The 1153433-nt window shown below is 46.5% G+C and overlaps 11 protein-coding genes across 11 annotated transcripts; 6 read left to right on the forward strand and 5 right to left on the reverse strand.

Moving 5' to 3' along the window:
- The first annotated feature begins 52659 nt into the window (after positions 1 to 52659).
- Positions 52660 to 53448, forward strand: LOC143774710 (uncharacterized protein F54H12.2-like). Its single transcript, XM_077262474.1, has one exon. The coding sequence runs from the start codon at positions 52660 to 52662 to the stop codon at positions 53446 to 53448; it is 789 nt and encodes a 262-aa protein (XP_077118589.1).
- Positions 53449 to 54187: 739 nt separating this feature from the next.
- Positions 54188 to 61032, reverse strand: LOC143774711 (uncharacterized). The gene is made up of 4 exons (XM_077262475.1): positions 60868 to 61032; positions 57201 to 57283; positions 56635 to 56691; positions 54188 to 54214 (listed from the first exon to the last, which is right to left on the reverse strand). The coding sequence occupies exons 1-4, from the start codon at positions 61013 to 61015 to the stop codon at positions 54188 to 54190; spliced, it is 315 nt and encodes a 104-aa protein (XP_077118590.1). The 5' UTR covers positions 61016 to 61032.
- Positions 61033 to 215575: 154543 nt separating this feature from the next.
- LOC143774712 (uncharacterized) lies at positions 215576 to 905529 on the forward strand. The gene is made up of 15 exons (XM_077262476.1): positions 215576 to 215663; positions 215854 to 216153; positions 217322 to 217597; positions 338761 to 339060; positions 435947 to 436246; positions 450245 to 450544; positions 470365 to 470667; positions 694782 to 694864; positions 698584 to 698642; positions 709958 to 710184; positions 725831 to 726099; positions 794960 to 795088; positions 876031 to 876160; positions 876239 to 876289; positions 904746 to 905529. The coding sequence occupies exons 1-15, from the start codon at positions 215576 to 215578 to the stop codon at positions 905042 to 905044; spliced, it is 3114 nt and encodes a 1037-aa protein (XP_077118591.1). The 3' UTR covers positions 905045 to 905529.
- A 10435-nt stretch (positions 905530 to 915964) lies between these two features.
- LOC143774713 (olfactory receptor 11L1-like) lies at positions 915965 to 916897 on the reverse strand. The gene has a single exon (XM_077262478.1). It carries the CDS (start codon positions 916895 to 916897, stop codon positions 915965 to 915967), a length of 933 nt encoding a protein of 310 aa, XP_077118593.1.
- A 12125-nt stretch (positions 916898 to 929022) lies between these two features.
- On the reverse strand, positions 929023 to 932434 carry LOC143774714 (olfactory receptor 1500-like). Its single transcript, XM_077262479.1, has 2 exons — positions 932399 to 932434; positions 929023 to 929949 (listed from the first exon to the last, which is right to left on the reverse strand). The coding sequence occupies exons 1-2, from the start codon at positions 932432 to 932434 to the stop codon at positions 929023 to 929025; spliced, it is 963 nt and encodes a 320-aa protein (XP_077118594.1).
- A 59269-nt stretch (positions 932435 to 991703) lies between these two features.
- Positions 991704 to 992627, forward strand: LOC143774715 (olfactory receptor 11L1-like). Its single transcript, XM_077262480.1, has one exon. It carries the CDS (start codon positions 991704 to 991706, stop codon positions 992625 to 992627), a length of 924 nt encoding a protein of 307 aa, XP_077118595.1.
- A 14985-nt stretch (positions 992628 to 1007612) lies between these two features.
- On the reverse strand, positions 1007613 to 1008930 carry LOC143774716 (olfactory receptor 2A12-like). The gene is made up of 2 exons (XM_077262481.1): positions 1008775 to 1008930; positions 1007613 to 1008572 (listed from the first exon to the last, which is right to left on the reverse strand). The coding sequence occupies exons 1-2, from the start codon at positions 1008928 to 1008930 to the stop codon at positions 1007613 to 1007615; spliced, it is 1116 nt and encodes a 371-aa protein (XP_077118596.1).
- Positions 1008931 to 1040514: 31584 nt separating this feature from the next.
- Positions 1040515 to 1041644, reverse strand: LOC143774717 (olfactory receptor 1500-like). The gene is made up of 2 exons (XM_077262482.1): positions 1041615 to 1041644; positions 1040515 to 1041465 (listed from the first exon to the last, which is right to left on the reverse strand). The coding sequence occupies exons 1-2, from the start codon at positions 1041642 to 1041644 to the stop codon at positions 1040515 to 1040517; spliced, it is 981 nt and encodes a 326-aa protein (XP_077118597.1).
- Positions 1041645 to 1089492: 47848 nt separating this feature from the next.
- On the forward strand, positions 1089493 to 1090428 carry LOC143774718 (olfactory receptor 5G29-like). Its single transcript, XM_077262483.1, has one exon. The coding sequence runs from the start codon at positions 1089493 to 1089495 to the stop codon at positions 1090426 to 1090428; it is 936 nt and encodes a 311-aa protein (XP_077118598.1).
- A 34539-nt stretch (positions 1090429 to 1124967) lies between these two features.
- On the forward strand, positions 1124968 to 1125924 carry LOC143774719 (olfactory receptor 10AG1-like). The gene has a single exon (XM_077262484.1). It carries the CDS (start codon positions 1124968 to 1124970, stop codon positions 1125922 to 1125924), a length of 957 nt encoding a protein of 318 aa, XP_077118599.1.
- A 17611-nt stretch (positions 1125925 to 1143535) lies between these two features.
- On the forward strand, positions 1143536 to 1146865 carry LOC143774720 (olfactory receptor 10C1-like). Its single transcript, XM_077262485.1, has 2 exons — positions 1143536 to 1143583; positions 1145945 to 1146865. The coding sequence occupies exons 1-2, from the start codon at positions 1143536 to 1143538 to the stop codon at positions 1146863 to 1146865; spliced, it is 969 nt and encodes a 322-aa protein (XP_077118600.1).
- The last annotated feature ends 6568 nt before the right edge of the window (positions 1146866 to 1153433 follow it).

A 1153433-nucleotide genomic window follows, 5' to 3' on the forward strand; every position in this document is an offset into this window, starting at 1 on the left:
GTCTTGTGGGAGAATTCTCTGTGTGTAAAGGGTTCTAAGTGTGTTTTTGGGGTTCAAAAGATTTCCTTTTTGGGGTACATTTTTTCCCCTTCTTCTGTTGAGATGGACCCTGTCAAGGTTCGGGCTATTTGTGACTGGACGCAGCCTACTTCTCTAAAGGGTCTTCAGAAGTTCTTGGGCTTTGCTAATTTTTATCGTCGATTTATAACTGGTTTTTCTGGTGTTGCTAAGCCTCTTACGGATTTGACTAAGAAGGGTGCTGATGTTGCCAATTGGTCCTCTGCCGCTGTGGAGGCCTTTCGGGAACTTAAGCGCCGCTTTTCGTCTGCCCCTGTGTTGCGCCAGCCCGATGTCTCTCTCCCCTTTCAGGTTGAGGTCGATGCTTCCGAGATCGGAGCGGTGGCGGTTTTGTCGCAGAAAAGTTCCGATTGCTCAGTGATGAGACCTTGTGCGTTCTTTTCTCGAAAATTTTCTGCCGCCGAAAGAAATTATGATGTCGGTAATCGGGAGCTTTTGGCCATGAAGTGGGCATTTGAGGAGTGGCGTCATTGGCTTGAGGGTGCTAGACATCAGGTGGTGGTTTTGACTGATCACAAGAATCTGATTTATCTTGAGTCTGCCAGGCACCTGAATCCTAGACAGGCGCGCTGGTTGTTGTTTTTCTCTCGGTTTAATTTTGTGGTCTCATATCTACCAGGTTCTAAGAATGTGAAGGCGGATGCCCTTTCTAGGAGTTTTGAGCCTGATTCCCCTGGTGATTCGGAACCTACAGGTATCCTTAAGGATGGGGTGATATTATCCGCTATTTCCCCAGATCTGCGACGTGCTTTGCAAGAGTTTCAGGCGGATAGACCTGATCGCTGTCCACCTGGTAGACTGTTTGTTCCTGATGATTGGACCAGTAGAGTCATCTCGGAGGTTCATTCTTCTACGCTGGCGGGTCATCCTGGAATTTTTGGTACCAGGGATTTGGTGGCTAGATCCTTCTGGTGGCCATCTCTGTCTCGAGATGTGCGTGTTTTTGTGCAGTCTTGTGATGTGTGTGCTCGGGCCAAGCCTTGTTGTTCTAGGGCTAGCGGGTTGTTGTTGCCCTTGCCTATTCCGAAGAGGCCTTGGACGCACATCTCGATGGACTTTATTTCTGATCTTTCTGTCTCTCAGAGGATGTCTGTTATCTGGGTGGTGTGTGACCGTTTTTCTAAGATGGTTCATTTGGTGCCATTGCCGAAGTTGCCTTCCTCGTCTGAGTTGGTTCCTTTGTTTTTTCAAAATGTGGTTCGCTTGCATGGTATTCCTGAAAGTATCGTTTCTGATAGGGGTACCCAGTTCGTTTCTAGATTTTGGCGGGCATTCTATGCCAGGTTGGGCATTGATTTGTCTTTTTCGTCTGCCTTCCATCCTCAGACTAATGGCCAGACGGAGCGAACTAATCACACTTTGGAGACGTATTTGAGGTGTTTTGTGTCTGCGGATCAGGACGATTGGGTTGCCTTTCTGCCGTTGGCGGAGTTTGCTCTTAATAATCGGGCTAGTTCTGCCACTTTGGTTTCCCCTTTCTTTTGCAATTCGGGGTTTCATCCCCGTTTTTCTTCTGGTCAGGTGGAGTCTTCGGATTGTCCTGGAGTAGATGCTGTGGTGGATCGGTTGTATCGGATTTGGGAACAAGTGGTGGACAATTTGAATTTGTCCCAGGAGAGGACTCAGCGGTTTGCTAACCGCCAGAGTCGGGTTGGTCCTCGCCTTCGTGTTGGGGACTTGGTGTGGTTGTCTTCCCGTTTTGTCCCAATGAGGGTTTCTTCTCCTAAATTTAAGCCTCGGTTCATCGGTCCCTATAGGATTTTGGAGATTATTAACCCTGTTTCCTTTCGTTTGGACCTTCCGGCATCTTTCGCTATCCATAATGTGTTCCATCGGTCGTTGTTGCGGAGATACGAGGTGCCGGTGGTTCCTTCTGCTGAGCCTCCTGCTCCTGTGCTGGTTGAGGGTGAATTGGAGTATGTTATAGAGAAGATCTTGGACTCCCGTATTTCCAGGCGGAGACTCCAGTATCTGGTTAAATGGAAGGGCTATGGTCAGGAAGATAATTCTTGGGTAACTGCCTCTGATGTTCATGCCTCGGATTTGGTTCGTGCCTTTCATAGGGCTCATCCAGGTCGCCCTGGCGGTTCTTGTGAGGGTTCGGTGCCCCCTCCTTAAGGGGGGGTACTGTTGTGATCCGCTTTTTGGGCTCCCCTGGTGGTGGCTGGTAGTACTGGAGACTTGTGTGTGCTTTTCTGCCTCAGCTCACCTGCTTCCATCAGTTTTGGGAGTTCCCTATTTAGCCTTGCTCTCCAGTCACTTCCTTGCCGGTCATCATTGTAACCTGAGTCATTCAGTTGCATGTTCCTGCTACTAGTCTGCTGATCAGCTAAGTGGACTCTTGTCCTTTTGTTTTGTATTTTTTTGTCCAGTTTACAGTTTTGTCATTTTCTGTTACTGGAAGCTCTTGTGGACTGAAATTGCCACTCCTGTGTGATGAGTTGACACAGGAGTCTTAAAGTAATTTCAGGATGGGTTTTTGAAAGGGTTTTTCAGCTGACCGTGAAGTCCTCTTTTGTATCCTTCCTCTATCTAGTAAGTGGACCTCGCTTTGCTAAATCTACCTTCATACTGTGTATGTCTTTTCCTCTGAACTTACCGTTAATATATGTGGGGGCTACTATCATCTTTGGGGAATTTCACTAGAGGTAAGCCAGGTCTGTTCCTTCCTCTTCCAGGCGTAGTTAGTTCTCCGGCTGGCGCATGGCATCTAGGCAGCCGTAGGAATGCTTCCTGGCTACTGTTAGTTGTGTGGTAGATTTAGGTCACGGTCAGCTTGAGTTTCCATCACCCGAGAGCTAGTCTGTTATTTTTGTGTTTCTGATGTTCCCATGCCATTGGGGAATTATGACAACTAAGGGACTGTGCTATACATAATAAGTGAGTACACTATATACTAAGGGATGGTGCTATACATAATAAGGCTATGTCCCTGTATCTGTGTGCAGTGTGGTGTGCTGCCCGTTTTTATGGATGCATTGAGAATGTCTTATTCTGGTCCTCAAAATCAGATCCCAACAGAACATTCTCTGACCCTCACGGACCTTATTCTCAGATCCGTGATTTTCATGTATTTGTGAATGGACCTATAAAACTCTATAAGTCCGTGTGCCATATGATAAAAAACCTGGAAGCTCACGGACATTTCACACAAATGTGAGAATGTAGAATAAGGGTACCGTCACACAGTGCCATTTTCATCGCTATGACGGCACGATTCGTGACGTTCTAGCGATATCGTTACGATATCGTTGTGTCTGACACGCTAATGCGATCAGGGACCCCGCTGAGAATCGTACGTCGTAGCAGATCGTTTGGAACTTTCTTTCGTCGCTTGCTCACCCGCTGACATCGCTTGATCGTTGTGTGTGACACCGATCCAGCGATGTGTTCGCTTGTAACCAGGGTAAACATCGGGTAACTAAGCGCAGGGCCGCGCTTAGTAACCCGATGTTTACCCTGGTTACCAGCGTAAACGTAAAAAAAACAAACAGTACATGCTTACATTCCGGTGTCTGTCCTCCGGCGTCTCAGCTTCTCTGCACTGTGAGCGCCTGCCGGCCGGAAAGCGAGCACAGCGGTGACGTCACCGCTCTGCTTTCCGGCTCTGGTGCTTACACAGTGCAGAGAAGCAGAACGCCGGGGGACAGACACCGGAATGTAAGTATGTACTGTTTGTTTTTTTTACGTTTATGCTGGTAACCAGGGTAAACATCGGGTTACTAAGCGCGGCCCTGCGCTTAGTAACCAGATGTTTACCCTGGTTACCCGGGGACTTCGGCATCGCTCCAGCGCCGTGATTGCAAAGTGTGACCGCAGTCTACGACGCTGGAGCGATAATCATACGTCGCTGCGATGTCACGGATCGTGCCGTCATAGCGATGAAAATGGCACTGTGTGACGGTACCCTAAGGGATTTTACAGATAACATTATCATTCCCCATCACACAGTGCAGACACAGAATAATATCTACATCCAGGCAGCGCTGACATCTCGTCTGATTAGAGCCGCTTCCTCCTGTTTGTTCTCCATCTGGTCAGACCTTCATGTCGACATCTCCCAGCCACAACTCGTCCTGTAACGATAATCAATGCAGCCCTGAAAATATCAAGGTCACATACATTGTATACATACATGTGTCTCCCCCCAAATACAGATATGTAACCATCATCAATATACTATTATCCACCCACCAATATAAATATACAGTGATCATCAGCACTGTGCCCCTATTCCTATAATCTCTGACTCCCAATAATATAAATTATTCAATCTGTGATTCTCCCCTATTAACTGTTCGGCTATGTGCACATGGAATATATGGAAGGTTTTACAGTACAAGAAACATGAACGAGATCCCTGAAGTCTCGTGCACACGCTGCTTATTTTTTCCTTGCAGATTTGCAGCAGATTAAAATCTGCATAATGTAAATTCTTGCAGCGTTTTTGACCCGTACTAATAGGGAAAATTAAATAACAAAAGCATGGCAAAAAATAAATATATATTACACAACTTTCTTCCTGCCAACACATTAGGATATACAGCAGAATTTTCTCCTGCAAATCCTGAACGTGTGCACATAGCCTTAGTCCCTGTCCTGTGTCCCCATTATTCATTATAAGTACTTGATAGCATCTTCTCCCACCCCCATAATTATTATGATGCTATCAGCTACAGAGCATCCGCCATCTCCCAATTCATTACAAGTCCCTGACAGCGTCGTCTCCCACCTTTCAGTTCATTATAAAGGGTACGATGCACCTTATCACCTCCTCTCCCCAATAAATGTTAAGCCTCTGATAGCATCTGTTGTGAATTAGACTTTTTGGCTCCCTCTTGTGGTTACTAGTGATATGACTCTGGGATTTTCTTCCCTCAATTTACACCCACCTGGGTCGTTAGTCCAGGGGTGTTGCTATATAAACCTTCTGGATCCTTAGTCCAGTGCCTGGCATCGTTGTAATCAGATCCTTTCTGTTTGCTCCTATCTGTTGGTCCTGGTTCGTGCAAAATTAAGCTAAGTCCTGCTTCTTTGTTTTTTGGGTTATTTGCTTGCTCTCATTTTTGTCCAGCTTGTACTAAATGTGATTCCTGACCTTGCTGGAAGCTCTAGGGGGCTGGTGTTCTCCCCCCGGGGCGTTAGATGGTTCGGGGGTTCTTGAATTTCCAGCGTGGATATTTTTGATATGGTTTTTGCTGACCATATAAGTTATCTTACTATATTCTGCTATTAGCTAGTGGGCCTCTCTTTGCTAAATACCTAGCTCATTCTTACGTTTGTCTTTTCCTCTTACCTCACCGTTATTATTTGTTGGGGGCTTGTATCCAACTTTTGGGGTCTTTTCTCTGGAGGCAAGAAAGGTCTTTCTTTTCCCTTCTAGGGCTAGTTAGTTCTCCGGCTGGCGCGAGACGTCTAGAATCAACGTAGGCACGTTCCCCGGCTGCTGTTATTTGTGGTGCTAGGATTAGATATATGGTCAGCCCAGTTACCACTGCCCTATGAGCTGGTTTTTGTGTTTGCAGACTTAGTAAATATTCCTGAAACCCTCTGCCATTGGGGTCATAACAGTATGCCAGGCCAACATTGAATGTTTAATGCATTGCAGAAGTGGGATAATAAGAAATGAAATTCTGAGGTTTTTTTTTTCCTCTCTTTCTCCCCTTTACCTTTGAGTGGCTGGTGCTTGCTGCAGACATGAATGTCCAGACCTTGATTACAAGTGTAAACCAGCTTGCTACTCGTGTGCAGAGCATACAAGATTTTGTTACCAGTAGCCCTATGTCTGAACCTAAAATACCTATTCCTGAACTGTTTTCTGGAGACCGATTTAGGTTTAGGAATTTCAAGAATAATTGTAAATTGTTTCTTTCTCTGAGACCCCGTTCATCTGGAGATTCTGCTCAGCAAGTTAAAATTGTTATTTCTTTTTTACGGGGCGACCCTCAGGATTGGGCTTTCTCGCTAGCGCCAGGAGATCCGGCATTGGCAAATATTGATGCATTTTTTCTGGCGCTCGGATTGCTTTACGAGGAACCCAATCTTGAAGTTCAGGCAGAAAAAGCTTTGCTGGCTAATTCTCAGGGCCAGGATGAAGCTGAAGTGTATTACCAATAATTTCGGAAGTGGTCCGTGCTTACTCGGTGGAATGAGTGTGCTCTGGCCGCAAATTTCAGAAATGGCCTTTCTGAAGCCATTAAGAATGTGATGGTGGGTTTCCCCATTCCTACAAGTCTGAATGATTCCATGGCGCTGGCTATTCAAATTGACCGGCGTTTGCGGGAGCGTAAAACCGCTAATCCTCTGGTGGTGCTGTCTGAACAAACACCTGATTTAATGCAATGTGATAGAATTCAGACTAGAAATGAGCGGAAAAATCATAGACGTCAGAATGGGTTGTGTTTTTACTGTGGTGATTCTACACATGTTATATCAGCATGCTCTAAACGCCTAACAAGGGTTGTTAGTCCTGTCGCCATTGGTAATTTGCAACCTAAATTTATTTTGTCTGTGACTTTAATTTGCTCATTGTCTTCTTACCCTGTTATGGCGTTTGTGGATTCAGGTGCTGCCCTGAGTCTTATGGATCTGTCATTTGCCAAGCGCTGTGGTTTTGTTCTTGAACCGTTGGTAAATCCTATTCCTCTTAGAGGTATTGATGCTACGCCATTGGCGGAAAATAAACCGCAGTTCTGGACGCAGGTGACCATGTGCATGACTCCTGAACATCGGGAGGTGATTCGTTTTCTTGTTCTACATAAAATGCATGATTTGGTCGTTTTGGGTCTGCCATGGTTACAGACCCACAATCCAGTCTTGGATTGGAAGGCAATGTCTGTGTCAAGTTGGGGCTGTCAGGGAATTCATGCTGATTCCCCGCCGGTGTCTATTGCTTCCTCTACTCCTTCGGAAGTTCCTGAGTATTTGTCTGATTATCAGGATGTATTCAGCGAGTCCAGATCCAGTGCTCTGCCTCCTCATAGGGACTGTGACTGCGCCATAGATTTGATTCCAGGTAGTAAATTTCCTAAGGGAAGATTATTTAATCTGTCTGTACCTGAGCATGCCGCAATGCGTTCGTATATCAAGGAGTCTCTGGAGAAGGGGCATATCCGTCCATCCTCTTCCCCTCTTGGTGCGGGATTCTTTTTTGTGGCCAAGAAGGACGGATCTTTGAGACCTTGTATTGACTATCGGCTTCTGAATAAAATCACTGTTAAATTTCAGTATCCTTTGCCTCTGTTGTCGGACTTGTTTGCCCGGATTAAAGGTGCCAAGTGGTTCACCAAGATAGATCTTCGTGGTGCGTACAACCTTGTGCGCATTAAGCAAGGAGATGAATGGAAGACTGCATTTAATACGCCCGAAGGTCATTTTGAGTACTTGGTGATGCCTTTTGGGCTCTCTAATGCTCCCTCAGTGTTTCAGTCCTTTATGCATGATATTTTCCGGAAGTATCTGGATAAATTTATGATTGTTTATCTGGATGATATTCTGGTTTTCTCTGAGGATTGGGACTCACATGTGGAGCAGGTCAGGATGGTGTTTCAGGTTTTGCGTGAGAATGCTTTGTTTGTTAAGGGCTCAAAGTGTCTCTTTGGAGTACAGAAGGTTCCCTTTTTGGGGTTTATTTTTTCCCCTTCTGCTGTGGAGATGGACCCAGTCAAGGTCCGAGCTATTCATGAGTGGACTCAACCCACGTCAGTTAAGAGTCTTCAGAAGTTCTTGGGTTTTGCTAACTTCTACCGTCGTTTTATCGCTAATTTTTCTAGCGTTGTTAAACCTTTGACGGATATGACCAAGAAGGGTTCTGATGTGGCTAACTGGGCTCCTGCAGCCGTGGAGGCGTTCCAAGAGTTGAAACGCCGGTTTACTTCGGCGCCTGTTTTGTGCCAGCCTGATGTCTCACTTCCCTTTCAGGTCGAAGTGGATGCGTCTGAGATTGGGGCAGGGGCCGTTTTGTCACAGAGAGGCCCTGGTTGCTCGGTAATGAGACCATGTGCTTTCTTCTCTAGGAAGTTTTCGCCTGCTGAGCGGAATTATGATGTTGGCAATCGGGAGTTGCTGGCCATGAAGTGGGCATTTGAGGAGTGGCGTCATTGGCTCGAGGGTGCTAAGCATCGTGTGGTGGTCTTGACTGATCACAAAAATCTGATGTATCTCGAGTCTGCTAAACGCCTGAATCCTAGACAGGCCCGTTGGTCATTGTTTTTCTCCCGTTTTGACTTTGTGGTCTCGTATTTACCAGGTTCAAAGAATGTGAAGGCTGATGCTCTTTCAAGGAGCTTTGTGCCTGACTCTCCTGGAGTCGCAGAACCGGTTGGTATTCTTAAAGAGGGAGTTATCTTGTCAGCCATTTCTCCTGATTTGCGACGCGTGTTGCAGAGATTTCAGGCTGGTAGACCTGACTCTTGTCCACCTGACAGACTGTTTGTTCCTGATAAGTGGACCAGCAGAGTCATTTCCGAGGTTCATTCCTCGGTGTTGGCAGGTCATCCGGGAATTTTTGGCACCAGAGATCTGGTGGCTAGGTCCTTTTGGTGGCCTTCCTTGTCACGGGATGTGCGGTCATTTGTGCAGTCCTGTGGGACTTGTGCTCGAGCTAAGCCTTGCTGTTCTCATGCCAGCGGGTTGCTCTTGCCCTTGCCTGTCCCGAAGAGGCCTTGGACACACATTTCCATGGATTTAATTTCTGATCTCCTGGTGTCTCAGGGTATGTCTGTCATCTGGGTGGTATGTGATCGCTTTTCGAAAATGGTCCATTTGGTGCCTTTGCCTAAGCTGCCTTCCTCTTCTGATCTAGTTCCTGTGTTCTTTCAGAATGTGGTTCGTTTACACGGCATTCCTGAGAATATTGTGTCTGACAGAGGATCCCAGTTTGTTTCCAGGTTCTGGCGATCCTTTTGTGCTAGGATGGGCATTGATTTGTCGTTCTCGTCTGCCTTTCATCCTCAGACTAATGGACAAACGGAGCGAACTAATCAGACTCTGGAGGCTTATTTGAGGTGTTTTGTTTCGGCAGATCAGGATGATTGGGTGACCTTCTTGCCGTTGGCTGAGTTTGTCCTTAATAATCGGGCTAGTTCCGCTACTTTGGTTTCGCCATTTTTCTGCAACTCTGGTTTCCATCCTCGTTTTTCCTCGGGACATGTGGAGCCTTCTGACTGTCCTGGGGTGGATTCTGTGGTGGATAGGTTGCAGCAGATCTGGAATCATGTGGTGGACAACTTAAAATTGTCACAGGAGAAGGCTCAGCGTTTTGCCAACCGCCGCCGCGGTGTGGGTCCCCGACTTCGTGTTGGGGATTTAGTGTGGCTGTCTTCGCGATTTGTTCCTATGAAGGTCTCCTCTCCTAAATTTAAGCCTCGCTTCATCGGTCCTTACAAGATATTGGAAATCCTTAATCCAGTGTCCTTTCGCTTGGATCTTCCGGTGTCGTTTGCCATTCACAACGTGTTCCATAGGTCTTTGTTGCGACGCTACGTTGTGCCTGTGGTTCCTTCTGCTGAGCCTCCTGCTCCGGTGTTGGTTGAGGGCGAGTTGGAGTACGTGGTGGAGAAGACCTTGGATTCTCGTCTCTCCAGACGGAGGCTTCAGTATCTGGTCAAGTGGAAGGGCTACGGTCAGGAGGATAATTCCTGGGTGGTTGCCTCTGATGTGCATGCGGCCGATTTAGTTCGTGCCTTTCATGCTGCTCATCCTGATCGCCCTGGTGGTCTTGGTGAGGGTTCGGGGGGGGGGGTACTGTTGTGAATTAGACTTTTTGGCTCCCTCTTGTGGTTACTAGTGATATGACTCTGGGATTTTCTTCCCTCAGTTTACACCCACCTGGGTCGTTAGTCCAGGGGTGTTGCTATATAAACCTTCTGGATCCTTAGTCCAGTGCCTGACATCGTTGTAATCAGATCCTTTCTGTTTGCTCCTATCTGTTGGTCCTGGTTCGTGCAAAATTAAGCTAAGTCCTGCTTCTTTGTTTTTTGGGTTATTTGCTTGCTCTCATTTTTGTCCAGCTTGTACTAAATGTGATTCCTGACCTTGCTGGAAGCTCTAGGGGGCTGGTGTTCTCCCCCCGGGGCGTTAGACGGTTCGGGGGTTCTTGAATTTCCAGCGTGGATATTTTTGATACGGTTTTTGCTGACCATATAAGTTATCTTACTATATTCTGCTATTAGCTAGTGGGCCTCTCTTTGCTAAATACCTAGCTCATTCTTACGTTTGTCTTTTCCTCTTACCTCACCGTTATTATTTGTTGGGGGCTTGTATCCAACTTTTGGGGTCTTTTCTCTGGAGGCAAGAAAGGTCTTTCTTTTCCCTTCTAGGGCTAGTTAGTTCTCCGGCTGGCGCGAGACGTCTAGAATCAACGTAGGCACGTTCCCTGGCTGCTGTTATTTGTGGTGCTAGGATTAGATATATGGTCAGCCCAGTTACCACTGCCCTATGAGCTGGTTTTTGTGTTTGCAGACTTAGTAAATATTCCTGAGACCCTCTGCCATTGGGGTCATAACAAGCATCACAATGAATTGTAAGAAGGGGGAGGACGTTATCAGGAGCTTATGACCCTCCTCCACCACCCAATTAATTTTACATCCATATCTAACGTCTTTCTTCACCTTCTCCTGTCCATAAGCCCATTATAAGTCCCCCATCCAGCCATTCCAATTCTCCACATCTTTCATTTTCCACCTTCCCCTCTCATCTTTATCCTCTCCATCAATGCTTTCTCCACCACAGTCATCATTGCCCTTTCCACCACCTCATTATTGCTCTCTCCATCAATGCCTTCTCCACCCTATCATTGCCCTCTCCACCACCTCCATCATTGCCCTCTCCATCAACTCTATCATTACCCTCTCTGTTGTGAATTCCGTTCTTGGGCTCCATCCTGTGGTCATGAATGGTATTTTTGGGAGTTCTGCTCTTGGGCTCCCTCTGGTGGTTTCGAGTGGAACTTAGCAGCTGCTTTCACTAATCGGTGCCCTGGCCTTGTTATTTAACTGGGCTTTAGGCTGTAGTTGATGCCAGCTGTCAATGTTTTTTCCTGTGGATTCAGTCCTTTCCTGGAAGCTCTTTGTTGGCCAGTCCATTTCAGCTTAAGATAAGTTCTGCTAGTTTTTGGCTGTTTCCCTGTTTATGACCTTCTGTTCAGTTTAAGTTATGTCTCTTTTGTCCAGCTTGTCATTATGAAATATTCCGGCTAGTTGGAAGCTTTGGGGTCGCAGATTTGCTCCTCCACACCGTGAGTCGGTGTGGAGGTTATTTTTGTAAACTCTGCGTGGACATTCAGTTTTTTATACTGACCGCACAGTAGCCTTTTCTATCTCTGTCTATTTAGATAGTATTGGCCTCCTTTGCTAAATCTAGTTTCATTTCTGAGTTTGTCAATTCCCTCTCCACTCACCGTCAATATTTGTGGGGGCTATCTTTCCTTTGGGGGTTTCTCTGAGGTGAGATAGTTTTCCGTTTCCATCTTCAGGGGTAGCTAGTTCTTAGGCTGTGAAGAGGCGTCTAGGCAAAGATAGGAACGCTCCACTGCTATTTCTAGTGTTGGTGTTAGGAGTAGGGATTGCGGTCAGTAAAGCTACCACCTCCTCAGAGCTAGTACATTATTTGTTTTACCCACCAGGTCATTTCAGTGCTGCTCCGTAATCACTAGGTCATAACAGTGATTACTGTCGGTGGAGCTGCCACCTCCTCTGAGCTTGTCCATGATTGGTTTTACCCACCAGGTCATCTCAGTACTGCTCCGTAACCACCAGGTCATAACAGTACAGGTGGCCCACAATGTGTTAAATGCATCTCAAAAGAGGGAAGAGAAAGTTCTGAGTCATTTTTTTTTTTTTCTCGTTGCCTGTTTCATCTTTTTTTTCCCTTGATTTTTGGATGGTGCAGGAGCTTGGTGCTGATATGGAGGTTCAGGGTCTGTCTGCGCGTGTTGATCATCTCGCTGCAAGGGTACAGAGTATCCAAGACTATGTTGTTCAAACTCCTGTTTCTGAGCCTAGAATTCCTATCCCTGATTTGTTTTCTGGGGATAGATCTAAGTTTTTGAACTTTAAAAATAATTGCAGATTGTTTTTTGCTCTGAGACCCCGTTCCTCTGGTGACCCCATTCAGCAGGTGAAGATTGTTATTTCTCTGCTGCGTGGCGACCCGCAGGACTGGGCATTCTCCCTTGAGCCAGGGAATCCTGTATTGCTCAATGTAGATTCATTTTTTCAAGCACTTTGACTGCTTTATGACAAACCCAATTCTGTGGATCAGGCAGAAAAAATTTTGCTGGCTCTGTGTCAGGATCAGGAAGCAGCAGAAATATATTGTCAGAAATTTAGAAAGTGGTCTGTGCTTACGAAATGGAATGAGGATGCCCTGGCAGCTATTTTCAGAAAGGGTCTTTCTGAAGCCCTTAAAGATGTTAGGGTGGGGTTTCCCACACCTGCTGGTTTGAACGAATCAATGTCTCTGGCCATTCAGATTGATCGGCGCCTACGTGAACGTAAGGTGGTGCACCATATGGCAGTGTCCTCTGGGCAGAGTTCTGAGCCTATGCAATGTGATAGGATTTTGATGAGAGCAGAACGGCAGGAGTTCAGATGTCAGAATGGGCTGTGTTTTTACTGTGGTGACTAGTGTTGAGCATTCCGATACCGCAAGTATCGGGTATCGGCCGATACTTAGCGGTATCGGAATTCCGATACCGAGATCCGATACTTGCCGCGTATCGGATACCGGAATCGGAAGTTCCCAGATTCAAACTGCACAAATTCAGCCAATGAGAATGATTCCAAGTGTGGGCACATCCTGTTCAGCATGGAGGGCATAAAACTACTAGCATGGCTGTGATTGGCTGCTGAAATGATGTCATGATGCAGTTTAAAAGTCGCTGGCGCCATTTTGCGCTGACTCTGCTGTGAATTCAGTTAGTGACAGGACGCTGTTTGCTAACTGAGGGCCAGTTTAGAGATAGCGATTTGCTTCTTTGTGCTTTTCAAAGGCTAATTTAGCAACCGCTGTGTTCACCTACTATTCACCTTGCTTTTGCCTTGTAGCGCTGTTTTCACAGCGATCTGCAAGGTCTGTGTGTGTGTGTGTGTGAGTGCAGCCCACTCTCTAGTCTGAGTGCAGCCATAGGCCATCCATAGCTGGTTGTATTCAGTTCAGGGAGGGTGGTTCATTGCCTCATACTGTTTGTTTTTTTTTTTTGTTTTTTTTTCAAGTAGTGTAGTCTGCTGCTCATTTTTTCAAAAAATTCCTATTAGTGTCTTTCCACCCGTCTCCAGCTAACTTGTGGAAAAACACTACATAGGATAAAGTAGAGGAGGGTTTTTGGGCCTTGCAGCACCGTTTACGGCTGTCTGCACGGTCTCCGTGTGACTGCAGCTCGCCCTGTAGTCTGTGAGCAGCCATAGCCTGGTTGTCTCCAGCTCAGGGTTCTTCACTGCGTCATACCGTAAAATCAATTTTCCTTTTGTTTTAAGTAGTGCAGGCTGCTGCACATTTTTTCAAAAAATTCCTATTAGTGTCTTTCCACCCGTCTCCAGCTAACTTGTGGAAAAACACTACATAGGATAACGTAGAGGAGGGTTTTTGGGCCTTGCAGCGCCGTTTACGGCTGTCTGCACGGTCTCCGTGTGACTGCAGCTCCCTCTGTTGTCAGTTCAGTCCCCAAAAAATAAATAATAAAGTTCACCAAACACACCAGTGACATCACTTAACATTTGTGTAGGCCACATTAGCTCATATTAAAGTCTAGTCCACATTTTAGAAAATTAGTGTTTCTTATACCTGTTAGGAGTTGTTCAGGAATAAGCACACAAAGCCGTTAGTACTTTTCTGCTTATCTTTATCAGTCAACCAAGATGAAGAAGGCAGTGAGTAAGGCACATGGGCGTGGGCGCGGAGCAGGGAGAGGACGTGGGGATTCTGTGCCTGCTGCGGGCACCGGTGACTCATCAGCACCCACTTTCACCAGGGAACAGTCCTTCATGCGCAGCTTTGTGTCAGAGCGCCGTACACCGCTGCTGCGTGAAGAACAAATTGAAGCCGTTGTCGGATGGATGGCAGCTAATGCATCAACTTCAATTAGTGCCACATCCTCTCAGACACAGATCACTGGAGAGAAGCCATCTGTCTCTTCACCACCTGCCAAATTGCCCAGGCAGACAGAGAGCACAGGACCGGAGCCGTCTCTACTTCTGTTCTCTGAATCTCTTGGCTTGGAAACAGGGGGCCAGCCAAGCAGCATTGGAGAAATGGAAGAAGAGGCAGGGTGCAGTGATGCCCAACAGCTTTTTCTCTCTTCCTCTGAAGAGGCGGGTGGGCCAGTGCTTCCGGTCACCACATCGCAGGCCGCATCCGCTGATGATGACACTCAGGTGCCACTTTCTGGTGCGTGCTCTGCTGCTGAGACTACCCAGGAGGAGCAGTTGGGGGCAGAGGGTGGTGTAGATGATGAGGTCCTTGACCCATCTTGGCGTGAGGGACAGGAAGGTGGTGGGAGCAGCTCTGAGGAAGAGATTCCCCGTACGGCCCAAAGAGGGAGAGGGAGGGGGAAGACTGCGGATCCTGCAGCCTCCGCTTTGGCACCCGTTAGGAGCATGTATCTTCCAAAAGCCAAAAAGGGCGCTCCCAAGACTTGCAGTGCCTGGTCCTTTTTTGACACAGTTGCAGATGACATTTGCTATGTCAAATGCAAGGTGTGTCATCACAAAGTAAAAAGAGGTCGAAATGTCAGCAACCTCAATACCTCCAACATGTGGAAACATGTGCGCAACAGGCACGCGGTGGAGTTAGAAAAACACACTGAAGAGCTAGGCCAAACAACAGCGGCAGCTACCACCTCTTCAGCTCGTGTTGCCTCTTCCTCCAGCTCACACGCAGCTGGTTCGGCTTCCTCCCAGGATCCCCGTGGAAGAACCTCTGGCCCTGTTGTCCAGAGACCCGCTGTAATTCCACCCGCAGCACCACTTTCCCAGTCATCCACACACTCCCAGCCCAGTCTACAGCCATCGGTAGTACAGGCATGGGAGAAAAGGCGGCCTTTCTCGTCAAACCACCCACGAGCACAGGCTCTGACTGCAGGCATTGTCAAACTTCTGTCACTGGAAATGCTGTCATTCAGGCTGGTGGAGACTGACAGCTTCCGTGACTTGATGTCATTGGCAGTCCCACAGTACAATGTGCCCAGCCGCTTTTACTTCAGCAGGCAAGCCGTCCCTGCCCTGCACAAGCATGTGGAGGGACACATAAAACACGCGCTACTGAATGCCGTCAGTAGCAAGGTCCACCTCACCACCGATGCGTGGACCAGTCAACATGGACAGGGGCGATACCTTTCCCTCACTGCCCATTGGGTTAATGTCGTTGAGCCGGGTACAGATCGTGCGAGTGGCGCAGGACATGTCCTGCCCACTCCAAGGATTGCAGGAATCCATTCTGTACGCATTGACTCCTCCTCTTACACGAGTTCCTCAGAATCATCGCTGCAGGAGCCGTCACAGTCCACCTCCACATGGACCCGTGATGAACGTTTACCTGTTACGACCGACATGAGCACAGCCGTGGCCAAACGTCAACAGGCCGTCTTGAAATTAATTTCTTTGGGGAATCGAAGCCACACAGCGCAGGAGCTCTGGAATGCCATCAAGCAGGAGAGCGATGTGTGGTTTGTGCCAGCGAATCTCCAGCCAGGCATGGTAGTGTGTGATAATGGCCGAAATCTGGTGGCAGCTCTGGGCCTCGGCAACCTCACTCACATCCCATGTCTGGCACATGTGCTCAATTTGGTCGTGCAAAGTTTTTTGAGGGACTATCCGGATCTTGATGCACTGCTGCACAAGGTCCGCCTAGAGTGTGCTCACTTGCGGCGTTCCAGCACGGCAAAAGCACACATTGCGGCTCTGCAGCGCTGACACCACCTGCCGGAACATCGCATCATATGTGACCTACCTACCAGGTGGAATTCCACGTTACATATGTTGGAGTGGTTGTGTGAGCAGCAGCAAGCTGTAATGGAGTACCAGCTGCATCACGCGCAAAGAAGTCGCACTCCGCGCCGTTCAGACTTCACAACCACAGAGTGGGCCACTATGAATGACGTCTGCCAGGTTTTGCGTCCCTTCGAGTATTCCACGCGGATGGCGAGTGCAGATGATGCACTAGTCAGCATGACTGTCCCCTTATCTGCCTGCTTGAAAAATCACTGCAAGCGCCAAGGGATGATGTTGTGGAAGAGGTGGAGGATGAGGATTCACCATTTCCATCATCTTCTGGACAGTCAGCGCCACGTGGTTCCTCACAAACGCGTAGGCAGGGGACAGTTTGTGAGGAGGATGAGGAGGAGTCAATGGAGGAGGAAGACATCCGTCCAGAGGAGGGAGTTACACAATTGTCCAGTACTCAGTGTGTACAGCGAGGGTGGGGTGATGACGAGCGGGCAGAGATCACGCCTCCAGCAGGGGACAGCGTTTCTTGGGCAGTTGGCAGTCTGCAGCACATGGTGGATTACATGCTGCAGTGCCTGAGAAACGACCGCCGCATCGCCCACATTCTCAACATGTCTGAATATTAGGTGTTCACCCTCCTCGATCCTCGCTACCGGGACAACGTAGAAAGCCTCATCACACCGTTGAACCGGGAGCGAAAAATGCGGGAGTACCAAGACACACTGGTGAATTCCATCATCTTCTCCATTCCAAGTGAGAGAAGTGCTGCTAGTGCATTACAAAGCAGCTCAGTGCGTCCAGGCAGTGGTGGAGGCTCTGCACAAAGAGGGAGCAGAAGCAGTGCCTCTGCCCAAGGCAAGAGCAGTATGGCCCAACTGTGGCACAGTTTTCTGTACCCGCCACAAAAGTCAACACCATCACAGACGGCTCCAGTCAGCAGGAGGCAACGGTTCCGTCAGATGGTGACAGACTACATGTCTTGCCCTCTTGCTGTACTCCCAGACGGCTCTTCACCTTTCAAGTTTTGGGTCTCAAAGCTGGATACATGGCCAGAGCTAAGCCAGTATGCATTGGAGGTGGTGGCTTGCCCTGTGGCTAGTGTATCGGAACGCGTCTTTAGTGCTGCAGGTGGTGTACTAACTGACCGTCGCATGCGACTATCCTCCGATAACGTTGACCGGCTTACTTTCCTGAAAATGAACAAGGCCTGGATCTCGCAGGAATTTGCCACTCCTCTTCCTGATTAAATAATTAGGTGACTGTTTACGTTATCCAGGTCTCCTGTTGTGTTCATCTTTCTACCACCTGAACTTAAATTCCTGGGCTCCAACACCGCCAGTTGAGGCTCAGAAGTGCCGTCTGCACAGTCAAAACATACGACCCAGTGTTATTGGGTTTCAGTAACGTCAGCTGATCCCCAGCTGTGTAGCTGGCAATGTGTCCTGCGACCGCCACGCTGACACAACAACTGAAATGTAAGGGAACCTCTCCCCCCCCCAAGGCGTTTGTTACTGAAAGAGCCACCTTGTGCAGCAGTAATGCTGCACAAGGAAAAGGTAGCTATTTTTGTTTAGCTCCTTGCACACGCAGAACTTAACACTTATAAAATGTGTCCACTGATACCGTAAAACCGTCCCGGAGGTGGGACTTTCCTTCGTAATATGACGCAGCACAGCTGTCATTCCTACCCCCTTGGCGCCGTGCCCCGGCTCCTCAGCGTTGTTTAAATCTGTCCTGGAGCCTGCGCTGTTATGTTATCCCTTGGCCAGGCACACTTAGCGCTGCCCATCTTCTGACATCAATTGGTGTCAGGCTGACTGCGCCTGTGCGTATGCGCTGGCCGAGATCCCGCCTCGCATTGTCTTCTGATTTCATCCCACTGGGGGCCTGAGATCCATGGACATGCGCAGTGCATATCTGAACCTCCGCCTCTCACTCATCTCCCTACGCCTTCTTCAGACTGTGCGCCGTCAGCTGATCCCTAATAGCATGCCACGGCCGTGACGCCGCACAGACTGAAGAAGCCGTAGGGAGGGGAGTGAGAGGCGAGGATATGCACTGCGCATGGCCACGGATCCCAGGCCCGCGGTGGGATTACATTAGACGACACTGCGAGGCGGGATCTCGTCCAGCGCGGCCGCACAGGCGCAGCCAGCCTGACACCAAATTATGTCAGAAGATGGGCAGCGCTAAGTGTGCCTGGCCAAGGGATAACATAACAGCGCAGGCTCCGTGACAGATTCAAACAACGCTGAGGAGCCGGGGCACGGCGCCAAGGGTGTAGGAATGACAGCTGTGCTGCGTCATATTACGAAGGAAAGTCCCACCTCCGGGACGGTCTCACGGTTTCAGGGGACACATTTTATAAGTGTTTAGTTCTGTGTTTGCAAGGAGCATAATAAAAAGAGCCACCTTTTCCTTTTGCATCTTTTGTGCTGCACAAGCTGGCTCTTTCAGCTACAAACGCCTTGGGGGGGGGGTTAAAGGTTCCCTTTCGACTTTCTCCAATCAGGCTTCGGCCTACATTGTGTTCCTCTGCTTCTCCTGCTGTCCCTGGGCTACAACACCGCTAGTTGTTGCCTGGTAGTGCTGTACGCACAGTTCCAACAGTCCCTCCTCTGTTATTGGGGTTCAGTAACGTCAGCTGTTCCCCAGCTGTGTGTGTGGCAATCCCTCCTATCTCCTCCACCTCCTCCTCCTGTCCCTGGGCTCCAACACCGCTAGTTGCTGTCCAGAAGTGCTGTACGCACAGTCAACAGTCCCTCCTCTGTTATTGGGGTTCAGTAACGTCAGCTGTTCCCCTGCTGTGTGTGTGGCAATCCCTCCTATCTCCTCCACCTCTTCCTCCTCCTCCTGTCCCTGGGCTCCAACACCGCTAGTTGCTGTTCAGAAGTGCTGTACGCACAGTCAACAGTCACTCCTCTGTTATTGGGGTTCAGTAACGTCAGCTGTTCCCCTGCTGTGTGTGTGGCAATCCCTCCTATCTCCCCCACCTCCTCCTCCTCCTCCTGTCCCTGGGCTCCAACACCGCTAGTTGTTGCCTGGTAGTGCTGTACGCACAGTCCCAACAGTCCCTCCTCTGTTATTGGGGTTCAGTAACGTCAGCTGTTCCCCAGCTGTGTGTGTGGCAATCCCTCCTATCTCCCCCACCTCCTCCTCCTCCTCCTGTCCCTGGGCTCCAACACCGCTAGTTGCTGTCCAGAAGTGCTGTATGCACAGTCCCAACAGTCCCTCCTCTGTTATTGGGGTTCAGTAACGTCAGCTGTTCCCCAGCTGTGTGTGTGGCAATCCCTCCTATCTCCTCCACCACCTCCTCCTCCTCCTCCTGTCCCTGGGCTCCAACACCGCTAGTTGTTGCCTGGTAGTGCTGTACGCACAGTCCCAACAGTCCCTTCTCTGTTATTGGGGTTCAGTAACGTCAGCTGTTCCCCAGCTGTGTGTGTGGCAATCCCTCCTATCTCCTCCACCTCCTCCTCCTCCTCCTCCTGTCCCTGGGCTCCAACACCGCTAGTTGCTGTCCAGAAGTGCTGTATGCACAGTCCCTCCTCTGTTATTGGGGTTCAGTAACGTCAGCTGTTCCCATGCTGTGTGTGTGGCAATCCCTCCTATCTCCTCCACCTCCTCCTCCTCCTCCTGTCCCTGGGCTCCAACACCGCTAGTTGCTGTCCAGAAGTGCTGTACACACAGTCAACAGTCACTCCTCTGTTATTGGGGTTCAGTAATGTCAGCTGTTCCCCAGCTGTGTGTGTGGCAATCCCTCCTATCTCCTCCACCACCTCCTCCTCCTCCTCCTGTCTCTGGGCTCCAACACCGCTAGTTGTTGCCTGGTAGTGCTGTACGCACAGTCCCAACAGTCCCTCCTCTGTTATTGGGGTTCAGTAACGTCAGCTGTTCCCCAGCTGTGTGTGTGGCAATCCCTCCTATCTCCTCCACCTCCTCCTCCTCCTCCTGTCCCTGTGCTCCAACACCGCTAGTTGCTGTCCAGAAGTGCTGTACGCACAGAGCCAAACACCTCGCCAATGTGTTAGTGGGGTTCAGCACTGCCAGCTGTTCCCCTGCTGTGTATACGGCAACGTGTACTGTGACCGCCACGCAGGCACAACAAGTTAAATTTAAGGGAACCTGTCTTCCCCCCCCAGGCGTTTGTTACTGAAGGAGCCACCTTGTGCAGCAGTAATGATGCAAAGGGAAAAAGTGCCTCTTTTCATGGTGCTCCTTGCACATGCTGAACCTAACACTTATGAAATGTGTCCCCTCCTACCGTGATACCGTCCGGTAGGTGGAACTTTCCTTTGTGATGTGACGCAGCACAGCCGTCATTCTTACTCCCTTGGCGCCGTGCGCCGCCTCCTCAGCGTTGTTTGAATCAGTCCCGGAGCCTGCGCTGTTAGGTTAGCCCTTGGCCATGCACACATTTTGCGCTGCCCGTCTTCTGACATCATTTCGTGTCAGGCTGGCTGAGCCTGTGCGGCTGCGCTGGACGAGATTCCGCCTCGTAGTGTCTTCTGATTTAATCCCACTGGGGGCCTGAGATCCATGGACATGTGCAGTGCATATCTGAACCTCCACCTCTCACTCATCTCCCTACGGCTTCTTCAGACTGTGCGGTGTCAGCTGATCCCTAATAGCATGCCACGGCCGTGACACCGCACAGTCTGAAGAAGCCGTAGGGAGGGGAGTGAGAGGTGAGGATATGCACTGCGCATGGCCATGGATCCCAGGCCCGTGGTGGGATTACATTAGACGACACTGCGAGGCGGGATCTCGGCCAGTGCAGCCGCACAGGCGCAGCCAGTCTGACACCAAATGATGTCAGAAGACGGGCAGCGCAAAATGTGTGCATGGCCAAGGGCTAACCTAACAGCGCAGGCTCCGGGACTGATTCAAACAACGCTGAGGAGGCGGCGCACGGCGCCAAGGGGGTAAGAATGACGGCTGTGCTGCGTCACATCACAAAGGAAAGTTCTACCAACCGGACGGTATCACGGTAGGAGGAGACACTTTTCATAAGTGTTAGGTTCAGCATGTGCAAGGACCATAATTAAAAGTGCTAAGTTTACCTTTTCCAGCATTAGTGCTGTACACGATGGCTCTTTCAGTTACAAATGCCTGGGGGGGGGGTTAAAGGTTCCCTTTCACCTTGCTCCAGTGCAGGCTTCGGCCTACACTCTGCTCCCTCTCCTCCTCCTGCTGACCCTGGGCTCTAACACCGCCAGTTGGGGCCCAGATGTGCTAGCTGCACAGAGAAAAACACCAGCCAAAGTGTCAGTGGGGTTCAGCAACGCCAGCTGTTCCCCTGCTGTGCAGCCGGCAACGTGTCCTGCAACAGCCATGCAGGCACAACAGACCCAAAGCTGCCGCCAGTGCAGGCTTCGGCCTACACTCTGCTCCCTCTCCTCCTCCTGCTGACCCTGGGCTCTAACACCGCCAGTTGGGGCCCAGATGTGCTAGCTGCACAGAGAAAAACACCAGCCAATGTGTCAGTGGGGTTCAGCACCGCCAGCTGTTCCCCTGCTGTGCAGCCAGCAATGTGTCCTGCAACAGCCACGCAGACACAAGAACTGAAATTGAAGGAAACCTGTCCCCACTCCCCCAGGTGTTTCTACGTTTTACAGCCACCTTGTATGACAGTAATGCTGCATGTGTGCAAGGTGGCTCAGAAACTTATTCTCCTTGCCAATGTTGAACTGAACACGTCTAAAATGAGTCCTCTGCGACCATTAAAACGTCCCTCAGGTGTGATTTTCCTTTGTATTGACACGCAACAAGCTCCTTGGTAGCGCTGCCCGTCTTCTGGCATCATTGTTTGGCTGCCTGCACCTCTGCGGCCGCCTTGCCCCACACAACGCCCCTCGGTGTCTTATTTATTTGGACTGCGAGGGTGTGATTGATGGGCATGAACGGTGCATTTCTTCGCCTGTCCCTCATCTCCTTCCACCTTCTTCGGACTGTGCGTCTTCATGGCCGTGGCATGCGATAAGGGATCAGCTGACGCCGCATAGTCTGAAGCGGGTGTAAGAACCCAAGCGAGAGGCAAACATATGTACTGCGCCAGGCCATGAATCCCAGCCCCGCAGTGTTTTAACAATGTTAAGACACTGCGGGGCTCGGATTCATGGTCATCGCAAACCGCAACGGCCGACATTACATGATGTCAGAGGATGGGCAGCGCTAACAGCGCAAGGCCAAGGGATAACACGACAGCGCAGACTCCTGTGCAACAAATAACGATGCTCAGGAGGCCGCGCCAAGCACCAAGGTGGCATTTTTGCCAGCTGTACTGCGTCTCTTTACGAAGGGAACTCACGCCTCAAAATCAGCTTGACTGTGTAAGGGCCTAAATGTTATACGTGTTCCTTTCAGCGTGGGCAAGGAGAAAAATTAAAAGAGCAACCTTTGACTTGTGCAGCACTACTGCTGCATAAGCTGTGGCTCTTCTAGTTTGGAACACCTGAGGGGGGGTTTAAGGTTACCTTCGAAATTGGTTCAATTAGGCTTCGGCCTACACTCCGCTCCCTCTCCTCCTCCTACTGACCCTGGGCTCTAACACCGCCAGTTGGGGCCCAGATGTGCTAGCTGCACAGAGAAAAACACCAGCCAAAGTGTCAGTGGGGTTCAGCAACGCCAGCTGTTCCCCTGCTGTGCAGCCGGCAACGTGTCCTGCAACAGCCACGCACGCACAACAGACCCAAAGCTGCCGCCAGTGCAGGCTTCGGCCTACACTCTGCTCCCTCTCCTCCTCCTGCTGACCCTGGGCTCTAACACCGCCAGTTGGGGCCCAGATGTGCTAGCTGCACCGAGAAAAACACCAGCCAATGTGTCAGTGGGGTTCAGCACCGCCAGCTGTTCCCCTGCTGTGTAGCCGGCAACGTGTCCTGCAACAGCCACGCAGACATAAGAACTGAAATTGAAGGGAACCTGTCCCCCCTCCCCCAGGCGTTTGTATGTTTTCCAGCCACCTTGTACAGCAGTAATGCTGCATGTGTGCAAGGTGGCTCATAAACTTATTCTCCTCGCACATGTGGAACTGAAAACACGTCTAAAATGTGTCCTCTGTGTGACCATTTAACCGTCCCAGAGGTGTGACTTTCTTTTGTAATGACACGCAACGACCCCCTTGGTAGCACAGCCCTTCTTCTGACATCATTGTTTGGCTGGCTGCGCCTCTGCGGCCGCCCTGCCCGACACAACGCCCCTCGGTGTCTTATTTATTTTGACTGCGAGGGTGTGATTGACGGGCATGAGCAGTGCATATCTTCGCCAGGCTGTCACTCATCTCCTTCCGCCTTCTTCAGACTGTGCGGCTTCATGGCCGTGGCATGCGATAAGGGATCAGCTGACGCCGCACAGTCTGTAGCAGGTGTAAGGACACGAGCGAGAGGCGAACATATGTACTGCGCCAGGCCATGAATCCCAGCCCCGCAGTGTGAAACACTGTAAAGACACTGCGGGGCTGGGATTCATGGGCATCGCGAACCGCACCAGCCGACATGAAATGATGTCAGAAGACGGGCAGCGCATGGCCAAGGGATAACGCAACAATGCAGACTCCTGTACATCAAAATGCGATGCTCAGGAGGCCGCACCAAGCACCAAGGTGGTATTTTTGCCAGCTGTGCTGCGTCTCATTACGAAGGGAACTCCCGCCTCCAAGACAGATTGACTGTATAAGGGCCAAAATGTTGTACGTGTTTCATTCAGCTTGTGCAAGGAACAAAATTAAAAGAGCAACCTTTGACTTGTGCAGCACTACTGCTGCATAAGGCGTGGCTCTTCTAGTTTGTAACACCTGAGGGGGGGTTAAAGGTTACCTTTAAAATTGGTTCAATTAGGCTTTGGCCTACACTCTGCTCCCCCTGCAGAGCCTGGGCTCCAACACCGCCAGTTGGTGCCCCGAAGTGCTGGCTGCACAGAGAAAAACACCTCGCCAATGTGTCAGTGGGGTTCAGCGCCGCCAGCTGTTCCCCTGCTGTGTAGCCGGCAACGTGTCCTGCAACAGCCACGCAGACACAAAGCTGCCGCCAGTGCAGGCTTCGGCCTACACTCTGCTCCCTCTCCTCCTGCTGACCCTGGGCTCTAACACCGCCAGTTGGTGCCCGGTACTGCTAGCTGCATAGAGAAAAACACCAGCCAATGTGTCAGTGGGGTTCAGCACCGCCAGCTGTTCCCCTGCTGTGTAGCCGGCATCGTGTCCTGCAAAAGCCACGCAGACACAAGAACTGAAATTGAAGGGATCCTGTCGCCCCACCCCCAGGTGTTTGTATGTTTTACTGCCACCTTGTACAGCAGTAATGCTGCATGTGTGCAAGGTGGCTCATAAACTTATTCTCCTTGCACACGTGGAACAGAACACGTCTACAATGTGTCCCCTGAGACCATAAAAATGTCCCTGAGGTGTGACTTTCCTTTGTAATGACACGCAACGACCCCCTTGGTAGCACAGCCCTTCTTCTGACATCATTGTTTGGCTGGCTGCGCCTCTGCGGCCGCCCTGCCCGACACAACGCCCCTCGGTGTCTTATTTATTTTGACTGCGAGGGTGTGATTGACGGGCATGAGCAGTGCATATCTTCGCCAGGCTGTCACTCATCTCCTTCCGCCTTCTTCAGACTGTGTGGCTTCATGGCCGTGGCATGCGATAAGGGATCAGCTGACGCCGCACAGTCTGTAGCAGGTGTAAGGACACGAGCGAGAGGCGAATATATGTACTGCGCCAGGCCATGAATCCCAGCCCCGCAGTGTGAAACACTGTAAAGACACTGCGGGGCTGGGATTCATGGGCATCGCGAACCGCACCAGCCGACATGAAATGATGTCAGAAGACGGGCAGCGCATGGCCAAGGGATAACGCAACAACGCAGACTCCTGTACATCAAAATGCGATGCTCAGGAGGCCGCACCAAGCACCAAGGTGGTATTTTTGCCAGCTGTGCTGCGTCTCATTACGAACATTACGAAGGGAACTCCCGCCTCCAAGACAGATTGACTGTATAAGGGCCAAAATGTTGTACGTGTTTCATTCAGCTTGTGCAAGGAACAAAATTAAAAGAGCAACCTTTGACTTGTGCAGCACTACTGCTGCATAAGGCGTGGCTCTTCTAGTTTGTAACACCTGAGGGGGGGTTAAAGGTTACCTTTAAAATTGGTTCAATTAGGCTTCGGCCTACACTCTGCTCCCCCTGCAGAGCCTGGGCTCCAACACCGCCAGTTGGTGCCCCGAAGTGCTGGCTGCACAGAGAAAAACACCTCGCCAATGTGTCAGTGGGGTTCAGCAACGCCAGCTGTTCCCCTGCTGTGTAGCCGGCAACGTGTCCTGCAACAGCCACGCAGACACAAAGCTGCCGCCAGTGCAGGCTTCGGCCTACACTCTGCTCCCTCTCCTCCTGCTGACCCTGGGCTCTAACACCGCCAGTTGGTGCACGGTACTGCTAGCTGCACAGAGAAAAACACCAGCCAATGTGTCAGTGGGGTTCAGCACCGCCAGCTGTTCCCCTGCTGTGTAGCCGGCATCGTGTCCTGCAAAAGCCACGCAGACACAAGAACTGAAATTGAAGGGATCCTGTCGCCCCACCCCCAGGTGTTTGTATGTTTTACTGCCACCTTGTACAGCAGTAATGCTGCATGTGTGCAAGGTGGCTCATAAACTTATTCTCCTTGCACACGTGGAACGGAACACGTCTACAATGTGTCCCCTGAGACCATTAAAACGTCCCTGAGGTGTGACTTTCCTTTGTAATGACACGCAACGACCCCCTTGGTAGCACAGCCCTTCTTCTGACATTGTTTGGCTGGCTGCGCCTCTGCGGCCGCCCTGGCCGACACAACGCCCCTCGGTGTCTTATTAATTTTGACTGCGAGGGTGTGATTGACGGGCATGAGCAGTGCATATCTTCGCCAGGCTGTCACTCATCTCTTTCTGCCTTCTTCAGACTGTGCGGCTTCATGGCCATGGCATGCGATAAGGGATCAGCTGACGCCGCACAGTCTGTAGCAGGTGTAAGGACACGAGCGAGAGGCGAACATATGTACTGCGCCAGGCCATGAATCCCAGCCCCGCAGTGTGAAACACTGTAAAGACACTGCGGGGCTGGGATTCATGGGCATCGCGAACCGCACCAGCCGACATGAAATGATGTCAGAAGACGGGCAGCGCATGGCCAAGGGATAACGCAACAACGCAGACTCCTGTACATCAAAATGCGATGCTCAGGAGGCCGCACCAAGCACCAAGGTGGTATTTTTGCCAGCTGTGCTGCGTCTCATTACGAAGGGAACTCCCGCCTCCAAGACAGATTGACTGTATAAGGGCCAAAATGTTGTACGTGTTTCATTCAGCTTGTGCAAGGAACAAAATTAAAAGAGCAACCTTTGACTTGTGCAGCACTACTGCTGCATAAGGCGTGGAACTTCTAGTTTGTAACACCTGAGGGGGGGTTAAAGGTTACCTTTAAAATTGGTTCAATTAGGCTTCGGCCTACACTCTGCTCCCCCTGCAGAGCCTGGGCTCCAACACCGCCAGTTGGTGCCCCGAAGTGCTGGCTGCACAGAGAAAAACACCTTGCCAATGTGTCAGTGGGGTTCAGCACCGCCAGCTGTTCCCCTGCTGTGTAGCCGGCAACGTGTCCTGCAACAGCCACGCAGACACAAAGCTGCCGCCAGTGCAGGCTTCGGCCTACACTCTGCTCCCTCTCCTCCTGCTGACCCTGGGCTCTAACACCGCCAGTTGGTGCCCGGTACTGCTAGCTGCATATAGAAAAACACCAGCCAATGTGTCAGTGGGGTTCAGCACCGCCAGCTGTTCCCCTGCTGTGTAGCCGGCATCGTGTCCTGCAAAAGCCACGCAGACACAAGAACTGAAATTGAAGGGATCCTGTCGCCCCACCCCCAGGTGTTTGTATGTTTTACTGCCACCTTGTACAGCAGTAATGCTGTATGTGTGCAAGGTGGCTCATAAACTTATTCTCCTTGCACACGTGGAACAGAACACGTCTACAATGTGTCCCCTGAGACCATAAAAATGTCCCTGAGGTGTGACTTTCCTTTGTAATGACACGCAACGACCCCCTTGGTAGCACAGCCCTTCTTCTGACATCATTGTTTGGCTGGCTGCGCCTCTGCGGCCGCCCTGCCCGACACAACGCCCCTCGGTGTCTTATTTATTTTGACTGCGAGGGTGTGATTGACGGGCATGAGCAGTGCATATCTTCGCCAGGCTGTCACTCATCTCCTTCCGCCTTCTTCAGACTGTGTGGCTTCATGGCCGTGGCATGCGATAAGGGATCAGCTGACGCCGCACAGTCTGTAGCAGGTGTAAGGACACGAGCGAGAGGCGAATATATGTACTGCGCCAGGCCATGAATCCCAGCCCCGCAGTGTGAAACACTGTAAAGACACTGCGGGGCTGGGATTCATGGGCATCGCGAACCGCACCAGCCGACATGAAATGATGTCAGAAGACGGGCAGCGCATGGCCAAGGGATAACGCAACAACGCAGACTCCTGTACATCAAAATGCGATGCTCAGGAGGCCGCACCAAGCACCAAGGTGGTATTTTTGCCAGCTGTGCTGCGTCTCATTACGAAGGGAACTCCCGCCTCCAAGACAGATTGACTGTATAAGGGCCAAAATGTTGTACGTGTTTCATTCAGCTTGTGAAAGGAACAAAATTAAAAGAGCAACCTTTGACTTGTGCAGCACTACTGCTGCATAAGGCGTGGCTCTTCTAGTTTGTAACACCTGAGGGGGGGTTAAAGGTTACCTTTAAAATTGGTTCAATTAGGCTTCGGCCTACACTCTGCTCCCCCTGCAGAGCCTGGGCTCCAACACCGCCAGTTGGTGCCCCGAATTGCTGGCTGCACAGAGAAAAACACCTCGCCAATGTTTCAGTGGGGTTCAGCACCACCAGCTGTTCCCCTGCTGTGTAGCCGGCAACGTGTCCTGCAACAGCCACGAAGACACAAAGCTGCCACCAGTGCAGGCTTCGGCCTACACTCTGCTCCCTCTCCTCCTGCTGACCCTGGGCTCTAACACCACCAGTTGGTGCCCCGAAGTGCTAGCTGCACAGAGAAAAACGCCAGCCAATGTGTCAGTGGGGTTCAGCACCGCCAGCTGTTCCCCTGCTGTGTAGCCGGCATCGTGTCCTGCAAAAGCCACGCAGACACAAGAACTGAAATTGAAGGGATCCTGTCGCCCCACCCCCAGGTGTTTGTATGTTTTACTGCCACCTTGTACAGCAGTAATGCTGCATGTGTGCAAGGTGGCTCATAAACTTATTCTCCTTGCACACGTGGAACAGAACATGTCTACAGTGTGTCCCCTGAGACCATTAAAACGTCCCTGAGGTGTGACTTTCCTTTGTAATGACACACAACGACCCCCTTGGTAGCACAGCCCTTCTTCTGACATTGTTTGGCTGGCTGCGCCTCTGCGGCCGCCCTGCCCGACACAACGCCCCTCGGTGTCTTATTTATTTTGACTGCGAGGGTGTGATTGACGGGCATGAGCAGTGCATATCTTCGCCAGGCTGTCACTCATCTCCTTCCGCCTTCTTCAGACTGTGCGGCTTCATGGCCGTGGCATGCGATAAGGGATCAGCTGACGCCGCACAGTCTGTAGCAGGTGTAAGGACACGAGCGAGAGGCGAACATATGTACTGCGCCAGGCCATGAATCCCAGCCCCGCAGTGTGAAACACTGTAAAGACACTGCGGGGCTGGGATTCATGGGCATCGCGAACCGCACCAGCCGACATGAAATGATGTCAGAAGACGGGCAGCGCATGGCCAAGGGATAACGCAACAACGCAGACTCCTGTACATCAAAATGCGATGCTCAGGAGGTCGCACCAAGCACCAAGGTGGTATTTTTGCCAGCTGTGCTGCATCTCATTACGAACATTACGAAGGGAACTCCCGCCTCCAAGACAGATTGACTGTATAAGGGCCAAAATGTTGTCCGTGTTTCATTCAGCTTGTGCAAGGAACAAAATTAAAAGAGCAACCTTTGACTTGTGCAGCACTACTGCTGCATAAGGCGTGGCTCTTCTAGTTTGTAACACCTGAGGGGGGGTTAAAGGTTACCTTTAAAATTGGTTCAATTAGGCTTCGGCCTACACTCTGCTCCCCCTGCAGAGCCTGGGCTCCAACACCGCCAGTTGGTGCCCCGAAGTGCTGGCTGCACAGAGAAAAACACCTCGCCAATGTGTCAGTGGGGTTCAGCACCGCCAGCTGTTCCCCTGCTGTGTAGCCGGCAACGTGTCCTGCAACAGCCACGCAGACACAAAGCTGCCGCCAGTGCAGGCTTCGGCCTACACTCTGCTCCCTCTCCTCCTGCTGACCCTGGGCTCTAACACCACCAGTTGGTGCCCGCTACTGCTAGCTGCACAGAGAAAAACACCAGCCAATGTGTCAGTGGGGTTCAGCACCGCCAGCTGTTCCCCTGCTGTGTAGCCGGCATCGTGTCCTGCAAAAGCCACGCAGACACTAGAACTGAAATTGAAGGGATCCTGTCGCCCCACCCCCAGGTGTTTGTATGTTTTACTGCCACCTTGTACAGCAGTAATGCTGCATGTGTGCAAGGTGGCTCATAAACTTATTCTCCTTGCACACGTGGAACAGAACACGTCTACAATGTGTCCCCTGAGACCATTAAAACGTCCCTGAGGTGTGACTTTCCTTTGTAATGACACGCAACGACCCCCTTGGTAGCACAGCCCTTCTTCTGACATCATTGTTTGGCTGGCTGCGCCTCTGCGGCCGCCCTGCCCGACACAACGCCCCTCGGTGTCTTATTTATTTTGACTGCGAGGGTGTGATTGACGGGCATGAGCAATGCATATCTTCGCCAGGCTGTCACTCATCTCCTTCCGCCTTCTTCAGACTGTGTGGCTTCATGGCCGTGGCATGCGATAAGGGATCAGCTGACGCCGCACAGTCTGTAGCAGGTGTAAGGACACGAGCGAGAGGCGAACATATGTACTGCGCCAGGCCATGAATCCCAGCCCCGCAGTGTGAAACACTGTAAAGACACTGCGGGGCTGGGATTCATGGGCATCGCGAACCGCACCAGCCGACATGAAATGATGTCAGAAGACGGGCAGCGCATGGCCAAGGGATAACGCAACAACGCAGACTCCTGTACATCAAAATGCGATGCTCAGGAGGCCGCACCAAGCACCAAGGTGGTATTTTTGCCAGCTGTGCTGCGTCTCATTACGAAGGGAACTCCCGCCTCCAAGACAGATTGACTGTATAAGGGCCAAAATGTTGTACGTGTTTCATTCAGCTTGTGCAAGGAACAAAATTAAAAGAGCAACCTTTGACTTGTGCAGCACTACTGCTGCATAAGGCGTGGCTCTTCTAGTTTGTAACACCTGAGGGGGGGTTAAAGGTTACCTTTAAAATTGGTTCAATTAGGCTTCGGCCTACACTCTGCTCCCCCTGCAGAGCCTGGGCTCCAACACCGCCAGTTGGTGCCCTGAAGTGCTGGCTGCACAGAGAAAAACACCTCGCCAATGTTTCAGTGGGGTTCAGCACCGCCAGCTGTTCCCCTGCTGTGTAGCCGGCAACGTGTCCTGCAACAGCCACGCAGACACAAAGCTGCCACCAGTGCAGGCTTTGGCCTACACTCTGCTCCCTCTCTTCCTGCTGACCCTGGGCTCTAACACCGCCAGTTGGTGCCCGGTACTGCTAGCTGCACAGAGAAAAACACCAGCCAATGTGTCAGTGGGGTTCAGCACCGCCAGCTGTTCCCCTGCTGTGTAGCCGGCATCGTGTCCTGCAAAAGCCACGCAGACACAAGAACTGAAATTGAAGGGATCCTGTCGCCCCACCCCCAGGTGTTTGTATGTTTTACTGCCACCTTGTACAGCAGTAATGCTGCATGTGTGCAAGGTGGCTCATAAACTTATTCTCCTTGCACACGTGGAACAGAACACGTCTACAATGTGTCCCCTGAGACCATTAAAACGTCCCTGAGGTGTGACTTTCCTTTGTAATGACACGCAACGACCCCCTTGGTAGCACAGCCCTTCTTCTGACATCATTGTTTGGCTGGCTGCGCCTCTGCGGCCGCCCTGCCCGACACAACGCCCCTCGGTGTCTTATTTATTTTGACTGCGAGGGTGTGATTGACGGGCATGAGCAGTGCATATCTTCGCCAGGCTGTCACTCATCTCCTTCCGCCTTCTTCAGACTGTGCGGCTTCATGGCCGTGGCATGCGATAAGGGATCAGCTGACGCCGCACAGTCTGTAGCAGGTGTAAGGACACGAGCGAGAGGCGAACATATGTACTGCACCAGGCCACGAATCCCAGCCCCGCAGTGTGAAACACTGTAAAGACACTGCGGGGCTGGGATTCATGGGCATCGCGAACCGCACCAGCCGACATGAAATGATGTCAGAAGACGGGCAGCGCATGGCCAAGGGATAACGCAACAATGCAGACTCCTGTACATCAAAATGCGATGCTCAGGAGGCCGCACCAAGCACCAAGGTGGTATTTTTGCCAGCTGTGCTGCGTCTCATTACGAAGGGAACTCCCGCCTCCAAGACAGATTGACTGTATAAGGGCCAAAATGTTGTACGTGTTTCATTCAGCTTGTGCAAGGAACAAAATTAAAAGAGCAACCTTTGACTTGTGCAGCACTACTGCTGCATAAGGCGTGGCTCTTCTAGTTTGTAACACCTGAGGGGGGGTTAAAGGTTACCTTTAACATTGGTTCAATTAGGCTTCGGCCTACACTCTGCTCCCCCTGCAGAGCCTGGGCTCCAACACCGCCAGTTGGTGCCCCGAAGTGCTGGCTGCACAGAGAAAAACACCTCGCCAATGTGTCAGTGGGGTTCAGCACCGCCAGCTGTTCCCCTGCTGTGTAGCCGGCAACGTGTCCTGCAACAGCCACGCAGACACAAAGCTGCCGCCAGTGCAGGCTTCGGCATACACTCTGCTTCCTCTCCTCCTGCTGACCCTGGGCTCTAACACCGCCAGTTGGTGCCCGGTACTGCTAGCTGCACAGAGAAAAACACCAGCCAATGTGTCAGTGGGGTTCAGCACCGCCAGCTGTTCCCCTGCTGTGTAGCCGGCATCGTGTCCTGCAAAAGCCACGCAGACACAAGAACTGAAATTGAAGGGATCCTGTCGCCCCACCCCCAGGTGTTTGTATGTTTACTGCCACCTTGTACAGCAGTAATGCTGCATGTGTGCAAGGTGGCTCATAAACTTATTCTCCTTGCACACGTGGAACAGAACACGTCTACAATGTGTCCCCTGAGACCATTAAAACGTCCCTGAGGTGTGACTTTCCTTTGTAATGACACGCAACGACCCCCTTGGTAGCACAGCCCTTCTTCTGACATCATTGTTTGGCTGGCTGCGCCTCTGCGGCCACCCTGCCCGACACAACGCCCCTCGGTGTCTTATTTATTTTTACTGCGAGGGTGTGATTGACGGGCATGAGCAGTGCATATCTTTGCCAGGCTGTCACTCATCTCCTTCCGCCTTCTTCAGACTGTGCGGCTTCATGGCCGTGGCATGCGATAAGGGATCAGCTGACGCCGCACAGTCTGTAGCAGGTGTAAGGACACGAGCGAGAGGCGAACATATGTACTGCGCCAGGCCATGAATCCCAGCCCCGCAGTGTGAAACACTGTAAAGACACTGCGGGGCTGGGATTCATGGGCATCGCGAACCGCACCAGCCGACATGAAATGATGTCAGAAGACGGGCAGCGCATGGCCAAGGGATAACGCAACAACGCAGACTCCTGTACATCAAAATGCGATGCTCAGGAGGCCGCACCAAGCACCAAGGTGGTATTTTTGCCAGCTGTGCTGCGTCTCATTACGAAGGGAACTCCCGCCTCCAAGACAGATTGACTGTATAAGGGCCAAAATGTTGTACGTGTTTCATTCAGCTTGTGCAAGGAACAAAATTAAAAGAGCAACCTTTGACTTGTACAGCACTACTGCTGCATAAGGCGTGGCTCTTCTAGTTTGTAACACCTGAGGGGGGGTTAAAGGTTACCTTTAAAATTGGTTCAATTAGGCTTCGGCCTACACTCTGCTCCCCCTGCAGAGCCTGGGCTCCAACACCGCCAGTTGGTGCCCCGAAGTGCTGGCTGCACAGAGAAAAACACCTCGCCAATGTGTTAGTGGGGTTCAGCACCGCCAGCTGTTCCCCTGCTGTGTAGCCGGCAACGTGTCCTGCAACAGCCACGCAGACACAAAGCTGCCGCCAGTGCAGGCTTCGGCCTACACTCTGCTCCCTCTCCTCCTGCTGACCCTGGGCTCTAACACCGCCAGTTGGTGCCCGGTACTGCTAGCTGCACAGAGAAAAACACCAGCCAATGTGTCAGTGGGGTTCAGCACCGCCAGCTGTTCCCCTGCTGTGTAGCCGGCATCGTGTCCTGCAAAAGCCACGCAGACACAAGAACTGAAATTGAAGGGATCCTGTCGCCCCACCCCCAGGTGTTTGTATGTTTTACTGCCACCTTGTACAGCAGTAATGCTGCATGTGTGCAAGGTGGCTCATAAACTTATTCTCCTTGCACACGTGGAACAGAACACGTCTACAATGTGTCCCCTGAGACCATTAAAATGTCCCTGAGGTGTGACTTTCCTTTGTAATGACACTCAACGACCCCCTTGGTAGCACAGCCCTTCTTCTGACATAATTGTTTGGCTGGCTGCGCCTCTGCGGCCGCCCTGCCCGACACAACACCCCTTGGTGTCTTATTTATTTTGACTGCGAGGGTGTGATTGACAGGCATGAGCAGTGCATATCTTCGCCAGGCTGTCACTCATCTCCTTCCGCCTTCTTCAGACTGTGCGGCTTCATGGCCGTGGCATGCGATAAGGGATCAGCTGACGCCGCACAGTCTGTAGCAGGTGTAAGGACACGAGCGAGAGGCGAACATATGTACTGCGCCAGGCCATGAATCCCAGCCCCGCAGTGTGAAACACTGTAAAGACACTGCGGGGCTGGGATTCATGGGCATCGCAAACCGCACCAGCCGACATGAAATGATGTCAGAAGACGGGCAGCGCATGGCCAAGGGATAACGCAACAACGCAGACTCCTGTACATCAAAATGCGATGCTCAGGAGGCCGCACCAAGCACCAAGGTGGTATTTTTGCCAGCTGTGCTGCGTCTCATTACGAAGGGAACTCCCGCCTCCAAGACAGATTGACTGTATAAGGGCCAAAATGTTGTACATGTTTCATTCAGCTTGTGCAAGGAACAAAATTAAAAGAGCAACCTTTGACTTGTGCAGCACTACTGCTGCATAAGGCGTGGCTCTTCTAGTTTGTAACACCTGAGGGGGGGTTAAAGGTTACCTTTAAAATTGGTTCAATTAGGCTTCGGCCTACACTCTGCTCCCCCTGCAGAGCCTGGGCTCTAACACCGCCAGTTGGTGCCCCGAAGTGCTGGCTGCACAGAGAAAAACACCCGTCAATGTGTCAGTGGGGTTCAGCACCGCCAGCTGTTCCCCTGCTGTGTAGCCGGCAATGTGTCCTGCAACAGCCACGCAGACACAAAGCTGCCGCCAGTGCAGGCTTCGGCCTACACTCTGCTCCCCCTGCTGACCCTTTGCTCCAACACCGCCAGTTGGGGCTCTAGGAAGATAAGCTTGAATAGGTCCCCATCCTGGTTCCAGCACCGTCAGCTGGTTCCGGGCAGAGCCTTTGGCTTAGGTGCCTCCTTCTGGGTATCCGAGTTCCACCAATGTCAGGTGGTCCTTGGTAGTGCTTTCAGGCACGGGTACCTCCTGCTTAGTAACCGGGTTCCAGTAACGTCAGCTGGTCCTCGGTAGTTCCATTGGCTCTTGGACCTTCGGCTACCCATCCGGGTTCCACTACCGTCAGCTGGTTCTCGGCAGTGTCTTTTGCTCTTGTACCTTCTGCTCCCCATCCTGGTTCCAGTACCGTCAGCTGGTTCCGGGCAGAGCCTTTGGCTTAGGTGCCTCCTTCTGGGTATCCGAGTTCCACCAACGTCAGGTGGTCCTTGGTAGTGCTTTCAGGCACGGGTACCTCCTGCTTAGTAACCGGGTTCCAGTAACGTCAGCTGGTCCTCGGTAGTTCCATTGGCTCTTGGACCTTCGGGTAGCCATCCGAGTTCCAGTTCCATCAGCTGTTTCTCTGCATTTTCTCAGCCTTCTTGTACCTTCTGCTACATTTCCAAGTTCAAGACCCTAAAGACGACGACCCGGAAGACCACCCCTAAGATGACGACGACACCAGAGAAGACGACCACTGAGATGACGACGACCCTGGAGACGATGACCCTGAAGACCACCCCGATGACGACGACCCCGGAGACGACGACCATGGAGACGACGACCCTGGAGACGACGACGACATGAGAGACCGAGAAGCAGAAGAACAAGAGGCTGCAGAACAAACAGCAGAAGAACATTAAGCATAACACTAAATATCAGAGCAAAAGATATTATCTAAATTATAAGCAGAAGAAGACTAAGCAGTGTATGGGGGTGAGTCCGTTCCTCCTCGTGGTGCCCCTGGATAAAGCCTGATGCTGCAGGCCAAACTGAACGCGGACAAATGTAACTCTTTTGTGACAGGCAGAACGGAAGGTGTAATCTTCAAACTTTTATAGATAACAACTACGGGAATGCCTGTCACAAATAAGAATATGATGAAGAAGTTGAATATGAAGAAGATAATAGTTAAATAAAAAGAATATGAACAATGTAAAAAAAAAAAAATATAGGTAGAAGAAGAAGAAGATGAATAAGGTGACGATAGTTGATGTCAAAGAAGCTGATGATGAGGATAATGAAGAAGAAAGTGTGGGAGAAGTAAAAAAGAAGGTGAAGGGCATGGAAGTAGTGAAACATAAATATCTGACAAAATAAAAAAACTAACATAGTCAAAATCTTTCTAACGCCGAACGTCATAAAAAAAAAAAAAAATCCTGCTATTCTACTTGTTTGGGCTAAACCTCTGTGCCTTTAATGTCTCCGCCACCTCCCCCAATACATCCTACATTATTCTTAGTTGTTTTCCTTCATGTAGAATTAACCTACAAGGAAAGAAAGGGTTTATTTTAATTCCGATATTTTCGTCCCATTGACTTGCATTGGGATCGGGTATCGGTATCGGATTAGATCCGATACTTTGACGGTATCGGCCGATACTTTCCGATACCGATACTTTCCGATATCGGAAGGTATCGCTCAACACTAGTGGTGACGCTACTCATGCTATCTCTGACTGCCCGAAGCGAACTAAGAGGGTTGCTTGGTCGGTTACCATCAGTACTGTACAGCCTAAATTTCTCTTGTCTATTACCCTGATTTGCTCATTGTCGTCCTTTTCTTTAATGGCATTTGTGGATTCTGGCGCTGCCCTGAACTTAATGGACCTAGAATTTGCCAGGCGCTGTGGTTTTTCCTTGGAGCCTTTGCAGAGCCCTATTCCCTTGAGGGGGATTGATGCTATGCCATTGGCCAAGAATAAACCTCAGTACTGGACACAGTTAGCCATGAACATGGCTCCAGCACATCAGGAAAATATTCGCTTTTTGGTGTTGCATAATTTGCATGATGTGGTTGTGCTGGGGTTTCCATGGTTACAGGTACATAATCCAGTGCTGGATTGGAAATCTATGTCTGTGACTAGTTGGAGTTGTCAGGGGATACATAGTGACATTCCTCTGATGTCAATTTCCTTGTCCCCTTCTTCTGAAGTTCCTGACTTTTTGTCGGATTTCCAGGATATATTTGAGGAGCCTAAATCCAGTCCTCTGCCTCCTCATAGGGACTGTGATTGCGCTATTAATTTGATTCCTTGCTGTAAGTTCCCTAAGGGTCGACTTTTCAATCTGTCTGTGCCAGAGCATGCCGCTATGCGGAGTTATGTAAAGGAGTCCTTGGAGAAGGGGCATATTCGCCCGTCTTCGTCACCGTTGGGAGCGGGGTTCTTTTTTGTTGCCAAGAAGGATGGCTCCTTGAGGCCCTGTATAGATTATCGCCTTCTCAATAAGATCACGGTCAAATTCCAGTACCCTTTGCCTTTGCTCTCTGATTTGTTTGCTCGGATTAAAGGGGCTAGCTGGTTTACCAAGATTGACATTCTAGGGGCGTATAATCTTGTCCGCATCAAACAGGGTGATGAATGGAAAACAGCATTTAATACGCCCGAAGGCCATTTTGAATATCTTGTGATGCCTTTCAGGCTCTCTAATGCTCCATGTGTTTCAGTCCTTTATGCATGATATTTTCCGGGAGTATCTGGATAAACTCATGATTGTATATTTGGATGATATTTTGATTTTTTCCGATGATTGGGAGTCTCGTGAAGCAGGTCAGGATGGTATTTCAGATTCTTCGTGCTAATACACTGTTTGTGAAGGGGTCTAAGTGCCTTTTTGGAGTTCAGAAGGTTTCTTTTCTGGGGTTCATTTTTTCTCCCTCGGCTATTGAAATGGACCCTGTTAAGGTCCAGGCTATTTATGATTGGACACAACCCACATCTGTGAAGAGCCTTCAGAAATTTTTGGGCTTTGCTAATTTTTATCGCCACTTCATTGCTAATTTTTCTACTGTGGTTAAACCTCTGACCGATTTGACCAAGAAGGGTGCTGATGTGGTGAATTGGTCCTCTGCGGCTGTGGAGGCCTTTCAGGAGCTTAAGCGTCGTTTTACTTCTGCCCCTGTGTTGCGTCAGCCAGATGTTTCTCTCCCTTTTCAGGTTGAGGTTGACGCTTCTGAGATTGGGGCAGGAGCTGTTCTGTCTCAGAGAAGTTCTGATGGCTCGGTGTTGAAACCGTGTGCTTTCTTCTCCAGAAAGTTTTCGCCTGCTGAGCGTAATTATGATGTCGGCAATCGGGAGTTGTTGGCCATGGAGTGGGCATTTGAGGAGTGGCGACATTGGCTTGAGGGAGCCAAGCATCGTGTTGTGGTCTTGACCGATCATAAGAATCTGATTTACCTTGAGTCTGCCAAGCGGTTGAATCCTAGACAGGCTCGGTGGTCTTTGTTTTTCTCCCGTTTTGATTTTGTGGTCTCGTATCTTCCGGATCTAAAAATGTGAAGGCTGATGCCCTGTCTAGGAGTTTTTTGCCTGATTCTCCGGGAGTCCGTGAGCCGGCTGGTATTCTCAAGGAAGGGTTATGGCCAGGAGGATAACTCTTGGGTTTTTGCCTCCGATGTCCATGCTGCCGATTTGGTATGTGCTTTTCATTTGGCTCGTCCCGATCGGCCTGGGGGCTCTGGTGAGGGTTCGGTGACCCCTCCTCAAGGGGGGGGTACTGTTGTGAATTCCGTTCTTGGGCTCCATCCTGTGGTCATGAATGGTATTTTTGGGAGTTCTGCTCTTGGGCTCCCTCTGGTGGTTTTGAGTGGAACTTAGCAGCTGCTTTCACTAATCGGTGCCCTGGCCTTGTTATTTAACTGGGCTTTAGGCTGTAGTTGATGCCAGCTGTCAATGTTTTTTCCTGTGGATTCAGTCCTTTCCTGGAAGCTCTCTGTTGGCCAGTCCATTTCAGCTTAAGATAAGTTATGCTAGTTTTTGGCTGTTTCCCTGTTTATGACCTTCTGTTCAGTTTAAGTCATGTCTCTTTTGTCCAGCTTGTCATTATGAAATATTCCGGCTAGTTGGAAGCTCTGGGGTCGCAGATTTGCTCCTCCACACCGTGAGTCGGTGTGGAGGTTATTTTTGTAAACTCTGCGTGGACATTCAGTTTTTTATACTGACCGCACAGTAGCCTTTTCTATCTCTGTCTATTTAGATAGTATTGGCCTCCTTTGCTAAATCTAGTTTCACTTCTGAGTTTGTCATTTCCCTCTCCACTCACCGTCAATATATGTGGGGGCTATCTTTCCTATGGGGGTTTCTCTGAGGCGAGATAGTTTTCTGTTTCCATCTTCAGGGGTAGCTAGTTCTTAGGCTGTGAAGAGGCGTCTAGGCAGAGATGGGAACGCTCCACGGCTATTTCTAGTGTTGGTGTTAGGAGTAGGGATTGCGGTCAGTAAAGCTACCACCTCCTCAGAGCTAGTACATTATTTGTTTTACCCACCAGGTCATTTCAGTGCTGCTCCGTAATCACTAGGTCATAACAGTGATTACTGTCGGTGGAGCTGCCACCTCCTCTGAGCTTGTCCATGATTGGTTTTACCCACCAGGTCATCTCAGTACTGCTCCGTAACCACCAGGTGATAACACCTCTCCATCACGTCCTTCATTGTTCTGCCCCTCCACCCCATCATTGTCCTCATCATCACCTCTATCATTGCTTTCTCCCCCACCACTCCCATCATTGGCCTTTCCCACCATCATCATCGTCCTTTCCACCATCACCATTGCCTTCTCACCCACCATCCACATCATTGCCATTTCCAGCACCTATACAAACACAGCAACACTCGCCTCTCCCCACACACACACCACTCACCTCTCCACACATTCACCGCATCTGCATATTCCCCCTCAGCCGCAAGTCACAGCATCTTCGTCACGGCAGCTTTTTTATGAAACAGCCGCATGCAGTATGAAGACGTCATCCAGCCACGCTGCTGTGTTAAATAGGAAACGTGGGCAGGAAGCAAAAGAAGGATCCCTGCAGCTCTGCTCTGCTGCCATTTTCTCCTGTAGCAGCGGAGTTGCAGGGATCACTCCCTGCCCATGGCACATGAGGGCAATCTGACCAGGGGCCCCTCGGGGCTGCATAAACAGGCCAGATTGTCATCAATGTTAGCTGCCCTGCAGGGGTCCCCCTCCACTTCCTGGCTCCCGTGCAGCTACATATGCGGTATGTCTGTTCCTAGGCTCCATCATACATCTGAATTAATGACAATGATTAATAATTATCATATGTCAAGTCTACAAGTTATTCAATCTAAAGTTCTTTATTACCTCCTAGACATAAGCAATGCAGGAGGTAGACTTCAGAAACTACATTAGCTTCGACATTGGATTTTATGTTGTAGATAGAACCAATGATCTCATATATTGTAAGCAGATTGTGCAGGATCTCTGTGTAGTTACTCCCGGAATCTACCTCATATTCCAGAGTCACCGGTTGTTTGACATGGAAATGAATTCCAGACTTATTACAGAGCAACAGTCCGGGATAGTTCATTGACAGACTGAAAAACAGAACAACTGTTCAAAGCTATTTATTAATTAGGTTTATTTTTTTCTTTTTACTTTAAGCCCTGCTGTAACAACTCTGCTGGCATCACGGCATGGCTTCACATCTCTCACACTATCTTACCCACTGCTCCAGGCCATGATGTGGTTTCTGTTTTATGCCAGCTCCATGTTCTGTGTCTCTGCTCTCTGCATGCTTCATGGCTTTGTGTATAGGGGGGCGGCGCCTGAACTCTCTGGTTCTTATAGCAATCAGCTGCATCTGTCTAATCTGTTCCTGACAAATTACCAAGAGGCCTCCAGTATATAGTGCAGCTCCACCCAGTGTTCTGGGCCTGTGCAATGTGTTTGCTCAGTTAGCGTTTTGCTGCTGAGTTTGCCAGGCCTTGCTCTATGTTACTCCCTCGCTGGAAGCTCTACTCTGTATTTTTGCCTTGGTCTTGTTGTCCGCCCTCCAGGAGGCAGAATATCCTGGTCCCTGTGTCTTTGTCCTTGTGTCTTGTTCCATTGCCTTGTCTGTACTTAGTCTTATCTCCGTCTCCTTGTCTGTGGCTTCCTTCCCTGCTGTGTCTTTCCTTGTGTTCTCAGTCTGCTTATACTCTGCACTCTTGCAGCTCTGCCTGCTCTATACCTTTGTGGCTTTTTCCTCTGATCTGCACTCCTGCGGTTCTGCTCCGTTCATCTCTGCTCCACTCCCGTTGCAGTGAGAATCTCTTTCTGCAGCTCCTCTCCGCATTCCTTGCGGTTCTGCTTCGTTCATCTCTGCTCTGCTCCTGTTGCTGTAAGAATCTCTTTCTGCAGCTCCTCTCCGCATTCCTTGCGGTTCTACTCCATTCATCTCTGCTCTGCTCCCGTTGCTGTAAGAATCTCTTTCTGCAGCTCCTCTCCGCATTCCTTGCGGTTCTGCTCCGTTCATCTCTGCTCCGCTCCCGTTGCTGTAAGAACCTCTTGCTGCAGCTCTTCTCCACATTCCTTGTGGTTCTGCTCTGCTTTGCTTTGCTATCTCTTGCTGCTCTACCGCTCCTATCCGCAGCCTTGCGGTTCTCTTCCAGTGTGAACAGGTCCCAACCTGTTCCTTCCATATTTCATATCTGTTCCTGCACCTCCTGTGTGAACAGGTCCCTACCTGTTCCTCCATACTACATTTCCGTACCTGCACCTCTAGTGTGAACAGGTCCCTACCTGTTCCTTCATAAACCACATCAACCAGTCCTGTGTTCTCTGCCGTGCCTTCCTATCCTGTGTTCCTGCCAGTCCAGCCATTCCTGCCGTGCCTTCCAGTCCTGTGTTCCTGTCGTCCTAGCCAGTCCTGTGTTTCCTGCCAGTCCTGTGTTCCTGCCAGCCCTGTGTTCTCTGCCGTGTCTCTGCCAGCCCTGGTCTCAGCCGTGCCAGCCTACTCGTCTGTGTCTCAGCTGTGCTCTTCTGCCAGTCCTGCCTGATGCCCGCACCAATCCTGGTGTTCCTGTCTCCCAAGTGGGATCAGCAGCCACAGCCAGACACCGCCCTGGAGTAGCACCTGGCAGCTGCCTGCTGCACAAGCCTGACCTCACCATCAGGGGCTCCAGTGAAAACCCAGGCAGCTGTCATAGTCACGCCCCTTCCAGGGTAGTCTGGTTTGTGGCACAGTGGGGCCACATACCCCCGCGTGCTCACGCCCACCAGTCAGGGCGTGAGCGTGACAGTTTGCACAGGCCATGGTCCCCGCTGAGTCCATTGTGCCTTCGCTCTCGGAACAAGATGAACTCTCTTCTTGCCAGTATTGGCCTCCGAGGGAAATGTTTACCCAGTCTGAAAGCCAGTCCTTCACTGCTCCATCCCCAATTGTCATCTCCAATGAGCTGTTGGATGAACTTCAAGCCTGCGCTCCTAATGACGAATCCATTCCAGCAGATCCTCCATGCTACTATGGAGATCCAAAGCAATGTCGTGTGTTCCTGGAGCGGTGCTTGCGTTATTTCAAGTGGCATGCTCCCCAATTCCCAACTGACTGGTTGAAAGTAGGTTTCTTAATGGCCTACCTAAGAGGAGAAGCTTTGATGTGGTGCGACCCCCTTTGGAAAGCAGGGGACCCCATCATCTCGAATCTGCCGGCCTTCCTGGTGGCTTTCTGTAAAGCCTTCGATGAGCCAAGTACTGCATCTCCTGAAAAGTCTTCCCCTCCAAGCTCACAGAGATGGTCCAGACAAAAGAAACCTGTAGGTAAACCGTCGCTTCTGTCCATGACCGTCCAAGACTCACTTGTTCCACAACCTGCCAAAGCGGCCACCCGATCAAGATCCAAGAGGTCTAATAAGAGGAGGCTGGCAAATCTGCAGCCTGAATCTGGTGCTGAGATTGAAATACGGTATCCCTGTGGTTGTAAAGAACATTCAGACGGTCTTTGCCCTGTGAAGCCTGTACTCCAAAACCCTGGGCCAGTAGGAGAGGCTGCCCCTGGCGAGAGTACTTCCTCTCCATCTAAGCTAATGACTGTTTCTCTGCCTTCTGGGAGCTTTGGTGTGTTTAAGCCACTTATCATACGGAGTCGGTGTATGGTCTCCGCTCTTCAGCTCCAGAACCCGGTGTGGGCAATGCCTGATATTGGCCGAGCCCTGCTAAAGAGCAGTCTAGTCCTGCAAGGACAACTACAGCTCCAAGTTGGAGCCTTATACACGAAGAAGTTTGTCTTCCACATGCTGTCTGTTATGCCCATGGGTCATTCTGAGCCAAGGACTCTACCACCCGCTCTGGTCAAGAGTTCCAGTAAAGTGCTTCGTTTGAACTTACCCAGTCTTGAGAAGTGTCTGGTTCCCATGCGTCAAAGACACTCAGCAGTGACATCTTCTTCAGCTGGTCTGCTAGTCGAGGAGTCAAGGTGTGCTGACGTCACCGAAGATGGGGAAACGGTGAGGATGTCTCCACACATCTCCAGCGACTATACCAGTAAACAGTTAGTCGTCGAGTCAAGGTGTGCTAATGTCACCGAAGATGGGAAAGCGGTGACGATCTCTCCTCACATCTCCTACCACTCTACTTGTAATCCGTTCCTGGGAACGTCCCCGCCGTTTGGATGATTTCTTCTGGATAACGGGCAGAGGATGGTTCCTATGTTTATACCTTCAGTGTCCTTGTGGCCGGCTGGTGAAGACTTCAAAATAGAAGTTTGTTCACCTCAATTTTTCTCTGACCCGGTCGAGCTGATGCTCTCCACACTCATTTTTAATGACTTTTCCTGTGTTCAGTACTCTAGAACATCTCTGCTACCTGAAAGTTTGTCTCTGGATATCGGGCAGGAGGTGTATCCTGTGAGTATTCCTTCGGCTTCCATGTGGCCGGCTGGTGAAGATAACAAGTCGGTAGCTTCCAAGTCCCTGCTTCTTGTCTACCCTGAGGAAATGGTCCAGTCCATTGAGAAAGCTAACCCCATTGGGCACAATGAGACTTTGCTATCCAAGATTTCTGATGAAGCTAACCCTGCAGAGCACAAAGAGACTTTGTTTTCTGAGATTCCTGGTGGCCCGCCTGCCTTATTCTACTCTGAAGATGTCATGTTGGCCAGGACTATGTGTGCTCCTATCCTTCTTCTACAAGTTATTCTGGCGGGCTTGAAGAAGAGGGGCCGTAAAGGGGGGGTACTGTAACAACTCTGCTGGCATCACGGCATGGCCTCACATCTCTCACACTATCTTACCCACTGCTCCAGGCCATGATGTGGTTTCTGTTTTATGCCAGCTCCATGTTCTGTGTCTCTGCTCTCTGCATGCTTCATGGCTTTGTGTATAGGGGGGCGGCGCCTGAACTCTCTGGTTCTTATAGCAATCAGCTGCATCTGTCTAATCTGTTCCTGACCAATTACCAACAGGCCTCCAGTATATAGTGCAGCTCCACCCAGTGTTCTGGGCCTGTGCAATGTGTTTGCTCAGTTAGCGTTTTGCTGCTGAGTTTGCCAGGCCTTGCTCTATGTTACTCCCTCGCTGGAGGCTCTACTCTGTATTTTTGCCTTGGTCTTGTTGTCCGCCCTCCAGGAGGCAGAATATCCTGGTCCCTGTGTCTTTGTCCTTGTCTCTTGTTCCATTGCCTTGTCTGTACTTAGTCTTATCTCCGACTCCTTGTCTGTGGCTTCCTTCCCTGCTGTGTCTTTCCTTGTGTTCTCAGTCTGCTTATGCTCTGCACTCTTGCAGCTCTGCCTGCTCTATACCTTTGTGGCTTTTTCCTCTGATCCGCACTCCTGTGGTTCTGCTCTGTTCATCTCTGCTCCGCTCCCGTTGCAGTGAGAATCTCTTTCTGCAGCTCCTCTCCGCATTCCTTGTGGTTCTGCTCCGTTCATCTCTGCTCTGCTCCTGTTGCTGTAAGAATCTCTTTCTGCAGCTCCTCTCCTCATTCCTTGCGGTTCTACTCCATTCATCTCTGCTCCCGTTGCTGTAAGAATCTCTTTCTGCAGCTCCTCTCCGCTTTCCTTGCGGTTCTGCTCCGTTCATCTCTGCTCCGCACCGGCTGCTGTAAGAATCTCTTGCTGCAGCTCTTCTCCACATTCCTTGTGGTTCTGCTCTGCTTTGCTTTGCTATCTCTTGCTGCTCTACCGCTCCTATCCGCAGCCTTGTGGTTCTCTTCCAGTGTGAACAGGTCCCAACCTGTTCCTTCCATATTTCATATCTGTTCCTGCACCTCCTGTGTGAATAGGTCCCTACCTGTTCCTCCATACTACATTTCCGTACCTGCACCTCTAGTGTGAACAGGTCCCTACCTGTTCCTTCATAAACCACATCAACCAGTCCTGTGTTCTCTGCCGTGCCTTCCTATCCTGTGTTCCTGCCAGTCCAGCCGTTCCTGCCGTGCCTTCCAGTCCTGTGTTCCTGTCGTCTTAGCCAGTCCTGTGTTTCCTGCCAGTCCTGTGTTCCTGCCAGCCCTATGCTCTCTGCCGTGTCTCTGCCAGCCCTGGTCTCAGCCATGCCAGCCTACTCATCTGTGTCTCAGCTGTGCTCTTCTGCCAGTCCTGCCTGATGCCCGCACCAATCCTGGTGTTCCTGTCTCCCAAGTGGGATCAGCAGCCACAGCCAGACACCACCCTGGAGTAGCACCTGGCAGCTGCCTGCTGCACAAGCCTGACCTCACCATCAGGGGCTCCAGTGAAAACCCAGGCAGCTGTCATAGTCACGCCCCTTCCAGGGTAGTCTGATTTGTGGCACAGTGGGGCCACATACCCCCGCGTGCTCACGCCCACCAGTCAGGGCGTGAGCGTGACACCTGCTTCTTCTATCTTCTGCAGCTGAGTTGCAGGCTCAGGGTTTAGTGGGTTTTGCTGGTGAAGCTACTTCCTTAAATAGAGTAGTGCCACTTGTAAAATAAAAGCACCATATCATCCTAATCCATACTGGTTTCCATACAGTGATGTCATCACCTGGTGTTCCAGGGTTTGAATGAGATTATTTTGCTACATAAGCCCTGCATCCAATCAGTGACTACTAATGGTTTCTGATCGCTCACTTCTTCTGGTGTTTAACCCCTTAGTGACAGAGCCAATTTGGTACTTAATGACCGAGCCAATTTTTACAATTCTGACCAGTGTCACTTTAAGAGGTTATAACTCTGGAACGCTTTATCGGATCCCGCTGATTCTGAGATTGTTTTTTCGTGACATATTGTACTTCAAGATAGTGGTAACATTCCTTCGATATTAATTGCGATTATTTATGAAAAAAATGGAAATATGGCGAAAATTTTTAAAATTTTGCAATTTTCAAACTTTGTATTTTTATGCCCTTAAGTCAGAGAACTATGTCACAAAAAATAGTTCATAAATAACGTTTCCCACGTCTACTTTACATCAGCACAATTTTGGAAACAATTTTTTTTTTGTTTGGGAGTTATAAGGGTTAAAAGTTGACCAGCAATTTCTCATTTTTACAACACCATGTTTTTTTTAGGGACCACATCACCTTTGAAGTCATTTTGAGGGGTCTATATGATAGAAAATAACCAAGTGTGACACCATTCTAAAAACTGCACCCCTCAAGCTGCTCAAAACCACATTCAAGAAGTTTATTAACCCTTTACGTACTTCACAGGAACTGAAACAATGTGGAAGAAAAAAATGAACATTTAACTTTTTTTTGCAAACATTTTACTTCAGAACCATTTTTTTTAATTTTCACAAGTGTAAAAACAGAAATTTAACCATAAATTTTGTTGTGCAATTTTTCCTGAGTACGCCGATACCCCATATGTGGAGGTAAACCACTGTTTGGGCGCACCGCAGAGCTTGGAATTGAAGGAGCACCGTTTGACTGTTTCAATGCAGAATTGGCTGGAATTGAGATTGGACGCCATGTCGCGTTTGGAGAGCCCCTAATGTGCCTAAACAGTGGAAACCCCCCACAAGTGACACCATTTTGGAAACTAGACCCCTTAAGGAACTTATCTAGATGTGTGGTGAGCACTTTGAACCCCCAAGTGCTTCACAGAAGTTTATAACGTAGAGCCGTGAAAATAAAAAATCGCATTTGTTTTCACAAAAATGATTTTTTCGCCCACAAATTCTTATTTTCACAAGGGTAACAGGAGAAATTAGACCACAAAAGTTGTTGTGCAATTTCTCCTGAGTACGTCGATACCCCATATGTGGAGGTAAACCACTGTTTGGGCGCACCGCAGAGCTTGGAAGTGAAGGAGCACCGTTTGACTTTTTCAATGCAGAATTGGCTGGAATTGAGATCGGATGCCATGTTGCGTTTGGAGAGCCCCTGATGTGCCTAAACAGTGGAAACCCCCCACAAGTGATACCATTTTGGAAACTAGACCCCTTAAGGAACTTATCTAGATGTGTGGTGAGCACTTTGAACCCCCAAGTGCTTCACAGAAGTTTACAACGTAGAGCCGTGAAAATAAAAAATCACATTTTTTCTACAAAAATGATATTTTTGCCCCAAAATTTTTATTTTCACAAGGGTAACAGGAGAAATTAGACCACAAAAGTTGTTGTGCAATTTCTCCTGAGTACGTCGATACCCCATGTGTGGGGTTAAACCACTGTTTGGGCGCACCGCAGAGCTTGGAAGAGAAGGAGTGTCGTTTTACTTTTTCAATGTAGAATTGGCTGGAATTGAGATCGGACGCCATGTCACGTTTGGAGAGCCGCTGATGTGCCTAAACAGTGGAGTTCCCCCACAAATGACACCATTTTGGAAACTAGACCCCTTAAGGAACTTATCTAGATGTGTGGTGAGCACTTTAAACCCCCAGGTGCTTCACAGAAGTTTATAACGTAGAGCCGTGAAAATAAAAAAATCGCATTTTTTCTACAAAAATGATCTTTTTGCCTCCAAATTTTTATTTTACCAAGGGTAACAGGAGAAAATGGACCCCAGAGGTTGTTGTACAATTTGTCTTGAGTACGCCGACACCCCATATATGGGGGTAAACCACTGTTTGGGCGCATGGCTGAGCTCGGAAGCATAGGAGCGCCATTTGACTTTTCAATGCAAAATTGACTGGAATTGAGATCGGACGCCATGTCGCGTTTGGAGAGCCCCTGATGTGCCTAAACAGTAGAAACCCCCCAAAAGTGACCCCATTTTGGAAACTAGACCCCCCATGGAATTTATCTAGATGTGTAGTGAGAACTTTGAATGCCCAAGTGCATCACAGAAGTTTATAATGCAGTCGTGAAAATAAAAAATATATTTTTTTTAACAATAAAGATTTTTTAGCCCCCAAGTTTTTATTTTCACAAGGGTAACAAGAGAAATTGAACCCCAAAAGTTGTTTTCCAATTTGTCCTGAGTATGCTGGTACCCCATATGTGGGGGTAAACCACTGTTTGGGCGCACGGCAGAGCTCGGAAGGGAAGGAGCGCCATTTTGGAATGCAGACTTTGATAGAATTGTCTGCGGGCGTTATGCTGCGTTTGCAGAGCCACTGATGTACCTAAACAGTAGAAACCCCCCAAAAGTAACCCCATTTTGAAAACTAGACCCCCCAAGGAACTTATCTAGATATGTGGTGAGAACTTTGAATGCCCAAGTGCTTCACAGAAGTTTATAATGCAGAGTAGTGAAAATAAAAAATATTTTTTTTTCCCACAAAAAAGATTTTTTAGCCCCAAAATTTTTATTTTCACAAGGGTAACAAGAGAAATTGGACCCCAAAAGTTGTTGTCCAATTTGTCCTGAGTATGCTGGTACCCCATATGTGGGGGTAAACCACTGTTTTGGCACACGGCAGAGCTCGGAAGAGAAGGAGCGCCATTTTGGAATTCAGACTTTGATAGAATTGTCTGTGGGTGTTATGTTGTGTTTGCAGAGCCCCTGATGTACCTAAACAGTAGAAACCCCCAAAAAGTGACCAAATTTTGGAAACTAGACCCCCTAAGGAACTTATCTAGATATGTGGTGAGAACTTTGAATGCTCAAGTGCTTCACAGAAGTTTATAATGCAGAGTAGCGAAAATAAAAAAATATTTTTTTTTCCCACAAAAAAGATTTTTAGCCCCCAAGTTTTTATTTTCACAAGGTTAACAGGAGAAATTGGACCCCAAAAGTTGTTGTCCAATTTATCCCGAGTACGCTGATGCCCCATATGTGGGGGTAAACCACTGTTTGGGCGCACGGCAGAGCTCAGAAGGGAGGGAGCACCATTTGACTTTTTTAGCGCAAAATTGGCTGTCGTGTTTGGAGACCCCCTGATGTACCTAAACAGTGGAAACCCCAAAATTATAACTCCAACCCTAACTCCAACACACCCCTAACCCTAATCTCAACCCGATCCATAATCCTAATCACAACCCTAATGATAATCACAACCCTAACCCCAAAACAGCCCTAATCTCAACCCTAACCATAACCCTAATCAAAACCCTAAATCCAACACACCCCTAACCCTAATCCCAACTCTAACCCTAACTTTAGCCCCAACCCTAACCCTAACTTTAGCCCCAACCCTAACCATAACTTTAGCCCCGTCGTCACAAAAAGAGTTCAATGTAACCTTTTTTTTGTACGTCGCGTCCGCCATTTCCGCGCATGCGTGGCCGTAACTCTGCCCCCTCCTCCCCAGGACATAGACTGGGCAGCGGATGCATTAAAAAACTGCATCCGCTGCCCACGTTGTGCACAATTTTCACAACGTGCGTCGGTACGTCGGGCCGACGCATTGCGACCGCCCCGTACCGACGCAAGTGTGAAAGAAGCCTAAGGCTACTTTCACACTTGCATCGTACTCGGCCCATCGCAGTGTGTCAGGCCGACATACCGACGCTAGCGTTGTAAGCGCCGCACAACGGGTGCAGCGGATGCTGTTTTTTCAAGGCATCCGCTGCCCCATTGTTAGGTGCGGGGAGGCGGGGGTGGAGTTCCGGCCGTGCATGTGCGGTCGGAAATGGCAGACACGTCGCACAAAAAAGTTACATGTAGCTTTTTTTGTGCCGACGGTCCGCCAAAGCACGACGCATCCGTCGCACGACGGATGCGACGTGTGGCAATCCGTCGCAATGCGTCGCTAATGCAAGCCAATGGAGAAAAAACGCATCCTGCAAGCACTTTTGCAGGATGCGTTTTTTCTCCAACGACGCATTGCGACGGAAGCCAAAAAACGCTAGTGTGAAAGTAGCCTAACCCTAGCTCTAACCCTAGCTCTAACCTTAACCCTAAATTTAGCCCTAACCCTAACCCTAACCCTAGCCCTAACTCTAGCCCTAACCCTAGCCCTAACCCTAAATTTAGCCCCAACCCTAACCCTAACCCTAACCCTAACCCTAACCCTAGCCCTAGCCCTAACCCTAACTCTAACCCTAACCCTAACCCTAATTATAGCCCCAACTCGTCTCTCCTGCCGGCCAGCAGATGGCAGCAGATGGCGGGCGCACTGCGCATGCGCCCGCCATAAGGAAAAAGCCGGCCGGCAGGAGGAGACAGAAGAGGACCCAGGGACACCAGGTGAGTATGTTAGCGTCCCCGAATCCCCCTATTTCTCTGTCCTCTGATGTGCGATCACATCAGAGGACAGAGAATTACAGATCGCTTTTTTTTTTTTTTTTTTTTGCGGTCGCCGGTTAACTGTTAATTACCGGCGATCGCAAAACAGGGGTCGGTGAAAACTGACCCCGATCATGTTCTTTGGGGTCTCGGCTACCCCCGGCAGCCGAGACCCCAAAGAACTTTCGGGTGCCGGGCGGCGGGCACACTGCGCGTGCGCCCGCCATTTTTTCCCGAAAAAAGATGGCGGCGCCCATCGGGAGCCACGAGGAGCACCGGGGGAGGTAGGTAAGTATCGGGGGGCTATTGGGGGCCATCGGGGACCACATTTCTCTGTCCTCCGATGTGCGATCACATCGGAGGACAGAGAAATTAAACGGCAAATTGCGTTTTTTTTTTTTTGTTGCGACAGCCGGTAAACGGTTAATTACCGGCGATCGCAACTCGGGGGTCGGTAAAAACCCCCCGAATCATGTTCTCTGGGGTCTCGGCTACCCTCGGCAACCGAGACCCCAGAGAAAATCCGACTCTGGGGGGCGCTATTCACTTTTTCCACAGCGCCGTTAATTAACGGCGCTGTGGTTTAAGTACCCTTAGCGGCCGCCGTTAAAAGGCGTATCGGCGGTCGTTAAGGGGTTAAAGTTCACACTTTGTATTTAAGCTTAAGCAAATGGAAGTGGAGAGAGCCTAATAGCTGACACTGACTGGCTGCAGGGTTTACGTGGTATAATCATGCAACTCGAGCCCCGAGAGATCTGATACCAACAACTCTGGAATATGGTGACTATAGAATATTTTTTATCTTACTAGAAAGGAGTACTTTTTTTTAAATAGAAATTGTCTGGGCAGTGGGAAACCTCTTTAATCCCTCGACCAAAACTGTGCCACTAACTATACACCTGTCTCCAATCTTCCCTTCATCTCTAAACTATTCGAATGCCCGGTCCACTCCCGTCTTATCCGCTATCTCTAAGATAACTTTTCTCGACCCTCTTCAATCTGGTTTCCGCTCTTTAGACTCTACTGAAACTGCCCTCACTAAAGTTTCTAATGATCTACTAACAGCTGAAACTAATGGTCACTATTCTGTCATGGGGAGCCTAGGTAGGCAGGAGCTAAAAACCCAGGCCCCTGCAATTTCCCTTAGACTAGGGAAACCCTGACTGACCCTCTCCCAGAGTTTACACTGATGGTGTGCATATCTGGGCCTCCACCCTCGCCCTGTCTCCTGTTTCAACCCTAGGCTGAAACCACCACCCACCACCCAGTGAAGAGACCACACACCAATACCCACAGTAAGCACAGACAAGGATAACGGAAAATATGCACCATGCCGCAGTCACACAGGAATACACTATAAGTGCGCAGGGCAAAACAAATACAAATATAGGAAGGAGAAAATAAGACAAAGGGAAATACACCACCAGATACGATACTCCTTCTCCTAGACCACCACTCCAGACTGAGATAACCAAGCACAAGACAGAAGCTATAATCGGCGACGCCCAAAGCCCAGCAAAACTATTTAAAGGCAGTGGGCGTGACTCAGCCTTCAACCCGAGTACCAGCCAGATTAACCCCGGATAATCTGGATCAAATCTAACCGGCGCCACTGAGCATATAGTGGACGAATGAGGAATTACTGCTGACTGTCGGACGCCCTAGTGTGAACAGCGTCCGACATGACAGTACTCCGCCTTCTATGAGGGACCTCAGGGCCCACACGACTTATAGTACCCGGCTTGTCCGGATTGCGGCGGTGAAACATACTGACCAGCTGGTCCGCATGTATGTCCGAAGCTGATACCCAAGAACTCTCCTCCGGCCCATAACCATGCCAGTGTACCAAGTACTGTAATGTGCGGCGCAACACACGAGAGTCAACCACCTTGGAGACTTCAAACTCTAAATTGCCATCCACCAAGACTGGAGGAGGCATCGGCACCGTGTCCACAGAACCCCCACCTTTTTTAATAACGATCTGTGGAACACGTTGTGAATCTTATATACCGAAGGGAGCTCCAATCGGTAAGCTACCAGGTTAACAATGGCGGCGACCCTAAATGGACCAATAAACCTAGGACCTAATTTAAGGGATGGTATTTTAAGTCTTATCTTTTTTGTGGACAACCACACCCAGTCACCCACACTCAGGTCCAGACCTGGCACACGTCTACTGTCAGCTACATGTTTGTACCTTGCACCCACGCACAACAAGCGCTGTTTCACTTTCCTCCAGACGGATGACAGTTGTGCTCCTAACATGTCCTCCTTCGGAACGCCGGAAGAGCCCCCCTGACCAGGAGGTTCAGCAGCGGTCAGAATCGGATAAGACAAAGTCAGAAAGCAGATGCGAGTCCAAATACAAGCCAAGTCAGGTTCACACGCAGAACTATAGCTGAAACTGCCAGCAGGATTCATGGGAACTAAATAGCAAACCTGAACCCAGAATGAGGCAGAGCAAAGTTAACCCTTGACATGATCCACCTGGAAAAAGGGCAGACAGGATTAAACTCTGGAACGAATCATGACAGTACTCTTCTCTCAAGGGGGGCCACCGGACCCGCAGGATAACTAGCGTGAAATGCCTGTGGAACTCGTGGGACCGATCTTCGGTGACATTTTTTATCAACCGAAACTCATTTTGAACGGCCTAGATCTTAAGATCAAGTTATCAAGAAATAAGGATGCATTTTGCCTTATGACCGCCGAGCAGGAACAGTTTAAGGTTCAGATCGTAAACGCGGCCCTCTATGTAAAAAGAGTACAAGTCTCTCCCGCCGTCAGGATCGGTCACAGCCAAGCTCTTCTAGCAAGCCCCGCTAAATACGCTCTAGACAGAGCCTGTTTGAAAGTCTATAGCATCCCCGGAGGAACGAGAAATAGTAATCACGAAAATCTTTTTCTGGGACAGATACCAAAAACTGTGATTCTATGCTTTGTGGACAATGAGGCCTTCAGCGGAAGTTATCAGAGAAACCCGCTTTGTTTTCACCACTATCGGATCAATCACGCGGCTCTGTATTTGGATGGACAACAGATTCCCGCCAAGCCGTTTCACCCTCATTTTGATGCTGAACATGCTGTGAGGGAATATATGGTGCTCGTTCACATCTCCGGAAAACAAAAAGCAGACGTCGGATTAAGTGTAGACCGTGACGATTTTATGAGCGGCTACACTTTCTTCGCGTTCGATTTGTCGCCAGATCAGGAACCGAGCGCTCACTTTTCGCTCATTAAAACGGGCAACCAACGGGCCGAAATTCATTTTGCGGATGCCACACCCCACACAGTGAATATGATCGTTTATGCGGTCAACACGGCCGTACTGGAGATTAGCCATCGTCGAGAAGTCCTATACGACTTTAATTAAACTTTTGTGTCTCCACCGCGGCCTTCGTCTATAATGAATACCGTGCAACTGACAGGCCTTTTGCGATGAAATTCCGTTACTTGAAGTATGTTTGCGGCGTATTTCCCTGCGACCTCTTACCGCGCCGCATTATCCGGCGTAGACCTAGCGCCTATATCGTCAACACAGATTCTTCGGAAGAACCCGGTACGCATTGGCTACTTATTATTTTATGCAGGAACAAATCCTTATTTTTTGACAGTTACGGGTTACAACCTGATGCCGCCGTATTTCCGAAGACTATTATACAATTTTTAAGAAGAAACACATTGTCGTATTGTTATCAGAACCGCCAGCTGCAAGACTCTATTTCAAGTTTTTGCGGTCAATTTTGTATTTACGTGTTGTATCACGTCGCTGCGGGAATGACTTTGAAGAGAGTACTGAAAAAGTTTACAAATGATTTAAAACGTAATGATCGTCTAGTTGCCTCTTTTGTACAAAATCTTTCTAACTCTTTTACGATTTTACATATGCCATTATGCTGCTATAATCAGGCTTGCAAACCTCCCTGCACAACATGATCTTGCTCTGTTTCTGTTATATTACTAAAGTGTTTTTATACCGTTATTTCATTTTTTGTAATGCGTACTATACATTGCTTAGATCTAATTATTTCTCGTTCAATAAGTCATTCAGACTATTTTGGTATGTCTGTTAATACGACACACTGGTGTCAACAGTTTGTTGAAAATCTTGTTTAGCCGCGTCCTCTAGCTAAAAATGCCTGAAGATAAAGAAAGATGTGCTTGCTAGCTAAAACTGGTTGAGCGAAACTGGAACTATAATACAAATCCCCTTCTTCATTTCTTTAAATATTAGCTTTGAAATGACTGTATTGTAACCTATAGGCGTGTTTGTATATCGCTGTATTTTTTAGATCTATTTACGCCTTTTTCATTTCATGATTTGTGTATACCTCTACGTGAAGCTACAATAAATGTATTTTATTTTTAAGCGCTGTTTTTATTACGTCATTATTATGAACCTTGGAATCCTGAGACTTCCTTCTCACACAAAACACGTCTTGACAAGTTTTCCTACACACCCTGGAGGGCTATGAACTCTACAGCCGGCTGTCATTAACCCTTGGACTGGATTCTCACACAAAACATGTCAAGACATGTTTTTTCATACACACTGGAGAGGTTTAGACAGGAGGTGGGGCGGACTCGGTCTCTCCACCTATCAATGAATGCCACATAAGCCCACAAGATGGGCGGCGAATGGGCGGACATGGGGGACGTAACAGAGGCTGAACAGGGTGGCTTCCAGGGCGGGGACGGAACTGACGTAACAGGTATTGACACACTCAGGGCGGCTTCTGGGGCGGGCACGGAACTGACGTCACACATAGTGACACACAGAGGGGCGGAGAGTAGGCGGTAAATGGGGAGGAGAGGGGTTATGACCGGAAGTGGGGTGGGGTTAGTGCTAGAAGTTATCAAAAAGGGGCGGGACACCTGTCAAAAACCGGAAGTCGGCATTTTGACGAGAGGGGGTGCTCTTAATACTACTCACAGGGTGCTGGTGGCAAATTTTCCAATCTTGGTGTTCTGTGGGTGGCAAATGCCAAGCATCCTGCACAGTGTTGGGCTGTGAGCACAACCCCCATCTGTGGATGAAGAACCATCATACCATCCTCATGGGGTCGGTTTCTAACCATTTGTGCAGACACATGCACATTTGTGGCCTGCTGGAGGTCATTTTGCAGGGCTCTGGCAGTGCTCCTCTTGTTCCACACTGCACAATGGTGGAGGTAGCGGTCCTGCTGCTGGGTTGTTGCCCTCCTACGGCCCCCTCCACATCTCCTGGTGTACTGGCCTGTCTCCTGTTAGCGTCTCCAGCCTCTGGACACTACACCGACAGACACAGCAAACCTTCTTGCCACAGCTCGCATTGATGTGCCATCCTGGATGAGCTGCACTACCTGAGCCATTTGTGTGGGTTGCAGAGTCCGTCTCATTCTACCACAAGTGTGAAAGCACAACCAACATTCAAAAGTGACCAAAACATCAGCCAGAAAGCATTGGTGCTGAGATGTGGTCTGTGGTCCCCACCTGCAGAACCACTCCTTTATTGAGGTTGTCTTGTTAATTGCCAATAATTTCCATCTGTTGTTGTTGTTAGGGTTGGCGGAATGCACCGAATATATTTATTAGATGGGATTGGTGCGTTCACAACCCGGGATCCACCATGCAGGAAAGAACCTGCTGCTAAGTAAATGGCGGCACTATATGGCGGTATGAACCAGCTCTGTTAGCTTCACAGAGTGGCCGAGAAAGCAAAGCTCTGTGCCCTGTTAGACTTTCACAGAGGCACAGGCTAACTACCCAAATGAGAGCAGTCAGTGGTCAGGCATGCACACAACACTCCTCGCCGGAGGTGCCAGCATTCTAGGGGCTTATTTCAACCGGGTCCCTGAACACATTCAAACACATGACCACACTGGCGCAAAGCACATAACTTAGGAAGATACTAGCGCATGGCCGTGCAGCCATGCGAGCCTTAAATAGCTGCAGCACTTACAGGGCCTTCCTAGAAGGACCAATGAGAGACTGCCACAGAGCCTGCACACCTACAGGACCTTCCTAGAAGGACCAATAGATTTGGCTGCAGTACCTGAGAATGAGACCCTTGATCTCCACTGAGAGATCTTACCCTGGGCATGCTCAGTGTGTGCAAAGCAGGACTTAGTCCCAGAAAAGCCTGCTCACCGCAGATCAGTGCAGGGTACAACAGCAGAGCCTGGAGAGGCAGCAATAACCCTTTGCACAGTATCAGATTCAGTGAGACGCTGGAACCAACATCTCCGCTGAGCAGGCTCCACTGCGGCTGATGCAGAATGGGAGACCGCAGCAGACACGGATCGATATTCCCCCTGTGCAGCACAGGAAACTCGTCACCTAACAGTTGTCTATTCTTTTTGCACAACAGTATGTGAAATTGATTGTCAATCAGTGTTGCTTCCTAAGTGGACAGTTTCATCTCACAGAACTTTGATTTACTTGGAGTTATATTCTGTTGTTTAAGTATTCCCTTTATTTTTTTGAGCAGAGTATATAAGAATGAAAAGAGAGGTGAGAATACTCTGAAAGAGTAGAAACTTCGTTTAATATGTTCACATAGTAACTGATATCTACTTACCGGTATGTGCCGCCAGTTATGATGGGGGGTAATCACTTCTACTGGATCCTGGTTTAGCTGATAAAATAATATAATATGTTCTAAATATTTAGTAAATGACACAATAACTAATTAGAACATGTTATATAATAAATATCAATAGAACCTTCATCAACAACGAAACGGCAACATAAATTCTAAAGATAATTGTAAGGTTTATGTTTTTACCACTGAAGAATGCAGAGAAAGACATTTTGTGATGTCAGGACTCCAATCAATATTTGTCTTATCAGTAGAGTTGGTGTGAATCAATTCGCACAACCAGTCCTTCATCACAGTAATCTGAGTACATTGGATAGGAGCCATGAAGGTAGGTCCTTATGTGAATGACATTCATGGCACTTCTACAGAACAGCTGGTTTGGTGTGATGTCACATGGGCATCACTTGGCAAATATAATACCTCGTTAATCAAAAAAAAGAGCCACGGCTGCCATCAGGTAAGAGGCAGTTCTCAGGACTCCTGTGCAGTGGCCACAGATTACTGACATGGGCAATGGACAACCATCATGCGTATAACATTGATACCTTATTGCACAGTTTACAGACAATGTCGTCTTCTGTCATCTCAGTATTACTTATCGGTGACATTCCAGATCCTTGACTTCTTTCTGTAAATAATGAAAAACATAGTCAGTCATTTTAAGAGAATGAGGGCTATTTTACAGACATGAGCAAATCAATCAGTTGTGAATCCAGCAAATTTTAACAATATGAGATTTGGTTCATTAGGGTCACATTGCAGTAGATTGATCACATGACCTTGGGCATGTCTGGGTGAGCATTCAAAAAATGATTTACATCTATCACATCACATACTATAGCACAGATAATCAAGAAGTACTATCATAGCCTGCATAAAATCCGAGGCAGGGAATACAGCAGCCATTTTGTGCTTCATTTTCGCCTTTGATTAGGTGAGTGCAATTATATAAGCATGCAATTTACACCTAGTTTCTACTGCACTTAGATCATACGCGGCGTCGTTCCCTTTTGTTGCCCCCTATCCTCAGAGTTGTTTGGATTCATTGTTGCTTTGTAATTCTTGTATATTTTTTGTCATCTGAATAGCCAATGAGCTCTCAGCATTTAGAGGACACTGCTAAATTAGATGCTACATAGAGATTATTAATATTATTTATTATTATAGCGCCATTCATTCCATAGTGCTTTCCATTTGAGGAGGGGTATACATAATAAAAGACAAGTGCAATAATTTTAATCAATACAAGTCATGACTGGTACATAAGGAGAGAGATGAGCAAATTTATTTCAGCAGAACTTAACTTTCTTGAAATTTTACAAATTGCATTCTCCAGAATATGCGTGTTTTCCAATTGTCTCTAAGGCTATGTGCACACATTGCAGATTTGACTGTGGAATTTTCTGTGCAGATTCTGCATTTCTTGGCAGAAAACGCAGGTCAGAATCTGCACCTTTTTTTGGTCTGTGCAGACGTTGCAGATTTCTTCCTTTTTTTACCCTTGCAGATTTCTATTATGGAATGGGTGCAGAAACGCAGCAGATCTGCACAAAGAATTGACATGCCCCTTCTTTGAGTAAAAAGATGTCCGACAGCACTCACTTACTGGGGTGCCCGTTCAAAGTCCAGGGAACCTTCCAGGACAAACAAGTAGCTTCAAACAAAGGGATCACAGCGCTCCATCCAGATGTAATAATTTCAAAAAGGTAGGTTTATTATGCCATCAAAGCAACATTTCGACCTAACAGGTCTTTATCAAGCATAAAAAAGATAAAAAGGGCCGGCCTTAAATAGTGTGGATCCCACGCAGGGCACCAATCACCATCCGGCCGCCACCCACAGAATATACATAATATATCAGTGTACAAAACAGACATCAAACATCTATACATTAAAAATCAACTAGCGTCGATACATATACTAACAATCAAGTGCAAAAATACTTCACAATTTACAAAAAAACAACAAATGTACACAAACCACTGTGCAATCCACTTCGTGCATTTCGGGTTGTCATGGAGATATTCACCAATCCGCATAGAGCACAGAACCGGGCCAATTGAATATCACCCGGCTCACCGCCAAAATATATCCAGAGCCTATCAGCGGTCCCAGAACAATTGGTCCCATCGATGTCTCCAATTAAAATGGTCGTAACTACCTCCCAGTGAGCACCACTGACTTACATCATCATCCGGCGTCCTGACCTGGTCATCAAACAGCGACGATGAGATTGCGCAGGCGCACCGCAAACCGGAAGCGTCCACACCATCAGAACGAGATGTGGACCAACCAGCGATACCGTCCACCCACTCCAAACCCACCGCATCATGTGACACAGGTCAGAACCGGTCACCAAGGCAACATACAAACATCTCCACAACTCCGGCAGATTCTACAGGAAGGAAAATCCCTCGTAAATTGGAAGAATCCAATCTCATACACCCGAATCCTATACTACACAATATATAAAAACAATCATTACTTTATAAAGAATACATATAAATGTGCACTATTAAGCAACAGTCGGGGGGCATAAGGAGGGGAACCAAAGGGAGATTACAAAACAATATATGGATACTCAATCCTAAATATCATTCCCAGGTATCCCATTCCTCCTGACGACCGACTGTAGCCATCCCATCTAAAAAAAGAAAAAAAGAAGAAAAAATCAATACATATACTAAACAGATGTCAAATTTAAAAACAAATACCAATGAATGACCCCATATCATATACTATCCTAGTTAGAAAACACAGGTATGTAAATTGAAATCAATATTTAGGCCCTTTGGTTGTAAAGACACCAATGTATAAATCCATCGCAGTTCCTTCTTTTTTTAAATTTGTAATCTGTCACCACCCCTCCTGAGAGCCGGGACACTGTCTATCACCCTGAACCTAAGTTGGTTCACTGAATGTCTGTTTTCAATAAAGTAATAAAGTTTTTAATGTATAGATGTTTGATGTCTGTTTTGTACACTGATATATTATGTATATTCTGTGGGTGGCGGCCGGATGGTGATTGGTGCCCTGCGTGGTATCCACACTATTTAAGGCCGGCCCTTTTTATCTTTTTTATGCTTGATAAAGACCTGTTAGGTCGAAATGTTGCTTTGATGGCATAATAAAGCTACCTTTTTGAAATTATTACATCTGGATGGAGCGCTGTGATCCCTTTGTTTGATGCCCCTTCTTTGAATCTGCTGTGTTTTCTGTGTGGAGTTTTCCGCACCATTAGCACAGCATTTTTTATTCCCATTGATTTACATTGTACTGTAAATCACTTGCGGATCTGCAGCGTTTCTGCGCAGAAAAAAAACTGCAGATCTGCAGGAAATCTGCAACATGTGCACATACCCTTATAAGTCATCTTTGGTTTGGAGAATATAGTTAGAGTGCCAGAGGCTTGAGGCCTTATTCCATTTTGCACATACTGTAGTATCCATATTCCTTCAGAGGGAGTTTCAGAATCTACAGATGAGGGATCTCATTAACTTACTAAAAATTAACTTTTGATCAAATATTTAAGAGAATGATAACAGGAAAAAAGTTGAGCACAGAACAGACAAACATTTATTCACACTATAAAAATCTCTGTGTAGATAAGGTGCTCACTGCTATTAGTATTTTCAGCCGCTTGCAAAGATTACTGTATATACTCGAATATAAGCCGAGAATTTCATCCCATTTTTTTAGGCTGAAATTGCCCCTCTCGGCTTATAATCGAGTCATACCTGCATACTGCGTGGCTTGCCTTTCGGGTCCTGAGGTGGAGGTCCTGGCGTGCGGTGGGTAGGAAGGTGGGCTGGTAGCAGCCGCAGCACAGCAGGGATGCAGAGGAGCTGCACAGAGCCAGGGAACTCCCCGGCCGGTGGCGTTCCTGGATACGAGCAAGCAAGGGAAAAGATAGCCTGCGGGGATGCCTGGCGTGTGACATCACAGAGGCTACGGAGCGGCACTGGGACCTAAAAGGTTACCGACGCATTTTGAAGGAGCTGCATCCTTCTTCATCAGGTACCCTGGTCCCTGACGTGAATGGTGAGTGCCCCATGCAAGAAATTTCGGTATTGCAGTATTTTTTGCAAACCGATTAAAAAAAATAAAATCATAATTAAGGCTGAAATTTTTGACTTTCAAAAGATTCAACATCTTTACTGGAGACAGAGAAATAAAGGTGCAGCAATAGAAACATGTTACATTTACACTTACTGTGAGGTTCTGAAACTTTTATGTCTTTGATGACTCTGGGATTGTGCTTATACAAAGTTTGATTAACCTTCTCCTCGCCATCATCATCCGAGTCTCTGATTCCACCAAACAGAAGTTTTACCACATCCCTCGTATCTGACATTCTCATGATATTATCACGTTTCTCTTCTCCCAGCACACCATTTTGGCACAAATTGATTACAAGTGAATTTACAATCATTGTTCTTTCAATCAGATCTGGTTAGTGTTTGTCTATAAAGAGAGCGCCAGCTGTGGAGACAAGAAACGTAAGAAGATCAGCAGTGTGATATTATGCTTGAAGCCGCAGTAGTGCAGGTTATATTAGTGATGTCAGGGGAAAAGTATGATCAGTCTTTGCAGTAATATGAGTAAGTAATTACAATAATGTCAATACAGATTATAAAATATATCACCAGGAAATCTCTGCACTTGAGGAGCTTTCTGAACTACTTAGCGCATACCTCTTGTAACTTTTCAGAATAGTTTATCTGACTGTACATAAGAAATAACAATAATTATGGCTATTAGTTTAACAAAGAGCCAGGGGCGTATTCTGAGGGGGCACGTGGGGCATTTTCCCCTGCTTCATTTGGTAGGGTGAGCGCCGTATAATGCAATGGTCAGAGGAGTCTCCCAGGCAGCTGCATGATGCCACCCCCTGTAAAGGGAGTTAGCCATTTTCTAAGTCATCTGTTGCAATGACCGTCGACTCTGAAAAGGTACAGCGTGCCAGCTCCCAGTGATCAATAGTACCCACTGTTTTCAGGTGTGAATAAAATTGAAACCCTGAATGCCGGCACTTTCGGATCAGTGCAAAGTCAGCAGCATGATAATGACATGTAATAACACTGCTGACATTACTCCATGGCGCTGCGTAGGTGGCAGAAGTTTGGTGTGGTAGATGCTCCTATGCAGATGAAGACAGAAAATGTACTGTTGATAGAGGAGGTGAGGGGAGGTGAAGGGAGGAGGAATTATGGACACAGTATGGGCAGAGAAGGTGAGGGTAATGTACAGTATGTGAACACAATATGGAGCGTGAGGGGGGAATGGATATGGACACAGTATGGGAAGCAAGGGAGGAATGGATGTAGACACAGTATGGGGAGCGAGGGGGCAGAGTGTATGTGGATATACTATGGGATGCAAGGGGAGATAAGTTTGTAGACACAGCACGTGAAGGGAGTGGGGGAACTTTGAGAATACAGTATGGGAAGCGAAGAGGAAGGAAGGCTGCCAACACAGAATAGGGAGCAAGGGGAATATTTGAGGACATAGTATGAGTAGCGAGGGGGAGGAATTTGAGGACACGGTATGAGGATTGAGGGGGAAGGAAATTTGAGATTTGATAGCACAGTAAGGGAAGTGAGGGGTTTGGATTTATGTGGATAAAGAATGAATGGAGGGGAAAAATGTGATGACACAGCATGGAGAGCAAGGGAGTGGAATGGATGCAGACATAATGGGGAGCAAGGGGTAAAATTTATGGGGAAACAGCATGAGGAGCGAGGGGAGGATGGGTGCACAAACAGTATGGGGAACATGGACTGGATGAATGCGGACACAGTATGGGGAGTGAGGGAGTACGGGTGCAGACACAGTTTGTTTAGCGGAGGGATCTGTGAGCAGACAGTATGGAGAGCAAGGGGTAAATATAAGAGGAGACTATATGTAAGCATGAATTGTGTGAGGAGACAATATCAGGGAAGGGGAGAAATTTGTGAGGAAATTTGTGAGGAAATCACATGAAGAGCCAGTATTGGGGAGAAGAATGAGAGTGGACACAGAATCGATATTGAGTAATGTGGGGGAATTATAGAGATGGGGAAAGTGTGAGGGGAAAGGAGGGGACAGCATGTGCGGAGAAATTATTTATGCAGGAGATCAGTGTAGGGCAGAAATGTCTATGTATGAGCATTATAATAACACTAATATTTTGAAGTTATTTTGTGGGAAAGTGCTGCAGAAGATAGGAGAAGATGAATGTTGCAGAGATGAGCCGTAACTGAAAATCTGAATAAGATAAAGAAATCTAGATGAAGAAAAGAAAGGCAAAAAGAGAAATAGGTCTCCAACGACAAAAAGCATAACTTAAGAGGTTAAAGTAAAAAACTTAGCTTTTAATTAGTCCATTAAAATCGTACAGCCAGTGTAGGTAACAGTACAGATAGTCCACACAGATGAAACCGACGCGTTTCAGCAACAAGCCTTAATCATGGCTAAGGTCTGCAGTCACTCTAAACCAATATCAAATAAAATATTTATAAAGGGAGCCTGATACATTTATGTGACACACAACAGTTTTTGAGTAAACAGCTCTTGCAGATCCATAGGTTTCCAGACCATATTGGAATAATAGCATCACTAAAATAGAGAAAGCTGCCAAACTTGCAATACCACATCTAGACACAAATGCATAAACAGGATGCAGCAGGTCCCCCAAGATAACAGTAGTGGCAGCACATGTGCAAAATACTGAAATCAACCACTTATTTACCCATCAAACATCTGTCAGTAATATTGTCTAGTGTTTTAATTGCTCACAGGTCTGCATAGGATGTCATTCACACCATTATGTGAGATCCATCTGTATTCGCAGGGTCAGACTGGGGTGTCTGGGGCCGACCAGGGGAATGGACTCTAGGAGCCCACCCTACAGCTATATGCAAATATCTGTAAGTCATGTTATTCCCATTATAGTGGAGCATCGACTGTAAAACACAGAGGGTTCCTGCACATCTACTGTACGCCACCATAAATGGGATGTACAATTACAGTACTTTACATTAAAGGTTCTATGATAAAACAAGTAATCACCGATTAATGGGCTCCACAGGATAGGTGGTCGCTTAGGTCTGACCATTAGAAACTGCACCGATCGGAAGAATGAGGAAGTTTTATCCCTGACAGGACACTTATCCCCATTTTAAAATGCAGCAGCAGTTCAGATGTCTGACTGTTATGACCCCAGTGGACAGGGTCTCAGAGGAACGTGTAAGTCTGCGAGATTCAAAAATCCAGCTCATAGGGCTGTGGTAACTGGGTTGACCAAATAGCTACTCCTAACGCCAACACTAGAAGTAGCTGGGGATCATGCCTACGGTGATCGCTAGATGACTCGCGCCAGCCGGAGAATCTAACTACCCCTAGGAGAAGAAAACAAAGACCTCTCTTGCCTCCAGAGAAAGGGACCCCAAAGCAAGATACAAGCCCCCCACAAATAATAACGGTGAGGTAAGAGGAAATGACAAACACAGAAATGAACCAGGTTCAGCAAAGAGAGGCCAGCTTACTAATAGCAGAATATAGCAAGATAACTTATCTGGTCAACAAAAACCCTATAAAAATCCACGCTGGAGATTCAAGAACCCCCGAACCGTCTAACGGTCCGGGGGGAGAACACCAGCCCCCTAGAGCTTCCAGCAAAGGTCAGGATACAGATTGGAACAAGCTGGACAAAAATACCAAACTAAACTAAAGCAAAAAGCAAGGAAACAGACTTAGCTTGAAATACAGGAACCAGGATCATAGGACAAGAGCACAACAGATTAGCTCTGATTTCCACGATGCCAGGCATTGAACTGAAGGTCCAGGGAGCTTATATAGCAACGCCCCTGAACTAACGGCCCAGGTGAGGATATAGGAAAAGACAGAAGCTCCAGAGTCAAATCACTAATGACCACTAGAGGGAGCAAAAAGCAAAATCACAACAGTACCCCCCCCTTAGTGAGGGGTCACCGAACCCTCACCACGACCACCAGGGCGATCAGGACGAGCGGCGTGAAAGGCACGAACTAAATCGGCCGCATGAACATCAGAGGCGACCACCCAGGAATTATCTTCCTGACCATAGCCCTTCCACTTGACCAGGTACTGAAGCTTCCGCCTGGAGAGACGAGAATCCAAGATCTTCTCCACCACGTACTCCAACTCGCCCTCAACCAACACCGGAGCAGGAGGCTCAGCAGAAGGAACCACAGGCACAACGTACCGCCGCAACAAGGACCTATGAAACACGTTGTGGATAGCAAACGACACAGGAAGATCCAGGCGAAAGGATACAGGATTAAGGATTTCCAATATCTTGTAAGGACCAATAAAACGAGGTTTAAATTTGGGAGAGGAAACCTTCATAGGAACAAAGCGGGAAGAAAGCCACACCAAATCCCCAACACGTAGTCGGGGACCCACACCGCGGCGGCGGTTGGCAAAGCGCTGAGCCCTCTCCTGTGACAACTTCAAGTTGTCCACCACAAGATTCCAGATCTGCTGCAACCTATCCACCACAGAATCCACCCCAGGGCAGTCAGAAGGTTCCACATGACCCGAAGAAAAACGAGGGTGGAAACCAGAGTTGCAGAAAAACGGCGAAACCAAGGTGGCGGAACTAGCCCGATTATTAAGGGCAAACTCAGCCAACGGCAAGAAGGTCACCCAATCGTCCTGATCAGCAGAGACAAAACACCTCAAATAAGCCTCCAAAGTCTGATTAGTTCGCTCCGTCTGTCCATTAGTCTGAGGATGGAAAGCAGACGAAAACGACAAGTCAATGCCCATCCTACTACAAAAGGATCGCCAGAATCTGGAAACGAACTGGGATCCTCTGTCTGACACAATATTCTCAGGGATGCCGTGCAAACGAACCACGTTCTGGAAAAACACAGGAACCAGATCGGAAGAGGAAGGCAGCTTAGGCAAAGGAACCAAATGGACCATCTTGGAGAAGCGATCACATATCACCCAGATAACAGACATGCCTTGAGACACCGGAAGATCAGAAATGAAATCCATGGAGATATGTGTCCAAGGTCTCTTAGGGACAGGCAAGGGCAAGAGCAACCCGCTGGCACGAGAACAGCAAGGCTTAGCTCGAGCACAAGTCCCACAGGACTGTACAAATGACCGCACATCCCTAGACAAGGAAGGCCACCAAAAGGATCTGGCCACCAGATCTCTGGTGCCAAAAATTCCTGGGTGACCTGCCAACACCGAGGAATGAACCTCGGAAATGACTCTGCTGGTCCACTTATCAGGCACAAACAGTCTGTCAGGTGGACAAGAATCAGGCCTATCAGCCTGAAATCTCTGCAACACACGTCGCAGATCTGGAGAAATAGCTGACAAGATAATACCATCCTTAAGAATACCAACAGGTTCAGCGACTCCAGGAGCATCAGGCACAAAGCTCCTAGACAGAGCATCGGCCTTCACATTCTTAGAACCTGGTAAATACGAGACCACAAAGTCAAAACGGGAGAAAAACAATGACCAGCGGGCCTGTCTAGGATTCAGGCGTTTAGCAGACTCGAGATACATCAGATTTTTGTGATCAGTCAAGACCACCACACGATGCTTAGCACCCTCGAGCCAATGACGCCACTCCTCAAATGCCCATTTCATGGCCAACAACTCCCGATTGCCCACATCATAATTTCGCTCCGCAGGCGAAAACTTCCTAGAGAAAAAGGCGCAAGGTCTCATAACAGAGCAACCAGGGCCTCTCTGCGACAAAACGGCCCCTGCTCCAATCTCTGAAGCATCCACCTCAACCTGAAAGGGAAGCGAGACATCAGGCTGGCACAAAACAGGCGCCAAAGTAAACCGACGTTTCAACTCCAGGAAAGCCTCCACGGCAGCAGGAGCCCAATTAACCACATCGGAGCCCTTCTTGGTCATATCCATCAAAGGTTTCACAATGCTAGAAAAGTTAGCGATAAAACGACGGTAGAAGTTAGCGAAACCCAAGAACTTCTGAAGACTCTTAACTGACGAGGGCTGAGTCCAATCAAGAATAGCTCGGACCTTGACTGGGTCCATCTCCACAGCAGAAGGGGAAAAAATGAACCCCAAAAAGGGAACCTTCTGTACACCAAAAAGACACTTTGAGCCCTTGACAAACAAAGAATTTTCACGCAAAATTTTAAAGACCATCCTGACCTGCTCCACATGCGAGTCCCAATTATCAGAAAAAAACCGAATATCATCCAGATAAACGATCAAAAATTTATCCAGATAGTTCCGGAAAATGTCATGCATAAAGGACTGAAAAACTGAAGGGGCATTAGAGAGCCCAAAAGGCATCACCAAGTACTCAAAATGACCTTCGGGCGTATTGAATGCGGTTTTCCATTCATCCCCTTGCTTAATGCGCACAAGGTTGTACGCACCACGAAGGTCTATCTTGGTAAACCACTTGGCACCTTTAATCCGGGCAAACAAGTCAGACAACAGTGGCAAAGGATACTGAAATTTGACAGTGATCTTATTTAAAAGCCGATAGTCAATACAAGGCCTCAAAGATCCGTCCTTTTTAGCCACAAAAAAGAATCCCGCACCAAGAGGGGAAGAAGACGGACGGATGTGTCCTTTCTCCAGAGACTCCTTGATATATGAACGCATAGCGGTATGTTCAGGTATCGACAGATTAAACAGTCTTCCCTTAGGAAATTTACTGCCTGGAATCAAATCTATTGCACAGTCACATTCCCTATGAGGAGGCAATGCACTGGACCTGGACTCGCTAAAGACATCCTGATAATCAGACAAATACTCCGGAACTTCCGAAGGCGTAGAAGAAGCAATAGACACAGGCAGGGAATCCTCATGAATACCACGACAGCCCCAACTAGACACTGACATAGCCTTCCAGTCAAGGACTGGATTATGGGTCTGTAACCATGGCAGCCCCAAAACAACCAAATCATGCATTTTATGTAGAACGAGAAAACGTATCACCTCGCGGTGTTCAGGAGTCATGCACATGGTAACCTGTGTCCAATACTGCGGTTTATTTTCTGCTAATGGCGTAGCATCAATACCCCTAAGAGGGATAGGATTTTCTAATGGTTCAAGAATAAAACCACAGCGCTTAGCAAATGAGAGATCCATAAGACTCAGGGCAGCACCTGAATCTACAAACGCCATGACAGGATAAGATGACAGTGAGCAAATCAAAGTTACAGACAGAATAAACTTAGGATGCAAATTACCAACGGTGACAGGACTAACAACCTTAGATATACGTTTAGAGCATGCTGAGATAACATGTGTAGAATCACCACAGTAGTAGCACAAGCCATTCCGGCGTCTATGAATTTTCCTCTCATTTCTAGTCAGGATTCTATCACATTGCATCAAATCAGGTGTCCGTTCAGACAACACCATGAGGGAATTTGCGGTTTTTCTATCACATTGCATCACATCAGGTGTCTGTTCAGACAACAACATGAGGGAATTTGCGGTTTTGCGCTCCCGCAACCGCCGGTCAATTTGAATAGCCAGGGACATGGTATCATTCAGACCTGTGGGAATGGGAAAACCCACCATAACATTCTTAATGGCCTCAGAAAGGCCATTTCTAAAATTAGCGGCCAGTGCACACTCGTTCCAATGTGTCAGCACGGACCATTTCCGAAATTTTTGGCAATACACCTCAGCCTCGTCCTGGCCCTGAGACATAGCCAGCAAGGCTTTCTCTGCCTGAATCTCAAGATTGGGTTCCTCATAAAGTAAACTGAGCGCCAGAAAAAACGCATCAATATCAGCCAATGCCGGATCTCCTGGCGCCAACGAAAAAGCCCAATCCTGAGGGTCACCCCGTAAGAATGAAATAACAATTTTTACTTGTTGAGCAGAGTCTCCAGACGAACAAGGTTTCAGGGACAAAAACAATTTACAATTATTCCTGAAATTCCTAAACTTAAATCGGTCTCCTGAAAACAGTTCAGGAATCGGAATCTTGGGTTCAGACCTAGGATTTCTGGTAACATAATCTTGTATACCCTGCACACGAGCGGCAAGCTGGTCCACACTTGTAATCAAGGTCTGGACATTCATGTCTGCAGCAAGCTTAAGCCACTCTGAGGTAAAGGGGAAAAGAAAAAAAAAAATGAGAGAGGGAAAAAAAAAACTCAAAATTTTCTTTCTTATAATCCCACTTCTGCAATGCATTAAACATTTAATACTGGCCTGGCATACTGTTATGACCCCAGTGGACAGGGTCTCAGAGGAACGTGTAAGTCTGCGAGATTCAAAAATCCAGCTCATAGGGCTGTGGTAACTGGGTTGACCAAATAGCTACTCCTAACGCCAACACTAGAAGTAGCCGGGGATCATGCCTACGGTGATCGCTAGATGACTCGCGCCAGCCGGAGAATCTAACTACCCATAGGAGAAGAAAACAAAGACCTCTCTTGCCTCCAGAGAAAGGGACCCCAAAGCAAGATACAAGCCCCCCACAAATAATAACGGTGAGGTAAGAGGAAATGACAAACACAGAAATGAACCAGGTTCAGCAAAGAGAGGCCAGCTTACTAATAGCAGAATATAGCAAGATAACTTATCTGGTCAACAAAAACCCTATAAAAATCCACGCTGGAGATTCAAGAACCCCTGAACCGTCTAACGGTCCGGGGGGAGAACACCAGCCCCCTAGAGCTTCCAGCAAAGGTCAGGATACAGATTGGAACAAGCTGGACAAAAATACCAAACTAAACTAAAGCAAAAAGCAAGGAAACAGACTTAGCTTGAAATACAGGAACCAGGATCATAGGACAAGAGCACAACAGATTAGCTCTGATTTCCACGATGCCAGGCATTGAACTGAAGGTCCAGGGAGCTTATATAGCAACGCCCCTGAACTAACGGCCCAGGTGAGGATATAGGAAAAGACAGAAGCTCCAGAGTCAAATCACTAATGACTAGGGTTGAGCGAAACGGGTCGATCATTTTCAAAAGTCGCCGACTTTTGGCTAAGTCGGCGTCTCATGAAACCCGATCCGACCCCTGTGCTTGTCGGCCATGCGGTACGCGACTTTCGCGCCAAAGTCGCGTTTCAATGACGCGAAAAGCGCCATTTCTCAGCCAATGAAGGTGAACGCAGAGTGTGGGCAGCGTGATGACATAGATCCTGGTCCCCACCATCTTAGAGAAGGGCATTGCAGTGATTGGCTTGCTGTCTGCGGCGTCACAGGGGCTATAAAGGGGCGTTCCCGCCGACCGCCATCTTACTGCTGCTGATCTGAGCTTAGGGACAGGTTGCTGCCGCTTCGTCAGAAGCAGGGAGAGCGTTAGGCAGGGTCCACTAACCACCAAACCGCTTGTGCTGCAGCGATTTCCACTGTCCAACACCACCTTCGGTGTGCAGGGACTGTGGAAGCTATTTTTTTTTTTTTTTCCCCTCAGCGCTGTAGCTCATTGGGCAGCCCTAGAAGGCTCCGTGATAGCTGTATTGCTGTGTGTACGCCACTGTGGAAACCAACTGCTTTTTTCAAAGCACATATCCTCTTGTTCCTTCCTTTCTGCACAGCTATCTTTTTTGTTTGTCCACACTTTTTATTTAATTTGTGCATCAGTCCACTCCTATTGCTGCCTGCCATACCTGGCTTACATTACTGCAGGGAGATAGTAATTGTAGGACAGTTTTTTTTTTTTTTTTGTTTTTTTTTGTGGGAGATTAAGATTGGCATTTCTGCTACAGTGCCATCCCTGTGTGTGCCATCTCTCACTGAGTGGGCCATAGAAAGCCTATTTATTTTTTCCGTGATTTGTGTTCTAAAATCTACCTCAACACAAAAACACTACATCAATCAGTGGGAGAAAAATATTGGCCTCAGTCAGGGCTTGTGTGCCACTGCTGTGTGTGCTATCTCTCATTCAGTGGGCTATAGCAAGCCTATTTTTTTTTTTTTTTTTTTTAATATTATTTGGTTTCTAAAGTCTCCCTGAAAAAAAAAAAAAAAACCTAAAAAAACAGTGGGAGAGTAATATTGCCCTTTCAGCTTGTGTGCCAGTCTTGACTCCTGGGTGTGCCACCTCTCTCCCTCTCATTCAGTGGGCCATAGAAAGCCTATTTATTTTTTTTTAAAAATATTATTGGGTTTCTAAAGTCTCCCTTAAAAAACAAAAAATACATAAAAAAACAGTGGGAGAGTAATATTGCCCTTTCAGCTTGTGTGCCAGTCTTGACTCCTGGGTGTGCCACCTCTCTCCCTTTCATTCAGTGGGCCATAGAAAGCCTATTTATTTTTTCCGTGATTTGTGTTCTAAATTCTACCTCAACACAAAAACACTACATTAATCAGTGGGAGAAAAATATTGGCCTCAGTCAGGGCTTGTGTGCCACTGCTGTGTGTGCTATCTCTCATTCAGTGGGCTATAGCAAGCCTATTTTTTTTTTTTTTTTTAATATTATTTGGTTTCTAAAGTCTCCCTGAAAAAAAAAAAAAAACCTAAAAAAACAGTGGGAGAGTAATATTGCCCTTTCAGCTTGTGTGCCAGTCTTGACTCCTGGGTGTGCCACCTCTCTCCCTTTCATTCAGTGGGCCATAGAAAGCCTATTTATTTTTTTTTTTAAAATATTATTGGGTTTCTAAAGTCTCCCTTAAAAAACAAAAAATACATAAAAAAACAGTGGGAGAGTAATATTGCCCTTTCAGCTTGTGTGCCAGTCTTGACTCCTGGGTGTGCCACCTCTCTCCCTCTCATTCAGTGGGCCATAGAAAGCCTATTTATTTTTTAAAAAAATATTATTGGGTTTCTAAAGTCTCCCTTAAAAAACAAAAAATACATAAAAAAACAGTGGGAGAGTAATATTGCCCTTTCAGCTTGTGTGCCAGTCTTGACTCCTGGGTGTGCCACCTCTCTCCCTCTCATTCAGTGGGCCATAGAAAGCCTATTTATTTTTTTTTTTAAATATTATTGGGTTTCTAAAGTCTCCCTTAAAAAACAAAAAATACATAAAAAAACAGTGGGAGAGTAATATTGCCCTTTCAGCTTGTGTGCCAGTCTTGACTCCTGGGTGTGCCACCTCTCTCCCTCTCATTCAGTGGGCCATAGAAAGCCTATTTATTTTTTCCGTGATTTGTGTTCTAAATTCTACCTCAACACAAAAACACTACATCAATCAGTGGGAGAAAAATATTGGCCTCAGTCAGGGCTTGTGTGCCACTGCTGTGTGTGCTATCTCTCATTCAGTGGGCTATAGCAAGCCTATATATTTTTTTTTTTTTTAATATTATTTGGTTTCTAAAGTCTCCCTGAAAAAAAAAAAAAAAACCTAAAAAAACAGTGGGAGAGTAATATTGCCCTTTCAGCTTGTGTGCCAGTCTTGACTCCTGGGTGTGCCACCTCTCTCCCTCTCATTCAGTGGGCCATAGAAAGCCTATTTATTTATTTTTTAAATATTATTGGGTTTCTAAAGTCTCCCTTAAAAAACAAAAAATACATAAAAAACAGTGGGAGAGTAATATTGCCCTTTCAGCTTGTGTGCCAGTCTTGACTCCTGGGTGTGCCACCTCTCTCCCTCTCATTCAGTGGGCCATAGAAAGCCTATTTATTTTTTTAAAAAAATATTATTGGGTTTCTAAAGTCTCCCTTAAAAAACAAAAAATACATAAAAAAAACAGTGGGAGAGTAATATTGCCCTTTCAGCTTGTGTGCCAGTCTTGACTCCTGGGTGTGCCACCTCTCTCCCTCTCATTCAGTGGGCCATAGAAAGCCTATTTATTTTTTCCGTGATTTGTGTTCTAAATTCTACCTCAACACAAAAACACTACATCAATCAGTGGGAGAAAAATATTGGCCTCAGTCAGGGCTTGTGTGCCACTGCTGTGTGTGCTATCTCTCATTCAGTGGGCTATAGCAAGCCTATTTTTTTTTTTTTTTTTTTTAATATTATTTGGTTTCTAAAGTCTCCCTGAAAAAAAAAAAAAAAACTAAAAAAACAGTGGGAGAGTAATATTGCCCTTTCAGCTTGTGTGCCAGTCTTGACTCCTGGGTGTGCCACCTCTCTCCCTCTCATTCAGTGGGCCATAGAAAGCCTATTTATTTTTTTTTTAAATATTATTGGGTTTCTAAAGTCTCCCTTAAAAAACAAAAAATACATAAAAAAACAGTGGGAGAGTAATATTGCCCTTTCAGCTTGTGTGCCAGTCTTGACTCCTGGGTGTGCCACCTCTCTCCCTCTCATTCAGTGGGCCATAGAAAGCCTATTTATTTATTTTTTTAAATATTATTGGGTTTCTAAAGTCTCCCTTAAAAAACAAAAAATACATAAAAAAACAGTGGGAGAGTAATATTGCCCTTTCAGCTTGTGTGCCAGTCTTGACTCCTGGGTGTGCCACCTCTCTCCCTCTCATTCAGTGGGCCATAGAAAGCCTATTTATTTTTTCCGTGATTTGTGTTCTAAATTCTACCTCAACACAAAAACACTACATCAATCAGTGGGAGAAAAATATTGGCCTCAGTCAGGGCTTGTGTGCCACTGCTGTGTGTGCTATCTCTCATTCAGTGGGCTATAGCAAGCCTATTTTTTTTTTTTTTTTTTTAATATTATTTGGTTTCTAAAGTCTCCCTGAAAAAAAAAAAAAACCTAAAAAAACAGTGGGAGAGTAATATTGCCCTTTCAGCTTGTGTGCCAGTCTTGACTCCTGGGTGTGCCACCTCTCTCCCTTTCATTCAGTGGGCCATAGAAAGCCTATTTATTTATTTTTTTTAATATTATTGGGTTTCTAAAGTCTCCCTTAAAAAACAAAAAATACATAAAAAAACAGTGGGAGAGTAATATTGCCCTTTCAGCTTGTGTGCCAGTCTTGACTCCTGGGTGTGCCACCTCTCTCCCTCTCATTCAGTGGGCCATAGAAAGCCTATTTATTTTTTTTTTTTAAATATTATTGGGTTTCTAAAGTCTCCCTTAAAAAACAAAAAATACATAAAAAAACAGTGGGAGAGTAATATTGCCCTTTCAGCTTGTGTGCCAGTCTTGACTCCTGGGTGTGCCACCTCTCTCTCTCATTCAGTGGGCCATAGAAAGGCTATTTTTTTGGGGGTTTTTTTAATATTATTTGGTTTCTAAAGTCTCCCTGAAAAAAAAAAAAAAAACATACAAAAAACAGTGGGAGAGTAATATTGCCCTTTCAGCTTGTGTGCCAGTCTTGACTCCTGGGTGTGCCACCTCTCTCCCTTTCATTCAGTGGGCCATAGAAAGCCTATTTATTTTTTTTTTTTAAATATTATTGGGTTTCTAAAGTCTCCCTTAAAAAACAAAAAATACATAAAAAAACAGTGGGAGAGTAATATTGCCCTTTCAGCTTGTGTGCCAGTCTTGACTCCTGGGTGTGCCACCTCTCTCTCTCATTCAGTGGGCAATAGAAAGGCTATTTTTTTTTTGGTTTTTTTAATATTATTTGGTTTCTAAAGTCTCCCTGAAAAAAAAAAAAAAAAACATACAAAAAACAGTGGGAGAGTAATATTGCCCTTTCAGCTTGTGTGCCAGTCTTGACTCCTGGGTGTGCCACCTCTCTCCCTTTCATTCAGTGGGCCATAGAAAGCCTATTTATTTATTTTTTTAAATATTATTGGGTTTCTAAAGTCTCCCTGAAAAAAAAAAAAACATAAAAAAACAGTGGGAGAGTAATATTGCCCTTTCAGCTTGTGTGCCAGTCTTGACTCCTGGGTGTGCCACCTCTCTCTCTCTAATTGTGGGCCATAGAAAGCCTTTTTTTTTTTTTTTTTTTTTAATATTATTTGGTTTCTAAAGTCTCCCTGAAAAAAAAAAAAACATAAATTAGGTGGGAGATTAATATTGACATTAGTGCTTGAGTGACAGTCCTGCGTGTGTGTCATCTCTGTGATTTTGTGCCACAGAAAACAGAGTGTGTAACATTGTGCCTGATTTTCCTTGTGGTCTCACCAACCTGTTAAGGGATATTGAAATCATACTGAAGTTATAGCTCACCGTGTAAGTTGTTTGACAGCAACAAATAAAGTTACTTTGGTTAAGATTTTAAAACAATGAGGAAGTCTGGTGCAAGAGGTCGTCGTGGGCGTTCATTGTCAGCTGGTAATGATGGTAGTGGTAGTGGAGCATCAGGTGGTCGTGGGGATAAAAATATTCCACCTAAGTCTGGAGCTGTGGAGCCAGTTTCGTCGTCAGGCTACACAAGGCCTCGAACGCTCTCTTTTCTGGGAGTAGGAAAACCGCTTTTAAAGGCGGAGCAGCAACAGCAAGTTTTGGCTTACATTGCAGACTCAGCCTCTAGCTCTTTTGCCTCCTCTTCCGAAACTGGTAAATGTAAAAGCAGCGCGTCGCTTGTGGATGTTCACGGTCAGGGACAAGTCGCTTCCTTGTCCTCCTCAGCAAAAACTACAACAAGAGAGAAGGATGCAGCAGGCGACACAACGGGTCACTCCATGGAGCTCTTTACACATACCGTCCCTGGCTTAGAAAGTGAAACATTTAACAGGCCATGCCCATTACAAGTATATTCTGACATGGAGTGCACTGATGCACAGCCACAGCCAGAGTACTATGCTGCTCCTTTGACTCAGACCACCACATTGCCCTCTCAGGGTACAGATCCACAATCAGACCCTGATGAGACTATGTTGCCCCGCCACGAACGCTATACCACCGACCGACACAGTGACACAGACGAAGTTGCACACGAGCTCGAAGAGGAGGTAATAGATGACCCAGTTATTGACCCCGATTGGCAGCCATTGGGGGAACAGGGTGCAGGCGGCAGTAGTTCAGAAGCGGAGGTGGAGGAGGGGCCGCAGCAGGCATCAACATCGCAACAGGTTCCATCTGCCGGGCCCGTATCTGGCCCAAAACGCGTGTCAAAGCCAAAACCTGTTGGAGCACAGCGTTGCCATCCGGTTAAAGCTCAGTCTGCAATCCCTGAAAAGGGATCCGAGTCTAGGAAGAGTGCAGTCTGGCATTTTTTTAAACAACATCCAACTGATCAGCGCAAAGTCATCTGTCAAAAATGTTCAACTAGCTTAAGCAGAGGTCAGAATCTGAAAAGTCTAAATACTAGTTGCATGCATAGACACTTAACCACCATGCATTTTCAAGCCTGGACTAACTACCAAACGTCCCTCAAGGTTGTAGCACCCTCGGCCAATGAAGCTAGTCAGCAACGCAACATCCCTTCCGTCACTGTAAGGCCACCATTTTCCGCACCACCGGCAGTATCTGTGCAGGTTTCTTTGCCAGCCAAAAGCAGTCAGGGTCAGGGAATCACCAGTTTTGTAGGAGGAAATATTGCATCTAGGGCACCGGCGGAAACAATACCGTCTCCAACCGTCTCTCAGTCTGCCATGTACACCGGCACACCCGAAAGTTCCACGATCTCCAGCTCTCCAGTCCAGCTCACCCTACATGAGACTCTGGTTAGAAAAAGGAAGTACTTATCCTCGCATCCGCGTACACAGGGTTTTAACGCCCACATAGCTAGACTAATCTCGTTAGAGATGATGCCCTACCGGTTAGTTGAAAGCGAAGCTTTCAAAGCCCTGATGGAGTACGCTGAACCACGATACGAGCTACCCAGTCGACACTTTTTTTCCAGAAAAGCCATCCCAGCCCTGCACCAGCATGTTAAACAGCGCATCGTCCATGCACTCAGGCAATCTGTGAGTACAAAGGTGCACCTGACTACAGATGCATGGACCAGTAGGCATGGCCAGGGACGTTATGTGTCCATCACGGCACACTGGGTGAATGTGGTGGATGCAGGGTCCACAGGCGACATCAATTTAGGGACAGTTGTGCCTAGCCCACGGTCTAGGAAACAGTTGGCTGTAGGCGTTCGCACCCCCTCCTCCTCCTCCTCCTCGTCCTCCTGCAGAAGCTACAGCTCTTCCACAGAACGCAGTCTGCCAACCACTCCATCGGCAGATGACACTGTTGCACACCAGTTGTCCCATTATGGGCCAGCTACTGCCAAGCGTCAGCAGGCTGTATTGGCTATGAAGTGCTTGGGCGACAACAGACACACCGCGGAAGTTCTGTCCGAGTTCTTGCAACAAGAAACACAGTCGTGGCTGGGCACAGTAGATCTTGAGGCAGGCAAGGTAGTGAGTGATAACGGAAGGAATTTCATGGCTGCCATCTCCCTTTCCCAACTGAAACACATTCCTTGCCTGGCTCACACCTTAAACCTGGTGGTGCAGTGCTTATTGAAAACTTATCCTGGGTTCTCCGACCTGCTCCTCAAAGTGCGTGCACTTTGCTCACATATCCGACGTTCGCCTGTACACGCCAGCCGTATGCAGACCTATCAGCGGTCTTTGAACCTTCCCCAGCATCGCCTAATCATAGACGTTGCAACAAGGTGGAACTCAACACTGCACATGCTTCAGAGACTGTGCGAACAGAGGCGTGCTGTTATTTATTTGTGGGAGGATACACGGGCAGGCAGTAGGATGGCAGACATGGAGTTGTCAGGTGTGCAGTGGTCTAAGATACAAGACATGTGTCAAGTCCTTCAGTGTTTTGAGGAATGCACACGGCTGGTTAGTGCAGACAACGCCGTAATAAGCATGAGCATCCCCCTAATGCGTCTGCTGATGCAAAGTTTGACGCACATAAAGGAGCAGGCGTCTGCACCAGAGGAAGAGGAAAGCCTTGATGACAGTCAGCCATTGTCTGGTCAGGGCAGTGTACAGGACGAGGTAGCGGGCGAAGAGGAGGTGGAGGACGAGGAGGATGATGGGGATGAGTATATTTTTAATGCCGAACCTTTCCCGGGGGCACAGGAAATTGGTTGCGTGTCACGGCCGGGTTCTGGTTTTTTGAGGGACACAAGTGACGTAGATTTGCCTGCAACTGCCCCTCAACCAATCACAACCGGAGATTTGACAACTGGAACTTTGGCCCACATGGCGGATTATGCCTTACGTATCCTAAAAAGGGACACACGCATTACGAAAATGATGAACGATGACGATTACTGGTTGGCCTGCCTCCTTGATCCACGCTATAAAGGCAAATTGCAAAATATTATGCCACATGAGAACTTGGAACTAATATTAGCAACCAAACAATCAACTCTTGTTGACCGTTTGCTTCAGGCATTCCCAGCACACAGCGCACGTGATCGTTCTCACACGAGCTCCAGGGGGCAGCAGACTAGGAGTGTTAGGGGTGCACACATCAGAAGTGGCGTTGGACAGAGGGGTTTTCTGACCAGGTTGTGGAGTGATTTTGCTATGACCGCAGACAGGACAGGTACTGCTGCATCAATTGAAAGTGACAGGAGACAACATTTGTCCAGTATGGTTACTAACTATTTTTCTTCCCTTATCGATGTTCTCCCTCAACCGTCATTCCCATTTGATTACTGGGCCTCCAAATTAGACACCTGGCCAGAATTGGCAGAATATGCATTGCAGGAGCTTGCTTGCCCGGCAGCAAGTGTCCTATCAGAAAGAGTATTCAGTGCTGCAGGTTCAATATTAACCGAAAAAAGGACTCGTCTGGCTACCCAAAATGTTGACGATCTAACATTCATTAAAATGAACCACAACTGGATTTCGAAATCTTTTGCCCCACCTTGCCCGGCCGACACCTAGCTTTCCTATGAAAAGCTCTTGCCTGTGAATTACTTTTCTAATGTCTAATTTGCTGCAGCTGATTGTACAGCATACGACATGTTTACACCTCCCTAAATGGCAAAACTCCCCACACGGGGCCGTGGTATCGCGACTTGGCGCAAGCACCCGTGAGACTGCTGTTTGTCTGAAGAGGTGGGTGTGCTCGCTTTTGGTTGACGGCATTGCTACTGGGTCCCTCATAGTACAATGTAGTGTCTCTGGCGGTGGTGGTGCGCACCCAACGTCAGACACACCGTTGTAACATGAGGGGCCCTGGGGCGGTCCCGCCGGCCTCAAGAGAGTTCCCCCCTACCCCAGCTCAAAATGTGCTCTACCACGTCCAAAATTATGTCGCACAGCTCCACCAATCTTTAGTCTATTCGCTGACATCATTCAATGTCTGGCACTGACAATACAAATTTGTAGACATCTATGATGCAACTTAAAGTAGTCTGTGTCTGTGTCCTATATTGGCACCATTAAATAGTTACTGCCAAATTACTATGTCAGAAACTCAGTAGATGAGCCCACCCCTGTACCTAAGTATGCCACCTTTTTTTTTGTTTTGGTTGTTTTGCGAGACATTAACATCTATTTATATTTTGGGAGTACTGGGACAGACACTCCTTGCACTACTCCTCCACTCACCACCAAGCTGCCTGTGTATCCATGTAACCGCTGTAAAGCTGCCATGAGCCTATTGTTTGTTATTTTAGGCCTTTGATAGCCTGTCTGCGGTCCCTACTTTAAATACTCCTCCACTGACCACCAAGCTGCCTGTGTATCCATGTAACCGATGTAAAGCTGCCATGAGCCTATTGTTTGTTATTTTAGGCCTTTGATAGCCTGTCTGCGGTCCCTACTTTAAATACTCCTCCACTCACCACCACCAAGCTGCCTGCCCGTGTATCCATGTAACCGCTGTAAAACTGCCATAAGCCTATTGTTTGTTATTTTAGGCCTTTGATAGCCTGTCTGCGGTCCCTACTTTAAATACTCCTCCACTGACCACCAAGCTGCCTGCCCGTGTATCCATGTAACCGCTGTAAAACTGCCATGAGCCTATTGTTTGTTATTTTAGGCCTTTGATAGCCTGTCTGCGGCCCCTACTTGCAATACTCCTCCACTGACCACAATGCTGCCTGGAGTGCCTGCCTGTGTATCCATGTAACCGATGTAAAACTGCCATGACTGCCTACTGTTTGTTATTTTAGGCCTTTGGTAGCCTGTCTGCAGCCCCTACTTGCAATACTCCTCCACTGACCAGACCACTGCTGCCCGTGTACCCCTGGAACCAATTATAAAGTGCCTACAGCCAGCCCATTTTCTTATGTTAGGCCTTTGAAGCCTGTCTGCGGTCCCTACTTTAAATACTCCTCCACTGACCACCAAGCTGCCTGCCCGTGTATCCATGTAACCGCTGTAAAACTGCCATGAGCCTATTGTTTGTTATTTTAGGCCTTTGAAGCCTGTCTGCGGTCCCTCCTTCCACTAGTCCTCCACTGACCAGACCACTGCTGCCCGTGTACCCCTGGAACCAATTATAAAGTGCCTACAGCCAGCCCATTTTCTTATGTTAGGCCTTTGAAGCCTGTCTGCGGTCCCTACTTTAAATACTCCTCCACTCACCACCACCAAGCTGCCTGCCCGTGTATCCATGTAACCGCTGTAAAACTGCCATGAGCCTATTGTTTGTTATGTTAGGCCTTTGATAGCCTGTCTGCGGTCCCTACTTTAAATACTCCTCCACTCACCACCAAGCTGCCTGCCCGTGTATCCATGTAACCGCTGTAAAACTGCCATAAGCCTATTGTTTGTTATTTTAGGCCTTTGAAGCCTGTCTGCGGTCCCTCCTTCCACTAGTCCTCCACTGACCAGACCACTGCTGCCCGTGTACCCCTGGAACCAATTATAAAGTGCCTACAGCCAGCCCATTTTCTTATGTTAGGCCTTTGAAGCCTGTCTGCGGTCCCTACTTTAAATACTCCTCCACTCACCACCACCAAGCTGCCTGCCCGTGTATCCATGTAACCGCTGTAAAACTGCCATAAGCCTATTGTTTGTTATTTTAGGCCTTTGAAGCCTGTCTGCGGTCCCTCCTTCCACTAGTCCTCCACTGACCAGACCACTGCTGCCCGTGTACCCCTGGAACCAATTATAAAGTGCCTACAGCCAGCCCATTTTCTTATGTTAGGCCTTTGAAGCCTGTCTGCGGTCCCTACTTTAAATACTCCTCCACTCACCACCACCAAGCTGCCTGCCCGTGTATCCATGTAACCGCTGTAAAACTGCCATGAGCCTATTGTTTGTTATGTTAGGCCTTTGATAGCCTGTCTGCGGTCCCTACTTTAAATACTCCTCCACTCACCACCACCAAGCTGCCTGCCCGTGTATCCATGTAACCGCTGTAAAACTGCCATAAGCCTATTGTTTGTTATTTTAGGCCTTTGATAGCCTGTCTGCGGTCCCTACTTTAAATACTCCTCCACTGACCACCAAGCTGCCTACCCGTGTATCCATGTAACCGCTGTAAAACTGCCATGAGCCTATTGTTTGTTATGTTAGGCCTTTGATAGCCTGTCTGCGGTCCCTACTTTAAATACTCCTCCACTCACCACCACCAAGCTGCCTGCCCGTGTATCCATGTAACCGCTGTAAAACTGCCATAAGCCTATTGTTTGTTATTTTAGGCCTTTGAAGCCTGTCTGCGGTCCCTCCTTCCACTAGTCCTCCACTGGCCAGACCACTGCTGCCCGTGTACCCCTGGAACCAATTATAAAGTGCCTACAGCCAGCCCATTTTTTTATGTTAGGCCTTTGAAGCCTGTCTGCGGTCCCTCCTTCCACTAGTCCTCCACTGACCAGACCACTGCTGCCCGTGTACCCCTGGAACCAATTATAAAGTGCCTACAGCCAGCCCATTTTCTTATGTTAGGCCTTTGAAGCCTGTCTGCGGTCCCTACTTTAAATACTCCTCCACTCACCACCACCAAGCTGCCTGCCCGTGTATCCATGTAACCGCTGTAAAACTGCCATGAGCCTATTGTTTGTTATTTTAGGCCTTTGATAGCCTGTCTGCGGCCCCTACTTGCAATACTCCTCCACTGACCACAATGCTGCCTGGAGTGCCTGCCTGTGTATCCATGTAACCGATGTAAAACTGCCATGACTGCCTACTGTTTGTTATTTTAGGCCTTTGATAGCCTGTCTGCAGCCCCTACTTGCAATACTCCTCCACTGACCACACCAATGCTGCCCATGTACCCCTGGAACCTATTTAAAAGTTCATAGAGCCTAGTTATATATTTTATTTACTATTAATAAGGCCATGATGGACTACGCTGTACCACGCTACAAGCTAACCAGTCGACACTTCTTTTGCGAGAAAAGCCATCCCAACCCTCCACCAGCATGTAGAAGACCGCATTGTCCATGCACTCTGGCAATCTGTGAGTACAAAGGTGCACCTGACAACAGACGCATGGACATGTAGGCATGGCCACGGAAGATTACGTGTCCATTACGGCGCAATGGGTTAATGTGGTGGATGCATGGTCCACAGGGGACAGCCTACTAAGTCTGTCTGCAGTCCCTAATTCAAATTGTCCTCCACTGTCTAAATCGGAGCTTCCACCTTCTGGCTTTCGGCCTATAGTATCAGAAATTAAACTGCATTTGGCCTTCAACTTTGGTTAGGGCCTACTAACGGCTTCTGCCCCTCCCTGGTGTTGCCCTCAACTAAATAAAGCTGAGCTTCAACCTTCTGCTCCAAATTACCATTTTGAAAAATGCAATAGGCTTTTCCGGCCTACTAAAGGTGTCTGTCTGTGTGCCCCTGCCTGGTGTTGTCCTCAACTAAATAAAGCTGAGCTTCAACCTTCCGGCTCTCATTAAGTGGTTTTAAAAAAAAAATGGTGGTTAGGGCCTACTAACGGCTTCTGCCCCTCCCTGGTGTTGCCCTCAACTAAATAAAGCTGAGCTTCAACCTTCTGCTCCAAATTACCATTTTGAAAAATGCAATAGGCTTTTCCGGCCTACTAAAGGTGTCTGTCTGTGTGCCCCTGCCTGGTGTTGTCCTCAACTAAATAAAGCTGAGCTTCAACCTTCCGGCTCTCATTAAGTGGTTTTAAAAAAAAAATGGTGGTTAGGGCCTACTAACGGCTTCTGCCCCTCCCTGGTGTTGCCCTCAACTAAATAAAGCTGAGCTTCAACCTTCTGCTCCAAATTACCATTTTGAAAAATGCAATAGGCTTTTCCGGCCTACTAAAGGTGTCTGTCTGTGTGCCCCTGCCTGGTGTTGCCCTCAACTAAATAAAGCTGAGCTTCAACCTTCTGCTCCAAATTACCATTTTGAAAAATGCAATAGGCTTTTCCGGCCTACTAAAGGTGTCTGTCTGTGTGCCCCTGCCTGGTGTTGTCCTCAACTAAATAAAGCTGAGCTTCAACCTTCCGGCTCTCATTAAGTGGTTTTAAAAAAAAAATGGTGGTTAGGGCCTACTAACGGCTTCTGCCCCTCCCTGGTGTTGTCCTCAACTAAATAAAGCTGAGCTTCAACCTTCCGGCTCTCATTAAGTGGTTTAAAAAAAAAAAATGGTGGTTAGGGCCTACTAACGGCTTCTGCCCCTCCCTGGTGTTGTCCTCAACTAAATAAAGCTGAGCTTCAACCTTCCGGCTCTCATTAAGTGGTTTTTAAAAAACAAATGGTGGTTAGGGCCTACTAACGGCTTCTGCCCCTCCCTGGTGTTGTCCTCAACTAAATAAAGCTGAGCTTCAACCTTCCGGCTCTCATTAAGTGGTTTTAAAAAAAAAAAATGGTGGTTAGGGCCTACTAACGGCTTCTGCCCCTCCCTGGTGTTGCCCTCAACTAAATAAAGCTGAGCTTCAACCTTCTGCTCCAAATTACCATTTTGAAAAATGCAATAGGCTTTTCCGGCCTACTAAAGGTGTCTGTCTGTGTGCCCCTGCCTGGTGTTGTCCTCAACTAAATAAAGCTGAGCTTCAACCTTCTGCTCCAAATTACCATTTTGAAAAATGCAATAGGCTTTTCCGGCCTACTAAAGGTGTCTGTCTGTGTGCCCCTGCCTGGTGTTGCCCTCAACTAAATAAAGCTGAGCTTCAACCTTCTGCTCCAAATTACCATTTTGAAAAATGCAATAGGCTTTTCCGGCCTACTAAAGGTGTCTGTCTGTGTGCCCCTGCCTGGTGTTGCCCTCAACTAAATAAAGCTGAGCTTCAACCTTCTGCTCCAAATTACCATTTTGAAAAATGCAATAGGCTTTTCCGGCCTACTAAAGGTGTCTGTCTGTGTGCCCCTGCCTGGTGTTGTCCTCAACTAAATAAAGCTGAGCTTCAACCTTCCGGCTCTCATTAAGTGGTTTTAAAAAAAAAATGGTGGTTAGGGCCTACTAACGGCTTCTGCCCCTCCCTGGTGTTGCCCTCAACTAAATAAAGCTGAGCTTCAACCTTCTGCTCCAAATTACCATTTTGAAAAATGCAATAGGCTTTTCCGGCCTACTAAAGGTGTCTGTCTGTGTGCCCCTGCCTGGTGTTGCCCTCAACTAAATAAAGCTGAGCTTCAACCTTCTGCTCCAAATTACCATTTTGAAAAATGCAATAGGCTTTTCCGGCCTACTAAAGGTGTCTGTCTGTGTGCCCCTGCCTGGTGTTGTCCTCAACTAAATAAAGCTGAGCTTCAACCTTCCGGCTCTCATTAAGTGGTTTTAAAAAAAAAATGGTGGTTAGGGCCTACTAACGGCTTCTGCCCCTCCCTGGTGTTGTCCTCAACTAAATAAAGCTGAGCTTCAACCTTCCGGCTCTCATTAAGTGGTTTTAAAAAAAAAAATGGTGGTTAGGGCCTACTAACGGCTTCTGCCCCTCCCTGGTGTTGTCCTCAACTAAATAAAGCTGAGCTTCAACCTTCCGGCTCTCATTAAGTGGTTTTTTAAAAAAAAATGGTGGTTAGGGCCTACTAACGGCTTCTGCCCCTCCCTGGTGTTGTCCTCAACTAAATAAAGCTGAGCTTCAACCTTCCGGCTCTCATTAAGTGGTTTTAAAAAAAAAAAATGGTGGTTAGGGCCTACTAACGGCTTCTGCCCCTCCCTGGTGTTGCCCTCAACTAAATAAAGCTGAGCTTCAACCTTCTGCTCCAAATTACCATTTTGAAAAATGCAATAGGCTTTTCCGGCCTACTAAAGGTGTCTGTCTGTGTGCCCCTGCCTGGTGTTGTCCTCAACTAAATAAAGCTGAGCTTCAACCTTCTGCTCCAAATTACCATTTTGAAAAATGCAATAGGCTTTTCCGGCCTACTAAAGGTGTCTGTCTGTGTGCCCCTGCCTGGTGTTGCCCTCAACTAAATAAAGCTGAGCTTCAACCTTCTGCTCCAAATTACCATTTTGAAAAATGCAATAGGCTTTTCCGGCCTACTAAAGGTGTCTGTCTGTGTGCCCCTGCCTGGTGTTGCCCTCAACTAAATAAAGCTGAGCTTCAACCTTCTGCTCCAAATTACCATTTTGAAAAATGCAATAGGCTTTTCCGGCCTACTAAAGGTGTCTGTCTGTGTGCCCCTGCCTGGTGTTGTCCTCAACTAAATAAAGCTGAGCTTCAACCTTCCGGCTCTCATTAAGTGGTTTTAAAAAAAAAAAATGGTGGTTAGGGCCTACTAACGGCTTCTGCCCCTCCCTGGTGTTGCCCTCAACTAAATAAAGCTGAGCTTCAACCTTCTGCTCCAAATTACCATTTTGAAAAATGCAATAGGCTTTTCTGGCCTACTAAAGGTGTCTGTCTGTGTGCCCCTGCCTGGTGTTGCCCTCAACTAAATAAAGCTGAGCTTCAACCTTCTGCTCCAAATTACCATTTTGAAAAATGCAATAGGCTTTTCTGGCCTACTAAAGGTGTCTGTCTGTGTGCCCCTGCCTGGTGTTGTCCTCAACTAAATAAAGCTGAGCTTCAACCTTCCGGCTCTCATTAAGTGGTTTTAAAAAAAAAAATGGTGGTTAGGGCCTACTAACGGCTTCTGCCCCTCCCTGGTGTTGCCCTCAACTAAATAAAGCTGAGCTTCAACCTTCTGCTCCAAATTACCATTTTAAAAAATGCAATAGGCTTTTCCGGCCTACTAAAGGTGTCTGCCCCTCCCTGGTGTTGTCTTCAACTGAACAAAGCTGAGCTTCCACATTCTGGCTTTCGCCCTATACTATCAGATATTAAACTGCATTTGGCCTACTAGTGTGGTTAGGCCCTTGAAACAGTGTCTGCTGCTCTTGGGTTTGCTACTCCACTGAACAAAGCAATGCCGCCTGTTTAGTCCTGTTACCAATTTTGAACTGCATGTAGCCTACTTTATTCTTTGGCCCTATATCTGTTTCCTCCTCATCCTGCCCATTGCCCAGCCACTGCTAAATGAGTCTGCTGGTACATTGACCTAGACCACTACATTCCCCTTGTACTCTACACAGCCAGAATCTGTCCCTGATGAAAGTAAGGTTCCCCTTCCCGCATGTTATACCACCTTACACAGGGACAAAGAGGAAGGTGCAGATGAAAGTGCAGGTTCCTTCATCAGGTGGGGGGGCATACTCGTTGGCGACGTCACTGGCACAGGGCCCCTCAGAGTACGCAAAAGTGTCGCTGCTGGTGGGAGGCGCCCCCGCCATGCAAACACACCGCCGTACTTTGAGGGGCCCTGTGCCAGTGGCAATGCGAACGAGTGGGCCCCCCCCTGCTTGCTCAGGATCACAGCACTTGCAACTTTTAAATACTTACCTTTCCCTGCAACACCGCCGTGACGTAGTCCGCATTTCCTGGGCCCACGAAAAACTTGAGCCAGCCCTACTCCCCCCACAACTTTCCCCCAATTCCCTATGCCCAACTATTATTATACAGTTAATTAAGATTGGCAAGCTTCAGAAACAAGAATGGATGTTTTTGGCATTAAAATGGGCACTGTAGGTGTTTTCCTGGCCTCCACTCACTGCCGACTATGCTTCCCCATTGACTTGCATTGGGTTTCGTGTTTCGGTCGATCCCCGACTTTTAGCGATAATCGGCCGACTGCACTCGACTCGACTCTGGACAAAATCGGGTTTCCCAAAACCCTACTCGATCTTAAAAAAATGAAAGTCGCTCAACCCTACTAATGACCACTAGAGGGAGCAAAAAGCAAAATCACAACATCTGACTGCAACTCCATTCGTTCTCTTTCAGGGCTTCCAGGAAAAACCAACAGCAGCTAGTGAGGGAATGAATGGATCAGTGGCCAAGTCAGATATACACTCGAATCACCAGAAAAATCAATTACTGTGCAAATGACACAAAGTTTCTCCTGTACCATACGCAAAACAGCACAGAAATAAACATCAAAACTTGTGAAACAAGGTAATTTGGAGTGATAAGACCAAAATGTAACTTTTGGCCACAACCATAAACGTTACATTTGGAGAGAGGTTAACAAGGCCTATGATGAAAGGAACACCATTCCTACTGTAAAGCATGGAGGTGGATCGCTGATGTTTTGATGCTACAGAAGCACAGGAAACTTGGTCAAAGTTGAAGGAAAGATTAATGCAGCATGTTATCAACAAATACTGAAGGCAAATTTGCACTCATCAATCCAGAACCTGCATATGGGACGCATTTTGACGTTCCAACATGACAATGATCCAAAACACAAGGTCAAGTCGACCTGTCATTTGCTACAGCAGAACAAAGTGAGGGTTCTGGAGTGGCCATATCAGTCTCTTGATCTCAATATCATTGAGCCACTCTGGGGAGATCTCAAGCGCAGTTCATGCTAGACAGCCCAGGAATTTCCAGGAACTGGAGGCTTTTTTCCAAGAAGAGAGGGCAACTTTACCATCTGAGAAAATAAAGAACCTCATTCACAACTACCACAAAAGACTTCAAGCTGTCATTGATGTTAGAGGAGGCAATACACAGAAATAGGGTATATGAACTTTTCATCAGGGCACTTTGGAAGTTTTGGGTTGTCATTATGATTTAAAGAGAGAAAACACAGTAATTTGGCTTCACCCAACCACTAACCATGAGTGGAGAAAAAGTTTTATCATTCATATTCTCTGAAAAAAGGCCAAGAAAGCAAAAATTCTGCCAGGGTATGTAAACTTATGATCACAACTGTATATGCTGCAAGTATGAAAATCTCACCCACACATCACTTTATAAAGGGAAATTCAACATAATACCTCTGTAAGCTTACGCCACACACTGCTGGCATATGCACCACCCCAGAAGGTGTACGGAATGCCTGGGTGCAAAATCTGTGTCAGAGGGTGAAACCACTGGCCCTGCCCCTGTGTTATGTTCTTCCGAATCTGCTGTCCAGGAAGCAGGCGCTGATGCGTCTTGCTCACAACCTGCAGTTGAAGATACAGCAAGAACATTCAGCAACCACGTCCATTTTTTGGTGGTCCTAGTGCAGCATTCAGTTGTTCCTTGTCAGCATTTATGTCTCTTCCCAAATTGCTAGTTAGATAGGGCATATTTGTCAGCACTTTACATTGTCCAATGCTGGAAAATGACCATTCCTGGCTTTTCCAGGCTCCTAAATGAGACTTGTTTCTCTTTAGTAAACTTCTTGCTTCCCTTAAATTTTATAGATTTTGGTAAAAAAGAAACAGTGGTGGGGTGTTGGTCAGTTTCTGTACATTTTAAGCATGTCTAAGGGTATGTTTCCACGTTCAGGAAACGCTGCGTGTTTGACACTGCGCAGAGCCGCAGCGTCAAACACGCAGCGTCCAGATGTTACAGTGCAGCGCCCCAGAGTCCTGGTCGCTGCAGTAATGTCGCTCTGATGGTGCTAAAGGAGTTCACTTTACTAGGTATCACAAGTCACACACTACACTTCATACTCCAGTCCACCAGGGGGAGCCTTGCTTCTATCTATTAGGGCACTCCTCACACATGGGTAAAACTGGTGGGTTGGATAGGAAGTTAGTCAGAAGCTGCCTGGGTTTGACCCAGAGAGGACCTGTCAGGCAGACAGGGAGAAGGGAGGAACATCAGAGCTGCAGACAGAGGGTCCCTGTCAGGGTTGGGATCCTGACAGAGGCCAAGCACGAGAGAGCATGTTACGGAGCTGCGCCGGCACCCATTGCGGCAGCGTCCTAAGAAAGGACAAGAAAGGAATAGTATTGTGGAGAGTGAGAAAAAAAGTCACAGCATAAGGAGATAACACCGGGAGGAGTTTTGCCTCAAGATCGGCAGCCTCCTTCTGAGGCGCGTAGCCGGTGGCCGGAACACAGAGGGAGCAATAGGCTATACGCATTACTTCAGAGACCGGCAGGACAGTCGATTTCAAGTTGGCTGCCCGACCTTAATACCTAAGAAGACACGGAGGCAAATTGTTGGAGAGGGGCGTCTCTAGGGTCCCTATAAATAAGCTCCAGGCCTACCCCGTCATACGGGTTGTCCTATCCATACCATCTGGGGGACAGAGAGAGAGATAACATCAGAAACATCCACAAAAGTTGTGAGGACTATCCCATGGTGCTCAGCAGGGAGGTACTAAAACACACAGGTGCTAGTTGGAAGCCTACTGATTTCCACCTGGATAAGGGAACTCTGGATGTTCCTTTGGACCGGCCAGATTCCACCTGACCTGTGACTAGTGCTCTGGACTGTGGATGCCGAAACCTTCAGTAAAAGGTAAAGATACTGCAACCTTGTGTCCTCGTTATTTATTGCGCCTTACACTGCCCACCATCACCACTTATCCATCTGGGAAGCCCTGGGGACATACTTCACCTGTGTTAAGATATGCCATCTAGCTGCCATTCCATCACCATAGCGGACCTCTAAGCAGCGTCGGTCAACCTGACCGAATACCACAGGTGGCGTCACGAACACCGTACAAACAACTACACCTTTAATTGGGCACCCCTCATAGGGCCACGGGCCGGGTAGGGCCACTGTGACAACCCCCTAACTGAGAAGGACCTGCTACTAAGTACCCCATTGCCCTGACGTGGGGGCGATTCAACGTTGGCGTCACAAACAGGATCTACTTAAGCCTGAAAATCGGGTCATGTGTGCCTAGGAACTGTGATTTGCTAAAAGACTGTGTATTGCCATTTGCCGCCAAAATTCCCGCCAAAACCGCCGCCATTACAGCGCCATGAGGAGTGCAGGGGAAGAAGAAGGGCGTGTCATGGGAGGAGACTACCAAAGTGGCGACAGAAGTGATGACTGCCCCTCCGACTACTTCTGCGAGATGACGACATGCCCAGGAGTGAGGGAAGACAGCCCCCTGATTTGCAGCAGCGGGAAGCAGGGGGAGAAGGAGCTCCACCCCCAGAAAATGGAGGAGCAGCGTGCGTGTGCAATCGTAGACCTAGGAGCGGAGATGGCGACCAGCGGGTACCTGAACGATGACGAAGTGACCCAGAGCCATCCCAGCCGGCCAGGGACGATCCCGGACTTGTCGCTGCTGGAGGAGTTGGACCCCTGGGATCCACTGGTGGATGCGCTGAATCCCCAGCTCCCGACTGCGGAGCTGACCACAACGAAGAAATGGAAGTCGGAGCTGTGCAAGAAAATTGCCTTGGAAGAACAGCGGTCCGAGCCGCCGACGACTCCAATGTCCTCGTCAGCGGAGCGGATCGACACCGGTGGAATCACATCGGACGCAGGTATGGAAAGCGCCCCTGCCCCACCGACCGCTCCTGCTCCAGTGGCCGATCCCCGCCCCGCTTGTGACCAACCACCTGCTGCCGAGCTAGTAGTGACCGCTCTCGGCACAATGGAAGGGATACTGCCCCCGTTGCCGACCTCCCTGGGTGAACCATTGGATGTGAGCTCTGAGGGGGTGATCTTCATGTGGGATGCCCCAAGAACCAAATTAGACGGATCCAAACAGGAGGGGGACTTATATTGCAGTGCTCACCTGGGAGCAGTATAAACAATGTCTAATTTCACATTGGAAACACAAAAAGGAAACAGAACGAAATGACCCACCGAAAGTACAAAAGCCCAAGACAGAACGCGGTAGTAAAAACTTGGTGAGACAAGGAACCATGTTGGCCTTTCACCCAAAAAGGGGTTGGGGCTTTATACAGGAGCCGGGACTACCAACTGAAGTCTTTGTTGCCAGCCATGACGTGGAGGTCCAATTCCGCGACGGTTATCGGAACCGAATCTTACGCAGAGGAGACCAGGTGACCTACACCCATCATCGGAGTGAACAAGGTTCTGCGCTCAGAACGTTAAGCGTTGTGAGCCTACAGTAGCGCCACCTGCTGTCCTGACTAAGACTAAATCTGAACTGACAAATGCTAAAGCTGCCACCCCTGTGTGCATCATTTCTACCACTGAGCCTATCACTAAAACTGATATTCGAATACAGACTCCTCAGAACTACCAACCCTTATCCTGGGAGACTTCAACATTCCCATTAACAGCCCCACTTCCACATCTGCATCCCAGCTTCTATCACTAACCACTTCCCTAGGCCTCTCACAGCTCTCAACCTCTGAAACACACAAAGACGGTAACACCCTGGACCTGGTCTTTGCCCGGCTCTGTTCAATCCATACCTAGATAACTCACCACTTCCCCTCTCTGACCACAACATTCTCTCCTTCACACTAACAACTCCTCGCCCACCCCAGCACCCTCCTACCTACCACACATTAAGAAATCTACATGCCATTAACCCTCATACACTTTCAGACTCCTTACACTCATCACTGTCCCCAATCTCCTCTTTTTCCTGTCCTGATCTGGCTGTACATTACTACAATGACACTCTTAGAAGCACCCTAGACCAAGTAGCTCCCCTCACCCTCAAAACCTCCAAACCCAGAGTGAAACAGCCCTGGCTCACTCTCCACATTCGATCCCATCACAGAAGAAGAAGTCTCCAAGCTCCTCTCCTCTTCTCGTCCGACTACATGCACCACCGACCCCATTCCCTCACACCTCCTCCAGTCTCTCTCTCCAGACGTCACAACTCACCTAACTACAATTTTTAATCTCTACCTCTCCTCTGGCATTTTCCCCTCCTCCTTCAAACACTCTATCATTACTCCATTACTAAAAAAACCCACCCTTGACCCATCATGCGCAAACAACTACAGACCGGTCTCCAATCTCCCCTTCATCTCAAAACTCCTGGAGCGCCTAGTCTACTCCCGCCTTACCCGTTACCTCTCAACTCATTCCCTCCTAGACCCTTCACAGTCCGGGTTCCGCCCCCTACATTCAAAAGAAACCGCACTGTTATGATCCGGTGACTTTGGAGCCGCATGAACTTTCTCTGGAGTAGGTGGAAACTGTACTGACCACAAAGCCTGAACTAACACCGCAACTAGAAGTAGCCGTGGGGAGTGCCTAGCAAACCCTAGACACCTAGACACTGCCGGAGGACTAAATACCCCTATAGATGGAAATAGGTGTACTACCTTGCCTCAGAGCAGAACCCCAAAGGCTAGGCAGCCCCCCACGAATATTGACTGTGAGTAGGAGAGGAAAGACACAAGTAGGTAGAAAACAGGATTCAGCAAAAGAGGCCACTCTAGCTAAATAGGGAAAGATAGGACAGAATACTAAGCGGTCAGTATTAAAACCCTTCCAAAAATATCCACAGCAGATAATACAAAAAGTTCCACAATCTAACCAAAGACATGGAATGTATATCTGCCAATCCAGAGAATCCAACAAGACTGAGAAAATACTGACACAATCTAAGCTGGACAAAAAAAACACTGAATAGCACAGAATTATTAAGCACACAGCATGTGTGCCACAGAAACAAAACCAGACACTTATCTTTGCTGATTTGGCAGAAGGCAGAAGGAACCAAACCAGGACCAAAACCTCCCAACAACCATGGACAACTGGCAAGGACTAATGAATCCTGCACGCCTAAATACCCCAGTCAGAACTGCAATCAGCAGATACACCTGACCAGGACTGCAACTCAGGGACAAATGCATTACCACCTACAACCACCGGAGGAAGCCCAGAAGCAGAATTCACAACAGTAACCCCCCCTTGAGGAGGGGTCACCGAACCCTCACCAGAGCCCCCAGGCCGATCAGGACGAGCCAGATGAAAAGCATGAACCAAATCAGCAGCATGGACATCAGAGGCAAAAACCCAAGAATTATCCTCCTGGCCATAACCCTTCCATTTGACAAGATACTGAAGCCTCCGCCTCGAAAAACGAGAATCCAAAATCTTCTCAACCACATACTCCAACTCCCCATCAACCAACACAGGGGCCGGAGGATCAACAGAGGGAACAACGGGTACCACATATTTCCGCAATAAAGATCTATGGAAGACATTATGGATAGCAAAAGAGGCCGGAAGCGCCAATCGAAAAGACACCGGATTAATAATCCCAGAAATCCTATAAGGACCAATAAACCGCGGCTTAAACTTAGGAGAAGAAACCTTCATAGGAACATGACGGGAAGACAACCAGACCAGATCCCCAACCTGAAGCCAGGAACCAACACACCGACGGCGGTTAGCAAAACATTGAGCCTCCTCCTGAGACAACACCAAATTGTCCACCACATGAGCCCAAATCTGCTGCAACCTGTCAACCACTGAATCCACACCAGGACAGTCAGAAGGCTCAACCTGCCCAGAAGAAAAACGAGGATGAAAACCAAAATTACATAAAAAAGGCGAAACCAAAGTAGCCGAACTAGCCCGATTATTAAGGGCAAACTCGGCCAATGGCAAAAGCAACCCACTTGCATGGGAACAACAAGGCTTGGCCCGCGCACAAGTCCCACAGGACTGCACAAAAGTACGCACATCATGTGATAAAGAAGGCCACCAAAAGGACCTACCAACCAAGTCTCTGGTACCAAAAATACCAGGATGACCAGCCAACACAGAACAGTGAACCTGAGAAATCACTCTACTAGTCCATCTGTCAGGAACAAACAGTTTCCCCACTGGACAACGATCAGGTCTGTCAGCCTGAAATTCCTGAAGAACCCATCGTAAATCAGGGGAAATAGCAGAAAGAACCACCCATTCTTTCAGAATGCCGACCGGTTCAAGGACCTCAAGAGAATCAGGCAAAAAACTCCTAGAAAGGGCATCAGCCTTAATATTCTTGGAACCCGGAAGATACGAGACCACAAAATCAAAACGGGAAAAAAACAAGGACCATCGAGCCTGTCTAGGATTCAGCCGCTTGGCAGACTCGAGGTAAATCAAATTCTTATGATCGGTCAAGACCACAATATGGTGCTTAGCTCCCTCAAGCCAATGTCACCACTCCTCAAATGCCCACTTCATAGCCAACAACTCCCGATTGCCGACATCATAATTGCGTTCAGCAGGCGAAAATTTACGGGAAAAGAATGCACACGGTTTCGTCAAGGAACCAACATGATCCCTCTGGGACAAAACGGTCCCTGCACCAATCTCAGAAGCGTCAATCTCAACCTGAAACGGAAGGGAAACATCCGGTTGGCGCAACACCGGAGCAGAAGTAAATCGACGTTTAAGCTCCTGAAAGGCAGAAACAACCGCAGAGGACCAATTCGCCACATCAGCGCCTTTTTTCGTCAAATCGGTCAAGGGTTTAACCACGCTGGAAAAGTTAGCAATGAAATGGCGATAAAAATTTGCAAAACCCAAAAATTTCTGAAGGCTCTTTACGGACGTGGGTTGAATCCAATCATGAATGGCCTGAACCTTAACCGGATCCATCTCAATAGATGAAGGAGAAAAAATAAAACCCAAAAAGAAACCTTCTGCAACCCAAAGAGACACTTAGACCCCTTCACAAACAAAGCATTGTCACGAAGGATCTGAAATACCATGCTGACCTGTTCCACATGAGACTCCCAATCATCAGAAAAAATCAAAATATCATCCAAATATACAATCAAGAATTTATCAATAAAAGTCCGGAAAATATCATGCATGAAAGATTGAAAAACAGATGGAGCATTAGTGAGCCCGAACGGCATCACAAGGTATTCAAAATGGCCTTCGGGCGTATTGAACGCAGTTTTCCATTCATCACCCTGCTTAATACGAACAAGATTATACGCCCCCCGAAGGTCAATCTTCGTAACCAACTAGCCCCCTTACTCCTAGCAAACAAATCGGAAAGCAAAGGTAAAGGGTAATGAAACTTGACTGTGATCTTATTCAAGAGGCGATAATCAATACAGGGTCTCATGGAGCCATCCTTCTTAGCAAAAAAAAAAAATCTTGCTCCCATCGGTGAAGAAGATGGCCGAATATGCCCTTTCTCCAAAGACTCCTTAACATAACTCCGCATAGCGGTATGTTCAGGCACAGACAGGTTGAAGAGTCGGCCCTTAGGAAACTTACAGCCTGGAATCAAATCAATAGCACAATCACAGTCCCTGTGCGGTGGAAGAGAACTGGACTTGGGCTCATCGAATACATCCTGAAAATCAGACAAAAACTCTGGAATTTCGGAAGAGGAAGAAGAGGAGATGGTCATTAAAGGAACATCATTATGAACCCCCTGACAACCCCAACTAGTCACAGACATAGACTTCCAATCCAACACAGGATTATGTACCTGCAACCACGGAAAACCCAACACGATAGCATCATGTAAATTATGCAATACCAGAAATCGACAATCTCCCTGATGGGCTGGCGCCATGCGCATGGTCACCTGTGTCCAAAACTGGGGCTTATTTTTAGCCAAAGGTGTAGCATCAATGCCCCTTAAAGGAATAAGGTTCTGCAAGGGCTGCAAGGGGAAACCACAACGCCTGGCAAACTCAAGGTCCATTAAGTTCAAAGCGGCACCTGAATCCACAAACGCCAAGACAGAAAATGATGACAATGAGCAGATCAGGGACACCGATAACAGAAATTTAGGTTGTACAGTACTGATGGTAAATGAACTAGCGATCCTCTTTGTCCGACAGACTGAAATGACATGAGAAGCGTCACCACAATAATAACACAACCTATTCTGATGTCTGAGTCCTTGTCGTTCTGTCCTAGACAGAATCCTATTACACTGCATTGGCTCAGGACTCTGCTCTGAGGACAACGTCACAGCGTGCACAGTTCTGTGCTCCCGCAAGCGCCGATCAATCTGAATGGCCAAAGACATAGAATCACTCAGACCGATGGGTGTGGGAAACTCCACCATAACATCTTTAACAGATTCAGAAAGACCCTTTCTGAAAATTGCAGCCAAAGCATCATCATTCCATTTAGTCAACACAGACCATTTTCTAAATTTCTGACAATACAATTCTGCCGCCTCTTGACCCTGAGATAGGGCCAACAAGGTCTTCTCCGCTTGATCCACAGAATTAGGTTCATCATATAATAGTCCTAAAGCCTGAAAAAAGGAATCTACATTAAGCAAAGCCGGATTCCCAGATTCCAGGGAAAATGCCCAATCCTGTGGATCACCACGCAGCAGAGAAATGACGATTTTAACCTGCTGAATAGAATCCCCAGAGGATAGAGGTCTCAAAGCAAAAAGCAGTTTACAGTTGTTTTTAAAACTCAAAAATTTGGACCTGTCACCAAAAAACAAATCAGGAGTAGGAATCTTCGGCTATAAAACAGGAGTCTGAACAATTTAATCAGAAATTCCCTGTACCCTAGCAGCAAGCTGGTCTACACGAGAAGCTAATTCCTGAACATCCATGCTAACACAAGACTCCTTAGCCACCCAGAGAAAAAGAGGGAAGAAAAGGCAAAGCAAACTGCAGAAAAAAAAATGACTCAACACCTTTCTTCCCTTCTTCTGAGATGCATTTAACTCATAGTGGGCCAGTTGTACTGTTATGATCCAGTGACTTTGGAGCCGCATGAACTTTCTCTGGAGTAGGTGGAAACTGTACTGACCGCAAAACCTGAACTAACACAGCAACTAGAAGTAGCCGTGGGGTGTGCCTAACAAACCCTAGACACCTCGACACAGCCGGAGGACTAAATACCCCTATAGATAGAAATAGTAATACTACCTTGCCTCAGAGCAGAACCCCAAAGGGTAGGCAGCCCCCCACGAATATTGACTGTGAGTAGGAGAGGAAAGACACACCTGGGGGAAGAAAACAGGATTCAGCAAAAGAGGTCACTCTAGCTAAATAGGGAAAGATAGGACAGAATACTAAGCGGTCAGTATTAAAACCCTTCCAAAAATATCCACAGCAGATAATACAAAAAGTTCCACAATCTAACTAAAGACATGGAATGTATATCTGCAACTCCTGAGACTCCAACAAGACTGAGAAAATACTGACACAATCTAAGGCTACGTTCACATTTGTGTTGTGCGCCGCAGCGTCTGCGCCGCAACGCACAACGCAAACAAAAATGCAGCAAAACGCATGCACAACGCTGCGTTTTGCGCCGCATGCGTCCTTTTTTTGATTGATTTTGGACGCAGCAAAAATTCAACTTGCTGCGTCCTCTGCGCCCGGACGCATGCGCCACAGGGACGCATGCAGCGCAAAATGCAAGTGCGACGCATGTCCATGCGCCCCCATGTTAAATATAGGGGCGCATGACGCATGCGGCGACGCTGCGGCGCCCGACGCTGTGGCGCAGACCGCAAATGTGAACGTAGACTTTGCTGGACAAAAAACACTGAATAGCACAGAATTATTAAGCACACAGCATGTGTGCCACAGAAACAAAACCAGACACTTATCTTTGCTGATTTGGCAGAAGGCAGAAGGAACCAAACCAGGACCAAAACCTCCCAACAACCATGGACAACTGGCAAGGACTAATGAATCCTGCACGCCTAAATACCCCAGTCAGAACTGCAATCAGCAGATACACCTGACCAGGACTGCAACTCAGGGACAACTGCATTACCACCTACAACCACTGGAGGGTGCCCAAAAGCAGAATTCACAACACTGCACTCATCAAGGTGACCAATGACCTTCTGACAGCAAAATGTAACAGTGACCACTCTCTGCCCATTCTCCTCGATCTTTCTGCAGCTTTCGACACTGTTGACCACCCTCTCCTACTCTCTAGGCTCCAGTCACTAGGCATTAAGGACACTGCTGTTATGACCTGGTGGTTAAGAGGCCACACTGATATGACCTGGTGGCTAAAATGCAACATGGGACGAGCTCTTAGAAGGTGGTATCTCTACTGACCGCAGTCCCTAATCCTAACAACAACACTAGTAATAGCCGTGGGATGTTCCTGACGCTCCCTAGGCACCTCTTCACAGCCTAAGAACTAACTACCCCTAAAAAAGGAAATAGAAAGCTATCTTGCCTCAGAGAAAACCCCAAAAGGAAAGACAGCCCCCCACAAATATTGACTGTGAGTGAAGAGGGAAATGACGTACACAGAAATGAAATCAGATTTCAGCAAAGGAGGCCAATACTAAACTTGATAGACAGAGAGAAAAGGATACTATGCGGTCAGTATTAAAAACTACAAAATCCACGCAGAGTTTACAAAAATGAACTCCACACCGACTCACGGTGTGGAGGGGCAAATCTGCTTTCCCAGAGCTTCCAGCTAGCCTGAATATGACATAGTGACAAGCTGGACAAAAACAGACATATTTGCAGAGCAATAGAGTCCAAGCAAATGGACAAACAAAAACTAGCAAAAACTTATCTTTTGCTGACAAGGACAGGCCATATGAGAAATCCAAGGAGAGAACCAAATCCAACCAAGAACATTGACAGCTGGCATGAACTAAAGCCCAGAGCAGGTTTAAATAACAAACCCAGGCAAGGCGATTAGTGAAGGCAGCTGCCACAGCTACCTAAAGGAGCAGCAGTTCCACTCGAAACCACCAGAGGGAGCCCAAGGGCAGAACTCACAAAACTACCATTAGCAACCACAGGAGGGAGCTCCAGAACGGAATTCACAACACACTGCTCTCTCCTGGTTCTCTTCCTATCTTTCTGAACGCTCCTTCAGAGTTCTGTTCTCCAGCTCCACTTCATCTCCTCTTCCTCTCACTGTCGGGGTACCTCAGGGCTCAGTCCTTGGCCCCCTTCTCTTCTCCCTCTACACGGCCCCAATTGGACAGACCATCAGCAGATTTGGCTTTCAGTACCATCTTTATGCTGATGACACACAACTATACACGTCAGCCCCTGACCTTACCCCCGCTGTACTACAGAACGCCACTGACTGTCTGTCTGCAGTCTCTAACATCATGTCCGCTCTCTGTCTGAAACTCAACCTCTCCAAAACTGAACTTCTTCTGCTCCCACCTTCTACTAGCCTCCCTAAATCTGACATTTCCCTCTCCATGGGTGGAACCATAATAACGCCTAGGCAGCAGGCACGCTGTCTGGGTGTTATGTTTGACTCCGATCTCTCCTTCACCTCCCACGTACAATCTCTTGCCCGCTCGTGCCGCTTACACCTAAAGAACATCTATAGAAACCGCCCTTTTCTCACCATGGAGACAACAAAAACTCTCACTGTCGCCCTATTCCACTCACGTATGGACTACTGCAACTCTCTATTAATTGGCCTCCCACTCACGCGACTTTCCCCTCTCCAGTCTATCCTTAATGCAGCAGCCAGGGTCGTCCATCTGGCTAATCGTTACTCGGATGTGTCCGCTCTTCGCCAGTCATTACACTGGCTGCCCATTCATTACAGGATACAATTCAAAGTACTTGTTCTCACCCACAAAGCTCTCCACAGTGCGGCACCCCCTTACATCTCCTCCCTCATTTCTGTCTATCGGCCTAGCCGACCGCTGCGCTCTGCAAATGACTTTCGACTAACCTCTGCACTAATCCGTTCCTCCCACTCCCGACTCCAGGACTTCTCCCGTGCTGAGCCAATCCTCTGGAATGCTCTACCCCAAGATATTAGGACCATCCACAACTTGCATAGTTTTAGGCGCTCGCTCCAAACTCATTTGTTCAGAGCGGCCTATCACGTTCCCTAATCAGTCATTTTATGTTTGTGTGTGTGTAGCCCATTCACTATCTCCATCTTCCCCCCACCCCCTGAAGATGGCTGGACCATCATTGTAAATACATCATTGTAAATACACACCTGTACTTTGTATCTCCCCACCTCATTGTAGATTGAAAGCTCTCACGAACAGGGTCGTCTTATTTTGTCTTATTTTGCTTTATTACTGTATTGTTAACATTGTTACCTATGACTGTTGTCTTTCAAACTGTTAAACTGTAAAGTGCTGCGGAATATGTTGGTGCTATATAAATAAAGATTATTATTATTATTATTATTATTATTGTTACTGGTTTTACATAAGAGGCATTTACAGAGACTGCCTCTTAACAGAAACTGCTGTTAATTATGCTGTGAAAATAACTGTTTTGCCTTACAGACCTGAAGAAAAACCCATTGGTGTCGCAGAATTCTGGGTCAGGATTACACGTCTTGTAGCTCACCCAAGACCAACATTCAGGGGTTCGTAACGGGTCCCTCATTCCCTATCACGTCATGTTGCCTGTAAGTAAACTTGCATATTGCTGATATGATAATTTTGCACTACCTCAAAAAAAAATAAAAAAGACTTGAGATTTCCTCTTAAAGGGAATGCTCATTTGTTGCACTTCGCCTAAAAGTGATAATGTTGTCTTAAGTCGTTAGCTAGGAATAATGTTTTACATAGTGATAGTATGTAGCTAGAAAGCTAGTGATAAGAAATGTTTGATAAATGTTGAGAGTAGAATGTTAAATGATGTACTTTAAATAAAATTGAGGACAAAAAGAAGTTGGAAGAAAGATACAGTCTAGCCTGTAGTGGAGGTGAAACCTGTTCTGAATTTCAATAAAGTGAACCTGAAGGGGTTAGTGGGTCCTCTAGAGAGCCATAGATAGAAGGTTAATAGACTTTGCACTTCGAGAAAGAAAAATGTTAAATTATTGTTATAGCACTTAGTAGATAGGATACCTGTATGGGTAATTGGTTAATAACTGTTTTCAATTGCCTTTGCACAATGTAAATATGTTCTTGTTTTGCAACGTTCAAGTGTCCTCACCTCCCATAAAGGAAAGCACTGTTAAATTAACTTGTTCATAGCATTTCAACATTTTGTATGTTTTTTAATAACCTGTAATTGTTGTTTTCTTTTCCCAGTCCCGGAGTACTGGATTTAAAGGGGGGGGGGAGTGCAGCGCCCCAGAGTCCTGGTTATCACAAGTCACACACTACACTTCACACTCCAGTCCACCAGGGGGAGCCTTGCTTCTATCTATTAGGGCACACCTCACACACGGGTAAAACTGGTGGGTTGGATAGGAAGTTAATCAGAAGCTGCCTGGGTTTGACCCAGAGAGGACCTGTCAGGAAGACAGGGGGAGGGAGGAACATCTGAGCTGCAGACAGAGGGTCCCTGTCAGGGGTGGGATCCTGAGAGAGGCCAAGCACGAGAGAGCATGTTTCGGAGCTGCACCTGCACCCATTGCGGCAGCGTCCTAAGAAAGGACAAGAAAGGAATTGTATTGTGGAGAGTGAGAAACGAAGTCACAGCATAAGGAGATAACACCGGGAGAAGTTCTGCCTCAAGATCGGCAGCCTCCTTCTGAGGTGCATAGCCAGTGGCCGGAACACTGAGGGAGTAATAGGGTTTATGCATTACTTCAGAGACTGGCAGGACAGTCGATTCCAAGTTGGCTGCCCGACCTTAATATCTAAGAAGACACGGAGGCAAATTGTGGGAGAGGGGTGTCTCTAGGGTCCCTATAAATAAGCTCCAGGCCTACCCCATCATACGGGTTGTCCTATCCATACCATCTGGGGGACAGAGAGAGAGAAACATCCACGAAAGTTGTGAGGACTATCCCGTGGTGCTCAGCAGGGAGGTACTACAACACACAGGCGCTAGTAGGAAGGCTACTGATTTCCACCTGGATAAGGGAACTCTGGATGTGCCTTCTGACCGGCCGGATTCCACCTGCCCTGTGACTAGTGCTCTAGACTGCAACCTTGTGTCCTCATTATGCATTGCACCTTACACCGACCACCATCACCACTTATCCATCTGGGAAGCCCTGGGGACCTACTTCACCTGTGGGAAGGTATACCATCTAGCTGCCATTCCATCACCCCAGCGGACCCCTAAGCAGCGTCGGTCATCCTGACCGAATACCACAGGTGGCATCACGAACACAGTACAAACAACTACACCTTTAATTGGGCGCCCCTCATAGGGCCACGGGCCGGGTCGGGCCACCATGACATCATCCGAACTGAGAAGGACCCGGTACCAAGTACCCCATTGCCCTGACGTGGGGGCGATTCAACAGCATAGTGGAGGGGATTTTATGAAATCCTGTCTCCACTATGCGTGGTAACACTCACCCGGCGGTCCTGCGATTCCTGACATGCAGCGCCTCTTTTAAGATCGCAGCATGTCCGTTTACCTTGCGGCAACGTTGCACCACTGCAAGGTAAAACACAGGGCCCTATGTGTGGGGTGCGATGATGCCGGATGTGTGCAATGAACACATCCGGCATCATCGTGTCACAGAAGGGCGGGGCTTAGGAAGGAGAGGGTCTGCCGCTCTGTCCAAACCGCCGGCCATCCTGAGGGTGGACACGTACCCTTAGAGACTGGGTTAATCTGCTCCACAGAACTATTCAGGCCACAGCCTTACACATATTGGAACATGGTCATTGCCAAGCTAAGGCCTTTATCTGAGCTCTGTAGCACTGCCTGTCTCCTGAGTAATACACTCTACAGATCTCAGCTCTCTAGGACATATCATGTAATTACTCCCTTGTAGCTCAAAACCATGCAAAAGATACATTCTTCCTGGTTGGGTAGTTTCCAGAATAATTGCGTAGGCTTGTGCAGATTGGTCAATGGCACTCCTGTCTCTTTCCCTTGAGGAGGCTGCTTCCAAGTAAAATGAGGCTTGTACATATTCCTGACATGGGTTTCAGGCCTGACAGACTGACCAAAATAAAGGCTCTCGCTTGCATACACTGTATTATTATTATTTATTTGTATAGTACCATTAATTTCATGGTGCTGTAAATGAGAAGGGGTTACATACAATGATGTCGATATTGTTTACAGTAAACAAATTACGATGACAGACTGGTACAGAGGGGAGAGGACCCTGTCCTTGCAGACTTACATTCTACGGGATAATGGGGAAGAGCCAGAAGGTCGGGGGTGAAGCAGCTCTGGCGGTGGTGAGGCATCAGAATGGTTATTGCAGGCTGTAAGCTTTCCTGAAAAGATGATTTTTCAGGTTCCGTCTGAAGAATACGAGGATGGTGGATAATCGGACATGTTGAGGCACAGAATTCCAGAGGATGGGGGATATTCAGGAGAAATCTTGGAGGTGGTTGTGTGAGGAACAAATAAGTGTGGAGTGGAGTAGGATCGAAGATTATGTGAGGGAAGATATTGGGAGATTAGTTCAGAGATATAGGGAGGGGACAGGTTGAGGATGGCTTTGTAGGTCAGTGTTAGTAGTTTGAACTGGATTTGTTGGGGAACTGGGAACTAGTGGAGGGATTTGCAGAGGGGAGAAACAGGGGAGTAATGAGGAGAGAGGAGGATTAGTCTGGCAGCAGAGTTGAGAACAGACTGGAGTGGTGCAAGAGAGGTAGCGGGGAAGCCACAGAGGAGGGTGTTGCAGTAATCGAGGTGGGCGATGATGAGGGCATGCACAAGAGTTTTAGTAGATTGAGGGCTGTGGAAGGGATGGATTCTGGCAATATTTTTGAGTTGGAGGTGACAGGAGGTGGCAAGCGTTTGGACGTGCGGTTTGAAGGACAGGGCAGAGTCGAGAGTTACCCCGAGGCAGAGGATTTCAGGTGCGGGAGAGAGCGTGATGTCGTTTACCATAATAGATAGGTCGGGTAGGAGAGATACATGAGATAGAGTAAAGTTGATGAGTTTGGGTTTTGTCTACATTGAGTTTTAGGAAGCGAGAGGTAAAGAAGGAGGATATGGCTGATAGACACTGCGGGATTCTGGACAGCAGAGAGGTGACATCTGGGCCAAAGATGTAGATCTGAGTGTCATCTGCATACAAGTTGTACTGGAAGCCATGGGACTTTATGAGATTTCCTAGGCCAAGGGTATAGATGGAAAAAGGTAGGAGCCTCAGAACAGAGCCTTGAGGGACTCCAACAGAGAGGGGGCGGGATGAGGAGGTAGTGTAGGAGTGAGAAACGCTAAATGTGTGGTTGGAAAGGTATGAGGCAATCAAGGACAGGGCAAGGTCTTTGATGCCAAGGAAAGAAAGAATATGTAGCAGTAGGCAGTGGTTGACTGTGTCAAAGGCAGAGGACAGGTCGAGAAGGTGGAGGATGGAGAACTGTCTGTTAGCTTTGGATGTAAGTCATTATTAAATTTGGTCAGGGCAGTTTCCGTGGAGTGGTGGGGGCAGAAGCCAGATTGGAGGCTATCAAGGGGAGAATTAGATAAGAGGAGGGAGGAAAGTTGAGTATGGACATGCTGCTAAAGGAGTTTGGAAGCAAATGGGAGCAATGATATGGGGTGATAGCTGAGCATAGCAGTTGGTTAGGTTTAGAATTAATTTCTGTATTTAGAATTTAATTCTAATGCTTTTGGTGTCTGGTAGAATCCAATTTACAGACATTGATCATACAGCTCCCCAACTCCTGTATTATATTCACCTTACAGCGGCTTCACCACCATGACAGTGACTCTATTGGGGTCCGGTGGCCAAAATGAACTGTGGAACTCACAAAAAAACTCAGCTTTCACGGCACCTGGAGGCCCTCTGAAAGTGTGAAGCGAGGGCTGCATAATGACATGGCGGTAGACATGGTGGTGGTGGTGGTGGGCGAAGTCCATGTGCATGTTTAATCTGGCATTGTGAAGGGAGGAGGAATATGTTTTCCACTATCTTGCTAACAATTTGGAATCAGAGAGGGTCCTCCCAAATGTAGAAATGAGAGCTCTCACAAATGTTAAAGGAAAAGCTTAAGCCAAAACGCTCCATGTGAACAGATGCTAAAGGGGAGGTATATATATATATATATATATATATATATATATATATATATATATATATACTGTATATATATATATATATATTTTATTTATTTATTTTTTTTTGTGTGTGTGTTATATACATGTAATTAAGAAGGAAAAAAATGTTTCTTAGCATTTTTCCCTTTAAAAAAAATAGGTTTGGTTTGGTAGGTCTTCTTATAAATCCGTTAAACCAGTGCAAAGTCTGAAAATATTATTCCCAGATACCATATGTGAGTCAGAAAGGCATGCAGGCATCTTCTCCATGCTGTTCCCATTTAGTTTTAGCTCTTTCCCATCAATTTCATCCTTTTTCTCAGGCCTCCAGACCTGTTTGCTGGGTTCAGCAGAAAATTATTCGGCTTTCCCATTGACTTTCATTGGATTCGTTATTCGGTACCGATATGATACCAGATATGAGAAATTATTTGTACTGATTTTTCCGAATCCAAATATTTCACTATGCCATTAATGAACACGATTCAAAGAGATGAGTGTGAAGATCTATGTCACAATATTTCATACAGCAATATCCTCCAAAAATGATCATTTACTTCTGCGCTGTTCCTTGTGTTAGTTTGTATTTAATGAGAGATTATAAAATGCTGACACACAGAAATTCTGAACATTTCAGTGTAAAAAGAGCAAACATACCCCAGGTTACAATCTGCATGATTCTCTATTATCTACCATATCCCGCAATAGAAATGCACCATGTCTTGGTACAGAATGCAGGTGACAGATTAGGCAGCACTGGAGAAAGCAAAACGTATCCGTTTAATAAAAAAAATAGAGTCTCTGGTATATTTGTACAGAGCACAGGTTAATGAGCACATTTATATACCGATGTGCAAAATAGAATGGGATTCTCTCAATAAATTTAAATTAATTCAAATATATTGGATCTTTAGTAATATTCTAAGTGCACCTGCTCCTTTAAGAAAAACACCTCAGCTCAGATATCTGGATTCAGAAACGCCCAGTACACACGGCTTCATGTGCTCTGATCACAAGAGGAAGTAATACCAATTCGGAAGAGAAGGAATGTGAAAGCCGTGGTCGCTGTAAGGGAGAGTTAGAGAATCTGATTGATTCGGTGGATGGTCTTTTCCCACAAGTTTTGGTGGAGGGTCTTTTCCTACAAGTTTTGGTGGAGGGTCTTCTCCTAGAAGTTTTGGTGTAGGGTCTTTTCCTAGAAGTTTCAGTGGAGGGTCTTTTCCCACAAGTGTCCGTGGAGGATCTTTTCCCACAAGTTTCATTGGAGGGTCTTTTCACCCAAGTTTTGGTGGATGGTCTTATCCTAGAAGTTTTCAGTGGAGGGTCTTTTCCCACAAGTGTCCGTGGAGGGTCTTTTCCCACAAGTTTCAGTGGAGGGTCTTTTCACACAAGTTTTGGTGGATGGTCTTTTCCTAGAAGTTTTCAGTGGAGGGTCTTTTCCCACAAGTGTCCGTGGAGGGTCTTTTCACCCAAGTTTCGGTGGAAGGTCTTTTCCCACAAGTTTATCATTTCTCAAGTTTCTAATCGTTATAATAAGTTTAGCATTCTTTATGTGACATCATTTACCTTCACTTTCTTTTTTACTCTGCATAAATAAGATGGAGTAACAGGATCTCCTACCAGGAGAACGAGGAGGCACCTTTTTTTACACATTATAAAGGTAAGATCATAGAATTTATTTAACATTCACACTCCACAGAAATTTATGAGTACTGTGATCAAAGGTCACTGAAGCCATTAAACCTGGGATCTTATAAAGAAGGAGGAATCAAGAGTTTTTTTGTATAAAAATATATATATCCTTTATTACATATAATATTAACAATTATTTATCAGTATCATAATATTAAAGACAATGTGTCAGTATGAAAAAAGAGATTGATCCAATATAGGTGATAGCGCAAGCGCAACCACCAGCAGAGACTAAGCAGTTTATAAGGGGTTCAGAATGAATACTAACTGCCAAATAAGTGTCCACTCACACATATAAGACAATGCCGTTCTGTGTGAGTATAGGTGTGTCACAAATCTACATACAACAGTCTTTTATCACGCAAGCCATGTGGCAGCGCTGATGATTAAGCGGCACACCTAACATAAATAAAAGAACCACATATAAAAAGATAAAGCATAAAGCAGTAAACTGGTTAATTACCCATGTTGTAAGGACGTCAGCTCTGCGGGTGATCGCTCTCCCCGACGCGCGTTTCGCGAGACCGAATCTCGCTTCCTCAAGGGGGCGTGATCTTATGGGGGTGAGCGTCATCATTAAATATCACCCTGATCCGGTCACATGGGAAAAGACCGGCCAATAACATGACGCATCTGATCGTAAGTATTAGAGCCGTTCTCGGACTCACCGCTGCCAATCAACGCTCCCCATGCACCTGCCGGTAAGCAGCGGCTAGCGCTAAGACGCATACCCCCGGCAGGCAACCGGAGAAACTCGAGAGACAGCATAGAGGCAGACAACGGAAAAGTCATGCAAAAATAGAGGACAATCCTCTCATATTAACATTATCTCCATATATATATATAAATTATTAAAAATAAACAAGTCGGAGAGTATAAACGGCGGCATATTAATTAAAGTGCATAGTGAGTATAAGACAACCACTTGTATGAAACTATTAAACATCAAAATATTGAATAAGATATAACAAAGTGCAATAAAAGTGCAAAGTGATATTAACGGCAACAATTATTTTGCCAAAGATTATATTATATGAATTTTTTAAAAAAAATATATTATACAATAAAATGTGGAATAATAAGAATCCGGTATACAGTGAACCACCATTTAAACTGTATGAACATACATATACAATTATTAAAAGAGACAATAAATGTGAGTTGAAACAAGAACATAATCTTCTTCATAACCGATAATTAATGGATGTGATGAATAACAGCCATAAATACTCAGCGAACCTAGTAAATCTAAAAAATAGAAAGAAAGGAAACAATGAATAAAAACACATAAAAACAAGAACAAGAATTTGTAAATTTATTGATTATTATTTAAAGCCTTTAGTTGAGTCGCTTCCCTCCTATGCCAGAGACACCTCCGATGTTCTCACTAGAATCAATGGCATACAACTGGAGGAGGACATGTTTCTAGTCACTGCGGATATAGAAACACTTTATACGTGTATCTGCCATGATGACGGCATGGAGGCGGTCCGGTTCTTTCTGGGGACTAGCAACTGGGATGGCCATACATGTGAACTCATTCTTGAACTATTGGATTTTATTTTAACAAAAAATTTTTTTGTGTTCAAGGATATTTTTTATTTGCAGAAACGCGGCACTGCCATGGGCGCGGCCTGTGCGCCATCTTTCGCCGGCCTCTTCCTGGGTTACTGGGAAAGGGGAGTGTTCGGCGAGGATGGCGTCCGGGACGCGGACCATGTGCAGTGCTGGTTACGTTATATTGATGATTTATTTATTATTTGGCAGGGTACGGAAATTTGTTTACAGAAGTTCATGCAGCAATTGAATTGTAACGATCTGAATATTAAGCTGACATATTCTTTTAGTAGGAAGTCAGTTGAATTTTTGGATAAACATGTAAACACATTACCCGCTCTTCAGATTTCCACTCAGTAGACGGGAAGCGATTTAATATTAAACAACATATAACCTGTAATACCACACAGGTCATTTACTATGCGACCTGCACATGCCCCAAAATTTACGTGGGTTTAACCTCCAGACGTTTGGGTACTCGTGTTCGGGAACATGTCCGAGATATTTCAGCTGCAAAAACAGAGAAGGACATTACCCTTTTGAAAACACTACCCCGACATTTTCGTCAATTCCATAACTGCAACTCAAGTCATCTCGCAGTTCGAGGTATAGAGCATGTGCAGTGCGGTATTAGAGGTGGGAACATCAAAGGTCTGTTAGCGCAAAAGGAATGCAGATGGATTTTCACCTTAGGTACAATGGTACCTGACGGATTAAATGAAACTAATGGTTATTCATCATTTTTATAATTATAAAAATTGACCTGCCTCTCTGTTGCGATACCCTCTCCAAATATACCATCCTCCTTATGTGTTGGTTTTTATGGTGGTGTTCTTGTTTTTATGTGTTTTTATTCATTGTTTCCTTTCTTTCTATTTTTTAGATTTACTAGGTTCGCTGAGTATTTATGGCTGTTATTCATCACATCCATTAATTATCGGTTATGAAGAAGATTATGTTCTTGTTTCAACTCACATTTATTGTCTCTTTTAATAATTGTATATGTATGTTCATACAGTTTAAATGGTGGTTCACTGTATACCGGATTCTTATTATTCCACATTTTATTGTATAATATATTTTTTTTAAAAAATTCATATAATATAATCTTTGGCAAAATAATTGTTGCCGTTAATATCACTTTGCACTTTTATTGCACTTTGTTATATCTTATTCAATATTTTGATGTTTAATAGTTTCATACAAGTGGTTGTCTTATACTCACTATGCACTTTAATTAATATGCCGCCGTTTATACTCTCCGACTTGTTTATTTTTAATAATTTATATATATATATGGAGATAATGTTAATATGAGAGGATTGTCCTCTATTTTTGCATGACTTTTCCGTTGTCTGCCTCTATGCTGTCTCTCGAGTTTCTCCGGTTGCCTGCCGGGGGTATGCGTCTTAGCGCTAGCCGCTGCTTACCGGCAGGTGCATGGGGAGCGTTGATTGGCAGCGGTGAGTCCGAGAACGGCTCTAATACTTACGATCAGATGCGTCATGTTATTGGCCGGTCTTTTCCCATGTGACCGGATCAGGGTGATATTTAATGATGACGCTCACCCCCATAAGATCACGCCCCCTTGAGGAAGCGAGATTCGGTCTCGCGAAACGCGCGTCGGGGAGAGCGATCACCCGCAGAGCTGACGTCCTTACAACATGGGTAATTAACCAGTTTACTGCTTTATGCTTTATCTTTTTATATGTGGTTCTTTTATTTATGTTAGGTGTGCCGCTTAATCATCAGCGCTGCCACATGGCTTGCGTGATAAAAGACTGTTGTATGTAGATTTGTGACACACCTATACTCACACAGAACGGCATTGTCTTATATGTGTGAATGGACACTTATTTGGCAGTTAGTATTCATTCTGAACCCCTTATAAATTGTCAAGTCTCTGCTGGTGGTTGCGCTTGCGCTATCACCTATATTGGATCAATCTCTTTTTTCATACTGACACATTGTCTTTAATATTATGATACTGATAAATAATTGTTAATATTATATGTAATAAAGGATATATATATATTTATACAAAAAAACTCTTGATTCCTCCTTCTTTATATGATTAATTTTGAGTTTTGTATTCTCATATTTAACTTTATATTGCTGGTTTCTCTATATAAACCTGGGATCTGTTGAAAAGAAATTCTGCACAAGAACAAATTGGAGATGCTGCAGCCATAGGAGGATTTCTAAGCAAATTAGTCGCCCGCCAGGGCCGTGGGGTACCCGGTCCCTGGTACGGTGTTCACAGGGGCATGTCACATTGGCGACTCGATCCGTGGCCCTGGGCGCTCATGTAAAAGGGGAATTGAATAAAGTTTATGTTTGTGATGCCACCTGTGGTATTCGGTCAGTGGGGACCGAAGCTGCTTTAAGGGGTCCTCTAGGGTGATGTTATGGCAGCTAGATGGTATAACTTCCCAGAGGTGAAGTATATCCCCAGGGCTCCCGGGGTGTAGATGGAAGATGGTGAATGGTGCAGTAAAGAACGAGGACACAGGTTTGTGGTCTCTTTACCTGGTTTACTGAAGACTTCTGGCAGCCACAGTCCAGGGTACCAGATCACAGGGCAGGCAGGGCCCGGCCAGCTTGGAAGTGAATCCAGAGTCCCCTCTTCCAGGTGGAGTTAAAAGCCTTCCTCTAGCGCGGTGGTGTTGTAGTCCTTTACTGCCTATGGCTTCAGATAAGGTCCTCACAGTTCTTCTCTCTGTCCCCCATATAGAATAGGGCAATACTTGTATGACAGATAACTCAAACCTTTTTACAGAGACTCTATCATGCCCCGGGATCTATGTGTTACTGTGCCTTCAGGTGTGTGGTAGACAGGTAACTTGTAACTCAGCTGTCCTGCCGGTCTCTGCTATGTGTCTTAAAGTTCCACAAAACCCTCGGTGTTCCGGCTACCGGTGATTTGCGCTTCAGGGGGAGATAGTTCATTCGCAGCTGGTCTCCCTTGATGTCACTCTTCTGTGCTTCGCTCTCTTGCACGCTCACTGAACGGTGTTCCTCCCTTCTATATGTCTCTTTCTCCAGGGGCTGTAGTACCTCGGACTACAGGACCCCTTCAGACCTTCTGACCCTCCATGTCAGTCTGCTCTCTTCTCTGTCTGTAACTTTCTGAACCCTTTCCCTCCAGATCAGAATGTATTTATAGGAGAGTTCACCATAAACTAGGCTTAGAGCTCCCCCTTCTGGCCTGGAGTGTGAACATGTTGTATGCATTGTGATTACCTGATAAAAGATATCCTTCATCGCTTCCAAAAGTAACATCACTCTACCGTGAGGAAAGCAATGTCACTGTGACAACCAGGACCCAGGGGCGTCACACAAACTGCTCATAGAAGCATCAGCATAATGTGGCTTGGTGTTTTGCTGAAAAATGGCTCCTTGGACACCTTGGAGAAATGGCTGCACCTATGGTTCTACCACCAAATCAATCTAACACCGAGGAGTTAGTTCACCTGGAATCAGAGGCATAGCTATGGTTTTGGTTCAGGGGGGCAAGACTTCTCAGTGGGCCCCTAACCAGGTAACCTTGATTACAACTGGGTGACGTGCTCTAATAGAGGAGAACCTCAACAGATGACTGCGCTGCTACTGAAAATAATCTCTATATAAAGACCATCATTGATATTACTGCTATATTGTCAGTGGTAGACACGAGTCTTGCAGAACATATAAGAGATCACAGCACAGTTACAGATAATGACTTACTGCCTACGTCCTTTCTGATGACGATTGTACATTTTTCACGTCTTTTCCATCTGACCCAGACCGACATGACAACTTCTTCCAACCAGGACTCGTCTGCAGAGAATACAACAGACACATTTCACTTCTCATATTTCAGCCCCATCACCATCTATCTCCACCCTGCACAAACTCCTCTTCCTGCTGATACCCCAAATACTGAGCCGCTGCTGCCGTATGTGTCCCTATTACTGCACCTGATACCCCAATACTGAGCCGCTGCTGCCGTATGTGTCCCTATTACTGCACCTGCTGTGTGGTTCTCTGTGCCTTCTAAATTCTAAAGCACTCTTCTATAATGTAGTAATGCTGGGCGCAAGTGCCTTACAAAACTCTGCCCACATTGTGCCCCTAGAAAGTAATAATGCCCTGTGTGCCCCATTTCACAGTCACAGTAACCTGAGTTCCCCTATAACAATAAGTGCCCACTTTACATTTAATAATGTCCCGAATCCCCCCTGTACACAATATGATGCTCTCTTATACACTGTATAATGCCCCCTCGCTGTATAGTACCACCCAAACAGTACACTGACCCCTTAGTAGCCCCCAAACTGTTTGATGGCTCCAACATTGTAATCTCCACACTGTATGATGGCCCCTTCACTGTAATCCACACACTGTACGATGGCCCCACTAGATAGCCTCCATATAGTTTAATGCACCAGATCGTCCTAAATAAAGTATAATGCATCCCCATAGGCAGACTCTTTATTGTATAATGCACCCCCATAGGCAGACTTTATAGCACAAGGCAGCACCCATAGCCAGACTCTATAGCATAAGGCAGCCTCCATAGGCAGACCCTCTAGTATAAGGCATCACCCATAGACAGACCCTGTAGTATAAGGCAGCACCCCATAGGCAGATTCTGTAGTGTAAGGCAGCACCCCAATAGGCAATCCTTGTAGTATAAGGCAGCACCACATAGGCAAACCCTGTAGTGTAAGGCAGCACCACATAGGCAGACCCTGTAGTATAAGACAGCACCCATAGGCAGACCCTGTAGTATAAGGCAGACTCCATAAAAAAAGTAAATAAATACTCACCTCAATTTCTCCTGGTTCCTGCAGTGCTCCGAGCTCCCGCTTATCTCCTGACAGAAGGCGCCGGGCAGTGACGTCATCGCACTCACTGTCAGTGTAGGCATTGGTTATGTCAGATGCTGACAGGGGGATGATAGGAGAAGGAGCATAGCGCTCCCTCCATCATCAATGCAGTCAGCTGTATGGGATAAATGCCGAAACAGCTGATCTTGCGATGACGGACGGGGGGCCCACTGCTGGCACTGGGACCCCCACCTGCTCAGGTGCCCCATAGCAGCAGAGCAGGGAGATCGATTTTCTCTGCTCTGTGCACACCAATACAGTTACAGTAGCGTAGCTCTGGGTGGGCCCCCTCTGAGCACTGGGCCTGGGGTGATGGCCCCCTCTGCCGCCCTGGTAGCTGCGCTACTGCCTAGATTGAAGACTAAAGAGGTCTAAGTATCATATACTATGCCACCCAAGGCAATATTTCTGGGTGTAGGAACAATGTGATGTTCCTTTGTGAAGACCTTGTCATGACATTATTCAACTGGTCTCCAGATCAATATCTGGCTATCATTTTCCTACAGACAAAAGAAGGACTCCCCTCCATTCCAGCTTCCTTTGCCGTCTTGCTTTGCACCATGTCACCCTTTGAGAGCAGTGGCGAATGGTTAATGAAACACCTGTAACTTTAGATCTGGTGTACTTACAATTTATCCTTACTCCACCTGGACAATCCTACAGATATAAAAGCACACACGACTATCTAGCCTCCACATAGCAGCAGGACACAACTAATCTTAGAGATTTTATTTACTTGAGCAAATAAAATTATAACAATCTCAAATCAAGTAAGATATTTTTAAATACACGGTTACAGATTACATTTTAATTATCCCCCTTCCTGCTGTAATTCCATTTTTTTTCATCATTTGCACATCATTAACTTGTCTATCCAGCCTGTGATTTCCATAATGCTATCGCTTTTCCTTCTTGGTTTGCAAGCGCAATGTTGAGGGGTGAAGTTTGTCTTTTGTAATACTAGAACTGCTCACATCTAGGCCTCCTGTCATAGGTAGGCACTGAGAGTATTTCCCATATCCCATTGTTTGCACAGAAAAGCATAATCTGCTGTATTTGAATGTGCAATAAAACTTATACTGATACATATAATCCACAGGATGTCTTGATGATAGCATAGACTGTACTACCTTTTGGTCTCTAATGGTTGAATTGTGGCCTATAAGTACATTAAGCATATGCAGTGGGAGTTTTAATGACTCATGTACAAAATATATAACGTGCTTAAATAGGTTATATACTACTTTTACATTGACAACTAGTGTTGAGCGATACCGTCCGATACTTGAAAGTATCGGTATCGGAAAGTATCGGCCGATACCGGCAAAGTATCGGATCTAATCCGATACCGATACCTGATACCAATACAAGTCAATGGGACTCAAGTATCGGACGGTATTCCTGATGGTTCCCAGGGTCTGAAGGAGAGGAAACTCTCCTTCAGGCCCTGGGATCCATATTAATGTGTAAAAGAAAGAATTAAAATAAAAAATATTGCTATACTCACCTCTCCGACGCAGCCTGGACCTCACCGAGGGAACCGGCAGCGTTCTTTGCTTAAAATGCGCGCGTTTACTTCCTTCTGTGACGTCACGGCTTCTGATTGGTCGCGTGCCGCCCATGTGGCCGCGACGCGACCAATCACAGCAAGCCGTGACGTAATTTTCAGGTCCTGAATGCCTAATTCTAGGCATTCAGGATTTTAAAATTACATTCCGGCTTGTGATTGGTCGCGTCGCGGTCACATGGGCGACGCGACCAATCACAAGCCGTGACGTCACGGGAGGCAGGAAACGCGCGCATTTTAAAATTACGTCACGGCTTGTGATTGGTTGCGTGCCGCCCATGTGACCGTGACGCGACCAATCACAGCAAGCCGTGACGTAAATTTCAGGTCCTGAATGCAGAATTAGGCATTCAGGACCTGAAATTACGTCACGGCTTGCTGTGATTGGTCGCGTCACGGTAAGGAAGTAAACGCGCGCATTTTAAGTTTTAATTCTTTCTTTTACACATTAATGTTGTTTCGATACCGATACCCGATACCACAAAAGTATCGGATCTCGGTATCGGAATTCCGATACCCGCAAGTATCGGCCGATACCCGATACTTGCGGTATCGGAATGCTCAACACTATTGACAACCTATCTTGAGGATAGGATATCAATGTCTGATCAGCCCGGGTCCAACACCTGGGACCCTCGTCAATTGTCTGTTATCGGTGTCTGCGGATGCCAGACGGAAGTACTCACTTTTGAAGCTGCTCCATTTTTGATAGTGGCCACTGCAGGGTACTACACATCCACCTCCTACTGATTTGAATAGGAGGTGGATCTGCAATACCAAGCCCCCACCACTACAAGAAGATAGAGTAGCTCGGAAAATGAATATATCCAGCTGGTGATTGTTGCCGACACCGATAACAGGTGATTGGCAAAGTTCCCAGGGGTCAGTCCTCGGTCAATCAGACATCGATGACCTATATATCATCAATGTAAAAATAGTGGACAATCTTTTTAAGATACATAGTAGCAACTAAATGCATTTCCTTTTTTCTTGTTCTTTTCATATTTTATTAATAGTTAATTAGAGCTGTGCACACCAAAACAGTAAAAGTTCAGCGTCCATACCAACTGTTCGAGCACAGACACTGCACTGAACACGGACTACACCAGGAAGTCCTTGTTACTGTTCAGGTTCAGCCCCCTGAACACCGGGTGTTGGTTGCGCTGTCATGTGCATGACTGTGTGGCAAACGCCACTTCTGAACGGCAGTCAGATCATCACCTCCGGTCAGACAGCTGCGGTTCCCATGCTGTCAAATGACAACATGAGCCTGCAGCTATATTGGAGGTATAACGTTTACCTCTGGTCACTGGTGTCAGCTGATAGGAGTAATGTTCCCATCAGCTGCCACCTACTGTTGATAATAACAGTGAGAGCAGGAGTTGATGGGAGTATTCATCAGCCGGCTCCTGCGCTGTAAAGAAATAATTAACAAAAAAAATGGCATGGGTTCCCCTGTGTTTTTGATAACCAACCAGGCAAAACTCACAGCTGGGTGTTGCAACCCTCAGCTGTCAGCATTAGCAAGGATAGACGGGTCCCCACGCCATATTTTTTAATTATTTAAATTAATAATTTTTTAAAAAGCATGGATTTTCCCCCATTTTTTACAACTAGCCTTGCTAAAGCTGACAGCTGAGGGCTGGTATTCTCAGGCTGTTAAAGGGCCATGGATATTGCAGCCCCCAGCTTAAAAATAGCAGCCCACAGCCATCCAGAAAAGGTACATCTAATTGATGTGCAAATTCTGGCATTTTGCATGGCTCTTCCCACTTGCCCTGTGGAGGTGGCAAGTAGCGTTCATATTTGTGGGGTTGATGTCACCTTTGTATTGTCAGGTGACATTGAGCCCATGGATTTCTAATGGAGAGAAGTCAATAAGACACCTATCTGTTACTAATCCGATAGTTGTATGGTAAATAAAGACATAGTCAGAATTAAGTCTTTTTTTAAATAAAACAAAACTTATTACTTTTTATTTAAAGATAACACAGTTACCCTCACTAAATGCCTAATTCCTCTGAAGCCCTAGTCTCCTGTAATTAAACAAAAATAAAAAAAAAACCAATATCCTTCACCTGTCCATTGTCCTATCCCATGCTTTAATTCATGTCCGGGGGATAAAAAGTTTTTCTCCTGAATGGAGTCAAGATGCAACCGTCCAGGCTGAGAACCACTGAGGCTGTGTTCCCAGCTGGGCTTAACTGCGGTGACCTCTGTGAGATCCCCTCTAGCACTGTGAAAAAGTCTCACGGTGCAGAGGCGAGTTCACCGCAATTCAAATTCACCGCTGTAAAATCCTCCCCATGAACTGCGGTGAACTCCCCTCTGCATCATTAAAATTTCTCACGGTGCTAGTTGTGATCTCATCAAGGTCATCGCAGTTCAGATCAGCTGGGACCACATCCTCAGTGACCGGCATTAACCTCGATGATGTCACAGCTAGTCACTCAGGCTGCGCTCGAAGCAGCTCATTCCCCAGTGGTTCACAACCTGGACAGTCACATCTTGGCAATGTCCAGGTTGAAAACTGTTTATCCCTCAGACATGGTTTACGTCATGAGACAGAATGATGGACAGGTGAGGGATATTGTTTTTCATTACAGGAGACAAGGGCTTCAATGGAATTAGGCCTTAGGTGAGTATAACTGTGTTTGTTATTTTTAAATAAAAAAGTAAAAGTGTGTTTTGTTTTATTTAAAATAAAAGACTTTATTCTTGCTGTGTCTTTATTTACCATACAACTAGGGTTGAGCGACCTTTAGTTTTTTAGGGTCGAGTCGGGTTTTGTGAAACCCGACTGTCTCAAAAGTCGAGTCGAGTGAAATCGGCCGACCACAGTGAAAAGTCGGGTTTCGGCCGAAACACGAAACCCAGTGAAGATATATATATTTTTTTATTCTCTCTCTCTCTCTCACTCTCTCTCTCCCCTCCATCCCAGAACAGAAAACTTCGATTTGCACATTCCAAATCGCTACTGCGCACAAGCGATCACATGACGATAGGCGTTCACTCCCCTAATGCCTATGTCATCACTCTGCCCACGCTCATTCATTGGCTAAAAAAATGGCGCTAATCGCGTCATACAAAACGCGACTTTGGCGCCAAGATCGCGTACCGCATGGCCGACCCCACACGCCAAAAGTCGGCGACTTATGAAAATGAACGACCCGTTTCGCTCAACCCTACATACAACTATAGGATTAGCAATGGATAGATGTCTAATAGACGCCTCTCCATTACTAAGCCATGGGCTTGATGTCACCTGACAATACAAAGGTGACATCAACCTTACACACATGAACCCCACTTGCCACCGCTATCAGGCAAGTTGGAGAGCCATGCAAAGGGCCAGAATTCACACATCTAATAGATGCACCTTTTCTGGGCAGCTGTGAGCAGCTATTTTGAGGCTGGGGGGCCAATATCAATGGCCCCTTACCAGCTTGAGAATACCAGCCCCCAGCTGTCTGCTTTAGCAAGCCTGGTTGTCAAAAATGTGGGGACCCCATGCCGTTTTTTATTTAATTATTTATTTAGATAATTTGAAAAACACATGGGGACCCTAATATTCTTGATTACAAGACTTGTTGAAGCTGACAGCTGAGAGTTGCAGTTTTAGCTTGCTGGCTATCAAAAATATGGGGGAACCCATGTTGCATTTTTTTTTTATTATTTATTTACACACAGGAGTCAGTTGATGAAAACTCCCATCAGCTGCCTCCTGCTCTCACTGTTATTAGCAGCAGCAGGTGTCAGCTGATGAGCGCAGTAGTCCCATCAGCTGACACCAGTGAACGGAGGTAAACTTTATATCTCCACTCACAGCTGCATGCTCACGCTGTCTTTGAAAGCGGGGGAAAAGCATCTGTCTGATCGGTTGTGATGACTCTATCGCCGATCAGAAGCAGATTTTGCTGTGCTGTCATGCACATGAAAGCGTGGCAAACACCTGATGTTTGGGCTCCCCATTCAATTGAATGGGTTTTGGGATCAGGTTTGGGTTTAGGTACTGTTCTGGAACCCGAAACCAAACTTTTTGTAACTGTTTGGCCGGGCCCGCCTGACCCTAACATCCAGGTGTCCGCCCATCTCTATAGTTAATAACATGTTTTTGATTAGGCATGAAAATCATTCATTATTAGTATTGCACTCTATTTTAGTCCACACCTATTGTATAGAATAAAATCATACATATATAACTTATTATTAACCAGGCCTGGCCAAATTGTGTTTCTGCTCTCCTCTTCTTTTCTTGACATAGTTGTGGTGACATTTAATGATGATAGGTCTTGTAGAAATTGAAACAGATAAAATGAGTAATGTACAGAATTTTGACGTGAATAAAGATGTGAACGGTTATAAACACTAGTAATCCAGACTGAGTTCCATAGATAACAATTCCGTTTCCAGAGGTACATCTCACAATTACCACACAGATGATGAAGCTACACTATAACTCAACGTACAACTCTTTAACAGGCATTGAAACTAGGTAAATGCCAAGCCAGAAAAAACACAATGGAAAGCTTGTTTTGGGGTGTGTACCCATCATCAGTGCATAGCAAAGAAAGGATGGCTGTGTGTGATGCAGGTTTTCTTTCAATATAGATTATTTTGTTATGAGCAGTTATGCGGGCAGGATTTTGCATCTTATTTACAAAATAAATTAGATACAGATAATGCTACCTCCTGGCTTCTATCTGTAGACACTGATAGTACCTGTCACAATTCCTCCTCTAAGCATGTCATGGGCGCAATGAGTGATGGCTCAGTAATCCAATCAGACTCATTGCGTTTTAAGCTTTTAGTGTTTGGCTATATAGCTCAGTCATCCAGGCTGATGTAGAGGTGTGCTGAGCTATATACAGTGGGGCAAAAAAGTATTTAGTCAGTCAGCAATAGTGCAAGTTCCACCACTTAAAAAGATGAGAGGCATCTGTAATTTACATCATAGGTAGACCTCAACTATGGGAGACAAACTGAGAAATAAAAATCCAGAAAATCACATTGTCTGTTTTTTTACCATTTTATTTGAATATTATGGTGGAAAATAAGTATTTGGTCAGAAACAAAATTTCATCTCAATACTTTGTAATATATCCTTTGTTGGCAATGACAGAGGTCAAACGTTTTCTGTAAGTCTTCACAAGGTTGCCACACACTGTTGTTGGTATGTTGGCCCATTCCTCCATGCAGATCTCCTCTAGAGCAGTGCTGTTTTTGGCTTTTCGCTTGGCAACACGGACTTTCAACTCCCTCCAAAGGTTTTCTATAGGGTTGAGATCTGGAGACTGGCTAGACCACTCCAGGACCTTGAAATGCTTCTTACGAAGCCACTCCTTCGTTGCCCTGGCGGTGTGCTTTGGATGATTGTCATGTTGAAAGACCCAGCCACGTTTCATCTTCAATGCCCTTGCTGATGGAAGGAGGTTTGCACTCAAAATCTCACGATACATGGCCCCATTCATTCTTTCATGTACCCGGATCAGTCGTCCTGGCCCCTTTGCAGAGAAACAGCCCCAAAGCATGATGTTTCCACCACCATGCTTTACAGTAGGTATGGTGTTTGATGGATGCAACTCAGTATTCTTTTTCCTCCAAACACGACAAGTTGTGTTTCTACCAAACAGTTCCAGTTTGGTTTCATCAGACCATAGGACATTCTCCCAAAACTCCTCTGGATCATCCAAATGCTCTCTAGCAAACTTCAGACGGGCCCGGACATGTACTGGCTTAAGCAGTGGGACACGTCTGGCACTGCAGGATCTGAGTCCATGGTGGCGTAGTGTGTTACTTATGGTAGGCCTTGTTACATTGGTCCCAGCTCTCTGCAGTTCATTCACTAGGTCCCCCCGCGTGGTTCTGGGATTTTTGCTCACCGTTCTTGTGATCATTCTGACCCCACGGGGTGGGATTTTGCGTGGAGCCCCAGATCGAGGGAGATTATCAGTGGTCTTGAATGTCTTCCATTTTCTAATTATTGCTCCCACTGTTGATTTCTTCACTCCAAGCTGGTTGGCTATTGCAGATTCAGTCTTCCCAGCCTGGTGCAGGGCTACAATTTTGTTTCTGGTGTCCTTTGACAGCTCTTTGGTCTTCACCATAGTGGAGTTTGGAGTCAGACTGTTTGAGGGTGTGCACAGGTGTCTTTTTATACTGATAACAAGTTTAAACAGGTGCCATTACTACAGGTAATGAGGGGAGGAAAGAGGAGACTCTTAAAGAAGAAGTTACAGGTCTGGGAGAGCCAGAAATCTTCATTGTTTGTTTCTGACCAAATACTTATTTTCCACCAGAATATGCAAATAAAATGATAAAAAAACAGACAATGTGATTTTCTGGATTTTTTTTTCTCAGTTTGTCTCCCATAGTTGAGGTCTACCTATGATGTAAATTACAGACGCCTCTCATCTTTTTAAGTGGTGGAACTTGCACTATTGCTGAATGACTAAATACTTTTTTGCCCCACTGTATATTTTGACTGGTGACTCGGCCATCCAATCCAACACTGGTAGGTGCTGGGCTTCTTGAAGATGCTCCCAGTTTCTACACAATTACCAGCTGTACAGCTGAGCTGTCAGCCCCAGATCTCTACCAATCAAAAATTCCGCTTGCTGGTGCTGATTGCATGGTAATTCTGTGCTCTGTTTCTTGATCTATTGCTGTCTGACTTTGGACTTCGTTCTGACCAACTTTTCTCAGCGCCATTGCTGTGATCCGTTAATCTCCTGGTATTTCTGGTATTCTGACTTTGGACTGTGACCTGACCCTGTGTTTTTCTTTTCCCTTTTGTTCACTAGGTGCTCTCTTGGCATCTGACCCTGGAACATTTGAGTACCCTGTCTCACGGCTGTATGCATGGCCTCCGTTAGTCCCCCACACTTTATGCATGACCCCCAGTGTTCCAGTAGTTCCTCACACTTTATGCATGCCCCAGTAGCCCCCATTGAAAGTATGTATTGCCCCTAGTTAACCTCCCACACTGTATGAAACTCCCCAGTAGTCTCCCCACATTGTATGCAGGGCCATCAGTAGCCTCCTCCACACTGTATGCATGGCCTCAAGTTGACCCCAAACATTGTATGCAAAGCCCCCAGTAGACCCCCACTCTGTATGAATGTAAATATGCATGGCCGCTGGTATTCTACAGCCCACCACACTGCATGCCTGCCAAACATTATTCCATACTGTATGCATGGACCCTAGTAGACCCCCACACACTGTATGCATGGCCCTCAGCATTCCAGTAGCCCACCTATACTGTATACATGGCCCCTAGTAGACCCCCACACACAGTATGCATGGTTACAAGTATTCTAGTTACCCCACACACTGTATGCTTGTCCTACAATATTACAGCAGCACCCTACACTGCATGCATGTCCCCCAGTAGCACCCCTACTAGATCTATAAGATTGTTATGTAGTATAAGCATCTAGTGCTATTCATTATGTAATAAGCTTAATAAATATAGAATTATAATTTATATTAAATGAACATTTGTTTTCTTAGAGCTCAACTCTGTGACATCACGATGACGCTGACATTACAGGAGGTCCTGGTTAGAGCTCTGAAGAAGCTGGAGGATTCACGTTTCCAGAGATTCATAGAAAAACTCAATGTCTTGAAAGTAAAAGATAACTATATAAAGATCCCAAAAAATGAGGTGATGGGAAAAGATCCAGAACAACTTGCTGGTCTGATAAATAAGTACTACAAATATGCCTATGGTGCCGAGGTGACCCTGGCTGTCCTATCGAAAATACATGAGCAGAGCGTCCGGGAAAGTCTCCAGCTTGATCTGATGGAAGGTAAGAATTGATAATCCACATCTGACTTTTGTGTTATAATTAGAGTTATCACAATATAGTAATCACAATACAGATACAGCATTAGAAGTTAGAGAGAAGAATGTGGAATTTTAAGAAAAATTAATCTTAATGCATTTCAGAAAGAACAGAAACCATAATCAATGACAATAGATGTACAGGTCCTTCTCAAAAAATTAGCATATAGTGTTAAATTTCATTATTTACCATAATGTAATGATTACAATTAAACTTTCATATATTATAGATTCATTAGCCACCAACTGAAATTTGTCAGGTCTTTTATTGTTTTAATACTGATGATTTTGGCCTACAACTCCTGATAACCCAAAAAACCTGTCTCAATAAATTAGCATATCAAGAAAAGGTTCTCTAAACGACCTATTACCCTAATCTTCTGAATCAACTAATTAACTCTAAACACATGCAAAAGATACCTGAGGCTTTTAAAAACTCCCTGCCTGGTTCATTACTCAAAACCCCCATCATGGGTAAGACTAGCGACCTGACAGATGTCAAGAAGGCCATCATTGACACCCTCAAGCAAGAGGGTAAGACCCAGAAAGAAATTTCTCAACAAATAGGCTGTTCCCAGAGTGCTGTATCAAGGCACCTCAATGGTAAGTCTGTTGGAAGGCAAAAATGTGGCAGAAAACGCTGTACAACGAGAAGAGGTGACCGGACCCTGAGGAAGATTGTGGAGAAGGACCGATTCCAGACCTTGGGGAACCTGAGGAAGCAGTGGACTGAGTCTGGTGTGGAAACATCCAGAGCCACCGTGCACAGGCGTGTGCAGGAAATGGGCTACAGGTGCCGCATTCCCCAGGTAAAGCCACTTTTGAACCATAAACAGCGGCAGAAGCGCCTGACCTGGGCTACAGAGAAGCAGCACTGGAAATTTTGCATGTCATTCGGAAATCAAGGTGCCAGAGTCTGGAGGAAGACTGGGGAGAAGGAAATGCCAAAATGCCTGAAGTCCAGTGTCAAGTATCCACAGTCAGTGATGGTGTGGGGTGCCATGTCAGCTGCTGGTGTTGGTCCACTGTGTTTCATCAAGGGCAGGGTCAATGCAGCTAGCTATCAGGAGATTTTGGAGCACTTTATGCTTCCATCGGCTGAAATGCTTTATGGAGATGAAGATTTCATTTTTCAGCACGACCTGGCACCTGCTCACAGTGCCAAAACCACTGGTAAATGGTTTACTGACCATGGTATTACTGTGCTCAATTGGCCTGCCAACTCTCCTGACCTGAACCCCATAGAGAATCTGTGGGATATTGTGAAGAGAAAGTTGAGAGACGCAAGACCCAACACTCTGGATGAGCTTAAGGCCGCTATTGAAGCATCCTGGGCCTCCATAACATCTCAGCAGTGTCACAGGCTGATTGCCTCCATGCCACGCCGCATTGAAGCAGTCATTTCTGCCAAAGGATTCCCGACCAAGTATTGAGTGCATAACTGAACATTATTATTTGATGCTTTTTTTGTTTGTTATTAAAAAACACTTTTATTTGATTGGTCGGGTGAAATATGCTAATTTATTGAGACAGGTTTTTTGGGTTATCAGGAGTTGTATGCCAAAATCATCAGTATTAAAACAATAAAAGACCTGACAAATTTCAGTTGGTGGATAATGAATCTATAATATATGAAAGTTTAATTGTAATCATTACATTATGGTAAATAATGAAATTTAACACTATATGCTAATTTTTTGAGAAGGACTTGTAGATGGCAGCACAGGTGCAGTAAAAATTACCCAACCGCCATTGATAAATGAGGCTTCTATGAAAAAAATGTGTTTAGTTTGCAAGAAACAGATTAGACAACATCTCAGCTAACATAAGAAGTGATTTCTCCAAATTCAGCACAAAATTCCACTTTTAACCGCTACTGCATCTATAGTACTTAGTAGTGATAAGCGGTTGTGTTTGTTATTGCTCGTTACTCGCTCGAGCATCAGTGTGCTCAAAATGCTCATTACTCGGTGAGTATTTTTTTAATGATCGTGGGCAAGCTTGAGTCCCCGCCCTGCATGTCTGGCGCTTGTTAGACAATTAACATGTGAGATTGCATGACAGTCACAGTCATGCCGTAGCCAGGTTAATAGTGGCATTACTGTGATTGGCTGGCCACATATCATCATCAGGTCTATAAAAGACCTGTGACGCCATTCTTAGCACATTGTACAATGGAAAAAGACAGTGCAGGGAGAGATATTGCGCTGCTGAGCTAGAGACAAAGTTTTGACTGCACATAGGCCAGGATTAGACACCATTTTTATTTCTTTCAACTGCAACAACAGCCCTTCTTAGGGCCAATGATAACCAACATTAATACTGCTGTTAACAGCACTTAGGCAGAGATTGGGCTGAAAGGATCGTGTAGGACAGGATAGGGTGAATTTTATGCCGAAAATTATATTTATTTAAAACTTGGCTTTCAATAAGGCCGGTTTCACATTTGCGGTTGTGTCCGCAGTGTTTCTTCCGCAAATATCCACATGCGTTGTGTTTTCCTATATTTAACATTAGGGACGCATGTGTCTGCGATCGGTTGCGCTTTGCCGCATTTGACGGCGCATGCGTCATTTAATCTTCTGCGGTTTGGCACGGTAAACGCAACATGTAGTAATTTTAGAGGCGTCAATTTGCCGCCTAGAAACGTATGCGGTTGTTAGCGCAAGGAATTCGGCAAAAAACGCATTACTATCTATGGGAACGCATGCGTACACATGTCTTTGCGTACGCATGCATTTGATATGCTTGCGTACTTCGGACTGCGCATGCCCATTAAAGACACACCCTCCTGGAAATATCAAACGCATGCGCATAAAAAGCGCAAACGCATGTAAAAAACTTATGCAAACGCTGCTTTTTTTTTTACCATCATGCATAAGCAGATGCGTATAAAAACCGCTGTGTTTAAAGACGATTGCATGCATTTTTGCATGTGTTTGCGGTTGCGGATGATACGCTGCGGACTTAACCGCAAATGTGAAAGTAGCCTAAGCCACATAAAATGTTCCTTACAGAACTAGTAGGCAATATAGTATAGTTCAAGAAAAGAGGTCCCTGACCTACGCGTTTCAGCGGAATGTCTTAATCATGGTCTGTTTGCTGTCTGAAAAAAGAACATTTTAAATGAATAAGATCAAATGGTAGGTGAGACCACTCTGTTACCTAATATCCTGTGAAGCAAAAAATGCCAAATTAGAAAACGGAGATATAAATGTTTATTGTACATATAACACACATTATAAAATCAGGTTCAGGGAAGTGGACTTGATGATAATGGTGAATGCAGAGGCCGAGGAAATGGAAAAGGTCAAACTGTGCCTGCTGCTGGAGCCCAACAATCACACACATCATGTTGACCTGGCTTCCTGTCCCACTTTGTAGGGGGGCGCGGAACTCACATCTTGAAACCAGGCCGGTGTGAAATGGTTGCTGGATGGATAGAAGATAATGCTTCCAGTCAGTTTGCCAGCACCACCCTCTCTTCCACATGGTCCAGTCTCAGTAGCCGTGTGACTCTGGACCATATAATCCTTACCCTGATTCTCCATCCTCCCACCATGCCGAGTGCCTGGAGACAACTGATCCCACACTTGGACACTCTAAAGAGATGTTCATTATTGATGAGTGATCACTAGTGTTGAGCATTCCGATACTGCAAATATCGGGTATCGGCCGATATTCGCTGTATCGGAATTCCTATACCGAGTTGCGATATTTTTGCGATATCGGAAATCGGAATCGGAAGTTCCTATAGTGAAATTATGCAGTATAATGAAGTGTGGGTAGTGCGTGGGCGGAGACTGCGTGTGTGCGTGTGCGGGCGGTGTCTGTGCGTGAACGTGGGGCTCTCTGTGTGTGTGCCGGGGCTCTGTGCAGTGTGCGGGGTGTCTCTGTGCTGCGTGTCTCTGTGCGGTGTGCGGGGTCTCTTGTGCGGCATGTCTGTGCGGCGTGTCTCTGTGCAGCGTGCGGGATCTCTGTGTGGGGTGTCTCTGTGCGGCATGCGGGGTCTCTGTGTGGCATGCGGGGTGTCTGTGCGGCGTGCGGGGGTCTCAGTGCGGGCATCGTCGGATGGGACTACAAGTCCCATCGGACAATGGCTGTTATACTGACAGTGATTGACACATTAGCCAATGATGGGACAGTAGTAGTCCCATCATCCGGCTAATGTGTTGAATGATGAAAAAAATAAAATACTCCATAAATACATACTACATGCATACATACTACATACATACTACATACAGTACATACATACTACAGACAGACATACTACATACATACTACATACATACTACATACATACATACATACTACATACATGCTACATACACACTGAATACATACTATATACATACTACATACATACACACTACATACATGCTACATATATACTACATACATGCTGCATACATGCTACATACATGCTACATACATGCTACATACATTCTACATACATCCTACATACATGCTGCATACATGCTACATACATACATACTACATACATACTACATACATCCATACATACTATATACATGCTACATACATACATACTACATACATACTGCATACATACTACATACATCCATACATACTATATACATGCTACATACATCATACATACATACTACATACATACATACATACTTACTACATACATACTACATACAGTACATTCATACATTACATACATGACATACATATAGACATACAGTACATTAAACATAGATTACATACTCACCATTACTTGTCATTTTGATCCCCAAAGCCAGTGTCATCTGTAAAAAAGATGAAAAAAACAAACAACCAATATACTCCCTGTCCGCAGAAATCCACGAGTGTCCCACGACGATCTCCTATGGAGAACGGCAGCAACAGCTGTTGCAACCGCTCTCCAGGGGCCACAGAAACACAATGATGGGAGGAAGGTATTCCTCTGCCGTTGTAAAAAAAAAGTCTCTAGTCTCACTTTATGGCATTGCTGTATGAGAAATTTTCCCAGGCAGCAATTGCCATAAAGTGAGACTTTGAACTCAGGTATCCTCTCAGTGATGCACTGCAGGAGCCATTGTCTCCTGTCAGTGTGTCACTGAGGGTCCTATAGAGCAGTGACATCACCCGATGTGTGCGTGTATTAACCCTTTCTTACTATTGGATTAATAATGGATAGGCGTCTTATTGATGCCTCTCCTTTATTAACCCGGCTTAATGTCACCTTACAATAGCAAGGTGACATTAACCCCTTATTACCCCATATCCCATTGCTACACGGGAGTGGGAAGAGAGAGGCTAAGTGCCGGAATTGGCGCATCTTACAGATGCGCCATTTCTGGGGTGGCTGCGGACTGGTATTTGTAGCCGGGGAAGGGGGCAATATCCATGGCCCCTCTCTAGGCTATGAATATCAGCCCGAAGCTGTCTGCATAGCCTTTCTGGCTATAAAATATAGGGGGACCCCTCATCATTTTTTTTGGGGTCCCTCTATTTTAATAGCCAGTAAGGCTACGCAGACAGCTGCGGACTGATATTCATAGCAGGCTACAAATATTGGCCCCCGGCTGTCGGCTTTCCCCCTCTGGCGCAGAAAATTGCGCGGGAGCCCACGCCGTTTTTTTTTTCCGTTTAATGTACTATATGTCTATATGTACAGTATGTCATGTATGAATGAACTGTATGCAATATGTATGTATGTATGTATGTATGTATGCAGTATGTATGTATGGAGTATGTATGAAGTATTTTTTTTTCTTTTCATTCAACAAATTAGCTGGATGATGAGACTACTACTGTCCCATCATTGGCTAATGTGTCAATCACTGTCAGTGTAGCAGGCATTGTCCGATGGGACTTGTAGTCCCATCCGACGATGCCCGCACTGAGACCCCCGTATGCCGCACAGAGACACGCCACACAGAGACCCCGCACACCGCACAGAGACACCCCGCATTCTGCACAGACACCCCGCACAGAGACCCCGCACGCCACACAGAGACACCCCGCATGCCGCAGAGACACCCCACATGCTGCAGTGACACCCCACACGGAGACCCTGCATGCCGCAGAGACACCTGCATGCCGCAGAGACACCCCGCACGCCACAAAGAGACCCCGCACGCCACAGAGACCCCGCACGCCACAGAGACCCCGCACGCCACACAGAGACGCTGCACAGACACCCCGCACACCACACAGAGACCCCACACGCCACACAGAGACACCCCGCACAGAGACCCCGCACAGAGACCCCGCACGCCGCACAGACACCCCGCACGCTGCAGAGACCCCCGCACGCTGCACAGAGACACCCGCATGCCGCACAGAGACACCCAGCATGCTGCACAGACACCCCGCACGCCGCACAGAGACACCCCGCATGCCGCACAGAGACACCCCGCACGCCACACAGACCCCAGAGAGCCCCGGTAGGCAGGTACACATCCCTGGCAGGCCCGCACAGACCCCGCCCGCACACATAGACACTCACAGTGTCCGCCCACGCACCGCCCACGCACCGCCAACACTCTTCCCCCCTCCAACACAGCATATAGAAGGACAGAAAGGGCTTATTTACGTTCCAATATTTGTGTCCCATTCACTTGCATTGGTATCGGGAATCGGTATTGGTGATATCCGATATTTTTTGGATATCGGCCGATCCAATCCGATACCGATACTATTGAATATCGGAAGGTATCGCTCAACACTAGCGATCACTAAAATGCTTGGGTGCTTATTACTCGAGTTGAGCAAATCGTAATGCTAGGGTGCTCGACCCAAGTAGTGAGTACAATGGAAGTTAATGGAAAAATCTAGCTTTTTTCTGGTGCCCCCTCCCTCCTGGAGGTCTGGAGGCATCTAAAAATTGCTCATCAAATTGATGGAAGCTGACTGAAATGGCATGGGAAAAGCATGGGGAAGATCCCTGGAAGCATCTCTGAATCACAAGTCACTGCTGGGAACAATGGTATTAGGCCACTTACAGGGGCTAACAATAAAAATACAAAACTGAAGATAAAATGGATTTTACTGGGAAAATATAAAGAAGCATTCTTTCCAGGATAATAACTTATATATAAGGTAAAATAATTAAGAGAACAAAAAATGTTCCCCCACACCTTGGGCTATGTTCACACGTAGGGTTGAGTGAAACGGATTGGACAAATTCAAAAATCGCCGACTTTTGGCAAAGTCGGGTTTCATTAAAACCGACCCGATCCTGGTGTGGGATCGGCCATGCGGTCGGTGATCTTCACGCCAAAGTCGCGTTTTGCATGATGCGTTCAGCGCTATTTCTCAGCCAATGAAGGAGGACGCAGAGTGTGGGCAGCGTGATGACATAGGTCTCGGTCCCCACCATCTTAGAGAAGGGCATTGCAGTGATTGGCTTGCTGTCTGCGGCGTCACAGGGACTATAAAGGGGCGTGCACGCCGACCGCCATCTTACTTCTGCCGATCTGAGCATAGGGAGAGGTTGCTGCAGCTTCGTCAGAAGAAGGGATATAGTTAGGGAGGAAAGATTAACCCCCAAACCGCTTGTGCTGTAGCGATTTCCACTGTCTAACACCACCTTTTTTTTGCAGGGACAGTGGAGGCTAGATTTCAGTGCATCAGCTCTGTAGCTTATTAGGCTGCCTTATAAGGCTCCCTGATAGCTGCATTGCTGTGTGTACGCCGCTGTGCAAACCAACTGCTTTTTTAAAAGCAAAAATCCTGTTGCTCCTTTCTGCCCAGTTCTATTGTTTATTTGTCCATTGTTTATTTGGTTATTTGGTTATTGGTGGCTGCCATACTTGTCCTGAGATCATTGTAGGGGGATTGAAATTGTAGTACAGTCCTTTTTATATATATATATATATATATATATATATATATATATATATATATATATATCTTCCAGCCACGTTCTGCCACTTACATTGTATAGTGTAATACACAGGGCCTGTTTTTTGCTCCAGTCTCCCCCCTAAAAAAACATTAAGCTACTTACTGGTAGCGGCATTTTTTGGAGGCCCATGACAGCATTACGAGAGAGGGGATCCGCCCTTCAGGAACAGGAAACCTACAAATACAAAAGGGTGGCACCTCTCCCATGCATCAGTTGTATTTCAGAGCCTGAGAGGACTACCGCGGTTAGTGGCACACAAAAACACATTATATACAGTTTATATACAAAAATATCCTATTGCACTAGATACCGCATGTGAGATCTTTATATTCCATTATATACATTATAGGAAGTGCAACCCCCACGTGAAAAGGGAGGGAACTAAGGGTGCTGTCATGGGCCTCCGAAAATGCCGCTACCAGTAAGTAGCTTAATGCTTTATTCGGACTCCCATGACAGCATTATGAGAGATTTACAGAGATGTAAGCTACCTTAGGGAGGGACTATAGCTTGTAGCACCCTTAACCCGAAGGTGAGATCAGAGGAGGACTCCAAGTCCAACCGATAGTGCTTAAAGAAAGTGGAAGGGGATGACCACGTGGCTGCCTTACATATCTGGTCGATTTACACTCCAGATCTTTCTGCCCAGGAGGTAGCCATTGCCAGGGTGGAATGCGCCTTCAGATTCTGGGGAGTCGGACCCCCACCTGCAGTATAAGCCAGAGAGATAGCCTCCCTAATCCACTTTGCTAGTGTGTACTTCGATACTCTAAGCCCTTTTCTAGGACCTTGGAAGGACAAAAATAATGCATTATCTCTCTTCCAAGCATCAGTGACTGAGATATATTCTAACAGGCATCTCCTAACATCTAATGCATGGAGTAGCTCTTCCTTAGAATTAGAAGGATTAGGAAGAAATGATGGTAAAACTATCTCCTGTGATCTGTGAAAATGTGATGCCACTTTTGGCAAATAGGCCGGGTCCGGTTTGAGGATTACCCTATCCTGTAGAAACTCTGTATAAGGGGAAAGCCTGGAAAGCGCCTGTATGTCCCCAACCCTATGAGCAGATGTTATTGCTACCAAAAATGCTGTTTTAAGGGATAAAATCTTAACTGAGGCTAATGTAAGGGCTCAAATTGTTCCTTAGTCAAGGCTGAAAGGACTAGGTTGAGATCCCAAGGTACCGACCTATTCTTGTGTATGGGTCTAGCTCTACTAGATGCTTTAATAAACCTTGATACCCAATAGTTATTAGCAATGTTACAAGAAAACAGGGCCCCTAGGGCTGAGACTTGTACTTTTAGCGTACTTGTGGATAGATTTAGCTCCAAACCCTTCTGCAGAAATTCTAAGATCTGGTTTATGGGTATACCCTCTTCAATATTAAATTCTGAAGAGGCCAGGAACTTCCTCCAGGTTTTAGAGTAGATTCTTGTTGTTATTTGTTTTCTACTCTTCATAAGGGTATCAATTAAATTTGGGGAGAAACCTCTGTTCTTTAACAATGACCTCTCAAACTCATGCCGTTAAATGGAGTCCCTTCACTTGTGAATGGCTGATCGGACCCTGGTAGAGCAAATCCGGAATGTCCGGAAGTACCCAAGGGTCTTCCACCGACATAGTCCTGAGCCAGGCGAACCAGGCCCTTCTGGGCCAGAATGGGGCAATCAGTATGACTCTTGCCCGATCCTCCTTTATCTTTCTGACCACTAGGGGTAACAGGCCCAGCGGGGGGAACGCATAAGCCAATTGAAAATCCCATTTGATCAGGAAGGCATCCACTGCCAGAGGATTCTCCCTGGGATTTAGGAAACAAAATGTTCTTGTTTTTCTGATGTCCTTGGTGGCAAATAAGTCCACCTCTGGATGACCCCATTTGCGGACAATGTGGTTGAAGACGTGTCTGTTTAGAGACCATTCCCCTTGTCTTAAGGTGTTGCAGCTTAGAAAGTCTGCCTTTACATTTTCTTTTCCTCTTATATGCAGCGCAGTTAAAGATAGTAAATGGTTTTCTGCTGTCTGGAGTAGGCTATCCGCCACTTTCATCAGTGATTCGGAATGTGTTCCACCGTGGTGATTTACGTATGCGACCGCCACCTGGTTGTCCAAGAGGATCTTGACATGGTGACCTTGTAGATATGCGAGCAGTTTCTTAACTGAAAGTTCAATCACCATTAACTCTCTCTGATTGGTAGAGGCTGATGTTTGGGGGTCCCATAGACCCTGAACTGCAATGTCACTCATGTGTGCCCCCACCCCGAGGGGCTAGCGTCTGTTGTTACTACACGAGTCACATGTGTCACCCAGGGAACTCCTGCTGATAATTTGTCTTTATATAGCCACCATCTAAGAGATATAAGAGTTACTGGACTCAAAATCACCTGACCCTGCAAGGACCCTTGTAAGGCTCTATCGTTAACCAGTACCTCAGACTGTAAAGGTTTGGTGTGGAATTGGGCCCAACTGACAGCGGGAATACATGAAGTTAGAGATCCTAACAGTGACATAGCTTGTCTAAGGGTCATGAAGGGTCTATCAATCGCCTTTGACACCTGTTGTTGAATATGCAATAATTTATCAGGTGGAAGACAGCATTGTTGGGTCTCTGAATTTAACAACAGCCCTAGGAATCTCTGAATTTTTAGGGGCTGTAATCGGGATTTTTCATAATTTATAATCCAACCCAGGCGTTCTAGTCTGGTCGTAGCCGTCTTTACCTGTGAAAGGCAATGGTCTGCTGAATTCCCTACTATAAGGAAATCATCTAGATAAGGAATAACGAGGATATTGGACTCTCGTAAGTGCACCATGACCTCAGCAACTATTTTTGTAAACACCCTAGGTGCTGCTGATAGGCCGAAGGGAAGAGCTCTGAACTGAAAATGGCGAACTATTCCTCCCATAGACACTGCTACTCTTAGGAACCTCTGGAAGTCTTCATGGATAGGTACATGATAGTATGCATCCTTTAAATCTACAACTACCATGAAGCAGTGTTTGAACAACATCTTTATTGTTGAACTGATCGATTCCATTTTAAAGGTTTTATTAACCAGAAACTCATTAAGGGACTTAAGATTTATAATAGTTTTAAACGATTTATCTGGTTTTTGAATCAGAAATAGAGGAGAGTAGAACCCTCTTCCTCTCTCTGATTCTGGAATTTCAATCAGAACTTTTTTAAGGCATAAATTTATGACCTCCGCTTCCAAAGCTGTCTGTTCAAGGGGGGAAGAATGCAAAGTGGTTAACTTAACCCTAGAATGCATATTGGGGGCCTTTTAGGCCCCATGCTTACATTTTTGCTATTGTGAAAGATAGAGGCTTGTGCACTACTATTGATGGTGCCTAGGTAGGTTCCCACACCATGTGACACTTCAAAGAAAAGAACCTGGCACTCAACTTAATGCTCGTGAATATTTAATTGTAGTAGCCTAAAAACATTTCGGTCCTTTACCGGACCTTCATCAGTTACGGACTAGTAATAGAATGGTTGATTAATGTGACAACAGTGTCATGCAGGGCACAGCTTGATCTGTGTCTGGTGCTGCGCAGATAGTGTATAGGCACAATATGTGGACTTAAAACTCTGACATGTACTGTGCTGAAGTACTGACGCGGAGTCCTCTGCATTAGACTTACAGTGACATTAGACATTACACTTGCAGTGTGACACACAAGCAAAGAGTGGACAACCCTGATTCTGTTCATTGTTTTTTCTTTTAGTTTGCTTGTCATGATATGGTATGAAATATATAAGTTTAGTTTCTCTGCCAGCACACATAGGGTGGGTGCTGACCCCCCCCCCCTTCACTGTGTTTTAGCTTGTCTTGTCAATGAGTGTAGAGATTTTATGGCCTTTAGCTCTGAGAGCCGAGGTATTTATGACCGGTTTCCTGCAGTGTTAACTCTTCTCCAGCTATAACTGGATTAGAAACTTCCAGAATCCATGATAGTCCTTTGTTTTGTTTTTGTAAGATATTAGGCAAACCATTTAAGTTAAGAACACGAGAATATATATTCTTAATCCTCCTCGGTGGATCTATGCACCACTCTAAACACGGGCTTCTAACTCCATCTGGTAAAGAAGTAGGGATTTCTCTGCAATCCTGTATCACAGATAGGACATATTTGATCTCATTAGAATGCCCACGTTAATCCGAGATGAATGCTGGGTTTGTTATGACTATGACATGTTTTGCAGCAGACTTATAGAAAGTAGACAAATTTAAGGTTGAAGTACTCAGACTGAAAAGAGAGGAGGGTCTGGATAAGCCAGCCTTTCTGTGATGTCACTAGCTGCAGTTTTTTAAGTTTCTGGCAGGCTCTCAGCACTCTCTTCTTGTCTATCTGCTGGAGCCTATGTGAGCCTGACGTGAAGAGCTGTTCCTACCCATGCATTGGGACAGATGGAAACTCCACTAGCCTGGTTGCCTGCAATGCTTTGAACACATGTAAGTGTTATTCTCATGTAATCCTTGTTTTCTTTTATATAATTACCTTGTACATATTTGCAATTGTCTCTTTTGTAACATCCTTGTTAAATAACTTTTTATAAACACTGCCTAAAAATCATTTATGGAGTATAATATTTAATATACTAGATTCGTTCTCCCTGTTCTAAAACGTACCCTGTCTCTTGAAGCGAATTACGCTACTGTTTTGGGTTAGCTTCGGACCCATTTAATCGAAGCTGGTGGCAGCTTACTGTGTGCACTGTGCCTGTTGGAGGCATTGTAGCGTCGGCGACATTGATAATTATTGTTCCTGCCTGAGCGGGAGTAGTTAAACTGCCTCGCTGTAGCGTGCCCAATAGCCAGTACATAGTAGGCAGCCTTTCTGGCGACTAATTACCTAGGTGCAGTACCTAATCTGACCTGAGAGTAAGGGGTGCGCCAGAGAGCTGCAAGGTTTAATTGGAACTGTAAGCGGGATATTCATAGATCCCTGCAGTTCCTGGTATATTGAAGAGCAGTGGGATACCTAAAATAAGCCCCTGCTGTAAACTAAGAGGTCAATAGCCTTGTGTGTGGTTTTTCATCACATTGTAGCAGTGGAGGGATAACTAAGATAAGCCCCCTGCACATGTGATAGCCGTCTGTTGGCCTAAAGTCACCCCGATCCGTGACGTAGGGGTGACAGTCACGGTGTGGATCCCTGACATATTGGTGGAAGCGGTCAGGGGTTCGTGACAAATTGATGGCAAGGTGGTGGGATATTAGAGCATTAGTGATTTGGTTTGAGCAATCATTCCTCTCACTAAAAACTTGCAGAAAGTTCTTGCAAGGACTCTGCGCAAATAAGTTTGGAGAATGAACTCAGTGTTTATTAGACTTGAGACAATTGTGTGTACTGGTAATTATCCCCTCCCTTTCTCTTCGTTTTTCTATCCTATCTTTTATTTGGCAACCATGGCTGTGATAGGAGAAGCCTGGTACACCCAGCAGAAGAGGGACGCTCTTGCTGGGATATGCATGTACCATGGCCTGAACCCCCAGGGCAAGACCAAGACTCAAATGGTCGCTGAACTGGTGCAATGGGAAGACTCTCTAGACCACTCTCAGAGCCCGGAAGCCGCAGAAGCCAGCACCAGCGAACATGGTGCTGCAGCAGAGATCCAACCACTGAATGCCGGCCCGATTAGCAACCAGGGCGGATTGGACCCCCACCTGCTGGCGGTCTTGGAGCTACTCCCCGCCGATGACCATGATGGATGTCGGCAGCTGATCCAGCAATACCAGGAGCGAGCCGAGCGAGAGGCCCAGGCCCAGCGAGCCGAGCGCCAAGCCCAGCGAGAACATGAACTGGAGATGCTCCGGCGGGGGGGATGCCTTCCACCGCCCAGAGCCGTGAGCCCAGCAGCACTCAGATACCGAAGCCCCGACCCGACTACTTTCCTGTTATGGAAAAGGATGGGGACTTGGACACTTTTCTGCGGGCATTTGAGAAAGCCTGCAGACAGTACCAGTTGCCTGCACAAGAATGGGCCCGATACCTGACGCCAGGGCTGAGAGGCAAAGCTCTGGAGGCGTTTGCTGCCCTCCCTCAAGAACAAGATGGTGACTATGAGGCCATCAAGCAGGCTCTGATATCCAAGTACCAGCTTACACCCGAGGTGTACTGTAGAAAGTTCCGGACCCTCCAACGTGGCCCACACGACAGTTACAGTGATGTGGTGCATGGACTGGGGACCCACTTTGACCAGTGGACCCAAGGACTGTCAGTGACCACCTTTGCACAGCTGCGAGACCTGATGATCAAAGACCAGTTCTTCCATCTTTGCCCAGCTGAGGTGCGACAGTTCGTGATGGACAGAGAACCCAAAGACGTGACGAAAGCAGCGCAGATTGCCGATGCCTATGAGGCCAACCATAGATCGGAAGTGAGGAAGCCAGTCACCACCAGCTGGAGAGGGGGTAAGCCTGCAACCAATGCCAATACCCCTGCCAGCCAACACACCAGAGGTCCTGTCTCCGTGGCCAACAGCACCAGACCTACCACCGAACCTCGCCAGTGTTACCACTGCAGGCGGCCTGGTCATATCAGTCCCAACTGTCCAGACAAGCAGAAGAACCCCTCATCCAAGGCCCCAGGGCCTAATGCCGCAGTTCTTTTGGTGGGTGGTATGGCTGGGAGGGTGTGTGACAACATACAGCACATCACTATGGGAGGCCATGTTGCTACAGGCCTCAAGGACACCGGGGCTGAACGAACCCTCATCCGACCCGAACTGGCGGCCCCTGAAGAAATCATTCCGGGGAAATCCCTAACTGTCACTGGGATTGGGGGCATCAGCTGTCCCTTGCCAATGGCCCGGGTTTATAGTGATTGGGGTGCCAGAAGCGGGGTGAAGGAAGTGGGGCTGTCTGATAATTTGCCCACTGATGTTTTGTTGGGGACTGATTTGGGGAGGATGGTTGCATACTACGTCCCTGACACTCCTCCCCCACTTGCTAATGAGGGTAACGTTAACCCTGATGATGATGGGAAATTGCATGTGTTACCTGACCATGCTTTATCTTGTAATGATGCATCTGATTGATGGTGAAAATGTTGTACCTGTGCCAACTGAAGCTGATAACCATTTTTCTGCAAAGGTTAATGTGTCCATAGGTACAAGAGTGCTCAGCCACGTCACTCTGCGGAGTGAGACGGCTGAGGAACCCTTAGCAGGGGCAAGTGTCGGTGCTACAGGAAATGGGGAGCTGCATGGGAACTGTGAGACAGGTGACGCCATGAAATTGACCAGTGCCACCGAGGAAGGTAACTGGCCCATAAGCAGCAATGCTCCTGAAGTGTTGGGGGTGGATGGGGAGGTAGAGCCCATAACAGTGTCGGCTGATGGGTCTGTAGAAAACCCCGGGGAGACAGACTACGTAGCTGCTGTCACCTGCAGTCAGAGTGGCCGGAACGCAGATAACTGTTTGCCTTACGGACCCTCCTCAGTCATCATTGTGACTGAACCAGAGGTGGACCCAGAGCAGGTCCCAGATGGCTCCCGTGGGGAAGGGACCTTGACATTGCTTCTGGCTTCCCCTAGCCAGGAGTTTCAGGCCGCTCTGCACACAGATGCGAGTCTAGAGATTTTTAGACAACTCGCTGGGACGCGCTTCTCCGAGACTGATAAGGAGAAGGTGTTCTGGGAACAAGGAAGGTTGTACCGGGAGACAGTACCCGGAGAATCACAAAAGGAGTGGTTGAGGGAAAGACAGCTGGTCATCCCGCAGCAATTCCGGGGTAAGTTGTTGCGGATTGCCCATGAGATCCTGCTAGCTGGACACTTGGGGATCAGCAAAACTAAGGCCCGGCTGTCTCAACACTTCTATTGGCCTAAGATGGGGACAGATGTGTCAAACTACTGCCGCTCCTGTGTCACCTGTCAAAGAGTGGGGAAGGCGGGGCCTGCTCTTAAGGCTCCCCTGATCCCTTTGCCAATGATAGAGGAGCCTTTCCAGAGGATCACGGTGGACATTGTGGGCCCGCTGGCCGTCCCCAGCAGCTCTGGAAAGCAATACATCCTTACTGTGGTAGACTACGCTACCCGGTACCCAGAGGCAGTAGCTCTGTCATCAACTAGGGCAGATAAGGTGGCGGATGCCCTGTTGGCCATCTTTTCATGTGTAGGGTTTCCCAGGGAAATGCTTACTGATCAAGGGACCCAATTTATGTCTCACCTAATGGAGGCTCTCTGTAAGAGAATGCAGGTGAAGCACCTGGTATCAAGTGCATATCACCCACAGACCAATGGCTTGTGTGAATGCTTCAATGGTACCCTCAAACAGATGCTACGCATGCTGGTTGAGACACAAGGGCGCGACTGGGAGCGGTACCTCCCACACCTGCTATTCGATTACCGAGAGGTTCCGCAGGCCTCGACGGGGTTCTCCCCCTTCGAGCTCCTGTACGGCAGGCGAGTCCGGGGACCCCTTGGGTTGGTAAGAGAATCCTGGGAAGAGGAGCCGAACCCTTCTGAAGTGTCCATAGTGGAGTATGTCATGCGCTTCCATGACAAGATGCAGACCTTGACGCAGTTGGTGCATGACAACATGACGCAGGGTCAGGCTGATCAGAAGCACTGGTACGACCAGAACGCCCGGGAGCGGACCTACCACGTGGGTCAAAAGGTGTGGGTGCTGGTCCCTGTACCAATGGAAAAGCTACAGGCAGCCTGGGAGGGCCCGTACGTCATCCACCAACAGCTCAACCCGGTCACCTACGTGGTCACGCTGGACCACGTTCTGGGTAGGCGAAAGGCCTTTCACGTCAACATGATGAAGGCTCATCACGAACGTGAACCTTTCGTCCTACCGGTCTGCAGCTTGCCTGAAGACGGGGAGGAAGACACCCTCCTGGACATGCTGGCCCAAGCCAAGGCCGGAGGGTCCATTGAGGACGTGGAGGTAAGCGCGCCTCGCTAGATGAACCACAGCGGTTGCAGTTGCAAACCACACTGGAACCCTTCCGGGTCGTGTTCTCCAACCGGCCTGGAAGGACTGAATTAGCCGTCCATGAGGTGGACACCAGGAATCACGCCCCACTACGGCAAACACCCTATCGAATCTCTGACCAGGTGCAGCAGATTATGCACCAGGAGATCGATGAGATGTTAAGCTGGGGGTGATTTGACGGTCAAAGAGCGCGTGGGACTCCCCTGTAGTTCTCGTGCCAAAGAAGGACTGGACCACCCGGTTCTGTGTGGACTACAGGGGGCTCAACGCCATTACAGCCGCTGACATGCACCCAATGCCGCGCATCGAGGAGCTGCTTGAGAAGTTAGATGGCACAAAATACCTGACAATAATGGATCTGAGTCGAGGATACTGGCAGATTCCCCTGAGCCCCGAGGCGCAGGAGAAGTCCGCATTCATCACACCCTTTGGACTGTACGAGTCCACGGTCATGCCCTCCGGCATGAAGAATGCCCCTGCCACTTTCCAGTGGATGGTCAACCTCCTGCTTCAGGGACTGGAGAAGTACACCATGGCGTATTTGGATGACATTGCCATCTTCAGTCCCTCCTTGGAGGAACACCTGCAGCATCTCGAGGAGGTGCTCAGGCGAATTCACCGAGCAGGACTGACTATCAAGCCGGGAAAGTGCCAGATGGGCATGAGGGAGGTTCACTACCTGGGGCACCGGGTAGGAGGAAACACCCTAAAGCCAGAGCCTGAGAAAGTGGGCGCGATCGTGAACTAGCCCACTCCCAGGACCAAGAAACAGGTGATGTCCTCCCTGGACACTGCAGGGTACTCTAGGCGCTTCATACAGCACTATAGTAGCCTGGCAAAACCTTTGATGGACCTCACCAGGAAGAAGCTACCCCACATCATCAACTGGACAGATGGCTGTGAGAGGGCCTTCCAGGCGTTGAAATCTGCACTGTGCAACGCCCCTGTGTTGAAAGCAGTCGACAGCAGTCGACCGTTCTTGGTACAGACTGATGCCAGCGAGTTTGGCCTTGGTGCTGTGCTCAGCCAGGTTGACTCTGAGGACCAAGAGCACCCCGTGTTGTACCTGAGCCGGAAACTTTTGCCGAGGGAAGTGGCCTACTCCACCATCGAGACAGAGTGCCTGGCCATAGTCTGGGCGCTGCAGCGCTTGCAGCCCTACTTGTACGGTCGCACCTTCATTGTGGTGACTGACCACGACCCTCTGCGCTGGCTAAGCACCATGTGTGGAACCAACGGCAGGTTTCTACGCTGGAGCCTTGCTTGTCAGCAATTTGACTTCACCATTGAACACAAAGCGGGCAGGGAGCATGGGAATGCAGATGGACTGTCCCGCCAGGGTGAACCTACTGAGGTGCGCATGGAGGCATACCATGGGGTTCTACCTCCCTAGCGCACGCCAAAAGGGGGAGGGGTCACGATATGGTATGAAATATATAAGTTTAGTTTCTCTGCCAGCACACATAGGGTGGGCGCTGACCCCCCATTCACTGTGTTTTAGCTTGTCTTGTCAATGAGTGTAGAGATTTTATGGCCTCTAGCTCTGAGAGCCGAGGTATTTACGACCGGTTTCCTGCAGTGTAAACTCTTCTCCAGCTATAACTGGATTAGAAGCTTCCAGAATCCATGATAGTCCTTTGTTTTGTTTTTGTAAGATATTAGGCAAACTATTTAAGTTAAGAACATGAGAAAATATATTATTAATCCCCCTTGGTGGATCTATCCGCTACTCTAAACACGGGCTTCTAACTCCATCTGGTAAAGAAGTAGGGATTTCTCTGCAATCCTGTATCACAGATAGGACATATTTGATCTCATTAGAATGCCCACGTTAATCCAAGATGAATGCTGGGTTTGTTATGACTATGACATGTTTTGCAGCAGACTTATAGAAAGTAGACAAATTTAAGGTTGAAGTACTCAGACTGAAAGGAGAGGAGGGTCTGGATAAGCCAGCCTTTCTGTGATGTTACTAGCTGCAGTTTTTTTAAGTTTCTGGCAGGCTCTCAGCACTCTCTTCTTGTTTATCTGCTGGAGCCTATGTGAGCCTGACGTGAAGAGCTGTTCCTACCCATGCATTGGGACAGATGGAAACTCCACTAGCCTGGTTGCCTGAAATGCTTTGAACACATGTAAGTGTTATTCTCATGTAATCCTTGTTTTCTTTTATATAATTACCTTGTACATATTTGCAATTGTCTCTTTTGTAACATCCTTGTTAAATAACTTTTTATATAAACACTGCCTAAAAATCATTTATGGAGTATAATATTTAATATACTAGATTCGTTCTCCCTGTTCTAAAACGTACCCTGTCTCTTGAAGGGAATTACGCTACTGTTTTGGGTTAGCTTCGGACCCGTTTAATCGAAGCTGGTGGTAGCTTACTGTGTGCACTGTGCCTGTTGGAGGCGTTGTAGCGACGGTGACATTGATAATTATGGTTCCTGCCTGAGCGGGAGTAGTTAAATTGCCTCGCTGTAGCGTGCCCAATAGCCAGTACATAGCAGGCAGCCTTTCTGGCAACTAATTACCCTAGGTGCAGTACCTAATCTGACCTGAGAGTAAGGGGTGCGCCAGAGAGCTGCAAGGTTTAATTGGAACTGTAAGCGGGATATTCATAGATCCCTGCAGTTCCTGGTATATTGAAGAGCAGTGGGATACCTAAAATAAGCCCCTGCTGTAAACTAAGAGGTCAATAGCCTTGTGTGTGGTTTTTCATCACATTGTAGCAGTGGAGGGATAACTAAGATAAGCCCCCCTGCACATGTGATAGCCATCTGTTGGCCAAAAGTCACCCCGATCCGTGACGTAGGGGTGACGGTCACGGTGTGGATCCCTGACATATTGGTGGAAGCGGTCAGGGGTTCGTGACATTGCTAACATCTAGTCAGCATTGGCACACTCTTCCTCCAAGTGTCTGACTGACCAAGAGATTGAAGCGATTATGTTTCAAAGCGATGATGAAAGTGAACTATCTTTGTCTGATGAAGAATATCTGCCACCAGCTAATCAAACATCCTCATCCAGTGATTCTTCTGATGATGAAGAAGTGAATCTAGTGGATCCTCAAGAAGTGATAAGCAGAACATCCAAAACGAATGTTTTTTTTGGACAGTAATCCTACATTAGTTCCTACATTAGTTGGACGTACTCCAACACACAATATTGTGAGATAGGCTCAAGGAGCTGTGGGAAGTCCCAGTTACTTTACCCCTAAAGATGTATTCTGTACTTATTTTTCTGACAATATTGCAGAAGAGGTCCTATTATGTTCAAACCTAGAAGGAAGACGTATCGCTTCTGCAAAAAATAAGTCCTGGAAAAATATTTCAAAAGAGGAACTTTATGCATATATTGGACTTTTACTGCTGACAGGGAGTCAAAAAACGTATGATGTCCCAATACGAGAATTATTTCTGGACCCACTTTCTGATCCACACTATAAGGCGACAATGTCAGTGGGCAGATATGAGGAAATTAGAAGAATCATTCACTTTGATGATAAGCGAACTCATGCAGCAAATTAGCCCCTATCAGTTATATCTGGAACATATTTATCAAAAATTGCACAAAACTTTACAATCCTAGTACTAATGTTACTGTAGATGAGCAACTTGTACCGTTCAGAGGACGCTGCAAGTTAATACAATACATGCCCAGCAAGCCAGCCAAGTACGGAATAAAAATCTTCTGGATGTGTGATTCTGCAAATTATTATGGCATAAAGGGCGTAATCTACTGTGGCAAAGAGGTTGGTGCACCAGTACAGAAGGATCTGGGGTCTGAAATAGTCAAAACTCTTGCTGTTCCAATATTCAAATCAGGTAGAAACATTACTATGGATAATTATTTCACCAATGTTGAACTAGGCAATTTTCTGCTTGCAAAAGCTATTACACTTGTTGGTACTATAAAGCAAAACAGACGAGAAATTCCAGAAGCACTGAAACACAATCGTCAGCGAGCACTTTATGAGAGTGTCTTTGGGTTCAATTACAAAGCGACTCTGGTATCTTACAAGGCGAAGAAGGAGAAATCTGTAATTTTACTCAGTACCATGCATCACGATTGCAGTGTTGACAGCAATGACAAAAAATTGAAACCAGAAATCATCCTGCATTACAATACAACACAAGGAGGTGTAGATAAAATGGATGAGATGGTGGGAGAATATTCATGTAAGAGGCAAACAAAACGATGGCCTGTAGTACTATTTTCAAATATGCTTGATGTAGCAGCCCTAAATTCATTCATTATTTATACAGAAACTCATGCGGAATTTCATGCACAGAGGAAGGACAGGAGACGCATATTCTTGAAGGACCTTTGTCATGAACTTGTAATGCCTCACATGATAGAGCGAAGCGACTTGAAATGCTTGCCAAAGCAAACTAAAGAAGCAATGAAACGGTGTGGTGTACAGTTTCAGATTATTCCAGAGCCAGGAGAAAGAAAACAAAAGCGTTGTTTCATGTGTCCAAGAAACATAGAGAGGAAAACTGAGCGATATTGTTCCACTTGTAAGGAAACTGTTTGCACAGAACACTCTTCTGAAAAAATAACATGTCAGAATTGTTTGGAAGACTAATATAATAGAAAAGAAAGTTAGAATAAAAATGTAGCTGCAGCTAGTTTGCAATAGATTTCTATGCGTTTTTGTGTGTTTTCATGTCTTTGTGTGAAATTTGGGAATTTTTTGGTGTTTTCTGTGAAAAATTAAAATTTTGTCCACTATTCATATTTTATTGAGCAATTTTGAAATAAACTTGTGAAAGTTATTTAAGTTTGTTTTTCTACATTATGTGCATGGGGGCCCAAAAGGCCCCCAATACGTTAATATGTATATTTTTAACGTCATGCGTTCTAGGGTTAAACTTATCTCGAGGCCAGGGATCAAACTCAAGTCTAAGACCATCCGATATTATGCCTCGGACCCAGTCACTATTCGGGATGTCAGACTATGCTGAAGAGAAGGCTGCCAATCTCCCCTCCACAGTGATTGCTAGTCATTGGTCCGGTTTCTTACGTTCTTTTGAGGAACGGCGAAACATGTAGCCCGTACCTCTCCTGCGTCTATCCTCACATCTAAAATTATCTCTAGAGTGTGAGGATACGAGTTTTCTTCCACGACCAAATCTCCTTTTGTTGAAAGGACGACGGTAGGATGCTGATGACAAATTAGGGAACTTTTTCTTGTCATCCCCTGCTTTCTCTAGCAACTCATCCAAGGTTGGCCCGAAGAGATATTCCCCTTTGCAGAGTTTTGATCTTGATTGAATGTCTCCTGACCAACACTTCAACCATAAGGCTCTACGAGCCGCGTTGGAGAGTCCTGCCGCTTTGGCCGCCATTCTAACTGAATCAACTGAAGCGTCTGACAGGAAGGCAGCAGCATTTTGAATTACTGGTAGTGCATTTAGAATTGTATCTCTGGAAGTGCCCTCTTTAAGCTGGGACTCCAACTGATCTAGCCAGACCATTAAGTATCTGGCTGTACACGTTGTGGCTACTGCCGGTCTCAAAGATCCAGCCGCCATCTCCCAGGTACCTTTAAGGAAGGTGTCTGCCTTCCTATCAAGAGGATCCTTAAGGGTCCCCATGTCCTCAAATGGTAGTGAGGCTTTCTTTGATGCTTTCGCCACTGCAGCATCTAATTTAGGGGCTTTGTCCCAGGTATCAACAGCTGGATCATCAAAGGGGTACCTGCGCTTCAATGCTGGTGGTAAAGAGCCTTTCTTTTCAGGTTTCTTCCACTCTCGGAGAATTAAATCCTGAATTTTTTTGTTCACCGGAAAAGATCTGCATTTTCTATGATCTAACATGCTGAACATCATCTCCTGCCTGGAAGGTTGCGATTTAGGCTCTTCTATGCCCATTGTACCACTGACCGATTTTACTAATTTGTCAACCCTGTCCAGAGATAGGCAAAATCGGCTAGAGTCTTCTTCTGATGAAGAGGAAGAGGGAATAGAGCCATAGGAGCCCTCTTCTCTTTCTTCTTCCGAAGAATCAGAGTTCAAGGGGGCTTTATGCTTCGAACCTCCCACCTGGGATAGGGACCGCAGAGATTCCACTTCCATACGGATCATCTCCTTTAAGTTAGCCGCACTCACAGATTCTTCCACTACCTAGGGGAGGACAATAAAGGTGATAACCTCTATCTGACCTAATGTCACTCAACCCCTACCACTCCTGTAGACCTCACCGTTTACTGTATACAGGGGGCGCATAATTTTTTGGGACAAGAATCTGGTAAAGGGACTCCACAGAGGGCAAACTCCTTATGTTTCGTCTTGCCTGTACTTTTCTTCCCCTAAAATGACAAAGTATAAGGGGCTCGCGTCACTGAGTGAACATTCACGTAGATCACTTACCAGTGCACGCCAAAAGAAAAGGTACCGGAATATGAGGGGGTTCTTTCCCAGTCGATGCTCTTGATCCCTACCTGGATGAGCTCTTACGACTGGACTGGTCACTCCTGACTAGGGTTGAGCGACTTTCATTTTTTTAAGATCGAGTCGGGTTTTGGGAAACCCGATTTTGTCCAGAGTCGAGTCGAGTGCAGTCGGCCGATTGTCGCTAAAAGTCGGGGATCGTCCAAAACACGAAACCCAATGCAAGTCAATGGGGAAGCATAGTCGGCAGTGAGTGGAGGCCAGGAAAACACCTACAGTGCCCATTTTAATGCCAAAAACATCCATTCTTGTTTCTGAAGCTTGTCAATCTTAATTAACTTTATAATAATAGTTGGGCATTGGAACTTGGGGGTCATTTGGCAAAAGTTGTTGGGGGTAGGGCTGGTTCAAGGTTTTAATGGGCCCAGGAAACGTGGACTACGTCACGGCAGTGGAGCAGGGAGAGGTAAGTATTTCAACGTTGCAAGTGCTGTGATCCTGAGCAAGCAGGGGGGGCCCACTCGTTCGCATTGGCACTGGCACAGGGCCCCTCAAAGTATGGCGGTGTGTTTGCATGGCGGGGGCGCCTCCCACCAGCAGCAACACTTTTGCGTACTCTGAGGGGCCCTGTGCCAGTGACGTCGCCAACGAGTATGCCCCCCCCCCCACCTGATGAAGGAACCTGCACTTTCATCTGCACCTTCCTCTTTGTCCCTGTGTAAGGTGGTATAACATGCGGGAAGGGGAACCTTACTTTCAGCAGGGTCAGATTCTGGCTGTGTAGAGTGCAAGGGGAATGTAGTGGTCTAGGTCAATGTACCAGCAGACTCATCTAGCAGTGGCTGGGCAATGGGCAGGATGAGGAGGAAACAGATATAGGGCCAAAGAATAAATTAGGCTAAATGCAGTTCAAAATTTGTAACAGGACTAAACAGGCGGCATTGCTTTGTTCAGTGGAGTAGCAAACCCAAGAGCAGCAAACACTTTTTCAAGGGCCCAACCACACCAGTAGGCCAAATGCAGTTTAATATCTGATACTATAGGCCAAAAGCCAGAAGGTAGAAGCTCAGCTGTATTCAGTTGAGGACAAACACCAGGCAGGGGCAGACACCGTTAGTAGGCCCTAAACACCATTTTTTTTTTAAATAAACAGCACTTAATGAGAGCCAGAAGGTTGAAGCTCAGCTGTATTCAGTTGAGGACAAACACCAGGGAGCAGCAAACAGAGGTATTAGGCCCCATCCAGCAATTTAAAAAAAAAAAAAAAGCTTAATAAGAACCAGAAGGTAGAAGCTCAGCTTTATTCAGTTGAGGACAACACCAGGGAGGGGCAGACACCGTTAGTAGGCCCTAACCACCAATTTTTAAAAACACAGCACTTAATCAGAGCCAGAAGGTAGAAGCTCAGCTGTATTCAGTTGAGGACAACACCAGGGAGGGGCAGACACCGTTAGTAGGCCGGAACCACCAATTTGTTTAAAAACAGCAGTTAATCAGAGCCAGAAGGTAGAAGCTCAGCTTTATTCAGTTGAGGACAACACCAGGGAGGGGCAGACACCGTTAGTAGGCGGAACCACCAATTTGTTTAAAAACAGCAGTTAATCAGAGCCAGAAGGTAGAAGCTCAGCTTTATTCAGTTGAGGACAACACCAGGCAGGGGCAGACACCGTTAGTAGGCCGGAACCACCAATTTGTTTAAAAACAGCAGTTAATCAGAGCCAGAAGGTAGAAGCTCAGCTTTATTCAGTTGAGGACAACACCAGGCAGGGGCAGACACCGTTAGTAGGCCGGAACCACCAATTTGTTTAAAAACAGCAGTTAATCAGAGCCAGAAGGTAGAAGCTCAGCTTTATTCAGTTGAGGACAACACCAGGCAGGGGCAGACACCGTTAGTAGGCCGGAACCACCAATTTGTTTAAAAACAGCAGTTAATCAGAGCCAGAAGGTAGAAGCTCAGCTTTATTCAGTTGAGGACAACACCAGGGAGGGGCAGACAACGTTAGTAGGCGGAACCACCAATTTGTTTAAAAACAGCAGTTAATCAGAGCCAGAAGGTAGAAGCTCAGCTTTATTCAGTTGAGGACAACACCAGGCAGGGGCAGACACCGTTAGTAGGCCAGAACCACCAATTTGTTTAAAAACAGCAGTTAATCAGAGCCAGAAGGTAGAAGCTCAGCTTTATTCAGTTGAGGACAACACCAGGCAGGGGCAGACACCGTTAGTAGGCCCTAAACGCCATTTTTTAAAAACACAGCACTTAATGAGAGCCAGAAGGTAGAAGCTCAGCTGTATTCAGTTGAGGACAAACACCAGGGAGCAGCAAACAGAGGTATTAGGCCCCATCCAGCAATTTAAAAAAAAAAAAAAAAAAAAAAAAAAAGCTTAATAAGAACCAGAAGGTAGAAGCTGAGCTTTATTCAGTTGAGGACAACACCAGGGAGGGGCAGACACCGTTAGTAGGCCCTAACCACCAATTTTTAAAAACACAGCACTTAATCAGAGCCAGAAGGTAGAAGCTCAGCTTTATTCAGTTGAGGACAACACCAGGGAGGGGCAGACACCGTTAGTAGGCCGGAACCACCAATTTGTTTAAAAACAGCAGTTAATCAGAGCCAGAAGGTAGAAGCTCAGCTTTATTCAGTTGAGGACAACACCAGGCAGGGGCAGACACCGTTAGTAGGCCGGAACCACCAATTTGTTTAAAAACAGCAGTTAATCAGAGCCAGAAGGTAGAAGCTCAGCTTTATTCAGTTGAGGACAACACCAGGCAGGGGCAGACACCGTTAGTAGGCCCTAAACCACCAATTTGTTTAAAAACAGCAGTTAATCAGAGCCAGAAGGTAGAAGCTCAGCTTTATTCAGTTGAGGACAACACCAGGGAGGGGCAGACACCGTTAGTAGGCCGGAACCACCAATTTGTTTAAAAACAGCAGTTAATCAGAGCCAGAAGGTAGAAGCTCAGCTTTATTCAGTTGAGGACAACACCAGGCAGGGGCAGACACCGTTAGTAGGCCCTAAACCACCAATTTGTTTAAAAACAGCAGTTAATCAGAGCCAGACGGTAGAAGCTCAGCTTTATTCAGTTGAGGACAACACCAGGGAGGGGCAGACACCGTTAGTAGGCCGGAACCACAAATTTGTTTAAAAACAGCAGTTAATCAGAGCCAGAAGGTAGAAGCTCAGCTTTATTCAGTTGAGGACAACACCAGGCAGGGGCAGACACCGTTAGTAGGCCGGAACCACCAATTTGTTTAAAAACAGCAGTTAATCAGAGCCAGAAGGTAGAAGCTCAGCTTTATTCAGTTGAGGACAACACCAGGGAGGGGCAGACACCGTTAGTAGGCCGGAACCACCAATTTGTTTAAAAACAGCAGTTAATCAGAGCCAGAAGGTAGAAGCTCAGCTTTATTCAATTGAGGACAACACCAGGCAGGGGCAGACACCGTTAGTAGGCCGGAACCATCAATTTGTTTAAAAACAGCAGTTAATCAGAGCCAGAAGGTAGAAACTCAGCTTTATTCAGTTGAGGACAACACCAGGCAGGGGCAGACACCGTTAGTAGGCCCTAAACACCATTTTTTAAAAACACAGCACTTAATGAGAGCCAGAAGGTAGAAGCTCAGCTGTATTCAGTTGAGGACAAACACCAGGAAGCAGCAAACAGAGGTATTAGGCCCCATCCAGCAATTAAAAAAAAAATAAAACTTAATAAGAACCAGAAGGTAGAAGCTCAGCTTTATTCAGTTGAGGACAACACCAGGCAGGGGCAGACACCGTTAGTAGGCCAGAACCACCAATTTGTTTAAAAACAGCAGTTAATCAGAGCCTGAAGGTAGAAGCTCAGCTTTATTCAGTTGAGGACAACACCAGGGAGGGGCAGACACCGTTAGTAGGCCGGAACCACAAATTTGTTTGAAAACAGCAGTTAATCAGAGCCAGAAGGTAGAAGCTCAGCTTTATTCAGTTGAGGACAACTTGAATTAGGGACTGCAGACAGACTTAGCAGGCTGTCCCCTGTGTGGACCATGCATCCAATACATTAACCCATTGAGCCACAAAGGACACGTAACCTTCCGTGGCCATGCCTACAGGTCCATGTGTCTGTTGTCAGGTGTACCTTTGGACTCACAGATTGACAGAATGCAAGGACAATGCGGTCTTTAACATGCTGGTGGAGGGGTGGGATGGCTTTTCTCGCAAAAGAATTGTCAACTGGGTAGCTCATAGCGTGGTACATCGTAGTCCATCCTGGCTTTATTAATATTAAATAAAATAAAAAATAGGCTCTATGCACTTTATAATTGGTTCCAGGGGTACACGGGCAGCAGTGGTCTGGTCAGTGGAGGCCTAGTGGAAGGAGGGACCGCAGACAGGCTTCGAAGGCCTAACACAATAAAATGGGCTGGCTGGAGGCACTTTATAATTGGTTCCAGGGGTACACGGGCAGCAGTGGTCTGGTCAGTGGAGGCCTAGTGGAAGGAGGGACCGCAGACAGGCTTCAAAGGCCTAACACAATAAAATGGGCTGGCTGGAGGCACTTTATAATTGGTTCCAGGGTTACACGGGCAGCAGTGGTCTGGTCAGTGGGGCCTAGTGGAAGGAGGGACCGCAGACAGGCTTCGAAGGCCTAACACAATAAAATGGGCTGGCTGGAGGCACTTTATAATTGGTTCCAGGGGTACACGGGCAGCAGTGGTCTGGTCAGTGGAGTCCTAGTGGAAGGAGGGACCTCAGACAGGCTTCGAAGGCCTAACACAATAAAATGGGCTGGCTGGAGGCACTTTATAATTGGTTCCAGGGGTACACGGGCAGCAGTGGTCTGGTCAGTGGAGGCCTAGTGGAAGGAGGGACCGCAGACAGGCTTCGAAGGCCTAACACAATAAAATGGGCTGGCTGGAGGCACTTTATAATTGGTTCCAGGGGTACACGGGCAGCAGTGGTCTGGTCAGTGGAGTCCTAGTGGAAGGAGGGACCGCAGACAGGCTTCGAAGGCCTAACACAATAAAATGGGCTGGCTGGAGGCACTTTATAATTGGTTCCAGGGGTACACGGGCAGCAGTGGTCTGGTCAGTGGAGGCCTAGTGGAAGGAGGGACCGCAGACAGGCTTCGAAGGCCTAACACAATAAAATGGGCTGGCTGTAGGCACTTTATAATTGGTTCCAGGGGTACACGGGCAGCAGTGGTCTGGTCAGTGGAGGCCTAGTGGAAGGAGGGACCGCAGACAGGCTTCGAAGGCCTAACACAATAAAATGGGCTGGCTGGAGGCACTTTATAATTGGTTCCAGGGGTACACGGGCAGCAGTGGTCTGGTCAGTGGAGGCCTAGTGGAAGGAGGGACCGCAGACAGGCTTTGAAGGCCTAACACAATAAAATGGGCTGGCTGGAGGCACTTTATAATTGGTTCCAGGGGTACACGGGCAGCAGTGGTCTGGTCAGTGGAGGCCTAGTGGAAGGAGGGACCGCAGACAGGCTTCAAAGGCCTAACACAATAAAATGGGCTGGCTGGAGGCACTTTATAATTGGTTCCAGGGGTACACGGGCAGCAGTGGTCTGGTCAGTGGAGGCCTAGTGGAAGGAGGGACCGCAGACAGGCTTCGAAGGCCTAACACAATAAAATGGGCTGGCTGGAGGCACTTTATAATTGGTTCCAGGGGTACACGGGCAGCAGTGGTCTGGTCAGTGGAGGCCTAGTGGAAGGAGGGACCGCAGACAGGCTTCGAAGGCCTAACACAATAAAATGGGCTGGCTGGAGGCACTTTATAATTGGTTCCAGGGGTACACGGGCAGCAGTGGTCTGGTCAGTGGAGGCCTAGCGGAAGGAGGGACCGCAGACAGGCTTCGAAGGCCTAACAAAATAAAATGGGCTGGCTGGAGGCACTTTATAATTGGTTCCAGGGGTACACGGGCAGCAGTGGTCTGGTCAGTGGAGTCCTAGTGGAAGGAGGGACCGCAGACAGGCTTTGAAGGCCTAACACAATAAAATGGGCTGGCTGGAGGCACTTTATAATTGGTTCCAGGGGTACACGGGCAGCAGTGGTCTGGTCAGTGGAGGCCTAGTGGAAGGAGGGACCGCAGACAGGCTTCGAAGGCCTAACACAATAAAATGGGCTGGCTGGAGGCACTTTATAATTGGTTCCAGGGGTACACGGGCAGCAGTGGTCTGGTCAGTGGAGTCCTAGTGGAAGGAGGGACCGCAGACAGGCTTCGAAGGTCTAACACAATAAAATGGGCTGGCTGGAGGCACTTTATAATTGGTTCCAGGGGTACACGGGCAGCAGTGGTCTGGTCAGTGGAGGCCTAGTGGAAGGAGGGACCGCAGACAGGCTTCGAAGGCCTAACACAATAAAATGGGCTGGCTGGAGGCACTTTATAATTGGTTCCAGGGGTACACGGGCAGCAGTGGTCTGGTCAACGGAGGCCGATTGTAATGAGTGTCTGCCAGTTAGTAGTCAAAAACAACAATTAAATGTGAATGTCTCGCATTAAAACAAAACAAAAACACTAAAGGGTGCAATCATTAGGTTCAGGGGTGGGATCCTCTGCGTTGTTTCAGACCTACTAATTTAGCGCAAAGTGTTTAATGTGGTAAATAGAGGACACTGCCCCTGACTATGTTAAGCACCATCATACATGTCAACACAATGGTATTGTCAGTGGCAGGTATGGAAGGATGTCAGCGCATAGACTAAACATTGGTGGAAGTGTGAGAGATAACTGTGGAAGTGGTAGAGCAATGTTTGACCTGGGGGTGGGTGAACTCACTTGTAGCCGGCGGTACAGGCCCAGGGCCCCTCATGTTACAACAGTGTGTCTGACGTTGGGTGCGCACCACCACCGCCAGAGACACTTTATTGTACTATGAGGGACCCAGTAGCAATGCCGTCGACCAAAAGCGAGCACACCCACCTCTTCAGACAAACAGCAGTCTCACGGGTGCTTGCGCCAAGTCGCGATACCACGGCCCCGTGTGGGGAGTTTGGCCATTTAGGGAGGTGTAAACATGTCGTATGCTGGACAATCAGCTGCAGAAAATCAGACATTAGAAAAGTAATTCACAGTAGTCCACAGGCAAGAGCTTTTCATAGGAAAGCTAGGTGTCGGCCGGGCAAGGTGGGGCAAAAGATTTCGAAATCCAGTTGTGGTTCATTTTAATGAATGTTAGATCATCAACATTTTGGGTAGCCAGACGAGTCCTTTTTTCGGTTAATATTGAACCTGCAGCACTGAATACTCTTTCTGATAGGACACTTGCTGCCGGGCAAGCAAGCTCCTGCAATGCATATTCTGCCAATTCTGGCCAGGTGTCTAATTTTGATGCCCAGTAATCAAATGGGAATGACGGTTGAGGGATAACATCGATAAGGGATGAAAAATAATTAGTAACCATACTGGACAAATGTTGTCGCCTGTCACTTTCAATTGATGCAGCAGTACCTGTCCTGTCTGCGGTCATAGCAAAATCACTCCACAACCTGGTCAGAAAACCCCTCTGTCCAATGCCACTTCTGATGTGTGCACCCCTAACACTCCTAGTCTGCTGCCCCCTGGAGCTCGTGTGAGAACGATCACGTGCGCTGTGTGCTGGGAATGCCTGAAGCAAACGGTCAACAAGAGTTGATTGTTTGGTTGCTAATATTAGTTCCAAGTTCTCATGTGGCATAATATTTTGCAATTTGCCTTTATAGCGTGGATCAAGGAGGCAGGCCAACCAGTAATCGTCATCGTTCATCATTTTCGTAATGCGTGTGTCCCTTTTTAGGATACGTAAGGCATAATCCGCCATGTGGGCCAAAGTTCCAGTTGTCAAATCTCCGGTTGTGATTGGTTGAGGGGCAGTTTCAGGCAAATCTACGTCACTTGTGTCCCTCAAAAAACCAGAACCCGGCCTTGCCACGCAACCAATTTCCAGTGCCCCCGGGAAAGCTTCTGCATTAAAAATATACTCATCCCCATCATCCTCCTCGTCCTCCACCTCCTCTTCGCCCGCTACCTCGTCCTGTACACTGCCCTGACCAGACAATGGCTGACTGTCATCAAGGCTTTCCTCTTCCTCTGGTGCAGACGCCTGATTCTTTATGTGCGTCAAACTTTGCATCAGCAGACGCATTAGGGGGATGCTCATGCTTATTATGGCGTTGTCTGCACTAACCAGCCGTGTGCATTCCTCAAAACACTGAAGGACTTGACACATGTCTTGTATCTTCGACCACTGCACACCTGACAACTCCATGTCTGCCATCCTACTGCCTGCCCGTGTATGTGTATCCTCCCACAAAAACATAACAGCCCACCTCTGTTGGCACAGTCTCTGAAGCATGTGCAGTGTTGAGTTCCACCTTGTTGCAACGTCTATGATTAGGCGATGCTGGGGAAGGTTCAAAGACTGCTGATAGGTCTGCATACGGCTGGAGTGTACAGGCAAACGTCGGATATGTGAGCAAAGTCCACGCACTTTGAGGAGCAGGTCGGAGAAACCAAGATAAGTTTTCAATAAGCACTGCACCACCAGGTTTAAGGTGTGAGCCAGGCAAGGAATGTGTTTCAGTTGGGAAAGGTAGATGGCAGCCATGAAATTCCTTCCGTTATCACTCACTACCTTGCCTGCCTCAAGATCTACTGTGCCCAGCCACGACTGCGTTTCTTGTTGCAAGAACTCGGACAGAACTTCCGCGGTGTGTCTGTTGTCGCCCAAACACTTCATAGCCAATACAGCCTGCTGACGCTTGCCAGTAGCTGGCCCATAATGGGACAACTGGTGTGCAACAGTGTCATCTGCCGATGGAGTGGTTGGCCGACTGCGGTCTGTGGAAGAGCTGTAGCTTCTGCAGGAGGACGAGGAGGAGGAGGGGGTGCGAACGCCTACAGCCAACTGTTTCCTAGACCGTGGGCTAGGCACAACTGTCCCGAAATTGATGTCCCCTGTGGACCCTGCATCCACCACATTCACCCAGTGTGCCGTGATGGACACATAACGTCCCTGGCCATGCCTACTGGTCCATGCATCTGTAGTCAGGTGCACCTTTGTACTCACAGATTGCCTGAGTGCATGGACGATGCGCTGTTTAACATGCTGGTGCAGGGCTGGGATGGCTTTTCTGGAAAAAAAGTGTCGACTGGGTAGCTCGTATCGTGGTTCAGCGTACTCCATCAGGGCTTTGAAAGCTTTGCTTTCAACTAACCGGTAGGGCATAATCTCTAACGAGATTAGTCTAGCTATGTGGGCGTTAAAACCCTGTGTACGCGGATGCGAGGATAAGTACTTCCTTTTTCTAACCAGAGTCTCATGTAGGGTGAGCTGGACTGGAGAGCTGGAGATCGTGGAACTTTCGGGTGTGCCGGTGGACATGGCAGACTGAGAGACGGTTGGAGATGGTATTGTTTCCGCCGGTGCCCTAGATGCAATATTTCCTCCTACAAAACTGGTGATTCCCTGACCCTGACTGCTTTTGGCTGGCAAAGAAACCTGCACAGATACTGCCGGTGGTGCGGAAAATGGTGGCCTTACAGTGACGGAAGGGATGTTGCGTTGCTGACTAGCTTCATTGGCCGAGGGTGCTACAACCTTAAGGGACGTTTGGTAGTTAGTCCAGGCTTGAAAATGCATGGTGGTTAAGTGTCTATGCATGCAACTAGTATTTAGACTTTTCAGATTCTGACCTCTGCTTAAGCTAGTTGAACATTTTTGACAGATGACTTTGCGCTGATCAATTGGATGTTGTTTAAAAAAATGCCAGACTGCACTCTTCCTAGCATCGGATCCCTTTTCAGGGATTGCAGACTGAGCTTTAACCGGATGGCCACGCTGTCCTCCAACAGGTTTTGGCTTTGACACGCGTTTTGGGCCAGATACGGGCCCGGTAGATGGAACCTGTTGCGATGTTGATGCCTGCTGCGGCCCCTCCTCCACCTCCGCTTCTGAACTACTGCCGCCTGCACCCTGTTCCCCCAATGGCTGCCAATCGGGGTCAACAACTGGGTCATCTATTACCTCCTCTTCGAGCTTGTGTGCAACTTCGTCTGTGTCACTGTGTCGGTCGGTGGTATAGCGTTCGTGGCGGGGCAACATAGTCTCATCAGGGTCTGATTGTGGATCAGTACCCTGAGAGGGCAATGTGGTGGTCTGAGTCAAAGGAGCAGCATAGTACTCTGGCTGTGGCTGTGCATCAGTGCACTCCATGTCAGAATCTACTTGTAATGGGCATGGCCTGTTAAGTGTTTCACTTTCTAAGCCTGGGACGGTATGTGTAAAGAGCTCCATGGAGTGACCCGTTGTGTCGCCTGCTGCATCCTTCTCTCTTGTTGTAGTTTTTGCTGAAGAGGACAAGGAAGCAACTTGTCCCTGAACATCCACAAGCGACGCGCTGCTTTTACATTTACCAGTTTCAGAAGAGGAGGCAAAAGAGCTAGAGGCTGAGTCTGCAATGTAAGCCAAAACTTGCTGTTGCTGCTCCGCCTTTAAAAGCGGTTTTCCTACTCCCAGAAAAGAGAGCGTTCGAGGCCTTGTGTAGCCAGACGACGAAACTGGCTCCACAGCTCCAGACTTAGGTGGAATATTTTTATCCCCACGACCACCTGATGCTCCACTACCACTACCATCATTACCAGCTGACAATGAACGCCCACGGCCACGATGACCTCTTGCACCAGACTTCCTCATTGTTTTAAAAACTTAACCAAAGTAACTTTATTTGTTGCTGTCAAACAACTTACACGGTGAGCTATAACTTCAGTATGATTTCAATATCCCTTAACAGGTTGGTGAGACCACAAGGAAAATCAGGCACAATGTTACACACTCTGTTTTCTGTGGCACCAAATCACAGAGATGCCACACACGCAGGACTGTCACTCAAGCACAAATGTCAATATTAATCTCCCACTGTTTTTTTTTTCTTTTCTTTTTCAGGGAGACTTTAGAAACAAAATAATAAAAAATAAATAGGCTTTCTATGGCCCACTGAGTGAGAGATGGCACACACAGGAGTCAGGAGTGGCACATAAGCCCTGACTGAGGCCAATATTTTTCTCCCACTGATTGATGTAGTGATTTTTTTTCAGGTAGATTTTAGAACCCAAATCAAGCAAAAAAATTAATAGGCTTTCTATGGCCCACTGAGTGAGAGATGGCACACACAGGGATGGCACTCTAGCAGAAATGACAATCTTAATCTCCCACAAAAAAAAAACAAAAAAAACAGGGACTGGCCTACAATTACTATCTCCCTGCAGTAATCTCAGCCAGGTATGGCAGGCAGCAATAAGGAGTGGACTGATGCACAAATTAAATAAAAAGTGTGGACAAACAAAAAAGATAGCTGTGCAGAAAGGAAGGAACAAGAGGATATGTGCTTTGAAAAAAGCAGTTGGTTTGCACAGTGGCGTACACACAGCAATACAGCTATCACGGAGCCTTCTAGGGCAGCCCAATGAGCTACAGCGCTGAGAGAAAAAAAAAATGTAGCTTCCACTGTCCCTGCACACCGAAGGTGGTGTTGGACAGTGGAAATCGCTACAGCACAAGCGGTTTGGTGGTTAATGGACCCTGCCTAATGCTCTCTCTGCTTCTAATGAAGCGGCAGCAACCTCTCCCTAAGCTCAGATCAGCAGCAGTGAGATGGCGGTCGGCGGGAACGCCCCTTTATAGCCCCTGTGACGCCGCAGACAGCAAGCCAATCACTGCAATGCCCTTCTCTAAGATGGTGGGGACCAGGACCTATGTCATCACGCTGCCCACACTCTGCGTTCACCTTCATTGGCTGAGAAATGGCGCTTTTCGTGTCATTGAAACGCGACTTTGGCGCGAAAGTCGCGTACCGCATGGCCGATGCAACGCTGGGATCGGCTCGGTTTCATGAGACGCCGACTTTGCCAAAAGTCGGCGACTTTTGAAAATGAACGACCCGTTTCGCTCAACCCTACTCCTGACATGTTCCTTCTCCTTGGGCTTCTGTCGCACTTCATCCAGCAGCTGAGGCTGCTGATCACCATCACTCTCCATGATGAAATGTGGCCAAAGCAGGATGGAGACAGAAAATCCTCCGGACTCTGCTCCCTGCTGCAACACGCCACCGACGTGCAGCCCAGCCAGGACCACCGTGGCATCTCCAGGGACTCTGCAACGGCCGAGGAAGGAGAACCCCCGCTACCTGATTCGGCCGGCCTGGGTCCTTTAGGATTTATCCATAGGAATCTGTCCCTCCAGGAACAGGAAACCAACTGATGCATGGGTGAGGTGCCGCCCTTTTGTATCTGTAGGTTTCCTGTTCCTGAAGGGTGGAACCCCTCTCTCGTAGTGCTGTCATGGGAGTCCGAATAAAATGGAGATTTAAATTTCCAACAAGTTCATATATGTCAGTTCTGTTTGTCGTATGTCTTCCAGCCACGTTCTGCCACTTACATTGTATAGTGTAAGGCTATGTGCACACATAGCGGTTTTTACCTCGGAACCGCAGCGTTTCTGCAGCTGCGGGTCCGCAGCAGTTTCCATTGCGTTTACAGTTACATGTAAACTCTATGGAAACCGCAATCCGCTGTGCACATGCTGCGTGAAAAACCGCGCAGAAACGCAGCGGTTTACATTCTGCAGCATGTCACCTCTTTAGTGCAGAATCGCTGTGATTCTGCACACATAGGAATGCATTGATCCACTTACTTCCCACATGGGGCTGTGCCCACGATGCGGGAAGTAAGCGGATAATGTGCAGATGGTACCTGGGGTGGAGGAGAGGAGACTCTCCTTCAGGCCCTGGGAACCATATTTGTGTAAAAAAAAAGAATTAAAATAAAAAATAATGATATGCTCACCTCTCAGGGCTGCACGCTGCCGTCCGGTCACAGGGTTGCTGTGCGAGCAGGGCCTGCGATGATGTCCCGGTCACATGACCGTGACATCACGAAGGTCCTTCTCGCACAGCATCTTTGGAACTGGAGCGCCGCGTGCGGCACCGAGGAGATCGGGACGTCAGAGGGTGAGTATAACCATTTTTTTAAATTATTTTTAACATTACTATTGATGCTGCATATTGCTGCATATGCAGCATCAATAGTAGGAGTTAACCCGCAGCGGAAACTGCAAAACAAACCACGATAAATCTGCAGGGATTACCGCAGCGGTTTTGCCCTGCAGATTTATCAAATCCGCTGAGGGAGAACACGCAGAGGACCCTGCAAAGTGTGCACATAGCCTAATACACAGGGCCTGTTTTTTGCTCAAGTCTCCCCCCCAAAAAAAGAGAGATTTAAACTGCCAACAAGTTCATATATGTCAGTTCTGTTCGTCGTATATCTTCCAGCCACGTTCTGCCACTTACATTGTATAGTGTAATACACAGGATCTGTTTTTTGCTCCAGTCTCCCCCCCAAAAAGGGTGATGTAAATTGCCAACAAGTTTATATACACCTTCTACCTTGTTTTACAGTACCATATAACGATTGTTAGTTTGGTTACATTTTCCCAAAAATGAGGAAGTCTGGTGGAAGAGTCCTTGGGCGGTCGTTGCCAGCTGGTATTGATGGTGGTGGTGGTGGTGGAGCATCTGGTGGTAGTGGGAAAAGCAAAATAGCACCTAAGGCTCGAGTTGTTGAGCCAGCTACACAAGGCCTCGAAGGCTCCCTTATCTGGGAGTTGGAAAACCGATATTAAAGCCAGAGCAGCAGGAAAAAGTTTTGGTTTTACTTGCTGACTCAGCCTCTAGCTCTTTCGCCTCCTCTTCCGAAAGTTCCAAATATAAAAGCAGCGAGTCATCAGTGGATGTTCCCGGTCAGGAACAAGTCGCTTCCTTGTGTCCTTCACCCAAAGCAAAAGTGAAGGATGCGGCAGGCGACACTACAGTTTACTCCATGGAGCTCTTTACACATATCGTGCCAGGGTTAGAAAGGGAAACAGTTAACAGCCCATTACAAGATGAATCGGACATGGAGTGCACAGATGCACAGCCACAGCTAGATTATTATGCTGTTCCATTGTCTCAGATCACTACGTTGCCCTCTCAGTGTACTGAGCCAGAATGTGACCCTGATGAGACTATGGTGCCCCGTTCTGAACGTTATAGCACCTTACACGGTGACACAGAGGAAGATGCACATGACATTGAAGAGGAGGTGATAGATGACCCAGTTGTTGACCCAGATTGGCAGCCATTGGGGGAACAGGGTGCCGCTGGCAGTAGCTCTGAAGCGGAGGAGGATGATCCGCAGCAGGCATCTACATCGCAACAACTTTCATCTGGCAGGCCCGAATCTGGCCAAAAACGTTTGACAAAACCAAAAACACTTTTAGGACAGAGTGGCCATCTGGTTAAAGTAGCACAGCGTGCAGTGTTATGGTTCTCAATGGCAAGAGAACATAGCCCAGCAAACATGAGTACTAGCTCTTGGAAGGATGGAAACTAAACTGACCATGAACTAAACCTGCCGCACAACTAACAGTAGCCGGGTAGCGTTGCCTACGTTTTTATCCCTAGACGCCCAGCGCCGGCCGGAGGACTAACTAATCCTGGCAGAGGAAAATATAGTCCTGGCTCACCTCTAGAGAAATTTCCCCGATAGGCAGACAGAGGCCCCCACATATATTGGCGGTGATTTTAGATGAAATGACAAACGTAGTATGAAAATAGGTTTAGCAAAATTGAGGTCCGCTTACTAGATAGCAGGAAGACAGAAAGGGCACTTTCATGGTCAGCTGAAAACCCTATCAAAATACCATCCTGAAATTACTTTAGGACTCTAGTATTAACTCATAACATCAGAGTGGCAATTTCAGATCACAAGAGCTTTCCAGACACAGAAACGAAACTACAGCTGTGAACTGGAACAAAATGCAAAAACAAACGAGGACTAAAGTCCAACTTAGCTGGGAGTTGTCTAGAAGCAGGAACATGCACAGAAAGGCTTCTGATTACAATGTTGACCGGCATGGAAGTGACAGAGGAGCAAGGTTAAATAGCGACTCCCACATCCTGATGGAAACAGGTGAACAGAGGGGATGATGCACACCAGTTCAATTCCACCAGTGGCCACCGGGGGAGCCCAAAATCCAATTTCACAACAGTACCCCCCCCTCAAGGAGGGGGCACCGAACCCTCACCAGAACCACCAGGGCGATCAGGATGAGCCCTATGAAAGGCACGGACCAGATCGGAGGCATGAACATCAGAGGCAGTCACCCAAGAATTATCCTCCTGACCGTATCCCTTCCATTTGACCAGATACTGGAGTTTCCGTCTGGAAACACGGGAGTCCAAGATTTTTTCCACAACGTACTCCAACTCGCCCTCAACCAACACCGGAGCAGGAGGCTCAACGGAAGGCACAACCGGTACCTCATACCTGCGCAACAATGACCGATGAAAAACATTATGAATAGAAAAAGATGCAGGGAGGTCCAAACGGAAGGACACAGGGTTAAGAATCTCCAATATCTTGTACGGGCCGATGAACCGAGGCTTAAACTTAGGAGAAGAAACCCTCATAGGGACAAAACGAGAAGACAACCACACCAAGTCCCCAACACAAAGCCGAGGACCAACCCGACGCCGGCGGTTGGCAAAAAGCTGAGTCTTCTCCTGGGACAACTTCAAATTGTCCACTACCTGCCCCCAAATCTGATGCAACCTCTCCACCACAGCATCCACTCCAGGACAATCCGAAGATTCCACCTGACCAGAAGAAAATCGAGGATGAAACCCCGAATTACAGAAAAAAGGAGACACCAAGGTGGCAGAGCTGGCCCGATTATTGAGGGCAAACTCCGCCAAAGGCAAAAAAGCAACCCAATCATCCTGATCTGCAGACACAAAACACCTCAAATATGTCTCCAAGGTCTGATTCATCCGCTCGGTCTGGCCATTTGTCTGAGGATGGAAAGCAGACGAGAAAGACAAATCTATGCCCATCCTAGCACAGAATGCTCGCCAAAATCTAGACACGAATTGGGTTCCTCTGTCAGAAACGATATTCTCCGGAATACCATGCAAACGGACCACATTTTGAAAAAACAGAGGAACCAACTCGGAAGAAGAAGGCAACTTAGGCAGGGGAACCAAATGGACCATCTTAGAGAAACGGTCACACACCACCCAGATGACAGACATCTTCTGAGAAACAGGAAGATCCGAAATAAAATCCATCGAGATGTGCGTCCAGGGCCTCTTCGGGATAGGCAAGGGCAACAACAATCCACTATCCCGAGAACAACAAGGCTTGGCCCGAGCACAAACGTCACAAGACTGCACAAAGCCTCGCACATCTCGAGACAGGGAAGGCCACCAGAAGGACCTTGCCACCAAATCCCTGGTACCAAAGATTCCAGGATGACCTGTCAATGCAGAAGAATGAACCTCAGAAATGACTTTACTGGTCCAATCATCAGGAACAAACAGTCTACCAGGTGGGCAACGATCAGGTCTATCCGCCTGAAACTCCTGCAAGGCCCGCCGCAGGTCTGGAGAAACGGCAGACAATATCACTCCATCCTTAAGGATACCTGTAGGTTCAGAGTTACCAGGGGAGTCAGGCTCAAAACTCCTAGAAAGGGCATACGCCTTAACATTCTTAGAACCCGGCAGGTAGGACACCACAAAATTAAACCGAGAGAAAAACAACGACCAGCGCGCCTGTCTAGGATTCAGGCGTCTGGCGGACTCAAGATAAATTAGATTTTTGTGGTCAGTCAATACCACCACCTGATGTCTAGCCCCCTCAAGCCAATGACGCCACTCCTCAAAAGCCCACTTCATGGCCAAAAGCTCCCGATTCCCAACATCATAATTCCGCTCGGCGGGCGAAAATTTACGCGAGAAAAAGGCACAAGGTCTCATCACGGAACAATCGGAGCTTCTCTGCGACAAAACTGCCCCAGCTCCGATTTCAGAAGCGTCGACCTCAACCTGAAAAGGAAGAGCAACATCAGGCTGACGCAACACAGGGGCGGAAGAAAAGCGGCGCTTAAGCTCCCGAAAGGCCTCCACAGCAGCAGGGGACCAATCAGCAACATCAGCACCCTTCTTAGTCAAATCAGTCAATGGTTTAACAACATCAGAAAAACCAGCAATAAATCGACGATAAAAGTTAGCAAAGCCCAAAAATTTCTGAAGACTCTTAAGAGAAGAGGGTTGCGTCCAATCACAAACAGCCTGAACCTTGACAGGATCCATCTCGATGGAAGAGGGGGAAAAAATATATCCCAAAAAGGAAATCTTTTGAACCCCAAAAACGCACTTAGAACCCTTCACACACAAGGAATTAGACCGCAAAACCTGAAAAACCCTCCTGACCTGCTGGACATGAGAGTCCCAGTCATCCGAAAAAATCAAAATATCATCCAGATACACAATCATAAATTTATCCAAATAATCACGGAAAATGTCATGCATAAAGGACTGAAAGACTGAAGGGGCATTTGAAAGACCAAAAGGCATCACCAAATACTCAAAGTGGCCCTCGGGCGTATTAAATGCGGTCTTCCACTCATCCCCCTGCTTAATTCGCACCAAATTATACGCCCCACGGAGATCTATCTTAGAGAACCACTTGGACCCCTTTATGCGAGCAAACAAATCAGTCAGCAGTGGCAACGGATATTGATATTTAACCGTGATTTTATTCAAAAGCCGATAATCAATACACGGTCTCAAAGAGCCATCTTTCTTAGCCACAAAGAAAAAACCGGCTCCTAAGGGAGATGACGAAGGACGAATATGTCCCTTTTCCAGGGACTCCTTTATATATTCTCGCATAGCAGCATGTTCAGGCACAGACAGATTAAATAAACGACCCTTAGGGTATTTACTACCCGGAATCAAATCTATGGCACAATCGCACTCCCGGTGCGGAGGTAATGAACCAAGCTTAGGTTCTTCAAAAACGTCACGATATTCAGTCAAGAATTCAGGAATCTCAGAGGGAATAGATGATGAAATGGAAACCACAGGTACGTCCCCATGCGTCCCCTTACATCCCCAGCTTAACACAGACATAGCTTTCCAGTCAAGGACTGGGTTATGAGATTGCAGCCATGGCAATCCAAGCACCAACACATCATGTAGGTTATACAGCACAAGAAAGCGAATAATCTCCTGATGATCCGGATTAATCCGCATAGTTACTTGTGTCCAGTATTGTGGTTTATTACTAGCCAATGGGGTGGAGTCAATCCCCTTCAGGGGTATAGGAGTTTCAAGAGGCTCCAAATCATACCCACAGCGTTTGGCAAAGGACCAATCCATAAGACTCAAAGCGGCGCCAGAGTCGACATAGGCATCCGCGGTAATAGATGATAAAGAACAAATCAGGGTCACAGATAGAATAAACTTAGACTGTAAAGTGCCAATTGAAACAGACTTATCAAGCTTCTTAGTACGCTTAGAGCATGCTGATATAACATGAGTTGAATCACCGCAATAGAAGCACAACCCATTTTTTCGTCTTAAATTCTGCCGTTCACTTCTGGACAGAATTCTATCACATTGCATATTCTCTGGCGTCTTCTCAGTAGAAACCGCCAAATAGTGCACAGGTTTGCGCTCCCGCAGACGCCTATCGATCTGGATAGCCATTGTCATGGACTCATTCAGACCCGCAGGCACAGGGAACCCCACCATAACATCCTTAATGGCATCAGAGAGACCCTCTCTGAAATTCGCCGCCAGGGCGCACTCATTCCACTGAGTAAGCACAGCCCATTTACGGAATTTCTGGCAGTATATTTCAGCTTCGTCTTGCCCCTGAGATAGGGACATCAAGGCCTTTTCCGCCTGAAGCTCTAACTGAGGTTCCTCATAAAGCAACCCCAAGGCCAGAAAAAACGCATCCACATTGAGCAACGCAGGATCCCCTGGAGCCAATGCAAAAGCCCAATCCTGAGGGTCGCCCCGGAGCAAGGAAATCACAATCCTGACCTGCTGAGCAGGATCTCCAGCAGAGCGAGATTTCAGGGACAAAAACAACTTGCAATTATTTTTGAAATTTTGAAAGCAAGATCTATTCCCCGAGAAAAATTCAGGCAAAGGAATTCTAGGTTCAGATATAGGAACATGAACAACAAAATCTTGTAAATTTTGAACTTTCGTGGTGAGATTATTCAAACCTGCAGCTACACTCTGAATATCCATTTTAAACAGGTGAACACAGAGCCATTCCAGGATTAGAAGGAGAGAGAGAGAGAGAAAGGCTGCAATATAGGCAGACTTGCAAGAGATTCAATTACAAGCACACTCAGAACTGAAGGGAAGGGAAAAAAAAAAAAAAAAAATCTTCAGCAGACTTCTCTTTTCTCTCCTTTCTCTGTCAATTAATTTAACCCTTTGCGGCCGGTCAAACTGTTATGGTTCTCAATGGCAAGAGAACATAGCCCAGCAAACATGAGTACTAGCTCTTGGAAGGATGGAAACTAAACTGACCATGAACTAAACCTGCCGCACAACTAACAGTAGCCGGGTAGCGTTGCCTACGTTTTTATCCCTAGACGCCCAGCGCCGGCCGGAGGACTAACTAATCCTGGCAGAGGAAAATATAGTCCTGGCTCACCTCTAGAGAAATTTCCCCGATAGGCAGACAGAGGCCCCCACATATATTGGCGGTGATTTTAGATGAAATGACAAACGTAGTATGAAAATAGGTTTAGCAAAATTGAGGTCCGCTTACTAGATAGCAGGAAGACAGAAAGGGCACTTTCATGGTCAGCTGAAAACCCTATCAAAATACCATCCTGAAATTACTTTAGGACTCTAGTATTAACTCATAACATCAGAGTGGCAATTTCAGATCACAAGAGCTTTCCAGACTCAGAAACGAAACTACAGCTGTGAACTGGAACAAAATGCAAAAACAAACGAGGACTAAAGTCCAACTTAGCTGGGAGTTGTCTAGAAGCAGGAACATGCACAGAAAGGCTTCTGATTACAATGTTGACCGGCATGGAAGTGACAGAGGAGCAAGGTTAAATAGCGACTCCCACATCCTGATGGAAACAGGTGAACAGAGGGGATGATGCACACCAGTTCAATTCCACCAGTGGCCACCGGGGGAGCCCAAAATCCAATTTCACAACAGTGCAGTGCCTGAAAAGGTATTCGATAGTAGGAAGAGTGCAGTGTGGCAATTTTTTAACCAAGATCCGAATGATCAGTGCAAAGTTATCTGTAAGAAATGCTCAAAGACCTTTAGCAGAGGGAAGAATGGCCAAAATTTAATTACAACGTGCATGCGTAGACATTTAACCAGCATGCATTTGCAAGCCTGGACTAACTACCAAACATCCCGTAACGGTGCACCCGCTCAGAATGAAGCTAGTTAGCAACGCTACATTGCTTCTCTCACTGTAAGCCCACCAGTTAGGACACCACCAGTAGCAAATATGGAGGTATCGTAGAAAGGCTAAAGCAGCCAGGGAATAACAAGGTTATTGGTAGGAAACACTGTATGTAGGCCAACATCAAGAATACCATCACCAACCCTCTCTCAATCCATGTCCACCACCGCCACCACCGCTAGTTCCACCATATGCAGCTCTCCAGTCCAGCTCACCCTACAAGAGACTCTCATTAGGAAAAGGAAGTACTCATCCTCTCATCCGCGTACACAGGGTTTGAACGCCCACATTGCTATACTAATCTCGTTAGAGATGATGCCCTACCGGTTGGTTGAAAGCAAAGCTTTCAAAGCCATGATGGCCTACACAGTACCATGCTATGAACTACCCAGTCGACACTTCTTTGCAAGAGAAGCCATCCCAGCCCTCCACGAGCATGTCAAAGACCGCATTGTCCATGCACTCAAGCAATCAGTCAGTAGAAAGGTGCACCTCACAACAGATGCATGGACCAGTAGGCACAGCCAGAGACATTACGTGTCCATCATGGCACACTGGATTAATGTGGTGGATGCAGGGTCCACAGGGGACAGCCATAGTGGGACAGTTCTGCCTAGCCCATGGTCTAGGAAACAGTTGGCAGTAGGCGTTCGACACCCCTCCTCCTCCAGAAGCGAAAGCTCGTCCACAGAGCGCAGTCAACCTACCACTCCATCTGCAGCTGCCAGTGTTGCACACAAGGTGTCACATTCTGAAACAGCTAGTGGTAAGGATCAGCAGGCAAATTAAGTGTTTGGGCGACAACAGACACACCGCGGAAGCACTGGCCGAGTACTTGCAGCAAGAAACTCAGTCATGGCTGGGCAGTGTACATCTTGAGGCAGGCAAGGTAGTCAGTGATAACAGAAGGAATTTTATGGCTGCCATAGCCCTTTCTGTTGTGAATTCCGTTCTTGAACTCCCTCCTGTGGTCATGAATGATACTTCGGCGAGTTCTGTCCATGGACTCCCTCTGGTGGCTGTGAGTGGAACTGCTGGTTCTGAGGTTGCTTCCTCAGCTGCCCTCGTTTGTGGCTGGGTTGGCTTCTCTATTTAACTCCACTCAGATCGTTACTCCATGCCAGCTGTCAATGTATTAGCACTGGTTCAGATCTCTCTCAGATCTTTCTGATGACCTGTCTACTCCAGTAGAAGCTAAGTCCCTGCTAGTTCATTTGTTGTTCATTGTGTACTGAATATATTTCTTAGTACTTGCTAAGTTCTAGTCCAGCTTGCTAACATGATAATGCCTTGCTAGCTGGAAGCTCTGGGTTGCAGAGTGGCACCTCCGAACCGTGAGTCGGTGCGGGGGTCTTTTTGCACACTGTGCGTGGCTTTTTGTAGTTTTTTGTGCTGACCGCATAGATCCCTTTCCTATCCTCAGTCTATCTAGTAAATCTGGCCTCCTTTGCTGAAACCTGTTTCATCCCTGTGTTTGTGACTTTCCTCTTAACTCACAGTTAATATATGTGGGGGGCTGCCTTTACCTTTGGGGAATTTTCTCTGAGGCAAGGTAAGGCTTATTTTCCTATCTTTAGGGGTAGTTAGCTCTTAGGCTGTGAAGAGGCGTCTAGGGAGAGTTAGGTACGCTCCACAGCTATTTCTAGTGTGTGTGTTATAGGATTAGGATTTGCGGTCAGCAGAGTTCCCACTTCCCAGAGCTCGTCCTGTCTTCTAGTTTAACCATCAGGTCATTCCAGGTGCACCTAACCACCAGATCCATAACAGTACAGCTGGCCAGCAAAGTGTTAATGCATCTCAATAGAGGGATAAGAGAAGTTCTGAGACCATTTTTTTTTCTCTGCAGTGTGTTTTGTCTTTCTTTTCCCCTTAACCTCTGGGTGGTTCAGGACTCAGGTGTAGATATGGACATTCAAGATCTGTCCTCATGTGTTGATCACCTCACTGCGAGGGTACAAAGCATTCAAGATTATGTAGTTCAGAATCCTATGTTAGAGCCTAGAATTCCAATTCTTGATTTGTTTTTTGGAGATAGATCTACATTTCTGAATTTCCAAAGTAATTGTATACTGTTTCTTGCTTTGAAACCCCACTCCTCTGGTGACCCCATTCAGCAAGTAAAAATCATTATTTCTTTGTTACGTGGCGACCCACAAGACTGGGCATTCTCCCTTGCGCCAGGAGATCCTGCATTGCTTAATGTAGATGCGTTTTTTCTGGAGCTTGGATTGCTTTATGACAATCTAACTCTGTGGATCAGGCAGAGAAAATCTTATAGCTTTGTGTCAAGGTCAGGATGAAGCCGAGGTATATTGCCAGAAGTTTAGAAAGTGGTCTGTGCTTACTCAATGGAATGAGTGTGCCCTTGCAGCAATTTTCAGAACAGGTCTTTCTGAAGCCCTTAAGGATGTTATGGTGGGGTTTCCCACGCCTGCTGGTCTGAATGAGTCAATGTCCTTGGCCATTCAGATCGATCGGCGCTTGCGTGAACGCAAGGTTGTGCGCCATTTGGCGGTGTCCTCTGAGCAGAGGCCTGAGCCTATGCAATGTGATAGGACTTTGACCAGAGCTGAACGGCAAGAACAAAGATGTCAGAATTGGCTGTGTTTTTACTGTGGTGACCCCACTCATGCTATCTCTGATTGTCCTAAGCGCACTAAGCGGTTCGCTAGGTCCGTCACCATTGGTACTGTACAGCCTAAATTTCTTTTGTCCATTACTCTGATTTGCTCTTTGTCGTCCTACTCTGTTATGGCATTTGTGGACTCAGGCGCTGCCCTGAATTTGATGGACTTAGAGTTTGCCAGGCGCTGTGGTTTTTTCTTGGAGACCTTGCAGTATCCTATTCCATTAAGGGGAATTGATGCTACGCCTTTGGCCAAGAATAAGCCTCAGTACTGGACTCAGTTGACCATGTGCATGGCTCCTGCACATCAGGAAGATGTTCGCTTTTTGGTGTTGCATAATTTGCATGATGTGGTCGTGTTGGGTTTGCCATGGCTACAGGTCCATAATCCAGTATTGGATTGGAAATCAATGTCTGTGTCCAGTTGGGGTTGTCAAGGGGTACATGGTGACGTTCCGTTGTTGTCAATTTCTCCTTCTACTCCTTCTGAAGTCCCTGAGTTTTTGTCGGTTTACCGAGATGTATTCGGTGAGCCCAAATCCAGTGCCCTACCTCCTCATAGGGATTGTGATTGTGCTATTAATTTGATTCCTGGTAGTAAATTTCCTAAGGGACGACTTTTCAATTTATCTGTGCCGGAACACGCCGCTATGCGGAGTTATATAAATGAGTCCTTGGAGAAAGGGCATATTCACCCGTCGTCGTCACCGTTGGGAGCAGGGTTCTTTTTTGTGGCCAAGAAGGATGGTTCTCTGAGACCTTGTATAGATTACCGTCTTCTCAATAAAATCACGGTCAAATTTCAGTACCCTTTGCCTCTACTGTCTGATTTGTTTGCTCGGATTAAGGGGGCTAGTTGGTTCACCAACATAGATCTTCGAGGGGCGTATAATCTGGTGCGTATTAAACAGGGCGATGAATGGAAAACAGCATTTAATACGCCCGAGGGCCATTTTGAGTACCTGTTGATGCCATTCGGGCTTTCTAATGCTCCATCTGTGTTTCAGTCCTTTATGCATGACATCTTCCGAAAGTATTTGGATAGATTCATTATTGTATATTTGGATGATATTTTGGTCTTTTCGGATGATTGGGAGTCTCATGTGAAGCAGGTCAGAATGGTGTTCCAGGTTCTTCGTGCTAATTCTTTGTTTGTGAAGGGGTCTAAATGTCTCTTCGGAGTTCAGAAGGTTTCCTTTTTGGGTTTCATTTTTTCCCCTTCTACTATCGAGTTGGATCCTGTTAAAGTTCAGGCCATTTATGATTGGACTCAGCCTACATCTGTGAAGAGCCTTCAGAAATTATTGTGCTTTGCTAATTTTTACCGTCGCTTCATCGCTAATTCTTCTAGTGTTGTTAAACCGTTGACTGATTTGACCAAGAAAGGTGCTGATGTGGTGAATTGGTCCTCTGCAGCCGTTGAGGCTTTTCGGGAGTTGAAACGTCGTTTCTCTTCGGCCCCTGTGTTGTGTCAGCAGATGTTTCGCTCCCTTTTCAGGTCGAGGTTGATGCTTCTGAGATTGGAGCAGGGGCTGTTTTGTCTCAAAGATCTTCTGATGGCTCTGTGATGAAGCCATGTGCTTTCTTTTCTAGAAAGTTTTCGCCTGCTGAGCGTAATTATGATGTTGGCAATCGGGAGTTGTTGGCTATGAAGTGGGCGTTCGAGGAGTGGCGACATTGGCTTGAGGGAGACAAGCATCGCGTAGTGGTCTTAACGGATCACAAAAATCTGACTTATCTCGAGTCTGCTAAACGGTTGAATCCTAGACAGGCTCGATGGTCGCTGTTTTTCTCCCGTTTCAATTTTGTGGTTTCATACCTTCCAGGTTCTAAGAATGTGAAGGCCGATGCCCTTTCAAGGAGTTTTGTGCCTGATTCCCCGGGAGTTCCTGAGCCGGCTGGTATTCTCCAAGAGGGGGTAATTCTGTCTGCCATCTCACCTGATTTGCGGCGGGCGCTGCAGGAGTTTCAGGCTGATAGACCTGACCGTTGTCCAGCAGAAAAACTGTTTGTCCCTGATAGATGGACTAGTATAGTTATCTCTGAGGTTCATTGTTCGGTGTTGGCTGGTCATCCTGGGATTTTTGGTACCAGAAATTTGGTGGCTAGGTCCTTTTGTTGGCCTTCCTTGTCACGGGATGTGTCTTTTGTGCTGTCTTGTGGGACTTGTGCTCGGGCCAAGCCCTGCTGTTCTCGTTCCAGTGGGTTACTTTTGCCCTTGCCAGTCCCGAAAAGGCCTTGGACGCATGTTTCCATGGATTTTATTTCAGATCTCCCTGTCTCTCAAAGGATGTCGGTCATCTGGGTGGTTTGTGATCGTTTCTCTAAGATGGTCCATTTGGTACCCTTGCCTAAATTACCTTCCTCCTCTGATTTGGTTCCACTATTTTTCCAGCATGTGGTTCATTTGCATGGCATTCCGGAGAACATCATGTCGGACAGAGGTTCCCAGTTTGTATCAAGGTTTTGGCGGTCCTTTTGTGCTAAGATGGGCATTGATTTGTATTTCTCTTCGGCTTTCCATCCTCAGACAAATGGCCAAACCGAACGAACTAATCAGACTTTGGAGACCTATCTGAGATGCTTTGTTTCTGCTGATCAGGATGATTGGGTGACCTTCTTGCCATTGGCTGAGTTCGCCCTTAATAATCGGGCCAGTTCGGCTACCTTGGTTTCGCCTTTTTTTTGTAATTCTGGTTTTCATCCTCGTTTTTCTTCAGGGCAGGTTGAGCCTTCGGACTGTCCTGGTCCTGGTGTGGATTCTGTGGTGGACAGGTTGCAGCAAATTTGGACTCATGTAGTGGACAATTTGACATTGTCCCAGGAGAAGGCTCAACGTTTCGCCAACCGCCGTCGCTGTGTTGGTCCCCGACTTCGTGTTGGGGATTTGGTTTGGTTGTCGTCTCGTCATGTCTAGTGTTGAGCATTCCGATACCGCAAGTATCGGGTATCGGCCGATACTTGCGGGTATCGGACTTCCGATACCGAGATCCGATACTTTTGTGGTATCGGGTATCGGTATCGAAACAACATTAATGTGTAAAATAAAGAATTAAAATAAAAAATATTGCTATACTCACCTCTCCGACGCAGCCTGGACCTCACCGAGGGAACCGGCAGCGTTCTTTGCTTAAAATGCGCGCGTTTACTTCCTTCCGTGACGTCACGGCTTGTGATTGGTCGCGTGCCGCCCATGTGGCCGCGACGCAACCAATCACAGCAAGCCGTGACGTAATTTTCAGGTCCTCAATGCCTAATTCTAGGCATTCAGGATTTTAAAATTACGTTCCGGCTTGTGATTGGTCGCGTCGCGGTCACATGGGCGACGCGACCAATCACAAGCCGTGACGTCAGGGGAGGCAGGAAATGCGCGCATTTTAAAATTACGTCACGGCTTGTGATTGGTTGCGTGCCGCCCATGTGACCGCGACGCGACCAATCACAGCAAGCCATGACGTAATTTCAGGTCCTGAATGCCTGAACGGAACGTAATTTTAAAATCCTGAATGCCTAGAATTAGGCATTGAGGACCTGAAATTATGTCACGGCTTGCTGTGATTGGTCGCGTCGCGGCCACATGGGCGGCACGCGACCAATCACAAGCCGTGACGTCACGGAAGGAAGTAAACGAGCGCATTTTAAGCAAAGAACGCTGCCGGTTCCCTCGGTGAGGTCCAGGCTGCGTCGGAGAGGTGAGTATAGCAATATTTTTTATTTTAATTCTTTATTTTACACATTAATATGGATCCCAGGGCCTGAAGGAGAGTTTCCTCTCCTTCAGACCCTGGGAACCATCAGGGATACCGTCCGATACTTGAGTCACATTGACTTGTATTGGTATCGGGTATCGGTATCGGATTAGATCCGATACTTTGCCGGTATCGGCCGATACTTTCCGATACTGATACTTTCAAGTATCGGACGGTATCGCTCAACACTAGTCATGTCCCTATGAAGGTTTCTCCTCCTAAGTTTAAGCCTCGTTTCATTGGTCCTTATAAGATTTCTGAAATTCTCAATCCTGTGTCGTTTCGTTTGGCCCTTCCAGCTTCTTTTGCCATCCATAATGTGTTCCATAGGTCGTTGTTGCAGAGATATGTGGTGCCTATGGTTCCCTCCGTTGACCCTCCTGCTCCGGTGTTGGTTGAGGGGGAGTTGGAGTATGTGGTGGAGAAGATTTTGGATTCTCGTATTTCGAGACGGAAACTTCAGTACCTGGTCAAATGGAAGGGCTATGGTCAGGAGGATAATTCCTGGGTTTTTGCCTCCGATGTCCATGCGGCTGAGTTGGTTCGTGCCTTTCATTTGGCTCGTCCTGATCGGCCTGGGGGCTCTGGTGAGGGTTCGGTGACCCCTCCTCAAGGGGGGGGGTACTGTTGTGAATTCCGTTCTTGAACTCCCTCCTGTGGTCATGAATGATACTTCGGTGAGTTCTGTCAATGGACTCCCTCTGGTGGCTGTGAGTGGAACTGCTGGTTCTGAGGTTGCTTCCTCAGCTGCCCTCGTTTGCGGCTGGGTTGGCTTCTCTATTTAACTCCACTCAGATCATTACTCCATGCCAGCTGTCCATGTATTAGCACTGGTTCAGATCTCTCTCAGATCTTTCTGATGACCTGTCTACTCAAGCAGAAGCTAAGTCCCTGCTAGTTCATTTGTTGTTCATTGTGTACTGAATATATTTCTTAGTACTTGCTAAGTTCTAGTCCAGCTTGTTAACATGATATTGCCTTGCTAGCTGGAAGCTCTGGGTTGCAGAGTGGCACCTCCGTACCGTGAGTCGGTGCAGGGGTCTTTTTGCACACTCTGCGTGGCTTTTTGTAGTTTTTTGTGCTGACTGCATAGATCCCTTTCCTATCCTCAGTCTATCTAGTAAGTCTGGCCTCCTTTGCTGAAACCTGTTTCATCCCTGTGTTTGTGACTTTCCTCTTAACTCACAGTTAATATATGTGGGGGGATGCCTTTACCTTTGGGGAATTTTCTCTGAGGCAAGGTAAGGCTTATTTTCCTATCTTTAGGGGTAGTTAGCTCTTAGGCTGTGAAGAGGCGTCTAGGGAGAGTTAGGTACGCTCCACAGCTATTTCTAGTGTGTGTGTTATAGGATTAGGATTTGCGGTCAGCAGAGTTCCCACTTCCCAGAGCTCGTCCTGTCTTCTAGTTTAACAATCAGCTCATTCCAGGTGCACCTAACCACCAGGTCCATAACACCTTTCAGAAGTGAAACACTTACCTTGCCTGGCTCACACCTTGAACCTGGTGGTGCAGTGCTTCCTGAAAAGTTATCCGGGGTTACCAACACTGCTCCTGAAGGTGCGAAGACTTTGCTTGCACATCCGCCGGTCACCCTTACACACCATTCGTATGCAGAACCATCAGCGATCGCTGAAGCTTCCCCAGCACCGCCTAATAATCGATGTTGCAACAAGGTGGAACTCCACACTGCACATGCTTCAGAGGCTGTGCAAACAGAGGCGTGCTGTAATGTATTTGTGGGAGGATACATAATAATGGGCAGGCAGTTGGATGGCAGACATGAAGTTGTCAGGTGTGCAGTGGTCGAAGCTACAAGACCTCTGTCAAGTCCTTCAGTGTTTTGAGGAATACACATGGCTGGTAAGTGCAGAAGACGCCATCATAAGCATGAGCATCCCACTAATGTGTCTGCTGATGCAAAGTTTGACGCACATTAAGGAGCAGGCGCCTGCAGTCTTGGAGGACGGAAGCCTTGATGACAGTCAGCCATTGTCTGCTCTGGGAACTCTCCTGGACGAGGTGGCAGATGAAGAGGAGGAGGAGGAGGAGAGATGATGAAGATGAATATTTATGGGAGGAGGATGCTTCTGAGGGGGCAATAGAAACTGTTGGCGTTGCAAGGTCAGGTACAGGGATTTTGCGGGAGACAAGTGATGTTGATTTGCAAGAAAATGCTCTTCAACCCAGCACTAGCAGTGAATTGACACCTGGAACACTGGCCCACATGGCTGATTTTGCCTTGCATATCCTAAAAAGGGACCCACGCATTATAAAAATGATGACCGATGATGATTACTGGTTGGCCTGCCTCCTGGATCCACGATATAAAGGGAAATTACAAAATGTCATGCCACATGAGAACCTTGAGCAAATATTGGCTACCAAACAAGCAACTCTTGTAGACTGTTTGGTTCAGGCATTCCCAGCACACAGCAGCAGTGATGGTTCTCACACGAGCTGTAGGAGGCAACATGGCAGAGGTGTTAGAGGTGCACAAATCAGAAGTGGCATTGGACAGAGGGGTTTTATGACCAGGTTGTGGAGTGATTTTGCAATGACCGCTGACACGACAGGTACTGCTGCATCGATTCAAAGTGACAGGAGACAGCATTTGTCCAGTATGGTTACAAACTATTTTTCCTCCCTTATCGATGTTCTCCCTTACATGTCATTCCCCTTTGATTACTGGGCATCTAAAATAGACACCTGGCCTGAATTGGCAGAATATGCATTACAGGAGCTCGCTTGCCCTGCTGCTAGTGTGCTATCATAAAGACTCTTCAGTGCTGCTGGTTCAATACTGACCGAAAAAAGGACTCGTCTGGCTACCCAAAATGTTGATGATCTAACCTTCATTAAAATGAACCAATCATCATTTTCAAATTATTTTGCCCCACCTTCCTGTTGTGAATTTACCTTTTGGCTCCCTCTAGTGGCTACTAGTGTTTTTACTCTGGGTATGTCTATCATCCCTTGTATGCTCACCTGGGTCGTTAGGTCAGGGGTGTTGCTATATTAGCTCCCTGGACCTTCAGTTCAATGCCTGGCAACGTTGATATCAGAGCTAATCTGTAGTGCTCTTGTCTACTGATCCTGGTTCCTGCTTGATTAAGCTAAGTCTGCTTTCTTGCTTTTTGCTATTGTTTTTGTTTGCATTTTTGTCCAGCTTGTACATAATCTGTATCCTATCCTTGCTGGAAGCTCTAGGGAGGCTGGAGTTCTCCCCCCGGGCCGTTAGACGGTTCGGGGGTTCTTGAATCTCCAGTGTGGATTTTTGTAGGGTTTTTGTTGACCATATAAGTTATCTTACTACATTCTGCTATTAGTGAGTGGGCCTCTCTTTGCTAAACCTAGTTCATCTCTGTGTTTGTCATTTCCTCTTACCTCACCGTTATTATTTGTGGGGGGCTTGTATCCAACTTTTGGGGTCTATTCTCTGGAGGCAAGAGAGGTCTTTGTTTTCCTCTTCTAGGGGTAGTTAGTCCTCCGGCTGGCATGTTCCCCGGCTACTTCTAGTGTTGGCGTTAGGAGTAGATATATGGTCAACCCAGTTACCACTGCCCTATGAGCTGGATTTTTGTACTTCGCAGACTTGCTGATATCTCTAAGACCCTCGCCATTGGGGTCATAACAGTTTGCCAGGACTGTATTAAATGTTAAATGCATTGCAGAAGCGGGATTATAAGAAAGAAAGTTCTGAGTTTTTTTTTTTTTCTCTCTCTCATTTTTTTTTTATTTTCCCCTTTACCTCTGAGTGGCTTGTGATTGCTGCAGACATGAATGTCCAGACCTTGATTACAAGTGTGGACCAGCTTGCTGCTCGTGTGCAGGGCATACAAGATTATGTTACCAGAAATCCTATGTCAGAACCTAAGATACCGATTCCTGAACTGTTTTCCGGAGACCGATTTAAGTTTAGAAATTTCAGGAATAATTGTAAATTGTTTTTGTCCCTGAGACCCTGTTCCTCTGGAGACTCCGCTCAGCAAGTGAAAATTGTTATTTCTTTTTTACGGGGCGACCCTCAGGATTGGGCTTTCTCGCTGGCGCCAGGAGATCCGGCATTGGCTGATATTGATGCGTTTTTTCTGGCGCTCGGTTTGCTTTATGAGGAACCCAATCTTGAGATTCAGGCAGAAAAAGCCTTGCTGGCTATGTCTCAGGGCCAGGACGAGGCTGAAGTGTATTGCCAAAAATTTCGGAAATGGTCCGTGCTGACCCAGTGGAACGAGTGTGCATTGGCTGCAAATTTTAGAAATGGTCTTTCTGAAGCCATTAAGAATGTGATGGTGGGTTTTCCCATTCCCACAGGTCTGAATGATTCTATGGCCCTGGCTATTCAAATCGACCGGCGGTTGCGGGAGCGCAAAACCGCAAATTCCCTCATGGTGTTGTCTGAACAGGCACCTGAATTAATGCAATGTGATAGAATCCTGACTAGAAATGAGCGGAAAATTCATAGACGCCAGAATGGCTTGTGTTACTACTGTGGTGATTCTACACATGTTATCTCAGCATGCTCTAAACGTCTTACTAAGGTTGTTAGTCCGGTCGTCATTGGTAATTTGCAACCTAAATTTATTCTATCTGTAACTTTGATTTGCTCACTGTCATCATATCCTGTCATGGCGTTTGTGGACTCAGGTGCGGCCCTGAGCCTTATGGATCTGTCATTTGCCAAGCGCTGCGGATTTGTTCTTGAGCCATTGGAAAATCCTATCCCTCTTAGGGGTATTGATTCTACGCCATTGGCAAAAAATAAACCGCAGTTTTGGACACAGGTTACCATGTGCATGACTCCCGAACATCGGGAGGTAATACGTTTTCTTGTTCTGCATAAAATGCATGATTTGGTTGTTTTGGGTTTGCCATGGTTACAGACCCATAATCCAGTCTTGGACTGGAAGGCTATGTCAGTGTCAAGTTGGGGCTGCCATGGAATTCATGGAGATTCCCTGCCCTTGTCTATTGCTTCTTCTACGCCTTCAGAAGTTCCGGCGTATTTGTCTGATTATCAGGATGTCTTCAGCGAGTCTATGTCCAGTGCACTGCCTCCTCATAGGGAATGTGACTGTGCAATAGATTTGATCCCTGGCAGTAAGTTTCCTAAGGGGAGACTGTTTAATCTGTCGGTACCTGAACATACCGCGATGCGTTCATATATCAAGGAGTCTCTGGAGAAGGGGCATATCCGTCCTTCTTCTTCCCCTCTTGGTGCGGGATTCTTTTTTGTGGCCAAAAAGGACGGATCTTTGAGGCCTTGTATTGACTATCAGCTTTTAAATAAGATCACTGTCAAATTTCAGTATCCTTTGCCGTTGTTGTCAGATTTGTTTGCCCGGATTGAAGGTGCCAAGTGGTTCACCAAGATAGACCTTCGTGGTGCGTACAACCTTGTGCGCATTAGGCAGGGCGATGAATGGAAAACCGCATTCAATACGCCCGAAGGTCATTTTGAGTACTTGGTGATGCCATTTGGGCTCTCTAATGCGCCTTCAGTTTTTCAGTCCTTCATGCATGACATTTTCCGGAAGTATCTGGATAAATTTTTGATTGTTTATCTGGATGATATTCTGTTTTTTTCTGATGATTGGGACTCGCATGTGGAGCAGGTCAGGATGGTTTTTGAGATTTTGCGTGAAAATTCTTTATTTGTAAAAGGCTCAAAGTGTCTCTTTGGTGTACAGAAGGTTCCCTTTTTGGGGTTCATTTTTTCCCCTTCTGCTGTGGAGATGGATCCAGTCAAGGTCCGAGCTATTCATGATTGGACTCAACCCTCATCAGTTAAGAGTCTTCAGAAGTTCTTGGGTTTTGCTAACTTCTACCATCGTTTTATCGCAAATTTCTCTAGCGTTGTTAAATCGCTGACGGATATGACCAAGAAAGGCTCTGATGTAGCTAACTGGGCTCCTGCTGCCGTGGAGGCTTTCCAGGAGTTGAAACGCCGGTTTACTTCGGCGCCTGTTTTGTGCCAGCCTGATGTCTCACTTCCCTTTCAGGTTGAGGTGGATGCTTCGGAGATTGGGGCAGGGGCCGTTTTGTCGCAGAGAGGCCCTGGTTGCTCTACTATGAAACCTTGTGCCTTTTTCTCTAGGAAGTTTTCGCCGGCAGAGCGAAATTATGATGTGGGCAATCGGGAGTTATTGGCCATGAAGTGGGCATTTGAGGAGTGGCGTCATTGGCTCGAGGGTGCTAAGCATCGGGTGGTGGTCTTGACTGATCACAAAAATTTGATGTATCTCGAGTCTGCTAAACGCCTGAATCCTAGACAGGCCCGCTGGTCATTGTTTTTCTCCCGTTTTGACTTTGTGGTCTCGTATTTACCAGGTTCTAAGAATGTGAAGGCCGATGCTCTGTCTAGAAGCTTTGTGCCTGATGCTCCTGGAGTCGCTGAACCTGAGGGTATTCTTAAGGAAGGAGTTATCTTGTCAGCGATTTCTCCAGATCTGCGACGTGTGTTGCAGAGATTTCAGGCTGGTAGGCCTGACTCTTGTCCACCTGACAGATTGTTTGTGCCTGCTAAATGGACCAGCAGAGTCATTTCCGAGGTTCATTCCTCAGTGTTGGCAGGGCACCCGGGAATTTTTGGCACCAGAGATCTGGTGGCCAGGTCCTTTTGGTGGCCTTCCTTGTCAAGGGATGTGCGGTCATTTGTGCAGTCCTGCGGTACTTGTGCTCGAGCTAAGCCTTGCTGTTCTCGTGCCAGCGGGTTGCTCTTGCCCTTGCCTGTCCCGAAGAGACCTTGGACACACATCTCTATGGATTTCATTTCGGATCTCCCGGTGTCTAAAGGCATGTCTGTCATCTGGGTGATATGTGATCGTTTCTCCAAGATGGTCCATCTGGTTCCTTTGCCTAAGCTGCCTTCCTCTGCTGATCTGGTTCCTGTGTTCTTCCAGAACGTGGTTCGTTTGCACGGCATTCCTGAGAATATTGTGTCGGACAGAGGATCCCAGTTTGTTTCCAGGTTCTGGCGATCCTTTTGTGGTAGGATGGGCATTGATTTGTCGTTTTCGTCCGCTTTTCATCCACAGACTAACGGACAAACGGAACGCACTAATCAGACTCTGGAGGCGTATTTGAGGTGTTTTGTCTCTTCTGATCAGGATGATTGGGTGACCTTCTTGCCGTTGGCTGAATTTGCCCTTAATAATCGGGCTAGTTCTGCCACCTTGGTTTCGCCATTTTTCTGCAACTCCGGTTTCCATCCTCGTTTTTCCTCGGGACATGTGGAGCCTTCTGACTGTCCTGGAGTGGATTCTGTGGTGGATAGGTTGCAGCGGATCTGGAATCATGTGGTGGACAACTTGAAGTTGTCACAGGAGAAGGCTCAGCGTTTTGCCAATCGCCGCTGCGGTGTGGGTCCCCGACTTCGTGTTGGGGATTTGGTATGGCTGTCTTCTCGATTTGTTCCTATGAAGGTCTCCTCTCCCAAATTTAAGCCTCGATTCATTGGTCCTTACAGGATATTGGAGATCCTTAATCCTGTATCCTTTCGCCTGGATCTTCCGGTGTCGTTTGCCATTCACAACGTATTTCATAGGTCCTTGTTGCGGCGGTACGTTGTGCCTGTGATTCCTTCTGCTGAGCCTCCTGCTCCGGTGTTGGTTGAGGGCGAGTTGGAGTACGTGGTGGAGAAGATCTTAGATTCTCGTCTCTCCAGGCGGAGGCTTCAGTACCTGGTCAAGTGGAAGGGCTATGGTCAGGAGGATAATTCCTGGGTGGTCGCCTCTGATGTGCATGCGGCCGATTTAGTTCGCGCCTTTCACGCCGCTCATCCTGATCGCCCTGGTGGTCTTGGTGAGGGTTCGGTGACCCCTCACTAAGGGGGGGGTACTGTTGTGAATTTACCTTTTGGCTCCCTCTAGTGGCTACTAGTGTTTTTACTCTGGGTATGTCTATCATCCCTTGTATGCTCACCTGGGTCGTTAGGTCAGGGGTGTTGCTATATTAGCTCCCTGGACCTTCAGTTCAATGCCTGGCAACGTTGATATCAGAGCTAATCTGTAGTGCTCTTGTCTACTGATCCTGGTTCCTGCTTGATTAAGCTAAGTCTGCTTTCTTGCTTTTTGCTATTGTTTTTGTTTGCATTTTTGTCCAGCTTGTACATAATCTGTATCCTATCCTTGCTGGAAGCTCTAGGGAGGCTGGAGTTCTCCCCCCGGGCCGTTAGACGGTTCGGGGGTTCTTGAATCTCCAGTGTGGATTTTTGTAGGGTTTTTGTTGACCATATAAGTTATCTTACTACATTCTGCTATTAGTGAGTGGGCCTCTCTTTGCTAAACCTAGTTCATCTCTGTGTTTGTCATTTCCTCTTACCTCTCCGTTATTATTTGTGGGGGGCTTGTATCCAACTTTTGGGGTCTATTCTCTGGAGGCAAGAGAGGTCTTTGTTTTCCTCTTCTAGGGGTAGTTAGTCCTCCGGCTGGCGCGAGACATCTAGCGACCAACGTAGGCATGTTCCCGGGCTACTTCTAGTGTTGGCGTTAGGAGTAGATATATGGTCAACCCAGTTACCACTGCCCTATGAGCTGGATTTTTGTACTTCGCAGACTTGCTGATATCTCTGAGACCCTCGCCATTGGGGTCATAACACCTTCCCGTGCTGACACATAGCTTGCCTGAAAAATGTCTTGCTTTTGTCCTCCTGTTACTGACTGCTCCAATTCCTCCATTTGCAGCTGCTGAATGTCCACCATAGGCCATTTTTATACCTCCCTAAATGGGCTGACTCCCCCCACAGGGCCATCGTCACCACCTAGCGCAAGCACCCGTGCGAGTGCCGTTTGCCTGGACAGGTGGGTGTGCCCACTCTTGGGCGACGGCACTAGCACAGGGTCCCTCATAGTACAATGAAGTGTCTCTGACGGTGGTGGTGCACCCCTGTTCCAGTACCGCCACCCACGAGAGTGTTTCCCCCCCCCAGCTCGAACAGTGCTCTACCACTTGCAAAAACTTTCCTCTCCTGGCTCCACCACTGTGTAGTCTGTGCTGTTAAATCCTTCATTGGCAAATACAAATTTGTTGAAATGATAGATGATAGTAAAAATATACAGGGGCCCTGGCCTCCATTTAGACCAGTTAATATTTTGCGCCAACTACCACTGTCTGCTACTCAGCAGAGGAGCCCACCGCTGTACCTAGCTATGCCACCTGTTTATTTATGAAAAAAATTTTGGCAGACATTTACCTCACTTTATTACTTTGGCCTACTAACTGTGTCAGCCTCTCCTCACAGTTGTCCTCCACTGAACAAAGCTATGCCGCCTGTGTATCCCTGTAACCAATTTTAAACTGCATTGAGCCTACTTTTTTGTTTTAGGCCTACTAAGTCTGTCTGCGCCACTCATAACAATCGTCCTCCGCTGAACATTGCTATGCGGCCTGTGTACCCCTGTAACCAATTTTAAACTGCATTGAGCCTACTTTTTTATTTTAGGCCTACTAAGTCTGTCTGCGCCACTCATTACAATTGTCCTCCGCTGAACAAACCTATGCCGCCAGTTTAATCCTGTTTCCATTTTTGAACTGCTTGGAGCCAACATTTTTAATGTAGGCCTACAAACTGTGTCTGCGCCACTCATTTCAGCTGTCCTCCGCTGCACAAAGCTATGCCGCCAGTTTACTCCTGTTACCAATTTTGAACTGCATTTAGCCTACTTACTTTTTGGGGCCTACTAACTGTGTCAGCCTCCCATTACAGTTGTCCTCCACTGCACAAAGCTATGCCGCCTGTTTACTCCTGTTTCGAATATTAAACTGCATTTAGCCTACTTGTTTGGTTGGGCCTACTAACGTTGTCTGCTGCTCCTTGCTTTTCTCCTCCACTGAACAAAGCTGAGCTTCAATTTTCAGCCTATATCTAATATTAAACTGCATTTGGCCTACTTGTTTGGTTGGGCCTACTAAAGGTGTCTGCCGCACCTTGCTTTTCTCCTCCACTTAACAAAGCTGAGCTTCAATTTTCAGCCTTTATCAAATATTAAACTGCATTTAACCTACTTGTTTGGTTGGGCCTACTAATGGTGTCTGCCGCTGCTTGTTGTTCTCCTCCACTGAACAAAGCTGAGGTTCAATTTTCAGCCTATATCAAATATTAAACTGCATTTGGCCTACTTGTTTGGTTGGGCCTACTAAAGGTGTCACCCGCTCCTTGCTTTTCTCCTCCACTGAACAAAGCTAAGCTTCAATTTTCAGCCTATATCAAATGTTAAACTGCATTTGGCCAACTTGTTTGGTTGGGCCTACTAACGGTGTCTGCCGCTCCTTGCTTTTCTCCTGCACTGAACAAAGCTGAGCCTCAATTTTCATCCTGTTTCGGATATTAAACTGAATTTGGCCTACTTGTTTGGTTGGGCCTACTAACAATGTCTGCCGCTGCTTGTTGTTCTCCTCCACTGAACAAAGCAGTGCCACCTGTTTACTCCTGTTACCAATTTTGAACTGCATTTGGCCCACTTTATTACTTGGGCCTACTAACTGTGTCTGCCACTCAATACAGTTGTCCTCCACTGAACAAAGCAATGCCACCTGTTTAGTCCTGTTACCACATTTGAACTGCATTTAGCCTACTTTATTGTTTGGGCCTTCTGTTTCCTTCTCATCCTGCCCATTGCCCAGCCACTGCTAGATGAGTCTGCTGGTACATTGACCCAGACCACTACATTCCCCTTGCACTTTGCACAGCCAGAATCTGAACCTGCTGAAAGTCAGGTTCCCCTTCCCGCATACTATACCACCTTACACGGGGACAAAGAGGAAGGTGCAGATGAAAGTGCAGGTTCCTTCATCAGGTGGGGGGGCATACTCCTTGGCGAAGTGACTGACACAGGGCCCCTCATAGTATGCAAAAGTGTCTCTGCCGGTGGGAGGTGCCCCACCGTCAAACACACCGCCGTACTTTGAGGGGCCCTGTGCCAGTGCCAATCCCAACGAGTGGGCCCCCCCTGCTTGCTCAGGATCACAGCACTTGCAAAGTTTAAATACTTACCTCTCCCTGTTCCGTGACGTATTCCGCATTTCCTGGGCCAACGAAAATCTTGAGCCAGCCCTACCCCCCCACAACTTTAGCCAAATGACCCCCAATTTTCAATGACTAACTATTATTATAAGGTAAATTAAGACTGACAAGCTTAAGTAACAAGAATTGATGTTTTGGGCATTAAAATGGGCACTGTAGGTGTTTTCCTGTCCTCCACTCACTGCCTACTTTGATTCCCCATTGACTTGCATTGGGTTTCGTGTTTCAGTCGGCCCCCGACTTTTCGAAATAATCGGCCGATTTCACCTGACCCGACTTTTGAAAAAGTCGGTTTCACAAAACCCGACTCGATCATAAAAAAGTAAATGTCGCTCAACTCTGTTCACACGTAGTGTTTTTGCACATTTACATTGCCTTCAATTCTGAAAAAAATCACCAGGAAATGTAATTTTAACATTTTACTACCTTATCTGGTTATATGGTGTATGAGACATGATGAGACATATCATGCTTAACCCCTTCAAGACCTTGCCCTTTTATATTTTTGCATTTTCGCTTTTCACTCCCCTCATTCCCAGAGCCATAACTTTTTTATTTTTCCATAAATACGGCCATGTGAGGGCTTATTTTTTGTGGGACAAGTTGTACTTTTGAATGACACCATTGGTTTTACCATGTCGTGTACTAGAAAACGGGAACAAATTCCTGTTCATGGACACCAAACATGTCTAGGCTATGATTTGTCTAAGTGGTAAAAAAAAAATCCAAACTTTGGTAAAAAAAAATGCGCAATTTTCCGATACCAATAGCGTTTCCATTTTTCGTGATCTCGGGTCGGTTGAGGGCTTATTTTTTGCATGCCGAGCTGTCCTTTTTAATGATACAGTTTTCGTGCAGATATGTTTTTTTGATCGCTCATTATTGCATTTAATGCAATGTCGCGGCGACCAAAAAAACCTAATTCCGGCGTTTCAAATTTATTTCTCGCTACGCTGTTTAGCAATCAGGTTAATCCTTTCTTTATTGATAGATCAGGCGATTCTGAATGCGGCGATACCAAATGTGTATATTTGATTTTTTTATTGTTTTATTTTGAATGGGGCGAAAGGGGGGGGGATTAAAACTTTTATATTTTTTTATTTTTTTCATATTTTTTTCAACTTTTTTTTTACTTTTTCTATGCTTCAATAGCCTCCATGGTCATGCTCAGATCACTCTTATGTAGTAGAATTGCTGCATTGCTATGAGCACCGACCACAGGGTGACGCTCACAGCAATCCAGCATCACCAACCATAGAGGCCTCTGGTTGTCATGCTGACACATTGCTGACCCCCGATCATGTGACGGGGTCAGTGATGCGCTCATTTCCGGCCCTATGGCCGGAAGCGCGGGTTAAATGGTGCTGTCAGTGTTTGACAGCGGCACTTAACTAGTTAATAGCTGCAGGTGGATCGCGATTCCACCTGCCGCTATTGCTGGCACATATCAGCTGTACAAAGCAGCTGACATGTCCCGGCTTTGATGCAGGCTCACCACCGGAGCCCTGCATCAAAGCGCGGTATCTGAACTCAGACGTACTATCCCATCCGAGGTCAGAAAGGGGTAAATGTGGGGTCCTCAATGACACAGAGAGACACAATTTGCCCAGGTTTCCCCAAACTGCATTTATGACACATTTACATTACTTTCCTTCATATCTGGTTCCTTTGAAAAAACAAAGACAGAATAACTCATGACTTCATGGTTTTATATTCACAGTGGATATCACAGGACAAGGACTTGGAACAGGAATATTTACAGGTAAGAGGATGAGAGTGAATAATAAATGACACTATACTATTATTGAAGGAAACTGGGGAATGAGAGAGCACAACAGGGTCTTATCTGATATAACATGGTTTTGAGAAAAGTGAAATCACTCACCTGGTGAGGCTGCACAAAAGTGAAATATAAAACACGTGGCTATCTGCTGCTGCTGGACACGGCCACAGATGGACCAACTTGAAATGGAGACAGGATGGAGGTGTCACTCAAAGCGCTGCTGATGAAAGATCCAAGAACGAAAAATACTTGAAAAGATTTATTATGCAGGTTTTAAGAGTCAACGTGTTTCAAGGTCACGCAGTGTTACGGTTAGCGGAATGCACCAAATAAATAGAGATGTTTTTATTGATATTGGTGCGTTCGCAGCCCGGGGTCCACCGTGCAGGAGTACCTGCTGCTAGCAACGGCGGTACGATATGGTGGTATGGACTAACTCAGTTACTTCACCGAGTAGTCGTGAAAGAAAAGCACTGTGCCCTGTTAGGCTTCACAGAGGCACAGGCTAACTGCCCACACAGAGAGCAGTCAGTGGTCACGCATGCACACCAAACTCCTCGCCGGAGGTGCCAGCATTCTAGGGGCTTATTTCAGCCAGGTCCCTGAACACATTCAAACACAAACTCCTCGCCGGAGGTGCCAGCATTCTAGGGGCTTATTTCAGCCGGGTCCCTGAACACATACTCTTGTGACCACTGTTGTGAATTCTGTTCTTGGGCTCCCTCCGGTGGTTATAAGTGGTAGCGCTGCTGTCTGTCCTTCACAGCAGTTATCAGGTGTGTCCACTCTGGACTGGGCTATTTAGTCTGGCCTCACCCTTCAGTCAGTGCCAGTTGTCCATTGTATTCTGGAGGCTTCACATCCCTTCATGGTTTCTCCTGCTTCCTGGTCTTTTCACCAAGATAAGTTCTGCTTGTTTTGCAGCCCACATGTTGTGGGCCTCACTGCTCAGTGCATTTGTTGTTTTTTCTTGTCCAGCTTAATCTGTGTAAGGATTTATGCAGTCAAGCTGGAATCTCTGGAGAGGCAGATATACCCTCCATATCATTAGTTAGATGTGGAGTCTTTTGTATTTTCTGTGGTGCATATTTGCTAGTATTTTAATACTGACCGCATAGTTCTCTGTCCTATCTTTCCTATTTAGCTAGAAGTGGCCTCTTTTGCTAAATCCTGTTTTCAGCCTGTGTATGTTTTTTCCTCTCCTCTCACAGTCAATATTTGTGGGGGGCTGCCTATCCTTTGGGAATTTGCTCTGAGGCGAGATAGTTTTCCCTTTTCTATCTATAGGGTTAATTAGTCCTCCGGCTGTGTCGAGGTGTCTAGGATCAGTAGGTACCTCCCACGGCTACTTCTAGTTGCGGTGTTAAGTTCAGGGTCCGCGGTCAGTATAGATACCACCTTCTCCAGAGTACGTCCAATGCTACTCCTGGGCCACCAGATCATAACAGACCACACTGGCGCAAAGCACTTAACAAAGAACAATACTAGCGCATGGCAGTGCGGTTATGCGAACCTTAAATAGCTGCAGCATGTACAGGACCTACCTAGAAGGACCAATGAGAAGCTACACCAGAGCATGAGCACCTACAGGACCTTCCTGAAGGAGCCAATGACCTTAGCTGCAGTATCAGATCATGTGACCCTCGATCTCCACTGAGAGATCTTACTCTGGGCATGCTCAGAACGAGCAAAGCAGGACTTAGACCGAGAAATGTCTGCTCGCCGCTGCCCAGCACCAACTTCAATGGCAGAAGCAGGAAAGGCAGCAGTAACTCTTAGCACAGAGTCAGACTGAGCGAGACGCTGGGACCGACGTCTCCGCTGAGCAGGCTCCACTGTGGCAGGAGAAGAATGGGAGACCGCAGCGGAGATGGACCGAGATTCACCCTGTGCAGAGGAGGGAACTTGACCCCTAACATTACCACCCCCCCCCTTGGGTCTCGCTACGTTCGAAGGCAGCAATGAGCTGCGGAGCCCGAATGCGCTCAGCAGGCTCTCAGGCCTGTAATCCTTCCAGTCCACCAAATAAAATTTGTTGCCACGAACCACCTTGTACCCCAAAATAGCGTTCACCTTGTAATCGTCTGAAGACGAACCCGATGTCCCGGCAGATGACTCAGAAAACCGGAACATGTATACGGGCTTAAGGAGGGACACATGAAAGGTGTCGGTGATACCTAGGCGTGGAGGAAGAGCTAGACGGTAGACCACAGGATTACCTGTTCGAGGACCTTGAAGGGACCCATGTAGTGAGGAGCAAACTTAGTGGACTCAACATGCAGCCTGATGTTACAGGCAGAGAGCCACACTAAATCGCCGGGAGCAAAGGTCGGAGCGGGGCGCCGATGTGCATCGGCGGAAGACCTCATTCTCTTCTTGGAGGCCAGAATGGCATCCTGAGTGCGGTCCCAAATGTCCCGTGCCCCCACAGCCCAGTCTGCCACCCTGGATTCGGCGGAAGACATGGGCATGGGCACAGGTACCCATGGATGCTGACCATAATTAAGGAGGAATGGCCTCTGTCCAGTGGAGTCGGCTACAGCATTGTTCAGTGCAAACTCTGCCCACGATAGCAAGGATGCTCAGTCATCCTGCCTGGCTGAGACAAAATGTCGCAGATATGTGACCAAGGCTGGTTGGCCCTCTCTACCAACCCATTCATCTCGGGATGATAAGCAGAAGAGAGATTTAACTCAATACTGAGAAGATGACAAAGCTCTCTCCAGAACCGAGACGCAACCTGGGGACCCCGGTCACTGACAATTTTGTCTGGCATACCATGTAGGCGGAAGATGTGTTTAATAAACAACTCTGCCAAGGCCCGTGCAGAAGGTAGCTGTGGAAGCGGGACCAAGTGCACCATTTTAGAAAAATGATCGGTGATAACCCAAATGACGGTACAGCCACGAGACTTAGGCAAACCCACCACAAAGTCCATCCCGACCATCTCCCAGGGCCTATCTGCCACCGACAGAGGATATAATAACCCAGCTGGCCGTTGTCGAGGAGACTTATTTTTGGCGCAGGAGACACATGCCCGAACATAGTCTGCGACATCACGAGCCATATGCGGCCACCAGTATGTCCTCGCCAGTAACTCAGATGTCCTTTTGGAACCAAAATGTCCACCCACCATGGATGAGTGTGCCCAAGAGAGAACCTCCGGTCGCAAACCGGATGGTACAAAAGTCTTGCCCAGAGGCACGGACTCTAGTGAAACCGGGGCCACAGTTCTCAGGCTCTCGGTGGGGACAATAAGCCGAGGCTCCTCTTCCTCCTCCACAGATGACACAACGGAGTGAGAGAGAGCATCGGCACAAATGTTCTTCTCCCCAGAAAGGAAATGGAAGGTGAAATTAAACCGGGAGAAGAACAAGAACCATCTGACCTGGCGAGAATTTAACCGCTGGGCTGTCTGCAGGTACACCAATTTTTTGTAATCTGTGTAGACTTGGAAGGGAAAACGAGCTCCCTCCAAGAGATGTCTCCACTCCGAGAACGCCAACTTCATGGCTAGCAACTCCCTGTCCCCGATGGAATAATTCCTCTCTGCTGGTGAGGTCTTAAAAAAGAAGCAAGGATGCTTCCGACCTTGAGCATCCTTTTGGAAGAGGACTGCTCCAGCACCAACAGATGACGCATCCACCTCCATGATAAATGGCCTATCTACATCGGGGCGATGTAGGATGGGAGCGCTAGCGAAGTGTGACTTTATGGAGTTAAAGGCCTTGGAGACCTCCACAGACCACAATTTGGGATTTGCTCCCTTCTTGTTGAGGGCAAGCAAGGGAGCTACCAAAGTCGAGAAGTGCGGAATAAACTGACGATAATAATTTATGAACCCCACAAAGCGCTGCACCGCTTTAAGAGAATGGGGTTCCTGCCAGTCCATCACAGCCTGTAGTTTGGCAGGATCCATGGTCAAACCCTGGGAGGAGATGATATAGCCCAGGAAAGGTAAGGACTCCTGCTCAAACACACACTTCTCCAACTTGGCATAGAGGAAGTTTGCCCGTAGGAGGTCGAAGACTTTGCAAACATCTCTCTGGTGGGAGTCAATATCTGGAGAGTAGATGAGAATATCATCCAGATAGACTACGACCGAGGTGGTGAGAATATCCCGGAAGATGTCATTCACAAAGTCTTGGAAAATGGCTGGGGCATTACAGAGCCCGAAGGGCATCACCAGATATTCATAGTGCCCATCCCTGGTGTTAAAAGCCGTCTTCCATTCGTCCCCCTCACGGATGCGAATCAGGTTGTAAGCAACCCACAGATCTAGTTTAGTAAACACCCTTGCTCCCCAAAGCCTATCGAATAGCTCAGATATCAAGGGCAAAGGGTACTTATTCTTAATGGTGATGGCGTTAAGACCCCTGTAGTCTATGCATGGATGCAGTTCCCCATTCTTCTTCTGCACGAAGAAGAACCCAGCCCCAGCAGGTGACACTGACTTCCTGATAAACCCTCTTGCCAGATTCTCTTGAATTTACTGAGACATTGCCTCCGTCCCCAGGAGAGATGATGGATAAACTCGACCCCGAGGAGGCTCAGCACCAGGCAAGAGATCAATAGGACAGTCATAGGGACTTTGGGGCGGAAGGGTCTCCGCCGCCTTTTTGGAGAACACGTCCGCATAAGGCCGATACTGCTTGGGGAGAGAGGATAGATCTGCGGGTACCTCTGTAGTAGCAACCTGAACGCACTCCCTCTGACACCTACCCCCACAAGATTCACCCCATCCCAAAATTCTGCCTGAGGACCACTCGATATGAGGAGAGCGGTATCGTAACCAAGGTATCCCCAACAGGACCTCATCAATTCCCTCAGGAATTATGAGCAGAGATATAATCTCCTGATGGGATGGCGACATGGACAGAGTAAAAGGGATGGTCTGGTGTGTTATCTGTGAGGGCAGTGTCGACCCATTCACCACTCGTACCGTCACTGGTTGAGCAAGCATAACCAGGGGTATTGCGTGACGTTGGGCAAAGGCAGAAGACATAAAATTGCCCTCTGCCCCTGAATCCATGCAGAGCTCTACCGAGTGGGAGGATGAGCCAATAATAATTGTCCCCTTAAAGGACAATTTGGAGGCAAACATCGCTGTGTCTAGTGTACCTCCACCTACTACCACTAGACGCTGACGTTTCCTCGACCGCTGAGAACATATGGTGGCAAGATGTCCTGACTGCTGGCAAACATGACAAACCTGGAGTGCACGAGCAGTCGGGGTCTTAGAACCCTCTCGTGACACTTCCATGGCCTCATGTGACTCAGGTACCATGACCGGAGATTCTAGAGGTTTGGCGAAGGTGGGAGCCAGCCAAAACCTCTGCCTACACTGGGCTCGCTCTAACCTCCGCTCGTTAAAACGGAGGTCAATTCGAGTAGAGACCGATATTAACTCCTCCAGTGTGGCAGGAATCACCCTAGTGGCCAGAGCGTCCTTAACGTGATCAGCCAGGCCCCTCCAAAATGGCTGACCATGGACTCACCCTGAGTTAATGCCAGCAGTTGGAGCGCCGTGTCATGGGTGACTTGAGGTCCTAAAAAGACCTGTTTCAGAGTGCTCAGGAACCGCGGAGCACTCTGCACCACATGATCGCCATGCTCCCACAGCAGCGTAGCCCACTCCAACGCCCTGTCCGACAAGAGAGACAGAATAAATCCCACCTTAGCCCGCTCAGTAGGGAAACGTGCAGCAAGGAGCTCGAGATGAATAGAGCACTGACTCACAAAACCCCTACAAGATTTGCTGTCTCCAGAAAATTTTTCTGGCAGCGGGAGGCGAGATAATGTCGGAACAGGGGTGGCAGTGGACAAGGTAGCTGCAGCCACGCTAGCAGCCTGTACAGCAACTGTGGTAACATCCACAGCTGGGGTTGAGCTCTCGAGAGCCGCCAACCGAACCTGTTAGTTCACCGTGTAGTCGTGAAAGAAAAGCACTGTGCCCTGTTAGGCTTCACAGAGGCACAGGCTAACTGCCCACACAGAGAGCAGTCAGTGGTCACGCTTGCACACAAAACTCCTCGCCGGAGGTGCCAGCATTCTAGGGGCTTATTTCAGCCGGGTCCCTGAACACAAACTCTCGTGACCACACTGGCGCAAAGCACTTAACAAAGAACAATACTAGCGCATGGCCGTGCGGTCATGCGAACCTTAAATAGCTGCAGCACGTACAGGACCTTCCTAGAAGGACCAATGGGAAGCTACACCAGAGCGTGAGCACCTACAGGACCTTCCTGAAGGAGCCAATGACCTTAGCTGCAGTATCAGATCATGTGACCCTCGATCTCCACTGAGAGATCTTACTCTGAGCATGCTCAGAACAAGCAAAGCATGACTTAGACCCAGAAGTGTCTGCTGGCTGCTGTTCAGCACCGACTTCAATGGCAGAAGCAGGAAAGGCAGCAGTAACTCTTAGCACAGAGTCAGACAGAGCGAGACGCTGGGACCGTCTCCGCTGAGCAGGCTCCACTGCAGCAGGAGAAGAATGGGAGACCGCAGAGGAGATGGACCGAGATTCCCCCTGTGCAGAGGAGGGAACTCGACCCCTAACATGCAGGACCTCTTCATCAGGACAAAAATCTAGGTGACACCTCCATCCCATCTCCTCTATACCATGATTATTACATGTACCGGAGCAGAGCCTCCATTTATAATGTACGATCTATAACAATTTATGATTAATACATTTTTTTTCTCCAACCTTTCAAACAATATTTCATCAGAATTATTTATTAGAATCATTGGTACTATTGAAAAATCAGGTTGTACGTACAATGATCAGTATTGCAAAAATGACACGCGTCCCGATTCCTCCCCTCAGCATGTCATGGGCCGTGAATGACAGCTCAGTCATACAATCAGGTGCAGGGGAGTGCTGAGCTGTCAGTTTGTTGTTACACAGCTTAGCTCAGTCGTCCAATCAGAGAGTGGGAGGCGCTCCCTGCTTCTGATTATTTGCCTTACTACTTAGCTGAGCTCTCAGCCCCAGATCTCTGCTCATCGTAGCATTCACTCAGTGATGATGTTTGCCTGATATTCTATGCTCTGTTCATTGATCTATTGCTGCCTGACTTTGGTCCTAATTCTGACCATCCATTCATTCATCCCCTTTGCTCTGATTGGCTATTTTCCTGGTATTCTGACTTCGGACTGCAACCTGACTTTGCCTTTGTCTTTTCCCTTTTGCTTATTATGTGCCCTTTTGGTTTGTTACCCCAGCACATTTGACTTCCTTGTATCACGGTTTGTCGGTGATCGGTGAATAGCATTACAGCATGATTCTCCTCACTCATGACTACATACACCATGATATGGTGTGGGAATGACACGATTTCATCTATTTCTACTCACTCAGTCTCATACTGTCTTTACTCTATGGGTAAAAATGAAAGGAGTATTCCCATGTCCAAGATTCTATCCGAACATGTAGTAGATGCAAAAATAATAATGGTAGTACCTAACAGATCATTTTATAACACTCTGCATTGTTGGGCTTTTTATATTTTTATATTTTAACCCCTTTCCCTTAAGCCAGTTTGCTTCTTGTGACCAAACCCCTTTTTTTTTTTAATCTGACCAGTGTCACTTTACATGGTAACATCTCTATAGTGCTTCAACATATCCCAATGACACTGAGATATTTTTTGTGACGCATTGTACTTTGTTAGTGTTATATTTAGATCCACATGTTGTGTATTTTTATGAATATATCTGAAAATATTATGATCATTTACATAAAGAATACATTTTAAAATGTAAATTATATTATCATGAAACCAGATAGCCATACCAAACAATCTAATTAATAAATATAATTTCCCATATGTGCACTTTACCTTTGTATAATTTTTCAAACATCTATTTGTTTTGTTAGAATGTTAAATTTAAAAATTTAGCAGCATTTTTTTATTTTTTTTTCAATTCAATTTACTATTTTTTTAATTACTTATAGACCCTAATATAAAAAAAAATGAACATATACCTTGTAATAAGTAAATAAGTAAATGGTAATAGTACAGCTAAATAACATAGGGGACTTAGTTAACTCTATTGTCTCCCACAGAGACAATGTGTATCCAGTCAGGAAAGTCCTATCTATAGAATTAAAACCTTACCTTGTGTCAGTCGACCTCAATATAGATGGTGGCAGTGAAGGACACAGGTCCAAGTGAAGAGGAAAGCAGCAACACTTCCGTTTTGTGACGAAGAAACCTTAGTCCTTTATTTCCAATATAAATTCATGGACAAGGTTAACAGGGCAGGGACAGTGCAAGTAAAAAGAACGACGGCCGTTTTCCATTAACCACGCTTCCACGGGTCCAGAGGAAGCGTGGTTAACACAAAACGGCCATCATCCTTTTTACTTGCACTGTCCCTGCCCTGTTTACCTTGTTCATGAATTTATATTGGAAATAAAGGACTAAGGTTTCTTCGTCACAAAACAGAAGTGTTGCTGCTTTCCTTTTCGTTTGGATTTATCTACATGTTTCTTCTTGGCAAGCACCCTCCACCAAGTGACTTTACTCCCATAATGTGCCAATGATTCAGAGTGTATCCCTCTATACCAGTAAGTAACTCATTAGATTTATCTCAGTGCCATTCATTTTTACTTCTAAGTGAAGGACACAGGCCCGACTGTTCACACACCTGCCTATGCAAAGCTAAGTTAACAAAGTGACCAAACTCACTTTTTTAACTGTGCAGTTGTGTCTGTGGGAGTACTGTGCATAAAACATATATTTTTAAGTGTGCACTAGCAATGAAGGAACTTGCTTGGTGATAATCGGATATCACTCGCATATGTGGGTGTTCGGATGTGCTCGGCACTCGACGAGCATTGGCTGGTGATTGGATTTGAAGGATTTGAAGCTCAAATCCCTGACTCGCATGCTTGGCTTCTGTGACACAGCCAATAAACATACAGAGATTGCCTGACAGTCACCGTCATGACTCAGCTATCTTAGCAGTGGCATTACTATGATTTGCTGGCCTGTTACCTCATCAGAGGCTATAAAAGGACTGGGGCAGCCATGCTCACCTTACTGGCACCTTGGTACAGCTCAAATACAGCTGTGATTGGAAGGAGAGAGCAGTTATCCAGGCCTGTGTGCCCAGTATAATGAATCAGAGGCCTGTAGTGTTGCTACAGAACCATCATAATCACAGCCATTCTAAGGGCTAATCTTGTGCTTTGTTGTTTATATCAAATACTTTCTGCATTTAGCCTACAGAATATTGAAGTTGCAGGGAGGTTGGAAGAATAAAGTCTCTAGGCAGGGCATAGGGCTTTGCAGTTTTTTGCTAAATATATAGCTGCTGCATGTGACTACCCTATTTTTTGCTTTATAAGACTCTCCGGATTATAAGACACACCCCAAATTTTAAAGAGAAAAAGAGGAATAAACTATTTTTAAATAAAATGGTGATGCTTCTTATAATCCATGTGTCTTATTGCTTACCGGGTTGGTGGCTGCGGTGAAGCGGGGGTCCCCGGGACGCTGGTGAAGGAGGCAAGAGTGGATCGTTGCTGCAGGCTGGGATGAGTGGGTGTTCCAAAGTGTGGCACGCCGCTGCGGGTGTCCCAGTGGCGGTGCTGTGCTGTGTGTTGTGAATTAGACTTTTTGGCTCCCTCTTGTGGTCACTAGTGATATGACTCTGGGATTGTCTTTCCTCAGTTTGGCACCCACCTGGGTCGTTAGTCCAGGGGTGTTGCTATATTAACTTCCTGGATTCTTAGTCCAGTGCCTGGCATCGTTGTAATCAGATCCTTTCTGTTTGCTCCTGTCTGCTGGTCCTGGTTCTTGCAAAATTAAGCTAAGTCCTGCTTCTTTGTTTTTTGGTTATTTGCTTTGCACTTATTTTTTGTCCAGCTTGTACTAAATGTGATTTCTGACCTTGCTGGAAGCTCTAGGGGGCTGGTGTTCTCCCCCCGGGCCGTTAGACAGTTCGGGGGTTCTTGAATATCCAGCGTGGATATTTTGATAGGGTTTTTGCTGACCATATAAGTCATCTTACTATATTCTGCTATTAGCTAGTGGGCCTCTCTTTGCTAAATACCTAGCTCATTCTTACGTTTGTCTTTTCCTCTTACCTCACCGTTATTATTTGTTGGGGGCTTGTATCCAACTTTTGGGGTCTTTTCTCTGGAGGCAAGAAAGGTCTTTCTTTTCCCTTCTAGGGTTAGTTAGTTCTCCGGCTGGCGTGAGACGTCTAGAACCAACGTAGGCACGTTCCCCGGCTACTGCTATTTGTGGTGCTAGGATTAGATATATGGTCAGCCCAGTTACCACTGCCCTATGAGCTGGTTATTTGTGTTTGCAGACTTGGTATTTATTTCTGAGACCCTCTGCCATTGGGGTCATAACAGCTGTGTCCCAGTTGTGGTACTGCTCTGTGTTTACTGTCCATGGTGGCAGTGCTGTGCTGTGCTGTGTCCCCGGTGCTGCGCTGTGTCCCTGGTGCTGCGGGGGACTCTGCCAACATTTTGTGAAAGGCCTGAGTCCCCAACAAGGTCTTCTATGGTTTCCTGACTCCTGTGTTGCGGTGGACTCTGGGAAAATGCCTCTCAGGAGATGAGATCTCAGCACTGAGATCTCGATCTGGGCATGCGCCGCCTCCCAGCGGCCATTTTCCCGGAGTCCACCACCGCACAGGAGTCAGGAAACCATGGAAGAACTTGAGGGGGCTCTGGCCTTTCACAAAATTTCAGTAGAGCCCCCCAGCACCGGGGACACAGTGCAGCACCACCACTGGGAAGCAGCGCAGCACCGCTACCAGGACACAGTGCAGCACCGCCGCAGGGACACCCGCTGTGGCACTCTGATAAGGTATATCCGCATTATAAGATGCACCTCCATTTTCCCCCAAAATTTTTGGCGAAAAAAGTGCTTCTTATAATCTGAAAAATACGGTACATTTATTTTTGGGGGTGGAAAAAATTTACTATGTTGTCATCCATACAGTAATTTGCTTAGTGTTACATTATGGTGGTATATAAAATGCCAAAAAAACCTTAAAAGCAATTTTTTTCTGGATTTAATTACTCATCCATACAGTAATGTGGTTAGTGTTTCATTACAGTTGTAAATAAAACTCAAAAAAAAGTTCAACTTTTTTTGTGAATTAAATTAGTCATCCATACAGTAACATGGTTACTGTTAAACTATGGTGGTATATAAAACTAAAAAAATTCTAAACATTTTTTTAGATTAAATTACACATCCATACAGTCGTACATGCTTTGGGTTGCACTAAGGTTGTATGTAAAACTTAAAAAAAAACTGAAAATTTTTTTGGGATTCAATTAGTTATAAATACAATAATGTAGTTAGAAGAAATGAGCGAGCGCTAAAATGTTTGGATGTTTGTTACTTGAACTAACTATTCTTAATGCTCGGTTACTCCTTTTGAGTAACAAGTATAATGAGAGTCAATGGGAAATCCGAGCATTTTTCAGACAGAACCTACAAAGATGTCTGGGGGAAGGGAGAATGTTGAAATAGATGGAAAAAGTGCTGAATGGAAGGAGAACAGAATGGGAAATGCCCTTGGAAGCATGTCTGACTCTCAGATCGCTGCTGAGAACAATGGTGTCACACTTTTACTCAGCTTTAAGTACTGATTATAAAACATTCAAAATCCATGAGATATTGGAGTTTACAGGAAAAAAATTGCAAGAAACATTCTTTCCTGTATAATGAGTTGTACACTGGGCAAAATTTAAGCAGGATTAAAAAAAGAAAAGAAAAATTGAAATGTGTATTTACAAATTGGAAATTTTACTGTAATTTATGAAGGAAGCAAGAGCTGCTAAAACTCTGCTGGAAGAAGGATCACTGATACATTTTGTATTAGACATAAAGGAGGGTCTCATACACATTCTGTTCAAATTGTCAGGTAGTGGTACTCCTAGACTTATAAAGGACCCCAAATACTCACTTTTTCATGAAGTTCTGGTTGCTGTTTGGGTTTGACTGCACAAACACTGTGTATTTCATGCAGATAATAGTGTGAGGAACACTGGTAGCTCTGATCAGCTGTAAGATTATTATTGCCATTCTGAGCATTGCGGTTCCCACGCTGTCAGATAACAGCGTGAACTGCAGCTGTGACTGGAGGTAAAAAATTTACCTCCTGTCACAGGCGTTGGCTGATGGCACTACTACTCCCATCAGCGTATGCCTGCTGCCATTAATATCAGCGAGAGCAGGTGCCACTGATGGCAGTATTCACCAGCGGCACCTTCACTTTAAATAAATAAAACAAAAAATAAAGTGGTTTCTCCATTAAGTTTGATAACCAGACAGGCAAAATTGACCCTCACCGGTTTTTAGTTATTTAAATTAATAATTTAAAAAATGTCATGGGTTCCCTCCATGTTTAACAACCAGGCAAGCTAAGGCTGACAGCTGGGGACTGGTATTCTCAGGCTTGTAGGAGGCCAAAATTGTTGGTTCCCCCCAGCCTAAAACAGCAGCTTGCTGCTGTCCCAGAAAAGGGATGGTAGCAAGTGGTATAATATTTGTGAGGTTGATGTCACCTTTATTTTGTCAGGTGACATCAAGCCCAAGGGTTTGCAATGGAGAGGCATCTATAAGGCGCCCACCTAACTTATCCCATAGTCAAATTGGAAATAAACATACATAAAAAAGTCCTTTATTACAAATAAACACACACAGTTTTACTTTTTAATTTAAAAACTACTACTGTGACCTCAATGAGATCAACGCTCACACCATGACAAACAGTGTCACAGTGCAGCACCAAGCTCAGTAAGTTCACCACGGTTGACCCTGTAAACTCACTGAGGTGACCTCACTGTGCTCAGCCCTGCACCGTGACACTTTTTCTCACAGTGCGAGCTGTGATCTCACTGAGCTCAGCACAATTCATTGGTCCGAATGTAAATGCAGCCTCAGTGACCTGTGGTAACCTAGATGATATCACCGCTAGTCACTGATACTGCGCTCGCACTGACTCATTCTCTTGTGATTTTCATCCTGGATGGTTGAATCTTGACAGTCTCCAGGTTGAAAACCATTTGTCGCAGATATGGATTACAGAGTGGAACATCTTCACTTTAGACAGGTGAGGGATATGGTTATTTTTTATTTTTGTTTATTTATAGCAGACCAGTGCCTTAGTTGAGTATTATTGTTATTTATTATTTTCTTTTTTTTTAGGAGACCAGAGCTTCAATGTAATGGGCGTAAGGTGAAGATAACTGTGTTTGTTATTTTTAACCCCTTAACCCTCAGAGCTTTTTTCGTTTTCGTTTTTCGCTCCCCTTCTTTCCAGAGCCATAACTTTTTTATTTTTCCGTCAATGTGGCCATGAGGGCTTATTTTTTGCTGGTCGAGTTGTACTTTTTGAGTGATACCATTGTATTTACCATGTCGTGTAATAGAAAACGGGAAAAAAAAATTCCAAGTGCGATGAAATTGCAAAAAATAAGTGCAATCCCACACTAGTTTTTTGCTTGGCTTCTTTGCTAGGTCCACTAAATGCTAAAACTGACCTCCCATTTTGATTCTCCAGGTAATTATGAGTTCATAGACACCAAACATTTCTAAGTGCTTTTTTATCTAAGTGGTAAAAAAAATCCAAACTTTGCTTAAAAAAAAAAAATGCCATTTTCCGATGCCCGTAGTGTCTCCATTTTTCGTGATCTGGGGTTGGGTGAGGGCTTATTTTTTGTGTGCCGAGCTGACGTTTTTAACGATATTACATTTGTGCAGATACATTTTTTTGATCGCCCGTTATTGCATTTTAATGCAATGCCGCGGCGACCAAAAAAAGTAATTTTGGCGTTTTGATTTTTTTTCTCGCTACGCCGTTTAGCAATCAGGTTAATCCTTTTTTTATTGATAGATCAGGTGATTCTGAATGCGGCGATACCAAATATGTGTAGATTTGATTTTGTAATTGTTTTTTTTATTGGGGCGAAAGGGGGTTGTTATGGCCATGCACTGCTGACTCCAGATCATGTGACGGGGTCAGCGGTGCGAGCTCTTCCGGCCACGCTGCTGGTGGCGCTTGTTAAATGCCGCTGTCAGACTTGATAGCGGCATTTAACTAGTTAATGGGCACTGGCGGATCGAGATTCCGCTCGCTCCCATTGTGGTCACATGTCAGCTGTTGATAACAGCTGACATGTCGCAGCTTTGAGGTGGTCTCACCGCCGGAGCCCACCTCAAAGTGGGGGTTCTACAAGCTGACGTACTATCCCGTCAGCTGGCAGAAAGGGGTTAAATAAAATTGAAAACTGTGAGTTATGTTTATTTCTAGCAAAGGACTTTATTCTGGTTGCTTTTTATTTACAATTTCTCTGTGGGGTTTATAATGGTGGCATCTTATAGATGCCGCGCCATTATTAACCCCTGGGCTTGATGTCACCTGACAACACAAAATGACATCAACGTCACAAATATTACCCATTTCCTTCCACCACAGGGCAAGTGGGAAGAGCCAAGCAAAGTGCCAGGGTAGGCACATCTAATGGACGCGTCTTTTCTGGGGTGGCTGCAGGCTGCTATCTTTAGGCTGGGGGCAATATCCAAGGCTCCTTCCCAGCCTGATAATTCCAGCCCCCAGCTGTCTGCTTTAACTTGGCTGGTTGTTAAAAAGGAAGGGAACTCCATGCAGTTTTTTTTTTATTATTTATTTAAATAGTTTAAACAATGGCATGGGATCTCTCTTTTCTTGATAACCAGCCAATATAACACTGACAGCTGAAGGATGCATCCCGCAGCTGTCAGTTTTGCCTTGCTGGTTATCAAAAATAAAGGGGAACCAAATAATTTTTTTCAAATTGTATTTATATAAAGCGCAGGCGCCAGATGATGAATACTCCTATCAGACCAACCTGCTCTCACTGTTACCAGGGAAAGCAGGCACAGCAGTAATTACATCAGCCAATGCCTATGACCAAAGGTAAACTTTTATCCTCTGGTTAGAGCGCTTTCATCTGACAATAAGAAACAACAAAACAGAGTAAAACAGTCCCACAAAACATAATTGTGCTGAGAAAAAGTTAGTAATTTATTAATACATAATAACCGCAACGCTCTGACCGGTGGTAGCAATCTTACCATCGATCATAGGCAGTGTTTACTGTCATGCACTACTTCAATGTTTGGTTTGGATTACGATCACCGAATTTGCAATATTCACCAATGTATTCAAAGAATATTCCTGAACCTAGCCGAGCGCCATTCAAGTCAGGGGAGACAAAAACAAACGCATACACAACACCTTCAAATGGGCCCAAAAGCTGCCAAAACACATTAAATTAGGGACAGACACCAGGATATTGGTCTCAATCCATCCACAGTTCAAATTGTAGCATGGCACAGCAGCAATCAGCCATGCATGAGGTTTCGGGGTCTGGGCCAACATTTACAGCTTTGAATTGACTTCAAATTCAGACCAGGTGGGTGAGGGATCAGTGGAGGTCTGCTGTGCTGGGAGCACTGATACCACATGCAACAGCTCAACTTTTTATCATGATCAGCCACACTCAGCTGGCACAAATATCAATGTCATAGACTACTATTGTCAGAAAAATCTAAGGATAGTAACATGGGTCGTTGACTCAAGGGAAGTGGAGGACTGATGGTCTCAGAAGTCTACTGCTACATGCAACATGCATTAAGTAGACCCAACTAGAAGACACCAACAAAGTGGTATCAATTTCACTACAGTAAAAATAGTATAATAGGGACCGACACCTCTTACACTACAGCCAACCCAGCAGATATAGACTGGTACAGGCAAGGTGGTGGAACCACTGTGTCATGTCCCTCGGAAAGGCTGGAGAGCCGTTACTAGGTAGCCTACCAAATCTCAACTTGGATAAGTGGCTACAGGTGAATACTGCAACCCAAGGAGGGACAAGGAGGTGGCACCAGGTGCTACTCGAGGGCTGACCTAGAGAGGGTGGCAGCTGACCCCCTACAGCAGGTAGGCTGCTACAGTCCATTGGAGGGTGGAAGAATGTAGGCAGGCACTGTAGAGCCAATGGAACCGCGGGTGCACATGGGACCCGTTGAGGAACAGAAAAGCACTGGTAGGTGTGAGCTGGACTAGGTGTTCAACAGATGGGCACTGACAGGTGCGATCTGGAGCAGCGGATGGACAGAAGAGCACATACAGGTAGGAGCAGACAGGTACAGGGTAGACCAACAGACAGGCGGACCTGGAGAACCTGACAACTAGCAAGCATTCAAGACAAAAAAAACAACCTAGCTCAGGCACCTCCATATTAGAGGAGGAGCCATAAATAGAAGGTGTCGTCCAGCTATAGGCTGTGAAGACCTTAGGTTAAAGCGGGTGGTCCATTTAAGAGGGAGGGAGTGCATGCCCTAAAGCATTGTGCCCAGGCCTACAACTGAACCTTGGTGGACACTGAGACATAGGGAGCGAGATGAGGAGGTGGTGTGTGAGTGAAAGACACTAAATGTCCTGTCTGTTAGGTAGCAGGAGATCCAACAAAGGGTCAAGTCTGTAATGGCAACAGATCAGAAAGTCTGTAGTAAGAGGGAATGGTCCACTGTGTCAAAGACAGATGCCAGATCCAGGAGAAGAAGGAGGACAAACTAGCATCACTTTGATTTGGCGGTTAGTAGGTCATTGGTTACTTGGGCATTTTGAATGGAATGATGTGGTGTAATCAGTTAAAGAGGGAGCAAGAGGATAGGCGGCAGGACAGTTCAAAATGGACGTGTTGTTCTAGTATTTTGGAGGCATAGGTGAGAAATGATATGGGGCAATATCTAGACCCAGAGCAAGGGTCAAGGGAGGGCTTTTTGAGGATGGGTGTGATCGAGGTATGTTTCAATCAGGAGGGGAAGGCACCAGTTGTTAGAGATAGGTTGAAGAGGTGGGTTAGGCTTGGGATGAAAACTGTGATAAGAGTTGGAATGAGGTGAGATGTTATTAAGTCAAGTTCACAAGTGGTGAGGCAAAGTCTTCAGCCGAGATGAAATGAGAGGGAGCTGGTGAACAGAGGAGAGAATTGATAATTTTGATTAGCTGTTTAGGGTTGTGAGACTGGTGTGATATGAGGGATGAGAAGAAGGTTTGTTTTGCTGCAGTGAGCAATTGCACAGCATTTTTACAACTTCTGTTACTGTACGGGCTACTCCAATCCCTTTCTTTGGCAGCCACACAGCGGTACACTTTGTAGATGAGGGCCAAATAGAACATGTGCTCCAGTAGATGGCAAGCGCAGCATCACATGGCTTCTGCTTCTCTTCATCCACCTTAGCATCACACACACTTACAATCTTCACAGGTGGCACCCCAATTACCCTTATTTTCCCCCACATCACAAATCTCCAACCGTCCAACTGACTGTTGGGAACCACAGATGGCTCAGTATGCAGATCTGTTCACACATTCTATGTCAAGGGCATAGGAAATATACTCCAAAGATTCCCAGAGTCAAGAGGAGGAAATCATCTGCACCGATGTCCAAATATATTTTTCAGTTTAATCCAGGTTCGGATGAAGTGGGGTCCGAGCAAAGTAGAAACCCTTGTCAACAGTTAACCCCTTCATGACAGGAGGTATTTTCGGTTTTGCGTTTTCATTTTTTGCTCCCCTTCTTCCCGTAGATATAACTTTTATTTTTCTGTCAGTATGGCCATGTAGGGACCGCAGGTAAAGAAGGATGCAGGGACAAATAGGAGCCAGAAAGCAAATAGCGTTTTTAACTTTCTTTTTAACTTCCAACCAAAAAGATGACAAACGTTTTTCCACGCAGGGAACTTATATACAAGAACACAATCTCGCAGTAAATCCTAATTACTATATGACCGCCCTGAACTATACCCGTAGAACGCGGCAGCGCCTCACTAGTGACTCCCTACTAAGATAAAGTCAACAACGGTCACTTATCAGTGCTGGTTCAGCGATGTAGTCCTGACGGTGAGGCTCCGACAACGCCGTAGTCCTGATGGCGGAGGAAGGAGGTGTCTTCTGGCGACGGGCCCAGGCGTAGAGTCGAGTCCAGAATGTCTTTTGCGGTGCTGCGTTCCCTCCTGCAGGCAGACGTTGATCCGAGGTAACAGCCTCCCAGTCCAGAGAAGAGTCTTTTTGAGGAGGATTAGGAGAATAATCAGTATCAGTCACAGCTGAGACGAAACCATGCGAGTCCGTAGCACTCTCTGGCAAGGTGCTCTCAGGGAGCGCGGTAATACTGTCCCTGAGCTGGTCAGCACTACCCCTCTGCCTGGGGGGTCGCTGACGACGAATGCGCCTCTTTTTGGGAGCTCTGGTAGTTGCCCGCAGTGTCTGTTGCATGTTTTCCCCCTGCTTCCAGCAAGTCTCACTGCGGCCTGCACACTCACAACAACTGCGCTGCAGTTTCCTCTCCTCAGAGATTTCCCGCGCTTCTCTGCCTCTGCTTTCGCGCGTTTTTCTTTTTATCCTCTCCTCTCCCTGCGTCACTCTTCCTCCTGTCACATGAGCCTGGCTTCCCATGCACCCCTCAAATCCGTCCCCCGGAACCCCGACTCCCGGCAACAATGGTTCCACCCGTCTGCACAGCTCACCAGGTCCCTGTCCCCTACATTCCCCCACCCTGTATGCTCGCCAGTCCCTGGGCGAGGCCTTCGCACTGACAGGTCGCCCACCTGACGGATTGTTCCACACTTGGGTCTGTCTGGTGTGTAAGTCAGGACTGTAGCGAGTTGGGGGTCTACCGGCAGTAGAACGTTCAGAACGTCGTGGCTCGGGTCCTTGTATAGGGGGTGTTGGGGAAATGTCGTCAGCGGAAGAGTGACTGGTCAGGGGTAGTGTAGTAGTCGAGATAGGGGGAGTATTTTGACGCCGTTCTTCTTCTTCATCATCTTCTTCATCCCACCAATGGTTGTTGGGGGATTCAGTCGTAGGTGGCTCTTCCCTGATTGCGGATTCCGGGGTTTCCGAGTCAACAGAGCGACACAACCGGAGCATGTTGCGATGAAGAATGCGAGTACCTGTACTTCCGAGGGCCTCAGACTGCACTTCATATACAGGTCCATGCGGGTCTATACGGCGAAGCACCCGATAGGGTGTTTTTTCCCAACGATGGTCTAACTTGTTTTGCGGTCTTTGCTCTCGAACGAGTACTCGATCACCTGGCCGGAACTCTGGGGGTTTTGCTGTAGGGGTGCTCCGATGCTCCACTTCCCGAATTCGAGTGTGTACCAGTCGGTGTAAGGTCTGCAGCCGATGCCGATGATCACGCACCCACGAAGCCATCCCTGTTCGGGGGCCTTCTTCCTCCGAAGACAGTTCCAGATCTGTCATGCCTTTTCCTGGGCGCCCAAAGACCACTTCATACGGGGTGCGTCCTGTGACTTGATGAACTCTATTGTTGTAGACCCACACTAGGTCCGACACATACTCCGGCCAGCGGGCCTTCTGATCTTGTTCTAGCGCACGCAGCATTTGAAGCAAAGTCCGGTTAAACCGCTCACAAGCCCCATTTCCCTGGGGATGATACGGTGTGGTGCGTGACTTATCAATGCCATAGAGGCGATGCAGCTCTTCCATGACTTTGCCCAAGAAACAGGCGCCTTGATCCGAATGTATTCGCCTCGGACAGCCGTAAACTTGAATAAAGTTCTTACAGATAGCGCTCGCCGCCGACTCAGCTGTCTGATCACGGGTAGGGGTGACTACCGCGAATTTTGAAAAATGATCTACCATAACGAGGCAGTGTTCGTAGCCTTGATGCGCTGCTCCAATGGTAATGTAGTCTATCATTAATACTTCAAAAGGGGCAGACGTCGTGATGCTCTGCACAGGCGCCCTTTCCTCCGGTGACTTGGTTAGCTGTTATGGTTCTCAATGGCAAGAGAACATAGCCCAGTAAACATGAGTACTAGCTCTTGGAAGGATGGAAACTAAACTGACCATGAACTAAACCTGCCGCACAACTAACAGTAGCCGGGTAGCGTTGCCTACGTTTTTATCCCTAGACGCCCAGCGCCGGCCGGAGGACTAACTAATCCTGGCAGAGGAAAATATAGTCCTGGCTCACCTCTAGAGAAATTTCCCCGATAGGCTGACAGAGGCCCCTACATATATTGGCGGTGATTTTAGATGAAATGACAAACGTAGTATGAAAATAGGTTTAGCAAAATTGAGGTCCGCTTACTAGATAGCAGGAAGACAGAAAGGGCACTTTCATGGTCAGCTGAAAACCCTATCAAAATACCATCCTGAAATTACTTTAAGACTCTAGTATTAACTCATAACATCAGAGTGGCAATTTCAGATCACAAGAGCTTTCCAGACACAGAAACGAAACTACAGCTGTGAACTGGAACAAAATGCAAAAACAAACGAGGACAAGAGTCCAACTTAGCTGGGAGTTGTCTAGTAGCAGGAACATGCACAGAAAGGCTTCTGATTACAATGTTGACCGGCATGGAAGTGACAGAGGAGCAAGGTTAAATAGCGACTCCCACATCCTGATGGAAACAGGTGAACAGAGGGGATGATGCACACCAGTTCAATTCCACCAGTGGCCACCGGGGGAGCCCAAAATCCAATTTCACAACAGTACCCCCCCCTCAAGGAGGGGGCACCGAACCCTCACCAGAACCACCAGGGCGATCAGGATGAGCCCTATGAAAGGCACGGACCAGATCGGAGGCATGAACATCAGAGGCAGTCACCCAAGAATTATCCTCCTGACCGTATCCCTTCCATTTGACCAGATACTGGAGTTTCCGTCTGGAAACACGGGAGTCCAAGATTTTTTCCACAACGTACTCCAACTCGCCCTCAACCAACACCGGAGCAGGAGGCTCAACGGAAGGCCCAACCGGTACCTCATACCTGCGCAACAATGACCGATGAAAAACATTATGAATAGAAGAAGATGCAGGGAGGTCCAAACGGAAGGACACAGGGTTAAGAATCTCCAATATCTTGTACGGGCCGATGAACCGAGGCTTAAACTTAGGAGAAGAAACCCTCATAGGGACAAAACGAGAAGACAACCACACCAAGTCCCCAACACAAAGCCGAGGACCAACCCGACGCCGGCGGTTGGCAAAAAGCTGAGTCTTCTCCTGGGACAACTTCAAATTGTCCACTACCTGCCCCCAAATCTGATGCAACCTCTCCACCACAGCATCCACTCCAGGACAATCCGAAGATTCCACCTGACCAGAAGAAAATCGAGGATGAAACCCCGAATTACAGAAAAAAGGAGACACCAAGGTGGCAGAGCTGGCCCGATTATTGAGGGCAAACTCCGCTAAAGGCAAAAAAGCAACCCAATCATCCTGATCTGCAGACACAAAACACCTCAAATATGTCTCCAAGGTCTGATTCGTCCGCTCGGTCTGGCCATTTGTCTGAGGATGGAAAGCAGACGAGAAAGACAAATCTATGCCCATCCTAGCACAGAATGCTCGCCAAAATCTAGACACGAATTGGGTTCCTCTGTCAGAAACGATATTCTCCGGAATACCATGCAAATGGACCACATTTTGAAAAAACAGAGGAACCAACTCGGAAGAAGAAGGCAACTTAGGCAGGGGAACCAAATGGACCATCTTAGAGAAACGGTCACACACCACCCAGATGACAGACATCTTCTGAGAAACAGGAAGATCCGAAATAAAATCCATCGAGATGTGCGTCCAGGGCCTCTTCGGGATAGGCAAGGGCAACAACAATCCACTAGCCCGAGAACAACAAGGCTTGGCCCGAGCACAAGCGTCACAAGACTGCACAAAGCCTCGCACATCTCGAGACAGGGAAGGCCACCAGAAGGACCTTGCCACCAAATCCCTGGTACCAAAGATTCCAGGATGACCTGTCAACGCAGAAGAATGAACCTCAGAAATGACTTTACTGGTCCAATCATCAGGAACAAACAGTCTACCAGGTGGGCAACGATCAGGTCTATCCGCCTGAAACTCCTGCAAGGCCCGCCGCAGGTCTGGAGAAACGGCAGACAATATCACTCCATCCTTAAGGATACCTGTAGGTTCAGAGTTACCAGGGGAGTCAGGCTCAAAACTCCTAGAAAGGGCATCCGCCTTAACATTCTTAGAACCCGGCAGGTAGGACACCACAAAATTAAACCGAGAGAAAAACAACGACCAGCGCGCCTGTCTAGGATTCAGGCGTCTGGCGGACTCAAGATAAATTAGATTTTTGTGGTCAGTCAATACCACCACCTGATGTCTAGCCCCCTCAAGCCAATGATGCCACTCCTCAAAAGCCCACTTCATGGCCAAAAGCTCCCGATTCCCAACATCATAAGTCCGCTCGGCGGGCGAAAATTTACGCGAGAAAAAGGCACAAGGTCTCATCACGGAACAATCGGAACTTCTCTGCGACAAAACTGCCCCAGCTCCGATTTCAGAAGCGTCGACCTCAACCTGAAAAGGAAGAGCAACATCAGGCTGACGCAACACAGGGGCGGAAGAAAAGCGGCGCTTAAGCTCCCGAAAGGCCTCCACAGCAGCAGGGGACCAATCAGCAACATCAGCACCCTTCTTAGTCAAATCAGTCAATGGTTTAACAACATCAGAAAAACCAGCAATAAATCGACGATAAAAGTTAGCAAAGCCCAAAAATTTCTGAAGACTCTTAAGAGAAGAGGGTTGCGTCCAATCACAAATAGCCTGAACCTTGACAGGATCCATCTCGATGGAAGAGGGGGAAAAAATATATCCCAAAAGGAAATCTTTTGAACCCCAAAAACGCACTTAGAACCCTTCACACACAAGGAATTAGACCGCAAAACCTGAAAAACCCTCCTGACCTGCTGGACATGAGAGTCCCAGTCATCCGAAAAAATCAAAATATCATCCAGATACACAATCATAAATTTATCCAAATAATCACGGAAAATGTCATGCATAAAGGACTGAAAGACTGAAGGGGCATTTGAAAGACCAAAAGGCATCACCAAATACTCAAAGTGGCCCTCGGGCGTATTAAATGCGGTCTTCCACTCATCCCCCTGCTTAATTCGCACCAAATTATACGCCCCACGGAGATCTATCTTAGAGAACCACTTGGCCCCCTTTATGCGAGCAAACAAATCAGTCAGCAGTGGCAACGGATATTGATATTTAACCGTGATTTTATTCAAAAGCCGATAATCAATACACGGTCTCAAAGAGCCATCTTTCTTAGCCACAAAGAAAAAACCGGCTCCTAAGGGAGATGACGAAGGACGAATATGTCCCTTTTCCAGGGACTCCTTTATATATTCTCGCATAGCAGCATGTTCAGGCACAGACAGATTAAATAAACGACCCTTAGGGTATTTACTACCCGGAATCAAATCTATGGCACAATCGCACTCCCGGTGCGGAGGTAATGAACCAAGCTTAGGTTCTTCAAAAACGTCACGATATTCAGTCAAGAATTCAGGAATCTCAGAGGAAATAGATGATGAAATGGAAACCACAGGTACGTCCCCATGCGTCCCCTTACATCCCCAGCTTAACACAGACATAGCTTTCCAGTCAAGGACTGGGTTATGAGATTGCAGCCATGGCAATCCAAGCACCAACACATCATGTAGGTTATACAGCACAAGAAAGCGAATAATCTCCTGATGATCCGGATTAATCCGCATAGTTACTTGTGTCCAGTATTGTGGTTTATTACTAGCCAATAGGGTGGAGTCAATCCCCTTCAGGGGTATAGGAGTTTCAAGAGGCTCCAAATCATACCCACAGCGTTTGGCAAAGGACCAATCCATAAGACTCAAAGCGGCGCCAGAGTCGACATAGGCATCCGCGGTAATAGATGATAAAGAACAAATCAGGGTCACAGATAGAATAAACTTAGACTGTAAAGTGCCAATTGAAACAGACTTATCAAGCTTCTTAGTACGCTTAGAGCATGCTGATATAACATGAGTTGAATCACCGCAATAGAAGCACAACCCATTTTTTCGTCTTAAATTCTGCCGTTCACTTCTGGACAGAATTCTATCACATTGCATATTCTCTGGCGTCTTCTCAGTAGACACCGCCAAATGGTGCACAGGTTTGCGCTCCCGCAGACGCCTATCGATCTGGATAGCCATTGTCATGGACTCATTCAGACCCGCAGGCACAGGGAACCCCACCATAACATCCTTAATGGCATCAGAGAGACCCTCTCTGAAATTCGCCGCCAGGGCGCACTCATTCCACTGAGTAAGCACAGCCCATTTACGGAATTTCTGGCAGTATATTTCAGCTTCGTCTTGCCCCTGAGATAGGGACATCAAGGCCTTTTCCGCCTGAAGCTCTAACTGAGGTTCCTCATAAAGCAACCCCAAGGCCAGAAAAAACGCATCCACATTGAGCAACGCAGGATCCCCAGGAGCCAATGCAAAAGCCCAATCCTGAGGGTCGCCCCGGAGCAAGGAAATCACAATCCTGACCTGCTGAGCAGGATCTCCAGCAGAGCGAGATTTCAGGGACAAAAACAACTTGCAATTATTTTTGAAATTTTGAAAGCAAGATCTATTCCCCGAGAAAAATTCAGGCAAAGGAATTCTAGGTTCAGATATAGGAACATGAACAACAAAATCTTGTAAATTTTGAACTTTCGTGGTGAGATTATTCAAACCTGCAGCTAAACTCTGAATATCCATTTTAAACAGGTGAACACAGAGCCATTCCAGGATTAGAAGGAGAGAGAGAGAGAGAAAGGCTGCAATATAGGCAGACTTGCAAGAGATTCAATTACAAGCACACTCAGAACTGAAGGGAAGGGAAAAAAAAAAAAAAAATCTTCAGCAGACTTCTCTTTTCTCTCCTTTCTCTGTCAATTAATTTAACCCTTTGGGGCCGGTCAAACTGTTATGGTTCTCAATGGCAAGAGAACATAGCCCAGCAAACATGAGTACTAGCTCTTGGAAGGATGGAAACTAAACTGACCATGAACTAAACCTGCCGCACAACTAACAGTAGCCGGGTAGCGTTGCCTACGTTTTTATCCCTAGACGCCCAGCGCCGGCCGGAGGACTAACTAATCCTGGCAGAGGAAAATATAGTCCTGGCTCACCTCTAGAGAAATTTCCCCGATAGGCTGACAGAGGCCCCCACATATATTGGCGGTGATTTTAGATGAAATGACAAACGTAGTATGAAAATAGGTTTAGCAAAATTGAGGTCCGCTTACTAGATAGCAGGAAGACAGAAAGGGCACTTTCATGGTCAGCTGAAAACCCTATCAAAATACCATCCTGAAATTACTTTAAGACTCTAGTATTAACTCATAACATCAGAGTGGCAATTTCAGATCACAAGAGCTTTCCAGACACATAAACGAAACTACAGCTGTGAACTGGAACAAAATGCAAAAACAAACGAGGACAAGAGTCCAACTTAGCTGGGAGTTGTCTAGTAGCAGGAACATGCACAGAAAGGCTTCTGATTACAATGTTGACCGGCATGGAAGTGACAGAGGAGCAAGGTTAAATAGCGACTCCCACATCCTGATGGAAACAGGTGAACAGAGGGGATGATGCACACCAGTTCAATTCCACCAGTGGCCACCGGGGGAGCCCAAAATCCAATTTCACAACAGTTAGCTCACATTGTCGACATTGTCTACAGGCAGTTTGTACTTCCGCAAGCAGCCGAGGATGATAGAACCGAGTTTGCAGCCACTTAAACGTCCTCTTCACTCCGAAGTGTGCCCCGGACTCATGAGCTTCTTTAGCAACTGCGGCCACCACGGGCCCTGGTAAGACCATCTGCCAGGTCGGCTCGGAATCTGCCTGAGCCATGGTTAAGTGGCATAAGAGCCCGTCCTGAAGAGTTAGGCGCTCCCACTGCCGCAGAAGAAGGTTCAGGTCTGACGGGAGAGTTTGTCCAGGGCTTCTCACGGGCAATAGACCATTCGTTATCCACTGTCGCAATGGAGCTAGTTCCTGGTCTTCCTGTTGCAGCCGTATCCATTCGTCCCGACTCTGAACCAACAGTCCTGTGGGCAAAGGGGACGTAAAGGTGGGCTCAACCTGCACTTGCACTCCTTCCAGAGGGATGCGAGCTCGGATGGGCAGGGATATAACAGTCTGTCCTGGGGGAAACGTCACTTCTGCTGTCGGGGAGGTGATTACTTTCCCTAGTATGTCTCCCTCCTGAAAGGTCTCTTGCACACGGACTTCCCTCACGAACTGTCTGAACACGGAGCCTTGAGGTGTACTGGTCCCCCACTGATTGAGTGTCTCTTGTGTGGTCTCCCCTAACAGCAAACTGCCAAAGTCCTTCAATACATTCATCCCCAAAGTCACGATATGTTGTGGGCTGGGATCCCCCCGCGTCAACACAACCCCCCGGCGGCCCAGGTCTTTCCCACATAAAGATATTTGCATCCAGGTGACCCCTTCCACTGGGATGGGCAGCTGATTGGCGGCCTGCAACCGGATTACGGGGCCCCATTGGGGTCTGACTGACACAGGGAAGTGTTTTCTAAAATAGGCCTCGGGCATCGTCGTGACTTGAGATCCGGTGTCCACCAGACAACGTACAGCCCGCCCTTCAAACTCTGCCCAAACCAGGGGGCAGCTGGCAACCAAATTTTCGGGACTTTCACCACCCATCCGCGGGGATTCTGACTCCGAGCGTCGTCCCCTTAGCTCGGAGTCCTCTAGTTTAACGGCCGCCGTGACGAGGCCCTCCCTCTCCGGGGGCACTCCCGTGCGAAATGTCCTGCCTCCCCGCAACCATAGCAAGCACCGGGGACCGGATAATATCCTGAACGAGCGCCACGAGCTGGACTCCCAGACCCTTGCCCTCGGGGTAGCTCCCTTGGGCTTCGCGCATTTTTTTAACTTCGGCCAGTTCCTCTCGGATTTGTTTGAGCTCCTGCCGCATCTCCTGAACCCACGACGGCTCACCCCCTCCTGGTGCAGCGGTCTGGATAACCCGAGCCTCTCCTGTCAGGACCGTCACCCCCCTCTCTTGCTCCCGGGTGCGGGCCTCATTGCCTATGTCGGAGAAAGTCAGGCGCGGGTCGACCCGCACTCGTTCACGTAGAGCCTGTTTGGTCAACTCATCCCGCAGTCCCGTCACCAGTTGGTCGCGCAGGGTCACGTCAACATGTCCCATCCCCATACCATCTTTCCGCACGATTGCAATGTTTAGCTCTTGCAGAGCATTCATGTACTGAGTGACAGTCTCGCCCTCTTTTTGTCGCCGTCCAAACAACCGGGCCCGCAGCTCTCCCACGTCGGTGGGATCCCCGTGCGTCCCCTCTAACACATGTAACACCCCGGTAAAAGTATTCCGCTCTGTGGGGGGTCTCAACATCACTGAATCCCGAGCCTCTCCGTCTAAGGCCATAATGGCCACCTCTGCTTCCAGGGCTGGGGTCATAGGATGCATTCTCAACAGCCCCCTCATCCTTTCAGTCCAGCTCCACAACAACATGTTGCTCCCATTAAACTTGGGCAAATTGTTTAACATGGCCCCCAATGAGAGAGAAGCTCTAGGCCTAGCCCCATCCTCCGTATCTTCTGGCTCCTTCTTTGGATCCTGCATCCTGCCGACTACGCCAAATGTAGGGACCGCAGGTAAAGAAGGATGCAGGGACAAATAGGAGCCAGAAAGCAAATAGCGTTTTTAACTTTCTTTTTAACTTCCAACCAAAAAGATGACAAACGTTTTTCCACGCAGGGAACTTATATACAAGAACACAATCTCGCAGTAAATCCTAATTACTATATGACCGCCCTGAACTATACCCGTAGAACGCGGCAGCGCCTCACTAGTGACTCCCTACTAAGATAAAGTCAACAACGGTCACTTATCAGTGCTGGTTCAGCGATGTAGTCCTGACGGTGAGGCTCCGACAACGCCGTAGTCCTGATGGCGGAGGAAGGAGGTGTCTTCTGGCGACGGGCCCAGGCGTAGAGTCGAGTCCAGAATGTCTTTTGCGGTGCTGCGTTCCCTCCTGCAGGCAGACGTTGATCCGAGGTAACAGCCTCCCAGTCTAGAGAAGAGTCTTTTTGAGGAGGATTAGGAGAATAATCAGTATCAGTCACAGCTGAGACGAAACCATGCGAGTCCGTAGCACTCTCTGGCAAGGTGCTCTCAGGGAGCGCGGTAATACTGTCCCTGAGCTGGTCAGCACTACCCCTCTGCCTGGGGGGTCGCTGACGACGAATGCGCCTCTTTTTGGGAGCTCTGGTAGTTGCCCGCAGTGTCTGTTGCACGTTTTCCCCCTGCTTCCAGCAAGTCTCACTGCGGCCTGCACACTCACAACAACTGCGCTGCAGTTTCCTCTCCTCAGAGATTTCCCGCGCTTCTCTGCCTCTGCTTTCGCGCGTTTTTCTTTTTATCCTCTCCTCTCCCTGCGTCACTCTTCCTCCTGTCACATGAGCCTGGCTTCCCATGCACCCCTCAAATCCGTCCCCCGGAACCCCGACTCCCGGCAACAATGGTTCCACCCGTCTGCACAGCTCACCAGGTCCCTGTCCCCTACAGCCATGTGAGGGCTTATGTTTTACAGGATGAGTTGTACTTTTGAATAACACCATTGGTTTTAACATATTGTGTACTGGAAAACAGGAAAAAAATCCAAGTTAGGTGAAATTGCACAAAAAGTGCATTCCCACAATGGATTTTTATTTCTCATTGTTACTAGGTTCACTAAATGCAAAAACTGAAATTGCCATTATGATTCTCCAGGTCATTACAAGTTCATAGACACCAAACATGTCTATGTTCCTTTTTATCCAAACGGTGAAAAAAAATTCCAAACTTTGTTGAATAAAATTGCGCCATTTTCTGATACCTGTAGCGTCTCCATTTTTTGTGATCTCGGGTTGGTTGAGGGCTTTTTTTTTGCTCACCGAGCTGACATTTTTAATTATGAAAAAGATGCCCCAATAATTAAACACGGAGGACCGTGATTTAGACAAATATGAAAGAACAAAGGTCCTCCAGACAAGAGTCATAAAATGACATAATCTTTAATTAAATTTACAATAAAAAAGACTTCATAAATTTTTTTGTTGTTGGAGATGGAGACAAACCATGCAGAAATGGTAAAAGCAAAACTCTGGACAAATAATAAGCATTTATGTCTGCAGAGAATATATATCACCTAAAACATATTATAAAATAATATATATATATATATATATATATATATATATATATATATATATATATATATATATATATATATATATATATATACTAGATGGTGGCCTGATTCTAAATCATTGGGTATTCTAGACTATGCATGTCCACATAGTATATTGCCCAGCCACGTAGTATATTGCCCAGCCATGTAGTATATTGCCCAGCGACGTAGTTTATTGCCCGGCGACGTAGTATATTGCCCAGCCACGTAGTATATTGCCCAGCCACGTAGTATATTGCCCAGCCACGTAGTATATTGCCCAGCCACGTAGTAAATTGCCCAGCAACGTAGTATATTTCCCAGCCACATAGTATATAGCCCAGCCACATAGTATATTGCCCAGCCACGTAGTATATAGCCCAGTCACGTAGTATATTGCCCAGCCACGTAGTATATTGCCCAGCCACGTAGTATATTGCTCAGCCACGTAGTATATTGCCCAGCGACGTAGTATATTGACCAGCCACATAGTATATTGCCCAGTAACGTAGTATATTGCCCAGCCACGTATTATATTGCCCAGACACGTAGTATATTGCCCAGCAATGTAGTATATTGCCCAGCCACGTATTATATTGCCCAGCCACGTATTATATTGCCCAGCCACGTAGTACATTGCCCAGCCACGTAGTATATTGCCCAGCCATGTAGTATATTGCTCAGCCATGTAGTATATTGCCCAGCGACGTAGTATATTGCCCAGCCACGTATTATATAGCCCAGCCACGTAGTATATAGCCCAGCCACGTATTATATTGCTCAGCCACGTAGTATATTGCCCAGCCATGTAGTATATTGCCCAGCCATGTAGTATATTGCCCAGCGACGTAGTATATTGCCCAGCCACGTAGTATTATAGCCCAGCCATGTAGTATATAGCCCAGCCACATAGTATATTGCCCAGTCACGTAGTATACAGCACAGAGCCACGTAGTATATTGCACAGCCCATGTAGTATATTGCCCAGCTACGTAGTATATTGCCCAGCCACGTATGTCACAGGTTAAAAAATAAAAAATAAACATATACTCACCTTCCGATCTGAGGGCCCCTTGTAGTTCTAATATACTCACCATACTTCCGGTCCCAGGGTTTGATGACGTCGTGGTCACATGACTGTGACGTCATGGCAGGTCCTTCTGCCATACGATCCTTGGTACCGGACCCTGCCGCTTGCACAGAGCGGTTACCGGAGGGTGTCGAGAAGCGGGAAAGGCGGCAGAAGGTGAGTATATAATGATTTTTTATTTTTTAAATTATTTTTAACATTAGATCCTTTTACTATTGACGCTGCATAGGCTGCGTCAATAGTAAAAACTTGGTCACACAGGGTTAATAGCGGAGTGAGTTACCCACGGCATAACGCGGTCCATTACCGCTGGCATTAACCCTGGGTGAGTGGCGATGACTGCGGGAGTATGGAGCGGCTGCCCGGCACTGACTGCAGGGGAGTAGGGAGGGACTAATTGGACTCTGCCCATCGCTGATTGGTCGCGGCAGCCATGACAATCAGCTGGCAAGACCAATCAGCGAATGAATAAATGGGACAGACAGACAGACAGACAGAAGGATAGAAGTACCCCTTAGACAATTATATAGTAGATATATATGTTCCTTTAAAATGAGTATACAGAGATCATTGCCAAAATAACACCAATTAGTAAATAATGTGCAAAGGTCAAAAATAATTGTGCTATGCAAAGTGATTTAAGACACAAAAAGATAAATTAATAATGTTAGACATCTCCAGACACTGTTGGAATTTGTCCCTGATTAACTCCTTGTAAGCATAATAGAACACAAGTGTGGTTAGAGAAGACAAGTAACAAATCACAGAGGAAACCAGGAACAAATAGTGCACACCATAGCTTCAAGACAACATAGTCTGCCTATATAATGTAAACCGGTGAACGCTAGGGGCAGTCATACCTGAAATTCAGAAATAGTCCAGCACGTTTCGCATGCACCCCTTCTGAGGAAGATCATTATCTAAATGTCATTGTGCAGGCCTTCCCCTGAAACCAGCATCAATGATGAGGCTTCACACTGGGATTCTCAAATGAAGGATCATCAAAAAGGAAGTATGGTAAAAGAGAATAGGTGTTAGATAGTAAAGTTAAGGAAGGAGATGGAGTTTTTAATTCAAATTTATTAGAAAGCATTTTAGATTCCGGCACAAAATAGATAGAGATTGAGAATGAAATGTACTTTGCCTTTGGACCACCCTTTAATGTTCTGTCTTTCAATATTTTTTTTCTTATCACACTATAGACAGAGTTAACTTTATAGAACGGCACCAAGCAGATCTTATTACAAAGATACAATATGTAGATCCAGTTGTACGTGATCTCCATGACCAAAATCTACTGACTGCGCATCAGTTCTTAGAAGTAATAATGATGAAAACATTCAAGGAGAGGAATACAAAGCTGTTTGATATTGTCAGTCACTGGGAGGACACTGGAAAGTTTATGGTTTATAGACTGCTCCGGAAACACAGTGAAAAACTCATCAAATACTTAGAAATGAAGGACTGGATAAGGACAAATGCTCATCTACCATTTATCAAGAGTAAGTTTTGCCATCTGATTTACCGATGTAATGTCTTTATTCTTAAGCTCATAACTTTTTCTTGGCCCATAATCTATATGCGCAAACTGTTAAAGGTCCATTTAGGCATCCAGGCTTGTCTGGACATATTCCCAGTTCATTATGATTAAACAAGTAGTTGTCTCAATGTCAAGGTTACAACAAACAGACAGAAGCATATATATTATTAAAGGTATGAGTAGGATCACCCCTTGTAAAACCATCTATATGGACATGTAGGTCATAGGAAGCTGAATAAAATGATACCTTGATATCTGCGATCTGATGTCTTATTCCAGAAAAACCCACATATTTCTTGGCATGTAAATGAGCTATTAACTTATTTTAAATGAAAAGGGGTGTTACCAAAGTGAGACATGCAGTTCAGGAGAGCAGACCTGCATCACCAGTGTGACGGACTCAGTGCTACAGGACCCTTGCAGACTCTGCCCACTCCGGACTGCTTCTTCACCTTTTCTACTCTCCATTAGAAGTGTGGTTTTTACAAAGACCAGCCTTGGTCGAAACGTTGACCGTAACTGAAAGTATCCGTCATTTTCTCTGCACACAAATAAGCATTTGGTGATGCCTGTACTAATAATAAAAAATACAACTTTCACGTAAAAACCTGCAAGTCTTGAGTGTGCGGCTGTTTTTTCTATAGACACAGGAGAGCAGACCGTCAGTTGCTGCATTTCTAGGTTAGGCTTTATAGAAATTCCTTTTTTTCTACCATATGCTGCAATATTGTTGTAGTGCGGTCAGTAGTGCACGTGATCAAACCATCCCAATCAAGTCACCTAGAAAGGCTAAACAATGGCTAAAAAGTAAATTAAAAACAAGTTTTTATTACTTTAAAACCTTATTGATAATTGAATCCCACTCTTTAAAAAATTACAATAAATAAATAAAAAAACAACATAATATGAAAACAAATAACTAATGTCCATGCTCTTAATGCAAAAAGAAAAAGAGAGAAAACACCAGAATCGTCATTTTTATTTTGGTCACTCCACTTCCAAAAATAAGAAAAAAGTAATTTTGCTTTGTTATTTTATGGGCATAAAAATAAGAAAAATAATTTAGTGAAATGAAAATAAAATGTAATGATATTTTGTCTTTTTCTCATAATTCTAACCTCACTCAACAGTCAGGATTAACTTTATAAATCGTCACCGGACAGATCTTGTTAGATGGACAAAGGATATTGATTCAGTGTTACGTGATCTTTTTGACCCAAATCTTCTGGATGTTGGTCAGAACCATAATGTGAAAGCCAAGACGACATCAGAGGAGAAGATGGAAGAACTGTGTGATATTATCAGTCACTGGGACGATGCTGGGAAATATGTGGCTTATACCGTTCTCGTAAAATACAATGAGAAAATAAAATCCTTCGAAGTGAAGGACTGGATTGACTTCACAGGTAAGTCTCAACCACTATCTGACATTCCACAGCTGATTTATTTTAGATAGAAGATGATTTGATACATTACAGTAGATTTTCATACACTGTCTAATCATTAGACAGTAACATCTCAGATTAGACAGTCTGAAGCTGAGGCAGATTTACTACAGTTTTTCATGCAGTTTTATACATTTGGTGAATCGTTAGGCTGTATAGTCCGGCTTTACAGCACCTATTATTTGGATTATATTATATTAACATTAACGGTAGGTTTTGTGACATTTTAAACCACCTCAATTTGGAAAAGCTACATTTTCACCCCTAAGCCATTCTTGTCAAGTGAAGAGCATGAAATGCCTAAGACACATAAAAATCATGGCACAAGTAATTTAGGACATTATTTTTTGTTAAAATTCCATAAGATATGTAGCACATTTAGAGGGGTTTTATGTGAGCAAAGTACATATTGATTAATAGATATTGGAATAATGCTAAGTTACACAAATGTGTTAAAAAAAAAGTTCTAGTGTCACATGAAAGCTTTTTTCATAAAATTCAATTGACAAAAATCCTCTGTGCAACATATCTGTAACTTGCTGATGCATTGTAATGTTGTGAGCTTGATGTAAAAAAAAATGGTCAATTGCAGATAAGTGACACACAGGTCGCTTGTGACCTGCAATGAAGTCTATGACAAGTGAGTTGCGTGTGCAATTTGCAGCCAGCAAAAGAAAATCCTACATGTTTGGAAACATTTGAGAACTGTTACACAGTCCGACGAAGTCGCAAGTTGCAATAAGACACCATAGGACAAGATTGAGCAATTAATTTTCCAAGAGGCCACATGAGAAACCTCGACTGTTATGCTGGGCCGCACCAATAGGATGAAATTAATTTTGCTCAATATTATTATTAACTAGTGTTGAGCGATACCTTCCGATATGCAAAGGTATCGATATCGGATTGGATCGGCCGATATCCAAAAAGTATCGGATATCGCCGATACCGATACCCAATACCAATGCATATCAATGGGACACAAAATATCGGAATGGTTCCCAGGGTCTGAAGGAGAGGAAACTCTCCTTCAGGCCCTGGGATCCATATTCATGTATAAAATAAAGAATAAAAATAAAAAATATGGATATACTCACCCCTATGACGGCCCCGTCTCTCACCGGTCCAAGCGTCTGCCTCCGTTTCTAAGAATGCAGAGTGAAGGACCTTCGATGACGTCACGGCTTGTGATTGGTCGCGTGACCGCTCATGTGACCGCTCACGTGACCAATCACAAGCTGCGACGTCATCGAAGGTCATTCACTCCCTGCATTCTTAGGAACGGAGTCACCGCTAAGCGCCAGGGTCCGCCGAAGGGGTGAGTATATCAATATTTTTTATTTTTATTATTTATTTTTTACATGAATATGGATCCCAGGCCCTGAAGGAGAGTCTCCTCTACTCCAGACCCTGGGAACCATACGCACCGCACACTTCCGATTCCGATTTCCGATATCGCAAAAATATCGGAACTCGGTATCGGAATTCTGATACAGCAAATATCGGCCGATACCCGATACTTGCAGTATCGGAATGCTCAACACTATTATTAACATATTAATTATAATTATTTTAAATTAATATTAATTGTATCACTTAATATTGAGCAAAATTAAGTACGCTGACATCACTCTATATATGGTATGAGCCCCCACATAGCCCCCCATCTGCTGTATGAGCACACACAGCTCCCTACATACTGTAAGAGACTTCACATAGCCCCCTGTATACAGTATGAACCCCACATAGCTATTTATATACAGTAAGAGCCCCACATAGCCTTCTAGATACAGTATGATCCCCACATAGCTATTTATATACAGAAAGAGCCCCACAAAGCCTTCTATATACAGTATGAACCTCACATAGCTATTTATATACAGTATGAGCCCCACATAGCCCCCTGTATACAGTATGAACCCCACATAGCTATTTATATACAGTATGAACCCCACATAGCTATTTACGTATATACAGTAAGAGCCCCACAAAGCCTTCTATATACAGTATGATCCCCACATAGCTACCTATATAGCATGAGCACCAAGTAGTCTTCTATATACAGTATGAGCTCACTTTCCTGTTTCCCTGGTGCTCTCCTCCAGTCTCTGATGTGCTGACTAGTGATGAGCAAGCATGCATCTCACTGCCCGAGATACTCAGAGCTTGCCGAGTATTTCCGAGTTTGCTTGGCGGGAGTTTGGGTCCCATCCCTGCAAGTTTGGTGCTCTTTAGAGAGCCAATGAACATGCAGGGATTGTCTGCCACACACTGTAATGCCGCAGCCATGTTGGTTGTGGCATTACAGTGATTGGCAGGCTGCACAGCGTCATCAGGTCTATATCAGACCTGGAGCACCATGCTGGTCACAGTCTATTCCGGAAGAAGACAGTGTAGGGAGAGTTGCTGCTGAGCTAAGGAGAGATTTGTTTGGTTCTTACTTAGTGTGGGTATACCATATAATTTACACATATCCATCTCAACTAACAGTCCTTCTGAGGACTAATAAAGCTGCAGTTATGTCAGTGCTAGACAGTCAGGCTTTTACAGATATTTTTAGACATAGCCCCAGGTATCAGGGGCCAAGAATAATTTTTTTAGAGGCCAGATATTATAAACTGTGGTTTGTCCGTCACACGGATCAGAGATAAACAGTGTGCTCAAAATTCTGCCATTTCTGCCCTCCCTTTAAATTTTGTTGCGTGTGTTGGTGCAGTTATTTACACCAATTTACTGGTAAAAATAGTTACTTACATGCCAGCTATTGAAAACTGTAGGTTTGTTCATCACATGGATCACATATAACTGCGTTCAAAACTCTGTCATTTCTGTCCTCCATTCAAATTTTGTTGCAGTGTGTTAGTAAAGTTATTGACACCAGTGTGCTGGTAAAAATAGTTACCTACAGGCCAGCTATGGAAAACAGAGGTTTGTCCGTTACACGGATCAAATATAACTGCTGTCAGGAACTCTGATTCTCTGTTCACCTGTGGTGTTTATTGCCCTTTATCAAGATGGTGTCTGCTGCCTTCCTTCTGCTCATGTGATCTGCCTTCCCTGTCTTTATAACCCTAGTTTGCCTTCCATTCCATGCTTGTGTATTCTGTTTGAATCCCTGGCTCTGTGCTGCAAGAGACTACTCCTCTCCAAAAGATGTGGTTCAGCCCTTCCAGCAAACATCCCCAGTTTTCAGTAGCAAGCTGTGTGTGTGTTCCTCTGCATCTGCATCTGTCTCCACCTGCCTGCTTTGGACGCATAAGCTTGGCCTGCTTCAGCTAATATAGTTGGTGTGCAGTGGCAGTATTTGTAACTGTTCTGGACTTTCTAAGAGACTCACTTCCCTGCAGCATTGTTTTCAGGACTTTTATTCAGAGACTGCCAGCCAGGTTGTGAACTGTCTTCTGAACAGCTTCCCCTAGTGTGTGCCTCACCCAAGAGACTTTGCCTGCAGCAGTGCTGCATATGAACTACTTGACTATCACCCTGTGTGCTGTGTTTTCTTGAACTGTTGCTCACTTGCTGCACCTGCGTTAAGTTGTGTAAATACAGACTTGCTACTGTACTCCTATACAGTTTACTCATAGGCTCAAGTCAAGAGGTTCCTGAGTGTTCCAATATAATTGTTACAACTGTGTCAAAATTCTGACATTTCTGCCCTCCATTTAATTTTTGTTGCAGTGTGTTAGCGAAGCTATTGACATTGACTCTGGTAAAAATAGTTACCTACAGGCCAGCTATTGAAAACTGTGGTTTGTCCATCACACGGATCACATATAACTGCACTCAAAATTCTGCCATTTCTGCCCTCCATTCATTTTTTGTTGCAGTGTGTTAGCGAAGTCATTGATACCTGTTTTCTGGTAAAAAATAGTTATCTACAGGCCAGCTATTGGAAACTGTGGTTTGTCTGTCACAAGGATCACATATAACTGCACTCAAAATTCTGCCATTTCTGCCCTCCATTCATTTTTTGTTGCAGTGTGTTAGCGAAGTCATTGATACCTGTTTTCTGGTAAAAAATAGTTATCTACAGGCCAGCTATTGGAAACTGTGGTTTGTCTGTCACAAGGATCACATATAACTGCACTCAAAATTCTGCCATTTCTGCCCTCCATTCATTTTTTGTTGCAGTGTGTTAATGAAGTTATTGACACCAGTTTGCTGTTAAAAATAGTTATCTACAGGCCAGCTATTTAAAGCCGTGGTTTGTCTGTCACATGGATCACATATAAGTTCGCTGCAAATTCAGCCACTTGTAGTGAAAGTGGAAAATATTGTCCTCCATTTAAAATGGGCAAGGTGCGTGGCAAGGAATGGAGAACTGGACATGATGGCGCACACAGAGGCTGTGTTGTGGGCAAACTGAAACTGTGCCACAAATAAAACCCACATCTTCTTGCCTGACCTTTCTGTCCTAATTACTAGGTGACCGCAACACACCACTATTAAAACCAGAGCATTAACAAAAGATTGTTGGTTGGGTAGCGGATAATGCTTCGTCACTTTTACACAACCACCCTGTCTTCTACATGCTAAAGTCTCAGTAGACGTTAGTCTGTACTGCATATTCCTCACTAGTGTTGAGCGATACCTTCCGATATTTGAAAGTATCGGTATCGGATTGGATCGGCCGATATCCCAAAAATATCGGATATCGCCGATACCGATACCCTATACCAATACAAGTCAATGGGACACAAATATCCGAAGTGATCCTGGATGGTTCCCAGGGTCTGAAGGAGAGGAAACTCTCCTTCAGGCCCTGGGATCCATATTCATGTAAAAAATAAAGAGTAAAAATAAAAAATATGGATATACTCACCCTCGGATGAGGTCCTGGCGGTCACCACTGCAAGCGTCTGCCTCCGTTCCTAAGAATGCAGAGTGAAGGACGTTCGATGACGTCGCGGCTTGTGATTGGTCGCGTGACCGCTCATGTGACCGCTCACGCGACCAATCACAAGCCGCGACGTCATCGCAGGTCCTACACTCACTGCATTCTTAGGAACGGAGGCTGCCGGTTGCACCGGTGAGGTCCACGGTCCGTCGGAGGGGTGAGTATATCCATATTTTTTATTTTTATTCTTTATTTTTTACATGAATATGGATCACAGGGCCTGAAGGAGAGTCTCCTGTTGTGAATTCCGTTCTCGGGCTCCCTCCTGTGGTCATGAGTGGTACTGTGTGAGTTTGTTCTTGGGCTCCCTCTGGTGGCCTTTAGCGATATGGCTGGTCTTGGCTGGGCTCAGCTGTTTCATCTCCTGCTAGGCTGGGCCTATTTAACTCACCTGGACCTTTACTTGTCGCTTGCTGTCGGTGTATTCAGTCCTGATCCTGTGCTCTTCTGAATATTCCTTGTGACCAGTCTCCTGCTATGAGAAGCTAAGTTTGCTTGTTCAGTTTCTCATTATTTCCTTGAAAACGTTTCTCATTATATAATGAGTTCAGCCCAGCTTGCTTTTATGTGATTTTTAGCTTGCTGGTTAGTTCTGGGGTGCAGAGTGCGCCCCTCACATCGTGAGTCGGTGTGGGGGTTCCTGTATTCTCTGCGTGCTTTACTTTTGATAGTTTTTGTACTGACCGCACAGACACCTATCTATTTTCTGCCTATCTAGTATTAGCGGGCCTCATTTGCTAAATCTGTTTCATCACTACGTTTGGTTTTCCCCTTGACTCACCGTTATTATTTGTGGGGGGCTATCTAAAACTTTGGGGTACATTTCACTGAGGTAAGTGAGGTCTTTGCTTTCTTTCTAGGGGTAGTCAGTTTCTCAGGCTGTGACGAGACGTCTAGGTTTTCAGGTAACGTTCCACAGCTGCCTTTAGTGTGTTTGGATAGGATCAGGATTGCGGTCAGTATAGCTTCCACATCCCCAGAACTTGTCCTATATACTCAGGGTATATTTGTCAGGTCAGTTTGAGATCCTACCACCAGGATCATAACAGTACAGCAGGCCCGAAAGTGTTAATGCAGCTAAAGAGGGAGAAGAGAAATCTTAAGGTCTTTTTTTCTTTTTCTCTGCACTCTGTTTTGCCTCTCACCTCCCCTTAATCTCTGAGTGGTTCTGTATGCAGCTACTAATATGGACTTTCAGAGTCTGTCTTCTAGTGTGGATCATCTCACTGCAAGGGTACAGGGCATTCAGGATTATGTAGTCCGCAGTCCTATGTCAGAGCCTAAAATACCTATTCCTGAGCTGTTTTCCGGAGATAGATCTAGGTTTTTGAACTTTAAGAATAATTGTAAGTTATTTCTTTCTCTGAGACCTCGCTCATCTGGCGACTCTGTTCAGCAAGTCAAAATTGTTATTTCTTTGTTGCGGGGTGACCCTCAAGATTGGGCATTCTCTTTGGCGCCAGGAGATCCGGCACTACTAAATGTTGATGCGTTTTTTCTGGCGCTTGGAGTGCTTTATGAGGAACCAAATCTGGTAGACCAAGCAGAGAAGGTTTTGCTGGCTCTCTCTCAGGGTCGGGATGAAGCAAAGGTTTATTGTCAGAAGTTTAGGAAGTGGTCAGTGCTCACTCAGTGGAATGAGTGCGCCCTGGCGGCGATTTTCAGAAAGGGTCTTTCTGAAGCCCTTAAAGATGTTATGGTGGGGTTCCCCACGCTGGCGAGTCTGAATGAGTCAATGTCTTTGGCCATTCAGATTGATCTGCGTTTGCGGGAGCGCAAACCTGTGCACCCTCTGGTGGTATTTTCTGAGCAGAAACCTGAGCCTATGCAATGTGACAGGATTCTGACCAGAGTTGAACGGCAAAACCACAGACGTCAGAATGGGTTGTGCTTTTACTGTGGTGATTCTGCTCATGTTATCTCAGCATGCTCTAAGCGCACAAAAAGGGTTGCCAAGTTTGTCACCATTGGTACTGTACAACCTAAATTCATTTTGTCTGTTACTTTGATTTGCTCTCTGTCATCCTACCCAGTTATGGCTTTTGTGGATTCAGGTGCTGCCCTGAATTTGATGGATTTGTCATTTGCCAGGCGCTGTGGTTTTATCTTGGAGCCTTTACAATTCCCTATTCCGCTAAAGGGAATTGATGCTACACCATTGGCCAAGAATAAACCTCAGTACTGGACTCAATTGACCATGTGCATGGCTCCTGTACATCAGGAGGTAATTCGCTTTCTGGTGCTACATAATTTGCATGATGTTGTCGTGTTGGGTCTGCCATGGCTGCAGGCTCATAATCCAGTCCTGGATTGGAAAGCAATGTCTGTGTCAAGTTGGGGGTGCCAGGGGATTCATGGCGATGCTCCTTTGGTGTCAATTGCTTCTTCTACTCCTTCTGAAGTCCCTGAATTTTTGTCGGACTACCAGGATGTATTTGATGAGCCCAAATCCAGTGCCCTACCTCCTCATAGGGATTGTGATTGTGCCATAAATCTGATTCCTGGTAGTAAGTTCCCTAAGGGACGACTTTTTAATTTGTCTGTCCCAGAACATACCGCTATGCGGAGTTATATAAAGGAGTCCTTGGAGAAGGGACATATTCGCCCGTCCTCGTCCCCTTTGGGTGCGGGGTTCTTTTTTGTGGCCAAGAAGGATGGTTCTCTGAGACCCTGTATAGATTATCGCCTTCTAAATAACATCACGGTCAAATTTCAGTATCCCTTGCCACTGTTGTCCGATCTGTTTGCCCGGATTAGGGGGGCCAGTTGGTTCACCAAGATAGATCTTCGTGGAGCGTATAATCTTGTGCGCATAAAGCAGGGCGATGAATGGAAAACAGCATTTAATACGCCCGAAGGCCATTTTGAGTACTTGGTGATGGCTTTTGGGCTTTCTAATGCCCCCTCTGTGTTTCAGTCCTTCATGCACGATATCTTCCGAGAGTACCTGGATAGATTTATGATTGTGTACCTGGATGATATTTTGGTCTTTTCTGATGATTGGGAGTCTTGTTATGGTTTCCAATGGCAAGGAAACATCGGAAGCATAGAATAAACGGACAAGCTCTCGGGTGATGGAAACTAGAGCTGACCGCGATGCTAAACCTACACACCACACTAGAAGTAGCCAGGGGGCATTCCTGCGTTGTCTCTAGATGCCGCGCGCCAGCCGGAGAACTAACTACCCCTGGAGAAGAAAACACAGTCCTGGCTTGCCTCCAGAGAATGTCCCCACAGGAGATAGCAGCCCCCCACATATAATAACGGTGAGAGCAGATGAAAAGACACACGTAGTATGAAAGCAGATTTAGCACAGAGAGGCCCGCTAACTAAATAGCAGAAAGATACAACAGAGGACTTCGCGGTCAGCTGCAAAAACCTTCAAAACACCATCCTGAAATTACCTTAACTCATGTGACAACTCATGCCACTGGAGTGGTAGTTTCAGCCCAACAAGAGCTTCCAGCTGCAGAGATTCACATAAGTGCAAACTGGACAAAACATACAAAAATAGACTTAAGGACTAAAGTGTCCAACTTAGCTGAGCAGAAAACTGGGAGCAGGAACATGCAACAGAATCACTCTGGATACATTGATGGCCAGCATTAGAATGACTGAGGGGCAAGGTTAAATAGGATACTCCCACATCCTGATAGGAACAGGTGAACTGAGAAGGCAAAGCTTGCAGGACACCAGTACCACAAGAGACCACCGGGGGAGCCCACGAACCGAATCACAACAGTACCCCCCCCTTAAGGAGGGGGCACCGAACCCTCACAAGAACCACCAGGGCGATCTGGATGAGCCCTATGAAAGGCACGGACCAAATCAGAAGCATGAACATCAGAAGCTGTAACCCAAGAATTATCCTCTTGACCGTAGCCCTTCCATTTCACCAGATATTGAAGTCTCCGTCTGGAAACACGGGAGTCCAAGATTTTCTCCACCACGTACTCCAATTCACCCTCAACCAGCACAGGAGCAGGAGGCTCAACAGAAGGCACAAGTGGTACCTCATACCTCCGCAATAATGACCGATGGAAGACATTATGGATAGCAAAGGATGCTGGGAGGTCCAAACGAAAAGACACAGGGTTAAGAATTTCCAAAATCTTATAAGGACCGATGAACCGAGGCTTAAACTTAGGAGAAGAGACCCTCATAGGGACAAAACGGGAGGACAACCACACCAAGTCCCCAACACGAAGACGAGGACCAACACGACGATGGCGATTAGCAAAACGTTGAGTCTTCTCCTGGGACAACTCCAAATTGCCACCACCTGCCCCCAAATACGATGCAACCTATCCACCATGGTATCCACTCCAGGACAATCCGAAGACTCCACCTGACCAGATGAAAAACGAGGATGGAACCCTGAATTGCAAAAGAAAGGGGAGACCAAAGTGGCAGAACTGGCCCGATTATTAAGGGCAAACTCAGCCAACGGCAAAAAGGAGACCCAGTCATCCTGATCAGCAGACACGAAACACCTCAAATAAGTCTCCAAGGTCTGATTAGTACGTTCCGTCTGGCCATTTGTCTGGGGATGAAATGCAGACGAAAAAGACAAATCAATGCCCATCCTGGCACAAAACGCCCGCCAAAATCTGGACACAAACTGGGATCCCCTGTCGGAAACGATATTCTCCGGAATACCATGCAGCCGAACCACATTCTGAAAAAACAGGGGCACCAACTCAGATGAGGAAGGCAGCTTGGGCAAGGGCACCAAATGAACCATCTTAGAAAAGCGGTCACACACCACCCAAATGACGGACATCTTCTGAGAAACAGGGAGATCAGAAATAAAATCCATAGAGATGTGTGTCCAAGGCCTCTTAGGAACAGGCAAGGGCAACAACAGACCACTAGCCCGAGAACAGCAAGGCTTGGCCCGAGCACAAACATCGCAAGACTGCACAAAAGTACGCACGTCCCGAGACAGGGAAGGCCACCAGAAGGACCTAGCCACCAAATCTCTGGTACCAAAAATTCCCGGATGACCTGCCAACGCAGAAGAATGAACCTCCGAGATGACTCTATTGGTCCACTCATCCGGCACAAACAATCTACCAGGCGGACAACGATCAGGCCGATCCGCCTGAAACTCTTGTAAAGCACGTCGCAGGTCTGGGAAGACAGCAGACAATATCACCCCATCCTTAAGTATACCCGTAGGTTTAGAATCACCAGGGGAATCAGGTTCAAAACTTCTAGAAAGGGCATCTGCCTTCACATTCTTAGTACCTGGCAGATACGAAACCACAAAATTAAACCGGGAGAAAAACAACGACCAGCGCGCCTGTCTAGGATTCAGACGTCTGGCCGACTCAAGATAAATCAAATTTTTGTGATCAGTCAAGACCACCACCTGATGTTTAGCACCCTCAAGCCAATGACGCCACTCCTCGAATGCCCACTTCATCGCCAAAAGCTCCCGATTACCGACGTCATAATTTCGCTCGGCGGGCGAAAATTTTCGAGAAAAGAACGCACAAGGTCTAATCACTGAACAATCTGAACTTTTCTGCGACAAAACCGCCCCGCTCCGATCTCGGAAGCATCAACTTCCACCTGAAAAGGAAGAGAAACATCAGGCTGGCACAACACCGGAGCAGAAGAAAAACGGCGCTTAAGCTCCCGAAAGGCCTCCACAGCAGCAGGAGACCAATCTGCAACATCAGCACCCTTTTTAGTCAAATCAGTCAAAGGCCTGACAACGCTAGAAAAACCAGTTATGAATCGACGATAAAAGTTAGCAAAGCCCAAAAATTTCTGAAGGCCCTTAAGAGAAGTCGGTTGCGTCCAGTCACAAATAGCCCAAACCTTCACAGGATCCATCTCAATAGAAGAGGGGGAAAAAATGTACCCCAAAAAAGAAATCTTCTGAACCCCAAAAACACACTTTGAACCTTTAACAAACAAAGAATTGGTCCGCAAAACCTGAAAAACCCTCCTAACTTGTTGAACATGAGATTCCCAGTCATCCGAAAAAATCAAGATATCGTCCAAATACACAATCATAAATTTATCCAGATATTCACGGAAAATATTGTGCATAAAAGACTGAAAGACCGAAGGGGCATTTGACAGACCAAAAGGCATCACCAAATACTCAAAATGGCCCTCGGGCGTATTAAATGCGGTTTTCCACTCATCCCCCTGCTTAATTCGCACCAAATTATACGCACCGCGAAGATCAATCTTAGAGAACCACTTCGCCCCCTCAATGCGAGCAAATAAATCTGTCAGCAATGGCAAAGGATATTGATACTTGACTGTGATCTTATTCAAGAGTCTATAATCAATACAAGGTCTCAAAGAACCATCGCTTTTAGCTACGAAAAAGAACCCCGCTCCAAGAGGAGACGAAGAAGGACGAATATGTCCCTTTTCCAAGGACTCCCTAATATACTCTCGCATGGCAGCATGTTCAGGTACAGACAGATTGAATAGACGACCCTTAGGAAATTTACTGCCAGGGATCAAATCTATGGCGCAATCGCAATCTCTGTGAGGAGGAAGAGAATTAAGAGTAGATTCCTCAAAAACCTCACGATAATCAGACAAAAACTCAGGAATTTCAGAGGGAATAGATGAAGCAATGGAGACCAAAGATGTGTCCCCATGATTTCCCTGACATCCCCAGCTTAGTACAGACATTGTTTTCCAGTCAAGGACTGAGTTATGAGTTTGCAACCATGGCAATCCCAGCACCAACACATCATGTAGATTATACAGTACAAGGAAGCGAATCACCTCTTGATGGTCTGGAGTCATACGCATAGTCACTTGTGTCCAGTATTGTGGCTTATTACTAGCCAATGGTGTAGAATCAATACCCTTTAAAGGTATAGGAACTTCCAGAGGCTCTAGATCAAACCCACAGCGCCTGGCAAAGGACCAATCCATAAGACTCAAAGCGGCACCAGAATCCACATACGCATCCGCAACAATAGAAGATAACGAACAAATTAGAGTTACAGACAAAATAAACTTGGACTGCAAAGTGCCAATAGCAGAGGATTTATCAACTTTCTTTGTTCGTTTAGAACATGCTGATATAACATGAGTAGAATTTCCACAATAGAAGCACAAATGATTTTTGCGCCTGTAAATCTGTCGTTCGCTTCTGGACAGAAAGCTATCACATTGCATACTCTGTGGTGCCTCTTCAGAAGACACCGCCAACTGGTGCACAGGTTTGCATTCCCGTAAACGCCGATCAATCTGAATTGCCATTGTCATGGACTCATTCAGACCAGTAGGCGCAGGAAACCCCACCATGACGTCTTTTACAGCATCAGAGAGACCTTCTCTGAAAATTGCCGCCAGAGCGCACTCATTCCACTGAGTAAGCACAGACCATTTTCGAAATTTTTGGCAATATATTTCGGCTTCATCTTGCCCCTGAGAGAGGGCTATTAGGGCTTTCTCAGCCTGAATCTCCAAATTTGGTTCCTCATAAAGCAACCCCAAAGCCAGAAAAAACGCATCCACATTGAGCAACGCAGGATCCCCTGGTGCCAATGAAAATGCCCAATTTTGGGGGTCACCCCGCAGTAAAGAAATAACAATTTTTACTTGCTGGGCAGGATCTCCAGCAGAATGAGATCTCAGCGAAAGAAACAATTTACAATTGTATTTAAAATTTAGAAAACAAGATCGATCTCCAGAAAAAAACTCCGGTATAGGAATTTTAGGTTCAGACCGAGGAGCATGTAACAAAAAATCTTGTATATTCTGAACTTTAGAGGCAAGATTATACAAATTGGTAGCCAGACTCTGGGGATCCATATTTCAACAGATAAAGTCTGAGCCATTCAGGGGTTAAGAGGAGAGGAAAACAGGAGACTGCAATTAGAGCTGGAGTGCAACTTCAGAGGAAAGAAAAAAAAAAAAAAAAGGTTTCACACAGTTCCTTTTCTCTCCTGCTTCAGCCTATAGATTAAACATTTTTGGCTGGCCATACTGTTATGGTTTCCAATGGCAAGGAAACATCGGAAGCATAGAATAAACGGACAAGCTCTCGGGTGATGGAAACTAGAGCTGACCGCGATGCTAAACCTACACACCACACTAGAAGTAGCCAGGGGGCATTCCTGCGTTGTCTCTAGATGCCGGGCGCCAGCCGGAGAACTAACTACCCCTGGAGAAGAAAACACAGTCCTGGCTTGCCTCCAGAGAATGTCCCCACAGGAGATAGCAGCCCCCCACATATAATAACGGTGAGAGCAGATGAAAAGACACACATAGTATGAAAGCAGATTTAGCACAGAGAGGCCCGCTAACTAAATAGCAGAAAGATACAACAGAGGACTTCGCGGTCAGCTGCAAAACCCTTCAAAACACCATCCTGAAATTACCTTAACTCATGTGACAACTCATGCCACTGGAGTGGTAATTTCAGCCCAACAAGAGCTTCCAGCTGCAGAGATTCACATAAGTGCAAACTGGACAAAACATACAAAAATAGACTTAAGGACTAAAGTGTCCAACTTAGCTGAGCAGAAAACTGGGAGCAGGAACATGCAACAGAATCACTCTGGATACATTGATGGCCAGCATTAGAATGACTGAGGGGCAAGGTTAAATAGGATACTCCCACATCCTGATAGGAACAGGTGAACTGAGAAAGCAAAGCTTGCAGGACACCAGTACCACAAGAGACCACCGGGGGAGCCCACGAACCGAATCACAACAGAGTCTCATATGAAGCAGGTCAGGATGGTATTTCAGGTCCTGCGTGCCAATGCCTTGTTTGTGAAGGGCTCTAAATATCTCTTCGGAGTCCAGAAGGTTTCCTTTTTGGGCTTTATTTTTTCTCCTTCTACTATCGAGATGGATCCAGTCAAGGTTCAGGCTATTCATGACTGGACTCAACCTACATCTGTGAAGAGTCTTCAGAAGTTCTTGGGTTTTGCTAATTTTTACCGTCGCTTCATCACTAATTTTTCTAGTGTGGTGAAGCCTTTGACGGATTTGACCAAGAAGGGCTCTGATGTGACGAATTGGTCTCCTGCGGCCGTGGAGGCCTTTCAGGAGTTGAAATGTCGGTTTTCTTCGGCTCCTGTCTTGCGCCAGCCCGATGTCTCTCTTCCCTTTCAGGTCGAGGTTGATGCTTCAGAGATTGGAGCAGGGGCTGTTTTGTCGCAGAGAAGCTCTGATGGCTCTGTGATGAGACCATGTGCTTTTTTTTCAAGAAAGTTTTCGCCTGCCGAGCGGAATTATGATGTTGGTAATCGAGAGTTGTTGGCAATGAAGTGGGCATTTGAGGAGTGGCGACATTGGCTTGAGGGAGCCAAGCATCGTGTGGTGGTCTTGACGGATCAGAAGAATTTGACTTATCTCGAGTCTGCCAAACGGTTGAATCCGAGACAGGCTTGATGGTCGCTGTTTTTCTCTCATTTCAATTTCGTGGTTTCATATCTTCCGGGTTCGAAAAACGTGAAGGCTGATGCCCTTTCTAGGAGTTTTGTACCTGACTCGCCAGAAGTTTCTGAGCCGACTGGTGTTCTCAAAGAGGGGGTGATTTTGTCTGCTATCTCTCCTGATCTGCGACGGGTGTTGCAGGAGTTTCAGGCCAATAGACCTGACCATTGTCCACCGGAGAGACTGTTTGTCCCAGACAGATGGACCAGTAGAGTTATTTCCGAGGTTCATTCTTCGGTGTTGGCGGGTCATCCTGGGATTTTTGGTTCCAGGGATTTGGTGGCGAGATCCTTTTGGTGGCCTTCCTTGTAGCGGGATGTGCGTTCCTTTGTGCAGTCCTGTGGGATTTGTGCTCGGGCCAAGCCTTCGTGTTCTCGTGCCAGTGGATTGCTTTTGCCTTTGCCTGTCCCGAAGAGGCCTTGGACGCATATTTCCATGGATTTTATTTCGGATCTTCCTGTCTCTCAGAAGATGTCTGTCATCTGGGTGGTTTGTGATCGTTTTTCCAAAATGGTCCATTTGGTACCCTTGCCTAAGTTGCCTTCCTCCTCCGATTTGGTGCCATTGTTTTTTCAGAACGTGGTTCGTTTACATGGTATTCCGGAGAACATTGTGTCCGACAGAGGATCCCAGTTTGTGTCCAGATTTGGCGATCCTTTTGTGCTAAGATGGGCATTGAATTGTCTTTTTCGTCAGCCTTCCATCCTCAGATGAATGGTCAAACCGAACGAACTAATCAGACCTTGGAAACTTATTTGAGATGTTTTGTTTCTGCTGACCAGGATGATTGGGTGACCTTTTTGCCATTGGCTGAGTTCGCCTTCAATAATCGGGCTAGTTCTGCTACTTTGGTTTCACCTTTCTTTTGCAATTCTGGTTTTCATCCTCGTTTCTCCTCGGGTCCGGTTGAGTCTTCTGACTGTCCTGGGGTGGATTCTGTGGTGGATAGGTTGCAGCAGATTTGGAACCATGTGGTGGACAATTTGACTTTGTCCCAAGAGAAGGCTCAGCACTTTGCTAACCGCCGTCGCTGTGTGGGTCCCCAACTTCATGTGGGGGATTTGGTATGGTTGTCTTCTCGTTATGTCCTGATGAAGGTTTCCTCTCCTAAGTTCAAGCCTCGTTTCATCGGTCCTTATAAGATTTTGGAAATCCTCAACCCTGTGTCTTTTCGTTTGGACCTCCCAACATCGTTTGCCATTCATAATGTGTTCCATAGGTCATTGTTGCGGAGATATGTGTTGCCTGTGGTCCCTTCTGTTGATCCTCCTGCTCCGGTCTTGGTCAAGGGGGAGTTGGAGTATGTGGTGGAGAAGATCTTAAATTCTCGTATTTTGAGACGGAGGCTTCAGTACTTAGTGAAATGGTTATGGTCAGGAGGATAATTCCTGGGTTGTCGCCTCCGATGTCCATGCGGCCGATTTGGTTTGTGCCTTTCATTTGGCTCGTCCTGATCGGCCTGGGAGCTCTGTTGAGGGTTCGGTGACCCCTCCTCAAGGGGGGGGGTACTGTTGTGAATTCCGTTCTCGGGCTCCCTCCTGTGGTCATGAGTGGTACTGTGTGAGTTTGTTCTTGGGCTCCCTCTGATGGCCTTTAGCGATATGGCTGGTCTTGGCTGGGCTCAGTTGTTTCATCTCCTGCTAGGCTGGGCCTATTTAACTCACCTGGACCTTTACTTGTCGCCTGCTGTCGGTGTATTCAGTCCTGATCCTGTGCTCTCCTGAATATTCCTTGTGACCAGTCTCCTGCTATGAGAAGCTAAGTTTGCTTGTTCAGTTTCTCATTATTTCCTTGAAAACGTTTCTCATTATATAATGAGTTCAGCCCAGCTTGCTTTTATGTGATTTTTAGCTTGCTGGTTAGTTCTGGGGTGCAGAATGCGCCCCTCACATCGTGAGTCGGTGTGGGGGTTCCTGTATTCTCTGCGTGCTTTACTTTTGATAGTTTTTGTACTGACCGCACAGACACCTATCTATTTTCTGCCTATCTAGTATTAGCGGGCCTCATTTGCTAAATCTGTTTCATCTCTACGTTTGTGTTTTCCCCTTGACTCACCGTTATTATTTGTGGGGGGCTATCTAAAACTTTGGGGTACATTTCTCTGAGACAAGTGAGGTCTTTGCTTTCTTTCTAGGGGTAGTCAGTTTCTCAGGCTGTGAAGAGACGTCTAGGTTTTCAGGTAACGTTCCACAGCTGCCTTTAGTGTGTTTGGATAGGATCAGGATTGCGGTCAGTATAGCTTCCACATCCCCAGAACTTGTCCTATATACTCAGGGTATATTTGTCAGGTCAGTTTGAGATCCTACCACCAGGATCATAACAGTCTCCTCTCCTCCAGACCCTGGGAACCATACGCACCGCACACGCCTGGGAACTTTTAGGAACTTCCGATTCCGATTTCCGATATCACAAAAATATCGGAACTCGATATCGGAATTCTGATACAGCGAATATCGGCTGATACCCGATATTTGCAGTATCGGAATGCTCAACACTATTCCTCACCCTTATCCTCCTTACTCCAATCATGCCGAGTGTCCACAGACAACTGATCCCATGCTTGGACATTCCGAAGAGCTGTTCACTTTTCCATTTATAGATTCGGGCCTCTCACCCGGTCCACTTGAAGCAGTGTAAGAGGATATTGCATCTAGTGCTGCCTAAATATTTGAGCAGCCACGGTCACATGAAGGCGATGGTGGTAAAGTGTCACAAGAGGTGGACGGTGATGAGGCACAATTGCCAGAAAGCCAGGAGGAGATGGACCAGGGTGGTGAATGATGTAATACCTGACCCAAGCTGGCAGGTGGATATGCAGAGTGAGGACAGCAGCACACAGGGAGAGGGTGGCTTAGCACCCAACAGGCATGAAGAAGCAGTGAGGTGGGAGCAGACAGTGTGTCATGGAGTTACCGCGACAGAGCAGTTCCAGAAGACCACGGCGTCTGATGGCTTCTGCTTCATCGCTGAGAAGAAGCACTTCTCCTGTGTATTAATGGTGTGTTGTTTTCTTTCAGCAGGACAGGGGTTAACAAGCTATGTTGAAATTCCTGCTTTCAGCTGTGCTCGGTTAGCCACGCCTCTCCTGTTGTGATTCGGTTCGTGGGCTCCCCCGGTGGTCTCTTGTGGTACTGGTGTCCTGTAAGCTTTGCCTTCAGTTCACCTGTTCCTATCAGGATGTGGGAGTATCCTATTTAACCTTGCTCCTCAGTCATTCTAATGCTGGCCATCAATGTATCCAGAGTGATTCTGTTGCATGTTCCTGCTCCCAGTGTTCTGCTCAGCTAAGTTGGACACTTTAGTCCTTAAGTCTATTTTTGTATGTTTTGTCCAGTTTGCACTTATGTGAATCTCTGCAGCTGGAAGCTCTTGTTGGGCTGAAATTACCACTCCAGTGGCATGAGTTGTCACATGAGTTAAGGTAATTTCAGGATGGTGTTTTGAAGGGTTTTGCAGCTGACCGCGAAGTCCTCTGTTGTATATTTCTGCTATTTAGTTAGCGGGCCTCTCTGTGCCAAATCTGCTTTCATACTACGTGTGTCTTTTCATCTGCTCTCACCGTTATTATATGTGGGGGGCTGCTATCTCCTGTGGGGACATTCTCTGGAGGCAAGCCAGGACTGTGTTTTCTTCTACCAGGGGTAGTTAGTTCTCCGGCTGGCGCCCGGCATCTAGAGACAACGCAGGAATGCCCCCTGGCTACTTCTAGTGTGGTGTGTAGGTTTAGCATCGTGGTCAGCTCTAGTTTCCATCACCCGAGAGCTTGTCCGTTTATTCTATGCTTCTGATGTTTCCTTGCCATTGGAAACCATAACAGTATGGCCAGTTCAAAATGTTTAATCTATAGGCTGAAGCAGGAGAGAAAAGGAACTGTGTGAAACCTTTTTTTTTTTTTTTTTTCCTTCCTCTGAAGTTGCACTCCAGCTGTAATTGCAGTCTCCTGTTTTCCTCTCCTCTTAACCCCTGAATGGCTCAGACTTTATCTGTTGAAATATGGATCCCCAGAGTCTGGCTACCAATTTGAATAATCTTGCCTCTAAAGTTCAGAATATACAAGATTTTTTGTTACATGCTCCTCGGTCTGAACCTAAAATTCCTATACCGGAGTTTTTTTCTGGAGATCGATCTTGTTTTCTAAATTTTAAATACAATTGTAAATTGTTTCTTTCGCTGAGATCTCATTCTGCTGGAGATCCTGCCCAGCAAGTAAAAATTGTTATTTCTTTACTGCGGGGTGACCCCCAAAATTGGGCATTTTCATTGGCACCAGGGGATCCTGCGTTGCTCAATGTGGATGCGTTTTTTCTGGCTTTGGGGTTGCTTTATGAGGAACCAAATTTGGAGATTCAGGCTGAGAAAGCCCTAATAGCCCTCTCTCAGGGGCAAGATGAAGCCGAAATATATTGCCAAAAATTTCGAAAATGGTCTGTGCTTACTCAGTGGAATGAGTGCGCTCTGGCGGCAATTTTCAGAGAAGGTCTCTCTGATGCTGTAAAAGACGTCATGGTGGGGTTTCCTGCGCCTACTGGTCTGAATGAGTCCATGACAATGGCAATTCAGATTGATCGGCGTTTACGGGAACGCAAACCTGTGCACCAGTTGGCGGTGTCTTCTGAAGAGGCACCACAGAGTATGCAATGTGATAGCTTTCTGTCCAGAAGCGAACGACAGATTTACAGGCGTAAAAATCATTTGTGCTTCTATTGTGGAAATTCTACTCATGTTATATCAGCATGTTCTAAACGAACAAAGAAAGTTGATAAATCCTCTGCTATTGGCACTTTGCAGTCCAAGTTTATTTTGTCTGTAACTCTAATTTGTTCGTTATCTTCTATTGTTGCGGATGCGTATGTGGATTCTGGCGCCGCTTTGAGTCTTATGGATTGGTCCTTTGCCAGGCGCTGTGGGTTTGATCTAGAGCCTCTGGAAGTTCCTATACCTTTAAAGGGTATTGATTCTACACCATTGGCTAGTAATAAACCACAATACTGGACACAAGTGACTATGCGTATGACTCCAGACCATCAAGAGGTGATTCGCTTCCTTGTACTGTATAATCTACATGATGTGTTGGTGCTGGGATTGCCATGGTTGCAAACTCATAACCCAGTCCTTGACTGGAAAACAATGTCTGTACTAAGCTGGGGATGTCAGGGAAATCATGGGGACACACCTTTGGTCTCCATTGCTTCATCTATTCCCTCTGAAATTCCTGAGTTTTTGTCTGATTATCGTGAGGTTTTTGAGGAATCTACTCTTAATTCTCTTCCTCCTCACAGAGATTGCGATTGCGCCATAGATTTGATCCCTGGCAGTAAATTTCCTAAGGGTCGTCTATTCAATCTGTCTGTACCTGAACATGCTGCCATGCGAGAGTATATTAGGGAGTCCTTGGAAAAGGGACATATTCGTCCTTCTTCGTCTCCTCTTGGAGCGGGGTTCTTTTTCGTAGCTAAAAGTGATGGTTCTTTGAGACCTTGTATTGATTATAGACTCTTGAATAAGATCACAGTCAAGTATCAATATCCTTTGCCATTGCTGACAGATTTATTTGCTCGCATTGAGGGGGCGAAGTGGTTCTCTAAGATTGATCTTCGCAGTGCGTATAATTTGGTGCGAATTAAGCAGGGGGATGAGTGGAAAACCGCATTTAATACGCCCGAGGGCCATTTTGAGTATTTGGTGATGCCTTTTGGTCTGTCAAATGCCCCTTCGGTCTTTCAGTCTTTTATGCACAATATTTTCCGTGAATATCTGGATACATTTATGATTGTGTATTTGGACGATATCTTGATTTTTTCGGATGACTGGGAATCTCATGTTCAACAAGTTAGGAGGGTTTTTCAGGTTTTGCGGACCAATTCTCTGTTTGTTAAAGGTTCAAAGTGTGTTTTTGGGGTTCAGAAGATTTCTTTTTTGGGGTACATTTTTTCCCCCTCTTCTATTGAGATGGATCCTGTGAAGGTTCGGGCTATTTGTGACTGGACGCAACCGACTTCTCTTAAGGGCCTTCAGAAATTTTTGGGCTTTGCTAACTTTTATCGTCGATTCATAACTGGTTTTTCTAGCGTTGTCAGGCCTTTGACTGATTTGACTAAAAAGGGTGCTGATGTTGCAGATTGGTCTCCTGCTGCTGTGGAGGCCTTTCGGGAGCTTAAGCGCCGTTTTTCTTCTGCTCCGGTGTTGTGCCAGCCTGATGTTTCTCTTCCTTTTCAGGTGGAAGTTGATGCTTCCGAGATCGGAGCGGGGGCGGTTTTGTCGCAGAAAAGTTCAGATTGTTCAGTGATGAGACCTTGTGTGTTCTTTTCTCGAAAATTTTCGCCCGCCGAGCGAAATTATGACGTCGGTAATCGGGAGCTTTTGGCGATGAAGTGGGCATTCGTGGAGTGGCGTCATTGGCTTGAGGGTGCTAAACATCAGGTGGTGGTCTTGACTGATCACAAAAATTTGATTTATCATGAGTCGGCCAGACGTCTGAATCCTAGACAGGCGCGCTGGTCGTTGTTTTTCTCCCGGTTTAATTTTGTGGTTTCGTATCTGCCAGGTACTAAGAATGTGAAGGCGGATGCCCTTTCTAGGAGTTTTGAACCTGATTCCCCTGGTGATTCTAAACCTACGGGTTTACTTAAGGATGGGGTGATATTGTCTGCTGTCTTCCCAGACCTGCGACGTGCTTTACAAGAGTTTCAGGCGGATCGGCCTGATCGTTGTCCGCCTGGTAGATTGTTTGTGCCGGATGAGTGGACCAATAGAGTCATCTCGGAGGTTCATTCTTCCGCATTGGCAGGTCATCCGGGAATTTTTGGTACCAGAGATTTGGTGGCTAGGTCCTTCTGGTGGCCTTCCCTGTCTCGGGACGTGCGTACTTTTGTGCAGTCTTGCGATGTTTGTGCTCGGGCCAAGCCTTGTTGTTCTCGGGCTAGTGGGTTGTTGTTGCCCTTGCCTGTTCCTAAGAGGCCTTGGACACACATCTCTATGGATTTTATTTCTGATCTCCCTGTTTCTCAGAAGATGTCCGTCATTTGGGTGGTGTGTGACCACTTTTCTAAGATGGTTCATTTGGTGCCCTTGCCCAAGCTGCCTTCCTCATCTGAGTTGGTGCCCCTGTTTTTTCAGAATGTGGTTCGGCTGCATGGTATTCCGGAGAATATCGTTTCCGACAGGGGATCCCAGTTTGTGTCCAGATTTTGGCGGGCGTTTTGTGCCAGGATGGGCATTGATTTGTCTTTTTCATCTGCATTTCATCCCCAGACAAATGGCCAGACGGAACGTACTAATCAGACCTTGGAGACTTATTTGAGGTGTTTCGTGTCTGCTGATCAGGATGACTGGGTCTCCTTTTTGCCGTTGGCTGAGTTTGCCCTTAATAATCGGGCCAGTTCTGCCACTTTGGTCTCCCCTTTCTTTTGCAATTCAGGGTTCCATCCTCGTTTTTCATCTGGTCAGGTGGAGTCTTCGGATTGTCCTGGAGTGGATACCATGGTGGATAGGTTGCATCGTATTTGGGGGCAGGTGGTGGACAATTTGGAGTTGTCCCAGGAGAAGACTCAACGTTTTGCTAATCGCCATCGTCGTGTTGGTCCTCGTCTTCGTGTTGGGGACTTGGTGTGGTTGTCCTCCCGTTTTGTCCCTATGAGGGTCTCTTCTCCTAAGTTTAAGCCTCGGTTCATCGGTCCTTATAAGATTTTGGAAATTCTTAACCCTGTGTCTTTTCGTTTGGACCTCCCAGCATCCTTTGCTATCCATAATGTCTTCCATCGGTCATTATTGCGGAGGTATGAGGTACCACTTGTGCCTTCTGTTGAGCCTCCTGCTCCTGTGCTGGTTGAGGGTGAATTGGAGTACGTGGTGGAGAAAATCTTGGACTCCCGTGTTTCCAGACGGAGACTTCAATATCTGGTGAAATGGAAGGGCTACGGTCAAGAGGATAATTCTTGGGTTACAGCTTCTGATGTTCATGCTTCTGATTTGGTCCGTGCCTTTCATAGGGCTCATCCAGATCGCCCTGGTGGTTCTTGTGAGGGTTCGGTGCCCCCTCCTTAAGGGGGGGGTACTGTTGTGATTCGGTTCGTGGGCTCCCCCGGTGGTCTCTTGTGGTACTGGTGTCCTGTAAGCTTTGCCTTCAGTTCACCTGTTCCTATCAGGATGTGGGAGTATCCTATTTAACCTTGCTCCTCAGTAATTCTAATGCTGGCCATCAATGTATCCAGAGTGATTCTGTTGCATGTTCCTGCTCCCAGTGTTCTGCTCAGCTAAGTTGGACACTTTAGTCCTTAAGTCTATTTTTGTATGTTTTGTCCAGTTTGCACTTATGTGAATCTCTGCAGCTTTAAGCTCTTGTTGGGCTGAAATTACCACTCCAGTGGCATGAGTTGTCACATGAGTTAAGGTACATTCAGGATGGTGTTTTGAAGGGTTTTGCAGCTCACTGCGAAGTCCTCTGTTGTATCTTTCTGCTATTTAGTTAGCGGGCCTCTCTGTGCTAAATCTGCTTTCATACTACGTGTGTCTTTTCATCTGCTCTCACCGTTATTATATGTGGGGGGCTGCTATCTCCTGTGGGGACATTCTCTGGAGGCAAGCCAGGACTGTGTTTTCTTCTACCAGGGGTAGTTAGTTCTCCGGCTGGCGTGCGGCATCTAGAGTCAACGCAGGAATGCCCCCTGGCTACTTCTAGTGTGGTGTGTAGGTTTAGCATCGTGGTCAGCTCTAGTTTCCATCACCCGAGAGCTTGTCCGTTTATTCTATGCTTCTGATGTTTCCTTGCCATTGGAAACCATAACACTCTCCCCTATAAAAGCTAGGCCTTCTGATCAGACCTCTGTCTGAGATAGCACTTGCTTGATTGACCTGGAGCAGTGAGGAGCTGGTGTTTGGAGAGCTGGAGGAATTCATTGTGCGACAGTTGTATGGTTTGTAAGCTTGGAATATTCCTCATCCTTACCTGCCTTATTTATTCTCACCCGTCCTTCACACCCTGGTGGATACCACTGTTATTTGTGAGAGCATATTTTGTGTGAGTGGAGTTTCTTTTTACCCCTGTCTTCGTTCCCCTGTTTGTCGGGTTGGTGTACTGTTGTACATGGTAGCGCCTCTCTTCCCCGGGTGGGGAGGGGGACAGACACAGGGTGGCAGTCAGGAGACAGGGCAAGGGTGGAGGCCCAGGCATCCTCACCATCTGAGGTATCCCGGGGAATAGGGCGAGTTAGGGCGCCCCCTAGAGCTAGGGCCAGGAAAGGTGCCCCTGGTCCCAGTTTACTCGCCAGTCCAATTGTGACATTATCTCAGACCCGAAAGCATTTACTGATCTGTTATGGATCCCATTACAGTGCTGACAGGGCAGTTGCAGCAGCTTAGTCTGGAGGTGGCGGATTTACGCACGGTGGTTTCACAGCACTCTGTTACGTCTGGTGTGGGGATCTCACTTTCCAAACAAACCATTGTGGAGCCCAAGGTTGCGCTGCCAGACAGGTTCTCCGGAGGGCAGGACAAGTTTGTTGTGTGCCGGGAGGCCTGCAAACTTTATTTCCGGCTGCATCCGGTATCCTCTGGTATGGAGGAGCAACGGGTGGGGATTGTAATCTCGCTCCTACAGGGGGACCCGCAAGCATGGGCATTTCTTCTTTCATCTGACTCACAGTCACTTCAGTCAGTAGAAGGCTTCTTCCAGGCTTTGGGCTTAGGGGTTTGCCTAGGTGTAGCGTGCCATTCGGCCACACATGGAGAATATCATTTATCCAGGTAATATGTATTTATAAGTTTCCGCTCTGTAATTTGTGTGCAGTGTAATAGGTATTTTCAGGAATGCAGCAGTCACAAGGTGTCTTATTATGCAAATTGCCTCTTCTGAGAAAAAGAGGACTTAACTCTATAGTGCCACCTGTTGGAAGTAGCGATCCTACAAGTCACAATCAACCCTTTAACGAGTCGTTCAATATGACTTAGGATAAAAGCCAAATCAGTATCTCAATTCGCAGACACGGTGTTTCGGGCTGTTGGCCCTCGTCAGTGCGAAGCATGAGAACTGATTTGGCTAGGTGAGAGGCTCTGGACTGGGGTCTAAGGGGTAGCGTTTCTCCTTATGGAGAGTGACATACCAGCTGGCTTGTCAAGGTAAGGAGGCTTATTGTATGATTTAAACACAGCTGTGAGTGCTGCTGTGACAGCGTTGTCTATCATGCTATAAGCTTGTTTAGTAAAACTGCTTATTTAAGGATATCTATTGTTAGGAACGTGTCTGTCATAGGGTGACTCAGTGTAAGATTTACATACAGTTACTAATGCTGCTACTATAGCGTTACTTACCATGTTCACAAGCTTGTTTTGTAACACTGTTTATCTAGTTATATTCATTGTTAGGAGCGCGGTTACCACAGGGTGACTCATTGTGTGGTTTGGATATAGCTATTGATGCTGCTATTATAGCGCTATTTACCATGCTACAAGCTTGTTCAGTAACACTGCTTATTTAGCGATACCTTTGTTGGGAATACGGCTGTCACAGGGTGACTCATTGTATGATTTACACTGTGTTCCAAATGATTCTGCACAAAGAGTTTAGGAGTGATAAGGTTAGAATTTTTTTGTTTGTCATTTAAACTCATTGATGGTGATGTGTGTCAGGGCTCTTTATATCACTGAAAGCAATTGCAGATACCTGTGCAAATTAGTTTGGCAGGTGTGTCCAAATAAAGGCAAGACTACTTAAGTTCCACATTATTAAGCAGCCTACATTTTTTGCCAAAATGGGAAAGAAAAAGCATGTGTCGGCTGCTGAGAAGCAACAAATTGTAGAATATTTAGGTCAAGGCATGACTACAATCAACATTACCAAGACACTTCATCATGATCACCGCACAATCAAGGAGTATGTAGCTGATTTCTAGCACACACGTGTGCGTGCTGACATGGAAAAAATGAGGACTCTTTCTAACAGGCAATTGCGTAAGGTTAAAAGAGCAGCTGCAAAAATGCCTTGTCATAGCAGCAGACAAGTTTTTGAAGCTGTTGGTGCCTCCAACTTCCTCAGAACAACTAGATGCAGGGTCCTTCAGAGGTTTGCAGCTGTGCGTTAGCCATCCTGCCGACCACCTCTATCCACTGCACACAAGCAGAAACGGCTCCAGTGGGCCAAACGATACATGAAGACTGACTTCCAAACTGTTTTGTTCACCGATGAGTGCCGTGCAATGCTCGATGGTCCAAATGGATGGAGTGGAGGATGGCTGGCTGATGGACACCCCATGAAAACACGGCTAAGGCGCCAACAAGGAGGAGGTGGAGTAATGTTTTGGGCTGGAATTATGGGGAGAGAGATTGTCGGTAGGGTTGAGCGAAACGGGTCGGCCATTTTCAGAAGTCACCGACTTTTGGCAAAGTCAGGTTTCATGAAACCCGACCCGACCCCTGTGTGGGGTTGGCCATGAGGTCGGCGATCTTCTGAATCTGGTATCGGAATTCCGATACCGAGTTCCGATATGTTTGCGATATCGGAAATCGGTATCGGAATCCACATTTAAGTGTAAAATAAAGAATTAAAATAAAAAATATTGATATACTCACCTCTCAGGAGGCCCCTGGACATCGCTGCTGGTAACCGGCAGCCTTCTTCGCTTAAAATGGGCGCGTTCAGGGCCTTCCATGACGTCACCGCTTGTGATTGGTCGCGGCCGCCCATGTGACCACCACGCGACCAATCACAAGCCGTGATGTAATTCTCAGGTCCTAAATTCCTAGAATTAGGAATTTAGGACCTGAGAATTACGTCACGGCTTGTGATTGGTCGCGTGGCGGTCACATGGGCGGCCCCGACCAATCAGAAGCCGTGACGTCATGGAAGGCCCTGAACGCGCTCATTTTAAGCAAAGAAGGCTGCCGGTTACCAGCGGTAAGGTCCAGGCTGCGTCGGAGAGGTGAGTATATCAATATTTTTTATTTTAATTCTTTATTTTATACATTAATATGGATCCCAGGGCCTGAAGGAGAGTTTCCTCTCCTTCAGACCCTGGGAACCATAGTATCCCATTGCACTGCATTGGGTTTTGTGTTTCGGCCGACCCCGACCCCGACTTTTTTATAGGATCGGCCGATTTCACTCGACCCGACTTTTGAGAAAGTCGGGTTTCGTGAAACCCGACCCGATCCTATAAAAATAAAAGTCACTCAACCCTAATTGACGGCCCCTTTATGATCCCTGAAGGGGTAAAGATGAACTCCATAATCTATGTGGAGTTTCTAAAACAACACTTCCTGCCATGGTTCAAGAGGACGAACCGTGCTTTCCGCAGCAAGATCATTTTCATGCATGATAATGCACCATCTCATGCTGCAAAAAACACATCTGCATCTCTGGCTGCTATGGGCATAAAAGAGGACAAACTTATGGTGTGGCCACCATCTTCCCCTGACCTCAACCCCATTGAGAACCTCTGGAGCATCCTCAAAAGGAGTGTCTATGATGGCGGGAGGCGGTTCACATCTAAGCAACAGCTCTGGGAGGGTATTCTGTCCACATGCAAAACAATTGAAGCAGAAACCATCCAAAAACTGACAAATTCTATGGACGAGAGAGTTCAGAAGCTTCTTTCCAACAAGGGGTCCTATGTGCTAATGTAACATCACCTAGAATAACGTTTTCACTTGAAAACTGTTTGATTTCATTTTGTAATAAGCTGATAATGCTTATAACTTCACAATTGACCATTTTTTTGTCCAAAATAAAAAAAAAGGTTGAAAACTCTGCTGTGCATAATAATTTGGAACATGCATTTTGAGTGTTTATTTTTTTTTTAAATATACTGTTTTCATAGGCAGTTTGCTCCAAAACATTGCAATTATACTAGAATAGTAGATGACTGGAAAATAACAATGACTGCAATTCAGATAGGTAATTTACAGAAAATAGGAGGAAATATTATTTGCATAATAATTTGGAACACAGTGTAGACTTAGTTACTAGTGTTGCCATTTAATAGCGTTACTTACCGTGTTACAAGCGTGTTTTAGTAACATTGTTCATTTAGCTATATTTATTGTCAGGAATGCGGCTGCCACAGGGTAACTTATTGTATGATTTAGATGCAGCTATTAATGCTGCTGTTATAGCGCTACTTATAATGTTACAAGCTTGTTTAGTAACACTGCTTATTTAAGGATATTTATGACATCTTATAGTTGGATACTGTGATTTATTATCAGCCCGCCAACCTACATATAATATATTGATATCTTAAGGTATTTCCACAGGCAGTATATATTAACAAGTACTTTAGTCGTTTTTTAAAAAACCCTTTACATCGGATAATCTGAATTGTTAATTGGGTTGTAGTCACATTGTGATTTATTGTATCATTTCACACTTCTATCAATACGGCTGTTGTGGCGCTAAACACTGTTAATCCAGCATGATTTATGGTGCTCCTTTATCTGTAGGTTGGGCTAGTTTGGTTTATCATGTAGCCATTTGGAACTGCATATTTTGATGCTGGCTTTTTGCTTGTACATGGTTTTTGGATATTAGTATTGATAAATCTAGCTTCCACTTTCATGTATTACACTAGCACTTTAACAATTATAGATAATCTTTTTTTTATTTATTTACAAGAATTGGAAACTTTTACAATTTAATTTTCCCTGGATTTATGTATTCCTTACGCTTCCTTACGCTTACCTATTAATACAGTATTTTAGCGGTTTTGAGGCACTATTTTAATTGTATGTTTTGTCTCTTAGCATATATGTTAATAAAATTGTAACCTTTAAAAAAAAAACTACAACACTCTTTGATTCAATGCGGTATAATAACATGATCATTGGTCAGTATGTGTATGATTATCTCAGACCCGAAAGCATTTTCTGATCTGTTATGGATCCCATTACAGTGCTGACAGGGCAGTTGCAGTAGCTTAGTCTGGAGGTGGCGGATTTACGCACGGTGGTTTCACAGCACTCTGTTACGTCTGGTGTGGGGATCTCACTTTCCAAACAAACCAATGTGGAGCCCAAGGTTGCGCTGCCAGACAGGTTCTCCGGAGGGTGGGACAAGTTTGTTGTGTTCTGGGAGGCCTGCAAACTTTATTTCCGGCTGCGTCCGGTATCCTCTGGTACGGAGGAGCAACGGGTGGGGATTGTAATCTCGCTTCTACAGGGGGACCCGCAAGCATGGGCATTTTCTCTTTCATCTGACTCACAGTCACTTCAGTCAGTAGAGGGCTTCTTCCAGGTTTTGGGCTTAGTGTATGATGACCGTGATCATGTCTCCTTGGCTGAGTCGTCTCTGCGCCAACAGCAAGGAGACCGTCTAGCGGAGGAATACTGCTCCAAGTTCCGGCGGTGGGCCACTGACACTAGGTGGAATGACCCGGCCCTCCGTAGTCAGTTCTGTGAGGGTCTCTCCATAAGAGTAAGGTATGCTTTAGCTCTCTATGTGACTTTGGATTCCCTTGAGGCAGCCATGTCTCTGGTGATCCGGGTTACCAGAGGCATAGGGAGACACCTCTGAGGGCAGGAGGTCCAAGTTTGAGCGTGACCAGTACTGATTCTACTGTGGAACCCATGCAAGTGGGTGCAGCGTTCCAACCTAGCAAACTTGCATTTATTCGGCGTAAGGGGGAGTGTGCTTTTGTTGTGGCAAGAAAGGTCATTTTGTGGGCACATGTCCTACCCGTCACTTGTTTAAACAACCGCCGGAAAACTAGAGAGCCCGGGTTGCGGGGAGGTAGGCAACTCGGGTGTACTCATAACCTCTGTGGGAAAGACTCATTTTTTCCTTCCAGCTATTGTATATGTGGGTGAAAATAAGGTTGACGTGTCCGCCTTCTTGAACAGTGGGGCGGGGTTTAATTTGGTAGACGCAGAGTTCGTCCGGGACCAAGGCCTTGTCTCACAAACCTTGTCCAGACCTATACCCATAATAGCTATCGATTTCGGTCCTTTAAGACAGGGGCACTATAACGGGCTGAACTAGAAACTAGAGTGGACCCTCTGGACCGTGGGGAGACCTACCCCTGGGCGAGCGGACCTAGTGAGGAACCGACCCCTATACAGGGACCGTAAGGAGCAGGCCCAGAGGTCACTTACCCACGGTGACAGTACCAAGAGGGACGGCTCCAAGAACAAAGAGAAGAGAGAGTGCTGGTGCTGAAGAAGAGATACTGGCTGGAGACTCGGGTAGTCAGAGGACTGTCAGGAACCCTGGAAAGCCAGAAAGGAGGAATGCTGGGGGAAAAACAAAAGGTAACAGTTAGAAACTGGAACAGGTAATAACCAAGAACAGGAAAGGAACCTGAAGGGACAAACATGGACGGAGAAAACGTAGCGAAGACACAATCTGAGAGAGTACTAGGTACTAAGACGGGAAGGGCCAGACACCATAGCAAGGCTATAAACAATCAGGCACAAGGAAGCAGGAGAGCCTGCCTCTTATAGTAGAGTCAGGGATGGGATTGGTTACCGGGAGGACTGACCTTGGTGATCCCCGGAATAGGAAACACGGAAGATGCGCCTGTGCCCTCTGGGGAACCCAGAGCGCCTGCGGAGACTCAGCATACCTCCTGGAGGGCAAGAGACCGGAAGTGCCAAAGAAGCAATGACATGGCTGGACCCGGAAGTAGATCGCCGGGAACGCGCTGCAGCAGAAGGACCAGCGCTCTCAGGCTCAGAGACGAAGCGGCTGGAGCGCGCAACGCAGGAAGCAGACTCCCGGACAGAGGGGAGAGAGCGGAGATGACCGGACACAGCAGCGGTGGAGCGGCAACGCGGAGCAGCGGTGGCGGTAACAGTACCCCCCTCCTTACAACTCCCCCTTCGTAAAGTGGCAAAAAATTTATTAAGAATGCGAGGAGCATCAATGTTCTCCAGAGGCTCCCAAGACCTCTCCTCAGGACCAAAACCCTTCCAATCAACCAAGAAAAATTGTTTCCACGAACTTTCTTAACAGCCAGAATATCCCTCACCTCAAAGACGTTGTCAGCTCTGATTGGTTGGGAAGGAGTACTAGACAAGGGATGAAAGCGGTTAAAGACAGCAGGTTTAAGAAGAGAGACATGAAAGGTATTGGGTATATGGAGCGAGGCAGGCAATCTCAGCTTGTAAGTGACATTGTTAACTCGACGCAGAATCTTGAAAGCACCTATGAAACGTGGACCAAGTTTGTAGGATGGAATCTTGAGTCTGATGAATCTCGAAGAAAGCCATACTTTATCACCAGGTGAGAAAGGAGGAGGATCCAAATGCTTTTTGTCAGCTTGCCTTTTCATTCTTAAAGACGCTTTGTCAAGCGTCTCTTTGACTTCGCCCCAGATCGAGGAAAACTTAGAAGCTAAAGAGTTGGCTGCTGGAACTCCAGAGGCAGGAGAGACTGGTAGGGGCAAACCAGGATGCTGTCCAAATACAACGAAGAAAGGAGTTCACGCAGAGGCTTCACTGGAGTGGTTATTTTAGGCAAACTCCGCCCAAGGGAGCAAATTGATCCAGTCATTATTATGAGCATTAGAGAAGTGTCGCAGATAAGCGGCTAAAGTCTGGTTAGTTCGTTCCGCTTGACTGTTGGTTTGAGGGTGATATGCGGAAGTAAAGTCCAGAGACACCCTTAGAAGTTTGCACAGAGCTCTCCAAAAGCGGGAAGTAAATTGTACACCTCTGTCTGACACGATGTGCAGAGGAAAGCCATGGAGTCTGAAGATGTTCTGGATGAAAATGTTGGCCAACTCATGAGCTGAGGGTAATCCGGGCAGTGAAATAAAGTGAGCCATCTTAGAAAAATGGTTCACCACAACTAGGATGACTGTACATCTGGAAGAGCTGGGTAAGTCGGTAATGAAATCCATGGTGATATGTTGCCAAGGCGCAGACGGATTTGGAAGAGGAAGCAGATTTCCAAACGGTAGTTGTCTAGGTACTTTGTTTCGGGCACAAGAGGGGTAAGATGCAAGATGCAATGAATTCTTTAACATCTTGACATAACGTAGGCTACCAGTAGTACCGAGAGATGAGAAGGAAAGTCTTCTTGGACCCTGCATGACCAGCCAATTTGGAAGAATGACCCCAAGACAACACCTTCCTAGTATCGCGGTCCGAGACAAGGGTCTTACCTGGTGGTGGACGGATCATTTGTAAGGGAGCGACGGTTATAACTTTAGAAGGATCAATGATGTATGCAGGCTCCTCCACGGTAGCCGGCGACTGAAAAGACCTAGACAGAGCGTCAGCTTTAATGTTCTTATTGCCTGGCCAAAAGCGTAGCTCAAATTCAAAACGGGCAAAAAATAGAGACCATCTGGCTTGTCGTGGTTTTAATCTTTGCGCAGTTTGCAGGTATGCCAGATTCTTATGATCGGAGAAGATTACAAAAGGATGAACAGATCCCTCTAGCAGATACCTCCACTCCTCCAAAGCCAATTTGATGGCCAGCAATTCTCAATCACCAATGGTATAGTTCCGTTCTGAAGTCGAAAAGGCTTTAGAGAAGAAGCCGCAGGGAGCCATTCAAACTTCAGGAGTCTTTTGCAAGAGCACAGCTCCGGCACCCGTTGAAGAGGCGTCTACTTCCAGAAAGAAGGGTTTGTTCACCTCAGGGTGATGCAAAACAGGAGCGGTGGAAAAAGACTTTTTAAGCAAGACAAAGGACTCCTCAGCCTCCGGAGTCCATACCTTGGAGCAGGAACTTTTACGGGTGAGAGAAGAAAGAGGATGAATTACGGAAAAGAAATGCGGAATGAATTGCCTGTAGTAATTGGCAAATCCGATAAACCGTTGGATGGCTTTCACTCCGCAGGGTCGCGGCCAGTTAACTATGGCATTCACCTTCTCGGGATCCATCTTAAGACCAGAATCCAAGATGATGTATCCAAGGAATGGCAAGGAGGTTTGTTCGAACACACATTTCTCATACTTGGCATACAGGTGGTTATCCCTCAGACGTTGCAAGACTTTGCGAACACTCCTTCGATGCGATGGGAGATCTGGAGAAAAAACAAGGATGTCATCCAAATAAACCAAAACACTCGAGTAGAGAAGATCTCAGAAAACATCATTGACGAGCTCTTGGAAAACCGTGGGAGCATTGCAGAGGCCGAAGGGCATAACTAAATACTCGTAATGTCCATCCCGGGTGTTAAAGGCGGTCTTCCACTCATCGCCGGAACGAATCTGGACTAAATTGTAAGCGCCTCGCAAGTCAAGCTTAGTGAAAATACGAGCACCTCGAAGACGATCGAAGAGCTCCGGAATAAGAGGCAGAGGATACCTATTCTTGACTGTGATGTTGTTCAATTCTTGATAATCAATACAGGGTCTTAAAGATCCGTCCTTCTTTTTCACAAAGGAAAACCCTGCTCCAGCAGGAGAGGAAGACTTTCGGATGAATCCTTTAGCCAGATTCTCTTGTATATACTCAGACATGGCCTTGGTCTCTGCAGCCGAGAGCGGATAGATTCTTCCTCTAGGTGGAGAACAACCGGGGAGGAGATCAACCGGACAATCGTAGGAACGATGTGGAGGAAGATTTTCAGCCTCCTTCTTGTCGAAGACGTCTGCATACGACTAGTAAGGAGAAGGCAAACCAACAGGAACACCAGCAGATTGAGGAGAAACCACTGGACATACAGACCGTAGACAACGATCATGACAAGAAGGACCCCACCGAAGCACGTCTCCAGAACGCCAATTAAGAGTAGGCTCATGAACTCGAAGCCAAGGAAGACCGAACAAAAAGGCGTGAGAGAGATTAGGCAAAACATAAAAAGTGATTTTCTCATGATGAAGAGCCCCGATTTGTGTTGTGAATTCTGCTCTTGTGCTCCCTCCGGTGGTTGTAAGTGGTAGCGCTGCTGTCTCTGAATCACAGCATTTATCAGGTGTGTTCACTTTTTGCAATTGTGACTGGGCTATTTAGTCTTGCTTCACCCTTTAGTCAGTGCCAGTTGCCCATTGTTCCTGGAGGATTCACATCTCTGCCTGGTCTCTCCTGCTTTGCAGTTCTTTTCATCAAAGATAAGTTCTGGCCTTGATTTTTTGCTGTCCACATGCTGTGGCCTTATTGTTCAGTTCTTTTCCATGTTTTTTGTCTTGTCCAGCTTGGTCTGTATAAGGATTTGTTTAGCCAAGCTGGTATCTTTGGAGATGCAGATGTACACTCCATATCTTTAGTTAGCTGTGGAGTTTTAGTATTTTCTGTGGTGGATATTTTCTAGTGTTTTAATACTGACCGCATAGTACTCTGTCCTATCCTTTCTATTTAGCTAGAAGTGGCCTCCTTTGCTAAATTCTGATTTCAGTCTGTGCATGTTTTTTCCCTCTCCTCTCACAGTCAATATTTGTGGGGGGCTGCCTATCCTTTGGGAATTTTCTCTGAGGCAAGATAGTTTTCCCTTTTCTATCTCTAAGGGTAATTAGTCCTCCGGCTGTGTCGAGATGTCCAGGGAGTGCTAGGTACATTCCACGGCTACTTCTAGTTGCGGTGTTAAGTTCAGGGTCTGCGGTCAGTACAGGTACCACCTTCTCCAGAGTACGTATCATGCTGCTCTTAGGCCACCAGATCATAACAGATTTGTAATTCCACCTCTTCAGTAACAAAAGAAATTGCTTCTTGTAAAGGTCTTCCATCCACCGATGCAATAAGGCGAGGAGAGTCCAAAAAGAAAACTGGAATGCGATGCCTCCGAGCCGCCTCAAGACTGATAAAAGTGCCTGCCGCGCCCAAATCCACATACGCAACTTCGGAAGAACGACCCTGGTTGGAAACAAGAAGGACCGAAAGAGTCAAAGGTTGAGAGGAAACACAGTCACCTAGGGAGGCCTCTCTTACCTGTCCTAGGTGGAGAAGTTTTCCGGTCTGCCTGGGCAACTGCGAAGCAAGTGGGCGGCACTACCACAATAAAAGCAGAGACCCTGGGTACGCCTCTCTTTACGGCGCTGCTCTGCCATTTTTACTCGATCCACTTGCATGGGTTCAGGTGTAGGAGAGGTAGAAGAAGCAGAAATGGCGACACGAGGACTGCTGGACAGACGGAAAGTAGCTGTAGAAGGATTAGGTCTCTTCTCCCGAGCGGACTCGCGGGAACACTCTTGAAAGTGGAGGTCTATCCAAGTAGCGAGGGAAATAAGATCCTCCAGAGTAGTTGTAGTGTCGCGTCCAGCAAGCTCGTCCTTAATCCGACTAGACAAACCCCGCCAGAAAGCGCCCACAAGAGCCTCATTGTTCCACCCAAGCTCCGAAGCCGAAGTACGGAAACGGATGGCATATTGTCCAACAGAAGAGGATCCCTGACGTAAATTAAAGAGAGACTCAGCTGTAGAAGATAAACGACCAGGCTCATCAAAAACCTTACAAAAGGTTTCAAGAAAGTCCTGTAAGTGGCAGACTACGGGATCATCACGCTCCCACAAGGGATTAACCCAAGCTAAAGCCTCCCCCTCCAAGTGAGACACAATAAACGCCACTCTAGCTCGATCCGAGGGATACTGCTGGGGTAGAATCTCGAAATGAAGATGGCATTGATTTAGAAACCCTCTGCAGAGCTTGGGATCGCCGGCGTACCTGGGAGGTTTACCCAAACGAGGAGGAGGATGAGGGGCGGGCAAAGAACTAGAGTCAAGAGAGGATGTTTGCGCAGAAGCAGCAGGAGCGGACTGTAAGTTAAATAGGCGATCATCAATAGATGCCATATAACTCAGCATGTGAGTCTGAGTATCTCGCTGCTGGGTAAGCTCCTGTTGGAGACTAGCCAGTTGGGCGGCATTCACAGGGTTGGCAGTTTGTAGAGAGGTTAAGCGTGATTCCTTAGTCTTCATAAAGGCAATTATGCGCTGCTGGTTATCACGCAAATGGGCCAACTCCTTCCGGGCCGAAAAAGGGGTACCTGCGGGGTCCATGGCCTGATTCTACTATAACGGGCTGAACTAGAAACTAGAGTGTACCCTCTGGACCATGGGGAGACCTACCCCTGGGCGAGCGGACCTAGTGAGGAACCGACCCCTCTACAGGGACCGTAAGGAGCAGGCCCAGAGGTCACTTACCCACGGTGACAGTACCAAGAGGGACGGCTCCAAGAAGAAAGAGAAGAGAGAGTGCTGGTGCTGAAGAAGAGATACTGGCGGGAGACTCCGGTAGTCAGAGGACTGTCAGGAACCCTGGAAAGCTGGAACGGAGGAATGCTGGGGAAAAAACAAAAGGTAACAGTTAGAAACTGGAACAGGGAATAACCAAGAACAGGAAAGGAACCTGAAGGGACAAACATGGATGGAGAAAACGTAGCGAAGACAGAATCTGAGAGAGTACTAGGTACTAAGACGGGAAGGGCCAGACGCCATAGCAAGGCTATAAACAATCAGACACCAGGAAGCAGGAGAGCCTGCCTCTTATAGTAGAGGCAGGGATGGGATTGGTTACCGGGAGGACTGACCTTGGTGATCCCCGGAATAGGAAACAGGGAAGATGCGTCTGCACCCTTAGGGGAACCCAGAGTGCCTGCGCAGACTCAGCATACCTCCTGGAGTGCAAGAGACCGGAAGTGCCGAAGAAGCATTGACGTGCCCGAACCCGGAAGTAGATTGCCGGGAACACGCTTGTTGTGAATTCTGCTTTTGGGTTCCCTCCGGTGGTGGTAGGTGGTAATGCAGTTGTCCTTGAGTTGCAGTCCTGGTCAGGTGTTTCTGCTGATTGCAGTTCTGACTGGGGTATTTAGGTGTGCAGGATCCATTAGTCCTTGCCAGTTGTCAATTGTTGTTGGGAGGTGTTGGACCTCTGCCTGGTTCCTCCTGCCTTTCTGCCAAATCAGCAAAGATAAGTGTCTGCTTTTTTTCTGTGGCACACATGCTGTGTGCTTCATGATTCAGTGCTATTCTTTTGTGTTTTCATGTCCAGCTTAGATTGTGTCAGTATTTTCTCAGTCTTGTTGGATTCTCTGGGGTTGCAGATATTCATTCCACGTCTTTAGTTAGATTGTGGAAATTTTTTGTATTATCTGCTGTGGATATTTTTTGAATGGTTTTAATACTGACCGCCTAGTATTCTGTCCTATCCTTTCCAATTTAGCTAGAGTGGCCTCTTTTGCTAAATCTTGTTTTCTGCCTGCATGTGTCTTTGCTTCTCCTCCTCACAGTCAGTATTCGTGGGGGCTGCTTATCCTTTGGGGTTCTGCTCTGAGGCAAGGTAGTATTCCTATTTCCATCTATAGGGGTATTTAGTCCTCTGGCTGTGTCGAGGTGTCTAGGGTTTGTTAGGCACACCTCATGGCTACTTCTAGTTGCGGTGTTAGTTCAGGATCTGCGGTCAGTATAGTTTCTGTTGTGAATTCCGTTCTCGGACTCCCTCCTGTGGTCATGAATGGTACTTTGGTTAGTTCTGCTCTTGGGCTCCCTCTGGTGGCTTCGAGCGGAACTGCTGATCACTAGGTTGGCTTTATCAGCTGCTCTCGCTATGTTGCTATGCTGCTTCCCTATTTAACTCCACTCAGATCGTTACCTGATGCCAGCTGTCAATGTATCAGAATTGGTTCAGATCTCTCTTGGACTTCTCTGAGGACCTGTCTACTCCAGCAGAAGCTAAGTCCCTGCTAGTTCATTTGTTGTTACTGCTGCCTGAATATATTTCTTAGCACTGCTAAATTCTAGTCCAGTTTGCTATCATGATGTTTCCTTGCTAGCTGGAAGCTCTGGGGTGCAGTGTTGCACCTCCACACCGTGAGTCGGTGCGGGGGTCTTTTTGCATACTCTGCGTGGTTTTGTAGTTTTTTTATGCTGACCGCATAGTATTCTTTTCTATCCTCTGACTATTTAGTAAGTCTGGCCTCCTATGCTAAAACCTGTTTCATTCCTGTGTTTGTGACTTTCCTCTTAACTCACAGTCAATATATGTGGGGGGCTGCCTTTACCTTTGGGGAATTTCTCTGAGGCAAGGTTAGGCTTCTATTTCCATCTTTAGGGGTAGTTAGCTCTTAAGCTGTGAAGAGGCGTCTAGGGAGAGTTAGGTACGCTCCACGGCTATTTCTAGTGTGTGCGATAGGAGTAGAGTTTGCGGTCAGCAGAGTTCCCACTTCCCCAGAGCTAGTTCCGTTTTTTGAGTTTACTCATCAGGTCATTCCAGGTGCTCCTAACCACCAGGTCCATAACACCGTGCCCTCCATAACAGTACAGCTGGCCCATAAAGTGTTACTGCATCTCAAAAGAGGGATAAGAGAAGTTCTGAACCCATTTTTTTTTCTTTGCAGTGTGTTTTCTCTCTCTTTTCCCCTTAACCCCTGGGTGGTTCAGGACACAGGTGTAGATATGGATATTCAAGGTCTGTCCTCTTGTGTGGATCATCTCACTGCAAGGGTACAAAGCATTCAAGATTATGTAGTTCAGAATCCGATGTTAGAGCCTAGAATTCCAATTCCTGAGTTGTTTTCTGGGGATAGATCTAAGTTTCTGAATTTCAAAAATAATTGTAAACTGTTTCTTGCTTTGAAACCCCGCTCCTCTGGTGACCCCATTCAGCAAATAAAAATTATTATTTCTTTGTTGCGTGGTGACCCTCAAGACTGGGCATTCTCCCTTGCGCCAGGAGATCCTGCATTGCTTAATGTAGATGAGTTTTTTTCTGGCGCTTGGATTGCTTTATGACGAACCGAATTCAGTGGATCAGGCAGAGAAAATTTTGCTAGCTTTGTGTCAGGGTCAGGATGAAGCGGAGATATATTGTCAGAAGTTTAGAAAATGGTCTGTGCTTATTCAATGGAATGAGTGTGCCCTGGCAGCAATTTTTAGAAAGGGTCTTTCTGAAGCCCTTAAGGATGATATGGTGGGATTCCCCACGCCTGCTGGTCTGAATGAGTCAATGTCCTTGGCCATCCAATTTGATCGGCGTTTGCGTGAGCGCAAAATTGTGCACAGTTTGGCGGTGTCCTCTGAGCGGAGGCCTCAGCTTATGCAATGTGACAGAACTTTGACCAGAACTGAACGGCAAGAACACAGACGTCAGAATAGGCTGTGTTTTTACTGTGGTGACCCCACTCATGCTGTCTCTGATTGTCCTAAGCGCACTAAGCGGTTCGCTAAGTCTGTCACCATTGGTACTGTACAGCCTAAATTTCTTTTGTCTGTTACTTTGATTTGCTCTTTGTCATCCTACTCGGTTATGGCATTTGTGGATTCAGGAGCTGCCTTGAATTTGATGGACATGGAGTTTGCCAGGCGCTGGGGTTTTTCTTGGAGCCTTTGCAGTATCCTATTCCATTAAGGGGAATTGATTCCACGCCGTTGGCCAATAATAAACCTCAGTACTGGACTCAGTTGACCATGTGCATGGCTCCTGCACATCGGGAAGATGTTCGCTTTTTGGTGCTGCATAATTTGCATGATGTGGTCGTGTTGGGTTTGCCATGGCTGCAGGTTCATAATCCAGTATTGGATTGGAAATCAATGTCTGTTTCTAGTTGGGGTTGTCAAGAGGTACATGGCGATGTTCCATTGGTGTCAATTTCTGCTTCCACTCCTTCTGAAGTCCCTGAGTTTCTGTTGGATTACCAGGATGTATTTGATGAGCCCAAATCCAGTGTCCTACCCCCTCATAGGGATTGTGATTGTGCTATTAATTTGATTCATGTTAGTAAGTTTCCTAAGGGCTGACTTTTCAATTTATCCGTGCCAGAGAACGCCGCTATGCGGACTTATGTGAAGGAGTCCTTGGAGAAAGGGCATATTCGCCCATCTTCATCACCGTTGGGAGCAGGGTTCTTTTTTGTGGCCAAGAAGGATGGTTCTCTGAGACCCTGTATAGATTACTGCCTTCTCAATAAAATCACGGTCAAATTTCAGTACCCTTTGCCTCTGCTGTCTGATTTGTTTGCCCGGATTAAGGGGGCTAGTTGGTTTACCAAGATAGATCTTCGAGGGGCGTATAACCTTGTGCGTATTAAACAGGGCGATGAATGGAAAACAGCATTTAATACGCCCGAGGGCCATTTTGAGTACCTGGTAATGCCATTCGGGCTTTCAAATGCTTCATCTGTGTTTCAGTCCTTTATGCATGACATCTTCCGAAAGTATCTGGATAGATTCATGATTGTATATTTGAATGATATTTTGGTCTTTTCGGATGATTGGGAGTCTCATGTGAAACAGGTCAGAATGGTATTCCAGGTCCTTCGTGCTAATTCCTTGTTTGTGAAGGGGTCTAAATGTCTCTTCGGAGTTCAGAAGGTTTCCTTTTTGGGCTTCATTTTTTCCCCTTCTACTATCGAGATGGATCCTGTTAAAGTTCAGGCCATTTATGATTGGACTCAACCTACATCTGTGAAGAGCCTCCAGAAATTCCTGGGCTTTGCTAATTTTTACTGTCGCTTTATCGCAAATTTTTCTAGTGTGGTTAAACCTTTGACTGATTTGACATAGAAAGGTGCTGATGTGGTGAATTGGTCCTCTGTGGCCGTTGAGGCTTTTCAGGAGCTGAAACGTCATTTTTCTTCGGCCCCTGTGTTGTGTCAGCCAGATGTTTCGCTCCTTTTTCAGGTCGAGGTTGATGCTTCTGAGATTGGAGCAGGGGCTGTTTTGTCTCAAAGAAGTTCTGATGGCTCTGTGATGAAGCCATGTGCCTCTTTTCTAGAAAGTTTTCACCTGCTGAGCGTAATTATGATGTTGGCAATCGGTAGCTGCTGGCTATGAAGTGGGCATTCGAGGAGTGGCGACATTGGCTTGAGGGAGCCAAGCACCTCGTGGTGGTCTTGACGGATCACAAAAATCTGACTTATCTCGAGTCTGCCAAGCGGTTGAATCCTAGACAAGCTCGATGGTCGCTGTTTTCCCGTTTCGATTTTGTGGTCTCATACCTTCCAGGTTCTAAGAATGTGAAGGCGGATACTCTTTCTAGGAGTTTTGTGCCTGATTCTCCGGGAGTCCCTGAACCGGCTGGTATTCTCAAAGAGGGGGTAATTCTGTCTGCCATCTCCCCTGATTTGCGGCGGGCGCTGCAGGAGTTTCAGGCTCATAGACCTGATCGTTGTCCAGCAGAGAAATTGTTCGTCCCTGATAGATGGACTAGCAGAGTTATTTCTGAGGTTCATTGCTCAGTGTTGGCTGGTCATCCAGGGATTTTTGGTACCAGAGATTTGGTTGGTAGGTCCTTTTGGTGGCCTTCCTTGTCACGGGATGTGCATTCTTTTGTGCAGTCCTGTGGGACTTGTGCTCGGGCTAAGCCCTGCTGTTCTCGTGCCAGTGGGTTGCTTTTGCCCTTGCCAGTCCCGAAAAGGCCTTGGACGCATGTTTCAATGGATTTTATTTCAGATCTTCCTATCTCTCAAAGGATGTCTGTCATCTGGGTGGTTTGTGATCGCTTTTCTAAGATGGTCCATTTGGTACCCTTGCCTAAATTACCTTCTTCCTCTGATTTGGTGCCATTATTTTTTCAACATGTGGTTCGTTTGCATGGCATTCCGGAGAACATTATGTAGGACAGAGGTTCCCAGTTTGTCTCTAGGTTTTGGCGGTCCTTTTGTGCTAAGATGGGCATTGATTTGTCTTTTTCTTCGGCTTTCCATCCTCAAACAAATGGCCAAACCGAACGAACCAACCAGACTTTGGAAACCTATCTGAGATGCTTTGTTTCTGCTGATCAGGATGATTGGGTGACCTTCTTGCCATTGGCTGAGTTCGCCCTTAATAATCGGGCTAGTTCGGCTACTTTGGTTTCGCCTTTTTTTTGCAATTCTGATTTTCATCCTCGTTTTTCTTCGGGGCAGGTTGAGCCTTCTGACTGTTCTGGTGTGGATTCTGTGGTGGACAGGTTGAAGCAAATTTGGACTCACGTAGTGGACAATCTGACATTGTCCCAGGAGAAGGCTCAACGTTTCGCTAACCGCCGTCGTTGTGTTGGTCCCCGACTTCGTGTTGGGGATTTGGTTTGGTTGTCTTCTCGTTATGTTCCTATGAAGTTTTCTTCTCCTAAGTTTAAGCCTCGTTTCATTGGTCCTTATAAGATTTCTGAAATTCTCAACCCTGTGTCATTTCGTTTGGTCCTTCCAGCTTCTTTTGCCATCCATAATGTGTTCCATAGGTCGTTGTTGCGGAGGTATGTGGCGCCTATGGTTCCCTCCGTTGATCCTCCTGCTCCGGTGTTTGTTGAGGGGGAGTTGGAGTATGTGGTGGAAAAGATTTTGGATTCTCGTATTTCGAGACGGAAGCTTCAGTACCTGGTTAAGTGGAAGGGCTATGGTCAGGAGGATAATTCCTGGGTTGTTGCCTCCGATGTCCATGCTGCCGATTTAGTTCGTGACTTTCATTTGGCTCGTCCTGATCGGCCTGGGGGCCCTGGTGAGGGTTCGGGGACCCCTCCTCAAGGGGGGGTACTGTTGTGAATTCCGTTCTCGGACTCCCTCCTGTGGTCATGAATGGTACTTTGGTTAGTTCTGCTCTTGGGCTCCCTCTGGTGGCTTCGAGCGGAACTGCTGATCACTAGGTTGGCTTTATCAGCTGCTCTTGTTATGTTGCTATGCTGCTTCCCTATTTAACTCCACTCAGATCGTTACCTGATGCCAGCTGTCAATGTATCAGAATTGGTTCAGCTCTCTCTTGGACTTCTCTGAGGACCTGTCTACTCCAGCAGAAGCTAAGTCCCTGCTAGTTCATTTGTTGTTACTGCTGCCTGAATATATTTCTTAGCACTTCTAAATTCTTGTCCAGTTTGCTATCATGATGTTTCCTTGCTAGCTGGAAGCTCTGGGGTGCAGTGTTGCACCTCCACACCGTGAGTCGGTGCGGGGGTCTTTTTGCATACTCTGCGTGGTTTTGTAGTTTTTTTTATGCTGACCGCATAGTATTCTTTTCTATCCTCTGACTATTTAGTAAGTCTGGCCTCCTTTGCTAAAACCTGTTTCATTCCTGTGTTTGTGACTTTCCTCTTAACTCACAGTCAATATATGTGGGGGGCTGCCTTTACCTTTGGGGAATTTCTCTGAGGCAAGGTTAGGCTTCTACTTCTATCTTTAGGGGTAGTTAGCTCTTAGGCTGTGAAGAGGCGTCTAGGGAGAGTTAGGTACGCTCCATGGCTATTTCTAGTGTGTGTGATAGGAGTAGTGTTTGCGGTCAGCAGAGTTCCCACTTTCCCAGAGCTTGTTCCGATTTCTAGTTTACTCATCAGGTCATTCCGGGTGCTCCTAACCACCAGGTCCATAACAGTACAGCTGGCAATCAAAGTGTTAATGCATCTCAAAAGAGGGATAAGAGAAGTTCTGAACCCATTTTTTTTTCTTTGCAGTGTGTTTTGTCTCTCTTTTCCCCTTAATCTCTGGGTGGTTCAGGACTCAGGTGTAGATATGGATATTCAAGGTCTGTCCTCTTGTGTGGATCATCTCACTGCAAGAGTACAAAGCATTCAAGATTATGTAGTTCAGAGTCCGATGTTAGAGCCTAGAATTCCAATTCCTGATTTGTTTTCTGGGGATAGATCAAAGTTTCTGAATTTCAAAAATAATTGTAAACTGTTTCTTGCTTTGAAGCCCCGCTCCTCTGGTGACCCCATTCAGCAAGTAAAAATTATTATTTCTTTGTTGCGTGGCGACCCTCAAGACTGGGCATTCTCCCTTGCACCAGGAGATCCTGCATTGCTTAATGTAGATGCGTTTTTTCTGGCGCTTGGATTGCTTTATGACGAACCGAATTCAGTGGATCAGGCAGAGAAAATCTTGCTAGCTTTGTGTCAGGGTCAGGATGAAGCGGAGATATATTGTCAGAAGTTTAGAAAATGGTCTGTGCTTACTCAATGGAATGAGTGTGCCCTGGCAGCAATTTTTAGAAAGGGTCTTTCTGAAGCCCTTAAGGATGTTATGGTGGGATTCCCCACGCCTGCTGGTCTGAATGAATCAATGTCCTTGGCCATCCAAACTGATCGGCGTTTGCGTGAGCGCAAAATTGTGCACCATTTGGCGGTGCCCTCTGAGCAGAGGCCTGAGCTTATGCAATGTGATAGAACTTTGACCAGAACTGAACGGCAAGAACACAGACGTCAGAATAGGCTGTGTTTTTACTGTGGTGACCCCACTCATGCTATCTCTGATTGTCCTAAGCGCACTAAGCGGTTCGCTAGGTCTGTCACCATTGGTACTGTACAGCCTAAATTTCTTTTGTCTGTTACTTTGATTTGCTCTTTGTCATCCTACTCGGTTATGGCATTTGTGGATTCAGGCGCTGCCCTGAATTTGATGGACTTGGAGTTTGCCAGGCGCTGTGGTTTTTTCTTGGAGCCTTTGCATTATCCTATTCCATTAAGGGGAATTGATGCCACGCCGTTGGCCAAGAATAAACCTCAGTACTGGACTCAGTTGACCATGTGCATGGCTCCTGCACATCAGGAAGATATTCGCTTTTTGGTGTTGCATAATTTGCATGATGTGGTCGTGTTGGGTTTGCCTTGGCTACAGGTTCATAATCCAGTATTGGATTGGAAATCAATGTCTGTGTCTAGTTGGGGTTGTCAAGGGGTACATGGCGATGTTCCGTTGGTGTCAATTTCTGCTTCCACTCCATCTGAAGTCCCTGAGTTTCTGTCGGATTACCAGGATGTATTTGATGAGCCCAAATCCAGTGTCCTACCCCCTCATAGGTATTGTGATTGTGCTATAAATTTGATTCCTGGTAGTAAGTTTCCTAAGGGCCGACTTTTCAATTTATCTGTGCCAGAGCACGCCGCTATGCGGAATTATATAAAGGAGTCCTTGGAGAAAGGGCATATTCGCCCGTCTTCATCACTGTTGGGAGCAGGGTTCTTTTTTGTGGCCAAGAAGGATGGTTCTCTGAGACCCTGTATAGATTACCGCCTTCTCAATAAGATCACGGTCAAATTTCAGTACCCTTTGCCTCTGCTGTCTGATTTGTTTGCTCGGATTAAGGTGGCTAGTTGGTTCACCAAGATAGATCTTCAAGGGGCGTATTACCTTGTGCGTATTAAACAGGGTGATGAATGGAAAACAGCATTTAATACGCCCGTGGGCCATTTTGAGTACCTGGTAATGCCATTCGGGCTTTCAAATGCTCCATCTGTGTTTCAGTCCTTTATGCATGACATCTTCCGAAAGTATCTGGATAGATTCATGATTGTATATTTGGATGATATTTTGGTCTTTTCGGATGATTGGGAGTCTCATGTGAAACAGGTCAGAATGGTATTCCAGGTACTTCGTGCTAATTCCTTGTTTGTGAAGGGGTCTAAATGTCTCTTCGGAGTTCAGAAGGTTTCCTTTTTGGGCTTCATTTTTTCCCCTTCTACTATCGAGATGGACCCTGTTAAAGTTCAGGCCATCTATGATTGGACTCAACCTACATCTGTAAAGAGCCTCCAGAAAATCCTGGGCTTTGCTAATTTTTACCGTCGCTTCATCGCTAATTTTTCTAGTGTGGTTAAACCTTTGACTGATTTTACAAAGAAAGGTGCTGATGTGGTGAATTGGTCCTCTGCGGCCGTTGAAGCATTTCAGGAGCTGAAACGTCATTTTTCTTCGGCCCCTGTGTTGCGTCAGCCAGATGTTTTGCTCCCTTTTCAGGTCGAGGTTGATGCTTCTGAGATTGGAGCAGGGGCTGTTTTGTCTCAAAGACGTTCTGATGGCTCTGTGATGAAGCCATGTGCCTTCTTTTCTAGAAAGTTTTCGCCTGCTGAGCGTAATTATGATGTTGGCAATCGGGAGCTGCTAGCTTTGAAGTGGGCATTCGAGGAGTGGCGACATTGGCTTGAGGGAGCCAAGCACCGGGTGGTGGTCTTGACGGATCACAAAAATCTGACTTATCTCGAGTCTGCCAAGCGGTTGAATCCTAGACAGGCTCGATGGTCGCTGTTTTTCTCCCGTTTCGATTTTGTGGTCTCATACCTTCCAGGTTCTAAGAATGTGAAGGCGGATGCCCTTTCTAGGAGTTTTGTGCCTGATTCTCTGGGAGTCCCTGAGCCGGCTGGTATTCTCAAAGAGGGGGTAATTCTGTCTGCCATCTCCCCTGATTTGCGGCGGGTGCTGCAGGAGTTTCAGGCTGATAGACCTGACCGTTGTCCAGCGGAGAAACTATTTGTCCCTGATAGATGGACTAGCAGAGTTATTCCTGAGGTTCATTGCTCAGTGTTGGCTGGTCATCCTGGGATTTTTGGGACCAGAGATTTGGTGGCTAGGTCCTTTTGGTGGCCTTCCTTGTCTCGGGATGTGCATTCTTTTGTGCAGTCCTGTGGGACTTGTGCTCGGGCTAAGCCCTGCTGTTCTCGTGCCAGTGGGTTGCTTTTGCCCTTGCCAGTCCCGAAAAGGCCTTGGATGCATGTTTCCATGGATTTTATTTCAGATCTTCCTGTCTCTCAAAGGATGTCTGTCATCTGGGTGGTTTGTGATCGCTTTTCTAAGATGGTCCATTTGGTACCCTTGCCTAAATTACCTTCCTCCTCTGATTTGGTGCCATTATTTTTTCAACATGTGGTTCGTTTGCATGGCATTCCGGAGAACATTGTGTCGGACAGAGGTTCCCAGTTTGTCTCTAGGTTTTGGCGGTCCTTTTGTGCTAAGATGGGCATTGATTTGTCTTTTTCTTCGGCTTTCCATCCTCAAACAAATGGCCAAACCGAACGAACCAACCAGACTTTGGAAACCTATCTGAGATGCTTTGTTTCTGCTGATCAGGATGATTGGGTGACCTTCTTGCCATTGGCTGAGTTCGCCCCTTAATAATCGGGCTAGTTCGGCTACTTTGGTTTCACCTTTTTTTTGCAATTCTGGTTTTCATCCTCATTTTTCTTCTGGGCAGGTTGAGCCTTCTGACTGTCCTGGTGTGGATTCTGTGGTGGACAGGTTGCAGCAGATTTGAACTCACGTGGTGGACAATCTGACGTTGTCCCAGGAGAAGGCTCAACGTTTCGCTAACCGCCGTCGTTGTGTTGGTCCCCGACTTCGTGTTGGGGATTTGGTTTGGTTGTCTTCTCGTTATGTTCCTATGAAGGTTTCTTCTCCTAAGTTTAAGCCTCGTTTCATTGGTCCTTATAAGATTTCTGAAATTCTCAACCCTGTGTCATTTCGTTTGGTCCTTCCAGCTTCTTTTGCCATCCATAATGTGTTCCATAGGTCGTTGTTGCGGAGGTACGTGGCGCCTATGGTTCCCTCCGTTGATCCTCCTGCCCCGGTGTTGGTTGAGGGGGAGTTGGAGTATGTGGTGGAAAAAATTTTGGATTCTCGTATTTTGAGACGGAAGCTTCAGTACCTGGTTAAGTGGAAGGGCTATGGTCAGGAGGATAATTCCTGGGTTGTTGCCTCCGATGTCCACGCTGCTGATTTGGTTCATGCCTTTCATTTGGCTTGTCCTGATCGGCCTGGGGGCCCTGATGAGGGTTCGGTGACCCCTCCTCAAGGGGGGGTACTGTTGTGAATTCCGTTCTCGGACTCCCTCCTGTGGTCATGAATGGTACTTTGGTTAGTTCTGCTCTTGGACTCCCTCTGGTGGCTTTGAGCGGAACTGCTGGTCACTGAGGTTGGGTTTGTCAGCTGCTCTCGTTATTGCTATGCTGGCTTCCCTATTTAACTCCACTCAGATCGTTACTTCATGCCAGCTGTCGTTTCAGTATTGGTTCAGATCTCTCTTGGACTTCTCTGAGGACCTGTCTGCTCCAGCAGAAGCTAAGTCTTTGCTAGTTCATTTTTTGTTACTGCTTCCTGAATATATTTCTTAGTACTGCTATTTCTAGTCCAGCTTGCTTTCATGATATTCCCTTGCTAGCTGGAAGCTCTGGGGTGCAGAGTGGCACCTCCACACCGTGAGTCGGTGTGGGGAGTCTTTTTGCTTACTCTGCGTGGCTTTTTGTAGTCTTTTTGTGCTGACCGCATAGTTCCCTTTTCTATCCTCTGACTAAATTAGTGAAGTCTGGCCTCCATTGCTAAAACCTGTTTCATTCCTGTGTTTGTGACTTTCCTCTTAACTAACAGTCAATATATGTGGGGGGCTGCCTTTACCTTTGGGGAATTTCTCTGAGGCAAGGTTAGGCTTCTACTTCTATCTTTAGGGGTAGTTAGCTCTTAGGCTGTGAAGAGGCGTCTAGGGAGAGTTAGGTACGCTCCATGGCTATTTCTAGTGTGTGTGATAGGAGTAGTGTTTGCGGTCAGCAGAGTTCCCACTTTCCCAGAGCTTGTTCCGATTTCTAGTTTACTCATCAGGTCATTCCGGGTGCTCCTAACCACCAGGTCCATAACATTTAGCCCTCTTTATTATTTGGGCCTATATCTGTGTTTCATCCTCATCCTGCCCATTGCCCAGCCAGTGCTAGATGAGTCTTGAGGTACATTGATCCAGACCACTACATTCCCCTTGCATGCTACACAGCAACAATCTGACTCTGCTGAAAGTCAGGTTCCCCTTCCTGCATACTATACCACCTTACATAGGGTCAAAGAGGAAGGTGCAGATGAAAGTGCAGGTTCCTTCATCAGGTGGGGGGCATACTCGTTGGCGACGTCACAGGCACAAGGCCCCTCAGAGTATGCAAAAGTGTCCCTGCTGGTGGGAGGCGCCCCCGCCTTGCAAACACACCGCCGTACTTTGAGGGGCCCTGTGCCAGTGCCAATGCGATCGAGTGGGCCCCCCCTGCTTGCTCATAGTTAGTAAGGCCGAAAAAAGACATTTGTCCATCCAGTTCAGCCTATATTCCATCATAATAAATCCCCAGATCTACGTCCTTCTACAGAACCTAATAATTGTATGATACAATATTGTTCTGCTCCAGGAAGACATCCAGGCCTCTCTTGAACCCCTCAACTGAGTTCGCCATCACCACCTCCTCAGGCAAGCAATTCCAGATTCTCACTGCCCTAACAGTAAAGAATCCTCTTCTATTTTGGTGGAAAAACCTTCTCTCCTCCAGACGCAAAGAATGCCCCCTTGTGCCCGTCACCTTCCTTGGTATAAACAGATCCTCAGCGATCACAGCACTTGCAAACTTGAAATACTTACCTCTCACTGCTCCACCGCCATGACGTAGTCCACGTTTCCTGGGCCTACTAAAAACTTGAACCAGCCCTACCCCCCACAACTATAGCCAAATGACCCCCAATTTCCAATGCCTAATGTTATGACCCCAGTGGACAGGGTCTCAGAGGAACGTGTAAGTCTGCGAGATTCAAAAATCCAGCTCATAGGGCTGTGGTAACTGGGTTGACCAAATAGCTACTCCTAACGCCAACACTAGAAGTAGCCGGGGATCATGCCTACGGTGATCGCTAGATGACTCGCGCCAGCCGGAGAATCTAACTACCCCTAGGAGAAGAAAACAAAGACCTCTCTTGCCTCCAGAGAAAGGGACCCCAAAGCAAGATACAAGCCCCCCACAAATAATAACGGTGAGGTAAGAGGAAATGACAAACACAGAAATGAACCAGGTTCAGCAAAGAGAGGCCAGCTTACTAATAGCAGAATATAGCAAGATAACTTATCTGGTCAACAAAAACCCTATAAAAATCCACGCTGGAGATTCAAGAACCCCCGAACCGTCTAACGGTCCGGGGGGAGAACACCAGCCCCCTAGAGCTTCCAGCAAAGGTCAGGATACAGATTGGAACAAGCTGGACAAAAATACCAAACAAAACAAAAGCAAAAAGCAAGGAAGCAGACTTAGCTTGAAATACCGGAACCAGGATCATAGGACAAGAGCACAACAGATTAGCTCTGATTTCAACGATGCCAGGCATTGAACTGAAGGTCCAGGGAGCTTATATAGCAACGCCCCTGAACTAACGGCCCAGGTGAGGATATAGGAAAAGACAGAAGCTCCAGAGTCAAATCACTAATGACCACTAGAGGGAGCAAAAAGCAAAATCACAACAGTACCCCCCCCTTAGTGAGGGGTCACCGAACCCTCACCACGACCACCAGGGCGATCAGGACGAGCGGCGTGAAAGGCACGAACTAAATCGGCCGTATGAACATCAGAGGCGACCACCCAGGAATTATCTTCCTGACCATAGCCCTTCCACTTGACCAGGTACTGAAGCCTCCGCCTGGAGAGACGAGAATCCAAGATCTTCTCCACCACGTACTCCAACTCGCCCTCAACCAACACCGGAGCAGGAGGCTCAGCAGAAGGAACCACAGGCACAACGTACCGCCGCAACAAGGACCTATGAAACACGTTGTGGATAGCAAACGACACAGGAAGATCCAGGCGAAAGGATACAGGATTAAGGATTTCCAATATCTTGTAAGGACCAATAAAACGAGGTTTAAATTTGGGAGAGGAAACCTTCATAGGAACAAAGCGGGAAGAAAGCCACACCAAATCCCCAACACGTAGTCGGGGACCCACACCGCGGCGGCGGTTGGCAAAGCGCTGAGCCCTCTCCTGTGACAACTTCAAGTTGTCCACCACAAGATTCCAGATCCGCTGCAACCTATCCACCACAGAATCCACCCCAGGGCAGTCAGAAGGTTCCACATGACCCGAAGAAAAACGAGGGTGGAAACCAGAGTTGCAGAAAAACGGCGAAACCAAGGTGGCGGAACTAGCCCGATTATTAAGGGCAAACTCAGCCAACGGCAAGAAGGTCACCCAATCGTCCTGATCAGCAGAGACAAAACACCTCAAATAATCCTCCAAAGTGTGATTAGTTCGCTCCGTCTGTCCATTAGTCTGAGGATGGAAAGCAGACGAAAACGACAAGTCAATGCCCATCCTACTACAAAAGGATTGCCAGAATCTGGAAACGAACTGGGATCCTCTGTCTGACACAATATTCTCAGGGATGCCGTGCAAACGAACCACGTTCTGGAAAAACACAGGAACCAGATCGGAAGAGGAAGGCAGCTTAGGCAAAGGAACCAAATGGACCATCTTGGAGAAGCGATCACATATCACCCAGATAACAGACATGCATTGAGACACCGGAAGATCAGAAATGAAATCCATGGAGATATGTGTCCAAGGTCTCTTAGGGACAGGCAAGGGCAAGAGCAACCCGCTGGCACGAGAACAGCAAGGCTTAGCTCGAGCACAAGTCCCACAGGACTGTACAAATGACCGCACATCCCTAGACAAGGAAGGCCACCAAAAGGATCTGGCCACCAGATCTCTGGTGCCAAAAATTCCTGGGTGACCTGCCAACACAGAGGAATGAACCTCGGAAATGACTCTGCTGGTCCACTTATCAGGCACAAACAGTCTGTCAGGTGGACAAGAATCAGGCCTATCAGCCTGAAATCTCTGCAACACACGTCGCAGATCTGGAGAAATAGCTGACAAGATAATACCATCCTTAAGAATACCAACAGGTTCAGCGACTCCAGGAGCATCAGGCACAAAGCTCCTGGAAAGAGCATCGGCCTTCACATTTTTTGAACCTGGTAAATACGAGACAACAAAGTCAAAACGGGAGAAAAACAATGACCAGCGGGCCTGTCTAGGATTCAGGCGTTTAGCAGACTCGAGATACATCAGATTTTTGTGATCAGTCAAGACCACCACACGATGCTTAGCACCCTCGAGCCAATGACGCCACTCCTCAAATGCCCATTTCATGGCCAACAACTCCCGATTGCCCACATCATAATTTCGCTCCGCAGGCGAAAACTTCCTAGAGAAAAAGGCGCAAGGTCTCATAACAGAGCAACCAGGGCCTCTCTGCGACAAAACGGCCCCTGCTCCAATCTCTGAAGCATCCACCTCAACCTGAAAGGGAAGCGAGACATCAGGCTGGCACAAAACAGGCGCCGAAGTAAACCGACGTTTCAACTCCTGGAAAGCCTCCACGGCAGCAAGAGCCCAATTAACCACATCGGAGCCCTTCTTGGTCATATCCGTCAAAGGTTTCACAATGCTAGAAAAGTTAGCGATAAAACGACGGTAGAAGTTAGCGAAACCCAAGAACTTCTGAAGACTCTTAACTGACGAGGGCTGAGTCCAATCAAGAATAGCTCGGACCTTGACTGGGTCCATCTCCACAGCAGAAGGGGAAAAAATGAACCCCAAAAAGGGAACCTTCTGTACACCAAAAAGACACTTTGAGCCCTTGACAAACAAAGAATTTTCACGCAAAATTTTAAAGACCATCCTGACCTGCTCCACATGCGAGTCCCAATTATCAGAAAAAACCAGAATATCATCCAGATAAACGATCAAAAATTTATCCAGATAGTTCCGGAAAATGTCATGCATAAAGGACTGAAAAACTGAAGGGGCATTAGAGAGCCCAAAAGGCATCACCAAGTACTCAAAATGACCTTCGGGCGTATTGAATGCGGTTTTCCATTCATCCCCTTGCTTAATGCGCACAAGGTTGTACGCACCACGAAGGTCTATCTTGGTAAACCACTTGGCACCTTTAATCCGGGCAAACAAGTCAGACAACAGCGGCAAAGGATACTGAAATTTGACAGTGATCTTATTTAAAAGCCGATAGTCAATACAAGGCCTCAAAGATCCGTCCTTTTTAGCCACAAAAAAGAATCCCGCACCAAGAGGGGAAGAAGACGGACGGATGTGTCCTTTCTCCAGAGACTCCTTGATATATGAACGCATAGCGGTATGTTCAGGTACCGACAGATTAAACAGTCTTCCCTTAGGAAACTTACTGCCTGGAATCAAATCTATTGCACAGTCACATTCCCTATGAGGAGGCAATGCACTGGACCTGGACTCGCTAAAGACATCCTGATAATCAGACAAATACTCCGGAACTTCCGAAGGCGTAGAAGAAGCAATAGACACAGGCAGGGAATCCTCATGAATACCACGACAGCCCCAACTAGACACTGACATAGCCTTCCAGTCAAGGACTGGATTATGGGTCTGTAACCATGGCAGCCCCAAAACAACCAAATCATGCATTTTATGTAGAACGAGAAAACGTATCACCTCGCGGTGTTCAGGAGTCATGCACATGGTAACCTGTGTCCAATACTGCGGTTTATTTTCTGCTAATGGCGTAGCATCAATACCCCTAAGAGGGATAGGATTTTCTAATGGTTCAAGAATAAAACCACAGCGCTTAGCAAATGAGAGATCCATAAGACTCAGGGCAGCACCTGAATCTACAAACGCCATGACAGGATAAGATGACAGTGAGCAAATCAAAGTTACAGACAGAATAAACTTAGGATGCAAATTACCAACGGTGACAGGACTAACAACCTTAGATATACGTTTAGAGCATGCTGAGATAACATGTGTAGAATCACCACAGTAGTAGCACAAGCCATTCCGGCGTCTATGAATTTTCCTCTCATTTCTAGTCAGGATTCTATCACATTGCATCAAATCAGGTGTCCGTTCAGACAACACCATGAGGGAATTTGCGGTTTTTCTATCACATTGCATCACATCAGGTGTCTGTTCAGACAACAACATGAGGGAATTTGCGGTTTTGCGCTCCCGCAACCGCCGGTCAATTTGAATAGCCAGGGACATGGTATCATTCAGACCTGTGGGAATGGGAAAACCCACCATAACATTCTTAATGGCCTCAGAAAGGCCATTTCTAAAATTAGCGGCCAGTGCACACTCGTTCCAATGTGTCAGCACGGACCATTTCCGAAATTTTTGGCAATACACCTCAGCCTCGTCCTGGCCCTGAGACATAGCCAGCAAGGCTTTCTCTGCCTGAATCTCAAGATTGGGTTCCTCATAAAGTAAACCGAGCGCCAGAAAAAACGCATCAATATCAGCCATTGCCGGATCTCCTGGCGCCAACGAAAAAGCCCAATCTTGAGGGTCACCCCGTAAGAATGAAATAACAATTTTTACTTGTTGAGCAGAGTCTCCAGACGAACAAGGTTTCAGGGACAAAAACAATTTACAATTATTCCTGAAATTCCTAAACTTAAATCGGTCTCCTGAAAACAGTTCAGGAATCGGAATCTTGGGTTCAGACCTAGGATTTCTGGTAACATAATCTTGTATACCCTGCACACGAGCGGCAAGCTGGTCCACACTTGTAATCAAGGTCTGGACATTCATGTCTGCAGCAAGCTTAAGCCACTCTGAGGTAAAGGGGAAAAGAAAAAAAAAAATGAGAGAGGGAAAAAAAAACTCAAAATTTTCTTTCTTATAATCCCACTTCTGCAATGCATTAAACATTTAATACTGGCCTGGCATACTGTTATGACCCCAGTGGACAGGGTCTCAGAGGAACGTGTAAGTCTGCGAGATTCAAAAATCCAGCTCATAGGGCTGTGGTAACTGGGTTGACCAAATAGCTACTCCTAACGCCAACACTAGAAGTAGCCGGGGATCATGCCTACGGTGATCGCTAGATGACTCGTGCCAGCCGGAGAATCTAACTACCCCTAGGAGAAGAAAACAAAGACCTCTCTTGCCTCCAGAGAAAGGGACCCCAAAGCAAGATACAAGCCCCCCACAAATAATAACGGTGAGGTAAGAGGAAATGACAAACACAGAAATGAACCAGGTTCAGCAAAGAGAGGCCAGCTTACTAATAGCAGAATATAGCAAGATAACTTATCTGGTCAACAAAAACCCTATAAAAATCCACGCTGGAGATTCAAGAACCCCCGAACCGTCTAACGGTCCGGGGGGAGAACACCAGCCCCCTAGAGCTTCCAGCAAAGGTCAGGATACAGATTGGAACAAGCTGGACAAAAATACCAAACAAAACAAAAGCAAAAAGCAAGGAAGCAGACTTAGCTTGAAATACCGGAACCAGGATCATAGGACAAGAGCACAACAGATTAGCTCTGATTTCAACGATGCCAGGCATTGAACTGAAGGTCCAGGGAGCTTATATAGCAACGCCCCTGAACTAACGGCCCAGGTGAGGATATAGGAAAAGACAGAAGCTCCAGAGTCAAATCACTAATGACCACTAGAGGGAGCAAAAAGCAAAATCACAACAGCCTAACTATTATTATAAAGTTAATTAAGATTGACAAGCCTCAGTAACAAGAATGGATGTTTTTGCCATTAAAATGGGCACTGTAGGTGTTTTCCTGGCCCCCACTCACTGCCAACTATGCTTCCCCATTGACTTGCATTGGGTTTCGTGTTTCGGTCGATCCCCGACTTTTCGCGATAATCGGTCGATTGCACTCGACTCGACTTTTGAGATAGTCGGGTTTCACAAAACCCGATTCGACCCACAAAAAGTAAAAGTCGCTCAACCCTAGTGAAAAGTGCAACATCGGTAAACCAGGGGTAGAGTCCTGAGGAGATCATTTGCATATTCCCAGTGCCTTTGGGGATAAGTGAAGAGTAGTGTTGAGCGATACCTTACGATATTCGGAAATATTGGTATCGGATTACATCGGCCGATATCCGAAAAATATCGGATATCGCCGATACCGATACCCGATACCAATGCAAGTCAAAGGGACAAAAATATCGGAGTTAAAGTAAACCCTTTCTTTCCTTGTAGGTTAATTCTACATGAAGGAAAACAGCTAAGAATAATGTAGGATGTATTGGGGGAGGTGGAGGAGACATTAAAGGCATAAAGGTTTAGCCCAATCAAATGGAATAGCAGGAATTAATTTTTTTTTTAGACGTTCGGAGTTACAAAGATATTGACTATGTTAAGATTTTTTTATATTTTGTCAGATATTTATGTTTCACTACTTCCATGCTCTTCACCTTGTTTTTTACTTCTCCCACACTTTCTTCTTCTTCATCCTCAGCAGCAGCATCTTTTTCATCAACTTCTTCTTCACCTCATTCATCTTCTTCTTCACCTTTTTCCTATTAATCTTTTTTTATATTCTTCATATTCTTCTTATTCAACTATTCTTCTTCATATTCTTCTTCTTCATCATATTCTTATTTGTGGCAGGCATTCCTGTAGTTGTTAACTATAAAAGTTTGAAGATTACACCTTCTGTTCTGCCTGTCACAAAATATTTACAACAGGATTTGTCCACGTTCAGTTTGGCCTGCACCAGCAGGTTTTTTCCAGGGGCACCACGAGGAGGAACGGACTTACCCCCATACACTGCTTAGTCTTCTTCTGCTTATAATTTAGATAATATGTTTTGCTCTGAGTTGGTGGATCTATAACTGGCTTAGTGATCGGACCCAAAGAGTGGTTGTAAATGGCTGCACATCCAGTTGGAAGAATGTCTCAAGTGGGGTACCACAGGGCTCTGTCCTGGGCCCTGTATTGTTCAATATCTTTATCAATGATTTTGATGAAGGAATTTAGGGTACACTGATTACATTTGCTGATGACACAAAGCTAGGAGGGGTAGCTAATGCTAGAGAAGAGAGAGAGGATTCAAACATATATAAATAAACTGGAGCAGAGGGCAGCAACTAACAGAATGTTTTTTACCAAGGAAAAATGCAAAGTACTACATCTGGGCAATGAAAATGAAAAAAGCATACTGTATACAGAATGGGAGGAATAGGGCTAAGCAACGGCACATGTGAAAAAGACTTGGGTATACTAATAGATCATAAACTGAACATGAGTCAACAGTGTAATGTAGCAGCAAAAAAGGCAAATTCAATTCTGGGATGTATTAACAGAAGCATACAGTCTTGATCACGCAAAATCATTATTGCCCTCTACTCCTCTTTGTTCTGACCTCACCTGGAATACTGTGTCCAGTTTTGGGAACCACATTTTAAAAAAGACATCAACAAACTGGAGCAAGTTCAGAGAAGAGCGACCAGAATGGTGACCGGTCTGCAAACCATGTCCTATGAGGAACGTGTACAGAATTTAGGAATGTTTAGCTTGCAAAAAAGAAAACTGAGAGGAGACTTAATAGATGTCTACAAATATCTCAAGGGCTGTGACATTGTAGAAGGATCAGCTTTATTCTCATTTGCACAAGGAAAGACTAGAAGCAATGGGATGATTCTGAATGGGAGAAGACACAGATTAGATATTAGAAAAAACTTTTTGACATTGAGGGTGATCAATGAGTGGAACAAGCTGCCATGAGAAGTGGTGAGTTCTCCTTCAATCTAAGTCTTCAAACAGAGGCTGGACAGACATCTGTCTGGGATGATTTAGTGAATCCTGCTTTAAGCAGGGGTTGGACCAGATGACCCAGGAGGTCCATTCCAACTCTACCATTCTATGATTCTATGATTCTATGTTTGTGAGAAGCTGAATTATAGAAAGCAGATTAGTGTTGGAGGAAAACCAAACAATCTGATGGATGCTTGTGAAAAACTAAGTTTAAAGAGGAGTGCATGAGGAGGGGGACAAGGCGGGTCATCTCCTTTGTAGAATACTGGCGGCACAGAGAGACTCCACACATATAGTTGTTTTGAAGGGAAAGGATGGGTCGGAGCATACTGTTTGCGGGGCAATTTTGGAGGTGATGACGGAGTATTATTCAGATCTTTCTAAATCGCAGGTGCAATATACGATGGAGGAGGTGGATGGTTTTCTGGCAGGGGTTCATCTTCCTAGACTTTGCACAGTTGATCAGGGAATTCTTGAAGAGTTTAATTTATAGGAGCATGAAGCCCCACTGGCCTCTATGCCTAATGGTAAAGCCCCAGGGGTGGATGGTATTCCAGGGGAGGTGTAAATAAAATGTAAAGACTAGGTATTGCTTCCTTCTTTGTTGGAGGTGTATGCTGCTGGTCTGGTGGAGGGTGAGTTGTCGTGGTCCATGCCTGAGGCAATAATTGAAGTGTTGCCAAAACAGGGTAAGGATTCGACGTATCCGGCTTCTTATCGCCCAATGTCATTATATTAACCATAGATATCAAAATCTTGGCCAAAATGTTGGCTAATCATCTGAACAAGGTGATAACGACATCAATAAACCGGGAATAGTCCGGTTTTATGCCCAAAAGTTCTACAGCATGTAATCTTAGACGATTGTTTCTCAATGTGCAGTTAAAGTCAGACAATATGGGTCAGAGGGTTGTGGTGTCTTTAGAAGCCGCTAAGGCTTTTGATAGTCTGGAATGGCGGTATTTATGAAGGCTATGGGTTTTGGCGAGAGATTTATAATTTGGGTGCAATTGTTATATTCCTCTCCAACAGCTGGGATACGGGTAAATGGGCTCTTGTTGGGGGATTTTCCTTTTTATTGGGGAACACGGCAGGGGTGCCCCTTGTCTCCTCTCTTGTTTGCAATTGCTGTTGAGCCCTTGGCGGCAGCTTTACGGAGGTATAGAGACATAAAGGCATTTAGATACGGAATCTATGAAGAAAAGATTGCCCTGTACGCGCACGACGTGTCACTGTTCTTGGAAGATGCGCAGTAGTCTTTGGGGGCTATTATGAACAGAGGAGTATGAGGGGGTTCACTACCATGATGTACAGGGGTCTGATGGACACCTTTTTATTGAAACATCCATTAAGGCTAAATGAAAAAGGGTTGGCGGACATGGGTCCTTTGTCGGAGTTATACCTGGTGTATAGGGTCTACAGGACCATGGCATGGATGAGGAAGGCATGAGTGAGAGGTGACTCAAAATGCCCAAGGTGCGTTAAGGATGCTGCAGATTTGATACATATGATGTGGTCGTGCGCTCGCCTCCAACCCTTTTGGTGAAGGAGCTTAACTTGATTCAAGTGGTGACAGGGATAAACGTGGTGCGTAACACACTGACTTGCCTTCTGGGTTGTATGGATGATATTGCTACGGATGAATTTGTAAGGTTGATTATTGCAAGATTGTTGTATGCTGCGAGAAAGCTTATTGCGATTTACTGGTTGGCTGAAAAACTGCCAGGGAAAAAGGAATTTCTTAATAAAATTAAATTTATTTTCCTTATGGAAAGGAATATCTACATCAAGAGAGGTCAGAATACAAAATTTGAAAATGTGTGGGGCGGATGGATGGATTGCCCAGGTGTGGTGTTTGCTGAGTTATTGCAGAGTAGAATGGGGGCCGTTTAGTTGCTTTGGGAGGGACTTTAATGTACTGTTGTACAATTTTCAAGAGGTGATGTTGTCAGTTGGTTGTATTGCATAATGGGTAAGGGACTGGGGTGACGGAGAGTTGCTTATGGGGTAAGGGTCCCATTTTCGTAAAATGAAAATGTATTAATCAGTTTTGTATTAGTCGTACTTGTCCGGAAAATGTGTCAGACTGTGTTACTGCATGTCAGATGCTTTAATACAAAATTATTTGATTTAAAAAAAGAGGAGTGCACCGTCCGTAACTATAAACACACACGTGGCACAAGCTTCTTCATTTTCAGCCACACATTTTACCAATAATATCCAAATGTCACAGTTGAAAATTATTTGTTCTAGTGTAACGAACACTGTTAAAGGAATGGCAATAAGTGTAGATAACCACGACCCTGGGAAACACCAGATTTCCTCTTCACAAGATATGGACAAGGATGGTATTGATGACGACTTCGATATTAATTTACCACATACAAACCAAGAAGATGAAGATCACAGCTGCAAAAAATGTGCAAAAAAAGGCTGTGAGTGTCTGGAAAATCATTTTCTATTGGGCAAACTTTCCCTCTTACTAAAGTGGTACTGAACGATGCATGCACAGCTCCCATGTCTATTTAGCGTGAGATGGTTGAAAGATGATGTATTCTGTTTTATCCATGTCCACTGTTTGAAAGCGAGCAGAAAAGAAGGATAAAATAGCAGCAAGACGTGTGATTTTGGTCAGTAAGAACGTAATGTCAGGTACAAATAGGTAGATCTGCATGTCATTGGCGTACTGATGATATTGCAAACCGTGCCATTACATCAGCTGTCCCAGGCCGAAGGTGTAGATGGAGAAGAGTAGGGGTCCTAGGAGGTGAGGAGGTGGTGTGGGAGAGGGAGACACTGAATGTCCCTGTAACACCCAGGTTGTTTTTTAAAGACTCTGCCAATAACCCCCAGAAGGCCATTTGCACCAATGGCCAGGCACACATCAGCAGGGGTAGCAAAACTCCCATCCTAACCACCACAAGCATGATCAGGCACATGGCAGCAAAGCACCCGACTTTGATGGTTGAACACAAGGCTCCATGAAGAGTGTCTACTGGTGATACCACTGTTTCTTCCAATGTTGTGCATGCAAGCAAATCCCCTGTCCATGGTGCATGCAAAGATGCCTCATGCCCTGCATCTGCAGTTGCACACAAATTCAACTAGGACCATCAACAAGCACATCCACATCCTTGTCCCAGCACAGTGTTCAGTTGTCCATACCCCATTATTTGATACACAATTGGAAATAAGCAGCCAATGCCACAGTATTAAATTCACACATTTCTAGTCTGCTTGCTCTTGAAATGTTGCATTTTATGCCTGTGTGAGACCTAATCTTTCAGCAACCTGATGGTCGTTACCATCACAAGGTACTCATTACCCAGTGCCACAATTTTTCCTGTCTGCCATCATGACATTCGACAAGCAAGCACATATCCCACAACATTACCCGTGCCCTCTTCAATGCTGTTACAGGGAAAGTGAACCTAAACATGGACACTTGGACATGTGGTCAGGGATGGTACATGTCACTGACGGCACACTGGGTTAGCGTAGAGGAAGCCATGAACCAGTCGTACATTGAGAGACCATGCTGCATATGTATGGAGACAGGTTGTGGAAGGCTTTGTCTGTCATAGTTAGGGTTTTGAACTGTAGCCTCTGGGCAATTTGAAAGCAGTGAAGGGCCTGGCAGAGAGGAGAGGCTGGGGAATAAGAGGGACAGTTGGTTTACTCGGGAATTAGACTTTATGATAGATTGGAGTGGTGCAAGAGTGCAAGAGGGGAGGCCAGAGAGTAGAAGGTTGCAATAGTGTAGGCGGGAGATCATGAGGGCATGCACAAACATTTTTACAGTTTCTTGGAATGTACGGATCCTGGAAATGTTTTGAGTTGTAGTGGCCAATGGCTTGGATATGTATCTTGAAAGAGAGGGCAGAGTCGAGGATCACCCTGAAGCCCCGAACATGTGGGACTATTTGTACCAGTGTGCCGTCCCGGCATTAGACAGGCATGTGTCCCACAACATTACCCATTCCCTCCACAATGCTGTTATTGGGAAAGTCCACCTATCCACAGACACGTGGGGAAGTGCTTGAGGTCAGGGACGGTACATCTCATTAGCTGCACACTGGGTTAACATAGTGGAAGCCAGGACACAGTCTGACCTTGGGATGGTGCACCTCCTCCCAACCCTGAGTATTGCTGGCCCTACATCAATCTGGGTTGCCACCACAGTCAACAGCTCCTGCACCTCCTTTGCATCCTCTTCAGCCTCCATCTCCGAAAGTAACACATCAGCCACAAACTGGAAGCACTGCAGCACTGCCTCAGGCAATCAGCAACAGGCTGTGCTGAAGCTAATATGATTAGGTGACAAACAGAACAATGATGAAGAGTTGTGGGCAGCTGTGAAAGAGCAGGCAGATCTGTGGCTGACACCACTGAACCTACAGCCATGCATGGTCATGTGTGACAATGGCTGGAACCTGGTGGCTGCCCTGTGTAGAGGCAAGCTCACACACGTGCCATGACTGGCCCATGTGATTAACCTCATTGTTCAACGTTTCCTGAAAAGAGACACAGAGGTGCCAGATCTGCTAGGAAAAGTACGAGGCTCTGCTGCGTACCCATTTTAGAAAGTCAGCTACAGCTTCACCTGCCCTTGCCAAGATTCTGCCACGCTTGCAGCTTTTAGCTCACCAACTGGTGTGTGATGTCCTACCCATGCATTGGAACTCTACACTGCATATTTTGGAAAGGATTTGTGAGCAGAAGAGGGCAGTTGTTGACTTCCAACATCAACAAGGCCATTGGTATTCAGTTCTGACTTCACACATAAGATCTCAGTAGTGGACATGGATGTCAGACATAAGTACTATCCTCCAAAACTTTGAGTAATTCACCAAGATGGTGAGCGGCAATGACGCCATAATTAACATCTCCATTCTGCTTCTCTGTGATCTAATATAAATATTTATACTTATTTAAATAGCGTCAACATATTTACAGTTCGAAACACAACAGTCCTAAGTAAAAATGATAACAATAATTAAATAGAAATAAAACAACCCTGCTCGTGACAGCTTACAATCTACACTAAGTAACAACGAGAACAATAATTAACCCCCCCAAAAAAATCCTGTTCGTGACAACTTGCTATCTACAATGAGGTGGGGGAGATAAAAACTACAGGGGAATGTATTTACAAGGATTTATTTACAATGATATCACTGAGGTCTGTCAAAAGTCATGGAGGCCTGAGGACAAGGAGGAGGAGGAGAGCATGGTCAGTTGTCCTTTTGGTGATGACACGGAAGTATCGACTGTTAGCAGTCTTGCACGCATGCCTGAGTTTATGTTCCCCTGCCTTTCCCGTCACCCTCGCATTCTCAAAATTTTGGGTGACAGGGAATACTGATTGGTGACACTTCCAGACCCACGCTACAAGGCAAACTTTATTTCTCTGATTCCAGAGGCAGACAGGTGCAGTACAATGTTGGAAAACCATAGGGCCTTTCTTGCTGAATTATTAAAACAATTCCCATCTAAAAATGCTTGTAGAAGAGGTCACAGTTCATTGGCCAAGGAAGTAGCACAGGTGAGACACACAACTCCAATCCAGCAGAGGCAGTGGAACACTGACAAAGTTCGGGGAGAGTTTTCTCACACCCTCCTATCGCCCTGGCCCTGAGGCGTGGAGGACTCTCACAAGGAGTGCTTTGTTTTGGAAAATGCTGAGGGAGTACCTTACTGACCGTACCAACGTCCTCTGTCATTCCTCTGTGCCCTTTAATTATTGTTTTGCAAAGCTGAACACTGAACATGAACTGTCTCTCTACTGCGAACGTGCGCTGTACTCACAGTCATGGAGCGCACGGTGCCTCGCTTTCTGGTGGTCACTGTGAACATGGCTCCTCGCTTACTGGCAGTAACACTTTTATTGGCGGGAGCACACACCTTCGTAATTCAGAGACAGAGTACAACACCGCAAAGGCATTCACACTCTGCTCCTCAGACTTCCTATGTGCGCAGTGACTGCCTCTAGGCAGAAGATGATGATGGTGGTAGTTGGAGTTGGAGAATTTAATACAGTCGTGAAGCAGCCATAACAACTTGAAAGAGAAGTATTTTTAATGAGATACAACACTGTTTGATATGTGATCTGCATTTGTTAATTTTTTAAACTAAAATAGTGCACCAAACTAGGGTAACAGACAGCAAATACAGCTGAATGTTGGCCTGAATTTCCACATTTTGTAGGCCACAAATACATCAGAAGTCTGTGATAACGCACTGGCAAATATGTGTCTTTTTTATTTTGGAAGCTAAATAGTGTTGTGTAGAATTAGAGCATCAGACATAAAAAAAAGGGGTACATCTGCTTACAATGAGCAAACTTGCAGCACACACATATATGAAGGCTGTCACGGAAATACCACACTAGCAAATATGTGGCCTTTTTTTTGTTTGATATGCAAAATAGTGCTGTATAGCATTTGAGTGTGAGACAGCCAAAAAATAAGTACACCGGCCTACAATGACTAAACTTGGAGCATGCAGATATATGAAGGCTGTCACGGAAATACCACACTGGCAAATATGTGGCCTTTTTGTAATCTTGGAAGCTAAATAGTGCTGTATAGAATTAGAGTCTCAGACAGCAAAAAAAGAGGTCCACGAGCCTTCAGTGCCCAAAGTTGGAGTTGAGGCCTTTTTCGGTGAATTTAAAACACACAAAAAAAATGTGGCACAATGCTAGCACAAACAACTATGATACGTACGCCTGGCAAACTATGATTTTTCAGCAGGCCTCAGTCTGACAGAACAGACTAGACTGTATATATTTTATGGGGGGAGAATTTTGGGAAAAAAAATCCAACTAGGTATATAGTAAAGAAGCAGCAGCAGCATACAGTTATGCAGCTTTGGGAGGGATGCAGTGGGAGCAATGAACGCACATTCACTTTCTGCAGGCCTTGCACTGATGTGGATATGATGTGCCCTGCCTACCTAGCGCTGCAATATCGGGACCCACGAATTATCCATAAAAAGGACTGTTGGTTTCTCGGGAGTTGTGGATGTGAGAGTTGCAGGCCTACAATCACAAAATCACAATTCAAACCCTATTTCGGCACCAGCACTCCCTACTTTCACTGAAACAGGAACAGAATGCGGTTAGCACGGCGGCGCCAGGTCTCTTATACTCGGGATGATGGCGTACAGCCAAGCCAATCACTGCACGACCACAACAAAGATGGCTGCGGCGATTCATGGCCTGGCAGACAATTCCTGCAGCGTGATTGGGTCTCTAAAGTCCACAAAAACTGCTGGGTGGAGACTCCAGTTCCCGCCAAATAATACTGGAAATGCTCGCTGCTCGGCGAGCATGCCGAGCAAAGCAATACTCGGGCGCGTACCGAAGAGTGGCAAACATGTTTGATCATCATTAGAGCCAGTTTCTTTGTAATGCTTGATGGTTTTTGCAACTGCACTTGGGGACACTTTCGAAGTTTTCATAATTTTTCGGACTGACTGACCTTCATTTCTTAAAGTAATGATGGACACTCATTTTTCTTTACTTAGCTGCTCTTTTCTTGCCATAATACAAATTCTAACAGTCTATTCAGTAGGACTATCAGCTGTGTATTCACCAGTAGTGTTGAGCATTCCGATACCGCAAGTATCGGGTATTGTCCGATATTTGCTGTATCGGAATTCCGATACCGAGATCCGATACTTTTGTGATATCGGAAATCGGTATCGGGATCGATATTAATGTGTAAAATAAAGAATAAAAATAAAAAATATCGATATACTCACCTCTCTGACGCAGCTGGACCTTACCGATGTAACCGGCAGCTTCCGTTCCTAAGAATGAGCGCTTGAAAGACCTTAGATGACGTTGCGGCCTGTGATTGGTTGCGTGGCGGTCACGTGACCGCTCACGTGACCAATCACAGGCCGCAACGTCATCTAAGGTCTTTCAAGCGCTCATTCTTAGGAACGGAAGCTGCCGGTTACATCAGTAAGGTCCAGGCTGCGTCGGAGAGGTGAGTATATCAATATTTTTTATTTTTATTCTTTATTTTACACATTAATATGGATCCCAGGGCCTGAAGGAGAGTTTCCTCTCCTTCAGACCCTGGGAACGATACAGGATACCTTCCGATACTTGGTGTCCCATTGACTTGTATTGGTATCGGGTATCGGTATCGGCGATATCCGATATTTTTCGGGTATCGGCCGATACTATCCGATACCGATACTTTCAAGTATCGGACGGTATTGCTCAACACTATTCACCAGACTTTTGCACAACACAACTGATGGTCCCAACCCCATTTATAAGTCGAGAAATCACTCTTATTAAACTGACAGGGCACACCTGTGAAGTGAACACCATTTCCGGAGACTACCTCTTGAAGCTCATCAAGAAAATGCCAAGAGTGTGCAAAGCAGTCATCAAAGCAAAAGGTGGCTACTTTGAAGAGCTTAGAATATAAGACATATTTTCAGCTGTTTCCCACTTTTTTGTTAAGTATATAATTCCACATATGTTAATTCAGAGTTTTGATGCCTTCAGTGTGAAAGTACAATTTCCATAGTCATGAAAATACAGAAAAATCTTTGAATGAGAAGGTGTGTCCAAACTTTTGGTCTGTACTGTACGTTGCATTATTTTGTCTGCTAGCTTTGGTCTACTCAGTATTTAGTGGTTTAAAAAAATTTAAAAAATATGTAAATAAAAAAATTATACAATCGGTTATCTCCGTCAGACGCCTGGTATATCTGTGGTGTCAAAGTCCTCGCTTTGCAGGCATACGTTGTATTTTTTTTTCTGCTAGCCTTGGTCTACTCATTATTTTGTGGTTAAAAATATAGATTTTTAAAAAGACAACATATTTTTTGAAGTCAACATATTTAAACTGTCTGTTATCTCCACCTGACACCTGGTCTATCTGTGGTCTCCAAATACTTGCTTTTCAGGCATACTGATTCCATATAAGTTTTCTCCAAATTAATACATTTGAATTGAACTTTTCAAATATTTCAGTAGTCCATTTAAAATGGGCAAGGGGCAAGGGACGGGGAAATGGATGTGATGCTGATGGTGCATGCAGAGGACAAGGCCATGGCCAAGCTGAAATTGGACCACAACAAAGACCCGCATCTTCTCGCTCAACCTTCCTGAACCAGTTTCTAGGGGACTGCAGTACACCACTATTGAAGCCAGAGCAGTGTGAAATTGTTGTTGGCTGGATAGCAGATAATGCTTCCAGTCACTTAGCCACATCACGTCTTCCACAAGGTCAAGTCTGAGCAGCTGTAAGTGTGGACCGCATATTACTCACCCTGATCCTCCTTCCTCCCACCATGCCGAGTGCCCTGAGACAACTCATCCCACAATTGGACACTCCAAAGAGCTGTTCAGTTTTCCCTTTAAAGATTACAGACTCTGGGCCGGGCAACTTGAAGTGGGGCCAGATGAGATTATTATTACTATTATTATTATTTATTGTTATAGCGCCATTTATTCCATGGCACTTTACATGTAAGGAGGGGTTTGATATAACTGTGTATTAAAATAATTTTTTGCACAAAGCACAAGGCACTTTCTATAAGCACTTGCTAGTTTGTTATACATATTATTATTTCTTCAAGATTATTAGTCTAATCATGGTTTGTTACCTATAAAATTGAGGACACTTAATTTTCATACATTATTGATTCTCATATTTGCTGTGTCAGGCTATATGTGCGCACATGATTTGGTAACTTTGAAGTCATTTAGTTGTTATCTTGCTCATTGGCATATTTATAGCACCTTATGTATATATACATGCAGCCCTTTGTTTGCACTATGCACTAGGCACTTTTAGTTGCCTCTTTCAGTATTTACTGCACTTATGGTGCATTGGTATTGTCATCACTATTTTGCGGCTGATTATTTATCCATGTATAAGTGCGTACATTAGCTTTATCATTTTTTTCTTTTGACATATTTTTTTTCATACCTGAAATATATATACTTTTTTGTTATTTTCCATGGGTCTCGTCTCTTGTGTGTTCTTCTTTTTGTGTGGCTCTAGTAGCTTGTTTTGGTATTTTACTTGGTATTTTACATGATTTTAAAATTATATTTAATAAAATTAATTATGTTTTAATATTTGCCTGTATCGTCTTTTCTACACTTTATTGAAGTGGTAGTGTGTATTCAGCAATGTAAGGAGGGGTATACATAATAAAAGCAAGTTCAATAACCTTAAACAATACAAGTCATAACTGGTACAGGAGGAGAGAGGACCCTGCCCGCGAAGGCTCAGTCACAATCTAAAAGATGAGATTGCATGTAGCGATGCCCAAAGATTTGAGCAGCCACGGTCACACAAATGTGATGGTGGGAAAGTACCAAACCATCCAAGAAAAAGATATAGGCCATAAAGAGGGGATGACCACAAAAGCATGGATATATCAGTGCCTTGCGAAACTATACGGCCACCTGGAAATTTTCAACCTTTTCCCACATATCATGCTTCAAACATAAAGATACCAAATGTAAATTTTTGGTGAAGAATCAACAACAAGTGGAACATAATTGTGAAGTTGAACGAAATTTATTGGTTACTTTAAATTTTTGTGGAAATTCAAAAACTGAAAAGTGTGGCGTGCAGTATTATTCGGCCCCTTTATCTTAACACATTGTTGTGCCACCTTTTGCTGTAATTACAGCTGCAAGTTGCTTGGGGTATGTCTCTATCAGTTTTGTACATCGAGAGACTGAAATTCTTGCCCATTCTTCCTTGGCAAACAGCTCGAGCTCAGTGAGGTTTGATGGAGATCATTTTCAGCTTTTCAGCTCTTTCCACAGATTCTCGATTGGATTGAGGTCTGTACTTTCACTTGGCCATCCAAACACCTGTATACGTTTATCTATGAACCATTCCATTGTAAATTTTGCTTTATATTTGGGATCATTGTCTTGTTGGAAGACAAATCTCTGTCCCAGTCTCAGGTCTTTTGCATACTCCAACAGGTTTTCTTCAAGAATGCTCCTGTATTTGGCTCCATCAATCTTCCCATCAATTTTAACCATCTTCCCTGTCCCTGCTGAAGAAAAGCAGGCCCAAACCGTGATGCTGCCACCACCATGTTTGACAGTGGGGAGGGTGTGTTCAGGGTGATGAGCTGTGTTGCCTTTACGCCAAACATATCGTTTGGCATTGTTGCCAAAATGTTTGATTTTGGATTCATCTGACCAGAGCACCTTCTTCCACATGTTTGGTGTCTCCCAGGTGGCTTGTTGCAAACTTTAAACAACACTTTTTATTTATATCTTTGAGAAATGGCTTTCTTCTTGCCACTCTTCTTTAAAGGCCAGATTTGTGCAGTGTATGACTGATTGTTGTCCTATGGACAGACTGTCCCACCTCAGCTGTAGATCTCTGCAGTTCATGGAAATCATTTTGTATCCAAATCTGGCTTTAAACTTCTCCACAACAGTATCACGGACCTGCCTGTTGTGTTCCTTGGTCTTCATGATGCTCTCTGTGCTTCAAACAGAACACTGAGACTATCACAGAGCAGGTGCATTTATACAGAGACTTGATTACACACAGGTGGATTATATTTATCATCATTAGGCATTTAAGACAACACTGGACCATTCAGAGATCCACAATGATCTTCTGGAGTGAGTTTGCTGCACTGAAAGTAAAGGGGCCAAATAATATTGCATTTGTGATGTAAAAATCTTGCTTTTCAGGCATTCATTCCATATTTTGTGTCTGCTACCATTGGTCTATACAGTATTTTGTGGTTCAAAAAATGTTAAAACAAAAAAACAGGCCACATATTAAAACAGTCTGTTATCTCCGTCCAGTGCCCGTTCTATATGTGGTCTAAAAATAGTTGTTTTTCATGCATACATTCCAACTTTTGTTCTGTCTAATACCCTAGGTCGATTTACAATAGACAATCCATCCAACATGTTATTGAATAAAAATGTTGTTTTTCTCGCAACCCTGTTCAGCTGTGTACAAACTATGTCAAATTGGTAGCTAGACCACATTGGTTCTTGTCACAGTGTCATGTTGACTACAGTCCACAAATGTTATGTAGATCCCTTATCTCACCTCTGCCAGCATTATTAATTAATAGAAAAAGCATGTCGTATTGATGGAGCTGCTGTTTTCTTGCCGAAGAAACTCAATAAGACCTATGAGGTGGTTAGCTGCACACTGAGTGGAGAAATAGTAAAGATGACAATTACTTTCACATTTGAGTTACAACACACTTCATCAACTTGCTTTTTTTTTTAAACCAATAGTTTTTATTGAAATTTCCAAAGAATAACATAAGCAAACAGTCGACAAACAGAAAAAGAAAAGGGGTCAGATTAAACATGGGGAAGAAATAAGGGAAAATGGGGGTGAGGGGGAGGGGAAGAATAGGCAGCAATACAACATGTCCAGTGTAAGATTCAAAGTGTACAGACAGCAATCCCTGCAAAGGAGAGAGGAGTGCTAGACAGAAAAAAATTTCAGTGGGAACAGGGCGGGAAATCCACAGTGTTATACTTTGAGAAGATCCATAGGTCCCACCAATGCAAAGTTGTAGTTTTCTGTTTAAAATCATGCGCAAGCATGAGTTCATATGCACAGTGAAGATTTAAACGAGATATAGCCTCAGAAAGAGTGGGGAGGGCTGAAGACCTCCAGTGCGCAGCTATTGTCTGAGGAGCAGCTATGAGAGTATTAGTTATGATGGGTCTCAGAATTAGGGGGAAGAAGTCCAAGTCCAGGCCCAATAATGCTAGAGGGGCTGTTAGGTCCAGGGGTAGGCCTGTCAGGGAGGACAAAAGGGACTCAACCTCGAGCCAAAACCGGCTCACACCAGGGCAGATCCACCACATATGTATTTCCGATCCTAGCTCAGGGCATCCCTTCCAGCAGAGGGTGAAGAACCAGGGCATCCAAATCCAGCAATGTGCATCAGATTTAAATACCAGTTGAACATAAGCTTTTTCGATTGCTCAAGATGGTTAATACACCATGTAAAGTATGCAGCATGTCCCGAGGCCGTTTGCCACTGTTCTAGGGAAGCAGAGAAGGCAAGCCTGGATTCCCATCTGAGCATGTATGGGAGTTTAACTGGATCGTAGGGCGAGGAGGGATTTATATATGATAGATACCCCATGACAGGTGTGTCCGGGCTACTTGAAAAGAGTTTGTAACGGGAGACTGATCTCTGCAATATCATATTCTGGGAAGACTACTGTACGGAGAAAGTGCCGGAGACGAAAATAAGAAAATAGGGACGAGGGGGGAAGAGAAAGTTTAGCTGCTAAGGTGTTATAGGGTAGGAGCAGACCCTGATCCAGGAGTTCACTAAGCGAGGAAGTGACTCCGTCCCCCCATGCCGCAAAGGAAATCTCCCCCATAAGAGTTTCAACAGCTTGCAAAGAAATATGAGGATAAAGGAAAGGGAAATGTGACTTGCTGAGCCTATGCCAAACCGAAAGAAGACCCTGCATAGTGCGAAGAGTGGTGGGCGGGGAAGAGTAGCGAAGAAGATTCATCTCCAGAAGAAGCCTGGTCGATCCACAAGGAGCATGACAAGTCTCGATTTGAAGCCAGAACGAGGGAGGGGACTCCACCCACCTAATTCTTGCTATGTCTAAGAGAATTGCCGAGTAATATGCTGCGATGTCAGGCACTCCGAGGCCACCCTCATTGTATGGGAGGGTCAGTGTGGACATGGCGACCTGATGTGGCTTATTGCTCCAAATGAATCGGCCCAGAACCGACTGGAAAAGATTTAAATACTTTTTGGGAAATGGGAGGGGTATGCAGCGCATAACATGATAGACGATAGGTAGAGTAGTCCGCACAGATCGACTGAATAGTTGAGAGCAAGGAGTCACAGTTAATTCTAAGTATATTTTTTAGAGAGGCAATGTGGATCCCTAAGTAGCGGAAGCCGTCTGGAGCCTAAATGAAGGGGAATTGAGTGCAAAGCATTTGTTGAGAGGAGGCGGGCAGGTTGATTTGGAAAATCGAGGACTCAGTGAGGTTGAGCTTATAGAAAGAGACATTAGAAAAGTCAGAGGACAGAGACAACATCTGGAATCGAGACGGAAGGGTTTGTGCAAGTAAGAAGGACGTCATCAGCATAGAGACTAATTCTATGGTCCACAGAGCCCACCGTGATGCCTGATATATCGGGGTGAGAGCGGATAACAGCCACTAGCGGTTCCATAGCGAGGGCACAAATGAGAGGGGAGAGGGGGCAGCCCGTTGTTTATTGGAAAAGTGGAGGAGGAAAAACCTCCTGCTTTAACAAAGGCACAAGGGGAGGAGTATAAGGCTATACTATATAAGTATAATGATTTGCTAATGCCAAATTGCCATTTTAAAATGCGCGCGTGTCCAGCCTCCCGTGACGTCACGGCTTGTGATTGGTCGCGTCGCCCATGTGGCCGCGACGCGACCAATCACAAGCCAGAACGTAATTTTAAAATCCTGAAGGACCTGAAATTACGTCACGGCTTGCTGTGATTGGTCGCGTCGCGGCCACATGGGCGGCACGCGACCAATCACAAGCCGGGACTTCACGTAAGGAAGTAAACGCGTGAATTTTAAGCAAACAACGCTGCCGGTTCCCTCGGTGAGGTCCAGGCTGCGTCGGAGAGGTGAGTATAGCTATATTTTTTATTTTAATTCTTTCTTTTACACATTAATATGGATCCCAGGGCCTGAAGGAGAGTTTCCTCTCCTTCAGACCCTGGGAACCATCAGGGATACCGTCCGATACTTGAGTCCCATTGACTTGTATTGGTATCGGGTATCGGTATCGGATTGGATCCGATACTTTGCCGGTATCGGCCGATACTTTCCGATACCGATACTTTCAAGTATCGGACGGTATCGCTCAACACTAGTTCCGAGTTTTCAGCAGGTCAGAGAGAATTGTAGGGTCTGGGGAGGTTTTACAGGAACATTCAAGCATTTTAATTCTGGTCAGCAGGGAATGCAGGGTCGCATTGTACTGTTTTTTGGTATGCGCTGCCAATGACCCCTAATTACAGCTTTGTGCGCGAACCATAACATATCTGGAGCAATGTCATCAACATTGTTAAAGTGAAAGAAGTCTTTCAAATGGGCAGTAAGGGTGTCATGATTAGTCGGTGATGTCAGGAGTAGTGTTGAGCGATACCTTCTGATATTCAAAAGTATCGGTATCTGATTGGATCGGCCGATATCCAAAAAATATCGGATATCGCCGATACGATACCCTATACCAATACAAGTGAATGGGACACAAGTATCGGAATGTGAATCAGCCCTTTCTGTCCTTCTATATGGGCTTCTGGAGGGGGAAGAGTGTGGGCGGTGCGTGGACGGTGCGTGGGCGGACACTGAGTGTCTGTGTGTGCGGGCGGGGTCTGTGCGGGCCTGCCAGGGATCTCATTCTATGCGGCGCTGTATCCAGGCTGCCCAGGCTCGATGCGGCGTGCCAGGGCTTGATGCGGTGTGGGGGGTGTCTCTGCGGCATGCTGGGGGGTCTCTGTGGCATGGGGGGGTCTCTTCGGCATGGGGGGTCTCTGTGGCGTGGGGGAGGGTCTCTGCGGCGTGCTGGGGGGTCTCTGTGGTGTGGGGGGGTCTCTGCAGCATGGGGGGGTCTCTGCGGCGTGGGGGGGTCTCTGCGGCATGGGGGGGTCTCTGCGGCATGCGAGGGTCTCAGTGTGGGCATCGTCCGATGGGACTACAAGTCCCATCGGGCAATGCCTGCTACACTGACAGTGATTGACACATTAGCCAATGATGGGACAGTAGTAGTCCCATTATCCGGCTAATGTGTTGAATGAAAAAAAAAAATGTATGAGACATTTTCCCATGCAGCAATTGCCATAAAGTGACACTTTGAACTCAGGCAACCTCAGTGATGCACTGCAGGAGCCATTGTCTCCTGTCAGTGTGTCACTGAGGGTCCTATAGAGCAGTGACATCACCCGATGTCACTGTTCTATAGGGAGATCGTCGTGGGACACTCGTTATTAATTGGACTACGGCGGAAAGGTAGTATACGGTTTATTATTTTATGTTTTTTGCAGGTGCTGAAGTATGGTAAGTATGGTGAAATGAAGAATATTAAAATACTTTTTCCTAATGTGTGTGTGTTTTATTAGCCCTTTTCTTACTATTGGATTAATAACGGATAGGCGTCTTCTTGACGCCTCTCCGTTATTAACCTGGCTTAATGTCACCTTACGATAGCAAGGTGACATTAACCCCTTATTACCCCACATCCCACCGCTACACGGGAGTGGGAAGAGAGGGGCTAAGTGCCGGAATTGGAGCATTTTACAGATGCGCCATTTCCGGGGTGGATGCGGACTGGTATTTGTAGCCGGGGGGGGGGCAATATCCATGGCCCCTCTCTAGGCTATGAATATCAACGCATCCGCTGCCCATTCTGAAGTGCGGGGAGGAGGGGGTGGAGTTTCTGCTGCGCATGCGCGGTAGAAAATGGCGGACGTGACAGACAAAAAAACGTTCACTTGAACGTTTTTTTTTGCCGACGGTCTGCCAAAGCACGACAGATCTGTTGCAGGACGGACGCGACGTGTGGCCATTCGTCGCAATCCGTCGCTTATACAAGTCTATTGGAAAAAAAACGCATCCTGCGAGCACATTTGCAGGATCCGTTTTTTTCCGCCAGATCTGTTTTTTTCCACCGGATCCGTTTTTTTCCACCAGATCTGTTTTTTTCCCGCCGTATCCGTTTTTTCCTGCCAGATCCGTTTTTTTCAGCCAGATCCGTTTTTTTCTCATAGAGTTGTATTAGCGCCGGATTGCACCTGATGGCCACAAGTTTCATCCGTTTTTTGCAGGATCCGTCAAAAAAGCTGTTTCCGCCGGATGGAAAACACATAGGAACGGGTTTTGTCTGGTTTTTTCATGCATGTTTCCATTCAAATCATGCACATTTTCTGTTTATTTATTTTCCAAAAACCTCATCAAAACCTGCATCAAAACTGCACCAAAAACTGCATCAAAAACCGCACCAAAAACCTGCATCAAAAAAGCACCAAAAACTGCATCAAAAACAGCATCAAAAACCGCACAAAAAAGCTACATCAAAAACAGCACCAAACACTGCATCAAAAACCGCACCACAAACCTGCACCAAAAAACTGCATCAAAAACCGCACCAAGAACCTGCACCAAGAACCGCACCAAAAACTGCATCAAAACTGCTCCAAAAACTGCATCGAAAACCGCACCAAAAACCTGCATCAAAAAAGCACCAAAAACTGCATCAAAAACAGCATCAAAAACCGCACCAAAAAAGCTACATCAAAAACAGCACCAAAAACTGCATCAAAAACCGCACCACAAACCTGCACCAAAAACTGCATCAAAAACCGCACCAAAAACCTGCACCAAAAACTGCACCAAAAACGGCATCAAAACTGCACCAAAAACTGCATCGAAAACCGCATCAAAAACCGCACCAAAAACCTGCATCAAAAAAGTACCAAAAACTGCATCAAAAACAGCATCAAAAACCGCACCACAAACCTGCACCAAAAACTGCATCAAAAACCGCACCAAAAACCTGCACCAAAAACCGCACCAAAAACCTGCACCAAAAACTGCATCAAAAACAGCATCAAAAACCGCACCAAAAAGCTACATCAAAAACAGCACCAAAAACTGCACCACAAACCTGCACCAAAAACTGCCTCAAAAACCGCACCAAAGACCTGCACCAAAAACTGCACCAAAAACTGCATCGAAAACTGCATAAAAAACCGCACCAAAAACTGCATCAAAACCTGCATAAAAAACTGGTGCAGTTTTGATGCAGTTTTTGATGCGGTTTTTGATGCAGTTCTTGATGCAAGTTTTTGGTGCAGGTTTTTGGCGCAGTTATTGGTTCAGGTTTTTTATGCCGTTTTTGGTGCAGTTCTTGGTGCAGGTTTTTGGGGCAGTTTTTGGTGCAGGTTTTTGGTGCGGTTTTTGATGCAGTTTTTGGTGCTGTTTTTGATGTAGCTTTTTGATGCAGTTTTAGATGCAGTTTTTGGTGCAGTTTTTGGTGCAGGTTTTTGGCGCAGTTTTGATGCAGTTTTTGGTGCTGTTTTTGATGTAGCTTTTTGATGCGGTTTTTGATGCTGTTTTTGAGGCTATGTTCACACGCTGCGGTTTTCGCTGCAGATCCGCAGCGGATTTGCAGCTGCGAATCCGCAGACGTTTTCCATGCAGGGTACAGTACAATGTTACCCTATGGAAAACGAAATCCGCTGTGCCCACTATCCTTTTTTCGGCTTGAAAATCAGCGCGGATTTTCAGCGGAAAAAAAGAAGTAGCATGTCAATTCTTTCTGCGGATTCCGCAGCGGGTTTCCACCAGCACCAATAGGAAAATGCATCTGGAATGCAGTGGAATCTGCAGTAGAAAAAGGACTGAAAACCGCAGTGAAAACCACCGCAGGTTTTGCACTGCGGTTTTCACAAATCAGGACCTGAAAAATCCGCAGCGAAAAAAGGATCGTGTGAACAAGCCCTGATGCAGTTTTTGGTGCTTTTTGCTGCAGGTTTTTGGTGCGGTTTTTGATGCAGTTTTTGGTGCAGATTTTTGGTGCGGTTTTTGATGCAGTTTTTGGTGCTGTTTTTGATGTAGCATTTTGATGCGGTTTTTGATGCCGTTTTTGGTGCAGTTTTGGGTGCAGGTTTTTGGTGCAGTTTTTGATGCAGTTTTTGGTGCAGTTTTTGGTGCAGTTTTTGGTGCAGGTTTTTGGTGCGGTTTTTGATGCAGTTTTTGGTGCTCTTTTTGATGTAGCTTTTTGATGCGGTTTTTGATGCCGTTTTTGGTGCAGTTTTTGGTGAAGGTTTTTGGTGCAGTTTTTGATGCAGTTTTTGGTGCAGATTTGGTGCAGGTTTTTGGTGCGGTTTTTGATGCAGTTTTTGGTGCTGTTTTTGATGTAGCTTTTTGATGCGGTTTTTGATGCCGTTTTTGGTGCAGTTTTTGGTGCAGGTTTTTGGTGCAGTTTTTGATGCAGTTTTTGGTGCAGTTTTTTGGTGCGGTTTTTTTTGTTTTAAAAAGGTTTTATTGAAATTTCAACTTCAACATTCATAAAACGAAATTGCAATGTGAATGTGCTCCCTCGCAGAGGAGTCTATAACTAAGAAATATAAGAACACATATTTCTTATAGATACAAGGTGTTATGGCCCCAATGGCAGAGGGTCTCAGGAATAATTGCTAAGTCTGCAAACACAGAAAACCAGCTCATAGGGCAGTGGTAACTGGGCTGACCATATATCTAATCCTAGCACCACAAATACCAGCAGCCGGGGAACATTCCTACGTTGATCCTAGACGTCTCGCGCCAGCCGGAGAACTACCTAACCCTAGAAGGGAAAAGAAAGACCTTTCTTGCCTCCAGAGAAAATACCCCAAAAGTTGGATAGAAGCCCCCAACAAATAATAACGGTGAGGTAAGAGGAAAAGACAAACATAAGAATGAGCTAGGTATTTAGCAAAGAGAGGCCCACTAGCTAATAGCAGAATATAGAAAGATAACTTATATGGTCAGCAAAAATCCTATCAAAAATATCCACACTGGAAATTCAAGAACCCCCGAACCGTCTAACGGCCCGGGGGGAGAACACCAGCCCCCTAGAGCTTCCAGCAAGGACAGGAATCACATTTAGTACAAGCTGGACAAAAATGAGAGCAAGCAAATAACCCAAAAAACAAAGAAGCAGGACTTAGCTTAATTTAGCACGAACCAGGACCAGCAGATAGGAGCAAACAGAATGTGTCTGATTACAACGATACCAGGCACTGGACTAAGGTTCCAGGAGGTTTATATAGCAACACCCCTGAACTAACAACCCAGCTGGGTGCAAACTGAGGGAATAAAATCCCAGAGTCATATCACTAGTAACCACAAGAGGGAGCCAAAAAGTCTAATTCACAACAGTACCCCCCCCCTTAAGGAGGGGTCACCGAACCCTCACCAAGACCACCAGGGCGATCAGGATGAGCAGCGTGAAAGGCACAAACTAAATCGACCGCATGCACATCAGAGGCAACCACCCAGGAATTATCCTCCTGACCATAGCCTTTCCACTTGACCAAATACCGAAGTCTCCGTCTGGAGAGACGAGAATCCAAGATCTTCTCCACCATGTACTCCAACTCGCCCTCAACCAACACCGGAGCAGGAGGCTCAGCAGAAGGAACCACAGGCACAACGTAGCGTCGTAACAAAGACCTATGGAACACGTTGTGAATGGCAAACGAAACCGGAAGATCCAAGCGAAAGGACACTGGATTAAGGATTTCCAATATCTTGTAAGGACCGATGAAGCGAGGCTTAAATTTAGGAGAGGAGACCTTCATAGGAACAAATCGAGAAGACAGCCACACCAAATCCCCAACACAAAGTCGGGGACCCACACCGCGGCGGCGGTTGGCAAAACGCTGAGCCTTCTCCTGTGACAATTTTAAGTTGTCCACCACATGATTCCAGATCAGCTGCAACCTATCCACCACAGAATCCACCCCAGGGCAGTCAGAAGGCTCCACATGTCCCGAGGAAAAATGAGGATGGAAACCAGAGTTGCAGAAAAATGGCGAAACCAAAGTAGCGTAACTAGCCCGATTATTAAGGGCAAACTCAGCTAACGGCAAGAAGGTCACCCAATCATCCTGATCTGCCGAAACAAAACACCTCAAGTAAGCCTCCAGAGTCTGATTAGTTCGTTCAGTTTGTCCATTAGTCTGAGGATGAAAGGCAGACAAGAACGACAAATCAATGCCCATCCTAGCACAAAAGGATCGCCAGAACCTGGAAACAAACTGGGATCCTCTGTCAGACACAATATTCTCAGGAATGCCGTGTAAACGAACCACATTCTGAAGGAACACAGGAACCAGATCGGAAGAGGAAGGCAGCTTAGGCAAAGGCACAAAATGGACCATTTTTGAAAAGCGATCACATACCACCCAGATGACAGACATACCCTGAGACACCGGGAGATCAGAAATGAAATCCATGGAAATATGTGTCCAAGGCCTCTTCGGGACAGGCAAGGGCAAGAGCAACCCGCTGGCACGAGAACAGCAAGGCTTAGCTCGAGCACAAGTCCCACAGGACTGCACAAATGACCGTACATCCCGTGACAAGGAAGGCCACCAAAATGACCTAGCCACCAGATCTCTGGTGCCAAAAATTCCCGGATGACCTGCCAACACCGAGGAATGAACCTCGGAAATGACTCTGCTGGTCCACTTATCAGGAACAAACAGTCTGTCAGGTGGACAAGAGTCAGGTCTACCAGCCTGAAATCTCTGCAACACACGTCGCAAATCAGGAGAAATGGCTGACAAGATAACTCCCTCTTTAAGAATACCAACAGGTTCTGTGACTCCAGGAGAGTCAGGCACAAAGCTCCTTGAAAGAGCATCAGCTTTCACATTCTTTGAACCTGGTAAATACGAGACCACAAAGTCAAAACGGGAGAAAAACAATGACCAGCGGGCCTGTCTAGGATTCAGGCGTTTAGCAGACTCGAGATACATCAAATTTTTGTGATCAGTCAAGACCACCACACGATGCTTAGCACCCTCGAGCCAATGATGCCACTCCTCAAATGCCCACTTCATGGCCAGTAATGTTAATGGTTCTCAATGGCAAGAGAACATAGCCCAGCAAACATAAGAACTAGCTCTTGGAAGGATGGAAACTAAACTGACCATGAACTAAACCTGCCGCACAACTAACAGTAGCCGGGTAGCGTAGCCTGCGTTTTATCCCTAGACGCCCAGCGCCGGCCGGAGGACTAACTAATCCTGGCAGAGGAAAATATAGTCCTGGCTCACCTCTAGAGAAAATTCCCCGAAAGGCAGACAGAGGCCCCCACAAATATTGGCGGTGATTTTAGATGAAATGACAAACGTAGTATGAAAATAGGTTTAGCAAAATTGAGGTCCGCTTACTAGATAGCAGGAAGATAGAAAGGGCACTTTCATGGTCAGCTAAAAACACTATCAAAACACCATCCTGAAATTACTTTAAGACTCTAGTATTAACTCATAACATCAGAGTGGCAATTTCAGATCACAAGAGCTTTCCAGACACAGAAACGAAACTACAGCTGTGAACTGGAACAAAATGCAAAAACAAACAAGGACTAAAGTCCAACTTAGCTGGGAGTTGTCTAGCAGCAGGAACATGCACAGAAAGGCTTCTGATTACAATGTTGACCGGCATGGAAGTGACAGAGGAGCAAGGCTAAATAGCGACTCCCACATCCTGATGGAAACAGGTGAACAGAGAGGATGATGCACACCAGTTCAATTCCACCAGTGGCCACCGGGGGAGCCCAAAATCCAATTTCACAACAGTACCCCCCCCTCAAGGAGGGGGCACCGAACCCTCACCAGAACCACCAGGGCAATCAGGATGAGCCCTATGAAAGGCACGGACCAAATCGGAGGCATGAACATCAGAGGCAGTCACCCAAGAATTATCCTCCTGACCGTATCCCTTCCATTTGACCAGATACTGGAGTTTCCGTCTGGAAACACGGGAGTCCAAGATTTTTTCCACAACGTACTCCAACTCGCCCTCAACCAACACCGGAGCAGGAGGCTCAACGGAAGGCACAACCGGTACCTCATACCTGCGCAATAATGACCGATGAAAAACATTATGAATAGAAAAAGATGCAGGGAGGTCCAAACGGAAGGACACAGGGTTAAGAATCTCCAATATCTTGTACGGGCCGATGAACCGAGGCTTAAACTTGGGAGAAGAAACCCTCATAGGGACAAAACGAGAAGACAACCACACCAAGTCCCCAACACAAAGCCGAGGACCAACCCGACGCCGGCGGTTGGCAAAAAGCTGAGTCTTCTCCTGGGACAACTTCAAATTGTCCACTACCTGCCCCCAAATCTGATGCAACCTCTCCACCACAGCATCCACTCCAGGACAATCCGAAGATTCCACCTGACCAGAAGAAAATCGAGGATGAAACCCCGAATTACAGGAAAAGGGAGACACCAAGGTGGCAGAGCTGGCCCGATTATTGAGGGCAAACTCCGCTAAAGGCAAAAAAGCAACCCAATCATCCTGATCTGCAGACACAAAACACCTCAAATATGTCTCCAAGGTCTGATTCGTCCGCTCGGTCTGGCCATTAGTCTGAGGATGGAAAGCAGACGAGAAAGACAAATCTATGCCCATCCTAGCACAGAATGCTCGCCAAAATCTAGACACGAATTGGGTACCTCTGTCAGAAACGATATTCTCCGGAATACCATGCAAACGGACCACATTTTGAAAAAACAGAGGAACCAACTCGGAAGAAGAAGGCAACTTAGGCAGGGGAACCAAATGGACCATCTTAGAGAAACGATCACACACCACCCAGATGACAGACATCTTCTGAGAAACAGGAAGATCCGAAATAAAATCCATCGAGATGTGCGTCCAGGGCCTCTTCGGGATAGGCAAGGGCAACAACAATCCACTAGCCCGAGAACAACAAGGCTTGGCCCGAGCACAAACGTCACAAGACTGCACGAAGCCTCGCACATCTCGAGACAGGGAAGGCCACCAGAAGGACCTTGCCACCAAATCCCTGGTACCAAAGATTCCAGGATGACCTGCCAACGCAGAAGAATGAACCTCAGAAATGACTTTACTGGTCCAATCATCAGGAACAAACAGTCTACCAGGTGGGCAACGATCAGGTCTATCCGCCTGAAACTCCTGCAAGGCCCGCCGCAGGTCTGGAGAAACGGCAGACAATATCACTCCATCCTTAAGGATACCTGTAGGTTCAGAATTACCAGGGGAGTCAGGCTCAAAACTCCTAGAAAGGGCATCCGCCTTAACATTCTTAGAACCCGGCAGGTAGGACACCACAAAATTAAACCGAGAGAAAAACAACGACCAGCGCGCCTGTCTAGGATTCAGGCGTCTGGCGGACTCAAGATAAATTAGATTTTTGTGGTCAGTCAATACCACCACCTGATGTCTAGCCCCCTCAAGCCAATGACGCCACTCCTCAAAAGCCCACTTCATGGCCAAAAGCTCCCGATTCCCAACATCATAATTCCGCTCGGCGGGCGAAAATTTACGTGAGAAAAAAGCACAAGGTCTCATCACGGAGCAATCGGAACTTCTCTGCGACAAAACCGCCCCAGCTCCGATTTCAGAAGCGTCGACCTCAACCTGAAAAGGAAGAGCAACATCAGGCTGACGCAGCACAGGGGCGGAAGAAAAGCGGCGCTTAAGCTCCCGAAAGGCCTCCACAGCAGCAGGGGACCAATCAGCAACATCAGCACCCTTCTTAGTCAAATCAGTCAATGGTTTAACAACATCAGAAAAACCAGCAATAAATCGACGATAAAAGTTAGCAAAGCCCAAAAATTTCTGAAGACTCTTAAGAGAAGAGGGTTGCGTCCAATCACAAATAGCCTGAACCTTGACAGGATCCATCTCGATGGAAGAGGGGGAAAAAATATATCCCAAAAAGGAAATCTTTTGAACCCCAAAAACGCACTTAGAACCCTTCACACACAAGGAATTAGACCGCAAAACCTGAAAAACCCTCCTGACCTGCTGGACATGAGAGTCCCAGTCATCCGAAAAAATCAAAATATCATCCAGATACACAATCATAAATTTATCCAAATAATCACGGAAAATGTCATGCATAAAGGACTGAAAGACTGAAGGGGCATTTGAAAGACCAAAAGGCATCACCAAATACTCAAAGTGGCCCTCGGGCGTATTAAATGCGGTTTTCCACTCATCCCCCTGCTTAATTCGCACCAAATTATACGCCCCACGGAGATCTATCTTAGAGAACCACTTGGCCCCCTTTATGCGAGCAAACAAATCAGTCAGCAGTGGCCACGGATATTGATATTTAACCGTGATCTTATTCAAAAGCCGATAATCAATGCACGGCCTCAAAGAGCCATCTTTCTTAGCCACAAAGAAAAAACCGGCTCCTAAGGGAGATGACGAAGGACGAATATGTCCCTTTTCCAAGGACTCCTTTATATATTCTCGCATAGCAGCATGTTCAGGCACAGACAGATTAAATAAACGACCCTTAGGGTATTTACTACCCGGAATCAAATCTATGGCACAATCGCACTCCCGGTGCGGAGGTAATGAACCAAGCTTAGGTTCTTCAAAAACGTCACGATATTCAGTCAAGAATTCAGGAATCTCAGAGGGAATAGATGATGAAATGGAAACCACAGGTACGTCCCCATGCGTCCCCTTACATCCCCAGCTTAACACAGACATAGCTTTCCAGTCAAGGACTGGGTTATGAGATTGCAGCCATGGCAATCCAAGCACCAACACATCATGTAGGTTATACAGCACAAGAAAGCGAATAATCTCCTGGTGATCCGGATTAATCCGCATAGTTACTTGTGTCCAGTATTGTGGTTTATTGCTAGCCAATGGGGTGGAGTCAATCCCCTTCAGGGGTATAGGAGTTTCAAGAGGCTCCAAATCATACCCACAGCGTTTGGCAAAGGACCAATCCATAAGACTCAAAGCGGCGCCAGAGTCGACATAGGCATCCGCGGTAATAGATGATAAAGAACAAATCAGGGTCACAGATAGAATAAACTTAGACTGTAAAGTGCCAATTGAAACAGACTTATCAAGCTTCTTAGTACGCTTAGAGCATGCTGATATAACATGAGTTGAATCACCGCAATAGAAGCACAACCCATTTTTTTGTCTAAATTTCTGCCGTTCACTTCTGGACAGAATTCTATCACATTGCATATTCTCTGGCGTCTTCTCAGTAGACACCGCCAAATGGTGCACAGGTTTGTGCTCCCGCAGACGCCTATCGATCTGGATAGCCATTGTCATGGACTCATTCAGACCCGCAGGCACAGGGAACCCCACCATAACATCCTTAATGGCATCAGAGAGACCCTCTCTGAAATTCGCCACCAGGGCGCACTCATTCCACTGAGTAAGCACAGCCCATTTACGGAATTTCTGGCAGTATATTTCAGCTTCGTCTTGCCCCTGAGATAGGGACATCAAGGCCTTTTCCGCCTGAAGTTCTAACTGAGGTTCCTCATAAAGCAACCCCAAGGCCAGAAAAAACGCATCCACATTGAGCAACGCAGGATCCCCTGGAGCCAATGCAAAAGCCCAATCCTGAGGGTCGCCCCGGAGCAAGGAAATCACAATCCTGACCTGCTGAGCAGGATCTCCAGCAGAGCGAGATTTCAGGGACAAAAACAACTTGCAATTATTTTTGAAATTTTGAAAGCAAGATCTATTCCCCGAGAAAAATTCAGGCAAAGGAATTCTAGGTTCAGATATAGGAACATGAACAACAAAATCTTGTAAATTTTGAACTTTCGTGGTAAGATTATTCAAACCTGCAGCTAAACTCTGAATATCCATTTTAAACAGGTGAACACAGAGCCATTCCAGGATTAGAAGGAGAGAGAGAGAGAAAGGCTGCAATATAGGCAGACTTGCAAGATTCAATTACAAGCACACTCAGAACTGAAGGAAAAAAAAAAAAAAATCTTCAGCAGACTTCTCTTTTCTCTCCTTTCTCTGTCAATTAATTTAACCCTTTGTGGCCGGTCAAACTGTTATGGTTCTCAATGGCAAGAGAACATAGCCCAGCAAACATAAGAACTAGCTCTTGGAAGGATGGAAACTAAACTGACCATGAACTAAACCTGCCGCACAACTAACAGTAGCCGGGTAGCGTAGCCTGCGTTTTATCCCTAGACGCCCAGCGCCGGCCGGAGGACTAACTAATCCTGGCAGAGGAAAATATAGTCCTGGCTCACCTCTAGAGAAAATTCCCCGAAAGGCAGACAGAGGCCCCCACAAATATTGGCGGTGATTTTAGATGAAATGACAAACGTAGTATGAAAATAGGTTTAGCAAAATTGAGGTCCGCTTACTAGATAGCAGGAAGATAGAAAGGGCACTTTCATGGTCAGCTAAAAACACTATCAAAACACCATCCTGAAATTACTTTAAGACTCTAGTATTAACTCATAACATCAGAGTGGCAATTTCAGATCACAAGAGCTTTCCAGACACAGAAACGAAACTACAGCTGTGAACTGGAACAAAATGCAAAAACAAACAAGGACTAAAGTCCAACTTAGCTGGGAGTTGTCTAGCAGCAGGAACATGCACAGAAAGGCTTCTGATTACAATGTTGACCGGCATGGAAGTGACAGAGGAGCAAGGCTAAATAGCGACTCCCACATCCTGATGGAAACAGGTGAACAGAGAGGATGATGCACACCAGTTCAATTCCACCAGTGGCCACCGGGGGAGCCCAAAATCCAATTTCACAACACAGTAACTCCCGATTGCCAACATCATAATTCCTAGAGAAGAAAGCACATGGTCTCATTACCGAGCAACCAGGGCCTCTCTGTGACAAAACGGCCCCTGCCCCAATCTCCGAAGCATCCACCTCGACCTGAAAGGGAAGTGAGACATCAGGCTGGCACAAAACAGGCGCCGAAGTAAACCGGCGCTTCAACTCCTGGAACGCCTCCACGGCTGCAGGAGCCCAGTTAGCAACATCAGAACCTTTCTTGGTCATATCTGTCAAAGGTTTAACAACGCTAGAAAAATTAGCGATAAAACGACGGTAGAAGTTAGCAAAACCCAAGAACTTCTGAAGACTCTTAACTGACGTGGGTTGAGTCCACTCATGAATAGCTCGGACCTTGACTGGGTCCATCTCCACAGCAGAAGGGGAAAAAATAAACCCCAAAAAGGGAACCTTCTGTACTCCAAAGAGACACTTTGAGCCTTTAACAAACAAGGCATTCTCACGCAAAACCTGAAACACCATCCTGACCTGCTCCACATGTGAGTCCCAATCTTCAGAGAAAACCAGAATATCATCCAGATAAACAATCATAAATTTATCCAGATACTTCCGGAAAATATCATGCATAAAGGACTGAAACACTGAGGGAGCATTAGAAAGCCCAAAAGGCATCACCAAGTACTCAAAATGACCTTCGGGTGTATTAAATGCAGTCTTCCATTCATCACCTTGCTTAATGCGCACAAGGTTGTACGCACCACGAAGATCTATCTTGGTGAACCACTTGGCACCTTTAATCCGGGCAAACAAGTCCGACAACAGAGGCAAAGGATACTGAAATTTTACAGTGATTTTATTCAGAAGCCGATAGTCAATACAAGGTCTCAAAGATCCGTCCTTCTTGGCCACAAAAAAGAATCCCGCACCAAGAGGGGAAGAGGATGGACGGATATGCCCCTTCTCCAGAGACTCCTTGATATACGAACGCATTGCGGCATGCTCAGGTACAGACAGATTAAATAATCTTCCCTTAGGAAATTTACTACCTGGAATCAAATCTATGGCGCAGTCACAGTCCCTATGAGGAGGCAGAGCACTGGATCTGGACTCGCTGAATACATCCTGATAATCAGACAAATACTCAGGAACTTCCGAAGGAGTAGAGGAAGCAATAGACACCGGCGGGGAATCAGCATGAATACCCTGACAGCCCCAACTTGACACAGACATTGCCTTCCAATCCAAGACTGGATTGTGGGTCTGTAACCATGGCAGACCCAACACGACCAAATCATGCATTTTATGCAGAACAAGAAAACTAATCACCTCCCGATGTTCAGGAGTCATGCACATGGTCACCTGCGTCCAAAACTGCGGTTTATTTTCCGCCAATGGCGTAGCATCAATACCTCTAAGAGGAATAGGATTTACTAATGGTTCAAGAACAAAACCACAGCGCTTGGCAAATGACAGATCCATAAGACTCAGGGCAGCACCTGAATCCACAAACGCCATAACAGGGTAAGAAGACAAAGAGCAAATTAAAGTCACAGACAAAATAAATTTAGGTTGCAAATTACCAATGGCGACAGGACTAACAACCCTTGTTAGGCGTTTAGAGCATGCTGATATAACATGTGTAGAATCACCACAGTAAAAACACAACCCATTCTGACGTCTATGATTTTTCCGTTCATTTCTAGTCTGAATTCTATCACATTGCATTAAATCAGGTGTTTGTTCAGACAACACCACCAGAGGATTAGCGGTTTTGCGCTCCCGCAAACGTTGGTCAATTTGAATAGCAAGCGCCATAGAATCATTCAGACTTGTAGGAATGGGGAAACCCACCATCACATTCTTAATGGCTTCAGAAAGGCCATTTCTGAAATTTGCGGCCAGAGCACACTCATTCCACTGAGTAAGCAAGGACCATTTCCGAAATTTTTGGCAATACACTTCAGCTTCATCCTGACCCTGAGAAATAGCCAGCAAGGCTTTTTCTGCCTGAATTTCAAGTCTGGGTTCCTCGTAAAGCAATCCGAGCGCCAGAAAAAACGCATCAATATTTGCCAATGCCGGATCTCCTGGTGCTAGCGAGAAAGCCCAATCCTGAGGGTCGCCCCGCATAAAAGAAATAACAATTTTAACTTGCTGAGCTGAATCTCCAGATGAACGGGGTCTCAGAGAAAGAAACAATTTACAATTATTCTTGAAATTCCTAAACCTAAATCGGTCTCCAGAAAACAATTCCGGAATAGGTATTTTAGGTTCAGACATAGGACTACTGGTAACAAAATCTTGTATGCCCTGCACACGAGCTACCAGTTGGTCTACACTTGTAATCAAGGTCTGGACATTCATGTCTGCAGCAAGCACAAGCCACTCAAAGGTAAAGGGGAGGAAGAGAGGAAAGAAAAAAAAAAAAAAAACCTCAGAATTTCCTTTCTTATTATCCCACTTCTGCAATGCATTAAACATTCAATGTTGGCCTGGCATACTGTTATGACCCCAATGGCAGAGGGTCTCAGGAATAATTGCTAAGTCTGCAAACACAGAAAACCAGCTCATAGGGCAGTGGTAACTGGGATGACCATATATCTAATCCTAGCACCACAAATACCAGCAGCCGGGGAACGTTCCTACGTTGATCCTAGACGTCTCGCGCCAGCCGGAGAACTACCTTACCCTAGAAGGGAAAAGAAAGACCTTTCTTGCCTCCAGAGAAAATACCCCAAAAGTTGGATAGAAGCCCCCAACAAATAATAACGGTGAGGTAAGAGGAAAAGACAAACATAAGAATGAGCTAGGTATTTAGCAAAGAGAGGCCCACTAGCTAATAGCAGAATATAGAAAGATAACTTATATGGTCAGCAAAAATCCTATCAAAAATATCCACACTGGAAATTCAAGAACCCCCGAACCGTCTAACGGCCCGGGGGGAGAACACCAGCCCCCTAGAGCTTCCAGCAAGGACAGGAATCACATTTAGTACAAGCTGGACAAAAATGAGAGCAAGCAAATAACCCAAAAAACAAAGAAGCAGGACTTAGCTTAATTTAGCACGAACCAGGACCAGCAGATAGGAGCAAACAGAATGTGTCTGATTACAACGATACCAGGCACTGGACTAAGGTTCCAGGAGGTTTATATAGCAACACCCCTGAACTAAGGACCCAGCTGGGTGCAAACTGAGGGAAGAAAATCCCAGAGTCATATCACTAGTAACCACAAGAGGGAGCCAAAAAGTCTAATTCACAACAACAAGGGTGGACAATACAAAGACAAAATAAGGGAAAACATGAAGGAGAAGGGAAACTTCATTTACTTTTTAATTTATAACAAGCATTATCCCCACGAAAATGAATCGCTATGGGGACAAACGAAGAGTCTCACTCAAGTGTAGGTTAGGTTGCAGATCCATCCAAGGGCCCCATATCTTAAAGAACTGATCCCACATATCATTTCTAGTGGCCTCGATGCGTTCATAGAGCATAATGTTATTCATCCTTTCCTTAACCATTCGTAACGACAACATGGAGGACCGCCATTTCAAGGCAATGTGGATTTTAGTAGCCATAAAGAGAAAAGAAACCAACTTGAATAGGTTTTTAGGAAGAGCTAGGTGTCCCACCCCAAGGAGAAAAACAGAGGCGTCCAGATTGGTTTTTTTCCCCGCCAGTTGATCGACTAGGAGGTTTATCTTTTGCCATAAGTTGGACACCACTGGGCATGTCCACCATATATGTTTCATGTCCCCGGGCAAGTTACATCCCCGAAAGCATAAATTTGAGACATTCGGGAACATGCTATGGAGTTTAGTTGACACTAGATAAGTCCTATGAAGGACCTTGATCGAGGTTTCCACTAATGATGACTGGTGACTGCCCTTAGTTAGCGTGTCGCAGCACCACCTCCAATTCTCCAAAGTCAGCTCGACACCCAACTCCTCCTCCCACCGTCTCATGAAACCCAATTTCTTCGTATCATGGGGTGGGTTTATAATAGAATAAAGCAAAGATATTGTCCCTCTTCCCATTGGGTCAGAAAGGCATTTTTGTTCATAGCTGGAGACAGGAACGGGGCGTTTACCATGGGTTAGGCTACCTGCAAAGTGCAAAATCTGATATATGTGCATTATTTCTCTAATCGGGGATTCAAACTTCCTCACAAATTCTGCTCTGTCCATCAGGACACCGAAGGGGTCACATAAGTGTTTTATTGTGGTAATCCCTCTCAATATCCACCAAGTGAACAAACGTGAGTCCAGACCAGGAGTGAACATCGGGTTACCTAATATAGAGGTTAATGGGGAGGGATCTGATTGCAGTGAATATTTGAATCTAACTCTTCTCCACAAATTGAAAGAGTGAGCAGTATAAGGTGCTGTTATAAATAGTTGTTTGGGGATTTTTCCCGTAGACCACATTAGGCCTGGCAATGAGAGCAGCTTAATAAGATGTGACTCTAGATGAACCCACCTTGGTTTGTTATTTTGGGCGCAGATACTTGTTAGTTGTGCTATTTGTGCCGCTTTATAATATAGGGATAGATTTGGGAGCGAAACTCCACCATGTCTTCTATGGAAGAACATTAATTTTTGGGGGATTCTAGCCCTTTTATTCAGCCATATAAATTTAGAGATCGTGGCGTGAAGGCCTGAAAACGTTTTAGCTGGAATCGGTATTGGGAGAGATCTAAAAAGGTACAAAAACCGCTGAAGGGTCACCATTTTTATTGTATGGATTCTACCCAGCCAAGATAGGTTCAGCGAAGCCCACCTGGATAAGTCAGTGTGGAGATTCTGGATAAGTGGCGTGTAGTTCCATTTGCAGAGGTTAGCTCTGTTTGTTGTAATATTTATTCCCAAGTAGGTTAAATAATTGTCCCTCTTTGTGAATTTAAATTGGGAGGTGATATTATCCTGCATAGTTTTGCTAGTATTGATAAAGAGAGCTTCCGATTTATCTATATTAATTTTCAGCCCTGAAATGTCTTCAAATATATTGAGCAGGGAGAGGAGATTGGGAATTGTTGTATGGGGATTGGTAATAGTCAAAAGGAGGTCGTCTGCAAACAAGCTAACCTTGTATTGTTCGCCTAAGTTAGTTAATCCAGTAATGTTCTGATTTGTTCTAATGGCTTCTGCCAAAGGTTCCATGGCCAGAGCAAATAACGCCGGGGAGAGTGGGCATCCCTGTCTGGTACCACGCTGAATAGATATGGGAGAAGGGTTCAACGTTGGGAGCTTCAGATATGCTGTGGGAAAGTCATAGAGTAATTTAGTACATTCTATAAACTCCCGGGTGAAACCAAATTTAGATAGGACATGAAAGAGATAGTTCCAGGAGAGTGAGTCGAATGCCTTCTCAATGTCTAAAGGTACCGGCACACAGTGGCATTTTCATCGCTACGACGGCACGATTCGTGACGTTCTAGCGATATAGTTACGATCTCGCAGTGTCTGACACGCTACTGCGATCAGGGACCCCGCTGAGAATCGTACGTCGCAGCAGATCGTTTGAAACTTTCTTTCGTCGTCAAGTGTCCCGCTGTGGCGGCATGATTGCATCGTGTGACACAGGTTGTATATGATGTGCGCACAGTAACCAACGGCTTCTACATCGCAAATACGTCATGAAATTATTGCTCCAGCGCCGTGTATTGCAATGTGTGACCGCAGTCTACGACGCTGGAGCGATAATCATACGACGCTGCAACGTCACATATCGTGCCGTCGTAACGACCAAAGTGCCACTGTGAGACGGTACCCTTAGGCTAGTATTAAAAGTTGTTCCTTGCGGGAGTTTGCAGTGTGGATAAGGTTAATATTGCTTCTCATATTGTCCGGGGCCTGCCTAGACGGAATGAACCCCACCTGGTCCTTGTGAATAAGAGAGGGCAATATGCGATTTATTCTACTTGTGATAATTGCAGTGAATATTTTTAAATCCACATTTAGTAAGGAAATAGGCCTAAAGTTCTTGGTCAGTAAATGGTCTTTTTTTGGCTTGGGTAGAATTGTAACATGGGAAACCAGAAACTCTGGGGGCATTTTTGAGCCATGAAGGAGGGCATCTCCAAATTTTTTGATATGGGGCGATAGAATTTCAGCAAATTTTTGGTAATAAATGGCCGTGAGTCCGTCAGGGCCAGGGGCCTTCCCCTTTTTCAACGCTTTAATAACTGATTGGATCTCTTCTATAGATATTTTGGAGTGAAGTTGTTTAGCTATTGCATCTGTGATTTTAGGTAGGTGGAGGTTTTGTAGAAATTGTTGAATCGGGTGAGGAGATAAGGGTTTGGGCTGAGTATATAAGTTTTGGTAATATTCGTGGAATGTACTATATATATTATCTGGGTGGGATGAAATCCTCCCCGAACAATCTTTTATTGAAAAAATCGTGTTGATCATTTCCCTAGAACGTAACTTGCAGGCTAGTAGTTTGCTCGGCTTGTTAGCGAATTTGTAAAATTTGGCTCGCGTCCAAGTCAAGGCCTTCTCAGTCCTAGTGGTGAGGATGGCATCTAATTGAGTTTTAGTCTCCTGAATTTGTTTGGAAAGGTAGAAAGAGGTGGACATCTGGTTGGCTTGTTCTAATTTTGCTAATTTGTTTTCTAATCTAGTTTGAAGTTCGGTTCTCGTTTTTTTCCTTTGAGCAGCCAACTTAATTATTGAGCCCGTTATAAATTTCTTGTGTGCCATCCAAATGATTCCGGGGGATACATCACCAGAAGTGTTAAATTTAAAATATTCTATTAATTCGTCCTTAATTGTATTTGTGATCACAGGATCAGTAAGTAGTGATTCGTTAAGTCTCCATCTATATAAGCTAGAGATGGACACAGTGGGAGTGGGAGAAAAGTGGGGGGGAATGTAAGGGGAGGAGAAAAGGGGGGGAGAGGGGGAGAGTGGAAGGGAGGAGTATAAAAAGGGTGAGGGAGTAAAGGGGTAAAGGGAGGGGGGAAGGGAGGAATGTAAGTGAGCTCCTTGGGAGGTATTAAAATCCTCCAACTCTATCCGGACAACTTGAGCCATTCCTTCCTAGATGAAATTCCATTCTCGTAGGTATTAAGCGCAGAGGTAAACATTGATTAATACAGTTAAGTGAGACCGCCGCATTGTTCAATATCTTTTAAGTGACATTCGCACGTTGGCTTCTTGTTACTCTTGGGACCTCTTTCCACTCCCTACTTGGTCTGGGTTTCCTCTGAGGCAGAGGTTGTGGATCGTCTGGTATCTTGAAGCCCAATTGCTCAATCACATGTCTTCTCTCCTCAAATGATCGACACGTAAATTGCTTGTTATCATGGGAGAAAGACAGAGCGAATGGGAAGCCCCATCTATATCTTATTTTGGCAGCTTGCAATGTTGTGGTGAGTGGTCTGAACTCCCTGCACCTGTTCAGAGTGGCAGGAGCTATGTCAGCATATAGATGGACTGAGTTTGGAACGCCTGGAAGATTTGGGGAGTCCCGTGCTGCTGTTAAAATGAGGTCTCTGGTCTCTTCATAGTGTAATTTCAGGACTACATCCCTTGGAGTATTATCAGACCTTGGCTTGCCCAGTGCTCTGTGTATCCTAGTGATGTGTAGCGTGGTCGGGTCTGCCTGTGGGAGAAGGGCAGAGAACAGGCCAGATGCAGTCTCTTTCAGTGACACTATTGATTCAGGGAGACCCCTTATATGGAGATTGCTTCTCCTTGATCGATTTTCATAGTCCTCACACTTAATTTCTAGCTCATGAATGCGCTCCATTTGTTGTCTTATTTGTTCCTGATCTTCCTCAAGCGCATCAGCCACCGTATCCATTTTGTCCTCTAATGAGGAGGTGTGCTGTAGTATCTCCTGCATTTGTGCCGTAACTGATTTCATGGCAAGAGTCAGTTCCTGCCTGAATGTCTCCTGGAGGGTTTTTATCAGAATAGCTGTGGGCACCACAGTGTCCTCCTGTGCCAGCCCCTCCTCGTCGTCCCCTGCAGTGTCCTGCCGCACGGCGAGGGTATTAGTGATATCTGGGGCTGGAGCCGCGGCCGCCATTTTGGAGCTGCCAGAATTGGACAGCAGATCTGCTATCGAGCGGCTTACCCGATGAGTGGAGCCTCCTTTCTTCGGCATGGTAGCGTGCCGGTGCCCGGGATAGGGAGAGGAGCTCTGATGTCCTTTTTGTATTAGTCGGCGTGCTAATAGGGGTAGTTATGGACCTAACGGGGAGCGAAGCTCATTGCCGCCAAACCGCCGTCATCAAGCTTTGCGCATGTGCCCCAAAATATACTGATTGTAATGTTAGTGTTCAGGTTAGGTACTAGGTGTCTCTGTGAGATTATCTTGCAAAGCAAATTCTAGATTACTCAGTATGCGAATAGAGGCAGCAAGAAAAAATACAATTAGGCCCAACAGAAACACCAGTTGGAAGGCAATGTCTCCTTACTATCAGTAAAAGGGTATTAGGTGGTTAGATAAATGGGTATGGGGCAGCAGGAGATGAAATGTATTTATGGGCTTCAAATGTAAAGCGATCCCGACATAGGATGCAGCTCCCTGTATTTATGCTCACTGGTGGTATTGTCCACACCTCCCACAGGTAGCGTATCCAGCTCCGTAGGTGGTAAGCGGGTGGGTATGGGGCAGCAGGAGACGGTGCGCAGCTATAAGCTTCAGATGGGGAATGATCCCGGCAAGACACAGTTCCCCCCTCAAACGTGCAGGGATTCTCCTCACACCATGCGGTGACTTCAAGATGGCGCCGGGACTGGTGGGAATTCCCCAGCTCCTCACACTGTCATCAGGGAAGTATCCGGGGTAGTCGCCGGGCCGCCAGGGGAGCAGGGCGCCGCCACAGAGGATGAGTCCGCTCAGCAATGCCGCCGACCGGAACGTCTCCCAGCTATAGGCACCGCTGTATGGCAGAGGACGGGTCTCAGTAGCGTCAGTCCAGCACACCGGAGAACACCGCCAGGAGCGCCAGGTCAGAGGGGGCACCGCCGTAGGTAAGCGGCAAGCCGCATAAGCGGCAATCCAAGACAGGAGAGGGGGTTCTGGGATGAGAGGAGTACGTACCTCCCTGTGTCCGCTGCAGTCCGGCTTAAGCCCCGCTCGTGGAGCTGTTAAAGATGGCGGCGCCGCTGCCCCTGCTTTCTCCCTCTCCTCTTTGAATCTGGGTCCCGTGCCGGGGTGGGATCACCGACTTCCCGCAGACCGCTCCAGGGCCAGACAGAGCTTCTTATCTGTCACGGGGGTTATTTTCACACTGTGTAGCTTTTTGTTCTTCATGGGAAATCAGGAGCTGAGCAGGAGCTCCATAGAGATGCGACCGCTCTCCTTCACAGCCAGGCCACGCTCCCCTTTGGTGCGGTTTTTGATGCAGTTTTTGGTGCTGTTTTTGATGTAGCTTTTTGATGCGGTTTTTGATGCTGTTTTTGATGCAGTTTTTGGTGCTTTTTTTGCTGCAGGTTTTTGGTGCGGTTTTTGATGCAGTTTTTGGTGCAGGTTTTTGGTGCGGTTTTTGATGCAGTTTTTGGTGCTGTTTTTGATGTAGCTTTTTGATGCAGTTTTAGATGCTGTTTTTGCTGCAGTTTTTGGTGCTTTTTTGCTGCAGGTTTTTGGTGCGGTTTTTCATGCAGTTTTTGGTGCGGTTTTCATGCAGGTTTTGGTGCAGTTTTGATGCAGGTTTTGATGTGGTTTTTGGGAAATAAATAAATGGAAAATGTGCATGATTTGAATGGAAACATGCATGAAAAAAACAGACAAAAACCGTTCCTATGTGTTTTCCGTCCGGCGGAAACAGCTTTTTTGACGGATCCTGCAAAAAACGGATGAAACGTGTGGCCATCAGGCGCAATCAGGTGCTAATACAACTCTATGAGAAAAAAATTGATCTGGCGGAAAAAAATGGATCCGGCAGAAAAAAACGGATCCAGCGGAAAAAAACGGATCTGGTGGAAAAAAACGGATCCGGTGGAAAAAAACAGATATGGCGGAAAAAAAACGGATCCAACAGAAAAAAACAGATCTGGCGGAAAAAAACGGATCCTGCAAATGTGCTCGCAGGATGCGTTTTTTTTCCCATAGACTTGTATTAGCGACGGATCGCGACGAATGGCCACACGTCGCGTCCGTCGTGCAACGGATCCGTCGAGTTTTGGTGGACCGTCGGCACTAAAAAACGTTCAAGTGAACGTTTTTTTGTCCGTTGCATCTGCCATTTTCTACCGCGCATGCGCAGCAGAAACTCTGCCCCCTCCTCCCCGCACTTCAGAATGGGCACCAGATCCGTTGAAAAACTGCATCCGCTGCCCACGTCATGTACAAATTTCACAACATGCGTCGGTACATCGGCCTGACGCATAGCGAAGGGTGAAAAAGGCCTTTATGAGCGTTGAATTAAAAAAAAAAAACGGAAAAAAACGGCGTGGGCTCCCACGCAATTTTCTGCGCCAGAGGGGGAAAGCCGATGGCCGGGGGCCAATATTTGTAGCCTGCTATGAATATCAGCCCACAGCTGTCTGCGTAGCCTTTACTGGCTATTAAAATAGGGGGACCCCCCAAAAAATGACGTGGGGTCCCCCTATATTTTATAGCCAGAAAGGCTACGCATACAGCTGCGGGCTGATATTCATAGCCTAGAGAGGGGCCATGGATATTGCCCCCCCGGCTACAAATACCAGTCCGCAGCCGCCCCGGAAATGGCGCATCTGTAAAATGCGCCAATTCCGGCACTTAGCCCCTCTCTTCCCACTCCCGTGTAGTGGTGGGATATGGGGTAATAAGGGGTTAATGTCACCTTGCTATTGTAAGGTGACATTAAGCCAGGTTAATAACGGAGAGGCGTCAATAAGACGCCTATCCGTTATTAATCTAATAGTAAGAAAAGGGTTAATAAAACACACACACAATAGGAAAAAGTATTTTAATATTCTTCATTTCACCATACTTACCATACTTCAGCGCCTGCAAAAAATGTAAAATAATAAACCGCATACTACCTGTCCGCCGTAGTCCAATTAATAACGAGTGTCCCACGACGATCTCCCCTATAGAACAGTGACATCGAGTGATGTCACTGCTCTATAGGACCCTCAGTGACACACTGACAGGAGACAATGGCTCCTGCAGTGCATCACTGAGGTTACTTGAGTTCAAAGTGTCACTTTATGGCAATTGCTGCATGGGAAAATGTCTCATACAGCAATGTCATAAAGTGAGACTAGGGAATTTTTTTTACAGCGGCGGAGGAATACAGTGGCGGAAGGATACATCTACCTCCCGTCATTGTGTTCCTGGAGCCCCTGGAGAGCAGTCGCATTATCTGATGCTGCTGCTCTCCATGGGAGATCGTTGTGGGACACTCGTGGATTTCTGCGGACAGGGAGTATATTGGTTGTTTGTTTTTTTCACATTTTTTACAGATGACACTGGCTTCGGGGAACAAAGTGACAAGTAATGGTGAGTATGTAATCTATGTTTAATGTTCCGTATGTCTATATGTATGTATTGTATGTATGTATATATGTATGCAGTATGTATGCATGTAGTATGTAGCATGCATGTAGCATGTATGTAGTATGTAGCATGTATGTAGCATGTAGTATGTATGTAGCATGTATGTATGTAGTATGTATGTAGCATGTAGTTTGCATGTAGCATGTATGTATGGATGTATGTATGCAGTATGTATGTAGCATGTATGTATGTAGTATGTAGCATGTGTATAGCATGTATGTATGTAGTATGTAGCATGTATGTATGTAGCATGTAGTATGTATGTAGCATGTATATATGTAGTATGTAGCATGTATGTAGTATGTATGTATATAGCATGTATGTATGTAGTATGTATGTGGTATGTATGTATGTGGTATGTATGTATGTAGCATGTATGTATGTAGCATGTATGTAGCATCTATGTATGTATATAGTATGTATGAAGCGCATATGTAGTACGTATGTAGCATGTATGTGTGTATGTAGAATGTATGTATGTAGTATGTAGCATGTATGTATGTATGTAGAATGTATGTATGTAGTATGTAGCATGTATGTATGTATGTATGTAGAATGTATGTTTGTAGTATGTAGCATGTATGTAGCATGTATGTATGCAGCATGTATGTTTGTAGCATGTATGTAGCATGTATGTATGTATGTAGCATGTATGTAGCATGTATGTATGTATGTAGCATGTATGTAGCATGTATGTAGCATGTATATATGTAGCATGTATGGAGTATGTATGTAGCATGTATGTATGTATGTAGCATGTATGTATGTATGTAGCATGTATGTATGTATGTGGCATGTGTGGAGTATGTATGTAGCATGTATGTATGTATGGAGTATGAATGTAGCATGTATGTATGTGTGTTTGGAGTATGTATGTAGCATGTATGTATGCATGTATGTAGCATGTATGGAGTATGTATGTAGCATGTATGTATGTATAGAGTATGTATGTAGCATGTATGTAGCATGTATGTATGTATGTAGCATGTATGTATGTATGTAGCATGTATGGAGTATGTATGTATGTAGCATGTATGTATGTATGGAATATGTATGCAGCATGTATGTATGTATGTAGCATGTATGTATGTATTTATGTATGTATGTAGCATGTATGGAGTATTGTTTTTTTTTACGTTCAACACATTAGCCTGATGATGGGACTACTACTGTCCCATCATTGGCTAATGTGTCAATCACTGTCAGTGTAGCAGGCATCGTCCGATGGGACTTGTAGTCCCATCGGACGATGCCTGCACAGACACAAAGACCCCCGGCAGTCCGCACAGACCCCCCGGCAGGTCGTACAGACCCCGGAGAGGCCGCACAGACCCCCCGGCAGATCGTACAGACCCCGGAGAGGCCGCACAGACCCCCCGGCAGGTCATACAGACCCCGGAGAGGCCGCACAGACCCCCTGGCAGGTCGTACACACCCCGGAGAGGCCGCACAGACCCCCCAGCAGGTCGTACAGACCCCGGAGAGGCCGCACAGACCCCCCAGCAGGCCGTACAGACCCCGGAGAGGCCGCACAGACCCCCGGCAGGCATGCACACTCGCACAGACCCCGCCCGCACAGAGACACGCAGTCTCTGCCCACGCACCGCCCACTTTCCATTATAGTGATTTTTGCACTGTGGGGACTTCCGATTCCGATTTCCGATATCGCAGAAATATCGGAACTCGGTATCGGAATTCCGATACCGCAAGTATCGGCCGATACCCGATACTTGCGGTATCGGAATGCTCAACACTAGTCAGGAGGTGTTCATTCATTTTCCAGGAAGTCCGGGGGGAGTGGGGAGTGGAATCAGAAAGTATTAGAGTGATAGGGGCATGGTCTGACAAGGAGATGGAGTCAATAGTCGCAGTCATACAAAGAGGTAGGAGGGAGTCGTTGACTAAAAAGTAATCTATACGGCTAAATGATTTATGTCTCGGGGAAAAAAAGGTGTAATCACGTTCATTGCTGTGGAGGTACCGCCAAATGTCGTGGAAGTAAAAGGAGGAAGTGATAGGGGCGAGGTCAGATCTAAATTTCAAGGGATTCGAACAGTCGAGAGATTTATTTAGGGGGGCATTAAGGTCACCCGCAATCAGTTTTTGACCCACCATAGAGGGGGTGAGGTCTACCAAAAGAGATTTAAGAAATGCAGGTTGTTTTGCGTTGGGGGCGTAGATCGCTAAGAGGGAGTACAATACATCATTTAGATGACAAATTAGAAGCAGGTTTCTCCCCTCGGGGTCAGAGGAGACTTTGATCAGGTTAAATGACAGGCTGGCACCAATAAATATAGCTACTCCAGATTTTTTATCCTGAGCGTTGGAGAAGAAACGCTGAGGATAGAAGCGGGAGGTTACTCTATGATTATCAGCCTCCAGTAGATGAGTTTCCTGCAGGAAAACAATATTGGCACGAGCCTTTTTTAGTTGCCTATATAGGAGTGAGCGCTTCTGAGGCGCATTTAGGCCGTTCACATTCAGAGCTAGGATGGAGATAGTCATGGTAACAGTCGAGAAAGATTATGAGTAGTGTTGAGCGATACCGTCCGATACTTGAAAGTATCGGTATCGGAAAGTATCGGCCGATACCGGCAAAGTATCGGATCCAATCCGATACCGATACCCGATACCAATACAAGTCAATGGGACTCAAGTATCGGACGGTATTCCTGATGGTTCCCAGGGTCTGAAGGAGAGGAAACTCTCCTTCAGGCCCTGGGATCCATATAAATGTGTAAAAGAAAGAATTAAAATAAAAAATATCGCTATACTCACCCTCCGACGCAGCCTGGACCTCAGCGAGGGAACCGGCAGCGTTGTTTGTTTAAAATTCGCGCTTTTACTTGGTTATGTGACGTCCCGGCTTGTGATTGGTCAGGGCGGCCATGTTGCCGGGACGCGGACCAATCACAGCAAGCCGTGACGAAATTACGTCACGGCTTGCTGTGATTGGTCCGCGTCCTGGCAACATGGCCGCCATTAACCAATCACAAGCCGGGACGTCACGGGAGGCTGGACACGCGCCCATTTTAAAATGGGCGCGTGTCCAGCCTCCCGTGACGTCCCGGCTTGTGATTGGTTGCGCCGCGGTCAACCAATCACAAGCCGGGAGGCTGGACACGCGCGCATTTTAAAATTTTAAAATGGGCGCGTGTCCAGCCTCCCGTGACGTCCCGGCTTGTGATTGGTTGCGCCGCGGTCAACCAATCACAAGCCGGGAGGCTGGACACGCGCGCATTTTAAAATTTTAAAATGGGCGCGTGTCCAGCCTCCCGTGACGTCCCGGCTTGTGATTGGTTGCGCCGCGGTCAACCAATCACAAGCCGGGAGGCTGGACACGCGCGCATTTTAAAATTTTAAAATGGGCGCGTGTCCAGCCTCCCGGCTTGTGATTGGTTGACCGCGGCGCAACCAATCACAAGCCGGGACGTCACGGGAGGCTGGACACGCGCCCATTTTAAAATGCGCGCGTGTCCAGCCTCCCGTGACGTCACGGCTTGTGATTGGTTAATGGCGGCCATGTTGCCGGGACGCGGACCAATCACAAAGCCGGGACGTAATTTTAAAATCCTTAAGGACCTGAAATTACGTCACGGCTTGCTGTGATTGGTTGCGTCTCCCATGTGACTGCGACGCAACCAATCACAACGCCGGAACGTAATTTTAAAATCCTGAAGGACCTGAAATTACGTCACGGCTTGCTGTGATTGGTTGCGTCCCGGTCACATGGGCGGCACGCAACCAATCACAAGCCGGGACTCACGTAAAGGAAAGAAAAGCGCGAATTTTAAACAAAGAACGCTGCCGCTTCCCTCGGTAAGGTGCAGGCTGCGTCGGAGAGGTGAGTATAGCAATATTTTTTATTTTAATTCTCTCTTTTACACATTTTTACATTAATGTTGTTTCGATACCGATACCCGATATCACAAAAATATCGGATCTCGGTATCGGAATTCCGATACAGCAAGTATCGGCCGATACCCGATATTTGCAGTATCGGAATGCTCAACACTAATTATGAGTCTTATACACCAGGAAAGAAAATTCGAGGAGCATGGGCTTCACAAAGGGGGGGGGGGAGGGGGGAAAAAGGGGAAACATACAACCAGAACATTTAATTTCAACAGTCTGTATAACTCTAAGGACGCAAGTGCATTGCATAAAAAAAACAAAGAAAAAATTGAAGAATCAAAAATAGCAAAAAAAAGAAACACGGATCCCCAGCGTCTCATACGGGGGTGAGCCTAGGTGTTCATCAACTCGCAAACAGCAAGCAAGCAACAAAAATAGAAAAAAAAAGAAAAAACAAAAGGTCCAGAGTGAAAAAAAATCGCTTGGTGGGGCAACACTCCCAGGTGCATTTGTTAGAGGGGTTAGGGGGAAGGGGAGAGAAGGTTAAAAGAGAGGAATAAGGAAAAAAGAAGGAAAAAAGGGAAAAGAGTCAATAATTCAACCTGGGAGGAGCAAAAAATGAGACCAGGAAGACGGTCCCCTGGGCACATTATCCATAAAAAAGAAGACCAACTCAGCCAATAGTGAATCAGGCAACTCTCCATTCTGGATCGATCCTCCTTCCTCGAAGTCCCTGCCTGTCGGGGTTATCCTGTCCGGGCCTCTGTGGTGATGCTGAAATGGACGGCGGAAGAAAGTTCCAACGTTTCAGAAGCTGCTCCGCTTGAGCTGGAGTAAGACAGACGTGGGAGATGTCATCTCTTCGAACAATAAGGCGAGTGGGATGCCCCCAACGATAGGATACTTCCCTCTCTCGTAGCAGCATCGTATAGGGCTTGAACGCACGACGCAGGGCCAAGGTGCCCGGGGACAAGTCCGGATTCACCTCGAGCCCCGCAAAACGCTCAGAGAGAGAAGGGGCCGCTCTTAGTGCTCTCAGGAAGTCTTCCTTAGCCTCAAAAAAATGTACCCTCACGAGTACGTCCCGCGGTAAGTCCGAGCGGACACTAGGGGGCTTCGGAACCCTGTGTATGCGATCTATTTTAAGATCTCTAGGCTCTAAGCCTGGAAGTACTTCCAGCATGAAATCTTGAAGAAATGCTCTCAGCTCTGCAGGAGGGATCGACTCCGGGATGCCTCTGTGGCGGACGTTGTTCCGTCTGTGTCTATCTTCCAGATCGCAGTTCTTTGTCTGTACCACCCTGATCATCTGCTGGAGTTGTTCGTGTTCATCCAGGAGAGTGTTGTGGGACTGGATGAGTTCTGTCAATTTGGTCTCAAGGTGGTCTGTGCGATTGCCCAAGTCCGCAACTTCCCCTTTAAGTTCATCCACTATTGTCTTCATATCATCCTGGATAGAGGCTCTGAGCTCCGATAAGAGTCCCTTCGAAAGGGCGAGGGTGACCGGGGAATCCGAAGAGAGGGCTTCTGAGAGGGCTTCCTGTGTTTGCATATCTCGGCAGGAAGCACGGGCAGCGCGAGGAGAAGGAGGCGCCATATTGGAGAGCGGCGCGGCCTCTGGGCGGCCAGGGGGAAAGTAATCGGAAATCGGAAATTGGGAAGCGAAGGGTGCAGGTTTTTTACCTTTCCCATCGGCAGGGGGTCTTCATATGTACTTCTGTAGGAAATTTCAGTAGTCTAAGGCTGGCTGGAAGGTATTAAAAGCCGCTTTAGTGCCCCGGGGACCAGGAGCTCCTGGATCAAGCAGCCTCCACCATGAGCAGTCAGGCCACGCCCACCAACTTGCTTTAACTTTTACAACATTGTATTCAGAAGTTTTGAAGAAGAATATGAATATATTGCGAAGCAAATAGGTCTGAATAATTATCACCCAAATGATATTACAAAAGTCAGAACATACACAACCAATCTGTGGGGAAATTATTTAATTACCACCGAAATTTTGAAGTATAAGACTAGTGTTATCTTCTGGATTGATATGAGCCACAACGTCCTTTAAAGTGAAACCATTTACGATATAATATACAATTTGCTATTTAAAATTATAACACGCATTCTATGATGCTTGCATTAAAGAACTGATTGGCCAGATATGTACGAACTCAGGATGACCGGGCTAAGGGTACCTGTGCTGCCCCAGGTCCAGAACTGTCAAGGCTGTGTCCCCTGTTTCCCAGGGGAAGGAATAGGGGAATGGAAAGGCACCATTACCCAGGAAGAGGGGGAATGTTTAGACAGGGAACCTGGCTGGAACTGAGGGAAAAACAGACAAAGCAATAGTGAGAACCCAGCTATCAGCATGTGAGCAGCAAAAGGGGCAGTACACTATGCACCCGAAGTGCCGCTGCTGCAATGAACTGCAGTTGATAGACCCTTGACCTAGGGCCAGAGGGCCAGCTTAAAAGAAAGCATGCACAACAGATTTTTGGTGTGGACAAGCAGCGCATAGGAGGCTGAGCAGCGTGCTTTACCCTTAGAGCACTGGCTCTACAAAGGACTGTTCACGTTTGCTCATGCAAACTGCCAGTGAGAGAGGCACCATGTGCCCAGTGACCGCCATAGAGCGAGGTTCCGTGAATTCCATGACCGTGAGTACAGTCCATGTGCACAGTAGAGAGAGCCAGTTCATGCCATGTGCTCAGCTTCGCTAACCAGTAATTATAAGGCACAGAGGAATGACAGATGCCATTGATAAGGTCAACAAGGTACTCCCTCAGCATCTTCAAAAATGTTGCACTCCTTGGGAGAGTCCGCCGCAGTTCAGGGCAATAGGAGGGTCTGATAAAACTCTCCCAGAACTTTGCCAGTGTTCCACTGCCTCTGCTGGATTGGAGTTGTGTCTCTCTCATCTGTACTCCTTGCTTAGGCAACAAACTATGTCTGTGACCTCTGCTGCTAGCGCTTCCAGATGGGAATTTTTTAATAATTCTGCAAGAAACACCCTCTGGTCCTTCAACATTTTAGTACACCTGTCTGCCTGTGGAAAAAGAGATATAAAGTTCTCCTTGTAGCGTGGGTCTAGAAGTGTCACCAATCAGTATTGCCTGTCACCCACAATTTTGAGAACCCAAGAACCCAATGTCTGACATCCATGTCCACTACTGAGATCTTATGTGCGAAGCCCGAACTGAATACCAATGGCCATGTTGATGCTTGCAGTCACCAACTGCCCTCTTCTGCTCACAAATCCTTTCCAACATCTGCAGTGTAGAGTTCCAATGCGTGGGGACAGCACACACCAGACTATGAGAAAGAAGCTGCAAATGCTGCTGAAGCACAGCAAGGGCGGATGAAGCTCTAAAATGACTTTATAAAATGGGTACGCAGGACGTTGTACTTTCCCTAGCAGATAATGCACCTCCGTGTCGCTTTTCCTAAACCATTGAACAATTAAGTTTAGCACATAGGCCAGGCATGGCATGTGTGTGTGAGCATGCCTCGCCTCAGTGCAGCCACCAGGTTCCGGCCATTGTCACACACGACCATGCCTGGCTGTAGGTTCAGCAGTGTCAGCGACATATCTGACTGCTCTTTCACAGCTGTCCACAACTATTCAGCATTGTGCGGTTTGCCATCTAAGCATATTAGCTTCAGCACAGCCTGTTGCCGCTTGGATGAGGCAGTGTTGCAGTGCTTCCAGGTTGTGACTGAGGTGCTACTATCAGAGATGGAGGCTGAAGAGAAGGAGGAGGAGGAGGTGTAGACTGTGGGGGCAACCCAGATTGGCATAGAGCACACTGTATTCGGGGTTGGGAGGATGTGCACCATCACAAGGTTGAACTGGTTCCCGGCTTACACTTTGTTAACCCAGTGTGCTGTCAGAAAGATCTAACATTGCTGCCCAAAAGAACTTGTCCACGAGTGTGTGGTTAGGTAGCTTTTCCCAGTAACATCATTGTGGAGGGCACTGGTAATGTTGAGGGACATGTGCCTGTGTAATGCCGGGAAGGCACACCGGGACAAATAATTTCTTTTGCGGTTTACAGGGGGCTAATGTAATGAATATTCTGATTGATCACCTGAGTTTTAATCTAAGCATCTGTTGTTTTAGTGATCTCTGTTGTATAAAATGTTAATATGTGGGTCCATTTTCATGCCATGACTAAGACTTGATGGTCGAAACGCGTCTGCGATGATCACCTGGGACCCCCGCTTCTTTTTTGCAAATGTTTGCATTTTAAAATGTTTTCAATAAATTGATTTTTTAGAAGATCCATGCTGGAAATTATTTTTCCTCTGTCAGAAAGATGTAACATCCCTGCCCACAAGAACTTGTCCACGTGTGTGTGGTTAGGTAGCTTTTCCCAGTAACAGCATTGTGGAGGGCACGGTTTTATGGACCTGGTGGTTAGGAGCACCCGGAATGACCTGATGAGTAAACTAGAAATCGGAACAAGCTCTGGGAAAGTGGGAACTCTGCTGACCACAAACACTACTCCTATCACACACACTAGAAATAGCCGTGGAGCATACCTAACTCTCCCTAGACGCCTCTTCACAGCCTAAGAGCTAACTACCCCTAAAGATAGAAATAGAAGCCTAACCTTGCCTCAGAGAAATTCCCCAAAGGTAAAGGCAGCCCCCCACATATATTGACTGTGAGTTAAGAGGAAAGTCACAAACACAGGAATGAAACAGGTTTTAGCAAAGGAGGCCAGACTTCACTAATTTAGTCAGAGGATAGAAAAGGGACTTATGCGGTCAGCACAAAAGACTACAAAAAACCACGCAGAGTAAGCAAAAAGACTCCCCACACCGACTCACGGTGTGGAGGTGCCACTCGGCACCCCAGAGCTTCCAGCTAGCAAGAGAATATCATGATAGCAAGCTGGACTAGAAATAGCAGTACTAAGAAATATATTCAGGAAGCAGTAACAAAAAATGAGCTAGCAAAGACTTAGCTTCTGCTGGAGTAGACAGGTCCTCAGAGAAGTCCAAGAGAGATCTGAACCAATACTGAACCATTGACAGCTGGCATGAAGTAACGATCTGAGTGGAGTTAAATAGGGAAGCCAGCATAGCAATAAACGAGAGCAGCTGACAAAGCCAACCTCAGTGACCAGCAGTTCCGCTCAAAGCCACCAGAGGGAGTCCAAGAGCAGAACTAACCAAAGTACCATTCACGACCACAGGAGGGAGTCCGAGAACAGAATTCACAACAGTACCCCCCCCTTGAGGAGGGGTCACCGAACCCTCACCAGGGCCCCCAGGCTGATCAGGATGAGCCAAATGAAAGGCACAAACTAAATCGGCAGCGTGGACATCGGAGGCAACAACCCAGGAATTATCCTCCTGACCATAGCCCTTCCACTTAACCAGGTACTGAAGCTTCCGTCTCGAAATACGAGAATCCAAAATTTTTTCCACCACATACTCCAACTCCCCCTCAACCAACACCGGGGCAGGAGGATCAACGGAGGGAACCATAGGCGCCACGTACCTCCGCAACAACGACCTATGGAACACATTATGGATGGCAAAAGAATCTGGAAGGACCAAACAAAATGACACAGGGTTGAGAATTTCAGAAATCTTATAAGGACCAATGAAACGAGGCTTAAACTTAGGAGAAGAAACCTTCATAGGAACGTAACGAGAAGACAACCAAACCAAATCCCCAACACGATGTCGGGGACCAACACAACGACGGCGGTTAGCGAAACGTTGAGCCTTCTCCTGGGACAACGTCAGATTGTCCACTACGTGAGTCCAAATTTGCTGCAACCTGTCCACCACAGAATCCACACCAGGACAGTCAGAAGGCTCAACCTGCCCCGAAGAAAAACGAGGATGAAAACCAGAATTGCAAAAAAAAGGCGAAACCAAAGTAGCCGAACTAGCCCGATTATTAAGGGCAAACTCAGCCAATGGCAAGAAGGTCACCCAATCATCCTGATCAGCAGAAACAAAGCATCTCAGATAGGTTTCCAAAGTCTGGTTGGTTCGTTTGGTTTGGCAATTGTTTGAGGATGGAAAGCCGAAGAAAAAGACAAATCAATGCCCATCTTAGCACAAAAGGACCGCCAAAACCTAGAGACAAACTGGGAACCTCTGTCCGACACAATGTTCTCCAGAATGCCATGCAAACGAACCACATGTTGAAAAAATAATGGCACCAAATCAGAGGAGGAAGGTAATTTAGGCAAGGGTACCAAATGGACCATCTTAGAAAAGCGATCACAAACCACCCAGATGACAGACATCCTCTGAGAGACAGGAAGATCTGAAATAAAATCCATGGAAACATGTGTCCAAGGCCTTTTTGGGACTGGCAAGGGCAAAAGCAACCCACTGGCACGAGAACAGCAGGGCTTAGCCCGAGCACAAGTCCCACAGGACTGCACAAAAGAACGCACATCCCGAGACAAGGAAGGCCACCAAAAGGACCTAGCCACCAAATCTCTGGTCCCAAAAATCCCAGGATGACCAGCCAACACTGAGCAATGAACCTCAGAAATAACTCTGCTAGTCCATCTATCAGGGACAAATAGTTTCTCCGCTGGACAACGGTCAGGTCTATCAGCCTGAAACTCCTGCAGCACCCGCCGCAAATCAGGGGAGATGGCAGACAGAATTACCCCCTCTTTGAAAATACCAGCTGGCTCAGGGACTCCCGGAGAATCAGGCACAAAACTCCTAGAAAGGGCATCCGCCTTCACATTCTTAGAACCTGGAAGGTATGAGACCACAAAATCGAAACGGGAGAAAAACAGCGACCATTGAGCCTGTCTAGGATTCAACCGCTTGGCAGACTCGAGATAAGTCAGATTTTTGTGATCCGTCAAGACCACCACCCGGTGCTTGGCACCCTCAAGCCAATGTCGCCACTCCTCGAATGCCCACTTCATAGCTAGCAGCTCCCGATTGCCAACATCATAATTACGCTCAGCAGGCGAAAACTTTCTAGAAAAGAAGGCACATGGCTTCATCACAGAGCCATCAGAACTTCTTTGAGACAAAACAGCCCCTGCTCCAATCTCAGAAGCATCAACCTCGACCTGAAAAGGGAGCGAAACATCTGGCTGACGCAACACAGGAGCCGAAGAAAAATGACGTTTCAGCTCCTGAAAAGCCTCAATGGCCGCAGAGGACCAATTCACCACATCAGCACCTTTCTTTGTCAAATCAGTCAAAGGTTTAACCACACTAGAAAAATTAGCGATGAAGCGACGGTAAAAATTAGCAAAGCCCAGGAATTTCTGGAGGCTCTTCACAGATGTAGGTTGAGTCCAATCATAAATGGCCTGAACTTTAACAGGGTCCATCTCGATAGTAGAAGGGGAAAAAATAAAGCCCAAAAAGGAAACCTTCTGAACTCCGAAGAGACATTTAGACCCGTTCACAAGCAAGGAATTAGCACGAAGGACCTGGAATACCATTCTGACCAGTTTCACAGGAGACTCCCAATCATCCGAAAATACCAAAATATCATCCAAATATACAATCATGAATCTATCCAGATACTTTTGGAAGATGTCATGCATAAAGGACTGAAACACAGATGGAGCATTTGAAAGCCCGAATGGCATTACCAGGTACTCAAAATGGCCCTCGGGCGTATTAAATGCTGTTTTCCATTTATCGCCCTGTTTAATACGCACAAGGTTATACGCCCCTCGAACATCTATCTTGGTGAACCAACTAGCCCCCTTAATCCGAGCAAACAAATCAGACAGCAGAGGCAAAGGGTACTGAAATTTGACCGTGATCTTATTGAGAAGGCGGTAATCTATACAGGGTCTCAGAGAACCATCCTTCTTGGCCACAAAAAAGAACCCTGCTCCCAACGGTGATGAAGACGGGCAAATATGCCCTTTTTCCAAGGAATCCTTTATATAACTCCGCATAGCGGCGTGCTCTGGCACAGATAAATTGAAAACTCGGCCCTTAGGAAACTTACTACCAGGAATCAAATTTATAGCACAATCACAATCCCTATGAGGGGGTAGGACACTGGATTTGGGCTCATCAAATACATCCTGGTAATCCGACAGAAACTCAGGGACTACAGAAGGAGTGGAAGCAGAAATTGACACCAACGGAACATCGCCATGTACCCCTTGAAAACCCCAACTAGACACAGACATTGATTTCCAATCCAATACTGGATTATGAACCTGTAGCTAAGGCAAACCCAACACGACCACATCATGCAAATTATGCAACACCAAAAAGCGAATATCTTCCTGATGTGCAGGAGCCATGCACATGGTCAACTGAGTCCAGTACTGAGGTTTATTCTTGGCCAACGGCGTGGCATCAATTCCCCTTAATGGAATAGGATACTGCAAAGGCTCCAAGAAAAAACCACAGCGCCTGGCAAACTCCAAGTCCATCAAATTCAGGGCAGCGCCTGAATCCACAAATGCCATAACCGAGTAGGATGACAAAGAGCAAATCAGAGTAACAGACAAAAGAAATTTAGGCTGTACAGTACCAATGGTGACAGACCTAGCGAACCGCTTAGTGCGCTTAGGACAATCAGAGATAGCATGAGTGGGGTCACCACCACAGTAAAAACACAGCCTATTCTGACGTCTGTGTTCTTGCCGTTCAGTTCTGGTCAAAGTTCTATCACATTGCATAAGCTCAGGCCTCTGCTCAGAGGACACCGCCAAATGGTGCACAATTTTGCGCTCACGCAAACGCCGATCAATTTGGATGGCCAAAGACATTGATTCATTCAGACCAGCAGGCGTGGGGAATCCCACCATAACATCCTTAAGGGCTTCAGAAAGACCCTTTCTAAAAATTACTGCCAGGGCACACTCATTCCATTGAGTAAGCACAGACCATTTTCTAAACTTCTGACAATATATCTCCGCTTCATCCTGACCCTGACACAAAGCTAGCAAGATTTTCTCTGCCTGATCCACTGAATTCGGTTCGTCATAAAGCAATCCAAGCGCCAGAAAAAACGCATCTACATTAAGCAATGCAGGATCTCCTGGCGCAAGGGAGAATTCCCAGTCTTGAGTGTCGCCACGCAACAAAGAAATAATAATTTTTACTTGCTGAATGGGGTCACCAGAGGAGCGGGGTTTCAAAGCAAGAAACAGTTTACAATTATTTTTGAAATTCAGAAACTTAGATCTATCCCCAGAAAACAAATCAGGAATTGGAATTCTAGGCTCTAGTATCGGATTCTGAACTACATAATCTTGAATGCTTTGTACTCTTGCAGTGAGATGATCCACACAAGAGGACAGACCTTGAATATCCATATCTACACCTGAGTCCTGAACCACCCAGAGATTAAGGGGAAAAGAGAGACAAAACACACTGCAAAGAAAAAAAAATGGGTTCAGAACATCTCTTATCCCTCTTTTGAGATGCATTAACACTTTGAAGGCCAGCTGTACTGTTACTGTTATGGACCTGGTGGTTAGGAGCACCCGGAATGACCTGATGAGTAAACTAGAAATCGGAACAAGCTCTGGGAAAGTGGGAACTCTGCTGACCGCAAACACTACTCCTATCACACACACTAGAAATAGCCGTGGAGCATACCTAACTCTCCCTAGACGCCTCTTCACAGCCTAAGAGCTAACTACCCCTAAAGATAGAAATAGAAGCCTAACCTTGCCTCAGAGAAATTCCCCAAAGGTAAAGGCAGCCCCCCACATATATTGACTGTGAGTTAAGAGGAAAGCCACAAACACAGGAATGAAACAGGTTTTAGCAAAGTAGGCCAGACTTCACTAATTTAGTCAGAGGATAGAAAAGGGACTTATGCGGTCAGCACAAAAGACTACAAAAAACCACGCAGAGTAAGCAAAAAGACTCCCCACACCGACTCACGGTGTGGAGGTGCCACTCTGCACCCCAGAGCTTCCAGCTAGCAAGGGAATATCATGATAGCAAGCTGGACTAGAAATAGCAGTACTAAGAAATATATTCAGGAAGCAGTAACAAAAAATGAGCTAGCAAAGACTTAGCTTCTGCTGGAGTAGACAGGTCCTCAGAGAAGTCCAAGAGAGATCTGAACCAATACTGAACCATTGACAGCTGGCATGAAGTAACGATCTGAGTGGAGTTAAATAGGGAAGCCAGCATAGCAATAAACGAGAGCAGCTGACAAAGCCAACCTTAGTGACCAGCAGTTCCGCTCAAAGCCACCAGAGGGAGTCCAAGAGCAGAACTAACCAAAGTACCATTCACGACCACAGGAGGGAGTCCGAGAACGGAATTCACAACAGCACGGGTAATGTTGTGTGCCTGTGTAATGCTTGGAAGGCACATTGGGACAAATAATCCCGCATGTTTGGGGCCTCGGGATGATCCTCGACTATGCCCTCCCTTTTAAGCTACATTTTCAAGCACTTGCCTCCTTTTGCTCTCTACAACTCAAAAACATTTCTCGGATCCGTACATTCCAAGAAATTCAAAAACAGTTGAGCACGCATCATCTCCTGCCTCAACTAGTGCAACCTTCTACTCTCTAGCCTCCCCTGTAGCACTCTTGCACCACTCTAATCTATCCTAATCTCTGCTGCCTGAGTAATCCAACTGTCCCTCCTTTATTCCCAAGCCTTTCCTCTATACCAGGCCCTTCACTTCCTTCCTATTCCAGTTCAAAACCCTAACTGTGACATATAAATCCTTCCACAACCTGTCTCCTCAATAAATCTGTGACATGGTCTCCCAATGTCAGACTGGATCATGGCTTCCTCTACACTAACCCATATGGGATATGGACAACTGAACGCTGTGCTGGGACAAGGTTGTGGTGGTGCTTGATGATGGTGGTAGTTGAGTTTTTGTGCAACTACAGATGCAAGGCAGCAGGCATCTTTGCATTCACCATGGACAGGTGATTGGCTTGCATGCACATAAGTGGAAGAAGCAGTGGTATCACCCGCAAACTCTGTCCATGGGGCCTGGTGTTCGGCCAACAAAGTCGGGTGCTTTGCTGCCATGTTTGCTGGTGGTACTTAGGCTGGTCTTTTGCTTCTCCCTCTGATGCAGAAATGGCCGGTGGTGCAAATGGCCTTTTTATGGTTATCAAAAGAGTCTTTAAAAAACAGCTAGACTGTTATGGGCACATTCAGTGTCTTCATCTTACACACTACCTCCTCACCTCGAACCCTGTCTTTCGATGTTTCCCAAGGCTCAGTTCTAGGACCCCTACTCTTTTCCATCTACACCTTCGGCCTTGGACAGCTCATGTAATGGCATGGGTTGCAATATCATCAGTACGCCGATGACACGCGTATCTACCTATCTGTACCTGACGTCACCTCCTTACTGACTTAAATCACACGTCTTCACGCTATTTCATCCTTCTTGTCTGCTTGCTTTCAAAGAGTGGACATGGACAAAATGGAATACATCATCTTTCAACCATCTCCCTCTAAATAGACGTGAGAGCTGTGGATGCATCATTCAGTACCACTTTAGTAAGAGGGAAAGTTTGCCAAAGAGAAAATGATTTTCCAGATATTCACGGCCTTTTTTGCACATTTTTTGCAGCTGTGATCTTCATCTTCTTTGTGTGGATGTGGTAAATTTCAAAGTCGTCATCAATACCGTCATCATCCATATCTTGTAAAGAGGAAATCTGGTGTTTCCCAGGGTTGTGGTTATCTACGTTTAGTGGCATTCCTTTAACAGTATTCGATACACTAGAACAAATAATTTTTGACTGTGACATATAGAAATTTTTGGTAATATGTATGGGTGAAGCTGAAGAAGCTTGTGCCATGGGTGTGTTTATAGTTACAGACGGTGCACTGCTCTTTAAACTTAGTATTCCACAAACATCCATCAGTTTGTTTGGTTTTACTCTAAAACTGATCTGCTTTCTCTAATGCAGCATCGCACGAACATGTTGCACTTTGCCCTTTAGACAGACAAGTGCATCTTTGGCACCTTATTTTTAACGGGCATTTTTTAGGCCGAGTCTCACACATGCATCTGTTACACCAATCTTCTGACGGGCATGAAACACATTCTGGTAATTGGTGGTGGGGTGGCTAAATGACTAATCATTGTAGGCTGTGTCCTGGATCTCATATCTCCCCTAGCCCCCGCTGTTATTAATCATGGACGTTCCCATTCCTGTCAGCACCATGGCCCTTTTCCTGATCACTTTATCCAATGATTTGTCCTCCCTATTTTTACTAAAAACCTGCACCTTCCCAATAGCAACTGTGTAGGAAACCACTTTACAGTTTTGCAAGGTGTTTATGATGCCCGTAAACAATAATAAAAAAAAGTACCCCCCATGGAGAAATGTTTGTCAGCCCATGCACTTAGTGTATGGGCATTTCAAGTCTAAGAGACCAGCTCTTTTAAATTGTGACTATTTTATATTGAGGCCTTCCTCCACGTCTCATCATCCACCGCCACTATAACACCAGGGTGAACGAGTTCTATGCTGCTACAGCCAGTTAATTTTTTGACAAGGGTGTCTATGATCCCCATAAAAAATGTTTAAAAAATGTACCCCCCAAGGGGAAATGTTTGTCAGACCTTACACTTAGCATATGGGCATTACGAGTCTTGGAGACCTGCTCCTTTGCAATAGGATCGCTTTTTTTAATGAGGCCCTCCTCCATGTTTCTTCCAAGGGGGATTGCGGTGCATGCAAATTTGGATCAAGGTGGCCCTTGCATTCAATGCATAAGGAAACTGTATGGCAGGACCAACTGAAGAATGTGAAGTGGGTTTTCATGTGCCTTCCAGTACCTGGGTTCAAAGGCTTATTGGGGTGCATATGACTTGATAGCAGGGCAGGACTTGCATTCAATGCAACATTTTTTCAGGAGGCCCACATGTACCTCTTGTGAAAGGGGTATTGGGGTGCATTGTAATTCTTGTCAGCCTAGCCACTCACTGCATAGGCAATAACAGCATAGGAGACCCACTGTTTAATAATGGCCCTTTAAGAATATTAATGCCACCTGATGCCCCTCTAAAAATAGGCTCTGTGAATTTAAGAGTCCCTCCTTCATAAATGAAACAAGATGGGTCTGCTTATGTGTCACACACCACATGGCCAGCTAGGGGTGTTATATGTTGCAATGACATTTCCCAGTGAATGCATTTGTATTGGTTGAAAGCAATGTTAAAGTTGAAAAATGCATCAAAAATGCTGCGTGTGAACATAGCAAGAGTGGTGGTGGAACATTTTGGTCTGGGGTTAATTATTTTGCCTTATATACAAGTCACCAGCCTAGAAAGGATGTATCTTAACATATTTCCCAGCAAAATCCATTTTGGTTTCATTTGTATGTTTTTTGGTGCACCTGTAAAAATGGCTTGAAACTCTGACAACATTGCTTACAGCTGTGACCTTGGAGTCAGAAATACTTCGAGGGGTGATCCCCATGATATTCCCTGTGTCATTTGAGCAGTGTTTCCATCATTTTCAGACGTTTTTAGACCTTAAGAGGACTCCTGGGGGGAATCGCGGTAAAAATACTCGGGTCTCCCATAGACTTACATTGGGCTCATTGCTCGGGTCGAGTACACGAGTATTCCAATTTGCTCGACCCGAGCAACGAGCACCCGAGCATTTTAGTGCTCGCTCATCACTAATGTTGAGTAAATGCACTCAATACTTGGTCAAGGCTCCTTTTGCATCAATTACTGCATCAATATGGCGTGGCATGGAGGTGATCAGCCTGTGGCACTGCTCAGGTGTTACGGAAGCTCAGGTTGCTTTGATAGCAGCCTTCAGCTCGTCTCCATTGTTGGGTCTCCATCTTCCTCTTGACAATACCCCACAGATTCTCTATGGGGTTAAGGTCAGGGGAGTTTGCTGGCCAATCAAGCACAGTGATACTGTTGTTTTTAAGCCAGGTATTTGTACTTTTGGCAGTGTGGACAATTATTTAGTGTATTTACTGAACATTCATTTCAGTAGGCCAACATTTCGGATTTTAAAATCATTTTTCAAGTTGTTGTTTTAAAGTATTCTAATTTATTGAGATAATAACATTTGAGTTTTCTTTGGGTGTAAGCCATAATCATCAACATTAACTGAAATAAACACTTGAAATAGATCACTCTGTGTGTAATGACTCTATATAATATATGAGTTTCATGTTTTCTATTAAAGAACTGAAATTAACTTTTTAATCATATTCTAATTTTATGAGAAACACCTGTAGGTAGAAAAAATTGTCCGGATTTTTAATACATTTGTATCTCTCCATCTTAGGGCTCATACCCATCACTGTGAAATAAATTGGTTCTATGTTGTTCCTGACACATCAGATGAGTGGCATGCAAGTGTCCTGCGAGTGTCATGAGAGTACAATGCAATTTATATCACCTAACATCCAAATGACATCCCAATGACATGCAATTTTAACATACACTTTTTCATAGAGTAATTCTCTATGTCATTCTAAACAAAGTTTTAAAGCAGAAATTCTTCCACACATATATTTTAGATAGATGGATAGAAATAGATAGAAATACACTGCTCAAAAAATAAAGTGAACACTTAAACAACAGAATATAACTCCAAGTAAATCAAACTTCTGTAAAATCAAACTGTCCACTTAGGAAGCACCACTGACAATCAATTTCACATGATATTGTGCAAATGGAATAGACAACAGATGGATATTATTGGCAATTATCAAGACACCCTCAATAAAGTTGTGGTTCTGCAGGTGGGGACCACAGACCACATCTCAGTACCAATGCTTTCTGGCTGATGTTTTGGTCACTTTTGAATGTTGGTTGTGCTTTCACACTCATGGTAGCATGAGACGGACTCTACAACCCACACAAGTGGCTCAGGTAGTGCAGCTCATCCAAGATGGCACATGAATTTGAGCTGTGGCAAGAAGGTTTGCTGTGTCTGTCAGCATAGTGTCCAGAGGCTGGAGGCAATACCAGGAGACAGGCTAGTACACCAGAAGACATGGAGGGGGCCATTGGAGGGCAACAACCCAGCAGCAGGACTGCTACCTCCGCCTTTGTGTAAGGAGGAACAGGAGCACTGCCAGAGCCCTGCAAAATGACCTCCGGCAGGCCACAAATGTGTATGTATCTGCACAAATGGTTAGAAACCGAATCCATGAGGATGGTCTGAGTGTCCGATGTCCACAGATGGGGGTTGTGCTCACAGCCCAAAACTGTGCAGGATGCTTGGCATTTGCCACAGAACACCAGGATTTGCAAATTCACCACTGGCGCCCTGTGCTCTTCACAGATGAAAGCAGGATCACACTGAGCACATGTGACAGATGTGACAGACTGTGGAGATGCCATGGAGAGCGATCTGCTGCCTGCAACGTCCTTCAGCATGACTGGTTTGGAGGGCCGCACAGCCCTCTATGTGCTCGCCAGAGGTAGCCTGACTGCCATTAGGTACCGAGATGAGATCCTTAGACCCCTTGTGAGATCATATGCTGGTGCGGTTGGCCCTGGGTTCCTGCTAATGAAGGACAATGCCAGACCTCATGTGGCTGGAGTGTGTCAGCAGTTCCTGCAAGATGAAGGCATTGAAGCTATGGACTGGCCCGCCAGTTTCCCAGACCTGAATCTGATTGAACACATCTGGGACATCATGTCTCGTTCAATCCACCAATGTCACGTAGCTCCACAGGCTGTTCAGGAGTTTGCAGATGCTTTAGTCCAGGTCTTGGAGGAGATCCCTCAGGAGACTATCTGTCGCCCCATCAGGAGCATGCCCAGGCTTTGTAGGGAGGTCATACAGGCACGTGGAGGCCACACACACTGCATTGAGGCATTTCCACTTAAGTTAGATCAGCCTGCAATTTGAGCTTCCACTTTGATTTTGAGCATCATTCCAACTCCAGACCTCACTTTTAGGTTTTACTGTTCTCTATGCATTCCACTATATAATGAATAACTATTTACAACTGGACTATTTCATTCAGTGATATCTAGGATGTGGGATTTTAGTGTTCCCTTTATTTTTTTGAGCAATGTATATAGAGAGATAATAGAAATAGAGAGATAGATATAGATTGATAGCGAGATAATAGATAAATAGATAGACAGAGAGATAGACATAGATAGATAATAGAAAGAGATAGATAGATAGATATAGACAAATAGAGAGATAATAGAACAATTCAGATAAATAATAGATAAAAATATGTGAGTGATTTATGCCTTTGCCAATTCAAAGCTGACATCAACCCCAATACTATAACACCACACTTGGAAAAGTGTGGAAAGAGTGAGGGTAAGTGCCAGAATTGGCATATCGTAGAAATGCTACTTTTCTTGGGCGGCTGAGAGCTGATGTTCTTAGTCTGGGAGGGGACAATATTCATAGCCCTTTCCTAGTCTATTAATATCAGCCCACAGCTGTCTGCCTAGCCTTTACTGTTTAAATATAGGGGGGACCTCACATCATTTCTTGGGGTATCCCCCATATTAATAAATGAGAGAGGCTAAGTATACAGCTGTGAGCTGACATTAATTGCCTGGGAAGTTCCATGGTCATTACCCCCTTCCCAGGCTGTAAATATCTGCCCCAGCTGTCAGCTTTGCTTTTGCTGGTTAATAAAAATTTGTGGGATCCCATGCCATTTTTTTCAGAAATGTATTTATTTATTCAGTAATAAAATCCATGTACAGTATAATGCACAACAATGCACTAATTACTTATGTGATACATCAAAAAAAGGAAATACCTGCCTAGTTTAATTGTCAAAGCTTCAAATCAATATAACCATCAAAAAACGAACCTAGAAGCTGTTTAGCCATAAAATAACCAAATTTTATTAAGACATACAAAAATGACATCAATGAAAAAAGTTAAAAATTGGGGGTGGAAACTATACAAAAAAACACCCAAAGAGGCAATATAGTATGGTAATATTAAATATACAAAAGGTTCATAAACAAGTGTCTAATTCAAGTATATGTGTGCCCCAGGCATGTTAATAATAGAGCTTTCCAAGGAGAAAAAATATGGACTCCAGAAAAAAATTGTAAAACTATATAGTTTGTATAAAGGCTACAATAGATGCAAAAAATCAGAATTTACAAAAGGAATATAATCCTTAGAAAAAACAGAATAAAAATAATTTAAAGTGCATGCAGTGATCTAAATGATATCTATATAGTATAGCAGCCTGTGTAGAGAAGGAAAGTAATCCTTAATATATAAAGAGCTGGTCTCATACCAAAAATGAAACTGATTAGTTCAAAATGCATACAGTAACCTGGTATAGTAGCCTACAATAAGGTTAATTCATATGGAGAGCAAAAAACAGAATGACATGTATAAAGAGAAAACAGCCTGGGATATTACCTCAAGGTGGTCGCAACAGCCCGACGCGCATTTCGCGTATAGCTTCGTCTAAGGGAAAGTGCGTGTTAGATGTATGTTGCCAATTGCTTAAATAGCCGGTGTTTAATGGGAATTGGTGGCAGTTTGATGACGGCGCTTCCGTCGGCGATCCCGCATGATGTCACTGCTGATCGGCGTCATCTATACAATGGCAAATGGTTCGAAATGAGAGAGGCCTTAAGGAAATATTGGCCTATTTTGACGACTGATCGTACCCTCATTAAGCATCTACCGCAGTATCCATCTATCACCTTCCATCGATCGCCTAACTTAAAAGATCAGCTTGTCCGTAGCTACTATCGGGGTCCACAAATAGAAAAGAGTTTTTCCTCCGGAGGCCCGAAATGGGGTTTCTACCCTTGTGGAGTATGTATCGCTTGTCCTAATATGCTATGTGCAACTGAGTTCAAATCCAGTGACGGTAAGAACACATTCACCATCACGCAGCATATCACTTGCAATACAATAGGGGTAGTATATGTAGCAGCCTGCACTTGCCCTAAATTATATGTGGGACTTACATCTAGGCCACTTAAAGTCAGGGCAAGGGAGCACTATCGGGACATTTTAAATGCATCTAGTGTAGATGATCCTACACTTTTGAAACCTATACCGAGACACTTTAGGAAATATCATAATTGTGATGCTACGCTCCTATCTGTCACTGGTATTGACAAGGTACATATCGATACGTGGGGAGGGAACTGGAGGAAAAGATTGGCACAGCTGGAAGCCCAGTGGATTTATAAGGTTGGTTCTGTTCAACCTTCAGGTTTAAATGAAGTCCTTAGTTTTGCCCCCTTTTTGTAACTTTTTTCTGCATGTTTTTTGATATATATTTTAAGTATGTTTTTATTGCTATTATTGTTGTTTTTAATTGGTTTTTTATTCTCTTTAGCTATCTTTATACAGTAAGTCTCTGACGATACCAAGAAGTTTCGGTTTTATGGCAGTCTATTGCATCCATCTCTGCATTATCGGTGGTGCCATGAACATCTCTATTGACTTTGAACTACTTCCATTCCCATGGGAAGCAGCAACATAAGAAAACAAGTTTTATGTTACGTCGTCATTTCATGTTTTTTATATATGTATTTCTAATACCTTAACGGTGATATTTATTGTTATATATACAGTTAGGTCCATATATATTTGGACAGAGACGACATTTTTCTAATTTTGGTTATAGACATTACCACAATGAATTTAAGCAAAACAATTCAGATGCAGTTGAAGTTCAGACTTTCAGCTTTCATTTGAGGGAATCCACATTAAAATTGGATGAAGGGTTTAGGAGTGTCAGCTCTTTAACAAGTGCCACCCTGTTTTTAAAGGGACCAAAAGTAATTGGACAATTGACTCCAAGGCTATTTCATGGACAGGTGTGGGCAGTCCCTTCGTTATGTCATTCTAAATTAAGGAGATAAATGGCCTGGAGTTGATTTGAGGTGTGGTGCTGCATTTGGAAGGTTTTGCTGTGAAGTAAACATGTGGTCAAAGGAGCTCTCCATGCAAGTGAAACAAGCCATCCTTAAGCTGTGAAAACAGTCTCCATGGTGAAGAGAAACCCCTTCACAACAGCCAACCAAGTGAACAACACTCTCCAGGAGGTCGGCGTATCAATATCCGAATCTACCATAAAGAGAAGACTGCATGAAAGTAAATACAGAAGGTTCACTGCACGGTGCAAGCCACTCATAAGTGTCAAGAATAAAAAGGCTAGACTGGACTTTGCTAAAAAAAACATCTAAAAAAGCCAGCACATTTCTGGAAGAACATTCTTTGGACAGATGAAACCAAGATCAACCTCTACCAGAATGATGGAAAGAGAAAAGTATGGCGAAGGCGTGGTACAGCTCATGATCCAAAGCATACCACATCATCTGTAAAACATGGCGGAGGCAGTGTGATGGCTTGGGCATGCATGGCTGCCAGTGGCACTGGGTCACTAGTGTTTATTGATGATGTGACACAGGACAGAAGCAGCCGAATGAATTCTGAGGTATTCAGAGCCATACTGTGTGCTCCGATCCAGCCAAATGCAGCCAAACTGATTGGTCGTCGTTTCATACTACAGATGGACAACGACTCAAAACATGAAGCCAAAGCAACCCAGGAGTCTATTAAAGCAAAGAAGTGGAATATTCTTGAATGGCCAAGTCAGTCACCTGATCTCAGCCCAATTGAGCAGCATTTCACTTGTTAAAGACTAAACTTCAGACAGAAAGGCCACAAACAAACAGCAACTGAAAACCACCGCAGTGAAGGCCTGGCAGAACATCAAAAAGGAGGAAACACAGCATCTGATGATGTCCATGAGTTCAAGACTTCAGGCAGTCATTGCCAACAAAGGGGTTTCAACCAAGTACTAGAAATGAACATTTTCTTTAAAATTATTAAATCTGTCCAATTACTTTTGGTCCCTTTAAAAACAGGGAGGCACATGTTAAGGAGTTGAAACTCCTAAACCCTTCATCCAATTTTAATGTGGATACCCTCAAATGAAAGCTGAAAGTCTGAACTTCAACTGCATCGGAATTGTTTTGTTTAAAATTCATTGTGGTAATGTCTATAACCAAAATTAGAAAAATGTTGTCTGTGTCCAAATATATATGGACCTAACTGTACATACTATGTATGGTCACTTTTAATCACTCATTATTTTTATAGCAAGTTTACACTTATCCTTTTATTAGAGTTGACCTTTCACTACGTTTTTTTGTATACTGCATGTTTTTTAAGTATTTTTTACATTTTAGCACTTTCTTTTGAATTGCATATAATTGTGGTGGAGCGTCTTGTGTGCGTTCCACAAGCTTTCTACACTCACGTTGTTGGATTAATAACTGCACAGCGGTTTATGTGAACACTCGAGACTCACTGCCAGTTCATTTCTGATTTTTATTTATTGGCACTATATTTTTTATTTGTTTCTTAAACGCAAGCACATAAGTATAGGGACGGCCGTATATATATATTTTTTTATTTTTTCTTTCTCTATATTGAGTATCTTTTTTCGGCACTTACCAGCGCAGTGTGCTTGCGTGGGCTTCCTGCTTTGGCGTTTCTGTGGAGACGCGTCTCTGCTGGCGCCTGGTCCGCCCCCCCCGCTCTGATGCGTCGGGCGGGGGGAGTGGTCAGGCGTCACATGACTCCGATCAGCAGTGACGTCATGCGGGATCGCCGACGGAAGCGCCGTCATCAAACTGCCACCAATTCCCATTAAACACCGGCTATTTAAGCAATTGGCAACATACATCTAACACGCACTTTCCCTTAGACGAAGCTATATGCGAAATGCGCGTCGGGCTGTTGCGACCACCTTGAGGTAATATCCCAGGCTGTTTTCTCTTTATACATGTCATTCTGTTTTTTGCTCTCCATATGAATTAACCTTATTGTAGGCTACTATACCAGGTTACTGTATGCATTTTGAACTAATCAGTTTCATTTTTGGTATGAGACCAGCTCTTTATATATTAAGGATTACTTTCCTTCTCTACACAGGCTGCTATACTATATAGATATCATTTAGATCACTGCATGCACTTTAAATTATTTTTATTCTGTTTATCTAAGGATTATATTCCTTTTGTAAATTCTTACAAAATACAATTTTTTTCTGGAGTCCATATTTTTTCTCCTTGGAAAGCTCTATTATTAACATGCCTGGGGCACACATATACTTGAATTAGACACTTGTTTATGAACCTTTTGTATATTTAATATTACCATACTATATTGCCTCTCTCGGTGTTTTTTTGCATAGTTTCCACCCCCAATTTTTAACTTTTTTCATTGATGTCATTTTTGTATGTCTTAATAAAATGTGGTTATTTTATGGCTAAACAGCTTCTAGGTTCGTTTTTTGATGGTAATTACTTATGTGACAGGCATCTTTATATATATCAATTATCTGTGTATATATGTATTCTACCTATTCTATTCTGTCGGGTCACACTGTGATTTTACTGTTCGCGATTGATGAAATGTCGGATTTTCAAGGAGACGGGTGTGTAAAAATTGGATGGCATTAGCATGGCTCTTATGCCATGCAATATTTTTTTTTCTCGCTCCCATTGACTTGAAACTCAGTGAGTTTCATCCAAGATACGAGGACAACTGCAACATGCTGTGATTTTTTTTATCAGGCCGAGCTGAGAAAAATATTGCAGATGAGCAGAGACACATAGAAAAACATTGGTTAGAGTGTAGCCGGATTTTTTTTTTGCAGTTTGCACTCGTCCATTTTCTTGCTGTAAGAGTATGAGCCCATAAGGTTCCAAACTTATAGCACTATCACTAATATCACTTTATTGAACTCTGTCAAGCTTGCATTAGACCTGTTTGAGCGGAGAGGTCTGGGCATGTCTGTTGGAATATTTTCAATATATAATGCATTAATATTATTAGTGAATAGGCTTTGCATGTACAGTATAACTTAAAATCTAGACATGTCAGACAAATTCAGAGTTTATATTTGGGATCAGTATGTGTTTTTCTCTCAGTAGAAAAATTGTTGCATGGTGCAATTAACTAAAAAAAAACTATTTTTTTAAATAAATGGTCTAAAATAATATATTTTCATAAGTACAAAATGTATAACTAAAATTTATATAATAATAAAGTACAATTCTTTAAATAATTTGGGAATGAAAAGCATTCTAGAGTCAATATTACACGTCAGGTTTATAATGCTGCCTATTGTCCCAAATAGGCAGCATTATAAAGGGGCGAAATCCATGTCATCATCTGAAACACAGACAAATACTTTACTATGATAGTAAGCAGAAAAAATAGAGAAATCCAGATGTAACTATTTTTGTCTTTGTCTTCATTCTTCCTTCACACTGCAGGCATTCTAAACTTTATAGACCTTCACCAGTCAGATCTTATTAGATGGATAAGACATGTAGATCCAGTTCTCCATGATCTCTACGACCAACATCTACTTACTGAGGAACAGTACAATGGTGTGAAGGCGAAGACAACATCCAAGGACAAGATGAAAGAACTGTGTGATATTATCAGTCACTGGGAAGATACAGAAAAGTATAAAGCTTATGTGATTCTCAGAGAACACAATGAAGACATTATTAAAAACTTGGAAATGAAGGACAGGACAAGTAGTGAGGACCACACATTGTACTTTAAGGGTAAGTCTTGGCTACTATCCAAAACTCTGTGTTGATGCAGTTTAGGTGTAAGGATGAAGAAGATAATTCTGCAGTGTATGTATAGATGACGTATTAAAGGGAATCTATTACTAGGCTTTGATATCCCTTCTGAGAGGGTTTATTATGCAGAGACCAGGACTCCAGTGATTTTTCACTTTCTGTAGTTAACTGTTTGCTCTACTCCTGAAAACTGATGTGAAAAACTTACTGCTACTAATAAGCTAATTGCTTCTTCAGAGAAAAACAGGACTTAAACTCTATAGCGCCACCTGTTGGAAGTAGCGATCCTACAAGTCACAATCAACCCTTTAACGAGTCGTGCAATATGACTTAGGATAAAAGCCAAATCAGTATCTCAATTCGTAGACACGGTGTTTCGGGCTGTTGGCCCTCGTCAGTGCGAAGCATGAGAACTAATTTGGCTAGGTGAGAAGCTCTGGACATACCAGCTCTGGCTTGTCAACGTAAGGAGGCTTATTCGCCGTGCAATGCTCCTCTGGGAAATTTAATATGCAAACTGAATTGAGATACTTATTTGGCTTTTATCCTAAGTCATATTGTCAGGGACAGACTAGGTGAGTGAGAGCTAATGACCCGGGCCCCTGCAGTTTCCCTCAGACTAGGGAAATCCTGACTGACCCTCTACCTGGAGTTTACACTGAAGGTGTGCATGTCCAGGCCTCGAACCTCACCCTGTCTCCTGAGCTCAGCCCTAGGCTGAAACCTCCGCCCACCACCCAGTGAAGATGTTATTCCCCAATACCCACAGTTAGCACAGACAAGGATAAAGGAAAATATACACCACGCCGCAGTCACTCAGGAATACACTATAAATGTGCAGGGCAAAATAAATACAAATATAGGAAGGAGTAAATAAGACAAAGGAAAATACACCACCAGCAACGAATCTCCAACCACCAGCTCTCCACTCCAGACCGAGATAACAACGCACAAGACAGAAGCTATAATCGGCGATGCCCAAAGATCAGGAGAACTATTTAAAGGCAGTGGGCATGGCCCAGCTTCCAATCCAAGGATTAGGTAAATTAACCCGGGAACAGATAGATAAAATCTAGCAGACGCCAAAGAGCAAATACTGGTCAAAAGCGGAATTACCGCTGTCTGTCGGACGACCTGGTCTGAACAGCTTCCGACATGACAGTACCCCGCCTTCTACGAGGGACCCCAGGGCCCTCACGGCTAATAGGACCCGGCTTGTCCGGATGAAGGCGGTGAAACAACCTGACCAGCCGGTCAGCATGAACGTCCGAGGCTGGTACCCAGGACCTCTCCTCAGGCCCATAACCACGCCAATGTACCAAGTACTGTAAAGTGCGACACACTACATGAGAGTCAACCACCTTGGAGACTTCAAACTCCAAATTACCATCCACCAAGACTGGGGGTGGCATAGGCGCCGCATCCACAGAACCCACCACCTTCTTTAGAAGAGACCTGTGGAACATGTTGTGTATCTTATACACCATAGGGAGCTCCAATCGGTACGCTACTGGGTTAATGACGGTGGTGACCCTAAATGGACCAATAAACCGTGGACCCAATTTAAGGGATGGTATTTTGAGTCTTATGTTTTTTGTGGATAACCACACCCAGTCATCCACACTCAGGTCCGGACCTGGCACACGCCTACTGTCAGTCACATGTTTGTACCTAGCACCCACACTCAACAGGCACTGTTTAACTCTCCTCCAGACTGATGACAATTGTGTTCCTAACTGGTCCTCCTCCGGAACGCCGGAAGAGCCCCTCTGAATCAAGGTACAAAATAGAGGATGTAGCCCGTAAACACAAAAAAATGGAGACTCCCCAGACGACTCCTGGCGGTGATTATTGATGGCAAACTCAGCCAAAAGAAGAAAGGTAGACCACTCCTCCTGGTTATCAGAGACAAAGCAGCGTAAGTACTGTTCCAAATTTTGGTTCATACGCTCAGTCTGACCATTTGACTGAGGATGAAACGCCGAAGAATGAGATAACTTGATTCCCAGCAATGAGCAAAACGCTCTCCAAAATTTTGCCACAAACTGAGACCCCCTATCAGACATGATGTCAGACGGAACCCCATGAAGTCTGACCACCTCCTGCACAAATACTTGGGCCAGAGTCTTAGCGTTAGACAATGCAGGCAAAGACACAAAGTGCAACATTTTAGAAAACCGATCAACAATCACCAAGATGACCGTGTTTCCAGCTGATGAGGGCAAATCAGTGATGAAATCCATGGAGATTTCCGTCCATGGCTTACTAGGTACCTCAAGAGGAAATAGTGTGCCAACAGGACGGGAGCGAGGCATCTTAGCCCTAGCGCACGTGGTACAAGCTGACACGTATGAGACCACGTGCTGTCGGATCTTGGGCCACCAAAACCGACGTGACACCAACTCCAAGGTACCTCTAACCCCTGGGTGACCAGTCAGGACAGCATCATGATGCTCTGCCAAAACCTTTAGGCGGAGATGAAGCGGTACAAAAGATTTGTTGACGAGAAGCTCAGATGGTACCTCCTCCTGAGCCTCGGCAATCTCAGCCTCAACCTCGGTAGTGAGAGCCGAAACCACAACACACTTTTGGAGGATGGGTACTGGATCTTCCCGAGGTTCCCCCCTGGAAAACACCTGGACAGAGCATCCGTCTTAGTGTTTTTAGACCCCGGTCTGTAAGTGACCACAAAATTGAACCGCGTGAAAAACAATGCCCAGCGAGCCTGCCTGGGGGACAGACGCTTGGCAGACTCCAAATACAGCAGATTCTTATGATCGGTAATAACAGTTACCTGATGTACCGACCCCTCCAAGAAGTGTCGCCATTCCTCAAAGGCCAACTTAATTGCCAACAACTCCCTGTTGCCGATATCGTAGTTACGTTCGGCGGACGACAGTTTCTTGGAGAAATAGGCGCACGGACGTAAACCACTCAAAGATGAGCCTTGAGATAGTACCGCCCCCACACCTACCTCAGATGCATCGACTTCCACAACAAAGGGTTTAGATACGTCTGGCTGCACAAGAATGGGGGCTGAAACAAAACTGTTCTTAAGAAATTCAAATGCGCGCACCGCACCCTCAGGCCAAACGGAGAAATTGGTACCCTTTTTAGTCATGTCAGTTAGCGGTTTAGCAATGATGGAAAAATCCTTGATAAATTTCCTATAGTAGTTAGAAAACCAAAGGAACCGCTGAAGTGCTTTCAGGTTATCAGGACGTTCCCAATGCAGCACCACTTGCACCTTAGCGGCGTCCATTTTAAACCCAGAAGCAGACACAATATAACCCAAGAAAAGCAACTCTTGAACAGAAAATACACATTTTTCAAGTTTAGCATACAGCTTATTCTCTCTGAGAAGCTGTAACACCTGCCTGACATGATCTAAATGAGTATCACGGTTGCAAGAATATATGAGAATGTCATCTAGGTACACGATAATGAATTTCCCCAAAACATGCGAGAACACATCATTGATGAAATGTTGGAACACTGTAGGTGCGTTAGTCAACCCAAACGGCATCACCAAATTTTCAAAATGACCCTCAGGGGTATTAAAAGCCATCTTCCACTCATCACCTTGATGGACTCTTATGAGGTTGTACGCCCCCCTGAGGTCAAGCTTGGTAAACCACTTAGCACCTGCCACCTGGTTGAACAAGTCTGCTATCAGAGGCATAGGGTATGGATCACGAACCGTAATCTGGTTCAACTCCCTGAAATCCAAACACGGGCGTAATCCGCCATCTTTCTTCTTCACGAAGAGGAACCCTGCTGCCACCGGCGAGGATGACGGGCTGATGTGCCCTTTGCTCAAGCTTTCAGCAATGTAATCTTTTAACGCTTGTCTCTCCGGACCGGAGATGTTAAACATCCTTGCTTTAGGCAATTTGGCCCGTGGTTTAAACCTGATAGAACAGTTATAAGGACGATGCGGCGGCAACTCTGAACAACCCTTCTCAGAGAACACATCCACAAAATCCTGAAGTGACTCCGGAATGCTTGAAGGCAATTCTCCTGGCAGAACTCGCTCCACCGAATTATGTCCTGAGTTTTCCAGTCAATTACCGGGTTGTGCATAGACAACCAAGGAAAACCCAAAACCACCTGAGCAGGAAGATTCCTGAGCACCTTACATGTAACCCACTCTGAATGTAGAACTCCAATGTGGAGTTTCACCTCAGCCACAAATTCAGTAATCTCCACCTGAGAGAGAGGAGCAGCATTGATGGTGACCACGCAGATAGGATGAGACAGTTTTTCAATCCTAAAACCTGCTGTGCACGCAAACTCCTCATCAATGAGATTTGTGGCTGAACCACTATCCACAAAAACAGTAATTGGCAGCTCACTGCCAGCAACAAAAACCTTAGTAGGGAGCATGCACTGAGAAACCACCATGGAGGATATACATAAGCTCAGACTGGTCTCCTCCACACCCTCTGAGCTTAGAAGTTTTCTGCCGTTGCGTTTTTCTTAGACAGCAGAGGACAGATGTTAATAAAATGACCCATTTTACTACAGTAAAAACAGGCTCCCTGCTTCCTGAGCTCAGGGACTGGACACTTCACATGTGACATCCCTGCGATTTGCATAGGCTCCGTGGGCTCACCTGCAGCAACCTCACGTGAACCTAAAACCTCTCCCATAGGCGATGTCACATGCTCCCCCTGACGCAAACGGTGATCAATGTGGACAACCAGACTCATGGCGGAATCTAGAGAAGCAGGAGTCTCGTACATCAGAAGGGCTTTTTTAACCCTTCCAGAAATCCCATGTATAAACTGACTCCGCAATGCTGGATCATTCCATTGTGTATCGATCACCCAGCAATGAAATTCAGAACAGTAATCCTCTGCAACTCGCTCCCCCTGGCGAATAGAGCGTATCTTATATTCTGCTAGAGCCATTTTGTCAGATTCATCGTAGATTTTCCCAAGACAGGAAAAAAAACTCTCCACAGAGTCAAATGCAGCAGAATCAGATGGCAAAGAAAACGCCCATGCTTGGGGATCCCCACTCAACAATGACAACACCAGGCCCACACGCTGATCCTCATTACCTGAAGATATCGGGCGCATACGGAAATATAGTTTGCAAGCTTCACGAAAAGAAACAAATTTACTGCTTTCCCCAGCAAATTTTTTAGGCAAAGGCTCAGCAACTCTTCCTGTTGCTCCAGCTTGCACATTAGACACTGCTAGTCCCTGTTGCTGTACTGCCCCCCTCAACTCCGTGACATGTAGGGACAGCGCCTCCAACTGGCGGGATATGGAAGTCATGGGATCCATGACAAAACACAAAAAAAAGAAACCCCTTTTTTTGTGTGTTGTTGGGCCGATTATAATGTCAGCGAGAGACTAGGTGAGCGAGAGCTAATGACCCGGGCCCCTGCAGTTTCCCTCAGTCTAGGGAAATCCTGACTGACCCTCTACCTGGAGTTTACACTGAAGGTGTGCATGTCCAGGCCTCGAACCTCACCCTGTCTCCTGAGCTCAGCCCTAGGCTGAAACCTCCGCCCACCACCCAGTGAAGATGTTGTTCCCCAATACCCACAGTTAGCACAGACAAGGATAAAGGAAAATATACACCACGCCACAGTCACTCAGGAATACACTATAAATGTGCAGGGCAAAATAAATACAAATATAGGAAGGAGTAAATAAGACAATGGAAAATACACCACCAGCAACGAATCTCCAACCACCAGCTCTCCACTCCAGACCGAGATAACAACGTACAAGACAGAAGCTATAATCGGCGATGCCCAAAGATCAGGAGAACTATTTAAAGGCAGTGGGCATGGCCCAGCTTCCAATCCAAGGATTAGGTAAATTAACCCCGGAACAGCTAGATAAAATCTAGCAGACGCCAAAGAGCAAATAGTGGTCAAAAGCGGAATTACCGCTGTCTGTCGGACGACCTGGTCTGAACAGCGTCCGACATGACACATATTGCACGACTCATTAAAGGGTTGATTGTGACTTGTAGGATCGCTACTTCCAATAGATGGCGCTATTGATTTTAAGTCCTCCTTTTCTCAGAAGAGGCAATTTGAATATTTAATTCCCCAGAGGAGCATTGCACGACGAATAAGCCTCCTTACCTTGCCAAGCCAGAGCTGGTATGTCACTCTCTACAAGGAGAAACCTTAGACCCCAGTCCAGAGCCTCTCACCTAGCCAAATCAGTTCTCATGCTTCGCACTGACGAGGGCCAACAGCCCGAAACACCGTATCTGCGAATTTAGATACTGATTTGGCTTTTATCCTAAGTCATATTGCACGACTTTTTAAAGGGTTGATTGTGACTTGTAGGATTGTTACTTCCAACAGGTGGCGCTATAGAGTTTAAGTCCTGTTTTCTCTGAAGAGGCAATTTTCATATTAAATTTCCCAGTGGAGCATTGCACAGCGAATAAGCCTCCTTACCTTGACAAGCCAGCTGGTATGTCACTCTCGATAAGGAGAAACGTTACCCCTTAGACCCCCTGCTACTAATAATGTTTTAATAATAGGTAAAGCTTACTATGAGGAGTAGAGGTCTCATATGAGCAGACAGAAATACTATAATTTGGGATGGAAATTGGTATAAATTATGGTGCAAATAAGACTGACATTCTTATTCACAAACAGGAGGATATGAGACAAATATATTCATACACAAGAAGCATCGGGCTCTAGCTAGCTTCATATTACAATTAGCATATGATGGTTTCTATACTGTACATTCTTCATACATTTTCACCAGTTATCAATTTGCTTCATTTTATAACTTGTACCAATGTACAGTCACATTTTATGACACACCACCTAGTGATGAGCGAACGTGCTCGCCACTACTCGGAAGTCGCCTGAGTATCACTACGTTCGGTGTACTTGGCGAGCAGCGAGCATTTCCGGGATTATTCGGCGGGAGCTCAGGTCTCCTCCCTGCAATTCTGGCGCTCTTTAGAGACCCAATGAGGGATTGTCTGCAATGCACTGTAATGCTGCAGCCATCTTTTTTGTGGTATTACAGTGATTGGATGGCCGCACAGCGTCATCAGGTCTATAAGAGACCAGGCGCTGCCCTGCTCACCGCTAGTGTAGGGAGAGCTGCTGCTGAGATAGGGCCAGAATCATCCTTTTAATAGTGTGGGTTTGCTAGTGTTCAGTCCACAAATCCGGATAAACCAAGAGTCCTTTTTAGGGCTGATTCGGGGGTCCAGATATTGCAGCGCTAGGTAGGCAGGGCACAGCATATCCACATCAGTACAAGGCCGTCAGACACTGTATGTGAGTATATAGACCTCACTGCATACCTCAAAAAGCTCCATTAATGTCTGCTGCTGCTTATTTAATATATACCTAGCTGCAGTTAACTGTGTCAATTTTTTTTTTTTTTTTGCATCTTATACCTGCTCATTTTATTCTAAAGCAATCCATAGCCCCTTTTTTCTACATTTATTTGCTTGGTCACACTGCAGACTACAGCCAAGTCATTGCAATAGAAGAGAGTGCAAATCTAAGAATTTAAAATAATTTTTTTTGTCCCAGGCATCAGATGTGAGTGCGCCAAAAAATCTATCCTTTTTTTTTGGTGCTATATTATTTTTTGGAGTGTCTTACAACATTTTTGGACACCATTTTGCTGCCCCAAAAATCTGTAGCTGGCCCAAAAATATTTAGTTCTTGTATTTATCATAGTGAGTTGTACGCCACATGCATCGCATATGATTGCGCTAAATATTTTAAAATTTTAGTACTCCATTTTGTTTTAGTGTCATAGCCAACTTGTTTGGTGTGCCCAAAAAAATCAAGGCCACATTTTGATAAGTCTGTTATCTAAGGCTGATGCCTGGTGTAGCTGTGATGTAAAAATCTTCGCTTTGCAGGCATACGTTTCATAGTTCATAGCAGACAGCTAGCCTTTTCTACTCAGTATTTACTGTTTTCAAAAATTACCAAAAAACATTTAAAAAAATGTATATAGTCTGAAATCTCTGCCAGACGCCTGGTGTATCTGTGCTGTAACAATCTTGGCTTTGCAGGCATACGTTGCATAGTTCTGGATGCTAGCCTTGTTCTACTCAGTATTTAGTGTTTAAAAAAAAAAAAAAAAAACATTTTAAAAAATTTAGACAGTCTGTTATCTCCGTCAGAGGCCTGGTGTATCTCTGGTGGAAAAATCTTGGCTCCACAGGCATACGTTGCATTGTTCTGCCTGCTAGCCTTGGTCTACTCATTCTTTTTTGTTTAAAAAATATTTAAAAAAATATATATATTTTAACTGTCTGTTATCTCTGACAGATGCTAGGTGTATCTATGGTCTCCAAATACTTGCTTTTCAGGCATACTGATCACATATAATTTTTCTCCAAATAAAACCATTTGTATGGAGCTTTTCAAAGATTTCAGTAACTTAGTTATGTAACATAGTTTTTAAGGTTGAAGGAAGACTTTAAGTCCATCTAGTTCTACCCATAGCCTAACCTAACATGCCCTAACATGTCGATCCAGAGGAAGGCAAAAAAACACATGTGGCAAAGAGTAAGCTCCACATTGGGGAAAAAATTCCTTCCTGACTCCACATACGGCAATCAGAATAGTTCCCTGGATCAACGCCCTATCAAGGAATCTAGTGTATATACCCTGTAACATTATACTTTTCAAGAAAGGCATCCAGTCCCCTCTTAAATTTTAGTAATGAATCATTCATTACAACATCATACGGCAGAGAGTTCCATAGTCTCACTGCTTTTACAGTAAAGAATACGTGTCTGTCATTATGCTTAAACTTTCTTTCCTCCAAACGTAAAGGATGCCACCTTGTCTCTGTCTCAGGTCTATGATTAAAAAGATCATCAGTAGTGTTGAGCGATACCGTCCGATACTTGAAAGTATCGGTATCGGATAGTATCGGCCGATACCCGAAAAGTATCGGATCTCGCCGATACCGATACCCGATACCAATACAAGTCAATGGGACTCAAGTATCGGAAGGTATCCCTTATGGTTCCCAGGGTCTGAAGGAGAGGAAACTCTCCTTCAGGCCCTGGGATCCATATTAATGTGTAAAATAAAGAATTAAAATAAAAAATATTGATATACTCACCTGTCCGGAGGCCCCTGCACCTTACCGCTGTTAACCGGCAGCTTCCGTTGCTTAAAATGAGCGCATTCAGGGCCTTCCATGACGTCACGACTTCTGATTGGTTGCGTGCCGCTCATGTGACCGCCACGCGACCAATCACAAGCAGTGACGTTATTCTCAGGTCCTAAATTCCGAATTCTAGGAATTTAGGACCTGAGAATGACGTCACGGCTTGTGATTGGTTGCGTGGCGGTCACATGAGCGGCACGTGACCAATCAGAAGCCGTGACGTCATGGAAGGTGCTGAACGCGCTCATTTAAGCAAAGCTGGCTGCCGGTTACTACCAGGGCGCGTCAGAGGGTGAGTATATCCCTATTTTTTATTTTAATTCTTTATTTTTTACATGGATATGGATCCCAGGGCCTGAAGGAGAGTTTCCTCTCCTTCAGACCCTGGGAACCATACACTGGGAACTTCCGATTCCGATTCCCGATACCACAAAAGTATCGGATCTCGGTATCGGAATTCCGATACCGCAAGTATCGGCCGATACCCGATACTTGCGGTATCTGAATGCTCAACACTAATCATCAGTCCATTTAAAATGGGCAAGGCAAGGTGCAAGGTACGAGGGAAGTGGATGTGATGCTGATGGTGCATGCAGAGGATGAGGCCCTGACCAAGCTGAAAGTGAGCCACAACAAGACCTGGCAGGAGGACATGCAGAGCGAGAACAGCAGCACAGAAGGGAAGGAGGCATATAATACCAACAGGCAGGAATAAGCAGTGTGGTGGCCACAGACAGAAGGCTTGCATCCGTTCCCCATAACACCAACATGACGGAAGTTGCCATTCCAACTGGTAGATCTTAACAAGTCTAGCTATTTTTTAAAGACTCTGCTGATAACCTCTAACAGGCCATTTGCAGCACCTGCCAGGCCCGCATCAGCAGGGGTAGCAAAACTACCAGCCTGACCACCACCAGTATGATTAGGCACATGGCAGTAAAGCACCTGACTTTGTGGGCCGAACCCCAGGCTCCCAGAAAACTGTCTGCAGGTGACACCACTGCTTCTTCCACTCTTTTGTGTAGAATCCAATCCCCAATTCACCATGCATGTGAAGATGCCTCAGGCCCTGCACCTGTTGTTGCCCACAGTCAAGCAGCACCATCATCAAGCCCATCCATGTCCCTGTCCCAGCCCTGTCTTTAGTTGTCTATACCCCAGTCATTGGAGCACAAGCGGAAATACCCAGCCAATGCCCCACAGGCCAAATTCTAATATTTCTTGTCTGCTTGTGCTCAAAATGTTGCCTTTTAGGCTCTTTGAGATGGAAGCTTTCCGCAACCTGATGGTGGCGGCCTTCCCAAGGTACTTGGTCCCCAGTCACTACTATTTCTCCTGGTGTGTTGTACCGTCATTACACCAGCGTGTGTCCCACAACACTACCCGGCCCTCAACAATGCTGTTACTGGGAAAGTCCACAAAACCATGAACACGTGGACAAGTGCTTGTGGGCAGGGATGGTACATCTCACTTATAGCGCACTGGGTTAACATAGTGGAAGCCAGGACCCAGTCGGAACTCGGGATGTTTGTCAGCCTATGCACGTCATGCATGGGCATTACAAGTCTAGGAGACACACTCATTTACATTGGGCCTAGTTTTTAATGAGGTCTTCTTCTATGTCTCCTTATTTGCCGCCACTAGATCACCCAGGTTAACGTGTTCTTTGCTGCTACAGGTAGCAGTTAAAAGGCAACATTTTGAGGTCAAACAGACGAAAAATGTGAGAATTTAGTACTGTGACCAGTGGCGCATTGGCTGCGTATTTCCGCTTGTGTTCCAATGACTGAGGTATAGACAACTGAAGGCTGCTCTGGGACAAGGACGTGGACAGGCTTGATGATGGTGCTGGTTGACTGTGGGCAACAACAGGTGCAGGGCACAATGCATCTTCACATGCACCGTGGACTTGGGATTGGCTTCTGCGCAAAAGCAGTAGAAGAAGCAGTGGTGTCAACTGCTAACAGTGTTCCTGGAGCCTGGCATTCAGCCCACAAAGGTGGGTGCTTTGCTGCCATGTGCCTGATCATGCTGGTGGTGGTCAGGCTTGTACTTTTGCTACCCCTTATGATGCGGCATGGCAGGTGCTGCAAATGGCCTATTTGGGGTTATCAGCAGAGTCTTTAAAAAATAACCAGGCTCAGGATGATCTAACAATTGGAATGGCAACTTCTGTCATGTTGGTGTAACGCGGAACGGATGCATGCCTTCTATCTGCAGCCACCACATTGCTTCTTCCTGCCTGCTGTCGTCGCTCTGTATGTCCTCCTGCCAGGTTGGGTCACGTATTATGTATTCACACGTAGTTGCTCTATATTTATGCAAAAATAAATCCCTTCTAAACCAAGGGTATAAGTACCACCAAACCAAACTTCCACATATAGTGGGACCTATGCAATAGTGATCTCCACTATGGTACTAATATGAAGAATAAATTTTATTGAACATAATGTTAAAAACACAGTGGAATAAAATTACTACATGTAAGAAGGTACAAAATCCAATAATAGGGACTATACTGCCATAGGAGATTGCAGGATGACTCAGGTTAGATACAGCGTATATGCAATAACAAATGCCTATGCTTTAATATGGGAGTCCATGGATGAAAAGCTGCCTAAATCACCTGGACCGAGCTAAGTAATGAGATATCCTAAATCAGACCCCTCAAAATACATGGCATATATAAAAGATAGTGAAAGGATGTTACCTTGCTGTTTGTCTACTGCAATGTCCCCGGCGTCCCTCTGCCCCGACGCGCGTTTCGCGTTAGCTTCTTCTGGAGGCGTGTCAGGGCAGGGGGTTTAGCCAGTTTAAATGTAAAAGACCCTGCTGTTCATTGGTCAATTTCTAATTATAAATATATATCAGCCGCGGAGATATAGGGCGGTGTTATGCTGCGCGTGCGCATACAGCGCCGTTCTCTATCTAAAATGTATGTCTTCCCTGTAGTTCCTGTACGGTGTCATGTGGGAAGTCTCCGCCCCCTGTATGGAATGCGGATACAGAAGAAGGATATGCCGTACAGGCTGGATATATACCTCCTATTGTGCGTAAACTGGAAATGTCTAACGGAGGTGTGTATCAATTGCTGCACGGAAACCGGATATGTGTGTCGATGGCCTTCCAACAGATACATAATGCGAGATCTAAACACTCCAGTGTTTGAATGGCGCATGAGCAGATCTGCTAATACCGGCATGCAATGAGGAGTCGGGTCGCGGTCATGGGGTCTGGAGGGCAGGGTTGTCCATATGTCCGACCCTACTGCCCCGTCCCCCTGTAACCACTAGCCGCCCTCCCCTCCGGCCTGCAATCTAGTCATGCGCTCACATAGGAGTGTGAATAAGGTGAAAGGGGAAAAATACCAAGAGATGTAGAATGTGATATATTAGCGTAAATATAAGAATAGGCTATCTCTATAACGTGTTCTAGTCAATGTGAATAATAGATGGAATAAGCATAATCCGTTATGAATAATGACAATAATAATATAAAATGACCAAATAAATAAGAATATAGGTGCTTTTGTGCTATATGTTAAAGTGTTATGTGCATAAATTTGATTGTTATAATCTAAAGTGCTCTTGTCTATATTATCAATATTTAAAATATGGGTCACGTATTATGTCATCCACTACCTCATTTTCCACATCCACACTCTGCTCCTCTTCCTGACAACTGTGTCTCCTCATCGTCCACCTCTTGTGACACTTTCCCATCATTGCCTTCATGTGACTGTGGATGCTTAAATCTTTGGGTATCGCTACATGCGATCTCATCTTGCACCATTTCAAGTTGACTGGCCAAGAGTCTGGAATCTTTAAAGGGAAAAGTGAGCAGCTCTTTGGAGTGTCCAATTGTGGAATCAGTTGTCTCAGGGCACTCAGCATGGTGGGAGGAAGGAGGATCAGGGTGAATAATATGCGGTCGACACTCATGGCTACTCAGACTTGATCATGTGGAAGACGTGATGGTGTTGGTGGCAAAGTGACTGGAAGCAGTATTCGCTATCCAACCAACAACCGTTTCACACTGCTCTGGCTTCAATAGTGGTGTGCTGTGGTCCCCTATAAACTGGGACAGGAAGGTCGAGCGAGAAGATGTGGGTCTTTGTTGTTGCCCACTTTCAGCTTGGCCACGACCTCGTCCTCTGCATGCACCATCAGCATCACGTCCACTTCCCCGCCCATTGCCCCTTGTCTTGCCCATTTTAAATGGACTACTGAAATATTTTAAACATTCAAAACAAATGGATTAAATTTGAGAAAACTTATATGTGATCAGTATGCCAGAAAAGCAAGTATTTGGAGACCTCATATAGCCCGCGCGTCTGACTCAGATAACAGACTGTTTCAATATGTGGCCTGTTTTGTTTGTTTTTTTAACCACAAAATACTGTATAGACCTAGGCTAGCAGACAAGAAAATTTAATGTATGCCTTCACAGCTAGGATTTTGACACCACAGATACACCAGGCATCTGAAAAATATAACAGATTGTTTCAATATGATACGGATTTTCACGCTCTTGTATTGAAATGACCAGGATGTAGACTGCAGTGTGACCAAGCAAATAAATGTAGAAAAAAGGGGGCTATGGATTGCTTTCTAATAAAATTAGTAGGTATAAGGTGCAAAAAAAAAAAAGCCATGGATACCTGCAGTTATGTGTATATATAAAATACGCAGCAGCAGACAGTAATGCAGCTTTTTGAGGTATTCGGTGAGATCTATATACTCACATGCAGTGCCTGCAGGCCTTGCACTGATGTGGATATGCTGTGCCCTGCCTACCTAGCTCTGAAATCTATGTAACCCGAATTAGCCCTAAAATAGGCTGCTGGTTTATCAGGATTTGTGGCTTCAACACTAGTAGACCCACACTAACTAATAAAAGGACGATTCTGACCCTATCTCAGCAGAAGCTCTCCCTACACTAGCTTGGTCAAGACCAGAATGCAGCGAGCAGGGCGGCGCCAGGTCTCTTATAGACCTGATGACACTGTGCGGCCAGCCAATCACTGTAATACCACAACAAAGATGGCTGCTGCATTGCAGTGCATGGCAGACAATTCCTGCATGCTGATGGGTTCTCTAAAAAGCACCAAAATTAAAAGGAGGAGTTGCGAGCTCCTGCCGAATAATCTCGGAAATACTCGGTGCTCGTCGAGAACACCTAGCATAGAGAAAGGATAGGGATTTCCAGCACATCCATCCAGTGTAAGTAAAATATCCAAAATTTATTAGAACATTTTCAAAAAAGATTAAAAGAAGAGAGAGAGAGGCCCTCTCTGCCTGACGCGTTTCTGGCGCACCACGGCGCCCTTAGTCATAGGAACTGATATCATATAGATGAACAGGTTTATATGTAACAGGGAACCAATCACAGACATGGCAATCAATTACATTGAGGAAAGCTGCAGCTAAACACACATAACAAAAGTTTGTTTCCCCTTATCGCAAACATATTGAAATTACATGGATATATACTTTAAATTGCCGCAAAGTCTATCTGTCAGTTCAATATATATAAAAATGATCATTCCTGTAATTCATACCATGTGGATGTTTAGTGTCTAAAGTCAGAATCCAAAAAGCTTCCCGCAGTGCCAATTGTTTTTTCCAATCCCCACCTCTAGGTGACCGACTAACCCTTTCAATGCCAAAGAATGAAAAATCTGATAGGTCTCCATTATGTGCAGAAATGAAGTGTTTCGTAGCCCCAGAATAACCTAAATTATTATTATTTATGTTTGCTATGTGTTCTGAAATTCTTTTTTTGATTTTCCTTGTAGTGCAGCCTATATAGCATATGTTGCAAGCCTTACATTTTATGCAGTATACAACGTGGTCTGAATCACAGTTAATAAATGATTTTATATTATAAGTAACATTGTGACTCGAGGAAAAAGTAGTTCTTTTGTTATCTGCAAACTGACAGACATTACATCTATTACCAGAACATTTGAAAAATCCTTTTATTGATAACCATGATGTGGGAGTTTTTTTCTGGCGCACCATACTGGGAGATAGAATATTTCCCAGTGTGCAACCTCTCCTGGCCACTACTCTGCATCCATTTTGAAGAATTGTGCACAAAGATTTGTTCTGATTGACTACAGGAAGATATTTGAGAATAATCTGTCTGATTCTATTATACTGACTGCTATAAGCAGTAGAAAAGGTAATCTGCGTTTCAGAAGCCGCACTTGCATTTTCATTTTCAGAATATAGTAAATCAGCACGTGAAATTTTAGAAACATGTTTAAATGCATGTCTTATGTTAGATTGTTTATATCCCCTATCAAGTAAACTATTAAAAATGACACGACTCTCCTTATGGAAATTTTCCTCACAGGAGCAAATTCTTCTCGCTCTCGTGAGCTCGCCCCTAGGAATGGCACGAATGGTGTGACAAGGGTGTGCGCTTGAAGACATCAGGATCTTATTACCAGAATTGTCTTTTCTGTAGAGAGAAGTATTAACCCTATATGTTATGTTGCTGCCTGTGAGGAGCACATCCAAAAATGAAACCTCATCCGATGGAATGCTGCCAGTGAAACGCAGGTTACACTTGTTATTATTCAAATAGAGCATAAAATCAGAAAATTAGTCACATCCCCTTGCCAAATTAGCAAAATATCATCCACAAATCTCCCATACCAATTGAGGTATGGGAGAAATGGATTATCATCTGTAAATATATAGATTTCTTCCCACTATGCCATAAATAAGACGGCTAAAGATGGAGAGAATTTAGACCCCATAGGAGCACCCATGGTCTGAATAAAGTACTCATTCTGAAACATAAAAAAATTATGCTTAAGTAAATAATGTAGTGATGCAAGAATGAACCATTTCAATGAGTCTGAATAACCACTGTACTTGTTTAGATGGTGTTCAATCGCTGTCATGGCCAGAGAATGGGGAATGCATGAATATAAATTTGTGACATCACAAGTTACAAAAGAATAATTGTGACACCATTGAAAAGTATCAAAAACCTTTAGAACTGTTGAGGTATCTTTGAGATACCCTGGAATTCTTGGAATTAAAGGCTGGAGATACTCGTCAATCAGATGACTGAGGTTTTCATTAAGGGAACCCATCCCAGAAATTATAGGTCGTAAAGGTGGAGGGAAAATATTTTTATGCGTTTTTGGAAGCCCATGGAAAATGGGAGTAATTGAGTGCTCTAGCAATAGCCATTTATAAATCTTATTGCTAATAACCCCCAATCTCTGTGCTTAATTGAGTATCTCAGTCATGTCATATTTGAAAGATAACGTGGGGTCAGATCTTAGAGAAGTGTATGTACTAGTATCCTGTATAATAGACATAACCAACTTACAATGCAAAGCAGTATCTATGACAACTATACAGCCCCCTTTGTCCGACTGGCGGACTGTCAAATTATGATTACGTTGTAAGTCTTTAACAGCCTGAGATTGCTCTCTACTCAAATTACTTCGATGGTTGACACTCCGAGTTTCAGCATGTAATTTTTTCAAATCTTGTTCGACCAAAGTCTGAAAGAGGTCTAGGGCAGGAACCCTTGATTGGAGGGGATAATATGCCGGATTTGATGAAAGCACCTGCACATCCTCATCCGACATATTATCCCCTCCAATCAAGGGTTCCTGCCCTAGACCTCTTTCAGACTTTGGTCGAACAAGATTTGAAAAAATTACATGCTGAAACTCGGAGTGTCAACCATCAAAGTAATTTGAGTAGAGAGCAATCTCAGGCTGTTAAAGACTTACAACGTAATCATAATTTGACAGTCCGCCAGTCGGACAAAGGGGGCTGTATAGTTGTCATAGATACTGCTTTGCATTGTAAGTTGGTTATGTCTATTATACAGGATACTAGTACATATACTTCTCTAAGATCTGACCCCACGTTATCTTTCAAATATGACATGACTGAGATACTCAATAAAGCACAGAGATTGGGGGTTATTAGCAATAAGATTTATAAATGGCTATTGCTAGAGCACTCAATTACTCCCATTTTCCATGGGCTTCCAAAAACGCATAAAAATATTTTCCCTCCACCTTTACAACCTATAATTTCTGGGATGGGTTCCCTTAATGAAAACCTCAGTCATCTGATTGACGAGTATCTCCAGCCTTTAATTCCAAGAATTCCAGGGTATCTCAAAGATACCTCAACAGTTCTAAAGGTTTTTGATACTTTTCAATGGTGTCACAATTATTCTTTTGTAACTTGTGATGTCACAAATTTATATTCATGCATTCCCCATTCTCTGGCCATGACAGCGATTGAACACCATCTAAACAAGTACAGTGGTTATTCAGACTCATTGAAATGGTTCATTCTTGCATCACTACATTATTTACTTAAGCATAATTTTTTTATGTTTCAGAATGAGTACTTTATTCAGACCATGGGTGCTCCTATGGGGTCTAAATTCTCTCCATCTTTAGCCATTTTATTTATGGCATAGTGGGAAGAAATCTATATATTCACAGATGATAATCCATTCCTCCCATACCATAATTGGTATGGGAAATTTGTGGATGATATTTTGCTAATTTGGCAAGGGGATGTGACTAATTTTCTGATTTTATGCTCTATTTGAATAATAACAAGTGTAACCTGCGTTTCACTGGCAGCATTCCATCGGATGAGGTTTCATTTTTGGATGTGCTCCTCACAGGCAGCAACTAGGGTTGAGCGACTTTCATTTTTTTAAGATCGAGTAGGGTTTTGGGAAACCCGATTTTGTCCAGAGTCGAGTCGAGTGCAGTCGGCCGATTATCGCTAAAAGTCGGGGATCGACCGAAACACGAAACCCAATGCAAGTCAATGGGGAAGCATAGTCGGCAGTGAGTGGAGGCCAGGAAAACACCTACAGTGCCCATTTTAATGCCAAAAACATCCATTCTTGTTTCTGAAGCTTGCCAATCTTAATTAACTGTATAATAATAGTTGGGCATAGGGAATTGGGGGAAAGTTGTGGGGGGAGTAGGGCTGGCTCAAGTTTTTCGTGGGCCCAGGAAATGCGGACTACGTCACGGCGGTGTTGCAGGGAAAGGTAAGTATTTAAAAGTTGCAAGTGCTGTGATCCTGAGCAAGCAGGGGGGGGCCCACTCGTTCGCATTGCCACTGGCACAGGGCCCCTCAAAGTACGGCGGTGTGTTTGCATGGCGGGGGCGCCTCCCACCAGCAGCGACACTTTTGCGTACTCTGAGGGGCCCTGTGCCAGTGACGTCGCCAACGAGTATGCCCCCCCACCTGATGAAGGAACCTGCACTTTCATCTGCACCTTCCTCTTTGTCCCTGTGTAAGGTGGTATAACATGCGGGAAGGGGAACCTTACTTTCAGCAGGGACAGATTCTGGCTGTGTAGAGTGCAAGGGGAATGTAGTGGTCTAGGTCAATGTACCAGCAGACTCATTTAGCAGTGGCTGGGCAATGGGCAGGATGAGGAGGAAACAGATATAGGGCCAAAGAATAAAGTAGGCTACATGCAGTTCAAAATTGGTAACAGGACTAAACAGGCGGCATTGCTTTGTTCAGTGGAGTAGCAAACCCAAGAGCAGCAGACACTGTTTCAAGGGCCTAACCACACTAGTAGGCCAAATGCAGTTTAATATCTGATAGTATAGGGCGAAAGCCAGAATGTGGAAGCTCAGCTTTGTTCAGTTGAGGACAACACCAGGGAGGGGCAGACACCTTTAGTAGGCCGGAAAAGCCTATTGCATTTTTTAAAATGGTAATTTGGAGCAGAAGGTTGAAGCTCAGCTTTATTTAGTTGAGGGCAACACCAGGCAGGGGCACACAGACAGACACCTTTAGTAGGCCGGAAAAGCCTATTGCATTTTTTAAAATGGTAATTTGGAGCAGAAGGTTGAAGCTCAGCTTTATTTAGTTGAGGACAACACCAGGCAGGGGCACACAGACAGACACCTTTAGTAGGCCGGAAAAACCTATTGCATTTTTTAAAATGGTAATTTGGAGCAGAAGGTTGAAGCTCAGCTTTATTTAGTTGAGGACAACACCAGGGAGGGGCAGAAGCCGTTAGTAGGCCCTAACCACCATTTTTTTTTTTAAACCACTTAATGAGAGCCGGAAGGTTGAAGCTCAGCTTTATTTAGTTGAGGACAACACCAGGCAGGGGCACACAGACAGACACCTTTAGTAGGCCGGAAAAGCCTATTGTTTTTTTTATAAAATGGTAATTTGGAGCAGAAGGTTGAAGCTCAGCTTTATTTAGTTGAGGACAACACCAGGGAGGGGCAGAAGCCGTTAGTAGGCCCAAACCACCATTTTTTTTTTTTAAAACCACTTAATGAGAGCCGGAAGGTTGAAGCTCAGCTTTATTTAGTTGAGGACAACACCAGGCAGGGGCACATAGACAGACACCTTTAGTAGGCCGGAAAAGCCTATTGCATTTTTCAAAATGGTAATTTGGAGCAGAAGGTTGAAGCTCAGCTTTATTTAGTTGAGGACAACACCAGGGAGGGGCAGAAGCCGTTAGTAGGCCCTAACCACCATTTTTTTTTTTTAAACCACTTAATGAGAGCCGGAAGGTTGAAGCTCAGCTTTATTTAGTTGAGGACAACACCAGGCAGGGGCACACAGACAGACACCTTTAGTAGGCCGGAAAAGCCTATTGTTTTTTTTATAAAATGGTAATTTGGAGCAGAAGGTTGAAGCTCAGCTTTATTTAGTTGAGGACAACACCAGGGAGGGGCAGAAGCCGTTAGTAGGCCCAAACCACCATTTTTTTTTTTTTAAAACCACTTAATGAGAGCCGGAAGGTTGAAGCTCAGCTTTATTTAGTTGAGGACAACACCAGGCAGGGGCACATAGACAGACACCTTTAGTAGGCCGGAAATGCCTATTGCATTTTTCAAAATGGTAATTTGGAGCAGAAGGTTGAAGCTCAGCTTTATTTAGTTGAGGACAACACCAGGCAGGGGCACACAGACAGACACCTTTAGTAGGCCGGAAAAGCCTATTGCATTTTTCAAAATGGTAATTTGGAGCAGAAGGTTGAAGCTCAGCTTTATTTAGTTGAGGGCAACACCAGGCAGGGGCAGAAGCCGTTAGTAGGCCCTAACCACCATTTTTTTTTTTTAAAACCACTTAATGAGAGCCGGAAGGTTGAAGCTCAGCTTTATTTAGTTGAGGGCAACACCAGGCAGGGGCAGAAGCCGTTAGTAGGCCCTAACCAAAGTTGAAGGCCAAATGCAGTTTAATTTCTGATACTATAGGCCGAAAGCCAGAAGGTGGAAGCTCCGATTTAGACAGTGGAGGACAATTTGAATTAGGGACTGCAGACAGACTTAGTAGGCTGTCCCCTGTGGACCATGCATCCACCACATTAACCCATTGCGCCGTAATGGACACGTAATCTTCCGTGGCCATGCCTACAGGTCCATGCGTCTGTTGTCAGGTGCACCTTTGTACTCACAGATTGCCAGAGTGCATGGACAATGCGGTCTTCTACATGCTGGTGGAGGGTTGGAATGGCTTTTCTCGCAAAAGAAGTGTCGACTGGTTAGCTTGTAGCGTGGTACAGCGTAGTCCATCATGGCCTTATTAATAGTAAATAAAATATATAACTAGGCTCTATGAACTTTTAAATAGGTTCCAGGGGTACACGGGCAGCATTGGTGTGGTCAGTGGAGGAGTATTGCAAGTAGGGGCTGCAGACAGGCTATCAAAGGCCTAAAATAACAAACAGTAGGCAGTCATGGCAGTTTTACATCGGTTACATGGATACACAGGCAGGCACTCCAGGCAGCATTGTGGTCAGTGGAGGAGTATTGCAAGTAGGGGCCGCAGACAGGCTATCAAAGGCCTAAAATAACAAACAATAGGCTCATTGCAGTTTTACAGCGGTTACATGGATAGACGGGCAGGCAGCTTGGTGGTGAGTGGAGGAGTATTTAAAGTAGGGACCGCAGACAGGCTATCAAAGGCCTAACATAACAAACAATAGGCTCATGGCAGTTTTACAGCGGTTACATGGATACACGGGCAGGCAGCTTGGTGGTCAGTGGAGGAGTATTTAAAGTAGGGACCGCAGACAGGCTTCAAAGGCCTAACATAAGAAAATGGGCTGGCTGTAGGCACTTTATAATTGGTTCCAGGGGTACACGGGCAGCAGTGGTCTGGTCAGTGGAGGACTAGTGGAAGGAGGGACCGCAGACAGGCTTCAAAGGCCTAAAATAACAAACAATAGGCTCATGGCAGTTTTACAGCGGTTACATGGATACACGGGCAGGCAGCTTGGTGGTCAGTGGAGGAGTATATAAAGTAGGGACCGCAGACAGGCTATCAAAGGCCTAAAATAACAAACAATAGGCTTATGGCAGTTTTACAGCGGTTACATGGATACACGGGCAGGCAGCTTGGTGGTCAGTGGAGGAGTATTTAAAGTAGGGACCGCAGACAGGCTTCAAAGGCCTAACATAAGAAAATGGGCTGGCTGTAGGCACTTTATAATTGGTTCCAGGGGTACACGGGCAGCAGTGGTCTGGCCAGTGGAGGACTAGTGGAAGGAGGGACCGCAGACAGGCTTCAAAGGCCTAACATAAAAAAATGGGCTGGCTGTAGGCACTTTATAATTGGTTCCAGGGGTACACGGGCAGCAGTGGTCTGGTCAGTGGAGGACTAGTGGAAGGAGGGACCGCAGACAGGCTTCAAAGGCCTAAAATAACAAACAATAGGCTCATGGCAGTTTTACAGCGGTTACATGGATAGACGGGCAGGCAGCTTGGTGGTGAGTGGAGGAGTATTTAAAGTAGGGACCGCAGACAGGCTATCAAAGGCCTAACATAACAAACAATAGGCTCATGGCAGTTTTACAGCGGTTACATGGATACACGGGCAGGCAGCTTGGTGGTCAGTGGAGGAGTATTTAAAGTAGGGACCGCAGACAGGCTTCAAAGGCCTAACATAAGAAAATGGGCTGGCTGTAGGCACTTTATAATTGGTTCCAGGGGTACACGGGCAGCAGTGGTCTGGCCAGTGGAGGACTAGTGGAAGGAGGGACCGCAGACAGGCTTCAAAGGCCTAACATAAAAAAATGGGCTGGCTGTAGGCACTTTATAATTGGTTCCAGGGGTACACGGGCAGCAGTGGTCTGGTCAGTGGAGGACTAGTGGAAGGAGGGACCGCAGACAGGCTTCAAAGGCCTAAAATAACAAACAATAGGCTCATGGCAGTTTTACAGCGGTTACATGGATAGACGGGCAGGCAGCTTGGTGGTGAGTGGAGGAGTATTTAAAGTAGGGACCGCAGACAGGCTATCAAAGGCCTAACATAACAAACAATAGGCTCATGGCAGTTTTACAGCGGTTACATGGATACACGGGCAGGCAGCTTGGTGGTCAGTGGAGGAGTATTTAAAGTAGGGACCGCAGACAGGCTTCAAAGGCCTAACATAAGAAAATGGGCTGGCTGTAGGCACTTTATAATTGGTTCCAGGGGTACACGGGCAGCAGTGGTCTGGTCAGTGGAGGACTAGTGGAAGGAGGGACCGCAGACAGGCTTCAAAGGCCTAAAATAACAAACAATAGGCTCATGGCAGTTTTACAGCGGTTACATGGATACACGGGCAGGCAGCTTGGTGGTCAGTGGAGGAGTATTTAAAGTAGGGACCGCAGACAGGCTTCAAAGGCCTAACATAAGAAAATGGGCTGGCTGTAGGCACTTTATAATTGGTTCCAGGGGTACACGGGCAGCAGTGGTCTGGCCAGTGGAGGACTAGTGGAAGGATGGACCGCAGACAGGCTTCAAAGGCCTAAAATAACAAACAATAGGCTCATGGCAGTTTTACAGCGGTTACATGGATACACGGGCAGGCAGCTTGGTGGTCAGTGGAGGAGTATTTAAAGTAGGGACCGCAGACAGGCTATCAAAGGCCTAACATAACAAACAATAGGCTCATGGCAGTTTTACAGCGGTTACATGGATACACGGGCAGGCAGCTTGGTGGTCAGTGGAGGAGTATTTAAAGTAGGGACCGCAGACAGGCTATCAAAGGCCTAAAATAACAAACAATAGGCTTATGGCAGTTTTACAGCGGTTACATGGATACACGGGCAGGCAGCTTGGTGGTCAGTGGAGGAGTATTTAAAGTAGGGACCGCAGACAGGCTTCAAAGGCCTAACATAAGAAAATGGGCTGGCTGTAGGCACTTTATAATTGGTTCCAGGGGTACACGGGCAGCAGTGGTCTGGCCAGTGGAGGACTAGTGGAAGGAGGGACCGCAGACAGGCTTCAAAGGCCTAAAATAACAAACAATAGGCTCATGGCAGTTTTACAGCGGTTACATGGATAGACGGGCAGGCAGCTTGGTGGTCAGTGGAGGAGTATTTAAAGTAGGGACCGCAGACAGGCTTCAAAGGCCTAACATAAGAAAATGGGCTGGCTGTAGGCACTTTATAATTGGTTCCAGGGGTACACGGGCAGCAGTGGTCTGGTCAGTGGAGGACTAGTGGAAGGAGGGACCGCAGACAGGCTTCAAAGGCCTAAAATAACAAACAATAGGCTCATGGCAGTTTTACAGCGGTTACATGGATACACGGGCAGGCAGCTTGGTGGTCAGTGGAGGAGTATTTAAAGTAGGGACCGCAGACAGGCTTCAAAGGCCTAACATAAGAAAATGGGCTGGCTGTAGGCACTTTATAATTGGTTCCAGGGGTACACGGGCAGCAGTGGTCTGGCCAGTGGAGGACTAGTGGAAGGAGGGACCGCAGACAGGCTTCAAAGGCCTAAAATAACAAACAATAGGCTCATGGCAGTTTTACAGCGGTTACATGGATACACGGGCAGGCAGCTTGGTGGTCAGTGGAGGAGTATTTAAAGTAGGGACCGCAGACAGGCTATCAAAGGCCTAACATAACAAACAATAGGCTCATGGCAGTTTTACAGCGGTTACATGGATACACGGGCAGGCAGCTTGGTGGTCAGTGGAGGAGTATTTAAAGTAGGGACCGCAGACAGGCTATCAAAGGCCTAAAATAACAAACAATAGGCTTATGGCAGTTTTACAGCGGTTACATGGATACACGGGCAGGCAGCTTGGTGGTGAGTGGAGGAGTATTTAAAGTAGGGACCGCAGACAGGCTATCAAAGGCCTAAAATAACAAACAATAGGCTCATGGCAGCTTTACAGCGGTTACATGGATACACAGGCAGCTTGGTGGTGAGTGGAGGATTAGTGCAAGGAGTGTCTGTCCCAGTACTCCCAAAATATAAATAGATGTTAATGTCTCGCAAAACAACCAAAACAAAAAAAAAGGTGGCATACTTAGGTACAGGGGTGGGCTCATCTACTGAGTTTCTGACATAGTAATTTGGCAGTAACTATTTAATGGTGCCAATATAGGACACAGACACAGACTACTTTAAGTTGCATCATAGATGTCTACAAATTTGTATTGTCAGTGCCAGACATTGAATGATGTCAGCGAATAGACTAAAGATTGGTGGAGCTGTGCGACATAATTTTGGACGTGGTAGAGCACATTTTGAGCTGGGGTAGGGGGGAACTCTCTTGAGGCCGGCGGGACCGCCCCAGGGCCCCTCATGTTACAACGGTGTGTCTGACGTTGGGTGCGCACCACCACCGCCAGAGACACTACATTGTACTATGAGGGACCCAGTAGCAATGCCGTCAACCAAAAGCGAGCACACTCACCTCTTCAGACAAACAGCAGTCTCACGGGTGCTTGCGCCAAGTCGCGATACCACGGCCCCGTGTGGGGAGTTTTGCCATTTAGGGAGGTGTAAACATGTCGTATGCTGTACAATCAGCTGCAGCAAATTAGACATTAGAAAAGTAATTCACAGGCAAGAGCTTTTCATAGGAAAGCTAGGTGTCGGCCGGGCAAGGTGGGGCAAAAGATTTCGAAATCCAGTTGTGGTTCATTTTAATGAATGTTAGATCGTCAACATTTTGGGTAGCCAGACGAGTCCTTTTTTCGGTTAATATTGAACCTGCAGCACTGAATACTCTTTCTGATAGGACACTTGCTGCCGGGCAAGCAAGCTCCTGCAATGCATATTCTGCCAATTCTGGCCAGGTGTCTAATTTGGAGGCCCAGTAATCAAATGGGAATGACGGTTGAGGGAGAACATCGATAAGGGATGAAAAATAGTTAGTAACCATACTGGACAAATGTTGTCTCCTGTCACTTTCAATTGATGCAGCAGTACCTGTCCTGTCTGTGGTCATAGCAAAATCACTCCACAACCTGGTCAGAAAACCCCTCTGTCCAACGCCACTTCTGATGTGTGCACCCCTAACACTCCTAGTCTGCTGCCCCCTGGAGCTCGTGTGAGAACGATCACGTGCGCTGTGTGCTGGGAATGCCTGAAGCAAACGGTCAACAAGAGTTGATTGTTTGGTTGCTAATATTAGTTCCAAGTTCTCATGTGGCATAATATTTTGCAATTTGCCTTTATAGCGTGGATCAAGGAGGCAGGCCAACCAGTAATCGTCATCGTTCATCATTTTCGTAATGCGTGTGTCCCTTTTTAGGATACGTAAGGCATAATCCGCCATGTGGGCCAAAGTTCCAGTTGTCAAATCTCCGGTTGTGATTGCTTGAGGGGCAGTTGCAGGCAAATCTACGTCACTTGTGTCCCTCAAAAAACCAGAACCCGGCCGTGACACGCAACCAATTTCCTGTGCCCCCGGGAAAGGTTCGGCATTAAAAATATACTCATCCCCATCATCCTCCTCGTCCTCCACCTCCTCTTCGCCCGCTACCTCGTCCTGTACACTGCCCTGACCAGACAATGGCTGACTGTCATCAAGGCTTTCCTCTTCCTCTGGTGCAGACGCCTGCTCCTTTATGTGCGTCAAACTTTGCATCAGCAGACGCATTAGGGGGATGCTCATGCTTATTACGGCGTTGTCTGCACTAACCAGCCGTGTGCATTCCTCAAAACACTGAAGGACTTGACACATGTCTTGTATCTTAGACCACTGCACACCTGACAACTCCATGTCTGCCATCCTACTGCCTGCCCGTGTATCCTCCCACAAATAAATAACAGCACGCCTCTGTTCGCACAGTCTCTGAAGCATGTGCAGTGTTGAGTTCCACCTTGTTGCAACGTCTATGATTAGGCGATGCTGGGGAAGGTTCAAAGACCGCTGATAGGTCTGCATACGGCTGGCGTGTACAGGCGAACGTCGGATATGTGAGCAAAGTGCACGCACTTTGAGGAGCAGGTCGGAGAACCCAGGATAAGTTTTCAATAAGCACTGCACCACCAGGTTTAAGGTGTGAGCCAGGCAAGGAATGTGTTTCAGTTGGGAAAGGGAGATGGCAGCCATGAAATTCCTTCCGTTATCACTCACTACCTTGCCTGCCTCAAGATCTACTGTGCCCAGCCACGACTGTGTTTCTTGTTGCAAGAACTCGGACAGAACTTCCGCGGTGTGTCTGTTGTCGCCCAAGCACTTCATAGCCAATACAGCCTGCTGACGCTTGGCAGTAGCTGGCCCATAATGGGACAACTGGTGTGCAACAGTGTCATCTGCCGATGGAGTGGTTGGCAGACTGCGTTCTGTGGAAGAGCTGTAGCTTCTGCAGGAGGACGAGGAGGAGGAGGGGGTGCGAACGCCTACAGCCAACTGTTTCCTAGACCGTGGGCTAGGCACAACTGTCCCTAAATTGATGTCGCCTGTGGACCCTGCATCCACCACATTCACCCAGTGTGCCGTGATGGACACATAACGTCCCTGGCCATGCCTACTGGTCCATGCATCTGTAGTCAGGTGCACCTTTGTACTCACAGATTGCCTGAGTGCATGGACGATGCGCTGTTTAACATGCTGGTGCAGGGCTGGGATGGCTTTTCTGGAAAAAAAGTGTCGACTGGGTAGCTCGTATCGTGGTTCAGCGTACTCCATCAGGGCTTTGAAAGCTTCGCTTTCAACTAACCGGTAGGGCATCATCTCTAACGAGATTAGTCTAGCTATGTGGGCGTTAAAACACTGTGTACGCGGATGCGAGGATAAGTACTTCCTTTTTCTAACCAGAGTCTCATGTAGGGTGAGCTGGACTGGAGAGCTGGAGATCGTGGAACTTTCGGGTGTGCCGGTGTACATGGCAGACTGAGAGACGGTTGGAGACGGTATTGTTTCCGCCGGTGCCCTAGATGCAATATTTCCTCCTACAAAACTGGTGATTCCCTGACCCTGACTGCTTTTGGCTGGCAAAGAAACCTGCACAGATACTGCCGGTGGTGCGGAAAATGGTGGCCTTACAGTGACGGAAGGGATGTTGCGTTGCTGACTAGCTTCATTGGCCGAGGGTGCTACAACCTTGAGGGACGTTTGGTAGTTAGTCCAGGCTTGAAAATGCATGGTGGTTAAGTGTCTATGCATGCAACTAGTATTTAGACTTTTCAGATTCTGACCTCTGCTTAAGCTAGTTGAACATTTTTGACAGATGACTTTGCGCTGATCAGTTGGATGTTGTTTAAAAAAATGCCAGACTGCACTCTTCCTAGACTCGGATCCCTTTTCAGGGATTGCAGACTGAGCTTTAACCGGATGGCAACGCTGTGCTCCAACAGGTTTTGGCTTTGACACGCGTTTTGGGCCAGATACGGGCCCGGCAGATGGAACCTGTTGCGATGTTGATGCCTGCTGCGGCCCCTCCTCCACCTCCGCTTCTGAACTACTGCCGCCTGCACCCTGTTCCCCCAATGGCTGCCAATCGGGGTCAATAACTGGGTCATCTATTACCTCCTCTTCGAGCTCGTGTGCAACTTCGTCTGTGTCACTGTGTCGGTCGGTGGTATAGCGTTCGTGGCGGGGCAACATAGTCTCATCAGGGTCTGATTGTGGATCTGTACCCTGAGAGGGCAATGTGGTGGTCTGAGTCAAAGGAGCAGCATAGTACTCTGGCTGTGGCTGTGCATCAGTGCACTCCATGTCAGAATATACTTGTAATGGGCATGGCCTGTTAAATGTTTCACTTTCTAAGCCAGGGACGGTATGTGTAAAGAGCTCCATGGAGTGACCCGTTGTGTCGCCTGCTGCATCCTTCTCTCTTGTTGTAGTTTTTGCTGAGGAGGACAAGGAAGCGACTTGTCCCTGACCGTGAACATCCACAAGCGACGCGCTGCTTTTACATTTACCAGTTTCGGAAGAGGAGGCAAAAGAGCTAGAGGCTGAGTCTGCAATGTAAGCCAAAACTTGCTGTTGCTGCTCCGCCTTTAAAAGCGGTTTTCCTACTCCCAGAAAAGAGAGCGTTCGAGGCCTTGTGTAGCCTGACGACGAAACTGGCTCCACAGCTCCAGACTTAGGTGGAATATTTTTATCCCCACGACCACCTGATGCTCCACTACCACTACCATCATTACCAGCTGACAATGAACGCCCACGACGACCTCTTGCACCAGACTTCCTCATTGTTTTAAAATCTTAACCAAAGTAACTTTATTTGTTGCTGTCAAACAACTTACACGGTGAGCTATAACTTCAGTATGATTTCAATATCCCTTAACAGGTTGGTGAGACCACAAGGAAAATCAGGCACAATGTTACACACTCTGTTTTCTGTGGCACAAAATCACAGAGATGACACACACGCAGGACTGTCACTCAAGCACTAATGTCAATATTAATCTCCCACCTAATTTATTTTTTTTTTTTCTCAGGGAGACTTTAGAAACCAAATAATATTAAAAAAAAAAAAAAAAAAAAGGCTTTCTATGGCCCACTGAATGAGAGAGAGAGGTGGCACACCCAGGAGTCAAGCCTGGCACACAAGCTGAAAGGGCAATATTACTCTCCCACTGTTTTTTTATGTTTTTTTGTTTTTTTAAGGGAGACTTTAGAAACCCAATAATATTTAAAAAAAATAAATAAATAGGCTTTCTATGGCCCACTGAATGAGAGGGAGAGAGGTGGCACACCCAGGAGTCAAGACTGGCACACAAGCTGAAAGGGCAATATTACTCTCCCACTGTTTTTTTAGGTTTTTTTTTTTTTTTCAGGGAGACTTTAGAAACCAAATAATATTAAAAAAAAAAAAAAAAAAAATAGGCTTTCTATAGCCCACTGAATGAGAGATAGCACACACAGCAGTGGCACACAAGCCCTGACTGAGGCCAATATTTTTCTCCCACTGATTGATGTAGTGTTTTTGTGTTGAGGTAGATTTTAGAACACAAATCAAGGAAAAAAAAAAAAAATGCTTTCTATGGCCCACTGAATGAGAGAGAGAGGTGGCACACCCAGGAGTCAAGACTGGCACACAAGCTGAAAGGGCAATATTACTCTCCCACTGTTTTTTTATGTTTTTTTTTTTTTTTAAGGGAGACTTTAGAAACCCAATAATATTTAAAAAAAAAAATAAATAGGCTTTCTATGGCCCACTGAATGAGAGGGAGAGAGGTGGCACACCCAGGAGTCAAGACTGGCACACAAGCTGAAAGGGCAATATTACTCTCCCACTGTTTTTTTATGTATTTTTTGTTTTTTAAGGGAGACTTTAGAAACCCAATAATATTTTAAAAAAAAAATAAATAGGCTTTCTATGGCCCACTGAATGAAATGGAGAGAGGTGGCACACCCAGGAGTCAAGACTGGCACACAAGCTGAAAGGGCAATATTACTCTCCCACTGTTTTTTGTATGTTTTTTTTTTTTTCAGGGAGACTTTAGAAACCAAATAATATTAAAAAAACAAAAAAAAAAATAGCCTTTCTATGGCCCACTGAATGAGAGAGAGAGGTGGCACACCCAGGAGTCAAGACTGGCACACAAGCTGAAAGGGCAATATTACTCTCCCACTGTTTTTTTATGTATTTTTTGTTTTTTTAAGGGAGACTTTAGAAACCCAATAATATTTAAAAAAAAAAATAAATAGGCTTTCTATGGCCCACTGAATGAGAGGGAGAGAGGTGGCACACCCAGGAGTCAAGCCTGGCACACAAGCTGAAAGGGCAATATTACTCTCCCACTGTTTTTTTATGTATTTTTTGTTTTTTAAGGGAGACTTTAGAAACCCAATAATATTTAAAAAAATAAATAAATAGGCTTTCTATGGCCCACTGAATGAGAGGGAGAGAGGTGGCACACCCAGGAGTCAAGACTGGCACACAAGCTGAAAGGGCAATATTACTCTCCCACTGTTTTTTTATGTATTTTTTGTTTTTTAAGGGAGACTTTAGAAACCCAATAATATTTAAAAAAAAAAATAAATAGGCTTTCTATGGCCCACTGAATGAAAGGGAGAGAGGTGGCACACCCAGGAGTCAAGACTGGCACACAAGCTGAAAGGGCAATATTACTTTCCCACTGTTTTTTGTATGTGTTGTTTTTTTTTTTTCAGGGAGACTTTAGAAACCAAATAATATTAAAAAAACCAAAAAAAAAAATAGCCTTTCTATGGCCCACTGAATGAGAGAGAGAGGTGGCACACCCAGGAGTCAAGCCTGGCACACAAGCTGAAAGGGCAATATTACTCTCCCACTGTTTTTTTATGTATTTTTTGTTTTTTAAGGGAGACTTTAGAAACCCAATAATATTTAAAAAAAAAAAAAAAAAAAAAGGCTTTCTATGGCCCACTGAATGAAAGGGAGAGAGGTGGCACACCCAGGAGTCAAGACTGGCACACAAGCTGAAAGGGCAATATTACTCTCCCACTGTTTTTTGTATGTTTTTTTTTTTTTTTCAGGGAGACTTTAGAAACCAAATAATATTAAAAAAACAAAAAAAAAAATAGCCTTTCTATGGCCCACTGAATGAGAGAGAGAGGTGGCACACCCAGGAGTCAAGACTGGCACACAAGCTGAAAGGGCAATATTACTCTCCCACTGTTTTTTTATGTATTTTTTGTTTTTTAAGGGAGACTTTAGAAACCCAATAATATTTAAAAAAAAAAATAAATAGGCTTTCTATGGCCCACTGAATGAAAGGGAGAGAGGTGGCACACCCAGGAGTCAAGACTGGCACACAAGCTGAAAGGGCAATATTACTCTCCCACTGTTTTTTGTATGTTTTTTTTTTTTTCAGGGAGACTTTAGAAACCAAATAATATTAAAAAAACAAAAAAAAAAATAGCCTTTCTATGGCCCACTGAATGAGAGAGAGAGGTGGCACACCCAGGAGTCAAGACTGGCACACAAGCTGAAAGGGCAATATTACTCTCCCACTGTTTTTTTATGTATTTTTTGTTTTTTAAGGGAGACTTTAGAAACCCAATAATATTTAAAAAAAAAAAATAAATAGGCTTTCTATGGCCCACTGAATGAGAGGGAGAGAGGTGGCACACCCAGGAGTCAAGACTGGCACACAAGCTGAAAGGGCAATATTACTCTCCCACTGTTTTTTTATGTATTTTTTGTTTTTTAAGGGAGACTTTAGAAACCCAATAATATTTAAAAAAAAAAATAAATAGGCTTTCTATGGCCCACTGAATGAAAGGGAGAGAGGTGGCACACCCAGGAGTCAAGACTGGCACACAAGCTGAAAGGGCAATATTACTCTCCCACTGTTTTTTTATGTATTTTTTGTTTTTTAAGGGAGACTTTAGAAACCCAATAATATTTTAAAAAAAAATAAATAGGCTTTCTATGGCCCACTGAATGAAAGGGAGAGAGGTGGCACACCCAGGAGTCAAGACTGGCACACAAGCTGAAAGGGCAATATTACTCTCCCACTGTTTTTTGTATGTTTTTTTTTTTTTTCAGGGAGACTTTAGAAACCAAATAATATTAAAAAAACAAAAAAAAAAATAGCCTTTCTATGGCCCACTGAATGAGAGAGAGAGGTGGCACACCCAGGAGTCAAGACTGGCACACAAGCTGAAAGGGCAATATTACTCTCCCACTGTTTTTTTATGTATTTTTTGTTTTTTAAGGGAGACTTTAGAAACCCAATAATATTTTAAAAAAAAAATAAATAGGCTTTCTATGGCCCACTGAATGAAAGGGAGAGAGGTGGCACACCCAGGAGTCAAGACTGGCACACAAGCTGAAAGGGCAATATTACTCTCCCACTGTTTTTTGTATGTTTTTTTTTTTTTTCAGGGAGACTTTAGAAACCAAATAATATTAAAAAAACAAAAAAAAAAATAGCCTTTCTATGGCCCACTGAATGAGAGAGAGAGGTGGCACACCCAGGAGTCAAGACTGGCACACAAGCTGAAAGGGCAATATTACTCTCCCACTGTTTTTTTATGTATTTTTTGTTTTTTAAGGGAGACTTTAGAAACCCAATAATATTTAAAAAAAAAAATAAATAGGCTTTCTATGGCCCACTGAATGAGAGGGAGAGAGGTGGCACACCCAGGAGTCAAGACTGGCACACAAGCTGAAAGGGCAATATTACTCTCCCACTGTTTTTTTATGTATTTTTTGTTTTTTAAGGGAGACTTTAGAAACCCAATAATATTAAAAAAAAAAAATAAATAGGCTTTCTATGGCCCACTGAATGAGAGGGAGAGAGGTGGCACACCCAGGAGTCAAGCCTGGCACACAAGCTGAAAGGGCAATATTACTCTCCCACTGTTTTTTTATGTATTTTTTGTTTTTTAAGGGAGACTTTAGAAACCCAATAATATTTAAAAAAATAAATAAATAGGCTTTCTATGGCCCACTGAATGAGAGGGAGAGAGGTGGCACACCCAGGAGTCAAGACTGGCACACAAGCTGAAAGGGCAATATTACTCTCCCACTGTTTTTTTAGGTTTTTTTTTTTTTTTCAGGGAGACTTTAGAAACCAAATAATATTTAAAAAAAAAAAAAAAAATAGGCTTGCTATAGCCCACTGAATGAGAGATAGCACACACAGCAGTGAAACACAAGCCCTGACTGAGGCCAATATTTTTCTCCCACTGATTGATGTAGTGTTTTTGTGTTGAGGTAGAATTTAGAACACAAATCACGGAAAAAATAAATAGGCTTTCTATGGCCCACTCAGTGAGAGATGGCACACACAGGGATGGCACTGTAGCAGAAATGCCAATCTTAATCTCCCACAAAAAAAAAAAAAAAAAAAAAACAGGGACTGTCCTACAATTACTATCTCCCTGCAGTAATCTCAGCCAGGTATGGCAGGCAGCAATAGGAGTGGACTGATGCACAAATTAAATAAAAAGTGTGGACAAACAAAAAAGATAGCTGTGCAGAAAGGAAGGAACAAGAGGATATGTGCTTTGAAAAAAGCAGTTGGTTTCCACAGTGGCGTACACACAGCAATACAGCTATCACGGAGCCTTCTAGGGCAGCCCAATGAGCTACAGCGCTGAGGGAAAAAAAAAAAAATAGCTTCCACTGTTCCTGCACACCGAAGGTGGTGTTGGACAGTGGAAATCGCTGCAGCACAAGCGGTTTGGTGGTTAGTGGACCCTGCCTAACGCTCTCCCTGCTTCTGACGAAGCGGCAGCAACCTGTCCCTAAGCTCAGATCAGCAGCAGTAAGATGGCGGTCGGCGGGAACGCCCCTTTATAGCCCCTGTGACGCCGCAGACAGCAAGCCAATCACTGCAATGCCCTTCTCTAAGATGGTGGGGACCAGGATCTATGTCATCACGCTGCCCACACTCTGCGTTCACCTTCATTGGCTGAGAAATGGCGCTTTTCGCGTCATTGAAACGCGACTTTGGCGCAAAAGTCGCGTACCGCATGGCCGACAAGCACAGGGGTCGGATCGGGTTTCATGAGACGCCGACTTAGCCAAAAGTCGGCGACTTTTGAAAATGATCGACCCGTTTCGCTCAACCCTAGCAGCAACATAACATATAGGGTTAATACTTCTCTCTACAGAAAAGACAATTCTGGTAATAAGATCCTGATGTCTTCAAGCGCACACCCTTGTCACACCATTCGTGCCATTCCTAGGGGCGAGCTCACGAGAGCGAGAAGAATTTGCTCCTGTGAGGAAAATTTCCATAAGGAGAGTCGTGTCATTTTTAATAGATTACTTGATAGGGGATATAAACAGTCTAACATAAGACATGCATTTAAACATGTTTCTAAAATTTCACGTGCTGATTTACTATATTCTGAAAATGAAAATGCAAGTGCGGCTTCTGAAACGCAGATTACCTTTTCTACTGCTTATAGCAAGCAGTCAGTATAATAGAATCAGACAGATTATTCTCAAATATCTTCCTGTAGTCAATCAGAACAAATCTTTGTGCACAATTCTTCAAAATGGATGCAGAGTAGTGGCCAGGAGAGGTTGCACACTGGGAAATATTCTATCTCCCAGTATGGTGCGCCAGAAAAAAACTCCCACATCATGGTTATCAATAAAAGGATTTTTCAAATGTTCTGGTAATAGATGTAATGTCTGTCAGTTTGCAGATAACAAAAGAACTACTTTTTCCTCGAGTCACAATGTTACTTATAATATAAAATCATTTATTTACTGTGATTCAGACCACGTTGTATACTGCATAAAATGTAAGGCTTGCAACATATGCTATATAGGCTACACTGCAAGGAAAATCAAAAAAAGAATTTCAGAACACATAGCGAATAGTGTTGAGTGATACTGTCCGATACTTGAAAGTATCGGTATCGGATATTATCGGCCGATACCCGAAAAGTATCAGATATCGCCGATACCGATACCCGATACCAATACAAGTCAATTTGACGCCAAGTATCGGAAGGTATCCTGATGGTTCCCAGGGTCTGAAGGAGAGGAAAGACCTTAGATGACGTCACAGCTTGTGATTGGTCGCGTTGCGGTCACGTGACCGCTCCGCGACGAATCACAGGTTGCAACGTCATCTAAGGACTTTCAAGCGCTCATTCTTATGAACGGAGGCTGGCGGTTACAACCAGAGCACGTCAGAGGGTGAGTATATCAATATTTTTTATTTTTATTCTTTATTTTACACATTAATATCGATCCCGATACCGATTCCCGATACCACAAAAGTATCGGATCTCGGTATCGGAATTCCGATACAGCAAATATCGGCCGATACCCGATACTTGCGGTATCGGAATGCTCAACACTAATAGCGAACATAAATAATAATAATTTAGGTTATTCTGGGGCTACAAAACACTTAATTTCTGCACATAATGGAGACCTATCAGATTTTTCATTCTTTGGCATTGAAAGGGTTAGTCGGTCACCTAGAGGTGGGGATTGGAAAAAACAATTGGCACTGCGGGAAGCTTTTTGGATTCTGACTTTAGACACTAAACATCCACATGGTATGAATTACAGGAATGATCATTTTTATATATATTGAACTGACAGATAGACTTTGCGGCAATTTAAAGTATATATCCATGCAATTTCAATATGTTTGGGATAAGGGGAAACAAACTTTTGTTTTGTGTGTTTAGCTGCAGCTTTCCTCAATGTAATTGATTGCCATGTCTGTGATTGGTTCCCTGTTACATATAAACCTGTTCATCTATATGATATCAGTTCCTATGACTAAGGGTGCCGTGGTGCGCCATAAACGTGTCAGGCAGAGAGGGCCTCTCTCTCTCTTCTTTTAATCTTTTTTTAAAATGTTCTAATAAATTTTGGATATTTTTCTTACACTGGATGGATGTGCTGGATATCCCTTTCCTTTCTCTCTACTTCAGCTGAAATCACCAGCAGGTACGGCACCCACCAGCTACATTTATTTGCAACAGCTTACAGATGCATGTCTCGGCGTGTCAAGCTCCAACCCTTCCCTCTCCCCCTCCTTCCTCTCTCGAACACCTAGCATAGTGATACTTGGGTGAGTACCGAGTAGTGGCAAGCACCTTGGCTCATCACTAGTTAGGACTTTATAAGGGTTAAAAGCTGACCAGCAATTTCTCATTTTTCCGACAAAATTTACGAAACCATTTTGTTAGTGACCACCTCACATTTGAAGTGAGATTGGGGAGTTAATATAATAGAAAATTTCCTAAAAGTGACACCATTCTAAAAACTGCATGCCTCAAGGTGCACAAAACCACATTCAATAAGTTTATTAACCCTTCAGATGCTTCACAAGAACTAAAGCAATATGGAAGTAAAAATGAACATTTTACGTTTTCAACAAAAAAATTTACTTTGGAATCCAATTTTTTTATTTTCACAAGGGTATCAGGAGAAAATGGACCCTAACCCTACTCCCAACCGTAATCTCAACTGTAACCACAACCCTAGCTCAACCCTAACTTTAGCCCCAACCCTAACCCTAACCTCAAGTTTAACCCTAGCCCAACCTCAACCCTAGCCTGACCCTAACTCTAGCTTTAGCTCAACCCTAACCCTAGCTTTAGCCCAACTCACTTTATCAACACAAACTCACTTTAGCCAAACTCTAACCCTAATTGGAAAATGGAAATAAATATATATATTTTTATTTCATTATTTTTACCTAACTAAGATGGTGATCTAAATGAACCAGTAGGGAAAATGTCTTATTGTTGCCGGGTCCCGGCTTACAGATCTCGGTGGGGGCACTGGGCATGTGCCTGCCATTTTGTTCCTGGAAGAAGATGCTGACAGCCTGGGTAACTTCATGGGGGTTTGCAGGGACATCGGAGGTACCATGGGGGAATCGGAGGATCCCATTTCTCTTTCCTGTGATGTGCGATCACATCAGAGGAGAGAAAGAAATTAAATGGGAAATGGGAATTTTTTTGGTGGTAGGTAGTGTTGAGCGATACCTTCCGATATTTGAAAGTATTGGTATCGGATGGTATCGGCCGATATCCGAAAAATATCGGATATCGCCGATACCGATACCCGATACCAATACAAGTCAATGGGACACAAGTATCGGAAGGTATCCTGGATGGTTCCCAGGGTCTGAAGGAGAGGAAACTTTCCTTCAGGCCCTGGGATCCATATTAATGTGTAAAATAAAGAATACAAATAAAAAATAGGGATATACTCACCCTCTGACGCGCCCTGGTAGTAACCGCTGTAACCGGCAGCCTCCGTTCCTAAGAATGAGCGAGTGAAAGACCTGCGATGACGTCGCGGCTTGTGATTGGTCACGTGACCGCTCAAGTGACCGCTCACGCTACCAATCACAAGCCGCGACGTCATCGCAGGTCCTAAACTCCTCATTCTTAGGAACGGAGGCTCCCGGTTACACCGCTAAGTCCAGGGTCCGCCGGAGGGGTGAGTATATCCATATTTTTTATTTTAATTCTTTATTTTTTACATGAATATGGATCCCAGGGCCTGAAGGAGAGTCTCCTCTCCTCCAGACCCTGGGAACCATACACTGGGAACTTCCGATTCCGATTTCCGATATCACAAAAATATCGGAACTCGGTATCGGAATTCCGATACCTCAAGTATCGGCCGATACCCGATACTTGCGGTATCGGAATGCTCAACACTAGTGGTAGGCTATTGTGACGCTGGGGCTGATAAAAACCAACCCAAATATTATTCTCTGGGGTCTCGGCTACCAAAGAAGAAATTCTCTAGGGAACGCTATACACTTATTTCTCAGCGCCACTAAAAAGCGGCGCTGAGGCATAAGTACTCTTAACTGCCACCGTTAAAAGGCATATTGGTGGTCGTTACAGTGTTACCATTTTTTACATTTTTATTGCATAAATCAATATTACACGTTAAAATAAAAAAACTTTGTAATAGATCTTATCAGATGAATCTGCATTTTTCTCCACCTGAGCTGAACATTATTTCTCAAAATTCTCAAATCATGTGTGAAATTTACATTCAGTGAACACAGATCTTCCCATTACTGAGATAACAGATAATAGTTGGTGTTCATAAATTTCTATGGAGAACGATACCTATCATAACTGGAGAACTTGTGGAGCTACCGAAAGGGCCTAGGGGTACTCGGTACCAGGTCTGGTCATCACTAAAGTGGTGGTCACGGTGGCAACGACCCGGTCCGTGACCCTGGGAGTCCAAATTAAAGGGATGATTTTTAAAGGGGTTATTGAAATAAGAATATTTGTGATGTCACCTGTGGTATTCGGTCAGGGGTGACCAACGCTGCTTAAAGGGGTCCTCTGGGTACTAATGGCACTGCAGCAAGGATGGTATGGATTCCCACAGCTGAAGCTGGGTCCCCAGGGCTCCCGATGTGTTTGGCAATGCTAGTATGGTGGCAGAAATAATCAGAGCACTCAAGGTTGCAGTCTCTTTACCTGTTTTACTGGTGGTTTATGGCCACAGTCCAGGGTACCAGCAACAGGTGACGATGGAGTCCAGGCAGCCTGGAAACGAGTTGGATTCCCTTTGTCAGGTCAGATTGGGAGCCTTCCTGTTGTGAATTAGACTTTTTGGCTCCCTCTTGTGGTTACTAGTGATATGACCCTGGGATTTTCTTCCCTCAGTTTGCACCCACCTGGGTCGTTAGTCCAGGGGTGTTGCTATATAAACTCCCTGGATCCTTAGTCCAGTGCCTGGCATCGTTGTAATCAGATCCCTTCTGTTTGCTCCTATCTGCTGGTCCTGGTTCGTGCAAAATTAAGCTAAGTCTTGCTTCTTTGTTTTTTGGGGTTATTTGCTTGCTCTCATTTTTGTCCAGCTTGTACTAAATGTGATTCCTGACCTTGCTGGAAGCTCTAGGGGGCTGGTGTTCTCCCCCCGGGCCGTTAGACGGTTCGGGGGTTCTTGAATTTCCAGCGTGGATATTTTTGATAGGGTTTTTGCTGACCATATAAGTTATCTTACTATATTCTGCTATTAGCTAGTGGGCCTCTCTTTGCTAAATACCTAGCTCATTCTTACGTTTGTCTTTTCCTCTTACCTCACCGTTATTATTTGTTGGGGGCTTGTATCCTACTTTTGGGGTCTTTTCTCTGGAGGCAAGAAAGGTCTTTCTTTTCCCTTCTAGGGTTAGTTAGTTCTCCGGCTGGCGCGAGACGTCTAGAATCAACGTAGGCACGTTCCCCGGCTGCTGTTATTTGTGGTGCTAGGATTAGATATATGGTCAGCCCAGTTACCACTGCCCTATGAGCTGGGTTTTGTGTTTGCAGACTTAGTAATTATTTCTGAGACCCTCTGCCATTGGGGTCATAACAGTATGCCAGGCCAACATTGAATGTTTAATGCATTGCAGAAGTGGGATAACAAGAAAGGAAATTCTGAGTTTTTTTTTTTTTTTTTCCTCTCTTTCTCCCCTTTACCTTTGAGTGGCTTGTGCTTGCTGCAGACATGAATGTCCAGACCTTGATTACAAGTGTAGACCAGCTGGCTGCTCGTGTGCAGGGCATACAAGATTTTGTTACCAGTAGTCCTATGTCTGAACCTAAAATACCTATTCCTGAACTGTTTTCTGGAGACCGATTTAGGTTTAGGAATTTCAAGAATAATTGTAAATTGTTTCTTTCTCTGAGACCCCGTTCATCTGGAGATTCAGCTCAGCAAGTTAAAATTGTTATTTCTTTTTTACGGGGCGACCCTCAGGATTGGGCTTTCTCGCTAGCGCCAGGAGATCCGGCATTGGCAAATATTGATGCGTTTTTTCTGGTGCTCGGATTGCTTTACGAGGAACCCAATCTTGAAGTTCAGGCAGAAAAAGCCTTGCTGGCTATTTCTCAGGGCCAGGATGAAGCTGAAGTGTATTGCCAAAAATTTCGGAAATGGTCCGTGCTTACTCAGTGGAATGAGTGTGCTCTGGCCGCAAATTTCAGAAATGGCCTTTCTGAAGCCATTAAGAATGTGATGGTGGGTTTCCCCATTCCTACAAGTCTGAATGATTCCATGGCGCTGGCTATTCAAATTGACCGGCGTTTGCGGGAGCGCAAAACCGCTAATCCTCTGGTGGTGTTGTCTGAACAAACACCTGATTTAATGCAATGTGATAGAATTCAGACTAGAAATGAGCGAAAAAATCATAGACGTCAGAATGGATTGTGTTTTTACTGTGGTGATTCTACACATGTTATATCAGCATGCTCTAAACGCCTAACAAGGGTTGTTAGTCCTGTCGCCATTGGTAATTTGCAACCTAAATTTATTTTGTCTGTGACTTTAATTTGCTCATTGTCTTCTTACCCTGTTATGGCGTTTGTGGATTCAGGTGCTGCCCTGAGTCTTATGGATCTGTCATTTGCCAAGCGCTGTGGTTTTGTTCTTGAACCGTTGGTAAATCCTATTCCTCTTAGAGGTATTGATGCTACGCCATTGGCGGAAAATAAACCGCAGTTTTGGACGCAGGTAACCATGTGCATGACTCCTGAACATCGGGAGGTGATTTGTTTTCTTGTTCTGCATAAAATGCATGATTTGGTCGTTTTGGGTCTGCCATGGTTACAGACCCACAATCCAGTCTTGGATTGGAAGGCAATGTCTGTGTCAAGTTGGGGCTGTCAGGGAATTCATGCTGATTCCCCGCCGGTGTCTATTGCTTCCTCTACTCCTTCGGAATTTCCTGAATATTTGTCTGATTATCAGGATGTATTCAGCGAGTCCAGATCCAGTGCTTTGCCTCCTCATAGGGACTGTGACTGCGCTATAGATTTGATTCCAGGTAGTAAATTTCCTAAGGGAAGATTATTTAATCTGTCTGTACCTGAGCATGCCGCAATGCGTTCGTATATCAAGGAGTCTCTGGAGAAGGGGCATATCTGTCCATCCTCTTCCCCTCTTGGTGCGGGATTCTTTTTTGTGGCCAAGAAGGACGGATCTTTGAGACCTTGTATTGACTATCGGCTTCTGAATAAAACCACTGTTAAATTTCAGTATCATTTGCCTCTGTTGTCGGACTTGTTTGCCCGGATTAAAGGTGCCAAGTGGTTCACCAAGATAGATCTTCGTGGTGCGTACAACCTTGTGCGCATTAAGCAAGGAGATGAATGGAAGACTGCATTTAATACGCCCGAAGGTCATTTTGAGTACTTGGTGATGCCTTTTGGGCTCTCTAATGCTCCCTCAGTGTTTCAGTCCTTTATGCATGATATTTTCCGGAAGTATCTGGATAAATTTATGATTGTTTATCTGGATGATATTCTGGTTTTCTCTGAAGATTGGGACTCACATGTGGAGCAGGTCAGGATGGTGTTTCAGGTTTTGCGTGAGAATGCTTTGTTTGTTAAGGGCTCAAAGTGTCTCTTTGGAGTACAGAAGGTTCCCTTTTTGGGGTTTATTTTTTCCCCTTCTGCTGTGGAGATGGACCCAGTCAAGGTCCGAGCTATTCATGAGTGGACTCAACCCACGTCAGTTAAGAGTCTTCAGAAGTTCTTGGGTTTTGCTAACTTCTACCGTCGTTTTATCGCTAATTTTTCTAGCGTTGTTAAACCTTTGACGGATATGACCAAGAAAGGTTCTGATGTTGCTAACTGGGCTCCTGCAGCCGTGGAGGCGTTCCAGGAGTTGAAACGCCGGTTTACTTCGGCGCCTGTTTTGTGCCAGCCTGATGTCTCACTTCCCTTTCAGGTCGAAGTGGATGCTTCTGAGATTGGGGCAGGGGCCGTTTTGTCACAGAGAGGCCCTGGTTGTTCGGTAATGAGACCATGTGCTTTCTTCTCTAGGAAGTTTTCGCCTGCTGAGCGGAATTATGATGTTGGCAATCAGGAGTTGCTGGCCATGAAGTGGGCATTTGAGGAGTGGCGTCATTGGCTCGAGGGTGCTAAGCATCGTGTGGTGGTCTTGACTGATCACAAAAATTTGATGTATCTCGAGTCTGCTAAACGTCTGAATCCTAGACAGGCCCGCTGGTCATTGTTTTTCTCCCGTTTTGACTTTGTGGTCTCGTATTTACCAGGTTCAAAGAATGTGAAGGCTGATGCTCTTTCAAGGAGCTTTGTGCCTGACTCTCCTGGAGTCGCAGAACCAGTTGGTATTCTTAAAGAGGGAGTTATCTTGTCAGCCATTTCTCCTGATTTGCGACGCGTGTTGCAGAGATTTCAGGCTGGTAGACCTGACTCTTGTCCACCTGACAGACTGTTTGTTCCTGATAAGTGGACCAGCAGAGTCATTTCCGAGGTTCATTCCTCGGTGTTGGCAGGTCATCCGGGAATTTTTGGCACCAGAGATCTGGTGGCTAGGTCCTTTTGGTGGCCTTCCTTGTCACGGGATGTGCGGTCATTTGTGCAGTCCTGTGGGACTTGTGCTCGAGCTAAGACTTGCTGTTCTCGTGCCAGCGGGTTGCTCTTGCCCTTGCCTGTCCCGAAGAGGCCTTGGACACACATTTCCATGGATTTCATTTCTGATCTCCCGGTGTCTCAGGGTATGTCTGTCATTTGGGTGGTATGTGATCGCTTTTCGAAAATGGTCCATTTGGTGCCTTTGCCTAAGCTGCCTTCCTCTTCCGATCTGGTTCCTGTGTTCTTTCAGAATGTGGTTCGTTTGCACGGCATTCCTGAGAATATTGTGTCTGACAGAGGATCCCAGTTTGTTTCCAGGTTCTGGCGATCCTTTTGTGCTAGGATGGGCATTGATTTGTCGTTTTCGTCTGCCTTTCATCCTCAGACTAATGGACAAACGGAGCGAACTAATCAGACTCTGGAGGCTTATTTGAGGTGTTTTGTTTCGGCAGGTCAGGATGATTGGGTGACCTTCTTGCCGTTGGCTGAGTTTGCCCTTAATAATCGGGCTAGTTCCGCTACTTTGGTTTCACCATTTTTCTGCAACTCTGGTTTCCATCCTCGTTTTTCCTCGGGACATGTGGAGCCTTCTGACTGTCCTGGGGTGGATTCTGTGGTGGATAGGTTGCAGCAGATCTGGAATCATGTGGTGGACAACTTAAAATTGTCACAGGAGAAGGCTCAGCGTTTTGCCAACCGCCGCCGCGGTGTGGGTCCCCGACTTCGTGTTGGGGATTTGGTGTGGCTGTCTTCTTGATTTGTTCCTATGAAGGTCTCCTCTCCTAAATTTAAGCCTCGCTTCATCGGTCCTTACAAGATATTGGAAATCCTTAATCCAGTGTCCTTTCGCTTGGATCTTCCGGTGTCGTTTGCCATTCACAACGTGTTCCATAGGTCTTTGTTGCGACGCTACGTTGTGCCTGTGGTTCCTTCTGCTGAGCCTCCTGCTCCGGTGTTGGTTGAGGGCGAGTTGGAGTACGTGGTGGAGAAGATCTTGGATTCTCGTCTCTCCAGACGGAGGCTTCAGTATCTGGTCAAGTGGAAGGGCTATGGTCAGGAGGATAATTCCTGGGTGGTTGCCTCTGATGTGCATGCGGCCGATTTAGTTCGTGCCTTTCACGCTGCTCATCCTGATCGCCCTGGTGGTCTTGGTGAGGGTTCGGTGACCCCTCCTTAAGGGGGGGTACTGTTGTGAATTAGACTTTTTGGCTCCCTCTTGTGGTTACTAGTGATATGACCCTGGGATTTTCTTCCCTCAGTTTGCACCCACCTGGGTCGTTAGTCCAGGGGTGTTGCTATATAAACTCCCTGGATCCTTAGTCCAGTGCCTGGCATCGTTGTAATCAGATCCCTTCTGTTTGCTCCTATCTGCTGGTCCTGGTTCGTGCAAAATTAAGCTAAGTCTTGCTTCTTTGTTTTTTGGGGTTATTTGCTTGCTCTCATTTTTGTCCAGCTTGTACTAAATGTGATTCCTGACCTTGCTGGAAGCTCTAGGGGGCTGGTGTTCTCCCCCCGGGCCGTTAGACGGTTCGGGGGTTCTTGAATTTCCAGCGTGGATATTTTTGATAGGGTTTTTGCTGACCATATAAGTTATCTTACTATATTCTGCTATTAGCTAGTGGGCCTCTCTTTGCTAAATACCTAGCTCATTCTTACGTTTGTCTTTTCCTCTTACCTCACCGTTATTATTTGTTGGGGGCTTGTATCCTACTTTTGGGGTCTTTTCTCTGGAGGCAAGAAAGGTCTTTCTTTTCCCTTCTAGGGTTAGTTAGTTCTCCGGCTGGCGCGAGACGTCTAGAATCAACGTAGGCACGTTCCCCGGCTGCTGTTATTTGTGGTGCTAGGATTAGATATATGGTCAGCCCAGTTACCACTGCCCTATGAGCTGGGTTTTGTGTTTGCAGACTTAGTAATTATTTCTGAGACCCTCTGCCATTGGGGTCATAACACCTTCCACTACGTGCTGTATAATAGTCTCTTGTTGCCTATGGCTCCTTCCAAGGTCCTCTCTCACTCTCTGTCCTTAGACCGTTTCTGCATGGTAGGCATCACCAGCCATTTTATAGGGGTCTCTATCCATGGTGAATCCACACTCTGTATGTTGCTGTACCTCAGGGTGTAGATAGTGGCAAGCTACTTTCAATCTCCTGCCCTCCGGTTTCTGCTGTGGGGCATAAAGTCCCACACAGCCTCAGACTCCCGGTGTCCGGTATCTGCGCTTCAGCATGGAGGAAGCCCAGTCACAGCTCCCCTCCAGCTCCTCACTTCTCCTCTGCTCCTTCCTCCTTCACTGACTCACACAATCTAACTCCTCCTCCAAGCCAGAATATATATCTAGGGAAGCTCCCCTGAAACTGGATCTAGAGTTCCCCCTTCTGGCTTGGAGTCAGAACATGTTGCGTGTACAGGTTACCTGTCAAAGGGATCCTCCTGGTTTCTAGGCATGACATCACCCTCCCCGAGAGGAAGGCAGTACCACTGTGGTACCCAAACTCCTGGGGTGCCACATTTCCCCCCTTTAAATCCAGTGCTCCCGGACTGGGAAAAGGAAACGTAAACAATACAGGTCAGAAATGTGCAGTTGTTTTTTGAAAATGCATTACAACAGGTATATAAACTTTTTCTTCCCTTTACTGGAGGCACTTTGGCTTTAACATTGCAAACATAAATTACATAAGTTCAACATTGAAATACCAGGGTGTCCTTGTGCACCAACTGTAATGATGTGGGGGACTCGTTCTAAACCCCCAACATAGGTCTTGGGCGGGCTGCAAGGCACAACATCCAGACCCTCTTCGGCCAAGTCAAATGGTTTTTCTTCAGGTCTTAGATACAAACAGGATTCTTCTCACGCTGCCAGGATATGGTAAAACCAATAAAGTGCACCTTAGGAGGTGCCAGCTATTTACAAGGGAAGTTTTTAGGTAATTCACTGTCCATTAGCCTATTGTTCATTTACGATTTTTAATATACATAAGCAAACATTTTTAAACAGGTAACACCTGTTATTGACATTTTTACATTTTTAGTCCCTGTAACGGGCTGGGATCTGACCTCTAGTACTATGGTTAGATCTTCACAGCACAGGCACTGAGGGTGATCTAACTAGATTCACTAGCCTTGCTATCACTAGTGTTATGTGTAGTGTTAAGCGATACCTTCCGATATTGGAAAGTATAGGTATCGGATTGGATCGGCCGATATTCAAAAAATATCAGATATCGCCGATACCGATACCCGATACCAATGCAAGTCAATGGGACCAAAATATCGGAATTAAAATAAACCCTTTCTTTCCTTGTAGGTTCATTCTACATGAAGGAAAACAACTAAGAATAATGTAGGATGTATTGGGGGAGGTGGCGGAGACATTAAAGGCATAGAGGTTTAGCCCAATCAAATAGAATAGCAGGAATTTTATTTTATTTTTTTAAGACGTTCGGAGTTACAAAGATATTGACTATGTTAAGATTTTTTTTTATTTTGTCAGATATTGATGTTTCACTACTTCCATGCCCTTCACCTTCTTTTTTACTTCTCCGACACTTTTCTTCTTCATCATCCTCAGCAGCAGCATCTTTGACATCAACTTCTTCTTCACCTTATTCATCTTCTTCATCTTCTACCTATTATTTTTTTTTAATTCTTCATATTCTTTTTATTAAACTATTATTCTTCTTCATATTCTACTTCTTCATCATATTCTTATTTGTGACAGGCATTCCTGTAGTTGTTATCTATAACAGTTTGAAGATTACAGTCATGGCCAAACGTTTTGAGAATGACACCAAAATTATATTTTCACATGATCTGCTGCCCTCTGGTTTTTATTAGTGTTTGTCTGATATCACATACAGAAATATAATTGCAATCATATTATGAGTACCAATAGGTTATATTGACAGTTAGAATGAGTTAATGCAGCAAGTCAATATTTGCAGTGTTGACCCTTCTTCTTCAAGACCTCTGCAATTCTCCCTGGCATGCTCTCAATCAACTTCTGGACCAAGTCCTGACTGATAGCAGTCCATTCTTGCATAATCAATGCTTGCATTTTGCCAGAATTTGTTGGTTTTTGTTTGTCCACCCGTCTCTTGATGATTAACCACAAGTTCTCAATGGGATTAAGATCTGGGGAGTTTCCAGGCCATGGACCCAAAATCTCTATGTTTTGTTCCATGAGCCATTTAGTTATCACCTTTGCTTTATGTCAAGGTGCTCCATCATGCTGGAAAAGGCATTGTTGGGCGCCAAACTTCTCTTGGACGGTTGGGAGAAGTTGCTCTTGGAGGACATTCTGGTACCATTCTTTATTCATGGCTGTGTTTTTAGACTGTGAGTGAGCCGATTCCCTTGGCTGAGAAGCAACCCCACACATGAATGGTTTCAGGATGCTTTACAGTTGGCATGAGACAAGACTGGTGGTAGCGCTCACCTCTTCACAGGTTTGGGACCTGTAGAAGCACATTGGTGCGAAACAGCTGTCGTCCTATTAACCACACGTTTCTCCCTGTCTGTAACTGCCATATGTCCGAATAAAAGAAACTAATTCACGGGACTGGTGAGTGCACATCATTTTTCTCTTCAACATTGGATTATTGTCTGTTGTGTCTGCGTGGCGTTTGCAGGACACGTTGCTGGCTACACAGCAGGGGAACAGGAGCGTTGCTGAACCCCACTGACACAGTGGCGGGTGTTTTTCTCTGTGCAGCCAGCACTTCTGAGCACCAACTGGTGGTGTTAGAGCCCAGGGAATCAAGGAGGAGCAGAGTGTAGGCCAAAGCCTGCACTGGAGGCAGTTTAATATCTGTTGTGTCTGCGTGGTGCTTGCAGGACACGTTGCCGGCTACATAGCAGGGGAACAGCTGGCGTTGCTGAACCCCACTGACACAGTGGCTGGTGTTTTTCTCTGTGCAGCCAGCACTTCCGGGCACCAACTGGCAGTGTTAGAGCCCAGGGTCAGCAGGAGGAGCAGAGGAGCAGAGTGTAGGCCGAAGCCTGCACTGGAGGCAGCTTAGTGTCTGTTGTGTCTGCGTGGCGTTTGCAGGACATGTTGCCGGCTACACAGCAGGGGAACAGCTGGCGTTGCTGAACCCCACGGACACGGTGGCGGGTGTTTTTCTCTGTGCAGCCAGCACTTCCGGGCACCAACTGGCGGTGTTAGAGGCCAGGGTCAGCAGGTGGAGCAGAGGAGACAGAGTGTAGGCCGAAGCCTGCACTGGAGGCAGCTTAGTGTCTGTTGTGTCTGCGTGGCGTTTGCAGGACACATTGCCGGCACCACAGCAGGGGATCAGCTGGCGTTGCTGAACCCCACTGACACAGTGGCAGGTGTTTTCCCTGTGCAGCCAGCACTTCCGAGCACCAACTGGTGGTGTTAGAGCCCAGGGAATCAAGGAGGAGCAGAGGAGACAGAGTGTAGGCCGAAGCCTGCACTGGAGGCAGCTTAGTGTCTGTTGTGTCTGCGTGGCGTTTGCAGGACACGTTGCTGGCTACACAGCAGGGGAACAGCTGGCGTTGCTGAACCCCACTGACACAGTGGCGGGTGTTTTTCTCTGTGCAGCCAGCACTTCTGGGCACCAACTGACGTTGTTAGAGCCCAGGGTCAGCAGGAGGAGCAGAGGAGCAGAGTGTAGGCCGAAGCCTGCACTGGAGGCAGCTTAGTGTCTGTTGTGTCTGCGTGGCGTTTGCAGGACACGTTGCAGGCTACACAGCAAGGGAACAGCTGGCATTGCTGAAACCCACTGACATGGTGGCGGGTGTTTTTCTCTGTGCAGCCAGCACTTCTGGGCACCAACTGACGTTGTTAGAGCCCAGGGTCAGCAGGAGGAGCAGAGGAGCAGAGTGTAGGCCGAAGCCTGCACTGGAGGCAGCTTAGTGTCTGTTGTGTCTGCGTGGCGTTTGCAGGACACGTTGCAGGCTACACAGCAAGGGAACAGCTGGCATTGCTGAAACCCACTGACATGGTGGCGGGTGTTTTTCTTTGTGCAGCCAGCACTTCCGGGCACCAACTGGCGGTGTTAGAGCCCAGGGTCAGCAGGAGTATCACAGAAGCAGAGTGTAGGCCGAAGCCTGCACTGGAGGCAGTTTAATATCTGTTGTGTCTGCGTGGCGTTTGCAGGACACGTTGCCAGCTACACAGCAGGGGAACAGCTGGCGTTGCTGAACCCCACTGACACAGTGGCAGGTGTTTTTCTCTGTGCAGATAGCACTTCCAGGCACCAACTGGCGGTGTTAGAGCCCAGGGTCAGCAGGAGGATCAGAGGAGCAGAGTGTAGGCCGAAGCCTGTACTGGAGGCAGTTTAATATCTGTTGTGTCTGCATGGCGTTTGCAGGACACGTTGCCGGCTACACAGCAGGGGAACAACTGGCGTTACTGAACCCCACGGACACAGTGGCGGGTGTTTTTCTCTGTGCAGCCAGCACTTCTGAGCACCAACTGGCGGTGTTAGAGCCCAGGGTCAGCAGGAGGATCAGAGGAGCAGAGTGTAGGCCGAAGCCTGCACTGGAGGCAGTTTAATATCTGTTGTGTCTGTGTAGCCATTGCAGGACACGTTGCCGGCTACACAGCAGGGGAACAGCTGGCGTTACTGAACATCACTGACACAGTGGCGGGTGTTTTTCTCTGTGCAGCCAGCACTTCTGGGCACCAACTGGCGGTGTTAGAGCCCAGGGTCAGCAGGGGGAGCAGAGTGTAGGCCGAAGCCTAATTGGAAAAAATTGAAAGGGAACCTTTAAAACCCCCAGGCATTGGTAACTGGAAGAGCCACCTTGTGCAGCAGTAATGCTGCACAAGGAAAAGGTGGCTCTTTTAATTATGTTCCTTGCACATGCTGAATGAAATACTTCTAAAATTTTGCCCCTCATACCGTGAAACCGTCTCGGAGGTGGGACTTTCCTTCTTAGGCTAGTTTCACATTTGCGGTTAAATCCGCAGCGTTTAAAACGCATCTGCATGTGGTGTAAAAACGCATATAAACACGTACAAACGCGGCGTTTATTTGATGCATGCGTTAACGCATGCGGTTAAAAAAATGCCGCGTTTGTACGCGTTTACATGTGTTTTTTCCTGCGTTTGCGTTTTTGGTGCGCATGATGAGAAATTTCACAAGAGAAAAATCTAGATAACCAGACAACGCCAATGGGACTACAGAGGGCGTGTATTATGGAATCTCTACATATAGACCCTAGGGCTACTGAAATTTTAACAGTTTACTACTGTATCCTGTGTCATGATGGATCTTCGCATGGAGAGCTTTTATTTCAACCTGGATTTCAGCTTCAAACTGTTTCTTGCCTGTGCTTTTGCTTGGGAGCAAGACAGAAATCGCGAAAGATGGAGAAGGAGACAACGTAGGCATTGTTGGAGGCACCCCATTATCGAACCACATGAGAGCCGTGGAGCCTACCACACGCTCTATGCTGAGCTTAATGCCAACCCGGAGAAATTCCTGGAATACACACGAATGTCACAAGACTCGTTCCGGGATTTGCTTTCTCGTGTCCAAGGAGCCATACAGCGACAGGACACCCAGCTCCGTAGATCGATTCCACCCGAGGAACGTCTGCTGGTTACATTAAGGTACGTTCAAAATCGAAACCAATGACAGTCCAAATTTAGTGTTTTCAGACATGTATTTTTGGGGTATTTTCCTTTCTTTCTTTAGCGTAACCACACCATAAAAAGAATAGATTGTAATGTTTCTTGTGTTTGTTTTTCTTCCAGATTTCTGGCCACCGGAGAGAGTTTATCATCCCTCCACTTCCAATACCGGCTTGGAATATCCACTCTGTCCGGAATAGTTGTGGACACCTGTCGGGCTTTGTGGAATGTACTCCGGGATGAGTTTATACCTCTACCCATCTTGGACATGTGGCTAGAAATTGCGGAGAAATTCTGGAGTGTGTGTGATTTCCCCAACTGTTTAGGAGCGGTGGATGGAAAGCACATTCGCATTATCAAACCAGCCAGAACAGGATCGGAGTACTTAAATTACAAAAAATATTTTTCTGTTGTGCTCATGGCAATTGCCGATGCGAACTGTCGCTTCATCGCCGTGGACATTGGAGCTTTTGGACGTGGCAACGATTCCCAGACTTTCAAGAACTCGGATATGGGCCGCCGTGTGTATGGCAACAATTTCAATTTTCCCCCACCACAACCTCTCCCCAACACTCAAGGACCAACAATGCCATTTGTTATGGTTCGGGATGAGGCCTTTCAAATGTGTGAAAACCTACTGAAGCCCTATTCCAGTTGGGACTTGAACCACACTAGAAGGATCTTTAACTACAGACTGACCAGGGCCCGAAGAACTGTAGAGTGTACCTTTGGCATTCTGGTCGCTAAATGGCGCATTCTTGCATCAACCATAAATCTAAAAGTGGAAACAGTCGACGAGGTGGTCAAAGCCTGTGTGGTTCTGCATAATTATATAATTGTTAAGGAGCAACCCAACATTGAACTGGATGAACCAGTTGCACACCCACTGCCCGATTTCCAGCATCACCCGCTGCGCTCAACTGCAGCAGTTGGTCACATGCGGGACCAATTTGTGGCCTTTTTATGATTCAGATATTGGACGTGTGTCATGGCAGGACAATGTTGTGTAAATGTCCAGTTGTAATTCGATCTGTACCGGTTATTTTCTACAATGATAATAATATTTCTCATTAATAAACTTTATAATATTTCTCATTAATAAACTTTAGTTTTGGTTGAGTTGACCGTGTCTCATATCTTTTTCCTCTCCAAACCAAGCCTGTACTAAACTTTCAATATTTGATCTGTATTTAATATCATTTTTTGTAATCCCAAACCAGGAGTGAGTGATAAAAGCCGAGGTGCTAGTTATTATGTTATTATCATAATTTAACTCTAATTGTTTCACTCCTTGTTTTGGCTTAGAAATACTGATATAAAACACTGGCCACATACTTCTAGTGTTATGGCAGCCATGTTGCTTTATTGGTAAGTTTGTTGACGTCATTGCGTCCTGATTCTGTTCTGCTGCATCCATTGGAGACAAACTGAAGAGACACATGGGCTTGACACATGAGAGGGTTGAGACGCACTGGAAGGGTGAGACAAACCTGACATTACAGACACATTGGGAGGTGAAGGGGAGGAATGCTAAGAGTCCTTTTTTTGTGTGTTTTCTTTTTGGTTTGCCTGGTTGTGGGAGGTCTTGGTGGGCTCATATGGCGTGGCATGGTGGTGGGTGACCTGTCAGGGTCCGGCTGCACTGTGCCAGAGTCCATAGTGCTCGTAGATCGTGCAGCCATGCCAGAGTCCATAGGGCTCATAGAGCGTGCAGCCATGCCAGAGTCCATAGTGCTCGTAGAGCATGCAGCCATGCCAGAGTCCATAGTGCTCGTAGAGCGTGCAGCCATGCCAGAGTCCATAGTGCTCGTAGAGCGTGCAGCAGGGGAGCAGCTGGCGTTATTGAACCCCAATAACACGGCAGCAAGTGTTGACTGTGCAGACAGCACTTCTGGGCAGCAACTGGTGGTGTTGGAGCCCAGGGACAGCAGGAGGAGCAGGCTGGAGGTATTGCCGCAACACAGCAGGGGAGCAGCTGGCGTTACTGAACCCCAATAACAGAGGAGCAACTGTTGACTGTGCAGACAGCACTTCCGGGCAGCAACTGGCGGTGTTGAAGCCCAGGGACAGCAGGAGGAGCAGGCTGGAGGTATTGCCGCAACACAGCAGGGGAGCAGCTGGCGTTACTGAACCCCAATAACTGAGGAGCAACTGTTGACTGTGCAGACAGCACTTCCGGGCAGCAACTGGCGATTTTGAAGCCCAGGGACAGCAGGAGGAGCAGGCTGGAGGTATTGCAGCAACACAGCAGGGGAGCAGCTGGCGTTACTGAACCCCAATAACAGAGGAGCAACTATTGACTGTGCAGACAGAACTTATGGGCAGCAACTGGCGGTGTTGAAGCCCAGGGACAGCAGGAGGAGCAGGCTGGAGGTATTGCCGCAACACAGCAGGGGAGCAGCTGGCGTTACTGAACCCCAATGACAGAGGAGCTACCGTTGACTGTGCAGACAGCACTTCCAGGCAGCAACTGGCGGTGTTGGAGCCCAGGGACAGCAGGAGGAGCAGGCTGGAGGTATTGCCACAACACAGCAGGGGAGCAGCTGGCGTTACTGAACCCCAATAACACGGCAGCAAGTGTTGACTGTGCAGACAACACTTCCGGGCAGCAACTGGCGGTGTTGGAGCCCAGGGACAGCAGGAGAAGCAGGCTGGAGGTATTGCCGCAACACAGCAGGGGAGCATCTGGCGTAACTGAACCTCAATAACAGAGGAGCGACTGTTGACTGTGCAGACAGCACTTCCGGGCAGCAACTGGCAGTGTTGGAGCCCAGGGACAGCAGGAGGAGCAGGTTGGAGGTATTGCCGCAACACAGCAGGGGAGCAGCTGGCGTTACTGAACCCCAATAACAGAGGAGCGACTGTTGACTGTGCAGACAGCACTTCTGGGCAGCAACTGGCAGTGTTAAAGCCCAGGGACAGCAGGAGGAGCAGGCTGGAGGTATTGCTGCAACACAGCAGGGGAGCAGCTGGCGTTACTGAACCCCAATAACAGAGGAGCGACTGTTGACTGTGCAGACAGCACTTCCGGGCAGCAACTGGCGGTGTTGAAGCCAAGGGAAAGCAGGAGGAGCAGCGTGTAGGCTGAGGCCTAATTGGAGCAAGTTAAAAGGTAACCTTTAATCCCCCAGGCGTTTGTAGCTGAAAGAGCCACCTTGTGCAGCACCAATGATGCAAAAGGAAAATGTGGCTCTTTTAGTTATGCTCCTTGCAAACGCAGAACTAAACACTTACAAAATGTTTCCCCATATCCTGTGAAACCATCCCAGAGGTGGGACTTTCCTTCGAAATGTGATGCAGCACAGCCTTCATCCCTACCCCCTTGGCGCCGTGCGCCGCCTCCTTAGCGTTGTTTGAATCTGTCCCGGAGCCTGCGATGTTATGTTAAACCTTGGCCATGCGCAGTTAGCGCTGCCCGTCTTCTGACATCATTTGGTGTCAGGCTGGCTGCGCCTGTGCGGCCGCGCTGCCCGAGATCCCACCTCGCAGTGTCGTCTAATGTAATCACACTGCGGGCCTGGGATCCATGGGCATGCGCAGTGCATATCTTCGCCTCTCACTCACCTCCTTTCGGCTTCTTCACAGGGTGCGGCATCATGACCGTGGCATGCTCTTAGGGATCAGCTGACGGCGCACCATCTGAAGAAGGCGGAGGGAGATGAGTGAGAGCCTGAGGTTAAGATAAGCACTGCACATGCCCATGGATCCCAGGCCCGCAGTATGGGTAAATCAGAAGAGACTGCGAGGCGGGATCACGGGCAGCGCGGCCGCACAGGCCCAGTCAGCCTGACACCAAATGATGTCAGAAAACGGGCAGCGCAAACAGCGCATGGCCAAGGTTGAACATAACAGTGCAGGCTAAGGGACAGATTCAAACAACGCTAAGGAGGCGGCGCACGGCGCCAAGGGGGTAGGAATAACGGCTGTGCTGCGTCACATTACGAAGGAAAGTCCCACCTCCGGGACGGTTTCATGGTATGAGGGGACACATTTTATAAGTGTTAAGTTCTGCGTGTGCTAGGAGCTAAACTAAAAGAGCTACCTTTTCCTTGTGCAGCATTACTACTGCACAAGGTGGCTCTTTCAGTAACAAACGCCTGGTGGGGGGGACAGGTTCCCTTAAATTAGAGTTGTTTTGTCAGCGTGGCGGTCGCTAGACACATTGCCGGCTACACAGCTGGGGATCAGCTGATGTTACTGAAACCCAATAACACTGGGTCATGTGTTTTTACTGTGCAGCCTGCACTTCTTAGCATCAACTGGCGGTGTTGGAGCCCAGGGATTACAGTTCAGGTGGTAGAAACATGAACGCAACAGGAGACCTGGATACTGTATCCAACCAATTATTATTTAATCTGGAAGAGGAGTGGCAAATTCCTGTGAGATCCAGGCCTTGTTCATTTTCAGAAAAGTAAGCCGGTCAACGTTATCGGAGGATAGTCGCATGCGACGGTCTGTTAGTACACCACCTGCGGCACTAAAGACGCGTTCCGATAATACACTAGCAGCAGGGAAAGCCAGCACCTCCAATGCATACTGGCTTAGCTCTGGCCATGTATCCAGCTTAGAGACCCAAAATTTGAAGGGGGAAGAGCCGTCTGGGAGTACAGTAAGTGGGCAAGACATGTAGTCTGTCACCATCTGCCTGAAACGTTGCCTCCTGCTGACAGGAGCCATCTGTGATGGTGTAGACATGTGTGGCGGGCACACAAAACTGTGCCACAGTTGGGCCATACTGGTCTTGCCTTGTGCTGAGGCACTGCTTCTGCTCCCTCTTTGTGCAGAGCTTCCTCCACTGCCTCGACGCACTGAGCTGCTTTGTAAAGCACTAGCAGCACTGCTCTCAGTTAGACTGGAGAAGATGATGGAATTCACCAGTCTGTCTTGGTACTCCCGCATTTTACGCTCCCGGTTCATCGGTATTATGAGGCTTTGTAAGTTGTCCAGGGAGCGAGGATCTAGGAGGGTGTACACCCAATAATCAGCCGTGTTGAGAATGTGCGCGATGCGGCGGTCATTTGTCAGGCACTGCAGCATGTAATCAGCCATGTGCTGCAGACTGCCAACTGGCCAAGAAACGCTGTCCCCTGCTTGAGGCGTGATCTCTGCCTGCTCTGCATCACCCCACCCTCACTCTACACACTGACTATTGGAGAATTGTGTAACTCCCTCCTCTGGACTGATGTCTTCCTCCCCCATTGACTCCTCCTCATCCTCCTCACAAAGTGTCCCCTGCCTAGGCCTTTGTGAGGAACCATGTAGCGCAGACTGTCCAGAAGCTGATGGAATTGGTGACTCCTCATCCTCCACCTCTTCCACAACATCATCCCTTAGTGCTTGCAGTGCTTGTTGAAGCAGGCAGATAAGGGGGACAGTCATGCTGACTAGTGCATCATCTGCACCCGCCATGCGCATGGAATCATCGAAGGAACGCAAAACCTGGCAGACGTCCTTCATAGTGGCCCACTCAGTGGTTGTGAAGTCTGAACGGCACGGAGTGCGACTTTGTTGCGCCTCATGCAGCTGGTACTCCATTTCTGCTGGCTGCTGCTTACACAACCGCTCCACCATATGTAATGTGGAATTCCACCTGGTGGGTAGGTCACATATGATGCGATGTTCCGGAAGGCGGAATCGGCGCTGCAGAGCTGCAATGCGTGATCTTGCCATGCTGGAACGCCGCAAGTGAGCACACTCTAGGCGGACCTTGTGCAGCAGTGCATCAAGATCCAGATAGTCCCTCAAAAAACTCTGCACGACCAAGTTGAGCACATGTGCCAGACATGGGATGCGAGTGAGGTTGCCTAGGGCCAGAGCTGCCACCAGATTTCGGCCATTGTCACACACTACCATGCCTGGCTGGAGATTCGCTGGCAAAAACCACACGTCCCTCTCCTGCTTGATGGCATTCCAGAGCTCCTGCGCTGTGTGGCTTCGATTCCCCAAAGAAATTAATTTCAAGACGGCCTGTTGACGTTTGGCCACAGCTGTGCTCATGTCGGTCGTAACAGGTAAACTGTTGTGAATTCTGCTCTTGGGCTCCCTCCGGTGGTTATAAGTGGTAGCGCTGCTGTCTTTGGATCGCAGCATTCATCAGGTTTGTCCACTTTTTGCAATTCTGACTGGGCTATTTAGTCTTGCTTTACCCTTTAGTCAGTGCCAGTTGTCCATTGTTTCCTGGAGGATTCACTTCCCTGCCTGGTCTCTCTTGCTTTGCTGTTCATTTCATCAAAGATTTTTTTTTCTGTAGTCTGTTGTGCTTTTTTTTCCTCTTTGCCTCTGGGTGGCTCAGGAGTTTGGCGCTGGCATGGATGTTCAGGGATTGGCTTCTCGTGTGGATCAACTTGCTACTAGAGTACAGGGTATTTCCGATTATATCGTTCAGACTCCGGTCTTAGAGCCTAGAATTCCAACTCCTGATTTGTTTTTTGGGGACAGGTCCAAATTTTTGAGCTTTAAAAATAACTGTAAACTGTTTTTTGCTCTGAAACCCCGTTCCTCTGGTGATCCCATCCAGCAGGTTAAAATAGTCATTTCTCTGCTGCGCGGTGACCCTCAGGATTGAGCGTTCTCCCTGGAAGCTGGTAATCCTGCTTTGCTTAATGTAGACACATTTTTTCAAGCACTAGGGTTATTGTATGATGAACCTAATTCAGTGGATCATGCTGAGAAGACCTTGTTGGCCCTGTCTCAGGGTCAAGAAGCGGCAGAATTGTATTGCCAGAAATTTAGAAAATGGTCTGTGCTGACTAAATGGAATGAGGATTCCTTGGCTGCAATTTTCAGAAAGGGTCTTTCGAATCCGTTAAAGATGTTATGGTGGGGTTCCATGTCTCTGGCTATTCAGATTGATCGACGCTTGCGCAAGCGCAGAGTTGTGCACACTGTGGCGTTGTCTTCCGAGCGGAGTCCTGAGCCCATGCAGTGTGATAGGATTGTGTCTAGAGCTGAACGACAAGGATTCAGACGTCAGAATAGGTTGTGTTTTTACTGCGGCGATTCTGCTCATGTTATTTCTGATTGCCCTAAGTGTACTAAGAGAATCACTAGTTCTGTTACCATCAGTACTGTACAACCTAAATTTCTGTTATCTGTGACCCTGATCTGCTCGTTATCGTCATTTTCTGTCATGGCATTTGTGGATTCAGGCGCCGCATTAAACTTAATGGACTTAGAATTTGCCAGATGTTGTGGGTTCCCCTTGCAGCCTTTGCAGAGTCCTATTCCTTTGAGGGGCATTGATGCTACACCGCTGGCAAAAAATAAACCTCAGTTTTGGACACAGCTGACCATGTGTATGGCGCCAGCTCATCAGGAAAATTGTCATTTTCTGGTGTTACATAATTTGCATGATGCTATTGTGCTGGGTTTCCCATGGTTACAGGTGCATAATCCGGTATTAGATTGGAAATCTTTGTCTGTGACTAGTTGGGGTTGTCAGGGGGTTCATGGTGACGTTCCTTTGATGTCAATTTCCTCCTCCCCCTCTTCTGAAATTCCTGAGTTTTTGTCCACGTTTAGTTTTTGTCAGATTTCCAGGATGTATTTGATGAGCCCAAGTCCAGTTCCCTTCCACCGCATAGGGACCGTGATTGTGCTATCGGCTTGATTCCAGGTTGTAAGTTCCCTAAGGGCCGACTTTTTAACCTGTCTGTGCCTGAACATGCCGCCATGCGGAGTTATGTTAAGGAGTCTTTGGAGAAGGGGCATATTCGGCCATCTTCTTCACCATTGGGAGCAGGTTTTTTTTTTGTTGCCAAGAAGGATGGCTCTTTGAGACCCTGTATTGATTATCGCCTCTTGAATAAGATTACGGTCAAATTCCAATACCCTGTGCCTTTGCTTTCTGATTTGTTTGCTAGGATTAAGGGGGCTAGTTGGTTTACTAAGATTGACCTTCGAGGGGCATATAATCTTGTTCGTATTAAGCAGGGTGACGAATGGACAACTGGCACTGACTTAAGGGTAAAGCAAGACTAAATAGCCCAGTCAGAATTGCAATAAGTGGACACACCTGATGAATGCTGCGATCCAAAGACAGCAGCGCTACCTTTAATAACCACCGGAGGGAGCCCAAGAGCAGAATTCACAACAGTACCCCCCCTTGAGGAGGGGTCACCGAACCCTCACCAGAGCCCCCAGGCCGATCAGGACGAGCCAAATGAAAGGCACAAACCAAATCGTCAGCATGAACATCGGACACAACAACCCAAGAATTATCCTCCTGGCCATAACCCTTCCATTTGACAAGATACTGAAGCTTCCGCCTCGAAAAACGAGAATCCAAAATCTTCTCAACCACATACTCCAACTCCCCCTCAACCAACACCGGGGCAGGAGGATCAACAGAGGGAACAACAGGCACCACATATTTCCGCAACAAAGATCTATGAAAAACATTATGTATGGAAAAAGAGGCCGGAAGTGCCAAACCGAGCGAACTAATCAGACTTTGGAAACTTATTTGAGATGCTTTGTGTCTGCTGATCAGGATGATTGGGTGGCTTTCTTGCCATTGGCTGAGTTTGCCCTTAATAACCGAGCTAGTTCTGCTACCTTGGTTTCACCCTTCTTTTGTAATTCTGGTTTTCATCCTCATTTTTCTTCAGGGCAGGTTGAGCCTTCTGATTGTCCTGGGGTGGACTCTGTGGTTGACAGGTTGCAGCAGATTTGGGCTCATGTTGTGGACAATTTGGTATTGTCTCAGGAGGAGGCTCAGCGCTTTGCTAACCATCGTCGGTGTGTTGGTTCCCGGCTTCGGGTCGGGGATTTGGTCTGGTTGTCTTCCCGTCATGTTCCTATGAATATTTCTTCCCCTAAGTTCAAGCCTCGGTTTATTGGTCCTTATAGGATTTCTGAGATCATCAATCCGGTGTTTTTTCATTTGGCACTTCCAGCCTCTTTTTCCATACATAATGTTTTTCACAGATCTTTGCTGCGGAAATATGTGGTGCCTGTTGTTCCCTCTGCTGATCCTCCTGCCCCGGTGTTGGTTGAGGGGGAGTTGGAGTATGTGGTTGAGAAGATTTTGGATTCTCGTTTTTCGAGGTGGAAGCTTCAGTATCTTGTCAAATGGAAGGGTTATGGCCAGGAGGATAATTCTTGGGTTGTTGCGTCCGATGTTCATGCTGACGATTTGGTTCGTGCCTTTCATTAGGCTCGTCCTGATCGGCCTGGGGGCTCTGGTGAGGGTTCGGTGACCCCTCCTCAAGGGGGGGTACTGTTGTGAATTCTGCTCTTGGGCTCCCTCCGGTGGTTATAAGTGGTAGCGCTGCTGTCTTTGGATTGCAGCATTCATCAGGTGTGTCCACTTATTGCAATTCTGACTGGGCTATTTAGTCTTGCTTTACCCTTTAGTCAGTGCCAGTTGTCCATTGTTTCCTGGAGGATTCACTTCCCTGCCTGGTCTCTCTTGCTTTGCTGTTCATTTCATCAAAGATAAGTTCTGGCTTTGTTTTTTGCTGTCCACATGCTGTGGGCCTGATCGTTCAGTGATTTTCCATGTTTTGTCTTGTCCAGCTTGGTCTGTATAAGGATGTGCTCAGCCAAGCTGGTATCTCTGGAGATGCAGATATAACCGTCATGTCTTTAGTTGGATGTGGAGATTTTTGTATTTTCTGTGGTGGATATTTTCTAGTGTTTTAATACTGACCGCATAGTACTCTGTCCTATCCTTTCTATTTAGCTAGAGTGGCCTCCTTTGCTAAATCCTGTTTTCAGTCTGCATATGTTATTTCCCTCTCCTCTCACAGTCAATATTTGTGGGGGGCTGTCTATCCTTTGGGGATTTTCTCTGAGGCAAGATAGTTTTCCCTTTTCTATCTTTAGGAATAATTAATCCCCCGGCTGTGTCGAGATGTCTAGGGAGTGTTAGGTACATTCCACGGCTACTTCTAGTTGTGGTGTTAAGTTCAGGGTCTGCGGTCAGTACAGGTACCACCTTCTCCAGAGTACATCTCATGCTGCTCCTAGGCCATCAGATCATAACAGTAAACGTTCACGGGTCCATGTGGAGGTGGACTGTGACGGCTCTTGCAGCGATGATTCTGAGGAACTTGTGTATGAGGAGGAGTCAATGCGAACAGACTGGATTCCTGCAATCCTTGGAGTTGGCAGAACATGTCCTGCACCACTCGCACGATCTGTACCCGGCTCAACAAATTAACCCAATGGGCAGTGAGGGAAAGGTATCGCCCCTGTCCATGGTGACTGGTCCACGCATCTGTGGTGAGGTTGACCTTGCTACTGACAGCGTTCAGTAGCGCATGTTTTATGTGTCCCTCCACATGCTTGTGCAGGGCAGGGACGGCTTGCCTGCTGAAATAAAAGCGGCTGGACACATTGTATTGTGGGACTGCCAATGCCATCAAGTTACGGAAGCTGTCAGTCTCCACCAGCCTGAATGACAGCATTTCAAGGGACAGTAGTTTTGCAATGCCAGCATTCAGAGCCTGTGCTCGGGGATGGTTTGCCAAGTATGGCCTCCTTTTCTCCCATGACTGTGCTACCGATGGCTGTAGACTTGGCTGGGAGTGTGAGGATGACTGGGAACGTGGTGCTGTGGGTGGAATTACTGTGGGTCTCTGGACAACAGTGCCAGAGGTTCTTCTATGGCGATCCTGTGAGGAAGCCGAACCAGCTGTGTGTGAGCTGGAGGAAGAGGCAACAACATGAGCTGAAGAGGTGGTAGGTGCCGCAGTTGGTTGGCCTAGGTCTTCAGTGTCTTTTTGTAACTCCACCACGTGCTTGGTCCGCACATGTTTCCACATATTTGTGATATTGAGGTTGCTGACATTTTTCCCTCTTTTGACTTTCTGATGACACACCTTGCATTTGACAAAGCAAATGTCATCTGCAACTGTGTCAAAAAAGGACCAGGCACTGCAAGTCTTGGGAGCGCCCGTTTTGGCTTTTGGAAGAGGCATGCTCCTTACGGGTGCCGAAGTGGAGGCTACAGGAACCGCAGTCTTCCCCCTCCCTCTCCCTCTTTGGCCCGTTTGGGGAATCTCTTCCTCAGAGCTGCTCCCACCACCTTCCTGTACCTCAAGCCACGATGGGTCAAGGACCTCATCATCTACACTACCCTCTGCCACCAACTGCTCCTCCTGGGTAGTCTCGGCAGCACAGTATGCACCTGAAAGTGGCACCTGAGTCTCATCATCAGATGCATACAGAGATTCAGAGAACAGAAGTAGAGATGGCTCCAGTCCTGGGCTTTCTGACTGCCTGGGCAATTTGGCAGGTGGTGAAAAGACAGATGGGTGCTCTCCAGTGCTCTGTGCCTGAGAGGATGTGGCACTAATTGAAGTCGATGCGTTAGCTGCCATCCATCCGACAACGGCTTCAATTTGTTCTTCACGCAGCAGCGGTGTACAGTGATCTCCTACAAAGCTGCGCATGAAGGACTGTTCCCTGCTGAAACTGGGTGATGATGAGTCACCGGTGCCCGCAGCAGGCATAGAATCCCCACGTCCTCTCCCTGCTCCGCGCCCATGCCCACGCCCACGTGCCTTACTCCCTGCCTTCTTCATCTTGGTTGACTGATAAAGATAAGCAGAAAAGTACTAAGGGCTTAGTGTGCTTATTCCTGAACAGCTCCTAACAGGTATAAGAAACACTAATTTTCTAAAGTGTGGACTAGACTTTAATATGAGCTAATGTGGCCTACACAACTGTAAAGTGGTGTGTTTGGTGAACTTTATTATTTATTTTTTTGGGCGGGGGCAGAAATGACTACAGAGCGATGTGCACTCACACAGAGACCGTGCAGACAGCCGTAATCAGTGCTGCAAGGCCAAAAATACCTCCTCTATGTAATCCTATGTAGTGTTTTTCCACAATTTAGCTGGATACGGGTGGAAAGCCACTAATAGGAAATATTTGAAAAAAAGTGCAGCAGCCTGCACTAATAGCAAAAAAGGACAATGGATAGAACGGTATGAGGCAGTGACGCACCCTAAGCTAAATACAACCGGCTGTGGCTGCACACCGACTACAGAGCGATGTGCACTCACACACATAGAGACCTTGCAGACAGCTGTGAACAGCGCTGCAAGGCAAAAGCAAGGTTCTCACACAGCGCTTGATAAATTAGCCTGGGTAAAGCACAATGAAGCAAATCGCTATCTCTAAGGGTACTTTCACATTTGCGTTTCCCTGATCTGCAGACGGCTGCGGACTTCCTCTGTGAAGCCCCGCCCTCGGCTGCACCTCCGCCGCTAGCTCCGCCTTCTTCTGCATGCCACCCGCATGCGGCCTGCGTACCTATCTTTAACATTAGGTACGCAGGTCGTGCAGCTGTATGCGGAGGCTGCCGCATGCGTCGTTTTGACGCAAATGTGAAAGTACCCTAAACTGACCTTCAGTCAGAACACAGCGTCCTGTCCCTAACTGAATTCACAGCAGAGTTAGCCCTAAATGGCGACAGCGACTTTTATAGTGCATCATGACATCATTTCAGCAGCCAATCACAGCCATGCCAGTACTTCCATGCGCACCATGCAGAACAGGATGTGCCCACACTTCTAATCAGTCCTCATTGGCTGAATTCGGGCAGTTTGAATAATGGGAACTTCCGATTCCGGTATCAAATATACGGAAAATATTGGAACTCTGTATCGGAATTCCGATACCGCAAATATCGGCCGATACCCGATACTTGTGGTATCAGAATGCTCAACACTAGTTATGCGCTCTCTTATAGCTATGCTACTGGGGATTCTATGTAGCACAGGTGTACGTGATCTCATAAGAGTACTTCCGCTCGCTGTGGGCATGACGGATTCTCCGATAGCAGCGGTGGATTCTATTGGTCCACTGCTGGTGTGATGTCTGCTGCTTGGACCTGCTGGTGTAGAGTCTCCTCTGCTTCAGGATGGTTTTGAGTCACATCTCTTTCTGGTATTTCCAACTGGGGAAAAGTCAAAACAGGCACCATTATGGCTTGATTTACTTGAGTCCATGACTGGGGAAAGTCTCCAAGGATGGTATGGATTCTCTTTTCCTCCTCTTCTGGGGATTGTGGGTTATCTTGGCCATTCTTTCTGACTCTCAGTTGGTCAGGACATACCTTAAGATGATCTCTAGATACTGCACGCCTGGTTTCTCCTCTATCTTTGCTTATGAGACACACCTTGGTGTTATCAAAGTTTGACTGTAAGATGGTGTATGGTTCTGCTTCCCACTGATCAAGTTTGTGCATTCTTCTTTTGCGCTTTAGAACTTGTTCACCTGGTGACAATGGAATTACATGGGCCTGTTGATTATAGTTTCTCTCTTTCCTCTGTCTTGCCTGGGACAAACTTCATTCCACGCATTCTTGTACTTGGTGGTATTTCTGCTGCCACTCCGTATCTCAATCTGTATCTGGTGATGTTGTTTCTGGTGTTAGGACTCCCATATCAAGGTCAACAGGTAATTTGCTAGGTCTTCCTCTCATTAGGTAGGCTGGAGTGCAGTTGGTGCAATTCACCGGGATATGGTTGTACAGATCTACCATGTCCAGCAACTTTTCTGGCCATAAGTTTCTCTTTTCCAAAGGCAAGGTTTCAACAGGCCAATTACCACCTGAATCATCTTCTCACACATACCATTGGTCTGTGGAACGTACGGCGTTGTTCTGATCTTCTATCATCTGTACAGGTTACAGAATCCTTTGAACACTTCCGCCTTGGTCAGTGAGTACCTTTTCAAGGTAACCATGTGGTTGACAAAAGTGTTGTTGGAATGCCTTGGCTGCCATCTTTGCTGTCTGGTCTTTGACAGGCACGACTACCGGGAATCTGGAGTAATGGTCCACTATGGTCAAGGCATAGACATATCCTGACCGGCTTGGAGTTAGCTTCACATGATCCAAAGCTACCAGTTCAAGTGGCTCTTTGGTGACTATGGGCTGTAGGAGTGCCCTCTAGCTGTCACGGTCCTTTCTGCGCAGGTTGCATGGGCCACATTCTCGGCACCACTTTTCAATGGCTCTTCTCATGCCAATCCAGAAGAACCTCCCGCGAAGTAGGACCTACAACTTCTTCCATCTGAAGTGTCCTGCTTCATCGTGGTACACTTCCAAGACCATTGGCACATCTTGTCTTGGGACGAACTACCACCTGCCAGACCAGCTCATGAGTGCGTGGGTCAATATTCCTCCGACACAGCTTACCGTCACAGATAAACAATTTTCCTTTCTCCTTCCACAACTGTTGAGTCTCCTATGGAGCAGGCTTGTGTCAGCAGCTCTTTTACCAGATGGACTGCTGGTTTGCTATCCTCTGTCTCTGCCCATCTATGGTGGGGCAATGGGTTCAGCATGGCTTCTTGCCTGTCATTGCACTTGTTCGTCACATAATGTGAGTACTGGGTCATCTTCGGGCGATGGAAGGCTGGTAACTCAATCTCTTCAAGTGCTTCCGGATCTTCTCCCACTCCTGGTAAATGGGGCATCCTGGACAGTGCATCTGTATTTGCGTTCTTGGGCCTGCATGGTACTTGATTGCAAATTCATAGTTGGACAACTGAGCCATCCATCGCTGATCCAATGCACTTAGTTTTGCCATTTCCAGGTGTGCCAGCGGATTGTTGTCTGTGAAAACCATGAATTTTACTGAAGCCAGGTAGTGCTTGAACCGCTCTGTTACTGCCCAGACTATGGTGAGGAAATCCAGCTTGAAGGAACGATAATTGTCGGGGTTCCTTTCAGTGGGATGAAGCTTACTGCTGGCATAGGCAATTACTCTTTCTCTGCCTTTCTGTACCTGGGACAGCACTGCTCCCAATCACACATTGCTGGCGTCTGTGTAGAGTACAAACAGTTGGTCATAATCAGGGTAGGCCAGTTCTTCATCTCCCGTGAGAGCCAACTTCAACCGAGTGAAGGATCCTTCCAGCTTGTCTTTCCACTCAAACGGAGGACTCTTGTTCTTGGCCTTTTTGGATTGACTCGCTAACAAGTCTTGCAGTGGTGCAGCTATCTTAGTGAAGCCCTTAATGAACCTTTGTTAGAAGCCAACCAACCCGAGGAACTGCCATACTTCATGAATGCTGTCCAGACTTAGCATTGTCAGACTTCAATAATACACTGAAGAATGCCCCAGATGAAGCAGCATCTTCTACACACAGAACAACCTGACACAGACAACGGCAGCCCTGGCACACTATGCAAACACGCTTTCTCTCTTAGCAGATGACTTCATCCACTATAAGTTCATGCTCAAAACCAATAACTCTGCCCTTTATCTGGCCAAACAATCCTACTTCACCACCCTCATCACCTCACTATCCAACAACCCAAAATGACTTTTTGAAACCTTGAACTCCCTCCTGAAACCTTAAGTACAGGCCCCCATCACAAACCTCAGCGATGAGGATCTGGCCACTTATTTCTTAGAAAAAATAAACCACAACCATCAGGATATCTCAGGCCAATCTCCTCAGTGCCTGGATCCCCTTCCCTGCCACACCTCAAGCTCACTAGACATCTTTGAGCCTGTTTCAGAAGAAGAAGTTTCCAAGCTCCTCGTTTCTGCTCGGCCTACAACCTGCAACAGTGACCCAATTCCTTCATATCTCCTGCAGTCTCTCACCAGTGGTCACCACTCACCTGACTAAAATATTTAACCTCTCTCTTTCTATGGTATCTTTCCCTCCTCATTTAAACAAGCCATCATAACCCCTTTACTTAAAAAGCCATCCCTGGACCAGAACTGCACTGCTAACTACAGATTTGCCTCTAACATTTCCTTCATCTCTAAACTCCTGGAACACTTGGTCCACTCCCGTCTAATGCGCTATCTCTTGGATAACTCTCTTCTTGACCCCTTACAATCTGGTTTCCGCTCTTTACACTCCACTGAAACTGCCCTCACTAAAGTCTCTAATAATCTATTAACAGCTAAATCCAAAGGTCATTGCTCTCTGCTGATTCTCCTGGATCTCTCTGCTGCATTTGACACTGTGGATCACCAGCTTCTCCTCCTATGCTCCGCTCCATAGTCCTCAAGGACACAGCCCTCTCCTGTTCTCCTCCTTCCTCTCTGACCGCTCCTTCACTGTATCTTTTGCCAGCTCCTCTTCCTCTCCTCATCCCCTTACTATCGGGGTTCCGCAGGGCTCAGTCCTAGGCCCCCTCCTCTTCTCTCTATACACTGCCCCTATTGGACAAACAATCAGCAGATTTGGCTTCCAGTATCATCTCTATGCTGATGACACCCAATTATACACTTCTTCCCCTGACATCACCCCTACCCTAATTCAAAATACCAAGGATTGTCTGTCTGTTGTCTCTAACATCATGTCCTCCCTTTATCTGAAACTAAATCTCTGCGAAACAGAACTTCTTGTGTTTCTCCCTTCTACTAACCTCACTCTATCCAGCATCAAAATTACCCTGGAGGGTTCTACCATAACTCCCAAGCAGCATGCCCGCTGTCTTGAGGTCATATTCAACACCGAACTTTCCTTTACTCCCTATATCTGATCACTCACTCGCTCTTACATAGTTACATAGTTATTAAGGTTGAAGGAAGACTTTAAGTCCATCTAGTTCAACCCATAGCCTAACATGCCCTAACATGTTGATCCAGGGGAAGGCAAAAAAAACCCATGTGGTAAGAGTAAGCTCCACCATGGGGAAAAAAATTCCTTCCCGACCCCACATACAGCAATCAGACTAGTTCCCTGGATCAACGCCTTATCAAGGAATCTAATATATATACCCTGTAACATTATACTTTTCCAGAAAGGCATCCAGTCCCCTCTTAAATTTAAGTAATGACTCACTCATTAGAACATCATACGGCAGAGAGTTCCATAGTCTCACTGCTCTTACAGTAAAGAATCCGCGTCTGTTATTATGCTTAAACCTTTTTTCCTCCAGACGTAGAGGAAGCCCCCTTGTCCCTGTCTCAGGTCTATGATTAAAAAGATCATCAGAAAGGTCTTTGTACTGTCCCCTCATATATTTATACATTAACATAAGATCACCCCTTAGCCTTCGTTTTTCCAAACTAAATAGCCCCAATTGTAATAACCTATCTTGGTATTGCAGACCCCCCAGTCTTCTAATAACCTTGGTCGCTCTTCTCTGCACCCGCTCCAGTTCAGCTATTTCTTTCTTATACACCGGAGACCAGAACTGTGCACAGTATTCTAAGTGTGGTCGAACTAGTGACTTGTATAGAGGTAAAATTATGTTCTCCTCATGAGCATCTATGCCTCTTTTAATGCATCCCATTATTTTATTTGCCTTTGTAGCAGCTGCCTGACACTGGCCACTGAATATGAGTTTGTCATCCTCCCATACACCCAGGTCTTTTTCTTTGACGGTTTGCCCAGAGTTTTAGAATTAAGCACATAGTTATACATCTTATTACTTCTACCCAAGTGCATGACCCTACATTTATCCCCATTAAAGCTCATTTGCCATTTATCAGCCCAAGCTTCTAGTTTACATAAATCATCCTGTAATATAAAATTGTCCTCCTCTGTATTGATTCACACAGGTATTTGTTAAAGGCCTTCCAAATACCTCCTCACTGAATCAATAGTCACTAGTGTTGAGCATTCCGATACCGCAAGTATCGGGTATCGGCCGATACTTGCGGTATCGGAATTCCTATACCGGGATTCCGATACTTGCCGCGTATCGGATACCGGAATCGGAAGTTCCAAGATTCAAAATGCAGAAATTCAGCCAATGAGAATGATTCCAAGTGTGGGCACATCCTGTTTAGCATGGAGGGCATGAAACTACTGGCAAGGCTGTGATTGGCTGCTGAAATGATGTCATGATGCAGTTTAAAAGTCGCTGGCGCCATTTTGCGATCACTCTGCTGTGAATTCAGTTAGTGACAGGACGCTGTTTGCTGACTGAGGGACAGTTTAGAGATAGCGATTTGCTTCTTTGTGCTTTCCAAAGGCTAATTTAGCAACCGCTGTGTTCACCTACTATTCACCTTGCTTTTGCCTTGTAGCACTGTTTTCACAGCGATCTGCAAGGTCTGTGTGTGTGTGTGTGTGTGAGTGCAGCCCACTCTCTAGTCTGAGTGCAGCCACATAGGCCATCCATAGCTTGTTGTATTCAGTTCAGGGAGGGTGGTTCATTGCCTCATACTGTTCTTTTTTTTTTTTTTTCAAGTAGTGTAGTCTGCTGCTAATTTATTCAAAAAAATCCTATTAGTGTCTTTCCACCCGTCTCCAGCTAATTTGTGGAAAAACACTACATAGGATAACGTAGAGGAGGGTTTTTGGGCCTTGCAGCGCCGTTTACGGCTGTCTGCACGGTCTCCGTGTGACTGCAGCTCGCCCTGTAGTCTGTGAGCAGCCATAGCCTGGTTGTCTCCAGCTCAGGGTTGTTCACTGCGTCATACCGCCAAATCAATTTTCATTTTGTTTTAAGTAGTGCAGGCTGCTGCACATTTTTTCCAAAAATTCCTATTAGTGTCTTTCCACCCGTCTCCAGCTAATTTGTGGAAAAACACTACATAGGATAACGTAGAGGAGGGTTTTTGGGCCTTGCAGCGCCGTTTACGGCTGTCTGCACGGTCTCCGTGTGACTGCAGCTCGCCCTGTAGTCTGTGAGCAGCCATAGCCTGGTTGTCTCCAGCTCAGGGTTGTTCACTGCGTCATACCGCCAAATCAATTTTCATTTTGTTTTAAGTAGTGCAGGCTGCTGCACATTTTTTCCAAAAATTCCTATTAGTGTCTTTCCACCCGTCTCCAGCTAATTTGTGGAAAAACACTACATAGGATAACGTAGAGGAGGGTTTTTGGGCCTTGCAGCGCCGTTTACGGCTGTCTGCACGGTCTCCGTGTGACTGCAGCTCGCCCTGTAGTCTGTGAGCAGCCATAGCCTGGTTGTCTCCAGCTCAGGGTTGTTCACTGCGTCATACCGCCAAATCAATTTTCATTTTGTTTTAAGTAGTGCAGGCTGCTGCACATTTTTTCCAAAAATTCCTATTAGTGTCTTTCCACCCGTCTCCAGCTAATTTGTGGAAAAACACTACATAGGATAACGTAGAGGAGGGTTTTTGGGCCTTGCAGCGCCGTTTATGTCTGTCTGCACGGTCTCCGTGTGACTGCAGCTCTATCCGTTGTCAGTTCAGCCCCCAAAAAATAAATAAATAATAAAGTTCACCAAACACACCAGTTACACCACTTTACATTTGTGTAGGCCACATTAGCTCATATTAAAGTCTAGTCCACACTTTAGAAAATTAGTGTTTCTTATACCTGTTAGGAGGAGTTGCTCAGGAATAAGCACACAAAGCCGTTAGTACTTTTCTGCTTATCTTTATCAGTCAACCAAGATGAAGAAGGCAGTGAGTAAGGCACGTGGGCGTGGGCGTGGGCGCGGAGCAGGGAGGGGACGTGGGGATTCTGTGCCTGCTGCGGGCACCGGTGACTCATCAGCACCCACTTTCACCAGGCAACAGTCATTCATGCGCAGCTTTGTGTCAGAGCGCCGTACACCGCTGCTGCGTGAAGACCAAATTGAAGCCGTTGTCGGATGGATGGCAGCTAATGCATCAACTTCAATTAGTGCCACATCCTCTCAGACACAGAGCACTGGAGAGCAGCCATCTGTCTCTTCACCACCTGCCAAATTGCCCAGGCAGACAGAGAGCCCAGGACAGGAGCCGTCTCTACTTCTGTTCTCTGAATCTCTTGGCTTGGAAACAGGGGGCCAGCCAAGCAGCATTGGAGAAATGGAAGAAGAGGCAGGGTGCAGTGATGCCCAACAGCTTTTTCTCTCTTCCTCTGAAGAGGCGGGTGGGCCAGTGGCTCCGGTCACCACATCGCAGGCCGCATCAGCTGATGATGACACTCAGGTGCCACTTACTGGTGCGTGCTCTGCTGCTGAGACTACCCAGGAGGAGCAGTTGGGGGCAGAGGGTAGTGTAGATGATGAGGTCCTTGACCCATCTTGGCATGAGGGACAGGAAGGTGGTGGGAGCAGCTCTGAGGAAGAGATTCCCCGTACGGCCCAAAGAGGGAGAGGGAGGGGGAAGACTGCGGATCCTGCAGCCTCCGCTTTGGCACCCGTTAGGAGCATGTCTCTTCCAAAAGCCAAAAAGGGCGCTCCCAAGACTTGCAGTGCCTGGTCCTTTTTTGACACAGTTGCAGATGACATTTGCTATGCCAGATGCAAGGTGTGTCATCAAAAAGTCAAAAGAGGTCGAAATGTCAGCAACCTCAATACCTCCAACATGTGGAAACATGTGCGCAACAGGCACCCGGCGGAGTTAGAAAAACACACTGAAGAGCTAGGCCAACCAACAGCGGCAGCTACCACCTCTTTAGCTCGTGTTGCCTCTTCCTCTAGCTCACACGCAGCTGGTTCGGCTTCCTCCCAGGATCGCCGTGGAAAAACCTCTGGCCCTGTTGTCCAGAGACCCGCTGTAATTCCACCCGCAGCACCACTTTCCCAGTCATCCACACACTCCCAGCCCAGTCTACAGCCATCGGTAGTACAGGCATGGGAGAAAAGGCGGCCTTTCTCGTCAAACCACCCACGAGCACAGGCTCTGACTGCAGGCATTGCCAAACTTCTGTCACTGGAAATGCTGTCATTCAGGCTGGTGGAGACTGACAGCTTCCGTGACTTGATGTCATTGGCAGTCCCACAGTACAATGTGCCTAGCCGCTTTTACTTCAGCAGGCAAGCCGTCCCTGCCCTGCACAAGCATGTGGAGGGACACATAAAACACGCGCTACTGAACGCCGTCAGTAGCAAGGTCCACCTCACCACCGATGCGTGGACCAGTCAACATGGACAGGGGCGATACCTTTCCCTCACTGCCCATTGGGTTAATGTCGTTGAGCCGGGTACAGACCGTGCGAGTGGCGCAGGACGTGTCCTGCCCACTCCAAGGATTGCAGGAATCCATTCTGTACGCATTGACTCCTCCTCTTACACCAGTTCCTCAGAATCATCGCTGCAGGAGCCGTCACAGTCCACCTCCACATGGACCCGTGATGAACGTGTACCTGTTACGACCGACATGAGCACAGCCGTGGCCAAACGTCAACAGGCCGTCTTAAAAATAATTTTTTTGGGGAATCGTAGCCACACAGCGCAGGAGCTCTGGAATGCCATCAAGCAGGAGAGCGATGTGTGGTTTGTGCCAGCGAATCTCCAGCCAGGCATGGTAGTGTGTGATAATGGCCGAAATCTGGTGGCAGCTCTGGGCCTCGGCAACCTCACTCACATCCCATGTCTGGCACATGAGCTCAATTTGGTCGTGCAGAGCTTTTTGAGGGACTATCCGGATCTTGATGCACTGCTGCACAAGGTCCGCCTAGAGTGTGCTCACTTGCGGCGTTCCAGCACGGCAAAAGCGCGCATTGCGGCTCTGCAGCGCCGACACCGCCTGCCGGAACATCGCATCATATGTGACCTACCTACCAGGTGGAATTCCACGTTACATATGTTGGAGCGGTTGTGTGAGCAGCAGCAAGCTGTAATGGAGTACCAGCTGCTTCAGGCGCAAAGAAGTCGCACTCAGCGCCGTACAGACTTCACAACCACAGAGTGGGCCACTATGAATGACGTCTGCCAGGTTTTGCGTCCCTTTGATTATTCCACGCGGATGGCGAGTGCAGATGATGCACTAGTCAGCATGACTGTCCCCCTTATCTGCCTGCTTGAAAAATCACTGCAAGCGCTAAGGGATGATGTTGTGGAAGAGGTGGAGGATGAGGATTCACCATTTCCATCATCTTCTGGACAGTCAGCGCCACGTGGTTCCTCACAAACGCGTAGGCAGGGGACAGTTTGTGAGGAGGATGAGGAGGAGTCAATGGAGGAGGAAGACATCCGTCCAGAGGAGGGAGTTACCGAATTGTCCAGTACTCAGTGTGTACAGCGAGGGTGGGGTGATGACGAGCGGGCAGATATCACGCCTCCAGCAGGGGACAGCGTTTCTTGGGCAGTTGGCAGTCTGCAGCACATGGTGGATTACATGCTGCAGTGCCTGAGAAACGACCGCCGCATCGCCCACATTCTCAACATGTCTGATTATTGGGTGTTCACCCTCCTCGATCCTCGCTACCGGGACAACGTAGAAAGCCTCATCACACCGTTGAACCGGGAGCGAAAAATGCGGGAGTACCAAGACACACTGGTCAATTCCATCATCTTCTCCATTCCAACTGAGAGAAGTGCTGCTAGTGCATTCCAAAGCAGCTCAATGCGTCCAGGCAGTGGTGGAGGCTCTGCACAAAGAGGGAGCAGAAGCAGTGCCTCTGCCCAAGGCAAGACCAGTATGGCCCAACTGTGGTACAGTTTTCTGTGCCCGCCACAAAAGTCTACACCATCACAGACGGCTCCAGTCAGCAGGAGGCAACGGTTCCGTCAGATGGTGACAGACTACATGTCTTGCCCTCTTGCTGTACTCCCAGACGGCTCTTCCCCTTTCAAGTTTTGGGTCTCAAAGCTGGATACATGGCCAGAGCTAAGCCAGTATGCATTGGAGGTGCTGTCTTGCCCTGCGGCCAGTGTATTATCGGAACGTGTCTTTAGTGCTGCAGGTGGTGTACTAACTGACCGTCGCATGCGACTATCCTCCGATAACGTTGACCGGCTTACTTTCCTGAAAATGAACAAGGCCTGGATCTCGCAGGAATTTGCCACTCCTCCTCCTGTTTAAATAATTAGGTCACTGTATACGTTATCCAGGTCTCCTGTTGTGTTCATCTTTCTACCACCTGAACTTAAATTCCTGGGCTCCAACACCGCCAGTTGAGGCTCAGAAGTGCCGTCTGCACAGTCAAAACATACGACCCAGTGTTATTGGGTTTCAGTAACGTCAGCTGATCCCCAGCTGTGTAGCCGGCAATGTGTCATGCGACCGCCACGCTAACACAACAACTGAAATGTAAGGGAATCTGTCCCCCCCCCCCAAGGCGTTTGTTACTGAAAGAGCCTCCTTGTGTAGCAGTAATGCTGCACAAGGAAAAGGTAGCTATTTAGGTTTAGCTCCTTGCACACGCAGAACTTAACACTTATAAAATGTGTCCACTGATACCGTAAAACCGTCCTGGAGGTGGGACTTTCCTTCGTAATATGACGCAGCACAGCCGTCATTCCTCCCCCCCCGGCGCCGCGCCCCGGCTCCTCAGCGTTGTTTGATTCCGTCCCGGAGCCTGCGCTGTTATGTTATCCCGTGGCCAGGCACACTTAGCGCTGCCCGTCTTCTGGCATCATTTGGTGTCAGGATGGCTGCGCCTGTGCGGCCGCGCTGGCCGAGAGCCCGCCTCGCAGTGTCTTCTGATTTAATCCCACTGGGGGCCTGGGATCCATGGACATGCGCAGTGCATATCTGAACCTCCACCTCTCACTCATCTCCCTATGGCTTCTTCAGACTGTTCGGTGTCAGCTGGTCCCTAATAGCATGCCACGGCCGTGACACCGCACAGTCTTAAGAAGCCGTAGGGAGGGGAGTGAGAGGCGAGGATATGCACTGTGCATGGCCATGGATCCCAGGCCCCCAGTGGGATAAAATCAGAAGACACTGCGAGGCCGGCTCTCGGCCAGCGCGGCCGCACAGGCGCAGCCAGCCTGACACCAAATGATGTCAGAAGATGGGCAGCGCTAAGTGTGCCTGGCCAAGGGATAACATAACAGCGCAGGCTCCGGGACGGAATCAAACTACGCTGAGGAGCCGGGGCGCGGTGCCCGGGGGGGGAGGAATGACGGCTGTGCTGCGTCATATTACGAAGGAAAGTCCCACCTCCGGGACGGTTTCACGGTTTCAGGGGACACATTTTATAAGTGTTTAGTTCTGTGTTTGCAAGGAGCATGATGAAAAGAGCCACCTTTTCCTTTTGCATCTTTTGTGCTGCACAAGCTGGCTCTTTCAGCTACAAACGCCTTGGGGGGGGGTTAAAGGTTCCCTTTCGACTTTCTCAGGCTTCGGCCTACATTGTGTTCCTCTGCTTTTCCACCTGTCCCTGGGCTCCAACACCGCTAGTTGCCGTCCAGAAGTGCTGTCCGCACAGTCAACAGTCCCTCCTCTGTTATTGGGGTTCAGTAACGTCAGCTGTTCCCCTGCTGTGTGTGTGGCAATCCCTCCTACCTCCTCCACCTCCACCTGTCCCTGGGCTCCAACACCGCCAGTTGCCGTCCAGAAGTGCTGTACGCACAGTCAACAGTCCCTCCTCTGTTATTGGGGTTCAGTAACGTCAGCTGTTCCCCTGCTGTGTGTGTGGCAATCCCTCCTACCTCCTCCACCTCCTCCTCCTCCACCTGTCCCTGGGCTCCAACACCGCCAGTTGCCGTCCAGAAGTGCTGTACGCACAGTCCCAACAGTCCCTCCTCTGTTATTGGGGTTCAGTAACGTCAGCTGTTCCCCTGCTGTGTGTGTGGCAATCCCTCCTACCTCCTCCTACCTCCTCCTCCTCCACCTGTCCCTGGGCTCCAACACCGCCAGTTGCCGTCCAGAAGTGCTGTACGCACAGTCACCAGTCCCTCCTCTGTTATTGGGGTTCAGTAACGTCAGCTGTTCCCCTGCTGTGTGTGTGGCAATCCCTCCTACCTCCTCCTACCTCCTCCTCCTCCACCTGTCCCTGGGCTCCAACACCGCCAGTTGCCGTCCAGAAGTGCTGTACGCACAGTCCCAACAGTCCCTCCTCTGTTATTGGGGTTCAGTAACGTCAGCTGTTCCCCTGCTGTGTGTGTGGCAATCCCTCCTACCTCCTCCACCTCCACCTGTCCCTGGGCTCCAACACCGCCAGTTGCCGTCCAGAAGTGCTGTACGCACAGTCAACAGTCCCTCCTCTGTTATTGGGGTTCAGTAACGTCTGCTGTTCCCCTGCTGTGTGTGTGGCAATCCCTCCTACCTCCTCCACCTCCTCCTCCTCCACCTGTCCCTGGGCTCCAACACCGCCAGTTGCCGTCCAGAAGTGCTGTACGCACAGTCCCAACAGTCCCTCCTCTGTTATTGGGGTTCAGTAACGTCAGCTGTTCCCCTGCTGTGTGTGTGGCAATCCCTCCTACCTCCTCCACCTCCTCCTCCTCCACCTGTCCCTGGGCTCCAACACCGCCAGTTGCCGTCCAGAAGTGCTGTACGCACAGTCCCAACAGTCCCTCCTCTGTTATTGGGGTTCAGTAATGTCAGCTGTTCCCCTGCTGTGTGTGTGGCAATCCCTCCTACCTCCTCCTACCTCCTCCTCCTCCACCTGTCCCTGGGCTCCAACACCGCCAGTTGCCGTCCAGAAGTGCTGTACGCACAGTCAACAGTCCCTCCTCTGTTATTGGGGTTCAGTAACGTCAGCTGTTCCCCTGCTGTGTGTGTGGCAATCCCTCCTACCTCCTCCACCTCCTCCTCCTCCACCTGTCCCTGGGCTCCAACACCGCCAGTTGCCGTCCAGAAGTGCTGTACGCACAGTCCCAACAGTCCCTCCTCTGTTATTGGGGTTCAGTAACGTCAGCTGTTCCCCTGCTGTGTGTGTGGCAATCCCTCCTACCTCCTCCTACCTCCTCCTCCTCCACCTGTCCCTGGGCTCCAACACCGCCAGTTGCCGTCCAGAAGTGCTGTACGCACAGTCCCAACAGTCCCTCCTCTGTTATTGGGGTTCAGTAACGTCAGCTGTTCCCCTGCTGTGTGTGTGGCAATCCCTCCTACCTCCTCCACCTCCTCCTCCTCCACCTGTCCCTGGGCTCCAACACCGCCAGTTGCCGTCCACAAGTGCTGTACGCACAGTCCCAACAGTCCCTCCTCTGTTATTGGGGTTCAGTAACGTCAGCTGTTCCCCTGCTGTGTGTGTGGCAATCCCTCCTACCTCCTCCACCTCCTCCTCCTCCACCTGTCCCTGGGCTCCAACACCGCCAGGTGCCGTCCAGAAGTGCTGTACGCACAGTCCCAACAGTCCCTCCTCTGTTATTGGGGTTCAGTAACGTCAGCTGTTCCCCTGCTGTGTGTGTGGCAATCCCTCCTACCTCCTCCTACCTCCTCCTCCTCCACCTGTCCCTGGGCTCCAACACCGCCAGTTGCCGTCCAGAAGTGCTGTACGCACAGTCCCAACAGTCCCTCCTCTGTTATTGGGGTTCAGTAACGTCAGCTGTTCCCCTGCTGTGTGTGTGGCAATCCCTCCTACCTCCTCCACCTCCTCCTCCTCCACCTGTCCCTGGGCTCCAACACCGCCAGTTGCCGTCCAGAAGTGCTGTACGCACAGTCCCAACAGTCCCTCCTCTGTTATTGGGGTTCAGTAACGTCAGCTGTTCCCCTGCTGTGTGTGTGGCAATCCCTCCTACCTCCTCCACCTCCTCCTCCTCCACCTGTCCCTGGGCTCCAACACCGCCAGTTGCCGTCCAGAAGTGCTGTACGCACAGTCCCAACAGTCCCTCCTCTGTTATTGGGGTTCAGTAACGTCAGCTGTTCCCCTGCTGTGTGTGTGGCAATCCCTCCTACCTCCTCCTACCTCCTCCTCCTCCACCTGTCCCTGGGCTCCAACACCGCCAGTTGCCGTCCAGAAGTGCTGTACGCACAGTCAACAGTCCCTCCTCTGTTATTGGAGTTCAGTAACGTCAGCTGTTCCCCTGCTGTGTGTGTGGCAATCCCTCCTACCTCCTCCTACCTCCTCCTCCTCCACCTGTCCCTGGGCTCCAACACCGCCAGTTGCCGTCCAGAAGTGCTGTACGCACAGTCCCAACAGTCCCTCCTCTGTTATTGGGGTTCAGTAACGTCTGCTGTTCCCCTGCTGTGTGTGTGGCAATCCCTCCTACCTCCTCCACCTCCTCCTCCTCCACCTGTCCCTGGGCTCCAACACCGCCAGTTGCCGTCCAGAAGTGCTGTACGCACAGTCCCAACAGTCCCTCCTCTGTTATTGGGGTTCAGTAACGTCAGCTGTTCCCCTGCTGTGTGTGTGGCAATCCCTCCTACCTCCTCCACCTCCTCCTCCTCCACCTGTCCCTGGGCTCCAACACCGCCAGTTGCCGTCCAGAAGTGCTGTACGCACAGTCCCAACAGTCCCTCCTCTGTTATTGGGGTTCAGTAACGTCAGCTGTTCCCCTGCTGTGTGTGTGGCAATCCCTCCTACCTCCTCCACCTCCTCCTCCTCCACCTGTCCCTGGGCTCCAACACCGCCAGTTGCCGTCCAGAAGTGCTGTACGCACAGTCCCAACAGTCCCTCCTCTGTTATTGGGGTTCAGTAACGTCAGCTGTTCCCCTGCTGTGTGTGTGGCAATCCCTCCTACCTCCTCCTACCTCCTCCTCCTCCACCTGTCCCTGGGCTCCAACACCGCCAGTTGCCGTCCAGAAGTGCTGTACGCACAGTCCCAACAGTCCCTCCTCTGTTATTGGGGTTCAGTAACGTCAGCTGTTCCCCTGCTGTGTGTGTGGCAATCCCTCCTACCTCCTCCACCTCCTCCTCCTCCACCTGTCCCTGGGCTCCAACACCGCCAGTTGCCGTCCAGAAGTGCTGTACGCACAGAGCCAAACACCTCGCCAATGTGTTAGTGGGGTTCAGCACCGCCAGCTGTTCCCCTGCTGTGCAGCCGGCAACGTGTACTGCGACCGCCACGCAGGCACAACAAGTTAAATTTAAGGGAACCTGCCCCCCCCCCAGGCGTTTGTTACTGAAGGAGCCACCTTGTGCAGCAGTAATGATGCAAAGGGAAAAAGTGCCTCTTTTCGTGGTGCTCCTTGCACATGCTGATCCAAACACTTATGAAAAGTGCCCCCTCCTACCGTGATACCGTACAGTTGGTGGAACTTTCCTTTGTGATGTGACGCAGCACAGCCGTCATTCTTACCCCCTTGGAGCCGTGCGCCGCCTCCTCAGCGTTGTTTGAATCAGTCCCGGAGCCTGCGCTGTTAGGTTAGCCCTTGGCCATGCACACATTTTGCGCTGCCCGTCTTCTGACATCATTTGGTGTCAGGCTGGCTGCGCCTGTGCGGCCGCGCTGGCCGAGAGCCCGCCTCGTACTGTCTTCTGATTTAATCCCACTGGGGGCCTGAGATCCATGGACATGCGCAGTGCATATCTGAACCTCCACCTCTCACTCATCTCCCTATGGCTTCTTCAGACTGTTCGGTGTCAGCTGGTCCCTAATAGCATGCCACGGCCGTGAGACCGCACAGTCAGAAGAAGCCGTAGGGAGATGAGTGAGAGGTGGAGGTTCAGATATGCACTGCGCATGTCCATGGATCTCAGGCCCCCAGTGGGATTAAATCAGAAGACAGTACGAGGCGGGCTCTCGGCCAGCGCGGCCGCACAGGCGCAGCCAGCCTGACACCAAATGATGTCAGAAGACGGGCAGCGCAAAATGTGTGCATGGCCAAGGGCTAACCTAACAGCGCAGGCTCCGGGACTGATTCAAACAACGCTGAGGAGGCGGCGCACGGCGTCAAGGGGGTAAGAATGACGGCTGTGCTGCGTCACATCACAAAGGAAAGTTCCACCTACCGGACGGTATCACGGTAGGAGGGGACACTTTTTATAAGTGTTAGGTTCAGCATGTGTAAGGACCATAATTAAAAGAGCTAAGTTTACCTTTTCCAGCATTAGTGCTGTACACGATGGCTCTTTCAGCTACAAACGCCTGGGGGGGGGGGTTAAAGTTTCCCTTTCAACTTGCTCCAGTGCAGGCTTCGGCCTACACTCTGCTCCCTCTCCTCCTCCTGCTGACCCCGGGCTCTAACACTGCCAGTTGGGGCCCGGTACTGCTAGCTGCACAGAGAAAAACACCAGCCAATGTGTCAGTGGGGTCCAGCACCGCCAGCTGTTCCCCTGCTGTGTAGCCGGCAACGTGTCCTGCGACCGCCACGCAGGCACAACAGACCCAAAGCTGCCGCCAGTGCAGGCTTCGGCCTACACTCCCCTCCCCCTTGCTCCTCCTCCTGCTCCTCCTCCTGCTGACCCCGGGCTCTAACACCGCCAGTTGGGGCCCGGTACTGCTAGCTGCACAGAGGAAAACACCAGCCAATGTGTCAGTGGGGTTCAGCACCGCCAGCTGTTCCCCTGCTGTGCAGCCGGCATCGTGTCCTGCAAAAGCCACGCAGACACAAGAACTGAAATTGAAGGGAACCTGTCCCCCCTCCCCCAGGCGTTTGTACGTTTTTAAGGCCACCTTATACAGCGGTAATGCTGCATGTGTGCAAGGTGGCTCATAAACGTATTCTCCTCGCACATGTGGAACTGAAAACACGTCTAAAATGTGTCCTCTGTGTGACCATTTAACCGTCCCGGTGGTGTGACTTTCCTTTGTAATGACACGCTGCAACCCCCTTGGTAGCGCTGCCCGTCTTCTGGCATCATTGTTTGGCTGCCTGCGCCTCTGCGGCCGCCCTGACCCACACAACGCCCCTCGGTGTCTTATTTATTGGGACTGCGAGGGTGTGATTGATGGGCATGAGCAGTGCATATCTTCGCCTGTTGTCACTCATCTCCTTCCGCCTTCTTCAGACTGTGCGGCTTCATGGCCGTGGCATGCGATAAGGGATCAGCTGACGCCGCACAGTCTGAAGCGGGTGTAAGGACCCGAGTGTGAGAGGCGAACATATGTGCTGCGCCAGGCCATGAATCCCAGACCCGCAGTGTTTTAACAATGTTAAGACACTGCGGGGCTGGGATTCATGGTCATCGCGAACCGCACCGGCCGACATTACATGATGTCAGAAGATGGGCAGCGCTAACAGCGCTAGGCCAGGGGATAACACGACAGCGCAGACTCCTGTACAGCAAATAACAACGCTCAGGAGGCTGCACCCAGCACCAAGGTGGGATTCTTGACATCTGTGCTGCGTCTCATTACGAAGGGAACTCGCGCCTCCAACACAGTTTGACTGTATAAAGGGCTAAATGTTATACGTGTTTCATTCGGCGTGTGCAAGGAGAAAAATTAAAAGAGCAACCTTTAACTTGTGCGGCACTACTGCTGCATAAGCTGTGGCTCTTCTAGTTTGTAACCCCTGAGGGGGGGTTAAAGGTTACCTTTGAAATCGGTTCAATTAGGCTTCGGCCTACACTCTGCTCCACCGGCAGAGCCCGGGCTCCAACAACGCTAGTTGCTGTCCGGAAGTGCTGGCTGCACAGAGCCAAACACCTCGCCAATGTGTCAGTGGGGTCCAGCACCGCCAGCTGTTCCCCTGCTGTGTAGCCGGCAACGTGTCCTGCGACCGCCACGCAGGCACAACAGACCCAAAGCTGCCGCCAGTGCAGGCTTCGGCCTACACTCCCCTCCCCCTTGCTCCTCCTCCTGCTCCTCCTCCTGCTGACCCCGGGCTCTAACACCGCCAGTTGGGGCCCGGTACTGCTAGCTGCACAGAGGAAAACACCAGCCAATGTGTCAGTGGGGTTCAGCACCGCCAGCTGTTCCCCTGCTGTGCAGCCGGCATCGTGTCCTGCAAAAGCCACGCAGACACAAGAACTGAAATTGAAGGGAACCTGTCCCCCCTCCCCCAGGCGTTTGTACGTTTTTAAGGCCACCTTGTACAGCGGTAATGCTGCATGTGTGCAAGGTGGCTCATAAACGTATTCTCCTCGCACATGTGGAACTGAAAACACGTCTAAAATGTGTCCTCTGTGTGACCATTTAACCGTCCCGGTGGTGTGACTTTCCTTTGTAATGACACGCTGCAACCCCCTTGGTAGCGCTGCCCGTCTTCTGGCATCATTGTTTGGCTGCCTGCGCCTCTGCGGCCGCCCTGACCCACACAACGCCCCTCGGTGTCTTATTTATTGGGACTGCGAGGGTGTGATTGATGGGCATGAGCAGTGCATATCTTCGCCTGTTGTCACTCATCTCCTTCCGCCTTCTTCAGACTGTGCGGCTTCATGGCCGTGGCATGCGATAAGGGATCAGCTGACGCCGCACAGTCTGAAGCGGGTGTAAGGACCCGAGTGTGAGAGGCGAACATATGTGCTGCGCCAGGCCATGAATCCCAGACCCGCAGTGTTTTAACAATGTTAAGACACTGCGGGGCTGGGATTCATGGTCATCGCGAACCGCACCGGCCGACATTACATGATGTCAGAAGATGGGCAGCGCTAACAGCGCTAGGCCAGGGGATAACACGACAGCGCAGACTCCTGTACAGCAAATAACAACGCTCAGGAGGCTGCACCCAGCACCAAGGTGGGATTCTTGACATCTGTGCTGCGTCTCATTACGAAGGGAACTCGCGCCTCCAACACAGTTTGACTGTATAAAGGGCTAAATGTTATACGTGTTTCATTCGGCGTGTGCAAGGAGAAAAATTAAAAGAGCAACCTTTGACTTGTGCGGCACTACTGCTGCATAAGCTGTGGCTCTTCTAGTTTGTAACCCCTGAGGGGTGGTTAAAGGTTACCTTTGAAATCGGTTCAATTAGGCTTCGGCCTACACTCTGCTCCACCGGCAGAGCCCGGGCTCCAACAACGCTAGTTGCTGTCCGGAAGTGCTGGCTGCACAGAGCCAAACACCTCGCCAATGTGTCAGTGGGGTTCAGCACCGCCAGCTGTTCCCCTGCTGTGCAGCCGGCAACGTGTCCTGCGACCGCCACGCAGGCACAACAGACCCAAAGCTGCCGCCAGTGCAGGCTTCGGCCTACACTCTGCTCCCTCTCCTCCTCCTGCTGACCCCGGGCTCTAACACCGCCAGTTGGGGCCCGGTACTGCTAGCTGCACAGAGAAAAACACCAGCCAATGTGTCAGTGGGGTCCAGCACCGCCAGCTGTTCCCCTGCTGTGTAGCCGGCAACGTGTCCCGCGACCGCCACGCAGGCACAACAGACCCAAAGCTGCCGCCAGTGCAGGCTTCGGCCTACACTCCCCTCCCCCTTGCTCCTCCTCCTGCTGACCCCGGGCTCTAACACCGCCAGTTGGGGCCCGGTACTGCTAGCTGCACAGAGAAAAACACCAGCCAATGTGTCAGTGGGGTTCAGCACCGCCAGCTGTTCCCCTGCTGTGCAGCCGGCATCGTGTCCTGCAAAAGCCACGCAGACACAAGAACTGAAATTGAAGGGAACCTGTCCCCCCTCCCCCAGGCGTTTGTACGTTTTTAAGGCCACCTTGTACAGCGGTAATGCTGCATGTGTGCAAGGTGGCTCATAAACGTATTCTCCTCGCACATGTGGAACTGAAAACACGTCTAAAATGTGTCCTCTGTGTGACCATTTAACCGTCCCGGTGGTGTGACTTTCCTTTGTAATGACACGCTGCAACCCCCTTGGTAGCGCTGCCCGTCTTCTGGCATCATTGTTTGGCTGCCTGCGCCTCTGCGGCCGCCCTGACCCACACAACGCCCCTCGGTGTCTTATTTCTTGGGACTGCGAGGGTGTGATTGATGGGCATGAGCGGTGCATATCTTCGCCTGTTGTCACTCATCTCCTTCCGCCTTCTTCAGACTGTGCGGCTTCATGGCCGCGGCATGCGATAAGGGATCAGCTGACGCCGCACAGTCTGAAGTGGGTGTAAGGACCCGAGTGCGAGAGGCGAACATATGTGCTGCGCCAGGCCATGAATCCCAGACCCGCAGTGTTTTAACAATGTTAAGACACTGCGGGGCTGGGATTCATGGTCATCGCGAACCGCACCGGCCGACATTAAATGAGGTCAGAAGATGGGCAGCGCTAACAGCGCTAGGCCGGGGGATAACACGACAGCGCAGACTCCTGTACAGCAAATAACAACGCTCAGGAGGCTGCACCCAGCACCAAGGTGGGATTCTTGACATCTGTGCTGCGTCTCATTACAAAGGGAACTCGCGCCTCCAACACAGTTTGACTGTATAAAGGGCTAAATGTTATACGTGTTTCATTCGGCGTGTGCAAGGAGCAAAATTAAAAGAGCAACCTTTGACTTGTGCGGCACTACTGCTGCATAAGCTGTGGCTCTTCTAGTTTGTAACCCCTGAGGGGGGGTTAAAGGTTACCTTTGAAATCGGTTGAATTAGGCTTCGGCCTACACTCTGCTCCACCGGCAGAGCCCGGGCTCCAACAACGCTAGTTTCTGTCTGGAAGTGCTGGCTGCACAGAGCCAAACACCTCGCCAATGTGTCAGTGGGGTTCAGCACCGCCAGCTGTTCCCCTGCTGTGTAGCCGGCAACGTGTCCTGCGACCGCCACGCAGGCACAACAGACCCAAAGCTGCCGCCAGTGCAGGCTTCGGCCTACACTCCTCTCCCCCTTGTTCCTCCTCCTGCTCCTCCTCCTGCTGACCCCGGGCTCTAACACCGCCAGTTGGGGCCCGGTACTGCTAGCTGCACCGAGAAAAACACCAGCCAATGTGTCAGTGGGGTTCAGCACCGCCAGCTGTTCCCCTGCTGTGCAGCCGGCATCGTGTCCTGCAAAAGCCACGCAGACACTTGCTCTTGTACCTTCTGCTCCCCATCCTGGTTCCAGTACCGTCAGCTGGTTCTGGGCAGAGCCTTTGGCTTAGGTGCCTCCCTCTGGGTATCCGAGTTCCACCAACGTCAGGTGGTCCTTGGTAGTGCTTTCAGGCACGGGTACCTCCTGCTTAGTAACCGGGTTCCAGTAACGTCAGCTGGTCCTCGGTAGTTCCATTGGCTCTTGGACCTTCGGCTACCCATCCGGGTTCCAGCACCGTCAGCTGGTTCTCGGCAGTGTCTTTTGCTCTTGTACCTTCTGCTCCCCATCCTGGTTCCAGTACCGTCAGCTGGTTCCGGGCAGAGCCTTTGGCTTAGGTGCCTCCCTCTGGGTATCCGAGTTCCACCAACGTCAGGTGGTCCTTGGTAGTGCTTTCAGGCACGGGTACCTCCTGCTTAGTAACCGGGTTCCAGTAACGTCAGCTGGTCCTCGGTAGTTCCATTGGCTCTTGGACCTTCGGGTAGCCATCCGAGTTCCAGTTCCATCAGCTGGTTCTCGGCATTTTCTCAGCCTTCTTGTACCTTCTGCTACATTTCCAAGTTCAAGAGACTAAACACGATGACCCGGAAGACCATCCCTAAGATGACGACGACACCAGAGACGACAACCACCGTGATGACGACGACCCTGGAGACGATGACCCTGAAGACCACCCCGATGACGACGACCCAGGAGACGACGACCCTGGAGACGACGACAACCTGGAAGACCGAGAAGCAGAAGAACAAGAGGCTGCAGAACAAAGAGCAGAAGAACATTAAGCATAACACTAAATATCAGAGCAAAAAATATTATCTAAATTATAAGCAGAAGAAGACTAAGCAGTGTATGGGGGTGAGTCCGTTCCTCCTCGTGGTGCCCCTGGATAAAGCCTGATGCTGCAGGCCAAACTGAACGCGGACAAATGTAACTCTTTTGTGACAGGCAGAACGGAAGGTGTAATCTTCAAACTTTTATAGATAACAACTACGGGAATGCCTGTCACAAATAAGAATATGATGAAGAAGTAGAAAATGATGAAGATAATAGTAAAATAAAAAGAATATGAACAATGTAACCAAAAAAAATAATAGGTAGAAGATGAAGAAGAAGATGAATAAGGTGAAGAAGTTGATGTCAAAGAAGCTGATGATGAGGATAATGAAGAAGAAAGTGTGGGAGAAGTAAAAAAGAAGGTGAAGGGCGTGGAAGTAGTGAAACATCAATATCTGACAAAATAAAAAAAAAATTAACATAGTCAAAATCTTTCTAACGCCGAACGTCATAAAAAAACCCAAAATCCTGCTATTCTATTACATTGGGCTAAACCTCTGTGCCTTTAATGTCTCCGCCACGTCCCCCAATACATCCTACATTATTCTTAGTTGTTTTCCTTCATGTAGAATGAACCTACAAGTTTATAAAGGGTTTATTTTAATTCCGATATTTTCGTCCCATTGACTTGCATTGGGATCGGGTATCGGTATCGGATTAGATCCGATATTTTGACGGTATCGGCCGATACTTTCCTATACCGATACTTTCTGATATCGGAAAGTATCGCTCAACACTACTAGTCACACTTACCGCCATCCACACTTACGCTCAGGTCACACTCAGCTCGCTCACACTCGCTATGCTGAAGGTTTATAGATTTTTTTTTTCTCTATTTCCCTTCAACAACAAGCCACCTTGCTGTTCAAATGCACTTCCAAAAAGATCACATACAACAGCATCACTGTTGTCGCCTGCATCTTAAAAACATCTCCAGAATCCAACCTTTTCTCACCATTGAAACTGCTAAGACTCTTACTGTCGCTCTTATTCATTCTCGTCTGGGCTGCTGCAACTCCCTTCTGATTGGTCTCCCTCTTACCAAACTTTCTCCTCGCCAATCCATCTTGAATGCAGCAGCCAGAGTCATATTTCTGTCCAGCCACTTCACCGATGCCTCCATCTTGTGCCAGTCATTACACTGTCTACCCATTCGCTACAGGGTCCAGTATAAACTCATCTCTCTCACCCTCAAAGCTCTCCACAGTTCTGCACCGCCTTATATCTCCTCTCTCATCTCTGTCTATCACCCTACATGTGCCCCCCGTTCTACAAATGACCTAAGACTAACATCCTCCGTAATTCGAAACTCGCACCTCCGTCTCCAAGATTTCTCTCGTGCTGCGCCAGCTCTCTGGAATGCACTTCCCAAGATGATCAGACTGATACCTAGCCCTGACCTATTCAAGCGCGATTTGAAAACTCATCTCTTCAAACAAGCCTACCACATCAACTACTCAGTAAACTAACTTTGCCCTGTTCCCTCCTTCGAAATATTATTCTGAATCTGCACCCTACTATTCATCTGTCTACACACCCTCCATACACATGATAACAGCACTTGATACTTGACTATTGCACTTAAACACACGGGCTGATGACCGGATCATGCAGCTTTATATGAAAATCCCTATTTATTATAATTGCCAGACCTGAAATAACAAGCACTTTTCACCTATTGTGTCCCCCCTCCATTTCCTTGTAGATTGTAAGCTTGCGAGCAGGGACCTCACCCCTAATGTCACTGTTAAAATGGTCTTAATTTGTACTGAAATTATTGTCTGTACATGTCATAGCTTAATTGTAAAGTGCTGCGGAATATGTTGGCGCTATATCAATAAAAATTATTATTATTAATGTTGCTGGGTTTTTGCCTGTCACTGATCACTGTGACTTTGCCTGGGTCTGGTGTCACACCTTTGGTGCTTACTCATGGCCCAGGTACTGTATTTTGGGATTTAACAGGTGGCACTTGGACGGCTTCACTTCGAGGCCATAATTGGACAAGGCTTCAAACACATCGGCCAGGTGCTTCAAATGGTTTTCATAAGTGTTGGAGAAGACAATGACATCATTCAGATACAACAAAATGGTTTCAAAGTTCTTGTGTCTGAGGCTCCACTCCATCATCCTCTGGAACGTCCCTGGTGTGGTGCAAAGTCCGATCGGCATGTAGTTGAATTCGGAAAGGCCTATCGGTGTCGTGAAGGCGGTCTTCTCTTTATCATGCCTCTGCCATGGGAACCTGCCAATACCCACTAGTGAGATCTAAGGTGGAGAAATAGCAGATTTTAAAGCAGCTAATGAATCTTCAATTCTGAGTAACAGGTAGGCATCCTTGTATGTAATGTGGTTTTTATGCCTGTAGTCAACACACATCCTCATTGTACCATCCTTCTTTCTAGTGAGGACTAACAGAGCTGCCCAGGGGCTACAACTGTCTCTGTTTACCCCAGCCTCCTTCATCTCTCATAACATACCCTTGGCACATTGATAGTGTGCTGGAGGTACAGGCCGGTACCTCTCTTTAATGGGCGGATGATCTCCAGTGGGGATATGATGCTGAACCCCTTTTACCTTCCCGAAATCTATTGGGTGCTGCTGAATACCAGCTTGTACTTATGGACCACCCGATAAGCCTCACATTTGTGGTGTGAAGGGGTATAGTCAGTGCCCACATGTAACTTCTGGCACTAATCTTCCAACTGTCCTGCAGAGCCATTGTCCTCCGCCTGGTTGGACGGGACCAAGGGTTCTGTTGCTTGTATTGCATTATCATTAACAGTGATCAGTTTAGCAAGTGTGGCATATCTGGGTAAGGGGACCTCTTTCTCTCCACAGGTAAGGACACGTACTGGTACCCTCCCCTTGTGGAAATCAACCACCCCTCTGGCTGTCAGGATGGTGGGACTACTATTTGAATACACAGGTTCTAACAGGGCCTGGTAGTCTTTACCACTTATGCCTATTGCTGCCCGACACCAAATTAACATTTCACTCCTTGGGGGGTATTGCAATGGGGATCAGATCACTCACTGTGATGCTGCCAACTTCTCCACCAAACAGCCAAACAGTTCTACCTGTTGACTCTGCATCAGGGCTCTGATCTCTTTTTACAGGACACGCCGCTCACTGGAACAAGCAGTTTCGGCCACCTGCCTGCTGTAACAAGACAATAACCTTGGCAAGACAGTTTTCTATTAGATTAGTACCTGAGGTCATCATTGGGTTACATTCTCACCGGTCAATATCTACAATCACCAGGCCTTGGGTTTTCATTTCTACCCGTCCCACCTTAGTGGTCACCTCCTTGTACCCCACCTGTGGCAAAGGCTGACTATTACTTGCTACTATTGTCAGGTCATTATCTGGGTCACAGGTAATATCAGAGTCAGCCCATGGGGAGGATCGGGCATCCTCCAAAGTACTTGGCTCCCCTGCTTTGTTGGCCTCCTTGTCATCTTACTCCTAGGAGTTGGCCCTCTGCCCCAGGGGTCACTCGTTTAAATTGTAGAACCTTGCAATGTGTCCAGCCTGGTTGCAGCGGTGACAAATGGGTCGTCCGTCTTGATGATAGCGGTCATTGTCTCTTCATCTGATTGGTGGGATCCTCTTCTGTCTTCGCCAGGGGACATCATCTGGACTGGGAGCCAGCTGGATTTTCTCCTTTGTGGATTCCTGAAGGGACTGCATGGTTCTGGCTAGTGCAGCTATGCTTTTAGTCCGTTCCTGAACCTGGAGATGCAACCCTGCAGAGGGGTTGTCATCCAGGGTCTGCACGTTGGCCTCAATGGGGGCCTGATGAAAGGATGCCACCTCCAGGTGGTACATAATCACTGGACGCTTAGGTGGTGCTGTGCGGCTAGGATGTGGTTCATGTAACACCCAGAGGGCCCTGACTTTGAAGTGTATAACGTCAAGGTCTGGGTTTTGCAAGGCCAGGATGCGCAACTGTGTCCTGTGGATACCGGACAGGAGTCCCTCTATAAACTGCTCCTTTAATAATTTGTCCTGCTTACTGGCCCATAGTGCCTCCTGGAGATTAAGGGCATAGTCCTGTATGCTTTCCTGTGCACTTTGTTTGCACCCAGAAAACCTCATCTTGATTTTGGCAGCTTTGCGGGTGTCAAAAGAGGTTTTCAGTTGGCTAATATCTGCTCCACAGTTCCGTTTTTAATATCCAGCCAGGATTTTATGCTTTGTGCTGCTCCAATTAATTGACCAGTTAGAATGTTGACCTTTTGATGTTCCATTAGGGAATATACTTCAAATAGGCTTCAGAGCCTCTCTTTAAAGTCACTCAGCGTGTGGGACTCCCCTGAATATTGTGGCAGCCAGGCCACTCCTGGTGAATAGGGCATGGATAGCGGCATTATGGAAGCTGTAGCTGCTTCGGGGTCTGGCCGGTTAACAGGGGCTGTGGCTACCGTGGGGCCTTGTGGTATCATGAGGCCTGCGGCTGTGACTGCTTCGGGGCCTGCTGGCATCGCGGGGGCTGTGGCTGCACCCGCTGCTGGATCTCCTCCCCGGTCAGACATATCCCTTTCCCTGTGCTAACCTCAAACAGGCCTGACATCTCCTCCCGGTTTTCCATCCAGGGCTTCCGGCTACTTCACTGGCGAACCTCTCTGCATGGAGCATTGCTTCCTTTTTGTGCTCTTTTTCCAGGCTCCACCCACGAAGGTATGCCTCATTCTTCCCCTCGCGATCCATGCAGCGCGGCAATGTCCGCTTCTACACAATTTAGTGCAGTCTATGGCACACAGTACCTGGCGATGCAAGGGCACAAATCATGTTCGTGAAGTCAAGTTGATGTGCCCGACAGGGCCTAGGGGTACTCTGTACCGAGTCCAGTCATCACTAAATGGGTGGTCACGGTGGCAGCAACCCAGTCCATGGCCCTGAGAGTCCAAATTAAAGGGATGGTCTTTAAAGGGGTTATTGAAATTAGAATATTTGTGACGCCACCTGTGGTATTCAGTCAGGGGTGACTGATGTTGCTTAAAGGGGTCCTCTGGGGAGTAATGACACTGCAGCATGGATGGTATGGCTTCCCACAGGTGAAACTGGGACTACACGTCTCGCAGTGAGTTTGGAAAAGATAGTGTTGTGTCAGAAATAATCAGAGGACACAAGGTTGCAGTCTCTTTACCTGTTTTACTGGTGGTTTACTGCCACAGTCCAGGGTAACAGCAACAGGTGACGGTGGAGTCCAGGCAGCCTGGAAACGAGTTGGATTCCCCTTGTCAGGTCAGATTGGGAGCCTTCCACTACGTGCTGTATAATAGTCCCTCTCTGCCTATTGCTTCTTTCAAGGTCCTCTCTCACTCTCTGTCCTGAGACCATTCCTGCATGGTAGGCAACGCAAGCTGTTTTATAGGGTCTCTATCCAAGGTGACTCCAGGCTCTGTATGTTCCTGTACTTCAGGGTATAGATGTGAAAAAGTTACTTTCAATCTCCTGCCCTTCGATTTCTGCTGTGGGGCATAAAGTTCCACAAAGCCTCAGACTCCCAGTGTCCGGTATCTGCGCTTCAGCGTGGAGGGAGCCCAGTCGCAGCTCCCCTCCAGCTCCTCACTTCTCCTCTGCTCCTTCACTGTCTCAAACAATCTAACTCCTCCTCCAAGTCATAATATATATCTAGGGAAGCTTCCCTGAAGCCAGGTCAAGAGCTTCCCCTTCTGGCCTGGAGTCAGAATATGTTGCATGTACAGGTTACCAGTCAAAGGGATCCTCCTCGTTTCCAGGCATGGCATCACCCTCCCAGAGAGGCAGTACCACTGCGGTACCTGAACTCCTGGGGTGCAACAATTGCATCAGAATTGTCTGTGTCTTCCGCTTGTTCCTACCTATCTCCTCTCTACAGAAGCATCATAACACCAACTTTCATCTCTTATATCTCTAATTATTTATGTGACTGGCATCTTTATTTCTATCTATTCTCTGTGTTTATATGTATTCTTTTTATTTTATACTAGCTGAAGAGCCCGGCGTTGCCTGGGCATAGTAAATATCCGTGGTTAGTTATAGCACCTCACTTCTCTTATTTTCCCATCACGCCTCTCATTTTCCCCATCACATCTTTCATTTTCCCCCTCACATCTCTCATTTTCTCCCTCACACCTCTCATTCCCCCCTAACACTTGTCATTTCGACCTCACATCTGTCATTTTCCGATCACTCCACTATTTTCCCTCACTCCTCTAATTTTGCACTCACACCTTTTCATTTTCACCTCACACCTCTCATTTTCACCTCAGTATATACATGTTTGTCATCTCCCTTATATACAGTATACACCTGTATGTCATCTCCTGTATATAGTATATACCTGTATGTCATCTCCCCTGTATATAGTATATACCTGCTGTGTGTCAGGTCCCCTGTATATAGTATATACCTGTATGTCATCTCCTATATATAGTATATACCTGTATGTAATCTCCTCCTGTATATAGTATATACCTGTGTGTCATCTCACCTATATATAGTATATACCTGTGTGTCATCTCCTCCTGTATATAGTATATACCTGTATGTCATCTCCTGCTGTATGTAGTATGTACCTGTATGTCATCTCCTCCTCTATATAGTATATACCTGTGTGTCATCTCTCCTGTATACAGTATATATCTGTGTGTCATCTCCTCCTGTATATAGTATATACCTGTGTGTCATCTCCCCTGTAAATAGTATATACTGTACCTGTGTGTCATCTCCTCCTGTATATAGTATATATCTGTATGTCATCTCCTCCTGTATTAGACCTCGTTCACACGTTATTTGGTCAGTATTTTTACCTCAGTATTTGTAAGCTAAATTGGCAGCCTGATAAATCCCCAGCCAACAGTAAGCCCACTCCCTGGCAGTCTATATTAGCTCACACATACACATAACAGACAGGTCATGTGACTGACAGCTGCCGGATTCCTATATGGTACATTTGTTGCTCTTGTAGTTTTTCTGCTTATTAATCAGATTTTTATTTTTGAAGGATAATACCAGACTTGTGTGTGTTTTAGGGCGAGTTTCGTGTGTCAAGTTGTGTGTGTTGAGTTGCGTGTGGCGACATGCATGTAGCGACTTTTGTGAGATGAGTTTTGTGTGGTGACATGCGTGTAGCAACTTTTTGTGTGTCGAGTTGCATGTGACAGGTTAGTGTAGCAAGTTGTGTGCAGCAAGTTTTGCGCATGGAGAGTTTTGCGCGTGGCAAGTTTTATGTGTGGTGCCTTTTGAGTATGTGCAAGTTTTGTGTGAGGCAACTTTTGCATGTGTTGCAACTTTTGTGCATGTGGCATTTTTTCCGCGTGTGCAAGTTTTGCGTGTGGCGAGTTTTCCATGAGGTGAGTTTTGCACGTGTGGCGAGTTTTGCATGTGGAGAGTTTTGCGCATGGCGAGTTTTGAGCGGCGACTTTTGTGTTTCGACTTTTATGTGGCGAGGTTGGTGTATGTGTGGTGAAATGTGCGCTGAGGGTGGTATATGTGTTCGAGCACGTGGTAGTGTGTGGCGCATTTTGTGTGTGTGTTCATATCCCCGTGGTGGTGTGGTGATTATCCCATGTCGAGGCCCCACCTTAGCAACTGTACAGTATATACTCTTTGGCGCCATCGCTCTCATTCTTTAAGTCCCCCTTGTTCACATCTGGCAGCTGTTAATTTGCCTCCAACACTTTTCCTTTCATTTTTTCCCCATTATGTAGATAGGGGCAAAATTGTTTGGTGAATTGGAAAGCGCGGGGTTAAAATTTCACCTCACAACATAGCTTTGACGCTCTCGGGTCCAGACGTGTGACTGTGCAAAATTTTGTGCCTGTAGCTGCGACGCCTCCAACACTTTTCCTTTCACTTTTTCCCCATTATGTAGATAGGGGCAAAATTGTTTGGTCAATTGGAAAGTGCGGGGTTAAAATTTCACCTCACAACATAGCCTATGACGCTCTCGGGGTCCAGACGTGTGACTGTGCAAAATTTTGTGGCTGTAGCTGCGACGGTTCAGATGCCAATCCCGGACATACACACACACACACACACACACACACATACACACATTCACACATTCAGCTTTATATATTAGATTGTCGGGTCACATTGTGATTTTACTGTACGTGATTGATGAAATGTTGGGTTTTCAAGGAGACGGTGTTAGGTGTCGAGTTTCCGCTGCTGCACAGGGGGAATCTCGAACCATGCCCACTGCTGTTTCCCATTCTCCTCCAGCCGCAGTGGAGCCTGCTCAGCGGAGATGTCGGTCCTAGCATCTGGCTCAACCTGATACTGTGCAAATGGTTACTGCTGCCTTTCCAGGCTTTGCCTCTGTAGCCAGCACTGATCAGCAGCGAGCAGGTCTTTCTGGGACTAAGTCCTGTTTTTCCCATATTGAGCATACCCATGGAGGACCTTTCATTGGAGGTCGGGGGTATCACGCTCAGGTCCTGTAGCAGCTCCTATTGGTCCACTAGGAAGGTCCTGAAGAGCTGCAACTATAAAAGGTTCGCATGGCCGCACTGCCATGCGCTAGTATCAATTGTGTTTGGCTTATGCCAGTGGATACTCTACCACTCAGTATATATGTGGTGTGAGGCTGTTTAGCTTTGGGGCTGTACATTCAGGCAGGCAGCTAGCATCAGTGGGGGCAATTAGCCTTGGCTTAGCATCTGGTTCCTTCATGTGTGCGGTTAGCACAGAAGAGCTCAAGAGCAAGCACAACCCTTAGTTAGGATAATAGTTTCAGTGTACAGTGCGACTCTGTGAGGCAACAGAGCTCACTTCCATTTCACACGGGGTGAAGTTTAACCCACGTGTGAGCTCAGTGCCCATCCACCATTACTTTGCAGCAGGTTTCTCTGCACGGTGGACCTCGGGTTGCGAACGCACCTTGTGTCTATCTCTCTATTAGGCCGGGGTCACACTAGACCGTAATACGGACGAGTGCTATGCGATAAAAAATCGCATAGCACTCGGCCCAATGTTAATCTATGGTTCAGCTCCCATCATCCGATATTTTCTCCACCGTATTTCGGATCCGAGGGAACTCGCAGCAGGCTGCGATTGTCAGCGTATCTCGGCCGAGACTTGCCAATGAAAGTCTATGGGTGCGAGAAAAAATCGGATTACACACGGACCATGCGTGTGCATTGCGAGAAATACGCAGCGCTGCTCTATAGAAAAGCCTGTAATTCAATTGCCGGCTTTGCATTTCTCCTGCACAAACCCGACAGGATATGAGACATGGTTTACATACAGTAAACCATCTCATATCCCCCTTTTTTTTGCATATTCCACACTACTAATGTTAGTAGTGTGTATGTGCAAAATTTCAGCACTGTAGCTGCTAAAATAAAGGGTTAAATGGCGGAAAAAATTGGCGTGGGCTCCCGCGCAATTTTCTCCGCCAGAATGGTAAAGCCAGTGACTGAGGGCAGATATTAATAGCCAGGAGAGGGTCCATGGTTATTGGCCCCCCCGTGGCTAAAAACATCTGCCCCCAGCCACCCCAGAAAAGGCACATCTGGAAGATGCGCCTATTCTGGCACTTGGCCACTCTCTTCCCACTCCCTGTAGCGGTGGGCTATGGGGTAATGAAGGGTTAATGCCACCTTGCTATTGGAAGGTGACATTAAGCCAGATTAATAATGGAGAGGCGTCAATTATGACACCTATCCATTATTAATCCAATTGTTGGAAAGGGTTAAAAAACAGACACACACATGATTTAAAAGTATTTTAATGCAATAAACACAGCGGTTGTTTTAATAATTTATTGCTCTCTCATTCCATTTTCAGACCCTCGCTTGGCAAAACAATAAACACACAAGATACATACCCTCTCTGATGAACTGTCACGTCCCACGAAGTAATCCATCTGAAGGGGTTAACTAATATTACAGGCAGAGCTGCGATAATCCACTCGCTCGTGCCTGTAATCCCCGGGTGCTGAAAGGAAAGCAGTGATCTATACTTACATTCAGTCGCGGTGATGCGCCCCTGCTGGATGTTCTCATGAACTGCAGCCTGGGAACTTTTTCCCACGCTCCAGGTCATATGAGGACATCCACCAGGGGGCGCATCACCGCGACTGAATGTAAGTATAGATCACTGCTTTCCTTTCAGCACCCGGGGATTACAGGCACGAGCGAGTGGATTATCGCAGCTCTGCCTGTAATATTAGTTAACCCCTTCAGATGGATTACTTCGTGGGACGTGACAGTTCATCAGAGAGGGTATGTATCTTGTGTGTTTATTGTTTTGCCAAGCGAGGGTCTGAAAATGGAATGAGAGAGCAATAAATTATTAAAACAACCGCTGTGTTTATTGCATTAAAATACTTTTAAATCATGTGTGTGTCTGTTTTTTAACCCTTTCCAACAATTGGATTAATAATGGATAGGTGTCATAATTGACGCCTCTCCATTATTAATCTGGCTTAATGTCACCTTCCAATAGCAAGGTGGCATTAACCCTTCATTACCCCATAGCCCACCGCTACAGGGAGTGGGAAGAGAGTGGCCAAGTGCCAGAATAGGCGCATCTTCCAGATGTGCCTTTTCTGGGGTGGCTGGGGGCAGATGTTTTTAGCCACGGGGGGGCCAATAACCATGGACCCTCTCCTGGCTATTAATATCTGCCCTCAGTCACTGGCTTTACCATTCTGGCGGAGAAAATTGCGCGGGAGCCCACGCCAATTTTTTCCGCCATTTAACCCTTTATTTTAGCAGCTACAGTGCTGAAATTTTGCACATACACACTACTAACATTAGTAGTGTGGAATATGCAAAAAAAAGGGGATATGAGATGGTTTACTGTATGAAAACCATGTCTCATATCCTGTCGGGTTTGTGCAGGAGAAATGCAATGCAGGCAATTGAATTACCGGCTTTTCACAGATATCGCGCTGAATAAAATATAAATACAGAATATATATATATGTGTCTCAATGACATATATATATATATATATATATATATATATATATATATATATATATATATATATATATATATACTGTATATATGTTTTCCCAAACATTTGAGCACATAAATCCATTAGATGTCGGTTTTGCAAGCTTGCGAGTAAATCTCGGCATACGGATGCCATACGGATGTCACACGGATGTCACACGGATCATTTGATGCGAGGAAATCGCATCCTCGCACTGCACACGGATCACTGTTTTTGAAACATTTGTGCGATTCTCGGCCGTGAAAAACGGACCGTTTTTTTATACGTTAAGTGTGTCCCCGGCCTTACTCTGTGCATTCCGCTAGCCCTCCCCGACGGGTGTGTAAAAATCAAACGGCATTAGCATGGTCCGTACGCCGTACAATTTTTTTTTGACTTGACATTGACTTGAATTGGTGAGTTTTGTCTGAGATAAGAGGACAATTGCAACATGCTGTGATGTTTTTTCTCAGTCCGAGCTGAGAAAAATATTGCAGATTGAGGAGAGACACGTAGAATAACATTGGTCAGAGTGTAATTCGATTTTTTTTGCAGATTGCATTTGTCCATTTTCTTGCTGTAAGAGTATGAGACAATAAGGTTCAAAGCTGATAGCACTATCACTGATATCCCTTTATTGAACTCTGTCAAGCTTGCATTAGTCCTGTTTGAGCGGAGAGGTCTGGGCATGTCTGTTGGAATATTTTCAAAATATAATGCACTAATATTATTAGTGAATAGGCTTTGCATGTACAGTATAACTTAAAATCTAGATGTGTCAGGCAAATTCAGAGTTTATATTTGGAATCGACGAGTTCAATTTAGTATAAATCACTGTAAAAATAGATATAGAAAATACACCGGCGCTCCAGAGGAGGTTTCGGCGAAGAGATAAGAAGGGAGCTGCTGGTGCCTAGACGGCTACTGTGCCAAGCCTGTCGTATATATGGAAAGAACGAAATATATCAGAAATTAGGTCACCGCGCTACCCTGCATCTAAATAATGGGCTAAATCATACTGAAGCAATGAATAGTCATACAGAGAGAATAGAATAAGCACTTACGGTGAAGTTGTAATGCCGGTGCTAAGTCGATAGGAGCGTTGTGGCGTGGTGGAGTGCTGGATAAAGTGAGGCAGCTGCTCCTCCGTATATCATAAAATGAAAGTCCGATCGGCGGCGTGAAGTGGCAGGGCTGCGGGGAGCGTCCTCCCCTGTTGGCGCCTTAGCCACCACGCGCGCCGGAAAATAGAACAAGCGGCGTCCCAGGCAGGAGCGCCGCTAAGCTGCAGCGGGGAGTAGGGGGGCGTGGTCTGGGTGACATCACACGGGGCTGCGAGAAATGAGCAGAAGACGGATGCCTAGCAGGGCCTCTTTTGCCCTGCTAGGCATCCGTCTTCTGCCTATTTTCCGGCGCGCGTGGTGGCTAAGGCGCCAACAGGGGAGGACGCTCCCCGCAGCCCTGCCACTTCACGCCGCCGATCGGACTTTCATTTTATGATATACGGAGGAGCAGCTGCCTCACTTTATCCAGCACTCCACCACGCCACATTGCTCCTATCGACTTAGCACCGGCATTACAACTTCACAGTAAGTGCTTATTCTATTCTCTCTGTATGACTATTCATTGCTTCAGTATGATTTAGCCCATTATTTAGATGCAGGGTAGCGCGGTGACCTAATTTCTGATATATTTAGTATAAATCACGTTTTTATCTCAGTCGAAAAATTGTTGCGTGGTGCAATTAACTAAAAAAACTGTATTTTTAAAAAAAATTGTCTAAAATAATATATTTTTATAGATACAAAATGTATTAACTGAAATTTATATAATAATAAAGTACAAATCTTTGAATAATTTGGGAATGAAAAACATTCTAGAGTCAATACTACATATTAGGTTTGAACAAATTGGGCTTTGTACTGTAGTCCCAAATAGGCAGCATTATAAAGGGGCGACATACATGTCATCGCCTAGAACACAGACAAATACTTTACTATGATAGTAAGCAGAAAAAATAGAGAAATCCAGATGTAACTATTTTTGTCTTTGTCTTCATTCTTCCTTCACACTGCAGGCATTCTAAACTTTATAGACCTTCACCAGTCAGATCTTATTAGATTAATAAGACCTGTAGATCCAGTTCTCCATGATCTCTACGACCAACATCTACTGACTGAGGAACAGTACAATGGTGTGAAGGCGAAGACAACATCCAAGGACAAGATGAAAGAACTGTGTGATATTATCAGTCACTGGGAAGATACCGAAAAGTATAAAGCTTATGTGATTCTCAGAGAACACAATGAAGATATTATTCAATATTTGGAAATGAACGACTGGACAAGTAGTGAGGACCACACATTGTACTTTACGGGTAAGTCTTGGCTACTATCCAAAACTCTATGTTGATGCAGTTTAGGTGTAAGGATGAAGAAGATAATTCTGCAGTGTATGTATAGATGCCGTATAAAAGGGAATCTATTACTAGGCTTTGCCTAGTATGTATTCACAGACAGGAGGATATGAGACAAATATATTCATACATTAGAGCCATCGGGCTCTAGCTAGCTTCATATTACAATTAGCATATGATGGTTTTTATACATTCTTCATACATTTTCACCAGTTATCAATTTACTTCATTTTATAATTTGTACCAATGTACAGTCACATTTTATGACACGCCACATATTCCATCAATATGTGCTGCTGTTCTGTTTGGTGACATCTCCTTTTCTGATTTGGATGGGAAAAAATATCTAAATTACATACTAAATGTGGCAAACGCATTTAACCTCTTAGTGACCGAGCCAATATGGTCCTTAGGCTACTTTCACTCTAGCGTCGTGCACTGCAATTACATGTAACTTTTTTTGTGCCGACGATCCGACGCAACACGACGCAACCGTTGCACGACGGTTGTGACCTGTGGCAATGCCTCGCACTGCGTCGCTAATAAAAGTCTATGGAGAAAAAACGCATCCTGCAAGCAATTTTGCAGGATGCGTTTTTTCTGCAAAATGACGCATAGCGATGTGCAGAGCACGACGCTAGTGTGAAAGAGGCCTTAATGACCAGGCCAATTTCTACAATTCTGACCACTGTCACTTTATGTGGCTATAGCTTTATAACGCTTCAACATATCCCACTGATTCTAAGACTGTTTTTCCAAGAAATATTGTACTTCTTGTTCATGGTAAAATTTCTTCAATATAACTTGTGTTTATTTATGAAAAATTATGGTAATTTTTCAAAAATTTTGAAAATGTTGCAATTTTCAAACTTTTAATTTTTGTGCCCTTAAATCAGAGAGTGGTGTCACACAATATAGTTAAAAATAATAACATTTACCACATGTCTACTTTACATCAGCACAATTTTGAAAGCATATTTTTTTGTTAGGACTTTATAAGGGTTAAAAGATGACCAGCAATTTCTAATTTTTCCCCAAAAAATTACAAAACCATTTTTTTAGGGACCACCTCACATTTGAAGTGAGATTGGGGAGTCTATATAACAGCAAATACCCCAAAAGTGACACCATTCTAAAAGCTGCACCCCTCAAGGTGCGTAAAACCACATTCAATAAGTTTATCAACCCTTCAGATGCTTCACAAGAACTAAAGCAATGTGGAAGGAAAAAATGAACATTTTACTTTTTCAGCAAAAATTTACTTTTAAATATTTTTTTATTTTTACAATGGTATCAGGAGAAAATGGACCACAAAATTTGTTGTCCAATTTCTCCTGAGTACGCCGATACTCCATATGTGGTGGAAAGCCACTGTTTGGGCACATGGCAGAGCTCAGAAGAGAGGGAGCACCGTTTGACATTTGAACTCAAAATTAGCTGGAATCAATGGTGGCACCATGTCACGATTGGAGACCCCCTGATGTACCTAATCAGTGGAACCCCAAATTCTAACTCCAACCCTAACTCCAAATCACCTCTAACCCTAATCCTAACCCTAACCGTAATCTCAACCATAACCACAACCCTATCTCAACCCTAACTGTAGCCCCATCCCTAACCCTAGCCTCAAACCTAATCCTAGCCCGACCCTAACTCTAGCTTTAGACCAACCCTAACCCTAACTTTAGCCCAATTTACTTGATCCCAACTCACTTTAGCCGAACTCTAACCCTAATGGGAAAATGGAAATAAATATATATTTTTTATTTCATTATTTTTACCTAATTAAGATGGTGATCAAAATGAACCACTAGGAAAAATTTCTATTGTTGCCGTGTGTCGGCTGACAGATCTCGGGATCTTTTGGGAAGAAGACGCCGACAGCCTGGGTGACTTCACAGGGGGTTGCAGGGACACTGGAGGTACCAGGGGGAATCGGAGGACCCCTTTTTTCTTTTCTGTGAAGTGCGATCACATCAGAAGAGAGAGAAATTAAATGGGAAATGGGACTTTTTTTGTGGTCACCATTATTCTATTAATAACGGCTATTGTAACACTGAGGCAGGAAAAAAACGACCCATATCATGATATCTGGGGTCTCAGCTACCTTCTGTAGCCGATACCCTAAAGAAAGTCTCTGGGAACGCTATACAATTATTTATCAGCGCCATTAAAAAGCGGCGCTAAAGGCATTAGTACCCTTAACTCACACCGTTAAAAGGCATATTGGCGGTTGTTAAAGGGTCAAAGTGTAACCATTGTTTATATTTTTATTGCATAATTCAATATTACACGTTAAAATAAGAAACTTTGTAATAGATTTTATCAGAAGAATCTGCTTTTTTCTCCTCCTGAGCTGACCATTATTTCTCAAATCATGTGTGAAATTTGCATTCAGTGAACACAGATCTTCCCATTACTGAGATATGAGATGATAGTTGGTGTTCATAAATTGCTATTGAGAACGATACCTGTCATAACAGGAGAACTTGCATCAGAATTGTCTGTGTCTGCTGCTTGTTCCTCCCTCTCTCCTCTCCACAGAAGCATATGAACACCAACTTTCACCTCTTATCTCAGTAATGTGAATATCTGTCTTCACTGAATATAGATTTTACCCATGAATTGAGAGTCACAATGATGTTCCAGAGATTTGATGTTTACACCATGAAAATGATGATAATTAAAAAAAAAAGACCCATAGTTGACGACCAGCATCCCCATCGATAAAATGGTATCGTGTCAGCTGCCACCAGTACTCTCTTGCAGAACTGAACGTCTTCTAAAAGTGGCCACTGCAGGGTACTACACAGCCACCTCCCATTGATTTGAATAGGAGGGGAATGTACATTACCCTGTCTCAGCCATTACAAGAAGAAGGAGCAGCTAGGCAAGTGAATTCCTCGGTCCCTTGGCCGCTGCCACCGACTCTACTAACAGCAGTTCGGCATGGGTGCAAGGTGTCGGACCCCGGCTCATCAGACATTGAAGACCTATCCTGAGGATGATTCATCAATGTAAAAGTAGTAGACAATCTCTTTCATATGTTTCACTGCATGGTGTATAATTCTGAAGCAGCAGCAGCATTTTGTTACACCAAATGTATTACCTCCTTCCTTATTGACAGATGATGATTTGTTTTTTGGCAAATATTCCTTTAATTCACCCTTTTTCAATAAACTGGGTGATATTATGTTTTTAAGAGTTATTCCCCTACAAAATGTGATGAGTGGTTCTGTTGGAACTAAAACTTTCAGGATCGGACATTTTTTCAGGAGATACTGATATTTCCTGTCTAAGGGGTAACGTTTCTCCTTATGGAGAGTGACATACCATCTCTGGCTTGTCAAGGTAAGGAGGCTTATTCGCCGTACAATGCTCCTCTGGGAATTTAAATATGCAAATTGCCTCTTCTGAGAAAAAGAGGACTTTACTCTATAGCGCCACCTATTGGAAGTAGCGATCCTACAAGTCACAATCAACCCTTTAACGAGTCGTGCAATATGACTTAGGATAAAAGCCAAATCAGTATCTCAATTCGCACGAATTGCGAATTGAGATACTGATTTGGCTTTTATCCTAAGTCATATTGCACGACTCGTTAAAGGGTTGATTGTGACTTGTAGGATCGCTACTTCCAATAGGTGGCGCTATAGAGTAAAGTCCTCTTTTTCTCAGAAGAGGCAATTTGCATATTAATATTTCCTGAGAATTCCCTAGATTGATAAGTTCTCGTTATTATAGGAGGTAATGAAATTATATTTCCAGCAAACTGTGTTGCTTGTCTACTTATTGGCAATTTTTTTGCCACCACCAAGGCATTCAGTTAGCATTAATTCTAGATACTTCTCAAAAGCTGTTTTTATAATTTCATGTGGGTACCTTTTTTCTATAAACCTTGTCTTTAATCATTTGGATAAAGTCACATAATCCTTAGTTAATGTACAATTCCTCCTAATGAGGCGGAATTGACTCCAAGCTATATTTTCTCTCTATTTTGAAAAATATGAGCTGTAAAAATCTAAATAACAGTTGCCATCTAAAGGCTTGTAATTGGTTTTCCTCATCAATTCCTTTACATGGAATAACTCCAAATCTAAAGAATAATTTTATCTTTAGCAATGTCCGCAGTAAAAGTTATTCACCAATCATTACCATTCAGTTCATTAACAAATGCAAAGGCTTCAGATTCAGTGCTGCACCATATGAAGAACAAGTCATCGATACAACGCCGGTGATATCTGATATACGTGCGATAGATGCCAGATTTAATCAGCGATAAGGACTCGAATCTCCCACTAAAGGGATTTGAAAAACTTGGGTCAACCCTATGATCACATTGTAGTCCAAAACCGCTGTAAATCCTGTTATTCTGGACAGAAAATGTATTATATTTCAATATCAACCTAAGGCCATTCAGAAGAAAGGATCTCTGTTCTGGCTTAATGTTTGGTTCTGTTGATTAATAATACTCCACAGCTCTGAGACCCAATTCATGTGTCCGCATTTGGCGATATGAGGTGGACTGTGCTTCACAGAGGAAGAAAGGAGGAAGTAAGCTGCCATCCACAGCCCTCCTCAACGCAAGTGTGAAACCACCCTTAAATAAATTGGTCCTATGTTGTTCCTGAAACGTCAGTGGCATGCAAGTGTCCTGCGAGAGTCATGAGAGTACAAAGCGATTTATATCACCTAACATCCAAATGACATCCCAATGACATGCAATTTTAACATTCGCTTTTACATAGAGTAATTCTCTGTCATTTTATCCATAGTTTTCAACGGAAAAATTATTCAACACATGTATTTTAGTTAGATGGATGGATAGAAATAAATAGAAATATATAGGGATATAATAAAAATACAGAGATAGCTATAGATTGATAGTGAGATAATAGAGAAATAGATATAGAGAGATAGATATAGATAGCTATAGAAAGCGTGAAGTAGTTTTAGATAGAGATAATAGAAAAAGACATAAATAATAGATAGAAATATGTGAGTGATTTATGCATTTGCCAATGCAAAGTTGACATCAACCCCAATACTATCACCCCACTTGCCACCACACCAGGGCAAGTGGAAAGAGTGAGGGTAAGTGCCAGAATTGGAACATCTTGAAAATGCTCCTTTTCATGGGCAGCTGAGAGCTGATGCTCTTAGTCAAGGAGGGGCCAATATCCGTGGCCATTTATTAGTCTTTTAATATCAGCCAGCAGCTTTCTGCCTAGCCTTTGCTGGTTAATAAATATAGGGGTACTCCACATCATTTCTTTGGGGGGGGTCCCCATTTTAATAACCGGGAAAGGCTAAGTATACCGCTGTGAGCTGATATTAATAGCCTGGGAAGTTCCAAGGGTATTACCCCCTTTCCATGCTATAAATAGCTGCCCCAGGTGTCAGCTTTACATCTGCTGGCAAATAAAATTTTGTAGGATCCCATGCCATTTTTTCAGAAATGTATTTATTCAGTAATAAAATCCATGTAGAGTAAGGTGCCCTAATTCTATATGTGACTGACATATTTATATCTACCTATTCTATTGTGTATATATGTATTCTATCTATTGTATTCTGTTGGGTCACACTGGGATTTTACACGATTGATGAAATATCGGGTTTTTAAGGAGTCAGGTATGTAAAAATCAGATGACATTAGCATGGTTCATATGCCGTGCAATTTTTTTCTCTCGCACCAATTGACTTACATTGGTGAGTTTCATCTGAGAAAAAAGGAAAATCGCAACGTGCTGTGATTTTTTTTTCCTCAGTCTGAGAAATATACTGCAGATGAGTAAGGACTCATAAAATAACATTGGTCAGAATGTAATCCAATTTATTTATATCAACCAATATGTCCAAAAATTAGGGGGGCACTTCTACACACGATATCACAAAAATCCCATCTTGTATAATACTCATTATAATACTCAGTAAATTTTACTCACCTTGTAAAATTTAATTGGTTTTACTGTTTTTTATGTATTACTAAATAAAAGTTATTTTTTAACCTTATTACATTTGGGATCTCTTTATATTCCCATGAGTTTTATACAAGATGGCATTTTTGTGGAATCTGATTTATTTGCAGTTTGCACTCGTCCATTTTCTTGCTGTAAGAGTATGAGACAATAAGGTTCAAAGCTGATAGCACTATCACTGATATCACTTTATTGAACTCTGTCAAGCCTGCATTAGTCCTGTTTGAGCGGAGAGGTCCAGGCATGTCTGTTGGAATATTTTCAATACATAATGGATAAATATTATTAGTGAATTGGCTTTGCATGTACAATATAACTTAAAATCTAGACATGTCAGACAAATTCAGAGTTTATATTTGGAATCGGCGAGTTCAATTTAGCATAAATCACGTGTTTTTCTCTCAGTAGAAAAATTGTTGCATGGTGCAATTAACTAAAAAAACCTGCAATTTTTTAAAAAAATGTCTAAAATAATATATTTTCATAAATAAAAAAAATGTACAGTATTAACTGAAATTTATATAATAATAAAGTACTTTGAATAATTTGGGAATGAAAAGCTGTCATGTCGGACGCTATTCACACTAGGGCATCTGACAGACAGCTTTAATTCCACATTCGTCCACTATACGCTCAGTGGCGCCGGCTAGATTTTATCTAGGTTGTCCGGGGTTAATCTAGCTGGTACTCGGCTTGGAGGCTGGGTCACACCCACTGCCTTTAAATTGTTCTGCTGGACTTTGGGCGTCGCCGATTATAGCTTGTGTCTTGTGCCTGGTGATTTCGGTCTGGAGTGGTGGTCTAGGAGAAGAAATACCATATCTGGTGGTGTATTATCCTTTGTCATATTTCTCCTTCCTATATTTGTATTTGTTTTGCCCTGTGCACGTTATAGGGTTTTCCTGTGTGTCTGCGGCGTGGTGCGTTTTTAGTTTTCCCTGTCTGTGCTTTCTGTGGGGGTTGGTGTGTGGTCTAATCACTGGGAGGCAGGTGGAGGTTTCAGCATAGGGCTGAAACAGGAGTCAGGGTCAGGCCTGGAGGCCCAGACAAGCACACCATCAGTGTAAATTTTGGGAGAGGGACAGACAGGGTTTTCCCTAGCCTGAGGGATATCGCAGGGGCCCGGGTAACCAGCTTTAGTCTACCCAGTACCCCCGTGACATTATGATCGGCCCCAAAATTTTGTATTCCATGGATCCCATGACTCCCATAACCCGCCAGTTGGAGGCGCTGTGCTTACAGGTCACTAAGTTGAAAGGGGCGGTTCAACAACAGTGTCTAGTAGTATCTAATGTGCAAGCTGAAACTACAGGTAGGAGTTGCAGAGCCAAAGATCCCTTTACCTGAGAGGTTTGCTGGGGAACGCAGTAAATTTGTTGTTTTTCGCGAAGCTTGCAAATTATATTTTCGTATGCACCCGATTTCCTCAGGTAATGAGGCTCAGCGTGTGGGCCTGGTATTGTCATTACTGAACGGAGACCCCCAAGCTTGGGCATTTTCTTTACCATCTGATTCAGCTGCATTTAACTCAGTGGAGAGTTTTTTTCTGCTCTTGGGCTCATTTATGATGATCCTGACAGAATGACTCTAGCAGAATCTAAAATTCGCGCTCTCCGCCAATGGGAGCAAATGGCGGAGGATTACTGTTCTGAATTTTGCCGCTGGGCGGTGGACACGCAATGGAATTACCCGGCACTGCGGAGTTAGTTTGTTCATGGGGTTTCGAGAAGGGTTAAACAAGCCCTCCTGATGTATGAGACTCCTGCTTCTCTAGAGTCTGCTATGAGTCTTGTTGTCCGCATTGATCGCCGTTTGCGTCAGGGGGTGCAAGAGACGCCACCTATGGGGGAGGGCATAGGTGCACGTGAAATTGCTGCAGGTGAGCCCACGGAGCCTATGCAAATCGCAGGGGTGTCACATCATCAAGCCCCCTCGCTCAGGAAGCAGGGAGCCTGTTTTTGCTGTGGTAAAAAGGGGCATTATGTAAATGCTTGTCTTCTGTTATCTAAGAAAAGCGCAACGGCAGAAAACTACTAAGCTCAGAGGGTGTGGAAGAGGCTAATCTGAGCTTATGCATATCTTCCATTGTGGTCTCTCAATGTATGCTTTCTGCCAGAGTTATGGTCACTGGCAGAGAGCTGCCAATCACTGATGAGGAGTTTGCGTGCACGGCCGGGTTCAAGGTCGAAAAACTGCCTCATCTTATCCGGGTGGTCACCATCAATGCTGCTCCTCTCCCACAGGGGGAGATTACTGAGTTTGTGGCTGAGGTGAAATTCCACATTGGGGTCCTACATTTCGAGCAGGTTACATGTAGGGTACTCAGTAATCTTTCTGCACAAATGGTTTTGGGTTTTCCATGGTTATCTATGCACAACCCGGTGATTGACTGGAAAACTCTGGACATAATCCAGTGGAGCGGTTTCTGCCAGGAGAATTTCCTGGCCACATGTGTGTCCGCTGTGACTCCTAGCATTCCTGAGTCACTGCTGGATTTTGCGGATGTGTTCTCAGAGAATGGTTGCTCAGAATTGCAACCACATCGCCCCTATGACTGTACTATTAGGTTTAAACCAGGGGCCAAATTGCCAAAAGTAAGGATGTTTAACATCTCTGGTCCTGAGAGGCAAGCTTTAAAAGACTACATTGCTGAGAGTTTGAGCAAAGGGCACATCAGGCCTTTGTCCTCGCCTGTGGCAGCGGGGTTCTTCTTTGTTAAGAAGAAAGATGGCGGACTACGCCCGTGTCTGGATTTCAGGGAGTTAAACCAGATTACGGTTCGTGATCCATACCCTATGCCACTGATACCTGATTTGTTCAACCAGGTGGCATGTGCTAAGTGGTTCTCCAAGCTTGACCTCAGGGGGCATACAACCTCATAAGAGTTCATCAAGGTGATGAGTGGAAGACGGCTTTTAATACTCCTGAGGGTCATTTTGAAAATTTGGTGATGCCATTTGGGTTGACAAACGCACCTGCAGTATTTCAACATTTCATAAATGATGTGTTCTCGCATGTCCTGGGGAAATTCCTTGTTGTGTACCTAGATGACATTCTCATTTATTCATGCGACCGTGATACTCATTTAGAGCATGTTAGGGAGGTGTTACAGCTACTCAGAGACAAAAAGCTCTATGCAAAACTTGAGAAATGTGTATTTTTGGTTCAGGAGTTGCCTTTCTTGGGTTATATAGTGTCCGCTTCAGGGTTTAAAATGGACGCCGCTAAGGTGCAAGCGGTGCTGCATTGGGAACTTCCTGATAACCTAAAAGCGCTTCAGCAGTTCCTTGGGTTTTCTAACTATTATAGAAAGTTTATCAAAGATTTTTCTACCATTGCTAAACCGCTTACTGACATGACGAAAAAGGGTACCAATTTCTCCACCTGGCCTGAGGCTGCTGTGTGTGCATTCGAATTTCTGAAGAACAGTTTTGCTTCTGCCCCCATTCTGGTGCAACCGGACGTATAGAAACCATTTACCATGGAAGTCGATGCATCTGAGGTTGGGGTGGGAGCGGTGCTGTCACAAGGCTCATCCTTGGGCGAGTTGCATCCATGCGCCTACTTTTCCAAGAAGCTGTCGCCCGCCGAACGTAACTATGATATCGGCAACAGGGAATTGTTGGCTATCAAGTTGGCTTTTGAGGAATGGCGACACTTCTTGGAGGGGTCGGTCCACCAGGTTACAGTTATCACCGACCATAAAAATATGCTTTATTTAGAGTCAGCCAAGAGTCTGTCCCCCAGGCAGGCTCGCTGGGCATTGTTTTTCACGCTGTTCAACTTTTTTGTTACTTACCGACCGAGGTCTAAGAACACTAAGGCGGATGCTTTATCCAAGTGTTTTCTGGGGGGAGAACCTCGGGAAGATCTGGTACCCATCCTCCAAAAGGGTGTAGTCATCTTGGCTCTCACGACCGAGGTTGAGTCTGAGATTGCCGAGGCTCAGGTGAAAGTACCACCAGAGCTTCCCATTAACAAATTGTTTGTACCGCTCCATCTTCGCCTAAAGGTGTTGGGTGAGCATCATGATTCTGTCCTGGCTGGCCATCCAGGGGTTAGGGATACCTTGGAGTTGGTGTCGCGTCGGTTTTGGTGGCCCAAAATCCGACAGGACGTGGTCTTGTACGTGTCAGCATGTACCACGTGTGCTAGGGCTAAGATGCCCCGCTCCCGTCCGGCTGGCACATTACATCCTCTAGGGGTACCCAGTAGGCCATGGACGGAGATCTCCATGGATTTTATTACAGACCTGCCCTCCTCAGCTGGGAACACGGTCATCTTGGTGGTTGTTGATCAGTTCTCAAACGCACTTTGTGTCCTTGCCTTCATTGCCTAACGCAAGGACTCCGGCTCAGGTATTTGTTCAGGAGGTGTTCAGACTTCACGGGGTTCCATCTGACATCGTGTCTGATAGGGGTACTCATTTTGTGGCAAAATTTTGGAAAGCATTTTGCTCACGGCTGGGGATCAAGTTGTTGCATTCTTCAGCGTTTCATCCTCAGTCAAATGGTCAGACCGAGCGTATGAACCAGAATTTGGAGCAGTATTTACGCTGCTTTGTATCTGACAATCAGGAGGAGTGTTTGAAGTTCCTTCCTTTGGCGGAGTTTGCTATAGATAATCACCACCAGGAATCGTCTGGGGAGTCCCCATTCTTTTGTGTTTATGGGCATCATCCTCAATTTTGTACTCTGCGTCAGGGGGGCTCTGATGGCGTCCTGGAGAAGGACCAGCTAGGAGCACAACTGTCATCTGTCTGGAGGAGAGTGAAACAGCGCTTGCTGAGTGTGGGTGCTAGGTACAAACGTGTGGCTGACAGTAGACGGGTGCCAGGTCCGGACCTGAGTGTGGGTGACTGGGTGTGTTTGTCCACAAAAACATAAAACTCAAAATACCATCCCTGAAATTAGGTCTAAGGTTTATTGGTCCATTTAGGGTTGCCGCCATCATTAACCCGGTAGCCTACCGATTGGAGCTTCCTACGGTTTATAAGATACACAAGGTGTTCCACAGACCGTTATTAGAAAAGGTGGTGGGTTCCATGGACGCAAGGCCAACGCCTTCTCCAGTCTTGGTGGATGGCAATTTGGAATTTGAAGTCTCCAAAGTGGTTGACTCGAGTAGTGCGCCGCACATTACAGTACCTGGTACACTGGCGTGGTTATGGGCCGGAGGAGACGTCTTTGGTACTAGCCTCGTACATTCATGCGGACCGGCTGGTCAGTATATTTCACCGCCGCCATGCGGACAAGCCGGGTCCTATAAGTCGTGAGGGCCCTGGGGTCCCTTGTAGAAGGCGAGGTACTGTCATGTAGGACGCTATTCACTCAAGGGCATCCGACAGACAGCAGTAATTCCGCATTCGTCCACTATACACTCACTGGCGCCGGCTAGGTTTTATCTAGGTTGTCCGGGATTAATCTAGCTGGTACTCGGGTTGGAGGCTGGGTCACACCCACTGCCTTTAAATAGTTCTGCTGGACTTTGGGCGTCTGTTGTGAATTCCGTTCTCGGGCTCCCTCCTGTGGCCGTGAATGGTACTTTGGTGAGTTCTGTCCTTGGACACCCTCTGGTGGCTTTGAGTGGAACTGCTGATCTTTGAGGTTGGCTTTCTCAGCTGCCCTCGTTTATTGCTTCTGCTCGCTTCCCTATTTAACTCTGCCCAGGTCATTAGTCCATGCCAGCTGTCAATGTCTCAGTACTGGTTCAGATCTCTCTTGGAATTCTCAGATGACCTGACTACTCCAGCAGAAGCTAAGTCCTTGCTAATCATTTGCTGTTCATTGGTTTTTTGAATATATTTTTCAGTACATGTTATGTTTCAGTCCAGCCTGCTATTATGATATTTCCTTGCTAGCTGGAAGCTCTGGGGGTGCAGAGCTGCACCTCCACACCGTGAGTCGGTGTGGAGGTCTTTTTGCACACTCTGCGTGGTTTTTGTAGTTTTTTATACTGACCGCATAGTTCCCTTTCCTATCCTCTGTCTTTCTAGAGAAGATTCAGCCTCCTTTGCTAAAATCTGTTTCATTCATGTGTTTGTCACTTCCCTCTCAACTCACAGTTAATATTTGTGAGGGGCTACCTTTACTTTGGGGAATTTCTCTGAGGCAAGGTAGGCTATTATTTCTATCTTTAGGGGTAGTTAGCTCTTAGGCTGTGAAGAGGCGTCTAGGGAGAGTTAGATATGCTCCACGGCTATTTCTAGTGTGTGTCATAGGATTAGGGATTGCGGTCAGTAGAGTTACCACTCCCTCAGAGCTTGTCCCAGGTTTTCTGTTTTAACCATCAGGTCACTTCAGGTGCTCCTAACCACCAGGTCATAACAGTACAGCTGGCCATATACATGGCTCCCGCACATCAGGAAAATATCCGCTTTTTGGTGTTGCATAATTTGCATGATGTTGTCGTGTTGGGTTTGCCATGGTTACAGGTTCATAATCCAGTACTGGATTGGAAATCAATGTCTGTCTAGTTGGAGTTGTCAAGGGATACATGGTGATGTTCCCTTGATGTCAATTTCTTCTTCCACTCCTTCTGAAGTCCCTGAGTTTTTGTCGGATTACCAGGATGTATTTGATGAGCCCAAGTCCAGTGCCCTACCTCCTCATAGGGACTGTGATTGCGCTATTAATTTGATTCCTGGTAGTAAGTTCCCTAAGGGCCGACTGTTCAATTTATCTGTGCCAGAAGATGCCGCTATGTGGAGTTATGTAAGAGTCTTCAGAAGTTCCTGGGCTTTGCTAATTTTTACCATCGCTTCATCGCTAATTTTTCTAGTGTGGTTAAGCCTTTGACTGATTTGACAAAGAAAGGCGCTGATGTGGTGAATTGGTCCCCTGCGGCCATTGAGGCCTTTCAGGAGCTTAAACGTCGTTTCACTTCGGCCCCTGTGTTGCATCAGCCAGATGTTTTGCTCCCTTTTCAGGTCGAGGTTGATGCTTCTGAGATTGGGGCAGGGGCTGTTTTGTCTCAGAGAAGTTCTGATGGCTCCTTGATGAAGCCGTGTGCTTTCTTTTCTAGAAAGTTTTCGCCTGCCGAGCGTAATTAAACGTCGTTTTACTTCGGCCCCTGTGTTGCGTCAGCCAGATGTTTTAATATTTGTGGGGGGCTACCTTTACTTTGGGGAATTTCTCTGAGGCAAGGTAGGCTATTATTTCTATCTTTAGGGGTAGTTAGCTCTTAGGCTGTGAAGAGGCGTCTAGGGAGAGTTAGGTACGCTCCACGGCTATTTCTAGTGTGTGTGATAGGATTAGGGATTGCGGTCAGTAGAGTTACCACTCCCTCAGAGCTTGTCCCAGGTTTTCTGTTTTAACCATCAGGTCACTTTGGGTGCTCCTAACCACCAGGTCATAACCGGCATCGCCGATTATAACTTGTGTCTTGTGCCTGGTGATTTCGGTCTGGAGTGGTGGTCTAGGAGAAGAAATACCGTATCTGGTGGTATATTATCCTTTGTCATATTTCTCCTTCCTATATTTGTATTTGTTTTGCCCTGTGCACGTTATAGGGTTTTCCTGTGTGTCTGCGGCGTGGTGCGTTTTTAGTTTTCCCTGTCTGTGCTTTCTGTGGGGGGTGGTGTGTGGTCTAATCACTGGGTGGCGGGTGGAGGTTTCAGCATAGGGCTGAAACAGGAGTCAGGGTCAGGCCTGGTGGCCCAGACAAGCACACCATCAGTGTAAATTCTGGGAGAGGGACAGACAGGGTTTTCCCTAGCCTGAGGGATATCGCAGGGGCCCAGATAACCAGCTTCAGTCTATCCAGTACCCCCGTGACAAAAGAATTCTAGAGTCAATATTACATGTCAGGTTTGAACAAATTGGGCCTCGTGCTGTAATCCCAAATAGGCAGCAATATAAAGGGGCGAAATCCATGTCATCACCTAAAACACAGATGAAGACTTTACTATGATAGTAAAATAGAGAAATCCAGATGTAACTATTTTTGTCTTTCTCTTGATTTTTCCTTCACACTGCAGGCATTCTAAACTTTATAGACCTTCACCAGTCAGATCTTATTAGATGGATAAGATTTGTAGATCCAGTTCTCCATGATCTCTACGACCAATATCTACTGACTGAGCAACAGTACAATAGTGTGAAGGAGAAGACAACATCCAAGGGAAAGTTGAAAGAACTGTGTGATATTATCAGTCACTGGGAAGATACAGAAAAGTATAAAGCTTATGTGATTTTCAGAGAACACAATGAAGACATTATTCAATACTTGGAAATGAAGGACAGGACAAGTAGTGAGGATCATACATTGTACTTGAAGGGTAAGTCTTCACTACTATCCAAAACTCCATGTTGATGCAGTTTAGGTGTAAGGATGAAGAAGGTAATTCTGCAGTCTATGTATAGATGATGTATTAAAGGGAATCTATTACTAGGCTTTGCCATCCCTTCTGAGAGCCTTATTATGCAGGGGCAGCAGAGACCAGGACTCCAGCGATTTATAACTTTCTGTAGTTAACTGTTTGCTCTACTCCTGAAAACTCATGTGAAAACTTACTGCTCCTAATAATGTTTTAATAATGGGAATAGGTAAAGCAGAGGTGTAGCTAGGGTTTTGGTTTAGGGGGGGGGGGGGGCAAAGCTTCTGAGTGGGCCCCTAACCAGGTGACCTTGTTTACAACTGAGTGACACACCCTAATAGTTGCGGAGAATCTCAGCAGATGACTGCGCTGTTACTGAAGATAATCTCTATATAAAGACCATCATGGATATTACCGCCATATGGTCAGTGGTAGATACCAGCCCTACAGAACATATAACAGATCACAGCACAGTTACATATAATCTCTTACCGTTGATGTTCTTTCTGATGGATTTGTCACTTTTCCCATCTTTTCCATCAGGCCCAGACCGACCTGACAACTTCTTCCAGCAATGACTGCAGAGAATATAACAAAGACATATTTCATTTCTCATATTCCAGCCATCACCATCTATTCCCAACCTGCACAAACTCCTCATCCTACTGATACCCCAATAGCTGAGCCGCTGCTGCCGTATGTGTCCCTATTACTGAGCCTGATGCCCCAATACTGAGCCGCTGCTGCCGTATATGTCCCTATTACTGCCCCTGATGCCCCAATACTGAGCCGCTGCTGCCATATGTGTCCCTATTACTGCACCTGATACCCCAACACTGAGCCGCTGCTGCCGTATGTGTCCCTATTAATGCACCTGATACCCCAATACTGAGCCACTGCTGCCATATGTGTCCCTATTACTGACCCTGATACCCCAATACTGAGCCACTGCTGCCGTATGTGTCCCTATTACTGACCCTGATACCCCAATAGCTGAGCCGCTGCTGCCGTATGTGTCCCTATTACTGCCCCTGATGCCCCAATACTGAGCCGCTGCTGCCATATGTGTCCCTATTACTGCACCTGATACCCCAACACTGAGCCGCTGCTGCCGTATGTGTCCCTATTAATGCACCTGATACCCCAATACTGAGCCACTGCTGCCATATGTGTCCCTATTACTGACCCTGATACCCCAATACTGAGCCACTGCTGCCGTATGTGTCCCTATTACTGACCCTGATACCCCAATACTGAGCCGCTGCTGCCGTATGTGTCCCTATTACTGCCCATGATACCCCAATACTGAGCCGCTGCTGCCGTATGTGTCCCTATTACTGACCCTGATACCTCAATACTGAGCCGCTGCTGCCGTATGTGTCCCTATTACTGCCCTTGATACCCCAATACTGAGCCGCTGCTGCCGTATGTGTCCCTATTACTGCCCCTGATACCCCAATGCTGAGCCGCTGCTGCCTTATGTGTCCCTATTACTGCACCTAAATCCTGATACTGAGCCGCTGCTGCCATATGTGTCCCTATTACTGCACCTGATACCCCAATACTGAGCCACTGCTGCTGTATGTGTCCCTATTACTGCCCCTGATGCCCCAATTCTGAGCTGCTGCTGCCGTATGTGTCCCTATTACTGCCCCTGATACCCCAATACTGAACCACTGCAGCTGTATGTGTCCCTATTACTGCCCCTGATACCCCAATACTGAGCCGCTGCTGACTTTATGTGTCCCTATTACTGCACCTGATACCCTGATTCTGAGCCACTGCTGCCATATGTGTCCCTAATACTGCATCTGATACCCCAATACTGAGCAGCTGCTGCTGCCGTATGTGACCCTATTACTGCACCTGTTGTGTGGTTCTCTGTGCCTTTTAAATTCTAAAGCACCCCTCTATAATATAGTAATGCCGGGTGCAAGTGCTCTAGAAAACAGTGCCCACATTTTGACCCTAGAAAGTAATAATGCCCTGTGTGCCCATTTGACAGTCACAGTAACCTGAATTCCCCTATAACAATAAGAGCCCACTGAACATTGAATAATGTCCCGAATCTCCCCTGTACAGCTCGATATAATGCTCTCTTATACACAGTATAATGCCCCCACTGCATCTACCCACACAGTATAATGGCCCCTTAGTAGCCCCCAAACTGTTTGATAGCTCCAACACTGTAAGATGACTCCCTCACTGTAATCTCCACACTGTACGTTGGCCCCCTAGACAGCTTCCATATAGTATAATGCACCAGATAGTCCTCAATATACTATAATGCACTCCCCATATGCCTCCATATAGTATAATGCATCCCATAGGCAGATTCTATAGCATAAGGCTGCTCCCATAGGCAAACTCTATAGCATAAGGCAGCCCCCATAGGCAGACCCTGCAGTATAAGGCAGCCCCCATAGGCAAAGCCTGCAGTATAAGGCAGCCCCCATAGGCAGACCCTACAGTATAAGGCAGCACCCCATAGGAAGACCCTGTAGTAAAAGACAGCACCCCATAGGCTGTCCCTGTGGTATAAGGCAGACCCCCATAGGCAGACCCTGCAGTATAAGACAGCACCCCATATGCAGACTCTGTAGTATAAGGCAGCACACACCCCCTTCCCCAGGCAGACTCTGTAGTATAAGGCAGCACACAAACCCTTAACCAGGCAGGCTCTGTAGTATAAGGCAGTCCCCCTTCCCCAGTCATCCTATGTAGTATAAAGCAGCCCCCCACAGGCAGACTCTGTAGTATAAGGCAGCACACCCCTCCTCCCCACAGGCAGACTCTGTAGTATAAGTCAGCAGATCTCCATCCCCACAGGCAGACTTTGTAGTATAAGGCAGCTCCCCCTTCCCCAGGCAGACTCTGAGGTATAAGGCAGCCCTCCACAGGAAGACCCTGCAGTAAAAGGCAGCACATCCCCCCTCCACACAGGCAGACTCTGTAGTATAAGGCAGCACCCCCTCCCCAGAGACAGACTCTGTACAGTAGTAAAAGGCAGCACCCCCCTTCCCCAGGCAGACTCTGTAGTATAAGGCAGCCCCCCTCCCAACAGGCAGACTCTGTATTATAAGGCAGCCCTCCCCTCCACACAGGCAGACTCTGTAGTATAAGGCAGCACACCCCCCTCAGCACAGGCAGACTCTGCAGTATAAAACAGCCCCCCCTCCCGACAGGCAGACTCTGTAGTATAAGGCAGCCCCCCACAAGCAGACTCTAGTATAAGTCAGCACACACCCCCTCCCCACAGACAGACTCTGTAGTATAAGGCAGCACCCCCCTCCCCACAGGCAGACTCTGTAGTGTAAGGCAGCCTCCCTCCCCACAGGCATACTCTGTAGTATAAGGCAGCAACCCCTACCACAGGCAGACTCTGTACAATAAGGCGGCCCCCCTCCCCACAGGCAGACTCTAGTATACAACAGCCCCCCCTCCCGACAGGCAGACTCTGTAGTATAAGGCAGCAACCCCCCTCCTCAGAGGCAGACTCTGTATTATAAGGCAGCACCCACCCTCGCAGACAGACTCTGTAGTATAAGGCAGAACCCGATTCCCAGGCAGACTCTGTAGTATAAGGTAGCCCCCACTCTTCACAGGCAAACTCTGCAGTATAAGACACCCCCCTTCCACAGGCAGACTCTGTAGTATAAGGCAGCCCTCCCCTCCACACAGACAGACTCTGTAGCATAAGGCATCACACACCCTCCCCACAGGCTGACTCTGCAATATAGGGCAGCACCCCTTCCCCAGGCAGACTCTGTAGTATAAGGCAGCACCCCACAGGCAGACTCTGTAGTATAAGTCAGCCCCCTCCCCACAGGCATACCCTGTAGTATAAGGCAGCACCCCCTCCCCACAGGCAGACTCTGTAGAATAAGGCAGCCCCCCTCCCCACAGGCAAAGTCTAGTATAAAACAGCCCCCCTCCCCACAGGCAGACTCTGTAGTATAAGGCAGCCCCCTTCACCCCACAGGCAGACTCTGTAGTATAAGGCAGCCCCCTCACAGGCAGTCACTGCAGCATAAGCCAGCCCCCTCCTCCCCACAGGCAGACTGCAGTATAAAGCAGCCCACCACAGGCAGACTCTGCAGTATAATGCACCCCCCTTCCCCAGGCAGACTCTGTAGTGTAAGGCAGTCCCTGCTCCCCACAGGCAGACTCTGTAGTATAAAGCAGCACCCCCCTACCCACAGGCAGACTCTGTAGAATAAGGCAGCCCCCCTCCCCACAGGCAGACACTAGTATAAAACAGGCGCCCTGTTGTGAATTCCGCTCTTGGGCTCCCTCCGGTGGTTGTAAGTGGCACTTTTGTGAGTTCTGCTCTTGAGCTCCCTCCGGTGGTTTTAAGTGGTATGGCTGCTTTTTGGATTTAGTAGTCAGCAGCTGCTTCCACTGGTTGTCTTTCTGGTTCGGCTATTTAGCCTGGTTCTATCCTTCAGCCAGTGCCAGTTGTCAATGGTTCCTGGTTGGATTCACATCTCTGCTTGGATTTCCCTGATATTCTGACCAGTTCAGCAAAGATAAGTCCTTGCTTTGTTCTTTTGCAGTCCACTTGTTGTGGACTTTATCGTTCTGCACTTTCTATGTTTTAAGCTGGAAGCTCTGGGAAGCAGATTTACCCTCCACACCTTTAGTCAGGTGTGGAGATTTTTGTAAACTCTGTAGTGGATTTTTCTAGTTTTTAATACTGACCGCACAGTATTCTGTCCTGTTCTATCTAGTTAGACTGGCCTCCTTTGCTACATCTTGGTTTCATTCTGCGTATGTCATTCCCCTCTCCACTCACATTCAATATTTGTGGGGGGCTGTCTATGCTTTGGGAATTTTCTCTGAGGCAAGATAGCTTTCCTGTTTCTATCTTTAGGGGTAGTTAGTCCTCCGGCTGTGACGAGGTGTCTAGGGAGTGACAGGAACATCCCACGGCTACTTCTAGTGTTGTGTTAAGCTCAGGAACTGCGGTCAGTACAGGTACCACCTCCTCCAGAGCACGTCCCATGTTGCTCATAAACCACCAGTTCATAACAGTACAACTGGCCACAAATGAATTAAATGCATCTCAAAAGAAGGAAAAAGAAGTTCTGAGCCATTTTTTTTTCTGCAGTCTGTTTTGTCTTTTTTTTCCTCTTAATCTCTGGGTGGTTCAGGATTTTGGCGCTGGCATGGATGTTCAGGGTTTGTTTTCTCGTGTGGATCAACTTGCTGCAAGAGTACAGAGTATCCAAGATTATGTTGTCCAGACTCCGGCTTTAGAGCCTAGAATTCCAACTCCTGATTTGTTTTTTGGGGACAGATCCAAGTTTTTGAACTTTAAAAATAACTGCAAATTGTTTTTTGCCTTGAAACCCCGTTCCTCTGGTGATTCCATTCAGCAGGTTAAAATTGTCATCTCTCTGCTGCGTGGTGACCCTCAGGACTGGGCATTCTCCCTTGAATCAGGGGATCCGGCATTGCTTAATGTAGACGCATTTTTTCAAGTGCTCGGATTATTGTATAGAGGAACCTAATTCTGTGGATCATGCAGAAAATACCTTGTTGGCCCTGTGTCAGGGTCAGGAAGCGGCAGAAGTATACTGCCAGAAATTTAGAAAATGGTCTGTGCTCACTAAATGGAATGAGGAGGCTCTGGCAGGAATTTTTAGAAAGGGTCTTTCTGAAGCCCTTAAAGATGTTATGGTGGGGTTCCCCACGCCTGCTGGTTTGAGCGAATCTATGTCTCTAGCCATTCAGATTGATCGGCGCCTGCGCGAGCGCAAAGTTGTGCACCATATGGCAGTAACCTCTGAGCAGAGTCCTGAGCCTGTGCAATGTGATAGGATTTTGACTAGAGCAGAACGGCAGGGATTCAGACGCCAGAATAGGCTGTGTTTTTACTGTGGTGCTTCTGCTCATGTTATTTCTGATTGCCCTAAGCGTACTAATAGGGTCGCTAGGTCTGTTACCATCAGTACTGTACAGCCTAAATTTCTCTTATCTGTGACCATGATTTGCTCATTATCGTCCTTTTCTGTCATGGCATTTGTGGATTCAGGTGCTGCCCTGAACTTAATGGACTTGGAATTCGCCAGGCACTGTGGTTTTTTCTTGCAGCCCTTGCAGAGCCCTATTCCTTTGAGGGGCATTGATGCTACGCCGTTGGCCAAGGATAAACCTCAGTATTGGACTCAGCTGACCATGTGCATGGCTCCAGCACATCAGGAAGATTGCCATTTTCTGGTGTTGCATAATTTGCATGATGTTGTTGTACTGGGTTTTCCATGGTTACAGGGACATAATCCGGTGCTGGATTGGAAATCTATGTCTGTGACTAGTTGGGGTTGTCAAGGGGTACATAGTGACGTTCCTTTGATGTCAATTTCCTCTTCCCCCTCTTCTGAAGTTCCTGAGTTTTTGTTGGATTTCCAGGATGTATTTGATGAGCCCAAGTCCAGTTCCCTTCCTCCACATAGGGACTGTGATTGTGCTATTAACTTGATTCCTGGCTGTAAGTTCCCTAAGGGCCGACTTTTCAATCTGTCTGTGCCAGAGCATGCCGCCATGCGGAGTTATGTTAAGGAGTCTTTGGAGAAGGGGCATATTCGTCCGTCTTCGTCACCATTGGGAGCGGGATTCTTTTTTGTTGCCAAGAAGGATGGCTCCTTGAGACCCTGTATTGATTATCGCCTTCTTAATAAGATCACGGTCAAATTCCAATACCCTTTACCTTTGCTTTCTGATTTGTTTGCTCGGATTAAGGGGGCTAGTTGGTTTACTAAGATTGACCTTCGAGGGGCATATAATCTTGTTCGTATTAAACAGGGTGACGAATGGAAAACTGCATTTAATACGCCCGAAGGCCATTTTGAATACCTTGTGATGCCTTTCGGGCTCTCTAATGCTCCTTCTGTATTTCAGTCCTTCATGCATGATATTTTCCGCAATTATCTTGATAAATTCATGATTGTGTATTTGGATGACATTTTGATTTTTTTCCGATGATTGGGAGTCTCATGTGAAGCAGGTCAGGATGGTATTCCAGATCCTTCGTGATAATGCTTTATTTGTGAAGGGGTCTAAGTGCCTATTTGGAGTTCAGAAGGTCTCTTTTTTGGGTTTTATTTTTTCTCCCTCGTCTATTGAAATGGATCCTGTTAAGGTCCAAGCCATTCATGACTGGATTCAACCCTCATCTGTGAAGAGTCTTCAGAAATTTTTTGGCTTTGCTAATTTTTATCGCCGTTTCATTGCCAACTTTTCCAGTGTGGTTAAGCCCCTGACCGATTTGACGAAGAAAGGCGCTGATGTGACGAATTGGTCCTCTGCGGCTGTTGAGGCCTTTCAGGAGCTTAATAAACGCCGATTTGCTTCTGCCCCTGTGTTGCGTCAGCCGGATGTTTCTCTTCCTTTTCAGGTTGAGGTTGACGCTTCTGAGATTGGGGCAGGGGCCATTTTGTCTCAGAGGAGTTCTGATGGTTCTTTGATGAAACCGTGTGCCTTTTTTTTTTTTAAAGTTTTCGCCTGCGGAGCGCAATTATGATGTCGGCAATCGGGAGTTGTTGGCTATGATGTGGGCATTTGAGGATTGGCGACATTGACTTGAGGGAGCCAAGCACCGCGTTGTGGTCTTGACCGATCATAAGAATCTGATTTACCTCGAGTCGGCCAAGCGGCTGAACCCTAGACAGGCTCGATGGTCCCTGTTTTTCTCCCGTTTTGATTTTGTGGTCTCGTATCTTCCGGGATCTAAGAATGTTAAGGCTGATGCCCTCTCTAGGAGTTTTTTGCCTGATTCTCCTGCAGTCCTTGAGCCGGTTGGCATTCTTAAGGAAGGGGTGATTCTTTCTGCCATCTCCCCTGATTTACGGCGGGTGCTTCAGGAATTTCAGGCTGATAAACCTGACCGCTGTCCAGTGGGGAAGCTATTTGTTCCTGATAGATGGACAAGTAAGGTAATTTCTGAGGTTCATTGTTCGGTGTTGGCTGGTCATCCTGGGATTTTTGGTACCAGAGATTTGGTTGCTAGGTCCTTTTGGTGGCCTTCCTTGTCGCGGGATGTGCGTTCTTTTGTGCAGTCCTGTGGGACTTGTGCACGGGCCAAGCCTTGCTGTTCCCACGCTAGTGGGTTGCTTTTGCCTTTGCCGGTCCCTGGGAGGCCCTGTATGCATATTTCCATGGATTTTATTTCGGATCTTCCTGTTTCCCAGAAGATGTCTGTTATCTGGGTGGTTTGTGACCAGTTCTCTAAAACGGTCCATTTGGTACCTTTGCCTAAATTGCCTTCCTCCTCTGATTTGGTTCCATTGTTTTTTCAGCATGTGGTCCGTTTGCATGGCATTTCGGAGAATATTGTGTCTGACAGAGGTTCCCAGTTTGTTTCTAGGTTTTGGCGGGCCTTTTGTGCTAGGATGGGCATTGATTTGTCTTTTTCTTCGGCGTTTCATCCTCAGAAAAATGGCCAAACTGAGCGAACTAATCAGACCTTAGAAACCTATTTGAGATGCTTTGTGTCTGCTGACCAGGATGATTGGGTGGCTTTCTTGCCATTGGCCGAGTTTGCCCTTAATAATCGGGCTAGTTCGGCTAATTTGGTTTCGCCTTTCTTTTGTAATTTTGGTTTTCATCCTCGTTTTTCTTCGGGGCAGGTTGAGCCTTCTGATTGTCCTGGTGTGGATTCTGTGATGGACAGGTTACAGCAGATTTGGACTCATGTGGTAAACAATTTGATGTTGTCTCAGGAAAAGGCTCAACGTTTTGCTAACCGCCGTCGGTGTGTTGGTCCCCGGCTTCGGGTGGGGGATTTAGTCTGGTTATCTTCTCGTCATGTTCCTATGAAGGTTTCTTCCCCTAAGTTTAAACTTCGGTTTATTGGTCCTTATAAGATTTCTGTCCGGTATCTTTTCGTTTGGCCCTTCCAGACCCTTTTGCCATCCATAATGTTTTCCAGAGATCTTTGTTGCGGAGATATGTGGTGCCCGTTGTTCCCTCTGTTGATCCTCCTGCCCCGGTGTTGGTTGATGGGGAGTTGGAATATGTGGTGGAGAAAATTTTGGATGCTCGTTTTTCGAGGCGGAGGCTTCAGTATCTTGTCAAGTGGAAGGGTTATGGCCAGGAGGATAATTCTTGGGTTGTTGCCTCCGATGTCCATGCCGCCGATTTGGTTCGTGCTTTTCACTTGGCTCGTCCTGATCGGCCTGGGGGCTCTGGTGAGGGTTCGGTGACCCCTCCTCAAGGGGGGGGTACTGTTGTGAATTCCGCTCTTGGGCTCCCTCCGGTGGTTGTAAGTGGCACTTTTGTGAGTTCTGCTCTTGGGCTCCCTCCGGTGGTTTTAAGTGGTACGGCTGCTCCTTGCATTTAGTAGTCAGCAGCTGCTTCCACTGATTGTCTTTCTGGTTCGGCTATTTAGCCTGGTTCTATCCTTCAGCCAGTGCCAGTTGTCAATGGTTCCTGGTTGGATTCACATCTCTGCTTGGATTTCCCTGATATTCTGACCAGTTCAGCAAAGATAAGTCCTTGCTTTGTTCTTTTGCAGTCCACTTGTTGTGGACTTTATCGTTCTGCACTTTCTATGTTTTTTCTAGTCCAGTTTGTCAGTATGGATTTATTCAGTTAAGCTGGAAGCTCTGGGAAGCAGATTTACCCTCAGCACCTTTAGTCAGGTGTGGAGATTTTTGTAAACTCTGTGGTGGATTTTTCTGGTTTTTAATACTGACCGCACAGTATTCTGTCCTGTTCTATCTATCTAGTTAGACTGGCCTCCTTTGCTACATCTTGGTTTCATTCTGCGTATGTCATTCCCCTCTCCACTCACATTCAATATTTGTGGGGGCTGTCTATGCTTTGGGAATTTTCTCTGAGGCAAGATAGCTTTCCTGTTTCTATCTTTAGGGGTAGTTAGTCCTCCGGCTGTGACGAGGTGTCTAGGGAGTGACAGGAACATCCCACAGCTACTTCTAGTGTTGTGTTAAGCTCGGGAACTGCGGTCAGTACAGGTACCACCTCCTCCAGAGCACGTCCCATGTTGCTCCTAAACCACCAGTTCATAACAGCGCCCCTCCCCACAGGCAGACTCTGTATTATAAGGCAACACCCCTCCTCCCCACATGCAGGTTCTGTATTATAAAGCAGCCCCCTCCTCCCCACAGGCATACTCTTTAGTATAATGCAGCAACCCCTACCCACAGGCAGACTCTATAGAATAAGGCAGCCCCCTCCCCACAAGCAGACTCTAGTATAAAACAGCCCCCTACTCCCGACAGGCAGACTCTGTAGTATAAGTCAGCACCCCCCTCCTCACAGGCAGACTCTGTAGAATAAGGCAGCCCCCAACAGGCAGCCACTGTAGTGTAAGGCAGCCCCCTCCTCCCCACAGGCAGATTCTGTAGAATAAGGCAGCCCCCCACAGGCAGACACTGTAGTATAAGGCAGCCCCCCTCCCCACATACAAACTCTGTAGTATAAGGCAGCCCCCCTCCCCACAGGCAGACTGAGCAGTATAAGGCATCCCCCTTCCCCAGGCCGACTCTGTAGTGTAAGGCAGTCCCTGCTCCTCACAGGCAGACTCTGTAGTATAAGGCAGCCCCCCTCCCCACAGGCATACTCTGTAGAATAAAGCAGCACCCGCCTACCCACGGGCAGACTCTGCAGAATAAGGCACCCCCCTCCCCACAAGCAGACTCTAGTATAAAACAGCCCCCCCTTCCCCACAGGCAGATTCTGTAGTATAAGGCAGCATCCCTCCTCCCCACAGGCAGATTCTGTAGTATAAGGCTGCCCCCTCCTCCCCACAGGCAGACTATGTACTATAGGGCAGCCCCTCCACAGGCAGACTCTATAGTATAAGGCAGCCATCCTCCCCACAGACAAACTCTGCAGTATAAGACACCCCCTCCCCACAGGCAGACTCTGCAGTATAAGGCACCCCAATTCCTCAGGCAGACTCTGTAGTATAAGGCAGTCCCCTTCCTCACAGGCAGACTCTGCAGTATAAGGCAGCCCTCCTCTCCACACAGGCAGACTCTGTAGTATAAGGCAGCACACACCCCTCCCTAATAGGCAGACTCTGTAGTATAAGGCAGACTTCCCCTCCCCACAGGCATACTCTGTAGTATAAGGCAGCACCCTCCCTACCCACAGGCAGACTCTGTAGAATAAGGCAGCTTCCCCACTCCACAGGCAGACTCTAGTATAAGGCAGCCCCCATCCCCACAGGCAGACTCTGCAGTATAAGGCACCCCAATTCCTCAGGCAGACTCTGTAGTATAAGGCAGTCCCCTTCCTCACAGGCAGACTCTGCAGTATAAGGCAGCCCTCCTCTCCACACAGGCAGACTCTGTAGTATAAGGCAGCACACACCCCTCCATAATAGGCAGACTCTGTAGTATAAGGCAGACTTCCCCTCCCCACAGGCATACTCTGTAGTATAAGGCAGCACCCTCCCTACCCACAGGCAGACTCTGTAGAATAAGGCAGCTTCCCCACCCCACAGGCAGACTCTATTATTAGACAGCACCCCCTCCTCACAGGCAGACTCTGCAGTATAAGGCAGCCCTCCCCTCCCCACAGGCATGCTCTGTAGTATAAGACAGCATCCCCTACACACAGGAAGATTCTGTAGTATAAGGCAGCCCCCTCCTCCCCACAAGCAGACTCTCCACTATAGGGCAGCCCCTCCACAGGCAGACTCTGTAGTATAAGGCAGCCCCCCTCCCCACAGACAAACTGCAGTATAAGGCAACCCCCTCCCCACAGGCAGACTCTGCAGTATAAGGCACCCCCTTCCTCTGGCAGACTCTGTAGTGTAACACAGTCCCCCTCCTCACAGGCAGACTGCAGTATAAGGCAGCCCTCCTCTCCACACAGGCAGATTCTGTAGTATAAGGCAGCACAACCCCCTCCCCACAGGCATACTCTGTAGTATAAGGAAGCACCCCCTCCACACAGGCAGACTCTGTAGTATAAGGCAGCCTTCCCCTCCCCACAGACATACTCTGTAGTATAAGGCAGCACCCTCCCTACCCACAGGCAGACTCTGTAGAATAAGGCAGCCCCCCACCCCACAGGCAGACTCTAGTATAAGGCAGCCCCCATCCCCGCAGGCAGACTCTGTATTATTAGGCAACCCCCTCCTCCCCACAGGCAGACTCTGTAGTATAAGGCAGCACCCATCATCCCAACAGGCAGACTCCATAGTATAAGGCCGCCCCCTTCTCCCCACAGGCAGATTTTGTAGTATAAGGCAGCCCCCCCACAGGCAGACACTGTAGTGTATGGCAGCCTTCTCCTCCCCACAGGCAGACTCTGCAGTATAAGGCACCCCCCTTCCCCAGGCAGACTCTGTAGTGTAAGGCAGTCCCTGCTCCCCACAAGCAGACTCTGTAGTATATGGCAGCCACCCTCCCCACAGGCATTCTCTGTAATATAAAGCAGCACCCCCTACCCACGGGCAGACTCTGTATAATAAGGCAGCCCCCTCCCCACAGGCAGACTCTAGTATAAAACAGCCCCCCTCCCCACAGGCAGACTCTGTAGTGTAAGGCAGCACCCCACCTCCCCACAGGCAGATTCTGTAGTATAAGGCAGCCCCCTCCTCCCCACTGGGAGACTCTGTACTATAGGGAAGCCCCTCCACAGGCAGACTCTGTAGTATAAGGCAGCCTCCCTCCCCACAGACAAACTCTGCAGTATAAGGCAGCCCCCTCCCCACAGGCAGACTCTGCAGTATAAGGCACCCCCCTTCCCCAGGCAGACTCTGTAGTATAAGGCAGCCCCCCTACCCACAGACAGACTCTGTAGTATAAGGCAGCACCCCCCTCCCCACAGGCACACTCTGTAGTATAACGCAGCACCCCCATAAAGAAAACAAAACAATACTCACCTCTCTTCCTCCTTGTTCCTGCTCTGCTCCCTGCTCCAGCTGACCTCTGGACCACGGGCGACGGGAAGTGATGTTATTGCGCCTCCTGTCAGTGTCTGCGTCGGTGACGTCAGCCTCTGACAGGGGATGATGGGAGAAGGAGCCTAGTGCTCCTTCTCCCATCAATGTGGTCAGCTGAATCAGCTAGAAGCCGATACAGCTGACCCTGCTATGACAGGCGGGGGGCCACTGCTGGAACCGGGCCCACCCTTCCTGCTCAGGGGCCCCATAGCAGCTGGAGGCAGAGCAGGAAGATAGGGCCACCTCCCATTTGAAGTGAATTTGGGGGGTCAATATAATGCAAAAGTGAACCATTCTAAAAACTGCACCCCTCAAAGTGTGCAAAACCACATTCAATAAGTTAATTAACCCTTCAGGTGCTTCACAAGATCTAAAGTAATGTGGAAGGAAATAGTGAGCAAAAAAGTTACTTTGGAACCAATTTTTTTTATTTTTCACAAGGGTATCAGGAGAAATTGGACCACAAAGTTTGTTGTGCAATTTCTCCTGAGTACGATGGTACCTGGTGTGTGGGGAAAGCCACTGTTTGGGTGCATGGCAGGGCTCAGAAGGGTGGGAGCAGCATTTGACTTTTGAACTCAAAATTAGCTGGAATCAATGGTGGCACCATGTAGAGATTGGAGACACCCTGATGTACTTAAACAGTGGAAACTACAATTCTAACTCCAACCCTAACTCCAACACACCCCTAACAATAATATCACACAACCCTAACTCCAACAAACCCCTAACCCTAATACCAACCCTAACCACAGCCCTAATGTCATGATCAGCTGCAGCCGCAGATGCGGCCCAGCCCGTAGACACCCCCAAGCTGACCAATCTCAGAAGGCGTGGGGCGCATGTTCCCCGTGAATGAAATTCGGACCCTTTAAACTGCAGAGGGGGACCCGGGCCGACCCCAATTAGGGGAGGGCAGAGCCCGGCGTTCTGTGGCAGCTCAGCATGTGGACAAGGAAAGAGACACGTAGGACTTAATTACACTGCACAACTTCAGGTATAGAGAAAGTAAAGTTTACTAAAGTAAAGTCACACAGTACATAAACAAAACATTACGATCTCAGGCTCCCGATTCCACACCTCCAGAAGGGTACCACCCAGTGGACCCCAAGGCACCAACGGATCACCAAGGCACACACAGGGAGGACATCAGGACCCAGGAATACTGGATAGACATCTGGGACACTGGGGTGGCAGCCCAGGTCATCAGCTGGGACACTGGCGTGGCAGGCCAGGTCATCAGTTACATCATGACATCGAACACAGGAAGGACATCAGGACATCAGGGAACACGAGGTCATCAGGACACAGGCAGGACATCAGGGTACAGACAGGACATCAGGACATCTGGACCCAGGGTCACGGGCAGACATCAGACAGGAGTCGTTCGGTTCCGGACATCCAACATGACCTACAGGCACCACCAGACATCAGGCTCCAAGCTCGAGGCAGCGGTCATCAGGTTCCAGACTGTGGTCGTCAGGCTCCGGGCATCGGACCAAGGAAGGAACTCAAGCGTGATGGTGCAAGCACCGCCGTACTCGACGTGAGCCAGATGGGGTTAACACCGCATGGTAGTCAGAGCACAGAGTAGTAGATGCTCAGCAGAAACACCGGTTTCAAGAGACTCAAAGTCACTGGGAGTGAGGCTCCAAATGCAGAGGGATTCCAGGAACATAATCACAGCAGACACAGTTCAGACAGGTTCAGGTACAGGACAGGTACAGGATCAAGGATTCGGGTCTGGATATACCGCCTCCAGGACAGGTGCCAGAAAAGGACAAAACAGGTATCAAGGCAAGGACTTTGGTACCAAAACATAGACAGGAGAGGTGCAGGAACACAAACACACATAGCAAAGTTCAGGAGCTTTGTGAGTAGCTCAGGCCCCGTCCATAGGGCAGGGGAACTTTATATAGGAGCTGCCTCTCAGCAATTGGCTGGGGACAGCATTTCAAGTACACACCCTAACCCTGATAAAAGCAGGGGAGGTGTGGCCGCGCACTGCCTAAGCACACACAGGAACCATTACAGCACAATCAATGCAGGAACTGAGGCTCAGGGCACCAGGCTGTGACTGCAAACACTGACACACGTGGAAAGTCATGCACCAGCTGCATGCAACCCGCGGACAGCATCCACAGCAGCAACCAGGGACCGCACATGATTAAGGTCATGCAATAGAAAAGAACTAACCACCCATGTACGGCTGCGCAGCAGAGCAGGGAATTGAGAAGGCTCCATCCAGGTAACAGCCAACAATATCCCAGCTCAAATTAGGGGGAAAAGAGTAAAGTGTAAAAGCAAACATATGCATTGTCATGCCGAAAACAAGATACAGACAGAACGGCATGACACCTAACCTCAACACACAACTAACCCTAGTCCCAACCCTAAGCATAACCCTAATCTCAAACCTAATCCTAACATACCCCTAACCCTAATCCCAACCCTAAACATAATCTCAACCATAACCACAACCCTAGCCCAACCCTAACTTTAGCCCCAACCCTAACCCTAGCCTCAAATCTAACCCTAGCCCGACCCTAACTCTTGCTTTTGCCTAACCCTAACTTTTGCAGAAGTCACTTTAGCTTAACTATAACTCTAATGGGAAAATGGAAATAATTTTTTTTTATGTCATTATTTTTACCTAACTAAGGGGGTGATCTAAATGAACCAATAGGAAAAATGTCCTATTGTTGCAGGGTGCCGGGTGACAGATCTTGGTGGGGGCATTGTGCATGTGCCCTCTATTTTGTTCATAGAAGAAGACAAAAAACTGACTAAAATCATGTTCTCTGGGGTCTCAGCTACCCTCTGGGGAATGCTATACACTTGTTTCTCAGCGCCATTAAGCAACGCTGAGGCATGAGTATCCTTAACTGCCATCTTTAAAAGCCATATTGGTGTTAGTTAAAAGGTTACACGTTAAAATAAGAAACTTTATAATAGATCTTAGTTTTCTCGTGAAATATTGTACTTCTTGATAGTGGTAAAATTTCTTTGATATAACTAGGGTTTATTTATGAAAAAAAGGAAATTTGGCAAAAATGTAGAAAATTTTGCAATTTTCAAACTTTTAGTTTTTGTGCCCTTAAATCAGAGAGTGGTGTCACACAAAACAGTTAATAAAAAACAATTCCCATATGTCTACTTTACGTCAGCACAATTTTTGAAGCATATTTTTTTTGTTAGGACGTTATAAGGGTTAAAAGTTGACAAGCAATTTCTAATTTTTCCAACAAAATTTACAAAACCATTTTTTTAAGGACCACCTCACATTTGAAGTGAGATTAGGGGGTTAATATAACACAAAATACCCAAAAGTGACACCATTCTAAGAACTGCACCCCTCGGGGTGCGCAAAACCACATTCAATACGTTTATTAACCCTTCAGGTGCCTCATAAGAACTAAAGCAATGTGAAAGGAAAAAAATGAACATTTAACTTTTTCAACAAAAAATTTACTTTGGAACCAATTTTTTTTATTTTCACAAGGGTATCAGGAAAAAAATCGACCACAAAATTTGTTTTCCAACTTCTCCTGAGTACGCCGATACCTGGTTTGTGAGGGAAAACCACTGTTTGGCACTTGGCAGGGCTCAGAATAGAAGGAGCATCGTTTGACTTTTGAACTCAAAATTAGCTGGAATCAATAGTCGCACCATGTCGCAATTGGAGACCCCTTGATGCATCTAAACAGTGGAACCCAAAATTCCATCTCCAACCCTAACTCGAACACACCTCTAACCCTAATTCCAACCCTAACCACAACCCTAACCCCAACACACCCCTAACCCTAATCCCAACCCTAACAATTATCTCAACCTTAACCACAACCCTAGCCCAACCATAACTTTAGCCCAACCCTAAATTTAGCCCCAACTCTAACCCTAACCTCAAACCTTACCCTAGCCCAACCTTAACCCTATCCTGACCTTATCTCTAGCTTTAGCCCAACCCTAACTCTAACTTTAGCCCAAATCACTTGATCCCAGCTCTCTTTAGCCCAACTCTAACCCTAATGGGAAAATGGAAAAAAAAAAAAAGATATTTTTTATTTCATTATTTTTACCTAACTAAGGGAATGATCAAAATGAACCAATAGGAAAAAGTTCCTATTTTTGCCGGGTGCGGGCTGACAGATCTCGGCGGGGGCACTGCACATGCGCCTGCCATTTTGTTCCCAGAAGAAGACACCAGTAGCCGGGGTTACTTCACGGGGGGTTGCAAGGACACCGAAGGTACCAGGCAGAATCGGAGGACTCCATTTCTCTTTCCTGTGAAGTGCAATCACATCAGAGGAGAGAAAAATTAAATGGGAAATCGGACTTTTTTTTTAGGTCACCATTATTCTGTTAATAACTGCTATTGTAACACTGGGGCAGGTAAAACCCGACCCAAATCATGTTATCTGGAGTCTCCGCTACCTTCAGTAGCCGATACCCCAAAAGAAAGTCTCTGGGGAACGCTATACAATTATTTCTCAGTGCCAGTAAAAAGAGGCGCTGAGGCATTAGTACCCCTAACTCCCATCATTAAAAAACATATTGGCGGTCGTTAAAGTGTCAAAGTGTAACCATTGTTTATATTTTTATTGCATAATTCAATATTACACGTTAAAATAAGAAACTTTGTAAAAGATCTTATCAGAAGAATCTGCTTTTTTCTCCTCCTGAGCTGACCATTATTTCTCAAATTTCTCAAATCATGTGTGAAATTTGCATTCAGTGAACACAGATCTTCCCATTACTGAGATAGGAGATGATACTTGGTGTTCATAAATTGCTATGGAGAACGATACCTGTCATAACAGGAGAACTTGCATCAGAATTTTCTGCGTCTGCCGCTTGTTCCTCCCTCTCTCCTCTCCACAGAGGAATATGAACACCAACTTTCATCTCTTATCTCAGTAATGTGAATATTAGTGTTGAGCATTCCGATACCGCAAGTATCGGGTATCGGCTGATATTTGCTGTATCGGAATTCCGATACCGAGATCCGATACTTTTGTGATATTGGGAATCAGTATCGGGATCCATATTAATGTGTAAAATAAAGAATAAAAATAAAAAATATTGATATACTCACCCTCTGACGCGCCCTGGTTGTAACCGCCAGCTTCCGTTCCTAAGAATGAGCGCTTGAAAGTCCTTAGATGACGTCGCGGCCTGTGATTGGTCGTGTGAGCGGTCATGTGACCGCTCCGCGACCAATCACAGGACCCGACGTCATCTAAGGACTTTCAAGCGCTTGAAAGACCTTAGATTACGTCACGGCTTGTGATTGGTCGCGTTGCGGTCACGTGACCGCTCTGTGACCAATCACAGGCCGCGACGTCATCTAAGGACTTTCAAGCGCTCATTCTTATGAACGGAGGCTGGCGGTTACAACCAGGGCGCGTCAGAGGGTGAGTATATCAATATTTTTTATTTTTATTCTTTATTTTACACATTAATATGGATCCCAGGGCCTGAAGGGGAGTTTCCTCTACTTCAGACCCTGGGAACCATCAGGATACCTTCCGATACTTGGTGTCTCATTGACTTGTATTGGTATCGGGTATCAGTATCGGCGATATCCGATTCTTTTCGGGTATCGGCCGATACTATCCGATACCGATACTTTCAAGTATCGGACGGTATCGCTCAACACTAGTGAATATCTGTCTTCACTGAATATAGATTTTACCCATGAATTGAGAGTCACAACGATGTTCCAGAGATTTGATGCTTACACCATAAAAATGATGATAATTTAAAAAAAAGACCTATAGTTGACGACCAGCATCCCCACCGATTTTTTTGCCACCACCAAGGCATTCAGTTTGCGTTAATTCTAGATCCTTCTCAAAAGATGTTTTTATAATTTCTTCGGGGTACCTTTTTTCTATAAACCTTGTCTTTAATCATTTGGATAAAGTCACATGATCCTTAATTAATGTACAATTCCTCCTAATGAGGCGGAATTGACTCCAAGCTATATTTTCTCTCTATTTTGAAAAATATGAGCTGTAAAAATCTAAATAACAGTTGCCATCTAAAGGCTTGTAATTGGTTTTCCTCATCAATTCCTTTACATGGAATAACTCCAAATCTAAAGAATAATTTTATCTTTAGCAATGTCCGCAGTAAAAGTTATTCCCCAATCATTACCATTCAGTTAATTAACAAATGCAAAGGCTTCAGATTCAGTGCTGCACCATATGAAGAACAAGTCATCGATACAACGCCGGTGATATCTGAAATACGTGCGATAGATGCCAGACTTAATCAGCGACAGGGAGAAGAAAGGATCTCTGTTCTGGCTTATAATGTTTGGTCCTGTTGATTAATAATACTCCACAGCTCTGAAATCCAATTCATGGTCTACAGTATATTTGGGTATAGAGCAGCAACATCTATTGTAATAAAGAAAAAGCTGTCCTCCCATATAATATTTATAGTCTAATCCATTAATTGGGTAGAATCTCTAAGATGGGATGGAAGATTTAAAACAAAATCTTGTAAAAGAGATCAACATAGTGTGACAGTGAACCAATCGATCTGATATAATGGGACCTCCTGTTTTTTTCTATTTTTGTGAACTTTTGGCAGATGATAAAAAAATAGCTAAATTTGGGGAATTGAGGGTAAAATATTATTCCAAGAAGAGAAAGAATATTTCTCTTATAATCTATATTAAAAAGTTGCTTATTTTCATGTGTCTATTGATTTATGAAATCAAAATTAAAATGACAGATCCTTGTTAAGTTGTTTGGCACAAATCTGAATGACAAGTGCTTTATGAAAAAATATAGAAACATCCACAGTTATGTAATGATGTGTATCATTCTTCTAATTCTTCCTTACACTACAGACAAGGCAAACTTTATAGACCATCACAGATCAGTTCTTATTCAGAGGATCACAGATATAAATCCAATTCTATGTAATTTTCGGAACCAAGAACTTCTGACTCAAGAACAGTACAATGATGTGAAGGAAAAGACAACACCCAGGGAGAAGATGCGACAACTGTGTGATATCATCAGTCACTGGGAGGATACTGGAAAGTTTTTGGCTTATATTGTTTTAAAAAAATACAATGAAGAAATTATCCAAGACTTGGAAAAGTTGGACTGGTCGGGGTCAACTGTAGATCACTCAGTACTATTCATTGGTAAGTCTAGACCCTCTTTTACACACATTTGATGCTTTAATTTATTTTAGTCAAATAAAGGAGTGGAGTGGTTCAATCCACAGAGGATTCATTTCAAGTTGAATTTCCTCAAATTTGCAGGCCCCTGCAAATTCGAACACTTCACAAATTGAGCATTGGCCCAAAAAATGTAATGACTGCTGCAGAGTCACAGAGCTAGCTAATTACATCACTCATGGACACCATGTTTAATGACCCATAACACCTCATATGGCCTAGCGTAACCTGACTGGTGATATGGAGGGACTATCACAGCCAATATAAAAGATGGGCACAAGAAGCACAATATTATTATGAGCACGCTGGTGTTGCATTCACATATGTGGCCATCATGTGAACCCTGCCTTGCATTTGAGGTTATACAAGCACTCCCATAAAGGTTTTTATCCTCTCAATATATTGCAGTCACCATATTATATAGCACTGTGTACTTAAAATTGCTCATTTTATTTTACAATTGCTCATATTATTATTACTTATGTAACTATTCCCGTTTGGCCCATACAAAAAAATATCCTCAAAATCATGATCCTCACAGCATCTGTTCACACACCCTCTATGAACTTAATAGCCCTCTGTGTCTGTGCCATACACATACTGGCTGGTCACAGGTTAATGCAGTGTCATGTGCATACAGTATTTAATATGTTAAAAAATTATTAATATTTGCCTTTCTCTCTAGTTAACTATTTTTTTCATTAGATCTATGACATCACGTGATATCTCTGCCACTTCCACTGTTCTATGTGTACCCCAATGTAGACGAAGATGCCTCCCACTCTGCACCTGTTGCATACTTTCAACCACCATCAACAATCACGTCCACGTCCTTGCCCTAGTAGAGCATTTAGTTTTCCCTACTCAAGCTCTTGGAACGCAAGCATAAATATGCAGCCACCCACCCACAGGCCTCAATACTAAACGGACACATTTCCAGACTTCATGCCCTGAAAATGTTGCCAATTAGGCTTGTGGAGATGGAAGCTTTCCAAAACCCCATGGCGGTGGCCATTCCTTAGTATTCAGTACCCGGCCGCCATTATTTCTCCCAGTGTGCTGTCCCTGCCTTACACAATCACGTGTCCGATAACATCAGCCGTGCCCTGAACAACACTGTTACTAGGAACGACTTAACCATGGACACATGGACAAGTGATTGTGGCTTAGGATGCTATATTTCCATGAATGCACACTGGGTGAACATTGTGGAAGCCAGGACCCAGTCGAAGCCTGGGATGAAACACGTACTACCGACACCAAGGATTGCGGAACCAGGTTCAATCAGGGTTTCCCCCACCTTCTACAGCAGTTCCTGCACCTGCTCCTCCTCAACCCTTCATCTCAGAAATGTCAACATCAGTCACAAGCTAGAAGCATTGCAGCAATGCATCGGCCAAGCGGCAACAAGCTCTGCAAAATGCTAATCTGCTTAGTTTACAAACCACACACTGCCGCAGAGTTATGGAAAGGTTTAATAGAAAATACTGATTTGTGGAGCTTGTCCCTAAACCTGCAACCAGACATGATCATGTGTGACAATGGCTGTAATGTGGTGGCAGCTCTGAAGTTTGGCAACCTCGCACATGTACCATGCCTGGCCCAAGTGCTCAACTTAGTGGTTAAGAGTAGTGATGAGCAAACGTGCCCGCCACTACTTGGTACTCACCCGAGTATCACTATGCTCGATGTACTCGGCGAGCACCTAGTATTTCCGGCATTATTTGGCGGGAGCTTGGGTCTCCACCCTGCATTTCTGATGCTCTTTAGAGCGCCAATGACAGTGCAGGGATTATCAGTAGTGTTGAGCATTCCGATACTGCAAGTATCGGGTATCGGCCGATACTTGCTGTATCGGAATTTCCGATACCGAGATCCGATACTTTTGTGGTATCGGGTATCGGGTATCGCAACAACATTAATGTAATAATGTGTAAAAAAGAGAATTAAAATAAAAAATATCGCTATACTCACCTGTCCGACGCAGCCGGGACCTCAGCGAGGGAACCGGCAGCGTTGTTTGTTTAAATTTCGCGCTTTTACTTGGTTACGTGAAGTCCCGGCTTGTGATTGGTCAGGGCGGCCATGTTGCCGGGACGTGGACCAATCACAGCAAGCCGTGACGAAATTACGTCACGGCTTGCTGTGATTGGTCCGCGTCCCGGCAACATGGCCGCCATTAACCAATCACAAGCCGTGACGTCACGGGAGGCTGGACATGCGCGTATTTTGAAAAGCGCGCGTGTCCAGCCTCCAGTGACGTCCCGGCAACATGGCCGCCATTAACCAATCACAAGCCGGGACGTCACGGGAGGCTGGACATGCGCGTATTTTGAAAAGCGCGCGTGTCCAGCCTCCAGTGACGTCCCGGCAACATGGCCGCCATTAACCAATCACAAGCCGGGACGTCACGGGAGGCTGGACATGCGCGTATTTTGAAAAGCGCGCGTGTCCAGCCTCCAGTGACGTCCCGGCAACATGGCCGCCATTAACCAATCACAAGCCGGGACGTCACGGGAGGCTGGACATGCGCGTATTTTGAAAAGCGCGCGTGTCCAGCCTCCAGTGACGTCCCGGCAACATGGCCGCCATTAACCAATCACAAGCCGGGACGTCACTGGAGGCTGGACACGCGCGCTTTTCAAAATACGCGCATGTCCAGCCTCCCGTGACGTCACGGCTTGTGATTGGTTAATGGCGGCCATGTTGCCGGGACGCGGACCAATCACAGCAAGCCGTGACGTAATTTCGTCACGGCTTGCTGTGATTGGTCCGCGTCCCGGCAACATGGCCGCCCTGACCAATCACAAGCCGGGACTTCACGTAACCAAGTAAAAGCGCGAATTTTAAACAAACAACGTTGCCGGTTCCCTCGCTGAGGTCCCGGCTGCGTCGGACAGGTGAGTATAGCGATATTTTTTATTTTAATTCTTTATTTTACACATTAATATGGTTCCCAGGGCCTGAAGGAGAGTTTCCTCTCCTTCAGACCCTGGGAACCATCAGGAATACCGTCCGATACTTGAGTCCCATTGACTTGTATTGGTATCGGGTATCGGTATCGGATTGGATCCGATACTTTGCCGGAATCGGCCGATACTTTCCGATACCGATACTTTCAAGTATCGGACGGTATCGCTCAACACTAATTATCAGCCATGCACTGTAATGCCGAAGCCATCTTTGTTGTGGTATTACAGTGATTGGCTGGGCCATACAGTGTCATCAGATCTATAAGACACCTGGCGCTACTCTGCTCACCGCATTCTGCTCTGGACTTAGCGAATGTAGGGAGAGCTGGTGCTGAGATAGGGTCAGAATTGTGCTTTTAATAGTTAGTGTAGGTCTGAAACTGTTCAGTCCACAACTCCTGAGAAACCAACAGTTTTTTTTAGGGCTAATTCGGGGGTCCTGAGATTGCAGCGCTAGGTAGGCGGGGAGTCTATGTGCACATATCCACATCAGGCCTGCAGCCACTGTATGTGAGTACATAGACCTCACTGCATACCTCCAAAAGCTCCATTACTGTCTGCTGCTGCTTATTTAATATATATCTAGCTGCAGTTTTATGTGGCTTTTTTTGTTTTTTCTTCACCTGATACCTACTCCTTTTATTCTAAAGCAATCTATAGCCCCTTTATTTTACTCCAGACAGGTTATTGAAATATAAGAACTTGCAAATCTACCATTTTTTTGTCCAGACACCAGATGTGAGTGTGCCCAAAAACTTTTTTTTGTGTGTTTGTCAAAGCCAACTTGTTGACACAATTTAGTTGTGCCCCCAAAAATCAAGGACACATTTAGATCAATCTGTTATCTGAGGCAGACGGCTGGTGTATCGGTGGTGGAAAAATAGTAGTTTCACAGGTAAACGTATCATAGTTCTGCGTGCTAGCCTTTTTTTTCTTTTTATTCAAAAGTTCACGCAAAAAAAAGCTATTTTGTATAGTCTGTTATGTCAGGCTGAGGCCTGGTGTATCTGTATTTGAAAAATTGTATTTTCACAGGCATACATAGCATAGTTCTGTGTGCTAGCCTTGTTCTACTCTTTTTTGTTTTTTTTTCTAAATTCACCAAAAAAAAAAAAAAATTGAATACAGTCTGTTATGTTAGGCTGAGGCCTGGTGTATCTATGGTGGAAAAATGATAGTTTCGCAGACACACATGGCATATTTCTGTGTGCTAGCATTGTTCTACTCTTTCTTATTTTATTTGACTTTTTTAAATTCACCAAAAACCAAAAACATATTTAATACAGTCTGTTATGTCAGGATGAGGCCTGGTGTGTCTGTGTTTGAAAAATTGTATTTCTGCAGGCATAGGTATCATAGTTCTGTGTGCTAGCCTTGTCCTTTTTTTTTTAAATTCACCAAAAAGCAAAAAAAAAATGTAATACAGTCTGTTATGTCAGGCCTCATGCATGAAAAATCGTAGCTTTGCAGCCGTACTGATCAGATATAATTTAGCTCCAATTAAATACCTTTGTGTTGAACTTTTGAAATAGTGCAGTATTCCATTTAAAATGGGCAAGGCAAGGGATGGGGAAGTGGTCGTGATGCTGATGGTGCATGCAGATGACAAGGACGTTGCCAAGCTGAAGGTGGGCCACAACAAAGACCCACATCTTCTCGCTTGACCTTCCTGTCCCAGTTTCTAGGGGACCGCAGCACACCACTATTGAAGCTAGAGCAGTGTGAAATGGTTGTTGGTTGGATAGCGGATAATGCTTCCAGTCATGTAGCCACCACCACCACCATGTCTTCCACATGGTCAAGTCTAAGTAGCCGTGAGTGTGAACCGGATATTCCTCACCCTGATCCTCATTCCTCCCACCATGACGAGTGCACTGAGAAAACTGATCCCACACTTGGACACTCCAAAGAGCTGTTCACTTTTCCCTTTCAAGATTTCTGACTCTCGATGGTCAACTTGAAGTGGGGCCAGATGAGATCGCATGTAGTGATGCCCAAAGCTTTGAACAGTCACGGTCACAAGAAGGCGATGGTGGGAAAGTGTCACAAGAGATGGACGATGATGAGACACAAATGCCGGAAAGTCAGGAGGAGGAGTGGTGTGCGGATGTGGAAGACGAGGTGGTGGATGACTTAGTGACTGACCCAACCTTACAGGAGGACATGCAGAGCGATGACAGCAGCACACATGGTGAAGGACGCATATCAACCCAACAGGCAGGAAGAAGAAGTGTAGTGGCCACAGACAGAAGGCGTGCATCCATTCCCCGTAACACCAACATGAGGGAAGTTGCCATTCCAATCTAACCTAGTCTGGCTATTTTGTAAAGACTGTTCCAATATCCCCAAATAGGCCATTTGCAGCATCTGCCATGCCCGCATCAGCAGGGGTAGCAAAACTACCAGCCTGTCCACCACCAGCATGATCAGGCACATGGCAGCAAAGCACCCAACTTTGTGGGCCGAACCCCAGGCTCTAGGAATACTATCTGCAGGTGACACCATTGCTTCTTCCACTGTTTTGCGTAGAAGCCAATCCCAGTCCACCGTGCATGTGAAGATGCCTCTAGGTCTGCACCTGTTCCTGCCAACAGTCAAGAAGCACCATCATAAAGCCCGTCCATGTCCTTGTCCCAGCCCAGCCTTCAGTTGTCTATACCCCAGTCATTGGAAAGCAAGCGGAAATACCCAGCCAGCACCCCACAGGCCACAGTACTAAATTATAACATTTCTCTTCTGCTAGAAATGTTGTGTTTGGCTCATTAAGATAGAAGCTATCCACAACCTGATGGCGGAAGCTATACCAAGGTAATCAGTCCCCATTTTCCACTATTTCTCCTGGTGTGCCATAGCGGCATTACACCTGCATGTGTCCCACAACATTACGAGTACCCTCAGCAATGCTGTTACTAGGAAAGTCCACATCACCATGGACACATGGGCAAACACTTGTGGCCTGGGATGGTACATCTCACTGACGGCACACTGGGTTAACATAGTGGAAGCTGGGATCCAGTCGGACCTTGGGATGGAACACATCCTCCCCATTCCGAGGTTTGCAGGCCCTACGTCAATCAGGGTTGCCCCCACAGTGTACAGCTCCTGCAGCTTTTCCTCCTCCTCCTCTTCAGCCTCCATCTCTGAAATCAACACATCAGTCAGAAGCTGGAAGCACTGCAGTACTGCCTCAGCCAAGCTGCAACAGGCTGTACTGAAGCTAATCTGCATAGGTGAAAAACAGCACAATGCAGAAGAGTTGTGGACAGCGCTGAAAGAGCAGTCAGATATTTGGATGACACTGCTGAACCTACAGCCAGGCACGGTCGTGTTTGACAATTGGTGGAACCTGGTGGCGGCTCTGAGGCAAGGTGAGCTCAAATATGTACTTGCCACGCCCATGTTCTTAACGTCGTGGTTCAACTTTTTCTGAAAAGCTACCCGGAGCTGCCGGTTTTGCTAGTGAATGTACACCATCTTTCTGCCCATTTTAGAAAGTAAGCTACAGCTTCAGCCACCCTTGCAGTGTTTCAGCAGTGTTTGCAGCTTCTGGCTCATCAACTGGTGTGTGATGTCCCCAAGTGTTGGAACTCTACACTGCATATGTTGGAAAGGATTTGTGAGCAGAAGAAGGCAGTTGTTGACTACCAACATCAACAAGGCCGTCAATATTCAGTTTAGACGCCACACATAAGACCTCAGGAGTGGACATGGATGTCAGACATATGTACCATCCTACAAAACTTTGAGGACTGCACCAAGATGGTGAGTGGCGATGACGCCAAAATTAGCGTCACCATCCCACTTCTCAGTATTCTGAAAACCTCTCTGCTCACAATTAATGAGGATGCATTGCAGGCAGAGCATGAGGACATGGATCAAGGGACCATAAAGGGGGATTACACTCAGCCCAGCCTCATGTCTTCCCCACATGGATTGGTAGATAATGAGGAGTAGGAGGAGGAAGAACAGGAGCTGCTTTCATGCACTATAGACTGTACTACAAGCATGGCTGTCATACCATCTGTTAAGTGGGGATAGCCTGAGGAAAGGGAGGAGGAGGAGGATGAGGAGGACAGCATGGTCAGTCATCCTGTTGATGAGGACACAGAAGTCTTGCATGTTAGCAGTCTGGCACGCATGGCTGACTTTATGTTGCACTGCATTTCACATGACCCTCGCATTATCAAAATTTTGGGTGACACCCATTACTGGTTAGTGACACTTCTAGACCCACATGACAAGTAGAACTTTCAATCTCTTCTGCCAGAGGCAGATAGGTGTGTTAGAATGTTGCAGTACTAGCAGAATTACTTTGAAAATTCCCATGTGAGAATGCTGGCAGCAGATGTCAGAGTTTGTTGTACAAATAAGGAGTCCAAGCGAGAGAGACAGAAGTACGATCCAGCTCAGGCAGGGGTACAATGGCAAAGTTCTGGGACAGTTTTATCAGACCCTCCCATGGTGCAGCACAGAGGCAAGGGTGCTGTCACAAGAAGTGCAATGTTTGGGAAGATGCTGAGGGAGTACCTTGCAGATCATACAAATGTCCTCCGTGATTCCTCTGTGCCTTTTAATTATCGGGTATCCAAGCTGGACACATGGCATGAACTGGCTCTCAACGCCTTGGAGGTCTTGGCCTGCCCTGCTGCTAGCGTTCTGTCTGAGGCCGGTTTCACATTTGTGCTTGTGTCCTCAGTGTTTCTTCCCCAAATATCCGCATGCATTGTGTATTCCTATATTTAACATTAGGGACGCATGCGTCTGTGATCGGTTTCTTTTTGCCGCGTTTGATGACGCATGCGTCGTTTCGTCGTCTGCTGTTTGGGGCGGAAATGCTACGTAGTAGCTATGTAGTAATTTTTATAGGCTTCAATTTGCCGCCTACAAATATATAAGGTCGAGTGCGTAAGGAATGCGACAAAAAAACACATTGCTGTCTATGTGAACACATGCGTTCACAAGCACATGAATTTGCTTGTGTTCGTGAATGCATGCGTTGCACCAGAGAAAAGCATTTCTAGACACTGATAAGCCACCCCCCACATACAAGGTGATAAAGGGAGGGAGTGGACATTTGCAGGTCACTACTCAGCAGACAGCCACGCAGAGCAGACAGACCACAGCACCTTAGAGCAAACAAGCCTCTGAACAGTATGAGTATATACTAGACAATGCCTTTATTTTCTATTTTCTGTCTCTACATGTCCTAATTTCTGCCATTTCTTTCTTTCTGCATGCATGAGAATGTGACAGGTCACCCAACATGACCATGCCACGACATATGAGCCCACCGAGACTTCCCAGAACCCGGCAATCCCAGAAAGGAAAAAAAAAAGCAGACTCTTAGTATTCCTCCCACAAGTTTCATTGCCCCTTCTCCTGCCACCTCTGCGTCGTCCACAGTTAGCCAGACCTCACAGCTTCACACCATCTGTTTACATCTACCCCAAGCAGGCGCAGTAAATACAAATTTTGTTTATTACAAAATAAATAATATTGTGTTTTGCCCCCAATTATGTGTGGTTTACTTGTGTATTTCGCCACTGTCAACACACACCGTGCGCCGAACACTTAATTTTTTGGCCACATCATAGCTACAGTAGTTAGCAAATAAAAGACTGTAACTGGGTGTGTCTTTAGTATAGAATTATGAGGTGGGCCACAAAATTAATACTTGTATTATCTCCATAATCTGTTCCTTCTGCTTAGTCTGTGACTAGTGTTGCAGAGTGAAGAGAAAATGGCGAAAATAAAATGCAGAACTATACTCAACAGGTCAGGCGTCCACAAACTCTTTGTATAACCTCCATTTTATCTTCTGTGTACGTAATCTATTCCACACAAAGTGAAGGGATGATGGCGGTCATACACGGCATATCTATGCTCACCTGTACATGTATCAGAAATAGTGAATTCATGAGGCTGTTATACGTGCATCATGAATTCATTATTTCTGACACCTGACTTGATGAGTATAGATCTGTTTTGTATGACAGTCATAGTCTCTTCAGTCTGTGTCCAATGGATACTGCAGAACAGAATCCGGACGCAATGATGAACCTTTAAAACAACATGGCTGCCCTCACATTAACATTATGTGGTCAGTATTTTATATCAGTATGTGTAAGTCAAAACAAGGATTGGAACAATTAGAGGGAAATTATAATAATCACATATCTAGCAACTCAGCTATTATCACCCACTCCTGGTTTTAGATTACAAATACCGATATGAAATACAGACCAAATTCTGCTAGTTTTAGGACAGCCTTGGTTTGTAGAGGACATAGGAGACACGGTCAAGACACCAAAAAATAAAGTTTATTAATGAGAAATATTAGTAACATTTTAGAAAATAACTGGTACAGATAAAATCCCAACAGGACATTTACACAACATTGTCCTGCCATGACACACGCCCAATATCCAAATCAAAAAAGGCAGAAAATTGGTCCCGCATGTGGCCAACTTCAGCTGTTGACCGCAGTGGGTGATGTTGGTAATCAGGCAGTGTGTGTGCAACTGGTTCATCCAGTTCAATGTTGGGCCACTCCTTAGCCATTATGTAATTGTGCAGAACCACACAGGCTTTGACCACCTCGTCGACTGTCTCCATTTTTAGATTAATGGCTGATGCAAGAATGTGCCATTTTGAGACTAGAATCCCAAAGGTACACTCTACTGTTCTTCGTGCCCTGGACAGTCTGTAGTTAAAAATCCTTTTAGTGTGGTTCAAGTCCCGACTGCAATATGGCTTCAGTAGGTTTTCACACATCTGAAAGGCCTCATCACCAACCATATCAAATGGCATTGGTGGACCTTGAGTGTTGGGGAGCAGTCGTGGATGTGGAAAGTTAAAATTTTTGCCATACACATGGTGGCCCATATCAGAGTTCATAAAAGTCTGGGAATCATTGCCACGGCTAAAAGCTCCAATGTCCACGGCGATGAAGCGACAATCCGCATCAGCTATTGCCATGAGCACAACAGAAAAATATTTTTTATAATTGAAGTACTCGGATCCTGTTCTAGCTAGTTTGATAATGCGGATGTGCTTTCCATCCACCACTCCCAAACAGTTAGGGAAATCACACACACTCCAGAATTTTTCCGCAATTTCAATCCACATGTCCAAGGTGGGTAGGGGTATAAACTCATCCCAGATTACATTCCACAAAGCCCGGCAGGTGTCCGCAACTATTCCGGACAGGGTGGATATTCCAAGCTGGTATTGGAAGTGGAGGGATGATAATCTCTCTCCGGTTGCCAGAAATGTGGAAGAAAAAAAAAAATCTTACAATCTATTCTATTTATGGTGTTGTTATGCTAAAGACAGAAAGAAAAATACCAAAAAAATACATGTCAGAACACCCAAAATTTGCACTGCCATTGGTTTAGATTTGTTACGTACCTTAATGTAACCAGCACACGTTCCTCTGGTGGAATCGCTCTATGGAGGTGAGTGTCCTGTCTCCGTATGGCTCCTTGGACACGAGCAAGCAAATCCCGGAACAAGTTTTGCAACATCCTTGTATATTCTGGGAATTTGTCAGGGTTTGCATTAAGCTCACCATACAGCGTGTGATAGGCTCCACGGCTCTCAAGTAGTTCAATAATGGGGTTCTCCAAAAACGCCTATGCTGTCTCCTTCTCAATCTTTCGCGATTTCTGTCTTGTTACCAAGCAAATGCACAGGCAAGAAACAGCTTGATGCTTAAATCCAGGTTGAAATAAAAGCTCTCCATGCGAAGATCCATCATGACACAGGATACAGGAGAAAAATCTGAAGATTTCAGCTGTTCAAGGCTCTATATAAAGATATCCCATAATACACGCCCTCTGTAGTCCCATTGGCAGTGTCTGGTTATCTATATTTTTCTCCTGGAAATTTTTTCACCATGCGCACCAAAAACGCAAACACAGGAAAAAACGCATTGAGAAGCGTGCAAACGCAGAGTTTTTTTAACCGCATGCGTTCCCACATGCGTCTAAAAAACGCCTCGTTTGGACGTGTTTCAATGCGTTTTTTCCTGCACTTGCAGATGCGGATTAAACGCTTCGAATTCTAATGCAAATGTGAAACTAGCCTGAGCGAGTATTTAGTGCTGCTGGTAGAATTATAACAGATAAACGCATCCACCTGTCAACAGATAATGCTGACAGGCTGACTCTTATAAGAATGAACAAGGGCTGGATTGGGCAAGACTTCTGTACATCACCAAGTGAAAACAGCGAAACATAGCCTCTAAGGCCGGCATCACACTGGCGTGTTTTACGGACGTATGAGAAGCGCAGAAAATACGGATTGCATACGGTACCATGATTCTCTATGGCCCTACTTCTATCTGCCGTATTTTACTGATACGTATTATACGGTCTTGTACGTCCATAGAAAATCACATCATGCTGCATTTGTCAGCATATTACGCAAAAAAATCTGCCAATGAAAGTCTATGGGGGCGAGAAAATTACGGATTACACACGGACCATGCGTGTGATTTGCGAGAAATATGCAGCGGTGTTCTATAGAAAAGCCGGCAATTCAGTGTGGTGTACAGTAAAATCACACTGACAGAATAGAATAGAACAGGTAGAATAAATGTTTACACATAGAATAGGTATATATCAGTGAGACACATATACACTCACCGGCCACTTTATTAGGTACACCATGCTAGTAACGGGTTGGACCCCCTTTTGCCTTCAGAACTGCCTCAATTCTTCGTGGCATAGATTCAACAAGGTGCTGGAAGCATTCCTCAGAGATTTTGGTCCATATTGACATGATGGCATCACACAGTTGCCGCAGATTTGTCGGCTGCACATCCCAAAGATGCTCCATACAAGGCAGGATGGATCCATGCTTTCATGTTGTTTACGCCAAATTCTGACCCTACCATCCGAATGTCGCAGCAGAAATCGAGACTCATCAGACCAAGCAACGTTTTTCCAATCTTCTACTGTCCAATTTCGATGAGCTTGTACAAATTGTAGCCTCAGTTTCCTGTTCTTAGCTGAAAGGAGTGGTACCCGGTGTGGTCTTCTGCTGCTGTAGCCCATCTGCCTCAAAGTTCGACGCACTGTGCGTTCAGAGATGCTCTTAGGCCTACCTTGGTTGTAACGGGTGGCGATTTGAGTCACTGTTGCCTTTCTATCAGCTCGAACCAGTCTGCCCATTCTCCTCTGACCTCTGGCATCAACAAGGCATTTCCGCCCACAGAACTGCCGCTCACTGGATTTTTTTTCTTTTTCGGACCATTCTCAGTAAACCCTAGAGATGGTTGTGTGTGAAAATTCCAGTAGATCAGCAGTTTCTGAAATACTCAGACCAGCCCTTCTGGCACCAACAACCATGCCACGTTCAAAGGCACTCAAATCACCTTTCTTCCCCATACTGATGCTCGGTTTGAACTGCAGGAGATTGTCTTGACCATGTCTACATGCCTAAATGCACTGAGTTGCCGCCATGTGATTGGCTGATTAGAAATTAAGTGTTAACAAGAAGTTGGACAGGTGTACCTAATAAAGTGGCCAGTGAGTGTATATATATATTGTAGCGTGGCGAAAGGGTGTCTAATCGATGGGAGATATGTGTCACATACATGGCTTGCCGCTGTGATGTAAACATAGCTATCTATACGTGTTGCAGGACCTGTGGTGATGTCATAAAATTGAAGCTCAGCTTTGTTCAGTGGAGGAGAAAAGCAAGGAGCGGCAGACACCGTTACTAGGGCCCAACCAAACTAGTAGGCCAAATGCAGTTTAATATCTGATATCGGATGAAAACTGAGGCTCTGCTTTGTTGAGTGGAGGACAACTGTAATGGGAGGCAGACACAGTTAGTAGGCATAACTAAGAAAGTAGGCAAAATGCAGTTCACAATTGGTAAGAGGAGTACACAGGCGGCCTTGTTGGGTTCAGCGGTGGAGGACAACTGTTGTGAGAGTCTGACACAGTTACTAGGACAAAATAAATAAGTTGGCTAAATGCTGTTCTAGATTGGTAAGAGGAGTACACAGGCGGCATAGCTTGGTTCAGGGAAGGAGGAGGACAACTGTAATAAGTGGCTCAGACAGACTGAGAAGTCCTAAAATAAAACAGTTGGCTGAATGCAGTTCCAAATTGGTAACAGGAGAACACAGGCGGCATAGCTGGGTTCAGCGGAGGACTACTGTAATAAGTGGCTCAGACAGACAGACAGAGGCCTAACATAAAAAAGGTGTCTAAATGCAGTTCAAAACTGTTAGCAGGACTAACCAGGCGGCATAGCTTTTTTCAGGGGGGACAGTTGTAATGTGTGGCGCCGACAGACAGACAGACAGAGGGCTAACCTAAAAAAAGGTGTCTAAATGTAGTTCTAAACTGCTAGCAGGACTAACCTGGCGGCCTAGCTTGTTTCAGCGTGGGAGGACAACTGTTATGAGAGGCTGACACAGTTACTGGGCACAAATAAGTAAGTAGGCTACATGCAGTTCACAATTGGTAACAGGAGTACAGAGGTTGCATAGCTTTGTTCAGCGGAGGTCAACTGTTAGAAGTGGCTGACACAGTTAGTAGGCCAAAATACTAAAGTGGGCTAAATGTCAGCCAAAGAATTGGGCATAAATAAACTGGTGGCATAGCGAGGTACAGGGGTGGGCTCCTCTGCAGAGTTGCAGACAGGGGTAGTTGGCGCAAAGTATTAAGGGGTCTAAATGGAGGCCAGGGCCCCTGTATATTTTTACTATCATCTATCATTGCAACAAATTTGTTATGGCAGTGCCATTTAAGGATTTAACAGCACAGACTACACAGTGTTGGGGCAGGGAGAGTTAAGTTTTGCAAGTTGTAGAGCACAGTTCAAGATGGGTGGATCACTCTCTCGTGGGAGGCGGTACAAGCCCAGGGCCCCTCATATTACGACGGTGTGTCTGACGTTGTTTGTGCACCACCACCGTCAGAGACACTTCATTGTACTATGAGGGACCCCGTGCCAGTGTCGTGGCCCAAGAGTGGGCACACCAACCTGTCCAGGCAAACGGCAATCGCACGGGTGCTTGCGCCACATTGTGACCACGGCCCTGTGGGGGGAGTCAGCCCATTTAGGGAGGAATACAAATGGCCTATAGTGGACATTCGGCACCTGCAAATGGTGGAATTGTAGCAGTCAGTAAGGGAAGGCCAAAAACAAGAAATTTTTCTGGCAAGCTACGTGTCAGCAGGGGAAGGTGGAGCAAAATAATTTGAAATCCATGATTGGTTCATTTTAATGAAGGTTAGATCATCAACATTTCGGGGAGCCAGATGTGTCCTTTTTTCGGTCAGTATTGAACCAGCAGCACTGAAGACTCTTTCTGAGAGCACACTAGCAGCTGGGCAAGTGAGCTCCTGTAATGCATATTCTGCCAATTTGGGCCAGGTGTCTAGTTTAGATGCTTTCGCTTCTGGAGGAGGAGGAGGTGCAAACGCCTACAGCCAACTGTTTCCTAGAATGTGGGCTAGGCAGAACTGTGCCACTATGGCTGTCCCCTGTGGACCCTGCATCCACCACATTAACCCAGTGTGCCGTGATGGACACGTAATGTCCCTGGCCATGCCTACTGGTCCATGCATCAGTTGTGAGGTGCGCCTTTCTACTGACCGATTGCCTCAGTGCAAGGACAATGCGTTCTTTGACATGTTGGTGGAGTGCTGGGATGGCTTTTCTTGCAAAGAAGTGTCGACTGGGTAGGTCATCGTGTGGTACTGCGTAGGCCATCAGGGCTTTGAAAGCTTTGCTTTCAACCAACCGGTAGGGCATCATCTCTAACGAGATTAGTCGAGCAATGTAGCCGTTCAAACCCTGTGTGCGCGGATGAGAGGAAGAGTACTTTCTTTTCCTATCAAGAGTCTCTTGTAGGCTGAGCTGGACTGGAGAGCTGCATATGGTGGAACTAGCGGGGGTGGTGGTGGACATGGCAGATTGAGAGAGGCTTGGTGATGGTATTCTTGATGTGGGCCTACCTACAGTGTTTCCAACCAAGAACCTTGTGATTCCCTGACTGCTTTGGCCTTGCGACGATACCTCCACATTTGTTACTGGTGGTGTCATAACCGGTGGGCTTCCAATGAGGGAAGCAATGTTGTGTTGCTGACTAACTTCAATATGAGCAGGTGCATCAACGGTACGGGAAGTTTGGTAGTTAGTCCATGCTACCAAGTGCCTGCTGGTTAGATGTTTATGCATGCACGTTGTATTTAAACTTTGTAGACTCTTCCCTCTGCTAAAGGTCTTGGAGCATTTCTTACATATAATTTTGGACTGATCATTCGGATCATAGTTAAAAAATTGCCACACTGCACTCATCCTACTATGGAATACCTTTTTAGGCTTTGCACGCCGTGCTACTGTCACCAGATTGCAATGCTGTCCTACACCTGTTGTGGTTATTGACACAAGTTTTGGGCCTGATGCGGGCCTGCCAGATGAAAGCTGTTGCGATGTTGATGCCTGCTGCGGCTCACCCTCCTCCGCTTCAGAGCTACTGCCAGTGGCACCCTGTTCCCCCAATGGCTGCCAATCGGGGTCAACAACTGGGTCATCTATCACCTCCTCTTCAATGCCCTGTGCACCGTCCTCTGTGACACCGTGTAAGGTGCTATAGCGTTCGGGACAGGGCACCATAGTCTCATCAGGGTCAGATTCTGGCTCAGTACACTGCGAGGGCAATGTTGTGATCTGAGTCAATGGAACAGCATAATAATCTGGCTGTGGCTGTGCATCTGTGCATTCCATGTCCGATTCATCTTGTAATGGGCTGTGAACTATTTCCCTTTCTAACCCTGGCACGGTATGTGTAAAGAGCTCCATGGAGTAAACTGTAGTGTCGCCTGTCGCATCCTTTACTTTTGCTTTGGGTGAAGGACACAAGGAATCGACTTGTTCCTTACCGTGAGCATCCACTGACGACTTGCTGCTTTTAAATTTGGAACTTTCGGAAGAGGAGGCAAAAGAGCTAGAGGCTGAGTCAGCAAGGAAAGCCAAAACTTTTCCTGCTGATCCGGCTTTAAAAGCGGTTTTCCTACTCCCAGAAAAGGGAACCTTTGAGGCCTTGTGTAGCCAGACGACGCTGGCTCAACAACTTGAGCCTTAGGTGCTATTTTGCTTTTCCCACTACCACCAGATGCTCCACCACCACCACCATCATTACCAGCTGGCAATGACCGCCCACGGCCACGACCTCTTCCACCAGACTTCCTCATTCTTGGGAAAATGTAACCAAACTAACAACCATTATATGGTACTGTAAAACAAGGTAGAAGGTGTATGTAAACTTGTTGTGAATTTAAATCTCCCTTTCTATATGTGTGTGGGACTGCTGCAAAATTCAGGCCCACTGTATTACACTACACAGTATAAGTGGCAGAAAGTGGCTGGCAGATATGCCACTAACAGGACTGATGCAGATGCACTTAGTGGCAATATAAATCTCCCTTTTTATGTGTGGGAGAATGCAGAAAAAATTAGGCCCACTGTATTACACTACACAGTATAAGTGGCAGAAAGTGGCTGGCAGATATTATATATATATATATATATATATATATATATATATATATATATATATATATTTATATATATATATATATATATTGTAAGGTTTCTCTTACTGAGAGTGTTGGGGGACACTCGCTTGACCGCGATATTTAAGCACACAGCACGGGTTTATAAAAGAAAGCAGTCCATACGGTTTATTAAGCCACATAAACCGGGTTAAGCACAGTTCATTACATAGAATACAACAGGCACCAACAGTCTCTTTGGTACCTGACGGGAGCTCCTGCTCCACCTTGCCGACTCTTCCAACAGCCTTTGGGTAAGCTGCCTAACAGGGATCACCAACTCGCCTGGTCAATACACAGTAGTCAGTCCCGATCTCACTGAAGGACTCCAGCTTCCCCACACTCTGTTAACATGCTTCTGGTTAAGCTGCCTAACGGGGATCCCCAACCTGCCTGTCCGGCACACAGTAGTCAGTCCGGACCTCACCGAAGGACTGCAGCTTCCCCACACAGGAACAGTCTCTGGCTCCGCAGATCCTGGTCCTCATCTCGTTACCACAGGTCCTGGACCCCGTCCTCCACCTGTCAGCTTAGGTCCTGGACCCCGTCCTCCACCTTTCAGCTTAGGTCCTGGACCCCGTCCTCCACCTGTCACAACAGGTCCTGGACCCCGTCCTCCACCTGTCAGCTTAGGTCCTGGACCCCGTCCTCCACCTTTCAGCTTAGGTCCTGGACCCCGTCCTCCACCTATCAGCTTAGGTCCTGGACCCCGTCCTCCACCTGTTACCTCAGGTTACCAGGATCACGCCGGTGGCCTAGTCCGGGTATTCTTCAGGACGTCCTTCCGCAGCCGGGCACGTCCAATACCCAGGCCACCCGAAGCCAAGTCTCACGGTCTTAGGTGCTCTCCGGACCCTAGTCATTCCTAGGCCAATCCAGCACCATTCGGGACCCTAGTCATTCCTAGGACAGTCCCGCACCGTTCCCAGGTGCTTGCAGGACCCTAGTCATTCCTAGGACAGTCCAGCACCTTCATCGGTCAGGTCCATACACAGGTTCCACACAGGAACCACACAGGACCTACCGGACACGCCTCCCATGTGACCCACATCCTGGTCACATTATATACCTGAAACCACACCCCTGGATGTGTGTGTGGATGTGTGGCTAGTCTGACCCTCCCGTCTCTCATGACTAGCCTAGTAAGTCACCCAAACTTAACTATACACATTACCGAAACTCTTGAGGGACTACAGGTCCCAGCATAAACACAATACATCAGACTTACTACGCAGACTCCCTCTGCGACACATATCGGCCATTCACAACACTGCCGATTACAGGTTCACCACGAATATCACCACAACAGATACGCCTCCATGCATATCCCGCAGAGCACACAGAGCGCCCCCTAACTGCCACAGGGGTCACTACACCACCACATATTTCACAATATATATATATATATATATATATATATATATATATATATATATATATATATATATACAGTTAGGTCCATATATATTTGGACAGAGACAACATTTTTCTTATTTTGGTTATAGACATTACCACAATGAATTTTAAACAAAACAATTCAGATGCAGTTGAAGTTCAGACTTTCAGCTTTCATTTAAGGCTATCCACATTAAAATTGGATGAAGGGTTTAGAAGTTTCAGCTTCTTAACATGTGCCACCCTGTTTTTAAAGGGACCAAAAGTAATTGGACGGATTCAATAATTTTAAATAAAATGTTTATTTTTAGTGCTTGGTTGAAAACCCTTTGTTGGCAATGACTGCCTGAAGTCTTGAACTCATGGACATCACCAGACGCTGTGTTTCCTCCTTTTTGATGCTCTCCAGGCCTTCACTGCAGTGGTTTTCAGTTGCTGTTTGTTTGTGGGCCTTTCTGTCTGAAGTTTAGTCTTTAACAAGTGAAATGCATGCTCAATTGGGTTGAGATCAGGTGACTGACTTGGCCATTCAAGAATATTCCACTTCTTTGCTTTAATAAACTCCTGGGTTGCTTTGGCTTTATGTTTTGGGTCATTGTCCATCTGTAGTATGAAACGATGACCAATCAGTTTGGCTGCATTTGGCTGGATCTGAGCACACAGTATGGCGGCTCTGAAGACCTCAGAATTCATTCCTGTGTCACATCATCAATAAACACTTGTGACCCAGTGCCACTGGCAGCCATGCATGCCCAAGCCATCACACTGCCTCCGCCGTGTTTTACAGATGATGTGATATGCTTTGGATCATGAGCTGTACCACGCCTTCGCCATACTTTTCTCTTTCCATCATTCTGGTAGAGGTTGATCTTGGTTTCATCTGTCCAAAAAATGTTCTTCCAGAACTGTGCTGGCTTTTTTAGATGTTTTCAGCCTTTTTATTCTTGATGCTTATGAGTGGCTTGCACCGTGCAGTGAACCCTCTGTATTTACTTTCATGCAGTCTTCCCTTTATGGTAGATTTGGATATTGATACGCCGACCTCCTGGAGAGTGTTGGTCACTTGGTTGGCTGTTGTGAAGGGGTTTCTCTTCACCATGGAGATTATTCTGCCATCATCCACCACTGTTGTCTTCCGTGGGTGCCCAGGTCTTTTTGCATTGATGAGTTCACCAGTGCTTTCTTTCTTTCTCAGGATGCACCAAACTGTAGATTTTGCCACTCCTAATATTGTAGCAATTTCTCGGATGGGTTTTTTCTGTTTTCGCAGCTTAAGGATGGCTTGTTTCATCTGCATGGAGAGCTCCTTTGACCGCATGTTTACTTCACAGCAAAACCTTCCAAATGCAAGCACCACACTTCAAATCAACTCCAGACCTTTTATCTGCTTAATTGAGAATGACATAACGAAGGGATTACCCACACCTGTCCATGAAATAGCCTTGGAGTCAATTGTCCAATTACTTTTGGTCCCTTTAAAAACAGGGTGGCACATGTTAAGGAGCTGAAACTCCTAAACCCTTCATCCAATTTTAATGTGGATACCCTCAAATGAAAGCTGAAAGTCTGATGAATTGTTTTGTTTAAAATTCATTGTGGTAATGTCTATAGCCAAAATAAGAAAAATGTTTTCTCTGTCCAAATATATATGGACCTAACTGTATATAAGGGACTGTACTACAATAACAATCTCCCTACAATGATCTCAGGAAAAGTATGGCAGCCAGCAATAAAAAGGACTGCTGCACATAAAAGTGTGGACAAATAAACAAGATAACTGTGCAGAAAGGAAAGAGCAACAGGATTTTTGCTGTTAAAAAAGCAGTTGGTTTGCACAGCGGCGTACAAACAGCAATGCAGCTATCAGGGAGCCTTATAAGCTACAGAGCTGATGCACAGAAATCTAGCCTCCACTGTCCCTGCAAAGAAAAGGTGGTGTTGGACAGTGAAAATCGCTACAGCACAAGCGGTTTGGGGGTTAATCTTTCCTCTCTAACAATATCCCTGCTTCTGACGAAGCTGCAGCAACCTCTCCCTATACTCAGATCGGCAGCAGTAAGATGGCGGGCGGCATGCACGCCCCTTTTATAGCCCCTGTGACGCCGCAGAAAGCAAGCCAATCACTGCCATGCCCTTCTCTAAGATGGTGGGGACCGAGACCTATGTCATCACGGTACCCACACTCTGCGTGCACCTTCATTGGCTGAGAAATGGTGCTTAAAGCGTCATACGAAACGCAACTTTGGCGCGAAGATCGCCGACCTCATGGCCGATCCCACAGTGGGATCGGGTCGGGTTTCACGAAACCCGACTTTGCCAAAAGTTGGCAACTTTTGAAATTGACCGATCCGTTTCGCTCAACCCTATTCCTGACTCCTAGTTCAGAGCCTTAATCTTTTTTTTCTGAGATTCATGCCATTTTTCCAGGTGCCACAACAAACACATGAAAACGAAACCAAAACGTTTTTTGCTGGGAAATATGTTGAGGTCCATCCTTTCCTTTGCAGGTGAATGACTTGCCTGTAAGGCCAAATATTTAACCCCAGACAGAAAATTTCCTCCCCCACTTAGGCTTAGTTCAGACGCTGCGTTTCTGAAGTGTTTTTCAACTTTAACATTGTTGTCAACCACTACAAATGCATTCACTGGGAAATGTCATTGTAACATTTAACACCCCTAGCTGGCCATGTGATGTGTGACACACAAGCAGACCCATCTTGTTTTATTTATGAAAGAGGGACTCTTAAAATCACAAAGCCTATTTTTACTGGTGCATCAGGTGGCATTAATCTTCTTAAAGGGAACCTGTCACCTGAATTTGGTGGGACCAGTTTTGGGTCATATGGGCGGGGTTTTCGGGTGTTTGATTCACCCTTTCCTTACCGGCTGGCTGCATGCTGGCCGCAATATTGGATTGAAGTTCATTCTCTGTCCTCCGGAGTACACGCCAGCGCAAGGCAATATTGACAAGGGCAAGGGCTTGACAAAGGTCTTCGGACCGAAACGTTGCCGCAGAAGGCAGAATAAATATGTGAGCTGCTTTTCACTATTCGGTGTGGCGCTGTCCTTTTCTTCAGTCTGGATTTACAACCTGCAACAGTGACCGCATTCCTTCAAATCTCCTGCAGTCTCTCTCACCAGTGGTCACCACTCACCGGACTAAAATATTTAACCTCTCTCTTTCTTCAGGTATCTTTCCCTCCTCATTTAAATGTGCAATCGTAACACCTTTACTTAAAAAGCCATCCCTGGACCAGAACTGCACTGCTAACTACAGACCTGTCTCTAACCTTTCCTTCCTTTTTAAACTCCTGGAAAGCTTGGTTCACTCCCGTCTAATTTGCCATTTCTCAGATAACTCTCTTCTCGATCCCTTACAATCTGGTTTCCGCTCTTTACACTCCACTGAAACTGCCCTCACTAAAGTCTCTAATGATCTAATAACAGCTAAGTCCAAAGGTCATTGCACCCTGCTGATTCTCCTGGATCTCTCCACAGCATTCGACACTGTGGATCATCAGCTCCTCCTCCCTATGCTCCACTCTATAGGCCTCAAGGACACGGCCCTCTCCTGGTTCTACTCCTACCTCTCTGACCGCTCCTTCACTGTATCTTTTGCCGGCTCCTCTTCCTCTCCTCGTCCCCTTACTATCGGGGTTCCGCAGGGCTCAGTCCTAGGCCCCCTCCTCTTTTCTCTATACACTGCCCCTATTGGAAAAACAATCAGCAGATTTGGGTTCCAGTACCATCTCTATGCTGTCAACACCCAATTATACACTTCTTCCCCTGACATCACCCCTACACTAATTCAAAATACCAAGGATTGTCTGTCTGCTGTCTCTAACATCATGTCCTCTGTTATGACCCCAATGGCGAGGGTCTCAGAGGAACGTGGAAGTCTGCAGAATACAAAAATCCAGCTCATAGGGTAGTGGTAACTGGGTTGACCATATATCTACTCCTAACGCCAACACTAGAAGTAGCCGGGGATCATTCCTACGTTGATTCTAGATGACACGCGCCAGCCGGAGAATCTAGCTACCCCTAGTAGAGGAAAACAAAGACCTTTCTTGCCTCCAGAGAAGGGGACCCCAAAGCTGGATAGAAGCCCCCCACAAATAATGACGGTGAGGTAAGAGGAAATGACAAACACAGAAATGAACCAGGTTTAGCACAGAGAGGCCCGCTTACTGATAGCAGAATAAAGAAAGGTAACTTATATGGTCAACAAAAACCCTATCAAAATCCACACTGGAAATTCAAGAACCCCCGAACCGTCTAACGGTCCGGGGGGAGAACACCAGCCCCCCTAGAGCTTCCAGCAAAGGTCAGGATATAGATTTGGAACAAGCTGGACAAAAATACAAAACCAAAACAAATAGCAAAAAGCAAAAGGCAGACTTAGCTGATATAACTGGAACCAGGATCAGTAGACAAGAGCACAGCAGACTAGCTCTGATAACTACGTTGCCAGGCATAGAACTGAAGGTCCAGGGAGCTTATATAGCAACACCCCTAACTAACGACCCAGGTGCGGATAAAAGGAATGACAGAAAAACCAGAGTCAAAAAACTAGTAACCACTAGAGGGAGCAAAAAGCAAATTCACAACAGTACCCCCCCCTTAGTGAGGGGTCACTGAACCCTCACCACGACCACCAGGGCGATCAGGATGAGCGGCATGAAAGGCACGAACTAAATCGGCCGCATGAACATCAGAGGCGACCACCCAGGAATTATCCTCCTGACCATAGCCCTTCCACTTGACCAGGTACTGAAGCCTCCGCCTGGAGAGGCGAGAATCCAAGATCTTCTCCACCACGTACTCCAACTCGCCCTCAACCAACACCGGAGCAGGAGGCTCAGCAGAAGGAACTACAGGCACAATGTACCGCCGCAACAAGGACCTATGAAATACATTGTGAATAGCAAACGACACAGGAAGATCCAGACGAAAAGATACAGGATTAAGGATTTCCAATATCTTGTAAGGCCCAATAAAACGAGGTTTAAATTTGGGAGAGGAGACCTTCATAGGAACAAAGCGGGAAGAAAGCCATACCAAATCCCCAACGCGTAGTCGGGGACCCACACCGCGGCGGCGGTTGGCAAAGCGCTGAGCCTTCTCCTGTGACAACTTCAAGTTGTCCACCACATGATTCCAGATCTGCTGCAACCTATCCACCACAGAATCCACCCCAGGACAGTCAGAAGGCTCCACATGACCCGAAGAAAAGCGAGGATGGAAACCAGAGTTGCAGAAAAAAGGCGAAACCAAGGTGGCGGAACTAGCCCGATTATTAAGGGCAAACTCAGCCAACGGCAAGAATGTCACCCAATCGTCCTGATCAGCAGAGACAAAACACCTCAAATAAGCCTCCAAAGTCTGATTGGTTCGCTCCGTCTGTCCATTAGTCTGAGGATGGAAAGCAGACGAAAACGACAAATCAATGCCCATCCTACTACAAAAGGATCGCCAGAACCTGGAAACGAACTGGGATCCTCTGTCTGACACAATATTCTCAGGGATGCCGTGCAAACGAACCACGTTCTGGAAAAACACAGGAACCAGATCGGAAGAGGAAGGCAGCTTAGGCAAAGGAACCAAATGGACCATCTTGGAGAAGCGATCACATATCACCCAGATAACGGACATGCCCTGAGATAGCGGAAGATCAGAAATGAAATCCATGGAGATATGTGTCCAAGGTCTCTTCGGGACAGGCAAGGGCAAGAGCAAACCGCTGGCACGAGAACAGCAAGGCTTAGCTCGAGCACAAGTCCCACAGGACTGCACAAATGACCGCACATCCCTTGACAAGGAAGGCCACCAAAAGGACCTGGCCACCAGATCTCTGGTGCCAAAAATTCCCGGGTGACCTGCCAACACCGAGGAATGAACCTCGGAAATGACTCTGATGGTCCACTTATCCGGGACAAACAGTCTGTCAGGTGGACAAGACTCAGGCCTATCAGCCTGAAATCTCTGCAACACACGTCGCAGATCCGGAGAAATAGCTGACAAGATAACTCCATCTTTAAGAATACCAACAGGATCAGCGACTCCAGGAGCATCAGGCACAAAGCTCCTAGAAAGAGCATCGGCCTTCACATTCTTTGAACCTGGTAAATACGAGACAACAAAATCAAAGCGGGAGAAAAACAATGACCAGCGGGCCTGTCTCGGATTAAGGCGTTTAGCAGACTCGAGATACATCAGATTTTTGTGATCAGTCAAGACCACCACACGATGCTTAGCACCCTCGAGCCAATGACGCCACTCCTCAAATGCCCATTTCATGGCCAACAACTCCCGATTGCCCACATCATAATTTCGCTCGGCAGGCGAAAACTTCCTAGAGAAAAAGGCACAAGGCTTCATAACAGAGCAACCAGGGCCTCTCTGCGACAAAACGGCCCCTGCCCCAATCTCCGAAGCATCCACCTCAACCTGAAAGGGAAGTGAGACGTCAGGCTGGCACAAAACAGGCGCCGAAGTAAACCGGCGTTTCAACTCCTGGAAAGCCTCCACGGCAGCAGGAGCCCAGTTAGCTACATCGGAGCCCTTCTTGGTCATATCCGTCAAAGGTTTCACAATGCTAGAAAAGTTAGCGATAAAACGACGGTAGAAGTTAGCGAAGCCCAAGAACTTCTGAAGACTCTTAACTGACGAGGGCTGAGTCCAATCAAGAATAGCTCGGACCTTGACTGGGTCCATCTCCACAGCAGAAGGGGAAAAAAATGAATCCCAAAAAGGGAACCTTCTGTACACCAAAGAGACACTTTGAGCCCTTGACAAACAAAGAATTTTCACGCAAAATTTTAAAGACCAACCTGACCTGCTCCACATGCGAATCCCAATTATCAGAAAAAACCAAAATATCATCCAGATAAACAATCAAAAATTTATCCAGATACTTCCGGAAAATGTCATGCATAAAGGACTGAAAAACTGAAGGCGCATTGGAGAGCCCAAAAGGCATCACCAAGTACTCAAAATGACCTTCGGGCATATTGAATGCGGTTTTCCATTCATCACCCTGCTTAATGCGCACAAGGTTGTACGCACCACGAAGGTCTATCTTGGTGAACCACTTGGCACCCTTAATCCGGGCAAACAAGTCAGACAACAGCGGTAAAGGATACTGAAATTTGACAGTGATCTTATTTAAAAGCCGATAATCAATACAAGGTCTCAAAGATCCGTCCTTTTTTGCCACAAAAAAGAATCCCGCACCAAGAGGGGAAGAAGACGGACGAATATGTCCTTTCTCCAGAGACTCCTTGATATATGAACGCATAGCGGTATGTTCAGGTACCGACAGATTAAACAGTCTTCCGTTAGGAAATTTACTGCCTGGGATCAAATCTATAGCACAGTCACAGTCCCTATGAGGAGGCAGTGCACTGGACTCAGACTCACTGAAGACATCCTGATAATCAGACAAATACTCCGGAACTTCCGAAGGCGTAGAAGAAGCAATAGACACAGGCAGGGAATCCCCATGAATACCACGACAGCCCCAACTTGAGACTGACATAGCCTTCCAGTCCAGGACTGGATTATGGGTCTGTAACCATGGCAGCCCTAAAACAACCAAATCATGCATTTTATGTAAAACCAGGAAACGTATCACCTCGCGGTGTTCAGGAGTCATGCACATGGTAACCTGTGTCCAATACTGCGGTTTATTAGCTGCCAATGGTGTAGCATCAATACCCCTAAGAGGGATAGGATTTTCTAATGGTTCAAGAATAAAACCACAGCGCTTAGCAAATGAGAGATCCATGAGACTCAGGGCAGCACCTGAATCTACAAACGCCATGACAGGATAAGATGACAGTGAGCAAATCAAAGTTACAGACAGAATAAACTTAGGATGCAAATTACCAACGGTGACAGGACTAACAACCTTAGATATACGTTTAGAGCATGCTGAGATAACATGTGTAGAATCACCACAGTAGTAGCACAAGCCATTCTGGCGTCTATGAATTTTCCGCTCATTTCTAGTCAGGATTCTATCACATTGCATTAAATCAGGTGTCTGTTCAGACAACACCATGAGGGAATTTGCGGTTTTTCTATCACATTGCACCGAATTAGGTGTCTGTTCAGACAACACCATGAGGGAATTTGCGGTTTTGCGCTCCCGCAACCGCCGGTCAATTTGAATAGCCAGTGCCATAGTATCATTCAGACCTGTGGGAATGGGAAAACCCACCATAACATTCTTAATGGCTTCAGAAAGGCCCCCCTAGAGCTTCCAGCAAAGGTCAGGATATAGATTTGGAACAAGCTGGACAAAAATACAAAACCAAAACAAATAGCAAAAAGCAAAAGGCAGACTTAGCTGATATAACTGGAACCAGGATCAGTAGACAAGAGCACAGCAGACTAGCTCTGATAACTACGTTGCCAGGCATAGAACTGAAGGTCCAGGGAGCTTATATAGCAACACCCCTAACTAACGACCCAGGTGCGGATAAAAGGAATGACAGAAAAACCAGAGTCAAAAAACTAGTAACCACTAGAGGGAGCAAAAAGCAAATTCACAACAGTCCTCCCTCTATCTGAAACTAAATCTCTCCAAAATGGCACTTCTTGTGTTTCTCCCTTCTACTAACCTCACTCTACCCAACATCGAAATTACCCTGGAGGGTTCAACCATAACTCCCAAGCAGCATGCCCGCTGTCTTGGGGTCATATTAAACACAGAACTTTCCTTTATTCCTTATATCCAATCACTCACTCGCTCTTGTCACCTGCATCTTAAAAATATCTCCAGAATCTGACTTTTTCTCACCTTTGAAACTGCTAAGACTCTTACTGTCGCTCTTATTCATTCTCATCTGGACTACTGCAACTCTCTTCTGATCGGTCTCCCTCTTACCAAGCTTTCTCCTCTCCAATTCATCTTGAATGTGGCAGCCAGGGTCATATTTCTGTCCAGCTGCTTCACCGATGCCTCCACCTTGTGTGTCATGGTTCCCAATGGCAGGGACTCAGGCAAAAACGGACTAGCTCTAGGAATGATGGAATCTCAGATGACCGCGACGCTGAACCTAACACGCAACTAATAGTAGCCAGGGGGTGTGCCTACGATTATCCCTAGACACCTCGCACCAGCCGGAGATCTAGCTACTCCTAGTAGAGGAATACACAGACCTGGCTTGCCTCCAGGGAAACCCCAAAAGTGATAGTAGCCCCCCACATATAATAACGGTTAGGTAAGAGGAAAACACGTACGCAGTATGAATATAGATTCAGCAAAGAGAGGCCCTCTGACTAGATAGCAGAAAATACAAAAGAGGACTTCGCGGTCACCTCAAAACCCTAAACAGCCATCCTGAAATTACTTTAACTCCGTTATCAACTCATGACACCGGAGTAGTAATTTCAGATCACTAGAGCTTCCAGCAGCAAGAGAAATATAAATGCATGCTGGACAAACAAACAAAAAAAATTCCAAAGATTCAACTTAGCTGAATTGCAGACTTGGAGCAGGTAGCAAGCAACAGAGGTGCTCTGGTAACATTGATTGCCGGCACTAGAATGACTGAGAAGCCAGACTAAATAGGAAACTCCCAGTTTCCTGATGGGAACAGGTGCAAGACAAAAGTCAGCCAGTACCACCAGTGACCACCAGAGGGAGCCCAAAAACAGAATTCACAACACTTGTGCCAGTCATTACACTGGCTACCCATTCGCTACAGGGTCCAGTATAAACTCATCTCTCTCGCCCACAAAGCTCTACACAGTTCTGAACCGCCTTATATCTCCTCTCTCATCTCTGTCTATTGCCCTACACTTGCCCTCCGTTCTTCAAATGACCTAAGACTAACATCCCCCATAATCCTAAACTCACACCTCTGTTTCCAAGACTTATCTCGTGCTGCGCCAGCTATGTGGAATGTACGTCCCTGAAATAACAAGCACTTTTCACCTATTGTGTCCCCCCATTTCCTTGTAGATTGTAAGCTTGCCAGCAGGGACCTCACCCCTAATGTCACTGTTTAAATTGTCTTAACTTGTATTGAATTTATTGTCTGAACATGTCCCCGCTTAATTGTAAAGTGCTGCAGAATATGTTGGCGCTATATAAATAAAAATTATTTTTATTATTGGCAGTAAGGCCAGCCCTGCTGCATAGTCATATGCACCCCATTTGGCCTTGTAACCCACGTACTGGATGGGCCCATAAAAATCCACTTCACAATATGCCTTTTGTACTCCGTACTCCTTTGTATTACACATGGGTGGGCAGCAAAGCCAGCCCTGCTGCATAGTCAGTCATATGCACCCCATTAGGCCTTGGAACCCACATACTAGATGGGCCCATGAAAACACACTTCACAATATGCATTTTTTACTCCCGTACTCCTTTGTTTTACACATGGGCAGCAAGCCCTGCTGCATAGTCAAATGCACCCCATTAGGCCTTGGAACCCACATACTGGATGGGTCCATGAAAATCCACTCGTATTTTTTAATTGTATGATGGTTCCCTCTTGAAAATTAATTACAGGAGAATTTGGCAATTTTCTTTGACATGTTTTTAACACTAAGGTTCAGATACGGCTTTAAAAAAGGCTAATACTTGCAATACAATGCAATTTTATTGCAAACTACAAAATTCAAGGAATAATATGATTGAATAGTGTGAGTGCATACACTTTTGTATATGTTAACATGCACAGGTTAATAAGTACATATAAGGATTAAATAAATATAGTGCTTGCGTTTATATGAAGATCAACTACATACAGTAAACTTAGATCATCACCATGAGGATTTTAAACATCAACCGTCTGGGATATCAGAGAAGCAACACCAATACAGAGAACCCCTGGGAGATTACCTACACTGCATGGGTATCCCCAATTATGCAGATATCAGCACACTGTACATGTACAGGTACCCCAGTTTTGGCATCTGTCTTAGTCATGTTTCTCTGGTTTTATATAATGATTTACACTATGTAGTAGCTCTAGTTTCACCCAGACTTTCAAGTAGCCACTTTTCACAGTTGGATGAAACTGAGATATCATGGATTCATCACCCGAGGGACCATAAACCCCTAGACAATAAAAGCCACAAGGATTTAGATCTACCCACCACCGGCATAGTTGCAGTAATCCTTAATGTTTTACAATGACTCACAGCAAACATATAGAGGCTTAGAACTGTTTGTGATGTGAATAAACAAACATTTATCAAGATTGTGTCACTATAAGCATGGTCTGTCACATGTGTAAATGTGTTACAAGAAATGCAGATATGTGATTGTCTGAATGCATTCGGTATACAGTATTTCAATCTTGGTTACAAATTGCCATTTGTATATTTGCCATTTGTACATTTGAGGCAGCCAAAGTTATGACTCTCAAGGAGAGAAGCTAATATGGTCGACAAAGAAATATTTGGAATGAACTACTGAGCCAAAGATACAGCATTGCTTTATCAAATTTATATGAAGTGTATTGTGTCCAATGTGAGCAACCAGGCAACACAAAAAGGAAATTTTTAAGGTATCTCTTTAAGGTGCACAAATGTTATGAAGGTTTTGCCAACAAGGATGTGGTTTCACCAATGTGGGGTACCTTTTTAGAAATATACTAGTGCCATCGCAGGCCCTTTGCCCAAAATTCACCGGCCCATAACAGTTTTAAGCATGTTCACCTTGGTGATCTAGTGGCAGTTAAACAAGAGACATTGCAGGAGAGAGAGTTAAGAATTAGGCCAAGTGTAGTGCTGTGTGTCTCTGATACTTGTAATGCAGTGCATGATCTGCCAAATAATTCCCCAATGGGAGTACCTTTTTAAAAATAGACTAATGCCATCGCAGGCCCCTTGGCCACACTTCACCGGCCAATAACAGTACAAAGCACGTTCACCCTGGTGATCTACTGTCAGGTACAGGACAGAATGCAGGAGTCCGAGTTAAGAAGTAGGCCTAATGTAATGTCATGCCCAATTAACCAATGTGTTGTCCTTTTTTTAAAAAAGAGTGCCATCACAGCCCCCTTGGCCAAAACTCACCGTACAGAGCACGTTCACCCTGGTGATCTACTGGCAGGTACAGGACAGATTGCAGGAGACTGAGTTAATAAGTAGGCCCAAAGTAATATCGTGCCCAATTCCCCAATGTGGATCCTTTTTTTAAGAAATAAAAAAGTGCCATCACTGCCCCCTTGGCCAAAATGCACTGTACAGAGCACGTTCACCCTGGTGATATAGTGGTTCTGGATGATGAGGATGAGGATAATGAGGAGGATAAGAACAAACAGACCAAATCTGGAAGCGTATTGACAGTTGACAAGCGGATGTGCTTATCTGTTATAATTCCACCAGCGGCACTAAAAACCCGCTCTGACAGAATGCTAGCAGCAGGGCAGGCCAGGACCTCCAAGGCGTAGAGAGCCAGTTTATGCCACATGTCCAGCTTGGATACCCAATAATTAAAAGGCACAGAGGAATCATGGAGGATGTTTGTACGATCTGCAAGGTACTCGTTCACCATCTTCCCAAACATTGCACTTCTTGTGACAGCACCCCTTGCCTCTGGGCCACCACAATGGGAGGGTCTGAGAAAACTGTCCCAGAACTTGGCCATTATTCCCCTGCCTGAGCTGGATTGCACTTCTGTCTCTCTCGCTTAGACTCCTTGGTTGTACAACAAACTCTGACGTCTGCTGCCAGTGTTCTCACTTGCAAAATTTCTAAGTACCGTATATACTCGAGTATAAGCCGAGATTTTCAGCCCACTTTTTTGGGCTGAAAGTCCCCCTCTCGGCTTATACTCGAGTCATACCCAGGAGTCGGCAGGGGAGGGGGAGCGGGGGCTGTCTAAAAATACTCACCTAGTCCAGGTGCGGTCCCTGCAGGTCCCTGGCTTCCCCGGCGCCGGCAGCACCAGCTTCAGCTTCTTCCTGTACTGAGCGGTCACATGGTACCGCTCATTATGGCAATGAATATGTGGCTCCACCTCCCATAGAGGTGGAGCCGCATATTCATTACTGTAATCAGCGGTAACGGTGACCGCTCAGTACAGGATGAAGCTGCGGCGTCGCCTTGGGTAAGCAGGGACTGCACCGCGCCAGGACCAGGTGAGTATATGGGAGGGGAGCGCAGCACGATAGTCACCTTTCCTCGTTCCGGGCGCCGCTCTGTCTTCAGCAGTGACGCTCAGGTCAGAGGGCGCGATGACGTGGTTAGTGCGCGCCCTCTGCTGAACGTCGGTGCTGAACATGGAGTGGTGCCGGAACGTGGTGCGGGTGACTATTGAAAGTGCCGGGGGCCTGACCGACGGAGAGGCGAGTATGTGATTTTTTTTTTTTTATCGCAGCAAATGGGGCAAGTGTCTGTATGGAGCATCTATGGGGCCATAACATTTGTGCAGCACTATATGGGGCCATAAAGTTTGTGCAGCATTATATGGGGCCATAAAATTTGTGCTGCACTATATGGGGCCATAACATTTGTGCAGCACTATATGGGGCCATAACATTTGTGCAGCATTATATGGGGCCATAAAGTTTGTGCAGCATTATATGGGGCCATAACATTTGTGCAGCACTATATGGGGCCATAACATTTGTGCAGCACTATATGGGGCCATAACATTTGTGCAGCACTATATGGGGCCATAAAGTTTGGGCAGCACTATATGGGAGCCATAACATTTGTGCAGCACTATATGGGGCCATAACATTTGTGCAGCACTATATGGGGCCACAATGTTTGTGCAGCACTATATGGGGCCATAAAGTTTGTGCAGCATTATATGGGGCCATAAAATTTGTGCTGCACTATATGGGGCCATAACATTTGTGCAGCACTATATGGGGCCATAACATTTGTGCAGCATTATATGGGGCCATAAAGTTTGTGCAGCATTATATGGGGCCATAACATTTGTGCAGCACTATATGGGGCCATAACATTTGTGCAGCACTATATGGGGCCATAACATTTGTGCAGCACTATATGGGGCCATAAAGTTTGGGCAGCACTATATGGGAGCCATAACATTTGTGCAGCACTATATGGGGCCATAACATTTGTGCAGCACTATATGGGGCCACAATGTTTGTGCAGCACTATATGGGGCCATAAAGTTTGTGCAGCATTATATGGGGCCATAAAATTTGTGCTGCACTATATGGGGCCATAACATTTGTGCAGCACTATATGGGGCCATAACATTTGTGCAGCACTATATGGGGCCATAACATTTGTGCAGCATTATATGGGGCCATAAAGTTTGTGCAGCATTATATGGGACCATAACATTTGTGCAGCACTATATGGGGCCATAACATTTGTGCAGCACTATATGGGGCCATAAAGTTTGGGCAGCACTATATGGGAGCCATAACATTTGTGCAGCACTATATGGGGCCATAACATTTGTGCAGCACTATATGGGGCCACAATGTTTGTGCAGCACTATATAGGGCCATAAAGTTTGTGCAGCACTATATGGGGCCATAACATTTGTGCAGCACTATATGGTGCCATAACGTTTGTGCAGCACTATATGGGGCCATAACGTTTGTGCAGCACTATATGGGGCCATAACATTTGTGCAGCACTATATGGGGCAAGTGTCTGTATGGGGCCATAATTAACGTTTGTAGGGCACTACGGTATATGGGGTAAGTGTCTGTATGGAGCATCTTATAGGGCCATAATAAAGGTTTGTGCAGCACTATATCGGGCAAATATCTTTATGGAGCATCTTATGGGGCCATAATCAGCATTTGTGCAGCATTATATTGGGCAAATGTGTCTATGGAGCATCTTATGGGGCCTTTATTAACCTTTATGCAGGATTATATGGGGCATATTCTAATATGGAACATCTTATGGGGCATCATAAACTGCATGGAGCATTATATGGGGCTCCTGATTCAATATGGATATTCAAAAACACTTAACCTACCGATGTCTCAATTAATTTTACTTTTATTGGTATCTATTTTTACTTTTGACATTTACTGGTAGCTGCTGCATTTTCCACCCTAGGCTTATACTCGAGTCATTAAGTTTTCCCAGTTTTTTCTGGCAAAATTAGGGGGGTCGGCTTATACTCGGGTCGGCTTATACTCGAGTATATATGGTAATTCTGCTAAAAGGGTCCTCTGGTACTGCAACATTTTAGTAAACCTCTCTGCCTCAGACAGAAGATATTAAAAGTTCTCCTTGTAGCATGGATCTAGAAGTGTCACGAACCAGTAATGAGTGTCACCCAAAATTTTGATAATGCGAGGGTCACGTGAAATGCAGCGCAACATAAAGTCAGCCATGCGTGCCAGACTGCTAACAGGCAAGACTTCCGTGTCCTCATCAAAAGGACGACTGACATGCTGTCCTCGTCATCCTCCTCCTCTCTGTCCTCAGGCCATCCCCGCTGAACAGCAGCTGATACAGATGTGTTTGTAGAACCATCTGTAGCGCATGAACGTAGCTCCTGTTCTTCCTCCTCCTCCTCCTCATTGCCTACCAATCCACATTGAGAAGACATGAGGCTCGGCCGAGTGTAATCCCCCTGTATGTTTCCTTGCTCCATGTCCTCGTGCTCTGCCTGCAATGCATCCCGATTAATTGTGAGCAGAGAGGTTTCAGAATGCTGAGAGGCGGGATGGTGATGCTAATTATGGCGTCATCGCCACTCACCATCTTGGTGCTGTCCTCAAAGTTTTGGAGAATGTTACATATGATTGACATCCATGTCCACTCCTGAGGTCTTATGTGTGGAGTCTGACATGAATTTCGATGGCCTTGTTGATGTTGGTAGTCAACAACTGCCCTATTCTGCTCACAAATCCTTTCCAACATATGCAGCGTAGAGTTCCTGCGCGTGGGGACATCACACAACAGTCGGTGAGCTGGAAGCTGAAAACGCTGCTGAAGCACGGCAACAGCGGCTGAAGCTGTAGCTGACTTTCTAAAATGAGCTGACAGACGGAGTACTTTCACAAGTAGATCCGGCAGCTCCGGGTAGCTTTTCAGAAAATGTTGAACCATGAGGTTAAGCTCATGGGCCAAGCAAGGAACGGCCATTGTCACACACGACCATGCCTGGCTGTAGGTTCAGCGGTGTCATCCAAACATCTGACTGCTCTTTCAGAGCTGTCCACAACTCGTCTGCATTGTTCTGTTTGTCACTTATGCAGATTAGCTTCAGCACAGCCTGTTGCCACTTGGCTGAGGCAGTGCTGCAGTGCTTCCAGCATCTGACTGATGTGTTGATTTCAGAGACGGAGGATGAAGAGGAGGAGGAGGAGGTGCAGGAGCTGTAGACTGTGGATGCAACCCTGATTGATGTAGGGCCAGCAGTCCTCGGCGTGGGGAGGATGTGTTCCATCCCATGGTCCCACTGGGTCCCAGCTTCCACTATGTTAACCCAGTGTGCCATAAGTGAGATGTACCATCCCTGCCTACAAGCACTTGTCCACTTGTCCGTGGTTAGGTAGACTTTCCCTGTAACAGCATTGTTGAGGGCAACGGTAATGTTGTGAAAAACATTCTGGTGTAATGCCGGTACGGCACACCGGGAGGAATAGTGGTGACTGTGGACCGAGTACCTTGGGACTGCCACTGCCATCAGGTTGCGGAAAGCTTCCGTCTCAATGTGCCTAAAAGGCAGCATTTCTAGCGCAAGCAGAATAGAAATATTAGAATTTAGGTGCTGGGATTGTCTGCCAGGCCATGAAACGCTGCAGCCATCTTTGTTGTGGTCCTGCAGTGATTGGCTTGGCCGCACAGCATCATCCTGAGTATAAGAGACCTTGCGCCGCCCTGCTCTCTGCATTCTGGTCCTGTGTCAGCGAGAGTAGGGAGAGCTGCTGCCGAGATAGTCAGAATTGTGGTTTTAGAGTTAGTGTAGGTCTGAAGCTCTTATATCCACAACTCCTCAGAAACAAACAGTCCTTTTTAGGGCTAATTCATGGGTCCCAATATTGCAGCGCTAGGCAGGCAGGGCACAGCATATCCACATTAGTGCAAGGCCTGCAGGCACTGTATGTGCATCCATTGCTCCCACTGCATCCCTCTCAAAGCTGCATAACTGTCTGCTGCTGCAGCTTCTTTACTATATACCTACAGTAGTTGGATTTTTTTTTTCCAAAAATTCACTCCCCTCAAAAAAACTATACATTCTGTTCTGTCAGACTGAGGCCTGTTGAAAAATTATAGTTTGTCAGGCATACGTAGCATAGTTGTGTGTGCTAGCCTTGTGCCCCTTTTTTTTTGGTGTTTGCAATTCAACAAAAAATACCTCATATCTGCGTGCTCCAAGTTCGGTCATTGGAGGCCGGTGTCCTTGTTTTTGGGCTGTCTGATAGTCAAATCCTATACAGCACTATTTCACCTAAAAAAAAATTGAAAGGCCACAAATTTGCCAGTGTGGTATTTCTGTAATAGCCGTCATATATCTCATCTCCAAGTTTTGGAATTGTAGGCCGGTGTACTTATTTTGTGGCTGTGTGATACTCAAAATCTATACAGCGCTCTCCATCCTAAAAAAAAATTGAAATGCCACAGATTTGAGATTTGCCAGTGTGGTATTACTTTAACAGCCATCATATATCTCTGTGCTCCAAGTTAGGTCATTGGAGGCGGGTCTACTTATTTTGCGGCTGCGTGATACTCAACTTCTATACAGCGATATTCTGCCTAAAAAAAAAAATTGAAAGGCCACAGATTTGCCAGTGTGGTATGTTAGGGCTGGCGGAACGCACCAAGAATATACATATATATTGAGTAGTAGGTGAGTTCGCAACCCGGGTCCACCGTGCAGGTGAGAAACCTGTTGCTAGTAAAAGACAGTACTATATGGTGGTTTAAGGGAACTCTGTTACTTCACAGATTCGCTTGAGAATAGAGAACACTGTGCCCTGTTAAACTCAAAGAGGAACAGCTACCTAATAAAGCCAACAGTGGTCATGCAGTCAGCATAGCACACGCAAAACTCCTCACCAGAGGTGCCGATATTCTAGGGGCTATGGGCATAGGCACAGGAACCCACGGATGCTGGCCGTAATTAAGGAGGAATGGAGTCTGACCGGTGGAGTCGGCTACGTCGTTGTGAAGAGTCAACTCCACCCACGGTAGCAAGGATGCCCAGTCATCCTGCTTGGCAGAAACAAAATGTCGTAGATATAGGTCCAGAGTCTGGTTGGCCCTCTCTACCAACCCATTCGTCTTGGGATGATATGCTGAGGAGAGATTCAACTCAATGCTGAGTAGACGACAAAGCTCTCTCCAGAATCGAGATGCAAACTGGGTCCCCGGTCACTGACAATTTTGTCCTCAATACAGTGAAGGCGAAAGATATGTTTGATAAACAACGCTGCCAGAGCCCATTAAGAAGGTTGCGGTAGAAGAGGCACCAGGTGCACCATTTTGGAAAAATGGTCGGTGATCACCCAAATAATGGTGCAGCTATGAGACTTGGTTAAGCCCACCCCAAAATCCATCTCAACTATCTCCCAGGGCCTGTGCGCCACTGGCAGGGGGTGAAGCAACCCAGCTGGCCATTGACGAGGAGACTTGTTGTTGGCGCCGGAGAAACAGGCCCAAACATAGTCTGCGACGTCACGGGCCATATGCGGCCACCAGTATATCCTAGCCAGTAGCTCAGATGTCCATTTGGACCCAAAATGCCCCCTACCCTGGACTAGTGAGCCCAATAGAACTTCCGGACGCAGACTGGATGGTACAAAAGTCTTGCCCGGAGGTACAGACTCTAGCAAAACCGGGGCCACAGTTCTCAGGCTCTCGGAAGGGACAATAAGCCGAGGCTCCTCTTCCACCTCAGATGAGACAACAGAGCGAGAGAGAGCGTCAGCACGAATGGTCTTCTCCCTGGAAAGAAAATGGAGGGTGAAATGGAACCAGGAAAAGTACACGGACCATATGGCCTGGCGAGAATTTAACCGCTGGGCTGTCTGTAAATAGACCAAATTCTTGTGGTCTGTGAATACTTGGAAGGGAAAGCGAGCCCCCTCCAAAAGATATCTCCACTCTGAGAAGGCCAACTTCATTGCGAGCAACTCCCTGTCCCCGATGGAATAATTCCTCTCCGCTGGTTTGAATGTCTTGGAAAAGAAGAAGCAAGGATGCTTCTGACCTTGAGCATCCATTTGGAAAAGGACTGCTCCAGCACCAACGGATGAGGCATGCACCTCCATAATAAATGGCTTATCTACATCAGGGCAATGTAGGATGGGACCGCTAGCAAAATGAGATTTAATAGAAGTGAAGGCCTTGGAGACCTCCTCAGACCACAATTTGGGATTTGCTCCCTTCTTGGTGAGGGCTACCAAGGGAGCTACCAAAGTTGAGAAATTGGGAATGAACTGGCGATAATAATTAATGCACCCCATAAAGCGCTGCAACGCTTTAAGAGAATGGGGTTCTTGCCAGTCCATCACAGCCTGTAGTTTGGCAGGATCCATAGCCAACCCCAAGGCGGAGATGATATAGCCCAGGAAAGGTAAGGACTTCTGCTCAAACACACATTTCTCCAACTTTGCATAGAGGGAATTTGCCTGTAAAAGGTCGCATACTCTGCAAACATCTCTCCGATGGGAGTCAATATCTGGAGAGAAGATGAGAATATCATCCAGATAGACTACGACCAAAGGGCATCACTAGATATTCATAGTGCCCATCCCTGGTGTTAAAAGCCATCTTCCAGTCGTTCCCCTCACGGATGCGAATCGGGTTGTAAGCACCCCACAGATCTAGTTTAGAAAATACTGTAGCTCCCCGGAGACTATCAAAGAGCTCAGATATCAGGGGCAGGGGATACTTATTCTTAACGGTGATGGCATTAAAACCCCTGTAGTCTATGCATGGACGGAGTTCCTTGTTCTTCTTCTGCATAAAGAAAAACCCAGCCCCTGCAGGTGACACTGACTTCCTAATGAATTCTCTTGCCAGATTTTCCTTAATGTACTGTGACATTGCTTCTGTCTCCAGGAGAAAGAATGGATAGGCTCCAAAAAATGAAAAAAGGGGCGCACTAGTCGTTGGTATAAAAATAACAATTGAGGGGTGCACTACCTAGTCCAAATATAACAATATAATTCCACATAAGCTACAACCCAGCTTTAGGTCAACCAAAAATCTAAATGAATACCAAGGAAATAACCTACAATTTCTAATCCAGATAACACAGATAAAATACAATATTTATTAGTATACCTCTAAAACCATGAAACAGCCACAAACAATTGTACACAAGAAACATATAACCGTGCACTCTGCGATACCCCTGTATCAAATTGTCCTATAATGATTTCTACCTGTCAGTGGAGGTTGGCACCCTAGACATAAATACGAGACTGGCGCCCCCACTCCTCGTCGGCTTGCCCTATGGTTCCTCAGATGCACCCTAATTAAGTGTTTCAGACAAGCCTGCAGTTGTACATGACAGGAAATTATATAGGACAAAAGAAACCTTGATAAGAAGGCAGAATAAAGGGTGCTGTACACGGACACAGACAATAGTGCAAAACAAAAAAGTGCTTGTGAGAAAACCTACTACAACTACATGTGAATGCATGGCTTGACAGCAAAAGGTAAAAGATACTTATCAGTTGATGTGAAGTAACACGCCTCTAAATTCATGCATTCGCATGTAGTTGCTGTCTAATTATTAGTAGCAATAGCTGGTATAGGCCTATGCGGCCAAAGTATAATATCTTTCCAAGGCATTACTCTGAGGAATCTTTTATGAATTGACATCTAATTATCAGTAGGGTCAATTTAGGGACAGCCGCCGCCGAGTGGGGGCACCATATCCGCTGACAAGTAGGGTGCCAACCCCCACAGGTTAGTCAGGTACTCATCCATAGTGGACAGCATTAGTTGTGTCACATTTAGTTTTTCTCACAAGCACTTTTTTGTTTTGCACTATTGTCTGTGTCCGTGTACAGCACCCTTTATTCTGCCTTCTTATCAAGGTTTCTTTTGTCCTATATAATTTCCTGTCATGTACAACTGCAGGCTTGTCTGAAACACTTAATTAGGGTGCATCTGAGGAACCATAGGGCAAGCAATTACATGCTTTGGATGACTCCTTTGTCTGAAGCGGTCCGTTAAGTCACGGGCTCGTAATAACAAGTCCTTGTCAAGAGTGCAATTGCGCCTTATGTGCAAAAATTGCCCTGTAGGGACACCCACCTTAGTATGCCAAGGGTGGAAACTATTGAACTCAAGAAGTGCATTTGTCGCAGTGGGTTTGCGGAAGAGATCAGTAGCCAATCGATTCCCCCTCTCAAAGATCCTCAAGTCCAGAAAGGTAATGGTTCTGTTGGAGATAGAGTGGGTTAGAAAGATGTTGTGGGGGTTAGAATTGAGCCCATCAATGAACCCAATACAGTCTTCTTTTATGCCTAACCATACGAAAAATATGTCATCTATATATCGATGTCAATTACGGACCTGATTTTTAAAGGTCATGGATGGGTACACAAATTTCTCCTCTCCCCCAGCACAGGTGCAGGGGGAGAAAATGGCTAGAAGGTTGGAGGAGTGTTTAAATTAGGGATTGGGGGGGAGGGTATTCATTTTATAGGAGGGGAAGATAGTGCAGATAGAGACCTGGGCACAAATAAGGAAGTTGGGGGTGGCGGAGGCATGGGGGGTGGGGTTAGAACAGTTAGTAATTTAAGAAAGAATAGAGGTACAGAGGGGAACATCAAGTGCATGTATACTAATGCCAGAAGCCTCGCCAACAAAATGGATGAATTAGAATTAATGTTGTTGGAGCATAATTATGACATGGTGGGGATATCTGAAACATGGCTGGATGAGAGCCATGACTGGGCTGTTAACTTGCAGGGCTATAGCCTTTTCAGAAATGACTGTACAGATAAGCGAGGGGGAGGGGTGTGTCTATATGTAAAATCGTCCTTAAAACCCATCCTGCGTGATAATATAGGTGAATTTAATGAAAATATAGAGTCCCTGTGGGTGGAGATAAGGGGAGGGGGGAAAAATAATAAATGACTGATAGGGGTTTGTTATAAATCTCCAAAAATAATGGAAGCAATGGAGAATATCCTCGTAAAGCAAATAGATGAAGCTGCGACTCAAGGAGAAGTCATTATTATGGGGGACTTCAACTACCCTGAAATAGATTGGGGAACAGAAACCTGCAGTTCCAGTAAAGGTAATCGGTTTTTGACAACTATGAGAGACAATTACTTTTCACAACTGGTTCAGGACCCAACAAGAAGGGGGGCACTGCTAGACCTAATATTAACCAACAGGCCAGACCGCATATCAAATATAAGGGTTGGGGGTCACTTGGGGAATAGTGATCACAAAATAATAAGTTTTCATGTCTCCTTTAATAAGATGTGTAGTAGAGGGGTGACAAGGACACTAAACTTCAGGAGGGTAAATTTCCAACGGATGAGAGATGATCTTGGTGCAATTAACTGGGATGATATCCTGAGACATAAAAGTAAACAAAGAAAATGGGAGACGTTTATTAGCATCCTGGATAGGACCTGTGCACAGTATATACCGTATGGGAATAAACATACTAGAAATAGGAGGAAACCAATATGGCTAAATAGAGCTGTAAGGGGCGCAATAAGTGACAAAAAGAAAGCATTTAGAGAATTAAAGGAAGTAGGTAGTGAGGAGGCATTAAATAAATACAGAAAATTAAATAAATTCTGTAAAAAGCAAATCAAGGCAGCAAAGATTGAGACAGAGAGACTCATTGCTAGAGAGAGCAAAAATAACCCCAAAATATTCTTTAACTACATAAATAGTAAGAAACTAAAAAATGAGAGTGTTGGCCCCCTTAAAAATAGTCTGGGGGAAATGGTGGATGAGGATGAGGAAAAAGCCAATATGCTAAATGACTTTTTTTCATCAGTATTTACAAAAGAAAATCCCATGGCAGCCAATATGACTAGTGATAAAAATTCCCAATTAAATGTTACCTGCTTAACCCAGCAGGAAGTACGGCGGCGTCTAAAAATCACAAAAATTGACAAATCTCCTTGCCCGGATGGGATCCACCCCCGAGTACTGCAGGAATTAAGTACAGTCATTGATAGACCATTATTTTTAATCTTTAAAGAGTCCATAATAACAGGGTCTGTACCACAGGACTGGTGTATAGCAAATGTGGTGCCAATATTCAAAAAGGGGACAAAAACTGAACTCAAAAATTATAGGCCAGTAAGCTTAACCTCTACTGTGGGTAAATTCCTGGAGGGCATTCTAAGGGATGCTATACTGGAGTTTCTGAGGAGGAATAACCTCATGACCCAGTATCAGCACGGGTTTACTAGGGACTGTTCATGTCAGACAAATTTGATCAGCTTCTATGAAGAGGTAAGTTCCGGACTGGACCAAGGGAACCCAGTAGATGTAGTGTATATGGACTTTTCAAAAGCTTTTGATACGGTGCCACACAAAAGGTTGATACATAAAATGAGAATATTGGGGATAGGGGAAAATATGTGCAAGTGGGTTGAGAGCTGGCTCAGGGATAGGAAACAAAAGGTGGTTATTAATGGAGCACACTTGGACTGGGCCACAGTTAGCAGTGGGGTACCACAGGGGTCAGTATTGGGCCCTCTTCTTTTTAACATATTTATTAATGACCTTGTAGGGGGCATACAGAGCAGAATTTCAATATTTGCAGATGACACTAAACTCTGCAGGGTAATCAATACAGGGGAGGACAATTTTATATTACAGGATGATTTATGTAAACTAGAAGCTTGGGCTGATAAATGGCAAATGAGCTTTAATGGGGATAAATGTAAGGTCATGCACTTGAGTAGAAGTAATAAGATGTATTACTATGTGCTTAATTCTAAAACTATGGGCAAAACCGTCAATGAAAAAGACCTGGGTGTATGGGTGGATGACAAACTCATATTCAGTGGCCAGTGTCAGGCAGCTGCTACTAAGGCAAATAAAATAATGGGATGCATTAAAAGAGGCATAGATGCTCATGAGGAGAACATAATTTTACCTCTATACAAGTCACTAGTGCGACCACACTTAGAATACTGTGCACAGTTCTGGTCTCCGGTGTATAAGAAAGACATAGCTGAACTAGAGCGGGTGCAGAGAAGAGCGACCAAGGTTATTAGAGGACTGGGGGGTCTGCAATACCAAGATAGGTTATTACAATTGGGCTATTTAGTTTGGAAAAACGAAGACTAAGGGGTGATCTTATGTTAATGTATAAATATATGAGGGGACAGTACAAAGACCTTTCTGATGATCTTTCTAATCATAGACCGGTGACAGGGACAAGGGGGCATCCTTTACGTCTGGAGGAAAGAAGGTTTAAGCATAATAACAGACGCAGATTCTTTACTGTAAGAGCAGTGAGACTATGGAACTCTCTGCCGTATGATGTTGTAATGAGTGATTCATTACTTAAATTTAAGAGGGGACTGGATACCTTTCTTGAAAAGTATAATGTTACAGGGTATATATATTAGATTCCTCGATAAGGCGTTGATCCAGGGAACTAGTCTGATTGCCGTATGTGGGGTCGGGAAGGAATTTTTTTCCCCATGGTGGAGCTTATTCTTACCACATGGGGGTTTTTTTGCCTTCCCCTGGATCAACATGTTAGGGCATGTTAGGCTATGGGTTGAACTAGATGGACTTAAAGTCTTCCTTCAACCTTAATACCTATGTAACTATGTAACCCAAAAAGATGTTTGCATAGGTTGGTGCACATTTAGCCCCCATTGCCACTCCTGCCATTTGTAAAAAGTAAGTCTTGTCAAACAGGAAGAAGTTGTGATGAAGTACAAACCCCAATATGTCCAAAAGAAAAGAATCATGCCCCCGGTCAGTATGTGTATTTTTATCCATAAAGAAGGTTACCGCATCAATGCCATCCCTGTGGTCAATGTTGGAGTACAAAGACTCCACATCGCAAGTCACTAGGTGGAACTCTGTTGGCAATTCAATCTGCCCACAGATCTCGATAAAGTGGGCTGAGTCCCTCACAAAAGAGGGCAAAGCAGTGGCTAATGGCTGAAAGAAGAAGTCCAGGTACTCACTCGCTTTCTCACAGATGCTGCCAATACTGGAGACAATCGGTCTGCCGGGTGCTCTCTTTTCATCCTTATGAATCTTCGGCAACATGTAAAATGTTGCTGTGACTGGATGCTCCACCCATAGATATTTCTTTTCTCGAGGAGAGATGATACCAAATCGCTGGGCTCTGTAAAGTAATGACTCAAATTTAGTCGAGAAAACCTCCATCGGATCTGATGGTAATTTTTGGTAGCATCTTTTGTTTGTGAGCTGTCTGTTTGCCTCAGCTACGTATGCCTTCACAGACCATAAAACCACATTGCCCCCTTTATCTGCTTCCTTTATAATGAATTCTTTATTATTTTGTAAGTCTAGGAGAGCCCGTCTTTCCGTCCGATTAAGATTGGAAAACATACCTACCTGGGTCGGCATGGCCAGAATGTCTCATTTGACCAATTCAAAAAATATCCTGATGGCAGGTACCAACGGAAAGGAAGGTGTTTTCAGGGATCTATTCCTATTGGGGAATCTCCTCCTGTTAAGCCCGGATTCATTCTCCTCCAATAGCTCAAGTAGATCCTGGAATGTTTGTCTTTCATTCAAGGGCATTGATTGTAGGAGATCGGGTTTCTTATTGATGACCTGGAATGTGAGGCTCCTACAAAAAAGATAGAGGTCCTTGACCAGGGTAAATTTGTCCACTGCATGTGTGGGGACAAAAGTTAAACCTTTCTGAAGAACAGAAAGTTCTGCAGTAGTTAATATATGTTCTGAAAGATTAATTACCTGCAGGGTAGATGTGGGGGGTCCGGAGGCTTGTTCCCTGTGGAGGGAAGTGTTATTTTGACTCACTTCCGTCTGGTCGGGTACCTGTGATGATAGGGCAAGTTGCGGCCCTTGTACCGTCCCGTCAGCTTTCTTGTGGCTCCTCCGTCCCCTACCACGTCTGGTCTGTGGTCTATCTCGCTTCCGGTGGAAGATAAAAAATCGCTTGAACTTTCCTCCCTGCGAGAGGGTATGGTGGATGTGGTGGCTATCAATGGGGAATCCCTCCTGTTCAGTGTAGTATGGCGTGGATTACCCCTATGAGTCCATTTATACACTGTATGTTGTTCATAATCAGTCTTATCCCTCAAGAATTTCTTACGTTTCCTACATATCACCTACATATTTGTCCAAAGTGTCCTTGAGTTTGGTCCTAAAGGCATTAGCCTGTGCTACGTCAGACGCTCCCAATTAAGTCTCCAACTCTTTAATTAAAGTCTTAGTGGAAGCAAGTAGATCCCTATCATGCTCCAAAAGTAAATTTATCAATATATTAGAACACCGTGTAAGTCCCTGTTCACAAATCTGCTTAAATGATGCTGAGGGTTCCCAGGCTGGGAATATTGGTACTCGGAGGCCGCGAGGTATAAAGCCTGATTTTAAATACTCCTCCAAACTCCTCATACTCCACCAGAGTCTGATCCCAGTCTTATGGGCCCTCATCAAATCAGAACAAAGTGTGGAAAAACCCGAGTCCAATGCAATTGCAGCGGACACAGCTGTTTCAAAGACATTAGATGGTTTAGCTAACTAGGCTGCCTCCCTGGCCTCCCATTCCATGATCCAACACACCAGTATGTTATATTATCAATCCAACCACGCTATGATATGCGTGTACAACCCCTAAAGAATGCCTCGGGACACGAGGCAAGCTACTTGAAACCAAAAAATGAAAAAAGGGGCTCACTAGTCGTTGGTATAAAAATAACAATTGCGGGGTGCACTGTTGTGAATTCCGTTCTCGGACTCCCTCCTGTGGTCATGAATGCTACTTTGGTTAGTTCTGCTCTTGGACTCCCTCTGGTGGCTTTGAGCGGAACTGCTGGTCACTGAGGTTGGCTTTGTCAGCTGCTCTCGTTTACTGCTATGTTGGCTTCCCTATTTAACTCCACTCAGATCGTTACTTCATGCCAGCTGTCAATGTTTCAGTATTGGTTCAGATCTCTCTTGGACTTCTCTGAGGACCTGTCTACTCCAGCAGAAGCTAAGTCTTTGCTAGTTCATTTGTTGTTACTGCTTCCTGAATATATTTCTTAGTACTGCCAATTTCTAGTCCAGCTTGCTTTCATGATATTCCCTTGCTAGCTGGAAGCTCTGGGGTGCAGAGTGGCACCTCCACACCGTGACTCGGTGTGGGGAGTCTTTTTGCTTACTCTGCATGGTTTTTTGTAGTCTTTTGTGCTGACCGCATAGTTCCCTTTTCTATCCTCTGACTATTTAGTGAAGTCTGGCCTCCTCTGCTAAAACCTGTTTCATTCCTGTGTTTGTGACTTTCCTCTTAACTCACAGTCAATATATGTGGGGGGCAGCCTTTACCTTTGGGGAATTTCTCTGAGGCAAGGTTAGGCTTCTATTTCTATCTTTAGGGGTAGTTAGCTCTTAGGCTGTGAAGAGGCGTCTAGGGAGAGTTAGGTACGCTCCACGGCTATTTCTAGTGTGTGTGTGATAGGAGTAGAGTTTGCGGTCAGCAGAGTTCCCACTTTCCCAGAGCTTGTTCCGATTACTAGTTTACTCATCAGGTCATTCCGGGTGCTCCTAACCACCAGGTCCATAACAGTACAGCTGGCCAACAAAGTGTTAATGCATCTCAAAAGAGGGATAAGAGAAGTTCTGAACCCATTTTTTGTTCTTTGCAGTGTGTTTTGTCTCTCTTTTCCCCTTAATCTCTGGGTGGTTCAGGACTCAGGTGTAGATATGGATATTCAAGGTCTGTCCTCTTGTGTGGATCATCTCACTGCAAGAGTACAAAGCATTCAAGATTATGTAGTTCAGAATCCGATGTTAGAGCCTAGAATTCCAATTCCTGATTTGTTTTCTGGGGATAGATCTAAGTTTCTGAATTTCAAAATAATTGTAAATAGTTTCTTGCTTTGAAACCCCGCTCCTCTGGTGACCCCATTCAGCAAGTAAAAATTATTATTTCTTTGTTGGTGGCGACCCTCAAGACTGGGCGTTCTCCCTTGCGCCAGGAGATCCTGCATTGCTTAATGTAGATGCATTTTTTCTGGCGCTTGGATTGCTATATGACGAACCGAATTCAGTGGATCAGGCAGAGAAATTCTTGCTAGCTTTGTGTCAGGGTCAGGATGAAGTGGAAATATATTGTCAGAAGTTTAGAAAATGGTCTGTGCTTACTCAATGGAATGAGTGCACTCTGGCAGCAATTTTTAGAAAGGGTCTTTCTGAAGCCCTTAAGGATGTTATGGTGGGATACCCCACGCCTGCTGGTCTGAATGAATCAATGTCCTTGGCCATCCAAATTGATCGGCGTTTGCGTGAGCGCAAAATTGTGCACCATTTGGCGGTGTCCTCTGAGCAGAGGCCTGAGCTTATGCAATGTGATAGAATTTTGACCAGAATGGCAAGAACACAGACGTCAGAATAGGCTGTGTTTTTACTGTGGTGACCCCACTCTTGCTATCTCTGATTGTCCTAAGCGCACTAAGCGGTTCACTAGGTCTGTCACCATTGGTACTGTACAGCCTAAATTTCTTTTGTCTGTTACTCTGATTTGCTCTTTGTCATCCTACTCGGTTATGGCATTTGTGGATTCAGGCGCTGCCCTGAATTTGATGGACTTGGAGTTTGCCAGGCGCTGTGGGTTTTTCTTGGAGCCCTTGCAGTATCCTATTCCTTTAAGGGGAATTGATGCCATGCCGTTGGCCAAGAATAAACCTCAATTCTGGACTCAGTTGACCATGTGCATGGCTCCTGCACAGCAGGAAGATATTCGCTTTTTGGTGTTGCATAATTTGCATGATGTGGTCGTGTTGGGTTTGCCTTGGCTACAGGTTCATAATCCAGTATTGGATTGGAAATCAATGTCTGTGTCTAGTTGGGGTTGTCAAGGGGTACATGGCGATGTTCCGTTGGTGTCAATTTCTGCTTCCACTCCTTCTGAAGTCCCTGAGTTTCTGTTGGATTACCAGGATGTATTTGATGAGCCCAAATCCAGTGTCCTACCCCCTCATAGGGATTGTGATTGTGCTATAAATTTGATTCCTGGTAGTAAGTTTCCTAAGGGCCGACTTTTCAATTTATCTGTGCCAGAGCACGCCGCTATGCAGAGTTATATAAAGGAGTCCTTGGAGAAAGGGCATATTCGCCCGTCTTCATCACCGTTGGGAGCAGGGTTCTTTTTTGTGGCCAAGAAGGATGGTTCTCTGAGACCCTGTATAGATTACCGCCTTCTCAATAAGATCACGGTCAAATTTCAGTACCCTTTGCCTCTGCTGTCTGATTTGTTTGCTCGGATTAAGGGGGCTAGTTGGTTCACCAAGATAGATCTTCGAGGGGCGTATAACCTTGTGCGTATTAAACAGTGCGATGAATGGAAAACAGCATTTAATACGCCCGAGGGCCATTTTGAGTACCTGGTAATGCCATTCGGGCTTTCAAATGCTCCATCTGTGTTTCAGTCCTTTATGCATGACATCTTCCGAAAGTATCTGGATAGATTCATGATTGTATATTTGGATGATATTTTGGTCTTTTCGGATGATTGGGAGTCTCATGTGAAACAGGTCAGAATGGTATTCCAGGTCCTTCGTGCTAATTCCTTGTTTGTGAAGGGGTCTAAATGTCTCTTCGGAGTTCCGAAGGTTGCCTTTTTGGGCTTCATTTTTTCCCCTTCTACTATCGAGATGGATCCTGTTAAAGTTCAGGCCATTTATGATTGGACTCAACCTACATCTGTGAAGATCCTCCAGAAATTCCTGGGCTTTGCTAATTTTTACCGTCGCTTCATCGCTAATTTTTCTAGTGTGGTTAAACCTTTGACTGATTTGACAAAGAAAGGTGCTGATGTGGTGAATTGGTCCTCTGCGGTCGTTGAGGCTTTTCAGGAGCTGAAACATTGTTTTTCTTCGGCCCCTGTGTTGTGTCAGCCAGATGTTTCGCTCCCTTTTCAGGTCGAGGTTGATGCTTCTGAGATTGGAGCAGGGGCTGTTTTGTCTCAAAGAAGTTCTGATGGCTCTGTGATGAAGCCATGTGCCTTCTTTTCTAGAAAATTTTCACCTACTGAGCGTAATTATGATGTTGGCAATCGGGAGCTGCTAGCTATGAAGTGGGCATTCGAGGAGTGGCGACATTGGCTTGAGGGAGCCAAGCACCGCATGGTGGACTTGACGGATCACAAAAATCTGACTTATCTCGAGTCTGCCAAGCGGTTGAATCCTAGACAGGCTCGATGGTCGCTGTTTTTCTCCTGTTTTGATTTTGTGGTCTCATACCTTCCGGGTTCTAAGAATGTGAAGGCGGATGCCCTTTCTAGGAGTTTTGTGCCTGATTCTCCAGGTGTCCCTGAGCCGGCTGGTATTCTCAAAGAGGGGGTAATTCTGTCTGCCATCTCCCCTGATTTGCGGCGGGTGCTGCAGGAGTTTCAGGCTGATAGACCTGACCGTTGTCCAGCGGAGAAACTATTTGTCCCTGATAGATGGACTAGCAGAGTTATTTCTGAGGTTCATTGCTCAGTGTTGGCTGGTCATCCTGGGATTTTTGGGACCAGAGATTTGGTGGCTAGGTCCTTTTGGTGGCCTTCCTTGTCTCGGGATGTGCATTCTTTTGTGCAGTCCTGTGGGACTTGTGCTCGGGCTAAGCCCTGCTGTTCTCATGCCAGTGGGTTGCTTTTGCCCTTGCAAGTCCCGAAAAGGCCTTGGACGCATGTTTCCATGGATTTTATTTCAGATCTTCCTATCTCTCAAAGGATGTCTGTCATCTGGGTGGTTTGTAATCGCTTTTCTAAGATGGTCAATTTGGTACCCTTGCCTAAATTACCTTCCTCCTCTGATTTGGTGCCATTATTTTTTCAACATGTGGTTCGTTTGCATGGCATTCCGGAGAACATTGTGTCGGACAGAGGTTCCTAGTTTGTCTCTAGGTTTTGGCGGTCCTTTTGTGCTAAGATGGGCATTGATTTGTCTTTTTCTTCGGATTTCCATCCTCAAACAAATGGCCAAACCGAACGAACCAACCAGACTTTGGAAAACTATCTGAAATGCTTTGTTTCTGCTGATCAGGATGATTGGGTGACCTTCTTGCCATTGGCTGAGTGCGCCCTTAATAATCGGGCTAGTTCGGCTACTTTGGTTTCGCCTTTTTTTTTGCAATTCTGGTTTTCATCCTCGTTTTTCTTCGGGGCAGGTTGAGCCTTCTGACTGTCCTGGTGTGGATTCTGTGGTGGACAGGTTGCAGCAGATTTGGACTCACGTAGTGGACAATCTAACGTTGTCCCAGGAGAAGGCTCAACGTTTCGCTAACCGCCGTCATTGTGTTGGTCCCCGACATCGTGTTGGGGATTTGTTTTGGTTGTCTTCTCGTTATGTTCCTACGAAGGTTTCTTCTCCTGAGTTTAAGCCTCGTTTCATTGGTCCTTATAAGATTTCTGAAATTCTCAACCCTGTGTCATTTTGTTTGGTCCTTCCAGCTTCTTTTGCCATCCATAATGTGTTCCATAGGTCGTTGTTGTGGAGGTACGTGGCGCCTATGGTTCCCTCCGTTGATCCTCCTGCCCCGGTGTTGGTTGAGGGGGAGTTGGAGTATGTGGTGGAAAAAATTTTGGATTCTCGTATTTCGAGACGGAAGCTTCAGTACCTGGTTAAGTGGAAGGGCTATGGTCAGGAGGATAATTCCTGGGTTGTTGCCTCCGATGTCCACGCTGCCGATTTAGTTTGTGCCTTTCATTTGGCTCGTCCTGATCGGCCTGGGGGCCCTGGTGAGGGTTCGGTGACCCCTCCTCAAGGGGGGGTACTGTTGTGAATTCCGTTCTCGGACTCCCTCCTGTGGTCATGAATGGTACTTTGGTTAGTTCTGCTCTTGGACTCCCTCTGGTGGCTTTGAGCGGAACTGCTGGTCACTGAGGTTGGCTTTGTCAGCTGCTCTCATTTATTGCTATGTTGGCTTCCCTATTTAACTCCACTCAGATCGTTACTTCATGCCAGCTGTCAATGTTTCAGTATTGGTTCAGATCTCTCTTGGGCTTCTCTGAGGACCTGTCTACTCCAGCAGAAGCTAAGTCTTTGCTAGTTCATTTGTTGTTACTGCTTCCTGAATATATTTCTTTGTACTGCCAATTTCTAGTCCAGCTTGCTATCATGGTATTCCCTTGCTAGCTGGAAGCTCTGGGGTGCAGAGTGGCACCTCCACACCGTGAGTCGGTGTGGGGAGTCTTTTTGCTTACTCTGCGTGGTTTTTTGTAGTCTTTTGTGCTGACCGCATAGTTCCCTTTTCTATCCTCTGACTATTTAGTGAAGTCTGGCCTCCTCTGCTAAAACCCGTTTCATTCCTGTGTTTGTGACTTTCCTCTTAACTCACAGTCAATATATGTGGGGGGCTGCCTTTACCTGTGGGGAATTTCTCTGAGGCAAGGTTAGGCTTCTATTTCTATCTTTAGGGTTAGTTAGCTCTTAGGCTGTGAAGAGGCGTCTAGGGAGAGTTAGGTACGCTCCACGGCTATTTCTAGTGTGTGTGTGATAGGAGTAGGGTTTGCGGTCAGCAGAGTTCCCACTTTCCCAGAGCTTGTTCCGATTACTAGTTTACTCATCAGGTCATTCCGGGTGCTCCTAACCACAAGGTCCATAACAGTGCACTAGCTAGTCCAAATATAACAATATGTAACAACACGAGAAAAAGCTTAGAATAATTTGGTATGCACGACCACAGCCTATATAAAAGTATCAAAAACCTTTATTATCACCTCACAGTATATATAAAAACACTTAAAACATGATACAAAAATCAATACATAAGTCACACCCCAAGCAAAGGCTCCCCAATAGTGCAACATGAGCATGTAAAATAACAGGTTATATATATATCTGATAATTACTGAGCTCTTGTTGCTTTAATGATCTGTGATATTATATACCCAGGAGCTTGGGATATACAGATTGTCTGCCTGATCAGGCATAATCTATGTTCAGGGCTGGTATTCTGACGCACTCAGATTTTAGTGTGCAACTGTATATTGTTTGTTATTTGGCATGCTCATGTTGCACTAATGGGGAGCCTTTGCTTGGGGTGTGATTTATGTATTGATTTTTGTATCATGTTTTAAGTGTTTTTATATACAGTATACTGTGAGGTGATAATAAAGGTTTTTGATACTTTTATATAGGCTGTGGTCGTGCATACCGAATTAGTCTAAGCTTTTTCTCGTGTTGTTACAGAACGGATAGACTCGACCCTGGGGAGGCTCAGCACCAGGCAAGTGGTCAATAGGACAGTCATAGGGGTGGTGAGGCGGAAGGGTCTCCGCAGCCCTTTTGTAGAACACGTCCGCATAGAGCCAATATTACTTGGGGAGAGAGGATAGATCTTCGGGTACCTTAGTAGCAACCTGAACTGAACACATTTCCTCTGACATCTACCCCCACAAGATTCACCCCATCCCAAAATTGTGCCTGTGGACCTCTCAGTATGAAGAGAGTGGTACCATAGCCAAGGTATCCATAACAGGACCTCCTCAATTCCCTCAGGAATGATGAGCAGAGATATAATCTCCTGATGAGATGGCAACATGGACAGAGTAAAAGGGATGATCTGGTGTGTTATCTGTGAGGGCAGTTTCCACCCATTCACCACTCATACAGTTACTGGTTGAGCTAGCATTACCAGGGGATTTGCATGACGTTGGGCGAAGGCAGAAGACATAAAATTGCCCTCCACCCCAGAATCCACACAGAGCTCTACCGGGTAAGTGAATGAGCCAATAGTAATTGTCGACAAAAAGAGAAATGATCCAGCTGGAGGTGGAGGCAGTTCAGACTTTGTGAGACTTTATTAGACAACTAAAGCGATAAATAGTTCTTGAAAAAGAAAAATCTTTACATAGCAAACACCTGGCACACCAGTGAGGAGGATCAACGTGTTTCAACTATGAAGTCTTACTCATGATCTGAGTAAGATCATGAGTAAGACTTCATAGTTGAAACGCGTAGATCCCGCCAATGACACTTCCATGGCCTCATGTGACTGGAGATTCCAACGGTTTGGGGAAGGTGGGAGCCAGCTGAAACCTCTGCCTACACTGGGCTCGCTCTAACCTCTGCTCATAAAAACGGAGGTCAATACGAGTGGACACAGCTATCAACTCCTCCAGTGTGGCGGGAATCTCCCTAGTAGCCAGAGCATCCTTCATGTGGTCAGCCAGCCCTCTCCAAAATATAGGGATAAGGACTTTATCCGACCACTCCAGCTCAGATGCTAGGATGCGGAAGTGGATGGCAAAATGGCTGACCAAGGACGAGCCCTGAGTCAATGCCAACAGTTGGAGCGCTGTATCATGGGTGACTCCAGGTCCTAAAAAGACCTGTTTCAGAGTGCTCAGGAACAGCAGAGAACTCTGCACCACATGATCGGCACGCTCCCACAGCAGTGTAGCCCACTCCAACGCCCTGTCCGACAGGAGAGACACAATAAATCCCACCTTTGCCTGCTCTGTGGGGAAATGTGTGGCCAGAAGCTTGAGGTGTATAGAGCACTGGCTCACGAAACCCCTAGAAGATTTACTATCACCAGAAAAATTTTCTGGTAGCGAGAGGTGAGATAAAGCTGGACAGGGGTGGCAGTGGACAAGGTTGCTGCAGCCACGCTAGCAGCCTGAACAGAAACTGCGGTAACATCCACAGCTGAGGTTGTGTGCTCGAGAGCTGCCAACATACCCTCCAGTTGTTGGATGTACCGCAAGGATTGCTGCTTGTCCGCCATTTACTAGCCAGACCTTGGCGCTAGTATTCTGTTAGGGTTGGTGGAACGCACTGAGAATATATATATATATATATATATATATATATATATATATATATATTAGTAGGTGAGTTCGTCACCCGGGGTCCACTGTGCAGGAGAGAAACCTACTGCTAGAAAAAGACAGTACTATATGGCGGTATAAGTGAACTCTGTTACTTCACAGATTCGCTTGAGTAAAGAGAACGCTGTGCCCTGTTAACCTCACAGAGAAGCAGCTACCTAATAGAGCCAACAGTGGTCATGCAGTCCACAGAGCACACACAAAACTCCTCACTGGAGGTGCCGGTATTCTAGGGGCTATTTCAGCCAAACCCTGAATCCACATACACAAACTAGTCACCGGAGGTGTCGGTATTCTAGGGGCTTATTTCAGCCAAACCCTGACCACATGAAAGCATGACCACACTGGCGCTGAGCTCATAACTTAGGTTAACCCCTTCCCGACATTTGACGTACTATCCCGTCGAGGTGGGGTGGGCCCGTATGACCGCCGACGGGATAGTACGTCATCACCGATCAGCGGCGCTCACGGGGGGAGCGCGGCCGATCGCGGCCGGGTGTCAGCTGCATATCGCAGCTGACATCCGGCACTATGTGCCAGGAGTGGTCATGGACCGCCCCCGGCACATTAACCCCCGGCACACCGCGATCAAACATGATCGCAGTGTACCGGCGGTATAGGGAAGCATCGCGCAGGGAGGGGGCTCCCTGCGGGCTTCCCTGAGACCCCCGGAGCAACGCGATGTGATCGCGTTGCTGCGAGGGTCTCCTACCTCCTTCCTGGCTGCAGGTCCCGGATCCAAGATGGCCGCGGCATCCGGGTCCTGCAGGGAAGGAGGTGGCTTACCGAGTGTCTGCTCAGAGCAGACACTTGGTAAGCCTGCAGCCCTGCACAGCAGATCGTCGATCTGGCAGACTGCTGTGCACACTGCCAGATCAATGATCTGTAATGTCCCCCCCTGGGACAAAGTAAAAAAGTAAAAAAAAAAATTTTCCACATGTGTAAAAAAAAAAAAAAAAAAAAAATTCCTAAATAAATAATAATAAAAAAATATATATTATTCCCATAAATACATTTCTTTATCTAAATAAAAAAAACAAAACAATAAAAGTACACATATTTAGTATCGCCGCATCCGTAACGACCCAACCTATAAAACTGCCCCACTGGTTAACCCCTTCAGTAAACACCGTAAGAAAAAAAAAAAAAAACGAGGCAAAAAACAACATTTTATTACCATACCGCCGAACAAAAAGTGGAATAACACGCGATCAAAAAGACTGATATAAATATCCATGGTACCGCTGAAAACGTCATCTTGTTCCGCAAAAAACAAGCCGCCATACAGCATCATCAGCAAAAAAATAAAAAAGTTATAGTCCTGAGAATAAAGCGATACCAAAATAATTATTTTTTCTATATTTTAGTTTTTATCGTATAAAAGTGCCAAAACATTAAAAAATGATATAAATGAGATATCGCTGTAATCGTACTGACCCGAAGAATAAAACTGCTTTATCAATTTTACCAAACGCGGAACGGTATAAACGCCTCTCCCAAAATAAATTCATGAATAGCTGGTTTTTGGTCATTCTGCCTCACAAAAATCGGAATAAAAAGCGATCAAAAACGGTCACGTGTCCGAAAATGTTACCAATAAAAACGTCAACTCGTCCCGCAAAAAACAAGACCTCACATGACTCTGTGGAGCAAAATGTGGAAAAATTATAGGTCTCAAAATGTGGAGACGCAAAAACTTTTTTGCTATAAAAAGCGTCGCTGGTTTCACACTTGCGTTTTTGTCTGCAGCGTTTTTTGCACAAAAAACGCATGCGTTTTTTCCCTATATTTAACATTGAAAACGCATGCGGTTTTTTTGTACGCGTTTGGTCGCGTTTTCAAACGCATGCGTTTTTTTTCTGCATGTGTTCATTTTCAGAAATACAGCCTGCAGTATTTTCTTGCGTTTTTAAGCACATGCGTTTGTTTGCGTTAAAAACGCATGCATTTTTTTGAAAAAAAACAGAAAACACACTGAAAAGCCACCCACCACCATCAAGGTGATAAAGGGATCCAAACCCTAACCCTAACTCTACCCCTAACCTCACCCCTAACCGTTTAATGAACATTTTCTGACAGTCATAGTGCCACGTATTTCAGTGCCACGTATTTCAGTGCCACGTATTTCAGTGCCACGTATCACATATTTCAGTGCCACGTATTTCAGTGCCACGTATTTCAGTGCCACGTATTTCAGTGCCACGTATTTCAGTGCCACGTATTTAAGTGCCACGTATCACATATTTCAGTGCCACGTATTTAAGTGCCACGTATTTCAGTGCCACGTATTTCAGTGCCACGTATTTCAGTGCCACATATTTCAGTGCCACATATTTCAGTGCCACGTATTTCAGTGCCACGTATCACGTATTTCAGTGCCACGTGTTTCAGTGCCACGTATTTAAGTGCCACGTATCACATATTTCAGTGCCACGTATTTAAGTGCCACGTATTTCAGTGCCACGTATTTCAGTGCCACGTATTTCAGTGCCACATATTTCAGTGCCACATATTTCAGTGCCACGTATCACGTATTTCAGTGCCACGTGTTTCAGTGCCGCGTATTTAAGTGCCACGTATCACATATTTCAGTGCCACGTATTTCAGTGCCACGTATTTCAGTGCCACGTATTTCAGTCACGTTTAGGGTTAGGGGTAGGGTTAGGGCTAGGGTTGGAGGTAAAGTTAGGGTTGGGGCTAAAGTTAGGGTTGGGGCTAAAGTTAGGGTTAGGGTTTGGATTACATTTACATTTGGATTAGGGTTGGGATTAGAATTATGGGTGTGTCAGGGCTAGGGGTGTGGTTAGGGTTACCGTTGGGATTAGGGTTAGGGGTGTGTTTGGGTTAGGGTTTCAGGTAGAATTGGGGAGTTTCCACTGTCCAGGCACATCAGGGGCTCTCCAAGCGCGACATGGCGTCCAATCTCAATTCCAGCCAATTCTGCGTTGAAAAAGTAAAACAGTGCTCCTTCCCTTCCGAGCTCTCCCGTGCGCCCAAAAAGGGGTTTACCCCAACATATGTGTTATCAGCGTACTCGGGACAAATTGAACAACAACTTCTGGGGTCCAAGTTCTCTTGTTATCCTTAGGAAAATAAAAATTTGGGGGGCTAAAAATCATTTTTGTGGGAAAAAAAAAGATGTTTTATTTTCACGGCTCTGCGTTATAAACTGTAGTGAAACACTTGGGGGTTAAAAGTTCTCACAACACATCTAGATAAGTTCCTTGGGAGGTCTAGTTTCCAATATGGGGTCACTTGTGGGGGGTTTGTACTGTTTGGGTACATCAGGGGCTCTGCAAATGCAACGTGACGCCTGCAGACCAATGCAATTAAGGCTGCATTCCAAATGGCGCTCCTTCCCTTCCGAGCTCTGTCATGCACCCAAACAGTGGTTCCCCCCCACATATGGGGTATCAGCGTACTCAGGACAAATTGGACAACAACTTTTGGGGTCTAATTTATCCTGTTACCCTTGTGAAAATACAAAACTGGGGGCTAAAAAATCATTTTTGTGAAAAAAAAAAAGAATTTTTATTTTCACGGCTTTGCGCTATAAACTTTAGTGAAACACTTGGGGGTTCAAAGTTCTCAAAACACATCTAGATAAGTTCCTTGGGAGGTCTAGTTTCCAATATGGGGTCACTTGTGGGGGGTTTGTACTGTTTGGGTACATCAGGGGCTCTGCAAATGCAACGTGACGGCTGCTGACCAATCCATTTAAGTCTGCATTCCAAATGGCGCTCCTTCCCTTCCGAGCTCTGTCATGCGCCCAAACAGTGGTTCCCCCCACATATGGGGTATCAGCGTACTCAGGACAAATTGGAAAACAAATTTTGGGGTCCAATTTATTCTGTTACCCTTGTAAAAATACAAAGCTGGGTGCTAAAAAATCATTTTTGAGAAAAAAAATAAAAATTATTTTCACGGCTCTGCGTTATAATCTGTAGTGAAACACTTGGGGGTTCAAAGCTCTCAAAACACATCTAGATAAGTTCCTTAGGGGGTCTACTTTCCAAAATGGTGTCACTTGTAGGGAGTTTCAATGTTTAGGCACATCAGGGGCTCTCCAAACGCAACATGGCGTCCCATCTCAATTCCAGTCAATTTTGCATTGAAAAGTCAAATGGCGCTCCTTCCCTTCCAAGCTCTGCCATGCGCCCAAACAATGGTTTACACCCACATATGGGGTATCATCGTACTCAGGACAAATTGCACAACATTTTTTGGGGTCCAATTTCTTCTCTTACCCTTGGGAAAATAAAAAATTGGGGGCAAAAAGATCATTTTTGTGAAAAAATATGATTTTTTATTTTTACGGCTCTGCATTATAAACTTCTGTGAAGCACTTGGTGGGTCAAAGTGCTCACCACACATCTAGATAAGTTCCTTAGGGGGTCTACTTTCCAAAATGGTGTCACTTGTAGGGAGTTTCAATGTTTAGGCACATCAGGGGCTCTCCAAACGCAACATGGCGTCCCATCTCAATTCCAGTCAATTTTGCATTGAAAAGTCAAATGGCGCTCCTTCCCTTCCAAGCTCTGCCATGCGCCCAAACAATGGTTTACACCCACATATGGGGTATCAGCGTACTCAGGACAAATTGCACAACATTTTTTGGGGTCCAATTTCTTCTCTTACCCTTGGGAAAATAAAAAATTGGGGGCAAAAAGATCATTTTTGTGAAAAAATATGATTTTTTATTTTTACGGCTCTGCATTATAAACTTCTGTGAAGCACTTGGTGGGTCAAAGTGCTCACCACACATCTAGATAAGTTCCTTAGGGGGTCTACTTTCCAAAATGGTGTCACTTGTAGGGAGTTTCAATGTTTAGGCACATCAGGGGCTCTCCAAACGCAACATGGCGTCCCATCTCAATTCCAGTCAATTTTGCATTGAAAAGTCAAATGGCGCTCCTTCCCTTCCAAGCTCTGCCATGCGCCCAAACAATGGTTTACACCCACATATGGGGTATCATCGTACTCAGGACAAATTGCACAACATTTTTTGGGGTCCAATTTCTTCTCTTACCCTTGGGAAAATAAAAAATTGGGGGCAAAAAGATCATTTTTGTGAAAAAATATGATTTTTTATTTTTACGGCTCTGCATTATAAACTTCTGTGAAGCACTTGGTGGGTCAAAGTGCTCACCACACATCTAGATAAGTTCCTTAGGGGGTCTACTTTCCAAAATGGTGTCACTTGTAGGGAGTTTCAATGTTTAGGCACATCAGGGGCTCTCCAAACGCAACATGGCATCCCATCTCAATTCCAGTCAATTTTGCATTTAAAAGTCAAATGGCGCTCCTTCCCTTCCAAGCTCTGCCATGCGCCCAAACAATGGTTTACACCCACATATGGGGTATCAGCATACTCAGGACAAATTGCACAACATTTTTTGGGGTCCAATTTCTTCTCTTACCCTTGGGAAAATAAAAAATTGGGGGTGAAAAGATCATTTTTGTGAAAAAATATGATTTTTTATTTTTACGGCTCTGCATTATAAACTTCTGTGAAGCACTTGGTGGGTCAAAGTGCTCACCACACATCAAGATAAGTTCCTTAGGGGGTCTACTTTCCAAAATGGTGTCACTTGTAGGGGGTTTCAGTGTTTAGGCACATCAGGGGCTCTCCAAACGCAACATGGCGTCCCATCTCAATTCCAGTCAATTTTGCATTGAAAAGTCAAATGGCGCTCCTTTCCTTCCGAGCTCTGCCATACGCCCAAACAGTGGTTTACCCTCACATATGGGGTATCATCGTACTCAGGACAAATTGTACAACAACTTTGGGGGTCCATTTTCTCCTGTTACCCTTGGTAAAATAAAACAAATTGGAGCTGAAATAAATTGTGTGTGAAAAAAAGTTAAATGCTCATTTTTATTTAAACATTCCAAAAATTCCTGTGAAACACCTGAAGGGTTAATAAACTTCTTGAATGTGGTTTTGAGCACCTTGAGGGGTGCAGTTTTTAGAATGGTGTCACACTTGAGTATTTTCTATCATATAGACCCCTCAAAATGACTTCAAATGAGATGTGGTCCCTAAAAAAAAATGGTGTTGTAAAAATGAGAAATTGCTGGTCAACTTTTAACCCTTATAACTCCGTCACAAAAAAAATTTTGGTTCCAAAATTGTACTGATGTAAAGTAGACATGTGGGAAATGTTACTTATTAAGTATTTTGCGTGACATATGTCTGTGATTTAAGGGCATAAAAATTCAAAGTTGGAAAATTGCAAAATTTTCAAAATTTTTGCCAAATTTCCATTTTTTTCACAAATAAACGCAAGTTATATCGAATAAATTTTACCACTAACATGAAGTACAATATGTCACGAGAAAACAATGTCAGAATCGCCAAGATCCGTCAAAGCGTTCCAGAGTTATAGCCTCATAAAGGGACAGTGGTCAGAATTGTAAAAATTGGCCCGGTCATTAACGTGCAAACCACCCTTGGGGGTGAAGGGGTTAATACTAGCGCATTGCCCTGCGGCCATGCAAACCTTTTAAAGTTTTAGCACTCAAGGACCTTCCTAGTGGTCCAACAGGAAGTGCTACAGGACCTGCTCATTTGACTTCCAACCTCCAATGGGAGGTCGTCCCATGGACATGCCCAGTATGGGAAAAGTTTGACTTAAGGTACCTTCACACCGAACAACTTAACAACGATAACGATAGCGATCCGTGACATTGCACCGTCCTGGATAGCGATATCGTTGTGTTTGACACGCAGCAGCGATCAGGATCCCGCTGTGATATCGCTGGTCGGAGCTAGAAGTCCAGAACTTTATTTGGTCGTCAGACCGGCATGTATCGTTGTGTTTGACAGCAAAAGCAACGATGCCAGCAATGTTTTACAATGGTAACCAGGGTAAATATTGGGTTACTAAGTGCAGGGCCGCGCTTAGTAACCCGATATTTACCCTGGTTACCATTGTAAAAGTAAAAAAAAACCCAGTACATACTCACCTTCTGATGTCTGTCACGTCCCCCGGCGTCCGCGCTGCTGCTCAGAGCTTCCTGCACTGTGTCAGCGCCGGCCATAAAGCGGAGCACAGCGGTGACTTCACCGCTGTGCTTTAGGGCCGGCGCTTACACAGTGCAGGGAAGCGGACGCCGGGGGACGTGACAGACACCGGAATGTAAGTATGTAGTGTTTTTTTTTTTTTACATTTACACTGGTAACCAGGGTAAACATTGGGTTACTAAGCACGGCCTTGCGCTTAGTAACCCGATGTTTACCCTGGTTACCCGGGGACTTCGGCATCGTTGGTCGCTGGAGAGCTGTCTGTGTGACAGCTCCCCAGCGACCACACAACGACGAAACAGCGACGCTGCAGCGATCGGCATCGTTATCTATATCGCTGCAGCGTTGCTTATTGTGACGGTACCTTTAGTCCCAGAAAGATATGCTCCCTGTTGATCAGCGCTGGCTACAAAGGCAGAGCCTGGGAAAACTGTAGTAATCAGTCACCCAGTATCAGTCTGAGTCAGACTGATGTCTCTGCTGAGCAGACTCTACTGCAGCTGGAGAAGAATGTGAGACCGCAGCGGAGATGGTTCAAGCTTCACCCTGTGAGGAGGCAGGAACTCGATACCTAACACGGTATTTCTGTAAAAGCCATCATATATCTCTGCTTGCATTTTTGGCTGTGTGATACTCAAATTCTATACAGCGCTATTCATCCTAAAAAAAATTGAAAGGCCACAAATATGTCAGTGTGGTATTTCCGTTACAGCCGTCATATATCTCTGTGCTCAAAGTTAGGCTGCCGTCACACTATCAGTATTTGGTCAGTATTTTACATCAGTATTTGTAAGCCAAAACCAGGAGTGGAACAATTAGAGGAAAAGTATAATATAAACATATGCTCCACTTCTGCATTTATCACCCACTCCTGGTTTTGGCTTACAAACACTGATGTAAAATGCTGACCAAATACTGCTAGTGTGACCGCAGCCTTAGGTCATTGGAGGCCGGTGTACTTATTTTGTGGCTGTGTGATACTCAGGGGTAGCTGAGGTCTAGCGTGCCACAAGGCAGGGGAACGGCAGTAGAAGTCAGGTAATATGTGCCGAGCGGTTTATATACAGTATTCATGCTTTGCATAGTCATATGTTTTATGTGGCGCTCAAGTGGCCGATCGGAGGTGCAATAGCCCTACGGGTTGCAACCTGGGACGGTGTGTGTTTCTGATGTTCGGGTGATTACACCCATGACAGCAATATCTAGTAAGCCAGTAAAATCCTGTGGTTTACTGATCACAGGGAATTTGCAAGACATATGGGCTTTTTATGCCTAGTGGCTCTGCTGTGAGTATCCAGAAGTGGGCAATTGCCTTATATAGGTGAGAGATATGGATTTCATTTGGTTTTGGATACGTGTGGGTTTATATAAGATGTATTTGGAAATAGTATACGCTTGCACCTTTTTTTGGTATGGCTTGCTCAGCCACTATTTTTGCACTGTCACTTTATAAATTTGGAGTATTTATTGTCAATAACAAAAAGGATTGCCTTTAACAATTAAAAGAAATTGCTATAGCATTGATTAATATATGTACGGTTGAAAAGTAACTGGTTTTGCCTAAATATCTGCTGTTTTCTCTGCTGGCCTCTATAATTTGATTTGCTCTGATTCTGAGGCACTGATTTTAATTGTGTGTATTGTTTGTGTTAATAAAGGTTTTTTCTTAAATTTACAAAACGCTTCATGACCGAGTACAGTTTAATAACTTTACAGTCAGTATGTTTATAGTATTTTTGGAGTGTTGCCCTTCTTTAGTTTAAAGGAAATGGGCTTGTGCGTTGTGCTTAGCATATTATTAAACACAATGAATATAGTAAAAAAGAATATTTTTCTACATAGTCTCCTAACAAGTCTATACATTTAGCCCATCTCTTTTCTAAACTTAGAATTCTCTTCGAAAAAAATTCTTGATCTTGACCCTCAAAAAAATCCCCAACAGCGGTTATCACGTCGCTATTGTCATCAAATTTCTTGCCCCGGAGGTGTTCCTTGAGCCGAGGAAAGAGAAAGAAGTCACTGGGGGCTAGATCTGGCGAATAGGGGGGTGTTCCACCAGTTCAAAGACCGCTATTTGAATGGTAGCCATGGCAACTGCAGCTTTGTGAGCCGGCGCGTTATCTTGGTGAAACAGCACTCCAGCTAGCAGTTTGCCGCGCCTTTTCTCCTTGATAGCCTCCCGCAATCTTCTTATTTTTGGCACGCAACGCGCGGAGACCTTTCTTATATGCAATTCTTTTGCAAGGATTCTTTGAATACTGCCATATGAGATCCCAGTGACCTCAGCTACATGCCTGATAGTCACTCTTCGATCTGCCAATACAACTTCTTCAACTTTTTTCACGTTTTCTTCATTGAGGGATGTGGATGGGCGTCCTTCACGATGTTCATCTTCCGTCGATGTTCTTCCCAGCTTAAATTTCTTGGCCCAGCGTGCAACTGTGGAATATGGAGGAGAAGAGTCCCCCAATGTTTCCACCAAGTCACTGTGTGTGTCTTTGGTAGTCATTTTTTTCAAGCAGCGGTATTTGATGACAGCTCTGAGCTCGTTTTTTTTCCCATTTTGATGTTCACTCCTCGGCAGTTCTCAACGTGGATTGGTAGGCAATGAGGAGGAGGAGGCGGAAGAACAGGAGCTACTTTCATGCGCTATAGACGGTACTACAAACACATCTGTATTATCTTCTGTTCAGCGGGAATGGCCTGAGGACAGGGAGGAGGAGGATGAGGAGAAGGATGAGGACAGCATGGTCAGTCGTCCTGTTGGTGAGGACAGGGAAGTCTTGCCTGTTAGCAGTCTGGCATGCATGGCTGACTTTATGTTGCGCTGCATTTCACGTGACCCTCGGATTCTCAAAATTTTGGGTGACACTCGTTACTGGTTGGTGACACTTCTAGACCCATGCTACAAGGAGAACTTTCAATCTTTTCTGCCTGAGGCAGAGAGGTGTACTAAAATGTTGCAATACCAGAGGGCCCTTGTAGCGGAATTACTTAGAAAATTCCCATGTGAGAACGCTGGTAGCAGACGTCAGAGTTTGTTGTACAACCAAGGACTCCAAGCGAGAGAGACAGAAGTACAGTCCAGCTCAGGCAGGGGAACAATGGCCAAGTTCTGGGACAGTTTTCTCAGACCCTCCCATCATGGCGGCACAGAGGCAAGGGGTGCTTTCACAAGAAGTGCAATGTTTGGGAAGATGGTGAGCGAGTACCTTGCAGATCGTACAAGCGTCCTCCATGATTCCTTCGTGCCTTTTAATTATTGGGTATCCAAGCTGGACATGTGGCATAAACTGGCTCTCTACGCCTTGGAGGTCCTGGCCTGCCCTGCTGCTAGCATTCTGTCAGAGCGGGTTTTTAGTGCGGCTGGTGTAATTATAACAGGTAAGCGCATTCTCTTGTAAACTAAAAATGCTGACAGGCTGACTCTTATAAAAATGAGCAAGGGCTGGATTGGGAAAGACTTCTGTACACCACCAAGTGAAAACAGCGAAGCATAACCTCAAATACATTCTCTCTTTTGGGGAGGTGTATTCTCATGCACCTCTTCACAACCACACATGGGTATATGTTTCTACATTTGGTCTGTTTGTTGTTATCATCCTCCTTATCCTCATCATCCTGTTAGGAGTCGAGTTTCCTCTGCTGCACAGAGGGAATCTCAATCCGTCTCTCAGGTACTGCAGCCAAGTCTATTGGTCTTTCTAGGAAGGTCCTGTAGGTACGCAGACTCAGTAGCAGTCTCTCATTGGTCCTCTTCTTTAAGGTCCTGTACGTGCTGCAGCTATTTAAGGCTCGCATGGCCGCACGGCCATGCGCTAGTATCTTCTATAGTTACATGCTTTGCGCCACTGTGGTCATATGCGTGAATGTGTTCAGGGACCCGGCTGAAATAAGCCCCTAGAATGCTGGCACCTCCGGCGAGGAGATTGTGTATGAGAGTATTCAGGGACCCGGCTGAAATAAGCCCCTAGAATGCTGGCACCTCCAGCGAGGAGTGTTGTGTGCATGCATGACCACTAACTGCTCTCTTCTGGATAGTTAGCCTGTGTCTCTGTGAGAGTTAACAGGGCACAGAGCTTTGCTTTCTTGGCCGCTCTGTGAAGCTAACAGAGCTGGTTAATACCGCCATATATTCCCGCCATTTACTTAGTGGCAGGATATTTCCTGCACGGTGGATCCCGAGTTGCGAACGCACCAATCACATTAATAAATATATTCGGTGCGTTCCGCAAATCCTAACATTATACTAGCGCCAGGATCTGGCTAAGTAATGGCGGACGAACAGCGATTGCAGGGGTACATCCAGCTGCTGGAGGGCCGGTTGGCGTCTCTCGAGCGTGCAACCTCGGCGGTGGATGTTACCGCAATTGCTGTTCAGGCTGCTAGCGTGGCTGAAGCAGCTTTACCCACTGCCACCTCTGTTCCGACCTTATCCCACCTTCCGTTGCCTGAAAAATTATCTGGGGACAGTAAGTCCTGTAGGGGATTCATGAGCCAGTGCGGTATACATCTCGAGCTCCTGGCTTCATGTTTTCCCACAGAGCAGGCAAAGGTGGGATTTGTAATTTCTCTCCTGTCGGACAGAGCTTTGGAGTGGGCTACGCCACTGTGGGAGTGCAACGATCATGTGGTGCAGAATGTTCATCGGTTTCTGGGCACTCTGAAGCAGGTCTTCGTAGGACCTCAAGTCACCCATGATACGGTGCTCCAACTGCTGGCATTGACTCAGGGTTCGACCATGGTCAGCCAATTTGCCATTCTCTTCCGGACTTTAGCGTCTGAGTTGGAGTGGTCAGATAAAACCCTCATCCCAGTATTTTGGAGGGGGCTGGCTGACCATGTGAAGGACGCTTTGGCCACTAGGGAGATTCCCGCTACACTGGAGGAGCTCAAAACTATATCAACTCACATAGACCTTCATTTTCACGAGCGAGGGTTGGAGCGAGCCCAGTGTAAGCAGAGGTTTCGGCTGGCTCCCACCTTCGCCAGACCTTTGGAATCTCGGGTCCAGGCGCCCGAGTCACATGAGGCCATAGAGGGGTCGCAAGCGGGGTCTAAGTCCCAGGATGCTTGTGCCCTTAAGGTCTGTCATGTTTGCCAGAGGTCCGGACATCTTGCCTCCAAGTGTCCGCAGCGGTTGAGGAAACGTCAGCATCTAGTGGCAGTTGGAGGAGGTGCATTAGACACAGCGACATTTACCTCAAAATTGTCCTTCAAGGGGAAAATTACCATAGGCCCATCCACGCTCAGCGACACGCAATACCCCTGGTGATGCTCGCCAAGCCAATAACCATTCGAGTGGTAAATGGGTCGACACTACCTTCACAGATTACACACCAAACCATCCCTTTCACTCTTTCTGTATCTCCATCACATCAGGAGATTATTTCTCTTTTGGTCCTTCCTGAGGGAGTTGATGAAGTCCTGTTGGGGATACCCTGGCTTCGTTTTCATTCTCCTCATATAGAGTGGTCCTCAGGGAGAATTTTGGGATGGAGTAAATCCTGTGAGGGTAGATGTCAGAGGGAGTGCGTTCAGGTTGCTACAACTGAGGTACCCGCAGATCTTTCCTCTCTCCCCAAGCACTATTGGCCTTATGCGGACGTGTTCTCCAAAAGGGCTGCGGAGACCCTTCCGCCTCACCGCCCCTATGACTGTCCTATCGATCTCTTGCCTGTTGCTGAGCCTCCCCGGGATCGAGTCTATCCGTTATCTCCCATGGAGACGGAGGCAATGTCTCAGTATATCCAAGAGAATCTCTCAAGAGGTTTTATTAGGAAGTCAGTGTCACCTGCAGGGGCTGGGTTCTTCTTCGTGCAGAAGAAGAGTGGAGAATTACGTCCATGCATTGACTACAGGGGTCTTAACGCAATCACCGTTAAAAACAAGTACCCACTACCCCTGATATCTGAGCTCTTTGATAGGCTACGGGGAGCAAGGGTATTTACTAAATTAGATTTGCAGGGTGCTTATAACCTGATTCGCATCTGTGAGGAGGACGAGTGGAAGACGGCTTTTAACACCAGGGATGGGCACTATGAATATCTGGTGATGCCCTTCAGGCTCTGTAATGCCCCAGCTGTTTTCCAAGACTTTGTGAATGACATCTTCTGGGAGATGCTCACCACCTCGGTCATAGTCTATCTGGATGATATTCTCATCTACTCTCCAGATATTGACTCCCACCGGAGAGATGTTCACAAAGTCTTCGACCTCTTACTGGCAAACTCCCTCTACGCCAAGTTGGAGAAGTGTGTGTTTGAGCAGGAGTCCTTGCCATTCCTTGGTTATATCATCTCTGCCCAGGGTTTGGCTATGGATCCTGCCAAACTACAGGCTGTGATGGACTGGCAGGAACCCCATTTTCTTAAAGCGGTGCAGCACTTTATGGGGTTCATCAATTACTATCGCCAGTTCATTCCACACTTTTCAACTTTGGTAGCTCCCTTGGTTGCCCTCACCAAGAAGGGAGCAAATCCCAAGTTGTGGTCGGAGGATGTCTCCAAGGCATTCCTTTCGATTAAGTCACACTTCGATAGCGCTAATTTTCTACATCGCCCCGATGTAGATAAACCATTTATCATGGAGGTGGATGCCTCATCCGTTGGTGCTGGAGCAGTCCTTTTCCAAAAGGATGCTCAAGGTCGGAAGCATCCTTGCTTCTTCTTCTCCAAGACCTTTACACCAGCGGAGAGGAATTATTCCATCGGGGACAGGGAGTTGCTAGCAATGAAGTTAGCTTTTTCTGAGTGGAGAAACCTCTTGGAGGGAGCTCGCTTTCCCTTCCAAGTATTCACCGACCACAAAAACTTGGTGTACATACAGATGGCCCAGCGGCTGAATTCTCGCCAGGCCAGATGGTCCCTGTTCTTCTCCCGGTTCCATTTTACTCTCCATTTTCTCTCGGGGGAGAAGTACAATCGTGCCGATGCTCTCTCCCGCTCCGTAGTGTCATCTGAGGAGGAGGATGAGGAGCCTCAGCTTATTGTCCCCTCTGAGAGCCTGAGAACTGTGGCTCCGGTTTCGCTAGAGTCCGTGCCCCTGGGCAAGACTTTCGTGCCAGTGAATTTGCGACTGGAGGTTCTCTCTTGGGCTCACTAGTTCAGAGTGGGTGGACATTTTGGAACCAAGAGGACATCTGAGCTTTTGGCGAGGACATACTGGTGGCCGCATATGGTCCATGATGTCAGGGACTATATTCGGGCGTGTGTCTCCTGTGCCCAGAATCAGTCTTCACGGCAACGGCCTGCTGGGTTACTTTACCCCATGCCGGTGGCAGACAGACCCTGGGAGATGGTCGGGATGGACTTTGTGGTGGGTTTGCCCAAGTCTCGCGGCTGTACCATCATTTGGGTCATCACCGATCATTTCTCGAAAATGGTGCATTTGGTGCCGCTACCACGGTTACCTACTGCACGGGCCTTGGGGGCGTTGTTCATTAAACATATTTTCCGCTTACATGGAATGCCTGATAAAGTGGTCAGCAACCCGGGTCCCCAGTTCGCGTCTCGGTTTTGGAGAGAGCTCTGCCGTTTACTCAGCATAGAGCTGAATCTCTCCTCTGCATATCATCCCGAGACGAATGGGTTGGTAGAGAGAACCAATCAGACTCTGGTGACATACTTGCGACATTTTGTCTCTGCTAGGCAGGATGACTGGGCATCTTTGCTACCTTGGGCGGAATTTGCCTTGAACAATGCAGTAGCCGATTCAACTGGTCAGACTCCTTTTCTCCTTAATTACGGCCAGCATCTGCGTGTCCCTGTGCCCATGCCCGTGTCATCCACCGATTCTAGGGTGGCAGACTGGGCGGTGGAGGCACGTGACATCTGGGACCGCACACAGGATGCCATCCGGGCCTTCAAGGAGAGAATGAGGGTCTCGGCTGATACACACCGGTGCCACGCTTCGACCTTTGCTCCTGGTGACTTAGTGTGGCTCTCCGCCCGTAACATCAGGCTGCAAGTTGAGTCCACTAAGTTTGCGCCTTGCTACATTGGTCCATTCAAGGTTCTGGAACAGGTGAACCCTGTGGTCTACCGCTTGGCTATTCCTTCACGCCTTGGTATCACCGATACCTTTCACGTTTCCCTCTTAAAGCCCGTTCATTTGTCCGGATTTTCTGAGTCATCTGCCGGGACATCGGGTTCATCCACGGATGAGTTTGAGGTGAATGCTATCGTGGGGTGCAAGGTGGTACGTGGCAAGAAATTTTATCTGGTGGATTGGAAGGGCCACGGTCCAGAGGATAGAACCTGGGAGCCTGTAGAGCACATTCGGGCTCCGCTGCTCATTGCAGCTTTTGAGCTTAGCGATGCTCAAGGAGGGGGGCCCTAGGAGGGGGGGTAATGTTAGGAGTCGAGTTTCCTCTGCTGCACAGGGGAAATCTCGATCCGTCTCTGCTGCGGTCTCCCATTCTCCTTCAGCCGCAGTGGAGCCTGCTCAGCGGAGACGTCGGTCCCAGCGTCTCACTGAGTCTGATTCAGTGCAAAGGGTTTTTGCTGCCTCTCCAGGCTCTGCTAATGTACCCTGCACTGATTTACGGCTTTTCTGGGACTAAGTCCTGCTTTGCACACACTGAGCATGCCCAGGGTAAGATCTCTCAGTGGAGATCAAGGGTCACATGTTCAGGTACTGCAGCCAAGTCTATTGGTCTTTCTAGGAAGGTCCTGTAGGTACGCAGACTCAGTAGCAGTCTCTCATTGGTCCTCTTCTTTAAGGTCCTGTACGTGCTGCAGCTATTTAAGGCTCGCATGGCCGCACGGCCATGCACTAGTATCTTCTATAGTTACATGCTTTGCGCCACTGTGGTCATATGCGTGAATGTGTTCAGGGACCCGGCTGAAATAAGCCCCTAGAATGCTGGCACCTCCAGCGAGGAGATTGTGTGTGAGAGTATTCAGGGACCCGGCTGAAATAAGCCCCTAGAATGCTGGCACCTCCGGCGAGGAGTGTTGTGTGCATGCATGACCACTGACTGCTCTCTTCTGGGTAGTTAGCCTGTGTCTCTGTGAGAGTTAACAGGGCACAGAGCTTTGCTTTCTCGGCCGCTCTGTGAAGCTAACAGAGCTGGTTAATACCACCATATAGTGCCGCTATTTACTTAGCGGCAGGATATTTCCTGCACGGTGGATCCCGGGTTGCAAATGCACCAATCACATCAATAAATATATTCGGTGCGTTCCGCAAACCCTAACACATCCAGAACCACTAGATGACCAGGGCGAACGTGCTCTGTACTGTTATAGGCCATGATTTTTGGGCACGGGGGCTGTGAAGGAACTCTTTTTTATTTTTTTAAAAAAGGACCCCACATTGCGGACTTGGGCATGACATTACACTGAGCCTACTTCTTAACTCGGTCTCCTGCAATGTGTCCTTTAACTGCCACTAGATCACAAGGGTTATCGTGCTTTGTACTGTTATAGGCGGGTGTTTTTTGGACACGGTGACTGTGAAGAAACTATTTTATTTTTTTAAAAAAAGGACCCCACATTGGGGACTTGGGCATGACATTACATTGAGCCTGCTTCTTAACTCGGTCACCGGCAATGTGTCCTTTAACTGCCACTAGATCACCAGGGTTAACGTGCTTTGTACTGTTATAGGCCACTGATTTTTGGGCTTGGGGGCTGTGAAGGAACTCTTTGATTTTTTTTAAAAAAGGAACCCACATTGGGGAATTGGGCATGACATTACATTCGGCCTACTTCTTAACTCGGTCTCCTGCAATGTGTCCTTTAACTGCCATGAGACCCCCAGGGTTATCATGCTTTGTACTATTATAGGCCGGTGACTTTTGGGCACGGGGGCTGTGGAGGAACTCTTATTTAAAAAAAAAAGGATTTTACATTGGTGAATTGGGCATGACATTACTTTGGGCCTACTTCTTAACTCAGTCTCCTGCAATGTGTCCTTTAACTGCCAGTAGATCACCAGGGTGAACGTGCTTTGTACTGTTATAGGCCGGTGAAGTTTGGTCAAGGGGGCTGTGATGGCAGTAGTCTATTTTTACAAAAGGTACCCCCCCTGTTGGTGAAACCACATCTTTGTTTGAAAACACTTCATAACATTTGTGTACCTTAAATAGCTCACTTGAAAAGCTCTTTTTTCTGTTGCCTGGTTGCTAACATTGGACACAATACACTTCATATAAATTTGATAAAGCAATGCTGTTACTTTGCCTCAGTAGTTCATTAAAAATATAGCTTTGTCCACCATATTAGTTTCTCTCCTTGAGAGCCTTAACTTTGTCTGCCTCAAATATACAAATGGAGAATATACAAATGGCGATTTGTAAACAAGATTGAAATACTGTATACCGAATGCATTCAGACAATCACATAGTTGCATTTCTTGTAATACATCTAGAGAAGTGACAGACAATGCTCTAAGGGTACCGTTACACTAAACGATTTAGCAACGATCACGACCAGCAATACGACCTGGCCGTGATCGTTGGTAAGTCGTTGTGTGGTCGCTGGAGACCTGTCACACAGACAGCTCTCCAGCGACCAACGATGCCGAAGTCCCCGGGTAACCAGGGTAAACATCGGGTTACTAAGCGCAGGGCCGCGCTTAGTAACCCGATGTTTAACCTGGTTACCATTGTTAATGTAAAAAAAACAAAAACACTACATACTCACATTCCGGTGACTGTCACGTCCCTCACCGTCAGCTTCCTGCACTGACTGTGTCAGTGCCGGCCGTAAAGCACAGCACAGCGGTGACGTCACCGCTGTGCTCTGCTTTTACTTTACGGCCGGCGCTCACAGTCAGTGCGGGAAGCTGACGGCGAGGGACGTGACAGACATCAGAAGGTGAGTATGTAGTGTTTTTTTACATTTACAATGGTAACCAGGGTAAACATCGGGTTACTAAGCGTGGCCCTGCGCTTAGTAACCCGATGTTTACCCTGGTTACAAGCGAACACATCGCTGGATCGGTGTCACACACACCGACCCAGCGATGACGGTGGGTGATCCAGCGACGAAATAAAGTTTCAAACGATCTTCTGCGACGTACGATTCTCAGCGGGGTCCCTGATCACAGTAGCATGTCAGACACAGCGAGGTCGTATGTATATCGCTGGAATGTCATGGATCGTGCCGTAGTAGCGACCAAAGTGCCACTGTGAGACGGTACCCATAGTTACACAATCTTGAGAAATGTTTGTTTATTCACTTCACAAACAGTTCTAAGCCTCTATATGTTTGCTGTGAGTCATTGTAAACATTAAAGTTTACTGCAACTATGCCGGTGGTAGTTTGATCTAAAACCTTGTGGCTTTTATTTTCTAGGGGTCTATGGCCCCTCATCTGATGACTCCATGATATCTCAGTTTCATCCAACCTTGAAAAGTGGCCACTTGAAGGTGTGGGTGAAACTAGAGTTACTACATAGTGTTATTGACTATATAAGACCAGAGAAACATGACTAAGACAGATGCCAAAACTGGGGTACCTGTACATGTACAGTGTGCTGATACCTGCATAATTGGGGATGCCCATGCAGTGTAGGTAATCTCCCAGATGGATGATGTTTAAAAGCCTCTTGGTGATGATCTAACTATACTGTATGTAGTTAATCTTCATATCTACGTAATCACTATATTTATTTAATCCTTATATGTACTTATTAACCTGTGTATGTTAACACATACAAAAGTGTATGCACTCACACTATTCAATCATACTATTCCTTGAATTTTGTAGTTTGCAATAAAATTGCCTTGTATTGCAAGTATTAGCCATTTTTAGTGATTAAAACATGTCAAATAAAATTGCCTAATTCTCCTGTAAATAATTGTGCAAAGAGGGAACCATCATACCATTAAAAAATATGAGAGTATTTTCCTGGGCCCATCCAGTATGTGGGTTCCAAGGCATAATGGGGTGCATATGAATTGGTAGCAGGGCAGGCCTTGAATTCAATGCAACACTTTTTCAGGAGTCCTCCCTGGACATCTTATGACAGGGGTATTGTGGTGCGTTTTAATTCATGGCAGCCCATCCACTCACAGCGTAGGCTACAACAGCTTAGGAGACCCACTGTATCATAATGGCCCTTTAAGAAGATTAATGCCACCTGATGCACCAGTAAAAATTGTGTATGTGACTTTAAGAGTGCCTCCCTCATAAATGAAACTAGATGGGTCTGCTTATGTGTCACACACCACATGGCCAGCTAGGGTTGTTAAATGTTACAATTAGGGTTGAGCGAAACGGATCGGCCATTTTCAGAAGTCGCCGACTTTTGGCAAAGTCGGGTTTCATGAAACCCGACCCGACCCCTGTTTGGGGTCGGCCATGAGGTCGGCGATCTTCTGAATCTGGTATCGGAATTCCGATACCGAGTTCCAATATGTTTGCAATATCGGGAATCGTTATCGGAATCCATATCTAAGTGTTAAATAAAGAATCAAAATAAAAAATATTGATATACTCACCCTCGGACGCGCCCTGGTACTAACCAGCAGCCTTCCTTCCTAAGAATGAGCACGTGAATGACCTGCGGTGACGTCGCGGCTTGTGATTGGTCGCGAGCGGTCACATGGGCGGTCACGCGACCAATCACAAGCCGCGACGTCATCTAAGGTCCTTCACGCGCTCATTCTTAGGAAGGAAGGCTGCCGGAAAGAAGAAGGGCGCGTCCGAGGGTGAGTATATCGATATTTTTTATTTTGATTCTTTATTTTACACATTAATATGGATCCTGGGGCCTGAAGGAGAGTTTCCTCTCCTTCAGACCCTGGGAACCATAGTATCCCATTGCACTGCATTGGGTTTCGGGTTTCGTCGGACCCCGACCCCGACTTTTTTATAGGATCGGCTGATTTCACTCGACTCGACTTTTGAGAAAGTCGGGTTTCGTGAAACCCAATCCTATAAAAGTAAAAGTCGCTCAACCCTAGTTACAATGACATTTCCAAGAGAATGCATTTGTAGTGGTTGAAAGCAATGTTAAAGGTGAAAAATGCTTCAAAAATGCAGCATCTGAACTAAGCCTAAGTGGGGGAGGAAATTTTCGGTCTGGGGTGAAATATTTGGCCTTGCAGGCAAGTCATTAACCTGCAAAGGATGTACCTTGACATTTTTCCAAAGCAAAACCTGTTTTGGTTTCATTTTCATGTGTTTTTATGGCACTCGGAAAAAAATGATAAAAGTTGTGAACTAGGAGTCATGTATGCTTCCAGGGGCGATCCCCATGAGGTCCCTGTGCCATTTGAGCAGTGTTTCCATCATTTTCAGACATTTTTAGACCTTAAAAGGACCCCCGGGGAGATTGCGGTAAAAATACTTGGGTCTCCCATAGACTTACATTGGGCTCGTTGTTCTGGCTGAGTACCCGAGTATTCCAATTTGCTCGACCTGAACAATTAGCACCCGAGCATTTTAGTGCTTGACCATCACTATTCCTCACCAATAGAGTTGAGCGAAACGGATCGGACAAGTTCAAAAATCGCCGACTTTCGGCAAAGTCGGGTTTCATGAAACCCTGTTATGATCTGGTGACCTTGGAGCCGCATGAGACTTTCACAGGAGTAGGTGGAACCTGTACTGACCGCAAACCCTAAACTGTCACCGCAACTAGAAGTAGCCGTGGGGTGTACCTAACACATCCTAGACACCTCGACACAGCCGGAGGACTAAATACCCCTATAGATGGAAATGGGAATTCTATCTTGCCTCAGAGCAGAACCCCAAAGGATAGGCAGCCCCCCACAAATATTGACTGTGAGTATTAGAGGAAAGACACACGCAGGCAGAAATCAGGATTTAGCAAAAGAGGCCACGCTAGCTAAATAGGAAAGGATAGGACAGAATACTAAGCGGTCAGTATAAAACCCTAAGAATATCCACAGCAGATAATACAAAAATTCCACCATCTAACTAAAGACATGGAATGTATATCTGCATCTCCTGAGAATCCAACTTGACTGAAATATCCAAACACAGTCTAAGCTGGACAAGAAAAAACATTGAATAGTACTGAATTGTATGCTGCAGAAACAAAACCAGACTCTTATCTTTGCTGATTTGGCAGCAGGGCAGGAGGAACCAGACAGAGATGCAAAACCTCCAAGAACAATGGACAACTGGCAAGGGCTAATGAATCCTGCACACCTAAATATCCCAGTCAGAGCTGCAATCAGCAGGGACACCTGCCCAGGATTGCAACCCAGGGACAACTGCATTACTACCAACAACCACCGGAGGGAACCCAAGAGCAGAATTCACAACAGTACCCCCCCCTTGAGGAGGGGTCACCGAACCCTCACCAGAGCCCCCAGGCCGATCAGGACGAGCCAGATGAAAGGCACGGACCAAATCAGCAGCATGGACATCAGAGGCAAAAACCCAAGAATTATCCTCCTGGCCATAACCCTTCCATTTGACAAGGTACTGAAGCCTCCGCCTCGAAAAGCGAGAGTCCAAAATTTCTCAACCACATACTCCAACTCCCCATCAACCAACACAGGGGCCAGAGGATCAACAGAGGGAACAACGGGCACCACATATTTCCACAATAAAGATCTATGGAAGACATTATGGATAGCAAAAGAAGTCGGAAGGGCCAATCGAAAAGACACCGGATTAATAATCTCAGTAATCCTATAAGGACCAATAAAGCGAGGCTCAAACTTAGGGGAAGAAACCTTCATAGGAACATGACGGGAAGACAACCAGACCAGATCCCCAACCCGAAGCCGGGAACCAACACACCGACGATGGTTAGCAAAACGTTGAGCCTCCTCCTGAGACAATACCAAATTGTCCACCACATGAGCCCAAATCTGCTGCAACCTGTCAACCACAGAATCCACACCAGGACAGTCAGAAGGCTCAACCTGCCCCAAACAAAAACGAGGATGAAAACCAAAATTACAAAAGAAGGGCGAAACCAAGGTAGCCGAACTAGCCCTATTATTAAGGGCAAACTCGGCCAATGGCAAGAAAGCCACCCAATCATCCTGATCAGCAGACACAAAGCATCTCAGTAAGTTTCTAAAGTCTGATTAGTTCGCTCGGTCTGGCCATTTGTCTGAGGATGAAATGCGGAAGAAAAAGACAAATCAATGCCCAGCTTAGCACAAAAGGCCCGCCAAAACCGAGAAACAAACTGAGAACCTCTGTCGGACACAATATTCTCCGGAATACCATGCAAACGAACCACATGCTGAAAAAACAACGGAACCAAATCAGAAGAGGAAGGCAATTTAGGAAAAGGCACCAAATGGACCATCTTAGAGAACCGGTCACAAACAACCCAGATGACAGACATCTTCTGGGAAACCAGTAGATCAGAAATAAAATCCATAGAAATATGCGTCCAGGGCCTCTCAGGGACTGGCAAAGGCAAAAGCATCCCACGAGCACGGGAACAACAAGGCTTGGCCCGCGCAAAAGTCCCACAGGACTGCACAAAAGAACGCACATCACGTGACAAAGAAGGCCACCAAAAGGACCTACCAACCAAATCTCTGGTACCAAAAATACCAGGATGGCCAGCCAACACAAAACAATGAACCTTAGAAATCACTCTACTAGTCCATCTATCAGGAACAAACAGTTTCCCCACTGGACAGCGGTCAGGTTTGTCAGCCTGAAATTCCTGAAGAACCCGTCATAAATCAGGGGAGATGGCAGAAAGGACCACCCCTTCTTTCAGAATGCCGACCGGTTCAAGGCCCTCAAGAGAATCAGGCAAAAACCTCCTAGAGAGGGCATCAGCCTTAATATTCTTGAAACCCGGAAGATACGAGACCACAAAATCAAAACGGGAAAAAAACAAGGACCATCGAGCCTGTCTAGGATTCAGCCGCCTGGCAGACTCGAGGTAAATCAGATTTTTATGATTGGTCAAGACCACAATACGGTGCTTAGCTCCCTCGAGCCAATGTCGCCACTCCTCAAATGCCCACTTCATAGCCAACAACTCCCGATTGCCGACATCATAATTGCGTTCAGCGGGCGAAAACTTACGGGAAAAGAAGGCACACGGTTTCATCAAGGAACCAACAGGATCCCTCTGAGACAAAATGGCCCCTGCCCGAATCTCAGAAGCGTCAACCTCAACCTGAAACGGAAGAGAAACATCCGGTTGACGCAACACCGGGGCAGAAGTAAATCGGCGTTTAAGCTCCTGAAAGGCAGAGACAGCCGCAGAGGACCAATTTGTCACATCAGCGCCTTTATTCGTCAAATCGGTCAGGGGTTTAACCACACTGGAGAAGTTAGCAATGAAACGGCGATAAAAATTAGCAAAGCCCAAAAATTTCTGAAGGCTCTTCACAGATGTGGGTTGAATCATATCATGAATGGCCTGAACCTTAACCGGATCCATCTCTATAGATGAGGGAGAAAAAATGAAGCCCAAAAAAGAAACACACAAACAAAGCATTATCACGAAGGATCTGAAATACCATCCTGACCTGTTTCACATGAGACTCCCAATCATCGGAAAAAATTAAAATGTCATCCAAATATACAATCATGAATTTATCAAGATAAGTCCGGAAGATATCGTGTATGAAGGACTGAAAAACAGATGGAGCATTAGAGAGCCCGAATGGCATCACAAGGTATTCAAAATGGCCTTTGGGCGTATTAAACGCAGTTTTCCATTCATCACCCTGCTTAATACGAACAAGATTATATGCCCCCCCGAAGGTCAATCTTTGTAAACCAACTAGCCCCCTTAATCCTAGCAAACAAATCGGAAAGCAGAGGTAAAGGGTATTGAAACTTGACCGTGATCTTATTCAAGAGGCGATAATCAATACAGGGTCTCAAGGAGCCATCCTTCTTAGCAACAAAAAAAAATCCCGCTCCCAACGGTGAAGAAGATGGCCGAATATGTCCTTTCTCCAAAGACTCCTTAACATAACTCCGTATGGCGGTATGTTCAGGCACAGACAGGTTGAAAAGTCGGCCCTTAGGAAACTTACAGCCTGGAATCAAGTCAATCGCACAATCACAGTCCCTATGCGGTGGAAGGGAACTGGACTTGGGCTCATCGAATACATCCTGAAAATCAGACAAAAACTCTGGAATTTCAGGAGTGGAAGAAGAGGAGATTGACATGAAAGGAACGTCATTATGAACCCCCTGACATCCCCAACTAGTCACAGACATAGACTTCCAATCCAACACAGGATTATGTGCCTGCAACCACGGAAAACCCAGCACGATAGCATCATGTAAATTATGCAACACCAGAAATCGACAATCTTCCTGATGGGATGGCGCCATGCACATGGTCACCTGTCTCCAAAACTGGGGCTTATTTTTAGCCAAAGGTGTAGCATCAATGCCCCTTAAAGGAATAGGGTTCTGCAAAAACTGCAAGGGAAAACCACAACGCCTGGCAAACTCAAAGTCCATTAAGTTCAAGGCGGCGCCTGAATCCACAAACGCCATGAGAGAAAACGATGACAATGAGCAGATCAAGGACACAGATAATAAAAATTTAGGTTGTACAGTACTGATGGTAAATGAACTAGTGATCCTCTTTGTACGCTTAGGGCAGACTGAAATGACATGAGAAGCATCGCCAAAATAAAAACACAACCTATTCTGACGTCTCAATCCCTGTTGTTCCGTTCTAGACAGAATCCTATCACACTGCATTGACTCAGGCATCTGCTCTGAGGACAACGCCACAGCGCGCACAGTTCTGCGCTCCCGCAAACGCCGATCAATCTAAATGGCCAGAGACATAGAATCACTCAGACCAAAAGGCGTGGGAAACCCGACCATAACATCTTTAACGGATTCAGAAAGACCCTTTCTGAAAATTGCCACCAAAGCATCATCATTCCATTTAGTCAACACAGCCCATTTTCTAAACTTCTGACAATACAATTCTGCCGCTTCTTGACCCTGAGACAGGACCAACAAGGTCTTCTCCGCTTGATCCACAGAATTTGGTTCATCATATAATAATCCTAAAGCCTGAAAAAAGGCATCTACATTAAGCAAGGCCGGATTCCCAGATTCGAGGGAAAATGCCCAATCCTGAGGATCACCACGCAGCAGGGAGATGACAATTTTAACCTGCTGAATGGAATCACCAGAGGATCGAGGTCTCAGAGCAAAAAACAGTTTACAGTTGTTTTTAAAACTCAAAAATTTGGACCTGTCCCCAAAAAACAAATCAGGAGTAGGAATCTTAGGCTCTAAAACTGGAGTCTGAACAATATAATCAGAAATACCCTGTACCCTAGCAGCAAGCTGGTCTACACGAGAAGCTAATCCCTGAACATCCATGCTAGCACAAGACTCTTCAGCCACCCAGAGAAAAAGAGGGAAGAAAAGACAAAGCAGGCTACAGAAAAAAAAATGGCTCTTTCTTCCCTTCTTCTGAGATGCATTTAACTCATTGTTAGCCAGTTGTACTGTTATGATCCGGTGACCTTGGAGCCACATGAGACTTTCACAGGAGTAGGTGGAACCTGTACTGACCGCAAACCCTAAACTGTCACCGCAACTAGAAGTAGCCGTGGGGTGTACCTAAGTCATCCTAGACACCTCGACACAGCTGGAGGACTAAATACCCCTATAGATGGATATGGGAATTCTATCTTGCCTCAGAGCAGAACCCCAAAGGATAGGCAGCCCCCCACAAATATTGACTGTATTAGAGGAAAGACACACGCAGGCAGAAATCAGGATTTAGCAAAAGAGGCCACACTAGCTAAATAGGAAAGGATAGGACAGAATACTAAGCGGTCAGTATAAAACCCTAAAAATATCCACAGCAGATAATACAAAAATTCCACCATCTAACTAAAGACATGGAATGTATATCTGCATCTCCTGAGAATCCAACTTGACTGAAATATCCAAACACAGTCTAAGCTGGACAAGAAAAAACATTGAATAGTACTGAATTGTAAAGCACACAGCATGTGTGCTGCAGAAACAAAACCAGACACTTATCTTTGCTGATTTGGCAGCAGGGCAAGAGGAACCAGACAGAGATGCAAAACCTCCAAGAACAATGGACAACTGGCAAGGGCTAATGAATCCTGCACACCTAAATATCCCAGTCAGAGCTGCAATCAGCAGGGACACCTGCCCAGGATTGCAACCCAGGGACAACTGTATTACTACCAACAACCACCGGAGGGAACCCAAGAGCAAAATTCACAACACGTTTGGTTCAGGCATTCCCAGCACACAGCGGCGGTGATGGTTCTCACATGAGCTGCAGGGGCAACACGGCAGATGTGTAGAGGTGCACAAATCCGAAATGGCGTTGGACAGAGGGGTTTTATGACCAGGTTGTGGAGTGATTTTGCAATGACCACAGACACGACAGGTAGTGCTGCATCAATTCAAAGTGACAGGAGACAACATTTGTCCAGTATGGTTACAAACTATTTTTCCTCCCTTATTGATGTTCTCCCTCACACGTCATTCCCCTTTGATTACTGGGCATCTAAAATAGACACCTGGCCTGAATTGGCAGAATATGCATTACAGGAGCTCGCTTGCCCAGCTGCTAGTGTGCTATCAGAAAGAATCTTCAGTGCTGCTGGTTCAATACTGACCGAAAAAAGGACTCGTCTGGCTACCCAAAATGTTGATGATCTAACCTTCATTAAAATGAACCAATCATGGATTTCTAATTATTTTGCCCCACCTTCCCCTGCTGACATGTATCTTGCCTGAAAAATGTCTTGCTCCTGGCCTCCTCTTACTGACTGCCCCAATTCCTCCAATGCAGCTGCTGAATGTCCACCATAGGCCATTTTTTTAACCTCCCTAAATGGGCTGACTCCCCCCACGGGGCCGTGGTCACCACCTAGCGCAAGCACCCGTGCGAGTGCCGTTTGCCTGGACAGGTAGGTAGGCCCACTCTTGGGTGACAGCACTGACACAGTGTCCCTCATAGTACAATGAAGTGTCTCTGATGGTGGTGGTGCACAATCAATGTCAGACACACCGTCGTAATATGAGGGGCCCTGTGCCAGTACCTCCGCCCACGAGTATTCCCCCCCTGGTTGAACAGTGCTCTACCACTTGCAATACTTACCTTTCCCTGCTCCACCACAGTGTAGTCTGTGCTGATAAATCCTTCAATGGCACTGCCAATACAAATTTGTTGAAATGATAGATGATAGTTAAAATATACAGGGGCCCTGGCCTCCATTTAGACCATTTAATAATTTGCGCCTACTACCACTGTCTGCTACTCAACAGAGGAGCCCACCCCTGCATCTATGCCACCTGTTTATTTTTGAAAAATTTTTTGGCAGACATTTGCCTCACTCTATTATTTTGGCCTACTAACTGTGTCAGCCACTTCTTACAGTTGTCCTCCACTGAACAAAGCTATGCCGCAAGTTTACTGCTGTTACCAATTTTAAACTGCATTTGACCAACTTGTTTGGTTGGGCCTACTAACGGTGTCTGCCGCTGCTTGTTGTGCTCCTCCACTGAACAAAGCTGAGCTTTAATTTTCAGCCTATATCACATATTAAACTGCATTTAGCCTACTTGTTTGGTTGGGCCTACTAACGTTGTCTGCCGCTCCTTGCTTTTCTCCTCCACTGAACAAAGCTGAGCCTCAATTTTCATTCTCTTTCGGATATTAAACTTAATTTGGCCTACTTGTTTGGTTAGGCCTACTAACGGTGTCTGCCGCTCCTTGCTTTTCTCCTCCACTGAACAAAGCTGAGCTTCAATTTTCAGCCTATATGAAATATTAAACTGCATTTGGCCCACTTTATTACTTGGCCCTACTGTGTCTGCCACTCCTTACAGTTGTCCTCCGCTGAACAAAGCTATGCCGCCAGTTTACTCCTGTTACCAATTTTGAACTGCATTTAGCCTACTTACTTTTTTGGGCCTACTAACTGTGTCTGCCACTCCTTACAATTGTCCTCCACAGAACAAAGCAATGCCGCCAGTTTACTCCTGTTACCAATTTTGAACTGCATTTAGCCCACTTTATTATTTGGGCCTATATCAGTGTTTCCTCCTCATACTGCCCATTGCCCAGCCACTGCTAGATGAATCTGCTGGTACATTGATCTAGACCACTACATTCCCCTTGCACTCTACACAGCCAGAATCTGACCCTGCTGAGAGTCAGGTTCCCCTTCCCGCATCGTATATCACCTTACACGGGGACAAACAGGAAGGTGAAGTTAAAAGTGCAGGTTCCTTCATCAGGTGGGGGGGCATACTCATTGGCAACGTCACTGGCACAGGGCCCCTCATAGTATGCAAAAGTGTCTCCGCCGGTGGGAGGCACCCCCGCCGTCAAACACACTGCCGTAATTTGAGGGGCCCTGTGAAAGTGCCAATGCGAACCAGTGGGCCCCCCCTGCTTGCTCAGGATCACAGCACTTGCAAAGTTGAAATACTTAACTCTCCCTGCTCCACCGCCGTGACGTAGTCTGCGTTTCCTGGGCCCACGAAAAGCTTGAACCAGCCCTACCCGCCCCACAACTTTAGCCAAATGACCCCCAATTTTCAATGCCTAACTATTATTATAAAGTAAATTAAGATTGACAAGCTTCAGTAATAAGAATTGATGTTTTTGGCATTAAAATAGGCACTGTAGGTGTTTTCCTGTCCTCCACTCTCTGCTGACTTTGATTGCCCATTGATTTGCATTGGGTTTCGTGTTTCAGTTGGCCCCCGACTTTTCGCAATAATCGGCCGATTTCACCCGATCCGACTTTTGACAAAGTCAGGTTTCGCAAAACCCGACTCAATCCTAAAAAAGTAAAAGTCGCTCAACTCTACTCTCCAACCGAAGCAACTGAGGCTCTGCCGGGAGAGAATGCCAAGATTTGACGGTCAGCCTGTAGGAATAAATTTACAATTTTCATTTGTTGCTCATCAGTTCTTGAGAAGTGAGGACTAGGGTTGAGCGAAACGGATCGGCCGACTTTTGGCAAAGTCGGTTTTCGCGAAACCCGTCCCGATCCCACTGTGGGATCGGCCATGCGGTCGGCGATCTTCACGCCAAAATCGCGTTTCGTATGACGCTTTAAGCACCATTTCTCAGACAATGAAGGTGCACGCAGAGTGTGGGCAGCATGATGACATAGGTCTCGGTCCCCACCATCTTAGAGAAGGGCATGGCAGTGATTGGCTTGCTTTCTGCGACGTCACAGGGGCTATAAAGGGGCATGCACGCCGACCGCCATCTTACTTCTGCCGATCGTAGCATAGGGAGAGGTTGCAGCAGCTTCGTCAGAAGCAGGGATATTGTTAGGGAGGAAAGATTAACCCCAAAACCGCTTGTACTGCAGCGATTTCCACTGTCCAACACAACCTTTTCTTTGCAGGGACAGTGGAGGCTATATTTCTGTGCATCAGCTCTGTAGCTTATATGGCTCCCTGATAGCTGCATTGCTGTGTGTACGCCGCTGTGCAAACCAACTGCTTTTTTAAAAGCAAAAATCCTGTTGCTCTTTCCTTTCTGCACATTTATCTTGTTTATTTGTCCACACTTTTGTGTGCAGCAGTCCTTTTTATTGCTGGCTGCCATACTTGTCCTGACTGAGATCATTGTAGGGAGATTGTTATTGTAGTACAGTCCCTTTTTTTTAAATATATCTGCCAGCCACTGTCTGCCACTGAAACTGTGTAGTGTAATACAGTGGGCCTGATTTTTTTTCTGCTGTCTCCCACACATAAAAAGGGAGATTTATACTGCCACAAAGTGCATCTGCATCAGTCCTGTTTGTGGCATATCTGCCAGCCACTTTCTGCCACTCAAACTGTGTAGTGTAATACAGTGGGCCTGTTTTTTTTCTGCTGTCTCCCACACATAAAAAGGGAGATTTATACTGCCACAAAGTGTATCTGCGTCAGTCCTGTTTGTGGCATATCTGCCAGCCACTTTCTGCCACTTATACTGTGTAGTGTAATACAGTGGGCCTGAATTTTGCAGCAGCCTCCCACACATATAGAAAGGGAGATTTACATTCCCAACAAGTTCACGCACACCTTCTACCTTGTTTTACAGTACCATATAACGGTTGTTAGTTTGGTTACATTTTCCCAAGAATGAGGAAGTCTGGTGGAAGAGGTCGTGGCTGTGGGTGGTCATTGCCAGCTGGTAATGATGGTGGTGGTGGAGCATCTGGTGGTAGTGGGAAAAGCAAAATAGCACCTAAGGCTCGAGTTGTTGAGCCAGCGTCATCGTGTGGCTACACAAGGCTTCGAAGGCTCCCTTTTCTCGGAGTAGGAAAACCGCTTTTAAAGCCGGAGCAGCAGGAAAAAGTTTTGGCTTTCTTTGCTGACTCAGCCTCTAGCTCTTTTGCCTCCTCTTCCGAAAGTTCCAAATGTAAAAGCAGCGAGTCGTCAGTGGATGCTCACGGTCAGGAACAAGTCGCTTCCTTGTGTCCTTCACCCAAACCAAAAGTGAAGGATGCGGCAGGCGACGCTACAGTTCACTCCATGGAGCTCTTTACACATACCGTGCCAGGGTTAGAAAGGGAAATAGCTCACAGCCCATTACAAGATGAATTGGACGTGGAGTGCACAGACGCACAGCCACAGCTAGATTATTATGCTGTTCCATTGACTCAGATCACAACACTGCCCTCGCAGTGTACTGAGCCAGAATTGACCCTGATGAGACTATGGTGCCCTGTCCAGAACGCTATAGCACCTTACACGGTGACACAGAGGAAGGTGCACAGGACATTAAAGAGGAGGTGATAGATGACCCAGTTCTTGACCCTGATTTGAAGCCATAGGTGGAACAGGGTGCTGCTGGCAGTAGCTTTGAAGCGGAGGAGGATGAGCTGCGGCAGGCATCAACATCGCAACAGCTTTCATCTGGCAGGCCCGTATCTGGCCAAAAATGTTTGTCAAAACCAAAAACAGTTTTAGGACAGCGTGGCCATCTGGTGACAGTTAGGGTTGAGCGACTTTCATTTTTTTAAGATCGAGTAGGGTTTTGGGAAACCCGATTTTGTCCAGAGTCGAGTCGAGTGCAGTCGGCCGATTATCGCTAAAAGTCGGGGATCGACCGAAACACGAAACCCAATGCAAGTCAATGGGGAAGCATAGTCGGCAGTGAGTGGAGGCCAGGAAAACACCTACAGTGCCCATTTTAATGCCAAAAACATCCATTCTTGTTTCTGAAGCTTGCCAATCTTAATTAACTGTATAATAATAGTTGGGCATAGGGAATTGGGGGAAAGTTGTGGGGGGAGTAGGGCTGGCTCAAGTTTTTCGTGGGCCCAGGAAATGCGGACTACGTCACGGCGGTGTTGCAGGGAAAGGTAAGTATTTAAAAGTTGCAAGTGCTGTGATCCTGAGCAAGCAGGGGGGGCCCACTCGTTCGCATTGCCACTGGCACAGGGCCCCTCAAAGTACGGCGGTGTGTTTGCATGGCGGGGGCGCCTCCCACCAGCAGCGACACTTTTGCGTACTCTGAGGGGCCCTGTGCCAGTGACGTCGCCAACGAGTATGCCCCCCCACCTGATGAAGGAACCTGCACTTTCATCTGCACCTTCCTCTTTGTCCCTGTGTAAGGTGGTATAACATGCGGGAAGGGGAACCTTACTTTCAGCAGGGACAGATTCTGGCTGTGTAGAGTACAAGGGGAATGTAGTGGTCTAGGTCAATGTACCAGCAGACTCATTTAGCAGTGGCTGGGCAATGGGCAGGATGAGGAGGAAACAGATATAGGGCCAAAGAATAAAGTAGGCTACATGCAGTTCAAAATTGGTAACAGGACTAAACAGGCGGCATTGCTTTGTTCAGTGGAGTAGCAAACCCAAGAGCAGCAGACACTGTTTCAAGGGCCTAACCACACTAGTAGGCCAAATGCAGTTTAATATCTGATAGTATAGGGCGAAAGCCAGAATGTGGAAGCTCAGCTTTGTTCAGTTGAGGACAACACCAGGGAGGGGCAGACACCTTTAGTAGGCCGGAAAAGCCTATTGCATTTTTTAAAATGGTAATTTGGAGCAGAAGGTTGAAGCTCAGCTTTATTTAGTTGAGGGCAACACCAGGGAGGGGCAGAAGCCGTTAGTAGGCCCTAACCACCATTTTTTTTTTTTTTAAAACCACTTAATGAGAGCCGGAAGGTTGAAGCTCAGCTTTATTTAGTTGAGGACAACACCAGGGAGGGGCAGAAGCCGTTAGTAGGCCCTAACCACCATTTTTTTTTTAAAACCACTTAATGAGAGCCGGAAGGTTGAAGCTCAGCTTTATTTAGTTGAGGACAACACCAGGGAGGGGCAGAAGCCGTTAGTAGGCCCTAACCACCATTTTTTTTTTAAAACCACTTAATGAGAGCCGGAAGGTTGAAGCTCAGCTTTATTTAGTTGAGGACAACACCAGGGAGGGGCAGAAGCCGTTAGTAGGCCCTAACCACCATTTTTTTTTTTTAAACCACATAATGAGAGCCGGAAGGTTGAAGCTCAGCTTTATTTAGTTGAGGACAACACCAGGGAGGGGCAGAAGCCGTTAGTAGGCCCTAACCACCATTTTTTTTTTTTTTAAAACCACTTAATGAGAGCCGGAAGGTTGAAGCTCAGCTTTATTTAGTTGAGGACAACACCAGGGAGGGGCAGAAGCCGTTAGTAGGCCCTAACCACCATTTTTTTTTAAAAACCACTTAATGAGAGCCGGAAGGTTGAAGCTCAGCTTTATTTAGTTGAGGACAACACCAGGGAGGGGCAGAAGCCGTTAGTAGGCCCTAACCACCATTTTTTTTTTTTTTAAAACCACTTAATGAGAGCCGGAAGGTTGAAGCTCAGCTTTATTTAGTTGAGGACAACACCAGGGAGGGGCAGAAGCCGTTAGTAGGCCCTAACCACCATTTTTTTTTTAAAACCACTTAATGAGAGCCGGAAGGTTGAAGCTCAGCTTTATTTAGTTGAGGACAACACCAGGGAGGGGCAGAAGCCGTTAGTAGGCCCTAACCACCATTTTTTTTTTTTTTAAAACCACTTAATGAGAGCCGGAAGGTTGAAGCTCAGCTTTATTTAGTTGAGGACAACACCAGGGAGGGGCAGAAGCCGTTAGTAGGCCCTAACCACCATTTTTTTTTTAAAACCACTTAATGAGAGCCGGAAGGTTGAAGCTCAGCTTTATTTAGTTGAGGACAACACCAGGGAGGGGCAGAAGCCGTTAGTAGGCCCTAACCACCATTTTTTTTTTTTAAACCACATAATGAGAGCCGGAAGGTTGAAGCTCAGCTTTATTTAGTTGAGGACAACACCAGGGAGGGGCAGAAGCCGTTAGTAGGCCCTAACCACCATTTTTTTTTTTTTTAAAACCACTTAATGAGAGCCGGAAGGTTGAAGCTCAGCTTTATTTAGTTGAGGACAACACCAGGGAGGGGCAGAAGCCGTTAGTAGGCCCTAACCACCATTTTTTTTTAAAAACCACTTAATGAGAGCCGGAAGGTTGAAGCTCAGCTTTATTTAGTTGAGGACAACACCAGGGAGGGGCAGAAGCCGTTAGTAGGCCCTAACCACCATTTTTTTTTTTAAAACCACATAATGAGAGCCGGAAGGTTGAAGCTCAGCTTTATTTAGTTGAGGACAACACCAGGGAGGGGCAGAAGCCGTTAGTAGGCCCTAACCACCATTTTTTTTTTTTTTAAAACCACTTAATGAGAGCCGGAAGGTTGAAGCTCAGCTTTATTTAGTTGAGGACAACACCAGGGAGGGGCAGAAGCCGTTAGTAGGCCCTAACCACCATTTTTTTTTTAAAACCACTTAATGAGAGCCGGAAGGTTGAAGCTCAGCTTTATTTAGTTGAGGACAACACCAGGGAGGGGCAGAAGCCGTTAGTAGGCCCTAACCACCATTTTTTTTTTTTAAACCACATAATGAGAGCCGGAAGGTTGAAGCTCAGCTTTATTTAGTTGAGGACAACACCAGGGAGGGGCAGAAGCCGTTAGTAGGCCCTAACCACCATTTTTTTTTAAAAACCACTTAATGAGAGCCGGAAGGTTGAAGCTCAGCTTTATTTAGTTGAGGGCAACACCAGGGAGGGGCAGAAGCCGTTAGTAGGCCCTAACCAAAGTTGAAGGCCAAATGCAGTTTAATTTCTGATACTATAGGCCGAAAGCCAGAAGGTGGAAGTTCCGATTTAGACAGTGGAGGACAATTTGAATTAGGGACTGCAGACAGACTTAGTAGGCTGTCCCCTGTGGACCATGCATCCACCACATTAACCCATTGCGCCGTAATGGACACGTAATCTTCCGTGGCCATGCCTACAGGTCCATGCGTCTGTTGTCAGGTGCACCTTTGTACTCACAGATTGCCAGAGTGCATGGACAATGCGGTCTTCTACATGCTGGTGGAGGGTTGGGATGGCTTTTCTCGCAAAAGAAGTGTCGACTGGTTAGCTTGTAGCGTGGTACAGCGTAGTCCATCATGGCCTTATTAATAGTAAATAAAATATATAACTAGGCTCTATGAACTTTTAAATAGGTTCCAGGGGTACACGGGCAGCATTGGTGTGGTCAGTGGAGGAGTATTGCAAGTAGGGGCTGCAGACAGGCTATCAAAGGCCTAAAATAACAAACAGTAGGCAGTCATGGCAGTTTTACATCGGTTACATGGATACACAGGCAGGCACTCCAGGCAGCATTGTGCTCAGTGGAGGAGTATTGCAAGTAGGGGCCGCAGACAGGCTATCAAAGGCCTAAAATAACAAACAGTAGGCAGTCATGGCAGTTTTACATCGGTTACATGGATACACAGGCAGGCACTCCAGGCAGCATTGTGGTCAGTGGAGGAGTATTGCAAGTAGGGGCCGCAGACAGGCTATCAAAGGCCTAACATAACAAACAATAGGCTCATGGCAGTTTTACAGCGGTTACATGGATACACGGGCAGGCAGCTTGGTGGTGAGTGGAGGAGTATTTAAAGTATGGACCGCAGACAGGCTTCGAAGGCCTAACACAATAAAATGGGCTGGCTGTAGGCACTTTAAAATTGGTTCCAGGGGTACACGGGCAGCAGTGGTCTGGTCAGTGGAGGACTAGTGGAAGGAGGGAGCGCAGAAAGGCTTCAAAGGCCTAAAATAACAAACAATAGGCTCATGGCAGTTTTACAGCGGTTACATGGATACACGGGCAGGCAGCTTGGTGGTGGTGAGTGGAGGAGTATTTAAAGTAGGGACCGCAGACAGGCTATCAAAGGCCTAACATAAAAAAACAATAGGCTCATGGCAGTTTCACAGCGGTTACATGGATACACGGGCAGGCAGCTTGGTGGTGGTGAGTGGAGGAGTATTTAAAGTAGGGACCGCAGACAGGCTATCAAAGGCCTAACATAACAAACAATAGGCTCATGGCAGTTTTACAGCGGTTACATGGATACACGGGCAGGCAGCTTGGTGGTGAGTGGAGGAGTATTTAAAGTATGGACCGCAGACAGGCTTCGAAGGCCTAACACAATAAAATGGGCTGGCTGTAGGCACTTTAAAATTGGTTCCAGGGGTACACGGGCAGCAGTGGTCTGGTCAGTGGAGGCCTAGTGGAAGTATGGACCGCAGACAGGCTTCGAAGGCCTAACACAATAAAATGGGCTGGCTGTAGGCACTTTAAAATTGGTTCCAGGGGTACACGGGCAGCAGTGGTCTGGTCAGTGGAGGCCTAGTGGAAGTATGGACCGCAGACAGGCTTCGAAGGCCTAACACAATAAAATGGGCTGGCTGTAGGCACTTTAAAATTGGTTCCAGGGGTACACGGGCAGCAGTGGTCTGGTCAGTGGAGGACTAGTGGAAGGAGGGAGCGCAGAAAGGCTTCAAAGGCCTAAAATAACAAACAATAGGCTCATGGCAGTTTTACAGCGGTTACATGGATACACGGGCAGGCAGCTTGGTGGTGGTGAGTGGAGGAGTATTTAAAGTAGGGACCGCAGACAGGCTATCAAAGGCCTAACATAAAAAAACAATAGGCTCATGGCAGTTTCACAGCGGTTACATGGATACACGGGCAGGCAGCTTGGTGGTGGTGAGTGGAGGAGTATTTAAAGTAGGGACCGCAGACAGGCTATCAAAGGCCTAACATAACAAACAATAGGCTCATGGCAGTTTTACAGCGGTTACATGGATACACGGGCAGGCAGCTTGGTGGTGAGTGGAGGAGTATTTAAAGTATGGACCGCAGACAGGCTTCGAAGGCCTAACACAATAAAATGGGCTGGCTGTAGGCACTTTAAAATTGGTTCCAGGGGTACACGGGCAGCAGTGGTCTGGTCAGTGGAGGCCTAGTGGAAGTATGGACCGCAGACAGGCTTCGAAGGCCTAACACAATAAAATGGGCTGGCTGTAGGCACTTTAAAATTGGTTCCAGGGGTACACGGGCAGCAGTGGTCTGGTCAGTGGAGGCCTAGTGGAAGTATGGACCGCAGACAGGCTTCGAAGGCCTAACACAATAAAATGGGCTGGCTGTAGGCACTTTAAAATTGGTTCCAGGGGTACACGGGCAGCAGTGGTCTGGTCAGTGGAGGACTAGTGGAAGTATGGACCGCAGACAGGCTTCGAAGGCCTAACACAATAAAATGGGCTGGCTGTAGGCACTTTAAAATTGGTTCCAGGGGTACACGGGCAGCAGTGGTCTGGTCAGTGGAGGCCTAGTGGAAGTATGGACCGCAGACAGGCTTCGAAGGCCTAACACAATAAAATGGGCTGGCTGTAGGCACTTTAAAATTGGTTCCAGGGGTACACGGGCAGCAGTGGTCTGGTCAGTGGAGGCCTAGTGGAAGTATGGACCGCAGACAGGCTTCGAAGGCCTAACACAATAAAATGGGCTGGCTGTAGGCACTTTAAAATTGGTTCCAGGGGTACACGGGCAGCAGTGGTCTGGTCAGTGGAGGACTAGTGGAAGGAGGGAGCGCAGAAAGGCTTCAAAGGCCTAAAATAACAAACAATAGGCTCATGGCAGTTTTACAGCGGTTACATGGATACACGGGCAGGCAGCTTGGTGGTGGTGAGTGGAGGAGTATTTAAAGTAGGGACCGCAGACAGGCTATCAAAGGCCTAACATAAAAAAACAATAGGCTCATGGCAGTTTCACAGCGGTTACATGGATACACGGGCAGGCAGCTTGGTGGTGGTGAGTGGAGGAGTATTTAAAGTAGGGACCGCAGACAGGCTATCAAAGGCCTAACATAACAAACAATAGGCTCATGGCAGTTTTACAGCGGTTACATGGATACACGGGCAGGCAGCTTGGTGGTGAGTGGAGGAGTATTTAAAGTATGGACCGCAGACAGGCTTCGAAGGCCTAACACAATAAAATGGGCTGGCTGTAGGCACTTTAAAATTGGTTCCAGGGGTACACGGGCAGCAGTGGTCTGGTCAGTGGAGGCCTAGTGGAAGTATGGACCGCAGACAGGCTTCGAAGGCCTAACACAATAAAATGGGCTGGCTGTAGGCACTTTAAAATTGGTTCCAGGGGTACACGGGCAGCAGTGGTCTGGTCAGTGGAGGACTAGTGGAAGTATGGACCGCAGACAGGCTTCGAAGGCCTAACACAATAAAATGGGCTGGCTGTAGGCACTTTAAAATTGGTTCCAGGGGTACACGGGCAGCAGTGGTCTGGTCAGTGGAGGACTAGTGGAAGTATGGACCGCAGACAGGCTTCGAAGGCCTAACACAATAAAATGGGCTGGCTGTAGGCACTTTAAAATTGGTTCCAGGGGTACACGGGCAGCAGTGGTCTGGTCAGTGGAGGACTAGTGGAAGGAGGGAGCGCAGAAAGGCTTCAAAGGCCTAAAATAACAAACAATAGGCTCATGGCAGTTTTACAGCGGTTACATGGATACACGGGCAGGCAGCTTGGTGGTCAGTGGAGGAGTAGGGACCGCAGACAGGCTATCAAAGGCCTAAAATAACAAACAATAGGCTCATGGCAGTTTTACAGCGGTTACATGGATACACGGGCAGGCAGCTTGGTGCTGAGTGGAGGAGTAGTGCAAGGAGTGTCTGTCCCAGTACTCCCAAAATATAAATAGATGTTAATGTCTCGCAAAACAACCAAAACAAAAAAAAAGATGGCATACTTAGGTACAGGGGTGGGCTCATCTGCTGTGTTTCTGACATAGTAATTTGGCAGTAACTATTTAATGGTGCCAATATAGGACACAGACACAGACTACTTTAAGTTGCATCATAGATGTCTACAAATTTGTATTGTCAGTGCCAGACATTGAATGATGTCAGCGAATAGACTAAAGATTGGTGGAGCTGTGCGACATAATTTTGCACGTAGTAGAGCCCAGTTTGAGCTGGGGTAGGGGGGAACTCTCTTGAGGCCGGCGGGACCGCCCCAGGGCCACTCATGTTACAACGGTGTGTCTGACGTTGGGTGCGCACCACCACCGCCAGAGACACTACATTGTACTATGAGGGACCCAGTAGCAATGCCGTCAACCAAAAGCGAGCACACCCACCTCTTCAGACAAACAGCAGTCTCACGGGTGCTTGCGCCAAGTCGCGATACCACGGCCCCGTGTGGGGAGTTTGGCCATTTAGGGAGGTGTAAACATGTCGTATGCTGTACAATCTGCAGCAGCAAATTAGACATTAGAAAAGTAATTCACAGGCAAGAGCTTTTCATAGGAAAGCTAGGTGTCGGCCGGGCAAGGTGGGGCAAAAGATTTTGAAATCCAGTTGTGGTTCATTTTAATGAATGTTAGATCGTCAACATTTTGGGTAGCCAGACGAGTCCTTTTTTCGGTTAATATTGACCCTGCAGCACTGAATACTCTTTCTGATAGGACACTTGCTGCCGGGCAAGCAAGCTCCTGCAATGCATATTCTGCCAATTCTGGCCAGGTGTCTAATTTGGAGGCCCAGTAATCAAATGGGAATGACGGTTGAGGGAGAACATCGATAAGGGATGAAAAATAGTTAGTAACCATACTGGACAAATGTTGTCTCCTGTCACTTTCAATTGATGCAGCAGTACCTGTCCTGTCTGCGGTCATAGCAAAATCACTCCACAACCTGGTCAGAAAACCCCTCTGTCCAACGCCACTTCTGATGTGTGCACCCCTAACACTCCTAGTCTGCTGCCCCCTGGAGCTCGTGTGAGAACGATCACGTGCGCTGTGTGCTGGGAATGCCTGAAGCAAACGGTCAACAAGAGTTGATTGTTTGGTTGCTAATATTAGTTCCAAGTTCTCATGTGGCATAATATTTTGCAATTTGCCTTTATAGCGTGGATCAAGGAGGCAGGCCAACCAGTAATCGTCATCGTTCATCATTTTCGTAATGCGTGTGTCCCTTTTTAGGATACGTAAGGCATAATCCGCCATGTGGGCCAAAGTTCCAGTTGTCAAATCTCCGGTTGTGATTGGTTGAGGGGCAGTTGCAGGCAAATCTACGTCACTTGTGTCCCTCAAAAAACCAGAACCCGGCCGTGACACGCAACCAATTTCCTGTGCCCCCGTGAAAGTTTCCGCATTAAAAATATACTCATCCCCATCATCCTCCTCGTCCTCCACCTCCTCTTCGCCCGCTACCTCGTCCTGTACACTGCCCTGACCAGACAATGGCTGACTGTCATCAAGGCTTCCCTCTTCCTCTGGTGCAGACGCCTGCTCCTTTATGTGCGTCAAACTTTGCATCAGCAGACGCATTAGGGGGATGCTCATGCTTATTACGGCGTTGTCTGCACTAACCAGCCGTGTGCATTCCTCAAAACACTGAAGGACTTGACACATGTCTTGTATCTTCGACCACTGCACACCTGACAACTCCATGTCTGCCATCCTACTGCCTGCCCGTGTATCCTCCCACAAATAAATAACAGCACGCCTCTGTTCGCACAGTCTCTGAAGCATGTGCAGTGTTGAGTTCCACCTTGTTGCAACGTCTATGATTAGGCGATGCTGGGGAAGGTTCAAAGACCGCTGATAGGTTTGCATACGGCTGGCGTGTACAGGCGAACGTCGGATATGTGAGCAAAGTGCACGCACTTTGAGGAGCAGGTCGGAGAACCCAGGATAAGTTTTCAATAAGCACTGCACCACCAGGTTTAAGGTGTGAGCCAGGCAAGGAATGTGTTTCAGTTGGGAAAGGGAGATGGCAGCCATGAAATTCCTTCCGTTATCACTCACTACCTTGCCTGCCTCAAGATCTACTGTGCCCAGCCACGACTGCGTTTCTTGTTGCAAGAACTCGGACAGAACTTCCGCGGTGTGTCTGTTGTCGCCCAAACACTTCATAGCCAATACAGCCTGCTGACGCTTGGCAGTAGCTGGCCCATAATGGGACAACTGGTGTGCAACAGTGTCATCTGCCGATGGAGTGGTTGGCCGACTGCGTTCTGTGGAAGAGCTGTAGCTTCTGCAGGAGGACGAGGAGGAGGAGGAGGGGGTGCGAACGCCTACAGCCAACTGTTTCCTAGACCGTGGGCTAGGCACAACTGTCCCTAAATTGATGTCGCCTGTGGACCCTGCATCCACCACATTCACCCAGTGTGCCGTGATGGACACATAACGTCCCTGGCCATGCCTACTGGTCCATGCATCTGTAGTCAGGTGCACCTTTGTACTCACAGATTGCCTGAGTGCATGGACGATGCGCTGTTTAACATGCTGGTGCAGGGCTGGGATGGCTTTTCTGGAAAAAAAGTGTCGACTGGGTAGCTCGTATCGTGGTTCAGCGTACTCCATCAGGGCTTTGAAAGCTTCGCTTTCAACTAACCGGTAGGGCATCATCTCTAACGAGATTAGTCTAGCTATGTGGGCGTTAAAACCCTGTGTACGCGGATGCGAGGATAAGTACTTCCTTTTTCTAACCAGAGTCTCATGTAGGGTGAGCTGGACTGGAGAGCTGTAGATCGTGGAACTTTCGGGTGTGCCGGTGGACATGGCAGACTGAGAGACGGTTGGAGACGGTATTGTTTCCGCCGGTGCCCTACATGCAATATTTCCTCCTACAAAACTGGTGATTCCCTGACCCTGACTGCTTTTGGCTGGCAAAGAAACCTGCACAGATACTGCCGGTGGTGCGGAAAATGGTGGCCTTACAGTGACGGAAGGGATGTTGCGTTGCTGACTAGCTTCATTGGCCGAGGGTGCTACAACCTTGAGGGACGTTTGGTAGTTAGTCCAGGCTTGAGAATGCATGGTGGTTAAGTGTCTATGCATGCAACTAGTATTTAGACTTTTCAGATTCTGACCTCTGCTTAAGCTAGTTGAACATTTTTGACAGATGACTTTGCGCTGATCAGTTGGATGTTGTTTAAAAAAATGCCAGACTGCACTCTTCCTAGACTCTGATCCCTTTTCAGGGATTGCAGACTGAGCTTTAACCGGATGGCAACGCTGTGCTCCAACAGGTTTTGGCTTTGACACGCGTTTTGGTCCAGATACGGGCCCGGCAGATGGAACCTGTTGCGATGTTGATGCCTGCTGCGGCCCCTCCTCCACCTCCGCTTCTGAACTACTGCCGCCTGCACCCTGTTCCCCCAATGGCTGCCAATCGGGGTCAATAACTGGGTCATCTATTACCTCCTCTTCGAGCTCGTGTGCAACTTCGTCTGTGTCACTGTGTCGGTCGGTGGTATAGCGTTCGTGGCGGGGCAACATAGTCTCATCAGGGTCTGATTGTGGATCTGTACCCTGAGAGGGCAATGTGGTGGTCTGAGTCAAAGGAGCAGCATAGTACTCTGGCTGTGGCTGTGCATCAGTGCACTCCATGTCAGAATATACTTGTAATGGGCATGGCCTGTTAAATGTTTCACTTTCTAAGCCAGGGACGGTATGTGTAAAGAGCTCCATGGAGTGACCCGTTGTGTCGCCTGCTGCATCCTTCTCTCTTGTTGTAGTTTTTGCTGAGGAGGACAAGGAAGCGACTTGTCCCTGACCGTGAACATCCACAAGCGACGCGCTGCTTTTACATTTACCAGTTTCGGAAGAGGAGGCAAAAGAGCTAGAGGCTGAGTCTGCAATGTAAGCCAAAACTTGCTGTTGCTGCTCCGCCTTTAAAAGCGGTTTTCCTACTCCCAGAAAAGAGAGCGTTCGAGGCCTTGTGTAGCCTGACGACGAAACTGGCTCCACAGCTCCAGACTTAGGTGGAATATTTTTATCCCCACGACCACCTGATGCTCCACTACCACTACCATCATTACCAGCTGACAATGAACGCCCACGACGACCTCTTGCACCAGACTTCCTCATTGTTTTAAAATATTAACCAAAGTAACTTTATTTGTTGCTATCAAACAACTTACACGGTGAGCTATAACTTCAGTATGATTTCAATATCCCTTAACAGGTTGGTGAGACCACAAGGAAAATCAGGCACAATGTTACACACTCTGTTTTCTGTGGCACAAAATCACAGAGATGACACACACGCAGGACTGTCACTCAAGCACTAATGTCAATATTAATCTCCCACCTAATTTATTTATTTTTTTTTCTCAGGGAGACTTTAGAAACCAAATAATATTAAAAAAAAAAAAAAAAAAGGCTTTCTATGGCCCACAATTAGAGAGAGAGAGGTGGCACAACCAGGAGTCAAGACTGGCGCACAAGCTGAAAGGGCAATATTACTCTCCCACTGTTTTTTATGTTTTTTTTGTTTTTTTCAGGGAGACTTTAGAAACCAAATAATATTAAAAAAACCAAAAAAAAAAAAGGCTTTCTATGGCCCACTGAATGAGAGGGAGAGAGGTGGCACACCCAGGAGTCAAGACTGGCACACAAGCTGAAAGGGCAATATTACTCTCCCACTGTTTTTTTATGTATTTTTTGTTTTTTCAGGGAGACTTTAGAAACCCAATAATATTTAAAAAAAAAAATAAATAGGCTTTCTATGGCCCACTGAATGAGAGGGAGAGAGGTGACACACCCAGGAGTCAAGACTGGCACACAAGCTGAAAGGGCAATATTACTCTCCCACTGTTTTTTTAGGTTTTTTTTTTTTTTTCAGGGAGACTTTAGAAACCCAATAATATTTAAAAAAAAAAATAAATAGGCTTTCTATGGCCCACTGAATGAAAGGGAGAGAGGTGGCACACCCAGGAGTCAAGACTGGCACACAAGCTGAAAGGGCAATATTACTCTCCCACTGTTTTTTTATGTATTTTTTGTTTTTTTCAGGGAGACTTTAGAAACCCAATAATATTTAAAAAAAAAAATAAATAGGCTTTCTATGGCCCACTGAATGAGAGGGAGAGAGGTGGCACACCCAGGAGTCAAGACTGGCACACAAGCTGAAAGGGCAATATTACTCTCCCACTGTTTTTTTAGGTTTTTTTTTTTTTTCAGGGAGAATTAGAAACCAAATAATATTAAAAAAAAAAAAAATAGGCTTTCTATGGCCCACTGAATGAAAGGGAGAGAGGTGGCACACCCAGGAGTCAAGACTGGCACACAAGCTGAAAGGGCAATATTACTCTCCCACTGTTTTTTTATGTATTTTTTGTTTTTTCAGGGAGACTTTAGAAACCCAATAATATTTAAAAAAAAAAATAAATAGGCTTTCTATGGCCCACTGAATGAGAGGGAGAGAGGTGGCACACCCAGGAGTCAAGACTGGCACACAAGCTGAAAGGGCAATATTACTCTCCCACTGTTTTTTTAGGTTTTTTTTTTTTTTCAGGGAGACTTTAGAAACCAAATAATATTAAAAAAAAAAAAAAAAAAAAAAAATAGGCTTGCTATAGCCCACTGAATGAGAGATAGCACACACAGCAGTGGCACACAAGCCCTGACTGAGGCCAATATTTTTCTCCCACTGATTGATGTAGTGTTTTTGTGTTGAGGTAGAATTTAGAACACAAATCACGGAAAAAATAAATAGGCTTTCTATGGCCCACTGAATGAAAGGGAGAGAGGTGGCACACCCAGGAGTCAAGACTGGCACACAAGCTGAAAGGGCAATATTACTCTCCCACTGTTTTTTTATGTATTTTTTGTTTTTTCAGGGAGACTTTAGAAACCCAATAATATTTAAAAAAAAAAAAAAGGCTTTCTATGGCCCACAATTAGAGAGAGAGAGGTGGCACAACCAGGAGTCAAGACTGGCGCACAAGCTGAAAGGGCAATATTACTCTCCCACTGTTTTTTATGTTTTTTTTGTTTTTTTCAGGGAGACTTTAGAAACCAAATAATATTAAAAAAACCAAAAAAAAAAAAGGCTTTCTATGGCCCACTGAATGAGAGGGAGAGAGGTGGCACACCCAGGAGTCAAGACTGGCACACAAGCTGAAAGGGCAATATTACTCTCCCACTGTTTTTTTATGTATTTTTTGTTTTTTTCAGGGAGACTTTAGAAACCCAATAATATTTAAAAAAAAAAATAAATAGGCTTTCTATGGCCCACTGAATGAGAGGGAGAGAGGTGGCACACCCAGGAGTCAAGACTGGCACACAAGCTGAAAGGGCAATATTACTCTCCCACTGTTTTTTTAGGTTTTTTTTTTTTTTCAGGGAGACTTTTGAAACCAAATAATATTAAAAAAAAAAAAAAAAAAAAAATATAGGCTTGCTATAGCCCACTGAATGAGAGATAGCGCACACACAGCAGTGGCACACAAGCCCTGACTGAGGCCAATATTTTTCTCCCACTGATTGATGTAGTGTTTCTGTGTTGAGGTAGATTTTAGAACACAAATCACGGAAAAAATAAATAGGCTTTCTATGGCCCACTCAGTGAGAGATGGCACACACAGGGATGGCACTGTAGCAGAAATGCCAATCTTAATCTCCCACAAAAAAAAAAAAAAAAAAAAAAAAAAACTGTCCTACAATTACTATCTCCCTGCAGTAATGTAAGCCAGGTATGGCAGGCAGCAATAGGAGTGGACTGATGCACAAATTAAATAAAAAGTGTGGACAAACAAAAAAGATAGCTGTGCAGAAAGGAAGGAACAAGAGGATATGTGCTTTGAAAAAAGCAGTTGGTTTCCACAGTGGCGTACACACAGCAATACAGCTATCACGGAGCCTTCTAGGGCAGCCCAATGAGCTACAGCGCTGAGGGGAAAAAAAAAAAAAAATAGCTTCCACTGTTCCTGCACACCGAAGGTGGTGTTGGACAGTGGAAATCGCTGCAGCACAAGCGGTTTGGTGGTTAGTGGACCCTGCCTAACGCTCTCCCTGCTTCTGATGAAGCGGCAGCAACCTGTCCCTAAGCTCAGATCAGCAGCAGTAAGATGGCGGTCGGCGGGAACGCCCCTTTATAGCCCCTGTGACGCCGCAGACAGCAAGCCAATCACTGCAATGCCCTTCTCTAAGATGGTGGGGACCAGGATCTATGTCATCACGCTGCCCACACTCTGCGTTCACCTTCATTGGCTGAGAAATGGCGCTTTTCGCGTCATTGAAACGCGACTTTGGCGCGAAAGTCGCGTACCGCATGGCCGACAAGCACAGGGGTCGGATCGGGTTTCATGAGACGCCGACTTAGCCAAAAGTCGGCGACTTTTGAAAATGATCGACCCGTTTCGCTCAACCCTAGTGACAGTAGCACAGCATGCAATGCCTGAAAAGTTATTCAATAGTAGGAAGAGTGCAGTCTGGCAATTTTTTAACCAAGATCTGAATGATCAGTGCAAAGTTATCTGTAAGAAATGCTCAGGGACCTTTAGCAGAGGGCAGAATGTCAAAAATATAAATACAACGTGAATGCGTAGACATTTAACCAGCATGCACTTGCAAGCCTGGACTAACTACCAAACGTCCCGTAACGTAAGTGCTCCCACTCAGAATGAAGCTAGTTAGCAACACTATGTTGCTTCCCTCACTGTAAGCCCACCAGTTATGACACCACCAGTAACAAATGTGGAGGTATTGTCGCAAGACCAAAGCAGTCAGGGAATCACAAGGTTCTTGGTTGGAAACACTGTAGGTAGGCCCACATAAAAAATACCATCACCAAGCCTCTCTCAATCTGCCATGTCCACCATATGAGAGGCTTCTGCTGGGCTGTATATATCAGAGGCTGTTGCTCTGCTGGCTGTATATGTATGTGAGGCTTCTGCTGGGCTGTATATATATGAGAGGCTTCTGCTGGGCTGTATATGTTTGAGAGGCGTCTGCTGGGCTGTATATATATGTAGGGCTTTTGCTGGGCTGTATATATCAGAGGCTGTTGCTGTGCTGGCTGTATATAGAATAGAGGCTGAGGGGCTGTATGAAGTGTATACACAGCACTATTCTGTAAACAGGTCCACACTATATACATACAGTATACACAGACACACTGTAATGCAGGATTTAGTGTAGACCTGTATATACAGTATGGTACTGTGTAGGACAGGAGCTGCAAGAAAGATACACAGACAGACAGACACACATAGACACATACACAGACAGACACACACAGAGATCATACTCACCCACCTCGACACTGTGAAGACTGACCCACTTCACCTCTGGATCTTCAGTGACTGAAGATCCAGAGTGAAGTCCTGCCATGCTCCGCGGTGGAGAATCCTCTTCTTGCGCCGACATCGTGGCTCCACCTCCTTCCTCGAAGGTCGCTGAACAAACTCTCATCTGATCTAATCCGAGGGAGCAATCATATAGCTGAATAGGAGGCGCCTAGAAGCTTCTGTTGGGATCGGAGAAGGCTGCCACATGCCATAAGCTAAGCATTAGGTACAGGGAGAGTACTAAGGAAGTCTGGCTAGGCTAGCCAGGTCAGTGGATGCTGACGCAGGTCAGGTGCCATGACTCTGCCGCTCTGCGCCAGCCACTGAGATGTAGGACTGTAGCCAGGTCCCTACACTTTCAATAGTTTCTCTTTTGTTAAATGTTCCTTATCATTAGAAATGGTTCACAGCAAAGAGACGTGTATTTTACATGTTCTGAGATATTTATCCCTATATTGGTGGGAGGCCCCGGCTTGGTGAGTGGCCCAGGGCCCGGGCCCCTTGGACCCACTTCTAAATCCGGGCCTGCCCCTGGTAAGCAATAAGACGCATAGATTACAAGAAGCACAACCATTTTATTAAAAAAAAAAAACTCCTATTTTTCTCCTCTAAATTTGGGGTGCGTTTTATAATCCAAAAAATATGGTATAAATCGTGGCTTGTTGATACTCAGTTTTTTCTCAGCTTTGGATATTGCATTTGGAGTACTCCACTGAATTTATAATTTTGATATTATCAGCCCCATTACATGATTTGTGTTTTTTGATTACCTTTTCAGTAGCGTATTATAGAGGCCTGAACCAGACGCCACAAAAAAATTATTCTGTTATTAACGTCATACAGTAGGGGATCTAAATTTCAATTTGTTTGTAGCATAACTTCTTTGTAATACAGACCTCATCCAGACTCAAACAATTATTTTTTCAGTGACTAACACGATACAGCATGCCATATTTCAACTTGGAATTTACTGTCAATGAAATTCAGCTGTTTGCAAAGCTGGGGCAGGGTTTAAAATCTATTTTTTTTTTTTTTGCTAATACTGTGCTCCTACCACTAGTGTTGAGCGATACCGTCCGATACTTGAAAGTATCGGTATCGGAAAGTATCGGCCGATACCGGCAAAGTATCGGATCTCGCCAATACCGATACCCGATACCAATACAAGTCAATGGGACTCAAGTATTGGAAGGTATCCCTGATGGTTCCCAGGGTCTGAAGGAGAGGAAACTCTCCTTCAGGCCCTGGGTTCCATATGAATGTGTAAATTAAAGAATTAAAATAAAAAATATTGATATACTCACCTCTCCGACGCAGCCTGGACATCACCGCTGTGAACCGGCAGCCTTCTTTGCTTAAAATGAGCGCGTTCAGTACCTTCCATGACGTCACGGCTTTTGATTGGTCACGTGCCGCTCATGTGACCGCCACGCGACCAATCAGAAGCTGTGACGTCATCCCTCAGGTCCTAAATTCCTAGAAGGGAATATTTGCGGTATCGGAATGCTCAACACTACCTACCACACTATCTGAGCAACATGACTGGGGAAAAAGCAATGCCGTAGTGGAACGGTAGTTAGGCTTAGTGTTCAAGGTGTAAGTGGGGAGGGGGTAATGTTTGTGAAAGCCCTAGTGGAGCAACGTCATGTCCTATGCAAAGACAACTGACAACTTATGTTACTGGAAAAGTAACGCGAAACCCGACTTTGTCAAAAGTCGGGTCGGGTGAAATCGGCCGATTATTACTAGAGATGAGCCACCGCCCTAGTGTATGGGTTCGGTTCGGTTCGTCGAACAGGGAGATGTTCGACGAACACCATCGAACCCCATTGAAACCAATGGCAGGCAAACACAAACACATACATAGACATGGAAAACACATGGAAAACACCTTAAAAGGTGTCCAAAAGCTGACAAACTGCTCAGAAGACACAAAAAACACATGGAAAAGTCACAACTACACAGTCATGCGAAAAGAAAAGAGGTGGAGGAGTAAAAGGAGGAGGAGACACAGATATAGGCATGCCATGCCATTCTAAAGTTAAGAAAGGCTGAAGTAAAAATCTAAACTCACTCTACCAACACCCAGACGTCTTGACAAAAAAAAAAGAAATATCTTTAGGTAGAATGGCGGCAGGTCCATTCAGAACACTTTCCTTAGAAGACGTAGTGGTACCCCCTTTGGGAGTTGTGCCAAAAAATGAACCCAATACATTCAGTCTAATCCACCATTTGTCATATCCATGGGGCAGGTCAGTAAACGACAACATCGACGCGGAACCAAGTACAGTACTATGTACTGTACCTCCTTTGACGAGGCAATCAGGTGGGTCAAGAAGTTGGGAAGGGGCACCCTAATGGCCAAAACAGACATTGAGGGGGCGTTCCGGTTACTACCTGTGCCTCCAAATAGTGTCCTCCCATTGGGCTGCTTCTGTAAAGGAGCATACTACATAGATCGCTGTTTTCCCATGGGGTGCTCCATATCCTGCTCACTATTTGAGGCATTCAAATGTGTCGTCATGGACGTTTGTAAGGCACATATTATCCATTACCTCGATAACTTCTTATGCCTGGGCCCAAAAGATTCGCCACAGTGTGAAAACACGCGGTATTCCACCTGTGAGAAGGAGAGAGCTGGAGGGAGAGTGGACACCCCAGAGCCAAGGGGTTAGACTGAGAAAGAAAGAAGGCGGTATAGCTTGCTTCATGGGTTTGGTACTCTGCTGAGTAGCAGAAATTGCTACTAGGCCCAAAAGGATTTCCTTGGCCAAATGCCATTGAAAAATAGTAGTTAGGTAAACAGGTGGTGTAGCTTGCTTAATGGGTGGGGTACGCTGCTGAGTAGCACCAAATTCTACTAGGCCCAAAAGGATTTCCTGGGCCAGATGCTGTTAAAAATAGTACTTAGGTAAACAGGTCGTGTAGCTTGCTTCATGGGTGGGGTACGCTGCTGAGTTGCACCAAATTCTACTAGGCCCAAAAAGATTACCTGGGCTAGATGCCGTTACAAAATAGTAGTTAGGTAAACAGGTGGTGTAGCTTGCTTAATGGGTGGGGTACGCTGCTGAGTAGCACCAAATTTAACTAGGCCCCAAAGGACTTCCTGGGACAGATGCTGTAAAAAATAGTACTTAAGTAAACAGGTGGTGTAGCTTGCTTCATGGGTGGGGTACGCTGCTGAGTTGCACCAAATTCTACTAGGCCCCAAAGGATTTCCTGGACCAGATGCTGTTAAAAATAGTACTTGGGTAAACAGGCGGTGTAGCTTGCTTCATGGGTGGGGTATGCTGCTGAGTTGCACCAAATTCTACTAGGCCCAAAATGATTTCCTGGGCCAGATGCTGTTAAAAATAGTAGTTAGGAGGGGGCGTGGCCAGCAGCTGAAGGAGCAAGACGTGCTTCTCTTGAGCTCCTCTGCTGGCTGCAAATATCCAATTAAATCAATGTTTTTGATAACCCATCCACAAGTTTGAAGGACATCAAACTATAATCCCTTCACCCAAAAGGTGTTTTTTCATCATTTAAAACACAACTTTGTGCTCAAAAGTATACCAAGACTTTGAGGCCTGCAGGCTGGTCCGGTGCCTGTCGGAGATCCGCTTTTCCCGCCGGCCGGGTGCTGGTCCTAGTGGAGAGACTGCCCCATACATCATTGGGACTCCGGGATCTACCTGGATCGAACTGCGGCGCTCAGAAGAACTATCTCTTCCCCGCGCCTTGGTCGGTGTGGGGGGAAGGCGGTGAGAAGAAGCGCCATCTTGAGACCTGCCGAGCTGCAGGAGGAGCCGCTACACAGAGGTACTGTCTCGCTCCCTCCATCTCCGCTTCAGGCGCGTCAGTGCCTGAGCCCGCTGCACAAGATCCGGGACCCGGACCTCACAGATACGCCTACCGCCGACTCCCGGGCCTCCTGCGCCACTCACCTCGGTTTTCCGGCGCTGGTGAGTCCCCCGGTGTCCGATACCTGCAGGTGCGTTCGCTGCTTGCCCTCGCGGTCTCCCCCGTCGTCCATCTCAGTATCCTTGTGCCGGTGGCTCCGGCGGTCTTTGTGGCCCCCGGACGGCTGGGGCATGGGACGGCAGCATACCTGTTGTGGCTCGCTCCACCTCTTCGGACCTGGTGCTGGGTGTTCCGGCTAGAAGTGGCTTGCAGAGACTTGGGGATTCCATCTTCTTCTCTGCCTCCCTTTTTCCCGCCACTCGCCGCCATCTTGTGATCCTTGTTGCAGGACCGCAGCCTTTTGTGACCTACAGGACAAGAGAGCCTGCTCTGCTTAGATTGGGTGCCTGCCTCCTGCTGCCCCATATCCGAGATAACAACAAAGCATATCGTCTGCTGTCTGCTTTGTACCCCTCGCTGCCCCATACCCAGCAAAACGGTCACTCCACTTTCTTCTCTTTTTGTGTGATATGAGACTGTCTGGTATGCTTACTCAATACCTCCACAAACTCTACATCCCCAATTTACTGCTAGAGAAATATAATTTCATTTTGCTGCAATAATTTGTCTCAAATAAGATCTATGATAATAATATCTTGTTGAGGGAGACTAAAACAAAAGAAATTATTACATGGTACTCCACTGCCACCTAGTGGCTCCTCATAGTATGCAAAAGTGTCTCCGCCGGTGGGATGCACCCTGTTGTGAACTCCGTTTTCAGGCTCCCTCTTGTGGTCACAGATGGTATTGTGTGACTTTGGTTTTTTGGCTCCCCCTGGTGGTTTGGTTTATTATCCTGTGGGTCTGCTGGATCAGCTGCCTCGTTATTCACCAGGGAGGCTCCTATTTAGCTCTGCTTCACTTCCACTTGTTGCCGGCGATCAATGTATTCAGTGCTATTCTGATTACTCCTGATTATCTCGTTTTCGGCCTCTTCAGGATAAGCTAAGTTCTGTTTGAATATTTTTTGCTCATCTGTCTGCAATATGATTTCTGTGTATGATGAGTCTAGTCCAGCTTGCTAACATGTGATTTCTTTTTGCTGGTAAGCTCTGGGGTACGGAGTTGCTTCCCCCGCACCGTTAGTTGGTGCGGGGGCTCAAGCAATCTCTGCGTGGATTTTTTTGAATAGGGTTTTTTATTGACCGCACAGTTTCCTTCCTATTTTCTGCTATCTAGTATTAGCGGGCCTCATTTGCTAAATCTGATTTCATCTCTGCGTTTGTGCTTTCCCCTTAACTCACCGTTAATATTTGTGGGGGCTATTCTATATCTTTGGGGTCTTCCACTGAGGCAAGTGAGGACTTACTTTCCCTCCAGGAATAGTCAGTTTCTCAGGCCGTGACGAGACGTCTAGGATTTTTTAGGTAACGTTCCATGGCTGCCTATAGTTGTTTGCAGATAGGATCAGGTTGCGGTCAATCTAGTTACCACTTCCCCAGAGCTAGTAGTCTGTTCAGTTACTTAGCTAGTCCGACCTGCGATCCTTGCCACTAGGATCATAACAGTAAACAGTACAGCCGGCCTATAAAGTGTTAATTGCATGGCAGAAGCAGGAGAAAAGAAGCTTGGAGATATTTTTTTTTTTTTTTTTTTTGCTGCCGTGTGTCTAGCTGCTGTGTGTCTGGCTTCTCTCCTCCTCTTAATCTTGGTGTGGCTCTGAGTTCAGCTGCTGATATGGATATCCAGAGTTTAGCCTCCAGTGTAGATCATCTTGCTGCAAGGGTACAAAGTATTCAGGATTTTGTTGTGCACAGTCCTATGTCAGAGCCTAGAATACCTATTCCGGAGTTGTTTTCTGGAGATAGATCTAGGTTCCTGAATTTTAAGAACAATCGCAAGTTGTTTCTTTCTTTGAAACCTCGTTCCTCTGGGGATTCTGTTCAGCAAGTTAAGATTATTATTTCTTTCTTGCGTGGCGATCCTCAAGATTGGGCTTTCGCATTGGCTCCAGGGGATCCTGCGTTGCTCAGTGTGGATGCGTTTTTTCTGGCCCTTGGATTGCTCTATGAGGAACCTAATCTTGAGAACCAGGCTGAAAAAGCGTTGTTGGCCCTCTCTCAGGGGCAAGATGATGCAGAGGTGTACTGCCAGAAATTTTGGAAATGGTCGGTGCTTACTCAATGGAATGAGTGTGCCCTGGCTGCAAATTTCAGAAAAGGTCTTTCTGAAGCCATTAAGAATGTCATGGTGGGGTTCCCTACGCCTGCAGGTCTGAATGAGTCAATGACTCTGGCCATTCAGATTGATCGGCGTTTGCGGGAGCGTAAACCTGCGCACCATTTGGCGGTGTCTTCTGAACAGACACCTGAGTCTATGCAATGTGATAGAATTCTGACTAGAAGTGAATGGCAAAATTATAGACGGCAAAATGGGTTGTGCTTTTACTGTGGTGACTCAGCTCATGTTATCTCAGCATGCTCTAAGCACACAAAAAAGATTGATAAATCTGTCACCATCGGTACTTTACAGCCTAAGTTTATTTTGTCTGTTACCCTGATTTGTTCCCTGTCATCTTACCCGGTTATGGCTTTTGTGGATTCAGGTGCTGCCCTGAGTCTGATGGATTTGTCATTTGCCAGGCGCTGTGGTTTTGTTTTGGAGCCTTTAAAATTCCCTATTCCACTAAGGGGAATTGATGCTACACCATTGGCTACGAATAAACCTCAGTACTGGACACAAGTGACTATGTGCATGACTCCTGTTCATCAGGAGGTGATTCGCTTTCTTGTATTGCATAATTTGCATGATGTTGTCGTGTTGGGCCTGCCATGGTTGCAGACTCATAATCCAGTCCTGGATTGGAAAGCAATGTCTGTGTCAAGTTGGGGTTGTCAGGGAATTCATGGCGACGCTCCTGTGGTGTCAATTGCTTCATCCACTCCTTCTGAGGTCCCTGCGTTTTTGTCAGATTACCAGGATGTATTTGATGAGCCCAAACTCAGTTCTCTACCTCCTCATAGGGATTGTGATTGTGCTATAAATTTGATTCCTGGTAGTAAGTTTCCTAAGGGACGACTTTTCAATTTGTCAGTGCCGGAGCATGCTGCTATGCAGAGTTATATAAAGGAGTCTTTGGAGAAAGGACTTATTTGCCCCTCCTCCTACCCTCTTGGTGCGGGTTTTTTTTTTGTGGCTAAGAAGGATGGTTCCTTGAGACCTTGTATTGATTATCGCCTTCTAAACAAAATCACGGTCAAATTTCAGTATCCTTTGCCATTGTTATCTGATCTGTTTGCTCGCATTAAGGGGTCTAGTTGGTTCACCAAGATAGATCTTCGTGGTGCATATAACCTTGTGCGTATTAAGCAGGGTGATGAATGGAAAACTGCATTTAATACGCCTGAAGGCCATTTTGAGTACTTGGTGATGTCTTTTGGACTTTCTAACGCTCCTTCTGTCTTTCAGTCCTTTATGCACGACATTTTCCGCGAATATCTGGATAAATTTATGATTGTGTATCTGGATGATATTCTGTTTTTTTCGGATGATTGGGAGTCCCATATTAAGCAGGTCAGGATGGTGTTTCAGGTCCTGCGTGCCAATGCTTTATTTGTGAAGGGCTCAAAATGTCTTTTTGGAGTCCAGAAGGTCTCTTTTTTGGGTTTCATTTTTTCTCCTTCTGCTATTGAGATGGACCCAGTCAAAGTTCAGGCTATTCATGACTGGACTCAGCCTACATCTGTTTAGAGTCTTCAGAGGTTCTTGGGTTTTGCTAATTTTTACCGTCGCTTCATCGCTAATTTTTCTGGTGTTGTTAAGCCATTGACGGATTTGACCAAGAAGGGTTCTGATGTTACTAATTGGTCTCCTGCGGCTGTGGAGGCCTTTCGGGAGCTGAAGCGCCGGTTTTCTTCGGCTCCAGTCTTATGTCAGCCAGACGTCTCCCTTCCTTTCCAGGTCGAGGTTGATGCTTCTGAGATTGGAGCGGGGGCTGTTTTGTCGCAGAGAAGCTCTGATGGCTCTGTGATGAAGCCATGTGCTTTCTTTTCAAGAAAGTTTTCGCCTGCCGAGCAGAATTATGATGTTGGTAATCGGGAGTTGTTGGCTATGAAGTGGGCATTTGAGGAGTGGCGACATTGGCTCGAGGGAGCTAAGCATCGTGTGGTGGTCTTGACTGATCACAAGAATTTGATTTATCTCGAGTCGGCCAAGCGGCTGAATCCTAGACAGGCTTGTTGGTCGTTGTTTTTCTCTCGTTTTGATTTTGTGGTCTCATACCTGCCTGGTTCGAAGAATGTGAAGGCTGATGCTCTTTCTAGGAGTTTTGTGCCTGACTCTCTTGGTGATTCAGAGCCAGCTGGTATCCTCAGAGAAGGGGTGATTTTGTCTGCCATCTCCCCAGATTTGCGACGAGTGCTGCAGGAGTTTCAGGCGGATAGACCTGACTATTGTCCACCGGAGAGTCTGTTTGTTCCGGATAGATGGACCAGCAGAGTTATTTCCGAGGTTCATTCTTCAGTGTTGGCAGGCCATCCTGGGATTTTTGGTACCAGAGATTTGGTGGCTAGGTCCTTCTGGTGGCCTTCCTTGTCGCGGGATGTGCGTTCCTTTGTGCAGTCTTGTGGAATTTGTGCTCGGTCTAAGCCTTGCTGATCTCGTGCCAGTGGCTTGTTGTTGCCTTTACCTGTCCCGAAGAGGCCTTGGATGCACATTTCCATGGATTTTATTTCAGATCTCCCTGTCTCTCAGAGAATGTCGGTCATTTGGGTGGTGTGTGATCGTTTTTCTAAAATGGTCCATTTGGTGCCCTTGCCTAAGTTGCCTTCCTCCTCCGAGTTGGTTCCTCTGTTTTTTCAAAATGTGGTTCGTTTGCACAGGATCCCTGAAAATACTGTTTCCGACAGAGGATCCCAGTTTGTGTCTAGATTTTGGCGGACCTTTTGTGCTAAGATGGGCATTAATTTGTCTTTTTCGTCGGCCTTCCATCCTCAGACGAATGGCCAAACCGAGCGCACTAATCAGACTTTGGAAACCTATTTAAGATGTTTTGTTTCTGCTGATCAGGATGACTGGGTGACTTTTTTGCCATTGGCCGAGTTTGCCCTTAATAATCGGGCTAGTTCTGCTACTTTGGTTTCGCCTTTTTTTTGTAATTCAGGGTTTCATCCTCGTTTTTCCTCGGGTCAGGTGGAGTCTTCTGACTGTCCTGGAGTGGATGTTGTGGTGGATAGGTTGCATCAGATTTGGAATCATGTGGTGGACAATTTGAAGCTGTCACAAGAGAAGGCTCAGCACTTTGCCAACCACCGTCTCTGTGTGGGTCTCGACTTCGCGTTGGGGATTTGGTGTGGTTGTCTTCTCGCTTTGTTCCTATGAAGGTCTCCTCTCCTAAGTTTAAGCCTCGGTTTATCGGTCCTTATAAGATTTTGGAAGTCCTTAACCCTGTGTCATTTCGTTTGGACCTCCCGGCATCGTTTGCTATTCATAATGTGTTCCATCGGTCGTTGTTGCGGGGGTATGTGGTGCCTGTGGTTCCTTCGGTTGAGCCTCCTGCCCCTGTGCTGGTTGAGGGAGAATTGGAATACGTGGTGGAGAAGATCTTGGATTCTCGTATTTCTAGACGGAGGCTTCAGTATTTGGTTAAGTGGAAAGGCTATGGTCAGGAGGATAATTCCTGGGTTGTCGCCTCTGATGTTCATGCGGCCGATTTGGTTCGTGCCTTCCATGTGGCTCACCCTGATCGCCCTGGGGGTTTTGATGAGGGTTCGGTGACCCCTCCTCAAGGGGGGGGTACTGTTGTGAACTCCGTTTTCAGGCTCCCTCTTGTGGTCACAGATGGTATTGTGTGACTTTGGTTTTTTTGCTCCCCCTGGTGGTTTGGTTTATTATCCTGCGGGTCTGCTGGATCAGCTGCCTCGTTATTCACCAGGGAGGCTCCTATTTAGCTCTGCTTCACTTCCACTTGTTGCCGGCGATCAATGTATTCAGTGCTATTCTGATTACTCCTGATTATCTCGTTTTCTGACTCTTCAGGATAAGCTAAGTTCTGTTTGAATATTTTTTGCTCATCTGCCTGCAATATGATTTCTGTGTATGATGAGTCTAGTCCAGCTTGCTAACATGTGATTTCTTTTTGCTGGTAAGCTCTGGGGTACGGAGTTGCTTCCCCCGCACCGTTAGTTGGTGCGGGGGCTCGAGCAATCTCTGCGTGGATTTTTTGAATAGGGTTTTTTATTGACCGCACAGTTTTCTTCCTATTTTCTGCTATCTAGTATTAGCGGGCCTCATTTGCTAAATCTGATTTCATCTCTGTGTTTGTGCTTTCCCCTTAACTCACCGTTAATATTTGTGGGGGGCTATTCTATATCTTTGGGGTCTTCCACTGAGGCAAGTGAGGACTTACTTTCCCTCCAGGAATAGTCAGTTTCTCAGGCCGTGATGAGACATCTAGGATTTTTTAGGTAACGTTCCACGGCTGCCTATAGTTGTTTGCGGATAGGATCAGGTTGCGGTCAATCTAGTTACCACTTCCCCAGAGCAAGTAGTCTGTTCAGTTACTTAGCTAGTCCGACTTGCGATCCTTGCCACTAGGATCATAACAGCACCCCCGCCGTCAAACACACTGCCGTAATTTGAGGGGCCCTGTGAAAGTGCCAATGCGAACGAGTGGGCCCCCCCTGCTTGCTCAGGATCACAGCACTTGCAAAGTTGAAATACTTAACTCTCCCTGCTCCACCGCCGTGACGTAGTCTGCGTTTCCTGGGCCCACGAAAAGCTTGAACCAGCCCTACCCGCCCCATAACTTTAGCCAAATGACCCCCAATTTTCAATGCCTAACTATTATTATAAAGTAAATTAAGATTGACAAGCTTCAGTAATAAGAATTGATGTTTTTGGCATTAAAATAGGCACTGTAGGTGTTTTCCTGTCCTCCACTCTCTGCTGACTTTGATTGCCCATTGATTTGCATTGGGTTTCATGTTTCAGTTGGCCCCCGACTTTTCGCATTAATCGGCCAATTTCACCCGATCCGACTTTTGACAAAGTCGGGTTTCGCGAAACCCGACTCGATCCTAAAAAAGTAAAAGTCGCTCAACCCTACTCTCCAACCGAAGCAACTGAGGCTCTGCCGGGAGAGAATGCCAAGATTTGACGGTCAGCCTGTAGGAATAAATTTACAATTTTCATTTGTTGCTCATCAGTTCTTGAGAAGTGAGGACTAGGGTTGAGCGAAACGGATCGGCCGACTTTTGGCAAAGTCGGTTTTCGCGAAACCCGTCCCGATCCCACTGTGGGATCGGCCATGCGGTCGGCGATCTTCACGCCAAAGTCGCGTTTCGTATGACGCTTTAAGCACCATTTCTCAGCCAATGAAGGTGCATGCAGAGTGTGGGCAGCATGATGACATAGGTCTCGGTCCCCACCATCTTAGAGAAGGGCATGGCAGTGATTGGCTTGCCTTCTGCGGCGTCACAGGGGCTATAAAGGGGCATGCATGCCGACCGCCATCTTACTTCTGCCGATCGTAGCATAGGGAGAGGTTGCAGCAGCTTCGTCAGAAGCAGGGATATTGTTAGGGAGGAAAGATTAACCCCAAAACCGCTTGTACTGTAGCGATTTCCACAGTCCAACACCACGTTTTCTTTGCAGGGACAGTGGAGGCTATATTTCTGTGCATCAGCTCTGTAGCTTATATGGCTCCCTGATAGCTGCATTGCTGTGTGTACACCGCTGTGCAAACCAACTGCTTTTTTAAAAGCAAAAATCCTGTGTCTTTCTGCACATTTATCTTGTTTATTTGTCCACACTTTTGTGTGCAGCAGTCCTTTTTATTGCTGGCTGCCATACTTGTCCTGACTGAGATCATTGTAGGGAGATTGTTATTGTAGTACAGTCCCTTTTTTTTAAATATATCTGCCAGCCACTGTCTGCCACTGAAACTGTGTAGTGTAATACAGTGGGCCTGATTTTTTTTCTGCTGTCTCCCACACATAAAAAGGGAGATTAATACTGCCACAAAGTGCATCTGCGTCAGTCCTGTTTGTGGCATATCTGCCAGCCACTTTCTGCCACTTATACTGTGTAGTGTAATACAGTGGGCCTGAATTTTGCAGCAGCCTCCCACACATATAGAAAGGGAGATTTAAATTCACAATAAGTTTATATACACCTTCTACCTTGTTTTACAGTACCATATAACGGTTGTTAGTTTGGTTACATTTTCCCAAGAATGAGGAAGTCTGGTGGAAGAGGTCGTGGCTGTGGGTGGTCATTGCCAGCTAGTAATGATGGTGGTGGTGGAGCATCTGGTGGTAGTGGGAAAAGCAAAATAGCACCTAAGGCTCGAGTTGTTGAGCCAGCGTCATCGTGTGGCTACACAAGGCCTCGAAGGCTCCCTTTTCTGGGAGTAGGAAAACCGCTTTTAAAGCCGGAGCAGCAGGAAAAAGTTTTGGTTTTCCTTGCTGACTCAGCCTCTAGCTCTTTTGCCTCCTCTTCCGAAAGTTCCAAATGTAAAAGCAGCGAGTCGTCAGTGGATGCTCACGGTCAGGAACAAGTCGCTTCCTTGTGTCCTTCACCCAAACCAAAAGTGAAGGATGCGGCAGGCGACGCTACAGTTCACTCCATGGAGCTCTTTACACATACCATGCCAGGGTTAGAAAGGGAAATAGCTCACAGCCCATTACAAGATGAATCGGACGTGGAGTGCACAGACGCACAGCCACAGCTAGATTATTATGCTGTTCCATTGACTCAGATCACAACATTGCCCTCGCAGTGTACTGAGCCAGAATCTGACCCTGATGAGACTATGGTGCCCCGTCCTGAACGCTATAGCATCTTACATGGTGACACAGAGGAAGGTGCACAGGACATTAAAGAGGAGGTGATAGATGACCCAGTTGTTGACCGCGATTGGAAGCCATAGGTGGAACAGGGTGCCGCTGGCAGTAGCTCTGAAGCAGAGGAGGATGAGCTGCAGCAGGCATCAACATCGCAACAGCTTTCATCTGGCAGGCCCGTATCTGGCCAAAAACGTTTGTCAAAACCAAAAACAGTTTTAGGACAGCGTGGCCATCTGGTGACAGTAGCACAGCATGCAATGGCTGAAAAGTTATTCAATAGTAGGAAGAGTGCAGTCTGGCAATTTTTTAACCAAGATCTGAATGATCAGTGCAAAGTTATCTGTAAGAAATGCTCAGGGACCTTTAGCAGAGGGCAGAATGTCAAAAATATAAATACAACGTGCATGCGTAGACATTTAACCAGCATGCACTTGCAAGCCTGGACTAACTACCAAATGTCCCGTAACGTAAGTGCTCCCACTCAGAATGAAGCTAGTTAGCAACACTACATTGCTTCCCTCACTGTAAGCCCACCAGTTATGACACCACCAGTAACAAATGTGGAGGTATTGTCGCAAGACCAAAGCAGTCAGGGAATCACAAGGTTCTTGGTTGGAAACACTGGAGGTAGGCCCACATAAAAAATACCATCACCAAGCCTCTCTCAATCTGCCATGTCCACCATATGAGAGGCTTCTGCTGGGCTGTATATATCAGAGGCTGTTGCTCTGCTGGCTGTATATGTATGTGAGGCTTCTGCTGGGCTGTATATATATGAGAGGCTTCTGCTGGGCTGTATAAGTTTGAGAGGTGTCTGCTGGGCTGTATATATATGTAGGGCTTTTGCTGGGCTGTATATATCAGAGGCTGTTGCTGTGCTGGCTGTATATAGAATAGAGGCTGAGGGGCTGTATGAAGTGTATACACAGCACTATACTGTAAACAGGTCCACACTATATACATACCGTATACACAGACACACTGTAATGCAGGATTTAGTGTAGACCTGTATATACAGTATGGTACTGTGTAGGACGGGAGCTGCTAGAAAGATACACAGACAGACAGACACACATAGACACATACACAGACAGACACACACAGAGATCATACTCACCCACCTCGACACTGTGAAGACTGACCCACTTCACCTCTGGATCTTCAGTGACTGAAGATCCAGAGTGAAGTCCTGCCATGCTCCGCGGTGGAGAATCCTCTTCTTGCGCCGACATCGTGGCTCCACCTCCTTCCTCGAAGGTCGCTGAACAAACTCTCATCTGATCTAATCCGAGGGAGCAATCATATAGCTGAATAGGAGGCGCCTAGAAGCTTCTGTTGGGATCGGAGAAGGCTGCCACATGCCATAAGCTAAGCATTAGGTACAGGGAGGGTACTAAGGAAGTCTGGCTAGGCTAGCCAGGTCAGTGGATGCTGACGCAGGTCAGGTGCCATGACTCTGCCGCTCTGCGCCAGCCACTGAGATGTAGGACTGTAGCCAGGTCCCTACACTTTCAATAGTTTCTCTTTTGTTAAATGTTCCTTATCATTAGAAATGGTTCACAGCAAAGAGACGTGTATTTTACATGTTCTGAGATATTTATCCCTATATTGGTGGGAGGCCCCGGCTTGGTGGGTGGCCCAGGGCCTGGGCCCCTTGGACCCACCCCTAAATCCGAGCCTGCCCCTGGTAAGCAATAAGACGCATAGATTACAAGAAGCACAACCATTTTATTTAAAAAAAAAAACTCCTATTTTTCTCCTCTAAATTTGGGGTGCATTTTATGATCCAAAAAATATGGTATATATCGTGGCTTGTTGATACTCAGTTTTTTCTCAGTTTTGGATATTGCATTTGGAGTACTCCACTGAATTTATAATTTTGATATTATCAGCCCCATTACATGATTTGTGTTTTTTGATTACCTTTTCAGTAGCGTATTATAGAGGCCTGAACCAGAGGCCACAAAAAAATTATTCTGTTATTAACGTCATACAGTAGGGGATCTAACTTTCAATTTGTTTGTAGCATAACTTCTTTGTAATACAGACCTCATCCAGACTCAAACAATTATTTTTTCAGTGACTAACACGATACAGCATGCCATATTTCAACTTGGAATTTACTGTCACTGAAATTCAGCTGTTTGCAAAGCTGGGGCAGGGTTTAAAATCGTTTTTTTTTTTTTTGCTAATACTGTGCTCCTACCACACTATCTGAGCAACATGACTGGGGAAAAAGCAATGCCATAGTGGAACGGTAGTTAGGCTTAGTGTTCAAGGTGTAAGTGGGGAGGGGGTAATGTTTGTGAAAGCCCTAGTGGAGCAAAGTCATGTCCTATGCAAAGACAACTGACAATTTATGTTACTGGAAAAGTAACGCGAAACCCGACTTTGTCAAAAGTCGGGTCGGGTGAAATCGGCCAATTATTACTAGAGATGAGCCAACGCCCTAGTGTACGGGTTCGGTTCGTCGTACAGGGAGATGTTCGCCGAACTGTTCGACGAACACCATCGAACCCCATTGAAACCAATGGCAGGCAAACACAAACACATACATAGACATGGAAAACACATGGAAAACACCTTAAAAGGTGTCCAAAAGCTGACAAACTGCTCAGAAGACACAAAAAACACATGGAAAAGTCACAACTACACATAGTCATGCGAAAAGAAAAGAGGTGGAGGAGTAAAAGGAGGAGGAGACACAGATAAAGGCATGTCATGCCCTTCTAAAGTTAAGAAAGGCTGGAGTAAAAATCTAAACTCACTCTACCAACACCCAGACGTCTTGACAAAAAAAAAAGAAATATCTTTAGGTAGAATGGCAGCGGGTCCATTCAGAACACTTTCCTTAGAAGGCGTAGTGGTACCCCCTTTGGGAGTTGTGCCAAAAAATGAACCCAATACATTCAGACTAATCCACCATTTGTCATATCCAAGGGGCAGGTCAGTAAATGACAACATCGACTCGGAACCAAGTACAGTACTATGTACTGTACCTCCTTTGACGAGGCAATCAGGTGGGTCAAGAAGTTGGGAAGGGGCACCCTAATGGCCAAAACAGACATTGAGGGGGCGTTCCGGTTACTACCTGTGCCTCCAAATAGTGTCCTCCCATTGGGCTGCTTCTGTGAAGGAGCATACTACATAGATCGCTGTTTTCCCATGGGGTGCTCCGTATCCTGCTCACTATTTGAGGCGTTCAAATGTGTCATCATGGACGTTTGTAAGGCGGCACATATTATCCACTACCTCGATAACTTCTTATGCCTGGGCCCAAAAGATTTGCCACAGTGTGAAAACACGTGGTAGTCCACCTTTGAGAAGGAGAGAGCTGGAGGGAGAGTGGACACCCCAGAGCCAAGGGGTTAGATTGAGAAAGAAAGAAGGCGGTATAGCTTGCTTCATGGGTTGGGTACTCTGCTGAGTAGCAGAAATTGCTACTAGGCCCAAAAGGATTTCCTTGGCCAAATGCCATTGAAAAATAGTAGTTAGGTAAACAGGCAGTGTAGCTTGCTTAATGGGCGGGGTACGCTGCTGAGTGGCACCAAATTCTACTAGGCCCAAAAGGATTTCCTGGGCCAGATGCTGTTAAAAATAGTACTTAGGTAAACAGGTCATGTAGCTTGCTTCATGGGTGGGGTACGCTGCTGAGTTGCACCAAATTCTACTAGGCCCAAAAAGATTTCCTGGGCTAGATGCCGTTACAAAATATTAGTTAGGTAAACAGGCGGTGTAGCTTGCTTAATGGGTGGGGTACGCTGCTGAGTAACACCAAATTTTACTAGGCCCCAAATGATTTCCTGGGCCAGATGCTGTTAAAAATAGTACTTAGGTAAACAGGTCGTGTAGCTTGCTTCATGGGTGGGGTATGCTGCTGAGTTGCACCAAATTCTACTAGGCCCCAAAGGATTTCCTGGACGAGATGCTGTTAAAAATAGTACTTGGGTAAACAGGCGGTGTAGCTTGCTTCATGGGTGGGGTACGCTGCTGAGTTGCACCAAATTCTACTAGGCCCAAAATGATTTCCTGGGCCAGATGCTGTTAAAAATAGTAGTTAGGTGGGGGCGTGGCCAGCAGCTGAAGGAGAAAGACGTGCTTCTCTTGAGCTCCTCTGCTGGCTGCAAATATCCAATTAAATCAACGTTTTTGATAACCCATCCACAAGTTTGAAGGACATCAAACTATAATCCCTTCACCCAGAAGGTGTTTTTTCATCATTTAAAACACAACTTTGTGCAAAGTATACCAAGACTTTTAGGCCTGCAGGCTGGTCCGGTGCCTGTCGGAGATCCTCTTTTCCCGCCGGCCGGGTGCTGGTCCTAGTGGAGAGACTGCCCCATACATCATTGGGACTCCGGGATCTACCTGGATCGAACTGCGGCGCTCAGAAGAACTATCTCTTCCCCGCGCCTTGGTCAGTGTGGGGGGAAGGCGGTGAGAAGAAGCGCCATCTTGAGACCTGCCGAGCTGCAGGAGGAGCCGCTACACGGAGGTACTGTCTCGCTCCCTCCATCTCCGCTTCAGGCGCGTCAGTGCCTGAGCCCGCTACACAAGATCCGGGACCCGGACCTCACAGATACGCCTACCGCCGACTCCCGGGCCTCCCGCGCCACTCACCTCGGTTTTCCGGTGCTGGTGAGTCCCCCGGTGTCCGATACCTGCAGGTGCGTTCGCTGCTTGCCCTCGCGGTCTCCCCCGTCGCCCGTCTCGGTATCCTTGTGCCGGTGGCTCCAGCGGTCTTTGTGGCCCCCGGACGCCTGGGGCATGGGACGGCAGCATACCTGTTGCGGCTCGCTCCACCTCTTCGGACCTGGTGCTGGGTGTCCCGGCTAGAAGTGGCTTGCAGAGACTTGGGGATATCATCTTCTTCTCTGCCTCCCTTTTTCATGCCACTCGCCGCCATCTTGTGATCCTTGTTGCAGGACCGCAGTCTTTTGTGACCTACAGGACAAGAGAGCCTGCTCTGCTTAGATTGGGTGCCTGCCTCCTGCTGCCCCATACCCGAGATAACAACAAAGCATATCGTCTGTTGTCTGCTTTGTACCCCTCACTGCCCTATACCCAGCAAAACGGTCACTCCACTTTCTTCTCTTTTTGTGTGATATGAGACTGTCTGGTATGCCTACTCAATACCTCCACAAACTCTACATCCCCAATTTACTGCTAGAGAAATATAATTTCATTTTGCTGCAATAATTTGTCTCAAATAAGATCTATGATAAAAATATCTTTGCTGAGGGAGACTAAAACAAAATAAATTATTACATGGTACTCCACTGCCACCTAGTGGTAGCATAACATAAGCAATTTTACAAAAATTCCCCCATGGATTGGATCTAAAATAGAAGAAACCATTGTATGATACTTCACTGCCACCTAGTGGACACATAAAAGAAGTTCTCATCCAATTCTCAATCCTATTCAGTTTATTTTTATTTCTTTTTTTTTCTTTTTCTTTTCATAATTCTATTTAGTTTTTATAGGCTTCCAGACAGCTCAACATTGGGGCGACATCTCTTGACAAGCTCAGGAGTGTCACCTCACACAAATAAATGAATAACTGATCTTTCTCTGAATGTTCAAGTGGTGATCATCGCACATCACGCTTTCAGAAGCTTCAACATGGGTAAATCAAATAAAGAGCGTGAAAAAAGTTAGATTAAAGCTTTAACGGAAAGCCAGAAATGCAACACACATGGTGACCTTGATAAATATCTCAAAAAGAGACCTGATGCAACTCAGACTCCTTCAAAAAAAGCACCTAAAAGGGCTATCTCCCTTGACAACTTGGATGACACAGATTCTAGCGGGGATGGCTCTGAGTGCGAATCTACTGTGGAAGACTCTGTACCAATCTCCAGAGCCTTTATGAAAAAGCTGATGGCTCAAAGCATGCAACCACTCTTGGAGGAAATAGCTGGCTTGCGAGCCGACATACAACAAATGGGCCAGAGAGTGGAGACCTTGGAAGCGGCTAATGTGGAAGCGACAGAAGCAATAATTTGTTTACAAGACCAACTCCTTCAACAACACCACCAACTAAACACAGCCCTATTGGCAGCGGAGGACCAGGAAAACCGCAGCAGGAGAAAGAATATCAGAATGAGAGGTATTCCTGAGTCCTTTGCTCGCGAATCCCTAGACAAGGTTTCCAGAGAAATTTTTTCTAACCTTCTTGGCAAGGAGAGGGCCGACACAATTGTCATCGAAAGAGTTCACCGTGCTCTTAAGCCCAGACCTAAACAGAACGATCCTCCAAGAGATGTCATATGTGGCCTCCTGAGTTTTGTAGACACCGCAGCCATTCTAGCTAATGCAAAGGAGAAAGACAGTCTCTTATATGAAGGCTCTCAGCTTCAAATTTTTCAGGATCTGGCCCCATCCACCCTCGCAAAGAGGCGGATTCTCAAACCCCTTCTGACGGAACTGAGAGCTAAAGGCCTGTTATATAAGTGGCTTTTCCCGTTCGGTCTTGCCATTACATTAGGGAATCGCCAGATTACAATACGCTCCCCTGCTGACCTGGAGGACGCCTGGAAAGCTCTCGATATTGCTCCAATAGACATTCCTTCCTGGATGCCAGTTGACACAGGCTGGAGCCTCCCCCAGCTGTCAAAACTACAGGAGTGGATTGTCAAGAAGAAGCACGCCTCCCCAAAATAAAAAAAGACCATCTCAAAAAATCATCCCACCTGAACTCTTTAAAGCGTATATCCTGGGTTATATTTGATAGACTGCCTTGAATAGGCGCAATTCATTGCCATTAATACTATTTTTCACTAAGTCATTTTTGCCTGTAATGGAGTCTGACTTACATAGAGTCGAGAGGTCTCCTCCTGTTGTTTATCTTTGTTTTATATTCTTTTTTATTTTTTGATTCACAGGTTTTTCGGGAACAATTCCACATTATCTGTTTAGATTTTTCAGTAATCTTTTTTCCAAAGATCACCATTCACCACTTGAGCAATTCTCGCTCATGTTTGGGTCTTTATACCCCCCTGCGATGGGCGAGTACTATACTGTACAAAGTTGGTTATTTACCTTGTTATATTGTTTTTTCACGCTCTAAGGTGTGATGGAGGACCTTGAGGACAGGACTGATGGCTGAAGGTGGGTCTGATGTGGGCTCGGTCACGGTGGCATCCTTTAACGTGAAATGCCTTAACTCCCCCGTGAAGCGCAATCAAACCCTTTCATTGCTGAAGAAACAATCTGCACAAATAGTGTTTCTACAAGAAACACACTTTAAAATAGGTAGAGCTCCGAATATGTAATTCTCTTCTTTCCCCACTTGGTATAATAGTTGCTCTTCCTCTGCTTCTAAAGGTGTGAGCATAACCCTTAAAAAGGGTCTTCCCTTTACATTCGGGGACAGTTTGGCAGATTCGAAGGGCAGATATATTTTTGTAAAAGGTCTATTGGCCAACACGAAAATCACCCTAGCCAATCTATACGCTCCCAAAACCAACCAAACTCAATGGCTCATTAGAACTCTAGATACCCTCCATCTTTTCCAGGAAGGGTTACTGATCATGGGGGGGCGACCTAAACTTAACGCTACAACCAAGCATAGATGCTTCCAGTGGTTTCTCCCCCATATCACAGAAATCGAGACAAAAATTCCTAAATAAACTAAGATCTCTTCAATTAGTTGATCCTTGGCGTAACTTTTTCCCCACCACAAAAGATTACACCTTTTTTTCGCCTCCACATAATTCATACCACCGTATAGATTATTTACTTGTGCAATCCCGCACTTTACACCTAATCAAATCTTCCCGTATTGGAGAAATTACAATTTCGGACCACGCACCTATTTTCCTGGAGATACTTATCTCCACCTTACCTAGAGCTACCATGACCTGGCGACTAAACGAATCACTGCTCGACAACCCAAAACATGTGAGCAGCTTAAAAACCTCCATTTCTCGTTTCTTTGCTGAAAATATTAACATTGGGCAAATCTCTCCCATCATCTGGGAAACACATAAGGCCGTCCTCAGAGGGGAACTTATCTCTTTAAGTTCGTACATCAAAAAGCAGAGAGATAAAGAGATTCAGTCTCTTTTACATCAAATTAACTTATCAGAACGCATCCATAAAACTACTAGATCGAGTGAGTCTCTTCAAGAACTTATTTCCCTCCGCAACAAACTCAAAGATTTGTTAAACGTGAAATCAGCAAAACTGTTCATGTATTGCAGACATCGCTTCTACATGCATGGAAACAGGAGTAGCAAACTCACTACACAGCTGCTCAAACAGCAAAAAGAAAAGAAATTCATTAAATATATTCTCACTAAGACTAACAAGAGAGTTGTGGACTCTAAGGAAATTGCTGAGACCTTCCGCCAATATTATGAATCTCTTTACAATCTGCCCCCCTCTGACGACATGAAAGACTGCTCAATGGCCATAACCAAAATTCAAAATTTATTGGCCCCTCTCTCTCTCCCGACAATCTCCCCTAGGGACTGCGATACACTTCTTGCTGAAGTTACACTAAAAGAGTTAGAGGACACTTTAAAAGACACCCCCAATGGTAAATCCCCTGGCCCTGACGGGTTCCCGGTAGGATATTATAAAAAATTCTCTGACATCCTCCTTCCCCACCTAGTAAATCTTTTTAACTCCTTTTTTGGAGGGATGACCCCACCCCGCCAAGCACTGGAAGCTTACATTACCATCATACCAAAAGAAGGGAAGGACGACAGCCTCTGCAGTAATTACCGTCCCATATCGTTGCTAAATATGGACCTCAAACTGTGGGCTAAGATATTGGCCTCAAGAATCAATAAAATATTAAGCGGGATTATTCGCCCTGACCAAGTGGGGTTTGTAAGAGGCCGCGAGGGCAAAGACAATTCTGTAAAAGTTCTACATGCTATTTCTTACGCCAGAATGACCAGGACGCCACTGGCCATCCTGTCAACTGACGCTGAAAAAGCGTTTGACAGGATCAGTTGGCAATATATGGTCTGCGCATTACAAAAATTTGCCTTCCCGCCCCCTTTCATAGACGCTATTATGTCCCTTTATGTGGATCCATCTGCTAGAGTCGGGGTGAACGGGATCTTCTCAGAGCCCTTTAAAATACGTAATGGCACCAGACAGGGCTGTCCTCTTTCCCCTTCCCTTTTTATAGTGGTAATGGAAACCCTGATGGAAAGAATAAGGCAAGACAATGATATTAAAGGCCTTAAGGTGGGCGAGACAGAGGTTAAGGTGGCTGCTTTCGCTGATGATCTCCTACTTCTAACCACTAATCCAAGTTCATCTTTCCCCAGACTTATGTCATTATTTGCAGAATTTGGGGAGATTTCTAACTTTAAAATAAATATGAACAAGTCAGAAGCTTTAAATATCTCGGCAAACACCACAGATGTCTCAATATTAAAAAAAGACACCCCCTTTAATTGGCCTGTAGACAAATTAAAATACCTTGGAATCTACTTAACGGCTGACCCTTCCTCCCTTTATAAGTATAACTATATCCCCCTCTTAGCCAACCTACAACTAGACTTAAAAAAGTATGACCTTCCATATCTATCTTGGATAGGTAGGATAAATGTTATAAAATCCTACATCTTTCCTAAAATTTTCTACATCATGAATATGGTCCCTATAACTCTTCCTAACTCTTTCTTTCTTTCAATTAACCAATTGGTCTCTCAGTATGTGTGGAAATATAAAAAAGCTAGACTCCCTCTAAAAATCCTCTCTTTACCCAAAGGCGATTGTGGTCTCGGTTTGCCTGATTTTCACACCTACCACAAAGCAATCTACCTTGCTAGATGGATAAACTTAGTTAAACCTAACCTGGATAACCTAAACACACAACTCGAATTGGCCCTTTTTGGGTGAAGGGGCTGATCGGTATATCTGGACATCTACCATCACCCCGCAACAAAAATTTGACAACATACTTTTTAACACCTTATCTATTAGACGTACCCTTATCCCAAACCATCCTCCATTGTGCCATTTTCTCAATAATATTCCGCTCAAAGTCACTCCCTGGCCAACAGACCCTAAATACGTAGATGCCTTCGGACTTTGGGATTCCCTACCTAATGTCACAATCTCTCAATTTCTGACCAAACAGATTCAATGCACCAACAATTGGCCGCCTAACGCGACTAAACAACCCTCCAACCTTCTTCAGAAAAACCACATTAGACATATCATGTCGAAACTCAAATTAATCGAGAAACAACCCCCGGACTGGTTATGACTAGTGTTGAGCATTCCGATACCGCAAGTATCGGGTATCGGCCGATACTTGCGGTATCGGAATTCCGATACCGGGATTCCGATACTTGCCGCGTATCGGATACCGGAATCGGAAGTTCCAAGATTCAAAATGCAGAAATTCAGCCAATGAGAATGATTCCAAGTGTGGGCACATCCTGTTTAGCATGGAGGGCATGAAACTACTGGCAAGGCTGTGATTGGCTGCTGAAATGATGTCATGATGCAGTTTAAAAGTCGCTGGCACCATTTTGCGATCACTCTGCTGTGAATTCAGTTAGTGACAGGACGCTGTTTGCTGACTGAGGGACAGTTTAGAGATAGCGATTTGCTTCTTTGTGCTTTCCAAAGGCTAATTTAGCAACCGCTGTGTTCACCTACTATTCACCTTGCTTTTGCCTTGTAGCGCTGTTTTCACAGCGATCTGCAAGGTCTGTGTGTGTGTGTGTGTGAGAGCAGCCCACTCTCTAGTCTGAGTGCAGCCACATAGGCCATCCATAGCTGGTTGTATTCAGTTCAGGGATGGTGGTTCATTGCCTCATACTGTTCTTTTTTTTTTTTTTTTTTCAAGTAGTGTAGTCTGCTGCTAATTTACTCAAAAAAATCCTATTAGTGTCTTTCCACCCGTCTCCAGCTAATTTGTGGAAAAACACTACATAGAATAATGTAGAGGAGGGTTTTTGGGCCTTGCAGCGCCGTTTACGGCTGTCTGCACGGTCTCCGTGTGACTGCAGCTCGCCCTGTAGTCTGTGAGCAGCCGTAGCCTGGTTGTCTCCAGCTCAGGGTTGTTCACTGCGTCATACCGCCAAATCAATTTTCATTTTGTTTTAAGTAGTGCAGGCTGCTGCACATTTTTTCCAAAAATTCCTATTAGTGTCTTTCCACCCGTCTCCAGCTAATTTGTGGAAAAACACTACATAGGATAACGTAGAGGAGGGTTTTTGGGCCTTGCAGCGCCGTTTACGGCTGTCTGCACGGTCTCCGTGTGACTGCAGCTCGCCCTGTAGTCTGTGAGCAGCCATAGCCTGGTTGTCTCCAGCTCAGGGTTGTTCACTGCGTCATACCGCCAAATCAATTTTCATTTTGTTTTAAGTAGTGCAGGCTGCTGCACATTTTTTCCAAAAATTCCTATTAGTGTCTTTCCACCCGTCTCCAGCTAATTTGTGGAAAAACACTACATAGGATAACGTAGAGGAGGGTTTTTGGGCCTTGCAGCGCCGTTTACGTCTGTCTGCACGGTCTCCGTGTGACTGCAGCTCTATCCGTTGTCAGTTCAGCCCCCAAAAAATAAATAAATAATAAAGTTCACCAAACACACCAGTTACACCACTTTACATTTGTGTAGGCCACATTAGCTCATATTAAAGTCTAGTCCACACTTTAGAAAATTAGTGTTTCTTATACCTGTTAGGAGGAGTTGCTCAGGAATAAGCACACAAAGCCGTTAGTACTTTTCTGCTTATCTTTATCAGTCAACCAAGATGAAGAAGGCAGTGAGTAAGGCACGTGGGCGTGGGCGCGGAGCAGGGAGGGGACGTGGGGATTCTGTGCCTGCTGCGGGCACCGGTGACTCATCAGCACCCACTTTCACCAGGCAACAGTCATTCATGCGCAGCTTTGTGTCAGAGCGCCGTACACCGCTGCTGCGTGAAGAACAAATTGAAGCCGTTGTCGGATGGATGGCAGCTAATGCATCAACTTCAATTAGTGCCACATCCTCTCAGACACAGAGCACTGGAGAGCAGCCATCTGTCTCTTCACCTCCTGCCAAATTGCCCAGGCAGACAGAGAGCCCAGGACAGGAGCCGTCTCTACTTCTGTTCTATGAATCTCTTGGCTTGGAAACAGGGGGCCAGCCAAGCAGCATTGGAGAAATGGAAGAAGAGGCAGGGTGCAGTGATGCCCAACAGCTTTTTCTCTCTTCCTCTGAAGAGGCGGGTGGGCCAGTGGCTCCGGTCACAATATCGCAGGCCGCATCAGCTGATGATGACACTCAGGTGCCACTTACTGTTGCGTGCTCTGCTGCTGAGACTACCCAGGAGGAGCAGTTGGGGGCAGAGGGTAGTGTAGATGATGAGGTCCTTGACCCATCTTGGCGTGAGGGACAGGAAGGTGGTGGGAGCAGCTCTGAGGAAGAGATTCCCCGTACGGCCCAAAGAGGGAGAGGGAGGGGGAAGACTGCGGATCCTGCAGCCTCCGCTTTGGCACCCATTAGGAGCATGTCTCTTCCAAAAGCCAAAAAGGGCGCTCCCAAGACTTGCAGTGCCTGGTCCTTTTTTGACACAGTTGCAGATGACATTTGCTATGTCAGATGCAAGGTGTGTCATCAAAAAGTCAAAAGAGGTCGAAATGTCAGCAACCTCAATACCTCCAACATGTGGAAACATGTGCGCAACAGGCACCCGGCGGAGTTAGAAAAACACACTGAAGAGCTAGGCCAACCAACAGCGGCAGCTACCACCTCTTCAGCTCGTGTTGCCTCTTCCTCTAGCTCACACGCAGCTGGTTCGGCTTCCTCCCAGGATCGCCGTGGAAGAACCTCTGGCCCTGTTGTCCAGAGACCCGCTGTAATTCCACCCGCAGCACCACTTTCCCAGTCATCCACACACTCCCAGCCCAGTCTACAGCCATCGGTAGTACAGGCATGGGAGAAAAGGCGGCCTTTCTCGTCAAACCACCCACGAGCACAGGCTCTGACTGCAGGCATTGCCAAACTTCTTTCACTGGAAATGCTGTCATTCAGGCTGGTGGAGACTGACAGCTTCCGTGACTTGATGTCATTGGCAGTCCCACAGTACAATGTGCCCAGCCGCTTTTACTTCAGCAGGCAAGCCGTCCCTGCCCTGCACGAGCATGTGGAGGGACACATAAAACACGCGCTACTGAACGCCATCAGTAGCAAGGTCCACCTCACCACCGATGTGTGGACCAGTCAACATGGACAGGGGCGATACCTTTCCCTCACTACCCATTGGGTTAATGTCGTTGAGCCGGGTACAGACCGTGCGAGTGGCGCAGGACGTGTCCTGCCCACTCCAAGGATTGCAGGAATCCATTCTGTACGCATTGACTCCTCCTCTTACACCAGTTCCTCAGAATCATCGCTGCAGGAGCCGTCACAGTCCACCTCCACATGGACCCGTGATGAACGTGTACCTGTTACGACCGACATGCAGGAGCTCTGGAATGCCATCAAGCAGGAGAGCGATGTGTGGTTTGTGCCAGCGAATCTCCAGCCAGGCATGGTAGTGTGTGATAATGGCCGAAATCTGGTGGCAGCTCTGGGCCTCGGCAACCTCACTCACATCCCATGTCTGGCACATGTGCTCAATTTGGTCGTGCAGAGCTTTTTGAGGGACTATCCGGATCTTAATGCACTGCTGCACAAGGTCCGCCTAGAGTGTGCTCACTTGCGGCGTTCCAGCACGGCAAAAGCGCGCATTGTGGCTCTGCAGCGCCGACACCGCCTGCCGGAACATTGCATCATATGTGACCTACCTACCAGGTGGAATTCCACGTTACATATGTTGGAGCGGTTGTGTGAGCAGCAGCAAGCTGTAATGGAGTACCAGCTGCTTCAGGCGCAAAGAAGTCGCAGTCAGCGCCGTACAGACTTCACAACCACAGAGTGGGCCACTATGAATGACGTCTGCCAGGTTTTGCGTCCCTTTGATTATTCCAAGCGGATGGCGAGTGCAGATGATGCACTAGTCAGCATGACTGTCCCCCTTATCTGCCTGCTTGAAAAATCACTGCAAGCGCTAAGGGATGATGTTGGGGAAGAGGTGGAGGATGAGGATTCACCATTTCCATCATCTTCTGGACAGTCAGCGCCACGTGGTTCCTCACAAACGCGTAGGCAGGGGACAGTTTGTGAGGAGGATGAGGAGGAGTCAATGGAGGAGGAAGACATCCGTCCAGAGGAGGGAGTTACCGAATTGTCCAGTACTCAGTGTGTACAGCGAGGGTGGGGTGATGACGAGCGGGCAGAGATCACGCCTCCAGCAGGGGACAGCGTTTCTTGGGCAGTTGGCAGTCTGCAGCACATGGTGGATTACATGCTGCAGTGCCTGAGAAATGACCGCCGCATCGCCCACATTCTCAACATGTCTGATTATTGGGTGTTCACCCTCCTCGATCCTCGCTACCGGGACAACGTAGAAAGCCTCATCACACCGTTGAACCGGGAGCGAAAAATGCGGGAGTACCAAGACACAATGGTCAATTCCATCATCTTCTCCATTCCAACTGAGAGAAGTGCTGCTAGTGCATTCCAAAGCAGCTCAGTGCGTCCAGGCAGTGGTGGAGGCTCTGCACAAAGAGGGAGCAGAAGCAGTGCCTCTGCCCAAGGCAAGACCAGTATGGCCCAACTGTGGCACAGTTTTCTGTGCCCCCCACAAAAGTCTACACCATCACAGACGGCTCCAGTCAGCAGGAGGCAACGGTTCCGTCAGATGGTGACAGACTACATGTCTTGCCCTCTTGCTGTACTCCCAGACGGCTCTTCCTCTTTCAAGTTTTGGGTCTCAAAGCTGGATACATGGCCAGAGCTAAGCCAGTATGCATTGGAGGTGCTGTCTTGCCCTGCGGCCAGTGTATTATCGGAACGTGTCTTTAGTGCTGCAGGTGGTGTACTAACTGACCGTCGCATGCGACTATCCTCCGATAACGTTGACCGGCTTACTTTCCTGAAAATGAACAAGGCCTGGATCTCGCAGGAATTTGCCACTCCTCCTCCTGATTAAATAATTAGGTCACTGTATACGTTATCCAGGTCTCCTGTTGTGTTCATCTTTCTACCACCTGAACTTAAATTCCTGGGCTCCAACACCGCCAGTTGAGGCTCAGAAGTGCCGTCTGCACAGTCAAAACATACGACCCAGTGTTATTGGGTTTCAGTAACGTCAGCTGATCCCCAGCTGTGTAGCCGGCAATGTGTCATGCGACCGCCACGCTGACACAACAACTGAAATGTAAGGGAATCTGTCCCCCCCCCCAAGGCGTTTGTTACTGAAAGAGCCACCTTGTGCAGCAGTAATGCTGCACAAGGAAAAGGTAGCTATTTTGGTTTAGCTCCTTGCACACGCAGAACTTAACACTTATAAAATGTGTCCACTGATACCGTAAAACCGTCCCGGAGGTGGGACTTTCCTTCGTAATATGACGCAGCACAGCCGTCATTCCTCCCCCCCGGCGCCGCGGACATGGGCAGTGCATATCTGAACCTCCACCTCTCACTCATCTCCCTATGGCTTCTTCAGACTGTTCGGTGTCAGCTGGTCCCTAATAGCATGCCACGGCCGTGACACCGCACAGTCTTAAGAAGCCGTAGGGAGGGGAGTGAGAGGCGAGGATATGCACTGCGCATGGCCATGGATCCCAGGCCCCCAGTGGGATAAAATCAGAAGACACTGCGAGGCGGGCTCTCGGCCAGCGCGGCCGCACAGGCGCAGCCAGCCTGACACCAAATGATGTCAGAAGATGGGCAGCGCTAAGTGTGCCTGGCCAAGGGATAACATAACAGCGCAGGCTCCGGGACGGAATCAAACTACGCTGAGGAGCCGGGGCGCGACGCCGGGGGGTAGGAATGACGGCTGTGCTGCGTCATATTACGAAGGAAAGTCCCACCTCCGGGACGGTTTCACGGTTTCAGGGGACACATTTTATAAGTGTTTAGTTCTGTGTTTGCAAGGAGCATGATGAAAAGAGCCACCTTTTCCTTTTGCATCTTTTGTGCTGCACAAGCTGGCTCTTTCAGCTACAAACACCTTGGGGGGGGGGTTAAAGGTTCCCTTTCGACTTTCTCAGGCTTCGGCCTACATTGTGTTCCTCTGCTTTTCCACCTGTCCCTGGGCTCCAACACCGCTAGTTGCCATCCAGAAGTGCTGTCCGCACAGTCCCAACAGTTGCTCCTCTGTTATTGGGGTTCAGTAACGTCAGCTGTTCCCCAGCTGTGTGTGTGGCAATCCCTCCTACCTCCTCCTACCTCCTCCTCCTCCACCTGTCCCTGGGCTCCAACACCGCTAGTTGTTGCCTGGTAGTGCTGTACGCACAGTCCCAACAGTCCCTCCTCTGTTATTGGGGTTCAGTAACGTCAGCTGTTCCCCAGCTGTGTGTGTGGCAATCCCTCCTACCTCCTCCTACCTCCTCCTCCTCCACCTGTCCCTGGGCTCCAACACCGCTAGTTGTTGCCTGGTAGTGCTGTACGCACAGTCCCAACAGTCCCTCCTCTGTTATTGGGGTTCAGTAACATCAGCTGTTCCCCTGCTGTGTGTGTGGCAATCCCTCCTACCTCCTCCTACCTCCTCCTCCTCCACCTGTCCCTGGGCTCCAACACCGCTAGTTGTTGCCTGGTAGTGCTGTACGCACAGTCCCAACAGTCCCTCCTCTGTTATTGGGGTTCAGTAACGTCAGCTGTTCCCCTGCTGTGTGTGTGGCAATCCCTCCTACCTCCTCCTACCTCCTCCTCCTCCACCTGTCCCTGGGCTCCAACACCGCTAGTTGTTGCCTGGTAGTGCTGTACGCACAGTCCCAACAGTCCCTCCTCTGTTATTGGGGTTCAGTAACGTCAGCTGTTCCCCTGCTGTGTGTGTGGCAATCCCTCCTACCTCCTCCTACCTCCTCCTCCACCTGTCCCTGGGCTCCAACACCGCTAGTTGTTGCCTGGTAGTGCTGTACGCACAGTCCCAACAGTCCCTCCTCTGTTATTGGGGTTCAGTAACATCAGCTGTTCCCCTGCTGTGTGTGTGGCAATCCCTCCTACCTCCTCCACCTCCTCCTCCTCCACCTGTCCCTGGGCTCCAACACCGCTAGTTGTTGCCTGGTAGTGCTGTAAGCACAGTCCCAACAGTCCCTCCTCTGTTATTGGGGTTCAGTAACGTCAGCTGTTCCCCTGCTGTGTGTGTGGCAATCCCTCCTACCTCCTCCTCCTCCACCTGTCCCTGGGCTCCAACACCGCTAGTTGCCGTCCAGAAGTGCTGTCCGCACAGAGCCAAACACCTCGCCAATGTGTTAGTGGGGTTCAGCACCACCAGCTGTTCCCCTGCTGTGCAGCCGGCAACGTGTACTGCGACCGCCACGCAGGCACAACAAGTTAAATTTAAGGGAACCTGTCCCCCCCCCCAGGCGTTTGTTACTGAAGGAGCCACCTTGTGCAGCAGTAATGATGCAAAGGGAAAAAGTGCCTCTTTTCGTGGTGCTCCTTGCACATGCTTATCCTAACACTTATGAAAAGTGTCCCCTCCTACCGTGATACCGTCCGGTTGGTGGAACTTTCCTTTGTGATGTGAGGGAGATGAGTGAGAGGTGGAGGTTCATATATGCACTGCGCATGTCCATGGATCTCAGGCCCCCAGTGGGATTAAATCAGAAGACAGTACGAGGCGGGCTCTCGGCCAGCGCGGCCGCACAGGCGCAGCCAGCCTGACACCAAATGATGTCAGAAGACGGGCAGCGCAAAATGTGTGCATGGCCAAGGGCTAACCTAACAGTGCAGGCTCCGGGACTGATTCAAACAACGCTGAGGAGGCGGCGCACGGCGCCAAGGGGCTAAGAATGACGGCTGTGCTGCGTCACATCACAAAGGAAAGTTCCACCTACCGGACGGTATCACGGTAGGAGGGGACACTTTTTATAAGTGTTAGGTTCAGCATGTGCAAGGACCATAATTAAAAGAGCTAAGTTTACCTTTTCCAGCATTAGTGCTGTACTCGATGGCTCTTTCAGCTACAAACGCCTGGGGGGGGTTAAAGTTTCCCTTTCAACTTGCTCCAGTGCAGGCTTCGGCCTACACTCTGCTCCCTCTCCTCCTCCTGCTGACCCTGGGCTCTAACACCGCCAGTTGGGGCCCAGATGTGCTAGCAGCACAGAGCCAAACACCAGCCAATGTGTCAGTGGGGTTCAGCACCGCCAGCTGTTCCCCTGCTGTGTAGCCGGCAACGTGTCCTGCAACAGCCACGCAGACACAAGAACTGAAATTGAAGGAAACCTGTCCCCCCTCCCCCAGGCGTTTTTACGTTTTACAGCCACCTTGTACGACAGTAATGCTGCATGTGTGCAAGGTGGCTCAGAAACTTAATCTCCTTGCCCATGTTGAAGTGAACACGTCTAAAAATGAGTCCTCTGCGACCATTAAAACGTCCCTCAGGTGTGATTTTCCTTTGTATTGACACGCAACAAGCTCCTTGGTAGCGCTGCCCGTCTTCTGGCATCATTGTTTGGCTGGGTGCGCCTCTGCGGCCGCCTTGCCCCACACAACGCCCCTCGGTGTATTATTTATTTGGACTGCGTGGGTGTGATTGATGGGCATGAACGGTGCATTTCTTCGCCTGTCCCACATCTCCTTCCATCTTCCTCAGACTGTGCGGCTTCATGGCTGCGGCATGCGATAAGGGATCAGCTGACGCCGCACAGTCTGAAGCGGGTGTAAGGACCCGAGTGTGAGAGGCGATCATATGTACTGCGCCAGGCCATGAATCCCAGCCCCGCAGTGTTTAACAATGTTAACACACTGGGGGGCTGGGATGCATGGTCATCGCAAACGGCAACAGCCGACTTAACATGATGTCAGAGGATGGTCAGCGCTAACAGCCCAAGGCCAAGGGATAACACGACAGCGCAGACTCCTGTGCAACAAATAACGATGCTCAGGAGGCCGCGCAAAGCACCAAGGTGGCATTTTTGCCAGCTGTACTGCGTCTCTTTATGAAGGGAACTCACGCCTCAAAATCAGTTTGACTGTGTAAGGGCCTAAATGTTATACGTGTTCCTTTCAGCGTGTGCAAGGAGCAAAATTAAAATAGCAACCTTTGACTTGTGCAGCACTACTGCTGCATAAGCTGTGGCTCTTCTACTTTGTAACCCCTGAGGGGGGTTAAAGGTTACCTTTGAAATTGGTTCAAGTAGGCTTCGGCCTACACTATGCTCCCCCTGCAGAGCACGGGCTCCAACACCGCCAGTTGGGGCCCGGTACTGCTAGCTGCACAGAGCCAAACACCAGCCAATGTGTCAGTGGGGTTCAGCACCGCCAGCTGTTCCCCTGCTGTGCAGCCGGCAACGTGTCCTGCAACAGCCACGCAGGCACAACAGACCCAAAGCTGCCGCCAGTGCAGGCTTCGGCCTACACTCTGCTCCATCTCCTCCTCCTGCTGACCCTGGGCTCTAACACCGCCAGTTGGGGCCCGGTACTGCTAGCTGCACAGAGAAAAACACCAGCCAATGTGTCAGTGGGGTTCAGCACCGCCAGCTGTTCCCCTGCTGTGCAGCCGGCAACGTGTCCTGCAACTGCCACGCAGGCACAACAGACCCAAAGCTGCCGCCAGTGCAGGCTTCGGCCTACACTCTGCTCCATCTCCTCCTCCTGCTGACCCTGGGCTCTAACACCGCCAGTTGGGGCCCGGTACTGCTAGCTGCACAGAGAAAAACACCAGCCAATGTGTCAGTGGGGTTCAGCACCGCCAGCTGTTCCCCTGCTGTGCAGCCGGCATCGTGTCCTGCAAAAGCCACGCAGACACAAGAACTGAAATTGAAGGGAACCTGTCCCCCCTCCCCCAGGCGTTTGTACGTTTTTAAGGCCACCTTGTACAGCGGTAATGCTGCATGTGTGCAAGGTGGCTCATAAACGTATTCTCCTCGCACATGTGGAACTGAAAACACGTCTGAAATGTGTCCTCTGTGTGACCATTTAACCGTCCCGGGGGTGTGACTTTCCTTTGTAATGACACACTGCAACCCCCTTGGTAGCGCTGCCCGTCTTCTGGCATCATTGTTTGGCTGCCTGCGCCTCTGCGGCCGCCCTGACCCACACAACGCCCCTCGGTGTCTTATTTCTTGGGACTGCGAGGGTGTGATTGATGGGCATGAGCAGTGCATCAGTTCGCCTGTCCCTCATCTCCTTCCGCCTTCTTCAGACTGTGCGGCTTCATGGCCGTGGCATGCGATAAGGGATCAGCTGACGCCGCACAGTCTGAAGCGGGTGTAAGGACCCGAGTGTGAGAGGCGAACATATGTGCTGCGCCAAGCCATGAATCCCAGCCCCGCAGTGTTTTAACAATGTTAAGACACTGCGGGGCTGGGATTCATGGTCATCGCGAACCGCACCGGCCGACATTAAATGATGTCAGAAGATGGGCAGCGCTAACAGCGCTAGGCCAGGGGATAACACGACAGCGCAGACTCCTGTACAGCAAATAACAACGCTCAGGAGGCTGCACCCAGCACCAAGGTGGGATTCTTGACATCTGTGCTGCGTCTCATTACAAAGGGAACTCGCGCCTCCAACACAGTTTGACTGTATAAAGGGCTAAATGTTATACGTGTTTCATTCAGCGTGTGCAAGGAGCAAAATTAAAAGAGCAACCTTTGACTTGTGCAGCACTACTGCTGCATAAGCTGTGGCTCTTCTACTTTGTAACCCCTGAGGGGGGGTTAAAGGTTACCTTTGAAATTGGTTCAAGTAGGCTTCGGCCTACACTCTCCTCCCCCTGCAGAGCCCGGGCTCCAACACCGCCAGTTGGGGCCCGGTACTGCTAGCTGCACAGAGCCAAACACCAGCCAATGTGTCAGTGGGGTTCAGCACCGCCAGCTGTTCCCCTGCTGTGCAGCCGGCAACGTGTCCTGCAACTGCCACGCAGGCACAACAGACCCAAAGCTGCCGCCAGTGCAGGCTTCGGCCTACACTCTGCTCCATCTCCTCCTCCTGCTGACCCCGGGCTCTAACACCGCCAGTTGGGGCCCGGTACTGCTAGCTGCACAGAGAAAAACACCAGCCAATGTGTCAGTGGGGTTCAGCACCGCCAGCTGTTCCCCTGCTGTGTAGCCGGCAACGTGTCCTGCGACCGCCACGCAGACACAAGAACTGAAATTGAAGGGAACCTGTCCACCCTCCCCCAGGTGTTTCTATGTTTTACAGCCACCTTGTACAGCAGTAATGCTGCATGTGTGCAAGGTGGCTCAGAAACGTATTCTCCTTGCACTCGTGGAACTGAACACGTCTAAAATGTGTCCTCTGTGACCATTAAAACATCCCTCAGGTGTGATTTTCCTTTGTATTGACACGCAACAAGCTCCTTGGTAACGCTGCCCGTCTTCTGGCATCATTGTTTGGCTGGGTGCGCCTCTGCGGCCGCCTTGCCCCACACAACGCCCCTCGGTGTCTTATTTATTTTGACTGCGAGGGTGTGATTGACGGGCATGAACGGTGCATTTCTTCACCTGTCCCTCATCTCCTTCCGCCTTCTTTGGACTGTGCGGCTTCATGGCCGTGGCATGTGATAAGGGATCAGCTGACGCCACATAGTCTGAAGCAGGTGTAAGGACCCAAGCGAGAGGCGAACATATGTGCTGCGCCAGGCCATGAATCCCAGCCCCGCAGTGTTTTAACTATGTCAAGACACTGCGGGGCTGGGATTCATGGGCATCGCGAACCGCACCGGCCGACATCAAATGAGGTCAGAGGACGGGCAGCACTAACAGCGCAAGGCCAAGGGATAACACGACAGCGCAGACTCCTGTGCAACAAATAACGATGCTCAGGAGGCCGCGCAAAGCACCAAGGTGGCATTTTTGCCAGCTGTACTGCGTCTCTTTACGAAGGGAACTCACGCCTCAAAATCAGTTTGACTGTGTAAGGGCCTAAATGTTATACGTGTTCCTTTCAGCGTGTGCAAGGAGCAAAATTAAAATAGCAGCCTTTGACTTGTGCAGCACTACTGCTGCATAAGCTGTGGCTCTTCTACTTTGTAACCCCTGAGGGGGGGTTAAAGGTTACCTTTGAAATTGGTTCAAGTAGGCTTCGGCCTACACTCTGCTCCCCCTGCAGAGCACGGGCTCCAACACCGCCAGTTGGGGCCCGGTACTGCTAGCTGCACAGAGCCAAACACCAGCCAATGTGTCAGTGGGGTTCAGCACCGCCAGCTGTTCCCCGGCTGTGCAGCCGGCAACGTGTCCTGCAACAGCCACGCAGGCACAACAGACCCAAAGCTGCCGCCAGTGCAGGCTTCGGCCTACACTCTGCTCCATCTCCTCCTCCTGCTGACCCTGGGCTCTAACACCGCCAGTTGGGGCCCGGTACTGCTAGCTGCACAGAGAAAAACACCAGCCAATGTGTCAGTGGGGTTCAGCACCGCCAGCTGTTCCCCTGCTGTGCAGCCGGCATCGTGTCCTGCAAAAGCCACGCAGACACAAGAACTGAAATTGAAGGGAACCTGTCCCCCCTCCACCAGGCGTTTGTACGTTTTTAAGGCCACCTTGTACAGCGGTAATGCTGCATGTGTGCAAGGTGGCTCATAAACGTATTCTCCTCGCACATGTGGAACTGAAAACACGTCTGAAATGTGTCCTCTGTGTGACCATTTAACCGTCCCGGGGGTGTGACTTTCCTTTGTAATGACACGCTGCAACCCCCTTGGTAGCGCTGCCCGTCTTCTGGCATCATTGTTTGGCTGCCTGCGCCTCTGCGGCCGCCCTGACCCACACAACGCCCCTCGGTGTCTTATTTCTTGGGACTGCGAGGGTGTGATTGATGGGCATGAGCAGTGCATCAGTTCGCCTGTCCCTCATCTCCTTCCGCCTTCTTCAGACTGTGCGGCTTCATGGCCGTGGCATGCGATAAGGGATCAGCTGACGCCGCACAGTCTGAAGCGGGTGTAAGGACCCGAGTGTGAGAGGCGAACATATGTGCTGCGCCAGGCCATGAATCCCAGCCCCGCAGTGTTTTAACAATGTTAAGACACTGCGGGGCTGGGATTCATGGTCATCGCGAACCGCACCGGCTGACATTAAATGATGTCAGAAGATGGGCAGCGCTAACAGCGCTAGGCCAGGGGATAACACGACAGCGCAGACTCCTGTACAGCAAATAACAACGCTCAGGAGGCTGCACCCAGCACCAAGGTGGGATTCTTGACATCTGTGCTGCGTCTCATTACAAAGGGAACTCGCGCCTCCAACACAGTTTGACTGTATAAAGGGCTAAATGTTATACGTGTTTCATTCAGCGTGTGCAAGGAGCAAAATTAAAAGAGCAACCTTTGACTTGTGCAGCACTACTGCTGCATAAGCTGTGGCTCTTCTACTTTGTAACCCCTGAGGGGGGGTTAAAGGTTACCTTTGAAATTGGTTCAAGTAGGCTTCGGCCTACACTCTGCTCCCCCTGCAGAGCCCGGGCTCCAACACCGCCAGTTGGGGCCCGGTACTGCTAGCTGCACAGAGCCAAACACCAGCCAATGTGTCAGTGGGGTTCAGCACCGCCAGCTGTTCCCCTGCTGTGCAGCCGGCAACGTGTCCTGCAACTGCCACGCAGGCACAACAGACCCAAAGCTGCCGCCAGTGCAGGCTTCGGCCTACACTCTGCTCCATCTCCTCCTCCTGCTGACCCCGGGCTCTAACACCGCCAGTTGGGGCCCGGTACTGCTAGCTGCACAGAGAAAAACACCAGCCAATGTGTCAGTGGGGTTCAGCACCGCCAGCTGTTCCCCTGCTGTGCAGCCGGCATCGTGTCCTGCAAAAGCCACGCAGACACTTGCTCTTGTACCTTCTGCTCCCCATCCTGGTTCCAGTACCGTCAGCTGGTTCCGGGCAGAGCCTTTGGCTTAGGTGCCTCCCTCTGGGTATCCGAGTTCCACCAACGTCAGGTCCTTGGTAGTGCTTTCAGGCACGGGTACCTCCTGCTTAGTAACCGGGTTCCAGTAACGTCAGCTGGTCTTCGGTAGTTCCATTGGCTCTTGGACCTTCGGCTACCCATCCGGGTTCCAGCACCGTCAGCTGGTTCTCGGCAGTGTCTTTTGCTCTTGTACCTTCTGCTCCCCATCCTGGTTCCAGTACCGTCAGCTGGTTCCGGGCAGAGCCTTTGGCTTAGGTGCCTCCCTCTGGGTATCCGAGTTCCACCAACGTCAGGTGGTCCTTGGTAGTGCTTTCAGGCACGGGTACCTCCTGCTTAGTAACCGGGTTCCAGTAACGTCAGCTGGTCCTCGGTAGTTCCATTGGCTCTTGGACCTTCGGGTAGCCATCCGAGTTCCAGTTCCATCAGCTGGTTCTCGGCATTTTCTCAGCCTTCTTGTACCTTCTGCTACATTTCCAAGTTCAAGAGACTAAACACGATGACCCGGAAGACCACCCCTAAGATGACAACGACACCAGAGACGACAACCACCGTGATGACGACGACCCTGGAGCCGATGACCCTGAAGACCACCCCGATGACGACGACCCCGGAGACGACGACCCTGAAGACCACCCCGATGACGACGACCCCGGAGACGACGACCCTGGAGACGACGACGACCTGGAAGACCGAGAAGCAGAAGAACAAGAGGCTGCAGAACAAAGAGCAGAAGAACATTAAGCATAACACTAAATATCAGAGCAAAAAATATTATCTAAATTATAAGCAGAAGAAGACTAAGCAGTGTATGGGGGTGAGTCCGTTCCTCCTCGTGGTGCCCCTGGATAAAGCCTGATGCTGCAGGCCAAACTGAACGCGGCAAATGTAACTGTTTTGTGACAGGCAGAACAGAAGGTGTAATCTTCAAACTTTTATAGATAACAACTACGGGAATGCCTGTCACAAAAAAGAATATGATGAAGAAGTAGAATATGATGAAGATAATAGTAAAATAAAAAGAATATGAACAATGTAACCAAAAAAATAATAGGTAGAAGATGAAGAAGAAGATGAATAAGGTGAAGAAGTTGATGTCAAAGAAGCTGATGATGAGGATAATGAAGAAGAAAGTGTGGGAGAAGTAAAAAAGAAGGTGAAGGGCGTGGAAGTAGTGAAACATCAATATCTGACAAAATAAAAAAAAAATTAACATAGTCAAAATCTTTCTACCGCCGAACGTCATAAAAAAAAAAAAATCCTGCTATTCTATTACATTGGGCTAAACCTCTGTGCCTTTAATGTCTCCGCCACGTCCCCCAATACATCCTACATTATTCTTAGTTGTTTTCCTTCATGTAGAATGAACCTACAAGTTTATAAAGGGTTTATTTTAATTCCGATATTTTCGTCCCATTGACTTGCATTGGGATCGGGTATCGGTATTGGATTAGATCCGATATTTTGACGGTATCGGCCGATACTTTCCGATACCGATACTTTCCGATATCGGAAAGTATCGCTCAACACTAGTTATGACTAGAATTTCTGATTAGGCTGAAATCGCCAATCACCAGGTTGGTTTCTAAGTTATACGCTAATCTTTTAAAATCCCCAAACCAATTTAAGCCACTTTATCTCTCTTCCTGGGAGACAGAATTAAAAATTACACTATCCCCCCGAGAAACTAAACAGGTACTTGCCAACTCCCTCGGGTTTTCTAGATGTATCTTATTACAAGAGAACGCATTTAAAATTCTTTCTAGGTGGTACAGAACCCATGAACCCATTTTCACTTGTATAGACACTCATTGCAATAAATGACTTCTCCCCCCCTCCCTCTCTTCTCCCCAGGGTTCTATGATGCCTCGCCGTGGCCGTGCCCACCACCTTGGCTATCCTGCCTTTTTGACTGACTTACCTTCTATATGAGCCTCATGTCCTTCCTCACTTCCAGAAGTGAATAAAATGCTTGCGAAAACTTCCTACCATCACACCCTATGGCCTTTACTTACTCTATATGTTTAATAATCCAATTTTAGGCTATCTTTTCCAGGCCTGAACCAGTTTAATTTATGTTTTTTATGCTCATTTGTCTACTTCAAGCTATATTTGCACTGAACTCCTGTTGCTTTCAGTGTTCCATGTCTCTATTGTGCCTATATATAATAGAGATGTACTTGTGAGCATAAATGTTTTGATATTTTGATTATGTTACTTGAAAACTTAAATAAAGAATTAAAAAAAAAATAGTGGTTAGGTAAACAGGCGGTGTAGCTTGCTTAATGGGTGGGGTACGCTGCTGAGTAGCACCAAATTCTACTAGGCCCAAAAGGATTTCCTGGGCCAGATGCTGTTAAAAATAGTACTTAGGTAAACAGGCGGTGTAGCTTGCTTCATGGGTGGGGTACGCTGCTGAGTTGCACCAAATTCTACTAGGCCCCAAAAGATTTCCTGGGCCAGATGCTGTTAAAAATAGTACTTAGGTAAACAGGCGGTGGGTGGCTGGGCTACTCTGCTGAATAGCAGACACTGAAGCTTTGGAGCAGACCTCTGAATCCCAGGCCATAGTATGAGTAAAGAACTCTGCAGACGACCCCACCCACCTGGAATTGAAGATGGCAAAGTCATGTAAAACTCAGCAAGGAGACTAAATCAAAGAGTCTCCATTTATTCCAAAAATTCGGCCACAGACACCACTTAAGTGGCATCAATTTTGCCAAAGTTTTTTAAAAAGTTTGGTGAGGTGATTTTCAAAAATCATCAAGCTTTTAGTTTCCCCAAGATGACACGTGTTAGAAAAGTCCTTGTGGATCCAGGATTTGTTCATCTTGATGAACGTTAGTCTGTCTGCATTGTCACTGGATAGCCGCGTGCGCTTATCTGTCAGCACACCACCAGCAGCGCTGAACTCACGTTCAGAGAGAACGCTGGCTGCGGGGCACAACAAGATCTCCAAGGCGTGAGTGGCGAGCTCAGGCCATTTTTCAAGATTGTAAGCCCAAAATGAGCAAGGGTCCAGTTCCACAGTCATGGCATTGATGTTTACTTGGATATACTCTTGTACCATCCTCTCTAGGCGTTGGCTGTGCATCAGACTTCTTGTCTCCTGTGGCCTTGCAAAGGATGGTCTAAAAAAATCTTGAAACGATTGGAAAAAATTGCTGTTACCACCAGATACAATGTTACTGTTACGGTTTGAGTGATGGCTCTATAGTCCCATGGATGGTAAGTTAGAACTCAGAGATTCACTACGTGCACCACTGGTGTTTTGTGGAAAAGCAGATGTTAGATTCTGTAACAGTTTCTTCTGATACTCCTGCATGCGTGAATCCCTTTCTATGGTAGGAATTATTTCGCCAAATTTGCTTTTGTACCGGGGATCTAAGAGTGTGGCAACCCAGTAGTCGGCATTACTTCGGATTCCTGCAATCCGAGGGTCATGTTGCAGGTAGTGCAGCAAGAAGGCACTCATGTGTCTTGCGCATCCAGGAGGACCAAGTCCTTGTTGTCTTGGTGGTGGCGAGGTGAGAATCATGCTTCCATCGTCTGCCCTCTCCCCCCAACCTCGCACAACAGAAATTTGATCAAGGTCTCCCTCATCTGATGAGTCTTCCATGCCCAGCGCCAGTTCATCCTCCACTTCTTCCTCGCCTACTGCAGCTTCCTCAACAGTTTGGCTGCTGCCATGCGCCCTCGGTAATCCCTCTCCCCCAGCCTCCAATGCCAGTCACCTTGGTGCTTCCAACCTTCTTGACCTTGGAGATATGATCCCTTCCGCATACGACTCCTCCTGTTCCTCCTCCTCCTCCTCTTGTTCCACCACCTGACTCCGAACACTGTGTAAGGTGTGCTCCAGCATGTAAATCACTGGAATGGTCATGCTTATAATGGCATTGTCAGCACTAAACATCTTTGTTGCTATTTCAAAACTGTGCAGAAGGGTGCATAGATGTCAAGGGGGTACTGGGTAGACTAAGGCTGATTACCCGGGCCCCTGCGATATCCCTCAGGCTAGGGAAACCCTGTCTGTCCCTTTCCCAGAAGCTACACTAAAGGTGTGCATGTCTGGGCCGCCAGGCCTGACCCTGACTCCTGTTTCAGCCCTAAGCTGAAACCACCACCCGCCACCCAGTGAAGAGACCACACACCAATCCCCACAGAAAGCACAGACAGGGAAAACTGAAAAATGCACCACGCCACAGACACACAGGAATATACTATAATGTGCACAGGGCAAAACAAATACAAATATAGGAAGGAGGAATATGACAAAGGATAATACACCACCAGATACGATATTCCTACAGCAAGACCACCACTCCAGACCAGAATCACTAGGCACAAAGCACAAGCTATAATCGGCGATGCCCAAAGTCCAGCATGACTATTTAAAGGCCGTGGGTGTGACCCAGCCTCTAACCAAATTACCAGCTAGATTAACCCCGAGCAAGCTGGATAAAGTCTAACTGACGCCACTGAGCGTGTAGTGGACGTATGTGGAATTACCGCTGTCTGTCGGACGCCCTAGTGTGAACAGCGTCCGACATGACAGTACCCCGCCTTCTATGAGGGACCCCAGGGCCCTCATGACTTATAGGACCTGGCTTGTCCGGATGGCGGCGGCGAAACATACTGACCAGCCGGTCCGCATGTATGTCCGAGGCTGGTACCCAAGACCTCTCTTCCGGCCCATAACCATGCCAGTGTACCAGGTACTGTAATGTGTGGCGCACTACTTGAGAGTCAACCACCTTGGAAACTTCAAACTCCAAATTGCCATCCACCAAGACTGGAGGTGGCATAGGTGCCATGTCCACAGAACCCACCACCTTTTTTAATAAAGATCTGTGGAACACATTGTGTATTTTATATACTGTAGGGAGCACCAAACGGTAGGCTACCGGGTTAATGATGGTGTCAACCCTAAAGGGACCAATAAACCTTGGACCCAATTTCAAGGATGGATTCTTGAGTTTTATGTTTTTTGTGGACAACCACATCCAGTCACCCACACTCAGGTCCGGACCTGTCACCCGTTTACTGTCAGCCACTTGTTTGTACCTTGGACCTATGCTTAGCAAGCGCTGTTTCATTCTCCTCCACACGGATGCCAGTTGTGCTACTAACTGGTCCTCCTCCGGGATGCCAGTAGAACCCCCCTGATGCAGAGTACAAAACTGAGGATGGAGCCCGTAAACACAAAAGAACGGGGATTCCCCAGACGATTCTTGGCGGTGATTATTTATAGCAAACTCAGCCAAAAGGAAGGAACATCGACCACTCCTCCTGATTGTCAGAAAGAACACAGCATAAGTACTGCTCAAAATTCTGGTTCATACGCTCGGTCTGACCATTTGACTGAGGATGAAACGCAGAAGAATGCAACAACTTGATCCCGAGCAGTGAGCAAAAAGCTTTCCAAAATTTTGCCACAAACTGAGTACCCCTATCAGACACGATGTCAGTCGGGACCCCGTGAAGTCTGACCACCTCCTGCACAAATACCTGAGCCTGCGACATCTTTGAGAACCGATCAACAACCACCAGAATGACCGTGTTCCCAGCAGAGGAGGGCAAATCTGTGATAAAATCCATGGAAATCTCCGTCCATGGCCTACTTGGTACCCCGAGAGGATTAAGTGTGCCAGCAGGACGAGAGCGGGATGTCTTAGCTCTAGCGCACGTGGTACATGCTGATACGTACGAGAACACGTCCTGTGGGATTTTGGGCCACCAAAACCGACGCGACACCAACTCCAAGGTACCCCTAACCCCTAGATGGCCAGCCTGGACAGCATCATGATGCTCACCCAACACCTTTAGGCGAAGATGGAGCGGTACAAACGATTTGTTAATGGGAAGCTCTGGTGGTACCTCCTCTTGAGCCTCAGCAATCTCAGTCTCAACTTCGGTCGTGAGAGCCGAGACCACTACACCCTTCTGGAGGATGGGTACCGGATCTTCCGGAGGTTCTCCCCCCGGAAAACACCTGGACAAAGCATCCGCCTTAGTGTTCTTAGACCCAGGTCGGTATGTAAAAAAAAGTTGAACCACGTGAAAAACAATGCCCAGTGAGCCTGCCTGGGGGACAGACGCTTGGCTGACTCCAAATACAGCAGATTTTTATGGTCGGTGATAACTAACCTCATGGACCGACCCCTCCAAAAAGTGTCGCCATTCCTCAAAAGCCAACTTGATAGCCAACAACTCCATGTTGCCGATATCGTAATTACGTTCAGCAGACGACAGCTTCTTGGAAAAGAAGGCGCAAGGACGCAACTCGCCCAAGGATGAGCCTTGTGACAGCACCGCCCCGACTCCAACCTCAGACGCATCAACTTCCATGGTAAATGGTTTAGATACGTCCGGTTGCACCAGAATGGGGGCCGAAGCAAAACTGTTCTTCAGAAATTCAAATGCGCGCACAGCAGCCTGAGGCCAGGCGGAGAAATTGGTACCCTTTTCCGTTATGTCAGTAAGCAGTTTAGCAATGGTAGAAAAATCCTTGATAAACTTTCTATAATAGATGGAAAACCCAAGGAACCGCTGGAGTGCTTTTAGGTTATCAGGCCGTTCCCAAAGCAGCACCGCTTGCACCTTAGCGGCGTCCATTTTAAACCCTGAAGCAGACACAATATAACCCAAGAAAGGCAACTCCTGAGCCGAAAATACACATTTCTCAAGTTTATCATAGAGCTTATTTTCCCTGATTAGCTGTAACACCTGCCTCACATGCTCTAAATGAGTGTTACTGTCACATAAATGAATGAGAATGTCATCTAGGTACACAATAACGAATTTCCCCAAAACATGCGAGAATACATCATTTATGAAATGTTGACAAACTGCAGGCGCGTTTGTCAACCTAAATGGCATCACCAAATTTTCAAAATGACCCTCAGGAGTATTAAAAGCCGTCTTCCACTCATCACCTTGACAGACTCTTATGAGGTTGTACGCCCCCCTGAGGTCAAGCTTGGAAAACCACTTAGCACCAGCCACCTGGTTGAACAAATCACGTATCAGTGGCATAGGGTATGGATCATGAACCGTAATCTGGTTTAACTCCCTGAAATCCAGACACGGGCGTAGTCCGCCATCTTTCTTTTTAATGAAGAAGAACCCCGCTGCCACCGGCGAGGACGAAGGCCTGATGTGCCCTTTGCTCAGACTCTCAGCAATGTAGTCTTTTAACACTTGCCTATCAGGACCAGAGATGTTGAACATCCTAGCTTTCAGCAATTTGGCCCCTGGTTTAAACCTAATAGTACAGACATAGGGGCAATGTGGTGGCAATTCTGAGCAACCCTTCTCTGAGAACACATCCGCAAAATCCAGCAGTGACTCAGGCATGCTTGGTGTCACAGCGGACACACATGTGGCCAGGCAATTCTCCTGGCAAAATCCGCTCCAATGAATTATTTCCTGAGTTTTCCAGTCAATAACTGGATTGTGCATAGATAACCATGGAAAACCCAGAACCATTTGTGCAGGATGATTACTGAGCACAATACATGTAACCTGCTCAGAATGTAGGACCCCAATGTGGAGTTTCACCTCAGCCACAAACTCAGTAATCTCCCCCTGTGGGAGAGGGTTTGCATTGATGGTGACCACCCGGATAGGATGAGGCAATTTTTCGACCGTGAACCTGGCTGTGCGCGCAAACTCCTCATCAATGAGATTAGTGGCCGAACCACTATCCACAAAAACAGTGATTGGCAGCTCTCTGCCAGTGACCATAACTCTGGCAGGGAGCATACATTGGGAGACCACCATGGAGGATATGCATAAGCTCAGATTGGCCTCCTCCACACCCTCTGAGCTTAGTAGTTTTCCGCCGTTGCGCTTTTCTTAGAAAACAGAGGACAAACATTTACATAATGCCCCTTTTTACCACAGCAAAAACAGGCTCCCTGCTTCCTGTGCGAGGGGGCTTGCTGATGTGACACCCCTGCGATCTGCATAGGCTCCGTGGGCTCACCTGCAGCAACCTCACGTGCACCTATGACCTCCCCCATAGGCGGTGTCTCTAGCGCCCCCTGACGCAAACGGCGATCAATGCGGACAACAAGACTCATGGCAGACTCTAGAGAAGCAGGAGTCTCATACATCAGAAGGGCTTGTTTAACCCTTCTCGAAACCCCATATACAAACTGACTCTGCAGCGCCGGGTCATTCCGTTGTGTGTCCACCGCCCAACGGCGAAATTCAGAACAGTAATCCTCCGCCATTCGCTCCCCCTGGCAGAGAGCGCGTATTTTAGATTCTGCTAGATCCAATCTGTCAGGATCATCATATACGAGTCCAAGAGCAGAAAAAAAAACTGAGTTAAATGCAGCTGAATCAGAAGGTAATGGGTGGCCTGAGCAGCAGGGATGCAAGATGTCTGATTTGTGAGCTCCAAGACTCCAACTCATTAAATCTGCCAACATCAGACCAGGATCACCTTTTTTTTACCCAGCTGGCAACAGCAACCATTCCTACGGGACATTAGACCCCCGACGAGACCAATACTGCCAGGATTGACCTCTTTTTTTTTTCTCCACTGAGTCAGACCGCATGGTCTGGGCCTAGACGCAGGCCCCAAGCCTCAGTCGCCTTTATACCTGGACCATCATCTGGGCGCCTTCACCCAAAGTACCGACAGCGAATTAACCCAGCCTGCAGGTTTCTCCCACAGCTCATACCCTTCCCGCCGACGTTGAGTTCCAGAGGTCGACACGCTGTGGTGAGCACCCGTTCCTCCCCTTCAGAGACCCGGCCGGCAATAAGAGGAGTGCCCCCACCACCCACGGCAATTACAGTGAAGGGGCTGAAGAGGACACCAGAAAAAGCCGAACGGCAGGACCCAAGACGCCCTTAAGCTAGATCTCACCCCCTCTGCTGCCGGACCTCAGAAGAAACGAGCAGTGCAGCGACGCCCTCTCCTTCTTTCATGCGGGGGAAGGGCGGTAGTGCCCAGAGTCCCACCAGAGGACGAGATCACTAGAGCGGCGCCTGGAATCGCAGAGGGAGGACTGAGAAGATACACCGCTTCGGTTCTCCTCCACATCGGAGGTAAGAGATCCTGCAACCAGCACTCAGAGTACTGTCTCCCTGCTACAGGGCATTTGTGGAGGCGCGCCTGTAGCTACGGATCCTGACCCCTCCATGCTCTAACTCCTCTCCTCCAAACCGACGTTTGTCTCATCTGACGGCCCCACACTTCCTCAGCAGAGACAACGGAGATTGCATAGAAATACCTAGCCCCACTAAACCCCACTGTGCCATATTACCGCTGAGGAATAGAGACAGTGGTGACTTACACACAAGGAGAGCTGAGGCCCATTACACTTACCCCACTGGGTTAGGATCTAGAGGAGCCCTTTTATCCTCTAGGAGCAAGGCTCCCCTCCAGAAACAGTGGAAATAAGCTTACAGGACTTTGGTAGACGCTGATAGCACCGAGAAACAGCTCACATCTAATGCTTCCAGTCCCTTCAAGCATTCCACCCCATATTCAGCAGTATAAATAGGCGAGGAGCTAAAGAGACTTTCTCACAAACAAGGAAGAAGTGTCGTCCGACATCCTATACCTTATAGTGCTCTCACAAGTCTCTCAGAGCAAAGAGATATCATCCTACCCTTTACAATATAAATTCAGAAACCTATAGATATTAACCTTGAGAGAATTGGATCTATCACCAAGGTTTCAGTGGTCCTATACTGACACCTAGTGACCACACAAAAGACTGCCTGCCCAGCTGTTATTTCAACTCATAATTCTAAAGCGCCCCCAATACCCTCCAAATCCCCAATTAGCTAATTTTAAACCGAAACGTACCCCTTTGGTATCTTATAATTAACAAAATGCTTATTTAGTAACTCATCCCTGCAAGTCGGAGGAGGAAACAGCAGCTTATTTTACTCTTACTAACATATCACACAATGGTGAAATCCAACACAAAAACACCTAAGCAGATCAAAGCAAGCGGTTTAAACACCCAATCAGACCTAGACAAATACTGGAAGAAGCGCCTCATTACCCCAGGTGTTGCCAAAACAAACTATACACCTAGCTCAGCACAGGAAGGAGAAACAGACACAGAAATGGAGAGTGACTCAGACATTGGTTCTAATGGCAAAGACCAAGTGGTGACACGCTCCTTTATCAAACGCATTCTATCTGAAGCCCTGGGTCCCATAGGTAAAGAACTATCAGACATTAAACAAGAAATAACCCAGCAAGGGCATAGATTAGAGACCTTGGAAAATACGCAGACCAACTATACCGAACACTCCAACGTTATTCTAGCTTGCATTAAAGCTCAAGAAGAACAAATGCATATCATACACTCCACCCTTGAGGACCACGAAAATAGGGAACGCAGGAACAACATTAGAATAAAAGGACTGCCCGAGTCAGTAGCCTTTGAAGCTTTAAATAAGGCTGCTACTGAAATGTTCCGCTCCCTCCTCCTAGACCAAGACCCTCAGGACATCGAAATTGTTAGAATACATAGGGCATTACGCCCTAAACCCAAGCAAGGTGACCCGCCTCGCGACGTTTTATGTCGATTCCTTGATTTCCGCACTAAGGACCTGATATTAAAGCGCGCAAGAGAAGCGCAAGAGGTCACCTTCGAAGGCTCGCACTTGAAACTATTTCAAGATCTATCATCTATCACTCTGAGGAAACGTCAACTCCTTAAACCACTCACTGAGGCTCTCCTTCAGAAAAAACTTCAATACCGATGGCTCTTTCCTTTCGGTATACAAGTCATCACCGAGGGGAAAAGACTCCAGGCTAGGACCTCAGCTGAGATACGATCATTATGCACAGACCTAAACATATCCCTGAGCCAGTTCCCAGATATTGAGACTTTTCATGCAGCCTCTACTATACAACCTCTCCCTCCCCTCCCCCTGTGGCAACAGGTTTCCACTCCAAGGTCTCAAAAGACAAAACGTAAAGGCTCAAGACTGACCCCTTCTAAAGATCCAGACTCATGAAGAAGGCTCTGGCCATTTAACGGGATTCTCTACATGGATCTATCTGATCATATTCCCTCCGATCGACATGATTAATGCTTCCAGAAAGCCTGAGTTTATACTAGAAACCTCTCTAGTAACTATATTGTTGGATGTTCACTTGTGTGCTTAATGTTTAGATGCTTAAATGTTTAAATGTTTAAATATTTTCTTTTTTTTTTCTCCTCTTTTTTGACAAGAGTAGTGTAATAACTAATGAGAGCTAACCTGCCTCCTCCACTGCAGGTAATGCCTGACCCTTTCCAGGTATTTGATTCAATACAAATGTACTCAGTTAAAAGATTGCTATGGTTTTTTCTCTACTTGTTAATTCATCTTCTTAACATTTCTATACCCCCTCCTTCTGCCCTTTCCACCCTTGCTTCCTCTCCCTCCTCTCTCCCCCTCCAGACACCTCGGTGGGACTGTCGCAAATGGACCAAACCTCCGGATGACTAATACACAAAAGGTATTTAAATTACTCACCTACAACACAAATGGGTTCAATTCCCCGATCCCCAGGGGCCAAACCCTTTCAAGATTTAAAAAAAATAAATATGACCTATTACTCCTTCAGGAGACCCACTTCACTAAGGATAAACTACCCTCCTTTGACAAAGCTCATTATAACAGATGGTACCACGCCACGTCACCCCAAGTTAAATCAAGGGGAGTGTCTATTGCAATAGCTAGGGACATCCCTTTCCTCCTACACGACCAATTGATAGACGAGAATGGCCGTTATATCCTAATTAAGGGTATTCTGGCAGGTGAAGTGGTTACCATTTGTAACATTTATGCGCCAAATAAAAAACATCTAAAGTGGCTCCGATCTATATTTAAAAAAATAAGAGAATTCAGAGAGGGTATACTCATAATGGGAGGGGATTTTAATCTGGCTCTCGAACCTTCAATAGACACGACCAAAGGGACAAGTGCAATTTCCAAGAGAGATTTGACAAGAATAAAGTCCGCCCTTCACTCTCTCAACCTCATAGATCTTTGGCGCTATTTTAACCCGTCCAAGCGTGATTACACTTTCTTCTCACACCCACACAACTCATATCACCGAATTGATTACTTTCTCGCCCCTAGATCATTACTATCAAATGTACAACAAGTAGACATAATTCCCTCAATATTCTCGGACCACTCGTATGTATCAATTGAATTAATCCTCTCTAAACAGTTTGCACCGTGCAGATCGTGGCAACTAAATGATACATTTTAGACAACCCTGCCTCAAAAACTCGGATTAACAAGGCCATCCGAACATATTTCGACCTCAACGATAATTCGGAAACCTCACCTTTAATATTATGGGAAGCCCATAAATCAGTGTTAAGAGGTGAACTCATCTCATTAGCCTCCTACCTTAATAAAACAAAAAATAAAGAAATTGAACTCCTTCATAAGAAAATAATCAACCTAGAAAAACAACATAAGTTAACATTACTCCCACAAACACTTATTGAACTCACGGCTGAAAGACAGAAATTAAAAGACTTACTCAGAGAGCAATCAACCAAATTATACATGTCTTGGAAAAATCGTATATTCGTCCACGGCGACAAAGCCTCAAAATTAACGATGTCATTATTAAAGAAAAGACAGGCCCGCACTTTTATTCATACTATTAAGACTAGGGAGGGTACTAGAACCCAAAACTACTCTCAGATAGAAAAATAATTTTTGCATTACTATAAATCTTTATATCAACTGCGCCCGAGAGAGACGGAGAGTGAGGTAGACAAAAGGAGACAAGATATTCAAATCTTCTTGAAAGATTTAAACCTTCCATCCCTAAATGATTCCCAACAGCGCCTACTGTCCAAACCTTTCACACTCTCAGAGCTCCGGTCCACCCTGTCGAGTTGCCCCAAAGGTAAAGCACCAGGGCCAGATGGTTTTTCAACGTACTACTATAAGTCTAACTCTGAAGTATTACTTCCCCTTCTCCTTAACATGTGCAATTCCCTTCAAAAAGGTGGAGATGTCCCCTGCCAATTTCTAGAGGCCAGAATCTCTTTAATCCACAAAGAAGGGAAAGATCCAGAACAATGTGGGAGTTATCGTCCCATATCTTTGTTAAATACAGATCTTAAATTGTATGCAAGAATGCTGGCTGATAGAGTGGCTGGAGTACTACCATCCTTAATCTCACCAAACCAAACTGGCTTTGTAAAAGGACGAGAGGGGAAGGATAATACTTATAAAATACTACATCTCATGCAATATGCGAAAATGAAAGGTACACCACTGGCACTAATGAGTATGGATGCAGAGAAGGCATTCGACAGGGTGGACTGGCTCTTTCTACGAGAAACTTTGGTAAAATTTGGCTTCCCTCCCCTAACAATTACTGCAATCTTGAGCATGTATACCTCCCCCACAGCTCGAATTAGACTAAACGGCTCACTCACGGATTCATTCCAAATACTTAATGGAACGAGGCAGGGCTGTCCCCTCTCCCCACTACTGTTCGTCATGACTATCGAACCCTTAATACAGGCCGTACAACAAAACCCAGAAATTACGGGCATACAAATTCGAGATACCCATTACAAGACTGCTGCATTTGCAGATGACCTTTTGTTAGTGATCTCTAAACCCTTAAGAAGTATCCCTGCAATAATGGAAACCTTAGAGAGATACAGTAAACTAACTAACTTCAAAATAAATGAGACTAAATCAGAAATGTTAAATCTAGGCATACCAAATGATATAATGAGGAAACTCAAATCCACATTCCCATTTCCGTGGCAACCCAAAAGTTTGACATACCTAGGAATCCAAATAAGTGCGTCACACAGTGATTTATTTGAGCTCAATTTTAATAAACTATACCAAACTACAGCCACCAATCTCAGATCCTGGAGAGACCCCTTTCTTTCCTGGATTGGAAGAAAAAATATGCTAAAAAGCCTTATTCTCCCCAAATTTATATACGTCTTCAATATGCTCCCAATTCATATACCCATTTCCTTCCTAACTAAAGTCCACTCATTATTTTTTAAATACATATGGCAAAAATGTAAACCCTGCATTAATTCCCAAACCCTTACCCTACCGAAAGACAAAGGTGGCATGGGTGCCCCAGACATTGTCAAATATTATCAAGCTGCTCACCTAGCTAGAACGGTTCACTGGGTCAGAAATGAAGGAAAACAACAATGGCTTCAAGTAGAAGAAGCAATGTCCCCTGTGGCACTACGTTCTATCTTATTAAACCACAATAAAATACCAAATCTTAAGGACCATAAAAACAATTTTACGCTAGCTACCTTAAAAATCTGGAAGAAGTGGGGCGAAACCCTGGCTCCATCCTTTTCCCCATTGACCAGAGTCTCTGATTTGATAGATACTCTTCCCCTATCCGCTGCTCGTATATCAATCGAGCAATTGTTTGAAGATGGTTCACTTCTCCCACTGCATGACCTACGTAAAATCCCAGGCCTATCGGGCCTCACCTTTCTTCAACATGGGAAATTGGCTCACCTTTTCTCTCCACCAAACCGACCAATTGATTTGAACAGAATATTAACTCCTTTCGAGGTCCTATGTGCCAGATCGAAACCTCCTCGGAAAATTCTTTCAACGATCTATCAATCCATACTAACCATAGATACACCTCTGAAACGAGCTTACTTAGCCCACTGGGAAAAGGACATAGGAACCCCTCTAACTGAGCAACACATCAAGTATATCTATAAAAACTCTCATGGTCCTTCAAATTGCGTCCGTATACAAGAGAACTCTTATAAAATTATTACTAGATGGTATGTCACACCCAAACAGATACATAAATGGCACAGAGCCTCATCTAATAATTGCTGGAGATGTGGGACTAATGAAGGAAGCTATATTCATATCTGGTGGACATGCCCACAGATTTGTCCTTTCTGGAAGGAAGTATCCCAAGTCATATATACACTTTTAGGTAAACGCGTAACACTGAAGCCAGAAAACCTTTTTTTGAATCTTCCGATTTGGCCTCAAGACAACAAAGCTTCTAAACTAGCTCAATATGTTCTAGCAGCCGGGAAAACGCTAATCCCATCTAAATGGAACTCAACTGTTTCGCCCACAACCCAACAACTTTACCTTAAAATAGATCAGTTATACTATGTGGAGGAATTAGCGGCAAGAGTCAATAATACCTACACTAGGTTTCTTGACGTCTGGTCTCCATGGTCTCAATTCAGATCTCAATTAACCTTCTTAAATTCAATATCGGCTAAATGAGCCTCATCCTTGGTGTTCTCCCCCCCTGTCCCCCTCCTTCCACCCCTCCTGGATCTCCACCCCCCTCCCCCCACCTAAGTTCCCCTATTCTTAACCTCTTTTCTCTTTCCGACCTCTCAATCTACATCATCTTCCTATCACTTACTAGTTATAGTTCTTCTTTTATTGTTTGACGTTCTTCAGTGGTTTGTAAGTGGATGTAATAATAACCCTTATTATGTCAATATTTCTTAATGTCCGCTCAAAAGTTTATTTGTAATATTGCAAATTATTTAATAAAAAGATCATTGAAATGAAATGAATCAGAAGGTAATGAAAACGCCCATTCTTGGGGATCTCCGTTCAGTAATGACAAAACCAAGCCCACACGCTGAGCCTCATTACCTGAAGAAAGCGGGGGCATACGAAAATATAATTTGCAAGCTTCACGGAAATCAACAAATTTACTGCGTTCCCCAGCAAACCTCCCAGGTAAAGGGATTTTTGGCTCTCCAACACTACTTGCAGTTTCCGCTTGCACATTAGACACCACAAGACCCTGTTGCTGAACTGCCCCCTCCAGTTCAGTGACCTGTAAGGACAGCGCCTCCAACTGGCGGGTTATGGAAGTCATAAAAAAAACATAAAAAAAGACATAAAAAAACTCCTTTTTTGTTTTTTTCTTTTTAGGCAGATTATAATGTCACAGGAGTACTGGGTAGACTAAGGCTGGTTACCCAGGCCCCTGCAATATCCCTCAGGCTAGGGAAACCCCGTCTGTCCCTTTCCCAGAAGTTACACTAAAGGTGTGCATGTCTGGGCCACCAGGCCTGAATCTGTCTCCTGTTTCAGCCCAAAGCTGAAACCACCACCCGCCACACAGTGAAGAGACCACACGCCAATCCCCACAGAAAGCACAGACAGGGAAAACTGAAAAATGCACCACGCCGCAAACACACAGGAATACACTATAATGTGCACAGGGCAAAACAAATAAAAATATAGGAAGGAGGAATATGACAAAGGGTAATACACCACCAGATACGATATTCCTACAACAAGACCACCACTCCAGACCGGAATCACTAGGCACAAAGCACAAGCTATAATCGGCGATGCCCAAAGTCCAGCACGACTATTTAAAGGCCGTGGGCGTGACCCAGCCTCCAACAAAATTACCAGCTAGATTAACCCCGAGCAAGCTGGATAAAGTCTAACTGACGCCACTGAGCGTGTAGTGGACGTATGTGGAATTACCGCTGTCTGTCGGATGCCCTAGTGTGAACAGCGTCCGACATGACATGTCCCTGGCCATGCCTACTGGTCCATGCATCTGTTGTGAGGTGCACCTTTCCACTGACTGATTGCCTCAGTGCATGGACAATGTGGTCTTTGAAATGCTGGTGGAGGGCTGGGATGGTTTTTCTCGCAAAGAAGTGCCGACTGGGTAGGTCATAGCGTGGTACTGCGTAGGCCATCAGGTCTTTGAAAGCTTCGCTTTCAAACAACCGGTAGGGCATCATCTCTAACGAGATTAGTATAGCAATGTGGGCGTTCAAACCCTGTGTACACGGATGAGAGGATGAGTACTTTCTTTTCCTAATGAGAGTATCTTTTAGGGTGAGCTGGACTGGAGAGCTGCATATGGTGGAACTAGCGGTGGTAGTGATGGTTGACATGGCGGATTGAGAGAGGGTTGGTGATGGCATTCTTGATGTTTGCCTACATACAGTGTTTCCTACCAATAACCTTGTGAGTATCTGACTGCTTTGGCCTTGCGACGATACCTCCACATTTTCTGCTGGTGGTGTCCTAACCGGTGGGCTTACAGTGAGAGAAGCAATGTAGCGTTGCTGACTACCTTCATTCTGAGCAGGTGCACCAACGGTACGTTACGTTTGGTAGTTAGCCCAGGCTTGCAAGTGCATGCTGGTTAAATGTCTACGTATGCACGTTGTATTTAAATTTTGAAGATTCTTCCCTCTGCTAAAGGTCTTTGCGCATTTCTTACAGATAACTTTGCACTGATCATTCGGATCTTGGTTAAAAAAATTGCCACACTGCACTCTTCCTACTATCGAATACCTTTTCAGGCATTGCACGCTGTGCTACTTTCACCGAATGGCCACACTGTCCTAAAACTGTTTTTGTTTTTGACACACGTTTTTGGCCTGATATGGGCCTGCCAGATGACAGCTGTTGTGATGTAGATGGCTGCTGTGGATCATCATCCTCCGCTTCTGAGCTACTGGCAGCGGCACCCTCTTCCCCCAATGGCTGCCAATCTGAGTCAACAACTGAGACATCTATCACCTCCTCTTCAATGTCATGTGCATCTTCCTCTGTGTCACCATATAAGGTGCTATAGCGTTCGGGACGGGGCACCATAGTCTCATCAGGGTCAGATTCTGGCTCAGTACACTGCGAGGACAATGTAGTGATCTGAGTCAATGGAACAGCATAATAATCTAGCTGTGGCTGTGCATCAGTGCACTCCATGTCCGATTCATCTTGTAATGGGCAGTTAACAATTTCCCTTTCTAACCCAGGCACGGTATGTGTAAAGAGCTCCATGGAGTAACCTGTAGTGTCACCTGACGCATCCTTCACTTTTGGTTTGGGTGAAGAACACAAGGAGACGTCTTGTTCCTGACTGGAAGCATTCACTGACGACTCGCTGCTTTTATATTTGGAACTTTCTGAAGAGGAGGCAAAAGAGCTAGAGGCTGAGTCAGCAAGGAAAGCCAAAACTTTTTCCTGCTGCTTCGGCTTTAAAAGCTGTTTTCCTACTCCCAGATAAGGGAGCCTTCGAGGCCTTGTGTAGCCAGATGATAACGCTGGCTCAACACCTCCAGCCTTAGGTGCTATTTTGCTTTTCCCACTACCACCAGATGCTCCACCACCACCATCAGTACCAGCTGGCAATGACCACCCATGGCCTCTTCCACCAGACTTCCTCATTTTTGAGAAAATGTAACCAAAATAACAACCGTTATATGGTACTGTAAAACAAGGTAGAAGGTGTATATAAACTTGTTGAGAATTTAAATCTCCCTTTTTATTTTGGGGAGACTGAACCCAAACTCAGGCCTGTGTATAAAGCAACGTAATGTGAGTGGCAGAAAGTGGCTGGCTGATATAAGACAAACTAAGAGGACTGAGGTATATCCACTTTGTGAGAATTTGAATCTCACTTTTTTTTGGGGGGACTGAACCCAAACTCAGGCCCAGTGTATAAAATAACGCAATGTGAGTGGCAGCAAGTGGCTGGCTGATATACGACAAACTAAAAGGTCTGAGGTATATCCACTTTGTGAGAATTTGAATCTCACTTTTTTGGGGGGAGACTGAACCCAAACTCAGGCCAGTGTATAAAACAACGCAATGTGAGTGGCAGCAAGTGGCTGGCTGATATACGACAAACTAAGAGGACTGAGGTATATCCACTTTGTGAGAATTTGAATCTCACTTTTTTTTTGGACGCTGAACCAAAACTCAGGCACATGGTATAAACAACACAATGGAAATGGCAGAAAGTGGCTGGCTGATATACGACAAACTAAGAGGACTGAGGTATATCCACTTTGTGAAAATTTGAATCTCGCTTTTTTTTGGGGGGGAGACTGAACCCAAACTCAGGCACAGTGTATAAAACAACGCAATGTGAGTGGCAGTAAGTGGCTGGAAGATATATGAAAAAATACAAGGACTGTAGTACAATTTCAATCTCCCTACAATTATCTCAGGACAAGTATGGCAGCAATAAAAAGGACTGCTGCACACAAAAGTGTGGACAAATAAATAAGATAACTGTGCAGAAAGGAGCAACACGATTTTGTCTTTTAAAAAAGCAGTTGGTTTGCACAGCAGTGGTGCAAACAGCAATGCAGCTATCAGGGAGCCTTATAAGGCAGCCTAATAAGCTACAGAGTTGATGCACAAGGATATAGCCTCCACTGTCCCTGCAAAACAAAGGTGGTGTTGGACAGTGGAAATCGCTACAGCACAAGCGGTTTGGGGGTTAATCTTCCCTCCCTAACTATGTCCTTTCTTCTGATGAAGCTGCAGCAACCTCTCCCTATGCTAAGATAGGCAGAAGTAAGATGGTGGTCGGCATGCACGCCCCTTTATAGCCCCTGTGATGCCACAGAAAGCTAGCCAATCACTGTCATGCCCTTCTCTAAGATGGTGGGGACCGAGACCAATGTCATCAAGCTGCCCACACTCTGTGTCCTCCTTCATTGGCTGAGAAATGGCACTGAACGCGTCATACGAAACCCGACTTTGGCACGATGATTGCCGACCTCATGGCCAATCACACACTAGGATCAGGTTGGGTTTCATGAAACCCGACTTTGCCGAAAGTCGGCGATTTTTGAATTTGTTCGATCCGTTTCTCTCAACCCTTGTTACAGCACTACATTTCTTTGATATATGCACAGCGGTACGCCTAGTCAATGATGCCCAAGAAGAGCATGTACTCGAGTGGATGGCAAGCGCAGCTTCAAGTGACCTCTCCTCCTCTTCCTCAACCTCAAAATCACACTCAGAACAGTCCACAGAGGTAGCACCCAAATTCCCCTTGCTTCCCCCACATCCCAACTATCCAACTGTTTAACCCCTTTCTGTCATTGGAAGTACTATTCCGTCCATGTGGGGTGGGGCCTACTTCCCAAGGACGGAATAGTACGTTCAGCGCGACTAACCGCGCTCACGAGGGGTGCGCGGCCGATCGCTGCCGGGTTTCAGCTGACTATCGCAGCTGACATCCGGCACTATGTGCCAGGAGAGGTCAGGGACCACCCCCGGCACATTAACCCCATCACACTGCGATCAAACATGATCCCAGTGTTCCGGCGGTATAGGGAAGCATCGTGCAGGGAGGGGGCTCCCTGTGTGCTTCCCTGAGACGATCGGTACAAGGCGATGTGCTCACCTTGTACCGAGTGTATCCTCCCTGCAAGCCCCGGATCCAAAATGGCCACGGGGCTGCATCCGGGTCCTGCAGGAAGGTGGCTTCACAGCGCCTGCTCAGAGAAGGCGCCGGGAAGCCTCCCTGCTGTGCATGTCAGATCGCTGATCTAACACAGTGCACCGCAAAGTGTCAGATCAGCGATCTGTCACTTTACTGTGATGCCCCCCCTGGGGCAAAGTAAAAAAGTAAAAAAAAATAATAATTACATGGGTAAAAAAAAAAAAATCCTAAATAAATAATAATAATAAAAAATATATATTGTTCCAATAAATATATTCCTTTATCCAATAATAAAAAAACAATAAAAGTACACATATTTAGTTTTGCCGCGTCCATAAAGACCCGACCTATAAAACTGTCCCACTAGTTAACCCCTTCAGTGAGCACCGTAAGAAAAAAAAAAGAAGCAAAAAACAATGCTTTATTATCATACCGCCGAACAAAAAGTGGAATAACATGCAATCAAAAAGACGGAAATAGATAACCATGGTATCGCTGAAAATGTCATCTTGTCCCACAAAAAAGAAGCCACCAAACAGCATCATCAGAGAAAAAATAAAAAAGTTATAGTCCTCAGAATAAAGTGATGCAAAAATATTTTTTTTTCTATAAAATAGTATTTAACATATAAAAGCGCCAAAACATAAAAAATGATATAAATGAGGTATCGCTGTAATCGTACTGACCCTAAGAATAAAACGGCTTTATCCATTTTACCAAACGAGGAACGGTATAAACGCACCCCCAAAAGAAATTCATGAATAGCTGTTTTTTGGTCATTCTGCCTCACAAAAATCTGAATAAAAAGTGATCAAAAAATGTCACGTGCCCAAAAATGTTACCAATAAAAACGCCAACTCATCCCGCAAAAAACAAGACCTCACATGACTCTGTGGACCAAAATTTGGAAAAATTATAGCTCTCAAAAAGTGTCAATGCAAAAAACATTTTTTGCAATGAAAAGCGTCTTTTAGTGTGTGACGGCTGCCAATCAAAAATCCGCTAGAAAACCCGCTATAAATTGTAAATCAAACCCCCATTCATCACCCCGTTAGTTAGAGGAAAAAAAAATGGATTTATTTTCCATTTTCCCACTAGGGTTAGGGCTAGGGCTAGGGTTAGGGCTAGTGTTAGGATTAGGGCTAGGATTAGGGTTGGGGCTAGGGTTAGGGCTACAGTTAAGGTTGGGGCTAAAGTTAGGGTTAGGGTTTGGATTACATTTATGGTTGGGATTAGGGTTAGGGTTGTGTCAGGGTTAAGGGTGTGGTTAGGGTTACCGTTGAGATTAGGGTTAGGGTTGTGTTTGGATTAGGGTTTCAGTTATAATTGGGGGGTTTCCACTGTTTAGACACATCAGGGGCTCTCCAAACGGGACATGGCATCTGATCTCAATTCCAGCCAATTCTGCGTTGAAAAAGTAAAACAGTGCTTCTTCCCTTCCGAGCTCTCCTGTGCGCCCAGACAGGGGTTCCCCCCACATATTGGGTATCAGCGTACTCAGGACACATTGGACAACAACTTTTGTAGTCCAATTTCTCCTGATACCATTGGGAAAATACAAAACTGGGGCTAAAAATAATTTTTGTGGAAAAAAAAGATTTTTTATTTTCACGGCTCTGCGTTATAAACTGTAGTGAAACACTTGGGGGTTCAAAGTTCTCACAACACATCTAGATAAGTTCCTTGGCGGGTCTAGTTTCCAATATGGGGTCACTTATGGGGGGGTTTCTTTTTTAGGTACATTAGGGGCTCTGCAAATGCAATGTGACGCCTGCAGACCATTCCATCTAAGTCTGCATTCCAAATGGCGCTCCTTTCCTTCCGAGCTCTCCCGTGCGCCCAAACAGGGGTTCCCCCCACATATTGGGCTTCAGCGTACTCAGGAAAAATTGGACAACAACTTTTAAGGTCCAATTTCTCCTGTTACCCTTGGGAAAATACAAAACTGGGGGCTAAAAAATAATTTTTGTGGGAAAAAGAAGAATTTTTAGTTTCACGGCTCTGCGTTATAAACTGTAGTGAAACACTTGGGGATTCAAAGCTCTCACAACACATCTAGATGAGTTCCTTAGGGGGTCTACTTTCCAAAATGGTGTCACTTGTGGGGGTTTCAATATTTAGGCACATCAGGGGCTCTCCAAATGCAACATGGCGTCCCATCTCAATTCCAGTCAATTTTGCATTGAAAAGTCAAATGGTGCTCCTTCCCTTCCGAGCTCTGCCATGCGCCCAAACAGTGCTTTACCCCCACAGGTGAGGTATCAGCATACTCAGGACAAATTGGACAACAAAGGTTGTGGTCCAATGTCTTCTCTTACCCTTGGGAAAATAAAAAATTGGGGGCGAAAAGATCATTTTTTGGAAAAATTATGATTTTTTATTTTTACGGCTCAGCATTTTAAACTTCCGTGAATCACTTAATGCGTCAAAGTGCTCACCACACATCTAGATAAGTTCTTTAGGGGGTCTACTTACCAAAATTGTGTCAATTGTGGGGGTTTCAATGTTTAGGCACATCAGGGGCTCTCCAAATGCAACATGGCGTCCCATCTCAATTCCAGTCAATTTTGCATTGAAAAGTCAAATGGTGCTCCTTCGCTTCCGAGCTCTGCCATGCGCCAAACAGTGGTTTACCCCCACAGGTGTGGGATCAGCGTACTCAGGACAAATTGTACAACAACTTTTGGCATCCATTTTCTCCTGTTACCCTTGGTAAAATAAAACAAATTGGAGCTGAAGTAATTTTTTTGTGTAAAAAAGTTAAATGTTCATCTTTATTTAAACATTCCAAAAATTCCTGTGAAACACCTGAAGGGTTAATAAACTTCTTGAATGTGGTTTTGAGCACCTTGAGGGGTGCAGGTTTTAGAATGGTGTTAAATGGTGTTGTAAAAATTAGAAATTGCTGGTCAAATTTAACCCTTATAACTCCCTAACAAAAAAAAATGTTGGTTCCAAAATTGTGCTGATGTAAAGTAGACATGTGGGAAATGTTACTTATTAAGTATTTTGTGTGACATATCTCTGATTTAATTGTATAAAAATTCAAAGTTGGAAAATTGCGAAATTTTCCAAATTTTTGCCAAATTTCTGTTTTCTTCACAAATAAATGCAGGTAATATCAAAGAAATTTTACCACTATCAAGAAGTACAATATGTCACAAGAAAACAGTATCAGAATCACTGGGATCCATTAAAGCGTTCCAGAGTTATAACCTCATAAAAGGGACAGTGGTCAGAATTGTAAAAATTGACCTGGTCATTAACGTGTAAGCCACCCTTGGGGGTAAAGGGGTTAACTGACTGTACAGAACCACTAATGGATGAGTCTGAAGAGTTGTTCACACATTCTATGCCATGTTCATCAGAAGTGTACTCAAAAGCTTTCCAGAGTTAAGAGGAGGAAATCTCTACAGTTGCCCACAATTATTTTTAGCTTGGATCCGGGGCAGGACGAAGTAGGGTCCGAACAGTTGGTGTGAACATAGAGGCACACAGCTGAGTAGATAATCAGAGAAGGATGACGAGGAGGTTACGTTGCGCCGTATGTTGCATACACCTAGTGATGCAGTCACGACGAGCAGTACATCCTCAGTCACAACTTTGTCTGTGATCAGCAGGGTCCACGAGTCTGCAGCTTGTAGGGGTGGCAAAGGTTGCCTAGCCTGTGCCTTTTTTCACACTGCAAAGGATGAGCCAACTCACGTAATCTGCCAACTTTGCAAAAAAATACTGAGTCGAGGTAAATAGTACAATAATTTGACTACTACATGTATGAATCTTCACATGTGCAATCAAAATGCTTTACTGTTGGAATCCCATTGCACAAAAATATGGACCAGCAGACTTCAACAATCATCAGCCACCCCATCAATCGCATCTGCTGTTTCTTCCTCTTCCTCTATTACCGTGTCAACTATTGAGACACAGGTCTTCAAATGCAGAACCTCGGGTTCTTTACCCACTTCAGTCACGTTGACTGAGAGCCCGCCTTCAGCTGTAATGAAAGTGGACATGCCTGCTGTTTTTGACAGATCTCAGAAAATGAACACACCACAAGTTTCTTGATCCACCGTAACATCTCCACCTGCACCTTTCTCTCCAGCAGTTTTATTATTATTATTATTATTATTATTTATTTATATAGCGCCATTAATTCCATGGTGCTGTACATGAGAAAAGGGGTTACAGATAACATTTACAGTAAGCAAACTTACGACAGACTGGTGCAGAGGGGAGAGGACCCTGTCCTTACAGACTTACATTCTATGGGATAATGGGGAGGAGACAGAAGGTCAGGGGAGCAGCAGCCCTGGGGATGGTGAGGCGGCAGCTTTGCAGTTGGTGACATGGCAGCTCCGGCGGTTGGTGACGTGGTAGCTCCTGTGGTTGGTGATGTGGCAGCTCCGGTGGTTGGTGACGCGGCGGCTCCGGCCGTTAGTGACGCAGCAGCACCAGCGGTTGGTGACGCAGTAGAATGGTTATTGCAGGCTGTAGGCTTTCCTGTAGAGATGGGTTTTCAGGTTCCCCCTGCAGGATCCGAGGGTGGTGGATGATGTGTTGAGGCGTGGAGTTCAAGAGGATGGGGGATATTCGGGAAAAATTTTGGAGGCAGTTGTGTTAGGAACGAATAAGTGTGGAGGAGAGTAGGAGGTCTTGGGAGGATCGAAGATTACGTGAAGGAAGATATTGGGAGATTAGTTTAGAGATTTAGGGAGGGGACAGGTTGTGGATGGCTTTGTAGATCAGTGTTAGTAGTTTGAACTGGATTCGTTTGGGAATTGGGAGCCAGTGGAGGGATTTGCAGGGGGGAAGAAGCAGAGGAGTAGTGAGTTTATCCCGTTCACCATACTCTGCCTTCTCTCAGCACTACAGCCAGCCCACAGTTCCGCAGTTGTGATCATGTAAAAGATTGTTTCCTCCTATGCATGACAATGCTAAGAGGTTGAACTCCACCATCTCCAATGTGCTGGCTATAGAAATGCTGCCTTTCTGCCTGGTAGATACAGACAGTGTCCGAAAGCTGATGACCATCACAATCCCCCAGTGCCAATTACCCAGTTGCCATTACTTTTCTAAGAAAACTGTGCCTGTGGTACACCAGCATGTTGCATACATCATCACCCATTTCTTGAAAAAATCTCTGTCTGCCAGGGTGCATTTCATCACAAACACTTGGATGAGTAAGCATGGCCAAGAGCATTACATCTTGCTGACTGGGCACTGGGTGACTCTGGTGGCTGTGGGGACAGGCGTTTCTCCACAAGACTGGGAATCCCCAAAGCTTGCAGGAAAAACATCTACATTTCACACTTCCTCCACTTCTTCTGCCTCCTCTATCTCCTCTAAGCCTTCGCCTGCACCCTCAACCTCTGTCTTAACAAGACATGCGTTCCAACAGTGCAGAGTGAACCCCAACCACCTCTGCACTGCGCAGCCAAGGCTTGGAGATTGCAGTCATACAGCTGAAGAGTTGTGGACAGCTATCCAGGCTGAGTTTGATAAATGGCTGTATCTACTGAACCTGTATCCAGGGAAGGCCATGTCCAATAACGGTGCAAACCTGGTGGCGGCCCTATGGTGAGGCAAGCTCACACAACTGCCTTACATGGCTCATGTCCTCAACCTGGTGGTAAAGCTTTTTCTCCGCCACTATTATAGCTTGGTTGAGCTGCTCCAGGAAGCATGTAAGCTGTGCCTCATTTCCGCCATTTGCACCACTCTGGTCATCGACTTGCATCAATACAGAGGTGTTTTTCCATGCCAGTAAATAGGTGGATATGCCATATGCTGACATGGTGGAATTCCACTCTGTACATGTTGCAGCGACGGTGACAGCAGCAACGAGCTGTGTCATGTCATATAGCCTGGGCAAATGCAGTACGGATGTAGTGAATATCACGTCAGCAGAGTGGGCACAGATTAAGGGCCTCTGCACCCTTCTGAACAGTTTTAAAATAGATACTAAGATGGTTAATTCTGACGACGCTGTCATCAGCATCACTATTCTGGTCATCTATATACTGGGGCAGACTTTGAATTGCTTGCGGGAGGAGATGGTGGTCCCAGAAAAAGAGGAGGAAGCAGAGGAGGATGTGGAAGGGATAACATTGTCTCAAAGTTCAAGACTGTTGTCACAAAGGTGGGTGCCAAGGGAGAGTGGATTACTGCAATCGAGGGGGGCTGGTGACAAACAAACTGTTGTCAAAGGAGGATGCAGAAGGGATAACATTGTTTCAAAGTTCCAGACTGTTATCTCACAAGTAGGGATGAGCGAAATGGATCGTTCATTTTCATAAGTCGCCGACTTTTGGCAAAGTCGGCGTCTCATGAAACCGAGCCGATCCCTGTGTGGGGTCTGCCATGCGGTATGCGACTTTCGCGCCAAAGTCGCGTTTCAATGACGCTAAAAGCGCCATTTCTCAGCCAATGAAGGTGGCCGCAGAGTGTGGGCAGCGTGATGACATAGATCTCAGTCCCCACCATCTTAGAGAAGGGCATTGCAGTGATTGGCTTGCTTTCTGCGGCGTCACAGGGGCTATAAAGGGGCGTTCCCGCCGACCGCCATCTTACTGCTGCTGATCTGAGTGTAGGGAGAGGTTGCTGCCGCTTCTTCAGAAGCAGGGATAGTGATAGGCAGGGTACATAAAGCCACAAACCGCTTGTGCTGTAGCGATTTCCACTGTCCAACACCACATTTTGTTTGCATGGACAGTGGAAGCTACATTTTTTTTTCCTCAGCGCTGTAGCTCATTGGGCTGCCCTAGAAGGCTCCCTGATAGCTGCATTGCTTTGTGTGTACGCCGCTGTGCAAACCAACTGCTTTTTTCAAAGCACAAATCCTGTTGTTCCTTCCTTTCTGCACAGCTATCTTGTGTGTTTGTCCACACTTTTGTGTGCAGCAGTCCTGCAGGGAGATAAATATTGGCAAGTCTGCCTCTGTGCCATTGCTGTGTGTGGCATCTGTCTCTCATTGTGTGCCACCGAAAACCACTGTGTAATACTTGGCCATTTATTTTTTTTTTTACAAATTCTCCCTTTTCAAAAAAAAATAATTAGTGGGAGATAAATATTGGCAAGTCTGCCTCTGTGCCATTGCTGTGTGTGGCATTTGTCTCTCATTGTGTGCCACCGAAAACCACTGTGTAATACTTGGCCTTTTTTTTTTTTTTTATAAATTCTCCCTTTTCAAAACAAAAATAATTAGTGGGAGATAAATATTGGCAAGTCTGCCTCTGTGCCATTGCTGTGTGTGGCATCTGTCTCTCATTGTGTGCCACCGAAAACCACTGTGTAATACTTGGCCTTTTTTTTTTTTTTTTACAAATTCTCCCTTTTCAAAAAAAAATAATTAGTGGGAGATAAATATTGGCAAGTCTGCCTCTGTGCCATTGCTGTGTGTGGCATCTGTCTCTCATTGTGTGCCACCGAAAACCACTGTGTAATACTTTGCCTTTTTTTTTTTTACAAATTCTCCCTTTTCAAAAAAAAATAATTAGTGGGAGATAAATATTGGCAAGTCTGCCTCTGTGCCATTGGTGCGTGTGGCATCTGTCTCTCATTGTGTGCCACCGAAAACCACTGTGTAATACTTGGCCTTTTTTGGGGGGGGGTAAATTCTCCCTTTTCAAAAAAAAATAATTAGTGGGAGATAAATATTGGCAAGTCTGCCTCTGTGCCATTGCTGTGTGTGGCATCTGTCTCTCATTGTGTGCCACCGAAAACCACTGTGTAATACTTGGCCATTTTTTTTTTTTTTTTTAATTCTCCCTGAAAAAAAAAAATAGTGGGAGATTAAGATTGGCATTTCTGCTTGAGTGCCGGTCCTGTGTGTGCCATCTGTCTCAAATTATTGGGGCACAGAAAACCAAGTGTGTAACATTGGGCCTGATTTTCCTTTCAGTGTCAGGCACCTGTAAAGGTATATATAAATCCTACAGAAATTTGAGTTCACCTTATAAGTTGTTTTACAGTAACAAATACCGTTACTTTGGTTACGTTTTGCAAACAATGAGGAAGTCTAGTGGAAGAGGTCGTGGCCGTGGGCGGTCTGTTATGAACTATACTTTTGTGCTCCCTCTTGTGGTCACTCACGGTATGGTTCTTGGATTCTCTTTCCTCAGCTTGGTAGTCACCTATTCGTTAAGACTCTGGGTGTTTCTATTTAAACTTCCAGGAGTCTTAGTTCATTGCCTGGCATCCATGTAATCAGTCCTTGTCTGGTTGCTCTTGTCTACTGGTCCTGATTTTTGCAACATAAGCTAAGTCCTGCTTTCTTGTTTTTTGTTTATTTGTTTTTTGTCCAGCTTGTTCATAATGTGATTCCTGATTTTGCTGGAAGCTCTTAGGGGGCTGATATTCCCCCCCCATATCGTTAGTCGGTACGGGGCTTCTTGGATATTCAGCGTGGATATTTTAGTAGGGTTTTTCGCTGACCACATAAGTCCGCTTTCTATATTTCTGCTATTATTTAGTGGGCCTCTCTTTGCTGAATCTAGTTCATACTTGCGTTTGTCCTTTCCTCTTACCTCACCGTTATTATTTGTTGGGGGCCTGTATCTACTTTGGGATATTTCTCTGGAGGCAACTGAGGTCTGTATTTTCTCTGAAAGGGGTAGTTAGATCTCCGGCTGGCGCGAGACGTCTAGTACCAACGTAGGCACGTTCCCCGGCTGCTATTATTTGTGGGCTAGGATCAGGTATGTGGTCAGCTCAGTTACCACCTCCCTAAGAGCTAGTTTTTATGTTTGCAGACTTTGCTGAAGACCCTGCGATCCTCTGCCATTAGGATCACAACAGTATGCCAGGCCACTGAATAGTTAATGCATTGCAGAAGTGGGATTAAAAGAAAAGAAAGAAGCTCTGAGTTTTGTTTTTTTTTTCTTCCTTCCCCTTTACCTCTGAATGGCTTGAAACTCTGCTGCAGACATGAATGTGCAAACTCTGATTACTGGTGTGGATCAGCTTGCTGCTTGTGTGCAGAGCATTCAGGATTTTGTAATTGGCAGTCCTATGTCAGAGCCTAAGATTCCTATTCCTGAGCTGTTCTCTGGAGATCGATTTAAATTTAGGAATTTTAGGAATAATTGTAAATTGCTTCTATCTTTGAGACCTCGTTCGTCTGGAGACTCAGCTCAGCAAGTTAAAATTGTTATCTCCTTCTTGCGGGGCGACCCTCAGGATTGGGCTTTCTCATTGGCGCCAGGAGATCCGGCATTGGCGAATATTGATGTGTTTTTTCTGGCGCTCGGATTGCTTTATGAGGGGCCCAATCTTGAAATTCAGGCAGAGAAGGCTTTGCTGGCTATTTCTCAGGGCCAGGATGAAGCCGAAGTGTATTGCCAAAAATTTCGGAAATGGTCCGTGCTTACTCAGTGGAATGAGTGTGCTCTGGCCGCAAATTTCAGAAATGGCCTTTCTGAAGCCATTAAGAATGTGATGGTGGGCTTTCCCATTCCTACATGTCTGAATGATTCTATGACGCTGGCCATTCAGATTGATCGGCGTTTGCGGGAGCGCAAATCCGCTAATCCTTTGGCAATGTTGTCTGAACAGATGCCTGATTTAATGCAATGTGATAGAATTCAGACTAGAACTGAACGGCAAAATCATAGACGTCAGAATGGGTTGTGTTTTTACTGTGGTGATTCTACACATGTTATATCAGCATGCTCTAAACGCCTAACAAAGTTTGTTAGTCCTGTCGCCGTTGGTAACTTGCAGCCTAAATTTATTTTGTCTGTGACTTTAATTTGCTCATTGTCTTCCTACCCTGTTATGGCGTTTGTGGATTCAGGCGCTGCCCTGAGTCTTATGGACTTGTCGTTTGCCAGGCGCTGTGGTTTTGTCCTGGAGCCTTTAGAAAATCCTATTCCTCTTAGAGGAATTGATGCTACACCATTGGCAGAGAATAAACCGCAGCATTGGACACAAGTGACCATGTGCATGACTCCTGAACATCGGGAGGTGATTCGTTTTCTTGTTCTGCATAAAATGCATGATTTGGTCGTTTTGGGTCTGCCATGGTTACAGGCTCATAATCCTGTTCTGGATTGGAGGGCTATGTCTGTGTCAAGTTGGGGTTGTCAGGGAATTCATTGTGATTCCCCGTCAGTGTCTATTGCTTCCTCCACTCCTTCAGAAGTTCCTGAGTTTTTGCTTGACTATCAGGATGTGTTCAGTGAGTCCAGGTCCAGTGCTCTTCCTCCTCATAGGGACTGTGACTGTGCTATAGATTTGATTCCTGGTAGCAAGTTTCCTAAGGGACGATTATTTAATCTGTCGGTACCTGAGCATGCTGCCATGCATTCTTATATAAAGGAGTCTTTGGAGAAAGGACATATTCGTCCATCCTCTTCCCCTCTTGGTGCGGGATTCTTTTTTGTGGCCAAGAAAGACGGATCTTTGAGACCTTGTATAGACTATCGGCTTCTTAATAAAATCACGGTTAAATTTCAGTACCCTCTGCCACTATTGATGGACTTGTTTGCTCGGATTAAGGGTGCCTGTTGGTTCACCAAGATAGATCTTCGTGGTGCGTACAACCTTGTGCGCATTAGGCAGGGAGATGAATGGAAAACTGCATTTAATACGCCCGAAGGTCATTTTGAGTACTTGGTGATGCCTTTTGGGCTCTCTAATGCCCCTTCAGTGTTTCAGTCCTTTATGAATGACATCTTCCGGAAGTATCTGGATAAATTTGTGATTGTTTATCTGGATGACATTTTAGTTTTTTCTGATGATTGGGATTCTCATGTAAAGCAGGTCAGGATGGTGTTTCAGGTTTTGCGTGATAATGCTTTGTTTGTGAAGGGCTCAAAGTGTCTCTTTGGAGTGCAGAAGGTTTCCTTTTTGGGTTTTATCTTTTCCCCTTCTGCTGTGGAGATGGACCCAGTCAAGGTCCGAGCTATTCATGATTGGACTCAACCCACATCTGTTAAGAGTCTTCAGAAGTTTTTGGGTTTTGCTAATTTCTACCGTCGGTTTATTGCTAACTTTTCTAGCGTTGTTAAACCTCTGACGGATATGACCAAGAAAGGTTCTGATGTCGCTAATTGGGCTCCTGCAGCCATTGAGGCCTTCCGGGAGCTGAAGCGCCGGTTTACTTCGGCGCCTGTTTTGTGCCAGCCTGATGTCTCACTTCCCTTTCAGGTTGAAGTGGATGCTTCTGAGATTGGTGCAGGAGCTGTTTTGTCGCAGAGAGGCTCTGGTTCCTCTATGATGAAACCATGTGCTTTCTTTTCCAGGAAGTTTTTGCCGGCTGAGCGGAACTATGATGTCGGTAATCGGGAGTTGTTGGCCATGAAGTGGGCATTTGAGGAGTGGCGTCATTGGCTCGAGGGAGCTAAGCATCGTGTGGTGGTCTTGACTGATCACAAAAACCTGATGTATCTCGAGTCTGCTAAACGCCTGAATCCTAGACAGGCTCGTTGGTCATTGTTTTTCTCCCGTTTTAACTTTGTGGTCTCATACCTGCCTGGTTCGAAAAATGTGAAGGCTGATGCTCTCTCTAGGAGCTTTGTGCCTGATTCTCCTGGAGTCTCAGCGCCAGCTGGTATTCTTAAAGAGGGAGTGATTTTGTCAGCCATTTCTCCTGATTTGCGACGTGTGTTGCAGAGATTTCAGGCTGGTAGACCTGACTCTTGCCCACCTGATAGACTGTTTGTTCCTGATAAATGGACCAGCAGAGTTATTTCCGAGGTTCATTCCTCGGTGTTGGCAGGGCATCCTGGGATTTTTGGTACCAGAGATTTGGTGGCTAGGTCCTTTTGGTGGCCTTCCTTGTCACGGGATGTGCGTGCTTTTGTGCAGTCCTGTGGGACTTGTGCTCGGGCTAAGCCTTGCTGTTCTCGTGCCAGCGGGTTGCTTTTGCCCTTTCCCGTCCCGAAGAGGCCTTGGACACACGTTTCCATGGATTTCATTTCAGATCTTCCGGTGTCTCAGGGAATGTCTGTCATCTGGGTGGTGTGTGATCGTTTTTCCAAGATGGTCCATTTGGTGCCCTTGCCGAAGTTGCCTTCCTCTTCCGATCTGGTTCCTTTGTTTTTTCAGAATGTGGTTCGTTTGCACGGCATTCCTGAGAATATCGTGTCTGACAGAGGATCCCAGTTTGTGTCCAGATTCTGGCGATCTTTTTGTGCTAAGATGGGCATTGATCTGTCGTTCTCGTCTGCCTTTCATCCTCAGACTAATGGCCAAACTGAGCGAACTAATCAGACGCTGGAGGCTTATTTGAGATGTTTTGTTTCTGCGGATCAGGATGATTGGGTGACCTTCTTGCCATTGGCTGAGTTTGCCCTCAATAATCGGGCTAGTTCCTGCTACTTTGGTTTCGCCATTTTTCTGCAACTCTGGTTTTCATCCTCGTTTCTCCTCGGGTCATGTTGAGCCTTCTGACTGTCCTGGGGTGGATTCTGTGGTTGATAGGTTGCAGCGGACTTGGAATCATGTGGTGGACAACTTGAAGTTGTCACAGGAGAAGGCTCAGCGTTTTGCCAACCGCCGCCGCGGTGTGGGTCCCCGACTTCGTGTTAGGGATTTGGTTTGGTTGTCTTCTCGGTTTGTCCCTCTGAAGGTTTCCTCTCCTAAGTTTAAGCCTCGCTTTATTGGTCCTTATAGAATTTTGGAGGTCCTTAATCCGGTGTCTTTTCGTTTGGATCTTCCTGCGTCGTTTGCCATTCACAATGTGTTCCATAGGTCTTTGTTGCGGCGGTACATTGTGCCTGTGGTTCCTGCTGTTGACCCTCCTGCTCCGGTCTTGGTTGAGGGCGAGTTGGAGTATGTGGTGGAGAAGATCTTAGATTCTCGTCTCTCTAGACGGAGGCTTCAGTATCTGGTCAAATGGAAGGGCTATGGTCAGGAGGATAATTCCTGGGTGGTCGCCTCTGACGTTCATGCGGCCGATTTGGTTCTTGCTTTTCACGCTGCCCATCCTGATCGCCCTGGTGGTCGTGGTGAGGGTTCGGTGACCCCTCCTTAAAGGGGGGGTACTGTTATGAACTATACTTTTGTGCTCCCTCTTGTGGTCACTCGCGGTATGGTTCTTGGATTCTCTTTCCTCAGCTTGGTAGTCACCTGTTCGTTAAGACTCTGGGTGTTTCTATTTAAACTTCCTGGAGTCTTAGTTCATTGCCTGGCATCCATGTAATCAGTCCTTGTCTGGTTGTTCTTGTCTACTGGTCCTGATTTTTGCAACATAAGCTAAGTCCTGCTTTCTTGTTTTTTGTTTATTTGTTTTTTGTCCAGCTTGTTCATAATGTGATTCCTGATTTTGCTGGAAACTCTTAGGGGGCTGATATTCTCCCCCCATATCGTTAGTCGGTACGGGGGTTCTTGGATATTCAGCGTGGATATTTTAGTAGGGTTTTTCGCTGACCACATAAGTCCGCTTTCTATATTTCTGCTATTATTTAGTGGGCCTCTCTTTGCTGAATCTAGTTCATACTTGCGTTTGTCCTTTCCTCTTACCTCACCGTTATTATTTGTTGGGGGCCTGTATCTACTTTGGGGTATTTCTCTGGAGGCAAGTGAGGTCTGTATTTTCTCTGAAAGGGGTAGTTAGATCTCCGGCTGGCGCGAGACGTCTAGAACCAACGTAGGCACGTTCCCCGGCTGCTATTATTTGTGGGCTAGGATCAGGTATGTGGTCAGCTCAGTTACCACCTCCCTAAGAGCTAGTTTTTATGTTTGCAGACTTTGCTGAAGACCCTGCGATCCTCTGCCATTAGGATCACAACAGCGGTCATTGTCAGCTGGTAATGATGGTAGTGGTGGTGGAGCATCAGGTGGTCGTTGTAAAAGCAGTACATTACCTAAGTCTCGAGTTGTTGAGCCAGGTTCGCTGTCTGGCTACACAAGGCCTCGAAGAAGGCTGACACAGCCAAAACGTGCGTAGGGGACGTGGCACCATCAGACCTGAGGTAATGTAGCAGGACATCGCTTAATACACATCTCTATGCCTTATTGAATATGTAACATCCATGGTTATAGTGTTGTTAGGCCACTTGGCATTATAAACTATATGGCTATGGGAGATATTTACACATGGTAATGGGGAGTATATGCTTCTAAGACATGCTTCAGGTCTATGGTGCCATTTGCATCGGTTTATGTTACCATCACTATTGTCATGTTGTTATTGCAGTTCTTAATAAAGTTTATATGTTTTTGGACTTTGAGGTCTGACTGGTACATATTATTTATAGGTTTATACGTATTTTGTGTACGGGACCGTTGTTTTGGTTGTAACATCTCCTAAACGGGCACAGGGATTATTTTTCTACCTAAACCTGTGTTTTTGTTTGTCTGATTGGTGTAAAAAAGATGCATGGACCAGTAGGCATGGCCAGGGACGTTACGTGTCCATCACGGCACACTGGGTGAATGTGGTGGATGCAGGGTCCACAGGGGACAGCAATATTGGGACAGTTCTGCCTAGCCCACGGTCAAGGAAAGAGTTGGCTTTAGGCGTTCGCCCCCCCTCCTCCTCTTCCTCTTCCTCCTGCAGAAGCGAGAGCTCGTCCACAGACCGCAGTCGCACATCAACTCCATCCGCAGCTGCCACTGTTGCACACCAGGTGTGCCATTATGGGACAGCTAGTGGCAAGCGTCAGCAGGCTGTATTGGCAATGAAGTGTTTGGGCAACAACAGACATACCGCGAAAGTTCTGTCTGAGTTCTTGCACCAAGAAACTCAGTCATGGCTGGGCACTGTACATCTTGAGGCAGGCAAGGTAGTGAGTGATAACGGAAGGAATTTCATGGCTGCCATAGCCCTTTCCCAACTGAAACACATTCCTTGCCTGGCTCACACCTTAAACCTGGTGGTGCAGTGCTTCCTGAAAAGTTATCCGGGGTTACCCGACCTGCTCCTCAAAGTTCGCAGACTTTGCTCGCATATCAGCCGTTCGCCCGTACACTCCAGCCGTATGCAGAACTATCAGCGTTCTTTGAACCTTCCTCAACATCGCCTAATCATCGACGTTGCAACAAGGTGGAACTCCACACTGCACATGCTTCAGAGAGTGTGTGAACAGAGGCGTGCTGTTATGTATTTGTGGGAGGATACACGGGCAGGCAGTTGGATGGCAGACATGGAGTTGTCAGGTGTGCAGTGGTCGAAGCTACAAGACCTGTGTCAAGTCCTTCAGTGTTTTGAGGAATGCATACGGCTGGGTAGTGCAGACAATGCCATAATAAGCATGAGCATCCCCCTAATGCGTCTGCTGATGCAAAGTTTGACGCACATAAAGGAGCAGGCGTCTGCAGCCGAGGAAGAGGAAAGCCTTGATGACAGTCAGCCATTGTCTGGTCAGGGCCGTGTAGAGGATGCGGTAGCGGGCGAAGAGGAGGAGGAGGACGAGGAGGATGATGGGGATGAGTACTTTTTTAATGAGGAAGCTTCTCCTGGGCCAACAGAAATTAGTGGCGTTGCAAGGCCGGGTTCTGTTTTTTTAAGGGAGACAAGTGATGTAGATTTGCCTGTAACTGCCCCTCAAACCAGCACAACCGCAGATTTGACAACTGGAACTTTGGCCCACATGGCGGATTATGCCTTACGTATCCTCAAAAAGGACACACGCATTGTTAAAATGATGAGCGATGACGATTACTGGTTGGCCTGCATCCTTGACCCTCGCTATAAAGGCAAATTGCAAAATATTATGCCACATGAGAACCTCGAACAAATATTAGCAACCAAACAAGCTACTCTTGTAGACCGTTTGATTCAGGCATTCCCAGCACACAGCGCCGGTGATGGTTCTCACACAAGCTGCAGGGGGCTACAGGGCAGAGGTGTTAGAGGTGCACAGATCAGAAGTGGCGTTGGACAGAGGGGTTTTCTGACCAGGTTGTGGAGTGATTTCACAATGACCGAAGACAGGACAGGTACTGCAGCATCTATTCAAAGTGACAGGAGACAACATTTGTCCAGTATGGTTACTAACTATTTTTCAGCCCTTATCGATGTTCTCCCTCAAGCGTCATTCCCATTTGATTACTGGGCATCCAAATTAGACACCTGGCCTGAATTGGCAGAATATGCATTGCAGGAGCTTGCTTGCCTAGCAGCTAGTGTGCTATCAGAAAGAGTATTCAGTGCTGCTGGTTCAATATTAACCGAAAAAAGGACTCGTCTGGCTACCCAAAATGTGGATGATCTCACCTTCAATAAAATGAACCACTCCTGGATTTCAAATTATTTTGCCCCACCTTTCCCGGCTGACACCTAGCTTTCCTATAAAAAGGTCTTGCTTGTGGACTGGTCTTACTGAGTGTTCCAATCTCTTAATTTGCAGCAGCTGTTTGTCCAGCATACGACATGTTTACACCTCCCCCAATGGGAAAACTCCCCCCACGGGGCCTTGGTCTCGCAACTTGTCGCAAGCACCCGTTACAGTGCTGTTTGTCTGAAGAGGTGGGTGTGCCCGCTTTTGGTCGACGGCACTGCCACTGGGTCCCTCATAGTACAATGTAGTGTCTCTGGCGGTGGTGGTGCGCTTCCAACGTCAGACACACCGTTGTAACATGAGGGGCCCTGGGACGGTACCGCCGGCCACAAGAGAGTTCCCCCACCCCCCCAGCTCAAACTGTGCTCTACCACGTGCAAAATTATCTCGCACAGCTCCACCAATGTTTAGTCTATGCGCTGACATCATTCAATGCCTGGCACTGACATTACCAATTTGTTGACATCTATGATGCTAGTTAAAGTAGTCTGGGTCAGTGTCCTATATTGACACCAGTAAATACTAAGTTACTGCCAAATTACTTTGTCAGAAACTCAGCAGATGAGCCCACCCCTGTACCTAAGTATGCCACCTTTTTTTTTTTTGTTGTTGTTGTTTTGCGAGACATTAAAATCTATTTATTTTTTGTGAGTAATAACTGTGTCAGACACCCCTTGCAATCCTCCTCCGCTGACCACAATGCTGCCTGTGTATCCATGTAACCGATTTAAAACTGCCATGAGCCTATTTTTTGTTATGTTAGGCCTTCGTTAGCCTGTCTGCGGTCACTCCTTGCAATACTCCTCCGCTGACCACAATGCTGCCTGTGTATCCATGTAACCTATTTAAAACTGCCATGAGCCTATTTTTTGTTATGTTAGGCCTTCGTTAGCCTGTCTGCGGTCCCTCCTTGCAATACTCCTCCACTGACCACAATGCTGCCTGTGTATCCATGTAACCGATTTAAAACTGCCATGAGCCTATTTTTTGTTATGTTAGGCCTTCGTTAGCCTGTCTGCGGTCCCTCCTTGCAATACTCCTCCGCTGACCACAATGCTGCCTGTGTATCCATGTAACCGATTTAAAACTGCCATGAGCCTATTTTTTGTTATGTTAGGCCTTCGTTAGCCTGTCTGCGGTCACTCCTTGCAATACTCCTCCGCTGACCACAATGCTGCCTGTGTATCCATGTAACCTATTTAAAACTGTCATGAGCCTATTTTTTGTTATTTTAGGCCTTCGTTAGCCTGTCTGCGGTCACTCCTTGCAATACTCCTCCGCTGACCACAATGCTGCCTGTGTATCCATGTAACCGATTTAAAACTGCCATGAGCCTATTTTTTGTTATGTTAGGCCTTCGTTAGCCTGTCTGCGGTCACTCCTTGCAATACTCCTCCGCTGACCACAATGCTGCCTGTGTATCCATGTAACCTATTTAAAACTGCCATGAGCCTATTTTTTGTTATTTTAGGCCTTTGTTAGCCTGTCTGCGGTCACTCCTTGCAATACTCCTCCGCTGACCACAATGCTGCCTGTGTATCCATGTAACCGATTTAAAACTGCCATGAGCCTATTTTTTGTTATGTTAGGCCTTTGTTAGCCTGTCTGCGGTCACTCCCCTGGAACCTATTTAAAAGTTCAAAGAGCCTATTTATATATTTTATTTAATATTAATAAAGCCATGATGGACTACGCTGTACCACGCTACGAGCTACCCAGTCGGCACTTATTTTCTAGAAAAGCCATCCCAACCCTCCACCAGCATGTATAAGACCGCATTGTCCATGCACTCTGGTATTCTGTGAGTACAAAGGTGCACCTGACAACAGACGCATGGACCTGTAGGCATGGCCACGGAAGGTTACGTGTCCATTATGGCGCAATGGGTTAATGTGGTGGATGCATGGTCCACAGGGGACAGCCTACTAAGTCTGTCTGCAGTCCCTAATTCAAATTGTCCTCCACTGTCTAAATCTGAGCTTCAACCTTCAGGCTCTCATTAAGTGCTTTTTTAACCAAAAATTGGTGGTTGGGGCCTACTAACGGTGTCTGCCCCTCCCTGGTGTTTTTCCTCAACTGAATAAAGCTGAGCTTCAACCTTCTGGCTCTCACTAAGTGCTGTTTTTAAAAAAAAATGGTGTTTAGGGCCTACTAACGGTGTCTGCCCCTCCCTGGTGTTTTTCCTCAACTGAATAAAGCTGAGCTTCAACCTTCTGGCTTTCGGCCTATAGTATCAGATATTAAGCTGCATTTGGCCTTCAACTTTGGTTATGGCCTACTAACGGTGTCTGCCCCTCCCTGGTGTTTTTCCTCAACTGAATAAAGCTGAGCTTCAACCTTCTGGCTTTCGGCCTATATTATCAGATATTAAACTGCATTTGGCCTTCAACTTTGGTTACGGCCTACTAACGGTGTCTGCCCCTCCCTGGTGTTTTTCCTCAACTGAATAAAGCTGAGCTTCAACCTTCTGGCTTTCGGCCTATAGTATCAGATATTAAACTGCATTTGGCCTTCAACTTTGGTTATGGCCTACTAATGGTGTCTGCCCCTCCCTGGTGTTTTTCCTCAACTGAATAAAGCTGAGCTTCAACCTTCTGGCTTTCGGCCTATATTATCAGATATTAAACTGCATTTGGCCTTCAACTTTGGTTACGGCCTACTAACGGTGTCTGCCCCTCCCTGGTGTTTTTCCTCAACTGAATAAAGCTGAGCTTCAACCTTCTGGCTTTCGGCCTATAGTATCAGATATTAAACTGCATTTGGCCTTCAACTTTGGTTATGGCCTACTAACGGTGTCTGCCCCTCCCTGGTGTTTTTCCTCAACTGAATAAAGCTGAGCTTCAACCTTCTGGCTTTCGGCCTATAGTATCAGATATTAAACTGCATTTGGCCTTCAACTTTGGTTACGGCCTACTAACGGTGTCTGCCCCTCCCTGGTGTTTTTCCTCAACTGAATAAAGCTGAGCTTCAACCTTCTGGCTCTCATTAAGTGCTGTTTTAAAAAAAAATGGTGTTTAGGGCCTACTAACGGTGTCTGCCCCTCCCTGGTGTTTTCCCTCAACTGAATAAAGCTGAGCTTCAACCTTCTGGCTTTCGGCCTATAGTATCAGATATTAAACTGCATTTGGCCTTCAACTTTGGTTACGGCCTACTAACGGTGTCTGCCCCTCCCTGGTGTTTCTCCTCTACTGAATAAAGCTGAGCTTCAACCTTCTGGCTCTCATTAAGTGCTGTTTTTTAAAAAATTGGTGTTTAGGGCCTACTAACGGTGTCTGCCCCTCCCTGGTGTTTTCCCTCAACTGAATAAAGCTGAGCTTCAACCTTCTGGCTTTCGGCCTATAGTATCAGATATTAAACTGCATTTGGCCTTCAACTTTGGTTACGGCCTACTAACGGTGTCTGCCCCTCCCTGGTGTTTCTCCTCTACTGAATAAAGCTGAGCTTCAACCTTCTGGCTCTCATTAAGTGCTGTTTTTTTAAAAATTGGTGTTTAGGGCCTACTAACGGTGTCTGCCCCTCCCTGGTGTTTTCCCTCAACTGAATAAAGCTGAGCTTCAACCTTCTGGCTTTCGGCCTATAGTATCAGATATTAAACTGCATTTGGCCTTCAACTTTGGTTACGGCCTACTAACGGTGTCTGCCCCTCCCTGGTGTTTTTCCTCAACTGAATAAAGCTGAGCTTCAACCTTCTGGCTTTCGGCCTATAGTATCAGATATTAAACTGCATTTGGCCTTCAACTTTGGTTACGGCCTACTAACGGTGTCTGCCCCTCCCTGGTGTTTCTCCTCTACTGAATAAAGCTGAGCTTCAACCTTCTGGCTCTCATTAAGTGCTGATTTTTTAAAAATTGGTGCTTAGGGCCTACTAACGGTGTCTGCCCCTCCCTGGTGTTTTCCCTCAACTGAATAAAGCTGAGCTTCAACCTTCTGGCTCTCATTAAGTGCTGTTTTTTAAAAAATTGGTGGTTAGGGCCTACTAATGGTGTCTGCCCCTCCCTGGTGTTTTTCCTCAACTGAATAAAGCTGACCTTCAACCTTCTGGCTTTCGGCCTATAGTATCAGATATTAAACTGCATTTGGCGTCTAACTTTGGTTATGGCCTACTAACGGTGTCTGCCCCTCCCTGGTGTTTTTCCTCAACTGAATAAAGCTGAGCTTCAACCTTCTGGCTTTTGGCCTATAGTATCAGATATTAAACTGCATTTGGCCTTCAACTTTGGTTACGGCCTACTAACGGTGTCTGCCCCTCCCTGGTGTTTTTCCTCAACTGAATAAAGCTGAGCTTCAACCTTCTGGCTTTCGGCCTATAGTATCAGATATTAAACTGCATTTGGCCTTCAACTTTGGTTATGGCCTACTAACGGTGTCTGCCCCTCCCTGGTGTTTTTCCTCAACTGAATAAAGCTGAGCTTCAACCTTCTGGCTTTCGGCCTATAGTATCAGATATTAAACTGCATTTGGCCTTCAACTTTGGTTACGGCCTACTAACGGTGTCTGCCCCTCCCTGGTGTTTCTCCTCTACTGAATAAAGCTGAGCTTCAACCTTCTGGCTCTCATTAAGTGCTGTTTTTTAAAAAATTGGTGCTTAGGGCCTACTAACGGTGTCTGCCCCTCCCTGGTGTTTTCCCTCAACTGAATAAAGCTGAGCTTCAACCTTCTGGCTCTCATTCAGTGCTGTTTTTTAAAAAATTGGTGGTTAGGGCCTACTAACGGTGTCTGCCCCTCCCTGGTGTTTTTCCTCAACTGAATAAAGCTGACCTTCAACCTTCTGGCTTTCGGCCTATAGTATCAGATATTAAACTGCATTTGGCGTTCAACTTTGGTTATGGCCTACTAACGGTGTCTGCCCCTCCCTGGTGTTTTTCCTCAACTGAATAAAGCTGAGCTTCAACCTTCTGGCTTTCGGCCTATAGTATCAGATATTAAACTGCATTTGGCCTTCAACTTTGGTTACGGCCTACTAACGGTGTCTGCCCCTCCCTGGTGTTTTTCCTCAACTGAATAAAGCTGAGCTTCAACCTTCTGGCTTTTGGCCTACAGTAGCAGATATTAAACTGCATTTGGCCTACTAGGGTGGTTGGGCCCTTAAAACAGTGTCTGCTGCTCCTGGGTTTACTACTCCACTGAACAAAGCAATGCCGCCTGTTTATTCCTGTTACCAATTTTGAACTGCATTTAGCCTACTTTATTCTTTGGCCCTATATCTCTTTCCTCCTCATCCTGCCCATTGCCCAGCCACTGCTAGATGAGTCTGCTGGTACATTGACCTAGACCACTACATTCCCCTTGCACTCTACACAGCCAGAATCTGACCCTGCTGAAAGTAAGGTTCCCCTTCCCGCATGTTATACCACCTTACACAGGGACAAAGAGGAAGGTGCAGATGAAAGTGCAGGTTCCTTCATCAGGTGGGGGGGCATACTCGTTGGCGACGTCACTGGCACAGGGCCCCTCAGAGTACGCAAAAGTGTCGCTGCTGGTGGGAGGCGCCCCCACCGTGCAAACACACCGCTGTACTTTGAGGGGGCCCTGTGCCAGTGCCAATGCGAACGAGTGGGCCCCCCCTGCTTGCTCAGGATCACAGCACTTGCAACATTGAAATACTTACCTCTCCCTGCTCCACCACCGTGACGTAGTCCACGTTTCCTGGGCCCACTAAAACCTTGAACCAGCCCTACCCCCCACATCTTTTGCCAAATGACCCCCAAGTTCCAATGCCCAACTATTATTATAAAGTTATTTAAGATTGACAAGCTTCAGAAACAAGAATGGATGTTTTTGGCATTAAAATGGGCACTGTAGGTGTTTTCCTGGCCTCCACTCACTGCCGACTATGCTTCCTCTTTGACTTGCATTGGGTTTCGTGTTTCGGTCGATCCCCGACTTTTAGCGATAATCGGCCGACTGCACTCAACTCGACTCTGGACAAAGTCGGGTTTCACAAAACCCGACTCGATCTTAAAAAAATGAAAGTCGCTCAACCCTACTCACAAGCATGTGCCAGTGGAAAGTGGATTACTGCGATCGAGCGGGGCTGGTGATAACAGGCCTGTTAATGAATGTGCAAGATCTGAGGAACAAATGGAGGAGGAAGAGGTGATGGGCTAGCAACTGTCAGATGAAAAGGATAATCCTCTGCTCTCTGTTGTTTGTGGTTAGCAGGAGGGGACAGAGCAAACAAGCCTCATTGTTACCCAGCCACCAACACCGCATGGACTTCAACCTCATGGTAGAGCCCAACATATGAGTGTCTTCTTGCTGCACTATCTACAACATGATCCTCATATAGTTATGATTAGGAATGATGCTGACTACTGGGTTGCCACTCTGTTAGATCCACGGTATGAAATCAAGTTTTACCAGATGATTCCCACCATAGATAGGAATCCACGAATACTGGAGTATAGAAACATGCTTTTACAGAACCTTAAAAGAGCTTTTCCCCAAGACAACAATAAAACTACCTCCAGTATGTCAAACACCAAAATATTAGCAGCAGTGGTGGAAGTGAAAGAAGCAACTTCTGTGAGTCCTTTGACACTATTTTTACACCAACTCATGCAACAGCACAACAGTCGAAGTCTTTCACATGGTGAAGAATAGAGAGGATGGTGCAGGAGCATCTAGAACTGAAAATAAATGCCATCAGGGAGGGTTTTGACTCTTTGCCATTATAGTCTTCCAAAATGGAGGAGTGGCCTGAGCTCGCCTCACACGCCTTGGAGGTTTTCCTGTGCCCGGCAGCCAGCATTCTCTCAGAACGTGTCTTTAGCGCTGCTGTTGGTATCCTGATGGATAAGTGCATTCAGCTGTCCCCTGAAAGTTTAGGCCACCTGACTTTCATCAAGATGAACAAGTCATGGATCTCCAAGGATTTTTGCACCCCAATCGCAGACTGTACAGACTAGGTGACATTTTTTACTGTGATGCATTAATGTCACGTAACTGCTAGTGTTGAGCGATACCTTCCGATATTCAAAAGTATCGGTATCAGATTGGATCGGCCGATACCGGCAAAATATCAGATCTCGCCGATACCGATACCCGATACCAATGCAAGTCAATGGGAGCAAAATATCGGAATTAAAATAAACCCTTTATTTCCTTGTAGCCTAATTCTACATGAAGGAAAACAACTAAGAATAACGTAGAATGTATCGGAGAAGGGGGAGGGGACATTAAAGGCATAGAGGTTTAGCCCATTCAAATGGAATAGCAGGAATTATAAATTTTTTAAGACGTTCGGAGTTACAAAGATTTTGACTATGTTTAGATTTTTTAGATTTTGTCAGATATTTATGTTTCTCTACTTCCATGCTCTGCACCTTTTTTTTTACTTCTAACACACTTTCTTCTTCATCATCCTCAGCAGCAGCATCTTTTTCAACAACTTCTTCTCCACCTTATTCCTCTTCTTCTTCACCTTCTTCCTATTATTCTTTTTTAAAAAAATCTTCATATTCTTCTCATTCAACTCTTCTTCTTCTTCATATTCAAGTTCATAATCTCCTTCATATTCCTCTTCTTCATCAAAATCTTATGTGTGACAGGCATTCCTGCAGTTGTTATCTATGAAAGTTTGAAGATTACACCTTCCGTTCTGCCTGTCGCAAAAGATTTAAAACAGGATTTGTCCACGTTCAGTTTGGCCTGCAGCAGCAGGCTTTATCCAGGGGCACCACGAGGAGGAATGGACTCAACCCCATACACTGCTCAGTCTTCTTCTGCTTATAATTTAGATTATATATTTTGCTATGATGTTTAGTGTTATGCTTAATGTTCTTCTGCCCTTTGTTCTGCAGCCTCTTGTTCTTCCGTTTCTCGGTCTTCCATGTCGTCGTCTCCAGGGTCGTCGTCATCATCATCGGGGTCGTCGTCATCGGGGTTGTCTTCAGGGTCATCGTCTCCAGGGTCGTCATCTCAGTGGTTGTCATCTCTGGTGTCGTCGTCATCTTAGGGGTGGTCTTCCGGGTCGTCGTCTTCAGGGTCTTGAACTTGGAAATATAGCAGAAGGTACAAGAAGGCTGAGAAAATGCCGAGAACCAGCTGATGTAACTGGAACTCGGATGGCTACCCGAAGGTCCAAGAGCCAATGGACCTACCGAGGACCAGCTGACATTACTGGAACCCGGTTACTAAGCAGGAGGTACCCGTGCCAGAAAGCACTACCAAGGACCACCTGACGTTGGTGGAACTTGGATACCCAGAAGGAGGCACCTAAGCCAAAGGCTCTGCCCAGAACCAGCTGACGGTACTGGAACCAGGATGGGGAGCAGAAGGTACAAGAGCAAAAGACACTGCCGAGAACCAGCTGACGGTACTGGAACCCGGATGGGTAGCCGAAGGTCCAAGAGCCAATGGAACTACCGAGGACCAGCTGACGTTACTGGAACCCGGTTACTAAGCAGGAGGTACCCGTGCCTGAAAGCACTACCAAGGACCACCTGACGTTGGTGGAACTCGGATACCCAGAAGGAGGCGCCTAAGCCAAAGGCTCTACCCGGAACCAGCTGACGGTACTGGAACCAGGATGGGGACCTATTCAAGATTGTATTCCTAGAGCCCCAGCTAGCGGTGTTGGAGAAAAGGGTCAGCAGGGGGAGCAGAGTGTAGACCGAAGCCTGCACTGGAGGCATTTGGAGGTCCGTTGTGTCTGCGTGGCGTTTGCAGGACACGATGCCGGCTACACAGCAGGGGAACAGCTGGCGTTGCTGAACCCCACTGACACAGTGGCGGGTGTTTTTCTCTGTGCAGCCAGCACTACCGGGCACCAACTGGCGGTGTTAGAGCCCAGGGAATCAAGGAGGAGCAGAGTGTAGGCCGAAGCCTGCACTGGAGGCAGCTTTGTGTCTGCGTGGCGTTTGCAGGACACGTTGCCGGCTACACAGCAGGGGAACACTTGGCGTTGCTGAACCCCACTGACACATTGACGGGTGTTTTTCTCTGTGCAGCTAGCACTTCCGGCACCAACTGGCGGTGTTAGAGCCCAGGGACAGCAGGAGGAGCAGAGTGTAGGCCGAAGCCTAATTGGAGCAAATTGAAAGGCAACCTTTAAACCCCCCCTCAGGTGTTAAAAACTAGAAGAGCCACCTTGTGCAGCAGTAATGCTGCACAAGTAAAAGATTGCTCTTTTAATTTCGTTCCTTGCACACGCTGAATGAAACACGTATAAAATTTAGCCCCTTATACAGTCAAACTGTCTTGGAGGCGGGACTTTCCTTCTTAATGAGACGCAGCACAGCTGTCAAAAATACCACCTTGGTGCTGGGCGCTGCCTCCTGAGTGTTGCTTTTTTGTGTTCCGTCGTCTGCGATGTTGTGTTATCCCTTGGACATGCGCTGTTACTGCGCAAGGCCATGAATCCCAGCCCCGCAGTGTCTTCTGATTTACTTACACTGCGGGGCTGGAATTCATGGCCTTGTGCAGTAAATATCGGCGCCTGTCACTCATGTCCTTACTCCTGCTTCAGACTGTACGGCATCAGCTGACCCCTTATCGAATGCCACGGCCGTGAAGCCGCACAGTCTGAAGAAGGCAGAAGGAGATGAGTGAGAGGCGAAGATATGCACAGCGCATTCCCATGAATCCCAGCCCCGCAGTGAGAACAAATAAGACACTGAGGCATGTGATCTTTGTGATCTTGGGCAGCGCGTCCGCACAGGCGCAGCCAGCCTGACTACAAATGATGTCAGAAGACGGACAGCGCTAACTGCAGATGGCCAAGGGATAACATTACAGGGCAGGCTCCGGGACAGATTCACACAACGCTAAGGAGGTGGTGCACGCTGGCTAGGGGGTTGCTGCATGTCATTACGAGGGAAAGTCACATCTCCAGGACGGTTAAACTTTATCAGGGGAAACATATTATAAGTGTTTAGTTCAGCGTGTGCAAGGAGTAAAACTGAAAGCCACCTTATACAAATGCAGCATTACTGCTGTACAAAGTGGCTGTTATGCATACAAACGTCTGGGGGAGGGACAGGTTCCCTTTAATTTCAGTTGTTGTGTCTGCGTGGCGTTTGCAGGACACGTTGCCGGCTACACAGCAGGGGAACAGCTGGCATTGCTGAACTCCACTGACACAGTGGTAGGCCGAAGCCTGCACTGGAGGCAGCTTTGTGTCTGCGTGGCGTTTGCAGGACACGTTGCCTCCAGTGCCCATGGATCCCAGGCCCGCAGTGTGATTAAATCAGAAGACACTGCGAGGCAGGATCTTGGTCAGCGCTGCCGCACAGGCGCGGCCTGCCTGACACCAAATGATATCAGAAGACGGGCAGCGCTAACTGCGCCTGGCCAAGGGATAACACATTAGCACAGGCTCTGTGACAGAATCAAACAACGCTGAGGAGGCGGCGCACGGCACCAATGGGGTAGGAATGACGGCTGTGCTGTGTCACATTACAAAGGAAAGTACCACCTACGGGACGGTTTAACGGTGTGAGGGGACACATTTCATAAGTGTTAGGTTCAGCGTGTGCAAGGAGCACAACAAAAAGAGGCACCTTTCCCTTGTGCAGCATTACTGCTGCACAAGGTGGCTCTTTCAGTAACAAACGCCTGGGGGGGGCAGGTTCCCTTAAATTTCAGTAGTTGTGCCAGCGTGGCAGTCGCATGACATGTTGCCGGATACACAGCAGGGGAGCAGCAGGCGTTACTGAACACAACACATTGGTGAGGTGTTTGGCTCTGTGCAAACAGCACTTTAGGGCAGCAACCAGCGGTGTTGGAGACCAGGGACAGCAGGAGGAGCAGAGTGTAGGCCGAAGCCTGCATTGGAGGCATGTAAATGTCTGTTAGTGTGCCAGCGTGGTGGTCGCATGACACGTTGCCGGATACACAGCTGGGAATCAGCTGACGTTACTGAACTCCAATAACACAGCAGCAAGTGTTAACTGTGCAGCCAGCACTTCCAGGCACCAACTGGCGGTGTTAGAGCCCAGGGACAGCAGGAGGAGCTGATTGGAGGTATTGCCGCACACACAGGTGGGGAACAGCTGACTTTACTGGACCCCAATAACAGAGGAGCGACTGTTGACTGTGCGGACAGCACTTCCAGGCACCAACTGGCAGTGTTAGAGCCCAGGGACAGCAGGAGGAGCTGAGTGTAGGCCGAGGCCTAATTGGGTCAAGTTAAAAGTGAACCTTTAACCCCCCCATGCGTTAGCAACCGAAAGAGCCAACTTGTGCAGCACAAGGTGGTTCTTTTAATTAGGCTCCTTGCACACAGTGAACTAAACACTTATAAAATGTGTCCCCTAATACCGTGATACCGTCCCACAGGTGGTACTTTCTGTCATGATGAGACACAGCACAGCCGGTATTCGCACCCCCATGACGCCGGGCACCGCCTCATCAGCGTTGCTTAAATCTGTCACGGAGCCACGCTGTTATGTTAAACCTTGGCCATGCGCAGTTAGCACTGCCCGTCTTCTAACATCATTTGGTGTCATGGTAACTGTGCCTGTGCGGCCGCACCACCCAAAAAAGCGCCTCGCAGTGTCTTCAGATTTAGTCCCACTGCAGGGCTGGGATTCCTGGGCATGCGCAGTGCATATCTTCGCCTCTCACTACTCTCCATCCGCCTTCTTCAGAGTGTGCGGCGTCACGGCCGTGGCATGTGAATTGGGATTAGCTGACGCCACACTGTCTGTAGAAGGTGGAGGGAGAAGAGGGAGAGGCGAAGATATGCACTGTGCATGCCCAGGAATCCCAGCCCTGCAGTGGGACTAAATCTGAAGACACTGCGAGATGCTTTCTCAGGCGGTGCGGCCGCACAGGCACAGTTACCATGACACCAAATGATGTTAGAAGACGGGCAGTGCTAACTGTGCATGCCCAAGGTTAAACATAACAGCGCTGGCTCCGGGACAGATGCAAACAACACTGAGGAGGCGGCGCTCGGTGTCATGGGGGTGTGAATGCCGGCTGTGCTGCGTCTCATCACGATGGAAAGTACCACCTTTGGGACGGTATCTCGGTATCAGGGGACACATATTTTATAAGTGTTAAGTGCAGCGTGTGCAAGAAGCAGAACTAAAGGAGCCACCTGTTCCTTGTGCAGCATTTGTGCTACACAAGGTGGCTCTTTCAGTTACAGACGCCTGGGGGGGACAGGTTCCCTTTAATTGCTGTTGTAGTGCCAGCGTGGCGGTCGCTGGACACGTTGCCAGATACACAGCAGGGGATCAGGGACGTTACTGAAACCCAATAACACTGGGTCATGTGTTGTCTGTGCAGCCGGCACTTCTGGGCAGCAACTGGTGGTGTTGGAGCCCAGGGATTAAAGTTCAGGTGGTTGAAACATGAACACAGCTGGAGACCTGGATACTGTTGGCAACCAATTATTTAATCGGTAAGAGGAGTAGCAAATTCCTGTGAGATCCAGGCCTTGTTCATTTTCAAAAAAGTAAGCCGGTCAACATTATCGGATGATAGTCGCATGCGACGGTCTGTTAGTATACCACCTGCAGCACTAAAGACACGGTCCGATAATACACTGGCAGCAGGACAAGCCAGCACCTCCAATGCATACTGGCTAAGCTCTGGCCATGTATCCAGCTTAGAGACCCAAAACTTGAAGGGGGAAGAGCCGTCTGGGAGTACCCTGACAGTGCAAGACATGTAGTCTGTCAACATCTGACGGAAACGTGGCCTCCTGCTGATTGGATCCGTCACCGTCAGTGATGGTGTAGACATTTGTGGCGAGCACACAAAACTTTGCCACTGTTGGAACAGACTGGTCTTGGCTTGTGCTGGGCCACTGCTTCTGCTACCTCTTTGTGCAGAGATTCCTCCACTGAATCTACGCACAGAGCTGCTTTGCAAAGCAGTAGCAGGCGCAGCACTTCTCTCGATTGGACTGGAGAAGATGATGGACTGCACCAGTGTGTCTTGGTACAGCCGCATTTTACGCTCCCGCTGCAAAAGGTGGTATGAGGGTTTGCAAATTGTCCCTGTAGCGTGGGTCGAGGAGGGTGTGCACCCAATAATCAGCCGTGGTAAGAATGTGGGCGAGGCGGCGGTCGTTTCTCAGGCACTGCAGCATGAAATCAACCATGTGCTGCAGACTGCCAACTGGCCAAGAAACGCTGCCCCCTGCTTGAGGCGTGATGTCTGCATGCTCTGCATCACCACACCCTCGCTCTACATACTGACTACTGGAGATTTGTGTAACTCCCTCCTCTGGAAAGATGTCTTCCTCCTCCATTGACTCCTCCTCATCCTCCTCACAAAAGGTCCCCTGCCTATTCCTTTGTGAGGAACCACGTCGCGCAGACTGTCCAGAAGCTGATGGAATTGGTAACTCCTCATCCTCAACCTCTTCCACCACCTCATCCCTCAGTGCTTGCAGGGTTCTTTCAAGCAGGCAGATAAGGGGGACAGTCATGCTGACTAGCACATCATCTGCCCTCGCCATCCGCGTCGATTCATCAAAGGCCCACAAAACCTGGCAGATGTCCTTCATAGTGGCCCACTCAGTGGTTGTGAAGTCTGAACAGCGCGCACTGCGAATTTTTTGTGCCTGAAGCAGCTGGTACTCCATTACTGCTGGCTGCTGCTCACACAACCGCTCCAACATATGTAACGTGGAATTCCACCTGGTGGGGAGGTCACATATGATGCGATGTTCCGGAAGGTGGAATCATCGCTGCAGACTTGCAATGCGTGATCTGGCCATGCTGGAACGACGCAAGTGAGCACACTCAAGGCGGACCTTGTGCAGCAGTGCATCAAGATCCAGATAGTCCCTCAGAAAACTCTGCACAACCAAATTGAGCACATGTGCCAGATATGGGATGTGAGCGAGGTTCCCAAGGGCCAGAGCTGCCACCAGATTTCGGCCATTGTCACACACTACCATGCCTGTCTGGAGATTCGCTGGCGCAAACCACTTGTCGCTCTCAGAATTGATGGCATTCCAGAGCTCCTGCGCTGTGTGGCTTCGATTCCCCAAATAAATTAATTTAAGTATGGCCTGTTGACGTTTGGCCACAGTTATGCTCATATCGGTTGTAACAGGTAAGCGTTGACGGGTCAAGGTGGAGGTAGACCATGACGGCTCCTGCAGCGATGATTCTGAGGAACTGGAGTATGAGGAGGAGTCATTGTGCACAGACTGGATTCCTGCAATCCTTGGCATTGGCAGTACACGTACAGCGCCACTCGCCATGTCTGTACCTGGCTCCACAACATTGACCCAATGGGCAGTGAGGGAAAGGTATCGTCCCTGTCCATGGTGACTGGTCCACGCATCGGTGGTGAGGTGGACCTTGCTACTAACGGCGTTTAGTAGCGCATATTTGATGTTTGCCTCCACATGCTTTTGCAGGGCAGGGACAGTTTGCCTGCTGAAATAAAAGTGGCTGGGCACATTGTATTGTGGGACTGCCAATGCCATCAAGTTACGGAAGCTGTCAGTCTCCACCAGCCTGAATGAGAGCATTTCCAGCGACAGAAGTTTGGCAATGCCTGCATTCAGAGCCTGTGCTCGTGGGTGGTTTGCCGAGAATGGCCGCCTTTTCTCCAATACCTGTGCTACTGATGGCTGTAGACTGGGCAGGGAGTGTGAGGATGACTGGGAACGTGGTGCTGTGGGTGGAATTACACTGTGTCTCTACAAGAGTGCCAGAGGTTCTTCCATGGCGATCCTGTGAGGAAGCCGAACCAGCAGTGTGTGAGCTGGAGGAAGAGGCAACAACACGAGCTGGAGAGGTGGTAGGTCTGCTGTAGGTTGGCCTAGGTCTTTAGTGTGTTTTTGTAACTCCACCGCGTGCTTGGTCCGCACATGTTTTCACATGTTTGAGGTATTGAGGTTGCTGACATTTCTACCTCGTTTGATTTTCTGACTACACAGCTTGCATTTGACAAAGCAAATGTCATCTGCAACTGTGTCAAAAAAGGACCAGGCACTGCAACTCTTGGGAGCAACCGCTTTGGCTTTTGGAAGAGGCATGCTCCTAACGGGTGCCGAAGTGGAGGCTCCAGGCGCCACAGTCTTCCCCCTCCCTCTCCCAGCCGTACAGGTAATCTCTTCCTCAGACCTGCTCCCACCACCTTCCTGTTCCTCACGCCATGATGGGTCGAGGACCTCATCATCTATGCTACCCTCTGCCTCCAACTGCTTCTCCTGGGTAGTCTCGGCAGCACAGTATGCACCAGAAACTGGCACCTGAGTCTCATCATCTGATGCGTACTGAGAAGTTGTAACCAGAGGCACTGTCCCACCCGCCTCTTCTGATTCAGAGAGACAAAGTTGTTGGGCATCACTGCATACAGCCTCTTCTTCTGATTCTCTAATGCTGCTTGGCTGGCCCCCTGTTTCCAAGCCAAGAGATTCAGAGAACAGAAGTAGAGATGGCTCCTGTCCTGGGCTCTCTGACTGCCTGGGCAATTTGGCAGGTGGTGAAGAGACAGATGGTTGCTCTTCAGTGCTCTGTGCCTGAGAGGATGTGGCACTAATTGAAGTCGATGCGTTAGCTGCCATCCATCCGACAACGGTTTCAATTTGTTCGTCCCACAGCAGCGGGGTATGGCGAGCTCCGACAAAGCTGTGCATGAAGGTCTGCTCCCTGCTGAAACTTGGGGATGATGAGTCACCGGTGCCCGCAGCTGGCGCAGAATCCCCACGTCCTCTCCCTGCTCCACGCCCACGTGCCTTACTCCCTGCCTTCATCATCCTGACTGAGTGGTTAAGATAGGCAGAAAAGTACTAACGGCTTAGTGTGCTTATTCCTGAACAGCTGCTAACAGGTATAAGAAACACTTATTTTATGGAGTGTGGACTAGACTTTATTATGAGCTTATGTGGCCTACAAAACAGTAAAGTGGAGTTTTTGGTGAACTTTGGGTTTGTTTAGCAGAACAGACTCTACAGAATGAGTGCAGTACTCACACACAGACCATGCAGACAGCCGCGAACGGCGCTGCAAGGCCAAACAAAGCTCCTCTATCTAATCCTATATAGTGATTTTCCACAATCTAGCAGGATACAGATGGAAAGCCACTAATGTAGGATATATCTGAAAAAATGTGCAGCAGGCTGCACTAATTTAAAAAAAAATAGGATTTTGCAGTATGAGGCAGTGAAGCACCCTGAGCTGAACACAACTGACTGTGGCTATGGACAGACAGCAGAGTGAGCTGCACCCACACAGACCGTGCAGACAGCCGCGAACAGCGCTGCAAGGCCAAACAAAGCTCCTCTATCTAATCCTATATAGTGATTTTCCACAATCTAGCAGGATACAGATGGAAAGCCACTAATATAGGATATATTTGAAAAAATGTGCAGCAGGCTGCACTAATTTAAAAAAAAAAAAAAAAAGGATTTAGCAGTATGAGGCAGTGAAGCACCCTGAGCTGAACACAACCGGCTGTGGCTATTGACAGACAGAACATACACACACACACAGAGACCTTGCAGACAGCTGTTAACAGCGCTGCAAGGCAAAAGAAAGGTGACCACACAGCGGTTGCTAATTTAGCCTGGATTAAGCACAATTAAGCAAATCGCAATCTCTAAACTGGGCCTCAGTCAGAACACAGCATCCTGTCACTAACAATTCACAGCAGAGTGAGCACAAAATGGCAGTGGCGACTTTTAAAGGGCGTCGTGACATCATTTCAGCAGCCAATCACAGCCATGCCAGTAGTTACATGCCCACAATGCAGAACAGGATGTGCCCACACTTCAAATCATTCCTCACTGGCTGATTTATAAAAAAACGGGAGTTTGCATGATGTGAATTTCCGATTCCGGTTTCCGATACACTGAAAGTATTGGAACTCGGTATCGGAATTCCGATACCGCGAATATCGGCCGATACCTGATACTTGCGGTATCGGAATGCTCAACACTAGTAACTGCACTCTGTGATATCTCTAGTGTGGCTTCTGTGGCTGCTGCTGCTGATGATGATGATGTTAACACAAATTTATGGAAATGTGGACGGTCATGGTTGGTCTACATCTGCTGAGTTACCTGTAGTGGAAGACATCTCAGTCCTAATTATACTATTTCTATTTTTGTGACAGTTATTTTACTTCGGTGGTGTCAGGCTCTCATTTTTTAAAATGTGAACACTCCTGGTTGGGTGTCCATCTACTGGATTGGGAGTAGTGGAAGACCTGTCAGTCCCTATTACACTATTTCTACTGTTGTTAAATTGATGCCACGTCTGTGGTGTTAGGCCCTTATTTGTTTAAATGTGAACACTTCTGGTTGGGTGTCCATCTGCTGGATTGAGAGTAATATGGTAAAAACTCAGGGATTAATGCACAGGATAATTAAACAAAATATAGTCAAAAAATAATTAAATAGTGAATAAATTATCACCAGTGTTATACCGGAAAAAGTGGAAACCACTCATATACCTAGAAAAACCAAGCACCAGCGCTGTAGATAATCCATGAAAATCCAGACAACATAAGATAATAACAAAAGAAAAAAAAATGTGACAAAACCAGCTCACCTATTAGGCATTTGTTGTGGGGAAGCCCGGATAACGTGCAGTCTTCACGTAAGGTAATAGAACAAATAGAAGAAAAAATCCAGCTTCCAAAAATATCAAAATTTATTAAGAATAAAATCCAAGATCCAAAAACATGGTTCACAGGAGAAGAAATGGCAGCATGCTACATGTTTCGAACAATAAGTTCTTTTTCAAAGCTTTGAAATAGAACTTATTGTTCGAAACATGTAGCATGCTGCCATTTCTTCTCCTGTGAACCATGTTTTTGGATCTTGGATTTTATTCTTAATAAATTTTGATATTTTTGGAAGCTGGATTTTTTCTTCTATTTGTTCTATTAACATAAGATAATACAAGGTATATATCTTTATTTAATAGCAACAGTAATACTTAAAATGAAATGTGTGCACGTGTCAGGACATTTAATACAGACATTGTATATAAAAAGATAATATAGAAATACTTGTTGTAAATAGTGGACCCACAGGATAGAAATGAATGACCTCCTAATTGGAATGTTACGGATCTCCAAAATTTTAGTGAAGCAAAACTTAATAAAAACTTTAAATCAAATGTTGAATCCCATTATGAGTGTACATAGACAAAATCAGATAAATTATATAATAACCTTGACAAATGCCAACATGCAGCAGTGCCACATAATGAACACCCAAACCCCCGTGTAATCTTCAAAGTGCATTATGCATAGTGCAAAAAAATAGATAATGGAAATCAATAACTTAAGGTGCCACCTGGTCCTAGAGATGCACACACCCTGATGCGCGTTTCGGAACAAAGTTCCTTCTCCAGGAGGTGGTGTTTTGCAGACTCACGGGGTTTATATATTGTGACATGTATACCGCTGATAATGGCGACCTAGGTATGGATGGCGCATGCGCCACCAAGAGGACCTGGAAGCCCCCACCCACTCATCATGTGACCGGACGCACAGGGACTGAGTACCCGTTGTTCAAGTCACACTGACGCGGGACGCCAGAGCGCCGGAACACACAGTATGAGCTGTAAATATGTGTCAAACTAGTGTGGTGGATGAAACAAATGTGGCATGTGTATTCTAAGAAGAACAGATTCGGGATAAGCCTCCCGGTATATTAGTCAAGGGACAGTTAGAAATCAAGTAGGCTAATGGCCCAATATGCATCAAAATAAAGTACCATTGGTGCCAATAGGCAGATCAGGCTGTGTAAGTACTTCACTACTGCAAAAATAAGTGAATTAATTATTAAGTTGTTAATTAAGGATAAAATTATATCCATATGACTAAGATTGAGTAAAATGTGTCAAAAAAAATAATTCAATATAGTAATAAATGGAATAACATTAAAAAAAAATACAAAAAAAATAAAAAGAGAAATAACCACACTTTGTGCTAGGGTCAAGGGGTGAACATAATACATAATAAGTGCAATATATTATTATTAATCTATCAGGTGCATTATAGAGTAAACAATTACCCTACCTATTTTTAGAGACAGGAGAAAAACTAAAAAATATAATTGAATACTGCATTAAATAGTGAAAATCATAAACACATTTTCATATGTTCCCAATATGAAGGGATCCAAAATTCAATTGACCCATCATTTTTTCTTTTGGAAAGGTCATCTTACACTAAACTAAATAGCAAAGCCACTAGAGACTCAAGGTCTACAAAAATTCAATTTTCAACAGCAGAAAAAAAAAGAGAGGCAGCAACACTTACCTGCCCAGATCTTGGAACAAATGCACTGCAAGGTGCAGGCAGCCCATAAAGCAAGATGTTAGCAACACAGGTGCACAATACCAGATCAACAGCCACTCACCACATACCCACTCCTGGAGGGGGTGACTGCCCAGTATACAAGTGCACAATAAAGGCCCACATAGGGCGTTGTTCACACAATGGTACTGCATAGTGTCTGGTTCCGAGCCTATTAGTCACGCCCTTACTTTTCGATTAGGCGGGCTGGCCAGCACACTCTCAATGCATCTCAGTGCAAACGCCCCTCATGCGAGACCGAACGTGTTTGGGCTTGGCTGCACCCCGGGGACCCTTGGTGCGGGTTACGAGCTTACGTATTTTGGCCAAAATATCAACCAATACCTCACTATTTTTGTATATTTTTTGCACTATATTTTTCGGGGTGCGGCCAAGCCCAAACACGTTCAGTCTCGCATGAGGGGCGTTTGCACCGAGATGCATTGAGAGTGTGCCGGCCAGCCCGCCTAATCGAAAAGTAAGGGTGTGACTAATAGGCTGTGAACCAGACACTATGCAGTACCATTGTGTGAACAACGGCCTATGTGGGCTTTTATTGTGCACTTGTATACTGGGCAGTCACCCCCTCCAGGAGTGGGTATGTGGTGAGTGGCTGTTGATCTGGTATTGTGCACCTGTGTTGCTAACATCTTGCTTTATGGGCTGCCTGCACCCTGCAGTGCATTTGTTCCAAGATCTGGGCAGGTAAGTGTTGCTGCCTCTCTTTTTTTTCTGCTGTTGGAAAGGTCATCTTCCCAGTTTATCACAAAGAGGCAAACACATAAGAATCACTGGCATCAGTATTGTTGAAGGTATCAGTATTGGCTCAAAGAACCGTACAAATATTCCACCTTGGAGCCGTCACATCAAGACCATATCAGGTGAGTAACATACTTGTCCTAAGGCCAAAAATAAATAAAATAATTATAATAATTAAAACATAGCTTAAAAACACAGAAGAAATTACACAATAAACATTTGTAAATACGGTTTAAAGAGCAAAAAATGCAACAACTTTTTTTAAAAAGAGATAATGTGTGATTTACAAAAAAGGGGCAAAACTTAAGTTTTCATTCAAACCATATGGAGAAACAGTTTCCAACGTCCACATCCACCTGGTCTCCATTTTTGCCAGGGGGTACACTGATTTTCCCACCCCTCTCATTTAGTTCAATTAGATCTATACCCTGCACGTTTGGTCACTATTCGATTATAGTTTTTTGGATATATTTTTATCTTTTTATCCTTAAATAAGTACCTATACAAATTTAATAATTAATTCTCTAATTTTTGCATTACTTTTTTTAGTAATTATGTACTTACACAGCCTGCTCTTCCTGGTGCACCGATCGCACTTTATCTAGATGTTTTTTCTTGGATTGAGAGTAGTAGAAGACCTATTTGTCCCTTTTCTACTATTGTGAAATTGATGCTTCTTTTGTGGTGTCTGCCAATAATTTTAGAAAATGTGATCACTCCTGGTTGGGTGTCCATCTGTTGGATTGGGTGTAGTGAAAGACCTGTCGGTCCCTATTGTACTATTTCTACTGTGGTGAAATTGGTACCACTTTTGTGGTGTTTGCAGTAATTTTTGGAAATGTGAACACTCCTGGTTGGGTCTCCTTCATGCGTGTTGCCTGTAGCAGTAGATCTCCGAGACCGTCAGGCCTCCACTTCCTTGGACTAAATTACCCGTATTACTATCCTTAAATTTTTCTGTCAATGGTAGTCTTGAAAACTGATATTTGTGCCACCTGAGTGTGGCTCAGCAAGAAAGCAGGTAGAGGTGTTGCATGTGGTATCAGAGCTTTCAGCAAAGGGGTCCTACACTGATCCCTCACTCACCTCATCTTACTGTCTTTCAATTGAAATCTGTAAATGGTGTCCCAGACCCAGATACCTAATGCCTGCCTGATTGCTGCAGTGCCATGCTGCAATTTGTACTGTGGGTAAATTGAGGCCACTTTCCCGATGTCTGTCCCTCATTTGATGTGTTTTGGCAGCATTTGGGGCCATTCTAAGGTGTTGTGCCCTTAATCTGTTTCTTCCCCACTCAAGGAAATGGGGAGTAGCAGTGTATGTAATTACACAAACCAGACTAACAAGGGAATATCCACATGAATGAAGGAAAATACCAATTACACAAATATGCACTCTCAAACAACAAAATGGAAAACTGGGGAATGATGGAAGGAAAAAAAGCAAATAAGAGAGTACGAGGATATGCGCATAACCAAATAACGAGGCAACAGTCTTTAGATAAACCCTCCAAATGCGTCATCAAACAACCAACTGCTCCAGCCCCAGAGCCAGGCAGCAAGAAACTAACAATGGCATCCATGATAGCAAGAGATGAGTATACATAGGGGGAGGGAGTGGCCAATACTGAACAGCTGAGACCATCAACTCTGAAAAGCCCTAGAAGCTCTCAACTGCACAGTTTATCTCCTGCCCTGCTAGCAGAAACCTGCACCTATTAATAAAATGGTGAAGTGCTTCTAATCAAAACAGGAGTGTAGGAAATCAAAGATTGTGGTCTTCTGCCACCTCTCTTTCATGATATACCTGTGAATAGAGATGAGCAAATATGTTTGGAAAATGATCAAAAAACATAAATTCAGCACGAACATGGCACCTTTTAATTGTGATTGGAAACATGAGCATTTTTCAAAAAAATTGGAAAAAAAATCGGTAAAAGTGGTGAAAAATAATTGCATTGCCACTAAAATATTTTAAAGTAGATAAACTAGTAGTAAAGTAGATAATAGATAGACAGATAAAAAGACAGCAATTCAGCAGCCGCCTACAGTAAAGTCACAGCAGGACTCAATAGGATAGAAGAGATGGATTATATTCAGAATGTACTCATAGAATAGATAGTTAGACAGATGTCAGTGGCATATATCATTAGTACAGTGTGTATGTAGCTTGCGGTACATGTATTTTATAATTAAAAGATTAATTTTCTGAAAAATATGGCATGGGCTCCATCGTAATTTTCTTAACCAGCAGAGGAAAACCTGATGGCTGGGGGCAGATGTTTAAAGCCTGGGAACAGGGTAATATCCATTGAGCTTCACAGGCTACTAATATCAGCTCACAGCTTTATACTTATCCTTTACTAGCTATTAAAATGGGGGACCCAAAAAAAAGTGACGTAGGGTCCCTCTATAATTAATAACCAGCAAAGGCTAGGCAGACAGCTGTGGGCAGATATTAATAGCCTAGGAAGGGGCCATGAATATTGGCCTCCCAGGCTAAAAACATCAGCTCTCAACCGCCCCAGAAAAGGCGCATCTACAAGATGTGCTAATTCTGCCACTTAGTGTCGCTCTTCCCACTTGCCCTGATGCGATGGCAAGGGGGGTAATAGTTGACGGAGTTAATGTCACTTTATATTGTCAGGTGATATCAAGCCCAGAGGTTAGTAATGGAGAGGCGTCTATAAGACACCCATTACTAACCCCAATGTCATGTTGTATAAAAACACCCAAACACTCAGAATAAAGTCCTTAAATTAAAAGCATAGCACAGACTCATTTAATAAATTTTAATCAAACCATACTTAAGACATCGCCCATTTCAGTGCCATTGTCCCCTGCAAGAGAATTAAAATAGCAAACAACAATACTTCTCACCTGTCCGCTGCAAAGATGATAATCCATTTGTCCGATGATGGGTCTAGCTCTGCTATATCTAGATGGCAGGCTGCATGGTTGTGTGATGCGACCATGCAGCCTTTCGTCCAGCAGAAACACTGAGTCTGCTACTACTGCCCAGTTTCTCCTGTAACCTGTCTGATGTCATCGCAAGGCCTAACTAGCTACTCAAAGTCTTTTGTGCTAAAACTGTGCTCGGGTGGCAAATCAAAAGGCCAGATTTTCACTTAAAAATTGTTAGGCCTAATAAAGTGGTGCAGCCAGGAGGGTCAGTTAGCAAATCCAAATTGTGTGTGCTAAAACTATGTTTCAATGGCAAATCGGGAGGCCAGATTTCCACTTAAAAATCATTAAGTATAACAGTGTTGTTCAGGCAGACTACCTAAGAAAATAAATAGTGATTTTTCATTTAGTGACAGGTGACTGACAGCTGTTGGCCTAAGGTTGTGAAACAGCAGGTGTAAAGAGGGGAAGACTACTTATACCATTGTTATGCTCACGCCCTGACTGAAGGGCGTACGCCTTGGGGTTGTGGCCCCACTGTGCCACAAACCAGACTACCCTGGAAGGGGCATGACTAGGACAGCTACCTTGGTTTTCACTGGAGCCTCTGATAGTGAGGTCAGGCTTGTGCAGCAGACAGCTGCCAGGTGCCACTCCAGGGTGGTGTCTGGCTGTGGCTGCTGATCCCACTTGGGGAGACTGCACACTAGGAAAGGTATGAGTAGTAGAGAGGCTGGTGAGAACGGCTAGTACTCTGGCAGGTGGTCACGACAGAGACACGAGCAGTCAGGCATGGCTGAGACACTGGCAGGTGGACACAGCTGACACACAAGGCTGGCAGGCACGGCTGAGAGACTGGCAGGCGGGTGTGGTGTATGAAGGAACAGGATGAGATCTGTTCACACAGCAGATGCTAGTACTGGAACAGACAGGAGGGAGTGAGGTATGACAAAACAGATTGGACCTGTTCTCACAGGAGGTGCAGGTATGGGTACTGACGGGAAGGAGTGGAGTATCTTTACCCAACGGCCACATGGAAGCTGAAGGCATACATACAGGAAGCATCTTGAGCCTGTTACCCTGAAAAACTGGACCACCTCTTCTAGATTAGAGGGTGAGTAAGCCTCTGTCTTGGTATTTTCACCAACCAGCCACCTGGAAGCAGAAGGCATACATTTAGGAAGCCCCTTCAGCCTGTTACTCTGAAAAAACTGGACCACGTCTTCCTCCGGATTGGTGAAAAGCAGAGATACAAAAGCTTCTGCTTCAACCTCTTCATCCACCTGCCAGATGGAATCAGAAGGCATCCTCACAAGATTAATTTTCTGTTCACAGGATGAGATCTGTTCACACAGCAGATGCTAGTACTGGAACAGACAGGAGGGAGTGAGGTATGACGGAACAGATTTGGACCTGTTCTCACAGGAGGTGCAGGTACGGGTACTGACGGGAAGGAGTGGAGTATCTTTACCCAACGGCCACATGGAAGCTGGAGGCATACATACAGGAAGCATCTTGAGCCTGTTACCCTGAAAAAACTGGACCACCTCTTCTAGATTAGAGGGTGAGTAAGCCTCTGTCTTGGTATTTTCACCAACCAGCCACCTGGAAGCAGAAGGCATACATTTAGGAAGCCCCTTCAGCCTGTTACTCTGAAAAAACTGGACCACGTCTTCCTCCGGATTGGTGAAAAGCAGAGATACAAAAGCTTCTGCTTCAACCTCTTCATCCACCTGCCAGATGGAATCAGAAGGCATCCTCACAAGATTAATTTTCTGTTCATTGTCTAAAGAAAAATTTTCAAGTGACAGGGATGTTCCTCGGAACTAGTCACATGAGGTGTGTGGAGAGGGTGCCACTGCTTTGTCTTCAGTGGCATCAGCACACCATGACTTAATAACCAGCAGATCAGGTGGAGAAGGTGACAACAGTGTAGACAGACCTTGCATTAAAGGAAGTAGAGACCTCTGGTAACTAGGTAGTTCAAAATGCATCCCCATGCTGGGTCTTCAGACTGGGCTGGGCAGCAGAGTACCCGGCTCAGACCAACCGATGGGCAAACTGGTCAGCGAATGGAAAATAAACTTCTCCATGTACAATGCTCCAATTAGGAGCTGTAGTTGCCCCTTCACCACTGGTCTGTTCATAAGTAGGGCTCGGCCATCACCAAACACTATCACTGGACTTTGGAGCTGTGGAACAGGAACCACACATAGACTCCGTTTGGCTTGCAGCTTGAATACATCTTCAGGGCTGTAGCTCCTACAAGGCACTGGAACAGACATAGACTTTAGCAGAAGGGAGTTATTCTCACCAAGGGCAGTCTCTCCTAATGGCCCAAGGTTTTGGAGCTTTAGATTCTTTGGACAGAGGCTGGTCAGGTATTGTTCACAACCGCAGCAATACAGTATGCCCTTCTTGTGACTGGTATTAGGCTGCCGCTTTGCTAGCCCACTTTTATCAGTCTTCTTGGGTTCTACGCGAGTAGCTGCTTTAACAGGTAGAGGAACAGGAGGGTTTCGGACGGTCGTGGTCTGACGTGGCGGTTTCCTTACTGGTTTTGCCCATCTTGAGCGCCTCTTGGATCTGGAAAGGGAAGACTTGGTAGGCATTGCTGGACCAGGTTCATCAAAGGCTTTACGGAAGGCCACCAGGAAGGCCTCAAAGTCCGTGATGATAGGATCCCCTGCTTCCCAGAGGGGAGTGATCCATATCAGAGCATCTTCGGCCAGGTAGGACATGATGTATCCCACCTTGACCCAGTAAGAGGGGAAACAGGCTGCATTCCCCTGGATGTAGCACAAGCACTGCTCCAGGAACCATTGGCCCTCTTTAGTATTCCAATAGAATGTAGGCAAGTCTGCTGAGTTGAGCCTTTCATAAGCCAAGAGTTGGTTACAGATAGCATTAGAGACTATGATGGGGTCTTGAGTATCCTCAATTTGAACTACCCTGGATGGAACAAATTCTTCCGGTTACTCATGCGGGTAGAGAAAAAGTTCATCATGCTCTGCAAGCAGAAGGACATGGGATACAGCGGAGACTATGGCCTGTGAAACCTGTCATGCTCACAACCTGACTGAAGGGCGTGAGCCCAGGGGTCGTGGCCCCACTGTGCCACAAACCAGACTGCCATGGAAGGGGCGTGACTAGGACAGCTGCCTTTGGTTTTCACTGGAGCCTCTGATGGTGAGGTCAGGCTTGTGTGGCAGGCAGCTGCCATATGCCACTCCAGGATGGTGTATGGCTGTGGCTGCTGATCCCACTTGGGCAGATGGCACACTAGGACAGGAACGCATAGCAGAGAGGCTGGTGAGAATGGCTAGCACTCTGGCAGGTGGTCATGGCAGAGACACGAGTAGGCAGGCATGGCTGAGACACTGGCAGGCAGGCATGGCAGAGACACAAGGCTGGCAGGCATGGCTGAGACACTGGCAGGTGGGTGTGGTGTATGAAGGAACAGGTAGAGTCCTGTACACACAGTGGATGCTAGTACTGGAACAGACAGGAGGGAGTGAAGTATGACTGAACAGGTTTGGACCTGTTCACACAGGAGGTGCAGGTACAGGTACTGAAGGGAAGGAGTGGAGTATGATGGAACAGGTTTGGACCTATACAGACAGGAGGTGCAGGTATGGATGCAAGCAGGAAGGAATGAAGTTTGTAGAAACAGGTTGGGACCTGTTCACACAGGAAGAGAACCGCAAGGCTGCAGAGAAGGGCTATAGAGCAGCAAGAGGTTCTGCAGCAACAGGAGCTAAGCAAAGCGGAACCGCAAGGTTTGCGTAAAGGAGCTGCAGCAAGAGGTTCTGCAGCAACAGGAGTTAAGCAGAGCGGAACAGCAAGGTATGCGGAGAGGAGCCGCAGCAAGAGGGTCTGCAGCAGAAGGAGTGGAGCAGAGTGGAACCTCATGGTATGCGGAGAGGAACTGCAGCAAGAGGTTCTGCAACAGCAGGAGCAAAGCAGTGCGGAACTGCAAGATATGCAGAGAGGAGCCACAGCAAGAGATTTCTGCAGCAACAGGAGCAGAGCAGAGAGGAACAGAGCAGAACCACAGGAGTGCGGAGCAGAGGCAGAAAGTGGTACAGAGATAAGACAGGGAAAGACACAGCAGGGAAAGAAACCACAGACAAGCAGACTACCAGACAGAGGTGAGACACAGTTCAGACAAGGTAACGGTGCAAGGCAAGGTACAAGGCCAAGGACACAGGTACCAGAGAATACACAGGTGCAATGCAAGGCTAGAAAAAGACACAGAGACCAGGAGATACAGCCTCCTGGAGGGCAGACAGAGAAGTACCAAGCAAAGCTAGGAGTAGAGCCTTCAGAGAAGGAGGAACACAGAGCAAGACCTGGCAGCTCAGTAGCAAGACACTAACTGAGATAACACATTGCACAGGCAAGTTCCACAGAGTTGAGCTGCCCTAAATACTAGAGGCCTTTTTGTAATTGGTCAGGGACACATTAGGCCGGTGCACCCTGATTCCATAAGAACCAGAGAATTCTGGTGCCGCCCCCCTATGCACACAGCCAGGAAGCCTGCAGGGAGCAGGCAGAAAGCAAAAGTCACAAAACACTGAGCCGGCAGCAGATAGAAATCACAACATTACCTGGAGCAGTGAGAAAGTTGGTGAGTGAGGGATGGGTGGCCATGCAGTAATGCCAGCAGAGTTGTTACAAACATGAGTGGGAAGAAGAAGAGAAGGGTGACTCTCAGGGTGAGTAGTGTCAGAACAGAGAGGATGATGATTAGTTTGCAGATCCCACTTAGTGTGAACCCAGAGATATGCGCTGAGTAGCTCAGCAGGGGAGGTGGAGGAGGAAGTTGAGGAGGTTATGTTGTGGCTTCCCACACAGACACGAAGTGATACAACCATGACAAGCACTGTATCCTCAGCCCCAACTCTGACTATGGCCAGCACCGATTGTGAGTGAGTAGTTCACAGGGATGGCAAGGGTTGCCTAGCCTGGACATTTTTTGAGACGGCAAAGGATGACCCAAAACACGTTATTTGTCAAATTGGCAAAAAAACGCAGTAAAGGCAAAAATTACTATAATTTGACAACTACATTAATGAATGCACGATCAACATTCTAATCTCACTGCTCTAAAAGGAGGACTAGCGGGCCTTGCCAATTACTGGCTGCCCCATCAACCCCATCTGCTCCCTTTTTCTAGTCCGTCACCATTTCAAGTCTCAAACAGGTCACCGGCCACAGAAACTACAGTTGTTTACCCACCACAATCGGGGTGAGTGAAGCCCGGTCAGCTGTTAAGAAAGTAGACATGACTGCTGCTTTTGTGTTACCGAGCACGACACATCTTTCTAAATCCATCATAACATCTCCACCTGCACCTCACTCACAGTCTAGCAGTTGACGGTTCTAAGTACACCACCCTCTCTCAGCACAGCAGCCAGCCCCCGGACCCGCAATTGTGATCACATAAAAGAATGTTTCTTCATACACATGGTAACGCTAAGAGCTTGAACTCCATTATCTCCAATCTGTTTTCCATGGAAATGCTGCCTTTCCACTTGATGGATGCTGATGGTTTCCAAACGTTGATGGTCACCACAGTCCCCCAGTAGCAGTTGCCCTTTCGCCATTACTTATTTAAGGAAGTTGTGCCTGCAGTACATCAGCATGTCGCCGAGAACATCACTCGTTCCCTGAAAAAAATATATGTCTGCCAGGGTGCATTTCACCACTGACACCTGGCTGAGCAAACAAGAGCAAGAGCGTTACATCTTGCTGACTGGGAACTGGGTGACTATCGTGGCTGTGGGGGCAGGCAGTCATTTTGCTGTTCCACAAACCTTGGAACCCCAAGATTTGCATGCCAAACTTCTGTATCCAACAGTTCCCCAACCAACTTTGCCTCCTCCAGCTCACCTCGTTCCTCTACCTGTGACCTCAACCTCTCTCTTAATCATACACACATTTTAACAGTGCAGATGGAATCTCCCCCACCTCCATACTGCACAGCCATGGATCACCGGAATCAGGGATTGTTTAAATTAATATGTCTTGGAGATTGCAGTCACACAGCTCCAGAGTTGTGTATAGATATCCAGGCAGAGTTAGAGCAATGGCTGCCTCTATTGACCTGGAGCCAGGGAAGACCATGTGCGATAACGATGCAAACATGGAGGTGGCCAAACATTGGGACAGCCTCACACGCGTGTGTTGCATGGCTCACATCCTCAGCCTGGTGTTACAGCAATTTCTACATTTCTATTTCTGGCGTGGATGCACTGCTGCAGAAAGTACAGTCTGTAAGTACAGAGCTGTGTGCTCACTTCCAACGATCGCATCCCACAGGTCATCGACTTGCATCACTACAGAATAGGGTTGAGCGAAATGGATAGGTCATTTTCATAAGTAGCCAACTTTTCGCAAAGTCGGGTTTCGTGAAACCCGACCCGATCCCAGTGTGGGGTCGGCCACGTGGTCGGCGATCTTCGCGCCAAAGTCGCGTTTCGTATGATGCTTTCAGCGCCTTTTCTTAGCCAATGAAGGTGAACGCAGAGTGTGGGCAGCGTGATTACATAGGTCTCGGTCCCCACCATCTTAGAGAAGGGCATGACCATGATTGGCTTGCTCTCTGCGGTGTAACAGGGGCTATAAAGGGGCTTGCACGCCGACCGCCATCTTACTTCTGCCGATATCAGCATAGGGAAAGGTTGCTGCAGCTTCGTCAGCAGCAGGGATAGCGTTAGGCAGGGTACATTAACCCCCAAACCGCTTGTGCTGTAGCGATTTCCACTGTCCAACACCACCTTTTCTTTGCAGGGACAGTGGAGGCTAGATTTTTCTTCATCAGCTCTGTAGCATATTGAGCTGCCCTAGAAGGCTCCCTGATAGCTGTATTGCTGTGTGTACGCCGCTGTGCAAACCAACTGCTTTTTTAAAAGCACAAATCCTCTTGCTCCTTCCTTTCTGCACAGCTATCTTGTTTGTTTGTCCACACTTTTGTGTGCAGCAGTCCTTTTTATTGCTGCCTGCCATACTTTTCTGAGATTATTGTAGGGAGATAGTAATTATAGTACAGTCCCTTTTTTTATATATATATATATATATATATATATATATATATATATATATATATATATATATATATATATATATATATATCTTCCAGCCACTTTCTGCCCCTGAAACTGTGTAGTGTAAAACAGCGGGCCTGTATTTTTCTACACTGTCCCACACCTAAAAAGGGAGATTTATATTGCCAATCAGTGCATCTGCGCCAGTCCTGTCTGTGGTATCTGTCAGTCATTTTCTGCCACAGAAACTATACTGTAATACAGTGGGCCTGATTTATTCACTAGTCTCCCATATAAAAAAGGGAGATTAATATTGTCAAATCTGTGCATCTGCGTCAGTCCTGTTTGTGGCATATCTGCCAGCCACTTTCTGCCACTCAAACTGTGTAGTGTAATACATTGGGCCTGATTTATTTCTGCTATCTCCCACATATAAAAAAGGGAGATTCATATTGCCACTGAGTGCATCTGCATCAGCCCTGTTTGTGGCATATCTGCCAGCCTCTTTCTGACACTCAAACTCAGGAGTGTAATACAGTGGGCCTGATTTTTTTCTGCATTCTCCCACACATAAAGAAGGAGATTTCTATTGCCACTGAGTGCATCTGCGTCATTCCTGTTTGTGGCATATCTGCCAGCCACTTTCTGACACTCAAACTCAGTAGTGTAATACAGTGGGCCTGATTTTCCCAGCAGTCTCCCACACCTATAAAGGGAGATTTAAATTCACAACAAGTTTACGTACACCTTCTACCTGGTTTTACAGTACCATATAACGGTTGTTAGTTAGGTTACATTTTTCCAAGAATGAGGAAGTCTGGTGGAAGAGGTCGTGGCCGTGGGCGGTCAATGCCAGCTGGTAGTGATGGTAGTGGTGGTGGTGGTCGTGGAGCATCAGGTGGTCATGGGAAAAGCAATATCGCACCTAAGTCTCGAGTTGTTGAGCCAGCGTCATCGCCTGGTTACACAAGGCCTCGAACGCTCCATTTTCTGGGAGTAGGAAAACTGCTTTTAAAGCCGGAGCAACAGGAAAAAGTTTTGGCTTTCCTTGCTGACTCTGCCTCCAGCTCTTTCGCCTCCTCTTCTGAAAGTGCAAAATTTAAAAGCAGCGTGTCATCAGTGGATGCTCCCGGTAAGGAACAAGTCGCTTCCCTGTGTCCTTCACCCAGAACAACAGTGAAGGATGCGTCAGGCGACACAACAGGTTACTCAATGGAGCTCTTTACACATACCGTGCCTGGGTTAGAAAGGGAAATTGTTAACAGGCCATGCCCATTACAAGATGAATTGGACATGGAGTGCACAGATGCACAGCCACAGCTAGATCATTCTGCTGTTCCATTGACTCTGATCACAACATTGCCCTCGCAGTGTACCGAGCCAGATCTGACCTTGATGAGACAATGGTGCCCCGTCCCGAACGCTATAGCACCGGCTTACACAGTGATACAGAGGAAGGTGCACAGGACATAGAAAAGGAGGTGATAGATGACCCAGTTGTTGACCCCGATTGGCAGCCATTGGGGAACAGGGTGCCGCTGGCAGTAGCTCTGAAGCGGAGGAGTATGAGCCGCAGCAGGCATCAACATCGCAACAGCTTTCCTTTGGCAGGCCCGTATCTGGCCAAAAACGTGTGTCAAAACCAAAAAGAGTTGTAGGACAGCGTGGCCATCTGGTTAAAGTAGCACAGTGTGCAATGCCTGAAAAGGTATTCAATAGTAGGAAGAGTGCAGTCTGGCAATTTTTTAACCAAGATCCGAATGATCAGTGCAAAGTGATCTGTAAGAAATTCTCAAGGACCTTTAGCCGAGGTCAGAATGTCAAAAGTTTAAATACAACTTGCATGTGTAGACATTTAACCACCATGCACTTGCAAGCCTGGACTAGCTACCAAACGTCCCATAACGTTGTGGCACCCGCTCAGAATGAAGGTAGTCAGCAATGCTACAGTGCTTCCCTCATTGTAAGCCCACCGGTTAGGACACCAACAGCAGCAAATGTGGAGGTATCATCGCAAGGCCAAAGCAGTCAGGGAATCAACAGGTTCTTGGTAGGAAACACTGTATGTAGTCCAACAGCAAGAATAACATCACCAACCCTCTCTCAGTCTGCCATGTCCACCACCACCCCCGCTAGTTCCACCATATGCAGCTCTCCAGTCCAGCTCACCCTACAAGAGACTCTCGTTAGGAAAAGGAAGTACTCATCCTCTCATCCGCCTACACAGGGTTTGAACACCCACATTGCTAGACTAATCTCGTTAGCCCTACTGGTTGGTTGAAAGCGAAGCTTTCAAAGCCCTGATGGCCTACACAGTGCCATGCTATGACCTACCCAGTTGGCACTTCTTTGCGAGAAAAGCCATCCCAGCCCTCCACCAGTATGTCAAAGACCGCATTGTCCATGCACTCAGGCAATCTGTCAGTAGAAAGGTGCACCTCACAACAGATGCATGGACCAGTAGGCATGGCCAGGGATGTTATGTGTCCATCACGACAGACTGGGTTAATGGGCTGGATGCAGGGTCCACAGGAGACATCCATATTGGGACAGTTCTGCCTAGCCCACGGTCTAGGAAACAGTTGGCTGTAGATGTTCGTCACCCCTCCTCCTCCTCCTCCAGCAGAAGCGAGAGCTCGTCCACAGACCGCAGTCGCACGACCACTCCATCCGCAGCTGCCAGTGTTGCACACGAGGTGTCCCATTATGGAACAGCTAGTGGTAAGCGTCAGCAGGCTGTGTTGGAAATGAAGTGTTTGGGTGACAACAGACACACCGCGGAAGTTCTGTCCGAGTTCTTGCAGCAAGAAACTCAGTCATGGCTTGGCACTGTACATCATGATGCAGGTAAGGTAGTCAGTGATAACGGAAGGAATTTAATGGCCGCCATAGCCCTTTCACAACTGAAACACATTCCTTGCCTGGCTCACACCTTGAACCTGGTGGTGCAGTGCTTCCTGAAAAGTTATCCGGGGTTACCCGCCCTTCTCCTGAAGGTGCGAAGACTTTGCTCGCACATCGACCGTTCGCCTGTACACTCCAGCCGTATGCAGAACCATCAGCGATCTTTGAAGCTTCCCCAGCACTGCCTAATAATCGATGTTGCAACAAGGTGGAACTCCACACTGCACATGCTTCAGAGGCTGTGCGAACAGAGGCGTGCTGTTATGTATTTGTGGGAGGATACACATACACGGGCAGGCACTTGGATGGCAGACATGGAGTTGTCAGGTGGCAGTGGTCGAAGCTACAAGACCTGTGTCAAGTCCTTCAGTGTTTTGAGGAATGCACACGCCTGGTTAGTGCAGACAACACCATCATAAGCATGAGCATCCCCCTAATGTGTCTGCTGATGCAAAGTTTGACGCACATAAAGGAGCAGGTGTCTGCAGCCAAGGACGAGGGAAGCCTTCATGACAGTCAGCCATTGTCTGCTCAGGGAAGTCTCCTGGATGAGGTGTCGGACGAAGAGGAGGAGGTCGAGGAGGATGATGGGGATGAATATTTATGGGAGGAGGAAGCTTCTCAGGGGGAATTCAAAACTGGTGGCGTTGCAAGGTCAGGGACAGGGTTTTTGAGGGAGACAAGTGATGTTGATTTGCAAGAAAGTGCTCCTCAACCCAGCACAAGCAGTGAATTGACACCTGGAACATTGGCCCACATGGCGGATTATGCCTTGCGTATCCTAAAAAGGGACCCCCGCATTATCAAAATGATGACCGATGATGATTACTGGTTGGCCTGCCTCCTGGATCCACGCTATAAAGGGAAATTGCAAAATATCATGCCACATGAGAACCTTGAGCAAATATTGGCTACCAAACAAGCAACTCTTGTAGACCGCTTGGTTCAGGCATTCCCAGCACACAGCGGCAGTGATGGTTCTCACACGAGCTGCAGGGGGCAACATGGCAGAGGTGTTAGAGGGGCACAAATCAGAAGTGGAGTTGGACAGAGGGGTTTTATGACCAGGCTGTGGAGTGATTTCGCAATTACCACAGACACGACAGGTACTGCAGCATCAATTCAAAGTGACAGGAGACATTTGTCCAGTATGGTTACTAACTATTTTTCCTCCCTTATCGATGTTCTCCCTCACACGTCATTCCCATTTGAATACTGGGCATCCAAAATAGACACCTGGCCTGAATTGGCAGAATATGCATTACAGGAGCTCGCTTGCCCTGCTACTAGTGTGCTATCAGAAAGAGTCTTCAGTGCTGTTGGTTCAATACTGACCGAAAAAAGGACTTGTCTGGCTACCCAAAATGTTGATGATCTAACCTTCATTAAAATGAACCAATCATGGATTTCTAATTATTTTGCCCCACCTTTCCCTGCTGACACCTAGCTTTCCTGTAAAAAGGTCTTTCTTTTGGACTCGTCTTACTGACTGCTCCAGTTTCTCCATTTGCAGCTGCTGTATGTCCACCATAGGCCTTTTATACACCTCCCTAAATGGGCTGACTCCCCCCACGGGGCCGTGGTCACCACTTGGCGCAAGCACCCGTGCGAGTGCCGTTTGGCTGAACAGGTGGGTGTGCCCACTTTTGGGCGATGGCACTGGCACAGGGTCCCTCATAGTACAATGAAGTGTCTCTGGCAGTGGTGGTGCACACCCAATGTCAGACACACCATTGTAACATGAGGGGCCCTGGGCCAGTACCGCCGCCCACGAGAGAGTGTTCCCCCCAGCTCAAACCGTGCTCTACCACTTGCAAAATTACCTCTCACTGCTCCACCACTGTTTAGTCTGTGCTGTTAAATCCTTCAATGGCACTGCCAATACCAATTTGTTGACATGATTGATGCTAGTAAAAATATTCAGGGGCCCTGTCCTACATTTACACCAGTTAATACTTTGCGCCAACTACCACTGTCTGCAAGTCAGCAGAGGAGCCCACCCCTGTACCTAGGTATGCCACCTGTTTATTTGTGAATATTTTTTTTTGACAGACATTAACCTCACTTTATTATTTTGGCCTACTAACTGTGTCAGACACTCCTTACAGTTGTCCTCCACTGAACAAAGCTAGGCCGCCTGCGTACTCCTGTAACCTATTTTTAACTGCATTTTGCCTATTACTTTTTTGGCCCTAGTAACTGTGCCTGCCCCTCTGTGCAATCGTCCTTCGCTGACCACACCAATGCTGCCTGTGTACCCCTGTAACCTATTTAAACCTGCATTGAGCCTACTTTTTTATATTAGGCCTAGTAAGTCTGTCTGCGGTCCCTCCTTCCAATTGTCCTCCGCTGACCACACCAATGCTGCCTGTGTACCCCTGTAACCTATTTAAACCTGCATAGAGCCTACTTTTTATTTTAGGCCTAGTAAGTTTGTCTGCGGTCCCTCCTTCCAATCGTCCTCCGCTGACCCAACCAATGCTGCCTGTGTACCCCTGTAACCAATTTAAAACTGCATAGAGCCAACTTTTTTATTTAACGCATACTACCTTTGTCTGTCTATGCCACTCAATACCGCTGTCCTATACTGAAAAAGCTGAGCTTCAATCTTCAGGCTTTCGGACTACATTTTAAATATTAAACTGCATTTGGCCTACTACTTTGGTTGGGCCTATTAACGGTGTCTGCCACACCTTGGTGTTGTCCTGTGTTATTTTCCTGAGCTTCAATCTTCAGGCTTTCGGCCTGTATGTAGAATTTTAAACTGCATTTGGGCTACTAGTTTGGGTGGGCCTACTAACGGTGTCTGCCGCTCCTTGGTGTTGTCCTCCACGGAAAAAAGCTGAGCTTCAATCTTCAGGCTTTCGGTCTGTATGTAGAATTTTAAACTGCATTTGGGCTACTAGTTTGGGTGGGCCTACTAACGGTGTCTGCTGCTCCTTGTTGTTGTCCTCCACGGAAAAAAGCTGAGCTTCAATCCTCAGGCTTTCGGCCTGTATGTAGAATTTTAAACTGCATTTGGGCTACTAGTTTGGGTGGGCCTAGTAACGGTGTCTGCCGCACCTTGGTGCTGTCCTGTGTTATTTTCCTGAGCTTCAATCTTCAGGCTTTCGGCCTACATTTTTAATATTAAACTGCATTTGGCCTACTAGTGTGGTTGGGTGTTGTGAATTTGCTTTTTGCTCCCTCTAGTGGTTACTAGTTTTTTTGACTCTGGTTTTTCTGTCATTCCTTTTATCCGCACCTGGGTCGTTAGTTAGGGGTGTTGCTATATAAGCTCCCTGGACCTTCAGTTCAATGCCTGGCAACGTAGTTATCAGAGCTAGTCTGCTGTGCTCTTGTCTACTGATCCTGGTTCCAGTTATATCAGCTAAGTCTGCCTTTTGCTTTTTGCTATTTGTTTTGGTTTTGTATTTTTGTCCAGCTTGTTCCAAATCTATATCCTGACCTTTGCTGGAAGCTCTAGGGGGCTGGTGTTCTCCCCCCGGACCGTTAGACGGTTCGGGGGTTCTTGAATTTCCAGTGTGGATTTTGATAGGGTTTTTGTTGACCATATAAGTTACCTTTCTTTATTCTGCTATCAGTAAGCGGGCCTCTCTGTGCTAAACCTGGTTCATTTCTGTGTTTGTCATTTCCTCTTACCTCACCGTCATTATTTGTGGGGGGCTTCTATCCAGCTTTGGGGTCCCCTTCTCTGGAGGCAAGAAAGGTCTTTGTTTTCCTCTACTAGGGGTAGCTAGATTCTCCGGCTGGCGCGTGTCATCTAGAATCAACGTAGGAATGATCCCCGGCTACTTCTAGTGTTGGCGTTAGGAGTAGATATATGGTCAGCCCAGTTACCACTGCCCTATGAGCTGGATTTTTGTATTCTGCAGACTTCCACGTTCCTCTGAGACCCTCGCCATTGGGGTCATAACAGTTTGCCAGGCCAGTATTGAATGTTTAATGCATTGCAGAAGAGGGATTATAAGAAAGAAGATTCTGAGTTTTTTTTTTCTCCTTCCCCTTTACCTCAGAGTGGCTATGCTTGCTGCAGACATGAATGTCCAGACCTTGATTACAAGTGTGGACCAGCTGGCTACTCGTGTGCAGGGCATACAAGACTATGTTATCAGAAATCCTAGGTCAGAACCTAAAATACCGATTCCTGAACTGTTTTCCGGAGACAGGTTTAAGTTTAGGAATTTCGTGAATAATTGTAAATTGTTTTTGTCCCTGAGACCCTGTTCATCAGGAGATTCTGCTCAGCAAGTAAAAATAGTTATTTCGTTCTTACGGGGCGACCCTCAGGATTGGGCTTTTTCGCTGGCGCCAGGAGATCCGGCATTGGCTGATCTTGATGCATTTTTTCTGGCGCTCGGTTTACTTTATGAGGAACCCAATCTTGAGATTCAGGCAGAAAAGGCCTTGCTGTCTATGTCTCAGGGGCAGGACGAGGCTGAAGTGTATTGCCAAAAATTTCGGAAATGGTCCGTGCTGACACATTGGAACGAGTGTGCACTGGCCGCTAATTTTAGAAATGGCCTTTCTGAAGCCATTAAGAATGTTATGGTGGGTTTTCCCATTCCCACAGGTCTGAATGATACTATGGCACTGGCTATTCAAATTGACCGGCGGTTGCGGGAGCGCAAAACCGCAAATTCCCTCATGGTGTTGTCTGAACAGACACCTAATTCGGTGCAATGTGATAGAAAAACCGCAAATTCCCTCATGGTGTTGTCTGAACAGACACCTGATTTAATGCAATGTGATAGAATCCTGACTAGAAATGAGCGGAAAATTCATAGACGCCGGAATGGCTTGTGCTACTACTGTGGTGATTCTACACATGTTATCTCAGCATGCTCTAAACGTATAGCTAAGGTTGTTAGTCCTGTCACCGTTGGTAATTTGCAACCTAAATTTATTCTGTCTGTAACTTTGATTTGCTCACTGTCATCTTATCCTGTCATGGCGTTTGTAGATTCAGGTGCTGCCCTGAGTCTCATGGATCTCTCATTTGCTAAGCGCTGTGGATTTACTCTTGAACCATTAGAAAATCCTATTCCTCTTAGGGGTATTGATGCTACACCATTGGCAGCAAATAAACCGCAGTATTGGACTCAGGTTACCATGTGCATGACTCCTGAACACCGCGAGGTGATACGTTTCCTGGTTTTACATAAAATGCATGATTTGGTCGTTTTAGGGCTGCCATGGTTACAGACCCATAATCCAGTCCTGGACTGGAAGGCTATGTCAGTCTCAAGTTGGGGCTGTCGTGGTATTCATGAGGATTCCCTGCCTGTGTCTATTGCTTCTTCTACGCCTTCGGAAGTTCCGGAGTATTTGTCTGATTATCAGGATGTCTTCAGTGAGTCTGAGTCCAGTGCACTGCCTCCTCATAGGGACTGTGACTGTGCTATAGATGTGATCCCAGGCAGTAAATTTCCTAAGGGAAGACTGTTTAATCTGTCGGTACCTGAACATACCGCTATGCGTTCATATATCAAGGAGTCTCTGGAAAAAGGACATATTCGTCCGTCTTCTTCCCCTCTTGGTGCGGGATTCTTTTTTGTGGCAAAAAAGGACGGATCTTTGAGACCTTGTATTGATTATCGGCTTTTAAATAAGATCACTGTCAAATTTCAGTATCCTTTACCGCTGTTGTCTGACTTGTTTGCCCGGATTAAGGGTGCCAAGTGGTTCACCAAGATAGACCTTCGTGGTGCGTACAACCTTGTGCGCATTAAGCAAGGTGATGAATGGAAAACCGCATTCAATACGCCCGAAGGTCATTTTGAGTACTTGGTGATGCCTTTTGGGCTCTCCAATGCGCCTTCAGTTTTTCAGTCCTTTATGCATGACATTTTCCGGAAGTATCTGGATAAATTTTTGATTGTTTATCTGGATGATATTTTGGTTTTTTCTGATAATTGGGATTCGCATGTGGAGCAGGTCAGGTTGGTCTTTAAAATTTTGCGTGAAAATTCTTTGTTTGTCAAGGGCTCAAAGTGTCTCTTTGGTGTACAGAAGGTTCCCTTTTTGGGGTTCATTTTTTCCCCTTCTGCTGTGGAGATGGACCCAGTCAAGGTCCGAGCTATTCTTGATTGGACTCAGCCCTCGTCAGTTAAGAGTCTTCAGAAGTTCTTGGGCTTCGCTAACTTCTACCGTCGTTTTATCGCTAATTTTTCTAGCATTGTGAAACCTTTGACGGATATGACCAAGAAGGGCTCCGATGTAGCTAACTGGGCTCCTGCTGCCGTGGAGGCTTTCCAGGAGTTGAAACGCCGGTTTACTTCGGCGCCTGTTTTGTGCCAGCCTGACGTCTCACTTCCCTTTCAGGTTGAGGTGGATGCTTCGGAGATTGGGGCAGGGGCCGTTTTGTCGCAGAGAGGCCCTGGTTGCTCTGTTATGAAGCCTTGTGCCTTTTTCTCTAGGAAATTTTCGCCTGCCGAGCGAAATTATGATGTGGGCAATCGGGAGTTGTTGGCCATGAAATGGGCATTTGAGGAGTGGCGTCATTGGCTCGAGGGTGCTAAGCATCGTGTGGTGGTCTTGACTGATCACAAAAATCTGATGTATCTCGAGTCTGCTAAACGCCTTAATCCGAGACAGGCCCGCTGGTCATTGTTTTTCTCCCGCTTTGATTTTGTTGTCTCGTATTTACCAGGTTCAAAGAATGTGAAGGCCGATGCTCTTTCTAGGAGCTTTGTGCCTGATGCTCCTGGAGTCGCTGATCCTGTTGGTATTCTTAAAGATGGAGTTATCTTGTCAGCTATTTCTCCGGATCTGCGACGTGTGTTGCAGAGATTTCAGGCTGATAGGCCTGAGTCTTGTCCACCTGACAGACTGTTTGTCCCGGATAAGTGGACCAGCAGAGTCATTTCCGAGGTTCATTCCTCGGTGTTGGCAGGTCACCCGGGAATTTTTGGCACCAGAGATCTGGTGGCCAGGTCCTTTTGGTGGCCTTCCTTGTCAAGGGATGTGCGGTCATTTGTGCAGTCCTGTGGGACTTGTGCTCGAGCTAAGCCTTGCTGTTCTCGTGCCAGCGGTTTGCTCTTGCCCTTGCCTGTCCCGAAGAGACCTTGGACACATATCTCCATGGATTTCATTTCTGATCTTCCGCTATCTCAGGGCATGTCCGTTATCTGGGTGATATGTGATCGCTTCTCCAAGATGGTCCATTTGGTTCCTTTGCCTAAGCTGCCTTCCTCTTCCGATCTGGTTCCTGTGTTTTTCCAGAACGTGGTTCGTTTGCACGGCATCCCTGAGAATATTGTGTCAGACAGAGGATCCCAGTTCGTTTCCAGGTTCTGGCGATCCTTTTGTAGTAGGATGGGCATTGATTTGTCGTTTTCGTCTGCTTTCCATCCTCAGACTAATGGACAGACGGAGCGAACCAATCAGACTTTGGAGGCTTATTTGAGGTGTTTTGTCTCTGCTGATCAGGACGATTGGGTGACATTCTTGCCGTTGGCTGAGTTTGCCCTTAATAATCGGGCTAGTTCCGCCACCTTGGTTTCGCCTTTTTTCTGCAACTCTGGTTTCCATCCTCGCTTTTCTTCGGGTCATGTGGAGCCTTCTGACTGTCCTGGGGTGGATTCTGTGGTGGATAGGTTGCAGCAGATCTGGAATCATGTGGTGGACAACTTGAAGTTGTCACAGGAGAAGGCTCAGCGCTTTGCCAACCGCCGCCGCGGTGTGGGTCCCCGACTACGCGTTGGGGATTTGGTGTGGCTTTCTTCCCGCTTTGTTCCTATGAAGGTCTCCTCTCCCAAATTTAAACCTCGTTTTATTGGGCCTTACAAGATATTGGAAATCCTTAATCCTGTATCTTTTCGTCTGGATCTTCCTGTGTCGTTTGCTATTCACAATGTATTTCATAGGTCCTTGTTGCGGCGGTACATTGTGCCTGTAGTTCCTTCTGCTGAGCCTCCTGCTCCGGTGTTGGTTGAGGGCGAGTTGGAGTACGTGGTGGAGAAGATCTTGGATTCTCGCCTCTCCAGGCGGAGGCTTCAGTACCTGGTCAAGTGGAAGGGCTATGGTCAGGAGGATAATTCCTGGGTGGTCGCCTCTGATGTTCATGCGGCCGATTTAGTTCGTGCCTTTCATGCCGCTCATCCTGATCGCCCTGGTGGTCGTGGTGAGGGTTCGGTGACCCCTCACTAAGGGGGGGGTACTGTTGTGAATTTGCTTTTTGCTCCCTCTAGTGGTTACTAGTTTTTTTGACTCTGGTTTTTCTGTCATTCCTTTTATCCGCACCTGGGTCGTTAGTTAGGGGTGTTGCTATATAAGCTCCCTGGACCTTCAGTTCAATGCCTGGCAACGTAGTTATCAGAGCTAGTCTGCTGTGCTCTTGTCTACTGATCCTGGTTCCAGTTATATCAGCTAAGTCTGCCTTTTGCTTTTTGCTATTTGTTTTGGTTTTGTATTTTTGTCCAGCTTGTTCCAAATCTATATCCTGACCTTTGCTGGAAGCTCTAGGGGGCTGGTGTTCTCCCCCCGGACCGTTAGACGGTTCGGGGGTTCTTGAATTTCCAGTGTGGATTTTGATAGGGTTTTTGTTGACCATATAAGTTACCTTTCTTTATTCTGCTATCAGTAAGCGGGCCTCTCTGTGCTAAACCTGGTTCATTTCTGTGTTTGTCATTTCCTCTTACCTCACCGTCATTATTTGTGGGGGGCTTCTATCCAGCTTTGGGGTCCCCTTCTCTGGAGGCAAGAAAGGTCTTTGTTTTCCTCTACTAGGGGTAGCTAGATTCTCCGGCTGGCGCGTGTCATCTAGAATCAACGTAGGAATGATCCCCGGCTACTTCTAGTGTTGGCGTTAGGAGTAGATATATGGTCAGCCCAGTTACCACTGCCCTATGAGCTGGATTTTTGTATTCTGCAGACTTCCACGTTCCTCTGAGACCCTCGCCATTGGGGTCATAACAGTTGGGCCCTACTAACGGTGTCTGCCACTCCAGGGTTTTCTACTCCACTGCACAAAGCAATGCCGCCTGGTTAGTCCTGTTACCAATTTTGAACTGCATTTAGCCCACTTTATTATTTGGACCTATATCTGTGTTTCCTCCTCCATCCTGCCCATTGCCCAGCCAGTGCTAGATGAGTCTTGTGGTACATTGACCCAGACTACTACATTCCCCTTGCATTCTACACAGCCAGAATCTGACCCTGCTGAAAGTCAGGTTCCCCTTCCCGCATACTATACCACCTTACATGGTGACAAAGAGGAAGGTGCAGATGAAAGTGCAGGTTCTTTCATCAGGTGGGGGGGCATACTCATTGGCGACGTCACTGGCACAGGGCCCCTCAGAGTACGCAAAAGTGTCGCTGCCGGTGGGAGGCAACCCCACTGTGCAAACACACCGCTGTACTTTGAGGGGCCCTGTGCCAGTGCCAAAGCGAACGAGTGCCCCCCCCCTGCTTGATCAGGACCACTGCACTTGCAAAGTTGAAATACTGACCTCTCCCTGCTCCACCGCCGTGATGTATTCCGCGCTTCCTGGGTGGGCCCACGAAAAACTTAGCCAAATCACCCCCAATTTCCAATCCCTAACTATTGTTATAAGGTAAATTAAGATTGACAAGCTTCAGTAACAAGAATTGATGTTTTTGGCATTAAAATGGGCACTGTAGGTGTTTTCCTGTCCTCCACTCACTGCCGACATTGATTCCCCATTGACTTACATTGGGTTTCGTGTTTCGGTCGATCCCCGACTTTTCGCGATAATCGGCCGATTTCACTCGACTCGACTTTTGACAAAGTCGGGTTTCGCGAAACCCGACTCGATCCTAAAAAAGCAAAAGTCGCTCAACTTTACTACAGAGGTCTTTCAGCCTAGAGGTTAATCATATGATTATCGATGTTCTGACATGGTGGAATTCTACTCTGTACCTGTTGCAGCAGCTGTGGCAGCAGCGATGAGCACTGCTGCAGTATGTCCTTTTGAAGAGCCTGGGTCAACGCAGTCCAGGCGTAGTGCAAATCACGTTTGCGGAAGAGGCACAGGAGAAGGACCTCTGCACCTTTCTGCACAGCTTTGAAATGGCTACTAAGATGGATAGCTTTGATGATGCCATCATCAGCATAACTATTCCTGTCATCTACATGCTGGAGCACACTTTGAATAGTCTGTGTCAGAAGGTGATGAACTTATAGTTGGAAGCAGAGGAGGATGCAGAAAGAATAACAATATCTCACATTTGTGGACTATAGTCACACAGGCTTGTGCTATGGGAGTGTGGCTTAGAGCAATCAAGGGGGGGCTCGTGGTACCAGACAAACTGTTAGTGAAGGTGCAAGAGCTGAGGAACAAATAGAGGAGGACTAGGTGATAGAGACACAACAGTCAATAGATGAAAAGGATAATTATACTCTCTTGTTCTCTGGTTGACAGGAGGGGACAGAGGAAGCAATCTTTAGTGTTTCTCCGCAACCAACACAACATGGACTTGGACCTCATGAAAGCGCCCGACACATGAGTGCCATCTTCCTACTTTATCTTCAACACAATGCCCATATTGTTGGGATAGAATTAGTGCTGACTACTGGATTGCCACTCTGTTAGATCCACAGTACAAGAGTAAATTTAGCCAGATGCTTCCACCCCTGAAAAGAGATGCGCGCTGTTGTGAACTCTGTTTTCAGGCTCCCTCTTGTGGTCACTGGTGGTATGGTGTGACTTTTGCTTTGGGCTCCCCCTGGTGGCTTTGTTTGTTATCCTGCTGGTCTCTGGCTATCAGCTGGTTCGTTATCCTCTGGGAGGTTCCTATATAGCTCTGTTTTACTTCCACTTGTTGCCGGCTGTCGATGTAATCAGTGCTACTCAGATTCCTTCTGACTACCTTGCTCCCAGTCCATCCAGGACAAGCTAAGTTTTGTTTGCTCATTTTTTGATCAGCAGTGTTTATCATGTTTTCTTGTCCAGCTTGCTAAAATGTGATTCCCTTGCTTGCTGGATGCTCTAGTGGACTGAGTTTCTCCCCACACACCATTAGTTGGTGCGTGGGTTCTTGAAATCTCAGGATGGATATTTTGTAAGGGTTTTTTATTGATCGCATAGACCCCTGCTCTATTTTCTGCTTTCTAGTACTAGTGGGCCTCTTTTGCTGAATCTGATTTCATCCCTACGTATGTGCCTTCTTCTTGCTTCACCGTTAATATTTGTTGGGGGCTTCTATATCTTTGGGGATTATTTCTCTGGAGGCAAGCGAGGTCTTTCTTTCTCTTTAGGGGTAGCTAGTTCCTCAGGCTGGCTCGAGACGTCTAGGAATTTTTTAGGCACGTTCACCGGCTACCTCTAGTTGTTTTGGATAGGTTCAGATTTGCGATCAGTCCAGTTACCATCTCCCTAGAGCTTGTCCTTAGTTTATTCACTTGCTGGTCTATTCGTGATCCTCAGCCACTAAGGATCATAACAGTACAGCCAGCCACAAAAGTGTTAATTGCATGGCAGAAGCAGGAGAAAAGAAGCCTTGAGAATTTTTTTTTTTTTTTGCCGTGTGTCTAGCTGCTGTGACTAGCTTCTCTCCTCCTCTTAATCTTGGTGTGGCTCTGAGTTCAGCTGCTGACATGGATGTCCAGAGCTTGGCTTCCAGTCTGGATCATCTTGCTGCTAGGGTTCAAAGCATTCAGGATTTTGTTGTTCACAGTCCTATGTCAGAGCCTAGAATACCTATTCCGGAGTTGTTTTCTGGAGATAGATCTAGGTTCCTGAATTTTAGGAACAATTGTAAGTTGTTTCTTTCTTTGAAACCTCGTTCCTCTGGTGATGCCGTTCAGCAAGTTAAGAAAATCATTTCCTTTTTGCGTGGTGACCCTCAAGATTGGGCCTTCGCCTTGGCGCCAGGGGATCCTGCATTGCTTAGTGTAGATGCGTTTTTTCTAGCCCTTGGATTGCTCTATGAGGAACCTAATCTTGAGATCCAGGCTGAAAAAACATTATTGGCCCTCTCGCAGGGGCAAGATGAAGCAGAGGTGTACTGCCAGAAATTTCGGAAATGGTCGGTGCTTACTCAGTGGAATGAGTGTGCCCTGGCTGCAAATTTCAGAGAAGGTCTTTCTGAAGCCATTAAGAATGTCATGGTGGGGTTCCCTACGCCTGCAGGTCTGAATGAGTCAATGACTCTGGCCATTCAGATTGATCAGCGTTTGCGGGAGCGCAAACCTGTGCATCATTTGGCGGTGTCTTCTGAACAGACACCTGAATCTATGCAATGTGACAGAATTCTGACCAGAAGTGAACGGCAAAATTATAGACGGCAAAATGGGTTGTGCTTTTACTGTGGTGACGCAGCTCATGTTATCTCAGCATGCTCTAAGCACAAAAAAAAGGTTGATAAATCTGTCACCATTGGTACTTTATAGCCTAAGTTCATTTTGTCTGTTACCCTGATTTGTTCCCTGTCATCTTACCCGGTTAATGCTTTTGTAGATTCAGGTGCCGCCCTGAGTCTGATGGATTGGTCATTTGCCAGGCGCTGTGGATTTGATTTGGAGCCTTTAAAATTCCCTATTCCACTAAGGGAAATTGATTCTACACCATTGGCTACGAATAGACCTCAGTACTGGACACAAGTGACCATGTGCATGACTCCTGTTCATCAGGAGGTGATTCGCTTTCTTGTACTGCATAATTTGCATGATGTCGACCTGTTGGGTCTACCATGGTTGCAGACTCATAATCCAGTCCTGGATTGGAAAGCTATGTCGGTGTCAAGTTGGGGTTGTCAGGGAATTCATGGTGACGCTCCTGTGGTGTCAATTGCTTCGTCCACTCCTTCTGAAGTCCCTACGTTTTTGTCAGACTACCAGGATGTATTTGAGGAGCCCAAACTCAATTCTCTACCTCCTCATAGGGACTGTGATTGTGCTATAAATTTGATTCCTGGTAGTAAGTTTCCTAAGGGACGACTTTTCAATTTATCTGTGCCGGAGCATGCTGCCATGCGGAGTTATATAAAGGAGTCTTTAGAGAAGGGACATATTCGCCCGTCCTCATCCCCTCTTGGTGCAGGATTCTTTTTTGTGGCTAAAAAGGATGGTTCCCTGAGACCCTGTATTGATTATCGCCTGTTGAATAAAATCACGGTCAAATTTCAGTATCCTTTGCCATTGTTAACTGACTTGTTTGCTCGCATTAGGAGGTCTAGTTGGTTCACCAAGATAGATCTTCGTGGTGCGTATAACCTTGTGCGTATAAAACAGGGTGATGAATGGAAAACTGCATTTAATACGCCTGAAGGCCATTTTGAGTACTTGGTGATGCCTTTTGGACTTTCTAATGCTCCTTCAGTGTTTCAGTCCTTTATGCATGACATCTTCCGTGAATATCTGGATAAGTTTATGATTGTGTATCTGGATGATATTCAGTTTTTTTTCGGATGATTGGGAGTCTCATGTTAAGCAGGTCAGGATGGTCTTTCAGGTCCTGCGTGACAATGCTTTATTTGTGAAGGGCTCAAAATGTCTTTTTGGAGTCCAGAAGATTTCTTTTTTGGGTTTCATTTTTTCTCCTTCTACTATTGAGATGGACCCAGTCAAGGTTCAGGCTATTCATGAATGGACGCAGCCTACATCTGTTAAGAGTCTTCAGAAGTTCTTGGGTTTTGCTAATTTTTACTGTCGCTTCATAGCTAATTTTTCTGGTGTTGTTAAGCCTTTGACGGATTTGACCAAGAAGGGTTCTGATGTGACTAATTGGTCTTCTGCAGCTGTGGAGGCCTTTCGGGAGCTGAAGCGTCGGTTTTCTTCGGCTCCGGTCTTATGTCAGCCAGATGTCTCACTTCCCTTCCAGGTGGAGGTTGATGCTTCCGAGATTGGAGCGGGGGCTGTTTTGTCGCAGAGAAACCCCGATGGCTCTGTGATGAAGCCATGTGCTTTCTTTTCAAGAAAGTTTTCGCCTGCCGAGCGGAATTATGATGTCGGCAATCGGGAGCTGTTGGTTATGAAGTGGGCATTTGAGGAGTGGCGACATTGGCTCGATTGAGCTAAACATCGTGTGGTGGTCTTGACTGATCACAAGAATTTGATTTATCTCGAGTCGGCCAAGCGGCTGAATCCCAGACAGGCTCGTTGGTCGTTGTTTTTCTCTCGTTTTGATTTCATGGTCTCGTACCTGCCGGGTTCGAAGAATGTGAAGGCTGATGCTCTTTCTAGGAGTTTTGTGCCTGACTCTCCTGGAGATTCAGAGCCGGCTGGTATCCTTAGAGAAGGGGTGATTTTGTCTGCCATCTCCCCAGATTTGCGACGTGTGCTGCAAGAGTTTCAGGTGAATAGACCTGACCGCTGTCCACCGGAAAGACTGTTTGTCCCGGATAGATGGACCAACAGAGTCATCTCCGAGGTTCATTCTTCGGTGTTGGTGCGCCATCCTGGAATATTTGGTACCAGAGACTTGGTGGCCAGGTCTTTTTGGTGGCCTTCCTTGTCGCGGGATGTGCGTTCCTTTGTGCAGTCTTGTGGAATTTGTGCTCGGGCTAAGCCTTGCTGTTCTCGTGCCAGTGGTTTGCTGTTACCTTTGCCTGTCCCGAAGAGGCCTTGGACGCACATTTCCATGGATTTTATTTCAGATCTCCCTGTCTCTCAGAGAATGTCTGTCATCTGGGTGGTGTGTGATCGTTTTTCTAAGATGGTCCATTTGGTGCCCTTGCCTAAGTTGCCTTCCTCCTCCGAGTTGGTTCCACTGTTTTTTCAAAATGTGGTTCGTTTGCACGGGATTCCTGAGAACATTGTTTCTGACAGAGGATCCCAGTTTGTGTCTAGATTTTGGCGGACCTTTTGTGCTAAGTTGGGCATTGAATTGTCTTTTTCGTCGGCCTTCCATCCTCAGATGAATGGCCAAACCGAGCGAACTAATCAGACCTTGGAGACTTATTTAAGATGTTTTGTTTCTGCTGACCAGGACGACTGGGTTACTTTTTTGCCGTTGGCCGAGTTTGCCCTTAATAATCGGGCTAGTTCTGCTACTTTGGTTTCTCCTTTTTTTTGTAATTCGGGGTTTCATCCTCGTTTTTCCTCGGGTCAGGTGGAGCCTTCTGACTGTCCTGGAGTGGATGTTGTGGTGGATAGGTTGCATCAGATTTGGAATCATGTGGTGGACAATTTGAAGTTGTCACAAGAGAAGGCTCAGCTCTTTGCCAACCGCCGTCGCTGTGTGGGTCCCCGACTTCGCGTTGGGGACTTGGTGTGGTTGTCTTCTCGCTTCGTTCCTATGAAGGTCTCCTCTCCTAAGTTCAAGCCTCGGTTTATCGGTCCTTATAAGATTCTGGAAGTCCTTGGCCCTGTGTCATTCCGTCTGGACCTCCCGGCATCATTTGCTATTCATAATGTGTTCCATCGCTCGTTGTTGTGGAGGTATGTGGTACCTGTGGTTCCTCCGGTTGAGCCTCCTGCCCCGGTGTTGGTTGAGGGAGAATTGGAATACGTGGTGGAGAAGATCTTGGATTCTCATGTTTCTAGACGGAGGCTCCAGTATTTGGTCAAGTGGAAGGGCTATGGTCAGGAGGATAATTCTTGGGTTGTCGCCTCTGATGTTCATGCGGCCGATTTGGTTCGTGCCTTCCATGTGGCTCATCCTGATCGCCCTGGGGGTTTTCATGAGGGTTCGGTGACCCCTCCTTAAAGGGGGGGTACTGTTGTGAACTCTGTTTTCAGGCTCCCTCTTGTGGTCACTGGTGGTATGGTGTGACTTTTGCTTTGGGCTCCCCCTGGTGGCTTTGTTTGTTATCCTGCTGGTCTCTGGCTATCAGCTGGTTCGTTATCCTCTGGGAGGTTCCTATATAGCTCTGTTTTACTTCCACTTGATGCCGGCTGTCGATGTAATCAGTGCTACTCAGATTCCTTCTGACTACCTTGCTCCCAGTCCATCCAGGACAAGCTAAGTTTTGTTTGCTCATTTTTTGATCAGCAGTGTTTATCATGTTTTCTTGTCCAGCTTGCTAAAATGTGATTCCCTTGCTTGCTGGATGCTCTAGTGGACTGAGTTTCTCCCCACACACCATTAGTTGGTGCGTGGGTTCTTGAAATCTCAGGATGGATATTTTGTAAGGGTTTTTTATTGATCGCATAGACCCCTGCTCTATTTTCTGCTTTCTAGTACTAGTGGGCCTCTTTTGCTGAATCTGTGTTATGATCCTAGTGGTAGAGGATCTCAGGACTTCCAGCTAAGTCCGCAAACACAAAAACCAGCTCATAGGGAAGTGGTAACTTGGCTGACCGCATATCTGATCCTAGCACAACAACTAGAAGTAGCCGGGGAACGTACCTACGTTGATTCTAGACGTCTCGCACCAGCCGGAGAACTAACTAACCCTTTCAGAGAAAATAAGACCTCACTTGCCTCCAGAGAAAAGACCCCAAAGTTATAATACAAGCCCCCAGCAAATAATAACGGTGAGGTAAGAAGAAAAGACAAACGTAAGAATGAACTAGATTTAGCAAAGAGAGGCCCACTAATTAATAGCAGAAAATAGGAAGAGGACTTATGCGGTCAGCAAAAACCCTATAAAAATATCCACGCTGAATATCCAAGAACCCCCGCACCGACTAACGGTGTGGGGGGAGAATATCAGCCCCCTAGAGCTTCCAGCAAAAACAGAAATCACATTTTGAACAAGCTGGAACAAAATAAGAGCAAATGCAAATGAACAAAAATAAGAAAGCAGAACTTAGCTTATCTTGCAAAAACCAGGAGACCAGGAGTCAGGAGAAAACAGACATAGACTGATTACATCGATTCCAGACACTAGACTGAGTATCCAGGAAGTTTAAATAGGAACACCCAAGGCCTAACGAACCAGGTGGGTACCAACCTGGGGAAAGACAATCCAAGTGTCATACCGCTAGTGGCCACAAGAGGGAGCCAAAAAGTATAGTTCACAACAAATCTGATTTCATCCCTACGTATGTGCCTTCTTCTTACTTCACCGTTAATATTTGTTGGGGGCTTCTATATCTTTGGGGATTATTTTTCTGGAGGCAAGCGAGGTCTTTCTTTCTCTTTAGGGGTAGCTAGTTCCTCAGGCTGGCTCGAGACGTCTAGGAATTTTTCAGGCACGTTCACCGGCTACCTCTAGTTGTTTTGGATAGGTTCAGATTTGTGATCAGTCCAGTTACCATCTCCCTAGAGCTTGTCCTTAGTTTATTCACTTGCTGGTCTATTCGTGATCCTCAGCCACTAAGGATCATAACAGCGCGCATGCTGGAGTATTGAAATACACTTGTAGACAATCTTAAGAGTGTGGCTGTAAAAAAAAAAAATGGAGGTATTTCATGAGGTATCAGTGTCCCAGATAAAAAGGCTTACACTGCTCTCTTATCCACCACGTCTTCATTGAAACATCCATTCAAAGTTCTAAATGCTGGCTCAGACCCTGATACCTAATTCCAGGCACATGGCTGACTACTGCTGTGCCATTATGAAATTTCTTTTGTTGGTAAATTGATGACACATTTCCTGTCATCTGCTCCTAATTTGGGGAAATATTTGTGCTCCAAGTTGTTTTTCCATCATGTGTGGTACCTGTTGCAGTATGGCTCCCAGACCGGCAGGCCTGTACTTAGTTTTAGTCAACTACCAGTGTTGATAAAAAAACTAAAAAAAAATTGAGCTGTTGCATGATGTATCTGAGCTACCAGTTAAGAAGGATTGCACTGCTCCCTTAACCAGCAGGTCCTCATTAAAGCTTAAATTTCAAGCTGTAAATGTTGGACCAGACCCTGATTACTGACACATGGGCCACGACTGACTGTTTTCTATCAATAGCAGTTTATGAAACTGATGTTTGTGCCATTTGAGCGTGGCTAGAGTAATAAAACAAGAATGGAAGTGCTGCATGAGGTATCAGGGCTCCCAGATAAGAAGGCTTACCCAACTCCCTTAATCACTGGGTCTTCATTCAAATTTCAATTTCAAGCTGTAAATTCATGGCTGACTGCTGCTATGCCATTTGCAAATTTCTATTGCGGGTCAATTGATGCCAGTTTTCATGGAGTATATCCCTCATTTTAGCTGTTTGGGAAGCTTTTTGTCACCCCTTAGGGTCTTGTGTATAAATTTGGTTTGGCCTTCCATTGAATCTAATGGGGTTCAGATACATTCGTCGAACATGTTCGGCAAACGTACAAACATTTGGCGAATCGAACCGAACTGAACCTTGACAGTTTTGCTCATGACTATTTCTCACCTCTCTCATCCAGTAGCCAGAGATTGCTGTAGTGGTTAATGGACCGTGTGTCATGGTTCCACCCCTCAGTGTGCCAGGGATGCAGCTACCGACAGCACGACCATTCAATCTGGTTTAGGGGTGTGCTGAAGCTGTCACTACATTGATTGACAGCTTGGCCATTCAATCTGGTTTGGGGGCTTGCTGAGCTGTCAGTGTGTTGATTGACAGCACAACTATCCAATCTGAGACTGTGAGGCGTCGGCTGTCTCCATGTGTTTATTATTCCAGTTGATTTCCATGCTTCTTAACTGAGCCGTCTCCCAGAACTGTACCAGACGTACATTCAACTTGTGAGGTTTGTGCTGTGCTCACCTGTTTCTTGAATTCTGTATGCTTGATCTGTTGCCTGACCTTGGACTTCGTTATGTCCATCCGACTCACCTCTGATCCGTTATCCTCCCATTACTCTGACTTCAGAATGTTCCCTGACTAAGCTTTTGTCTCTTCCTTCTGTTTATGACGTACCCTCCTGGCTTCTGACCTTGGATTCCTTGACCACTCTGACTCACGGCTTGGCTGTGAGAAGTGACTAGCGTCAGACCTCTTTCTACAAGTCAATTTGAAGTAATTCTAATATTTACTTTTACCTGCAATGCATTTATTAATTAAATTAATTACTTTTTAATGATATTTTGAGCGTTTTCTAGATGTTATCTATTTTTAATTTCCGTGGTCTAATTATTTAGGTCTAAGCGCACCCAAAAGAACCCCAAATATAAAATTTCAGTCAAATAAAAATGCCTGATACTATTTACATTTACAGAACTAAGTCATGTAATGGAGAACCCTCAGCAGTGTACTGTGGAGATGCCTGTAGATAACATCAGCTGCAAACTCTGTGGCAAGGTAAGATAATCCCCTTACTACTATTATGATTACACAGGTATGCAAAATGTCAGTTTATGATTTTTTTTTCAAATCGAATGACTGATTTTTATGCTTTCTTATGCCCTGACTTCAAACTATCACAATTTAACCATCACATATGAATTTTGCACAAAATGCATGTGAAAGTATGTACAAGCAAGATAAACAAAAAAAATCTTTACTGTAGCCAAAAAAGTAGACAATATAAAATATAAAAATTAATTGAACTTTCATTCTGCAACATTATTGGAAATTAATTCTTGCGCCCTTTCCTTTTCTCTTCAAAGCCTCTCTTGATATTGTTTTTCTTATGGAAGGCTTGCGGATCTTCTCTATGACGCATCCATCAGTAGTACCCCATCATATTCACATTCCATCTACCTTGGTATGGTCATTCTATCTCCTTTATATCCTGAAATCATCACCAGACAACCTAAGGCTTTGAAACATTTCAGCATGCTCTCCACAATGGACTTACATTTTCTATCTTTGTTATTAAATAGAAATTTCTTCATGATTTCTTTAAGGAATTTCAAACCCTTTACTCAACATTTATTTTTGTTTGGAACACATCATCCTTCATGAGTTTCCGAATATCCGGATACACAAAAAGGCCCTTCTTCAGTTTTGCTTCAGACAGTCCGTGATACTTAAAAGTCTCTCAGTCTTTCAGTAGAGCTTTCATAAACTGCTTCACCAGTACAAGCTAAACATGGAGCAGCGGCAGGAGAACTTTAGTGGAATCAACTAAACTTTCGGCAACTATGCTTTTGAGACCTGGTTGCAAAGACGTTCACGTTGGCCAACTTTTTTTTGGCTCCAGTGATGAGTCCTATCCAGGCTGTCCAATTCAAGCAAAAAGCATGGGTACTTCATTTATACTCCTTTCTGCCCAAGGAGCAAATAGAGAATTTTCAGATCACCACATATTGACCATCCGTGATCCTCATAGCAAAGTTTTTTACAGTAAAATCCCAATTCTCATAGCTCTCCTTTAAGTGCACAGAATGCCCTAGAGTAACTGAAGCACACTTTTTGTGATTGTGTAGTAGAACAGCTTCCAGCCTTTTTTCTGGATAAGTCAATAAAGAGTCATCACTCACTCACATTATACTCAATGTTAAAATTTTCACTGCAATACACTAGAGCATTGTCTTGCGAAAAGTATGGAGGGAATTTACTTTCTCTGCTTCTATACCATAAAAAACAGGTACCAGGAGCTAGAAGAATTTTTTCCTTTAGTCTAGACCCTAAAAGTTTTCAGAATGTTTAGGAAGGTCTAAGTCCATGACTAAATAATTTAATTTGAGCTGTGAAAAAGACTGTGGTTCGTTAAGACTAGTGTGAAGTCTTCATCAGAATCCTGCTCTTCATTTTCTGAATCATCTAAATAAGGTGTATTTTTAAGTTTCCCCAGACATGAAAGGATAGGTAGTCCTGGACCATGAGGCACAGGACAAATCATTGTCAGGAGGTCCAGGTATAAAATGTCCTTGCTATTTTCAAGGTTGGATTCCTTCATGTTTCACATACAAAAGTATGAGTCATCATTATCATTTTGCATTTCCCTACAGGTCATAGGCATGCAAAATGAAACAACGATCTCTTCTCTTTATACCACTGTTGCAATTCTTCTGCGCAAACAGAACACACTACATGTAGAGCCCATGACTTGTCCTGATCAACTAGTTTTACACCAAAGTAAGCATCATACACTTTTCTAACGAAGTCCGTAATATTCCTTTATTGTTTCTTCACTACAAAACAACCACATATAAAAACACTTAAGATTGAGGTTCAAATAAGTTTGTACACATGCAGCACATAAACACATGTTCACATTGGCCATAAAGCATGCAAAACCTACAAGAAACAAAATGAGCAAAAACCCTGCTGTAACTAAATAAGTAAAAAGCAAAAGTGCATCTAAATAACACAGGGTTCTTAGTAATGTTGAGGGAGGATCTGGAGTGACCCTTCACGGTTGACTCAGTGATTTTCAAATTGATCCACAGAGCTTTGCCGGCAACTGAAAATGACTAGACGGAGACGTGTGTCTCTGTTTGGGAGGATCGAGCAGATCTCTAAGCCCCGTTTATTGTGTTGCACTTTTCATAATTTTAGCAAGTTACACTTCAACCAATAGTATAAAATCACACTTGCAACACTTGACCTATAAGAATGCAAGAACAGCCTGTACGTCAAGGTCTCGTAGAACAATACACCTTCAGTCTCATGCTCTTGTTCAAACTAGAACAATCAAGATCTCATAACAACTATGAACTTTAGCCTAGTAACAAAATTTATCTCAAAACAGCAAGATGGAGTTGAAAAGCACAAAATGAAGCCTGCTTTAATTTTTATTAGTTTAACCCTTCACAGTAATACTGTTTTTAATTGAAAATGGCAATCGGGAGAGTTCACTCTGTCTAATATTAAAAAAATTGCCATTTGTCAGAATTGACCTCAATGTGTGAATAAGGGCAGACAAAAGGATCGTGTTACCATCTACAAACACCAGTCTAGGGAAGCCTTTAAATGTAATTTCCAGCTCAGGAGAGGGAAGCCACATCCTAGCTTGCACAGAATGCAAAAGCACAAAGAAAAAAAGAAAAAAATTGTGCTTGATTTAGGTTGGTATCCATGCAACACATAAACACATGTTCAGATTGACCATAAAGCATTCAAAACCTACAAGAAACAAAATGAGCAAAAACCCTGCTGAAACTTAGTAAAAAGCAAAAGGGCATATAAATAACACAGGGTTCTTAGTAATATTGTTCTTGGTCAAAAATAGCATAAAAGCCAGCACACCATTGAAAGGTAACCCTGATCAGAACAGTTATATGCTGTCTAATATTAAAAAACCTTACCATGTGTAAGAGTTGAACTCAGTGTGTGAATAAGGGCAGACAAAAGGGCCGGTCCCAATCTTTGGATACTAGTCTGGGGAAGCCTTTAAGTGTAATTTCCATCTCAGAAGAGGGAGGCCACAAATGTGGCAAAAGTTGTTGGGTGAATTGCGACATCACCTTGTGGTCATTTTGATCACTTTTTTAGTAACAAAACTTTAGTCAATCACAACCACTAAATACTGAAAGTAATCATGGTAAGCACACCACCACACTCTTATGAACTCTGTCTACAAAAAAAATCTGCATTTGTTCCCCATAACAACCACAACGCAGCTTTCAGTTCTTGTACAGCTGAAGGAAAATGAAACATATGCTATGATTGGATGCTATGGACACCACCACACTCTTTGGAAGCTTGGTTAAGAATGTTTTTTCTCTGTCCACATCAGTCAATAGCAGCACAATGTCCATTAATTTCTAACCAATCTAATGACACAAAAATCATCCTCTAAAGGTCACGCAAAGCAGTCAAAGTATGGGTCAAGAAAAACTCTATGGAGTCAGTTTTAATGAAAAAACTGTATGTGAAGGAATTATTTGGCATTTTTACTGAGTTCAAAGATCAAATTATATATAAAAAATCACCTCTTACTTTTCAAACAATTTAACTTTGCAGATCTTTGTTATTATTGTCATCTACTTTTACTCTAAATATTGGTGAACAATGTGAAAATTGAAAAATTTGTTTCACTCTAAATATATTCAGTATAGCAGAATTCATTCTACAATTGCTTTTAAATATTATGTTTCTGTCATTTCCATGTATTTTGTCGTTTTACTCAGGAAAAAGATCAGGAAGAGGAGTTAGCGGAAGTAGTCACCACTGTTGGCGGCGTGTACCGGTAAATTGTGCTTAGCTTTCACAATCAGACATGAGATTTCTGATAAAATTTGTTTCCAAAATGTGCAGATAAGTAGAGAGTTTTATGTCAAGAAAAAATTGAAATAGTAAATCACTGTTTTGTGTCAGAGAGTGATGTGCACAACATTTTTCATTTACCTGAGTCACCAGGTAATTCCTTTTTTAGTTTAACGTCTTTACAGGTCTGTTTCTTTGTGTTGATGTATAGTGTAATTTTAAGACTGATTGTGGCTCAGTGTAACATTTTTCCATGTTTAAAAAAAAATTTTGGCAGCAGGTATCAGTGTTTATTAACAGTTGGTAGATTTCTAAGACTATAGTTTTAGTTTACTTCAGCAAATTGTGGTTTGTGTTTTGCCCAATGACTAGTTCAAACAAATTTCAAAACAACTTACTGTGTCATTACATCTCCTGATTCCACACATATGCAGAGTAAAGGATGCCTATACACTTTTCCGGACCACATCATGTGGTGGCAGCAGTTATATGGATCGGTCTCAAGAACCGAGCCTGCATCATACCAAGCAGATGACGACTGTGTTTCACAGCTGGCATATGTCCGTAACAGAGCTAATTCTGATTGATGCTGTTCAACCTTTTCAATTCCGCTTACATTCATTGACAGTGACATTTAAATTGTTAGGTTGCCCATGCGTGCATGCACTGTCACCCTTCATACCCCCCTCACAACACGACCACGACATGTGATGCCACTGGCCAAGGTTGATATGCTGGTCCTCTAATAAGGCCTGGTCTGCTGCTGGACTTCATAGGAAATACTGTGTATTGCAGTACATAGATTCAGAAATCAGGTGATCACAATTTCAATGGGAACTTAAAAAATAAAGTAAAATTAAACAAATATTCAGTCAGAACTTTTAGAATTTAAAAATATTTTATAAAGACGCCAAAAAGTGTAAATAAAAATGGAATTAGAACATAGGATTGTCTGCAGTGGCCACGAAAAATGCTGTAAAAACAATCTAAACATTATATGCATGCCAGCATAATATCAGTAAAAAATGTTAGACTATTATGCAAGAAGCAGGGTTTCAGAAAGTTTTACTAACAGAAAAATAAATAATTACAAATTTTAGAAACATTTTGAAAAGTTCAGATTTTTTTTATGATATATATATGTTACTGTAAAAGTCAGAAGGACGGTAAAACCTAGGATTTACCGGTCAATCTGGACATTCACCGAGGCCGTCGGTAAAAGCTCAAAATGAAAAGTAAAATTGGACTTTTACCGGTGAAGTCTTGGTAAATGTTAACATTTCTCAACAGCGTTGGTAAAAGTCAGAAATATCTGGTGTGAAGATGGAACATCTGACTTTAACCAAGCGCAGTTGGTAAATGTGCACATTTACCACGGCTTCTTGGTAAATGTAGCTGAGAAAGGTGTAATAAAAATTTACTTTTACCAACACATGCTGGTAAATGTAAAGATTTACCAAATCGCCCAGGTAAAAGTCCAAAATCGTTCGTTTATATGGAATACATCTGACTTTTACCAACGCTGTTGAGAAATGTTAACATTTACCAAGACTTCACCGGTAAAAGTCCAATTTTACTTTTCATTTTGATCTTTTACCGACGGCCTCGGTGAATGTCCAAATTGACCCGTTAAACCTAGGTTTTACCGTCCTTCTGACTTTTACAGTAACATATATATACACAGCTCTGGCAAAAATTAAGAGACCACTGCAAAATTTTCAGTTTCTGATTTTTCTTATTATAGGTATGTTTTTGAGTAAAATGTAAATTGTTCTTTTATTCTATAAAGTTCTGACAACATGTCTCCGAATTTCCAAGCAATACAGTTTGTATTTCTTTTCTCACTAAGAAAAATGGTCAAAATTAAAAAAAACAGCACATTCATACCTCAAATAATGCAAAGAAAACAAGTTCATAATCATTTGGAAACAACAATATTAATATTTTAACTCAGGAAGAGTTCAGAAATCAATATTTTGTGGAATAACCATCTTGGCATGCTTTCCACCAGTCTTTCACATTGCTTTTGGGTGACCTTATGCCACTCCTGGTACAAAAATTTTACCAGTTCTTTGTTTGTGATTATCCATCTTCCTCTTGATTACATTCCAAAGGTTTTCAATGGGGTTCAGGTCTGGAGATTGGGCTGGCCATGACAGGGATTTTATGTGGTGGTCCTTCATCCACAACTTGATTGACCTAGCTGTGTGTTATAGCACATTGTCCTGCTGTAACAAACAGTCATCAGAGTTGGGGAACATTCCTGAGCAGAAGGAATCAACTGTTTTTCCAGGATAATCTTGTATGCGGCTTGATTCATACGTCCTTTTCAAAGAACAACCTGCTCAATTCCAGCCTTGCTGAAGCATCCCCAGATCAACACCTGGTCACCTAATGGTCAGAAGGAGACCTGGAGAGGTGTACAAGCCACAGTGTCCTCCACCCACTGTGAAATTTGGTGGGGATCAAGTCTGGAATTGGGCAGGTTGTTCTATGTGAAGGACATATGAATCAAGCCGCATGTAAAGTTATCCTGAAAAAAACAGTTGATTCCTTCTGATCAGGCAATGTTCCCCAACTATGAGGACTGTTTTTCCAGCAGGACAATGCGCCATGCCGCACACAGCTAGGTCAATCAAGGTGTGGATGAAGGACCACCATATCAAATCCCTGTCATGGCGGCCCAATCTCCAGACCTGAACCCCATTAAAAACGTCTGGAATGTAATCAAGAGGATGATGGATAGTCACAAGCCATCAAAGAGAGAAGAACGGCTTACATTTTTGTACCAGTAGCAGTGTGAAAGACTGGTGGAAAGCCATGCCAAGACGCATGAAAGCTGGGATTAAAAATCATGGTTATTCCACAAAATATTGATTTCTGAACTCTTCCTAAGGTAAAACATTAGTATTGTGGTTTCTAAATGACCATGAACATGTTTTCTTTGCATTATTAGAGGTCTGCAAGCAATGCATTTTTTTGTTATTTTGACTATTTTTCATTTTCAGAAAATAAATACAAAATGTATTGCTTGGAACTTAGGAGACATGTCGTCAGTAGTTTATAGAATAAAACAGCAATATACATTTTACTCACAAACATACCTATAAAGAGAAATTTTTTCAGTGGTCTCTTAACTTTTGCCAGAGCTGTGTGTATATGTATGTATATATACTGTATATATATATATATATATATATATATATATATATATGTACATTTTTTCCTTTCATTTTTGTTACAAATTTGGAAAAACTGTTCTTGTATTGATCTGAGGTGTAATACTTTAATACTTCTAGGTCATTTTTCCTGTCCAATGAACGTGCTGCAAAAGAAAAAAACAAATTAAAGAGTTGCAATTTATTTACCATTTTCCCACACAGATATATTTTTTCTCTTTTTTTGCACATTAAACATTAAGGTCAATGGTATAAAATTAAAATTTCTGAAATAAAAATCAAGCCCTGATATGTCTATATTGAAGGACAAAAAATGTTATGGCTCCTGAAAGAAGGGGAGGAAACAACAAAAGAGCAGAAATAGAAAATGTCTCAGTACTGAGAGATTAAGTACAGCTATTACAGTTGTGCTCAAAAGTTTACATACCCTGACAGAATTTTTGCTTTCTTGTCCTTTTTTCAGAGAATATGAATGATAACATCAAAACTTTTTCTCCACTCATGGTTAGTGGTTGGGTGAAGCCATTTATTGTCATCTACTGTGTTTTCTTTTTTTAAAATCATAATGACAACCCAAACCATCCAAATGACCCTGATCAAAAGTTCACATATCCTGGTGATTTTGGCCTGATAACATGCACAGAAGGTGACACAAATAGGTTTGAATGGCTACTAAAGGTAACATCCTCACCTGGGACCTGTTTGCTTGTAATCAGTGTGTATATAAAAGCTGAGTGAGTTTCTGGGATTCAGACAGACTCTTGCATCTTTCATCCAGCCACTGACATTTCTGGATTGTGAGACATGGGGAAAGCAAAAGAATTGTCAACGGATCTACTGGAAAAGGTTAGTGGCTTCACCCAACCACTAACCATGAGTGGAGAAAAAGTTTTGGTATTATTATTCAAATTCTCTGAAAAAAGGCCAAGAAAGCAAAAATTCTGCCAGGGTATGTAAACTTTTGAGTACAACTGTATACATAGTAGGGAAAATAAATATTTGATACGCTGATGATTTTGCAAATTTTTCCACCTACAAAGAATGGAGAGGTCTGTAAATGTTATCATAGGTACACTTCAACTGTGAGAGACAGAATCTAAAAAATAAAAACAAAATCACATTGCGTGATTCTTCTTCTTATTATTATTATTATTATTGTTATTATTTATTTACATAGCACCATTGATTCCATGGTGCTGTACATGAGAAGGGGTTGCATCCAAATTACAGACATCACTTACAGTAAGCAAACTAACAATGACAGACTGATACAGAGGGTGAGGACCCTGCCCTTGCGGGCTTACATTCTACAGGATGGAGGGGAAGGAGACAATGGGTTGGGGGTTGCATCAGCTCCAGTGTTGGTGAGGGGGTAGCTCCAGAGGTGGTGAGGAGGCAGCGCGGTTATTGCAGGCTGTAAGCTTTCTTGAAAAGGTGGGTTTTCAGGTTCCATCTGAAGGATTCAAATGTGGTTGATAGTCGGATGTGTTGGGGCAAAGTATTCCAGAGGATGGGGGATATTTGAGAGAAGTCTTGGAGGCAAATGGGTAAGGAGCGAATAAGTGTGGAGAAGAGAAGGAGGTCTTGGGAGGACCGGAGATTACATGAGGGAAGATATCGGGAGATTAGGTCAGAGATACAGTACAGACCAAAAGTTTGGACACACCTTCTCATTTAAAGATTTTTCTGTATTTTCATGAGTATGAAAATTGTACATTCACAGTGAAGGCATCAAAACTATGAATTAACACATGTGGAATTGTATACTTAACAAAAAAGTGTGAAACAGCTGAAATTATGTCTTATATTCTAGGTTCTTCAAAGTAGCCACCTTTTGCTTTGATAACTGCTTTGCACACTTTTGGCATTCTCTTGATGAGCTTCAAGAGGCTTTTCCATCAGCGGTCACAAGCTCCTTCCCGGACCTCTTCACCGGACACGTATGCGGCATGCTCCAGTGTTACCTTTTTGGTTCTTGCCTTTTTCTGACATGTTATACTGTAATGTTATGTATTATATTGATATTAATCTCCTACTGCTATTGCACTGAACTGGGTGTCTGGAAGCCAGCATGAGGGTGTATACTGCAGGGGAGGAGCTAACCTTTTTTGTCTCAACTTAGTGTCAGCCTCCTAGTGACAGCAAATTAGGGCCAACAGCCCGAAACACCGTGTCTGCGAATTGAGATACTGATTTGGCTTTTATCCTAAGTCATATTGCACGACTCGTTAAAGGGTTGATTGTGACTTGTAGGATCGCTACTTCCAACAGTTGGCACTATAGAGTTAAGTCCTCTTTTTCTCAGAAGAGGCAATTTGCATATTTAAATTCCCAGAGGAGCATTGCATGGTGAATAAGCCTCCTTACCTTGACAAGCCAGCTGGTATGTCACTCTCCATAAGGAGAAACGTTACCCCTTAGACCCCAGTCCAGAGCCTCTCACCTAGCCAAATCAGTTCTCATGCTTCACACTGACGAGGGCCAACAGCCCGAAACACCGTGTCTGCGAATTGAGATACTGATTTGGCTTTTATCCTAAGTCATATTGCACGACTCGTTAAAGGGTTGATTGTGACTTGTAGGATCGCTACTTCCAACAGGTGGTGCTATAGAGTTAAGTCCTCTTTTTCTCAGAAGAGGCAATTTGCATATTTAAATTAAAGTGGGATCCTTATTCTCTGCTCAACACATTTACAAATAGACAGATGTCTCTTGAAAAAGGCTAATATGCTGAAACATTGAGAAAATATATCATTGTCTGTCACAGAGTTTGCAGAATTTTCTTTTGATGAATTTTAGTGGTGTTGTATGTTTTGATCTCCCCGAGGTCATTCATCCTTACGTTTATAGTCTTTTCACTAGGCACTGCTCCTAATAGCCAGTTTCCTACTCCACACTGATGAGGAACAAATACCCTGAAACAGCTGTCTGTGGATGGATACCATGTTTTGGCGTAGGTGGTTTTCCTTTCTTGGATGCTGCCCTTTCTGTGGTTGTTCCTTCCCGGTGAAAGACCTGGCTATTTATTGCTTGCGTCGAGAAACACGTGATAGTTTCTCCGAGGCTTTTCTACATGCATTTGCATATTTTCCTTTAGCGATGGGGGCATGGGGGTAGTGTTCTGGATCACTGCGTTGAGAAACACTTGATGGTATCTCCGTGTGTTGGATATTTTGATCTCCCCAATGTCATTCATCCTTATGTTTATATTATTAGTAAATTGAACTGGATACACTAAGAGAATGAGAGCCAGTGAAGAGATTTGCGGAGGGGAGAAGTGTTGGAGTAGTGAGGAGAGAGATGATTTAGTTGGGCAGCAGAGTTAAGGATGGACTGGAGAAGTGTGAGAGTGTTAGTATGAAGGCCACCGAAAGGGATGTTGCAGTAGCCGAGGCAGGAGATGATGAGGGCATGCACAAGCATTTTAGTAGATTGAGGGTTGAGAAAAGGACAGATTCTGGAGATATTTTTGAGCTGGAGGTGACAGGAGGTGGAAAGAGCTTGGATGTGTGGTTTGAAGGGCATGGCAGAGTCAAAGTTACTCCGAGGCAGCGGACTTCCGGTATGGAGGAAAGCATGATGTAATTAATGGTGATAGATATATCAGGTAAGAAGGATCTGTGAGATGAAGGAAAGATGATGAGTTCAGATTTATCCACATTGAGTTTGAGGAAGCAAGAGGAGAAGAATGAGGATATGGCTGATAGACACTCTGGAATTCTGGACAGCAGAGAGGTGAAGTCTGGGCCAGAGAGGTACACCTAAGCGTCATCAGCATATAGGTGGTACTGGAATCCATGGGACTTTGAGTTGTCCCAAGCCAAGTGTATAGATTGAGAAAAGTAAGGGTCCTAGAACAGACGATAGAATAGATTTTTACATAATTAATTTGCATTTTATTGCATGAAATAATTATTTGATCACCTACCAACTAGCAAGAATTCTGTCTCTAACAGACATGTTAGTTTTTATTTAAGAAGCCCTCCTACTTTGCAGTCAGGGGCGTAACTACCGCGGTCGCAGCGGTCGCCATTGCGACCGGGCCCCGCAGGTCAGGGGCCCCGGGCCGGCAGGTCTGAGCAGGGCCGGGCTGGCCATCGGGCACTTCTGGCAAATGCCAGAAGAGCCGATGCCAGTAGTGGGCCGCTGCACTGTTCCTCCCCCGGAACCCCCCCAGTGCCGACGGCGCCGCCGCCGCCGCATTTAACTATACCGGCGTCTATGACACCGGTATAGTTCAATGCAATGATGGAGGAGAGAGCGTCACCTGACGCTTCCTCTCCCATCATTCCCCGCTCTGCCTCTGACAGTACACTGCGGGTGCGCGATGACGTCATATCATCGCGCACCTGCAGTGTCCTGGGCAGACTGCAGCCGCCGGGAGCAGCGCGGGCAAAAGGAAAGGTGAGGAGAGTTTTTTTTTCTTTTTAACCGGACTGTGGGGCCATTATCGGGGGGGGGGGGATGAGATGAGATGTGGGCTGTGCTGTATATACCCCTGTGCGGGCTCTGCTGTATATATCCCTGTGCGGGCTGTGCTGTATATACCACTGTGCAGGCTGTGCTCTATATACCACTGTGCGGGCTGTGCTCTATATACCACTGTGCGGGCTGTGCTGGATATACCACTGTGCGGGCTGTGCTCTATATACCACTGTGCGGGCTGTGCTGGATATACCACTGTGCAGGCTGTGCTGGATATACCACTGTGCGGGCTGTGCTCTATATACCACTGTGCGGGCTGTGCTCTATATACCACTGTGCGGGCTGTGCTCTATATACCACTGTGCGGGCTGTGCTGGATATACCACTGTGCGGGCTGTGCTCTATATACCACTGTGCGGGCTGTGCTGGATATACCACTGTGCGGGCTGTGTTGTATATACCACTGTGCGGGCTGTGCTCTATATACCACTGTGCGGGCGGTGCTGGATATACCACTGTGCGGGCTGTGCTGGATATACCACTGTGCGGGCTGTGCTCTATATACCACTGTGCGGGCTGTGCTCTATATACCACTGTGCGGGCTGTGCTGGATATACCACTGTGCGGGCTGTGCTCTATATACCACTGTGCGGGCTGTGCTCTATATACCACTGTGCGGGCTGTGTTGTATTTACCACTGTGCGGGCTGTGCTCTATATACCACTGTGTGGGCTGTGCTCTATATACCACTGTGCGGGCTGTGCTGGATATACCACTGTGCGGGCTGTGCTCTATATACCACTGTGCGGGCTGTGCTGGATATACCACTGTGCGGGCTGTGTTGTATATACCACTGTGCGGGCTGTGCTCTATATACCACTGTGCGGGCGGTGCTGGATATACCACTGTGCGGGCTGTGCTGGATATACCACTGTGCGGGCTGTGCTCTATATACCACTGTGCGGGCTGTGCTCTATATACCACTGTGCGGGCTGTGCTGGATATACCACTGTGCGGGCTGTGCTCTATATACCATTGTGCGGGCTGTGCTCTATATACCACTGTGCGGGCTGTGTTGTATATACCACTGTGCGGGCTGTGCTCTATATACCACTGTGCGGGCTGTGCTCTATATACCACTGTGCGGGCTGTGTTGTATATACCACTGTGCGGGCTGTGCTCTATATACCACTGTGCGGGCGGTGCTGGATATACCACTGTGCGGGCTTTGCTGGATATACCACTGTGCGGGCTGTGCTCTATATACCACTGTGCGGGCTGTGCTCTATATACCACTGTGCGGGCTGTGCTCTATATACCACTGTGCGGGCTGTGCTCTATATACCACTGTGCGGGCTGTGCTCTATATATCCCTGTGCGGGCTCTGCTGTATATACCACTGTGCGGGCTCTGCTGTATATACCACTGTGCGGGCTCTGCTGTATATACCACTGTGCGGGCTGTGCTCTATATACCACTGTGCGGGCTGTGCTCTATATACCACTGTGCGGGCTGTGCTGTATATACCACTGTGCGGGCTCTGCTGTATATACCACTGTGCGGGCTCTGCTGTATATTCCACTGTGCGGGCTGTGCTGTATATACCACTGTGCGGGCTGTGCTCTATATACCACTGTGAGGGCTGTGCTGGATATACCACTGTGCGGGCTGTGCTGGATATACCACTGTGCGGGCTGTGCTGGATATACCACTGTGCGGGCTGTGCTGGCACCCAACACCATGTTGCAGTGCAGGAGATTCCTGCAACAGTCCGAGGCGTATCTAGGGGAAGGTAGGGGGGGCGGGGCGGGGGAAGGTGGGGGGGGGGGCATTTGGAAGTTTGCACTGGGGCCCATAACTTTGTAGTTACGCCACTGTTTGCAGTCATTACCTATATTAATTGCACCTGTTTGAACTCATTACCTTTAGAAAATACACCTGTCCACACACTCAATCAATCACACTCCATCCTATCCACCATGGCTCAGGCCAAAGAGCAGCCTAAAGACATCAGGAACAAACTTGTAGACCTGCACAATTCTGACAGCTTGGAGGAAAGGCAAAAACTGCTGGCACAATTATTAGAAAATGGAAGAAATACAATATGACTGTCAATCTTCCTCGGTCTGGGGCTCCATGCCAGATATCAAATCATTGGGTATGGATGATTTTGAGAAAGGTCAGGAATCAGCCCAGAACTACACTGTAAGCCCTGGTCAATGACCTGAAGAGATCTGGGATCACAGTCACAAACATTACTGTTAGTAAAACACTACGCCGTCTTGGATTAATATCATGCAGGGCACAAAAGTTCCCCCTACTCATGCCAGCACTTGTCTAGGCCTGTTTGAAGTTTGCCAATGACCATGTGGATGATTCAGAATAGGCATGTGAGATTGTTATGTGGTAAGATGAGACCAAAATAGAGCTTTTTGGTATCAACTCCACTCGTCATGTTTGGAGGAAGAAGAAGGACATTCCCAAGAACACTGTCCCAACCGTGAAGCATGGTGGGGGAAACATCATACTTTGGAGATGTTTTCCTGCAAAGTTGACAGGACAATTACATGAAGGGAGGATGGATGGGGTCATGTATCAAGATTTTGGCCAACAACCTTCTTCCCTCAGTAAGAGCTTCCCTTCCAGCATGACATTGACCCAAAACACACAGTCAAGACAACTAAGAAGTGGCTCCTTAAAGGGAACCTGTCACCTGAATTTGGCGGGACCGGTTTTGGGTCATATAGGCGGGGTTTTCGGGTGTTTGATTTACCATTTCCTTACCCGCTGGCTGCATGCTGGCCGCAATATTGGATTGAAGTTCATTGTCTGTCCTCCGGAGTACACGCCAGCGCAAGGCAATTTTGCCTTGCGCAGGCGTGTACTCCGGAGGACAGAGAATAAACTTCAATCCAATATTGTGGCCAGCATGCAGCCAGTGGGTAAGGAAAGGGTGAATCAAACACCTGAAAACCCCGCCCAAATGACCCAAAACTGGTCCCGCCAAATTCAGGTGACAGGTTCCCTTTAAAAGCATTATAAGGTCCTGGAGTGGCCTAGCCAGTCTGCAGACCTGAACTTTATTGAAAATCTTTGGAGGTAGCTGAAACTCAATGTTGCCCAGTGACAGCCACAAAGCCTGAATTACCTGTAGAAGATCTGTATGGAGAATGGCCAAAAATCCCTTCTGTAATGTGTGAAAACCTGTTCAAGAACTACAGGAAATGTCTGACCGCTGCATTTGGAAGCAAAGGTTTCTGTAACAAATATTAAGTTTGGGTTTCTATTGTATCAAATACTTATTTCATGCAATAAAATGCAAATTAGTTATGTAAAAATCATACAATGTGATATTCTGGATTTTTTTTTAGATTCTGTCTCTCATAGGTGAAATGTATCCTACAATAAAAATTACAGACCTTTCAATTCTTTGTAGATGGGAAAACTTGCAAAATTGGCAGTGTATCAAACACTTATTTTTTGTAGGTAAAATGTTTTTATCTTTTGTTTGACATTGGGATTATATCTAAATACAAAATCTCTAAAATGTATAATTTTGACTTTAGTTGTTTTAATTTATAACTTTCTAATTCGATATTTCTAATATTTCACACACTTTTAGTCATCTTAGCTCAGTTTCTCCACTGTAGATTTTATAATTTACGAATCACTCAATCTTCTCTTGTTCTTTCAGATTAGAGCTGAACTCTCCCGGTCTCTACCACTGTCGGAAAACTGGAATTAAATTCCTGGTGAAAGGTCCAGTTATTATTGAATATAAACCTGAATCTTGGGTTGATCACCTAAAACAAATCCCAGAGAGCACATTTGAGATTTTGGGTTCGCTGTTTAACATAAAGACAAGTGGTGATCCCAACGCTGTGTCAGCTGTGCACCTGCCTCATTTCCTGTGTTTAAAGGGTAAGTCCAATATTATAATGAGCACAAAATGCTTGATCAATACATGGCATGTATTTTCTCAATTTCAATGCATTATTTGTTCAAAAGCAACATGATACATGACTATTTTGGTTCTATACTAAATAAGCTATGCTGTAAGGTCTCAACTGCCAAACTGTTGGTGATATTTCTGCTCCACTTTGATTTTGAATCTTTGTTTCAAATAGCTCCACTGATGTAATGTTTAGATCCAGTGAATCCACTTTCTGCTGACTAAAGTAATCAATCTTAACGCCTAAGCAACTGAAACAATTTTAACCTTAATGACTAGGCCAAATTTTTGAAATCTAACCCATGTTATTTCATGTAGTAATAACTCTGGAACACTTCACAGTATCCCAGTGATGCTGAGTTTGTTTTTCATGACATATTGTACTTTATGTTAGTTGCAAATTTAGGTCAATATGCTTTGCGCTTGTTTGTGAAAACATCGGAATTTTGGCAAAAAATGTGAAATAATTGCAATTATTAAACTTTCTAGCTTTATATCCTTAATTCCTTAAAGACTGAGCCATTTTTGTTGTGAATTCTGTTGTGGGTTCTGCTCTTGGGCTCCCTCCGGTGGTTATAAGTGGTAGTGCTGCTGTTTGTCCTTCACAGCAGTCATCAGGTGCTTCCACTTTGGACGGGGCTATTTAGTCTGGCTTCACCCTTTAGTGAGTGCCAGTAGTCCATTGTTTTTCTGGAGGATACACATCTCTGCTTGGTTTCTCCTGCTGGATTGTCCAAATCATCAAAGATAAGTCCTGGCTTTGTTTTTGCAGTCCACATGCGGTGGACTTTATAGTTCAGTGAATTTCTATGTTTTTTCTTGTCCAGCTTTGTCTGTGTAAGGATTTATTCAGCCAAGCTGGAAGCTCTGGAGTCACAGAGTTACCCTCCATGCCTTTAGTTAGGTGTGGAGATTTTTGTATTCTCTGTGGTGGATTTTTGTAGTATTTAATACTGACCGCACAGTACTCTGTCCTGTCTTTTCTTTCTAGGTAGTGTGGCCTCCTTTGCTAAATTCTGTTTTCAGTCTGCGTTTGTAATTTCCCTCTCCTCTCACAGTCAATATTTGTGGGGGGCTGTCTTTCCTTTGGGGATTTTCTCTGAGGCAAGATAGTTTTCTTGTTTCTTTCTTTAGGGGTAATTAGTCCTCCGGCTGTGACGAGGTGTCGAGGGAGTGACAGGAACATCCCACGGCTACTTATAGTTGCGGTGTTAAGTTCAGGGTCTGCGGTCAGTATAGAGGCCACCTACTCCAGAGCTCGTCCATGCTGCTCCTAGGCCACCAGATCATAACAGTACAACTGGACAACAATGAGTTAACCACATCTCAAAAGAAGGGAAAGAAAGTGCTGAGCCATTTTTTTTCTGTACTCTGTTGTGTTTTTTTTTCCCTCTTCACCTCTGGGTGGCTCAAAAGTTAGGCACTGACATGAATGTTCAGGGACTTGCTTCTCGGGTGGATCAACTTGCTGCTAGAGTACAGGGTATTTCTGATTATATCGTGCAGACTCCTGTTTTAGAGCCTAGAATTCCAACCCCCGATCTGTTTTTTGGGGACAGGTCCAAATTTTTGAGCTTTAAAAATAACTGTAAACTATTTTTTGCTCTGAAGCCCCGTTCCTCTGGTGATCCCATCCAGCAGGTAAAAATTGTCATATATCTGTTGCGTGGAGACCCGCAGGATTGGGCATTTTACCTGGAATCTGGAAATCCAGCCTTGCTTAATGTAGACACCTTTTTTCAGGCACTTGGGTTATTGTATGATGAACCTAATTCTGTGGATCATGCTGAGAAAACCTTTTTGGCCCTGTGTCAGGGTCAAGAAGCGGCAGAATCATATTGCCAGAAATTTAGAAAATGGTCTGTGCTTACTAAGTGGAATGAGGATGCTTTGGCGGCAATTTTCAGAAAGGGTCTTTCTGAATCTGTTAAAGATGTTATGGTGGGCTTCCCCACGCCTGCAGGTCTGAGTGATTCTATGTCTCTGGCCATTCAAATTGATCGGCGCTTGCGTGAGCGCAGAGTTGTGCACACTATGGCATTGTCTTCCGAGCGGAGTCCTGAGCCAATGCAGTGTGATAGGATTGTGTCTAGAGCTGAACGCCAAGGATTCAGATGTCAGAATAGGTTGTGCTTTTACTGCGGCGATTCTGCTCATGTTATTTCTGATTGCCCTAAGCGTGCCAAGAGAATCGCTAATTCCGTTACCATCAGTACTGTACAACCTAAATTTCTGCTATCTGTGACCCTGATCTGCTCATTATCGTCATCTTCTGTCATGGCATTTGTGGATTCAGGTGCCGCTTTAAATTTGATGGACTTAGAATTTGCCAGACGTTGTGGTTTTCCCTTACAGCCTTTGCGGAGTCCTATCCCTTTGAGGGGTATTGATGCTACACCATTGGCTAAAAATAAACCTCAGTTTTGGACACAGTTAACCATGTGCATGGCGCCAGCCCATCAGGAAGATTGTCGTTTCCTGGTGATGCATAATTTGCATGATGCTATTGTGCTGGGGTTTCCATGGTTACAGGCACTTAATCCGGTGTTGGATTGGAAATCTATGTCTGTGACTAGTTGGGGTTGTCAGGGGGTTCATTATGACGTCCCTCTGCTGTCAATTTCCTCCTCCCCCTCTTCTGAAATTCCTGAGTTTCTGTCATATTTCCAGGATGTTTTCGATGAGCCCAAGTCCAGTTCCCTTCCACCGCATAGGGACTGTGATTGTGCTATTGACTTGATTCCAGGCTCTAAGTTTCCTAAGGGCCGACTTTTCAACCTGTCTGTGCCTGAACATGCCGCCATGCGGAGCTATGTAAAGGATAATAGTTGTGAGAGTGTGGGTATTTTTGTTGATTTCCAGAGTGTCGGCACCAGTAGCTTAGCAGCCGCTATGATGTTGTAGGCTAAGGAAGAGGAGCGGCGAGGTAGATTGGGGCAAATCGGTAGGTTTAAAAGAACAGACTCTGGTGTTAGCTTCAATTTTTTACCTACGATATCCAGGATAGTCGTCTCCACAAGAGACCAAAATTGTTGTAGGATGGGGCAAGACCACCATAAGTGAAAATAGTCACCTGTTCCTTTTTTGCATCTCCAACATGAGGTAGAGGTGTCAGGTTTCCAGATTCGGATTTGGGTTTGTGAAGTGTACCACCTGGATACTATTTTAAAGGAATTTTCCTGCGTTTTCACGCAGCACGTGGGGCCATGTGAATTTTTGTAGATATGTTGGACCTGGTATTTATTAAAAGTATATCCCAAGTTTTTTTCCCAGCTTGTTATATATGCTCTTTTTAAGCAATGGTCTTCAGTCAGGAGAGTTTGGTATAGGGTGGATAGCGTTTTCGGTGGTTTGGATACTCTGGCGCATTGGGTTTCGAAGGTTGTGAGATTTCGGGTGGTGTCGGAGTTGTATTGCATTATTCTCAGAGATTCTTTGAGGGCGTTGTACTGTATAAAATTAAAATTCGGTAGGCCCGTTAGTTTTTTAATTTCAGAGAGGGGCAGAAGCACTCCCTCCCCAAATAGCTGGTCTATGGGTGTGTTTGGGCCTTTCTGGCTGCTATGTACTTTATTGTCAGTTTTGATTGTGTGGGTTAGGACGTCTGAAAGTTTGAGTAGTGGTGATGAAGGGGGTATTAGTATGTTATGTACCTTCGTCCAGATCCTGATGAGTGCATGTGTGAGTGGGTTGGATTGTGAGGGGGGAGGTCGCTTCTTAACATAAGTCATCAGAAGCGATCTGATAGGCTGAGGTGAGAGCTCATTCTCTATCGTAAGCCACTGTTTACTTTGTGTGCCGCGTATTAGGTCCACTGAGCGCGCCAATATTGCAGTGTGGTAGTATTTCCTGGCATCTGGTGCGCCCATTCCGCTGTTAGATTTAGCCAATACTAGCGTGCGGTAAGTTATTCGTGGTTTGATATTTTTCCAAATATACTTGAGGAACAATGAGTTCACCCCAGCTAGGTAAGAGTCTGGGATGTGTATAGGTAGCATTTGAAACAGGTATACAAACTTGGGAAGTATTAAACTTTTTAGTATATTTTTTCTCCCTGACCATGATAGGAATTGGTCTCTCCAGGATTGCATGGTAGTCTTAGCTTTGTCAATTAGCGGGTCATAATTAAGTTTAAATAGGCCTTTGTGGTTTCTGGGTATCCTAATTCCAAGGTACGTGATGTATTGTTTGTGCCAGGTGAAGGGGTATAATTTTTTCAATTTAGCAATGGTGTGAGTAGGTATGTTGAGATCTAGAGCTTCTGATTTAGAAAGATTAACTTTAAAGTTTGCTAGGGTACTATATTTCTCCAGTAAAGTTGGGAAGCTTTTGAGTGGTCTAGTCATCAGAACAGGAAGGTCGTCCGCAAAGGCCGCCGTTTTGTACTGTGTTTTTCCTATCTTAATGCCTTCAATTTCAGGGCTCTGCTGAATAGCACTTAGTAGGGGTTCCATCGCTAACATGAAGAGTATCGGCGACAGGGGGCAACCCTGGCGAGTGCCATTTGAGATAGTAAACGTGTCTGTCAGGGAGCCATTTATTCTAATGCGTGCCTTGGGTTCTCGATACATACTCATTATTGAAGAAGTTAGTTGGTGAGGGAATCCAAAGCAGGTCAAGGTCTCTCTCAGGTAAGTCCAGTCCACCCTGTTGAAGGCCTTCTCCGCATCAGTCCCTAGGAGAACTAAAGGTAGTTTTCTTTCTCTAACATAGTGCATAAGGTGCAATATTTTATAAGCATTATCTTTCCCTTCTCTTCCCTTGACAAAGCCTGTTTGGTTTAAATAAATCAATGAAGGCAAAAATCCTGCTATTCTGCGTGCTATCATGCTTGCAAATAGCTTCAGGTCCACGTTTAATAACGAGATTGAACTATAGCTACTGCATTGCTCTGGGTCCTTGCCTTCCTTGTAAATTAGTGAAATCTTGGCTTCCAAGGCCTGCGTAAGGAATTGTTCGCCGTTCAATACTGAGTTACACATGTTTAATAGGCGTGGGAGTAATACTTGGGGAAAGGACTTATAGTATATTATGGGTAAACCGTCGGGACCGGGGGCTTTCCCAGAAGGGCTCCCCGACAGGGCGGACCGGAGTTCATTTAGTTGGAATGGTTTGATTAGGGAATGTTGCTGAGAGGTTGTCAACTGGGGGAGATTTAGACGTGTCAGAAAGGTTTTAATAGCTAGTAATCTTTTGGATTTGTCATTGTCGTTCTCTTTTGGGCGTAGGTTGTAAAGCGTTTTATAATAATTTAGGAATTCAGATTCAATTTGTTTATAGTTTTAGGTGCTCTGACCATTTGAAGATTTGATGGTATGGATATATGTGCGTGTTTGGCGTCGTTTTAGTTTGGTTATCATTAACTTAGAAGCTCTATCGCCATGTACGAACATTTTGTTTCGCCAAGAGGTGTACCATTTAGCAGAATTTAAGTTCAAAATTTCTTTCAATCGTTGTCTTTTTTTTGTAAGTTCATCTAGGGTATGTTGTTCCTGCTGTTTTTTGTGTTGTGTTTCTAGTTCAAATATCTCGGCATATAAGTCTCTTAGCTCTTGTTGTCTTTGTTTGTTGAGGTACGAGGAGATAGAGATCAGTTCTCCTCTAATTACCGACTTATGTGCTTCCCAAAGAGTTGGGATCGAGACCTCATCAGTATCATTTTGTTCAAAATATTGGTTGAGCTTTTTTGTAACACGTCTAACAACTTCTGGGGAGTTTAAAATGGATTTGTTCAGTTGCCAAGATCTACTAATTGACAGGGGTCTGAGAAGCTTCGTTTGAAGTAACACTATGGAGTGATCTGAGTGAACATTAGGGAGGATTGTTGAGCTTATTACATTTGGCAGTAATTGCCTGGGTACGAAAATATAATCGAGTCTGTGGTAGGATCTGTGGGGATGGGAGTAATAGGTAAAGTCAAGTTCGGTAGGATATAATTGCCTCCATATGTCTAATATTTGCATTGACCCGAGTTTTGTTTTAATCCTAACTAGATCTCTTGTAAAGATAGTACTTTTTTGGTGGATGTGTCTATCAAAGGTTCTAAGGCAATATTTAAATCCCCCCCCCTACTATGAGGGAACCTTCTCTGAAATCTTCTATTTTCCTGAGCAACGATAGTAGCCATTTTAAGTGTTTTTTATTAGGAGCATATGCGCTACATAGGGTAATCAAGTTCCCCGCTAATAAGCCCTTGATCATTATGAATCTGCCATTAGGATCCGTAAGGATAGCGTGGGGTTGGAAAGGGATTCCTTTTGCTATCGCAATTGATGTCCCTCTAGATCCTACTTGTGGAGTGGTGGCGTAGAACCATGTGTCATAATGATTGCGTTCGAAGTTGGGCAGTTTATCAGGCTTAAAGTGTGTTTCCTGAATGAAAAGGATGTCTGCTTTTTGTCTCTTGAGGAAGTCTAGTGTGTGACGTCTATTGGACGGTGAGTTTAGGCTGTTTGCGTTGAATGAAGCAATGGTAAATACCTTATCCTGTGCTGTCATTTGTGTTGTGGTCAGCAGAATCAAAGAGTCGCTGAGAGGTCTTCATCTGATGTTTCCTTGGTGGCAAGGTGCTGTTATTAAGGTGGTGATTGGAAGGGGAGGGGAAGGGGTAAGAAAGTAGAAAAAGCATAGAAATAGAAGAGACAAGAAACAAAGCATAGTTAATATGCAACATATTAATGAAAAAATTAACTTTGGTAAACATAGAGTCAGCTATCATGACTAAACTTGTAGGCTTTCTTTGAGGGAGATTCATAACATGTTTCTGAAGCCTGGGTAAAAGATGAATTTGAAGGTTGGGGTAGGGTATGGTATGGGAAAAAAGAAAGGGGGGGAGGGGGGGAAGAGATGGGGTAGGGGGGGAAGGATAAAAATGGGAAGAGGGTTGGGGGGACATTGGGGGAAGAGGGTTAGGATCAATGATTAGCCGTTTTGAACCAATACTGGTTTAAATCTCAATATATGTATAACCATCACTGTAGGCAGATCAGCGTTCAGGTTATCTCAGGGTCTCCTTTTGAAGGTGGTGTCTTTGTTGATTTTCTTTTCAGTCTTTGTGATTTAGGGGTCCCTGCAAGATGCCATGGGGTTGGAGCTGGAAGTGGTTGTAGTTGTGATGCTGTGTGGAACGTTTCCAGGTCTGGATAAGAATCCAGGTTGATATTTAAGGTTTTACATAGTTCTCTGATGTCTGCTGATGTCTGGGCTTGAATTCTTTTATCTTCTGCGGTAACGAAGATTCCGAAAGGGAATAGCCAGTGGAAACGATATCCTTTCTGTATCAATGCTTCGGTAACTGGTTTCAACGCTCTTTGCTTTTTCAGAGCCAATGCTGAGAGATCTTGAAATAGGCTGATTTGAGAACCTTCATATGTGATATCATGTGCCTCTCGTGCTCGCCGAAGTGTGAGGTCTTTCATCCTATAGTCGAGGAAACGGCATATTACATCCCGTGGAGGCTCTCCCTGTTTGGGTTTTGGGCGGAGAGCTCTATGTGTCCTGACAAGTTCGATATTTTTAGGATCTCCATCCAGTAAGAGTTTGCTTAAAATCTCCATAGCAGCTTTAGGCAACGCATCGAGAGCAACTGATTCTGGAAGACCTTTGATGCGGATGTTGTTCCTCCTTTCTCGATTCTCGTGGTCCTCCAGAGTTGAATGGATTTTTTGGATCTGCGTCTCATGTTCCTTGAGGCAGTCTAATAGGGAAGTAGTATGTTGTGTCAATGATGTTTGGGCGGTTTCAACTGTTTCCAGCCTATGTCCTTGTTGCACCAGGTCTTGTTTTATTTCCGCCAGTTCCTTCCCTATAGGTTCTAGTGCCTTAGATAGTATTCTTTTGATAAATGAGAGGGTTACCAGACTATCTTTCGCATTCCCTCCTAGATCTGAGTCGCTTTCAAGGTCTGAGTCAGAGTCGTCCTCTGTTTGCAAGTCTATTTGTCTTGATGTTGTAATAGTGTCAGAGAGGCCAGATTGTTTTTTCAGAAATTTATCCTCATCGGCTTGGGTTATGGATTTAGAGGTTTTTGAAGTTCCACGTACTGTTTTAACCCCTGATTTCCCCATGGCAATTGGGAAAGGCTTCAGATTGTCGCTTATTATTTGACGTCAAGTTCTCCCTCAGCCCACGAGATGAGGAGATCAATTAGTCATTTCAACTGTCCAGATATAATAGTCACGCTGATAAGGCTTGATTTTGTTGTTAAAGGGATTAGTAGCTTCAACAGGGGGTGGGCACTAAGGTTTTGAGTTGGGGTTCAAGTGACCAAATAGAATGCTTAAGTATTTGCAGAGTAGATAGTCAAATATTTGTTGCAATAACAATTCTGAGAATCAAGGAGCTGTTGTTCTGTGAATGGACACTAGGTGTCAGAAAAGGACCTCCTATGTGGCTCAGAAATTCACTCAGCTCAGCCACAGCTGTTCTAATGCAGTCTGGTGAGACTCCTGGGAGTAAAAGGTAGTGCAGGGGTATGACTAGGGCTGCAGGTCCCTCTGCTCTTCACTGCACACTGATTGCCAGGGTTCCAATGCGGGCGAGACTACCACGCTGCTGTTGATTAGTTGGCAGCGTTAGGTAGTGCAGGCATGCGGCTGGGAGTGCATATCCTTCTGCCCTGCTCAAAGTGCTGCTGGTGGGATGCTTGGGAGATGTAAATAGTGCAGGGGAATGACTGGAGCTGCGGATCTCTCCGCCTTGCACTGGACGTCGGCTGCTGATGAAGCTGAGCGGCCGAAACTTCTTCGCTGCTTTTTTACTATGTGCAGGCTGTATGGGAGTGCAGGTGTGTGGCCGGGATTAAGATCCCTCCGCCCTGCACAGAGCAATGAACGCCGCTGCTAATGTGCGGCCGGAACTACTTTACCGCTGTCACTTGAGGTAATGTGTGCTTCCGCCCCTGATTTTAAGCTCTCCCACTTGTGTGCCTCCTTTGGTGGGGAAGAGGGGGTCCGTTGGGGATACGTTATGCAAATAAAGTTGCCCCGCAGGCTTAATTTAGTGGCACACTGTCTGTAGCTGTGCCTTTAGATCCGTGCTGTTGCATGGACTATTTTTTCCCTAATCAGCTGCGCTGTATGAGCGATCCTGCACTCTAATGAATGTCTGGCTACAGGGGAAAAAGAGTGGTGCCTCTCCTGAATGTGCCTCTCTGGGTCCCCTGATGGACTGGGATGAGGGTCACAGTACCTTGGGGTCCATTTGGCGAGTCTCTGCTCCTTTTCCTCCTCACGTTGGGGTGTGTGAGGGATATCCCTCCGCCTCTCTCACACCGCAGGTGTCCTCTCGTTTAAGTTGATTATTTCCACATTTGAGGATTAAAATCTTCTGGAACCTGTTTCCAGCAGGTCTAGGCTCCCTTAGGAAAGCCTCCCTATGTAGGAATCCGGGTTAAACGTCTGTTTTTTATCGATTGGTCTCTGATTTAGAGGGGGCTCAGGGTTCCTGCTTCCTACCACAGAGCGCTCAAGCCACGCCCCCCCCCCGGAGCTATGTAAAGGAGTCTTTGGAGAAGGGGCATATTCGGCCCTCTTCTTCTCCATTGGGAGCAGGTTTTTTTTTTGTTGCCAAGAAGGATGGCTCCTTGAGACCCTGTATTGATTATCGCCTCTTGAATAAGATCACGGTCAAATTCCAATACCCTTTGCCTTTGCTTTCTGATTTGTTTGCCAGAATTAAGGGGGCTAGTTGGTTTACTAAGATTGACCTTCGAGGGGCATATAATCTTGTTCGTATTAAGCAGGGTTACGAATGGAAAACTGTGTTTAATACGCCCGAATGCCATTTTGAATATCTTGTGATGCCATTCAGACTCTCTAATGCCCCATCTGTGTTTCAGTCCTTCATGCATGATATATTTCGGAATTATCTTGATAAATTCATGATTGTATATTTGGATGATATTTAGATTTTTTTCAGATGATTGGGAGTCTCATGTGAAACAAGTCAGGATGGTATTTCAGGTCCTTCGTCATAATGCCTTGTTTGTGAAGGGGTCTAAGTGCCTCTTTGGAGTACAGAAGGTTTCTTTTTTGGGATTCATTTTTTCTCCATCATTTATGGAAATGGATCCGGTTAAGGTTCAGGCCATTCATGATTGGATCCAGCTCACATCCGTGAAGAGCCTTAAGAAATTTTTGGGCTTTGCTAATTTTTATTGCCATTTCATTGCCAACTTCTCCAGTGTGGTTAAACCCCTGACCGATTTGACGAGGAAGGGCGCTGATGTAGCTAATTGGTCCTCTGAGGCTGTTTCTGCCTTTCAGGAGCTTAAGCGCCGATTTACTTCTGCCCCTGTGTTGCGTCAGCCAGATGTTTCTCTTCCTTTTCAGGTTGAGGTTGACGCTTCTGAGATTGGGGCAGGGGCCGTTTTGTCTCAGAGGAATTCCGATGGTTCCTTGATGAAACCGTGTGCCTTCTTTTCTCTAAAGTTTTCGCCTGGGGAACGCAATTATGATGTCGGCAATCGTGAGTTGTTGGCTATGAAGTGGGCATTTGAGGAGTGGCGACATTGGCTTGAGGGGGCCAAGCACCGTATTGTGGACTTGACCGATCATAAGAATCTGATTTACCTCGAGTCTGCCAAACGGCTGAATCCTAGACAGGCCCGATGGTCCCTGTTTTTCTCCCGTTTTGATTTTGTTGTCTCGTATCTTCCGGGTTCTAAGAATGTTAAGGCTCATGCCCTCTCTAGGAGTTTTTTGCCTGATTACCCTGGGATTCTTGAGCCGGTTGGTATTCTGAAGGAGGGGGTGATTCTTTCTGCCATCTCCCCTGATTTGCGATGGGTTCTTCAGGAGTTTCAGGCTGATAAACCTGATCGCTGTCCAGCGGGGAAACTGTTTGTTCCTGACAGATGGACTAGTAAAGTGATTTCTGAGGTTCACTGTTCTGTGTTGGCTGGCCATCCTGGAATTTTTGGTACCAGAGATTTGGTTAGTAGGTCCTTTTGGTGGCCTTCTTTGTCACGGGATGTGCGTTCTTTTGTGCAGTCCTGTGGGACTTGTGCGCGGGCCAAGCCTTGCTGCTCCCGCGCCAGTGGGTTGCTTTTGCCTTTGCCGGTCCCTGAGAGGCCTTGGACGCATATTTCTATGGATTTTATTTCGGATCTTCCTGTTTCCCAGAGGATGTCTGTTATCTGGGTGGTCTGTGACCGGTTTTCTAAGATGGTTCATTTGGTACCTTTGCCTAAATTGCCTTCCTCTTCTGAGTTGGTTCCGTTGTTTTTTCAGCATGTGGTTCGTTTGCATGGCATTCCGGAGAATATTGTGTCCGATAGAGGTTCCCAGTTTGTTTCTAGGTTTTGGCGGTCCTTTTGTGCTAAGCTGGGCATTGATTTGTCTTTTTCTTCTGCATTCCATCCTCAGACAAACGGCCAAACCGAGCAAACTAACCAGACTTTGGAAACTTATTTGAGATGCTTTGTGTCTGCCGATCAAGATGATTGGGTGGCTTTCTTGCCATTGGCCGAGTTTGCCCTTAATAATCGGGCTAGTTCGGCTACCTTGGTTTCACCATTCTTTTGTAATTCTGGGTTTCATCCTCGTTTTTCTTCAGGGCAGGTTGAGTCTTCTGATTGTCCTGGGGTGGACTCTGTGGTTGACAGGTTGCAGCAGATTTGTGCTCATGTGGTGGACAATTTGGTGTTGTCTCAGGAGGAGGCTCAGCGTTTTGCCAGCCGTGGTCGGCGTGTGGGTTCCCGGCTTCGGGTTGGGGATTTGGTCTGGTTGTCTTCTCGTCATGTTCCTATGAAGGTTTCTTCCCCGAAGTTCAAGCCTCAGTTTATTGGTCCTTATAGGATTTCTGAGATTAGCAATCCAGTGTCTTTTCGTTTGGCCCTTCCAGCCTCTTTTTCCATCCATAATGTTTTTCATAGATCTTTGCTGCGGAAATATGTGGTGCCCGTGGTTCCGTCTGTTGATACTCCTGCCCCAGTGTTGATTGATGGGGAGTTGGAGTATGTTGTGGAGAAGATCTTGGATTCTCGTTTTTCAAGACGGAGGCTTCAGTATCTTGTCAAGTGGAAGGGTTATGGCCAGGAGGATAATTCTTGGGTTGTTGCTTCCGATGTTCATGCTGACGATTTGGTTCGTGCCTTCCATTTGGCTCGTCCGGATCGGCCTGGGGGCTCTGGTGAGGGTTCGGTGACCCCTCCTCAAGGGGGGGTACTGTTGTGAATTCTGTTGTGGGTTCTGCTCTTGGGCTCCCTCCTGTGGTTATAAGTGGTAGTGCTGCTGTTTGTCCTTCACAGCAGTCATCAGGTGCTTCCACTTTGGACGGGGCTATTTAGTCTGGCTTCACCCTTTAGTGAGTGCCAGTTGTCCATTGTTTTTCTGGAGGATTCACATCTCTGCTTGGTTTCTCCTGCTGGATTGTCCAAATAATCAAAGATAAGTCCTGGCTTTGATTTTGCAGTCCACATGCGGTGGACTTTATAGTTCAGTGAATTTCTATGTTTTTTCTTGTCCAGCTTTGTCTGTGTAAGGATTTATTCAGCCAAGCTGGAAGCTCTGGAGTCGCAGAGTTACCCTCCATGCCTTTAGTTAGGTGTGGAGATTTTTTTATTCTCTGTGGTGGATTTTTGTAGTATTTAATACTGACAGCACAGTACTCTGTCCTGTCTTTTCTTTCTAGGTAGCGTGGCCTCCTGCTGTGAATTCCGTTCTCGAACTCCCTCCTGTGGTCATGAATGGTACTTCGGTGAGTTCTGTCCATGGACTCCCTCTGGTGGCTGTGAGTGGAGCTGCTGGTTCTGAGATTCCTTCCCCACCTGCCCTCGTCTAGGGCTAGGCTGGATTCTCTATTTACCTCCACTCAGATCATTACTCCATGCCAGATCTCCTGGATCTTTCTGAGGACCTGTCTACTCCAGCGAAGCTAAGTTCCTGCTTGTTCATTTGTTACATATGGTTTTTCTTGCTAAGTTCTAGTCCAGCTTGCTATCATGAAACTGCCTGGCTAGCTGGAAGCTCTGGGGGTGCAGAGTGGCTCCACCGCACCGTGAGTCGGTGCGGGGGTATTTTTTACACACTCTGCGTGGTTTTGTAGTTTTTTGTGTTGACCACAAAAGATCCCTTTTCTATCCTCAATCTGTTTAGTTAGACTGGCCTCTCTTTGCTAAAGCCTATTTCATCCTGTGTTTGTGATTTCCTCTTAACTCAGAGTCAATACTTGTGGGGGGCTGCTTTTACCTTTGGGGAAATTTCTCTGAGGCAAGTGAGGCTTTGTTTCCTTTCTTTAGGGGTAGTTAGCTCTTAGGCTGTGAAGATGCGTCTAGGCAGAGTCAGGCACGCTCCACGGCTATTTCTAGTTGTGTTGATAGGAGTAGGGTTTGCGGTCAGCAGAATTCCCATTTCCCCAGAGCTCGTCCCGATTCCGTGTTTAACTATCAGGTCATTTCTGGTGCACCTAACCACCAGGTCCATAACAGCCTCCTTTGCTAAATTCTGTTTTCAGTCTGCGTTTGTAATTTCCCTCTCCTCTCACAGTCAATATTTGTGGGGGGCTGTCTTTCCTTTGGGGATTTCCTCTGAGGCAAGATAGTTTTCCTGTTTCTTTCTTTAGGGGTAATTAGTCCTCCGGCTGTGACGAGGTGTCGAGGGAGTGACAGGAACATCCCACGGCTACTTATAGTTGCGGTGTTAAGTTCAGGGTCTGTGGTCAGTATAGAGGCCACCTACTCCAGAGCTCGTCCATGCTGCTCCTAGGCCACCAGATCATAACACATTTTGCACATAAATGATCGAGCTTAATTCTATACTCTGATATGTCACTTTTTGAGGCAATAACTTTGGAACCCTTCAACATATCCCAGTGATTATTTTTTTCATGACATGTTGTACTTCATATTAGTGGCAAATTTTGGTTAATATGATTTGCGAAACATATTTATGAAAATATTGAAAATTTTACCAATTTTTTTTAAAATGTCTCATATTTCAAACTTTGAATTTTTATGCTCTTAAGTCAGATAGCTATTTACACAAAATAGTTTATAATGACATTTCCCATATGTCTGCTTTACATTATCAAGAAACACTAGAGATAAAAGTGCAATAGGGTCTTATCCAGTTAAATTGGATATTTTTTTTCCTGAAGAAGTATGGTAGTCTGAAATGCGTAGACAAAATAAAAAAAATTGCACTTTATCCTATTGTGTACCTGGTTTTATTATCATTCACCAGCAGTACATATTTTTCCAATTTTTACTTTCCCACAATTATTTACATTAGTATCCTTTTATTAATGTGAATATGTGTGGGGAAAACTACAGCTTGGGTGGATGGTAGGGCTCACAAGGGAAGGAGCACCATTTGTCTTTTGGAGGGCAAAATTGTCTGAATACAGATGCCATGTCACATTTGGAGAGATACTGATGTGCCTAAATAATGGAAATTTCCTACAAGTGACCCCCATTTTGGAAACTGCACCCCTCAAGGAATTTCACACTCACATATTTCAATAGGCAAGTACCATCTGAAATGCAGAAGACCAGTACATGCTATGATATCTTAACATGCATATTTGGTCTGTATTAAACTGTAATCTGAATAGCTCGCTTGTATAACATTAGTCTTAGTGCTGTCTTTGTGGGGTCAGATTTTATTTTTGACTGACAGCACTTAGACCGGAAGTACAACTATGTGAACGTAGCATTGATAGTACGTGGTGCAATAAAGCTTATCGGAACAAGTATTAGCAGTTGATCAATTAATTAGTAAATTGGGAGAATTGGACAAGTCCTAAGTCACAAATCCCAGAGGGGAGCATTGTGGGGGGGCTTAACCCTTTCCTGAGTATATTCAACAGCACAATAACATATAAGCTCAATGTAAAACGGGAGGTAAGGATTAACCCTCACGCAAAGGTGAGGAGGCAGCAGAGTACATGTTGGAGCAGCAGAAATGCAGTTTGAGGAGCACATAGAATATCCCATGTGAAGGCTGCCTATAATGAAGGCGAGGGGGCTCTTCACTGTTGGAGCCATTTTTTTACTAGGGATATAAGTGTTATCTCCAATCAACATTTTATCTGACAGTTATGGAGTTAATTGTGAAAGGAGGCGGCGCTGGTGCTGTGACATAATCAGCACAGCAGACACAATGACACCTCCTAGGTGTTATTTACTATACTATCGGGCTCCACTCAGAAGCTACTTGCCTATTTTATGTGCAGCAGATGGGTATTGTAGACCCAGTTTTCCTCCTGAATACTTCTGCAGAAGTGTGAGGAGCTCTGCAAACAAACTGAGCAGCCCCATGTCCACCCATGAACAGACAAAACCCACATGTGGGCGGGGCTACTATCAGAATGATGATTCTGAGAAAAAAACAGAATTGTAGATCAGTCTGCTTTGTGCCCTCTGGCTGTGAATGTCAGTGGGCCGGACAGGGATCAGCGGGCTGGACAGGGACAGTCAGAAGGCCAGATGTGGCTCACGAGCCGCAATTTGACCTGGCTTGAACTAGACAAAACTAACTACTATAAGGAATACTTCTGAAGTGCAAAGTTGAGAATAACCCTTAAAATTATAACATTGTCCCTTCATATAGTACTTGTAAGATCTCTAACAGCACCCCCCGCATCAGAATGTAATGTATTTTTTGTTTCCGATAGGCAGTCATGAAGACAGAGGGCTGATTAAATGTGCTCACTTTCAAGATGGAAACCTGACACTGATGAACCCAACACAGATTGATCCATTTTATGTCGTATTAGAGAATCCCATATTTTCTTGTCTAGGACCTCTTCTGTCAATTGGAAAGAAGAAGATCCCAATACATGGAATTGTGTTGATTTATTTCAAGATAATGTGTAAAGGTGATCCAGCGGAGGAGTACAGAATCCATCTCTATGTACTGCCCCATATAATAAATGCTGAAGAGGTGAGTGGTAATGAAAAAGATAATTACCTGTCAAGAATGGAGCAAAATCAAACAGGGGGCACTTCTAGACCTATCATTAACAAATAGGCCAGGCATAATATCAAATTATTACGTTGGGGGTCAATTGTTTAATAGTGATAATAACTACTGATGATTGAGCACTAAAATGCTTAGATGCTCATCACTCAAATCAAGCAGGTGGGACGCTCAGCTGCTTGACTCGAGTAATGTGTATAATGGAAGTCAAGGGGAAGCTCAAGCATTTTTCCAGCTGACTCTACCAGGAAGGCTGAGGGGCAAACAACTTGCTTAAATGCTTGGAAAAAGTGTTCAAATGGAATGTGGATAGTATGGAAAAAAACCCTGGACGCATCTCGGACTCCCTGGTCGCTGCTGGGAACAATGTTGTTAGAGTATTACGCCACTATTACCGACTGACAAAAAAGCATACAAAGCCGAAGATAAAATGGATTTTACAGGAAAATATGTTCAGAAACATTCTTTCCTGTATAATTACTTGTATATATGGCAAAAGAAATAAGAGAAAAACTGCCTCCTTCACCCCTTTAGGCAATATTCACACATAGCGGTTTTGCAATTTCTCATTGCTTGCAAAGGTGAAAAAACATCCAGCGGTAAATGTAATTTTCACATTTTACTACCTTATGTGGTTATGTAGTGTGTGTGACATGATCAGACAAATCCTGATAAATTTATGAAGGAAGGACTCTTAACTAGTGTTGAGCGATACCTTCAGATATTTGAAAATATCGGTATCGGATTGGATCGGCCGATATTCGAAAAATATCGGATATCGCCGATACCGATACCCGATACCAATGCAAGTCAATGGGACCAAAATATCGGAATTAAAATAAACCTTTTCTTTCCTTGTAGGTTCATTCAACATGAAGGAAAACAACTAAGAATAATGTAGGATGTATTGGGGGAGGTGGCGGAGACATTAAAGGCATAGAGGTTTAGCCCAATCAAATGGAATAGCAGGAATTATTTTTTTTAAGACGTTTGGAGTTACAAAGATATTGACTATGTTAAGATTTTTTATATTTTGTCAGATATTGATGCTTCACTAATTCCATGCTCTTCACCTTCTTTTTTACTTCTCCAACACTTTCTTCTTCATCATCCTCAGTAGCAGCATCTTTTACATCAAATTCTTCTTCACCTTATTCATCTTCTTCTTCATCTTCTACCTATTATTCTTTTTTGTTACATTCTTTCTATTCAACTGTTATTCTTCTTCATATTCTAATTCTTCATCATATTCTTATTTGTGACAGGCATTCCTCTAGTTGTTATCTATAAAAGTTTGAAGATTACACCTTCCGTTCTGCCTGTCACTAAAGAGTTACAACAGGATTTGTCCGCGTTCAGTTTGGCCTGCAGCAGCAGGCTTTATCCAGGGGCACCACGAGGAGGAACGGACTCACCCCCATACACTGCTTAGTCTTCTTCTGCTTATAATTTAGATAATATATTTTGCTCTGATGTTTAGTCTTATCCTTAATGTTCTTCTGCTCTTTGTTCTGCAGCTTCTTGTTCTTCTGCTTCTTGGTCTTCCGGGTTGTCGTCTCCAGGGTCGTCGTCCCCAGGGTCATCATCATCATCGGGGTGGTCTTCAGGGTCGTCATCATCTTCAGGGTCGTCGTCTCAGGGGTTGTCGTCTCTGGTGTCGTCGTCATCTTAGGGGTGGTCTTCAGGGTCGTCGTCTTTAGGGTCTTGAACTTGGAAATGTAGCAGAAAGTACAAGAAGGCTGAGAAAATGCTGAGAACCAGCTGATGGAACTGGAACCCGGAAGGCTACCCGAAGGTCCAAGAGCCAATGGAACTACCGAGGACTAGCTGACGTTACTGGAACCCGGTTACTAAGCAGCAGGTACCCGTGCCAGATAGCACTACCAAGGACCACCCATCGTTGGTGGAACTCGGATACCCAGAAGGAGGCACCTAAGCCAAAGGCTCTGCCCGGAACCAGCTGACGGTACTGGAACAAGGATGGGGAGTAGAAAGTGCAAGAGCAAAAGACACTGCTGAGAACTAGCTGACGGTACTGTAACCCCGATGGGTAGCCGAAGGTACAAGAGCCAATAAAAACTACCGAGGACAAGCTGACGTTACTGGAACCTCTGTTACTAAGCAGGAGGTACCCGTGCCAGAAAGCACTACCAAGGACCACCTGATGTTGGTGGAACTCGGATTACCCAGAAGGAGGCACTAGGGTTGAGCGACTTTCATTTTTTTAAGATTGAGTCGGGTTTTGCGAAACCCGACTTTGTCCAAAGTCGAGTCGAGTGAAGTCGGCTGATTATCGCGAAAAGTCGGGGATCGACCAAAACATGAAACCCAACGCAAGTCAATGGGGAAGGATAGTCGGCAGTGAGTGGAGGCCAGGAAAACACCTACAGTGCCCATTTTAATGCCAAAAACATCGATTCTTGTTTCTGAAGCTTGTTAATCTTAATTAACTTTCTAATAATAGTTGGGCATTGGAAATTGGGATCAATTGGCAAAAGTTGTGGGGGGTAGGGCTGGTTCAAGGTTTTAGTGGGCCCAGGAAACATGGACTACGTCACGGCGGTGCAGCAGTGATAGGTAAGTATTTCAACTTTGCAAGTGCTGTGATCCTGAGCAAGCAGGGAGGCCCACTCGTTCACATTGGCACTGGCACAGGGCCCCTCAAAGTACGGCGGTGTGTTTGCACGGCGGGGGCGCCTCCCACCGTCAGCGACACTTTTGCGTACTCTGAGGGGCCCTGTGCCTGTGACGTCGCCAACGAGTATGCCCCCTACCTGTTGAAGAAACCTGCACTTTCATCTGCACCTTCCTCTTTGTCCCTGTGTAAGGTTTTATAGTATGCTGGAAGGGGAACCTGACTTTCAGCAGGGTCAGATTGTGGCTGTGTAGCGTGCAAGGGGAATGTAGTGGTCTGGGTCAAAGTACCACAAGACTCATCTAGCACCGGCTTGGCAATGGGCAGGATGAGGACGAAACACAGATATAGGCCCAAATAATAAAGTGGGTAAAATGCAGTTCAAAATTGGTAACAGGACTAACCAGGTGGCATTGCTTAGTTCAGTGGAGTAGAAAACCCAGGAGCGGCAGACACCGTTAGTAGGGCCGAACCACACTAGTAGGCCCTATGCAGTTTAATATTACAAATGAGGGCCGAAAGCCTGAAGATTAAAGGTCAGGAAAATAACACAGGACAACACCAAGGTGCGGCACACACCGTTACTAGGCCCAACCAAAGTAGTAGGCCTGAACATTGAAGGTCGGCACAACAAAACAGGAGAAAACCCAGTAGCGTCAGACACCGTTTTAAGGGCCCAACCACACATTTTAAAAACAACTACTTAACGAGAGCCTTGAGATTGAAGCTCAGCTTTATACAGTGGAGGACAACACCAGGGTGCGGCACACACCGTTAGTAGGCCCCAACCACCAATTTTTAAAAACAAATACTTAATGAGAGCCTGAAGGTTGAAGCTCAGCTTTATACAGTGGAGGACAACACCAGGGAGCGGCACACACCGTTAGTAGGCCCCAACCACCAATTTTTAAAAACAAATACTTAATGAGAGCCTGAAGGTTGAAGCTCAGCTTTATACAGTGGAGGACAACACCAGGGAGCGGCACACACCGTTAGTAGGCCCCAACCACCAATTTTTAAAAACAAATACTTAATGAGAGCCTGAAGGTTGAAGCTCTGACAAGGAAACCAGGAGGAGAACACCAAGGAGGAGGAGAACACCAAGGAGCGGCAGACACCGTTACTAGGCCCCAACCCAGGTAGCAGGGCAACTGCAGTGTTACATTTAAAAAAACTTTCTGAGAGCCTGAAGGTTGAAGCTCAGACAAGGAAACCTGGAGGAGAACACCAAGGAGGAGGAGAACACCAGGGAGCGGCAGACACCATTACTAGGCCCCAACCCAGGTAGCAGGGCAACTGCAGTGTTACATTTAAAAATACTTTCTGAGAGCCTGAAGGTTGAAGCTCAGACAAGGAAACCTGGAGGAGAACACGAAGGAGGAAAAGAACACCCAGGAGGAGGAGAACACCCAGGAGCGTCAGACACCGTTAGTAGGCCCCAACCACCAATTTTTAAAAACAACTACTTAATGAGAGCCTGAAGGTTGAAGCTCAGCTTTATGCAGTGGTGGACAACACCAGGGAGCGGCACACACCATTAGTAGGGCCCAACCAAAGTTGTAGGCCAAATGAAGTTTAATATCTGCTACTATAGGCCGAAAGCCTAAAGACTGAAACTCAGTTTTATACAGTGGAGGACAACACCAGGGAGCGGCACACACCGTTAGTAGGGCTGTTGTGAATTTGGATTCTGGGCTCCCCCGGTGGCTACTGGTGGAATTGAACTGGTGTCTTCATCTTCTCTGTTCACCTGTTCCCATCAAGATGTGGGAGTCGCTATATAACCTTGCTGCTCTGTTAGTTGCTTGCCGGTCAACAATGTTATCAGAAGCCTCTCTGTGCTTGTTCCTGCTCCTAGTCAACTACTAGATAAGTTGGACTCTTGTCCATGTTTGTTTTTGCATTTTTGTTCCAGTTCACAGCTGTAGTTTCGTTACTGTGTCTGGAAAGCTCTTGTGAACAGGAATTGCCACTCTGGTGTTATGAGTTAATGCCAGAGTTTTAAAGTAATTTCTGGATGGTGTTTTTGATAGGGTTTTCAGCTGACCATGAAAGTGTCCTTTCTGTCTTCTGCTATGTAGTAAGTGGACCTCAAATTTGCTACACCTATTTTCATACTACGTTTGTTATTTCATCTCAACTCACCGCCAATACATGTGGGGGGCCTCTGTCTCCTTTCGGGGTATTTCTCTAGAGGTGAGCTAGGACTAATATTTTCCTCTGCTAGCTTTATTTAGTCCTCCGGCTGGTGCTGGGCATCTAGAATCAACGTAGGCATGCTACCCGGCCACTGCTAGTTGTGCGTTAGGTTTAGTTCATGGTCAGCTCAGTTCCCATCTTCCAAGAGCTAGTTCCTATATATGCTTATGCTATGTTCTCTTGCCATTGAGATCATGACAGTTTGACCGGCCCTCAAAGTGTTAATTGTTTGGGCTGAAGCAGGAGAAAAAGAAGTGTTGAAGGGAATTTTTTTTTTTTTTTTTTTTTTTTTCCCCTCAGAGTTTTGCTGCCTAGCCCTTAATTGCTGTCTAGCTGCTTCTTACCTCCTCTTAACCCTTGAATGGCTCTGTGTCCACCTGTTTGTAATGGATCTTCAGAGTGTAACTGCAGGTTTGAATAATCTCGCCACGAAGGTACAAAATTTGCAAGATTTTGTTTGTCATGCACCTGTATCTGAGCCGAGAATTCCTTTGCCGGAATTTTTCTCGGGGAATAGATCCGGGTTTCAGAATTTTCGAAATAATTGCAAATTATTTTTGTCCCTGAAATCTCGCTCTGCCGGAGACCCTGCACAGCAGGTCAGGATTGTGATTTCCTTGCTCCGGGGCGACCCTCAAGACTGGGCTTTTTCATTGACACCAGGGGATCCTGCGTTGCTCAATGTGGATGCGTTTTTTCTGGCCTTGGGGTTGCTTTATGACGAACCTCATTTGGAGCTTCAGGCAGAAAAAACTTTGATGTCCCTATCTCAGGGGCAAGATGAAGCGGAAATTTACTGCCAAAGATTCCGTAAATGGTCTGTGCTTACTCAGTGGAATGAGTGCGCCCTGGCGGCGACTTTCAGAGAGGGTCTCTCTGATGCCATTAAGGATGTTATGGTGGGGTTCCCTGTGCCTGCGGGTCTGAATGAGTCCATGACAATGGCTATTCAGATCGATAGGCGTTTGCGGGAGCGCAAACCAGTGCACCATCTGGCGGTGTCCACTGAGAAGTCGCCAGAGAGTATGCAGTGTGATAGAATTCTGTCCCGAAGCGAGCGGCAGAATTTTAGACGGAAAAATGGGTTGTGTTTCTATTGTGGTGATTCTACTCATGTTATATCAGCATGCTCTAAGCGCACTAAAAAGCTTGGTAAATCTGTTTCCATTTGCACCTTACCGTCTAAATTTATTCTATCTGTGACCCTGATTTGCTCTTTGTCATCTATTACCACGGACGCCTATGTCGACTCTGGCGCCGCTTTGAGTCTTATGGATTGGTCCTTTGCCAAACGCTGTGGGTATGATTTAGAGCCTTTGGAGACTCCTATTCCTCTGAAGGGGATTGACTCCACCCCATTGGCTAATAATAAACCACAATACTGGACACAAGTAACTATGCGTATTAATCCGGATCACCAGGAGATTATTCGCTTTCTGGTGCTGTATAATCTACATGATGATTTGGTGCTAGGATTGCCTTGGCTGCAATCTCACAACCCAGTCCTCGACTGGAGAGCTATGTCTGTGTTGAGCTGGGGATGTAAGGGGGCTCATGGGGATGTACCTGTGGTTTCCATTTCATCATCCATTCCCTCTGAAATTCCTGAGTTCCTGTCTGACTATCGTGACGTCTTTGAAGAATCCAAGCTTGGTTCGTTACCTCCGCACCGAGAGTGCGATTGTGCCATAGATTTAATCCCGGGTAGTAAATACCCAAAGGGTCGTTTATTTAATCTGTCTGTGCCTGAACATGCTGCTATGCGAGAATATATAAAGGAGTCCTTGGAAAAGGGACATATTCGTCCATCGTCATCTCCCTTAGGAGCCGGTTTTTTCTTTGTGTCAAAAAAAGACGGCTCTTTGAGACCATGTATTGATTATCGGCTTTTGAATAAAATCACTGTTAAATATCAATACCCATTGCCGTTGCTGACTGATTTGTTTGCTCGCATAAAGGGGGCCAAGTGGTTCTCTAAGATTGACCTTCGTGGGGCGTATAATTTGGTGCGAATCAGGCAGGGGGATGAGTGGAAAACCGCATTTAATACGCCCGAGGGCCACTTTGAGTATTTAGTGATGCCTTTTGGTCTTTCTAATGCTCCGTCAGTTTTCCAGTCCTTTATGCATGATATTTTTCGCGATTATTTGGATAAATTTATGATTGTGTATCTGGATGATATTCTGATTTTTTCGGATGACTGGGACTCTCATGTCCAGCAAGTCAGGAGGGTTTTTCAGGTTTTGCGGTCTAATTCTTTGTGTGTGAAGGGTTCTAAGTGTGTTTTTGGGGTACAGAGGATTTCCTTTTTGGGATATATTTTTTCCCCCTCTTCCATTGAAATGGATCCTGTCAAGGTTCAAGCTATTTGTGATTGGACGCAGCCCTCTTCTCTTAAGAGTCTTCAGAAATTTTTGGGCTTTGCTAACTTTTATCGTCGATTTATTGCTGGTTTTTCGGATATTGCTAAGCCATTGACCGATTTGACTAAGAAGGGTGCTGATGTTGCTGATTGGTCCCCTGATGCTGTGGAGGCCTTTCGGGAGCTTAAGCGCCGTTTTTCCTCTGCCCCTGTGTTGCGTCAGCCTGATGTTGCTCTACCTTTTCAGGTTGAGGTCGACGCTTCTGAGATCGGAGCTGGGGCAGTGTTGTCGCAGAAAAGTTCTGACTGCTCCGTGATGAGGCCTTGTGCCTTCTTTTCCCATAAATTTTCGCCCGCTGAGCGGAATTATGATGTTGGGAATCGGGAGCTTTTGGCCATGAAGTGGGCTTTTGAGGAGTGGCGCCATTGGCTTGAGGGGGCCAGACATCAGGTGGTGGTATTGACTGACCACAAAAATTTGATTTATCTTGAGACCGCCAGGCGCCTGAATCCTAGACAGGCGCGCTGGTCATTATTTTTCTCTCGGTTTAATTTTGTGGTGTCATACCTACCGGGTTCTAAGAATGTTAAGGCGGATGCCCTTTCTAGGAGTTTTGAGCCTGACTCGCCTGGTAACTCTGAGCCCACAGGTATCCTTAAGGATGGAGTGGTATTGTCAGCCGTTTCTCCAGACCTGCGGCGGGCCTTGCAGGAGTTTCAGGCGGATAGACCTGATCGTTGCCCACCTGATAAACTGTTTGTTCCTGATGATTGGACCAGTAGAGTCATCTCTGAGGTTCATTCTTCTGCGTTGGCAGGTCATCCTGGCATTTTTGGTACCAGGGATTTGGTGGCAAGGTCCTTCTGGTGGCCTTCCCTGTCACGAGATGTGCGAGGCTTTGTGCAGTCTTGTGACGTTTGTGCTCGGGCCAAGCCTTGTTGTTCTCGGGCTAGTGGATTATTGTTGCCCTTGCCTATTCCTAAGAGACCTTGGACGCACATCTCGATGGATTTTATTTCAGATCTGCCTGTTTCTCAGAAGATGTCTGTCATCTGGGTGGTGTGTGACCGTTTTTCTAAGATGGTCCATTTGGTTCCTCTGCCCAAGTTACCTTCTTCTTCCGAGTTGGTTCCTCTGTTTTTTCAAAATGTTGTTCGTTTGCATGGTATTCCTGAGAATATCGTTTCTGACAGAGGGACCCAATTCGTGTCTAGATTTTGGCGGGCATTCTGTGCTAGGATGGGCATAGATTTGTCTTTTTCGTCCGCTTTCCATCCTCAGACGAATGGCCAGACCGAGCGGATTAATCAGACCCTGGAGACATATCTGAGGTGTTTTGTGTCTGCTGACCAGGATGATTGGGTTGCTTTTTTGCCATTGGCGGAGTTCGCTCTCAATAATCGGGCCAGCTCTGCCACTTTGGTGTCCCCGTTTTTCTGTAATTTGGGGTTTCATCCTCGATTTTCCTCTGGTCAGGTGGAATCTTCGGATTGTCCTGGAGTGGATGCTGTGGTGGAGAGATTGCATCAGATCTGGGGGCAGGTGGTGGACAATTTGAGGTTGTCCCAGGAGAAGACTCAGCTTTTTGCCAACCGCCACCGTCGTGTTGGTCCTCGGCTTTCTGTTGGGGATTTGGTGTGGTTGTCTTCTCGTTTTGTCCCTATGAGGGTCTCTTCTCCTAAGTTTAAGCCTCGGTTTATCGGCCCGTATAAGATATTGGAGATTCTTAACCCTGTTTCCTTCCGTTTGGACCTCCCTGCATCCTTTTCTATTCATAACGTTTTTCATCGGTCATTATTGCGCAGGTATGAGGTACCGGTTGTGCCTTCCGTTGAGCCTCCTGCTCCGGTGTTGGTTGAGGGTGAGTTGGAGTACGTTGTGGAGAAAATCTTAGACTCTCGTGTTTCCAGACGGAGACTCCAGTATCTGGTCAAGTGGAAGGGATACGGCCAGGAGGATAATTCTTGGGTGAATGCATCTGATGTTCATGCCTCCGATCTGGTTCGTGCCTTTCATAGGGCCCATCCTGATCGCCCTGGTGGTTCTGGTGAGGGTTCGGTGCCCCCTCCTTGAGGGGGGGGTACTGTTGTGAATTTGGATTCTGGGCTCCCCCGGTGGCTACTGGTGGAATTGAACTGGTGTCTTCATCTTCTCTGTTCACCTGTTCCCATCAAGATGTGGGAGTCGCTATATAACCTTGCTGCTCTGTTAGTTGCTTGCCGGTCAACAATGTTATCAGAAGCCTCTCTGTGCTTGTTCCTGCTCCTAGTCAACTACTAGATAAGTTGGACTCTTGTCCATGTTTGTTTTTGCATTTTTGTTCCAGTTCACAGCTGTAGTTTCGTTACTGTGTCTGGAAAGCTCTTGTGAACAGGAATTGCCACTCTGGTGTTATGAGTTAATGCCAGAGTTTTAAAGTAATTTCTGGATGGTGTTTTTGATAGGGTTTTCAGCTGACCATGAAAGTGTCCTTTCTGTCTTCTGCTATGTAGTAAGTGGACCTCAAATTTGCTACACCTATTTTCATACTACGTTTGTTATTTCATCTCAACTCACCGCCAATACATGTGGGGGGCCTCTGTCTCCTTTCGGGGTATTTCTCTAGAGGTGAGCTAGGACTAATATTTTCCTCTGCTAGCTTTATTTAGTCCTCCGGCTGGTGCTGGGCATCTAGAATCAACGTAGGCATGCTACCCGGCCACTGCTAGTTGTGCGTTAGGTTTAGTTCATGGTCAGCTCAGTTCCCATCTTCCAAGAGCTAGTTCCTATATATGCTTATGCTATGTTCTCTTGCCATTGAGATCATGACATAGGGCCCAACCAAAGTTGAAGGCCAAATGCAGTTTAATATCTGCTACTATAGGCTGAAAGCCTAAAGACTGAAGCTGAGCTTTATACAGTGGAGGACAACACCAGAGAGCGGCACACACCGTTAGTAGGCCCCAACCACCAATTTTTAAAAACAAATACTTAATGAGAGCCTGAAGGTTGAAGCTCAGCTTTATACAGTGGAGGACAACACCAGGGAGCAGCACACACCGTTAGTAGGCCCCAACCACCAATTTTTAAAAACAAATACTTAATGAGAGCCTGAAGGTTGAAGCTCAGACAAGGAAACCAGGAGGAGAACACCAAGAAGGAGGAGAACACCAAGGAGCGTCAGACACCGTTACTAGGCCCCAACCCAGGTAGCAGGGCAACTGCAGTGTTACATTTAAAAATACTTTCTGAGAGCCTGAAGGTTGAAGCTCAGACAAGGAAACCTGGAGGAGAACACCAAGGAGGAGGAGAACACCAGGGAGCGGCAAACACCGTTACTAGGCCCCAACCCAGGTAGCAGGGCAACTGCAGTGTTACATTTAAAAATACTTTATGAGAGCCTGAAGGTTGAAGCTCAGACAAGGAAACCAGGAGGAGAACACCAAGGAGGAGGAGAACACCCAGGAGGAGAAGAATACCCAGGAGGAGGAGAACACCCAGGAGCGGCAGACATCAACAGTAGGCCCCAACCAAACTAGTAGCCCAAATGCAGTTTCCTATTTTTTAAAAAAGCCCGAAAACCTGAATTGAGGACAATTTGAATTAGGGACTGCAGACAGAGTTAGTAGGCTGTCCCCTGTGGACCATGCATCCACCACATTAACCCATTGCGCCGTAATAAACACGTAACCTTCCGTGGCCATGCCTACAGGTCCATGTGTCTGTTGTCAGGTGCACCTTTGTACTCACAGATTGCCAGAGTGCATGGACAATGCGGTCTTTTACATGCTGGTGGAGGGTTGGGATGGCTTTTCTCGCAAAAGAAGTGTCAACTGGGTAGCTCGTAGCGTGGTACAGCATAGTCCATCATGGCTTTATTAATATTAAATAAAATAAAAAATAGGCTCTATGCACTTTAAAATAGGTTCCAGGGGTACACGGGCTGCATTGGTGTGGCCAGCGGAGGACAATTGCAAGGAAGGACTGCAGACAGACTTAGTAGGCCTAAAATAAATAAAATAGGCTCAAGGCAGTTAGAGTTATTTCACAGGGGTACACAGGCAGCATTGGTGTGGTCAGCGGAGGACGATTGCAAGGAGGGACCGCAGACAGGCTTACTAGGCCTAAAATAAATAAAAATAGGCTCAAGGCAGTTAGAGTTATCTCGCAGGGGTACACAGGCAGCATTGGTGTGGTCAGTGGAGGAGGATTGCAAGGAGGGACTGCAGACAGGTTTACTAGGCCTAAAATAAATAAAAATAGGCTCAAGGCACTTAGAGTTATCTGGCAGGGGTACACAGGCAGCATTGGTGTGGTCAGCGGAGGACGATTGCAAGGAGGGACCGCAGACAGGCTTACTAGGCTTAAAATAAATAAAAATAGGCTCAAGGCACTTAGAGTTATCTGGCAGGGGTACACAGGCAGCATTGGTGTGGTCAGCGGAGGACGATTGCAAGGAGTGTCTGACACAGTTAGTACTCCCAAAAAATAAATAGATGTTAATGTCTCGCAAAACAACAAAACAAAAAAGAAAAGTGTGGCATACTTAGGTACAGGGGTGGGCGCCTCTACTGAGTTTCAGACATAGTAATTTGGCAATACGTATTTACTGGTGTCAATATAGGACACTGACCCTGACTATTTTAACTAGCATCATACATGTCAACAAATTGGTATTGTCAGTGCCAGGCATTGAAGGATGTCAGCGCATAGACTAAACATTGTTGGAGCTGTGAGAGATAATTTTGCACGTGGTAGAGCACAGTTTGAGCTGGGGGGGGAACTCTCTTGTGGCCGGCGGTACCGTCCCAGGGCCCCTCATGTTACAACGGTGTGTCTGACGATGGGTGCGCACCACCACCGCCAGAGACACTTCATTGTACTATGAGGGACCCAGTGGCAGTGCCGTCGACCAAAAGTGGGCACACCCACCTCTTCAGACAAACAGCACTTGTAACGGGTGCTTGCGCCAAGTGGCGAGACCACGGCCCCGTGGGGGGAGTTTTCCCATTGAGGGAGGTGTAAACATGTCGTATGCTGGACAAACAGCTGCTGCAAATTAAGAGATTGGAACACTCAGTAAGACCAGTCCACAAACAAGACCTTTTTATAGGAAAGCTAGGTGTCAGCCAGGAAAGGTGGGGCAAAATAATTTGAAATCCAGGAGTGGTTCATTTTAATGAAGGTTAGATCATCCACATTTTGGGTAGCCAGACGAGTTCTTTTTTCGGTTAATATTGAACCAGCAGTACTGAATACTCTTTCTGATAGCACACTAGCTGCTGGGCAAGCAAGCTCCTGCAATGCATATTCTGCCAATTCAGGCCAGGTGTCTAATTTGGATGCCCAGTAATCAAATGGGAATGACGCATGAGGGAGAACATCGATAAGGGCTAAAAAATAGTTAGTAACCATACTGGACAAATGTTGTCTCCTGTCACTTTGAATAGATGCTGCAGTACCTGTCCTGTCTGCGGTCATTGCGAAATCACTCCACAACCTGGTCAGAAAACCCCTCTGTCCAACGCCACTTCTGATTTGTGCACCTCTAATACCTCTGCCCTGTAGCCCCCTGCAGCTCGTGTGAGAACCATCACCGGCGCTGTGTGCTGGGAATGCCTGAATCAAACGGTCTACAAGAGTTGCTTGTTTGGTTGCTAATATTTGTTCGAGGTTCTCATGTGGCATAATATTTTGCAATTTGGCTTTATAGCGAGGATCAAGGAGGCAGGCCAACCAGTAATCATCATCGGTCATCATTTTAAGAATGCGTGGGTCCCTTTTGAGGATACGTAAGGCATAATCCGCCATGTGGGCCAAAGTTCCAGTAGTCAAATCTGCGGTTGTGCTGGTTTGAGGGGCAGTTACAGGCAAATCTACGTCACTTGTCTCCCTCAAAAAACCTGAACCCGGCCTTGCCACACCAGCAATTTCCATTGGACCCGGAGAAGCTTCCTCATTTAAAAAATACTCATCTCCATCATCCTCCTCGTCCTCCTCCTCTTCGCCTGCTACCTCATCCTGTAGACTGCCCTGACCAGACAATGGCTGACTGTCATCAAGGCTTTCCTCTTCCTCGGCTGCAGACGCCTGCTCCTTTATGTGCGTCAAACTTTGCATCAGCAGACGCATTAGGGGGATGCTCATGCTTATTATCGCGTTGTCTGCACTAACCAGCCGTGTGCATTCCTCAAAACACTGAAGGACTTGACAGAGGTCTTGGAGCTTCGACCACTGCACAGCAGACAACTCCATGTCTGCCATCCAACTGCCTGCCTGTGTATGTGTATCCTCCCACAAATACATAACAGCACGCCTCTGTTCGCACGGTCTCTGAAGCATGTGCAGTGTTGAGTTCCACCTTGTTGCAACATCGATGATTAAGCGATGCTGGGGAAGGTTCAAAGACCGCTGATAGTTCTGCATACGGCTGGAGTGTACGGGCGAACGGCGGATATGAGAGCAAAGTCTGCGCACTTTGAGGAGCAGGTCGGGTAACCCCGGATAACTTTTCAGGAAGCACTGCACCACCAGGTTTAAGGTGTGAGCCAGGCAAGGAATGTGTTTCAGTTGGGAAAGGGCTATGGCAGCCATGAAATTCCTTCCGTTATCACTCACTACCTTGCCTTCCTCAAGATGTACAGTGCCCAGCCATGACTGGGTTTCTTTCTGCAAGAACTCGGACAGAACTTCCGCGGTGTGTCTGTTGTCACCCAAACACTTCATTGCCAATACAGCCTGCTGACGCTTGCCACTAGCTGTCCCATAATGGCACACCTGGTGTGCAACAGTGGCAGCTGCGGATGGAGTGGATGTGCGACTGCAGTCTGTGGACGAGCTCTCGCTTCTGCAGGAGGATGAGGAGGAGGAGGGGCGAACACTTACAGCCAACTGTTTCCTAGACTGTGGGCTAGGCAGAACTGTCCCAATATTGCTGTCCCCTGTGGACCCTGCATCCACCACTTTCACCCAGTGTGCCGTGATGGACACGTAACGTCCCTGGCCATGCCTACTGGTCCATGCATCTGTTGTCAGGTGCACCTTTGTAGTCACAGATTGCCTGAGTGCATGGACTATGTGCTCTTTAACCCCTTCACCCCAAAGCCTGTTTTCACCTAAGTGACACGGCCAATTTTTACAATTCTGACCACTGTCACTTTATGAGGTCATAACTCTGAAACGCTTCAACGGATCCTGGTGATTCTGAGATTGTTTTCTCGTGACATATTGTACTTTATGATAGTGGTAAAACTTCTTCGATATGACTTGCATTTATTTGTGAAAAAAACAGAAATTTGTCGAAAATTATGAAAATTTAGCAATTTTCAAATTTTTCGTTTTTATGCCCTTAAATTAGAGAGTTATATCACATAATATAGTTAATAAACAACATTTCCCACATGTCTGCTTTACATCAGCACAATTTTGGAAACATAATTTTTTTTTGTTAGGGAGTTATAAGGGTTAAAAGTTGACCAGCGATTTCTCATTTTTGCAACAAAATTTGCAAAACCATTTTTTTTACGGACCACCTCACACTTGAAGTGACTTTGAGGGGTCTATATGACAGAAAATGTCCAAAAGTGACACCATTCTAAAAACTGCACCCCTCAAGGTACTCAAAACCACATTCAAAAAGTTTATTAACCCTTCAGGTGCTTCACAGGAATTTTTGGAATGTTTAAAAAAAATTGAACATTTAACTTTTTTTTCACAAAATTTTTACTTCAGATCCAATTTGTTTTATTTTACCAAGGGTAACAGGAGAAATTGGACCAAAAAAGTTGTTGTACAATTTGTCCTGAGTACGCCGATACCCCACATGTTGGGGTAAACCATTGATTGGGCACATGGCAGAGCTCGGAAGGGAAGGAGCGCCATTTGACTTTTCAATGCAAAATTGGCTGGAATTGAGATCGGAACCCATGTCGTGTTTGGAGAGCCCCTGACGTGCCTAAACAGTGGAAACCCCCACAAGTGACACCATTTTGGAAAGTAGACCCTCTAAGGAACTAATCTAGATGTGTGGTGAGCACTTTGAACCTCCAAGTGCTTCACAGAAGTTTATAATGTGGAGCCGTAAAAAAAATTAATATTAATTTTCACAAAAAATGATCTTTTTGCCCCAAATTTTTTATTTTCCCAAGGGTAGCAGGATAAATTGGACCCCAAAAGTTGTTGTGCAATTTGTCCTGAGTACGCTGATACTTCATATATGGGGATAAACCACTGTTTGGGCGCATGGCAGAGCTCGGAAGGGAAGGAGCGCCATTTGACTTTTCAATGCAAAATTGGCTGGAATTGAGATCGGAACCCATGTCATGTTTGGAGAGCCCCTGACGTGCCTAAACAGTGGAAACCCCCAGAAGTGACACCATTTTGGAAAGTAGACCCTCTAAGGAACTAATCTAGATGTGTGGTGAGCACTTTGAACCTCCAAGTGCTTCACAGAAGTTTATAATGTAGAGCCGTAAAAAAAAATTAATATTAATTTTCACAAAAAATGATATTTTTGCCCCAAATTTTTTATTTTCCCAAGGGTAGCAGGATAAATTGAACCCCAAAAGTTGTTGTGCAATTTGTCCTGAGTACGCTGATACTTCATATATGGGGATAAACCACTGTTTGGGCGCATGGCAGAGCTCGGAAGGGAAGGAGCGCCATTTGACTTTTCAATGCAAAATTGGCTGGAATTGAGATCGGAACCCATGTCATGTTTGGAGAGCCCCTGACGTGCCTAAACAGTGGAAACCCCCAGAAGTGACACCATTTTGGAAAGTAGACCCTCTAAGGAACTAATCTAGATGTGTGGTGAGCACTTTGAACCTCCAAGTGCTTCACAGAAGTTTATAATGTAGAGCCGTAAAAAAAAATTAATATTAATTTTCACAAAAAATGATATTTTTGCCCCAAATTTTTTATTTTCCCAAGGGTAGCAGGATAAATTGGACCCCAAAAGTTGTTGTGCAATTTGTCCTGAGTACGCTGATACTTCATATATGGGGATAAACCACTGTTTGGGCGCATGGCAGAGCTCGGAAGGGAAGGAGCGCCATTTGACTTTTCAATGCAAAATTGGCTGGAATTGAGATCGGAACCCATGTCGTGTTTGGAGAGCCCCTGACGTGCCTAAACAGTGGAAACCCCCACAAGTGACACCATTTTGGAAAGAAGACCCCCTAAGGAACTTATTTAGATGTGTGGTGAGCACTTTTAACCCCCAGTTGTTTCACTAAAGTTTAGAATGTAGCGCTGTGAAAATCAAAAAATCATTTTTTCTTTCCACAAAATGATGTTTTAGCCCGCAATTTTTTTTCCCCCAAGGGTAACAGGAGAAATTGGACCACAAAAGTTATTGTCCAATTTGTCCTGAGTACGCTGATACCCCATACATTGGGGGGAACCACTGTTTGGGCGCACGGCAGAGCTCGGAAGGGAAGGAGCGCCGTTTGAAATGCAGACTTAGATGGATTGGTCTGCAGGTGTCATGTTGCATTTGCAGAGCCCCTGATGTACCTAAACAGTAGAAACCCCCCACAAGTGACCCCATATTGGAAACTAGACCCCCCACGGAACTTATCTAGATGTGTTGTGAGAACTTTGAACCAACAAGTGTTTCACTACAGTTTATCACGCAGAGCCATGAAAATAAAAAAAAATTTTTTTTCCATGAAAATTATATTTTAGCCCCCACATTTTTATTTTCCCAAGGGTAACAGGAGAAATTGGACAACAAAAGTTGTTGTCCAATTTGTCCTGAGTACGCTGATACTTCATATATGGGGATAAACCACTGTTTGGGCGCACGGCAGAGCTCGGAAGGGAAGGAGCGCCGTTTGAAATGCAGACTTAGATGGATTGGTCTGCAGGTGTCATGTTGCATTTGCAGAGCCCCTGATGTACCTAAACAGTAGAAACCCCCCACAAGTGACCCCATATTGGAAACTAGACCCCCCACGGAACTTATCTAGATGTGTTGTGAGAACTTTGAACCCCCAAGTGCTTCACTACAGTTTATAACGCAGAGCCGCGAAAATAAAAAATATATTTTTTTCCACGAAAATTATATTTTAGCCCCCATGTTTTTATTTTCCTAAGGATAAGGCTGGTTTCACACTTGCGTTTTTTTTAAAAACGCATGTGTGAAAAAACGCATGTAATCGCGGTAAAACGCATGCGTTTTTTTAGACGCATGCGTTTTTATAGAAAAACACAAGAAAACAAGAAAAAAACAAAAAACCCTAACCCTACCCCTAACCCTACCCCTACCCCTAACCTGAAATACGTGGCACTGAAATACGTGGCACTGAAATACGTTTATATACGTATATACGTATATACGTATATAAGTGCCACGATATTTCAGTGGCCACGTATATAAGTGCCACGTATATAAGTGCCACGTATATAAGTGCCACGTATATAAGTGCCACGTATATAAGTGCCACGTATATAAGTGCCACGTATTTCATGTACATGCCACGATATTTAAGTGCCACGTATTTAAGTGCCACGTATTTAAGTGCCACGTATTTAAGTGCCACGTATTTAAGTGCCACGTATTTAAGTGCCACGTATTTAAGTGCCACGTATTTCACGTAAATGCCACGATATTTCAGTGCCACGTATTTCACTGAAATACCGTGGCACTTAAATACGTGGCACTGAAATATCGTGGCACTGAAATATCGTGGCACTGAAATAACGTGGCACTGAAATAACGTGGCACTGAAATAACGTGGCACTGAAATACGTGGCACTGAAATACGTGGCACTGAAATACGTGGCACTATGACTGTCAGAAAATGTTCATTAAACGGTTAGGGATGAGTTTAGGGGTAGGGTTAGGGTTTGGATCCCTTTATCACCTTGATGGTGGTGGGTGACTTTTCAGTGTGTTCTGTTTTTTTTCTATAAAAACGCATGCGTTTTTAACGCAAACAAACGCGTTGAGATCGGACGCCATGTCGCGTTTGGAGAGCCCCTGATGTGCCTAAACAGTGAAAACTCCCCAATTCTAACTGACACCCTAACCCCAACCCTAACCCTAGTCCTAACCCTAGCGCTACTTTCACACTAGCGTTTTTTTGCATACGTCGCAATGCGTCGTTTTGGCGAAAAAACGCATCCTGCAAAGTCATCTGCAGGATGCATTTTTTCCCCATAGACTAACATTAGCGACGTATTGACACACGTCGCAAGCGTCGTGCGACGGTTGCGTCGTGTTGTGGCAGACAGCCGGCAGCAACAAACGTTACATGTAACTTTTTTTGTGCTGACGGTCCACCATTTCCGACCGCGCATGCGCGGCTGGAACTCCGCCCCCACCTCCCCGCACCTCACAATGGGGCAGCGGATGCGTGGAAAAACAGCATCCGCTGCCCCCGTTGTGCGGCGCTTGCACAGTACGCGTCGGTATGTCGGGCCGACGCAGCGCGACGGCCCCGTACCGACGCTAGTGTGAAAGTAGCCTAACGGGAAAATGGAAATAAATATATTTTTTAAAATTTTATTATTTTTCCTAACTAAGGGGGTGATGAAGGGGGATTTGATTTACTTATATAGCGTTTTTTGGGCGGATTTTTATGGTTGGCAGCCGTCACACACTAAAAGACGCTTTTTATTGCAAACAATAGTTTTTGCATCACCACATTTTGAGAGCTATAATTTTTCGATATTTTGGTCCACAGAGTCATGTGAGATCTTGTTTTTTGCGGGACGAGTTGACGTTTTTATTGGTACCATTTTCGGGCACATGACATTTTTTGATCGCTTTTTATTCCGATTTTTGGGAGGCGGAATGAACAAAAACCAGCAATTCCTGAAATTCTTTTAGGGGGTGCGTTTATACTGTTCCGCGTTTGGTAAAAAGGATAAAGCAGTTTTATTCTTCGGGTCAGTACGATTACAGCGATAACTCATTTATATAATTTTTTTATGTTTTGGCGCTTTTACACAATAAAAACTATTTTATATAAAAAATAATTGTTTTTGCATCGCTTTATTCTGAGAGCTATAACTTTTTTATTTTTCTGCTGATGATGCTGTATGGCGGCTTTTTTTTTGCGGGACAAGATGACGTTTTCAGCGGTACCATGGTTATTTATATCCGTCTTTTTGATCGCGTGTTATTCCACTTTTTGTTTGGCGGTATGAGAATAAAGCGTTGTTTTTTGCCTCGTTTTTTTTTTTTTTTTTTTACGGTGTTCACTGAAGGGGTTAACTAGTGATATAGTTTTATAGGTGGGGTTGTTACGGACGCGGCGATACTAAATATGTGTACTTTTATTGTGTGGTGTTTTTTTTATTTAGATAAAGAAATGTATTTATGGGAATATATATATTTTTTTTTTCTTTATTTAGGAATTTTTTTTTTTTTTTTTTTTACACATGTGGAAAATTTTTTTTTTTACTTTTTTACTTTGTCCCAGGAGGGGACATCACAGATCGGTGATCAGACCGTGTGCATAGCACTCGGTCTGATCACCGATGTGCCAGGCACATTGCAGGGGCTTGCCGGCGCCTGCTATGAGGATTCTCAGCAGACGCCGGCAAGCAGGGTCATCTTATGACCCGGAAGGAGTCCCGCGGCCATCTTGGATCCGGGGACTCCTTCCAGGTCACCGGAGCAGCGCGATCTCATCGCGCTGCTCCGGTGGGAGAGCGCAGGGAGCCCCCGTCCCTGCGCGATCCCCCTCTATGCCGCTGTCACTATTGACAGCGGCATCAGAGGGGTTAAATGCCCGCGATCGGCGACAGCGCCGCTCGTGGGCATTGCTGCGGGGTGTCAGCTGTCATATACAGCTGACACCCGCACCCGATCACCGCGGCGCTCAGCGTGAGACCGCGGTGATCGATGCGCCGTACTAGTACTGCGGCTGGCACTAATGCAGTGCCGGCAGCGCCGTACTAGTACGGCGCATGTCACGAAGGGGTTAACATGGTGGTAGAGGGCTGGGATGGCTTTTCTCGAAAAGAAGTGTCGACTGGGTAGCTCGTAGCGTGGTACATCGTAGTCCATCAGCGCTTTGAAAGCTTTGCTTTCAACTAACCGGTAGGGCATCATCTCTAATGAGATTAGTCTAGCAATGTGGGTGTTCAAACCCTGTGTACGCGGATGTGAGGATGAGTACTTCCTTTTCCTAAAGAGAGTCTCATGAAGGGTGAGCTGGACTGGAGAGCTGCATACGGTGGAACTAGCGGGGGTGCCGGTGGACATGGGTGACTTAGAGAGGGTTGGAGATGGTATTCTTGCCGGTGCCCTACAACCTTTAGGGACGTTTGGTAGTTAGTCCAGGCTTGCAAATGCATGGTGGTTAAATGTCTATGCATGCAACTTGTATTTAGACTTTTAAGATTCTGACCTCTGCTTAAGGTAGTTGAACATTTTTGACAGATGACTTTGCGCTGATCATTTGGATGTTGTTTAAAAAAATGCCAGACTGCACTCTTTCTACTATCGGATACCTTTTCAGGCATTGCTGACTGAGCTTCTTTAACCAGATGGCCACCCTGTCCTCCAACTGGTTTTGGTTTTGCCAAGCGTTTTTGGCCAGATTCGGGCCCGGCAGATGGAACCTGTTGTGATGTTGATGCCTGCTGCGGCTCCTCCTCCTCCGCTTCAGAACTACTGCCGCCTGCACCCTGTTCCCCCAATGGCTGCCAATCGGGGTCAACAACTGGGTCGTCTATGACCTCCTCTTCTATGTCGTGTGCAACTTCGTCTGTGTCACCATGTAAGCCGGTGGTATAGCGTTCGTGACGGGGCACCATAGTCTCCGCTGGGTTTGATTCTGGCTCAGTACACTGCAAGGGCAATGTTCTGGTCTGAGTCAAAGGAACAGCATAGTAATCTGGCTGTGGCTGTGCATCTGTGCACTCCATGTCCGATTCAACTTCTAATGGGTATGGCCTGTTTCACTGTCTAACCCAGGAACGGTATGTGTAAAGAGCTCCATGGAGTAACCCGTTGTGTCGCCTGACGCATCCTTCTCTCTTGTTCTGGATGAAGAAGACAAGGAAGCGACTTGTCCCTGACTGTGAACATCCACTAACGACGCGCTGCTTTTACATTTAGCACTTTCAGAAGAGGAGGCAAAAGAGCTAGAGGCTGAGTCAGCAAGGAAAGCCAAAACTTGTTCTTGCTGCTTCGGCTTTAAAAGCGGTTTTCCTACTCCCAGAAAAGGGAGCGTTCGAGGCCTTGTGTAGCCAGACGACGAACCTGGCTCAACAACTCGAGACTTAGGTGCTGTACTGCTTTTACCACGACCACCTGATGCTCCACCACCACTACCATCATTACCAGCTGACAATGACTGCCCATGGCCACGACCTCTTCCACCAGACTTCCTCATTGTTTGCAAAACGTAACCAAAGTAACGGTATTTGTTACTGTAAAACAACTTATAAGGTGAACTCTAACTTCTGTAGGATTTATATACACCTTTATAGGTGGCTGACACTGAAAGGAAAACCAGGCCCAATGTTACACACTAGGTTTTCTGTGCCCCAACAATTTGAGACAGATGGCACACACAGGACCGGCACTCAAGCAGAAATGCCAATCTTAATATCCACTATTTTTTTTTTTTCAGGGAGAATTTCCCCCCAAAAAATGGCCCAGTATTACACACTAGGTTTTCTGTGGCACACAATGAGAGACAGATGCCACACACAGCACTGGCACAGAGGCAGACTTGCCAATCTTTATCTCCCACTATTAGTGTTGAGCATTCCGATACCGCAAGTATCGGGTATCGGCCGATACTTGCGGGTATCGGAATTCCGATACCGAGATCCGATACTTTTGTGGTATCGGGTATCGGTATTGAAACAACATTAATGTGTAAAAGAAAGAATTAAAATAAAAAATATTGCTATACTCACCTCTCCGACGCAGCCTGGACCTCACCGAGGGAACCGGCAGCGTTGTTTGCTTAAAATGCGCGCTTTTCCTTCCTTCCGTGACGTCACGGCTTCTGATTGGTCGCTTGCCGCCCATGTGGCCGCGACGCGACCAATCACAGCAAGCCGTGACGTAATTTTCAGGTCCTTCTAGGCATTCAGTATTTTAAAATTACGTTCCGGCTTTGTGATTGGTCGCGTCGCCCATGTGACCGCGACGCGACCAATCACAAGCCGGAACGTAATTTTAAAATCCTGAAGGACCTGAAATTACGTCACGGCTTGCTGTGATTGGTTGCGTCGCGGCCACATGGGCGACGCGACCAATCACAAGCCGTGACGTCACGGGAGGCTGGACACGCGTGCATTTTAAAATGCGCGCGTCTCCTGCCTCCCGTGACGTCACGGCTTGTGATTGGTCGCGTCGCCCATGTGACCGCGACGCGATCAATCACAAAGCCGGAACGTAATTTTAAAATACTGAATGCCTAGAAGGACCTGAAAATTACGTCACGGCTTGCTGTGATTGGTCGCGTCGCGGCCACATGGGCGGCAAGCGACCAATCAGAAGCCGTGACGTCACGGAAGGAAGGAAAAGCGCGCATTTTAAGCAAACAACGCTGCCGGTTCCCTCGGTGAGGTGAGTATAGCAATATTTTTTATTTTAATTCTTTATTTTACACATTAATATGGTTCCCAGGGCCTGAAGGAGAGTTTCCTCTCCTTCAGACCCTGGGAACCATCAGGAATACCGTCCGATACTTGAGTCCCATTGACTTGTATTGGTATCGGGTATCGGTATCGGATTGGATCTGATACTTTGCCGGTATCGGCCGATACTTTCCGATACCGATACTTTCAAGTATCGGACGGTATCGCTCAACACTACCCACTATTTATTTTTTTTTTTCAGGGAGAATTAAAAAAAAAAATTAACAGTATGACACACTAGGTTTTCTGTGCCCCAATAATTTGAGACAGATGGCACACACAGGACCGGCACTCAAGCAGAAATGCCAATCTTAATCTCCCACTATTTTTTTTTTCAGGGAGAATTTAAAAAAAAAAAAAAAAAAAAAAAGGCCCAGTATTACACACTAGGTTTTCTGTGGCACACAATGAGAGACAGATGCCACACACAGCACTGACACAGAGGCAGACTTGCCAATCTTTATCTCCCACTATTTATTTATTTTTTTTCAGGGAGAATTAAAAAAAAAAAAATGGCCCAGTATTACACACTAGGTTTTCTGTGGCACACAATGAGAGACAGATGCCACACACAGCACTGGCACAGAGGCAGACTTGCCAATCTTTATCTCCCACTATTTATTTGTTTTTTTTCAGGGAGAATTAAAAAAAAAAAAATTAACAGTATGACACACTAGGTTTTCTATGCCCCAATAATTTGAGACAGATGGCGCACACAGGACTGGCACTCAAGCAGAAATGCCAATCTTAATCTCCCACTATTTTTTTTTCAGGGAGAATTTAAAAAAAATGGCTCAGTATTACACACTAGGTTTTCTGTGGCACACAATGAGAGACAGATGCCATACACAGCACTGGCACAGAGGCAGACTTGCCAATCTGTTTCTCCCACTATTTATTTATTTTTTTGAGGGAGAATTTTAAAAAAAGGCCCAGTATTATGCACTAGGTTTTCTGTGGCACACAATGAGAGACAGATGCCACACACAGTACTGGCACAGAGGCAGACTTGCCAATCTTTATCTCCCACTATTTATTTATTTTTTTTCAGGGAGAATTAAAAGAAAATGGCCCAGTATTACACACTAGGTTTTCTGTGGCACACAATGAGAGACAGATGCCACACACAGCACTGGCACAGAGGCAGACTTGCCAATCTTTATCTCCCACTATTTATTTATTTTTTAGGGAGAATTGTAAAAAAATGGCCCAGTATTACGCACTAGGTTTTCTGTGGCACACAATGAGAGACAGATGCCACACACAGCACTGGCACAGAGGCAGACTTGCCAATCTTTATCTCCCACTACTTATTTTTTGTTTTTCATGGAGAATTAAAAAAAAAAAATGGCCCAGTATTACACACTAGGTTTTCTGTGGCACACAATGAGAGACAGATGCCACACACAGCACTGGCACTCAAGCAGAAATGCCAATCTTAATCTCCCACTATTTTTTTTTCAGGGAGAATTACAAAAAAATAAAACTGGCCCAGTATTACACACTAGGTTTTCTGTGGCACACAATGAGAGACAGATGCCACACACAGCACTGGCACAGAGGCAGACTTGCCAATCTTTATCTCCCTGCAGTAATCTCAGAAAAGTATGGCAGGCAGCTATAAAAAGGACAGCTGCACACAAAAGTGTGGACAAACAAACAAGATAGCTGTGCAGAAAGGAAGGAACAACAGGATTTGTGCTTTGAAAAAAAGCAGTTGGTTTGCACAGCGGCGTACACACACAGCAATGCAGCTATCAGGGAGCCTTCTAGGGCAGCCCAATGAGCTACAGCGCTGAGGAAAAAAATGTAGCTTCCACTGTCCCTGCAAACAAAAGGTGGTGTTGGACAGTGGAAATCGCTACAGCACAAGCGGTTTGGGGGTGAATGTACCCTGCCTAACACTATCCCTGCTTCTGACGAAGCGGCAGCAACCTCTCCCAATGCTCAGATCAGCAGCAGTAAGATGGCGGTCGGCGGGAACGCCCCTTTATAGCCCCTGTGACGCCGCAGAAAGCAAGCCAATCACTGCAATGCCCTTCTCTAAGATGGTGGGGACTGAGATCTATGTCATCACGCTGCCCACACTCTGCGTCCACCTTCATTGGCTGAGAAATGGCGCTTTTAGCATCATTAAAACGCGACTTTGGCGTGAAAGTCGCGTACCGCATGGCCGACCCCACACAGGGATCGGGTCGGGTTTCATGAAACCCGACTTTGCCAAAAGTCGGCGACTTATGAAAATGACGGATCCGTTTCGCTCTACCCTAGGAGGCACCTAAGCCAAAGGCTCTGCCCGGAACCAGCTGACGGTACTGGAACCAGGGGGGCCGATTCAAGATTGTCTTCCAGGGGGAGCAGAGTGTAGGCCGAAGCCTGCACTCGTGGCAGTTTAACATCTGTTGTTGTGTCTGAGTGGCGGTCGCAGGACACATTGCCGACTACAGAGCAGGGGAACGGCTGGCATTACTGAACCCCACTGACACAGGTGCAAGTGTTTTTCTCTGTGCAAACAGCACTTCCGAGCACCAACTGGCGGTGTTGGAACCCAGGGTCAGCAGGAGGAGCAGAGTGTAGGCCGAAGTCTGCACTCGAGGCAGTTTAACATCTGTTGGAGTGTCAGCGTGGCGGTCGCAGGACACATTGCCGGATACAGAGCTGGGGATCAGCTGGTGTTACTGAAACCCAATAACACGGCAGCAAGTGATGACTGTGCAAACAGCACTTCCGAGCAGCAACTAGCGGTGTTGGAGCCCAGGGTCAGCAGGAGGAGCATAGTGTAGGCTGAAGCCTGCACTCGAGGCAGTTTAATATCTGTTGTGTCTGCGTGGTGGTCGCAGGACACATTGCTGGCTACACAGCAGGGGAACAGCTGGCATTACTGAACCCCTCTGACACAGTGGCGAGTGTTTTTCTCTGTGCAGCCAGCACTTCCGGGCACCAACTGGTGGTGTTGGAGCCCAGGGTCAGCAGGGGGAGCAGAGTGTAGGCCGAAGCCTAATTGGAGCAAATTGAAAGGGAACCTTTAACCCCCCCAGGTGTTACTAACTAGAAGAGCCACCTTGTGCAGCAGTAATGCTGCACAAGGAAAAGGTGGCTCTTTCAATTATGTTCCTTGCACACGCTGAATGAAACACTTATAAAATTTTACCCCTTATACCGTGAAACCGTCTCGGAGGCAGGACTTTCCTTCTTAATGAGCCGCAGCACTGCTGTCAAAAATACCCCCTTGGTGCTGGGCGCAGCCTACTGAGCGTTGCTTTTTGGTGTACCAGAGTCTGCGCTGTTGTGTTATCCCTTGGGCATGCGCTGTTAGGGCTGCCCATCTTCTGAGATCATTTGACATCAGCCGCTGTGGTCACGCTGCCCATGAATCCCAGCCCCGCAGTGTCTTCCGATTTATTCACACTGCGGGGCTGGGATTCATGGCCTTGTGCAGTAAATATGTTCGCCTCTCACTCATGTCCTTACACCTGCTTCAGACTGTGTGGCGTCAGCTGATCCCTTATCACATGCCACGGCCATGAAGCCGCACAGTCTGAAGAAGGCGGAAGGAGATGAGTGAGAGGCGTAGATATGCACTGCGCATGCCCATGAATCCCAGCCCCATAGTGTCTTCTGATTTATTCACACTGCAGGGCTGGGATTCATGGCCTTGCGCAGTAAATATGTCCGCCTCTCACTCATTTCCTTACACCTGCTTCAGACTGTGCGGCGTCAGCTGATCCCTTATCACATGCCACAGCCGTGAAGCCGCACAGTCTGAAGAAGGCAGAAGGAGATGAGTGAGAGGCGAAGATATGCACTGCGCATGCCCATGAATCACACCCCCACAGTGAGAATAAATAAGACACTGCTGGGCGTTATCTCGGGCAGAGCGGCCACACAGGTGCAGCCAGCCTGACAACCAATGATGTCAGAAGACGGGCAGCGCTAACTGCTTATGGCCAAGGTTGAACATAACAGCACAGGCTCCGGGGCAGATTCAAACAACACTGAGGAGGCGGCGCACGGTGCAAAGGGGGTTGCTGCGTGTCATTACAAAGGAAAGTCACACCTCAGGGACGGTTTAACGGTATCAGGGGACAGATTTTATACATGTTCAGTTTGATGCGTGCAAGGAGAATAACTAAATAACCCACCTTGTAAAAATGCAGCATTACTGCTGTACAAGGTGGCTCTTCTAGTTACAAATGCCTGGGGGGGACAGGTTCCCTTTAATTTGTGTTGTGGTGTCAGCATGGCGGTCGCAGGACACATTGCCGGATACAAAGCAGGGGATCAGCTGACCTTACCAAAACCCAATAACATGGCAGCAAGTGTTGACTGTGCAAACAGCATTTCCGAGCAGCAACTAGCGGTGTTGGAGCCCAGGGTCAGCAGGAGGAGCATAGTGTAGGCCGAAGCCTGCACTCAAGGCAGTTTAATATCTGATGGAGTGTCCGCGTGGCGGTCGCTGGACACATTGCCGGATACACAGCAGGGGAGCAGCTGACGTTAATGAACCCCACTAACACAGGGTCAAGTGTTTTTCTCTGTGCAAACAGCACTTCCGAGCACCAACTGGCGGTGTTGGAACCCTGGGTCAGCAGGAGGAGCAGAGAGTAGGCCGATGCCTGCACTCGAGGCAGTTTTATATCTGATGAAGTGTCCACGTGGCGGTCGCAGGACACATTGCCGGATACACAGCAGGGGAGCAGCTGACGTTACTGAACCCCAATAACAGAGGAGCAACTGTTAACTGTGCAGACAGCACTTCCGGGCAACAACTGGCGGTGTTGAAGCCCAGGGATAGCAGGAGGAGCAGGCTAGAGTTATTGCCACAACACAGCAGGGGAGCAGCTGGCGTTACTGAACCCCAATAACAGAGGAGAAACTGTTAACTGTGCAGACAGCACTTCCAGGCAGCAACTGGTGGTGTTGAAGCCCAGGGAAAGCAGGAGGAGCAGAGTGTAGGCCGAGGCCTAATTGGAGCAAGTTGAAAGGGAACCTTGAACCCCCCGCAGGCGTTTATAGCTGAAAGAGCCAACTTGTGCAGCCCTAATGCTGCAAAAGGAAAAGGTGGCTCTCTTAATTATGCTCCTTGCAAACGCAGAACTAAACACTTATAAAATGTGTCCCCTGATACCGTGAAACCGTCCCAGAGGTGGGACTTTCCTTCATGATGGGACACAGCACAGCCATTATTCCTACCCCCTTGGCGGCGTGCGCCGCCTCCTCAGCGTTGTTTGAATCTGTCAACGAGCCTGCGCTGTTATGTTCAACCTTGGCCATGCGCAGTTAGCGCTGCCGGTCTTCTGACATCATTTGGTGTCAGGCGGGCTGTGCCGGTGCGGCCGTGCTGCCCGAGATCCCACCTCGCAGTGTCATCTAAACTCTGCATGACCAAGTTGAGCACATGTGCCAGACATGGGATGTGAGTGAGGTTGCCTAGGCTCAGAGCTGCCACCAGATTTTGGCCATTGTCACACACTACCATGCCTGGCTGGAGATTCGCTGGCAAAAACCATACGTCGCTCTCCTGCTTGATGGCATTCCAGAGCTCCTGCGCTGTGTGGCTTCGATTCCCCAAAGAAATTAATTTCAAGACAGCCTGTTGACGTTTGGTCACAGCTGTGCTCATATTGGTGCTCATATCGGTCGTAACAGGTAAACGTTCACGGGTCCATGTGGAAGTGGACTGTGACTGCTCTTGCAGCGATGATTCTGAGGAACTTGTGTATGAGGAGGAGTCAATGCGTACAGACTGGATTCCTGCAATCCTTGGAGTTGGCAGAACACGTCCTGTGCCACTCGCACGATCTGTACCCGGCTCAACAACATTAACCCAATGGGCAGTGAGGGAAAGGTATCGCCACTGTCCATGGTGACTGGTCCACGCATCGGTGGTGAGGTGGACCTTGCTACTGACGGCATTCAGTAGCGCGTGTTTTATGTGTCCCTCCACATGCTTGTGCAGGGCAAGGACGGCTTGCCTGCTGAAGTAAAAGCGGCTGGGCACATTGTATTGTGGGACTGCCAATGCCATCAAGTTACGGAAGCTGTCAGTCCCCACCAGCCTGAATGACAGCATTTCAAGGGACAGTAGTTTTGCAATGGCTGCAATCAGAGCCTGTGCTCGGGGGTGGTTTGCCGAGAATGGCCGCCTTTTCTCCCATGCCTGTGCTACCGATGGCTGTAGATTGGGCTGGGAGTGTGAGGATGACTGGGAACATGGTGCTGTGGGTGGAATTACACTGGGTTTCTGGACAACAGTGCCAGAGGTTATTCCATGGTGATCCTGTGAGGAAGCCGAACCAGCTGTGTGGGAGCTGGAGGAAGAGGCAACAACACAAGCTGAAGAGGTGGTAGGTGCCACTGTAGGTTGGCCTAGGTCTTCAGTGTGTTTTTGTAACTCCACCGCGTGCCTGGTCCGCACATGTTTCCACATATTTGTGGTATTGAGGTTGCTGACATTTCTCCCTCTTTTGACTTCCTGATGACACACCTTGAATTTGACAAAGCAAATGTCATCTGCAACTGTGTCAAAAAAGGACCAGACACTGCAAGTCTTGGAAGTGCCCATTTTGTTTTTTGGAAAAGGCATGCTCCTAAAGGTTGCTGAAGTGGAGGCTACAGGTTCCGCAGTCTTCCCCCTCCCTCTCCCTCTTTGGGCCATTCGGGGAATCTCTTCCTCAGAGCTGCTCCCACCACCTTCCTGCACCTCACGCCATGATGAGTCAAGGACCTCCATCATCTACCCTCCCCTCTTCCACCAACTGCTTCTCCTGGGTAGTCTCGGCAGCACAGTACGCACCTGAAAGTGGCACCTGAGTCTCATCATCAGATACGTACTGAGGTGTGCTGACCGGAGGCACTGGCCCACCCGTCTCTTCAGAGTCAGAGAGACAAAGCTGTTGGGCATCACTGCATACTGCCTCTTCTTCCATTTCTCCAATGCTGCTTGGCTGGCCCCCTGTTTCCAAGCCAAGAGATTCAGAGAACAGAAGTAGAGATGGCTCCTGTCCTGGGCTCTCTGACTGTCTGGGCAATTTGGCAGGTGGTGAAGAGACAGATGGGTGATCTCCAGTGCTCTGTGCCTGAGAGGATGTGGCACTAATTGAAGTCGATGCGTTAGCTACCATCCATCCGACAATGTTTTCAATTTGTTCTTCACGCAGCAGAGGTGTACGGCGATCTCCTACAAAGCTGCACATGAAGGACTGTTCCCTGCTGAAACTGGGTGAATTCCCACGTCCTCTCCCTGCTCCATGCCCACGTGCCTTACTCCCTGCCTTCTTCATTTGGTTGACTGAGAAAGATAAGCAAAAAAGTACTAAGGGCTTAGTGTGCTTATTCCTGATCAGCTCCTAACAGGTATAAGAAACACTAATTTTCTAAAGTGTGGACTAGACTTTTATATGAGCTAATGTGGCCTACACAACTGTAAAGTGGTGTGTTTGGTGAACTTTATTTTTATTTTATTTTTTTCAGAACTGACTACAGAGTGAGCTGCACTCACACACAGACCGTGCAGACAGCCGTGAACAGCACTGCAAGGCCAAAACAAGCTCCTCTATGTAATCCTATATAGTGTTTTTCCACAATCTAGCAGGATATGGAGGGAAAGCCTCTAATAGGATAAATTTGAAAAAATGTGCAGCAGGCTGCACTAATTGAGAAACAGACAATGGAACGGTATGAAGCAGTGATGCACCCTGAGCTGACTACAACCAGCTGTGGCTGCGGACAGACTACAGAGCGATGTGCACTCACACAGAGACCGTGCAGACAGCCGTAAACGGCACTGCAAGGCCCAAAAAAGCTCCTCTATGTAATCCTTTGTAGTGTTTTTCCAAAATTTAGCTGGATACGGATGGAAAGTGTTGTGAATTCTGCTCTTGGGCTCCCTCCGGTGGTTGTTGGTGGTAGTGCAGTTGGCTTGGGGTTGTAATCCGGGCAGGTGTTTCTGCTGATTGCAGCTCTATTAGGTATTTAGGTTTTCAGTATCCATGAGTCTGTGCCAGTTGTCCATTGTACTTGGAGGGATTGCATCTCTCTCTGGCTCCTCATGCCCCGCTGCAGATTCAACTAAGATAAGTGTCTGGTTTTTTGTCTCTGTGCACACATGCAGTGTGCTTTGCAATTCAGTGGAATTTATTGTGTTTTTGTCCAGCTTAGACTTTGTTTGGATTTTTCAGTCATGCTGGATTCTCAGGAGATGCAGATATACTTTCTATGTCTTTAGTTAGATGTGGAATATTTGTATTATCTGCTGTGGATGTTTTTAGGATTTTAATACTGACCGCTTAGAATTCTGTCCTATCCTTTTCTATTTAGCTAGAAGTGCCTCTTTTGCTAAATCCTTTTTTTCTGCCTGCGTGTGTCTTTCCTCTTATACTCACAGTCAATATTTGTGGGGGCTGCCTATCCTTTGGGGTTCTGCTCTGAGGCAAGATAGAATTCCCATTTCCATCTATAGGGGTATTTAGTCCTCCGGCTGTGTCGAGATGTCTAGGACGTGTTAGGTACATCCCACGGCTACTTCTAGTTGCGGTGTTAGATTAGGGTTTGCGGTCAGTACAGGTACCACCTACTCCTGAGAAAGTCTCTCATGCAGCTCCAAGGTCACCAGATCATAACAGTACAACTGGCCAACAATGAGGCATTTTTTTTCTGTAGTCTGCTTTGTCTTTTCTTCCCTCTTTTCCTCTGGGTGACTGAGGAGTCTTGTGCTAGCTTAGATGTTCAGGGATTAGTTTCTCGTGTAGACCAGCTTGCTGCTAGGGTTCAGGGTATTTCTGATTATATTGCTCAGACTCCGCTTTTAGAGCCTAGGATTCCTACTCCTGATTTGTTTTTTGGGGACAGGTCCAAATTTTTGAGTTTTAAAAACAACTGTAAACTGTTTTTTGCTCTGAAGCCTCGTTCCTCTGGTGATCCCATTCAGCAGATTAAAATTGTCATCTCCCTGCTGCGTGGCGACCCTCAGGATTGGGCATTTTCCCTGGAATCTGGGAATCCGGCCTTGCTTAATGTAGATGCCTTTTTTCAGGCTCTAGGATTATTATATGATGAACCAAATTCTGTGGATCAAGCAGAGAAGACCTCGTTGGCCCTGTCTCAGGGTCAAGAAGCGGCAGAATTGTATTGTCAGAAATTTAGAAAATGGTCTGTGCTGACTAATTGGAATGAGGATGCTTTGGCGGAAATTTTCAGAAAGGGTCTTTCTGAATCTGTTAAAGATGTTATGTTGGGGTTTCCCACACCTGTTGGTCTGAGTGATTCTATGTCTCTGGCCATTCAGATCGATCGGCGCTTGTGGGAGCGCAGAACTGTGCGCGCTGTGGCGTTGTCCTCAGAGCAGATGACTGAGCCTATGCAGTGTGATAGGATTCTGTCTAGAACGGAACAACAAGGATTCAGACGTTAGAATAGGTTGTGTTTTTATTGTGGCGATGCTTCTCATGTCATTTCAGTCTGCCCAAAGCGTACTAAGAGAATCGCTAGTTCAGTTACCATCGGAACTGTACAACCTAAATTTCTGTTATCTGTGACCTTGATCTGTTCATTGTCGTCATTTTCTGTCATGGTGTTTGTGGATTCAGGCGCCGCTTTGAACTTAATGGACTTTGAATTTGCCAGGCGTTGTGGTTTCCCCTTGCAGTCTTTGCAGAACCCTATTCCTTTAAGGGGCATTGATGCTACACCTTTGGCTAAAAATAAACCCCAGTTTTGGACACAGGTGACCATGTGCATGGCGCCAGCCAATCAGGAAGATAGTCGTTTTCTGGTGATGTATAATTTGCATGATGCTATTGTGCTGGGATTTCCATGGTTGCAGATACATAATCCTGTGTTGGATTGGAAGTCTATGTCTGTGACTAGTTGGGGTTGTCAGGGGGTTCATAATGACGTTCCTGTGATGTCAATCTCCTCTTCCTCCTCTTCTGAAGTTCCAGAGTTTTTGTCTGATTTTCAGGATGTATTCGATGAGCCCAAGTCCAGTTCCCTTCCACCGCATAGTGACTGTGATTGTGCTATTGACTTGATTCCAGGCTGTAAGTTTCCTAAGGGCTGACTTTTCAACCTATCTGTGCCGGAACATACCGCCATGCGGAGTTATGTTAAGGAGTCTTTGGAGAAAGGGCATATTCGGCCATCTTCTTCACCGTTGGGAGCGGGATTTTTTGTTGTTGCTAAGAAGGATGGCTCCTTGAGACCCTGTATTGATTATCGCCTCTTGAATAAGATCACGGTCAAGTTTCAATACCCTTTACCGTTGCTTTCCGATTTGTTTGCCAGGATTAAGGGGGCTAGTTGGTTTACTAAAATTTACCTTCGGGGGGCATATAATCTTGTTCGTATTAAGCAGGGTGACGAATGGAAAACTGTGTTTAATACGCCCGAAGGCCATGTTGAATACCTTGTGATGCCATTCGGGCTCTCTAATGCTCCATCTGTTTTTAGGTCCTTCATGCATGATATCTTCTGGAATTATCTTGATAAATTCATGATTGTATATTTGGATGACATCTTAATTTTTTCCGATGATTGGGAGTCTCATGTGAAACAGGTCAGGATGGTATTTCAGATCCTTCGTGACAATGCTTTGTTTGTGAAGGGGTCTAATTGTCTCTTTGGAGTGCAGAAGGTTTCTTTTTTGGGCTTCATTTTTTCTCCCTCATCTATAGAGATGGATCCGGTTAAGGTTCAGGCCATTCATGATTGGATTCAGACCACATCCGTGAAGAGCCTTCAGAAATTTTTGGGCTTTGCTAATTTTTATCGCCGTTTCATTGCTGACTTCTCCAGTGTGGTTAAACCCCTGACCGATTTGACGAAGAAAGGCGCTGATGTAACGAATTGGTCCTCTGTGGCTGTCTCAGCCTTTCAGAAGCTTAAACGCCAATTTACTTCTGCCCTGGTGTTGCGTCAGCCAGATGTTTCTCTTCCCGTTTCAGGTTGAGGTTGACGCTTCTGAGATTGGGGCAGGGGCCGTTTTGTCTCAGAGGAATTCTGATGGTTCCTTGATGAAACCGTGTGCCTTCTTTTCCCGTAAGTTTTCGCCTGCTGAACACAATTATAATGTCGGCAATTGTGAGTTGTTGGCTATGAAGTGGGCGTTTGAGGAATGGCGACATTGGCTTGAGGGAGCCAAGCACCGTATTGTGGTCTTGACCGATCATAAAAATCTGATTTACCTCGAATCTGCCAAACGGCTGAATCCTAGACAGGCTCGATGGTCCCTGTTTTTCTCCCGTTTTGTTTTCGTGGTTTCGTATCTTCCGGGTTCTAAGAATATTAAGGCTGATGCCCTCTCTAGGAGTTTTTTGCCTGATTCTCCTGAGGTACTTGAGCCGGTCGGCATTCTGAAGGAAGGGGTGGTCCTTTCTGCCATTTCCCCTGATTTGCGACGGGTTCTGCAGGAATTTCAGGCTGACAAACCTGACCGCTGTCCAGTGGGGAAAATGTTTGTTCCTGATAGATGGACTAGAAGAGTGATTTCTGAGGTTCATTGTTCTGTGTTGGCTGGCCATCCTGGTATTTTTGGTACCAGAGATTTGGTTGGTAGGTCCTTTTAGTGGCCTTCTTTGTCGCGTGATGTGTGTTCTTTTGTCCAGTCCTGTGGGACTTGTGCGCGGGCCAAGCCTTGTTGTTCCCGTGCTAGTGGGTTGCTTTTGCCTTTGCCGGTCCCTGAGAGGCCCTGGACGCATATTTCTATGGATTTTATTTCAGATCTTCCGGTTTCCCAGAGGATGTCGGTTATCTGGGTGGTTTGTGACCGGTTTTCTAAGATGGTTCATTTGGTGCCTTTGCCTAAATTGCCTTCCTCTTCTGATTTGGTTCCGTTGTTTTTTCAGCATGTGGTTCGTTTGCATGGTATTCCAGAGAATATTGTGTCTGACAGAGGTTCCCAGTTTCTAGGTTTTGGTGGGCCTTTTGTGCTAGGCTGGGCATTGATTTGTCTTTTTCTTCCGCATTTCATCCTTAGACAAATGGCCAGACCGAGCGAACTAATCAGACTTTGGAAACTTATTTGAGATGCTTTGTGTCTGCTGATCAGGATGATTGGGTGGCTTTCTTGCCATTGGCCGAGTTTGCCCTTAATAATCGGGCTAGTTCGGCTACCTTGGTTTTGCCTTTCTTTTGTAATTTTGGTTTTCATCCTCGTTTTTCTTCGGGGCAGGTTGAGCCTTCTGACTGTCCTGGTGTGGATTCTGTGGTTGACAGGTTGCAGCAGATTTGGGCTCATGTGGTGGACAATTTGGTGTTGTCTCAGGAGGAGGCTCAGCATTTTGCTAACTGTCGTCGGTGTGTTGGTTCCCGGCTTCGGGTTGGGGATTTGGTCTGGTTGTCTTCCCGTCATGTTCCTATGAAGGTTTCTTCCCCTAAGTTTAAGCCTCGGTTTATTGGTCCTTATAGGATTTCTGAGATTATCAATCCGGTGTCTTTTCGTTTGGCCCTTCCGGCCTCTTTTGCCATCCACAATGTTTTCAATAGATCTTTATTGCGGAAATATGTGGTGCCCATTGTTCCCTCTGTTGATCCTCCTGCTCCTGTGTTGGTTGATGGGGAGTTGGAGTATGTGGTTGAGAAGATTTTGGATTCTCGCTTTTCGAGGAGGAGGCTTCAGTACCTTGTCAAATGGAAGGGTTATGGCCAGGAGGATAATTCTTGGGTTTTTGCCTCTGATGTCCATGCTGCTGATTTGGTCCGTGCCTTTCATCTGGCTCGTCCTGATTGGCCTGGGGGCTCTGGTGAGGGTTCGGTGATCCCTCTTCAAGGGGGGTACTGTTGTGAATTCTGCTCTTGGGCTCCCTCCGGTGGTTGTTGGTGGTAGTGCAGTTGGCTTGGGGTTGTAATCCGGGCAGGTGTTTCTGCTGATTGCAGCTCTATTAGGTATTTAGGTTTGCAGGATCCATGAGTCTGTGCCAGTTGTCCATTGTACTTGGAGGGATTGCATCTCTCTCTGGCTCCTCATGCCCTGCTGCAGATTCAACTAAGATAAGTGTCTGTTTTTTTGTCTCTGTGCACACATGCAGTGTGCTTTGCAATTCAGTGCAATTTATTGTGTTTTTGTCCAGCTTAGACTTTGTTTGGATTTTTCAGTCATGCTGGATTCTCAGGAGATGCAGATATACTTCCTATGTCTTTAGTTAGATGTGGAATATTTGTATTATCTGCTGTGGATGTTTTTAGGATTTTAATACTGACCGCTTAGAATTCTGTCCTATCCTTTTCTATTTAGCTAGAAGTGCCTCTTTTGCTAAATCCTGTGTTTTTGCCTGCGTGTGTCTTTCCTCTTATACTCACAGTCAATATTTGTGGGGGCTGCCTATCCTTTGGGGTTCTGCTCTGAGGCAAGATAGAATTCCCATTTCCATCTATAGGGGTATTTAGTCCTCCGGCTGTGTCGAGATGTCTAGGACGTGTTAGGTACATCCCACGGCTACTTCTAGTTGCGGTGTTAGATTAGGGTTTGCGGTCAGTACAGGTACCACCTACTCCTGAGAAAGTCTCTCATGCGGCTCCAAGGTCACCAGATCATAACAGGAAAGCCACTAATAGGAAATATTTGAAAAAATGTGCAGCAGGCTGCACTAATTACAAAAAAGGGCAATGGATTGAACAGTATGAGGCAGTGACGCAGCCTGAGCTGACCACAACCGGCTATGGCAGCGGACAGACTACAGAGTGAGCTGCACTCACACACACAGAGACCTTGCAGACAGCCATGAACAGCGCTGCAAGGCAAAAGCAAGGTTCTCACACAGCGGTTGTTAAATTAGCCTCGGTAAAGCACAATGAAGCAAATCACTATCTCTAAACTGGACCTCAGTCAGAAGACAACGTCCTGTCCCTAACTGAATTCACAGCAGAGTGAGCCCAAAATGGCAGCAGCGAATCTTATAGTGCATCATGACATAATTTCAGCAGCCAATCACAGCCATGCTAGTAGTTACATGCCCACCATGCAGATCAGGATGTGCCCACATTTCTAATCATTCATAATTGGCTGAATTCGGGCACTTTGAATACTGGGAACTTCCGATTCCGGTATCCGATATACGGAAAATATCGGAACTCGGTATCAGAATTCCGATACCGCAAATATCGCCCGATACCCAATACTTGTGGTATCGGAATGCTCAACACTACACTTAACTCACAAAGCCTGAGGGCAATGCAAGAACTGCCAAAAATTAGAAGTAAGAGGGACTCTGACACTCCTTGTATTTGATATAAAGGAGGGTCTCATACACATTCTGTTACAATTGTTAGGTAGCGGGACTCCTAGACTCATAAATTGTCTGCATTAGGTGCAAGGGGTACCATAAATTAGAAGGAGGGAATGCAAAACACCCTGGAAGACATGGCTGGTACGAGGATGCAGTAACTGTCAGAGGCAGAGCAAGGATTAACAAAGGGATTTCATATAATAGCGATACTCCATGCAAGGAGGGGGTATGTGGTAAATAGGATAGTGGAACTGTGTATGGTAAACTTAGGGCAACAGGTGTGTAGTTAGGCAGGAGAGAGTTCAAAGGAATAAGACTTATCAATCCGGTGTTGATGAGGAGCAGTCTCTGAGATGATGGTGGTGGTTTCCCAGTCTGGATGCTTGAAGAATCCAGCATTGTCCTGGTGCTGAAGGGGTCTTGGATCCCTGCATCGTCGGTGGTCCTGGGATGTCCGCTTGCAGATACTGGGTCCAGAAGAAGATCCACTAGAAGGGGAACAGTCCTTTCTTTTAAATGTCGACACAGCACTGGAGTATACGGGAGTGGGTATGTGAGGCAGCTGTACTCCGACTGCGGCCTGGTCATCACATCTGAGAATGTGCCCACTGTGGTCTGGTTGCAAGGTGGGATCACTCACACTCAGTGGTGTCATGGGAGTCAGCACTGTCAGCGAACTCTGGAATCATCTCCACCTGAAGTCTCTGGTAAGCTTCCGTAAATCACTCTGGCTTGGGCCTACCTTTTCCTGACTCAGCAGCACAGGAGAGCTTGCACTCTCGGTGCGGCGCCGTCTAGGGTTTACTTTTTTAAGATCGAGTCGGGATTCGCGAAACATGACTTTCTCAAAAGTCGAGTCGAGTGAAATCGGCCGATTATCGCGAAAAGTCGGGGATCGACCGAAACACGAAACCCAATGCAAGTCAATGGGGAAGCATAGTCGGCAGTGAGTGGAGGCCAGGAAAACACCTACAGTATCCATTTTAATGGCAAAAACATCCATTCTTGTTACTGAAGCTTGTCAATCTTAATTTACTTTATAATAATAGTTAGGCATTGGAAATTGGAGGTCATTTGGCTAAAGTTGTGGGGGGTAGGGCTGGTTCAAGTTTTTAGTGGGCCCAGGAAATGTGGACTACGTCACGGCGGTGGAGCAGGGAGAGGTAAGTATTTCAACTTTGCAAGTGCTGTGATCCTGAGCAAGCAGGGGGGGCCCACTTGTTCGCATTGGAACTGGCACAGGGCCTATCAAAGTACGGCGGTGTGTTTGCATGGCGGGGGCGCCTCCCACCGGCAGCGACACTTTTGCATACTATGAGAAGCCCTGTGCTAGTGACGTCGCCAACGAGTATGCCTCCCCACCTGATGAAGGAACCTGCACTTTCATCTGCACCTTCGTCTTTGTCCCTGTGTAAGGTGGAATAGTATGTGGGAAGGGGAACCTGACTTTCAGCAGGGTCAGATTCTGGCTGTGTAGCGTGCAAGGGGAATGTAGTGGTCTGGGTCAATGTACCAGCAGACTCATCTAGCACTGGCTGGGCAATGGGCAGGATGCGGAGAAAACACAGATATAGGCCCAAATAATAAAGTGGGCTAAATGCAGTTCAAAATTGGTAACAGTAGTAAACAGGCGGCACTGCTTTGTTCAGTGGAGGAGAACAGCAAGGAGCGGCAGACACCGTTAGTAGGCCCCAACCAAACTAGTAGGCCAAATGCAGTTTAAAATTTGTAAATATAGGCCGAAAGCCTGAAGATTGAAGCTCAGCTTTGTTCAGTGGAGGAGAAAAGCAAGGAGCGGCAGACACCGTTAGTAGGCCCAACCAAACTAGTATCCCAAATGCAGTTTTATATTAAAAATATAGGCCGAAAGTCTGAAGATTGAAGCTCAGGAAAAAAACCAGGAGAACACCAAGGAGCGGCAGACACCGTTTGTAGGACCCAACCAAACTAGTAGGCCAAATGCTGTTTAAAATTTGTAAATATAGGCAGAAAGCCAGAAGATTGAAGCTCAGCTTAGTTCAGTGAAGGTCAACACCAAGGGGTGGCAGACACTGTTACTAGGGCCCAACCAAACAAGTAGCCCAAATGCAGTTTAAAATTCCCTATAGGCCGAAAGCCTGAAGATTGAAGCTCAGCTTTGTTCAGTGGAGGAGAACACCAAGGAGCGGCAGACACCGTTAGTAGGCCCAACCAAACTAGTATCCCAAATGCAGTTTCATATTAAAAGTATAGGCCGAAAGCCTGAAGATTGAAGCTCAGCTTTGCTCAGTGGAGGAGAAAAGCAAGGAGCGGGAGACACCGTTAGTAGGCCCCAACCAAACAAGTAGGCCAAATGCAGTTTAAAATTTGTAAATATAGGCCGAAAGCCTGAAGATTGAAGCTCAGCTTTGTTCAGTGATGGAGAAAAGCAAGGAGCGGCAGACACCGTCAGTAGGCCCAACCAAACTAGTATCCCAAATGCAGTTTAAAATTTCCTATAGGCCGAAAGCCTGAAGATTGAAGCTCAGCTATATTCAGTGGAGGAGAACACCAATGAGCAGCAGACACCGTTACTAGGGACCAACCAAACTAGTAGGCCAAATGCTGTTTAATATCTGATATAGGCCGAAAGCCAGAAAATTGAAGCTCAGCTATATTCAGTGGAGTAGAACACCAAGGAGCGGCAGACACCGTTAGTAGGCCCAACCAAACAAGAAGGCCAAATGCCGTTTAATTTTCCCTATAGGCCGAAAGCCTGAAGATTGAAGCTCAGCTTTGCTCAGTGGAGAAGAAAAGCAAGGAGCGGCAGACACCGTTACTAAGGCCCAACCAAACTAGTAGGCCAAATGCAGTTTAAAAATTCCTATAGACCGAAAGCCTGAAGATTGAAGCTCAGCTTTGTAAAGTGGAGGAGAACACCAAGCAGCGGCAGACACCGTTAGTAGGCCCAACCAAACAAGAAGGCCAAATGCTGTTTAATTTTCCCTATAGGCCGAAAGCCTGAAGATTGAAGCTCAGCTTTGCTCAGTGGAGGAGAACACCAAGGGGCGGCAGACATCGTTCGTAGGGCCCAACCAAACAAGTAGCCCAAATGCAGTTTAAAATTCCCATAGGCCGAAAGCCTGAAGATTGAAGCTCAGCTTTGTTCAGTGGAGGACAACACCAAGGAGCGTCAGACACCGTTAGTAGGCCCAACCAACTAGTAGCCCCAATGCAGTTTTCAAGTTCCTATAGGCTGAAAACCTGACAATTGAAGCTCATCTTTTTTCAGAGGAGGACAGCTGTATTGAGTGGCACAGACAGACACAGGTAGTAGGCCTTAAACCAAAAAGTTGGCTCAATGCAGTTTAAAAAAGGTTACAGGGGTACACAGGCAGCATTGGTGTGGTCAGTGGAGGATGATTGGAAGGAGTGGCGCAGACTTACTAGGCCTAAAATAAAAAAAGTAGGCTCTATGCAGTTTTAAATATGTTACAGGGGTACACAGGCATCATTGGTGTGGTCAGCGGAGTACGATTGGAAGGAGTGGCGCAGACTTACTAGGCCTAAAATAAAAAAAGTAAACTCTATGCAGGTTTAAATAGGTTACAGGGGTACACAGGCAGCATTGGTGTGGTCAGCGGAGGACGATTGCAAGGAGGGACCGCAGACAGACTTACTAAGCCTAAAATTAAAAAGTAGGCTCCATGCAGGTTTAAACAGGTTACAGTTACAGAGGTACACAGGCAGCATTGGTGTGGTCAGCGGAGGACGATTGGAAGGACTGGCGCAGACTTACTAGGCCTAAAATAAAAAAAGTAGGCTCTTTGCAGGTTTAAATAGGTTACAGGGGTACACAGGCAGCATTGGTGTTGTCAGCGGAGGACGATTGCAAGGAGGGACCACATACAGACTTACTAGGCCTAAAATTAAAAAGTAGGCTCCATGCAGGTTTAAATAGGTTACAGTTACAGGGGTACACAGGCAGCATTGGTGTGGTCAGCAGACGACGATTGCACCGTGGGGCAGACACAGTTATTAGGGCCAAAAAAGTAATAGGCAAAATGCAGTTAAAAATAGGTTACAGGAGTACGCAGGCGGCCTAGCTTTGTTCAGTGGAGGACAACTGTAAGGAGTGTCTGACACAGTTAGTAGGCCAAAATAATAAAGCGAGGTTAATGTCTGGCGAAAAAAAAATTTCACAAATAAACAGGTGTCACACCTAGGTGTCACGGGGGAACTAGGTGAGCGAGAGCTAATAACGCGGGCCCCTGCAATTTCCCTCAGACTAGGGAAATCCTGACTGACCCTCTACCTGGATTTTACACTGATGGTGTGCATGTCCAGGCCTCGAACCTCACCCTGTCTCCTGTTTCAACCCTAGGCTGAAACCTCCGCCCACCACCCAGTGAAGAGGTAATACACCAATAACCACAGTTAGCACAGACAAGGATAAAGGAAAATATACACCACGCCGCAGTCACTCAGGAATACATTATAAATGTGCAGGACAAAATAAATACAAATATAGGAAGGAGTAAATAAGACTAAGGAAAATACACCACCAGCAACGAATCTCCAACAACCAGCTCTCCACTCCAGACCGAGATAACAACGCACAAGACAGAAGCTATAATCAGTGACGCCCAATGATCCAGAGAACTATTTAAAGGCAATGGGCATGGCCCAGCTTCCAATCCGAGGATCAGGTAAATTAACCCAGGAACAGCTAGATAAAATCTAGCCGACGCCAATGAGCAAATAGTGGTCAAAAGTGGAATTACCGCTGTCTGTCGAACGACCTGGTCTGAACAGCGTCTGACATGACAGTACCCCGCCTTCTACGAGGGACCCCAGGGCCCTCACGGCTTATAGGACCCGGCTTGTCCGGATGGCGGTGGTGAAAAAACCTGACCAGCCGATCCGCATGAATGTCCGAGGCTGGTACCCAGGACCTCTCCTCAGGCCCATAACCATGCCAGTGTACCAAGTACTGTAAAGTGCGGCGCACTACACGAGAGTCAACCACCTTGGAGACTTCAAATTCTAAATTACCATCCACCAAGACTGGAGGTGGCATAGGCGCCGTGTCCACAGAACCCACCACTTTCTTTAAAAGAGACCTGTGGAACACGTTGTGTATCTTATACACCGTAGGAAGCTCCAATCGGTACGCTACTGGGTTAATGACAGCGGCGACCCTAAATGGACCAATAAACCGTGGACCCAATTTAAGGGATGGTATTTTGAGTCTTATGTTTTTTGTGAATAACCACACCCAGTCATCCACACTCAGGTCCGGACCTGGCACACGCCTACTGTCAGCCACACGTTTGTACCTAGCACCCACACTCAACAGGCGCTGTTTAACTCTCCTCCAGACTGATGACAATTGTGCTCCTAACTGGTCTTCCTCCGGAACGCCAGAAGAGCCCCTCTGACTCAAAGTACAAAATTGAGGATGTAGCCCGTAAACACAAAAAAAACGGAGACTCCCCAGACGACTCCTGGCGGTGATTAATGATTAGTGATTGATGGCAAACTCAGCCAAAGGAAGAAAGGTAGACCACTCCTCCTGGTTATCAGAGACAAAGCAGCATAGGTACTGTTCCAAATTTTGGTTCATACGCTCAGTCTGACCATTTGACTGAGGATGGAACGCCGAAGAATGAGACAACTTGATCCCCAGCCGTGAGCAAAATGCTTTCCAAAATTTTGCCACAAACTGAGACCCCCTATCAGACACGATGTCAGACGGAACCCCATGAAGTCTGACCACCTCCTGCACAAATACCTGAGCCAGAGTCTTAGCGTTAGGCAACGAAGGCAAAGACACAAAGTGCAACATTTTAGAAAACCGATCAACAATCACCAAGATGACCGTGTTCCCAGTTGATGAGGGCAAATCAGTGATGAAATCCATGGAGATTTCCGTCCATGGCTTACTAGGTACTTCAAGAGGAAGTAGTGTGCCAACAGGACGGGAGCGGGGCGTCTTAGCCCTAGCGCACGTGGTACAAGCTGACACGTATGAGACCACGTCCTGTCGGATCTTGGGCCACCAAAAACGATGTGACACCAACTCCAAGGTACCTCTAACCCCTGGGTGGCCAGCCAGGACAGCATCATGATGCTCCGCCAAAACCTTTAAGCGGAGATGAAGCGGTACAAAAGATTTGTTGATGGGAAGCTCAGATGGTACCTCCTCCTGAGCCTCGGCAATCTCAGCCTCAACCTCGGTAGTGAGAGCCGAAACCACAACACCCTTTTGGAGGATGGGTACTGGATCTTCCCGAGGTTCACCCCCCGGAAAACACCTGGACAGAGCATCCGCCTTAGTGATTTTAGACCCCGGTCTGTAAGTGTTATGATCCGGTAACCCTGGAGCCGCATGAGACTATCTCTGGAGTAGGTGGAACCTGTACTGACCGCAATCCTAATTCTGACACCGCAACTAGAAGTATGTTATGAACTATACTTTTGGGCTCCCTCTTGTGGTCACTCGCGGTATGGCTCTTGGATTCTCTTTCCTCAGCTTGGTAGTCACCTGTTCGTTAAGACTCTGGGTGTTTCTATTTAAACTTCCTGGAGTCTTAGTCCATTGCCTGGCATCCATGTAATCAGTCCTTGTCTGGTTGCTCTTGTCTACTGGTCCTGATTTTTGCAACATAAACTAAGTCCTGCTTTCTTGTTTTTTGTTTATTTGTATTATTCTGTTTTTTGTCCAGCTTGTTCATAATGTGATTCCTGATTTTGCTGGAAGCTCTTAAGGGGCTGATATTCTCCCCCCATATCGTTAGTCGGTACGGGGGTTCTTGGATATTCAGCGTGGATATTTTAGTAGGGTTTTTCGCTGACCACATAAGTCCGCTTTCTATATTTCTGCTATTATTTAGTGGGCCTTTCTTTGCTGAATCTAGTTCATACTTACGTTTGTCCTTTCCTCTTACCTCACCGTTATTATTTGTTGGGGGCCTGTATCTACTTTGGGGTATTTCTCTGGAGGCAAGTGAGGTCTGTATTTTCTCTGAAAGGGGTAGTTAGATCTCCGGCTGGCGCGAGACGTCTAGAACCAACGTAGGCACGTTCCCCGGCTGCTATTATTTGTGGGCTAGGATCAGGTATGTGGTCAGCTCAGTTACCACCTCCCTAAGAGCTAGTTTTTATGTTTGCAGACTTTGCTGTAGACCCTGCGATCCTCTGCCATTAGGATCACAACAGTATGCCAGGCCACTGAATAGTTAATGCATTGCAGAAGTGGGATTAAAAGAAAAGAAAGAAGTTCTGAGTTTTTTTTTTTTTTTTCTTCCTTCCCCTTTACCTCTGAATGGCTTGAAACTCTGCTGCAGACATGAATGTGCAAACTCTGACTACTAGTGTGGATCAGCTTGCTGCTCGTGTGCAGGACATTCAGGATTTTGTAATTGGCAGTCCTATGTCAGAGCCTAAGATTCCTATTCCTGAGCTGTTCCCTGGAGATCGATTTAAATTTAGAAATTTTAGGAATAATTGTAAATTGTTTCTATCTTTGAGACCTCGTTCGTCTGGAGACTCAGCTCAGCAAGTTAAAATTGTTATCTCCTTCTTGCGGGGCGACCCTCAGGATTGGGCTTTCTCATTGGCGCCAGGAGATCCGGCATTGGCGAATATTGATGCGTTTTTTCTGGCGCTCGGATTGCTTTATGAGGAGCCCAATCTTGAAATTCAGGCAGAGAAGGCTTTGCTGGCTATTTCTGAGGGCCAGGATGAAGCCGAAGTGTATTGCCAAAAATTTCGGAAATGGTCCGTGCTTACTCAGTGGAATGAGTGTGCTCTGGCCGCAAATTTCAGAAATGGCCTTTCTGAAACCATTAAGAATGTGATGGTGGGCTTTCCCATTCCTACAAGTCTGAATGATTCTATGACGCTGGCCATTCAGATTGATCGGCGTTTGCGGGAGCGCAAATCCGCTAAACCTTTGGCGGTGTTGTCTGAACAGACGCCTGATTTAATGCAATGTGATAGAATTCAGACTAGAACTGAACGGCAAAATCATAGACGTCAGAATGGGTTGTGTTTTTACTGTGGTGATTCTACACATGTTATATCAGCATGCTCTAAACGCCTAACAAAGTTTGTTAGTCCTGTTGCCGTTGGTAACTTGCAGCCTAAATTTATTTTGTCTGTGACTTTAATTTGCTCATTGTCTTCCTACCCTGTTATGGCGTTTGTGGATTCAGGCGCTGCCCTGAGTCTTATGGACTTGTCGTTTGCCAGGCGCTGTGGTTTTGTCCTGGAGCCTTTAGAAAATCCTATTCCTCTTAGAGGAATTGATGCTACACCATTGGCAGAGAATAAACCGCAGTATTGGACACAAGTGACCATGTGCATGACTCCTGAACATCGGGAGGTGATTCGTTTTCTTGTTCTGCATAAAATGCATGATTTGGTCGTTTTGGGTCTGCCATGGTTACAGGCTCATAATCCTGTTCTGGATTGGAGGGCTATGTCTGTGTCAAGTTGGGGTTGTCAGGGAATTCATTGCGATTCCCCATCGGTGTCTATTGCTTCCTCCACTCCTTCAGAAGTTCCTGAGTTTTTGCTTGACTATCAGGATGTGTTCAGTGAGTCCAGGTCCAGTGCTCTTCCTCCTCATAGGGACTGTGACTGCGCTATAGATTTGATTCCTGGTAGTAAGTTTCCTAAGGGACGATTATTTAATCTGTCGGTACCTGAGCATGCTGCGATGCCTTCTTATATAAAGGAGTCTTTGGAGAAAGGACATATTCGTCCATCCTCTTCCCCTCTTGGTGCGGGATTCTTTTTTGTGGCCAAGAAAGACGGATCTTTGAGACCTTGTATAGACTATCGGCTTCTGAATAAAATCACGGTTAAATTTCAGTACCCTCTGCCACTATTGTCGGACTTGTTTGCTCGGATTAAGGGTGCCTGTTGGTTCACCAAGATAGATCTTCGTGGTGCGTACAACCTTGTGCGCATTAGGCAGGGAGATGAATGGAAAACTGCATTTAATACGCCCGAAGGTCATTTTGAGTACTTGGTGATGCCTTTTGGGCTCTCTAATGCCCCTTCAGTCTTTCAATCCTTTATGCATGACATCTTCCGGAAGTATCTAGATAAATTTGTGATTGTTTATCTGGATGACATTTTAGTTTTTTCCGATGATTGGGATTCTCATGTAAAGCAGGTCAGGATGGTGTTTCAGGTTTTGCGTGATAATGCTTTGTTTGTGAAGGGCTCAAAGTGTCTCTTTGGAGTGCAGAAGGTTTCCTTTTTGGGTTTTATCTTTTCCCCTTCTGCTGTGGAGATGGACCCAGTCAAGGTCCGAGCTATTCATGATTGGACTCAACCCACATCTGTTAAGAGTCTTCAGAAGTTTTTGGGTTTTGCTAATTTCTACCGTCGTTTTATTGCTAACTTTTCTAGTGTTGTTAAACCTCTGACGGATATGACCAAGAAAGGTTCTGATGTCGCTAATTGGGCTCCTGCGGCCATTGAGGCCTTCCGGGAGCTGAAGCGCCGGTTTACTTCGGCGCCTGTTTTGTGCCAGCCTGATGTCTCACTTCCCTTTCAGGTTGAAGTGGATGCTTCTGAGATTGGTGCAGGAGCTGTTTTGTCGCAGAGAGGCTCTGGTTCCTCTATGATGAAACCATGTGCTTTCTTTTCCAGGAAGTTTTCGCCGGCTGAGCGGAACTATGATGTCGGTAATCGGGAGTTGTTGGCCATGAAGTGGGCATTTGAGGAGTGGCGTCATTGGCTCGAGGGAGCTAAGCATCGTGTGGTGGTCTTGACTGATCACAAAAACCTGATGTATCTCGAGTCTGCTAAACGCCTGAATCCTAGACAGGCTCGTTGGTCATTGTTTTTCTCCCGTTTTGACTTTGTGGTCTCATACCTACCTGGTTCGAAAAATGTGAAGGCTGATGCTCTCTCTAGGAGCTTTGTGCCTGATTCTCCTGGAGTCTCAGCGCCGGCTGGTATTCTTAAAGAGGGAGTGATTTTGTCGGCCATTTCTCCTGATTTGCGACGTGTGTTGCAGAGATTTCAGGCTGGTAGACCTGACTCTTGCCCACCTGATAGACTGTTTGTTCCTGATAAATGGACCAGCAGAGTTATTTCCGAGGTTCATTCCTCGGTGTTGGCAGGGCATCCTGGGATTTTTGGTACCAGAGATTTGGTGGCTTGGTCCTTTTGGTGGCCTTCCTTGTCACGGGATGTGCGTGCTTTTGTGCAGTCCTGTGGGACTTGTGCTCGGGCTAAGCCTTGCTGTTCTCGTGCCAGCGGGTTGCTTTTGCCCTTGCCCGTCCCGAAGAGGCCTTGGACACACATTTCCATGGATTTCATTTCAGATCTTCCGGTGTCTCAGGGAATGTCTGTCATCTGGGTGGTGTGTGATCGTTTTTCCAAGATGATCCATTTGGTGCCCTTGCCGAAGTTGCCTTCCTCTTCCGATCTGGTTCCTTTGTTTTTTCAGAATGTGGTTCGTTTGCACGGCATTCCTGAGAATATCGTGTCCGACAGAGGATCCCAGTTTGTGTCCAGATTCTGGCGATCTTTTTGTGCTAAGATGGGCATTGATCTGTCGTTCTCGTCTGCCTTTCATCCTCAGACTAATGGCCAAACGGAGCGAACTAATCAGACGCTGGAGGCTTATTTGAGATGTTTTGTTTCTGCGGATCAGGATGATTGGGTGATTGCCCTCAATAATCGGGCTAGTTCCGCTACTTTGGTTTCGCCATTTTTCTGCAACTCTGGTTTTCATCCTCGTTTCTCCTCGGGTCATGTTGAGCCTTCTGACTGTCCTGGAGTGGATTCTGTGGTTGATAGGTTGCAGCGGACTTGGAATCATGTGGTGGACAACTTGAAGTTGTCACAGGAGAAGGCTCAGCGTTTTGCCAACCGCCGCCGCGGTGTGGGTCCCCGACTTCGTGTTGGGGATTTGGTTTGGTTGTCTTCTCGGTTTGTCCCTCTGAAGGTTTCCTCTCCTAAGTTTAAGCCTCGCTTTATTGGTCCTTATAGAATTTTGGAGGTCCTTAATCCGGTGTCTTTTCGTTTGGATCTTCCTGCGTCGTTTGCCATTCACAATGTGTTCCATAGGTCTTTGTTGCGGCGGTACATTGTGCCTGTGGTTCCTGCTGTTGACCCTCCTGCTCCGGTCTTGGTTGAGGGCCAGTTGGAGTATGTGGTGGAGAAGATCTTAGATTCTCGTCTCTTTAGACGGAGGCTTCAGTATCTGGTCAAATGGAAGGGCTATGGTCAGGAGGATAATTCCTGGGTGGTCGCCTCTGATGTTCATGCGGCCGATTTGGTTCGTGCTTTTCACGCTGCCCATCCTGATCGCCCTGGTGGTCGTGGGGAGGGTTCGGTGACCCCTCCATAAAGGGGGGGTACTGTTATGAACTATACTTTTGGGCTCCCTCTTGTGGTCACTCGCGGTATGGCTCTTGGATTCTCTTTCCTCAGCTTGGTAGTCACCTGTTCGTTAAGACTCTGGGTGTTTCTATTTAAACTTCCTGGAGTCTTAGTCCATTGCCTGGCATCCATGTAATCAGTCCTTGTCTGGTTGCTCTTGTCTACTGGTCCTGATTTTTGCAACATAAGCTAAGTCCTGCTTTCTTGTTTTTTTGTTTATTTGTATTATTCTGTTTTTTGTCCAGCTTGTTCATAATGTGATTCCTGATTTTGCTGGAAGCTCTTAGGGGGCTGATATTCTCCCCCCATATCGTTAGTTGGTACGGGGGTTCTTGGATATTCAGCGTGGATATTTTAGTAGGGTTTTTCGCTGACCACATAAGTCCGCTTTCTATATTTCTGCTATTATTTAGTGGGCCTCTCTTTGCTGAATCTAGTTCATACTTACGTTTGTCCTTTCCTCTTACCTCACCGTTATTATTTGTTGGGGGCCTGTATCTACTTTGGGGTATTTCTCTGGAGGCAAGTGAGGTCTGTATTTTCTCTGAAAGGGGTAGTTAGATCTCCGGCTGGCGCGAGACGTCTAGAACCAACGTAGGCACGTTCCCCGGCTGCTATTATTTGTGGGCTAGGATCAGGTATGTGGTCAGCTCAGTTACCACCTCCCTAAGAGCTAGTTTTTATGTTTGCAGACTTTGCTGTAGACCCTGCGATCCTCTGCCATTAGTATCACAACAGAAGTAGCCGTGGGATGTACCTAACCAGGCCTAGACACCTCGACACAGCCGGAGGACTAAATACACCTAAAGATGGAAATGGGAAATCCTATCTTGCCTCAGAGCAGAGCCCCCAAGGATAGGCAGCCCCCACAAATATTGACTGTGAATTTAAGAGGAAATACGTACACAGGCAGAAAAGACAGAGTTTAGCAAAAGAGGCCCTTCTAGCTAGATAGAAAGGATAGGACAGAGTTCTAAGCAGTCAGTATTAAAACACTAGAAAAATCCACAGCAGAATATACTATACACTACATCTAACTAAAGACATAGGATGTATATCTGCATCTCCAGAGAAACCAGCATGACAGAAAAATCCAAACAAGTCAAAAGCTGGACAAAAACACATTAGATTGCACTGCACATTATAGCACACTGCATGTGTGCTACAGAGAGCAAAACAGGGCACTTATCTTTAGCTGAAATGACAGCAGGGCAAATGGAGCCAGACAGAGATGCAATCCCTCCAAGATACAATGGACAACTGGCAGGGATTGATGGATCCTACAAACCTAAATACCTAATAGAGCTGCAATAAGCAGAAACAACTGCCCAGCTTATAATCCAGAGACCACTGCACTACCACTAACAACCACCGGAGAGAGCCCAAGAGCAGAATTCACAACAGTAGGTGACAACAAAATTGAACCGAGTGAAAAACAATGCCCAGCGAGCCTGCCTGGGGGACAGATGCTTGGCTGACTCCAAATACAGCAGATTCTTATGATCGGTAATAACAGTAACCTGATGTACCGACCCCTCCAAGAAGTGTCGCCATTCCTTAAAGGCCAACTTGATTGCCAACAACTCCCTGTTGGCGATATCGTAGTTACGTTCGGCGGACGACAGTTTCTTGGAGAAATAGGTGCACGGACGCAAACCACTCAAAGATGAGCCTTGAGATAGTACCGCCCCCACACCAACCTCAGATGCATCGACTTCCACAACAAAGGGTTTTGATACGTCTGGCTGCACAAGAATGGGGGCTGAAACAAAACTGTTCTTAAGAAATTCAAATGCGTGCACAGCAGCCTCAGGCCAAACGGAGAAATTGGTACCCTTTTTAGTCATGTCAGTTAGCGGTTTAGCAATGATGGAAAAATCCTTGATAAATTTCCTATAGTAGTTAGAAAACCCAAGGAACCGCTGAAGTGCTTTCAGGTTATCAGGACGTTCCCAATGCAGCACCGCTTGCACCTTAGCGGCGTCCATTTTAAAACCAGAAGCAGACACAATATAACCCAAGAAAGGCAACTCTTGAACAGAAAATACACATTTCTCAAGTTTAGCATACAGCTTATTCTCTCTGAGAAGCTGTAACACCTGCCTGACATGATTTAAATGAGCATCACGGTCGCAAGAATATATGAGGATGTCATCTAGGTACGCGATAACGAATTTCCCCAAAACATGCGAGAACACATCATTGATGAAATGTTGGTACACTGCAGGTGCGTTAGTCAACCCAAAAGGCATCACCAAATTTTCAAAATGACCCTCAGGGGTATTAAAAGCCGTCTTCCACTAATCACCTTGATGGACTCTTATGAGGTTGTATGGCCCCCTGAGGTCAAGCTTGGTAAACCACTTAGCACCCGCCACCTGGTTGAACAAATCTGGTATCAGTGGCATCGGGTATGGATCACGAACCATAATCTGGTTCAACTCCCTGAAATCCAAACACGGACGTAATCCGCAATTTTTCTTCTTTACGAAGAAGAACCCTGCTGCCATCGGCGAGGATGACGGCCTGATGTGCCCTTTGCTCAAGCTTTCAGCAATATAATCTTTTAACGCTTGTCTCTCCGGACCAGAGATGTTAAACGTCTTTGCTTTAGGCAACTTGGCCCCTGGTTTAAACCTGATAGAAGTCATAGGGACGATGTGGTGGCAACTCTGAACAACGCTTTTCAGAGAACACATCCACAAAATCCAGAAGTGACTCCGGAACACTTGAAGTCACCACAGCCACACATGTGGCCAGGCAATTCTCCTGGCAGAACTCGCTCCACTGAATTATGTCCTGAGTTTTCCAGTCAATTACCGGGATGTGCATGGACAACCAAGGAAAACCCAAAACCACCTGAGCAGGAAGATTCCTGAGCACCTTACATGTAACCCGCTTGGAATGTAGAACCCCAATATGGAGTTTCACCTCAGCCACAAATTCAGTAATCTCCCCCCGAGAGAAAGGAGCAGCATTGATGGTGACCACGCGGATAGGATGAGACAGTTTTTCAATCCTAAAACCTGCTGTGCACGCAAACTTCTCATCAATGAGATTTGTGGCTGAACCACTATCCACAAAAACAGTAATTGGCAGCTCACTGCCAGCGATAAAAACCTTAGCAGGGAGCATGCATTGAGAAACCACCATGGAGGATATACATAAGCTCAGATTGGTCTCCTCCACACCCTCTGAGCTTAGAAGTTATCCGCCGTTGCATTTTTCTTAGACAGCAGAGGACAGATGTTAATAAAATGACCAGTTTTACCACAGTAAAAACAGGCTCCCTGCTTCCTGAGCTCAGGGGCTCGACGCATCACATGTGACACCCCTGCGATTTGCATAGGCTCCATGGACTCACCTGCAGCAACCTCACGTGAACCTAAACCCTCTCCCATAGGCGGTGTCTCATGCTCCCCCTGACGCAAACGGCGATCAATGCGGACAACCAGACTCATAGCGGAATCTAGAGAAGCAGGAGTCTCGTACATCAGAAGAGCTTTTTTAACCCTTCCAGAAACCCCATGAATAAACTGACTCTGCAATGCTGGATCATTCCATTGTGTATCGATCGCCCAGCAACGAAATTTAGAACAGTAATCCTCTGCAACTCGCTCCCCCTGGCGAATAGTGCATATCTTAGATTCTGCTAGAGCCATTCTGTCAGGTTCATCGTAGATTTTTCCAAGAGAGGAAAAAAAGCTCTCCACAGTCAAATGCAGCAGAATCAGATGGCAAAGAAAACGCCCATGCTTGGGGATCCCCTCTTAACAATGACAACACCAGGCCCACACGCTGAGCCTCATTACCCGAGGAGATTGGGCGCATACGGAAATATAGTTTGCAAGCTTCACGAAAAGAAACAAATTTACTGCGTTCCCCAGCAAATTTTTCAGGCAAAGGGAATTTAGGCTCAGCAACTCTTCCTGTCGCGCCAGCTTGCACATTAGATACTGCTAGTCCCTGTTGCTGAACTGCCCCCCTCAACTCAGTGACCTGTAGGGACAGCGCCTCCAACTGGCGGGTTATGGAAGTCATGGGATCCATGACAAAAGAAAAAAAAGAAACCCCCTTTTTTTTTCTTTTTTGTTGTTGGGCCGATTATAATGTCACGGGGGAACTAGGTGAGCGACAGCTAATAACCCGGGCCCCTGCAATTTCCCTCAGACTAGGGAAATCCTGACTGACCCTCTACCTGGAGTTTACACTGGTGGTGTGCATGTCCAGGCCTCGAACCTCACCCTGTCTCCTGTTTCAACCCTAGGCTGAAACCTCCACCACCACCCAGTGAAGAGGTAATACACCAATACCCACAGTTAGCACAGATAAGGATAAAGGAAAATATACACCACGCCGCAGTCACTCAGGAATACACTATAAATGTGCAGGATAAAATAAATACAAATATAGGAAGGAGTAAATAAGCCTAAGGAAAATACATTACCAGCAACGAATCTCCAACAACCAGCTCTCCACTCCAGTCCGAGATAACAACGCACAAGACAGAAGCTATTATCGGCGATGCCCAATGATCTGGAGAACTATTTAAAGGCAATGGGCATGGCCCAGCTTACAATCCGAGGATCAGGTAAATTAACCCCGGGACAGCTAGATAAAATCTAGCTGACGCCAATGAGCAAATAGTGGTCAAAAGCGGAATTACCGCTGTCTGTCGAATGACCTGGTCTGAACAGCGTCCAACATGACACTAGGTACAGGGGTGGGCTCCTCTCCTGACTCTGCTGACTTTCAGACAGTAGTAGTTGGCGCAAAGTATTAAATGGTGTAAATGTAGGACAGGGCCCCTGAATATTTTTACTAGCATCAATCATGTCAACAAATTGGTATTGGCAGTGCCATTGAAGGATTTAACAGCACAGACTAAACAGTGGTGGAGCAGTGAGAGGAAATTTTGCAAGTGGTGTTTGAGCTGGGGGGGCACTCTCTCGTGGGCGGCGGCACTGGCCCAGTGCCCCTCATGTTACGATGGTGTGTCTGACATTGTGTGTGCACCACCACCGCCAGAGACACTTCATTGTACTATGAGGGACCCAGTGCCATCGCCCAAAAGTGGGCACACCCACCTGTTCAGGCAAACGTCACTCGCACGGGTGCTTGCGCCAAGTGGTGACCACGGCCCCGTGGGGGGAGTCAGCCCATTTAGGGAGGTGTAAAAATGGCCAATGGTGGACATACAGCAGCTGCAAATGGAGAAATTGGAGCAGTCAGTAAGACGAGTCCAAAATCAAGATCTTTTTTACAGGAAAGCTAGGTGTCAGCAGGGAAAGGTGGGGCAAAATAATTAGAAATCCATGATTGGTTCATTTTAATGATGGTTAGATCATCAACATTTTGGGTAGCCAGACGAGTCCTTTTTTCGGTCAGTATTGAACCAGCAGCACTGAATACTCTTTCTGATAGCACACTAGCAGCTGGGCAAGCAAGCTCCTGCAATGCATATTCTGCCAATTCAGGCCAGGTGTCTATTTTGGATGCCCAGTATTCAAATGGGAATGACGTGTGGGGGAGAACATCGAAAAGGGAGGAAAATAGTTAGTAACCATACTGGACAAATGTCTCCTGTCACTTTGAATTGATGCTGCAGTACCTGTCGTGTCTGCGGTCATTGTGAAATCACTCCACAACCTGGTCATAAAACCCCTCTGTCCAATGACACTTCTGATTTGTGCACCTCTAACACTTCTGCCATGTTGCCCCCTGCAGCTCGTGTGAGAACCATCACCGCCGCTGTGTGCTGGAAATGCCTGAACCAAGCGGTCTACAAGAGTTGCTTGTTTGGTAGCCAATATTTGCTCAAGGTTCTCATGTGGCATGATATTTTGCAATTTCCCTTTATAGCGTGGATCCAGGAGGCAGGCCAACCAGTAATCGTCATCGGTCATCATTTTGATAATGCGGGGGTCCCTTTTTAGGATACGCAAGGCATAATCCGCCATGTGGGCCAATGTTCCAGGTGTCAATTCACTGCTTGGGCTGGGTTGAGGAGCACTTTCTGGCAAATCAACATCACTTGTCTCCCTCAAAAACCCTGTACCTGACCTTGCAACGCCATCAGTTTCTATTGCCCCCTGAGAAGCTTCCTCCTACCATAAATATTCATCCCCATCATCCTCCTCATCCTCCTCCTCTTCGTCTGCCACCTCATCCAGGAGACTTCCCTGAGCAGACAATGGCTGACTGTCATCAAGGCTTCCCTCGTCCTCGGCTGCAGATGCCTGCTCCTTAATGTGCGTCAAACTTTGCATCAGCAGACACATTAGGGGGATGCTCATGCTTATGAAGGCGTCGTCTGCACTTACCAGCCATGTGCATTCCTCAAAACACTGAAGGACTTGACACATGTCTTGAAGCTTCCACCACTGCACATCTGACAACTCCATGTCTGCCATCCAACTGCCTGCCAGTGTATGGGTATCCTCCCACAAATACATTACAGGACGTCTCTGTTCGCACAGCCTCTGAAGCATGTGCAGTGTGGAGTTCCACCTTGTTGCAACGTCGATTATTAGGCGGTGCTGGGGAAGATTCAGCGATTGCTGATGGTTCTGCATATGGCTGGAGTGTACAGGGGAACGGCGGATGTGAGAGCAAAGTCGTCGCACCTTCAGGAGCAGGGCGGGTTACCCCAGATAACTTTTCAGGAAGCACTGCACCACCAGGTTCAAGGTGTGAGCCAGGCAAGGAATGTGTTTCAGTTGTAAAAGGGCTATGGCAGCCATAAAATTCCTTCCGTTATCACTGACTACCTTGCCTGCCTCAAGATGTACACTGCCCAGCCATGACTGAGTTTCTTGCTGCAAGAACTTGGCCAGAACGTCCGCAGTGTGTCTGTTATCGCCCAAATACTTCATTTCCAACACAGCCTGCTGACGCTTACCACTAGCTGTTCCATAATGGGACACCTCATGTGCAACACTGGCAGCTGCGTATGAAGTGGTCGTGCGACAGCGGTCTGTGGCCGAGCTCTTGCTTCTGCTGGAGGAGGAGGGGTGGCAAACGCCTACAGCCAACTGTTTCCTAGACCGTGGGCTAGGCAGAACTGTCCCACTATGGCTGTTCCCTGTGGACCCTGCATCCAGCACATTAACCCAGTGTGCCGTGATGGACATGTAACGTCCCTGGCCATGCCTTCTGGTCCATGCATCTGTTGTGAGGTGCACCTTTCTACTGACAGATTGCCTGAGTGCATGAACAATGCGGTCTTTGACATGCTGGTGGAGGGCTGGGATGGCTTTTCTCGCAAAGAAGTGTCGACTGGGTAGGTTTTAGCGTGGCACTGCATAGGCCATCAGGGCTTTGAAAGCTTTGCTTTCAACCAACCGGTAGGGCATCATCTCTAATGAGATTAGTCTAGCAATGTGGGCGTTCAAACCCTGTGTACACGGATGAGAGGATGAGTACTTCCTTTTCCTAACGAGAGTCTCATGTAGGGTGAGCTGGACTGGAGAGCTGCATATGGTAGAACTAGCGGGGGTGGTGGTGGACATGGCGGACTGAGAGAGGGTTGGTGATGGTATTCTTGCTGTTGGCCTACATACAGTGTTTCCTCCCAAGAACCTGGTGATTCCCTGACTGCTTTGGCCTTGCGACAATACCTCCACATTTGCTGCAGGTGGTGTCGTAAACGGTGGGCTTACAGTGAGGGAAGGAATGTAGAGTTGCTGACTAGCTTCATTGTGAGCGGGTGCAACAACGTTACGGGACGTTTGGTAGTTAGTCCAGGCTTGCAAGTGCATGGTGGTTAAATGTCTATGCATGCAAGTTGTATTTAAATTTTTGACATTCTGACCTCTGCTAAAGGTCCTTGAGCATTTCTTACAGATCACTTTGCACTGATCATTCGGATCTTGGTTAAAAAATTGCCAGACTGCACTCTTCCTACTATCGAATACCTTTTCAGGCATTGCATACTGTGCTACTTTAACCGGATGGCCATGCTGTCCTACAACTGTTTTTTGTTTTGACACACGTTTTTGGGCAGATACGGGCCTGCCAGATGAAAGCTGTTGCGATGTTGATGCCTGCTGCAGCTCCTCCTCCTCCGCTTCAGAGCTACTGCCAGCGGCACCCTGTTCCCCCAATGGCTGCCAATCGGGGTCAACAACTGAATCATCTATCACCTCCTCTTCTATGTCCTGTGCACCTTTCTGTGTGTCATCATGAAAGGTACTATAGCGTTCGGGACGGGGCACCATAGTCTCATCAGGGTCAGATTCTGGCTCAGTACACTGCGAGGGCAATGTTGTGATCTGAGTCAATGGAACAGCATAATGATCTAGCTGTGGCTGTGCATCTGTGCACTCCATGTCTGATTCATCTTGTAATAGGCATGGCCTGTTAACAATTTTCCTTTCTAACCCAGGCACGGTATGTGTAAAGACCTCCATGGAGTAACCTGTTGTGTCGTCTGACGCATCTTTCACTGTTGTTCTGGGTTAAGGACACAAGGAAGCGACTTGTTCCTGACAACTGATGACGCGCTGCTTTTAAATTTTGCACTTTCCGAAGAGGAGGCGAAAGAGCTAGAGGCAGCAAGGAAAGCCAAAACTTTTTCCTGCTGCTCCAGCTTTAAAAGCGGTTTTCCTACTCCCAGAAAAGGGAGCGTTCGAGGCCTTGTGTAGCCAGACGATGACGCTGGCTCAACAACTCGAGACTTAGGGGCTATATTGCTTTTCCACGACCACCTGATGCTCCACGACCACCACCACTACCATCATTACCAGCTGGCAATAATAATAATCTTTATTTTTATATAGCGCTAAGATATTACGCAGCGCTTTACAGTTTGCACACATTATCATCGCTGTCCCCGATGGGGCTCACAATCTAAATTCCCTATCAGTATGTCTTTGGAATGTGGGAGGAAACCGGAGTGCCCGGAGGAAACCCACGCAAACACGGAGAGAACATACAAACTCTTTGCAGATGTTGTCCAAGGTGGGATTAGAACCCAGGACTCCAGCGCTGCAAGGCAATGACCGCTGCAAGGCAATGACCGCCCACGGCCACGACCTCTTCCACCAGACTTCCTCATTCTTGGAAAAATGTAACCAAACTAATAACCGTTATATGGTACTGTAAAACCAGGTAGAAGGTGTACGTAAACTTGTTGTGAATTTAAAACTCCCTTTATAGGTGTGTGAGACTGTTTGAAAAATCAGGCCCACTGTATTACACTACACAGTTTGATTGGCAGAAAGTGGCTGGCAGATATGCCACTAACAGGACTGATGCAGATGCACTCAGTGGCAATATAAATCTCCCTTTTGTATGTGTGGGAGACAGCAGAAAAATCAGGCCCACTGTATTACACTACACAGTTTGATTGGCAGAAAGTGGCTGGCAAATATTTCAAAAAATACAAGGGCTGTTGTAGAATTTCAATCTCCCTACAATGATTAAAGGACAAGAACGGCAGCAATAAAAAGGACTGCTGCACACAAGAGTGTGGACAAAGAAACAAGAGAACTGTGCAGAAAGGAGCAGCAGGACTTTTGCTTTTAAAAAAGCAGTTGGTTTGCACAGCGGCGTACAAACAGCAATGCAGCTATCAGGGAGCCTTATAAGCTACAGAGCTGATGCACAGAAATCGAGCCTCCACTGTCCCTGCCAAGAAAAGGTGGTGTTGGACAGTGGAAATCGCTACAGCACAAGCGGTTTGGGGCTTAATCTTTCCTCCCTAACAATATCCCTGCTTCAGACGAAGCTACAGCAACCTCTCCCTATGCTCAGATCGGCAGCAGTAAGATGGCGGTCGGTGTGCACGCCCCTTTATAGCCCCTGTGATGCCGCAGAAAGCAAGCCAATCACTGCCATGCCCTTCTCTAAGATGGTGGGGACCGAGACCTATGTCATCACGCTGCCCCCACTCTGCGTCCTCCTTCATTGGCTGAGAAATGGCGCTGAACGCGTCATATGAAATGCTACTTTGGCGCGCAGATCGCCAACCTCATGGCCGATCCCACACTGTGATCGGCTCGGGTTTCATGGAAACCCGACTTTGGCGAAAGTTGGCGATTTATGAAATTGACCGATCCGTTTCGCTCAACCCTAGCGCCGTGCGCATCTAGTGCGCTTTCCAGGCTCTAGTTAGGGCGGTTAGTGGCATCCGCCAGAGTGGCACGGCATGCACTCAGTGCACTAAATCTATTATTATTTTGTTTTCCCTGGCATCCTGGGCTGCAAACACACCTTATTTTTCTTTTATACTATTTGGTGTGTTCCGCAAGCCCTAAAACCCAATCAATGCCATGACGATTTATCATATGTCCACAGTGGCTATGTATATGATAGTATACAGTGAATAAACATCATCACAGTGAAGACCAGAGGTGATATATTGGATTAAGCACAAATGTAGAAACAAAATGTTTGATGTGCACTCACATGTAAAACAAACAACTTCTAAGTAATGGAATTGAGATGTGAATTAATCACCCCCCTGTAGTCAGAAAGATAGATACATCTTAATAGAGGGCCAAAATAACCAAACCTGCCAAAACGAGTAATGGAATAAACTAAATACCATATAGTTCCCTGTAATAAGATGAAAAGGATATATGTCTCACCATGTGGGCAGAATTTGACTGAATAAGCGGATCGGCCCCATAATTTACTACCAGGTAGAGTAATATGTCACATAATAGAAATTGATGGAAGATCAAGAAACTCCAATACATTTATTTTAAAATGAGTTCAATGAAAAATAATGTACAGTTATTCTGAGAGTACTCTCAAATCCTAAGTACAACAGTAGTGAAATCCCCAAATCAATAGAGGGCATTTATACCACTGTAGATAGTGCCCCATGAAAATGGACAGCCAACAACAGCTGAAATAGGAATTCTACTAGCTCATTGTCAAAACTTAGGTCTGATATACTGTGCTAATGTATAAATAATACCCCGGGTATCAAATAGACAGTTTTGGAGATTCATGTGAGCTTGAGCCCATTGTGATAAGACGAGATACAATAATATATGTTCCTAAAGTAATGAACACAAAACATAGCATGGCAGTCTATGAAAAGTTTTGTAGGCGACATGGATGAAGTCCAACCAAGATGAATCTTGATCAGTCTGTAGACAGGCCAAAACAATCTTCTAGACTCTAACAAATTAAAAAGAAAAAAAGGGGTATCTGTTAGAAAGAAAATTTAATATTGAAAATCTTGCAGATATGTTTACAGAAACAAAAACCAAAATTCAAGAAACAAGGAAGAGCAAAGAAGTAGGCTAACTCAAAAAGCCCATGAAGAACAATTTTTCATTGAGCCCTGACTGGACAACTGATTGGAGCTCAATTCTTGGCTTGGCTGTGAAGTCTCTGGAAGTGCCCACATCAGCCTTTCAACAAACTTTATTGAGCACCGAACCCACCATGTGTCCAGTACGAAACCCAAATTTTACAGCTCGTGTTCACTCATCCCTATTTGTAAGCCAAAACCGGGAGTGGATGAACAATACAGAAGTGGTGACATGTTTCTATTATACTTTACCTTTGATTGTTCCACTCTTGGTTTTGGCTTATGAATACTGATGTAAAATGCTGACCAAATACTGATAGTGTGAATGTGGCCTTAGGATAGGGTCACGCGAGCATTAGTGTTGAGCATTCCGATACCGCAAGTGCAGCGCCCCAGAATCCTGGTCGTTGCAGTACTGTGGCTCCACCACTATGGGGAGCTATGGTACGTCTGATTGCACTAAAGGAGTTTCTCTGACCAGGTAACACCTCACCACACTTCACACTCCGGCCACCAGGGGGGGTGGTCCTATCTAGTAGGCCACTCCTCACACTCTGGTAAAACTGGGGGTTGGACAGGAAGACAGAGAGAAGTAGCTGGGAAGAGCTAGTGAGAGGACCTGTCAGGGATGGGATCCTGGCAGACTCCTAGGAACAGAACTAACCAGTGCACAACGGGAATACAGTAAAGAGGAATTAGGACCAGAAGGAGTCGTGCTGTTAGACCGAGGCAACATCCTTCTGCGCCGCAAACAGTCGGTGGCCGGAACGCCGAGCAAGTAAGAGACTTTAAGTACTACTGCAAACCACGGCCGGACAGCTAATTATAGGTTGGCTGTCTCACTTAACACCTAAGCAGACAATGGAGGCAGCTGTGGGAGAGGGGCGACTCTAGGGTCCCGGAAGAACTCCAGGCCTACCCCGTCATACGGGTGCGTCCTACCATATCATCAGGGGGACGGAGAAAACGAACATCAGAGACAGACAGAAGCAGTTGTGAGGACTATCCCGGGAGCTCAGCAGGGAAGAACTACAACACCCAGCGCTAGAAGGTAGACACTGATTCCCACCTGTAAAGAGAACTCCTGATGTGCCTTTGGACCGGCCGGTCTCAGACAGCCCTGTTGACAGCGCTCTGGACTGAGGACTCTAAAACCTTCAGTAAAGAGGTAAAGAGACTGCAACCTGGTGTCCTCATTATTTACTGCACCCCACAACTGCACCACTATCACCACTCATTGCACCGGACGTCCCCCACTGACCGGCAGGGCCACGGACCGGGTCTAGCCACCGTGACAACCCCAGAACTGAGACTCAGAGGCCCGGTGCCGGGTACCCCTCGGCCCAGCGGCGGTGTGGGGGCGCTACAACCTGGCGTCACAAACAGGATCTACTTAAGCCTGAAGAATCAGGTCATGTGTGCCTTGGAACTGTGATTTATTGTGCTTGGACTGTGTATTGCCATTTACCGCCAAAATTCGCCATTTCCGCGCATGGAGGGAGGAGCCTTAGCTTCGTGGGCGGAACCAGCCAAAAGAAGCGCGGAACGGAAAGCGCAGTAAGGCGCCAATCCCGGAAGAGGAACTCCGACCCCCAGCAGGTTAGTGGGAGGAAAGGACAGCCATGTCCGAGTCGGGAGGAGAGGAGGTGGCGGCCGCAGCCGTGGATGCAGGGGCAGCTCCGGTCCCCGCAGCGAGCGAAGCCGCGGCCCTAATACCACCACCGGTTGCCGCAGAACCCGCTGTTCCCCTCAGCCAGTCGGACACTGCCGCTAACACAAAAGCCATAATGCCCTTCTCTATGCCGTACCTGCCCGGAGCGGCCTGGCTCCCACGATACTCTGGGGAGTCGCATACATTCACTGACTTTAAAGAAGGGCTCTGCAGCCTGCTCGAGTTCTATCCCCTGACAGAGCCTCAGAAGGTTCATATGATAACCGGCCAACTCTTTGGGGCGGCTCTGAGAGAATTGAAGTCCTGGCCCGCCGAGGATAAGGGAACTGCACAACAGATTTTTGCAAAGCTTAAAGCCACCTTCGATACTCGCACTGCTACAGAAATTAAACTGACTTTCTATGGATGCAAACAGAGGCCGCAGGATAGCTTACGGGACTATGCCCTTAATCTCCAGGAGGAGATGCGGGCCATTAAGCAGAGTGACCCTGGCAGCATGCAGGATGAGGATAAACTTCTGAAGGAGCGGTTCATTGAGGGGCTCCTGTGCAGTCACCAGCGGGGCCAATTGCACTTCCTGGCCATGCAAAATCCAGACTTGACTTTTGCGCAATTCAAAGATAAAGCTATCCAGGCATTGCAGGAGCGACAGTCCAGCCGCGCAATACCACCCAGGCGCCCCGCTCTCACATACCACCAGGAGGTGGCATCGGATACCCCAGTTGCCGCGGAGGCCGACGCCCAGAGCTTCGAGGACGACTCCCCTGCAGGACTCCGTCTTCAGATGCAGGAGCTGACCAAGAGCGTTGCTGCCCTAGCTCGAACAGTGCAGTCCCTACAGGAGGCCCCCAAAGAAAAGATCCAGCTAGCCTCCAGACCAGAAGATGTCCCCTGGACGCGACAGAAGAGGACCCCACCGACCAGAGGCCGGGACAGCGATCGCTTCCATCAGGACGGACGACCCATCTGCCGCCGATGTCACCAGGTGGGCCACCTTGCAAGGTACTGTCCTTTAAACGAGCAACCCCTGGGGCAAAGGGCCAACCCCCAGGAGTAGGACGGTCAGGCCCGCAGCATTGGAGAACCAAGTATATTGGAGGACGACCAGTTCTCCCTGTAGTGATTGATGGAATCCCCTTGAACGCTTTGCTGGACACTGGTTCTCAGGTGATGACTATACCTTACGTGCTTTATAAACAGTATTGGGAGGACGCTGATATTACTCATGGCCCTGACGATGATTTCACCATAATAGCCAGTAATGGTCAGCCGTTGCCACAAGTGGGGTATAAGGAGGTCACCATCAAGGTGGGGCGGGTGGAATTGAAAGCCCAAGGGATTGTGATTGTTGATATTGATCGTCGAGAATGTAATCCCATGATGACTCTTGGTACTAATGTTATAGAAAATTGTCTTGCAGAAGTTATTGTTTTGTTGCAACAGGTGGCAGAAACCGCTGGCCACAGTGAGCAACGTGCCCTGCAGAAGGAAATCAGAGCTCTGATGCAGAGACAGCAGGTAGAGCTGACTGGTGGTGAGATTGGTCGTGTCACTGTGAGTGATTCAAACCCCATCGCGATACCCCCCAGGAGTGAAATGTTAATATGGTGTCGGGCAGCCATAGGCCTCAGGGGTAAGGACTACCAGGCCTTGGTAGAACCCATATATTCAGACAATAGGCCTACTGTTCTGACAGCCCGGGGGGTGGTCGACGTCCGCCAGGGGAGAGTGCCCGTACGTGTCCTCAATTGTGGGGAGGAAGAGGTTCACCTCACCAAGTATACCACGCTCGCCAAACTGTTCACTGTCAATAATAGTGTGATACAGACACCTGAACCCTTGGTCCCGTCAAACGTGGTGGAGAACAAAGGTTCTGCAGAGCACTCGAAAGACTGGTGTCGGGAATTGCATGTGGGCGCTGACTCTACCCCATCCCATCAAAAACAGGGGGCTTACAGGGTGGTACACGAGTACGAGCAGGTATTCAGCAAACACCCCTTAGATTTTGGGCAGGTGAAAGGGATCCAACATCACATCCCCACGGGAGATCACCGACCCATAAAAGAGAGATATCGCCCTGTACCCCCAGCTCATTACCAGTGTGCCAAGGACATGTTGCGGGAAATAAAGGAGGCTGGGGTGGTGAGAGACAGCTATAGCCCCTGGGCAGCTCCGTTAGTCCTTGTTAAAAAGAAAGATGGTACAATGAGGATGTGTGTTGATTACAGGCAGTTGAATCGCATTACACATAAGGACGCATACCCACTGCCCAGGATAGAGGAGTCTCTGGCTGCCTTAAAATCTGCTAACTACTTCTCTACCTTAGATCTCACCAGTGGGTACTGGCAGGTTCCTGTAGCGGAGGCGGACAAAGAGAAGACGGCCTTCACGACACCAATGGGTCTCTGCGAGTTCAACTACATGCCCTTCGGATTGTGCAATGCTCCCGGGACGTTCCAGAGGATGATGGAGTGCTGCCTGGGACACATGAACTTTGAAACTGTGCTGCTGTATTTGGATGACGTCATTGTCTTCTCTAAGACCTACGAAGACCATCTGAAGCACCTGGCCGAGGTGTTTGAAGCCTTGTCCAACTTCGGCTTAAAGGTGAAACCGTCCAAGTGTCACCTGCTGAAACCTAAAGTGCAGTACCTGGGCCATGTGGTGAGCGCTGAAGGAGTGGCCCCAGACCCCGACAAGGTCACAGTGATCAAGGACTGGCCAAAGCCCAGTGACCTCCACGAAGTCCGGCAGTTCCTCGGGCTGGTAGGCTATTACCAGAGGTTCATTAAGGACTTCACCAAGAAGGCCGCACCCTTGCAAAACCTGTTGGTGGGCCAACCAAAGAAGACCAAGGGGAGGAACACCCCCTTTGATTGGAACGAGGAGCTGGAGGAATCCTTCACCTGTTTGAAGTCGGCACTGACGGGAGAAGAGGTACTGGCTTACCCCGAATACGACCAACCGTTTGTGCTGTACACAGATGCCAGCAATGTGGGATTAGGAGCTGTGCTGTCTCAGGTCCAGAAAGGCAAAGAAAGAGTGATCGCTTACGCCAGCAGGAAACTCCGTCCCAAGGAAAGGAATCCTGACAACTACAGTTCCTTCAAGCTGGAATTCCTTGCCATTGTCTGGGCAGTGACAGAGAGGTTCAAACACTACCTGGCCTCCGCGAAATTCACCGTCTTCACGGACAACAATCCGCTAACGCATCTGGATACTGCCAAACTCGGGGCCTTGGAACAGCGGTGGATGGCCCGGCTGTCCAACTACGATTTCACCATCAAGTACCGGGCAGGACACCAGAATGCCAATGCCGATGCCTTGTCCCGAATGCCCAATTTGCCAGAAGCTGGAGAAGACCCGGAGGCACTTGAAGAGGTGGAGCTGCCAGCATTCCATCGCCCCAAAGCCACTCAGAACTCTCATCATGTGAAGAACAGGCACAAGAACCAACCGGATGCCACGCTGAATCCCCTGCCCCATCACGGATGGGCGGAAACCCAGGGTGGTGACCCCGCGGTCCGTCGGGTGAAAGAGCTCTTGACGCAGGCAGGGTTGCACCCTGGCCCAGATGATCCACAAGAAACCCAACAGCTGTGGAAGGGGAGAAGCAAACTGTTTATCCATGATGGCAAGCTGTGCAGGAGGAGCATCGACCCACGTACTCATGAATTGGTGTGGCAGATAGTGGTGCCAAGGCGAGATGCGCCCATGGTTCTGGGAACCTACCATGATGGAGCCGGACACTTCGGATGGAGGAAGCTAGAAAGGCTACTCCGAGGGAGGTTCTATTGGATTGGCATGAAGAGAACCATTGAGAAGTGGTGTCGGGAGTGTGGTCCATGTAGTCTGCGCAGGAAGGACTGTGACAATCAACGGGCTCCCCTGCGGCCTATCATCACCAAACGGCCGCTCGAACTAGTCGCGCTGGATCATGTGAAGCTGACACCTAGCCGGTCGGGCTATATCTACGCCCTTACCATCGTGGACCACTACTCCAGGTTTTTAGTGGTTGTACCTGTCAAGGATCTAACGGCCAGGATTGCCTCCAGGACCTTCCAGCAGCACTTTTGTAGGCCCCATGGCTACCCAGAGAAGGTACTGACTGATCAGGGACCTGCATTCGAAGCGGAAGTGTTCCAAGAATTCTGCCAACTGTACGGGTGTAAGAAGATCAGAACCACACCGTACCATCCTCAAACCAACGGGATGTGTGAGAAGATGAACCAAGTGGTAATCGATTTATTGAAGACCTTGCCTGTGGAGGAACGGAACCTGTGGCCGATAAAGTTGCCTGACTTGGTGGATATGTACAATCACATTCCAGTAAGTTCCACCAACTGTACTCCAGCGTACCTGATGCGAGGAAGATCTAGTCGGTTACCCGTTGATCTGGACATGGGGGTCCTAGTACCCGAAGATACCTCGCCGGATGCCGATTGGGATGCAGAAAGGCAGCGAAGGTACCGTGAGGTACAGGAGTGTGTAGAAAGAAGTCTCGCCCAGGCTAGGCAGAAACAAGAAAGAGACTACAACCAACACGCTCCTGCGATTCCCCTGTCACCTGGTGAGCAAGTACTTAAACGAAAGAGGAGACTACACAAGCTCGATGACCAATGGGAAGCGGAACCGTATACCATCTTGCCATCCGACTTCGATAACACGAAGGTCTGTCTCATCAGCAAGGACAGAGGGGAGACCTTGACAGCGGTATCCAGGGATCACCTTAAGGTCTGCCCCGATAAGTTGAGAGAGAGGGACACGGCCCCAGAAATCTCCCCGCCGGTGGAAAAGGAGAAGATGATCCATACCGTCCTTGGTGATTTTCCCCAGTCCTGGACTCAGATAAATCAAGCCATCGTGGTACCTGTTCTAATGTTTCAACAGCCGGACCCACCAGAAACAATGGTGGTACCAGATCATCCGGCCCCGCAACCTCAACAAGCCTTACCTGAAGATGCCATGCCAACCGTTGAACCGGCAAATCCTCCCTCTGCTATCGGTGAACCTGCTGTACCCACTGTTGATAGCAGCAGCTCTGAGAGCCCCAACCTGCCAGTGCTACCCAGACTCACTAGAAGTGTAGCTAGAAGACAGTGCACTACACCAGCGGTAGCAAGCATAGCGGGCCCTGTTAGGCCAATAGCAACCCCTGCGCTGCGAAGGTCCACACGCAGCACTCAAAATCAAACTCCCCTCCGCTACAAAACTTGGAGGTATTAATAAGGGCTGCTATTCAGTTGAAAATGTTTGTGTGTATATCTTTTGTTACAGGTTTTAAAATGGACAATAGAGTAATGGATGGTGAATTGCTCAAAAACTTTCAAAAAGGGGGACCCCTTTGTTTACCCGGGGTCACCGCTGTTTCAACCACTGAACTGAGAGTCATAAACTGTGCATGACCTAATTTTCGCAACGTTCAAGAGTTCTCACCTCCCATAAAGGGAAGCACTGTTATGTTTAATTGTTTATACTATTTCAACATTTTGTGTGTTGCCTGTTAACATGTATTGTTGTTCTTGTTTTCCCAGTCCGGGAGTACTGGATTTAACCGGGGGGGAGTGCAGCGCCCCAGAGTCCTGGTCGCTGCAGTACTGTGGCTCCGCCACTATGGGGAGCTATGGTACATCTGATTGCACTAAAGGAGTTTCTCTGACCAGGTAACACCTCACCACACTTCACACTCCGGCCACCAGGGGGGGTGGTCCTATCTAGTAGGCCACTCCTCACACTCTGGTAAAACTGGGGGTTGGACATGAAGACAGAGAGAAGTAGCTGGGAAGAGCTAGTGAGAGGACCTGTCAGGGATGGGATCCTGGCAGACTCCTAGGAACAGAACTAACCAGTGCACAACGGGAATACAGTAAAGAGGAATTAGGACCAGAAGGAGTCGTGCTGTTAGACCGAGGCAACATCCTTCTGAGGCGCAAACAGTCGGTGGCCGGAACGCCGAGCAAGTAAGAGACTTTAAGTACTACTGCAAACCACGGCCGGACAGCTAATTATAGGTTGGCTGTCTCACTTAACACCTAAGCAGACAACGGAGGCAGCTGTGGGAGAGGGGCGACTCTAGGGTCCCGGAAGAACTCCAGGCCTACCCCGTCATACGGGTGCGTCCTACCATATCATCAGGGGGACAGAGAGAACGAACATCAGAGACAGACAGAAGCAGTTGTGAGGACTATCCCGGGAGCTCAGCAGGGAAGAACTACAACACCCAGCGCTAGAAGGTAGACACTGATTCCCACCTGTAAAGAGAACTCCTGATGTGCCTTTGGACTGGCCGGTCTCAGACAGCCCTGTTGACAGCGCTCTGGACTGAGGACTCTAAAACCTTCAGTAAAGAGGTAAAGAGACTGCAACCTGGTGTCCTCATTATTTACTGCACCCCACAACTGCACCACTATCACCACTCATTGCACCGGACGTCCCCCACTGACCGGCAGGGCCACGGACCGGGTCTAGCCACCGTGACAACCCCAGAACTGAGACTCAGAGGCCCGGTGCCGGGTACCCCTCGGCCCAGCGGCGGTGTGGGGGCGCTACACAAGTATCGGGTATCGGCCGATATTTGCTGTATCGGAATTCCGATACCGAGTTCTGATATTTTTGTGATATCGGAAATCGGAATCGGAAGTTCTCAGTGTATGGTTCCCAGGGTCTGGAGGAGAGGAGACTCTCCTTCAGGCCCTGGGATCCATATTCATGTAAAAAATAAAGAATAAAAATAAAAAATATGGATATACTCACCCCTCCGACAGAGCCTGGACCTCAGACGTGCAACCGGCAGCCTCCTTTCCTAAGAATGAGCGAGTGAAGGACCTGCGATGACGTTGCGGCTTGTGATTGGTCGCGTGAGCGGTCACATGAGGTGTCACGCGACCAATCACAAGCCACGACGTCATCGCAGGTCTTTCACTCGCTCATTCTTAGGAATGGAGCCTGCCGGTTACAGCGGTTACTACCAAGGCGCGTCAGAGGGTGAGTATATCCCTATTTTTTATTTTTATTCTTTATTTTACACATGAATATGGATCCCAGAGCCTGAAGGAGAGTTTCCTCTCCTTCAGACCCTGGGAACCATCCAGGATACCTTCCGATACTTGTGTCCCATTGACTTGTATTGGTATCGGGTATCGGTATCGGCGATATCCGATATTTTTCGGATATCGGCCGATACCATCCGATACCGATACTTTCAAATATCGGAAGGTATCGCTCAACACTAGCGAGCATATAAAAAACTGGTCCTTTTCTCATCCAGAAAATTGGGTCTATGTTTCATTGTCACATTGTATTTTGCTCACTGAGGAATGCCTACACTGATATATCTTACCATAAACCTCTTCAACCGTGTAGACTTTAAGCTTGCTGAGTAAAAAACATCATTGGAATACATGTCCTAATATTATTGTAGTTAAGATCTGAGTTACATTTGGGATGTGGCTGATGTTTTGCATTTCTTAATTCATTGTTTTTTGTTTGTTTTTATTTTAGAATCTTGACAAAGAAAACAAAAAATTTGGCTTTCAAAGAATCAAAAAACCTGAACAGACCATAGATGCAGTATATACAAAAGTAAAATATCTTGTCACAGGCCGGCCAGTAGAATTGATCTGTCCTGAGGTATTTCGGGCCCTAAAATTGTTGGTTGGGTTGTTGTTTTAAATGTTATATTTTTACTATCTTCAATAACTAACAATGGGTGCAAAATCTATATTCTGATCTTATATGTTAAGAATTATTTAAATTTTATTTTATTGAAAGCAAAATGCATGACACATAAACTTCAGGCACTGTATATGTTAGGGCTAGCGGAACGCACCAAATAGATATAGAGACTTTATTATAATATATGCGTTCGCAGCCCGGGGTCCACCGTGCAGGGGAACCTGCTGTTAGCAAATGGCGGAACTAAATGGTGGTATGAGCTACCTCTGTTACTTCACAGAGTAGCCGTGAACTCAAAGCACTGCGTCCTGTTAAACTTCACAGTGGCACAGGCTAACTACCCAAACGGGAGCAGTCAGTGGTCATGCATGCACACAAAACTCCTCGCTGGAGGTGCAAGCATGCTAGGGCCTTATTTCAGCCAGGTCCCTGAAAACTCAAACACACAAACTCCTCGCCGGAGGTGCCAGCATTCTAGGGGCTTATTTCAGCCGGGTCCCTGAACACAATCATACGTGACCACACTGGTGCAAAGTACTACATAGAACAATACTAGCGCATGGCCGTGCAGCCATGCGAGCCTTAAATAGTTGCAGCACGTACAGTACCTTCCTAGAAGGACCAATGACCTTAGCTGCAGTGTCTGATCATGTGACCCTCGATGTCCACTGAGAGATCTTACTCTGGGCATGCTCAGAATGAGAAAAGCAGGACTTAGTCCCAGAAGCGTCTGCTCGCCGCTGCCCAGAACTGACTTCAATGGCAGAAGCAGGAAAAGCAGCAGTAACTCTCTGTACAGAGTGAGACTGATCGAGACGCTGGGACCGACGTCTCCGCTGAGCAGGCTCCACTACAGCGGGAGAAGAATGGGAGACCGCAGCGGAGATGGCCTGAGTTTCCCCCTGTGCAGAGGCGGGAACTCGACCCCTAACATTCCCCCCTAGGGCCCCCCTCCTTGGGCCTCGCTACGTTCAAAGGCAGAAATGAGCTGCAGAGCTCGAATGTGCTCAGCAGGCTCCCAGGACCTAACCTCAGGACCGTAACCCTTCCAGTCCACCCAAAAAATTTTTTTGCCACGAACCACCTTGCACCCCAAAAAAGCGTTCACCTCGTAATCGTCCGTAGACGAACCCGATGTCCTGGCAGATGACTCAGAAAACCAGGACATGAATACGGGCATAAGGAGGGACACATGAAAGGTGTCGGTGATACCTAGGCGTGGAGGAAGGGCTAGACGGTAGACCACACGGTTAACCCGTTCGAGGACCTTGAAGGGACCCAAGTAACAAGGTGCAACTTAGTGTACTCAACACGCAGCCTGATGTTATGGGCGGAGAGCCACACTAAGTCGCCAGGAGCAAAGGTCGGGGCAGGGCGCCGATGTGCATCGGCGGAGGACCTCATTCTCTCCTTGGAGGTCTGGATAGCATCCTGAGTGTGGTCCCAAATGTCTTGTGCCTCCACTGCCCAGTCTGCCACCCTGGAATCAGCAGAGGACACGGGCATAGGCACAGGAACCCGCGGATGTTGGCCGTAATTAAGGAGGAAAGGAGTCTGACCGGTGGAGTCGGCTACAGCATTGTTAAGAGCAAACTCAGCCCACGGTAACAAGGATGCCCAGTCATCCTGCCTGGCAGAAACAAAATGTTGTAAATAAGTGACCAGAGTCTGATTGGCCCTCTCAACCAATCCATTTGTCTCGGGTTGATAAGCCGAAGAGAGATTTAACTCAATACTGAGTAGACGACACAGCTCCCTCCAGAATCGAGACGCAAACTGGGGACCCCGGTCACTGACAATCTTGTCCGGAATACCATGTAAGCGAAAGATATGCTTGATGAAAAAGGCTGCCAGAGCCCCTGCAGATGGTAGCCGTGGAAGAGGCACCAAATGAACCATTTTGGAAAAATGGTCGGTGATCACCCAGATAATGGTGCATTTACGAGACTTGGGTAAGCCCACCACAAAGTCCATCCCGACCATCTCCCAGGGCCTGTCCAAAACCGGCAGAGGATAAAGCAACCCAGCTGGCCGTTGCCGAGGGGACTTGTTCTTGGCGCAAGAGACACACGCCCGAACATAGTCTGCGACATCACGAGCCATATGCGGCCACCAGCATGTCCTCGCCAGTAACTCAGATGTCCTTTTGGAACCAAAATGTCCACCCACCCTGGACGAGTGTGCCCAAGAGAGAACCTCCGGTCACAAACTGGATGGTACAAAAGTCTTGCCCGGAGGCACAGACTCTAGCGAAACCGGGGCCACGGTTCTCAGGCTCTCAGTGGGGACAATAAGCCGAGGCTCCTCTTCCTCCTCCACAGATGACACAACGGAGTGAGAGAGAGCATCGGCATGAATGTTCTTCTCCCCAGAAAGAAAATGGAGGGTGAAATGAAACCGGGAGAAGAACAAGGACCATCTGGCCTGGTGAGAATTTAACCGCTGGGCTGTCTGCAGGTACACCAAATTTTTATGATCTGTGAAGACTTGGAATGGAAAACGAGCTCCCTCAAAGAGATGTCTCCACTCCGAGAAGGCCAACTTCATGGCTAGCAACTCCCTGTCCCCGATGGAATAATTCCTCTCTGCTGGTGAGAAGGTCTTAGAAAAGAAGAAGCAAGGATGATTCCGACCTTGAGCATCCTTTTGAAAGAGGACTGCTCCAGCACCAACAGATGAGGCATCCACCTCCATGATAAATGGCTTATCTACATCCGGGCGATGTAGGATGGGAGCGCTAGCGAAGTGTGACTTTATGGAGTTAAAGGCCTTGGAGACCTCCTCAGACCACAATTTGGGATTTGCCCCCTTCTTGGTGAGGGCAAACAAGGGAGATACCAAAGTTGAGAAGTGCGGAATGAACTGGCGATAATAATTAATGAACCCCATAAAGCGCTGCACCGCTTTAAGAGAATGGGGTTCCTGCCAGTCTATCACGACCTGTAGTTTGGCAGGATCCATAGCCAATCCCTGGGCGGAGATGATATAGCCTAGGAAAGGTAAGGACTCCTGCTCGAACATACAATTCTCCAACTTGGCATAGAGGGAGTTTGCCCGTAGGAGGTCGAAGGCTTTGCAAACATCACTCCGGTGGGAGTCAATATCTGGAGAGTAGATGAGAATATCATCCAGATAGACTACGACCGAGGTGGTGAGCATATCCCGGAAGATGTCGTTCACAAAGTCTTGGAAAACGGCTGGGGCATTACAGAGCCCGAAGGGCATCACCAGATATTCATAGTGCCCATCCCTGGTGTTAAAAGCCATCTTCCATTCGTCCCCCTCACGGATGCGAATCAGGTTGTAAGCACCCCTCAGATCTAGGTTAGTAAACACACTTGCTCCCCGAAGCCTATCGAAGAGCTCAGATATCAAGGGCAAAGGATACTTATTCTTAACGGTGATGGCGTTAAGACCCCTGTAGTCTATGCATGGACGCAGTTCCCCATTCTTCTTCTGCACGAAGAAGAACCCAGCCCCAGCAGGTGACACTGACTTCTTGATGAACCCTCTTGCCAGATTCTCTTGAATGTACTGAGACATTGCCTCCGTCTCCGGGAGAGATAACGGATAAACTCGACCCCAGGGAGGCTCAGCACCAGGCAAGAGATCAATAGGACAGTCATAGGGGCGATGGGGCGGAAGGGTCTCTGCCGCCTTTTTGAAGAATACGTCTGCGTAAGACCAATATTGCTTGGGGAGAGAGGATAGATCTGCGGGTACCTCTGTTGTAGCAACCTGAACGCACTCCCTCTGACACCTACCCCCACAATATTCACCCCAACCCAAAATTCGGCCTGAGGAACACTCAATATGAGGAGAATGGCACCGTAGCCATGGTATCCCCAACAGGACCTCATCAATTCCCTCAGAAATGACGAGCAGAGATATAATCTCCTGATGGGATGGCGACATGGACAGAGTAAAATGGATGGTCTGGTGTGTTATCTGTGAGGGCAGTGTTGACCCATTCACCACTCATACCGTTACTGGTTGAGCTAGCATAACCAGGGGTATTGCATGACGTTGGGCGAAGGCTGAAGACATAAAATTGCCCTCCGCCCCAGAGTCCACACAGAGCTCTACCAAGTGGGAGGATGAGCCTATAATTATTGTCCCCTTAAAGTACAATTTGGAGGCAAACATCGCCGTGTCTAGTGTACCTCCACCTACTACCACTAGATGCTGACGTTTCCTCGACCGCTGGGGACATCTGGTGGCAAGATGTCCTGACTGCTGGCAAACATGACAGACCTTGAGTGCACAAGCGGTCCTTGACTTAGATCCCTCACGTGACACTTCCATGGCCTCATGTGACTCAGGAACTAGGACTGGAGATTTCAGAGGTTTGGCAAAGGTGGGAGCCAGCCGAAACCTCTGCCTACACTGGGCTCGCTCTAACCTCTGCTCGTTAAAACGGAGGTCAATATGAGTAGAGACGGATATTAACTCCTCAAGTGAGGCAGGAATCTCCCTAGTGGCCAGAGCATCCTTAACGTGATCAGCCAGCCCCCTCCAAAATGTGGGGATAAGGGCTTTATCCGACCACTCCAGCTCAGAAGCTAAAGTACAGAAGTGGACGGCAAATTGGCTGACCAAGGACTCACCCTGAGTTAATGCCAGCAGTTGGAGCGCCGAGTTATGGGTGACTCGAGGTCCTAAAAAGACTTGTTTCAGAGTGCTCAGGAACAGCGGAGCACTCTGCACCACATGATCGCCACGCTCCCACAGCGGTGTAGCCCACTCCAACGCCCTGTCCGACAAGAGGGACACAATAAATCCCACCTTAGCTCGCTCTGTGGGAAAACGTGCAGCCAGGAGCTCGAGGTGAATAGAGCACTGACTCACGAATCCCCTACAGGATTTGCTGTCTCCAGAAAATTTCTCTGGCAGCGGAAGGCGAGATAATGTCAGAACAGGGGTGGCAGTGGACAAGGTTGCTGCAGCCACGCTAGCAGCCTGTACAGCAACTGCAGTAACATCCACAGCTGAGGTTGAGCTCTCGAGAGCCGCCAACCTACCCTCCAGCTGCTGGATATACCGCAGTGATTGCTGAATGTCCGCCATTTACTAGCCAGACCATGGCACTAGTATTATGTTAGGGCTAGCGGAATGCACCGAATAGATATAGAGACTTTATTATAATATATGCGTTCGCAGCCCGGGGTCCACCGTGCAGGAGAACCTGCTGCTAGCAAATAGCGGAAATAAATGGCGGTATGAGCTAACTCTGTTACTTCACAGAGTAGCTGTGAACTCAAAGCACTGCACCCTGTTAAACTTCACAGTGGCACAGGCTAACTACCCAAACGAGAGCAGTCAGTGGTCATGCATGCACACAAAACTCCTCGCCGGAGGTGCCAGGATGCTAGGGCCTTATTTCAGCCAGGTCCCTGAATACTCAAACACACAAACTTCTCGCCGGAGGTGCCAGCATTCTAGTGGCTTATTTCAGCTGGGTCCCTGAACACAATCATACGTGACCACACTGGCGCAAAGTACAACATAGAACAATACTAGCGCATGACTGTGCAGCCATGCGAGCCTTAAATAGTTGCAGCACGTACAGGACCTTCCTAGAAGGACCAATGGCCTTAGCTGCAGTGTCTGATCATGTGACCCTCGATCTCCACTTAGAGATCTTACTCTGGGCATGCTCAGAACGAGAAAAGCAGGACTTAGTCCCAGAAGTGTCTGCTCGCCACTGCCCAGCACTGATTTCAATGGCAGAAGCAGGAAAAGCAGCAGTAACTCTCTGTACAGAGTCAGACTGAGCGAGACACTGGGACCGACATCTCCGCCGAGCAGGCTCCACTACAGCAGGAGAAGAATGGGAGACCGCAGCGGAGATGGTTTGAGATTCCCCCTGTGCAGAGGCGGGATCTCGACCCTTAACAGTATATGAGTCTGTAGGCTGAGGTGCACAAAGATGTACAATGACTGATGGCCCACAATAACAATACATGTGCAAACCATTGCAGACACATTATACAGAGGAAGTTGGAGATAACAGGACCTAAGAAGATAATAAGTATATAAAAATGGTGTATAAGCCTAAGATTAATGACCTGACCTTATAAAATATATCAACGTACTTACATCCAGAAAAAAGTTTACAATTTTTCATACAATCTGTATCGTCATTCAAATGACATCCACACAGAATTCAATTTTATAAATAAACTGTAAGGATGAGGGAACCCGAAAAGTACGAGGGTCCATAAGGGATAACTAGTGTTCATACACGGACCCGGAAACAAGACTTCTGCACGAAGTCTGTGTTACTGTTTGGGTTCGGCATCCAGAACAAAGCTTGTTGAAAACCAGCCAAACTAAAGCAGCCAGCTGGGGCTGATATTCTTAGACTGGGAAGTGGCTATTGGTACTGCCCTTCCTCAGCCTAAAAACGGCAGCCCCTGGCAGCCCCAGAAAAAGTGTATTCATGAAATTTGTCATGTCTCATGCTTTTCCTGGCTCTTCCCCCTTGTATTGGTGCAGTGATAAGAGGGATAATAGCTTTGAGGTTGATGTCATTTTTGTAATGTCAGATGACATCAAAACCAGGCGTTAGTAATGGAGAGGAATTTATCAGACACACCCATTACTAATCCAAAGAAGTAATAAAGGCACACACAGAAAAAGTCCTTTACTAAAAACAAAAGACACAGTAAAAAGTGCCTTAATTTAACCCCTTAGAGACAGAGCCAATTCGTTGCTTAATGACCGAGACAATTTTTACAATTCTGACCACTGTCATTTTATGTGGTTATAACTCTGGAATGCTTCAACAGATCCCACTGATTATGAGAATGTTTTTTCATGACATATTGTACTTCATGATAGAGGTAAAATTTATTTCATATGACTTGTGTTTATTTATGAAAAAAATGGAAATATGGCAAAAATGTTGAAAATTATGCAACTTTCAAATTTTTAAATTTTATGCCCTTAAATCAGAGAGTGGTGTCACACAAAAATACTTAATAAATAACATTTTTACTTTACATGAGCACAATTTTGGAAATAACATTTTTATTTGTTATGAAGTTATAAGGGTTAAAATTTGACCAGCGATTTCTCATTTTTCCAACAAAATCATTTTTTTAGGGACCACCTCACATTTGAAGTGACTTTGGGTGTTAGGGGTCGAGTTCCCGCCTCTGCACAGGGGGAATCTCAGGCCATCTCCGCTGCGGTCTCCCATTCTTCTCCTGCCACAGTGGAGCCTGCTCAGCGGAGACGTCGGTCCCAGTGTTTCACTCAGTCTGACTCTGTACAGAGAGTTACTGCTGCTTTTCCTGCTTCTGCCATTGAAGTCAGTGCTGGGCAGCGACGAGCTGAAGCTTCTGGGACTAAGTCCTGCTTTTCTCGTTCTGAGCATGCCCAGAGTAAGATCTCTCAGTGGAGATCGAGGGTCACATGATCAGACACTGCAGCTAAGGTCCTTTAGGTGCTCACGCTCTGTGGCAGTCTCTCATGGGTCCTTCTAGGAAGGTCCTGTACGTGCTGCAACTATTTGAGGCTCGCATGGCCGCATGAGTTTGTGTGTTTGAGTATTCAGGGACCCGGCTGAAATAAGCCCCTAGAATGCTGGCACCTCCGGCGAGGAGTTTTGTGTGCGTGCATGACCACTGACTGCTCTCGTTTGGGTAGTTAGCCTGTGTCACTGTGATGGGCAGAGTGCTTTGAGTTCACGGCTACTCTGTGAAGTAACAGAGGTAGCTCATACCGCCATTTAGTTCCGCCATTTGCTAGGAGCAGGTTCTCCTGCACTGTGGACCCCGGGATGCGAATGCATATATTATAATAAAGTCTCTTTATCCATTTGGTGCGTTCCGCTAGCCCTAACATAATACTATTGCCAGGGACTGGCTAGTAAATGGCGGACATTCAGCAATCACTGCGGTATATCCAGCAGCTGGAGGGTAGGTTGGCGGCTCTCGAGAGCTCAACCTCAGCTGTGGATGTTACCGCAGTTGCTGTACAGGCTGCTAGCATGGCTGCAGCAACCTTGTCCACTGCCACCCCTGTTCCGACATTATCTTGCCTTCCGCTGCCAGAGAAACTTTCTGGAGACAGCAAATCCTGTAGAGGATTCGTGAGTCAGTGCTCTATTCAACTCGAGCTTCTGGCTGCATGTTTTCCCACAGAGCGAGCTAAGGTGGGATTTATTGTGTCCCTCTTGTCGGACAGGGCGTTGGAAAGGGCTACACCGCTGTGGCAGCGTGGCGATCATGTGGTGCAGAGTGATCCGCTGTTCCTAAGCACTCTGAAACAAGTCTTTTTAGGACCTCGAGTCACCCATGACACAGCGCTCCAACTGCTGGCATTAACTCAGGGTGAGTCCTTGGTCAGCCAATTTGCCGTCCACTTCCGTACTTTAGCTTCTGAGCTGGAGTGGTCGGATAAAGCCCTTATCCCCATATTTTGGAGGAGGCTGGCTGTTCACGTTAAGGACGCTCTGGCCACTAGGGAGATTCCTGCCTCACTGGAGGAGTTAATATCCGTCTCTACTCATATTGACCTCCATTTTAAAGAGCGGAGGTTAGAGTGAGCCCAGTGTAGGCAGAGGTTTCGGCTAGCTCCCACCTTTGCCAAACCTCTGGAATCTCCGGTCCTGGAGTCACATGAGGCCATGGAAGTGTCATGTGAGGGATCTAAGTCCCGGTCCGCTTGTGCACTCAAGGTCTGTCATGTTTGCCAGCAGTCAGGACATCTTGCCACCAGATGTCCCCAGCGGTCGAGGAAACGTCAGCGTCTAGTGGTAGTAGGTGGAGGTACACTAGACACGGCGACGTTTGCCTCCAAATTGTCCTTTAAGGGGACAATAATTATAGGCTCATCCTCCCACTCGGTAGAGCTCTGCGTGGACTCTGGGGCGGAGGGCAATTTTATGTCTTCAGCCTTCGCCCAACGTCACGCAATACCCCTGGTTATGCTAGCTCAACCAGTAACGGTATGAGTGATGAATGGGTCGAAACTGCCCTCACAGATAACACACCAGACCATCACTTTTACTCTGTCCATGTCGCCATCCCATCAGGAGATTATATCTCTGCTCGTCATTCCTGAGGGTATTTATGAGGTCCTGTTGGGGATACCATGGCTACGGTACCACTCTCCTCATATCGAGTGGTCCTCAGGCAGAATTTTGGGTTGGGGTGAATATTGTGGGGGTAGGTGTCAGAGGGAGTGCGTTCAGGTTGCTACAACAGAGGTACCCGCAGATCTATCCTCTCTCCCCAAGCAATATTGGTCATATTCTCCAAAAAGGCTGCGGAGACCCTTCCGCCCCATCACCCCTATGACTGTCCTATTGATCTCTTGCCTGGTGCTGAGCCTCCCCGGGGTCGAGTTTATCCGTTATCTCTCCCGGAGATAGAGGCAATGTCTCAGTACATTCAAGAGAATCTGGCAAGAGGGTTCATCAGGAAGTCAGTGTCACCTGCTGGGGCTGGGTTCTTCTTTGTGCAGAAGAAGAATGGGGAACTGCGTCCATGCATAGACTACAGGGGTCTTAACGCCATCACCGTTAAGAATAAGTATCCTTTGCCCTTGATATCTGAGCTGTTCGATAGGCTTCGGGGAGCAAGGGTGTTTACTAAACTAGATCTGCGGGGAGCTTACAACCTGATTCTATCCATGAGGGGGACGAATGGAAGACGGCTTGTAACACCAGGGATGGGCACTATGAATATCTGGTGATGCCGTTTGGGCTCTGTAATGCCCCAGCCATTTTCCAAGACTTTGTGAACGACATCTTCCGGGATATGCTCACCACCTCGGTCGTAGTCTATCTGGATGATATTCTCATCTACTCTCCAGATATTGACTCCCACCGGAGTGATGTTTGCAAAGCCTTCGACCTCCTACGGGCAAACTCCCTCTATGCCAAGTTGGAGAATTGTATGTTCGAGCAGGAGTCCTTGCCTTTCCTAGGCTATATCATCTCCGCCCAGGGATTGGCTATGGATCCTGCCAAACTACAGGCCATGATGGACTGGCAGGAACCCCATTCTCTTAAAGCGGTGCAGCGCTTTATGGGGTTCAATAATTATTATCGCCAGTTCATTCCGCACTTCTCAACTTTGGTAACTCCCTTGGTTGCCCTCACCAAGAAGGGGGCAAATCCCAAATTGTGGTCTGAGGAGGTCTCCAAGGCCTTTAACTCCATAAAGTCACACTTCGCTAGCGCTCCCATCCTACATCGTCCCGATGTAGATAAGCCATTTATCATGGAGGTGGATGCCTCATCTGTTGGTGCTGGAGCAGTCCTCTTCCAAAAGGATGCTCAAGGTCAGAAGCATCCTTGCTTCTTCTTTTCTAAGACCTTCTCACCAGCAGAGAGGAATTATTCCATCGGTGACAGGGAGTTGCTAGCCATGAAGTTGGTTTTCTCGGAGTGGAGACATCTCTTGGAGGGAGCTCGTTTTCCATTCCAAGTCTTCACAGATCATAAAAATTTGGTGTACCTGCAGACAGCCCAGTGGTTAAATTCTCGCCAGGCCAGATGGTCCTTGTTCTTCTCCCGGTTTCAATTCACCCTCCATTTTCTTTCTGGGGAGAAGAACATTTGTGCCGATGCTCTCTCTCGCTCCGTTGTGTCATCTGTGGAGGAGGAAGAGGAGCCTTGGCTTATTGTCCCCACTGAGAACCTGAGAACCGTGGCCCCTGTTACGCTAGAGTCTGTGCCTCCGGGCAAGACTTTTGTACCATCCAGTTTGCGACCGGAAGTTCTCTCTTGGGCACACTCGTCCAGGGTGGGTGGACATTTTGGTTCCAAAAGGACATCTGAGTTACTGGCGAGGACATGCTGGTGGCCGCATATGGCTCGTGATGTCGCAGACTATGTTCGGGCGTGTGTCTCTTGCGCCAAGAACAAGTCCCCTCGGCAACGGCCAGCTGGGTTGCTTTATCCTCTGCCGTTTTGGACAGGCCCTGGGAGATGGTCGGGATGGACTTTGTGGTGGGCTTACCCAAGTCTCGTAAATGCACCATTATCTGGGTGATCACCGACCATTTTTCCAAAATGGTTCATTTGGTGCCTCTTCCACGACTACCGTCTGCACGGGCTCTGGCAGCCTTGTTCATCAAGCATATCTTTCACTTACACGGTATGCCAGACAAGATTGTCAGTGACCGGGGTCCCCAGTTTGCGTCTCGATTCTGGAGGGAGCTTTGTCGTCTACTCAGTATTGAGTTAAATCTCTCCTCGGCTTATCATCCCGAGACAAATGGGTTGGTTGAGAGGGCCAATCAGACTCTGGTCACTTATTTACGACATTTTGTTTCTGCCAGGCAGGATGACTGGGCATCCTTGTTACCATGGGCTGAGTTTGCCCTTAACAACGCTGTAGCCGACTCCATCGGTCAGACTCCTTTCCTCCTTAATTACGGCCAACATCCGCGGGTTCCTGTGCCTATGCCCGTGTCCTCTGCTGATTCCAGGGTGGTAGATAGGGACAACCACAGCCAATATATAGAAGTACCCAGAAAAGTCACCAGACAGAGATTAGATATAAAAAATGCCTTTATTGTATCTGATTGGCAAAAAATAATATAACATTAATAATTTGTGCGCACAACAGGACAATTAATTATTTTAAAGTAAGAATAAATGAATACAGGGAGATAATAAAAAGGCTGGCCCTATTGTATATCCAAAATACAGGTTTAATACATCCCCTAAAATTATATATAGACAAAGCTTATAATGTAAACAAATACCCCACCTATGTAGGGCAAGGGGCTCGGTAATGTATGCCGTTCTAGATAAAAATGTTGTGCAAAGAAACAGTATATAAAGTGCAAATTTAGAAAAACTGCTGATCCAAAACAATTACTACCACATAAATTGTGATGCACCTCATAATAAGGTGTAAAAAAATGTCAAGTAATTTAGTAAAGTGCAAAAATAAAAGAGCACAATTAATATCAATCAGCTCAAAAAAGTATGTGCAACTATAATATCAATGTGCAAATAACCTATAAAATGTGTGGGTCTTATCACATCCACATGTAAAGTGCTATTTGGTTGTGCAAAAAGAGTTTATAATGTGCAAATAACACAAAAAATAAAACTCAACCGTACTAGCAGCACCGCAACCTCAGGTGCCTCAACTATATAGCGTAGAGGTGCAGAAAGTCACTTGGCAAGCTTGTAGCAGGAATCCCACAACAAAAATCAAAGTGCACCATATATAAGATAGGGGAACGCACAAATATACCTGAATGCAAGGGTCAGCCTAGTCCCGTAAAAGCGCACCCCGACGTGCGTTTCGGATCTTAATCCTTCGTCATCCTGTGCCGACTGACGTCATGCAGGTCCTACACTTGCTCTCAGGACCCTGCACTTGCACACCGTGACCGGCTTACTGCGGACCACTGGAGCGAGGCACACAGAGTAGCTCTCACCAGCGGGACAGTGCTCCCATCCATCAGTCTTATCTAGACTGCAACATCTTCTTACTATGTCAGGAATACCATTTACAGAACACAGAGGGGATTTTGCTACAAAGACAGAAAGGTACTGCCCCTCCTCCAACTTTTTATTGCCTTGCTAATAGTTGTTAGAGATAACCCTGACCTCTTCTTTGCTGTATGCAGCTATCTGTTTTTTGGAGTCTGCACCAGTGCACTTTAGAAGTGGATCTCTCATGCTAAATGCACCATCTATGGGACACTAACCCTAATGTACTGTGGTCTGTGGCCAATTACTGCCTGCTACTAGTCATCTCTCTACCTGACCGCCAATCTAACCTACATTTTAATTTATTTAAGCTGCTGACTGGTATCTGCCATAACCTACATATGGTCTTATATGTTTTAAGTGTTTTAACCCTATTTGCATTAAATCGTTTTAATTCCATAGGAGGATAAGTACAAACACTCTTCATTGAATAGTTAAAAGCCGCCAGCCAATCAGCGGCTGGCAGGTGACGTCTGTGCGCACATCGCCAGTGTATGATATCATTGTCATCTGCCAGCAAGTACGCAGTTGAATTGCGTGGAGGGATCATCACCGCAGGAGCGCGGCCATGTAAGTAGACCATGTAAGTAGCAGGGGGCAGGATGGGAGACACAGGGGGAAGAATAGAGACACAAGGGGCAAGAATCCTGTATATATACACTGATGCAATGCAAGGCTTGCGCATCGCTCTCGCATAATTGGCATATAGGGGGTTGACTTATATAAAGCCCCTCTGCTGTATGGTATTGTATAATTTACAATAGCTATCACTCATGTAAGAAGTGAAATCTGGCATTGTACTATACCTATATTCCTGTGCTGTATCTGTGCATCATGTATCGTGGTATGTGTTAAAGGGGTGGGCCCACTGAGGCTCTTTTGCCCGGGGCCCTCAAAAACCTGGAGCCGGCCCTGACTGCAACACACCCCTAACTCTAATCCCAACCCTAACCATAACCCTAAACCCAACACACCCCAAACCCTAATCCCCACCTTAACCATAACTCTAACCACAAACCTAACCCTAACACACCCCTAACCCTAATCCCAACCCTAAGTTTGATCCCAACCACAACCCTAACCCTAACCCAAGCCCTAACCCTAACTTTAGCCCAACTCACTTTAGCCGAACCCTAACTTTAGCCCAACTCACTTTAGCCCAAGTTCCTTTAGCCAAAATCTAATGGAGCGCCCCCAGACGCAGGGCCGCGGGGTACTCGGTACCGGGCCTCTCTGTCTCAGTCCTGGGGTTGTCATGGTCCGTGACCCTGCTAAGGGGCGTCCAATGAAAGGTGTGATGGTGGTGCGTGGTGCAAGTCGCGATGAATAACGAGGACACAGGGTTGCAGTCTCTTTACCTCTTTACTGAAGGCTTCAGGATCCGCAATCCAGAGCACTTCTAACAGGGCTGGCTGAGACCGGCTGGTCCGAAGGCACATCCAGAGCTCCCTTTGCAGATGGAAATCAGTGCCTACCTACTAGCGACTGTGTGTTGTAGTACCTCCCTGCTGAGCACCACGGGATAGTCCTCACAACTGTTGTGTCTATGTCTGATGTTCTTTCTCTCTCCGATCCCCAGATGATATGGCTAGGACGCACCTATATGACGGGGTAGGCCTGTACTTATTCTGGGACCCTAGAGACGCCCCTCTCCTGCAATTGCCTCCGTTGTCTTCGTTAGGTGTAAAAGGGTGAGACAACCAACCTGAAGTTAACTGTCCTGCCGTAGTTCGAAGTAATGCGTAGAGTCTGTTACTTCCTCGGTGCCCCGGCCACCGGCTATGCGCCTCAGTAGGATGTTGCCATGATCTTAAGGCAAGACTCCTACTGGTTCTATTCTCCTTTGTACTGTGACCTCTGTCATGATTCTCAATGGCGAGAGAACATAGCCCAGCATATATGAGAACTAGCTCTTGGAAGATGGAAACTATACTGACCATGAACTAAAACCTGCCGCACAACTAGAAGTAGCCGGGTAGCATGCCTACGTTTTTTTTATCCCTAGATGCCCAGCGCCAGCCGGAGAACTAACTAATCCTGGCAGAGGAAAATACAGTCCTGGCTCACCTCTAGAGAAATTTCCCCAAAAGGCAGACAGAGGCCCCCACATATATTGGCGGTGATTTAAGACGAAATGACAAACGTAGTATGAAAATTGGTTTAGCAAAATCGAGGTCCGCTTACTAGATAGTAGAAAGACAGAAAGGGCACTTTCATGGTCAGCTGAAAACCCTATCAAAACACCATCCAGAAATTACTTTAAGACTCTAGCATTAACTCATAACACCAGAGTGGCAATTTCCGATCACAAAAGCTTTCCAGACACAGTAACGAAACAGCAGCTGTGAACTGGAACAAAAAGCAAAAACAAACAAGGACAAAAGTCCAACTTAGCTGAGAGTTGTCTGGTAGCAGGAACATGCACAGAAAGGCTTCTGATTACATTGTTGACCGGCATGAAACTGACAGAGGAGCAAGGTTATATAGCGACTCCCACATCCTGATGGGAGCAGGTGAACAGAGGGGATGATGCACACAAGTTCAATTCTACCAGTGGCCACCGGGGGAGCCCAGAATCCAATTTCACAACAGTACCCCCCCCTCAAGGAGGGGGCACCGAACCCTCACCAGAACCACCAGGGCGATCAGAATGAGCCCTATGAAAGGCACGGACAAGATCGGAGGCATGAACATCAGAGGCAGTGACCCAAGAATTATCCTCCTGACCGTATCCCTTCCATTTGACCAGATACTGGAGTTTCCGTCTGGAAACACGAGAGTCTAAGATCTTTTCCACAACGTACTCCAACTCACCCTCAACCAACACCGGAGCAGGAGGCTCAACGGAAGGCACAACCGGTACCTCATACCTGCGCAATAATGACCGATGAAAAACATTATGAATAGAAAAGGATGCAGGGAGGTCCAAACGGAAGGACACAGGGTTAAGAATCTCCAATATCTTGTACGGGCCGATGAACCGAGGCTTAAACTTAGGAGAAGAGACCCTCATAGGGACAAAATGAGAAGACAACCACACCAAGTCCCCAACACAGAGCCGAGGACCAACACGACGACGGCGGTTGGCAAAAAGCTGAGTCTTCTCCTGGGACAACTTCAAATTGTCCACCACCTGCCCCCAAATCTGATGCAACCTCTCCACCACAGCATCCACTCCAGGACAATCCGAAGATTCCACTTGACCGGAGGAAAATCGAGGATGAAACCCCGAATTACAGAAAAACGGGGACACCAAGGTGGCAGAGCTGGCCCGATTATTGAGGGCGAACTCCGCCAAAGGCAAAAAAGCAACCCAATCATCCTGATCCGCAGACACAAAACACCTCAAATATGTCTCCAAGGTCTGATTAGTCCGCTCGGTCTGGCCATTAGTCTGAGGATGGAAAGCAGACGAAAAAGACAAATCTATGCCCATCCTAGCACAGAATGCCCGCCAAAATCTAGACACGAATTGGGTCCCTCTGTCAGAAACGATATTCTCCGGAATACCATGCAAACGAACAACATTTTGAAAAAACAGAGGAACCAACTCGGAAGAAGAAGGCAACTTAGGCAAGGGAACCAGATGGACCATCTTAGAGAAACGGTCACACACCACCCAGATGACAGACATCTTCTGAGAAACAGGCAGATCCGAAATAAAATCCATCGAGATGTGCGTCCAAGGTCTCTTCGGGATAGGCAAGGGTAACAACAATCCACTAGCCCGAGAACAACAAGGCTTGGCCCGAGCACAAACGTCACAAGACTGCACAAAGCCTCGCACATCTCGTGACAGGGAAGGCCACCAGAAGGACCTTGCCACCAAATCCCTGGTACCAAAAATTCCAGGATGACCTGCCAACGCAGAAGAATGAACCTCAGAGATGACTCTACTGGTCCAATCATCAGGAACAAACAGTCTACCAGGTGGGCAACGATCAGGTCTGTCCGCCTGAAACTCCTGCAAGGCCCGCCGCAGGTCTGGAGAAACGGCAGACAATATCACTCCATCCTTAAGGATACCTGTGGGCTCAGAATTACCAGGGGAGTCAGGCTCAAAACTCCTAGAAAGGGCATCCGCCTTAACATTCTTAGAACCCGGTAGGTATGACACCACAAAATTAAACCGAGAGAAAAACAACGACCAGCGCGCCTGTCTAGGATTCAGGCGCCTGGCAGACTCAAGGTAAATTAAATTTTTGTGGTCAGTCAATACCACCACCTGATGTCTGGCCCCCTCAAGCCAGTGACGCCACTCCTCAAAAGCCCACTTCATGGCCAAAAGCTCCCGATTCCCAATATCATAATTCCGCTCGGCGGGCGAAAATTTACGGGAAAAAAAAGCACAAGGTCTCATCACGGAGCAGTCGGAACTTCTCTGCGACAACACCGCCCCAGCTCCGATTTCAGAAGCGTCGACCTCAACCTGAAAAGGAAGAGCAACATCAGGCTGACGTAACACTGGGGCGGAAGAAAAGCGGCGCTTAAGCTCCCGAAAGGCCTCCACAGCATCAGGGGACCAATCAGCAACATCAGCACCCTTCTTAGTCAAATCAGTCAATGGTTTAACAACATCAGAAAAACCAGCAATAAATCGGCGATAAAAGTTAGCAAAGCCCAAAAATTTCTGCAGACTCTTAAGAGAAGAGGGTTGCGTCCAATCACAAATAGCCTGAACCTTGACAGGATCCATCTCGATGGAAGAGGGGGAAAAAATGTATCCCAAGAAGGAAATCTTTTGAACCCCAAAAACGCATTTAGAACCCTTCACACACAAGGAATTAGACCGCAAAACCTGAAAAACCCTCCTGACCTGCTGGACATGAGAGTCCCAGTCATCCGAAAAAATCAGAATATCATCCAGATACACAATCATAAATTTATCCAAATAATCGCGGAAAATGTCATGCATAAAGGACTGGAAGACTGAAGGGGCATTTGAAAGACCAAAAGGCATCACCAAATACTCAAAATGGCCCTCGGGCGTATTAAATGCGGTTTTCCACTCATCCCCTTGCTTGATTCGCACCAAATTATACGCCCCACGGAGATCAATCTTAGAGAACCACTTGGCCCCCTTTATACGAGCAAACAAATCAGTAAGCAGTGGTAACGGATATTGATATTTAACCGTGATTTTATTCAAAAGTCGATAATCAATACACGGCCTCAAAGAGCCGTCTTTCTTAGACACAAAGAAAAAACCGGCTCCTAAGGGAGATGACGAAGGACGAATATGTCCCTTTTCCAAGGACTCCTTTATATATTCTCGCATAGCAGCGTGTTCAGGCACAGACAGATTAAATAAACGACCCTTAGGGTATTTACTACCCGGAATCAAGTCTATGGCACAATCGCACTCCCGGTGCGGAGGTAGTGAACCAAGCTTGGGTTCTTCAAAAACGTCACGAAAGTCAGACAAGAATTCAGGAATCTCAGAGGGAATAGATGATGAAATGGAAACCAAAGGTACATCCCCATGAGTCCCTTTACATCCCCAGCTTAACACAGACATAGCTTTCCAGTCGAGGACTGGGTTATGAGATTGCAGCCATGGCAATCCTAGCACCAAAACATCATGTAGATTATACAGCACCAGAAAGCGAATAATCTCCTGGTGATCCGGATTAACACGCATAGTCACTTGTGTCCAGTATTGTGGTTTATTACTAGCCAATGGGGTGGAGTCAATCCCTTTCAGAGGTATCGGAGCCTCCAATGGCTCCAAATCATACCCACAGCGTTTGGCAAAGGACCAATCCATAAGACTCAAAGCGGCGCCAGAGTCGACATAGGCGTCCGCGGTAATAGATGATAAAGAACAAATCAGGGTCACAGATAGAATAAACTTAGACTGTAAAGTGCTAATTGAAACAGACTTGTCAGGCTTCTTAGTACGCTTAGAGCATGCTGATATAACATGAGTTGAATCACCACAATAGAAACACAACCCATTTTTTCGTCTAAAATTCTGCCGCTCGCTTCTGGACAGAATTCTATCACATTGCATATTTTCTGGCGTTTTCTCAGTAGACACCGCCAAATGGTGCACAGGTTTGCGCTCCCGCAGACGCCTATCGATCTGAATAGCCATCGTCATGGACTCATTCAGACCCGCAGGCACAGGGAACCCCACCATAACATCCTTAATGGCATCAGAGAGACCTTCTCTGAAAATCGCCGCCAGGGCGCACTCATTCCACTGAGTAAGCACAGACCATTTGCGGAATTTTTGGCAGTATATTTCAGCTTCATCTTGCCCCTGAGATAGGGACATCAAGGCCTTTTCCGCCTGGAGCTCTAAATGAGGTTCCTCATAAAGCAACCCCAAGGCCAGAAAAAACGCATCCACATTGAGCAACGCAGGATCCCCTGGTGCCAATGCAAAAGCCCAGTCTTGAGGGTCGCCCCGGAGCAAGGAAATTACAATCCTGACCTGCTGTGCAGGGTCTCCGGCAGAGCGAGACCTCAGGGACAAAAACAATTTGCAATTATTTTTAAAATTTTGAAAGTGAGATCTATTCCCTGAGAAGAATTCGGGCAAAGGAGTTCTAGGCTCAGACATAGGTGCATAAACAACAAAATCTTGCAAATTTTGTACTTTCGTGGCAAGATTATTCAAACCTGTAGCTACACTCTGAAGATCCATTTCAAACAGGTGAACACAGAGCCATTCAAGGATTAGAAGGAGAGAAAGAGAGGAAGGCTGCAGTATAGGCAGACTAGCAAGTGATTCAATTAAGAGCACACTCAGAACTAGAGGGAGAAAAAAAAAAAAAATTGTAGCAGACTTCTTTTTTCTCTCCTTTCTCAGCAGTAATTTAACCCTTTTTGGGCCGGTCAAACTGTCATGATTCTCAATGGCGAGAGAACATAGCCCAGCATATATGAGAACTAGCTCTTGGAAGATGGAAACTATACTGACCATGAACTAAAACCTGCCGCACAACTAGAAGTAGCCGGGTAGCATGCCTACGTTTTTTTTATCCCTAGATGCCCAGCGCCAGCCGGAGAACTAACTAATCCTGGCAGAGGAAAATACAGTCCTGGCTCACCTCTAGAGAAATTTCCCCAAAAGGCAGACAGAGGCCCCCACATATATTGGCGGTGATTTAAGACGAAATGACAAACGTAGTATGAAAATAGGTTTAGCAAAATCGAGGTCCGCTTACTAGATAGTAGAAAGACAGAAAGGGCACTTTCATGGTCAGCTGAAAACCCTATCAAAACACCATCCAGAAATTACTTTAAGACTCTAGCATTAACTCATAACACCAGAGTGGCAAATTCCGATCACAAAAGCTTTCCAGACACAGTAACGAAACAGCAGCTGTGAACTGGAACAAAAAGCAAAAACAAACAAGGACAAAAGTCCAACTTAGCTGAGAGTTGTCTGGTAGCAGGAACATGCACAGAAAGGCTTCTGATTACATTGTTGACCGGCATGAAACTGACAGAGGAGCAAGGTTATATAGCGACTCCCACATCCTGATGGGAGCAGGTGAACAGAGGGGATGATGCACACAAGTTCAATTCTACCAGTGGCCACCGGGGGAGCCCAGAATCCAATTTCACAACAGATCTCGCTTCTCACTTCCCCACAATAAACCTTGCTTCGTGTCCTTTCTAAGAAGCCTGCCGCTATATCACTCAAGCACGGCTCCATAATGATCTGTCCTTTTTGCTAGGCCGCTGTCAGGATCCCACCCCTGACATGTCCTCTCCCAAACTCTCCCGGGCTACTTTCTCCCTAACTTCCTGTCCAACCCCCAGTTTTACCAGAGCGTGAGGAGTGGCCTACTAGATAGAAACACTCCCCCTGGTGGCCGGAGTGTGAAGTGTAGTGTGTGTGATACCTGGTCAGGTGAACTCCTTTAGTGCAATCAGATGTAACATCACTCCCCTTAGTGGCAGAGTGACATTACTGCAACGACCAGGACTCTGGGGCGCTGTATTCCCCCCGGTTAAATCCAGTACTCCCGGACTGGGAAAATAAGAACAACAATACATGTTAGCAGAAAACACATAAAATTTTGAAATACTATAAACAATTAAACACTATGAACAAGTAAATATAACAGTGCTTCTCTTTATGGGAGGTGAGAACACTTGAACGTTGCAAAAGTTTCGGTCATGCACAGTTCATGACTCCCAGTTCAGTGGGTGCAAACTTAAAACAGCAGGGATCCCGGGTAAACAAAGGGATCCCTTTTGAAAGTTTTGGAGCAATTCACCATCCATTACTCCATTGTCCATTGTTTTAAACTTGTAACAAAGATATTTACACAAATACTTTTACCCAAATAACAGCTATCATTAGTATCTCCAAGTTTTGTACCGAAGTGGAGTTTGATTCCTGGTGCTGCGTGTAGACCTCCTCAGCGCAGGGGTTGCTATTGACCTAACAGGGCCCGCTATACCTGCTACCGCTGGTGTAGTGTACTGTCTTCTAGCTACACTTCTAGTGAGTCTGGGTAGCACTGGCAGGCTGGAGCTCTCAGGGCCACTTTCACCACCGGTGGGCATGGCAGATTCACTAATAGCAGAGGGAGGATTTGCCGGTTCAACGGTTGGCATGGCATCCTCCGGTGGGGTTCGCTGTGGTTGCGGGTCTGGATGACCTGGCTCCACATTTAGTTCTGGCGGTGTCAGTTGATGAAACGTTAGGACAGGTACTACAAAGGCCTGGTTTATTTGAGTCCAAGACTGGGGAAAATCGCCAAGAACAGTGTGTATCATCTTCTCTTCTTCCATGGGCGGAGACGTCCCGGGGTCTGTTTCCCCATCTCTCAGCTTATCAGGGCATATCTTAAGGTGGTCTCTGGATATTGCCGTTGACGTTTCTCCTCCATCTTTGCTGATGAGACAGACCTTTGTATTGTCGAAATCAGATGGCAGGATGGTATATGGTTCCGCTTCCCATTGATCATTAAGCTTGTGTAGTCTCCGCTTCCGTTTGAGTACCCGCTCCCCGGGTGACAAGGGAGTCACAGGCGCATGCTGGTTGTAATCCCTTTCTTGTTTTTGTCGGGCTTGGGCGAGAATTCTTTCCACACACTCTTGTAGTTTGCGGTACCTTTGCTGCCTCTCTGTATCCCAGTCCGCATCTGGTGAGATATTTTCGGGGGTCAGGACCCCCATGTCCAGATCCACAGGTAACTTGCTAGACCTTCCTCGCATCAGGTACACTGGAGTGCAGTTGGTGGAGTTCACCGGGATGTGGTTATACATATCCACCAAGTCTGGTAACTTTGTGGGCCACAAGTTCCGTTCCTCCACAGGTAAGGTCTTTAGCAAGTCGATCACCACCTGGTTCATCTTCTCGCACATCCCATTGGTTTGTGGATGGTATGGCATGGTTCTGATCTTCTTACATCCATACAGATTGCAGAACTCCTGAAACACTTCCGCTTCAAATGCTGGCCCCTGATCGGTCAGTACCTTCTCCGGATACCCATGGGGTCGACAGAAGTACTGCTGGAAGGTTTTGGTGGCCATTCTGGCCATTAGGTCTTTGACCAGAACAACTACCAGGAATCTGGAGTAGTGGTCCACGATGGTGAGAGCGTAGATATAGCCTGACCGGCTGGGTGTTAGCTTCACGTGATCCAGCGCGACCAGTTCGAGCGGCCGTTTAGTGATGATGGGCTGCAAGGGAGCCCGCTGGCTGTCACGATCCTTCCGGCATAGGCTACATGGGCCACACTCTCGGCACCACTTCTCGATGGCTTTCTTCATACCAATCCAGTAGAACCTCCCTCGGAGCAGCCTCTCCAGCTTCCTCCACCCGAAGTGTCCTGCCCCATCGTGGTATGCTCCCAGGACCATTGGCACATCTTGTCTTGGGACCACGATCTGCCATACCAATTCATGAGTGCGTGGGTCAATGCTCCTCTGGCACAGCTTACCATCGTGAATAAACTGTCTTCCCCTCTCCTTCCACAATTGTAATGCCTCTGGTGGATCATCCGGGCTGGGATGCAAACCTGCCTGCGTCAGGAGCTCTTTCACCCGACAGACCGCAGGGTCACCATCCTGGTTCTCTGCCCACCCGTGATGGGGCTGGGGATTCAACGGGGCACCCCGCTTAGTCTTGCGCCTGTTCTTCACCTGATGGGAGCACTGGGTGGCCTTGGGGCGATGGAAAGCGGGCAGCTCTACCTCTTCAAATGCTTCTGGATATTCCTCTGTTTCGGGCAAGTGGGGCATTCGGGACAATGCATCGGCATTCACATTCTTGTGCCCTGCCCGGTACTTGATGGTGAAGTCGTAATTGGACAACCGGGCCATCCACCGCTGCTCCAAGGCACCGAGTTTCACTGTGTCCAAATGCGTTAGCGGGTTATTATCCTTGAAGACGGTGAATTTTGCTGAGGCCAGGTAGTGTTTGAACATCTCCGTCACGGCCCAGACAATGGCAAGGAACTCCAGCTTAAATGAACTGTAGTTGTCAGGGTTCCTTTCAGTGGGGCGAAGCTTCCTACTGTCGTAAGCGATTACTCTTTCCTTGCCTTTCTGGACCTGGGACAGCACGGCTCCCAACCCCACATTGCTGGCGTCCGTATACGATACAAACGGTTGGTCATATTCAGGGTAGGCCAGTACCTCTTCTCCCATCAGCACCGACTTTAAACAAGAGAAGGATCCCTCCAGTCCATCGTTCCAGTCAAATGGAGTATTATTACACTTGGCCTTCTTGGACTGGCCCACCAACAGGTCTTGTAAGGGCGCGGCTTTCTTGGTGAAGCCCTTGATAAATCTCCTGTAGCAGCCTACCAACCCGAGGAACTGCCGGACTTCATGGAGGTTGTTGGGCTTCGGCCAGTCGTTGATCACCGTAACCTTGTCGGGGTCTGGGGCCACTCCTTCAGCACTCACCACATGGCCCAGGTATTGCACTTTGGGTTTTAGCAGATGGCATTTAGACGGTTTCATCTTTAAGCCAAAGTTGGACAGGGCTTCAAACACCTCGGCCAGGTGCTTCAGATGGTCTTCATAGGTCTTGGAGAAGACAATGACATCGTCCAGATATAGCAGCACGGATTCAAAGTTCTTGTGTCCCAGACAGCACTCCATCATCCTCTGGAACGTTCCCGGGGCATTGCACAATCCGAAGGGCATGTAGTTGAATTCGCAGAGACCCATCGGCTTCCTGAAGGCCGTCTTCTCCTTGTCCGCCTCTGCCACGGGAACCTGCCAGTACCCACTGGTGAGATCCAAGGTAGAGAAGTAGTTAGCAGATTTTAAAGCAGCCAGGGACTCCTCTATCCTGGGCAGTGGGTATGCGTCCTTATGTGTAATGTGATTTAGCTGCCCATAATCAACACACATCCTCATTGTGCCATCTTTCTTCCTAACGAGGACTAACGGAGCTGCCCAGGGGCTACAACTATCTCTCACTACCCCAGCCTCCTTCATCTCTCGCAGCATGTCTTTGGAACACTGATAATGAGCTGGGGGTACAGGACGGTATCTCTCCTTTATGGGTCGATGATCTCCTGTGGGGATATGATGTTGAATCCCTTTTACCTGCCCAAAATCTAGGGGGCGTTTGCTAAATACCCGCTCGTACTCATGAACCACCCTGTAGGCCCCGTTTCTGGTGAGGTGGGGTAGAGTCAGTGCCCACGTGCAATTCCCGACTCCAATCTTTCATTTGCCCTGCAGAACCATTGTTCTCCACCGGATTGGACGGGACCAAGGGTCCGGGTGCCTGTATCACACTATTATTAATAGGGTTGAGCGAAACAGATCGGCCAATTTCAAAAGTCGCTGACTTTTGGGAAAGTCGGGTTTCGTGAAACCCCACCCGATCTCACTGTGGGATCGGGTCGGCCGTCGGCGATCTTCACTCCAAAGTCGGGTTTCGTTTTTTATATATATATATATATATATGTCATTGAGACACATATATATATATATATATATATATATATATATATATATATATATATATTTATATTTACTTCAGCGTGATATATGTGAAAAGCCGGTAATTCAATTGTCGGCTTTTCATTTCTCCTGCCTAAACCCGACATGATATGAGACATGGTTTACATACAGTAAACCATCTCATATCCCCCTTTTTTTTGCATATTCCACACTACTAATGTTAGTAGTGTGTATGTGCAAAATTTCGGCGCTGTAGCTATTAAATTTAAGGGTTAAATCGCGGAAAAAAATGGCTTGGGCTCCTGCGCAATTTTCTCCGCCAGAGTGGTAAAGCCAGTGACTGAGGGAAGATATTAATAGCCTAGAGAGATCCATGGTTATTGGCCCCCCCCTGGCTACAAACATCTGCCCCCAGCCGCCCCAGATAAGACACATCTGGAAGATGCGCCTATTCTGGCACTTGGCCACTCTCTTCCCACTCCCGTGTAGCGGTGGGATTTGGGGTAATGAAGGGTTAATGTCACCTTGCTATTGTAAGGTGACATTAAGCCAGATTAATAATGGAGAGGCGTCAATTATGACACCTATCCATTATTAATCCAGTTGTATGAAATGGTTAAAAAAACACACACACACAATATTGCAAAGTATTTTAATGAAATAAAGACACAGGTTGTTGTAATATTTTATTATACTGGTAATCCACCTGAAGACCATCGTTCTGTAACAAAGGAAAAATAATAAACCAACAATATACATACCATCCGTAGATCTGTAACGTCCCACAATGTAAATCCATCTCAAGGGGTTAAAATATTTTACAGGCAGGAGCTCTGCTATAATGCAGCTGTACTCGTGCCTGTAAAACCCCAGGAATGAAGGTAATGTAGGTCAATGACCTGTATTTACCTTCATTCGCGTTGAGGCGCCCTCTGCTGGATGTCCTCATGAACTGCAGCCTGGGAACTTTTTCCCACGCTTGATGTCATATGAGGACATCCAGCAGAGGGCGCATCACCGCGACTGAAGGTAACTACAGGTCATTGACCTACATTACCTTCATTCGCGGTGATGCGCCCCCTGCTGGATGTCCTCATATGACCTCGAGCGTGGGAAAAAGTTCCCAGGCTCCAGTTCATGAGGACATCCAGCAGAGGGCGCATCACCGTGAATGAAGGTAAATACAGGTCATTGACCTACATTACCTTCATTCCTGGGGTTTTACAGGCACGAGCACAGCTGCATTATAGCAGAGCTCCTGCCTGTAAAATATTTTAACCTCTTGAGATGGATTCACATCGTGGGACGTTACAGATCTACAGATGGTATGTATATTGTTGGTTTATTATTTTTCCTTTGTTACAGAACGATGGTCTTCAGGTGGATTACCAGTATAATAAAATATTACAACAACCTGTGTCTTTATTTCATTAAAATACTTTGCAATATTGTGTGTGTGTTTTTTTAACCATTTCATACAATTGGATTAATAATGGATAGGTGCCATAATTGACGCCTCTCCATTATTAATCTGGCTTAATGTCACTTTACAACAGCAAGGTGACATTAACCCTTCATTACCCCATATCCCACCGCTACACGGGAGTGGGAAGAGAGTGGCCAAGTGCCAGAATAGGCGCATCTTCCAGATGTGCCTTTTCTGGGGTGGCTGGGGGCAGATGTTTGTAGCCAGGGGGGCCAATAACCATGGACCCTCTCTAGGCTATTAATATCTGCCCTCAGTCACTGGCTTTACCACTCTGGTGGAGAAAATTGCGTGGGAGCCCACGCCAATTTTTTCCGTGATTTAACCCTTAAATTTAATAGCTACAGCGCCAAAATTTTGCATATACACACTACTAACATTAGTAGTGTGGAATATGCGAAAAAAAAGGGGGATATGAGATGGTTTACTGTATGTAAACCATGTCTCGTATCATGTCGGGTTTAGGCAGGAGAAATGAAAAGCCGGCAATTGAATTACCGGCTTTTCACATATATCGCGCTGAAGTAAATATAAAAATATATAGATTTTCCAGTAACTTACATTGGGTTTCGTGTTTCGGCCGATCCCCGACCCCGACTTTTCAAGAAGATCGGCCGATTTCACTCAACTCGACTTTTGAGAAAGTCGGGTTTCATGAAACCCGACTCGACCTCAAAAAAGGAAAAGTCGCTCAACCCTAATTATTAACAGTAAACAGTTTGGCAAGTGTGGCATATTTGGTTAGATGGACTTCCTCCTCCCCACAGTTAAGGACACGTACTGGCACCCTCCCCTTGCGGACGTCAACCACCCCTCTGGCTGTCAGGAGGGTAGGCCTATTATCTGAATATACAGGTTCTACCAGGGCCTGATAGTCTTTATCCCTGAGGCCTATGGCTGCCCGACACCATATTAACATTTCACTCCTGGGGGTATCGCAATGGGGTTTGAATCACTCACTGTGACACGACCAATTTCACCACCAGTCAGCTCCACCTGCTGTCTCTGCATCAGAGCCCTGATTTCTTTTTGCAGGGCGCTTTGTTCACTGTAGCCAGCTGTTTCTGCTACCTGCTGTAACAAGATAATAACTACTGCAAGACAATTTTCTATGACATTAGTACCAATGGTCATCATGGGATTACATTCACGGCGGTCAATATCAACAATTACAATCCCTTGGGCCTCCAATTCTACCTGCCCCACTTTGATGGTGACCTCTTTATACCCCACTTGTGGCAATGGCTGACCATTACTGGCTATGATGGTGAGATCATCATCGGGGCCACGAGTAATATCGGTGTCCTCCCAATAACGTCTATAAAGGATGTAAGGCATAGTCGTCACCTGGGAACCGGTATCCAGCAAAGTGTTCATGGGGATACCGTCGATCACAATGGGGAGAACAGGCTGCCCTCCGATGTATTTGGCTCTCCAATTTTGCGGGCCTGACCGTCCTACTCCTGGGGGTTGGCCCTCTGCCCCAGGGGTTGCTCGCTTTAAATGACAGTACCTTGCAAGATGGCCCACCTGGTGTCAGCGGCGGCAGATAGGTCGTCCGTCCCGATGAAAACGATCGTCGTCTCTACCTCTGGTCGACGGAACCCTCCTCTGTCGCTGCCAGGGGACATCCTCCTGTCTGGAAGCCAGCTGGATCTTCTCCTTGGGGGCCTACTTCAGGGATTGGATGGTCCGGGCTAGGGCAGCAACGCTCCTGGTCAGCTCCTGCATCTGGAGGCGCAGTCCTGCAGGGGTATCATCTTCCAGGGTCTGGGCATCGGCCTCAGCGGAGACGGTTGCTTCTGGTGCCACCTCCTGGTGGTACGTGAGGGCCTGATGCCTAGGAAGTACGGCACAGCTGGGCTGTCACTCTGGCAGTGCCTGGATGGCTTTATCTTTGAATTGCGCAAAAGTCAGGTCTGGATTCTGCATGGCCAGGAAGTGTAGCTGGGCCCTTTGGTGACTGCACAGGAGCCCCTCGATGAACCGCTCTTTCAGGAGTTTATCTTCATCTTGCATGCTGTTTGGGTCACTCTGCTTGATGGCCCGCAGTGCCTCCTGGAGATTAAGGGCATAGTCCCGTAAGCTATCCTGCGGCCTCTGCTTGCACCCATAGAACATCAATTTAATTTCCGTAGCGGTGCGGGTGTCAAAGGTAGCTTTGAGCTTTGCAAAGACCTGCTGTGCAGTTCTCTTATCCGCAGTGGGCCAGGACTTCACTTCTCTCAGAGCCGCTCCAAAGAGTTGGCTGGTAATCATATGGACTTTCTGAGGCTCCGTCAAGGGATAAAACTCGAGCAGGCTACAAATCCCTTCTTTAAAGTCAGTTAATGTATGGGATTCTCCAGAGTATCGTGGGAGCCAGGCTGCTCCAGGTAGGTACGGCATGGAGAAGGGCATGATGGCTGCAGTAGCTGTGGCGGTATCTGGCAGTGATACAAGGCCCGCAGCTGTATCTACTGCAGGGCCTGGAGGTGCCCCTGCGGCTGTGGCCGCCGCCTCCGCTTCTCCCGAATCAGACATGGCCGCTCCTCCCCTCTGCTAACCTGGTGGAAGTCGGGGTTCCTCTTCTGGAGTCGGCACCTCACCGCGTCTCCTTGCTCCGCACTCTTTTCGGTCGACTCCGCCCATGAAGCTATGTCGGATTTTGGCGGGCACTTTTGGCGGCAAGCGATAATGCACAGTCTTTGCAATAAATCACGGTTCAAGCACAATTCAGACACAGTTCCAAGGTACACATGACCTGATCTTCAGGCTTAAGTAGATCCTGTTCGTGACGCCAAGTTGGAGTGCCCCAGACGAAGGGCCGCGGGGTACTCAGTACCGGGCCTCTCTGTCTCGGTCCTGGGGTTGTCACGGTGGCTAGACCTGGTCCGTGACCCTGCTAAGGGGCGTCCAATGAAAGGTGTGATGGTGGTGCGTGGTGCAAGTCGCGATGAATAACGAGGACACAGGGTTGCAGTCTCTTTACCTCTTTACTGAAGGCTTCAAGATCCGCAATCCAGAGCACTGCTAACAGGGCTGGCTGAGACCGGCCGGTCCGAAGGCACATCCAGAGCTCCCTTTGCAGGTGAAAATCAGTGCCTACCTACTAGCGCCTGTGTGTTGTAGTACCTCCCTGCTGAGCACCACGGGATAGGCCTCACATCTGTTGTGTCTGTGTCTGATGTTCTTTCTCTCTCTGTCCCCCAGATGATATGGCTAGGACGCACCCATATGATGGGGTAGGCCTGGAGTTATTCTGGGACCCTAGAGATGCCCCTCTCCCACAATTGCCTCCATTGTCCTCGTTAGGTGTAAAAGCGTGAGACAACCAACCTGAAGTTAACTGTCCTGCCATAGTTCGAAGTAATGCGTAGAGTCTGTTACTTCCTCGGTGCCCCGGCCACTGGCTATGCGCCTCAGTAGGATGTTGCCACGATCTTAAGGCACGATTCCTACTGGTTCTATTCTCCTTTGTACTGTGATCTCGCTTCTCACTTCTCCACAATAAACTTCGCTTCGTGTCCTTTCTAAGAAGCCTGCCGCTATATCACTCAAGCACGGCTCCATAATGATCTGTCCTTTTTGCTAGGCCGCTGTCAGGATACCACCCCTGACATGTCCTCTCCCGAACTCTCCCGGGCTACTTTCTCCCTAACTTCCTGTCCAACCCCCAGTTTTACCAGAGCGTGAGGAGTGGCCTACTAGATAGAACCACTCCCCTGGTGGCCAGAGTGTGAAGTGTGTGTGATACCTGGTCAGGTGAACTCCTTTAGTGCAATCAGACGTAACATCACTCCCCTTAGTGGCAGAGCGACATTACTGCAACAACCAGGACTCTGGGGCGCTGCACTAACCCTAATTGAAAAATGGAAATAAATACTTTTTCTATTTTATTAATTTTAGCTAACTAAGGGGGTGATAAGGGGGGATTTGATTTACTATATTTTTTTTATTTTGATCACTGTGATGGGGTCTATCACAGAGATCACAATGAACCAATAGGAAAAATTTCATATCGCTTCCGGGTGCCAGCCGGTAGATCTCGGCAGGCGCACTGCGAATGCGCCCACTATTTTCTCCCAGAAGAAGACACCAGCGGCCCAGGGGACTTCACGGGGACATGCAGGGACACTACAGGTACCAAAGGGTGTGATCTGGGACCAGGGGACCCTATTTCTCTCTTCTCTAATCTGCGAACACATCAGAAGAGAGAGAAATTAAATGGAAAATCTGAATTTTTTTTGCGGTTGTCGTTATACTGTTAATAACAGCGATCACAACATCGGGGTCAGAAAATGTTCAGAAACTTTCCCACGCTGCAGTTCATATGAGTTCATGCCCCCAGGAGGCGGAGCTTCGGTAACGTCAACGCTAGTAATAGAAAGTTTACCCCCTGCATTTCATTCATTCCCCAGTCTTTTACAGTCGGGAGCAGCAGCATTATCACCGTTCCTGATTGTAAATGAATTTAACCCCTTGAGATGGATTACAGCGTGGGACATGACTGTATGACGGACAGGTATGGGATATTGTTGCATTTTTGTTTTGGATTTTTTTACAGGAGAATGAGGGTCTTCAGTTGGATAGTACAATAAACATATTAAAAACCTGGACCCGTTGAAGCGCAGTCCGTGAAAAACGGCCATCATCCTCGGTCACCTTACACCCTCGCATATTCCTGCAGCTGTTATTATGATGTCCTCAGTCCACGCTATGGCGCAATAAAGGACTTTTTTATCACAGCACAAGCTGGTGAGTGCCACATTTTCTTCTTTCTTTGTATATGTTGCTCTTGGACTGCTAATCAATGTTGAGCACCACAAAGACAGTGCAAGATACCACCTAATATTGTACAGGGAACTTTTGCTGCTGCAGCCACAGAAAAAAGCAGGTGTAACCTAGTGCCGTTCTTATTTTTTCTATGAAATTCAAACATATTAAAAACCTGTGTGTTTCTTTCTTTCAATAAAATACTTTATTCTTAATGTGTGTGTGTATTTTTAACCCTTTCCTACTATTGGATTAATAATGGAAAGGTGTCTCATTGACACCTCTCCATTATTAACATGGCTTAATGTCACCTTACAATAGCAAGGTGACATTAACCCCTCATTACCCCATATGCCAATGCCACAGGGCAGTGGGAAGGGAGAGGCTAAGTGCCGGAATAGGCGCATCTTATAGATGTGCCTTTTCTGGGATGGCTGGGGGCAGATATTTTTAGCCAGGGGGTTCCTATAACCATGATCCCTCTCTAGGCTATTAATATCTGCCCTCAGTCACTGGCTTTCCCTCTCTGGAAGAGAAAATTGCGCGGGAGCCCACGCCAGTTTTTTCCATGAATTAACCCTTTCATTTAACACCTACAGCTCCCAAATTTTACACACAAACACTACTAACATTATTAGTGAGGGATATATAAAAATATAACAGATATGCAATGGTTTGTTGTATGTAAACCATGTCTCTTATACTGCCAAGTTCGGGAATTATTTAACAAAAGCCGGCAATTGAATTATCTGCTTTTTTGCTATCTAGCGCTGTATGACATATATATATATATATATATATATATATATATATATATATATATATATATATATATATACATATATATATATATATATATATATATATATACATATATATATATATATATATATATATATATATATATATATATATATATATATATATATATATATATATTATATAATTGCCTAGAATACTACTTCCTGCAATTTGTGCCAACTTCCGTGGCTTTGTCCGGAGCTAATGTCCGGAGCTAATGTCCGGAGCTAATGTCCGGAGATAAGTGACATCACCAGTGTCCTACACCCAGGCAGAGCACAGTGGCCCCAGGCAGCATATGGGGCCCCAGGCAGAGCACAGTGGCCCCAGGCAGAGCACAGGGGCCCCAGGCAGCATATGGGGCCCCAAGCAGAGCACAGGGGCCCCAGGCAGAATATGGGGCCCCAGGCAGAGCACAGTGGCCCCAGGCAGAGCACAGGGGCCCCAGGCAGAACATGGGGCCCCAGGCAGAGCACAGGGGCCCCAGGCAGCATATGGGGCCCCAGGCAGAGCACAGGGGCCCCAGGCAGAGCACAGGGGCCCCAGGCAGAATATGGGGCCCCAGGCAGAGCACAGGGGCCCCAGGCAGCATATGGGGCCCCAGGCAGAGCACAGTGGCCCCAGGCAGAGCACAGGGGCCCCAGGCAGAACATGGGGCCCCAGGCAGAGCACAGGGGCCCCAGGCAGAGCACAGGGGCCCCAGGCAGCATATGGGCCCCAGGCAGAGCACAGGGGCCCCAGGCAGCATATGGGGCCCCAGGCAGAGCACAGTGGCCCCAGGCAGCATATGGGGCCCCAGGCAGCGCACAGTGGCCCCAGGCAGAGCACAGGGGCCCCAGGCAGCATATGGGGCCCCAGGCAGAGCACAGTGGTCCCAGGCAGAGCACAGGGGCCCCAGGCAGCTTATGGGGCCCCAGGCAGAGCACAGTGGCCCCAGGCAGAATATGGGGCCCCAGGCAGAGCACAGGGGCCCCAGGCAGAGCACAGGGGCCCCAGGCAGCATATGGGGCCCCAGGCAGAGCACAGGGGCCCCAGGCAGCATATGGGGCCCCAGGCAGAACATGGGGCCCCAGGCAGAGTACAGGGGCCCCAGGCAGAGCACAGGGGCCCCAGGCAGCATATGGGGCCCCAGGCAGAGCACAGTGGCCCCAGGCAGCATATGGGGCCCCAGGCAGCGCACAGTGGCCCCAGGCAGAGCACAGGGGCCCCAGGCAGCATATGGGGCCCCAGGCAGAGCACAGTGGTCCCAGGCAGAGCACAGGGGCCCCAGGCAGCTTATGGGGCCCCAGGCAGAGCACAGTGGCCCCAGGCAGAACATGGGGCCCCAGGAAGAGCACAGGGGCCCCAGGCAGAGCACAGGGGCCCCAGGCAGCATATGGGGCCCCAGGCAGAGCACAGTGGCCCCAGGCAGAGCACAGGGGCCCCAGGCAGAACATGGGGCCCCAGGCAGAGCACAGGGGCCCCAGGCAGAGCACAGGGGCCCCAGGCAGCATATGGGGCCCCAGGCAGAGCACAGGGGCCCCAGGCAGCATATGGGGCCCCAGGCAGAGCACAGCGGCCCCAGGCAGCATATGGGGCCCCAGGCAGAGCACAGTGGCCCCAGGCAGAGCACACACCAAATCGGAGGCCGAGGGGCCCCGCCAACCAAATCGGAGGCCGAGGGGCCCCGCCAACCAAATCGGAGGCCGAGGAACCCCGCCCACCAAATCGAAGGCCGAGCGGCCCCGCCCACCAAAGCGGAGGCCGAGGGGCCCGGCCCCGCCCACCAAAGCGGAGGCCGAGGGGCCCCGACCACCACATCGGAGGCCGAGGGGCCCCGACCACCACATCGGAGGCCGAGGGGCCCCGCCCACCAAATCGGAGGCCGAGGGTCCCCGCCCACCAAATCGGAGGCCGAGGGTCTCCGCCCACCAAATCGGAGGCCGAGGGGCCCCGCCCACCAAATCGGAGGCCGAGGGGCCCCGCCCACCAAATCGGAGGCCGAGGGGCCCCGCCCACCAAATCGGAGGCCGACGGTCCACACCATCCAAATCGGAGGCCGAGGGGCCCCGCCCACCAAATCGGAGGCCGACGGGCCCCACCCACCAAAGCGGAGGCCGAGGGTCCCCGCCCACCAAATCGGAGGCCGAGGGTCCCCGCCCACTAAATCGGAGACCGAGGGTCCCCGCCCACCAAATTGGAGGCCGAGGGGCCCCACCAACCAAATCGGAGGCCGAGGGGCTTCGCCAACCAAATCGGAGGCCGAGGAGCCCCGCCCACCAAATCGAAGGCCGAGCGGCCCCGCCCACCAAAGCGGAGGCCGAGGGGCCTGGCCCCGCCCACCAAAGCAGAGGCCGAGGGGCCCCGCCCACCACATCGGAGGCCGAGGGTCCCCGCCCACCAAATCGGAGGCCGAGGGTCCCCGCCCACCAAATCGGAGGCCGAGGGTCCCCGCCCACCAAATCGGAGGCCGAGGGTCCCCGCCCACCAAATCGGAGGCCGAGGGTCCCCGCCCACCACATCGGAGGCCGAGGGTCCCCGCCCACCAAATCGGAGGCCGAGGGTCCCCGCCCACCAAATCGGAGGCCGAGGGTCCCCGCCCACCAAATCGGAGGCCGAGGGTCCCCGCCCACCAAATCGGAGGCCGAGGGTCCCCGCCCACCAAATCGGAGGCCGAGGGTCCCTGCCCACCAAATCGGAGGCCGAGGGTCCCCGCCCACCAAATTGGAGGCCGAGGGGCCCCGCCCAACAAATCAGAGGCCGAGGGGCCCCACCAACCAAATCGGAGGCCGAGGAGCCCCGCCCACCAAATCGGAGGCCGAGGAGCCCCACCCAACAAATCGAAGGCCGAGTGGCCCCGCCCACCAAATCGGAGGATAAGGGGCCCCGCCCACCAAATCGGAGGCCGAGGGGCCCCACCAACCAAATCGGAGGCCGAGGAGCCCCGCCCACCAAATCGAAGGCCGAGCGGCCCCGCCCACCAAAGCGGAGGCAGAGGGACCCCGCCCACCAAATCGGAGGCCGTGGGGCCCCGCCAACCAAAGCGGAGGCCGAGGGTCCCCGCCCACCAAATCGGAGGCAGAGGGACCCCGCCCACCAAATCGGAGGCCGAGGGGCCCCGCCCACCAAAGCGGAGGCCGAGGGTCCCCGCCCACCAAAGCGGAGGTCGAGGGTCCCCGCCCACCAAATCGGAGGCCTAGGGTCCTCGCCCACCAAATCGGAGGCCGAGGGGCTTCACCAACCAAATCGGAGGCCGAGGAGCCCCGCCCACCAAATTGAAGGCCGAGCGGCCCCGCCCACCAAAACGGAGGCGGAGGGGCCTGGCCCCGCCCACCAAAGCGGAGGCCGAGGGGCCCCGCCCACCACATTGGAGGCAGAGGGGCCCCGCCCACCACATCGGAGGCCGAGGGTCCCCGCCCACCAAATCGCAGGCCGAGGGTCCCCACCCACCAAATCGGAGGCCGAGGGTCCCCGCCCACCAAATTGGAGGCGGAGGGTCCCCGCCCACCAAATCGGAGGCAGAGGGGCCCCGCCCACCAAATCGGAGGCCGGGGGTCCCCGCCCACCAAATCGGAGGCCGAGGGGCCCCGCCCACCACATCGGAGGCCGATGGGCCCCGCCCACCAAATCGGAGGCCGAGGGTCCCCGCCCACCAAATCGGAGGCCGAGGGTCCCCGCCCACCAAATCGGAGGCCGAGGGGCCCCGCCCAACAAATCGAAGGCCGAGTGGCCCCGCCCACCAAATCGGAGGATAAGGGGCCCCGCCCACCAAATCAGAGGCTGAGGGGCCCCACCAACCAAATCGGAGGCCGAGGAGCCCCGCCCACCAAATCGAAGGCCGAGCGGCCCCGCCCACCAAAGCGGAGGCAGAGGGACCCCGCCCACCAAATCGGAGGCCATGGGGCCCCGCCAACCAAAGCGGAGGCCGAGGGTCCCCGCCCACCAAATCGGAGGCAGAGGGACCCCGCCCACCAAATCGGAGGCCGAGGGGCCCCGCCCACCAAATCGGAGGCCGGGGGTCCCCGCCCACCAAAGCGGAGGCCGAGGTTCCCCGACCACCAAATCGGAGGCCGAGGGTCCCTGCCCACCAAATCGGAGGCCGAGGGTCCCCGCCCACCAAATCGGAGGCCGAGGGTCCCCGCCCACCAAATCGGAGGCCGAGGGGCCCCGCCAACCAAATCGGAGTCCGAGGGGCCCCGCCAACTAAATCGGAGGCCGAGGGGCCCCGCCAACCAAATCGGAGGCCGAGGAGCCCCGCCCACCAAATCGGAGGCCGAGCGGCCCCGCCCAGCAAAGCGGAGGCCGAGGGGCCCGGCCCCGCCCACCAAAGCGGAGGCCGAGGGGCCCCGCCCAACACATCGGAGGCCGAAGGGCCCCGCCCACCAAATCGGAGGCCGAGGGTCCCCACCCACCAAATCGGAGGCTGAGGGTCCCCGCCCACCAAATCGGAGGCCGAGGGTCCCCGCCCACCAAATCGGAGGCCGAGGGTCCCCGCCCACCAAATCGGAGGCCGAGGGTCCCCTCCCACCAAATCGGAGGCCGAGGGTCCCCGCCCACCAAATCGGAGGCCGAGGGTCCACACCAACCAAATCGGAGGCCGAGGGGCCCCGCCCACCAAATCGAAGGCCGAGGGGCCCCGCCCACCAAAGCGGAGGCCGAGGGTTTCCACACCAACCAAATCGGAGGCCGAGGGGCCCCGCCCACCAAATCAAAGGCCGAGGGGCCCCGCCCACCAAAACGGAGGCCGAGGGTCCGCGCACACCAAATCGGAGGCCGAGGGTCCCTGCCCACCAAATCAGAGGCCGAGGGTCCCCGCCCACCAAATCAAAGGCCGAGGGTCCTCGCCCACCAAATCGGAGGCCGAGAGGCCCCGCCAACCAAATCGGAGGCCGAGGGGCCCCGCCAACCAAATCGGAGGCCGAGAGGCCCCGCCAACTAAATCGGAGGCCGAGGGGCCCTGCCAACTAAATCGGAGGCCGAGGGGCCCCGCCAACCAAATCGGAGGCCGAGGAGCCCCGCTCACCAAATCGGAGGCCGAGCGGCCCCGCCCAGCAAAGCGGAGGCCGAGGGGCCCGGCCCCGCCCACCAAAGCGGAGGCCGAGGGGCCCCGCCCAACACATCGGAGGCCGAAGGGCCCCGCCCACCAAATCGGAGGCCGAGGGTCCCCACCCACCAAATCGGAGGCTGAGGGTCCCCGCCCACCAAATCGGAGGCCGAGGGTCCCCGCCCACCAATTGGGAGGCCGAGGGTCCCCGCCCACCAAATCGGAGGCCGAGGGTCCCCGCCCACCAAATCGGAGGCCGAGGGTCCCCGCCCACCAAATCGGAGGCCGAGGGTCCCCGCCCACCAAATCGGAGGCCGAGGGTCCACAACAACCAAATCGGAGGCCGAGGGGCCCCGCCCACCAAATCGAAGGCCGAGGGGCCCCGCCCACCAAAGCGGAGGCCGAGGGTTTCCACACCAACCAAATCGGAGGCCGAGGGGCCCCGCCCACAAAATCGAAGGCCGAGGGGCCCCGCCCACCAAAACGGAGGCCGAGGGTCCGCGCACACCAAATCGGAGGCCGAGGGTCCTCGCCCACCAAATCGGAGGCCGAGAGGCCCCGCCAACCAAATCGGAGGCCGAGGGGCCCCGCCAACCAAATCGGAGGCCGAGGAGCCCCGCCCACCAAATCGGAGGCCGAGTGGCCCCGCCCACCAAAGCGGAGGCCAAGGGGCCCGGCCCTGCCCACCAAAGCGGAGGCTGAGGGGCCCCGCCCACCACATCGGAGGCCGAAGGGCCCCGCCCACCAAATCGGAGGCCGAGGGTCCCCACCCACCAAATCGGAGGCTGAGGGTCCCCGCCCACCAAATCGGAGGCCGAGGGTCCCCACCCACCAAATTGGAGGCCGAGGGTCCCCGCCCACCAAATCGGAGGCCGAGGGTCCCCGCCCACCAAATCGGAGGCCGAGGGTCCCCGCCCACCAAATCGGAGGCCGAGGGTCCCCGCCCACCAAATCGGAGGCCGAGGGTCCACACCAACCAAATCGGAGGCCGAGGGGCCCCGCCCACCAAATCGGAGGCCGAGCGGCCCCGCCCACCAAAGCAGAGGCCGAGGGGCCTGGCCCCGCCCACCAAAGCGGAGGCCGAGGGGCCCCGCCCACCACATCAGAGGCCGAGGGGCCCCACCCACCAAATCGGAGGCCGAGGGTCCCCACCCACCAAATCGGAGGCCGAGGCTCCCCTCCCACCAAATCGGAGGCCGAGGGTCCCCGCCCACCAAATTGGAGGCCGAGTGTCCCCGCCCACCAAATCGGAGGCCGAGGGTCCCCGCCCACCAAATCGGAGGCCGAGGGGCCCCACCAACCAAATCGGAGGCCGAGGGGCCCCGCCCACCAAATCGGAGGCCGAGGGTCCTGCCCACCAAATCGGAGGCCGAGGGGCCCCGCCAACCAAATCGGAGGCCGAGGGGCCCCGCCCACCAAATCGGAGGCCGAGGGGCTTCGCCAACCAAATCGGAGGCCGAGGAGCCCCGCCCACCAAAACGGAGGCCGAGGGGCCTGGCCCCACCCACCAAAGCGGAGGCCGAGGGGCCCCGCCCACCACATCGGAGGCAGAGGGGCCCCGCCCACCAAATCGGAGGCTGAGGGTCCCCGTCCACCAAATCGTAGGCCGAGGGTCCCCGTCCACCAAATCGTAGGCCGAGGGTCCCCGCCCACCAAATTGGAGGCCGAGGGTCCCCGCCCACCAAATTGGAGGCCGAGGGTCCCCGCCCACCAAATTGGAGGCCGAGGGTCCCCGCCCACCAAATTGGAGGTGGAGGGTCCCCGCCCACCAAATCGGAGGCAGAGGGGCCCCGCCCACCAAATTGGAGGCCGGGGGTCCCCGCCCACCAAATCGGAGGCCGAGGGGCCCCGCCCACCACATCGGAGGCCGATGGGCCCCGCCCACCAAATCGGAGGCCGAGGGTCCCCGCCCACCAAATCGGAGGCCGAGGGTCCCCGCCCACCAAATCGGAGGCCGAGGGTCCCCGCCCACCAAATCGGAGGCCGAGGGTCCCCGCCCACCAAATCGGAGGCCGAGGGGCTTCGCCAACCAAATCGGAGGCCGAGGAGCCCCGCCCACCAAATTGAAGGCCGAGCGGCCCCACCCACCAAAGCGGAGGCCGAGGGGCCTGGCCCCGCCCACCAAAGCGGAGGCCGAGGGGCCCTGCCCACCACATCGGAGGCCGAGGGGCCCCGCCCACCACATCGGAGGACGAGGGGCCTTGCCCACCAAATCGGAGGCCGAGGGTCCCCACCCACCAAATCGGAGGCCGAGGGTCCCCGCCCACCAAATCAAAGGCCGAGGGTCCCCGCCCACCAAATTGGAGGCCGAGGGTCCCCGCCCACCAAATCAGAGGCCGAGGGTCCCCGTCCACCAAATCGGAGGCCGAGGGTCCCCGCCCACCAAATCGGAGGCCGAGGGTCCCCGCCCACCAAATCGGAGGCCGAGGGGCCCTGCCCACCAAATCAGAGGCCGGGGGTCCCCGCCCACCAAAGCGGAGGCCGAGGTTCCCCGACCACCAAATCGGAGGCCGAGGGTCCCTGCCCACCAAATCGGAGGCCGAGGGTCCCCGCCCACCAAATCGGAGGCCGAGGGTCCCCGCCCACCAAATCGGAGGCCGAGAGGCCCCGCCAACCAAATCGGAGGCCGAGGGGCCCCGCCAACCAAATCGGAGGCCGAGGGGCCCCGCCAACCAAATCGGAGGCCGAGGAGCCCCGCCCACCAAATCGGAGGCCGAGCGGCCCCGCCCAGCAAAGCGAGGCCGAGGGGCCTGGCCCCACCCACCAAAGCGGAGGCCGAGGGGCCCTGCCCACCACATCGGAGGCCGAGGGGCCCCGCCCACCACATCGGAGGACGAGGGGCCTTGCCCACCAAATCGGAGGCCGAGGGTCCCCACCCACCAAATCGGAGGCCGAGGGTCCCCGCCCACCAAATCAAAGGCCGAGGGTCCCCGCCCACCAAATTGGAGGCCGAGGGTCCCCGCCCACCAAATCAGAGGCCGAGGGTCCCCGTCCACCAAATCGGAGGCCGAGGGTCCCCGCCCACCAAATCGGAGGCCGAGGGTCCCCGCCCACCAAATCGGAGGCCGAGGGGCCCTGCCCACCAAATCAGAGGCCGGGGGTCCCCGCCCACCAAAGCGGAGGCCGAGGTTCCCCGACCACCAAATCGGAGGCCGAGGGTCCCTGCCCACCAAATCGGAGGCCGAGGGTCCCCGCCCACCAAATCGGAGGCCGAGGGTCCCCGCCCACCAAATCGGAGGCCGAGAGGCCCCGCCAACCAAATCGGAGGCCGAGGGGCCCCGCCAACCAAATCGGAGGCCGAGGGGCCCCGCCAACCAAATCGGAGGCCGAGGAGCCCCGCCCACCAAATCGGAGGCCGAGCGGCCCCGCCCAGCAAAGCGAGGCCGAGGGGCCCGGCCCCGCCCACCAAAGCGGAGGCCGAGGGGCCCCGCCCACCACATCGGAGGCCGAAGGGCCCCGCCCATCAAATCGGAGGCCGAGGGTCCCCACCCACCAAATCAGAGGCCGAGGGTCCCCACCCACCAAATCGGAGGCTGAGGGTCCCCGCCCACCAAATCGGAGGCCGAGGGTCCCCGCCCACCAAATCGGAGGCCGAGGGTCCCGCCCACCAAATCGGAGGCCGAGGGTCCCCGCCCACCAAATCGGAGGCCGAGGGTCCCCGCCCACCAAATCGGAGGCCGAGGGTCCACACCAACCAAATCGGAGGCCGAGGGGCCCCGCCCGCCAAATCGAAGGCCGAGGGGCCCTGCCCACCAAAGCGGAGGCCGAGGGTTTCCACACCAACCAAATCGGAGGCCGAGGGGCCCCGCCCACCAAATCGAAGGCCGAGGGGCCCCGCCCACCAAAACGGAGGCCGAGGGTCCGCGCACACCAAATCGGAGGCCGAGGGTCCCCACCCACCAAATTGGAGGCCGAGGGTCCCCGCCCACCAAATCGGAGGCCGAGGGTCCCGGTCCACCAAATCGGAGGCCGAGGGTCCCCGCCCACCAAATCGGAGGCCGAGGGTCCCCGCCCACCAAATCGGAGGCCGAGGGGCCCCGCCCACCAAATCGGAGGCCGGGGGTCCCCGCCCACCAAAGCGGAGGCCGAGGTTCCCCGACCACCAAATCGGAGGCCGAGAGGCCCCGCCAACCAAATCGGAGGCCGAGGGGCCCCGCCAACCAAATCGGAGGCCGAGGGGCCCCGCCAACCAAATCGGAGGATGAGGAGCCCCGCCCACCAAATCGGAGGCCGAGCGGCCCCGCCCAGCAAAGCGGAGGCCGAGGGGCCCAGCCCCGCCCACCAAAGCGGAGGCCGAGGGGCCCCGCCCACCACATCGGAGGCCGAAGGGCCCCGCCCACCAAATCGGAGGCCTAGGGTCCCCACCCACCAAATCGGAGGCTGAGGGTCCCCGCCCACCAAATCGGAGGCCGAGGGTCCCCGCCCACCAAATGGGAGGCCGAGGGTCCCGCCCACCAAATCGGAGGCCGAGGGTCCCCGCCCACCAAATCGGAGGCCGAGGGTCCCCGCCCACCAAATCGGAGGCCGAGGGTCCACACCAACCAAATCGGAGGCCGAGGGGCCCCGCCCACCAAATCGAAGGCCGAGGGGCCCCGCCCACCAAAACGGAGGCCGAGGGTCCGCGCACGCCAAATCGGAGGCCGAGGGTCCCTGCCCACCAAATCAGAGGCCGAGGGTCCCCGCCCACCAAATCAAAGGCCGAGGGTCCTCGCCCACCAAATCGGAGGCCGAGAGGCCCCGCCAACCAAATCGGAGGCCGAGGGGCCCCGCCAACCAAATCGGAGGCCGAGGAGCCCCGCCCACCAAGTCGGAGGCCGAGCGGCCCCGCCCACCAAAGCGGAGGCCGAGGGTTTCCACACCAACCAAATCGGAGGCCGAGGGGCCCCGCCCACCAAATCGAAGGCCGAGGGGCCCCGCCCACCAAAACGGAGGCCGAGGGTCCGCGCACACCAAATCGGAGGCCGAGGGTCCCTGCCCACCAAATCAGAGGCCGAGGGTCCCCGCCCACCAAATCAAAGGCCGAGGGTCCTCGCCCACCAAATCGGAGGCTGAGAGGCCCCGCCAACCAAATCGGAGGCCGAGGGGCCCCGCCAACCAAATCGGAGGCCGAGGAGCCCCGCCCACCAAATCGGAGGCCGAGCGGCCCCGCCCACCAAAGCGGAGGCCGAGGAACCCGGCCCCGCCCACCAAATCGGAGGCCGAGCGGCCCCGCCCACCAAAGCGGAGGCCGAGGGGCCTGGCCCCGCCCACCAAAGCGGAGGCCGAGGGGCCCCGCCCACCAAATCGGAGGCCGAGGGTCCCCACCCACCAAATCGGAGGCCGAGGGTCCCCGCCTACCAAATCGGAGGCCGAGGGTCCCCGCCCACCAAATTGGAGGCCGAGGGTCCCCGCCCACCAAATCGGAGGCCGAGGGGCCCCACCAACCAAATCGGAGGCCGAGGCTCCCCTCCCACCAAATCGGAGGCCGAGGGTCCCCGCCCACCAAATTGGAGGCCGAGTGTCCCCGCCCACCAAATCGGAGGCCGAGGGTCCCCGCCCACCAAATCGGAGGCCGAGGGGCCCCACCAACCAAATCGGAGGCCGAGGGGCCCCGCCAACCAAATCGGAGGCTGAGGGTCCCCGTCCACCAAATCGTAGGCCGAGGGTCCCCGTCCACCAAATCGTAGGCCGAGGGTCCCCGCCCACCAAATTGGAGGCCGAGGGTCCCCGCCCACCAAATTGGAGGCCGAGGGTCCCCGCCCACCAAATTGGAGGCCGAGGGTCCCCGCCCACCAAATTGGAGGCCGAGGGTCCCCGCCCACCAAATCGGAGGCAGAGGGGCCCCGCCCACCAAATTGGAGGCCGAGGGTCCCCGCCCACCAAATTGGAGGTGGAGGGTCCCCGCCCACCAAATCGGAGGCAGAGGGGCCCCGCCCACCAAATTGGAGGCCGGGGGTCCCCGCCCACCAAATCGGAGGCCGAGGGGCCCCGCCCACCACATCGGAGGCCGATGGGCCCCGCCCACCAAATCGGAGGCCGAGGGTCCCCGCCCACCAAATCGGAGGCCGAGGGTCCCCGCCCACCAAATCGGAGGCCGAGGGTCCCCGCCCACCAAATCGGAGGCCGAGGGTCCCCGCCCACCAAATCGGAGGCCGAGGGGCTTCGCCAACCAAATCGGAGGCCGAGGAGCCCCGCCCACCAAATTGAAGGCCGAGCGGCCCCACCCACCAAAGCGGAGGCCGAGGGGCCTGGCCCCGCCCACCAAAGCGGAGGCCGAGGGGCCCTGCCCACCACATCGGAGGCCGAGGGGCCCCGCCCACCACATCGGAGGACGAGGGGCCTTGCCCACCAAATCGGAGGCCGAGGGTCCCCACCCACCAAATCGGAGGCCGAGGGTCCCCGCCCACCAAATCAAAGGCCGAGGGTCCCCGCCCACCAAATTGGAGGCCGAGGGTCCCCGCCCACCAAATCAGAGGCCGAGGGTCCCCGTCCACCAAATCGGAGGCCGAGGGTCCCCGCCCACCAAATCGGAGGCCGAGGGTCCCCGCCCACCAAATCGGAGGCCGAGGGGCCCTGCCCACCAAATCAGAGGCCGGGGGTCCCCGCCCACCAAAGCAGAGGCCGAGGTTCCCCGACCACCAAATCGGAGGCCGAGGGTCCCTGCCCACCAAATCGGAGGCCGAGGGTCCCCGCCCACCAAATCGGAGGCCGAGGGTCCCCGCCCACCAAATCGGAGGCCGAGAGGCCCCGCCAACCAAATCGGAGGCCGAGGGGCCCCGCCAACCAAATCGGAGGCCGAGGGGCCCCGCCAACCAAATCGGAGGCCGAGGAGCCCCGCCCACCAAATCGGAGGCCGAGCGGCCCCGCCCAGCAAAGCGAGGCCGAGGGGCCCGGCCCCGCCCACCAAAGCGGAGGCCGAGGGGCCCCGCCCACCACATCGGAGGCCGAAGGGCCCCGCCCATCAAATCGGAGGCCGAGGGTCCCCACCCACCAAATCAGAGGCCGAGGGTCCCCACCCACCAAATCGGAGGCTGAGGGTCCCCGCCCACCAAATCGGAGGCCGAGGGTCCCCGCCCACCAAATCGGAGGCCGAGGGTCCCGCCCACCAAATCGGAGGCCGAGGGTTCCCGCCCACCAAATCGGAGGCCGAGGGTCCCCGCCCACCAAATCGAAGGCCGAGGGGCCCTGCCCACCAAAGCGGAGGCCGAGGGTTTCCACACCAACCAAATCGGAGGCCGAGGGGCCCCGCCCACCAAATCGAAGGCCGAGGGGCCCCGCCCACCAAAACGGAGGCCGAGGGTCCGCGCACACCAAATCGGAGGCCGAGGGTCCCCACCCACCAAATTGGAGGCCGAGGGTCCCCGCCCACCAAATCGGAGGCCGAGGGTCCCGGTCCACCAAATCGGAGGCCGAGGGTCCCCGCCCACCAAATCGGAGGCCGAGGGTCCCCGCCCACCAAATCGGAGGCCGAGGGGCCCCGCCCACCAAATCGGAGGCCGGGGGTCCCCGCCCACCAAAGCGGAGGCCGAGGTTCCCCGACCACCAAATCGGAGGCCGAGAGGCCCCGCCAACCAAATCGGAGGCCGAGGGGCCCCGCCAACCAAATCGGAGGCCGAGGGGCCCCGCCAACCAAATCGGAGGCTGAGGAGCCCCGCCCACCAAATCGGAGGCCGAGCGGCCCCGCCCAGCAAAGCGGAGGCCGAGGGGCCCAGCCCCGCCCACCAAAGCGGAGGCCGAGGGGCCCCGCCCACCACATCGGAGGCCGAAGGGCCCCGCCCACCAAATCGGAGGCCTAGGGTCCCCACCCACCAAATCGGAGGCTGAGGGTCCCCGCCCACCAAATCGGAGGCCGAGGGTCCCCGCCCACCAAATGGGAGGCCGAGGGTCCCGCCCACCAAATCGGAGGCCGAGGGTCCCCGCCCACCAAATCGGAGGCCGAGGGTCCCCGCCCACCAAATCGGAGGCCGAGGGTCCACACCAACCAAATCGGAGGCCGAGGGGCCCCGCCCACCAAATCGAAGGCCGAGGGGCCCCGCCCACCAAAACGGAGGCCGAGGGTCCGCGCACGCCAAATCGGAGGCCGAGGGTCCCTGCCCACCAAATCAGAGGCCGAGGGTCCCCGCCCACCAAATCAAAGGCCGAGGGTCCTCGCCCACCAAATCGGAGGCCGAGAGGCCCCGCCAACCAAATCGGAGGCCGAGGGGCCCCGCCAACCAAATCGGAGGCCGAGGAGCCCCGCCCACCAAATCGGAGGCCGAGCGGCCCCGCCCACCAAAGCGGAGGCCGAGGGTTTCCACACCAACCAAATCGGAGGCCGAGGGGCCCCGCCCACCAAATCGAAGGCCGAGGGGCCCCGCCCACCAAAACGGAGGCCGAGGGTCCGCGCACACCAAATCGGAGGCCGAGGGTCCCTGCCCACCAAATCAGAGGCCGAGGGTCCCCGCCCACCAAATCAAAGGCCGAGGGTCCTCGCCCACCAAATCGGAGGCTGAGAGGCCCCGCCAACCAAATCGGAGGCCGAGGGGCCCCGCCAACCAAATCGGAGGCCGAGGAGCCCCGCCCACCAAATCGGAGGCCGAGCGGCCCCGCCCACCAAAGCGGAGGCCGAGGAACCCGGCCCCGCCCACCAAATCGGAGGCCGAGCGGCCCCGCCCACCAAAGCGGAGGCCGAGGGGCCTGACCCCGCCCACCAAAGCGGAGGCCGAGGGGCCCCGCCCACCAAATCGGAGGCCGAGGGTCCCCACCCACCAAATCGGAGGCCGAGGGTCCCCGCCTACCAAATCGGAGGCCGAGGGTCCCCGCCCACCAAATTGGAGGCCGAGTGTCCCCGCCCACCAAATCGGAGGCCGAGGGTCCCCGCCCACCAAATCGGAGGCCGAGGGGCCCCACCAACCAAATCGGAGGCCGAGGGGCCCCGCCCACCAAATCGGAGGCCGAGGGTCCCGCCCACCAAATCGGAGGCCGAGGGGCCCCGCCAACCAAATCGGAGGCCGAGGGGCCCAGCCCACCAAATCGGAGGCCGAGGGGCCCCGCCCACCAAATCGGAGGCCGAGGTTCCCCGCCCACCAAATCGGAGGATAAGGGGCCCCGCCTACCAAATCGGAGGCCGAGGGGCCCCACCAACCAAATCGGAGGCCAAAGAGCCCCGCCCACCAAATCGAAGGCCGAGCGGCCCCGCCCACCAAATCGGAGGCCGAGGGTCCCCGCCCACCAAATCGGAGGCCGAGGGTCCCCTCCCACCAAATCGGAGGCCGAGGGGCCCCGCCCACCAAATCGGAGGCCGGGGGTCCCCGCCCACCAAAGCGGAGGCCGAGGTTCCCCGACCACCAAATCGGAGGCCGAGGGTCCCCGCCCACCAAATCGGAGGCCGAGGGTCCCCGCCCACCAAATCGGAGGCCGAGGGTCCCCGCCCACCAAATCGGAGGCCGAGAGGCCCCGCCAACCAAATCAGAGGCCGAGGGTCCCCGCCAACCAAATAGGAGGCCGAGGGGCCCCGCCAACCAAATCGGAGGCCGAGGAGCCCCGCCCACCAAATCGGAGGCCGAGCGGCCCTGCCCAGCAAAGCGGAGGCCGAGGGGCCCGGCCCCGCCCACCAAAGCGGAGGCCGAGGGGCCCCGCCCACCACATCGGAGGCCGAAGGGCCCCGCCCACCAAATCGGAGGCCGAGGGTCCCCACCCACCAAATCGGAGGCTGAGGGTCCCCGCCCACCAAATCGGAGGCCGAGGGTCCCCGCCCACCAAATGGGAGGCCGAGGGTCCCGCCCACCAAATCGGAGGCCGAGGGTCCTCGCCCACCAAATCGGAGGCCGAGGGTCCCCGCCCACCAAATCGGAGGCCGAGGGTCCCCGCCCACCAAATCGGAGGCCGAGGGGCCCCGCCCACCAAATCGGAGGCCGGGGGTCCCCGCCCACCAAAGCGGAGGCCGAGGTTCCCCGACCACCAAATCGGAGGCCGAGAGGCCCCGCCAACCAAATCGGAGGCCGAGGGGCCCCGCCAACCAAATCGGAGGCCGAGGGGCCCCGCCAACCAAATCGGAGGCTGAGGAGCCCCGCCCACCAAATCGGAGGCCGAGCGGCCCCGCCCAGCAAAGCGGAGGCCGAGGGGCCCAGCCCCGCCCACCAAAGCGGAGGCCGAGGGGCCCCGCCCACCACATCGGAGGCCGAAGGGCCCCGCCCACCAAATCGGAGGCCTAGGGTCCCCACCCACCAAATCGGAGGCTGAGGGTCCCCGCCCACCAAATCGGAGGCCGAGGGTCCCCGCCCACCAAATGGGAGGCCGAGGGTCCCGCCCACCAAATCGGAGGCCGAGGGTCCCCGCCCACCAAATCGGAGGCCGAGGGTCCCCGCCCACCAAATCGGAGGCCGAGGGTCCACACCAACCAAATCGGAGGCCGAGGGGCCCCGCCCACCAAATCGAAGGCCGAGGGGCCCCGCCCACCAAAACGGAGGCCGAGGGTCCGCGCACGCCAAATCGGAGGCCGAGGGTCCCTGCCCACCAAATCAGAGGCCGAGGGTCCCCGCCCACCAAATCAAAGGCCGAGGGTCCTCGCCCACCAAATCGGAGGCCGAGAGGCCCCGCCAACCAAATCGGAGGCCGAGGGGCCCCGCCAACCAAATCGGAGGCCGAGGAGCCCCGCCCACCAAATCGGAGGCCGAGCGGCCCCGCCCACCAAAGCGGAGGCCGAGGGTTTCCACACCAACCAAATCGGAGGCCGAGGGGCCCCGCCCACCAAATCGAAGGCCGAGGGGCCCCGCCCACCAAAACGGAGGCCGAGGGTCCGCGCACACCAAATCGGAGGCCGAGGGTCCCTGCCCACCAAATCAGAGGCCGAGGGTCCCCGCCCACCAAATCAAAGGCCGAGGGTCCTCGCCCACCAAATCGGAGGCTGAGAGGCCCCGCCAACCAAATCGGAGGCCGAGGGGCCCCGCCAACCAAATCGGAGGCCGAGGGGCCCCGCCCACCAAAACGGAGGCCGAGGGTCCGCGCACACCAAATCGGAGGCCGAGGGTCCCTGCCCACCAAATCAGAGGCCGAGGGTCCCCGCCCACCAAATCAAAGGCCGAGGGTCCTCGCCCACCAAATCGGAGGCTGAGAGGCCCCGCCAACCAAATCGGAGGCCGAGGGGCCCCGCCAACCAAATCGGAGGCCGAGGAGCCCCGCCCACCAAATCGGAGGCCGAGCGGCCCCGCCCACCAAAGCGGAGGCCGAGGAACCCGGCCCCGCCCACCAAATCGGAGGCCGAGCGGCCCCGCCCACCAAAGCGGAGGCCGAGGGGCCTGGCCCCGCCCACCAAAGCGGAGGCCGAGGGGCCCCGCCCACCAAATCGGAGGCCGAGGGTCCCCACCCACCAAATCGGAGGCCGAGGGTCCCCGCCTACCAAATCGGAGGCCGAGGGTCCCCGCCCACCAAATTGGAGGCCGAGTGTCCCCGCCCACCAAATCGGAGGCCGAGGGTCCCCGCCCACCAAATCGGAGGCCGAGGGGCCCCACCAACCAAATCGGAGGCCGAGGGGCCCCGCCCACCAAATCGGAGGCCGAGGGTCCCGCCCACCAAATCGGAGGCCGAGGGGCCCCGCCAACCAAATCGGAGGCCGAGGGGCCCAGCCCACCAAATCGGAGGCCGAGGGGCCCCGCTCACCAAATCGGAGGCCGAGGTTCCCCGCCCACCAAATCGGAGGATAAGGGGCCCCGCCTACCAAATCGGAGGCCGAGGGGCCCCACCAACCAAATCGGAGGCCAAAGAGCCCCGCCCACCAAATCGAAGGCCGAGCGGCCCCGCCCACCAAATCGGAGGCCGAGGGTCCCCGCCCACCAAATCGGAGGCCGAGGGTCCCCGCCCACCAAATCGGAGGCCGAGGGGCCCCGCCCACCAAATCGGAGGCCGGGGGTCCCCGCCCACCAAAGCGGAGGCCGAGGTTCCCCGACCACCAAATCGGAGGCCGAGGGTCCCCGCCCACCAAATCGGAGGCCGAGGGTCCCCGCCCACCAAATCGGAGGCCGAGGGTCCCCGCCCACCAAATCGGAGGCCGAGAGGCCCCGCCAACCAAATCAGAGGCCGAGGGTCCCCGCCAACCAAATAGGAGGCCGAGGGGCCCCGCCAACCAAATCGGAGGCCGAGGAGCCCCGCCCACCAAATCGGAGGCCGAGCGGCCCCGCCCAGCAAAGCGGAGGCCGAGGGGCCCGGCCCCGCCCACCAAAGCGGAGGCCGAGGGGCCCCGCCCACCACATCGGAGGCCGAAGGGCCCCGCCCACCAAATCGGAGGCCGAGGGTCCCCACCCACCAAATCGGAGGCTGAGGGTCCCCGCCCACCAAATCGGAGGCCGAGGGTCCCCGCCCACCAAATGGGAGGCCGAGGGTCCCGCCCACCAAATCGGAGGCCGAGGGTCCCCGCCCACCAAATCGGAGGCCGAGGGTCCCCGCCCACCAAATCGGAGGCCGAGGGTCCACACCAACCAAATCGGAGGCCGAGGGGCCCCGCCCACCAAATCGAAGGCCGAGGGGCCCCGCCCACCAAAACGGAGGCCAAGGGTCCGCGCACACCAAATCGGAGGCCGAGGGTCCCTGCCCACCAAATCAGAGGCCGAGGGTCCCCGCCCACCAAATCAAAGGCCGAGGGTCCTCGCCCACCAAATCGGAGGCCGAGAGGCCCCGCCAACCAAATCGGAGGCCGAGGGGCCCCGCCAACCAAATTGGAGGCCGAGGAGCCCCGCCCACCAAATCGGAGGCCGAGCGGCCCCGCCCACCAAAGCGGAGGCCGAGGGTTTCCACACCAACCAAATCGGAGGCCGAGGGGCCCCGCCCACCAAATCGAAGGCCGAGGGGCCCCGCCCACCAAAACGGAGGCCGAGGGTCCGCGCACACCAAATCGGAGGCCGAGGGTCCCTGCCCACCAAATCAGAGGCCGAGGGTCCCCGCCCACCAAATCAAAGGCCGAGGGTCCTCGCCCACCAAATCGGAGGCCGAGAGGCCCCGCCAACCAAATCGGAGGCCGAGGAGCCCCGCCCACCAAATCGGAGGCCGAGCGGCCCCGCCCACCAAAGCGGAGGCCGAGGAACCCGGCCCCGCCCACCAAATCGGAGGCCGAGCGGCCCCGCCCACCAAAGCGGAGGCCGAGGGGCCTGGCCCCGCCCACCAAAGCGGAGGCCGAGGGGCCCCGCCCACCAAATCGGAGGCCGAGGGTCCCCACCCACCAAATCGGAGGCCGAGGGTCCCCGCCTACCAAATCGGAGGCCGAGGGTCCCCGCCCACCAAATTGGAGGCCGAGTGTCCCCGCCCACCAAATCGGAGGCCGAGGGTCCCCGCCCACCAAATCGGAGGCCGAGGGGCCCCACCAACCAAATCGGAGGCCGAGGGGCCCCGCCCACCAAATCGGAGGCCGAGGGTCCCGCCCACCAAATCGGAGGCCGAGGGGCCCCGCCAACCAAATCGGAGGCCGAGGGGCCCAGCCCACCAAATCGGAGGCCGAGGGGCCCCGCCCACCAAATCGGAGGCCGAGGTTCCCCGCCCACCAAATCGGAGGATAAGGGGCCCCGCCTACCAAATCGGAGGCCGAGGGGCCCCACCAACCAAATCGGAGGCCAAAGAGCCCCGCCCACCAAATCGAAGGCCGAGCGGCCCCGCCCACCAAATCGGAGGCCGAGGGTCCCCGCCCACCAAATCGGAGGCCGAGGGTCCCCGCCCACCAAATCGGAGGCCGAGGGGCCCCGCCCACCAAATCGGAGGCCGGGGGTCCCCGCCCACCAAAGCGGAGGCCGAGGTTCCCCGACCACCAAATCGGAGGCCGAGGGTCCCCGCCCACCAAATCGGAGGCCGAGGGTCCCCGCCCACCAAATCGGAGGCCGAGTGTCCCCGCCCACCAAATCGGAGGCCGAGAGGCCCCGCCAACCAAATCGGAGGCCGAGGGGCCCCGCCAACCAAATAGGAGGCCGAGGGGCCCCGCCAACCAAATCGGAGGCCGAGGAGCCCCGCCCACCAAATCGGAGGCCGAGCGGCCCCGCCCAGCAAAGCGGAGGCCGAGGGGCCCGGCCCCGCCCACCAAAGCGGAGGCCGAGGGGCCCCGCCCACCACATCGGAGGCCGAAGGGCCCCGCCCACCAAATCGGAGGCCGAGGGTCCCCACCCACCAAATCGGAGGCTGAGGGTCCCCGCCCACCAAATCGGAGGCCGAGGGTCCCCGCCCACCAAATGGGAGGCCGAGGGTCCCGCCCACCAAATCGGAGGCCGAGGGTCCCCGCCCACCAAATCGGAGGCCGAGGGTCCCCGCCCACCAAATCGGAGGCCGAGGGTCCACACCAACCAAATCGGAGGCCGAGGGGCCCCGCCCACCAAATCGAAGGCCGAGGGGCCCCGCCCACCAAAACGGAGGCCAAGGGTCCGCGCACACCAAATCGGAGGCCGAGGGTCCCTGCCCACCAAATCAGAGGCCGAGGGTCCCCGCCCACCAAATCAAAGGCCGAGGGTCCTCGCCCACCAAATCGGAGGCCGAGAGGCCCCGCCAACCAAATTGGAGGCCGAGGGGCCCCGCCAACCAAATTGGAGGCCGAGGAGCCCCGCCCACCAAATCGGAGGCCGAGCGGCCCCGCCCACCAAAGCGGAGGCCGAGGGTTTCCACACCAACCAAATCGGAGGCCGAGGGGCCCTGCCCACCAAATCGAAGGCCGAGGGGCCCCGCCCACCAAAACGGAGGCCGAGGGTCCGCGCACACCAAATCGGAGGCCGAGGGTCCCTGCCCACCAAATCAGAGGCCGAGGGTCCCCGCCCACCAAATCAAAGGCCGAGGGTCCTCGCCCACCAAATCGGAGGCCGAGAGGCCCCGCCAACCAAATCGGAGGCCGAGGGGCCCCGCCAACCAAATCGGAGGCCGAGGAGCCCCGCCCACCAAATCGGAGGCCGAGCGGCCCCGCCCACCAAAGCGGAGGCCAAGGAACCCGGCCCCGCCCACCAAATCGGAGGCCGAGCGGCCCCGCCCACCAAAGAGGAGGCCGAGGGGCCTGGCCCCACCCACCAAAGCGGAGGCCGAGGGGCCCCGCCCACCAAATCGGAGGCCGAGGGTCCCCACCCACCAAATCGGAGGCCGAGGGTCCCCGCCTACCAAATCGGAGGCCGAGGGTCCCCGCCCACCAAATTGGAGGCCGAGTGTCCCCGCCCACCAAATCGGAGGCCGAGGGTCCCCGCCCACCAAATCGGAGGCCGAGGGGCCCCACCAACCAAATCGGAGGCCGAGGGGCCCCGCCCACCAAATCGGAGGCCGAGGGTCCCGCCCACCAAATCGGAGGCCGAGGGGCCCCGCCAACCAAATCGGAGGCCGAGGGGCCCAGCCCACCAAATCGGAGGCCGAGGGGCCCCACCCACCAAATCGGAGGCCGAGGGTCCCCGCCCACCAAATCGGAGGATAAGGGGCCCCGCCTACCAAATCGGAGGCCGAGGGGCCCCACCAACCAAATCGGAGGCCAAAGAGCCCCGCCCACCAAATCGAAGGCCGAGCGGCCCCGCCCACCAAAGCGGAGGCAGAGGGACCCCGCCCACCAAATCGGAGGCCGTGGGGCCCTGCCAACCAAAGCGGAGGCCGAGGGTCCCCGCCCACCAAATCGGAGGCCGAGGGGCCCCACCAACCAAATCGGAGGCTGAGGGGCCCCGCCTACCAAATCGGAGGCCGAGGGTCCCGCCCACCAAATCAGAGGCCGAGGGGCCCCACCAACCAAATCGGAGGCCGAGGGGCCCCGCCCACCAAATCAGAGGCCGAGGGTCCCCGCCCTCCAAATCGGAGGCCGAGGGTCCCCGCCCACCAAATCGGAGGCCGAGAGTCCCCGCCCACCAAATCGGAGGATAAGGGGCCCCGCCAACCAAATCGGAGGCCGAGGTGCCCCGCCAACCAAATCGGAGGCCGAGGAGCCCCGCCCAGCAAATCGAAGGCCGAGCGGCCCCGGCCACCAAAGCAGAGGCCGAGGGGCCCGGCTTTGTCCACCAAAGCGGAGGCCGAGGGGCCCCGACCACCACATCGGAGGCCGAGGGGCCCCGCCCACCAAATAAGAGGCCGAGGGGCCCCGCCCACCAAATCGGAGGCCGAGGGTCCCCGCCCACCAAATCGGAGGCCGAGGGGCCCCGCCAACCAAATCGGAGGCCGAGGAGCCCCGCCCACCAAATCGGAGGCCGAGCGGCCCCGCCCAGCAAAGCGGAGGCCGAGGGGCCCGGCCCCGCCCACCAAAGCGGAGGCCGAGGGGCCCCGCCCACCACATCGGAGGCCGAAGGGCCCCGCCCACCAAATCGGAGGCCGAGGGTCCCCACCCACCAAATCGGAGGCCGAGGGTCCCCGCCCACCAAATGGGAGGCCGAGGGTCCCCGCCCACCAAATGGGAGGCCGAGGGTCCCCGCCCACCAAATCGGAGGCCGAGGGTCTGCGCACACCAAATCGGAGGCCGAGGGGCCCCGCCCACCAAATCAGAGGCCGAGGGTCCCCGCCCACCAAATCGGAGGCCGAGGGGCCCCACCAACCAAATCGGAGGCCGAGAGTCCCCGCCCACCAAATCGGAGGATAAGGGGCCCCGCCAACCAAATCGGAGGCCGAGGTGCCCCGCCAACCAAATCGGAGGCCGAGGAGCCCCGCCCAACAAATCGAAGGCCGAGCGGCCCCGGCCACCAAAGCAGAGGCCGAGGGGCCCGGCTTTGTCCACCAAAGCGGAGGCCGAGGGGCCCCGACCACCACATCGGAGGCCGAGGGGCCCCGCCCACCAAATCAGAGGCCGAGGGGCCCCGCCCACCAAATCGGAGGCCGAGGGTCCCCGCCCACCAAATCGGAGGCCGAGGGGCCCCGCCTACCAAATCGGAGGCCGAGGGTCCCCGCCCACCAAATCGGAGGCCGAGGGTCCCCGCCCAACAAATCGGAGGATTAGGGGCCCCGCCCACCAAATCGGAGGCCGAGGGGCCCCATCAACCAAATCGGAGGCCGAGGAGCCCCGCCCACCAAATCGAAGGCCGAGCGGCCCCGCCTACCAAAGCGGAGGCAGAGGGACCCCGCCCACCAAATCAGAGGCCGTGGGGCCCCGCCAACCAAATCGGAGGCCGAGGGGCCCCGCCAACCAAATCGGAGGCCGAGGGGCCCCGCCAACCAAATCGGAGGCCGAGGAGCCCCGCCCACCAAATCGGAGGCCGAGCGGCCCCGGCTAGCAAAGCGGAGGCCGAGGGGCCCGGCCCCGCCCACCAAAGCGGAGGCCGAGGGGCCCCGCCCACCACATCGGAGGCCGAAGGGCCCCGCCCACCAAATCGGAGGCCGAGGGTCCCCACCCACCAAATCGGAGGCCGAGGGTCCCCGCCCACCAAATGGGAGGCCGAGGGTCCCCGCCCACCAAATGGGAGGCCGAGGGTCCCCGCCCACCAAATCGGAGGCCGAGGGTCCCCGCCCACCAAATCGGAGGCCGAGGGTCCCCGCCCACCAAATCGGAGGCCGAGGATCCACACCAACCAAATCGGAGGCCGAGGGGCCCCGCCCACCAAATCGAAGGCCGAGGGGCCCCGCCCACCAAAGCGGAGGCCGAGGGTTTCCACACCAACCAAATCGGAGGCCGAGGGGCCCCGCCCACTAAATCGAAGGCCGAGGGGCCCCGCCCACCAAAACGGAGGCCGAGGGTCCGCGCACACCAAATCGGAGGCCGAGGGTCCCTGCCCACCAAATCAGAGGCCGAGGGTCCCCGCCCACCAAATCAAAGGCCGAGGGTCCTCGCCCACCAAATCGGAGGCCGAGAGGCCCCGCCAACCAAATCGGAGGCCGAGGGGCCCCGCCAACCAAATCGGAGGCCGAGGAGCCCCGCCCACCAAATCGGAGGCCGAGCGGCCCCGCCCACCAAATCGGAGGCCGAGGGGCCCAGCCCACCAAATCGGAGGCCGAGGGGCCCCGCCCAGCAAATCGGAGGCCGAGGGTCCCCGCCCACCAAATCGGAGGATAAGGGGCCCCGCCTACCAAATCGGAGGCCGAGGGGCCCCACCAACCAAATCGGAGGCCAAAGAGCCCCGCCTACCAAATCGAAGGCCGAGCGGCCCCGCCCACCAAAGCGGAGGCAGAGGGACCCCGCCCACCAAATCGGAGGCCGTGGGGCCCCGCCAACCAAAGCGGAGGCCGAGCGGCCCCACCCACCAAAGCGGAGGCAGAGGGACCCCGCCAACCAAATCGGAGGCCGAGGGTCCCCACCCACCAAATCGGAGGCCAAGGGTCCCCGCCCACCAAATCGGAGGCCGAGGGGCCCCACCAACCAAATCGGAGGCCGAGGGGCCCCGGCCACCAAAGCAGAGGCCGAGGGGCCCGGCTTTGCCCACCAAAGCGGAGGCCGAGGGGCCCCGACCACCACATCGGAGGCCGAGGGGCCCCGCCCACCAAATCAGAGGCCGAGGGGCCCCGCCCACCAAATCGGAGGCCGAGGGTCCCCGCCCACCAAATCGGAGGCCGAGGGGCCCCGCCTACCAAATCGGAGGCCGAGGGTCCCCGCCCACCAAATCGGAGGCCGAGGGTCCCCGCCCACCAAATCCGAGGATAAAGGGCCCCGCCTACCAAATCGGAGGCCGAGGGGCCCCACCAACCAAATCGGAGGCCAAGGAGCCCCGCCCACCAAATCGAAGGCCGAGCGGCCCCACCCACCAAAGCGGAGGCAGAGGGACCCCGCCAACCAAATCGGAGGCCGAGGGTCCCCACCCACCAAATCGGAGGCCGAGGGTCCCCGCCCACCAAATCGGAGGCCGAGGGGCCCCACCAACCAAATCGGAGGCCGAGGGGCCCCGGCCACCAAAGCAGAGGCCGAGGGGCCCGGCTTTGCCCACCAAAGCGGAGGCCGAGGGGCCCCGCCCACCACATCGGAGGCCGAGGGGCCCCGCCCACCAAATCAGAGGCCGAGGGGCCCCGCCCACCAAATCGGAGGCCGAGGGTCCCCGCCCACCAAATCGGAGGCCGAGGGGCCCCGCCAACCAAATCGGAGGCCGAGGGTCCCCGCCCACCAAATCGGAGGCCGAGGGTCCCCGCCCAACAAATCGGAGGATAAGGGGCGCCGCCCACCAAATCGGAGGCCGAGGGGCCGCACCAACCAAATCGGAGGCCGAGGAGCCCCGCCCACCAAATCGAAGGCCGAGCGGCCCCGCCCACCAAAGCGGAGGCAGAGGGACCCCGCCCACCAAATCAGAGGCCGTGGGGCCCCGCCAACCAAAGCGGAGGCCGAGGGTCCCCGCCCACCAAATTGGAGGCAGAGGGACCCCGCCCACCAAATCGGAGGCCGAGGGGCCCCGCACACCAAAGCGGAGGCCGAGGGTCCCCGCCCACCAAATCGGAGGTCGAGGGTCCCCGCCCACCAAATCGGAGGCCGAGGGTCCCCGCCCACCAAATCGGAGGCCGAGGGGCTTCGCCAACCAAATCGGAGGCCGAGGAGCCCCGCCCACTAAATTGAAGGCCGAGCTGCCTCGCCCACCAAAGCGGAGGCCGAGGGGCCTGGCCCCGCCCACCAAAGCGGAGGTAGAGGGGCCCCGCCCACCACATCGGAGGCCTTGCCCACCAAATCGGAGGCCGAGGGTCCCCGCCCACCAAATCGGAGGCCGAGGGTCCCCGCCCACCAAATCGTAGGCCGAGGGTCCCCGCCCACCAAATTGGAGGCCGAGGGTCCCGGCCCACCAAATTGGAGGCCGAGGGTCCCCGCCCACCAAATCAGAGGCCGAGGGTCCCCGCCCACCAAATCGGAGGCCGAGGGTCCCCGCCACCAAATCGGAGGCCGAGGGGCCCCGCCCACCAAATCGGAGGCCGGGGGTCCCCGCCCACCAAAGCGGAGGCCGAGGTTCCCCGACCACCAAATCGGAGGCCGAGGGTCCCTGCCCACCAAATCGGAGGCCGAGGGTCCCCGCCCACCAAATCGGAGGCCGAGGGTCACCGCCCACCAAATCGGAGGCCGAGAGGCCCCGCCAACCAAATCGGAGGCCGAGGGGCCCCGCCCACCAAATCGTAGGCCGAGGGGCCCCGCCCACCAAATCGGAGGCCGAGGGTCCCCGCCCACCAAATCGGAGGCCGAGGGGCCCCGCCTACCAAATCGGAGGCTGAGGGTCCCCGCCCACCAAATCGGAGGCCGAGGGTCCCCGCCCAACAAATCGGAGGATAAGGGGCCCCGCCCACCAAATCGGAGGCCGAGGGGCCCCACCAACCAAATCGGAGGCCGAGGAGCCCCGCCCACCAAATCGAAGGCCGAGCGGCCCCGCCCACCAAAGCGGAGGCAGAGGGACCCCGCCCACCAAATCAGAGGCCGTGGGGCCCCGCCAGCCAAAGCGGAGGCCGAGGGTCCCCGCCCACCAAATTGGAGGCAGAGGGACCCCGCCCACCAAATCGGAGGCCGAGGGGTCCCGCCCACCAAAGCGGAGGCCGAGGGTCCCCGCCCACCAAATCGGAGGTCAAGGGTCCCTGCCCACCAAATCGGAGGCCGAGGGTCCCCGCCCACCAAATCGGAGGCCGAGGGGCTTCGCCAACCAAATCGGAGGCCGAGGAGCCCCGCCCACCAAATTGAAGGCCGAGCGGCCCCGCCCACCAAAGCGGAGGCCGAGGGGCCTGGCCCCGCCCACCAAAGCGGAGGCCGAGGGGCCCCGCCCACCACATCGGAGGCCGAGGGGCCTTGCCCACCAAATCGGAGGCCGAGGGTCCCCGCCCACCAAATCGGAGGCCGAGAGTCCCCGCCCACCAAATCGTAGGCCGATGGTCCCCGCCCACCAAATTGGAGGCCGAGGGTCCCGGCCCACCAAATTGGAGGCCGAGGGTCCCCGCCCACCAAATCAGAGGCCGAGGGTCCCCGCCCACCAAATCGGAGGCCGAGGGTCCCCGCCCACCAAATCGGAGGCCGAGGGGCCCCGCCCACCAAATCGGAGGCCGGGGGTCCCCGCCCACCAAAGCGGAGGCCGAGGTTCCCCGACCACCAAATCGGAGGCCGAGGGTCCCTGCCCACCAAATCGGAGGCCGAGGGTCCCCGCCCACCAAATCGGAGGCCGAGGGTCCCCGCCCACCAAATCGGAGGCCGAGAGGCCCCGCCAACCAAATCGGAGGCCGAGGGGCCCCGCCAACCAAATCGGAGGCCGAGGGGCCCCGCCAACCAAATCGGAGGCCGAGGAGCCCCGCCCACCAAATCGGAGGTCGAGCGGCCCCGCCCAGCAAAGCGGAGGCCGAGGGGCCCGGCCCCGCCCACCAAAGCGGAGGCCGAGGGGCCGCGCCCACCACATCGGAGGCCGAAGGGCCCCGCCCACCAAATCGGAGGCCGAGGGTCCCCACCCACCAAATCGGAGGCTGAGGGTCCCCGCCCACCAAATCGGAGGCCGAGGGTCCCCGCCCACCAAATGGGAGGCCGAGGGTCCCCGCCCACCAAATCGGAGGCCGAGGGTCCCCGCCCACCAAATCGGAGGCCGAGGGTCTCCGCCCACCAAATCGGAGGCCGAGGGTCCACACCAACCAAATCGGAGGCCGAGGGGCCCCGCCCACCAAATCGAAGGCCGAGGGGCCCCACCCACCAAAGCGGAGGCCGAGGGTTTCCACACCAACCAAATCGGAGGCCGAGGGGCCCCGCCCACCAAATCGAAGGCCGAGGGGCCCCGCCCACCAAAACGGAGGCCGAGGGTCGCTGCCCACCAAATCAGAGGCCGAGGGTCCCCGCCCACCAAATCGGAGGCCGAGGGTCCCCGCCCACCAAATCGGAGGCCGAGAGGCCCCGCCAACCAAATCGGAGGCCGAGGGGCCCCGCCAACCAAATCGGAGGCCGAGGAGCCCCGCCCACCAAATCGGAGGCCGAGCTACCCCGCCCACCAAAGCGGAGGCCGAGGGGCCCGGCCCCGCCCACCAAAGCGGAGGCCGAGGGGCCCCGCCCACCACATCGGAGGCCGAAGGGCCCCGCCCACCAAATCGGAGGCTGAGGGTCCCCACCCACCAAATCGGAGGCTGAGTGTCCCCGCCCACCAAATCGGAGGCCGAGGGTCCCCGCCCACCAAATCGGAGGCCGAGAGGCCCCGCCAACCAAATCGGAGGCCGAGGGGCCCCGCCAACCAAATCGGAGGCCGAGGAGCCCCGCCCACCAAATCGGAGGCCGAGCGGCCCCGCCCACCAAAGCGGAGGCCGAGGGGCCCGGCCCCGCCCACCAAAGCGGAGGCCGAGGGGCCCCGCCCACCACATCGGAGGCCGAAGGGCCCCGCCCACCAAATCGGAGGCTGAGGGTCCCCACCCACCAAATCGGAGGCTGAGTGTCCCCGCCCACCAAATCGGAGGCCGAGGGTCCCCGCCCACCAAATTGGAGGCCGAGGGTCCCCGCCCACCAAATCGGAGGCCGAGGGTCCCCGCCCACCAAATCGGAGGCCGAGGGTCCCCGCCCACCAAATCGGAGGCCGAGGGTCCCCGCCCACCAAATCGGAGGCCGAGGGTCCACACCAACCAAATCGGAGGCCGAGGGGCCCCGCCCACCAAATAGAAGGCCGAGGGGCCCCGCCCACCAAAGCGGAGGCCGAGGGTCCGCGCACACCAAATCGGAGGCCGAGGGTCCCTGCCCACCAAATCGGAGGCCGAGGGTCCCCGCCCAACAAATCGGAGGCCGAGGGTCCCCGCCCACCAAATCGGAGGCCGAGAGGCCCCACCAACCAAATCGGAGGCCGAGGGGCCCCGCCAACCAAATCGGAGGCCGAGGGGCCCCGCCAACCAAATCGGAGGCCGAGGAGCCCCGCCCACCAAATCGGAGGCCGAGCGGCCCCGCCCACCAAAGCGGAGGCCGAGGGGCTCAGCCCCGCCCACCAAAGCGGAGGCCAAGGGGCCCCGCCTACCACATCGGAGGCCGAGGGGCCCCACCCACCAAATCGGAGGCCGAGGGTCCCCACCCACCAAATCGGAGGCTGAGGGTCCCCGCCCACCAAATCGGAGGCCGAGGGTCCCCGCCCACCAAATGGGAGGCCGAGGGTCCCCGCCCACCAAATGGGAGGCCGAGGGTCCCCGCCCACCAAATCGGAGGCCGAGGGTCTCCGCCCACCAAATCGGAGGCCGAGGGTCCACACCAACCAAATCGGAGGCCGAGGGGCCCCGCCCACCAAATCGAAGGCCGAGGGGCCCCGCCCACCAAAGCGGAGGCCGAGGGTTTCCACACCAACCAAATCGGAGGCCAAGGGGCCCCGCCCACCAAATCGAAGGCAGAGGGGCCCCGCCCACCAAAACGGAGGCCGAGGGTCCGCGCACACCAAATCGGAGGCCGAGGGTCGCTGCCCACCAAATCAGAGGCCGAGGGTCCCCGCCCACCAAATCGGAGGCCGAGAGGCCCCGCCAACCAAATCGGAGGCCGAGGGGCCCCGCCAACCAAATCGGAGGCCGAGGAGCCCCGCCCACCAAATCGGAGGCCGAGCGGCCCCGCCCACCAAAGCGGAGGCCGAGGGGCCCGGCCCCGCCCACCAAAGCGGAGGCCGAGGGGCCCCACCCACCACATAGGAGGCCGAAGGGCCCCGCCCACCAAATCGGAGGCCGAGGGTCCCCACCCACCAAATCGGAGGCCGAGGGTCCCCGCCCACCAAATTGGAGGCCGAGGGTCCCCGCCCACCAAATCGGAGGCCGAGGGTCCCCGCCCACCAAATCGGAGGCCAAGGGTCCCCGCCCACCAAATCGGAGGCCGAGGGTCCCCGCCCACCAAATCGGAGGCCGAGGGTCCACACCAACCAAATCGGAGGCCGAGGGGCCCCGCCCACCAAATAGAAGGCCGAGGGGCCCCGCCCACCAAAGCGGAGGCCGAGGGTCCGCGCACACCAAATCGGAGGCCGAGGGTCCCTGCCACCAAATCGGAGGCCGAGGGTCCCCGCCCACCAAATCGGAGGCCGAGGGTCCCCGCCCACCAAATCGGAGGCCGAGAGGCCCCGCCAACCAAATCGGAGGCCGAGGGGCCCCGCCAACCAAATCTGAGGCCGAGGGCCCCCGCCAACCAAATCGGAGGCCGAGGAGCCCCGCCCACCAAATCGGAGGCCGAGCGGCCCCGCCCACCAAAGCGGAGGCCGAGGGGCCCAGCCCCGCCCACCAAAGCGGAGGCCAAGGGGCCCCGCCCACCACATCGGAGGCCGAGGGGCCCCACCCACCAAATCGGAGGCCGAGGGTCCCCACCCACCAAATCGGAGGCCGAGGGTCCCCGCCCACCAAATCGGAGGCCGAGGGTCCCCGCCCACCAAATTGGAGGCCGAGGGTCCCCGCCCACCAAATCGGAGGCCGAGGGGCCCCACCAACCAAATCGGAGGCCGAGGGGCCCCGCCCACCAAATCGGAGGCCGAGGGTCCCGCCCACCAAATCGGAGGCCGAGGGGCCCCGCCAACCAAATCGGAGGCCGAGGGGCCCCGCCCACCAAATCGGAGGCCGAGGGTCCCCGCCCACCAAATCGGAGGATAAGGGGCCCCGCCTAGCAAATCGGAGGCCGAGGGGCCCCACCAACCAAATCGGAGGCCAAGGAGCCCCGCCCACCAAATCGAAGGCCGAGCGGCCCCGCCCACCAAAGCGGAGGCAGAGGGACCCCGCCCACCAAATCGGAGGCCGTGAGGCCCCGCCAACCAAAGCGGAGGCCGAGGGTCCCCGCCCACCAAATTATTCTTACATTTGAATAAATAAAGTATATATGGATTCTAGACTCCCGATTCTTTAGAATCGGGCTGCCATCTAGTATATATATATGTATATATATATATATATATATATATATATATATATATATACTAGGTGAAGGGCCCGGTCTTGCCTGGGCATAGTAAATATCTGTGGTTACTTATAGCACCTCACTTCTCTTATTTTCTCATCACGCCTCTCATTTTCCCCCTCACATCTTTCATTTTCCCCTCACATCTCTCATTTTCTCCCTCACACCTCTCATTTTTCCCTTCACTCACTCCTCTCATTCCCCACTAACACTTGTCATTTCGACCTCACATCTGTCATTTTCCGATTATTCTACTATTTTCCCTAACTCCTCTCATTTTGCACTCACACCTTTTCATTTTCACCTCACACCTCTCATTTCCCTGCAGCATATATGTGTTTGTCATCTCCCTTATATATAGTATACACCTGTATCTCATCTCATGTATATAGTATATACCTGTATGTCATCTCCACTGTATATAGTATATACCTGCATGTCATCTCCCCTGTAAATAGTATATACCTGCTGTATGTCATCTCCTCCTGTATATTGTATATACCTATGTCATCTCCTCCTGTATATAGTATATACCTGTATGTCATCTCTTCTGTATATAGTACATACCTGTATGTCATCTCCTATATATAGTATATACCTGTATGTCATCTCCTGTATATAGCATATACCTATATGTCATCCCCCTGTATATAGTATATACCTGCTGTATGTCATATCATCCTCTATATACCTATGAGTCATCTCCTCTTTTATATAGTATATACCTGCCTTATGTCATCTCCTCTTGTATATAGTATATACCTGTGTGTCATCTCCTCCTGTATATAATATGTACCTGTATGTCATCTCCTCCTGTATATAGTATATACCTGTATGTCATCTCCCCTGTATATAGTATGTACCTGTATGTCATCTCCTCCTGTATATAGTATATATCTGTGTGTCATCTCCTCCTGTATTAGACCTCGTTCACACGTTATTTGCTCAGTATTTTTACCTCAGTATTTGTAAGCTAAATTGGCAGCCTGATAAATACCCAGCCAACAGGAAGCCCTCCCCCCTGGCAGTATATATTAGCTCACACATGCACATACTAGACAGGTCATGTGACTGACAGCTGTTGTATTTCCAATATGGTACATTTGTTGCTCTTGTAGTTTGTCTGCTTATTAATCAGATTTTTATTTTTGAAGGATAATACCAGACATGTGTGTGTTTTATGGTGAGTTTCATGTGTCAAGTTGTGGGTGTGGCGACATGCATGTAGCGACTTTTGTGACACGAGTCTTGTGTGGCAACATGCGTGTAGTAACTTTTTGTGTATCGAGTTGCATGTGACAGGTTAGTGTAGCAAGTTGTGTGCAGCAAGTTTTGCACATGGCGAGTTTTGCGCGTGGCGAGTTTTATGTGTGGTGCCTTTTGAGTATGTGCAAGTTTTTTGTGAGGCAACTTTTGCATGTGTAGTAACTTTTGTGCATGTGGCAATTTTTCCGCGTGTGCAAGTTTTGTGTGTGGCGAGTTTTCCATGTGTGCAAGTTTTGCCTGTGGAGAGTTTTGAGCGGTGACTTTTGTGTTTTGACTTTTATGTGGCAAGGTTGGTGTATGTGTGGTGAAATGTGTGCTGAGGGTGGTATATGTGTTCAAGCATGTGGTAGTGTGTGGTGCATTTTGTGTGTGTGTTCATATCCCCGTGTGTGGTGAGTATCCCATGTCGGGGCCCCACCTTAGCAACTGTACAGTATATACTCTTTGGCGCCATCGCTCTCACTCTTTAAGTCCCCCTTGTTCACATCTGGCAGCTGTCAATTTGCCTCCAACACTTTTCCTTTCACTTTTTCCCCATTATGTAGATAGGGGCAAAATTGTTTGGTGAATTGGAAAGCGCGGGGTTAAAATTTTGCCTCACAACATTGCCTATGACACTCTCGGGGTCCAGACGTGTGACTGTGCAAAATTTTGTGGCTGTAGCTGCAACGGTGCAGATGCCAATCCCGGACACACACATACACACACACACATTCAGCTTTATATATTAGATATATATACCTATTCTATGTGTAGACATTCATTCTATCTTTTCTATTTTAACCTGTCAGTGTGATTTTACTGTACACCGCACTGAATTGCCGGCTTTATTATAGAACACCGGTGCTTATTTCTTGCAAGTCACAAGTGTGGTCCGTGTGTAATCCGTATTTTTCTGGCTTCCATAGACTTGCATTGGCATATTTTGGGCGTAATACAGTGACAATGCTGCAATTTCAATCGCACTTATAATACAGTTGAGAAAACAACGGATGATAGGAGCTGCCCCATAGATTAACATTGGTCCAAGTGCTATGCAATTTTTTTTATGGCATAGCATTGGTCCATATTACGCTCTAGTGTGACTTCGGCCTTAGGGGCACATGTCAGCTGTTCAAAATAACTGACGTGCCAGCAAACATGTGGGCTCATTGCCAGATCCCACATCAAAGGTAGAGACTCGACATGCTCAGTACATGTACAGCGCATGTCATGAAGGGGTTACAACTAGTGTTGAGCGATACTTTCCGATATCGGAAAGTATCGGTATCGGAAAGTATCGGCCGATACCGTCACAGTATCGGAATCCAATCCGATACCGATACCCGATCCCAATGCAAGTCAATGGGACGAAAATATCGGAATTAAAATAAACCCTTTATACACTTGTAGGTTCATTCTACATGAAGGAAAACAACTAAGAATATTGTAGGATGTATTGGGGGACGTGGCGGAGATATTAAAGGGACAGAGGTTTAGCCCAATGTAATAGAATAGCAGGATTTTTTATTTTTTTTTATGAAGTTTGGCGTTAGAAAGAATTTGACTATGTTTTTTTTTTTTTTTTTTATGTCAGATATTGATGTTTCACTACTTCCACGCCCTTCACCTTCTTTTTTACTTCTCCCACGCTTTCTTCTTAATTATCCTCATCATCAGCTTCTTTGACATCAACTTCTTCACCTTATTCATCTTCTTCTTCATCTTCTACCTATTATTTTTTGGGTTACATTGTTCATATTCTTTTTATTTTACTATTATCTTCATCATATTCAACTTCTTCATCATATTCTTATTTGTGACAGGCATTCCCGTAGTTGTTATCTATAAAAGTTTGAAGATTACACCTTCCGTTCTGCCTGTCACAAAACAGTTACATTTGTCCGCGTTCAGTTTGGCCTGCAGCATCAGGCTTTATCCAGGGGCACCACGAGGAGGAACGGACTCACCCCCATACACTGCTTAGTCTTCTTCTGCTTATAATTTACATAATATTTTTTGCTCTGATATTTTGTGTTATGCTTAATGTCCTTCTGCTCTTTGTTCTGCAGCCTCTTGTTCTTCTGCTTCTCGGTCTTCCAGGTCGTCGTCGTCTCCAGGGTCGTCGTCTCCGGGGTCGTCGTCATCGGGGTGGTCTTCAGGGTCGTCGTCTCCGGGGTCGTCGTCATCGGGGTGGTCTTCGGGGTCATCGTCTCCAGGGTCGTCGTCATCACGGTGGTTGTCGTCTCTGGTGTCGTCGTCATCTTAGGGGTGGTCTTCTGGGTCATTGTGTTTAGTCTCTTGAACTTGGAAATGTAGCAGAAGGTACAAGAAGGTTGAGAAAATGCCGAGAACCAGCTGATGGAACTGGAACTCGGATGGCTACCCGAAGGTCCAAGAGCCAATGGAACTACCGAGGACCAGCTGACGTTACTGGAACCCGGTTACTAAGCAGGAGGTACCTGTGCTGAAAGCACTACCAAGGACCACCTGACGTTGGTGGAACTCGGATACCCAGAGGGAGGCACCTAAGCCAAAGGCTCTGCCCGGAACCAGCTGACGGTACTGGAACCAGGATGGGGAGCAGAAGGTACAAGAGCAAAAGACACTGCCGAGAACCAGCTGACGGTGCTGGAACCCGGATGGGTAGCCGAAGGTCCAAGAGCCAATGGAACTACCGAGGACCAGCTGACGTTACTGGAACCCGGTTACTAAGCAGGAGGTACCCGTGCCTGAAAGCACTACCAAGGACCACCTGACGTTGGTGGAACTCGGATACCAAAGGGAGGCACCTAAGCCAAAGGCTCTGCCCGGAACCAGCTGACGGTACTGGAACCAGGATGGGGAGCAGAAGGTACAAGAGCAAGTGTCTGCGTGGCTTTTGCAGGACACGATGCCGGCTGCACAGCAGGGGAACAGCTGGCGGTGCTGGACCCCACTGACACATTGGCGAGGTGTTTTTCTCTGTGCAGCTAGCACATCTGGGCCCCAACTGGCGGTTTGTTAGAGCCCAGGGTCAGCAGGAGGAGGAGCAGGAGGAGGAGGAGCAGGGGGAGGGGAGTGTAGGCCGAAGCCTGCACTGGCGGCAGCTTTGGGTCTGTTGTGTCTGCGTGGCTTTTGCAGGACACGTTGCCGGCTACACAGCAGGGGAACAGCTGGCGGTGCTGGACCCCACTGACACATTGGCGAGGTGTTTGGCTCTGTGCAGCCAGCACTTCCGGACAGCAACGATCGGTGTTGGAGCCCGGGCTCTGCAGGGGGAGCAGAGTGTAGGCCGAAGCCTACTTGAACCGATTTCAAAGGTCACCTTTAACCCCCCCTCAGGGGTTAGAAAGTAGAAGAGCCACAGCTTATGCAGCAGTAGTGCTGCACAAGTCAAAGGTTGCTCTTTTAATTTTTCTCCTTGCACACGCTGAATGAAACACGTATAACATTTAGCCCTTTATACAGTCAAACTGTGTTGGAGGCGCGAGTTCCCTTTGTAATGAGACGCAGCACAGATGTCAAGAATCCCACCTTGGTGCTGGGTGCAGCCTCCCGAGCGTTGTTATTTGCTGTACAGGAGTCTGCGCTGTCGTGTTATCCCCTGGCCTAGCGCCGTTAGCGCTGCCCATCTTCTGGCATCATGTAATGTCGGCCGGTGCGGTTCGCGATGCCCATGAATCCCAGCCCCGCAGTGTCTTAACATTGTTAAAACACTGCGGGGCTGGGATTCAGGGCCTGGCGCAGCACATATGTTGGCCTCTCACACTCGGGTCCTTACACCCGCTTCAGACTGTGCGGCGTCATCTGATCCCTTATCGCATGCCACGGCCATGAAGCCGCACAGTCCGAAGAAGGCGGAAGGAGAGGAGGGACAGGCGAACTGATGCACTGATCCTGCCCATGAATCACACCCTCGCAGTCCCAATAAATAAGACACCGAGGGGCGTTGTGTGGGTCAGGGCGGCCGCAGAGGCGCAGGCAGCCAAACAATGATGCCAGAAGACGGGCAGCGCTACCAAGGGGGTTGCAGCATGTCATTACAAAGGAAAGTCACACCACCGGGACGGTTAAATGGTCACACAGAGGACACATTTCAGACGTGTTTTCAGTTCCACATGTGCGAGGAGAATACGTTTCTGAGCCACCTTGCACACATGCAGCATTACCGCTGTACAAGGTGGCTGGATAACGTAAAAACGCCTGGGGGAGGGGGGACAGGTTCCCTTCAATTTCAGTTCTTGTGTCTGCGTGGCTTTTGCAGGACACGTTGCCGGCTGCACAGCAGGGGAACAGCTGGCGGTGCTGGACCCCACTGACACATTGGCTGGTGTTTTTCTCTGTGCAGCTAGCACATCTGGGCCCCAACTGGCGGTGTGTTAGAGCCCAGGGACAGCAGGAGGAGGAGCAGGAGGAGGAGGAGCAGGGGGAGGGGAGTGTAGGCCGAAGCCTGCACTGGCGGCAGCTTTGGGTCTGTTGTGTCTGCGTGGCTTTTGCAGGACACGTTGCCGGCTACACAGCAGGGGAACAGCTGGCGGTGCTGGACCCCACTGACACATTGGCGAGGTGTTTGGCTCTGTGCAGCCAGCACTTCCGGACAGCAACTAGCGTTGTTGGAGCCCGGGCTCTGCAGGTGGAGCAGAGTGTAGGCCGAAGCCTAATTGAACCGATTTCAAAAGTCACCTTTAACCCCCCCTCAGGGGTTAGAAAGTAGAAGAGCCACAGCTTATGCAGCAGTAGTGCTGCACAAGTCAAAGGTTGCTCTTTTAATTTTTCTCCTTGCACACGCTGAATGAAACACGTATAACATTTAGCCCTTTATACAGTCAAACTGTGTTGGAGGCGCGAGTTCCCTTTGTAATGAGACGCAGCACAGATGTCAAGAATCCCACCTTGGTGCTGGGTGCAGCCTCCCGAGCGTTGTTATTTGCTGTACAGGAGTCTGCGCTGTCGTGTTATCCCCTGGCCTAGCGCCGTTAGCGCTGCCCATCTTCTGGCATCATGTAATGTCGGCCGGTGCGGTTCGCGATGCCCATGAATCCCAGCCCCGCAGTGTCTTAACATTGTTAAAACACTGCGGGGCTGGGATTCAGGGCCTGGCGCAGCACATATGTTGGCCTCTCACACTCGGGTCCTTACACCCGCTTCAGACTGTGCGGCGTCATCTGATCCCTTATCGCATGCCACGGCCATGAAGCCGCACAGTCCGAAGAAGGCGGAAGGAGAGGAGGGACAGGCGAACTGATGCACTGATCCTGCCCATGAATCACACCCTCGCAGTCCCAATAAATAAGACACCGAGGGGCGTTGTGTGGGTCAGGGCGGCCGCAGAGGCGCAGGCAGCCAAACAATGATGCCAGAAGACGGGCAGCGCTACCAAGGGGGTTGCAGCGTGTCATTACAAAGGAAAGTCACACCACCGGGACGGTTAAATGGTCACACAGAGGACACATTTCAGACGTGTTTTCAGTTCCACATGTGCGAGGAGAATACGTTTCTGAGCCACCTTGCACACATGCAGCATTACCGCTGTACAAGGTGGCTGGATAACGTAAAAACGCCTGGGGGAGGGGGGACAGGTTCCCTTCAATTTCAGTTCTTGTGTCTGCGTGGCTTTTGCAGGACACGTTGCCGGCTGCACAGCAGGGGAACAGCTGGCGGTGCTGGACCCCACTGACACATTGGCTGGTGTTTTTCTCTGTGCAGCTAGCACATCTGGGCCCCAACTGGCGGTGTGTTAGAGCCCAGGGACAGCAGGAGGAGGAGCAGGAGGAGGAGGAGCAGGGGGAGGGGAGTGTAGGCCGAAGCCTGCACTGGCGGCAGCTTTGGGTCTGTTGTGTCTGCGTGGCTTTTGCAGGACACGTTGCCGGCTACACAGCAGGGGAACAGCTGGCGGTGCTGGACCCCACTGACACATTGGCGAGGTGTTTGGCTCTGTGCAGCCAGCACTTCCGGACAGCAACTAGCGTTGTTGGAGCCCGGGCTCTGCAGGTGGAGCAGAGTGTAGGCCGAAGCCTAATTGAACCGATTTCAAAAGTCACCTTTAACCCCCCCTCAGGGGTTAGAAAGTAGAAGAGCCACAGCTTATGCAGCAGTAGTGCTGCACAAGTCAAAGGTTGCTCTTTTAATTTTTCTCCTTGCACACGCTGAATGAAACACGTATAACATTTAGCCCTTTATACAGTCAAACTGTGTTGGAGGCGCGAGTTCCCTTTGTAATGAGACGCAGCACAGATGTCAAGAATCCCACCTTGGTGCTGGGTGCAGCCTCCCGAGCGTTGTTATTTGCTGTACAGGAGTCTGCGCTGTCGTGTTATCCCCTGGCCTAGCGCCGTTAGCGCTGCCCAACTTCTGGCATCATGTAATGTCGGCCGGTGCGGTTCGCGATGCCCATGAATCCCAGCCCCGCAGTGTCTTAACATTGTTAAAACACTGCGGGGCTGGGATTCAGGGCCTGGCGCAGCACATATGTTGGCCTCTCACACTCGGGTCCTTACACCCGCTTCAGACTGTGCGGCGTCATCTGATCCCTTATCGCATGCCACGGCCATGAAGCCGCACAGTCCGAAGAAGGCGGAAGGAGAGGAGGGACAGGCGAACTGATGCACTGATCCTGCCCATGAATCACACCCTCGCAGTCCCAATAAATAAGACACCGAGGGGCGTTGTGTGGGTCAGGGCGGCCGCAGAGGCGCAGGCAGCCAAACAATGATGCCAGAAGACGGGCAGCGCTACCAAGGGGGTTGCAGCGTGTCATTACAAAGGAAAGTCACACCACCGGGACGGTTAAATGGTCACACAGAGGACACATTTCAGACGTGTTTTCAGTTCCACATGTGCGAGGAGAATACGTTTCTGAGCCACCTTGCACACATGCAGCATTACCGCTGTACAAGGTGGCTGGATAACGTAAAAACGCCTGGGGGAGGGGGGACAGGTTCCCTTCAATTTCAGTTCTTGTGTCTGCGTGGCTTTTGCAGGACACGTTGCCGGCTGCACAGCAGGGGAACAGCTGGCGGTGCTGGACCCCACTGACACATTGGCTGGTGTTTTTCTCTGTGCAGCTAGCACATCTGGGCCCCAACTGGCGGTGTGTTAGAGCCCAGGGACAGCAGGAGGAGGAGCAGGAGGAGGAGGAGCAGGGGGAGGGGAGTGTAGGCCGAAGCCTGCACTGGCGGCAGCTTTGGGTCTGTTGTGTCTGCGTGGCTTTTGCAGGACACGTTGCCGGCTACACAGCAGGGGAACAGCTGGCGGTGCTGGACCCCACTGACACATTGGCGAGGTGTTTGGCTCTGTGCAGCCAGCACTTCCGGACAGCAACTAGCGTTGTTGGAGCCCGGGCTCTGCAGGTGGAGCAGAGTGTAGGCCGAAGCCTAATTGAACCGATTTCAAAAGTCACCTTTAACCCCCCCTCAGGGGTTAGAAAGTAGAAGAGCCACAGCTTATGCAGCAGTAGTGCTGCACAAGTCAAAGGTTGCTCTTTTAATTTTTCTCCTTGCACACGCTGAATGAAACACGTATAACATTTAGCCCTTTATACAGTCAAACTGTGTTGGAGGCGCGAGTTCCCTTTGTAATGAGACGCAGCACAGATGTCAAGAATCCCACCTTGGTGCTGGGTGCAGCCTCCCGAGCGTTGTTATTTGCTGTACAGGAGTCTGCGCTGTCGTGTTATCCCCTGGCCTAGCGCCGTTAGCGCTGCCCATCTTCTGGCATCATGTAATGTCGGCCGGTGCGGTTCGCGATGCCCATGAATCCCAGCCCCGCAGTGTCTTAACATTGTTAAAACACTGCGGGGCTGGGATTCAGGGCCTGGCGCAGCACATATGTTGGCCTCTCACACTCGGGTCCTTACACCCGCTTCAGACTGTGCGGCGTCATCTGATCCCTTATCGCATGCCACGGCCATGAAGCCGCACAGTCCGAAGAAGGCGGAAGGAGAGGAGGGACAGGCGAACTGATGCACTGATCCTGCCCATGAATCACACCCTCGCAGTCCCAATAAATAAGACACCGAGGGGCGTTGTGTGGGTCAGGGCGGCCGCAGAGGCGCAGGCAGCCAAACAATGATGCCAGAAGACGGGCAGCGCTACCAAGGGGGTTGCAGCGTGTCATTACAAAGGAAAGTCACACCACCGGGACGGTTAAATGGTCACACAGAGGACACATTTCAGACGTGTTTTCAGTTCCACATGTGCGAGGAGAATACGTTTCTGAGCCACCTTGCACACATGCAGCATTACCGCTGTACAAGGTGGCTGGATAACGTAAAAACGCCTGGGGGAGGGGGGACAGGTTCCCTTCAATTTCAGTTCTTGTGTCTGCGTGGCTTTTGCAGGACACGTTGCCGGCTGCACAGCAGGGGAACAGCTGGCGGTGCTGGACCCCACTGACACATTGGCTGGTGTTTTTCTCTGTGCAGCTAGCACATCTGGGCCCCAACTGGCGGTGTGTTAGAGCCCAGGGACAGCAGGAGGAGGAGCAGGAGGAGGAGGAGCAGGGGGAGGGGAGTGTAGGCCGAAGCCTGCACTGGCGGCAGCTTTGGGTCTGTTGTGTCTGCGTGGCTTTTGCAGGACACGTTGCCGGCTACACAGCAGGGGAACAGCTGGCGGTGCTGAACCCCACTGACACATTGGCTGGTGTTTTTCTCTGTGCAGCTAGCACATCTGGGCAAAAACTGGCGGTGTTAGAGCCCAGGGTCAGCAGGAGGAGCAGGGGGAGCGGAGTGTAGGCCGAAGCCTGCACTCGAGCAAGTTGAAAGGAAACCTTTAACCCCCCCCCCCCCCAGGCGTTTGTAGCTGAAAGAGCCATTGTGTACAGCACTAATGCTGGAAAAGGTAAACTTAGCTCTTTTAATTATGGTCCTTGTACATGCGGAACCTAACATTTATGAAATGTGTCTCCTCACAGCGTTAAACCGTCCGGTAGGTGGAACTTTCCTTTGTCGTGTGACGCAGCACAGCCATCATTTTTACCCCCTTGGCGCCGTGCGCCGCCTCCTCAGCGTTGTTTGAATCTGTCCCGGAGCCTGCGCTGTTAGGTTAGCCCTTGGCCATGCACACATGTTGCGCTGCCCGTCTTCTGACCTCATTTGGTGTCAGGCTGGCTGCGCCTGTGCGGGTGCGCTGGCCGAGATCCCGCCTCGCAGTGTCGTCTAATGTAATCCCACCGCGGGCCTGTGATCCGTGCCCGTGCGCAGTGCATATCCTCTCCTCTCACTCCCCTCCCTACGGCTTTTTCAGACTGTGCGGTGTCACGGCCGTGGCATGCTATTAGGGACCAGCTGACATCGCACAGTCTGAAGAAGCCGTAGGGAGGGGAGTGAGAGGAGAGGATATGCACTGCGCACGGGCACGGATCACAGGCCCGCGGTGGGATTACATTAGACGACACTGCGAGGCGGGATCTCGGCCAGCGCACCCGCACAGGCGCAGCCAGCCTGACACCAAATGAGGTCAGAAGACGGGCAGCGCAACATGTGTGCATGGCCAAGGGCTAACCTAACAGCGCAGGCTCCGGGACAGATTCAAACAACGCTGAGGAGGGGGCGCACGGCGCCAAGGGGGTAAAAATGATGGCTGTGCTGCGTCACACGACAAAGGAAAGTTCCACCTACCGGACGGTTTAACGCTGTGTGGGGACACATTTCATAAGTGTTAGGTTCAGCATGTGCAAGGAGCATCACGAAAAGAGGCACTTTTTCCCTTTGCATCATTACTGCTGCACAAGGTGGCTCCTTCAGTAACAAACGCCTGGGGGGGGGGGGGGTCAGGTTCCCTTACATTTAACTTGTTGTGTCTGCGTGGCGGTCGCAGTACACGTTGCCGTATACACAGCAGGGGAACAGCTGGCGGTGCTGAACCTCACTAACACATTGGCGAGGTGTTTGGCTCTGTGCGTACAGCACTTCTGGACGGCAACTAGCGGTGTTGGAGCCCAGGGACAGGTGGAGGGGGAGGAGGTTGGAGGAGGTTGGAGGAGGTAGGAGGGATTGCCACACACACAGCAGGGGAACAGCTGACGTTACTGAACCCCAATAACAGAGGAGGGACTGTTGACTGTGCGTACAGCACTTCTGGACGGCAACTGGCGGTGTTGGAGCCCAGGGACAGGTGGAGGAGGAGGAGGTTGGAGGAGGTTGGAGGAGGTAGGAGGGATTGCCACACACACAGCAGGGGAACAGCTGACGTTACTGAACCCCAATAACAGAGGAGGGACTGTTGACTGTGCGTACAGCACTTCTGGACGGCAACTGGCGGTGTTGGAGCCCAGGGACAGGTGGAGGAGGAGGAGGTTGGAGGAGGTTGGAGGAGGTAGGAGGGATTGCCACACACACAGCAGGGGAACAGCTGACGTTACTGAACCCCAATAACAGAGGAGGGACTGTTGACTGTGCGTACAGCACTTCTGGACGGCAACTGGCGGTGTTGGAGCCCAGGGACAGGTGGAGGAGGAGGAGGTTGGAGGAGGTTGGAGGAGGTAGGAGGGATTGCCACACACACAGCAGGGGAACAGCTGACGTTACTGAACCCCAATAACAGAGGAGGGACTGTTGACTGTGCGTACAGCACTTCTGGACGGCAACTGGCGGTGTTGGAGCCCAGGGACAGGTGGAGGAGGAGGAGGTTGGAGGAGGTTGGAGGAGGTAGGAGGGATTGCCACACACACAGCAGGGGAACAGCTGACGTTACTGAACCCCAATAACAGAGGAGGGACTGTTGACTGTGCGTACAGCACTTCTGGACGGCAACTGGCGGTGTTGGAGCCCAGGGACAGGTGGAGGAGGAGGAGGTTGGAGGAGGTAGGAGGGATTGCCACACACACAGCAGGGGAACAGCTGACGTTACTGAACCCCAATAACAGAGGAGGGACTGTTGACTGTGCGTACAGCACTTCTGGACGGCAACTGGCGGTGTTGGAGCCCAGGGACAGGTGGAGGAGGAGGAGGTTGGAGGAGGTAGGAGGGATTGCCACACACACAGCAGGGGAACAGCTGACGTTACTGAACCCCAATAACAGAGGAGGGACTGTTGACTGTGCGTACAGCACTTCTGGACGGCAACTGGTGGTGTTGGAGCCCAGGGACAGGTGGAGGAGGAGGAGGTTGGAGGAGGTTGGAGGAGGTAGGAGGGATTGCCACACACACAGCAGGGGAACAGCTGACGTTACTGAACCCCAATAACAGAGGAGGGACTGTTGACTGTGCGTACAGCACTTCTGGACGGCAACTGGCGGTGTTGGAGCCCAGGGACAGGTGGAGGAGGAGGAGGTTGGAGGAGGTTGGAGGAGGTAGGAGGGATTGCCACACACACAGCAGGGGAACAGCTGACGTTACTGAACCCCAATAACAGAGGAGGGACTGTTGACTGTGCGTACAGCACTTCTGGACGGCAACTGGCGGTGTTGGAGCCCAGGGACAGGTGGAGGAGGAGGAGGTTGGAGGAGGTTGGAGGAGGTAGGAGGGATTGCCACACACACAGCAGGGGAACAGCTGACGTTACTGAACCCCAATAACAGAGGAGGGACTGTTGACTGTGCGTACAGCACTTCTGGACGGCAACTGGCGGTGTTGGAGCCCAGGGACAGGTGGAGGAGGAGGAGGTTGGAGGAGGTTGGAAGAGGTAGGAGGGATTGCCACACACACAGCAGGGGAACAGCTGACGTTACTGAACCCCAATAACAGAGGAGGGACTGTTGACTGTGCGTACAGCACTTCTGGACGGCAACTGGCGGTGTTGGAGCCCAGGGACAGGTGGAGGAGGAGGAGGTTGGAGGAGGTTGGAGGAGGTAGGAGGGATTGCCACACACACAGCAGGGGAACAGCTGACGTTACTGAACCCCAATAACAGAGGAGGGACTGTTGACTGTGCGTACAGCACTTCTGGACGGCAACTGGCGGTGTTGGAGCCCAGGGACAGGTGGAGGAGGAGGAGGTTGGAGGAGGTTGGAGGAGGTAGGAGGGATTGCCACACACACAGCAGGGGAACAGCTGACGTTACTGAACCCCAATAACAGAGGAGGGACTGTTGACTGTGCGTACAGCACTTCTGGACGGCAACTGGCGGTGTTGGAGCCCAGGGACAGGTGGAGGAGGAGGAGGTTGGAGGAGGTTGGAGGAGGTAGGAGGGATTGCCACACACACAGCAGGGGAACAGCTGACGTTACTGAACCCCAATAACAGAGGAGGGACTGTTGACTGTGCGTACAGCACTTCTGGACGGCAACTGGCGGTGTTGGAGCCCAGGGGCAGGTGGAAAAGCAGAGGAACACAATGTAGGCCGAAGCCTGAGAAAGTCGAAAGGGAACCTTTAACCCCCCCCCCAAGGCGTTTGTAGCTGAAAGAGCCAGCTTGTGCAGCACAAAAGATGCAAAAGGAAAAGGTGGCTCTTTTCATCATGCTCCTTGCAAACACAGAACTAAACACTTATAAAATGTGTCCCCTGAAGCCGTGAAACCGTCCCGGAGGTGGGACTTTCCTTCGTAATATGACGCAGCACAGCCATCATTACTACCCCCCCCGCCGCTGTGCCCCGGCTCCTCAGCGTTGTTTGATTCTGTCCCGGAGCCTGCGCTGTTATGTTATCCCGTGGCCAGGCACACTTAGCGCTGCCCATCTTCTGACATCATTTGGTGTCAGGCTGGCTGCGCCTGTGCGGCCGCGCTGGCCGAGAGCCCGCCTCGCAGTGTCTTCTGATGTAATCCCACTGGGGGCCTGGGATCCATGGCCATGCGCAGTGCATATCCTCGCCTCTCACTCCCCTCCCTACGGCTTCTTTTCCAGACTGTGCGGTGTCACGGCCGTGGCATGCTATTAGGGACCAGCTGACACCGAACAGTCTGAAGAAGCCATAGGGAGATGAGTGAGAGGTGGAGGTTCAGATATGCACTGCGCATGTCCATAGATCCCAGGCCCCCAGTGGGATTAAATCAGAAGACACTGCGAGGCGGGCTCTCGGCCAGCGTGGCCGCACAGGCGCAGCCAGCCTGACACCAAATGATGCCAGAAGACGGGCAGCGCTAAGTGTGCCTGGCCACGGGATAACATAACAGCGCAGGCTCCGGGACGGAATCAAACAACGCTGAGGAGCCGGGGCGCGGCGCCGGGGGGGTAGGAATGACGGCTGTGCTGCGTCATATTATGAAGGAAAGTCCCACCTCCGGGACGGTTTTACGGTATCAGTGGACACATTTTATAAGTGTTAAGTTTTGCGTGTGCAAGGAGCAAAACCAAAATAGCTACCTTTTTCCTTGTGCAGCATTACTGCTGCACAAGGTGGCTCTTTCAGTAACAAACGCCTTGGGGGGGGGGGGACAGATTCCCTTACATTTCAGTTGTTGTGTCAGCGTGGCGGTCGCATGACACATTGCCGGCTACACAGCTGGGGATCAGCTGACGTTACTGAAACCCAAGAACACTGGGTCGTATGTTTTGACTGTGCAGACGGCACGTCTGAGCCTCAACTGGCGGTGTTGGAGCCCAGGAATTTAAGTTCAGGTGGTAGAAAGATGAACACAACAGGAGACCTGGATAACGTATACAGTGACCTAATTATTTAATCAGGAGGAGGAGTGGCAAATTCCTGCGAGATCCAGGCCTTGTTCATTTTCAGGAAAGTAAGCCGGTCAACGTTATCGGAGGATAGTCGCATGCGACGGTCAGTTAGTACACCACCTGCAGCACTAAAGACACGTTCCGATAATACACTGGCCGCAGGGCAAGACAGCACCTCCAATGCATACTGGCTTAGCTCTGGCCATGTATCCAGCTTTGAGACCCAAAACTTGAAAGGGGAAGAGCCGTCTGGGAGTACAGCAAGAGGGCAAGACATGTAGTCTGTCACCATCTGACGGAACCGTTGCCTCCTGCTGACTGGAGCCGTCTGTGATGGTGTAGACTTTTGTGGGGGGCACACAAAACTGTGCCACAGTTGGGCCATACTGGTCTTGCCTTGGGCAGAGGCACTGCTTCTGCTCCCTCTTTGTGCAGAGCCTCCACCACTGCCTGGACGCACTGAGCTGCTTTGGAATGCAGTAGCAGCACTTCTCTCAGTTGGAATGGAGAAGATGATGGAACTGACCAGTGTGTCTTGGTACTCCCGCATTTTTCGCTCCCGGTTCAACGGTGTGATGAGGCTTTCTACGTTGTCCCGGTAGCGAGGATCGAGGAGGGTGAACACCCAATAATCAGACATGTTGAGAATGTGGTCGATGCGGCGGTCGTTTCTCAGGCACTGCAGCATGTAATCCACCATGTGCTGCAGACTGCCAACTGCCCAAGAAACGCTGTCCCCAGCTGGAGGCGTGATCTCTGCCCGCTCGTCATCACCCCACCCTCGCTGTACACACTGAGTACTGGACAATTCGGGAACTCCCTCCTCTGGACGGATGTCTTCCTCCTCCATTGACTCCTCCTCATCCTCCTCACAAACTGTCCCCTGCCTACGCGTTTGTGAGGAACCACGTGGCGCTGACTGTCCAGAAGATGATGGAAGTGGTGAATCCTCATCCTCCACCTCTTCCACAACATCATCCCTTAGCGCTTGCAGTGATTTTTCAAGCAGGCAGATAAGGGGGACAGTCATGCTGACTAGTGCATCATCTGCACTCGCCATCCGCGTGGAATAATCAAAGGGACGCAAAACCTGGCAGACATCCTTCATAGTGGCCCACTCTGTGGTTGTGAAGTCTGTACGGCGCTGACTGCGACTTTTTTGCGCCTGATACAGCTGGTACTCCATTACAGCTTGCTGCTGCTCACACAACCGCTCCAACATATGTAACGTGGAATTCCACCTGGTAGGTAGGTCACATATGATGCGATGTTCCGGCAGGCGGTGTCGGCGCTGCAGAGCCGCAATGCGCGCTTTTGCCGTGCTGGAACGCCGCAAGTGAGCACACTCTAGGCGGACCTTGTGCAGCAGTGCATCAAGATCCGGATAGTCCCTCAAAAAACTCTGCACGACCAAATTGAGCACATGTGCCAGACATGGGATGTGAGTGAGGTTGCCAAGGCCCAGGGCTGCCACCAGATTTCGGCCATTATCACACACTACCATGCCTGGCTGGAGATTCGCTGGCTCAAACCACACATCGCTCTCCTGCTTGATGGCATTCCAGAGCTCCTGCACTGTGTGGCTACGATTCCCCAAAAAAATTAATTTCAAGACGGCCTGTTGACGTTTGGCCACGGCTGTGCTCATGTCGGTCGTAACAGGTACACGTTCATCACGGGTCCATGTGGAGGTGGACTGTGACGGCTCCTGCAGCGATGATTCTGAGGAACTGGTGTAAGAGGAGGAGTCAATGCGTACAGAATGGATTCCTGCAATCCTTGGAGTGGGCAGGACACGTCCTGCGCCACTCGCACGGTCTGTACCCGGCTCAACGACATTAACCCAATGGGCAGTGAGGGAAAGGTATCGCCCCTGTCCATGTTGACTGGTCCACGCATCGGTGGTGAGGTGGACCTTGCTACTGACGGCGTTCAGTAGCGCGTGTTTTATGTGTCCCTCCACATGCTTGTGCAGGGCAGGGACGGCTTGCCTGCTGAAGTAAAAGCGGCTGGGCACACTGTACTGTGGGACTGCCAATGACATCAAGTCACGGAAGCTGTCAGTCTCCACCAGCCTGAATGACAGCATTTCCAGTGACAGAAGTTTGGCAATGCCTGCAGTCAGAGCCTGTGCTCGTGGGTGGTTTGACGAGAAAGGCCGCCTTTTCTCCCATGCCTGTACTACCGATGGCTGTAGACTGGGCTGGGAGTGTGTGGTTGACTGGGAAAGTGGTGCTGCGGGTGGAATGACAGCGGGTCTCTGGACAACAGGGCCAGAGGTTCTTCCACGGCGATCCTGGGAGGAAGCCGAACCAGCTGCGTGTGAGCTAGAGGAAGAGGCAACACGAGCTGAAGAGGTGGTAGCTGCCGCTGTTGGTTGGCCTAGCTCTTCAGTGTGTTTGTCTAACTCCGCCGGGTGCCTGTTGCGCACATGTTTCCACATGTTGGAGGTATTGAGGTTGGCGACTTTTTGACCTCTTTTGATTTTTTGATGACACACCTTGCATCTGACATAGCAAATGTCATCTGCAACTGTGTCAAAAAAGGACCAGGCACTGCAAGTCTTGGGAGCCCCCCTTTTGACTTTTGGAAGAGACATGCTCCTTACGGGTGCCAAAGCGGAGGCTGCAGGATCCGCAGTCTTCCCCCTCCCTCTCCCTCTTTGGGCCGTACGGGGAATCTCTTCCTCAGAGCTGCTCCCACCACCTTCCTGTCCCTGACGCCAAGATGGGTCAAGGACCTCATCATCTACACTACCCTCTGCCCCCAACTGCTCCTCCTGGGTAGTCTCAGCAGCAGAGCACGCACCAGTAAGTGGCACCTGAGTGTCATCATCAGCTGATGCGGCCTGCGAGGTGGTGACCGGAGCCACTGGCCCACCCGCCTCTTCAGAGGAAGACAGAAAAAGCGGTTGGGCATCACTGCACCCTGCCTCTTCTTCCATTTCTCCAATGCTGCTTGGCTGGCCCCCTGTTTCCAAGCCAAGAGATGATTCAGAGAACAGAAGTAGAGACTGCTCCTGTCCTGGGATCTCTGTCTGCCTGGGCAATTTTGCAGGTGGTGAAGAGACAGATGGCTGCTCTCCAGTGCTCTGTGTCTGAGAGGATGTGGCACTAATGGAAGTTGATGCATTAGCTGCCATCCATCCCACAACGGCTTCAATTTGGTCTTGACGCAGCAGCGGTGTACGGCGCTCGGCGACAAAGCTGCGCATGAACGACTGTTCCCTTGTGAAAGTGGGTGCTGATGACTCACCGGTGCCCGCAGCAGGCACAGAATCCCCACGTCCCCTCCCTGCTCCGCGCCCACGCCCACGCCCACGTGCCTTACTCACTGCCTTCTTCATCTTGGTTGACTGATAAAGATAAGCAGAAAAGTACTAACGGCTTTGTGTGCTTATTCCTGAGCAACTCCTCCTAACAGGTATAAGACACACTAATTTTCTAAAGTGTGGACTAGACTTGAATATGAGCTAATGTGGCCTACACAAATGTAAAGTGGTGTAACTGGTGTGTTTGGTGAACTTTATTATTTATTTATTTTTTGGGGGCTGAACTGACAACGGATAGAGCTGCAGTCACACGGAGACCGTGCAGACAGACGTAAACGGCGCTGCAAGGCCCAAAAACCCTCCTCTACTTTATCCTATGTAGTGTTTTTCCACAAATTAGCTGGAGACGGGTGGAAAGACACTAATAGGATTTTTTTAAATTAATTAGCAGCAGACTACACTACTTGAAAACAAAATGAAAATTGATTTGGCGGTATGACGCAGTGAACAACCCTGAGCTGGAGACAACCAAGCTACGGCTGCTCACAGGCTACAGGGCGAGCTGCAGTCACACGGAGACCGTGCAGACAGCCGTAAACGGCGCTGCAAGGCCCAAAAACCCTCCTCTACTTTATCCTATGTAGTGTTTTTCCACAAATTAGCTGGAGACGGGTGGAAAGACACTAATAGGATTTTTTTAAATTAATTAGCAGCAGACTACACTACTTGAAAACAAAATGAAAATTGATTTGGCGGTATGACGCAGTGAACAACCCTGAGCTGGAGACAACCAAGCTACGGCTGCTCACAGGCTACAGGGCGAGCTGCAGTCACACGGAGACCGTGCAGACAGCCGTAAACGGCGCTGCAAGGCCCAAAAACCCTCCTCTACTTTATCCTATGTAGTGTTTTTCCACAAATTAGCTGGAGACGGGTGGAAAGACACTAATAGGAATTTTTGGAAAAAATGTGCAGCAGCCTGCACTACTTCAAAAAAAAAAAAAAAAAGGACAGTATGAGGCAATGAACCACCCTCCCTGAACTGAATACAACCAGCTATGGATGGCCTATGTGGCTGCACTCAGACTAGAGAGTGGGCTGCACTCACACACACACACACAGAGAGACCTTGCAGATCGCTGTGAAAACAGCGCTACAAGGCAAAAGGAAGGTGATTAGTAGGTGAACACAGCGGTTGCTAAATTAGCCTTTGGAAAGCACAAAGAAGCAAATCGCTATCTCTAAACTGTCCCTCAGTCAGCAAACAGCGTCCTGTCACTAACTGAATTCACAGCAGAGTGATCGCAAAATGGCGCCAGCGACTTTTAAACTGCATCATGACATCATTTAAGCAGCCAATCACAGCCTTGCCAGTAGTTTCATGCCCTCCATGCTAAACAGGATGTGCCCACACTTGGAATCTTTCTCATTGGCTGAATTTCTGAATTTTGAATCATGGAACTTCCGATTCCGGTATCCGATACGCGCCAAGTATCGGAATCCCGGTATCGGAATTCCGATACCGCAAGTATCGGCCGATACCCGATACTTGCGGTATCGGAATGCTCAACACTAGTTACAACATTTTATCCAATAAAATCAGTATAAAATACAAAAATAACAAAATATGTTGTTTGATTGCAAATTTGCAGGAAGTTGTTACCTAGACATTTCATTGTTATGGACTAGATTATTGCTATATTTTTTGTTTTTCTTTTTTATTTATCTTGGTATTTTACATTTTTTAGACTGTGAAGTTCCAAGCAGAACGTTATAACTATACAGAGATCCAACTGAAGAAAAAAGATGTCAATATTTGTTTGTATGTATCTGAAACAAACACTGGAGATCAAGTTTGGCGAGTCCACCTGTCAAAAAGTATTACTTACATTTTACCTTTAGAATAATTATATAATCAATTACTTTTATATTTATATTTATTTTTTATCTTTATAGGTGACATTAATGATATTACACAATCACTATCACAACTTACAATGTATGAAGGTAAGACTTATGCCACATATCACTATTTTAATTTCCAGCTTTTCAATTTTGCTATTGAAAGTCATTACAAATTTTATTTAAATACAGCACAGGCTTTGATTCTTTTTTTTCTTTCTTTTCTTTATTTGAGGAAAATCATAGGTATTTTAATGATAAATATTGACTTTTATGTGAATTTTCTTGTCTAGAAATGTGGAAATCTTATAATTGGAAATCATAAATGTTGCTATGTGTTTTGTAAACTCCAATAATTGATCAAAAACACTGAAGATTACCAAACAACCTCCTAATAACTGCAAGATCAATGCTCTGCTCCGGTTGCAGCACTCGGAGAGTATTACCCCAGTGGACCATCACAACCAACCCTCCCTTTCAATTGTCACCTTGTACAATAATGGCAAAACTGATAGTCTTCAAAATCTCAAAATCTTGATAATCCCGATTCAATTGATATTGATGTACATTTATTTTTTCTCGCAGTGTGCAAGTGCTGCTGTGAGTTATTAAATTCCTCATTGTGACCACACAGAAGATTACAATAGGGGTATAGATACAAATTTTATAATCCCAGGTCCAGTGGGAAATAGAATATTGAATGCAGACCACAATGAATCAAACTAAAATACTAATTCTCCTCAGAATTACAACGGTCTTAATACAATGATGGAAAGCAACTTCCTTCTGGTACCATAGGATTTGTCATGTCGGACATCAAAAATAGTATTCCAAAATCCCTGGTAATCTGTGGAAGGCAGGCTTCTAAAAACACCTTTTGGGTATTTGACACCACCAATACTTCACCTCCAAAATCCCCTTTCATACCCAATACTTTGGGGAATGGACCACTTCAAGTGACGATTAGTGACCAGCCACGTTTCCGCGTTGCCCCACTTATCCGATGAAACCAATCTCTTAGATATTAATACATTACTGCCATCAATCAATGTCCCTATTGTTAGACCCAAGGTGAACTGCAACAAAATCACTTATTTTTTCCCCCACAAAGAACCTCAAATCCCAACCATCAAAAAAAGCCATTACATTGGATGCAAGGGATGAATTAGAAGCAGATCCTCCTCTAACTAAAGGTTCACTTGCTTATTTTTCTTATTGATATCAGAAAGTTTGCAAGCATATATTATATACTTAATGTATTATGACCAAGGCATGTGGTATGGGAAGAGGAAGTGGACGTGCTGCTGATGGGGCACCCATAGGTCGAGGCCATGAGCCAGAGGAACTGTCTCTCTACTCCTTTACGTCCATCTGCTGGCCTGCTCTGCTGCTAGGATTTTGTCAGAATGGGGTTTTAATTCCACTGGGGACATAATAGCTGATGTGCATATTCACCTATAAACTGAAAATGCTGCCAGGCTTACTCTCATCACAATGAACAAGGTCTGGATTGGCCGATGCTTCTCAACCCCACCGCATGACAGCAACGGAACATAAAGCTAATTCAATTTCTCCTTTTTATCTGGTGTTCTCCCACACATCCTTCCCAAACAAACAAGGTTTCTAATATTTCTTGTTGATCCTCTTCCTCCTCCACCATATCAACAGAGTCATCATCTGGTTCTTGCTTCAAGTTTTAGAGGGTCATCAGGCGACCCTCACTCATAATATTTGGAGGGACATCAAGTGGCCAGCACTCATAATTTTTAGAGGGTAAATAAACATCTCTTGCTTATAATTTTTAAGGGGTGATCATCCAGCCCTTGCTCATAAATGTTAGAGGCTCAAAAGGTGGCCCTCACATCATTTTTAGAGAGTAAACAAGAGTCCCTTGATCTTCATTTTTCTAGGGTGTGTGTTATGCCCTCCTTCATAATTTTTACAGAATATGTATTAGGCCTATCTTTACAATTCTCTTACATATATGTACATACAGTTGTGCTCAAAAGTTTACAAACACAGGCAGAATATTTACTTTCTTTGGCCTTTTTTCAGAGAATATGAGTGATAACACCAAAACTTTTTCTCCACTCATGGTTAGTGGTTGGCTGAAGCCATTTATTGTCAGACTACTGTGTTTTCTCTTTTTAAATCATAATGACAACTAGTGTTGAGCATTCCGATACTGCAAGTATCGGGTATCGGCCGATATTTGCTGTATCGGAATTTCCGATACCGAGATCCGATACTTTTGTGGTATCGGGTATCGGGTATCGCAACAACATTAATGTAATAATGTGTAAAAAAGAGAATTAAAATAAAAAATATCGCTATACTCACCTGTCCAACGCAGCCGGGACCTCAGCGAGGGAACCGGCAGCGTTGTTTGTTTAAATTTTGCGCTTTTACTTGGTTACGTGAAGTCCCGGCTTGTGATTGGTCAGGGCGGCCATGTTGCCGGGACGCGGACCAATCACAGCAAGCCGTGACGAAATTACGTCACGGCTTGCTGTGATTGGTCCGCGTCCCGGCAACATGGCCGCCATTAACCAATCACAAGCCGTGACGTCACGGGAGGCTGGACATGCGCGTATTTTGAAAAGCGCGCGTGTCCAGCCTCCAGTGACGTCCCGGCAACATGACCGCCATTAACCAATCACAAGCCGGGACGTCACGGGAGGCTGGACATGCGCGTATTTTGAAAAGCGCGCGTGTCCAGCCTCCAGTGACGTCCCGGCAACATGGCCGCCATTAACCAATCACAAGCCGGGACGTCACGGGAGGCTGGACATGCGCGTATTTTGAAAAGCGCGCGTGTCCAGCCTCCAGTGACGTCCCGGCAACATGGCCGCCATTAACCAATCACAAGCCGGGACGTCACGGGAGGCTGGACATGCGCGTATTTTGAAAAGCGCGCGTGTCCAGCCTCCAGTGACGTCCCGGCAACATGGCCGCCATTAACCAATCACAAGCCGGGACGTCACTGGAGGCTGGACACGCGCGCTTTTCAAAATACGCGCATGTCCAGCCTCCAGTGACGTCACGGCTTGTGATTGGTTAATGGCGGCCATGTTGCCGGGACGCGGACCAATCACAGCAAGCCGTGACGTAATTTCGTCACGGCTTGCTGTGATTGGTCCGCGTCCCGGCAACATGGCCGCCCTGACCAATCACAAGCCGGGACTTCACGTAACCAGGTAAAAGCGCGAATTTTAAACAAACAACGCTGCCGGTTCCCTCGCTGAGGTCCCGGCTGCGTCGGACAGGTGAGTATAGCGATATTTTTTATTTTAATTCTTTATTTTACACATTAATATGGTTCCCAGGGCCTGAAGGAGAGTTTCCTCTCCTTCAGACCCTGGGAACCATCAGGAATACCGTCCGATACTTGAGTCCCATTGACTTGTATTGGTATCGGGTATCGGTATCGGATTGGATCCGATACTTTGCCGGTATCGGCCGATACTTTCCGATACCGATACTTTCAAGTATCGGACGGTATCGCTCAACACTAATGACAACCCAAAACATCCAAATGACCCTGATCTAAAGTTCACATACCCCATTTCTTAATAGAATGTATTGCCCCCTCTAACATGAATGACAGCTTGTAGTCTTTTGTGGTAGTTGTGGATGAGGTTCTTTATTTTCTCAGATGGTAAAGCTGCCCACTCTTCTTGGCTAAAAGCCTCCAGCTCTTGTAAATTCCTAGGCTGTCTAGCATAAACTGCGCACTTGAGACCTCCCCAGAGTGGCTCAATGATATTGAGGTCAGGAGGCTGAGATGGCCAATCCAGAACATCACTTTGTTCTGGTGTAGCCAATGACAGGTCGACTTGCCCTTGTGTTTTGGATCGTTGTCATTTTAGAACTTCCAAGTACATCCCCTGTGCAGCTTCTGGGCTGATGAGTTGAAACTTGCTTCCAGTGTTTGCTGATAACATGCTGCATTCATCTTTCCTTCAACTTTGACCAAGTTTCCTGTGCCTTTGTAGCTTACACATCCCAAATCATCAGTGATCCACCTCCAAGCTTTACAGTAGGAATTGTGTTCCTTTCATCATAGGCCTTGTTGACCTCTCTCCAAATGTAACGTTTAAGGTTGTGGCCAAAAAGTTCAATTTTAGTCTCATCACTTCAATTTACCTTGTTCAAGAAGTTTTGAGGCTTGTCTTTGTGCTGTTTTGCATATTGTAGGTGAGATACTTTGTGGCATTTGCACATTAATATCAAGTAGCACATAGAGTCCACTAAGTTTGCTCCCCGCTATCTGGGTCCCTTTAAAGTCCTTGAACAGGTTAATCCTGTAGAATAATGCTTGTCCCTTCAGCCGCGCCTGAATATCACTGTCACGTTTCACATCTCCCTATTGAAACCTGTTCATATGTCTCGGTTTTCTGAGTCATCTGCCGAGACGTCGGGTATGTCCTCGGACGATTTTGAGATGAACACAATTGCCGGTTCCAAGGTGGTACGTGATAAAAGATATTTTTGGTGGGTCATGGGCCAGAGGAGAGGACCTGGGAGCCAGTTGAGCACATTCATGCCCCTCAGCTTATTACGGCCTTCGAGCATGGCGAAGCTCACCGGGTGGGTGCTAGGAGGGGGGTAATGTTAGGCACTGGGATTCTTCCTATGCACAGGATAGATCCCAAGCCCTATTTTCCTCTGCAGCCTCCCATTCAGTCCCAATCGCAGTGGATGCTGCTCAGCAAAGACGTCGGTCTCGTTGTCTTGCTCAGACTTAGTCTGCGCGCATGGTTACCGCTGCCTCTCCAGGTTGAGCTACGGTAACTAATAATAGACAGCAGCGAGCGATCCCTCCTGGGACTAAGTCCAGGATTTTCTCTACTGAGCATGCTCGTGAGGCGACTTCTCATTGGTGGTCGGCCATCACATGCTCAGGTCCTGGTCCGGCTTCGGATTGGGCTGTGTGTTCAAAGTCCTCTCTGATTGACAAAAACTATAAAATAATCTTTGGCACTCCCGTCAGTGCGTTAAGATCATTTATGTTCTGTGAGAGTGTGGAACCTAACAGTAGTGTGAACTTGTTTGCATGTGCACAGGGCAGTTCTAGAGTCTTTAGAATTCCAGCTCCTCCGGAGAGGAGATCTGTGTGTGCATGCTCTGTGTTTGAGTCCACTACCGGTTCCCTTGCCTCAGTGAGGTAGCAAACACCTGTGTAGTTAACAGGGTTCGCATTTAGCGCAATTATCTCCCTGTGGCTGTGTGCCTATTAACACAGCTTTGCTGCAGAGTTTCTTTCCTGTTGCTGTATGTAATTAGCACAGCTTCGTGCTTCTCCACTGAGTTATGTTTAACTCAGTGCGAGTCAGTTACGCTCGCTGCTTGTTTCGCCATTGTCCTCTTAGCTGCAGTTTACCATCTCTGCACTGTGGACCCCGGGTCGCGAACACACTTTATTATTATTATTATATCTTATTTAGTGTGTTCTGCTGACCCTAACAGGGGGTTAAAACCCATTGCCCCTTACCAGCCTGAGAATACCAGCCCCCAGCTGTGAGCTTTAGCAAGGCTGGTTGTCAAAAGTGGGGGGACCCGATGCCATTTTTTTTAATTATTTATTCTATTCTTGATAACAAACCTTGCTGAAGCTGATAGCTGAGGGTTGCAGCCTCCAGTTGTGAGTTTTGCCTAGCTGGCTATCAAAAATGCAAGGGAACCAGTCCTCCCAGAAGCTTTGCAGCGTAAAGCTCTTTAAACCCTATAGCACTGATTTTACTGTAGTAAAATCATGCTCATTACAGATTAGCAGATTGGACATCTGATTTTAAGAACTTCATTGTACATTCAAACTATCTGTGGTTCAATCTGTGAGGTTCAGGAAAAAAATCCTCTGACAGCGACACGATCAGCTGGAGTCAGCATCTTTCTCATTCCACTTCCTTTTAGGCCCCTCAGAACAGTTAAAGGGAAACTGTGACTAGGCTTTTCACATATAACGTATGGCCAGCACCTGTATGCCCTTACATAGCATTCTAGAATGCTATATACAGTGGGTTTCCATATTTACAGTGGATGCGGAAAATATTCACACCCCTACACTCTATTCCCCATATTGACAGAAAAAAGCAGAAATTTTGAAATTTTTCCAAATTTAAGAAGATTACTGCCGCCTGATGCACCAGTAAAAATCGGCTCAGTGACTTTAAGCCTCTCTCCTTTGTAAATGAAACAAGATGGGTCTGTTTATGTGTCACACGTCACATGGCCAGCTAGGGGTGTTAAATGTTACAATGACATTTCCCAGTGAATTCATTTGTATTGGTTTAAAGGGTACGATGCACCTTTTCACCTCCTCTCCCCAATAAATGTTAAGCCTCCGATAGCATCACAATGAATTGTAAGAAGGGGAAGGATGTTATCAGGGGCTTAGCACCCTCCTCCACCACCCAATTAATTTTACATCCATATCTAATGTCTTTCTTCACCTTATCCTGTCCATAAGCCCATTATAAGTCCCCCTTCCACCCATCCCAATTCCCCACATCCTTCATTTTCCACCTCCTCCGCATCTCATCTTTATCCTCTCCATCAATGCTTTCTCCACCACCGTCATCATTGCCCTCTCCACCACCTCCATAATTGCTCTCTCCATCAATGCCTTCTCCACCCTATCATTGCACTCTCCACCACCTCCATCATTGCCCTCTCCATCAACTCTATCATTACCCTCTCCATCACCTCCATCATTGTTCTCCCCCTCCACCCCATCATTGTCCACATCATCACCTCTATTATTGTTTTCTCCCCCACCACTCCCATCATTGGCCTTTCTCCACCATCATCATCGTCCTTTTCACCACCTACACAAACACAGCAACAGTCACCTCTCCCCACACACACACCACTCACCTCTCCACACATTCACCGCAGCTGCATATTCCCCCTCAGCTGCAAGTCACAGCATCTTCGTCATGGCAGCTCTTTGTATGAAACAGCCGCATGCAGTATGGAGACGTCATCCAGCCGCGCTGCTGTGTTAAATTGGAAGCGTGGGCAAGAAGCAAAAGAAGGATCCATGCAGCTCTGCTCTGCTGCCATTTTCTCCTGTAGGCAGCGGAGTTGAAGGGATCGCTCCCTGCCCACGGCACATGAGGGAAATCTGACCAGGGGCCCCTCGGGGCTGCATAAACAGGCCAGATTGTCATCAATGTTAGCTGCCCTGCAGGGGCCCCGCTCCACTTCCTGGCTCCCGTGCAGCTACATATGCGGTATGTCTGTCCCTAGGCTCCATCATACATCTGAATTAATGACAATGATTCATAATTATCATATGTCAAGTCTACAAGTTTTTCAATCTAAAGTTCTTTATTACCTCCTAGAAATAAGCAATGCGGGAGGAAGACTTCAGAAACTACATTAGCTTTGACATTGGATTTTATGTTGCAGATAGGACCAAAGATCTCATATCTTGTAAGCAGATTCCGCAGGATCTCTGTGTAGTTACTCCAGGAATCTACCTCATATTCCAGAGTCACCGGTTGTTTCACACAGAACTGAATTCCAGACTTATTACAGCGGAACAGTCCAGGATAGTTCATTGACAGACTGAAAAACAGAACAGCTGTTCAAAAGCTATTTTATTAATTAGGTTTAGTTTTTTTTTACTTTAAGCCCTGCTTTTCTATCTTCTGCAGCTGAGTTGCTGGTTCAAGGTTTAGTGGATTTTGCTGGTGAAGCTACTTCCTTAAATAGAGTAGTGCCACTTGTAAAATAAAAGCACCATATCATCCCAATCCATACTGGTTTCTATACAGTGATGTCATCACCTGGTGTTCCAGGGTTTGAATGAGATTATTTTGCTACATAAGCCCTGCATCCAATCAGTGACTACTAGTGTTGAGCATTCCGATACCGCAAGTATCGGGTATCGGCCGATATTTGCGGTATCGGAATTCCGATACCGAGTTCCGATATTTTTGTGATATCGAAAATCGGAATCGGAAGTTCCCAGTGTGTGGTTCCCAGGGTCTGGAGGAGAGGAGACTCTCCTTCAGGCCCTGGGATACATATTCATGTAAAAAATAAAAAAATAAAAATAAAAAATATGGATATACTCACCCGTCCGGCGGCCCCTGGACCTTACCGATGTAACCGGCAGCCTCCGTTCCTAAGAATGCAGTGTGTTTAGGACCTGCGATGATGTCGCGGCTTGTGATTGATCGCGTGAGCGGTCACATGAGCAGTCACGCGACCAATCACAAGCCGCGACGTCATCGAAGGTCCTTCACTCCTCATTCTTAGGAACGGAGGGTGCCGGTTACATCGATAAGGTCCAGGGGCCGCCGGAGGGGTGAGTATATCCATATTTTTTATTTCAATTCTTTATTTCTTACATGAATATGGATCCCAGGGCCTGAAGGAGAGTTTCCTCTCCTTCAGACCCTGGGAACCATCCAGGATACCTTCCGATACTTGTGTCCCATTGACTTGCATTGGTATCGGGTATTGGTATCGGCGATATCCGATATTTTTTTGATATCGGCCGATACCATCCGATACCGATACCTTTGAGTGTCAGAAGGTATCGCTCAACACTAGTGACTACTAATGGTTGCTGATCGCTCACTTCTTCTGGTGTTTAAAGTTCACACTTAAGCAAATAGAAGTGGAGAGAGCCTAATAGCCGACCCTGTCTGGCTGCAGGGTTTACGTGGTATAATCATGTAACTCGAGCCCCGAGAGATCTGGTACCAACAACTCTGGAATATGGTGAATATAGAATATTTTTTTATCTTACTAGAAAGGAGTACTTTTTTAAATAGAAATTGTCTGGGTAGTGGGAAACCTCTTTAATCCCTCGACCAAAACTGTGCCACTAACTATACACCTGTCTCCAATCTTCCCTTCATCTCTAAACTCCTCGAATGCCTTGTCCACTCCCGTCTTATCCGCTATCTCTCAGATAACTTTTCTCGACCCTCTTCAATCTGGTTTCTGCTCTTTAGACTCTACTTAAACTGCCCTCACTAAAGTTTCTAATGATCTACTAACAGCTGAATCTAATGGTCACTATTCCATGCTAATTCTCTTAGATCTTTCTGCAGCATTCAACACTGTGGATCACCAGCTCAACTCCATTGGCCTCAAGGACACCATTCTCTCCTGGTTCTCCTCCTACCTCTCTGACTGCTCCTTCAATGTATCTTTTGCTGGCTTCTCCAACTTTCATCTTCCCCTTACTATTGGGGCTCCTCAAGGATCAGTACTAGGCCCACTCTTCTTCTCTTTGTACACTGACCCTATTGGACAAACAATCAGTAGATTTGAATTCCAGTACCATCTCTATGCTGATGACACCCAATTATATACCTCCTCTGCTGACATCATGCCTGCCTTTCTGAAACTGAACCTGTCAGAAACTGAACTACTTGTGTTTCCTCCCTCTGCTAACTTACCTCTGCACGACATTGCCATTTCCGTGTGTGGTTCTACCATTACTCCCCAGCAACATGCCCTCTGTCTTGGGGTCAAACTTGATTCAGAGCTTTCATTCACCCCCCACATTCGGTTACTGGCTAGCTCTTGTTATCTGCACCTCAAAAACATTTCTAGAATTCGACCCTTTCTTACTTTCAACTCTGCAAAAACTCTTTCTGTTTCACTTATCCATTCTCATCTGGACTATGGAAACTCTCTACTAATCGGTCTCCCTCTTAACAAACTCTCCCCTCTCCAATCTGTCTTGAATGCTGCAGCCAGGATCATATTCCTCAACAACCGTTACACCGATGCCTCTACCTTGTGCCAGTCATTACACTGGTTACCCGTCTACTCCAGAATTACGTATAAACTTATTACCCTCACCCACAAAGCACTCGATGGCTCAGCACCACCCTACATCTCCTCCCTCGTCTCAGCCTACCACCCTACCCGCTCCCTCCATTCTGCTAATGACTTGAGGTTAACATCCTTAATAATCATAACTTCCCACTCCCGTCTCCAAGACTTTTCACATGCTGCGCCAATTTATTGGAATTCATTACCCAGGTTAATTCGATTAATCCCTAATACTCACATTTTTAAGCGTGCAGTAAAAACGCATTTCTTCAGACTGACCTACCACCTCAACACATTAACCTAACTATCTATCAGGCTGCTGCAGTGCAGTATAATGCAACCTCCACCAGACAGAGCTTGAGAGGGAAGTGAGACTGTGTACACAGAGAAGCACCACAGATCAGCAGCACAGACGCCACCAAGTGGCAAGAGAGTGGTCAGAGAAGCCGAGTCAAAATACAATCGAAGGCAGAAGTACAAAAAGGGATAAGCAGTAAACGTCAGAAACAAGCCAGGAGGTTCAGCAGCGGTCAGAATCGGATAAGACAAATTCAGAAAGCAGATGTGAGTCCGAATACAAGCCAAGTCAGGTTCACACGCAGAACTATAGCTAAAACTGCCAGCAGGATTCATGGGAACTAAATAGCAAACCTGAATCCAGAATGAGGCAGAGCAAAGTTAAACCTTGACATGATCCACCCGGAAAAAGGGCAGACAGGATTAAACTGTGGAACGGATCATGACAGTACTCTCCTCTCAAGGGGGGCCACTGGACCCGCAGGATAACTAGCGTGAAATGCCTGGACCAATCGATCAGCATGGACATATCGTGCCAGGACCCAAGATCGATCCTCAGGACCGTAACTCCTCCAATGGACAAAATACTGAAGTGAAGTTTTGGAGGGCCCCGGGCAAAAGAGTCTCAGTGAGCCCCCCCCCTTTAACACATACCACGATTCATGATGCACAGATACAGCAGAGAAATATATGTATAGTACAATGCCAGATTTCACTTCTTACATTCTTACTTCTTATTTCTGTGTAGCTGCACACTCCTGTCCAAAGAACGGGTGGCTGTGCAGGGTGAAGTGATACAAGGCTCTCGCAAGTGGAACTCTGAGTCCGACCTAATATATAGTAATGATTGGTCACTTAGTCACTGACTAGTCCATGTGTGTGTTCTGGAAAATAAGTCCTGATAGTTGCGTTTCTGCACTATGTCACTCTTGAAGTAGATGACATGTAGATCCTGTGCTTTAGCAGATGGCTAACTCTGGTGATCTAAGGTCGACAGGTCTCAGGGTATCAGTACCTGTAATATTAGAGGCAAATTAACATTCTAGAATACTTTTGGGTTTTCATTGGCTGTAAGCCATAATCATCTACATTAACAGAAATAAACACTTAAAATAGATCACTATGTTTATAATGACGATATAATATGGAGTTTCATTTTTTATATTGAGGAACTGAAATAAATTAGCTTTGATGATATTCTAATTTTGTGAGCAGCACCTGTATGCATACAACTTGAAGAATAGGCAGTATTTTGTTTTAGTATCGTACACCCCATAGTCCTCCATATATTATAATGTTCACCACAGTCCTCCACATAGTATAATACACTCCTCAGTCCTCAATATAGTATAATACACTCCTCAGTCCTCCGTATAGTATAATACACTCCTCATAGTCCTCCACATATTAAAATACATTGCTCAGTACTCCATATAGTATTATATGCTCCTCATAGTGCTCCATATAGCATAATGAACCACAATAGTCATCCATGTAGTACAATTCACTTCATAGTATAATGTACCCCATAATTCTTCATACAGTATAATGAATTCCCCATAGTCTTCGACACAGTATAAAGCAGCCCACATATAGTATAATGCAGCCACCCCACAGAATATATTGTAGTCCCCTGAGTATAATGTAACCCCCCCAGAGAATATAATGCAGCCCCCTCATTTAGTATAATGCAGCCCCTGCATGTAGCCTGTTGTGAATTTGCTTTTTGCTCCCTCTAGTGGTTCTAGTTTTTTGACTCTGGTTTTTCTGTCATTCCTTTTATCCGCACCTGGGTCGTTAGTTAGGGGTGTTGCTATATAAGCTCCCTGGACCTTCAGTTCAATGCCTGGCAACGTAGTTATCAGAGCTAGTCTGCTGTGCTCTTGTCTACTGATCCTGGTTCCAGTTATATCAGCTAAGTCTGCCATTTGCTTTTTGCTTTTTGTTTTGGTTTTGTATTTTTGTCCAGCTTGTTCCTAATCTATATCCTGACCTTTGCTGGAAGCTCTAGGGGGGCTGGTGTTCTCCCCCCGGACCGTTAGACGGTTCGGGGGTTCTTGAATTTCCAGTGTGGATTTTGATAGGGTTTTTGTTGACCATATAAGTTACCTTTCTTTATTCTGCTATCAGTAAGCGGGCCTCTCTGTGCTAAACCTGGTTCATTTCTGTGTTTGTCATTTCCTCTTACCTCACCGTCATTATTTGTGGGGGGCTTCTATCCAGCTTTGGGGTCCCCTTCTCTGGAGGCAAGAAAGGTCTTTGTTTTCCTCTACTAGGGGTAGCTAGATTCTCCGGCTGGCGCGTGTCATCTAGAATCAACGTAGGAATGATCCCCGGCTACTTCTAGTGTTGGCGTTAGGAGTAGATATATGGTCAACCCAGTTACCACTGCCCTATGAGCTGGATTTTTGTATTCTGCAGACTTCCACGTTCCTCTGAGACCCTCGCCATTGGGGTCATAACAGTTTGCCAGGCCAGTATTAAATGTTTAATGCATTGCAGAAGAGGGATTATAAGAAAGAAGATTCTGAGTTTTTTTTTTCTCCTTCCCCTTTACCTCAGAGTGGCTATGCTTGCTGCAGACATGAATGTCCAGACCTTGATTACAAGTGTGGACCAGCTGGCTACTCGTGTGCAGGGCATACAAGACTATGTTATCAGAAATCCTAGGTCAGAACCTAAAATACCGATTCCTGAACTGTTTTCCGGAGACAGGTTTAAGTTTAGGAATTTCGTGAATAATTGTAAATTGTTTTTGTCCCTGAGACCCTGTTCATCAGGAGATTCTGCTCAGCAAGTAAAAATTGTTATTTCGTTCTTACGGGGCGACCCTCAGGATTGGGCTTTTTCGCTGGCGCCAGGAGATCCGGCATTGGCTGATCTTGATGCGTTTTTTCTGGCGCTCGGTTTACTTTATGAGGAACCCAATCTTGAGATTCAGGCAGAAAAGGCCTTGCTGTCTATGTCTCAGGGGCAGGACGAGGCTGAAGTGTATTGCCAAAAATTTCGGAAATGGTCCGTGCTGACACATTGGAACGAGTGTGCACTGGCCGCTAATTTTAGAAATGGCCTTTCTGAAGCCATTAAGAATGTTATGGTGGGTTTTCCCATTCCCACAGGTCTGAATGATACTATGGCACTGGCTATTCAAATTGACCGGCGGTTGCGGGAGCGCAAAACCGCAAATTCCCTCATGGTGTTGTCTGAACAGACACCTAATTCGGTGCAATGTGATAGAAAAACCGCAAATTCCCTCATGGTGTTGTCTGAACAGACACCTGATTTAATGCAATGTGATAGAATCCTGACTAGAAATGAGCGGAAAATTCATAGACGCCGGAATGGCTTGTGCTACTACTGTGGTGATTCTACACATGTTATCTCAGCATGCTCTAAACGTATAGCTAAGGTTGTTAGTCCTGTCACCGTTGGTAATTTGCAACCTAAATTTATTCTGTCTGTAACTTTGATTTGCTCACTGTCATCTTATCCTGTCATGGCGTTTGTAGATTCAGGTGCTGCCCTGAGTCTCATGGATCTCTCATTTGCTAAGCGCTGTGGATTTACTCTTGAACCATTAGAAAATCCTATTCCTCTTAGGGGTATTGATGCTACACCATTGGCAGCAAATAAACCGCAGTATTGGACTCAGGTTACCATGTGCATGACTCCTGAACACCGCGAGGTGATACGTTTCCTGGTTTTACATAAAATGCATGATTTGGTTGTTTTAGGGCTGCCATGGTTACAGACCCATAATCCAGTCCTGGACTGGAAGGCTATGTCAGTCTCAAGTTGGGGCTGTCGTGGTATTCATGAGGATTCCCTGCCTGTGTCTATTGCTTCTTCTACGCCTTCGGAAGTTCCGGAGTATTTGTCTGATTATCAGGATGTCTTCAGTGAGTCTGAGTCCAGTGCACTGCCTCCTCATAGGGACTGTGACTGTGCTATAGATTTGATCCCAGGCAGTAAATTTCCTAAGGGAAGACTGTTTAATCTGTCGGTACCTGAACATACCGCTATGCGTTCATATATCAAGGAGTCTCTGGAAAAAGGACATATTCGTCCGTCTTCTTCCCCTCTTGGTGCGGGATTCTTTTTTGTGGCAAAAAAGGACGGATCTTTGAGACCTTGTATTGATTATCGGCTTTTAAATAAGATCACTGTCAAATTTCAGTATCCTTTACCGCTGTTGTCTGACTTGTTTGCCCGGATTAAGGGTGCCAAGTGGTTCACCAAGATAGACCTTCGTGGTGCGTACAACCTTGTGCGCATTAAGCAAGGTGATGAATGGAAAACCGCATTCAATACGCCCGAAGGTCATTTTGAGTACTTGGTGATGCCTTTTGGGCTCTCCAATGCGCCTTCAGTTTTTCAGTCCTTTATGCATGACATTTTCCGGAAGTATCTGGATAAATTTTTGATTGTTTATCTGGATGATATTTTGGTTTTTTCTGATAATTGGGATTCGCATGTGGAGCAGGTCAGGTTGGTCTTTAAAATTTTGCGTGAAAATTCTTTGTTTGTCAAGGGCTCAAAGTGTCTCTTTGGTGTACAGAAGGTTCCCTTTTTGGGGTTCATTTTTTCCCCTTCTGCTGTGGAGATGGACCCAGTCAAGGTCCGAGCTATTCTTGATTGGACTCAGCCCTCGTCAGTTAAGAGTCTTCAGAAGTTCTTGGGCTTCGCTAACTTCTACCGTCGTTTTATCGCTAATTTTTCTAGCATTGTGAAACCTTTGACGGATATGACCAAGAAGGGCTCCGATGTAGCTAACTGGGCTCCTGCTGCCGTGGAGGCTTTCCAGGAGTTGAAACGCCGGTTTACTTCGGCGCCTGTTTTGTGCCAGCCTGACGTCTCACTTCCCTTTCAGGTTGAGGTGGATGCTTCGGAGATTGGGGCAGGGGCCGTTTTGTCGCAGAGAGGCCCTGGTTGCTCTGTTATGAAACCTTGTGCCTTTTTCTCTAGGAAGTTTTCACCTGCCGAGCGAAATTATGATGTGGGCAATCGGGAGTTGTTGGCCATGAAATGGGCATTTGAGGAGTGGCGTCATTGGCTCGAGGGTGCTAAGCATCGTGTGGTGGTCTTGACTGATCACAAAAATCTGATGTATCTCGAGTCTGCTAAACGCCTTAATCCGAGACAGGCCCGCTGGTCATTGTTTTTCTCCCGCTTTGATTTTGTTGTCTCGTATTTACCAGGTTCAAAGAATGTGAAGGCCGATGCTCTTTCTAGGAGCTTTGTGCCTGATGCTCCTGGAGTCGCTGATCCTGTTGGTATTCTTAAAGATGGAGTTATCTTGTCAGCTATTTCTCCGGATCTGCGACGTGTGTTGCAGAGATTTCAGGCTGATAGGCCTGAGTCTTGTCCACCTGACAGACTGTTTGTCCCGGATAAGTGGACCAGCAGAGTCATTTCCGAGGTTCATTCCTCGGTGTTGGCAGGTCACCCGGGAATTTTTGGCACCAGAGATCTGGTGGCCAGGTCCTTTTGGTGGCCTTCCTTGTCAAGGGATGTGCGGTCATTTGTGCAGTCCTGTGGGACTTGTGCTCGAGCTAAGCCTTGCTGTTCTCGTGCCAGCGGTTTGCTCTTGCCCTTGCCTGTCCCGAAGAGACCTTGGACACATATCTCCATGGATTTCATTTCTGATCTTCCGCTATCTCAGGGCATGTCCGTTATCTGGGTGATATGTGATCGCTTCTCCAAGATGGTCCATTTGGTTCCTTTGCCTAAGCTGCCTTCCTCTTCCGATCTGGTTCCTGTGTTTTTCCAGAACGTGGTTCGTTTGCACGGCATCCCTGAGAATATTGTGTCAGACAGAGGATCCCAGTTCGTTTCCAGGTTCTGGCGATCCTTTTGTGGTAGGATGGGCATTGATTTGTCGTTTTCGTCTGCTTTCCATCCTCAGACTAATGGACAGACGGAGCGAACCAATCAGACTTTGGAGGCTTATTTGAGGTGTTTTGTCTCTGCTGATCAGGACGATTGGGTGACATTCTTGCCGTTGGCTGAGTTTGCCCTTAATAATCGGGCTAGTTCCGCCACCTTGGTTTCGCCTTTTTTCTGCAACTCTGGTTTCCATCCTCGCTTTTCTTCGGGTCATGTGGAGCCTTCTGACTGTCCCGGGGTGGATTCTGTGGTGGATAGGTTGCAGCAGATCTGGAATCATGTGGTGGACAACTTGAAGTTGTCACAGGAGAAGGCTCAGCGCTTTGCCAACCGCCGCCGCGGTGTGGGTCCCCGACTACGCATTGGGGATTTGGTGTGGCTTTCTTCCCGCTTTGTTCCTATGAAGGTCTCCTCTCCCAAATTTAAACCTCGTTTTATTGGGCCTTACAAGATATTGGAAATCCTTAATCCTGTATCTTTTCGTCTGGATCTTCCTGTGTCGTTTGCTATTCACAATGTATTTCATAGGTCCTTGTTGCGGCGGTACATTGTGCCTGTAGTTCCTTCTGCTGAGCCTCCTGCTACGGTGTTGGTTGAGGGCGAGTTGGAGTACGTGGTGGAGAAGATCTTGGATTCTCGCCTCTCCAGGCGGAGGCTTCAGTACCTGGTCAAGTGGAAGGGCTATGGTCAGGAGGATAATTCCTGGGTGGTCGCCTCTGATGTTCATGCGGCCGATTTAGTTCGTGCCTTTCATGCCGCTCATCCTGATCGCCCTGGTGGTCGTGGTGAGGGTTCGGTGACCCCTCACTAAGGGGGGGGTACTGTTGTGAATTTGCTTTTTGCTCCCTCTAGTGGTTCTAGTTTTTTGACTCTGGTTTTTCTGTCATTCCTTTTATCCGCACCTGGGTCGTTAGTTAGGGGTGTTGCTATATAAGCTCCCTGGACCTTCAGTTCAATGCCTGGCAACGTAGTTATCAGAGCTAGTCTGCTGTGCTCTTGTCTACTGATCCTGGTTCCAGTTATATCAGCTAAGTCTGCCATTTGCTTTTTGCTTTTTGTTTTGGTTTTGTATTTTTGTCCAGCTTGTTCCTAATCTATATCCTGACCTTTGCTGGAAGCTCTAGGGGGGCTGGTGTTCTCCCCCCGGACCGTTAGACGGTTCGGGGGTTCTTGAATTTCCAGTGTGGATTTTGATAGGGTTTTTGTTGACCATATAAGTTACCTTTCTTTATTCTGCTATCAGTAAGCGGGCCTCTCTGTGCTAAACCTGGTTCATTTCTGTGTTTGTCATTTCCTCTTACCTCACCGTCATTATTTGTGGGGGGCTTCTATCCAGCTTTGGGGTCCCCTTCTCTGGAGGCAAGAAAGGTCTTTGTTTTCCTCTACTAGGGGTAGCTAGATTCTCCGGCTGGCGCGTGTCATCTAGAATCAACGTAGGAATGATCCCCGGCTACTTCTAGTGTTGGCGTTAGGAGTAGATATATGGTCAACCCAGTTACCACTGCCCTATGAGCTGGATTTTTGTATTCTGCAGACTTCCACGTTCCTCTGAGACCCTCGCCATTGGGGTCATAACAGTAGCCCCCTAATAGAGTATAACGCAGGCCCCTATAGAATATAATACAACCCCCCATAGAATATAATACAGCCCCCCATTGAATATAATACAGCACAGCACCCCATAGAATATAATACAATCCCCCATAAAATATAACGTAGCCCCCCGAGAATGGCCCCACAATCCAGTTATCACTCATTGATAGATTTAAAAAAAACAACACAATCCTCACCTCTCCTCGTGCCCCGCGCTGCTCCAGGTGCTCCAAGCACAGCTCCGGTTTCAGCGGCTGCAGTCTGCCCGACACACAGCAGGTACGCGATGATATGATGTCATCATACACCTGCAGTGTCAGAGACAGAGGGGAATGATGGGAGAGGGAGCGTCATCTGACGCTCTCTCCTCCATCATTGCTTTCAACTGTACTGGCATCATAGACGCAGGTATAGTTGAATGCGGCAGCGCTGATGGGGGGTGAGTCGCCTGTATCCCAGACAGCGTGAGTGGGCCCCCCCGTCTCACCTGGGCCCCAGGACTTGCCCGGGTGCTGATGCTGGCCCTGGTTGCGCTGTCAGCATTTAACCCCTTTACCCCCAAGGGTGGTTTGCACGTTTATGACCTGGCCAATTTTTACAATTCTGACCCCTGTCCCTTTATGAGGTTATAACTCTGGAACACTTCAACGGATCCCGGTGATTCTGACATTGTTTTCTTGATACATATTGTACTTCATGGTAGTGGTAAAACTTCTTTGATATTACCTGCGTTTATTTGTGAAAAAAACTGAAATTTGGCGAAAATTTTGTAAATTTTGCAATTTTCCAAATTGAATTTTTATGCAATTAAATCACAGAGATATGTCACAAAAGATACTTAATAAGTAACATTATCCACATGTCTACTTTACATCAGCACAATTTTGGAACCAAAATTTATTTTTGTTAGGGAGTTATAAGGGCTAAAAGTTGACCAGCAATTTCTCATTTTTACAACACCATTTTTTTTAAGGACCACATCTCATTTGAAGTCATTTTGAGGGGTCTATATGATAGAAAATAACCAATTGTGACACGATTCTAAAAACTGCACCCCTCAAGGTGCTCAAAACAACATTCAAAAAGTTTATTAACCCTTCAGGTGTTTCACAGAAATTTTTGGAATGTTTAAATAAAAATGAACATTTAACTTTTTTTCACAAAAACTTTATTTCAGCTCCAATTTGTTTTATTTTACCAAGAGTAACAGGAGAAAATGGACCCCAAAACTTGTACAATTTGTCTTGAGTACGCTGATACCCCATATGTGGGGGTAAACCACTGTTTGGGTGCATGGGAGAGCTCGAAAGGGAAGGAGCGCTGTTGTGAAATTGGATTTTGGGCTCCCCCGGTGGCCACTGGTGGAATTGAACTGGTGTGCATCATCCCCTCTGTTCACCTGTTTCCATCAGGATGTGGGAGTCGCTATTTAACCTTGCTCCTCTGTCACTTCCATGCCGGTCAACATTGTAATCAGAAGCCTTTCTGTGCATGTTCCTGCTACTAGACAACTCCCAGCTAAGTTGGACTTTTGTCCTCGTTTGTTTTTGCATTTTGTTCCAGTTCACAGCTGTAGTTTCGTTTCTGTGTCTGGAAAGCTCTTGTGATCTGAAATTGCCACTCTGATGTTATGAGTTAATACTAGAGTCTTAAAGTAATTTCAGGATGGTATTTTGATAGGGTTTTCAGCTGACCATGAAAGTGCCCTTTCTGTCTTCCTGCTATCTAGTAAGCGGACCTCAATTTTGCTAAACCTATTTTCATACTACGTTTGTCATTTCATCTAAAATCACCGCCAATATATGTGGGGGCCTCTGTCAGCCTATCGGGGAAATTTCTCTAGAGGTGAGCCAGGACTATATTTTCCTCTGCCAGGATTAGTTAGTCCTCCGGCCGGCGCTGGGCGTCTAGGGATAAAAACGTAGGCAACGCTACCCGGCTACTGTTAGTTGTGCGGCAGGTTTAGTTCATGGTCAGTTTAGTTTCCATCCTTCCAAGAGCTAGTACTCATGTTTGCTGGGCTATGTTCTCTTGCCATTGAGAACCATAACAGTTTGACCGGCCCAAAGGGTTAAATTAATTGACAGAGAAAGGAGAGAAAAGAGAAGTCTGCTGAAGATTTTTTTTTTTTTTCCCTTCCCTTCAGTTCTGAGTGTGCTTGTAATTGAATTCTTGCAAGTCTGCCTATATTGCAGCCTTTCTCTCTCTCTCTCTCCTTCTAATCCTGGAATGGCTCTGTGTTCACCTGTTTAAAATGGATATTCAGAGTTTAGCGGCAGGTTTGAATAATCTCACCACGAAAGTCCAAAATTTACAAGATTTTGTTGTTCATGTTCCTATATCTGAACCTAGAATTCCTTTGCCTGAATTTTTCTCGGGGAATAGATCTTGCTTTCAAAATTTCAAAAATAATTGCAAGTTGTTTTTGTCCCTGAAATCTCGCTCTGCTGGAGATCCTGCTCAGCAGGTCAGGATTGTGATTTCCTTGCTCCGGGGCGACCCTCAGGATTGGGCTTTTGCATTGGCTCCAGGGGATCCTGCGTTGCTCAATGTGGATGCGTTTTTTCTGGCCTTGGGGTTGCTTTATGAGGAACCTCAGTTAGAGCTTCTGGCGGAAAAGGCCTTGATGTCCCTATCTCAGGGGCAAGACGAAGCTGAAATATACTGCCAGAAATTCCGTAAATGGGCTGTGCTTACTCAGTGGAATGAGTGCGCCCTGGCGGCGAATTTCAGAGAGGGTCTCTCTGATGCCATTAAGGATGTTATGGTGGGGTTCCCTGTGCCTGCGGGTCTGGATGAGTCCATGACAATGGCTATCCAGATCGATAGGCGTCTGCGGGAGCGCAAACCTGTGCACCATTTGGCGGTGTCTACTGAGAAGACGCCAGAGAATATGCAATGTGATAGAATTCTGTCCAGAAGTGAACGGCAGAATTTAAGACGAAAAAATGGGTTGTGCTTCTATTGCAGTGATTCAACTCATGTTATATCAGCATGCTCTAAGCGTACTAAGAAGCTTGATAAGTCTGTTTCAATTGGCACTTTACAGTCTAAGTTTATTCTATCTGTGACCCTGATTTGTTCTTTATCATCTATTACCGCGGATGCCTATGTCGACTCTGGCGCCGCTTTGAGTCTTATGGATTGGTCCTTTGCCAAACGCTGTGGGTATTATTTGGAGCCTCTTGAAACTCCTATACCCCTGAAGGGGATTGACTCCACCCCATTGGCTAGTAATAAACCACAATACTGGACACAAGTAACTATGCGGATTAATCCGGATCATCAGGAGATTATTCGCTTTCTTGTGCTGTATAACCTACATGATGTGTTGGTGCTTGGATTGCCATGGCTGCAATCTCATAACCCAGTCCTTGACTGGAAAGCTATGTCTGTGTTAAGCTGGGGATGTAAGGGGACGCATGGGGACGTACCTGTGGTTTCCATTTCATCATCTATTCCCTCTGAGATTCCTGAATTCTTGACTGAATATCGTGACGTTTTTGAAGAACCTAAGCTTGGTTCATTACCTCCGCACCGGGAGTGCGATTGTGCCATAGATTTGATTCCGGGTAGTAAATACCCTAAGGGTCGTTTATTTAATCTGTCTGTGCCTGAACATGCTGCTATGCGAGAATATATAAAGGAGTCCCTGGAAAAGGGACATATTCGTCCTTCGTCATCTCCCTTAGGAGCCGGTTTTTTCTTTGTGGCTAAGAAAGATGGCTCTTTGAGACCGTGTATTGATTATCGGCTTTTGAATAAAATCACGGTTAAATATCAATATCCGTTGCCACTGCTGACTGATTTGTTTGCTCGCATAAAGGGGGCCAAGTGGTTCTCTAAGATAGATCTCCGTGGGGCGTATAATTTGGTGCGAATTAAGCAGGGGGATGAGTGGAAGACCGCATTTAATACGCCCGAGGGCCACTTTGAGTATTTGGTGATGCCTTTTGGTCTTTCAAATGCCCCTTCAGTCTTTCAGTCCTTTATGCATGACATTTTCCGTGATTATTTGGATAAATTTATGATTGTGTATCTGGATGATATTTTGATTTTTTCGGATGACTGGGACTCTCATGTCCAGCAGGTCAGGAGGGTTTTTCAGGTTTTGCGGTCTAATTCCTTGTGTGTGAAGGGTTCTAAGTGCGTTTTTGGGGTTCAAAAGATTTCCTTTTTGGGATATATTTTTTCCCCCTCTTCCATCGAGATGGATCCTGTCAAGGTTCAGGCTATTTGTGATTGGACGCAACCCTCTTCTCTTAAAAGTCTTCAGAAATTTTTGGGCTTTGCTAACTTTTATCATCGATTTATTGCTGGTTTTTCTGATGTTGTTAAACCATTGACTGATTTGACTAAGAAGGGTGCTGATGTTGCTGATTGGTCCCCTGCTGCTGTGGAGGCCTTTCGGGAGCTTAAGCGCCGCATTTCTTCCGCCCCTGTGTTGCGTCAGCCTGATGTTGCTCTTCCTTTTCAGGTTGAGGTCGACGCTTCTGAAATCGGAGCTGGGGCAGTTTTGTCGCAGAGAAGTTCCGATTGTTCCGTGATGAGACCTTGTGCCTTTTTCTCGCGTAAATTTTCGCCCGCCGAGCGGAATTATGATGTTGGGAATCGGGAGCTTTTGGCCATGAAGTGGGCTTTTGAGGAGTGGCGTCATTGGCTTGAGGGGGCTAGACATCAGGTGGTGGTATTGACTGACCACAAAAATCTAATTTATCTTGAGTCCGCCAGACGCCTGAATCCTAGACAGGCGCGCTGGTCGTTGTTTTTCTCTCGATTTAATTTTGTGGTGTCCTACCTGCCGGGTTCTAAGAATGTTAAGGCGGATGCCCTTTCTAGGAGTTTTGAGCCTGACTCCCCTGGTAACTCTGAACCTACAGGTATCCTTAAGGATGGAGTGATATTGTCTGCCGTTTCTCCAGACCTGCGGCGGGCCTTGCAGGAGTTTCAGGCGGATAGACCTGATTGTTGCCCACCTGGTAGACTGTTTGTTCCTGATGATTGGACCAGTAAAGTCATTTCTGAGGTTCATTCTTCTGCGTTGACAGGTCATCCTGGAATCTTTGGTACCAGGGATTTGGTGGCAAGGTCCTTCTGGTGGCCTTCCCTGTCTCGAGATGTGCGAGGCTTTGTGCAGTCTTGTGACGTTTGTGCTCGGGCCAAGCCTTGTTGTTCTCGGGCTAGTGGATTGTTGTTGCCCTTGCCTATCCCAAAGAGGCCCTGGACGCACATCTCGATGGATTTTATTTCGGATCTTCCTGTTTCTCAGAAGATGTCTGTCATCTGGGTGGTGTGTGACCGTTTCTCTAAGATGGTCCATTTGGTTCCCCTGCCTAAGTTGCCTTCTTCTTCCGAGTTGGTTCCTCTGTTTTTTCAAAATGTGGTCCGTTTGCATGGTATTCCGGAGAATATCGTTTCTGACAGAGGAACCCAATTCGTGTCTAGATTTTGGCGAGCATTCTGTGCTAGGATGGGCATAGATTTGTCTTTCTCGTCTGCTTTCCATCCTCAGACAAATGGCCAGACCGAGCGGACGAATCAGACCTTGGAGACATATTTGAGGTGTTTTGTGTCTGCAGATCAGGATGATTGGGTTGCTTTTTTGCCTTTAGCGGAGTTTGCCCTCAATAATCGGGCCAGCTCTGCCACCTTGGTGTCTCCTTTTTTCTGTAATTCGGGGTTTCATCCTCGATGTTCTTCTGGTCAGGTGGAATCTTCGGATTGTCCTGGAGTGGATGCTGTGGTGGAGAGGTTGCATCAGATTTGGGGGCAGGTAGTGGACAATTTGAAGTTGTCCCAGGAGAAGACTCAGCTTTTTGCCAACCGCCGGCGTCGGGTTGGTCCTCGGCTTTGTGTTGGGGACTTGGTGTGGTTGTCTTCTCGTTTTGTCCCTATGAGGGTTTCTTCTCCTAAGTTTAAGCCTCGGTTCATCGGCCCGTACAAGATATTGGAGATTCTTAACCCTGTGTCCTTCCGTTTGGACCTCCCTGCATCTTTTTCTATTCATAATGTTTTTCATCGGTCATTGTTGCGCAGGTATGAGGTACCGGTTGTGCCTTCCGTTGAGCCTCCTGCTCCGGTGTTGGTTGAGGGCGAGTTGGAGTACGTTGTGGAAAAAATCTTGGACTCCCGTGTTTCCAGACGGAAACTCCAGTATCTGGTCAAATGGAAGGGATACGGTCAGGAGGATAATTCTTGGGTGACTGCCTCTGATGTTCATGCCTCCGATCTGGTCCGTGCCTTTCATAGGGCTCATCCTGATCGCCCTGGTGGTTCTGGTGAGGGTTCGGTGCCCCCTCCTTGAGGGGGGGGTACTGTTGTGAAATTGGATTTTGGGCTCCCCCGGTGGCCACTGGTGGAATTGAACTGGTGTGCATCATCCCCTCTGTTCACCTGTTTCCATCAGGATGTGGGAGTCGCTATTTAACCTTGCTCCTCTGTCACTTCCATGCCGGTCAACATTGTAATCAGAAGCCTTTCTGTGCATGTTCCTGCTACTAGACAACTCCCAGCTAAGTTGGACTTTTGTCCTCGTTTGTTTTTGCATTTTGTTCCAGTTCACAGCTGTAGTTTCGTTTCTGTGTCTGGAAAGCTCTTGTGATCTGAAATTGCCACTCTGATGTTATGAGTTAATACTAGAGTCTTAAAGTAATTTCAGGATGGTATTTTGATAGGGTTTTCAGCTGACCATGAAAGTGCCCTTTCTGTCTTCCTGCTATCTAGTAAGCGGACCTCAATTTTGCTAAACCTATTTTCATACTACGTTTGTCATTTCATCTAAAATCACCGCCAATATATGTGGGGGCCTCTGTCAGCCTATCGGGGAAATTTCTCTAGAGGTGAGCCAGGACTATATTTTCCTCTGCCAGGATTAGTTAGTCCTCCGGCCGGCGCTGGGCGTCTAGGGATAAAAACGTAGGCAACGCTACCCGGCTACTGTTAGTTGTGCGGCAGGTTTAGTTCATGGTCAGTTTAGTTTCCATCCTTCCAAGAGCTAGTACTCATGTTTGCTGGGCTATGTTCTCTTGCCATTGAGAACCATAACAGAGCGCCGTTTGACTTTTCAATGCAAAATTGACAGAAATTGAGATGGGACGTCATGTTGCGTTTGGAGAGCCACTGATGTGCCTAAACATTGAAACCCCCCACAAGTGACACCATTTTGGAAAGCAGACCCCCTAAGGAACTTATCTAGATGTGTGGTGAGCACTTTGACCCTTTAAGTGATTCACAGAAGTTTATAATGCAGAGCCGTAAAAATAAAAATTTATATTTTTTCACAAAAATGATTTTTTCACCCCCAATTTTTTTTATTTTCCCAAGGGTAAGAGAAGAAATTGGACCAGAAAGGTTGTTGTACAATTTGTCCTGAGAACGCTGATACCCCATATGTGGAGGTAAACTACTGTTTGGGCGTATGGAAGAGCTCGGAAGGGAAGGAGCGCCATTTCACTTTTCAATGCAAAATTGACAGGAATTGAGATGGGACGCCATGTTGCGTTTGGAGAGCCACTGATGTGCCTAAACATTGAAACCCCCCACAAGTGACTCCATTTTGGAAAGTAGACCCCCTAAGGAACTTATCTAGATGTGTAGTGAGCACTTTGACTCATTAAGTGAATCACAGAAGTTTATAATGCAGAGCCGTAAAAATAAAAAAATCATATTTTTTCACAAAAATGATATTTTCACCCCCATTTTTTTATTTTCCCAAGGCTTAGAGAAAAAATTGGACCCCAAAAGTTGTTGTCCAATTTGTCCTGAGTACGCTGATACCCAACATGTGGGGGGAACCACCGTTTGGGCACATGGCAGAGCTCGGAAGGGAAAGAGCGTCATTTGGAATGCAGACTTAGATGGATTGGTCTGCAGGTGTCACATTGCATTTGCAGAGCCCCTAATGTACCTAAACAGTAGAAATCCCCCACAAGTGACCCAATATTGGAAACTAGACCCCCCAAGGAACTTATCTAGATGTGTTGTGAGAACTTTGAACCCCCAAGTGTTTCACTACAGTTTATAACGCAGAGCCGTTAAAATAAAAAATCTTTTTTTTGCACAAAAATTATTTTTTAGCCACCAGTTTTGTATTTTTCCCAAGGGTAATAGGAGAAATTGGACCCCAAAAGTGGTTGTCCAATGTGTACTGAGTACGCTGATACCCCATAGGTTGGGGTAAACCCCTGTTTGGGTGCACGGGAGAGCTCGGAAGGGAAGGAGCACTGTTTTACTTTTTCAACTCAGAATTGGCTGGAATTGAGATCGGATGTCATGTCGCGTTTGGAGTGCCCCTGATGTGCCTAAACAGTGGAAACCCCCAATTATAACTGAAACCCTAATCCAAACACATCCCTAACCCTAATCCCAATGGTAACCCTAACCACACCCCTAACCCTGACACACCCCTAACCCCAACCCTATTCCCAACCGTAAATGTAATCCAAACCCTAACTTTAGCCCCAACCCTAACCCTAACCCAAACCCTAACTGTAGCCCTAACCCTAGCCCTAACCCTAGCTCTAGCCCTAACCCTAACTGTAGCTCTAGCCCTAACCCTAACCATAGCTCTAGCCCTAACCCTAGCCCTAACCCTAACCCTAGCCCTAACCCTAACCCTAGCCCTAACCCTAACCCTAACCCTAATGGGAAAATGGAAATAAATACATTTTTTTAATTTTTTAATTTTTCCCTAACTAAGGGGGTGATGCAGGGGGGTTTGATTTACTTTTATAGAGGGTTTTTTAGCGGATTTTTATGATTGGCAGCCATCACACACTGAAAGACGCTTTTTATTGCAAAAAATATTTTTTGCGTTACCCCATTTTGAGAGCTATAATTTTTCCATATTTTGGTCCACAGAGTTATGTGAGGTCTTGTTTTTTGCGGGACGAGTTGACGTTTTTATTGTTAGCATTTTTGGGCCCTTGACCTTTTTTGATCGCTTTTTATTCCAAATTTTTGTGAGGAAGAATGACCAAAACCAGCTATTCATGAATTTCTTTTGGGGGAGGCGTTTATACCGTTCCGCGTTTGGTAAAATCGATAAAGCAGTTTTATTCTTCAGGTCAGTATGATTACAGCGATACCTCATGTAAATCTTTTTTTATGTGTTGGCGCTTTTATGCGATAAAAACTATTTTATAGAAAAAATAATTATTTTGCATCGCTTTATTCTGAGGATTATAACTTTTTTATTTTTACTTTGATGCTGTGTGGTGGCTCGTTTTTTGCGGGACAAGATGACATTTTCAGCGGTACCATGGTTATTTATATCCGTCTTTTTGATTGCGTGTTATTCCACTTTTTGTTTGGCGGTATGATAATAAAGCGTTGTTTTTTGCCTCGTTTTTTTATGGTGTTCAGTGAAGTGGTTGATTAGTGGGACAGTTGTATAGGTCGGTTCGTTACGGACGCGGCGATACTAAATATGTGTACTTTTATTGTTTTGTTTTTTTATTTACATAAAGAAATGTATTTATAGGAACTATATATATATATATATATATTTTTTTTTTTTTTTATTTTATTATTTTTTTTTTACACGTGAATTTTTTTTTTTACACTATAACATTGCCCCAGGGGGGTCATCATGTTATAGTGTAAGATTGCTGATCTGACACTTTGCTGTGCACTGTCAGATCAGCGATCTGACGTGCCCTCCTGGAGGCTTCCCGGCACCTGTTCTGAGCAGGCGCTGTGAAGCCACCTCCCTGCAGGACCCGGATACAGCCCCGTGGCCATTTTGGATCCGGGCCTGCTGCAGGGTGGAGGAGGGAAGAGACCCTCGGAGCAACACAATCACATCGCGTTGCTCCAGGGGTCTCAGGGAAGTACGCAGGGAGCCCCTCCCTGCGCAATGCTTCCATATACCGCCGGAACACTGCGATCATGGTTGATCGCAGTGTGCTGGGGGGTTAATGTGCCTAGGGTGGTCCGTAACCGCTCCTGGCACATAGTGCTGGATGTCAGCTGCGATAGTCAGCTGACACCTGGCCGCGATCGGCCGCGCTCCCCCCATGAGCGCGGCCGATCGCATATGACGTACTATCCCGTCGGTGGTCATACGGGCCCACCCTCAATGGGATAGTACGTCTAATGTCAGAAAGGGGTTAAAAGAGAAAGGTGTCAAAATTCTAACACAGCCATATATTAGATACAATCAATCTGCAAAAACTTTAGGTTAATCAAAAATACTAATTTAGGTGATCAATGCGCCATTTTCATGGCTAAGTGGCTCAAAGCACCATTCTGCCAACTGATTTTGCATAACCTTCGCTTCCCTCGCTGGTGATTGACAGGTGTGACGTGTCCATAGGGAGCTCTGTCTGCAGAGAAAGCTCAAACAAGTCATCATTGTGAATCACTAGTGAGGGAGATGGTGCAATACAAAACCAATGGGACAGTGCGCTGAAGCTTTATGCAACGCCAAAGAAGCAACAGCACCCTATTTAGCATATCTGATTAATATTCAGTTTCTCTTGAATGAAGGCAGCAATGAAAAGAGTAAGGCTATGTGCCCACTTTGCAGAATGTATGCAGAATTTTCCTGAGCAAAACCTGACTCCTTTCGCAGGAAATCCACTCTCATTTTTCTAGCGGTTTTTGTTCGTTTTTGCACTTTTTTTCCCCGGAGCTTCCAAATACAATAATATTGCGGCAAAAAACGAGGAAATTCTGCAACATTTATGAACATGCTGCATTTTTTTTACCTCGATGCGTTTTTTTCACGGAAAAAAAACACATCATGGGCACAACACTGTGGAATTCTATTGGAAATACTGGAAAGCGTTTTTTAAATGTTTTTACTGTGACAAAATGCGGCAAAAATGTGAAAAAACTGCAACGTGTGAACATAGCCTAAAGGTCCATTTTTTATAGGGACTCCAAGGCTATGTGATTAGTTAATACTGTCAGCTTGTGGTGAAACGGAATTGTAAAATGTTTAAAAACTTACAATAAACTAATAAAATCATTTTTGTAGTTCCAGGTGCCTGTTCAACCCACTTTATGGAAAAGCACATGGCAGCTTTGATACAAAGGACAGCAAGCATTAGACCTGTCATGGATAATCTACTGAGCCAGAATGTGCTGACCCAGGAGCAGTATGACACTGTGCGCAGTAGAACACCCGACCAAGAGGCGATGAGGCAGCTCTACGAGTATATGCGGAGCTGGAGTTACATCGAAAAGGACAAGTTTTACGAAGCTGTAAAGAAACACAATAGGCATCTCATCACAGATCTGGAAGCTAGAGACGACACAGACCGAGACTATCAATAGTGGTGGAAAATAAAAAGGCAAAAATGATGCTATAGAAATATGTCTGAAATACAATCTGGTATTGTGCACGTCATCTCTATAGGTTCATCTTCCTTCTCTCCCCACATTATAGTCATGTAAACTTACTTATTGTAGATCTTTATCAGCTGATTTATAAGGAATCCAAATTATGAAAAAATGAAGGATCTAGCCTTTCTTCCACTTCTACACGGCATAGTTCCTGTTAGTCAAAGTTTACTCTTCAGATGCGTAAAAATGCAACAATCTCTATGTAAAAATAATTATCGAACGGTGTAGGGTGCCATATTATTCTAAGCAGCAGTTTAATTTTACCAGAGGATTTGCACTGATTTTGTCATCAAACTTTTTTTCCTCCTGGCTGCCATAATTTCAATACATACAAACTAGTCCGTTCAGATATGTAATTGTATTTGTTTTTGTACTTTTAATGAAACAATTAAAACCACATTTTACAAAGAAATCTACAAAAAGACTAAATGTGCTTTTTGCTTCTCCTGCCTTCCTGCTGCATTCACCTCCCACACTAAAGCGCTGTACCAATTCAGGAGAGTCCGGGAGGGCTCGCTAGCTTCTGTATGCAAATTGCCTCTTAAGAGCACAGGTCAAGCCCTGGTTGTCTCAGTGACAGAGGCATTAGCTGGGATATCACTGCATGTCAGGCCAAAGGTTAACTGTCTTGTGAAAAAAGAAAGTGAAAATGTATTGACCATTTCACTACTGGCCACAGTGGTCAGATGTCATGTCCTCATTGTGTGCAGACCCTAGAGCTCAGCATTTCCCAACAAGGTTGGCCCATTATCAAAGTACTAGACACACCCCTCCCAAGATTCAGCATTCTGGCCTAGGTGTAGACTTTTCATCTCTACAAATCAGGCTGGCATATAGATAGATAAATTGTGAAGTGTTTTGGTGTCAAGGATTCACAGTTGATTAGTATTGCAAAGTCTGGCATCAGTGTCATCATAAGCTGTTTTCTGTCTGTATCTGTTTGTATTGTGTATGACTTGCCGGCAGAAGGCTTTATAGCCTATAGTTAAAGTTTTAAACTCATTCTGTATATATTCATTGTGAGATTAGAGAATTAGTTATAAACCGGTTTCTTTTTTGCGCACATTAGAATTGTAAAGTTGATTATTAAAAGTATCCATGTGAAGAGAAAATCTCTTATTGAAGTTGATTCACTTGTACAGACATTGTTGATAGCTGGATAGCTGCTGTGGTTAATCATTCACTAACGATGATGCATTTTTTTGTGTGACACTTATGAGTTGATGTCGGTTAAAGTGAAAATTTTGTGAAAGCAGATAGCAATCCATCAGCTGTATCTAGAATACGTAGTTTCTGGGTACACAAGAATTTTTAACTACCCTGGTGGTGGATCAGACAAATTGTTAGTTAACCTCCCATATCAGTGTGCTCAAGGTAACTAGATGTCACAATATTACTGAGACCCCTTTCCCTGGATATAAATAGCAGTACATATAGGTTTCCCAGTCACATGCCCAGAATTTAAAAGCACTTAGATTAAGCATACCTACTAGTGATGAGCAAGTATACTCAAGTTTTTCAGAGCATGCTCGGGTAATCTCCAAGTATTTGTGACTGCTCGGAGATGTAGTTTTCTTTGCAGCAGCTGCATGATTTCAGACTGTTAAACAGCTTGATTACATGTGGGGATTCCCTAGCAACCAGGCAACCCCCACATGTACTCAGTCTGGATAGTAGCTGTAAATCATGCAGCTAGGTCAACAAAAACTAAATCTCCGAGCAGTCATAAATAGAGTTGAGCGACTTTTACTTTTTTCGGATCGAGTCGGGTTTCACGAAACCCAACTTTGTCAAAAGTCGGGTCGGGTGAAATCGACCGATTATTGCAAAAAGTCGGGGGCCGACGGAAGCACGAAACCTAATGCAAGTCAATGGGGAATCACAGTCGGCAGTGAGTGGAGGACAGGAAAACACCAACAGTGCCCACTTTAATGCCAAAAACATCAGTTGTTATTACTGAAGCTTGTCAATCTTAGTTTACTTTATAATAATAGTTAGGCATTGAAAACTGGGGGTCATTTGGCTAAAGTTGTGGGGGAAAGGGCTGGCTCAAGATTTTCATGGGCTCATGAAACGCGGACTACGTCACGGCGGTGGAGCAGGGATAGGTAAGTATTTCAACTTTGCAAGTGCCGTGATCCTGAGCAAGCAGGGGGGGCCCACTCATTTGCACTGGCACAGGGCCCCTCATAGTATGGCGGGGTGTTTGACGGTGGGTGGCACCTCCCACTGGCAGAGACACTTTTGAGTACTGTGAGGGGCCCTTTGCCAGTGACGTCGCCAAGGAGTATGCCCCCCCACCTGATGAAGGAACCTGCACTTTCATCTGCACCTTCCTCTTTGTCCCAGTGTAAGGTGGTATAACATGCGGGAAGGGGAACCTGACTTTCAGCAGGGTCAGATTCTTGTTGTGTAGAGTGCAAGGGGAATGTAGTGGTCTGGGTCAATGTACCAGCAGAGTCATCTAGCAGTGGCTGGGCAATGGGCAGGATGAGGAGGAAACACAGATATAGGCCCAAATAATAAAGTAGGCTAAATGCAGTTCAAAATTGGTAACAGGACTAACCAGGCAGCATTGCTTAGTTCAATGGAGGACAAATGTAATGAGCAGCAGACACAGTTTGTAGGCCCAAATAATAAATTGGGCTAAATGTCTGCCAAAAAAACTGTTCATAAATAAACAGGTGGCATAGCTATGTACAGGGGTAGGCTCCTCTGCTGAGTAGCAGACAGTGGTATTTGGCGCAAAGTATTAACTGGTCTAAATGGAGGCCAGGGCCCCTGTATATTTTAACTTTCATCTATCATTTCAACAAATTTGTATTGGCAGTGCCATTGAAGGATTTAACAGCACAGAGTACACAGTGGTGGAGCAGGGAGAGGTAAGTATTGCAAGTGGTAGAGCACTGTTTGAGCTGGGGGGAACACTCTCTCGTGGGCAGCGGTACTGGCACAGGGCCCCTCATATTACGACGGTGTGTCTGACGTTAGTTGTGCACCACCACCGTCAGAGACACTTCATTGTACCATGAGGGACCCTGTGCCAGTGCCGTCGCCCAAGAGTGGGCACACCCACCTGTCCAGGCAAACGGCACTCGCACAGGTGCTTGCACCAGGTGGTGACCACGGCCCTGTGGGGGGAGTCAACCCATTTAGGGAGGTATAAAAATGGCCTATGGTGGACATTCAGGCAACTATGTGTCAGCAGGGGAAGGTGGGGCCAAATAATTTGAAATCCCTGATTGGTTCATTTTAATGAAGGTTAGATCATCAACATTTCGGGTAGCCAGACGTGTCCTTTTTTCGGTCAGTATTGAACCAGCAGCACTGAAGACTCTTTCTGATAGCACACTAGTACTGGTAAATGATACTGTAAAACAAGGTAGAAGGTGTATATAAACTTGTTGAGAATTTGAATCTCCCTTTTTTTGGGGGGAGACTGAACCAAAACTCAGGCCCAGGGTATAACACAACACAATGTAAGTGGCAGAAAGTGGCTGGAAGATATATGAAAAAATACAAGGACTGTAGTACAATTTCAATCTCCCTACAATGCTCTCAGGACAAGTATGGCAGCAACAAAAAGGACTCCTGCACACAAAAGTGTGGACAAATAAACAAGATAACTGTGCAGAAAGGAGCAACAGGATTTGTGACGGAGCCAAATTTTTGAAATCTGACCAGTGTTACTTTATGTGGTAATAACTCTGGAATGCTTCAACATAACCCAGTGTTTTTGAGATTGTTTTTTCATGACACATTATACTTTATGATAATGGTAAATTTAGGTCGATATGTTTTGTGTTTATTTATAAAAAATATCAGAAATTTTAGAAAAATGTTAAAAAATTAGCAATTTTCAAACTTTGAATGATTATTCCTTTAATCCAGATGGTCAAACCAGAGCAAAACATTAATAAACAACATTTCACACATGTCTGCTTTACATCAGCATAATTTATAAAATGTTCTTTTATTTTGTTAGCATTTTAGGAGGTTTAAAAATGTAGCAGTAATTTTTCATTTTTTCAAGGAAATTTACAAAATTATTTTTTTAGGGACTAAGCCATGCTTGAAGTGCCTTTAGGGGTCCCATATATTGGGAAACCCCCAAAAGTTATAACGTTTTAAAAATAGCACCCCCTGACATATTGAAATCTGCAGTCAGGTAGTTTATTAACCCTTCAGGTGATTTTCAGGAATTAATCCAAAGTGGCATGACAGAAATGAAAATGTCTCTAACTTCTGAACAGATTACAAAAGCCATCAGACTCTAAGGCCGCTATTTGGTCGTGAATTGCCATCGCAAACATCAGGACCACAAAATCATGATCTGAGGGCACCAATTGGGATAAAGAGGAAGCCCTCACACTCTGTTAACCATTTATAATGATGTAGTCACTATTGACAGCAACAGCAGCATCTAAGGGGTTAAACAGATTTGGATGGTGCAAACACTGATCGTGGTTAGTGTTGAGCGATACCATCCGATACTTGAAAGTATCGGTATCGGAAAGTATCGGCCAATACCGGCAAAGTATCGGATCTAATCCGATACCGATACCCGATACCAATACAAGTCAATGGGACTCAAGTATCGGACGGTATCCCTGATGGTTCCCAGGGTCTGAAGGAGAAGAAACTCTCCTTCAGGCCCTGGGATCCATATTAATGTGTAAAAGAAAGAATTAAAATAAAAAATATTGATATACTCACCTCTCCGACGCAGCCTGGACCTCACCGAGGGAACCGGCAGCGTTCTGTGCTTAAAATGCGCGCGTTTCCTTCCTCCCGTGACGTCACGGCTTGTGATTGGTCGCGTGCCGCCCATGTGACCGTGACGCGACCAATCACAGCAAGCCGTGACGAAATTTCAGGTCCTTAATGCCTAATTCTAGGCATTCAGGATTTTAAAATTACGTTCCGGCTTGTGATTGGTCGCGTCGCGGTTACATGGGCGGCACGCAACCAATCACAAGCCGGAACGTAATTTTAAAATCCTGAATGCCTAGAATTAGGCATTAAGGACCTGAAATTACGTCACGGCTTGCTGTGATTGGTCGCGTCGCGGTCACATGGGCGGCACGCAACCAATCACAAGCCGTGATGTAATTTTAAAATGCGCGCGTTTCCTGCCTCCCGTGACGTCGCGGCTTGTGATTGGTCGCATCGCCCATGTGACCGCGACGCGACCAATCACAAGCCGGAACGTAATTTTAAAATCCTGAATGCCTAGAATTAGGCATTAAGGACCTGAAAATTACGTCGCGGCTTGCTGTGATTGGTCGCGTCGCGGCCACATGGGCGGCACGCGACCAATCACAAGCCGTGACGTCATGGAAGGAAGTAAACGCGCGCATTTTAAGCACAGAACGCTGCCGGTTCCCTCGGTGAGGTCCAGGCTGCATCGGAGAGGTGAGAACCAAAGACAAGACACATGCAGTCATAGAATCCCATAAAATTAAATTTTTATTGATAGTACTTCATAAAAACCATAACAGAGAAACCAGACAGCGTGTAGTGAGACTGGTAGATGACAAACAAATGCCAGTAGCAACATGAAAGAAATAATAGTCACCCAAGGTATATAGTGACCCCTAACGTTCGCCCAGGCTCACCACAGGATAAGAATAGCAAGCAACATGTCATAGAGATAGTATATATCCAATGTCAAATAAGCCACAATAGCAAGTGCTTTAGAACTCCCATATAGTTGGTAAGATCATATGGCTACAGACATGAAGTGAGCAAAGTAGTAAGCATATCACCTGGACTGGAGGACCTGAGCCAACGCAGGGGACACCGGACCACCCCGACGCGCGTTTCGGTGCGTGTACCTTCCTCAGGGGGGAGTGGTGAGTATAGCAATATTTTTTATTTTAATTCTTTCTTTTACACATTAGTGTTGTTTTGATACCGATACCCGATACCACAAAAGTATCGGATCTCGGTATCAGAATTCCGATACCCGCAAGTATCGGCCGATACCCGATACTTGCGGTATCGGAATGCTCAACACTAATCGTGGTTGATGCAGCAAGTTGTCAGCTATTGTATACAGCTGACAGCTGCTGGATTGTCACCTGTATGGGGAGGCTATTCTCTTATATCTCAGGTCAGTTAAAAGACGTATTGGCTGTCATTAAGGGGTTAAAAAAGCAGTTGGTTTGCACAGCAGCGGTGCAAACAGCAATGCAGCTATCAGGGAGCCTTATAAGGCAGCCTAATAAGCTACAGAGCTGATGCACAGAAATCTAGCCTCCACTGTCCCTGCAAAAAAAAGGTGGTGTTGGACAGTGGAAATCGCTACAGCACAAGCGGTTTGGGGGTTAATCTTCCCTCCCTAACTATATCGCTGCTTCTGATGAAGCTGCAGCAACCTCTCCCTATGCTCAGCTCGGCAGCAGTAAGATGGCGGTCGGCGTGCACGCCCCTTTATAGCCCCTGTGACGCCGCAGAAAGCAAGCCAATCACTGTCATGCCCTTCTCTAAGATGGAGGGGACCGAGACCTATGTCCTCACGCTGCCCACACTCTGCGTCCTCCTTCATTGGCTGAGAAATGGCGCTGAACGCCAAACCTCGTGGGAACTTTGTCTCAAGAAATAGACACTCATGTCCCTCAGATAACCTCAGCAGTTAGATGATAGAATGAGTGGCAGTAATAAGAAGTCGGTAGTGGAGCGAGTAAGGAAAACGCATGTGAGAAAAGACCCTCCGCTTAGGAAGGGAGGAGGATTAGATAAGAAGGAATGTGTTAATGAGTAGCAGCATCCCAGTGTAAGGTATTTTGAGGTCTTACAGGTCCCGGAAGCATTTTATAGGATGGCAAAGAAAGTGAGAAGACAGGCATGGAGAGAGGAATATGACAACGATACTGAGTGTTATGCCAATCAGGCGCCAAAGGAAAATGTGTCATTTGCAGCATCTACATTACAGCCATTGATACCTCCTATACACAATCCCGATGACTGGACATGTGCCAACTGTCCAACACAGAATGCAGAATATTGTGACACTTGTTCTGACTGTGATGCACATGACAGTGCGGCAAACACCTGGTGTTAGGGCAGTTGAACCTGAACAGTAACACGAACTTCCTGGTGAAGTCCGTGTTCAGTGTCTGTGCCCAAACAGTAGGTGTTCGGTACAGACGCCAAACTTTACTGTTTTTGTTCCCCATCTCTAATCTTTAACAAAAAAATAATGAAGGAAACTGCTGATTTCTGAAACGTGCAGGAAAAGTTTGTTCCTTATGGTGCCTCATACCTGTGGCAGGCACGTGGGCTACACATGACCACTGATGTCACGCAGGCCCTGCAATCTCCAGTCACCATCCTACCACATGACTGCAGCACCTGAATATCCACACCTGCCCGGTATAGCCCCACAGAGCATCTGTCACCAGCCGGGACAGCGCTCTGCTCCTCTCCTTGCCTCATCTACTTAAAAGCAATACCTGCAAATGGCATCTCCTCACCACTTCTGCACTGGTATGCAGCCTCAAATCTGGTGAAAGATAATTATTACATATATACATTTTGTATGGCTCTCAAGGGATTACATTTTAAAATATGTGGCGTCATGGCCCTCTCAGCCAAAAAGGTTCCCGTCCCCTGCCATATAGTGAATGGTAAATAAAAAAATACAAAAAACAATTGTGGAACTGCACTTTTTTTGCAATTTTAATGCACTTGGAATTTTTTTGTCTGCTTTCCAGTGCATCACATGATAAAAATGATTAGTGTTATTCAAGATCACAACTTGTCTCACAAACAATAAGTCCTCCTATTGCTATGTGGACAGAAATATAAAAAAAGTTTTAGTTCCTGGAAGAAGAGGAGGAAAGAAAGAAAAAACATAATAGGGCACAGAGTGAAGGGATTAATTACACAGTTCTACAGCCAAATTAGATCCGAGATGAAAACAGTTGAACTTAATTAATTTTTGTCTCTCTGAAAATGGATCTGATGTTTAAATTTACTGATTGACTCTAGTTTCCGAGATCCAGAGGAGGTTATAATTACTTATGACACTTTTCATGCATATAGAAAAATTGTGTCTTTCTAATTCCTCCTCACTATAGCATTGTTAGTAGCTCGTCTATTAAATCATCTATTCAGTTTATTGAGCCTTCATTATTCTATCATCTAAGGGTGGTCAATCAAAAAACGTCAACTCAGCTCTGACTTCATCATACTATTAACAGGTGCATCACCTACTGTTATAAATGCTCTTTGTGTAAGGTATACAGTTTTAGGATTCCTTAGATTAATTTCTTAGTATATTTACATATTTCCTTGTGTTTTTTTCAGATATGCATTTTTCTTGAATTAACAAAGCAGATAGTTTTTCTAAATATGCATAGAAGTCACTTTTGCATCACAAAGGTGAAACTTGACTATATTGATAAGGAAAGCCTACTGCCTGTACTTTAGCTGCAGAAACGGAGATCAGGACAAGAGTTGGTCTCCGCAGATATGCTGCAATAGATGTGCATCACATCTTACCCAGTGGTAGCATAGGAAGAGGCAATCTATATTTTGTGCAATCCCAATGAACTGGTAAGAGCCAACTAATCACACTACCAAGTGCTAATTCTTCCTGGCGCCCCCCATTAGAAAATAAGTGTCAATGAGAAGTGTAACTTACAGTATCCAAACATTCCATCTGCAATTCACTCAGTACCACATACAGAAGAACTGCCAGCTCCAAAAGCGCCAGAAACATTTTCAGTCGAGTCAAGTGAGTAAGAAGAGGGCTCTTGGTGTGATAACGCATCTTCCTCTCACGACCCAGAGTTTCTGTCAGCAATCTCATCTGAACCGCACCTTACAGGCACAAAGTGGACTGAAAAATCTTGCTAGAGATTTGGATCTGCCCAAGAGTAAGGCTGAGCTCTTTAGTTCCAGGCTACAGCAGTGGAATCTTCTAGTGGGTGATGTTTGGATTTCTTTGTTTCGCACGTGTAATAATGATCTTGTCCAATTATTCTTCATAGAGAGCGGTCTTGTGGTATGGAATAACATCAACAGAATAATGGAAGCTCTGGAGGTAAGTAATAATCCAGAGGAATGTAGGTTCTTCCTCGATTTGTCCTATAACAAGCTTAAAAGCAAACTTGTTGCTTATTGGCAATGTGCTGCCTGATATTTCAGTTGGTTATGCCATCCACATGAAATAAACCTATGACAACATGAAAAAAGCTGTTGAGAAGTCTGAACTATGACCAACATCTGATGCTCTTTTGTGGTAACGTAAAGGTAGTAACCCTCTTACTTCATCTTTAGAGTGGACACGCAAAGTACTCCTGCTTGATCCTGTGTGAGTGGGAGAGTCATGCAATAGAATATCACTACAATAAAAGAGACCAGCCACTCTGACAGTCTCTACAACCAGGCAGTAAAAGTGTCCGGCAACCAGCACTTGTTGACCCACATAAGATTTTATTAGCACCATTGCATATCAAGTTGGACCTAACAGAGTTTTGTACAGACAATGCATTCAAGTATCTAATTGATAAATTTCCAAGATTGAGTTAGGCAAAGCTAAAGGAAGGCGTCTTTATTGGACCTCAGTTTCATAAGTTTATTCAAGATGTGGAGCTTCTCCACTTGTTGCAGAGCAAGGTAAAAGGCTGCACTGATAGCATTCACATTAGTGGTAACTAATTTTTGCGGAAACTCAAGAACAGATAGCTATGAAGAGTAGGGTTGAGCGAAACGGATCGTTCATTTTCATAAGTCGATGACTTTTGGCAAAGTCGGCATCTCATGAAACCCGACCCGATCCCTGTGTGGGGTCAGCCACACGCGGTATGCGAACTTGGAGCGAAAGTCGCGTTTCGTATGACGTGTTTAGCGCCATTTTTGCAGCCAATGAAGGAGCGGTAGAGTGATGACATAGGTGTTAGGGGGCGTACACAACTACCGGCATTTTTTGCACGTGCATTACAGCGATGTGCAAAGTGTAAAATGAGTGTTCTGGGAGCGATGTGCAAAATCAGCGTTCTGGCGTTCAGGGGAGAGAGAGAGAGAGAGAGAGAATTTAAAAAAAAAAAATAATAATAATAATTTCTTCATTGGGTTTCGTGTTTCGGCCGATCCCCGAATTTGAACGGTGGTCGGCCGATTTCACTTGACTCGACTTTTAAGACAGTCGGGTTTCACAAAACCCGACTCGACCCTAAAAAACTAAAGGTCGCTCAACCCTAATGAAGAGTTGGTGAAAAATCTCCTCAAAACATATAAGGATCTTGGCTGTAACATGTCCTTCAAGATTAATTTCTTACATTGGAATTCAAACTTTTTCCAAAAATCTCCAGAGCAGTGACAAGTACGGTGAGATATTTCACCAATATACTGTATTATGGCTATGGAGATAAGATATTAAGGAAAATGGATTTCATCAATGCTGGCAGATTACTGCTGGACAAGTGTAAGAGATGATCCGATGCAGGAGAACAAGAGATGGAAAAAGCTGTCACTGAATGAGGAGCAAATTCTGTAATAGTTTGTAATGCACAATAGTGTTTAGGCAGGTTTTAGTTATTTGAATTGTTGCTGATTTTCCTCTAAATACAAATCAGAAAATTGGTATAACTAATTATTCTGCATCTTTATATTTCCAAAAATAATGATTTTCAAAATGTTGGAATTTGTATGCCTTAATTACATGAAGCAATAAAAGGAAAACAGTTTGATGTAATAGAAAGAAGAGAAAAAAACAATGTTCATTGTCAGATTTCAATTCGAGAGGTCACAATCATTTAGAATTGGCTGATTTCATGTATTTGTAGAACAGTGTTATCAGCTGTACTTGATGGGCCAGATAAAAAAGAGCAATACATTATCTCATTTGAAGGACAGAAGACATTTTTCTTTTAGCTTTTGAAATGCCTGCTTAATATCTCTGTTACTCAGACTGTATATCATAGGGTTGAGGAGCGGGGTTATAACCGTGTAGAACAGGGAGAGAGTTTTCTTTACATTTTGCTTATTTGGAAATAAATAGATACTGAGAAGTGACCCGTAATATAAAGACACCACAGCCAGGTGAGAGCTGCAGGTGGAGAAGGTCTTCTGCCGTCCGGTCACAGATGGGATCTTCAGTATGGTGATGATAATATAGGCATAAGAGACCACAATTACAATAAACGGAGACAATGCAAATGATGCAGCCAATATAATATTCTCTATTTTCATCAAGAAAGTGTCTGAGCAGGAAAGTTCAAGTATGGGATCTGAATCACAGAAGAAATGGTCAATGACGTTTAGTCCACAGAACCGGAAATAACTCATGGTTACTGAAAGTACCACTATAACGGCAGATATCATCAGCCAACATGAGAGAACGGCTTTTACACAAAATGTGAGAGTCATCACTGATGTGTAGTGTAGAGGATGACAGATGGCCTGATACCGGTCATAGGACATCACAGACAAGAGAAGACACTCTAATGCCTCAGAGTATGAAAAAAAGTAAAATTGTATCAAACAGCCAATAAAAGACACAGATCTTCCCTCATATAACACGATAGGCAACATGTTGGGTACGATGGTGGTACTCAGTAATATGTCCAAGGAAGACAGTTGTGTGAGGAAGAAGTACATGGGAGAGTGGAGCGATCGGCTGGAGGACACCACCAGAATGATGAGAAGGTTCCCACATACAGTCACACAGAAGATGATCAGAAGCAGGAGAAAGAAGAAAATCCTAAAGCCTCGTAAATTCTGAAATCCTAAGAGCACAATTTCAGTCACTGTGTTGGAATTGCTGGACTGCATCTTCAGAAGGATGAAATTTCTAGTGAACATAAAACAAAAAGTAATAGTGATGAGCGAGCATACTCGTTGTTCGGGTTTTCTAGAGTACGCTCGGGTGGTCTCCGAGTATTTATGACTTAATTACATGTGGGGGTTACCTGGTTGCTAGGGAATCCCCACATGTAATCAAGCTGTTTAGTAGCCGCAAATCATCCAGCTGCGGCAAGGAAAACAAAATCTCTGAGCAGTCATAAATACTCGGAGACCACCTGAGCATGCTTGAGGAAACCCAAGCAATGAGTACACTCGCTCATCACTAGTAAGTAATAAGACTTCTCTAAAGTTCTCTGGAAATAGTAATATTTGGACATCCATGACATCCATTCCTAGAATGAGGAGTTTAGGGCCTGAGAATGACGTCGCGGCTTGTGATTGGTCGCGTGGCGGTCACATGAGCGGCACGCGACCAATCAGAAGCCGTGACGTCATGGAAGGTCCTAAACGCGCTCATTTTAAGCAAAGCAGGCTGCCGGTTAACAGCGGTAAGATGCAGGGGCCTCCGGAGAGGTGAGTATATCCATTTTTATTATTTTAATTCTTTATTTTACACATTAATATGGTTCCGATACCGATTCCCGATACCACAAAAGTATCGGATCTCGGTATCGGAATTCCGATACTGCAAATATCGGCCGATACCCGATACTTGCAGTATCGGAATGCTCAACACTAATGATAGGATCTCTTTTGAGTTCTATTACAGAGTCCAGTCCATAATATAAAGGGAATCTATCAACCGGATTTTTGGGTGCAGAGTTATCAAGAGCTCATGATTATGGAGGACTACATGGCAACAGGTTTACTAGACCTCTAGTGATAATCTCCTGCTGACAAAACAATGATTTTATTATACCTACAGCAGACAGCCCCGTAAGTGGAACAAGGTCTCCACATTACGCTGCTCTCAGATTTGGTAGCAACAACATGATGACTATTCCTCCTTAATAAAAATAAATTAAAAGTTTATAAAAATAAAAGAGTGTATAGATTTTATTCTGCTTACCTTATGCAGACAAAAATGTTCTGCTGCTACAGAAAACAAAATAATAGAAATACTGTGTGGCAAAATAAATATAACATTGTTAAAACTACAAGTACAAATCATATAAATATAAAACAGGCATCTGAAAAAATACATAAAATGCAGCACATATTTGACAAAGGTCAATAAATAGTTTACAGGCTATAGTTGTTCAAAATCAGAAAAAAATTAGTGTCATGAAACAATTATTTTTTTCAACAACATGCGGAAAAAAAATATTTATCAAAGCTTTTGAAAACAGTAAGAAAATATTATTATTTTTTTTAATGAACATTCATTAATATTTGTGCAGGAAAGAAACACAATTCTATTATGTCTTTTAAAAGTGAAATTTAGATTAGCAAAAATCTCTTTATATTGAATAGGAAACGCAGCTGGCTATGGATTGAATGGAGATCCCGAACTGCCTGCGTAGGGCAGGAAAATAATGTATTCTTGTATGAGAGTAGACCAGACATAAGATCCTCTGATTTATAGAGGAAATATTACATTAATAGCACAACAAATCATCGGAGATTTCACTAATGGTCTCTGAAGAGAAAAGTCACATTGTTTTCTAACATTGGTTTTAAAGATTTATGAAACTAAATTAGAATTAGGAAAATGTTTCCAGATCTTAAGACTCTAGAACACAAAATCCATTAGAGGATCCCTCAAAATCCCCCAATTCCTCAAAATAATTGGAATCTTTACAATATATTAAATAATATTAATAAATAAGTTTAGTTAACAATAAACAGATTGGGCAAAATTCAGATTTAAATCTCTGTGCACTTTTTTCCAAGAAATTTGGATTTTTACCCCATTACTTACCAAATTAGCAATTTTCATTTTTTTTTTTAATGACAGATTGTTAATGATTTGGGTCCTAATGGACCAGAAACAGAATTGTGAAAATGTTTTCAAGTACGGATTTTTCTGAAAAGGGCGTCTCAATATTCAATTAAAAAGGCCAATGACATGATTTCCTATTTTGAAAACATTCATTTTACAAACACAACACAAAAAATTGGACCTAATTATAAAAATTATAAAATCTTAGTTGCTAGAAGCTAAAGATTAGGCGTCCCAAAAAAGGACATTGGTAGATAATGGGTTATATAAGTTATTCTCCACAAATATAATGTCCCTTATCACTCTCCGGGGTCTCATGAGATTACAGATAATATTAAATATAATATACTTCCATAAGATCTCATTTTTATGGCCCCTCTGCTTCTTCTTTTCGCATCTTCTGATCCCCGCTGCTCACACTGAAACCCATTCAAGGACGTGTAAGGTCAGGACAACACTATGTGATCACTTTAACTTGTTCGTGCATGTGCAGATCTTCCCGGGGCTTCACCAGAGTTGGATGTCATGGCTTAGGGTAGAGACAGACTGCCGTATCTCTCGTGCGAGAATCGCATTGTAGACCTCGCACTGGCTGTCGGCTCTCCTGACCTGAGCTTGACGGCTGCTTCGATATACAGGTCCTTCTCAAAAAATTAGCATATAGTGTTAAATTTCATTATTTACCATAATGTAATGATTACAATTAAACTTTCATATACTATAGATTCATTATCCACCAACTGAAATTTGTCAGGTCTTTTATTGTTTTAATACTGATGATTTTGGCATACAACTCCTGATAACCCAAAAAACCTGTCTCAATAAATTAGCATATTTCACCCGACCAATCAAATAAAAGTGTTTTTTAATACCAAACAAAAAAAACATCAAATAATAATGTTCAGTTATGCACTCAATACTTGGTCGGGAATCCTTTGGCAGAAATGACTGCTTCAATGCGGCGTGGCATGGAGGCAATCAGCCTGTGACACTGCTGAGATGTTATGGAGGCCCAGGATGCTTCAATAGCGGCCTTAAGCTCATCCAGAGTGTTGGGTCTTGCGTCTCTCAACTTTCTCTTCACAATATCCCACAGATTCTCTATGGGGTTCAGGTCAGGAGAGTTGGCAGGCCAATTGAGCACAGTAATACCATGGTCAGTAAACCATTTACCAGTGGTTTTGGCACTGTGAGCAGGTGCCAGGTCGTGCTGAAAGATGAAATCTTCATCTCCATAAAGCATTTCAGCCGATGGAAGCATGAAGTGCTCCAAAATCTCCTGATAGCTAGCTGCATTGACCCTGCCCTTGATGAAACACAGTGGACCAACACCAGCAGCTGACATGGCACCCCACACCATCACTGACTGTGGGTACTTGACACTGGACTTCAGGCATTTTGGCATTTCCTTCTCCCCAGTCTTCCTCCAGACTCTGGCACCTTGATTTCCGAATGACATGCAAAATTTGCTTTCATCAGAAAAAAGTACTTGGGACCACTTAGCAACAGTCCAGTGCTGCTTCTCTGTAGCCCAGGTCAGGCGCTTCTGCCGCTGTTTATGGTTCAAAAGTGGCTTTACCTGGGGAATGCGGCACCTGTAGCCCATTTCCTGCACACGCCTGTGCACGGTGGCTCTGGATGTTTCCACACCAGACTCAGTCCACTGCTTCCTCAGGTTCCGGTCACCTCTTCTCGTTGTACAGCGTTTTCTGCCACATTGTTTCCTTCCAACAGACTTACCATTGAGGTGCCTTGATACAGCACTCTGGGAACAGCCTATTTGTTGAGAAATTTCTTTCTGGGTCTTACCCTCTTGCTTGAGGGTGTCAATGATGGCCTTCTTGACATCTGTCAGGTCGCTAGTCTTACCCATGATGGGGGTTTTGAGTAATGAACCAGGCAGGGAGTTTTTAAAAGCCTCAGGTATCTTTTGCATGTGTTTAGAGTTAATTAGTTGATTCAGAAGATTAGGGTAATAGGTCATTTAGAGAACCTTTTCTTGATATGCTAATTTATTGAGACAGGTTTTTTGGGTTATCAGGAGTTGTAGGCCAAAATCATCAGTATTAAAACAATAAAAGACCTGACAAATTTCAGTTGGTGGATAATGAATCTATAGTATATGAAAGTTTAATTGTAATCATTACATTATGGTAAATAATGAAATTTAACACTATATGCTAATTTTTTGAGAAGGACCTGTACATCATACTGTCTCTCAGGCCAGGAGAGGTGCCGGCTGGTGCGCGCAGTTCAATGCGATTCCCATGCGAGTTATACGGCAGTCTGTCTCTGTATAACCCCTCTGCCCAGGGATTTCTACAAGAGCAGAGGGGTTCACAAGATGCAATGAAGACCAGAGAGGGGATGGCGATGAGAGGTTATGAGTGTAGTGAATATTAAAAGGTCAAAACTTTTGGTCGTCTTTTCTTTGGTGGCTTTTACTAAAAAAAGCATCCATTTTGCAATATCTGAACGGAAGTGAATGACTAAAAATTCCCATTTTGGTGAATGCAGATTTTTATAACATTTTAGTGAAATTTAATTCCATTTAAATGTATTTAATCATCTAATTAACACAATAACTAATTCACATGATCTGATCTTCATCACTTTAACCCCTTCACCACCTCCAGGCCATTTTCTACTTTTTTATTTTTGTTTTTTTGCTACCCTGCTTCCAAGAGCCATAACGTTTCGAGTTTTCCATCAATACGGCCATATGGGGGCTTGTTTTTTGTGAGATGAGTTGTATGTTTTACTGACCCCAATCATTCTACCACAAAATGTACAGGAAAACGGGAAAGAAATTCTAACTGCAGTGAAATTGCAAAAAAAGTGCAATTTCACAATTGTATTTTGGGGGGTTTATTTACTATATTTACTATAAAAACTGATGTGGCAATATGATTCTCCAAGTCAGTACAAGTACGCAGATACCAAAGAGGTTTTTTTTTTTTTTTATTAAACTGGTGAAGAAAAATTCAGAAACTTGCATGAAAAAATATATTTGCTTTTGTCCTCATTTTCCGAGGCCCATAATGTTTACATTTTTAGAGATATGTTGCTGTTTGAGTGCTTGACTTTTGTGAACCTAGTTGATTTTCTTATACCATTTGGGGGTAGATACAATGTTTTGTTTGCCTCTTATTACAAAATTAATTTAACTTTATAATTTATTTATTATTACTTTTCACTCTATTTAACCCCTTTCTGACCTCGGACGGGATAGTACGTCCAAGGTCGGATCCCCTGCTTTGATGTGGGCTCTGGCGGTGATCCCGCATCAAAGCCGGGACATGTGTATCAAAGCCGGGACATGTCCGCTGTTTTGAACAGCTGACATGTGCCCGTAATAGCGGCGGGTGAAATCGCGATTCACCCACTGCTATTAACTAGTTAAATGCCGCTGTCAAACACTGACAGCGGCATTTAACTACTGCTTCTGGCCATGCAGCCTGAAATGCATTAATCGCCGACCCCCGTCACATGATCGGGGTCAGCAATGCATCGGCATAGTAACCAGAGGTCTCCTTGAGACCTCTATAGTTACGGATGCCGGCCTGCTGTGAGCGTCACCCTGTGGTCGGCGCTCATAGCAAGCCTGTAATTAAGCTACATAGGAGCGATCTGATGATCGCTGCTATGTAGCAGAGGCGGTTGAGTTGTGCCAGCTTCTAGGCTCCCATGTAAGCTATTGAAGCATGGCAAAAGTAAAAAAAATGTGTAAAAAAATATAAAAGTTTAAACCACCCCCCTTTCACCCCATTTAAAATAAAACAATAAAAATAAAATAAAATATACACATATTTGGTATCGCCGCATTCAGAATTGCTCAATCTATGAATAAAAGAAAGGAGTAACCTGATCGATAAACGGCGTAGTGAGAAAAAAATTTGAAACGACAAAATTATGTTTTTTTGGTCGCTGACACATTGCACTTAAAAGCAATAACGGGCGATCAAAAGAACGTATCTGCACGGAAATAGTATCATTAAAAACACCAGCTCAGCACACAAAAAATAAGCCCTCACCCGACCCCAGATCACAAAAAATGGAAACGCTATGGGAATCGGAAAATAGCTCAATTTTTAATTTTTTTTTAACAAAGTTGGGAATTTTTTTTCACCACTTAAATGAAAAATAACCTAGAGATGTTTGGTGTCTATGAACTCGAGATGATGTGGAGAATCATAATGACAGGTTAGTTTTAGCATTCAGTCAACCTAGCAAAAAATCCAAACAAAAAACAAGCATGGGATTGCACTTGTTTTGCAATTTCACCGCTCTTGGAATTTTTTTCCCATTTTCTAGTACACGTCATGGTAAAACCAATGATGCCGTTCAAAAGTACAATACGTCCCGCAAAAATTAAGCCATCACATGGCCATATTGACGGAAAAATAAAAAGTTATCGCTCTGGGAAGGAGGGGAGCGAAAAACGAACACAAAAAAATGGAAAATCCCAAAGTCATGAAGGGGTTAAAAGTCCCTTTTGGGGACTTGAAGTTGTGATCTTGTGATCCCTTGTGACGTGCACAGCAGTTCACCAGCACCAGCCATCATTCACAGGAGGATCATAATGACAGGCATAGGGGCAATCAGCAGACCCCCTAATGTCTTTCATGTAATGGGTGTGCCTGTTGGAGGGAAGAATGATGCATTCCCAATGCATTTTAAGTCCCATTGTCAGGGATTGACAGTGGGATTTAACAAGCTAACAGCCACGGACACATCACTGCTGTACCCACGGCTCTTAGAGGCATAGAATGGCTTATTCAATCATCTGTCATGTGTGGGGAAGGATGCAGGCTCGGCGTGCAAGGTCATTTCAAAGGCAGGGACACAACCTATGGCTTACATGTGCATCATATGTTGTAAAGGGTTTGAAGATATTAGATTTAAATCTTTTCACTATCATATTCAGCAGTTTATTTTTTTACCACTATAGTATAGCGCGCCCCCAAAATTCTATTTTAATGATTGATCACAGATTGAAAACAATTTCAAATCTGTGCTCATGAAGACCCAGCAGTGAAGGTGATCATTGTCATCACTACCTGGTGCCTGTGAAGAAAATCGGTTAACGTGGACAACATCGGACCTACGTGGTAGCATTTTGGGTCAACGAGAAAGTGTGTATTGTTTTCTTTTCTGTCGTTTTATGTCTTCAAGGTATCCTTTTATGGACTACTTCCAATTAGTTTGATTACTTCACACCTGCATGGAATGTTTTAAAATAAATTGGTGAACAAGGGATAGTGTGAGGAAGTCTTTATTCAAATAAAAAATGTTTGTGTGTGTTTTCATTTTTTATTACCGGGTTAGTAATGGGGGTGTCTGATAGACGCCTTTTCATTACTAACCCCAGGAGTTGATAGAAGCTGTGATTTTTCACAACTCATGGCTGAAAAGAAACACCAACTAATATTACCCCGATTACTACTGCACCAGAGCAAGTGGGAAAAGCCAGGCAAAGTGCCAGAATTAGTACCTCTAACGTGATGAGCCAATTCTGGGGTGGCTACGGGCTTGTATTTTTAGGCTGTGAAAGGCCCAATAACCAAGGGACCATCCCAACCTGATATTATAAGCCTGCAGCTGTCTGTTTTACCTTGACTGGTTATAAAAAAATAAAACACCTGCATTAACGCACTTACAACACGTGATTTTTTAACTGCAGATTTACTGCAACTATTTCAAGTATATGGGGAAATTCTGCAGAGAAGACTGAGCATTCCTGCAATAGGAATTGGCATGTTGAAGCTCGGAAACACACACTGCACGTAATTTCTTTGAAAAAGAAACACAATGGGCATGGGATTTCTAGAAATTGCAACCATTGTGCTTGTACTGTACAATGCAGCATTTTTGACATTTTTGTGAAAATATGCTGCATCCAGAATACTCACACTGGTATATTGTATCCAATGTGAAAGCATCAGATGCAATATGCTAATGACCCTCGGTTCCTGCTCACATCAGACCAAGAGCCGAGTGTCATGTGTCTGTGCTCCGATTCTCTCGCACAGGGAAGATCGGAGCACAGCTGTGGAGGAGGCGGAGAAATGAACTTCTCCATCTCCTCCATTGCTGGGGTCCGCTTATAATGCACATCACTCAGATGATATCCTAGTGATGAGCGTTGTCTCACTTGCACCCATAGGCTTATATGGGTGCGAGTGAGCCGAGAGTTTTCCTCGGTCCGAGACAATCGCAGCATGCTGTGATTGTCTCGGACCAAGGAAAACGGCCAACGAAAAGTCAGCTGGTGGGAGCTGCCCCATAGCTGGACATTGGTCCGAGTGCAATGCAATTTTTTATCGCATTGCACTCAGCCGTTTAAAACGCCAGTGTGACACCGGCCTTAGACAGTAATCCTTGCCTATTTGCATCTAATCCAAAACTCTCTCTTTTACAAAAAGCTGGTAACAGCATTTTTACGAGAGAAAAGACAGTATGTAGCCCTGAATGGTGCCACAATGGTATACAATTACTTCAATAGTAATTACATCCTGCCTATATGCCTGCTCTAATCTAAGCTATCCTTCCTACATCAACTCTGCCGAGCATCCCATCATCGGGTTTTATATATGTCCCGATGTGGCAAGCCAGTTACAGTAATGCCAATAGACAACATGGCTGCAGCAATAAAGTGCATGGCAGGCAATCCCTGTGTGTTATTTGGCTGCCTAAAAGCTGCAATATATGAGGGACGGGGAACCAAGCATGATCTTGAGCACCCGCTATACTCAATCAAGCAACAAGGATGCATGAGCACCCAGATGGTTGATCGACAATTGAGCAGTGTCGAGCCCGCTCGCTCTTCACTAGTTCACTGGTAAAAATGAAAAAACTATTGCTCTCCTAATATACACTGTGTTCCAAATTATTATGCAAATAATATTTCCTCCTATTTTCTGTAAATTACCTATCTGGATTGCAGTCATTGTTATTTTCCAGCCATCTACTATTCTAGTATAATTGCAATGTTTTGGAACAAACTGCCTATGAAAACAGTATCTTTAAAAAAAAAAAAAACACTCAAAATGCATGTGCCAAATTATTATGCACAGCAGAGTTTTTTTTATTTGGAACAAACAAATGGTCAATTGTGAAGTTATAAGCATTATCAGCAAAATGAAATCAAACAGTTTTTAAGTGAAAACTTTATTCTAGGTGATGTTACATTTGCACATAGGACCCCTTGTTGGAAAGAAGCTTCTGAACTCTCTCGTCCATTGAATTGGTCAGTTTTTGGATGGTTTCTGCTTCAATTGTTTTGCATGTGGACAGAATCCCCTCCCAGAGCTGTTGCTTAGATGTGAACTGCCTCCCGCCATCATAGACACTCCTTTTGATGATGCTCCAGAGGTTCTCAATGGGGTTGAGGTCAGGGGAAGATGGTGGCCACACCATAAGTTTGTCCTCTTTTATGTCCATAGCAGCCAGAGATGCAGATGTGTTTTTTGCAACATGAGACGGTGCATTATTTTGCATGAAAATGATCTTGCTGCGGAAAGCACGGTTCTTCCTCTTGAACCATGGAAGGAAGTGTTTTTAGAAACTCCACATAGATTATGGAGTTCATCTTTACCCCTTCAGGGATCATAAAGGGGCCGACAATCTCTCTCCCCATGATTCCAGCCCAAAACATTACTCCACCTCCTCCTTGTTGGTGCCTTAGCCGTGTTTTTATGGGGTGTCCATCAACCAGCCATCCTCCACTCCATCCATCTGGACCATCGAGCGTTGCACGGCACTCATCGGTGAACAAAACAGTTTGGAAGTCGGTCTTCGTGTATCGTTTGGCCCACTGGAGCCGTTTCTGCTTGTGTGCAGTGGATAGAGGTGGTCGACAGGACGGCTTACACATCTCTGAAGGACCCTGAATCTTGTTGTTCTGGGGACGTTAGAGGCACCAGCAGCTTCAAAAACTTGTCTGCTGCTATGACAAGGCATTTTTGCAGCTGCTCTTTTAACCTTATGCAATTGCCTGTTGGAAAGAGTCCTCAATTTTTCCTTATCAGCACGCACACGGGTGTGCTGGGAATTGGCTACATACTTCTTGATTGTGCCATGATCACGATGAAGTGTCTTGGCAATGTTGATTGTAGTCATGCCTTGACCTAAATACTCCACAATTTGTTGCTTCTCAGCAGCCGACACATCCTTTTTCTTTCCCATTTTGGCAAAAAAATGTAGGCTGCTTAATAATGTGGAACAGCCTCGTTAAGTAGTCTTGCCTTTATTTGGACACACCTGCCAAACTAATGTGCACAGGTATCTGCAATTGCTTTCAGTGATATAAAGAGCCCTGACACACATCACCATCAATGAGTTTAATGACAAACAAAAAAATTCTAACCTTATCACTCCTAAACTCTTTGGGCATAATAATTTGGAACACAGTGTAAGGTTGAAAAATAATACCTAAAAGCGGATGTTGTTTCTATAGTTATGGCATTCCTCCTAAGAGAAAATCAACAAGCTAAATGATAAGGGATAATGGGGTGCCAGGAAACTACCATGGACAAGTTGGGGGTTCAGTACAATGAAATTGCATTATATAAAAGAATGTGTACACAAAAACCAATGATTAAAGTATACAAACTTTATTAACGTGAGAAAAGTCTAAAAAGTGTCTAAAAAGTGATAAACTGCAAAATGGCATTACACACCCACAGAAAAGCTACATTGAGGCTGTACGGTAAAATGTTGGCAACCACGAAATTGTTCCAGAAAGAGAAGTATTGCTCCCAGACAATTATTGCAATTATATGTGTTAGGGGTCGAGTTCTCGTCTCTGCACAGGGGGAATCTCGGTCCATCTCCGCTGCGGTGTCCCATTCTTCTCCTGCCGCAGTGGAGCCTGCTCAGCAGAGACATCGGTCCCAGTGTCTTGCTCAGTCCCACTCTGTACACAGAGTTACTGCTGCTTTTCCTGCTTCTGCCATTGAAGTCAGTGCTGGGCAGCGGCAAGCAGATGCTTCTGGGACTAAGTCCTGCTCTTCTCGTTCTGAGCATGCCCTGAGTAAGATCTCTCCGTGGAGATCGAGGGTCACATGGTCAGATACTGCAGCTAAGACAATTGGTCCTTTCAGGAAGGTCCTGTAGGTGCTAGCACGAAGTCCTGCATGGCACACACTGAGCATGCCCAGGGCAAGATCTCTCAGTGGAGATTTAGGGTCACATGCTCAGGTATGGCAGCCTCTCATTGGTCCTTCTAGGAAGGTCTTTAACTTGCTGCAGCTATATAAAGCTCGCATGGCCGCACGACCATGCGCTAGTATTGCTTTCATTTATGTACTTTGTGCCAGTGTGGTCTTGTATGAGTGTGTTCAGGGACCCAGCTGAAATAAGCCCCTAGAATGCTGGCACCTCCGGCGAGGAGTTTCGTGTGCGTGCAAGACCACTGACTGCTCTTGTTTAGACAGTTAGCCTGTGCCTCTGTGGAGTCTAACAGGGCGCAGTGCTTTGAGTTCACGGCTGCTCTGTGAAGTAACAGAGTTAGCTAACACTGCCATTAGTTCTGCTATTTACTAGCAGCAGGTTCTCCTGCACGGTGGACCTTGGGCAGCAAACGCATCTATCCTAATAAAATATATACTTTCATTAGGTGCGTTCCGCTACCCTTAACAACATGTTTTGTTATACACATGTTTATTTCCTTTATGCACATTGGAACAGCATGAAATGATGAGGAAAAAAGACAAATTGGATACAATTGAACACAAAGACCTAAAAATGAGGTCAGATTGCACTTGGACTGAAAATACGGTCACCTGCAAGCGCCCTTTATATTCATATAAAGAATTTGAGAAGTGAAATTCTGTTGGCATATTCGCTTTAAAATTCTAGAATTGTTTTAAGAAAATAGTTGTTCACATATCAAAACTACAAATTTGGGGCTAAACATATTCCAATTATTTCAACAGTAGATGTCAAGAAAGCCATGCTCAGCAGAGAGTCCAATTTATAAGGAAATAGATTTTACAAAATGTAAAAATGGTTGAATAATAAAAAAAGCAAAAAACAAACTACAAATGATACAAGACAGTCATCCACTTCATTGCACCTGTCTAAAACAAAGAGCTAGGTTCAGTTTGTTCCATAGTCCCACAGTTAGATGCCATTTGTTAATTCATTGTCGATTTAGAGAGCAGATAAAAGTCAGCTGCAGATTTACACGTTGGTCATGGATTTTACGTCAAGTGACAAATTGATGGATTATGTTACATGCTGCTTTCTTAATATCTTTATTTCTGAAACTATATATTATAGGGTTAATCATAGGAGTAAATACAGTATACAGCAAGGATAGGACTTTACTAATGGTCATTGTTTGATTCTTTGTTGGGACAACATAGACACTGAATATTGTCCAGTAGAATATGGAGACCACAGTGAGGTGGGAGCTGCAGGTGGAGAAGGCTTTCTGTCTGCTAGTATTGGATGGGATCCTTAGAATAACAAGAACAATATTAGTATAAGAAAAGATGATTATTGAGGTTGGTATAAAGATGGCGGGTACGCTTAGTACAAAGCTCTCTATTTGTACCATGAAGGTGTCGGAACTGGCAATTTCTAACAAAGCAAGAATATCACAGAAAAAATGGTCAATGATATTTGATCCACAAAATGAAAGAATAGATATTGAAATTGTGTCAAGTAATGTAATAGCAAAGCCAAGTAACCAAGAAATAATTGTTAATTTCATACAATATGCACTTGTCATAATAGAGGTGTACCGAAGAGGGTTACAAATGGCCACGTATCTGTCATAGGACATCACAGTGAGAAGAAAACATTCAGATGCTTCCATAGCTCCGAAACAACAAAACTGAGTGATGCAACCAGCAAAAGAAATGGTGGCCCCTTCATTTAGTAGAACGTGAAGCATGTTGGGGACAATATTTGTGGTCAACAAGAGGTCACTGATGGACAGTTGTGAGATGAAGAAGTACATTGGAGTGTGGAGGTTCTTGCTGGTGGACACCAAGGTGATGATCAGGAGGTTCCCACAGATTGTCCCACAGTAAACCACCAGAAGAAGACAGAACAAGGAAATTCTGAAGCATTGACTGCCTTGGAAGCCTAAGAGAAAAAACTCTTTGACCACAGTCAAGTTATTCTCCTAGAATAAAAAGAAAATGATCAGCAATAAGATTTCATCAACTAGAAACAAATTATAATTAAGGCAGCGCTTAATATTTTACAATTTTTGCATGACTTCTTTACAATAACTGCACACAAAAAAATGTATTCATCTTTTGACAGCCATAAACATTGCAGTTTTTATCCTATATGATGAGTTCATTTTTTTCATGAAAATTTGAGAAAAACTAATCTGATGAGATTCCAATTTTGCTTATTGCACAAATTTTGTTGGAGAAAATCAGTTTGCATCATTTCATGCAATTCAAGTGTTTCTTAATAATGTCTGTGGTCTTTATAGAAATCAAGCGTAACTAATATAAAGTGAAAAAAATATTCACCTCACCGCTCACCAGCATCTCTGCCACAGCTTATCGTCTGGTACTTGCACGTCTTCTCACATTGGATTCCATGATCTTCACTTGGTACCGAGTTTCCGGCAGTGAGTATGTCTCACATGTCACAATGTCTTAATGTCAACACATGTTGTGATGACACAATATTACAAAGTGCTTCCCCCTAAGGTGCTGACGAGGCATTAAGCAATGTGTGTCCTGAATATTTTTTTTGTGTGTTGTCAAGAGGTCTAATAATGAGAGTGGAGATTGTGGATTGTGGAACAAGAAGAAGTTTGTCCTGAAGAAGAAGTATGTGAGCTCCAAAATGTGTTGAAACTGTAACTGAACTTGAATTTCTCCTGGTTCATCCATGATGTCCGCCTCTCATTATTGGACTTTTTGGCAGTGAAGAAATAAACCATTTTCCTTGTTTATTTATTCTGGACCATTTTGCAGGTCTGTAACAGCCAACACCATTCACTATCATGTTGTTGTGGTCACACAACTTTTCGAGGTGAGCAAATTCCCTTCTACTGATTCCTTTTGCTATTGGGATAAAACCCTATCGCGCTATTGCTTTTTCCAAATGATGTCATCATGTCACAATGCATGTCACGACATCTGGGCACAACTCAATTGCAGGAGCCATGAACCAAGGTAAGATTGTCAAAAGAAATGGGAGGAGACACAGATTAACAGAAAGAGGGCTGTCTTGGCAGGACAGATAATACTGTGAAGTATTTTTGTTAACCATTTTGCTTATTACATTCATCTATATGGACGCAACCTGACTGACACTTTGCTGAGTTCGCAAGAAGTGAATCACAAAAAAAATTTGAATGGTAGAAAATTAAATGTTTTGCAAAATTTGAGGCCAACTACAAAGATGACTAACAGATTGGCTCATCTATAGATTCCATGGTTGTTAAAGACCTAATACATAACGCAATAGTGCTGGAGGTGATCAGGAGATCCCTTATTGTAATTAAAAAATATTCAACACAGATTTGTGAGTTTATAAAATATATATAAAATTTCCCCAAATTGTTAGTAAAGAAAAACTATAACTTCTCTATAAAATAGCAAGCCCTCATACAGCTATATTAAGGGAAACACAAGATATTTTGGCTTTTGAAATTTGTTAAACAAAAACAAATTTTGTTGTAAATCAAGAGTTTTATAATTGTTCAAATAACAATTTTTTTCACTAAAAATATACCTAAATTACACAATATTTTACGTGAGACCCAAAATGATAAACAGTACAACTCATCTTCCTGAAAAACAAGACTTTATAGGTGAACACAAAGAAAATGGCTCTTGGATTGTGATACATACTGTATAACGATTTTAGGATGGTCACTGGGGGGTTAAATCAACTAAACTAAACACATAAGGAGGAAATACGCAGATATAAAGGACCAAATTGACGACTTGAATGTATCCAAAAGCTCACTAAGCGCCAAAGTACATACAATTTGTAAAGTTACCATAAGATAATTTAGGAAGACCAGCAAAAGATGTTTCAGGAAGAAATGGTTAATTGGTAGGAAATAGTAGTAGGATTAAGGAGCAATTGATGATGGATTCATGTGCGGAACACATTGACCAAATGATACTTGGACCAGATAACGTTTGTACGACGGACACCCCAATTACCCTAAAAATATAAGATGTCCATGCTGGAGACAGCACTATTCCATTATTATGAAATATACACGACTGAAAAATATGGTCGAGCCGGACTTCATCACGGGGAAAAAAAATCACTTTAAGCTTTTCTCCTTCTTTTAAGAACCAAAACTTGTTTTGTTTGCTTTTCCATTAACGTGGTCAAATAAATAAGCACAATCTTCCATTTTGAGTTTTAGTTTTCAGTGACATCATTCACTTCATCAGATGATATTCTAAAAATGATGAAAAATAAAGTCCAAGTGGAATGAAATAAAAGTACAGCAATCCCACTATGATTTGTTTGGTTTGGACTCCAGAGTTCATATCGAGGTAAAACTTACGTCTTCAGTGGATATCAAACTTGTGCTTGTTAATTCTAACTTTTATATATATTTTTTAATATTTTTAAAAACATACCTCATTATGTTCTGTCCATCTAGGGGACGTGAACATGCGATTGTATGACTGCTTGCATTATAGTCTCAAATATTTTTTGCATTGCACTATTGAACATAAATGAACGAGGGAACAAAAGACACCAGAAATGTTATATGCATCAACATTGTCAATAATTAGTGGTGTCGGTATGGAAAGGGAATGGGGAAACCACTCAGATTAGCAAAAGAAACCAAAGGGAGAAGGAAACAGAGGCAAGGTCAGATGGATGGATAACAGGACAATAAAGAATTGGATGTAAATACAATGCCTTTATTAACTAGTACAAGGTGACAAAGAAGGCACTCACAATCGGTAAAAGTATATATTTATGAAAATACTCAGGAAGGTAAAAACACAGCCGCAGGTAATAGAGACAAATATATCGTGCCTCTGGATGTATCTATAAAGTGCAATGTGATAGCAGCAAAAAAAAAAAAAAAAAAAAAAAAATAAAAAAATATATATATATATATATATATATATATATATATGTGGCAATGGGTAAACAATTGAGCAATGCTGCAACAGGTGAAAGTAAAGTAACACCATTTTAATAACTGAACCTTTCAAGGTGCGCAAAACCACATTCAAGAAGTTTATTAACCCTTCAGGTGCTTCACAGGAATTTTTGAAATGTGGAAAAAAAATTAACTTTTTTTACAAAAAATTTACATCTGATCCAAATTGTTTTTTATTTTGACAAGGGAAACAAGAAAAAATTGGCCACAACATTTGTCGCGTAATTTCTCCTGTGCATGCCAATACCCCAATATGAGGTCAAAAATGTCTGTTTGGGTGCAAGGCAGAGCTCGGAAGGGAAGAAGCGCCATTTGACTTTCTGAATGCAAAATTTGTTGGAACAATTGGTGGATGCCATGTCGTGTTTGCAGAGCCACTGATGTGCCTAAACAGTGAAAAACCCTTGCATATAACCACATTTTGGAAACTAGACCCCTCAAGGAACTGATCTACATGTGTGGTGAGCACATTGAACCCTCAGGTGCTTCACAGAAGTTTAGAATGTTGAGCAATAAAAATAAAACAATAACATTTTCCCCACAAAGATGTATTTACCCCAAAATATTGCATTTTCATAAAGGGTAGCAGGAGAAATTGCACCATACAATTTGTTGTGCAATTTCTCCTGAGTACACTGATGCCCCATATGTGGGAGAATACTACTTTTGAGGCACAGCACAAAGCTCAGAATGGAAGAGGCGCCATATTGGAGTTCAGATTTTGCTGAGGGTGCCATGTCACATTGGCAAAGCCCCTGAGGTGCCAGAACAACATAAACCCCTATATGTGAACTGATTTTACAAACTACACTCCCCAATGAATTCATCCAGGGGTGCAGTGGTCATATTCACACCACATGTGCCTCACAGAGTTTTATACCACTGAGCAATGAAAAAAGAATAAATTACATTTTTACCACTAAAATGTTGTATTAGCCCCAAGTTTTTAATATTTCTAAGGTCTAATAGGATTTGTTTTTACAACAAACTGAGATCCATTTTCTCCTGAGTGCACCAATACCCTACATGTAACTGGGAAATATTTTTCAGGCACAGTGCAAAGCTCAGAAGTCAAGGAGAGCCCAATTTTACTGTTATGGTTTGCAGGTGCCATTACCCACTGGGAGAGCCCATGAGGTGTCAAAACAGCAGGGCCCCCCATAAGTGACCCCCATTTTAACCCCTTCATGACCCAGCCTATTTTGGCCTTAATGACCTTGCCGTTTTTTGAAATTCTGACCAGTGTCCCTTTATGAGGTAATAACTCAGGAACGCTTCAACGGATCCTAGCGATTCTGAGATTGTTTTTTCGTGACATATTGGGCTTCATGTTAGTGGTAAATTTAGGTCGATAATTTCTGAGTTTATTTGTGAAAAAAACGGAAATTTGGCAAAAAATTTGAAAATTTCGCAATTTTCACATTTTGAATTTTTATTCTGTTAAACCAGAGAGTTATGTGACACAAAATAGTTAATAAATAACGTTTCCCACATGTCTACTTTACATCAGCACAATTTTGGAAACAATTTTTTTTTTTGCTAGGAAGTTATAAGGGTTAAAATTTGACCAGTGATTTCTCATTTTTACAACAAAATTTACAAAACTATTTTTTTTAGGGACCACCTCACATTTGAAGTCATTTTGAGGGTTCTATATGGCTGAAAATACCCAAAAGTGACACCATTCTAAAAACTGCACCCCTCAAGGTGCTCAAAACCACATTCAAGAAGTTTATTAACCCTTCAGGTGTTTCACAGCAGCAGAAGCAACATGGAAGTAAAAAATGAACATTTAACTTTTTAGTCACAAAAATGATCTTTTAGCAACAATTTTTTTATTTTCCCAGCGGTAAAAGGAGAAACTGGACCACGAACGTTGTTGTCCAATTTGTCCTGAGTACGCTGATACCTCATATGTGGGGGTAAACCACTGTTTGGGCGCACGGCAGGGCTTGGAAGGGAAGGAGCGCCATTTGACTTTTTGAATGAAAAATTGGCTCCAATCTTTAGCGGACACCATGTCATGTTTGGAGAGCCCCCGTGTGCCTAAACATTGGAGCTCCCCCACAAGTGACCCCATTTTGGAAACTAGACCCCCCAAGGAACTTATCTAGAAGCATAGTGAGCACTTTAAACCCCCAGGTGCTTCACAAATTGATCCGTAAAAATGAAAAAGTACTTTTTTTTCACAAAAAAATTATTTTAGCCTCAATTTTTTCATTTTCACATGGGCAACAGGATAAAATGGATCCTAAATTTTGTTGGGCAATTTCTCCTGAGTACACAAATACCTCACATGTGGGGGTAAACCACTGTTTGGGCACATGGTAAGGCTCGGAAGGGAAGGAGCGCCATTTGACTTTTTGAATGAAAAATTATCTCCATCGTTAGCGGACACCATGTCGCGTTTGGAAAGCCCCTGTGTGCCTAAACATTGGAGCTCCTCCACAAGTGACCCCATTTTGGAAACTAGACCCCCCAAGGAACTCATCTAGAGGCATAGTGAGCACTTTAAACCCCCAGGTGCTTCACAAATTGATCCGCAAAAATGAAAAAGTACTTTTTTTTCACACAAAATTTCTTTTAGCCTCAATTCTTTCATTTTCACATGGGCAACAGGATAAAATGGATCCTAAAATTTGTTGGGCAATTTCTCCTGAGTATGCCGATACCTCATATGTGGGGGTAAACCACTGTTTGGGTGCATGGCAAGGCTCGGAAGGGGAGGCGTGCCATTTGACTTTTTGAATGGAAAATTAGCTCCAATCGTTAGCGGACACCATGTCGCGTTTGGAGAGCCCCTGTGTGCCTAAACATTGGAGCTCCCCTACAAGTGACCCCATTTTGGAAACTAGACCCCCCAAGGAACTTATCTAGATGCATAGTGAGCACTTAGAACCCCCAGGTGCTTCACAGAAGTTTATAACGCAGAGCCGTGAAAATAAAAAAATAATTTTTCTTTCCTCAAAAATGATTTTTAGCCCAGAATTTTTTATTTTCCCAAGGGTAATAGGAGAAATTGGACCCCAAATTTTGTTGTCCAGTTTGTCCTGAGTACGGTGATACCCCATATGTGGGGGTAAACCACTGTTTGGGCGCACGGCAGGGCTCGGAAGGGAAGGCACGCCATTTGGCTTTTTGAATGGAAAATTAGCTCCAATCATTAGCGGACACCATGTCGCGTTTGGAGAGCCCCTGTGTGCCTAAACATTGGAGCTCCCGCACAAGTGACCCCATTTTGGAAACTAGACCTCCCAAGGAACTAATCTAGATGTGTGGTGAGCACTTTGAACCCCCAAGTGCTTCACAGAAGTTTATAACGCAGAGCCGTGAAAATAAAAAATGTGTTTCCTTTCCTCAAAAATATTTTTTAGCCCAGAATTTTTTTATTTTTGCAAGAGTAACAGGAGAAATTGGACCCCAAAAGTTGTTGACCAGTTTCTCCTGAGTACGCTGATACCCCATATGTGGGGGTAAACCACTGTTTTGGCACACGTCGGGGTTCGGAAGGGAAGTAGTGACGTTTTGAAATGCAGACTTTGATGGAATGCTCTGCGGGCATCAGGTTGCGTTTGCAGAGCCCCTGATGTGCCTAAACAGTAGGAACTCCCCACAAGTGACTCCATTTTGGAAACTAGACCCCCAAGGGAACTTATCTAGATGTGTGGTGAGCACTTTGAACCCCCAAATGCTTCACAGAAGTTTATAACGCAGAGCCGTGAAAATAATAAATGTGTTTCCTTTCCTCAAAAATATTTTTTTAGCCCAGAATTTTTTATTTTTGCAAGACTAACAGGAGAAATTGGACCCCAAAAGTTGTTGTCCAGTTTCTCCTGAGTACGCTGATACCCCATATGTGGGGGTAAACCACTGTTTGGGCACATGCCGGGGCTCGGAAGGGAAGTAGTGACGTTTTGGAATGCAGACTTTGATGGAATGGTCTGCGGGCATCATGTTACGTTTGCAGAGCCCCTGATATGCCTAAACAGTAGAAACCCCCCACAAGTGACCCCATTTTGGAAACTAGACGCCCCAAGGAACTTATCTAGATGTGTGGTGAGCACGTTCAACCCCCAAGTGCTTCACAGAAGTTTACAACGCAGAGCCGTGAAAATAAAAAATCATTTTTCTTTCCTCAAAAAAGATGTTTTAGCAAGCAATTTTTTATTTTCACAAGGGTAACAGGAGAATTTGGACCCCAATATTTGTTGCCCAGTTTGTTGTGAGTATGCTGATACCCCATATGTGGGGGTAAACCACTGTTTGGGCGCACGTCAGGGCTCGGAAGGGAAGTAGTGACATTTGAAATGCAGACTTTGATGGAATGGTCTGCGGGCGTCACATTGCATTTGCAGAGCCCCTGATGTGCCTAAACAGTAGAAACACCCCACAAGTGACCCCATTTTGGAAACTAGACCCCCGAAGGAACTTATCTAGATGTGTGGTGAGCACGTTCAACCCCCAAGTGCTTCACAGAAGTTTACAACGCAGAGCCGTGAAAATAAAAAATCATTTTTCTTTCCTCAAAAAAGATGTTTTAGCAAGCAATTTTTTATTTTCACAAGGGTAACAGGAGAATTTGGACCCCAATATTTGTTGCCCAGTTTGTTGTGAGTATGCTGATACCCCATATGTGGGGGTAAACCACTGTTTGGGCGCACGTCAGGGCTCGGAAGGGAAGTAGTGACATTTGAAATGCAGACTTTGATGGAATGGTCTGCGGGCGTCACATTGCATTTGCAGAGCCCCTGATGTGCCTAAACAGTAGAAACACCCCACAAGTGACCCCATTTTGGAAACTAGACCCCCGAAGGAACTTATCTAGATGTGTGGTGAGCACTTTCAACCCCCAAGTGCTTCACAGAAGTTTATAACGCAGAGCCGTGAAAATAAAAAATAATTGTTCTTTCCTCAAAAATTATGTTTTAGCAAGTAATTTTTTATTTTTGCAAGGGTAACAGGAGAAATTGGACCCCAACAGTTGTTGCCCAGTTTGTCCTGAGTACGCTGGTACCCCAAATGTGGGGGTAAACCACTGTTTGGGCGCACGTCGGGGCTTGGAAGGGAGGGAGCACCATTTGACTTTTTGAATGCAAGATTGGCTGGAATCAATGGTGGCGCCATGTTGCGTTTGGAGACCCCTGATGTGCCTAAACAGTGGAAACCCCTCAATTCTAACTTCAACACTAACCCCAACACACCCCTAATCCTAATCCCAACTGTAGCCATAACCCTAATCACAAACCTAACCCCAACACACCCCTAACCACAACCCTAACCGCAACACACCCGTAACCCTAATTCCAACCCTAATCCTAACCCTAATCCCAACCGTAGCCCTAATCCCAACCCTAACCACAACTGTAACCCCAACACACCCCTAACCCTATCCGTAACCCTAACCACAAGCCTAATCTTAACCCTATTTCAAACCCTAGCCCTAATTCCAACCCTAACTCTAATTCCAACCCTAACCCTAAGGCTATGTGCCCACGTTGCGAATTCGTGTGAGATTTTTCCGCACGATTTTTGAAAAATCTGCAGGTAAAAGGCACTGCGTTTTACCTGCGGATTTACAGCAGATTTCCAGTGTTTTTTTGTGCGGATTTCACCTGCGGATTCCTATTGAGGAACAGGTGTAAAACGTTGCGGAATCCGCACAAAGAATTGACATGCTGCGGAAAATACAACGCAGCGTTTCTGCACGGAATTTTCCGCACCATGGGCACAGCGGATTTGGTTTTCCTTAGGTGTACATGGTACTGTAAACCTGATGGAAAACTGCTTCGAATTCGCAGCGGCCAATCCGCTGCGGATCCGCGGCCAATCCGCTGCGGATCCGCGGCCAATCCGCTGCGGATCCGCGGCCAATCCGCTGCGGATCCGCTGCGAATCCGCTGCGGATCCGCTGCCAATCTGCTGCGGATCCGCTGCCGATCCGCGGCCCATCCGCTGCGGATCCGCTGCCAATCCGCTGCGGATCCGCTGCGGATCCGCTGCCGATCCGCTGCGGATCCGCTGCCGATCCGCTGCGGATCCGCGGCCGATCCGCTGCGGATCCGCTGCCGATCCGCTGCGGATCCGCGGCCGATCCGCTGCGGATCCGCTGCCTATCCGCTGCCGATCCGCTGCGGATCCGCGGCCGATCCGCTGCGGATCCGCTGCCAATCCGCTGCGGATCCGCTGCCGATCCGCAGCCCATCCGCTGCGGATCCGCTGCCAATCCGCTGCGGATCCGCTGCCAATCCGCTGCGGATCCGCGGCCGATCCGCTGCGGATCCGCGTCCGATCCGCGTCCGATCCGCTGCCGATCCGCTGCGGATCCGCGGCCGATCCGCTGCGGATCCACGGCCGATCCGCTCTGTGTGCACATGCCATAACCCTACCCCTAATTACCCTACCCGTAACCCTAACCCTACCCCTAACCCTACCCCTAGTTCTAACCCTAGTTCTAATCCTAACCCTAGAGGAAAAAAAAAAAAAAAAAAAATTCTTTATTTTATTATTGTCCCTATGGGGGTGATAAAGGGGGGGGGTTATTTATTATTTTTTTATTTTGATCGCTGTGATAGAACCTACCACAGCGATCAAAATGTACCTGTAAGGAATCTGCCGACTGGCAGATTCGGCGGGCGCACTGAGCATGCGCCCGCCATTTTCCAACATGGCGGCGCCCAGCGAGGAGACGGACGGACACCGGGAGGATCGGTAAGTATGAAGGGGTGGTGGGGGGGTGGATCGGAGCACGGGGGGGGGGAACGGAGCACGGGGGGGTGGGTCTGGGCAAGGAGGGAGCGGACAGGAGGACGGGGGAGCCGGCAGGCGGACGGAGGGGACCGGACCCCATAACAGAGGACGGGGGGGGCGATCGGTGGGCGTGGGGGGGGGTACTTCAGTATTTCCAGCCATGGCCGATGATATTGCAGCATCGGCCATGGCTGGATTGTAATATTTCACCATTTTTTTAGGTGAAATATTACAAATCGCTCTGATTGGCAGTTTCACTTTCAACAGCCAATCAGAGCGATCGTAGCCACGGGGGGGTGAAGCCACCCCCCCTGGGCTGAAGTACCACTCCCCCTCTCCCTGCAGATCGGGTAAAATAGGAGTTAACCCCTTCACCCGATCTGCAGGGACGCGATCATTCCATGACGCCACATAGGCGTCATGGGTCGGATTGGCACGGGTTTTCATGACGCCTATGTGGCGTCATGGGTCGGGAAGGGGTTAAAAACTACACCTATCAATGAATTTATCTAGTGGTGTAGTGATTATATTGACACCATGGCTGTGTCACAGAATTTTATACCATTGGGCAGTGAAGACAAAATAACTGTTTTTAACATCAAAATTTAGTTTTAGCCGAGGATTTTACATTTTCAAACAAGAAGTGGGTAAAAATGGCAACAAATTTTTTTCTACTGAACATGGCAATACCCCATATATGGCTGTACAGTACTGCTTAGCCATACAGAGAGACTCGGGAGGAACGGAGCGCTATTTGCCTCCTGGACCCCAGATTTTCCTAAAACAGATTGCGGACTCCACATACAGAGCCCCTAATTTCTAGAAGCGCAGATTTTTTTTATCCACAGGTGTAGTGATGATTTTGACTCTTTGGGTATTTTCCAGAAACAAGCAGAAATTAATGTTGCCAAGTGAAAATTGCAAACTGCCATTGTAGTAACCAGTATGCTGTAGGGAACAGTATGTTGCAGTCACCAGTACATTTCATAGCAAATTGATCAATGGCTGCCCTCAACTGTACTAAAGCAAGGAAATGTGCGACACTTGAAATGTGAATAGCATAATGGCTTGTGAAATCTATGAAAAAACACATGAGATGCTTAGCACAAGATTTGGCCAAAAATTGTGAGCCCATCCACCAAACATCAAGGTAATCTCAGATCGGATGGGTACCTGACCTGACTGCCTAGTGTGAACACTTACCTATGGCTAATAACATGGTAAAGCCTGCTTTTATAGGAATGTCGGAACCAACTGTGTTTGGGTGTAATTAAAATCACAGCATGATGAAGGGCGGTGCGTTCAAGTCAGTAAAAATAGTACATAGTAAATATAGGAAAACTGACTGAACAGTAATCTAGTATGAACAGATGCATAACCAAAAAAAGACTTAGATAGCTAATAGATCAATAGCTGCACTCAACTGTACTAAAGCAAGGAAATGTGCGATACATAAAATGTGAATAGCTTAATGGCTTGTGAAATCTATGAAAAAACACATGAGACACTTAGCACAAGATTTGGCCAAAACATGTGAGCCCATCCACCAAACGTCAAGGTAATCTCAGATCGAATGGGTCCCTGACCTGACTGCCTAGTGTGTGAACACTTACCTATGGCTAATAACATGGTAAAGCCTGCATTTATAGGAAGCTCAGAACCAACTGTGTTTGGATGTAATTAAAATCCCAGCATGGTGAAGGGCGGGCATTCAAGTCAGAAAAAATAATACATAGTAAATATAGGAAAACTGACTGAACAGCAATCTAGCCTGTTGTGAAATTGGATTTTGGGCTCCCCCGGTGGCCACTGGTGGAATTGAACTGGTGTGCATCATCCCCTCTGTTCACCTGTTTCCATCAGGATGTGGGAGTCGCTATTTAACCTTGCTCCTCTGTCACTTCCATGCCGGTCAACATTGTAATCAGAAGCCTTTCTGTGCATGTTCCTGCTTCTAGACAACTCCCAGCTAAGTTGGACTTTTGTCCTCGTTTGTTTTTGCATTTTGTTCCAGTTCACAGCTGTAGTTTCGTTTCTGTGTCTGGAAAGCTCTTGTGATCTGAAATTGTCACTCTGATGTTATGAGTTAATACTAGAGTCTTAAAGTAATTTCAGGATGGTATTTTGATAGGGTTTTCAGCTGACCATGAAAGTGCCCTTTCTGTCTTCCTGCTATCTAGTAAGCGTACCTCAATTTTGCTAAACCTATTTTCATACTACGTTTGTCATTTCATCTAAAATCACCGCCAATATATGTGGGGGCCTCTGTCTGCCTATCGGGGAAATTTCTCTAGAGGTGAGCCAGGACTATATTTTCCTCTGCCAGGATTAGTTAGTCCTCCGGCCGGCGCTGGGCGTCTAGGGATAAAAAACGTAGGCAACGCTACCCGGCTACTGTTAGTTGTGCGGCAGGTTTAGTTCATGGTCAGTTTAGTTTCCATCCTTCCAAGAGCTAGGACTTATGTTTGCTGGGTTATGTTCTCTTGCCATTGAGAACCATAACAGTTTGACCGGCCAAAAAGGGTTAAATTAATTGACAGAGAAAGGAGAGAAAAGAGAAGTCTGCTGAAGATTTTTTTTTTTTTTTTTCCTTTCCCTTCAGTTCTGAGTGTGCTTGTAATTGAATCTCTTGCAAGTCTGCCTATATTGCAGCCTTTCTCTCTCTCTCTCTCCTTCTAATCCTGGAATGGCTCTGTGTTCACCTGTTTAAAATGGATATTCAGAGTTTAGCTGCAGGTTTGAATAATCTCACCACGAAAGTTCAAAATTTACAAGATTTTGTTGTTCATGTTCCTATATCTGAACCTAGAATTCCTTTGCCTGAATTTTTCTCGGGGAATAGATCTTGCTTTCAAAATTTTAAAAATAATTGCAAGTTGTTTTTGTCCCTAAAATCTCGCTCTGCTGGAGATCCTGCTCAGCAGGTCAGGATTGTGATTTCCTTGCTCCGGGGCGACCCTCAGGATTGGGCTTTTGCATTGGCTCCAGGGGATCCTGCGTTGCTCAATGTGGATGCGTTTTTTCTGGCCTTGGGGTTGCTTTATGAGGAACCTCAGTTAGAGCTTCAGGCGGAAAAGGCCTTGATGTCCCTATCTCAGGGGCAAGACGAAGCTGAAATATACTGCCAGAAATTCCATAAATGGGCTGTGCTTACTCAGTGGAATGAGTGCGCCCTGGCGGCGAATTTCAGAGAGGGTCTCTCTGATGCCATTAAGGATGTTATGGTGGGGTTCCCTGTGCCTGCGGGTCTGAATGAGTCCATGACAATGGCTATCCAGATCGATAGGCGTCTGCGGGAGCGCAAACCTGTGCACCATTTGGCGGTGTCTACTGAGAAGACGCCAGAGAATATGCAATGTGATAGAATTCTGTCCAGAAGTGAACGGCAGAATTTAAGACGAAAAAATGGGTTGTGCTTCTATTGCGGTGATTCAACTCATGTTATATCAGCATGCTCTAAGCGTACTAAGAAGCTTGATAAGTCTGTTTCAATTGGCACTTTACAGTCTAAGTTTATTCTATCTGTGACCCTGATTTGTTCTTCATCATCTATTCCCTCTGAGATTCCTGAATTCTTGACTGAATTTCGTGACGTTTTTGAAGAACCTAAGCTTGGTTCATTACCTCCGCACCGGGAGTGCGATTGTGCCATAGATTTGATTCCGGGTAGTAAATACCCTAAGGGTCGTTTATTTAATCTGTCTGTGCCTGAACATGCTGCTATGCGAGAATATATAAAGGAGTCCTTGGAAAAGGGACATATTCGTCCTTCGTCATCTCCCTTAGGAGCCGGTTTTTTCTTTGTGGCTAAGAAAGATGGCTCTTTGAGACCGTGTATTGATTATCGGCTTTTGAATAAAATCACGGTTAAATATCAATATCCGTTGCCACTGCTGACTGATTTGTTTGCTCGCATAAAGGGGGCCAAGTGGTTCTCTAAGATAGATCTCCGTGGGGCGTATAATTTGGTGCGAATTAAGCAGGGGGATGAGTGGAAGACCGCATTTAATACGCCTGATGGCCACTTTGAGTATTTGGTGATGCCTTTTGGTCTTTCAAATGCCCCTTCAGTCTTTCAGTCCTTTATGCATGACATTTTCCGTGATTATTTGGATAAATTTATGATTGTGTATCTGGATGATATTTTGATTTTTTTCGGATGACTGGGACTCTCATGTCCAGCAGGTCAGGAGGGTTTTTCAGGTTTTGCGGTCTAATTCCTTGTGTGTGAAGGGTTCTAAGTGCGTTTTTGGGGTTCAAAAGATTTCCTTTTTGGGATATATTTTTTCCCCCTCTTCCATCGAGATGGATCCTGTCAAGGTTCAGGCTATTTGTGATTGGACGCAACCCTCTTCTCTTAAGAGTCTTCAGAAATTTTTGGGCTTTGCTAACTTTTATCGTCGATTTATTGCTGGTTTTTCTGATGTTGTTAAACCATTGACTGATTTGACTAAGAAGGGTGCTGATGTTGCTGATTGGTCCCCTGCTGCTGTGGAGGCCTTTCGGGAGCTTAAACGCCGCTTTTCTTCCGCCCCTGTGTTGCGTCAGCCTGATGTTGCTCTTCCTTTTCAGGTTGAGGTCGACGCTTCTGAAATCGGAGCTGGGGCAGTTTTGTCGCAGAGAAGTTCCGATTGTTCCGTGATGAGACCTTGTGCCTTTTTCTCGCATAAATTTTCGCCCGCCGAGCGGAATTATGATGTTGGGAATCGGGAGCTTTTGGCCATGAAGTGGGCTTTTGAGGAGTGGCGTCATTGGCTTGAGGGGGCTAGACATCAGGTGGTGGTATTGACTGACCACAAAAATCTAATTTATCTTGAGTCCGCCAGACGCCTGAATCCTAGACAGGCGCGCTGGTCATTGTTTTTCTCTCGGTTTAATTTTGTGGTGTCCTACCTGCCGGGGTCTAAGAATGTTAAGGCGGATGCCCTTTCTAGGAGTTTTGAGCCTGACTCACCTGGTAACTCTGAACCTACAGGTATCCTTAAGGATGGAGTGATATTGTCTGCCGTTTCTCCAGACCTGCGGCGGGCCTTGCAGGAGTTTCAGGCGGATAGACCTGATCGTTGCCCACCTGGTAGACTGTTTGTTCCTGATGATTGGACCAGTAAAGTCATTTCTGAGGTTCATTCTTCTGCGTTGACAGGTCATCCTGGAATCTTTGGTACCAGGGATTTGGTGGCAAGGTCCTTCTGGTGGCCTTCCCTGTCTCGAGATGTGCGAGGCTTTGTGCAGTCTTGTGACGTTTGTGCTCGGGCCAAGCCTTGTTGTTCTCGGGCTAGTGGATTGTTGTTGCCCTTGCCTATCCCGAAGAGGCCCTGGACGCACATCTCGATGGATTTTATTTCGGATCTTCCTGTTTCTCAGAAGATGTCTGTCATCTGGGTGGTGTGTGACCGTTTCTCTAAGATGGTCCATTTGGTTCCCCTGCCTAAGTTGCCTTCTTCTTCCGAGTTGGTTCCTCTGTTTTTTCAAAATGTGGTCCGTTTGCATGGTATTCCGGAGAATATCGTTTCTGACAGAGGAACCCAGTTCGTGTCTAGATTTTGGCGAGCATTCTGTGCTAGGATGGGCATAGATTTGTCTTTCTCGTCTGCTTTCCATCCTCAGACTAATGGCCAGACCGAGCGGACGAATCAGACCTTGGAGACATATTTGAGGTGTTTTGTGTCTGCAGATCAGGATGATTGGGTTGCTTTTTTGCCTTTAGCGGAGTTTGCCCTCAATAATCGGGCCAGCTCTGCCACCTTGGTGTCTCCTTTTTTCTGTAATTCGGGGTTTCATCCTCGATTTTCTTCTGGTCAGGTGGAATCTTCGGATTGTCCTGGAGTGGATGCTGTGGTGGAGAGGTTGCATCAGATTTGGGGGCAGGTAGTGGACAATTTGAAGTTGTCCCAGGAGAAGACTCAGCTTTTTGCCAACCGCCGGCGTCGGGTTGGTCCTCGGCTTTGTGTTGGGGACTTGGTGTGGTTGTCTTCTCGTTTTGTCCCTATGAGGGTTTCTTCTCCTAAGTTTAAGCCTCGGTTCATCGGCCCGTACAAGATATTGGAGATTCTTAACCCTGTGTCCTTCCGTTTGGACCTCCCTGCATCTTTTTCTATTCATAATGTTTTTCATCGGTCATTGTTGCGCAGGTATGAGGTACCGGTTGTGCCTTCCGTTGAGCCTCCTGCTCCGGTGTTGGTTGAGGGCGAGTTGGAGTACGTTGTGGAAAAAATCTTGGACTCCCGTGTTTCCAGACGGAAACTCCAGTATCTGGTCAAATGGAAGGGATACGGTCAGGAGGATAATTCTTGGGTGACTGCCTCTGATGTTCATGCCTCCGATCTTGTCCGTGCCTTTCATAGGGCTCATCCTGATCGCCCTGGTGGTTCTGGTGAGGGTTCGGTGCTCCCTCCTTGAGGGGGGGGTACTGTTGTGAAATTGGATTTTGGGCTCCCCCGGTGGCCACTGGTGGAATTGAACTGGTGTGCATCATCCCCTCTGTTCACCTGTTTCCATCAGGATGTGGGAGTCGCTATTTAACCTTGCTCCTCTGTCACTTCCATGCCAGTCAACATTGTAATCAGAAGCCTTTCTGTGCATGTTCCTGCTTCTAGACAACTCCCAGCTAAGTTGGACTTTTGTCCTCGTTTGTTTTTGCATTTTGTTCCAGTTCACAGCTGTAGTTTCGTTTCTGTGTCTGGAAAGCTCTTGTGATCTGAAATTGCCACTCTGATGTTATGAGTTAATACTAGAGTCTTAAAGTAATTTCAGGATGGTATTTTGATAGGGTTTTCAGCTGACCATGAAAGTGCCCTTTCTGTCTTCCTGCTATCTAGTAAGCGTACCTCAATTTTGCTAAACCTATTTTCATACTACGTTTGTCATTTCATCTAAAATCACCGCCAATATATGTGGGGGCCTCTGTCTGCCTATCGGGGAAATTTCTCTAGAGGTGAGCCAGGACTATATTTTCCTCTGCCAGGATTAGTTAGTCCTCCGGCCGGCGCTGGGCGTCTAGGGATAAAAAACGTAGGCAACGCTACCCGGCTACTGTTAGTTGTGCGGCAGGTTTAGTTCATGGTCAGTTTAGTTTCCATCCTTCCAAGAGCTAGGACTTATGTTTGCTGGGCTATGTTCTCTTGCCATTGAGAACCATAACACTAGCCTCTAACCCATTATAAGCTCAATTGATTTGGATTAGGAAATGGGGCCATCTGCCTGCCCCTCAGTCATAGCCCAAACAATGTTAATTAGGAAATGAAGCCTGGTTCCTGCAGCCAAATATTAGCCCTAATGATTTTGATAAGGAAATGGGGCCTCCTGCATGCATCTAAATATAAGCCCAAACAATTATACTTAAGAAATGAGGCCTAATGTCTACACCGCAATATTAGTTCAAATAATTTTGAGTGGCAAATGGGGCCTTCTGCATGCATCCAACTATTAGGACAAATGATTTTGATTAGAAAATGGGGCCTGTTGCCTGTACCCCAATATTAGTTCAAACAATTTAGATTGGAAAATGGGGCCTCCTGACTGCACCTCAATGTTAGTCCAGATGGTTTGGATTATTAAATGGGGCCTGATGCTTGCACCCCAATATTAACCTGAACAATTTTGATTAGCAAATGTGATCTCCTGAGTCCTGACTGTAGCACAGTATTAGCCAAAATGATTTGGGTTAGGAAATAGGGCCTGGTGCCTTCACCCCAATATTAACCTAAACAATTTTGATTAAATTGACCTCCAGAGTCCTGACTGCAATATAGTATTAGCCCACACGACTTTTGCCTCGGGGGTCTTCTGCCTGCACCCCAATATTAGCCCAAATGAGTTTGATTAGGAAAAATGACCTTCTGTATCAAGACTGCAACACAGTATTAGCCCAAAAGATTTGGATTTGAAAATGTGGACTCCTGCCTGCACAACACTAATAGCACAAATGAGTTTGATGCTGGAAGGACGATTTCACACAGGACAGGATCCTATCCATGTATATGACAACTTGCAGCAGTAGGAGTGGCCTCTCTGTGCTGTTACACTGACAAAATGGAACCAGCAAAACAACATTTCCTCTTTTTATATGGAGAGGGACAAATGACTTTGGCAGCCAATGACAGAAGCCCTTGTGTCTGGATGCTGTGGATAGTTTCTGCACCCTGATTGGCTGCCCGAATCTCAAGACATTAAGTTAATTAAAAAATAAATAAAATTGACCTCTACACTTCCTCTCCCCTCATAAAACATCCCGCATTCATCATATAGCACCATTATCCTAGCTAATTCCTAACAAAAGTATTAGTGGAAATGTGATCACTTACCGAGATGTGATAGAATTTTGCTAACTTTAAGGGAAAATGCTTGTCAATCCGGTCACAAATCCAAATGAGCTACATTTGTGCCAAATTTGAGATTGGTGAACATTTTCTGAACAAATTTGCTCACCTCTTCTAATTTACCGCATATTTGAATTCTTGTCTCCTCATCCTCTTTTCCGCTGGCAAAACAGGTTTAACCCATTTGATTCCAGTTTGCACCCAAGACTACATACTGTGCAAATTCATTTAAATTTTACTCATAAATAAGAGGGTCTTATCAGTTTTATGGGTTTCCTTTGCAACTTTTCTAACTCCAAAAACCCTGAATAAGGCTGTTAACAACTGAAACGTGTAGGTTTATCATATGAGCTGCTGGACACGGTGAACATTTACACGATTTTAAAATGAATCAATAAATGTGGATTTTTTACCTTCATCAAACTGTCTCACTGGAATCCTCTCTTTCCTGATTTTCTAAATCCAAGGCATCGTTTCTAAGAACTGGAGCCCAGAAGTATTTCTGTAGGGAGGTGTAGTGATTAGAGTTAAGCAAATGTGTTCAGAATTGGTCTCCGAATCTGAATTTGCCATATTCGTGCCATATTGGTACTTTAATCATGCACAATTTATATTTGATGAACGATTGCAGACATATTAGTTCATTTCTAATCCCATTGACTCCAATGACATTCGGCTGTGTTCAGTGAATATTTCCAAAACAATATTCACTGCCGATCGCAATCTAAACGAAATTTTTTAAAATTTCCTGAACTCAAGTAGTGATAAAAAAAGCCCCGGCAATGTTAGAGTTGTTTTCTTTTTTCTTGCTAAGATGATTATCAATTAGATTAATTCATTTCAAATTGTGTTAGATTGGATTTTTGCAGACAAGACAACACTAAATATATTTATTATTATCATTAATAATAATAATAATAATAATAATTGTTTTTAATGGGGAAAATGATGTTGATTCCATTCTTTACTTTTTCTTACATTTTTAAATTCTTTTCTTTATTTTACTTTTTAAAGGGCACCTGTCACCCCCAAAATCGCTGGTGAGGTAAGCTCACCGGCATCAGGGGCTTATCTACAGCATTCTGTAATGCTGTAGATAAGCCCCCGATGTTACCTAAAAGAGGAGAAAAAGACGTTAGATTATACTCACCCAGGGGCGGTCCCGCTGCGGTCCGGTCGGATGGGTGTATTCGGTCTGCTCCGGCGCCTCCCATCTTCGTTCCATGACGTCCTCTTCGGGTCTTTACACCGCGGCTCCGGCGCAGGCGTACTTTGTCTGCCCTGTTGAGGGCAAAGCAAAGTACTGAAGTGCGCAGGCGCCGGGCCTCTCTGACCTTTCCTAACATTTTACCCTGGTTACCCGGGGACCTCGGCATCGTTGGTCGCTGGAGAGCGGTCTGTGTGACAGCTCTAGTCTCCAGCGATCAAACAGCGACGCTGCAGCGATCGGCATCGTTGTCGCTATCGCTGCAGCGTCGCTTAATGTGAAGGTACCTTAAGAACATGCTCTGTTGGAAACGCAACTGGTGATTACATGTTTTTCCTCCCAAGTTCCCTCCATTTTCCAATATTTCCTACTGAATATTTTGGGATAGTCCCCTTTTTTATGGAAAAAATAAATAGATGATTTTATCTACAATGTACCGAGAGCTGGATCATTTATTTCTCCACATCATACTGGTAGACGCAGTAATTTATATTTAGTGAGATATGGTCCATGCAGTAACGTTTTTCCTTGGGGAAACTGACAAGCCAAGCCTGGCATGTCAGATTGAAGAGACTTAACAGCTGTGTTTGCTCCTCTTGGAAATTAGATATGCAAATTGTCTCTTTAAAGAGGAAGATGACTAGAATCATGGCACCAGAATTCTTGTCTTCTTCCTTTCAGAAGAGACAATTTGCATGTCTAGGAAGATGAGAGTTATTACAATACGAATATAGTGTCTCAAGAAGAATTTGTGGGTTACTTACATCTGGGAACTTCATGGCGCTGCTACATAATGTTACAGCAGTGACATTAATTTATCTGTGTTCAATCTCAGATCAATACTCAAAAAAGATCCTGGAGATCCCTCACTTCCATTCTAGATGTCTCACTTTGTTTGGATGCCATACACATGAGTCCTCAGATGACTGCCTGTATATATGCACAGCAAGGTAACAAGGGACTGAGATCTCTTGCCGTGAGATCGTTTGTATCATTATCTCATCAGTCTCTTGAGATTTAGTCCATTGTGGAATAGAAAATAATAAAAGATAAATTAATAAAAGCTCAGACAAGTCGGTCAAGATTTACATGTAAGACAACAATGGGCTGACATATAAAAATCTAAAAACAGTCAACATTTTAAATAGTGATATTTTGCAGTCAGATGTGTGGTACTAGAGGAACGATATACAGTATACATTGTATATCTACTATATAATTGTGTAAGGGTCGCTTCCGTCTGTCTGTCCTTCTGTCTGTCTGTCGCGGTTATTCGTTCGCTGATTGGTCTCGCAAGCTGCCTGTCATGGCTGCCGCGAACAATCAGCGACGCGCACAGTCCGTAAGAAAATGGCAGCTCCTTACTCCCCGCACTCACTGCCCGGCACCCGCATACACCCCTCCACTCACCGCTCACACAGGGTTAATGCCGGCGGTAACGGACCGCGCTATGCCGTGGGTAACACACTCCGTTACCGCTGCTATTAACCTTGTGTGACCATGTTTTTTACTATTGACGCAACCTATGCAGCGCCAATAGTAAAAACATCTAATGCTAAAAATAATAAAAATAAAAAAATGATTATTAACTCACCTATGCCGCCTTTCCCGCTCCTCACTATGCAACCGCCATGTTCCGTTGGCACGGATGGTCTGGCAGAAGGACCTGCCATGACATCATGGTCATGTGACCGTGACGTCATCACAAGTTCTGCGCGCCTGCGCGGAAAGGACCTGCCGTGACGTCACAGTCATGTGACCGCTACACGGTCACGTGACCGCGACGTCATCACACCCTGGGACCGCTGTTGTGAACTGTGTTTCTGGGCTCCCTCTGGTGGACACTAACGGTATTGTGTCAGTCATGTCTTTCTGCAGGCCTGGGCTTCAGCTGTTTCATTAAGCAGCGGGTGTTCCCTATTTAGGTCTCCTTAGGACTTAGTCTCTTGCCTGGCATCGTTGTATTCAGTCCTATATGGTCTCCTCCTGATTCCTTTTCGTCTGTCTCATGCAAGAAAAGCTAAGTCCGTTTTGCATTTTTGAATCATTTGCATTTTCAGTGTTTTTGTCCAGCTTGCTTAATATGTGATTTTCTAGCTCACTGGAAGCTCTGGGGTGCTGATATTCTCCCTCCACACCGTCAGTCGGTGTGGGGGTTCTTGAATATTCAGCGTGGATGTTTTTGCAGGGTTTTCTGCTGACCGCATAGTTCTCTATCTATTTTCTGCCTATCTAGACTAGTGGGCCTCACTTTGCTGAATCTAGTTCATCTCTACGTTTGTGTTTTCCTCTTGCCTCACCGTTATTATTTGTTGGGGACTTTCTATACCTTTGGGGTTCAATTTCTCTGGAGGCAAGTGAGGTCTTATTTTTCCCTCTAGGGGTAGTCAGTTCTCCGGCTGGCTCAAGACGTCTAGAATCAACGTAGGTACGTTCACCGGCTACTTCTAGTTGTGTGTTAGGATCAGGTATGCGGCCAGCCCAGTTTCCACCTCCCTAGAGCAGTTCTTATGTTTTGGTTTACCTAGCCAGAGTACCTGAAATCCTCTACCACTAGGATCATAACAGACCGCAAGCTGCCGACTGCACCGCACACAGGTGACACAGCTACGGAAGGTGAGTATGTTTATTTTTTATTTTTTTTACCTGTGTCATACGTAGCTGGCCAATATACTACATAGCTGGGCAATATACTACATAGTTTGGCAATATACTACATAGCTGGGCAATATACTATGTGGCTGTGTGCTGTATACTACATCACTAGGCAATATACTACATCACTGGGCAATATACTATGTGGCTCTGTGCTGTATACTATGTGGCTGGGCAATATACTACGTGGCTGGACAATATACTACGTGGCTGGGCAATATACAACATGGCTGTGCAATATACTACGTGGCTGGGCAATATACTACATGCCTGGGCAATATACTACGTGGCTGGGCAATATACAACGTGGCTGGGCAATATACTACGTGGCTGGGCAATATACTACGTGGCTGGGCATACTACTACTATGTGGACATACATATTCTAGAATACCCGATGCGTTAGAATCGGGCAACCATCTACTTGTAACATAAGAGGGTAAAAACCTCAGCTTGTTTGCTATTGCTGTTTTGAAACACATACAGTTCTGCTCAAAAGTTTACATACCCCAGCAGAATTTTTGCTTTCTTGTCCTTTTTTCAGAGACTATAAATGATAACACCAAAACTTTTTCTACACTCATGGTTAGTGGTTTGGTGAAGCCATTTATCATCAAACTACTGTGTTTTCTCTTTTTAAATCATAATTACAACCAAAAACATCCAAATGACCCTGATTAAATGTTCACATCCCTTGGTGATTTTGGCCTGATAAAATGCCCAGAAGTTGATACAAATGGGTGTGAATTGTCATGTTCCCAATGGCAGGGAATTTAGCAACAGAACATGAGCAAAAACAGGACGAGCTCTAGGGTGATGGAACCTGAGCTGACCGCGATCCTGAACCTCAACACTCAACTAACAGTAGCCGGGGAGCGTTCCTGGGGGGACTCTAGACGCCTCGCGCCAGCCGGAGATCTAGCTTCCCCTATCAGAAGAATCACAGACCTGTCTTGCCTCCAGAGAAATATTCCCACAGAAATAGCAGCCCCCCACATATAATGAAATGAGAGGAAGGCACAAAAGTAGTAATGAAAACAGATTCAGCAAAAATGAGGCCCGCTAAAGCTAGATAGCAGAGGATACAAAAGGTGAACTGCACGGTCAGCTTAAAACCCTTCAAAATACCATCCTGAAATTACTTGAACTCATGTGCCAACTCATGGTACATGAGTGGTAATTTCAGCCCACTAGAGCAACCAGCAGCAGAGAATTACATATCTGCAAGCTGGACTAAAAACATGAAAGCAAACATGAAACAGGGAAATCCAGACTTAGCTTGTCTTGAAGGCTTTAGGAGCAGGTAGCAAAGGTAACAGAGACACACTGATACATTGGTAGCCGGCAAGGGAATGACAGGAAAGCCAGGTTAAATAGGAAACACCCAGCCTCTGATGGACAGGTGGAAACCAGAGACCGCAACCCACCAAAGTCACCCAGTACCAGTTGTAACCACCAGAGGGAGCCCAAAAACAGAATCCACAACAGTACCCCCCCCTTGAGGAGGGGTCACCGAACCCTCACGAGAACCCCCAGGGCGATCAGGATGAGCTCTATGGAAGGCGTGGACCAAATCAGTCGCATGAACGTCAGAGGCGACCACCCAGGAATTATCCTCCTGACCATAACCCTTCCACTTAACCAAATACTGGAGTCTACGTCTGGAAACACGAGAATCCAAGATCTTCTCAACAACATACTCCAATTCTCCCTCCACCAGCACCGGAGCAGGAGGCTCAACCGAAGGAACAACGGGCACCTCATACCTCCGCAATAATGACCGATGGAACACATTATGAATAGCAAACGATGCTGGGAGATCCAAACGAAAAGACACAGGGTTAAGAATCTCCAAGATCTTATAAGGACCGATGAACCGAGGCTTGAACTTAGGAGAAGAGACCTTCATAGGGACAAAACGAGAAGACAACCACACCAAGTCCCCAACACAAAGTCGGGGACCCACGCGGCGACGGCGATTAGCAAACTGCTGAGCCTTCTCCTGAGACAACTTCAAATTGTCCACCACCTGATTCCAAATCTGATGTAGCCTGTCCACCACCACGTCCACTCCAGGACAATCCGAAGGCTCCACCTGACCAGAGGAAAAATGAGGATGAAACCCCGAATTACAAAAGAAATGAGAAACCAAAGTAGCAGAAGTAGCCCGATTATTAAGGGCAAATTCGGCCAGTGGGAAAAAGGCAACCCAGTCATCTTGATCAGCAGAAACAAAACACCTTAAATAAGTCTCCAAGGTCTGATTAGTTCGCTCCGTCTGGCCATTCGTCTGAGGATGGAATGCAGACGAGAAAGACAAATTAATGCCCATCTTAGCACAAAACGTCCGCCAAAATCTAGACACAAACTGGGATCCCCTGTCAGAAACGATATTCTCCGGAATCCCATGCAAACGAACCACGTTCTGAAAAAACAAAGGGACCAACTCAGAGGAGGAAGGCAACTTAGGTAAGGGTACCAAATGAACCGTCTTAGAAAAGCGGTCACACACAACCCAGATAACGGACATTTTCTGTGAGACAGGGAGATCTGAAACAAAATCCATGGAAATGTGCGTCCAAGGCCTCTTCGGGACAGGCAAGGACAACAACAACCCACTGGCCCGAGAACAGCAAGGCTTAGCCCGAGCACACACTTCACAAGACTGCACAAAGGTACGCACATCCCTTGACAAAGAAGGCCACCAAAAAGACCTGGCCACCAAGTCTCTAGTACCAAATATTCCAGGATGACCAGCCAACACAGAAGAATGGACCTCGGAGATGACTCTACTGGTCCAATCATCCGGAACAAACAGTCTTTCTGGTGGACAACGATCAGGTTTATCCGCCTGAAACTCCTGCAATGCACGTCGCAAGTCTGGGGAGACGGCGGACAATATTACCCCATCCCTAAGGATACCAGTAGGCCCAGAGTCTCCAGGAGAGTCTGGCACAAAACTCCTGGAAAGAGCATCTGCCTTCACATTCTTTGAACCTGGCAGGTATGAAACCACAAAATTGAAACGAGAAAAAAACAACGACCAACGAGCCTGTCTAGGATACAGACGCCTGGCAGACTCAAGGTAAATCAGATTTTTGTGATCAGTCAAGACCACCACACGATGTTTAGCACCCTCAAGCCAATGACGCCACTCCTCAAATGCCCACTTCATGGCCAAAAGCTCCCGATTACCCACATCATAATTGCGCTCGGCGGGCGAGAATTTTCTAGAAAAGAACGCACATGGCTTCATCACCGAGCCATCGGAACTTCTCTGTGACAAAACCGCCCCCGCTCCAATCTCGGAAGCATCAACCTCAACCTGAAAAGGACGTGAAACATCTGGTTGACATAACACAGGAGCAGAAGAAAACCGGCGCTTAAGTTCCTGAAAGGCCTCCACAGCCGTAGGAGAACAATTAGCAACATCAGCACCCTTTTTAGTCAAATCAGTCAAAGGTTTAACAACACTGGAAAAATTAGTAATGAACCAACGATAAAAATTAGCAAAACCCAAGAACTTCTGAAGACTCTTAACAGATGTAGGCTGTGTCCAGTCACAAATAGCCTGAACCTTGACGGGATCCATCTCAATAGTAGAAGGAGAAAAAATGTACCCCAAGAAAGAAATCTTCTGGACTCCGAAGAGACATTTTGAGCCCTTCACAAACAGAGAATTGGCCCGCAGAACTTGAAACACCTTCCTGACCTGTAGAACATGAGACTCCCAGTCATCAGAAAACACCAAAATATCATCCAAATACACAATCATAAACTTATCCAGATATTCACGGAAAATATTGTGCATAAAGGACTGAAAGACTGAAGGAGCATTAGAAAGTCCAAAAGGCATTACCAAATACTCAAAATGGCCCTCAGGCGTATTAAACGCGGTTTTCCACTCATCACCCTGCTTTATCCGCACAAGATTATACGCACCGCGAAGATCTATCTTAGTGAACCACCTAGCCCCCTTAATGCGAGCAAACAAATCAGTCAATAATGGCAATGGATATTGATATTTGACTGTAATCTTATTCAGAAGACGATAATCTATACAAGGCCTCAGGGAACCATCTTTTTTAGCCACGAAAAAAAAACCTGCTCCCAGAGGGGACGAAGATGGACGAATATGTCCCTTTTCCAAGGACTCCTTAATATAATTCCGCATAGCAGTATGCTCTGGCACTGACAGATTAAATAAACGACCCTTAGGGAACTTACTGCCAGGAATCAATTCTATAGCACAGTCACAATCTCTATGAGGAGGGAGCGAATTGAGCTTAGGCTCCTCAAAAACATCCCTATAGTCAGACAAAAACGCAGGGATCTCAGAAGGAGTAGATGAAGCGATTGAAATCAGAGGTGCATCATCATGAACCCCCTGACATCCCCAGCTTAACACAGACATTGTTTTCCAATCCAGGACTGGATTATGAGTTTGTAACCATGGCAGACCAAGCACTAGTACATCATGTAAATTATACAGTACAAGGAAGCGAATCACCTCCTGATGAACGGGAGTCATGCGCATGGTCACTTGTGTCCAGTACTGCGGTTTATTCATAGCCAATGGTGTAGAGTCAATTCCCTTCAAAGGAATAGGAACTTCCAGAGGCTCCAGACTAAAACCGCAGCGTTTGGCAAATGACCAATCCATAAGACTCAGGGCAGCGCCCGAATCCTCATAGGCATCAACGGAAATGGATGACAGTGAACAAATCAGAGTTACAGACAAAATGAACTTAGACTGCAGAGTACTAATAGCAAAAGATTTATCAACCTTTTTTGTGCGTTTAGAGCATGCTGATATAACATGAGCTGAATCACCACAATAAAAACACAATCCATTTTTCCGCCTATAATTTTGCCGTTCACTTCTGGACTGAATTCTATCACATTGCATAGTCTCAGGTGCCTGTTCAGAAGACACCGCCAACTGGTGCACAGGTTTGCGCTCCCGTAAATGCCGATCAATCTGAATGGCCATAGTCATAGACTCATTCAGACCTGTAGGCGCAGGGAACCCCACCATAATATCCTTAATGGCCTCAGAAAGACCATCTCTGAAGTTTGCAGCCAGGGCGCACTCATTCCACTGAGTAAGCACCGACCATTTCTGAAATTTTTGACAATAAACCTCCGCTTCATCATGCCCCTGAGAGAGGGCTAATAAAGCCTTTTCAGCCTGAATCTCCAGGTTAGGTTCCTCATAGAGCAATCCCAGTGCCAGAAAAAACGCATCCACACTGAGCAATGCAGGATCCCCTGGTGCCAATGCAAATTCCCAATTCTGAGGGTCGCCCCGCAGGAAAGATATCACAATCTTGACCTGCTGAGCAGGGTCTCCAGAGGAGCGAGATTTCAAAGAGAGAAACAATTTGCAATTGTTCCTGAAATTCAGGAAGGTAGATCTATCTCCAGAAAAAAACTCTGGAATAGGAATTCTAGGTTCAGACATAGGAGTGTGAACAACAAAATCCTGTATGTTTTGAACTTTAGCAGCGAGATTATTCAGGCTGGAAGCCAAACTCTGGACATCCATGTTTAAACAGCTAAGGTCAGAGCCATTCAAGGGTTAAGAGGAGGTAAGAAGCAGCTAGACAGCAATTAAGGGCTAGGCAGCAAAACTCTGAGGGAAAAAAAAAAAATTTCCCCTCAACACTTCTTTTTTCTCCTACTTCAGCCCAAACAATTAACACTTTGTGGGCCGGCTATACTGTCATGTTCCCAATGGCAGGGAATTTAGCAACAGAACATGAGCAAAAACAGGACGAGCTCTAGGGTGATGGAACCTGAGCTGACCGCGATCCTGAACCTCAACACTCAACTAACAGTAGCCGGGGAGCGTTCCTGGGGGGACTCTAGACGCCTCGCGCCAGCCGGAGATCTAGCTTCCCCTATCAGAAGAATCACAGACCTGTCTTGCCTCCAGAGAAATATTCCCACAGAAATAGCAGCCCCCCACATATAATGACGGTGAAATGAGAGGAAGGCACAAAAGTAGTAATGAAAACAGATTCAGCAAAATTGAGGCCCGCTAAAGCTAGATAGCAGAGGATACAAAAGGTGAACTGCGCGGTCAGCTTAAAACCCTTCAAAATACCATCCTGAAATTACTTGAACTCATGTGCCAACTCATGGTACATGAGTGGTAATTTCAGCCCACTAGAGCAACCAGCAGCAGAGAATTACATATCTGCAAGCTGGACTAAAAACATGAAAGCAAACATGAAACAGGGAAATCCAGACTTAGCTTGTCTTGAAGGCTTTAGGAGCAGGTAGCAAAGGTAACAGAGACACACTGATACATTGATAGCCGGCAAGGGAATGACAGGAAAGCCAGGTTAAATAGGAAACACCCAGCCTCTGATGGACAGGTGGAAACCAGAGACCGCAACCCACCAAAGTCACCCAGTACCAGTTGTAACCACCAGAGGGAGCCCAAAAACAGAATCCACAACAGTGAATGGCTACTAAAGGTAACATCCTCACCTGTGACCTGTTTGCTTGTAATCAGTGTGTGTGCATAAAAGCTGAGTGAGTTTCTGGGATCCAGACAGACTCTTGCATCTTTCATCCAGCTACTGACATTTCTGGATTGAAAGTCATGGGGAAAGCAAAATAATTGTCAATGGATCTATTGGAAAAGATGTTTGAACTGTGTAAAACAGGAAAGGGATGCAAAATAGATATCCAAGGAATTGACAATGCCAGCCAGCAGTGTTCAAACTGTGATAAACAAATGGAAAATCAGTGGCACTGTAAAAACAAAACCATGGTGAGATAGACCAACAAAAATGTCCACAACTGCCAGGAAGATTTTTGAGATGCAAAGAAAAACCCACAAATAACATCAGCTGAAATACAGGACTGTCTGAATACTAGCGATGTGGCTGCGGTGAACTCGCCTCTGCACTGGTGATGTGGTAGCTCCGGATTGGCCCACGGGTGACGCCCCGTCCAATTGGGCATGAGTATTTGTGGTGGATCCTAGAGCCTATAAGGCTTCAAGTGGCGCACGTGGGTGTGCTAGTGTTAATTGTGTTTTGGTATGGTATATGTGGGTGGATACGCTAGCACTCTAAAATTGTGCTGAATCAGACTTGAATATATTCATTTCTGGCCTAATCAATAATTGTTTTGGTTTGAGTTCACACCAAACATCAGTCCGACAATGGTCAATTTCCTAGACCTCACTATTTATTTAGAGGATAATCACCTATTAACAAGAAGCTATCAGAAGGAGGTTGACTCTAACAGTTTTAAACATTTAAGTAGTTGTCATCTGCCAATATGGCTTACAAATGTCCCTAAGAGCCAATGTACCCACATTAGGCGAAACTGCACCAAGATAGAGGACTACAACAGCGAATCTAAACATCTCACCAAACAATTTTGGGATAAAGGACATCCGCTGGCTGTCTTGGAAAAAACAAGGCAAGATGTGAAAAACATCTCTAAGAGAAATCTTTTTCACAAACTTACACCCAATGAAACTTCAACCAGTTTGCAACAACAAATTCATCAGCTAGCCTTTGTGACACAATATCACTCTGGTTGTGGTAAATTTAACAAGATCATTCGGAAGTATTGGCCCATTCTCCAAGGAGACAAACATAGAGATTTATTAGCCCCTCAAACGAAATTTGTAAACAGAAGGACCAAGCATTTGGGCCATATTTTAGCCCCCACGACCAAATCCATCATATCTACAAGGGAACCCTCTTCTAACCATTTTCTATCCATCCAAAACGGTTTCAGACCTTAAGGGAGGTGTTCATGTTGTATACGTACATCTATTAAAAGAGTCCTCCAAACTACCTTTATAGATTCCAATAAAACTAAGGTGTACAGTATAATATCTGCAATATCCTGCCAATCCAAAGGGGTTACTTACACTATATATTATGGTGCCTCCGTGACAAAATTGATGTTGGTCGAATAAAGAGACGGCTCGCAGATAGGATCAAGGAACACCTGGACAAAATTAGTAAAGATTATAAGGGCCATCCCCTTTCACAACATTTCATTTCATACATAATCATTCTTGTCAGGGGATTACCTTTTGTGGCATTCATCTTGTCAGTCCACATCCAAGGGGAGGAGACCTTTTACAACAGATGTCAAGAATAGAATCCAAATGGAACTTTTTATTAGATAGCCTAGTCCCTAAGGGGCTAAATCATGAAATTGAACTTTATGCATTTCAATAGGTCCAGTACTCCTATATGTATGGGTTGAACGACATTTACACACATACTTGGTATGCATACATAGTATTTTTGTATGTGCCTGTACATCATTTCCCCAGAATTTTTAGCATTGTGGAGTCTTTTTATACATGTGTGATACATTTCCTCCTCTTTTTCCTTTACTGGTTGAACCTGTATGGATTGAATAACTTCTGGTTCTGGCTGGACAACTTCTGGCTCTTTCAACGTTTCCGGACATAATTTAAGATTGTCTCTTGACACTAGTACAGATGTTAAACCTCCGTTTTTGCTAATGAGACACATTTTAGGATTATCCATTCTTGTTGGTAAAACTGTGTAGGGTACGGCTTCCCATTGATTATCCAGTTTATTGGTTCGACGATTCCTCTTGAGCACTTGGTCACCCGGTCTTAATGGAGTTGCTAGAGCATTCTGGTTGAAAGTTCGCTCTTGTCTTTCTCTGGTTTGCTGGAGGCTTCTTTCCACACTCTCTTGCACTTGGCGATACTGCTTTTGCCGTACGACATCCCAATTGGAGTCTTGAACTTCTGCGTCTGGTTTCAGAATTCACATTTCTAGATCGATTGGCAATTGGCCGGGTCTTGCACGCATAAGATAAGCTGGGGTGCAGTTGGTAGAGCTCACTGGGACATGATTATACAGATCTACCAAGTCAGGCAATTTCTCTGGCCATTGATTCCTTTCCGTTTCAGGTAAAGTCTTCAGTAGGTCTATCACAATATGGTTCATCTTCTCACATAAGCCGTTTGTTTGCGGATGATAGGCCGTCGTCCGGATCTTTTTGCAACCATACATATTACAGAATTCTCTGAAGATCTCTGATTCAAAGGCTGTACCCTGGTCAGTGAGAACCTGTTCCGGATATCCATGGGGTCTACAAAAGTATGTTTGGAACGCTTTGGCTGCTGTTTTTGCAGTTAGATCTTTTACAGGTACTACTACCAAGAAGCGCGAATAATGGTCCACGATGGTCAAGGCATAGACGTAACCGGACCGGCTCGGTGTCAACTTCACGTGGTCCATGGCTACCAGTTCAAGTGGTTGTTTGGTGATTATGGGCTGCAGTGGTGCTCTTTGGCTCTTTTGATCGTTCCTTCTGAGGTTGCACGGGCCACAGTTTCTACACCACTGTTCGATTGATTTTCTCATCCCGACCCAATAAAATCTTTCTCTCAGAAGTACTTCTAGCTTTTTCCAACCAAAGTGACCAGCACCATTGTGGTAAGCCTCGAGGACCATCCTCACATCTTGTTTAGGCACGATAATCTGCCAAACCAATTCATGTGTTTTCGGATTGGTGTATCTTCTACAGAGTTTCCCTTGATACAGGAACATTTTGCCTCTCTCTTTCCAGAGTTGATGCGTCTCTTCTGGGGCATCCTCATCGGGATATGAACTTTGCTCAGTCAATAGTTCCTTCACTAGCTTCACAGCCGGATTGCTATCTTGGGTGTCAGCCCATCTATGGTGTGCTAACGGATTAAAATTCACTTCTTGTTGTTTCTGATAGGTATTTGACTGACGATGTTTTACCTCGGTCTGAAGAAAGGCTGGTAGTTCAATTTCTTCAAGCTCCCCCGTTTCTTCTTCTACATCTCTCAAGTGTGGCATCCGGGATAGGGCATCGGCATTTCCATTCTTGCGACCTGCTCGATACTTGATCACAAAGTTGTAATTAGATAACCGGGCTATCCATCGCTGTTCTAACGCACCTAATTTAGCCGTGTCTAGGTGGGTCAATGGATTGTTGTCAGTATAGACAATAAATTCTGCACCGGTCAAATAGTGTTTGAAACGTTCAGTCACAGCCCAAACTACTGCCAGTAGCTCCAATTTGAAGGAGCTATAATTTTCAGAATTTCTTTCAGTAGGCCGGAGTTTTCTACTTGCAAAGGCGATGACTTTCTCCCGACCTTCTTGCTTTTGTGACAGCACCGCTCCCAATCCCACATTACTGCCATCGGTGTAGAGGATGAAAGGTTGATGGTAATCCGGGTACACTAGAACTTCTTCTCCGGTTAGTGCCTTCTTTAGTTGTTCAAAGGAGTCTTCTCTTTCGTCGTCCCACTGAAAAGGAGGGTTTCGGCTTGAAGGTTTCTTCGTCTGCTCTATCAAAGCATCTTGCAAGGGCACTGCCAATTTGGTAAATCCTTTTATAAATCTACGATAGTAACCCACTAATCCCAAGAATTGCCTCACTTCTTTTGCGTTGGTAGGTCTTGGCCAATTGCTTATGGCAGTTATTTTCTCGGGATCCGGTGCTACTCCCTCCGAACTCACAATGTGCCCTAAGTATTGTACCTTTGGCTTGAGAAGGTGACATTTGGATGGTTTGTTTTTCATACCATACTTGGATAAGGCTTCGAACACTTCTGCCAGGTCTGTTAAGTGTTGTTCGTAAGTCTTTGAGTAGACAATCACATCATCTAGGTACAGGAGGACGGTCTCGAGGTTCTTGTGTCCGAGGCAACATTCCATCAGTCGCTGGAAAGTACCAGATGCGTTGCAGAGTCCGAACGGCATGCGATTAAATTCGCTTAGACCCATTGGTGTGGTGAATGCCGTTTCTTCTTTATCTCTCTCAGCCACAGGGACTTGCCAATACCCGCTTGTTAAGTCAAAGGTGGAAAAATAATTAGCAGATTTCAAAGCAGTCAAGGACTCTTCTATCCTAGGCAAGGGATAGGCGTCTTTATGGGTGATGTTATTAATCCGCCGGTAGTCTACGCACATTCTCATGGTTCCGTCCTTTTTTTTGACAATCACCAGAGGGGCCGCCCAAGGGCTACAACTATCTCTTATTACCCCGGCCTGTTTCATCTCTCTCAGCATGTCCTTCGCGCATTGATAGTGAGCGGGCGGTATGGGTCTATATCTTTCTTTTATCGGGGGATGGTCACCGGTGGGGATTGTATGTTCCACCCCTTCTATCCGTCCGAAGTCCAATGGGTGTTTACTGAAGACCTGTTCATATTCCGTCACTAATCTATACACACCTTGTCTTTGATGGGTAGGTGTTGAATCTACACCCACGTCTAGCTGTTGGCACCAATCCTCCGATTCTCCATCTGAGCCGTTATTTTCCACCTGACTGGTCGATTCTAAGGGCTCAACGGTTGTGATGGCATTGTTGTCAACAGTATACAACTTTGCCACTGTAGTGTACCTTGGCAAAGTGACCTCTTCCTCTCCACAGTTTAAAAGTCGTACCGGCACCCGTCCCCGTTGTACCTCGACCACCCCTCGTGCCGTGAGTATAGTGGGCCTGCTGTCGGTGTACGCTGGTTCTATTAAGGCTTGATAGTCTAGTCCTTTAGTACCATTGGCCGCTCTACACCATACCAGCATTTCTGTTTTTGGTGGGATTACAATAGACGTTGGATCACTCACCCTCACACTGCCGATTTCTCCACCTGCAACTTCTGTCTGTTGCCTTAACATTAATACTTTTATTTCCCTCTGGAGAACTCTCTGCTGGCAGGATCGGGCAGTTTCAGCAATTTGTTGTAAGACAGAAATAACTTCGGAAAAGCAGTTCTCTAACACATTCATTCCTATCAATACAGTTGGTTCACAGTTCTGTCGGTCAACATCAACGACAATTATACCCTGTTTCTTCAATTCTGCTTTACCAATCTTTATGGTCATCTCCCTGAATCCTAGTTTTGGTACCAACTTACCATTACTGGCCCATATATCTAGTTCAACATCAGAGGCCCCTTTATCAATATCTACCTCAGCCCAGTACCTCTTATAAAGGATATATGGTATAGATGAAATCTGGGAACCTGTATCCAGCAAAGCGTTGAGGGGAATTCCGTCCAGCACGATAGGGATGATGGGTCGTCCTCCGATGTACCTGTTGTGCCAGGGTGTTGGGCCTTGAAAATTCATTCCTGTGAAGCGGCCCGCATTCCCAGGGGATTCCCGTTTAAATCACAATTTCGTGCAAAGTGGCCTGGCTGCTGGCAACGGCGGCAAATGGGCTGTCCATCCGGTTGGTAGCGGTCACGGGGTCGTCCTCTCCATGTCGGGTATCTCCGGGACCTCATTCATGGAACATCCTCTCTGCGGTTTGCCAACTCCATCTTGGGTTCTCTCATCTCTTGCATGGTTTTAGCCATTGAAGCAACAACATCAGTTAAAGAGTCAAGCTTTTGCTGAAGAGCCTCATTAGTAATGGGCCCCAGGGATTTAGCACTGGCACAGGACGTAGCTGATGTCACTGGCATTCCCCGTTGCTGAAGTGCATCTGCCATGGGTTGTGTGAGATCCTGATCCTGAGGTGCCTCTGCCAGCTGGAGACGTATAGCGCTCTCCTTTAATTGGGCAAATGTCAATTCAGGGTTCTTAAAAACAAGCATGCTCACATGCCCCCGGTGAGAAGGGGTGTAGAGTCCCTCAATAAATTGATCTCTTAGCAGTTTATCGGCTCCTGTGTTAAAAATGGGTTCAGCCAGTGTAAGTGATTTAAGGGCTTCCTGCAGGTTTAAGGCAAAATCTCTCACGCCCTCATTAGCTTTTTGTTTGCAATTAAAGAATCGTACTTTAGCTTTGCTGCTGGCAGTGGTTTCAAATGTAGCTTTTAATCCAGCAAATATGCGTTCAACAGTACCTTTTAACCCCTTCCCGACATTTGACGTACTATCCCGTCGAGGTGGGGTGGGCCCGTATGACCGCCGACGGGATAGTACGTCATAGCCGATCGGCCGCGCTCACGGGGGGAGCGCGGCCGATCGCGGCCGGGTGTCGGCTGCATATCGCAGCTGACATCCGGCACTATGTGCCAGGAGCGGTCACGGACCGCCCCCGGCACATTAACCCCCGGCACACCGCGATCAAACATGATCGCAATGTGCCGGTGATGCAGGGAAGCATCGCGCAGGGAGAGGGCTCCCTGCGGGCTTCCCTGAGCCCCCCGCAGCAACGCGATGTGATCGCGTTGCTGCGAGGGTCTTACCTCCCTCCCTGCCTGCTCCAGACCCGGATCCAAGATGGCCGCGGATCCGGGTCCTGCAGGGAGGGAGGTGGCTTCACAGACGCCTGCTCAGAGCAGGCACTGTGAAGCAGCCTGCACTTCTCGCAGATCGGTGATCTGTCAGAGTGCTATGCAAACTGGCAGATCACCAATCTGTATTGTCCCCCCCTGGGGCAAAGTAAAAAAGTAAAAAAAAAAATTTCCAAATGTGTAAAAAAAAATAAAAAAAAATATTCCAAAATAATGAAAAAAAAAAAAAAATATTATTCCCATAAATACATTTCTTTATCTAAATTAAAAAAAAAAAACAATAAAAGTACACATATTTAGTATCGCCACGTCCGTAACGACCCAACCTATAAAACTGCCACACTAGTTAACCCCTTCAGTAAACACCGTAAGAAAAAAAAAAAAAAAACGAGGCAAAAAACAGCGCTTTATTACCATACCGCCGAACAAAAAGTGGAATAACACGCGATCAAAAAGACTGATATAAATATCCATGGTACCGCTAAAAACGTCATCTTGTCCCTCAAAAAACAAGCCGCCATACAGCATCATCAGCAAAAAAATAAAAAAGTTATAGTCCTGAGAATAAAGCGATACCAAAATAATTATTTTTTCTATAAAATAGTTTTTATCGTATAAAAGCGCCAAAACATAAAAAAAATGATATAAATGAGATATCGCTGTAATCATACTGACCCGACGAATAAAACTGCTTTATCAATTTTACCAAACCCGGAACGGTATAAACGCCTCTCCCAAAAGAAATTCATGAATAGCAGGTTTTTGGTCATTCTGCCTCACAAAAATCGGAATAAAAAGTGATCAAAAACGGTCACGTTTTACCAATAAAAACGTCAACTCGTCCCGCAAAAAACAAGACCTCACATGACTCTGTGGAGCAAATGTGGAAAAATTATAGGTCTCAAAATGTGGAGACGCAAAAACTTTTTTGCTATAAAAAGCGTCGCTGGTTTCACACTTGCGTTTTTGTCTGCAGCGTTTTTTGCACAAAACGCATGCGTTTTTTCCCTATATTTAACATTGAAAACGCATGCGGTTTTTTTGTACGCGTTTGGTCGCGTTTTCAAACGCATGCGGTTTTTTTCTGCATGCGTTCATTTTCAGAAATACAACCTGCAGTATTTTCTTGCATTTTTAAGCACATGCGTTTGTTTGCGTTAAAAACGCATGCATTTTTATCGAAAAAAACAGAAAACACACTGAAAAGCCACCCACCACCATCAAGGTGATAGAGATCCAAACCCTAACCCTAACTCTACCCCTAACCTCACCCCTAACCGTTTAATGAACATTTTCTGACAGTCATAGTGCCACGTATTTCAGTGCCACGTATTTCAGTGCCACGTATTTCAGTGCCATGTATTTCAGTGCCACGTATCACGTATTTCAGTGCCACGTGTTTCAGTGCCACGTATTTCAGTGCCACGTATCACGTATTTCAGTGCCACATATTTTAGTACCACGTATTTCAGTTGCACGTATTTCAGTGCCACGTATTTCAGTGCCACGTATTTCAGTGCCACGTATCACGTATTTCAGTGCCACGTGTTTCAGTGCCACGTATTTAAGTGCCACGTATCACATATTTCAGTGCCACGTATTTCAGTGCCACGTATTTCAGTGCCACGTATTTCAGTGCCACGTATTTCAGTGCCACGTATTTAAGTGCCACATATCACATATTTCAGTGCCACTTATTTAAGTGCCACGTATTTCAGTGCCACGTATTTCAGTGCCACGTATTTCAGTGCCACGTATTTCAGTGCCACGTATTTCAGTGCCACGTGTTTCAGTGCCACGTATTTAAGTGCCACGTATCACGTATTTCAGTGCCACGTATTTCAGTGCCACGTATTTCAGTGCCACGTATTTCAGTGCCACGTATTTCAGTGCCACGTATTTAAGTGCCACATATCACATATTTCAGTGCCACTTATTTAAGTGCCACGTATTTCAGTGCCACGTATTTCAGTGCCACGTATTTCAGTGCCACGTATTTCAGTGCCACGTATTTCAGTGCCACGTATTTCAGTGCCACGTATTTCAGTGCCACGTGTTTCAGTGCCACGTATTTAAGTGCCACGTATCACGTATTTCAGTGCCACGTATTTCAGTGCCACGTATTTCAGTGCCACGTATTTCAGTCACGTTTAGGGTTAGGGTTAGGGGTAGGGTTAGGGTTAGGGCTAGGGTTGGAGGTAAAGTTAGGGTTGGGGCTAAAGTTAGGGTTGGGGCTAAAGTTAGGGTTAGGGTTTGGATTACATTTACGTTTGGATTAGGGTTGGGATTAGAATTATGGGTGTGTCAGGGCTAGGGGTGTGGTTAGGGTTACCGTTGGGATTAGGGTTAGGGGTGTGTTTGGGTTAGGGTTTCAGGTAGAATTGGGGCGTTTCCACTGTCCAGGCACATCAGGGGCTCTCCAAGCGCGACATGGCGTCCAATCTCAATTCCAGCCAATTCTGCGTTGAAAAAGTAAAACAGTGCTCCTTCCCTTCCGAGCTCTCCCGTGCGCCCAAAAAGGGGTTTACCCCAACATATGTGTTATCAGCGTACTCGGGACAAATTGAACAACAACTTCTGGGGTCCAAGTTCTCTTGTTATCCTTAGGAAAATAAAAATTTGGGGGGCTAAAAATCATTTTTGTGGGAAAAAAAAGATGTTTTATTTTCACGGCTCTGCATTATAAACTGTAGTGAAACACTTGGGGGTTCAAAGTTCTCACAACACATCTAGATAAGTTCCTTGGGAGGTCTAGTTTCCAATATGGGGTCACTTGTGGGGGGTTTGTACTGTTTGGGTACATCAGGGGCTCTGCAAATGCAACGTGACGCCTGCAGACCAATCCATTTAAGGCTGCATTCCAAATGGCGCTCCTTCCCTTCCGAGCTCTGTCATGCGCCCAAACAGTGGTTCCCCCCGACATATGGGGTATCAGCGTACTCAGGACAAATTGGACAACAACTTTTGGTGTCTAATTTATCCTGTTACCCTTGTGAAAATACAAAACTGGGGGCTAAAAAATCATTTTTGTGAAAAAAAAAAGAATTTTTATTTTCACGGCTTTGCGCTATAAACTTTAGTGAAACACTTGGGGGTTCAAAGTTCTCAAAACACATCTAGATAAGTTCCTTGGGAGGTCTAGTTTCCAATATGGGGTCACTTGTGGGGGGTTTGTACTGTTTGGGTACATCAGGGGCTCTGCAAATGCAACGTGACGGCTGCTGACCAATCCATTTAAGTCTGCATTCCAAATGGCGCTCCTTCCCTTCCGAGCTCTGTCATGCGCTCAAACAGTGGTTCCCCCCCACATATGGGGTATCAGCGTACTCAGGACAAATTGGAAAACAAATTTTGGGGTCCAATTTATTCTGTTACCCTTGTAAAAATACAAAGCTGGGGGCTAAAAAATCATTTTTGAGAAAAAAAAAATATATATTTTCACGGCTCTGCGTTATAAACTGTAGTGAAACACTTGGGGGTTCAAAGCTCTCAAAACACATCTAGATAAGTTCCTTAGGGGGTCTACTTTCCAAAATGGTGTCACTTGTAGGGAGTTTCAATGTTTAGGCACATCAGGGGCTCTCCAAACGCAACATGGCGTCCCATCTCAATTCCAGTCAATTTTGCATTGAAAAGTCAAATGGCGCTCCTTCCATTCCAAGCTCTGCCATGCGCCCAAACAATGGTTTACACCCACATATGGGGTATCAGCGTACTCAGGACAAATTGCACAACATTTTTTGGGGTCCAATTTCTTCTCTTACCCTTGGGAAAATAAAAAATTGGGGGCGAAAAGATCATTTTTGTGAAAAAATATGATTTTTTATTTTTACGGCTCTGCATTATAAACTTCTGTGAAGCACTTGGTGGGTCAAAGTGCTCACCACACATCTAGATAAGTTCCTTAGGGGGTCTACTTTCCAAAATGGTGTCACTTGTAGGGAGTTTCAATGTTTAGGCACATCAGGGGCTCTCCAAACGCAACATGGCGTCCCATCTCAATTCCAGTCAATTTTGCATTGAAAAGTCAAATGGCGCTCCTTCCCTTCCAAGCTCTGCCATGCGCCCAAACAATGGTTTACACCCACATATGGGGTATCAGCGTACTCAGGACAAATTGCACAACATTTTTTGGGGTCCAATTTCTTCTCTTACCCTTGGGAAAATAAAAAATTGGGGGCGAAAAGATCATTTTTGTGAAAAAATATGATTTTTTATTTTTACGGCTCTGCATTATAAACTTCTGTGAAGCACTTGGTGGGTCAAAGTGCTCACCACACATCTAGATAAGTTCCTTAGGGGGTCTACTTTCCAAAATGGTGTCACTTGTAGGGAGTTTCAATGTTTAGGCACATCAGGGGCTCTCCAAACGCAACATGGCGTCCCATCTCAATTCCAGTCAATTTTGCATTGAAAAGTCAAATGGCGCTCCTTCCCTTCCAAGCTCTGCCATGCGCCCAAACAATGGTTTACACCCACATATGGGGTATCAGCGTACTCAGGACAAATTGCACAACATTTTTTGGGGTCCAATTTCTTCTCTTACCCTTGGGAAAATAAAAAATTGGGGGCGAAAAGATCACTTTTGTGAAAAAATATGATTTTTTATTTTTACGGCTCTGCATTATAAACTTCTGTGAAGCACTTGGTGGGTCAAAGTGCTCACCACACATCTAGATAAGTTCCTTAGGGGGTCTACTTTCCAAAATGGTGTCACTTGTAGGGAGTTTCAATGTTTAGGCACATCAGGGGCTCTCCAAACGCAACATGGCGTCCCATCTCAATTCCAGTCAATTTTGCATTGAAAAGTCAAATGGCGCTCCTTCCCTTCCAAGCTCTGCCATGCGCCCAAACAATGGTTTACACCCACATATGGGGTATCAGCGTACTCAGGACAAATTGCACAACATTTTTTGGGGTCCAATTTCTTCTCTTACCCTTGGGAAAATAAAAAATTGGGGGCGAAAAGATCATTTTTGTGAAAAAATATGATTTTTTATTTTTACGGCTCTGCATTATAAACTTCTGTGAAGCACTTGGTGGGTCAAAGTGCTCACCACACATCTAGATAAGTTCCTTAGGGGGTCTACTTTCCAAAATGGTGTCACTTGTAGGGAGTTTCAATGTTTAGGCACATCAGGGGCTCTCCAAACGCAACATGGCGTCCCATCTCAATTCCAGTCAATTTTGCATTGAAAAGTCAAATGGCGCTCCTTCCCTTCCAAGCTCTGCCATGCGCCTAAACAATGGTTTACACCCACATATGGGGTATCATCGTACTCAGGACAAATTGTACAACAACTTTGGGGGTCCATTTTCTCCTGTTACCCTTGGTAAAATAAAACAAATTGGAGCTGAAATAAATTTTGTGTGAAAAAAAGTTAAATGTTCATTTTTATTTAAACATTCCAAAAATTCCTGTGAAACACCTGAAGGGTTAATAAACTTCTTGAATGTGGTTTTGAGCACCTTGAGGGGTGCAGTTTTTAGAATGGTGTCACACTTGAGTATTTTCTATCATATAGACCCCTCAAAATGACTTCAAATGAGATGTGGTCCCTAAAAAAAAATGGTGTTGTAAAAATGAGAAATTGCTGGTCAACTTTTAACCCTTATAACTCCGTCACAAAAAAAAATTTTGGTTCCAAAATTGTACTGATGTAAAGTAGACATGTGGGAAATGTTACTTATTAAGTATTTTGCGTGACATATGTCTGTGATTTAAGGGCACAAAAATTCAAAGTTGGAAAATTGCAAAATTTTCAAAATTTTCGCCAAATTTCCATTTTTTTCACAAATAAACGCAAGATATATCGAATAAATTTTACCTTTAACATGAAGTACAATATGTCACGAGAAAACAATGTCAGAATCGCCAAGATCCGTCAAAGCGTTCCAGAGTTATAGCCTCATAAAGGGACAGTGGTCAGAATTGTAAAAATTGGCCCGGTCATTAACGTGCAAACCACCCTTGGGGGTGAAGGGGTTAAATCAGTTGCCCATGCCGTGACTTCTCGCTTAGCATGGCCACTTAACTGCATCATCAGGAGACTAACACGCTGAGCTTCACCCACGGGGAACATATCAAAATGAGCCAGCATCTTTTCCCTGAAACCGTCAAGGGTATTAGGTTCACCTTCATACATTGGAAGCCACGGGCCACCCGGGGTATATGGCATCAACACCGGCATGATGGGCGCCACTCCTTGCACTGCTGCGCTGCCAGGCTCTCTATCGACACTCTGTCTTTCAGCTGCATTAGCATCGCCGGGTGCTGCGGCGTCTCCGTGCTGCGACATACTGTACCCCCTTAGTTAATCCAGACCCCTCCGGTCCCAGCTTCCGTCTAGATAATGTAGATTCGTTCCTCTGTGCAGCAGGATGACAATGACACGCCCCCTGCTGCCTCTAACTGCCGCACGCTCTGTGATGGTGGATTTTTAAGTTTTTCAGTTAGACTGGGGCTTGGGTAATGACGTAGCTCGATTAACAGTTTTGTGCCTAACGGTTATGAGATGATTACATCAGGGGATGGCAGCCATTTTTACCCCATTATAACCAATGGAGAAAAGTCACTTTCAATAGTTTTGAATGGGGAACGGGATTTTCTTTAACAAAAAGTCAATTTCCAAGATTTTTCATCCAAATTTTCACAGTTTCAGACTGCAATTATGGCACACAATACCCGGTGTACGGGCTGGCCCAATCCTGTTCGTGACGCCAGTTGTGACGCCCGGGAGACCGAGGTACCCAGCACCAGATCCATGATGTCCGTCTCTTGAGGGCGATATCACTAGTGGCTTGACCCGGTGCTGTGGCCTCAGGCGATGCACAATGTAAGGGATATCATGAAGGAACAGACACTTACTTGATCAGCAGCAGGTCCTCTCAGCTGTCATGACCCCGATCCTGGATCGATGGCTATTGTCCAAATGAAAGACTGAGGCGCTGAAACGTTTAACCAGTTTACTTCAACAAAAAGAGGTTTGCAATCAACACTGTCACCGGAGTCTGTATAAGAACTCTGAATTACTTTAACTCTGTCAGGATTTCCACCTCTTATTATGCGCAGTTTCTGTATGGCCCTGCTGCTGTTTGTGAACTGGCTGCCGACCCAATCTGTCTCTTCTGTGCTCTGGTTCGACGGACAACCCGAGTCCTTTTTGTCGGCTTACCCCCTTTGGGAGTAGCGCTGAACTCTGTGTCTGTTGCTGCGTCTTACCCTGGTGAAGCTGATATCACCTCACTTCCTTCCGGTTGCTGTATTATATATAATGAATACAGCTACGGATCCGGTATCCGTCTCTGCGCCTATTCTGGGCAGCGATTATTGCTACCCGGTTCTCACAATGTCATTTTCTTTATTCCTCTTTTCCTACTATGGGCCTATAATCCGTCATAGGGCTGTTAGGAGTTCAGTTATACGACCTCTCACTTTCAGCTCCTCAGCCCAACTGCCAGTCCTTTTCTCAGACAAGAATAGATCAAGGGGAGTCTCTGGAGCTCCCCCTTCTGGTCGGAGATGGTAGTGCAGTCTTGCTATTTTAATATTTGTATTTGGTGTCAATAACTATTTTTGTGGCAAATACCCCTAGGGGCGCCACATATACCATATTTTACTAATACAGGAATGTTACCTATTATTCTTATTGCGGCGCTGTGGTTCTTGATTTTTCCTTTTTATCCAAAATATAAAATATTTGAATTCATACAGTAAAAGCCTTTAAAGGAAATAAATATTAATGCCATTGCTAGAGTAAGAGATTATTGTCTTCAAGCCTACCAAATCTCATAGAGTGTAATAATTCTTATGAAAACTCACTGAAACAAAGACTTGGTTAGCGATGAGACTAAGGCTACTTTCACACTAGCGTTAACTGCAATACGTCGCAAATGCGTCGTTTTGCCGAAAAAACGCATCCTGCAAAAGTGCTTGCAGGATGCGTTTTTTCTGTATTGACTAACATTAGCGATGCATTTGCGATGCATTGCCACACGTCGCAACCGTCGATCGACAGTTGCGCCGTGTTGTGGCGGACCGTCGGGAGCAAAAAACGTTACATGTAACGTTTTTTGCTCCCGACGGTCCGCTTTTTCCGACTGCGCATGCGCGGCCGGAACTCCGCCCCCACCTCCCCGCACTTCCCCGCACCTCACAATGGGGCAGCGGATGCACTGGAAAAATGCATCTGCTGCCCCCGTTGTGCGGCGGAGACAACGCTAGCGTCGGTGACCTCTGCCCGACGCACTGCGACGGGCCGGGCCCGACGCTAGTGTGAAAGTAGCCAAAGCTGGATGTATGCAGGAAGCGTCTTCACTTATTATTCAGCTATGTAATCTGCTATTTGATGTCATGAAACAAACACATACATTTGTGCACAGTATATGTATAATCATGAGGGGTCTAAATAAATGTGATCTGCATTCCTTATTACAGAGCTTTGGAAATAACACAACTGTGTATTCCTTTAATTTTCACCAACACTGTAAAATTACCATATTTTTTGGATTATAAGATGCACCGGACCATAAGATGCACCTCAAATTTGGGGGTGGAGAATAGCAAAAAAAAGATTTTATAAGATGTGGGTCCATCTTATCATCCAAGTTTAAGGTATCTTACCTGAGGGCTGGCGGTGGTAGAGCAGGGTCACAGGAGGCATGGTCCCTTCCTCAGGAAGCAGAAGTGGGGTAATGCAGCAGTCCCAGGGTATCCTAACTGTGTGATGCTGCAGGTCTGGTGATGGCAGTGAGACAGAGCAGAGTGCGTTACATGGAGCAGGGTCCCTTCCTCAGGATGCCAGCAGCAGAAATGTGGAGATGTTGTGGCTCGGTGTCTATGGTGAGCAGAGCCGAGTGCATCATTGGTTTCTTGGCGGCCCTTTTCCTGAAGCAGAGGGCCGCTGAGATCTCAATCTGAGCACGTGTGGCCTCTGGCGGCCATTTTTCTGAAGCCCACAGCCTCAGGAAAATGGAGCACAAGATGCCAAGCCGAGATCACAATCCGAGTACATGCAGTTTCCGGCAGCCCACGGCTTCAGGAAGATGGCAGCAAGGAAACCAATGATGCAATGTGCACTGCTCACCACTGACAACGAGCTTCAGCATTGTCACACTTCTGCTGCTGCCAGTTCTCTGAGGAAGGGACACTGCTACACCACTGCCACAACCCCTGATAAGCCTGCATTCAGACTATAAGACCCCCCATTTTCCTCCCAAATTTTTGGGGAAAAAGTGCAAAAAATACGGTAATCCCAAAAACATTTAAATTAGTGCTCTAAAAACATTATCGGTTGCCAGAAAAAAAGCTATAGGAAGCAATCAGAATGTATTACATACCTCAAAATAGTAGAAATAAGAGCATTAGTTCAACATGCAAAAAAACTCCAAGCCCTTAGCCAGTTCTAATATACTGGTTTTAAGTAAAATACAGCTCTGGCAAAAATTAAGTGACCACTGCAAAATGTTCAGTTTGTCTGATTTTTCTCTTTATAGGTATATTTTTGAGTACAATGTAAATTGTTCATTTAGTCTATAAACTTCTGACATGTCTCCGAATTTCCAAGCAATAAATTTTGTATTTTTTTTCTGAAAAGAAGAAAAGGTCAATTTTTTTTTTAAAAAACCCAGTGCTTTCAGACCTTGAATAATGCAAAGAAAACAAGTTCATAATCATTTAGAAACAACAATACTAATGTTAAAACTCAGGAAGAGTTCAGAAATCAATATTTTGTGGAATAACCATGATTTTTAATCCCAGTTTTTATGCGTCTTGGCAGCTTTCCACTAGTCTTTGTAACATTCAGTCCCTCTGGTAAAGGCCCACCTGTTCTGATTACTTGTTCTCAGACGACATTTGACATTTTCATTCCCAAATAATTCAAAATATTTTAAATCACTATTACGTTTCACAACACTGAAGGGTTTTAGAACTTTTTATGTGTATTGTTAATGTATTCAAAGTTGTCAATTTTTTTTATCTATAGTACATCCTTAGTCACACATTATGCAATGGACATTTTTTTTTACCTTCACCTGCAGGTTTAGTGACTTCATGTTTGGATGAGCCTCATAGTTTTTCTGGTGAACCCTAGCATGTCTGGATTGTGTTGATATGTTGCTTCTTCTTTGTGTGGCAGTGTTTTAACCTTTTTGGGACCTGGCCAATTTTTACTATTCTGACCACTGTCAATTTATGAGGTCATAACTCTGGAATGCTAAAACGGATCCTGGTTATTCTGAGACTGATTTCTTATGACATATTGTACTTTATGAAAGTTTTAAAATGTCTTTGATATGACTTTTGTTTATTTGTGAAAAAAATGGAAATTTTGAAAATTTAGCAATTTTGAAACTTTTAATTTTTATGCCCTTAAATCAGAGAGTCATAGTGCACAAAATAGTTAATAAATAACATTTCACACATGTCTACTTTACATCAGCATAATTTTGGATCCCAAGTTTTTTTTTTGTTATGATGTTTTAAAAAAAACAGCAATTTTTCATTTTTTCAACAAATTTTACAAAACCATTTTATTTAGGGACCACGTCACATTTTAAGTCACTTTGAGGGGTCTATATGAAAGAAAATACCCCAAATTGACACCATTCTAAAAATTGCACCACTCAAGGTGCTCAAAACCGCATTCAAGAAGTTTATTAACCCTTCAGGTGCTTTATAGGAATGAATGGCATGTTGAACGAAAAAATAAACATTTACTTTTCTTTCACAAAAAATTTTCCTTTAGACCTATTTTTTTTTTACTTTTGCAAGGTTAAGAAAAGAAAATTGACAATACATATTGTTTTGCAATTTCTCTTGAGCATGTCGATACCCCATATGTGGGGGAACTCTTTTTTGGGGGCTCAGAAGGGAAGGAGCGCCATTTCACTTTTTTTATGTAAAATGTGCTGGAATAATTAGCGGTTGCCATGTCGTGTTTGGAGGGCCCCTGATGTGCCTAAACAGTTGAAACTCCCAACAAGTGACACCATTTTGGAAACTAGACCCCTTAGGGAACTTATGTGTATTGATTGAGCACCTTGAACCCACAGGTGCTTCACAGAAGTTTATAAGGTAGAGCCGTGGAAATAAAAAAATAACATTTTTCACAAATAAATTTTTTTAGCTTCATATTTTGCATTTTCATAAAGGAAACAGGAGAAATTGCACCATGCATTTTGTTGTGCAATTTGTCCTGAGCACGCCAATACCCCATATGAGGGGAAATATTACTGTTTGGGCACATGGCAGGGCTCGAAAGGGAAGGAGCGCCATTTGACCTTTGAAATGCAAAATTGGCTGGAATTGATAGCGGACGCCATGTTGCGTTTGGAGAAAAAATGGTACCAGAGATATCAGTGTCCGTGTGTGTACTACACGCGACACATGTGTGGCAACCATGTGCTACCCGTGTGCCGCATCAGTACCACACGGACAGCCACCAGGGAAGTAGCGCTACTGTAAGTGCTGTTCACTGGTGGATGGTGCTGAAAGTGGCTATCCTAACCCTAACCTTAAGGGTAGAATGAATCAATGAGAAGCAGCGGGCACAGGCTCAGTAACTAGCGCTGATGTCACTGAGTTTGTACTTGCTGCTGGCATGAACTCCTGTGACCTCAGGACTGTGGGAGAATGCAAGTGATGAGGTCAAGGAAGTTCACGCTCTGTCACAGTGACCTCATCACTTGCATTGTCCCACATTCCTGAGGTCACAGGAATTCATGCCGGCAGCAAGCAAAGACTCAATGACGTCACCATTGGTTACTGAGCCTGCGCCCGCTGCCTATCATTCATGCCACAGTAGTTTACAGCCAGGTCGGTCGCATTAACGCTGCTCCTGATTGTAAACTGTACATTCTCCAGATATGGATTACGGCGTGGGACTGACTGAACAACAGACAGGTATGGGTATATTGTTGGTTTATTATTATTATTTTTTTTACAGGAGATCGAGGGCATCACATGGATTACCAGTATAATATTGATGACAAAACTGTGTGGTGTATAGTTTCAATAAAAGACTTTATTCTTAATGAGTTGTGTTTATTTATCCCTTTACTAACTATAGGATTAGTAATGGATAGGTGTCTTATTAACACCTCTCCATTACTAAGCCGGGCTTAATGTCACCTTACAAAAGGAAGATGACATTAACCCTCCATTACCCCACTTGCCAACTCTACAGGGTAAGTGGGAAGAACCCAGCAAAGCTCTAGAACTGGGCACCTAACAGATGTGACTTCTCTGCGCAGCTGCGGGTTGCTAATTTTAGCCTGGGGGGCCCATGTACATGGCCCCTTACCAGCCTGAGAATAGCAGCCCGAACCAGTGAGTTTTGCCGGGTTGGTTTAAAAACATAGGGGGACCCAAGTCGGGCTTTTCATTCATTAATTCTCCCCTGCTCACGCTGCTCGCCAGCAGAGCAGGGGAGTATGGATGAAAGCCGCATTCAGGACCAGTCATTGGGGAACAGCGGCTTTCAGTAGTGCTTCTTCCCAGGCAGCCGTTCGTGCACACGGAGGACAGTGTGCACTGTTCTCTGTGGGCACGTGCGTGGCACGTTTTGCGGCCTGTGTTTCATTGTGAAAATGGACATGTCTGCATGTTTTGCACAAAGACACATGGTCTGTGAAACAAGCTGACATGTGCATAGACCCATTCATTTGAATGGGTCTATGTGTGTCAGTGTCTCCGTTACATGAGAAAACTGTCACCACACGTACCAGAGACATTGATGTGTGAACCTGCCCAAAAGACGCTTTTTGTTGCGCAACACTATATTTTGAGAGCTGTAAGTTTTTTTTCATATTTCGGCCAACACAGTCATTTGACAGCTTGTTTTTTGTGGGATGGCCATTTTTGGGCACATGACATTTTTTGATCACTTTCTATTCAGATTTTTTTTTTTTTTTTTAATGATGTTCCATGTGTAGTAAAATAAATAAGGCAGCTTTATTTATTATGCCGATTTTTCACAATAAAAACTATTTTGTAAAAAAATAATTGTTTTTGCATCACTTTATTCTGAAAGCTATAACTTTTTTATTTTTGTGCTGTTGGAGCTGTATGTGGCTTTTTTTTTGCGGGACAAGATTATGTTTTCAGCGTTACTATTTTTATTTTGATCTTACTTTGACTGGCGGCATGTGGAAGATAGCAAAGGGTTAACTGTTATGATCCCAATGGTAGAGGATCTCAGGGTTTTCAGCAAAGTCTGCAAACATAAAAAACCAGCTCATAGGGAGGTGGTAACTGAGCTGACCGCATACCTGATCCTAGCCCACAACTAATAGCAGCCGGGGAACGTACCTACGTTGGTTCTAGACGTCTCGCGCCAGCCGGAGAACTAACTAACCCTTTCAGAGAAAATCAGACCTCACTTGCCTCAAGAGAAAGGTACCCCAAAGTAAATACAAGCCCCCAACAAATAATAACGGTGAGGTAAGAAGAAAGGACAAATGTAAGTATGAACTAGATTCAGCAAAGAGAGGCCCACTATATAATAGCAGAAATATAGAAAGCGGACTTATGCAGTCAGCGAAAAACCCTACAAAAATATCCACGCTGAATATCCAAGAACCCCCGCACCGACTAACAGTGTGGGGGGAGAATATCAGCCCCCTTAGAGCTTCCAGCAAAAACAGGAATCACATTATGAACAAGCTGGACAAAAAACAGAACAATACAAATAAACAAAAATAAGAAAGCAGGACTTAGCTTATCTTGCAAAAATCAGGACCAGTAGACAGGAGCAACCAGACAAGGACTGATTACATTGATGCCAGGCAATGGACTAAGAATCCAGGAAGTTTAAATAGGAACACCCAGGGTCTAACGAACCAGGTGACTACCAACCTGGGGAAAGAATATCCAAGTGCCATACCGCTAGTGACCACAAGAGGGAGCCAAAAAGTATAGTTCACAACAGTACCCCCCCTTTAAGGAGGGGTCACCGAACCCTCACTACGACCACCAGGGCGATCAGGATGGGCAGCGTGAAAGGCACGAACCAAATCGGCCGCATGAACATCAGAGGCGACCACCCAGGAATTATCCTCCTGACCATAGCCCTTCCATTTGACCAGATACTGAAGCCTCTGTCTAGAGAGACGAGAATCTAAGATCTTCTCCACCACGTACTCCAACTCGCCCTCAACCAAGACCGGAGCAGGAGGGTCAACAGCAGGAACCACAGGCACAATGTACCGCCGCAACAAAGACCTATGGAACACATTGTGAATGGCAAACGACACAGGAAGATCCAAACGAAAAGACACCGGATTAAGGACCTCCAAAATTCTATAAGGACCAATAAAGCGAGGCTTAAACTTAGGAGAGGAAACCTTCAGAGGGACATACCGAGAAGACAACCAAACCAAATCCCCAACACGAAGTCGGGGACCTGCACCGCGGAGGCGGTTGGCAAAACGCTGAGCCTTCTCCTGTGACAACTTCAAGTTGTCCACCACATGATTCCAAGTCCGCTGCAACCTATCAACCACGGAATCCACCCCAGGACAGTCAGAAGGCTCAACATGACCTGAGGAGAAACGAGGATGAAAACCAGAGTTGCAGAAAAATGGCGAAACCAAAGTAGCGGAACTAGCCCGATTATTGAGGGCAAACTCAGCCAATGGCAAGAAGGTCACCCAATCATCCTGATCCGCAGAAACAAAACATCTCAAATAAGCCTCCAGCGTCTGATTAGTTCGCTCCATTTGGCCATTAGTCTGAGGATGAAAGGCAGACGAGAACGACAGATCAATGCCCATCTTAGCACAAAAAGATCGCCAGAATCTGGACACAAACTGGGATCCTCTGTCAGACACGATATTCTCAGGAATAACGAACCACATTCTGAAAAAACAAAGGAACCAGATCGGAAGAGGAAGGCAACTTAGGCAAGGGCACCAAATGGACCATCTTGGAAAAACGATCACACACCACCCAGATGACAGACATTCCTTGAGACACCGGAAGATCTGAAATGAAATCCATGGAAATGTGTGTCCAAGGCCTCTTCGGGACAGGCAAGGGCAAAAGCCACCCGCTGGCACAAGAACAGCAAGGCTTAGCCCGAGCACAAGTCCCACAGGACTGCACAAAAGAACGCACATCCCGTGACAAGGAAGGCCACCAAAAGGACCTAGCCACCAAATCTCTGGTACCAAAATTCCCAGGATGCCCTGCCAACACCGAGGAATGAACCTCGGAAATAACTCTGCTGGTCCATTTATCAGGAACAAACAGTCTGTCAGGTGGACAAGGGTCAGGTCTACCAGCCTGAAATCTCTGCAACACACGTCACAAATCAGGAGAAATGGCCGACAAGATTACTCCCTCTTTAAGAATACCAGCCGGCTCTGAGACTCCAGGAGAGTCAGGCACAAAGCTCCTAGAGAGAGCATCAGCCTTCACATTTTTCGAACCAGGCAGGTATGAGACCACAAAGTCAAAACGGGAGAAAAACAATGACCAACGAGCCTGTCTAGGATTCAGGCGTTTAGCAGACTCGAGATACATCAGATTTTTGTGATCAGTCAAGACCACCACACGATGCTTAGCACCCTCGAGCCAATGACGCCACTCCTCAAATGCCCACTTCATGGCCAACAACTCCCGATTACCAACATCATAGTTCCGCTCAGCAGGCGAAAACTTCCTGGAAAAGAAAGCACATGGTCTCATCACAGAGCAACCAGAGCCTCTCTGCGACAAAACAACCCCTGCACCGATCTCAGAAGCATCCACTTCAACCTGAAAGGGAAGTGAGACATCAGGCTGGCACAAAACAGGCGCCGAAGTAAGCCGGCGCTTCAGCTCCCGGAAGGCCTCCACGGCCGCAGGAGCCCAATTAGCGACATCAGAACCTTTCTTGGTCATATCCGTCAGAGGTTTAACAATGCTAGAAAAGTTAGCAATAAAACGACGGTAGAAATTAGCAAAACCCAAAAACTTCTGAAGACTCTTAACAGACGTGGGTTGAGTCCAATCATGAATAGCTCGGACCTTGACTGGGTCCATCTCCACAGCAGAAGGGGAAAAAATAAAACCCAAAAAGGAAACCTTCTGCACTCCAAAGAGACACTTTGAGCCCTTCACAAACAAAGCATTATCGCGCAAAACCTGAAACACCATCCTGACCTGCTTTACATGAGAATCCCAATCATCAGAAAAAACTAAAATGTCATCCAGATAAACAATCACAAATTTATCTAGATACTTCCGGAAGATGTCATGCATAAAGGACTGAAACACTGAAGGAGCATTAGAGAGCCCAAAAGGCATCACCAAGTACTCAAAATGACCTTCGGGCGTATTAAATGCAGTTTTCCATTCATCTCCCTGCTTAATGCGTACAAGGTTGTACGCACCACGAAGATCTATCTTGGTGAACCAACAGGCACCCTTAATCCGAGCAGACAAGTCCGACAATAGTGGCAAAGGATATTGAAATTTAACCGTGATTTTATTCAGAAGCCGATAGTCTATACAAGGTCTCAAAGATCCGTCTTTCTTGGCCACAAAAAAGAATCCCGCACCAAGAGGGGAAGAGGATGGACGAATATGTCCTTTCTCCAAAGACTACTTTATATAAGAACGCATCGCGGCATGCTCAGGTACCGACAGATTAAATATTCGTCCCTTAGGAAACTTACTACCAGGAATCAAATCTATAGCGCAGTCACAGTCCCTATGAGGAGGAAGAGCACTGGACCTGGACTCACTGAATACATCCTGATAGTCAAACAAATACTCAGGAACTTCTGACGGAGTGGAGGAAGCAATAGACACTGACGGGGAATCGCAATGAATTCCCTGACAACCCCAACTTGACACAGACATAGCCCTCCAATCCAAAACTGGATTATGGGCCTGTAACCATGGCAGACCCAAAACGACCAAATCATGCATCTTATGCTGAACAAGAAAACGAATCACCTCCCGATGTTCAGGAGTCATGCACATGGTCACTTGTGTCCAATACTGCGGTTTATTCTCCGCCAATGGTGTAGCATCAATTCCTCTAAGAGGAATAGGATTTTCTAAAGGCTCCAGGACAAAACCACAGCGCTTGGCAAATGACAAGTCCATAAGATTCAGGGCAGCACCTGAATCCACAAACGCCATAACAGGGTAGGAAGACAATGAGCAAATTAAAGTCACAGACAAAATAAATTTAGGCTGCAAGTTACCAATGGCGACAGGTCTAACAAACTTTGTTAGGCGTTTAGAGCATGCTGATATAACATGTGTAGAATCACCACAGTAAAAACACAACCCATTCTGACGTCTATGATTTTGCCGTTCAATTCTAGTCTGAATTCTATCACATTGCATTAAGTCAGGTGTCTGTTCAGACAACACCGCCAGAGGATTAGCGGATTTGCGCTCCCGCAAACGCCGATCAATCTGAATGGCCAGCGTCATAGAATCATTCAGACTTGTAGGAATGGGGAAGCCCACCATCACATTCTTAATGGTTTCAGAAAGGCCATTTCTGAAATTTGCAGCCAGAGCACACTCATTCCACTGAGTAAGCACGGACCATTTCCGAAATTTTTGGCAATACACTTCAGCTTCATCCTGGCCCTGAGAGATAGCCAGCAAAGCCTTCTCTGCATGAATTTCAAGATTGGGCTCCTCATAAAGCAATCCGAGGGCCAGAAAAAACGCATCAATATTTGCCAATGCCGGATCTCCTGGCGCCAATGAGAAAGCCCAATCCTGAGGGTCGCCCCGCAAGAAGGCGATAACAATTTTAACTTGTTGAGCTGAGTCTCCAGACGAACGAGGTCTCAAAGATAGAAACAATTTACAATTGTTCCTAAAATTCCTAAATTTAAATCGATCTCCAGAAAACAGCTCAGGAATAGGTATCTTAGGCTCTGACATAGGACTGCTAGTAACAAAATCCTGAATGCCCTGCACTCGTGCAGCAAGCTGATCCACACTAGCAATCAGAGTCTGAACATTCATGTCTGCAGCAGAGCTTCAAGCCACTCAGAGATAAAGGGGAGGAAGAAAAAAAAAAAAACTCAGAACTTCTTTTCTTTTAATCCCACTTCTGCAATGCATTAACTATTCACTTGGCCTGGCATACTGTTATGATCCCAATGGTAGAGGATCTCAGGGTTTTCAGCAAAGTCTGCAAACATAAAAAACCAGCTCATAGGGAGGTGGTAACTGAGCTGACCGCATACCTGATCCTAGCCCACAACTAATAGCAGCCGGGGAACGTACCTACGTTGGTTCTAGACGTCTCGCGCCAGCCGGAGAACTAACTAACCCTTTCAGAGAAAATCAGACCTCACTTGCCTCAAGAGAAAGGTACCCCAAAGTAAATACAAGCCCCCAACAAATAATAACGGTGAGGTAAGAAGAAAGGACAAACGTAAGTATGAACTAGATTCAGCAAAGAGAGGCCCACTATATAATAGCAGAAATATAGAAAGCGGACTTATGCGGTCAGTGAAAAACCCTACAAAAATATCCACGCTGAATATCCAAGAACCCCCGCACCGACTAACGGTGTGGGGGGAGAATATCAGCCCCCTTAGAGCTTCCAGCAAAAACAGGAATCACATTATGAACAAGCTGGACAAAAAACAGAACAATACAAATAAACAAAAATAAGAAAGCAGGACTTACCTTATCTTGCAAAAATCAGGACCAGTAGACAGGAGCAACCAGACAAGGACTGATTACATTGATGCCAGGCAATGGACTAAGAATCCAGGAAGTTTAAATAGGAACACCCAGGGTCTAACGAACCAGGTGACTACCAACCTGGGGAAAGAATATCCAAGTGCCATACCGCTAGTGACCACAAGAGGGAGCCAAAAAGTATAGTTCACAACAGTTAACATCTTTGGGACCTGATCTAATCAGGTCTCGATGATGTCACCTGTCAGAGCAAATGCTCTGCGCAGGAATCACAGCACTTGTAGGACCCTGGGGGTCCTGAGCGCTGCAAGACCACCAACCGCTCATAAATGTCGGCGCTGTGCAAAGCCCTGGAAGCGCCGATGTTTATGTACAGTGGGAGGTCAGGAAGCGGTTAATACAGCAGAAAAGGGGCATAACTGCCCAGGTCTCTGAACAAATGCAGTAAAGATGTCAGCAACACAGGTGCAAAATACTGATGGGGCAACCACTCACAGCCTACCTATTCATAGGGGGGCCCTCTATTGTGCTGTCATATACTAAGCAGTCACCCCCTCCATGAATTGGTAGGCTGTGAGTGGTTGTCTTATCAGTATTTTGCACCTGTGTTGCCGGCATCTTTACTACATGGGCTTGCTGCATCCTGGTAATGCATTTGTTCGGAGACCTCGGCAGGTAAGCAATGCTGCCCCTTTTCTGCTGTTCTAATTCTTGAATCACAGCAAAGGGTGGCTACTTTGAAGAACCTAGAATATAAGACATAATTTCAGTTGGTTCACACTTTTTTGTTAAGTATATACTTCCACATGTGTTAATTCATAGTTTTGATGCCTTCAGTGTGAATGTACAATTTTCATAGCCATGAAAATACAGAAAAATCTTTGAATCTTTAAATGAGAAGGTGTGTCCAAACTTTTGATCCTTACTGTATATGGTTTCCAGTCCCTGAATGAGAGTCTCCCGCATGCTGGGCATAGCCACATGCGAGAAGTATGTGGATCAATACATTCCTATGTGTGCGGAATCACCGCAATTCCGCACAAAGAATGAGCATGCTGCGTTTATTTCCGGAATGCGATTCCATCGCGAAAAAAATGCAACATGTGCACAAAAAATGCGGAATGCATTCTAATAATAGGATGCTTAATGTAAGCGGGTTTTTTTTAGCGGTTTAATCACGTTTTTATAGCGCAAAATATCCTGAACGTGTGCACACAGCCTAAAGTGTAAAGTATGAATCGATTATTTACCTTTTCAGACCAATTCAATAGTCATAAAATTCAAATTTGTGAGTAAGATTGGTTTCGGATTATTCATTTCTTACTATTGAAGCGTTTTTTAAGTAATTTTCTATCCAATAATTCATTTTATAAAATTTCTAAGCCTGCATCCTTAAATCAATAATTTTAAACATTTTATCTTTCTGTTCCATAATGACCAGGAGTTAATGAGACACAAGAGGAAAACAATCTCCGAAGATTTACTATGCGCAATATCTCAACTCCAAGCTGAGTATATATCCATATGCTGCATCTCCTGTAAGTCCTGCGTGTAATAATTGTGTCTATGTCTGCTGCATATTTGATGAGGCTCATCAGCCTGCACTTGTCTTCTTGAAAACAGAAATGAATAAAAATTAAAAAATATACTGTATATTTTTACTACTTGGACATGACTGACGTAAGTATCGTACTCAAGAAGAAACACTATTTTGGCGCTTAACTTCTCACAATAAATTTGGAACATGTTTTCCTACGTTGTTTTATGTTTTTGTGGAATACATCATTAATCCTTATCGTTTAAAAATGTAACTGATTTTTTATTCTAAATTTTCCTATGTTATCTTTGTAATGTCATTGTGTAGCGAACATTGTTCCCATAAGTATTCTTCCAATTCCTTGTACAGCCATGTGTTTATGTGTGTAAAGTAAGACTTCATGAGTTCACGTAGAACATGATGACAGTGATAATCATCCAGGTACAGACATTTTTCCTTGAAAGGGAAAGAGCAGATTAGAGCATGGTGCAAACGGTCGGGCAATTTTTGTATTTTCGGTTAACAAAACTGGTAGAGGAATACGCAAATCTGAGTTTCTTTGGATATTTTTTTTTGCTGTGGGTAATGTGTGTTCTAGTTCCTTGTCACAATAATTAAAGTTTGTAATTAAGGGGAAAATTTAATCTGAAATAATTGTAAAATATACAGAATAAATATTCTGGACGTTTTTCATGTTAATTTATCCTCCAAAGGAAAATAAATGTCTCTCTTCATGTCTAGTAGGATATTTTCCCCATTCCATAATTCTAAATTAGAAAAAAATGCTTCTGCTTGCAGTTTTTTTAAATTTGATTTTGTCCAACAATTAGGAAAGGGTTGAGAAAACAGGAAAATAAAAAATAAATTTAATTATACCTTCTCCATTAAAAAAAAAAAAAAAAAGATAAATAAGACATAATTAATGTTAACTTGTCAGGACACCACATATCAGTTTTTTTAATCATGCAATATATGGACATATAATATTTAATCTTCTTTTAAACAGCAAGCAAAAAAAACACTATACTACTGAACAAAAAAGTAATACTAATAATAAAAATAATAATAAGAGAAAGGCCGGGGACACACACAACGTATAAAAAAAGGTCCGTATTTTACGGCCGTAATACGCAGAAAAGTCCCCAAAATAGTGATCCGTATGTCATCCGTAGGCAGGGTGTTTCAGCGTATTTTGCGCATGGCATCCTCCGTATGTAATCCGTATGGCATCCGTACTGCGAGATTTTCTCGCAGGCTTGCAAAACCGACATCTAATGGATTTATGTGCTCAAATGTTCGGGAAAACATATATACATGTCATTGAGACACATATATATATATTCTGTATTTAGATTTCATTCAGCGCGATATCTGTGAACAGCCGGTAATTCAATTGCCGGCTTCTCATTTCTCCTGCACAAACCCGACATGATATGAGACATGATTACATACAGTAAACCATCTCATATCCCCATTTTTTTTTGCATATTCCACACTACTAATGTTAGTAGTGTGTATGTGCAAAATTTCAGCGCTGTAGCTGCTAAAATAAAGGGTTAAATAGCGGAAAAAATTGGCGTGGGCTCCCGCGCAATTTTCTCCGCCAGAGTGGTAAAGCCAGTGACTGAGGGCAGATATTAATAGCCAGGAGAGGGTCCATGGTTATTGGCCCCCCCGTGGCTACAAACATCTGCCCCCAGCCACCCCAGAAAAGGCACATCTGGAAGATGCGCCTATTCTGGCACTTGGCCACTCTCTTCCCACTCCCTGTAGCAGTGGGATATGGGGTAATGAAGGGTTAATGCCACCTTGCTATTGTAAGGTGACATTAAGCCAGATTAATAATGGAGAGGCGTCAATTATGACACCTATCTATTATTAATCCAATTGTTGGAAAGGGTTAAAAAACACACACACATTATTAAAAATTATTTTAGTGAAATAAACAAACAGTTTGTTTTAGTATTTTATTGTTCTCTCAATCCACCTAAGACCCTCGCTTGGCAAAATAATTAACCCACAAGATACATACCTTCAGATGAACTGTCACGTCCCACGAGGTAATCCATCTGAAGGGGTTAATTATTTTACAGCCATGAGCTGTGCTAAAGCACTCGCTCGAACCTGTAATCCCCGGGGAATGAAGGAAAGCTGGGTGATCTGTACTTACATTGAGTTGCGGTGAGGCGCCCTCTGGTGGATGAACTCATATGAACTCGAGAGTGGGAACTTTTCCAAGGCTCCAGTTCATGAGAACATCCACCAGAGGGTGCCTCACCGCAACTCAATGTAAGTACAGATCACTCAGATTTCCTTTCATTCCCCGGGGATTACAACCACGAGCGAGTCCATTAGCGCAGCTCCTGCCTGTCAAATAATTAACCCCTTCAGATGGATTACCTCGTTGGACGTGACAGATCATCGGGAGGTATGTATCTTGTGCGTTTATTATTTTGCCAAGTGAGGGTGTTCTGATGGATTGAGAGAACAATAAAATACTAAAACAACCTGTGTGTTTATTTCACTAAAATAATTTTGAATAATGTGTGTGTGTGTGTTTTTTAACCCTTTCAGACAATTGGATTAATAATGGATAGGCGTCAGAATTGACGCCTCTCCATTATTAATCTGGCTTAATGTCACCTTACAATAGCAAGGTGGCATTAACCCTTCATTACCCCATATCCCACCGCTACAGGGAGTGGGAAGAGAGTGGCCAAGTGCCAGAATAGGCGCATCTTCCAGATGTGCCTTTTCTGGGGTGGCTGGGGGCAGATGTTTGTAGCCAGGGGGGGGGGCAATAACCATGGACCCTCTCCTGGCTATTAATATCTGCCCTCAGTCACTGGCTTTACCACTCTGGCGGAGAAAATTGCGCGGGAGCCCACGACAATTTTTTCTGCGATTTAACCCTTTATTTGAGCAGCTACAGCGGCCAAATTTTGCACATACACACTACTAACATTAGTAGTGTGGAATATGCAAAAAAAAAAGGGATATGAGATGGTTTACTGTATGTAAACCATGTCTCATATCCTGTCGGGTTTGTGCAGGAGAAATGAGAAGCCGGCAATTGAATTACCGACTTTTCAATAACACCGCTGTGTATTTCTCGCAATGCACACGCATGGTCCATGTGTAATCCGATTTATTCTCGCCCCCATAGACTTTCATTGGCGAGTCTCGGCCGAGATACGCTGACAATCGCAGCATGCTGCGATTTCACTCGGATCCTGAATACGGTGGAGAAAATATCGGATGATGGGAGCTGCACCATAGGTTAACATTGAGCGAGTGCTATGCGATTTTTTATCGCATAGCACACGTCCGTATTACGGTCTAGTGTGACCCCGGCCTAAAAATCATAATGGTAACCAGCAGTGGTATTTCTTGGGGCCAATGGAAGACCATGGACAAGCACAGCAGCCTTCACTCCATTACTTGGATAACCTGCAGTGATCAGAGTTAGCTCTAGTCGCTGCTGTCACAGGCAGATGCCGGCTTTGTAACACAGTCCAGGACCATCTTTATGTATATACGTATACAATTATGTCACGGTGTACGAATCAACATTTAGGAAGATTCGTAGAATCTCTAAGCAATCTATGAATGCAGGAAATCCCTCAAACAACAAGGAGTTTACAAAATGTCTTAACGTCACTTCTGATTTCATTAACATTAAAGCAATAATAACTATATCATACAGTGGGAGAAATGTTGCACTAATATTTAATGTTTAATTGTAGCAGCACTGTAGAACTATGAGGATAAATAAGAAGACAGGTTAAACATAAAAAAATAGTTGCAGTAATGGCAGTGGTTTACTCCCGCTACTCCGGATTCTTCCCATACATCAAAAACAAAGTAATAGGGAATCTAGTGAGTAAATAAACATGAGAAAAGAAGGGAACAGCACACACTGGCGCTCACTGGTACAGAGAAGCTGCTGGTAGTAGGACGGGCTCTGTGTGCTGGCCTGTCAGCAAAAATGGGTAACGTTCACTTGATCAGTATTTGGTCAGTATTTTACATCAGGGTTTGTAGCCAAAACCAGGAGTGGGTGATAAATCCAGAAGTGGTGATGTGCTTCTATTATACTTTTCCTCTGATTGTTCCACTACTGGTTTCGGCTACAAATACTGATGTAAAGTACTGATCAAATACTGCTAGTGTGAACATTGCATAAGGAGTGGTATCAGTATATACTACTGCACTACTCCATATATAATATCACAGCAAAGTTGCTGGATGCTAGGTCACGTGTGTATATAAAACACATACCCACAGGCTCGGACTGGCCCATCGGAGAACCGGAGGATTCTCTGGTGGGCCCAGGCACTGACACTGCTGGCATACCTGCCAGCAGCTTCCTAGGGTCCTCACTGCCTCAAGGGCCCCCAACTGCTCCAGGGGCCCCCAGCCAGTGGCTATGGGGCCCGCCCTGTGCCAGGGTAGCAGAAGCTAGAGACAGGATCCTGTCCCCGCTGCTAAAGCAAAATGAATATTCATGCTTCCCCACGCCTCTATGGGCGTGGAGAGGCATGAATACCATTTCTCTTTAATAGCAGGCAGCGTTAGCAGCAGGCTCCAGCTAACACTGCCCGCATGTAAAGCCCCACCACTGCACCACACACACACACACACACAAAGCAAAGCACCACATACACACACACACACACACAGGCACACAGACACAGCGCAGCACATCCTGGCATCCTGCTTCCTGTCTGAGAAAGCCTAGCTGGATGACACCATCATCCAGGGTGCGGTCTCAAACAGAAAGCTGACGGCGAGGAAGAGGCTGCTGGGATGTGCTGCTGCTGCAGGGAGGTGTGGTGTGCTGTGTGTCTGTGTGTCTGCATGTGTGTGTGCTGTGGTGCTTTGTGTGTGTGTATGTGTGTGAGAGGGGTGGTGGGGAAGGACAATGATATTGGTGGGGGAGACAATGATGGAGGTGATGGGCAATGGTGGCGGTGGGAAGTCAATGATGAAGGTGATGAGCAATGATGGTGGTGGGCAGAGGCAATGATGGAGGTGATGGGCAATGATGATGGGGAGGCAATGATGGAGGTGATGGTCAATGATGGTGGGGGAGGCAATGATGGAGGTGATTAGGCAATGATGGAGGAGATGGACAATGATGGCGGTGGGGGAGGCAATGATGGAGGTGATGAAATGGGCAATGATGGTGGTCGGGGATGCAATGATGGAGGTCATGATATGGACAATGATGGTGGTGGGGGAGGAGGCAATGATGGAGGTGGTGGAATGGGCAGTGATGGGGTGGTGGGGGAGAATGATAGGGGTGGTGGGGGAGAAGGCAATGATGGAGGTGGTGATGAGGACAATGATGGAGTGGAGAGGGGCTGCATGATATTTTATGAGGGGGCTGCATTATATTCTGTGGGGGTTCTGCATTATTCTCAGAGGACTACATTATATTCTGGGGGGCTACATCATTCTATATGAGGGGGCAGCATTATGCCTTATGAGGGGGCTATAGTATACTCTATGGGGGGCTGCATTATATTCTGTGGTGGGCTGCATTATACTATATGAGGGGCTGCATTATACTGTATGAGGGTGCTACATTATATTCCATGGTGGGGACTGCATTATACTTGAGGGGGTTGCATTATATTTTGTGGGTTGCTGCATTATATTCTATGAGAGAGGGCTGTATTATATTTTATGAGGGGGTGACATTATATTCTATGAGGGGGCTACTCCTCTATGATTCTACCCCAACCCCTGCTACATAATTAAAACAAGTACTACCTTATATTATACCCTGATATTAGCGTGTTTTACCACACAATTGGTGGTCTTGTATTTATTTCTATGTAGCTACATAGTGGGCCCCAAGAATGATTTTCTCTGGTGGGCCCAAGGTGCTCCAGTCCGACGCTGCATACGAACATAGACTATCGAACCACAATAGAATACAGATGCAAAAAGGATAAAACTTAACAATAACAATTGGTGTGATTTATAAGTATCTTCATCAATAGTAAAGTGTAAATTGTGCCCACAATGAAATAAAGCTAAAATAAAAAAATAATAATATGAAAATTCAAGGTATTAATGATCCAAGGAGATCCGCCAATCCACCGCATGGAGACTGCTTAGATGTGATACCTATAAATATGTGCAGCACTGGATGTTCCAATGGATAAGTAAGTTGTGATCTTACTAGTAACAATCACCCAGCTCCAGCTCCAGAGAAGTATCAATCCTCCAGCTTCCAATCCAGTGTAGGTATTATACCAAGATCCTAAAGCAAAGTGGATCCATTGTGGGAGCATGGTCCATTGGCTTGGCAGTTATAGTGAAGCCCGCAAACCTTTACTGAAAATGGCTCATATTCAATTTTGTTTTTCTTTGAATGCAGGAAAAAAACCTGACTGTGGTCAATGAGTTTTTCCTCACTGGGTTTCACACCACCAAGAATATGAGAATGTTCCTGTTCTCTCTTCTCCTGGTGCTTTATTCTGGGACAATATGTGGGAATCTCCTGATCATCACCCTGGTGTCCACCAGCAAGAACCTCCACACTCCAATGTACTTCTTCATCTCACAACTGTCCATCAGTGACATCTTGCTACCCTCAGATATTGTCCCCAACATGCTCCATATCCTACTGAACAATGGTGGAACCATTACTTTTATTGGCTGTATGACTCAGTTTTATTTTTTTAATGTTGCAGAAGGGTATGAATGTCTTCTCCTCACAGTGATGTCTTGTGATAGATATGTGGCCATCTGTAATCCTCTCCGTTATACCTCCATCATGACGAGTACATTTTGTGCGAGGTTGGTTGTCTTCTTCTGGTTGGTTGGTTTTTCATCTTCATTCATTTATATAATAATATTATCCAAGTTAAAGTTCTGTGGACTGAATATCATTGACCATTTCTTCTGTGACCTTGTTCCTTTACAGGAGATTTCCTGTTCTGATACATTTCCTATAAAACTTCAGCTGTATTTGCTGAGTATTCCATTTGTCGTTATCCCCAGCATAATTATAGTTATCTCCTACGTGAACATTGTCCGTGCCGTCTTACAGATCTCACCTGATGTCAGCAGACACAAAGCCTTCTCCACCTGTAGCTCCCACCTCACCGTGGTCTCCATCTTCTACTTCACTCTCTTTAGTGTTTATATTTTTCCAACTAAAGGAAAATCATCAGATGGAAATAAGATATTACCACTGCTATATACTGTGTTTACTCCATTGGTTAATCCCATTATATATAGTTTTAGAAACAAAGACTTTAAAGGGGTCATCAGATTTAAAAGAAATAATTAAAGACGGGGATGGTTTAAAAAAATGAAAAAAATATATATAGTCACTAACTCCAACCCCTTTGGTCCTGCTATAGCTAGAGTGGTTGTTATCTTTCCTTAGTCACCAGACCAGTGAGGCCAGGTGATGTGAGAACTGGATGTCATGGTTTACTGTTGTGGAGGAGAACAATGGACGAGTCAGAAGAGCTACACTACATCCCACTTTCTCCATACTCGGTGACAAAATGTAATTTCTTTGAGTCTTTGAGACAACTAGTGGTTGAGAAGTGAATTGCAGCCGGATAATATATTTTTTTTATTATTTATTATTATTATCATGATGTTCTTTTAATTTGTTTCATGAGAAATTAAAGTCTTTAACCAAATGTGATGCCATTGTAAGACTGGACACATCTGAATCATGAATGACAGTAATTTTCCATGTTCAAGCATAGTATATTGTTCCACAATTATTTCCTACCCGTGTCCCTTGCTGCCATTACACATTTGCACAGCTGCGATAGGGGTCCATGTAGAATCAGTCTCCTTCCTTTGGCAGCTGACAATATACTCTACCTGCAGAACGTATTTTCTCGGCGATGCTACCATACCGTCTATAATGTCTATTTCCACTACTGCATTTAAAAAGCATTTGTCCAAGTCGTAGACAACCCCTTTAAGTCATAAGATGACCAGTTATGAACAAAAATGATTAGTTTTCCGTAAAAACAACATTTCTGTATGTATGTCATCTGTAAGCAGTTAGATGCTTTAAATGAAGGAACCTTGACAGTACATTTTTTTTATTTAAAACTGAGAGCAGGATGATGTAGAGGCAGAAACCCAGATTCTAGTGATGTGTGACTTACTTGTTACAGCTTCAATAAAATCACAGTTTTATAGACAGGAGATTATCACTAAAAGACTAGTTGTCTGGTGCCCAGTAGTCCTCCTGCTCTGTGTAGCCCCACCCCCACCTACTGATTAGCAGCTTACTGCCACTGTGCAGTGTACAGAGCTGTCAATCAGGGGTGTAGCTGCATTTTTACAGGGCTCAGCATTCAAAGAATGGCAAGATCTGCAGCAGAGAAGACAGTGATTCATCAAAACTATTATAAGCAACTCAGTAAGTGACACATTCCTGGACTTGGGGTCTCTGCCGGTACATTATACTTCTCTAACATGGGAATAAAAGAACAGATGACAGATTTCCTTCAATACACATAAGTGGTTAGTATTTTCCTTTAATAGTGGAGTCATAGCTTGGTTTAATTGCACAGATCCCAATGCTCAGAAATAAAGTGAAAACAGAACTGTGATAAAGGTCCAAACCCAAGTAACTCACCCCAACGACTCAGCCACACATGATCATCAATATCCATAGAATTGAAAATCAGCAGTACAGATGAGCGGCTTTTCAAAACTTAAAAGTTGACAAATCCTGCAGATTTTAGCTTGAAATTCAGTTCACAGCAGTCGTACATTGACTGTTCATTATTATGCTCTGTGGTCTCTACAGACCCCACAACGTAATAAAAATAAGATGAAGAAGAATAACTCACCCCACCTTTCACCTGTCCTAGCAGCCTGCCTTCTGATGCTCCACGCCTCTTCCATCACGCTTCATCCACCCCACGCATCCTCATCAGCTGCTTTACTTCTCGCCTAGACTTCCATCTCTAACCAGGCCTCAGGAGACACATTGTAATGTCACATCATGCACCGCCATGTCCCAGCAATGGCAGGGAGATACATGACCTAAGAGGATGAAGGGGAGAAACAAAAGGGAGTGAAGGATTGGATGATGAGCTTTAGGCGGTGGAGGAGCGGAGAGGTGAGTATTATTATTTTATCTGTTTGTCTGTCACTCTACAATTCAGCAAAATGGGGACTGAATGTAAAGCGAATTTGGCCAAAGTGGTAAAAGGCTACAAACAAGTGTGAAGCTGGGTCCGGGGTGACTTTTTATTTGCTGTTATTTCATGCCAACCCTATAATCCTCCTAATGCTTATCCAAATTCATATTCAAAATCGAGGAATTCATCATTCTGAACTAAAGAGTACTCCGTAGAGATAACAAACATTGTAATGACCATGCCTTCATAAGCTATGGTGATAGCATGAGTAGTGCTATGTCCAATCCTTAGGCCGGGATCACATTTGTGAGAAACTCGCATGAGTCTTGCATCTCAGTTCCCGGCACTGCCACCGGACTCAGACATGAACACTCAGTTTCATAGAAATACATGCAGCCGCACCCTCTGGTCCCGAGTGCCGGCAGCAGTGCCGCGTATTGAGGTGCAAGACTCGTGCTAATTTCTCGCAAGTGTGATCCCAACCTTACACTATCTGTGATCCAATGCAGCTGCTCCTCACTGCTCCCCCTCCATCATTAGAAGTCACCGGTCATGGCTTTCTCCTGGCTTCCAGTAGCAACCACACCCCAGATGTGATCTGTAGTTTGTAATTGTACACAGTGGTAAATGCACACTAAGGTTATTTGCACACAAAGTTTTCTAAATCTGTTTGAAGCCATAATCGTTTTACAAGAGTAAGACGGTTCAGGAGAAGTCAGCATTTTATTGTCCTGAAACATCATTTTTTATTCATTTCCTGAGCACGTACTTGATCATTTTTCCATCATTTTTAGGTTGTCATTTGTACTGGTGCTTTCCAGTCATTTTTTCTTACTTTTAACAATAAATTAACTAACACCTGGCAAAATTTTCCAAAAAATACCTGTGCATCTCCTGAGCATCACTTGAGCCATGGATTAGGCCACTCAAGGACCTAGAAATGCTTCTTATTGGGCCACTCTTTAGTTGCCCTGTTTGTTTTTTTTTCGAGTAAGGCCGGCGTCACACTCAGCATAGGGAAATACAGTCCGTATTTTACGGCCGTAATACACAGTAATTTTCCCAAAACACTGTTCCGTATTCAATGCGAGGATGCGATTTTTACGGACAAATGTATTCGTGTGTCATCCGTATGGCATCCGTATGGCTTCCGTACGGCGATTTTTTTTGCGCAGGCTTGCAAAATGGACAAATAATGGATCCATCGGCTAAAATATTCCTAAAAACATATATACAGTCTATATATATATATATATATATATATATATATATATATATATATATATATATATATATATCAGTGAGACACACATATATATATATATATATATATATATATATATATATATATATATATATATATATATATATATATATATATACTAGCTGAAGTGCCCGGCATTGCCTGGGCATAGTAAATATCTGTGGTTAGATATAGCACCTCACTTCTCTTATTTTCCCATCACGCCTCTCATTCCCCTCTCACTCCTCTCATTCCTCACTAACACTTGTCATTTCGACCTCATATCTGTCATTTTCCGATCACTCCACTATTTTCCCTCACACCTCTCATTTTCACCTCACACCTGATTTTCACCTCACACCTCTCATTTTCCCCTCAGTATATACATGTTTGTCATCTCCCTTATATATAGTATACACCTGTATGTCATCTCCTTTATATAGTATATACCTGTATGTCATCTCCCCTGTAAATAGTATATACCTGCTGTATGTCATCTCCTCCTGTATATTGTGTATACCTAAGTGTCATCTCCCCTGTATATAGTATATACATGTATGTCATCTTTTCTGTATATAGTGTATACCTGTATGTCTTCTCCTCCTATATATAGTATATACCTGTATGTCATTTCCTGTATATAGTATATACCTTTATGTCATCTCCCCTGTATATAGTATATACCTGCTGTATGTCATCTCCTCCACTATATACCTAAGAGTCATCTCATCTTTTATATAGTATATACCTGATGTATGTCATCTCCTCCTGTATATAGTATATACGTGTGTCATCTCCTCCTGCATTTAGTATATACCTGTATGTCATCTCCTCCTATATATAGTATATACCTGTATGTCATCTCCTCCTGTATATAGTATATACCTGTAAGTCATCTCCTCCTGTATATAGTATATACCTGTGAATCATCTGCTCCTGTATATAGTATATACCTGTGTGTCATCTCCCCTGTATATAGTATGTACCTGTATGTCATCTCCTCCTGTATTAGACCTCATTCACACATTATTTGGTCAGTACTTTTACCTCAGTATTTGTAAGCGAAATTGGCAGCCTGATAAATCCCCAGCCTACAGGAAGCCCTCCCCCTGGCAGTATATATTAGCTCACACATACACATAATAGACAGGTCATGTGACTGACAGCTGCCGTATTTCCAATACGGTACATTTGTTGCTCTTGTAGTTTGTCTGCTTATTAATCAGATTTTTATTTTTGAAGGATAATACCAGACTTGTGTGTCTTTTAGGGTGAGTTTCATGTGTCACGTTGTGTGTGTTGAGTTGCGTGTGGCAACATGCATGTAGAGACTTTTGTGAGATGAGTTTTGTGTGGCGACATGCGTGTAGCAACTTTTTGTGTGTCGAGTTGCATGTGACAGGTTAGTGTAGCAAGTTGTGTGCAGCAAGTTTTGCGTGTGGCGAGTTTTATGTGTGGTGCGTTTTGAGTATGTGCAAGTTTTGTGTGTGGCAACATTTGCATGTGTAGCAACTTTTGTGCATGTGGCAATTTTTCCACATGTGCAAGTTTTGCGTGTGGCGAGTTTTCCTTGAGGTGAGTTTTGCACGTGTGGCTAGTTTTGCGTGAGCCTAGTTTTGCATGTGGCGAGTTTTGCATGAGGCGAATTTTGCGTGTGGCAAATTTTGAGCAGTGACTTTTGTGTTTTGACTTTTATGTGGCAAGGTTGGTGTATGTGTGGTGAAATGTGTGCTGAGGGTGGTATACGTATGTGTTAAAGCACGTGGTAGTGTGTGGCGCATTTTGTGTGTGTGTTCATATCCCCGTGTGTGGTGAGTATCCCATATCGGGGCCCCACCTTAGCAACTGTACGGTATATACTCTTTGGCGCCATCGCTCTCATTCTTTAAGTCCCCCTTGCTCACATCTGGCAACTGTCAATTTGCCTCCAACACTTTTCCTTTCACTTTTTCCCCATTATGTATATAGGGGCAAAATTGTTTGGTGAATTGGAACGCGCGGGGTTAAAATTTCGCCTCACCACATAGCCTATGACGCTCTCAGGGTCCAGACGTGTGACTGTGCAAGATTTGGTGGCTGTAGCTGCGACGGTGCAGATGCCAATATCGAACATACACACACACACACATACACACACACACGCACACACACACACATTCAGCTTTATATATTAGATATTTAATTCAGCACAAGATAGCATAAAAGCCAGTAATTCAATTGCCGGCTTTTGCTATTTCCTTCCCAAACTTGACATGATATGAGACATGGTTTACATACAGTAAACCATCTCATATCCCTTTTTTATTACATATTCCTCTTTATTAATGTAACAAGTGTCTGTGTGTAAAATTGTGAAGCTCTAGCTATTAAATTAACCCCTTCATGACCCAGCCTATTTTGGCCTTAATGACCTGGACGTTTTTTGCAATTCTGACCAGTGTCCCTTTATGAGGTAATAACTCAGGAACGCTTCAACGGATCCTAGCGTTTCTGAGATTGTTTTTTCGTGACATATTGGGCATCATGTTAGTGGTAAATTTAGGTCGATAATTTCTGAGTTTATTTGTGAAAAAAACGGAAATTTGGCGAAAATTTTGAAAATTTTGCAATTTTCACATTTTGAATTTTTATTCTGTTAAACCAGAGAGTTATGTGACACAAAATAGTTAATAAATAACATTTCCCACATGTCTACTTTACATCAGCACAATTTTGGAAACAATTTTTTTTTTTTGCTAGGAAGTTATAAGGGTTAAAATTTGACCAGTGATTTCTCATTTTTACAACAAAATTTACAAAACCATTTTTTTAGGGACCACCTCACATTTGAAGTCTTTTTGAGGGTTCTATATGGCTGAAAATACCCAAAAGTGACACCATTCTAAAAACTGCACCCCTCAAGGTGCTCAACACCACATTCAAGAAGTTTATTAACCCTTCAGGTGTTTCACAGCAGCAGAAGCAACATGGAAGTAAAAAATGAACATTTAACTTTTTAGTCACAAAAATGATATTTTAGCAACAATTTTTTTATTTTCCCAAGGGTAAAAGGAGAAACTGGACCATGAACGATATTGTCCAATTTGTCCTGAGTACGCCGATACCTCATATGTGGGGATAAACCACTGTTTGGGCACACGGCAGGGCTCGGAAAGAAAGGAGCGCCATTTGACTTTTTGAATGAAAAATTGGCTCCAATCTTTAGCGGACACCATGTCGCGTTTGGAGAGCCCCCGTGTGCCTAAACATTGGAGCTCCCCCACAAGTGACCCCATTTTGGAAACTAGACCCCCCAAGGAACTTATCTAGAAGCATAGTGAGCACTTTAAACCCCCAGGTGCTTCACAAATTGATCCGTAAAAATGAAAAAGTACTTTTTTTTCACAAAAAAAATATTTTAGCCTCAATTTTTTCATTTTCACATGGGCAACAGGATAAAATCGATCCTAAAATTTGTTGGACAATGTCTCCTGAGTACACCGATACCTCACATGTGGGGGTAAACCACTGTTTGGGCACATGGTAAGGCTCGGAAGGGAAGGAGCGCCATTTGACTTTTTGAATGAAAAATTATCTCCATCGCTAGCGGACGCCATGTCACGTTTGGAGAGCCCCTGTGTGCCTAAACATTGGAGCTCCCCCACAAGTGACCCCATTTTGGAAACTAGACCCCCCAAGGAACTTATCTAGAAGCATAGTGAGCACTTTAAACCCCCAGGTGCTTCACAAATTGATCCGTAAAAATGAAAAAGTACTTTTTTTTCACACAAAATTTCTTTTAGCCTCAATTTTTTCATTTTCACATGGGCAACAGGATAAAATGGATCCTAAAATTTGTTGGACAATTTCTCCTGAGTACACAGATACCTCAAATGTGGGGGTAAACCACTGTTTGGGCACATGGTAAGGCTCGGAAGGGAAGGAGCGCCATTTGACTTTTTGAATGGATAATTAGCTCCAATCGTTAGCGGACACCATGTCGCGTTTGGAGAGCCCCTGTGTGCCTAAACATTGGAGCTCCCCTACAAGTGACCCCATTTTGGAAACTAGACCCCCAAGGAACTTATCTAGATGCATAGTGAGCACTTAAAACCCCCAGGTGCTTCACAGAAGTTTATAACGCAGAGCCGTGAAAATAAAAAATAATTTTTCTTTCCTCAAAAATGATTTTTAGCCCAGAATTTTTTATTTTCCCAAGGGTAATAGGAGAAATTGGACCCCAAATGTTGTTGTCCAGTTTGTCCTGAGTACGATGATACCCCATATGTGGGGGTAAACCACTGTTTGGGCGCACAGCAGGGCTCGGAAGGGAAGGCACGCCATTTGGCTTTTTGAATGGAAAATTAGCTCCAATCATTAGCGGACACCATGTCGCGTTTGGAGAGCCCTTGTGTGCCTAAACATTGGAGCTCCCCCACAAGTGACCCCATTTTGGAAACTAGACCTCCAAAGGAACTAATCTAGATGTGTGGTGAGCACTTTGAACTCCCAAGTGCATCACAGAAGTTTATAACGCAGAGCCATGAAAGTAAAAAATAATTTTTATTTTCTCAAAAATTATTTTTTAGCCCACAATTTTTTATTTTCCCAAGGGTAACAGGAGAAATTGGACACCAAAAGTTGTTGTCCAGTTTCTCCTGAGTATGCTGATACCCCATATGTGGGGGTAAACCAATGTTTTGGCACACGTCGGGGTTCGGAAGGGAAGTAGTGACGTTTTGAAATGCAGACTTTGATGGAATGCTCTGCGGGCATCAGGTTGCGTTTGCAGAGCCCCTGATGTGCCTAAACAGTAGGAACTCCCCACTAGTGACCCCATTTTGGAAACTAGACCCCCAAGGGAACTTATCTAGATGTGTGGTGAGCACTTTGAACCCCCAAGTGCTTCACAGAAGTTTATAACGCAGAGCCGTGAAAATAATAAATGTATTTCCTTTCCTCAAAAATATTTTTTTAGCCCAGAATTTTTTAATTTTCCCAAGGGTAACAGGAGAAATTTGACCCCAAAAGTTGTTGTCCAGTTTCTCCTGAGTACGCTGATACCCCATATGTGGGGGTAAACCACTGTTTGTGCACATGCCGGGGCTCGGAAGGGAAGTAGTGACGTTTTGGAATGCAGACTTTGATGGAATGGTCTGCAGGCATCATGTTACGTTTGCAGAGCCCCTGATGTGCCTAAACAGTAGAAACCCCCCACAAGTGACCCCATTTTGGAAACTAGACCCTCCAAAGAACTTATCTAGATGTGTGGTGAGCACGTTCAACCCCCAAGAGCTTCACAGAAGTTTACAACGCAGAGCCGTGAAAATAAAAAATCATTTTTCTTTCCTCAAAAAAGATGTTTTAGCAAGCAATTTTTTATTTTCCCAAGGGTAACAGGAGAAATTCGACCCCAAAAGTTGTTGTCCAGTTTCTCCTGAGTACGCTGATACCCCATATGTGGGGGAAGGAACCACTGTTTGGGCGCACGTCAGGGCTCGGAAGGGAAGTAGTGACATTTGAAATGCAGACTTTGATGGAATGGTCTGCAGGCGTCACATTCCATTTGCAGAGCCCCTGATATGCCTAAACAGTAGAAACCCCCCACAAGTGACCCCATTTTGGAAACTAGACCCCCCAAGGAACTTATCTAGATGTGTGGTGAGCACTTTCAACCCCCAAGTGTTTCACAGAAGTTTATAACGCAGAGCCATGAAAATAAAAAATAATTGTTCTTTCCTCAAAAATTATGTTTTAGCAAGTAATTTTTTATTTTTGCAAGGGTAACAGGAGAAATTAGACCCCAATAGTTGTTGCCCAGTTTGTCCTGAGTACGATGGAACCCCATATGTGGGGGTAAACCACTGTTTGGGCGCACGTCGGGGCTTGGAAGGGAGGGAGCACCATTTGACTTTTTGAACGCAAGATTGGCTGGAATCAATGGTGGCGCCATGTTACGTTTGTAGACCCCTGATGTGCCTAAACAGTGGAAACCCCTCAATTCTAACTTTAACACTAACCCCAACACACCCCTAACTCTAATCCCAACTGTAGCCATAACCTTAATCACAACCCTAACCCCAACATACCCCTAACCACAACCCTAACCCCAACACAGCCGTAACCCTAATCCCAACCCTAACCCTAATCCTAACCCTAATCACAACCCTAACCTTAATCCCAACCCTAACCACAACTGTAACCCCAACACACCCCTTACCCTATCCATAACCCTAACCACAAGCCTAATCTTAACCCTATTTCCAACCCTAGCCCTAATTCCAACCCTAACTCTAATTCCAACCCTAACCCTAAGGCTATGTGCCCACGTTGCGGATTCGTGTGAGATTTTTCCGCACGATTTTTGAAAAATCTACAGGTAAAAGGCACTGTGTTTTACCTGCGGATTTACAGAGGATTTCCAGTGTTTTTTGTGCGGATTTCACCTGCGGATTCCTATTGAGGAACAGGTGTAAAACGCTGCGGAATTCGCACAAAGAATTGACATGCTGTGGAAAATACAACGCAGCGTTTCCGCACGGAATTTTCCGCACCATGGGCACAGCGGATTTGGTTTTCCATAGGTGTACATGGTACTGTAAACCTGATGGAAAACTGCTACGAATTCGCAGCGGCCAATCCGCTGCGCATCCACGGCCAATCCGCTGTGGATCCGCAGCCAAATCCACACTGTGTGCACATGCCCTAACCCTAACCCTACCCCTAACCCTAACCCTACCCCTAACCCTAACCCTAGTTCTAACCCTAACCCTAGTGGAAAAAGAAAAAAAATATTTTCTTTTTTTTATTATTGTCCCTACCTATGGGGGTGATAAAGGGGGGGTTATTTATTATTTTTTTTTATTTTGATGGCTGTGATAGGTTCTATCACAGCGATCAAAATGTATTTGTAACGAATCTGCCGACCGGCAGATTCGGCGGGCGCACTGCGCATGCGCCCGCCATTTTGGAAGATGGAGGCGCCCATGGAGAAGACGGACGGGCACCGGGAGCCTCGGTAAGTATAAGGGGGGGGAGATCGGGGCACGGGGGGGCGTCGGAGCACAGGGGGGTGGCATAGGAGCACGGGGGGAGCGGACAGGAGGACGGGGGAGCGGAGCACAGGACGGAGGGGACTACGGGACAGATCGGTGGCTTGGAGGGGCGATCGGTGGGGTGAATTCGACCGTGGGAACTTTTCAGAAAAGTTCCCAGGCTCGAGGTCATATGAGTTCATCCAGCAGAGGGTGCATCACCACCACTCGAGGTAACTACAGTACATTCCCCTGCATTCCATTCATTCACCAAGTTTTACAGACAGGAGCACAGCTGCATTAGCAGAGCTCCTGGTTGTAAAATGATTTAACCCCTTCAGATGGATTTACAGCGTGGGACAAGACTGAATGATGGAAGGTATGGAATATTGTTGTTTGTTTTGTTTAAATCTTAGCTCTCTTCCCAAACACTGCTGGTCAATTTTCAATTTTTTAATTCTTATGCCCTTAAATCAGAGAGATGTGTCACACAAAATAGTTAATAAATAACATTTCCCACATGTTTGCTTTACATCAACACAATTTTTTAAGCAGTGATTTCTCCTTTTTCCAACTTGGTAACAAATTGCAAGCTTTCGAGACTACTCAGTTCTCTTCATCAAGCATAGAATAACACAAAATTTTGATGCGGACGTTTTCTCCAAGAGAGCTGTGGAGACCCTTCTGTCTCACCACCCCCATAACTGTCCTATTGACCTCTTGCCAGGTGCAGAGCCTCCTCGGGGACATGTCTATCCCCTGTCTCTCCCGGAGATGGAGGCAATGTCACAGTACATCCAGGAGAATCTGGCAAGAGGATTCATTAGGAGGTCAATGTCACCTGCTGGGGCAGGGATCTTCTTCGTGAAGAAGAAGAGCAGAGAATTACGTCCATGCATAGACTACAGGGGTCTTAACACCATTACCGTTAAGAACAAGTACCCTCTCCTCCTGATATCTGAGCTATTCGATAGGCTCCGGGAGCAAGGGAATTTATTAAGCTAGATCTGCGGGGTGCTTACAAACTGATTCGCATCAGTGAGGGGTACAAGTGGAAGATGGCTTTTAATACCAGTGATAGGCACTATGAATATCTTGTGATGCCCTTTGGGCTCTGTAATGTCCCAGCTGTCTTCCAAGACTTTGTGAACGATATCTTCCGGGATATGCTCTCCACCTCGGTGGTAGTCTATCTGGATGATATTCTCATCTTCTCTCCAGATATTGATTCCCACCGGAGAGATGTTTGCAGAGTCTTTGACCTCCTACGGGCAAACTCCCTCTACGCCAAGTTGGAGAAGTGTGTGTTTGAGCAGGAGTCCTTGCCTTTCCTGGGCTATATCATCTCAGCCCAGGGATTAGCTATGGATCCTGCCAAGCTACAAGCAGTGATGGACTGGCAGGAACCTCATTCTCTCAAAGCGGTAGAGTGCTTTATGGGGTTCATTAATTATTATCGCCAGTTCATTCCCCACTTCTCAACTTTGGTAGCTCCCTTGGTAGCCCTCACCAAGAAGGTAGCAAATCCCAAATTGTGGTCACAGGAGGACTCCAAAACCTTCCTATCTGTTAATTCCCACTTTGCTAGCGCTCCCATTCTACATCGTCCCGATGTACATAAGCCTTTTATTATTGAGGTGGATGCCTCATCTGTCGACTGTGGACTGGAAGGGTCACGGCCCAGAGGACAGAACCTGGGAGCCTGAGCACATTTGGGCTCCACTGCTCATTACAGCCTTTGAACATAGCGAGGCCCAGGGAGGGGGGCCTAGGAGTGAGGTAATGTTAGGTGTCGAGTTCCCGCCGCTGCACAGGGGAAATCTCGAACCATGTCCACTGCGGTCTCCCATTCTTCTACAGCCGCAGTGTAACCTGATCAGTGGAGGCGTCGGTCCCAGCGTCTGGGTCAAGCTGATACTGTGCCACTGTTTACTGCTACCTTTCCAGGCTCTGCCTTTGTGGCCAGTACTGATCAGCAGCGAGCAGGCCTTTCTGGGACTAAGTGCCGCTTTTCTCATACTGAGCATGCCCACGGGATGACCTCCCATTGGAGGTCGGAGGTCACATGTTCAGGTTCTGTTGCGGCTCTTATTGGACCATCTGGAAGGTCCCGGTGTGGTACTGCTATAAAAGGTTTGCATGGCTTCTCGGCCATGCGCTAGTGTAAACTTGCTAACGTGTGTGTGTAGATGAATGTCTGTTGATGGATGAAAGCTCCTTAACCAGTCCCATCCCTAGTATTGATGACTGCTCGCGAATGGTGGAAGCTACCTAGTGCCCGACAGTGCTAAACTGCACACTTAGCACACGCTACAGCGTCTCTTTGCAGTGCCCGCCAGTGCGGCGCTGTACGCACTCTTGTGCAGTAAATTATTATACTGTTTCTTCCCTGACACCACGACAGCGGTGTCGAGTGTAGAAAGTCTAGAGGAACTCTTTCTTGAGTCTAGGGACAGGCTTCTGTGACTCTAGCTTATACTCTTTGCGCAGTATCGTGTCTCTGTGAATTAACAGGGTTCGCTTACCCAGGTGAGTACTTTCTCTATACCGCCATATAGTCTGCCATTACGGAGCAGCAGGTGTCATCTCTGCACGGTGGACCCCGGACTGCGAATGCACCTCACATTCTCTATTATTATTATTTGGTGTGTTCCGCCAGTCCGATCAACTTGCTTCCGAGCGGCCTCAGCAAAATGGCATTCTGAGCTGTCATTTTTATGAACTTTAGAGGGCAATATAAAGTAAAAGAAGGAAAAAATCCTTATAATCTCCTCACTGTCACCTGTGTAGTTCTCGTTGGGTCTTCTGATCCCCCCCCCCCGCTCACACAGATATACCAGGACTATTTTGTGCAAGTGACCTTGAGCAAACATGTGCAGAGCCCTCTTGGGCCTCAGTAGAGCAAACAATCTTGGCTCAGTGTGAATTGGGATTCCATCATGAGTGGTGCAGATCAGAAGGTGCGGTGAGGACTGGAGGGTCTGGAGAGGTGAGCGGTAAGGTGAGTATAAGAATTTTTCTTTATATTTGCATGTTATGTTTATTATTCTTTGGGATCTGGAGGGACCCTAAACCATAATAGGGGATATTACATTTGTGAATAGAAAAAATTGATTTTATCTTATCTGCTCATCTGTAGTCATCAATATACAGGTCCTTCTCAAAAAATTAGCATATAGTGTTAAATTTCATTATTTCCCATAATGTAATGATTACAATTAAACTTTCATATACTATAGATTCATTATCCACCAACTGAAATTTGTCAGGTCTTTTATTGTTTTAATACTGATGATTTTGGCATACAACTCCTGATAACCCAAAAAACCTGTCTCAATAAATTAGCATATTTCACCCGTCCAATCAAATAAAAGTGTTTTTTAATACCAAACAAAAAAACCATCAAATAATAATGTCCAGTTATGCACTCAATACTTGGTCGGGAATCCTTTGGCAGAAATGACTGCTTCAATGCGGCGTGGCATGGAGGCAATCAGCCTGTGACACTGCTGAGATTTTATGGAGGCCCAGGATGCTTCAATAGCGGCCTTAAGCTCATCCAGAGTGTTGGGTCTTGCGTCTCTCAACTTTCTCTTCACAATATCCCACAGATTCTCTATGGGGTTCAGGTCAGGAGAGTTGGCAGGCCAATTGAGCACAGTAATACCATGGTCAGTAAACCATTTACCAGTGGTTTTGGCACTGTGAGCAGGTGCCAGGTCGTGCTGAAAAATGAAATCTTCATCTCCATAAAGCATTTCAGCCAATGGAAGCATGAAGTGCTCCAAAATCTCCTGACAGCTAGCTGCATTGACCCTGCCCTTGATGAAACACAGTGGACCAACACCAGCAGCTGACATGGCACCCCACACCATCACTGACTGTGGGTACTTGACACTGGACTTCAGGCATTTTGGCATTTCCTTCTCCCCCGTCTTCCTCCAGACTCTAGCACCTTGATTTCCGAATGACATGCAAAATTTGCTTTCATCAGAAAAAAGTACTTGGGACCACTTAGCAACAGTCCAGTGCTGCTTCTCTGTAGCCCAGGTCAGGCGCTTCTGCCGCTGTTTATGGTTCAAAAGTGGCTTTACCTGGGGAATGCGGCACCTGTAGCCCATTTCCTGCACACGCCTGTGCACGGTGGCTCTGGATGTTTCCACACCAGACTCAGTCCACTGCTTCCTCAGGTTCCCCAAGGTCTGGAATCGGTCCTTCTCCACAATCTTCCTCAGGGTCCGGTCACCTCTTCTCGTTGTACAGCGTTTTCTGCCACATTTTTTCCTTCCAACAGACTTACCATTGAGGTGCCTTGATACAGCACTCTGGGAACAGCCTATTTGTTGAGAAATTTCTTTCTGGGTCTTACCCTCTTGCTTGAGGGTGTCAATGATGGCCTTCTTGACATCTGTCAGGTCGCTAGTCTTACCCATGATGGGGGTTTTGAGTAATGAACCAGGCAGGGAGTTTTTATAAGCCTCAGGTATCTTTTGCATGTGTTTAGAGTTAATTAGTTGATTCAGAAGATTAGGGTAATAGGTCGTTTAGAGAACCTTTTCTTGATATGCTAATTTATTGAGACAGGTTTTTTGGGTTATCAGGAGTTGTATGCCAAAATCATCAGTATTAAAACAATAAAAGACCTGACAAATTTCAGTTGGTGGATAATGAATCTATAATATATGAAAGTTTAATTGTAATCATTACATTATGGTAAATAATGAAATTTAACACTATATGCTAATTTTTTGAGAAGGACCTGTAATATGCTTGCTTTAAGCTTTGTGCTATTCTTTCGTCTTATCAGAACTGAATGTTTTTGGCTCAACAGATTATGCATTTGAAAGTCTCTCAGGATCCTACTGCTACTTAAGGTTAACTTTTTCGAGAATGAACTATGTACAGCTCAAAAAATTAGCTGCCATTTTCAGTGCATTCTGACCATTTTTCCTATTTAGTATGACTTTTTTTATTTCCTCATTTCTCAGACTGTATATAATGGGGTTGACCAAAGGAGTAAACACAGTATATAGCAGAGATAGGATCTTACGGATGGTTGATGATTGGCTTTTAGGTGGGACAATATAAACACTGAATATTGTCCAGTAGAATATGGAGACCACAGTGAGATGGGAGCTGCAGGTGGAGAAGGCTTTCTTCCTACCGTTACTGGATGGGATTGTTAATACTGTTATAACAATATAAGTATAAGATACTATAATGATGGTGGCAGGAATAAAAATTGATGGAATGCCTGCTAAAAAAATCTCCAAGTGGACAATGTGGGCATCAGAACAGGCAAGTTCTATTATGGGGACAATGTCACAGAACAAATGATCAATGTTATTTGGACCACAAAAAATAAGATTTGCTATTGATATGACAAAAGTCAGAACTATTAAAAATCCAAACACCCAACAGATGATGATCAATATTACACAGTATTCGTTGGTCATGATGGTAGTGTATCGGAGAGGATTACAGATGGCCACATATCTGTCATAAGACATCACTGTTAGGAGAAGACATTCGGCTGCTTCCGAGGCACCAAGTAAATAACATTGAGTGATGCAGTCAATAAAACTGATGGTTCCTCCCTTAATTAGCAGGACTTGCAGCATTTTGGGGATAACATCTGTGGTCAACAAGATGTCGTAGATGGACAATTGTGAGATAAAGAAGTACATTGGAGTGTGGAGGTTCTTGTTGGTGGACACCACAGTGATGATGAGGACATTTCCACACAATATCAGACAATAGATTACAAGGAATAAGCAGAAAAGGAGAATTCTTACACCTCCATTGACTTGAAATCCTAAGAGAATGAAGTCTTTTACCACTGTTTTGTTATTGTCCTGTATATAAACCAAAAACAGTAATAGCATGTGTGAAAAATCCAAAAAAAGATCTTATCACAAAACATGGGATTTGTGGTGACCTCAAAATATTATAAGATAATTTTACATAGTGTATTATGGTAAATTAAAGGGGTTGTTCTTTTTCAAATAAATTTCTCCCCGGACTTCAGCTTGCTAACAAAAAAAGCTTTGTACTCACCTTCCCTGGGAATACCATCCAGTCAACACTGTTGTTTTCTGTGTCTGAGATTGGCTGCAGCACTGAAGTCACTTTGACCGTGCAGCAGTCAGTCAGTGAACGCAACAACTCAAAGTGGGATTTGCAATGTAAACGTAGCACTGAATTCCGAGGCATTGAGCTCTCTAATGACTGCTGTGCAGTTACATCATGTCAGCACCTCAGCCAATGCCAAACACCGCGAAGAGTGGCAGTGACTAGTCAGTGGTCCTGGTGAAGCTGAGTACAGAGTAATTTGATCTTTTTATTGGACACTGTAGCCAGTGAAGACATTTCACTGAAAGGGAACAACCCCTTCAAAATCATATTATTCACAAGTTATGTAAAACTAAGGAAAACAATCTAAGAAGCTTAAAAGTATATTGCATAGCCTGGAGGATATAGTGAGCTTATTAAAAAGGTAATACAAGCCTGGAGAACGTAGCAGCAATGGCATTTATTGATAAAATGTGATGATAAATTGCCTTTAATCTATATTGTCTTTATTAATTTTTTTTTTATGAAAATCCTACAATACTATGAATGTGCACTGAAATTTACAAGGTAACTTGGTTCCACGTGTCGGTATGGTTATCATAATATTACATTTTAGTAGCTTTTTTCTATCTATATATAAAAAGCTGAGTGTATGGATGTGTGTGTATGTATCAAGCCACGCCCACTCCACATAGTCCCACCCACTCCGCATAGCCACACTCACTCCACTCGCAAACATGCAAAGCCCCATCCACACGGCCCACGTTATTAGCACACATGGGCAGAGACACATTCACCTCGAAAGCCACCCTGTAAAACCCACTGGCTGCAACATCCCAGCCGCTGTGAGCTACAATCAGGGCTGTCACCTTCAGAGTATCAGTGCACGGCAGGCACAGGCCACATCTAGCTCCATCGTGTCTGGAATGGGGTTGCTCCTGTGAGGCATAACGTCAAGGGAAAGGGAGGAGCCTCATGGATTACACCGCTGTGCTCATAACAGGAAGTTGCTGTGCACATGTGAGGGGAAGAGAGGAGTGAGATGAAAATGAGAAAAGTGAGGGGAAAATGAGAGGAGTGAGGGGAAAATGAGTGGAGTGAGGGGAAAATAGGGGAGTGATTAGACAGGTGTGATGTCAAAATGACAGGTGTGAGGGGAAAAATGAGAGATATGAGGAGAAAAATGAGAGGAGTGAGATGAAAATGAGAAAAGTGAGGGGCAAATGAGAGGAGTGAGGGGAAAATGAGTGGAGTGAGGGGAAAATAGGGGAGTAAGGGGAAATGAGAGGTGTGAGGTGAAAATGAGAGGAGTGAGGGGAAAATAGTGGAGTGATTAGACAGGTGTGAGGTCAAAATGACAGGTGTGAGGGGAAAAATGAAAGATATGAGGGGAAAAATGAGAGGTGTGAGGTGAAAGTGAGAGGTGAAAATAAAAGTGTTAGGGCTAGCGGAATTATAAGGATGGTATATGGTGTGTTCGCAGCCCAGGGTCCACCGTGCAGAGTTGGAACCTGCTGCTGAGTAATAATGGACTATATGGAGGTATAATGTGGATAAACTCATGGGTTAGCTTCACCTGGTATGAAGGAAGTGAACCCTGTTGCGTCGCAGTACCGCACAAAGAGCGCAAGCAAGGAGTCACAGAACTCTGTCCCAAGACTCAGGGAAAGAGTTGCTCTAGACCTCTTGCGCTCAACACCGCTACTGGGGTGTCAGAGATTAACAGAACTAATAATTTACTGCACAAGAGTGCGTGCAGTGCTGCTCTGGCAGATGCTACTAACCACCCAGACTTGGGCCAGGAAAGAGCTCTATTAGCGCACAGCGCCATACTGGCAGTCACTGCAATAGGATGCTGTATCATGTGCTAGCTGTGTGGGATAGCTCTGTCAGGCACTAGGTAGCTTCCACCATTCGCGAACAGTCAACAACACTAGGGATGGGAATGATTTAGAGCTTTCATCTGTCGACAGGCATACATCCACACACACATGTTAATAATATTATACTAGCTCATGACTGTGCTGCCATGCAAACCTTTTTATAGCGGAAGCTCTCCAGGACCTTCCTTGTGGTCCAATAGGAGCTGCTACAGTACCTGAGCATGTGACCCCCGACCTCCAAAGAGAGGTTGTCCCTTGGGCATGCTCAGAAAAAGAAAAGCAGAACTTAATCCCAGTGATGCCTGCTCGCTGCTGATCAGTACTGGTTACAATAGCTGAGCCTGGAAGGACAGAAGTATCCAGCCGCCCAGTATCAGCTTCAGCCATATGCTGGGACCAACATCTCTGCTGAGCAGGCTCCGCTGTGGCTCGAGGAGAATGGGAGACCACAGAAGAGATGGTTCGAGATTCCCTGTGTACAGTGGCGAGAACTTGACACCTAACATAAAGAGATAAATATAAATACACCTACAAAGAAGGGCACTACACAAAAGCAGTTTACTAATGAAAGACATGTTTATTCATGACACAAGATAAAACAAGACCAAACATGGTCATAAAAAAGCCAAATAGGCATAGATAACAGACACAGAAAAAAGATGGACGAACCTGGAAAATAATAATACAAATACCAGTGTATAAATATAACTCTCACTTAGGCAAAGAGTGATAAAAATAGAAAAAGACACAAGATGGCGCTATTTATTTATTACTAGCCAGTGCTATATCCTCTATACTAGTGGATGGAAATAAATATTAAAACAGATAAGTATATAAATAAATTAATACAGGAAAACCAGGCATCTATGAGGTATTAATAAATGGGGCTAAATGTGCCACACATAACAACATACATAGCGTCTGAGTACAGGCATCTTATAAACATATCTAATACAATACACAAAAGACACTAATTTACCAGGTAAGATAGAGGGAATCCAGGAGTCCACCACACCTGACGCACGTTTCACAATGAAATGCTTCATCCAGGGGTCCTAACATAAAGAGGTGTGAGAGGAGTGAAAGGTGTGAGGGGAAAATAAGAGGTTGTGTATAAGACCACATTCGCACTTTCAGTATATGGTCAGTATCTTACCTCACTATTTATAATCAAAAACCACGAGTGGGAGAAAAATACAGAAGTGGTGACGTGTTTCAAATATACTTTTCCTCTGATTGTTTTACCCCAAGTTTTAGCTTACAAATAGTGTTGAGCGATACCTTCCGATACTTGAAAGTATTGGTATCGGATAGTATCGGCCGATACCCGAAAAATATCGGATATCGCCGATACTGATACCCGATACCAATACAAGTCAATGGGACACAAGTATCGGAAGGTATCCTGGATGGTTCCCAGGGTCTGAAGGAGAGGAAACTCTCCTTAAGGCCCTGGGATCTATATTCATGTAAAAAATAAAGAATTAAAATAAAAAAATATGGATATACTCACCCCTCCGGAGGCCCCTGGACCTTACCGATGTAACCGGCAGCCTCCGTTCCTAAGAATGAGGAGTTTAGGACCTTTGATGACGCTCATGTGACCGCTCACGCGACCAATCACAAGCCGCGACGTCATCGCAGGTCCTAAACTCCTCATTCTTAGGAACGGAGGCTGCCGGTTACATCGGTAAGGTCCAGGGGCCTCCAGAGGGGTGAGTATATCCATATTTTTTATTTAAATTCTTTATTTTTTACATGAATATGGATCCCAGGGCCTGAAGAAGAGTCTTATCTCCTCCAGACCCTGGGATCCATACACTGGGAACTTCCGATTCCGATTTCCGATATCACAAAAATATCGGAACTTGGTATTGGAATTCCGATACCGCAAGTATCGGCCGATACCCGATACTTGCGGTATCGGAATGCTCAACACTACTTACAAACACTGAGGTAAAAATACTGACAAAATAACATGTGAACGAGGTCTAAAGGACAAAAGTGTGGTGCTGCTGCAGTAGTAGTGGGCTGTGCATACGATATTCTTTATTGCAATTAGTGCAATTTCTCTTGGGATCAAGTGCTTCCAATTGCATATGGAAGAGGAGTGTGAGGTGCTGCCGAAGGAGGCAACTATAAAGGAGAAAAGCTGTGCTGCAGAAAATTGCTGTGTAAAAAGAAGGAGCATGAGGTGCAGGAGGAATAAGGCCCCTTAACTGCCACCGTTAAAAGCAGTTTAACTGCACGGACAATGCCAGGCACTTCAGTTGCCATATTCTAACAGGTATAACGTTTCCATTTTGCGGAACAAGAGAGTTTTCTGAAAGTTAGTTTGTTGTGGAATATTTCTTTTTTTTATTTGTACCATACTTGGGTACATACAACCTTTTTATAACTCTTTATTAAATGGTTCTGGGGAAGTAACATGACTAGTGTTGAGCATTCCGATACCGCAAGTATCGGGTATCGGCCGATACTTGCGGTATCGGAATTCCGATACCGGGATTCCGATACTTGCCGCGTATCGGATACCGGAATCGGAAGTTCCAAGATTCAAAATGCAGAAATTCAGCCAATGAGAATGATTCCAAGTGTGGGCACATCCTGTTTAGCATGGAGGGCATGAAACTACTGGCAAGGCTGTGATTGGCTGCTGAAATGATGTCATGATGCAGTTTAAAAGTCGCTGGCGCCATTTTGCGATCACTCTGCTGTGAATTCAGTTAGTGACAGGACGCTGTTTGCTGACTGAGGGACAGTTTAGAGATAGCGATTTGCTTCTTTGTGCTTTCCAAAGGCTAATTTAGCAACCGCTGTGTTCACCTACTATTCACCTTGCTTTTGCCTTGTAGCGCTGTTTTCACAGCGATCTGCAAGGTCTGTGTGTGTGTGTGTGTGAGTGCAGCCCACTCTCTAGTCTGAGTGCAGCCACATAGGCCATCCATAGCTGGTTGTATTCAGTTCAGGGAGGGTGGTTCATTGCCTCATACTGTTCTTTTTTTTTTTTTTTTTCAAGTAGTGTAGTCTGCTGCTAATTTATTCAAAAAAATCCTATTAGTGTCTTTCCACCCGTCTCCAGCTAATTTGTGGAAAAACACTACATAGGATAACGTAGAGGAGGGTTTTTGGGCCTTGCAGCGCCGTTTACGGCTGTCTGCACGGTCTCCGTGTGATTGCAGCTCGCCCTGTAGTCTGTGAGCAGCCATAGCCTGGTTGTCTCCAGCTCAGGGTTGTTCACTGCGTCATACCGCCAAATCAATTTTCATTTTGTTTTAAGTAGTGCAGGCTGCTGCACATTTTTTCAAAAAATTCCTATTAGTGTCTTTCCACCCGTCTCCAGCTAATTTGTGGAAAAACACTACATAGGATAACATAGAGGAGGGTTTTTGGGCCTTGCAGCGCCGTTTACGGCTGTCTGCACGGTCTCCGTGTGACTGCAGCTCGCCCTGTAGTCTGTGAGCAGCCATAGCCTGGTTGTCTCTAGCTCAGGGTTCTTCACTGCGTCATACCGCCAAATCAATTTTCATTTTGTTTTAAGTAGTGCAGGCTGCTGCACATTTTTTCAAAAAATTCCTATTAGTGTCTTTCCACCCATCTCCAGCTAATTTGTGGAAAAACACTACATAGGATAACGTAGAGGAGGGTTTTTGGGCCTTGCAGCGCCGTTTACGGCTGTCTGCACGGTCTCCGTGTGACTGCAGCTCGCCCTGTAGTCTGTGAGCAGCCATAGCCTGGTTGTCTCCAGCTCAGGGTTCTTCACTGCGTCATACCGCCAAATCAATTTTCATTTTGTTTTAAGTAGTGCAGGCTGCTACACATTTTTTCAAAAAAATCCTATTAGTGTCTTTCCACCCGTCTCCAGCTAATTTGTGGAAAAACACTACATAGGATAACGTAGAGGAGGGTTTTTGGGCCTTGCAGCGCCGTTTACGTCTGTCTGCACGGTCTCCGTGTGACTGCAGCTCTATCCGTTGTCAGTTCAGCCCCCAAAAAATAAAAAAATAATAAAGTTCACCAAACACACCAGTTACACCACTTTACATTTGTGTAGGCCACATTAGCTCATATTAAAGTCTAGTCCACACTTTAGAAAATTAGTGTTTCTTATACCTGTTAGGAGGAGTTGCTCAGTAATAAGCACACAAAGCCGTTAGTACTTTTCTGCTTATCTTTATCAGTCAACCAAGATGAAGAAGGCAGTGAGTAAGGCACGTGGGCGTGGGCGCGAAGCAGGGAGGGGACGTGGGGATTCTGTGCCTGCTGCGGGCACCGGTGACTCATCAGCACCCACTTTCACCAGGCAACAGTCATTCATGCGCAGCTTTGTGTCAGAGCGCCGTACACCGCTGCTGCGTGAAGACCAAATTGAAGCCGTTGTCGGATGGATGGCAGCTAATGCATCAACTTCAATTAGTGCCACATCCTCTCAGACACAGAGCACTGGAGAGCAGCCATCTGTCTCTTCACCACCTGCCAAATTGCCCAGGCAGACAGAGAGCCCAGGACAGGAGCCGTCTCTACTTCTGTTCTCTGAATCTCTTGGCTTGGAAACAGGGGGCCAGCCAAGCAGCATTGGAGAAATGGAAGAAGAGGCAGGGTGCAGTGATGCCCAACAGCTTTTTCTCTCTTCCTCTGAAGAGGCGGGTGGGCCAGTGGCTCCGGTCACCACATCGCAGGCCGCATCAGCTGATGATGACACTCAGGTGCCACTTACTGGTGCGTGCTCTGCTGCTGAGACTACCCAGGAGGAGCAGTTGGGGGCAGAGGGTAGTGTAGATGATGAGGTCCTTGACCCATCTTGGCGTGAGGGACAGGAAGGTGGTGGGAGCAGCTCTGAGGAAGAGATTCCCCGTACGGCCCAAAGAGAGAGAGGGAGGGGGAAGACTGCGGATCCTGCAGCCTCCGCTTTGGCACCCGTTAGGAGCATGTCTCTTCCAAAAGCCAAAAAGGGCGCTCCCAAGACTTGCAGTGCCTGGTCCTTTTTTGACACAGTTGCAGATGACATTTGCTATGTCAGATGCAAGGTGTGTCATCAAAAAGTCAAAAGAGGTCGAAATGTCAGCAGCCTCAATACCTCCAACACGTGGAAACATGTGCGGACCAGGCATGCGGCGTTGTTAGAAAAACACACTGAAGAGCTAGGCCAACCAACAGCGGCAGCTACCACCTCTTCATCTCGTGTTGCCTCTTCCTCCAGCTCACACGCAGCTGGTTCGGCTTCCTCCCAGGATCGCCGTGGAAGAACCTCTGGCCCTGTTGTCCAGAGACCCGCTGTAATTCCACCCGCAGCACCACTTTCCCAGTCATCCACACACTCCCAGCCCAGTCTACAGCCATCGGTAGTACAGGCATGGGAGAAAAGGCGGCCTTTCTCGTCAAACCACCCACGAGCACAGGCTCTGACTGCAGGCATTGCCAAACTTCTGTCACTGGAAATGCTGTCATTCAGGCTGGTGGAGACTGACAGCTTCCGTGACTTGATGTCATTGGCAGTCCCACAGTACAATGTGCCCAGCCGCTTTTACTTCAGCAGGCAAGCCGTCCCTGCCCTGCACAAGCATGTGGAGGGACACATAAAACACGCGCTACTGAACGCCATCAGTAGCAAGGTCCACCTCACCACCGATGCGTGGACCAGTCAACATGGACAGGGGCGATACCTTTCCCTCACTGCCCATTGGGTTAATGTCGTTGAGCCGGGTACAGACCGTGCGAGTGGCGCAGGACGTGTCCTGCCCACTCCAAGGATTGCAGGAATCCATTCTGTACGCATTGACTCCTCCTCTTACACCAGTTCCTCAGAATCATCGCTGCAGGAGCCGTCACAGTCCACCTCCACATGGACCCGTGATGAACGTGTACCTGTTACGACCGACATGAGCACAGCCGTGGCCAAACGTCAACAGGCCGTCTTGAAATTAATTTTTTTGGGGAATCGTAGCCACACAGCGCAGAAGCTCTGGAATGCCATCAAGCAGGAGAGCGATGTGTGGTTTGTGCCAGCGAATCTCCAGCCAGGCATGGTAGTGTGTGATAATGGCCGAAATCTGGTGGCAGCTCTGGGCCTCGGCAACCTCACTCACATCCCATGTCTGGCACATGTGCTCAATTTGGTCGTGCAGAGCTTTTTGAGGGACTATCCGGATCTTGATGCACTGCTGCACAAGGTCCGCCTAGAGTGTGCTCACTTGCGGCGTTCCAGCACGGCAAAAGCGCGAATTGCGGCTCTGCAGCGCCGACACCGCCTGCCGGAACATCGCATCATATGTGACCTACCTACCAGGTGGAATTCCACGTTACATATGTTGGAGCGGTTGTGTGAGCAGCAGCAAGCTGTAATGGAGTACCAGCTGCTTCAGGCGCAAAGAAGTCGCACTCAGCGCCGTACAGACTTCACAACCACAGAGTGGGCCACTATGAATGACGTCTGCCAGGTTTTGCATCCCTTTGATTATTCCACGCGGATGGCGAGTGCAGATGATGCACTAGTCAGCATGACTGTCCCCCTTATCTGCCTGCTTGAAAAATCACTGCAAGCGCTAAGGGATGATGTTGTGGAAGAGGTGGAGGATGAGGATTCACCATTTCCATCATCTTCTGGACAGTCAGCGCCACGTGGTTCCTCACAAACGCGTAGGCAGGGGACAGTTTGTGAGGAGGATGAGGAGGAGTCAATGGAGGAGGAAGACATCCGTCCAGAGGAGGGAGTTACACAATTGTCCAGTACTCAGTGTGTACAGCGAGGGTGGGGTGATGACGAGCGGGCAGAGATCACGCCTCCAGCAGGGGACAGCGTTTCTTGGGCAGTTGGCAGTCTGCAGCACATGGTGGATTACATGCTGCAGTGCCTGAGAAACGACCGCCGCATCGCCCACATTCTCAACATGTCTGATTATTGGGTGTTCACCCTCCTCGATCCTCGCTACCGGGACAACGTAGAAAGCCTCATCACACCGTTGAACCGGGAGCGAAAAATGCGGGAGTACCAAGACACACTGGTCAATTCCATCATCTTCTCCATTCCAACTGAGAGAAGTGCTGCTAGTGCATTCCAAAGCAGCTCAGTGCGTCCAGGCAGTGGTGGAGGCTCTGCACAAAGAGGGAGCAGAAGCAGTGCCTCTGCCCAAGGCAAGACCAGTATGGCCCAACTGTGGCACAGTTTTCTGTGCCCCCCACAAAAGTCTACACCATCACAGACGGCTCCAGTCAGCAGGAGGCAACGGTTCCGTCAGATGGTGACAGACTACATGTCTTGCCCTCTTGCTGTACTCCCAGACGGCTCTTCCCCTTTCAAGTTTTGGGTCTCAAAGCTGGATACATGGCCAGAGCTAAGCCAGTATGCATTGGAGGTGCTGTCTTGCCCTGCGGCCAGTGTATTATCGGAACGTGTCTTTAGTGCTGCAGGTGGTGTACTAACTGACCGTCGCATGCGACTATCCTCCGATAACGTTGACCGGCTTACTTTCCTGAAAATGAACAAGGCCTGGATCTCGCAGGAATTTGCCACTCCTCCTCCTGATTAAATAATTAGGTCACTGTATACGTTATCCAGGTCTCCTGTTGTGTTCATCTTTCTACCACCTGAACTTAAATTCCTGGGCTCCAACACCGCCAGTTGAGGCTCAGAAGTGCCGTCTGCACAGTCAAAACATACGACCCAGTGTTATTGGGTTTCAGTAACGTCAGCTGATCCCCAGCTGCGTAGCCGGCAATGTGTCATGCGACCGCCACGCTGACACAACAACTGAAATGTAAGGGAATCTGTCCCCCCCCCAAGGCGTTTGTTACTGAAAGAGCCTCCTTGTGCAGCAGTAATGCTGCACAAGGAAAAGGTAGCTATTTTGGTTTAGCTCCTTGCACACGCAGAACTTAACACTTATAAAATGTGTCCACTGATACCGTAAAACCGTCCCGGAGGTGGGACTTTCCTTCGTAATATGACGCAGCACAGCCGTCATTCCTCCCCCCCCGGCGCCGCGCCCCGGCTCCTCAGCGTTGTTTGATTCCGTCCCGGAGCCTGTGCTGTTATGTTATCCCGTGGCCAGGCACACTTAGCGCTGCCCGTCTTCTGGCATCATTTGGTGTCAGGATGGCTGCGCCTGTGCGGCCGCGCTGGCCGAGGGCCCACCTCGCAGTGTCTTCTGATTTAATCCCACTGGGGGCCTGGGATCCATGGACATGCGCAGTGCATATCTGAACCTCCACCTCTCACTCATCTCCCTACGGCTTCTTCAGACTGTTCGGTGTCAGCTGGTCCCTAATAGCATGCCACGGCCGTGACACCGCACAGTCTTAAGAAGCCGTAGGGAGGGGAGTGAGAGGCGAGGATATGCACTGTGCATGGCCATGGATCCCAGGCCCCCAGCGGGATAAAATCAGAAGACACTGCGAGGCGGGCTCTCGGCCAGCGCGGCCGCACAGGTGCAGCCAGCCTGACACCAAATGATGTCAGAAGATGGGCAGCGCTAAGTGTGCCTGGCCAAGGGATAACATAACAGCGCAGGCTCCCGGACGGAATCAAACAACGCTGAGGAGCCGGGGCGCGGCGCCCGGGGGGGAGGAATGACGGCTGTGCTGCGTCATATTACGAAGGAAAGTCCCACCTCCGGGACGGTTTCACGGTTTCAGGGGACACATTTTATAAGTGTTTAGTTCTGTGTTTGCAAGGAGCATGATGAAAAGAGCCACCTTTTCCTTTTGCATCTTTTGTGCTGCACAAGCTGGCTCTTTCAGCTACAAACGCCTTGGGGGGGTTAAAGGTTCCCTTTCGACTTTCTCAGGCTTCGGCCTACATTGTGTTCCTCTGCTTTTCCACCTGTCCCTGGGCTCCAACACCGCTAGTTGCCGTCCAGAAGTGCTGTCCGCACAGTCCCAACAGTCGCTCCTCTGTTATTGGGGTTCAGTAACGTCAGCTGTTCCCCTGCTGTGTGTGTGGCAATCCCTCCTACCTCCTCCACCTCCTCCTCCTCCACCTGTCCCTGGGCTCCAACACCGCTAGTTGTTGCCTGGTAGTGCTGTATGCACAGTCAACAGTCCCTCCTCTGTTATTGGGGTTCAGTAACGTCAGCTGTTCCCCTGCTGTGTGTGTGGCAATCCCTCCTATCTCCTCCACCTCCTCCTCCACCTGTCCCTGGGCTCCAACACCGCTAGTTGTTGCCTGGTAGTGCTGTACGCACAGTCCCAACAGTCCCTCCTCTGTTATTGGGGTTCAGTAATGTCAGCTGTTCCCCTGCTGTGTGTGTGGCAATCCCTCCTACCTCCTCCACCTCCTCCTCCTCCACCTATCCCTGGGCTCCAACACCGCTAGTTGTTGCCTGGTAGTGCTGTACACACAGTCAACAGTCCCTCCTCTGTTATTGGGGTTCAGTAATGTCAGCTGTTCCCCTGCTGTGTGTGTGGCAATCCCTCCTACCTCCTCCACCTCCTCCTCTTCCACCTGTCCCTGGGCTCCAACACCGCTAGTTGTTGCCTGGTAGTGCTGTACGCACAGTCAACAGTCCCTCCTCTGTTATTGGGGTTCAGTAACATCAGCTGTTCCCCTGCTGTGTGTGTGGCAATCCCTTTTATCTCCTCCACCTCCTCCTCCACCTGTCCCTGGGCTCCAACACCGCTAGTTGTTGCCTGGTAGTGCTGTACGCACAGTCCCAACAGTCCCTCCTCTGTTATTGGGGTTCAGTAATGTCAGCTGTTCCCCTGCTGTGTGTGTGGCAATCCCTCCTACCTCCTCCACCTCCTCCTCCTCCACCTGTCCCTGGGCTCCAACACCGCTAGTTGTTGCCTGGTAGTGCTGTACGCACAGTCAACAGTCCCTCCTCTGTTATTGGGGTTCAGTAATGTCAGCTGTTCCCCTGCTGTGTGTGTGGCAATCCCTCCTACCTCCTCCACCTCCTCCTCCTCCACCTGTCCCTGGGCTCCAACACCGCTAGTTGTTGCCTGGTAGTGCTGTACGCACAGTCCCAACAGTCCCTCCTCTGTTATTGGGGTTCAGTAACGTCAGCTGTTCCCCTGCTGTGTGTGTGGCAATCCCTCCTACCTCCTCCACCTCCTCCTCCTCCACCTGTCCCTGGGCTCCAACACCGCTAGTTGTTGCCTGGTAGTGCTGTACGCACAGTCAACAGTCCCTCCTCTGTTATTGGGGTTCAGTAATGTCAGCTGTTCCCCTGCTGTGTGTGGCAATCCCTCCTACCTCCTCCACCTCCTCCTCCTCCTCCACCTGTCCCTGGGCTCCAACACCGCTAGTTGCCGTCCAGAAGTGCTGTCCGCACAGAGCCAAACACCTCGCCAATGTGTTAGTGGGGTTCAGCACCGCCAGCTGTTCCCCTGCTGTGCAGCCGGCAACGTGTACTGCGACCGCCACGCAGGCACAACAAGTTAAATTTAAGGGAACCTGCCCCCCCCCCCAGGCGTTTGTTACTGAAGGAGCAACCTTGTGCAGCAGTAATGATGCAAAGGGAAAAAGTGCCTCTTTTCGTGGTGCTCCTTGCACATGCTGATCCTAACACTTATGAAAAGTGTCCCCTCCTACCGTGATACCGTACGGTTGGTGGAACTTTCCTTTGTGATGTGACGCAGCACAGCCGTCATTCTTACCCCCTTGGAGCCGTGCGCCGCCTCCTCAGCGTTGTTTGAATCAGTCCCGGAGCCTGCGCTGTTAGGTTAGCCCTTGGCCATGCACACATTTTGCGCTGCCCGTCTTCTGACATCATTTGGTGTCAGGCTGGCTGCGCCTGTGCGGCCGCGCTGGCGAGAGCCCGCCTCGTACTGTCTTCTGATTTCATCCCACTGTGGGCCTGAGATCCATGGACATGCGCAGTGCATATCTGAACCTCCACCTCTCACTCATCTCCCTACGGCTTCTTCAGACTGTTCGGTGTCAGCTGGTCCCTAATAGCATGCCACGGCCGTGACACCGCACAGTCAGAAGAAGCCGTAGGGAGATGAGTGAGAGGTGGAGGTTCAGATATGCACTGCGCATGTCCATGGATCTCAGGCCCCCAGTGGGATTAAATCAGAAGACAGTACGAGGTGGGCTCTCGGCCAGCGCGGCCGCACAGGCGCAGCCAGCCTGACACCAAATGATGTCAGAAGACGGGCAGCGCAAAATGTGTGCATGGCCAAGGGCTAACCTAACAGCGCAGGCTCCGGGACTGATTCAAACAACGCTGAGGAGGCGGCGCACGGCGCCAAGGGGTTAAGAATGACGGCTGTGCTGCGTCACATCACAAAGGAAAGTTCCACCTACCGGACGGTATCACGGTAGGAGGGGACACTTTTTATAAGTGTTAGGTTCAGCATGTGCAAGGACCATAATTAAAAGAGCTAAGTTTACCTTTTCCAGCATTAGTGCTGTACACGATGGCTCTTTCAGCTACAAACGCCTGGGGGGGGTTAAAGTTTCCCTTTCAACTTGCTCCAGTGCAGGCTTCGGCCTACACTCTGCTCCCTCTCCTCCTCCTGCTGACCCTGGGCTCTAACACCGCCAGTTGGGGCCCAGATGTGCTAGCTGCACAGAGCCAAACACCAGCCAATGTGTCAGTGGGGTTCAGCACCGCCAGCTGTTCCCCTGCTGTGCAGCCGGCAACGTGTCCTGCAACTGCCACGCAGGCACAACAGACCCAAAGCTGCCGCCAGTGCAGGCTTCGGCCTACACTCTGCTCCATCTCCTCCTCCTGCTGACCCCGGGCTCTAACACCGCCAGTTGGGGCCCGGTACTGCTAGCTGCGCAGAGAAAAACACCAGCCAATGTGTCAGTGGGGTCCAGCACCGCCAGCTGTTCCCCTGCTGTGCAGCCGGCAACGTGTCCTGCAACTGCCACGCAGGCACAACAGACCCAAAGCTGCCGCCAGTGCAGGCTTCGGCCTACACTCTGCTCCATCTCCTCCTCCTGCTGACCCCGGGCTCTAACACCGCCAGTTGGGGCCCGGTACTGCTAGCTGCACAGAGAAAAACACCAGCCAATGTGTCAGTGGGGTCCAGCACCGCCAGCTGTTCCCCTGCTGTGCAGCCGGCAACGTGTCCTGCAACTGCCACGCAGGCACAACAGACCCAAAGCTGCCGCCAGTGCAGGCTTCGGCCTACACTCTGCTCCATCTCCTCCTCCTGCTGACCCCGGGCTCTAACACCGCCAGTTGGGGCCCGGTACTGCTAGCTGCACAGAGAAAAACACCAGCCAATGTGTCAGTGGGGTCCAGCACCGCCAGCTGTTCCCCTGCTGTGCAGCCGGCAACGTGTCCTGCAACTGCCACGCAAGCACAACAGACCCAAAGCTGCCGCCAGTGCAGGTTTCGGCCTACACTCTGCTCCATCTCCTCCTCCTGCTGACCCCGGGCTCTAACACCGCCAGTTGGGGCCCGGTACTGCTAGCTGCACAGAGCCAAACACCAGCCAATGTGTCAGTGGGGTTCAGCACCGCCAGCTGTTCCCCTGCTGTGCAGCCGGCAACGTGTCCTGCGACCGCCACGCAGGCACAACAGACCCAAAGCTGCCGCCAGTGCAGGCTTCGGCCTACACTCCCCTCCCCCTTGCTCCTCCTCCTGCTCCTCCTCCTGCTGACCCTGGGCTCTAACACCGCCAGTTGGGGCCCGGTACTGCTAGCTGCACAGAGAAAAACACCAGCCAATGTGTCAGTGGGGTCCAGCACCGCCAGCTGTTCCCCTGCTGTGCAGCCGGCAACGTGTCCTGCAACTGCCACGCAGGCACAACAGACCCAAAGCTGCCGCCAGTGCAGGCTTCGGCCTACACTCTGCTCCATCTCCTCCTCCTGCTGACCCCGAGCTCTAACACCGCCAGTTGGGGCCCGGTACTGCTAGCTGCACAGAGAAAAACACCAGCCAATGTGTCAGTGGGGTCCAGCACCGCCAGCTGTTCCCCTGCTGTGCAGCCGGCAACGTGTCCTGCAACTGCCACGCAGGCACAACAGACCCAAAGCTGCCGCCAGTGCAGGCTTCGGCCTACACTCTGCTCCATCTCCTCCTCCTGCTGACCCCGGGCTCTAACACCGCCAGTTGGGGCCCGGTATTGCTAGCTGCACAGAGAAAAACACCAGCCAATGTGTCAGTGGGGTCCAGCACCGCCAGCTGTTCCCCTGCTGTGCAGCCGGCAACGTGTCCTGCAACTGCCACGCAGGCACAACAGACCCAAAGCTGCCGCCAGTGCAGGCTTCGGCCTACACTCTGCTCCATCTCCTCCTCCTGCTGACCCCGGGCTCTAACACCGCCAGTTGGGGCCCGGTACTGCTAGCTGCACAGAGCCAAACACCAGCCAATGTGTCAGTGGGGTTCAGCACCGCCAGCTGTTCCCCTGCTGTGCAGCCGGCAACGTGTCCTGCGACCGCCACGCAGGCACAACAGACCCAAAGCTGCCGCCAGTGCAGGCTTCGGCCTACACTCCCCTCCCCCTTGCTCCTCCTCCTGCTCCTCCTCCTGCTGACCCTGGGCTCTAACACCGCCAGTTGGGGCCCGGTACTGCTAGCTGCACAGAGAAAAACACCAGCCAATGTGTCAGTGGGGTCCAGCACCGCCAGCTGTTCCCCTGCTGTGTAGCCGGCAACGTGTCCTGCAAAAGCCACGCAGACACAAGAACTGAAATTGAAGGGAACCTGTCCCCCCTCCCCCAGGCGTTTGTACGTTTTACAGCCACCTCGTACAGCGGTAATGCTGCATGTGTGCAAGGTGGCTCATAAACGTATTCTCCTCGCACATGTGGAACTGAAAACACGTCTAAAATGTGTCCTCTGTGTGACCATTTAACCGTCCCGGTGGTGTGACTTTCCTTTGTAATGACACGCTGCAACCCCCTTGGTAGCGCTGCCCGTCTTCTGGCATCATTGTTTGGCTGCCTGCGCCTCTGCGGCCGCCCTGACCCACACAACGCCCCTCGGTGTCTTATTTATTGGGACTGTGAGGGTGTGATTGATGGGCATGAGCAGTGCATATCTTCGCCTGTTGTCACTCATCTCCTTCCGCCTTCTTCAGACTGTGCGGCTTCATGGCCGTGGCATGCGATAAGGGATCAGCTGACGCCGCACAGTCTGAAGCGGGTGTAAGGACCCGAGTGCGAGAGGCGAACATATGTGCTGCGCCAGGCCATGAATCCCAGCCCCGCAGTGTTTTAACAATGTTAAGACACTGCGGGGCTGGGATTCATGGTCATCGCGAACCGCACCGGCCGACATTAAATGAGGTCAGAAGATGGGCAGCGCTAACAGCGCTAGGCCGGGGGATAACACGACAGCGCAGACTCCTGTACAGCAAATAACAACACTCAGGAGGCTGCACCCAGAACCAAGGTGGGATTCTTGACATCTGTGCTGCGTCTCATTACAAAGGGAACTCGCGCCTCCAACACAGTTTGACTGTATAAAGGGCTAAATGTTATACGTGTTTCATTCAGCGTGTGCAAGGAGCAAAATTAAAAGAGCAACCTTTGACTTGTGCAGCACTACTGCTGCATAAGCTGTGGCTCTTCTACTTTGTAACCCCTGAGGGGGGGTTAAAGGTTACCTTTGAAATTGGTTCAAGTAGGCTTCGGCCTACACTCTGCTCCACCGGCAGAGCCCGGGCTCCAACAACGCTAGTTGCTGTCCGGAAGTGCTGGCTGCACAGAGCCAAACACCTCGCCAATGTGTCAGTGGGGTTCAGCACCGCCAGCTGTTCCCCTGCTGTGTAGCCGGCAACGTGTCCTGCGACCGCCACGCAGGCACAACAGACCCAAAGCTGCCGCCAGTGCAGGCTTCGGCCTACACTCCCCTCCCCCTTGCTCCTCCTCCTGCTCCTCCTCCTGCTGACCCTGGGCTCTAACACCGCCAGTTGGGGCCCGGTACTGCTAGCTGCACAGAGAAAAACACCAGCCAATGTGTCAGTGGGGTCCAGCACCGCCAGCTGTTCCCCTGCTGTGTAGCCGGCAACGTGTCCTGTGACCGCCACGCAGGCACAACAGACCCAAAGCTGCCGCCAGTGCAGGCTTCGGCCTACACTCCCCTCCCCCTTGCTCCTCCTCCTGCTCCTCCTCCTGCTGACCCTGGGCTCTAACACCGCCAGTTGGGGCCCGGTACTGCTAGCTGCACAGAGAAAAACACCAGCCAATGTGTCAGTGGGGTCCAGCACCGCCAGCTGTTCCCCTGCTGTGTAGCCGGCAACGTGTCCTGCAAAAGCCACGCAGACACAAGAACTGAAATTGAAGGGAACCTGTCCCCCCTCCCCCAGGTGTTTCTATGTTTTACAGCCACCTTGGTAGCGCTGCCCGTCTTCTGGCATCATTGTTTGGCTGCCTGCGCCTCTGCGGCCGCCCTGACCCACACAACGCCCCTCGGTGTCTTATTTATTGGGACTGTGAGGGTGTGATTGATGGGCATGAGCAGTGCATATCTTCGCCTGTTGTCACTCATCTCCTTCCGCCTTCTTCAGACTGTGTGGCTTCATGGCCGTGGCATGCGATAAGGGATCAGCTGTGCAGCCGGCATCGTGTCCTGCAAAAGCCACGCAGACACTTGCTCTTGTACCTTCTGCTCCCCATCCTGGTTCCAGTACCGTCAGCTGGTTCTGGGCAGAGCCTTTGGCTTAGGTGCCTCCCTCTGGGTATCCGAGTTCCACCAACGTCAGGTGGTCCTTGGTAGTGCTTTCAGGCACGGGTACCTCCTGCTTAGTAACCGGGTTCCAGTAACGTCAGCTGGTCCTCGGTAGTTCCATTGGCTCTTGGACCTTCGGCTACCCATCCGGGTTCCAGCACCGTCAGCTGGTTCTCGGCAGTGTCTTTTGCTCTTGTACCTTCTGCTCCCCATCCTGGTTCCAGTACCGTCAGCTGGTTCCGGGCAGAGCCTTTGGCTTAGGTGCCTCGCTCTGGGTATCCGAGTTCCACCAACGTCAGGTGGTCCTTGGTAGTGCTTTCAGGCACGGGTACCTCCTGCTTAGTAACCGGGTTCCAGTAACGTCAGCTGGTCCTCGGTAGTTCCATTGGCTCTTGGACCTTCGGGTAGCCATCCGAGTTCCAGTTCCATCAGCTGGTTCTCGGCATTTTCTCAGCCTTCTTGTACCTTCTGCTACATTTCCAAGTTCAAGAGACTAAACACGATGACCCGGAAGACCACCCCTAAGATGACGATGACACCAGAGACGACAACCACCGTGATGACGACGACCCTGAAGACGATGACCCTGAAGACCACCCCGATGACGACGACCCCGGAGACGACGACCCTGGAGACGACGACGACCTGGAAGACCGAGAAGCAGAAGAACAAGAGGCTGCAGAACAAAGAGCAGAAGAACATTAAGCATAACACTAAATATCAGAGCAAAAAATATTATCTAAATTATAAGCAGAAGAAGACTAAGCAGTGTATGGGGGTGAGTCCGTTCCTCCTCGTGGTGCCCCTGGATAAAGCCTGATGCTGCAGGCCAAACTGAACGCGGACAAATGTAACTCTTTTGTGACAGGCAGAACGGAAGGTGTAATCTTCAAACTTTTATAGATAACAACTACGGGAATGCCTGTCACAAATAAGAATATGATGAAGAAGTAGAATATGATGAAGATAATAGTAAAATAAAAAGAATATGAACAATGTAACCAAAAAAATAATAGGTAGAAGATGAAGAAGAAGATGAATAAGGTGAAGAAGTTGATGTCAAAGAAGCTGATGATGAGGATAATGAAGAAGAAAGTGTGGGAGAAGTAAAAAAGAAGGTGAAGGGCGTGGAAGTAGTGAAACATCAATATCTGACAAAATAAAAAAAAAAATAACATAGTCAAAATCTTTCTACTGCCGAACGTCATAAAAAAAAACAAAATCCTGCTATTCTATTACATTGGGCTAAACCTCTGTGCCTTTAATGTCTCCGCCACGTCCCCCAATACATCCTACATTATTCTTAGTTGTTTTCCTTCATGTAGAATGAACCTACAAGTTTATAAAGGGTTTATTTTAATTCCGATATTTTCGTCCCATTGACTTGCATTGGGATCGGGTATCGGTATCGGATTAGATCCGATATTTTGACGGTATCGGCCGATACTTTCCGATACCGATACTTTCCGATATCGGAAAGTATCGCTCAACACTAAACATGACCAAAGATCAGCAGTTCTGATATTTTTATATTATATTTGCTTGTAAACTACACCCTTGGCAGAATAGACACATGGAGATGAGCGAATCGATCCATGGTTGATCGAGTTTGAGTTGAATTTTGCGATTTTGTGCAAATTCTAACTTTTTGAGATTCGATTTGCGGTACTCAATAATAATAAAAAAATCTTGCCTGGCACCATTTCCAAGACTGCTGAAACAGAGAGAGAGCTAATGTATTTTTATTTGAAAGCGGATCTCTCTGTAATGAGCTGCAGCTTTGGTATCTGGGGGTGGTCAGTACCAGAGCCACCACAGATCAGCGGCTCCCAGAGACATTTTCCATCTTCAGAGTCACTGGATATGTCTCTCCCCTGTAAAGTGTAAGCTCTTATGATGAAGTGTCTCTCTTTCTCTCTCCTTTAGAGGGTATGTTATGATCAGAGGGGTCTTCATTCTCTTTTTTTGCAGCGTATAAGATCTTAGAATAAATAAGGTTTTCTCTCTCTCTCCTGTAAAGTGTAAGCTCTTTCGGTAATTGGGGCTCTTAATCTTCCTCTCTCTCACCTCTCTCCCACTTGTATTTTCTGAGCAATTACCATCTTTTCATTAATGAGATTTGGGCAAATTTAGTGGCCGTAAATCAAATTTTGTATTTGAAATTAAAAAGATCCACTCATCTCTACAAATATATTGTGTATTTTTTAGATTGTAATCTTTGCATTATGGAAATTAATCTTTTATAAATGTGTGTATTTTATAACTTTTTTGTTTAGTCTTGAATGTTGTTTTTTTACGTAGATTCTATCAGGGGACTTGCCTTTGCTGTCTTTAATTTTGCAATCTGTGGCATAATTAGACTGCACCATTTGATTGCGTCGTGATGGAAAGGCAAGGAGCAATGAAAGTGAGTCCTACCCTTTCCTAACCCCCTATATGCTGTGGTGACCATTAACAGTGGATTTAAAGAGGTTAACCTGTTGTGATTGGAGCTGGCCCCAGGAGCAGTTACTTTTCGTGCCAGCTTTATAACATGGACGATACCTGCACTCTATGAAACAAATTCGGCTCCTACAGCTGGTGATCACAACCGGTGGACATGTATGGCCGATGTCATCAAGGGGTTAATGCACAATATTTTTTTCTAAATAAGTTAGACATTCTCGCTTGTTTCTCACTGTATATCTGACACTTGGTGATAATCTTTCATTCTTGTTTCCTTACACAATTGTTACTCACATCAGACAATTCTTTGTTCTTCACATTCATTTTTTAGATGAATATTTCTCCGTTCTCTTAGGAGATTCATGACAATGTTAGACAATAGTGTAGACAGCATCCATGGCCACAAGACAGAGAAATGCCAGTCTTTATCCATGGATATTTATGTCTAAAGTGAAGACAAGGGAATAACTCCCCAGCGATAGCTCTCATTTGGTCTTTGGAGTCTCTAGCGTTCTGTTAAATAGGGGAATACAAAAATACATCGGTAATCACATACAAATTCTTTTTTATTAGCTAGAAAAAATAATTAAGTTTTGTAACAATTTATTTTAAAAGTGAAAAAAAGATTAAAGTTCTTAATGAATATTAATAATAGATGTCAGCTGTACTAATCATTGATATTGGTAATTTAGCAGGTTTAGGGGTTGATCTTACCATGACTGTACTTGTTCAATTTGAAAATCAAATAGAATAGAATCCAAATCTCAAACAGTGAATGTATTATTATTCATACCGGTACATTACAGAAGGTAAAAACTAGAATTTTCATGGTGACAATGACATCAGTAATAGTGGCATCAATGTGTTTCACGTGATCATAATTAACAGTGCTTCGTCATTCGAAACGCGTTGGATAACTCTTTACTCCATTTGAAAATGGCCTGGAGATCTGCTCAATACAAATGTGTCCAGCTTCACAAATCCCTGTAGCTGTCATGTCGGACGCTGTTCAGACGAGGTCGTTCAACAGACAGCGGTAATTCCGCTTTTGACCACTATGTGCTCATTGGCGTCGGCTAGATTTTATCTAGCTGGTCCGGGGTTAATTTACCTGGTGCTCGGATTGGAAGCTGGGCCATGCCCACTGCCTTTAAATAGTTCTCCTGAACATTGGGCGTCGCAGATTATAGCTTCTGTCTTGTGCGTTGTTATCTCGGTCTGGAGTGGTGAGCTAGTAGTTAGAGTATCGTTGCTGGTGGTGTATTTCCCTTTGTCTTATTTACTCCTTCCTATATTTGTGTTTATTTTGCCCTGCGCATTTATAGTGTATTCCTGAGTGACTGCGGCATGGTGTATATTTTCCTTTATCCTTGTCTGTTCTAACTGTGGGTATTGGTGTATGATCTTTTCACTGGGTGGTGGGCTGTGGTTTCAGCCTAGGGTTGAAACAGGAGACAGGGTGAGGGTCGAGGCCTAGATATGCACACCATCAGTGTAAACTCTAGGTAGAGGGTCAGTCAGAATTTCCCTAGTCTGAGGGAAATTGCAGGAGCCTGGGTTATTAGCTCTTACCCACCTAGTCTCCCCGTGACAGTAGCCAGCCGATGTAGCGTAATAATGGCTGCTGGAGGACTTATAGTATGAAAAGGTGACAAGTTATTTTCTGTGCAACAATAAAACTTAAGTAATATGTCATCTGGCCAAAACAGAGAATCACAGCTCAATATTTATAACTATATTTAGAAATAATGAATAGACAGCTCTAGTGAGCTACTCAGCCAAATATGGGCTTCTGAAATCAAAGGGACCATTGGGGCAAAATGACAATTTTACCAGTGACTTGGCATATTAACAATAATAAATGAAGCAATGCTCACCTACCAGCACATACCAGGATCCAGCGCAGATGGCTCCATGATAGGAAGATATCACTGTTCAAAATGGCAGCAGGACCACCGCTACCCGTGATTGGCTGTTGTGGTCAGCGACCTCCTTGTGTATATACAGACATTGGTGCGTACTGCGCTGGATCTGGTAATTGCCAGCAGGAGAGTAGAACTTTATCTGCTGTTTTTTTAATTTTGCAAGGACAACTCTTTTTTTTTAATCCTCCTTTATATAAAGATTTTTTTTATCTCGGGAACAATTTCACTTTGCAGAGTCCTTCATATGCACAAAAAGTAAGAAATACACTATGTGCAGAAATAATAGACAATATGTGTTTTTGATGATTAGTTTTATTATTGGACAAGTACTCTGCTGTTGGTCAATCTGAAAGGCTAAGGAGCCTTAGACCTGAAGATTTAAGAAAGAAAAAGTGCCATTTTATCTTTCTTAGGATAAATTCTATGTGTGCAGAATTATTGGGCAACTATTACCATTAAGAATTATGTAACTAAATGAAAGATGGCAATTTTACATTTCAATTTTTTATTTTCATCTGTTACAGTGAGAATAATTGTCATACGGCTCAAAATGTGCAAAACATATTTAAAAAAAATATTAGAGCCAGATATATATATATATATTAAAGAGACCAATCTTTGAAATAACAGTCATAAACTGGTACCGGTGTCATGAGTGTTTTCCATCAGAGTGTTTGGATCAGTTTGTCATCAGTGTGTCAATTTTCTTCATAGCCAGGTTCCTTGCACCATGTTCTCATACACTTTATGCAGATAATAGCCTCTGTGTCTGTACTGTTACATACTTAGGCTGATAACCGGTTCATGCAGCTTTACATGAACACCCGAGCCTTACACTATGGCTGGTCCAAATTACTAAAGCAATTGTTACCATCCACCTCTCGTGTCTCCCCTTTTCCTCATAGTCCCCTCTAAAATGTAAAGCGCTGCAGAATATGTCAGAACTATAGAAATAAAATTATTATTAATAGTGTGCCCATTTTATCATCAGTGCATCGTCAGTGATTTTCTGGTATGGTTAAATAAAGTAAAAAATTGCAAAGCTTCTCCTACATTGTGCAGCGTTAAACATGGCCTGTACACAGATGGTGCATGGATGCCATCCGTGTGCTGTACTTGTTTTTCATGGACCCATAGACTTGTATTGGCCAATGTGAAAAAAACTGAAATGTCTTCATGTGTTTTGAATGGACACATGGACCATGGAATAACATGGACATGTTCATAGCACTATAGTTTATAATTTTTTAAAATGGATACCACAGGTACTAGAAACACAAACATGTGAAGGAGACCTAAGATGGGCCAATAAGTTCTCAGTAGGGTTTTGGTCCGGAGAGTAAGAGGCCCATGTCATTATTTTTTCTTCTTCCAGACCTTTACTGAGAGCTGAGCTGTGGAGACTTTGATGCTGCAATGGATCCTTGTCCTGCGTAACAACCATGTTTTTTTTTTAGAAAGATGCAGATGTTGTGCTCTACTGATGGAAGAAAGTGTCTTCTAATCATCGGCAGGAGGTTTATGAGATGGAATATTTGCCTACAAATGGTGACATGGTCAAAATACTCACTTGCCTAATCACTGTACACACAGTGTACATCAAAACAATCCCATTTTTAAAAAAGCACCACTAAGAAATTATCCTGAGGGAAGTGAGCATTTTAGGCCCACAGGTGCTTCACACATTTTGTATGTAATATGTTATTAAGTCCTAGCAATTTAAAGAGAAAATCTGTATCCCTTATCCAACATATGGCAACAGCGCACTAGTACTTAATATGTTGGCTCCACTTCTTTAATCCTGGCGCAGGAACTCAGTCTGCAACTTTGCCAGCAGAGGATGGCTGTGCTTTTCAGTCATCAGTTGCCTCTGACAGCTATTATTTTGGGAGTACACTGTTTTAATTGCCCATAAGTGCAACATGATCGTAGGGTGAAGATGGGTTGCCGTGACAACCAAGGGTCTGCTGAAGACCTCCCAACTGTCATGACATTACTCATTTGAAAGACAGCCCATGGCTGATATTAATAGGAGACCGTAATCTCTGCTCTACTAAGCAGTATTGTGGTATTGTTGTGTGTGGCACAAGCGACTGACCGGTGGTAGGATCAAGTCGTCAGGGGGCCTACAAAATCTAGGAAAACAAATGTAAATACAAAGTTTGAATAACTCCCTTTCCTCCTCCACTAAAAAATAATAAGATAAAATTGCATATGCATATAGTGGGGAAAAGAAGTGTTTGATACACTGCCAATTTCGCAAATTTGCCCATCTAAAAAACAATGGAGATGTCTGTAATTTTTATAGAAGGTACACTTCACCTAGAGAGACAAAATCTAAAAATAAAAAAAACAGAAAATCACATTGTATGATTTTTAAATAATAAAAATGCATAAAATAAGTATTTGATTACCGACCAGCCACCAAGAATTCTGGCTCTCACAGATCTGTTAGTTATTTTTAAGTAGCGTCCTCCAGTTCACTAATTACCTGTAGTAATTGCATCTGTTTAAACTCGTTAACTGTATAAAAAACAACTGTGCACACAAAATCCACAACTGTCCACACACATCAATCATACTCCATCCTCTCCACCATGGCCAAGACCAAAAGAGCTGTCTAAGGACAACAGGGACAGAATTGTGGAGCTGGGGAAGGCTGGGATGGGATATAGGATGATAGGCAAGTTACTGGGTGAGAAGGCAACAACTGTTGGCTCAAATATTAGAAAAAGGAAGAACCACAAGATGACTATCACTCTTCCTCGGTCTGGGGTTCCATGAAAGATCTTGTCTTGTGGGGTAAGAATTATTCTTAGAAAGGTCAGAAATCAGCCCAGAACTAAATGGGAGAACCTGGTCTGTGACCTGAAGAGACTTGGGACCACAGTCTCAAACATTACCATTATTAGCACACTACGCTATCATCAATTACAATTTTGCAGGGCACACAAGGTCTTCTTGCCCACCCCAGCACATGTCCAGGCCCATTTGAATTTATTATTATTATTTATTATTATAGCATTATTTATTCCATGGCGCTTTACATGTGAAAAGAGGTTTACATAGCAAAAAACAAGTACAATAATGTTTACTAAAATGAGTCACCAACTGGTACTGGAGGATAGAGGACCCTGCCTGCGAGGGCTAACAACTTGCATGGGATGAGTGGGATGGGATACAGTAGGTGAGCGTGGAGCTGGCCGTGCAGTGTCATGATGGAGCGAGCGTCACTGCAGGTTGTAGGCTTGTCGGAAGAGGTGGATCTTCAGATTCCTTTTGAAGGTTTCAACGGAATTATCCAAAGGAGGCATGGGAAAAGGTCATGTGGTCAGATGAGACCAAAATATAACTTTTTGGTATCAACTTTACTCATCATATTTGGAGGAAGAAGGATGAGTACAACCGAAAAAAACTGTCCCAACCATGAAGCATGTGAGGAAAACATTGTACTTTGAGAGTGTTTTACTGCAAAGGGGACAGAGTGACTGCATTATATTGAAGGGAGGATGGATGGGGTCATGTATGGAAAGATTTCAACAAACTCCTCAACTCAGTAAGGGCATAGAAAATGGGTTGCGACTGGGTCTTCCAGCATGACAATGATAATTATCCGAAACACACAACCAGGACAAGTAAGGAGTGGCTCCGTAAGAAGCATATCAAGGTCATGGAGTGACCTAGCCAATCTCCAGACCTGAACCCAACAGAAAATCTTTGGCGGGAGCTGAACTCAATGTTGTCCAGCGACAGCACCAATATTGGAAAGATCTAGAGAAGAGCTGTATGGAGAAGTGGGCTGAAATCCCTCCTGCAGAGTGAGCAAACTTGGTCAAGAACAGTAGGAAATGTCTGACCTGTGTAATTACAAACAGAGCTTTCTGCACCAAATATTAAGCTCTGCTTATTTCTTGCAATGAAATGCACATTAATTATGTAAAAATGAACACAGTTGAAGTGTACCTATGTTAAAAATTACTGGCCTCTCCATTCTTTATAGGTGGGAAAACTTGCAAAATGGGCAGTTTATCAAATACTTATTTTCCCCATTGTATGTCGTAGCTCTACTGATCTATTAAAATATAAAACTGACACAGTTGATAAATACCATAAAGAGAACAAAAATCAAACACCACAACACCACAAAAAAGCAACAAGAAGCAAACAAAACATTGCATCTACCCAATAGTATCAATAAAACTCTGCTGTTTTTTTAGACTTTCCAAGCAATTTTTACACCACCTAAATAAAAAAATATATCATTGTACCGACGTGCAGAATCATATTGCGAAGTGCCTTTCACTTTGGACTGAAAACCTTACAATGCAAAAAACAATTGCTGATTTGCACTTTCTTCGCAATTGGAATGTTTTCTTATTTTCCAGTACAACACGATACAGTTTATGTCGACATTCAAAAGTACAACTTGTGTTGCACAAAAATACATCCTCACATGGCAACATTGATGGAAAAATATAAAATATGTTACTCTCAGAAATAAGAGGATGACAAAGCAAAAGCACAAAAATGAAAAATTGCCGTCTCAGGAAGCAGTTCAAAATATTTCATTTCAGTAAATACTTTTTTTTTTTTACATTTTTCCAAAAGATAGTAAAGGAAAAAGGTCTCCATAATTTGTTATTCAATTTCTTCGCAACTCTGCACTACCTGACCTGTGGGCATGCTCTACTATTTGTCTGTTTATGCCATCAAGAACGAAAGGAGACCAGTACAATTGGAAGCCCCAGAAGTGATTGTGTCGTAAACTAACCGCTTTCCATTAATTGGTTAAGAGGTGTAAATTTAACAGATCTGCTTTACAATTAGATTGTGAAAATCTAAAAAAATATCTTTTTTTCCAGTGAATTGTAGATTTAGCTCAAAGATTTTCCTTTCTGCTACGGGATATTAAAAATACCATTTCATTTGTTAAACAATTTCAGATATTAGAGGGTTAAAGAATATAAAAATCCCTAAGAATTCATATTTTGGATACTACGCCAATTTTCCCTAAATTAATGGAAATGTAATTCCTTCTCTGACCATATTGTTGCCAGTAAATACCGAGGTGCATCAGCTCTCTAAGTATGTTCCTGCTTTTCCAGAGTTTATAAACATCATCATAGACCTAATTGTTTGGTATTTAAGGTCTAATTTAGAGATTATTAGACGACAACTGATGTATTTGTGTCATTGTTTATTAAGAAGTATAGTGCAGCATTTTCAAGCCAAAAATAACTGCCAAAAATTAATGAATAACATATAGTAAAATGTGAACATCTTAATTTTTTCCTACTTTGATTTTTTTTTCTATAGAAGTGTATGAGGGTTTGTTTTCTGGGGGACAGTTTATGTCCCCCAGAACTTTTTTGATCACTTTTGATTTCATTTTTTCTCAGACCCTCCCATTGCACTGTCCCTGAGGCCAGGGGTACTCTCACAAGGAGTGCAAAGTTTAGGAAGATGCTGAGGAAGTATCTTGCTGACCATACAAACATCATCTGTGATTCTGCTGTGCCTTTTAATCATTGGGTATCCAAGCTGGACACGTGGCATGAACTTGCTCTCTACGCCTTAGAGGTCCTGGCCTGCCCTGCTGCTAGCGGGGTTTTAGTGCCTCTGGTGGAATTATAACAGATAAGCGCATCCGCCAGTCAACTGAAAATGCTGACAGGCTGACTTTTATAAAAATGAACAAGGGCTAGATTGGGAAAGACTTCTCTACAGATAGATGAAGACACAAAAGAGCATAGTAAAACCAAAAACACTCAGTTTCAAAAAATCACAGTAATCTGCAAGTGCTAATAAAAAGATGTAAAAAACAGGGTATTTGGTTGATACGTTTTTTGCAAAAAATGTATACTAAGCTGCTCCACCAAACGTCAAGGTAAACCCATATAGAGCAGTCCTAACTGAAGTATGCAATCCCTATCTGTTCCACTCAGCGTGTCCACATGGACATTTCCTCTCTGAACCCTGTTCACACAGGTAATATGCAAATGATCAGGTTTTTAAATACATCAGATAGGGATTGCATACATCAGTTAGGACTGCTCTATATGGGTATACCTTGACGTTTGGTGGAGCAGCTTAGTATAAAATTTTAGCAAAAAAGTATCAACCAAATACCCTGTTTTTTTACATCTTTTTACTAGCACTTGCAGATTACTGTCATTTTTTGAAACTGAGTATTTTTGGTTTTACTATGCTCTTTTGTTTCTTCAAGTTTCTTGGTGGTGTGTGAACATGTTCCTACAGACTTGTTCACTGTGCAAGTAGCCCATGTGTTCCTGTTTTCACCACTGGATGATAGCAGCATAACATAAACTCAAATCAAGTGTCTTTTTTTTGGAAGGTCTATTCCCATGCACCTCTGCTTACCCACACATGGGTATATGCTTCCTGATTTTGGCTATTTGCTGTTGTCCTCCTCCTCCTTCTCCTCATCCTCATCATCCAGACCACTAGATCACCAGGGTGACCATGGTCCATGATACACAACCCACATTAGTGTTATAAAGGATGTTTATGATGCCAGTAAACAAAATGTTTATACAGTATGTTGATGTATATCCCCCAGGGAGAAATGTTTGTCAGCCCATACACCTACTACATGGGCATTACAAGTATAAGAGACCCATTCCTTTGTAATGGGAACAGATTTTTAGGAGGCCCTTCTCTATGTCTCTTCTAAGGGGTATTGGGATGCATCCAAATTTGGGGCAGGCCTTGCATTCACTGCATAGGCAAACAGTATTGAAAACCGACTTCCTAGTAATGGGAACTGTAGGGGTTGGTCAGCTTCAACAATGCAATTCTTCACTGTCGGGTCTTTAGCCTGAACACTGACATTCTCCTCTGAAGGTTATTCAGCCTCAACAAATGCAATTCTCCTCTGCCAGGTCTTCATCTTCAACACTGCCATTCTCCAAAGCAGGTTCTTCAGCCTCAACACTGCAATGCTTAACTGCCATGTCTTCAGCCTCAACACTGCAATTGTCCACTGCAGGTTCTTCAGGCTCACCAATACAATTCTCCACTGCAGTTTCTTCAGCCTCAAAACTAATTCTCCACTGCAGGTTTTACAGAACCAACGCTGACATTCTCCACTGCCGGGTCTTCATCCTCAACACTGCAATTCTGCAATGCAGGTTCTTCAGGCTCAACACTGAAATGCTCCACTGTTAGGTGTTCAGCCTCAACACTGCAATGTTCCACTGTCGTGTCTTCAGCCTCAACACTGCAATTGTCCACTGCAGGTTCTTCAGACTCACCACTGCATTTCACTAATGCAGGTTCTTCAGCCTCAACACTGCAATTCTCCACTGCTGTTTCTTCAGCCTCAACACTGAAATTCTCCATTGAAGGTTCTTCAGCCTCAACAATGCAATTCTCTACTGCTGGGTCTTCATTCTCAACACTGCAATTCTCCAATGCAGGTTCTACAGGCTCAACACTGTAATGCTCCACTCTTGGATGTTCAGCCTCAACACTGCAAATGTTCCACTATCGTGTCTTCAGCCTCAACACTGCAACTGTCCATTGCAGGTTCTTCAGGCTCAACATTGCCATCCTCCACTGCCATTTCTTCATCCTCAACACTGAAATTCTCCACTGCAGGTTCTTCAGCCTAAACACTGCAATGCTCGACTGCCTTGTTTCCAGCCTCAACACTGCAATGCTCTGCCGTGTCTTCAGCCTCAACACTGCAATGCTCCAATGCAGGTTCTTGAGCCTCAACACTGCATTCACTTCATAGTCAAACAGTATGGGAGTACCAAATTAGTAATAACGGAAACTTTGGTTTCAGGGGGCCATCCAGGATGTCTGTTCAATGGATTATTGGGGAGCATCCACATTTGGAGCACGCCTTGCATTCACGTCATGGGCAAACAATATCAGAGTACCAAATGAGTAATAATGGGAGTTTTGGTTTCATGTGGCCATCAAGGACATCTGTGCAAAGGGTTATTGGGGAGTGTGTAACTTTGGGGCAGGGCAGACCTTACATTCAATGCATAGGCAAACAGTATGGGAGTAACTGTTGAGTAGTAACAGGAACTTTGGTTTCATGTGGTCATCCAGGACATCTGCTCAAAGAGTTATTGGGGTGCGTGTGACTTTGGGACAGGGCAGGCTCGGCCATGCGCTAGTATATTCAGAAATCATGGTGTGTGTTTGCGTGTATAATACTGGTGAAAGCTCCTAATGATCCCCCTCCCAAGTATTGTTGTCTGAGACTGGGTGTTTGGAGAAGGTATAGCGCCAGTCAGTGCATACCAACACTGTGCATGATCATCAGTGTCAAAATAGTGGCATTCGCCAGTGCAATGTCGTGCGCAGTTAGTGCGTCTTCTCTTCCTAGTTCTGGTGGTTAGCGGCGCTTGCCAGCGTGACACTGCATGTACTCAGTGTGCAAAATCTTTACTTTAGTTTGTCCTGGCATCACAGATGTGACGCCGTGCGCTTAGTGGGTCTATAGGGACTCTAACCCCACGTCCTTGGGGCTGAGTCCTGTGAACATACACTTGCACAAACTCTGCCGAGCTCTGTGAAGCTTATCAGGCTACTTAATTTATATTCTGTGATATTGTGACTCTGTGAAGCAACACTGTTCACCTTTTTAATACCGGGTGATGTTGAACCCACGTGTGTTCATCTATTATACCACCATATAGTGTCTGCTATTATCATACAGCAGGTAACCTCTCTGCACAGTGGACCCCGCACTGCAAATACACCTTATTACTAACTTTTATATTATTTGCTACGTTCCACCAGCCATAACAGCATGTGAAAACATGATACGAGGAACCTGGTTATGGTAAAAATTTTGAATGGGCAACACAGGGATAGTTAGATTAATGTGTTGAGGCGGTAGGCCAGTCTGAACAAATGCGTTTTTACGGCTCGCTTAAAACTGGGATTGGAGATTAATCGTATTAACCTAGGTAGTGCATTCCAAAGAATTGATGCAGCACGTGAAAAGTCTTGGAGACGGGAGTGAAAGGTTCTGATTATTGAGGATGTTAACCTCAGGTCATTAGCATAATGGAGAGCATGGGTAGGGTGGTAGTTTAAGATGAGAGAGGAGATGTAGGGTGGTGCTGAGCTATGGAGTGCTTTGTGGATGAGGGTAATAAGTTTGTACTGGATTCTGGAGTGGACGGGCAACCTGTGTAATGACTGGCACAAGGTAGAGGCATGGGTATAATATTTTGTGAGGAATATGATCCTGGCTGCAGCATTCAGGACAGATTGGAGAGGGAGAGTTTGGTAAGAGGGAGGCCGATTAGTAGAGAGATACAATAGTCCAGACGAGAATGAATAAGAGAGAACAGAGTTTTTGCAAAGTCAAAAGTAAGAAAAGGTTCAATTGTAGAAATGTTTTTGAGGTGCAGATAACAAAAGTAAGCCAGTGATCGGATGTGGGGGGTGAATGAAAGCTTGGAATCAAGTATGACCCCAAGACAGCGGGCATGTTTCTGTGGAGTAATGGTGGAGCCACACACGGAGATGGCAATGTCAGGCAAAGGTAGGTTAGTAGAGGGAGAAAACACAAGGAGTTCAGTTTTTGACAGGTTCAGTTTCAGATAGAGGGAGGACATGATGCTGCAGACAGCGGTAAGACAATCACTGGTGTTTTCAAAAACGGCAGGTGTGATATCAGGAGAATAAGTGTATAATTGGTTGTCATCAGCATAGAGATGGTACTGAAAACCAAATCTACTGATTTTTTGGCCAATCCACCTGAGAAAGACAGCGTTTAGGAAACTTTTCCTGGATACCAGAGGACCAAAATGTTAAGAAAAAAAAAAAAACTAGCAACGAGAGTGTTGCATGATAAGTAGTAAAAAATTAGGAAAAAAAATCCATTTGATCTGACAGCCCAGAACAATTCATTTCATCTTGAGGATAATATATAATTATCACCAAGTACAAATCTGATTATTTCCTGTACAGATTTTTTTATGTCTTTATTTCTCAAACTGTATATTATGGGATTTATCAATGGTGTTAAAACAGTATAAAGCAGTGATAAGATTTTACTAATGTTCAGTGTCTGTTCTCCTTTAGGGAAGAGATAAACACTCAGTAGAGTACTAAAGAATATGGATACTACAAAAAGATGGGCGCTACAGGTGGAGAAAGCCTTTTTTCTACTTACATTTGATTGAAACCTCAAGATGGTGACAATAATATTAATATAAGAGATAAAAATCACTGTGAGAGGGATGAACAGTATTGGGAAACACATTATAAAGACCTCCAACTCAATAGTGTATGTAGCAGAGCAAGAATTTTCTAATAAAGGAACAAAATCGCAAAAGAAATGGTCAATAATATTTGGTCCACAAAATTCCAGCATCGATATTGTTATACAGTACATCAATGTAATAGAAAAACTGAACACCCAACACATAGCGGCCAATATCACACAGCGGTCACTTGTCATGGTAGACGTGTAACGGAGAGGATTACAGATGGCCACATATCTGTCGTAGGACATCACCGTGAGGAGGAAACATTCAAATATTTCACATACACAAAAAAAATAAAACTGACTGATACAACCAGTAAAAGTGGTGGTTCCCCCATTGTTTAGTAGGATATGTAGTGTGTCAGGGACAATATCTGAGGCCAACAAGATGTCGCTGATGGACAGTTGTGAGATGAAGAAGTACATTGGAGTGTGGAGGTTCTTGCTGATGGACACTAGGGTGATGATAAGGAGATTCCCACATATTGTCCCACAATATACAACCAGAAGAAGACAGAACAATAAAATAGTTGAACGTTGGCCATTTTGAAATCCTAATAGAAAAAATTCTGCATTCACAGTCAGATTGTTCACCTAAACAAAAAGTAGGAAATACATAAATGAAATCATTGGTTTATTGGAACAAGCACACAATCCTCAAGCCATTCTCATTATTTCTAAAACAAAAACAATTCCAGCATCTCTGGATGTTTCCCTTTGGTACCTCTACACTGGCTAATTGCCTCAAGGAACTCAAGAACCTCAAGCGACATCCTGAACGTCTCCATCAAACTGAACATCTCACAGGTCATAAGCATACTGCTAATTACTAGTGTTGAGCGATACCTTCTGATACTTGAAAGTATCGGTATCGGATAGTATCGGCTGATACCCAAAAAATATCGGATATCGCCGATACCGATACCCGATACCAATACAAGTCAATGGGACTCAAGTATCGGAAGGTATCCTGGATGGCTCCCAGGGTCTGAAGGAGAGGAAACTCTCCTTCAGGCCCTGGAATCCATATTCATGTAAAAAATAAAGAATTCAAATAAAAAATATGGATATACTCACCCCTCCGGCGGCCCCTGGACCTTACCGATGTAACCGGCAGCCTCCGTTCCTAAGAATGAGGAGTTTAGGACCTTCGATGACGTCGCGGCTTGTGATTGGTCGCGTGACCGCTCATGTGACCGCTCATGCGACCAATCACAAGCCGCGACGTGATCGCAGGTCCTAAACTCCTCATTCTTAGGAACGGAGGCTTCCGGTTACATCGGTAAGGTCCAGGGGCCGCCGGAGGGGTGAGTATATCCATATTTTTTATTTTAATTCTTTATTTTTTACATGATCCCAGGGCCTGAAGGAGAGTCTCCTCTCCTCCAGACCCTGGGAACCATACACTGGGAACTTCCGATTCTGATTTCCGATATCACAAAAGTATCGGAACTCGGTATCGGAATTCCGATACCGTAAGTATCGGCCGATACCCGATACTTGCGGTATCGGAATGCTCAACACTACTAATTACCCAACAGCATAAAAAAAGCTTTCACTCCAAACTCCAAATGAACTTGCCACAAACTTCTCAAGTCCCCCAGCATCATCACTGTTAGATTCCACTTGAACTTAGTTCTTGAGAATTCTGAAAGGTGGTCAAACAATTCTCTAGTCAAAGCGTTTACAGATTGCAAGTTCTTCTGCAATATTCACAAGAAGTTGACAATACTTGATGTTATGTTATTTATTTGTGTTATTTTGTTGTCCACCTTCGTGAAATTAGATAGTAGCTTAATATGCTTTTTTGGTAGTTTTATAGCTCTTTGTTTACTCTTCTCTATTGCTGCCCTACCTTGGGTTCCAAATGAAAGTATCTTCCATTTTACTCTGCTCCATTGCTTGAATCAGAGATGGAAATAATGTGGCATCATATTATCCCTGAGTCAAGCAACAGAGTAGGGTAAAATGGAAGATACTAATTCTAGTTTGCCACATCCATCTTTTGAATGGTTATCCTGTGTTGTCCTGCTATGTGGCTAGAGTAAGGACAATTAAACAGCCCTGAGCTGCTCGACTAGTATTAATGTTATTTCCAAAGCACTATATGTAGTTCCATCAGGAAATACCCATCTAGTTTTTTAGTTGTCATCTCCTGTTTAGGCTCAAAAGACAACGTTGTGTCAAGACAGTTTAGTTTACAATGTGCCATGTGCTATATTGTATAACTTTAATTCTGTGACTCCATTCTGTTTGTTTCTTTGTTATTTCCTTCCCTTTTCGAAGAGCCATAACTATTTTATACGTTCAATAAAATAATAATAGGAAAGCTTGTATTTTTTGCTGGATGAAATGCAATTTTGAATAATGTCATTAACATTACCAAAAAATGTTCAGAAAAAAAGAAAGCCTGGTGAAATGGCAAAAAAAAGAAAAAAGCAAAATTGTGATTCTGGCAATTTTTTTGGGTGGTCAGGTTTGTTTTGACAGTGCCAGAGTAGGCACATCTTACAGATGTGCCTTTTCTGGGGTGGCTGGGGGAAGATTTTTTAGCCAGGGGGGCAATATCCATGGTCCCTCTCTAGGCTATTAATATCTGCCCTCAGTCACTGGCTTTACCACTCTGGCGGCGAAAATTGTGCGGGAGCCCACAACAGTTTTTTCCATGATTTAACCCCTTATTTTTACACCTAGAGCTCCAAAATTTAGCACACACAAACTACTAACATTAGTAGTGAGGAATATGTAAAAATATAATGGATATGCAATGGTTTACTGTATGTAACCATGTCTCATATCCTGTCAGGTTTGGTAAGGAGATAGCAAAAAACAGTAATTGAATTATCGGCTTTTATGCTATCTAGCTCTGTATGAAATATAAATATATGTATATATGTGTGTCTCACTGACATATATATAATATATAAATATATATATATATATATATATATATATATATATATATATATATATACAGCATATGTATGTGTAGACATTTATTTTATCTATTCAATTCTAACCTGTCAGTGTGATTTTACTGTACACCGCACTGAATTACCGGCTTTTCTATAGAACACCGCTGCGTATTTCTCGCAAGTCACACTGATGGCCCGTGTGTAATCCATATTTTTCTCGCCGCCATAGTCTTTCATTGGCGGATTTTTGGAGGAATACGCTGACAATACAGTATGCTGTGATTTTCTCAGCCCATAAAATACAGCCGAGAAATATACGGCAGATAGGAGCTGCCACATAGAGAATCATTGGTCATAGTGTAATGCGTTGTTTTTACGCCTCTCATACGCCCGTATTACTCACTAGTGTGACCCCGGCCTTACTTGTATCTTATTCCCTTCATTTGAATTGGTGAAAAAAGCTGTAAAAACGCTGAAATAACTGACAAGCTGCAGATTTGAAAAATAACATTGAACGTTCAAATTTGCAAGAAAAAAATAAGCAGTGTGTGCATGAGATTTCAGAAATCTGATTAGCTATGCTGAAACTGTAGGGAACATTTCCATGATGAGTTTTTGGTGTGTTTTTAATATGTCACTTTGTCTGCACCCATTAAGTAAAATAGGTTATTACCATCTTTTTAAAATATGCAGCATAAAACCTCACCAAAGACTCATCTTGGGAGCATAGTGTAAAATGCTGCTTTGTTCAACAGCTAAGAGAGCAAAAAAAAATGGCAAAAAAAAATGGCAAAAAAATGCAATGTGTGAACAAGACCTTTAAGGGAGTCTGTGAGCGAAAAATTACCACATTAATAATATTAACTAAGTACGTAGCCCCTATAAAAATCACACCTTTAGTGTTCTAATCGCTGCCTCCATTCTGCAGAAAATGAAGCATGCAAGACCAGTTGGTATGATGGCGTACTGAGAGTTTTGGCTACGGCCACCCTATTTGTCATGGAATCATAGAATCATAGATTGTTAGACTTAGGACCTCTGAGGTTATTGTGTCCAACCCCCTGCTGAATGCAGGATTCCCTAAACCATCTTAGTCTGTCCAGCCTCTGTTTGAAGACTTACATTGAAGGTGACCTCACCACCTCTCGTAGCTGCCTGTTCCATCCATTGATCGCCCCCACTGTCAAAATTTTTTTCTATAATATCTAATCTGTATCTTCTCCATTTCAGTTACATCCCATTGCTTCTCGTGTTTCCATGTGCAAATAAGAATAATGATGATCCCGCTACACTGTGACAGCCCTTCAGATATTTGTAGACAGATATTAAGTCTCTTCTTATCCTTATTTGTAAGCTAAACATTCCCAGATCCTGTCACCATCTTTGATTGAACTTCAGTTTCTACAAAACGATTTGAACACTAATTGTGCAATTTTATAAGGACAATATCCCCTAAAAGGATAAACGATTAGTTAATACACTTATTGTGGTCTGACAGAATCCAATCAAATAAACAAATGAATCAGTTAGTTTCAGACTTACCTGCTGGAGCAAAACTTCTCATATCCTCCCTCTGTAAATAACAAAAATGCCCTTCGAACACCCAGTGGACGACTAAGGTGAAGCAGTCATATTGACTTGATGAATTGGTATCTCAAACTCAACACAGCCTACCCCTCTTTACTGCCTTTCCAAAGAATTACAATATATGTCGGGTTCGCTATACCACACCACTAGTGATAAGCGTGTGTACTTGTTGCTCGGGTTTTCCTGAGCATGCTCGGGTGGTGTCCGAGTATTTTGGTGTGCTCGGAGATTTAGTTTTTGTTGATGCAGCTGCATGATTTACGGCTGCTAGACAGCTTGATTACATGTAGGGATACCTTAGCAAACAGGAAACCCCCACAGGTACTCAGGCTGGCTAGTAGCCGTACATCATGCAGCTGCGTCAACAAGAACTAAATCTCCAAGCAGTCACAAATACTCGGCGATCACCCGAGCGTGCTCGGGAAAATCCAAACAATGAGTATACTCGCTCATCACTACACGCCACCATTGCTTCTCTTCCCCCATTACGATATTCCTGTGAAGACTGCGGTATTGCAATATATAGGATCAGTGATCAGATAAGCGCATGTTAGATTCCCTTTAGGGGAATACAGATTAAAGTAAAAGATATTCTTTAACAAATGTATAGATTATCAAAAAATGACCCCCGTACTTTTCCACCATTTAAAAATAGGTATAAAAGTTTAAATAATAAACATGTGGCATCGCTGCATCTGTAGCAATCCAGAGAGGAATGCGGTGATTCAGAATCCTCACTGCCGAAGATGCAAAGTGTGATCAAACAAGGAGCAGGCGAGCGTATCCCCTAACGTTCCATACCCTATTGTCATCAGATAAGACCCTATTCCGCACTTTTCTGTCTCTCCAGTTTCTTTATTTTAATCGTTGCATCTGGAAAAGTCCAATTTATCAAAATAACAATTTAGTTAACGCAATCTGTGAAGGAAATAAAGATAAAAAATAAATTCTAGAATTGTGTTTTTGTTTTTCGCTTTTCTGGTTGCTGCAACACCACTAAAAATGCAATATGAGGAGATCAAAAAGTTATATCAACCTCAAAAAAGGCTTCAATAAAACAGGCTGCTCATCATGCCAAAAATAAGGGTTAATATATCTCCAATGAAGGAAAAATTCAAATGTTGTCATGAATGTTAGGTGTCGAGTTCCTGCCTCTGCACAGGGGGAACCTCAAACCATCTCGGCTGCGGTCTCCCATTCTTCTCCAGCCGCAGTGGAGCCTGCTCAGCCGAGACATTGGTCCCAGCAACTGGTTCAAGCTGATACTGTTCAACTGGTTACTGCTGCCCTTCCAGGCTCTACCTTTGTAGCCAGCACTGATCAGCAGCGAGCAGGTCTTTCTGGGACTAAGTCCTGCTTTTCCCATACTGAGCATGCCCACAGGATGACCTCCCATTGGAGGTTGGGGGTCACATGCTCAGGTCCTGTTGTGGCTCCTATCGGACCATCTGGAAGGTCACGCAGCACTGCTGCTATCAAAGGTTTGCATGGCCGCTCGGCCGTGCGCTAGTGTGTACTTGAAAACGTGTGTGTGTAGATGTGTAAAAGTCGCTCCTTAATCATCCCCTTCCTAGTGTTGTTGACTGCTTGCGTATGGTGGATGCTTGCTATCTAGCGCCCGACAGTGCTACCTGCACCTAACACACGATACAGCGTCTGATTGCAGTTACCGCCAGTGCGGTGCCGTGCGCTAATAGAGCGCTTTCCAGACCCAAGTCTGGGTGGTTAGTGGCCGCCAGAGCGGCACTGCACCCACTCTTGTGCATTTAATTATTGTTTCTGTTTACTCTGACACCCCAGTAGTGGTGTCGAGCACAAGAGGTCAAGAGGAAGTCTTTCCCTGAGTCTTGGGACAGAGTTCTGTGACTCTCTTGGTGCGGTACCACGGCCGTGTGACGCAACAGGGTTCGCTTCCTTCATACTGGGTGAAGCTAACCCATGTGGGTATCCACATTATACCGCCATATAGTCCATCATTACTCAGCAGCAGGTTCCATCTCTGCACGGTGGACCCCGGGCTGTGAATGCACCTTATACCATCTTCCTAATTATTTGGTGCGTTCCGCTAGCCCTAACAATGAATTATCTCGTCGTAAACAAAAAAATGTTTTTTGCAAATTTCTGAAATGTTTCCAGAATTTAAATAGAAAAGAACACACATGTTTGGTATCATTGTAATTGAACTGACCTAGAGACTCGTGTAGCCAGGTCATTTTTACTGCATAATAAAGGATGTATAAACTAAACCCCAAACACTATTGCAGAATTGCATATTTTTGTGTAATTTGTCAGCACTTGGGATTTGTTTCCTATTTTTCAGTTCACTGAATGATAAAATATATGATAGCATTAAAAATGACAACTTGTCCAGCTAAAAACAAGTCATCATACTGCTTTGTGGATGTGTAAAAAAGTATGGGTGTTGGAAGAGGAGGAAAAAATGAAAGTAAAAATTAGAAAGTGACCCTGTAAGGAAGGGTTAGGAGAGCGTGGAATGGCATAGCTTTTTGTGCTATACTCGTCTGAGCCCCCTGGACCATCAAACATTGGTCAGATCCTCTTCCTACACTTTACAGGTATGTGCACATGTTGCGTATCTGAGTGTTGGCAAGAAAAATGTGTCAGAAAATCTGCGCCTTTCTGATACATTCTTATTATCCCATTCATTTAAATGAATGAAAATGCTGCAAAAATTCAAAATTAATTAGCCTGTAAGAAAAGAAAATAATGCTTTAATGGTTCATAAGATAAGCAGCGTGTGCATGAGATTACATAAATCTCATTCATTTTGTTGGTTCTCTAAAACACTGATTTTTATTCTGCAGCAAATACATAATTAAAAAAAAATGCAGCAAAAGCACAGCTTGTGAACAAGTCCTGACATGGGAGAAGAATGGTAGCTAGCTTAGTTCATTCTGCAGTGTTATTATACCAGAGTGTGACACTGACGGCTGGACCGGAGTTACCTGGCGTGAGCGGTTCACTAGGTCTCAAGGCAGAAAAACTGTAGGAAACAAAAGCGCACAAGACCATCAGGTGATGCCCTTTTGGTTGCAAAGGAAAGTAGAAGGAAGAAGGTCCCCTGAGCTGGTGGTGTGCAGGTGCAAATCCTAAGGACACCTGAGGATATCAGCTGCTGCCGCCTCATGGCTGGGGGGGGATGTTCTCCTCCAGGAGAGTCATCAAATTTGGATGATAACACGATATCAGTCTGTAATAAAGAATATTCAGGACCAAGATGACTTGAGCGGTTTTTATTTCCACAACGTGTTTCGATGCCAGATGAGCGTCTTTTTCAAGTGAAAAAAACTATTGGAACACTTGGTATTTCGAATTACAAAAGACGTTCGTCCGACATAGAAATGCGATGCGGGAATAAAAACTCAACTCATCTTCGTCCTAAAGATTCTTTATTACGGCAGCGCAGACTGAGATCCTGTTATCGTCCAAACTGTCATATTATTACTAATCTAAGAAGACCCTGATTTCACATTTGCAGAAAAAAGGTCAGTGTATAATCAGTGTTTATAACTTGAGAGTCAGAACTATTTTGTCCATTTGTCAGTTTTTCCCATCAGTGTTTACCATGTTGTAGTCATTCCTCACTCTGACGACTATAAAGGTAACGTTCTGCTGATTCTAGCCATTAAATCAGGAGGTGTTGAACAGGCATGCACCAACTATCAGGAGGCATCGGGCAGCCAGGCAGGACTATTTTCACATCTGGGATCATTCCTAATGCCTTGAAAAAAAACTATATCATATGTGCACTAACAAGAAATCCTTCAAACTGGACCTGTAGTGGAGAAACACAAGTCCAATGAACAATATAAGATCATTTTCACATAAAAACCTCTACAGAACTGATAGTATATGAAATGTTTGTCTCAGTTGACCTAACACATGCTCGTCTAATGGAGCCTGTGACCAAGTAATCGTCATCTTTCTGTCTGCTCTCATCTGACCTTTCCTCCTGCTCCTCCATCTCCTACTATATAGATCGTTCACTACCTCCCTTCTAGAATCTCCATTATAAATATCAAATCTGCTGCCTCTTCCCCACCGAAGCTCGTTAGATTTTATACGGCCTCTTCTAACTTTCCCACCATCTACTCATCAGCTGCTCCACCACATCCCCTTTCTGTACCTTAATCGACTGCTTTGTGCTCTGGAAATGCAAAGTCACCAAAAATAACACATATAAATAGAAATGATGATAAAATAAAGACCTGAGAATTTACACAATAAATATAATCTTACATCAGATGTTCCCATTTTCCGGTATCATCAATTCTCTCTTAATGAAAATGCAGTAATTTTGCTCCTGTTTCCTTGAAAAAAATCTTGGGAATAATGAATGAAAAAAACAGAGTAATCAACCTGATTTCCAATGTTACACAGCTCCTTTCCAATGTCTGTTCCTCTGTGAGGTGATGGGACCCAAAAATCCACCTTAATATATATAAGAGCCATGAAGGACATTGACTGTGGAAAGCAAACTCCAGGAAAAACGTTTTCTTCACTTTCAAGAGTCTCTTGTGTTCTAAATCCCTAAAGAGCAAAACTTCTAATGATTCATTATTGCCAAAAGATTGAAAGAGTTTCTAAAGTGTAAAGAAAAACTTTATCAAATGTATGTAACTTTAAAGAGAACCTGTCAGCACATTTTCCATATGGAACAAACAATAAAACCTTCATGTTAAAGATTTGATGGGCCTGTCATCTACCATAGGAGTGCACACACAGCCACGGCTGTGCTAAATGCTATGGTCAATGGCTATCCCATCATTTAGAAGGTTAGGAATGAAAGGGGGCTCCCTCTCCCACCCAATTGGCACCCACACAATGCAATCGCGGGGACCCAATGATTGCCATGACAGCAAAAAGTCAAAAATCACCTCCTAATCTATCAGCTATGGTTGCCTTGCCTGTTAGACCATGCCAGGAACATGGTCTAAAAGGGGTTCTGTTAGCGTGGCACCAACAGCTGGCAATGCATTATACCCATGATCAGAGGAATAAAATATACCATAAATAGTTATATTTATGTAAAAAAAAGTACAGGTATTTGGCATTACTGCATACGGAATGAATTGATCTATAAAATTGTCACGGTAATTAACCCCTTTAGTAAACACCGTAAAAAAACAAAAACATAGCAAAAATCTATGCTTTTTATCATACTGTAAAAATAGTGTAATGAAACAATCAAGAAGTGGAATGTAAATACAAAGGGTATAGCTGAAAAGCAGTAGCTCAGCTCACTCAGTGAAAAAATACAAAAGTAATAGCTCTCGGAATACAGAGATGCAAAAACAATACTTTTCTTTATTATATTACTTTTAACATGCAAAAGCTGCAAAACAAAAAAGTGATATAAATGTGGTATCATGGTAATGATGCTGACCAGAAAAATAAAGGTGTTTTTTCACCATTATTACCTGGTGAATGGCATAAACCCACACAAATGAAAAATCCTAATTTGCTGGTTCTTGTTCATTTTGCCTTCCACAAATCTGAAGAAAAAGTGATGAAGTAACTTATTTTGCACGAAAATGGTACCAACAAAAAATTCAACTCATTCCGCAAAAAAGAAGCCACCAAATGAATATGGTGGCAGAAATATATATTATTTATACCTTACAAAATATGGTGATGCAAACATTTTCTTTTTGTAAAACAAGCCTTTCTTTGTGTTTGACAGCAGCCAAACAAAAAAAAATGTAAAAATCTATTATGGCTGTTATTGTACCAACCTGAATAATGAAGCCGTCTACTCACTTATACAGCACAATGAATGACATTAAAAATAAATAAAATCAATTTTTCACCTGTTGTTGATTTCTTTATTTTGCTTCCCAAACATCACAGGAGTCCTTGGCTTACAGTTATCCTGTGCGCTACGCTGAGCACTTACACCGACTTTTCTGTGTAAATCTCTGAAATACGTGATTTAGATGGAATCCCAAACAGAAGATTTTGTATATTGCAGGAAATGGAGACACTTTGGACTCTGGCCTAAGATCCAGCGGTGTCTGTATTTTTAACCCCTTTACTCCCCCCCCCAAGCATGTTTGCACCTTCATGACCAGACCAAATTTTACAATTTCTGATCAGTGTCAATTTATGAGGTAATAACTCTGTAATGGATTCCAACAATTCTGAGAATGTTTTTTGTGACATACAATGCTTCATGATTGTGGTAAAAAAATGTAATCTGACTTTAGTTTATTTGTGAAAAAAACAGAAATTTGCCAAAAATTTAGCAATTTTCAAACTTTTAAATTGTATGCTTCTAAATCAGACAATTATGCTGCGTGCAGAGTCCACCAAATTTGCTCCTTGCTATCTAGGTCCACTTAAGGTACTCGAGCAAGTGAATCCTGTAGTCTATCGCCTCAGCCTTCCTCCGCATTTGAAAATCACAGACACCTTTCATGTATCCCTTTTATAACCTAAGATTTTGTCCCGAATTGATAGGACTCCTGCTGGGAGTTTGGAGACGTCCTCGGTCGATTTTGAGGTCAACGCTATAGTTGGTTCCAAGGTGGTACATGGAAAAAAAAAATTATTGGATGAGTGGAAGGGTCATGGACTGGAAGATAGGACCTGGCAGCTTATTGCAGCCTTCAAGTGTGGCGAAGGTTGCCGGGGAGAGGACACAAGTGGGGGAGTAATGTTAGGCGACGGGGTTCTCCTGCTGATTGAGATAGATCCCAAGCCTTATTTGCCTCTGCGGTCTCTCATTATGGCTCGGCCACTGCCGGTGCCACACAGCATAGACGGTGGTCCCAGCATCTTGCTCAGGCTCAAGGTATTCGTTTGGTTGCTGCTGGCTCTCCAGGAAAGTCTATGATTAACAGCGATAGGCACCTGCGATTTGACGTTCTGGAGTCTTAGTCCAGAAATCACCTCTTGAGCATGCCTGTGATGTGGCGGCTTTTCATTGGTGGAAAAAAATTATTACATTTCAGCTCACCACTGTGACGGCCATGTAAGACAATCCAGCATGGATGTAGTTCAGTCCAAAATAAGCACAGCTGTATCAAAGCAAGGAGAGTTTTCCAGCGAGTGTTGGAGGAACAGTAGTAGACGTTTTTGCAAAATACTTCATGATATTTAATGAATCAAAATGTTACATATAGAGACAAAAAATTCACCCCTAACCCCCCTAAAACTACGCATTTCGGGGGAGTGAGGGGTGAATGTTTTGTCTCTACATGTAATGTTTTGATTCATTAAATATCATAAAGTTTTTTGCAAAAACGTCTACTACTGTTCCTCCAACTCTCACTGGAAAAGCTCTCCTTGTTTGGAAACAGCTTTTCATTGGTGGTTGGACGTTTGCTGCCCTGATTATGTGGCAGCACTGGATTGGCCCATGGATGACGCCTCGGGTTGACTGGGTGTGAGTGTTTGGGGTGGAGCCAAAGCTATAAAAGACCCCCAGCGGTGCACTAGGGTGCGCTAGTATCATTTTTGTGTGGCTATGTGAGTGAGGACTCTACCACTCTCTCTGCATGTGTTGTATGTCTGCCTAGCTTTGGGACTGTACATGTAGGCAGGCAGCTAGTTTCAGTGGGGGAAATTAGCTGTTTGGCTCAGCATCTCTTACCTACATGTGTGTGGTTAGCAAATTAGAGTGTCAGAGCAAGCTCAACCCTTAGTCGGGGTTTTATACTCAGCATCTGTATTGTTCCTGTGTGCGATTGACATGGTTCAGTTGCAATGCGACTTCAGTTTATGTGCTGGTCCTGCAGCGTTTAACAGGACATAGCTCTTAGTACTCATTTGTACTGTTTCTTTCCTGCGGAGTAACTGAGCTTGGAACTCAGCATCCTGCTCACACTGGCATAAACTCAGTGTGTATTAGCAATCGCTCACTGTGTGTTCCGTCATTGCCCACTAGCAGCAGTTTAACATCTCTTCACAGCGGACCCCGGGTTACAATTTCATTTTATTATTTTATTTAGTGCAATTTGCCAACCCTAACAGTATATAATCGCCAGGGTCTGGCTAGGAATGGCAGATGAGCAGCTTCTCCAGCAGTACATCCAGCAGCGGGAGGACACGTTAACCACGCCAGGCGACTTCAGCTGCAGATCTATCCGCAGTAGGGGCACAAGAAGCCAGCGAAGCCATCTCTAGGGTTTGCTCACTAGCAGCAATTTTACATCTCTGCACAGTGGATCTTGATTGCACTTTATTATTTATTTTATTTAGTGCAATCGCTAACCCTATCTGTCATTAAAATTAAAAAAATCAAATTTAAAATCGCACTGTATGATTTGTTTTGCAATTTCTCATAAGTAAGCCGATACCCCATATGTGAGGGAAAACCACTGTTTGGGAGCATGGCACGGCTCGGAAGAGGAGGAGCGTCATTTTAATTTTTGAAAGCAAAATTTGGTGGAATAATTAGTGGATGCTGTGTCACAATTGGAAAGCTCCTGATGTGTTTAACCCTTTTACCCCCAAGGGTGGTTTGCATGTTAATGACCAAGCCAATTTTTACAATTCTGACCACTGTCCCTTTATGAGGTAATAACTCTGTAATGCTTCAATGGATCCTGGTGATTATGACAGTTTTTTCGTGACATATTGCACTTTATGCTAGTTGTAAAATTTATTTGATATTACTTTCAATTATCTTATCTCTTGGCATCACAGACTTGGCCCTTTCCTGGATCTCGTCATATCTGACAGACCGGACATTCAGTGTCTACCTCCCCCACACCACCTCCTCACCTCGCCCCTTGTCAGTCGGTGTTCCTCAAGGCTCTGTTCTAAGACCCCTACTCTTCTCCATCTACACCTTCGATCTGGGACAGCTCACAGAATCCCATGGTATTCAGTACCATTTCTATGCCGATGACACGCAGATCTACCTATCCGGACCTGACCTCACCTCCTTACTTACCAAAATCCCGCACTGTCCGTCTGCTATTTCAGCTTTTTTTTTCTGCTCGCTTTCTACAACTGAACATGGACAAAACAGAATTCATCATCTTTCCCCCATCTCACTCTACCCCTCCACCAGACCTATCCATCAATGTCAATGGCTGCTCACTTTCCCCAGTCCCACAAGCCCAGTTCCTCGGGGTGATCCTTGACTCTGCCCTCTCTTTCAAGCCACATATCCAAGCCCTTGCCTCCTCCTGCCGCCTCAAACTCAAAAACATTTCCCGGATCCGCGCATTCCTTGACCGCGACACCGCAAAAACACTAGTGCATGCCCTTATCATCTCTCGCATCGACTACTGCAACCTCCTACTCTCTGGACTCCCCTCTAGCACTCTGGCACCACTCCAATCCATCCTACACTCTGCTGCCTGACTAATCTACCTGTCTCCCAGCTATTCTCCAGCCTGTCCCCTATGCCAAGCCCTTCACTGGCTTCCTATCGCCCTATCTCCTCCATACATCTGTGACATGATCTCCCGGTACCTACCAACACGCCACCGCCGATCCTCTCAAGACCTCCTTCTCTACTCCCCTCTCATCTCTTCTTCCCACAACCGCATCCAAGACTTCTCCTGTGCTTCCCCCATACTCTGGAACTCTCTACCCCAACATATCAGACTCTCCCCTACCATAGAAACCTTCAAAAAGAACCTGAAGACTCACCTCTTCTGATAAGCCTACAGCCTTCAGTGATCCTGAACCTACTGAACCACCGCACAACCAGCTCTATCCTCTCCTAGTGTATCATCACCCGTCCCCTGCAGACTGTGAGCCCTTGCGGGCAGGGTCCTCCTTCCTTATGTACCCGTGTGCCTTGTTTTTTGCTCATGTTTAATGTATTTGACTATATTTGCCCCGTATTTCACATGTAAAGCGCCATGGAATTAATGGGGCTATAAAAATGTATAATAATAATAATTTGTGAAAAAAACTAATTTGGCAAAAAAATTTAAAATTTCGCAATTTTCCAATTTTGACTTTTCATGCCCTTAAATCAAAGAGATATGTCACAAAATACTTAATAAGTAACATTATCCACACGTCTAATTTAATTCAGCACAATTTTAAAACCAAATTTTTTTGTTAGGAAGCTATAAGGGTTAAAATTTAAACAGCAATTTCTCATTTTTACAACACCATTTTTTTAGGGACCTCCTCACATTTGAAGTCACTTTGAGTGGTCTATATGATAGAAAATACCCCAAAGTGACACCATTCTAAAAACTGCACCCCTCACAGTGCTCAAAACCACATTCAAAATGTTTATTAACCCTTCAGGTGCTTCACAGGAATTTTTTGAATGTTTAAAAAATGAACATTTAAATTTTTTTCACAAAAAAATTAATTCCGACCACATTTTTTTTATTTTACCAAGGGTAACAGGAGAAATTGGATTGCAAAACGTGTTGTGCAATTTGATCTGAGTACGATGATACTCAATAGTTGCAGGTAAACTACTGTTTGGGCGCATGTCAGAGCTTGGAAAGGAAGGAGCGCCATTTGACTTTTCAATGCAAAATTGGCTGAAATTGAGATCGGACACCATGTTGTGTTTGGAGAGCTCCTGATGTGCATAAACAGTGAAAACCTGCACAAGTGACCCCATTTTGGAAACTAAACCCCTTAGAAACTTATCTAGATGTGTGGTGAGCACTTTGAACCCCCAAGTGCTTCACAGAAGTTTGTAATGCAGAGCCATAAAAATAAAAAAACATATTTTTTTCACAAAAATTATTTTTACCCCAATTTTTTATTTTCCTAAGGGTATCAGGAGAAATTGAACCCCAAAAGTTCCCGATAATTTGTCCTGAGTATGCTGATACCACATATGTGGGGGTAAACCACTGTTTGGGCGCATGGCATAACTCAGAAGGGAAGGAATGCCATTTTAGTTTTTCAACACAATATTGCTGGAATCAAGATCAGATGCCATGTCGCGTTTGGAGAGCCCTTGATGTGCCTAAACAGTGGAAACCCACCAGAAGTGACACTATTTTGGAAACTAGACCACCTAAGGAACTTAACTAGATGTGTGGTGAGCACTTTTATCCCCAAAGTGCTTCACAGAAGTTATAGCGTAGAGTCGTAAAAATAAAAAAAATCATTTTTTTTTCACAAAAATGATCTGTTTGTCCCCATTTTTTTGTTTTTCCACGGTTAGCAGAAGAAATTGGACACCAAAAATTATTCTGCAATTTGTCCTGAGTATGGTGATTCCACATATGTGGGGATAAAGCACTGTTTGGGTGCATGGCAGAGCTCAGAAGGGAAGGAGCACCAGATTTTAATGTTATGGTTTGCAGGTGCCATGACACACAGGGAGAGCCCATGAGGTGCAAATACAGCAGAACCCAATACGTGACCCCATTTTAAGAACTACACCTCTTATTGAATTCATTTAGGGGTGCAGTGATCATATTGACACCATGGGTGTGTCACAGAATTTTATACTATTGGGCAGTGAGGACAAAATAACTACATTTTTACCACCAAAATTTGGTTTTATACAAAGATTTTACATTTTCACACAAGAAGTTGGTAAAAATGGCAACAAAATGTGTTCCACAATTTCTACTGAATGTGGCAATACCCCATATGTGGCTGCACAGTGCTACTTATCCATGTGGAGAGACTCAGGAGGAACGGAGCTCTATTTGCCTATTCAAGTGCATGGGTCTGTTCACATGTCAGTGTGATTCCATCGAAACATGGATGTCATCCAAGTGACACGCATCGGCGCCGGAGAAGAAGCGTTACAGTAAGCACTTTTCCCTAGTGCCAGGTGCTGAACAAGGCTCTCCTCATTCTTCCCTGCTCTGCCAGCAATCGACGCGAGCAGGGGAGAATGATGAGAGTTAAATTTAAGTAATAAAAGAGATAGCAGGTGTCGGCTGATGGGACTATTACTCTCATCAGCCCACCCCTGCTGCTGCTAATAACAGTGACAGCAGGAGCGATGGATGGGAGTATTCATCTGCTATTCCTGCGCTTTAAATAAATACAGTATGGTAATTTTAAAAAAATGGCGTGGGTTCCTCCTTGTTTTTGATAACCAGCCAGACAAAACTCACAGCTGGGGGTTGCAACCATTAGCTGCCAGCTGCAGCAAGGTTGGTTATCAAGAATAGAGGAGTTCCCACTAGTGATGAGCAAGCAATAAAATGTTCAGATGCTCGTTGCTCGGATCAGCCAGATTGGAATACTCACGTACTCGGCCAGAACAAGGAGCCCAATTTTGGGAGACCCCGGGGTTCCTTATAAGGTTTAAAAATGTCTGAAAATGATGGAAACACTGCTCAAATGACAAAGGAACCTTATGGGGATCGCCCCTGAAAGCATTCCTGACTCCTAGTTCACAGCTTTAAGCAATTTTTTCCGAGATTCATGCCATTTTTCCCGATGCCACAAAAAACACATTAAAATGAAACCAAAACAGATTTTGCTTTGAAATATGATAAGGTACATCCTTTGCAGGTTAAAGACTTGCTTGTAAGGCAAAATTTTTAACCCCAGACCAAAATGTTTGTCCCCCTCTTAGGCTTAGTTCAGACGCAGTGTTTTTGAAGCATTTTTCAACTTTAACATTGCTTTCAACCACTGCAAATGCATTCACTGGGAAATGTCATTGTAACATGTAACACCCCTAGCTGGCCATGTGGTGTGTGACACATAAGCAGACCCTTCTTATTTCATTTATGAAGGAGGGACTCTTAAATTCACAGGGCCTATTTTTACTGGTGCATCAGGCGGCATTCATCTTCTTAAAGGGCCATTATGAAACAGTGGGTCTCATAAACTGTTGTAGCCTGTGCGGTGAGTGGATGGGCTGCCAAGAATTATGATGCACCACAATACCCCTTTCATAAGATGTCCAGGGGGGACTCCTGAAAAAGTGTTGCATTGAATTTAAGGCCTGCCCTGCTACCAATTCATATGCACCCCAATAAGCCTTTGAACCGACATACTGGTTTCCCATGAAAATCCACTTCACAATATGCATTTTGTGCTCACGTACGCCTTTGTCAACACAGTGACAGCAATGTCTGCCCTGCTGCATAGTCATATGCATCCCCTAACGCCTTGGAAACCACATACTGGATGGGCCCATGAAAATCCACTTGTATTTTATAATGGTATGATGGTTTCCTCTGCAGAATTATTTACAAGAGAATTTGGCAATTTTATTTGCCATGTTTTTAACACTAAGTTTCAGATAAGGCTTTAAAGAAGGCAAATACTTGCAATGCAACACAATTTTATTGCAAAGTACAAATTCAAGGAATAGTATGATTGAATAGTGTGAGTGCGTACACTTTTGTATATGTTAACATACAAAAGTTAAGTACATATAAGGATTAAATACATATAATGATTAAGTATATATATATAAAGATTAACTACATACAGTATACTTACATCATCACCAAGAGGCTTTTAAACATCATCTGTCTGGAATATCAGAGAAGCAACACCAAGACAGAGAACCCCTGGGAGATTGATTACCTACACTGCATGGGCGTCCCCAATTATGCAGGTATGAGCACACTGTACATGTACAGGTACCCCAGTTTTTGCATCTGTCTTAGTCATGTTTCTCTGGTCTTATATAGTGATTTGCACTATGTAGTAACTCTATTTTCACCCAGCCCTTCAAGTGGCCAGCTTTCAAGGATATATCATGGAGTCATCAGATGATGGGACATAAACCCCTAGAATATAAAAGCCACAAGGATTTAGATCAAACCACCACAGTCAGAGTTTCAGTAAACCTTAATGTTTTACAATGACAAACAGCAAACATATAGAAGCTTATACCTGTTTGTGAAGTGAATAAACAAATATTTATCAACATTGTGTCACTATGAGCATTGTCTGTCACATCTGTAAATGTCTTACAAGAAATGCAGCTATGTGATTGTCTGAATGCATTTGGTATACAGTATTTTAATTTGGATTCCAAATTGCCATTTGTATATTCGCCATTTGTACATCATTTGATGCAGCCCAAGTTATTGCTCTCAAGGATAGAAACTAATATAGTGGACAAAATAAATATTTGTAATGAACTACTGAGCCAAAGGAACAACATTGCTTTATCAAATTTATGTGAAGTGTATTGTGTCCAATGTGAGCAACCAGGCAGCACAAAAAGGAGCTATTTAAGAGAGCTCTTTAAGGTACACAAATATTATGAAGTCTTTGCCAACAAGAATGTAGTTTCAACAATGAGGGGTACCTTTTTTAAAAATATACTATTGCCATCACAGCCCCCCTTGCCCAAAAATTCTGTGGCCTATAACAGTACAGAATACGTTCACCCAGGTCATGTAGTCGGGGATAAGGAAAAGACATTGCAAGAAACAGAGTTAAGAAGTAGCCCAATGTAGGGGTGTGGGTCTCTGTGACTTGTAATGGAGTGCATGACCTGACAAACAATTGGCCAATGGGGGGGTCCTTTTTTAATAAATAAAATAGTGCCATCATAGCCCCCTTTGCCAAAAATTAACTTGCCTATAACAGTACAGAGCACGTTCACCCTGGTTATCTAGTGGCAGGTAAAGAAGAGACATTGCAGGAGACAGAGAAAAGAAGTAGGCCAAATGTAGGTGTGGGTCTCTGAGACCTGTAAAGGAGTGCCTGGCCTGACAAGCATTTGCTTATGTGGGAAACATTTTTTTTAAATATTTCATGTGGATCATAGACATCCTTGCCAAAAAGTTGACTGTCTGTAGCAGCACGGAACACGTGAACCCTGGTGACCTAGTGGAGAAGAATGAGGAGACATTGCTGAAGGCCTCATTAAAACCTAGGCTCAATGTTAATGTTTGTGTCTCCTGCACTTGTAATGCCCATACACGTAGTGTGCAGGCTGACAAACATTTCCCCAAGGGGGATACATTTATTAAAAACATACTATGGGCATCATAGACACCCTTGCCAAAAATTTGACTGTCTGTAGCAGCGCGGAAAACATGAACCCTGGTGATCTAGTGGTGGAAAATGATGAGAGGTGGAGGAAGGCCTCATTAAAACATAGGCTCAATTTAAAGGAGCGTTTCTCCTACACTTGTAATGCCCATACACTAAGTGTCTATGGGATGACAAACATTTCCCTAAGGGGAATACATTTATTAAAAACATACTATGGGCATCATAGACACCCTTGCCAAAATAATTGACTGCCTGTGGAGGCACATAAGCCGATAAGCCTGGTGATCTAGTGGTGGAGAATGAGGAGACATAAAGCTAAATCATAATGAAATAAAATAAAAAAATAAAAAATGTGAATCCACCGATGAAAGTAAATAACAAAAGGGAGGGGCGAACACAGGTTCAAAGATTTGAAGCCAGAATGTGTCCAATTAGATATGTTTGTCCCTAGCAACAGCTCAGAGACAGCTATAAATAAAAATATAATATAAAAGTCTTTGAATAATGTTCTATTGTAGAGGTATACACTACCTCATTAGAGGACTGTCCAGAGATAGGGAAAATGGAAAATATAAGAATAAATGGGAATAATAGACCAACATCTCTTTTTTATGACATTTTCCCCTGTGTGAGTAACATTTGTTTTGGTTTCCAATTAGTTACGGGCATCATATTTACACCCTTGCAAAAAAAAAATTGTGACTTTGGCATCACGGAATCTGTTCACTCTGGTGCTCTACTGGTGGTGGATGATGAGGATGAGGATGATGATAAGGAGGAGGATAACAACAAACAGACCAAATCTGGAAGCGTATACCCATGTGTGGTTGTGAAGAGGTGCATGAGAATACACCTCCCCAAAACAGAGAATGTATTTGAGGTTATGTTTCACTGTTTTCACTTGGTTGTGTACAGAAGCCTTTCCCAATCCAGCCCTTGTTCATTTTTATGAGTCAGCCTGTCTGCATTTTCAGTGGACAGGCGGATGCGCTTATTTGTTATAATTCCACCAGCGGCACTAAAAACCCGCTGTGACAGAACGCTAGCAGCAGGGCAGGCCATGACCTCCAAGGTGTAGAAAGCCAGTTCATGCCATGTGCCCAGCTTGGATACCCAATAATTAAAAGGCACAGAGGCATCCCAGAGGATGTTTGTATGATCTGCAAGGTACTCACTCAGCATCTTCCCAAGCATTGCACCTCTTGTGACAGCACCCCTTGCCTCTGTGCCGGCACGATGAGATGGTCTGAGAAAACTGTCCCAGAACTTTGCCATTGTTCCCTTGCCTGAGCTGAATTGTACTTCTGTCTCTCTCGCTTGGACTCCTTGGTTGTACAACAAACTCTGATGTCTGCTACCAGCGTTCTCACATGGGAATTTTCTAAGTAATTCTGCTAAAGAGCCATCTGGTACTGCAACACTTTAGTACACCTCTCTGCCTGTGGCAGAAGAGATTGAAAGTTATTGTAGTGGGGGTCTAGAAGTGTCACAAACCAGTAATGAGTGTCACCAAAATAATTTTAATTTATAATGCGAGGGTCACGTGAAATGCAGTGCAACATAAAGTCAGCTATGCTAACAGGCAAGACTTCCATGTCCTCACCAACAGGATGACTGACCATGCTGTCCTCCTCATCCTCATCCACCTCCTTCCTGTCCTCAGGCCATCTCTGCTGAACAGATGGTATGACAGCTGTGCTTGTAGTACCGTCTATAGCACATGAAAGTAGCTCCTGTTCTTCCTCCTCCTCCTCCTCCTCTTCCTCATTGCCTACCAATCCACATTGAGTAGACATGAGTCTGGGCTGAGTGTAATCCCCTTGTATTGTTCCTTGCTCCATGTCCTATTGCTCTGCCTGCAATGCATCCTCTTTAATTGTGAGCAGAGAGGTTTTCAGAATGCTGAGAAGCAGGATGGTGATGCTAATTATGGCGTCATCGCCACTCACCATCTTGGTGCAGTCCCCAAAGTTTTGGAGGATGGTACATATGTCTGGCATCCATGTCCACTCCTGAGGTCTTATATGTGGAGTCTGAACTGAATATCGATGGCCTTATTGATGCTGGTAGTCAACAACTGCCCTCTTCTGCTCACAAATCCTTTCCAACATATGCTGTGTAGAATTCCAGCGTGTGGGGCCATCACCCAACAGTCAGTAAGCTGGAAGCTGCAAATGCTGCTGAAGCACGGCAAGGGCAGCTGAAGCTGTAGCTGACTTTCTAAAATGGGCAGACAGATGACGTACTTTCACTAGCAGATCCGGCAGCTCCGGGTAGCTTTTCAGAAAATGTTGAACCACGAGGTTAAGCACATGGGCCAAGCAAGGTACGTGTGTGAGCTCACCTTGCCTCAGAGCCGCCACCAGGTTACGGCCTTTGTCACACACAACCATGTTTGGCTGTAGGTTCAGCGGTGTCATCCAAATATCTGACTGCTCTTTCAGTGCTGTCCACAACTTTTATGCATTGTGCGGTTTGTCACCTATGCAGATTAGCTTCAGCCCAGCCTGTTGCCACTAGGCTGAGGCAGTGCTGCAGTGCTTCCAGCTTCTGACTGATGTGTTGATTTCAGAGATGGAGGATGAAGAGGAGCAGGTGCAGGAGCTGTAGACTGTGGGGTCAATCCTGATTGACGTAGGGCCAGCAATCCTCGGCGTGGGGAGGATGTGTTCCATCCCAAGGTGCGACTGGGTCCCGGCTTCCACTATGTTAACCTAGTGTGCCTTCAGTGAGATGTACTGTCCCCGCTCACAAGCACTTGTCCACATGTCCGTGGTTAGGTGGACTTTTTCTGTAACAGCATTGTTGAGGGCACGGGTAATGTTGTGGGACACATGCTGGTGTAATGCCGGTACGGCACACCGGGAGAAATAGTGGCGACTGGGGACTGAGTACCTTGGGACGGCCGCCGCCATCAGGTTGCAGAAAGCTTCCGTCTTATCGAGCCTAAAAGGCAACATTTCTAGCACAGGCAGAAGAGAAATGTGGTGATGGGGGATTTGAGTTTACTTCTTCTTTGTACAGACCCCATAGCATAATAGGGAGCATTCAGTTCATGGAGAAAAACTTTACTGGAAAGCAAATTTACCAGGAAAATCTACGCAATTTGGAGAATTCAAATTTTGCAAGATCCACTCACCTCCAGGTAGGACGAGAACCATAAGAGTGTATTACTCTTGAGGCTGATAGAACAGATCATAGTGTGGAGGAGCTGTTGTCTGTGGTGTCAAAAATTACCGAGACATCCAGAATCAGTACAGATTAGGTGATACTTCATTAAGATATTAGTAGATCATTTACTACAATAGCAGTGTAGTAAAATCGTTCACCAACATACCATTGACATTCCACTAAATGCAGATTTAATAACAATATTTTGGCACCCAATAAAATGTTTTTGAATAAAAAAAAAGTTTTCCAAGAAGCCAGCTGGATTTATTAACTAAATACTCTAGTTCCAGAGGGTGAAAATGCAAGTCATTATCAATAATAATCATTTAATCTTCTACTAAACACTTTTCCAGACTTTACTTTTTTTTAGTTTTATATTTTGTCTTATCCTCCAAAGTATGGGTTTTAAAATATCTCTACTGTTTATTTTTTCTCATTGTTGCTAGCCGTCAAACTTGTAAATGTCTTACTTAATACCCCAAGATTCTGAATATATTCGCAATATATTCTTGACTAGCTAAGATGTGCAAAATTTATGTAGTATAATTACATGTTGAAAACCGGTTTTTATAATGGTGTTTGAGCTTTGACATGGTTATATATCAGTTCATATCATAAATATAAGGATAAGGATTTCAGACTCAGCCCTCAGCAGAACTCTTTGATGGTCTACAAATATCTGAGAGGCTGTCACAGTGTAGAGGGATCAACATTATTCTCATTTGCACATTAAAACATGAGAAGCAATGGAACAAAACTGAAAGGGAGAAGATACAGATTAGAAATTAGAAAAAACTTTTTGACAGTGATGGTGATCAATGAGTGGAACAGGCTGCCACGAGAGGTGGTGAGTTCTCCTTCAATGGAAGTCTTCAAACAGGCTGGACAGACATCTGTCTGAGATGATTTAGTGAATCCTGGTGAGCAGGGGGTTGGACACTAGGACCTTTGAGGTCCCTCCCAACTCAAACATCCTATGATTTTATGATTCTATGATTGTCGATTTAGCTTACTACTTGCCATCATTGTTAAATAAAAAATGTACAAGCCAGACATCTGAAGTATCTGAAACCTTTGTGCAAAAAAAAAAAAAAATTGTTAGCCAAATGTGCATGCATGTAAATAGTACTTGTCGACCTGTCAAAATTTCACAGTTTTGCTCTTATTAGTTTTGTTTTTTAAATCCGACATATAGACTCAGATAAATGGCCTTTTTATATACTGAAATATTATATATCAATATGTTATGCTTGTGGCCAGATTATTACAGTTTATCCAGTGATTTCAGCATATTGTAAGTTATCTTCAATGTTATCTTGAATCAAAACTTTTAATATTTTCCATTTACTGGTAAAAGTTTTGTGAACTGTAAATAATTATCAGGAGTTTTCCTCCTTGGTGACCTAAAACACGCGAGACACATGGGGTAATGGTGAAAACTTTCCTTCATGTGGTTGTTTTCCATGGCTCATCCCATTTTATTCTATATATACAGTACATACAGGTATCATCTTCATAAGTTATTATTTATGTAAGGCTCAGGATCATCGCACTGGATAATTGCACCTGAAAGCTTTAATTCTGATACCATAATCTTATTCTGGCCAGAACTGTTTTAGGATATTGCATTTTTTTTTTTAAGGAAAAGTGTCATTGATATTTCGAAGAAAAGCAAAGAAATTAGTCTCGGAAATGTTTTGGCAGGAAAATGGAAATATCTGATGTGAGTATTTATTTATACAATTTATTCTTATTATTACTTTTATTTGGTGTAAGAGTTTATATAACAATATGTATTCGATACTTGTCCGTCCAGCCTCACGGACCCTGTTTAAGCAGATTTTTCATTTTTATTAGCCCTTGAAGTTTATGTTCATCACAAGTTACTAATATTTCTCACAACCAAGCTAATCTAGCTTAAATTGTTAAGAGTCTGAACTTTTTTCCGATGTTACCCATACCCATGTGTTTTGACCTAACCACGTACCTATATATCATAAATGTACCAAACTATGGCATATGTGGAATAAATAACAGAAGGTCAGAATACAATTACAATTCTCAACCAAATGCATATTTATTTCTTCTCTTAAAGTTCCCAGTAGACAGCTGGCCTCCAGACATGGCTGCTTCTGGATCATCTTTTTCTCGTTGCTCTCTATTGTTCTTTTACTTCTTCAAGAAATGTATGAGTATTTTGGGGTTAATTCATCAAAGCTTTTAATTTGACAGTGAATTAAAAGCTTTGAAAGACACAGAGCAAAGCAAAAATGTTTTTGTCTTTTGGCAATTTCATGTGAGTTCAATCAGCTCTACTGAAACAGACAAAGCTAAGGAGGAGCTAAGGAGGAGCTTGGCGGTTTGGGATGTGACCACTCCGGCCTGTCCGATTCATTAACAGTGCTGATGTCTTGTATGCCAGAAATGTTCCGCAGCTCTCTGACTGGAGTAGCCTTTCAGACGATGCACCAAATTTGTTGACTCCTTGACCCAAATGACTACTTTGCTTTAATAGATGGGGTACATCTTCACACAGTTGTCAATGTATTCATAAATATTCCGCAGAAGTTACCGAGATGAAACAACACGGAGATCTAAGAATACATTCTAAAATGGTATAAGGATAATGCAAGTGTTTACTAAGTCAGAGGGTTGACACGTTCTCTATATACAAATAAAATATGCTGTATTGTCCTTCTATTAAATCCCGAGGCGCTGTTCCTTCTATGCTATGCACGCCTACCATCTCTATTTCTGCTTCTCATTACTGATGGTAATTTGTCTTCTTTTCGTACCCCCTTGCAAAAGATGCTTACAAGAATAATATCTCCCTATCACAGATCCTTACAAGAATATCTCCCTATCAAACTTCTGTCATCACAGATTCTTATAACCCAATTTTTTGATTCCTTCTTTCCCAGTGCCTCTCTCTCCCTAATATTATAAAATGTAATTTTCTGTATGACAGCTACTTTCCTACATTTATGGCCTTTCTACTTTTCACAACTACTCCTTACCGCAGTGGCGGACACTGACAGCTTTGGGCCCCTGTGCAAGAAATGTGTCTGGGCCCCCCTCCCCGCCCAGCATCATACCTCCCAACTTTTGAAGATGGGAAAGAGGGACAAAGCTTGCGGCGCGTTGCACGCCGCGGCAAATTTTAGGCCACGCCTCTGGCCACACCCATTCATAACTAGTCACACCCATATCCACGTCCCAACCACACCCATTTAGCACTGCTGATCACACTTTCATAAAGAATAATTATAAATAAAAAAATATGGCCACACAGTGCTCCATACTGTATAATGGCCACACATGATGGTCAATACTGTATAATGACCGCAGATAATGCTCCATACTGTATAATGACCGCACATGATGCTCCATACTGTATAATGGCCACACATGATGCTCCATACTGTATAATGACCGCACATGATGCTCCATACTGTATAATGACCGCACATGATGCTCCATACTGTATAATGGCCGCACATGATGCTCCATATTGTATATTGACCGCACATAATGCTCCATACTGTATAATGACCGCAAATAATGCTCCATACTGTATAATGACCGCACATGATGCTGCATACTGTATAATGGCTGCACATGATGCTCCATGCTGTATACTGACCGCACATGATGCTCCATACTGTATAATGACCCCTCATGATGCTCCATACTGTATAATGACCGCACATGATGCTCCATACTGTATAATGACCGCACATAATGCTCCATACTGTATAATGACCGCACATAATGCTCCATACTGTATAATGACCGCACATGATGCTCCATACTGTATAATGACCGCACATGATGCTCCATACTGTATAATGGCCGCACATGATGCTCCATTCTGTATAATGACCGCACATAATGCTCCATACTGTATAATGACCGCACATGATGCTGCATACTGTATAATGGCCACACATGATGCTCCATACTGTATAATGACCACACATGATGCTCCATACTGTATAATGACCGCACATTATGCTCCATACTGTATAATGACCGCACATGATGCTCCATACTGTATAATGACCGCACATGATGTTCCATACTGTATAATGACCGCACATGATGCTCCATACTGTATAATGACCGCACATGATGCTCCATACTGTATAATGACCGCACATGATGCTCCATACTGTATAATGACTGCACATCATGCTCCATACTGTATAATGACCGCACATGATGCTCCATACTGTATATTGACCGCACATGAGGCTCCATACTGTATAATGACCGCACATGATGCTCCATACTGTATAATGACCGCACATGATGCTCCATACTGTATATTGACCGCACATGATGCTCCATACTGTATAATGACTGCACATGAGGCTCCATACTGTATAATGACTGCACATGAGGCTCCATACTGTATAATGACCGCACATGATGCTCCATACTGTATAATGACTGCACATCATGCTCCATACTGTATAATGACCGCACATGATGCTCCATACTGTATATTGACCGCACATGAGGCTCCATACTGTATAATGACCGCACATGATGCTCCATACTGTATAATGACCGCACATGATGCTCCATACTGTATATTGACCGCACATGATGCTCCATACTGTATAATGACTGCACATGAGGCTCCATACTGTATAATGACTGCACATGAGGCTCCATACTGTATATACTGTGCACTGTACTATGTGCACATATATAGTGTTATATACACTGAGCACTGACAGCACTGACCAGGCTGCAGGAACTCACATTATAATATACTATATTATAATGTGAGTTCCTGCAGCCTGGTCAGTGCTCAGTGCACATAACACTATATATGTGCACATAGTACAAATATATATCTGATATATAATGTGGGATGTCCTGGAGCCGGGCTCAGGGTCACACAGTGCAGGGTGAGGATCACTGTGACTTATTGCTGCAGCTTCAGCTTACATGCAGATCGGGTGACGCTGGAGCTGAGACCTTATCTGTATGTAAACTTAAGGTGGTGCAATAAATCTCACAGTACAGAGAGATCCTCTACAGAAAGCAGATAAGAAAGCAGGAGTGTGATGAAGCCCGTCACATACCTCCTGCCCGGGACCCCATGGCTTTCTACTAACTTCATCTCTCCTCTCCGGCGCGCAGGTGACGTCAGATCAGCAGACACACAGGCTCCTGCTGTGTCTGCAATAGGAGGATGCCGGCCGGCACTTGTACACTGCTAATACAGTGCGGGGCCTGCACCCGTGCACCGATCTACTGCAGCAGCACAAAGCCGGCCCCCTGTATGTCCCTGCCTGCAAGGGCCCCCCTCCACCTCCGGGCCCCGGTGCGGCTGCAGCGGTTGAACCGGCGGTAGGTCCACCCCTGCCTTACCGGATCTTATGGAAATGAGCTAGATGTATAACTGCTCATAAGATAATACTAAAAAGATTGACACAAAGTGTACACAGCTAAATATGATCAAAATAATCAAATAGGGAACTGGAATAGAAGGGGAAAGTGACAAAAATAATGAGCAAATAAAATTGTTAGTTAACTTAAATTATTTATGATATTTTATCAAACGCAATAACCAGACGCATAGGTTTCAGAAAAGTTAGTCTGTGTAATAAAATTATTCACCAAATACCACTGGTATAATGGGAATGGCTTGGTGATGGACTTTATTCTGAAGATCTGAAGTCAGAAGCACATTATCATTCTAATAAATCTGTTAATCTTTAGGATTGCTATAAGATAAACTGAGCTTACGGTCCTGTCCCTAGGATGAAGCTGAGTTGCATCGGCGAAACACGCATTTGGGGATTTATTCCAGATGTATAGATTTAGGACAGTACAAGGTTAGTACAGTTGAGAAAGAGACAAAATATGCTAGATCATTAGAGTAAGTCAGAGGAACACCAGCAGTGACTGTAATGTAATTGTCATGATCCAGTCTGGGTTTCGAGTCTTGATTGCCCTTTTCCCGGACTGATCATGTCAAGGGTAAGCTTTGCTCTGCCTCATTCTAGGTTCTGGTTTGCTATTTAGCTTCACTGCATCCTGCAGGCAGTGTCAGTTATATTTGCTGCCTACGGCATGTGTGTCTGACTCTGATAGTACCCTGATAGGTCCTGCTGCGCTTTCTGACCTTGCCCGTGTCTATTCTTCCTTCCCTGCCTGCCCTATCTTAAAGTTTCCTGATTGCTGTTGAATTTCTCGGTGTTTGACTCAGCTTTGACACTTACTTGACTTTGCCTCTGGTCCCTGGTATTTCTGCTTTTTGTCTGGTATTGACGCTTTGGCTCTCCACTGACACTGTGCTTGTTATTTCCCTTTGTACTGCATGATGGTCTACATTTTGACTCTGTTTGTTTGACTATTCTGCTGCCACCTGGTGGTAGCTTCGCTGCAGCACTGCAGGTCTGCTCTTGAAGACTTGTTACTATCCTTCCACTCTATTGCCATCTAACGGAAGTTGCAATACCTGCATAGCAGCAGCGTGACAGTAATGCTCCAGACTGTAAGGGAGAAGAGACAGGTGCTCACTGTGAGCTCAACATAGACACTCGGCTCCTCTGAAGTCTTGTTAAGCCGCAGAGAGCTGTCTGCAGTAAAACACTGTGCATACCCCTCGGACTACATACTAGTGCAACTCTATGCTCTGCTGGGTCATATTAATAGAAATAATAGTAATTACATGAATACACTGTGAAACAGGGGCTGTTCTGATATTTTAGGTATATTACAGCATATGGGGGCTATTTTCTCGAAAGTGAAAAACCACTTTATAATACTCCCTTTTTGCATATCCACAACCTTTATTTTCAGGTGCATGCTCACAGGTGCCGTAGAGTCATTTCCAGAAAAATCTCTGTCAGCTCATCATCTGCTTGTAGCTTTGCTTCCATGACCTCAAACCCTAAAGCTCTGGTACTTTTGTACATTTTTTCAGGACATTTAGTGGAGTGATTTTGTAACCTATCCAAAACTTGTAGACTTGGGATAGAATCGCTGGTACAATATTTGTCTCGAAGAGGTTGTTATACTTAGGCTACGTTCACATTTGCGTCGCGTCGGGCGCCCCTATATTTAACATGGGGGGTGCATGGACATGCGTTGTCTAGTGTTTTGCGACGCATGAGTCATTTTTGGCACAACTGTCAGGGCGCAGACAATGCTGCATGATGCAGTTTTTTGGCATAAAAAAAGAATGCATGCGTCACAAAACGCTGCGTTATGCATGCGTTGTGCATGCGTTGTGCATGTGTTGTGCGTTGCGTCGCTGACGCTGCGCACAACAACGCAAATGTGAACGTAGCCTTAGTGTCCCCATTGATTATGCAGATAGTTGACATGATGTTTAAACACATAGCTGAAAACTATTATTTACATGATTTTTAAAGCCTTAATGTCCCATTATATATTAAGCGTGGTGTGCTTTATCCAATGGATATGATACCTTATTTAGCAACTGGATAAAAATTAACCTTTATTAGGTATATTAAAAAAAACAATATAGATAAAATCTTGATATGAACCAAATAAAGAGAAAAACAACAACAACAGTAAACACACAAACCCTGTTGTGATGAGTGCTGTTATGGTTCTCAATGGCAAGAGAACATAGCCCAGCAAACATAAGTACTAGCTCTTGGAAGGATGGAAACTAAACTGACCATGAACTAAACCTGCCGCACAACTAACAGTAGCCGGGTAGCGTTGCCTACGTTTTTTATCCCTAGACGCCCAGCGCCGGCCGGAGGACTAACTAATCCTGGCAGAGGAAAATATAGTCCTGGCTCACCTCTAGAGAAATTTCCCCGATAGGCAGACAGAGGCCCCCACATATATTGGCGGTGATTTTAGATGAAATGACAAACGTAGTATGAAAATAGGTTTAGCAAAATTGAGGTCCGCTTACTAGATAGCAGGAAGACAGAAAGGGCACTTTCATGGTCAGCTGAAAACCCTATCAAAATACCATCCTGAAATTACTTTAAGACTCTAGTATTAACTCATAACATCAGAGTGGCAATTTCAGATCACAAGAGCTTTCCAGACACAGAAACGAAACTACAGCTGTGAACTGGAACAAAATGCAAAAACAAACGAGGACTAAAGTCCAACTTAACTGAGAGTTGTCTAGCAGCAGGAACATGCACAGAAAGGCTTTTGATTACAATGTTGACCGGCATGGAAGTGACAGAGGAGCAAGGTTAAATAGCGACTCCCACATCCTGATGGAAACAGGTGAACAGAGGGGATGATGCACACCAGTTCAATTCCACCAGTGGCCACCGGGGGAGCCCAAAATCCAATTTCACAACAGTACCCCCCCCTCAAGGAGGGGGCACCGAACCCTCACCAGAACCACCAGGGCGATCAGGATGAGCCCTATGAAAGGCACGGACCAGATCGGAGGCATGAACATCAGAGGCAGTCACCCAAGAATTATCCTCCTGACCGTATCCCTTCCATTTGACCAGATACTGGAGTTTCCGTCTGGAAACACGGGAGTCCAAGATTTTTTCCACAACGTACTCCAACTCGCCCTCAACCAACACCGGAGCAGGAGGCTCAACGGAAGGCACAACCGGTACCTCATACCTGCGCAACAATGACCGATGAAAAACATTATGAATAGAAAAAGATGCAGGGAGGTCCAAACGGAAGGACACAGGGTTAAGAATCTCCAATATCTTGTACGGGCCGATGAACCGAGGCTTAAACTTAGGAGAAGAAACCCTCATAGGGACAAAACGAGAAGACAACCACACCAAGTCCCCAACACAAAGCCGAGGACCAACCCGACGCCGGCGGTTGGCAAAAAGCTGAGTCTTCTCCTGGGACAACTTCAAATTGTCCACTACCTGCCCCCAAATCTGATGCAACCTCCCCACCACAGCATCCACTCCAGGACAATCCGAAGATTCCACCTGACCAGAAGAAAATCGAGGATGAAACCCCGAATTACAGAAAAAAGGAGACACCAAGGTGGCAGAGCTGGCCCGATTATTGAGGGCAAACTCCGCTAAAGGCAAAAAAGCAACCCAATCATCCTGATCTGCAGACACAAAACACCTCAAATATGTCTCCAAGGTCTGATTCGTCCGCTCGGTCTGGCCATTAGTCTGAGGATGGAAAGCAGACGAGAAAGACAAATCTATGCCCATCCTAGCACAGAATGCTCGCCAAAATCTAGACACGAATTGGGTTCCTCTGTCAGAAACGATATTCTCCGGAATACCATGCAAACGGACCACATTTTGAAAAAACAGAGGAACCAACTCGGAAGAAGAAGGCAACTTAGGCAGGGGAACCAAATGGACCATCTTAGAGAAACGGTCACACACCACCCAGATGACAGACATCTTCTGAGAAACAGGAAGATCCGAAATAAAATCCATAGAGATGTGCGTCCAGGGCCTCTTCGGGATAGGCAAGGGCAACAACAATCCACTAGCCCGAGAACAACAAGGCTTGGCCCGAGCACAAACGTCACAAGACTGCACAAAGCCTCGCACATCTCGAGACAGGGAAGGCCACCAGAAGGACCTTGCCACCAAATCCCTGGTACCAAAGATTCCAGGATGACCTGTCAACGCAGAAGAATGAACCTCAGAAATGACTTTACTGGTCCAATCATCAGGAACAAACAGTCTACCAGGTGGGCAATGATCAGGTCTATCCGCCTGAAACTCCTGCAAGGCCCGCCGCAGGTCTGGAGAAACGGCAGACAATATCACTCCATCCTTAAGGATACCTGTAGGTTCAGAGTTACCAGGGGAGTCAGGCTCAAAACTCCTAGAAAGGGCATCCGCCTTAACATTCTTAGAACCCGGCAGGTAGGACACCACAAAATTAAACCGAGAGAAAAACAACGACCAGCGCGCCTGTCTAGGATTTAGGCGTCTGGCGGACTCAAGATAAATTAGATTTTTGTGGTCAGTCAATACCACCACCTGATGTCTAGCCCCCTCAAGCCAATGACGCCACTCCTCAAAAGCCCACTTCATGGCCAAAAGCTCCCGATTCCCAACATCATAATTCCGCTCGGCGGGCGAAAATTTACGCGAGAAAAAGGCACAAGGTCTCATCACGGAACAATCGGAACTTCTCTGCGACAAAACTGCCCCAGCTCCGATTTCAGAAGCGTCGACCTCAACCTGAAAAGGAAGAGCAACATCAGGCTGACGCAACACAGGGGCGGAAGAAAAGCGGCGCTTAAGCTCCCGAAAGGCCTCCACAGCAGCAGGGGACCAATCAGCAACATCAGCACCCTTCTTAGTCAAATCAGTCAATGGTTTAACAACATCAGAAAAACCAGCAATAAATCGACGATAAAAGTTAGCAAAGCCCAAAAATTTCTGAAGACTCTTAAGAGAAGAGGGTTGCGTCCAATCACAAATAGCCTGAACCTTGACAGGATCCATCTCGATGGAAGAGGGGGAAAAAATATATCCCAAAAAGGAAATCTTTTGTACCCCAAAAACGCACTTAGAACCCTTCACACACAAGGAATTAGACCGCAAAACCTGAAAAACCCTCCTGACCTGCTGGACATGAGAGTCCCAGTCATCCGAAAAAATCAAAATATCATCCAGATACACAATCATAAATTTATCCAAATAATCACGGAAAATGTCATGCATAAAGGACTGAAAGACTGAAGGGGCATTTGAAAGACCAAAAGGCATCACCAAATACTCAAAGTGGCCCTCGGGCGTATTAAATGCGGTCTTCCACTCATCCCCCTGCTTAATTCGCACCAAATTATACGCCCCACGGAGATCTATCTTAGAAAACCACTTGGCCCCCTTTATGCGAGCAAACAAATCAGTCAGCAGTGGCAACGGATATTGATATTTAACCGTGATTTTATTCAAAAGCCGATAATCAATACACGGTCTTAAAGAGCCATCTTTCTTAGCCACAAAGAAAAAACCGGCTCCTAAGGGAGATGACGAAGGACGAATATGTCCCTTTTCCAAGGACTCCTTTATATATTCTCGCATAGCAGCATGTTCAGGCACAGACAGATTAAATAAACGACCCTTAGGGTATTTACTACCCGGAATCAAATCTATGGCACAATCGCACTCCCGGTGCGGAGGTAATGAACCAAGCTTAGGTTCTTCAAAAACGTCACGATATTCAGTCAAGAATTCAGGAATCTCAGAGGGAATAGATGATGAAATGGAAACCACAGGTACGTCCCCATGCGTCCCCTTACATCCCCAGCTTAACACAGACATAGCTTTCCAGTCAAGGACTGGGTTATGAGATTGCAGCCATGGCAATCCAAGCACCAACACATCATGTAGGTTATACAGCACAAGAAAGCGAATAATCTCCTGATGATCCGGATTAATCCGCATAGTTACTTGTGTCCAGTATTGTGGTTTATTACTAGCCAATGGGGTGGAGTCAATCCCCTTCAGGGGTATAGGAGTTTCAAGAGGCTCCAAATCATACCCACAGCGTTTGGCAAAGGACCAATCCATAAGACTCAAAGCGGCGCCAGAGTCGACATAGGCATCCGCGGTAATAGATGATAAAGAACAAATCAGGGTCACAGATAGAATAAACTTAGACTGTAAAGTGCCAATTGAAACAGACTTATCAAGCTTCTTAGTACGCTTAGAGCATGCTGATATAACATGAGTTGAATCACCGCAATAGAAGCACAACCCATTTTTTCATCTTAAATTCTGCCGTTCACTTCTGGACAGAATTCTATCACATTGCATATTCTCTGGCGTCTTCTCAGTAGACACCGCCAAATGGTGCACAGGTTTGCGCTCCCGCAGACGCCTATCGATCTGGATAGCCATTGTCATGGACTCATTCAGACCCGCAGGCACAGGGAACCCCACCATAACATCCTTAATGGCATCAGAGAGACCCTCTCTGAAATTCGCCGCCAGGGCGCACTCATTCCACTGAGTAAGCACAGCCCATTTACGGAATTTCTGGCAGTATATTTCAGCTTCGTCTTGCCCCTGAGATAGGGACATCAAGGCCTTTTCCGCCTGAAGCTCTAACTGAGGTTCCTCATAAAGCAACCCCAAGGCCAGAAAAAACGCATCCACATTGAGCAACGCAGGATCCCCTGGAGCCAATGCAAAAGCCCAATCCTGAGGGTCGCCCCGGAGCAAGGAAATCACAATCCTGACCTGCTGAGCAGGATCTCCAGCAGAGCGAGATTTCAGGGACAAAAACAACTTGCAATTATTTTTGAAATTTTGAAAGCAAGATCTATTCCCCGAGAAAAATTCAGGCAAAGGAATTCTAGGTTCAGATATAGGAACATGAACAACAAAATCTTGTAAATTTTGAACTTTCGTGGTGAGATTATTCAAACCTGCAGCTAAACTCTGAATATCCATTTTAAACAGGTGAACACAGAGCCATTCCAGGATTAGAAGGAGAGAGAGAGAGAGAGAGAAAGGCTGCAATATAGGCAGACTTGCAAGAGATTCAATTACAAGCACACTCAGAACTGAAGGGAAGGGAAAAAAAAAAATAAAAATCTTCAGCAGACTTCTCTTTTCTCTCCTTTCTCTGTCAATTAATTTAACCCTTTTTGGCCGGTCAAACTGTTATGGTTCTCAATGGCAAGAGAACATAGCCCAGCAAACATAAGTACTAGCTCTTGGAAGGATGGAAACTAAACTGACCATGAACTAAACCTGCCGCACAACTAACAGTAGCCGGGTAGCGTTGCCTACGTTTTTTATCCCTAGACGCCCAGCGCCGGCCGGAGGACTAACTAATCCTGGCAGAGGAAAATATAGTCCTGGCTCACCTCTAGAGAAATTTCCCCGATAGGCAGACAGAGGCCCCCACATATATTGGCGGTGATTTTAGATGAAATGACAAACGTAGTATGAAAATAGGTTTAGCAAAATTGAGGTCCGCTTACTAGATAGCAGGAAGACAGAAAGGGCACTTTCATGGTCAGCTGAAAACCCTATCAAAATACCATCCTGAAATTACTTTAAGACTCTAGTATTAACTCATAACATCAGAGTGGCAATTTCAGATCACAAGAGCTTTCCAGACACAGAAACGAAACTACAGCTGTGAACTGGAACAAAATGCAAAAACAAACGAGGACTAAAGTCCAACTTAACTGAGAGTTGTCTAGCAGCAGGAACATGCACAGAAAGGCTTCTGATTACAATGTTGACCGGCATGGAAGTGACAGAGGAGCAAGGTTAAATAGCGACTCCCACATCCTGATGGAAACAGGTGAACAGAGGGGATGATGCACACCAGTTCAATTCCACCAGTGGCCACCGGGGGAGCCCAAAATCCAATTTCACAACAGAGTGCCCTATTACCTTCACAGAACGGGAAAGACAAACCAAGAAAAATGACATATAACAAATACAAACAGAACTGACAGTATTTTTAGACTGGCTTCCAATCCCAAGCAATTATTAGGCTCACACTAGGTGGGCCAATGGTTGATACACCTTAGATCCAACGCTATTGTGATGCAAACAATTGGATCTGTTACTGTGGCTACGACCACACACGCCACAGCGTTCAATTCTTATCCTCAATCCTGCTCACAGGAGAAGAAAATTTTGGACCCCCTCAATATATATATATTGCAAGTCTCATATATGATATACAATATCCGGATTTAACCGCTATGTCTAGGCAGTTCGGACAAAAATACATTGGATTGGAGCACTGTCAGTGCAAATTAGCAGCACATTTTAGGGGCGTTTTCAAAAATGCCCTTCACACATGATTACCCATCCATAAAACTATGGGAAACATTTGTCCTCATTTACACTTCTCATGAGTATTCCCTAGATGGGTTCAATAGTGACAACTTCAAGGGACAAATATTGGTGGAGTATTATCATAGAGATGCTGTAAAGCATAAGATCATGGGTATTACCAAACCCATGTGTTAGGGTGGATCTCACCGCATATTCATCTCCATTGCCCCAGCTATCGATCTAGCCACCGTCCACCTCATGTATGACCCCGTTAGAAGATTATGCTGCAAGAAGCGTCTCCTGACGCGTTTCCTCCTTGTGGATTCATCAGGGGAGAGAATGCTGCTGCCATTACGGGTCTCCCCTCTCTGTGATATTTATAGCTTCTGCTCCGTGCCGCGCTATAATAACCCCGCCCCTTGGCGTGTGACGCGTACTCCGGGCTTCCCCCTCTATTGCCTGACAGCTTAAAGCGCTCACCTGCCTCGTTGGGCACTAGGGATCCCTGCACAGCGGCGCATGCGCGTCACCGTGCTTGTACTAGGTCCAACCCTACATATATGAGCTGTTGTCTGCCGGGCATTGTTATACAAACAAAAGGATCACCAATGCACATGTTAGTGCAATCGTGTTCCCTAGGAGTGCCTATTCACACTACAGCACTTTATATTCACTGTTCATTTTAACGTGCTTGTGATAAACACTCCCAGAAACAGGAAGATTAGTATGAACACTACTCCTGTACACCAAATGGGCATGGTCAGAGATCACTCAGCATATAATCATGACAACTAATATGGAGACCAAAGGCCAGTTGACTCTAACTAAAAGAGTGTATAACATACCCCTTTTAAAGAGACTTATGAATCATATGACAAATAGCAAGCAACCCAGCTCCCTTAAAAAGAGGTATCCCCAAGGGACAATACTTCAGAGTGCGTAGAAATTGTTCCAAGTTAGTGACATTCCAAGAACAAGCCAAAGACCTAAAAAATCGTTTCTTGGAAAGGGGTTATCCAGAGGGTGTATTGAATAGAGCCTATAAAGAATCTCTGAAAAAAGAAAGGAAAGAATTGTTGACATCAAAGCCTAAGTCGGAGGATGAGAACATTATACGCTTCGTTACGAGATATTCAAATGGAGCTAATTGTATTAGGGAAATCTTCCAAAGACACTGGCCGATTTTACAGATGGACAGGGACATTAAGAAATATGCCCCATCGGCACCCCAGATAACCTATAGAAAGGGGAGATCCCTACGTGACAGATTGGTTCACAGCCATTTTGACTCTGGAAACAGCTCAGGTCTAATTACAGACCAGATAAAGGGGTGTTATAGATGTGGCAAATGTAAAAGCTGTGCCGCCATTAGACCTTCCAAAAGTTTTTGCAGCAATGTCACAGGTACCACGTACATTATTAGGCATTTTATCAACTGCCGCACAAAAGGGGTTGTCTATAAGGCCACATGTGAATGTGGACTCGAGTACGTGGGCAAAACGAAGAGGGAGTTTCGCAAGAGAGTTGGCGAGCACCTCCGTGACATCGCGAACAAGAGGGAAACCCCAGTGGCTACCCACATAAATTTGGTCCATCAGGGCAACTCGAGTAAAATCCATTTCGTGGGGATTGACAAGATAGTGCCTCCGCAGAGAGGGGGCAACTGGGACAAACTAATACTTCAAAAAGAGGCAAGATGGATCTTTATGTTAAAAACAGTACAACCACTGGGGCTGAATGAGATACAATCGTATAGCTGTTTTTTATAAAATCTTGGCAGTTTTGTGTTTAAAATGAAAACCCGACACAAGTATAATCTATCAGGGTATAATAATAGGGCCAGCCATCGTTGAGTGGGGGCGCCATGTCTGAAGATCTTTAGGGTGCCAACCCCCGCGATAGGTAGGACCATTTGGATAGGAATATTCTATAGCCTACACTACCTTGTACCAGCCCTTTTGGTATATTTGAAGAATGAAGAATAATTTTTACATATAAGCTCTTTTTTCCAGCTATCCTTTGTAGGTTTGAGGGCTTTATAGGGAAAGATATATTGGGACAGACTACGTTGAGTGGGGGCGCCAAATGCGCAGGTCTCTCCTAGGGTGCCAACCTCCGTGATAGGTAGGGTAAGGAGAGTAGAGATTTTTGTATAGGGCACCCATAGGGTCACCTTTTCCTACGTTTTGGGGTGTTGGTAGGTGGTGTCCCGCATATGTGAATTCTTTCCTTATAATAATTTTTCAATTTTTCTATTCTGTTGGGCAGCGAGATATTTTTTTTTTTTTTTTCTCTCGTCCTTGCTTGCTATTTGTCATATGATTCATAAGTCTCTTTAAAAGGGGTATGTTATACACTCTTTTAGTTAGAGTCAACTGGCCTTTGGTCTCCATATTAGTTGTCATGATTATATGCTGAGTGATCTCTGACCATGCCCATTTGGTGTACAGGAGTAGTGTTCATACTAATCTTCCTGTTTCTGGGAGTGTTTATCACAAGCACGTTAAAATGAACAGTGAATATAAAGTGCTGTAGTGTGAATAGGCACTCCTAGGAAACACGATTGCACTAACATGTGCATTGGTGATCCTTTTGTTTGTATAACAATGCCCGGCAGACAACAGCTCATATATGTAGGGTTGGACCTAGTACAAGCACGGTGACGCGCATGCGCCACTGTGCAGGGATCCCTAGTGCCCAACGAGGCAGGTGAGCGCTTTAAGCTGTCAGGCAATAGAGGGGGAAGCCCGGAGTACGCGTCACACGCCAAGGGGCGGGGTTATTATAGCGCGGCACGGAGCAGAAGCTATAAATATCACAGAGAGGGGAGACCCGTAATGGCAGCAGCATTCTCTCCCCTGATGAATCCACAAGGAGGAAACGCGTCGGGAGACGCTTCTTGCAGCATAATCTTCTAACGGGGTCATACATGAGGTGGACGGTGGCTAGATCGATAGCTGGGGCAATGGAGATGAATATGCGGTGAGATCCACCCTAACACATGGGTTTGGTAATACCCATGATCTTATGCTTTACAGCATCTCTATGATAATACTCCACCAATATTTGTCCCTTGAAGTTGTCACTATTGAACCCATCTAGGGAATACTCATGAGAAGTGTAAATGAGGACAAATGTTTCCCATAGTTTTATGGATGGGTAATCATGTGTGAAGGGCATTTTTGAAAACGCCCCTAAAATGTGCTGCTAATTTGCACTGACAGTGCTCCAATCCAATGTATTTTTGTCCGAACTGCCTAGACATAGCGGTTAAATCCGGATATTGTATATCATATATGAGACTTGCAATATATATATATTGAGGGGGTCCAAAATTTTCTTCTCCTGTGAGCAGGATTGAGGATAAGAATTGAACGCTGTGGCGTGTGTGGTCGTAGCCACAGTAACAGATCCAATTGTTTGCATCACAATAGCGTTGGATCTAAGGTGTATCAACCATTGGCCCACCTAGTGTGAGCCTAATAATTGCTTGGGATTGGAAGCCAGTCTAAAAATACTGTCAGTTCTGTTTGTATTTGTTATATGTCATTTTTCTTGGTTTGTCTTTCCCGTTCTGTGAAGGTAATAGGGCACTCATCACAACAGGGTTTGTGTGTTTACTGTTGTTGTTGTTTTTCTCTTTATTTGGTTCATATCAAGATTTTATCTATATTGTTTTTTTTAATATACCTAATAAAGGTTAATTTTTATCCAGTTGCTAAATAAAGTTAATGTCCCATTAGCGGAACTTCTCCAGACGTCTGTCTTTTTTTACCACAAACCTTTAAACAAAGATTACCGCGTAAAGCAAAATCTCGATGCAAAGTCAGTTGCCGGCAGCTTCGGGCATAGGGCATTGATAATGGTCAAATAATGTTGTTCTTTAATCATTCCACCCTCGGATATTGCAGTCAATATCAATAGTGACTCAAAAATAACTTAAACAAAACATGGTTCTATTGAGAAAAAGTACTAAAATATAAAAATGAGTTAGACCTACTTCTAATCAAGGTATCAATGCTGACTCATAGAATAAAGTGAACTTTTTTATTTTACTGCATGTTTCAACGAAGAAAAAGAATGACCAATTGCTATGTCTTTGCCTTTTTCTCACCTTAAATAAAAAAGAAAAGCTGATAAATAAGTTATATTTATCTTAAAATAGGACAATTGTAACTACAACTTCATTGGACAATTGAAGATAAGAAAAACACGATTGGTACTTGAGGTTCAAACCAATTGTTATATTAAAAATCAATAATCTGATTTAAAAAGTGAACAAACCATTTGAAATATGAAAAGTGAATTTGCAGTCTAAGCTGAATTTTCCCCTCAAATTGACTATACTGCAAAGCCTCTAACTGCCCTGATAATGTGAATCAGTGGCGTATCTAGGGGGGGGGCAGCCGGGGCATGTGCCCCGGGTGCAGCTGGCAGGGGGGCGCAGTCGGGCCGCCTAATTCGGCGGTCCGCAGTGTCTCCCCCGGCGGCTACATTCTGCCGCCCCCGGTCTGGGAGTCAGCTGTTCTCTGTGGCGACTGTCATGCTGACGGCCGGCACAGAGAAGCTGCAGAGTGCCGGCTCCCAATGTGTGCAGAGGGGGAGGGGAGCCCCTGCAGAGTGGCTGCGGCAGGCAGGGAGAAATCCCTGAAGCTCCGCTGCCCAGCGATCTGTCTTCCTGCTTCCTCTTGCTTCCTCTCACACAGACACGCCACTGGATGATGTCATCATTCACCGGCCAGCTGTTTCAGAGGAAGGCAATGGAGCTGCTGCGGCAGAGCGCGAAGAGAGGTGAGAGGTGTGTGTGAATGTGTGTGTATGTGAGTGTGTGTGAGTGTGTGTGAGTGTGTGTGTGTGTGTGTGTGTGAATGTGTGTGTGTGAATGTGTGTGTGTGAATGTGTGTGTGAATGTATGTGTGTGTTAATGTGTGTGTGTGTGTGTGAATGTGTGTGTGTGAATGTATGTGTGTGTGTGAATGTGTGTGTGTGTGTGTGTGTGTGAATGTGTGTGAATGTGTGTGTGAATGTATGTGTGTATGTGAGTGTGTTTATGTGTGTGTATGTGTGTGTGTGAATGTGTGTGAATATGTGTGTGTGTATGTGAGTGTGTGTGTATGTGTGTGTGTGGCTCAGTATTGGGGTGTGTGTGTGTGTTGCATTGCAGGGGAATGTGCAGAGAAGTGAATGGTGTGTGTGGGGGGAGGAGAGGGCAATGATGGGGCTGACAGGGAGAGAGCAATGATGGGGATGGTGGAGGAGGAGAGGACAATGATGGGGCTGACGGGGGGCATATGTCCTTGGGGGGGGCACCAAAATGAATTCTTGCCCCGGGTGCCAGAAATACTAGATACACCTCTGATGTGTATTACATTCTAAGATCCCTGTTTCGGGAGCTTTAAGAGTTTTTTCCTTGCTAAATAAAGTGTTTTTGCAAAATATCAAACTTATGGAATAAAAATAGGTGTGCTATTGAAAGAGAAGACATCATAGCTTCTCGATCAGTAGAGAAAAAAGTATCCCTTTTGGGGATGCACAACATACAGTATGTACTATTCTCAAAATGAGTTAAAGGGCCACTGTCACCCCCCCCCCAGCCATTATAAACTAAAAGAGCCACCTTGTGCAGCAGTAATGCTGTAGTCTAACAAGGTGGCTCTTTTAGTTTTTGATTCATTTATTACCTCAAAAAAGTGTTTTAAAAATTGGCCACACATACCAGATATTGTACCTGGAGGCGGTCCGAAGCGTCCTGTATGAATCCCACAACTGCCGTCACTCTTCTCTTCAGGGGCGATGGTACCCGCCCCCTGAGCGCTGTTATCGTCTGAAATCCGGCGCCTGCGCTGTGCGTGCCTGCCTGGGGCCTGCGCAGTGTTCATTGTCAGTGCGGCCACACTGTTGCTGAATCCCCTGCCCCGCACTGTTATTCATTATGCACAGTGCGGGGCTGGGGTTCCTGGGCATGCGCACTGCGCTGTTTAGACGCTCCCCAGCTCCCCCGCCTTCCCAGGAACCCCAGCCCCGCACTGTGCATAATGAATAACAGTGCGGGGCTGGGGTTTCTGGGAAGGCGGGGGAGCTGGGGAGCGTTGGAGCTGGGGAGCGTCTAAACAGCGCAGTGCGCATGCCCAGGAGCCCCAGCCCCGCACTGTGCATAATGAATAACAGTGCGGGGCGGGGGATTCAGCAACAGTGTGGCCGCACTGACAATGAACACTGCGCAGGCCCCAGGCAGGCACGCACAGCGCAGACGCCGGATTTCAGAAGATTACAGCGCTCAGGGGGCAGGTATCATCGCCCCTGAAGAGAAGAGTGACGGCAGTTGTGGGATTCATACAGGACGCTTCGGACCGCCTCCAGGTACAATATCTGGTATGTGTGGCCAATTTTTAAAACGCTTTTTTGAGGTAATAAATGAATCAAAAACTAAAAGAGCCACCTTGTTAGACTGCAGCATTACTGCTGCACAAGGTGGCTCTTTTAGTTTATAACGGCTGGGGGGGGTGACAGTGGCCCTTTAAGTTAAAAAAGCTTTGTCTCAGGCCTTCCAAAATTATCCCTTTTTAAGGGATCAAGAATAGGCTGCCTGTTTTCAAAATGAAGACTTTATGGCTTGTGAACAAGAATTTCTAAAAAAAATTGAGTCCTACTTTGGAAACTATTTGATATTTTTGAACCCTCAAGAGTACATTTCACATCATACATACAGCTTATCAATATACAACACAGATTAGTAGCCTGGAGGGGCTGGTGTGATCGTGCCATGGTAGTGGAAAAGGCAATGATACAGCATTAGGAAGGGAAAGAAGGAAATGTGTGGCAGTGTAGGTCCAGCGATGGAAGCTCCAACCATAGCAGTACTGTCTACCACTATGAAATATGGTAGCTAGGTCATGATTGGCTTGGTTGTGCAGTGTGAACGCTGCTGACTGGCATTATCAATTCATTAGATATCTTTTTGTATCCCTTTCCTGTTTTATACAGTTCAACTACCTTTTTCCGTAGATCTGTTGACAATTCTTTTGTATTCCCCTTGACTCACAATCCAGAAACATCAGTGGCTGGATGAAAGATGCAAGAGTCTGTCAGGATCCCAGAAACTCACTCAGCTTTTGTGCACACACTGATTACAAGCAAACAGGTCACAGAGGAGGATGTTACTTTAGTAGCCATTCAAACCCATTTGTGTCAACTTCTGTAAACTTTTGATCAGGGTCATTTGTATGTTTTGGGTTGTCATTATGATTTAAAAAGAGAAAACACAGTAGTTTGACAATAAATCGCTTCACCCAACCACTAACCATGAAGGGAGAAAAAGTTTTGGTGTTATCATCCATATTCTCTGAAAAAAGGCCAAGAAAGCAAAAATTCTGCTGGGGTATGTAAACTTTTAAGCACAACTGTAACTGTTATCCCACAAGCATTCCAGTATATTGCTTTCCATGCAGTCCAGCAGAACTAATGGTTCTGATGGTATATTTACATATCTCCAATGCAATGGTTGTCACGGTCAAAGTCAAGCTCGTCACTTTTTCTTTGATTTTTTTTTTAAATGTTGTCCCTATGTTACCAATTATGGTTATAATTGTATTGCTAATCTTTCAAATTAAGATGTAGCATCTACCAAAGGATTTGTGTGTTTAGATATTAACTGGAAAAATATATTATTGATTACAGTAATGACTGTAGTCCCTTTGTTTTTTTACCAAAACATAACTTGAATATATGGGGAACTTAATATGTTGTAATTTGGGATGAATAGTGGAAGCAAATTTTGGTTCCTGCAAAAAATATCACAACAATAGCTGTGCTCTATGTGAAAGGTCCACACTTGGGACTGAAGCGTCTCACATGGGCCAATAAACTGCACAGATTTTTTTTCATTTATTGGTGTGCTGCTTTTATTTTCCTGGATTTATTGAAAAGGTTTGGTACATGCCTGGAAGGTTTTTGCACCCTTTTATAATTTTGTGCTGCTTTTTATTTATTTATTTATTTATTTATTTATTTGTGTTCTATGTGAGAGATCTTTTGAATAGGCTGATAAGGCCCTTTACATCAAGAATTTTTTTAATAGATGCGATTGATCAATGGTGTAAAAAAAGGCAGGGTTATCGAAACAGATTTGTAATTAACATTCCTATCAATTATTACAATATATAATTACAACATAAGACGTTCCCCAAATGAAAAATGGTATTGTGGTTCCAAACTGTAGAGAGGGAATCGGAAAACAAAACAGTAGATTAGCCAAAAAAGCTAAAGCTGACTGATGAACAATCGGTGTCAGGTCCATGAGGGAAATGTTTGGCATTACAAACTGTAGTAGATTCATTAAAGACCAGGATTAATGAAACAAGGGAGAGATTAAAAGAAACTTGAGGGTCATTCTTGAAAGAAAAAAAGAAAAGCAGAATATCTTACTGTATATGTCTAGTGATGTGTTACAGAGGACCTCATGGAGAATGTTCTTATATGTAATGAAAAAATGTAATGAAACAAGGAGAGGCTTGAGCTATGTTATGGATGAGGTACTTCGAGAAAAAGGTGGGAGTGAATGGCACCGACTGCTGTGTATTTCATAAACATATGAAGATTTATTTGATCCTGTAGGAATCGGAGCATTCCGAGGCTAACTGCTGACATGGGCAGTGCTCAACATATGAAATCCACAATCGATAGAGTCAATATAAGAATGAAAGTGGCACTCACCCTTCAATGCAGTGGAATTGCTGTCCTTTATTTGCGGTTAGCAAGTTACAGACATATTTCAGCAGCGGCAGGTGAGGAGATGGGTGCGGGGAGTGAAAAATTGAACGGCGGCCGTTTCGCGCACTTGCGCTTCTACGGGTCCATGGAGTTTTACACCTTGTTTGCTGTATGTTTTAAGAAATTCTACTTTGCTATCTAATATATAAAGCTGAATGTGTGTGTATGTCCGGGATTGGCATTTGCACCGTCGCAGTTACAGCCACAAAATTTTGCACAGTCATACATCTGGACCCTGAGAGCATCATAGGCTATGTGGTGAGGTGAAATTTTAACCCCGCACATTCCAATTCACCAAACAATTTTGCCCCTATCTACATAATGGGGAAAAAGTGAAAGGAAAAGTGTTGGAGGCAAATTGACAGCTGACAGATGTGAACAAGGGGGACTTAAAAAATGAGAGCGATGGCGCCAAACAGTATATACCGTACAGTTGCTAAGATGGGGCCCCGACATGGGATACTCACCACACACGGGGATATGAACACACAGACAAAATGCAGCTCACACTACCACGTGCTTGAACACATATATCACCCTCAGCACACATTTCCCCACACATACACCAACCTCGCCACATAAAAGTCAAAACACAAAAGTCGCCGCTCAAAACTCGCCACGCGCAAAACTCGCCACATGCAAAACTAGGCTAAGACAAAACTCGCCACATGTGCAAAACTCACCTCATGGAAAACTCGCCACACTCAAAACTTACACATGCGGAAAAACTGCCACATGCACAAAAGTTGCCTCACACAAAACTTGCTCACACTTAAAGCGTACCACAAATGTACCATATATTAAATACGGCAGCTGTCAATCACATGACCTGTCTATTATGTGTGAGCTAATATATACTGCCAGGGGGGCTTCCTGTTGGCTGGAGATTTATCAGGCTGCCAATTTATCTAACAAATACTGAGGTAAAAATACTGAGCAAATAACGTGTGAATGAGGTCTAATACAGGAGGAGATGACACACAGGTATATACTATATACAGGGGAGATGACACACAGGTATATAATATATACAGGGGAGATGACACACAGGTATATACTATATACAGGGGAGATGACATACAGGTATATACTATATACAGGGGAGATGACATACAGGTATATACTATACACAGGAGGAGATGACATACAGGTATATACTACATACAGGAGGAGATCACTCAGGTATATACTATATACAGGAGGAGATGACATACAGGTATATACTATATACAGCGAAGATGAAATACAGGTATATACTATATACAGGGGAGATGACACACACGTGTATACTATATACAGGAGCAGATGACACACAGGTATATACTATATACAGGAGGAGATGACTTACAAGTATATACTATATACAGGAGGAGATGACATACAGGTATATACTATATACAGGAGGCAATGACATACAGGTATATACTATATAAAAGAGGAGATGACACATAAGTATATACAGGAAGAGATGACATACAGCAGGTACATACTATATACAGGGGAGATAACATATAGGCATGTACTATATACAGGAGATGACATACAGGTACTGTATATACTATATATAGGAGGAGATGACATACAGGTATATACTATATACAGAAGAGATGGCATACAGGTATATACTATGCACAGGAGGAGATGACACATAGGTATATACAATATACAGGAGATGACATACAGCAGGTATATACTATTTACAGGGGAGATGACATACAGGTATATACTATATACAGGGGAGATGACATACAGGTATATACTATATACAGGAGATGACATACAGGTGTATACTATATATAAGGGAGATGACAAACATGTATATACTGAGGGGAAAATGAAAGGTGTGAGGTGAAAATGAAAAGGTGTGAGTGCAAAATAAAAGGAGTGAGGGAAATAGTGAAGTGATCGGAAAATGACAGATGTGAGGTCGAAATGACAAGTGTTAGTGGGGAATGAGAGGAGTGAGGGGGGAAATTAAAGATGTTAGGGGGAAAATGAGAGGCGTGATGGGAAAATAAGAGAAGTGAGGTGCTATAACTAACCACAGATATTTAATATGCCCAGGCAACGCTGGGCTCTTCAGCTAGTGTATTATATGTGAATTGCATTAAAAGTTATGTTTTAATCACACAATTCTCATTTAAAAATAAATTAATGAATTAATAAATAATCTATGGCTGACTTGTGTCATGTCGCGGTTTGGTGATTTAATCCTCTGACCAGTTGATGCAATTTTCTTCCATGTCCATATGCTGATTTCTATTGTCTTTGTTTTCTCTTCTTGGTTTACTCCTCAACAGGTGTTTCACATTTTCCCTTTTTTGTTTGCCCTTTTGGGTGGGGTTTTATTTGTTCACCCTTCACTGCACTTCCTTGTTGGCTATATCTTTTGGTGGATGTGTTTTGAGAAGTTCCAACTCTTCAGCTAAGGTGTTTGTTTGGTAAACTCCAGTTGTATTGTTGCATAGAGTCTTCTTGTTTTCCTTCCCAGTATCTTTTCATTTTACCACTGCTAGGTTTCTGGGAGGTTACTTGTTCCTTTTATTTTGATTCTCCTTAGTTTCCCCTCACTACCCAATATGAACATGTTTTCGTTCCTGGCCTGAGTTTTCCTATTTTTCTTCACACTTTCTTTTTCCCTTGCGCCATCCTTTCTTGTTCCTCAGGAGGTAGGAGAAACCCCTTGAAGGCCTTTTAAGGAGTCAGTTCCGAGGTGTTTTTTTAGTTGTGTGGCTGGGGCCATTCTAGTCTGTACAGGAAGCAGTTGGGTATAGGTGTGGCGGTTCTCTGTAGTTGAACTTCCCTTTTTCCGATACTTGTGCTTGTGACACGCAAACCTATCTTTCAAAATTCTTCTTTACTAGCAAAATTATTACAAAAGTTAACCGTCCACCCCTAATTTGCAATTGCAGTATGTGAAGATTTTAAAAAAAATGCAGCTGATAATGTGAATCTGTAAACAGGTTTTTGCAACCTACTATGTGAGCATCACGTAAAGGAAGAGGCCTGAAGTGAAGCAACTTTTTATCTCACTTGAACCTTTGGATTATTATTCCAGACTGACTACCACTCACAATTTCAATGTGTTTTAGGCAGCATTTGTGAAATTGTACAACTCAAACTAATTGTTTTTGGACTCTATGTGAAATGAGCTGGCTGCGCCTGATGTCCATAGCCTGCTCTTCAACTCTTCAACAGTCAGTGAAATGGCACAGGACTAATATTTAGTTCATCCATCGAATTGCAAATTGTTCGATTTTACGGAGACCTGTGAGGTTTTAGATATTTTAATCGAAGTAAATTTCAATGGATTGCTTCAATCATTTCTATGCTGATGGTATCTCACTAGAATTGCACTTTTGTGATCCCACTATTTCTGGGCTTGAAGAGGAAGTAGCACAATATCGTTTTCACAAGCTCTTAGCCACAAGACTCATTTTAATAGACCCTATCAAATCTATTAAATTTTTCATTTTTATTAGAACTATTAACAGTCGTTATAATTACTATTATTATTATTAGCAGCAATTAATTGTTACATTTGTATATTTATGCAGGAAAACAATCTGACTATGGACACAGAGTTTTTTCTTCTAGGATTTCAAAGTGACCAACATTCAAGAATTTTAGTTTTCTGTCTTCTCTTCATGATTTACTCTGGAACAATATGTGGGAATCTTCTGTTAATCACTCTGGTGTCCACCAGCAAGAACCTCCACACTCCAATGTACTTCTTCATCTCACTGTTGTCCATCAGTGACATCTTATTGATCACAGATATTGTCCCTAACACTCTCCATATTCTATTGACTAATGGGAAAGCCATTACTTTTATTGAATGTTTGACTCAGTTTTATATTTTTGGTGGTATAGAAACATCTGAATGTTTCCTCCTCACAGTGATGTCTTATGACAGATATGTAGCCATCTGCAAACCTCTCCATTACACCATCATCATGACAAGTAGAGATTGTGTGAAATGGGCCATCTTGTCTTGGCTTGTTGGTTTCCTCCTTGCATTCATTGATACCATAACAGTATCGATGCTGACGTTTTGTGGACCAAATATCATTGACCATTTTTTCTGTGATCTTGTTCCCTTAATAGAACTTGCCTGTTCTGATACTAACATTATTCAAATAGAAGTCTACATAATGAGCTTTCCTATACTTGTCATCCCCATCACAATTATAATAATTTCTTATGCTAATATCATGCTCACCATCTTCCAGGTTCAGTCTAGCAGTAGACAGAAAGCCTTCTCCACCTGTAGCTCTCACCTCATCGTGGTCTCCATATTCTACTTGACTATATTGAGTGTTTATGTTTTCCCAACAGTAGTTCAAACCTTAAATATTAATAAACTCCTATCACTGCTATATACTGTGTTTACTCCTTTTATAAATCCCATAATTTACAGTCTGAGAAATAAGGAAATAAAAAAGTCAATAAACGAAATAATCAATAAATATTTTCCTGTTTTGTAATAAGCTTTTCTTCTCTCGTTCTTATGACATGACTGGTTGTTTGGGATTATTGCTCAACATGTAGTTAGGACTCTGGATGAATGGGAGTAAAGTCTAGAAAAGAGCAGATCTGCTGAGGTTCGAATTATGATTTTGATGTCAGTGGGCAATTTGATTGGCAGGAAAGTTGTTTGCAGCAAATGTAATGTTAGATATTATATCTATCCAGGTCCCAGATCATAATTAATAAAAAAAAGGAAAAAAAGTAATTCTCATCTCAAAACTCACCTTGTCCAGCATCCATGCAACCTTATTCTCTTCAATTGAGTCTACAGCTTGAGCATCAATTAGGCCTCAAACATCACTGTTTCCCCTTGCCCGCTGTGAGGCAGTGACCCATTACAGCTAGAGGGCACTGTATCTGCTCTCCAGAATGTGCATGGAAGGGTAATGAGGCAATGAGGGCGTACTGCAGACACAGGTGTGGCTCTAATTAGAATAGTGAAGCAGTGACTGAATAAAAGCCCTGTAGTAGAGGGGGAGGTGTGTCAGTGTTGGTTTGGAAGCAGACAGAGCAGTTCTCTGCAGAGCTCTTTGCGTGTGGAGCAACACAGGGGCAAAAGGAACTGACACCCTGCATCCCGGGCTGTCTTATTTTGCCAGGCTGCAATCCGGAGGATAGCGTGATGTGTACGGCGTGAGTAGAGACTTGGCATCAGTGGGCGGGGTGAAGGTTGAGACAAGAATTATCTTGTTTAACCATTTGCTTAGCCCTCAATGGTTCAGCAAAATGGTGGCAGCAGCTGGTCGCCATTTTAAGTTTGTGAGCAACACAATTTTTGCAAAAGTTGAGGAAAATTTAATTCTACTCAAATAAATTTGCTTATCTGAGTAGATCAGAAAAGGCTCTACATGACTGGGTATTTTACCTAGAGTACCCCTAGAAATGAAAGAATCTTGTGAAATTCAACTCTATCATCTAACATTTTCTTTTCAACAAAATTTGATTTCCAATCATTTGATTCATCCAGTGCGCATTCTTTTGACAAATTGTGTGATCAAACTGCTGTTTTCTTAATTTGGCAGGAACTGCTAGTTTTATAATATTATTAGCCGTTGTGATCACTCAATTATGGAAATCTGGCCACTTGTACATGGGTGAATTGTTCTTAATTATGCCAGATATACTATTTCTTTGTTCAGTAAGTCAAGAGACATGAGCCATTGTTTCATGTGGGACTGTCAGTTGCCCCTTTTCATATGATAATTTGTGGAATTACGGATTATGTACAGGAACAGCCATGATAATCCACCCTCCTATCTTATGGGGAACAATTCCTTGAAATGGGAGCTGAGGGACATAAAAAGGACCCTGCTCTTGTAACCAGTGTGATTTTAAGATACTTCAGCATAAGGGACCATGGTTCCAGCTGGTAGTTTACAGAACTGCTCTATTGCCAAACGCTGAACTGGTGATTTATTTGGATAACCCAGATTGGGAAAATCCAGTCACCTGGCCAGATACCTTGCTATGCTTGGTCAGCTTCCTAAGAATGTTGCTACCTCCTCTCAGTAAGCTGCTGTTTGAGATTGTTCCAGTGGGGAAATAGGTATTTGATCCCTTGCTGATTTTGTAATTTTAGCCACTGACAAAGACAAGAACATAGAATATCAAAAATAAAATCCAGAAAATTACACTGAATAAATTATATAAATTTATTTGCATTTTGCAGTGAGAAATAAGTATTTGATCCCCTAACAACCATTAAGAGTTCTGGATCCTTCAGACCAGTTAGACTCCTAATCAACTCATTACCTGCATTATAGACAGCTGTCTTACATAGTCACCTTTATAAAAGACTCCTGTCCACAGACTCAATTAATCAGTCAGACTCTAACCTCTACAACATGGGCAAGACCAAAGAGTTTTATAAGGACGTCAGGGACAAGATCATAGACCTGCACAAAGCTGGAATGGGCTACAAAACCATAAGTAAGATGCTGGGTGAGAAGGAGACAACTGTTGGTGCAATAGTAAGAAAATGGAAGAAATACAAAATGACTGTCAGTCGACATCGATCTGGGGCACCATGCAAAATCTCACCTCGTGGTGTATCCTTGATAATGAGGAAGGTGAGAAATCAGCCTAAGGCTATTTGCACACGATGCGGATTTGCTGTGGATCCGCAGCAGATTTTTCCACGCAGAAACGCTGCAGATCCGCACTGTGATGTACAGTACAATGTAAATCAATGGGGTTAAAAAATAGCTGTGCAGATGGTGCTGAAAAATCAGTGCGGAATTGCTGCGGATTTCAAAGAAGTGCATGTCACTTCTTTTGTGCGGATCTGCAGCGTTTCTGCACCCCTCCATGTTAAAAATCCGCAGTGGCAAAAACCACAGAAAATCAGTACAAAATCCGCATCAATTCCGCATAAAAACCGCACAAAATCCGCATAAAAACCGTGGCAAATCCGCAGCTGCGGATTCTGCCAGGAGATGCGGATTTTGTGCATAAAATTCTGCACCTCTTTTCTTAAGTGCACACATAGCCTAAAACTACACAGGGGAAACTTGTTAATGATCTCAAGGCAGCTGGAACCACAGTCACCAAGAAAACCATTGGTAACACATTACAATATAAAGGTTTAAAATCCTACAGTGCCCGGAAGGTCTCCCTGCTCAAGAAGGCACATGTGCAAGCACATCTGAAGTTTGCCAATGAACACCTGGATGATACTGTGATTGATAGGAAGAAGGTGCTGTGGTCAGATGAGACAAAAATTGAGGTATTTGGCATTAACTTAACTCGCCCTGTTTTGAGGATGAGAAATGCTGCCAAAGATCCAAAGAACACCATCCCCACTGTCAAGCATGGAGGTGGAAACATTTTGTTTTGGAGGTGTTTCTCTGCTAAGGGCACAGGACTACTTCACCGCATCAATGGGAGAATGGATGAAGCCATGTTGTTAGGGTTGGTGGAGAGCACCGAGTATATATATGTATTATTAGGTGCGTTCACAACCCGGGGTCCACCGTGCAGGAGAGGAACCTGCTGCTGGCAAATGGCGGTGCTATAAGCAAACTCTGTTAACTCCACAGAGTTGCTAGGAACAAGATGCTGTGCCCTGTTAACCTCACAGAGGTACACAGCTACCAACCATAGCAAACTGTGGTCATGCAGTCAGAGAAAACAGACAAACAACTCCTCACCGGAGGTGCCGGTATTCTAGGGGCTTATTTCAGCCAAGGCCCTGAATACACTTATACAAACTCCTCATCGGAGGTGCCGGTATTCTAGGGGCTTATTTCAGCCAAACCCTAACCGTATCCAGACATGACCACACTGGCGCTGAGCTCATAGACATTGGTTTGATACTAGCGCATGGCCGTGCGGCCATGCAAACCTTTTATAGCTGAAGCAACTTCAGGACCTTCCTAGAGGACAAATGGGAGCTGCTACAGTATCTGAGCATGTGACCCCCGACCTCCAATGAGAGGTCTTACCCTGGGCATGCTCAGAAAGGGAAAAGCAGGACTTAGTCCCAGAGACGTCTGCTCACCACTGACCAGTATGGGCTACAAAGGTACAGCCTGGAAGAACAGTAGTAACCAGTTGCCCAGTAACAGCCTGAGCTGGGACAAACGTCTCCGCTGAGCAGGCTCCACTGCGGCTGGAGAAGAATGGGAGACCGCAGCGGAGGTGGTTCGAGATTCCCCCTGTGCAGAGGCGGGAACTCGACACCTAACACATGTACCTGTGAAAATCTGAGTGACAATCTCCTTCACTCCACTAGGACATTAAAAATGGGTCGTGGCTGGGTCTTCCAGTAAGACAATGACTCAAAACATGCAGCCAAGGCAACAAAGGAGTGGCTCGTAAAGAAGCACATTAACGTCATGGAGTGGCCTACCCAGTCTCCAGACCTTAATCCCATAGAAAACTTATGGAGGGAGTTGAAGCTCAGAGTTGCCAAGCGACAGCCTCAAAATCTTAATGATTTAGAAATGACCTGCAAAAGGGGAGTGGACCAAAATTCCTCCTGACGTGCACAAACCTCATCATCAACTACAAAAAAGTCTGACTGCTGTGCTTGCCAACAAGGGTTTTGCCACCAAGTGTTACGTGTTAATTGCCAGAGGGATCAAATACTTATTTTTCTCTGCAAATTGCAAATACATTTATATAATTTATACAATGTGATTTTCTGGATTTCATTTTTGATATTCCATCTTTCAATTTTAAATTTAACCTACCCTTAAAATTATAGACTGTTCATGTCTTTGTCAGCGGGCAAACTTACAAAATCAGCAAGGGATCAAATATTTATTTCCCGCACTGTATATCCTGAAGTGCCTGGAGTCATGGAGGTTCTAATGCCAGGGGGAGGGTGAGACTCTGTCACTTGCACCATCTTGTGTCCTTGCTGGGAAGGTAATAAATGCCGTTAATTGCTGGTGACCCCAAAAGCCTTACTGAAGTATGGTGCCCTCGCCATGTGCTGTCTGAGTAGTGTACTGCCCATGGGGAAGGATTATGAGTGTTCAGTGGGATGAACCCAGGTCCGTGCAGTATCTCTAAAGACAGCCAGGCCAGTGGGCAAGAGAACCCTCTGACCCTCGTGTCTCCACAGTAGTTCCTGGCAAGTTTGAAAAATTAGCAACTTGATTCATGTGATTCACCAAAAAAATGCCAACTGACTTTTTTCACAGTGCATCAATTACAGAAGGCTGACATTACTTTTGGTGTGACCAAGCAGGCTTCACCATATTGTATTTCAACTATCCCACCGCACGCTATAGCACAACCAATATTGGACACAAATTTAATTTGCTTCAAATCTATTTGCTGAATTCTGCACCCTTTTCCTGAGACTCTTTGAACTTTGTTGGCCTCAGGACGTCCTTGCATGCTGGTTGTCCAGTGGAAAACTTTCTGGATAGAATAGGCGTAATTCTAGGAGGTAAGATGGACTCACAAGGTCATTGATATAAGCAGTCAGATCAAATATAAATATGACTATTAAGAAGAAATAGAATTAAAGTTTCAAGTCTAGCCAGAGGCAAATCAGGCAATTTGGGTATGCAGAATAAAAAGTAATAACATCATATGCAGTATGGGAGATAAACAATTGACAAGAGGTCTAAAGATGGTATAACAAAATAATCACCCCAATGCATCTATTGACAAATGCAAGACAAACTGCATAATTCAATATGAAGAAACAGAGCACCAAAAGACAGTTCATAGTCCAAAATAGTAAATATAATTTATTATGATTCAATAACAAAACAGGTACAAGGTCCAGCAAGAGAAATACATGCAGCAAAGCAGCACAAATGTATACACATGAGGGTGGTGAACAGCACAGGGGGTTAATCATAGGTGTAGACAGGCAATTCCACCAAGCAAAAACATAATAGAGCTGGTATGTATCGCAGCCAACAGTGGGCTAACATCCAAGCCTGAGTAGCAACACAACGGTAGAAAGAAAATCAATGAATGGGGAATTGACAGTAAACATACCATTAGTAAAAGCTCCAACCACCGCGCCGTCCACAGCACACCCCGACGCGCGTTTCAGAATGAAATCTTCCTCAGGGGCTGAATGAAACCTTCCAGTACAGGCTACAAAGGGAGAGCCTGGAAGAACAGTAGTAACCAGTCGCCCAGTATCAGCCTGAGCCAGACGCTGGGACCGACGTCTCCGCTGAGCAGACTCCACTGCGGCTGGAGAGGAATGGGAGACCGCAGTGGAGGTGGTTCGAGATTCCCCCTTCTTAGGAGGTAAGAAGAACTCACAAGGTCATTGATATAAGCAGTCAGATCAAATATAAATATGACTATTAAGAAGAAATAGAATTAAAGTTTCAAGTCTAGCCAGAGGCAAATCAGGCAATTTGGGTATGCAGGCACATAAGTTATATCCTTATGATTAAACAAAATCATGCTATACAGACTACGATAGTGAGACAAAAGTAAACTGAGATCCCAGACATGTACACCAGCTCTACGGTTGTCTCTTTTTACACAGCATTTGTTTTTAACTTAATCTCCAATCTGCCTGATTTCTCATATACAATTTACATGTCTGTGGATACACTATGTATTACTACGGATTGCCAAAATGAAAACAAGTCTTTTGACAGTTATATTGGAGTACCGGAGTACTGCATTTCATTCCTTTTATACGTAGCTGTGAACAGAATACTGACCAGGTTGTAAATGGTGCAGAATTCTGTGCTGAACCATATAAACCGACAAACAGGGCAATGGATCAGTGAAATAATATAGTAGGAAGCGTAAATTTGTTCACGATGAAATTGTGCACAAAATCCACACCAAAATTAAACAATACAAAGTTTATTATTTAGAAAAAAATATATAAATTCACGAAGACAAAAAAGAAGGAGTAGGTGAGCAATAGCAGCTAAAACCTAGATGGTATGAGGTGCCTAGTGTACCTAGATGGTAGTGTACCTAGATGGTATGAGGTGCACTGATAGACAGCACAAAAATCCTGGTAAAACACCTGCAGTATTGATGATAATAGATGAAAACAGATTTTTTTCTAACGTCCATCAGTCTTCAAGTCTTGAAGTATAACAGTTTCATCTGGCAGGGCATCCAATACTGGGTCCCTCTGCTGGGTAGATGAGGAATGAAGTTGAGTATAGAGAACCTGAACAGATCGGCATCTGAATCAATAGAAATATAATTGGTAAATATATGCAAGGACGATAAAGAGAAAAAATGAAAAGGATTAGAATAAAAAAAACAAACCCAAAATCAATTAAAATCAGTAAGAATCAAAGAAAAGCCTTGAAATTGAGGGCTTCATTAAGGCCCTTTGGTGAAAGTGTGTCTAGAGTCACTATCCATCGTGCTTCATTTTGGAGCAGTTTATGTTTTAAATTCCCGCCTCGAATCCCCATATACAGTCATGGCCAAAATTTTTGAGAATGGCACCAAAATGATATTTTCACATGATCTGCTGCACTCTGGTTTTTATTAGTGTTTGTCTGATGTTTATATCACATACAGAAATATAATTGCAATCATATTATGAGTACCAATAGGTTATATTGACAGTTAGAATGAGTTAATGCAGCAAGTCAATATTTGCAGTGTTGACCCTTCTTCTTCAAGACCTCTGCAATTCTCCCTGGCATGCTCTCAATCAACTTCTGGACCAAATCCTGACTGATAGCAGTCCGTTCTTGCATAATCAATGCTTGCATTTTGCCAGAAGTTGTTGGTTTTTGTTTGTCCACCCGTCTCTTGATGATTGACCACAAGTTCTCAATGGGATTAAGATCTGGGGAGTTTCCAGGCCATGGACCCAAAATCTCTATGTTTTGTTCCATGAGCCATTTAGTTATCACCTTTGCTTTATGGCAAGGTGCTCCATCACGCTGGAAAAGGCATTGTTGGGCGCCAAACTGCTCTTGGACGGTTGGGAGAAGTTGCTCTTGGAGGACATTCTGGTACCATTCTTTATTCATGGCTGTGTTTTTAGGCAAGACTGTGAGTGAGCCGATTCCCTTGGCTGAGAAGCAACCCCACACATGAATGGTTACAGGATGCTTTACAGTTGGCGTGAGACAAGACTGGTGCTAGCGCTCACCTCTTCTTCTCTGAATAAGCTGTTTTCCAGATGTCCCAAACAATCGAAAACGGGATTCATCCGAGAAAATGACTTTGCCCCAGTCCTCAGCAGTCCACTCCCTGTACCTTTTGCAGAATATCAGTCGGTCCCTGATGTTTTTTCTGGAGAGAAGTGGCTTCTTTGAAACCAGGCCTTGCTCAAAGTGTCTCCGCCTCACAGTGCGTGCAGAAGCACTCACACCAGCCTGCTGCCATTCCTGAGCTTAGCTCGGCACTGCTGGTAGTCCGATCCCGCAGCTGAAACAGTTTTAAGATACGGTCCTGGCGCTTGCTGGTCTTTCTTGGGCGCCCTGGAGCCTTTTTGACAACAATGGAAGCTATCTCCTTGAAGTTCTTGATGATGCGATAGATTGTTGACTGAGGTGCAATCTTTGTAGCTGCGATACTCTTCCCTGTTAGGCCATTTTTGTGCAGTGCAATGATGGCTGCACGTGTTTCTTTAGAGATAACCATGGTTAACTGAAGAGAAACAATGATACCAAGCACCAGCCTCCTTTTAAAGTGTCCAGTGATGTCACTCTTACTTAATCATGACTGATTGATCGCCAGCCCTGTCCTCATGAACACCCACACCTGTGTTAATGAATCAATCACTAAAACGATGTTAGCTGCTCCTTTTAAGGCAGGACTGCAATGATGTTGAAATGTGTTTTGGGGGTTAAAGTTCATTTTCTGGGCAAATATTTACTTGGCAAGTACAGTAATTGCTGTTAAGCTGATCACTCTGACATTCAGGAGTATATGCAAATTGCCATTAGAAAAAATGAAGCAGTAGACTTTGGAAAAATTAATATTTGTCTCATTCTCAAAATTTTTGTCCATGACTGTAGACGTGATCAATATCGCAGACCGTAAACCCATTAGGGTTACTATTGTGCATTTCAAAAAAGTGTTTCGGGATTGACTTGAGTAAATGTGGTTCAGAGCAATTGGCTGAATTTTTGATATCTCTTATATGCTCCTGCACTTGAACTTTTAAAGATCTGGTTGTCATACCAATGTAAATGTGATCACATGGGCAGTGGGCATGATATACCACTACTTCTGTGTTGCAGGTGATATGATGCACAATCTTGTTTTTATTATCACCGGCTGAATTTACAAAATCTTTTGTTCTTACAGTGGAATGGCAGGCCGAACAAGTCCCACATGGAAAGCAGCCCCATGGAGGGCCACTACTGCTGGAGCCAAAGAAATTATTCTTAGGATGTGCAGGATTTATACTATGTAATAACGGGGTATGGGATTAGTTGATTGGACAGGTCCCTATCTGTTTACAAGACCGACCAGTGTTTTCTAAAAATCCCATTGATCTCGGTCCAGTTAGAGTTAAATCTAGTGATGAATCTTGGTGCTACACTCAAGTTTTTAATAGTTCTCCTGGTCACCTTCACTAAAAGGGTGGGCCTATCAGAATAGAATGCAAGGCTCATGAATAGCCTCTATGAATATCCACATGTTTATATCCTCTATTTCTAAAACGAGTTGCTAGGTCCCTGGCTTGGTTGTGGAAACTGTCATCAGAACAGATGCAGAATGCCCGTAAAAATTGCCCTATAGTTGTAGAGCTTTTTAATTTAGGCAGGTGGGAGGAAGTAAAATGCAGAAGTGCATTGGTGGCCAATTTTTTACGGAAAATATCTGTATTAATGGTACCATCTGTGGAATTTGAGATTTCAAAATCCAAAAAGTAGATGGAGGTTTGACTATATTTCCAGCCACGAGATGACAGAGCTGTGACCAGGTGTGTCAAGGACCAAATCCCTCTTCCACTGCCCCAGGAAGAGATTAGTGTATGAGGGCGCACAAGACGCCCCCATTGCTGTACAATGGAGCTGGAGGAAGGGGCGGTCCTTGAACACAAAATAATTGTGGGTAAGTATGAACTGTAATAAATCCAGTATGAAGTTGATCATATTTTGCTCAAAATTGGTAACAAGCAACATGTCGTCTTCAAGAATAAGACCATCCAGTCTTCTCATGACATCAGTGGTGTCTGTTGTGAAATTGGATTCTGGGCTCCCCGGGTGGCCACTTGTGGAATTGTACTTGTGTGCATCATCCCCTCTGTTCACCTGCTCCTATCAGGATGTGGGAGTCGCTATATAACCTTGCTCCTCTGTCAGTTTCATGCCGGTCAACAATGTAATCAGAAGCCTTCTGTGCATGTTCCTGCTACTAGACAACTCCTAGCTAAGTTGGACTTTTGTCCTTGTGTGTTTTTGCATTTTGTTCCTGTTCACAGCTGCTGTTTCGTTACTGTGTCTGGAAAGCTCTTGTGAGCGGAAATTGCCACTCTGGTGTTATGAGTTAATGCCAGAGTCTTAAAGTAATTTCTGGATGGTGTTTTGATAGGGTTTTCTGCTGACCATGAAAGTGCCCTTTCTGTTTTCATGCTATCTAGTAAGCGGACCTCGATTTTGCTAAACCTATTTTCATACTACGTTTGTCATTTCATCTAAAATCACCGCCAATATATGTGGGGGCCTCTGTCTGCCTTTTGGGAAAATTTCTCTAGAGGTGAGCCAGGACTGTCTTTTCCTCTGCTAGGATTAGGTAGTTCTCCGGCTGGCGCTGGGCATCTAGGGATAAAAAACGTAGGCATGCTACCCGGCCACTTCTAGTTGTGCGGCAGGTTTAGTTCATGGTCAGTATAGTTTCCATCTTCCAAGAGCTAGTTCTCATATATGCTGGGCTATGTTCTCTCGCCATTGAGAATCATGACAGTTTGACCGGCCCAAAAAAGGGTTAAATTACTGGCTGAGAAAGGAGAGAAAAAAGAAGTCTGCTACAATTTTTTTTTTTTTTTCCCTCTAGTTCTGAGTGTGCTCTTAATTGAATCACTTGCTAGTCTGCCTATACTGCAGCCTTCCTCTCTTTCTCTCCTTCTAATCCTTGAATGGCTCTGTGTTCACCTGTTTCAAATGGATCTTCAGAGTGTAGCTACAGGTTTGAATAATCTCGCCACAAAGGTACAAAATTTGCAAGATTTTGTTGTTCATGCACCTATGTCTGAGCCTAGAATTCCTTTGCCTGAATTATTCTCGGGGAATAGATCTCACTTTCAAAATTTTAAAAATAATTGCAAATTGTTTTTGTCCCTGAAGTCTCGCTCTGCCGGAGACCCTGCACAGCAGGTCAGGATTGTAATTTCCTTGCTCGCTCCGGGGCGACCCTCAGGACTGGGCTTTTGCATTGGCACCAGGGGATCCTGCGTTGCTCAATGTGGATGCGTTTTTTCTGGCCTTGGGGTTGCTTTATGAGGAACCTCATTTAGAGCTTCAGGCGGAAAAGGCCTTGATGTCCTTGTCTCAGGGGCAAGATGAAGCTGAAATATACTGCTAAAAATTCCGCAAATGGTCTGTGCTTACTCAGTGGAATGAGTGCGCCCTGGCGGCGATTTTCAGAGAAGGTCTCTCTGATGCCATTAAGGATGTTATGGTGGGGTTCCCTGTGCCTGCGAGTCTGAATGAGTCCATGACGATGGCTATTCAGATCGATAGGCGTCTGCGGGAGCGCAAACCTGTGCACCATTTGGCGGTGTCTACTGAGAAAACGCCAGAAAATATGCAATGTGATAGAATTCTGTCCAGAAGCGAGCGGCAGAATTTTAGACGAAAAAATGGGTTGTGCTTCTATTGTGGTGATTCAACTCATGTTATATCAGCATGCTTTAAGCGTACTAAGAAGCCTGACAAGTCTGTTTCAATTAGCACTTTACAGTCTAAGTTTATTCTATCTGTGACCCTGATTTGTTCTTTGTCATCTATTACCGCGGACGCCTATGTCGACTCTGGCGCTGCTTTGAGTCTTATGGATTGGTCCTTTGCCAAACGCTGTGGGTATGATTTGGAGCCATTGGAGGCTCCGATACCTCTGAAAGGGATTGACTCCACCCCATTGGCTAGTAATAAACCACAATACTGGACACAAGTGACTATGCGTGTTAATCCGGATCACCAGGAGGTTATTCGCTTTCTGGTGCTGTATAATCTACATGATGTTTTGGTGCTGGGATTGCCATGGCTGCAATCTCATAACCCAGTCCTCGACTGGAGAGCTATGTCTGTGTTAAGCTGGGGATGTAAAGGAACTCATGGGGACGTACCTTTGGTTTCCATTTCATCATCTATTCCCTCTGAGATTCCTGAATTCTTGTCTGACTTTCGTGACGTTTTTGAAGAACCCAAGGTTGGTTCACTACCTCCGCACCGGGAGTGCGATTGTGCCATAGACTTGATCCCGGGTAGTAAATACCCTAAGGGTCGTTTATTTAATCTGTCTGTGCCTGAACACGCGGCTATGCGAGAATATATAAAGGAGTCCTTGGAAAAGGGACATATTTGTCCTTCGTCATCTCCCTTAGGAGCCGGTTTTTTCTTTGTGTCTAAGAAAGACGGCTCTTTGAGGCCGTGTATTGATTATCGACTTTTGAATAAAATCACGGTTAAATATCAATATCCGTTACCACTGCTTACTGATTTGTTTGCTCGTATAAAGGGGGCCAAGTGGTTCTCTAAGATTGATCTCCGTGGGGCGTATAATTTGGTGCGAATCAAGCAGGGGGATGAGTGGAAAACCGCATTTAATACGCCCGAGGGCCATTTTGAGTATTTGGTGATGCCTTTTGGTCTTTCAAATGCCCCTTCAGTCTTCCAGTCATTTATGCATGACATTTTCCGCGATTATTTGGATAAATTTATGATTGTGTATCTGGATGATATTCTGATTTTTTCGGATGACTGGGACTCTCATGTCCAGCAGGTCAGGAGGGTTTTTCAGGTTTTGCGGTCTAATTCCTTGTGTGTGAAGGGTTCTAAGTGTGTTTTTGGGGTTCAAAAGATTTCCTTCTTGGGATACATTTTTTCCCCCTCTTCCATCGAGATGGATCCTGTCAAGGTTCAGGCTATTGGTGATTGGACGCAACCCTCTTCTCTTAAGAGTCTTCAGAAATTTTTGGGCTTTGCTAACTTTTATCGTCGATTTATTGCTGGTTTTTCTGATGTTGTAAAACCATTGACTGATTTGACTAAGAAGGGTGCTGATGTTGCTGATTGGTCCCCTGATGCTGTGGAGGCCTTTCGGGAGCTCAAGCGCCGCTTTTCTTCCGCCCCAGTGTTGCGTCAGCCTGATGTTGCTCTTCCTTTTCAGGTTGAGGTCGACGCTTCTGAAATCGGAGCTGGGGCGGTGTTGTCGCAGAGAAGTTCCGACTGCTCCATGATGAGACCTTGTGCCTTTTTTTCCCGTAAATTTTCGCCCGCCGAGCGGAATTATGATATTGGGAATCGGGAGCTTTTGGCCATGAAGTGGGCTTTTGAGGAGTGGCGTCACTGGCTTGAGGGGGCCAGACATCAGGTGGTGGTATTGACTGACCACAAAAATTTAATTTACCTTGAGTCTGCCAGGCGCCTGAATCCTAGACAGGCGCGCTGGTCGTTGTTTTTCTCTCGGTTTAATTTTGTGGTGTCTTACCTACCGGGTTCTAAGAATGTTAAGGCGGATGCCCTTTCTAGGAGTTTTGAGCCTGACTCCCCTGGTAATTCTGAGCCCACAGGTATCCTTAAAGATGGAGTGATATTGTCTGCCGTTTCTCCAGACCTGCGGCGGGCCTTGCAGGAGTTTCAGGCGGATAGACCTGATCGTTGCCCACCTGGTAGACTGTTTGTTCCTGATGATTGGACCAGTAGAGTCATCTCTGAGGTTCATTCTTCTGCGTTGGCAGGTCATCCTGGAATCTTTGGTACCAGGGATTTGGTGGCAAGGTCCTTCTGGTGGCCTTCCCTGTCACGAGATGTGCGAGGCTTTGTGCAGTCTTGTGACGTTTGTGCTCGGGCCAAGCCTTGTTGTTCTCGGGCTAGTGGATTGTTGTTACCCTTGCCTATCCCAAAGAGGCCTTGGACGCACATCTCGATGGATTTTATTTCGGATCTGCCTGTTTCTCAGAAGATGTCTGTCATCTGGGTGGTGTGTGACCGTTTCTCTAAGATGGTCCATCTGGTTCCCTTGCCTAAGTTGCCTTCTTCTTCCGAGTTGGTTCCTCTGTTTTTTCAAAATGTTGTTCGTTTGCATGGTATTCCGGAGAATATCGTTTCTGACAGAGGGACCCAATTCGTGTCTAGATTTTGGCGGGCATTCTGTGCTAGGATGGGCATAGATTTGTCTTTTTCGTCTGCTTTCCATCCTCAGACTAATGGCCAGACCGAGCGGACTAATCAGACCTTGGAGACATATTTGAGGTGTTTTGTGTCTACGGATCAGGATGATTGGGTTGCTTTTTTGCCTTTGGCGGAGTTCGCCCTCAATAATCGGGCCAGCTCTGCCACCTTGGTGTCCCCGTTTTTCTGTAATTCGGGGTTTCATCCTCGATTTTCCTCCGGTCAAGTGGAATCTTCGGATTGTCCTGGAGTGGATGCTGTGGTGGAGAGGTTGCATCAGATTTGGGGGCAGGTGGTGGACAATTTGAAGTTGTCCCAGGAGAAGACTCAGCTTTTTGCCAACCGCCGTCGTCGTGTTGGTCCTCGGCTTTGTGTTGGGGACTTGGTGTGGTTGTCTTCTCGTTTTGTCCCTATGAGGGTTTCTTCTCCTAAGTTTAAGCCTCGGTTCATCGGCCCGTACAAGATATTGGAGATTCTTAACCCTGTGTCCTTCCGTTTGGACCTCCCTGCATCCTTTTCGATTCATAATGTTTTTCATCGGTCATTGTTGCGCAGGTATGAGGTACCGGCTGTGCCTTCCGTTGAGCCTCCTGCTCCGGTGTTGGTTGAGGGTGAGTTGGAGTACGTTGTGGAAAAGATCTTAGACTCTCGTGTTTCCAGACGGAAACTCCAGTATCTGGTCAAATGGAAGGGATACGGTCAGGAGGATAATTCTTGGGTCACTGCCTCTGATGTTCATGCCTCCGATCTTGTCCGTGCCTTTCATAGGGCTCATCCTGATCGCCCTGGTGGTTCTGGTGAGGGTTCGGTGCCCCCTCCTTGAGGGGGGGGTACTGTTGTGAAATTGGATTCTGGGCTCCCCCGGTGGCCACTTGTGGAATTGTACTTGTGTGCATCATCCCCTCTGTTCACCTGCTCCTATCAGGATGTGGGAGTCGCTATATAACCTTGCTCCTCTGTCAGTTTCATGCCGGTCAACAATGTAATCAGAAGCCTTCTGTGCATGTTCCTGCTACTAGACAACTCCTAGCTAAGTTGGACTTTTGTCCTTGTGTGTTTTTGCATTTTGTTCCTGTTCACAGCTGCTGTTTCGTTACTGTGTCTGGAAAGCTCTTGTGAGCGGAAATTGCCACTCTGGTGTTATGAGTTAATGCTAGAGTCTTAAAGTAATTTCTGGATGGTGTTTTGATAGGGTTTTCTGCTGACCATGAAAGTGCCCTTTCTGTCTTCATGCTATCTAGTAAGCGGACCTCGATTTTGCTAAACCTATTTTCATACTACGTTTGTCATTTCATCTAAAATCACCGCCAATATATGTGGGGGCCTCTGTCTGCCTTTTGGGAAAATTTCTCTAGAGGTGAGCCAGGACTGTCTTTTCCTCTGCTAGGATTAGGTAGTTCTCCGGCTGGCGCTGGGCATCTAGGGATAAAAAACGTAGGCATGCTACCCGGCCACTTCTAGTTGTGCGGCAGGTTTAGTTCATGGTCAGTATAGTTTCCATCTTCCAAGAGCTAGTTCTCATATATGCTGGGCTATGTTCTCTCGCCATTGAGAATCATGACAGGTGTCCTTGACAAAATACGGGAGGGTCTCAACACATTTTTGTGCTCCAAATGGACTGATTCAAATTTTAATATTTGGTCTAGCTTTTTTACAGTACTAAGCAGTGGCCACAACATACAGCAGCTATTTGGTCAATCAGCATAAGCTTTAGCAAATTAAATTACTTTGATGGTATAATCTATCATAGAAAGTTAGATTTGGAAAAAAACTGCAAAAGCCATCCCACCACTTTACAGTGACCCTAATTAGGACAGTCTTAACTGTAATATTAAAAACCTTCCGTTTGTCAAGTGACATGCATGTAGATAAGGGCTAAGGCATGCTGGGCCCAGCTAGTGGACACACAGCCATGGGAAACCACATAAATGCCCAGCGCAAAGAAAAGGCAGCCACACCTTTATATGCACATGATGCAAACAGACTGAAAAAAACCCATGTGCATCAGAGTGAGCAGACATCTCTGGGACTAAGTCCTGCTTTTCCGCTTCTGAGCATGCCCAAGGCAAGATCTCCCATTGGAGATCGAGGGTCACATGCTCAGATACTGCAGCAGATCCCATTGGTCCTCCAGGAAGGTCCTGAAGGTACTCAACTTCTGTGACAGCTTCCCATTGGTCCTTCTGGGAAGGTCCTGTACATGCTGCAGCTATAAAAGGTTTGCATGGCCGCACGGCCATGCGCTAGTATACACTTGTTTATGTGTGTGTTGTGAGTGAAAGTCGCTCTTTAATCATTCCCTCCCTTGTGTTTGAATGTTCGCGTAAGGAGAATGATTGTAATCTAGCGCCCGACTTGTAACCAACACTGGTACACAAACAGCGCCTATTGCTGTGACCGCCAGTGCGGCGCCTCGCGCTATCACCGTGCTTTCCAAACCCAAGTCTGGGTGGTTAATAGTGTCCGCCAGTGCGGCATCGCATGCACTCTCGTGCTATTTAATTATTAGTTTTGTTACGTGCTGTACTGCGGCTCTGTGACACAACAGGGTTCGCATCTTTCACACAGGGTGAAGCTAACCCGTGTTTATCCTCATTGTACCGCCATATAGTCCATCATTGCTTAGCAGCAGGTTCCATCTCTGCACGGTGGACCCCGGGCTGCGAACGCACCTTATTCCTTTTCTCTAATTATTTGGTACGTTCCGCTAGCCCTAACACCTATGCTTCTATATGTTATGTGGTTTAATGTATCTGCTGGAAGAATAAACAATTTATTATGGAATTTAAAAATACCTTTTATTTGGATAATATAAAACATTATACTTCTGCACAATGCCCACAATAATTTAGCATTTTTTATTTTTTATTTATTTTATTGTTGACCACTTCCATTGTTGTCGGTCAATCCAAAAGTTTAGCCAACCTGAAACCTGAATATTTAAGAATATGAAAGTGTGGTTTTGTTTTTCCCTCTTTGTACACTGAATTACTGGGCATACACCACCAACACCAAGGGAAAGGAGCATAAACTCAGACTGTGAACTTGGTGTTGGTGTAGGGTGGTGGCCATGGTTGCTGTGGTTTTGTGCCTGTGAAGTGGTGTGGCTTGAGTCATGGGGACTCAGCTTTGCAGTGTGGGTGCCATGAGGCACCAGATAGCTCGCCCTGTTGATACAATGTCACAGTGACAGTGGGTTGCGCATGGTGCTATACCTTTTAGGGTGTAAACCCACTATAAGGTTCACTGTGTCGGTGCAGCGGTTTCATACATTCTGGTTAGAATGTTAAACTAGGAACCTCATGTTCAGTTTTGTAAATTTTTGCCCAGCTGCATTAAATCAACGAATGATTTTTCCAACTGAATGTGCAGACACTTAAAACCACTCTTTGGGTCCGATCACTAAACCAGTTATGAATCCACCTAACAGTTGCCTTGTCCATTCCATACTTAGTCATTTTTTCAACAAGGATGGTGTGAGATACTTTGTCAAATGGTTCACTGAAGTCAAGATATACCATATCTACAGCATTTCCCTGATCCACCCAGTCAGTGATTTTGTCATAGAAGGAAATTAAATTAGTGTGACATGACTTATTAGTTACAAACCCATGCTGACTCTGGTTAATCACTTCATTCTTATCCAGTTACTTACATACATGTTGTTTAATAATTTGTTCAAAGATCTTTCCTGGTATGGAAGTAAGACTCATCGGCCTATAGTTCCCTGGGTCCACCTTCTTCCCCTTTTTGAAGATAGGAATAACATTTGCTCTTCTCCAGTCTTCTGGGACTTCTCCTGTTCTCCAAGAATTTTCAAAGATTATGGAGAGTGGTTCCAAAATTTCTTCTGCTATCTCCTTCAGTACTCGGGTGTAATTCATTTGGACTTGGAGAATTGAATTCATTTATGTTAGCTAAGCATTTCCTCACTATCTCTCTGTTTATAGATATCCTGGATTCTTCTATTCCTTTAATAGGGCAGTGAAGATCAGTTGATGTTACATTTCCTTTCTGAGAGAAAACAGATGCAAAATAGGAGTTTAAAAGTTCGCCCTTCTCAACATCCTTTCTTACCATTTAATCATTTTCATTATTTAAATATCCTATAGCATCTTTGATTTTTCTTTTACATTTTACATATCCCCAAAATCATTTTTTATTGCTTTTGACGTGTCTTACAAGCCTTAATTCATTGTCAGCTTTAGTAAATCTGATTTGTGCCCTGCAGGTTCTGCAGACAGCACTATATTCTTCTTTAGATATGCCTCCCTCTTTCCATTTGATAAACATTTCTTTCTTCCTTTTTAGCATGTGTTTAAGTTCTGTGTTCATCCATCCTGGTTTCCTTAAATGCTTTGTATTTGTCCCTCTTTTTGGAATTGTTAACGATTGTGCTTTGAGAATCTCATTTTTCAAGATTTCCCAACCTTCCTGGACAATTTTGTCCTTGAGGATATCCACCCATTGGATCCCTCTGATTCTCTTTCTGAGTCCCTTAACATCTGCCTTTCTGAAATCTAACTTTGAAGTCTGAGTCTTCACAGGTCTTCCTCCTCTAGTTATCCAAAATTCTAAAATAGCATGGTCATTACTTCCTAGAGTCCCAGCCACTGTTTCCTTTTAAACCATTTTCTCCCTGTTTATAAGGATTAGATCCAAGGTAGCAGATCCCCTTGTTTTCTCCCCTACCTTTTGGAAGATAAAGTTGTCAGCAAGAGAGGATAAGAATTTGCTTGACCTGTTAGTTTTGCCTGAGAGAGATTCCCAACAAATGTATGGATAGTTGAAATCTCCCATGACCACTATGTCATATTTTTTGGAGAACTTGGCCATTTGATGCATAAAGAGTTCATCAATGTCTTCAGCTTGCATAGGTGGCCTGTAGTAAATGCCTACAATGGTGTCCTTTCCGTTGTTCTCTTCTTGAGTTCTTACCCAGTTTCCACAGAACTCCCGTCTCTGAAGCTTCAATCTCTGTGCAGATATATGCTTTTCTAACATACAATGCAACAACTCCTTCTCGTTTATCAAGTATGTTTTTTGGAAATAAGTTGTATCCTTCTAGCCTTGTATTTCAATCATGTGTATCGTCCCACCAAGTTTCAGTGATTCCAATGACATCATATTTCTTCTCCTGTGTTAGTAGTTCCAATTATCCTTGTTTGTTGCCCATGTTTTGTGCATTTGTATAGAAACATTGTAGTTTGTGATTAGTTTCTCTTCCTCCAATATTTTTATTATTTAGATTTTTTTGTCTTTGTTCTTCCTTTCTTCTTCTAATAGCAGAGTTCTCAATAGTATTTGTCGAGTGTAAGGCTTTTTCTGGCCCTTTGCTTCCTGTTGTGGATTCTGTTTGTGGGCTCCCTCTGGTGGTTACGGCTGGTACTGGGTGACTTTGGTGGGTTGCGGCCTCTGGTTTCCACCTGTCCATCAGAGGCTGGGTGTTTCCTATTTTACCTGGCCTTTCTGTCATTCCCTTGCCGGCTATCAATGTATTCAGATGTGCTCTGTTTGGTTCCTGCCTACCTGCTCCCAGATCTTTCAGGATAAGCTAAGTGCTGATTTTCAGTTGTTTGGTTTTTTGTCCAGCTTGCTTATTATGTCTCTATGCTAGCTGGTAGCTCTAGTGGACTGAGGTTCTCCCCATGTGCCATGAGTTGGCACATGGGTTCTTGTAATCTCAGGATGGTTTTTTGATTAGGGTTTGTTGCTGACCGCTCAGTCCCCTTTTGTATCGTTCTGCTTTCTAGTTTACAGCGGGCCTCAATTTGCTAAAACTATATATATAATCTCTATGTGTGTGCCTTCCTCTCATTTCACCGTCAATACATGTGGGGGGCAACTATACCTTTTGGGGTTCATTCCTCTGGAGGCAAGTGAGGTCTTTATTTTCTCTGCAGTACTAGTTAGCTCTTAGGCTGGTGCGTGGCATCTAGAACCAACGTAGGCACGCTCCCTGGCTATCTCTAGTTGCGTTTGTCAGGCGTAGGGCAGCGGTCAGCCCAGGTTCCATCACCCTAGAGCTCGTCCGTTATATATTTGTACTTTGCTTGTCCTGTGCTATCCCTAGCCATTGGGAGTCATGACAGTATAGCCGGCCCACAAAGTGTTAATTGTTTGGGCTGAAGCAGGAGAAAAAGAAGTGTTTAAGGAAAATTTTTTTTTTTTTTCCTTCAGAGTTTTGCTGCCTAGCCCTTAATTGCTGTCTAGCTGCTTCTTACCTCCTCTTAACCCTTGAATGGCTCTGATCTTAGCTGTTTAACATGGATGTCCAGAGTTTGGCTTCCAGCCTGAGTAATCTCGCGGCAAAAGTTCAAAATATACAGGATTTTGTTGTTCACACTCCCATGTCTGAACCTAGAATTCCTATTCCAGAGTTCTTTTCTGGAGATAGATCTACCTTCCTGAACTTCAGGAACAATTGTAAATTGTTTCTTTCTTTAAAATCTCGCTCCTCTGGAGACCCTGCTCAACAGGTCAAGATTGTAATATCTTTCCTGCGGGGCGACCCTCAGAATTGGGCATTTGCATTGGCACCAGGGGATCCTGCATTGCTCAGTGTGGATGCGTTTTTTCTGGCATTGGGATTGCTCTATGAGGAACCTAACCTGGAGATTCAGGCTGAAAAGGCTTTATTAGCCCTCTCTCAGGGACATGATGAAGCGGAAATATATTGTCAAAAATTTCGGAAATGGTCGGTGCTTACTCAGTGGAATGAGTGCGCCCTGGCTGCAAACTTCAGAAATGGTCTTTCTGAGGCCATTAAGGATGTTATGGTGGGGTTCCCTACGCCTACAGGTCTGAATGAGTCTATGGCTATGGCCATTCAGATTGATCGGCGTTTACGGGAGCGCAAACCCGTGCACCAGTTGGCGGTGTCTTCTGAACAGGCACCTGAGACTATGCAATGTGATAGAATTCAGTCCAGAAGTGAACGGCAAAATTATAGGCGGAAAAATGGATTGTGTTTTTATTGTGGTGATTCAGCTCATGTTATATCAGCATGCTCTAAACGCACAAAAAGGGTTGATAAATCTTTTGCCATTGGTACTTTGCAGCCTAAGTTCATTTTGTCTGTGACTCTGATTTTTTCACTGTCTTCCATTTCCGTCGATGCCTATGTGGATTCGGGCGCTGCCCTGAGTCTTATGGATTGGTCATTTGCTAAACGCTGCGGTTTTAGTCTGGAGCCTCTGGAAGTTCCTATTCCTCTGAAGGGAATTGACTCTACACCATTGGCTATGAATAAACCGCAGTATTGGACACAAGTGACCATGCGCATGACTCCCGTTCATCAGGAGGTGATTCGCTTCCTTGTACTGTATAATTTACATGATGTACTAGTGCTTGGTCTGCCATGGTTACAAACTCATAATCCTGTCCTGGACTGGAAAACAATGTCTGTGTTAAGCTGGGGATGTCAGGGGGTTCATGATGATGCACCTCCGATTTCAATCGCTTCATCTACTCCTTCTGAGATCCCTGCGTTTTTGTCTGACTATAGGGATGTTTTTGAGGAGCCTAAGCTCAATTCGCTCCCTCCTCATAGAGATTGTGACTGTGCTATAGAATTGATTCCTGGCAGTAAGTTCCCTAAGGGTCGTTTATTTAATCTGTCACTGCCAGAGCATACTGCTATGCGGAATTATATTAAGGAGTCCTTGTAAAAGGGACATATTCGTCCATCTTCGTCCCCTCTGGGAGCAGGTTTTTTTTTCGTGGCAAAAAAAGATGGTTCCCTGAGGCCTTGTATAGATTATCGCCTTCTGAATAAGATTACAGTCAAATATCAGTATCCATTGCCATTATTGACTGATTTGTTTGCTCGCATTAAGGGGGCTAGGTGGTTCACTAAGATAGATCTTCGCGGTGCGTATAATCTGGTGCGGATAAAACAGGGTGATGAGTGGAAAACCGCATTTAATATGCCTGAGGGCCATTTTGAGTATTTGGTAATGCCTTTTGGACTCTCCAATGCTCCGTCAGTCTTTCAGTCCTTTATGCACAATATTTTCCGTGAATATCTGGATAAGTTTATGATTGTGTATTTGGATGATATTTTGGTGTTTTCTGATGACTGGGAGTCTCATGTTCTACAGGTCAGGAAGGTGTTTCAGGTTCTGCGGGCCAATTCTCTGTTTGTGAAGGGCTCAAAGTGTCTCTTTGGAGTCCAGAAGATTTCTTTTTTGGGGTACATTTTTTCTCCTTCTACTATTGAGATGGATCCCGTCAAGGTTCAGGCGATTTGTGACTGGACACAACCTACATCTGTTAAGAGCCTTCAGAAGTTCTTGGGGTTTGCTAATTTTTATCGTCGGTTCATTGCTAATTTTTCCAGTATTGTTAAACCTTTGACTGATTTGACTAAAAAGGGTGCTGATGTTGCTGATTGGTCTCCTGCGGCCGTGGGGGCCTTTCAGGAACTTAAGCGCCGGTTTTCTTCTGCTCCTGTGTTGTGTCAACCAGATGTTTCACTTCCTTTTCAGGTTGAGGTTGATGCTTCCGAGATTGGAGCGGGGGCGGTTTTGTCACAGAGAAGTTCTAATGGCTCGGTGATGAAGCCATGTGCATTCTTCTCTAGAAAATTCTCGCCCGCCGAGCGCAATTATGATGTGGGTAATCGGGAGCTTTTGGCCATGAAGTGGGCATTTGAGGAGTGGCGTCATTGGCTTGAGGGTGCTAAACATCGTGTGGTGGTCTTCACTGATCACAAGAATCTCATTTACCTTGAGTCTGCCAGGCGTTTGAATCCTAGACAGGCTCGTTGGTCGTTGTTTTTTTCTCGTTTCAATTTCGTGGTTTCATACCTGCCAGGTTCAAAGAATGTGAAGGCAGATGCTCTTTCCAGGAGTTTTGTGCCTGACTCTACTGGAGACTCTGGGCCTACTGGTATCCTTAGGGATGGGGTAATATTGTCCGCCGTATCCCCAGACTTGCGACGTGCATTGCAGGAGTTTCAGGTGGATAAACCTGATCGTTGTCCACCAGAAAGACTGTTTGTTCCGGATGATTGGACCAGTAGAGTCATCTCCGAGGTCCATTCTTCTGTGTTGGCTGGTCATCCTGGAATATTTGGTACTAGAGACTTGGTGGCCAGGTCTTTTTGGTGGCCTTCCTTGTCTAGGGATGTGCGCACCTTTGTGCAGTCTTGTGAAGTGTGTGCTCGAGCTAAGCCTTGCTGTTCTCGGGCCAGTGGGTTGTTGTTATCCTTGCCCATCCCGAAGAGGCCTTGGACGCACATTTCCATGGATTTTATTTCTGACCTCCCGGTTTCACAGAAAATGTCCGTTATCTGGGTTGTGTGTGACCGCTTTTCTAAGATGGTTCATTTGGTGCCCTTGCCTAAGTTGCCTTCCTCCTCTGAGTTGGTCCCTTTATTTTTTCAGAACGTGGTTCGTTTGCATGGGATTCCGGAGAATATCGTTTCTGACAGGGGATCCCAGTTTGTGTCTAGATTTTGGCGGACGTTTTGTGCCAAGATGGGCATTGATTTGTCTTTCTCGTCTGCATTCCATCCTCAGACGAATGGCCAGACGGAGCGAACTAATCAGACCTTGGAAACTTATTTGAGGTGTTTTGTTTCTGCTGATCAAGATGACTGGGTTGCTTTTTTGCCACTGGCCGAATTTGCTCTTAATAATCGGGCTAGTTCTGCCACGTTGGTTTCTCCTTTTTTTTGTAATTCGGGGTTTCATCCTCGTTTTTCCTCTGGTCAGGTGGAGTCTTCGGATTGTCCTGGAGTGGACGTGGTGGTGGACAGGCTACATCAGATTTGGAATCAGGTGGTGGACAATTTGAAGTTATCTCAGGAGAAGACTCAGCAGTTTGCTAATCGCCGTCACCGCGTGGGTCCCCGACTTCTTGTTGGGGATTTGGTGTGGTTGTCTTCTCGTTTTGACCCTATGAAGGTCTCTTCTCCTAAGTTCAAGCCTCGGTTCATCGGTCCTTATAGGATCTCGGAGATTCTTAACCCTGTATCTTTTCGTTTGGATCTCCCAGCATCGTTTGCTATTCATAATGTGTTCCATCGGTCGTTGTTGCGGAGGTATGAGGTGCCCGTTGTTCCTTCGGTTGAGCCTCCTGCTCCGGTGCTGGTGGAGGGAGAATTGGAGTATGTTGTTGAGAAGATCTTGGATTCTCGTGTTTCCAGACGCAGACTCCAGTATTTGGTTAAGTGGAAGGGTTATGGTCAGGAGGATAATTCCTGGGTGGTCGCCTCCGATGTTCATGCGACTGATTTGGTCCGCGCCTTCCATAGAGCTCACCCTGATCGCCCTGGGGGTTCTCGTGAGGGTTCGGTGACTGTTATGACCCCAATGGCGAGGGTCTCAGAGGAACGTGGAAATCTGCAGAATACAAAAATCCAGCTCATAGGGCAGTGGTAACTGGGTTGACCATATATCTACTCCTAACGCCAACACTAGAAGTAGCCGGGGATCATTCCTACGTTGATTCTAGATGACACGCGCCAGCCGGAGAATCTAGCTACCCCTAGTAGAGGAAAACAAAGACCTTTCTTGCCTCCAGAGAAGGGGACCCCAAAGCTGGATAGAAGCCCCCCACAAATAATGACGGTGAGGTAAGAGGAAATGACAAACACAGAAATGAACCAGGTTTAGCACAGAGAGGCCCGCTTACTGATAGCAGAATAAAGAAAGGTAACTTATATGGTCAACAAAAACCCTATTAAAATCCACACTGGAAATTCAAGAACCCCCGAACCGTCTAACGGTCCGGGGGGAGAACACCAGCCCCCCTAGAGCTTCCAGCAAAGGTCAGGATATAGATTTGGAACAAGCTGGACAAAAATACAAAACCAAAACAAATAGCAAAAAGCAAAAGGCAGACTTAGCTGATATAACTGGAACCAGGATCAGTAGACAAGAGCACAGCAGACTAGCTCTGATAACTACGTTGCCAGGCATTGAACTGAAGGTCCAGGGAGCTTATATAGCAACACCCCTAAGTAACGACCCAGGTGCGGATAAAAGGAATGACAGAAAAACCAGAGTCAAAAAACTAGTAACCACTAGAGGGAGCAAAAAGCAAATTCACAACAGTACCCCCCCCTTAGTGAGGGGTCACCGAACCCTCACCACGACCACCAGGGTGATCAGGATGAGCGGCATGAAAGGCACGAACTAAATCGGCCGCATGAACATCAGAGGCGACCACCCAGGAATTATCCTCCTGACCATAGCCCTTCCACTTGACCAGGTACTGAAGCCTCCGGCTGGAGAGGCGAGAATCCAAGATCTTCTCCACCACGTACTCCAACTCGCCCTCAACCAACACCGGAGCAGGAGGCTCAGCAGAAGGAACTACAGGCACAATGTACCGCCGCAACAAGGACCTATGAAATACATTGTGAATAGCAAACGACACAGGAAGATCCAGACGAAAAGATACAGGATTAAGGATTTCCAATATCTTGTAAGGCCCAATAAAACGAGGTTTAAATTTGGGAGAGGAGACCTTCATAGGAACAAAGCGGGAAGAAAGCCATACCAAATCCCCAACGCGTAGTCGGGGACCCACACCGCGGCGGCGGTTGGCAAAGCGCTGAGCCTTCTCCTGTGACAACTTCAAGTTGTCCACCACATGATTCCAGATCTGCTGCAACCTATCCACCACAGAATCCACCCCAGGACAGTCAGAAGGCTCCACATGACCCGAAGAAAAGCGAGGATGGAAACCAGAGTTGCAGAAAAAAGGCGAAACCAAGGTGGCGGAACTAGCCCGATTATTAAGGGCAAACTCAGCCAACGGCAAGAATGTCACCCAATCGTCCTGATCAGCAGAGACAAAACACCTCAAATAAGCCTCCAAAGTCTGATTGGTTCGCTCCGTCTGTCCATTAGTCTGAGGATGGAAAGCAGACGAAAACGACAAATCAATGCCCATCCTACTACAAAAGGATCGCCAGAACCTGGAAACGAACTGGGATCCTCTGTCTGACACAATATTCTCAGGGATGCCGTGCAAACGAACCACGTTCTGGAAAAACACAGGAACCAGATCGGAAGAGGAAGGCAGCTTAGGCAAAGGAACCAAATGGACCATCTTGGAGAAGCGATCACATATCACCCAGATAACAGACATGCCCTGAGATAGCGGAAGATCAGAAATGAAATCCATGGAGATATGTGTCCAAGGTCTCTTCGGGACAGGCAAGGGCAAGAGCAAACCGCTGGCACGAGAACAGCAAGGCTTAGCTCGAGCACAAGTCCCACAGGACTGCACAAATGACCGCACATCCCTTGACAAGGAAGGCCACCAAAAGGACCTGGCCACCAGATCTCTGGTGCCAAAAATTCCCGGGTGACCTGCCAACACCGAGGAATGAACCTCGGAAATGACTCTGCTGGTCCACTTATCCGGGACAAACAGTCTGTCAGGTGGACAAGACTCAGGCCTATCAGCCTGAAATCTCTGCAACACACGTCGCAGATCCGGAGAAATAGCTGACAAGATAACTCCATCTTTAAGAATACCAACAGGATCAGCGACTCCAGGAGCATCAGGCACAAAGCTCCTAGAAAGAGCATCGGCCTTCACATTCTTTGAACCTGGTAAATACGAGACAACAAAATCAAAGCGGGAGAAAAACAATGACCAGCGGGCCTGTCTCGGATTAAGGCGTTTAGCAGACTCGAGATACATCAGATTTTTGTGATCAGTCAAGACCACCACACGATGCTTAGCACCCTCGAGCCAATGACGCCACTCCTCAAATGCCCATTTCATGGCCAACAACTCCCGATTGCCCACATCATAATTTCGCTCGGCAGGCGAAAACTTCCTAGAGAAAAAGGCACAAGGTTTCATAACAGAGCAACCAGGGCCTCTCTGCGACAAAACGGCCCCTGCCCCAATCTCCGAAGCATCCACCTCAACCTGAAAGGGAAGTGAGACGTCAGGCTGGCACAAAACAGGCGCCGAAGTAAACCGGCGTTTCAACTCCTGGAAAGCCTCCACGGCAGCAGGAGCCCAGTTAGCTACATCGGAGCCCTTCTTGGTCATATCCGTCAAAGGTTTCACAATGCTAGAAAAATTAGCGATAAAACGACGGTAGAAGTTAGCGAAGCCCAAGAACTTCTGAAGACTCTTAACTGACGAGGGCTGAGTCCAATCAAGAATAGCTCGGACCTTGACTGGGTCCATCTCCACAGCAGAAGGGGAAAAAATGAACCCCAAAAAGGGAACCTTCTGCACACCAAAGAGACACTTTGAGCCCTTGACAAACAAAGAATTTTCACGCAAAATTTTAAAGACCAACCTGACCTGCTCCACAGGCGAATCCCAATTGTCAGAAAAAAACAAAATATCATCCAGATAAACAATCAAAAATTTATCCAGATACTTCCGGAAAATGTCATGCATAAAGGACTGAAAAACTGAAGGCGCATTGGAGAGCCCAAAAGGCATCACCAAGTACTCAAAATGACCTTCGGGCGTATTGAATGCGGTTTTCCATTCATCACCTTGCTTAATGCGCACAAGGTTGTACGCACCACGAAGGTCTATCTTGGTGAACCACTTGGCACCCTTAATCCGGGCAAACAAGTCAGACAACAGCGGTAAAGGATACTGAAATTTGACAGTGATCTTATTTAAAAGTCGATAATCAATACAAGGTCTCAAAGATCCGTCCTTTTTTGCCACAAAAAAGAATCCCGCACTAAGAGGGGAAGAAGACGGACGAATATGTCCTTTCTCCAGAGACTCCTTGATATATGAACGCATAGCGGTATGTTCAGGTACCGACAGATTAAACAGTCTTCCCTTAGGAAATTTACTGCCTGGGATCAAATCTATAGCACAGTCACAGTCCCTATGAGGAGGCAGTGCACTGGACTCAGACTCACTGAAGACATCCTGATAATCAGACAAATACTCCGGAACTTCCGAAGGCGTAGAAGAAGCAATAGACACAGGCAGGGAATCCCCATGAATACCACGACAGCCCCAACTTGAGACTGACATAGCCTTCCAGTCCAGGACTGGATTATGGGTCTGTAACCATGGCAGCCCTAAAACAACCAAATCATGCATTTTATGTAAAACCAGGAAACGTATCACCTCGCGGTGTTCAGGAGTCATGCACATGGTAACCTGTGTCCAATACTGCGGTTTATTTGCTGCCAATGGTGTAGCATCAATACCCCTAAGAGGAATAGGATTTTCTAATGGTTCAAGAGTAAAACCACAGCGCTTAGCAAATGAGAGATCCATGAGACTCAGGGCAGCACCTGAATCTACAAACGCCATGACAGGATAAGATGACAGTGAGCAAATCAAAGTTACAGACAGAATAAATTTAGGTTGCAAATTACCAACGGTGACAGGACTAACAACCTTAGCTATACGTTTAGAGCATGCTGAGATAACATGTGTAGAATCACCACAGTAGTAGCACAAGCCATTCCAGCGTCTATGAATTTTCCGCTCATTTCTAGTCAGGATTCTATCACATTGCATTAAATCAGGTGTCTGTTCAGACAACACCATGAGGGAATTTGCGGTTTTTCTATCACATTGCACCGAATTAGGTGTCTGTTCAGACAACACCATGAGGGAATTTGCGGTTTTGCGCTCCCGCAACCGCCGGTCAATTTGAATAGCCAGTGCCATAGTATCATTCAGACCTGTGGGAATGGGAAAACCCACCATAACATTCTTAATGGCTTCAGAAAGGCCATTTCTAAAATTAGCGGCCAGTGCACACTCGTTCCAATGTGTCAGCACGGACCATTTCCGAAATTTTTGGCAATACACTTCAGCCTCGTCCTGCCCCTGAGACATAGCCAGCAAGGCCTTTTCTGCCTGAATCTCAAGATTGGGTTCCTCATAAAGTAAACCGAGCGCCAGAAAAAACGCATCAAGATCAGCCAATGCCGGATCTCCTGGCGCCAGCGAAAAAGCCCAATCCTGAGGGTCGCCCCGTAAGAACGAAATAACAATTTTTACTTGCTGAGCAGAATCTCCAGATGAACAGGGTCTCAGGGACAAAAACAATTTACAATTATTCACGAAATTCCTAAACTTAAACCTGTCTCCGGAAAACAGTTCAGGAATCGGTATTTTAGGTTCTGACCTAGGATTTCTGATAACATAGTCTTGTATGCCCTGCACACGAGTAGCCAGCTGGTCCACACTTGTAATCAAGGTCTGGACATTCATGTCTGCAGCAAGCATAGCCACTCTGAGGAAAAGGGGAAGAAGAAAAAAAAAAAAAAAAAAAAAACTCAGAATCTTCTTTCTTATAATCCCTCTTCTGCAATGCATTAAACATTTAATACTGGCCTGGCAAACTGTTATGACCCCAATGGCGAGGGTCTCAGAGGAACGTGGAAATCTGCAGAATACAAAACTCCAGCTCATAGGGCAGTGGTAACTGGGTTGACCATATATCTACTCCTAACGCCAACACTAGAAGTAGCCGGGAATCATTCCTACGTTGATTCTAGATGACACGCGCCAGCCGGAGAATCTAGCTACCCCTAGTAGAGGAAAACAAAGACCTTTCTTGCCTCCAGAGAAGGGGACCCCAAAGCTGGATAGAAGCCCCCCACAAATAATGACGGTGAGGTAAGAGGAAATGACAAACACAGAAATGAACCAGGTTTAGCACAGAGAGGCCCGCTTACTGATAGCAGAATAAAGAAAGGTAACTTATATGGTCAACAAAAACCCTATTAAAATCCACACTGGAAATTCAAGAACCCCCGAACCGTCTAACGGTCCGGGGGGAGAACACCAGCCCCCCTAGAGCTTCCAGCAAAGGTCAGGATATAGATTTGGAACAAGCTGGACAAAAATACAAAACCAAAACAAATAGCAAAAAGCAAAAGGCAGACTTAGCTGATATAACTGGAACCAGGATCAGTAGACAAGAGCACAGCAGACTAGCTCTGATAACTACGTTGCCAGGCATTGAACTGAAGGTCCAGGGAGCTTATATAGCAACACCCCTAAGTAACGACCCAGGTGCGGATAAAAGGAATGACAGAAAAACCAGAGTCAAAAAACTAGTAACCACTAGAGGGAGCAAAAAGCAAATTCACAACAGGTGACCCCTCCTCAAGGGGGGGTACTGTTGTGGATTCTGTTTGTGGGCTCCCTCTGGTGGTTACGGCTGGTACTGGGTGACTTTGGTGGGTTGCGGCCTCTGGTTTCCACCTGTCCATCAGAGGCTGGGTGTTTCCTATTTTACCTGGCCTTTCTGTCATTCCCTTGCCGGCTATCAATGTATTCAGATGTGCTCTGTTTGGTTCCTGCCTACCTGCTCCCAGATCTTTCAGGATAAGCTAAGTGCTGATTTTCAGTTGTTTGGTTTTTTGTCCAGCTTGCTTATTATGTCTCTTTGCTAGCTGGTAGCTCTAGTGGACTGAGGTTCTCCCCATGTGCCATGAGTTGGAACATGGGTTCTTGTAATCTCAGGATGGTTTTTTGATTAGGGTTTTTTGCTGACCGCTCAGTCCCCTTTTGTATCGTTCTGCTTTCTAGTTTACAGCGGGCCTCAATTTGCTAAAACTATATATATCATCTCTATGTGTGTGCCTTCCTCTCATTTCACCGTCAATACATGTGGGGGGCAACTATACCTTTTGGGGTTCATTCCTCTGGAGGCAAGTGAGGTCTTTATTTTCTCTGCAGTACTAGTTAGCTCTTAGGCTGGTGCGTGGCGTCTAGAACCAACGTAGGCACGCTCCCTGGCTATCTCTAGTTGCGTTTGTCAGGCGTAGGGAAGCGGTCAGCCCAGGTTCCATCACCCTAGAGCTCGTCCGTTATATATTTGTACTTTGCTTGTCCTGTGCTATCCCTAGCCATTGGGATTCATGACAGCTTCCCTTCCCACATTGTTCTAGTTTAAAGCTCTCCTGATGAGTGCAGCAAGGCGACATTCAAATACATGTTTTCCAGTCTTCGTAAGGTGCACCCCATCTCTAGCAAGTAGTCCATCGTATTGGTAATTCACTCTGTGATTCCAAATAGTTGCTGATGGCACCATCGATGTAGCCAGTTGTTCACCTGCAGAATCTTATTCTACCTCCTTGTTCCATAGCCATCCACTGTGAGGATGGAAGAAAAGGCTACCTGTGCTCCCAGTTCTTTCACTCTTACCTAAGTTTTCAAAGTCACTGCAGATGGTTTCCAGGTCCTTTCTTGTGGTATCATTTGTTCCCACATGTATTAGCAGGAATGGGTGGTCGTCTGTAGATCTGAAGAGTCCTGATATGCTGTCAGACACATCTTTAATTTTTGCACCTGGGAGACAGCACATTTCTCTTGAGGTTATATCTGGTCTGCAGATTGTAGCCTCTGTTCCTCTCAACAGGGAATCCCCCATGACAACAACTCTCCGTTTCTTCTTCACAACACTTTTCTTTCTCCACCCAGGAGGACTCTGAGGGCATACAAGGTTGTTCTTTGTGAGTAAAGTTTTATCTTGATGTATTTCTTCATTGTTCTCCTGCATGAGAGCCTGGTACTGCTTCCTGAGCAGTATGGGTGCTGACTGCTTACCGGTCCTCCTGCTTCTCTGTGTCACATGCTTCCATTTCTCTGTTTCTTCAGGTGCACTTCGAATTTCTTCTCTTTCTGTAACATGAAGAGATAATTCTGCTCTGTCTAAAAACTCTTCACCTTCCTTAATGGTTTTCAATGTAGCTAACCTCTCTTCTAGATTTTGCAACTTTTCCTCCCACAGGGACACAATCTTGCATTTCTGGCATGTGAAGTTTGGCTATTCCACTGGTAAGTGTGTAAACATGTAGCAAGGACTGCAGCTCACCAAATGGCTCCTTGCCTCTTCCATGTTCTTACTGTTAAAGAGACATTAAGGAGGTGAAAAATGTGTCAAAATTTGCGCTCCGGCAGTGTTCTTTGAGCTCGCGGAGACTCTTTACTTATCCCAGAATGCACTGGGAATATGCAAATTCTCTCCTAAGGAGGACTCCTCCCCTGGTTTACCGATGTCCTCCTTTCAGCTGCAGCAGCCAAAATCCAGTGTTCTTTGAGCTTGCAGAGACTCTTCACTTATCCCAGAATGCACTGGGAATATGCAAATTCTCTCCTCAGGACTCCTTCCCTGGTTTACCGATGTCCTCCTTTTAGCTGCAACAGCCAAAATCCAGTGAATAGTGTAGTGTTTATCAGGTTGGCATAAGTGAGTTGTGTAGTGTATGTCAGGCTGTCATACATGAGTTGTGTAAGTCAGAAATTAGTTTAATGGTCCAAGGATGTTTTGAACAGTCTGAAGCATTTTTTTATACACAGGCCAGGTTTGTCAGGGCATTGCCAATTGGTGTCCTTATATGGCTGGAGGACTTGATCAGAGAGATAAACTACCCCCATGTTCTTGTTGTACCCCAGTACACAGTGTGGTTTGAGGACCTGTGTAGAGGTATCTCGTACAGTGGTGGGGATGCTGCCATCACCATGTATAGTGGTCAAGAAAAGTACATTCTTCTTGTCCTTGTACTTGACCACCAGCATGTTGTCACTACATTGGGCTCTGTTCTCACCCAATTAGTGTCTTAGCGAGGCCTCCCTGGTTTTTGCTGACAATTTCCGCAGGCTGCGGTACCTCGCACAGAGAGGAACTTGAAAAGTGGGGTGCTGATAAAAAAGTTATCTATGTAAATGTGAAAACCTTAATCCAGCAGTGGATGCACCAAATCCCACAATACTTTCTCACTCACTCACGGGACAGAAGGATATTCAGGGCCTTAAATCCAAGTGTCATTCACTTCATAAACCCTAAACTTTAGGTATACCCTGAGATACTATCAAACAGTTTGTACAGCTTAATTCTGTACCTGGCCCTCTTGCTGTGCAGGTACAGTTTTGCTAAAAAGTTTACATACCCCAGAAAAATGTTTGATTTCTTGGCCTTTTTTCAGAGAATATGAATGATAAAACCAAAACCTTTTCTCCACTCATGGTTAGTGGTTGGGTGAAGCCTTTTATTGTCAAACTACTGTGTTTTCTCTTATCATTATACTGCAAAAATTTGTGAAAAATTTGTGAATGGCCTCAAAATGTGTACGAATCGTGACCATGTTGAACACTGGAGTGTTATACAAAACATCACAAAATTGTATCTATTACCATGAGATTTACAAAATTCTCAGGGAAAAAGAATTTGAAAAAGTCTATTTCTGTGAGGCCGGTGGTGTCAAATTGGGTTCCTGATTGCGCCACATAATCAGGAATCTGTGGCGCATAGTCTGGTTCATTTTCTGTATTGGAGCATCTATGTGGGGCTTGGTATCACTTGAGGAAGAGGATGAGTCATAAAAATAATGGAGGCTGCAGATGAATGCAATCACCGCGACAACGTTCGCAGTGCACTACTTTAGCTATGATGACATATGTCCAAAGTCGAAAAAGGGTTAATAGGGCATCTTAGGGATGAGTCTTACAAGCAGTGAAAGGGATGGGTGGGACTGACTGCTCAGATATCCCACCCAAGGGGCTTGGTATGGAAGATTTAATGGAGATCAGTTTTCTCATTCAGTGTCTGGGTCTGGAGATGTGTGGATCTCCTGTGTGTTGATCTGTTTTATGGCCTTAATAACTGGACACTAACCTGAGCCAGTGAACCTGCAATACTGTAAGGACTGTTTACTTTGTGTTTTCACTTTGTGCCGGAAAAGGCTGTTTTATTGTTTGGCTTTCTGAGCGGTTTATGCAGTTTTAATAAACCTGCCTGAACATTTTAATGAAACCATTTCCTGTGCCTACTGCTCAACTGCAACAAAGCAAGTAGAAACCCGACAATATTAAGTCTTTGGATGCAGAATGTGAGGTCATAAAAGATTCCTTTATGTGAAATATGTAGGTGTAATAATTTTTTTTTTCAATTTGAGGCATCTTATAATAAGTGTAGAATTAATATTTTATATGTATATATTTATATATGAGATTTCAGTTTAGCTCAAAATATAATCAATTAGTAGAAATACTGGCTTTAATTTTCCGTTTTTTTCAATGCATTTATATGATTGAGACAGCCATTCTTTTGTAATAATTATAAAATATGATGTAAATATCGTATTAAAATAGAATCCACTTAAATTAGGTCTCAATAGAAAATAATTACATAGAAGCTCAGAGGACAGTTGTGGATCCCACTGGACTGAGCCGGTATAAGATGCTCTATAAATGTAGCTGGATAAAGACTGGATTACTGGATACACTAAAAATGACTGTTATACCCACGTATCCTGTCATACTAATGTTTATGAATTATTTAAATATCTTATTTACATATTTATTAACAAATTATTCTAATATTCTAAGACTAAAAAAATATTACATCAGATGGATGCACAGATGGACGACTTAGCAGCAGCTCATGTGAGGCTGATTTTTACATTACTGATAGATAACAGTTAAGTTTTTGTTTCTTTGTTTTCCTTTTGTTTGGTAAAAAGAAGGTTTTACTTATTTTACAATACAGTACATTGATAATTTCTTATCCTTATTTTGATCTACTATTTTTTTTCTGGCATATGTAAAATATGCATATAACCTAAAAGGAAAATGTAAAGACCAAAGTCACAATCCTAGTAAAAGATTGAATGGATTTTGCAAGTATAGTCTTGACTGCTGTATGGAATGTGAGAAAATGGCGAGAAAGATGAACATTATTATTAATATTATTATTGGAAATGTTAGCAAAAATCTTCCAATGCAGTAATGTATTCATTTTGTTTTCCCCAGATGGCAATTAGAAATAATGTCACCTTGGTTAATCTGCTTGGATTTTCAGATCTCCAAAATTTCAAAATCCCGCTTTTCTCATTACTGGTCCTCATTTACTGTGCAACTATTTCAGGAAACTTTCTGATCATTGCTTTATTTCTACTGAGTAAAACCCTCCAGTCCCCCATGTACTTCTTCATTGCTCAGCTCTCCTTGTGTGACATCCTGCTGACCACAGACATTGTGCCCACCCTTCTTCTCACTGTACTGTATGGGGGAAGCTCGGTGACTCTCATCAGTTGCATCTTCCAGTTTTCTTTCTTTGTTATGTCGGAGTCCTCAGAATGTCTTCTTCTATCGGTGATGTCCTATGACCGTTATCTGGCTATTTGTAACCCTCTCCGGTATAACGCCATCATGAGTCACATGTTTTGTGTGCTCTCTGTAGTTATCATTTGGTTAGTTGGTCTTACAGTGATGTTGTTGTATATGATCTCTATATATGATCTGTATTTCTGTGGACCACACGTTATTGACCACTTCTACTGTGATTTAGAACCTATTTTAGAGCTCTCCTGCTCGGACATATCCATAATCCATATACAGATTCCTATCATTGGTGTTTTAAATGTATTTTGCCCTTTTCTATTAATTGGAATGTCTTATATGTATATTGCCACCACCATTCTGAAGATCCCATCCAACACCGGTAGACATAAAGCCTTCTCCACCTGCAGTTCCCACCTCATTGTGGTATCAATGCTTTATGGGACACTAATTATTGTTTACATGTTTCCAACAAATGGAGAAACCCGGACCATGGGCAAAGTCTTATCTCTGTTTTATACTGTCCTGACCCCACTGCTTAATCCTATTATATACACTCTGAGGAACAAGGACTTTAAAAAAACTTTTCATAAACGCAAACATAGAATAATTGAATCATACAATGTTAGAGTTGGACATCGTGTCTAATGCCCTGCACAATGCAGGATTCACTAACCCATCTCTGACAAATGTCTGTCCAGGCTACAGTATGTTTTAAGACTTCGATTGAAGGAGAACGCATGACATCTTGTGGCCGCCTGTTCCACTCATTGATTATCCTCATTGTCAAAATGTTTTTCTAATATCTAATCTGTATCTTCTCCCTTTCAGTTTACTTCCATTGCTTCTCATGTTTCCATGTGCAGATGAGAAAAATGATGATCCCTCTACACTGTGACATCCCTTTAGATATTTGTAAACACCTGTCAAATCCCCTCTTGGTCTTCTTTTTTGCAAGTTAAACATTCCATTTAGCTGTTCCTAGTAGGACATAGTTTGCAGTCCGCTCACCATCCTGGTAGCTCTTCACTGAACTACCAGTTTATCTTTTTTAAAATGTGGCTGCCAGAATTGAACACAGTATTCCAGATGAGGTCTGACCAAGGAGGAGCAGAGGGGGCTAATTATTTGATGGCATCTACACTCTGTGCTTCTCTTAATAAATCCTAGAAATGTGTTTGCCTTTTTTGCTGCTGCATCACACTGTTGACTCATATGCAGACTGTGGTCTATTAGTATACCCAGGTCTTTTTTACACATTTTCTTGCTGAGATCTATCATTCCCATTCTGTAGATGTATTTTTTCCCAAATGTAGAATCTTCCATTTCTCCCTGTTAAATACCATTCTATTAGTTGCTGCTAATTGTTCAAGCTAATCTAAATTCTTCTGAATTCTTTCTGTCTTCTCTAGTATTAGCTATCCCTCCTAGCTTTGCATCATTTGTAAATTTGATTAGTTTTCTTTCAGTTCCCTAGATCATTTATAAAAATGTTGAACAACACTGGGGCCAGGACAGAGCTTTGTGGTACCCACTTGAAGCACTCTTCCAATTGGATGTGCAACCATATATTACCAATCTTTGTGTACGATCACTGAGCCATTCATAAATCCACCTAACTGTAGATCGTCAAACCCACACTTGGTTATTTTTTCCATATGGATAGTATGAAATACTTTATCAAATAATTTGCTGTAATAAATAATAATAATATTATTAATAATAATAATAATAATAATAATAATAATAATACTTCAGATATACTGTATGCACTGCATTTCCCTTATTCACCCAGTCAGTGATTCCATCATAGAAGGAAATAAGATTAGTCTGGCCTGGTATAAAAACTCACTGGCTTGTAATGTCATTTTCCTTTTTTGAAGATAGACACAACATTTGCCCTTCTCCAATCTTCTGGGACTTCTCCTGTTTCCCAGGATTTTTCAAAGATTTTGGCTAGTGTTGTGCAATTTCCTCTGCTAACTCTTTCAGCATCCTAGGATGTAATTCATCTGGATCAGGAGATTTAAATTAATTTAAATTTCTTAAGTGTTCCCTCACCATCTCTCTGTTTATAGATAGTGTAGATTCTTTAATTCCTTCAATAGAACAGTAGAAATCAGTTTGTTACATTTGCTTTCCTAGAGAACACAGATGCAAAATAGTAATTTAACATTTTGAACTTCTCAAAACTATTTTTATCAAATTCACTCTTTTCATCCTGGAAAAATTCTATAGCATCTTTGACTTTTCTATTGCTTTTGACATACCCCCAAAAATCTTTTTTATTGCTTTTGGTCTTCCTTGCAAGCCTCAATGCATTACTGACTTTAGCTCTTCTAACACTTGTCCTGCATTCTCTGCATACAGTGTGATATCCTTCTTCAGACATCCCCCCTCTTTCTATTCGATGTACATTTCTTTTTTTTACTTTTCAACAAGTGTTTAAGTTCTGTATTCATCTATCCTGGTTTCCTTAACCCCTTCACGACATGCGCCGTACTAGTACCGCACATGTCGTGTCTCCCCCTTTGATGTGGGCTCCTGTGGTGAGCCTACATCAAAGTCACGACATGTCAGCTGTTTTGTACAGCTGATGTGTGCACTCAATAGTGGCAGGTGGAATCGCAATCCACCCGCTGCTATTAACTAGTTAAATACCCCTGTCAAACGCTGACAGCGGCATTTAACTATCGTTTCCGGCCATTGGGCCATACATGCGTGCATCGCCGACCCCCGTCATGTGATTTGGGGTCAGCAATGCATCGGCATGACAACCTGAGGTCTCCTTGAAACCTCTATGGCTGTTGATGCCGGCTTGCTGTGAGCGCCACCCTGTGGTCGGCGCTCATAGCAAGCCTGTAATTCTACTACAAAGGGGGGATCTGAAGATTGCTCCTATGTAGCAGAGCTGATCAGGCTATGCCAGCTTCTAGCCTCCCATGGAGGCTAAACCACCCCCCTTTCGCCCCATTAAAACAAAAAAAAAAATCAAACATACACATATTTGGTATCGCTGTGTTCAGAATCACTCAATCTTTCAATAAAAAAATATAATTAACCTGATTGCTAAACGGCATAGCAAGAAAAAAATAAAAAATGCCAGAATTAGGTTTTTTTTGGTCGTAGCGACATTGCATTAAAATACAATAATGGGCAATCAAAAAAACATATCTGCACAAAAGTGATATCATTAAAAACATTAGCTCAGCACGCAAAAAATAAGCCCTCACTTGACCAAGATCCCAAAAAATGGAAATGCTACGCATATCGGAAAATGGCACAATTTTTTTTAAGCAAAGTTTGGAATTTTTTTTCACCACTTAGATAAAAAATAACCTAGACATGTTTGGTGTCTATGAACTCGTAATAACGTGGAGAATCACATTGGCTGGTCAGTTTTAGCATTTATTGAACTTAGCAAAACAGCAAAACAAAAAAATGTAGGATTGCACTTTTTTTTGCAATTTCACAACACTTGGAATGTTTTTCCCATTTTCTAGTACAAGTCATGGTAAAACCAATGGTGTTTTTCCAAAGTACAACTCGTCGCACAAAAAATAAGCCCTCACATGGCCATTTTGATGGAAAAATAAAAAAGTTATGGCTCTGGGAAGGAGGGGAGCAAAAAACAAAAACACAAAAACGAAAAAGGGCTGTGTCTTGAAGGGGTTAATTGCTTCCAATTCTTCATTATTTTTGTGACTGTTTCTGATTGACCAGTGAGAATTTCATTTAGAAAAAGCTATTATCCTTCTTTGAAATTTATGTCCTTTAGCGCACCCAGCCATTGGACCTTTCTCACCCTCTTTGTGAGTACATTAGAAAGTGTAGAAAAACACAATGGAGCAAACATCTGATCACCGGGTTGAGAAATTCCTAAGATAAGGGTGTGCTGCACTAAGAATTCTCGGTGTTTTCCTGAGTAAGGCCGGCGTCACACTCAACGTATGAAAATACGGTCTGTATTTTAAGGCCGTAATACGCAGAAATGTTCCAAAAATAGTGATCCGTATGTAGGGTGTGGCAGCGTATTTTGCGCATGGCATCCTCCGTATGTAATCTGTACTGCGATATTTTCTCGCAGGCTTGCAAAACCGACATCTAATGGATTTATGTGCTCAAATGTTCGTTAAAACGTATATATATATATGTCATTGAGACACATATATATATATACTGTATTTATATTTAATTCAGCGCGAAATATGAGAAAAGCCAGTAATTCAATTGCCGGCTTTTTCTTTCTCCTTCCCAAACCCGGCATGATATGAGAGATTGTTTACATACAGTAAACCATCTCATATCCCTTTTCTTTTTCTTTTTTTTGCATACTCCACACTACTAATGTTAGTAGTGTGTGTTAGGTGTTGAGTTCCTGCCTCTGCACAGGAGGAATCTTGAGCCATCTCTACTGCGGTCTCCCATTCTTCTCCAGCCACAGTGGAGTCTGCTCAGCAGAGACGTCGGTCCAGGTGTCTTGCTCAGTCTCACTCTGTGCATAGGGTTACTGCTGCTTTTCCAGCTTCTGCCATTAAAGCCAATGCTGGGCAGCGGCGATCAGACGCTTTTGGGACTAAGTCCTGCTTTTTCCCTTCTGAGCATGCCCAGGGCAAGATCTCCCATTGGAGATCGACGGTCACATGCTCAGATACTGCAGCTGATCCAATTGGTCCTCCAGGAAGGTCCTGAAGGTGCTGAACTTCTGTGGCAGCTTTCCATTGGTCCTTTTTGGAAGGTCCTGTACGTGCTGCAGCTATATAAGCTTCGCATGACCGCACGGCCATGTGCTAGTGTACATTTGTATACGTGTGTGTGTTGATGCATCCAAGTCATTCTTTAATATCCCCTCCCTTGTGTATGACTGCTCGCGAAAGGTGGATGCTTGCTGTGTAGCGCCCGACTAGCTGTCAACATAAAGACACTCGATACGGCGTCTACTGCTGTAGCCGCTAGTGCGGCGCCGTGCGCTTATAGAGCACTTTCCTATCCCAAGTCTGGGTGGTTAGTGGCGTCCGCCAAAGCAGCACAGCACGCACTCTTGTGCTTTAAGTTTCTGTTACTTTGACACCCCAGTTGTGGTGTCGAGCGCAAGTGGTCTGTAAGTACTCTAATCCAGTGCCTTGGGATAGAGCCCTGAGAATCCTTGCTTGCGCTCTTGGTGCGGTACCACGGCCCTGTGACGCAACAGGGTTTGCTTCCTTCACACAGGGTGAAGTTAACCCGTGTGTGTATCCACATTGTACTGCCATATAGTCCGTCGTTACTCAGCAGCAGGTTCCATCTCTGCACAGTGGACCCCGGGCTGCGAACGCACCTTATACCATCTCTCTTATAATTTGGTGCGTTCCAATAGCCCTAACAGTGTGTATGTGCAAAATTTGGGCACTGTAGCTTGTAAAATAAAGGGTTAAATGGCGGAAAAAATTGGCGTAGGCTCCCGCGCAATTTTCTCCGCCAGAGTGGTAAAGCCAGTCACTGAGGGCAGATATTAATAGCCTAGAGAGGGTCCATGGTTATTGTCCCCCCTGGCTACAAACATCTGCCCCCAGCCACCCCAGAAAAGGGACATCTGGAAGATGCGCCTATTTTGGCACTTGGCCACTCTCTTCCCACTCCCGTGTAGTGGTGGGATATGGGGTAATGAAGGTTTAAAGGGGTTGTCCACTACTTTCAATTAACCCCCCTATGTATCCCCCCAGGGCCCCTGATGATTTGTGTAATTACCTTCTTTAGTCGTTTTCGCCTGTGAGCGGCGCTATGCTGGTGCCTGAGTCCGGGTCACGTGACCCCCAGGCTTCAGCCGCCGCTCATTTCCGCCGACGTCACGTCAATTTCCAGACTCTGGAAATTGACGTGACGTCAGTAGCAGGCGTGTCCCCAGGCTCCACAGACAGCAGTCACTCATAAAGAGTGACTGGGCTGTGGGCGGGGCTGAGGCTGCCTGCGGGGCTGTGCTGGGGGCGGGCGGGGCTAGGCAGGGATGTGCGGGCGGGCGCTGGTGCTGTGTGTCCCCGGCACTGTGCAGTCGCGGGTGCCGGCGCTGTGCGGTCGCAGGTGCCGAGCGGTCCCGGGCGACGTGCGGTTCTGGGCGCCGGCGCTGTGCGGTCCCGGGCGCCGGCGCTGTGCGGTCGCGGGTGTCGGCGCTGTGCGGTCGCGGGTGCCGGCGCTGTGCGGTCGCCGGTGCTGTGCGGTCCCGGGCGCCGGCGCTGTGCATACCGGTATGTGCTCGGGTGTGTGTGTGTGTCTCTGTATGCAGGCATCGTCCGATGGGACAACAAGTCCCATCGGGCTCTGCCTGCTACAGTGGCAGTGAGTGACACATTAGCCAATGATGGGACAGTAGTAGTCCCATCATCCGGCTAATGTGTTGAATGTAATAATAAAAAAAAAAATACACATATACATATACAATACATACATACATACATACATACAACACACACCATGCGACGACATGCGCCATGCGACGACACTCACCATGCGGCGACATGCGCCATGCTACGGCATGCGTCATGCGCCATACGGCGACATGCAGCATGCGACGACATGCGCCATGCAACGACATGCAAGATATGCAGCATGCGACGACATGCGCCATGCGGCGACATGCACCATGCAACGACACTCACCATGCGGCGGCATGCGACTTGTACCATGCAACTACATGCACCATGCGATGACATGCGAAATGCACCATGCGACGACATGCGCCATACAACTACATGCACCATGCGGCGACATGCGACATGCAGCATGCGACAACATGCGACATGCGAGGCATGCAGCATGCGACGACATGCGCCATGCAACTACATGCAAGACATGCAGCATGCGACGACATGTGCCATGCGGTGACATGCACCATGCAACGACACTCACCATGTTGCGTCATGCGACTTGTACCATGCAACTACATGCACCATGCAATGACATGCGACATGCACCATGCGACGACATGCGCCATACAACTACATGCACCATGCGGCGACATTCGACATGCAGCATGCAACAACATGCGACATGCGATGCTTGCAGCATGCGATGACATGCGCCATGCAACTACATGCACCATTCGGCGACATGCACCATGCAACGACACTCACCATGCGGCATCATGCGACATGTACCATGCAATGACATGTAGCATGCGGCGACATGCACCATGCAACTACATGCACCATGCGATGACATGCACCATGCGACGACATGCGCCATGCAACTACATGCACCATGCGATGTCATGCACCATGTGACGACATGCGCTATGCAACGACATGCACCATGCGACGACATGCACCATGCAACTACATGCACCATGCAACGGCATGCGACATGCAGCATGCGACGACATGCGACATGCACCATGCGATGACATGCGCCATGCAACGACATGCGCCATGCGACAACATGTGAAATGCTGCATACAGTACATACATACATACAGTACATACATACAGTACAGACATTAAAAAAAATATAGACATACAGTACATGTAACATAGATTACATACTCACCATCACTTGTCACTTTGATCCCCGAAGCCAGTGTCATAAAAAATATTAAAATAATAAACAAACAATATACTCCCTGATCCGCAGAAATCCAATTAAAACGAGTGTCCCACGACGATCTCCCGTAGAGAGCAGGAGCATCAGGTGATGCAACCACTCTCCAGGGGCTCCAGGAACACAATGAGGGGAGGAAGGTATCCTTCCACAATGTATTCCCCACAATGTATTCCTACGCCCCTGTGAGAAAATAGTCCCTAGTCTCACTTTATGGCATGCTGTATGAGAAAGTTCCCATGCAGCTTTTTGCCATAAAGTGAGACCAGTGAACTATAGTAACCTCAGTGATGCACTGCAGGAGCCATTGTCTCATGTCAGTGTGTCACTGAGGGTCCAATAGAGCAGTGACATCACCCGATGTCACTGTTCTATAGGGGAGGTCGTTGTGGGACACTCGTTATTAATTGGACTACGGCGGACAGGTAGTATACGGTTTATTATTTTACGTTTTTGCAGGGGCTGAAGTATGGTAATTATGGTGAAATGAAGAATATTAAAATACTTTTTCCTAATGCGTGTGTGTTTTATTAACCCTTTATTGATATTGGATTAATAATGGATAGGGTCTTATTGACGCCTCTCCGTTATTAACCCGGCTTAATGTCACCTTACAATAGCAAGGTGACATTAACCCCTTATTACCCCATATCCCACCGCTACACGGGAGTGGGAAGAGAGGGGCTTAGGCTGGTTTCACACTTGCGTTTTTATCTGCATGCGTTTTTTTAAAAACCGCATGTGTGAAAAAACGCATGTAAACGTGGTAAAACGCTGCGTTTTTTAGACGCATGCGTTTTTGCATGTAGGAAAAAAACGCGGCATTTTGCCGTGTTTACATGCGTTTGCGTTTTTAAAACGCATGCTGAGAAGTGTGTGACAGCATCAAAATCCACAAGAAAACCCACTATAAATAGAAATAGCTAGGGGTAGGGTTAGGGCCTAACCCTAACCCTAACCCTAAACGTGACAGAAATATGTGGCACTGAAATACGTGGCACGTGGCACTTACATACGTGGCACTTACATACGTGGCACTTACATACGTGGCACTTACATACGTGGCACTGAAATATCGTGGCGCTATGTCATAAAATGTTCATTAAACGGTTAGGGGTGAGGTTAGTGGTAGGGTTAGGGTTTGGATCCCTTTATCACCCTGATGGTGGTGGGTGGTTTTTCAGTGTTTTTTCTGGGTTTTTTTTCTATAAAAACGCATGCGTTTTTAATGCAAACAAACGTGCGTGTTCAAAAACGCATGCGTTGCCGAAAACGCGTCAAAACGCATGCAAAAAACCGCATGCGTTTTTAATGTTAAGTATAGGAAAAAAAAGCATGCGTTTTTTAGCGCTAAAACGCAGCGTCCAAAAACGCAAGTGTGAAACCAGCCTCAGTGCCGGAATTGGCGCATCTAAGGCTACGTTCACATTTGCGTTGTGCGCCGCAGCGTCGGAGACGCAACGCACAACGCAAACAAAAACGCAACAAAACGCACGCTAAAACGTGGAGCAATAAAGGGGAGCGATAAAAGGGGAGCGATAAAGGAAACCAAAAATGCTCCAGGGGGTGAAGGGGTTTAGAAACATGGATATGGACATATCTATGGAAATAGACATAGATATATAGATATATCTGTATCTATCTATCTATCTATCTATCTATCTATCTATCTATCTATCTATCCCATATCTATCTATCTATCTATCATCTATCTATCTGTGTGTAGTGGAGTGTGGGTTGGACAAATGTAAAAGAGGAGGTTGGACAGAAATGACATCACAAATCTGTTTGAAGATAGAGGAGGGAGGGGTTTGGGTGTGTTTTGGAGAGGGTGTGCTAGGTTCAGGCTTAGTAGCAGTGCAATGCATCATGGAACTTGTAGTATTAGAGCACAATGACTCAGGAGAAAGGAAGTTGTCGATTAACCCCATGAGAGCTGAATCCAGCACTAAAATGTGCTGCTACAGCATGATAAAAGGTAATATTGCTAAAATAGACACAGTAGATGTTTTCAGTGGCCCATAATAGCAAGATTTATGAAAAAAAAAAAAAAGGTTATAGTAGTGGACAACTTCTTTAATGTCACCTTGCTATTGTAAGGTGACATTAAGCCAGATTAATAATGGAGAGGCGTCAATTATGACACCTATCCATTATTAATACAATAGTATGAAATGGTTAATAAAACACACACAGACATTATTTAAAAGTATTTTAATGAAATAAAGACACAGGTTGTTGTAATATTTTATTATACTGGTAATCCACCTGAAGACCCTCATTCTGTAACAAAGGAAAAATAAAAAAACAACAATATCTCATACCTTCCGTCGCTCAGGTTAAGTCCCACGAAGTAAATCCATCTGAAGGGGTTAAATCATTTTACAGCCAGGAGCTCTGCTAAAGCAGTGCTCGTGCCTGTAAAAACCCCAGGGAATGAATGGAAAGCAGGGTGACCTGTAGTTACCTTGAGTTACGGTGATGCGCCCTCTGCTGGATGTCCTCATGAACTGGAGCCTGGGAAAAGTTCCCACGCGTGAGTTCATATGAGGACATCCAGCAGAGGGCGCATCACCGCAACTCAAGGTAGCCGGGGGGGCCAATAACTACGGACCCTGTCTAGGCTATTAATATCTGCCCTCAGTCACTGGCTTTACCACTCTGGCGGAGAAAATTGCGCGGGAGCCCATGCCAATTTTTTCCACCATTTAACCCTTTATTTTACAAGCTACAGCGCCCAAATTTTGCACATACTCACTACTAACATTAGTAGTGTGGAATATGCAAAAAATAGGGATATGAGATGGTTTACTGTATGTAAACCATGTCTCATATCCTGTCGGGTTTAAGAAGGAGAAATGAAAAGCCGGCAATTGAATTACCGGCTTTTCTCTAACACCGGTGCGAATTTCTCGCAAGTCACACGCATGGTCCGTGTGTAATCCATATTTTTCTCACCCCCATAGACATTCATTGGCGATTTTTTTTGCGCAATACGGTGACAAACGCAGCATGCTGCGATTTTCTACGGCTGTACAAGACCGTATATTACGAATGCGTAATATACGGCAGATAGGAGCTGGGCCATAGAGATTCATTGGGCCGTGTGCAATGCGTATTTTACGGACGTAGTTTCTGCGCTCACACATCTGTAAAACTTGCTAGTGTGACGTCGGCCTAAGTGAACCGTGAAAAAAATTGGAAAATCCAGCAACCACAAAAGTCATAAAACATCACATTTATTAGTGTACTAAAACATGAAAAGGAAAAATTTTGAAAACATGATAACGATTGATGTGTTTCCAGCTACACTAGCACTTATGACAACTAACATGAAGGAGCTATGAAAATATATACATTTTTTCACATTAACCCCTTTACCCCAAGGGTGGTTTACTGTTATGGACCTGGTGGTTAGGAACACCTGAAGCGACCTGATAGGTAAACCAAAATATAGGACAAGCTCTGGGGATGTGGGAACTTTACTGACCGCAACCCTGATCCTATCGCACACACTATAGGCAGCCGTGGAGCGTTACCTAACTCTCCCTAGACGCCTCTTCACAGCCTGAGAGCTAGCTACCCCTAGAGAGAAACAAAGCCTCACTTGCCTTAGAGAAATTCCCCAAAGTAAAGGCAGCCCCCCACAGATAATAACGGTGAGTTAAGAGGAAAATACAAACATAGAAATGAAAACAGGTTTTAGCAAATGAGGCCCACTAATAACTAAATAGTCAGAAGATAGCAAGGGAACTGTGCGGTCAGTATAAAATGGTACAAAAATATCCACGCAGAGAATACAAAAAGACCCTCACACCGACTCACGATGTGAGGGGTGCAACTCTGCACCCCAGAGCTTCCAGCTAGCAATGAAATAGCATATAAGCAAGCTGGACTGAACTTATCATATACTGAGAAACATTTTCCAAAAACAATGAGCAAAAATGAACTAGCATGAACTGAGCTTCTCCAGGAGGAGACAGGTCACAAGAGAAGTCCCAGAGAGATCTGAACCAAGACTGAATACAACGACAGCTGGCAACAAGTAAAGACCTAGGTGGAGTTAAATAGGCAGCCAGCATAGCAGAAAACGAGGCAGCTGGAAACCCAGCTAACGACCAGCAGTATCACTCAAAGCCACCAGAGGGAGCCCACGAACAGAACTCAACAAAGTACCATTCATGACCACAGGAGGGAGCCCGAGAACGGAATTCACAACAGTACCCCCCCTTGAGGATGGGTCACCGAACCCTCACAAGAGCCCCCAGGCTGATCAGGACGAGCCAAATGAAAGGCATGAACCAAATCGGCAGCATGGACATCAGAGGCAACAACCCAGGATTTATCCTCCTGACCATAGCCCTTCCATTTAACTAAGTACTGAAGATTCCTTCTCGAAATACGAGAATCCAAGATCTTCTCCACCACGTACTCCAATTCTCCCTCGACCAACACCAGAGCAGGAGGATCAACAGAAGGAACCACAGGCACCACATACCTCCGCAACAATGACCTATGGAACACATTATGGATGGCAAAAGATGCCGGGAGGTTCAAACGAAATGACACAGGATTGAGGATTTCCAAAATCTTATAAGGGCCGATGAAACGAGGCTTAAACTTAGGAGAGGAAACCTTCATCGGAACATAACGAGAAGACAACCAAACCAAATCCCCCACACGAAGTCGGGGACCCACACAGCGACGGTGGTTAGCAAAGCGTTGAGCCTTCTCCTGTGACAACGTCAAATTGTCCACTACGTGGTCCCAAATCTGCTGCAACCTATCCACCACAGAATCCACCCCAGGACAGTCTGAAGGCTCAACCTGCCCTGAGGAAAAACGAGGATGAAAACCAGAATTACAAAAAAAAGGCGAAACCAAAGTAGCCAAACTAGCCCGATTATTGAGGGCGAACTCAGCCAAAGGCAAAAAAGTCACCCAATCATCCTGATCAGCAGAAACAAAACATCTCAGATAGGTTTCTAAGGTCTGATTAGTTCGTTCGGTTTGGCCATTCGTCTGAGGATGAAAAGCCGAAGAAAAAGACAAATCAATGCCCATCTTAGCACAAAAGGACCGCCAAAATCTGGACACAAACTGGGACCCTCTGTCAGACACAATGTTCTCTGGAATACCATGCACACGAACCACATTCTGAAAAAACTGCGGAACCAAATCAGAGGAAGAAGGCAATTTAGGCAAGGGCACCAAATGGACCATCTTAGAAAAACGATCACAAACCACCCAGATGACAGACATCCTCTGAGAGACTGGAAGATCTGAAATAAAATCCATGGAAATATGCGTCCAGGGCCTCTTTGGGACAGGCAAAGGCAAAAGCAATCCACTGGCACGAGAACAGCAAGACTTAGCCCGAGCACAAATCCCACAGGACTGCACAAAGGAACGCACATCCCGCAACAAGGAAGGCCACCAAAAGGACCTAGCCACCAAATCTCTGGTACCAAAAATCCCAGGATGACACGCCAACACCGAACAATGAACCTCGGAAATAACTCTACTGGTCCATCTATCCGGGACAAACAGTCTCTCCGGTGGACAACGGTCAGGTCTATCGACCTGAAATTCCTGCAGCACCCGCCGCAAATCAGGAGAGATGGCAGACAGAATCACCCCCTCTCTGAGGATACCAGCCAGTTCAGAAACTCCCGGAGAGTCAGGCACAAAACTCCTAGAAAGGGCATCAGCCTTCACATTCTTAGAGCCCGGAAGGTACGAAACCACGAAATCGAAACAGGAGAAAAACAGCGACCATCGAGCTTGTCTAGGATTTAACCGCTTGGCAGACTCGAGATAAATCAAATTCTTGAGATCCGTCAAGACCACCACGCGATGTTTGGCTCCCTCAAGCCAATGTCGCCACTCCTCAAATGCCCATTTCATTGCCAACAACTCCCGATTACCAACATCATAATTCCGCTCGGCAGGCGAAAACTTTCTCGAAAAGAAAGCACATGGCCTCATCACAGAGCCATCAGAGCTTCTCTGCGACAAGACGGCCCCTGCTCCGATCTCAGAAGCATCAACCTCGACCTGAAAAGAGAGAGAAACATCCAGCTGACACAAGACAGGAGCCGAAGAAAACCGACGTTTCAGCTCCTGAAAGGCCTCAACAGCTGCAGAAAACCAATTCGTCACATCAGCACCCTTTTTGGTCAGATCCGTCAAAGCCTTAACCACACTAGAAAAATTAGTGATGAAGCGACGGTAAAAATTAGCAAAGCCCAAGAACTTCTGAAGACTCTTCACAGATGTAGGCTGAGTCCAATCATAGATGGCCTGGACTTTAACTGGATCCATCTCGATAGTAGAAGGGGAAAAAATAAAGCCCAAAAAGGAAACCCTCTGGACTCCGAAGAGACATTTAGAGCCCTTCACAAACAAGGCATTGGCATGCAGGACCTGAAATACCATCCTGACCTGCTTCACATGAGATTCCCAATCATCAGAAAAGACAAAAATATCATCCAGGTACACAATCATGAATCTATCCAGATACTCTCGGAAGATGTCGTGCATAAAGGACTGAAACACGGAAGGGGCGTGAGAAAGCCCAAATGGCATCACCAAGTACTCAAAATGGCCTTCAGGCGTATTAAATGCTGTTTTCCATTCATCGCCCTGTTTTATACGCACAAGATTATACGCTCCTCGAAGATCTATCTTGGTGAACCAACTAGCCCCCTTAATCCGAGCAAACAGATCGGACAGCAGAGGCAAAGGGTACTGAAATTTGACCATGATTTTATTAAGAAGGTGATAATCTATACAGGGTCTCAGAGAACCATCCTTCTTGGCCACAAAAAAGAACCCTGCTCCCAAGGGTGACGAGGACGGGCGAATATGCCCTTTCTCCAAGGACTCCTTTATATAACTCCGCATAGCGGCATGTTCTGGCACAGATAAATTAAAAAGTCGACCCTTAGGGAACTTACTACCAGGAATCAAATTTATAGCACAATCACAATCCCTATGAGGAGGTAGGGCACTGGATTTGGGCTCATCAAATACATCTTGGTAATCTGACAAAAATTCAGGGACTTCAGAAGGAGTAGAGGAAGCAATTGACACCAAAGGAACATCGCCATGTACCCCTTGACAACCCCAACTAGACACAGACATTGCTTTCCAGTCCAGGACTGGATTATGAACCTGCAGCCATGACAAACCCAACACGACCACATCATGCAAGTTATGTAACACCATAAAGCGAATAACCTCCTGATGTGCAGGAGTCATGCACATGGTCACTTGAGTCCAGTACTGAGGCTTATTCTTGGCCAATGGCGTAGCATCAATTCCCTTTAGTGGAATAGGGAATTGCAAAGGCTTCAAGATAAAACCACAGCGCCTGGCAAATGCCAAATCCATCAAATTCAGGGCAGCGCCTGAATCCACAAAAGCCATAACTGAATAAGATGACAGAGAGCAAATCAATGTAACAGACAAAATAAATTTAGGCTGTACAGTACCAATGGTGACAGACTTAGCGAACCTTTTAGTGCGCTTAGAACAATCAGAGATAACATGAGTGGAGTCACCACAGTAAAAACACAACCCATTCTGACGTCTGTGATTTTGCCATTCAATTCTGGTCAGAATCCTGTCACATTGCATAGACTCAGGCTTCTGCTCAGAAAACACCGCCAGATGGTGCACAGGTTTGCGCTCCCGCAAACGCCGATCAATCTGAATGGCCAAAGACATTGACTCATTCAGACCCGCAGGCGTGGGGAACCCCACCATAACATCCTTAAGGGCTTCAGAAAGACCCTTTCTGAAAATCGCTGCCAGGGCACACTCATTCCATTGAGTGAGCACAGACCACTTCCTAAACCTCTGGCAGTAAACCTCCGCTTCATCCTGACCCTGAGACAGAGCCAGCAAGATTTTTTCTGCCTGGTCTACTAAATTAGGTTCCTCATAAAGCAATCCAAGTGCCAGAAAAAACGCATCCACATTTAGCAATGCAGGATCTCCTGGTGCCAGGGAGAATGCCCAATCTTGAGGGTCACCACGTAACAAAGAAATAATAATTTTAACTTGCTGAGTAGGGTCACCAGAGGAGCGGGGTCTCAGAGCAAGAAACAATTTGCAATTATTTTTGAAATTCAAAAACTTAGATCTATCTCCAGAAAACAAATCAGGAATTGGTATTCTAGGCTCTAACATAGGATTCTGAACCACATAATCCTGAATGCTTTGTACCCTAGCAGTGGGACCATCTCACATTGGAAGTCATATTTATTGGTCTATATGGCAAAAAATACCCAAAAGTGACACCATTCTAAAAACTGCACCCCTCAATCTGATCAAAACCACATTCAAGAAGTTTATTAACCCTTCAGGTGTTTCACAGGAGCAGAAGCAACATGGAAGGAAAAAATTAACATTTATTTTTTTTATTTTCTCAAGGGTAACAGGAGAACATGGACCCTAAAAGTTGTTGTCCAATTTGTCCGGAGTATGCTGATACCCCATATGTGGGTGGACCACTATTTGGGCACACAGCAGGGCTCGGAAGGGAAGGAGCGCCGTTTGACTTTTTCAACTTAAAACTGACGAAATTGAGATTGGATGCCATGTTCTGTTTGACAAGCCCCTGATGTGCCTAAACAGTGGAAGCCCCCTACAAGTGATCCTATTTTGGAAATTGGACCCCTTAAGGAACTTATCTAGATGTGTGTTGAGCACTTTGAAGCCCAACGAACTTCACAGAAGTTTATAACGCCCAGGCGTGAGAATAAAAAATCATGTTTTTTCCACAAACATAATCGTTTAGTCCCCAATTTTTTATTTTTCCAAAGGTAACAGGAGAAATTGGACCCTGAAAATTGTTGTCCAATTTGTCCTGAGTACGCTGATACCCCATATGTGGGGTAAACCACTGTTTGGGCGCACTACAGGGCTCGGAAGGGAAGGAGCACCGTCTGATTTTTTCAACGCAGAATTGGCTGGAATTGACATCGGACTCCATGTCCCGTTTAGCGATCCCCTGATGTGCCTAAACAGTGGAATCCCCCCACAAGTGACCCCATTTTGGGAACTAGACCACCTAAGGAACTTTTCTAGATGTGTGGTGAGCACTTTGAACCCTCAACAAAAAATTTAGAGCACCCGGGCATGAAAAGAAAAAATCATAATTTTTATTTTCACTCCTGTGCATTGTAAACCTGTGCCTACCTCAACTGCAATAAAGTAAGTAGAAACCATGCAATATTAAGACTTTGGATGTGGAATGTGAGGTCACAAAAGCTTCCTTTAGGTGAAATATGTAAGTGTACAAATATTTTTGCTCAATTTGTGGCATCCTATAACACGCATACAATTAATATTATATAGAGTTGTGCTCAAAAGTTTACATACCCTGGAATTTTTGCTTTTTTGGCATTTTTTCAGAGAACATGAATGATAACACCTAAACTTTTTCTCCACTCATGGTTAGTGGTTGGCTGAAGCAATTTATTGTCAAACTACTGTGTTTTCTCTTTTCAAAACAAAATGACAACCCAAAACATCCAAATGACTCTGATCAAAAGTTTACTTACCCCATGTTAGGGCTGGCGGAACACACCAAATAATTATAAAGATGGAATAAGGTGTGATTGCAGCACGAGGTCCACTGTGCAGAGATGATACCTGCTGCTCGATAATGGCGGACAGTAACTGGCGGTATAATGCGAACACACACAGGTTAGCTTCACCCGGTATGAAGGAAGCAAACCCTGTTGAGTCACAGGGCTGCAATAGCCCTGAGAGAGAGAACACAAGTATAGAATCACAGGACTCTGCCCCAAGACGCGGGGTTACAGTCCCTGTAGACCACTCGCGCTCAGCACCGGGACTGCGGTGCCAGGGAAAATATAAGTAATGATTTACCGCACTGAGTGCGTGCAGCGCCACTCTGGTGGGCACCATTAACCACGCCAATTAGGGCAAGGAAAGCGCACTAATTGCGCAAGGCGCCACACTGGCTGCCGCTGCTGGTTGACGCATTAGTATCATGTCTCAATGCAGGATAGCACTGTCAGGCGCTAGATTGCTCCATCATTCCCGACCTTTCAGCATCACTAGGAAGGGGTATGATTAGTAGCATTTACCAAATCAAGCATACATCCACACACACATGATATTAGGTTTATACTGTGCGGCCAGGCGAACCTTTTATAGCGGAAGCTCTCCGGGACCTTCCTGGTGGTCCAATTGGAGCTGCTACAGGACCTGAGCATGTGACCCCTGACCTCCAATGAGAGGATGTCCCTTGGGCATGCTCAGAAGAAGAAAAGCAGGACTTAGTCCCAGGAGTGCCTACTTGCCGCTGATCAGTACTGGTTATGATGGCTGAGCCTAGAACGACAGCAGTAACCAGCCGGACAGTATCAGCTTGAGCCAGACGCTGGGACCGACATCTCTGCTGAGCTGGCTGGCTGGAGGAGAATGGGAGACTGCAGTGGAGATGGTTCGAGATTACCCCTGTGCAGCGGTGGGAATTCGAACCCTAACACCCCATTTCTTAATACCGTGTATTGCCCCCTCTAACATCAATGACAGTTTGAAGTATTTTGTGATAGATGTGAATAAGGTTCTTTATTTTCTCAGATGGTAAAGCTGCTCACTCTTCTTGGCAAAAAGCCTCCAGTTCCTGTAAATTCCTGGGCTGTTCAGCATGAACTGTGCAATTGAAATCTCCCCAAAGTGGTTAAATGATATTGAGGTCAGGAGACTGAGATGGCTACACCAGAACCTTCACTTTGTTCTGCTGTAGCCAATGACAGGTCAACTTGGACTTATGTTTTGGATCGTTGCCATTTTGGAACGTCCAAGTTCGTCCCATGGCCAGCTTCCATGCTGATGATTGCAAATTTGCCTCCAGTACTTGCTGATAACATGCTGCATTAATCTTTCCTTCAACTTTGACCAAGTTTCCTGTGCCTTTGTAGCTCCCACATCCCCAAAACATCAGCGATCCACCTCCATGCTTTACAGTAGGAATGGTGTTCCTTTCATCATAGGCTTTGTTGACCTCTCTCCTAATGTAACGTTTATGGTTGTGGCCAAAAAGTTCAATTTTGTTCTCCTCACTCCAAATTACTTTGCTCCAGAAGTTTTGAGACTTTCTCTGTGCTGTTTTGCATATTGTAGGTGAGATACTTTGTGGCATTTTCAATCATCAGCTCAGAAGCTGCGCATGGGACATAATTGGATGTGCCAACATGACAACTATTCAAAACACAAGGCCAAGTTGACCTGTCATTGGCTACAGCAGAACAAAGTGAGGGTTCCGGAGGGCCTTTTCAGTCTCCTGACCTCAATATCATTGAGCCATTCATTTATATACATTAATTTATTTATATATATATATATATATATATATATATATATATATATATATATATATACACTCACTGGCCACTTTATTAGGTACACCATGCTAGTAACGGGTTGGACCCCTTTTGCCTTCAGAACTGCCTCAATTCTTCGTGGCATAGATTCAACAAGGTGCTGGAAGCATTCCTCAGAGATTTTGGTCCATATTGACATGATGGCATCACACAGTTGCCGCAGATTTGTCGGCTGCACATCCCTGATGCGAATCTCCCGTTCCACCACATCCCAAAGATTTCATGTTGTTTATGCCAAATTCTGACCCTACCATCCGAATGTCGCAGCAGAAATCGAGACTCATCAGACCAAGCAACGTTTTTCCAATCTTCTACTGTCCAATTTCGATGAGCTTGTGCAAATTGTAGCCTCAGTTTCCTGTTCTTAGCTGAAAGGAGTGGTACCCGGTGTGGTCTTCTGCTGCTGTAGCCCATCTGCCTCAAAGTTCGACGCACTGTGCGTTCAGAGATGCTCTTAGGCCTACCTTGGTTGTAACGGGTGGCAATTTGAGTCACTGTTGCCTTTCTATCAGCTCGAACCAGTCTGCCCATTCTCCTCTGACCTCTGGCATCAACAAGGCATTTCCGCCCACAGAACTGCCGCTCACTGGATTTTTTTTCTTTTTCGGACCATTCTCTGTAAACCCTAGAGATGGTTGTGCGTGAAAATCCCAGTAGATCAGCAGTTTCTGAAATACTCAGACCAGCCCTTCTGGCACCAACAACCATGCCACGTTCAAAGGCACTCAAATCACCTTTCTTCCCCATACTGATGCTCGGTTTGAACTGCAGGAGATTGTCTTGACCATGTCTACATGCCTAAATGCACTGAGTTGCCGCCATGTGATTGGCTGATTAGAAATTAAGTGTTAACAAGAAGTTGGACAGGTGTGCCTAATAAAGTGGCCAGTGAGTGTATATATATTTTTTTTTTCTTCAGTTTAGCCCAAAATATATTATTTTAATAGAAGTACTGCTTTTAATTTTCAGTTGTTTACAATGCACTTATATGATTGATGCAAAAATTATTTTGTAATAATTATAAAATGTGATATAGATATTAAAAATGAAATCCAGCTAAATTAGGTCTCAATAGAAAATAATTATATTGAAGCTCAGAAAACAGTTGTGGATCCCTCTGGACTGAGCCAGTATAAGATGCTCTATAAATGTAGCTAGATAATCACTGGAATACTGGATACTCTGAAAATGACTGTAATACCCACGTATCGTGTCATATTAATGTTTATGAATTATGTACATTTTTTTTATATATTTCTTAACAACTGATTCTAATATTCTAAAATTAAATAAATATATCAAATGAATGCACAGATGGACAACTTAGCAGCAGCTCATGTGAGTCAAGTTTGTACATCACTGATAGATAGAAGTTAAGTTTAATTTTTGCTTTGCCTTAATTGATAAGATAAAGGTTTTACTTATTTTAGCTTACATTAATATTTTCTTGTCCTTATTTTGATCCACATTTTTTTTTCTGACATAAAATGTGTATATATCCTAAAAAGAAAATGTAAAGACCTAAGTCACAATGCTAGTAAAAGACTTAATGGATTTTGCAAGTTAATCTTGACTTTTGGTGGAATGTGAGAAAATGGTGAGAAAGATTATTTTTATTGGAAATGTTTTTAAAAATCTTCCAATGCAGTAATGTATTAATTTTCTTTCCCCAGACGACAATTACAAATAATGTGACCTCGGTTAATCTGCTTGGATTTTCAGATCTCCAAAATTTCAAAATCCTGCTCTTCTCATTATTGATTCTCATTTACTGTACAACAATTTCAGGGAATTGTCTGATCATTGCTTTATTTCTGCTAAGTAAAACCCTACAGTCCCCTATGTACTTCTTCATTGCTCAGCTCTCCTTGTGTGACATCCTGCTGACCACAGACATTGTGCCCACCCTTCTTCTTACTGTACTGTATGGGGGAAGCTCGGTGACTCTCATCGGTTGCATCTTCCAATTTTCTTTCCTTGTTATGTCGGAGTCCTCAGAATGTCTTCTTCTGTCACTGATGTCTTATGACCGTTATCTGGCTATTTGTAACCCTCTCCGGTATAACGCCATCATGAATCACATGTTTTGTGTGCTATCTGTAGTTATCATTTGGTTGGTGGGTCTTACAGTGATGTTGTTGTATATGATCTCTATGTATGATCTGTGTTATTGTGGACCACACGTTATTGACCATTTCTACTGTGATTTAGAACCTATTTTACAGCTCTCCTGCTCTGATACATCTATAATTCATATACAGATTCTTATAATTGGTGTTTTAAATGTATTTTGCCCTTTTCTAATAATTGGGATGTCCTATGTGTATATTACTGTCACCATTATGAAGATCCCATCCAACACCGGTAGACATAAAGCCTTCTCCACCTGCAGTTCCCACCTTACTGTGGTTTCCATGCTTTATGGTACACTAATTATTGTTTATATGTTTCCATCAAATGGACAAACTCGGACCCTGAGCAAGGTCTTATCTCTAATTTATACTGTACTGACCCCACTGCTTAATCCCATTATATACACTTTGAGGAACAAGGACTTTAAGAAAGCTTTTCATAAACATACATTTAGAACATAAAATCATACAATGTTAGAGTTGGACATACTGTCAAATCCCCTGCACAATGCAGGATTCACTAAACAATCCCATACAAATGTCTGTTCAGCCTCTGTTTAAAGGCTTCACTTGCAGAACAACTCACCACTAGTGATGAGCGAATGCGCTTACCACTACTCGTTTCTCGCCCAAGTATCACGGTACTCGTCATACTCGGCAAGCACAGAGCATTTCCGGGATTACTTGGTGGGAACTCGGGTCTCAACCCAGCATTTTTGGCGGACTTTAGAGACCCAATCACACTGTGGGGATTGTCTGCCAGGCCATGAAATGCCGCAGCCATCTTTGTTGTGGTCGTGCAGTGATTGGCTTGGCCTCACAGCATCATCACGAGTATAAGAGACCTGGCGCCGCCCTGCTCGCTGCTGCTGAGATAGGGTCAGAATAGTGGCTTTAATAGTTAGTGTAGGTCTGCAACTGTTTAGTCCACAACTTCTGAGAAACCAACAGTCCTTTTGATGGCTAATTTGGGGGTCCTGAGATTGCAGCACTAGGTAGGCAGGGGAATTTATGTACACACTTTCACATCAGTGCAAGGCCTGCAGGCACTGTATGTGCGTACATAGCTGCCAGTGCATCCCTCCAAAAGCTCCATTACTGTCTGCTGCTGCTTATTTAATATACTGCATATCTAGCTGCAGTTTTCTGTGGCTTTTTTGTTTTTTCCTCACCTGATACCTGCTCCTTTTATTCTAAAGCAATCCATAGCCCCCTTATTTTAACATTTATTTGCTTGTTCACGCTGCCTACTACAGCCAGGTTATTGAAATCTAAGAATGTGCAAATCTACAATTTTTTTGTCCCAGAAATCAGATGTGAGTGCACCCAAGAATCTTTTTTTTTGTTTTTGTGTCATAGCCAACTTGTTGACACAATTTAGTTATGCCCCCCAAAATCAAAGCCACATTTAGATTAGTCTATTATCTGAGGCAGACGGCTGGTGGTCCAAAAATTGTAGCTGTGCAGGCATACGTATCATAGTTCTGTGTGCTAGTCTTGTTCATTTGTTTTTCTTTTTGTTCTACAATTCACTAAAAAAAAACAAAAAATGTTTATATAGTCTATGTCAGGCTGAGTCCTGGTGTTTTGGTGGTGGAAAATTTGTAGCTTTGCAGGCATACGTATCATAGTTCTGTGTGCTAGCCTTGTTCAATTTTATTTCTAAGCTTCACCAAAAACAATTTATACAGTCTATGTCAGGCTGAGTCCTGGTGTATCTGCGTATTAAAAATCGTATTTTCGCAGGCATACGTAGCACAGTTCTGTGTGCTAGCCTTGTTAATTTGTTTTTTTTTTTTTGTTCTACAATTCACCAAAAACCAAAAAAAAATTTATACAGTCTATGTCAGGCTGAGTCCTGGTGTATCGGTGGTGGAAAAATCGTATTTCAGCAGGCATACGTAGCATAGCTCTGTGTGCTAGCCATGTTCAATTTTTTTTCTACAATTCACCAAACCCCCAAAAAAAATTTATACTGTCTATGTCAGGCTGAGTCCTGGTGTATCAGTGGTGGATATCTTGTAGCTTTGCAGGCATATGTATCACATGAAGGCGATGGTGAGAAAGTGTCACAAAAGGTGGACGATGATAAGATACAATTGCCAGAAAGTCAGGAGGAGGCCCTGCTCGGATGTGGAAGACGAGATGGTGGGTGACATAGTGACTGACCAAACCTGGCAGGAGGATATGGAGAGAGAGGACAGCAGCACACATGGGGAAGGAGGCAGGAAGAAGCAGTGTAGTGGCCACCAACAGAAGGCATGCATCCATTTCCCATAGCACCAACATGAGGGAAGTTGCCATTCCAACTGTTAGATCTTCCTGAGTCTGGATATTTTTTAAAGATTCTGCCAATAACCACAAACAGGCCATTTGCAGCACCTGCCATGCCAGCATCAGCAGGGGTATCAAGACCTACTACTACCAGCCTGACCACCACCAGCATGATCAGGCACATGGCAGCAAAGCACCCAACTTTGTAGGCCAAACCCCAGGCTCCAAGAACACTGTCTGGAGGTGACACCATTGTTTCTTCCACTGTTTATGCGTAGAAGCTAATCCCCAGTCCACTGTGCAAGTGAAGATGCCTCTAGCCCTGCACCTATTGTTGCCCACAGTCAAGCAGCACCATCAGCAAACCTGTCCACGTCCTTGTCCCAGCATAGCCTTCAGTTGTCTATACCCCAGTCCTTGGAACAAAAGTGGAAATACCCAAACAAAGCCCCACAGGCCACAGTCCTAAATTCTAATATTTCTATTCTGCTTGTTTTCAAAATGTTGCCTTTCAGGCTCGTTGAGACGGAAGCTTTCCGCAACCTGATGGCAATGGCAGTCCCAAGGTACCTGGTCCCCAGTCGAGTACCTTGGGACTCGACTGGGGATCGAGTGCCGTTCTCCCATAATGGCATTACACCAGCATGTGTCCCATAACGGCATTACACCAGCATGTGTCCCACAAAATTACCCGTGCCCTCAACAAAGCTGTTACTGGGAAAATCAACCTAACCCCGGACACGTGGACAAGGTCTTGTGGCCTGGGACAGTACATCTCACTGACAACACAATGGGTTAACATATTGGAAGCCAGGACCCAGTAGGACCTTAGGATGTAACACATCCTCCCTACGCCGAGCATTGCAGGCCCTATGTCAATCAGGGATGCCCCCACAGTCTACAGCTCCTCCTGCACCTCCTCTGCTTCTTCTTCAGCCTTCATCTCTGAAATCAACACATCAGTCAGAAACTGGAAGCATTGCAGCACTACCTCAGCCAAACGGCAACAGGATGTGCTGAAGCTAATCTGCATAGGTGACAAACCGCAGAATGATGAAGAGTTGTGGACAGTGCTGAAAGAGCAGTAAGATATTTGGATGACACAGCTGAACCTACAGCCAGGCATCGTCATTGTTAACATAGGCCGGAACCTGGTGGTGGCTCTGAGGCAAAGTGAGCTCACACATGTACCTTGCCTGGCCCAAGTGCTTAACCTTGTGGTTCAACGCTTTTTGAAAAGCTACCTGGAGCTGCCGGATCTGCTAGTGAAAGTACGTCATCTGTCTGCCCATTTTAGAAAGTCAGCTACAGCTTCAGCTGCCCCTGCCATGCTTCAGCAGTGTTTGCAGCTTCTGGCTCACCGACTGGTGTGTGATGTCCCCACGTGTTGGAACTTTACACTTTTTTGTTGGAAAGGATTTGTGAGCAGAAGAGGGCAGTTGTTGACTACCAACATCAACAAGGCCATCAATATTCAGTTCAGACTTCACACACAACACCTCAGGAGTGGACATGGATGTCAGACATATGTACCATCCTCCAAAACTATGAGGAGTGCACCAAGATAGTGAGAGGCAATGATGCCATAATTAGCATCAACATCCCGCTAATCAGCATTCTGAAAATCTGATTGCCGTTAATAGTGTAGTGTGAATATTAGGGTTGAGCGACTTTTATTTTTATAGGATCGGGTCGGGTTTCACGAAACCCGACTTTCTCAAAAGTCGGGTCGAGTGAAATCGTCCGATCCTATAAAAAAGTCGTGGTCGGCCAAAACACGAAACCCAATGCAGTGCAATGGGATACTATGGTTCCCACAGTCTGAAGGAGAGGAAACTCTCCTTCAGGCCCTGGGATCCATATTAATGTGTAAAATAAAAAATTAAAATAAAAAATATTGATATACTCACCTCTCCGGAGGCCCCTGCACCTTACCGCTGTTAACCGGCAGCCTCCTTTGCTTAAAATGAGCGCATTTAGGGCCTTCCATGACGTCACGGCTTCTGATTGGTCACGTGCCGCTCATGTGACCGCCACGCGACCAATCACAAGCCGTGACGTCATTATCAGGCCCTAAACTCCTCATTCTAGGAATTTCGGGTTTCGGGTTTTTTTTAACTTTTACAATGGTAACCAGGGTAAATATCGGGTTACTAAGCGCGGCCCTGCACTTAGTAACCCGATGTTTACCCTGGTTACCCGGGTGCTGCAGGGGGACTTCAGCATCATTGAAGACAGTTTCAACGAAGCCGAAGTCGTTCCCCTGATAGTTGGTCGCTGGAGAGAGCTGTCTGTGTGACAGCTCCACAGCGACCACACAACGACTTACCAACGATCACGGCCAGGTCGTATCGCTGGTCGTGATTGTTGGTAAGTCGTTTAGTGTAACAGTACCTTAAAACATTTACAGATGTGACATACAATGCTTATAGTGACACAGTCTTGAGAAATGTTTGTTTATTCACTTCACAAACAGTTGTAAGCTTCTATATGTTTGTTGTTTGTCATTGTAAAACATTAAGGTTTACTGAACCTCTGACTGTGGTGGTTTTATCTAAATCCTTGTGGGGTTCTCTGTCTTGGTGTTGCTTCTCTGATATTCCAGACGGATGATGTTTAAAAGCCTCTTGGTAATGATGTAAGTATACTGTATGTAGTTAATCTTTATATATACTTAATCATTATATGTATTTAATCCAAATATTTACTTAACGTTTGTATGTTAACATATACAAAAGTGTACATAATCATACTATTCAATCATACTACTCCTTGAATTTTGTACTTTGAAATAAAATTGCGTTGTATTGCAAGTATTAGCCTTCTTTAAAGCCGTATCTGAACCTTAGTGTTAAAAACTTGGCAAATAAAATTGGCAAATAAAATTGGCAAATTCTCCTTTAAATTATTCTGCAAAGAGGGAACCATCATACCATTAAAAAAGAGAAAAAGTTGATCGTCCTTCAATTTAGTGCATCCTGCTCTCAACATATTGTCGGGATTCCATTACAATTTGAAAACCAAGAAAGGGTTTGAAAGCTTGAGGTTTCATGGTACATAATTTTTTATTTTTTTTGTAAACTAACAGTCTCCTGTCTCCCAACAGGTCACTTAGTCTGCATTGTTGGGTAATCTCAAAAACTGAAAACAGACATCATTTTGTGTCACATTAGAAAACTTTATAGTCTTTAAAGTAATCTGTTTCACTCGCTTTTGGACTGATTGGTGATATTTTTATCAGCCACAACTCTGAAGTGTTAGCAAGTTTTGGTGGAATAAATACAGATTTCCTTTTTTTTTCCTTGCAGTCAGTTCTCCTCAACTCTGTGTCATTTTATATGTGATTTTTTATTTGAACATTGAGAAATGGATTTGGCAGGGGAAGAATGCACTTTTCTGACATTTGAAAAAAACTTTTGGAACCATGCCTTGTTTAACGTCCAACATCTTGCAATGTACGATCTTTTCTACAGTTTAAGGGCTTGTTTCCACTTGCGAGAAACACATCCGTGTCTCAAATGTGAAAACCAAGCTCTGGCGCCAACACTCCAGAGCATAGCAGCACATGGAGCCGCACTCTCTGCTCCAAAGTGCCGACGCCAGAGCTTGGTTTTCACATGCGAGAGACGGACATGTTTCTCGCAAGTGGAAACAAGCCCTAACAGTTCAGTGAATGCAAATTATTTTCCATCAGAAGATGATTTCAGGGAAACAACATTAGTTACTTTATCTGATACAATAACAGTCGAAAAAAATATCATGATCTTCAAGTGTTTCTGTGGAGAAAACGCACGCCTTGCATAAAGGTGTAATTATTTTTTTTGGTGTGGAAATGCCATTTACTTTATATGTTGGAAATCTCGCACTGAAGCCCTTTTAATAATCACTTGGGTAGATTGAGTTTGACCTTTTATGTCCATCATTGGCGACTTATGAATGTACAAAATGCTTATTGCGAAGTGGATTTTCCTGGGCCCATCCAGTATGTGGGTTCCAAGGCCTAATGGGGTGCATATGACTATGCAGCAGGGCTCGCCTTCCTGCCAATGTATAATACAAAGGAGTATGGAGCACAAAATGCATACTGTGAAGCAGATTTTCCTGGGCCCATCCAGTATGTGGGTTCCAAGGCTTATTGGGGTGCGTATGAATTGGTAGCAGGGCAGGCCTTGAATTCATTGCAACACTTTTTCAGGAGTCCCCCCTAGACATCTTATGACAGGAGTATTGTGGTGCATCATAATTCTTGGCAGCCCATCCACTCACAGCATAGGTTACAACAGCTTAGGAGACCCACTGTTTAATAATGGCCCTTTAAGAATATTAATGCACTAATGCACCAGTAAAAAGAGGCTCTGTGACTTTAAGAGTCCATCCTTCATAAATGGAACAAGATGGGTCTCCTTATGTGTCACACACCACATGGCCAGCTAGGGGTATTAAATGTTACAGTGACATTTCACAGTGAATGCATTTGTAGTGGTTGAAAGCAATGTTAAAGTTGAAAAATGCTTCAAAAACGCTGCATGTGAACTAAGCCTAAGTGGGGGAGGTAACTATTGCAAAACAATGGGGAGACAAAGAGCGCAATAGGGCCTTATCCACGTTACACAGAGGAGACTATGCACCAAATTTGCTCACCTGGTTAGGATGAGATTAGAGCATGTAGATAGCGGCTGCTGCAGATCCACAGGTCTTCACCGACCAGAGAAATTAATGTCTTCAAAGGGAGATTTGTAGTGAAAATTCTGCGCTG

The sequence above is a fragment of the Ranitomeya variabilis genome, chromosome 5 (assembly GCF_051348905.1).
Source record: "Ranitomeya variabilis isolate aRanVar5 chromosome 5, aRanVar5.hap1, whole genome shotgun sequence".
Classification (NCBI taxonomy): domain Eukaryota; kingdom Metazoa; phylum Chordata; class Amphibia; order Anura; family Dendrobatidae; genus Ranitomeya; species Ranitomeya variabilis.

What these genes read in the sequence shown, in the direction of transcription:
- LOC143774715 (XM_077262480.1), top strand. Translation starts at nt 991,704, where the DNA reads ATGCAGGAAAAAAACCTGACTGTGGTCAATGAGTTTTTCCTCACTGGG.
- LOC143774717 (XM_077262482.1), bottom strand. Translation starts at nt 1,041,644, where the DNA reads ATGTCGCTTGAGGTTCTTGAGTTCCTTGAG. An exon ending in AGGTTCTTGAGTTCCTTGAG is followed by an intron (nt 1,041,466 to 1,041,614) that starts GCAATTAGCCAG and finishes CTTTTTGTTTAG; the next exon opens with GTGAACAATCTGACTGTGAA.
- LOC143774710 (XM_077262474.1), top strand. Translation starts at nt 52,660, where the DNA reads ATGCCTGTGGAACTCGTGGGACCGATCTTCGGTGACATTTTTTATCAA.
- LOC143774711 (XM_077262475.1), bottom strand. Translation starts at nt 61,015, where the DNA reads ATGAGAATGTCAGATACGAGGGATGTGGTAAAACTTCTGTTTGGTGGA. An exon ending in AAAAGTTTCAGAACCTCACA is followed by an intron (nt 57,284 to 60,867) that starts GTAAGTGTAAAT and finishes CATTATTTACAG; the next exon opens with AAAGAAGTCAAGGATCTGGA. An exon ending in TCTGTAAACTGTGCAATAAG is followed by an intron (nt 56,692 to 57,200) that starts GTATCAATGTTA and finishes TTATTTTATCAG; the next exon opens with CTAAACCAGGATCCAGTAGA.
- LOC143774712 (XM_077262476.1), top strand. Translation starts at nt 215,576, where the DNA reads ATGTCATTGTGCAGGCCTTCCCCTGAAACCAGCATCAATGATGAGGCT. An exon ending in GAAGGATCATCAAAAAGGAA is followed by an intron (nt 215,664 to 215,853) that starts GTATGGTAAAAG and finishes ATCACACTATAG; the next exon opens with ACAGAGTTAACTTTATAGAA. An exon ending in TCATCTACCATTTATCAAGA is followed by an intron (nt 216,154 to 217,321) that starts GTAAGTTTTGCC and finishes CTCACTCAACAG; the next exon opens with TCAGGATTAACTTTATAAAT.
- LOC143774718 (XM_077262483.1), top strand. Translation starts at nt 1,089,493, where the DNA reads ATGCAGGAAAACAATCTGACTATGGACACAGAGTTTTTTCTTCTAGGA.
- LOC143774720 (XM_077262485.1), top strand. Translation starts at nt 1,143,536, where the DNA reads ATGAACTGTGCAATTGAAATCTCCCCAAAGTGGTTAAATGATATTGAG. An exon ending in AGTGGTTAAATGATATTGAG is followed by an intron (nt 1,143,584 to 1,145,944) that starts GTCAGGAGACTG and finishes TTCTTTCCCCAG; the next exon opens with ACGACAATTACAAATAATGT.
- LOC143774719 (XM_077262484.1), top strand. Translation starts at nt 1,124,968, where the DNA reads ATGGCAATTAGAAATAATGTCACCTTGGTTAATCTGCTTGGATTTTCA.
- LOC143774713 (XM_077262478.1), bottom strand. Translation starts at nt 916,897, where the DNA reads ATGCAGTCCAGCAATTCCAACACAGTGACTGAAATTGTGCTCTTAGGA.
- LOC143774716 (XM_077262481.1), bottom strand. Translation starts at nt 1,008,930, where the DNA reads ATGCCTCGGAATTCAGTGCTACGTTTACATTGCAAATCCCACTTTGAG. An exon ending in GGATGGTATTCCCAGGGAAG is followed by an intron (nt 1,008,573 to 1,008,774) that starts GTGAGTACAAAG and finishes GTTTATATACAG; the next exon opens with GACAATAACAAAACAGTGGT.
- LOC143774714 (XM_077262479.1), bottom strand. Translation starts at nt 932,434, where the DNA reads ATGTTCACGTCCCCTAGATGGACAGAACATAATGAG. An exon ending in GATGGACAGAACATAATGAG is followed by an intron (nt 929,950 to 932,398) that starts GTATGTTTTTAA and finishes TTTTTATTCTAG; the next exon opens with GAGAATAACTTGACTGTGGT.